The sequence below is a fragment of the Pithys albifrons genome, chromosome 5 (genome assembly GCF_047495875.1).
Source record: "Pithys albifrons albifrons isolate INPA30051 chromosome 5, PitAlb_v1, whole genome shotgun sequence".
In the NCBI taxonomy this organism is placed as follows: Eukaryota; Metazoa; Chordata; class Aves; order Passeriformes; family Thamnophilidae; genus Pithys; species Pithys albifrons.
This window is the reverse complement of record NC_092462.1, coordinates 63,981,627-65,135,059: the sequence shown is the minus strand read 5'-3', so window position 1 is coordinate 65,135,059 and position 1,153,433 is coordinate 63,981,627. Positions and strand designations below refer to the sequence as shown.

Genomic DNA, 1,153,433 nt, shown 5'->3' with positions numbered 1-1,153,433 from the left:
TTTTGGAGACAGCATATTAAAAATAGTAACTGTTGGTAGAGTGCAACATTTTTTGTTGAGTAAGGAAACAGCCTTTCTCCCCCCACACAGTGACCTGATTAAAAGTCCAAGGCACTTGGCCAGCACTAACAACAGTGTATTCAATTTTTAATACTGCTATGTCACTTCCAGTCTCTATCAAGTATTACTGTAATAAGAGTTGTTATGAAATTTATTTCAAAATCAGCACTGTGTTTTCTGGAAGCCAAAAAGCTTATCTTACAAGAAAAGAAGCTATTCACTCTGTAGGTCTTCCTACTAAACAATTTCCTGGCCAAAATCTGAAAAATTAGCAATAAACTCAGAAATACTTTAATTTCTTTAGTATCATTCAATGGTCACAAACAAACACCCCTCACAATCCGTAAAATGTTGGTACTAGCATGGTACACATGGATGGATAGGCTTGGCTTTAGCCATGACAGCCTCCTTCTGTGTGCCTCAGTTATCCTAAATTCGTAACATGCGCATGCTTATTTGCAAGACTGATGCTGAGGTTGTATCTTGACAGAAAGGAGTTGGAATACTCAACACGTACACCTAAGAATCATTTGTTGCAGGGGCCAAAAGAGCTCTTGACTGACAGCAGGGGGGTGATGCCATTGTTACAGGCACAGACTAAATGTGTGTGTGATGGAAAGAAACAGTACTCATTTTTAGGAGGAAGATACTCCATCCACCTTTGAACTGTATAGTTGCAATCACAGTAAACCAACAAGGAGTGAACAGATCGCTCTTTTCTGCATATACAAGGCTTGTCACACACAAGTCAATTGGTATAACTAGAAAGTCTAGACATGATGCCAACCTAAAGGGAAGGTTCTTGATGAAAAAAGGAGTTAAGCTTTGGGGCAGTAGAGTGTAACAGACACAAGAACTAAGCCTAGAAGGCTGTAGGAAATTCTCAAGATAGAAATAATCCCCTGCCTCTCTGGGAACTATAGCAATATTCACTAGGGAAGAAGATAATTGTTTGGTTTAGGGTACTTTGGAGATTTAGATTTAGCTCTTAGCAATTTCTTTCCTATGTTTACTACACAAAAGTCTCACGTGCTCTAGTTGTAAAACTGGCTTAATAGTGCTTCCTTTCTGCTTCTTGTCACGTACAGCCAGAACTGAGGACAACAGCATCCCAACTAGATACTCTTTAAGTGACATCAAAGCACGAGTCATAAATATGGAAAAAACAGTGTAAATAAATGACTCGTGTGCAAACCATTTCTAAACATAGTCTAAATAGGGCAGAATAATTATATCACAGGGATGCAAAATGTTTTCATAACATCAGGGCCAAATTTTCTGTAAGAAAATTTTCTCTTGGGAGAATCTGTTCCAGTCAGACAGAAGAGGCAAGGAAGACTTACTTGTTTAAAAGAGTTTTACACCAATACATTTTTTGTGTAAACTTTAATCTCCTTACAGTAGAAACATACACAGTCCAAGCAAAAAGTAGTGTAACAACTTTACAGCAAAGCTTAACAGGAAAATGCAAAAGTAGTTTGTATCAAATCCTTAAAAAACTATGCACTTTCTCAAACTTAACTTTGTTCAGCACATCGTTTTGATTTATATATAATAAGGCATTAATTCTATAAGAATCATTTACTATATTCCAAAATTGCATGACCTAGGTGTAACACTCTATAGCCTGATACCATTTTTGCTCCTTTCAATATTTACAGATTTAATCTACCTGCACTGACATGGAGCACTGAAGCACTACAAACAAGTACAAGCTTTGCCAATAATAGGTTCACATTGAAAAAGTTACATAGAAAAAAATAGCTTGATTATGCATTGCAATAACTTGGGTCTGCTGCAGCCACAATTGTAGTTTAAGAATAATTTCCCCCTTTGTGTGCTTCCTCACTTCCAGTAGTATTTTGGTCTTTCAAAATGCAGAACTGACTCTGCTCTGGACCTGAAGGAACTGGAAGTGGGCCCCATTTCTACCAGCTCCCCAAAATTTGGGTTTCTTCTCCTTCCCAGAACACAGATCTTAAGTTACTTTGAAATTTAAATTATAAATGGCATCATTTAAGTCATTCTAGCTACTATGTACAGAAATGGCTCAGGCAATTAAGTAAGTCCACCTTGTCATTAGTCAACAGGAAGTATAATTACTGTAGCTGTAAAGGAGGTATCTAGTGTTCCAGAATAAGTGAGTTTAATTATGGTGAGAGCTTCCTCATTTCTATTTACATGACAATTTCAGGCTCAATGTTAAATAGCAAGTCATCATTTCCTCTTCGAACTTCAAGTAGTAGAGGTGATTCGTTCATCACAGCCTCTTGCAGGTCACTGGAAGTCATCAAAGGACGCCCATTGACTTTCACAATAATGTCTCCATCTTGGATCCCTCCTCTGCAAAGACAAGAAGAAAAAGGCAGTCAGTATGCATTCTGTGTAGAGAAAAACTACAAAGATTATTCATCACCTTTTCTGCTGATGTGATAAACTGATACTTGTTTCCAATTTCTTTGAAGGGAAGTTCCACCCTTTTGGCTGTGAAAGAATAATGGGTAGTACTTGCTAAATGCAAAATCAGCCTCATTGAGGATTTTTGCTCTAGAACAGCAAAAAAATGAGTCTAGCTCTTTGATTTCCACAAAACTACAGCAAAGAAGGAACAAAAAATACTTTTATCTATGACTGACTCACTTCACTCCATGTGTTTACAAGATCATGCTTTTATGACTCAAGTATGTATTTCAACCATTGGAAATTAAACTCCTATCAAAATTTCAAGGCAAGTAAAGTGCACCAGCTGAAGTGCTGGCAAATTACTTCTCTCTTGCAGTTCAAATGTAATCCAGAATAGTTGCTTTTATTATTTTTGCATTTTTTTAATAATTCCTAAAATAATTTTACATATATATTTATTTTGCAACTTTCTGTCAAAGAGTCTCTTCTCCTAAGATAAAACACTGTCTCAGATAATGTGAATCCTATCCTGTCTCCTGTTTAAACTTAATCCAAGTTTCTATTTATTACTATTCAGCATACATCACAAAAATAAAATTTGTTCATTGTATTTGGGGTGCCTCAAGTTGCACTAGGGGATGTTTAGATTGGTATTAGGAAAGATTTCTTCATAGAAAGGGTTCTCAGGCACTGGAAGAGACCAGGGAAGCGTTTGAGTCACCATCCCTGGAGGTAATATTTAAAAGGTGTGTAGATGTGGCACTTAGGGACAGAATTTAGTGGTAGCCTTGACAGTGCTGGGTTAACAGTTGGACTTGATGATTCTAAGGGTCATTTCCAACCTAAACAAATACATGATTTAAATAGTTCTGATATTGAAATATTTCAGTTTTGTAGATGTGAGTAAAATCTTAGCAGAAGTATTTTAAACCTAAAGGCACAATTTTTAATTTTTAAGTACAGATCAAGACTGGTATTAAAAATTGGTTAAATAGAAATATTACTTGCCATTATATATTTGCAGATATGATGAAGATACTAATATGCCCTACGTACCTATGAGAAGGTGAGTTTGGAACAACTTCGTGTACATAAATTCCACTTCTGACATCAGGAAAATCAGCATTGTTGTGCTTCAGTTCTTCCACCAAGCTAAAAGAAAAACAAAGTTATACAGCATTTGATTGCACCACAAAGGCAGAAGCATTCAAAAATTTTTACTTATTCTTAAAACTTTTGTGACAAAAGAGGAAAGACAATTTCTTGACCCTTATTCTGTGATGAAAATGTAGAGTATTGGAATTTGGATTTAAACAAGTTACATAGATTTTAAGAGTCAAAACTAATTAATGGTCTCATACCTCTCCTATAAGAACTTAACTTTTGCTCTCTGTAGCAGTAGCACAGAGGGGCCTGTACACGAGCACAAGGACAGGAGCACTCTCTGTCCTAGGAGCTGTACAGGGCCAAAGACATTTCTGCCCAAAGAATTAATGCTGGCATTGGGGCAGAAATTTGCTAACTATTTTGCTTCTATTTTTTTTCTGCAAATCTTTTCAGATTTGTCTTTATCTTAGGACAATAGAGCTTTTGATGACTTCAGCCAGCAGATAGATCAGAACTGTGACAGTCTACCAAGGAAACATTAGTTTCCTCAAGTTTTCTTCAGGAATTGTTTGTGCATCCTTTTCTAAAGAAAGAAGACAGGAACCAGCTGCAAAATAAAGGCTCTACAAACATCCCCTCATTTCAGAGGTGATGACATCATTTCAGGTCTGTGTACAGTGTGGGTTAAAACCCTTTTCTAGAAAAAAGGGGGTTTAGATCAAGGATGGATTACTCTGCTGTCTTCCATGAAAAACTGGGGTCTTGCAGATGGAAAACAAACTAGAATGGCTGCACATGGCTTCTCCTCATTTGACTGTACTGAGGAAGATAGCAGTTAAATGACCAAAGCAAACACACCAAGGGAAGTAGTTTTTTTTCTGAAAAAAGCCCATAGACATCTATGGCTTCACTGGATGCCACAAAATCTGTAAAATCTCACATCACATTCACTTCATAGTTACACAGAGGAACATTCTGAGTTTCTCTCAATCAGTGATGTTAATGCCATTTCACTGATTCATTCCAGCTGAGGATCTGACCCTTCACGAAGGACTGCAAAGAGTGTAACTCAATAAACAAAAACGGCTTTACTACAAACCCAGATGGAAATTGTCTTGTTTAATTTTGTAGTCTGCTGCTACATTGGAAATGTGCCTGCTGCTGGGGAAGAACGTCAGTGTAAGAGCCCTCATTTGTTATCCCAGAAAATATCTGGGTAACGGCAAGACACAAAGCAGTGTAAGAGAGAAGAGAAAGTTAAGAACTGGAGGAGAGTGTCCATATTCTGGCTTTGTTAGCATGAAGCTTTAGTTTGGCATTTTAACTGGAAGGAAAGTAGTTGCTAATAGACACCAAATCTTACATCATATGGCCACCACTAGCACTGATAAAATCAACATCAAACCCTCCTTTAACTAATCTGTCATTGGCACTCACAGTCATCTAAAAACTGCAGCTTGTTTCAATGTCACCAAAAACCCAATGTAACTCCAGATGTCCTTGTCACAAACCAAAATCCGTGTTCTGGCTCTTCCTAATTTCCCTTGGTATAACAGGGAATCCAATGCTATCAGTATTTACAGAATTTCCAGGTTTCAGAACATAGATTTCAACAATAGCACTAAAACATTTTCAGACTTCCTAGAAGCTAATGTCCACTTTTGGATTCTCTGGAGATTTGGAATGAAAGCTGAATGAAGTTCTGAGCCAGTACTGACCACATCCTGTAAGCATGATCATACCTTTCTAGATACTTACGCAGGAGTTATTGTCAGCATTCTGATGCCAATGAAACGTTTCTTTCCATCTGAAAGTAACACAGAGAATATTTATGAAATTTAGGCAAATATGGACAAAACCAGCTACTCTGATGACTGAAAATATCTGAAAATTAAAACAGGATATATCAGCTTTAACAAAGCTAAAACAAAATTATATACATCTACACTGAGTTTATTTTTTAAACTTTGGTTAGCCTTGGTGTAGAATGACAACCCCTCTCCCTGCCAGTGAGGGTAAGAAAAAAGGTCATTTATACTCCATAAGGGCTTTTCCTTCAAGAAATTCATGTGATCTAGTACCACGTGATTTCAGTAAACACAAAATTTTACAAGCAACTACCATTTAATCTCAAATGGGTCAAGACAATTTAATCACATGGTATTCTCATTAAAATGTAGAAATGGGATTTAAAGAAATTTAAATTTTCACCTTAGAACATACAACAAAAGACTCGCACTGATTGTAGTGCGAATGGCTTGTTATTTTTACCCCAAAGAATGAAAAGCAAGTTTAAAAAAACACAAGTATATCTTAGCCAAAATGGAGTGCGTCTGGTATGAGGAAAGTATGGAAGAGTTAGCACTGTTCAGACTGAAGAACAGAAGGCTCCAGAGACACCTTATTGAGGCCTTTCTGTACTTAGAGAAGACTTACACGACATGGGAACAAACTTTTTAGCAGGGTCTTTTGCTACAGGACAAGGGGTAATAATTTTAAATTAAAAGTTGGGAGATTTAGATAGATATAAGGAAGAATTTTTTTATTTTGTTTTTAAAATGAGAGTGGTAGAACATTGGAACATGTTACTCAAAGAAGTGGTAGATGTCTCAGACTGTAAACGTTCAAGGGCAGGCTGGAGAGGGCTCTGAGCAACCTGGTCTTGTGAAAGGTGTCCCTGATCATTGCAGGGGCTTGGACTAGACGACCTGTAAAGGTCCCTTTCAATACAAACTATTTAATAATTCCATGATTAGCCAGGACTCCACAGAATTTTAAATTAGTGAAAATTCACTTCTTAAGAGAGAACACCACATTTCTGTAGTTGGCTTTTAGCAGTCATGATTTTGCACAGCTGTCTTATGAAAAAAAAAGCAGTTTATGACTTCCTTAAATGAGTGCTCCAGTACTTAGTTACATCCGGTATGAAACAATATTTCCCCTTACTTGTTCCAGCACAAGCACTTCACAAGGTCTTTGAGTTTCTCCAGGTTCTCATGTGAGGAAAAAGTACATGTACACAATCTTCTCCCACTCTTATTCTTTCCAAGAAAAACACTACCAAGTAAAGGAATTAGTCCTGAATCTTATGCATGTCCAATATTCCTATCCAGATCACTGAAAAAGTTGACTAGTAAATATTAGATTTACTACACTCCAAGCAATTTTACATCTGTAACTGTCAACCCTGCTTTGCCCTGAAATGTTCTGGCTCTCTTCTATTTTGAAGTGGAACTAATAAGATCAAGATCAGCTAATGTGAGGGTGTCATGAAGTCCAACAACTTGAAATTGAAGTCTCAAGAGGGTTGGGCATGGCCATGAACTAGCTCATAGCACTTCTCTAGTCTGCTAGTGCTAGTTTTCACTTTTTCAAAATATATAAATATAATAATTCTCCCACCTGAAAATAATCCCTTGGTCCCTGCAATGTGGACAGGTAAATGATGAAATTGCCTTCACAATATACATCAGTGACAGACTCTCTAGTGATAGTTTTTTGTTTGTATTACAAAATTTGTTCTTGGTCACTGCCTGTGTTATACAGCAACAAGGAGAAGCACAAAGAATACTCTAGAGGCTGAGTTAAGAATGTTTACATGAGAGAAAAATGAAAGAAGGGACAAAATAAATTGATTTGGAAGAAACAAAACAGCAAGAATGAAAAGCCACAGAAGAAATGCCGTTGACATCAAAGGGAATTATTTCCCCAGTGACTAACAATACATGTAAACCTAAGGCTTTAGGAAAAAAGTCTGGTAACTACAGACTTATTCAAAACTAAAAGTCTCATTTCACCTTCACCTTTGGGCAGGTTGGGGTATTATTTCACTTCTGTTCATGCATTAAAATTCAAAAAGGCCTTCTGCCTCTCTCCACAGTAAGTTTACCACACTGCAAGTAGCAGTTCATACAATAAGAGCAGCAGGTTATTGTATAAAGTAAAACTAACACATATGAACTATGGGTTACTTCAGCAGGAGAGTCTGCATTCCTCTCCTTCCTAGCCTCAAGCCATTTTGTACGTCAGAACACAGGAAAAAAAAATTCAGGTCTTTTATTTTGCAAAATCCATTCCATTCATTTAACTCAAGTCAAACATTTTGCACAAACCGCAAAGTTTTCAACGAAAATTATTAGAGGAAACATAATTGTCCAGATTATTCCAAGTATCAGCAGAGACTGAACAGGCACAGATAACCAACTGTATTGTTTTCTTATTTCCAAAGGATAGGCATTGTGATACTGGGGCTAAGTCACACTGGCAGAACAGCGTGGGGCACCTGGAACTAACGCTGTCATGGTACATCTGCTCTATGAATAAAAAGTCTCAAAACCTGTCATTCTGGTAATTTGTGCAATCATGAGGCTTAATAAAAATAATTAGGAGAAGTGGAATAAAGTGAGGTTGTACATCTATGTAGCACATCACAAGGGTGCAGTCCCAGCTGTAGTTAAAAGGTTTTTATGTTGGAACAATCAGGTCGAGTAAATGTGAAACCATTGTGGCTTAAAGCAGGAGCACAGCAGAGCAGAGAGAGATATTCAAATCTCATTTAATTTTTTGTAAACACCAGGCCAGATTAAACACCAATTCCAGAGGTCAAGCAAACCAGCCTCAATCACTGGTTTAAACTTAAATCTGTTTTGTGTTAATACAAAGTCACAAGCAGCTGACCCCAAGTATCTAGAAGCAGTTCACTATTTACAGAAATTACTGTTCCACAGTAAGAAAAGATTTGCTTTACTGTTGAACTTTATTTACTGATCTTGTAACAGCAGAGATACAAACCAGACAAACACCAGCTGAAGGCAGAAGTGTTTATAGCTTATAAACCATGGCAAAAAAAGCTGATAAAGCCAAAGTAAAGTAAGGGGTCAGCTACTCAAACATAGGAAAGGAGTAAATGCATTTGATTTCAGTGGGGCCAGGATGTCACCAAGATCTCTGACTGAAGAAATGGATCCTGCACTTATTCAAGCAGCAGGTAAAACTTCTATTTCTCTGCTAATTACTTTTGCACTTAGATCATCTTGCAGATTGCTTGAGCAGTCCTGAAAGCATTTAAGATATATTCCACTGCCAAACAGAAACTGTGAAAATAGCTCGACTATAATGCTGAACTGTGTAGCTGAATTTATTCAGTAGTCTGAATCTATAGTCAGCAAGCGTTCTAAGCAGCCCTTATGATTATTGGTAATAATTATCAGTAATAATCATCTAAATACATAGATAAGCATATAATTTCAACACAACTAATAGAGTGTCCTTGGGATGTAAGTGCGGATTCACAGAAATTGCTTGTTGGGTGTGGCCAAGAAAGAACCCCACTGCTACTTGCCCATATGAAATAGGGTTTATTCTTTTTCTGCAAACATACAAAAGGCCAGGCTGACCTCTTAGGCTGGATTTTCTCTTTAATATTTTCTTAAGTTGCTAACTTATTCTCTACCATTCTAAATGATCCAAGTTTAAATACTTTCTAGTTTTACTGTTCCACTGAAGTCTAGACTAGGAATAGATATTAGAGCCAAGACTGACAGTAAGAAATTTTTATGGGATACTAAAGAGAAAGACACTGGAATAAAAAAAAAAAAGAAAAAAAAAAAGAAAAGAAAAAAAAAAGAAAAAATTACTTCCAGAGGTATTATTACTGATAAATCCAAAATTAGCAAAGGCTTTCAGATGTATTACCCATGCATCAGGTAATACAGAATGTTTAGATAACAATAATCAGTGCAAATACTTCATTCAAATGCTGTCCTCTCCTCTTCCCCTTCTCTGCTCCTGTACTTCAGTAGATCAGATATTTACAGTTACATACAATGGACTAGACTTAAAAATTATATTTTATAAAAAATTGGTAGTTATGTCATAAACTGATATTTAAGAGACTAAGGTTAAGCTTATTAAACAATACTATGAGTATCTACTATATGTCAGAGTAAATCTGGAAAGAGTTGTATCCTAAGGGAATTTTATCATCTTCATGCAATATGATAGTAAAAGGAAAATGGTAATAAACTTCTTTCTATGACCCAACTGTACCATAAGGGAGGATCCTACTGAAACATAATTGGAGCAAAAAAAACATAACAAAAACATCCCAAATATTCTTCTTACATAATTTCATTATTCCAAGAAATAACAACTATGCAGTAAACCTGAAAACTATTACTAGAGGCCTAAAAAATGCAAACTGAGGATCAAATGTATGGTGAAGATATCTCCTAGAGACTTTCTCGATGTATCAAGGGCTTTAAATGACTGTTCTGCCTGTATCAAAAATAGAAGATGTAATTCAGAGAAGGAAAAGCAAAAAAAAAAAAAAAAAATTAAAAAAAAAAATTAAATTGGCTATGCCCAGGGTATTCCAAGCAGTGATAGTCACACAGACACTAAAAGAAAGTGTGAATCCTTTTGATTAGATGATAATGTGAATGATTAAAACAGGAAAGAATTCTGTATGTTACAATCACACTATAAATTTGAATATTTCACAACGTTTCTTCTTAGGGTTTCATAGGCAAAGTCATCTCTGGGGATGCAGCAGTCTCATCATTCTCCAGAGGCAACAGTGCCTGAAGGAGCAAAGTGTGGATTTCAGCAGTGGCACCTCTAACCTTCACTGACTTTCCAGCCTCAGTTACCAGGAAACCCCTGGCTGATGGTGGGTTTTCTGCACACGCCTTGCCTTTGTGCCTCTAGGACCGTTCCTGCAGGGTGAGCCACTGCTGCTCCCAGGTTTGGGATGAGCACTTTGGTTCTGAAGGGTAACATCACTAATGATACAGACCTGTTTGTTTCAGAAGCCAACAATCAGTGAGTAACCGGGGTGAATAAACAGGCTTTTTGACGGGTTGGCCAAAAGAAAATAAAAATTAAGTCAGCTAATTTGAAACGTACTTTTCAGCACATTATTAACAACTATTTTTCATCTAGTTCTCCTCTACTCCCCAACCCCCCAAATCAACAGTGAAAGCAATACCATTTGTGGAATTCAGCAAAACACAAGTGAGGGGACTCATCAGAACTTTGATGGTTTCATATATACAAGCAGATGCATAATTTTAAAACCTCTAACTAAGGGAAATTTCTGAAATAATAGTATCCAAGAAAACACTGAGAGGAGAATAGTGTGGGAAACAACTCTGGCATCAAGAACTGCATGAACTCAGGAGAAGACAAGATTAATAACAAAAAGATTCAAGAAAAGAAGCAGCAGCCAACACTCATGATAAAAGATGAGTAGTAGGGTGTGGACAGATAAATTGGCAAGCAAAAGAGCAAGCAAGGTTTGGCCTGCATGCAGCATTACTAAATCATCTTCGGCTGTGCAGCATTTAGTATGACACCTAGAACAGGGTGACAGATAAAATGCAGGCACATAAAAAAAGTCCAGAATGCTGCAGTTGTCAGTTGCCAGATTTATATGCTTTTTGGTGCAGAGGCCTTTCTTTTTTTCTGCCTTTCTCCCAAATTCCCCTGTGTTTCTTCATTAATTAATACATAGCCCTTCTTGCAACAGGGTCTGAGAGTCTATCACAACATCCAGTTATAGAGCTCTGACATAGATGACCATGATAAAATAAAGATCCGGTTCTACTGACAATGCACACACTACACTCCACCTGTGGACAGATGCTTAAAGAAGTTTTTACCTTATTCTCCACAGTACACCTTACTCTCCTTTTCCTTGGACAATAAACAAAAGAGGAGGATAAGACTCCTTAAACAGGTCATCATTTGTTGTCAAGATCATTTGAGACAGTGATGACTAACCTATGTCCTCACTATCCTCAGCGGCCCCATTTCCCAGATTTATACAGATATTATCTGCTCCTTGGGGGTTTGAGTAATAAAATGTTTCTCCCACTTCTGTGAAGTTGTTTTCTATTTCCAAGTCTGTGATGCTCTATGCTGCAAAATGGTGCTGCTCCTTGCAGTAACAGGATCCCAGACCCCTGTCTTTTGGCACTTCACCAGGATCAAGATGATAATTGGAAGATGTCACTGTTTCTTGGAGATCTTACCTTTACTTTGTTTGTCTTGTGACTCTGTGAGAAACTGAATGATACGATCTGAAGGAATAGCAAAAGAAATTCCAGCTGTGACCTTCAAAGTGTTAATCCCAATCACTTCACCATCCTGTTAAGAGACAACACCCAATTAATTTGCTCTTAAGTGACAGGGTTCAGCTCACTGCCTAGCGTTTCATGTTAAAAGCTTGCATAAGAAATTTCATAATGTTGTAATCACTCAAGAAATAAACATTACTTGTAAGGGAGGATCTGGGCTCTGATTCATAATCCATTTCGCATTTAACAGTGATGGCCAGAGAGATTACGGCACAGTTTGTTCAACTGAGATTCTGTCTGCCGAGCAGACAGCGGAGTCACTACTACCACTATAGCCACAGTTCACTGACCTGCAAAACCAGTGCTGGTTTAAAGCCATCTATTTTAAAACAGTTGTGCAGGTTAACCAGGCCTCATCTTTCTTGTGCATCCCAGATTTCATAGTGGGAACAAGCATAACTGCTTGTACCAGATCCCATATTTCTTACTGCTATGTAAAACTGCCTCTGCTCCATGGGGAAATGTTTTCCTGTAATGTATGACCTGAGACCTAATTTGCATAGTTGCCATTAGCTTCAGTCTTGAATGAATGGAAGCTGGTATGACCTATGAATCTTTCCAAGAGAACATTGTCCCACTTATTGCAAACTAGCTCTTGAAAAAAACCAAACCAACAAACAAAACCAAATCACATGGACTTACCAGATTAACTAGAGGTCCTCCAGAGTTTCCATACTGTAAAAATGACATAAGGGAACAATAAATCAGTGCTTCACTGTAGGAAATGCAATTCTAATTTCAAGCAGTATTTTGTAAGTAAATGAAAGAGGAGGTCACTTCTCAGACGGCACCAGTGGGCATAGTATTGATCACAGAAGATCACAGGTAGGTTTTACCCCACGCATTCTCAGCTCTTACCATTGGAATTTTTTTTTTTTCAGAAACAGTCCTTGAGTTTGGAACAGCAACTTACCACTTCAAATACTTAGACTCTAAGTTTAAGAAGAATCATTAAATAGTTAAAATTAGTATTTTGAGTCTTCTGAAGCTGTCAGAACAATGTTTTGCAATGATTAATTGCTGTTTAAAGTCATACTTTAGTGAGGTGCTCATACAGTTTTAGTTTTATTCATCACTTTGATTTGTAACACTGTCAGTCTCACTCTCCACTGGAGAAGAGAGCAGTTTGCATACTTAATCACAGCATATTGCTATGAGTTAGCTAGTACATGAGGATTGATTTAGTAACCACAGACATGTAACCCTCTCTAGGGAGGGCATATAGCAGCTCTAAGCAGCCCAAAATTGCCTAATATCTAATGGCCTTCAAAGGAAACATGCAACAGGATCACAGGAAATGAGAGTTGGAGAAGTTGCTTGTCCATCTTCGTGTTGGCTCAACAAGTTTGTTTTTGAGTGAGGCCAGAGTTTTCAAGTAAGTTTGCTGAACAGCCAAGAGCAGCAACTTACAAGTCAAAAGAAATAAAAGCAATGTATGACAGCAATGTGAGACACAAACTGTTTACTCTTAGATAGCACTGGGCAAACAGTATAGATTCTCAGGAGAATAAAAGAGACATTCAAGTTTATAAAACAGCTTAAAATTGAAAAAAACCAAAACAGATTAGTTTCTTATATTCTATCTTTCCACAGATCAGAGGCTGCATACTTTATTTTTATGCCTGTCTGACACAAAGGAACCAAGATAATGATTTTTCAGCCTTCTCAGCACATCATCTTTCATTCACTTGTCTTCTGCTTGAAGGATGTGACAATGAAAGAATAGCACATGCAATATAGCTCCATTTAGGAACATATGGCCCTGTTTTCTCCTGCCCCATGTTCCTGCTGTCCCAGCATTTCTCAAAAGGCAGCTGCATGCACATTTCTGCAGGAAAGTCTTGGCTGAGCCACAGAAATGCTCTGAATAGACCAGCTCTCAAACTCCTCCCATTCTCAGGAGAAAACTAGTGCATTAGCTAAGCACAAACCATCCTCATGCCAGTGACCATCTTCATAGTTTATGCTTTCATATGGCAGAGCAATTAATGCATATTGTAATCTTCCTCACCTCCTCTGCTACAGTTCTTCCTTTGGTCTAGCATTATCTGACACACTTTGCTATCCTTGACTAAACCTGCCCATTAGTTTTGGAGGCCAGTGAATGCCTAAGTATGCAAACCAGAAAGGAGTATGAGCTTGAAAAATGTGTACAGGCAAGAAGTCAAGAATCCCATGTTCTAATTCCATCTCTGCCACCAATTCAGTATGTGCTGTAAAGTAACCCATATTGCCAAAGTTTTCCTAGTCTCCTTATACAACTGACGAGAGTAATGCTAATTTAATGTCAAGAGGTTCAGTTCCTGAATCATAGAAAGCTTTTTGAAAAAGCTCATCTTTATGTCATATTAGCCTTTTTTACCCCCATACAATTTTTCACAACAAGTCGGTGACAGTAACCATTTGTGAAGCACTTTGTGTATATAAAACACTAAGTGTTAGTACATGTCAAATTTGCCATTGAGGTGCAACAAATAAAACCTGAAAATATTTTCCTTCCAATGTACAACAGATTTAAACTATAAAATTTCAGGCTATTTTCTACCTCAGATATGCATCCAGAGCTCTTCTTAGAATCAGCACAAGTTAAATGCACATACAGGGACTTCACTTAACTCTCTGGATCCCCTCCAAGTTACTCTGAAGGGCCATTATTTTCATGTATTTCTATGTAATATGCAGTGCTAGGACCCTTAATTTCAAATTGTATCTGAGTCTTTATGTTATTTTACATGTGGATTCTTACCTGGAGAATGTGACACACAAAGAGAAAAGAAGAATATAAAATTTAAAAAAAGAGCTGCTTCATTAAGTTCTTACCTGGGTGTCCTGTCACTAAATTGATGCAAATACTATCAACTTGGCTACTCCATCTGGCTCTAATGTATGGAGATGAAAGAAACTGGCTCTGTTCTACAGGCTGCTCAGCCAGAACAACTCAGCAAGGCAGAGAGAGAGAAATTGATTTACTGTTGGTTAATACAACCATGTGTTACTGCACAAGATCTACATAATGAGGAGAGTCTGTCCAGTGCCATATCTTCATAGACAACCTCAAAGAGGGTAGTTTTGTACATCAGACATTTCACAACGCATCTCACAGACACTAGAAAGTCTTTTGAGAAAAGAAGAGTCTATCACTGATTTTAAACAAAGCTGTTTTTATTTAGTGGATTCGTCTTTCAGAGCGGGCACTTCCATACCTAACAGGTGTGAAAGGACTGTAAACTGAAACTCATCACATGCCTAGTACTTACATTGATAATAGCATCTGTCTGAATGTAATCCATGTCCGAGTCCCGCAGGCCAAGTTCTTTGCCGTCTCGCTGAGCGGTGCTCACAATACCTGTTGTCACAGTGTTCTGTAAGGCAAATGGACTTCCAATTGCCACCACAAATTCTCCTGGTCTCAGGTCAGCAGAGTGTCCCAGTAACAATACTGGTAGTTTTTTCTTAAATGAAAACAGAAAGAAATGAGCATTAACCTACACTTGAAAATAACCTGATTGGAAAGATTAAAAACTAGCAACAAGTTAGGAACATATACTTTCCATTACATTAATGAAAGAGTCACTCACTATCATATATTCAAAACTTATGGCAGGAGCATTGCTGCTTTAAATTGTCCTCAGAAACAAACTGCTAGCAGTAGTTCCTTACAATTCCACCAGGAAAAGAAGCCAGCACGATTCTGAAACAGATTTCCTCATTTTCCAGCAAATTGTTCTCTCCTCCTCCTAAAAACAGCCTACAAAACAGCTGTTGACCGGCCTGCCACTCTCTCTACACTATGCACCACCTTGCAGACCATGCATACTGGCATAAAGGCAGAAGGATTAGCCAAAATAGCCTGGCTCTTCAGGTAAAGATAGCAGAATTTTGCCACCTTAGCTGCACTTTTTCATTTATTTTTTAGCCATTTCTAGCACAGAAGACAAAGTAATTTAATTCTAAGGTATGAAAAGTTGCCAGGCCTGTATTTCAGTATATTGTTTTCCACAGATATGCTTCCAAGGAATCCCTGAACATATATTACAGCCGATTGCTCCACACTAAATAAAACACAAATAGTTTTCAAATGAAGTCATGCATCTGTTTACGCCACTCACTTTAGGGTGAATCTTTATTGTTGCAATGTCAGATTTCTTATCAATGTCTTTGATAGTTGCTTCATAGGTATCTCCATCCTGTAGCTGCACTTTCAGTTGTTGTCTCCCTGATATTGCATTGGTGCTTGACACCACATGGGCATTGGTCACAATTAAACCAGAATCAGACATAATAAACCCAGATCCACTGGAAAGTGGGACATTTCGACCAAAGAGAGGGTGCCTGTAAAAAAAAGCAAGTAATTATATGTCATAAGGGAAACACAAGAAAATATTAGAAATCATTTACCACCTTTCACCCTGAGAAATAACAAAGCATTTGATGGTAAATTCTGCAATCCTTACAAAAATGAAATTTAAAAAAGCTACAAAGAAAGGATCCTTTGCTGAAACTTCTGACTTCTTTTAGTTAGTTGGGGATATAGAAAGTGAGTTTTACAGACAACCAGCAGGGTCCTTTTCCTTTGGTCTCCAATTCTGTCTTTATAGGCTTCCTTGTACAGAGGCTAGGTGACAAAAACAAGGAGGCGAATGAGCCCATCTGATCCCACTGGTTGCAGCTTCTACAGAGGAAGAAAGCAATGACGGGAAATAACAGGTCTGACAAATCAATTGATCCTCTAATGGAAAAATAAGAAGGAAGCTTTCAGCTGGACAGAGGCAGAAAGGAAGAAGGTCTAAGGAATCACAAAGCCCAAGCATAGACTGGCAGGAAAAAGCAAACCAAGAGGAAAATGATTTTGGAAACATAAAGGACTAGAAATGTGAAAGAAAGAAATGAAAAACACAAGCAATGGGTAAAACCTGGTGGGAAACAACACAGGTTGCAATATAGTCAGTTAAAAGACTTTAAAAACTCTAAAGTATTATGACTTTTCTCTATGAAAAACTGAGTAATGGCCTTCTATTTGATAGGGAACAGAGTGTGCCTGGGTAGAAGATAAGAAAAGGCCAACAAATTCTTCTTTCTTGCAAGCTGTGGTCCATATTAGGGTATTGTTTGAAAATTCTGGGCTATTCAGCAGTAAAGGAGTCAGTCCCAGGAGTCAGTGGCCAGGAGATTGCTGGACAAATATTTACTTATAGGGAAAGCACAAATAATCTTAGCTACATAAAGGTATTAAACATCTCCAGCTGTAACAGTGCCTCAAAAGATCAATCACCATGTGCACAAAGCTATGTCTCAAAAAACCTGCTTATCTTGATTTTGCATATTAAAAAATCCTAGAAAAAATCCATAAGAAATTTTTAGGCCTATGCAAAGTTAGAGTACTCCAGGCAGAAAGCCATTTTTTGACATTTTTACACTACCACCAGGGCAGTTAAATGCTTCCCTGACATCCGATCCCGTCAGATCTCAGAAGCTCAGCAGGGTCAGCCCCGGATTAGTACTTGGATGGGAGACCTCCTGGGAAATGCCGGGTGCTGTAGGTTCTAGTCCTGAGGACTTCGCTGGCCCCGTCCAAGCTCGCTCGGCCGTGGCAGATGAACCTCAGGACTTAAACGGTGGGGCCAGTTCTGTGCATGCTGAGCCTCACCTAAAATCCACTGCGCAGGCTGGAAGGGCACACCCACGTGGGGACAGCCCTTCCCAAATCTTCATTCACGAAGTTTGGCCATACATATATACACTACCACCACAAGGACAGATCCATTTATGGTCCAGGAGAAAATTTACTAGATCTGACTAAAACCTATCCTTGTTAACTTATACTCCAGGGGAATCTCCAGAATATGAGAGCGTCCTGCCACCAATACTAGCCATCTCAGGGCAACATCTCTAATTAATCCTTCTTACTCCACTGACCAAGAAGTGCCAGGTTATTTATTGATTGTACCCCTCATGAGAAATCAGCAACCTGGTGTTAGTAAGGTTTATCACGATCAGCTTCAGGACCATTGTTTCCCCCTAAACCCTCACCCATCTTGTTCTTTTGTACCTCTGGTTCTTCGGTCAGGGCCATGGCTTGCTTAATCCTATTTTATTGCCCTTCACAGAAGCTAGTGGTTGGGGATGGAACTGGTACTCCCTAGTTCATAAGCTCAGCTTTTCCTCTTGGTTGTTTTTTTTGTCTAATGGATCTCACTAAACTTCCCAGTGCAGCAGGTGCCCCTATAATGGTGGACAAGCCCATGGTGGGCATGCAGCTTCGTCACCTTTGCAGACAAATTAATGATGCAGTTTCAAGAGTAGTCTGGTCTGATAATGTAGCCCTGATGCACTTTCATAGACATTTGGTTTGATATCTGATCCTTGTCTCTCAGCTAGTGCTAAATTAGGTAAAGATTGTTAGACGTATTTTTACATCATCAATTTCACAAAATTTGCATAAAAATCCACAATTTCCTTCCCATTCTAGGAGAGTCCCATTAATAATTACCATTCTTTTTCAAATTTTTTTTTGTCATTTATTGTTACAAATGATTTTTCATTCAACAAACATTTGTTTCCCCTAAAAAACTGACAAAGAATTTTTGATGTTTATTTTTGTTTCCATTTCTCTCACCCCTATGTTTGCTTCTGTCTTACTCTTCATTTCTTGCGTGCTTTATTCACACCAACACAAACCACCAAACCATCACACTAACTCGAACACACATGTCATCAACCCTTCCAGTAAACAATTTCTCAAGTAATGGAGTACATGTAATATTTGCAATAATTTGGTCTGACAGCAGGTTGTTTTGAGCACTCTTATTTAAACTTGCCTCCCAGGTTGCTTTGAGCACTCAAAGCTAAACTTGCCACTTCAGCTCCAGCTTCAGCACACTGAATATTGGTATGTTCTGGTCAGCAAACCAGAATTAATTTCTGTGTTTAGACAGGTTACATCTGGCCAACATTCTACCTCTTAATGCTCTCCCTGCCAAAATAAAATCACCTCTCAATGAAAGTAGAATAAGCAACAAAGTGCTATTTTGGCAGCTTACCTTCTGGACTTTTTAATATGTATAATTTAGACCGAGATGATAAATATAATTAAACAAGCAACACATTGTAGTGAAGGCTGAAGAGATCTTCAGTGATGAAATAGACTTATTTCAGGGTAGACAATATGTAAAGTACTGTAAAGAGTGTAAACCCAATAAAATGGATCTACTGAACAGGAACAAAACACATAAATGTGTGGCTCTCTGGATAAACAAGTCAGCTGTAATGTTTCAGGGTATTTTGTAAACTTCACAAATTCAAAAGGAAAGTTGCTATAATGGAAAAACTTTGTGGACCTTTTTTAAACAATGTAACTAAAACACAAAGAATGGAAAATGTTACCTGAGGAAAAGTTCAATGTGGACAACTGCAGGTGCAATCTTTTCCACCACATCTGCTATGAAGTTGAATTTGTATCTTGGGCTGTTGGACTGTAGGTGACCTATACTAGCAGAAAGAATTGGATATGTTAATAAGACAACACCTTTTTTTGAGTAAGTAGGCAAGACAAACCTGCCTTGAATAGGTCAGTTTCTCCTGCTAGAATAGTTTCCAAAAGGTATTGCAAAAGAAGTCAAATTCTTTAAGATTGTTCAAAACTTCTCCAGCATTTTTCCTGATCCTGAGAAAATTAAACATCAGCATAACTTAGCTATAAGTTCTTTGACTTTTCTTGAAGTATACAAGCCTTGCCTCAAGCTTTTTTCTCAGTACAACTACAGATGTTTATCCAAAACACATAAGGTCACAGGATGGGTTAGGTTGGAAAGGATGTTGGAAGACTCTAGTTCTACCTCCTGCTCAAAGCTGTGTCAGCTTCAAAGGCAAACCAGGTTGCTCAAGGGCTCTGTCCAGCTAGGGTTTGCAAAACTTCAAGGATAGAGACCAGAAACTCTCTGGGAAATTTGTCCTACTGCATCACTGTCCCCTGTAACATAAACATTTTTCTTACATGTAGTCTGAATCTTTCTTGTCGAGGCTCATGTTTCAACTCATACCCATTGTTTCTCCTTATACCCACTAATTCTCATCCTCCCATTATGCACCATTTTAAGGAGCCTGGCTATATCTTCTTGGTGACCTCGCGACTACAGGGAGGCTGCTTTAGGTCCTCCTGGAGCTTTCTCTTGTCCAGGATGAACAAGCCCAGTACACTCGCTTCTTCTCACAGGAGGTATGTCCAGTCCTCCCAGGCATTCTCATGACCTCCTGCTGATCTCAATCCAGTTTGTCAATGCCTTTCTTATTCTGAGTGATCCAAAACTGGATGCAGTATGCTAGATGTGGTCTAACAAGTGCGGAATAATACAGCTGCAGCATTTGGGAGCCACACTTAAAACCCAAGTTCTGCTTTTGTGAAGTAGACACATTAGAAACCTGCTGTAAATTATAAACTCTGCCCCTAAACATTTTGCAAATTCTCATTTAAGTTGTCACATACAACTGGGCCTAACAATAGATTACTAAAAGTTCTAACAAAAGCCAGTGTGGTACTGCATTAAACAGTGCTACATAAAGCATTTATAAATAGTGAATTTAATTGTGTGGAATGAAGATCTTATAGAGAGGACATATCACCACATATGTTAAACATATGATAGGGGACATATTACCACACTCAAAGTAATCTTTTGTGTTCACAGTCAATGTTTTAAAATTAGCTGTGGGATCTAGGGACAGGAATAAACAAGTTGTAATCAGGTATAGCAATATAATTTTTTGCTTTTTCAAATCTGATACAACAGCACATGTTTATCCCAGGAGATACATTTCTTTTTCTGCATTAAGTCAGGAGAAATAGGCTCCAAATTTACGTTTCTAAATACTACCAACTCTTCAGAAGTGATGCTTTGCACCATCATGATTTGCTCCAAGTTCAAATCATGCTAAAGAATTAACTTACTCCACAGTAGCTCTTGCATACAAAGTCAAAACCTGGTCTTAAAAGCTTGAGATTTACCTATTTCTAGACCCCATAACATAGCAATGAGTCCAGATATGGATTCTGTCTTTAGAAAGTATATGCTTTTCTTCGGCTGCCCCTTTACCAGAGTCTTTAAAAGTAAGTAGGTAGAAGGCAACACATGGAAAGTAAAGATACACAGAAAAGGGAGAAATGTTTGACAGTTCTCATGCATTTTCATAGTCTGTGTAGTTTTACTTCTGTAACCATCCTGAGCAATCCTTATCTACAGGTGCTTTATGATTATTAAACCTTGTAACGGATTTGGGACAAATATAAAGATTACAGCACAATGGAGTCTAATTTATATACAAAAAAGATGTGTTACTGATCTATTCTATTCTTTGAAAGAATTTATAAGATAGGGGGTGACAGACAGCTAACTGTTATGGTTCCTACAGTGTCCCAGAAAGCTTTCCCAAGAAAATATTAGAGGACATGTGAAGTCAGAAAGTGCAAGGCCTTACATTACCACAGTATCCAAAAGACCTAAAGCAAAGGCAGAACCCATGGAATGGAGCCAGCACTTGTACAAAGGAAGAAAGTATTGAAGAAACCAGACCAAGACACTTAGACCTTTATTCACAGAAGTCTGAGGTTTTATTCCTGTTACTGGATATGGGATTTATTTCTGAAGGGAAAGAAAACATGCTTACATTTAGCAAGCTAGATTTATATGATACAGAATAAACAAAAGGAACAACTTGGCAGGACCAGATTCAGATTTTTGTACATTCTCACGCATTCTGAAAAAATCTCTCTGACCAACTGAACATGCTTGTTTTAGTATTTTGTTTAAAAGAGACACTGCAAACAAAAATCACAAAGGACAGTCAAATGTAAGCAAAATATACTGTTATTTATTTTGCTTACTAGGCCACTGAAGATTTATCTTACCTTCAGTTCACAAGCAGCTTGCCTGACTATGCAGTACATCCTTTGAAGTCTACTAAAAAGACTTTGAACACTTGCATATACAGCAAGTGTTCACTGACAGGATATAACATTACCATCACATTTATCTTAGTAGACATGACCAAGCACCAATAGAAGACAGTTGGCTAGACTGTCAGCTGATAAGCTAGCATAGAACTGGGGGAAAAATAATGATGAACGTAGGCTTTCAGTTGGCATAATTCAGCATAGCTCTATGTGAGTTAGGGCAATCCCTTTCATCTGGTGAGTGCTCAACTGTTCTGCCCATTCCAGATTGTTACAGCACTGCAAGTGGCTTAAAGAAGAGGAAGATGCCTGTCAAAGAACTCAGTTTTGCCTCACTCCTGACTAGCCACCAGATAAACATCATGGGTGGCAGTGGCTTTACAGGCAGGATTTGGGAGAGGCAGAGAGAAAACATCTGAAAGATGTGGTGACTGAATGTAAACATGAAAACAGATGGAAAAAAATAAAATGCAGCAACACAGAGAGGAGTCTGTAAAACTGAAACAAAGCTTGTCTTCTTTTCATACCACATTGAAATACTTCTCAGTCTGAGAAGAAGACCAGAACCTCCCTGCTTTAGTCAGAAGACAAGAATAGCCAAACCTGAAAGTAAATTCAAATCTGCACTATATATAGAGAAATATGAAACAAAGGAGGATCAAGAATTAACAGAGACTTAGACTTTGTATGAAAGATGTGTCTGAAGATCTACTGGTCTCAGAGATGAGCTGTTCGTACTGTTTTCTAGTGGGGATGCAATACAGGTAAAACCTGACTTATAAAGTTGAGACATCTTCATGGAAACTGATCTTTCTTGAATAGCTTTGTGCAAGCTGGTAGGGATCAGAACTCTTAGACACATTATATGATGTGGCAGGAACTCCAACTATGGACATGGAAGATGTAACTGCAAACTCACATTTATAGTCCTGTTTAAGGGAACTGAAGTGTTGGTTATTATTAGTAGCATTTTAATGCATAATTATTAAACTGATGGTTTTAATCACAAGTTCTCAATATCCTTCAAAAAGGAGGAATTGTGTCCTGAGAAACTGAAGAAGAAATCATCCAACACTGTATGTCTTGTACTGTATACATTGTATTAGGTCACCCTGAACACAAGTGTTATAACTGTAGTACTAGAATCAGTAGTAGTAGATTCTGTCCTTTGATTTGCATTAGCTGGTAGACATCAGCTGCTGGTACTGTTCTTACTAAAAGATAAAATATTTATCTACCAACACACACACACTTGCTGCCTTGTGGAGCCTCACACAGCCCTTGGGTCTCTGCAGCCTGATCATGTAACAACTCTGAGTTCACAGCAGCTTTGCAGATTTTGAGATTGTCCCCTGAGATTTGTCAAATAGTTTTTCAAAGGTTTCTCAACAATGTGCATTATTTTCCATGTTATTACAGAGTGTTCAAAATCATCTCACACTAACTACAGCTAATTTATCTTGGCAAGAAGACATAATTTTATCCAATTAACCACCTGTTGTATAACCAAGATAACAAAGGTGCTGCAACCAGGTTGTACTTGCAACAAAGCCAAATTTATACTGTATTAGTCTTTAGCAGTCTACAGATTTCCTAGTCAAAAAAACTAGATTTCCCCAATTTACTCCATAGCCACAAATCAATCAGATTTTCAGCAGACTTGAACTTCAATCCTATTATTCCAGATAATCTATTAGATCTTAAGGCCTCCAATTCCCCTCACAGAACACTCAAAATTCAGATTTTGATATAAGTGCATCAATAGGAGCTAGAGATTTTCAGCCTCTTTTGTAAAGAGTGATCGTATATTTCCAGTTCTGTGGGCTCCAGCTACACTGGATTTGCATTGCTGAAGCTAAGTGCCTGTCAGGTAAGAGTATCCTTACCATAATCCTAAGATTTTTCCTGGATAGTGATGTTATCTACAGGCTATGAGTTCATTTAATACTGCTTTATTTACTTGCTTGCAGAGACAATAGACCCACTCCAATCTCATTAACACTGATGTAAACCAGGAACAACTCCAACAAATCTGTAGTTAACAGAGTATGAAGAGAGGTGGAAAAAATATCAGCAGAAATAATTCTCATAATCCCACTGAAGACAATAAAACCAGACCAATTTACGTTTTCAAAAACAGTGTTTCTGGATATCTGCCAACTTAGTCCCCATAGAATTAAATCAAATCACATTTGCTGCTTTCTTTATGACAATACATTGTATTACAATCCACAATTTTATATTCATTAAGAATTTGTGAGCCTGGGAAATTCATTCTTTTAAGGCTATCTCCCCATCCCCCTTTTAAAACCAGCTTCAGAAAAGATCTGTGAGTTCAGCAAAATTATTATGTCTAAGGGAGGACTGCAACCTGGCAGATCTGATCACCAGGGATAAACACTGTCCCTACTGTGCTTTTATGGAAAGAAATGAAAGACAAATAAAAGATTATAATGTCTCTGCTTAGAAAACAGAAACATCTGCTGGAAACATAGGTTCATGGGCAGCTTTTCTGATGAATTCAGCATTAAGATCAAGTTGCATAGCTGTGCACTGACCATAAAGCCTTGGTGAGTTTAATGTCACATTATGGTTCAGGCAACTTGTTTATACAATGGATGTCTACTGTGCACAGATGAAAACAATTTGGTGAACCAACACCAAAGTGGCTTTCTTGTGCAATGCAGCAATCACAAGGGCCAGACAGAGAGTGGCACAAGCCTTTCAGCACAGACATCTCACTGACTTTACATGCTTGTTATACCTTCTTCCCAAGTGACCCTCACAAAGAGATGCAATGAGAACATCCCTTTCCTGTTAGCTACACTATACAAAACAGTGGAGTTCTATTCTCTGAATTATATATCAAACACTGTACAATATTCATACTCACCTGCAGGAACTCAAACCAAACTCAGACTTAATGAAAACAAGCAGTACAGGAATGTGACTACAGTTTGGTTTTCCAGCTAATACCTTGCAGAGCATTTCCCTAAATACAGCTGGAGGCAGCTGCAAGGCTTTGATGACAAAAATACCAGTAGGAGACTTCAATATCTCTTACTGGGTCAACTTCTCAGACATGCAAGTAATCGTATACTCAATTGTTCTTCTGGATCTTCAAGGTTATGTACAGGCACACTCCAAATTGCCCATGTAGAACTGTGTGCAGTGACTCTGCTTATGCATTAACTGTATTTCAAACATTTCTCTTAGAAATGTTCTCTTAGGATCATATCTTCCAAATATTTGACTGACATTGCTGAGGCTTCTCATCAAGACCACTTTCTGAGAATGACTTCAGTTTAAGAGTGCAGAGGACAGAATCCAGCAAATAATCAGTGTCAAATCCAGCCTCCAGGGTTTTCTAATTAATCTTTCAGTCTTCCTTGTCCCACTGACAAAATAGCACTTGTTATTTTTTAAAAAAATTTTTTTTGCTTCCACATCTTAGGTAAGAAAATACAAATTTTTGACACTTAAACTGTCTTCACAGAAACTATTAGCAAAATAACATAAGAGGGAATTCTTAACTGTACTAAGAAAGTTGTACTGAGGGGTCAAAACCAGCCCTTTGTGCAAGAAACAAGCCTCACATAAATTGGCCATAGATTCTAAGTGACTGAGGAGTTTGACACTTGAATAGAACATGTAGCATTGTTAAAACAAATTTGCTGCTGTGAGAAACAGGGCTCTATAAGAACAGGTCTTTGATTAGTGTTTGTCCTCCATAAATATTTATGCCATTACTTACACATCAGCTTGTAACAGCTTGTCTTTATTACAGTAGGTGACAGAAGGCAGGAAAAAACTACCTGTTTCAGAATATGCTCCCACATATTAAGCTATCTAATGCTGAAAGGGGGTGGGGGAATCAGTATTTGTAGCATGGAATTTAACTTTGCTCTGGAGTTCTGCAGACTGTTCTGTTAGTATCCCTGAGAAGTCCCTAGGTCTGTTCATAAGATGAATTGTGTGAGTAAGAGGACACAGGAATAGAGAAGAACAACTATGGACTTCCTATACCTTCATGCAGTACATACCTCCTTTAGTACATTGTGAATAGAACTTGCAATTTAGCATGGTGTTCTTCAAGCTAATCTAGGACTTCAACAAGGAAAAAACCACTTTAAAAGTCAATTTTGGAATTATTACTCAGTCATCCTGGGCACTTCTTTCCTCCCTTCCTTCCTGCACCCTTTACTACTCCTTTTTCACACATCCTTGTGCACCAGACTGCTGTCACTTGGAAATCACAGCTAAGTTTCCCAGCCAGAATCCAACTTAGCATCAACATAAACAACTGGAAAAAGACAGGAGTAGGCACGTCAGAAGCTACTCCTCAGGGTCAGTGCATGTTCTTAAAAGAGGCCAATTCATACTATGTGAGGCTTTCATTATCTGAAATTGTTTTAATATATGAATGGTTAAGCAAAACTGGATTTACTTCATAACTAGCTTATCCTTTCAAATTCAATTCTGAGTCATCTAAGGCCAGATTTCTCTCAGAATAGGGAAAAGAGAGAAATTTGACAGCAATTTTAAACTGTCAACTTTCTTCCAAGCCTTTCATTACAGCCATTGCATGTTATTGTTTTGTTTTTTTAAATACCATAATTGAGTTCTATTCCTGGCTCAACCACCAACTCAGTCTGACCTTGGGCAAGACACTCGGTGTCTTTGAGCTTCAGTTTATGCAGCTGTAGAAGTGAATAAAAAAATTTAAAACTTAACACAGAACCAGATGCTTCATCTAAGCTGAGGTTTTTTGGGACAAAAAATAAAGCCAAAATAAAGTGAACACTAAAACAGTTGCTTGAAAAAAAAACATGTTACCTCTGCCTCACAGCTCCAAATTCCTAAGCCTATTAAGAGTAGATTCAGGAGGATTCCTTAAAGAAAATGTCATATATACCAAATGCCAAGCACTAAGTAAGGCCTCAGATGCAGGCTAGCTCACTCATTTTGGTTAAACATTCTGATTATTTCACATGGATCTGTTCCAGCCAAGTTTTAGGAGTACTAAAGCAAAGGAGGTCGATGTGAAAAGGAACCAACAAAATCCAATTTATATTTATTTTTTTTCACAGGAAAGACTAATCATTGCAGCTTCAGGTTGGCATCTGGATCGATTCTTGGCTCTGGCAAAATATTCCTAAAGGAACTCCAGGAATATCACTTGAACATCCTTCATCTTAACTCATTTACCTTCTTGCAAGAGCAGGATACATGATTAAAGGCTCCCTGTTCACAGAAAGGCTACAACAGTAGCCCTGTTCCCTCAGAATCCTCCCAATAATTTTGGCCAGTTTGCTATGAATAAACAGGATGGTTAGTGGTTCACCTGACATAATCGAAACACCAATGCATGTTTTAGAACTCTGTTATGCACAGGACTTCTCTTTCCAGGAACTCTACTAGAAAGGTAGCAAAACCAAATCCTCAAAATAACGTATCAGTAAGTATCTGGAAAGATACTAGCAGCATTAATGCTTCCACAAAGAGACACGTCTTAATATTAAGAAGAAATTGCTAACTTAAATGATTACTAAGCTTGCCAAAGTTTAATCATCAAGCCTGAAGATGCCATAGTATATCACAGCATCTGAGCAATGGCCTCAATACTTTAGTACAAACAGAAGACCATATGATATCCTGAATATCGATATTTTAAACTGTGAAAAAGGTTCTCAGGCATTTTTTCAAAACTCGACAAGCCTAGAAAACCTTTTTGTGAAGAAAACAAACCAGGCAAAACACTATCTTTCAGGTGGTTTACATACTACTCAATGCTTTTTCTGCCCTGATTGGCTTTTAGAGGCATTTCCTGCTTAGTGTTGTCTGTCAGGTGTATCTGATTAACAACCCCAATATCCCCAGGGGCGGTCTTAGAGCACAGGTGTTCCTGGCTCCCCCGCGCTGCTGTGCAACCTGCACGGGCAATGCCACCCAACACGTCGGCCATCGACATGGGTGGCAATGGCAGGACGAGAACATGCCCGTGCTGCTGCCCTGCCAGCGACGGCTGAGGACGTGGCCGCTGTCCTGCCCTGGCAGCCGATCACCCTCCACCCAGCTCGCTCCCATCGCCTCTCCTCACCGGAGCACTGCAGCAGCAACCTGAACAACACCGAAGCATCCACAGCCCTGCTACCGAGGGGAAACCTTCCGAAACCGAGACCAAGCTCGCAATGAGGTTCGAGGAGAAAGACTTTTGCTGTTCAGAAAGGACCTGAGCACTCATCCCGTACATGGCAACTCGTTGGTGTCATTGGCAGCTGGGTGAGATGCCGTGTCCTTGGAACTTCTTACAGTTCCAAGAGCCACCTAGTCTTCCCAGGGCACTGAAAATTCACGATGTTCCTTACCCTGGAAGCCGGCTCTCCCCCCGCGCCACCCAGCCACGCACCCCACCGCAGGTCCCACCATGCTCCTACCCGATTCACAGGCTCCCTTCTGAACCTGGGCGACGGCGGGCAGCCCGTGCTGCAGCGCCTTGCGGCTTACAGCCTTCAGGTGGCAGATGTTGTCGTAGGTCCGGCCGTCGCTGCCGCACACCTGAGCGCTGAGCTTGCACTGGCACACGCCCTTGGCGAAGCGCTTGCCCATGGGGTAGCGGCAGTCGAGGCTGTCCCCGCACGGCGGGTCCTCCTTGCGGCCGCAGGAATCCCCCTCACCCGCGGCGCAGATAAGGCAGCAGCCGCAGCGGTCGGGGACGTACCCGCTGGGGCAGCTGGGGCTGGGGCACTTGGAGACATCGCAGCGGGCCGGGCACTTGGCGCGCACGGCCGGGAGCTCCGCGGCGTGCGGGCCGGCGCTTAGAGACAGCAGGAGCAGGGGGCTCAGCAGCGACACCCGCATCCTCGTCGCAGAGAGCAGAGGTCCCGGGGAAGGAGGCGAGAAGGTGCGATAGCGGCGCGGCGAGGGAAGGGGCCGTCGGGCTTTATGCACACACAGGCGGGACAGTGTCTTCTGCCCCGGGCAGCGCTTCTGGGGGCAGAGGGCGGGAGGCTGGAGGGCAGAGCCGGTCCGTGCGGGGCGCGGCGGCTGCCCAGGACTAGCTTGCAGGGCTCAGGCTCCGGGCCATGACCAGCTGCCGGTGAGCGCCGTCCCCAGCCGGCTGCGGGGCGCAGTGAGCACGGCGGAGGGCCGAGCCGCGGGGCTTTATGTGCGACGGGCCCGCCGCCGCCTCCAGCGGCACCAGCCGGCGCGGGAGCTCCGCGACGGGGAGGGCGGGCAGGCTCCACCCCGGGCGGGACGGACCGACGGACGGGTCCCTGCGGGGAGGGCCCGGTTCTCTGAGTCGAGCGCTCCGGGGCAGAGCCGCCCACCTGCCGGTAAATGACTGCCCCGAGCGGGGCCAGCTTCGGGGTGATGCGGCTGCGGCCATCCAGGAGTCGGCAGCCGATGTGGTGCCCGACGTGGACTGAACAAATACAAGTATGTACACGTGAGACAATCAATATACGTGAGGAGAGGGGTTGGGACCGCAAGGTCAGAGAGCTGGCAGTCGCTTTGCCTTCCCTCATGCTTGTCTTTAATGTCAGCATTAATAAAGAAGTTTGTTGCCTTTGCCACCAAAAGGTGATCAGGGTTTGGCCTCTGTTGTAACACTGGCACTTGGACATGAATCCCTGTTTGCAGGTAACAAAGCAGAGACACAAGGCGTTGAACATAGTCCTTGTAGCCACTTGTTCCTACATGGCATCAGTGCATGCTGTGCAAGACACTTTCCAACAGCTGGGCACCCCACCGTCATTTACTTCAACAAAAGATTTGGCAGCTTCTCTATAATAGTTGAAATTACCACCAAAGTGTTAATGTTTGAGGGTTGGGGGAGGAAGTTAATCTAGCATTAATCACAAAGCATTCACTAAGACTGGTAGAACAGCATCTGATGGGCTCTCTTTACTAGTCACAGACACAGTCTCCGTAATATGCAGAGTAAACCTTGCCCACGTGTGCCATCTTTATCAACAAAACACTCACTTTTGCTCTAAGGTAGTGATTAGTCATAACTTTCAAGTTAATTAATGCAGGTATGGGTTGAGATGGCTTCCGGAAAAGTTAAGCTGACTTCAGGAAAGAGACCTCTGACACAGCTCAGCCAGACACTATACCAAACTTGCCAGGTCTTACTTGCTGCATATGGCACCAAACCTTGACTTCTGCCTATGGTTCCCCTCTTTCTTCTTTTTCATGCACGGGATAAAACTCATGCAGTCCTGCAAGGTACTACCTCAGGCCTTCTCCTGATAGGATCCTGTGAACTAGGTTTAAGTGGGCAGAATTTACTGTGTAACTCCATAGGGCTGTAGGGTTTTAAGAAGGGAGAAACTAAGAACCTCTTAAATGCAGTAGGTAGCAGACAAAATCCTCTGCTACAGTTAGTGTTTCACTGTTTCTTTTGTTACAGGGGCTGAGCTGGGCCAAGATTGGATTTTCCAAGCCGCTGCAGTCTCACTTATGGCAAAAAAGGGTATATGTGATAGACAAAGATGCAACATGTCTGGTGAGAAGAAAACTAAAATTTTGCTGTAGCAGACATTTGGCCACTTTTTGAAAAGGTAAGATTTACTAAATAACTTTATAGAGCAATATTTAAAACATGAAAATTGTCAGTGTTTCGATACAAAAATGCCCTTTAAGGAAACAGGAGATCAATAAAAATGAGAAGTGTTTGGTCTGAAACATGGATCAGAAAGAAACAATGGCCTTGTGTATATGTAAGGTGATTATTTGCACTATTTGTGATGACAGTTACAAGTAAGAGGTGGAGAAAAATGTTTCACATTACAAAAAGTGTGTGAGTTACTGCTGTTGGACTACAGAATATTTCATTGTTCTGTTGGATTCCTATTAGTTATCTCTTCAGTCATAGCTGGAAACTTCAAACATTATACAGGAAAACGGGATAAATATGGAGAGATAAATACAGCCACCTTGATGGGAGAGAGTTTGCAATCCAGGATGAGTGTAAGAAGTTTCATGAAAGCTTTCTTAATTGGGTTATCAGTCTGCATCTCATTCATTTAGGATTAAAAAAAAATCTAAAGGTGTTTTCTGTTGACTGCTGCCTTTAGACAAAATAAAACAGGTGAAATAATTCCCCTCCAATAAACTTAAGTATAGTATGGAATACCTTAGTGTCTGGTACCACTTTTTTTTTCCAAAATTCATTATTCCAGAAAAAGACAGTGATGCAGACAGTATTGGGTGTGTTTCCCTTGGGAACAGTGAGTAAGGTTTCTTGGCTCAATGGTACTTGTTGAACACCTTTCACTAGAATTTGAAATAATTCAGAATTCAAATGTTGCAGTAAAAGCTCATTTAGTAACAGTTCTCCATTACTTTTAAAAATGACTGTTTCATGGGTTCTGAATCACCTCCGTCTGGTGGAAATGATGCTTACTGCAGAGCTGGAAGGGAGGTGCCTTGAAGGCAAATCCAGAGCAATGCAGAAGATGTTCCTGGTGACTCAGTGGGTCTCTGTCTTCTCTCTTGAGAGCTAAATTGTGTTTTTATGCAAGTCCCAAAGGACAGTGAAGCATACAGCCACCATGTCCTTAAGAGAATATCAAGAATTAACTTCAAAACTTGTCTACTGCATTCTAAACTCTCTTCTTTGCTTTCTCACAATAGGAAAGGAGTTGGCTTTTCATGAAGTTAATTGTGATCTTGTGCTTGCTTGTTTGCATCTCTTGCGTATGTGCAGTGCAGGTTTATGGTTCCTGGCTGTTCCTGCTTGTGCCTGGTTGTATATGTTTCACTGGAGTCATGGATAGTTCACACAGCCGTGACAGAGAAATTGGGTGGCACATGGCACTACTCAGAATTCAAAATTAAATGACGCCTTACTGCCACGCTGGGGATCTAAGTGCTGCTGGTAAAGGAAGTGCCATTTGAATGATATCTAAATCTAAATTTATGATCACATAACCATTAAAATGCATACTTAATTGCTTGAGTAGAAGAATATTTTCCACTCTTGTCCCAGTCCAAACTGGGTAATCATGTATCAGCTGTTTAAATCTGTGTATCTTTCTCAGTTTGTCACAAACCGTTCTAATTCACACGCTGTCTTAAATCATATTATTCTAATTCATCTCAGTGTATTCATGTTTTATAAGTTTTTGAGTTAATTTCTATCTAATTCAAATCTATTGTTGTTTCTTTAGTATAGTTAAAGATCAGAAACATTCGCTTCTGTTATAATCTCACTATACAAATTGTGTAAGTTAAAGACCCTCTGACCTCACCATTGAGGTCTCTAAATTAGGAGCACATGTTTAATATTCATCCTCAGTTCCTCATAGGAGTATTTTGAAAAGAAATCCAAAGTGTACTTTAAACTGGAGTAATAAACACTGTTTATCAGATTTTCTGCATCTCATTTCCTGAACTAAACAGCTAAAGTCTGTTAGCACTCCTGACATTGCAAGTCTCACAAGCTGATCCAAGAGAACATCTGTCAGTTTGTTTTCAAGACTGGACACTGAAGAGGTGGGAGGAGAAATAAGACTTTCACAAACAGATCAGTTCAAACAAAGTGAGAACTTTCTCTGCTGCCTTCATAAGCTAGGCAAGATGTGCCTTAGAAATATAATTTAAAGGACAATTTCTTTCTCTTTCCCCCATCCCCTAATAGTAGTTGAAAAGCAGAAGTTATTTTTCTTTCCTCTGTTCTTCTGAAACTGATGCCAATAAATAATTTTTGTAAAAGTTAAAGAATCTAAAAGTGTATTCAAGAAATGCTCTCAAAGTATCCTGAAAGCAAACTAAAAAAAATCAAGAGCTTGTTCTCCTCTAACATGATACTCGTTACTTTGCACTCATTGCATTTGGTGCAAGAAAAAAAAAGGTAGGCTTTTGGCACAGAGACAGGATGATCTGAAGGAAATGCCACAGCCTGTTCTGTTCTTCACTCCCTTTCCAGCCAAAAAGAACAGTTTGTGTTAGCATGTGTAAGGGAAGGAAATTGAGACTGTTAATAGAGGAACAGGCCTAGAAATCATATGCTATAAATTCTGTCACAACAGGCTTTTTTTTTTAGTTGTAGAAGGGAGAATTGTATCTCAAACTTTGTCATTAAATATAAGTTAGTCTACAGTGAAAAGACAAGTGTATATGAGCAGGTGTTGGGAACAAAGTAGGAATCTATTTTTTTATTAGAAAATACTGTCTCATAAAAATGAAAGGTGTGCAGAGGAAGAAAGCATGACAACTTGTGTTTTGAAGAGTTGTTGATATGTGAGGGTGTTTATAGGGAGACAAAGGTAGGTCAAAATATGTGTTTGAAGTGGGAAGAATGGAGAAGGAAAGAAACAAAAGACCCATGTGGTTTTCCTCTCCATGAAATCCAAGGACCAAAATTTTAGGCGTTTTTCTCGAGTTGATGAAAACTCAAATTCATTTCTCTGGTCTTGCTGGTCAAGGGGACTTGGTCAAATGGGACTTGGCTTTGATTTTTCTATCTACATCAAATATTCTATCTACATCAAAAATTCAATTTTCTTTTATAGTGATAAAGCTTTCATTTTTTTTGCAGAAGCAAAAAGACAGGAAAGATCAAACCCACCTATGTGTGCAGGTGTCCTGCTATTCAGCCTCCCCTCCTTGCTGCACTGTGCAAGCTCAGGTAGCTGCTGAGGAAGCGTGGCAAATCTAAGGCCAAGTCACTGCACAGCAGAATACCTGAGTTTGTAGTTCTCTAAAAGTACTGCTGTACTGTTTCTTACCTCATATTAGTTCTCCAAAGAGAGCTACAGTGACACCAGTGCTAGTATCAGTTCAGTATGTGTGGGGCTCCCTGAAAAAATAAGGTATTTCTTTCTATTCAAACCATGCTTTTGTGGCTTTGTCTGCTCTAGCAGTGCATGAGTGTGAGATTTGTGATTGAAATTTGTAAAACCAACAGTCACATGGAAATGGCTGTGAGTCATAGAAACTCCTTGTTCTTGTCATAAATGGCTGTAGTTAATAGGAGGAAAACACAAACGTAAATGGCATTTTGCATCTTCCTGCTCCAAGCTCTGCTTTACTGTTGAACAACTGCCTAGAATTTAAAGTAATTTAATCCCAGATGAGGCATCCCTATGAAAAATACATGTTCTGCAAGATCCTGCCACATCAAAAAGGAAACAGTGTGTTAAAGAGGAATGACTTTCTATGAAATGAGTTAAAGGGAAAGAGTCAGTTTTACATGTTTTCTACTTGACTGGGCCCAATACATTTCACCTTAGGATGCTCTTAATGAACTACCAGAATAAACCTAGAAGGGCAGTTCACAGCCGAGTGAAAAAAGATCAGCTTATAAGCCTTCATGAGACCATAAACTAATACTAAACAGACATTGCAATTAAGAACGTACCATGCCTCCCAGACCTAATTTTGTCTACAATAGGGTAATAGGTATTGCAGTTTGACTAAAAGCTGAGGGTGTCATATAATTACATACTGATATTACTAATATGTTTTATAACAACATTGATAATATTTTTGTAGGCAACAGTGAAATTAAAATCTGGGTGAAACTTCATGATATACAGTTTCTTGGAATTCTGATAGTCATCAATCCTTCATTGTCCATCAGAAATTATGTTGGATGTTTCCATGGGAACTTATCTTGAGCCCAGCACTGTTCTTATGGTAACTGCAGCTGACTGAAAGACAAAAGAACAGAAAAATTGAATTTTAAAATTTTTTTTAAATGGGGAATTTTTTTCTGGCAAATAAGATGCAATTCTATAAGGCTAAGTGCAAAATGCTACCCTTTTGCACAAGTAATGAGTATTCCAGTAATGAAACAGGGACGTACTAGTCCAGTCCAGTTCCCCGTGCAAGTTTTAAAGCTTGAGAGACCCTACCACCTCACTCCTCATATTTCCTCACTGCTGGTAAGGTTTCCGTTGGAATTCTGTACCTAGATTTGCATTTGCTGTTTAAAAAACAGCACAGGAATCAGTCAGAGAGAATCCACAAGAGTGTAAATCATTAGAAGTTTAGAAATATGTCTTAAAGCCAAGCTTAAAGATCTGAAATTGTTTAGTCTAAAACAAAAGAAGACAGAAAAGGGACCTGATAAGAGTATTCAAATATGTAAAAGGTTGCTGAAAGAGAGTAGCAAGCTGTTCTCCATGTTCACTGGGGTAGCTCAAGAAGGTAAAAACTCAAAATGCTGCTAGAGAACTTTAGGACTGATACTATGAAGATCTGAAGTGTAAAGGGACTGATATTTTCAAATATTATAAAGATAGCAAACAACTGGAATCAAGTTTTGTGGACAGGATGTGGAATCTGTTTTTTAAGGCTTTATAAGGAAAATTCCAGAGTTATTGTTCAGTAATTACTCTAGAAATAACTGATCCTGCTTTGGTAGGTAGGATCTTGAACTCCTTTCTTTATTTCTGATTTTGTCACCATACTGCAGACAGTCTGTCTGATTAAAGAGCATGAAATCAGGTAACTGAGGTCCTTAAATGAGTTCAGGAAACTCACTGAGAATTTCAAGATAAAAGAAAGAGATGGATTGAAATTAGAGATGAAGAAGGATGCAGTTAAGACTTTTGCAGACTAGTAGTTTCAGTAGTGTAATAAACCCACAAGGAATAACCCAAATATAAATACAGTGAGTTTGAAAGTGAAAATGGCCATACAGCTAGAGTTTGAGGTTTAGGGATGATCAGAGGATAAAGTGCTGAGGGTGGGGGGATCAAAGAGAAATATAGAACAGATGGAAGGGTGAGTGAAAGAGAAACATTTTGTCCAGATGGCATATATTATCTCCTGGAAGGATTGGCAAGATTAAAATATCTCACCAAGAAGACGATACACTGTAAATAGAGCTATACTAACTGTATTATATTAAATTGTATTCAGCAAGTAAGAATAGACTTCTTGTAAATTAGTTACTTTTTTAAAAGTTTAGATTCCATGTACTAATCCAACTTGTTCCCTCTCTATTATCAGTATTGGTATCAATAGGTAGTCACTGTAGAACTATACATATTTTCTAAAACATCATAAAACCAATCTCCTGTTTTCCATCTCTTTCCTAATTTTCCTTGTTGATACCATCCCATTTTATATGACTGGGTTGGGTTTTTTTTTTCCTTTTTGGAAGAATAACAAGATTCAGGAGCCTGCAGATTTTATATATCTTTTTATGGTGGCTTGGCCTCGTAGTTGGGTAGTGTGGACGTCACTGGACATCAGCCAATCTTTCTGTGAGAGCGTCTGCACAGTGGGTGCCAAGAGGGATGGTAATTGGAAGGCTAAAACAGAATTGTAAAATTAATTGCAGAAACAAATATTAATTCTAGAAATTAGAGTTAAAAGTTTAAATTCAGGAAGAAACCTTTAGTCTATTTAATCCATGAAAGGACAAATTGTTCAATATAACTTTGAAAGGGTTAGAGGATTTGTCATAAAAATTATGCCTTCCTAGAGGATGTGATGCTTTTCTTATCAAATTTTTCTAATTAAACAAGCAGTCCAAAGGAATATTGCTGAAGAAAGGTGGATTTAGGATTCTTGATAACCTCAAGTTTTCAAACTTCTGAGCCTTTTTCTATTTATAAACTTAAAAATTAATAACCTATATTTGTGGGCGGTGTGTGTTTACAGTCTTCTTTTTATGAGCCTGGGAGTTGTGTTTTTGAGCTTCCGTCTGTGAAATGAGGACTGGAAAATTGTTTTATCATGGAATGAAAACTCTCAAGTTACTGCAGTAGTTAATGTTTGAAGAAAACCACCACATTTCCATGATTTGCCATAAAATTATAAGAGTTGGAAATTTTGGTTTAAGTCAGAGGCCTAAAACTTAAAGGTAAGTAGAACTACTTCTGAGGAATTAAAGAAAAGACAACATAAGCCCAATGAGAAAAAATATAAAACAACCTCAATTTTCCCCATGAGGGCTTCATAATGGCAGAAGAGAAGAGCTAGCAGAACTGACAAACCAAAGTAGGGTGGTTGGTAGGATGAGGGAAACCATAAAGAGAAGAACATGAGGTCAAGTGTGGAGAAGATAAGAAGTTTGTGTGGCCTTCACGGGTCAGTCCAAAGGGCCAAGGCCCTCTCATTTATGATGACTTAAAACAGATCCTTGGAAAAAAGGAAGGGAAGTCAGAAGTGACACTTCTCATGGTAGATGGTGCTGCTGATTTGGAAGCAGCAGTTTTCTCATATTCTGCCACCACTATTACGTTTTAAACTAGAACTCTCTGCCTAACTCTGACTCAGACTAGCTTTGAGAAAAAGGGCTAGACTGCAGAGAAGGGTGTTAGACCTTCTCACCCAAGCTGTGGGTATTGTTATCAGCTCAGCCCTGTGAAATCATTGGCCAAAGCAAGTTAAGAAGACAGGTGTTACTGTTAGAGCAAGCTGTTTGCCATAGGGTTGCATTTGCTTACCCTGGCACGTTCTGCATGATGTCAGCACACAAAGAATGTTTCTGCAGATAAAGCAAATAGCAAATGATTTCATGAGCCTGTTTGTGACAGATGTGTGCAGTGTGAAGAAACATTGTAGCACAAACTTGTGGAGATCATGTTATTCCAGCTCGTTAATCACATTTCTCTGGTTTGTCTCCACACAAGACTATCTGTGAAAACTCACTAGTGGTCACGACAAGGCTTTCTGCTTCCACCCCCTCCACACAGAGACCTGTTGAAATTCTATGTGTCGTTATCGAAGCCACACTGAAGGACAGATGGGTGTTGTACCTCTTTCATGTCTGCTTCACACTCTTCTTCCATTCAGGGCCAAGAGATACCTTGTGTAAGAAATCTCCCACTGCTTTTCATGTTGAAAAAAATTCATTTAATCAGTAATCTCACCAAATTATCTTTATCAATGTGGTTTATACAAATAGGTTAAAACCATCAAGGCATTTTTTTGGTGATGACTGGATAAAAGAAGAATAAATAATAGGTGTGCTAAATTAGAGGAATTTGCATAATGAAATTACTGAATAATATTGTTACCATGAAATCAGAGCATAAAATGTATTTGGAAATATGCAGATTTTAAGGGTATTTTTTTATGTGGGGAAAAAGAGGAGATGCTTGTTTCTCTCCACTCAAAAACCCCAAGGGAATGTATATTTACAGCTATCCCCAGGACTTCTGTGGGCTCTTGGCCCAGTCTTTGGAAAATTTTGCTAGTCAAGGAGTCATGCATGCCTATTTTCTCATCCTTTACTTGTCATGGAGCAGCTGCATTTCAGAGTTGTTAGGAAGGAGCAGTGACTACATATGGAAGAGAACAAGATGAATAAATTACTATTTGCAGTTGAGTTCAAATCTGAAAATAAATAAATAATGTGGTGTTCGTTGTAGGAGAAAACAAGGATTCAAAAATTCCATCTATAGTGGTACACAAACTCATAAATCTTGTCCACCAACAAACTTTAATGTTGGACCTTTCAGGCAGAATGAGATGGAAGTACAGGCTCTCTTATGGTTCTGCCAGTTTCATGGTATTCAGGAACAGCAAGGGTTAAGAAGGAGATGGTAGGTGTCTTTTAGACCAGTCTCACATGGTATTTCCAAGATATTTGCTGTTGGTGCAGAACTCTGCCATTTTTGCCATATGAGTCCCTCATTTAAATATTCCAGGGTAGGCCCACTGCTTGAATTCTCCCTACCACTGGCTCTTCATTAATATTCCCTTTTATTGAATTTCAAATTTCTTATTCCTACTATGGTCTCTGGAAGTAATTTTAATTTCTTTTCATCTCATCTACACCAACTCCTCTTGGCTCCTCATCTAATCTGTCAATAGCAACTTCCCCAACTTCTTGAGAGGTTGTCTCATCAGAACTAGTTTGTTTAATCTCCCCTTTGTCTTTTCATCTGGCTTTTTGAAGAATCTCTTTCCTCCGCTCCTCCATTCAACCCCTGCCTCCTTCATCCTCCACAATTAAAGAGGTGACTCTTATCCCAGATGTCAGATCTGGGTGCAGTGAACTTTATCCATATAAATTATATATTTTTTTAAGTTAAATCAGTCCCTTTCCAACATATAGCTAACTTTACCAAGGATTTTGTATAAGCATCTCATTTTATACTGTTTCATGTCAGGCAGAAAACTTTTTGAATAGCAAAATATTCCATGGAATATTGAAAAAAATGCTCCTAGAAGTGTGTATCATGTAGCCTAGGGTCAAGTTGTGCCTTTCCATCCAAATTCACACTGGTATATCAGACACTTGGTGCAAATATCCCAAAATTTTAGCTTACCAAACTAATCAAAGGAAAGGACCTTAAAGATCATCTAGTGCCACCTTCCTAACATAACCAGGAACAACTTCCGCTAGACCAGGTTACTCAGACCCCCACACATCTTGGCCCTAAACACTCCCAGGGATGGGGCAGTGCACCTTCTCTGGGCCACCTTTTCCAGTGTCTCACCACCTTCCCAGTAAAGAATTTCTTCCTAATATCTAACCTAGACGTGCCCTCTGTCAGTTTAAAGCTCTTCCTCCTTGTCCTATCTCTACACACCCTTGTAAAAAGTCCCTCTCCAGCTCCCTTGTGCCCTCCTTACATACTGAAAGGTGGTGATAGAAGGACTTTGCCGAGCCTTCTCTTCTGCAAGTTGAAAAACTCCAGCTCTCTCAGCCTGTCCTCATATGAAAGGTGCTCCAGCCCTCTGACCATTCTCACGACCCTCCTCTAGACTTGCTCCAACAGGTCGATATCCTTCCTGTGTTGAGGGCCCCAGAGCTGGACGCAGCACTCCAGGTGGGATCTCACAGGAGCAGAAGAGTGGGGGAATCGCCTGCCTCGATCTGCTGGCCACACTACTTTTGATGTAGCTCAGGATACAATTGGCTTTCTGGGCTCTGAGTACAGTCTCGGGTCAGGTCAAGTTTTTCATCCACCAACACCTGCAAATCTTTTCCCCCAGGGCTGCTCTCAATCCGCTCTCTGCTCAGCCTGTATTTGTGACTGGGACTGCAGACAGTCAAGCCTGTCTGTTTTACCCAGTCCACAGGGCATAACTAACCCAGTGATTTGTGATAATATTTGTCCCTGCATATCGCACTCAAGGTATTTTCAAAAGTTTTGCTTGTTCATATATAAATCAACCTGTCCTTGTTATTGTTTCTCCTGTTAATTATTCCTCATCTTACAATATGTTTTAAAAAAACTTTCAGATAAAAGCATTTATTGTGTTGAAATATTTTTATCAACAAACAGCAACTCATCTGGTATCAATATTTAGTAAATAAGTATGATTTAGCAACACTAAAAAGTTTGTTTCCCCATTTTTGTAATGCTCTTTTCTAAGTGCCAACAATCTGTTTTTCTACTGTAGTTGATGTTCTCTTATAAAGACTTTTTAATTGCAGTGGTCTAAAAACATCTGCTTATGGACAGAATCACTTGGGATTTGGGTTGCTTTTTGATTTCCACTTCTGTCTTTGGAGTTTAAATAACTCCCACTCACCTGACAGCATCAAAACCAAAGCAGAACAAAAGCCCATCTGCTGTGGGTGAACTTCGCAATGCACAGCTGACTGCAGATCTAGAAGGGAGCTGAGCCTAAGGCCAAGTGCAGTGCAGCTTTTAGTCAGAGCTCATATGAATTCAGAGGGCACCAGAAGAGATCCTGGCACCAGACTCTGAGTAAGGAATGCAAAACTAGACCCAAACTGTTCTAGGCTTGTTTTGACTAATAGTGTATAATCTGGCCAGGACACTGAGGTTAATGTCTTTTCTCTTGTGAAATGTTCCACAAGATCTTTAATTGACCACAAGCCACGAAGGGTCAGGTTTATCTTTCTCAGCAGAACAGTGCTTCTCTGAAGCACATCAGAAACTGTTTTGATCCTGGCTTGGAGGGAGGACTGTCTTCTAAATCACTACCACCCTTTCACTGCAGCATCTATCTTCAAGATCACAGCTTCCACTAAGGTTTCAGCCACTCTGAACTGGCATTGCTTTACCTAAGAGAGATCATAACCTAAGTTTGTATAGTGTTTGACTTGAAGATAAAATTTAAGAAACCTTTAAATCAGCAGCTGTTAACTAGGTTCTTTACTATACAGGCAGGGTAAAATTTCCAGAATATATACAACTTTCACAATACAAATGCAGCTTTCAAGACACAATGAGAAAGATCAAACTGAGTTTTCTAGTGTGTTGGGACCTTAGATGTCTTATTGGAAAGTCTGTCTCTTCAGTCTGACAGCTTTCTCTTAGATATCTAACTCTATGGTCAAAATGAAACAGTTTTTTTCTATTTGCAAGAGATACAGGTAATTATATGACCTGAAGAGCCATTACAGTTCCCTGGGGAGAGAAAACTCTTATGTATCAGTCTGGAGGCACTGGCAGAGAAATGAAAACTTCAGCGCAGTGTTGGTTATCAACCACAGCACAAAGGCTCTTCAAGACTAGCAAACTGTTTAGTTCATTTCATGAAAATCATCAATGGAATTTAAGGTGCAATTTGTTTCATCAAATGTGGGTGTCTACTTTCAGACTAGAGAAATAATCCTATGTATTTTATGGCTATATTAACTCTATTAAATAGCCTGAATACCTGTTACATATAAACATGAACATTGCAACTACATTTGATTCAATCCATTTGCACACATACGGATCTATTGCTATGTCAGCTACATTCTGTCTGGTCTGCAAAAGGCTACTGACGTTGCTGAAGGGCATAGTCTCTTATATGACCCATTTTTCCTGGCAGCCCTGTGTAGATGTCTTGAACACAATAAAGTGTTAAAAAATCACAATCTGCACTGATACTTAGAAAGTTGAATTCAGACCTTCAAGAAGAATGTGAGAGGAATCACATGCATTTTGTCTTGTTTCATTTGAGAGCTTGAAAAGGATTTAGTTCATCTTTCACAGAAAACACTGTCAGTCTTTTCCTGGGTTCAGATGGGAATCAGATCAGCTGAGTGCAATAAAGGTAACAGCTTGGGACACTGAATAGCCCTCCAAACTGACACGATCCGAACTGCACTATTTAATTTGAAATGAAGGCAAAGCTAGTCAGAATCAAAACTTGTGCTCTTCTAATGACTGTTTATCTCAGTCCTGTAGATAGATGTCTACAGCCCTGATAAAACCAATGAAGTTGATACTACATACACATCTGAGACTCAGGTTTTATAATATAACAAAGGAAGTTTGAGTCAGCTTGTGAGCCCCAAAGTTCTGTGGTGGGATGCTGCTTGGTAGTCCCAGTAGTCCAAGCAGGCCTGGCAATTATGCGAATAGCTGGGGTTTGAGGCAGGGCAGCCACCTCAACAGTTGAGGCATATTATATAGAGGAAAGATGTTGGTATTATGAGTCCTGATGAACATTTTCAGGAATTTCTGTCAGCCATTGAGCATCCACGCTGCTTATCAGATTCAAAGAAATTTGAGGGATGTCTAGAGCATTCTTAAAATATGCTGGACAATCCTGCATATCTACTCTGTCACGGATAGCAATGAAGGCTTTCCAACTGACTCCAGCATCAACACAAGTGGGACTCAAAGCACACGCCTGATTCCAGAACCCTCAGAGCAGAAGCTCTTTACAATAAAAAAGAGCATTTATGAGTTGAAATGCAATACATGTCATTTTCCTGTTAAAACTTCCTTACACATATAAAATTTTGCTTCTTGGCTTGCATACAATTGTTCTGTCCTGACCAAGCTGGATATCTAGCTGCCTGTTTCCTAATAAAGGCCCTTACGACTCACACTGTTGGCATCTTTATGCCAAATTCCATTCACGAATTTGTTTCACTAGGATTGTTCATGTATACCCAGAAAACAATGAACAGGTACCTCACATTAATTCATTAATCCTAAATTCAGGCAAAGACTCAAAAAAAAGAATAAGGAGACCAATGACTCTTTTCCTTGTTATAACTGTTTTTCAAATATGGCTTCCCTTTGACAGCAGAGAGAGTAGAAGAACATGTGGGGCTTATGAATTGTCCCTAGCAAACTCATGTTTCATCTTTTTAGCTAAATTTGCACATTTAAAAATACCATCTGCTCCTTCCCTCTTACTCAATAAGACTTTTTAGAAAGAAATTAGATGCAACCATTTTCTAAAATCCTAATATAATGAAGCAGCTGAAAGAGAAGCTTAAAAGAAGGCAACTGAAAAAGAAATGTATTCCCCACCATGATCATAACTCATAGCTATGTGTTGTGAGAACTCTTAACGAGCTAATCCGTATGGTTTTGGTTTTCAGTCACAGATGAACGAACAGCCCCTCATTTAAGTTACTGCATGGAACCACTATGAGCTTAAAGAAGCATTAGTCATTTTATTTGCATTCAAAGTGTTGTGTTTTTTTAAATGTAAGGAATACCTCTTCCCTTAAGAAAGGAACATATCCTACATAGCAAGGATTAGCAGAGAGGCAGGAAAATCTGTGTTAGCTAAAAATTGATGACATAGACTCATTTGGGTTGGGCAAGGATCCTTCTGTGTCATCAATTCCATTCCACTGCAACAGTACCAAATTGATGCTACCAATTGGATTGTGGGATGGAATAAAGTATAATTTCAGAAAGAAAGAACCTAAAATTATTTCAGTGTATGTGTATGACGCTAAGGACCTTGAACTGTTCTAATCTCTCTCCTGTAGAAAACACTAGCAAGATCTGCATTACTTTTGCCAACTTTCTCCTCAATATCCAAGTTTGATATTTGAATTATACATTTTAATTCCAAATATTTGTTGTTTCTCTTCTCACTGTTTTTTTCAAGAATGGTGCTAAAATTCCTTCAAGAACTAGTTGTGAGTAGACTATTTTAGATTTAGCAGCCATAGTTTTGTCACCAAGCAAAGAAAGGAATACAGGACCTCCACTTGTCTGCTTCGTTAAGGCCTGCAGCCGTTAATGAAAACATTTCTAATTGTGGAAATATGCTTTCATTCAAAGAAAACCATAGCATAAGTAAGCAACTTTATTCACAACAGGCTTCCTCCTCCAAGAGCTATTTCAAGTCTCACTCAAAACTGTTGTAGTTTTTGCATTGCTTCTGTTTGGCTTTGGGTCAGGTCTCTTCAATGATGAGTTTGAAACCCTGATAAATAGGAGAATACTCTATGCAATAATAATTCAAAAAAATTACCATGTTACAGAGAAGCATAGCGGAAAATTCTGCTGTAGTAGGAATTCTGGTCTTTCATTTTGGTTTTGACCTAGAAATTATCTGACATGCTATAGACAGATAAATGGTTACCATTTTTTTGATTGTATACATAGTTTTAAATAAGCTCAAGCAGCTTCTTTTCAGTATGCTTTCTATTTTTTTCATATTAGGCTCATTAGCCCTTGATCCAATGCTATCACTATAGATTTCATAGGAAGGTTATGGAGTGATATAAATAATTTATTGCACATATTATTGATTTGATGCCATAAAATGGTTAATTATATTGTTGTAAACTTCACAGTGTTAATGAAGAAATACTGTAGTCACTAACAAAAGCATTTGTCTTTCAGTCTTCAGGGCATTTGCTTGCCTGAGTTTTCATCCTTTCTAGCAATATGGTCTTCATTTCTCAGAGACTGGTAAGGCAGCACCCAGCTAGACTTAGGACTCTTGTTACCTTTCATTCAATATGTATCTAAGTCATTATGTATCTTTTTTCCTGTAGATAGAAAACCAATCAGACATGATTAAATAGCAATACGTCCCAGTAGGGGAAAATTTTCGTTCTGTTTGTAGGCTTTGAGAATATTTGTTCTTTGTGGTGTCTGCTCTGTTACAGTCTGGGTAATACTGGTAGAGATTCCAGAAGCTGTTTATTTGAGAGGATAGAAACTCATTTACACAAGCTCTTATTCTCCCAGCCAGCTTCACAGTTCTCTTCTACAGAAAATGGGATTTGTTGTGCTTTCCTTTAGGCCTCATGACATAAGTCAAGATTTTCCATGGACAAATCAGCAGTGGTATCATTTTATAGCTCAAAATGGCTCATAAGTCCACAGAAAGTTTCCACTGGTAAGAGATCAAATTTACCTCAGAAATCTGTTTTTACGAAAACCACAGACAAAATATTCTTGAAGCCATCTCCCTTTATATGCATAGTAATAGACATTTTGCCTGAGGGTGCATTTGGAATTGTTGGATTTTCAAGTTAAATTTTAATAAAAAAGGAATTTATTAATCTCACACTTCTTTCCACACTAACTTACCTAACCTATAGAAAGGGAGAAAAACCTCTGTACCTTTCTAAAATCAAAAATTATGCTCAATATTTATTTTCCTAGTATTTTATATACTTTATTTTTTCACTAAAATGAAAGTAATTTTTAATTTAAAAAAGTATTTGCAAATAATTTCCGATCTGTACTGCTTACAGTAATGGGCTGGCTATTCTTTATAACAGAACCAGGACTACATTCTCCCTTATGGCACATAAGGATAAACATGATGGCTTGAGACCACAGCCTTAGTGATGTCTTTTCATTCTACAAGTGTCAAGAACAAATATCGATATCTATTAAAATTAAAGTAACTCAGTAACAGTAATCAGGCGATAGTAATTAGGATCAAAGTCTTCTGATTGGCATATTCTATAAATAACAGTAAACAGAAATAAAAAATGTATGCTATAATTAAAAAAATTGTATTGCTAAATTATGTCTAGCACCTGTGGAAGACAGTAGTCAGCACCCAGCCTATAAATTTAATACCTTTTTTCACATCAGCAAGTCTCAGTTCTTGCAGACTTGCTTCTGAGCTTTGCCATTACCTCACTGAGAATTTGTCCTCATAGGTGTATTTGTGTTTGTGCAGCAGTGGATTTTTTTTTCCAACAAGTATGAAAAGAAAGCTTGCATGTTTTTCAATTTTGAAAATATTTTTCTTGGCAATGAAAGGGATAAACTCAGTGGCTAAATATGGTGTATTTCTAGGGTATATTTCTTGGTTTATACCTGAAATAGGACACTGAACTCAATGACAACAAATCTCTCAGGTGACAAAATTAGCACAGTAGCATGAACTGTGCCAATTAATCAAAAGAAAGCTCTTATTAATCTAGATATTTTGAGCTAGAGTGATACAAATAATTTATTACACATATTATTTATTTGATACAATGAAATGGTTGATTGTATCTTCATAAACTTTGCAGTGTTACTGAAGAAATACTGTAGTCACTAAAAAAGCAGTTGAAAGGTCAATGTAGTCCAATAAACAAAGTCAACTGGATGTGTAATGGAAGTTTCCAGCACTGGGATGAGTGTACTTTACATACAACTGAGACTCAGCAAAGGCAGTTTCATTTGGCAATTGCAACATGACAATTGCCCCACTGTTCTACTGGTGTGACTTCCTCTTCGAAAAGAAAACTTTTATTCCAGTAAGGCCCTGCTTTTGAAACTGCAACGTCCACATATGATTATATGGCACCTTAGGATGAGTACTAAGATATTCAGTCATAGTGCTCATCAGTTTATGGTAAACCACAAAGCCAGAGAGGCTCTGTGTGATTTCACGGTCTTATTGGCCTTTTTGGAACACACTGAGAGAAATTCCTTCATTTTCTATTACCTTTTTTCAAAATTAACAGTGCCTGATGGGTGGGGAGAGCAACCTCTTTCTGTTGATCTTTTTAAAAGACTGATTCATTAAGCAAGTTTGCTTTCTGGATGGAGGTGTCAATCAAAATAAGCAAAGGAATATCTTGTTAGCAGACACTGATGGGACTTGGATTTGAGGTTTGAGCTACTCATCATATAGGAACCATTGTTATAACACAGGAAAAACATCCAGTCAAGAGGATCTAGTAACCAAAACTGTAATCGACTTCAGATTGCTTGAAGCAGTTGATAAACATGAGTTTGGAGGACTGGAACTTTTGTGTCAGGTGCTGACTATCTGACCATTCATCTGTCCATCCCACATGATAGTACTTTGAAGTATTTTCATTGAGGATGATGGATGAGAGTTGTAAGCTAGCAGAAACAAATAAGAAAAATTACTGGAAAAGACTGTGTCATGCTTCACCCACTATTACATCTTCCTGATAAATATTGTAAAATTTTGCAAGTAGCTTCATTTTTCAGTTAAAATTAAGGAGTCATACGTTCTGCTGAAATAAAAATGTGCATGCAAGCCAATTCTGCCTATAAAAATGTTTTAGTAGAGGAAATGACTTGATGAACAGACCAGTAACATGCAATGGATGTTGCATTTCTGTTCTAAATTATGAGTTTGAAGTCCAAGACATTAGTGATGGCTGCTCATTAGCCTACACTCTTCTCTCAATCTCATTTCCTAGTGGACAGGCATCCATATCAGAAATATCAGTCTTGATAAGTAAATGTTTCTGCATCAGCCTGGAGACTAAATTATCCTTCCATAAACTGAGAAAGCCTTTCAGCATCATGTATTTCATGCTGTTCCTGTGCAGATAAAGAAATTTTGTCTGTCTCTTTTGCTATCATATCTACTTTCATTCAGAAGCACTAAGCTTGTCTGAGCACAATGAAAAAGCTAAATCTTCAAAAAAGATTTTTTATTGTTTAGTTTGGGTATACCAAAGCCCATTCAGTCACTGTAGGATATGGAATTTCTTAGTAAGCATCCATCCAGTGTTTTGGTGAAAACCACAATTCAAAATCTCTCCTGAACTCTTCAACCTGATTAAATCCCATGTATGCTCACAGCTTTGTCACTGGTCACATGTACATCAGCACTGACAGTGCCAAAGATATGGCTGTAACCTCAAAAAACTGAAAGAAAACAGGTTTCCCCTATCTCGTGCTCTAGTGATGTAAGCATGGTTTGCCCCTACAGAACAAAACCAAGTGAAATAATGTCTTCTTAGTTAGTGGATGGACAGCTGGACATGAAAGACCGAATCACCATCTCCTTTGGCTTATATCCACTGGGCACTGTGACATTACAGATGGAAGTCTTTTGATCCCTGCCCAGCTTAAGCTGTTCTGATTTGTCAAATTAAACCCTGAAAGCATGCAAATACAAGGGATCAGAAGGATCTAGTGCAACCCTGAGGCAGAAATACCTACAACCAGGACACTAAATATTAACACAAATATTTATATAATTTGTTTTTAAAAAGTTGCAATGAAGGAGACTGACTTCATATGATTTTAATGAAACACTCCTTCTGTTATCAAAATATACAATATAAATCTTATTTTCCTTTCCTTTGCAGATGAGAAGACATCATCTTCCTAAAAGGTTTTTACATTGTGAAGCCTGTTATATCTGCCCTCAGCCTTTTCTAGACTAAACAAACATTGTGCCTTCAACTCCTCCTCAAAGTTCATATTTTCTAAGCTTCTTATCAGTTTCATTGTTCCTCTTTGTACTCTAATTTGTCAACATCTTTCTTGTACTGTGTTGTGCTTAAACTGGATACAGTTCCAAGACCTCAGTAGACAGATAATAAATTGCTCTTTGTTGTCCATGACACTTCTCCTGCTTTGAAGTTTGCCATTTTTGTACTACAGCCAAAATGTTTATTCATGTCTGACTTGTCACCCACTACAGTCCTCCATCTGCTTCTGTTACCCAGTCAGCTATTCCCCGTTCCATATCTATTTTCCAAAAACAGACCTTTAGCACTTTTCCTGTATCAAAGAGATTTGAATTCTGATTCTGCCCTCAGTAGTGCATTTAGCCCCTTTCAATTTGCCATTAAAGGCAAATTACAGACTTCCAGATTTCTTTAAAATGTCTGAACAGGCCCAAAAATATCCCCCTGAGGGTTGATGTTTGAAATCCTTTCCATTTTGATAGTGTGAAGTTCCATCTGCTTGTTTTCAAATTTTTAATAAAACACCTATTTGCATCATGTATTCTAGTACAAGAGGATGTATGATGTGACACTGGTTTTCTAAAGTTGGCTTTTACTACTTCACCTTCATCCACTATCCCATTAGAATACATATCCTGGAAAACTCTGAAACGTGAGCCCAAAGACAGTTTACTATTCCTACTGCTAGTCTTATGCCAGTGGCAGATATTATTTGTTTGATTAAATGGCACTCTGAGATCCTTGGGGTTCCAGAGGAAAGGTGGCTACCTAAATGACTGTTACAGGTTTTGCAAAGTATAAGGAAAATGGTAATCCAAGAATTGCAATGTCGTTGTCAAATCCAAACTGCAGAGACTTTGTGCTTTTCTGCTAGAGTCTTATAATAGTAAAAAAATTCCATCCAAGTATAAGCTGTTGGGATTGAACAAGATTTATATGTTCTTTTGAAAAAGATGTGTGAAATAAATTTCTTACAATATCTTTTAGTTTAATAAGTTCAATTATAAATACATAAACACACTTCTAAGTGATGATTTAAGCCTCTGTAATAATGAAAATTGTATGTTCATGATGATTTATTGCAGAGACTTTTATTAGTCTGTTTGTATTCATGAAAGATGACTTTAAAGAATGACTATGATTTTCGTGTACAGAAGCGTTTAGACCAGATGACAAGTGATACTTTACTCCACCCAGCAATGGAGAGCCACCTCCCCTTAATGGATGGAGCATTTAAAAGGGAAAAAAAAATCACTTCCAGTTGTTTTCAGATGTTTTCTAAAAGTAGGGTGAACTTAATCCATTCTGTTTCCTATCATTTACTCAGAAGTATTGCCTCAGGATATGGATAATTTTACACATTGATATTCCAACCCTTTAATACAGCAACTAAACATGATAGTAAAAATTAACACATTTTTCTTTCCTAGGCCTGTTTTCAGTCATTGGCCAAGTTTATGAACATATCTGAAACATTTATACTTGGCTGACTGAACATAAAGGCCTGAGGAACTCAAGGGTTGTAACTTCAGTGCTTTATTCCATGAGGTGTCATTATTATCTTTGTTTTCATGTATCTTCCTTAGTGTCCAATACTCCTTCAATGGTATGAAAATAAGTATTGCTGTCACTTTAAGCAAAATAAAAATAGGGCTAAAACTTAATATCAGTTGTATGTTTGCAAAAAATACAAATATGAACAACTTATGTGCGGGAGTAAAGGAACAAAAGTACCTAAGGTCTGGAAAACTGACACATCATACCAAATCTTTATTCTGCAATCTTCTATCTTTTTTTTTTTTTACTTTTTCATATACACTTTTTACTTCTGTTGATACCAGTAATTTTTACCAAGAACTTCCTGTGAGGAAGTATCTCATGAATGCTTGAATCTTGTTGGCATGCACATTCTCCAGTTACCAGTTTGAGTCTCTTGGCTTAATTTGGTACTGGTAGCACAGGAATGAGCTTATTAGCAGCTCTTATCTTTAGCTGCGATGGCATAACTAATCAATACAAAAAATAATACTACTTTTGAAGATGCAATGAAGACCTTAAACAGTCGTTGTTGTCCTGTGCTTGTCCAATGCACAGATTTTTTTTTGTGTACTCTGAAAGAATTGTTTGCATAATTTATTCTAGAGATTATGCTTGGGGTTTTTTGCAGCATAGAAATAAAGTGTTGTAACACTGTATTAGATAAAAACCTCAAAGAAAGGAGGATCTACAAGTATCAGGAGACTCTTTTTGCTATGTTGGAATTCTCCAAGCTACTTTGATCACAGTGGAAAAGCACTGTGGAATATCCCACACGCATTGTTACTTTAATAAAACCCCAGATGCGTATTCTCTCAGATGCTCACAAGAGTATTTTTAACTAGCTGACTGATATTGAAAATACATGTGCTTGCTTAATCTGAACCTTTACAATAAGCTGTTTCAGTTTTAAGTTAAAATTTCTGAAATGACAAAAGAATATGTTAAAGTATGGCTTGATACAGCTTTTGAGAAATAAAAATAATTTAGAGTTTCCCTTATATTTTCTCTTAATTCACAAGAACCAAAGGTTCAGTTTTATGATTTCCTGAATCCCTAATATTCAAAATTAAATGAAAAATAAAATTATCCTCTCATTGATAATCTCTCATGCAGTCTAACTGATAGAATAACTGTTGAAGGTTTCTGCATAAGATGACAAAAGAAGTAAGGAAGAATCCAAGCAGCAATTGTCAAAGTCACACTCCAGTAAAATCATCCAAATATTAGCTTCATGAAATTGTATACAAAGCAGGCAGTAACTTGGCTTAGGAACTGTGAAATTGGAGAAGACTAACTACAGAAATATGAACCAGGCAATGAAGGATTATAGATTTTTTTTTCCAGAAGAGAAAAATATGAAAGAATATGAAAAGTATAAATCCTAACATGTAAGATCTTGAGCTATAAGGAAAGTTTGACACTGGTTTTAAAGCATGGACTTGTAATCTTTTTCCAGAATCAGACCTCTATAATGGGTCTTATAAACCAAATCCTGTAAAATGTGTCCTACTCTGCAACCCACTTTCCAGTAGAACCTTTAATATTTTGTAGAACAGTAAAGGGGAGAGGAAGGTCACTGAGAGGACAAACAAGAAGGATGTTTAGGAATATGCCAAAATTCCTACATCCTGTGCAGAAGTGCTCCTCACAGTTTAGTGCAAACACAACACTGAGGAAGTCTCTTGAGTTCATCCCTGCCCACGTAACCCAATTCTCCAGACTCTCGCACGGGAAAACAGCCACACACCAGAGATGCTCAGCAGCTCCCAGATGGAAGATTCATTCTCTAAGCCCACATTCACTCTCCGTTTCCATGAGTCCATTCAACTTGAGTCTTTATGCAGGACCTCAGCACTTAGCTTTTATCTCCTGTGGCAAGGGAACATCATGTTAGATATAGACCTTCAGCCAAAACTCAGATTCTTAATTTGACCCAGGTCTGGGGCTCTTTTTAACAGAGCTTAGCTGATTTATGTGAACTGAGAATGGAGCATATTATCCAAATCAGAATTCCATGTCTCAGCAACTGAGTAAAATAAAACCTTAACTTGTGCACACAGAGGTCCAAAGGCAGCAATATAAATACTTCTAAATGTTCAATCTAAGTTTATAGTAGATTTAACTTATTATAAACTATATCCATCATATTTAACACAGGATTAGTTTATCAAAAATAATTCAAAAATAGAAGAGAGTTCACAAAATACCAACAAATACATTTGGGTAATCCAGGTGTAGATTTTAAAATGAAGTTCAGAAGCAATAAAAAAGCAGCTCGCAAAACTGCAGATATTTGCACATTAGCAAAGACTAAAATGATAGAATGCACTGCTTTAAGTTTTAACTCTTGCCAATTAAAAAGTACATGTTTCAGACTGTTTAACAAAAAGCAACAGGGAATTCTGAAGGTTCTACTTATGATTGTTGTGAGTATGGGAGACTGTAAATGTTGTAACAGCATCTTCAAAGTAGCTCTCATGGCATTCTTCCTTGTTTTGGGCAAAGGATAAGCCTTTTTCATATGTCTCAAGGCTACTTTCTTACTTTCTGTTCAAAGTCTTGTAGGTTTATTTGCTTCACCCTCGACACAGCACGAAGCGTCCACATGGCAGAGCCTGCTCACCCTGCAAGATGCAAGTGGATGAAGCTGACTCATTAGGCATAGAATGTTGGTAGTGTGCTTCAAAACAGCTTTCCTAGAAAAGTTAAAATTTTTTAAAACCTTGTGACAGGAATAATTTTTGATAGGAGAAAGTACATTTTTAAAGCAACCTCACCTTGCTAGTAAATCAGTGTTCCCAGTCACTAAGGCTTAATAGTGAACAGGTAAGCAGATTTCACTTGGTGTAAAATAAACATTGTCCAATTAGTACACTTTTCTCTAGACTCATTCTTAGAAATAGGATTGATTTTTTTCCAGCAGTAACTGGTATGTGGCAGACACCCAAGATCCAGCAAGGGCAATGGAAAGTCTGGCAGACCTAAACCAAAGTAAAAATGATGTCTAAAAAAGGAAAGCAATAGAGCAAACATAATTGAGAAAACATGCAAAACGGACAACTTTTCTCTGATTTACTAAGAAAGTATTGTCATCTTTTTGATGACCCAGAAAGTCACAGATGCACGTTGATCAACTGGTACACAGAAAAAAAAGCACTGTGAAAGACAAAAAATTATGTCAGAAACAAAGACATGAACTAAAATTTGTTAGTAAAGGACAGGTTTTTAGCCTAAGATACTTGCTGATACACACCTCAATTTTCTTGACACTTCTGTAGCTATAAGTCTTTCAAGCTTTTAAGAAACCTGTACTTATCAATGTTTTTAAAAAATGCACTATCTTGGATTATAAAGAAGGAATAATATTATAGTCATCTAATTATCTTTATTTCATGGTGAAGAATTTATTTACTCAGCTGTACATTTGCATTTAAGATTGATGTTCTCTCTGGTATGCAGGAAGAACAGAAAAAACCCTTTTATACAGTGTATAATTGACAGACCTACAGCAGAGCATAAAAGAAAAACACTTTTCAAATTACTTAGCAAGCAATTTACAAGCGTTTTCTTGAGTTCAAGTCATCAGTACAAGAATGCATGATTTTTAAACCAAGTCTTTATACCATGTAACTCTTGATCAACATGAGGCAAAGATTCAACATTTAAAGAAAATTGATAAAGTGATATGCACTGCAAAGAAGTAAATACAGATTTATGCCAAGAATTAAAAATTCAAGGAGTAGTGGTGCCCAGCGACAGGATGAGGAGCAATGGCCATAAACTAAAACACAAGAAGTTTCACCTCAACATGAGGAAGAACTTCTTTATGTTGAGGCTGGCAGAGCACTGAACAGGTTGCCAAGGGAGGTCATGGTCTCCCTCTCTGGAGACATTCCAAATGCACCAGGACCCATTCCTGTGTAACCTGCCCTACGTGGCCCTGCCTTGGCAGGGAAGTTGGATTAGATGATCTCCAGATCCTTTCCAAACCTAACAATTCTGTGATTTTTTGAGTTGAGAATAAAATTGCCTCATTAAACAATAAGTTAATCAATGCTGAAGATACCTTTGTAAAAGAAATGTAGACTAAAAGTAAATTTCAAGAAAATACAGATGGTTTCTTGCATTTTCACTGAAGAACAGTGTATCTTGAAATTTTTGTGTGTTATTAAAAGGATAAGAATTTGCTATAGAGAAATTCTAGAGAAATACAGAAAATAAAATGGGAGTTTTGTACATGACTAGACCAGTCCCCAGTTCTGAAAGCACACACACAGCCACCCCCAAATATTCATGACCAAAGTCCAAAATGTATGAGAATCCCTGAAAAGAAGGCAAAATTAAGGCTCAAGTTCACTTTCAGTCACTTTTTAAGTGCTCACTTGTATCTCCTGATACCCTTATACTCTTGGTTTCTGATACTACAAAAAGCACCCAGTTACACTGGTACTGGGTTAAATGATTTCAAGAGAGAGAAAGAACAGGTGTGCTGCATCTCAAACATGCAGGTATGGCATAGATTAGCAAAGGCAGGCACACTGAAATGTATCTTCACCTTAAACAAAATATGAGCAGGCAGATAACAGTCCATGATTCCTTGTACATCTTTCCCCATCTTGGGAATGGGTTGGTTCCTAAGGAGTTTCTGTCTCCCCTGAAGTATAACCAGACTGATAGAACACAAGTATCTAACACCAGCCCCTAGTGTCAGATATACTTAAGGGAAGATTCAGAAAGAATCAGTGCTATTTTTAGAAAAGCAAAAATGCTCCATTTATCATGCTCATTCCAAGTTCCAAAAAATTAAATATTTTCCGTAAAATGGTGAAATTCCCTTCTGTTGACTTGGCAAAGAAAGGCTACTTTGAACAGATTTTTTACATCTGCTACATCAGGAAAAACACCTGCTGACAATTTTCAAGAGTTTCCCAACACATAACTCTCTAGAGTAATTCAGCATCTAAATGTTACACAAGTTTTATAAAATCATAAATCAGAGTAATTGTGTTTAGCTTGTCTATTCATAAAAAAATACAATCTATTTAGTATCATCTATTATCATCAGTGCAGAGCAAAGGCAATGTAACCTACCACCCACTCATTCAAGTTCAAGATTGAGATAGATATTCTGGGAAATGAAACATTTTTCTTACCTTCATTATCTGAAATGGCCAAATGAAGGCAGCAAAAGATTATGAGCAAAACATTTAGAGGAACATCTCCCGAACACTTCAGCAGGGTAGCACCGGACAGGCAACTTCTGGTGAGAAAACAACTACTAACTCTGGTACATTTTCAGAAAAAGTTCTTTGTTCTTAGGTTAACTCTTTTGAATGTCACTGCCTAGAATACTGTAGGTCTGGGCTTATATAGAGCAATTCATGGGACATTGCTTTTGACAAAACAAGTAGGTGCTAAATAGTTGACCGTTTAAAATAATACCAACAGTTTTCAGCATGTGCCTGCATCCAATCTCCTTCAGTAGGTTTTTTCTCTACCACAGTGTTTTGTACTTGCACAACAGTTTTCCTGTTAGAAAACTACATCTGCATACTGCTTCAGAACAGCCACCTTTCTCCAGGATGTCTGTGGACAAATCAGTTAAAGCATTTCAGAGTAGCTTAGAATTGTTATCTTCAATGTTTTTATTTTCTGCAAGTGTTCTCTTGCTTTCTTGAAGCATATTTCCTTCGTGACAGATGCTGTCTAGTGGAAGATCTATGTTTTTCTTGCCCCAGGTTTGAAGACCTGGCTGTTTTAGCTCATCAGTTTTTAAGGGGTTTTCGTTTTGTTTGGTTGGTTTTTTCTTTTTTGTTTTTAGCGGGTTGTGTTTTTGTTTAAGTTTTTTGTTGTGTTTTTTTGTTTGTTTGTTTGGTTTGGTTTTTTCAAGATATTTTAGCTGGACAGGAAGGGGAATGGAGAAAGTGTGCTCCTTTTTCAGGTTTCTGAATTCCTTTCTTAACCTTGCGGGCTGCAGGGCACTGATGCAAGGCTAGAGAGTGCCACCGCGTGGCTGGAGACACTCTCGCCTGAGTAACGCTATCGCTTGGGCCTGCAAAGAATGAAGTGTTCAGACTGAATGGATTAGGGTCCTGAAAAAGTCAACATGAAGCAAGCTTAATTTATTTAAGGAGGCCAAAATTACAAACATGGGGACACGAAAAAGCAGTAAAGTTCTTGCTCTCATAAAGAGACTAATGGACACCAAGCAACCAGGAATGCTGTGCACCAGTTTCCACTCCAGGAATTATTTTATGCAGAGGTACAGAGTGCAAGGCTTTCAGAGTGTGGGTGATGGAGCCCAGCCCTCCATTATTCCAAAGTGACCTGCTTAGCCATGAAAGGACAGAGCTGCACCCCCTTGCACACATACATAGAGCATGGTGAGTTTGGCTTGTCTTTTTATCAAACCAGGAGAGATGGACTCTTAGACTACTGAGCACAATACTTTGTATTTTCTTCCTTAAAAATGTGAGCTTCTATAGGCAGAAACTCTTTTCCAGTAATTAAGTATTCCATGCTATGATAGCATCACTACAACTTCCTTGTTCTTAATCCCATTTTTAAAATGAAGGAGTGACACTTGGCAACATATGTCGTTCATGGATGAGAAAGCACCACAAGTATCTGGCTGTAATATCTGAAAAAGTTCTAGACATGGAGCTGCTCACAGGCACCAGTTCATGTCTTCCTAGAAGCAGAACCTTGTTATTTCAAATCAAGCAAAAATGCCTACAGTGTGTCAGTGCCTGAAGAGCTCAGCAGGGCTTTTTGGCTCATTAAGGGTATCAAACTTTTCCTACTGATCAGTTAGATAACTCATTCTGGGCAGAACCCCTCTCAATGTTCATGTGTTTTCTATGTCTGTTTTTCAATTATCATTCAAACATCCCAGCCCTCACTGTCTTTTCTAACAAACAGACTCTGAGGGGTATGCTTTTTATACCCCATCTAGGAGGCATCTAGACACCATGCTTTTCAGCCTTTTTGATTCATGAAACTAGAATATTCTACCAGTTATCTAGACTAAATTGATCATTTACATAAAAGCTATGTGAAAACAGAATTTTATAATATCTTAAATAATCAGACTTTCATTTATAAAGGCTTGCACCAGGAAGTTGACCAGGTCAGATTCATTTCACCCACCTATAAAATTCTACATTGGAGAAACCTGAAGATTCTCTGATGCTGAAGAGAGTAGGGTCATATAACAGGTGTCTCTCCTGATTGGATTAACAGGACTGAAAAGTAAAATCCTTTAGCCCAGATTCAGTTCCTCCCAGAACTTGTAAATTCCAGCTTTGCTATCCAAATGCATTGGTTGCTTTTGTTATCACAGAACCATAAAATTATTTGCTTCCTGGACAAAAAGATGTATTTAAAGATGTAACAGGTTTTGAAGCAGTTTTTAAAAATAAAAATCATTGCCATTTATATATATAATAGGGATGCAGTTATATTTATATAAAATAGGGATATATATATATATAATAGGGATGCAGTTCTTTTAAATCCTCTGCCCATGATGCACTTTACCATCAGAACAAGGAAATAATTAAAGTTCTTTTCAAAAGCTGAATATATTTTCATATGCTGTTCAACTGGCTTCCAGGAAACAGCAAGAAATTCCCTGTACTATGCACTGCTCGAGCACAATTTAACATTAAAGGGTGAATTAATAACATAGGACTAAACTGATATGAAAGCAAGAATGTGAAATCAATGCAACAAGATGAAGTAGCCATGCAAGGAAAGTCTTGCTAGCAAAATTGAAATCCAGAAAAGGAAGTACAGTTTCTCTTCCCAGAATACAAAAAGACTGCCTGTGATTACAGCAATCAGAATCAGCAAGAGGTTATAAATTTATCTAGTCTGAAAACCAAACGAAATGTAAAAGACTGTCAAGAACTGAAATGCAAGTTAATAAAGAGAGAACAACATCCACAATTTTCACAGCTCTGCAGAGATCACACAATACTTCTGTTGAGTTTTCAGGTCAAGAAAATGAACACGATATGGGATAATTAATTTCTCATGCTTAGTGGAAAAATATGACACCAGTATGAATCTGAGTCTTCAAGGTACCCAAACAGTAGCAAAATGTTTACTGTGCAAAAAGCCTTGTAGAAATAGCAAAGTACAATACGCTCAAAGGTACTGTGCTAAAGGGTCACTTTACTTTCTAGACCTTGAGCTAAGAGCAGGACTGTAGAGACTTATCTTGTCTACCTAGGTTATTAAATCTCTTCAGGGTAATTAACAGATCATAGTTATCATGGTAGTGGCAATTATCTGTTATATAGACTTTGGGAAGACCAAGGAAAAAGATGCACTTCACTGGAGAGTATCTTGTGTCAGTCTATCTCAATTTTATATATATACACATATATATGATATATACACACATGTACAAATGCAAACAGGTATAATACACAAATATAACTTCACTCCCTGTAGGGAAGAACTAAAAAAACTGACAAAATTCATAAGGTAAAAAGGATGAAAAAACCCAGATACCTGAATGTATATATGGAAAGAATTCAGAGCATGCTCTGAATGACAGATTTTAGGAAATAAAAGATTCTTAGGCAATAAACCAAAGCCATGAGATTACATGGATCAGAAAAAAGGTGTTTTGTACCATTCCCCAGTTTTGACAGTATAAACAAATATAACACATACCCAACAGCTCATATCTGGATTCTGAGACTGTGCAACTTCCAAAACACACTTCCATGCTTCCATTCTTCATAATGTCTCAAGTGTAAAATAAACCAGAAGTTTTCTGTAGGAAGGTCTTCGAAAAAAGCATCATCTCAAAACATATCTGAATATTTATTTGTAACATCATCATATTTTAAGACATTTTCATTCCTTCTCAAAATATGCAGCCTGATCTAGTATGCCATTTCTATCATAACTTTAGCATGAAAATGGCTTGAGGCACAAAGATTTAGAACTATCAAAGTTACTATGTAGAATTTTTTGCAATTGAAGTGAAATCATACATTTTTCTTAATAAAATTTAGCTATATGTAACACAGTAGGAAATGCTTTAATCAGTCATTGCAGTCAATACTGACAGTTCTGAAAAGGGTCAGTTAAAAAAAAAGATTTTCTTTAAACATAGGTAGAGGGGTCCTACACATGACCACTGAAGTCCCCAAAACCACCACTTGTATTACTAGAGCCTTCAGTTCTGGAAACCAGTTAATTACTACAACATGTACATAAGTGTTTTCTGGAACTGGAAGATAAAGGTTAACTAGTACTGCAGTAGATGAATTGGACAGAAAATGAGGGGTGATATCTCAGGAGCCAGACCAAACCAACTTTCAACCTCACCTAACACGCTTGTGCAAATGTATTTACTTGATGTGAAAAAAGTAATAGAGCTGGGTCATGGAAGAAAGCCACAATCCACATTGGTTTTTTGTTGTTTTTTTTTCTCTATAACACTTTATTAAATATTTTTCATTGCATTTACACAGTAGTTTTTCCAGTATCCAGCAAGTCAAACAGAGCAAAGAAAAATGTAGTTTTTTTAAAAAATATTGGTTTAGTTTTATTTCACAGACTGATCCTTAAACAAGTACAAGACTGTATATCTTAGAGACAGTGAACTACATTCCATTGTCATATAAACTGGTAATCTGACTGGGATGCTGAGCTCTGGCTTACACCACATGCATAAAGAAACACTGACTGCAGTCTGCATCCTCATATAAAGCCAGTGCAGTACTTCTCTAGGTACTTCTGTAGCAGTTAGACTGCATTTTCCAAAGATGCTTACGGACTCTTGTAACACAGATCAGGAGACAGATTTATTCTCCTAACATTCAGCTCTGTTGCAAAGGTTCTTGCCTTTTGGTAGAAGAAGAGAGACATTTCCCTATCCACAAGGAAGTTGTGGTAGATTACTGCAAGTCTGGTGTAAATCTTCAATTGAGCTTTTTTATTGCCCAGATCCATGGCAGCAGCGAGTGCCAAATGGTAATAACCTGCTGCATCAAAGGGATCCTGAAATAAGAAACAAAGATAGTATCTCTATAGTACAATAAGTGTAAGACAGCTGCCAAGCTCAGGTTTGTAAGTATCAAAAAATATAGAGAGATTTTGAACTTCAGTAAGATTTCCCACTTTATTATTTACATTCCAAACACACAAAACCAGAACATGGCAAAACCTGATTCTATGAAACATTACTCAACATAATTTTCTGCAGCAGTTATTAGGATTTCTCACCTTAAGGTCATATAATATGATATCTCCTAAGATCAAGTACACCTTGACGTAATACAGTGTTTCCTCCTCAAACTCCAGAGGAGAGGAACAGAGGGACAAGGCCTTTAAATAAAAGTGTTCTGCTAGTTCACAGTGACCCAAATGGTGATGGATGGCAGCCAGACGATGGTAAGCTATTCGTTCATTTAGCTGATTTCCTAATGAGATAAGAATCAGGATAAACCCAAAGAGATAAAGTAGTCAAATTGCCCCAAATCAGAATATATCTATGCTATTTTTAAAAAATTTATATATTGAATAATATTATTTTTTCTTAAGAGTACATGGTCATAACCCGTCCTTTAATACAAATCCCTCAAAACTTCTGAATTTCCTGCTGTAGGATTTGACAGTGTCCAGGATTTTAAAGAAATAGCTATATTAATCTCCCATGTACATATATACTCTGCATAACTACACAGAATACAAATAAATTAAGAAAGTAATGAAAGAGAGAAAGTTAATGTGAAGAAAGACTCCCTTGCCCAGTACATACTTATGACAAAAAGATAGTTTTCAGACTGATCAACATGACCTGTCTGTGCCTGTAGAGAATGGTGAGAGGGTTCTTAATCAGCTGCACAGCTCCCAGACTTGAAGAACACTAATTTTGAATCTAGCCCTATCATTTTTGATTACTTCATCCTCTATTGGTTCACCAGCATGGTAATGAGCAAACAGAATAACAGAAATTGATCTTACCTAAATTTACACTAAGCATGAGAGCTGCTCTTGCATGTTCCAGACTTTCCTCATAAGCCTTCAGATTCATCAGCAACTCTACCAGTTTATTGCATAATCTGAGTTCAGTGGTTTTGTTGCCAGTCTGTACAGCAAGTGGAAGAGCCCTGTCCTGAAACACATGACAGCACCTTATGTATGGATGAACCCCAAGATGTGCATGCACTGACAGGTCTCATTTATGTCAAATTAAGTAAGTTCTCATTTCATTTTGCTGTTTTCTTATATCTTGCAGCCAGAAGGAAAGTTGAAACAGGAGATATCTACTAAGACCATGACAAAGGACTCAGCTGCAACAGATTTGCTGAAACGTGGCTGAGAGGATCAGCTTTTGGTTCTGCATTGGTAGAATACCTCCTATGGCAGAAGGTCAATAACTATTTGATGCAGTAGAAAAACTGCACAAACCCTGTAGAAAGTCACTGCTTTCTCCTTTCCCCAAGTACCATTGAAAAATATGTCTCCAGCAGCTTCAAACAATTCCATTCCTAAATTTGGATCTCCTGTGCAAAGAGCAGCATCCTGAGCAACCTGGAAAAACAACAAAGAATGGGGAAGGAAAAAAGAAAATAAATCTGGGTTACTTCATGGTAAAAAATTAATTGTTAGCAATTAAAACAATCACTTTAGGTCCTCTTGTTATAATGATAGGAAAGGCTATATTTGATGACAACACACTCCTTTTTGGTAACCTGTTTTTGAGCAAGCCAGCAGCAGCTGCTGCTGAAGAAACATAAAACTAGTTCCCCATTTTCTGACAATAATATCCTGCTACCTTTGTCAGTACATGGTGCTTTAAAATCAGTAAGTTTATTTGATAGCTGCCACATACTAAATATGAAATAGATCAAAAATATCATAGAAATAAATTCCATTTTTAAGTGAGATATTTTTAACTGCAGATTTAAAAGCCTGTGAAGTGAATTCTGTACGTAAATGCAGATCCGCTGTCCTGTTGTTCTTGATAAATCCATGCCTTGGTAACAAAATGGATTTAATCAAAGGCAGCAGGCATCTTCCCCAAAGCAAGAATACTAGGATACTCAGTTATTGGTATGATAAATAGTAATGAAAAAGGGGCTTTTTACATGAAGCAAGATTAACAATCTTGCTTTGGCTTTATCTTTAATTTTCAAATTGCATTCAATTAATACATGTCCTTCTATTTACTTAAGCACATAGGCAGTGATTCTTTTCCACCTGTTTTGGCTTCAGGCACCTGAGGAGCCTATTGCATCACATTGTGAGGGCTGTGTTTTACAGGCAAGTTAAGATGTGATGACTTGTACAAATTACTGGCATAAGTCATAGTCACCAAATTTTTAGTGGGCAGATTCCTGCTTTGAGACTTTCCTCATGGACTGGCACTGACACTCTGCTCTAAATACCATGTTTCATACATGCACAGTATGAAATACACATGCATGGTTGTGACACAATCCTCTTCTTGGAGAAAAAGCAGATAGAAAAAATGATCCCACGTGCCAATTTGGCTTTACTACCAGGTGACTGACTTGGGGGCTATCAGCTAAAATCAATTTGTAGAACAAAGAAATAACAGGCTTATAGAACAGTTCCTTCTTTTGTAAACATGTATTCAGTTTTCCTCATAAGTATTCAAAAACGTAACCTAATTGAGAGAAAAACTCACTACAATGGCCCCACATATTGTGTCTCAGTACATTTTAAATATGAACTTGTTCCCTATGTCTTCATGTTTTGTAGATTTTTTTCTAGAAATCTTAATAGGTATCTGGTTATTTTATTTAGAGGTCATTTTTTGTTAGCACTCATACACCAGTGAAGACTCAAATCTTGCTATATCAAGCCCTGTATATATCCTGCACTCTCCTTTCCAGTGGGAGAAAAGTATTTTTATGGCAGAGAAGGAATTAAAGAGAGGTCACTGCCCAGAATTTTTCCAGAGTCAAGCAACAGATTAAAAAGAAGCACCAATGGAACATGCTGAGACTTTCAGCTGTTGAGCATTACATAAATGGTGTCACTGCACATTCAGAACATCAATCAGCAAAATCTCTGCTATCAGTATGTTGAATTACTTACTCTTGCCATGCCACCTGCACCATGCTGACAACATGTGCATGCCTGTGTTAACATACCTGAATATAAAGATCCACAAGCTCGTTCTGCCTCAGAACGTAATATATCTTTCCTGCTCGTAGCCAAGCATATGCCTCTTTCTCTTTTTTCTGGAGATCTATAAATATTCCAAGGCTTCTTTTGGTATATTCCAGAGCTGACCTGTAGGCTCTGAAACAGGGAAAACTTCTAATCATTAGGAAGTTTCTTCAGAATTGAAAATTGTTTTCTTTGAAGTGAGAAAGTTTTTATGTTAATATAAAAAATATGTTTCCCCTATTTAGTGCACAATTATAATTTCTCAGCTATATTATACTAGTAACTAGAGAACTCAGGTTTTTTCCTCTCCCTTTTATTGTTCCATGTTTCCTGTGAGATAGGGGAACGGCACATCTAATCTACACCAAACTAGTGAGAGGTGAAAAAAATTCTTTCCTCACCTTTAACTCATTTATGAATTTTTCCTAAAAAGTTCAGAAAGAAATCGTTCCTCTAATTTTCCTTTTAATGACCTAGGCCAACTTAAGTACAATTCAGACTAATCAGCAACGGTATAAAAAAACCAATGGGAAATGGGGAGGGAGGTGGTAGGGCAGAGGAAAATGGGACACAACATAATCAGTTCTAGAAGCACCTAAATTATCAGTTCATTGGACAATACAATTTTCTTTAAGTGTAAGGAAAGACCTATCAGATTTATTGACTTTGCAATGCTTTATACCAGACATAGAAACTCCAAACCCACTAAATTTTTCTATCTTGTGCTGGACTCCCATCGCCTTGACCTGATGCATTTCCTTCCACTCACAAGACACAAACAAATTAAAATATAACAGAACTTGCATAGTTACAGTGAACCCTTACAGAGTGCACTTTTTGAACAGCCAGGTAAACCTCCAAAGGGAACCAAAAGTAATCTTAAAGTAATACCCTCCCTTGTACTTCACACTATGGAGATTTCAGTTCTATCTCAACAAGATATCTGAGGGGAAAAGATTGGTTTTACTACTTTTTGATTCTTACAGAATTTGAAGGGATCTGTTCCTCTTTTTATAATCATGAGATAAAGTAAAGATTCACTGAACAAGCCTGTCATGTCAGTCTTCTCTCTAACAAGCTGATAACCCGAGGAAAGGTAGTTGAAATAGTCCAACTCAGCACAATTACTGAATGCTACTTCCATTCCATGCTTTATCACAGGCAAATACCCTTGTTATTCAGGGCTGTTAAGTCAAAGAATACTGTGATACTATGCTCTAATATCATATTGAATATGTATTATTATCTGGTAGACTGCTAAGGTCGCACAGTCAACATCTGGAAACCAGGCTCCTAGGATACATGTTTCATGTATTACAAGGACACAAAGTAGCACCCTCTCCAGCTAGTGAAATCCTTCTGCCAATTCCAGGTATCTTGAAATCTTATCCAATCCCTTTATCTTCAGTCACCATCTAAACTGGTCACCAACTATATCATTAAAAAGCAATGAACAAAGCAAAATAAACTGGGTGACCTTCTAGGAAAGTTAGATGCTTGGACTGCTGCCACTTAAAGCTAAAATAGGCATCTATTCTCTTTCCAAAATGAGAGCTTTTTTTTATCCTGACTGAGGCATGCTTGAAAATACCCAAATCTGAAGTGACTCCCTGGAGTACAGTAAGGAGGGGGGGGGGGGGGGAGGGGGGGGGGGGGGAAATCAGAAAAAGCAGCCTTAAAAAACCACTTTAAATTTGTTTAAAAACTTGTAAGTTTCTCCATCACTTGTTAGTTACTATGATTTAACTTGTGCAGTCTGTTTTTTCAATAGTGGAAAGCCAAAAAAATGGTATTCTGAAAATAAGAGCAGTATAGAAATTGCTGGAAACTAAAAGTATGTAATTTTGCTTATAGGCCTTGTATTTATATAAGTTTTGGAAAAGACCTTTTCTCAAAGAGAAACATGTACGTAGAGACAACTTAATGCCTGACCTGTTCAAAATACATCAATTGTGTTTGCTTTTAAGCAAAAAAGGTTTTGCAAAAATTATTGCAAGACACCTTATACAGCAGTCATCAAGAGTTGCATAATGATATGTTTAAAATGTATTTCTATAAATTTTAAAAATAAATTTGTTCTTGAAGTGGTGTAGGTTCCTGCTGAACATCTTGTCTCCCTTGAGAGATTATAGTTACTCAAAAAGAAACAAGAGAAATCTCTACTAGCACTGGACCCTCCAATTCTTATAAAGTATACTAGCAAAGCAGAGAGAAAGAAGTCAGTCATATTCAGCTTTTGCACAAACTGAGATCCTTAGTGTCACAGAAAAGTTAAAATCAGAAGGAAAGTCATTTAGAATGTCTTACCTTTCTGTTCCTAAAGACAAGTAGAGCTGACTAATAGTTTCCAAAATTTGTCCCTCCAGAACTTTGTTGGACATCTTTCTAGCTAAAGATAGTTGATATTCATTGTAGATGACACACTGAGCCTCATTGGGAACAACTGTACTGTAGAACTGACACAGCAGTTTTATCGCTTGTAGCTGACCTAGGAGAATAGATTGGAAATACTAACATGAATCTCTATTTTAAAAATAAAGTTTAATTAGTTTAAAATTATTAATTCTCACTGTTTCACAAATCACAGCACAGCCAACAAAAAACATAAGTAATAACAAGATTCCACTGCCATTTCCTTCACCCCCAAAGTTAAGAAAGGCTAGAATTTACTTCAACCTTCACCTCCAAAATAAAGGAGTAACACAGACACCTTACCTGCATAAGCTGCCTTAACCATGGTAACAAGAATAAAAAAAATGGGTCTTCTAAATACAGTTCTAACATACCTATAGAACAAATGTTCCCAAACAGGGTATATTGTATAGCTTATGAGAGAAAAAAATCTACTTACTCTCCAGATGACTTGTCTCCATTGCAACTAAAAAAGCCCATTCATAGTAAAACCTTCCTTTTTCTCTTTGAGTTCCACCAACATAGTAACATCCCAGCTGAAGGAGGACTTGGATAAAGTCTTGACCACAGTCCATACTTGGAAGCTTGGAGAATAGTTTGACTGCCCTGATAAAATAATGTTCTGCAAGCTTGCTGGCTGCTACATGCAGGCAGAGTGCCCCCAAATTAGCCAGGACTATAGCTTGGTTATGGGTCATCTCAGTCTCCTCTGAAAGATGCAGTGCTTTGTAGTAGTTCTCAACAGCTTCTTTTGTGTTGTTTGTCCTTTTCAAAGCAATAGCAAGCATATTATAAGCAATGCCTAGTTGCTGAGAATTGCTCAAGGAAGAGTCTACGATGGTATTTAAAATGGCTAAAGCTGCATCATATTGCTTATAAAGAATGTATAACCAAGAAAGTGAAACCAAACAGTGAATAGTTTCCTGTGGCTTAGCAGAAACAGAGTCCAGTGCTTTCATCATGTAAGCAATGGCTTTTCCATACTGTTTGTGGTGGCTGTACAGCTTTGCTAAGCTAAGATAGATAGTGCTGCACAGTCCATGCTGCTCATCAGTAAACACAGATGAAAGTGCTTGTATGAGGTAAGGTGCAATCTGGGATGGGAGTATTTGTCTGAGTTTTCTCAGGCCATAGAGTTTGGGAGCATTTTTGATGACTAAATCAATCTTTTTCAGGGAATCCATTAAAGTACTGGAGATCTGGGGAGAGGTAACATTTATGCAACTCAGTACAATGTGTGGCAAACACTTTTCACTGTAGGACTCTGCTAGTTTGAAATAACAGTTGTTGGACAAGTTGTTTTGTAAACCCAGGTCATTGAGCAACAGTTGAAACCTTTCCAAGAACGGCAGTGCCTCTTCGTGTTGTTTGCGTGCACTGTAATGTTTTGCCAGTAGAAAGCATGCCCTTGCCTCTGCATGTTTGTTCTGGCTCAGAATTGTCCTCTTCAGAGCATACTTCAGTATATCTGACTCCAGGTCAGCACTGCAAATGTAGTTGGGAATTCCCATGAGAAGAGATGCAGCCTTGTCAAAAACATGAGCACACTTTTCTTTGTTCTTCTGTGTCAAGTAGATAACTGTTAGATTTGTATAAAGAGCAATCATGAAGTACAAATCATTAAACTCTCCAGCTACTGCTCTTAATGCTTCCTCAAAATACACTCGAGCTTGGGAAAACTTCAGTTTTTTAACACTGAGCCTGCCTAAGAGAAAGCATAACCTTGCTAGTGCCCAGCACATACCTGCTTTCTTTGCTGCTTCCCTTGCTAACCTTAAAAAACTAACCAGTTGTTCTTCTTCTGAAAATCCATAAAATAAGCTATTGGTAAATGAATAAGAGAAATCATACAGGCTTTTGAAATTGCTCTCATACTCTTTCCTATTTAAGAAGAGTAGCAGTGACTCAGAGATGTCAGATGCCTGAACATCATCTTGGCATATGTGGAAGCAAGGTCCTTCAGGCAGAGGAAATATTTCAGTCTTTGAAGAGCTAACAGGTTCCTTTCCTTCTGTTGTTGGCTCCTCTGCATGAGTGGCCTCCAAATTTCTGAAGTTCTTCAGCAATTCTTCTATCTTGCCATTCTTGCTAGTGGATCCCGTACTAGAGTGTGAGCATGGAATTTCTGAAATTTAAAAATAAGTTACAGATCACAAGTTCCTCTATGCATGCACATAAAGACATTTGAAAGACCAATTAAAACATTTTTTCAGCAGAAAATGCTTTTAGGAAACATTATATAAATGTAATGTGATTTACTAACAGTATGTCTAGGAAACAAGCCAAAGGTGTAAAAAGAGATACCAAGAAGGGTCAGGGAGGAACAAGTGTGGGAGACAGGAGGAGTAGGAATAAACAGGACTTGCCACATGTAAGCAGATTAGTAGTCAGTACATTTGTCAAGCCAGACAAGCCGATCCAACACTAATCCAACTGAAGTTCAGCATTAATTTATATTGCTTTGTGTCTGTGCACATTCAAAAAGGACACTCGGTGTATATTCTCTGTGTGTATATGAGCAAGAGAGATCTGCCAATGAATTACAATTCAGACTTGGTTGTAAGCAGGAGAAGACAAGAATCCAGGAAGACCCAGGGTCTGAACTGCAGGCTGGATAAAGGGCCCAAAGTCAGGGCATGGATACTGATGGGACTTTAAGGGAAATGTGAATCTGAGCATGCAAGTTGAGTAAGGTCATGTCTGATAGCATGCTAAGGCAGGTTAGCTGGGGCAGGGAATAAGACTGTGCTATTTGAGTTATTGAAATCTCACATGGGTGCTGTAGGGGTGCCTGCAATTGTTCTCCTGTCCAGGTGTGGCCAACCAGGGCAACATGTAATAGGTTTTCTTCTTTCAATCAAATGCCAGCCCTGACTGTCTGCTGGTACAGATTATCTTTCTCAAATTTGTGGTGACTGATGTGGTCATTGATCTAAATTCTCCTAGTGAAAACGTTGTTGAATATCTTACATATATAACAAAGACAGATATGCCGTCAAGTCTTAGTCTGCCCATTTTCATCCATCCCAGTTAAAAGGGCACAGATTAAGATGTAATTTTCAGTCATAGTCAGAGTTTAAGCTTACAGCTGCAGATCAATGGGAGCTTGTTCAAGTTGCAGAATTAGAGCTCAATTAACTTAGAATCTCATTTCTGAAAGTGTACAGCAGAACCATAAAAATTGGTGTTTAGAGAAATATAAGTGATGATAATGACATCTTAGCAACAAAATGCAAAAGGGAAGTAATTCTGTGTCCCCATCAAAACATCTCCTTTGGAAAATCTATTTATGGGATGAAATTTTCTACTAGATTAAAAATCTGTTGGAATTCATAGTCAGGACTCGCCACATGCCCCAAAACCAGTATTTTGCCCCTGATGAACAATGTGGAGGAGTTGAGAGGTGGTGCATATGTGTGTCACAGCAGTAAAAATAAGTCAGACAGTTTTAAATTGGATAGCAAGTTCCAAGAAAGACATCTGATGTCAGTAAAGCCCCACAATGTCATATACCAAAACTTAGTGAGAAGGGGCTACAGGAAAACCTCAAAGCAAATGAGAAAAGAAAATAAGAACATGAAGAGACATTAGAAGAAGAAAAGGTAGTAAATATCCCAAAGATACCAGAAGTTGCATTAATTTAATGTTAAAATTGTATGCATATGAATTATTACCACATTCATGAGCTTTCTGGCATTCTGGTTCTTCTAATTCATCTGTAAGTAAGAAAAAACCTCATGTTAGTTATGGTATCCTTCTTTTTCTGTTTCAAATCTTCTAAAATATGATTCTCTTAAAGTTGATAATTCTTTATGTCAGGAGAATTTGAAGTGTCCTGAAAATTTGAAAGAGAAGAAATTTTATGTCTGACCCAAAGCTAACAGATACCAGGGACTTCCCCTCCTGCTGACACAATTCACTCCTCCTTCATGGTTATCATCATGCAGCTACCTCTGCTCAGTAAAGTGGGGAGACACCTGCATCTTGCAGTTCAAGCCAACTTGTCCTGCCTGTGGAATGCACGTCTGCTGCCTCAAAATACAAGTGGGCAGCAAAGATATGACCATTCTCCATAATCCACTTGTAAATGAGGTAACAAGGAGCCCTTATTATTATTATTGTCATTCCCAGGGCAATGGAGGCAGTGGAAATTATTTAGGGTTTTTTGTGTAGATTAGTGTCAGTAGTGTGCAGGTGAAAAAAATCACTTCATCTTTTATTTCAAAATATACATCTTTTAATTCTGTAGACATTATTACTATAGATCTGGCTTAACATTTTTAATATAGCACATCTCTAGAACATTTAAGAATTACTATTTTTGTGTAGCAGATATTTCTCAAGGCATTTCAATTGTCATGCTGCATTCTAGGATTATAGTCACTGTCTTTCATACTCTAGATGCAATAGTAGTGGTGCTGAAGGATATATAAAATACCAGAGGCTAACAATATCTTTTTAGCTAATGGAAAGCTACTTTACTAGCCTTTAAGAATGAACTCTCCCTGACTGTTTACTTCTGGACCTCCTTTACTTAAATACTTTCCTGACTTTGGTGGATAAATGCCACAGATGTTTACAGTAGTTGTAACTTAATGCTCTGAATATCTAATCAGGGAAGTACACTTAAATAAACATTTCTCAGTACTTGATATAGATGCAAGAAATCAAATCCCCATTTATTCAGATCATACAACAAAACCTCAAGTGAATATTGGAGGAAATGCCTGTTCTTGATAAGTTATGTCAATCAATTGTGCTGTTGGTGTGTAAAGTGGTAAAGATGGTACTATGAGCTGGGAAAAATGTGAAAAGAAGTAGGTACTAAAATTATGTAGAAGATGAGACATTGTAAAAAATGTGCAACAGGCAAAAATAGCAATATGTCCATTAAGACCATGACATTGTTTTAATACCATAGAGATCTGAGATAGTGTTTCCAGGCTTTTCATGACTGGTGTTATTGTGGAGTCATTTTGCACATTGATGTTAGTTGCATTTTGCAGCTCAGGTCTGACATGCCTTAGTTACTGTTCACATGCACAGACTGATTTGTAGAATTAAACTAACACACCCAAGTCAGACACACACCAGCTCCTTTCAAACTGGAGCCTAGAGGCATGTCTCTTGGGATGGCACTAATGGAGATAAAACTTTGTTAGATATTTGACAAGCATATGCATCACCAACAGCCTGTGGTGAAATAAGAAATTGCTGCCTCTGTTCAGTTCAGCAAGACAGTTTCATTACACTGCCTTACAGTAAGTCTATAAAGGTGAAACCCCAGTTACCCCTAATACTTTATACAAAGTTTGAGCACACAAATAACAGCAGTATCAGAAATTATGTTTATGTGACTAGATTTTGCTATTTCCCTATACCTTTGCAAGTTAAATCAAGCATGAAGAGCCATATATTTGCATCAGTTGTCAATAATTATTATCCCACCTTCCCAAGATGAATGAAAAGCCAGCAGTATTTGGGTGAATATTTTGCCTTTTATAATTCAGCTATTTGAAATTATAATTCATAATGCAGACATGTAAAAGCTTAGAGATATGTTCAGCTCAATAACAGTTTTTAAAAGCTTGCTGTTTAAATTCACTCAAAAAATAAAAAGACAAAAAGAAGATTTGTAAATGCACTGCTGAGAGAAGTCTTGCAATAGCAGAAAAGTAACAAAGATTATAAAAGGTATTTTTACATGCCACATCTAAGAACTAACTGAATACCAAGATATTTCAAAGTAGATGTAAAGGCTGGAATCTTATTGAAATTTAAAAAAAAATCCAAAACAAAACACCCAACCAAAACCAAACCAAAACAAAACCCCAGTCATAACAGTGATATAGGAACTGCACATGTGTCTTGTCCAGTAAAAATGAGTAAAACTCCTACTTACCTATTCTGTATACAGTGCAAATATCTGTGATGGAGGTTTGTTTTAACAAATGTATTACTTCTTCCAATTTTTTTTCTTGTGAAAAAAAAGACAGCTCTTCTGCTTCAAGAAAATCCAGATCTTGTGGTCTAACAAGGAAAGGGATAACTTTAAAGGTGTTGAAAGCAGAGTTGGCTCAACAAGATCACTTAATCAGTCAAACTGGAACTTGTTAGAGAAACTAGTACAATCTTTACATTGTAGGTTGTCTGTGCTCCAAATTAGTTTGTCACAATGACAAATATGCATATAAACTGATTGTAGCCATGCTTGCAACCCACAGTTTCTGTCATATCAGGTAAGTTTTATGTCAGTGCCATGGTATAGCATTTTATGAGAGTATTTATTGGAAGAACAAATATTTAAGGACATTATGGCATTGATTTTCTAATATGAGTTTAGAGTGACGTATCAAATGGATGTGCAAGCAACATTTTAAAACTCTTTGTTCCAGCATACAAACAGCTCAGGCATATCAGTAGGGGCAGCCTACTTACATGGTGCCAATGCATGCTCTATATACACAGGTTTCAGCCTGCATTATTAGCAACTATTTGTAGATGTCCCACTGAAGCAAGCCAAGGCCTGTAACTGAGGGTACTAGCAAAAACAGAACTTAGATGCTTTAACATAGCCCTTCAGAGACCGGCAAAAATGGAACCTTCCACAAGGGTAAAGCTTCTTGGATCTTGTGATCCAAAGAACAGAAATTGAACAATATAAAACCCTTTTCCCAGTAAGAAGCTCAGTTAGAGACTGATAATATTTTGCAGAATTTAAGCAGACTTCATATCCCCATTTCTTTGCCTTTTTTTTTTCTCCACTGGTACATGCTATGACAATTCTAATTAAAACAAAAATATAACACCCCAAACCCCCTCCTGGATTTAACATTCAGCATTTTAAAGCTTAAGAGACTGAGTCCCTTTTTCTTTGTAAGAAATACATATTACTTACTTTTTTCTAGATAAGTCCAGTTTAACATGACTTGTCTTTACAAAACCTATTTGGCCAGTAAGAAGATGTCTTCCAAGAAACCATTCCATGCATTCAATGAAGTAGCCAAGGATCTCAATTTTGTCCCCCTCCTGAAAACTTAGTTCTTCTGACACAATACTTGCATAATTCATCACAGCTAGACAGGATCCCGTTGCTGTAACAGGGAGATAAATAACATTCACAGATAAAGTAACTTAACAATAGAAATGCACTTAATAAAATAGCAACTCAGCAGAAGAATATATTTAGCAAGGTACTTTCCTGGAACTCATTATTTAAAGCATCCAAACCTCATTAGTTTGGTTTGAGGGATTAGAATTGTAAATAGCAATAAAATCCTCATTTCCCATCCATTAGAAATCAAAGTCTAAAGTGTTTTCAAAATTCTAGCAAATTCCATCATGGTTAAAAGACAAACAAATAAACCCAAAAAGAAATGTTTTAAGTCCTTACTGTCCTCTTACAGAGGGCTCTGAACTTGGGCCAGAGTAAAACATTTAAACCAACTAAAACAATCCCTATTGGATAAAAATGCAGTGATATACCTGTCAATACAGTATTTTGGGATACATGGTAAACAACAAGCCATTTTTGCTCTCTAACCTCAGACCATCTGTGTAAGTTTTATTTCCCTGGCAGTATGAGATAAAGCAATACATATATGAAACATCCAGAATAATTACATTGGTGCATTTTCTTATTTTAAAGATTTTCATCAAAGCCACAGAGGCATCCTCAACTCAATTACTGTACTACTTTGTGCATCTACTTAATACAGTATTTAGGAGGGAAAAGGGGAAGGATAAGCCTTTAGAGTTTAACTCAAATTAGGAAGAGATTTATGCTCTCACTAATTTTACTGCAGTGTAATTTTGAAAGCTGTTTTGCCATCCTAATAAAATGAAAAAACTCAAACCCTTTAGATTCTGTCCTAGCAAAAGCATAAAATATGTTTGGGGTTATTTTAATGTTGATGTTTGAAGTTTCTTACCAACACTTCTGATGGATTTAGATTCAGTTTTACATGAAAAATCAATAGGATTGGAATACCCTTTAAGAAACCATCTGAAAGGAGAAAAAGAAATTGAAGTTAATGGGTAGGACACCACTAAATGTTGTCACAATAACAATATTTTAAATCCATTTGAAAACCAATGCACCCCTCCTACAATTAGTCTTCAGTTTCAGCACAGTCCAAACACCTGAGACACAGTTATATTTTGATTAATATCAGTAGTAAAATTAAATTAGTAAAAGTACTGTTAATTCAGGCAAACAAACCCAACTGATGATGCTATTTCTCCCTGCCTCAGGTAGTTCCTGTTTTAAATACTAAGAGCACCAGGAATTAATGATTTTCTGGTGATTTCTGAAGGGAGTCCTTTGATGTAAATTTGGTTATGATCTTGGGCATGAACTTGAGAAAGTGCATAATAAAGGTGAGCAGCTCCTGTCAGTGTTGAGTAAAAACACTGCTAGCCTGTTATCATCCATGTTTCTAAGCATCCTACCTGTTACTATAAATGCTTCCAAGCATCATGAAAATTGAAACTTTTGACTTTACATTACTATAAAAATGTTAATGGATTTTATACCGGAGTCAGGAAGAAAAGCAATCTCCAACTCATAAGATGGTGAAACGTCTTTAAATCAAGCTCTGCGGGCATCTGGATTACTATCATTTGCATGGTACAAAAGCAATTAGAGCTTTTTTTCCTCAGTATTAATGAAGATGGATGTTCCACAGCTAGCTACCCTTTAGAGACACCTCTGTCTAAGCAAATGTGCATATATGAGACAAATGCATAGGAAATAGGTAGGTAGAGCAAGGTACCTACTGATGGAAAGGGTTCAATGGCTCCAGAGAAGCATTAACCAAGACAGATGCATCACTATCCACAGATCCACCTGTTCCATCTTCAGTGAAATCCCCAGTTTCAAAATAAGTTTTTATTTCACTGTCTGTAGCCATTATTTTTCTTATCAGATTGTCAGGGCATAAAACAAAAAATGATCCTTAAAAAAAACATGGAGAAGATGTCATTTTATGTAAAGTTTTAGTGTCATTCAAGACTTAACACTTGCTTCAAGAACATCAGTAATATTAAATTAGAATTCTGAGGTTTTTCATAAATTTTCTTTACAATTGTCCGATATTCATACATTTCTGTCTAGTTTTTTTTCATTAAAAAGAGAAAACAGAGCTGAGGCCTTAGATGATGTGCAGAACCTTCTGTTGCAACATTTTGCATATTCCTGTTGCAGTAATCAGGAATCCATTTACCCCATCATTCTGTCTGACTGAAAGCAGGTGATGCTATTTAGGAGCAGCACATGAGCAACTGTCCATAATTCCTCCCCTGTACATCTCCAGAATCTGCAATAATATTAAGCAAGTTGAAACATGTCCACCCCTAATCCTTTTTGTATCCATTTATGGACCAGTTGCACATGAATTTCTCTAATCCCTTTATGATACTACTGAACGTAATCTGTGCTTGTTTCTTCCCTTTCTCTTTCTGGTGCATTTGGAGTGGATAAACTTTAACTTTGTTATGTTTTTTAATAGGTCTTAATATTTGACTTAGGGATTTTAAAGAAAGGTGCTTCTCTAAACTTAAACTTAGCATGTACAGTCTTACTTACCTTCCTGTAGTAGCAGACTTCTGCACATCAAATCTAATGATTTTTCATTTATACAGACTTCAATGCCTTTTTCTTCCTCCTCTTGAGAGCATAGCCAGAAAGACTGATCTAGGAATAAATTCTCCATGCAATGATTTATAAAACCTAGGGAAAAAAGATCCAACTTCTATTCTTTGCCATTTTATGGTGTTATACAAAACAAGCTCTGAGAAAGTTAAGGCTACTCCATTATTACTTAATGCACATCTTACCACTAATTTTACTACATAATATTTGTAAAATTACATCCATTAAGTCACATATATTACAGCTATTTTTCATGCTCATCTCTCACAAACTACACCCAAAAGATACAAAGTTTTCAGTACCTAATACTGCTGAAAAAGCATACTATGTCCTTCCCTTACAAAGACTTCCCAAAATTTGGAAAGGCTTGAGTCTAAGGAGATAACCATTGGCAAGCTTTGAGCACCAGGTGCTTAGCATCACTTAACAAGAGATGACTGGAAATAATCTCAAAAAATAATCTCTTCATAAACCTCTGTGGCCTAAGTCAGCTATGGCAATGCACAGAGGCACTGTGCCTGAGTATCAGATTCCTGGAATTTCTTTGGGACAGGGATAATGCTGCATACCAGTGTCATGTAAAGCAGAAGATAGTGCTTGATCTTGGAAGATGGGACTCCTTACATTAGCACTTAGGACTTTCAAAGATGTGTGGTAGTTACAGGAAGATCTGGACTGGCTCATCATAATCAAGATGGTACAGGTAGTAGATTATTAGTTTAAGGACCAGCATTAATGCATTAGCACATCCTTGTGCAAAAAGTTATGATGGAGAGGAATGGTGGACAGATCAGTGACTAAAGTGTTACTCTATTTGGAAGATGCCAAATCAATTCCCTGTGAGCAACAGCCTTTCCCAAGAAGCTCCTTTTTCCTATGTTGTATCTGCAAAATTTGATTTAAACTGTCTTTTTCTAGTTCTCCAAGGAACATTCTGAAATACAAAATAGCAAGTAAATAGCTATTAAACAAAATTAAAAATAAAATTCATTATCTAAATTGGTCAGATGGAAACAGGCAAATTCAATCATAATGCACAAAAGCTTTCTATATACAAGAGAAAAAATCAGGTGAACAAAATGATTCTGATTTAAATGCTATTCTTCTAAAAGGACTGCCACTCTCAGAAAAGTTGTAGGATATTAGGAATGGAATGCAAATCTGTGGCATAATATTGTTACAAAAAGCATTTCAGATTTAGAAACAAAACTGAAGCATGCAAAGCTTATGAAACAATCTTTGTTTTACTTGATATTTCCTCAAGCTTTACCCACCCTGTCCAGTTTGCTCATTACTGACCAAAGTGTGAAAAAACTAGAACAGCCAGTGGGAAGCACGATCAGAGGTCTAGAAAATACAATGTGTGAAGAAGAATTATAGGGATAAATGTTGATTTTTCCCATGGAAAACAACACTGAAGAGGAAGTTAGGAGTCTCTAAATACATACTAATATAGAGCTAAGAGGAGTAACCTCAACATATCTACAGTGAGCAGAGAAAGCTGCAAAAGCATGTGAATTGCAGCACAGGTTAGACTTTAGGACAAAACACCTGGATTGGAATAGGCTGCTTAAAAGTACAATATGGTTCAACTCTGGAGTATCTAACTTAGGCAAGATACCTGCCAGGACAAATAGCCATTATATGCTTTGAGATAAAAGCAGATTTTCCTGGAGGCTGGAGGGTTTCCCTAGTAGTCATGTCAGAAACATTGCTTATTGCTATTAAGAGTTAATAAAAATCATCTCAAAATTGTTTTCAACAAATTCCCAGTCACAGAAAGATCCTGAGTTGGAAGGGACCCACAAGGACCATAGAAGTCCAACTCCCAGGCATGTACAGGATGACTCCAAGAATTCCACCATGTGTCTGAGAGCCGTGTCCAATCAGACAGTGTGGGCATTTAAATACAAAAAGAAGATACTGAACTGCTATATGGTTAAACAACATTACCCAGTGAGTGGTAGGTTAGAAACTTCCATATTTCCTCAAAAGTTTTAAATGTCACCACTATTAGATCTTGATCACTATGAATAGACAGGAGTCTGGCAGAGAGCTCCTGAAAATCAAAAACAATAGTTACAATTATACTAGATTCAGGAAAAATTTCTCACTAATGCATAGCTAAAATGCTGTGCATTAAGAAGGATAAAAATCATGCAGGATCTGTTCTTTAAACACACACATAGCACATACAGTTGTCAAGTTTTAATCCGTCTTTTGCTTAGCAGTTGTACCAACAGTTTCAGTGAGGTTAATTTACAGAGGAAATAAAGACTTCACTGACCACATCATTCGAGACTTGAGGTTTGTCTAGTTCAGAAATGTCTATATATAGTGACCAGTACTCTCTAAAGAGAGTGCCAAAGCCAGGCAAGCATCTAATAGTTCTTTCCAAAAATACGCTCATAGCACAGAGCAATTTTCAGCATAGGAACTGCCTTTATCAGACACATGAGCACTAATATTAAATAGTGGAAAGGAGTTGCTTTGAGGGGGTTTTGACTTAAAATTTCTCTAAGTCATTTGAACCACTGCAAACTTTCAAGATCTACAACCTTCTGAGATCTACAACCGTCTTCTCTAGATTAACCTCAAAGCTCTGTACACATATGAAAATGAAACTCCTTTGATATATCTTTGAATCTGATTCCAGGTATCTTCCGTCATTTTCCAGAAGAGACCTTGAATAGTCATTCCTAAGTTCACTCTTTCTATGGTTAAAACAATTAAATATACTGAAGTTTTTTTGGTTTTTTTGAAAGTGCATGAAGGTCCTTTTATCCTCACTCATATTGGTTCACATCACTAGGATAGCATCAGATTGGTAACCTTTGCTAAAAGTGTAACGTTCATTGCAAACAGTAAAGATGAATTTTAAGGAATTTCCAAAGTGCTAAAAGAGGCAACTACATAAACCTTCAAATGGGTGAAAGAAACATATATTTTGATGGATTGTAACCAAAGAGTTGTAATAGTTTGTTTGCACTTCAGTTAGTAGCTTAAAAACAGAGCTCTCCAATGGCGCTGGCTACTGTCTTTCAAGGAAATACATAAAACTGTGGTAGTTTATGAGATAAGTATCTGAACCCCTACCTCAGAGAATAGCCCACATGTATAACAGGTATATATCTTTATGTATAACACAAGCTAACAGGTATAATGCTACTGTGTCATTTCCCAGCTATGCATCCTTGCTCTCACCACATCAAAATTGAAATGCATCTTAAAACAATATAAGGACTGATCAAGAAACCTATTCTAACTCAAGGCAGGGAGGAAGGAAATTGTCCCTCCAACTTTTTCTGTAATAGGAGTAAGATGGAACTGATCCACTGATTTTTGTGACTTACATCACAATTTTAAAATATCTCTGAATTAATTCTGTTTAACTTCCATATTTTCAATTCACATAACCTGAGCAGATTAAAACACAAAATCCAATCTAGGCCTCTTCAGCAGGCATGTCTCATCACTGCTTTGATCTTCTACATGCCCCTTTCACCACAGATTACATATTAATGAGAGCCTGAAATCTATTAATAAGTTACCAACACATGCTAAAGTATGTCAGCCTCAGGGGCTTTATGTGCTGCCAAATATCAAAACGACATTCTAAGGAAACTTATCATTATCAATCTTGTTTCCTTCAAAGTCTTTTCTCAGTCTGTTTCTAATAAGGGTACAAATCTAGTCTATTCGTATGGCTCTTTGCCTCTTGATCCCACCTCCCTTTGCCCATTTCCCTCTAAACAAAATTCAGAGAAGAGCAGCAGGAGTATAGACTGTTTTCACAGGGACAAAATCAGCAGCCTGGTTATGGAGATTTCATAACACATGAAAGGAAATTGGTGTAGAAACACATGTGTCCAAGGCAGTCAGAGCCATAACTAAGATTTCAGTGGTTTGGTTTGTTAGTGGAGAAGGCTGGAGCTCATGGCTCAGACAGAAAAAAGGGACAGCAGAGGTCAAATGGTGTCATTCTGATTTTTTATCAAGAGAAAAGACTAACTTGCATTCAAAGCAGACCTCATTGGTTGTAGAGGACAGTCTTCTTATATACAAATAAAAATTAGAAGTTTGGCTAACTGTTGTGTGCTATTTAAAGCTATGGCCATTTAGCCTTATGAAGTCCAATATTTAGGCTATTCTCCTTCAGACTTCCTCTCTGGCTTAGTAATGAGCTTCCCAGGTCACTTGTATGCCAAATGACTCCAAGGGACTGGAAACTGAAGTGAAAAGTCAATATGAGGGCAAATTAAAAAACAAAATAAAAAATAAAGAAATCATTATTTCCTTTGATTTGCAAATCAAAGGAAAATGTTTTTAAAATAAAACCCTTTGATGTCTTAAGCTGCATTTATTTATTTTACATCCATTTAGTGTTCTAGTCTTTTTCAGTAGTTCAATATTTCTAAAGTCCCTATGTGGTTTTGGGCAATGGGAAACTGGTCACTCAAAATCAAGCACTCAGCATGTAGACAGAAATGCGACCCAAATATCTTGCAGACTGTTTCAGCAGCACACACGATATATTATCAAAAAAAAAAAAAATTAAACCATTTTCAAGCAATTGACTTACACTGAAAACTGCCATCACCTCCCTGCTGTCATTTTCAAAAAGACGAAGCTGCCCTCTGAGCTGTCTTTGGAGTCTGGGATCAGGACATCCACTCTTTCGGCTTACCATTGTTAACTTCAAGGATATATCTGGAGAAGGATATCTATTTTCAGTGCTACAAGTTTTGTAACCCAGCTTTGGTGAACCAGAAAACGCCCAAAATCATAGAATATACATTAAGAAATATTTTTTCAGCTTCAGAGACAGGTACACAACTTGATCTATTGCAAGTTGTTTTTTTTTAAGTTTTCATTATCCAGTAGACAGGAGCCTTGCATGAAACATTTTTTCATAATAAAGCCTACAGTTATACAAAGGAGCATGATAAGCAGGTCTGTAGAAATTTTGGGAGACAACTGACACTTATGGAGGGAGAATACAAAAAAAAGCAAGCAGATTGGTAATTTGTCAAACTAGACAGCTCTATGGACACTGTGAACATGCCCAGATTTACAAATATCCCAGGCATATTAAAAAAATTCAAAAAACCCCACCAACAGCAAAAAAAACCCCAAGGCAAACATGTACTGGCATCACCATAAAAAACCAACCAAACAAAACCCCCGAACAAAACCTACAGATAGTTCAGCATGTTACAACAACTCTTTATTCATGCTAATCTTAAATTCATAGTTATCTGACATGTCACCCCCAGTACTTCATAAAGATTTTATAAATTGCATTTTGAAAAAGCTGTTTCTCAACTAAGCAGGTTGAACAGTACCAACCAAATTAAATAGTCCAACTAAAAGCTCATGTACGTGATTTTCCAGCACATCTGAAAGCAGCGAGACAGCTGTTCTCAGCTCTTGACATCTGTTTATGAGAAGGTTTCACTACAGCTGGGGGTACAGTTCCAGCTAGCTTCTCTCAGATAAAGAGAATCTTTGATAAAGCTGCTTTCATTCTCTATTAATTAATTTTTTGGGCTCAATAACAGTAAATCATCAGTTTTCAGATATCCAGATGGGTACATAAGCCAATAATACCCACTCAGGAAGAATTCCAATTGCCAAGTGTGTAAATAGGTCACACTTCCAGCAATAAATTATAGTGCTATGTATAATAAAATATTCTACCTCCTCTGAGTTTCACCTTTTAGTTAGATAAAAGAGATATCTTTCACATTCTAGTTTAATATAATGCATCCTAATCTGTTTTCAGAAGGCTTCCTATGCGTGTTTCCAGGCATTTTACCATGAGTTGCACCTTCAGTGTTACTGAAGTACAAGACCTCTCTGTTTAAGATGTGGTCATATACTCAATTGTTAGTACAAAGGGCACAAACAAGTGTCTTTGAATGTTATTCAGATCACTCTTAGGGAATAGAATTGTTGACCTTTTCATTTTACCTGAAGTCATGAATAATAATTGCACAAGACTATTACTTAAAAATTCATATTTTTGTTTTACATAGATTGATGCTGAGTTAAATATGTTACTGTAGGAACATAATTTTTTTACATACAGTTAATGTACTGAATAATTGAGTTAAAATAACTGGCTACTTCTGTCAAAAAAAAAAACCCTCTCAAACCATCCTCTTAATAATGCCTGATGGAGTTGAAATATGGTCCAAAAGCCCTATGGTAAACTTCCTGTCTCCTTCTGTGATCTCTGATCCATACCCCAGTTATGAAGAACTCAAATTCTGTGCAGAGTGAGACAAGCAGGTACATAAGCACAAATAATTTAAGTGCAAATAACCATATGCCTGGGAGAGACTGTCTGCTACTGATGTGATTTGTTAGATCAAGCCAGAAATCAGAGCACATCCCAGGGTTGTTTTTCATGGCTATTTCTCATCCTCCACAAGCAAGAAAAGGCAAATGTGCCAAGATGCTCAATTCACAGAGTCTGCCGTGAGCCCTCCAGAGGGCAAGCCTACTGTACTTACTTGCAAAAGAACTGCACTCAATTGCTACTTCACTAAAAATACAACGCTAAAAAAAAAGTCTTGCAAAGGCCACAAATAAGACATTAGAAGGATTGAAGCCCACATGTAAAATAAGCAAAGAACTTTTCATTTGCTTCTCTTTTTCTTAGCAATTACAGTATAGTCCATAGATTATTTCTGGATTTTAGAGCAGTTATTCCCTCTTTTATGAGAGTTTCTCAACAAACTTTATGTAGGATTTAGATGCTTTCACATTTGCCAATAAATGCATTATAAACTTTACAGGAGTGACAACTGCAAATGCTGACATGGTGGAGTTGTCTCAATTGGAAAAAAAATAAAAGTCAGCAATGAGAAAATCATTATAAGATATGATGGGGAGGAAAGTGCCTTACCAGTTGGAAAATTCTCTGCCTGATTGGGAAGGGTCCTTGAGCTGACATTCGTGCATTTTTCACTTTGAGAACACTCTATATGATAAATGAAAGGAAAGGTTATGTGCATTTTCTAAGTCCATATAACCCATATTGAAAAAAAACCAACAAAAAACCAAAAACCCAAAGCACCCCCATTTTCAAAGCATTTTAGATGCCTCTGATAATTACTAGGAGAAAATAACTATTTCCCCCCCTTCCTGTTATACAATTCCCAAAACCCTCAAAAAGTACTTCAGAAAATTTCTCTCCTACTGAGGGAGTGGAAGTTACATCTTGATTTCATTATTTTGATCCTTGTTCCTAAAAAGTGGCCTCCACTGATGCTTCAGTAGTATATATTGGCAATGGTATATGTGTCTTGTATGAATTCATACATAGAGAACTAACCCTTCTCTTTATTTGTTACTAGCTTAATACTTGGCAGGGGGTACCATAAAGTATTTTGAAGTTTTAGAAGAATAACACAAACTAAGTATACTTTATGTTAATAGCAATTTGCCTTTTTTTTTTAACCCATATTTCTTCCAGGTTTTTTGGGAATGATATATTTCCATGCTGAAGAAACAACCACTCCAACAAATTCCGTTTTCTCAAGGTTCCTTTGGCAAAAAAAATCAGTGAAGATAAGGCTTGATATTTTTAGGAATAAGAGTGTGAGAAATAGATCTCATATTTAGATGAAAGCTTCTGAGGCAATTTTCATGTATCCCAACACATTTTCCTCTGCTCTTAAGGAAAAAAAAAACTGTAACATAGTAGGATATGGTAATTTCCACGTCTTTTGCATCTTCCCTCAAGTGCATCTATTGATGTTACATGAACAAAGTTATGCAAATAAATAAGAATGTATAAAAACAGTCTTCCTACTTCACAAAAAAAAAAAAAAGGAAGGAAGCAGTAAAAACAGTCTATAAAGCCTATTACTGGTGTATACTAAAACTAGAAATTGCAGTCCCCAAACACTTTTGTTTTTCTAGGGCTTTGATTTGGTGTTTGACAGGGGCATTGGGGTTTTCTTTGGGTTTTTTTTAATCTGTATACAATAGTTGCTTTTAAATAGAAACTTGATAGTACACTCACTGCAGTGTAGGCTGACTGTATTTAAGAAGCATTCCAAATTTAAGTTCCCCAGAGCATACTTTGTTGTAGTTCTGCTTTTTCTAGTTGTAGTCAGAAGTATGAGCAGAGCAGTTGTCAAAACTTAGACTACATGTTATCAATGGCTTTGTTAATCTTTTAATAATTGATAAAGACAATAAAATAGCATATGCTTTTTATATGTGAACTTTCCATCACTATTATTTTGATATTACCAGCTATAACTCTCCTTGAAAGGTATTTATCAAGACATTAACACCCATAAGGTAATATTTTATTTAAAGCTTTCTTAAAAATCACAGAAATCAGGTTTAAAGCAAAAGATATGAGCAACCATTTTAACTACTCATAATTTAATTTAAAATAATAGTTTGTTGTTAAATTTAAGAAAAAGTGAGAGAGCTACTATAAATACAGTTTGAACAGGCTTAAACTGTTTAAAGTGCTTTAATTAGATTAAAAAGCTTAACATGAACTCCATCCCCATTCCAACCTAATGGAATGACTTGCATGCTTCTTGACAAGCTGAAGAGAAACTTTACACTGCCTTGAGATGCTTACACTTGGGTATTTGATGTCAGAAGAGATGCATTGGTGAACAGACAGACATTGTGTAAGTCACAGACATACAATTTTAAATGAAATAGTTTTCCCAAAATTGTTTGAAGTACTTTCTAATTCAGAAAGCTCTTGAACTTACTGTAAAGTAAGACCCTGGCCACAGCCACCTACCCCTGCTAATCCCCACTTGCACCCAGTAGGTGCTTCTGACTTGCATAGTTTTACTGCATTATGTATGTTTCCATTTGCACCAAAATAAAATTACATCTTTTGAGGAAAAAAAGGAAATTAAAAATTCTATTAAAATAGAAATGTAATCTAACTTGGTCTGAATCTTGCAGATATATCAAAAAGTGCTAGACAAGAAAGTTATATTTCAGTATTCTAGCTCTTGGGTTCTAGTAATTTTCATCCCCTCTTATCTTACTAATAGATAATCCATTTGTCTGTCCAAAGTGAATTTGAATATAAGTTGTTCGTTAGTCCAATCTATGAAGTATTATCACAGAGGAAATACAGCTTCTTGTTGTATTTAAAAAAAAATCTCAGCTGGATTCACAGGTGGAAAAACACATGACAGTTCTCAGCTTGTGCACAGTTTCCAGTAATTTAAATGCAAAGAGAAGTCAAGAGCAGAGTGACCAGGTTATATTTTTTGAGGTCTTACCCATTTGTTCTTGCAATATGCCCATTCCAGCTCCATCCCTGACAGCGCTGATGGCAGCAATGTCTTCCACATGTTTGCAGTCAGACCTGCATCTTCCCTCCTCCATTTCTTTCCTCTCCAATTTCCTATCTTGTTTTCCCTCCAGACCTGAGATGACAGCATTGGTGCTGAGCACAGATGCTCTCTCTGCCACTGCTGAACTCTCCATAATTTGAAGGTCCTCACAGTGATGCAATTAACATTATCAACAACCTGAGGGGGGAAAAAATCATCCCTGTCATTCTTCTATCTAAATGTCAGAATAGATGCACATATTCAAGAGCTGTCCCTCTCCTGCAGGAGCTATTTTTAATTGTAAAATGGATTAAAGAATTTGCTTTAGACTTCTTTCAGAGAATTTTGTAACACCCAAATTCATCCCATCATCAGGTGGCATCACTGCTTTAGCAACAAAGCAAGACTTGGCTAATAGCAAAATCCAAGGCCTCAAGTGAAATGTACTTGTGCCCAGTGCTGATCATTCGTTCTTGGCCAGCTTTAAATCATAGCCTCCAAGGGATAGCATCATTCACATTAACAGAGGCATTGCAGAGGAAAAACAATTTTCTAAAGGCAACAAGAGTGGAACTGGTACTGCATGCTTAATTCAGACAACAAAGAAGGTTTGCATGCAAGAATCTAAATACTACTTTGCTGTAAAGCAGAATAATGAAGCTAGAGGCTGAGACTTGCAGCTAGACTGTTATTGGCATGAACATCAGGAAAAAGGAATAGAAATAAAAGCAGAGCACAAGTAGTTGCAAGCTTCACTATTCTCTCTAGGCACAGACATGAGGCATCCTGCAATCCCATTTCTTAGACACAAGCTACTTCAGCTTCAGAAAGACACGGCCAGACCATCAACCAATGCATCTGCAAAGGACGTGACTCACATAGCCAGCACATGCCCACACATATTTAGACCTTTTTCCTCATTGGGCTTTAATCCCTCTAAGGGATTTCATAAAGCCACAGCATAGATTTTACTTGTCCTGTCACTTGGACTTAATCCAAATTCCTCTGTGTTTACTCCAGCCATACTCACTAATGAGCTATATTTGTTATGAGAATGCAAACTTGTAATCTTCATGAAACTTCCTCTCTCACTTGTTTTGCAGCAGAAATTGGTTCTATCTAAAGCTGCAGATGAAAGACTACTTTTGCTCTGCTGAAACCTCAGACCAGTTTCTGGTCACCTAGTATTCCCTTACAGTCTGCCTGCAGACTGGTCAGGAAATTTCTCCCTTCTTCAGTTACCACCAATGGACTGTCCAAAGCACATTGTTTTGGCTTACTTCTTTACATCCATGCCTTCCAACACCTCTTGTCCTCCAAGCTTCACATCATAGATCCCTAAACCTGAGCAAACCAAGCACCAACGCGAGCAGCACAACAGCTCCCCACTGCCAGCCATGGTAGCCACGGACATGGGACAAGGCAGGATCTGTCTGCAAAACTTTCATATTGCTTTGCCGTCATTGAAACCTTTACCCCGAATGAAACAGTAAACTATATATAGACCAAGGCAAGTTATGCAATTATAAAAATTAATGAGGTATAGTTATAAGTGGGATGGCCAGCTCAGAGAACTAAACCGTAACCATACATACCACAAGACCATAAGTTCATAAAACATGAAGAAATCTAGGCCTGATGTCATTTTAATGTTTTCATTGTTCTATTTTGCCCTTTTTCAAAAGATGCTTTTGATGCTATGTTGCAGTTCTCCATATTAAGCTATGTGTATATATTTATATATCCTATGAAATGTAGGTAGTAACTCAAAACACAAGTGATTTTTGTGTCTTCTCTCAGAAAAGAGCATTTTCACTGACATATTTGGTTAACATTGTCATTCTGACTTCAGATGTGTTTCTCTCACTAACTTCCCTGAAAAACTGCCTATCAGATGTGATGACCTAATTATAAATTATTAAAAATACAGGTTTGCCAGATGCCAAACTCACTTTGTGATGAATATGCTTTTTCATTTATATAGCTGGTCTTTTCCTTAAAGTAATGACAGTATCTAATGCTATTCTTTTCAGCACTGTACCAGGATTATATGTATTGCATTCACACTTAAGAATTACTCTTCTACATATATTTGGTAAATATTTGTATCTCCTGTTTATTAGGATTTAAAAATAGTAGTATTAGTGATAATTTAATTCCAAAGCTGGTTGTTTAAATTATATTGTTCTATGAATCCAAAGCCAGTTGTTATTTTTAGATCTGGCTTACCCTTAATCTCAGAAATTAAATTCAGAGTTCATATTATTAGTTTTTTCCATAAGCTCCTATCCACAAGCAAAAATATCTTCCTCCACAAAATTTAGGGAAACAAATATACTGTAACTTGAATTATTAGAATTCAGTTGAGTTGGAGACACTGATTAACTTTTCATGTCTTCTGCATCAGCTTATGTTGGTAAGGGTAACACACATACAGGGTTGTGAATGAATTTATAAAGCTTGGTGCTGCAAGAGCAAGTAGGACATCTGAACAAATCAAAATGGATATAATCTGTTTAAGAAGATTCAGTCCTAGTAGTCCACAGCCTAAGACAGGGGGAAAAAAAATTAAAAATCAGAATAAGTGAAAGAAAAGCAAAACAGGTTTTTTCTTATGTTTTTTTCTTTGCACTTCCAAGATGCACAGAATTAAAATTCAGATCTCAAACATTTTTAACAGTCATGTTCTCCTCTATAGATTCCTTTCCCACTTTTAATGTTTGCCTTAACTATCAAATGTCAACCCATGTGACTGTGTAAGTACTGAGAACAATACAGCAAATAACTTCCCCCTACCTAAACACCTAGTCTACCTAGGCCCTCTTGAATGTTTATTTTGCATCTAAATGCATCCTAGGTGACACAAATTTGGTCCCAAGTGACAGACTTTACACATCTCTATATTTCTACTATTTACCTTTAACTATCACATAAGTACGCAAAGGAGCAAAACTAACACATAAGCAATCACCCTATTTACTATGCTGATGCTTTCTCATCACTTATTAAACTGTTCCAGAACAAACTAAATCAGATTCAGTGGCACAAAACCAGAAATATTCATCCAATATAAAACAGCTTTAGAGAATATTAAACTGCAGTGACTGAGTCACTGATTATTAGAGATTTTTTCACAAACTTATAATGCTAGTGAGTATAATGATGAGTGAGCAACTAACTGATTGTTGATAGCAACAAATACAAGATTAAGAACATCAAGATTAAAGATCTAGCACTCATATAAAGCTTCTCTCCTACAACTAGTTCTTACAATCTACATTTATGTGCACTGACTAAGCATTTTATTTATAATTTAGACAAAACTATTTTTCTTGTTCTCTTTGAAGCTTGTCCAAGAAATTCCTATTTGGTGCAGGATGTTGGCCATAAAACTTAATGATATTCCTGTTTTTCAAAACCTTGATCTAATCTTTACTTAAAGTAAGAGCCTTGCAGACACAATGTGGCTATCCCCATTACTCTGGGGGACCCTCACTTTCTGAGGGAGGCACTCACAGTGCAGATGAGCAGACAGAGGCAGACATTGGACAGCTCGACACCTTTCCTGCTACTGGCTGCACTGGTGTTCTCCCTCCCTGTGGCCCAAGATATGTCCTGTCCCACACAGAGCCATTGGTAGCATCAGTTCAAGTTTGTGAGGCTCAGAAGGTCACTCCACCTTCTCCTTTCCTTCTTACAGGGCACAACAGGCAGAAAACGTCTGTATTCAACAACTCTTAATATGAGGTGAAAAGACATTTTTTCTGTTGCAAGTTAAGTAGAACAATTCCTCTATCATACTTTTCCCTGGGTTGTTGTTGCTGTATTTTTACTGAGTGCTTTCAAAGCATATCTCATCAGGGAAAAAAAAAACATATAGCTTGACATTTTCCATTTCCTTAACTATGTAGGTTGAGGGTTGTTTTTTCCCCTGCCTTTTATTATTGTTTTAAGAGGCGTTGTGGATGGCAGGAACACTCTGTTCCACCAATTCCTTCCCATTTATGGGGTGTTGAAGGAAGAAACCAATAATGTACACTGAACTATCTCTCTATTTAAAGGTGTATTTCTAAGTATGAGACTAGGACTCTGTATATAAAAATGGACTATATTTGAACTAGTTGCCTTAAACCTTCATGCAATACAGTATTTCTTTCATTCAGCATCTTCGCTCTAGGAGACTCAGGACAACTTACTAGTGACTAGCTTCAAGTAACCAGTGGCAGGGGTTTTACAGAGATTGACACTAAAATAGATTATTTACAGTCATGCAGAAATGCTGGAGAAGTCCAGAGTTGAGTTTAAAGTTAAAATAATTTACTCCAAAAAGATTATTCACAGATATTATAAATACCCTGGATGGTACAAGGTTACTGCCATGGCTCCTCTGTGCCTCAGTTCCTATCTCATCCAGAGAAAGTGAGCAGCAGCCCTGTTTTCCCCCTCATCTCACCTGAGCTCTTGATAGATCTGAATTCTGGTACCCCCACATTTTTCCTTATCTCTTGTGGTGTATTATGTTCACCCAGCGTTCCAAAATAGAAAAGACAGCTAGTGAAGTCTGCATTGCCTGCATTCAATAGATACTTGTCTGTGTGTACATCCTTGATCATCTGCTCTGTTTGATCTCCTGTACATCCTGTAGGTTATACAATACCTCAGTCTTGCAGCTGTACTGCCCTAAGTTAACCTAGGTCAGTTTTCCAAACTGATGCTAGAGAAGTTATTTTATTATTCCTTCTTCTCCATTTCAACTCACATTTGTTTTGCATCTTCTGCATAAGGCTACAAACATCTGAAAGCCAAGATCATTACAAACTTTGTCCTCAGAGAGTAAATCACTGCCTTGATCTCTATGAAATTCAGTCACAGGCATAAATGAAAACAAACATACACTAAACAAATAACAAAACCTCAACATACTAAGTTCTGTGTAGGAAACACTTAAATTTTATGTATTACATGGAAAGGTAAAGCAAATCTATAATCAGGCGAAAGAGACTTCGGAATTTCAGTACTCTCCAGAAAAGGAAGATTGACTCCTTTATCACTGAAGTAGCTTTATGTTAGTTAGCAAATCTCAGCAAACTATGTTGCAAGCAGTACCATTGTTCACAGCTCATCTACAAACAAAGAGCCCTATCAAGCTTCAGAGATGAAATAGATTAATTTTAGGATTCATTTTCTTCATATCTCAGTAGCACTGAAATATACTTTCCACCCTCAATCCAGCTATGAAAGCACTATAAATCTAAAACTTCCAAATTTAGATAGGAAAAATTGGAGAGTAAAAATCTACAATCTTATAACTGCTTAAAACTAACTATACTCTCTAGGGGTGCCTTAAAAACAAACAAACAAAACCAAATCACTGTCATAAAACTACAAAAGGCATCTGTGAACCTCAGTACTTCATTTTGAGTGCTAGATGACAAAATTTGTTCCGTGGCAGCTAATGCAGAAGAATAAAGTAAGAGCTGTTGCTACTGAATAGCAGCTCAGCTCACACAATGCTACCTAGAAGAGGGAAGACAGAGCAGCACAGAAAGCCAGCGGGTTCTCAGATCTGTGACAGATCACATTTACAACTATTTTTCCAGTCATTTCATTATGGACACACCAAAGCACTGAACACCACCCAAATTACCGCTGCTCAACTGGCTGCAATTGGAACTACTGACAATGAACTTACAGCTGAATATCAGACAAGTACCTAAAATAGAGTGAAAGAGTGACACACAGATACAGAACACAGGACTTCTCCTACCTTTTCCAGGTCTGATTCACTATAACATACTGGTAAAGAGCAGGCAGGTCTGTGCCTTCCTCAGCTCTGCTCAAAACTGACTCCAGCACAGCTCTTCCTGTTTGACCTTCTTATCTTTCCTGTTGATTGCACAGCCCAGCTTGGATGTGGCAAGTACGAGAAGTTGTCTATTAACCAATACTGTTAATTCAAAAGCATTCTTTTCTTTAAAAAAAAAAGAGACATTCCTGACTATGGAGCTCAGATACTAAAGTTCATTATGCAAAGCAAAAACGTACCAAGTATGCTGGAAGGTCCATTCACACTCCTGCTTTTCAAAGCAATAATTCATTGTGGCATTTTGCATTGGTGGCTAGAAGGCTCCAAGGGACACATCCAGGCCATTGTACCTAGAGCATTGTTCAGACAAAAGTAATAACCAGTCCTTCAGATGGAGTATAGGGCTTTGTTGCCCCTTTGCTTTTGAACATAAAATTAGATTTCTTGCTGTCATTCCAGCTATAAAAAACATGGATGAAAAATTGCCTGACAGCAATTTTACATTATTACACTCAGGTTTAAATTTCAGAAGTGCATGGTTTAGCAGATCTATTATGTAATATTATGTATTATCTATTATGCAGCACTAAATATCAATCTGGGGAGTTGAGTAAGACAGTTGTGAAGTCTAATGCAGAGCTTATCTTCTGTGTAACAAGACTATCCCTGATCCAGGTGCCATATCCTAAGTGACCTACAAAGGCAAGGCTGAGAGAAACTGTAAATAACCCATCCCATCTCAAATCTGCTTGTTTTTAGTTACAGCACCTCATTTTTATGTTCTGTTTCTCCCTAGCACACTGCAGATTTCACATACAGTTAGGCAGAGTTATGCTACACCTTCAGGTAAGCACTGAGTGCCTCACATGCCACCAGTGTGGGCTGCATGGCAGAAGGAACTACATGGGAACAGGACAGTGTCTGCTCCACACCCAGACTCACATCTGTTACCTCAGGCATCTCTAGTTGGCAACATGACAATGTTGGGAATATCAGGCAATTGACCAGTTGTGTGTGTCTTGGCAAGTTGGGTGCTGTTCCAAAACACAGCAATCAGTGAGAGCCATCATGTGGGACTGGGCAGCACCTGGAGAATGGGGTTGGAGGTGATGGATTGTCCCACACTGCAGTGCTGCCCTCCTACAGCTCTTGCCAATAGGAACAGAAAAACAGACCCTTTAGATGCCTTTGAGCCCTTAGTTATCACTCCTGCCAATTCATCTCAAGGAAAATGCAAAAAAGTTGGGTATAAACATTATAAATTAGGTATTAATTACAAATTATGCTCTCATTTACTTTACTCCATCACATCGCACCACGTTAATATAAATTATAAATGCTACTTCACACTGATCAGCCAATCTGTTCCTGCAGCATGCTTGGGAAATCTCCATCTCTCCAGAAATTAAGAAGTTGGAAGGTATTCAAGTAATTGTATAAATCACAACTAACCAATCATCCCACAGGGAATTAATTTGATATTACATTATAATGCAGTACACAAAGCGTACCACTTCAGGATTCATTGATTTATGTAGTAACTATGCCCACAGCATGAAATACCCCATTTCTGTCACCATTATAATGGCTAATTTTGTATGAGTTTCATAAAAGTCTAAATCTTTTAATCACCTTTATTTATATGTATAATTAAAGATAATACTTGGTTACATTGTATAACCTCACTTTTTCACTGGTATTCCTCTTCATTTATGTGTATTCAAGGTAGTTTGAGAAAAAAAAAACAAGAAACTTATCTAAGCCTATATTTTTCCCAATGAATACCAGTATTTATTTTCTATTTCTAGGTCTTAATCATTGTAGAATCTACCACATCAGTGGTAGTGTGTTCCTAAGATCTCAAAAGATACAACTAATTTTTATTTTAGAGTACTGAAATTAGGAGAGATGCAACTCACTTCAGGAAACACGTAACAAAATAGCACCAAACTGAACTCCAGGCTCCTTAACTTCCTTTTCCATACCTGCTTAGAGTCATACAATAGTTTGGGTTGGAAGGGATGTTTAAAGGTCATCTAATCCAACTGCCCCCTGCAATAAGCATCTTCAACTAGATCAGGAATCTTCACCTTCCTCTGTGATTTTACTCTGCAGTAATACTCCATGGTATTTCATCACACCACACAGTACTTCAACTCTTAGTAGTGTATATTGACATGTAGTTTAAGTGGAAGGAAGGAAAACAAGGCTTCCAGCTTTACAGCAATGATATCACTAGTTGGACCTGAACTTTCTATTGTCTTATTGAAACAGTACCATCCCATGCTACAGAAATATAAGTGAATAACCTTATTGAACAGCTGATCTCATGAAATAACTCCAGAGACCAATATACTGCAGAAAACAGGAAAAAAACAGAGGTAGGGCAGATTGGTTTCCATATTAGTAATCACATGCCTTATACTACATTTTAATAACTACACACTGTGCTACCTATTTCAGATTTCTTGTTGCTAAAAGATAGGCTTTTAAATTGTTTCTTCTGAACAATTTTTAACTGATAAAGTTACATGAAGACTTGATAGCCTGTTTATGTTGGGTTGTCCCTGATCTTTTGAGGATTATTAAAAGAAGCTGACAGGAGGCTGGGGAGGACATTACGTGTTGATATAAGACACTTCCTCCAATTGTCTCTTTCAGGCTTTGCTTTTCATCATCCTGTTTGCCTGTGCTTCTGCAGCTGCTTGTTTTCCTGACTGCTGTTCACTGCAGCAGCTTCTTTTAGGAAAAACAACACATTTTAACATTAAGGCCAGCTTGTACCTTCCACTATAACTATTATTCCATCACAGCTGGGGATGTACCTATGAACAAACAGTCCCTTGCCAAAGAGACTAACTTTAATGTGTAAGCACACTGAAGAGCAACTTGTTTGGCTATTCACTGATAACTGATAGAAATATCAGATTTAAACAAGGAGGGATATTCAACCCACTTGACTAAATTCCTGTTTGATCTCTTTCATCTTAAGTCCAGCAAGCATTACAAAGCTTATTTCCCCTTGCTAGAACCTATCATAAAAAGATCCTCTTTGTTCCATATTTTGCTGAAATAGAATTCTTCACTATTTACAGCTAACATGCCAAATTTGAAATCACACAAGATACTGCTTTCTTGGCTAAATTAGTCTATTGGCTCCGCTTTCATCCAGTGATTGAGGTACACCCACTTAAAAAGAAATGTGATGTAATACAATCTGTGATGCAAAGTTTACAAAGAATTATCAACTGAGCCCCTAGATGTGAAATCCATTCAGTTTGACATGCTAACTCACAGTGGCAGCCTCTTACTTAGCAAACTTACCCCAAGTAATTATATTAACTTTAGTCAGATTATAAGCATGCGTGGATATTAGCTTTGTTACCATGTTCACGCTATAGTTACACACAACTTCCACAGAAATAGGTTTAGCCATATGTTTCCTTATGATTAGAGTGTTATCTCTTCACAATAACTGTGTATAGAATTAGCTAAAGAGTTAAAGTGTTTTCTTGTGGTGTCCTGTCATTTTTGCATCTGCCTGCTTGGAACCCAGATAGCTTTACTTCCCCCCGGTCTTGAAAAACACCATCCCAGCTCCATAGCCTGGTTCAGAAGGGAAAAACAGAAAACATGAAAAGAAAAATATGCTGCCATCCATCTGCACGGAAATGCTGTCGTCTTGTAGTCTACAGGAAAATGCTGAGTCAAACCATCCAGCTGTTCCACTACTTACACAGCTCCTCAGCTGTTTACACAGCCCACTACAGAATAGCTAAGTTAAATTACAATTGACCAAATGCTAATAATAGATGTTAGTGAGCTTCTTATTCCCCAGCACATGCAATAACATGGTACACACCTGACAGAGCTTCCTCCTAAGTTTAGCAGCTCTCAAGAAGCAGTAATGTTCACTTGAGAACATTTTTAGGTGTGGACCTAAAAGGCAATGTGGTCATACCGAGGAAGCAATTTGAGCAAATGTCAGCAGACAAGAAAGGACCCAGTCATGGTTGGATTCATAGTTCCAGGTCAGGCATGACATGGATCACAGGGCTGCACGTACTAGAGAAAGATAAACCTTCTAAAGTAGTTTAAGCTCAGAATAAAAATTGCAATTAACACTTACCACTTAGAAGATTAATCATTTAATTTCTGTATTTTCTAGCTCAGTAGGATTAATTTTCTGCCCCACAGGGGTAACAGGTTCCCCAAATTAGGCAAAAACTTCTGAGTTGCATGCAGCACGGAAAGCTTTTACTTTTCAGTCACCTGAAACCAAATACATTTAGAGAGTTTGTATTCACAAGCTTCAGTATAGGAAATGAGCTTTCCCTATTTCTCTTTCACTTTGGAAATAGAATTAAATTCCTTATATCTTCTCTTTTCTACCGGGATCAACAAACCACTTGGTAAATAAGGCCACTAAAGTATTCAAGCCTCAATAATCTAGGAAACATATGTTTACATAGAAGCAATAATTCTGTTCTTTTACAAGCCTCTAAATAGTAAAAGGGAAAAAAAAATCTACCTCACCTTCAAGTTATATTTAAACTCTCATAGAACACCTTTAACAGGCTAAATCCTCACCTTTTATAGCATTGCAGGTAATTTAAAGGAAAAATAGGTACTTCCTTTTATAATCAGGTGAACTGATTTTTAATTAAAGATTTAATGATTTTCAGATGCTTGACATTTACAGGTAGAAATAAGAGTTTCTTCTTAAGGAAACCTTCTTATAGATAACCAGGAAATAATTACATAATGATACATTAAGTATATCCATTCAAATGGATCTGATACCTCTTTTTCTTCAGAGAAATCTTTTCACCAATCACATGATCATCAAGGTTGGAAGAGAACTTCAAGATCATCTGGTCCCATGTTAAGCATTTAGAAAAGGGCATTAATCAAGGTTTTTTTCCCCAAATGAGATTTCTCACTTAGTTTTTTACAGCTTTTCTGCTATCTTTTAAAGTAGAGAAAAAACTATGTCAGTATTTCTAAAACTGTTTATTGTGAGGAGTAGAAAGCCAAGGCTCCTTGATCTTAAAAAAGAAGAGGGAGGAGCAGTGGCAATGAATATTTAGCTCAATTCCTTCTCTCTTCTGAGGATTTGCATAAATGTATACTATTTGAAATGTATTTTTATATTTCTATATACATATTCCCACTCTTACTAGCATGCTAGAGTACTTCTGGGATGGATAAAAAGATTTTTCAAGAGAGAAGCATTTACAGTCCTTAGCTGAACACTGAAACACTTAATTTGCAGAACTGAAATTTTACCCATCTGCTTGGTGATTCTGCTTAGTGCTAGAAAATGCAGGGTGAGGGAAATTTGTTTATGGCAGCTCAAATGTACATGGACTACAGATTTCTTCTGAGCTAGTTTTGGCATTGAGAAAGTAAATTTTTACTTCCTTTGACATCCAAAGTGGAGGCAAGATATTTCCATATGGATTCAGTAGAAATGAAGGCCCACTTTTGCCTCTGCTGATGCTCTGTGGAAGAACATGCCTGATGGAATAGCTGGAAGACACAAAAACTAGATAGCTACCAGGCTAGAAACAAGCATAGAATTTTGGTTCATCATCCTCTAACATGTGCCATTCACTAGCTGCAAAATAGCCCAAAATACTATTTTTCTAAAGCTTGGGATTAACATCTCTAGCCACCAAAATGTCTGCAGTATAGGAAATCCTATAGTGATAATTTTGACTTCAACAAATAACTATAAAAGTCTGCCTCCATGTAAAACTAGCAAAATAATTGGATTTTTTCCAAATTACTGCTGCCCTCTAGTTGAGACCTGAAGAAGGGCTCACATGTGCAAAAAGAAGTCTATTTTTTGTAGCTTTATCTGTGGATCTAAGTTATAACTTCTAGTAACTTCTATCCTCTTACATTAATTGTTTCAGACCATTTGGTCACAGGCAGCACAACTAAGTATATTCAAAGGTGGTTATAAACATAACAAGCACAGCACTTCCTGCTTAAGTATCCAACCTTGCATGCTTGAGGCAGCATTTCTTAGAAAAATAAAATCTTTAAATGGTATAATGCTACTAACAGTCTTGAGAAATATGAGGAAAGATTTTCTATTTATTGGAGAAGATCTGAGGCACAGCAGAGCTTTTGTCAATATGGATCTAGAGATCATCAAAGCTCTGGATGCTTCCAGTCTGAATTTTCACCTGGAAAGCATCTTAAATTTTCATTTATGGACTTTTGATCAAATCAAATATACTTGCACTTACCATCACAGACAATAGTGATGTTAAGGTGTGAATGTGTGTGGGCATGCTATAAAAAGATTCTTATTAAGTTTAAGGATATGTAGCTAAACCGAAAAATTATAATAAGCATTAACATATTCTGGATTCACTCCATTAAATGCACAGTATGTGTCATGTTAATTCATTAATTCATTATATTCAGTATTATTTTTTTCACTATTTCTCATGTTTGAACAAACATATTTCCATTCCTTTTTGTTTTCTAGTTGATATCTGTGCATATGCTATCCACAAACCTTGCTTACACTTCAACTTCTGAATTCCCGAGAGACATATGACACAAGAAAAATAAAAGTAGAAATGGTTTTGACACACATATTTTTAGGGAACTATCCACAAACCTCAATTGAAGTTCTCTTTAAGGTAGGCTTGGTCCAGGCCTTTTCATACAGACTGGGACCTTCAAATATTAACGCAAAGCCTGGAAAAAATATTGACAGTACAGGACTGTTTTGATGCAGCTGAGGACACAGACCCATGTGTTGGACACAGCTGCTTTGTCCTAGGCTTTGATCTCTGCAAGCCCAGGTATGTTCACTGACATGCTGAGAGTTCCTGTAAACTGTCACACATCTTACTAGGCAAAGCCTCACTTACACATAGCGCTATGTGAGATTTTTTTCACCTAGGAAGAGTCTGTATTCTGCTACCATGATGCTGTATTTTATTTTTCCAGAAGAACAGTGTCAGATGTGCAGTGTTGGATAAGGAACAGGAAATCAGCATGTATTAGCCTAGGCTGCACAACAGAGTTAAATTGACTGAGGGGCAATGGATTGTGATATCATCTACTAGTGAGAAGTTGAAGCTTCACATGAGTAGTTTTCCAATAAGTCACATTTGCAAGGGATCACAATATGCTTAATAAGTGTTAACCACTCTGCATCAAGTACAAAATGGACCATATTATGCTTCTCATTGTTTAGTACAGTAAGCACAACATTATTTACGTGTTTACAGTCAGAAGCACTGATAGCAATGCTTGCACAGACTGTGTAACATTGCACTGAAATCCTTGCAAGCTTCATCTGCCATTCTCAAATTAAAATTAAATTATTTGCCAATTTTTTTTGCAAGTGTAGTGATTTTTACATTATTCATGCTTTGTTTGGCTCTTCCCCAAACCCTCCCCTGCATTTGTATTTCTGCACATTTCATTGCTGTAACCTGGCTGTTTGTCATTCTCTGTATGAATTCTATATTGATACTCATCATTACCTCCTAGACTTCCTGTCATGTGCAGCAGCCTGCCATACTACAAGTTATTTGTTCCGACCAGCTTTCCCAAAGCTGACTGCTGACATGAGAGAACAGTCCTTGATTGTCTCACTGTAACAAAGATTTCTTTCATCCTCAGCCATTGTTCCCTTTGATGTTATTTCATGCTTTCTGTTTTCAAAGTTTGCCTGGGAGTTTTATTTGACCCACTGATTATTTGATCATAATGCATTTATATTTTTAATGGGTAATTACGTCTAAGTTATAAATGCTGATGTAGTATTTATATTCTGCCCACGGTGTGAGAGGAGCTGTGTATAAAAGTCATTATTGACATCTTGATAGTGCAATGCAGACATCTTAATATAGTGCTATGTTATTATTTCATTACAGCTGCTTCACACTAATTCATTATTTATAAACACGTGTGCTTCTGGCTCAGTGAGTAGTTGGCAATTTATTTCCATACCCAGAATCTCATTTTAAGATCTCGATCTGTTACTCTTCTAAAACTTTAGACTTGCCTTATATTTATTTTTTTTACTATCAATGTCATTTCAATACAATAAATACAGTAAGGTGGTGGAGAGGTAACTACTGTCGCCAGTACAAGCAAGTTACAAACACAAGTGTGGCTTATTTTGGCAACTGCCCCAGCACCTGTAATTCCCTGATACAGTAGTTTTAATGTCAAAAAATTCATAACTTTGATTTGGGATTAGTCTTAAAATTAGAGTAGTTCAAGTCTAGTTAGAGAATTGTAACTCAGCCAAAGTAGTCCAGCACTGAATTCCTGAGAGACATATGACACAGAAAAAATAAAAGTAGAAATATTTTGAAAACACAGATGTTTAGGGAACTCTTCACACAAAAGAGAATCAGTAAAAAGCAAAAGAGGGGTCATGTAGTGTGTCATGTCAGGTTCTTAATCTTCTGTCACACAAAAAAATTGCCATTTTTAGTTTAATAGGAAAATGACACATTTCTGGAACATTATAGAACACATTTGGAAGATAATTTGTCATTTAACACATAAGTATTTCAAAATACATTACTATAAATTGTAAGATTCTTTTTTGTCTTCCAGAAGATATAATAGCTGTCAAAAGACAGCATCTTGAAGTGAAAAACAGACTAAAAAGTAGATTGCAAATTAAGAAGTAAAAAATGCCAAGTTTCTTAGGAGCTTAAGCTCAGTTTTCAGAACTATCTAATAGAATTATTAGACATGAAATACAGAAACACACAGTAAGACTTGCAAAAGGAGGTCTAATTTGTGTGGGGTTTTTTCCTGATTGTTTTTTATCATGAGATAAGCATTTAGGACATTTTTCAGAAGGGTTTGAACAACTAATAGTATAGCTGGGACAGACTAATTGTTCTTTTAAGTTTCATTCCCAGTTGGGATTTGACCTGAAAATCTTGTGATAGTATGTCAGCTTTGAACATGAAGCCAAAGGTAAACTTCATCAGGTTAAACAGCTACTTGGATTTGTAGTCTTCCATAGTCTGGATTAGCATCTAAATCACTTCTGGCAACCAGCTGGATGATGGGTTTTTCCACAAGATATTGTTTTGGTTTAGTTGTTTTTGGTTTTGTTTGAGGTTTTGTTTGTTTGGGGTTTTGTTTTGTTTGGCTTGTGGGATTTTTTTTTCCGAAGAGACAAAGTGCTAGTTCCTCTCCCTTCTGCTGGACTCTCAATCACTGAGATACTTTTAAAATATGACCCATTTCATATGGCAGTGACCTAAAAAAATTCACAGACAACCAAATAAAAGTAATAATTCTATTATCCTGGAAGCCCATGACCATCCCATTGTTGGAAAGTTCATATATATTAGAAACAATGCTTTTCCTTGCTTCAGCTGGACCCTTTTTTACGAAAAGCACTAAATAAAAATATTATATGACAACTTTTCTGTGAAACTGAATTTTAAAATACCAGTATTATTAATCAAATATTACCCTAATTGGATTTCCTGAATTTTGAAGGAAAAAAAATATAAGAAAATGAAATACTTTATGATGTGATTAAACTTACTTAAATACATAGTGGGGGAAAAACACTAAAGCAGATGATAATGTGGAGGATCAAAGGACATCACACAATGAACCAGTATGGTTTTAGGTAGAATGCCCTTTATTGATACACTGCAAGTGGTTTCTACATCAACATTTCTTACTGGTTATATTCCATATCTCACAAGTCCAATATTTTGATAAAACATCCTAAGGGTTCCCAGGTGCATCTCAAGAGTTCTGTGAGAAACTTTCAAGAGTTCTTGTGTGAATGTCTGGGGAGTTGCTGTGTGAACTCCTGGGGAGTGATTTCTTCTTTACCACTCAGCACCAGCTGTGCCTTTGTTTGTTCTTTCCTGGTAGCTGCTTCAATCTCACAGAGTCCATGCAGTCTGCATCACTCACATGGCCATATCCTATAAGAAATTCCTCTAAAAACCACAACAATTTTGTGGCTGCTTGTGCTATACCAGCTTCTGCAAGAATGTATACTTTTTTCAGTCCAAAAATCTGTAGTATACTTAACATATAGAAGCACATAGTCAAATATAATGCTAATTGTCCTAGTTCAGCAGGAGGGACCAGCTAACCCTGTGTGGGGGTGATCAAAGCTGTGTATTCTACCCCCTCTATTCATTCCCCAAGGTCAAGGGGCCATTAGCAGCAGCTGCCCAGGGAGCCATTATCACCTTCACACCCAGCCTGAGGGGGCGGAGCTGCTAATGGGCCATCAACAGTTCAACACCCCCTGGCTCCCAGAGTTAATCACCCATTGTGTAAGTCCCCACCCAGGGGGAGGGACTGAGAGCTCCCTGAGGGTACATAAGGGGTGGGTAAGAAGACCTCGGGAACTTCTCGTCGGATCCAGAGCAGTAGCAGGACCTTGACAGGAGGAGATCCCCGCTCTTGCCCAGACCACAGCCCTCGCCTGCACCAACAGGTTTTTCTTTTCCTTTTGCTTTGGACTTGGGGGAACCACACGGGTCTCAGCACAAGGGCAAACAAACCCCCTTGGGTTTGTGCCCCAGGACACTGGGTTATACTGTTGGGGTTTTGTGAGTTGAAAGCAATTTCCCTTGTGTGTCAGTGTTGTTATTGTAATATTTTTATTAAATTTTAGGTCTGACTTATAATCTCTCTCATGGTGAGTTCATTTCCCCTGCTGGTTCACCTTTAAACCAGCACACTAATATCTGTTAATGAAGATACACTATATTGATTGTTCTGTTTCGGTTTACACTTAGAGTGCTCACTCTTTTTTCCTTCACATGAAGACTTGTTGAGGGAAGGTATATAGATACATACTCTTACTTGATGAGGATGCATTTCTGATAGCTGGGATGATTAGAAATTCAACAGATAGTGAAGATTTTGTTTTCTGACACAGCTAATATTATATAGCAAGATTTGTTAATGTACTTAAGAAACATAAACAGTTTAAATGCACTGGGATAGTGAAATGCAATACAAGTTCTTCCATAACACTGTCCAAATAACATAAGCGGAGAAATATTAGGAAACATTCCTATATTAAAAAGTAAACTTTTGCCTCATATAGTGTTTTTTAAGCTCTTCCAGAAAAATAAATAAAAAACCCCTCTCTTAAAAGAATTCAGGATGACATTGAGGATGTGGATCATCAGGTTTGCCAAGTGCCAATTCAATTCGCAGTAATTACAAAAGTGATGCAATGTGCTGACAGGTTAGAGGCTGACTTTTCAGCCTTCTTTGCAGTTGCTGGACAAGCTGATTGCTTTTAGAAATGAAAATCAAGAGATGACTGCCCACTATACTGAGTCTGGTAACAAGAGATGGAATCTTACAGTGCCCCAAAGGATGTATTGGCCCATTCTCAGGATGGACCATTGTCCTGAAAGATCTCAGTTTCACCCTTGAGACTGGAATTCTCACTCTAAATTTAGTATAAGCCTTCTTGCCAATTCATTCTGGATAAGTTCACTTTGACCATGAAGACAACAATTCCACCATGCTTTCCTATCAACCCTTTCATAGCCAACTTCTTTAGTGAAAGAAACAATGGTTTTCTGTAGAGCAAGGATAACAGCAAATCCAACAGAACTGTTTTTGCAATAGACCACTCATACACTGAATTGTGACCTCTTCCCAAGTAACGCTTGTGTCATCTCTGTTATCCATGATACTGAACTATCTCTAAAAGGCATTGAGATAGGGCTTTTCCTTATTTCTAGTCTCCTGGATAAGCTTGGAGATCTTTTCAGATGATAGACCTTGAAAGGGGCAATTACCCTCTGGTTCATTGGTTGGAGTAATGGGTTCTTATCAGTAGAAGACCACGACTTTTCCACTGGGTTATGGGAACTCCTAATCAAGCTTTTGGCAGGTGGCAATGCCCTAAACAAGGAGAAATTTAAAGTCCGTGACCTGTTTCTCACAGTGTTCCCTAAATTATGGAAACATGTAGACACTTTGAGCATTTGTGTAGCCACCTAGACCTTTTCATTTTCTCTGTGACTGGCAGAGAAAACTTGCAAAATCTTCTTGTGGTCCTGGGGTTCTCAATGCAGTGAATTAGCAAGGGTTTTAAAATGCATTATCTTTTCACATTGCTACCCAGCAGAAGGGTCAAACTGTCTTTTAGCAGCCTTAAAGCCCAAGGCAGCTTCCCCTTCATTACATCCGATAGGCATTGTACACCCAACCACCTTCAATACAAGTTAAATCTAATTTAGCTTTTAAAGCAACACTTATGCGTAGCCACAGGGGTACTAACATGACTCAAAAATTGCCTTGAACTCACAGTGGTTATTGTAGGCAAAGACAGGTCATGATTAAAACCAGAAATTAGTCTTAAGCAATGAAACTCCAAAACAAATGACAGAAAGTGACAGATAGTACCATGGCACTGAAATTACGAGTCACCCCTTTTAAGGAATGACTGACTAGAGTAGGAGTGGAGGGTGGAATCTGATAGAGCAGTATAAATTCATGGCACAGAGAAAATGAACAGGGAATTAGATGTTTGCTATCTCTTCTACTACAAGAATGAGCAGGTAACAAGTAAAGATAGCAAACAGCATGTTTGAAACAAGAGAAGATAATTCACTGCAGCAGACCTAGTTCAAAAATCCCCTGCACAGGAGGCTGTTTGAAGCACGTATGGGTTCACACCAGAAACGGAAAAGATAACAGAAGAAAATCCATAGAAGGTTCTTCAAAACAAAGAACACACATCTGGCTCAAGACATCTCCTTGGCAAATACCCACTGCTGATGACTGTCAGAAATGGGACACTCGTTTGGATTCTCCATTCCTGTATGGCTGCTCTGAGTGGATGTCCACACTCTTCCCGATTATCTTCAGCAATTATCTTCAGGGGTTCCCCATTCGCATCAGACAAATGGTATGAGAGCCACAGGTACTGCTACACTTACACAGGGCAAGGATCATGATTCCCTATCAAATCGTGACATGTAAGAACTGCTACAGAGTGTGTGTGTGTGGCTCAGCTTCACGAACGAAGATTTGGGAAGGGCTGTCCCCACGTGGGTGTGCCCTTCCAGCCGGCATAGCCCCCGCGGGCCTCGCACTGCCAGCGACGGCCGGGTACGGGCCCGACGCTCCAGCGTCATCCATTTTCAGGGCTAGTTGATTCGGCAGGTGAGTTGTTACACACTCCTTAGCGGATTCCGACTTCCACGGCCACCGTCCTGCTGTCTAGATCAACCAACACCTTTTCTGGGCTCTGATGAGCGTCGGCATCGGGCGCAGAATAGAATTTCTCACTTCAGTTACTGGTGTAGGACGGGACACCTCTGTAGGTTTTTATGGTTACAACTGTTAGCTAAATCTTAAGTTTTAGGCAACAGTCAGTAGAATAGCGTGTAATCAGCACACTAATCAAAACACAAAATGACTCTTCACCCCTGTTTCCTCATGCTATTACAGTTACTCTAAGCTGCCAGTCTGAAATCAGCCTCAGAGGAGCTGTGCAGTACAACACGCTTATGCAACTACACTGGCTGTTTTTGTGCTTGTTAAGACAGATGTTTGGCTTTTTTAAAAACATTAATTCTTGCAGAATTATAATAGATTTTCAGATTGATGAAATACTGAATTAATTAGTATTTAATAAATAGATGGCTTTACTAATAATTGTGTGCCCTTGCACTTCCAAATCCGAACGGTCAGCTACAGTTCACCTCCTCCAGAAAGCACTGCCTGCCCTTCCTGAACGCCTAGACTTGCTGCCAATATCTTCGGTGCGGTGCAGCACTGCCTGGGAGCCTGGGCTGCGCCGAGGAAGAGCGCAAACACCCACATCGCCCCTCCCGGGTGCTTCGCGGACACGCTGAAGCACCTGTGCACCTCATTGCTTCGCTCGGGCATCACAGGAACCGAGCACCAGTGGGACAGAAAAATGCAGAGGAAGGTCTCATCCGCAGGGAGGGCGAGGGTGGACGGAGCCGTGGCGAGCGCCAGGTAGGAGCGAGGGGAAATTTCTGCGTGGTGTGGGGTACTGCAGCAGCTCTGCCCGCAGAAGAGGCGGGGTGGGAGCCCCCCCCGGCCGCAGCAAGGCACGGAGGGGGATGTAGTCCGCGGGCGTCGGCACGGGGCTGCCTACACTTCCCAAGGTGCCCGCCGATCCGATCCGATCTGTGCGGTGCCGCGGCGGGACTGCGGGTGCCGGCACCTGCCGGCAGGGGCGGAGCGCGGCCCGGCCCCGCTGCGCGGCGGCGGGCGGGGATGGTGCCGCCCGCGGGGGCGCGGTGACGGGCGGCGGGGACGGGCGGTGGTGGCGGCGGCGGTGGCAGCGGCAGTGACAGCGGCGCGGAGCGGCCCCTCCTGCACGCCATGAGCACCGGCACAGGTAGGCGGGCGCGGGGCGGGAGGGCAGCCGAGACCCCCTGAATTTCGGAAGGCACCGTGGCCACTGCCCCGCTGGGGTCCGTCACGTTGCCGTGCGGCTGCGCGCCGGGGTGCGGTCAGGGACAGCCGACCAAGAACTGCTCCCCTAAAAAAATAATCCCGAAAATATGTGTGTGTCTGCGTGTCGCGGGGAGAGCTGCCACTGCCGCAGCCTCGGGCGCTGCCGGAGCCTCGGACGCTGCCGGGCGGGAGGGGCTGCGGCTGCCGCGGCGGTCGGGGCGGCGGGACCCTGCGCGGGGGCTCCGGCGGAGCCGCCTCTGCCCGGGGCATCTCCCGCCCCTGCCTCGACATCTCCCGCACTCCTGGCGGGAGCACCGCAGGACGAGCTGGGCCGGCTGCACCGGGAGCGCCCCGTGTCCATCCTCCGTGTCCATCCCCGTATCCCCCCGCCGGGTCCCCGTGGCATGGCTGGGGAGTCTTGCCGCGGCCCCGCAGCCGAGGTGTGGGCAGGGCGGCATCAGCCAGCTGCTTCTGCCCATCCGGCATCCCGGGGTTGGAGCACAGAGCTTTTCGGACGGGGATAATGTGGGTTAAAAGCCCGACCTTTTTTTTGCTGGCCGAGATAATCGTGGAGGTAGAGAAGGTGGAAATCATGGAGCCCTAGCAAGGATTGCCGCCCGGAGGTATCCAGTTACCCAGGGCAATACAAAAGTAATTTATCCTGTGAAACATGCAGAGTTTGAGAACTGTCTTGGAATTGTATTTTTCAGCGGTTCGGCATTCATCTGCATTGTGTGTCGGGGCGGGGTGGTTACTTCAGAGCACAGCTGATCGCAAAATATTACAGTCCTTAAGGCAAATGCAGGGTTGTACATAGGGGAAAGGGGCGGCTTTGAGAGTTGATTGTGTATTTGGTTTCTGAGGGTAACTGTAGCTGCTAAATATACCCTTTACCACAACAACAGGGAGAGGCTGAATAGCTACAATTACGTGGTGACTCTGTGTGTCAACATGCTTAATCATATCACATCCTCGCAGGGAGCCAAGTGGGAGCCCAGTGCAGAGAGGAACATGAGCTCTCTGTTAGGACAGTGAGTGACCGAGGGTCAGGCACCTGCTCCAGACTTCAGCTAAAAAACTAGTTTGGCATTTCCTCGGGTTAGTTGATAGAGTACATATTTCCATATATGCCAGTTGTTCGCATACTTGCAGGTCTGTTAAGGAAACAAGTAGTGCCAGCATGCTGGTCCTCTCTGTGGAAGTGCCCAGGCCAAGGGAAGCGTATAGGGGTGCAGGTGAGAGCAGTGTAAGTGTATGTTGCAGAGTGATTTGAACCATACGCTAGAAACCCCAGATCTGTTCTCTGTCTTTAACACAGATGGTAACATCTGCTTTGGAGATGATTATACTTTAGCATAGAATCCTTTCCTTGGTTACCTGGCTGTAATTGTGAGCTGAGGAATATTAAATACTGTGAAACATTTAAATTCTGTAGTGGTAGAACTGAGCCTAGTAGAAGCAATATTAAAGTCCAAAATTTTATGTCTATAATATTTTATATGTCAATTAAATAGATTACAAGGTTATAAACCTGGTAGAAAAGTTAGTGCATAACACTCTAGTGCAGAGGAGCTTTGACGCTATTCCATCTCAGTAATTGCAGCAAACACAGTGTAAATGAAATAGCAAAAATGAACAGTGCCAAGATAAAAATAGCATCCTGGGGAAAAAAAAAGAGTGTAAAAAACCCAGAGAGTTCTTAGCTTTCATTTGAAAGAATAACTGGCAGGTTTAAGGGTGTTGGTTTTAAGTATAGGGTTAGCTTTGATGTTTCCAAATTCTGATTTTGTGTGTCTGTGTGGGCTGTGTAAACAATTTGCAATCAATTTTCATGATGAATTAAATGTGAGGAGCCCACATCTACTCCGAAAAATCAATGGAAGTTTTCCATTAACATCAATGGGGCAAGTATGTACAGCGAATTCAGTGCCACAGTTGGTCTAAAATCACCATTTCCAAAATATTTCCACCAAAATTGCTATGGAAAGGCTGTAATTTCAAGTTTGGTGTTTACTGAAACAGATATTTCTGGTTCTGCAAAGAAAATAAGAGTACAGTGTGATATTAAAATCAGCACCATACGAGCACTGTTTGGCAATCCAGGAGAAATCCTTGATACTTTTACTCTTGAGATGGAGTTAACAGTTGAGAATCTGTGCTTGTTACTCCAGAAACCTTCACTCAGTCTGTGTGTCCTCCTGTACCACGGCAACACATTGTTAGGTGTCTGTATCAAGAGGGTTTCAGGTAGTGCTGTGACACTGCCTTGCCATTTTAACTGTAAGATTTTGAATTAGATATTGAAGTGCTTATACTGTGTAAACGTGACTTAGTTTGTAACATATAGATATAAGTAATATAATTTAAAGTGGTTTAATAGTATGTACATTGAACCATCATTTTGTATTCATGGACTGCAGACTTATGCTATCATTTTAAATCTAGAAAGCATATAATCATCTGATATAGTAAGATGCAGCTCAGATGTGTTATTACATGTTAGAATTACATTTTTCCACGTGTGATTTTCTGCAGGTACCTTCCACATGCTTACAATTGCTCTTGGCTGAAACTATTTCAAAGAAAGAGCTCATTTACTGCTTTTTGTACCTGGGAGATTTACATGGCATGGTTGTGCTTGTAGGATTCTAAATGTCCTTTCCAATGTTTATAATATGGTTATCTGACTAATAATTCAGATCTTTACCATTTTGAAATCATAGCAAGAAGAACAGAGTAGGTTAAAAATTTGAGAATGAGAAAATGAGGTTTCCCTCAATTTCCAGAAATAGGGTAACATGATGTCTACTATTTAAGTGCAAAAAAAGGAATCACAGAGCTAATTACATACTAGGTGAATTAGATTAGATTAGATTAAATTAAATGTCATGACACAAATTCACACAGCTATTTAGTCTTTTAGCTATTTTATTAAAGGGAGAATTTGATTGCATGGATCAAAGAACAGCTAATGGAGTATCACAGCCCAAATGGAGCAGGACCAAAGTGGCTCTGGTTACAAAAGAGGTTATGCAGGTTGATCACAGGGAGTCCAGCTCTGCTTAGGAGATGATTAATTCGTTTTCAAAGTTCCCATGCAAATATACTGATAGGAATCCTCCCTGGAGACAATAGTTATGATTGTTTCAGACTATCCTTTGTAGTTAAATACGGCATTTTACTTTCAGCCCTTCATTTTGAGCACTGGTAGAAGAGTGCATTGAATTACTAGATAGAAGCACCAAGAAGTCGCCTTGCCTTGGTGTTAGCCAGCTAATTTGTATTGTGAATGTGTTCATCTTATAACATGCAATCCTACACATTTTATAATTAAACAAAAGTAGAACAACTTATTTTCATTGCCATTTTAGCCATGTTTCTATGAAAAAATAAGCAGCAACACCTATTTCCTGATGGTATTTTCTTCCTCTGATGTTTGATTGCATAGATTGTGTGTAATATCTTAGATTGTAAAAAAAAATAGGAAGCCGTATCTTGGGATTCTCTAAGGTTTGGGAAATTCTTCTAAACAGCTCTTAAGAAAATGGTTTCAGCTTAGTGTATGGCATCATGTTCTTGGATACAGTACAGTTGTGAGAGGATGAAGTAGGTCAGAAGAGATTATCAGCTGGTAACTCCTCACTGCAGGACCTCCTGTCTCCCACAGGCTTTTATATACTCCCCCAGCACTGCAGCACATCTCTGTAAGGGAGGCTAGTTCTTCTCAACAAAACCCAGATATCTGGCTTTCTGAGTGAGGTCTACTTCTTGCCCTCTTGCCTGTTTGCAGTGCAGCATCTGTGCAGTAATGAACACCCTTCTTGGCTGGTATCTGTCCACATCTGACTGCCATTTTAATATGATGTTCAAGTAGTATACTTTCAGTTTTGCTTCTCAGGGCATTAATGGCTTATATAGTTAATGCCCAATAATTATCGATGTCATAAAAACATGGAGGGCTAAGAAATGTAAAGAATTGAAAAATTTAACCATGTTGACTGAGGTAAACTTTTCCCTCTTTTACCTTCTTCTATGTAATGGGCTAGCCCATGTTCAAGGAGAAGTGAGGAAACTCTGATTTTAGATTTGCTCAGTTTGACAAACCATTCCTCCTCCATGCTATGAAAATTCAGGCTTTAGCAAAGGAAACACATTTCTCCTGACTGCTGTAAACTTTTAAGCTCACTGCTGCATTTTCCAGTCCTGCCAGGGGTTTGCGGATGCCATTAGCCCACCTTTGGACCTTGGGTTCTCCAAAGAAGCATCCAGCACTCACAATAATGAATTAAACATATTTATGTGGGAAGAGCCTGTGCTGCATGGGGTTTTCAGACGGAGAGCTCTGTAAGCGTTAGAATGAGGGGGGCCCAGCCAGCAGAGCTGGGTCTCTGCAAAAGCCCAGCATAGATGGAGGGCAGCACATGGACCTTGGAGATTATTGAACAATTTGCTGCCTCGCTGTCTGCATATTTAAATGTAACCTTGAGGCAAAATATTTCTGAATTTAGATTATTCCCTGTGTCAAGATCCATTAGCAGCATGTCAAGGTCCATAACTGTTATTGTCTGAAATGCTGGAATGTTTTTTTCTCACAGCTTACTAGTGGATGGTTGTGCTCTGAAATCTAGATGGATTATTGTTTTGCATGAAGCATGGTTATTTATTTTTCCATTTCAGGAAAGTAATGTGAGATGAATAAAAACTTTGTTCAGTTACTGTTTTGTTTAGGAGTAATTTTTCTCCCTTTCTCTATAAAATCAAATACTTCTTTACTGACATTAATCAAATTTTTTGATAACTGTATTTTGAAGAGTCTCTTGATCCTGGAGGACAAGTTGCTTGGTCTTGTGATGATGAAGGAAAATCAAAGTTGAAATGCAGTTAGCCATGAAAGATATACATTCCTGAACTGCAAGAGATCTCTAATGATATTTTAAAAGTGCTTCAAATGTTCTCAATGCAGGGTGTTGGGTCTGGGGGTTTGTGGTTTTTGTTTTTTTTTTGTTTTTTTTTTTTTTTTTGTTGTTGTTGTTTGGTTGGTTTTTATGGTATTTTTGTTTGGTTGGATGGGGATTTTTTATTTGTTTGGGGGGGGTTGTTTGTTTGGGGGTTTTTGGTTTTGGTGTGTGGTTTTTTTTGTTTTGTTTTTTGCTACTTAGAAATTGTTATTTTTAGATTTAAGTAATGCTGTCTTTGTAAAACAATAACAGATTGCAGTTATTCCTCATGGTGGATATGAAGAATGAGTTGTCTTTGTTGGTACTGTGTGGTCACTGTTGACAAGTACAACATCAGGTTCCATGGAACTTTTCAATTACCTCTTCTATTGGTTCACTTCTAGCATGAGGTACTATGATACTTCAGAGACGATGAAATGTGATTGTCCCACATTCTTTCTCATTCCTCTTGACAAGTTCACTGGGGCTTCGGGGGGAAAAATCCCTCACCCATACTGGTTTATGGAATGAAACAATTGAATACAGTATAAAATGGAGCACTAAGTGTACAGTAGTTGTGTTGCTTCAAGTCTTCTTCAAGTGATAGCAAAGTAAAATAGAATAGTTTTGTTATTGCTTGTATGGTAAAATTCATGGTGAAATAGAAGGAGTTAAAGTTTGATGCATGTCATATGAAAAACAAGCCACAGAACCTGTTCTGCTTAACTGTCATGTAAGAGCTTTTGTCGCTTTAAAAATAGGTCATATACTTCCTTCTCTTCTTAAGTATTTAACTTAGAGATTCATGGATAGCAGGAAATGTCAGAAGTAATGCATAATGCAGTTTACTAGTTGATGTCTAAATATGTACTGGGATCTGCTGAGTAGCTCTCAGTGGGACTGAATGAACGGGCAGCCTTGTATGCAGGGATTTGTTTGGAGAGTTCTTGATCACAGACCGCTTCGTTTCTTTCTTGACTTATTATTACCTCTGTCAAGAAAGTTTACTGAGGTACATTTATAAATCCTATATTGCTGCAAATATTGCAGTTTAAAACTATGTGAATTCTCTAAAAGTAATGAAAAATATTTTTAGTTTTATTATTTTTGTTTTTATGTCAGTTACTTTCATTTACTTTGTTTGCAAATTATTTACCCCTCTTATTGTGTTGATGTTCTCAGTATTTCAGACTCAGCTGGGACCTGCAAGTCAAACAGGATTTTCTGTGCTTTACCTTTTAACAGCCTGTTGAGGCTTTTTGATAGAGTTCAGCTGACAAGTTTTGCTTCCTAGAGTCTTGTAGGGTTGGCCTTGCTCTGGTGTTTCATTCAGCTTAGCCATTCCAGCAGCATGAAAGCAATCACTCGGTTACAGTTTTAGATGCAACATAGATATAGAGGATATAATCTCTAAGATTGCATATATAATTGTGTAGGGCACTGAGGCCAAAGGAAACCATAGAAACAGGCTGTGCTGCCACTATTATCCTTGATGACAGGAAGAGGGGAATGGAAAAGGGTTTGCAGCCAAATCCCTTAGCTGTGATACACGGCAATTGGGAACAGCTGGGGCTGTGTATGTGTGTACCACGAGTTGTAGCGAGTGTCTGGCAGTGACTCCAGCACCTCACCCCTGCGACTTGCACATATGCTCTCCATTCTGCTGTCTCTTAACCTGGCTTTAAGTCAGGCTTGGGGAGTGCCAATTGCAGGATTTGGGCCTGTGCTCTGAGCCTCAGTGTGCTGGGCAGCTCCTGTCCTGCCCATACTTAAATACAGCCCTGTGCTCTGCTGTAGGCTTCAGGCAGCAGCAGAACTGTGCCTGGGCACAGGCCGTGCGTATGTGCTGGTGGATTAGGGAGCAGAGCTGGTTTGCCTTGAACCTCTCCATGACTAACAGTGTATACTTAGCTATGATGTTCCCACCCACTTGGTCAACAGAGTGGACCTACCAGGGTTCATGCAGCAAGCCTGATGAGGAAAGGTGCTCTGTGCAGGCACAGAGAGGTGGTAGAGAGTTCTGCTCTTGTTCCATCTGGAGTAGAGAAGACCATGGGGAATGGAGTTGTGCTCTTCAACCCCTTAATGGGTGAGCAAAGGGGAGGTAAAGCCAAACTCCTCTTACAGGGGCATGGAAAAAAGGGCAAGATGCAGCAGTCATGAGGGGTAGCAAGGGAAACTCACACTGGTTGTAAGGAAAAGTGAAAGCCTAGTAAGAGTGCCTGAACACTGCAGGAGTGTGGCAGAAAGGCTCGGAAATCTCCAACCTCTGAGATTTTCAGAATTTAATGGGTCAGGTTGCTCCAGCATTTGGCAGTCTTTGAAGATTGACCTACTGTCAGCTGGACCTCTGCACAGCTTGTCCAGAATTTTCTCTTGGTATTTGAAACCATCCTTAAGCGTGACTGCAGAGCTTCTGTTGTGCTGCTACAGAGATCTATGGGCAGATTGGTTTTCGTGGCCATTTACCAACCAGTGTTTCTGCACATGTTTTGATGGCTAGTTCCTTCTTTGGAAAATTGGAGAAAAACCAGTGTCATAGTGCACGTATGAACATTTGTAAGCTTTCCTGCACCAGACCTTGTGGAGAAACAGGGTTTATGTACCTCTAATCTGTTGAACAGTTGCCTAAAGATGCAGACCTCTCCTGTGGGTTATGTTTGTGCAGCTGCAGAAGTCCTCCTTGAATGTGACAGTTTGATGTGAAAATCTGGCTTCTCTTATCACTGCTGGGACTTTGAGAAGTACTGAGCCATGGGTGAAATCAGTGTGACCTGCAGAGTGTTTTATCTTTCTGAAACCAGGGCATATATTTATGTGCCTTTGTACAGAATTAGATGTAAACATTTTGGCATCTTTATTCTAATAGCCATGGGTTTTCATGGCACAAAACGAAGATATCAAGTATTTCATAGACTGTCTTAATATGTTGTTGGCAAGAGAATAACCAAAGCTTTTCTAGCATCTTCTTTAAGGCTTCTGTCCTTATGCATCATGAAACCTTTAGTAATAAGCATTTGTGTTTCAATTTACTGACACTTACTGTCATTATGTAAGATCACCATACTGTCTGTACTAGCTCAGACTGAGTGTCTGTCTATGTGGCCCAGTAGTGTGTTTCCAGCTGTGCCCCTTGTCCTGCCCTGGGATCTAACAATGACAGTGGCTGTGTCTGTCTTGGTCTTGACTGTTTTTCAAGATGGTACTAAGGGATGCATCACCTGAGATGATGAATTTTAGCTCATTTTTGGAAGTGTGGCCTAAATTTAATTGAATGCAGAAATACTTCTTAACAGATTTCTATTTATATCTTAGTAGAGATACCCATTGACACTGCTATAGATTTGATTTTGTCTGTACTATTAACAGGATTTGACCTAAGACTAAAACCTAGGTTGTGCTTGAGAACCCTTAACTCTTGTTATTTCAAAACTTTGGGGTTAAATAACCTTTCTGGACTAAAATTGTATGCTACATTTTCATAAAAACTGCTAAAGCGGTAGGCACATGTTTTTCATTTCTTTCCACAGATCTATAATTTTAACTTGTAGTATGCCCAAACTTTTTTCCAAGGTCAAAGCTGATTTTCCCTGGGAACAACACAGGCTGTGTGCTGTGAAGTATATGAAACTGACGTTCGGGTAGTGCTGCCAGTGCTGAAGAAATGCTTGGCTGGGCTTTCTGCATCTTGCCTCTGAAGCACATAAGGTCTACATAGATCTAGAAACGTGCCATAGTCATGCCTATTTTAGAAAGCAGCAACAGCATGAGCTGCAAATTTAAGTTGGCAGAAGAAGCTTGGCTGTTAAGCTAAAGCTGTCAGAAACTGCCATAATGCTGGTTGGTTGGATACTCGATTTACCTGTTCTGTTAAGAATTAGAAGGCGACAGCTTCTCAGACTCTTTCTAAATAGAAAGATACTTAATATTTTTTGAAATGTGTAGAAATACCGTGTATTGGAGGCAGTCCCAGATTCCATCTTGGTAATTTTGTTATCATACATGTGTTTCTTAAGGGCAGTAATTATATATTTATTAGAGTGATGGATACTTTTGGTAAAGCTGTTTGCACTGTGGGCATCAAAACTCACAAAGTCTTCAGTTCTGAATTTCATCTTTAATTCTAGTTACTTGTTGAAGCTATTTTTGAGATATTGGCTAGGTTATGGGTCAAATTCAGTTGCTAAATCATCTACTCGTCTACTCCTTCTCTATATAAGTGGTTGTTTTCACTCGCTTATCCCAAGACTGAATTTGCAAAATCAGAGCTGCCTTCCCTCAAGACAGTAAAAGGTAATGAACCTATTGCTTCTTGTGATAGTCCATTTCTGTAGTAATTTCATTTCCTGCTTAGAAAATGCTATGCTGATTTATTTTTTGGTAATAAAAAAATAATTTTTTCCCTAATTGAACCTATTTTCTGTAAATGAACCTGTGAATCTTTTTTAAGGAGTTGTGCATTCAGTGTTGCTTACAGAGGCCTTAGCAGTAGGTAAATAGCAAACCTTGACATGGTAATGCAAGATTCCTGCTCTTACCTTGTCATATGGCTCTGTGCCATGGATCTGGAAGGCAGACCATGTCTTCTGTGCTGGAAGACAAAGCACTGGAGTTTAGGTATCCCCTGTGAATTTTCTAGGGAAATTGTGGTAACTGTGCTGTGGGAAAAAAATTATATGGAAATTATTTTCACTGCATTGATATTATGGTACCATGAAGAATTAACAGTTACCAAAGAACCTATACTGGTCCCAGAATACTTGGCATTTTACCTTGACGGCTATGTATAGCACTGGAGCAGTGGAGAGGGAGGGCTTTGGATGGGTTGTACGAGCTTCCCATCCAGAAGGGCTGTTTTACTGACCCATAACCCCTCCGTGTTCCACTCCTTCCTGTCTCTAGGCTGTGAACTCTTCTGCTGTTTCCAGGATGACCCTGGAATCTCGCCATCAGTTTTAAATCTCTTTTTATCAATTTATTTCAACTTTTTATTTCATACTTCTGTGTAAGCATCCTGAAGTGTTATGCCTTAAAGAAAGCATTAATGCCATAAAAATTGGAAAACCTTAAAATACAAATAGTGTAGTTATTAGGGCAATTGCTGTTATTTTAATATTCTGTGGATTTTTTTTTAACTACAGTTTATATTTGTAAACTATTGGGAGGAGATGCTGTCTCTGGCTTTGCGTCATATATAAAAATGACACAAAGAAAAATTCTGCCATATTTTGGAGGAAGCCCTTCTTTTTTTTTTTTGTTGGATGTATCAGTTTGCATGTATGTTCTCTGTTGCTGAGGTTTCTTTTGGTAGAATTTCATTATGGTACTGTTGGGTCTGCATATTTTTATAAATTAGTTTTTTAATAGTGTTTTTGATCCATTGACTGCAAAGCTCTCACAAGAGAAGGGGATTTGCTTGTACACACAGGAGAACTGAGAAGAGAATTGTGACTTGTGTTTGATAGGATTAGTCAAGAGGAGAAGAATCTGAAATACCGAAGTCTGAATTAAATTTTCCTTCCTTCTGTTAGGTCACTCTGACTTTACATGTATAAGACTTAATACATTTTGGGTTATTTTTGGCATTGGCATGAGTGGCTGACATTTGCCTGTAGATGTAAGAAAGGAAAATGAAAGGTTAATTCATTTGCCATCTTTCACTAAATTTTAAAAAAGAATATTTGATCCTCAGCTTGTCCAGTGGCTCAAGGAGGGAAGGAGGGAGGGAAGAGTTTGGCTTGCGAAAGCCAGTTGCAACAAAGCCAGTTGCCTGGTGCTAACTCCATGTCGCTGGCAGCCTAAATATTCCTGCCCTTGATTTTTGTTTCTCTCTGGATCATATCCACAAGGAGATTTCATTTCAAAAAGAAATCAGAATTGCAGCTGATGTCACCCATCAGATAAGACTGCACATGTAAAATAGTTATAAATTTAAAAAAAAAAATCACCAGAAGCAAATGCTGGAAAATGTGGGGCTTTTTATTTTTACATGGTAGGAAAAGGCAGCATGTACTGGCACTGAAGCTGAGAGTGTGAAGCCCCACCAAGGAATCTGTGCAGCTCACAATGACGCCTGCCCCAGTAGACCCTTGCCAGCAGCTGTCACTGTCACTTGCCAGTTTTTTAAAGGTGGCATTATGTGGCAAAGAGATAACATGCAGCTTTTTCCTCTAGAGGCAAGCTTAAGTTAATATTTCCCCAAAGGCCAGTGTTACGGATAAGTGCAGCAAAGTGGAAAAGCCCTGGATTTCTCTTTACTCACCCATCTCCCTTTCTCAGCTGGGCAGGGAAGCTGGGGATTGAGGGAATTTTCCAATTTTTCACTTTCCGCAGCTTTCGTCAGTTACAATCACATGGATACAATAGGTAATTGGGAAAATATTTATTGTCCATTCCAGGTCACACTGATAACACGTGTCAGCTTTTGTATCCCTCAGTGATCTGAAAGCTTAGGTTTGGGATGAAGATTATTTCAGTCCTGGGGGCTGGTACTGAGTCAAGCTTGTTTACTTGAGTATGTTTTTCTAGATAAAGAGGACCTACTCCAATCCATAAATGGCACTTTTGTGTAAAAGACATTGAAACAACAGAGTTCATCTTAGAAAAATCTGACCAAAGTGCACCACACTGATTGTGCCCTAATTCTATCTGTTTGGAAGCATCAGGTTCCTGTGTTCCTTTGTTTGTCAGAAGGTTTTGATCATTTCATCGTTCCAGAATAGTGTCATTACTGGTATAGTTTAAGAGTGGGGGGAAAGAATCTGCATAACAAGAACTGTTCCAAGGAGAGGTGGAGCAGACAGGTCACATTGGGGATTGCTGGCTGTGGATCAGCACAGGGTGTTTATGAAGAACTGCATTGCTGAACACTCCTGTTGCAGCTTTTTTTGTTGTTAGAAGCTTTTTGTCAACATTGGGCTTCTGTTCCAGAGGTGGCTTAGAGTGGGTTGTGCCTGCACCTGTTGTAGTCTCAGTGTGGAGTGGTTGTTTGCCCACCATCAAGTTGAATGAGCCTGGTGTAAAAAAAAAATGCAGACAGGTATTCTTTGCAGGAAATCCCTGCTATCGCACCATATCAGGCTTTAACTGGGCTTCCAACTACAGAAGCATGTTTCAGAAGCTGTATTTTTAGAAGTGTGCTCCAAAATTTAGATTTTATATTATAATTTAAGAAGTTCATGAGGGTTATTTAAAGAGCTGGTAAAGCAGCAGCCAGCCCTGAAGCTTGTAGTGCCTGTAGGGAAGGCCTGTCCCAGTGCACTGTCTTATCCCAGAGCATCAGGATAAGGCATGGGCAAACTAGCTGTGTTTTATGTGTGCCCACAGAGTCTCAAGAAATCAGAAGTGCTAATGTGAGGGATGCTGACTTAGCAAATGAGTGCAGCTACATGCAAGAGGATTAATTTTACTAACACATACTTAGAGTTTGTCAAGGTAATAAGGCTCTGTGACATCTCATGTGAATCCACAAAAGAGTTAAATTCAATAGACTTCATATTGCTCCTTCAGTTTGAACTGTACATTGTTCATCTTTACAGCTTGGAATTTCCTGTTTGTGGTGCTCATTGTAATGTTTTAAAAATTATTCCAAGTTTTTTAGATAAATAATTTTAAATTCAAGACTAGATACACTGTTATGTATAATCCCATTAAAGCATGAGGAGCTAAGTACTTATGTAAGAAATAAAATTTCATTCTGTATTTATTAAAAGCTGCCTCTTACCTTAGAATTGAAATTTTGAAGTTTGAATCAAAGTTTGAAAAAGTTTGATGCAAATACAAGTATTTTAGATTTCAGATCGTTTTTTAATATTATTAATCAGAGACCAGTTCCAAATATAGCTTTAGTCAGCTTTCTTGTGCAGACATAGATACTAAGCTGTTATTCCTTAAAGTTAAATCACCAGAGCCCCTTCATCTATGAACTATTGCGCTACAAATTATTAACAGAATACATTATTCTGGAAGTTTTATCTGTATCTGTCATGTAATTTAATACAAATAAAATATGGTGAGGCATTAAGTGTTCATTTGTGAGAATAATTTTGTTTATTCAGCTTGAGCAAACTGAAGGTGAAATTGAGTACACTTTAAAAATGTAGGTAGGAAGCAAGGAAACAGGTTTTAATTATGATTTAAAAAAAATAAGCAAATAACTCTAGGATAAAATGATAAAAGATTGCTGTAGGTTGCTGCAGTGGTACATTAACATACTAAACTATTTAGAGTGTGACACATTTTCCACATCAGAATTAAACAAATAGCAGCTTAATACGTTAAGTCATTCCAGTGACATCTGCTCTGTCAGTTGCCTGCAGGCTGGAAAATTAAGTCTTATGGCAAGAGATACACAGATGGATCCAGCAGCTCAGGATTTTTACTCCAAGTGGTGGAGGGCTGGGGGCCAGTTTTGGGTCCCTTGGTACCAGCCATGTTGGTGAGGTGCTTTTGACCCCTGTCTTGGTTTGGTATGAGATGCTCCGCCAAGGGGATTGTCACCACTGTCCTATTTCCCCCACGACAGCAACAAAATCAGTGAGTGGAACAAAGAGGCCATTTCTGCTGCTTCCAAAAGGATTTTCACTTACTGTGGGAGTATTTTTTCTTTTCCTTTTTGTTCTGAAGATTTTTTTCCTTTCCTTGAGACTGCATGGCAGAGTGGAACTTGCCCTTCTTTTTCTGCTCTTCTCAATACCCTGGAAAGGTGGCTTCACACCAAAAGTCATCTGACTGGCATTGTTTCTCCAAAGCAAGGTATTGTAGTGTATCTCTAGGATACACTAAATCTTTAAATGATCTTATACTTTTAAAAAAAGAACAAAACAACCCTGTAGTATAATCAATTTACTAGGTAGTATACAAGCAGAAGCAAAAACCTTTATGAAAATCCCTGAGATCTATCTATTAGGCCATGTATGCACACAAGAAAAGGGGGAAACCATAAGCAGTAGCATCTGTAATCATAAACCAGAATACAACTTGGAGGCTCCTTTCTATAATTTAGGTTTAGTTTATGTTATTCATACTGGAAGGGGGTGAGAAGACTTTATAAAATGTTAAAAATCTTTAACCTTTTTCTGCAACTATGACAACTAGAACCAAATTAAAATAATAAAAAAACCCTAAAGAACAGATTGCTGGACAATCACATAACCTACTTAATTTAAAACATCAAGTAGTTCAAGGCTGTGATGGAACTTTGAGACTTAACAATACTTCTTATATTGCAGTCAAAATTCCTAGAGCTCTTACATGGAAGAGAGAGCCAAAATTCACAATGCAGATAGATTAGCAGTGTTAAGCATATTACTTGTTCTTTAAGTTGCAAGGAACCTGTGTAGGGTGTAGAGGCTGGAAACTGGATACCTGTTCAGTAATGCCTGTGTGTGACCCACTGGATATGTGGTTTGGTATTTACTGTCTCAACAAAATCCCTACTTCTAAGGCAAATTGCAATGTCAAATGTGTAACTTTGCAAGCTACCTTGGGTTTTTAGCGTATTTGGTGCATGCACAAACTTAAAAACACAGCTTGGCTTCTCTAGTTCATTGTAACTTTCTGGTGCTGGGATTACCAAGGTCACTGTATATCTCATACTTGGTTTGCAGGGTCAGTTCTTGGGCCAGGCTGCTGCAAATCTGCATATTTGTTGTGACTGATAGCACTGTGGGATGAGAAATTTATGACGATGTTCATATGTATATATAAAAGGTAATTCATGTAGCCATTTACTCATAAGTGTGTCTGAAATTAGCTTCTATTCTTTTAGAATACAATGGTCTAAAATTAAATCAGAAATGTTGACCCTTACCCCCTTCCAAGGTGTTCCAATTTTCTTTATGGCAGATCCAGATAGAAGAGTTTTATTTTATTATTTAGAGTAAGCAATATAATACTATGATGGAAGGTGGTCCTGTGAAAAAAGGTGGATGGGTAAAGATGCTGTGAGTTAAAGGGGTTCAGCAGGACTGAACACCAGGTCACTTTTCAAAGATGCATAATATGGGTTTGGAAGGCCTAATCATCCTACTTTAAAGTGTGTGTCCTTATTCACTTGTGATGGTGTTCACGTTAGAGAGGGATTTTAGGGAGATGTTTTTTACTGTCACACCATGGCCACTGTGATGAAGTGGAGCAGGTCCCTGGAGGACAGGCAGAGGCTGAGAGGAGAACATCCCCCTGCAGGACCCAGGCTCCTTTGGAAGGCTGGGGGAGAACATCAATGTCTCCATGTCCTACTGATGGACTGTAGAGAACGTGGACCCAGACTCTGCTCGGAGGTGCATGGCAAAAGGGCAAGTCAACCCTGACATAGTTTTCAGCATGGCAAATTCTGTTTAGATACAGGAAGAAACAAAATTCCCTAGAAGATTGTGGCCTTACATCCTTGGAGGTTTGAGATCTGGACAGGGCAAGGCCCTGGGCAACCTGATCTGGTGCGAGATGCACTGAGGAGGCTGGACTAGATGACCTCCAGAGGTGCCTTCCAACCTAAATTATTCTGGTTCTAAATATAGCACATGGGAGTGCTAAACTTAACTTTGGTATGATTAAAAGTACATTTAAAGCTAAAGCAGGACAGCAAGACAATGCTTCTGGGACTCTTGTGCAGCACTTCCTAAAAGTACAGGCACATGTACGTTTTCAGTGGAAGCTGAGTTATTCTGAAGCATAGTGATGTACCAGCTGAGAGTTGTGTGGTGATGGTAAAACCATAGCTGTGTCTCGGAGTGGGCATAATGCTTAGATGTACTTTGTAAGGGGTCAGATTTATTACTGCAGGTCATAAACTGAGCAGCTGAATGGATTTGAGGCTTTTAACTCCCCTTCTGTGACAGATAATTAAAGGATCTAATCTCCTGTACTGCTGACCTGAGAATAAAGACAATATATTTCCAATAGTCTGTAGATTTGCTGTATAGCAGAGTACACAGCTTCTCATTTATAATTTAACACGTTCTTAGTACAACTAGGCCAATTTTAGACAGTGTCTTGATTTAAAGTTAAATCTTGGCACTGTCATTTTCTTTTGGACTGAATGCAAAATATATAGGGAATTCCTAGGCAGGAGAGGTAGAATGTCAGTAGTAAAAGCTGTCTGTAAAGTGATATAAAAACATCCCGAGGAAAAAGAACATTTTTTAAAGACTACAGCAATTTTGAGTTTAAAAAAGCAAACTTTATTTTATTATATTTTGTAATTATGTCCATACCAAATCATACAACTAACAAATGGAATGATATGTAGCAGAGTTGAGGATTACCATGTAAGTATTAAAGCCTTTGAGTGGGTCTAAGTGTGTTTAAAAGGCTTTGGATCAGTGCTTTAATTAAAAGTACTTAAATCTTACTGTGTGAGTATAATACATTTTAAAGTGATAGTTTTAATTCTACCTTTGTACAAATGTAATCTCACTGAAAAGGGAACATAGAATGGATAAAAAACTCCAACTCAGAAGCTTTCAGAGTGATAATAATGAGTTTATTTTATGTCCTTCCCAGTTTCTGGTAGTTATTAACAGGCCAAGTGTGCAAGTAGAAATCTGTCAGTCTGCAGGAGCATCCTTGGTGACTGCTCTTCCAGTGCTGTAGAGTTGGGCCCATAGGCTGCCTTTCTGGAGGAGAAAGAGATGACTTACAGCAATTTTTCTTTACCGTTACCTGCTGCTAAGTGGAACTCACAACTGGAATTGGCCTAATCAATTTGTAAATAAATGTTGATTCCATGTCTATGGGTATAACCATGCTAGCAGACGGTAAGTAGTGGGTCTGATGGGACGAACTAAGTGGTAGATTTGGCTTGCAATTGGAAAAAAGTTAAATGAAGGCTTAAAAGAAACAAATTGTGAAGTGGAGCAGAAAATTTTCTTGAGCTAGAAGTGAAAGAATTCTGCTGCTTTCTCAAGTGTCATACTGAATGGCCCTGTATTAGTGGTGCATTTTTAAATAAAGGTAATATTACTATGTGTGTTTAAAACCTCCATTACACTATTTTGACCAAAGAATATTTTATCAAACAAATTCCTTTATTTTTAGATAAGAGAGAGAAATTATAGACAGACACGATATTGCTAATTTTTTGAAAACTGTTAGCTAGAATTTTGGGCACTTTTTATTATTTTGATTAAGAGGAAGATTTGACAGCAAGTGCAGCTATTCCTTGCAAAAGGCCTTTTTTTGTGCAAATAGCAAGGCCAAAGAACAGGTGGCGATCTCCTGCTGTTTCTCCACTCCAGATCTTGTACTTCTCTTATTATTGAAATCAGTTGTTGTTGGGTTTTGCCTTTTCTCTGGTCCTTCTCTTCCCTCAGTACCATATCTGTGTTTGCCAGCTGTTCCCAGGTGTTTATATGCAGAGGTTTTCTATTGTTTTACAAATCTTCCCCTAAAAGAGGTGGCTTTTTATTTATTTCTTTGGTTTTCACTTAAGCTGTGAAGTTTTAGTCTACACTAAAGATACAATTTGCATGTTTATTCAGTATTTGGTTATATTCTGAACTTGTGTAATCAGAATCTGGAAGTAAGAGTTTGTAACATTGTGAAAATACTTAGACTTTCTTCTTCCATTGCCTAATTTTAAAGTTTAGAGATTAAAGGTGTTTAATTTTCATAGTACAATGCCACACATTGTTAACTTTTGCCCAAGAGAAATGCTCAGACCATTACGTATAATATCTGTGCTTTGAACAACATATATTTGCACATTATTTCATGTACAGTGTGATTTTGTTTGGGTGTTACTATCTCTTTGATTAAATTTGCATTGCTATTGGCAGTAGCATTTCAGGGAAAAAAAGTTAGGATGGTATAGACATAAAAAGTAATTATGATCCTTCTTCCAAGAAGTTTGCAGTGTTGCCTGCAAAAGTCATCAGGACAAATATCTGTGAAGGTCTTTGACTCTATACCTATGAGTATTTCAGTTGACGTCAATACAGGTGAAATACTGTGCTGGTATTTTTCATTCTTTTTTGATGTTCATGGTAACATAGACTCTACTAGTGTTAGCATCCAAAATATGAAAGACTGTAAATGGATTCATGTCTGCAGAGGAAAATCCAGGAAAGAGGTTTGAAAACTTGGGTAATTCACACGTAAAAGTTTTAATTATGTAGAGATACTTGAAAGGGACAAGTAGCACAGAAAGGAATAAATTTGCAATGTGTTGCTGAAGTAATGTATTGATACTTGGTAGTGAAGTGTTAACCAGCCTCCCCAGATAGTTAGAAATTCAAACATCCAAGGATCATTATATTTATTAAAATTATTATACACAATTTTCAAATAATTTGGAGGGACAGTGGTAGAAATTTGTATTTGCATTTTTCTTTTCCTAATGAAGGATAAGATGTTTACATGTTTACAGGGCTCCATGCTGGAATCACAAAAAGGATTGATGAGGAGGATCAGCAGAACTGGCAGTTGAGTGACAGTGAGCTCTGTGAGATTCAGACATGGTTTGCATAGGATATAAAGAAACTCACAATCACACCTAGAATTTTAAACAAGGAAACAGAAACAAGAAAAGAGAATGAGCAGTTATGCACTCAGGCTTGGATTCTTGTGGTCTGACTTCAGCTGTGTTATGTGTCTATCCTGAGCTGCTACAACACTGAGTGGAAGGGAGGCAATTTCGCAGGATGTTCTGTGCCAGCCTGTGGTGGTGGACTTTATGGTAGGAAGTTTCTGTTATGATAGTGGGAACCCACTTTAGCTACTTTAATCATTCCTGGATGCCTGGATTTAGGCAAGCTGATTGCCACCCAATGTTTTACTTGTCTGTATTTGTGTAAAGCTCATGTTTACATGAAGAACAGAAAACTTGTTCCTTTGAAGATTATAATTGCCATTGGAAAAGATGCCATGTTAGTGTTACTTGTGCTCTGAAAATATGAAGCTGTCGAAAAGCATCATCATTATGAACTCAGTGGTACAATGCACGGTGTTATAACGTGTCTGCCGTGGGTTGTCAGCATGCTGTCAGACAGGGAACCTGTGACATGATGGGGGTCATCAAGCTGTATGGCTTGGAGCATAAGTGTGTGTCTCTTCTATGTGCCAGACTGAAAATCAGTCCAGAGTCTTCAACTGGGTTTCAGTTCAGTGTTAGAAAAGAGATTAAAATTGAGATAGCAGAATTTCTAAGGCTTAGTGAAAGAGAAAGTATTACTAGTAGAGTCACTTAAAGAGTTGAGAGTGATTCGTGATTGACAGTATGAAAAGTGTCACTAGAATGGCTGATTCTGGAGGCTAAGTCACATTAAGGATTTCTGCAAGTCATGGTGGCTAACTGAGAGTTTTGTATTTTGGGCACCTGAGGTCTCTCTGGCTTGTGTAAGCCAGTTAGTTAATCAGAAGAGAGAAGCACTTCCACAAGATGTCTCAATTTGCACAGCCCCAATGACATGTGTAGCTAAAATTATTGCAGAGGTAAGGATTGGGTTGCTTTAAGGAATTGCTCCTAGTTCTCTGATTATTTACTGTGTTAGTCCTTTTCCTAGCTATTATGTAAGGAACTGTATTGCTGAGATAATTCAATTGTATCATATAGTTTTTCATACCCTGAGGATCCTATCAGTCTTTTCACAGAGTTGCATATCATGCTTTGAATATGAAATTAATACTCATTGCTTCCAGCTTGATCAGTTTAACTTTAGCCAGGTGGGGATTGGTCTCTTCTCTCAGGCAACCAGCAGCAGAACAAGAGCTTAAGCTCTGCCAGGGGAGGTTTAGGTTGGATATCAGAAAGAAATTTTTTACAGAGAGAGTGGTCAGGCATTGGAATGGTCTGCCCAGAGAGGTGGTGGACTCACTATCTGTGGAGCTTTTTAAGATAAGACTGAATGTGGCACTTAGTGCCATGATTTAGTAATCAAAGTTGGGTTGGATCAAGGGTTGGACTTGATGATCTTGGAGGCCTTTTCTCTATGATTCTATGATTCTATGATTGGTTAGACTGTGTTTTATTTAGGTACCTTGCTCAGTGCTACAGTTGCATCTGTGTTTCAAGAGAGCATCTAGAAAAACAAAAAAGCTTCTTGAAATTCAGGCCTGTTCCTACAGAAACACTGTTAAAAACAAAAGGTTTTGAAGTACAGATAGTGATAGTGCCTAGCAGTGCAGAAAAACAAGTCATACAGTAGAGAATCTTGATTTCATTCATTACAAAGCAGTCCCTTTTAATTCAGTGAGAGCAGGGCTGTCACTCTAAATGATAGAGAGAAGTGGGATGCGATAGAAAGGGTATTTACTGTCTGAGTCATCATTTACTTTATGAGTATTTGGACTGGGTGGAGATTTATCTTTGCTTATATTCTGTTTTAGAAATAAACACTGAAAATGTGCTGTGGTGGCATGGATCACTTGGTCCTTCTGTGTGTTGCATTAAACTAAATTTGGGCTTCTCTCTCATTAAAATCATTATTCTTCTGTGATACTGTGGGAGTAGAGCAGAACCAGACTGTGCTCTGATGCTCCTTTGGTATATGGTCAGCATGGGGAAGAGTAAAAAATGCTCTTATGTGTTGCCGCCCTGGAAAACAGTATGGGAGACTCACTTCCTCCAGTAACATAATGCCAACTGGCCAAACAGCAGTGGCCAGTGCACAGACCCATTTGTAAATGATCATCCCTTGTGGGGTAGTGGAAGGGAGCTTGAAGTGGTTTAGGAGGAACAACTGTGAATGCAAACAGCCTCAGAGCCATGTATACAGCAAGAAGGGGGTGTTGTAGAACGTGTAGTGGCACAAGATCAGTCCATCAACAGCTGTGTTTGTGATGGCCCAACAGACCAAGTCTTGCCTCAGTGTCATGTAGGTCAAGGAATAGCATCCAACGTCATTGTCATATTAGTAGGTTTCTAAAGACTCAGATTGGTAGGATTATTGGCAATTGGAGCAGCTTGCATCCAGATGAAACTCCTGGCTTCTTTCCCCTTGGGGGGGGGGGGGGGGGGTGGGAGGAGAAGGAGGAGATGGGGGGGGAGGAGAAGGAGGAGATGGAGGAGGAGGAGATGGAGGAGGAGGATGAAGAAATGGAGATGGTGGAGGAGAAGGAGGAGGAGGAGATGGAGGAGGAGGTGGATGGAGGAGATGGAATGACCTGCATCTGCGCAGGGTGCTGCCAACCTCTACATTGCAGTGACTCAGTAGGCTTTTCTGTGTTAGAGACACAGATAAAGGCTTCTTTAGAGGAAAATAAGTTTTCACCAGGCCTTGGGTACAATTTTAGATTAATTGCATGTTTTTCATAGAATGTAAGGACTTACCAGGTCCAGTTCCAGTGAAACTAAAAGCCAATTTAGATTAAGAAAGTCTGTCAAAATGTTTTCTTTTGCTTTCTCTTGCTTTGACTTGTAAAGCATTCTTTGGTGCTGGTTACCAACCGTATTTTACAGTTTCCCCTGTTGGTGAACAAAAATTTCTCAATCATGCTTTTCATGGTGCAGGACTGCATTTGTTCACAGAACCATAGAACAATTAAGGTTGAAAGGTACCTTGAAAAATCATCTGATTCAACCTTTAGTGAGAAAAGGAGCCTAGATGAAATTATCTGGTACCCTTTCCAACTGCATCTTGAAAACCATCAGCAAAGGGGAATCCACCATATCCCTGGGGAGGTTGTTCCAGGGCATAGTTCTTCTCACTGGGAGAAATTTCTTTCTTACATCTAGATGAAACCTCTCCAGGTGAAACTTGTCCTTGTTTTCCATGTGGCTCCTTGTAAAGAGAGAAGAGCCTCCATCCTTTTCATAGCTGCTCTTTAAATACAGCAATACTGTGATGAGGTCTGTCCTGAGCCTGCTCTTCTTCCTTCTTTTCCAGTGAGTTGGACTTGGAAAATACAGGCAATGTGAAGACTGTGGCAGCCTTTTTTGTGCTCACCACAGCCTTACCCTGATATAACACTAGGACCAGACCTTGGCCACCAGTTTCCCTTACCTCTCCTAAACTAAGGTCTCCATGCAGAATCAACCTGGATGCAGAGGCTGGATGGGGACTAGTGGGTTTCATCACCTACTGTCTGCAGACCACATTACTGTTTCCTCAGCACAATGAATATACTTTGTGGTTCAATCCGGTTCTGCTATGAATGTAGTGTTGAAAGATAATTGATTGCAGAAATTGTGTAGCCTGAATGTGAAAAGAGAGGCAGTGTGCTGATGTGTCCGAGGGGATGAAGCAAAATTAGTAGGTTTGTATGGGTGTAACTGAATTTAAGAAGAAATTCTCATACTGTGACAAATTCACCAAAATTAACTAATTTGCACCTGCGTAAGGTAGTGTGACTTTAGCACCAGCACTTCGGTAACACCAATACCTTTATATATTTGAAGTAACTGTATGATTGCAATTAAATAACAGCTAATACCTTCTTAATGCCAAATTAAGCAGAGCAAATAAAATCAGTTCAGATATATATATATATTAATTATTTTAGGCACTTTTATATGCTGTAGAATACAACATAAAAAAGAAAGAACTTTGGAAATGTCCTTAAATTACTGCTTGCAATCCTTTTAGAAACATATTTCATATTGTATTAGTGGCAAGTAAGTAAATTATATTTTAATTAATGATTGAGGGTGACGTATTGCAACATGAACTGTATTCTATATTATCTTGCTTTTGCTTTTCAGTGATTCTGTAACAATCAGGCATCATTGTTGTTATTATTACTTTGTTTGTACCAGGGAATAGAAAGATAAATGAGCCATGGAAATTCCTTCTAAACTCTTTTTCCCCAGTTCCAAACACTTGCTCCTTTCCAAGCCAGGGAAATGCGCTTGTTCCCCTCCTCCATTTGAGGACACAGATGGAGCAAATACCAGCCTGAAGAGTGATGCCAAGCAGGGTTGCAGCCTGGTCGGTGCTGCAGACCTGGGGGGAGAAAATTGCACCAAAATTACAGTTTCTGATACTGGGTCATGGCTCTCTAATATCCTAAAGATGGGACAACTGTGTTATGCCCCCGTCTGCTCAGTGGGCTTAGGGAAAGGTTGTTTATTCACTCTGGGCAGTGTGTGGGAGAAAAACCAAAATTCTCAGGAAAATCCATAACAAACTTTTACTTGCAAATTTTAGAACATGAAGGTAGAATTAGGTACTTGGCAAATTTTAAAACAACATCGAAAGTAAGGCACTTCACAAACTTTGACTTAGCAAACTTTAAGTGATACAGCTTTAACTTATCCAGACACAGTAAGGCACTTTCTGAGGCAACTAAGGCATTGACTGGAATTTTTTATTCTCATTTGCAGTATATTTTGAGAAGGAGTTAGAAAGAAAGAGAGAAAAAAAAAAAAAAAAAAGGAGAGGAAGGTTACTGCTTTTGGATCCAGTGATGAGACTTGATTGTTGCAATTTCAATGTCTATTCATTGGTGACAGTCTTGATCCATCAGGAGTAAGGGAAGACCCATGAAACACAAAGTTCAACGGGTTAATATCCACTCAGGTTCAGGTGGGAATGCCCTGGTACCTCCAGGAGTTGGGGAAGATGCAAGAAGTTTCACACCATATGATGTAACACTGTGGATCACATGGAAGGCCCCTAGTGGAATGCTCCAGAAATTAATCTGGGGACATTTCGGGGGTCTTTGATGGTTTATGACACCATCTAAGACATGACAGTTGCCTCTCATGTCAGCATAGTTGAGCCAATTATGCCCCATTAGAAAGGAAGGATACCTTTCAGGCCTGCAGGGGGATGTCCCATATCTCCTCTGGGGGGAGTAAGGGAAGGGGTGTTTTACAACTGAGCCAGTTCTGTAAGGGAGGATATTGGCATGATAAAAAGCACTATCCTGCCTCCTCAGTATCTGCTTCTTATTGACCTCTTACCTTATATGTCTCAAGCTCCAGCTTCTTGCTAAACACAGGTTGATTTGTGGTGGTCATCCTGTGGTGCTCTCACCCTCTGCAACTGGGCTGTCACATTACACATCCTCAGCAAAGCACCAGCTGTTTTTGCAAATGGCCAATTGTTTGAGCCATTAACCATGAATATTTCAGTCTCTCAGATTGGTAGGCATATGGCTTCAGTAACCAGTGGAGGTGCTAGAAGTGATTACCATCCATCGAGGGAGCTCCAGAAGAATAGCAGACATAGAGACCATGGATTTTTTTTTATTGATTCTTAAAATTTTGGAGATACTTATGATGGAACTGAGCAAGAGAGAATATCAATTAACTTAGACATACTCCAACAAAAAAACCCATCTGCTTTGTTTCATGGTATTGCAGTCAGCTTAGAGACATAACAGTGTTTCAGATGCTTCTGATGGGAAGTTGTAACCTCAGGCAAGCAGGGAAAAGGTTGAACTTTCTGCTTGTTATGAGGCAATTGCTAAGATCAAAACTTGGCTGAATTCAGAAATGAATGCTGTTGAAAGTCTTTGACCTGGGTGAATAATAGTTTTGCTGGTGGGCTTTACTGGGGACAGTGTTGAATCTAACAGCATCACATTGCCAATTATGACTTTTTTGCCTTCAAAACAATGCTCCATATTGTTGACAAATTCCTCAGTGATCATGAACCAAAATTAATGTATTTAAGTAGGCTTTTGATCTGACCTGCTGCTTTGCAGCTACATCCTTTTACAGAGAATGGAATTTGGAAAGCAAAAAGCAGAAAAATGTTTGCTGGCATGGCCATTGAGGGCTAAATGCAAGGATTAAAGCACTGGGAGTTGGGTGTGTATGTGCAGGATTCAGAGTCCTGCAGATGAGGATGTATCTGAAATCCCCTCTGCCCTCTAGGGCAGGTTTCTTGTGCAAGACTTTTCACTTTGAATTCACAGTCTGGATCCTGAACTTGATTTCAGTGTCACTCTCCTTGCATTTGCAAACCTAAACCTGTGCAAACACCAGGGTTGGACTTGCAGCTGCTTGAGCCCCTGAATAAGAGGAATTTGCAGCTGTGATTCCCTGTTGGAACTATTGGTGTTAAACTCACCTTGTGACTTCTTCAGATTGCCCTAATTTGAAGATAATAGTCACCTTGTTTTGCAGAGACTGGTCTCTGCATATATGCTTGGCCATCTGTTATTATGCAGGTAATAGCATGCACCATAGCTGGGCTGAGCTACACGGTTTGCAGAAAGGTAGCCCAGGCTTGTGGGAGGAGTGTGTCCAACAAATGTGGCATGGATTCAGAAAGGTCTCTATAGTTGTGTTTTCCTGGAAAACAAAGAAGGTTGCTCTTCAAATGGAAGCTTCTCAGATCCACTTGGTGACACCGAGTAAAGCACTCGGTGCCCCACACTCACAAAGGAAACAAGCACACACAGCCTTTGTACCATCCACTACCTTTGGAAAACTGGGGGAAGCCAAAGGCACTTTCCTGTAGTCCTCCATGGACAGCTGGGAAATGTGAAGTGAAAAATCTGCTCATTCTGCCTTTGTATGTGCTGAGGAAGAGGGGTGAGAAAGGAGGTTTCAGCCATGCAGCTTTGGACTTATGTGTGTGGCATTTCAGGCACATGAGTCTTACCTCAGACCTAGACCCATGCCTCTTAACTCTCAAAAGTGTTCTTTTTTTTTTCTTTTTTTTGGGGGTGAGGGAGTGAGGGGTTGGGGTGATGTATCAGGGGCAGGGTGCAGTTGTGTGCATTCATTTTACTTTTTTTTGTAAGACACCTTCCAAATTAAATGTATTGATTCTAGTTAAAACAATGAGAAGTTCAATCTTTTTTTTTTCTAAACAGCACCCAACCCACATTATCATTTGATCATTTTGTATGATAGGTAGCTGGTCATTGTAGAATTATGGTAATGTCTGTGTAACTTTTCAGAACAGAGCAATGCAGTGAAGATCCTTTAAGTATATCTAATTATTTAGGTAATAATTCTATTTATTTTTAAGCACATTTCCATTGGTTAAAAATCCAGACTATTTAAATGGTAATTTTATATGTAAAACAGTGATAAATTAACATTTAGTGATCTCTTTTTGTGTGCATGTAGCATCAGCCCACACTTTAAAATCCTCCCTTAAAAACCTGCTCCATGCATTCATTTACTCCCAGAAGAAATACCCGAAAATTATCTTGAAATCCTTGCAGTGCCTGTCATTTTTCTTGCACCACTCACAATCCCATAAATGTCAAATTCACATTGTAGTTTAATTCCTCTTGTATTAAAAGATATAATTTTTTCTAACTCTCATGCCTACCAAGTGCAATTTTTGGCCACACCAACTGCCATTTATTGCCTTGTTCTGTTTCTTTGGTTTTCCTCCCATAAAATGCGGGACTCATAGTTTAGTTTCTGTCTTGGTGGTTCTTGTTACAGTACTGTTTCTGTTGCAGCCAGGGTGCCTTGCCTTAATACAATATATCCCACTATCCTGTTGCCTTTCCAGCTTACCTCTAGGTATAAAGTTTCCCTCTTTTGCTCTGCAGTTCATTCTCTGGTTAGTCCCTTGTAGTTCCTGACCTTTTAGAAACTAATACCTTTTGTTAATTGCTTGGCTTATCCTTATTACATGGCATTTTTTTCTGAGCTAAATTGTAGCCTGTGACCTCTACGTAAGCAGATCTTTCCTTATCTGACGTGCCCTCCCTTTGTTACTGGCTATCCCTATCAGTTTCCTAAGGTCAGCAATTTCCCTGTGTGGCAGTTTCATTCCTGAAAGTGTGACCTGCAGAACCATTGTTGTCGCTCTCATCTTTTCAGTGGCCAGCAGACCACGTCCCTTTATCCTCTGACCTGACTTTGCAGACTGTGTTCTGGACATGCTGGTACTCTGCCTGCTTGTTATGAGACAGGGTTTGGTTTTTCAAGTTCTCTAAGCATTTTCTTGCACCCCATTTATAGATTTGATATACCAATTTTTGCTGTTATAAAAGCTCTGCTAAAGGCTTTGTAGGCTTTATGTTTTATTTCGGTTTGCTATTTTGGGTGTACAGTTTTCTGAAGAATACTTGATGGTGCTTTCATTCTAGCTGGGGGAGTAAAGGCAGTTGATCCCTTTGGTCTGCGTCTAGGTCTGCTGTGGAGTTGCCCCCCTTAGGAGAAAGGAGCTGGGAGTGGATGAATTCTGGTTTCAGTCATCTGACTTGGTGGCCAGTAGACAAGGGCTGTCATCACGAATTTCAGGGCTGAAGGAAGCTCTTTATTCCCAAGAGATAGCAAAGAGCAGAAAAGAATTTATGACCCAGTTACCTCTGGAGCAAGCAGAGCTGCCTCCTCTCTGTCACACGGAGCTCAGAGTGGATTCTCAAGCCTGATTTTTCCTGCTTCATAAATATTCACGGAATCACAGAGTGGCTGAGGTTGGAAGGGATGTCTGGAGTTCATCTAGTCCAGCCTCTCTGCTACTCACTTACACTTCAGTGCCTTGTACTCCAAGAGCCCACTTTCTCTAACTTGTGTGTGTTTCCATTAAAGATGACCATGTACATAGCTCCTTGCTGTGCAGTTGATGAGAAATATTTTCTCATGTATAGACTTGAGGATAGAGGTGTTGGAGAGCCAGACATTTAAACTCAGGGTGTTTCTCAGCAGAACAGGTTTTGGTGGCATGCAATAGGTCACTAAGGGCAGGGTTGGGTGACTTTGCAAGTCCATTCCTCAGTAGAAACTCCAAATGAACACTAACCTCGATCAAACCTACTGAAGGCAAAAAGAACATGAATCAGCACTGTAACTAGTTTTTGTAGCTTGGAGGGAAAGATATGTTAAAGTGTACTGATAAAATCTGTGAAATATGATTTCTTGTATTTTCCAACATTTTCAAAGTAAAATTCATTAATTATAAATTATTTATGAAAAGTAAATTTCTTAAACTGTATTAAGACTGGACTCTGTAGTCTCCATTTGCTATGAAAGAATCATATATGCAGTTGGGTAGAAACTTGGTGAGTGAGTTAAATTCCAGGGATATAGTTTTATAAAGTCATAAAAGATTCCAAGTGGGAAGGGACCCATGAGGATCATTGAGTCCAACTCCTGACTCCACACAGGTTGACCTGAACTTTAAACCAATATGCCAATCCTAAACAGCATAAGAATTGCTGTAAGCAGGCAGGTATATACATGTACTATACAGCAAAGTCCCTGAATCTTAGGTGGTGTTATATCTTTTTTTTTTTTAAATCTTAGTTAGGAAATACTTCGTGTTTTATAGTGAAGAAAAAACTCTTAATATTGTTCCAGATTATTTTTTTCCATTCTAAAACATATTTTCAGAGGCAGACTATGGAAAAACCCCAAAATAAGTCCAGGGAAGTGCTGTGAGCATGAAAGAACAGAAACACGGTTAGACTATATACTGTCATCTTCATAAAATCATAGAATATGTGAAGTTGGAGGGGATCTAAAAGGATCATCAAGTCCAACTCCCTGCTCCTCACAGAAACTACCTATATGGCCAGTCCAGTTACTATTGATGTTCACTTTAGGTTTCACTGGGAAGAGGGCAGTGAGTACAGGAAAAAAGCACAAGATAATTAGGAAAGGATTTGAAATACTTTTTGAATGCCATTTATAACCCAAGGTACCATAGGCTATAAAGATTTTGCAGCCAACTAATCCATTTCAGAGTGGCCTAAATTTGATGCTAAGCTGTCTGCTGTTTGCAAAGACATTGGTGAAGGAGTTGACCTGGGTAATGTAACCTTGGAGAAAGGAAACCTGAAACAGCGGGTGAGTGAATGCACTGCTGTGGCTACCAGAGCTGGAGGTTGTAAGAGGAGCAAAGTGTCTTGTCCTTTCCTATAGCAGGGGCAGTGTGCTGTTAAAACTGTTAAAACAGGGAAGTTTGGCTTGTGTTGATTTGTGAAATCAGGTTAAAGCTGTACTGCTTTCTGGATCATTTGCAGCAGGTCTCTGAGCTCTTGCCTGTGCTGCTGTCACCGCTGTCTCCTGTCACACTCCCCCAGGTCAGCCCATCACACTAATGAAGTGCAATGGCCTCGTGCTTTGTGCTTGTGTGCCCATGAGTTGCACTGGAGTTTCGCAGAAGCACCATCAAAAACCCTGTGAGCTCCTCGAGTGGGATTCTGCTTTGCTGTAACCAAGTGGTGAGACTGCAGGGGAGGCTCATGGATCACACCAAGAGTTGTAAATACAAATTAATGCACTGTGTGACTGCATTGTGACGGTACAACCTCAAAATTACACAGCATTCAGCCTCAGAAGCCTGGTGAGCAGAGGGAAAGGCTGTGGAAGAGTGAAAGCCCTTTCACTTCTCCTGCCTATTAATTTACATGCCTTCAGAGCGTTGCTATTTAGCAAAGTGCCTTCTGTGTTTCTGCCAAGCTGAAGTAGCCGCTGGGAAAAACTAAGTAGGCCAAATCCTGCAAATAACTGGAGATCTCCGCCAGTGTGGCTGATGGTGATCCAAAACAGTGTGGGGATGGATTTGGCTTCACACAAGCAGCACAACAGTTTGAACAAAATCAAATACTGCCATAAGGTGTTAATGCCAAAAGTCAGTTGTGGCGAGATAATGCATATATAAGAATTTTTTTTAATGGAGTAATTCTTAGTTCTTACTCATTATGCAGATCTGTGCTCTGGGTCTCAGGCCATGTCAGCTGGGGGCTATTTAAAGTTACAGACCATGTCTGGCATGGCCCAGGGCAGTAGTGTACTCACCATATAGATTTCTGAAGTCAAAGTCATAGAATTGCTCATTCTGTTCCCATGTAGTGCTTTAAATAGCTCAACACATCTCTGTTATTCCTGTGATGCACATTCCAACTCTGTATGAGCAGTCAGAGGAGAGATTTGTGGATGCCAGGTATCTCACAGGGAGAGCATCTCACTAATTACATCATCTCCTTCTGACATCAAGGCTGTGCCCTCCTGTACCAGAGGGGAGAGACCTTTGTTTGGGGAATGTTAGAGAGGTTTTCCTACTACTTCAGCCTGTGTTTTTAATTTATGACAAGGAATTTGCAGGTTTTTCTTGTTTTAGCCTTTTTCCCCAGGAGCCCAGCATAACCCTGCAGCGGCTATGGAAGGGTGGCATCACCTGATGCAAACACATCCCTTGCTGGCACATCCTGTATCTGGTCCCTCTAGGACCCTGCCAGTGGTGGCGTACCCCATGGACATGACAATATTTAAGCTTCTGTAAGGAGGCTATTTTTAAAGGGTGGTGACAGTGAGGTGTTGGCTGGGCTCCTGGCAGTGCGTGGGTGTTGCCGGAGTCATCTGACCCCGGGTGTGTTGGTGACGGCACAGCCTCAGATCCCGCTCCCCACCGCCCGGCTGAGCTCCTGCCACCAGCCACACAGCAGTGGTGCTCCTGGCGGCATTTCCCCTCTGGAAGGAAATTCATGCAGGAATGCGGGAAGATACAGGTACAGTGTGATGATCCCACATTTGGGAGTGCCTAGACCTGAAATCACTTGTTTTTCATCTGGAGCTGTGGTAACTAAATCACTGATACTGTCATGAGAATAATTATTCTATGTTTCTGTGGAAACACAGCAGAATGGAGAAAGATGGTTAAACATTTGTTTTAAATTATGCTTTGTATTCTTTTAATTATATGAATGATAATTTGGAAATTATAATGATTCTGGCACTTAGCTGACAGCTCAATTTGAAAACTTTCCTCATTTTATTTAGTTTAAATTGACTTTAGAGTTTATATTAGATCATAATGGGAAAAATAAACACCTATTGCTTTGTACAACTATGTTTGAGTGCAGTTTCTGATTGTAATCTAGCTAAACCCATGCAGGAACAGCCTTTACAATGTTTCAGTAGCAGCTACTAAAATTCATCAGAGATTTTTACTAACTGTTTGTGGATTCAGTAAATATTTTATTACAATAATGAGGGCAGCAGGTTAGCTTTTGTTGAGTTTGTTTATGTGATGGTGTGAGTTTTGCACTGAGCATATGGTGAGATTTGAAGCTCTTGTGTACTGAATACTTGTGCTGTGTTGGGTCTCTTGTGCATGTTTTTATTTACATTCTGCCGGATAGCACCTCTCCTTTGCCTTTGGTCCCATAAACGCTGTAATTGGTGGTAAAAGCAGAGGTTGCCTCAGTTATGCTGCCTGCCTGCTGTCCTGTATCAGCTATGGGTTTCTGTTTCGGTAAGAAATGCTGGAAAAGGCATTCCTTGGAAAGGCACTGTAGTAGGTGTTGTTTATGTGTAGAAGAAGCGGGTATACATTTCAAAAAAGAATATGATTCTTGAATTGTATTATTTTGTGATTTTGGACAATGTGAAAGAATTCAATTAAATAGAGACCTATTGACATAGAGGTGTATTGAATTTGGTGAATATTAAAGACAAAATATAAGAACTAAAGAAAGAATAGTGCTTTGCTGTAGGAGCCACCGCTGAGGGCTTGGAAAGAGCAATGAGCACTTCTAAGGGTGCAGGAAAACACTGTTGGAAAGGGAAGTGAACTTGTGTGTTGGTGTGGGGACAGTTCAGCATGGCCAGCTGGAGGGCTTGAGGGACTACGTAATATGGACGGTCAGAGCAAAACTTCTGTAGCTTTCCCTTTATCCTCATGATCTTCTGCTTTGTTGTGAGACACACAGAGGAACAGGGCAGCTGCTTTTTCCATTTGGGCACACTGTATTCCCTCCTACCCCAGTGCCTTGACTCTCCAGGTGCATGTCCTGGCAGGGCTGAGGCCAGGGAATCACTCTTCACCACTGTCAAGTGTGGTTGGAAGGATGAATGGGGAATACTTGTGTAGTTTCCATTGCACTTTTTCTTGTCCTTTCTGTGGAAGGGACCAATGAGTGAGAACTCCCCCAAAAGGCTCTATAATCAATCACCAATTCTCAGGGAAAAAAAACCCCAACCCCCTTATCTAAACTAAATTTACAGCTCACACCCTTGTAGTTCTTTGAACTCCTGTATTACTGTATTACATATTTCTATGTTATCCTTATGCCCACGCCAGCACAACTCCTGCTCACTGAATTTTACACACAGACACAAGACGGGGAGAGAGCAGGGACTAGCAGGAACAATGCACTTAAATGCTTGTTTCCTTTGCTTTCATCTGTGTGTTTTTAAATTCAGCCCTGAGTGTTTTGACTCAGTTCAAGAAGGATTTGGTAAAACAACAACTTAAACTCCAATCTCTAATTCCAGCTGGGTGCTGCCCCACTTGCCTGTATTTCCTTTAATCCTACTCTGGAAAGATTGCAAATTAATTCCCCTCCAGGCTGCTGTGAACCACACCCTCCCCAAATCACTTGATACAGCATGTCGGCAATCAATACTTCTGTCCTGTTTCTCAAATACTTAATGAGTAAATGGCATTTGGGTCTCATTTCATTTATTTTCATTTTTAATAACCACCTCTAGGTATAGAGATGAAAGGTTTCAGTGTCAACACAGAAGTAATTTGTTGATTATTCCTTCATGCAGAATAATATCCTTTATCAGCGCTGTGCCTTTTTGATTGGAATGTGGCCTTTGCCTTGGATGAAAAGCTGAACATTATTATGAACTAAACAGCAGATAATGATAATTTTAAATATTAATGTCTTTCTAATATTTTTTTCTCCTCAAAAAAAAAATGTTTTCTTCACCTGAAGCAAATGTAGTAGGTTGTGAACTTATAGAGGAGCCTATAGTGCTGATAGCTGCTAAAGAAAATTGGTGTAGCTTTTCTGCTGATGGAAGGTTGCTGTGAAAGGCAAATGATACTGGATTTGTATAAGCCTGAAATGAAAGGCTTGCACTCTTTTAACACAACCTCCAGAACACAATAAAAAAACACCAGAACAACCCACAAAAAGAACAGAGGAGGTGACCCCTGCCTAGCCCTTTGGTTTTCCTTTTATTTTTGTCTTTAGGCTCTGGTTCTGCACTATCCTTCCAGTAACCTTGATGAGGGATTATCACTTTTACTGCACTGAGAGGTAATTTGTGGGATTGCAACCATTAGGAATAAATTTTTTATTTATGAGAATGTTGTCTCTCCATTGAAATTACGCCTGAGTTTAGATCTCAGTACTCTTTAAAATTACCATATCACAGAAGAACAGGTTAGATGGGGTTTTGAGCCACGTAGTCTGGTGGAAGGTGTCCCTGCCAATGGCGGGGCTGGAATTAGACCATCTTTAAAGTCTCTTCCAACCCAACCCATCTGAGGATTCTGAGATTCTAACATTAATTTATGTCATTTGGCCCTTTGTCATTTCAGGCTTCTACAATAACTAAGAGCCATAAATCCAATAAACTGGTTTCTCAGAACAGGGTTAAATCTTGCTGAGTAAGTGGGATGTGTGGTCTTAACTGTGTCCACGTAGTGAACACAAATGTAGAAGTCTTTATTGTTAAACTTCATATTTGAGATCTCAGGTTGAAGGTATATTCTTAAGCATGATGCTTCTTAATTTTCTGTACTTGATTTCCAAGCTCAGTAACAGCGTCTATAGGTTCTTATGCAGAGTTAAAACAAAAAGCACAAAACTGGAAAAAGTGTTCAGCTGTGTCAAATTCTGCAGTTTCTGGCCATGTACCATGAAAATTTCCCTCATTTGGCTGTTGGACAGCCTGATAGCAAAAGGGGTTTTTTGTCCTGTGCATAGACTGATCCTAGACTGGATCTTTTTCCAAGGGTTTGACTTCCCTTGGCAGTTTGCTAACAGCAGAGAGAAGGTGATGTTTTCTATCCCAGGTTCCCAAACAGAGCATGAGCAGGAACTCACAAATCTTCTCCCTTCTGTCACCACCATCAGCTTGCCTTGTACTGCTTCCAGAACATTCCTGTCGCAGCCAAATCTTGTCCTCATCTCTGGCACCTTATCCTGGTCACCACTGCTGTTAAATCCTATTCAGTTTAGCAATGCCAGAGGAGCTGGGCTTAGTCAAAGGGTTAGGTTTTTTAGCACATACTGTGGATTTTCATGGATCCGGTGTACCTGTCACAATGTTCACTGTGTGCAGCCCTTTCTTTTGAACCTTGAAAAACAATACATTGTATACTATCCTCTTTTCACTTTTCCAAAAATCTCAAACCATTTGTTTGAAATTTTCCCTGAAGAAATGAGTTTGAGAACACTAAATATGGGTACTGTCTAAGTAAATGGTTAAAGTTTGGCAAAGCTCTGAGGCCCTTGGTGTGATTCATGGAGATGTCCTGTGAAGGGCCAAGAATTGTATTTGATGATCCTCGTGCATTCCTTCCAACTCAGAAAATTCTATGAACCTGTGAAAGTTATAAGCACACTGAAAACATAACTTGACAGTGGCCATAATGGGTGTCTAATGCAGTTTTAATAGCAAATGATGCCACTGTCCTGGCAAGTGCATGTCTCCAGTAAGTGGTATAGAAGTCTGAGGAACGTATCTTGTCTGACAATCTTTTAACAAACCATTGCCTGTTAATGAGCCCTACTTGGTCCAGAACTGTAAAACTGTGTACTGTGTATCCTGTTGGAGAGAGTCTGACTCTTGACATCAGAGATGTGTGAACACTGGACAGTTGGCAAGATCATTGGCAGTGGTGTTCCCAGCAGGCAAATCTTGCACAAAAAAGTACTGTGGAAACTGTTTGCTCGTTCATTTCTTGCACAAAAAAGTATTGTGGAAACTGTTTGCTCGTTCATTTCTTGCCAGTTTTTGTCCTTGTTAAAAAGTGAGTGCAGTCAGATCTTTTTAGACTGGTGAGGATATCTTTGCTAGAGCAAAGTGTAGTGAGAGAAAGAGAAATTTAGAGAATCAGGCATTCAGCTGTGTTTCGGTTTAGAAAAAGTAACATAAAGTTAAGAAGGAAACTTCTACTTAAGTTTTACAAATTAGGATATAATGTAAACATTTAATTTTTAATGAATTCTTTAGTTAGGATCAGATGACTAGGCTCAGATCATTACATTCTGTCAGAAATTCATTGTTTCACTCATTAAATATATTGATTGTATCTTCCACTGCTTCAAAGATGGATTTTAATACATGAAGGCATAAAGGTAGAATGCTGAAAATTGCCATGTAAACATATTTCCTTAAATGTGGTTTGAAAAATAAGTTAAAATGTGAAGTTAGTTTCTGAAAATTGTCAGCAGTTGCAATTTCAACATGAAGCATATTAATTTTCAATATTTTAAAATATAAACTAATATGCTATTAATTATAAAATTTTGTTGCGTTAGATAAAAGAACAAGTATTTTAAACAGTCTTCAGAAGAACCACTTTGTAATGATCTCAAAGGCACTGTATTCCCACTGGGTTTTGTGTGAAATATTGAGTAACATCATTCTGAACTGAAAGAAAAGCAAAATAATTATTCCTTTGTCTCCCATGCATATTTTAAATGTGGTTTATGTTGCTTCAAGATTAATGGAAGAATTCCAAAAGAAATACTGCATATTTTCCTTTTTAATTTGTTTTATAGCTAAGTTGTTGGCTTTTTTTGAATTCTAAACCTTGATGCAGAGACCCAAAGAGAAGGAAATGTATGAAGCTGTCTTGCCCTACAGCTCTGGATGCTGAGTGCCAAATACATTGTGGAAATCAAAACTTTATGTTCTCTGCCACATTTTCAGTATGCAACATTTCTTAGAAAACCAAACAAAAAAATCCCAAGCAACTTCGCAACAATTTTCAGTTTTCTGCTGCTTTGCAACAAGTGCAGCATTGAGCTCCCAGGTGCAAGAGTGACATTTTCTCTGGAAATGTGACACTATTGTCACTTTGGGGAAGGGAAGTGTGTTTGTGGGCTGTCCTTGGGGGTCTCCAGCAGTGCACTGGGTTCCTCAGCACATGCTCTGTGTAATGGCTGAGACTCCTCAGCCAGGTTACTCCAACCTGTGGGAAACACCACGCCATAAAGTGGTGGCTGTCTACACTGGCACACCATGGATGTCTCTGGAGAGATGATGTTCTGAAAGGCTGAGACTTGGGAAGAGTTGAGTGTAAAGAAAAGTCAATGTTTAATTGTTCCAACCAGAATTTTATATTTCAAATGCAATTGTTTAGACCAAAATGTTATGGGTATTGCCAGGTATTCTTAAATCTTCCATGAATTATCTACAAATATGATGGTTGTTAGTAATTCTGGAGGGAGAAAACCTTCTTTATTTATAATTGCAAACTTCTGGCAGCTACTCTATTAATGAACTCAGGAAAATACTTTGTTTTGATTTCTTACGGGGTTGATTCTTTTTCAGGGTGGGTAGTTTGTTTTGGGCAGATTACAGTAAAGTGAAATTCTTGTGTCAAAAATGAAGTATCACAAAGTTCAGAGTTTCCTCTGCTTCTTTTAGAGAAATAAGTTGGACCTTCATAGCCTGAACTGTGTGCAAAGTTTTTCCTGTGTAAATCTGAGCATATGCCTTTTTATAAACTTCAATTGTCTGTCATGCGGTGTTGTTTTTATTAGAGGTGAGATCTGTTATAACCAGGGCTTCAGTACCTGCTCCAAAGTTCACATTGCCTTGAGCAGGACTTTTTTTGAGAAGCTCAGAACATGGAATTTCAGCAAACAAGCGGAATATTGATGGATGGTGAATAATTATATAGGCAGCTCAATCCTAAGTATCTTCTTGGGGAAAGAAACCCCAACACTTTACATACAGGAGGACAAAGTGCCAGTTAGGGAAAAACTTGCAGCACCTTCCCTGGAAGATTGGGTGGAAGAGGAGGCTCATCATCCCACTGAAATACTGAGTCCTGAAATTCAGCAGATGTGGAAAGGCCTTTGAGGAATTGCAGAAGGTACTGGAAGTGGACATGAGGTTAGAATACAGGAGGAGGAGCAACAAGGTTGGATATTAGAGAACAAGAGCTCACTTATTTATTTTAGTATTGTCTGCTATGATATATGTTCCAAGTGACAGTACCATCACTGCCTCTCCCTATCACTGTTATCTGTGAAGAAGGTATAGATACTATGCCTTGTTGGTCATAGATTTTTAATTAAATCAATTTTGAGGTTTTTTTTCCTTCTTTTTTTCCTTTCAAAACTTTTTTTTTTCTGAAATAGCAACTCTGATATTACAATAGAAATGGAAACTAAAGATCTTGGCCAGTTTAAATATAATCCAACCTATTATAAATTTATTGTTTTGCAGCATTCTCATACAAAGAAGTTAATTCCCAATTTTTATTTTGTTTGAATGTTGATAAAATGGTAGCAAAGCAATGGCATTATTCCTTGACTGAACCCTGGAGGGAAACTTGACTGTTCCCATTCATTCTTATGGTACTGGTCTGTGAGTGGTTGCTTCATCTTGACTGAGTGGTTGATAAGTTTATTTTGAAGCTAAAAGTTGAATAAATTTCAATCACTTTGAAATAATTTGTTTTGTGGTCTGATTATTAAAATTATTAGAAATGCCTCTGCCTGAATTAAGGTGCAAATGAGACCAGATGTCAAAGTCAATGGTATGGCTTTGATTTATTTAATGGTAAATATGAGGCAGAGAAAGAAAGATAGAAAAAAGTAGGAAAAAGTGTGGAGGGGGAGAAAGAAAGAGACAGAGAGAGATTAAAATAGAAAATATATCACCACTGTTGAACCCGGTGGTGTCCTGTCAGTCCAGTTCTTCTGGTCTTCTCAGTGGTGAGGGTCCAACAAAGCATAGAATCCAATGGATTATTATCCATTCAGGAGATACCAGGCACCTCCCCTGGGCAGGGCAGGGAAAGCTTTGCAGTCTTTTGTGGCAGGCTCTGGATTTGTTGCTTCACTTGTTGACCACAAGCAGTCCTCTGATGGTAGAAGGTCTCAGGAATGAGTTGGGGGGTGCTTTGAGGGTCTTTGATAGTTTATAACCTATTTTCAGCTGCCTCTCATGAGTCCTGTGTATAGGTGGTCTTCTCAGAGCAGAGAGTGTTTACTTCTTCAGTTTGATGTGGAGAAATTTCGCCATCACACATCCAAAATCCCTCTCCTCCTCTTGGGCCTTGTTTACTTCTCCTCAGACCTGAGATGATTAGACAATAGTCTTATCTCAAGTTCCCAGTCACTGTCCAAATTCCAGTCAGGAAGCATACTGGGGATGAGGGTACTTCAGTGGTCACAGACAGGTACTTGCTTCCTTGCAGTTTGACAAAAAGTCTATGATTCTGACAATGTTTAAGACATTACCAACATTTCAGTCCACCACACTTTGGAATAAGCATGCCACACTATAGAATAAAAATGTCATTATATATGTTATTTGCTTTATCTGTTTTCCTGTTATTAGTTCTTCACACAGGAAAAAAGCCAAGTCTGTTGAGTTACAGCACGGCCTCTTTATAATTAACTACCTTGAGGCTTTTTCTCCTGACCCTTAAGTACACTGTGTAAAAGAAATTAATGCAAATACTGCAGTAGAATTGCAAAAATAAGGCCATATCTTGTCTTTTCCACGTAACATGTTGGGATGCCAACTTACATTGTGGTATCAACAGCCCAATAAATGCAATTTCTAATTTACATCACAAGATGGCAGCAAATTTTTAATTCACTTAGTATTTTGCTAACCCAGAAAGACCTAATCTCTTGAAATCATGGATTTCTTAAAAAATGAAGCAGCCTTTGTTTATTCATCAGATGTATGTGGTAGTTACTGAGATGTCAGTGTTTTAGAAGGAGGAATTCAAAAATATACAGAAGTATATTTCTATCCTTACATCAGTTAAAAAGGTAATTACCTTTAACTTTAAAGATCAGTAGCTTACATTGTAAGATATCCTAAATCTCATTAAAGTTACTTGTGATAAAAACAACAGCTTTTATCTATAGTCTTTGACTATCTGAAGAGAAAATATAATAAGGCATTTTTTTCTGAAATTCAGATGGAGGCTCTCAAGACTTGTTTGTGTGGTTTCTTTCCTCTGTCATCAATTCTGACTTACTCAAATGTTTGCAAGTGGAACCTTTGAAAGTTATTAAATAAAAGGATTGGCTCAGCTCCTTTAGCAGATTTTTTGTTTCCTGCCCAACCCCAGAAGTTAAACTGTTTTATTTGCTTGACCAGTTTTGTCCCAGGTGTTGTTATTTTTTGTAGGTCTTGCAGAAGATGCATCTGATAGCCTTTAAAATCGTTTACCTTTTGTTTTCCCTTGCAGTTTCACAACCACAGGCTGTACATAGCCAACTGGAGAAGCCATCAAGTACCCCAATTCTCTGCAACACCTGTGGAAACCCGTGCAAGGGAGAAGTTTTGAGAGTTCAGAACAAATATTTCCATATTAAGTGCTTTGTTTGCAAAGGTAAGTGTTTGTGACTGCTGCTGCTATGAATAGGGCATTAGGAGTAGTGTGTGACTTAATGGTCCTGGAAACTTCACAAATGTATTTTACAACCCAATCCATGTCTGAAAGAATTTACTGTAAACTCTCTGCTTACTCTAAGGTTATAAACATTCTAAATCCTAAAATTGGAGTATGTTTGAAATGGATATAGATCCATGGACTTTACTATAGACTTGCACCTGAAGAAGAAGAAAAGGTTGGGAGAACTGATAGTGAAACGTGGAGCAGGGTTAGGAAAGAACACGTACAAAGAAATCTTGAGGTTATCCCTGTGCCAGCTCTCTGATGCGTGCCATGGAGTGGGCATCATGTTCAAACTCTCTTGTGTTTGACTGTGAGGGTTAAGTCCTAATGTGACCCTCTGTGCTTTTCCGTTTATATGGAGGCACTACTTGGTTCGCTCCAGGTCGGTGCCTAGTGATCTAATATTGTCACATTGTGAATGGGAGAAGGGTGGTCACAGAAAGGAAATTAACTGATAAAACACCCCTTCTGTAGATACTTGGTTGTTTGAAAGATTACCTGAAAGTTGCAAAGATCTAATTTGTTTTGAATCTACAAATGACTAAATGGTGACTGATGTTTACTGAACAACCTGCTTACTCCATTATTAAGCAGTATTTCAAATGACAGTTTCTAATCCTGTAGCTCAGCCTAGAAACAAACATGAGCATGGCTCTGGTCCCAGCTGTGTCACTGCGACCATTTCCATTCCTGTTTAGAGGAACCTATCAGAAAGAAAACTGCCATTATGTGTCATCTACGCTGATATTTTTAAAGATCCCATGGGATTAAGTATGTAGCGTTCAATACCTGAGTCAATCTTTAATGATTTAGATAGACAGGATTAAATGGTCAGTTCAATAATTGTGTTCTTTGTAAAATTGCACAGCAAGCAAAATAAGAATAGTGCGCTGCCCTAAACAGCAAAAATTTTTGGTCACTATTCAGAACCAGATTGGTATTCAAACCGGAGCACAGCCTGTACATACGTCTTTGAAGCTCTTTTAAAGCCACCTGTTCTTAGGGCAAATTTTGTTATTGGATTAGTTTTTCAGACCTAACTCAGGAAAAGAGCAGCTAATTTGTTATTCAGGAGCCTTTTCTCCTGCATGAAGGCTCAGTAACATGCTGGTATGTGCTCCGTGTTATTATCCTAATGAAATGCTAGCCCCCCTATTTATACAAATCTGCTATGAGAAAAAATGAGTCCTATGGAAGGAACAAGATAGAATTATACATTGAATATTTCATAGGCCATTTCCATTTAGATGATGCCAGATCACCAGCAAATGTAGCATGCGAATTCTGAAACTATTCACTGATCCCAAATTTAGGCAGTGCAGAGGTTCTTTTTCCCACCCCCATGCAGAAGGAAATGATGAAAGTACCGTAGAATCTGCATTGCTCTGTCTGGTCTGCAAGAGATAAGGAGGAGTTTGTTCACTACAGGCAGATCTTGGGTAAAATGAGAAAAAAATCACCATGTTAACAAGGAAGAAGCAGGGTAGCCCCTGTCAGTCACCTGTCCATCTCTCAGCTGCCACAGGAGACAGTGTCAGAGATGTGTGGTTAAACTGCTTCTTGGCGTCAGGGCTCTTGGAGTACTTAGACTCCTCCTTACTAATATTTTGCCAAGTGCTAAGTTTGCACATATCATTTGGTTTGGGTATCTCTCAGTATTTAAATGCCATCTTTTATCACTTTTCAAGGGTTTTCATCAATTTTCTGGCATTCTTATGGTATCTTTTTTGTTTTGTTCCTGGGTTTTGTTACTTAAAAAGCATAGGTTACTTTCTAGTATGGATTTACTGTATTGTTGCATGAGAAGACCTTAGGAACAGAACAGAGCACTGAACATACATTTCACTTGCTAACATAAAAGGGAAAAATCAGGTTAGGCAAATATGATTTGGGTTTTTCATGATGAAAAAATATAGATCACGTGTTAGGATTTAGCAACAAAATGGTATTCAGTTCTGATCAGTTAACCACTTACTTGCTCTCAGCCTTGGAGGAGAGATTTGTGCCATGACCCCTGCTGTGCACAGACAGGGTGATGATTCTGGGAATATATTTATTTTACAGTTGATTCTTTCCTGTGGTGCCTTTATTCTGATGCTATTCAGCAATGCAATTTGCCTTGTCTCACCTCATCCCCCAGAGATAGCACCTGGAGACAGGCTGTATGTGCAGCATCCAATGCAGCTTCAGGACAGCCCCCAGGACAGATAATCCCCTGTGTGGGCTGCTACATTGCCCTGCTAACATGGCTACCTGCTTGACTGCCTCTGTATTAAATAATTTTGTCGCTTGCATCAGAAAACATTAGACATTTGTAAAACTGCAGAAAATTATGTTCCCTCTCACAGAATTTACAGTTGTACAATGATGGAGAAGACAAAAAACTGACAATGAGTAAGAATGACAAATGACCATGTCTTGAGAGGTAGTTGAGGTCTGTTTGAATGACCTCATCAGTGACATGATATTACACTGGTAGAAGCCACACCTTTTTGAATATGTGTTAAATGTGAAACTGTTTCTTTGATAGTGTTGAATAATTTATGAGATTTCAGGGGGTCAAATACATTTGTTTCACTTTTTTTAGGGTAAAAAGGTAGTTTTGAATATTGCCATGCTACTCTCTGATTATCTGGAGAATCATAGGATGGTTTTGGTTGGAAAGGGCCTTAAAGTTCATCTAGTTCCAATGCCACTGCCATGGGCAGGGACACCTTCCACTAAACCAGGTTCCTCAAAACCCCAACCAGCTTGACCTTGAACACTGACAGGAATGGGGCATCCACAACGTCTCTGGACAGCCTTTCTTACAGGAACTGTGAGTTTCAGAATGGTAATGGCAAGTATGTAGATATTGTATTGACATTTAATTGTAAAACCAAAGAAGTTTAGTATAAAGCCACTAATTCCCATGCAGTTATTCTTTCATTCACATCCAGTTGTTCTTACGTTGCCCAGATGACTCTAAATGATTCTAAGAAGAGTTTTAAGAGGTGAAGAACTCTTATTGTTATTCAAGATTAAGGCACACATCCGGATTAAAAAATCTGATAGCAGCACTGGGAGCATATGCTAATTTTGCTCAGTAGCAAAGTTTAATAAGATTTAGGCAGGTAAATAGGCATCATAGGTAAGGTTTAGATACTCGTATCTATTTTTATATATTTTGTTTAGGTACACATATAGACTGTAGGGAATATGCCATTTAGCCTCACTTCAAATTTTTACTTAGCTTTTACTTTAAAATATCGGGTTATTTAATCAGGTTTTATAGAAATGTTCTTAGAAGCAGATGCCTTTGATATAATGAGGCAAAGATTCATTAGATTTAAAGGGCTTTGGTTCCCATGTTTGCTTATTATTTTATTTGATAACACTACAATGGAAGGCAAATTACTAAGGGTGATTAAATATTAATGACTCAGGCTATCGAATTTTAAAAAAATTGTGTTGTCTAGTTCATTCTGAGGGTGTCTGTCAGGTCAGGAATGCATCTTATACAGGGTATGGTATTAGACAAATATTGGCTTGATGTTTTTTACAACAGAGTGATTTAGCAGACCCAGCAGAGAGACAAGTTAACACAGAATTTTAGATAGGAGAGGTGTAGATGCTGCAGTGATATTATCCTGGGTAGCATCTTAGATCTTTCATAACAATAGAAATTATTTTGGGAGTGTTTGTCAAGTGTTTTATTTTCTGTGATGTGATAGTTTCCTGGAATTTCCAAAGTAGCAGTAACCTGTGTCAAATTCAGTATTTAAGAAATAATTGGAGGTGTGAATCAAAGCCCAGTGTTTCTAGAAGATGTGAATAATTCAACTATAATAGCTTTCTATAAACTGGGAAAAGATACTTTGCAGTATTTTATATAGTCACTCCATCAGACCAAATAATGTACAATCCAGAGTGCATTTGCAAATCTATTTGCATGCAACAATCCTGCAGCCTCCACCTGAGTTAAAGGGGAAAATCCATATTAGCCTGCCAAAAGCTACTTTGTACAGGATTGCTCATATGTAAGAACCATAACACATATTTTTGTCCTTTACTGGTTTGTCTTGATGACCGGAAGTAAGCTTCCAGTCTGAGCCAAAGATGTAAAAACATGACCTTTGTGGTATATCAGCTTCATTGTGTGTGTGTCTGGTTTTACCCCTGATCAAAATTCCCTGGATTGGTGTTTGGCCATGGATGCAGCCCATGCAGTCTTCTACGTTGGCACATACAGCAGTTTCAAGTATACTTTTCCCCCCATTAATTTCTTCTATTTGTTTAATTGACCTATTAAAACATGTCGCATCTTCAGCTTAGAGTGGGGTATGTTGTTCTGTGGGTCAGTGTTTCTGATACTTATGGCACTGCAGTGCCCTGGGAATTGTAAAAAAGCCCAAGTCTGGATATATCACTTGCATACTGTTGCCTCAGTAGAACATAAAACAGAAGCCAGAGTTGTGTCATTTTTTGGGAAGCCATATTAACAGGAAGGGCCGAGACAGAATATCTGGTGAAAATACTAAGAACATCAAGTAACTTGGTAATAGGAGTGATTTGCTTGTAAGATCAAATGCATGTGCTAGGATATAAATATGTTCAAAGCTACACTGAGTACTCTGAGGGACTCTCATTTGAACATAGCTACAGGGTTTCACATTTCGGAACAGGAGCCATTTGAGGGAAGCTCACCAGTAAGATTTCCGAGTCCTGGATTTTGTCCAGGCTGCAACAGTTGATGGCATTTCTGGTATCTTGGGCACTGGGGATTAGTGTAGGGGCTCTTATTCATCAGGCACGCTCAAAAAGGTGTCCATTGCTTCCTGACTCCTTCAGGAGTGTGGGATCCCAGATCACATTAACTCAGTATAACAGGAAAAACTGTGCTTCAATGCAATGCTCAGCAAGTCAAGGTTGGAGACTGTGGTAGGTTTAGAGCTGTCTTACCAAAGTCACATTAGCTTACTATTTTTATTTCACTGCAGTTGTGATGGTGATGATCATAGTAATGATCACTTTTGCCAGTTCAAAAATAATTCATTGTGGCAGCAAAAAGTTCTATGTTGTAGTTTTGAGATTTTGAAACCTAAACTTTAAAAACAATTGATCACTAGCTTTCTAAAAGCAACTCAATAATTAAAGCATGAAAATTTTTTTAAGAGTATCTTTAATTTAATGAATACAAAATATTAGTAAAGTGTTGTGAAAGGAACAGGGGAGGAATCACGGTTGCAAGTATTGGTAAAGCAATGTCTTTATAACGTTCCAATAAAGGGTGTCTATCCACCTCCAGAAGCCAAAATTCTGTTATTTCTGTTTTCCAACTTGATGTATTTCATTTAAAGACACCAAGTTTTGGGGGTTTAGATGTAAGCTATATGTGTTTACTCTTGTTTTTGTACTCAGGATGTCACATAATATCCCTGTTTTATTTTCTTACTATTTTTATTTTTCATTAGTCCCTTCATTGCCTTGGTTTTCTCCTTATTTTCATCCTTCCAGTCCATAGACTGAGAAGTTATCCTGGAAAGCTAAGTGCTCATTAAAACATGGATAGGATTTTCAAAGACGGAATTGCTGAAATTTCTGGGGGATGATCCAAACAGCAGATACCACAATATGCAGAAGGTGTTTCCATTGCAGGGGTCTTGTTCCTAACTGGGAAGAGAGGGGTACCCGGGAGGGATGCTTAACTATGCTGGGAATGCTGAAGTGGATTTAAACAAAGGCACCAAATAAATGGAGAGTAGTGAAGCTCATCAAAATCAAATCAAAGTAGAACCAGCACAAAACTGAATGCATTTAAAAATTAGGCCTGACATAAACTTTTGCATGGTAACATAGGGTAACTATGGAAAAAAGAGCTGGCTACTTATGAAGAATTTACAGATAGAGCTAGGTCATGCAGGAAAAAAATTAGGGAAAGAAAAGTGGAATTTGAAGTAAATTTGGCTATTTCAGTTAGGGATAACAAAAAGTCCTTTTATAAATACATTAATAACAAAAGGAGGGGCAAGGAAAACCTCCATTCTCTGTTGGACTTGGAGGGAAATATAGTTAAGGAAGATGAGGAGAAGGCTGAGGTACTTAACACCTACTTTGCCTCAGTTTTCACCAGTAAGACAGGTGGCCCTCAAGACAACTGGCCTCTGGAGCTGGTGGACAGGGAGAGGGAGCTGAATAGCCCTCCTGTATTCCAGGAGGAAATAGTTACTGACTTACTGAGCCAGCTGGATCCTAACAAGTCTATGGGACCAGATGGGATCCATCCCAGGGTGATGAGGGAGCTGGCAGAAGAGCTTGCCAAACCACTCTCCATCATCTTCCAACAGTCCTGGCTCTCTGGGGAGGTCCCAGATGATTGGAGGTTGGCCAATGTCACCCCAATCCACAAAAAGGGCTGCAAGCAGGACCCTGGCAACTACAGGCCTGTCAGCCTGACCTCCGTGCTTGGCAGGGTTATGGAGCAGTTCATCCTGAGTGCAATCACACAGCACCTTCAGGGTGGACAAGGGATTAGACCCAGCCAGCATGGGTTTAGGAGGGGCAGGTCCTGTCTGACCAACCTGATCTCTTTTTACGATCAGGTGACCCACCTGGTGGATGAGGGGAAGGCTGTGGATGTGGTCTATCTGGATTTCAGCAAGGCCTTTGACACTGTCTCCCATAATATACTCCTGGAAAAGCTGGTAGCCCATGGCCTGGACAAGTGTACCCTCTCCTGGATTAAGAGCTGGCTGGAGGGTCAGGCCCAGAGAGTGCTGGTGAATGGAGCTGCATCCAGCTGGCGGCCGGTCACCAGTGGTGTTCCCCAGGGGTCTGATTTGATTTAGATGAGGGGATTGAGTCCATCATCAGCAAATTTGCTGATGACACCAAGCTGGGAGGGAGTGTCGACCTTCTGGAAGGCAGGAGGGCTCTGCAGAGGGATCTGGATAGACTTGAGAGATGGGCTGATTCCAATGGGATGAAGTTCAACAAGGCCAAGTGCCGGGTCCTGCACTTTGGCCACAACAACCCCCTGCAGCGCTACAGGCTGGGCACAGAGTGGCTGGAGAGCAGCCAGGCAGAAAGGGACCTTGGAGTACTAATTGACAGGAAGCTCAACATGAGCCAACAGTGTGCCCAGGTGGCCAAGAAGGCCAATGGGATCCTGTCCTGTATCAAAAATAGCGTGGCCAGCAGGACCAGGGAAGTGATCCTTCCCCTGTACTCTGCATTGGTGAGGCCACACCTTGAGTACTGTGTTCAGTTCTGGACCCCTCAGTTCAGAAAGGATATTGAGGTGCTGGAGCGAGTCCAGAGAAGAGCAACAAGGCTGGTGAAGGGACTGGAGCACAAGCCCTGTGGGGAGAGGCTGAGGGAGCTGGGGTTGTTTAGCCTGGAGAAGAGGAGGCTCAGAGGTGACCTCATCACTGTCTAGAACTACCTGAAGGGAAGTTATAGCCAGGTGGGGGCTGGTCTCTTCTCCCAGGCACTCAGCAATAGGACAAAAGGGCACGGGCTTAAGCTCTGCCCAGGGGAAATTTAAGTTGGAGATCAGAAAAAAATTCTTTCCAGAGAGAGTAATCAGGCATTGGAATGGGCTGCCCAGAGAGGTGGTGGATTCACCATCCCTAGAGATTTTTAAACACAGATTGGACGTGGTGCTGAGTGCCATGATCTAGTAAATGGACTAGAGTTGGACCAAGGGTTGGACTCGATGATCTCCGAGGTCTTTTCCAACCCAATCGATTCTATGATTCTATGATTCTATGATATGCTTTGCGGGCAGTAAAGATACTATTCATATAAAGAAGTTTTAAGCATATGTCATTTCAGCCTGCATTAGACAATATCACAGAATTATTATTATAAGAAAAGCCTGTAATTTTTTTTAATTATTCAGGTTCTTGGGGTAAGACTTTTTCCCCCCCGCAAAGACATACCAGTGCAAGGATGACTTTATGCAGGGCACTTGCTGTCTAGGTCATGCTTTTTCACATGAGGACACAGGAGGGACACAGCCACTGCACTGGAGTCCTGAGTCTTTCTGAGCACTGAGGCAATGTGATGCCTGCATGGAGACCCGGAGAGAGTTGTTGCAGAAAATTCATCACTGCCACAGTGGTGTTATTCCACCTCCCACTTTTCGTAACTCATTAACACGAGGCCATCTGCCATATCTGTGTATAGTCAGAGCAGGCACTTAATTTGCAAACCTGTAACTGGCACCCAAAGCACCGTTAACAAAAAATTAGAAAATATTTTGTGTTGTTGCTCTACATGCTGGTTTTTTTTTTGGTTGTGTTTTTTTTTGGTGGTGTGTTTTTGTTGTGTGTTTTTTGTTTAAAAAACCCCCTAGTTTAATTGACAGCAGTGTTTTTTTATCATAAACACTTAAGATGCTATGAGCTTGAAAATGAATTAAAACACATTTCTCTGTTTCTTAAGTCTCTTTAACATGCTTATGAATTTTAAATAACCAGAATAAGTCCTTAAAACAATCAGTATAAAAGAGAGAATTTTTCCAGTTTTCCTGGGGCTTATTTTGGTAGCTTGAAACAGCTGCATATATAATACTGTGAGAATATCACTCACCTCTAAGGCTATAGAAGAAATATTATAGGGCTGTAACACTGCCTTTTAGCTACTGGAAAACTCTTATTTTCCAGAAGGAATATGGAAATACACTGTCTAGTGCAAAAATTTCTTGATGTGTAGTTCCCATTTATTTTAAGATTAAAGTTGCATAGTGCACAGGAAACCCTCCAAACTCTCCTTCATTTTAATTAGTACACCTGAGTCTCTAATGTTTTGTCAGTCTCATAAGAGCATTCTGAATCTCTAAGGGTTTTCCTGCACTGAAGTGTGTACTCCACAATTTAATTTATGGGCATCATGGCCAGTGTAACTGGGAGCTTGTATAGATGCATTGTACACTGTATTCTTTATAGCTTTATCACTGCTTCTTATGCATGGTGTAGTGTTGAAGGATGGATATGATATATCCTCACAGTTCTCTGTATGTTTTCTGCTCCAGCAAATTGCTGGTTCTCTAGTGTCAGACCTGTCTTCCTTCCTGCATTTCCTAGTTCGGAGCTGGGGAAGGGGCCAGCTGGTCTATCAAAGACTTCGAGGAGCTGCATATTGCTTTTGTTTGCAGTGGATAGTAACAAAATGAGGTGGCATTCAAGTCCTTGAGATTATAGCTGGTCTTTCAGATACTATTGCTAATACACTGCCAGTGACTGCCAGGCTTGAGTGTTCTTCACTTCACAGACATCTGTTTGGAAAGACTTTAGATATGGTCACTCCTGCCTAGCAAAAGTGATTAGATTATACAGTTTATATACCATTGCAAGGTTTCTTCTATCTTATTGCTCCTTACCTATAGACAGAGGTTTCAGGTGTGAATTGACTGAGAGTGATTGAGATGATATTCCCAAGCAGATTTTGCATGGCCAGCAAACTTCGAGCTGGAAAAGACTTCTCCATAAACTTAACCTCATTGCTTATCTGGCCTTGCCACACCAGACCATGCAACAGAAGTGTCACAGTCACAGTCATCTTCTGGAAATGAGCTTAGACTGCTTCAGGTTAATTACATTTCAGTTTGAACCTGCCAAAGCTGTTGCGGTGGAAGTTTGCCAGGTGGTTGCTATTCCTTCTCATAGGCATAGCAGCCAGGAAAAATGTTCCACATATAATAATGGACTTTTGGAGAATGAGCTCCCAAACTTCACCAATGGTGTATGAAGATTTAGCTGCCAAAAGAGAATAATATCAGCAGCATACTACGTGTCATTCTTGGGTTCTTAGTCAGCCAGTGGCATCATGAAAGGAGGAAAATACCAGAAATGGACATAAAGCCACAATGCTGAGGAAGAAAACTTTTATTTAGCTCTAAGCAAGTAGAGGTCTTTTTCTTGTTTTCTTTGTAACAACCATTATGAATGGTTTTTATTTTTAGAGTCTTTGCCTCTCTCTCATCTCTTGGTTAGATTCACACCTCGTTGCTTACATCAGGCAGCAAATAGAAGGGAACAGTACAGACTTCATCTGTGCAGATGCAAGTAAGCACCACACTTGATTGCCTGGCAGGCAGAAAGCAAAACAGCACTGTTTGGATGACAGGACCACCAGTGCAGGCAGCTGCTGCAGCCTGTTGTAGTGGACAGCAGCACAGTGAACGTGGCATGCTCTGAGCATCTCGGGACACTGCTGATTTTTAGGCTCAGCATGCAGCCAAAATATTCATGTCCTTTCAGCAGGCTTGTTTGCTAGCACGTAGATGGATTTTATATTTGTACAGTGCAATTTGTACAGTACATGCTGCTACTGATGGCATACAGTAGCAGAATAGCAACATGCTTAAAGTGCATTGATTAATTGATTTGCTGCTATTTATTTTCAAAGAATCATAGAATAGGTTTGAAGGGCATTTAAAGATCATCTAGTCCAACTCCCCTGCAATAAGCAGAAACATCTTCAACTAGATCAGGTTGCTTAGGGCCCCATTAGACCTGACCTTAAAAGTTTCCAGAGATGGGGCTTCTACCACCTCTCTGGACAACCTGTTCCAGTGTTTCACCACCCATTAGACCTGACCTTAAAAGTTTCCAGAGATGGGGCTTCTACCACCTCTCTGGTCAACCTGTTCCAGTGTTTCATCACCCTCATTGTAAATATTTTCTTCCATATATCCTGTCTAAATTGCCTCTCTTTTAGTTTCAAACTGTTACCCCTTGTCCAGTTGTAACCGGCCCTGCTAAAAAGTTTGTCCCCATCTTTCCTGTAGGCCCCCTTTTGTGCCCTGGATGGCTGCTCCAGGGTCTCCCCAGATCCTTCTATTCTCCAGGCTGAACAAATCCCACCTCCGCCTGTTTTAATAGGAGAGGTGCTCCAGCCCTCTGAGCACCTCCATGACCCTCCTCAGAACCTGCTCCAATAGGTCCATGTCCTTCCTATTTGGGGGCTCAAGAGGTGGGTACAGCACTCCAAGTGGGGCCTCACTGGAGTGGAGTAGAGGGACAAAATCATCTCCCTCAACCTGATGGCCACAATGCTTTTGATACACCCCAGGATAGAGCCAGCTCTCTGGGCTGCAGACGTACATTGCTGGCTCATGTCCAGCTTTTCACCCAACAGTAGTAGACTTTGAATTATGGAGTTAGATTGACTGTGAAATCACACAGCATAAATGACGATGCTTCAGGTGCTGAGACAGACAGTAGCATGTCTATAACGTGTCTATTCCTGTGCTGGGGATAAAAGTAGTCTGTTTCCAGACCAGTAGAGGAACCCCTCAGATTATGTATGAAGTATTTTGGTGTCAGGTAACTGCAAATCATCTTGAAGAGTGGAATTACCCAATTTTCAGAGAAGCCATGCTGAGATACCTTCCTCAGACTTGGTGTGGATATGGTCCATCTCAAGATCCATAGCACATCCAGGTATTGGCTTGATAGTAAATACCATAAAAAGGAGAGACAAATACATATTTATTCACTACTTAAAAATTACTCCTAAAGCATCTAACTTTTCAGGATAAGGCATTGCCTTGGTATGCAGGACAACAGCAAGATAAGCAACTGAGTTACTCTTAGTCTCTACATTAACATAAGTGATATGTTTGCAGTGCTTTTCTTGTTTTCCTAAGACCAACACCAGAAATTGTTGAAAACTGTTCCTGGATTATAAATAATCCTACCCCCAGATACTCATTTTGGATGCCATGTGCTAGGTAGGAGTGGATCTGTGTCATAACACCGATTTCCTGTCTTAGGGGAGTAAGATGTGGTAGTTGCCTTCAATTATTGTCCCTAGACTTCCTCCACCTTTCCTTTTTGTGTATTCTTGTCTCTGCAGGTGTGCAGGATCATCTCAGATGGGCAGTGTCTGTCCACCTTAAGTAGCAGGCAAGGGGCATAGCATCTCAACTGAGGGGTGGCTAATGAGTCTCTGCAGAGCTACTCTTCTCAGCCTTGAGCTGTGACTATTTCAGTATCCAAGCCAGTATTTAACTGGAATCCCTGTGTTCTTCTCTGGTCAGCTGGGTATCAAGTTAAATTGTATCAGGTGGTTCAAAGAGTGCAGAAGCGCACAAGGTTTTGAGACTCCAGCTATGGCTGGTGGTGGAAAGATGTGTGAAAAGCAGGGGAGGAGTGTTTGGTTTGTGAAAAAGCTGTGACTTTTCCCCATCCTGCAGTCAGTCAGTAAGAAGGAGAGTATAACCGTGTAGGCTTTGCTCCATTTTCACTTAGAAGCCAGATTTTCCTTCGTTCATGAGTAAATATGAAGAATTTGAAGAGAGTTACATCTTTGTGAACTGTCACAAATGTGGTCTTTGTTATGGGCATGTGCTAAAATGAGATGGGAAAAAATTCCCAAAAGCCCACCCTGCTCAGTTTTCTGAGCCAAAACCTGCATTAATAGACTCTCTTTTTTAGAAGTTTTACTTACAGTTAATCAGCTTGGAAGAAAGTCTAGAAGAACTAATGGCCATTTACAAGAACTGAGATTAGGGGATCAAAGGTGTCATCAAGGTTAGATACCAATTATTTTTGAAACCTTTTGGAATGTTGAAACACTGAAAACCTGTATCAAAATTTATTTCACTGATACAGATAAAAACTTATGTGATTGTTATGCCTGTTTGATATGTTTGCATCCCAGCTTTTGTTCTCTGAAGAAATATTTTACAATGTATCTAATGTTTTTGCACAAAAAGGCTATTTTAAAAGAAAATTATTTTTGTTTAATATGGCATGATTAAGGTTTCTTCAGCTAAAATATTTACAAGTTTTGGGTTTAGTCACACAGAAGAGGGTGGCCTGTAAAAGAAACATTCAAGAAAACTGCCATAGAAATGTTCTTGCACTGTACTGAACCAGTAGTCAGACTGATGTGAATCAGGTGGTTGAAGAGCCTTGCTGTGTGAAAGACAGTCTCAAATCTCTGAAGAATAAACTTGTCTGCTACTAGTTTCAGTTTGGTTTGGTATGAATCTAACTGATACCAAAGACATTTTTACTATAACCTATTTATATGTCAGTTTAATTCTGCTGCTGTATTACACAGAAAGCAGTTCTGTGAGAGAAAAAAAGCTTCTTTCCTTATTACTCATGTATTTTGTGCTGTAGCCTGAGAATTTAAGGTAAGGACTTGAAATTTCGTGCAGTATCAGGAAACAGTTGAATAAAACAGTTTAGGTATTTTTTATACTGTATGTTTGCTAAGTACTGATGTTATGGAGGATGACAAATGCATCTGCTTAATTAAGCAGAAGAATTAAACAGAAGAACTGTGGTTTTGAATGCTGGTGTTTATAAGAAAGAAATTCTCTACAGAGGAAGTAATCAGGCATTGGAATGGCCTGCCCAGAGAGGAGGTGGACTCACCATCCCTGGAGGGTTTTAAGATGAGACTGGATGTGGCACTTAGTTCCATGATCTAGTAATGACAGTGGGGTTGGATCAAGGGTTGGACTTGATCTCAGAGATCTCTTCCAACCCAGCTTGTTCCATGATTCTATGATTCTATGATTTCATGGATGGTATTGGGTTTATGGTACCTACACCCTAAGGAATTTTAAAAGGAATTTTTTATTTTCTGATTTCATCCCAGCTTCTATCAAATTTGATGCTTTGTATGGTTCTATGATCTCTAACTCATTAGCCTTTGAAAGACAGTCTCTTTAAGTAAATATTTTAACCATACCTCATAATCCCTTTTTAATATTGCTCAGACTTTATTCCAAAGCTATAGAAATCTGACGTCTTTTTCCCCATATCTTTTTCAGTCTTACTGGAGTGCTGTTCCACAACCTCTTCCCTGTGAGGGTTAGAAACATTTCTATTAATTTACAGCCTCCATTTATTCATCACTGGGTTTTGCTTACTTGTTTTGGGGGAAATATTATCTTTTGGGGAAATATTCTCTTTCTCTTCTCTTTACCTTGCTCTGTTTAAACCTCCTATATATGTTGAATTACTAGTTGCTTCCTGGGGTGTTTCTTTTTTGTTTGGTTTGTGGTTTTTTGTTAGGCTAAAGAAGCTACGTTCTGCTTGTCACTTTAAATAGGTCATCCTGTTAGCCCTGCTCAGCTGTGAATCAGTCTTTTGTTGAAGTAACTGTGCAAGTCATCCCATGTGCTAGCTGAGGGGTCACAAGGTTTACCTTCTCACTGTCCACTTCATTTCTTTCATTTCTTGCATGTGTGAATGTCATTATAGTGTGGTGTGTAGGAAAAGTCACTGAGAAAAGTCATTACTTTGTTATGCAGTTCCCATGCAATGTACCTGTTATGGCTTCCACGCTGTTAATATTGATTGGCAAACACAGTAACAGGTATTGGAAAAAATAGGTAGAAAACGATTCTTAATCTCCACTGAAGCCACACTGAGAGGGTTGGGGCTGTTCAGCCTGGAGTAGAAAGTTCCAGGGAGACCTTATAGCACCTTCCAGTACTTAAAGGGGGCTATACAAGAAGTGGAGAGAGACTTTTTACAAGGTCATGTAGTAATAGGACAAGAGGTCATGGCTTTAATATGAAAGATAAATATTGGGAGGAAATTCTTTACTGTGAGAGTGGTGAGACATTGGAACAGGTTGCCAGGAGAAGCTGTGGATGCCCCATCCCTGGCTGTGTTCAAAGCGAGCTTAGATGAGGTTTTGAGCAGCCTGGTTTACTGACGGTGTCCCTCCCCATGGGAGGGGATTTAGAACTAGACCATTTTTAAGGTCTTTTCCATCCAAAATCTTCCTAGGAGTCTAGGATTCTGCTGTTCAAATGAATATGGAGGAATTTCTGTTCTTCCTTAGTGAATTCAGCCTCTCTTTTGAATATAGGGAGACTGAAGGGATGGTGATGCCGAAAAGGGCCTGATGAGAGGATGCCAAATTCAGCTTTTGTTTTGAAGTCCAAATAACTTGTTTTTCTGTCTCTGTTTGGGTAAGCATTTTCACTGCAGGATTACCTCAGAATCTGGGATTAAGTGCAGTAGTGCAACTTCTTTGGAGTAATACACAACTTTGGAGTAGTAGTAACCTTAGTGACAGCACAGAGAAAGGCAAATACCTTCAGGGTGAGACAAAGTGTCACCAAATGACAGTGGCAGAACCCTTACTGACCCCACCTGCCCCAAACACCACACTGGGGCCCTGTTAGCAGCAGTGAGACAGAGCCTGCTTGGCTTCCATTTAGGACCCACATCATTTTAGCTGGTGAACACTGGCAAGAGTGCACAACACAGGAATGGCAAATAATGTTTTCTCTTTTTTTCTCTTATGATCCGCTCTAGAAGTTTAAACTCTGCCTGATACAATTTAAAACTGCTCTAGGGCGTCATTAGTATCAGCTTAGCATGCTGTTCAGCATCATCTTAAATGCATAGTTGATCTGTGCTTCTGTCACACCAGTATGTACGTAGGTGAAATGTATAGGCTGAAAGAAACTCATAATATACAGCAAATCCTGCCAGATTTTTGAAAAATCTGTTTAAAAGGCACATCCTTAGCAAAAATCAGGGCAAGAGTAAGAAAGAAAAGTGTTACAGCAAATACATAAAGCCTGTGAGATAAAGGATGTGAGCAATGTATTGCCAGATAAATCATCTAATCTGTAGTTGTTGTTCATGGCACGTGCAATATAATTGAAATTGTTTAGACTTAGAAGAAAAATTAATTAACCCATAGTTCTTCAGTTTTTGACCATTCACTAGTACATTTTCAGCATGATTGTTTTCTTCGCTTCTTCTCTCTCTCTCGGGAGAATGGTGAGAACTGTAGTGGCCACTCAGGGTTTAAAGAGGGCCTTGAGCCCAGGCCTCCTGTGCCATGGTTAAGAAAGATGATAAAAAGAGTGTGGTTATTTGGATGTGGTTTTGGATAAATGTTCAGGAAACTGTGCTTTCTTGGAGTTTCTGTGCTCTGTATGTTATTTTGTGCCTTGTGCATTCCTGCTGGACTCATTTCTCGTAATTTAAGTGCAAGAGGACTGATTCTGACGTTGCAAACAGGCTTTAGTATGAGTTGGCAGACTTTGCATTTAAAAACCAAAGTGCCTGTGAACTTTCAGGTACCTAAACAGATATCTCAATCTTGAACTTTACAAGTGTGGATGCTTCTGCTATTTTGGGACCAAGAAACTGAGCAACACTGCAGTGCTTTGTATGTGCAACCCAAATTTGATAAGCAAAATTCCCGCTCTTCCTCTGTGTGCCGTATGTGAGTAGTGACAGTGCCATGGTTCTGTTTAGCATCATTTGACTGGAAGCATCGTTTATTGATGGAAACACATGCCTACATGTACATCCCCAGAAGCAGAAGTGTATAGTAACAAGTAGGATGCTGTGACTTGGAGTAAAGTATTTTCAGCACAGCAGAAGTAACACCATTTTAAAGTCCAGTTCTCCTTATAAATCAAATCAAGTCTGTTTTTAAGGATCCTAGTTAATATGGATGAGGGTAATCTACATCTCTGTTGTCTACTTCTATATGACTTCACCAGACCATTGTATCTCTCCTTTCCCGTCATATATGTTCTCAAGATACCAGCCTAGCTCCATCCCTGGTGAACAGAGAAAGCCCCTGAATAGTCTCCCAAGCTTTTGGTTAATCAATATTAACCCTCTCCTACAGATGTATCTTAAAAATTAGAAATTGGCAGGTAGAATTAAAACTCCACTTTTTCCAGGAGCAGATGGTTCTGGAGTTGCCTCCAGTTCATGCTTGGTGAGTGATATTTATCAGGTAAACATAAGATCTGATTTAAAGAAGGGATCTTGTAAACTTGTGGAAGGTTACAGCAGTTGCCATGCGCATCTGAACCCCCTGTTCCAAGAGAGCAATATTTTTTTACCACTTTTGTGTCCAGGAGAATGTCAGACACTTACAATCTGTCAGAGAAGTCTCTTTGGAACACTGATTTTGAAGGTTTATACCTTTATGCATTTCCTTTAACGTTGTTGGGTGTTGTATGTACTAACCCTGAACTCAACTCCTACAGACACTGACTTTGTGCTCACAGCTGCTGCGCTGAAGTCAATATTTTTACATGAAATAAATCCAGACTACTAGTCTACAAAATATATGATTTATGTACTCTACTATAAAAGTAGTGTCTTTCAGATGCACAGCTGTTTTGTGGTCATAAGCCCATGTATTGAAGTACTTAAGTACTCCACTAGGAACCATACAGATCATAGGTGAAAAATCAGCATTGTCTTAGACCATAAGCTTTGCTTTTCCAGCCTTCTGAGTCTGAATTTTCTCTTTCTGCAGCTTGTGGATGTGACCTGGCTCAAGGAGGATTTTTTGTGAGACAGGGAGACTACATCTGTACTTTGGACTACCAGAGGCTCTATGGCACACGGTGCTTCAGTTGTGATCAATTCATTGAGGGAGAAGTGGTCTCAGCACTGGGCAAAACCTATCACCCAGACTGTTTTGTGTGTGCTGTCTGCAGGTACGTTTTCTACAAGTTGTGTTCCATTTAAAAACAAGATTTTGAAAGACTAATGCCAGGCATTCAAACCTATAGCCTATAGATGGGAAAAACAACAATAAAAACAAACAAACAAAACAAACAAAGCAAAAAACCCCCAAGAAGTTCTGTTTTCTGTTATCCACTCCTTAAAAAAGTTGCAGAATTAAAAAAAAAAATCTGAACACTTTGAGTGCCTCCCTTTTTTCCATTTTTTTCCTGATGTATAGTATTTTTTGTCTGAGGTTTTCGAAGTACTTTAGAAACTACCACTGCCTCTACTGTCAGACCTTTTGCCCCAAATGTTGTTTTATTTCTCTGGTGTCTGCTGTTTCATCATTTGTTGACTGAAGTTACAAAGGAGTTCAATGCCAGTGGCTGTCTTCAGTGAGCCATATTAATAGATTTGAACTGAAGTTTTACCCTGTTTCCCATAAACTTCAAGAGCCATTAAAAATAGGACAGAAAAGTCCTGGACTCAGGAACATACTTTGGATTTCACAAAGGTGTGAGTGTGACAAGTGACAAAGCACACAAGCTTTTCACCCACTAAACCCTAGCGTAGTTCAGTGGGATCATTTCCACATGGGTCCTGGACTCAGCACTACAAGCAGTCAATGTCCATTTGACCTGTATCTTAATCCTCTTGTGTGGAAATAGCACAAAAAAAACCGATTGAAGACTTAAGGAAGAAGCTTGAAGTCCTCTAAACCTTCAGGAAATGCACTGCTATAGCACTTCAGAGCAAATGGAAATGCTGCAATAATTTCTCTGGCTAGACCTAACCCTTTAGCAGTACAAGAAAAGTAACCCCACTTTCAAAGGGAAAGCACAGTGAGGCACTGATGCTCCATGCCGTAGGTGCTCCATGAGCTGGTGCCTCATGCAGGTGACTGTGCAGTCCCAAACCAGCATGTCTGTGTCACTGTGGCCATCTGCCACCCGAACCTGCCCAGCCTGGGGAACTGCTGAGCTCAGATGTCCTCCTGTGCTGAGGCAGGAGCAGGACTTCAAATTCCAGAACAGCTGTGGCTCATGGCAGGATCTCGATTTAATAAAGCACTTGCAGGAATAATTAAATAGCCATGCTATAGGGAAGACTCTTGAGATTGACAAGCCTTTATTATATTAAATTCTGTCCAAGTTTTGCTGTGTTTAATAGGACATTTTTTTCCTTTTGGATATTTCAAACAAAGATGAAGAGTAAAAGTAAACAAAAATACTAAAATCTTTTTCTTTTTTTTTAATGGGAGAAAAGTTATTTCAAATGGCTCTCATGATGATATCTTGCTGCAAATGCTCTTGGCCTGCAGCCCTTTTGCAGATAAGCACAGCTAATTCTTTGTACCTTTATTCTTAGCAATTGTACCTTCTGTAAAGCAAGGTACTTCTTCGTTTAAGAGAAATAAAACTGGTTAATTCCATTTGTTCTGCTAAATGTGCTTTTATCTTCAGCCACACCCTTAGGGCATAAATTATTAACCTGTGTGTTACTGTACTTGGTTTCAGTCAAGCCATTGGATACTCCTACTGTATTTAGTCAGTTCTTCACCTGGTTTGGAGCTTGGTGGTACAATTTGTCTCATCTCCCTGGAAATTTGGAATAATTTTCTTGATGACTAAACTGTTTAAGTATCTAAGAATTCAGGTGATCTGAATTGCAGTATTGTAAAATTCATGCTACAAATATCATGTGTGGTGAAGCTTTTAAAAATGAAGTTCCTGATACACTAATATTTCATATAAAAAGAAAATCAGAGATACTGCCTAATGTTCTGTATAACTAAACAGTTGGATTAAATACTATTTCACTGTTTCTAATTGTTGCTATTGAAAACTTAAGTAGAGAGACCCAGATTTCCTTCTGTTGCTTTCCTTAGAAAGACACACAAATTCATAATGTCTTCATCCGAGCCAGCTAATACCCTGCTGACTAGCAGGATTCAATTAGTGTCTCTCAGGGGGGGTTGTAACACTAATTTATGTTGCAGAACAACAGAAGAATCCTGTCATCTGTTTATATGCTTTAAATCAGCACTGCTTCAATTACCTGGGTCAGTGCAAGCCAGACATAACTTATGTTTTTTATGGGAGTGTCCCATCTAAATAACATCAGCAATTATTTATTGAGTGATGTCCTCAGTAAAACTGAGGTGGGTAGACTATAAATACATGTGGTTTAAGCCAAAAAAGAACTTGTTTTTAAAAAAAACCCAGTGATATTAAAAGGAAAAAAAATTAGAGCCATTTGATTTTGAGTACAGGATTGTAAAGCCCTCTATGGTGGCATTTTCTGGAGTGGGAAGAGTCAGGAGAACCATTTGTGTCCTCATTTGTTACAGATAGGCAGAATTCTTAAGTACTGGGCCAAAGCACACTGTCTGAAGCAGTTGGCTGGTGATGCATCTGGCATTGCCTTTTGCAACTGGACTTTAATGTGACTGCTCTGTTAGAAATCTGACTTCCAGAATGGTGTGAATGTGAGAGGTGGTGACTGCCTTCCAGTGGGGCTGATCCTGCTCTCATGGAAACCAAGCCAGGCTCTTGCCATCTTCAGCACAAAAATGCTGGCAGCAGAAGGCACTTTACACTCATGACACGTGTCTCTAGAATGGTGCCAGGATCGTTAAATGCTTTAAGTGAGCATTTCTACAACCCATATTTCTGGAGCTGCTGAAGTAACACTTTTAAACTGTTTTTGCATTGAATAGTAAACCAGTGACAGTAGCAACTCCTTTTTTTTTCTTATTTTCAGTGAAGATAAGATTTGAATAGAAACAAGTGGGAAGTGTATATTACTTCAGATGGTAGCATCAGTGAGAAAATATAGCTAGCTGAAGCAGTGGGAAAAAGCCCATAACCCAAACCCAGTTGTCTCCTGGAGCTCCTGGTATTACTATTGTTGAATGCCACATGGGCTAGTGTCACAGAGAAGAGCTGTGTTCCCTGGTACCCTCTTCACTGCATTCAGAAACTGCTGCCCTTCTCTGTGAAAAAGCCGGTGTGTCAGAAACCCAGCTCATCCTTGGAGTCAGATGCTATTGCTCAGGGCTTCCACAAGTCAAAGTCTGAAAAAAAATTAATTAGTATTCAGAGAAAAACTATTAAAAGTACAGTGTAATGTGCTGTTTATCGTGTATTAACCAGATGGCTCTTAAAAAAATTCAGCTTTTAATTGCATATTTGCTCTGGTGGCATAAAGTTTGAAGGCTTAATCCCTTCTTCTTCTACTGCTGTTCATAGTCTACTGAAACAGTTGTGTTTTTTCATGATAATGCCTAAAACTAGGAATGAGTGGAATAATAACAACATAGATTGAGCAACTCTTGCAGATTACATACTTAACTCTAATTTCCCAGAAGTGAGTGAGCAATCTTATTCTTACAGCTTTATTAATTGGAAGGGACTGTGTCCTCCTGGAGCTTGCCAAAGACGTTGTCTCTGAAAGCTTCTTGTGTTTGTAGAAATGAAATAGAAAGTGAGAGAAAATTGAGGCTGGATATAGCAATAGAAGCTGAGTTGTATTAAAACATACGGCTGACAGAGACAGGGTAGTGTGGCTCTTACGCCGGATGCAAAAGGGCAGGACATCCAGTCTTTTAAAAAGAAATTGGTTGTCATATCTCTAATAATACTTCTGAAAATGGAGTTTTCGGGAGACAGTGTGTTAGTAAGTTGTATTGATTTATTAAGCATATGGTCTGTATAATGTAATGTACTTAGATTTCAGTGTTACTGGTGAGCTGTGTGTACATCGGATATCAAAGAACTGGGGTTTGGTTTTATGGGTTAATATAATTAGTGAAGTTGGAGGGGGGAGGTGTTTGTGCACCCAGGTGGAGGACTGAATATAATAGTTACCATTTAGTTTCAGTATTCCTATAGTTAAAAGTTGGAAAAAATTGTGACACGTAAATGATGAGAGAAGGACAACTTGTCTCTTTGCTGAGGAATAGATTAGCACATATATCCAGGTTAATAAGGAAACAGGCTCATGTTTGCTTTACAGAATTTGGGTATCTATGTTGGGGGTTTTTTCTGAGTTCAGGAAGTTTTCTTTTGGAACAGCAGATTGACAGAAGCTGAATATGTGCCTTGTAGAGGGGAATGCTGTGTGGAGTGGCAAGAGGCAGCTACATATGCTCTTCAAGGGGTTGAGTGCCAAACCCAAACCCAGGTATAAAACAGCTCTCAATCCATTTGTATTTTTATTATCTTCAAGAAGGTAATTCACTGTCACCAGGCAGTTGAAAATAAAAATTCAGAAAGCTGAATACTTTTTATTTTTTCAACAAAGGATTTGTAGTCCTACATCTGTCACTGCCATTTCTAGAAAGAATCTGAGATATTTTTTGTATTAATGCCTTAAGAAACTAGGATAATACTGAATATTAGAAGTTCAAATTCAGTTCATTCTTAAACATACCAATTATGTCAGACTTTTTAAATATGCTAAACCTTTTTAATTGCTCACTTCTTTTTAGTGATGCTGAATTTGAAAAGAGTTTGGTTCCCACTTAAGCAGTACGGGGTGCTTTTTAAGGCATCTTATGAAGTGGTATTCTTCATCTGGCTGTTGAGAGCAAGATTTTGAAATCAAACTGTTGTTCTTGGAATTTTGATTCTAATCCAAATATATTTATTAATATATGGCTCTTCCTGAACAAAGGAGTGGTGTTGTACAGCTCTTCTGGTTTAGAATCTGCTGCTCTTCAGCTGAACAATCTAGAGCATAAGTCCTATGAGCAGTGGCTGAGAGTACTGGAGTTAGTTAGTCCGGAGAAAAGAAGGCTCAGGAGAGACCTTACCATTCTACAGCTTTCTGAAAGGAGGTTGTAGTGAGGTGGGTGTTGCCTCTTCTCCCAGGCAACTAAAGATAGGACAAGAGGAAATGTTTTTGAAGTTGCACCAAGGGGGGTTCAGATTGGATATTAGGAGTTTCTTTAGTGAAAGAGTGGTTAAGAATTGAAACAGGCTGCCCAGGGAAGTGGTGGAGTCAGATCACTGGAAGCATTCAAAGCTGAAATAGACATGGCATTACATGATATGGTTTAGTGGGCATGGTGGTATTTGGTCAAAGATTGGCCTTGATGATGTTGGAGGGCTTTTCCAACCTTAATGGTTGTAGGACTCTGTGATGCTATATGGACCATACCTATAGCCCTAGAGTAATGTAAGATGGAAGGGATCTGTGAGGGTCCTGTGTTCCAGCCCCTGTCTCAAACCAAGTCCAATTTGAGCAGGCTGCTGATGGTATTCATTTAATGTATTTCTAAGGATGGAGATCCATCACTCTCTGAACAGTGTGTTCCAGCATTGGACAAGCTCATGTTCCAGCTTATGTCTACTGGTTCTTGTTGTTTCACTTTGCAACTTTTGAGAAGAGAATGGCTCCAATTTCATGTACATGTGATCAGGTAGTTTTAGACAGCAATGAGATCTCACCTGAGTATTTTAAGGCTGAAAAAGTACATTTCCTGCAGCCCTTGCCCACGTGTCCCGTGTTGCAGCTCTGGGCTAGCCACCTTCCCTCCTCTCCCTCTGGTAAATCTTGCCCTGAGGAGCCCAAGATGGTACCTGCTGCAGTCTCATAAATTATGAACAAAAGGGAAGATCACAGCGTTGGACCTGCTGGCTACACAAATGCACCCCAGGATGTGGTTGGTCTTCTTTGCTGCAGGGACACTTCACTGACTCATGTCCAACCAGGACACCTACATCTTTTTATGCCTTTAAGCTGATTAACCCCTGTGGTGTACTTGTGCATGGGGTTGTTCTTCCCTGGCTGCAGAACTTAGCATTGGCCCTTGTTGAAATTCGTGTAGACAATTGATAGCCCATAATACTCACTTTGTATCATCAGTTTTCATCCCCAGAGTCAAATTCATCCCTATGGAGCAACCTTAAAGGATGTGATTGTGCCAGGTACAAGTTAGAGCAGAATTTGATCCTGTTGGTCCTTAGGCTGCAGCCTGACATTATACCTGACCTAGCGTAACTGCAGTCAGCTACTGAAATTAATACCTTTGCTCTCCCCACAACCCCAACTGTATGCCTCTGTTTATTTTCATATCTCAAATTTAGTTGACTGTTCAGCCACAAAGTCAGATTGGCCTTTTAAAGAATAGACAGCCATCCATTTGCTGTGGAAAAAAAAAAAAGAATATTTTCTTTTGTCCCAGAAAGCCTGAATGACTTGCCCACAGCTACATAGACTGAGGCATGGTGCAGAAAAGGACAAGACCATGACGTGACTTTTTGGTGTCAGTACACAGTTAACCCTGGATTAGGCTGATGGTCATTTGATGTTTTACAATATAATTTTGTTGGTGACCTCCATTTTTTTTTCTGGATTTGCAAATATTGTAGGCAGGTGGGTAAAACAAAATTCACTGGGAAATGAATCATAAATGTATTAAAATTCTACAAGCCATTTCAGAGAGCTGCTTTAAAGATGCTCTTAATTCTCATTTTAAAAATAGATTATCCAACTGTGAAAATCTCACTGAATATTTATTAACGGATAAGTAGCTATTTAAAACCCTGTCCTGATTTCAGCAATACCTAGCAATGTTCAGTGGGTGACTGGTGGTGAGATATCATTGTATTTGAAGGCAGATATGCTGCTCTTAACCTAAAATTCTATATATAGTCCTGCTCACAAGTTAAAGAGCTCAGAAACTGACACCTTGTTAATTGACTGTTACCACCTACTGTTGTGCCTTCACTCGAAATGGCAATGATTCTCAAGCAGAGCTGCTTGTGAAAGGGAGAGGTCAGATGTTACGGAAATACTGGCATGTGTTTGGTATGAATTCTGGATTCCAAGTGAACAAGACAGTGAAGCAAGCTCTGAGCCTTATTTATAGCTTTAGAAGACTTGTGAGGGAAGGAAACATCTGTCTGTACCTTTGGGTGGGCAACTTCCAAGGAAGATTCTCAGGGTTTTTCGTAGAGCAAAGTATCTTGGGGATTTGGAAAAGAATAAATAATTGAAATTGTTGCCCTCTTCCATTGAAATGGAAGGTCACTGTGATTAGTGACTAAAATCTTAGAAAATAAACCAAGTATGATATGTTAAAGGGCTAAGAAAGCCCCCACATGCCCTCTCCTCTAAGGAGACTGTGACATGCTGTAGTGCCTGTGAGCTTTGACATGTTTGTGAGTGTCATCTGCCTGGCTCTCTCTTTGCCCCATAGGAGATCAGTTATCAAATTCTTTCCTTCTAGTTTTAATTTCTTTTTTTTAGATTGTCCAATTGCTTAATGTAGATGAGCCAGTTCAAAGTGGTCAGTCCCCGCTTCTCATTACTGCTTGGTGTGTCTGTTTGAGATGGGCTTCTGTGTTCAGCTGCAAGTTCAGCTGGATCTTTATTAGGTGTATCATTGAGTCAATAACATGTATTAACCTTGTCCCTGACTACTGATCCTAATGTATTAGATACAAGGCTGCTCAGTATCAGGGTCATTATTTAGAGCAGTGAATTGCTGTGTATCACTATCGCCAGGATTATTAATGATGCAAAGCCTTCTGTTTTACTGAGACATCTCATGAGAGCCCAGCTGGGTCATTAGCTGAGTCCCAGTCTTGGTCTCCATAGAGACAGTGGTAAAACATAGTTGTAGGTAACATCCTGCCTAGGGCATGCAGCTGTGCATAAGAATGGAAGATGGAAGGGTAGTTTTATGGCAGTGAGTGTAGTTGTCTGGTTGTATGAGTGGAGCAGGTTACTGGTTTTGTGGAGGTTTAATATGAAGCAGATTGGCAGTGGTTATAGTAAGTCTAGGTATCTGTAACGCAAGATGAGATGTCCTCCTAAAAATGTGTAGGAGATTGATTACAAGTTCTTGTCTCAGTTCTGGAACAGTTGACATGCCTTGTCATGTGTCTTTCCACATCAGTTAGTAGTGCTAAGTTCTAGAATTGATTTGGTAATATTTTGTTAAAGTGAAAACATGATGAAATGGTTTCTTTCACAGTGGCGGTAAAAAACTAGGGCAGTATTTGAAATATGTCACTCTATTTTTGAGACAGTTTTTTGTAATTAGTCATTAATTTATATTACCTATATAGAAGTGTATCACATTTACCAATTTTTATTCAAATATATGTATGTTCATTTGAATAAACTTCGGGTTGGACCAGATGAGCTTCAGAGGTCCTTTCCAACCTCAAGTGTGCAGTTATATTCATGAAACCCTTTTATTGTTCTGCATATTAGAAGTCTCTCTGACTTGAAGAAGTAAAAACTTCTGTTGCAAACAACAGTTATGACCTAAAAAGATGTTTGGTTTTGGTTGTTTGGGGTTTTTTTTACATAACCCAGAAACTTGTTGCTGCTGGATTGCTGCAAGACAGGACAGACTTGTTCACTGGAGTGTGGCTTCATCACATCCTGTCTATCACACTAGAGACAGTGTTGTCTTCTGATTAAGTTATTGAGTAAAATTCATGGTAGAAAATCCTCTCCTAAATAGGTGGAAGTTTGGGACATCTAACATGGTATTGGGCCTGTTTGTACCAGAGTCACACACAGAGCGTTCAGTTGTGTCAAAGAGCAAGACAATTTTAAAATTTATTTCCATAAAATATCTTTCCTTGTTGTAACATTGGATAAGTGAGGAGGTAGCAAGTATTTGGAGTTAAAGTCGTTAGCAAAGGGAAAAATAAAAGGTGAAAAGTGGAATTCATTACCATATACCCAAAAACATAGTAATATTTAAACTCCATGTATCCTCATGATTTTTAAATTATCTCCAGTGTCCAAAATGAATGGTAGCATTAGACACTCTTTTAGCTGGTTTCAAATAGATTTCAGTAACATCATATAGAAAAGACAGGATTGCTTTTGTTCTATGACTAAGTAATAAAAAGTTTCTTTTAAATGGAATTCAAATGTAAAGTAAGCTACTCCTAGATGGTTTAGGGAGCAAAATAGTGTTTAAGTTCAGGAAGAAGTATTTGTGCAGCTTTTGTAGTGAAGACAACCTCTCAATTGGTATGAATTTGATAACATTTGTGGGCGAATGCCCCACAGAGATTTAATTAAATGTTAATGAAATAATCTGATCAGATGGACGTCACCATGAGGCAGAAGGTCTGTGTTGTGTTTGTGCCCCAATTAAGCCTTATTTTGATAGTTTACATGGAATTTAGTTGGACATGAGCTTTGGGTGGAGTGAAATGTGTTTCTAAATCCTCACCATCCTTTGCTGCATATGAAGTGATTTGTCCATCTGGTCCCCTTAGAGAAAAAAACCTAAGCAGTTTCTGTGCCCAGACAAGAAAGCACATGGCAGAAAGCTTTTTGTTTTAAGGACATTGATAAAAAGGAAGGATTTAATTAAGTGTAAGGAGAGCTGTTGTTGAGTAGGGCAAACAAGTCATGTAGACACTGGGTTTTATAAATGGGATACACTTTCTCCTTTGGGAGTTCACCAACATTTGCTTTCTGAGCATATAGATTAAGAGAAGGACTTTGATGTGGTAAAAGTTGAGAGGAAAAATGCTGGGTTTTTAATGTATAAAAAACATCACTCTCATACAGCATTATAACAACACAAGAGCAGCTGCATTTGCCTGTTTTTACTCCCTGTAATGCCAATTTTATTTTCATTCTGTAACTGATCTTGTTAGTGATCATCAACCCTGGCTGATACTATGTTTCTTAGATACACAAGGATTTGGACTTCAGTGCTTTTGTGTCTTTAGATTTATTTTTTTTTCTGAGAAGCTGTAGAATCTGCATTTGTAATTGTCTGTTTGATATGTCCCTTTGATACTTTAACCTCCATATGGCTGGAAAACCATGAATGAGAACAGAGCAGGCAGAGCAAAAGAAGCCAGAGTAGTAATCAGTTCCTTAGTGGGAAGATATTTAAGTTTGATAAAGACATGAAACTGTAACCAGTTTGCTTTTGTTTCCACTGTTGTAGGTTGCCTTTCCCTGCAGGCGACCGGGTAACTTTTAATGGGAAGGAGTGCATCTGCCAGAAATGTTCCCTGCCCCCTTCCAGCAGTGCTGGCTCTTTCCCTGTACAGAACCTGCGGAGTAAGTAGAGATTTCTGCTCTTTTCAGTCAGTACTTCTTAGCCTGCACAAGTTTAAAGAACAGAATTTTACACCAATATGTGTTACTGGAACTTCTACCACTGTGATGCATAAGAGGTGTCATGAAATACAGTGTAGTCAAAATACATGAAAAAGTGTATGGTGGTTTTCCAAGAAAATCCGATATTAAAAAGAAACACAGATGGTGCTATTATAGGATTAACAATTCACAGAACCTCTCAAAAAATTGATTAAAACTGAACTAAATCAAATTATTTGGAGAAAACCATAATATAGATGTTAATATTTTTAAGGATTTAGTCTAAGTCCAACTAAAATAAAATCTGGTGTGAGATTTACTAATTTGTATGTGTTCCAGAAAATATCAGGGACAGGACTGCATGGTAAGTGCTACACAGGAATGTATGAAATGTGACTGGGGGACATTTGCCTTGACCTCAGTACTATTGTGTACTAGCAGAAAATAGAAACACTACAAAGAAATGTGGTCTTTTCACACCAGCTTTTTTTGCAGTAGATCATAGAGTGATGGTGTTGCTGTGGACTCTGTACTGCTATTTTGCTCATGAAGTGCTGCCACGCTTTAGGAGTCCACCAATACCTTCATGTAATTATCAACAGTAGCAATTCAATTAAACAGCAAAGATGGAAATATTTTTATTGATTATCCCATGAAGCTGGATTCAGTGTGGCTTGTGGATTGCTCATCTTCCTGTAAGGAATCTAGTGGGAGAGATCTTTCCTTTTTTATTCTGTTTTCTTTCCCCCCCCCGGCATTTCTCTACAGAAATTTTCACCATCTCCTTTCTACAGCTTGTCAGCAAAAGCTGCTGTGTGAATGCAGTGAGAGATGCTCTGCTGCTTTTCTCTTGCATATGCCATTCTCTTTGGAGGAAGGGATGGCTTCCTCTTGTAGCTGCTTTCTCCTGTCACTTATTCAAGTGAAGGATCACCCTTAGTCGTCTTTACTGACTGCACTTGCAAATCCATACTTTAATGGCCTATCATCTCTTTGTCTCCTTGTCATATGGGAAAAGTGCCTTTGACTTTAATGAACATTATTTGCCTGGTTGAGTACTGACAGAAAAAGTTCATTTGATTATCTGTGATACAGAATCCTTTAATGTATTTACATTCACTGTCTCTGTACTCACACACACCCGCCATGGAGAGTTTTTCTTGCATTGCACTTGCCCAGCTCTCGGGTCTTGGGACTCAACTACACTGAGTCTCCCCAGGACACAGATTCCTGCAAACCTGAGCAAACCACTTGCCTCTGAAGGAAACAGCACTGGAAGCCTATCTTTGTGGCAAAACCTGACCTTGGAAAATGAAAGTTTAGCTTTTCCCCAAATTAAATCTCAAACGTATTTATTTATTTATTTAAACCTCAAATACATGTCTGCATTAAATCTCACTAGAAATGGATAAAGTCTTTCCACAGGTTTCAGTGGAAGTGGTTAAGAGTCTTGCTCCAAACTTGGATCATACCTTCCACCCTGTGGACTGGACTTTAAAAGGAACTCATCTGAGACTAATCAGTTCTGCTTTTCAAACCATGTACTGAGGGAAGTGAGCTGATAGGTGAAATGACTTCTCAAACGGCAAACTAAAGTCTTTACATCTCCTGCAAGTGAATTGCAACCTGGTGGTGTCACGATCCCAGACAAATGTCAGCCTTTATCTGTGTAGACTATGTTCTTTCTTATCTCTTCCATACTGCCATTTCCCCAGTGTCTTGCAATGCAGTAACAGGCCAGCATCTCCTGATTTAATGGTGACATGCAGCTCCCAGCTGACCATGATGCTGGGAAGCTCATGGGACTCAGCAGTGGCATAATCCAGTCTTGATATGAGGACTAGATCTTTGATGGGTCAATAGGAAGGACTGCAGCACAAGTTCATGCAACAGGGTATGTAAGAACCTGACCAGTGACAATATACAGAAAGTTAGCAAAATGTCTAAAAAGATACCAAAGAATTTGGGAAACATTCAGATTAATATGTAATATGTGAAAGAGCAATATGTAATTCCAGCTATTTTCCAACACCTAGTCCTTAGGCTAGATCCAGTGTTTCAGGAATAAACAAGCACTGTCAGAGACATCCTGGTTGAACTGTGGAACTCAAAGTCCAGAATGGCTGGCTGTAGCTATCTTACATATTACATAAAATAGTGAATGACATATCTCCTTGTTTTAATGATAGCTTTCTTGGAAAAGACCTTAGTGTTTTAAACAAACAACTTTTTTTAATGGTGCATAAAAAACATATGACTTCGAGCAAGCTTATTCAAGGAGCAATTGCTACATATTTATCTCAGTAATGCTTTCAGGACATCTCTTGGGGCTCACTGTGAGATCCCAGCATCACTTTCCTCTCCAACTATCCTTCTGTTTTCATTCTTCTATTTCAGTTCTGACCTCTTTTATGCTTTCCATTTGGAAGAAATGAAGAATGTCAAATACTTGCTTTTTGCCTGAGTCCTTGAATTTTTTATTATTATATAATAGATGATAAACCTCTCTGGTTTGCTGCATTTTATCAAACCCTAGCTCTAAACTTGTGACAATGTTGACGTTGAAAGAGTATTGGGGTAGAATATCAACATGTAGCAGCAAATTGATGTGTTCTGCAGAGTTACTGGTTGAAATTAGTTGAGTCACCAAAGGGTGCTGCATCCAAGATGGGAAAAAAAAGGACATCACATCAGTAGGCACTGTTGGCATAGCAACCACAATATTTGTTTGTAATTACCTGGAATTTAACAGCAGTTTGGAATAAAAAAGTAGCTCACAAAAGGCTGTATTTCTGCCCACCCAAGCTTAAACTAGATGAAAGGTGAATGACATCTGAGCACATGGTGTGTTATTCAATATATGAAATAAACCCTCAACAAGTGAGATTAAATTAGATTACCAGATGAATCCTCAGTGCAGAAGAGATCACAAGCAAATGTCTGATTGCAGTTAAACAATAGATACTGCAGAATATGGCAGGGAATTAATCCAGGCACACCCCCAAATGTTCTTTCTTATTAGCAAAACTCACATGTTCTGATCTGTGGTGCACACGCTTTTATGCTAGGCTAGTTTTCACGTATTTGTGCTCTACAGGGTAACATTAGGCACATTATTGCTCCCTTAATCCATTCCAAATCCACTAAAGTAAAATATGAACTATCCTTTATTGTTGTGCACTCAGAAGTGAAAAATTTACAATTGCACTTACAGTGTCTCATTAGGGTCATGTAACCAACTAAATAGAATCTTAAATCAGAAAGTTTTTAAGAGGACTGTTCAAATGTTTTAATGAGATCCTAGGTTTGGAGTTCTTTCTTAATAACTAGATAAATCTTTTTAATGCTTTTGTGTATCTTTCTCTTCAATGGAAGACATTGCAGATTTTTTGCTTTGTTTTGTTTGGGGTTTTTTTTCTCTTCTGGCATCTCTAAATGATTGCCTTTCAGGGTTTGCCTTTTCTCTAGAAAATTCTTGGTATACCTGAAGAATTCCTAAAAGTATTTGAGGATTTTTTTCACATGAGATGGAAGATGCCTTCTGGTGGATTGGAAGGATTACTTAGATACTGATACTAATATCAGTTTATTGCTGGTACTTGTCCCTGTTTTTCCACATATTCTGACTATTTTAACATTTAGTTAAAGAAATTATACATATACAGGAAATTTGCAAAATGGAGAGTGAATGAGAGATAGACCTTGTTGGATATTAGAGGGTTCATTTAGGATATAGAGAACCAGATCCAAATCCCATGTCCATGTAGCACCTCTAAACAGGGCACTCACTGGTGGACTGTTTATGTGGAAACTCAGTGTAGATTTGGATTTTACTAACTTAGTCAAAAGCATCCATCATTAGGAAAAAGGCAACCAAGCCCCTCAAAACTCTTGTTTTCAATTACTTTTTCCGAGGAGCCTTATATAAGTGAATTTCTATAAATAATAAATATGTGGCCAGCCAACACTTTAACATATTGCAATGTCACTACTCCTCAGGAATTTGGAATGGCTCTTTACAATTGGTGTGTTTTTCCTGGTTACAGGAAATTTCATATCAGAATTTCACCTTGGATTTTCTCATGGTTGCTGAAATAATTTTGAAATAATAAGTAAATCTTGTAGATTGAGACCAAAGTCTAATATGAAGAATCAATTATTTGCTTTAATCTGGGTGTTTTTTATTTATTTTATTGGGCTGATTTGCAGTACTTGATAAATTAATCATCAAAACTTCAGATCTTTTAAACACAACATAAATCAAAATAAAGCCTAGGTCTGTAGCAAAATTGAGTCATCAACTCTTTTCTTTGAATAATTCACATCTGCTAGCCATGTCAGGGCATTATTAGGGCAGCAACATTTGTAATCCATCAGGAGCAGCCAGGAGTGAGTGTCAGAACCCACACGAGCTGTTACTGGGACACTGATGCATCCTTGTACTGCAGTAACCAGTACTGTTGCATGACCACCTAAAGTGTATGATTCACTCATATTGGATTTTTCTCTTGCAGATTGTGGGGGTTGTGGTTCAGAAATAAAAAATGGTCAGTCCTTGGTTGCCTTGGACAAACACTGGCATTTGGGCTGTTTTAAGTGCAATACATGTGGCAAGCTACTGAATGCAGAGTACATCAGCAAGTAAGTTGAGGAGCATTTTCACCTGTTTTCAGCATTCTTTTAATGCCAAATAATTAGTTTATCATTACGTATCCTTTAGTTTTTGTTTATGTATGTTTGGAGATATTTAAGAGATTAGAGACTATTGTCTTAATTATTACCTAAATTGTATTAAAAGCAGAAAAAAATGAAGTAAAGTAAAGTAGAAGTTAAATTTGTCCATTTACCTGGAATGGTACTTTACAAAGCAAGTGTGCTATATGAAGTCAATGGGTGGAGTATGTTTCAAAACCCCCATTGGTGCTCCCTTAGTTATGTATGACTTTGCTCTGTGTAATGCTGTAATGTGAACAAGCAGATACTGTCCTTTCCATGTGTTTTACATAAGCAGAAATGTTCATCAGAAGTTCATTAAGGAAGTATGTATCATGCTTTTCTGCTGCTCCAGACCCTTGTGCTGTCAAATTTGGACTGAATGTGATGATAGCACTGAGAAACAGCACAAAGCACACACACAGACCATGTCCCATGTCAACACTCTCATCAGGCCGGTGAGATACAGGGCTTTCACTGGCCAAGGCACCTGGGATTAATTTCTGCTTCAGAGAAGTGTGTTGAAATGTTGAAATTTTCTTAACCAGCATAGTAACTTAATCACCAGTGCCCAGAGATGATGGAGTTTCAGAGCCCATGTCCCATTGATTTTCAACAACTCTTTGAATTTAGATTAGTAAAAGCATAACATTTAATTTCACAGCTTGCACTGGAGAAACAAGATTTATAAAAAAGGTGTTCTTAAATAAGGTTTTATATTATCTGAAATGTTGTGCTACTCTGCTGCATTTTAGTACACTTGTTTTTTTACTTGTTATTTAATAATAAACGCCCATAGTTGGTAAAAATAAAGTTATTGCGAAATACTCTTTTTTAAAAAGTTAAATGCCAAACAAAATAACTCAAGAGAAGAAACATCCTGTCTTTAATTAGTTCAGTTAATTATTGTGATAACTTATAAGTTAGTCTCTTAAGTAATCCAACTTGCATGCTATGAAGTTAATTTCTATGTTTCTCCAGAGAAATGTCTGCTAAAATTATGCTTCTGCTAATAAATCTGTCTGATCATGGGCTGTTTTAGCATAACAAACTAAGTATGTTTAACTATGTTTATCTTGCACTTTGAAAGAGGAAAAGAGTCTCCATTTTCTTTGTAGAGCGGTTTGTTTTCATTAATCAGTTTAATGGTCTACATGTAACACTCTAAAAGGAAAAATGAATAGGTTCTTTTCAGAGCTCTAGTCCAAGTGTTCTGGTTCTGATGTTTTAGAATAAAGGCTAAGACTCTGGGGTTTATTATTCATATCTTTAAATTTTACATTGTCTTAACTCACTCATGGTGGTGAAATAACAGGTCACATCATGTGTGAATGCCAGATCTCTTCTACTGCTCCAGCCGAATTCTTGTAGTCACTGCTGGCTTCTGTGGAGCACATTCCTGAGATGATTAATCCATGAATGTCTTAAAGCAAGTCCGGTCAAGAATGTCAATAGACTTAAATATTAATCAAAATTTGGTTTACAGACAAGATAGTTGAGAAATTACTCTATGCAGTCTTACCTAAAGGATTAGATAATAAATATGTATATATCAGATGCTACCTATATTGGATGAATTAGATGGTAAGTAAAGAGGGAAAGAATAATACGTAGTAATAACTGGTTATTTCCAAAGAGAGGGAAATATGGAAGACGTTAATGGGTAACAATATTAAACAGATGGTGTGAGTGTCTCAGACACTGAGTGTTGTGACAAAGAGAGAAAATGGCTGAATTCAGCAACAAAAAAGGAGAGTGGGATCATGGTAAACTCAAAAGGAACAAAGCAGTTCATTAATTATTTAGTTTACAATTAATAAATACAAGTATTTGGGAGACAGGAAAGTCCATAAATACCCTATGAAGTATTGAAGCATTAACAAATTTTAGATGTATAATCTGGTGAACTGTAAACCTACATAAAGCAACCTCTGTGTGGCCTATTGTTCTTCCCTAGGGATGGTGTTCCATACTGTGAAACGGACTATCATGCAAAGTTTGGTATCAGATGTGACAATTGTGAAAAGTATATCACAGGGAGAGTGCTCGAGGTAAGGAGAACCTTATATTCAAGCACATTTCAAAGTGCATAAAAAGACTCTTCTGGGTATAGTCCTATGCTCACAAACGAGTGTTAATGCAGCAGCCCAGTGTTACTTTTATGAAGTACCAGGAACTTTTTCTGTAATTGTTTTTTTGTTTGCTTCTTCTGTTAATAATTTGATAATACACAGACTTGCTAAATGGATATTTATGGTACTGAAGAAAGCTCAGGCATCAGAAGTAATAAATTAATTTGTTTTTGGGTATATTTTAGTACTTGGACTAAATTAATTTGTAATTTCTGCTTTTTGGTTCTATTGTATGTTCTCCAAAGATAGGATGAAGCTGTTGAAAAATAAGATTAATAATTTGAATTGTATTTTTCCACCCAGAAATTAGCTGTGTTGCAGGGATTTTCTTTAGTTTGTTTTTCTAAGAAGCAGGAGGTGTTTAGTGCAGGTGCACATTTATGCATTATGCAAAAATTTCCATATAACTCACCTAAGGTCAGAAATTAATATATTCCTTTGATCTGAATAGAATTTATCCTTGGAACTAAGTATATTGTTATCCTGTCAATGGTTTTGATTAGCCACTTTTTCTTTCCGCTTTTCCCAGTACCTGGTAAAGTCAGCAGTACTGGAGTTAGGAAGAGGTTTCTCAGGTTGTTCAGTTCCCTCCTTTCTCTTCATCAGTTAAGAAAGCCTGGAGAAGTCTCAAAGGACTTCCACCAAAGAAAGATCTGCTAGGAGTCATGCAAAGACTTAACTATCCAAATGGTGGACAATTACAGCTGGGTAGGAACTGAGGAGCAAGCGCCCTTACTGGCTGAGAATCCACATTAGGTGGGAGGATACAGTGTTGGGGTTAGGCATGGGAGGCTTTTCCATTTTCAGATGTTTTTACAGACCTGGGACCAGATGTGGCTATAGTTGTTTCTTCTGACTGCTTGGTGAGATTGTACAGAATGGGAGGAGAGTTCCTTGTTTTTATTGTAGATGTATCATAACAAACTTTAGAAAAGTTAATTCTTTAAAGCTGTGATAGGAATTTTACTGTGACTGATTATATATGTCATTGTGGTTCTGGGTGGTGTTTTTGGTTAGAGTGTGTGTGTGTGTCCCTTTACTCTCCCCGCCCCAGTGTTGCTCTGGTGGCAGCACTGTAGCACTGATTATTGCCTTACATTGGATTTGGTTCAGGCTGGGAACTCCTTTGATTGGTCTGTGGCATTTAATTGTGGAAAAACTACTGATGCAAGAGTCCAAAACAGTTTTTTTTTATAAAAAATGATGAGAAAGGACTTGGGCAATCTGTAAAGGTGCAGAAGTGTCAGATAGTGTCACTGAAACAGGAAAGATAGGATGAAATTAGTATGAAGCAGGCAATGAATTGGAAGAGACAAAATGATATTTAATGTCTGGAGACTTGTTAGGACAGCCTGGAAATTTCATGGTTTGTAGACTTTCTTTTTTTATTTCATAGGATTGTACAAAACTATTTGGTGTTTTGCATGCAAAAAACCTAATGAAGCTTGAATACAGGTGCACATGATATGTCTTAGTGTTCTGCAGTCACAACAGGTCCTGTTCCTCATGACATCTTGCAAACTACTTGTTCCCATCCTGTCTGTTTTCCCATGATGTACGGGGGCAGTCCCGTGGTGTAATGGAGAGCACTCTGGACTCTGAATCCCAAGGTTGTGAGTTTGAGTCTCAGTGGGGACCGTCCCCTGGCAGTTCAATGCCTCCCTGCCATCCGATCCCGTCAGATCTCGGATGCTCAGCGGGGTCAGCCCCAGTTAGTACTGGGTGCTGTAGACTGTTCCGAGGACTTCACTGTCACTGTCCAAGCTCGCTTGGCCGTGGCAGATGAACCTTAGGACTTAAAAAAAAATGGTGGGGCCAGTTCTGCGCATGCTGTACCTCACCTAAAAAATCCACTGCGCAGGCTGGAAGGGCCACACCCACGTGGGGAGAGCCCTTCTCAAATCTTCATTTGCGAAGTTTGGCCATGCATACATACATACATGCATCTCAAGATATGTATTTCTTTACATTCCCACTGCCTATATACAAGAGTTGACATGCACTGTGAGCCTTCTTCCACGGCGATCAGCTTGTGATTTCCCCGAGTCTTTGGAACTCTGTAAGGGGTCAGTTAACATGGCTGTTGACTTTCCGTGTGGACTGTGGAAGCAGCGGGATGGGAGGTGATGCACACAACTCATTCCATTAGGAAGGTAGACAAAAAGTCATTGGCTTGAGCAAACAGATTTGTTACAACACAGAGACCATATCCATAGCTAACGCGGTTAAGTCATTTGTTGTTTGTCTGCAACAGATCGACTTGAAAGGCTTGGAATTGGGGCTGATCTGTCTGTCTGGTACTGGTATCAAACTAGATGTGTGTGTGTCACCAGCAGGCTGGTTGATATGCTTGTGTATCTCCTGGTCAGTAGGACAGAAAAAAATGCAAAGTAGCTATGGCTGGTTTTTGTTGTAGGACATGTTTTTTGTGGAATTGTCTGGAATCTCAAAACATTTTTCAAAACGTTAGTATTGGTTTTTATGACCTTGAGTATTATTTGGAGATACACAGAAATAATAGGGCAAATTGCTATTAAAGTAGGGGAAAATCTTGACAGCAATACTTATTATAGTCACCCGAGGGAGTTGCTGGAAACTGTCACTTAAAAAGTCTTATAATAAGATTGGACAAGGCACTGGAAAATCTACGTTAGGGAACAGTCTTGCAATGACAAAGGGAGGCACTGTTTAACCTAATAGGATTTTTTCCATCTCTGATTTCTGTGATAATGTCAGGAGGACAGCTGCTTCCACAATCATTCTGTGCCCAGATATTATAATATTGTCTCCCTTTCCAATACTTGGTCAGTTTAAGTGTTTATTCAGCAGAGAGGAAGGGAGAGTCAACTAGTGTAAGTTACTGATAAGTTATAAAAATACAACTGTTTTTGTAAGTTGTCAGCCAAATACAATGATGATTTAGTTACTTAAGTTCTTTTAGTCCATTTTCTAAGAGCTAGATTCATTCCATCTAGTAAATGGGCTTAAACACAGGATAACTTTGTTTATAATTCTTTTCTTGTTTCTTTCTTCCCCTCCAGTCCAGTTTGGCTTGCTCTCAGTCTCCCAGGGAACTTGTGCTAGAAAAGCTATGAAAGGGGCTGAACAGTTCATTTATGGAGATGATAAATTCTTCTATTGCTTTTAGAAGCAACAGTTTTGCTGTTGGTTTTACAAAAAAACCCTGCCCACCAGTGCATTTATGGGCAAGGTTTGCTTTGCTTCTGAAGCATACAGAGTACTCTTAAATGCAATGTCAATCCACTTCTCTGTTTTATCCCAGACCATATGTATTGATAAACCTGCCTGTTTAAGTCACGACCAAGAGGTTGCTGGAGTTTAAATAGTTTGACTCAAAATGCAATGTGACTAAAAACCTTTAGGGAGAAAAGGGGCTTATTTCAGTGTTTATATCTCTTGCCAATCCTGCAATAGTTAAGATCATGCAATAACACAGAAAGTAAACACATTGTAAAATAACAAGCCATTGATTTTTATAACCAGCCATTTCCCTTTTGTCATGTTGCAGTCTATTTCTCTGCATTTAACACTAAAAATAATTGCCTTCTTTTTTTCTCGTTACAAGCAGTTACTTATTACTTAAAATCTCCACTTACGCTAATAAGCATATCATTAAATTAGACAAAATAGGTGTTATTGCATTTTTTTAAAATATACTATATTTCTCAACATTATCCAGAGCCTGGTAGAAACCTCTTTCAATCAAGAGAATACTTTCCATTTATCTCCTCATTTTTAATCAGTCTTCTCTCTGTGTTTTGCTTGGAGGAGGCTGAGATGTGTTGCCTACCTCCTGATTCTTCACACACAGAGGCTGTGCAGAGTTTTGGAAGGCTGTTATTTTCTCCCCTTTAATTGATAAACTCTAAGGAGAATTTATAGAGAGTAATCCTAGTTCCTGTCAACTTTTATTTTGCAAAACTGAGTGAGCCAAACTCTCCTCTGCTCATAAATGCAATGCCAGGCTTTTGTGCTGATGCCACTGGACCTTCTCACCATCGATTCCTGGCTGGAACCACCTTCTCTCAGCATGGATGATCACTGTACTCCAGATGATGCCTCACCACTCCCTTGTGCAGTGATAGTAACCCCTTCCACTATTTCTGAAGAAAGAACCTTTTCTGGTATATCTTACACTGGTGTGATTTTTTGCCTGTGACTTTTTTAACATTGACAAGCCCATAGCGAGATACTACTTGGGAGGTTTTCTCTTTATCTGCTGTGTCAGCTGGTGGTTTCCTACATTGTTAGAGGAAGCTTCCATATCCAAAAATAGCCTCCTGGGAATGTTTTGATGGCAAATACAAAATAGGCTGTGAGTGGGTTATGATTGCTTGGCTAGGCAACTGCATCATACCAATGACCAAATTGAGCTACCTTGTAGCATCCAGCCACTGCCAACTGCTCCAGTAGCTGAGGAATAAGCAGAATCTCCATCACTGCTAGCTGGTGTTTTTTAATTTCATGTGAGTGGAAGTTGACAATGTAACACACTGGAAGTTACACTTTTGGAAATGTCTCCTTGGGCTTATTTACATGCAACCCAACTGCTTCTGGGAGTTCTGAGAGGTATATTCAGCACTTTTGTCTCCAATAAGTCCCATGATTTCCAGCTGCGTGACTATGGTATAAATGTATCTTACAAGTGCTGGTGGAAGGGACTCAGAGCAGTTGGACCCATCTTTATGTTCAGCATCTGACATCCTAACCTGGCAGCATGGTCCTCCATTTATATGGGGAAAGATAGGGTTTAAATTTTACTGGTTTACAAGTATGTGTAAATGTCTAGAAAAACATAATCGATATATGTTTTTAAAATCTTGTAATCACAATCATATGTTATTTTGAAATAAGGGAACAAATGCAGTAGGCACGAGGCAGGAATGAGACTAGAAATGTCAGTAATTTATGTCAATTAAATGCCACTTATACCTCAGTGACTTATTAATCAAAACATGAATCTTATTTTTTGTAGTTTGTTTTTTGTTTTGCCCTGGTGTTGAGCTACTTTTGTTTGCCATCACATCTGCTTTGTAAATCAATTGCCTTTTCCTTTGCAAAAGTCTCAGTACAGCAGAGAGACGAGACTAATTCTTTACAGCAGGGAGTACAAATTTCTGCCTGCAGTGTGGAAGAATGGTTCATTCTGAAAGGTCTGTTACCCTGCTGTTTCATTATCAACAAAACCTACTGATGTGTGAAAGGTACTTGAGCAGCTTACTATATAGGCATTAATAGAGAACCGTGCAATAAAAGCGGCTCTGTCTGTTTGAACGAAGGGTTTTGGGTAGCATGGGCAGCCTCGTGCAGGCTGTCAGAGCAGCCAAAGGATCCAAGTGTCAGTACCATCTTCGGGTAGAAACTGCTTTCTACGCCAGTTTTCTCCCTTCAACAGAGAAGAAAGAAAACTGTTGGAAAAGATACATCTAAATAAATCACCATTAGCTTTTGCAGAAGGAGACGACCTAAGGTAGGAAACGTTAATTAGCCCTTTCAATATATAGAGAGATGCACTATACAAAGTGAGATGCACTATTCAATGCATGCTGAGATGCAAGGTATTTTACAGCTTGGGAATATTGTCTGTTTTGGTGCCACTTGCATTCACGTGGGTCTGTAGGTTTGCAAAGGCAGGTTAATCATCAGTGCATAGCATCTGAACTTGGCTAGGTAAGTGGTAATTGACAGTTGACTTAGACTTCCTGCTTTAAATCAGGCATCATTAAAACTACCATCAACAAGTAAATAAATAGCAATGCAGATGTTTTTACCTTAGCTTTTAGCCTTTCTTTAGCCCAATTTTATTGTTTAGATGCATTCACCTCATCTTTCTCCAATTTTCATCCTTTCCCTTTTCAGCCACGTCTTCTTTCCAGAAAGAGATATAAATTACACCTATTACCTGTGTCTATTATCTGAACTGTTAAAAACTCACAGGAAAAACTATATATTGCAATAAACTGTTTGTATAGGTTTTACCCTGTAAATAATATAATTTGTTAGATTTATGGAAGAAGAGCACTGAGTAGCATTTGATGATACCTTAAGACTGTTACAGTTCTACCAAAGTAAGGGATTCCACAAACTATTTGTGAATAACATAGAGAAATTCAGAATTTGAGGGAAAGTGATTGATAGAGAAAAAAGATTGTTGCGAGTTTTGTGTCAGGGTTTTGGTTTGCTTTTTTTTTTCGTTGTTGCTTGCTTGCTTGCTTGCTTTTCTGTTGAGGATTCCTCTTGAATGTATTGGAAAAGTCCCCAGGAGTGCTGCTATGCGTTTGAGCCTGTGTGGGTTTGTGTGTGTTAAAGTTTTAGTGCATACTTTGATTCTTGAGTCTGGCAGACACTTGTGGTGTCCACTGCCTTTTTCCATTAGGCGAAAATGTAGTATCACTTAACTATCTTAAATTATCTTAATTGCTTAATTAAAGGATCAGAGGAGTGATTCCAGTAGTCACTGTTACAGCTTCTGAGTTTCAGATACACACAGCATGCAGTATGCCAGTTACAATGCCTCTTTAAGTGATGTGTTGCTGTGGTGATGCATTAATATCTAGTACTATTTGCCAGCATTTCAGTATTTTGACAATGTGAAACGTTGCACTTTATGGATATCTTCAGTTCCTCATTCGATTATTTTGCATAATCTTTCATTTTTGGTAGTCTTGTGACTCATATCAGGGGTGTGCTGTGGTCGCAGGACCACTGCCCTGCAGAGCCCTGTACCTGCTGTGTTCCTGCCAGCAGCACAAGCGCCTGCCTGCAGCTCGCTCCTGTAACCATGACAGTGGTGCAGCAGTAAGTGCACTCAGAGACAATTGGTTTTGTTGATGAAGTATCTCCAGGATACTGTGACCCACGTGAGAGCAGTTCAGCTTGTCTGCTAACAGCAGGAAAGCAGCCTGTGACTCATTTCTTGTGCCTTTTAGGTTTTTCATCCTGCTAACCTTCACCATTGTTTGTGCTTTTTTGAATATCCCCAAAGTAAGAACTTCTGAATGCTACCTTAAACTAGAAATATGTGAATGAGTCTGGAAGTAGAAACTTCCTACTTCTAGGAAGGATTGTTAATGTCAGTTCTTCATATGACAGCAGCATTTCCAGTCCCAGCTAAACTTGGCAATCCAAAATAGTAGTCCTTATTCAGGCACAGAATGAGATCTCAAGTGTTTACAGCCTAGATCACCATGTCCAGTGTGAACAGAGCTGTGCTGGCTTCATCTGATAAATCATGGTGCCTCTCCAGGGCTGTTTGGTGTTGGTTGCAGATTCATTTTTCCCATCTGAAATGGGTGGGCTAAATGCACAGCTGCAAAGTTGAATATAAAGGGGAGTACGTCTGCAAGTCATCTAGCTCCTTCTTTACTCCTTCTCCCCTATCAAGGAATGGCATATGTGAGAGCCAGCTGCAGCTTGTCTTGGCCCTGAAGTAGGTTTTAAGGAGTGGGAGAACAAAGTGGAAAAGAAATGAAGGAGATTATTGAGAAAATGTTAAATAGAAGCCTCTTCCAGTCTCAGTGGGTGGCAAGAAAAATTGGAAAGCTGAGCAGAAAAAGACAAAAGGGCAGATCACTCATTCCATAACAAAAGCAACTGAGTGCATAATCAGTGATTTTAGGCATCGCAGACTGTTTTGGTTTACAAGAACATGTACCAAATTCTCTAAAAGAAAAAAAAAAAGGTGCTGTTTGTCTTTTCCACATTTTACCTAACTATGGCAGGGCTGAATTTGCTCTTGAGTCAGAACTTGTTTGCAGATGTCACAGAATGAGATTACAGTTACAAGAGTGCTATTTTTCTATTATTTCTTTTTCCTTAATTATTCCCTTTATGTTTTTTTTTAATTTTTATTTTATTTTCTCCCACAAGCTTTAGAAACTTTTTCTTCTGAGAGTCTAGTATATAGTAAGTTATCATTCTGAGGTAAATGTTCCTGTTGGTACATTTGATCTCCACGTTATACATGGAAGAATAAAGAATGTGTGGGAAGCAGTAAAAAGTGACTCAAATGTGGGTGGAAATTCTCAAGGCTCTGCAAAGTACAGCAGGATGAGCCAGAACCAAGACAACATGAAATAACTATACAAGTGAGATTGCTAAAGCTGTAAGTAATGCTGCAGGTGCATATATTGGACATTTCACATGACTGTTTCTTGGCACCTAGTAGGATGATAAATGAATCCAGTAAGGAGAAGATGAGGCGAATGATTGATACAAAACATTACAGTGCATTTACAGTGCTATAAATCCTGTTGAAAATGGTTCATTTGCCCTGGCATGCTGTTGTAGTGACTCACTGGTGAGTCAAGTCCACTGTGACTAAGAGAATTAGTAAGAGTTTTCCTCCACAGAATTCTGGCTTTGTCTTCTGGCTCTCAGACTTTTTTCTCCTTGACACGGTTGTATGACATAAACAATAGATATTTTGCCAAATACCTCTGCCTTGATAACACTTCATGTCCCTTCAAACTCAGTAGATAATATGACAGCTGTTTACTAACTTTATCATTATTGTATACAACTATTACTGAGTAATTCCTTGAGTTCTTCTGTTGTGTATGCAAAACTCTGGCTTTGATAGAAATGTGAACAGAGGATTTATGTGATTACACATAAAGCTGGTAACTGAGCACAGTATTCTACTCAAAGCATAGGTTATCTGACTTTCTGAATATCATCACTCTAATTTGACAATACCCTGGAGAATTCACTTTATGGAGGCCAGTATAGTCTGCATGATGTGGCACTATGTGGATGCTATAGCAGAATTAGGAATGTGTGTCCATGGAACAACACTTGATGGTGTGGTGCTGTGCCCCTTCTTAGTGGTACTCTTGAGGTAAAGACAGAAGAAGAAACACCTGAGCCATGGATTTTACACAGTCTTTAGGATTAAACTCACATTGCACAATCCCATGTTGAAGTGCTGACCAAAAGCAGGAAGTTTGTATTACCAGGTGGGAATAAGCAAGAACAACCCCAGATGGGGTTTGTCTAACTGGTAGAATAACTTTATAGGAAAATTTTCTGGGCCAGAAAATCAATGCAGTGACTGATTGGGCTATTTAATGTCAAAATGCTGTTTCACATTCAAAAACTTTATTAAATTTCATTTGGCGCTTCTTTTTATACCTGTGTTTCATTATCAGTTTCCTGTACATTTTTGGCACCTAATAAAAAGCACAGTTCATTCACATAATGGTTTAATATCTGAGTAAAAACCGTCATTTGGGTGAAAGAATTACAAAGTATAAACAGAATGAATTAAATATCTACTAAAGGAATTTAGTGGTTTTCCACCTTTTTGATTTATATACTCTGAAAAAAAAATAATTCCCAGTGAAAGAACATGCCCCTCAGTCTTGAATTTAAAATGATAGATAATGAAGTGGATATGAAGTGATGAATAGTGGGAACAGAACAGATCCTTAAGGAAGTAGTCCATAGAGCACAAGAGCTAGCAATCCCCAGGAGCAAGGAATTGGACAAGAAAGGCAAGAGACCATCATGGCTGAGTAGAGACAGGCTGGTCAAAGTAAAGGGAAAGAAGCAAATACACAGACAGTTGAGAAGAGTATGGAGAGGAAGTTTGTCTGTATAGCAATGGCTGAGGAAGACCAAGGTGAAGCTGGAACTGAACCTAACAAGGGATGCAGAGAATATAGCAGGAAGGACTTCTACAGGTATGTTAACTGGAACGGAAAGGTCAAAGTAGGTGTACCCCCTCTGATAAACAGTGCTGGAGAACTGGTAACAGCAGATGAGGAAGAAGGCTGAGGTAACTCAACTTTCTTGCCTCAGTATTCAATGGTAACCTCTCCACCCTTCTTGAGTGGATGGACAGCAGGATAGGGATGAGAGAAGCAAAATCATTCCCGCTGTAAGTAAAGATCAGGTTCATGACCACTTGAGGAACCTGAATTTACATAAATCTGTGGTACCCTATGAGATGCATGCCAGAGTCCTGAGGGAATTGACTTATGTAATTACCAGGCACTCTCCATGATGTTTTAAAAGTCATGGCAGTCAGGTGAAGTTACAAGTGACTGGAAAAAGAGAAACATTGTACCCATCTTTAAAGAAGACAGAAATGAAGACCCTGCTAACTACTGACCTGTCAAGCCTCACCTCTGTGCCTTGGGAATATCATGGAACGGATACTCCTAGAAGCTATGCTGAGGCTCATGGAAGTTAAGGATGTGATTTCACACAGCGAGCATGGCTTCACCAAGGAAAAGGCTTGCCTGACCAACCTGATGGCCTTTTAAGGTGGAGTGAATACATCTGTGGACAAGGGGAGGGCTACAGATCTCTTTTATTCTGGATTTCTGTAAAGCCTTTGTTACAGTCCCCCACAACATTCTCTGATGGGTGGAAAAGAAATTTATTGGAGGTCACATCCAGCAGGTAGTGGTCAACAGCTGAGTCCCAATGGACATCAGTGACAAGTGATGTCCCTCAGGGGTCCGTATTGGGAACAATGTTATTTAGTATATTCATTAATGACATACACAAAGGGCTTGAGTGCACCCCCAGCAAATTTGCAGATGACACCAAGCTGAGTGGTGCTGTTGACAGACCTGAAGGATGGAATGCCATCCAGAGGGACCTGGCCAAGTCCAAGAAATGGCTCATGGGAATCTCATGAGGTTTCACAAGACCAAGTGCAAAGTGCTGCACCTGGGTCGGGGCAACCCCTGCTATCAGTACAGGCTCGGGGATGAACAGATCAAGAGCAGCCCTGCTAAGAAGGACTTGGGAGTGCTGGTGGGTGAGAGGCTGGATATGACCTGGCCATCTCTGTTTGCAGTTCAGTAAGCTAGATATGTTCTGAGCTGCATCAAAAGCAGTGTGGGCAGCAGGCTGGGAGGTCATTCAGTCCCTCTGCTCCATTCTGCTGAGACCCCACCTGCAGTTCTGTATCCAGGTCTGGGGTCCTAGCACAGGAAGGACATTGACCTTTTGGAGTAAATCCAGAGGAGAGGCACCAAGATGATTAGATGGATGGAAGAAAATGCTGAGAGAGTTGGGGTTATTTAGCCCAGAAAAGCGGAGGCTTAGGGGTGATCTAATTGTGACCTTCAAGTACCTGACAAGGGACTTTTTACAAGACATGTTGTGACAGGACAAGGGGTAATGGTTTTAAACTGAAAGAGAGTAGGTTTAGATTAGATGTTTGGAAGAAATTTGTTACTTTGAGGATGGTGAGGCACTGGAATTGCCCAAGGAGTTGTGAATGCCCAATTTCTGGAAGCGTTCAAGACAGGTTGGATGGGGCTCTGAGCAACCTGGTCTAGTGGAAAGTGTCCCTGCCACTGGCAGGGTGTTTGGAACTTGATAATCTTTTCGGTTCCTTGAACCCAAACCATCTCTGATCCTATGCACTTCCATTACCCAGGGTTAACATGATTTTATCCCCAGATCTACTCACAGGATTCCATGGACATTAGCTGAAAGGGGTAGCAAGTTCATTTTTCAGGGAGTTATGTCTTGATTTTTTGTTCTCTTTCAGTATGATGTGTATACATCAAACACACCTTCATTGATTTTAATTATTTAAATTATCAGAGCTTGAAAAATTCATATGGGGTATGTTGGACAGTTGGCTAAACCTGAAAGCAGTGAGCCCAGGCAGCAATGAAGGCCACCAGTCTAAGAGGGCAAAATCAACAGAAGCGCAACCAGCAGATTGAAGATATCCTTTTATTTGACTTTTGTTAGAATACAGGTAGGATACTGCAGCCAGCTTGGTACCCTCCTAAAGTAAACAATTTTCGGCGGAGAGAAAGGACTTCACCAACAAGCTTATGATGTTTATAGTGAAGACCTTTTATTACACAAAGCACACAGTTTATAAGGGGTTAGGACTACAGCTCATTGGCTAAAGGAGTTAACACACCACCACGCCAGATACTTCAATTGGTTAAAACCTATCTCTCACAAGTCCCATGTTTATGTTATTTCACCCAGGCTGTTTTCGTGCACCTGCAGAGTCCTGTGAACTCCCACTATGTGAATTCTTGGGGAGTAAACCACCTCCCTACCAACCAGCAGCTGAGCTCCTTGCTGCTTCTGGCTGATAGCTAGGTCTCACAGGGTTTTTCTATAGATCTGAATTGCTCACTTTTGATTTTACTGTAACAACACCCTCCCTACCAAAAGATGCTGATTAATTGAAGGGAGATTGGTGGAGAACCACCATGATAGTTTAGGGGCTGGAGCACATATCCTGTGAGTAAATGCTCAGGGAGCTGAACTTGTTCAGCCTAGGGAAGTGATGGCTTTAGTGGGACCTGGTAGCATATCTATGAGGAGGCACATGGCAGGAGAGCAGGAGACAATTGTCATAAATTTAAAGAAGGGAAGTTCTGACTGGATAAAAAAAAATCACTGTAAGAATACCTAGTAAGCATTGGAGCAATATTCTCAGAGGCTATGCATCTCCATCCATGGAGGTTTTCAGTATTCAAATGAAAAAATTCCTGAACGGACTGATCTGAATTGAACGTCAACCCTGCTTTAAGCAGGTGGTTAGATTAGATGACCTTTTGAGGTCCTTCCCAACTTGAATTGTTCTATCATTCTATGGTGCGCTTGCACACTTCTTGACTTTAAACTGAATTGTATTTATTGCCTGTATTACAAAGTTCACTTGAAGGAATCTCAGTGCCATTTGTTGAATGAATGGGAATGTCCATGTAAATTACTCAGGAAAATGAAATAAAATATAGAAAAGAGAATAATTTATTACCTAATCAAAGTTTTAAACTTGTACCTATCCCTACAGTGCTTAAGTATTTTTCCCCTTCCCATCCCAAACAAATAGTAACTCCCCTCAGCTTAAACAGCAGCAGTCAAGTTGTACGTCTTTTGTAAGATCTTTAATCCTTCATTTCACATTGAGAAGCTGCCTGTTAGAGAGGCTTACTGATTGTTAGTGAAGTTGTGCTTTATTCTGTTTCCCTTTGCTTGAAGCAGTGGTTGTCTGGTGATGGTGCAGCTCTCCAACAGATTTGTTCCACATGAAAAGCTTTTAACTAAGAATGCTTTATACCAGTCTTCTGAGGGCTTTGTTTCTGGGTCACGCAGCTGCACTGTGCCTTGGCATACCCACTGGTACAGTGTTTTGTAGGCTGTTTTCCATTAGGTCTGTTCAGGATAGGATATAGTTAGGATTTCATTTGGAGATTTTGGAGCATGAACTTTGCAAGATTTGGACCTATCTCAGTAGATAACACTTAGTGGTAATAATGCACTATTACAGCAACTGTGTTCTATTGTACACCTAAAATTGTAAATACGCTTTGATATGATTGAGTCACTGCAGCAGTCTAATCTTTCCTCACTTCTACAAACTCTTTACACCCAGCAATAGATATCAGTTACCACTATACATTTCAATAAAAATGTAGTTATTTTTTGTTATTTTTATTTTTACAGGAAAAAGTTTAATGATAGCCTTTCATTCTCAGGAAAAAGACAGTTATGAGTTCATTTAACGTATTAAGTGAGTTTATGTCCTTTCTATCTTCCCTTTATTAACTACTTTACTGAGTAATGCAATGAGATAGGATGTACTTAGAGATCATTAATGAGACAGTCATCAGAAATCTTGAGTCTTCTTTCTAGGACTTTGCTCATGCTTGTGTCAATCCATAAGAAGCTCTCATTTGCTGCAGTAAAAAATTGCATCCATCGCACTCCTAGAAATGCCTAGAGAGAGGCCAGACAACCAGTATTGTTGTTGTGATAGAGTTACAATTATTATGCATATCATCTTTTATGTATTCTACCTCTTCCTCAGTTATTGCAGCCATAGCCAGAGAATGAGCGGAGGCTTTCACTGAGCTGTCTGCAGTCATGTAGTATATTATTCCTGAGTGATGACAGCTAATTTAAAACTCAGCTAGTTAAGATTATTCGTCTTGGAATGAATTCCTCTGGTTTTGCTAGCATTGCATATTTTCCAGGCTGAGTGATCATACTACTCTGAAGACTTTCAGATAACACACTCTACTGTCTTGAAATTGTGCTTTGAATGATGTGATTCACATTTGTCACATCAGGTTTATTCTCCTTCTATCTAGTTCAAGCCCTCAGTTTATGAGAAATGAGAAAAGGTGGTTGGATATACTTCATTGCAGAGCTTTGGGTCCTGTTTTAAGTGGAGCATGGGTTTGTCTGTTGATATGCTGTGGGACAGGTGGTAACACTGTGGTGATCCCCATGCCCAGGGCATGTACTGTGGGAGATCTTGGCTCCCCTGGGAGAACTTTCCTCACGTTGATCTGCCTGGTCTACAGAGGAGACTTCACATTCAAAGGCATCCTTCTTACCTAAAGGGAAAGAAGTAGTTCGTAATCCTTTGTCTCAGAGCACTGAGGACTGTTTTTTCTCCACCTTTAATGTAAACAGTAAGACTTGGTGATTGTGGAAAGCTGGTGCAGTCGGTTGAAGAGAAATCAAATTGTTGGTAGTGTACTGTGTTGCTAAGGATGTGCTTTGCTATTCAGGTTTGAGGAAATCTCAGTTGAGAATTAATCTTTAAACTGATCTTCATAATAATACTATCTTCATATCTGGATGCCTGAGCACAAAGACCCAGTGCAGTCTTGAAGGCAATGTAGGACATTGAGAAGGTTTCTTACAATCTACCACTTGAGCTGTAAGAGATCTCTCAGAGATGAATGTCACTTCTTCTGTGCTCTGTGTGTGATGATATTTTATTGAATACTGAAACAACAATCTGTCAAACTAAGCAAGCAAACTGTGAGAAGATTAAGTAACCATATGGTTAGGAACTTGTTTGCTGCATTGAATTGCCTCACATAAATATAGCCAAGAAAAGAAAAAATAGTGAGGCCATTACTACAACTGAACTGTAAACATAGAACAGTTGCTGCCCTAAACTTATAAATTTTCTGGGTTCTACTGGAACTGATTGTCCATCTATGAGGTGAAGCCTTTAAACTGGTGGGGAGAGGAAAGGGGCATTGATGAAAGCCTCCTTAGTATGTACCCAAGGGAGTGCTTGATTCACACCCAAGTCCTAGGTTTGAATATAATTTATGATATCTAATCAGACTAACTGTATAAACATATCAAGAAACAGCATTAGTTAATTCCAGCAACTCCCTCACCTCGGACTCTCTTAGCACATCTCATTTAGAAAGATCTACTTTAAAATGAAATAGAAAGGTCTATTTTAAATACTTTCAAGTGATAAAGAGACTGCCATGTCTTGTCTTCCGTTCTTTAAGTAGAAGGACAAAATAATAGATTTTAAAAAGGGGGCAACAAAAGCCACTGTCAGCACTTAGACTTATATGAAAATTTTTGAGTTTGCCCCATTTTAATTCAAGGGTAATCATGCAAAATCCATTGAAGTTATCCTGGTGTGATTATCAGCAAAAGCTTCACTACTCCTTTCTCGCCTAATTTTTTTGTTATGATTGTGTCTAAGTTAAAAAAGAGGTCTCTCTGTCGTTCTACAGCTAGTTGATATTACTGAGTCTGCAGAGTGAATTAAAATTATGTATTTGGTTGTACTGTTAAATTTGGGGGAGTAGATTTTGTTCTATGATGCATCCAGGTTATGTGAGAATGTGTTCTGGCAGTGTATTTTAGCAAAGAAGTAATTGAATTCTCCTCAAGAGTGTCAGCATGGGAATTGTATCAGCCATGATAAATCAGTTGAATGCTTGTGCAGTACAAACCTTCCAAGGGAAATTATATTTCTTTTCAGCTTGATATTCCAAACACAAGTTTATCTTGTGATAGTTAAATAGCCCTCTGTACCTAAACACATGCACTCAGGCAAGCAACTGTAAACCTGGAATTTAAGCCCAATACCAATTGCTCATGGTCTGATACTTTAAAGGTGTCATCACAGTTAGTAGTGATCATCTTCCATGTCTAAAGTTGCAAAAATCACTTTGAAGTCTGCACAAATGACACCATAAAAGAATGAACTGGAGCAAAGCTGTTTTCAAAATGTCAATTCTGATGTGATGTGTTGCCCTTCTTTATTGCTGATTTAATATGCTGCAGCAGGTTTTCAGGAGAGAATGAAGTTATCACTGATGAAGCAAAACCAGATATTCTTTAACCTAAATTTACTATACTCCTATGATTGACATTGTGAACAGCAAAATAGCTCCCAGACACAGATTATGTTCTTTAATATAATTACCTCTGAAGGTGTTCACATTCAGTCAGTGAGAAACAGTAAGGCAAATCATTCTTGTAGTAACAGGGTTAAGTTTCCAGATTAATAGAAGAGGGATTTACAGTACAGTGCTGTGGAGCATATTTACATGCTGAAGACGGTGGGGCAATACTTCATAGTACTTCCTTAAAGGCTCACACAATCCTAGTAGTGCTTTCAACCTTTTTCAGATAGGCAGATTATGAGACATTCAACATGAACCAAAATTTGCTTCTTTTTAACTCCAGGAAAACTTGTACTGAAGTCAGACTTAGCTTAACTTAAACTTGGTTTACCGTAGCTTTAAGCTTTAGAGTTACTTGGTCTCCTGAATTTTGTTCATAATGGAAGTGGCATTGACCTTAAGCCATTTAAACCATGAGCAATTCTCTCTAGCACAGAAAAATGTGGCATCAAAGAGGAGGAAAGAGATGCCAACATTTGGCTTTTAGTTCTGTGGAGGTTTGGAAGACTGAGGAGTGCTGAGAGCATGTGCAAGAGCCATCTTTGGGCTGTTGAACTCTGTTTTGTGAGTGTCATCTGAAAGGGACTGGACTCCCTGAATGCTGTTTTTGTTACTGGCTCAAGCCAACATTGCCTTGTGATGCTGCTGTCCATGCCTGTGAGAACCAGAGCTAACGATTTTGCCCACAGCCACCCATAGAGTTAAATCTTGATCCAAGAATCCTGGAAATTTTTTTTTCCCCCTGATACTTATTTGAGGTTAACTTCACGCTTGTCTGTGTTACACGTTGATCTTCTGACATGGCCAGGCCCTTGTTCCTTTGGAGCAGGGAGATGTATCATCTTGAAAAAACACAATGAGGTCAGTGGTTAAACACTTTAAATTAATGAGATTATAACATAATTGGGAATTTAAATATATGAAAATTGTTAAGTTACTCAGCTATTCTGAGCAAATTGAGGACTCAGTCCTGTTCTCATTCCAGTAAATGAAAACTGTGGTATTAAATTATGTGATTTAATCTCAGAGCTGTTGGCAAAGCTCTTGGCTTGTTTGCATGTGGAAGTCAGTGCACAGAACCCCAAGGTGTCAGCTCTGAACTGACAGTCCTATAGAAATGCCACACACATTCCTGATGGAAACCATTTAGTACCTGTTACCTGCAAGACATTTTCAAAGCAGCTACATTTTTTTGCATGAGATGGTTCTTGATGAGCATTAATATTATATATTCAGTTGAATCATGGTGGTCATATTGTTGAGTTGCAAATCTATGCTCAAGGTTATGACCTACTAACTTCCTTGGACAGGTAAGTTCCAAGCTGCCCTGCACAGTATGGTTCTTGACAGGGAAAATGTGTTCACTACATAAATTTGTTCCTATTCTGTCAATTCAGAGACTTAGCTATTGCACATGAACTTTTTTTTTTGTTTAGGCAAGATCATAATTATGTTTTGAATCACAAATTGTCTGGAATCAAAATTTGGCATTGTGGTTGAAGGAGATTGTTGAACTAATTATCATTAACTAATTTACACTAGATAATCATAATCAAGAGGATGAAAGAAAAGCTTTTCATAGTGAAACTGCTAAATTGATCAATATGCTTAATCACCTGTACCCTTTTTTCCAAATAGGCAGGAGAAAAACATTATCACCCAACGTGCGCACGATGTGTCAGGTGCAATCAAATGTTTGCAGAAGGAGAAGAAATGTATCTTCAAGGTAAAAACAAGCAAAAATTAAAGTGGTCATACTGTGCCTCTTGCCCACACCTCTTAGCATGGCTGAGCTGTTTTGCACTTACTCTTACTTCATAACTACCAAAGAAAGCAGAGTGCAATATGTAGGCTAGGGAAAAACAAGAGCAAACTCTTGTTGATTCTTACTTATTACTTTTTTCTCAGTTCAAATCCAGTAGCAAGTGTGAATCACAGAAAGGATAAGTGGTAGTAGTTATTTCCTGCAGATGGGAGTATTGACAGTGAAGATTATAAAATTTTCCATTTACCAAAATAATGTGATTTTTCTGCAGTGATAAATGATCCAAGTGAAAGTTAACACACGTGAAGAACAAAAGGTTTCCTAAAGCTGCTGTTTCCCTCCTAGGACTAGTTCTGTATTCATTGCCTACTGGGGTATGAAAAGAAAATCTGAAGGTCCTTACCTGAGTTCCCCTCAGTCAGGACCTCAGAGTGTGAAAAAGAGGTGGAAAATTGCCCTCAGAGGGTGGAGAGGAGGATGCCAGGTGCTGGAGCCCTCACCATACAATGTGCCATAAGGTTGCACAGGACAAATGCAATGTTTCTTGTCGGCACGTTTCAGTGGTAATAGGGATGGACTTGCACAATAAAGTATGCAAGGGAAAAAATGTTATTTAGAAAAGATAGGAGCTGAAATCTTTCATATGTAGCAACTGTACTAAATTGATCAAGGAAAACTGACTACACAGTTAAATACAGGGTCAAACATCATGGAAGATGAGGGCTTTTGCATATATCTTTGAGTGGCATTATTTTTTCAAAGGAAAATGGAAAGAAGAAACACAGTAGGATGTGGGAACTGCAAGGCTGGGGTATTATCATAAAATCATATGCTTGACCAGATGTGTATTTACAACTTTGCAATTGTCCACAGTTTTCTAGAAATATACTTGGAAATCTTTTTTTAAGCAGGAAAAGTTAGACTTTATTTAAAACACAGCAGTGGTCTCAGTAAGATCTAATTATCATTCAGTATGTTATTTAAAATGACAATTCTATTGTCACTTTGGTCTGAAACAAGAACTAGCTCATTAAGGGACATAATGATCCTTGTCTGTTCTCTTGGATTCTCCCTCGGGAACAAAAGTGCTGTGGTTCTTCCCAGTTGCAAAGCAGCTTAGCAGTGCTAAGTTCCCATGGAAAATCAATGCTTTAAAAGAAATATATCAAACTACAAATTTGTTTCTAGATTTCAAACCCTTTGAAACTCATTTGCAAGTCACTCTTCTTTATAAGTTTAGTTTGTTATAAGGGTGGGTATTTGTTAAGTTTTGTATTGATTATTAGTTCAAATAATAGCAAAGTATACTCAGGTCCTATTAATTTGGACCCATCTTACTGTATTTTCTAATGCATTTCTATCATACACTTTTTGTCTTCACATGAAGAGCAGTTTCCATTAGAAACTGGTGTTAATGCCATGAAAGATATATGATCAGTTATTTGAACTGTCTGACCTGATATGTTAGATAATAAAAAAATGTCAGATGCCGGGGTTTTCTAACCTGTTCCTCATCCTCTTAATAAGCTACTGTGACCTTTGGGTTTTGCAAGTTCTTTGGCAGAAATTGTCAGTGGTTATCCAACTGATGACTTTTGGGTGAAAGGCCTCTTCTTTGTGGCAAAATTTGTTTCCCAGCCAGTGTTGCTTGCCTACAGAGAGCAGTAAGGTGTTCTAAATACTTCTTGAATCCATTAGGAAGATTTCCGTCACTTTCTATGGGGCAAGCTCAGATCCACTGCACCTGGAAGATAATCTTAACATTAAATTTAAAGGTTTTATAAAGATATTTCATAGTGTTTCAGTACCAAAAAAAAAAAATCAGTAACTTAGTAAATGCAATTTATCTGGTTTGTGCTTATACTTTTTTACTGCAAGAGTCTGGGTTCATCAGGGTTTTTTTTGTGAAATAAATTCTAATGATCTCCATCTGTCTTCTGGGAAATAGACTTTCTGTTTCTATCTTGTTTCCAAAATCAACTAGTTAGAAAACTATCAAACTGCTGTGAAAACAAAGCATTTCCAATAACTCTGGTGCTCTCCACCCAGTATAAACATTAAATATTTATTACACAAAGGTTCTCAACTTCCCATTTAGTCAGGCAGAAGCTGCAGTGTGTCCACATTATTTGACTGTACAGAGCTTTTTAGTTTGTGGCTTCTCTGAGCTTAGACTGGCATAAAGTTCCTTCTTCCTATTAAAATTTACAAATAATTATTGTATTTTATATCCTTGTACCTATTCCACTTCCACTGAACACTAAGTTTTGAACACTGTGTTCAACTTTTTAAAATGCCTTTTACCCTTTGTGACTAGTGCAAAACTATTTCATATCTCACACTCGAAGTTTACTTTTATCTCTTTGTAATCCTCTTCCATGCAATACTTACATGCAATAGAGAATTGGATTATTCTGCATTTCCTACTTCCTCCAGGGTGGGTATTCCCCTGAATTTGTGCAGTTCCTTAGTATTTGATTAACGAGAGATAAACATAGAGGAAATAAAAGATCAGAAAGACAGACCAGATTTTCCACTAGGGTTACATGCCACAGTGCTATTTCATCCCACCACAGTGTGCTACTTTGTATGACCCCAGCCAGACTATTTCAAGAATATGGATAATAAGAGTGCAGGAAATTTTAGCTATATATAAAGAAAAAATTAAATGGAACTTTAAATTTACTTTCCAGGAACATCCATTTGGCATCCAGTTTGTAGACAGGCTGCAAAGGCTGAAGAAAAAAACAAGGTAAAAAGATTGTACTTTTACCCAGTGTTCTTTGATTGCCATATTATTCTCTATGCTTTTTTTGCAGCAGGCATGGAGGGAAAAGTTTGGCATTTTTTCCCAACTGTAATTTTAAATTTGAAATGACAGGAATCTAATAGGTTAATATAATGTAATAATGTAAGATAAATATTCTGCTTTCACATAGTGATTAAAGCTACAGCTTCAAGAGAATGCTGACCTGAGAGTTATATGTATAAATTGAAAAAAGAAAAATATGTAAATATGAATAAGAAAAAAAGCACTAATTTTTAACTTCTGTCTGATCATGATATGATCAGTGCATGACCTCTTTTTATGTGGCTCTGAATTGAAAAGATCAGAGGACTTTCATTTTTTTTGTTTTTACAAAAAAAAAATCTCTCCTCAGAGTTTCTCTTTTATTATTTGTTTGCAAAATTTTGGCAAACCAGCCCAAACTTAATTTAATCTCTGGCTTTAAGTATTCCTTAAGTTGGCTGATTGTGCACCTGTCCATGTGCAAGGGGAAAAGGGGGGAGTTTTGGCAACTTGAATTACAAGGCTAGCAGATGAATAAGCTGCCCAGAGGAAATGAAGAATTAATGATCCCTCTGAAGTGGTGGGACTGAGTTATGACTATCTCATTTAATGTGGAGTCTGAGTAGGGGATTTTTAACTTCTGATGTTCTCTGATGCTCAGGTGGTACCCTGTGGGGGTGACAGTGTGTGTGTGTGGATCTCTTTAGGTCTGAGGTGATTGATGAATGCATCCTTAAGGACCAGAGAACCACCTGTAGAATGTGGATGCCTTGTAACCAGTAGAATCTTTCCATGCATGTTAGGTGAACTACTGACCAATAGTGTACTGGCATGTTATATGCAGGAGTAGATAAAAGTGAAGCTGTTACTAAAAATAAAGTCCTTTGTCTTCAGTGAGCCTTCTGATCACACTGCAGCCTGAGTTGTCTCTGCCTCCTCTGACCACCACTAAGTTAATCTGCATTACCCCAATAAAGGGTGACCCCAATAGTACCCCTTGGTATCTTTGTTCAAAAAAGCTCTGCTTTGGTTCAAGGCTCAGAGAAAGGCACATGGGACAAGTCAGAACAGCAGGCAGCAGCTATAAAAAGATTGTTTACAAGTCTGGTGTGTCACCAAGTGAAACTTTGACTAAATTACAGGTTGAAAAAAGAAATTGTTTGGGCTTTACCCTGAAAGATCTTGGCTGTGTCTTTTGTGCCCATGTGTTTGGAAGTGATTGTTCTGGTGTTCTTCATGAGAAGCTCTGAATATGAAATAATCTTTGAGTTTATCCGCTTTTTATGGTCTTTATGCTTCTTATTGGAAAAAACAAAGCCAGAAGGAAGAATGATGTTTCAAAATGAGTAATAATGAACTTGTCAATATAACTTGTGAAGTTTGGAAAGGGATCTACTGCTTGAGAAATTTGCTGGTCAACCTTGCAGTTTGTTGTTTTTAAGTTATCTTCCTATGTATAGATACATGCACAGTATGTAATTAAAGTAGGTGATAAAGTCAAAAGGAAAAAGTGGCAGCATGCTCCAAAACTTCAGAGATGGAGTGGAGGGGAAAAAGAACTTCTGAAAGAGAGTGACAGCGTAAAGAGAAATGGTAGGAGAGTGAAATTGTAAGCATAAGGGATGAAGCTGAAAAAGACAGAAGAAATTAAAGCAGCAAGAAGAAGTAAGGATTGTAAAAAGGTGTAACTGAAAAAGAGGTAGGTGGAAGAAGAAGAAAAACATGTAGTACAGAAAAAAGAATAAATGGAGGCAATAGAGTCAACAGAGGAGTGATTTTTTATTTTAAAAATATACAAAATTATGTGCAGCAAGCATGGACTGCAGATGCTAAAAAAGAATATGCAGAGAATAAAGAATGTGTGAGAGATGTGGAATGGCTGATATCCAACTCTTTAGCCACCGGTATCCTTCACCTCCTCCCTTCTCCACTCAGTTTGTGGTGGTGATAGTGGGGATTACCCTGACCCAGGTGCAGGACCTTGCACTTGACCTTGTTAAACTTCATGAAGTTTGCATGGCCCCACTCCCCAGGCTCATGCTGGGTTTTCTGTGGGAGGACTCAAAGGAGGGAGGCTGAGAAGGGTCTCACTGAATGCCAGGGAAGCGGCATGTTAGAGCCAATGACAGAAGGACTCACCCCTTGTCAGCCCTTGGAAAGACAGAGAGCTCGAAAGGGACCTCTGAAGTCATCTTGTCTGACCCTCCTTCTCAAGCATGGTCATCTACAGCTGCCCAAGACGATGCCCAGGACACAGGAAGAAGCTCTGAAGCTTTATCTAGGAAAACCTGAACTTAATCCGAAACTGTCATTTGACTTTAACAGGGTTTAAAACACTGGAATAGTGCAGTTTTCTTCAGTTATTTTTCTCTTCTGCATTGGATTTCCTGTAAAGACATCATGAAAGAGAACTATGGTTTGTACATGACATCAGTGTATTTCATGTCATTTGATTTGCACAAGTTCTGAAAAACTGAGAAGTGCTTTAACTATGCAGAAGAGGAGTTTGACTACACCAGCCATGTTAAATGGCCATGTCAAGGGCAGCCACAAGTATTTCGCAGATATTTCCTCGCTTGTTCCCTTGGACCTTGAATGTGTACAGAGCCTCAGTGTGAGACAACTGAAAATTAGAGGGACAAAGTTCCAAAATTCTAGTCAGACATGCCAAAACAATTAAACTGAATTTTTTTATGTGGCTGAGTATGTCCACATATTGTCTCAAGAGAAGTCACAGGACTACTTGGGCTAAAGAAGGTCAGTGGACGGATACTTATGACAATTTAGTTTGTTTGCTCTGTTATCACAGAACATACTGATATATTTACATAAAGCTAGTAAATACTTAAAAACTGCAGTAGTAGGAAGGATGTTACATTGACCTGACAGCTTAATAATGCTAAAATTCTTTTAAGAGTTTGAACAGTTGTAACCTCCAGGTAAGAAGTGTCAGCTTTCAGTGAGACATTAAATTATGATCATTCCGAGTGCATGGAAAAATACATATTTTTTGCAATCAAGGACAGGTTTTTCCATAGATGAGTAAGAAAATTTTCCCAGAATTTGCATATCTGGGTAAAAGAGGGTAAAACCCCATTGATTTCATTGTAAGATTTGTTAAACTTCCATTATGTCATGACTGTTCACTCATGGTTAATGTAATTGGCTCTCACAACCCTTTGATATTGATGCCGAAAGGGGTTTTTTTAATTTTTCAATTTTTATATTTTGTAGATTTTAGGAACACAGTAGATGTAATGCTGTAGATTTTAGTGAATTAATATTTAGCATCTTGTAGCATAAAGTCCTTCTATCTCTATCCCTGCTCCAGAACAGGCAGCTAAGATCTGCCAGCTATTTAGTCTCTCTCTCAAGGTACCAGATTAAAGCATATCAAAAGAGAACATAAACATGGAGCAGTGTGACCCGAAGCCCTGGAGAGCGTCCAAGAGACCTTTGTGTGCTGAAGAAGAGGAGGTGGATGAAGACAGAGGGTCCCAACGACCCCAGCCCCAATTCAACAGGGGTGGGAACTGGAAGGGGACAGAGGTGGAACTGGACATGTGGACAGTAGTGATTGGATAGGTTATATTATAAAAGCTATAGAACTTAGAGCTTGCAGGCGCGTGCGTCGATGTACTCCTGGATGAGCGGGGTTGCTCATTAAAGTGCCTGCCCATTATCTTATCTCCTACAAAACTTGGCTCGGAGTCTTTTTTACAGACTTTTACGGCAACATTATTTAAAAGTAATTGTATTTTTCATCATAAAGGAATGGACCTAAAAGAAAGCAATAAGAGTCTGAATGCCAAAATGATTGAAAACAGAGCAAAACCAGTTGAGTATTAAAATTAATCTGGTAGTCTTACAATCAGCCAAGAGGGGTAGGTATCCTATGGGCTGTCTGATGCAGGATGCTCTGCGGGATCTCATTGTGTTTGCTATGAGTGAATGGCATGGTGGCATCACATATTCCAGACACAATGTAGTATGTTTTGATGGCATAACTTCGGAGGAAAAATGCTGCTGCTGTATCATCTTGTAACTTTACCTGTCCCTGGTGCTCAAAGGCTGTCCTGGCCCCCCAGAAGTGCTCCAGCCCATTTCGTTCTGAAGAGAGGGGAAAAGAAAATCATGTGCAAAACAATACTTGCATTTTCAAAAGGTTAATTTGATTGATTGAAAGTGTTCTTTTATATTTCACTTCGTGCCTGCGGGTTTTGAGTTCTCTATAATATGTCATTTTTGAGTGGTAAAGGTTAAATTAAATCAAATGTTTCTATGTTCTTTCTGAAATAAGTTACATTATCTTTCCTTCTCCTCTATTTCCTATCTATTTCACTTCTCTTCTCCTGCCAAAGGAAACAAGGACTTCCTCTGAGAGTATTATTTCTGTACCTGCTTCAAGTACATCAGGTTCCCCAAGCCGTGTGATCTATGTGAGTATTTCACAGTGAAATTAATTTTCTGGGCTGGGGAAAACCCCATACTTCCTCCTACAGCTTTGCATGTTGTTTGGAAAGTTAGTGTCTCCAAACCACTGCAGTTGGTTATTCCTCTAAAATGGGAATTTACTTTCTCAACTTTAAAATGTTTTAGTACTGCATTTGCTGTAACACAATACTGGCAGTTTCCTCTTATTTTTGATGGCATATTTATAGCTGGCTTGTACCAAAACATGCAGAATACCATAGTGCTTTCCAAAAAGAAAAGCTTAAGTAAACAGTACAACCCACAGGTAGATTACAAGCTTAGATTCGAACACAACTTGTCTAAACTGAGCTCTTGAGCCTCTATCTGATCGCAGAGGAAAACACTCATGCATGGGATTGCCAGACTCTGGTCTTGCCAAACGCCAGTCCCTAACCTCAGAGAGCCTTTGATGTGTTATTGTTTAAGAAGTGCTAGCTCTGGAAAGCCCAGAGAGAGAATTTAAAATAACAAGTCTTATAAAATCTTATGATGAATATTTTTAAAATACAAGATCAAAATTGCAGTAGGTAGTGTTTGTGACCAAATTCTCAAAGCTACCAACAATAGGTGAAAAATATCTGCAAGTGTGGCATAATCCCTGCCAATGTCTCTAGAAGGGCTTCATTATTTCAGGGCTTTTCTATCTCCTGGCCAAGTATGCTGCAGGTAGGTAGATTGTTCTCACCAGTTAGGACCATGTACTGAGAAAACTGGTGGAGATGTGATTGACTTCCCAGAGAGGTTATTATACAAATATTGAGGACTGTTGTCTACTTCACTGAGACAAGCAGAAGAGTGACTTGGATCCAAACTTGTCTTTCCTCTTCAAGTAAAAATTACTTTGAATGCAATATACCCGTTATCTGAGTAAGACTGAACTCAGAGTAGAAGAACTGCCCCTTATCTAAATGCTAAGGGCTGGTGAATACCAGTGGTATATTCCCAGTATAAGGGCAGTTAAATGCCTCCCTGACATCCGAGCCCGTCAGATCTCGGAAGCTAAGCAGGGTCAGCCCCAGATTAGTACTTGGATGGGAGACCTCCTGGGAAATGCCGGGTGCTGTAGGTTCTAGTCCTGAGGACTTCACTGGCACTGTCCAAGCTCACTCGGCCGTGGCAGATGAACCTCAGGACTTAAACGGTGGGGCCAGTTCTGCACATGCTGAGCCTCACCTAAAATCCACTGTGCAGGCTGGAAGGGCACACCCATGTGGGGACAGCCCTTCCCCAATCTTCGTTCGCGAAGCTGAGCCACACACACACACACACAAACACATTCCCAGTATAAAAAAATCATTGTGAAAGCAATTAATTTTGCTGGGAGCCTATTGTCATGTAAACACTTCTTTTGGCCAGGTGATCTCTCTTTCTCCAGCCATGCACCTTCTCATTCTTTTTATAAGCATGGTTTTTGTGACATTTATCTAACTGTGAGATGGTACTATTTTTCTTGATGTTTGTGTTTGCAGTTTTAAATACACTCCACAGGCTGTTAAAAGTAAAGGACAAAGCTCCATTCTCCTTTTCTGTTGTTTGTTGGTTTGTTTGTTTTTAAAGGCTATCATTAAAACAGCACTCAACTCTAATGTTTGTTACTGTAATATACAGCTGCAACAGTGACAGAATAAAGTTGTCTAGAAAATATGCATCAATTGGAAAAAAGATTCCCCAGAGGAGTGCAAGTTCTTTCTCTGTCTCATTTCTGACTGCTTAATTGTCAAAGCTGTGAGATTGATTAAATCCCATTTTGGCTTTCACAAACAGGAAAGTAAGAAGAATTAAAAACATGTTGCTGACTTCTATATTACCAAAATGTTTCCTTGGCTTTTTTTACATCTGCTTTTTGTTACAGGAGTGTTATGACATAGAGACATGCTCAAGATTTGTCTTGTGTGTTTTTGTGATTGGTTTTGCAAATGTAAATTCATGCTGCCACACACATGTAGCCTGTCCCTCTCTGGCCATGTCATCCCATCTCCTCTTTGGTGCTAGTACTAATGGGCACACAGAGGTGTGATCATTCAAACATGAGACCAGACTGTGCTAAAAAAATAACCCAGGAAAAACATCCAGACAACAAAAGAGGCAGAAAAAGACCTAGCTGTCTTCATGTCTTCTAGTGCTAATGCAGAAGGCAGAGCAGAGTGGGATGGTGTGGACAGAACAGCAGCTTTCCGCAGTAGCATAGATTCAGTTCATTAAAACCCATAGTAAAACTGTGGGCTTGCCAGCTGCTGAGCTCTGTGAAGTATTGTGTTGGACAAAAGAGGATTTAGAGAACACAGTTAAAGCTTAGGAACCATGAATTCTTGGTGCTCATACTTTCAAAGACATCAAGTCAGAGCAATGCAGTCATTCTGAAGAACGTTCCATCTCAGGGCAGACTTGTTTCTGGGTCACAGTTGAGTGGTCAGCTAAGGAAAGATGAAAAAAGTGTGTTTCAGCTAAACCTGAATGTGCTTCATACAGATGGTTTGATAAAACCATACCATCTTTTCTTCATCTACTGATAACAGACTTTGGTGTCTTCTTGTACTGAGAGACGGCACAGGCCAGTTACTTTCAAAGGTAATAATGGGCATCTTTTCTTGATCTTTAGTGATAGCTTCATTATATCCAAGCTGAAATTTACCCTAGTGCTGATGTACCCCCCGAGTCCCCAAATACCACTTAAAAATTAGTTGATTTCTAAATTATGCCATTAAATAAAGTTTAAACAAAAGTCCTGCTTTATACTGTGCTAAATTTTACTAAGAGAGAATTAGGTCCTGCAGCTTAGTATAACCAACTGGAAGGTTTAGGTTAGCTTACAAACCTGTGTTGTATGTTCTCTTATAAAAGGAATAAAAATCACACTATTTCTATAAAGATCATATTCACAACTATACAATTGTAGCATTACATATTCTAAATGAAATAGATACTCTAAGTTTAGAGCATGGTTTTAATAGAATCCAAAACACCAGACTATTGAAGAACTGGTTTAAAGCCTCTAAGATGTAATTTGAGTCTTCCCTAGCAGATTTGAATTCCACTAACATAATTGAAAGTGGGTGAAATAAATAAAATAAAGAAACACTGTAGACTGAATGTCTGGAGAACTGAGTGATTAGAAAGCAACTGTATCCATGAAGTGTTCTGTCATCCAAATTTGACTACATCTTTATATCTAAACTGAAAGGAATTACGCAGCTACATAAATTTTACTCCTGACAGTACTGAAGTCTAGAGGGAAGTTGAACACCTACATGGAGAGATCAGGGCCAAAATTGCTGTAATTCACATTTAAATATTCTCATTTCTGAACTTCTTTGGATTCACTAGAATAATGCCCATAAGCCTGGATATCTTAAAAGTGAAATTACAGCCTCCTTGGCTTTTCTTGTAGGTACAATGCTGCCCAAAGTATTCCTGGAACAGATGTGATGGACAGACTGCTTCCCTTGGCATTACCTGTCTCTGCATCAGAGCTTCCCACTGGCTTCCTAGTAGGAAGGGACTTATTTTCACTAAAGAGCTATTTTCTTCCTTTTTAGCTTCTCAAAGTAGCTGCAAAGAAGTGAGATTTATAAATTGATGAAGAGTCAATTTATAAATATTTGGTCAAAACACATTTTTCATTAGTTTTGAGGATAGGAATATGTGATAATTATGGCAGCTTTGTTCTACTTCCTTAGTTAAGAGGAATCTTCCTTCTTTCCATGTAGTTTATGTTTGCACAAATTCACAGATTGTGTTAGAAAAAAGGATAACTTAAAATTGTCAGACTAAATTTTTCCTGTATGATTTGCCTGATAGAAAACTTCCCTGGAAAGTCTATTGAAATTTTATTAGCTCACACTAAGAAAAAATAGAATTACTGCACACATAAATCCTGGATACTTTAGTAATTTTGCATGTGGGAGGTGTTATTACAGTTTTATAGCTGATCACACAGATTTTCAGAGAACAGCAATATTCACTCATCATTTTGCTGCAAAACTTGAACTGAGAATGAGGCAATTATATTTCCCATTTCTCCCCTCACAATGTGGCCAACTTTTCATCATATCTACAAGATAGTACATGCTGGATACAGTTCTGGTGCAATTATGATAAGGATAATCTGTGCAAATGAGGCAGTTTGATAATTACGAATTTGGAATAAGCATAGTCAGAGGAGAATGGGAACCAACACAGCCATTTCCCTCTGTTGGCTCTGTGATTCTTATGACAGGATTTGAATGTTACTTGACTGGCATCTGTGATCTTCCATCTCACCCACCATGGTGCAAATCCATCATCTGCTGGTTTGTGACCCGTAATTAAGGGCTATTTAGACATGGTCAGGAAAGGAGGTGAAGCTGTGGGACGTGACTGAATGGGAAAGATTGAAGACATGACTAGTGTTTTTCAGCATCTAGAGAGCATATATTAGAAATACTTATTTGGTTAATCGCTACTGCTTCCAGTAAGGGAATTCTGCACACCAAAACCACTTCAAAATTAAGGGTGGTCTGCCTGAAAAATGCTACAATATCTGCTGTGTCTATCTGTTTGTGCAGACAGGAGTAAGCGGGATATAAGCAGGGAATTGGAATGATGCCATGCCACTCCTGTTAGCTAAATGTCAGTGATAAAGTCAATAGTATATAAAAGAAAACAGCTGTAATATTTGTCATTCTGTAGTAAATACAAGAGATTTGTACTTGCACAAACACAAAAATTGGTTTCTTATGCTGACGATTTTTCTACCTACACTTATCTGTCCTTGTCTGATTGCATCCTGATCATATTCTTTCTTATTCTCACTGCTTTCTTTCCTCCTTTTCTTAGGCAAAGCTTGGAGATGAAATTCTTGACTACAGGGATTTGGCTGCTCTTCCTAAAAATAAAGCCATCTATAACATTGACCGCCCAGATATGATCTCCTATTCTCCATATATCAGTTACTCTTCAGATGACAGGCATAGTTACGGGGAGGTACTGAAACATGGGTATTTTTTTCTATGAGTTTCAGGTTTTATGTGCTTCATTGAACATGTTGCTGAACACTATTAGACATATGCATAACTTTTTTTTTAATGTAAGTTTTATAACTTCAGTTAATTGAGTCGTGTCATCCATTCACTCACAAGGTCTTCCTAAAAAAAACAACAGGGAAGACCAAGATGTTAATTTCAGTTTTTAATTTGTGGAAATGAAAGAATTGCATTCTGTGATCATTTTTTAAAGAGATGACATGTAATTAAAATATGTTTTTCCATGAGAGTAGTTCTGCATGTTGTAGAAAACAGGAGCCATTGCTAATTATAATGCAAAAATCAGAAGCGGAGCCAAATGTCTTTCATGATTTTTTTTTAAGTGTGCCATGTTATTTTAGTAACACAACAATGGTATCACTTCCCTATGTACAAATTTCTTTCAACTGTCCCTTACTAAAGTTCATCCTCATTTCATGCATGCACTTCAGCCTTTTCATATGCAGAGCTAATATGATACAGTTTGTGCTAATGAAACCTAATTTAGCATTATACTAATATAAATAATAGTAATTCTGTGTTTTGCAAAACATACTTGTTTATAGCTCCTGTCATGAGAGTTAGCTTTTCTTCTCTGAACATATCTACCTTTCATTTGACTTTCTGATTTCTTTTACAATTTTAGCAAAGTTTTTGCAAATTAAACCTCTTCAATATGCTCGGTATTAGCAAGATATATACAGTCTGGAGTGGAAGTGTGCTTTGTTCTCTGTAGGTGTAAGTGAATGGAGAGAAATAAATGCTATAATTAATAGCCATAATATTTTTATTATCCTAATCCTGCTATCACTTATACCTTTTGCACTTAATCAGTACCACTCAAGTCTCAGTACTACTGTCAGGTGAGGTGCAGCACATATGTTAGGTTTTACAGCCTTTCTTCCAAACCCTCTCTTCACAATGCTAAACCACAGTTGCTCCATTATCTGAAAAGAATTAAAATTTTATTTCGTTAAGGGTTTAAATGCCATTTAGGTCTCTGATTTCACAAAACCAGAAACTGCTGCCTAATCCTGAACCGATGGAGCATAAGAACTTCCTTTCTATGTCAAAATTCATCAGTGCTGATAATGTTTGTGGCCCTCAGCTGCCTGGTGACATCTAGGCTTGGCAGAAGTGCAGAGACCAAACAACCTTCTGCCCAGCTCCTGTGAGGACCCAGTCATTGCACCTACTCCAAGGTGTTTTTGGGCTGTGCTTGCAATCCAGCATACACGTTTGCCTGTATCTCCAAATATTTATATCCTTTGTAGTGCCAGGGGAAAAAAAAACCAACAACAACACAAAAACAAAACCAAAACCAAACAAATCCTATCTTAGAAATTTCAGCATCCTGGTTACTGCCTGCAGCTGAAAAGTTTCAGTGGATTTGATTAACTAGCCAAACATAGCATTAAATGTTGAAAGGAAAAAGAACAGGAAATTGTCAAATTACATGATGTTTAGTTGAAATTTAAATAGTGCAGATATTTTGTTTTTCCTTAAAACAGACAGTTCTAGTCCTGATTTTGGAGGTCCTTCAGTGCAGATTTTGTTAAGTCTTGTGTGCAGTTTTCAGGCAGTTGCTTTCAATGGGAGTTCCCTGGCAGCAGCACTCTCTGTGGCCCAGGACTGGCCTCACCAGACACCAGGACTTTGTAGTAGAAAAATCCCTAAAAGACTAATATGAAATTATTTATATATTATTCCTTATTAACGTAATTGACAGGTGTTTTTTCCCAACTGTATCATGTGTTATACATGGATAGTGATATTTTAAGAGTAATTCTCACAAGTAACATCATGCATGAATTTGTATCACTAATTTGTTGTGTGTTGCTGTTTGCAGTCACCTCAGTTGCTCTCTCCAACACCTACTGAGGTAATCCCCAAATGCCTTTGTTCTCCTATTCTGACCCATTCTGTGATAACCTGCATAAACCTGGTCATATTAATAACCAGCAGCATCTGAAGTGTGGGGTTTGCCTCCTGCCTCTACAGTGCATGGGGTTTATAATTTATGCTTTTCACAGTATTGTGTTCAGTAAGTGCTCTGCTTCTGGATTGCCATCTGTGTGCATCTGTCTCCACTGCCGTCCATGTTTCTGCTTTCCAAAATAAAAGTAATATGGTGGTCACTTCTTCAAGCTCTACTAAATAAATTATATTGGAAAATATGATTTATGTTTACATTTAAAGCTGCCAGCATAAGTTGGCTTGAACTAATGCTTATCATAGCATTCTCTTTTTTTTTCTCAGTTTTTTTATTCCACAAATAGTTAAACTACTTATACTATTTGTGCTCACATACTATTAAATTATTTGCACATACCTGAATTTCTAAGTCTGCGTATTTTGATTGCATTAATGATCAAAACTAGCCATTGCTTCAAAAAAATATCATTTTGGAAGCAGTGAAAGCATTTCACATGGTTTCCCAGATTACATACTCAATTACATATCAGGGGTCCAGCTAATTTCACCATTATCCCAGCTTTATGTACTGCAAAATTTTGGTAATCATGCATAATTGTTAATTTTCATTAAGGATTGTAAATCATAAACTGTTACTTTAAAGACTGGTTAAACAGAGAAGTTAACCTCTAGAGATTTAATTTAATTGATAGTTTAAAAATAAAATTGTACTTTATTTAATACTGGATTTCATGAACTAGATTGACTGTTTCTTACAGAGATACAAGGTACACAGAAGGTAAGGTCTGAAACAATATGAAAACTTGGTGTTTTGGAAGATTATAATAATTTCCTTTAAATTACATACCATTTACCAAACTGCCAACTGTGGAGGTTGGGACTGCCATGATTTGTGTTACTTGAATACTCTCACATTATCCAGCTTCTCTGCGCTTGCTGTCTTTCTCTGAAGAGTCTATGATAAGGTGCTTGGGCATCATCATCTGCAAACTTGTCACCAGTTTTGTTGCAGGGATTTTTATTTTAAGAAAAATTGCACTGTATCATACAATTGGACGCATCACAGACCATTCGCTAACACTCCTATGGTACTGAAATATTGTCACAATACTTTGCAGAGACATTGTAATACTATTTGTAACTCTCTTCACAAAGGTTAGAGTGGGTATTAAATATTGAGAGGGAAACATCTCAAGCTGGACATAGAGGAGTTGGTGGCACAGTGCCTACAGAACGTTGTGCTCGGGAAGGCATCAGTTGTTCTTTGCTTTTTGTGTAATTTCTTCTGAACTTGATATTAGAGCAGTAAGGCTGCTGACCACTATAGAAAACTGATATTACACTTTTGAAAAGGCAGTCAATGACCCTAGGGTGAGGTTGAAGAGACTGAGCATACCTGGACCACAGGAGGAAATCCGATGATGTGAGAATACTGTACATCTCTGTAGAGTCAGGGATAATCCCATCTAAAGATGAATGGATGGAAAAGTTGTCCTAGTAGAAAACTGCAGGATGATGATGGGGCTAAGTAAGGTCTACTGTGTGTTTAAATGATGAACAATCCAGGGGAGATGCCAAACAGATGCTGAAAGGTGTTCCCGTATTCATGATAAGTGACTAACACATGTTATGGCATAGCATATCTTCATTCATTTCTGCTGGGATAGGAGAGAGGAAGCATTTCTTTGTGTGTGACTTTCCATAGAGTAGCATCTGCAGGTTACGTTGGTCGGTCCTATTTGAAGTTAGCTCAAGCCAATTGTCACTTGTCTTAAAAGAATCAAGAAATTTGAATTTGCTTACATAGCTAGTTTACAGAAAGTCATTTCCACATCTATTTCACTCAGTAAGACTTTTACTCTTAAGAAGACACTACATGTATATTGCAGTTGCAATTTAATTAGCTGTAGAAAACGAAAGGCTTGGAATGTGTGTATGTGGTTTTAACTGGTTGAAGCCAAGTGTTTAGTGGGAGTTGAATTGTATTACTTACTTTGCACAGTTACAGTATTTAATGATAATGTTTCCTAGCATAGTGACTGTGTTACGGTATGGTACACTGGGCAATTTATACAGTCAGTTTTGTGATTTAATGAAACCAAAAAATGTTGATTTTTGTGCTGTCTGTTACCATCATGCATCTGCTCATATGGGTACGAAGTGGCTATGATGCTGTCGTGTTAACCTGATCTCATCTTCCATGCACCTATATATGTTATTTTCAAATTATGTTGTAATTTTAAATTCATCTATGTGCTGCCTTTCCTGGGAACATGACTGTTCTCTGATACTTGGCAGAGTTCTTTCAGTCACACTGCAGTGGAAGTGCTGAAAGCCACCTTGTTTCATTGGGACTGCATGGAATCTTAGGTCAACGACTTCCATCTACACAGCACAGAAACTAGCAAAGTGGCATATTCTGCCTGTGTCATAAGTTACTTGTCTTACTCAATGAGATGTATTTTGTCTCTTCCTCTAAGGGTGACCAAGATGACAGATCCTTCAAGCAGTACAGAACGTCAAGCCCTAGCTCTGCTGGCTCGCTGGGCTATGGTCGCTACACCCCAACCTCCCACTCCCCTCAGCATTACAGCAGACCAGGTAATCAAAAAGCAGCCTTACTTATTCTCTACATTTTTCCATGACTTTGTTGTAAGTAGAATGGATTCCAGTAGGCAGGAGTTTAAAGTGGAATAGCAGCTCATTGCGGGGATTTATTTACTGTGAACAGAGTCCCATGGGGAGAAAGGAAACAAGTGCTTCAGGAACATGCATTGAAGAAAACAAAAATAGGCATTTAAAAAAATTATTTTATGTAGACACAAGGTAGAATAGTTTAAAGGACTTAATCCTGGTTCTTTACTGCCTGATGGTACATAGTCAATGCACGGCTCTTTCAAGGTATGGCACAGTAGCCATGAATGCTCACAGGAGGGTAATGGAGTGAATTCATGCCCCTTCTTGTACCACAGGGTCATGGTTCATGTCTCCTCTCCACAGTGTGAGAGCTGGAGGAGTGAGTAGTGGTTCTAATGGCTGGAGTTTGAAAGCTTACAGAAGTGTTTATTGCAGCTTTGGGCTGTAGTAGCAGCTGTGTTAGTGCTCTCATCACACAGAGAGGAGAGATCATCTCCTTTTGACCTTTGCGTGGAAATGCCTTAAAAAAAGCCCATTCATATCTGGGCTCTGTACTGAGTTTTATCCTATAAACCTTTTATCCTATAAATCCTATAATCAGTAAAATTGCTCAAAATTTATTCTGGGTTTGTTTTTTTCAGCTCCATCATTTGGGTGGAGAACATGGAGCATTTATATTATTTTCTTGGTGTCTTCTAATTTCATTGGGGATGCATTGTAATTATGAACTAGTTTGTATAATTGGGAGTTCTTTATCTTTCCAAGGATGTGAAGATTTTATAGGTAACAGAAACAGGTTTTGCAGGAATTGAATATTTGTACTATGTAAACTCTTCGACAAAGTGGAAATGAGATTGAGTATAAAAAGATCTATTAGACAGAGGAAAAATTAGTCTCTCCTAAAGGTCTGGCAGCTGTGTCATGCCTGGGCTTAGCAGCACACTGTTAAAGCAACAAGGAAAAACAAAAGGAATTCCAAATGAATTCTGTTGTTTTACAGCCACATTGAAAATTTGGAAGATAATCATCATAATCACCATTTTTAATAATTGCCATTAGTCTTCCAAAATACTTTATCAGGATATGATTACAGCAAAGCAAACAAAGATGGCTTTGAGAATGTTTTTCAAGGTACTTTTTCACATGTGTAACTTTCAGAGCTCAAATAACTTCAGAATGTTTCTTTAAATACTTAAATTAGCTGGGCACTGGAATGCCCTGGTGCATTGTGAACTAAATCCTACCAGTGTGCACTGCTGGTGGTGAGAACTGGACCCACTCATGGCACAGTTCTCAGCAGAGACAAAACTCTCCCCGCTTCATTTCATTAAATCCATTATGAACATTTGTCATTGCCTCTTGCAGCTTTTGAATATCCAGGATTTCCCCTGAGTGCAGCCATGCTTTTTGTGATGCCTTTTCTGGAATATTTTCTGATGCGTTACAGTTACAGCATATTACGTGATACTCTCAGTCTGTGGAAAGCCCCTGTCCCTTGGCCAACCCCGTAGTATGGCCACTGTCATGTCTTAATAACCAGTGAAAGATGAAGTCTTAAATTTAAACTATGTTTATTAAGCATCAGGAGGAAAATGTTCCTGAGAAAAAAGGATGGCGTTGTAATTTGCGGCTTTCAGTAAGTGAACTAAATAGTTTATTTTCACTTACTCTCTGTTGCCCCCAGCTGGTACTCAGAGTCTTGGTACCAGTAGCTGCATCTCCCTGCCCCAACACCCAAGCCTTACATCTACATTCAGACATCATTACATCCCTTTCTTCAAAGGTAAGGTCCAGGAATGCAAACCCGTGCTGTGATACTGTAGATTTATTCAGCTGTGTTTCACTTTTATGTCTGTGCAAGCATGGCTTCCACTTGGATAAAATTTGTCTTAATTTTGTGCAAGTGCTTTCTTGATGTACTGTGTAAGTTTTACGAACTGAGTGGGTATGGGTTGTTTTATTTTTGCTTTTTTCAGTGAGTGTTAAATGTCTTTCAAAGGGATGGAGGGAAGGAATTATCTTTTATAATGAAACTGAGTGAGAGAACTATTTACAAGTCTGTTTGTTCTAAAATATCCTTACCCTATTGTGGTCATGCTAAATATAATGAGCCTGTATAAGCTAATACATTGGATACAACATAGGATGATCAGTTATCTAACCTTCCAACCTACATTTAGATATTCTTCCTATTATTTGTAACATTGCCAAACATTATGACAGCTGGTTAAATCAATACAGCTGCACTGATTATCAATTAATCTGTGCCATGCAGTATAAAACAAAGTAACTGAATCTATTCTTGCCATTAATTTTTTGGTAGTGGATATTAACTTTTAAAAACTTTCATGTTGAGCATGTGGGACAGTACTGAGGAATGTCAAGAACCTTTGAGGCAAAGGCTATTTTTTCAGCTAGTTAAATAAGTGTCAGGAAGAGAAGACATTCTGCTACCATGAAGGTCTTCCCTTACTTCTATCTTCTATAGTAACAATATGAACAGTGAGGAGATATGACAGGCAAACATTTTCAATGGCTGTTGCTTGACTCTCTTGATTTAATAAACTGTTGTCCTTGCTGTTGTAACCATGATAGAAAAGGAAATTACCTTCTACAGGAGCTAGACTTGCACACTCAAATGAGTAGCAGACACTCCTTGCCTTTGGAATAATGACTAATGCATCTTCACTGGGCCCTAATGAGTCCAGAAACAGTTCTTTCAGAAGTCTGCTGAATTTCACTGGTATAAACAGGAATAGAATCCGGCTCAAGTCTTCCAAAAATGATGCCTGAAAGAAAATTTTGGAGGAAAAAGCTGATGAGATCATATTGTTTGTTAGCATTTGAATCCACCTGCAAATCTCCTTCCCACACCAGAAACAGTTACCTTCTCACGTATTTTTTGGAAGTCTGGCACACACCCCGGTATTCTCTGAGGCACTGCTTGAACAGTGTTTTTATCTTTTATCGAAAATTTGGATGGTATTATCCAACCTGATGTACTGAGTAAGAACATCTTTGGTGTATTGCAGTGCACAATTTCAGTCTATGGAAAGCTCCTTCTCAAAGTCCTGCCAGCAGCTGCTTGGAATCCCCCCTCTTAAACTGTGTTTCTGTTCAGTTCTACCTGCTGTTGCTCAGAGAAGCAGCAATTATTAAGTACTGCTGTTTGGATGAAGAAATTCTCAAGTGGTACTCCTTGTGCCCAAATAACTATGATCAGTGTGATCACAATTATAATATTTTGAAATTCTGCAGCAGTTTTTTATCAAGGAGATAAAATATTTTCTTAGTACAACCTTACAGTGCTTCACAGTGTTCTTGTGAGGTTAAAAGGTGAGCCTGTTAATAATTTTCCAAATAGGTAATCCTGAGCCCTGCAAAGCTTGTATAGATCATCCACTGGTTTACACTGAGTTAATGTGTCAGTCCAGAAGGAGTCAGAAGATTTGCTCCACCCTTTTCAAGGTCTCTGAATTCTGAGTTCCAAACTGTGTTTTTTCCCTTATCTGCAAGAGCCTTTTGATGGAGTGGATGTGCCCTTTTTTTCTCTTCAAAGTGCTAGTGGGGGAAGAATATGATTGTAGCAATGGTTACTTTGTATCCAGACCAACCTTGATGTTGCCACTTCAGTTTCAAGAAAGTGAACGCATGCTTTTTTTTAAAAAAAATATTAAATCTAAAAATAATACACTGCTTTATAATACTAGAAATAAACATTTTAGAACCAGCACTCCACATTTGCCATAAAAGATATTTCTTTAAGCTTCCACGAGACAGATATGCTACTAACCTAGGGAAATTAAGACAAGCAAAATCTTCCTTTTGATTTCACTGAGTTTGCATCATATCCTGAGACTGACGTGTTTCATAATTTTTTTCCAGCGAAAAATGTGTTTACTGAGTTTCTGTTCTTCCAACTGTGTGCTGAAGCCTAGCTCCCATGCAGTGTAATAGGATGATCTGTTCTATATCATTAAGAAAAATTATTTGATTGTGCTCTTTTAAGGATTTTTGTCTTCAAAATAAGTCCTTTGACAGCCTCACTTCAAGAAAGCTTCACAGTTAATGCCCTTGCGAGTCTTAGGGTGTGATATTCCAAGCACCTCTGGTTGGTGTGCCTCTTCCTCTTGAGGTGATGGAGTCAGTGAGCATGCTGAGCCCTGCTGAAAAAATCCTTACTTAAAACATGGTGGAAATTACCTTGCCTTTTTAGTGCCAGAGCACAGCTCCCAAAGCCCATTTATTTGGCTTTGGAAGCTTGAAAAGAATTAGTTATCAAGCTTCAAAAAACTTGGTCTAGCTTAGTGCAGCATGGACAGAGATATCAAAAGTTTAATGAGTAGACTTGGACATCTCCCTCATTATGCCAGTGGCATTTGTTTATCGTTCAGTCCTGAACTTAGAGAGCTCTTACGGTAACTCGTTAGCAGATTTCCCATCCTCACAGATAAGATGAAAGCTGACTAGGAAGGAGTTCTAAGGAGTTATACTTTTCCTGGCAGTCTTCTGAAACAAGAGCGTGGTCAGAGCTCTGGTCAGTTGGCTCCGCACACACAGAGTCAAAAGTGCAGCCTGCCGTGTCAGCAGCCAGAGGACACAGGGAAGGTTTTGTGGTCGACACTCAAGTTCAAAGTAAACCTTTCCAGATTCTTTCCAAGTTAAACAAAATCCAGGGAAGGGTTCAGGATTTTTTGCTCTTCACTGACCAGCATAGCAGATCATAGCCTGTGGCTGCTTGTGGAAGAAGGCAAAACCAAAAGTTTGAAAAATTGCTCTCTCTGGTCTTTTTTCTGAGACATCATTTGAAGTTCATCATCAGTGTATACCAGGCAAACCTCAAAAGAGATAATTTATTGGCAAAATCTCATTTTAGAGATTTAAATTATAGCTGTCTGTAGTTGCCTACATATTAACTTTCTATATGGGTTTTCAGTTTGCTTGATTATTATACACTTATTTTTGTATGCAAAATGTGAAATACAATTACTCAGGTTTGTCCAAATCACTGGCAGAATTAAAGTTTAAATGTGCATCAGCTTGAATGAGAGGGGTACAAAAAGAATCTTTTCCATCATTTCATCCTTAATTCTTCCATTGAGCAAGTTAGAGGTGATGGCTTTGCAAACTGCTCCACACAGATGATCCTTGCATTGAACAACTTGTAGATTTGCTGTCCCCTGGTACTTGCTCTTGCATCCTGCTTTCCTGCAAGTTTATTCCTCTTAATCCTTCCTCCGGATTCCTTGCTGACACTCCACGCTATCCCTGAAGAATGACTTTCGCAGTGTGTACAATATCAGCACCTTGGATCACTGATCAAATAAGTGATTATTCATGCAGGTTGTACATGAATATGCATTTTAATATGCTAATTTTAAGGAAATGAAGAATTAATACACTGTAAAAATTGCTTAAGAACTTTCATTTTCTGTTTAAATTACAAAATTCTGATAACAGTATCTCATTTGGATGAATGACATTACAAGTTTTTTAAGAATTTTGGAGTTTTAAGGCACCTTACTTTAATAAGTATCTACCAGTGACATTGAAACTTATTTCGTTTAGTAGGGATGGCCAGGAATCTGGGCACCAAGCAGTAAAGAAAGAGGGAATTCATAAATGTGCAGTGAAAGCCTGTCACCACTTTTTTCTTCCAAGAGCAAAATGGCAATCGAGAAACTGAATAACTGTCAGGTTCCTTGTCTGAGGATTGCTTGACTGCAAGTAGGTGGTGATGCATCAGATTATTAGTAATTTCATAATTCTTCCTTTATATTTTGGAAGGACAGTGGTCACAGCTGAATGATTTTTCAGTTTTAATAAAATAACAGACGTAGAATTTAGGGTGGATTGGTCAGGGTATTGTCATGAGATACAGCACGCTCTTCTGACCTTGTCTGTCCTGTTTCTGCTCCCTCTGTACTCGGTGGCTCTCACCTTTGACCTCAGTGGTGCATGTCAAGGCTGGCAATGCCATGACTGTGCATCCACTGCTTGTCAGCAGGACAGAGACCACCTCCATGGGCATGGCCTGGACAGTTCTGGTAATCCAGTAGCTCTGTGGTTACAAACCATCCTCTCCATAAAAGAAGAACTCATTTACAGGTCTAATACGCTGAGCTGCTGCACTTTCTTTACCCCCAGAAAACATGCTGTAATTACATCATTACTAGCCATTAAACTTGTGCTTCATTCACACTAAAACTATAACAATGAATTAACAATCATTTTATGTAAGAATAAATGTCATGTTTGCTTACCAGTGCTGTAAACTAAAAGGATTTTACAAGTCCCAAAAAAGTAGAGCTTTACTTTTTTGTTTGCCAAGCAGCCCTATAATGCCATAGAGTGTGCTTCAGGGAAATCAGATAAGAGGGAACGAATGGCACCCAATGAGCGTTTGTCAACACAAATGGAAAAATTAATATGGAACAATCCTATGTATATCTTGAAACTCGGTGAAGTGGCTATGGCATTATAGATCCATGACTTGATAATCCAACCTTGTTTGCATAAAAATGCTGTGGCATGTTACCTGTGGGAAAAGTTTGCAATTAAGAGCCGAATTTTCAACATTACTTTTTGTCACTGATATATGCAGGATTATTTGGCTTAGCCATAATGTTTGTATTTTGGTCTAGTCCTGCTTTAGGGTAATTTAAACACTACTGAATGATTCCATTACTGGTTTCAGGGGCAGGCTATGAGCCATAGCATTAAACTTTTAAGACATTTGATCATTACATTATTCAGTTAAGGCTGTGCAAAACACATTACAGGATTGTGGATGTTCTTATCCTTTGATTTTCTTCATGAAAGTGTCATTAAAAAGAAACTTTAATTTCAAAGTAGTGCAGTTTAATCTGATATTATCTATGAGATACTAATTTTTCATGAGGTGTTTGGAGTCTGGGTCTTACAAAAAAACATATATTTAAAAGTGTTGGATTAACAAGTCATTCTGAACAAGCTTTTATGCTTGAAATACTCTACTTTGCTTTCCATTTTTTCTTTTATCTGCATTCTTTGCTCTTCCCCTTGGAGGCAGTGAAAGTGGTCGGAGCACTCCAAGCTTGTCCATGTACTCTGACAGCAAATCTTCACCTTCTGTCTATCAGCAGGCTCCTAGGCATTTCCATATTCCAGGTAGGCATTAACTGCTTAGCTTTTGATCTTCAATTGCTGGCACCTGTTTATTCTCCTCTGAATGTAATTTTTTTTTTGGCATTGATTTGTGAATGTCAAAGGGTAAGACAAGAAAATGTCTGACAACTAAATATCTTTTACCTGTTAAACATCATCTCAAAAATAGAGGAGTTAGAGAGCTTTGTGCTCACATACATATATTTTTTTTAAAATTTGCTTTACAGGATGCATACTGTGAAAAGCGTTACTAAGACTAGAAAGTTAGGGCAGTGCTGGGTTAATGATTGAACTTGATCTCAAAGATCTTCTCCAGCCTTAACGATGCTATGCTTCTCTGATTTATAGTGCCATAATTGCCTCGGTCAGTTGAAGTTTTGTGCAGGAGGAATGACTGAAGGGGTTTTTGGTTTTACTGTTTTTCCCCCTTATCTGTCCATTCTCTGAATTAAAAATCATATTAACATAGACTTTAAAAATAGCTGGCAGACTTCAGAACTGCAGGAAGCTCACTGTGGCTGGCTTTGCATATGTACTATACTGTTTCCAGGTTTACATTCAGTCAACAAGCAAATTAAATTTATATTCACACTGTTTAGCTTTTTTACTGCTAAGCACATCTACCTGTTTTGGATATTACCAGAATAATCATTTATGTTTGAACACATACGCTTTATTTGTAATTAATGGAGAAAGTCTCTTTTCAACTGTGACTGTTATTGTAGCTCCATATTAATTATCAGTACACATTGGTAGTGCAGATGAAGCCACCTACACATCACCAAATGGATGCTATCAAGGTGTCTTAAAGCATTTTGAGGGTCTTAGAGGGGATTATGTTGTATAGGTAGGTATACTCATACTCAAAGTTTTCACTACATAAAGATGATGGATAAAGTTCCGTTCTCTTATAGTAACCAGTAAATGACAAACCACCAAATGAATGCATAGTCTTTGCTGAAGTTTTTTGCATTGTTAGTGTTGTTGAGAGGAACAACAGTAACTTGGTCTGAACTGCTTGCTTACTTTTTCATTCTTTCCTTTCTCTTTCCTCTTCCTCAGACACTGGCGTTAAAGATAACATCTATAGGAAACCTCCTATCTACAAACAGCATGGTACAGTCTGCTTTTCTCTGTTGCAGTTTTATCTACATGTCTTTTTCAAAAAACACATATTGACTCCCAAATTTGTGTTCTGTAGTCTTTGCATTTCGTTATGTCCCTATAATCTCAAAGAGCAAAGGAGAAAAAGGAACATGAAAATTCAATAGCGCTTTCTACATAACAGGCTGTCCAAGGGCACAGTAAGTTCTCCAAAACTGGGATGATGGTATTTTGATTTCTCTCTATAATTCAGAGCTGATACTAACTTCAAAGCAGTTTTCTTATTTATGGAATGATGTGAAATATGTGAATGTTGATGGTTGTTGTTCTGTTTCAAAGCATGCCTTGGTATATCTTGTTTTTGCAAGTCTGACTTTTAAGTTGCTGGTAAAAAAAAAGTGTTCATTGATAAGTGGCATATATGAAATACCTACTTGTGATCTGCAAGTTCTTCAAGCTGTAAAATGTCAATAACAATAAATGATATCAAATAACAATAGATTCTAATAAGACAATGAAATAGATAATAGTAAAATATACCACTGAAAAGAACAAATATAATCACACCACGGCAGTTAGGAATAATTTCAGTAGATGGTAACATTGGCAAGATGTGATTGGAAAACCTTTAGTAGTCTCAGCAACAAGATTCCATACAACAGGCAGAAATATTTGATCTTTTTATGCCACTAAGGATCTGACTTAAGACCCTAGTAAATATTAAAAATATAGTCTGCTTTCTTGTGTTATTATTTTTGCAGTGTATTTTACTAATTAACATCAGTCCAATTTCCATGTTAGTGTGAGTGCCTACTGTCTTCTCAGTGAGTTTTGACAATGATCTTGGTTCATGATACAGGATTAGTTATAGCGAATTCATTTTTCTAAACTAAATTCCACTATTAATCTTTGGAAATAAATATGTGAAGGTTCTGCTGCAATAAGGGTGCCTGAAAAGTGCAGTACATTTCTGATTAAAAGAGTCATGACTTGGGTACTTCTGTACTCAGATGAAGAGGACAAAAATAAAAGTACAATATATGATAGAAGTCTGCCCCACACAAACTCCTTTATTTTAGTCATGATTGCTCCCTGGCCTTGGCAATGAATGAGACGATAAACCAAATATGAGACATTTTCATCACAATGTGAATGAAGGCACTTTGGGGATGAAAGCATGTGTCTTCAGGGACACAGGTGAGAGAACTAGCACTCTTCATGGCAAGGGAGGTTCCAGGGGTGCTTGTGAGCGGTGTCTCTGTTGGAGCAGCTCCTCCCATCCTATTGCCTTTTGCAGCACAAAGGTGACTTCCCGTGCTGTACTTGAGTGAGAAGGCTCCGTGTGTCTGTTCACCCACACTTTGGCTTCAGCTGATGAATTTCACTGAGTGAGAGGTTAGGGAACTGCAGATACATCACTGCCTTTATGGCCAGAACAAAGAAAATACACATTACATGTTTTTCTTCTGTGGTAACAGGTGGCTTTAACTGTTTTTAAATTATCCAATTGACATAGTTTTTAAAATCACACTTTTATATAGTTATGATTTTTATACTGTCATGGGAAATGGCAGTTATTTTGTGTTTGGATTAAGTTCTAGTTTGGATCTGATACAGTAACAGGAGGAAGAACATTGTCAGCTGGTGCCTCCCAGCTGAGCGAGTCAGCCTGTGCAGGTTCACTGTAACTGGTGCTTCATGATAAAGTAGCTGCACGTTCGGATCATCCAGATTTAGATAATCTCTGTGGTTTTTCCCTGTATGGTTTTGAGCAAAGCCAGACTTGCTGACATTTCAGTGCACTTTAGGTGTTGGTCTTTGATAGACATTTTCTGCTGCAAATATCCTAATCTTGGGCAAACGAATGTTACCTTTCAGGCAAGAAGACATTTTGATTTAGTGCCTGCTTTAATCCAATCTGCCAACTTTATAGTCTGCCCAAACTATCTAATTCCTTCTTGGTTTTAGATATACAAATCATTTGAGGCAAGTACTTTGGTTGAGCAAAAAAAAAAGACAACAGAAAAAGCTGAATATTGTAGTGGTGTTTGGGGAGATCATGAGTAAGTGCAAAATAACAAACATCTCTTGTAAATCAGCATAGCTTCACTTATTTACAGAAGCTGATGATAGTATTCTAATGTTCTGTATCCCAGCAGTCATTTAATTTATAGATAGTTTTGGTTTGCAAAGAGGATTCTAAGCAATAGCTTTTTTTTTTTTTTAGGCCAGGAATTTTTGTATCAATTTTCTGTCTGTCAAAGTCTGGATTATGTCAATTTTGCACTGCTGTGAGAAGTTGCCCCTCATAATCACTGGAGCAAGCAAAGAATTAAAGAGTCAGCAACCTCAATAGGTTAACAACAGTAAATGTTTTAAACTTTCTTTTCTAGATTATAGATGTTTTGAAAGGTTGTCTGAAAATACATGCTCTTTTTTTTCTACTAGAGAGCAAAACATAATTTATTCTGTCGAAAAAACAAAATGAAACAAAACCCAGGAAACAACAACAATTAAAAAAAGGTAGTAAACTTTCCATTCAATATAAAGAGTATAAAGTAAAGTAAAATTTAAAAATATTTATCTTTTGTTCTGGAAGGACTCACAGCTAAACTTTAAACACATGATGGTTCAGCTCCTCAAGCTAACGGGACACTGAATTAATATATGCTGAAAAGGAGCCAGAGAACATTCCTTTGTTGAAGAGACCAAGTTTGAACAAACAAGCACAAAAGTGTTCTTTAAAACAAAAAATGCAAAAAGCTATTCCAAAACATTTGGCTTTAAAAGGTTTCAGTTACATCAGCACTCAACAGATCTGCTGTAGCTACAGCTTCTGTGTTTCTATTAGAAACACCCAGCTTCAGAATTAAAAAAAGGTGTAAAAATGTGACATGAGAGAGATCAGGCTCAGAGCTGGGGTTGAAAATGGAAGAGTGTAGGAGCCTGCATGGTTATTGGGGAGTGTGTGTCTGTTCATGTTTTAGAAATATTTGAACATCATTCAAAGTTACAAAAAAAGAGTTTTGCAGCCCACAGTTCACATTGGGTTCACAGCAGAGCTGAGTATCCCTTGAAGTGGTGAAGCTAATTCTTAGTACTGAGGAAATTCAGGGAACTTGGATTTTTCTGCCAGCAATGTGTTGCATGAAGCTCTCTCAGGAACTTGGAAGGGACTGGCTTTCTTGACCTCCACTGATTTTGGTTGTAATCCTCTCCACCTCTTTGAAGTCAAATGCTCTCAAGATCCTGTGGAACATCTGAAATTTCTGAATAGCACCTCGAATTAAACTTGTCTTTTTTGTTTGCTTGTTTGAAAGCATCAACATCTTGGGGAAAAAAATTCAAAAATGTGTCAGATTCTCTATGTGGATTTCTGTTTTACTGGGAGCAAGATCCATGCACATAAAAAGGAAAAACTTCTTGACTGGTGATTTAGGGTGTGCTCCCAAAATATCAGTAAACAAGGTTTATGTTCTTGCAACATAGGGACTTAATTCCTCATCTGTCATATTTGAATGTTTCTTCCTATTTATTTCGCAGAGAAGCAGCTTGCCATCTTGGGAAAGTATCCTTGTCAGGATGCTGCTAGCTAACTGTGCAAACTTGAGCTTTTTCAAGTCCTCAACAGTTACAGATTTTCACCTTTAACCCATAGATATTTTCCTTAGGGCAATTTCTTATTTTTGAAATAGCACCTTCTCAGCAAAACCAGTTAAGGTCTGGATGTGAGCCATGTGATGGCACCCGAAACAAACAGAATAACACTGAAATGCTTTTGGTGGTGGCCTTTTGCCTGTGTTGTTTAGATGCAGGGCAGATCCTCTGCAAACATTCTGGCTGGGGAAATGGAGAGGTCAGAGTTGTTCCCAACTTGGTGGGAGTGTTGCAGCACTTCTAATGGTGCAACTTAATCTCCTCTCCATCTCTGTCTCCAAGAATCTCAGCTGAGCCTTATCTTTTGCATTATTATACTGTTTCTATTATTAGTAAGTACATTTTCTGTCTACATTTCATTGCATGGGGCCATGTTTGTCAGGTGTCACAGACAACCCCCTTGTTGCACTAATTTCTCATGAGCTTAATATTATGCTAGGTCCTTACATTACTGCAGTTTTGCACGATTAAAACTCTCCCCAAAACTACACAGAGTGATAAAGGGACAAGTAGGACTCAAATTTTGAGAACTTATGTGAAATTTGGCACCAAATCCTTCTGTAAGATTCTCAGGTATAGCTCAGTGTCTGGAACGGTACTCTGGGACATAAAAGACACATTTGATGGTTGGGAACTAGCTAATTAATGGCTTTCAGGTTTTCTATTTGCTTCTTAGAAAGGTGGAAAGTTACAAGAAAATAAACCGGTGGTAAAATATCAGCAATGTTTTTTTATTAAAACACTTAAGAGGGCAATACAATCAGAAGAGGTCAATATAGACAGAAAAGTGGTTGGTCAAGAATTTTGAATTTTAGACACAATCTGTCTTGCAGGTTTCATGAAGAAGTAATGCCAAAATTTTTTCGAATCTTTTTTACCATATTGTCTATCCTCTTTGGGAATTGAGGAGATCCAGGTGTGGCAACCACAAAATACCTGTGTGACCATATGTAGTTCATCTTCATGGTAACAGAAGAATGGTAAATGGCTGGTCTGTGTGCAGCAATCATATAAATTGACCCTAAATTATGATGTAGAGTTATTATTCCCACCAATCATTCCCCAAAGTTTTTTCATAAAAGATAGGTTCAAAATACAGCAGAATAGATTCTCTAAATTCATTGTATACCTGAAGGATGAGTATTACTGTTATAATTTCAAAATTATTTTAAGTAATTCTGTGAAACTGTAGCTGTGCACATTGAATTTTCTGCCCAGCTCTATTTTATTTTAAATTTATTTTCTCTCTCTCTTAAAAATACTTGGAACATAACTACAGTAAAAACAGAAGACAAAAAAAATGATTTGCAATCTGTTCTAATTTTTAAAATTATCTTAATTTTCCAGCAGCAAGAAGATCAGAAGGTGAGGATGGAAGCTTGGATCAGGACAGTAAGAAGGTAATAATCAGACAACAATAGAGGGTAGTTTGTTGATCTTTCTTGAAGCAACTCATTTTTAAAACATCTCATAGAGAAAGATGTTCTTTCATATAACTGAGATAATCATTACTACTTTTAGGCTTTTCCAAGAAGACATAGAAAAGCTTAATTTCTCACCCAAAGGGTTTAGAATGTACATTCTACAGTAAAGAGAAGTAGGAACATTGAGATTATGAGCAATAGGCTCATGGATTTTCACTCAGCCTTAATACATACATTGGTAACTCAGCTAATCCTGCGCACTTTTACTTAGGGTGCATATTAACATGGAAGAAAAATGTTAATAGCAGATTAAGTATAAGAAAATGACATAGTGTGTCTTCTACAGTGGGGCAGAGTGGGCAGCTTCAAGAACAGAGAAACTATCCTCAGCCCAGCTGGAAGTTAGAAGTTTTTAGTAGCTGTGGTGTCTAAGTGATTCTATAGTCTTTTATAATTTGATAAAGGATGGTACAAGTTGCAATGAGCATAAACATACAAGCAGCTCACAAGACTTCCAAGACAGGTGAAGTAGGAGAACTGCATTCAGGTGTTAATCCCGTATCTCATAACTGGCTTTTTACTCTCTCCAGCTAAAGACCAGTTGGCTTATTCTGAAAGGGGATATGGACACCAGAACTAATTCCCCGGATTCAGACACACGGTCCCTGTCTCTTACTGCCGGAACTGACAGAGAAAACTTCCCGAGGGCGCAGGAGGGCACAACCGCCGGCTATTCCCGTGAGTGCTGCACCCCTGGCCTGTGGCAGAGCTGGGTGGGACTGCAGCAAAGGAAGGGGGCTCTGCTGCAGCCCCATCCACACAGCTCTCTGCCTGGCTTTGTGCTTCACCTCTCTGTCATAATTACACCTATTTGTCAATTTGTTCTGCTGAGGCTTGTAGACGTTCAGTGCCTTCAGACTTCGATAGCAAAACTATAGTTTCATGTTAGTGAAAGAAGCAGCACTGCTTGTATAAATGAACTGATGTGTCTTTGGAGAGCAGAAGTTCATAACCACAAAAATTTGCTCATCATAAAGGTGCCTGTTTATTATACGCTCCTCATTTTCAATAGACAAGATGGTAGTATCAGGCAGATTTTTCATTTGTGCTAATTACTTCATACTTCTTCAATGGTGGAGCCCTATCTTCTGTATTATGATAAGCATAAAGAATATTTTTCTTCAAATATTAAATTAGAATATGCTCACATTTACAACCATGTAAGATTGTCGAAATCTTCCAGGTGAAAAATGGAGTAATTTTGTAACTAAATTCTGGTCTGGAGACCATATGCCTATGGTAGCTGTCAGTACCACAACCATGTCCTACACATTTCTTAGTCCACATTCCAGCAAGTCAGGAGCATCAGAATTGGGCCTGAATTTTACTTTTAGATTACATGAATGACAAAAAGTAGGTTAAATGAATTTTAACAGATAACTGGACCATTCATCTCCCTGCCTCCTCCACTTTACACCACGCAGCAGTAACAGGTCATCTGGGGTAAACAAGTTGGGGAAGCAGTTTTCCAAAAGAATGCATCCAATGCAAGGCATGTCTGGCAGCAGGGCTAGGATGTCAGTCTTGTGGGCATTTTGGTAATGTGAGAGCTGGCTCCATCAACTTATATTAAGAAAATTATGGCTTAGCTATGCAAGAAAGAGGGAAAATAGATGCTACAAAGTCTGTCACAAGGCTGTAGCAAGATAAAAAAGAAAAGTTAGTTTAGATCATCAGTTCCCTGGTCTAACTTCAAGGGATTTGACAACCTGATCCTCACCAGAGATCATGTACTTATGCACAAGGTGTATTGCAGCTTTCCTTGTGCAAAGGAAACCAAGTCTGACCACCTTACAGACTTAACATCTATAAGTCATTACCCATGAATGAACACCTAAACCTTTCATTGTAATACACATGTTGTGTATGTTTGGAAGCTTTCTGGAGTTATCTATTTTCTATACATGTATTAAGAGAATAGTCCTTGAGTGCAAATTTTAAGCAGGGAGAAGTACAGAGCACACCAAGAACTCTGTTATACAGCATCAACATATGGTTTGATTTTTTTCCTGAGAATATTGCTATACCTGTCATTCTTCTATACATGCATTTCTTTTGTGGTTGTTAATTATCTTGGGAATGCGGAGCTATTAAAATTAGAAATGCAAAAGATAGTTCACACCTCTGTGTCAAGGTCAATATCACCTTTGTGACAATGCAATATAGGTTCTGTAGTTCATTTTCCATTACTTTTTATCATCATTTCTCTGTCCCTCATGAAAGTTGGCCCCATTACCCAAGTAGCAGCTGCACAGAAATGACACTGAGGAAGTTTTGTTTTCCTGACATTCACACTTTTTTCCCACCTTTCTATAAGATTTTATTCACTAACTTGGACATCCTAAGTAATTCTTTATTTAGTGTTTCCCTGTTTAGTTCTAAATATTTTAGTCTGTCACATGCCCCATTGGCCATGGAAGAGTAGCTCTTCTATCTCTTGCACTTACGGATAAGAACTCTGACTTTCAGCCCCATCTCTGTGACCCAGTCTGTGACTATGAGAGAAACTAAACTTTTTGGGTATAAGTTTGGTGTCAAATGGTTATATGCGGAGTGGAGGGAATTAGCAGGCATAAAACTGGGAATTGATGATGATGTGTCCAAATATATTCAGCAAACAGCCCTGCATTCTTCTGTCCAGCCTCTGAGCAAACCAGGGAAGGGTTGTTCTGCTCTAGAAGATATTTCACCACATTACATAATTTATATGCCCAGAAGAACACATCTAACAAGAAAGCACATCAGTGTGAAGCTTTTGCAATTGGCAGGCAAGAGTGGAGCTTGCATCTCCTTACTTCCACCTGTGTAAATGGGACTTGTTTCTGTACATGCAGAGGTTTACTGGTTAATCATTTACCATAATTCACCATTTCACGTTTGGCATATTTAGGAAAGCAGACGTCTAGCAAAGTGTGTAACCCTTGCAGTTCATGTTTCCCTGATGTGCTGAGAGGCGATCTCAGAATAGTCAGACTGGAGTGAATGTCATAGTGGAAAAAGCAGGAGTCAGATTCCTGCAGAAGATAGTTGATGTTCAGATAATGCCTAATTACAGAGAAAGATTGCTTTGTCTTGGCCAGATGCTCCAGCAAACTTGCTCACCCAGTACATCTGCGGTGAGCTGGGACAGAACAAACAAAAAAAAGTAACTAACTTAGTAAGTAAGTTAGTGAGAAACAGGAGCTGAGTGAAATACAGTTCCCACTGGGGTTAGTGAGTCTTACTGGTGCGTTTTGGGCCACTTTGGCTCAGTTCTCCCGTTGGGTTTTCCCAGGTGGCCACACGGTGTCGCCTGTGCCCGCCGATGCGGCTCAGCCTCACCTGGTCTTTACCTGAGTGCATTTTTACTTGGCAAGTAATATCAATTGGCGATAGAACGAAACTGCCTCACCCATATTCTCTGTAGCCAAGAAGCCAAGAGACTGAACTCCCTTCTGATGTTCTACACCAGCAGCTTTTTGCAGGCAGGAGCAGAGATGATAGTTTTGTTGCAGATACAGTCATTCTGTCAGACAGGTATTATGCTCTTTGCCTGCTGGTGTCACTACTATTCAGATAACAGGCATAAATTTTTGGTTTAATTATATTTTTCCACTCTCTTGAATATAAAAACTGTAGTTGCTGCTCTCCAGTGGTAAGAGGTATTGGACTCGGAATTCAATATGAACTTATTGGCCCCTATTTAAGTACATTAAGTGCTTTGAATTTTCTTTTCACAATGACTGTGATTCACTGGCATACCCTTATTCCAGTGATTTTCCATCCTTGCGCAGTAGTCCATCTTTTGTTCCGTGGATGAAATACTGCTTCAGTGCTGTAGCCCTATCTAGGTTACCTTTCACCTCTGCTGAGAACTGACATAGCACAACTCCCAGTGATCCCATTTCTTCTTTCCTTGTTTCCTTTTTATTTGGATAGCTGGAGAGACTTTTGCTATTTGTTTTAATATCATTTTCAGTGTTTAACTCAGCTTGACTTCTGGCAGTTTTTGCTTTATCTCAGCACATTGTGAGCTCTTTGCTGATCCATCTTTTGTTTTTTTCTTTCTGTATGCTTATTCCTAATAATATCCTTAGGGTATTTGTTAATCCAGTGGGGTCCTGATTCCCTTCCTGCATTCCTCTTTGCACACAGACTGCTAAGAATTTTGACAGAAAGAAGTGTTGTACCTTCAGTTCTTTGAGCTCAAAGACTTCTGTAACATTTTGCATCGGTTTAACATAATTTCCTGTACTGAAGTCAAGTATGTTTGTTATACACGTTTGTTCATCTACCGTTTAACTTTTAAACTTTCTTATTAGAGTCTTAATATTAAAAATAAAGCTTTTCAGTGGTCTCATAATGACCACACACAGTTTCATCATCATATTACATTTTTTATTCATGATAACACCACTTTGCCAATTTTCTCCATCTTAAAACTTTCTTTCATTTGGATGTTTATACTCTTGCTGATTTACTTTACCCATTGCTATATCTTCACTTTTGATTTTTTTCCCAAGAAATTTTACAGAAAGCGAAAAAAAAAATAAAGTATGTGTCTTTTTTTCGAAGTGGTAGGGTACAAACCATTCTTTTTTAAGAAACAGAACCAAAAACCAGACCACATACAGCATGATCAGAAGTGAAATAAATCTAAAACGATACCTTTAATCCCAGCTTCAAGTAATGATTTAACACCAAGTTGGAGGGCAGAGATTTCACAAGCTCTGAAATCACAGGCTTCACTTCACAAAGCTTCCATAACATGAGCCTCACAATTCTCTTCATGTCATGCCCTGTAAGGTGAGTGCATTCCAGCATACTGTTATTTCTCAACATTGTTACACATGTTCATGTACATGAAATATGGAGAAAAGATGAGCATAGCTCAACTACATTTCATCTCATTAATAGAATATATGTATTGATCTTGTAATTGCTGTTTCTGAATGTTTTCTTGGCTTCTGTGTTATAATAGGCTGTAAAGAATTTGCAAAAAAAATATTAAAATAAAGCTATATATTACGTGTTTTACAGGATTTCCATATTCTAAATCTGCTTCTCTACCTGGCTATGGAAAGAATGGCTTACATCAAGTAAGTATACATTTAAATATGTTCTCCATGAAGTAATGTCTCATAGACAACTTGGTAACTAGTTGAAAATCTACACAGTAATAACACTTCAAAGGTGTTTTGGCTGCTAGCGCTGTCTAAGAGATTCATACCCTGTATGGGTTAGAGTTTATGTCTCTGTAAGAGTAAGACTGACTGAGGCTTCTCCTTTTAATTGTGTGCATCATGAGGGTTAGGAGTCAATTCTCCTCCCAAAACAAACAAAGGTCGGAAATGTATAGGCCACACATATTAATAGATCATAGTATAGCTTGGATTAATGATAGAAATGGTTAGGCCTATAATTTAGGCAAGTAATGATCTTAGGGCAAAGGTGGAGCATCCTGCATCCATTGCATTTCTTGAACCATCTGTTCTGGATTTTTCCAGTATGCATGTGTGTGTTTATAGAGTGTACACACACAGTCATTGTACCTTTAGGGCAAGGAGGGAACAGTACAGACAGAATGCCAAGCAGCAATCTAGAAAGAAAAAATGCCTAACAAATTTATGATCAGATGAAACTAGGCATTCTTTTTCCAGTCCTTTTTTTGAAACTTTTATTAGTCTTTATAAAAAAGGTATCTTTGACACTGTGGCCTCTCTTTCTCTCTGGCACCTAGCATTATGGGTTGTCAGTTCATGGCTTTCATTATTAGCTGAAAAACCATTATGTTTTATAGTGATTAGCTGTCAATGCATAGATGCAGGTGCACTTACATTTTGAAGATTGATTTGTGTCCAAATTACATGGACAGAACCTTATTCAAATTTCCTTTGTTCTCCAAAGGAAGATGTGAAACCTGCAAAAGCACATGAGCAGGATTAAAATTCCCCAGTGATAAGAGTCAAACTGAGAGTACTGGAAGGTGCTACAAGAGAGCAACTATCAAGGAATAGCTAAATGAATTTTTCCATAGCTACTGAAACGTCTATCCCCTTGAATTACAGGACTAATTATGCCTGTGTTGCTTTGATACCTGGTTGCTTGGATTCTGCTCTGAAGAAATGAGTGGCACTGAAATTTTATTAAGACTTAGGAATTTGAAAGAGTCCACATAAACCTATTCCCACCTATGAGTCAAGAGTTTTTTTGTAACTTTTCAGAATCAGTGTTGCCAGTAACCTGAAGCAGTCAAGGGACTGACATGCCCAGCTGCCGTGCTGGTGAGGCACCAAAGCCATCCCAAAGCCTCCGATAGATGAGGCCAAAGCAAATTCAGAAAGCCATGCAATGTGATGGGAAACCAGCAGATGGCAGCATCTGCCCCACCTAAAGGGTCCCAGACTTGTAGAAAAGCTGAAAAGGTTGCTCATGGTCAAATCCTTGAGGCCAAAATTCCTCTTAGAATGGTCGTCCTCTGTTTGGATTGTAGGTTCATACCAGCTTTTGTGGTTTGTTATTTTTAATCAGCCATCCCAGTGCTGCATAACAAAGCAAACCAAAAGCAAACAATAGGGAGCCTTGCAGGTTATTGTGAGCATAACTGTGCACACTGTTGATACCCTCACAGGCAAAAATGAGACTTAGGAGAAAAGAAAAATCATATAATAGTGCTTTTCTGATTTCCTGTACTGTTTTTCATCATAACATTTGCCAGAAAAGGAACAAGACAGTGGTTCAAACAAAGCTATGGCACAAATACACAGTTGTCCCTGACCTTAGTGGCATCAGCTGTGTGAAGCAGAAAGCAGAAGGAGAAAAGTTTCAGTGCAGCATAAGTGAATTGTGACAATGTCAGTAACATATCTGCATCACAGGGAGAGGCATGTGACAGTTTCAGTCTTACCTTGCTTACTTGAAGAATTAGGTCAAGTTTGAGTGAGACACATTTCTCTTTGTCTCACTTAAGGATCTGTACTTCAATCATGTGGTACTAGCTGGTTTTCTTTTTTTCTCTTAACAATGTGCAGAGTGGTTTTGTGGTGTATTTTGCTGCTATATTGCTTCTTTCTTTCTCTGTCAGCCTGAAAATATGGGCCAATATGAAACGGACCAGGAGTCAAGCTGGGGAATGAAAGGTACGTTGCAATATCATTTCCACTCTGCTTTGTGTTTTCTTTCTTTGAGGATGTTTGTTAACATATTGCCATAAAAGTTACTATTCTGAGATCATCCTGCGCTTCTTACAATAATGGCTAGACAGAGACAGCTCAGTGTCATGTTTATCAGAGAGAATCATCTTTTTACTGAGCCATACATAAAGACCTAAGTGAAGTCCTTCAAGTCATAAGGTAGTGCAACCAGGCTGAGTAAATAGCAGGATCTTCAATATCTGTCAACAGATTCTCTGGTGTTGGTCTCATATCAAAGACAGAAGGAAATTTAAGATAATCACTCCTTCAAGACTAATTTGAAAAAATGTCCATTGTGTTTCTTGTTTGTGCTACAGTGTGGTTAAAATGTACAGAATTCAAAAATCAAAATTTATTTGCATTATTTTTTTATTGCAGTTTAAGTGGACTGTGAACTCAATATGGATCTTGGTTTGGAATTTTGAAAAGAGATGAGAAATTTTAGGAACACACATCAATTTATGGGGAAGAGCAGGATTTGATTTCCAGGACACTTGAAATAATTTTAAAAACCTCATTCTAATGCTTCACTTTATTCCTCTGTGTTGATACAAATCTTTGTCTCTATGTTTGAACAGTTTGAAGTACAGATTTTGAAAAGTAGAGTTATCCCTGATTTTATTTCAGACCATGAAAATGTCTGTGAAAACATATTGGCTATCCTGGTTGCATTTAATCATCGGAGAATAGATGACTTTGTGGTAGTCATATCATATATAGTCATACACTGACCTAACTAGAATTCTCTTGTGCTAGTGTAGATCCAGGAGTCATTATCCACACACCCCCAAACAATCTTTTCTTCACTACTCTTATTCCCACTACAGTCAGCCCAGGTGGAGGATGTTGGCATATTGTATTATCTCAATGGTTTTCATATATGTTCCCAAACTGACATGCCTGTAATAATCCGTATATTTTAACTATTTTCAGTAAAGAACAATAAGGGCAGGACTTTTGGATGACAGAATGACTTAACTCTGCACAAAAGCCTCCTGTAAAGAAATTCCCAATTTTGCCAGACATACTCACCGTGTAACCCAATGGCATCAGGCGATGGATTTTCTGTAATAAATTTGATTTCAAGGACTATTGCTCTGGTAATAGACAGTGTTGTAGGCTTCAGAGCATGGGGGTTAAACTCTTACTGTGCATGCAGTTATCCAAAAACTATTGAGAAGAGAGATATGTAGTAGCATAACAAATTTCTGTTGTTCCTAAATGTTCATTGCAGTGACACAAAATGAAACTTATAAATTCTAAACTGTGAACTTGTTCTCATTCTCTTGCAGAATACAAGGTAAGAAGGGCTTTTCCAGCACTGGAAGAACAATCAGAATCAGCACTTCCTAGCAAGGTTACATGTGTTCTTTTTTTATTTTATTTTGTTAATTTTTGTCCCAGTGAAATATTTGTCAAGTATGTACCATTTAATTTAGTAAGTTCCCCACATGGCCATTTCCATGCATCAGAATCAGATTCAGCTGTGGAGTTCATATGCTCTTGTCTTTTTAACAGATTTATCCTTATGAAACCCTTATTGTAACAAATCGAGTTCGTGTGAAATTGCCCAAGGATGTGGACAGGACCAGGCTGGAGGTAGGAATGATATTTGTTCGGCAGCTTTGTGAGCATTTGTGTTGGTTTTTTCCTATCCTAGATATTGCTGTGCCTAAGTAATAACAGTAAAGAAGAGAAGATAGGAATAACATTCTGTATTATATTTTATTTAAAAAAAAATTTGTATGTAGGCAATTTAACTGAAAAAGAATAGCCAAAAGCCTGGCAAATGTCTGACCAAACGTGTTTTACAAAGATACTGATGAAACACACTAATTTTGGATGATTATACAGGATTTTGAAAGTTTAAGTGGGGGGGTGTGGAAACTTGGAGTTTGTTTTATTTTTAATTCCTACAAAAAATATCTTCCTAAAATAACCTAAATATTACAGAAAGGCTCAATGTATCCCACAAATACATGTGCCTGTGTTTCTAGTCCATTGTCTTATTCAGCCTCTCCTTTGGCTGGGTGATTCATGGTCACTATGCTACAGTTTTGTTGTAGCTTCCACTTCCCTAAAAAAGTAGTCATATCAGATGGAGAAATGCAAATATAATGTATTATAACAGAATGGTTAGTTACCAAAAGTCAGATCCTGAAGTTGATATTCAGGCAAAATTCCTGAGGTTGATTTTTTTGACTGAGCAATGACAGGACTAAATAAAGACTGATCTAAACTAATATATCTTTCTGTGAATTACAATTAAGTAGAAGAGATATTTTAATAAAAATTATGTGATAGCAATATTAGACTTTTGGCACTATTTATATTTAAATTTATTTTATTTTAAACTTGATCATGTGACAAGAAAAGAGGAAAGAAAAATTAAGTTTAAAACAAGAAAATAAGAAAAACTTTGAAGGAACGGAAACTTCCTCATTAAAGATCAATTTTTAAAAACAAATGAATTTACCAAATTTGCATACATGTAGTATGTTTTGAAATTGGTATTATGTTCTTAAATACTCCAGTGTGCTTGTCACTTGACTACCCAGCAACTAGTGTTGATTATATTAAAAGGAAAAACGAGCCTCAAAGGTGTGCAAGCCATGATAGCAATAATAAAAGCATGATGAGTCCAGGAAAAGGAGCAAGGAGATGGATGGATGCTCAACTGGACATATCCTATAAAGGATTCTTTTATATATATACATACATGTGTGTATGTATGTATTAAAGAATAGAGTCTTTGTTTAAACACATCAGACTGATCTGAATAGCAAATGCATCTCTAAATTGCTTTTCTAAGACAACATACAGTTTGCTTTGGATGGATCATGCCTGTCCTGGCTGTCATTATCTGTAACTCATACAGCATCCTCAGCTGGGATGGCTGTTTGTTTAACATTGGCGTTGCTCAGGCTGCCTCACACCAGGTGCAGCACAGGGCCTGTTGGCTCAAGGAGCCCAACCACTTCAAAGATCTCACAGAGGTTTGCAAAAAAGAGCAATAAACAAGATCTGCTTCAAACCTGCACCAGGAAAGCAGTGAGGGGACCAGGCAGACTGTGCTGATTGCTGCACTATGCTAAACATGTGTGTCTGCAGGAAGGGAGGGCTCCTTTGTAGTCCATTTTACATTTAACAGGGATTGGTAGTTTATTAAACAGTTAAATTAGCAGAGGTTTTTTAGGATTGAAACTACTGAAAAAGCAGAGGCAGCTGCTCATGTATACATTCAAACTGTCTGCAAAATTGAGTGACAGACACAAACCATTGCCTTCCTTGCCTACCTCTTCCCTTTTCCCTGACTGTTTCTTCTGTATTACAGAATTGCTGGAAATAAGTAGCTTTACATAGAAAATCATGTTATCGTTATTTCTTCTTTTGGCAGAAGAAGATTGTAACTTACTGGCTTGTGCATTCAGCAGATTTCAGGCTTGGGCAAGACCCAGGATTTGGGGAGCCCAAGACTATGTGGGCTTATAGACCAGGCTTAGACACCTGGACACAGACACACACCATTAGCAGAGGACCTGCATAACATATCCTGGCATCTTTGAACTTTTGAGGGTAACACTGGGAATACTGGCTGCAGATACTAAGGTTGGATTTCACCCTTTCCTAAGGTCTATTTCACATTTCCTAAGGGTAGGATTTGATGCTTGGGATCTCTAGGAAGCAAATGCTCTTTCCAATCAGAATTGGTTGCCAGTTGATGTTCTGTTTTCATCCTTCATAGCCAGTGTAACTTGTAAAAGGGCCGTTTTTCTCCTACAGAAATGGTGACAGACATAGCAGGGCTAAGTCCATCTATTTTCCAAACTGTGGAGGGATATACCTAGGAAAACATTCTAAGAAAAAGTCCATGTTCTAATACACCAGTTTTACTTTGATCAGTTTTTTTGGTTGAAACCACACCTTGCTCTTGCTGCTGCAAATTAGAACAAGCTACTGGGTGTGATGGCTGTGGGCAGGGTAGGTGGTGCCAGTGATAAGAGACTTAGAACCATTGTATTTCATGACAGCTATCAAACTTGAAAGCAGTCTTACCGTGTTCTGTATGTTCATGATGTTTCTGATTTCCTGGGCTCTGTAGGAGCAATAAGGTGACTTAAATTTGCATGAGCTAGATTCATTTAACAGCTACCTTGCAATTTGACTTGAAGCAAGCTCCAGTTTGTGGAAAACTTTGTTGTGAACTTTGAATGATCCAGCAAAGATGTCATGGAAAAGCCATTGTTGTTTGTATCTGATTCCCTCATCCAAGCGAAGTCTCATATATTGAGTGTTCCTATCATGAAAAGTGAACTCAAGTAAATGGTATTAGCTCCTGGGGTCAAATTAAGGGAGGCTGCAATGAAGCCTTGGCTGATGTTCAAGGACTGCAGGAGGGTGGGGGTTTAATAGATAGTAGTGTTTTCCTAACTCTGCTCCCATTGTGAGTATTTTTTAGATTACGCTATTGTGCAAAAAATTTATTTAAAGGATTATAAGAAATATTTTCTTGTAAAAATGCATGTTTTCTAAGGCCAAGAGGTATCTAGAGATTAGGAAGTCTCAACTGGTAATAAATGCATTCAAATAGTAGTAATTCTTTCTTCAAAAGTACATGTATCTAAGCATAGAAACACTCAGCATGTTTTTGTTTACTTGCTTTAACTCAACAGAAAGATAGAAGTACCTCGTTCCTTGTGCTTCTTCAGGAGATGTTTATGCCAACAGTGAACTAATACACACAGTATTGAGGACTGGTTGTTATAAGTGGCCTGCAGATTTTTCAAACCTTACTGGCCCTTTGACTTTTGAATAAATAGCATGGATCTTGCTTTAGTATAAGCTGATTAGAAATGCAAGGAATTTACAGTAGATAAGGATTTGGCTGAGGAAGTTTTTTTAGAAGTTTCTCTCTCCCACAGTGCTGTTTATTGTAACGTTAGATGAGTGGAGCAGCATTCCCCTGAGCTATTCTAACAGGAAATAGTGAAGAACAAGTTCATTCAGATAATGTTGCAGAACAACCAAGCAGTAGCAAAGGGGTGGATTATGCAACTTGGGTGGAGAGGAATTGTACCTTCATAGCATCTGCAGATGACATGAACTTGGGGGAACAGCAGTTAATGCTTAGCTGAGCAGAGCCTCCATTCAGAAGGACCTGGCCAGGCTGGAGGAATAGTTGACACACTCTATGAAGTTCAGTGAAGATAAATTCAGATTCCTGCATTTCTGACTGAGTAATGCCATTCGTCAGAACTAGGTGGGGGGAACATTATGTAGTTGCAGAGTACCTGATGATCATGATGGTAAACATGCCCTTCTCAGAAGTAGGCACTGGAAAGCCAAGAGGCAAGTCACAAGGAGCAGGAAGGGAAATTACAGTTGAATACAAGGGAAAAGTTCCTCACTGTAAGAGTGGTGCAGTTAACAGGTTATCCAAGAGACGGTGGAGTCGCTATCCCTGAAGGCATGCAAAACAGCTAGGCAAGGCCTTGAGCAACGTGGTCTAATTTTAAAGTTGGCCCTTTATTAAAGACCTCCATAAGTCCCTAATTTCCTCAGACTGGTATATTCTGTGAAGACATAACATCATTACAGAATATGATTATTTGGTGAACTTGATGCAATGGCATTTGAAAAAATATATAATTTGGCCTATCTTGGAACTTTTTATCATTTCTTTTTCTTTTAATTGCAAGGGCTTATATATAAGTGTCCTGGAGCAAACTTCCCCATTTTGGACAACTTCGGTCCTGAGTTTTCAGGGACTATGACATCACCTTTGCACAGTACAGATTGTCACATTCCTTGCTTACTGTTTTTCAGTGGTGTTTCACATGGCCTTTTTTATTTTTTCCCAAAGGAAGTTGGGCTTATGGACACTTTTGAAAATCTTGGTAACTCTTTAAAGTACATAAATACCTTTTTATCGTTTAAGCTCTGGGCTGCTAAAAGCATGTACTTGATACTTTTATCTTAGATTGGATATTGTTTGCCTGTTCTTCAGTCACAGCAATGAGATTCAGTGCTTGCAAATTCAGATTGATGGTTCATACCCAACTGAATAGCCTTTTTTTTTTCCTCGTGAATTTGCTTTTATCACAGAGTATAAGATTTCTTTTGTGGTCACAGGCTGGTAATTTTGAAAGCCAATGCAGTTAGAGTCTTTTCTTTGGAAGCCATCTTTTAGTGTTTTCATTTGATTTTCTTATCTTAATGTGTCTTAGTTTTTTTAGCCCTCTTTTTTTTTAATGTCAGAAGTTAAAAGCATTATCCCTTCATGCTTATCAAATGCCGTAGAAATTAAGTTGGTCCACTTTCTGTTTGAGCCTATTCTTTGTTTAACAAGGATACACTGAAACAACTGCTAAGTAAAAAAATACTCTGGAATGTCAAGTAGCAAATTTTCATTTGCCACCTTGTTCTCTTGTAAGCAGAAATGAGAGATTTAAATATGGGTGCAGTCTTGTTTGAACAGAGCACTCATTAATTCAAGCATGCTTTTCCTCCTGGAACTGCTTGTCTGGATTTGCTTCAGGGATAACATTTTTTCCACTAGTTTTTCTTCAGCAGTCACCCTGGGCTCTAGCCATTTGGGCTGCAAACATTTTAGGACTTGTTTCCAGTATTTAAGCCTGCATTTATAAAAGCCCAATCTCCTAGATGTCATTCAGACTAGTAATGTTGTATGTCTCACCTTCTCTGGAGCTCAGATGGGGAAAATCAGAGCAAAACTGGAATGCTGTGTGTTTTAACATAGTGAAGTGCAGTTTGTAGTTTGGGGCTGGGTTTGAGGTTACAGGCTCACTTCACAATGAAGCTCATAACCTAGGGTGAAAAAGTCCACTGACTTCATTTCACTCTGTTTAACCTGAAAAATGTATGTATGGCATTTTTTATTCTAGGCCTGTGCTTGTGTTGTGATCAGTGATGCATTTCTGTATCAGTTTTCTAAACCTTTACAAAAGAAGCCATTATAAAATGAAAATATGCGTTAGAAATTGTGTGATATGATGTGAAAACTAATTTCTATGTGAATGGAAACACTGTGGGAGGGAACAGACATAAGATATGGACCATTCATATCATAGATGCACTAAAGCCCAGACTAAGGAAAACTGGAAAATCTGCTTTAAGAATAAGGTATTATTTACCTAAATCAAATTAAATCTTTGAAACTCAAAATCTTCTTTATATTTTCATTACTCATTATGGATGCCTAGATTAGGCTTTATTTATTAATTATTTTCTTAACTGTATAGTATTTTTATCAGCAGTCTGCTGAAGGCGATGATTTATTTTGGTGTCAGAGTGAAAAATCTCATTTGGTTGAATTACAGGATGATGCCATGGGTTATCCTCAGAGATGTTCTATGTGTACACTGTTTACATGATATATAGATATACCTGAGAGAAATATTTCTATTTTTTCAGCTTTTTGTATCTTTATGGATGACTCAGCTGGGAAAGATATGGACTATACAATGCTACTAGAGGATATTTGCTGTGTGCCTTGTGATACTTCACAAGAGGTTAGGCTGGAAGTACCCCACAGTAGCAGTGCTGAGTGGAGTGCAGCTTCTCATGGTACCCTGAAAGATAAGATATATCCACAGGTCCAGGAGCCCTGTTCAGATGTTTGGGGTAACATCAGCATGGGAAGGGTTTCAGACTCCTTTTCTCACTACTTTCCGTGGGAACCTTTTTGGGGACTCACACTGCTATGTGAAGGGGGATGTATATCTTTTGCCAAGGCTTGGCTGCACAAGGGCTCCAACTATTTTGGTCTTGTGACTAATATCCTTCATCTCACATAACCACAATTGTAGTGCCTGCTGCCTCTTCCTGTGATCAGCAGAGCTGCCCTGGTTATCTTTTGATACCTTTTAAAGTTCATTAGGTGACAACTCATGCTGTTTCTTAACTTTCTCTCCCCTATCACATAATTACTTAATAGTTTGAAATATTTATTGAGCATGAAGCTTAATTACACTGTAGATGAGCAGAACATTCAATACTCTCTGGGGAACCTGGCACATGGCTAATTACAGCTTTGTAATTAGCCATGCAACAGGCTTAGAAGAAACCTCTGAAAAGCCTGCTGAGCCCCAGCAGTGCAACAGAAAGAGGGGTGAAGAGTGCAGACTTTGTGAAAGCAAAATGAGGATTCAAAATTCAGTAGAAAAAAGAGTAAATCTTCCAGCAAATTATGATTGGGTATCTGAAAATATTATTTGGGCTAACTTTGAGAGACATGAGAGAAGGGAATGGAGGGACAGGGAAGAAGAGAAAAACTGGAGAAGGTAGGAAGCTATTATTTTCCAAATGCAAAGATACTTCTACTATGCTAAATGTTAATATAGGAAAAGGTTGTGCCTCACTAGCAGAGCTTCTGCACCAACTTGAAGAGCCAAGACTTAGTTTTTTACATGAACACTTACTTACCTGCGAATAAAACTATCCCAATAAATTCAAGTTTAGTTTGAGTATTTTGCATCTTGAAGTCTTGGTGAAAGATCCTGTAGCTTTTATTTCTAGATTTTGTGAATCAGAGGTTGGAAGTGTTACAAGAACTTTGAAAAAAAAATGAATTGAAGTAGACAACTACTTAAAATTACACTCTATAAAACAGAGTGAACAGTAGTGCTTCAGAGAGAGACTAGCTGAAAGATTCACTGCAGATTCAAACAAGGACAGTGTAATGCTCAGCTGTCCTTTCCTATGAACATAACAAAACAAAAAGAAAACGAGAAAGAAACCTGAAGTTTTAAATTTCTGTACAAATTAGGACTTTGATTTTTCTAGTCTTCAACTCATCACCTCCTGCCACCCACTGTGCTCTTTCATTGGTTCAATATTGACTCATGAGGAAGTATGATATCCTCTGAATATCCTGCATCGTCAGGTTTTCACATGAGGACTCCCATCCAATTACTGACACAGAACAGAGGTGCTTGTGCAGCATGACCTGGTCATCGCTTACTGCAGGAGGCCTGTAGGTTAATTGAAATTTTCTCTTCTGTGACTTGCTCACACTAATGCCATATATCTAAGTGCTGGTTTTGGCTGGGGTAATTTTCCTCACAGTGGTTGGTATGGTGCTATGTTTTGGATTTGTGCTGAACACAGGATGGATGATATAGCAACGTTTCTGTTATTGCTGAGCAGGCCTTACAGACAGCCAACAATGCCTTTTCTGCTTTTCATATTGACCTGCTGACAAGGAAGTTGGGGGTGCATGGGAGGCTGGGAGGAGACACACCTGGGACAGGTGACCCAAACTGACCAAAGGGATATTCCATACTGTATGACATTGTGCTCAGTATATGAAGTGGGGGCAAGAAGGAGGAAGGGGGGACATTTGGCGTGATGGTGTTTGTCTTCCCAAGTTACTGTTCTGTGTGATGGGGTCCTGCTCTCCTGGAGATGGCTGAACACCTGCCTTCCCATGGGAAGCAGTGAATTAATTCTTGATTTTTCTTTGCTTGTGTGCACAGCTTTAGCTTTCTGCATTAAACTGTCTTTATCTCAACCCATGAGTCTTCCAGCTTTTACTCTTCTGATTCTCTCCCCAGTCCTGTTGGTAAGGGAGTAAGCAAGTGGCTGTGTGGACTTTAACTGGCTGGGGCTAAACCACAACTCTAAGTATTAATTTCAAGCATCTCTGAATTTCATTAAAAGCTCAATTATTCTTGGGCAAAAGAAGATTCATTGAATTAAATAAACATAACTCTACTTAGAATTATTACTGGCTTTTTAGCAGACCACAGAAATCTAAAGAGAAGCCTCATTAATTTAAAGCAAAAAGCACCACTTCTTTCTGAGATAACACTGTGGAGCAAGTATACGAATATGCAATTAATTACTTTTCTTCTATGAGAGTCAAAATTGAGCGTGTGTCTGTACCGCTCTTTTTCATGTTTGTGTTTCATGAGCATTTTCTATTCTAGTGGTTGCATTGCAGTGGAGAGGTATAGCACAGCCCTTGCTTGATTCTGTATACTTTCATAACAAACATCTGCATTTTAATTCTTTCTGTGTGCATTTGTATGTTTTAGGAGAGTTAGCTACATAATTACAGCAAGGTGTGGTGACCCTTATTACACAGTGCTGTGCCCTATAGATAACATCCAGGTGAAGAATAACAGCAGCAGCTTTTGGTTCTCAAACTCAAGGCCACCTTCAGGCTTCCCAAACTGAGATCCTAAGGCTGTGATCCCGTATCTCTAATCCAAAATGCTGTCAGTGCAGGTGAGAGATTGTGTTTCTGAAAACATAACTCCTCTTCAATGGATGCATCTGGTGGGCCCTCAGTACTTTACTGAACTTGAGTCTCACTGCCTTTTTCTGCTTTAGCATGCTAGCTGACACAAAATGCTATCCAGAAGAAAAGATTGTGAGCTATGGACTTTACAAGCCTCATATTAATGCAATTTTATCCAAACAACATGATGCCACAGTCCTTTCTATTGTACACTGAAATATATCCCAAATGCTGATGCTCTGATTCTGAGCTTCAGTATAGCACTGTTTTTAGTGAAGAACCATCTTGTAACTTTTACCTTATCCTTTAGCAAGGTTTTCTGGTAGCATCATGTTACCATCATTATGTAGCTTCCAAAATGACCTCACTTAAATACAGTCAGTTTGGACTGTGGGCAGAATGGGACCATAACATTGTCCTCTCTATTCTCCATAGTGTCTGCAATGTACCCAGCTTTGCCATTGATGCAGAGCAGAGAAGGAGACTGAGTTAAGCTGCCTGATTATGGCCAAATTGTCACAAAGGGAATTAGGAATCTCCTACTAGCACACTGTAAAACACCCAGACTTCCTGTGTAAACAAGGCCAACACTAGTAAAAAAAAGGAATGAATGTTACTTTTATTAATAAAAGTTTGGCCATTTCTTTAATGGCCCAATGAAGCGTTATTAACATAGCTGGATATTTTAAGCAGATCCATTCCTAAATAAAAAAGAAAAATAAATTGTGTTCTTGGCCCTGTAAAGGACAACTTCACGCACACGTATTCTCTCATACCTCAAAATGAATGTAATCTCTATTCCCTACTCATAATTTTCAATTTTCGTTCTTTTGTTTGACTAATGAGAGAAAGTAACGCTTCAGTTAAGACAAATTAATATTCTAATAGCTGAGAAGAAACATAAATCTGTCAAAGATTTCTTAGTGGTGCCTTTTCCCTGCCTTTATGTTTGGGAAGAGCTCTAGGTTTTAAACTATGAGGTTTAGGAAAGTCCCAACAATAGTGCAGACAAAATTTAGTCTCACATATGCAAAGAAAAGTATGAACATTAACTTCCCACACTGGCCTATTCCCATGGTGTTTAGACCCTTCAAATACTTGTAGACATTTACCATATTTTCCCTCAGTCACTGTTTGGCTGAGCTTATACATACTTAGGCCTTTTAGTCCTTCCTCATAAATCAAACTGCAAACCATGATTACTTCCGTTACTTTTATCTGAAGCTTTGCCAGTTTGATGACATCTTTCTGGGATCAAGGTTTGTTCCAAAATTTGAAGACAAAACTGTAGTCATTGCTGCTTCTAGGGTCAGTCCCAAAGCTAGAGCCTATGATGCTTAAGAAATGGATGGTGAAAGTTTCTGAGATGCAAACAGTGGGAACTATGTTACACTGGGCACAGAGAGGGTTCAGACCAAAGGGAAAGTGTTCCCTCTTGCTAGAATTATTTTTGCATGTGGATAATGCATTGATGGAGTAAGAAACTTTTCTATTATTGCAGTTTGATTGTTACTCCTTGAGATGAGGACGTATGTGGAAGAAAATTAAAAGCAAAGAAACTTTCTAGTGGAATGGATGTGGAAATAAGTGAACTCTGAGCTTTCCCCATCTCAGTCACTGCATCCCTGGGTTGGAATCTCTCAGCTGCTTTTGGACCAGACAGAACCAACTGAGAACTTCTGTGAGGAGTCAAAAAAAATAGTGCTATTGTAAAACAAAACTTTGGTACAAATAGAAAACAAGTGCATGCAAAGAATGTCATCTAGACACAAGCACAAGACCACAGTGCACAACTAATTCTTACTGGCTTGGATAGCTGTGTGTGGACTGAAGGATCACCAAGGCCTGAGGGCAAAGCAAAATGATAAATGGCAAAGTATAGCACTGGAAAGGAAGGGGGGGATTGCATAGCTTGTACTGAGATGGGTGGCAAGCTGCATTGGAAGGTGAAGGTGTAGCAAGCATTTGGCACCCTGGAGAGATGGGGTGATGTAGGGCTTGCTGAGTTTCCCTCCACTGACCTCAGTGCTGAAACAGATCTGATGAGACCACAGCAGTTCCTAGGAATACATGGTGTAAATTACTTCAGGAAAATGGTGAAAACATAATGCTTTTAAAGTTTTACTTTTTTATGTTTTTGGATTGTTGACAAAGTGGATTTACCTGCAGGGTATAGGCTTTCTCATTTTCTCTTTGAGAAGGAATTACAGTTTATTACTGCTTTCTCCTGGTTGACAGGACATCTCAAGTCTTATTCACAATCTAGAAAATAAAGTAAAATGAAGACTTCTATTTCAATCCCACAACCTACAGACATGTTCCTTGCTGTGAGAAATTGCTGGAGTTAAGCTTACTTACTCTCATTTGTCCACTGAATTACCAGGAAAATATTTTTTAAAAAATCATTGCAGAGAGGAGTTACTTTGTCCTTCCAAGCCCAGCAGAATTAAATTCTGTCAGTCAGAGATTGTTTCTAGAATACATTGTCATATGTTGCTCATTTCCATGCAAAAAGGGGTCTTCTTGGCCAAATATGCATTGCATGTTTGTTCCATGCTATAAGCCACGCTTATGGTGGGTTGCTGTCATTGGTCAAATGAAAAATGAAGGCTCAGTTCCAAACTCTTAGTCACTGTTGTTCTGAATATGTGGAATCTCAAGGGGGAAAAAAACAAGGCTGTCCTTTTTTAAGAAACCACAAGTCCCAGTGATGACCATTCAAGGTAATTATATGTAGTGATTTCTTACAAACAATTTCATTAGTTTTCCTTGACTAATTTACATAACAAAAATAAAATCACTGTTAATAAGTGGAAAGTAAAATTTACTCTCAAATTTGAAAAAAAAAACAGCTTTGTAAAGTAGGGCCAATGGGGCTATGTTCATCCTGGTCGGGTAAACCATTGCAGGAGTGCCAGGGTATGTTAACATGTTCCCTGCCACAATTTGGGCTAAAACATGCTACTGCTCTTCCTTCCAGGTGATGCTGGGATCTGATTGAAATGCTGGACAGTCTTGGCCTATTTCAATTACTGATGCATAATCTAAAGGACCCAGTGGTCCCCTTTCCATGGGGAGTGCTGTGTTCCTTCCTGCCTTCAGCATCTTGCCCTCAGTGTTTGCTGGTAGCATTCATTATTCACATTTGTGAGGACTGTATCTCCTTTAATGTGACCCTCCAGGCTCACTTGCTGCAATGTGTCTGGAAAGTAACTAATGTGGACTAGATTGTGTTTTTGAACCTTCTCCAAGTGATGAGGACATTGAACCCAGGCTTCTCACCTTCTGGGAAGTCCTGTAATCAGGAGGCAGTGAGCTGAAAGGAAAGGACTGATATCCTTTCCCTGAAATAATGCAGTTTTCTAATGTGTGAAGCGTTTGAATCTGCTGGTGAGGCAAGTCCAAGCTCTTCTTGTGCTTGGCAGCTTTGTAGGACCTAATTTTTGGGTGCAGGTGGTACTTCAGCAGATGCTGAAATGCTGAGGATGGGGCTGCCCGGGTATGCCTGGAAGGAGAACTGTGTCTGGGGAGCTTCAAGTCAAGAGCTTGGTTGTGGAGGAGAGGGTTAGATTGCAGGGCCCATCCCAAATGTCAAAGAAATACTTTTGGAAGAGAGGAGTCCATGTTTAAAAATTGCAATTTGTAATTATCCTTGCGCTGAATCTGTCCCTTTTAGACGGTGTGTGCTTAACTCATCAGAAATAGAGAACCATGACTGATACTGCTGAAGTGCTTGAGCAAGGGTTAGTCTACAAGTATTAGAAGAATTTTACATTATATTAATTTCTATTTCACACTTTTTCTGCCTTTTCTATGTGTATACTAATAATTGTTAGGGAATTGTTATCCCACCTCCCTCCAATTCTTTGTGGTGGATTTCTTCCCTTTCTCTTGACATCATCAATCATATCATGAAAACATCAAATAGAAGCATATTTCTTGACATTTAAAAAAAAGCTCAACTTTATCCAGCTTGGACTTCTGACTAGATTCTATGCCCATGGATAAGCACGTTTTGGATTTAAGAATTTAGCTATGTGCTCTCTCATTTGTTACAAGGCTGCTATTAGTGGACCAGTGTGGTGTCCACTGCTCTCATTAAAGATCAAGGCAAAACAAATCCAACTCTGCAATTACATTGTTATCAATCTCTTTAAAGTCCCGGAATAACTTAAGTTTGTCTCAGTGTGCTCTGTCATCAAGCACTCTGGATAAACATGTACTTTTTTCCCAAAAAAACCCATAACTTCTGCTCAGTTGGAATTACATTGAAAAGATTGGGGTTTTTTTCAAAAGTCGCTACTGCCATCAATAATTTCATTTCCCAGCTACTCTGAGCTCATTTGGTTTTGATGCAGTCTTTTCCAGAACCAATTTTGGAATTTCAATGCAAACCCTAATGCATTATTTTGCGGTGTGTTTTAAAACTTAGGAAGGGCAGAAATATTCCTGTGCACAGACAAGTTTAATGATACCTTTTGTATTTTCATTTTCAAGAGGCATTTGTCCCCTGAAGAGTTCCAGGAAGTCTTCAAAATGAGCATTGAGGAATTTGATCGTCTGGCACTTTGGAAGCGGAATGACCTGAAGAAAAAGGCCCTGCTTTTCTGAACTCTCCTGGATAAAATATATGCTTAATCCAAACAAAAATAGTCTTGCCAGAACTATCACATGCACTTGCTGTTGAATCATTGTCCAGCTTCATTGTGTTAGTATGTGTCAAGGGAAACAAGACAGATTAGTTGGTAATGTGTTGGGATACGGAGAATTTGCTAATCTTGCATTTCCAGCCAGTTTTGTCAGTAACTCCTGGTCCTACCCAGTTTACAATGTGCAAAAAATCTAGCTTTAAATTTATTGTTGCTTACAGTTATTGCTTGATGTGAATGGAAATTCTGAAAGGAAGAGGAAAAAAAAGTGTAGCTGTGACACAGGAAATGCATCCAACATTTTGTTCCATTAAGTTTTATAATGCAATTTTTACAAAATCAAGTAAGTCATATAAAATTTTCCAACGGGGGATCACATGCTGTTAAAAATATGGTAAAAGCCAAAGAAAAGCATATCCACAAGCAATTACTGCAGTTGTTTATGTGTGGTACTTTTTAAGAATGAAAGCAAAAATATGGAAGCACCTTAATTCTACTTCTTATATTTAAACACAACGTACTCTTTGAAAGGTCATATTTGTCTAGAAGGTAACTAGCTATCTTTAATTACAACACCAGAGTTTTTATTTTATTAAGAATATATTGTGACATAAAATGGTTATAATGACTAAAATGTATACAGAACTACTTAAAAAGATTTAGTCCCATTCATCGGGAAAGCTGAAGCCTTATACAAAACTGGTTTAAGAGTGTATTGTGCCAGTTGACTGTGTTCTCCTACTAGTTTGGGGTGTTTGGAGAACGTTTTTTTACATTTCATGCTGATAAAAATACCATGTAATCTTAATTATTATGTAGATAGAGATATCTATCTATAAAAGAATTATTTTCATTTATACATGTCCTAAGCGATGACATTCTACTTTCTCAACTTTCTGGCTTTACACAATAAGCCATGAGGACTGCGATGGCAATTGGTAGATGTGGAAATCGAACAGTGCAGCATAAAATGTAACAAAAAAAGCTTGGTGTGCTCTATCAGTAATACAGACAATTATAATCAAAGATATAAAACCCTCATGCATTACTATTTGCATGTTTCTGTACAAATCAATTTGAAAAGAAACCTACGTGATACTGGTGCAGTACCTTGAAACTATCTTTAATAACAAGCAAAGCTAACAAAATCTAAGCATTTGATATGAGTTTAAGACCTCAATATCTCTTCCAGCTGAAAGACTCTATTAAATTTACTAGTTTCATCTGGTCAGAAGTATGGTTGCTGACAAAGAATGTTTTAAAGTGAGTTGCTAGTTGTGTGTTATACTAAAAGAGCATTACAAAAGTACATTTTTCAGCCATGTGTCAGTATTCTGCATTTTTACTGCCTTGAATGTTTGTACTCACCTCCTACTTCACTATGTCTTTTTGCATTTCCTTAAAGTAACTGGTTAATATATGCACTACAACACACTATTTCAACTTGGAAAAATCATAGCATTGAACATGCCTTCTTCCAACTAACTTTCAAAGTCCATGTTGTTGGAAATAAATATTTTCTCATGATCTAAATGTTTTGTCTGATGATACAAATGTTTAAAAAAACTTCATTAAAACAAAGACATAGCTGAATGACTTTGCTAATGTGTGTATAACTTTTAGATTGTACTGTTGCTCTGGATAGGGGCTTCCCATGATATTAATATAAATAATATATAATTTGCATTTGATTTGCACACTGAGGAGAGTGTTGAATGTACTTCAGAATGTCAAGTTACTGTATAGTTGGTCATGATTTTAAAAATCCATAAAGCAACTGTCACATCTCACCAAGGAAAAGCTGCTTCACTGGTGATGTACAGTGTAGAGAACCATTATCCAGTTTTAAAGGAGAGTACCTGTAGACCACATCCATAAAGCTCTTCAACCTCAGAATAGCTTGTTATGTTCTGCCTACACATGAATACTGGAATGGGTCAGTCCTAAATATGATCAGCAAGGCCCACTGCTACTATGAAAAGCTAAATCCAACAGAACAACTCGTGAGAGAATGTTTGTGAGGAAGTTTGATGTTGTTGAAGATCACTCCTCATCTACACCTTCCTGGGGATCAGATTGATTACAGGTGTTTTCTCACTGAATAAAAATATTGCAGGTTGGTCAAAGAAATCAATATATCAGTACAGATCAGGTTCAATATGGAATCTGATAAATAATTTGAAAATTTCTTTCCCACAGCAGCTGCTGTACTGGTGTAAGATTCAACCTATGCCATAAGGAGAAAGTGCATTACTAAGCACGTGTGATCAACAGCTCTGTGCTGATGTACTGTATTGTGTATCAGCACATGTATGGCTGATGACAAGTGAGGATGGTGAGATCATGTGAGCTGTTTGACCCATTTACAGTTTTGAGACAGTTAATCTGTTACAATGGCAACAACCTTAAAAGTGTCTCTTGCAGATCCTTGTCCTACCTGAGCTAAATCAAACACAGCTCTTGTTTTACATACCCGTGTGTAGACATTTTAGCTTGCGAGCATCAGTCCTTGTCACAATGCACAACTGTATTAAGATTAGTACCCCTCATCTTTCTGTATTTCCTTACAAGTCTCTTTGTCATTCCTTGCTCCCTTTTATGGTTGGTGAAGAGAAAAAAAGCTCTTCAGTCACATTCTAATGTTCAGATTCAGTGAGATGAATTATCTCTATCCTATTTCTGTCCACTGAATATAAAGAAAGCCAGACTCACTGCAGAAGTATAATTGCAGGCTATCTAATCTTAGATCAAATTAATTCTATGCCTACAGACTATCAGTGAAAATAAGCCAGATCTTACCAAGCTGGTGGAATACCAGTGTTACACCCACTGGCAGTTCCTAGACCATATATCCAAATCACTTTCACGTGACCAGGAAAGTACTTTGAATTGCACAGATCTTACGAAACACCCTAACACAGTAATTCTTTGTGTTCAATATACTATTCACTAAACAGGCATGTATTCCATGCCAAACACACAAAAATGTTTTAGAAGACAGTCAGTTTATCAACTCACGTTCCTACAACCAGCCAAAACCAAAAAGGAATTTTGGCTTTCATACACAAAACCTTTGCTAACTTTAGATGAAGAAGTCCTCTTGTGTGTCCTTTTGTTTTTCATTTTCCTGAAAGTTTGAAATTGTCTGTAGAGGTCTGTTCTCTGGAAAGGGGGCACTATGGGGGAAGCTGCTTGTTTTGTCAGATGATATGTGCCAGTTATTATCACTCTATAATTAAAGTGTCTAATGTCATGTTGTGTAGTGACCTATTCACTTGTGCTTTCTAGCCTAACTAAATTCCCGTTTACAGTGTGCTATTGTGTGCTGAATTTGGCACCAACCAAATATACCAATGTAAAAGGGCCATAAAGTGAGTAGCACTATCATTGATTTCACTGCTAAGTTTTCTGTACATCACCTGAATTCCATAGACCAGGCCATGGTATACCAGAGAATGCAAGATTTCTGTTTCTAAAATTTATCGTATTTTCCTGTTTTAAAAATTGCACATTGGAATTTTAGTCATGAAGTTTTCTTTCAGGAACTTTGAGTGTCTAATTAAATGTGAATGGACTAACGTGCATAGTCAGTATTCTGGTTTATTTTAATGGAGTTCCATATGCTAATCCTAAATAGCATTATGAAATGGAAAATGCATTTCAGAGTAATGAGATAAGACTTTGCCAGAATATTCCATCTGATAGTGTGGTCTGGTGCTGGCAGTAAAAAACAGTCTCAACAAATGATAGGCTGTTTTTCAGATAATGTTCTCTAGAGTTATTAAGTTACTGTTCTATAGTCTTCTTTTCAAGGACATGCTATCTTTCAGCATTTTGTTAAGTATGGATATGGCTATGCAGCTCAAGAGGATCAATATAGCTCTTGGAGAAACTTTTTTTGATATGTATACAAGAGGCAAGGGAATTCTGACTGAGATTTCATTTTCATTCTTGGATCTGAGTTATGTCTCAGCTGATCATGACAACCCTGGTGTATGACCTAATTCTCACCTCATGTATTTTAAAGAAGACATGTCTCAAACACAGCAATTGAAGAGCCAGTTTATTTCATCATCTTAGTCTTTGAGACAAAGGAACACATGGATTTGTGTGGTTTCTGAGGAATATCTGACCAACAATTCCAGATAGGAAACCAGGCATGCCAGATTACCATTCTAGCTGTCTGAGAAGGCTGGACATTTTTGTCTGACCTTCTGCTATTTCTTTTCCTTATGGTTCAGGGGAGAACTCTGAAACCTGTAATTGTAAAAACAAGAAAATACATAATTGAGACACTACCTGGAATGTAGTAACCCTCTGAGACGAAGCTAGTTTTACATGAAAGAAAAAGATACAATTCAGACCAAGACAGCTGCCTTGTCTTACATTCTTATTTTGATTTTGAGGAACCATCTATTTAATATTGGCCAAATGTGAACAAGCCAGACCATTAATTTTATCAACCTTTTCACAGAGCTGCAAGAAAATGCTGTTCTGCTATTTTCAAATGAGCTAGGTGAGATCCCAGGCACTTCTGTCTGTCTGGTACATGAGCTTCAAAGTGTCCTTATATGCATATGCTCCTGTCCCTTTGATTTATGTGTGAAGAACAGGACAGGGTTGTGTTCTTCTAAGCTTCCTAAGGTCTAGACTGACCCTTGACCAATGTGATTACTTGATAGGTCACTGTCATGGCTACCATTTTTCAGTTATCTTGAGTCAAAAAAGGTGACAGTTTTTAATACCACAATGACAGATGCAACCCACTTGTACATGTAAAATTACACTGGAGGCTGGCATCACTTCTCCATATCCAGGCCACCTCTGCGCTATGGCCAAATCTTTAAAGGCTCATGGAAGCTGCTGATTCAGGCTTTTGGAGTCTTTGTATCCCTTCTCACTTTTTCTAGTCTGTGAAAAGCCATGGCAGAAAAGGTGATACACAGTAAAAATGCTTGGCTTTGAAATACAAAATCTCAGTAGTTTATTTCTCAAGTAATGGAGCAGCAGCTGCAGAGTGATCTGTGGGAAACCAAAACCAGACAAAAGCAATTTGGCCCACCTAGGTAAATGAATCATGATTCAGGCTTTAAGGAAGCAGTTTACTGTCTTAGCTATGATGCATTTGCCTTTCATTAGATGTCTGTATACTCTTGCTTTCTGTTTCTGAATTCGTGTCCTGGATGATTTGCCATTCACCTGTTTTCTCCGTTTGCTGTGATACATTCTTTTATTACATCTCATCTCTCCACTAAAAGTTGCAATGTTTTCCATGTCTTGATATTAAAACCTTTGCCCTTGATAATTCTTCTGCAAACTCCTCCCAGCCTGTTGTACCTCATATTCAGGAATGGTCTGACAAAATAAAGGCATTACAGTATTTGCTTCATATTTGCCAGGTTACATCAAGGACTAAAACATCCTTTTTTTATGGGAGAAGAAGAAAACTAAGAATGACAGACTTTTGTAGTACAAATCTACATTATGCTGAAGCCTTGCTCTACCTAACCTCCCTATTGCAAGTTGCTGGCTTTTTTTCCTCCCAAGTGGACATGATTCTGAACTCTGACATTAGAGTCATTATTATTTCTTGCACTACAACTATAAATTTTTTACTATTAACTCATGATTAAGAAGATATTGTGATTGATAGCAAATGAAACAATTAAGGTTCTTAATGGTCTATCTTAATTTGCTTTCAGTTCTCTGACCTGGAATAATTCACTTGAGGAACAAGGTTAAAAGTCTTCGTGTGACTTGACAATTTTCCTAGTCAGACTTTAAAAAAAAATTACCTCAAGGATGTGAAGTAAAGACACTTTGAGCTCCCCATTTTTTCCCAATTTTGTACCAGACAATTTTCATCTCCCAATTAGTTTTTGATAGTTTGAAGTGCCTGAAGGAGTTTATGAGTCACTGTATAAGCATCAAATTCTTCAAATTGCTTTTTCTTAATCCTTTTTTTTTTTCAGTCTAATATCTGGTTATCTTTGCAGTGCAATAAAAATAACATAATAATCAAAGACTACTGAAATAATTTACTCAAATGGCACGGAAGAGAATATATAAACAGAATAGAAGCTGGAATGTATCCTTTCCTTTTCTTTGAATAGTGGCTAAAATTGTGGGCTTCTACTAAAGAATGCTCTCCTGGTGTCATCTGTGGGAGGACTCTACTGCTCTAGGTTATTATGAGATGCCAAATTTCAAGGCAGTCACCTTCCTCCCAGGTCTATAAATGTTTTGGGAATATTCTATAAAAATATAAATATCAGATTATGTGCTTTCTTGTTTCCTTTAACTTTGTATCTTTGAAATAAGTTTACTTTTAAATTAGTATAATTTGGGCCTTCACCACAAATTTGGGCCTTGAACACTCACTGGATGACTAAAATTAGGATTTCTGTACTCATATGAGTTTGGCAACACTGCTATTGTTCCAAAATTATAGGTATTTATGAAAATTTTCTTGAGCCCTAACTTGCTTACTAAAAAATGAAACATCTACTGTAAAAAAATTCAGTAAGAAATAAGGAGGCTGATACTTGCAAACCAAAACTTACTCCATGTCATCAGACCTCGGTTTCCAACACTGCCTGCGAGGTAAGCATTAAAGTAGCAGGTGCTCAACCACAATCAAGGTCTTTTTCTTTCAAATCCTTCTAATTTGTGGGCTTAAATGGAAAAATATGAAAAAGGTTTTTAAGTACGGTTTTGTAATTTTCTGAAGTATTAAAAACAAAAGCGGCCAAATTTTCTTGAAGGTGTAAATAAATTGCTTATCTAAAAAAAAGAGAAATGTATCACAGTGAGTCAACTTTGGAGTAAATAAGGTGTAAATAAAGAGTGACTTAGATCAGATTTTCCAGTGCTTACAAAAGTGTTCTTCTAGGAAGAAAAGTGCAAAGCAATGGTGTTGTAAAACAACAGAGTGGATTTCTCTGAATAGCTGAGATTTCAGTAGAATTACCCACACATTGTTTTGGCAGATTAAAAGTCTAAGAACTGGTTGTTCCCTGATCTTGAAGAACATGGTGAAGGAAGGTATAGAGTTTCATACCTTGTTGAATAATGCAGGGGGGAAAAGAGTCAGGGAAAGGATGAGGTTCCATTTTTGGCCAAATCTTGCTTGAATTCAAAGAAAGCAGGGGCAAGGAGGAAAGATTTACAGGACATCGTCACTCAGAGTATACAACTTTAATACAAAAAATTATTAGAACAGGATTTTTTTTTTCAAATTTGTACTGCTCAAAGGCAGAGCTACCTTTGAACAATTCTGAGGGTTTAATATGCATTTAATAAAAGGATATTAGCATAGTATTTTGAAAATGTCAGTCACTAAATGCTAATCCCACTGAAATCACTGGCAATTGTACCTGCATTAGAGCACAAAGGTCAGATTGTACACAATTTCTTCCAAAACTGAAATCAGGAGGAAGGGTTGTTTGCTTGTGTTTAGTTCAAACAGAAGAATATAAATGGGAAGTACCAGCTTCAGCTTTAGCTGCACATCAGGATTCTGTAAAATGTATATTTTCATTTTGTATGTATTCCCTCCTTTACCCTGATTCAAAATCAATCAGCAGTGGAATGAAGGCCCTAATTTAAGGTATTTTACATCTTTGTGAAAATAGTTGCAAATAGTTTTGTTACACAGATGAAGATCTACCTGTATGGAGAGGGAGGAGAGGCCCATGCATTATATAAAAGCTGCATAATCACTTCTTGAAGTTTCTATAATGCACACTTTTTCAAAGTTGCTTTCTGCAAAAGGTGAATGGCATTTCTGTAAAAGTAAATTTTGCCTGTATAAGAAGTCCTTTTGGGACACATATGTACTCAACACTATAAGATTCCTGAAATAAATTTTTCAAGTCTATCTAAAATATAATTACTTTTCCCCTATGTGAACCTGGAAGTTAAGTGGGACCTAAGAAAAACATAACTCATTGAAAAGATACTTCAACAAGACACTCTTTAAAAAAAATCATAAAGATGCTGAGTTATTAGGGTCTTAGTAACAATAGATTCTGCCATAACAGGATCAAAGTATATGATAAGAAAAAATAAAAGAGCCATCTTTAACAAGAACTTTCTTCTGTTTTTACAATACAATTATTCCTAGTTTGTAAATGCCTTGAATGTCTGAGACAACTCTAGAAATACTTATGTTTTCATTACTGAAAAATTAGTCTCAAAGTAACAGAAGAATATTTTTGTTCTAAAAACTATCACTTGCCTTCTGTTTTTGAAATCCTGCCATCAGTGTTTTACTGAAGAGAGTGACAATTGATGTAATGTCACTCCATCTCTTGACAGCCCACATTGCATGGTATTTTTGCTTGCTTTTCACCATTCCCTGAGACCAGCCTTTCCCCTATGCCAACATGACGTGAAAGCAGGAGGTGGGACAGGTCAGGAGGCACCTGCAGCAAGGCTTCCTCATCTCCCCTGCCTGATACACCATTGTCTTCTGCACCGGGCAGCATCTGGTCTCACATGAAGTCAAGGTTTTGCCAATTGTAGGCTATTTGCATCTGCTCAGCACCCCCCTCCAAAAAAAAAAAAAAAAAAAAAAGAAAAAAAAAAGGAAACCATCCCAAAGAGGCACATTGTTGTGACAGCATTTCTGGTACCAAATGAAAAGAACATACAGGCTCTTTCTTACAGCTATGATTTCACTTTAAGGTACTGAAAAAACCACGTATTTTTGTACAGGCATCTTGAAAGGTCTTACTGGAAAGTTCAGAGGATACCAGTCATCACTTGCAGCATGCAATACCTTTTCTTACACTTGTTTTCTCAACAGGATGTTGCTGAGGTCTGGGGGCCTCTTAAACTACTAAGTTGTGTAGTTATGGACTCAGCCCAAAGCACAGTTCAAGTGGAATTGAATATATCTTTAAAAACTGACCCATACTTCTAAATGCCTAAAGTACTGTTTTCCTGCCTTTTAACATTACTCAAGTGAGCCAAATCCAAATTGCTTGGAGTACCTTACAAGACATAAATCATGACAAATGGTTAGAGACTTTTTTCTCATGCCTGTGTTTCTCAGATTTCATCCAATGTTGATTTTCCAAGGGAAAAAATATTTTAGAATATGCATAAATAACTCTTTTAAGCAACCCTAAAGATAATAATTATATTGTGTCATTGTCATGATTTTTCTGCTTTAACACAGAAGGGATTATCTGATGGCTAAAGTCCCTGACTTGTAAACAACTATATTTGGATACCTTACTGCTGGCACTACTTGATTATTTTCTTTTTCTTTGCTCTGATTATTTTTTTTTTTGTGATAACCAGTGCTAAGAAGATTACAGAAAGATAAGGGATCCCTATGACTAAGCTTCACCAAGTCCTGCCTAAAGCTTGTGAAGACTCTTTCTATGGTAACAGAGTTACCCTTGATAGAGTGAATTGTATGGTGAATTATTGAGAAGACAGTGTTTAGAACAATGCATGAATGTTTGGTCTTAAAAAGTGCTTTTTCAAGATGGAGAACATATATTTCAAGTAGGAACATTAACACAGATTTGTGTTCTGCTACTTTGTGTTAGAAGATGATTAGTTTAAGAAGTTTATTGAGTGCAAATTATGACGTACATTTACTGTGGACCACAGATTTCCTGTTAATGATGTGACTTCACTTTCCCTGCAAGAAACTCCTTAGGAATCACTTTATTTATTTTGATGATATTATGTTCTAAGTGAGTTATAGTCTGTTCTTTTTAATTCTATAGAATAGAATTTGTATTTAAGTAGTGTCATTAAAGACTCATGGGAAAGAAATTCACTGAATCACTAAGTATTCACTTAATACACTAAGGTGTATTTTGCAGCTGAAGTAGCTTATGGAATGCATATGGCCAAACTCAGAAGTTGGGGTTAGGGCACGGGTTGAGGGAGGAAAGCCCATTTAAAGTGTAGCATACTGGAAACTAAGAATTCAAATAAGAAAGAAGTTCTTTTGAGTCCTTCAGCTTTAGAGAGAGTTTATCTTCAAGAGGAACTGCTTGTGCTGCCTGATGATTGTCTCCATGATAGATCGCCTGTTATTTAGTCTTTATGGAGTTACCACCACAGGAAAGAAGTCCTTACCAATCTCTCCAACAGCCTAAGGACAAACCCCTAGTTATCTCACTTTCACATCTGGCATATGGCATAAAGTGCTTATTTTCTTGTCAGTCTAGTGATAACTATCTCTTGTCTTTGTTTCTTTGCTGATCAGCTTACTAACATCTTCAGGATATGTCTGTGAAAGAAATACTCTGCAGAATTGTTAGAACCAAGTGCCCTGCTTACAGTCTGCAGTGGTGCATGTGTGCATAAAAATTAAAAAAAAAAAAAAAAAGAGGCAGTAAAGCCTGCTAGCACATCCTGGAAGTGCTCACTGCAAGCATACTAATCAGTGGTACTGTGCATGGATTACACTGCATGCACCACAGCAGCCAAGGGCTGTGCTTTTACAGCAAAGTTTTGGATTGTTCTCCTTAGTGATCATATTTTACAGGTCATGATACAAATTAAGTAGCTCAAATATAACAATAGCTGCAAGCAATTGAACTATGGAGAAAAGGAGCTATGGTTTAATTTTTTCAAGGCTAAGCCCTTGAATATTGTCTGAAAAATCACTGCATCTAAGTACTCCAAAACCCTCTCCTGCCAGCCAGCTCCCATCAAGCGGAATGAAAAAGGCAGGTAGGAGCAGGCTGCTGCTGTATGAAGAGCTCATCCAGTAGGCAAGTCCTTCCCTGCCCATACCCAAAGGCATACAAGAAAGAGAACAGCTGAAAGTGAGATTTTAGGCTAAATAATTTCTGCTGAAAAGGTTGGGCTGCGAATTCAGCTCTACTGTTTTAGGCTATAGGGATCTCATGCATATCCTATGTGGCCACACAGTGTAAATGCTGACTAACAGAATTTTCCCTGGTTGAACCTGTTACTTTGGTATCACCCTGTTGGAATGAGTGAGGATGATGAAACAGGACAGAAGAGCATATTAAACCTCATCAGAACCAAATTTATTCACCAGAATTAAAGATACTGAGCGAGTTGCATGCTCTAAGATATACAACAACATAAGCTACAACTTTCTATGAATGAGGAACTTCTCAGGATGAGGAACTTGCATGTGGAATGTTCCCCAAATATTTCTCACAAGAAAACATTTGTGCATCCAACTGTTTAAAGAGAAAGCAAAGAAAAGATGCTCTGACACCCAGCTGGACTAAAGACAAAGAAATATTGTTGCCTTAACTAATGTTCTTCTCTTAGTTACATTCTTCTGTTACCTCAGTTTTCCAATTTCTCTATGGACAGAAAGGAAAATACATGACGTTGTCAAAATTTGAACATGTTTACCCAGGTTGCTCATATGCTTTCCCTGGTTCAACTGGCAATTTTGTTACAAACTGAAGCTTGCTTTAAGCTCTTAGAGGGCACTTTTAATCGATATAGACTTTAGTCTCACTTTTCATTGACTTGTATTAAGCTATACAAAGATGACAGAACCTGATGTTAAATTCATGTTGGGTCTAGACATGATTTTACACCATTTTAACCAAAGGGCTTAAAATTTAGATAAATGCCAATGTACTTGGTATACTCCATATCCACACTTTGGGTTTTTCTCCCACCGCTCAGTGGCAGAACATCTCCTGGGCATGACGGGGAAGGGCATCGGCTGCACTGAGGCTCCAGCTATGGTATCGAAGTATTCCAGCATTTACTCGGGAAGCAAGTCTCTGTCCTCCAAGAAGGCCTCCAGGAGGCTCAGGTTTGATTTGCCTCGCAGGGAGCACTTCGGCTCACCTGCCCCTGCCGGAGGGGCGGAGAACCTGCGTCCCCAGACTCCCCCATACTGCCTGGGAGCTGCTGCGCACACCTGCCCCATCCTGCCCCGCACCCTGGGGCTGCCGCACCTCGACCCCTCCCGGGGGATGCTGCGGGGCCCCCCCGGCCTTTGTTCCGCTCGCTCCGCCCCGCGGGGCGGGGACCCGGCGGGCCGGAGGCGGTGGGACCGGGCGGGCCGGCGGCTCCTCCCGCCCCGCCCGAGCGCGGCCCCTCCCGGCGCGGCTCGGCGCTGGCTGCGCTCCGCGGGCTGGAGCTGCCGGAGCCGCTTTGTGCCGCCACCCGCGGCAGGACGGCCCGAAAGGTAGGAGGGCTCCGGCTCCGCTCGTTCCCCTCCTGCTCCGGGCAGCATCCCTGCCGAGCTTCGCGGGCGGGGAGGGAACAGAGGGGGAGAAAGAAGAGGGAGGGGAAGGGCTGCGTGCAGAAATGGGGCTTTTCCAGCCTCGGCTCCGCTGCTGCTCGAGGCAGCTCCGTGCTAGGAAAGCTGTGGTCTTAGTGGGGAAAAAAAAGACTTAAAAAAAAAAAAGAGTCTCGCTCGTTTGTTGGCCAGGAACAGCACATGGAAAAAGCTGGGAGGGACCCCGGGCATCGGGCGGCGGCGGCTCCCTCCGGCAGCGCGCGCGGGGCGGCCCCTGCCAGGCTCTGAAAGGACGAAAATCCGGCCGAGATCCTCCGGAACGAAGCCCTCTGTCCGCCATCCCGAAACTTGCATCTCTTCCCGGGAAAGGCACCGGCCAGGCAGCCGCGCTGCTGCTTTGTACCGCTGCGAGCTTTTTATTTTCTGCCTTTTGGGGTGGGCAGAGGTGGTCTGACTACAGGCTTGGCCATTTGATCTCGTTTCATCATAGCCAAGAGATTGCATCATGTTATAGTCCTGGAGTCAGTCAGGGCAAAGGCGAACAGAACCATCCTTCCAGATCCATCCCATGGGCTTCCCGGGCCGAGCCCGTTCTTGATTTCCTGTTGAACGGAGGTTCGAGCTGAGGAGCTGCCTGCCATTGGCAGCTGCGGGGGACAGGTCACAGCGACGTGGTTCGGTTTCTTCCACTGAGAGGTTTTTGGAAACCTAACTTTGTCGGTTCTACGCGCGTTGTGTCTTGTGTGTGTGGGTTAGAGGAAACTTGCCAAAGATTTAGGCGGCAGGAAAATAACAGGCGGCAAAAGAGGCAGATAAACGGCCAGAAGCAGGCGTAGCTTTATAACCTGAAAGCTCTCGAGTGGCAGGAGGTGAGTGGATTCAGTCGGACATCCCGCGGAAACCGAGGCATTCACCTGTCCTAAAGGGCAGTGCAGCTGAGAGAATACACACTCTGAAAGGCAAGACAAGGCAGATGTCAGGAGCAGGGAAGTATTGAGCTAATCTCCCCTCTGGATCCTGTATGATCAGTTTGATGCAAACACTTGGTGCCTGATCTGTTTATCATATGACTGAACTTTGCAGCTGAGATCCAACTGTATGTAAATTGATAAATCTCAAAGCCAGAAAGATCCAGTTAAACAATGTACTGCAGTCCAGGACTTCCTAAGATGAGCAATTCTGCTGTTCTTTGTACAGTTCTTTGTTTTGTTCCATGGGGAAAATAAATGTCACGGCCCGTCTTGGTTCAGTTCTTAGAGGTATCCATAACAAGTAATGGTTATTCCATAGCTAGTATCCCACCCTTGCAGGTGCTTGCTGCCGTTTGCTCTGAGTGTTGCAGGACCACTTTCTTATTTCCTGAAAATATCAGTATTTTGTAGCTTTTTTTGTCTGCCTCACTGAGAAGGGTCGGTGCAGGGGGCACAAGGGAACAGCTTGGCAGCCAGATGGATCCATCCATCAGTGCTATCCGATATGGGCACTTGGTGCCCTTCAGTCATCCCTTATGCCTCCTGGTGGTTTCCATGGGAAGAATTGAACAATTATATTCTCCTTTTATACTAACAATTTTTTCTTTTGGAATTGGGGTGGAAGAAGAGCAAATCCTGTGTTAGAGCCAGAGGGAGAGCATCCTGTCTTATGTGGCTATAAGGCACCAGCTGGTTATAAGAATTTGAAATGGATTTGGAAAAGAAGGATCTGTGGTTTTCTTTGTGTGTCAGGATAGCCAGTGATTGTAGTGACAAGCCTGCAAACAGAACAATGAGCAGATGCTCACTTTTTTTGGTGCTGTTTGCCATTTCCCATGAACTTTGTCTGCAAAAGTCAATGTTGTTCCTGAGTCTCAGCTAGATTTTGAAATAAAGGGATTTGGAAGATCTGTGGGGTTGACACTGCAGTATTGAAGCAGTAGTAACAAGGAGGGGGTAAAGTATAACACTTCAATAGATCAGCACTCACACTCTTTTAAGATCTTACAATCTTAATGGAGGTTTTCAGTTTCATCTCCTGAAGCTCTCAGGAGCTGAAGGAATACTGTCAGAGACACAAAAACCAAAATCAAATATTGAAGTCTCAGTGAGGACAGGCTGTATTTGGTATACATATGACTAATTGTGCTGTTCCCTTCAGTGATGCAAAGACAACCTGCTGTAAGCTCAGATCAGGAATTGTCTTGCCTTGCTGGTGACTTCCTTGAGGCATTGCCTGAGGACAAAGAAACAGCAATTCAGGGCTGGTTAATGCAGTCTGGAGTCAACCAATTTAATTTCTGTCCATTTTCAAAAGTTTTATGTCTGATAGGTCATTCAATGGGAGTGTGGTATCCAGGAGCCTGCCTGCTTTGTTCAAAGCAGTGCTCTTTGTTTTGTGAGGAGGGGCTGAGGAGGAGGAAGAGATGTACTTTTTATTCATTTGCAAGGGATCTCTTGCTGAAGCTGGAGGGTGGGATGCAAGGACTTGTGGTTCCAATCTCCTGTACAATTTAGTTCACTTTATTATGGATTTAGTTACAGTAAATCCTACTGTGGCAGTTTTTCAAAAAAATTATGCATCCCTTGCAGTTGTGCAGTTCGGCTGGTTTTAGATGTGAATGACACCTAACTACTGGTATGATTCTGACTTTCCTGACTCATATAGTGTTTCATCTGGCACAGGAACTGTCTGGGCTGGGCAGGTGAGTGTGTTACACACTCAGTAGATACTATTCCAAGTTAATATACTCCTAATGTAAAATGTTCTTAGGCTCACAGTTGAACTCTAATAGTCAAACTCAACAAAAATTATAGAAAGATGTAAGTCAGCCAAAAGACTGCAGTTACTGTGAGCTCCTCACTTTCAGTGAAGGACTGAAAAAGCCAAGTCTTGAATATAATCCTACATCTATAAAGGTTATCTAAAAGGAGTTATTTTCCTACTATGAAGTATCCTCAGCTGATCTTAGGTATATTTAAGTTATCAGTACTATACCAGATGTCTTTTTGGGGAGCGGCTGTTTAAAGCAATACCAAGAACAGTCTGCCAACACCGTGTGAGCAGGTAGGAAAACACGTAGCTTCAATTGCGTGGGGGTGACCCTGAGTGTGGTAAGCAGGGGTTACACCAGCACAGGTGTCTCACTGCACCTCCCCATCTACATATATGTGAAGGTCTTGCAATTATATTGCATTTGCATCAGCGCTGCAAAATAGTGTGTGAGTGCGTGTGTGTAGATATATATACATACATATATATATGCTGTATATATATGTATATATATTTACGCTGAAAAATACTTATAGATTAAATTGCTCTTACTGTACTAGATGATCTTTAAGGTCCCTTTCAACCCAAACCATTTTGTGATTCTATGATACTCTCTGATTAAAAGTTAACTCTTGATTCTCCAGGACTTGAAAGACATGCTGATGTGAGTAATGGTAATGGATAGCATTGTAGGAACATAATTTGGGTTTGTGCAAAGGCGGATATCTCCTGGCAGATAAGAACTAAGTCTTTTGGGACATAATCCCTATTTTCCAGAGATATGGCAAGAATTAAATCCTGAATGGCAGAAAAACAATTACCTCTCTCCCACTTTAACAGAAAGTCAGTCCTGACATGGTGCATAGTAAAGTTTGGCTGCTAAAGGTGCTGAGCCCCCTTAACACAGCAATGTCCGAATGAGCTGATGGTGATTACTTTTCTTAGAGTATCCATTGGAGAATATACTAGGCTGTGAAAAGGATGAATCAATATCTGTTGTATATTTTACCAATGTTCATCAAGAAATCTAGGAAAGAAACTCTTAAGAGGATTTTATCTGCTTAGTTTGATTTTGTATAGTTACTGCTCTTTACATGTGGTAGTATTTTAAAAATTGATGGTGCATATTTGACAGTGAAATAACCAAACTATATAGGACTGTCTTCACTCAATCTCTTTCATAAACTGAAAAAGAAAAAAAATCATAAAATCCGTGTATTGTTCCTTTCATGGTGACATAGTTGTGGGATTTTTTGACTGTCGTGGGGACTTCTGCTGCCAGTATCTCTCTGCCATCATGTATTTTTGAGATGAGTGATAAAGGCTGTCTTTCTCTAAGACAGAAGTTGTTAATGGCCTTACTGTGCCAAAATCTTTATCAGTACAAAATGCTGAATAAAAATATTTCCATCCATTAATGGTGAGTGCCAGAAAACAGTACACAAGCGGTTTCAAATTTAGTCTGTAATGTAGCTGATGCCTCCAAGATAACAACATTTTACCCCCAAGAAACACAACACGTTGTGTATGTGAGGTAATTGCTATGAGTTGCACTGAATATATATTATTCATTAGGGGACTGTCATTATATCATGTTTGTGAATTCCCCAAAGTCTCTTACCACTGTCCTCATCACATCTCAACATCTATGGATAAAAGGATTTTGGTGTCCTACTTGGCTGACTGGTGCTCTGGCTTGCTGGTAGCCACTTTGAATAAGCATGCTTGCCTGGTTAATTTAAAATGGATGGACTTTGGGAAAGATGCTTAAATGTATTTGCAGTATCAGAGATAGCACTCCTTCATAGGGAATATGTAGTGGTATGTTATCTCTGTTTTGCAGAAAAGCAGATAGTAAAAGCTCTTTCATATGCTGCTTTCATGCTAAACTACTCTGCACTGTCTTCAAACTATAAAGGCTCAATATTTGGCCAGTTGCTGTGGATGAATTTTTTTTTTTTGTCCATTACAGTAGGTTTAAGTATCTCTTTGAAACTTATCTGGTCTCTCATCAGTTACACATGCTTATGGCATTCCTGTTCGAAATTGGAATAGAGGATGAGGCAAGGGTAAGGAGGGAATTTCCCTGTTATTAGCAATTAGTCGATCCAGATTTTCCAGATTTTATTTTCCTGTACAATTTTTTTACCAAGAGCAGCTGCAAAGAAAGAATTACACTGTGACCTTCACAGCACTTTTTAATGCTGTCATCAATCAGAACTGGCAGGAGCTTTATCACATCTATCAGTGTGGCTCATAAGCCACATGCTGTCCAGTCTGGGGAGGGAAAACAAACAAACAATGGGAGCTACTGTAGAGTTTGTTTAAAATAAAACAACCAGGAGCGAGCTTTCCCCATATGTGCCAACTTTGTAGGCAGATTTCTATTTTTACCGTGTGCTGTTGGGCTGATTAATAAAATATGATGATTATAAAGCAGTGGAAGAGACTTCCACTGCAACTCAATGGCATTGACAAACCATTCATACACCATTGCGGCTTCAGCCTTTCTCAGGCGATGCTCTTCAGTCTCGTTCTAATCCTCAGCATTATTTTTACTAAGGAATTGATGCAGTGAGATTAATTTAGGTGTTTTCTGCACATGTAAATGTTAGGGAATAAGTAAGTGTTTTCAGATGTCTCTGATGCTTATGTGAAATAACACAGCTTGCTCAGATTAAGTGGTTTGCTCTTTTTTTTGTGGGAACATGTGTGCCTTTGCAGGACACTCTAGGTCTCTTCCAGAGGCAAGTTCATAACGTAGTGGCCAAGGTCAGCTGCTCAGCTGCAGCATCTCCTTTTTCAACACACAGAACTTTATTAACACTTTGTATGTGGTTAGTTTGTTTTCTGGTTGCTTGGTTGGTTTTCCCTACTGACCTTGATCTGGTTTTGGAGTTTAACTAAAATTTAAAACATTTTGTGTTCTTGGTTTTTTTTCATTGCTACACCAAGTTCACTTCCATTTTCCAATTCCCTTGCTCTCCTTTCCTTGCCAGCTGCAATAGGTAAAACTTCCTTTCTTTCCAGGGCTCAGTACAGTGGCAGGTTGACAGGTTGTCACTTTGTGCCTGACTTCCTTACAGGCTAAGTCCTTGCTGAGAGGTAGATAGGAGAGCAAGAAGCAATAGGGACAGGCAGAATTGCTAGTGTGTAATTTGATCTGCCTTCATGGGCATATATTTATATATATATGATATATACCAATATAAGTGTAGATGTATATAGATAGAGTGTGTATACGTGTAGGTGATAAATGTTAGAGCTGCCTTTGTTGCACAGGTTTCCTGAGAAAAATGGCTAATTGCTAATTAATAAATATATTTACTGTTTTACTTTCAAGTGAAAGATTAAGGCCCAGAGCTTCACACTGGTAATGTTGATGGCCAACAGCAGGGTATGATCTGTAATTTTTGTGGGTTTTTTTGACCAGCCAGCTCTTGGTGGAAGCTGTCTTTGTACCACATTTGGGCAGGGAAGTTTGGAATGCCATGTGAAATGAGCAATAGCAGGTGCAAGGAAAATTCTCATAAAATGTAAAATACATTTAACAAAAGGTTATCTACTCTGTCAGGGGAAAAAGAAACATGTGAACTGGCTAGGTGCTTGTGGAAATAATGACTTTTGTGGTTTTCCTCTGGGTGTGCTGTGTCAGTTTGACAGATTTTATAGCCCCAGCTGCTGAACTGGCACTAGGCAGGGCACTGGCTGTGGTGCTCAGTCCCTGCCCCAGAGACCGGCACCCCCGAGGGAGAAGGAGCCTGCCCAAAACTATGCTGCCTGTTGTCTGTCTTCAAAGGCTAGGGCTGTCCCTGAGGATTTTGGCAGCCAAGGGAAATGGTTTGACAGATAGACAGACAGACCTTGTGTGGTTTTAGATGGTGCTTTCAGGTGCTGTGTGGCAGTGGTGCTCATCCTCACTCGTGAGCTGGCACCAGAACTCTGGGTCCCTGCTCAGCACCAATGCCTGAGCAGGGGATGGATGGTGCCAGAAGGGGCTGAAACTCTGGACCATGAGTTCCAGCAGCTGGTCACCACGGTTGCACAAACACTTGGTAGAGGGTTTTAAGAGGCCAAAGCCATAAGTGATCCTGTTCCAGCAGCAGGATGAAGAGAGTGAATCCTGCCAGCAGGAATTGGTTTGAGGAGCCAAGTTCTATGTCACCGTTTGGGGGCTCCTGCTTCAGAAGCTGGCTGACTCCTGCTGGGCAGACCCTGCAAGCAAGGTGGGCCACAGGGAGGAAATAATAGAATGGCAGGAGCTGAAAATGGGAGAGATAATGTAAAAGGCAAAGTGATGACTTCAGGAGCAGGGCTGCTGAAGTGTCACCAGGGCAGCAGTGGTTGGAGCTGAGCTGCAGAGGGGCCACTCTCTGATGCTGTTCTGCTGCTAGATCTTAGCATAGATCAAACAGAAAGAAATTGCCCTTGTGCAGAGTGGGATTTATTCTTGTAAGCCAGTCTGTGGTGGGGAATAGAGTGAAATACTGGATGTTGTCACTGGCTGTAAGAGATAAAGGTTGAAGAAAATAAATACCTGAAAATGTTAGAAGCTCAGCGATTTTCAGCTCTGTTAACACACAGCATTATCAAAAGAAATACCCTTTGGAAAAGGAAAATCTGTTCTTCTTGGAGGGGGGAAAAGTGTGCAAGCTGAGCAGCTTCTGTGAATATACAGAACTCTTCTCCTCAACTGATCCCTCTGTCTGCACCATGTGTTCTATTAAGACCATGAAAAGCTGTGAGTCTCCTTAGATTGGGGGTGATGGGTGCGTTGTGGGTCCTTCAGGAAGAACCAGTAGAGCTGAAAAGAGACAAGAGGCTAGGTCAGGCCATGGCATTTTGTTTTAAGCTTAACAGGAATGAAATCCACCCTGAAGAGTCTTGGGGAAAATTCTGGATGTGGGCCAGTATGAATAATGCTGAGTGCAGGTGGGTGGGACCCCACCTGGTTACAAAAACAATCCTATTTACAAGACTAGTTATTTCTTCTGAGAAAAGAGATATTTAACAAGTAAGGTTTCATTTAAAAGGAAAAAAAAACAGTTGGAAACCTTAAAAAAAACAAACCCAACTCAAAAAACCTAAAAGTCTCTCACTTCAGAAATTAATGAAAACAAACCCCCAAACAAGCAGACAGCTGAAAGCACACACCAAAAAACTCAGATAAACAAAACAAGTGTCCTCTGGGGAAAGGAAGAGTTGTTCCCTCCCTGGGAAAGTTTGTCTGTTCCTGTGTCTTGTAAACTTTTCATCTTCTCTGGGACTTGCTGTCCTTGGTTTGTCTTTTTCAGCTTTTTTGTCTTCTTTTCTAGAGCTCAGAAAAGTCTTTATGTGAGCAGTAGGCTTTAAGTAAATGAGTGACGAGTGCTGTACCTCAGGGGCTGGTAGTGGGACCGGTCTTTGTCAGTGATATGGACAGTGGGATTGAGTGCACCCTCAGCAAGTCTGATGGTGACATCAAGCTGTGGTAGTGTGGTTGATGTGCTGGAGGGAAGAGATGCCACCCAGAGGGACCCAGACAGATTGGAGATGTGGGCCTATGTGAATCTCATGTAGTTAAGCATGGTTATTAGCAGCCTTCCAGTACACAGTGGGGCCTACAAGACAGCTGCAGAGGGACTTTTTGCAAGGATATGAAGTGATAGGAGAAGGGTCAATGGCTTTAATCTTAAAGAAAGTACGTTTAGATTAGATATTAGGAAGAAATTTTGTACTGTAAGGGTGGTGAGCCCTGGCAGAAGTTGCCCAGAGGGGTTTGGATGCCTCATCTCTGGAGGTGTTCAAGACCAGCCTGTATGGGACCCTGAGCAACCTGGTCTAGTGGAAAGTGTCCCTGTCCTTGCCAGGGCTGTTGGAACAAGATGGTCTTTAAGGTCCCTTCCACCCCAAACCATTCTATGAATGATCTTATTTGACATCAGTGAGATTAATCCTTGGGGTTGGACACACTTTTATGCTTGTCTGCTGACTGTGAGTTCCCATGGACAGAACATGTGCAAGTGTACTGACCCTGTATCAACCCTTCTGCCCCCAGAAGCATCCCACCCACTGACCTCCACATGGCTGCAGCTTGGAGCCATCAAGACACCTTCCCCTTGTGACAGCCACATCCTGAGTGTTATTCCAGAGCTGATCTGAATCAAACTGTATCCAACAAACCCAAAAAATGCAGCAGTTAATTTTAATGTAACTCAAGTTCCAATTACTTTCCTGGTCACTGCTGTTCCCATCTGTCTGTCTGTCTGCAATGACTGAGCCTCACAGTCTCTCAATACTGCAATTTCCTTCACATCCCTTTGGATCTTCTCTTTTATTGTTGTTTACAAAACATTGAGCCTAGATTTTGTATATGTGGAAAATCTTGCTGAGAGCTGTCCCTTCTTTGACCTCATCTTCTCCAGATCTCTCATTTTTTTGTCCTCTTGCTTATAGTCCAATTATGTAACTTTAAAAAGTGATTTGAGTGTAAAAAAATAAGCTGTAGTGAAATCTGCCTGTAAACAGTAGCTCTCTCTACAATCCAAGGGCAATTAGAGGTACATGTAGAAGGCCTATATGACTGTCTGCCCCAAAGAAACAGCTAAAATACTGATTAAATTATTACAAGGAAAGCAAAACTTGTCTTGAAGAAGTAGGATGTTTAGGGATTTTTAGACTTCTTCAACCCTTTTCAAATACTTCAACTTTTTTCTTCATACCACAGTAACATCTTTTTAATCATTATGGAACTAGCTCTGCTGTACTTACACTTGGGGATTGCTTTCTAGTTTATGGTCAGCACATCTGCAGGCTCCAAGATACAGGGTACAAACTCAGATTGCCCTGAAGTTTATTGTACTTTATGAGAGCAAAGGGTGAAATATGTCTTTGAGACTTGGGGTCATCTGGGCTAAGTTTCCTGACATACCAGCATTTACAAAAAAAGCCCCAGCTGTTCTGGGGTTTTCTGCCAGCTTTATAGAAAAACAACCAAACAAAGAAAAAGTACTCTGCCAAATAGGGATCAAACCTTAGCTTGGTTTGAGTGTGCTTTAAGTAGTCTCAGTCTTTGCATTGACACTGGTTAAGTTCTTTCTCTTCAGGGAGCTAACTTGGAAGCAGTATTTATGAACGAGCCAGCCCTTTCCCTGCACATTGCTGTAGGGAAGGGCTGCTTCCTACTCAGGTCTAAGTGCTTCCCTTGGTGAGATAGGATCTGAACAACCCAGAGCAAGACCTAAATGTAAATAGCATGGAAGATATGCAGCTTTCCAAGGTGTGATTGTGGAGTTGTTCTTGGCCAGGAGGCATCACCTGGATTATACAGTCAACCAGCTGAGCCAGGACCAGAGCTGCCCAGAGATAACAAAGCTGCAACATGCCCATGCTCAAGCTAAAGTTTGAGTTATATAGAGAGAGCTAAAGATGCTTGTGCTCTTCTAGCAGGTTGTCATCAGTGACCTACAGAGCACTTGGTACCTCAGAGCAGCTCTTTACTTGTTAATAACTCATAAAAAATTAATGACTTCATGATATGGAATGGGGAGTAAGGACTGGAACTGGCAGACATTTGGGGTGCAAAGGGAAGGAGAGAACTGACAGGCTGCCTGAACACTTGAAATAAATGCAAAATAAAGTTGTAAGGATTTTGGTACACTAGTCATCTCTCTCATCAGCCCTGCTAGTGCCTTAGCACTCCCAAGCTTTCAGTACAAAGTCATAATCTTCACTTTAGTGAAATACGTAGGAGGGAGAGAAGCATGTAAGAATCCTGTAGCATCTTTTTCGTTTATTGCTATTGTCACTGCTGCTTTATAAGCTTTCATCTTAACTCCTGCAACCTTAGTGAGTTTGGGAACACTCCTAAGTTCTGGGATAAACAAGCTTTTATCTACTTTACCTGGAAAAAAAATTTTGACATAATGTTGGGTGTTACATCCATAAGCCACTTGTCACACCACATCTGAACTGCAGTTTGCAGGAAATAGCTCACCTACCCCTTCTGTCAAGCAGGCTGTGGGGTAAACCTCTCAGCCCTGCACTCCTTACATGAGTGGTGTCACTCAATGCTGTACTATTAGCTGTTAAAATTACAGAATGTGCCCTTCTCCCAGTGAGCCAGTGCAGAAGAGCTGTGCATGTTTTCTCTCTCCCTGCCGTGGGACATGCTGAGACTCTTCACACATATGTCATTTTTCTTTGATTGCATTCACTAGGGTCAGCTATAAGAGGGTCATGACCATCCTGGATCAGTTCACTTAATTACAGTAGTCTGCCAAAATAATTCTTCCCCTATTCAGTTCAACTGCACCCAGTGCAATGAAGCAACAAAAAGTATGTGTGTAATTCCAGAAGACTCTTATCAGCTCTAGGAGGGGTGGAACAAAGTATGACTCTGTGTGTACCACAGCACTTCACATGTTGTTTTGTTACGGTTAATACTAAAGAGCATTTTTGCATAGTTCAGAAAAGTACAACGTAATATTGAGCAACTGTTCCTTGTGGTGAGTCTGCCAGGCTGTAACTACATGGAAACAGAGAAAGGGCATGACAAGAAGGGTTTTCCTTGGACTGGAGAAATCATTGTAAGTGGTATCATTCTTCAAAACTGTAGTTGTTGGACAACATCTGATGTAAGCTTACCTAGGAAAATACTGCATTCATCTTGCCACTGTTTCTTTATTAAAGTGAGAATTTCTTCCTGGTGATATTTTTGTAAGGAGGAAACTCCACATTTACCAGTGGAAATTGTCCAAAGCAGAAGGAGAAAATGTAATTTCAAACTGTTAAGAACAGAATTATAAAAACCACCTGGAAAAATAAATGTACAGTCATTGCTGATTTTACATGTAAAGTGCACTGTAGTAAACCAAATAGAGCATTAAATAATTGTATTCATTTTTTAATATGGCATTATAACCAGATGATGCCTCTTTCTTCCTGTGCTTAAGAAATAGCATCCATGCCTACAATAACTCTTTCTTTGCCTGTAGGCAAGTGAATTTTTGTCATTGACTAATAACAGAAAGATCAAGGTCTTGGGACCCTAATAATAGGACTACTGGGAGATCACTGAACGCCAGCAGAGAGCCCTTTGAGTAAGAATTTTCATTGTCTGCTGCCATTATCTTGTTTTACATTTGGCTTGTCTGCTGGCTTCTGACTAGTAGTGAAGATTACTAGAATCTGGGCTTTTGAGAATCCCATTATTTTCCTTTCTTTATCTGATCGCACCATGGAATTATGTCACTGAATTCAAATTCTGACAGTGGTACACTGTGTGTCCTGGATGATTAAAAGCTCTGTCAGCAGCAAGTTGTATGTTTTTTAATTTGAGGATTAGAGAACTACATCCCATCTGCTCCAAGTGTGAGGGCTAAGAAATGGCATTACCATGTCAGTGAAACAGTCGTGAAGTGTGTATTAACACTATCGAATGGATTGATTTGGGTAGTTTTCTATTGCCTGAGCTTCTTCATACATGCACCCATGTTCAGATTCTTTCAACGCAAGAACTGTGAATTCTGGGTAAATAATGTCTCACCAGTCTTTTTGGTCTGTAGTTATTGTAGGATTTTTACTAAGACACTTGTCAGGTCAGATTGCTGTCAGTTTCCATATTAAAAATAGTAACTTCTGAAGGGAAAATTTAGAGGAGTGTATTGATTGAGACTGATAGCTGCTTTTCCAAATGATCATCTATCAGCACCTAGTCATAGCAACATAGGATGGCCTCACTCTTAGCTGCCTAGTCCAAAGGTGAGGATATAAATGCTGGAGTTTTTCTGTACACATGACACATAAATATCCTAGCCCAGAACAATCATATGAATTATTATTTATGCTTATGCTTGTTCTTAAGCAAAAGCCTGCCCCACACTGGAGATCTTTTGGATTTGGCATACATTCATGTCTGAATGGTACCATATCCTCTATGTATGATTGTTTGCTATCTTTTTTTTTTTTTGGTCTTGCCTTGCGTTGCCTTACTCTGTATTTGATTGAATACCTGCATCTGTTGTTAATTTTCATGTGTGATGAACTTATGATAGGCTCAGCATCCCAAAAAATTGCTTTAGAAGACAAATGGTGAGCAGGTTTCCCCATTGTAAGAAATGAGACAGAGATGCTCCATCATGGAGATTTTCAGTCCCTTAGTACAGTCTTGCCAATGGGAGTTTTTTGGGGTCTGCTTTTTTATTAAAAGACCGTGGCTAGAAATTATGTAGAGCATTTCATTTCAGATCACTGTCAATCCCTTTCCCTCAAAGACAGAATGCAACTTGACATGTGCAACCAAAGGCAAAGTGAAGCAGAGGGCAACCAACTTGGACATTGATTAAAGAGGAGAATGATTGCAAATACCAATAAGATTTGTAAAATAAATGTGTTGATGCTTATCTATATTGGGTGTAGAAGAGCAGTAGTGGGATACAGAGAGGTAGTAAAGGGATATATAACTGCGTTATTTAATGTACTGTGGGGGTGGAACTAAACTGCCATGACTGATGTTGGTAGGTTAGGAACAGTGAAGGTACTGAGTGCAGTGCAAACCCTGCTTATCTATGGGACTTGAGGGAATAGGCTTGCTGTTTGTTAAAACCATTTTCATTATGTTTGTGGTGGCCTGTTGTGTTTGCTGTTCTTGATAGATGGACAGCAGCTACAAGCCAAAAATGCCTTCTTTCCTTCCTCCCTTTTCTTAGGACAGTAGGATGAAATGTTTCATTTATGCATCAAATCTGTTATGTTTTTCACACTACAGTTTGAGGCTGGGAGAAAAAAACCATTATGAGTCTGTGACAGGAAGAAGCCAAAGTTAAATGAGAATGTATTTTTATGAAGTAATGTTACGTTTACTAGTCTTGGAGATTAGCATTTGGAAATGTGCTTCCTAACTGAGAATAAAGTGTTTTACTCTATTCACATCTAAATTAAGACTCATCTATTGGTACTTGGAAGGCACTAAGAAAAACACTCACTTGGACCATCTGTTGAAAAAATGGGAATAGGAAGCTAAATGTCATCATATGTTCATGAGTCCTGCCTGTCCCTGGCTCTTGCATCAGCAGCTTCAAATGAATGCTGAGCAAGTCTCAAACTGAGGAGGCTCTATGTGAGCTCTGCTGTGGCTCCCAGTGGGGACACTTAATGGGTTCTTCAGAAAATGTAAGTCTAGATGTTTCTCTTGCTTCTGCTCTCAGCAAAACTGGTTAAGCACAGGTAAAAGATGACACAAAAAAGATAAATAGTATTTGCACTATTAAATATACTTATGAATATAACATCACTAAACAACCTTCCAACTGTATTTAAATGACTTAGTGTAACGAGGAAGCTCTTTTTCACTTTCTTTTTAGTAAATTGGGATCAGATTTCCAAATGAAATGTGAAAGTTGATAGGCACTTAGAGTGGGATACATCCTGCCTTACTCAAGCCACATATGGGAGAGCAGGTCTACAGCTGACCTCCTTCCCTGCAGACCTAATTTTCAATGAGGGAATAGAAATTGGCTTCTCTAGGATGTAATTAATCTGATGTGTTCTAGATGTCTATTTTAGGAAGCCTACATTTCTCCATAAACTGTGTATTGAGCCTAGGGCAACTAGCTGAGATACAGATGACTGCATTGTAAGCCTTGGCATTTAGTCAGAGGAATGTCACCGCTAGAACTCAAATGGCCTGCCTCAGCTTTCAACCCTATAAAATGACTAATTCTTCCAAACTAAAGGAATTTATTCAGGAGGCTTAAAACAAGATGATCATTCTTTGCATTTGCATATATAAGCATACTCCTAATTTGGGTTTACTCGGTGCTTACAAAAAGGTCTGTCACAACATCTTTGCATGGCCTCTTCAGGGCTTTGACGGCTCATGGGACTCAGTGGAAACATCTTTGAAAAGAGACTGGAAATACAAGAATGATGACAGATTCTTAGTAAATGAGGTTTATGATATAAAATTCTTAGCAGTGTATTTCTGGGCATTGCTATATAATTTTAGTTTTCTGCTTTGTGAGTAATTTGACATATTGGTCTCATATAAGATGATTTGCATTCCAAATGTGAGTTCATTCAGCTGTGAGAGTTTTACTTAGACTGCTGTTGTTAGTGCCTAACTAGTTAAGATGTCTTGCATTTGGGTGACTGAGGTCCTTAATCTTCAATAAACCAGAAATAATTAGTTTTGTTGACACTGTTTAAAATTTAAAAACAAAAAAAAATGCAATCAAATCACAGAAAAACATGTTCTCAAGACACAAAGAGTGAAAAAGAACTGATTCTGTAGTGACTCGGGAGCTAGGACATGGGACAGTACACTTAGAATTGGGGAAAATTTTGTTGCTTGTGTCCTTGAAAAAGAGCACGTTAGAGATTGTAATTTCTGGGAAGCTGAAGTATCTGGTTTAATCAGTAGGTTTACTGATCCGTTTAAAGATGAATCCTACATCTGAGCAATGTCAGGGATTTGGAACTTTGACAGACAGTCCAGGGAGGATCCATGCCTTGGATTTATTACCAAAACCCAGTTCTTTATAAGTATGCTGCAGATTTGGACAGGAAGATAGCTAAGATAATTGAGAAATATGCCTTTCTTTAGCAGAAAACCATATATGAAATATTGCATTGTAAAGTGGCCTCCTTAAAGATTGTTTTTTAATCAAACTCACATTTGTTTTGGTTCTTATTATATACTATATTATATTACATATTAAATACATTATATATTATATATATCATTCTTAGGTAGTTTAATGGAGCAATACTTTCCATAGAATATAGAGGAAATTTAAATAGAGATAGCTGGAAACTGTAAACCTGCAACAGCACTCAAATGACTCCAGTGGGAAATGAACACCTATAAAAACAGGGGTTTGCCCATGAGATGCAATCAAGCAAAGTTCTTTGCACATGTGTGTGTTTGCATTGAAATCAATGGGAAAGTTCAGAGGCATAAATATGTTTATTAACAGGGCAAAAGTTCCAGTGAAACTGCAGACCTCTGAAGATGCCGAGCGCCCTGTGAAGCTCCTTCATTCACCCCTAAGGCAGACAGTGTACATAACCCATGTTCTCTATTTCTTTGGTGGTTGACATTTGTTTGCTGGTATCAGCCTTTGTCTGACTTCTTGTTGCTGTTTAAATCTTAAAAATAGTTCAAAGACTTAAAAATAGCTTAAGCTGTTTTTATAAGGAGTGTAGTTCTTCATCACTGCTTCAGGCTGAATAATTGCTGTCTGGCTGCATCGTGCTTGTATTACCTATTGTCGGTGACCTCCCAGAAAGATTCAATAGTGTTTGAAACGTGATGATTATTCCTGTATTGTTATATCTAAATAATTTTTGTTGAAAGAAAGAGATAAGTTAAATATTATTAAAGCTGGAGAGGGTAGAGTGTTTTTCAGAAAGTGGTATTCATAAACACATCACATTCACTTGAGTGCAGACCACTATGTGGTTGCTGTTTAATTTAGGTAAGCATGCATGTACGTGTTCTTTACAAGGGCTTTTGATATGCTGAGCAGCTGGAGTTTATGTTAACAGTCTACATTAACCAGAAAGGCAAGATAGAGCTAAATTGGGGCATCAAGCCTTGGTAAATATTTTCGTGCTTTTCTCAAAACTCTATTTCTGTATAAAGACCTTAGATGCAACAAAATGCAGAGGATTGGGTGGGGATTGATAATTTTAAGTGCAAGGGGCAACCTTCTGGAGACACCTCCCTTTCGCTATTGACCTTGATTTGGAAGAAACTGGTTTATACTTGCAACCATGTAGAACATAGGTGCTTATACTTCACTTCATAAGGATATTAGTAAATATTACATTAAATAGGACTGCTTGATTTAAAACTAATTAGCAACTAGTCTTCTCCCCTGGGAAGTAATGAGATCTGACCTATTAATCCAGTAAAATGTATTACAAGTTAGTCCTGCAATAAAACCACATACTGTTTGACCAGCCTGCATTGAGAGAGGCTCTCATTTTCCAAAGGGTGGAAACATTTACATTTTTTTCTTCAAGCAACCTTATTTGCTGACCACAAATACATCTGGGCAGAACCAGCCCCAGCTTCTTAATAGATGACTAACTGGTGCTCATCCCTCATACTCTCTCTTGCTATTCTGATGAGCTAAACAATATGTATGTATGTATCTAATCTATTTATCTATCTGTATAAAAATAAAAGTATACTCCAGATGTTCTTCTTGGGTCAGTGGAGGATGTCTGAGAGAAGCCATGCTGTGAAATGACACTCAAATCTCTGTCACTGCACTGCCTCATCCCTGGCACTGAAAATCCTGGCTAACATTCACCTCTAAGTCTTTGCAGTGGACCTTATTCTTTTTCACTTAATTTAGAAAAGCTTGCCCACTTTTCCTGAGGCCGTGATGGAGCTGTTGGATTTTGATGCAGAAACAGAAGCACCAATTAAAGCTAGATAGTGCTTCTAGTTGAATGAATTGGTTTAGCTGTGGGTTAGTTGTGGGGTCAGAAAGATACAGTTACTTAAACCATATTATGAACAGCAGGTCATATATATTGTATGTGTAGTCTCTTATGTTAACACCTCTGCATGCATTTATATTGTGTTACAGACATCCATAGATAGGCAACTAAAAATACAATATATGTAACCCATTGCAGAGGAATTCTGAAAGCCTTCATGAGAAATTTCTTCCTATAACTTCAGATTCCTTCTATTTTCTGGAAACACCAAAACATTCAACCTTTCCACACTCCATCCTTAAAGGGTATAGGTTCTTTCTGTTTGTTTACGTGTTGGAGTTTATTGGCATTTTTGTTTTGGTGTTGGTGGTGTGGGGTGTTTTTGTTTGTTTCTTTTGTTTGTTTGTTTGTTTTTAATTTACTGCTTTCATTTTCCATGCTTCTCCTGGATTTCAAAACCTTGCCAGAAGTTATTTTTAAAATTGGTCACTCCACTTGGTTGTTACATGTCAGCACAATTCAAAATACTTGTCAACTATTTTTCCAGTAAATATCTTCATAAATTCGTCTTACAGTGTGAGAGTATGTATGTGTTTTCTAGTATTACTGCTGCTTCTATAAGGGTTGAGTAACATTGTTGAATCATACTTCTAGGAAAGAAGAATGTAGTGTTAACACTGTTGTATCCAATTTCACCTGCAGAACAATTTCCTGAGGGTTAAAACACATCAGAAAATTAAATAAGTCCCCTTGAAATGTAAGATATGAATAACCATGCATTCCTTCATCACGACATTTGTTTATCCAGTTGCAGTCTCATCTGTTTAATTATCAAGTAGAAACACAAAGTTAAAAAGATAAAAAGTAAAGGGTAGTTATGATTGCCCACTGGTTCATTATTATAGTATGTAATCGCTGCTGAATTGTATTTATTGACCTTAAGCCAAATTTCAGAAGGGAAAATACACAATGTCCCTAATGTAAAACATTAAATACTACAGGACTATTTAATTCTCATAGAAATATTCAGAATGAACTTTCCTAGTCTTTGCATGGTTACTTTGTATTCTTTAAAAGCACAGTGTTACATTGTTGTAAGAGCAGATAATACTTTCCGCAGAGATGCAGGATAACACCCCTGATAGGAATTCACTGCCCCAGGGAGGAGAAAGATAAATATGTGAGCCTACTTGAAGCTATTGCTTTCCTTTGAAAATAATTATAACATTTAGGCTCTTGGTGACATTGCCTCTGGTAATTTCAACAGTTTGGAGTGTCTGAGTGTGTTTCACATATAATACACAAGAGTATTTTGCATATGTGTTTAATGAATACCATTTATTCCTTCAGGTGTTTTGTTACAGTATGTTCTACGCAGCCCCAAGTTTTTCTGTCCAAATCATGCATGCTCCAAGAAGCTTGAGTACACTGCATAATAAAAACAGCCTTCCTTTTGCTCCCACATAGCTACTGAGTCCTTCAGATAAACAAGGGAAACCCCATAGGAGTTGGGGCTCTTCTCTGAGGAGCTGAGAGTCAGCTGCAGCCTTCCTGCCATGCCCTGAGTGCCTGACCCAGGAGACAGAGATGTTTTCTCCCACCACTTTCCTTCCCATAGCTGTCATGCTTCCACCCACAGCAACATGAGGATAGTCACGTATGTACATGTATATTTGTGGAAAGAAAAATATATATATGTGCACATGTATGGGACTAGCCCGTGTGCAGAGAGTCCCTTCCAGTGTTAACCATTATGTGACATCTACACCAGAGACTGTTGTTTCAGAATACCTTTAAATCTAAATGCTGGCTGCTACTACAAGAGGTGATGCAACTCACCCTCCCTTTCTTGTTCTTGCCCTGCATGGACACCAACAGAAGCTCCTGCAGGCACATGGTGAACTGTCTTCATGCCCTCCTCCGGCTCACTCATGGCCCAGAATTGCTAATCTTGGCCCAAGGGAAGGCATAAAAATGAGGGGTCAGAGATGACATCAGTCCGTCTCAGTAGCCCAGGTTAACTTTTAAGTTTTTAAAAAACCACAACTTGCAGGAAAGGCAGGGATGAAAAAAAGCAGAAATAACCATCTAATTCAAAATTCAAACATATTTGCACACTTGTACATGCTTCTTTTACTTGTACAGACCGAACTGAAAGTCATCATCTCAGAAAGTGATCTCATTATCTCAGAAAGTGACTCTCCAGTTGATGTGTTCTGAGAGTTTGGGTATCTCATTTCAAGGAGAACATCCAGCCTGGCTGAAGGATTGCAAGTTCTGTAATTAGGAAATAGTTAAACTGAAAGCACCTTGTGTTCATCTTCGAAGGGAAGGAGGGAGGTGGAGAGAGCATCAACAGTTTTTTATGTTCAATTGTACATCTTATACTATCTCAGTGTATAGGATTTATCTCATGCCAGTCTAAAGAGAAGTAGATGAATACCTTTGGAATTTAAACTCTTGACAATGTCAGAATTACCTTTTGTCCTGACTTTTCCTGGTTTATTATTTGGATGATATGTTACAGCTACTCTCTAAGTAACTGCTACTCCTTGACAGGCATCAGTAAGATTCCTTAAGAACTCGATTTCTTCCCACTTAAACAGTACCTGACACGACGAGATCCAAATCATTACTGAGAAACACTTATTTCCTGTGAAAATGATATCCTGTGATAAACTAAGCAGAAAGAAGAGGAGGGTCTTAGGGCAAGATTATTTACTTGTAGCTCTGCATAAGATTTTTTACTGCTAAGCCTTTCAAACTCTGCTTGGTTAAGAGCTCTGGCATACCCTTAGCGGCCAGCTGAAATTAATGCTACCCATGCATGGCTGAACTAGTGATTCAGCTGCTGAACTGCTGTGACATTTAAATACTAACCAGAAACAGGGATCTTTTGCATTAATGTGACTCTTTCAGCCACAATGGCTCACTGGATGAAATAAGACCAGTACAGCTTCCATGTGTGTGGAAGAGGGAGACTGATATCCTTGGCAACTGTGCCAAAGTATGTCCAAGCCCTCAGAGATCTGTCATTCTTTTGAGATGAGCTGATTTTGAAGGGCCTATGTAGTGTCTCCTTACTTCTGCATTTTTCCTCCTGCCTGAACTTATGTAGCAATTCAGGACTGAGAGAAAAGAGCCAATAACCCATTATCTCCACTCCATAATTAGGCTTTGTCACGTGTCCACTTCTTTACAACTCACCAATTTGTCGTATTAGCAAAGAACTGTTTCCTCATCATAACCTTTCATATCATGAAAGGATATGGTCAGCTGGACTGTATCTATATTGTCACTGTTAATACTTCAGACAGATACAGGCTGTTTCTCTGATTAAAATGATGGGCAGTAATATCAGGAGGTGGTGGATTATGTCGTGTTCTTTCTCCTGGTGCTGACACTGTTATTCAAGCTGCTTGAGCAGAAGTGTAGAAAGTCCAGACTGAAGGTTGTTCCTGGACTCCTAAGCACCTCATTTGTATCATCCACTTGTAATCCTTCTTCTTTCCATCTTTCTGCTTCTCATGAAAGTAAGTTTTATAACATGGAGGAGGAATTAACAAGTCTTCTTTGAAAATCTTGGCATGCGGGAAGGGGTCTGATCCTGGAGCAGAGCAGTTTCCTTAGACAGCTACCAGCTGGGATGTTTGCAGTTCTTTTGTCATCTTGTCTCATGCCCAGATGACAGAAAGCTTTCTTATTCTAGGGTGAATTAGGGTGAATTTTCCCCACTTGTTTTTCATCTTTGGTATGATAAATTTGGTAATGAAACCCTGACAGGTTTTTTTTGTTCTGCTAATGCAGAACCTGAAGGCCAATATCATAAAATGTCATCCCTGCCCTCCCTTCCTTGTGTTTAAGTAATGGAAACAATTTAAGGTAAAAGTAAGTGTTGTCTTTCATTTGTTGAATTACATATAGCAAGAATCAAACAACTGTATCCACTCTCAAGATGTGAGATGTGGCAACCACCTCTAGGCCAATGCTGAAGGACTGATGTAAAGCCTTTGACAGGAGAACAAGCAAACACTTTACTGGGAGTGTTGTCTGGAAGAGATGTCAAATAATCCCCTGGACCAAATAACCTTGGGAAGGCCTCATCTAGAGCAATGTCTCACATGGGGCAGTGTACTTGAGGGATAATATGGACCATTGGAGAGATTTCAGAAGAAAGTGACAGGAATATTCAAAGGTTCTGAAGATGCAACCTGTGAGAGGAAAGGCATGATAATAGTTTTCAGATGTGTTAAGGCTGCTGCAAAGAGAAAGGCAGTTCCCCATGCCTTCTGTGGGCAGAACTGGAGAAAATGGGCTTAAAACTCAGCAAAGAAGATTGATCATGCATGTTAATATACTCTCTTAGATTAGCAATGTGTAAAGGTTGGGTCTGATTGCCGGTGGAGGTGAAAGGTTGGACTGATTTGTGTGTGGAATGCGATGGGTGTAGCTGGTCTCACCTTGGATGAAAACAAAGAACAGCATCACTTCCTCAATGATACTTTCAGACATATTCTCTGTTTGAATATGAACTATGTATGTTCTCTGCATTCTCATATTTTTCTAACCTATTGCCACACAAAAGACTGATCTTTCCTCATGTTAATGCTTAAAGATATCTAAACAAAGTGAACTTAAAACTAGTAAAGAACATTTTTCATAAGGCTTACTTGGATTTCCTGGCTGCTCTCTCTTCAGTGACCTGACAGCTTCTGTTTCTCTGTATCAAAGTATGATCGTCATGCAGTAACAACATAGTAATAAATGGTTTTGACATCTCCTAAATACCATTGCTTCATTTTCATATTTTTAGTTCAGTCTTCTCAGATAACAGTTTCATATTCACTCAAAACTTTTAACATGTAACTTTCTATTTGGAATTACTCTGTTCTTTTTGTTCTTCTTGTGTTGAAATTGAATTCTGCAATTCTTAGCACAACTGGCATGTACTTCACCTATTCACCTTGAAAGCAGCTGCAGGATTGGTTGCATTGTCAGCCCTTCCTGACAGCAGTACCTTCCCTCTCTCTCCTTCCTCTTTGCCTCTGAAATGGGCAGAATTTGAAACCATCTGCTGTCTGGCTGGGACGTGCTTACTGTTTTCTTATAGTTTTTAGTTGCTGGCACTTTTTGCTCACTGATGAGAGCACATAATTGTCCTGAATCAGCTTACCACTCAGCCTCATAAGATTCAGCCTCTGAGGGACATGACTTGCAAAAGTAAGTCTGTTCAGAGTAACGTGGAAGTCTGATTATTAAAGCCTAACTCTTTAGGAGGAAAACATCCAAATGAGTGTTTAAAGGAATGAATGTTGAAGAGGCTCTGACTGAGCAGACATCTCCTTCTGGCATTGCGGTCAGTCCTTCCTCCCCTCTGCCTCTGCTGTCTCATCCTACTTCCTCTGATGGCTGCAGCTTTAGAAGTGGCTTTGGTACTTCACTTTGAAGTGTTACGGAAATACCATTTCTACTAAAACATGACCAGCAAATGCCCAGCTTTCTTTTTCAGCTATCTGGTTAGAATACAACCCCCAGTATCTGTGTTTCTCCTCTTCTGGTGGAATATGAAAACTTTCAGTGACTTTTATAGTTCAATTGCTTTTGGCAAACCAGTTCTTCATGTTAAACCCACGCACTTGTATAAACATAACTGACTTCAAGCTGTGTCAAATATAATCACTTAGCTACAAAAACAAAAACACCCAGATATAATTACTAAGATTCCACTTTTTATAAACAGTTTTAGATTGAAAATGAGGATTTGGAGTGACAATCTTGTCCTTCTTGCTAGTGTTTTTCCCTTTTTGGTTCTTTCATTCGACTTTCCCTATCGTCATCTTCTATTTGCTAAAGCACATTTTCCTGCTCTGAACCCCACATAAACAGATTCTGCCTAAATTGTGTCTTGAAAAACACACATTACAATGAGAAATATAAAGCAAAAGCTGAAATATGACACCAACATTCCTTAGGGAGAGGAGTACTGAATATTAAGTGAAATCCTGAAGTTCCTTGTGCTGCTGCCTAAAAACAACTTGATAAGGGTTGTGAGCATTAAAAACCAAAATATGTTGTGAAAGGAACACAGTCAGAAAAACAATTCAAAGAATGCGTTGGCTTTACGTTCTGTTTCAGAGTAAATATTTGTTCTACATTACAGTGAAATAGGAAAAGAAAAGAGACTAAAAAAGCAGGGTGATTGCAAAAACAAACAAACCCATAAAGTGAAGGGGCAGAAGGGACTGCAAGGTTTACTTTGAAGAGTATCATGGGTTGTTTGTTAACACCTCCCTCCCACACAGTCCTCCAAAGCAATGGATCACTTTTGGCTTTGTTTGAAAGTTAAAAATACTAACTAAAAGAAAAAAAAAAAACAACACCCTCTCCTTTTTTAAAAAAAACTGATACTAAAAGCATGGAAATGTTTTTCCATACAAATGAGGTCAAAACAGCCTCATCACTCCAGCACTGCCCCAACTTGAATGCTCTGAAAGATTCTTCCTGAAATTCAGAAAACCCAGTGGAACATCACAAACTGTAATAAGAATTCAGCTTGTTTTATACTTGCCTGTAATTCCAGCCTTTTGTTTAGACAAAAAAATACCTATGTCAAACAGAAATATTAAGCCTTGTGTTGCCTCCCATTAAGCTGAAGTTCCAGGACTGCTGAGGCTCCAGGAAGGGCTGATGGACATGAATTAGCTGCTGATTCTTCTGTGAGTTTCACTCCTACCCTTGCCCAGGTGTAAAATTATCTAGTTCACTTCCCAGACACAGCTCCCCAGCTGAGGAGCTGCTTTCAGTACAGGATAAGCGAATAGCTGAGTGGGTCCTTGCTGTGGGCGGCTGATCTTGCCGTTTCCCACTGAGCATGGGGCCAAGACACAGAGGAGTTGTTACTATTGCTCTGCATTCCCAGGATTTCTTACATGTGCATGAAAGGACATAGTGAACACATGGAGATATGCTCCCAGAAGGTCTTGCAAAACCCATCTGGAAATACAGGAGTTGCCTTATGGGTACATGAGAAATATCCCACCCCTGATCTGAGGTTAGTCTGTTGAGCACTGCAGCAGAAGTTCTTGCAGCAAAAGACATGTTAAGTATCATGGTGATTGGCTGGTTCATTTTATGGAAGGTACTAACTACTGAACAGCCTGTAAAGATTTGTTAAACTGTAAAACTCACAGAAAACTTCACGGAAACATTCTGAGTAAGATTAAAAAAATACTTAAGAAGCGTTTCAAGCTATTTCTACAATTCACTTGTAAGTCACATTGTTGTCTTCTCAAAGGATAGAAATACCCCAAATTTCATAGTAATGGAGCTGAATTATTGAGAATTACAGAGATTCATTTTCTCTGTGGTCCGGTTTGCTCTGTGGACAAAGAGGAAAGCGTGTGGTTAATATTACTAGAGAAAGTACACACTTCTATTGATGGCACTGCTTTCGTTTCCTTGGTTTTGGAAGACATGGATTTACTTAGGGAAAATCCAGATGCAGATGATTAGATGAAAGGGAAAACTACCAAAAACAATAGGATGAGACTAAATCTGTGGAGCCACCATAATATATCTGCATATCTGGATTGCTATTTTCTCCTAATGAGTAACAGGACCCGGAAACCCCTTTACATATGTTACATTCACAATGAATCAACCCATGGTTTTACTCATATCCCTTTTATACTTTTATAAAACAAAATTTGGATCTGGTTCCAGCAATTTAGAAATGTTTTATGGCAACGGAGTCAAAGAATTTGGCAGGTTTCACAGTTTGGAAGGCCACTGGAATGTTTTGCAAAAGCCATACTAATGTCTCAGTAATAAGGAGATAAGAGTAATAATTTTTTCTTTGTTGCAAAAAGTAGAATTTTTTTCTAATTTTTATTTGAATAGTTAGAGGATATTCACTCTCTAGGAGATTCCTGTAGTTTTTCTCTTTTGAATGACAGGGAGGAGGGAGTCCATAGGGAGCCTTCTTACTTTTTCCTATATTTACATGGAGATGGGTGGTTTGATTTGATTTGGAACAGATGGATTGCACTGTTTTGTAAATAGCTTTGTTAAGGTAAACTTGTTTAGAAATAATTGCAAAAATTTGTGGTCTCTGTACTTAAAAAATGACAAAAAACGCTAAGTACATACTGGTTTTCTAATCTCCAGCTTAGTTTTCCAGGGGAATAACTGAGAGACAGTGTAGATAGTTTTTATGTTTAATGTAAGGATAGAGAAGGTATGTAGTGCTCCTTGGAAACTGTGAGAAGGTAATAACATCAAAAAAATTTCACAACACTTCCTTAAATATTGAAATGTCAATGTGAACTACCATGTTGGAAAGTTTAATATGGCCTACGTGATTTTGGCATAAATAACATGATGTTTTTTCTGTTAAGTTTGCTGCCTAGCAAAATGTGTGTGATTTTTGTTAGTAAGCTTTAACAATTCCCAACAAACAGAATCTTGTAATTCATGCTGCTCTTCTCCAGAAGCACAGAGATGAGGAATGAAAGAACACACAAATACAAAGGCTCACAGAACTGCTTTGTTGTTGCCACAATATTGTGCTAAGGATTTTAGGAATATAGTTGAATCTTCTTGTAGATGGGAGTAAAATAAAGAGTAAATGCATCAAAATTAACAGAACTTTTGTGTTTAAAATCAGTGTGTTGAAAGTGTTGGTGTATTTACTCCATATCAGCTAACGTGGAACATGGGGGCCTGTTTGTACAGGAGCTGTTGGACAGTTTTGTGTATGCAGAAGTTATATTGTCAATGAGTTGGCTCTGGTGTCCTTTCCGAGACCTTTCAGACCATGTTCAAAGGGGCATGTTGGCAATCTGACCACTTCTGTCACTTTAATCAGAGGGCTTCAGCATGTTGCAACACATGAGAAATGAACGTGGCAATGTGTTAGAGTTGTCAGAGACCTTAAATAATGTCAGCATAGGCTGTACTGGAAGAACATGAAGAACCTAAGACTAAAATGTTGCAACCTAAATTTCCAGCTTACCCTATCTGATGATTGAAACCACTGGCTCCTGATTTATAGAGTAATGAAGTTTGAAAACCACCAGGAACTCAGCAGGGTTATCCCATCTCTGGATCAGCTTACAGAGTTACACTGAGTTACACTGAGTTCATGTCATGTACCTCTTCTGAGATTAACTCCTTGGCAACCAGTAGAGAAACAATTCTTTTTTGGCTCTTAGATCTTGGGGCTCAACAAAACCCTCGAGATTCTGATTTCCTTGTTACCTGGTCTCCATCTGATATGTGTGCCACTGGGACACATATAGGATGTCTTTGGGATTTAATGCACCTCCCCATATGCTACTGTGATTAAAATACACTTGTGACACTCCACTGTGCAGAGCAGGTGTCCTGTCTTCCAGGGACAGCAGAGGCAACAGGAACTTGTGTTTCATAAGCAATGAATCTGCATGAACACAACTATCTAATAAAGAGGAGTGGTTTCTCATTTGTGTTTTTTAGAATTAGCTGAACTTTAAGGAAAAACAATGTTTGCTCAGCGTATTCACATTTTGCCATAAATTGTTAATGCCTGTAGTGCAGTAGGGATGATAAATGGTTAATTAATCACCCCTTTTGTGCTCGTCTGTACTTTCACATAGGATAGGAAGCATGTTCTCACGGGAGCATTAAGAAGGGAGTAGGTCTGGTAATATCAAGACATTCATAAATTTGAAACATTAAGTTAGAGAAAACAGAAGAGCAAAGAGTCTTAGATTAATCTTTTCTGTTTAAAGGAAGCTGTATTTACTTCAAAACCTCTTATTTAAAGTATGTAGTAGTAGATCATAATCCCTTTTTGATGTATTTTTAGGTTTTAGGTATTTCTCCCTATTTGGTGTGATAAAATCTGCCGTTATTTTAATTAGCAGTCAATCATAAACAACCTCTACAGATTTTTCATTCTGCAGTTCATATTTACCAAATACTGATTTTTCTCTTAAAGCTGTTTACTCACAAATTATTTACTTGTATCAAAACAGAATGTGAGATAATCTGTGTACTTTTTCAGTAGATGCTAAAGGAAAGAAAGGAAAGTTGGATCACAGAGTCACACTGGGAACTGTTAGGATTATTATCTTGTATTACAACTTCCTTTTATTGAATATCTTTTTGATTGGCCACCAAGCCTTTTCTGGACTTTTGAGTCCAGAACTTTTTGGTAAAATTGAGTCAAGCATGTAATTTCAAAGACTATAGTAAAACTTTGAAATTGGTTTACAGCTTTATCTGTGTTTAAATTCATGGCAATTCTAATTTTTAGACTATTCATTTATAAATCTACTATTCAGTTCTGACAGATGCCAAATCAATGGTTTCTGCCAGCCTGGCTAATTTTTTTTCCCCTTTTCCTCTCTGAATACAAAGATAAGTATTCACTTAGTGTGCATTTGAAGGGACTCTGTAATTGGATATGTAGGTCTATTCATCTTTAGGTTATTAGTTGAAATCCAGCCAACCTCAAAGTCATTAACATGGCTGAGGCTGTTTTTAGCTAGTGTGAAATGAACTGGAAGTCTCATCCAATTATTGATGGGCATCTATAGTAAGATGCTTTTGCTGCAACTGGTGCAGAAAATAAATTTCAAGTAGGCATAATTAAATATATCAATAACAAATAATGCAACTTCCTAGGATGTAAAAAAAATTTTACTTAGAAAAATGTTTCTCTGTATCATGCTTGAGGTCTGTTACTGGAGTATCCTCTAGAGTTTTCCATTAAATTATCATGCTATACCTGCTGGGCTTTTAGAAAGAAGACTTCAGTTTTTATGGCTGAGATGTATTTTAGACATGGTAGAATAACCTTTGCTACAATTACAGTGTCTGTGTCTGAATGAAGCCTAGAGATGAACGTAGCCTTGATCCAGAAGGGAAAGGATGTGGGAACTGAGTCTTTCCTAACACTAAGATAAATACCAGAGGCAGATGAGATTATATGTGGAAAAAACAACCTGACCATCTAGTCCTGCAAGTAGTGCTGTTTTCAGATCTATAACTAAACCTCAGTTAATTTCACACTGTTTTGCAATCTTCATGGTATTAATATAATGAAAATAGTAAACGTATTGTCAGTATACTATAGCTGTCACGCAAAGGCTTGTTCTGAGGACATGAGTGCCTTCTGCAAAAATATCTGGTTTTAATTCACAGCCCATTCAGTTAAATGAGCTTAAACAGATTAAACTGAAAACAACCCCCACACATTTGCCACTGTAGTTGAAAAAAAAAAAGTAGAATTCAATGTATATTTAAATTTAGACCAATTAATAGGGTGGGATCTTTTACAGCCATAGATGATAGAGGGAAAATTTATTTACTCATTGGACGTGTCTTCGTTCAACTTACAGAGAATTTTTTTACCTACAGATGTAGTCTAGCAGCAGTGATGTGGAGTGTATTAAGCCAGAGGACAGTCTGTGGCATGGGATGGGAGGCCAGCAGGTGGAGAGAGGTGATCCTCCCCCTCTAGTCTGCCCTAGTGAGTAACTGCATCTGGAGTACTGTGTCCAGTCCTGGACTCCCCAGTTCAAGAAAGACAAGATTGTCAGGGGCCTGGAGCATCTCTCACATGAGCAATAGCTGAGGAAGCTGGGCGTGTTCAGCCTCAAGAAAAGGCAACTGAGAGGGTATATTAAAGATGTTTCTTAAGGGCAGGTGTAATGAGGAAAGGGCCAGGCTCTCTTCTGTGGTACCCAGAGACAGGATGGTGTCAATGGACACAAACTGAAATGCAGGAAGTTCCATCTGAATATGAAGAAAAAATTCTTTATTTTGAGGGTGACATGGGACTGGAACACATTGACCAGAGAGGTTGTGGTCTCCTTGTCTGAAGATAGACAAAACCTGTCTGGACACAATCCTGTGCAACCTGCTCTAGGTGAAGCTGCTTGAGCATGGAGATTGGACTAAATGATCTCCAGAGGTCCCTTCCAACCCCAGCCATTCTGTGATTCTGTGACTGAAGCACATAGAAGTGTCTTGCATCAGTTTTCAGCTCTCAAGACTGGAGGGGATGGGAAAAACCTTTATGCAGAATATCAAACTCTGTTTTCTTGACTGAGCAGGAACAGTGCTGAGACAATGGAGCAAGGATTCAGCTCCCCAAATTCACCCTTTGCACTGGAGCATGAGTGAGGAGGAGGCCATGTGGTTGAATGGGCATGATGGTATTAGGCCAAAGGCTGGACCTGAGAATCTTGAAGACCTTTTCCAAACTTATGATTGTGATACCGTGTAACCCAGTGAAGTTTAATCCTGGGCTGTGGAGGGAAGGATGGAGAGTTTTGCATGGCATCAGCATCTGATGGCTCATCTGTTGTGTGTATTAGCTGTCCGGGGGTGAACAGGGTGATTATGGGAAAGAATGAAAATGGGTCTGTCAGGATGTGTCCTGCTGCACTTGCATGAAAGGCCTTCCTGCCAGAGCATGTACCAACCTTCTGAGGACCCAAGAGAAGGGCCTAATCTCTGAGTAGCTGAGTCCAGAAGGAGCGTGGTCTGAAACAAGTGACTAGTCACATGAATGCAGATAATTATGCCTGTGACTGGTGTATTTTGCTTAGCATCTTGTAGCAGCAAACCTTAACAGAGACTAAAGATGAAGGTTCCCTAGCTGCCATCCATTTTCCAGCAGATCTTCCCCAAAACATTTCAGGTCTAATTGTATTTCTAATTTAAAACTATGGTTTTCACTTTTAGAAACTTTTTTTTTTCCCCTTAACAACTTCACTAAAAACAAGCAAGCACCACAGCATGAAGGGTGGTTCCATGGCTGTGTCTGTGGACAAATGTGCATGGAGTGCTCAGAGGGGTCTGCAGGAGAGAGGCTGAGCTTCTGGCAGAGTTGTTTTGTGCCTCAGGAAATGCAACCTATACCAGCGCCAGGTCTTTAGTTTCCAACAGACAGTGGCCCAATATAATACTGCTAGAAGGAAATATTTAGTAAAAAGTAGAAATCACTTCCTTGAAGACAGCTCCTAATTTTCTGTATCTTAATGTTAACAAAGAATTCTCTTAAAATAAGAGTGGCCTGTTGAACTGTTTCTGGCACAATTTTTAACTGTCCTCTGTCATAAATTATCCAACAAAATTTAGAACAGTACAACTGAACAAATATTGTAGGAATTCACTTTTAAATATAAATGGATTTTGTGATTAAACCCAAATATCAAAAGATTGCATTCTCGACCTCAAAGGAAGACATTAGCAAGAAGATCAAAAAGCAGTTGGAAATTGAGTAGCTGCAGAGTCATTGTAAAATTAAAGTCAACACCCCTGAAGATTACAGCACCTGACTGCATTGCTTTACCAGGGACTTGTTGGATTCATGATGAATGCACCAGATCTAACGGTTTTGCAGCTATAGGGTGAGATGACTTTTACTCAAGGAAAAGGAATCCTTCCTTTTGCACTGAATCAAGGCACTTTGCAACTTCTTAGTCAAGTCCTTGATGCAGGGAAAAGACAGAAACCCGCAGCAGAAATTGGAGGACAGAGCAGTTCCATCCTTTCCCAGCAACCCACAATCACACTGGAATAGGAGCAAGGAATTGCATTTCTAGCCAGGTGTTCCATAAAAAAAGGGATTTGGGTTAACTTCTGGTCTTGCTACATGTTCTGCAGATCTGTTCGGAGGGACATTTTCTACATGCCTGAAAGAAAGTGAAGGCATTTTAGGACTGTATCTTTTATTTTAATTGTCTCTTTGATGTAACAGGATTTTTTTTTTCACATTAAATCTTGTAAAAATAGCACTTTATGGTATTGGCACTAATTCTATGTCCAAATTAATGTTTTTATTTTATTTAGAAAGCATTCCAAGCCAAAGGCAAAATGCCCCAAAAAATTGTCCTCTGGATAAAGCCCAGCTATGGAAACAGGGAGAATTAGATTATCTTCCTAACTGGCAGCAGCTCCTGCACAGCATTTGGCAGTTTGCTTGGGTCAGATTTTAGCTGTAGGGTTCATGATTAAGTGGAGAGGCTCTGGTTTCCAAGCAGGTTAATATATAATGATATTTTAACTGATAATAGGGGCCAGTTCTCAAAAGTGCTGAAAAAGTTGAATTTTTGGAAAATTTCAAAATGAATCAAAGAGATTCACATTTAGAAAGGTACGTAAAATAGTGATGTAAAGAAACAGACTTCAGTATCTTTCTGTTTCTTAAATTACTTCAAGGTATTGTAATGCCAAAAATTAAGAGGCATTTGAAAAGAATGAAATGCATAGCTGTTAAAAAGGCACAAAACAGCCAAAAATAATACCAGAATGTCCATTTTTTACCCTCCAAAAATAAATAACTCCTGTTCATTTATAAACACTACAATTAGGGAGATAGCACAAGTTACAAAGTCTTTTATTTACTCTGTTTTGAAGTACAATAGGTATTGATTTCTGCTTCACAAGAAAAGTTTAGAGGATAAAAAAAGAGGTTTCCTATGACAGATGATTTTAATTTACTTGTAATAAATCTGACTTGTAGTACACTCATTCTTCTGGGATCTTATTGGAAACTACCCGAGCAGAAAGTTCATTTTTCCTGAAAAGTCACACTTCCTCCTGGATGTGAGCAATAACCTGTGCGTGTTTATTTAGTTATTTTTTAAAAACTAAATAAAAGCACTTTCCAAATACACGAGGCTGCCAAGAAGCGGATATTTGCTGGTAATTTACATGGGAAGTTTCCAGAGCGTCTTTTTCTAACATATAATACTGTGTTATTCTGAGGTGTAACAAAGTGTTCTTGTGCCTTGAAAGCGTTAAGAAGTGGCTCTGAAGCACTGGCTATAAATGAAAGGACCTTTTGACTATCTCAGTGCTTAATCTTGATGGGGCACTTGTAGTTTGTCGGGATGGAAGACTTCTGAACAGGTCCTTGGTTCTCAGAGGGGGCCTCTCGCTATGGGTGATCCTGCCTTTCATGCTTGGCATGTTGCAAATCCCTCCTCTCGGTGTTTCAACTTTTCATGAGCTTGAGGAGAAGAGAGGAACATGGTTGATGGGGTGCAGAAGACCACTGGCTGCTCATTGCAACATGTGATTCTTGCTTAGAAATTAGTCATTTAACCCTTCTCAACCTCCAGTTTCTAGTACACCAAGATGTACCTCCATCAGAGTGGGATGTGAGTCTGAATTCAAATCAGTGTGAACTTCCTGAAGACCCTTGCCAGTGATCTGATCTGTGTGTTCTTGTAAACTGCCTTTCTCTGGAATGTCTCACAATTGCTCAGTTAACAGGAATGTGATGTTATGAACAGGGAAACTTCATATTTCTGGGATGGAAGCTCCTTTGCTTCCATCCCTCTTGCTGCTACTGTGAGGCTGGTGACTGTCACACACAGTTCAAATATATTTTTTTTTTTTTAAAGTACAGCTGAACAGCTGCACTCCCACCAGACTACTACATAAATGTTCATCAAAATTATACTTTACCTGCTTTAATATACCTAAATCCTACTATATCAGTGACTTCAGCTTTCAGAAACACAGAAAAGTCTTTTACAATGCCAAAATAAATAGGGGGTAGGAGACTGGGATGAAACAGAGCTAATGGGGATTTTCTGCTGAGTGAATGTTTAGATTGTAAACTCTACAGGGGTTTGGACTGTATCCACATTTTTGTTCTGAGAAGGCTGATCTCACTACTAGTGTCCAACAATAAATAAGGTTTTGCAAAGAGAATAAATAAAATTTTGCAAAGAGACATAAGGCTGCAGCCTGTCCTAAGCCAAAAAGCAGCAGAGAGGCTCATTATGAGGTTCTGAACTTAAAGAAAAACATGAAGAGGCAATGCCCTTGGAGAAAAAAATGTGTAAATTGGAAAAGAATTTAGTAGAATTAAGTGAAATCCAAAATAATAAGCAAATAAACTGCCACCCAGACTATTCCTTGCACTCAGCTTCCCCCATGTCTTCTCTGCTGATTCACTTGGTGCCAGGACATGCTCCAAGTGTAGGAGCTAAAACAGGCACAATTTGTGATGATGGAATTAAGTATTGCTAAGATGCTTCCAAAGCAAATGCAACACTTCCCTCCTGTTGGGCCAGATCTGAGTGCACCATTGCCAGAGATCCACCTTTTCTAAGAAATGCCCAAAAGGAGGATGCCTCGCCCCATCTTTTGTGTCATCTTGGGATAACCAGCCTTCTGGAAAGTTTCTTCCTAACTTCTGAGAAATAGTTTGATCTTTGTCCTGCTCAGTGGTCCAGAACTACATGCAAAAAATACATTCTTTGCCTCCTTGCTGTTGTTTTGTACTTTTCACAAGACAGTTTTGTTAAATTTCCTTTTATCTGTTTGTTGTCTTTCAGTTTTGCTGTCTTCTTGCTCCTTAATTATTAGAGAAGTAAATAGAATCCCAGTGTCCCATTTTACATTATTATCTTTACACTTCTTCCTTTCGTAGGACAAATAGATTATGGGTTTGTTTTTTCCCTGAAGCAAGTCTGCTTGACCTTTTAAGCACTTCAGTCATCTGTATGTGGGTTCTGTGAGTTGCATGCATGTAGCATTATGAGTATACTTTCTGTCCAACTGTTTACACATTTTGTATTCTGTTGCTGGTTGTGGTACATGTAGTTGTCCTCCCTCAAGTTTTCTTTTTCTCATGTGGAACAGTGTGGCATCAAGGTGTCATGGCCAGAAAGAGATTGGGGAGGTGCTTGTAGGGTACATCAGGAGTCTCTCAGGATTTACTAAGAAGTTGCGTGGTACTCTTACTCCACTGTGGGGGCCATGCTGGGGAAGAGTGTGAGGAAAGGACAGGGGAACCCTCAGTCCAGCAGTGCTGGTGGGAATGGTCATTTCTTGGTTTCTGTCACCTCATGAGTGGATGATGGATGGCAGTGGCCTTTCCCAGCAGCATCAGGCAAGTCCACAGTTGAGGCACCCTGTATGAAAATGCAGTGTAGAGAGCAGCTCTTCGGAGCTCCTTTCTAAACTTTCTTCCCAATTTTCCCCTTTTCAGACTTCATATTTTTCAGGGTTCTACCATCTCTATTGCCTCAGTCTTTTTCTTTGAATTGTCTTCTTATGTTACTTAGCTTCATATTGTTTAAGTAAGAAAGACTTAAGGGGAAATTATTTGTTCATTTGGTAAAACTTTGCCATTACTTACACCACCTAGAAGATTAAACCCTGCCAGGGTGCTGGTGACCCTTCTTCTTTCCTTTACTCAAAGGAATATCCTGTAAATTAGGATAAATAATAATTCCTTATCTTCTTATGAAGGGAAAATTAAAAATGACTGAACTAATAAGACAGATAGGTTTGATGCCTGCTGGCAGACCTTTGGCACCTTTCCCTCACTGCTTTGCTACATTTGCAGCACTTTTTCTTCTTGTCATGCTTTCAGATTTATACAGTTGCAAAACCATTAAAGGATTAGATGCCATATGCAAGAATTCTTATGTTGCTTTCATATATGTGCTTTAAAAAACACAGGAATAAAAATTACTGGATTTATCTCCAGTGATGAGAAGATAAAAATCCCCAGAGGAGATATCATTTGCTTTGATGTATCTCATGGATCCGTGAAGAACCAAAAGCATATCTGCTGAGTCCTGTGGTACCTTTCTTTTAGTCCTCCAGTTTTGGAGGAGGAAAAGTGTACAGCATATCATGTGACTGCTTTCCTAGACTCCCCACATAGACTTTGTAGCCAGGATTGTTTCTTCTCTGAGTAGTTTTTCGAGATGATACTGGAGCTTCTTGAGGTAAAAGTATTGCCCTGGTTGGTGTTTGGCTGAAGGATCTCTGGCTTACACTTAAATAGGTGCCCATCTCTAATTTACACATGTGGAGGTGTTTACCATGGTAATCCTCAACTGCAGATCTGAACATTCAGCACTTGTAAGACTTTCCCTGACAAAATGTTGTTTTCCAAAGTTGAAATATACTGTGAAAAATGCCATCTGACTCTGATGATTGCCAAAGAGCAGTGTTTTTGAGGCACTGTTGCTGAAGCTAAAATTTATGTCAAGAGCCCAGTGAACCCTTTTCTTTTAGCTTTTAATTTCAAGCTCTGCTGACAGCACTGCTCCATTGATCTGCTACATGGATCACTGAGTTGTGGCCTCACAGAGCAAGCCTTGGGAAACTGCTACCAGGGCTCCAAAGACTGATATTATTAGCTCATGACTTGCTACACTTAAGCAGTGCTCCCAAAGGAGCAGCGTTCTGGACTGAGTTTTCAGAGCTCTGAATTCATCTCTGGGTTTGCCATTTATTTTTGTAGTGGTCTTAGGCAATGGTTTTCTCCACAGTCACTTAGTTGTTGCTCTTTTTACCTTAGAGAAAGATAATTCGTAAAAGACTTGATGAGACTAGAAAGAAACTGCAATCCTCAAGTTCCACTTAGATGTCTGAAGCTGGGCTTTTATGCCTAGATTTTTTTAATCCATAAAGAGAAGATGCCAACAGTCAAATCTGAATCCTCCTGAGCTGTGAGGCTTAATGAATATTCATGCAGTGCTCTGAAGAGTAAATACCTAAGAATTTTCCAAATAATTACACCTGTTGTCTTTTATTCAAAGCTCCTTCCACCCTTTCTCTTTCATTATCTCAACATACAGTCTCTCAGTGCTGCAGAACTGAAGCCATTGCTTGGAATTTTATAATGAGCGTTTCAGAGCTGTGCATGCTATTTGCTTGCATATTATCCTAATTTTCACCTCTTGTTCTATTTCTCTGCGTTCTTCTTGTTTCAGACTTGTAGGATGGGCTGATACAGTAAGATACAGTTTCACTGAAGCCTGAGATACAGTTTTTGTGAGTGTCATCATGTCAGAGAGTGACACTGGCCACATATGGTCAGGCTGCGCCCTGGCACGTGCAGCCACCAGTTGGTGGGCATTGGTGGGGGTGATTTGTTGGAGTAGTTGAGTATTTTTATTCTGAAGCATTTATTCTCTCAGTACAGGAGGTTAAAAAATGAAATCTGAGTAGTTTTAATTAATCCATGGTGCAAATAATCTCTGACTTGGCTTGCAATCCAGTCCTCTCCCTCACTACTGGACCTAGGTAATCTATTTGCCTGTAGGTAGTGTAAGACAGGAGTGTAGAAGGTGACCTGTGATTGTCCACCCAGGCCAGACTCCTTGGGTTTGGTGTGTATGGTGCAATTGGGTGTCCCTCTGAGCCCACACCATCCCGTTTGGCAGCAGCACAGCATCCCTCTGCTCCATGTCAGGCTAATTAGGTGAGGGGCCCCAGGAGCCAAGAGAGCTGCCAGGATGGCTGTCAGCTCCTGACTTCTTGCCAGCCATCTGAGGAAGTTTGGCATTGTAGATGGAGGAGAGGCTGGAAACTAGAAAATCATGAATGCTTACATGGTTCTGCCATCATCATCATCATCATTCTTATTTTTATTTATTAGCATCTGCACATCTGGTCAAAGCATGCTGTGGCAGCTCCTGCCAGTGGGATCTGCTTCCATTCACAGGGCTGTGACAGTCCTGCAATGTCAGGGAAACCTGCACAATTGTGTAGAAATTAGCTATAAAATTTAATATTATGAAAGCCATTAATAGAATCATAATAAATTCTGTATACTTTGAACACTTTAAAAATAATTCTCTAAGGCAAATATCTAATTTACTATATAGAGTTTTGGGCTTTTTTTAAGGCTTAAGTATAAAACATTTCTTTTCTTCAAGAAGTCATTAAGGACTTTCCACTGCATCCAGGTCACATGATTTAGATCCACATTTTCATTACAGAAGCCAAAGACAAAAATAGACAACACTGTCAAAAAAGGATAAAATTAGTCACATTATCTTGAGCGGGCCACAGCTTGATTTGGATTTTCCATTGTGGCAAGAGTTTGAATATCTCAGCAGCCGCTGACATTGGGAAAACTTTGCCATTAATGGCAATAGTTAGACAAATGCCATTTAGATCCGAGATTTCATCTCAAACATTCAGTATTACACAGTCCATATGTATATATTTGGTCTGTGTGGCTAATTTGGTTTTACAGCAAATGACACCAAATATGTGGATTTAGAGATCTGCAGAACATGAAATTTCCCCCATCTTTCACTGGTGTCCCTAGGAGGGAAATGCCAAGTATTCCTGTTTCAGGATGTGCTCCAGCATGCACTATGGCTGGGACACTATGCCCTGAGGTGTCCTGTCTCATTGTGATATGTCAGGAAATAGGATACAGAGGAGCACCTGATCCTTTCATATTGAGGTCCCCCAGTGTTGCCTGATCTTACAATAAAAAGGATTTCTAAACAGCCTGAGTTTGTGACTGCAGCCCCAAAACCTTCACGGAGCATTAATTTAGGTACAGGTAGATCTATGGTCATATTGCACCGTAAAGTTACTTTAGCATGACTAGGTATTGCTCTTAAAATCTGTATCAGTTGCCTGCTTCAGTCAATCCTGTGGCTCCACAAGCACATGCCAGCTCCGAGAAGAGACAGGAATGAGCCTGGATTTGGGAAAAACCCATGTGGCTGCTTCTTTTGGTGGTAGTGTGAAGTTATGCTCCGTGACAGTCTGTGGTTCTAAGCCTGCCTGAGTTTCCCATCTGTAAACCAGAGAGTGTTGCTTTGTAATGCAAAAGGATGGCAGGAAAATTAAGTAGGCTCCAGTGCCTTCAGAATGTAAATTGCTTTCTAAAAGTTAGGACTTCGTTGCTCTCCTGCTTCTCTCACTTGAAAAATTGCAGACTTTTTTTAGAATCCATGCCTTCATTGTAATTCATTTCTTGATTTGGCAATTAGTCAGTTTTCGTCACTTTGCCATCTGGAATAAAAAGAAAGTGCAAGCTGATTTTGCCTTTCTTTGAATGTCTCTTAAAAAAGAAACTGGGGGCAAAAATGTGTGATCATGAGAAAACAGATAAAAGAAGCAAAGAAGAGAAAAAATTCTTTACCCTAAGTGCAGCATTTGCATCTTTCCCATAAACAAGCTGTTTAACTGAGATAAACTTTTTTGTTTTTTCTTCAAAGAATGCTGTTAAGGTTCATGGACTATGACTGACCCATCTCTCTCTTGTTTTTCTTCTCATGATGTTTCCTATTCATCAGGATAGCCTTGCCTTTTTGAAGCACCTTTCTACCATTCTCAAATGCCCAAAACAACAGCTTACTTGAATAGTTTCCATTTTTCTGTTGGCCTTTTATGTTTTTTTTTCCAATTTGTTGTTTTCTTGCTGCTAGGAGGTGAAAAGGGTTGTTTCGCACTGTATTATTGCTATTGTGTATATATGTCCTGGGCCCCTCCAAATAAGGGGGCAGATCTAGAAAGGACTAGGACATGATGAAGCTTTTTTTATCCTTTCTAATGTTGTTGGGGGTGGTTGTTATTTATTTTTTTATTTTAGCATTTTATTGGCTATAACCATGGTGCTCAAACTATAGCTTTTGGAAAAAAAGGGTTGCAAACTTTCATCTTAGAAGTTTCTAATTTTCAAAGTGCTTTGAACAGGAGGGAAGGGTTTGGGGGTTTTTTTAGGAAATGTACATTCCACTAGAATTCCCCTTAAAGCTGCCAAAGTGGATTTCACTGCTCATTTTTGTATTGCAAATAATTTCTAATGAATTCTGATTGATGAAAAATACATGTAGGGTAAAATAAATTTTACTAGGAGGCTATTAAAAATGCTTAATTTGATGATGTTCCTATAAGGAGTTTCCAGTGTCTTTTGCATGGGAAAGAAGAGAACAGATTTCTGTCTCAGAGTTTTTCCCCTGAAGCCTGTGAAATTAGTCCTTCTCTAAAACCAGTATGTTACCATTTATGTAAGGGAGTACCTCCAAGACTTTCTCTGGATTAAAGGCCACAGAATTAAGATTTGTACGAGGATGCTAACCTTAAGATATATACTTGATTCTTCTCACATTTCCACTTCTCTTCATGCAGTGTAAATCAGATGCAAATCGAAAACTATTAGGAATAAATGATCAAGATGATAAAGTAGGATTTCAATTATTTTCTTAATGGCCACGATTGGCAAAAAAGCCCCTAGAAATTGGACTAGGAGATGTAATTTATATAAGCAAGACCAGTCCTGAGTTTTCTGTATGTTTGCTTGTGAAAGATCTTTCTGTGTTCTTTGAAAGAGACTTACACTTTATTAATTTACTGTTTAAATCTGATGAAAGTGTGCAGGGGAAGAAGAAGGGAAATTAAGGTAGTACAGACTTGGAGGAAGATTTGGTGCAATTTGTTTCAGGCTCTACAATTGCAAATGAAGCATTTTTGGTCTCTCTTGCTGAAGGACAGATCCTGTCAGATTAGAGGCCCCATCTGAGTTGCAAAAAGGATTGCATGTGTAGTCTAATAATGATCTGTGCTGCTAAGGAGGGCAGATGTAGCATGAGCTTCTGGTTCAAGCTACTACTGTATTAATTTTCAAGTGAGCAGCAGCAGTAGCAGATGGTGAGATGAGGCAAGGATGCAAATGTTTGCTGTCAATAGCTTTTATCTTTGTGCAATAGCTGTGGCTGGTGCTGGGCTGAGCTGGCGAGCCCAGCCGCTGCCCAGCCACCCCAGCTGGTCCTTCCCAGCCCCGCTGCAGATGGGTGAGCAGGACTCAGCTGTGTGGCTGCAGGCCTGACACGGGTTGTTTGGGCAATGATGCAATGGGATAACTTTTATAGAGAGTCAGCACATTTTTGATAATAACTGAGACCAACAGATACAGCAGTCTGTGGTTTCCTGGTTAGGTTATGAGTCTGTGAAAAACAAAGCACATAAATCCAGAGGAAAATGCAAACTTGCTATAAACTGTAATCCTTTTCTTGGTTTTCTTTATTTTTTTCTTGAGGGATGTGGTGGGTTTTTGCCTTTGAGATTTCAGTTGGAGGACATTTGGCTGTGCGTCTTCGTAGTGTGTCTTCTTTGTTACTGAGGGATACAGGAAGAACTGGGAAACACCTTTAGGCAAATACTGTTAAACAAGCCATGCAGTACCTTATCCTGCCATACAAGGCATAAGATCAATGGCACACCTAACCTTTGATGAAGCTCATGTTGATCAGGAGATTCCCTCAACTGTGGTAGAAGACTGGCAAGGACAAATGGAGATGCAGTGATCCTCCTGGTCATAAAATTTGGCTTCCTTGCCCAAAGGATGTTGCTGAAGTTTGCTGATGGGTGGCTGTGTAATTTGAATATAGGCTTTTGTTCTGGATCCAGTGGTCCGTTTTTATCTTCATGATATCCATCAGCTGACAGCATGGCAGAACATACTGAGGACGTATGTCAAGTGCATCTTTTTTTTATGCCGTTGCCACATAGGAAGTTTTTAGATGCTGTTAACAGTGAGAAGCTGGTGCTGCTTGTGCTGTTCAGTTCAGTGGCAGAACATTTCACAAACAGTAAGTTAGCTCCTCAACCTGAAGAAATGCAGCCACACTCTGAGTGAGTGAAAGCCTCTAGTAATGGTAGAATTTTGGACATACATCCTCAGAGCTTTGAAATATTCTTGTATGGAATAATAATTTTACTTTTTAGAATATCACCTTCCTTTTGGAAAGGGCCTGGTGTGAGGGGGAGGATGGAGGCAGTGCAGCCAGCTGGGCACCTTGCTGGTGGCAGGGTGTGTTCTGGCAGCTGCCCTCCTCTCCCATCCTCAGAGCTACATCCTTCCGCTGCTGGCAGAAGGAACAGACATCTGAGTGTTTGTCTACTTTGCTCCTTTTGCGTAGGAATGAAGTTACTGCCTTTTAGATGTTAATAACCAAAACATGGATTTTTTTTTCTTTTTCCTGAACTCATCCTGGTGTTGTGGTTAGTGAAACCAATCAGGATTGTTTGTGACTTTTTTTAGCATGGGAAAACGTTTGCAAAGTCTGACCTCAAGGTAGATAAAAACCCCAGCTGCATGACGAGACGTGACGCAACTGTTAGGCAAAGGGAATGTGAGGGTTATTGTTGGAGGGAATGCTGAAAGAAAGAGGGATTTCATGGGAGAGAGAGAGGTTGCTTGGCAGGGAGAAGGGAGGCTGTTCCAAACATATGGGGCAGCATAACCAGATGTAAAAAAGCTTAGATAATGTCCAGAAAACAGAAAATGATGCAAGGGGAGTGCAAAACATATAGGTAAATTTTCCCTGAGATCTTGTGGGTGTCTTCCTAACACAGTCTGTATTCCAAAAAGGTGCAAGGGTGATTGGGTAGAGAAGGAAGGGTGACTGGAGTAGCCTGAGAGAAAGTTGTTGACACCAGTTTATTACTGTTTGTTAAACATACGTCTTCCAGTTTAATGAGAAATTCAGACCACATCTATAATTAAAATTAAATCTTCTTAACATGGAAGTATAAGCTGCATATCCAAGGTTGTACTGAGGTAGTTGAGCATCACTGAAACTATGAGAAGTGTACTAAATTAAGATCCAACATTTTTAATAAGTTTTTTTCTTTCCTATTTTGTTCTAAGGGGAAATATTTATTTATTTTGTATCCTTTGAATATAAATTTAGATTAATATTTACATTTATCAGAACCTGCATTTTTTCAGGCAAAGGATCCTGCTAGAATTTTTTACTCTAAAGAAACATCCTGGAAAACTAAGCTAAGAGCCCTGCAGTCCACGTCAATGTCCAGCCTACACTTCACCTTTCTGCAGACCCAGCTCATCATGAGTCTTCAGACTGAAAAAGATGGAGTTTTCTTTGGAAGCTTGTGCAGTATCCAGTATTAAATGTTTCAGGGATCTGACTGTGCATTTTTAAGACTACCACAAAGAAATAACTTCACTAACTTCAGTGATTCTATCCCTCTTATAACACACTATACCATCAGTAATTAAAATGATGTATCACTTACTGTTTTTTTAAGAGTTCATGGTTTCTCTTTCATGCCATGAAATTCTCAAGCCTTTTGTAATATAATGGTTTGATGATGGTCACTTTGTTTTCTGCCTGATCAGTGCTGCAGATGAAAATCACCATGTATCAACACTCTGTTTGTGAAAATAATTCAGCTTTACAGTTGGTGTGTTTCATGTGGTTCACTGGGTGTCTGTTGGTGACTTGGTGACAAATTCTTACATCAGCTTTCTGGGGTCTAAATCCTCTCATGAGAACTTTTCTCAGAACATTTGTGATCCTTCTTCTCTTCAGCATGCTCAGTTGCAGGTCCCATCACAACACTGTTGCCCATGTCCTGCCAGGGCAGTGAGTCTTGCATGCCCACTGCTGACGTTCTTTAAAACTCTCACAGTCACTGCCAGCATTCCATGCTGGAATATTTAAATAAGGAGTTTTATGCATATTTGTAAAGGCAGGCACATGAGATTTTGTGATGAAATAGCATTTTGAATTCTATTACAGTCCTCAGCTCAACTGGCTAGATTTCAGTTGACTTTATTGGACCAACTTACTACAGTACATTCTTGAGCACCTCTTCTTTTCCAACAAATATGTGCAAGTGCACTTCCTTGACTTCTAATTCTCCTGTTGTAAGGAAATATAGCTTAGTTTCCAGAACCTGAGTTTTCATAGGTTTCTGAAATGTACTTTCTAACTTTATCTGCTTTTAGAGAGAAAGTGTAATATTTAATTTCTTAGAAACATATTTATGGAGACAAAAAAGGGTCCTTGGAGGTTGCTCTGTGGAGCAACATTAGCAAGTGTGGATTCCACTCTTGGCTGATTCCTTCCCTCTGGTTAAGGTGTTTGCTGTGGTCCTGCTTTGTAGCAGCCTCTGTCCAAGCCCAGAGGCACCTGGACCAAATCAAGGCTCCCAGCATTCACTGTGCACAGCATGGTGGGGTTAAATAGATGACCTTGGTCCATCTTGTTTGGTGTGCTGCAGAGGTGTGCTGAGGGAAGAGAATGAAAGGAATAATTTGACTCTGGTTGGCCAAGCCTGACTTTTTTTTTTTTGTGTGTATGTGATAGGGGTGGCAGTAAAGGAGACAGAAGTTTCTTGGGGCACTGGTCTAAAGTGGGTAATGATGTATTTTCCACATAAAGAGAGATTTCAGCTCTCACTGTTCTACTCTCTATCAGTGTAAAGTATGTTTCTTTGGGTTTATTTTCTTAACATAAATCTGTGTCAATGTGTACATTATTTAAGGATATTTTCAAAAGCTGGAGAGAAAAAGTAGAATACGCTTCTCTTCTTGGGGAAAGCATCAGACATTAATCAGTGTATGGCAGAAATTAGTCATTGCATAATGAACTTAGCAGTGAGAATTGTAGTATAAAACAGTTTGGTAGGATACAAAACCAATTTGTGCTTTTCTGTCTTTACATACAAATGTGAGGATTTCTGGATCTATTCTTATAAAATGCAATATTATCTCATTTCTGGCTTAAAATTTGCTGCATACTGGAAACCTGGAGATCCAGATTCACAAATGGAAATGATTGTTTGATTGTACTGCTCATATGGCTGACATGATCAGACTCAGGACTTCTTGAACAATTTTTAAGTTTGGTATTTGGCATGTAAAATAAAATTATATTGCTGAATACCAAAATACTAAATTATAATGTGATGGTCCTACCATTGCCATATTTCTAATTCTTTGTCACCATTTTGCTCTTCTGTTTCTGCATTTCATTAAATTTCTTAATTTGCTCTCACAGTACTGCTGGATATGTAATTATTCATAACTTTGAAAGAACTCCTGCCCTAAAAAGGGATCTGTGTTCAGCTGAGGACCTAAGTGAAGACCTCAAAAGGGGCACTGTCGCTCTTTCCTTTCTTTTCACTGCCACAGGTTAACTGCTTTCTGTGTCTCAGCCTTAACTAAGCCCCATTTCCCCCTGAGCTCTGGAGACAGGCACAGGCTTTCACCTCCTACCACAGATTTTCTGTCTTCTTTTTGCATCAAGAGGGAACTGCTTTTCTTTTGTGGAATCAGAGCCCGTTTATTAATTCTGTAGTGGCTGCTTATCTTTTGTGGTTTGGAGTAATGGAGGAGGTGAGCTAATGCAAGAGTCAGCAGGCAAGACCTGGAAAGCCTTGTCATGGTGGGATGATGTTAACTGATACATTTGGAGATGGTTGAATGCAAGAAATTTCAATTATCTGCTGTAGAATCTAAAATGAAGGCTCAGCCTGAGTGCCCAGAGTGAGCAGAGGCAGGAGGGTGAGACTTAACCAGCCTGCTGGACATGCAATGAAAGTGAAATCCATATTCATTTGCTTTACAGGATATGATGCATTTATTTTAGGAACAAAAGAAATCTCATGTGGAGAGTATACCTTTAGATAAAGCCTTCAGCAACTTTATGAAGTGCATTGTAAAGTTCTGTAGTTATCAGCATTTTTTCCTTTTTTTGGCTAACATATAATGAGTTCAATATAGATATTTAGTACTTGAATAAAAATACATGCCCGTAACACTAATTTTTTTTTCTTCTTTCTTGGTTCTTTTTATGTATATTCTTTCCTTTTACTTGTTTTTGTTTCTACTTTTTTCATTCTTTTGCTTTCTGTCTTTTATTTTTTTGTTCTTTTTTTCCTCTGAGTCTGTGGACTTCCTTAAAAGCAGACATTCCTCTCCAAAGTCTGTGGCATTGCTTAAACACTAGTCTGTACTTTTAAAAATAAACACTTTATCCATCTACCTGATGCGAATGGATTACACTCCTGCATTGCTGTCACTCATTGCATGGCTGTAGCTGATTGAGCAGGATTTTTGGCAGCTTGTTTCTTGTCCAAACATTCCTTAATGCTTTCCCATCTCTTGTTTTATCACCCAAGTATTGCAACAGCAGCATCTGGAGCTCTGATAGCTTTTATGGAAAACTGGTTTTGTAAAAGCCTATTCCTTGAAAATTGAAGCAGAGGAATACATGTGGGCTGGGGCTGAGTGATCCCTTGACACATATTGAGGTTGATCATAAATATGCATGAGACAGGAGGAGTTTTTAGTAGATGTGTTTTGCCTCCCTTGCCCCAAACTGTCTAGAAGGAGAGTTTGTGACAGGTTGGGGAGCTCCAAATCTTAAACAAAAGGTGATTGTTGCCAGTTTTTAGAGAGGTTTAACTATTTTTTATGTTAAAACACTCTAATGGCAATCCTTGTATCTGTTTTCTGTGCTACATACTAGTTCTTCATCTTTGAGCTTCATCTACTTTTTAGGATTCATCACTTTTTAATACATTATCACCCTTTCCTCCAATGCCATGTACCCCTAAAATGACATCTTTACTTTCTGGAGCAGGATTTAACATACTTACCAGGTAGAATTCATCACACCTTGTGCACTATGGTTATCAGAGCAGCAAAGAAGGGCCAGTGCAACCAAGAGAAAACTCTCCAAGTGAGAAATCTTGTTCTCCTCATTGGGTGTGCTTCAAGCAGCAGCATGACTTTTCATTTCTTGGTGGAATAGGAATTCAATACAATTTTCAAATACATCAACTAGCTTCTGGTAGCATATTGAAAAAGGTACAAATTTTTCCTAGTGCTAAATAGGTTATTACTTTCTCCTTCTAGATTTTGTGTATTTCTGTGTGAAATTATTTTCTTGGATAATGATAAAATAGCCATGAAAGGAACTTTTTTGTTAATTACTAGAAACAACATTTGTAACTGCATTATAGGAATAAGTGAAAGTGATTCAAAGTGATTTTGTGTTTTTCTTCACAAAGATTTTTGTGTCCTTGTCCTTTGTCTACATGAATCATAGTGTCCCTAATGCTTATATCTTTATAAAATACAGACATGTTTTCCCCAGCAGTAGTCTGTATGAGCTTTTGAATAAAATATTCAAATTACAACATCTGAAACTAAGGATGGTGACACTATTTCAATAGAAATATGCAGTTCACATTCTGTTTTTTATTTAAAACAAAGTCATATGTCTGGTTTCTACATTTTGCTTGTGTACCCAAATACCAATGAGTTTTTTAGGGAGGTTGGGAAAGTCTCTATGTTTCAAGAAGTTTTTATATATATAGGGTGAAGGTTGGCATCGATATTATCCATAAATCCAATCAAATTTGCTTTGGGAAGTTAAATGGGAACCTTCGCCCATGAAAACTAGGGCTCAAAATGCTGACATAGTTTTTTGGCTTTCCTGGAGGATGTGCTTTAGGTAAATACACATCTCTCCAGAAACAGAGGAGTAATGATATTAAAGTCTCTGGTCTGTATTAGAAAGTCAGAGTAGATGATTTCTTGCAATGGATCTCATTGACATGGTCTGTTCTGGCCTTCAAGATCTGTAAATGAGAAACTAAACAGAGAACAGAAAACCTAAACACAGAGAATTTTGATTCAGCAATGTTCAGGGAACTGATCAATTGAAGCTCAATTTTTATTCTTATTTTTGTGGTAGATTTATATACTAACGTATTTTTATGCATGCATTTATAATAGACATGCAAGCATGGAAGTGCATTTACTTTGTGTGTTATTTGTACTGTACAGACAACACAATAATTGATAAACATACTTCCTGTTATCCTTCCTGGATTTGCATTTCTTTTTATTTAAAAGTTCATCAGTGGTCGTTAGTCAACTGGAAGACACTTTTAGGTCATTTGTGCTGTGACAGGGTTAAGAAATACTTTAATTGCTGTGAGTGACCAAAAAACAATCTGACTGTTTTTCTTATGAGCTCATCCTTGTCTTTTCTTCTGATTTAAGCAAACTTAAAATCCTGTGTATGATATGTTACTACTCCTATGATTTTTTTTTCTTATCAACCAGGAGTGAAAACTTTATATTCTTTGAAAAATGTTATAGGTTAACACTCATAAATGTAGATTTGGAATAATTGCATCATCATGCATTTTTAGTCCCAGTTGGTTTTAGTTCTGGTTTGGAACAAAATCTACAGTGTGATGTAATTGCCTTCCTCTGATTATTTTTACCTTGGTGTTGCTGGCTTGCGTATATAATTTTATGTGCTGCCATTTGAAAAACTTTAATGCTCTTCAGAGCTGGTCTTGGAAAGCCTTCTGGATGTATCATTGTTTTTTTATTTGTTCATGGCAATTGCAGCAGCCCATTAGGGGCCTATAATTCCTATTGAGCATAGAATGAGCTTCTCATCGTTTAATATGGAATGTGATTTTGCTCCTCAGTCAAACTAAAATCTGCTTACTGTTGTGATTGCCATCCTTGGGCTCCACCCTGCCTTTCACCACCTGCCACTTACAACTAATTCCTTTGGCAATGAAAATACAGCCAAAACTGTCAAATAAATTGGCTCCTTTTTGAAAGCCTTGTTCTGATTATTATTCCTATTTTGTGGTGATGTCAGATTTCCAAGGGTAATCTCTCACTGGAAGAGTATGTTTTTCTTTGGGACTTGCATCACTCTCTTCTTTTGAGTCTCCATTTAAGAAGTAATTGATTGATTACTGAAAATATGTATTATGTAGATTTTCTGTTATTCAGTTCCATTACTTTTTTGTGAGCACATCATTACATTTCTAGGAAGGATAGAAGAAGATTCTTTAATCCAACAAATCAGCCAAGGATTGACAACAGGCAAAATTTGTTTTTTCCTGAGAATAAGCAGGTTTATTTGTTGCCATCTTGGAAATAGGAGTTTTCAGTTCCTTAATTTCAATACTTTAAATGCTCTCCATGGCAGTATTTTTGTTCTTTACTTAAAAGAAAAAAGTATGATTTTAAGATATTTGGACAGAGTGTTTCTTGCTGGCTGGGAACAGTGTTGCCCTTCTTTCTTTTTGGATGTTTGACATCATTGTGTATATAATGTGAGATTCTGAACTACTTCTTTCTCACTTTGGTATTTATGATGCTACTAACTCCAACAAAAGAAAATACACGCCCAATTTAATCTGGGTGAAAGCATAAGAGAAACAGTGTTGTGCTCATGCCTAGCATTTTTCAACAGCTGCTAATAATTTTATTCTGTTGTCACATGAAAATTGTACATTAGCTTTTATGACTGCTTGTTTGAGGTCAATGTCATGGACCTGTGAGCTTACAAAGGCAGAAGAGCAATTCTTCTTGCTCTGTGTTCCTTCCTGATGCATTGCTAGACATTTGAACCGCAGTGCTGGACACCAGGCCAAGTGTACATGCAGTTATGGTGAATGTGTTGCCAAGACAGTGGGTTTGAGATTTTTTAAGCATTGTCTCACTGGTATCGAGTTCATCTTACCATCTTCTTATCATCCCTAAACAAAGCTCTTCTCCAAAATCCTCTGCTGGGGCAGTTGAATTGTTTCCAGTACCTTAGGTGGCATGGTCATTTTAGGTCAATGGGCAGGGGTCACCAGGGACGGCAATGCAGCTTTCCTCCAAAGACACAGAGGAAGAGCACACGTTCAAGGTAGGAGGCCTCAGGAGAGACTAAGGCTGATGCCTGCTCCCAGGAGTCTCTCCAGCAGCAGTTCCTTATCTCCTCTCCTCTAGCTGCCCTGTCTCCTTGCCTCGCAACTTCTTGCTTTGTTTTCATTTCTCATTTTGCAATGCCTCTGTTTATATTAGATTATAAGCTCCTGAGAACAAGGATCTGATAATTTTTAATAACTGAACACAGTTATGCTCACTTTGCATATCAATGGTATCTGATGCTTTCATGCTTTTTCCCTTCCCAGAAGTGAAGGTTCTCAGCAAAGAAACAACATGACTGTAGCATAGGATATTGTTTGCTGAGAAGGACAACGGGCAGCTCTCTTTCAGCCTATTTGCAGTCCCTGGCCTTAAAGAGACCAGAAAACATGGCATTGCAAAGAACTTTTAGTGCAGTAATATATGCAATTACTGACAGTAATTTATATGTGTTTGGAACTACTTGAAAAATATTACATTTCTTTTACTATATACTGATTTTCACAATGATTGCCTAGATTTTGTGGTAATGATAGCTTTTGAAAGGCGTGTATTAGAACAAATATGTAACTATTAAAATATTCATATATTCCATATTTAAAATGAAGTTATAACAACAATATTAATACATCTTATATCAAAAGCATACTTAAAAACAAGAGACTGCTATACACATAATGGAAGATACATATTATTTCTAAATTTTAAGAAAAAGGTAAAAGCTTATTATTTGGGTATTATTATCTTACTTTAGGTCATAGGGCCTCTTTCTGTATTCCTCTTGGAGTCTTGTTGATCACTTACCACGTTGCAATCTGAACCTTTATCTTTGTGCTTCAGAAAGCTGTATGCTGTAGGTGTATGTATTGTTGTTCTATAATGCAACCAGCTCTGGAAGTGATAGGGTTGTTGTGAAATACTTCGGATTTCTGACAGACTTCTAGGCAGCTTAGACAGCTACAAGTGTGATGGCAAAAAAACCACTACCTGTAGCCATGGGATGTTTTTCATGAGCTACATCATGGCGTGATATAGACAGTTTTCCTTTCATTTTGAATACCCTCTTTGTGCCTATATATTATGAAAATCTTTGAGGAACATATTTCCTGAAATTGTGGACAGCTTATATAACAGCAGTGCTACTGCTTAGTTGAATAGAAGAACATAGTCACCAAGAAAAACTTGGGCAGGATGAAGTTACATATGCAAATTAATGGTGTTCTTGAGAAAATTACGGATGAAGGGTCTGGAGCACAAATGTTATGAGGAACATCTAAGCTAAGAAGCATGAGGAGCAGGCTGAGCATCTTAGCTGGAGAAAACAACACTCAGGGTGGACCTTGTTTCTGTCTACTACTACCTGCAAGGAGGTTGTAGTGAGGTGAGTGTCAGCCTTTTCACCCAGGTAACAAGCGACAGAATGAGGTGAAATGGCCTCAAGTTATGTCAGAGGTGATTTAGATTGGATATCAGGAAAAAAATTCTTCCCCTAAAGGGTGGTCAAACATTGAAACAGCTGCCCAGGGATGTGATGGAGTTACTGTCCCTGGAAAAAAACATGGACGTGGTGCTTAGGGACAGGGTTTACTGGTGGACTTGACAGTGCTGGTTTCAATGGAATCAGTGATCTTAAGGGTCATTTACAGCCTAAGTGACTCTATGAAAATATTTGCCCAAGTATATTTCTTCAGAGATTTCTTTGTTAAGATGTTTTCATGCCCTGGTATTGCTGACTGGCACATCTTCTGTGCCTGCTCAATGTTGGGTTTCACAGAGCAGTCAGTGCACTTGGAGATGCAGTCTGCAAACACATGAGAAAATCTATATTCATTGGAGACAAAAAGAGGCCAACGTCCCCTTGCAGGTTTGTAGCTGACATCTGCAGGCTTCCCTGCAGCGTGCTGTTGTCAAGTGGAGGATAAAGCAAGTGCATGCTGTACAAGGGTTGTTTAAACATCCAGATGATTTTCAGAAATAGAAAAAGATTTCAGGTTCTCTTGGGTGTAAACAACTGTATCAGAAAGGTTTTAGGAGGAGGGAAGAGCTAGTATGGGACTACGCAGCAAAGAATATACCTTTTAGAGGTCTGAGGAAGCTTAGCAGCAGTTGCCCTGTTAGACCCTGAAAAGACTGTAAAAACAGATGTGGTTAAGTAGAGAAAAATTTAAGTGGATGCATTTCAGAATGTGGAAAGGAGTGGGATTAATCCTAGGGATGGTCCTTAAGTGAAGTAGATGCTCCTCATCTTTTAATGAGAATAATGTCATAGGATACAGAAAGTATGGAAATGTGAACTATTCTATCAAGATGAAACCAAAACTATAAAGAGTGCATCCACTTAAGGGAACAGACTAGAGGATCTCAGAATTGTGAGAGAACAGAGGCATGAAAATGTGGTTCAATACCATGGGTTCCTCAAACCTGCTAAAGACATCTTATATGATTAGGCTGTAACAAAGGTGTTTGTGTAGTCCGAGCTACTGCAGTTATTAGGACACTGGAATATTAGAACTTTAGGGATAATCTGAAAGTTAAAAAGTAGAAATATGCTTATAAAGTTAGTTGATAAAAAAATTAAGAAGCATTGGGAATAGAGAGAAGGAATGTTATTTTTTCTAGAGCAAATTTGAAAGTCTTGAGATCTGAAATAATAGAAATAGGATGAAATATGAAGTGTATTGCTGGGAATGTGAGGAGTGATAAGAAAATATGCAAAAGATTGTGACCTTGTCTTTGGAGATTATAAAAAATTGTAAATAAAGGAATACCTGCTCTTTTTTACCACGGCAAACAGAATAAATAAGGGAAAGAGAAAAATTCATGAAATTATCAATGGTGTCTAGATGCTTTACCAAACCTTAAATTTGTGCTGCAGTTAGAAATTTTGCAGTTTGTCAATGGGAGGGGAGCAAGGGTGGCACTGGTAGAAAAGCTGATGGCCACCATTCCTGCATTTAACTTGTCTAGTGTTGGCTTCATCCTGTGGTATCTGAAAAGATGTGCCCGTCAGTTTTAGATAACTGCTATAAATGTCCGTAGTGCTCCCTGATGGATTATTCTGTTGATTCTACTAATGCTTAACAATGTTAAAGTCTGTTTCCAGAAGGGAGGACCACACATTTTTAAGAAATGCTAGAAAATAACTATGAATTTGCATAAATGAGAATTAACTCTTATCTTTTTTTCTAATGGGACTTTTTTGAAAAAGTAATTCTATTTTTTTGTGTTTCAGCCATGGAAGAGTTAATAGTGGAGCTGCGCCTGTTTCTTGAACTTCTGGACCATGAATATCTAACTTCCACTGTCAGGGAGAAGAAGGCAGTAATAACTAACATTCTCCTGAGGATACAGTCATCAAAAGGTCAGTGCTGGGGTGTGTTTTCTCACTTACAGAGTGCACAGAATAAGTCTGTGCTCAGTGAAATAACTTGAATAGCTAAAGACAAGCCCTAAGTTGAAGCAAGACAGAAAGACGGTGAAGCCAAAGTATAACTTTCCTGAATGCTTTCCCTCATGTTCATCAGTAAAATATAGCAAAAGGCACACTAAAAGTATCTTGGGTGCACATGGGTAAATCCAGCCACAAAATTACATACTGGATAGAATGTTTTCACTTCTGTTGGTAGAGTGGTTACTTCATTTTATTTGTGACAGTAATGCTATTTGTGAGTTTTGATGGAAAAGTTACCCTGTGACAGGAAGTGCTGGCCACAGCACCTTTTCATCTGTGTCGAATGACCCAAATCCATCAAAAGGCTTGATACTGAGGTGGAGTCTGGTGCATGGCTGATACAGGAGTGCCAAGCCAGACATAGGAAATGGCATGTTTGGTTTGCATTTTCAATTAAACTCACTTTCTTCATTTCTTCCTATCTAACCCCACTTTGATTGCACAATCGCTTTTGTCTCCATCAAGATTATGGAGCTGAGTGCAATATAAGGGATTCACTGTGTATAGGAACCTTTCCACAGAGCTTGTATGAAGAACAGTCCTCACTATTTTTTCTAACAGTATTCTTATATTTTTTACAGCACCTTTCTATGTGAAGTGACATCTGGGCTATAAGACCTCTGTTTCTACTACATTTGACAGAAATACTGTCAGTGTAAACCCTCCATTTAGATTTTTGAAAAATGCCAGAGTTTCTTGAAGCAAAACACCACATTGTGAGCAGCTGTATTTCTCATGATTTGTTTCTTCTCTGGTGCTAGAAAAATGCAGTCTTGTTTGATGCAGTGTTTCTCCCTTTCAGTAAAGAAATACTTTCTACCACAGGATTCAAGTCTAGGGAGATCAACTTGAAAGTAATGATTGCCCTCCTTTCTGTTTTGACATTCTTAAAGACCCATGGGTATTTTTACTTTACAACTGAGAGGAGGAGGCAGATACCAATTTGACTGGATGTGCAGTTCAGAATGATTTCCTGACATCATGCCCAGGAACTAATGCAGGAGACAAGTCAGCTCAGGCCAAACCCATGCCAAAGATCTGCTCCATACAAACAGTTCAAACTCAAAATCATCACCTTCCACCTTGAGGGTGAGAGGTTTACACTGCAGGAACACCAATTTCTCTGAACCAGGGCACCTCCCTAGGTATGTTCAGTTTATGTCTCTAGATGTGACGATGCATAAAAAGATCCAAGGACCATAGCTTTCCACTGTTCAGCACCTACCATTTAGGTTTTAAAGCCTATTGCAGGATCTTTAGCAAGGTCCATTACATCCCATTACACGATCCATCTATTAACAAAATCCATATGACATCCATGTACTAAGATGTAGGGCTTCTCTCAGTGCAGTTGTTACTGGAACATTTTACCCACTTCTACTGCCTACATTCAAGGAGATAAAATTTATAGACATTTCAAAGAAAAGCTGTAAAAGTGATTAAAGGATCCAGAAATATGCCTTCAAATTATCCAAAATGATGTGTCGTAATCAATCTTTATGTAGAAAAGGAATGACTGAAAACAAGCTCTTAGACTTACACAATGATAAGTGCAATGGCTGAATGTTTGTTTCAAAGTGGAAATAAAGCACATGTTTTGAGCATTGAAGCTATGAACTAATGGAAAAAACTTAGCAAGTTCTGCATGCCATTGCTGGCATCTTATCAAGATGGAATATTTTGCTAAAAGAGATACTCTAGTTCAAACTAGAGTTAAGGAAATCCCTTAAGTTCAGTTAAGCAAGATATCATAGGACTATGCTTTATAATGCTATAAACTCTAGTTTATGGAATTTCAGTTTAACTAGAATTTAGGACAGTATGGCCTCTAAAAAAGCATCCGACTTCTCTCCCCAGGCTACTCTTGTATTGCTTCTTCCTTTCTGTTCTAACTTTCTGCTAGCACAAACATTATTTTCCTTTTTTTTTTTTTTTTTTTTTATTTTCTGCTTTAGTCCTAACCAGTGTCACTTCTCTGGTCTGGTTCAACCTAAGGCCACACACATGCTTATGCTGGCTCAAAGGAGAGGTTGGTGCAGGGACAGGAATGAGGCAGGGAAGGAGGAATTGCCTCCCTGGGAGCTCAGCCATCACATCCTGGCTTCAAGAGTGTGTGAAACTACCCAGGAAGTCATGTACTTTACTGGAGCTGACCCGGCTGCTTTTTTTATCAGTTATAACATTCAGTACTCCCATCCCTTTGAAACTATTCATCTCTTCATTAAAATTAAAAGCCATAAAAGATGCATAAACCCACAGTACTCTGTAACTAAGATGAACTATCATTTGGAGTCTGTTTTTCAAAATATTGTTTTACTCCACCCACACAACTCCACGAGAGCTCTTGGGTTGCTGGCACAGTTTAAGACGCCTGAGGACTCTTCAGTTGCTTTTGTACAATTCAACTGGGCGAATCCAACAGGATTTTTCAATTGCTGCAGAAAACCATGTAAGATCAATGGAGAATGGTAATGAAGGATCTGGGGAACAGTGAACTGGGAACTGTCTGGCTTCTTTAGAACATTTGGAAATGAACAATTATGTTTTTCTTTGTAAAGGTGTGGAAATTATTGTAATGGGCTGATTGGGTATAAGTAAAACACCTCAGACTGAGTAAGTTCTTACTTGGGGAATTCTTTAGAAATCTTTTGCCTTGTTTTGTTCCATCTCCCCCAAATGCACACTGTTTTCTTCATGTAATATCTATCAAGTAGAGAGAACTGGGTCAGGCAGATCTGTTCTTCAGGTCATAGCTGCCTGGCCTCAGCCTGCCCTGTATCCAAACCAGTGGTTACTCTGAATAGCTGGCAAAACAATAAAATTCATTTTTCTTTCTGATTCTTGGCATGGCCAATGGATTGCAGGTCTGAAGGAAACACTTGGCATTTCCTTCTAAAACTCAAACTTTCTTCTAAAAACAAGAGACACAAAGAGTTTATTTTGGAGTAAGAACCGTTGCTGGATATAGTCATTTAATATGACTGTCAACACTGCCTGTTTTCGTTAAAGAGACTTGATGCTCTAAACCTATAGTGCTCCTTTTGCTGTGTAAGTTGGTAGAAGAAATTCAATGTTATACCAAGTTCTTGCTTAAACATATATATATTAAAACTGGGGGAGCATTATTTTACAGAGTCAATAGTATTCACTTGGAGTAGTTTGGATTTTCTTTAAGTAAAAATCCCTTCATATGTGACTGCTGGTTGTTTGGAAGACATGGGAGACTTGGGTGTGGATGACAGTTGTAATACAGACTCATCCTGCGTACGGAGAAACAAGTGAAAGTTATACTGGAAAAAAAAAAAGGAATGTTTCCCAAGACTAATCCCTGTCTTGATTTGTAGGAAAACAGCAGAATCTGTAGTCTTTAGAGCCAGTTTAATTTATCAGTGTTGTTTTTCAATCCATGACTTCACAGCCAGTGGGACTGGGGTATTATGACAAGAAACATTTCATCATTGGTTACATTTTTGAGAATTACATGATCTCGACTGAAAGACATCCATTTGACTTATGTAAATATATTTTTTAAAACTGCAGCTAAACAGTAGGAACTAAGTTCAATCTAGGGTTAAGCAGGGTACAATCCATGGACTGAATTTTTGCCAGAACATTGAGCAGATGCACCCTAATCTCCTTTTGATATTTAGAAAAGTAAACAATATCATGTTCCTATGAATTAATTCAACTGTGATTTAAATTGTTGTATCAAAACCCCAGAAGGAGTGGGTCACTGCTTTTTTCCCCCTGTGAGGGAGATGCCGCAGGGATACAAAGGATCCTCAAAGCAGCTTTTACATTCAGCTCCTTTTCTCTGTGCAAAGTCACCTGGAAAACTATGAGATTATTTAAAAACAAAATAAGTAAGAAGGATAACATGGGAAAACATGCTCAGTGTGCAGTGCTGTTAATGGTGAATTGGTTGGGCAGTGTCCCCCTGGACCTGCTCCAGTCTGGGATGTCACAGCATCCTCCATCTCCTAGGACTTGGACAAACTCCCACCATGGTCCCAAGATCAGAGATGGTGGTGGCAGCAGGGAGCCCAGGGAACATGAGCACTGTGGGATTGGCCAAATAGCTGTCACCATCACTTCCAGGCAGGCAGGCTGGCAGGCAGGGGGCTTTCCATCCTCTTCCCCACTCTTTTGACATGAATGTTGGTTTGGGGCTTGTTCCTACCTGATGAGCTTGCCCATCCAAAATGTTCCATGGGAATGACTGTTGTTTGTCTCTGCTGATGAAAGGCAGCCAATCCCATACTGCCCACAGGCTGACTATGTTTTATTCACTGTATGATGCCATTGGGATGCTTTTGAGTGTGATATATCCCCCAGTAAATGGTTTTATCTGTGTAGTAGATGCCTGGCAATGAATTTGAATATTTTTCAAGTCTTTCAGTTTAAGATGGATGTGCAGTTCAGAATGATTTCCTGTAATTTTTTTTCTGTGTCTGGTATTTGTTGATCCAAACAGCATATATGTCATTATCATATAGAGTAAGTATGTGTTTGTTCTGCTTGATTAAATTCCTGAATTCCCAGCATTCTTGCAGTCCTGCCTCAGTAACCATACTTGGGAGGTAGCCTGTGATCAGCACTGCATGCCAGATTTCAGTGTGTGACAGTCAGACATGGAGTCCACGTGTGGAAAAAAATGTCCCATTTCCATCCACCAAGGTGTTAAGTGACATTTGTTGCTCTTCCACAGGTTTAGAAATAAAAGAACATGTACAGAAACAAGAAGTTGCCAATAGTTTGCCAGCACCTCCTCAAATGCCTCTGCCAGAAATACCTCAGCAGTGGCTGGTGAGTATTATATTTAATTATATAAATATATACCAGAGAGAATGGATTTGTGGTAAGTATTAAATGGTTGCAAGGGGAAGGAGCTTGCAGATCCAGGGCAATAATTGTTCCTCTCATCTCTGCTTCGATTGAGGGAATTCAGTTCATCTTGCAGAAGAGAAGGCAAAACAATACCATGTGGTGAAATAAGCCTTGGAATAGGTCACCTGCAAAGACTGTGGAATCACAATCATTGGAGATTTTTAAAATTCAAGTGACAAAAGCCTGAGCAACATAAGCTTAACTTCAAAGGTTGACCCATCTTATTTTGAAGGTCAGCCTGGCCAAGCCTGCAGGCCTGAGACAGTTTCTTACAGTTTTAGTGATAACATTTCCTGGAGCAAGCCTCATAAGAAGACTCCTTCACAGCTAAAAAGTGAAGGTGCAGAATTTTAAAACAAAGGAAGAATACTTGCTTTTTTTTTTTAATGAAGTCTTAAGTGCCTGCCCCCTTTCTGGACAGGAAATTCCCCACAGAACAAGTAAATGCACATGCTCATACAGATGTTTATAGCAAAGATACTGATTGAGATCTGTAATTCAATCTTCCAGTTCGGAGCAGCTGTCTTATTATAGAATAAACTGTAAACAAGTTTTAGTGCTTCTGTCTTACTGACTTTGCAGTAGGTGTGATGAAGAAAACATTTTCAGCATTTTTATTTTAGAGAAGCAAAAGCAAATCATGGTTTAACCTGTTAAATGGTGAACATGGTCTTAGCCCTAATATTGATAAAGTATCCTCTGTTCTTGTGTGGCAAATTCTGCACATAGTCATGAGGACAATCGATGGAGATCAGGGTTCATTGGCTAAAGCAGGAAGCAGAGGCACAGCTTACAGGGCCAGAACTGGATGGCTGATGTTCTGGCTCATTTTAACGTGTTATTTTATTATCATTGCATTTGTGCCCGCTTCTAAGAGATATGTAGGTCGGTAGGATCTTACAAACACAAGAGCTAATTTATCAGGTAGAACTCCTGACCAGTCTTTTGTAAAATGCTGTGTTACTGCAAAACAAAGTGAAAAAGCACAACAAACATGTATTGTGTGAAATGCCTTAATCTTAGTTTCTCCCTAAGCACTGCCAGCTTTTAGTTTGTGACCTGAACAAGTTTGGGTTTGTTTCTTTCCTCAATTTTAATTCTACATAATGTAACTAGATATGCTGAAATCAATATAGAAAGGGAATGTTTATGCTAGAAGCGTTGATATCCAGAGTTGATATATATACTGTAGCAAAGTTCAGCTAAAAGGGATGCTGTAAAATAATTATGCATGTATTTAATGGATGCAAAAGTGGTCTTATGAATATGCAGTGAAACGTGTAGAATCCATTTCATGGTTAACAGTGTCAGAAACTGATTATTTTTTTTTAATTCAAGATACGTATTGCATAAATTACAACAGAAAAGGTTTAGGCAGGAAAATCATGCAAAATGCACGTGCCTTTGAAATGTAGGCTTCAGGTACTACCTTCACAAACTGAAGCCAGTTGAGAGCCTTGTTCTCTCATATTTATGTAGATTTGATTTGGCTCTGAAGATTCAAGTTGTTTTTCTAAAGATGACTGATCTACTGTTCCTTTCTCATATACTAATGTGTAAATTCCCTTAAAGTTGGTACAGCTGCAACAAGTGAAATGGTGTGAAGTATGAATTAGGTCCAGGAGGTCAACACTGGTTTTTGCAGTAGTTCAGTTTGGATTTTTGAGTAACAAGAATATTTCTCTGTGATACTGTGGGAATTACTGTGGAAGTTGACACAGTTAGAGCTGGCTGGACTGCACTGTGGTCTCCCCATGTTGAGCCTGGCAAACTAGAGTTTGACATGTCCTTTCCTTCTGAACTGCCCATAACACTGTGGATGCTTTCACCTCAGTGAATTCATGAAGCTCAACTGTTCTTTCTATAGTGTTAGAAGCTGATTTTTTGCCAGTTTTTCTGCATTTCTGTTACTGTCAGGCAGTGGTGGGTTTCACCTCCCTTTGCAGAGTCAGATGTCCCAAGCCTCTCATTGTCTTGAAATATCCAAATACAGGTTATGAGTGATGCAGTTTTAAGGTGGTAGCACATTGTAATTTGTGAAAAAGATGACAGGCTGCTGCTGCTGTCCGGCAAAAGACCAGGTGGAGTCAGAAGGGAAAGACAAAACCATCAGCTTTTTGTCCTTTGAACACTATGGCAAGCTCAAACCCCAGTCTGACTCAGAATTCTTCTCCTGAAGTCACATAGATATAATGACATTGATCATTAACTGTTTTTTTTGAAACCCTTCTCTAGTAGACACTTCTTTGCTAACTCCCATTATTATTATGGGCTATGATCAGAGGCTGGCATATTTTCTTTCTTTTTATATACAGGGCATAAGTAACAATTGCCAAGATCTATTTTTCCTTTCCACTACTGCTCCTGCATGGTGATTTTCAACCCACCCTGAATCAATGGAGTCCATGTAGCTGATGCCAGTCTCCATAAAACCTGCACGTAACTGTGTTGCTCAGTGACACAAATACTGAGCCGCCTTTCCTAGCCACTTTTCTTAGACCTTGATTTCATGGTTGAGTGTAAGAAATTCCCTGGGCCCCCCAGAGGCTGGGATATCCTGCTCCAGGTGCCCTTCTTCACATGGCAGGTTGAAAGTCATGCTGTATGACAAATCTTTTTGCCAGCCATTCAGGATAGAAGGTTTTTGTTGCTTGCAAAATAGCATCTAGTGATGGTCTCAGCCTCCAATGAAAACACAATATACTGCTGGAGCATAGGAATTTACTGAAAGTGGGAATCAGTAGCTTCAAATAAACTATACACTGTTTAAAATCTACGTTTTTAGCCCATGAGTTATTGAGCGTCATGAAAATTAAAGTTTCATTTACACCACTGTTTCCCTTTATGCCACTCAGGGGTTTCTGCATTCAAAAATGTTTAGTCTGAATTGGTGTTTAAGCTTCTACTTGTGTAAAGATGTGTGGGTGGGAAGGAATTCAATACTCCTTAAAGTAGTGCCAAGAGTCAGAATTATATGTGGGCAGGTGCTGTGTAAGTTTTCCTTTGTAAATCTGTAAATAGACTTGCATATTTTCTCAGGCTAAATCTTGTATCGGTTTTGTTATTCATTAGTCCATGAACAAGGAGTATAAAATTAATTTTATTTAGAGACATGCTGTTAGTGGTTTAAATGAAGTTTCCAGTTACTAAAACATATTAAAGCCTGGAGAGTTTTCCTGGACTCAGTGGCCTTTGGACCAGGTCTTAAAATTAAGGGACAAAGTTGGACCTTAGACATACTTGAATGAAGGAAATCACTAAGTTCTCAGTCTCTCATTAATTCTCTTTTGTATACATTTCCTTGGCTACATCTGGTCTAGCAGACTTTCTGTTAGGAAGAGAAAGCACAAATCCTCTCTTGCTTTAGTCTGCACATGCAGCTCTTTTAGGTGGCCAGCAAAGTAAACACTGTAGATAAAAGCTGTGAAGCGAAAGGGCAATGCCAAGTTCTGCTGCAGAGCAGACACCACTTGCCTGGGTGTGTTCCTGTGTGCTTGCTAGCACAGGTACAGTGCCAGAACTCAGGAGCTTTCTTTGAGTCAACAGCAGAGGAGAGGTCACTGTGTGTGAAACAAAGTCCTGTCGCTTCTCCCCTCTGAATCTGCTTAGTGGGAGAGCTTGTGTCTTTAGCCTGCTTCATCCATCTTGATGCCAACAGCTTCTTTTGTGGCGTTCCCATGCTCTTGTCAGGCAAGAAGCAGTGCTAGATGATGGGTTTGGAGGAATAACTGAGCCAAGGCTCAGTGCATAGTTCAAAGTGCTGCTGGGGGTTTAGCACCTGGGATCCCATCATTGCATGATCACCAGGTTGCCTTGAAGTTCATTTTCCACTGAGGCATTAGGATAATATCTGGTGTGTCCTGCTGCTCAGATGTGCCTGAGGATTACTCACATAAATTATCCACAGCGTGACAGTGACAGAACACTTCTAGCCTCCAAGCATTTGGCTGTCATATTACATCTGACAGTTGGTGATTTCATTGCAGTGTGCAGTCCAACAAAATCAAACACAAACAGCACACTTAGCTATTTTGCATGATTTTCACAGTAAAATCGAGTATATATTTTGTTTTTCTTGGAATATTGACAATAATTATTTAACTACAACAAGTGTTCAGCAAAATGCCAGAACCCTGCAGATATGAATCAAAAGGATGGGTCATCTTCCTCCAACCCATTCTTGCACAGTACACAGTCACTCTGCAGGAGTGCTTCATATAAATGGATTTCCTGTTGTGGAGAAGTGATTTGACAGCCTCCCTTTATCTGGCTGCCTATCAGGTACACTCTTAGGTATTTATTAGAAAATGCTGAAAGGAGACAGTGTCCTTGGAGAAGAAAAAAATCGTCTGGAAATCAAAAGGATTTTTAAGGTGAGAGATCACCAATTACATTAATCATTCTTTGCACAAACAAAAAAGTGCCAGTCTTAAAGTTTTTTCAAAGTGTGCAGAGAGACAAGTGCCATAACAAAAGCAAGGGGTCCATGTGCCAGGTGGGTACTAAGGAGCCTTTGTTTTCTTCTAATACTGAAAAACAGCTGTTATTCTCTGTTCTTCTTTAAAGATGATCTTAAGACAGTATCAATCTTCAAGTTCTTTCCTTAAAGAAAAACCACAAACATAAATTTAACAAAGATGCATTTGTTTCATTCAGAGCTGGCTATAACTTCAATTTAAACATGTCTCAACAAGTTCTTCCATAATGAAGGAAGAGGTAAAGAAGTCTTTTTGATTATTGAGTGGAGTCATTCCTACTGCAGGCAATGATAAAATATTAACCCTTTCAGAAACTTACCAAAATCTATTTACTAGCATTTAGGTTTCTTTAACCCACTATTTCAACTTGAAACGTTGTTCCACCATCCCAGTGTGTTCACTGCCAGTCTTGGTCCTTGCGTTTAAGTAGTTTTTTTTCCCTCAGTATGGTACCTGTGCTTCAGATATCCTTTGTAATCCCAACTGTATTCCTTTCAGGTTTCGTTTCACCTCACTGTGTATAAGAAAGGCTCCAGCAATTTCATTTTGAGCTGTGTTTTAAATTCTAGTGAGTGATAGCAGTGCACCTGCTGTAAGGATCATGGACTTCAGTTACAAGTAACCAGAACGTAGGTTCTGGACATAGAGTCAGTTAGGTTCAAAAAGACCTGTAAGGTCATTAAGTCCCAGCTGTTTACCTAAAGCTACCACTAAACCATGTCTCTTTAAATACCTCCAGGGATTGTGACTTCACCACTTTCCTGCACATCCTGTTTCAGTGATTGACAACCCTTCCGGTGAAGAAAATTTCTCCTAATATCTAATCTAAAACTTCCCTGACATAACTTGAGACTATTTTTGATCCAAGCCAGGATGCCACTAGCTTTCTTGGCCACTTGGGCACACTGTGATTGTGGTATAATTGCAGCCATCATATATGATTACGTAAGGGAAAAGAAATATATACAACCTTTTTTGTGTTAGCCATGTCTTGCAATAAACTCTAATTGCCATTCCCATTTTCCATGGGTGAGGTTGGTACATTATTGTTGATGATTTATTTCAATTTGCAAATGGTATTACAGACAAATTTTAGTTAAAGCAATTTCCTTCCCAGTTAAATTACAGTATACCTGTATAGTAATACACATCACTGTGGTTCAAAACTTTCCTCATGTCTAAGATGCAGGAATGAGTTGTTCTCAGCTGCCTTTAATTGGAATTTACATTTAAACTGGATGAGTTAGAGTAGGATTGAACTGCTTTACCAAGTTCTTTGTATGATGATTGTGAAGCTATATACCCTTTTTTTCTTTTTTTAACTAGATACTGGTGATCTTTAACCTTCATATAAGAAAACTATCAAATTACTAATTCCACAGATTTTATAGGATATTGTCTCACCATTTTTCTTATGCTCACACTTCTGGCCTCAGGTTTTTCATTTCTCGTTTCTATGCTATACCTGTCAACAGAACACCCTCCCTGTGTTGATAGTTGGAGACCAGACTATTTGCTTTCCTAACCACGCTCATTAATGTTCTGTGCACAAGCACATGGGATAGGAGTTACATCAGTAAGTACCAAGACTCCTCTTATTTTTATTTGATGCAGTCCTCAGACCCTTAGACAATACTGTTCCTGTGGAAAAGGAGTTGCCTGCACTTTTCTCACTGTACTGCCCTGTCTTGCCCTCACTGTCATATCATGGATGAGCTTGTTTACTCCTGGAAGAAGAAGGTGATTTTGTTTTTACAGGGGAACACAGACACTTCTTTGAGCACAGTTACAATAAACATCTCTGACTGAGAGCCTCATGCTACTTAAAATTCAGATTCATCTTTCTCATGTAATATGTATGAAAATGTTTCCTAGTATTAATTAAAGCTCATTTCTTTTCTTGATACACACAGACCCTTTGCTTGACATGAGTCAACTCTATAGTTTGGTCTAAGTGATGCTTCCAACTGGCTGTGTAATAATCTTTTATTATAATTCTGAATGATATAGAAATACCTTGCTTTTGTTTCTGGCTCATTCACTTTTAATTATTTTGTTAGATCTTCTGTTCCTGCTGTGGAGTCTGGAGTTTATTTCCACTCCAGTCTTCCACAGAGTTTGGGTGTAACTCCTTCAAGCTACCTGTCCTTTCAGTGGTGCTCCAGTCTTTTTGGTTTTATTTATTATCTCAAATGTAATTACATACAATAGCAAGAACTGAGACAATTTATGTCTGGGTACCGACTGGCAGTGCCATTAGAAAGATGCCATAACCAGCTGGCTTCTCTGCTCCCTTGATATACTATGTTGTTTTCTTACTATTTCCCTTTGGTTCTCTTCATTGCCATCTTTACCTTCCTTTTTCTTTGGTAAATGGGGTTATTTGGACACATGAGTAGACATGTTGTATTTTGTGAAATGGTAGCTCAGTTCCTGGTGAGGTTCCTGTGTAAATGCTCTTCAGACAATCTTTAGATCAAACTGTGGAGCCACAGGACTCCCTGAATCTTTATTTAATGGGAGCAAGTTTGTTCAGATCCCTTTCCCATAATCACACTGTGCTTTCCTAGGCTATGATCTGTTTGTAGTCACTACACTCTACATACTAAGCACTTTTCCAGTAATACCTTTAATTAGGCATTCATCCCCAAGTCAGCAGACATGCTCTTAGGCTGTATCAAATGTACCTCCACTCCCTGGAGAAGAGTGTGCCAAGTGTGTACCTTCTGTTCTTAGCTTTAAACCTGCTAAAGTCACTATTCAAGATCACACCCTAAGGAAAAGCCCCACTTACACTTATCCTCTACCTGCTAATCACTTGCAGTAGTGGTTCCCCCTTGCCCTCATTTATTCAGCAATGCAGTGGGAGCTAGTGAGTGACCAGTTCAGCTCTTCCCAGAATTGCTAGGGATTGCTGGACCTCCCATCATGTCTGACTTTGGTTATTGATTTCTCAGGGAGCTCCTGGTTTGTTTTTTTTCCTGATAGCATTGGTGTTGTAGAGAAGTGTGCTGCAGTTGCATGTACACTCCGAGGTGGTCAGGTGGGACTACACCAAGAGCCCATCATACAGCCCTGTTACCCACCTTGTGGTGGGACTGACGGGGTTACTCTGTTCCAAAAAGCTGAGTATGTGGTGGGGGTGTACAGAGGTCAGGTCTAAGCTTCCTCCAGAGCCAATGGCATGTGCATGTGTCACAGCTTCTTCTTGACAGCCCACATTGCCTGCTGGCTCCTGAACAGCTTTATTATACATGACCACTTTTCCAGTCTCATGTTGCTGCCTTCAGCACTGAGGGGTTATGTTGCAGCTGGCTCCGCAGTCCGGCTGGATCCAAACTGGTGGTTGATCTAATAACACACATGTGAGCATGGCACTTTAGTTGCTGGCAGTCTTTGCCTGGAGCACGGGTGTACTGGCAGGCTCAGCTAAACTCAGTACTTTGCTCTGGAAATCTCCACATCCTAAATCACGTCATAAAGGGAGGTGTTTCTGTTTTCTAGAGTGCAGATCTTCATTGCGGTATAAAGTGATTTTGTATCCTTAGACCTGTAGACAGTGACATTTATTTTTTCTGTTTTTTAGCCTGGTTTCCATATTGTCAGCAATATCAGTTAGACTATCCCTAAAATAAAAGTTACTGTCTCTCTTGCTCAGTACCCTTGGACAGAAGAGGGAAATACAGTAGTTTGTCTCTTAGAATAAAGAACAAAAGAGTTTATTTGTGGTCTTTGGAATACAGATGGGCAGGTGGAGGTGAAGACCATAATATGCCATTCAATTAATCTGTCCACATAAGACTGTTTCAGAGTCCAGTAAGATAATGAATTTTACTACCCAGTTAAATATTGCTTATTATTTGGAGATTTTTTTTTCTCAGTAATCCATCCCGTAAACTGGAGCTAGGCATCCCATGCACAATGAAGTCTGTAATGTCGTGAGAGATCTCAACTCTGTAATGTCATAATCACCCCATATGCTTAAAAGCATCTCTCATTTGGTTTCAAACCCAGCACCGGACAAACATTTTCATCAGCGTTTTTTCAGTATTACTGTTATTATTCTGGGCAACAATACATCACTAATCTTTGTCCTTTTTACTCCAAGGAGATAAAAGTAATTGTGGTTTTATTTTCTAACTCAGTTCGTATTCTTGTGATTTGACTTGAGAGGTAGCTTTCTCTAGTTTTCTTTCCTGTTGCCCATCATAAAAAGAAAAAAAAAAAGTAAAAATTTATGCTAATGCTTTCTTTGCAGGTTGCCAGGTCTTTCCTCCTGATACCACTCAAGCTACACATGTTATGGTGTTTTCTGAGATTTAAATAGAATATGTAAATAGTTTTGTAGGTTTTATGGCCTTTTTATTTTTTCAAGTAAACTATTGAAAGTTATTGAGTAAAGACTTATTTCAGTTCATAATTCATAACTTCATCAAAATTCTTCCACTAAAAATAGCCAAGTTGAAAGAACAAAATGATACAGCTAGCAATAGTAAAAAAAATTAAAGCACTATATATTAGTAACTAATACCAGAATGCACACATATATTTTTTTAATAACTTGGCGCTCAAACTCATATATTCCATAACTCCCAAAAGATGTAGTTGTTTATGGTATAGATTTGAATATTTTTAATTTGTATTCAATCAATATAATTTTTTTCAATATTAAAGCAGCCTTACTTTTATCAGAAAGTATTTAATGTTAAATGTTTCTGTTTCTCCCTTTAAAAAAAAAAAAAGATCTTTTTTATAATTGTTTTCAACTTTGTTATGGCATGCACTGCAAAATGCATTTCAGAGAGGAGGGCCTGGTTAATTCAGCAATGGGTTCCATCTGTGTTGACGTTGGCTGCACAGCCCAGCCCGCCCCAGCTGTATGAAGTAACTGTGCTCCAGCAGGGTCGAAATCAGACAAGCACCATTTGTGTTTCATTTCCTTTTTTCTTTCTTTCTGAATAACATTTTGTCTAAAAACAAGGATTCTCCTGCCCCCCCCCCCCCCCTCCGATCTTTATTGGAACCTCTTATTTGTTCCTGGGTAAAATACAGATTTGAAACCGCAGTGCTGTGTCAAGTCAAAATTGGAATGAGTCAGGATAGGTATTTCCTGGGTGAATGAGATTTAATAACAAGAGCAATTTCATATGTTGTACATACACCTGATGGGAAAAACGGTTTAAGGCTAGAGCAAGATTTTAACTTATCTGTCTAATGAAAGGGGTGTATGAATCTACTCTGCCCCAGGAACAAACTGTGACCCCAGCTCATTAGAAAAAGAAACTCATTCTACCCACCTGCAAGGAGGCAGAAAATCTGAACTCCTTGGGGGCAGTTCTCCCACTTGTGTCTAGCAGTTCAGGCCACATAGAGGTGATGTGTGTAGAGTAGTTCATAGTTGCTGTCACTCACTCCTTGCCTTCCTGCACATTGGGAATGCACAAGCACAAGGTGGAATAACCTCCATACAAATTTAGCTGCAGAGCACATGAAGGGAAGGACTCACCTTGCTGATGTTGTTAAGAAAGGTGTCTGGCATAGGTGTGTCATCAGTAATGAGATTTGCAGATGTCTAGCTTTGAAATAAGCAAAGATAAATCCAGCCTTAAAAGTGCCCATAGCAGTAATTTCACTAGAGCTAATGCCACATGTTATTAAAGCTCAGGTTCTTCCCAGGTAACTTAAGGTCTGTAGCAAAAGAGGAGTTTACTGTGGCTTCACCTGTATGAGATGGAAGAAGGCTCTATGACTCTGTTAGACCAGTCAGCCAACCTGACTTGTAGTCCAGATGTGTGTGTATCTGCCCATAAGCAAAGCCCACCCTCAGTATCTCTATTTGTTCCCTTAGTTTACACTGGATCCGTCCAATGCAAACACCATTGCATCTCTGTCATTATATGAAAAAATAGAGAAAGATGTATTGAAGAAGTGTTACTGCAGAAATGAGACTCTGCTTGCAAGCTAAATTTTTGTAGTCATGCAGTAAACCACTGGTGCTGGAAAAAGGCTTTAGTATTTTCTCTAATGTGTAAATATAAAACTAAAAACCTGTGGCAAATATGAATGAGTTCTGTAAAATACAGTTGTTTTGGTACTTGTTAAGGAAATAGAACAGTAAAGTCATATGGAAGAAGTCAGAGAGTACTAAATTTACTTTGTTACTATATCAACAAACCAGCAGTCGGTCAGTTTTAAATTTAAAACAGGTTTATATTTAGAAAATAAGCATTTTAGAATTTGACCTGGTATTTGACATATTCATTTTACTGTGTTATAGTTTCTTGATGTTTCAAACTTTTCAGTGTTTGTAGCTCAGTTTTCACTGTGTAGAAATAGCATTATAAAAATTAATGTGTATATTAAGAATTGATTTGCCATTTTAAAAAAAACTGATCATTTGAATGTGGTTCAAATTTTCTCTTCTTGGTCACTGCCAGCCCAGGCTATTTAACGTTTCTCAACTGTCCAACCAGACTGCTGTTTGCTGCTGTAATATGAATTATTTTAGGTGTAAAATACTAATAAATAAGCCTTGACACTGTAAAATGGTCTATGCACAGAAATCTCATTCCTACACAGACCCTTTAGATCTCCAGTTCCTAAATGGTAAACTATAACTTTTCAGCATCTTTACCGCTTAGTGCTGTTGTAGAGAAAAATCTTTTAATGTAGCTGTTGTCTTGATTTTGCCATCCTTAGCAATGACAAACAGGATCCTACAGTGCTTATATCTCCAAAGGGTATATAAAACCTCTCCTCAGATGTAGGACACGCAAGAAAGTTCTGCTTCCTTATCAGGAGTAGACATAAAGTTCTTCACAATGATGATACATTTAGAAATATATCTATGTGATGAAACATAATCAAGTCACTCTTTTTCTTCAAATCTCAACCTTGACTTATTGTTTAATTATAACAGCATAGGAGGAAGCTTGTGATTTAGCTTGTTTCTCTTCTAAAAGATGCTACCCTACAGAACACACATTATTATTCAGAGGACATCTGATTCCTGCCCCCAGAGCCTTGCCGTCAGAGATGGTTAACATAAAAAGTAGTCACAAGAGCACGGTTGTTAAGGCTGGTTGCATTGGCACCAATCATGAGCAGATGTTTAATTTAACACCTTGTTGGTCTGTAATCACTTTTTTTTTGTTGTTCATTTAGCCACCAGATAATGGGCCTCCACCACTACCAACATCTTCCCTTCCTGAAGGCTATTATGAAGAGGCAGTGCCACTTAGTCCTGGGAAGGCTCCAGAGTACATCACTTCCAGTGAGTAAGATATTTCCACTTCAGTTTCTGAGCAATCAGTAAGTCCAGTGTCCTTTGATTTTTTTAGTATTTGGCAACTACATCTCTGTTAGTGCTGTGGTGACATGTCATAAGTGATACTTTGACAATCTGGGGCCCATGCTGGTTGTCCTCACTGGCCTTGCATTGGTTTGCTTTGCAGAACTGTTTTGCTGTGCACAAACCAGGCTCCTTTTAGAGGAAACTAAACTGGGAGCTCAGGTTAGATGCACATATAACAGGTTTCAGCAGCTGTTGGAGACAGAGGGTCCAAAGTAGCAACTAGTCTTTTGGACTGCTTTGAACCACGAAGATGGTGGGGGCATTGGAGCAGGAGTCCAGAGTTCAGTATGTCCAGAGTAAACCCCTCTAATCTGCTTATACTGTGAATGTAGTGGTCTCAAAAACGTGTTGATCTGCACATCTGTTGCTGTGCCTCTTTTGTACTGAATTGCTTGCTAAAATAGACAAATGAAAAGGGAATTACTGAAAAGATGTGATTTGCAGCATTTCTGATTACACATTGTGGAAAGAGATAAATTGGTCATACTGGTTTCCACAAGCCAAGTGTGATGCACGTGACAGTACTTTTGTGACTACTTAGTTCACTTGGCAGAGGGCTGCCTCCAGCTGACCTTCTGCCACAGCCAAATGCTCTTTTCCACCCAAAGACCTATGCACTTAGTGGAGCTGTGCTGAGACCACAGTGATGAAATGCTGAAATCACTGCTGTGAGTGATACACAGGGTTAGTCAACAGCACATTAAGTACCCCCAAAAAATTGCAAATATTTCTATTTTTGCTGCTTTTTATTGACTGGGGCAATTTATTAGTTGTGTAAGGTTGATTTATCACTAATTGTTATTTTCTATGGCCCAAAGATTAAAGGCATATCTTCCCCTATTTTATAGGTATTTTAATTATTTGAACCAGAACAAATGAATGAAATTATCTCTGTGTTCTTAAAACATACATAGGAGTCACTTTAAAATATTATTCATGTGTACATCACACAAACTGAGGTTATCTAGCAGCTCCTAATTAACCTAAGAAATTCAAGATAAGAAAAAGTTCCATGCATTAGAAAGCAAATGAAAGAACATACAGACTTAGAATAGCAGCAGAATTGCTCATCTCTTCATTTCTTCCCTTGAATTGCTGTGGGGTGGTCCTACTGCACCCTATAATCCAGTGAGCTTCCAGTTTGTGTGTTGGGATTAAAAAAGTCATGGTCAGGCAGGAAAATATTAATAGTGCAAATAATATTAACATGGCTAAAGGATCACCTAGGGAAAAATACGGCAAAATATGAAACTAATTTATCATTATACTTAACCATCCAAATGCATAAAAATATTTGGAATATCAGCCTTAATAGATCATCAGTAATTCCACGATTCAAGTATATATATATATAGATATTTAAAGCTCTGTTACTGTGGCTCAGTATCTCACTTGCTGAGAGTTTGCTATATTTTCTTATGTTCAGAACTTCTTTATCATCTCTTTTAATTTGTGTTAAAAGTATTCCCCTCTTCATTGGTAATGAAGTTACTTTTAAATGCAGAGTAGCACATCTCTACTCATGAAAAACTTCCACTAAATCCACTTGTATAGTAATTAAAATAAGAGAAGAAAGCAGTGTATTAAAAGATTTAACCTTAGCTGTTCAGGCAATTTGAGATGGAGAAGGCAAAAAACAGTGCTATATGTATCAGCAGTGCAAGAATAAATGGTTAAACAGCTGTTGGGATAGATATCATTATCTTAAGTAAATATTCCTGTTCAATATTTTTGTAATGTCATTAATAGCAAGGAGACCTACATACCTTGTGTCTTACCTGTAAAGGCAAAAAAGAACTGAAGAAAACTGGGGAATATAAGTCATGAAAATGAAATACCCATAACTTCCCAGAGTCTCTGTAACCGGTTTGTAAACAAATGCATGTAGGTGAAAACAAAAGTGTTTATGACTTGTCTGATAACTTTCTGTGTTGAAAGCTACCAATGTGTACAATGCGCCTAAATGATTACAGGCAAATCTTAGAAATACATTATTACAAATAATGTGCAAGTCTGCTATGATTTTCACCCCTTAACAGCTGAAAATTTTCATGAACATCAAGACAAAAAATCGACGTCAAGAAGTCAGAGCAATCAGAAAGGGCTAAAGATGTAAAATACGGTAGATTAGCATTGGAAACTGTTGTGTCAATGCATTCTTACTCTCTGAGGCTTTAGTAGACTAAATAAACCCACATTTTTCACTTTTTCTGCACATGCTAGTTTGTGTCTCAGAGCCTGGAAGAATTCTTTTGGATACAATAGAGCAGTTTGGAGAAACAAGTAGTAGAAGCAGGATGTGGTAAAAAGCAGCCAAGTTTGAGCAGGGATGATATGAGTACTCCAAGGTGGGCATCCTTCCTGGTGTGAGTCAAGCAACAAGCTCTTTGTTGGGCCAAGAGTCCCACAAACCAAGGAGAAGAGAAACATGAGGAGTAGTTAATGGTCAGGATATGGTAACAGGTCCCCAGAGATCCCGTTAGACTATGTTAGGATGGGCGTCTCAGAAGTTCCTGTTGGCTTTAATCCTCCTATAAACAGGGATTTGGATGAACCTGCAACTGCTGTGCCAGCAGAGTCCCTCTGCTGAGCATACAGCTTATGGCTAACAGGAAATCTGCACTTGGAATGCTTGCAAGCCACATAGGAAATACCTGTAGGGTATTTAACATGCAGAATTTCAGTCTACTGTCAAGTTCAAATCAGCACTTCGTACAATGACTTTTTTTTTAAACTGGTAAAACTTACTGTAAGAAAATAAATCATAGGATTCAGTGTTGTGAGTAGAAAGCAATTATATAACCCAGTAAATTTGCTGGAAAGAACACAAGATTATTGCATGGGGTTTATGGCCAGAAGAAAACCGTTTTGATAAATGGCAAAGGGAAGAACTGTAATTTTATCCAAGGTGAAATATGCTTTCTGCAATATGAAAAGTTAAATCATGTTCTAAAGAGAGAGGAAAACTGTTGTATTAAAACAGATTCAATTTTTTCATCATTTTGATTGATGCACTTAAAAATGCAGTCCTCTGATAGAAAAGTCTTTGTCATGCAAACATCTTTCTTCAGTGTGTATTCAGAGTGTAGAGAAATAACTCAGCTCTGCTGTCTTGGGAGAACTATACTTGAAGATTGCCCCCCCTGTACAGTCATGTTTCAGATTCATCCGATGGAAGTTAATACCTAGATACTCTTACATTCAAAAGGTAGTTTCATCATTTTGGAAGAAAAATCTTGTTAGTAATGATACAGAAAAATGCCACCAGAATAGCATTTCCATTTCTCAACATGTGAGTAGTGACTTCTGCTTCTTATCTAAAAAGCATTGATTCAGAATAGTATTTTTGCTAAAACTAGAACAAATGAGGTAATAAAGTATTGTAGAGAGAGACCAAACATCAAGACCAAACATTGTGACAGTGACATGGCTCCAACAAAGATCACGACTGAATATGAGGAAAGAATGAGAAGGTTATGGCACCTAAGTATTATGTTTTTCAAAAGGGAAAGGCAGGAAATGACAAAGTTCCCAGAGAGATGGCAACTTTAGGTTATGGCAGCTTGTCCCACAGCCCATGACTTTGGGAGAAGACCTTCTTGAAGTGCTGATTTAATGACTAGAACTTACATATTTGTATTTGGTCACTCCATGAACCATTCTGTCTCTGCTTCCAACAAGCTGGCATGCTGCTGTGTGTTTGCAAGCGGTCAGTGATCTCTCAAGGATTTCCTGATGTTTCAATGTGAAAATTTGTGGAAAACTGCTCAGCAAGAAGTTGGAGCAGGGGGAATGTTTTGTTTTGGTTCTGATTTTGGTGGGTTTTTGTTTGGGCTTTTTTCCTGCTTCATGGGGAGGAAAAAGAAAGAGATGGATGAAGCCGCAAGTTCTACCAGTTGTTACATATTCCTTTAAACAAATCTGCAAAAATAAATAATCTGGAATAAATATTCCCAAATCTCTCAGTTTAAACATCTGCCCTAAATTTTCCCATCCTTCCCTTCATTTTTATAAAGCAAGTGAAAAATTGTAGTGTTTTCCCATTAATAATCATCTGAGGCTTTTGCCACTTGCCCATATGGAGCTGCCCCAAACCAAACACTCCATAGCAGTGACCAGAAGACAGCAATTCAACTAAAAAAAACCCCAAAACCCCAAAACTGGAAGCTTCAAGAGCTTCAAGGTTTATATTCATTTCACTTTGGAATGAACCTAGACTGTTTCATACATTTTTATGAAAACACAAATTGGATCAGAATATCTAGTCTTGATTCAGAGATATGAAGTCTGGGTATGTCCCATTCTGACTGTGCAAATGGGGAGGAACTGATGCATAATGAGCTTTCCAGTAACCCACTCTCTTGTCCTCTTCCCAGTCTTTCCTTCCTACATACCAACTGGGTCCTAATTACCTAGCTAAAGCAAGTGAGAGATTTTCTTCCACCTTCTGGATTACAAATATGTCAAAGTCTTCTTGAAATGTTTAGATGAAATTTGAGCTCTTAAAAATGTTCTGGTCAATAATGACAAAATAGCTTAGTCGTTGAGGGTACTGTTGGATCTGTCTGCATTGTTCAAAATGAAAGCCCTGAAGGGAAATTGTTGAATTAAAACGGAATTTTGCCATTCCATCACCAGACTTGGAGCAGAATTAAGCTGCTTAGGCTAGGCACAGAGCAAAGCATTTTTTGCACAATGCCTTTAACTCCAGCAGAATCTGTAGTTCAAGGGACAACATTGTCTATTGAACATTAATTATATCAATGCAGGTGCTGTATTTGAGAATTGTATGCAGTGTTATGATAGGTAGATATTGCCCCATAATGTACTCTGTTGACTTTTGTGATGTGGAGTGTTTGTTTCTTGATGTGCTGTACTAAGGCAAGTTGAAGATGTTTCTCTGTGAAAGAATTACAAAAAATGATCTGTTAAATAATATCTTGAAGATAATAAAACACTGTCTGAAATTCTTGCTATGTATTCCCAGCTTATTCTTTCAATTAAAATTTACAAGGTGTCCATATGGGTCTTCTATAGCATTTTATAAAGGAACAGCATCTCTTATTCAATTAACTTAAGGTATGGATAGTGCTAAGCACTGAAACAGTAATTTGTTCATGGCTGCCTTTCAACAGCCATAACTTAAAATGAACCTTCTTGAGGTTTTCAGTTATTTTAGTTACTTCATGGCTAATTGTTTTAAGCTAACACTTCTACACTTTTCTTAAAGATTATGACTCAGATGCTATGAGCAGCTCTTACGAATCCTATGATGAAGAGGAGGAGGATGGAAAGGGGAAGAAAATGAGACATCAGTGGCCTTCTGAGGAAGCCTCTATGGATCTGGTGAAGGATGCCAAAATCTGTGCCTTCCTTCTTAGAAAGAAACGATTTGGGCAATGGACCAAGCTACTGTGTGTTATCAAAGAAAACAAACTACTGGTAATTTTTATTTTTAGCTAGCTATATTTTCTTTGAACCTTTTAGAGGATGTATTTATTTTTACAGGAATCTGATCTCTGGACTGGGTTCTGCGAACGGTGGCCAAGTCTACAGTAACTTTACCAAAGAGTTCGGTCATGATTTACCCAAGACGCAGAGAAGCACTGAAATTATAAGTCTATCACTTAGCCATTTAGCGCTTCAATTTTTATTTCATTTAAGCTTAAACCCAGGCAGTTCCCTGATATTGGAAAAATAGTCTGGCATGTTATCTTCTAAAATATTTAATTGGAAAAAAAATTGCTAAAACTGTAAATCCAATCTTTCATTCCCTGCGGACAAAAAATCTCATAGGGAGCTTTGTGTGTGAACTGTTGGATCAGACTGCTGGAGAGAAAAGTCCCTTGTTAGACTGAGAATTCACTTGGCAGCCTATGCTGTGGTAATGTATACACTTTAAACTAAACCTTTGCCATCTGTTCTGCAGTAATTACAGATGCAGTATTCACATGATGCACAGCTGCAATATGGAAAAGAAAGAAACAAGTGGATGTATTTATTCCTTAAGCAAATCTGTTATATTTCTTTCTGATTGGAGACACCAGTAAAATTATATGCTCATAGATGTCTTCTTCTTTTCTGAAAAGAGAGCCTAATTGAGGGAGACACTTACTGTGTCATTATGAGCGAACTAGTGCTTATATTAGTCAGTAAGCTGAGATCTTAGGCATGTCCTGGCTTCCGATCTGGTGCTTCCAACTGTTATAACTAAGTACGTAACCAACAATTACTGCAATATCCCAATAACAGGTGATAGAACATCCTCCGAGGAACCTCTTTTTTCTGTGCTGGTACAGTGTAGCTTAGCTGTGTTCAATTTCCAAGTACATTTGTACTTATGGCAGTTTAGAAAATCATAGAATTATAGAATCGATTGGGTTGGAAATGACCTTTGAGATCATCGAGTCCAACCCTTGGTCCAACTCTAGTTCATTTACTAGATCATGGCACTCAGCTCCACATCCAATCTGCATTTAAAAATCTCCAGGGATGGTGAATCCACCACCTCTCCGGGCAGTCCATTCCAATGCCTGATTACTCTCTCTGTAAAGAATTTTTTTCTGATATCCAACTTAAATTTCCCCTGGCAGAGCTTAAGCCCGTGCCCCCTTGTCCTATTGCTGAGTGCCTGGGAGAAGAGACCAACCCCCACCTGGCTAGTACTTCCCTTCAGGTAGTTCTAGACAGTGATGAGGTCACCTCTGAACCGCCTCTTCTCCAGGCTAAACAACTCCAGCTCCCTCAGCCTCTCCCCATAGGGCTTGTGCTCCAGTCCCTTCACCAGCCTTGTTGCTCTTCTCTGGAGCTGCTCCAGCACCTCTATATCCTTTCTGAACTGAGGGGTCCAGAACTGAACACAGTACTCAAGGTGTGGCCTCACCAACGCAGAGTACAGGGGAAGGATCACTTCCCTGGTCCTGCTGGCCACGCTATTTTTGATACAGGCCAGGATCCCATTGGCCTTCTTGGCCACCTGGGCACACTGTTGGCTCATGTTGAGCTTCCTGTCAATTAGTACTCCAAGGTCCCTTTCTGCCTGGCTGCTCTCCAGCCACTCTGTGCCCAGCCTGTAATGCTGCATGGGGTTGTTGCGGCAAAAGTGCAGGATATGAAATAGAGGTAAGAGATTTCTGAAAATATAGTTGAAATGAATTTTCCATGGTTACTGAGGATTTAATTTTTGTATGCCCCTCTATTTAGATATTGAAAAAAATGTTCATTCTGATTCAATTTTTATTATATTCTTGTAACGCCAGTATCCTTAGTCTGTATTTTTATCACCATATCTCAGTATCATATTGATTTCAGGACTATCTGATAGCAGCATGAATAAAAGAAAGAAAGAGGCAAACCCCCAGATTTTTCCCTGAAGTCACATAATATTTTCTCTACAGTTACATTTGTTGTTCTTTATAAAAATGTTATTTTTTTTATATTTTCATTTCCTTTAGCCACATGTGTGGTCTGAAAAGCTGGTTTTTCCTTATACGGATCGTCTTTCAGTGGTCCTATAATGAGGATTAAGAAAATAAAAATCACAATAGGAGTCTAACAACCAAGTTACACAGTATTGGTTTATTGTTTGAAGGAGGACTTGGACATTTAACTTATGAGATATGCAAGTAAAACAAATACATGTTCTTAGGGATTAGTAAATGCTTGTGTCATAAATGCAGCCATCATCATAAAACAAAAATATTTTAATTAGCATTAGGCATTAGAAATAACTTTTAGTAAGGAATTGTTTTTCACTTAAAGTTCTTTAATATATCAAGTTCAGTTTTAACAATGTATAATTATAAATAAAACATTTAGATTAATATTAAAGGAGTGATATGCTGTTTATTGATTCTTAAAGTCATTAATGTTGTATGGCTTCAATATTTCATACTTGAAAACTTAGTGTGTTTTAAATGTTACAAACTTAAAATCTATGATCTAGAGAAACTTTGATATAATGGGCTTTGGAGACGGGATTATCAGTGGCCTGCAGAGGCTGGTTTAGAGTGACTGTATTTGCTCAGCTCAAGTTGTAGTGTTATAACATACTTTTAACAGCTACTGTCTTCCTGACAGTTGCATCATGACATGAATACGCTGCAGATGTGCAAAAATTCATGTGCTTTTCCCTGTTCGCATTTATACTCAGCTATTCTATATATGCAGAAACTAATTAGTCTTCTTGATGATCAGATACCTCTTTATTAACAGATTTTTTTTAGCCTTAGTGCTTATTTGTATGAGTGAAAGCCCAGTTTACATAAGTATATAATATAACTGGATTCATATCCACAGTTAAACATTGTTCTGCCTTCTGGCACTACAACAACTTTGGGAACCTGTACTGTACTGATGTGCTGGAAGGTGGGAAGAAAGATTGGGCCTGTAGGCCAAGTGATGTAAAGAGGAGCCCTTCACCTTTTGATCACCAATTCAAACATAGAGCAGATGATCAGTGATCCATCATGAAGTGGCTGTTCATTGCCAGCATTTATTAATGAGAGAAAAAATGTCACATAATTTATGCAGTTTTAGCAAGGAGCTTACAAAGCAAGCTAATGTGGAATTTTATGCAGTTTTGTGCAGGGACTGTTAAACTGCATTAACTGAAAAAGTGTGACTTTGTCTACTTTCCACACTATGACAACTTTTTTTTTTTTATCTCAAGAAAATGAACAGCTGAGTAGGGCCACTGACTGCAGCATGTAGGCACTGATGTAGGTTTGCCTTCATATGCTGGTCTGTTGCTGAAGGGCACGGTAAACATCTGGGCTTTAAAGTCGTTAACTGTACAAATTTATTCTGCTGCTACATGTGAACAGATATCCTAAATCACCCTCTTTCTACCTGATCCAAGGGCAAGGTTGAGTCATAAGGATAACGCAGAGACGCTTAATACCCTCCATATGTTGTACCTGTCCTGCAATAAAAGATGACTATTATTGTCAGTCTGGAAGTAATTTTGCTTTACAGATTGGATGAGAAGAAGAAATGTGAAGCTGACTTTGGGTGAACTCTGTGGTATGTGGTAATGGGGTGTGTAAAAAATATTAAAAATTAAAAAATAGCATTTCTATATAATAAAAGTTTTCCCCTAAGGTTCTGGAAGGTAATATCTAACTTTTGAACTTTCCTTGTATTTATTTAGTGTTACAAAAGTTCCAAGGACCAGCAACCCCAGATGGAGCTGCTCCTGAATGACTGCAGTATCACCTATATTCCCAAAGACAGCAAAAAGAAGAAGCATGAGCTGAAAATCTCACACCAAGGAGCGGATGCCCTGGTTCTGGCAGTGCAGAGCAAAGAGCAGGCAGAACAGTGGCTGAAGGTAAGTGGGAACTTCTGACCAGGAGCTTTTCGACCCACAAAGTGCTCAAGTTTCCTGCTCAGTTGCTGTTAAAAACTGAAACACAGACAACTTTCAGAAAAATCCAAACGACTTAAATCCCATCTAATTTGGGACTACAGAAATACAGAATTAATGTTCAGGCCTTGAAGCAATTCCTTGGGCATCCAGCAGCTCGGGGTTACACCAGTGCTGCTGCTGGGGTGGTTTTCACCTCTAATAGCATAATAATCTGGCATCAAAAGGAGATGTGGCAAATTCCCTTCCATGTTCAGCTCCAGCTCATTTTCCAGAAAGATTTGGTGGCTAGGGCACACTGGTAGTGAGCAGAAGGTTCAAATTCCCTCAGGTGGAAGGAGCTGGCACCCACATTATTTTTGCCAAGGTGTCACCTTTTCAAAAAGAAGGATCTCCGAGGAGATACCAGTTTGAATTTCCCTGGATGGAGAAAAATCCTTCAGCTTCCTGAAGGCCCTTCAAGTTTGTTACTCCTGGTTTAGCAGTGTATCATCTCTTTGTCCTGGGAATGTGGACTTCTGAGAAGTGGTGTTTTGTCATCTTCCATTCCTTTCTGTTCAGTGTCTGCAAATCTGGAAATTCCAAGGCAAAGGCTGCAGTTGCACATCCTGTCCAGATAATAAGTATTTATGTTCAACTTTGCCAGTCTCAAATGTGGATGTCAGTGAAGTAGTGTGGGAAACTATCACTGTAGTGGCAGTAGCTTGTTTTAAGACCTTGAAATTCAGCCTTTTAAATACATGTAAAGGACTGAATGCATAAGACTCATCAGGCATTCTCCATGCTGTGCTCTGATCTAACCTTATATGGTACTTATTTTGCTAAGAATAAATTGTATTTTTCCAAATGCAATTGAATTAAACACATAGGAATTTCCTGATGCCAGATGGTTTTTCTGCAGTAAAGGGAGACATAAAATAGAGCTTAAGAGGTATAAGTTCTGCTGTGGGCTAATGTACTAAATGGAAAATTAATCTGTAATTTCCTATTTTGCAATATTTGAATATACCTTTTGGGGGTTTGCGGTTTTTGTGTGTTTGGTTTTGACCGTGACTTTGTATCTTAGCTTGGAAAATGCACTCTCTGTTGCCATTTGAGTGGAATTGTATTTGTTAGACTTCTAACATCGGTATCTTGTTCTAAGTTTTAAAGTCAAGCATCATCCAAGTGTCTCACTAGTCCAGCTAGAGTTTCAAAAACACTGATTGGAATGAAAGGAAATTCATAAGTCATATTCTCTTCCAAGGGAATTCCGCTGTAATTAGATCATAGTAACTGCATCCTTATTTCCTGTGTTGTTCTAAACTTGGATTTAGTAATTCTGAATTCATTGGCATTTATCAGATGTTCTTTCATACATTCTTTTTTTTTTATTTGTATATAAAGCATCCACACACAGGCAGACAGAACAGGGCTACATTTTTCCATAGCCCAGATGCATTCCTGCTACTTAAAAAAAAAAAAAAAAAGAGAAACTAAAAAAAAAAGATTTTGTGCAGTTGCATGTTCACACACTTATGTATGCTGAGAGCGAGTGGCTGGACAGTATGGTATCTGCGAAGCATTTGGAGACAGTCTGACAGCACTTTATTTGGCTCCTTCATGCTGCACAGCTCTCTCTTAATAAAAACTCAAGTACATAGAAGGCTACTGAACACTCAGCTTCCAAGTCCTCAGCATTTCTTCAGCCCTCAGCTAGTGCTGTACAAATTGCCTGTCCAACAGCTAACCAGGAACGATCTGTGCAGCTCTTGCAACAGCTCCAATGTTTTCCAGAAGTAGTATGGCCTTTGGAAAATAAAATTACTTTCTGTATTTTTAAAAAAGTAGCAAAATTTAAGGTGTGTTTTTTATTATTATGTAAATAATTATGTTTTGGTCATTCAAGCTTATTTAAAATGAGCTTCTGAAAATTATGTATGGCTTTGTGTAGTACATTCCTATACTGAGAAAGAGGTCCCTGCTTTATCTTTGGAGATGTGGTTTTAACTTTCCCTGCTTTGCCTCACTCAGAGGGCCCAGGGTCCTTCCCAGTGCTCTGTCCCTTATGTGTGATTTCTGTAGTTAGCAAATTGGGTAGATCCAGAGACTGACAGAGAGGACTCTGCAACCATATTTTTAAATCATAAGCTGCCTTCTTGGTAAAGGTACTGTAGCAATATGTGCCAGTTGAGGCAGGTTACCACCCAGGAGCAATGGGTTCTCATGAATTCATATTTAAGTGTCAAATTAAAGCCTTACTTTTGATCCTGAAAAACTCAAAATGGCCTTAGAGGACAGATTGTCCTTTGAAAGCTAAACCAAATGATTTTTTTTCAATTCAAATGTAATCAGTGTAAAATATGTTTATTAAGTACCTATTGGAAGACAAATTCTAAATAGATGCAGAATATTTTAAACCTTTTTTTTTTGTAAAGATGACACCAAAAAAACCACAGCTGATAAACCTAGTGCAAAGTGAAGTCTAGACTGGAAACCACAAAGGGAGTTTTGTTTTTACCGGCTAATAGATGCTTGATGAAAAAAGATAGCTGATGTCACCAAAGAGCCTGTCAAGACTTCGGAGCAAGGAGCAAAGCTAGTATAAATTCAGGCTAGAGCTGAGATCATCTCGGTAATATGGTGGGCAACATAAAGTGGTGGAATTTTCCAGACTTGAGTCCTAAAATGCTCCCACAAAAATGTACATGAAAAAATGTGTGCAGTTACACACTCTGACCCAAAAATGAGGTTTTTCCATGCACGCTTGACTATATGTGCATCTGTGTGCACTTTTGTGGTCTAGTAAGGTCTGAAATTTTCCTGTTTGTCTCAGTACATCCAACAGACTGGTGAAACTACACTTATTTGTCAGCATCTCTGGCAAATGCTGCATTAAAAATAAAAGGACTACTAAGAACTTGACATTATAAGAAGATGCTTGTTTAGTGGCTTCCTTCATACAGATGAATGTGTTCTGTGTGCAGAACCTTCAGACTAGGCCACAGAAAACTGCTCTCAAAAATACATGGATGCCAAAGAAACTAAGTTTTGAAGTAGCTTGTTGTAGAAGACTGGTGGAATGAAATGGTCATGATGTCTGGTGCCAACGCCTTCTCTTTCTCTGAGCATTCCTTGCGCAAAAAATTTATTTCTGATTTATCATGTATAAGAGGTAATCTATCATTCTGGAGTATTGGCCTCGGTTTTCATTTTCTCCCAACATTAGACACCCTTTGTTAACTTCTCTTCATTTTGCGGTGTGCAGCCACTGTGCAGCAATCTCTTCAGTTGAGGGTCTGTAATTGAGTAGTGAATCTTCCACGCATGAGACATTTCTTCATATATCATTTTGACAATGTTCAGTCAGTTCTGAACTTCTTGTAATAAGGGGGATGTTTTGCTCTGAAGAGAGAATAAAATTGTGGTTGTGACTGTATCCAGTCATCCAAACACCCTGCAACACTCCTCATAGGTCTGTTTGTCTGGTTGTCCTACCCAGGTTTTGTCTCTGATTAACTGCATGTTGATTTTCATAAAAATCCTTGAAAACCTCTGGGTTTTGACACTGCCCTGAGCTTAGTGAGGAGAGTCAAGTAACTTCTGGCCTCCAGTCTTAATGTGGGCTGAGTTTTACCGAAGAGTAAACTACTGGCAGAGCTATTCTTTAGCCAGTTTAAATCGGTGCAAAACTGAGCTTGTAACTGTAAACACTGTGTGGCTGATTTTACTTTCTATGGGAATTTCCAGTTAGAGATCTTAACACTTGAGACATTGCTTTCTTGGCTTATGTAATGTTCTCCAAAGAGATTATTATCTCCATTTTGTAGCTGGGTAGAATAAAGTGCTGAATGATCAAGCCTTAAAACTGACTAGAATATGTGTTTGGGGATGCATCCTCGGTACCAGTGACTTCCATACAGTGTTTGTTAGTTTATAAGTAACTTAAAGAAAGTACTGTGTCCCAAGACAACCAGGCTGTGTTCTTTCTCCACTGCACATCGTTACCAACTGTGATGGCTGTGCAAACTAAATTAAACCTCCCAGGACTTACACCCCTCTTGTCTCAAACAGATGGTTTGAAATACCTCAGATCAAGTCACAGCAAGGTCAGTAAGTTTGCATAAGAGCTATTTAGGACCTCACCTGTAGAAGTGACAGACTGAGCTGCATGTGGGAGCTCTGACCCATCTACAGTACTCTGCCAGTGGCCTTTTGACAGAGCCAGAGGACTCCAGTTTGGCTGTGAATCTCTGTGTGTGTGTGTGACTAGTACCACAGAAAATAATACATTTCTTAAAAAAACCCAGATGTATATCTAAACTAAAAAAAAAGTAACAAACCAACCAAACCATCCATGAATACTGAATCACAAGCATTCTATTTACTTCTTTTCTCAGTGATAAGTTTTCTTTGGGTTTCCTGGCTAAAACAATAAATACAAGTTGTAGTACATGTCACAGCAAAACCCAGGAGGGCTGGGACTTGGTCCTTGCTTTCACCACTAGACAGTATCCCCCCTCTCTTCTACTCACATCTTTGGATGGAAAAATATTTAAATCATACCTAACTCAGATTTACAGCCTGAAGTGAGATCTGTGTTTCTGCACCACTCAGGCTGGGGATACAGCTCCCCTTGCACAGGTTGCCTCTGCCCTTGCAGCAGCCGTACCCCCAGCCACCCTCCCCAGCCACACAACAGTTCTTTCCCTGGGCTCTGCCTGATCCAGTGGCCATATATGGCAATAGACTTCATGGTAATAACGCAGGAGAAATGATACAGGGGTTGTCTTGGTTGAGTAAGTCAGAAAAGTATTTTTAAGGGGATACACAGGCACTAAAGACAGACTTGCTGGCTGCTAGTCTGCCAGAATCTCATCCTCACTTTGCTCAGACAATTGGCAGTAAGGCAGAAAGATTAATCTTTTCAGACTAATGGATGCCTAAGGATAATGTTTTCTAGTACAGAAGGTGAAGGGAGTTTCTTTTTGAATCTTAAAGTGTAGGTTATGATGGAAATAATTTCTGCCTTTCCTACCTAGGTTTTCCTTTAGGTAAAACTTCTTGGGGCATTTCGCCTCTGCAAAACACTAAGAGAATTTTGCTGCTCTCTTAAGGAGGAGGAGATTGGCACTAACATATATAGTGTGTAAGGGTCCACTAGAGACAGAAAATGAGAATTTAGTCATGCCAAAATCACAGAGTCACAGAAAGTCAGTACTCTTCCAGCAGTGAAAAAAGAGTGCTTCAAGAATGAGAAATACTGACTTACATCTGGAGCCAAACTCTTTTCCCTCTGCAGTTGTGCAGATTTCCGCTTTATCATATTCCTGTTTTCAGAGTCAAGTGGAAGAGCCAGGGGATACAGCCCATCCTGTTGCTAGTAATTCCAATATTTGCAAAATGTGTGGGTAGAGGGGGATGAGTGGGTGGGTGACTGGATGCGTTTCTGGCCTGGTTACATAAGTAAATATGCAGTTAGGCTGTCAGCTTTCTCCCTTGAACTTGATCATATTGAAAGTGTGAGCTTCTCCTGTAAGCTTCATGAAAATACAAGATGAAATGAGATGCTGTAATCACATCCCTATGGTAAGGACAGTCTGTAGCCTGAACTCATCCAGTGGTATCCACCAGGAGTGAGGTCTGCAACTTCTTGAGTGCAGGACAACTTTTCTGTATCGGGTCCCAAAGAGATCAACCACAAGGAACTACCTACAAATGTACTTTTACTCAGAATTTATTTGTTTTCTGTGTGGCAGAGGTGGCTGGGAAGCAGCTGACTTTCTGATTTTACTGTAGAGCCAGTGCTTTTTATCTGGAGCTTGAATCTTTAATGTATACAGAAGAATCTAATTTGCTTCTTCTTACTTTGCATGTAGAAAGAATAAATGTAGGGCAAGTATTTTGCCTCCAGTCCTGGTGTGTCATTTAAAATAAGATACAAGAATTACAGAAATTTGAAGGTGAATGCAGGCATGAGGTTTTTACAGTAAATGTTAGTGCTTGTGTAGTAAGACAGTTTTAAAGAGAGAAATATTCCAGACACACCATGTGGCAGAAATTCCACTGACTTCACCATTGTCAGTGGCTCAGGACAGGAAATCTTTCCAGCTTTCTACCTAACAAATATTTCTCCCCTCTGACTCTTGTCACTGCACTCAATGCCATCCTCAATATATATATCCTAGTCCAGCTGAGAATTCTGTGCAGAGCACAAGTCTTATGAGGAGTGACTAAGGGAGCTGAGGGTGCTCAGCCTGGAGAAAAGGAGGCTCAGGGGGCACCTTATTGCTCTCTACAGCTACCTGAAAGGAGCTTGTTAGCAAGGTGGAAGTTGGTTTCCCAGGTAACAAGCGACAGGACAAGAGAAAACAGCCTCAGGTTTCACCAGGGGAGGTTTAGATTGCATATCAGGAAAATTTCTTCACTGAAAGGTTTGTCAAGCCCTGGAATAGGCTGTCCAGAAGAGTAAAGCAGTCACAATCTCTGGAGATATTTAAAAGACTGGTAGATGTGGCACTTTGGGACGTGGCTTAGTGGTGGACTTGGCAGTGCTGGGTTAATGGTTGGACTCCATTATCTTAGGGGTCTCTTCCAACATAAACAATTCCATAATTCTATAAATAAGGAATAATAACTGTTCAGACTGCACAAGGTTTTTGCAGATCTGTATTTGAAAGAGGCAGTTCTGAAGTCTGCTAATTGTAATAGTGTAATGGTAATTGTGGTACTTCAGATTCTTGCAGAAGATTATTTTAAATTTATTTAGTTTTGAGGCTATCCAAAGAAGTGAAAGGTCTTCAGTTTTCTGATTACATTTCCTCATAAATTTTAAATATTTTAATAAATAGTCTATTTATAATCTCAATCTGATATTCCTGGCAGATCAGCCTCTATGTGTGTGTATATGTAATGTATAAAAGCACTTACGGTGAGAAAAATAGAAGTATTACCCTTTTCCAGTTAGTGAGAAAACTTTAACTATTAATGGAGTATTTGTACGGTATTCTCAGTACAGCCTTCCAAATGATGCTGTAAAAGAAAAATAACACATTGGAACGCCCCTTGTTTTTTTGCTTTCTAGTTTCAGAGCCATTGAGATACATTTATTCATACTTTCACATATTTCGTTGCCATGCATAAACGTTTTCTGACCTCTGTTCCCCACTCTCACTCACAACTACTTTTTAATGAAAATAGTGGTCTTTTGTTTTCATATGACTCCAGGAGGTGGAACATAGAAAAAACTGATGAGAACTTTTGAGTCTTGTGATTGAAATTATGCAAGTTGGCAATACTGGTGGATTGTTTTATCCTTAAAACCTTGAGCTAAAGCTATATGCATGTGAAAACCAGATTTATCATGGCAGCTGTCTGCAAACATAATTACAGAAAGTGCATCCAGCCAACCATTATATATTACAGACATTTCATCCTGGTGAGCTGTAGAAGAATGAGTTTTATGTTGTGCATTGAATACAATTATATTGCACGTAAAAGGTGATAAGCAAATCTTTGCCAGTGAACGTCTTGAACCCAAATGAAGTGTTGGACCCTTTAATTTGCATTTACCTCAAATCCTACTGCCAACTCCCTCTTGATAATGTGCCATTTTTTTAACCAAAATTTAATTACTACCCAATTAAACGCTTTAATTTCTCCTTAAATATGCAGGGTATGATAAGAACTGGATTTACTTGAGTGCATGACTTTGCACATACTCTATTTAGTTTGTGCTGCCAAATCATTTCCTTCTGTTCTGTCTGTAACTCCCATTACTATCTGCCTTTGCCAAAATTAACTAACTGCGTGGTGTGAGCAGATGCTGAAAACATAAGCCTTTGAATCAGGGTCATTCAAGAGACAGAAATGAATGTTTCCAGAAACTGTACAGTCACATTTCTCTAGGAAGAAAACAGCAGTGTGTTTACACCATACTGAGGACCAGCAGTTGAAAATAAAACAATGCACATAAAAAAATTCTTATGATTTTGGGGAATTCAGAGCTATGTTTAACTCTGAAATTTTCTGTTATAAAAGGCGCCAAGTGCTATGAAATACTTGACTTGCTTCGTGAACAAAATATTGGGAAGTTCAGACAGTCAAGAAAGGATGCTGAAGTGTTTTAAGAAACTACCTCAGAAATAAAAGTGTAGGTTCATTTCCCAGCTTTAATTAGATTTTTTTCAGTGAATCTTTCTTTTGTTCCTGTGTTCTCCCCATGTAAAATGGGGCTGGTGCTCTTCCTTTCTTTATGGCATATAATGCCTGTAATTTATGATGTACTCCTGAGTAGTAATAGGGGTCTTTGTAAGCCCATAAACATTTTATTTGTTTCAGCTTCACTCTTAAAGGGAACTTCAGTGTTGTGAAGACTGTTTGGTGCCATTTTTAACATTTTAATAGTTTGCGCATCAAAATTGTTCAGTTTGAAACTAAAAAGGCATTTTTTGTTGATTTGCTTCTCTTCTTGAAAGAAGTTTGGATTTTGACAGTTAGCCACTTGCTACTTTTCCTGGAACTAGGTTCTCAGGCCGGATCCTCCTCTCTGCCAGCCAGGCTTGCTGTAAACAGTATAAAGGGAGGAGCTGGATATGTAAACACACTCGAGTACATGTAAAAGGGAAAGTCTGCATCTCTAGCTAGTCCGACAGAGTAGAATGCCTTTTGTACCTCTCTTGGCTATGCTGTCCTTGGGTGACTGATCAGCAGTGTAGAGCTCAGCACCACCTCAGCATGAGTCTGGATCAAGAGCCTGTTCTCATCAGCACAAGCAATTTCAGGCTGATAATGGGCTGGTGGTAACCTCACAAGAGATAAAAACCTTAGCTATGTCCATGGGGAATCATCAAACATGTTTACTCATCATGTATTTTTGCATTTGTATAGTTTCAGGGTTTTAAGTCATCCAGATTCTCTCAAAATATGAGTAAATTCCAGGTTCTAGATTTTTTGTTAACTTTTTAAAAGCAGAAGACTTCATTTCCATTTTCTGCAAGCATCTTTACAATTACTTTGATCTATACCTCTAAGTTAATGTGCAAGTGTAATACAAAAATGCCACAAAATACTGCTGTGCAGTAGTAACTAAATTGATCAGCACTTCATTAGTTCTCTGATAACAAAAAAAGAGCATCTGGGTGGTGTGTTAGGCAAAACTCTTGTCCATTGTCTTGAGGAATCTTGGATTTTATCCCACTTTTTCGTCATTGTAATGAAACTAGTTTGCTGGTGTCAGCTGACAGCACATGGAAATCAGCAGCACTATTGGTTTCTTTACTTGAGAGAGCCTTTGGAGCTTAGTTTGTCTAGAAACCGAAACCTTGCACCTCTAGACATTATGTCTCCTCCAGGTCATACATGAAATGACTTAGGGAGGGAGTGTGGAGAAGTTGTTGCAGTGGCAGCCTGCCTGACACCTGCCAGCCTAGTAAATGTCTGTGGGGTTCTCCTTCCCATCTCCCTTCACATACATGTATAATTTTTCTGATTTGTATTTAATGAATAATTAATAAGTTCTACCTTGTCTTCTAAGGTTATAAAAGATGTGTGCAGCAACTGTATGGGAGCTGTAGACTCCGATGGGCCCTTATCAAGTTCTCCAGTACACAAGATGGAGCTGGAAAAGGTAAAGTTATCAAAACAATGAATGAATGAAAAAATCCCTTGCAATTACTTACAGAGACACTGGTAGGCACTGGATGTAAATACTTACTGACTTGTGTTGCTGTTTCAGGCACACAGTCTCTGTGTTGTTTGTGTTTGTTTGGATATGTGCACACATCCTACAGAGTTGAGATTTCTGCCATCTGAGTTGATGTGGCCACGAACAACCAGCAGACTGGCTTGTGTCCAGCTTCTCTTTAGCCATAGACAGGTGCAGACTAAGAGTGTCTGGTGCGTGTGTTGGGATGCAGAGATGCTCTCCATCAAATGCAAAGAGCAAGCAGAGGTGTCACTCTCAGGGAAGAATAACTGAAGATTATACAAAAGTTTCAAGGGGAAGTCTCTTATTTTGGAGAATTTAGTCTTTCGAGAGCTCCGTGGTCATGCTGAGGTCACTGTTTTGGCAGACCCTTTCAAGCATTCATGTCTCAGTACAGAAACTTGGCTATTCACATGTGGTTGTCTCTGTTGCTTTGAGTCAGCAGGATGTGAGAGCAAGAATTAGGAAAATGAGCAGCTTTCCAGTGAATGATCAGTGCATTACCAGCACCAGCTTAAGCCCCTGCTCTGTTAAGGCATCTGTATGAGCAAATCCCTCTGCAGACCCTGCTTAAAAATCCCCCTGACAAAGGCTTCATCAGCAAACTCCTAATGGCCAGTTTCACCCCTCTGGTGGAAACGCACCATGGTCAGTGTCATTATGTTTCTTTGCACCTGGGAAACCAAGAGCAAAGCATCTTCCAGGACAGCTCAGACTTCCTGGTTTTACAGGTAAAAGCTGTTACCTGTACATACTTGCAAACACCTGCACAGTATTGACAAAGTAACTGAAACTATCATAGCTTTTTTTCTAAAATGCATGCCATAAGAAAGTGTAACTCCTCTTGTGTTACTTTTTGTGATAATCTGCACATCTTCATGGTTTGACCACTCATGAGTTATGTCACCAAAACTGTGCTAGCATAAGCTCTATCTGCCTCGTCCTGTATCTCATGCACAGCCATTACAGAATGATCAGCACTAAAGATTTGTTTCAAAAGCCTCTTTTTTGAACATATTGAAAGTACTGAAGCACCTTCTAGGAATGCCCTATTTCCTGATAAGTTACACATTTATAAAGCATTATGTAAAGATACAGTTTTTACCATATCCTTATCTGATCCATGTACTTCTTTATTGTAACATTTCAAATCTAGAAATTAATTTATAATATATTGTGAATTTTAACTACATTTTCAAGTATAGACTATTTTGTTGTTTCTGTGATTCTCTAAAGCCTCTAAAACTGAAGATTTTACTATTTCTCTTCCATGTGGATAAGAATTTGAAATATCTTTTGTTTCATAGTAAACATACTTTTAAATTGACTTGATTTGATGAAGGTGCAAGAATTATGTGTCCGCTAATCTCTTTGCCCCTGCAGAAGTTGTCATTTGAGAGGCCAAGCTCAGATGGGGAGGGTGCTGTGGAAAATGGCGTCACTACTGTGTGCAATGGGAAAGAACAAGGTATGTCTCAGATCGAGAGATGTTTGGTGTAAGTAGTGTGTGCACATAGGGAGTGATAGGTAGTGAAATACCTGCCTTTTGTCTTTTCAAAACAGGTGGTAAAGTTTTTGAATATTTTTATTGGGATTCAATTTAACTTGAAATTTCAATAATGTCAGGAATGACTCCTTAAATTTTTGCAGTAACAGAAGGCATTCAATGTTATTATGCAGGTAAAGTAACCAGTATAAGGAAACAATACAAAAATTTTGACTTGGCCTTTTCTGTGTTCAAAAGTACAGTTTTTCAGGCCTTGAACGACCACTATAGGCAACTCACAGGTTTTTTATTAACTATATATTGACAACATAAAGAGTGAGTGTACAGCTTCCAAGCAAAAAAGCAATCACTGAATACTAGAAGTAAAGAATCATGTATATTTTATAAGTATGACTAGTGACAGGACCTGAGGAAATGGCCTGAAGTTGTGTTAGGGGAGATCAGGCACTGGAACAGGCTCTCCAGGGAAGTGGTCACAGCACCAAACCTGCCAGAGTTCAAGGAGCATTCGGATGATACTCTCAGGTACATGGTGTGACTTTTGGAGATGGTCTTTGTGGGTCCCATCCAACTCAGCATATTCTGTGATTCTGTGATGTATTGAGATATATATATATATATATGCAAGTATACATTCATATATGTATGCACGTATATACACCATTTATATATGTCTGTGTGTACACAGATACCTTTTTATATAAACTATTATGTATGATTATTTATATTAACATAATAAAATGTATATGGTCATGCAATATCAGTGGGTTTGTAATTGCATATGTATATAATTTTGCATATGCTACTTAGAAGCCATGCATGTTCTGTAGTCCTTGTAATCTCACAAATACAAATCTCAAACCCAGAGGGAGTTGTGCCTGAGTTGTATCTAATACATTCAACCCCTATGCTCTCTCCCCCATCCCCTTTCCTCCTCCCCAAAGCGGAATAAATACTGTGACTTTGTTAACTTGCCATATACCAATGCCATGGTTTAGTTAAGACAGTTTTTCTGTAGCTGTTAAATAAAGGGTAACGTGAGCTGCAGTGAGCGCAATGTCAATACTGGCCTTGGTGCCAGCGCTGTCTCGCCTATTGACTCATTTCCTTTATCTGCTCCCGGTGTCATTTTCCAGCATTTCCTGGCTATACAGTTCTCTGGCATACCCAACAGTTTGCAACAACATCAGGTTTTGTGGTTTCTGAAAGTTGTGGTATATTTTTAGATTTCACCCTGTAAAATCTTCTACTAAGCTTTCATAAAACTCAGTACCATTTTAATCTCTGAAACCTGCTGAGAAACATCTGTGACCCAAAACCTGTGTTGACCATGATGTCCAGAAGTGCCTGGTGGCTCAGGTATTCCATGGGAAGTATGATGGAGCATGTGCTGCTGGAAAAGTAGCCCAGCTTAGAAGTCTCAAGGAGGGTCATTTAAAACACTAGCTCCTTTTGAAAATTGACCTTCAATATGTAGTAGTAAAGATAATAGCCATTAGTGACTGCAAGAAGACTGAAGTGTGGCTGGCATCATTTTCAGGGTCCTGGATCATGTTATGCTATTTTTGAATAATAAATAGGAAATACTTAAGGGAGTACTTGGAAGGGGAAAATTCCGAAAATGGTCATCTTCAGCCAGAAACCACTGCCAGCCTCTGCTCTACCCTTCACCAGCTGCTCACTTTGCCGTGGGGAAGGAAATGAGAAGAAAAGGCTTTTGTGGAAAAAAGAAATCACTGGCAAACAGGCAATCAGTAATTCTTTAGACTCAAAAAGATTAAGTCATGAAGGCCTCATTTCTGCTGTCTCTCAGTTCTGCAGGAATAAAGCCCAGCAATGTGAAGGGAAGACAGGACAGAAAAACAAAGACTGAAATGGGCTTATTCCACTGTCTGTTCATAGTCATGGGAATGATTCCTTTGGGCTTCTGTCTCAGAGAAATGAGGTTTTCTTAGTCTCTGGCTTTTTTCTGTGCTTTTCATCTCCTACCCCTCAACAGCCGCAGTCAGCTGTCAGCTGCTACTGTGTGGAATGGAAACCCATCCGAGGGCAGGTGTTGTGCTCGGGTTTCCCCCCAGGCAGGCGTTCGTGAGCACATGGGAAGGGTGCCCTTCCTGCCTCCCTTCATCAGTGGAGCTCATTGCCATGTTTAGAGAGCACAGTATAAGTTGTGAACACCCTGCCCTTGAAAAGAGAGAATTAGACCTTTGCTTGTGTACACGCCTCAGTGTGGTGCAGTTGGCTGTGGAGCGGCTGCGGGCACCTGCAGAGCTGCCTTTCTCACACAGCTTTGTGCAGGCTTGGCTACAGATACCATTTCTAAATAATGTTTCATGGTTGCTAACAATTAAACTAAATATGATAATTTATCCCATGGTGAATCACAAACTGCTTCTATTTTCCCTGGATTCTTCTTCCCAAGTTCATCAATTCATGCAGTCATTTCTCATATGAATATTTTGCCTGGTTTTGCCTCCATTTTTTCCCTCAGTTTACATGAGTCCATAACCACTAAAATGATATCAGGGAATAAAGATAGAGCAACTTCATCAGTAGTTATTTTAAATGCATTGTGCATCAAAATTATGTCTCAGGGCAAGCTGACGGAAACTTTTGGTGCTTTGTCAGTTATCAGAGAGACTTTTGCTCTGTTGATGGAATCCAGTTTAGGCCACTGAATGTGTTTTCTGAACTTTATTTTGTTTTGTTCTGTTCTGCAAATAAAAGGTCTGTTTTTTTCTGATCTGTTTATAAAACTTTTATATAAAAACTTGTTAGGATTTTAGTCAGGTAGGCACTTTTAACAATTATATCCATAGTCCTTGGCATATTACATTCAGCAGCTCAGTATGCCTCAGTGCACAGAGTTGTCATGCTACTGTTTCATATGAAGTTAATGGAAGCACAGACTGGATACCTCTTCTCAGCAGAGCTTTTTCTTTCCAAGCCTTCATGATCACAGAAATTGTCAAATTTAGCTATCCAAGCTATCCAATGTTTATACTGATCCCACTAATTTAATTGTTAGTAGTTAATTTATGAGTCTTGTCTTTCTAAAACATCAATTGTGGTGTCTTAACCTAATTGTACATCGCAGGAGTATTTTTGCTAGGCAAGCATATTCTGTCTGGTTTTGTGTACTTTATTTTTGTGTGTATGAGCTAAATTTCTTTGCAGTTACCTCCATCATACTGATAAATTAGATGATGTCTGCTGACAAGGAGACTTGCAGCTTGATTAGATTAAATAAAATTAGATACTTGACTTTTGTTTTTATTATCTTTCAGAATGCCATGATTTTTATAATGCAGAGCATTAGAGAGGGCATATAGTGCTTGTCTCTTTGCAGTCTGTAACTTTTGTACAAATATTCATGTCACACAGAATATTTTTGTCTGAACTTCTGTTTTTATTCACATTCTCTCTCTTCATTGGTTAGTGTAAACACACTTTAATACAAACTTATGCTTTCTTAATAGTGAAGAGGAAAAAAAGCTCGAAAACAGAAGCCAAGGGCACTGTGACTAAAGTAACAGGGAAAAAAATAACGAAGATAATTGGTTTAGGAAAGAAAAAGCCATCAACAGATGAACAGACCTCATCAGCTGAAGAAGATGTTCCAACATGTGGTAATTGATTTTTCTCCTTGAGTCTTAAATGCACATTGCCAGTAAAACTTTATAGAATTCTAGCCTAGAAATTTCTCTAAAATTGCTTTTACTGCTATAATTTTCCCCCAACATCAGAAGGATGCAACAAGACTTCAGGAGGAGTAATCAAGAGTTTTGATTCAAAGAGACTTAACATAATTTTACTTTTTAAATAAAATGGTAGTACATGCTCAGAAGGAATGTCACTCCTCTTAGCAGAAGATCACTCCTCTTTGCAGAAGAGAAGTGTGGACAAAAAGCGTAAAGAAACAAGAGCTATTCTCAAGCAAATGGTTATAAAATGAATATAGGGTGAACTGTGAAATAGATTTAGTCTAGGAATCAGAAGAAGGTTCTTGGAAAGTGGTCAAGTCTCTTATAATCGATTGTGGTTAAGGTTTTATGGAATAGCAGGCAGTGGTCAGCCAGCCTCAGCCAAAGTGATTTCAATTTAATTATGGCTTCCTAAAGTGGTACATATTGGACAAAATGAAGTAACAAATTACTAAGCTATTTTAACTCTTAATTTTGATCACTCCATATGACAGCTGTAGTGCTTGGCAGCACAAAGGAAGTGTATAAAAAAAGTATGCAGAATATACTTTCATTCTGTATCTTAGCTGTTAAGGTTTGCTCACAATTTAAGACTTTGTGCAATGCACTTAGCTGAGGTCCTCACAGCTCTGCTATTTTAAAACAATGCAATGTATTTGCATTGTCATGTTTGCCTTTTAGTGCTCAAGTGTTAAGTAACACATCCATACATGAATAAAAGCCACCCTTCACCCAATTCCTTCCAAAACCAATTTTTCTTAGAAAGCGTTGAGGCAATTGCACTGGATTCTGAATTTGAATTTGCCTTTTACCCTTTAATTGACCCAGAAAAACTTTGGGAAACCCAGTGATTAAGCAGTAGTTGGAAGAACATGAAGTGTGATAGATGCTTGTCCAAGGTGGTAGAAGCAGATCCATGGACCACCAGAGAGAACGCTATAGGTCACGAGTGGCTTTCAAGCCACACTTTGGAAACCATTCACATAAGCAAACTTTGATTAAATAAGTGTGTGTATATATATCTATACATCAGCTAAGTACAAGTGTGATTTATTGACCAGAAGAACAGCTGGGAAAAGCTGTGTCCAGCCAGATGCATTGTCTGAAGCATCTGGCTTCAATAAAAGCTCAAACTTCCGGGCTCTCATACTCTGTTGATTGTTCTGTATTATGTGAGATGTTAACCACAGCTGTACAATCTAATTCCTAGTATTTCTATCATTACTTCGGGTATGGACATAAATACAGCCATTACTATTTGCCTGCATTTGGCTCTACTCAACGCCACTTGTAGATTTTATAGGAAAATGTATAAGTGTTCTAGGCTTTGGTCATTGCAGGAAGTCTTTGCAGAAGGATTTCTCACCACCAGAAAATTGGCTCAGTTCAGTGCCCTCTGGGAGGCTGCTCCATAGTTCAAGGTTTTTACCCTTTGGAAGGCTCTACCTCCCATGAACACAGGGAAAATCCCAGCAGGGCTTCAGGGGACACCCAGCTAGAGTGGAAACTAAAACCCACCAGCACTTGGAGTCATGGCAAAGCTCTTACCTACAACTTCACTGGTCCTAGACTGCCAGGGCTAAGTGGAAGTACTAATGCCCCAGCTGGGAACACACTCAAGGCATTCTGGTCATGTCAGCAGTTGAAGGTTTAAGCAGAGATACGTGGGGGGAAGAGTGTGGGATCTTGCATAGTTCAGCTGAAGTAGTAAGTTTTGGACAGCTTTTCTGAGAGGTGCATTGGAAATAGAGGGGAAAAACTGTCTGAAAAAAAGGACTCTCACTCCTAAACAAGCCATCTGGCTTGCACATGAAGAGTTTTTCATTTCTAGGGATTGTAATGTAATGCACAGTGATGCAGGGTTTTGTTACAGGAGGAGAGAGAAGAGCTGAAGAGGGTGATCATCACAAGGAGCCAAAACCCCAGAGGATTGTGCACATCCTCATTTTTTTATAGCACCTTCCAAGATGTGCGCAATTCCAATCTGATATATCCTGTTGGATCACATTTGTATGTTGGAACCATAATGTTGAAAGGAAAACCCAGAAAAATTAATAAGTCATAATTTTAATGAAAACCAAAGAGAGAGCTCTCCAACAGGATTAAATGAAAATCAGATTTGAGATAGAGGAAAATTTTTTAACCTCACTTCTGGCCTTTCCAAGATACCATTTATTTTCTTCTTCATAGCCTGTTTGGAAGCATCAACATGCTGAATTCATGTACTGTTTGTAATGTGGAGGCAAAAATATTTTTTTTTTCATTCACAAACTATAATAAGGCAAGAAAAATGGTCATTGCTTTGATTGTAAGGTTTAAGTCTGGAATGATTGTTGTTATGGGACAGAGAAGGAAGACCACAAAACACTGCCCAGTTAATGGTGTTCTATGCCTGGACACTGTATCGATATAAAGCCTGATAAGAGAAGTGGGTGTACTTAAAAGGCAATTTGTTAATGACATTTTAGTATGTTGTAGGGGTACTGTATCATCCATGGGGAAAAGAAAATCTATTTTAAATCTTTCAGTTTTAAGTTTAGCTAAATATCATACATATTTGCTTTTTGAATTTTAAGCCAGTATGAATTTTACTTTTATTTGCATGGGTAATGATCTTTTAAATTCTGGTTTACAAATCAGATATGCATTGTTTTTTCTTAATGAAATCAGAACATACAGCATCAACATCTAATAAGTCTTCAAAACACTGCTTTTAGATGTTACAGAAGGTATCTCATAACCTAATTATATAATATGAGCCATTATTTTCCCAGATAATTTTGGTCAGCCACAGTTACCAAAGCCGTTAGCCATGGAGAGTCTGTGTGAGCACATTGACTGTGGACTGTGTATGTAAAGTTTTATCACAGTCCCTCTCCTATTCTTGCCAAAGTCTTGGGTATCGGTGTGCTCCTTCTCATCCAGCTGCTGCAGTGACTGACACAGCCATTTGTACATGAGCAGGATCACATATTTATATGCTCTTTTCTAGGTTATTGTCACAGTGATAGTTTTCCTTAAAAGAAGCGAGGCAGGGTCGCTCACTTATCTTCCTAAAGCCCATCTAGACTTTCTGTTACAAGAGGAACATGTTATTTAATGGCTAGCATTACACTGAGAAATGTTTTTTTTTTTATTTCTTTTCAAAAAAAGTTAGAAGTAAAATATCTCACATTTCGTTTTATTGCAGGATATCTCAATGTGCTCTCTAATAACCGTTGGCGTGAGCGCTGGTGCAGAGTGAAAGAGAATAAACTGATTTTCCACAAGGACAGGACAGATCTGAAGACACACATTGTTTCTATCCCTCTCCGTGGCTGCGAAGTCATCCTGGGACTGGATTCGAAGCATCCCCTGACCTTCCGCCTGCTCCGAAATGGGCAGGAGGTTGCTGTGCTTGAGGTGCAGTGGTTGCTAATGACTGTGACTTGTACAAACACCCACAAGCTAAATTAGAGAAGCATTTTCATTGCAATCTGTCCATTCAAAAAAAAATATTTGGAATAATATTATTGCAGAACTGAGTAAGAAATACTGGAAGAAATATTAAGTGTCGTAGACAAGGAAATAACTGACATTTAATGTAGTACAGAAATCTTCTCATTAAGATGCTTTTTTCTGCACTGACCTTCCCTTGACCTGGTACGAAAATATTCCTGCTCCTTCTGTAGGCATACTTCGTACATCAGGGACATAATTACATTTAGTAAATAACTTAGCAATAATTAAATAATGGATCACTGTTGATGGGAGCTCTAGAGCTCTTAGCTCTCATTTGTCTGCTACTTATGGAAACTCCTTTTGCTCAGTCTATGCCTATATTAAGGTAATTGTGCAGTAAGAAAATACAATGTGCCAGCATCCTGGTGTGTCTCTTGACACACTGGCATGCTCCTTCTGCTATAAAGGTCACAGCTTTGCCTGTGTTAGGTGGGTCAGGATTTCTATAGGGGCTTTATTCATCATATTTTAAAATCTAAAATGAGAAACCAAGTATAATAAAGATTTAGGAGGAGGCAGCCTTTTGTTTTCAGTGGCAGGATGGGCTCTTTAACCACTTTGGGTTTCCAGCTACAGGTCGTGTTAGTCTCCTGTCCTTGCAATTAGGTGAGTTATGTGAGAGCAGTTCAAAGAAGTTGAAAAACTAGAAAACGGATCAAGTAAATGTGAAAGGCAATGAAATATTTAAAAATAAGAACATATTTAGAAATAGCACAGTTTTCTTCCCCCCTACTTTTATCCATTATTATTTTGCTAATGTTTAACTTTCAAATTGATGATTGGAAGCAAAATATGAAAAACTTAAAATTCTTTTAGTCATATTCATGTTTTTGCTTACACTATCAGAAAAATGAATGCTGTCATCTAGACAAATTCGTGAAATTTTTCAGAAAGTGACATTAAAATCTCACTATTTTATTCCTTTCCTCCCTCTTGTTTCTACTTAGCAGTAACACTTTCTTCTCAGGAATCATGCTATCTAAAATTCCCCAGCCTAGCACAGGAAAATAATTCTGTTAAAGCTTTCAACATTCTGAAGTCTAAAATAAGCAGTACTTGAATCTAAATCCACTAGCCTTAAACAATTATTTTTTTCTTCTTTTTTGTGGATTGTCCACTTTGTATTACATCATAACTGATGAGCACACAGCTTACTTAAAGTGCACTCCTTCTAGCAAAGCAGATTTAATAAGAAATCCTGGGGTTTTTAGGACTTCAGCAGAGTGAAACCAGAGCCTCTCCTACAATGTGGTAGCAATTTGTCAACCAAGAAGAATGTGCCGTTTTGCAATAATGCTCAGCTCAGTGGCAGAGCCAAGACCTGACCTATGTTCTTGCCCTCTCCTCACAGGCATCCTCCTCTGAAGACATGGGCAGATGGATAGGAATCTTGCTGGCGGAAACAGGGTCTTCAACAGACCCTGGAGCTCTGCACTATGACTACATCGATGTGGAAATGACAGCAAGCGTCATCCAGGCTGCAAAACAGACTTTCTGGTGAGAGGCGTTCAGCTTCCCGGGTGTTTCCAGTACTCTGAGAACTTATATCCATATATTAACTACACTGCCAACACAGCTTATCAAAATCCACCTCCCTCTTTGCCAAATACTGAACTCCTGAAGTGTTTCAGCATCATGACATGTTAGATGTGTTTGTGATTATTGTGTTGGCATCCTGCTAAGTTCTGTAAAAGATGCAAGGCACTATGCAACTTCACTCAAATCTTTACTAATTTTTTCAGTAAGTCCCCTTATGAAATGCTGTATTTTAATCTTTTATTTTGCCTGAAGACTTAGAACTATCACTGAAAGAGAACAAATATTCCGATATATGCAGCTGCGTAATTCACATTTCCTGGCTGTATTTGCTCTACATATAGCCAAATAGACAGCAAATTATTGGCCAATATATGGTACACACTAAAAAAATATATAGCAAATTTAAGCCTTGGATAGTCACATTCTCAATGTTTCCTTCTCAGGTTCTTTCTGATTAATTAAAAGCTTCATCAAGCTCACCCCAGTCCAGTTAATTTCTGGAGTTTAATTTAGGAGGTGGAAATTGGGAAAGTGTCTAGGGCACAGCATGAAAACTGTTTAAATTGCAAATCAGTCTGGCAAATTCCCCATTACTGATCCTGTGCTAAGAAGGGTAATCATGCTTAGCATATATAGTGATTTACACATTTGAATCATTTTAGGCATTACAGCAGTCTTTGGTGGGAAAAGGCTTCCATATTTCCTTGGCTAGATGAGGCCATTTAAAAAGGGGAGTGAAGAAGCAGTTGGGGCAGGCGGGATGCCCTGCTGCAGACATTCCCGCGGTCCGAAAACGGGTTGCCAGAGGAGGCAGCTGGCAAAGGCATCATCCCTCAGCCCACTGCAAAATGAGACTCCCCTTACAAACTCAGAATTTGTGTGACTTAATACATTAGGGAATCACACCCCATCTGCCCATTTTGACTTTAAACAGACATAAAATGAAAAAAAAAAATGTCATCCAAAAGAAGATCCTCCTGCCATTAGTGAGATGCCAAGACAAGTTTAACGAGAAAATGCACAGCTTCAATCCGTGTCTTCTGGTAGAAATCAAAGTGACTCAGTGTTACCACAAGCTCAGTTTTGTGAAAACCAGATAATTTTGATAGAATTAAAATGCACCTAGCATACAGATTTATGTTAATACCTTTTTAGTAGTTAATAGGGCTCAAAAAATTGTTCGTGTTGACATGTATTTTTGCTTCAGTCAGCATCAAGCAATAACCACATTTAAGAGAAATAGAATGGTAACCTCTTCCCTCAGATACTGCGTGGCTTTCCTTTTCTGCACAAATGTGATACTAATTGGAGCCAAGTGAAAAAACATATGCAACTAGACCACATGTTAGAAAGGAATGTCAAACAACTTGCAAAATAGCAGAGTTCCCCTATTAAGAATTAGTTAAAATTCATTGGGTGTCTTGAAGAGCCTGCAAGTGTTTGCTGATAAGCAAGTAGAGTAGCTTTCTGCTGATTTTGAGCTACTCTTAGAAAATGAGGAGAAATTACAATGATAATTAAATGTTAATAAAATACTTATTAGCCCATTATAGAATGGATATCAGTATTCCAAATTAAATGCAGTTATCATTAAAACTTTGATTATTGCAGAGTCACTTCAGATTATTGCTTATTCATTTTCTGAGACTGATGCTTTGCAAAACTATTGGCTCTTCCTTAATTGGCCCATCAATTTCCTTTGTTTAAATCATTAAGTATCTAGGAAAAGCTGAAGGAAAAATTATTCCAAGTGGGTTTTCTTCATTTTCTATCTAGCAGTTTCAGAATATAATTAACTTACGTGGATGTGTCTGAAAACAGGATTAGTGAGGATTAGTGAAATAATGCTTATGAAGTGTTTGCAGATCCTTAGATAAATCTTAGCTTCCTTTGGTGGTGGAAATAGTTACTACAGGTGCATCAGATGTCATTAATGACTATCCCAGTTCTCAGACACGGTTATTATGTATCACTCTCACTGAAGCCACTTAACTGGAAAGAAATTCTGTGACAACCCAAATACAGTTCTTCAGACCAACCAGAAACACTGGAGTAATCCTCTTCCTTAAGGACAGTAAACAAATGCAGCCCTTTAATAAAGTCTAATAATGTATGAGATATGATAAAGTTAAAAACTTTTTTATCATGTACTTTTCCTTGGCCTATTTGTTGTTAGATTGTTTGAAGTTAGAAAAGCTTCTAATGGTTATTCCACTCCCACACTCCCCTGGAAAATTCACACAGAGCTGGGCAGGTTTGTCCCTCCTGTGAGCCCAGGTCTCCTGCAGCTCAGGTGAGCCCCAGTTCTCCCTCTGAATGAGAAATTCAATGGTCTCCATGTTATTCCAAAGCCAAAAGAAAGCAACTGTTCAAACCACAGCATTCCTGAGCTCCTGCCAGTGCTATAGAAGACCCTCTCTGCTTTAGTAGTGCTTTATCATATTTTATGGATGTCAGCAAAGAGTCTGAATAGTTCCATTGTTTGGGATGGAAAACTTTGTTTTCCCATTCGCACACACCTGAAGCTATAAGAATTATTTGGGATCTTACTTTATATCTCTCTCAATTCCACCAGTCGATACAAAGGAAAACTCACCCTGGAGGTCATTAATGCTACTGGGCACATTTTCTGCATTGTTAGATCCTTGCAAACCCAATGTAGTTCTTGATGTCTTGCATGTGTTCTGCAGAACTCCAGTAAAATAAGTAACAATGTTGATTGGGACAGGATAAGAGGGAATAAATTAAAATATATTATACACATATATATATATATATATATATATATATATATATATATATATCCCTTTTGAAGTTTCCGGAGGACTCGGATCCACCATGTGGAACAGAGCAAGAATAAGCATATAGAGTATTTGCATGCACAATTACACAGAGAGAGTTGGGAAGCACAGTGTCATACCCAGCCAAAAGTTCTGATATAAAAAAGAAAAATTCCCACATTTTGAGGAAGTAATCATTCAGGATATTTCATTGAAATTCCATGCATTTTTTTTTCAGTTTTTGCTGGATTTGCTCCTTGTTTCCCTTAGTTCTTAAGTTTGCATCCCCCTGAGCATGCATGCACCCCACAACACTTGCTTCTCCCCAGTGTGGACAACAAGGGGACCTTTCTGGGACACTGGGAATCTGTGTATAACATAAATCAGCAGGTTCCCATGTAAACATGCCACTGAGCAGTTACAGCTGTTGCCCTCCTGGCCTTCACACAGTTGTATTCCCACTGTAAGAATGGAGAACAGGAACATATGTTATAATATTGGCTGCTACCAGCAACGTGTGAGTAGCAAAGCAATTAAAACTGTCCTGTAGAAAGTGAGAAACTGTGTGCTTCCAGGCTGCATAATCAGACATGGGGAACATACCACTGAATCATAATTTAGACTTAGGTTTAAGCCCTGGTTTTTATTATTTTTATTTTGCTTTATTCAGTTTCATGAACAGGCGAGTTATATCTACAAATCCATACCGGGGAAGCACTGCCAATGGCTATGCCTGTCCAAGTGGAATGGCACTTCATTATGATGATGTTCCCTGCATAAATGGATCGGTAAGAATTGAATTTGCACAGAACAAATGGTTTGCATGTGTTGAATGCATGGACATCTGAAAATTATATTATCTAGAAATGTTCACTGGGCAGTTTCCAAATGAAGTCATGTTTTTTTGATTGGGGGTTGCAGACTCCTCTCACACCTACAGAATGGAAGGGGCATGGGACATATTGTTTACATTAACCTGCACGTGAGCCAACGTGCCTTTAGAAAGACATTGCCTGTTGATGATTTGTTGCCAAGTCCTTGAATATAATACTCACTTGAGGGGGTATTTTTTAGATCACACTGGACCTGGTAAAATTCAGTTACAGTTTAAGTCAGTTACATCAGGCATTTTTTGATTTCTGTTGAAAAAACACCAAAACCCAAACACACAGTCCCTGGGGCTGCATTCCAGATGACAGCAGGTACTGCTCATCCCAAAGGAGAGCCACAGTGGTCACTTCCATCTTCATAAATTGCAGAGCTGACTGTAGGCAGATGTGTAGTAGGGTTTAACATATAGTGGATGCTAAACTGTAATAATCTGTGGTCCTCAGAAATATTTACAGGGGAGCTACAGCCCGTGTCAACTTTTAATTTGGTCTGCTACATTAAGGCCCCCACTAAGGACAAACTCAGAAGAAATGAAGAGTTTTGAAGTGTGAAATATATATGTCCTCCAGCATGTCTCAGTAATGTCAGAAAGATGGTAGAAAGCCCCTCACTGGAACAATGAGCAGTCTCAGTGTAGTTCTTGGATATGTTCATGCCATTTTATGAGTAATGTGTTGCCACAGCCAGGATGGGTTGAGGAAGGCTATTTAGCAACCGGCTTGGTTTCTTCTAAGGTTAATTGAATGAATCACTGGAGTACTGCTGTTGAGCTTCCCATTCTTCTGAAAATTAAAAAGAACTATTTTAGTTCTTGTAGCTCAGAATAATAATTCTCCATCAAAAAATAGTAGTGCTAGTATATCAGCAGCTGGTGTTCATGATAAACTTATACAGCCTGAAGAAAGGAAAAAAAAGAAAAAAAACAAAACAGAAAAATACCCCTTATATTGCTTTTAACAACTCGTATACGAGATGCAATACCACATATTCATCTGTGTAGCCTGTGAGTATCCCCCTGTTAACACAGGCTGCTTGTGCCTCCTTAGTGCTTGAGCTACCAACTGAAGATGCAACCCATGAAACAGTGAAGGTGTTAGGTTTGTTCATACTATGGAACATGCTCAGGGCTGAGGCTGTGAGCCATGGAATGCCATGCTTGCTTTCCATACTGTGTCCTCCCCCCTCTTTCTAAATAGTTTGACTTCAGCGTGGGCAATAAGTATATGCTGGCTAAGCACTGAGGGCTCACTGCATTACTAATGTTTTAATTTCACTTAGGGGGTTCTGCATGGTGTATTGTTCACTAACTGCCCAGGTGTATGTGTTGCAGTGGGAACCAGAAGATGGCTTTCCTTCTTCTCGTAGCAGGAACATTGGAGAAGAAATGCTTTATGATAACGCAGGCCTGTACGATAACTTGCCGTCTCCAAAAATCTTTGCGCGCTATCCGCCAGCTGACAGGAAACCCAATAGGTTATCTACTGACAAACTCTCCTCTAACCATTACAAATACCCTGTCTCATCCAATCTGTCTTCTGCTCAGTCTGTCACTAATACCTCTGCTGTGGGGAGGGGATCTGGCTCGCAGGTACTGTACTGTTTAATACTTGACAAAGCTTTTTATTTGCTGGCTGTTCTGTTTATCTGATTGTTATCTGTTGGCTATTTACATCCTTTAGTGTTAGCACTGAAGTGCTTGGAGTTTAGTCATGAGCCCACTGCAAATGAAACAGGTTTGCAAAGTTGTAAATTCTAATGTGGAAGTATTGGTACCTGGAAAAGGCTTTCCCCATGTGTTTTTGATGATTTACAAATTGTGAGTAATAATTAAAAAAAATTAGGTGTGACCTTCCACACTTAACCCAAATGCATGTCTAGCTGCCTTCTAGCTCCTTAGGCCATGATGACTTAGAAACAAACAAAAAAAGATAAGTTAAATATGACCTGACTGTGACAGCAAATTTGACTCTTTAGAATTGTACTTATCTATATATTGTATATACTATTGTTATATATTTTGTGAATGTATTTTGTGAATATACATATATATAATAACTCGATATATATATTTACTAAATTATGTTGAATATAGTCATATATACTGTATTTAAATTACTGGCTGCTATTTTCTTCCTCTGAAAAAAAAAAAGCCTATGTCTCTGCTGCTTTCTGAGGGTGGCTTTAGGCTTCTGTACCTTAGCTGGAATGTGAAGCTACACAGCAGATGAAGTCCTTTGTGCTCAGCCTTGTGGCAGATGGGCTGACCCCAGCAGGGGGACAGAGCAAGTCTTGCTTAGAGCCATGCCAGGACCTTTCAGAGCCCAGAGCCTGTCTCCAAAAGCTGGTCATTGACATAAACCTGTGACTGTATCACAGTGATGGGTCATTTTCAGTCTAATCTGACATGGAACAGTTAGATAAGTGTTTCCTTTGTATGAGGTACTGGTCATACTGCATGTTAACTCACTTAACCTTTAAAAACTTCATATTAGAATATTAGAACTCAGTTGCAGAGTTGGAGGTAGACATGAGCAGTGAATTACTGCAGCAACGAGCTTCTCAGTGTGCTCCCAGTTCAATCCTCACAAACTTGGAAGGAGGAGAACAGAGGATGGCACACATATGCCTTGGCATCCTCCATGGAAACACTATGATTAGTGAAGACTGTGTTGATCTTCCCAGGGCTCAGTTAACTGCAGTGAGCCCTCTAAATGAAAACCTCTTGAACATGAAATGTGCTGTTCCTGGTAATCTTGTGAGCCTGTCTGGCCGTTAGGAGAGGGCTTTTTAAGTAAGAAAAGCTTTTAATTAGTAGCTAGAGGTTGTTTAAGGGGAAATTTATATGTTAACTCCTGACATTTAGAAATATGTAATAACTATACTGTTTAAAAAAAGCTAAATCCATGCACCACAAGGATGGCAAGGTCATGTAGTAAATAAGAAATAGTGTTGAATTTTTGTGTGGCAAATCCTCATGGGTTTTTCTGTATAAAATTAACTGAAAAACTTGTGTTTCAAGAGTCTTTACTGTAAAAATTTTTTCAAAGGTACATTTTTTGTATGTTTTTTTTAATTCCATTAATGCCAGAGTTTTAAATACCTTGGAGACTGTGATGCCGCCAGAGATGGGGAGTTCATCCCTTCTTATATCCTGTGATTGCTGGTATGGCCAGGCAGCTCTCAGAGACAACATCTCTGGAGGAAGTGCTGTCTCCAGCTCAATCAATGCGCTCTATTAAGGCTCTCTGAGCAAGTGGCTTTCTGTCAAGCTTTGCCCTTGATGAAAGGGTGACTGTAATGCCAGTGGCACAAGAATAGCTGGAGCCCATTTGTACTTTTGTTTTCAAACAGTTTAAGGGCAAGAAGCCTCCTGTGACTACTAATGGCATCGCTGGAAAAGCTAGAACTTTAAATAGCCAACCGAAGAAATCTGAAACGGTGTCATGTGTGAAGCGCACTGCGTCCAGTAAGTATCTCTCCTTGCTGCTGCCTCACTTGTGATTGGGGTCATGAGGATACCCAAAATAGGTGTTGTCTTAGCAAACAAGATAAAGAACCACTGTGTGTCTTCTGTGTCTGAGAGGCCGAGGAGGAGATATGCACCAAGACTTTGAATAGGAGAGACTGTGTGCATGGTGACTCAGTACTCCAGACACACCACAAGATAAAAGAGTGTCATGTGGAGAATTGTAAATATGCAATGTAGACCCATGGCTGCAAAGTCATGAGGACAGCAGGAAAAGAAAAGGATACTGATTCTTCATTTGGGGCAGAGAGGAATTCTGTATTTCTGTGGGAAAAGGAGGACGGGGAGCTGGGATAGACATGAGAACATTATGTTGCTCAAAAGTGGACTTAGTCTTACCACTAATGAAAAAGAAAAATGTATAACAAAATAAGGAACACAACCACACACATCAAAAACTACCTCAGAGAGAGGAGATTTCAATTAGTGAGTGACACATTCAGAAAAAAACTTTTTCTGGACAGGTGGATTGTCTAGGAAATCTCTAACAGGGATTGCAGGAGAAAAGGAACTATAGTAATATTTTTGAAATACGGAGTCAAAAACATGGTATTTTCTAGAGAACAAACAAATGGTTTTTTTCAATCTCGTGATAAAAGTTGAAATATCTTAAAACTTAATAAAGTCATAAATTTAATGACAACACAAAATCTGTGTTAGACTTTGGAACAAAAGTAATTAGCTTTCTAACCATGGAGGACACCTGATATTGGAATAGGTAGTTGTGGGAGTAAAGGCGTCTCAGTTACTAAAAACTGACTAAAACTAGTTTAACAACTACTTATCAGAAATGATATAATGCTGTAGAGGTTGTCTTCAGATAAGGAGACAGACAAAGTGATCCCTTAGCTGACCTATTTTCTTTGAGTCTGCAAGTGGAGCAGAGGTATAGAGGGGGCTGTGATATAAATTAGACCACAGATATATGTGATCCATGAAATAAAAGCATTTGTATGGGAAGTTCAAAAAGAAAAAGAAAACTGACAAGAATCAAACAAATATGAACATCTTTGTATTCTCTTTTGTCAGGTGAGAAAGGACATGTGCTTTCAGCACTTGAAGTAGGAATGAAAACCAGGCAAAAGGCCAAACAGTTTTTATTCTCACCCCTTCCAATTAAAAATGAAGGGGTCATAGCTAAAAAGGAGCCTCCTTTCCATCCTTTGAACTACATAGAAAGGCAAGGCTGTTTTTCAAAACTAATGCACTACAAGGTAACTGATGTTTCTCATCTTCCTCAGTTCAATGTAGAGAACAGACTCTCTATCCCTTATCTTTGCTGTGGCTGTGCTGAAGAAGTTGGCAGGAATCACAGACCTTAAGAAAGAGCCAGTGGAAGAGGAATGGCAAACTAGTTTCTCAAACCATGACATACTTCATGTGATGTTCAGTCTCAGGGAATAGTTCAGATCTTTACTGTTAGTTTAAACCCTAATTAACTACAATCTAATATGCACAGATGCCGAGCAGTACAAATACGGCAAGAATCGTGTGGAGGCAGATGCAAAGAGGTTACAAAGCAAAGAGGAGGAGCTGCTAAAGAAGAAGGAAGCACTCCGGAACAGGCTGGCCCAACTCCGAAAAGAAAGGAAAGACCTACGTGCTGCCATTGAAGTCAATGCTGGTATGTGCTGAATTCTCAGCTGAGTAGGCTTAAATTATCCAAATATCTTTGTGTTCTGTGCTGAAGACATGCCACCCTACACAAAGTTTAGTTTTGATGTTAAGCAATACTCTGTAATGTTTATATTTGCTTTCTGTATAGGGAGAAAATGTAAAAAATAAAAATCTATAAGTGTATATTTATTTTGTATATACATTAGTATATGTACACAAATGTATGAAATGATACTGATGGGACGTTCAGACAGGCAGAACATGGGAATAATTTTGTCATGACTGACTAATTATATTTTTCTGATACAGAAAAGTAACAAAACAAATACTGATTTGAAATTAGACTAGAAATTGAGCAAAGGCACCTGAAAGAAAGCATTTAATTTATGCTGCTAAACTTTTTACATGTAAAAAGTGTTTCATGTAAAGCACATAGCTTTTTGGTGATGTCAGAGATGTGTAGAGACCTTGTTCCTTACTTTTTAGAAAGAAAATAATTTCTGTAACTGTCAATTTAACCTTCTTATTGAAATAATAAAATTGCTGTGGATTACAGGCAGGAAGACCCAAGTGGTTCTTGAAGACAAGTTAAAGAAGTTGGAAGAGGAGTGTAAACAGAAGGAAGCTGAGCGTGTAAACCTGGAGCTAGAACTGACCGAGGTGAAGGAGAGCCTTAAGAAAGCCTTGGCTGGTGGCATCACACTGGGCTTGGCTATTGAGCCCAAATCAGGAACATCAAGCCCGCAGGTACTCAAAGACATTAAATATGCAAATCCCAGTACCATGGATTGGGAGCGCCTTGCTGTCTCTATTCCAGCAGAAATGAATGGGAATGGAGAGTTTTTTAATAGTTTATTAAGTCAAAAAAAAAAAAAAAAGAGCAGAATTAAATGCCTTTCTGTGTTAGTTACATTTTCTGTGGCAACAGGGAGCAGGTAGGCATGGGAACCACAGGCAGTATGTGTTTGGATAATGTGCAAAAACTGATGCCTTGTTGTCCTCAGTGATTGTAAACATGGAGGAACTGAGACATTTCTCCATCCCAGAGAGATGTCATTATACAGTGATGGAGACCTACTTGTGCTGGTCCCCTATCAGTCACTGTCACCCTTTGCAAGGGCTCCACGTCACATGTTCATGATGGACCATGGTAATCCCAGCCTGTTCTATAGATCTGTGTCGAAAGCAGCCATCAGAAGGGTCAGAGAGGGATGCATCAGTTCCTCCAGATGGCCCATAGTTGTTTAATCGCAGAAAAGAAACCTGAATTTTTATCACAGAACACACACACACACACATATTGTTTTGTTTCTTTTGTTCTAATCTCTTTTTCATTTATTCATCATTATTATGACTGTTTTCTTCAAAAAAAAAAAAAGATCTGCAGTTCTTAATCTAGATAGAAAATACTGCCCATGTGAGTATTCGGAGGAAACTCAATATAGGCTTTTCACTCTTCACTAGTCTCCAATTTTCAAGCACCGAACTTTGGAAAATTCTCCCATCTCCAGCTGTGATACCAGTGATACAGAATGCTCAATACCTGTGAACAGTGCAGCAGCTCTGAAGCGACCTCCCTCAGCAAATAATTCTCCATGTCGAGGCCATGTCCTTCGGAAAGCAAAGGTGAGGAGTCTGATGCCTAATTTTCTTTTTCTGTGCTTTTTATGCTTTCTTTAGAAGTCTTATTTAGCCTTAAGAGAATATCTAACTTATTCGTATTGCTACATAAATCCTGCTAATTTTGGGGAACCTTTTACTGGTAAGTAGTTGGGGAGACAGATTTGGCTCTACTCTCATTCCATGTTTTTCTCTGTTACTTTATAGATTTAATATGCAAGGTAAGTGGTCTGTGGTGTAGACAGTTTATCTGTCCACTTATATGTGTAGCAGAGAAGTGGTTAAAAGAGAACTGTTACAGTAAATGATTGGAAATAACACAAGATTTGGTCTGATCTTTGCCAGCCAGTTCAAAAACAGAACAGTTAGTTGTACATTATAATAATCGGCAATGTGTTGTGCAGGTATTTACTCTTAATATACATTTAAAGTAGAAGTTTAATTAATTTGTCTCACAAGTACCAGGCTGAAATTTGCAGCTCTTGTGTATGTTACAGTTTTCTAATTTTTGTGGTTAAGTTTAAATTGGATTTGTATGACCATTCTTCTGTATTAAATTTGCTAGCAACATAAGCATGTGGGCAGCACATAACAAAAGGTGACAGTAATAGCATTTGCCTAAGCTTTTGTTGATTTGGTAGTTCACTGCTAGTTGTAATTATAAACAATAATAAACACTTGTCTTTCATGCAGGCATTTTTTTTTTCAAAACATTGATGTCTTCTGTATTGGGATTTCTTCAAGTAACTTTTGTTACATGTATTCATTGACTATATATATTTACAGTGTGAGCATGAGACTGGCACCTAAATGTAGTGGATACTGAAAACTCAGCATCTCAACAAATTATTTTATTACTAAATTATTATAATAGAATTATTTTTCCTGGTATACCTTATGTGAGCATGGACATCAACTGCTTTGTTCTGCCAGTTAGCCTGATTAATTTAAATTCAACAAAGAATAATTATACTTGGCATAATAGTTTTCAGTTCAGTTTCTAGCTTTGAAGTTTGCTGCTTGTGTTTCAAAATGAGGAAGAATTTATGTGCTCTAAAGCTTATCTGTGTATTCTAATTATATTTTTCTCATAAAGATATCATCTCTAACTGTACACTTGATCTTAGATGTGGATGTTAGCACAGCATTACTCAGGGAATGTGTTCTAGCAGAGCATAGTCCTTACAAACAGGAGTGTGGGTTTGTGCTGGACAGGCACATTAAATCCAGCCATCTAATCGTTACAACTGGAGGAATCAGAGCAGTATAAAACCCTAAATATTTCTGGTGTAAAAAATACCTTCCAGCTGTAATACATTTTTTATGCTCAGCATATACCATACAGGAAAAACACTGCTGCTTTGTTTGGTATTAATGTGCTTTGGATAGCATGGTAAGTTGGTCAAGCTGTTTGGTAGAGGAATCTTGGATATAGGATTAGGCTAATCAAAAAGGATATGGAGCAACTCAGCATATTTCCCATGCTGGGAAAAACAACCCAAAGTATCCAATTCAGCTTTAACAGCTTTTTTCTAAAAACTCCTGCATTAAATATTGAGTGAAATTTTGCTGAATTAGATAGTGCAAACCAAGCTGTACTCCGCCTGTTGGCAGGAGCTGCAGCCAGAGCCTGCTATCAGGTATGGATCTGCAGCACTCCCCCCCTCTCAGGTTGGGTAGCTGTACATGTGCGGGGGTGGAATTTGGCTCTTAATTCTTTTGGCATTTTGCAGTTACGAGTGAGCCCAGGCTTTATAGATGTGGCTAAAGAAAGGGCATCACACGTGAGTATCCCAGAGCAGGACTTGGCTCTCCACGCATGGGTGTCAGTGCAGCATGTGGGAGTGAATCAGATGTCACATCTGTGCTTGCACTTGCACCTTCAGCAGCTGGCACATCTCCCGATGTTATGAGTTCTATAAGCATTAAAAATGTCAGATTACCGGTTTTTTCCCCTGGGATGTATTTGAATGCACTGAATGCCTGCCTTCTTCCCCTTTCCTTGCACGGAGGACGCTGAGCCTGTCACCAGCCACCCTTGTGTCACCGCTGTGCTCACCAGCCAGCAGCACCATGTGTCTCCCTGCTGGGGCAGCTGCTGTGATGCCCTCTGTGCCCACAGCCAGGCTTGGGAGGAGAGGGCAGGCACCTGGGACAGCAGGTTTGGAAGCTGTACTACCAAGAGTTTTCTTCTTGCAGATGCACTGGCATGAGAAGCAGTAAGACAGATCTAGTGTTAAATCTAAGAACTAGCAGCAATTTGGGCATTGACTGGTTAGGACATAAAGTATACACATACACATATATGCATACGTATATTTGGATTTTTTAACATTTTTTGTTGTAAGCATCCTTAAATTATTTTTCAAAGTATTTATGCATATTTTTAAAAAGCCAGAAAGCATTTTAATTTTTTAATTGTGATTTTGTTAATCTGTACATGGCTGGAAATGGAGACTGTGTTAAAATGTGGAAAACAATATTCTGCATTAGCATTCCTAGAGAAGTAAAAAGATCCAAATATCCTTGTGTACAAGAAAAAGTTATTTAAGCATTTCACATATCAATTTAATTTCTAAAATTAAATTTTTATGTGCAACAAGGAAACAGAATTTATTATTTCTGATTTGTTTTCAAAGCTAGTGTACTGGTGAATGTCAGCAGCTTACATTTTGCTTGTGTTCAGGGACTGGAGAAGAAAAAGAACTCTCCCAGTTTCCCAGCTCGCAGTCAGGGTGTCAGTGTTGACCTAAACATTCTTTCATTTTTATGAACCTGCTGGACCAATGGCAAGAAAGAAGAAGTTCCTTTTGCACCTGCAAAAGAAGCTTCTGCTTTCAAGGCTTACTTAACACTTCAAAAAATTCTCCTCCCACTTGCTTAGCCAAGGACTTCCTTTAGAGCTTTGGTACCATATACATAAGGAATATACATTTAACAGACTTTTCAAAGTAATCTTGTTTTTATCAATACTGTGTTTTAAGTATAGATTTACCATAATTTGAAAAGTAGAACTGAATATTTAAAATATGCTGTGTTTTAATTAAAGCACCACTTAAATTAAGGGAAAAACCCCACAAGTTTAGAAATAAAAGAAGTTATTGTCTACTTGCTTGAAACTCAAGATTTTTTCCCTTATATTGCTAAAGCAGCCACCAACTGTGACCTTTATTGTTACTTTACAACAGTTGAAGAGGTCATGGTCATGCAGCTATTTAGCCAAACTAATGCTCTTACTGCTTTCAGCAGCAGAAACAGCTATTTACATGCATAAAATTATGCTTTTCAGCCAGAGCTCTTAAATGTTGTGGAATGAGTGTTAAATTCAGGAATTTAGGTTGGGAGCCAAGTCAGCAGGCTGCCTGCAGAGTCTTTGCAGAGTATATGGGTTGGGGAGGAATCTGCAGCCCCCAATGCATGGCAAGGAGCAGCTGGGCTGCTGTTCCATGGGCATAGCTTGAGCCAGAGGCCACCTCCTGTGGATCTTCATGAGTTCCTGATGGATGTAGGAGTGTGATTCAGTGGGGATGTCCTAAGCTGAGCCCATCCTTCTTCACTGTCTATAACTACCTGAAGGGAAGTTCTAGCCAGGTGGGGGCTGGTCTCTTCTCCCAGGCACTCAGCAATAGGACAAGAGGGCACGGGCTCAAGCTCTGCCAGGGGAAATTTAAGTTGGAGATCAGAAAATATTCTTTCCAGAGAGAGTAATCAGGCATTGGAATGGCCTGCCCAGAGAGATGGTGGATTCACCATCCCTGGAGATTTTTAAACGCAGATTGGACGCGGCGCTGAGTGCCATGATCTAGTAAATGGTCTAGAGTTGGACGAAGGGTTGGACTCGATGATCTCAGAGGTCTTTTTCAACCCAATCGATTCTATGATTCTATGATTCTTCAGCTCTTCTGCTTCTGTGTACTGTTAGGAAGTATTGAGGTGTCACTCAATGGCCCCAAGTTTTATTTAACTGGGTGCTCAGCTATAGCAATCTAATGTTTTTCACTTATGTGGCAGAAGAAATGGCAATTCCTTACTCTGAGATGTATGTGGAAAAGCATTCTATTTACATGTTTTCCTATGGTTGGTAAGTGTCCTTGTCCTCAGCTAACAGGTGGGGAAACTGAGGCACAGAAAGGCAAAACACTTTCTTTAACTTGCCAAGCAATGGTTCAACTTGGATTATGTGTAAGGAAAACAAATGCAATGCAGACTGACTTGTTTTTCTTTACCCTTCCTGTTAGCATCTGTCTCAGTAAGTTGCTCTTTTTAGCCATAGAAATATGTGTCTGCCATTATTTTGTAATACAAAAATTGAAGAGCAGTAAAGCAATCACTTGGTGTCAGCTCTGAGAGATACTGAGGGCTTCCTGCTGTCTCATGCAAGTCAGAGAGCCCTGTGTGCTTAAATCAGCCTCTCCCTTAGCTGGGTTCTTGCCATCAACTGTGGGGTGCAAATGCTCTAGAAGTGCCCTTTGCAGAAAACAAGCATGGCTTACTTGTACTGCACTAGGAAAAACGATGCTGCATATAGTTGAGGAGGGGTGGAAGCTGTGTACAGACACTATCAGGATACTTGTTTACATTCCCTAATTTTGTGGGTCAGATCCAGCAAAGTTAATATAAAAACTGTTATTTACCTCACCTGTGGCTTAGCAGATCCAATGACATCAGAGAAATATCCTGATTTCTTTAACATATTTTGTATTTTTCCCCCCTTTCCAGGAATGGGAGATGAAAAATGGAACATAAACACAGCAAAACTACTCACTTTCCCTAAAGGCCTTACCTATTACAGACCAAGACATAGGCTGCAAAAGAGTCATCTGAAAGGTCATTTCGAGCGATACAACATAGGAAGTTTTATAATTCTGTTAAGTTAATGGTAGCTTGGCACTAATTTGCCTGTATTCCCTCTACTGTATTGCTGTGTAACTACGTGTGCCCCTTTTTATTAGCTGTAACTCCTTATTTCCAACCTCACTGGTAAAGAAAATGAAAAGCAAAAGAAACCAAACCAACCATAGTAATTGAAAAGGAGCATAAAGTCACAGTTGGAAGTTTACTTGGCCAAAACAGCACACACCAGCAGTGTTAATTCCATTGCATCTGCCAGCTTGAGCACTGCTGAAGATGGTGCCTAAAGACCCGTGTGGAACCATAACTCTTACAGGTTAAAACTACCTTTTGAGGTCTGACACTGAGCAAGGTCTTCCTCACGAGCAGTCACTTTGCTGTTCACGTGGCAAAAGCAAACTGAAGAAGTGTGTTCACAGAAGCAGCAAGGCTTGCTCGGCTCAGCAGGCAGGAGCTCTGCAGTGCCACCATCCTCTGCACCTGGTGCAAGACCATGGGATAACGTGACCTCAGCTGTGAAGCATTTTTTGGATTCTTCTTAGAAAGATGATTTTTGTCATTGGGAGATAAAAAGCTGCCAAACTTCGAAAGAAATGTTGTTTTGTATGTTCTCTTTATTAATGTTCTGAAGCACCACTCATTTTCAAGTGTCATGTTCTTGAACTATGACTTGTTCCTGATTATTTTAAAAGGCAAACAGGTATTTTTAGATACTGCTTCTTTTCTATACTTTTTGAAAAAGAAAACATAATTGAAGTTAATCCTCAACTGATAATGGCAACTCAGAATAACTTATGCAGTCAGTCTTGTTTTGTTTTTTATAATATAGTATTGTTAAACTTGAGTTATAGAACACTGCTGTACTTAGTTTCCTTTGTCTTTTCAGACCTCAACTATTATTTTTTAGGAAGATGGACTGAAAAGGTGATAATTTTCAGACTCTTTTATAAACAATTTTACAAAGAATTGGGGATTTTCTCAGACATGAGTCCATTTCTGTTTACTAGGTAACAGCATCTTGAATTTTAGTCTGTAAAATTATAAAAATCTGGAGTTTTTTGTCTCCATCCATGTCACTCCTGAGAAATAACATGCAGTATATTTCCAACTGAAGTCCTTCAAAATCTCAAGATTGGTTTTAAAAAATCAGGAGAGGGGAAATGTGTAATAAGATGACTTATTTTAAGTTTTTCTCTGTGGTTTTTTTTAAGCCTCTGGAGAGTCTTCAATCATACTTTCAAGATTTTTTTCCTCCTTAACTGTGAGGAATAGAAAATTAATTGAAAAAATTAAAACACTACTCATATTTTGAGATAATCACAGATGTTAGCACTGAAGTCTTGCTAATTAGTTGACTGCAATTAAAACTATAGAAGTTGGCAAGACAACAGTTTATCAAGGATCACATCCCTTTATGAGCACACCTACAGGTTGTCTCTTAACCTTTAGAAATAGGTGTGTGTGCAACTCTTGAAGGGTACACTGAGATTCTCAGCCAAGCTGGATGCCAGAGAACTTCTGCTGGAGCTGGTGGGATTTGAAGGCACAGAGCTTTCAAAAACACCTGATAGCTGACAGGAGACAGGGCTGTGTCCCGTTCCCAAATGCAGTGAGGGCCAGGGATCCCACTGACTTTAGCAGGAGAGAAATGAGACCCAGGATGAGAAAAAGCTCTTTGCCTCTTTGGACTGTGCTTTGTACAAAATGCTGCAGGAATGCAGATACAGTAGGAAAGCAAGTGTCAGTGTGGTTTCCACGGAAAACACAATTTTAAAATATTTTTTTAGGTCATCTACTTACTAACTGTAAGTAGAGGGCACATTCTGTGCCGTATGACTATGGACTAAACAGCGTCAAATTCCCACAAATAATAGCAGAAACAAATTAGAAGCAAAAGTAAGTTCATTTAGGCTTTTTATTTCAAATTAAGTTATTTATTTGTATATTTCAATAAATATTTAATTTATATCTGTACATATTTATAATGCAAATTAGGCTTCTAGTCAACATTTGCAATAATGTAACAGTTGCCATGAAGAAGTGGTCCCACATCAAGTAATGCAGAGTAGTCAAAAGCCAAATCACTTGCATTTTTACCCAGTATTGGCATTGTATCTTCTACCCCCTATATCCTATAGAAAAAAAATTCCTTGGTAAGAACAAGATAAATGTGCCTGAGATAAATGTGTGCAAATTTCTGCCCAAGCAAACAGAATGGTGTGGTGCTGGGGCCATGCACACATCCCCAGCCCCAGGGGTGCAGCCTTCAGCTCTGCCATAGGTGCAGGTCACCCTCAGCACCTGTAGCACCCTTGGCACCTATAGAGCCTGATGGCAAAATTAAGCATCTTTCACTCTTCCTCCAGCAAAGCCTCCATAAAGCCACCACTGCCCCCAGCCTGGCACGTGCTGTAATTGTATGTCTCTGTTGTATAAGTGCATTGGTACCACTGCAATTTGCTTTAGTCTATTCTGTATAATGGCCAAGGTTTTGCAAGGAGGAAAACCAAGAGCCTTGGGAAATAACCTCCCTAAAGACCACATTTGGTGCTGTGAAATGTACTCTGTTGTCTTGAATAGTTAGTACTATTGCTGCACAATTTTTTATAAAGAGCAACAGAGCCTTTACCATTTTTAGATTTCAGGATCACCAGGCAAACTCAGCCATAGAGCAGCATGACTTCTGTTTTAAAGGAAAACTGATATTTTGAACCATTTCTCTGTTTTTTAAGAAAATGTTACACTTGTGCTTCCTCACCAAACACCTGTGTACTGTACCAGGTGGTTTTTTTAAAGCTTTTTTTTTTCATGGGTGATGCTTTTTTTTATTAAAAAAACCAACAGATCATAACTTTGGGGGATCAAATGTTGGGGTTTTTTTAATGAGATGATTGTGGCAATTTGGTTTTTCAAATATTAATTTAGTATCAAGTTTTGTTTGACACTTCCAAATTAATTGGCCCAGGGTGTATGTTGTAAGATAATGTTCTCATATTAAGAATGTAATTATTTCCTTATTGTATTTTTTAAAAAACAAAATCATATTTAAAAAAAAATCTCTGTGAAAAAAGCATGAAAGAAACATGAAAAAAGTTTTTGTTTTATTTTTGTTATTGGATATGTTGGCAGTGCCCATTATAATTGACTGTAAATATAGTCTTTCTACTGTATTTCTCAATGTATTTAAGTTTTTTGACACACATTCATGGAAACTTCTGTTAAAAAACAAAACAAAACACAACAAAAAGTTGCAAAATAGACCCACCTTCAAATGTGTGTCTTAGTAGCTTCAACTAACTTTATGCCTTTCTAGTTTATTCTCCAGAAAGTCTTACGAAGTGTGAAAAAAGACTGGCACCTGGTAGGTGCGACAGATCCAAGACTTATTAATAAAGTTACCTGTTAAAAAAAGGATTTGCATTGCTGTTTCTTGGTATTTGTCAGTCTGAAAAGTTGGTGGCACCTGAGCAGGTCTCCCACAATGGTCAGCCTCAGCTGAGTACCATTCTCCCATGCCAGTCGGTTGGAAAATGGTTGGATGGGCTTTAATGAGTATTTTTTGGTATCACTTTTGTCCCCATTTGACTGAGCAATGACCTGGACCTTGAATGCCACCCATCCAAGGACTCACCCAGCAATGGAAAGTGGAAGTTCAATGTATTTAGAGCTTGTAGCAGCAGTTTCTGCTTGCCTTGTGTGATCACATCAGTTTGCTTAGATGTCAACTCCATTAATAAATTATGGAAAATGTAAAACATGAAAAATTACCCCTAAGAAGGGAAAGTGGATTAAAATCAAACTGGTCTGATTATCAGGCTACTTAAAGAGAATATAGCACTTCCTTACAGGTGACTGATAGATGAGATTGAAAAGTGTTAAGCCATAATTACTTGTTGCTTTTCCTAGATTTTGCTCTGGCTCCTACTATGCTTCAATTATTACCAAATGTAGAAAGCAGAAAGCATTTCATTTTCCCAAATTTAGGGAAGCAATAGCATAAAGTAAATTGGTTTCCTTTTTATACTTACAGCCTTCAAGGTGAGTGTGGAGTTACAATAGTTAGGTCCATGTACTGCATAGCAACAAGAATTAGGAACAAAAAATTAAAACACCAAAATGAGCAAAAAAAAATGAACACAAAAGCACAACAGGAAAAAAAAACAAAACACAACAACAAAAAAAAAAAAAAAAACCAAAACCCTGGCATAATCCTGAGGTCTAAAATGCTGCAGATAGTTCTAGGCCCTGTCTGACTCATACAACTTGCACAAGCAAATGCTAAAGAAAGAAAACTACCCACATCGTTCATACCTCAGTCATCTACTTTCAGACCTATAGAACATCATGGAAAGTCTGGGCACTGAGGTGATAAACAAACTCTGTAGGTGATGGTACAAGGGGCATAGCAACCCATTCAGGCAGGAAAAAATACTGTTGATACTGCAATGAAATTCAAGGGGACAACAAAGGTCATTCCAGTGTGGGGAAAAAAAAATCTTGAGTAGGGCAGGGACTATATTAAAAGGTTATAAAAATAGGGAATGAAACAATTCCCATCACTAACAGTACAAATTCTAGGAGTACCGAGCAGGTTCAAAACAACTGCACAGAGGTGCCTACACTCACTGCCCAATTCAGCCACAGAACCTGCACAGTATTTTACAGATGCTAGAAGCTTATATGCGTCCATAAACAATAAAACTCATGGCAGCTACCCGATTCGAAGCAGAAAGGTCCAGCTCCAGGGTGGATGGAGGCTGGAAACATGTTCTGGTTAAGTGTCCACGTGGGCTTCTCCCTGTTCCACTGCCAATATTACAACTGACAAATGAAACTTTTCTTTCATAGAAAAATGCTTCGTTTCTTCCACCAACAGTTACAAAAACATTCCCTTCTATAAAACAATGTATCATATCCTTTTCAATTGACACTTCAAGCAAGCATCTGTTTTACCATCAAGGCAATGCAATAGTGTTCCTTCACAATGTATTAAATAACTGGAAAAATTATATTTTATGAAGGGTATTCCTCTTCAGTGATCTGATGACAAGGAAATAATTTTCCCATCAAATATTGTAGAATTATAGCTCAGTAGAACTACACCTATCTGGTCCTGAGTTGAACATAAGTGAAAAATCTTCACTGCTGGTTTCATTATTATTGTTTAAATAGACTGTTAATTGCTGCCACTGGATTATTCCTTAGAATTTTTACCTTTTTAACATGCTTTTCAGCACAATACTGCTGATTTTGAATTTTTTTTGGCATAATATGGTAATGGCAAGAATGGCCCTTTTTATCACTCAAAATACAATGAAAAACATTTGCAGCATTTTGCTTCAGTTTTTGAAAACTATGAGGGTCAGAGTACAGTAACTTTCATAAGAAAGCAAAGCATCTTTCAAAACATAAATCACAAAATTAAAAAAAATGGAAAAGAAATCAGTGTCTTAATGAAAAACAGGGAAAAAAATACTGGCTGGTGTTTATGACTCAGAACTTTTATTATAGAGACATAATTTATGATGATGTTGAAACCAGTTAAGCTTCAAAATAGTATACCAATTAATATGACTTTGAGGAGGACAGCAAAGAAAAATGAATTGAAGCAATTTTTTTTTCCATGGAAATTGGTGAAGTAAATTAGGAAGTAAAGTAGCCCTTCAGGTTAAGTATTAGCAAGTTTCATTTGGTGTCACATTTATGGCAACAGCTTGGCTGTGCTTGTTCTGCTGCCCTTCCAACTCAGGAGCTTCTCTTGGAATGAACTACTGGAACATAATTAAAAATAAGTGACTTTAGGGTTTCTTTTAGTTTTACTTTTAACTGTATGAGAGCACTAAATTTAGAAGATGAACTGTTGTCACTTGAGATTCAACAGGCTGCATTCGTAAAGAGAAATTGCAGTTTAAAGTCTCAGCTAGCCACATTATAGGATTAGAGAACCTAAAATGGCAACCATCAAAATGTTTCCTACCTGAGCTACACAAGCAGGGAAAGCCTCAAGCTTCATTCCTGAACCCAGCCTCACATTTAGCATGGTGTGCCACAGGGTAGGGTCATACAGCCCATGCCACAGGGTTCCTCCAGCTGCCAAATCTTTCAGAAGGGACTTATGAGATTGTGCCGAACTAGGGCAGACTGAGAAAATTAATTTTAAACTTCTCATTTAAAATTTTTTCTTTAACTGCCCATATTCTGCTCCTCAAAATACATCCTCTGAATGAATAATCCATTTGTTGTCCTATTAAAAATTCATAGTACTCTATAAAATTTCTATAGCTGAGTTAAAAAAAAAAAAGTAGATAATTCATATTGTTGCTTTGTGTCAGTTTGCGGTTTATAAGACTTCACAACACTTACCAACATCTCTGCTCTTCCTTATTGTGGGCAATAGGGAGTGAAACAAGAACAAAACCTTAAAGAGTTAACTGGGATAATGCTGGTACCTTACTCTGCAAAGTACTGTGTACTTTTTGGCATCAGCAGTGAAAAGAACCATCAGGTTTTTATTCTACCAGTGTCAGACTTCCCATGGGAAGGCCAAGGTGCTGTATCAAGCTGCAAACCAGCAACAACCTCTTGGCAGATGAAAACTCTATTCCAGCCCTAAACATGAGCTACCACAGTAGCAGTTCATTTCAAAACTTTGAAGCACAAAGGAATGTCCCAATTGCAGGGATGCAAGGAATATTCTGACTTCAGCAATTTAGTGACCTTTGCAGAGACAGGGAGCACGTGCCAGGACCAGTAAGAGAGAATCTGTAGGACATTAGGGCCAAGCCTTTTTAGAAATACACTTTTTAGCCCTTGCATTTAATTTCCAAGGGCTGTAGGCAGAGTGAAATGGATATCCTACAGCTTAGCTGGGTGCATCCAATGGGCATAATTCTGAAGATTTTGTCTTGACTGGCTTTGTATGCAACTGAATATAATTTGTAGCGCAGTTTTGGGGTGTTTTTGAGTTGGGGTTTGATCCTTGCATACAGCTACTGCTGGCTTAAGGACAAATTTTGACTTGACCCTTTAATTTTGCAATGAGGATGCAGTTCTATACAGCACAGGGAACTCCTTAGGAAGGGAGTGGGATAAAGGAAGGACAATGCAGTTAATAAAAAGAATAAACGAGGAGCAACTAGCGTGTAAAGCCAATCAAAATGGAAGCATAGGAACAAAGGGACGGGAAGGGCAGAAGAGCATGAACGGTTTTGTTCTGTTGATGGTGCTCCATTACAGGGAGAGGGTGAAACCTGCTGAATTCTTCAGTTCATTAGTGAGACAGAAATACTCAACCTCTGTCTGATTCAATGGCATCCTAGAACAGCAGTTGCATGGCTTCAGTCTCACCACAGCGTGTCACCCTCCACCAGTCATACTGCAAAAACTCCACTCCTAGGGAAAAGCAGAAAAAGGTCTTTTCCCTACTTTTCTAGGAATGGAGTTGAGGAGCAGTGTAGGAAGACATGGAGTGGCCAAAGTGGAGAATGAAGGTTTGCTGCAGCCTTTGAGCTCAGTGCTGCTAAGTTGAGTAGTTCCTTGCCGACAAATCAAAACACACAAACTGGGGACTGGTTAAACCATTTCCCTTCCAAAACCCCATGAAATGCTTCACAAGAAAAACAAAGCAACCAATAGTTTAGAACCAAATTTTATTAAAGAAAAACCTGGAGTGCAGGTTCTCAGGACAAATGCATACCTTTGGATGCAGTGGAGTACACAGGTACGTATACAGTAGTTTGCCTGCTACATGTTTGGAAGCTGAGAGAGACTGTGATAATCTGTATTGCACAGTTCATCACCACTGTCAAAAGTTGCCAAAAACTTGGTTGTGTACCACTAACAGATACTTGGTTATGTGTGTGCACTACATATTGCACAAGACTTTTTCATTAAGCTATAACTTGTGCAATTGAATCACAGTTAAGTGTTACAAGCATATTCAAACATAGATTTGTTTCTTTTCCTCAAAAACAGCACGTCACTACAAAACTGCCATTAAATGTTACATATTTACAAAAATATACAAATAACACTTTTCCCCATTTATGACAATGCACCAGTTATAGATTAATTTCATTCTTCCCTTGAGCCCTGATACTGTATACAAAGAAACCTGCTTAAAGTCAAGGTCACCTGAAACAAAAGTAGGAGAAGGCATGTTCTGTTTTCACAAATACTAGAATGTGCAAAGGCAGAAGGAGAGGACGGTAGTCATGGATGTTAGAGGTTTGGACTGAAGCATACTGAAGGCTGCTAAGAGCCTTTACATGGATTCGACGGGCCCCTTTGTCAGAAATCCAGTTAGATACAGTGTTAAGTATTTGCCAATCAAGCAGTCACAGATGTAAAAAAACTAAGTTCAACCTTGGCTGCAATTAGCCTACATCTGTCGTGCTAACCAGGGGAATAAGAACTACAGAGAAAATCAGTTATTCACCTGGGTGAGTATAGGTGCAGTGAGAAGATGATTGATTTTAACCTGCAGCTGCACTTCAAATTCACCGTGGGTGAAATTCTTCTGTAACACAAAGCTGAACTGAGAAAGTCCATGAAACTGCATGGTCATAAATTAGGGTAGAATTTGACCCTGTAATGCTAAATAAATGATGATTCACATTAACAACAGGGTAGCGAGAAATGCTTTGTGAATATTCACAGGATATATGTCAAGTCTCATTTTTATCTTATTTGCTTTCAAATATTTACAAAGAGCTGTGGCTCTAATTAGTAAAAAATATGATTTGGGGTTGGTTAATTACCATTTTTTTCTCCTTTTGTTCATATGGGTAATGCCATCAAAATCCATATTTATCTGTCTGAGTATGGATTGATTTTGGCCACACCTCTACTGAAACAGCCACAGATGCACTGTAAATAAGCCAGTTTTCATTCTTTACTCTGAAAATGGAATATTCTCCCGTTCCAACTCTCATTATCTCTCCAAATATTCCTCCAGCCTGTGGTGAACTGATATATGTAGTGCAACTTCATAAATACAAAGCAATACTAAGATAATTTCATTTAGGTGAGAAAGGGCAATACCTGAATGTCTACTAAAACCACACTTGCAATGCACTAGGGTGATTTTCTTTAAAACCACCTTCTGCAAAGAAACCTATGTAAGTTTAATGGAAAGGTAAATCAGAGGAGCTGTACATATTTGTAAAAATAAGTGGTAAGTGAAGCACAAAAGTGGAAGCTTTCCAAAGCACTTTGCTACATGATCCAGTTCCCCACCTCTTCCAATCTGCTATTCCTCTGCAAACTTCTTGTATTTATTTTTCCTCAGCTGCACAGAAGAGGATGTAAATTAGTTAATCCCCTTTTAACATCAACCCAGTTTATTGGCAGAATGACAGTCAGAGAAAGGCAACTCAGAATAAACTGGGATCAAGACAGGAGAATTCAAGAATACTTCTCCATTTGATTACATTTTCCCTCCAGAGCCTTCTGCACTGCAGCAAGCACAATCCAAGCCTTTACACCCATGAGGAAATAAATCACAGCTTGTCAGTGACAGATGAAAAAAAGAAGCTGTACTCAAAGGCCTGGTGTATATATGACATGGAGGAACTCTCTGTTTCTAAAATTAAAATTTCTAGTCACATTTTCAGTAAACTCCAGTTGCTGGTGCTTACCCTCAGGAATACTATACCAACTTCATTCATCTTCTCTAAATACTATAAAATTACAGCTCATGGAGGTATTCTGGCAAATTATATTTAAGCACTATAAATGCAAGACACAGACCCTATAAAATAATTCTTCACCCTTGCCTCCTAGCACAATGCTGTGCTAAGGAGAAAAACCACTAGCAAATGGCCCCCAATCACCTCAGGAGTAAACTTACATTGGAGCTACCTCTGGAGCATATACAGGTGTCCTGGCTCCGGGGAAGCAACCTCTTTTCCATGCACCCCATGTGGCATGTTGCTGAGAGTCAGATGTGTCTTAAATCGTAGGTAGAAATGGTGATAATTTCACATGTTCCTAGCTCTGCATCAATTTAGACTCATGGTTTAAATTCTCTGTGCAAGCAACAAAACTGAAAACAGTTGCCATAACAAATTAAACTTCAGGGCTTGTGCAAAACAAAATGAACAACTTGTGGTAAAATCATACACACTGACTTTCTCACTGCTCTTCCTTGTCCTGTTTAGGCCTGTGCTCGCCTCCCTCCCACATCTCTCTCACATACACTCCCTGTCTAACACAGGCTCTACCTGTCAGAGATACTACTGAGCTTTTCAATTATCTTATTCCCATTAACTTCTCCAAGCTCCTCCAACAAGATGACTCTGTCAAATCTACCTGGCGACTTCACTTAAATGTATTTTATGGAACTTGAAAGCCAGCCATTTGCCCCTGCCTCTAGGAAAGGTTGCATACAGACCCATTCCACAACCTGGCAAGTCAATTTGCTCCGGACTCTCTATTAGCAAAGAACCCTCTTTACCTCACCTATTCTTTAGTTTGAGGTTGTAACAATTTTTCTGACAAGCTGTGCATGATCTTGGGTCTGAACATTTCCCATACTGAAATACAAATGCAGCCCAGTGGTCTGGCAAGGCCACTCAGCCCAACCTTCCTGCAGTTCTGTACCTGCTGTGCTCCAGGAAACCGGCGTGAACACCATGTCTCATGCAGAAGGTGGCATTTTGAAGACAACAGATATAGCTGTCAGCCAATTAAATATAGAATATCAGTACAGACCAATGGCTAAGTCAATATATACACTGATGAGAGAGGAAATGCTAGTTATTCACTCTACAGTACACTTGTCCCCATCTCCAACTAGAAGTGTGTGCTCTCTGGGACAAACATCTGAGAGAAGTTCTGGAAAGGCAAAAGATAAAAGAGTTCCAGAAAGATTTAGAAAAAAATGAGAGCCAAAATTAAAACTGAAAGGATTAACTGTGCCAAAGTGGCAAAGAAACAGGAAGGATGGACTGTAGTGAGATAGAGCACAGGGAACCTCATCAACCCAGATAATACAGCAGAGCTCAGAGAAGAGGCAGGGATGGGGAAGAGATCAGGACGCAATAGGATGCACATCCAAATAAAACCACAGACAAAATGCAAAGCAAAACAAAAAGCAAGGAAGAAAAGGTGGACTGTAGAGAACTGTCGTCAGGAGGAGAAGGCAGACAAGGCAGAGGAAAAAACAGCTGCAATAATGAAAAACAAAAGGACTACAAAAGAAGGGGAAAGAAAGGTGGAGAAACAGAAGACAGTGGAACTTTTTTTTTCCTATTTAGTGTCACCAACTACTTAGCAAAGAGTTGGAAGCATTAAACAATGCAAGTGACTTCTCTGAAGAGTTCAGCATCTCAAAAGATTAACCTCAAAGGAGGAGTGTATTTACAAGTAAATTGAGCCAGTAAATTGGGCAATTTCCTGGGCATCTTGTTTGTGAAGATATTCTGTAATCTTATCCATTTAAATGCCCTGCTGTGAAACTGGGACTTACATGTTGTGTGGTAAAATATTCTCCTTTAGACTAGTTTAACCATTTGAGAATTGCCCATGTGCATGTTACTGATGTTTGGGGTTACACTCCTCCTTCTGCACAGTTCTGCCTATCCATAATCCATGACAAGAATATCTCAAAAGCCACATGGATATGACAGCTCTTGTCCTCGTTAAAAACCTCTCTTTCACTGTTTCAGAAAGATTTCTTTTTTAAATGGCTTTAATCAATAAGCAGTGTGAATTAATACTTTTTTTAAAAAAGAAAGCAAATAAGCCAATTCATGTGCTTTGGTCTGCAACAGCAAACACTGTCAGTAAAAACTAAATAAAGTATCAAAAGCTGACTAAAATTAGCACCAAATAACATAGAAACATGAGACATGGTAAGAAAGTTATTTAGAATGCCTGGCCTTCCTGGTGGTTAATATACTCATTATGCCATTAAAAACATGTGCGAAAAAGGCATATTATTTAAGTAGTGCCATGTACTGCTGCATGTATTATTGCTGCTCAACAGGGCTTTATGTTCACTGTATTGCAAGTAATCAGTGCAAGGATGCAAATTCCACAGAAACTCAGAAATTAAGTCTGATCAATAAGTCTGAAGTTTGTGTAATGCGTTCAAGTGTTGCAAGGAAATAATATTTAGCAAAATTACTTGTGTAAGGGAAAGAATCTACTTCTTGTCAGAGCAAGTAAATATTACTTCTAAAAGAAAATCAATCTGGAAGGACAAAGAGTTCACAATTAAGAACATGTATTTTTATAGATACTATTAAAAAGTATTTATTACAAACTATAACAGCTCTTTGATAAGGCTTGTGTTCAAACAGCTATGTTGTTGCATTTCAGAGTACATATTTCTAAGCCTTCCAATATTTCTTGTGTTAGATACTGTTTTACAGAAGATCATCTCAGCTACCAGCACATAAACTAGCTGAAAACAGTAATGCTGACAAGGTTCATATAAGGAAAAAAAGGGATGAAAAGAATGAAAGTCATACATGTCTCCACAATTCATATTTTAAGCAATTTGCTACTCTATTTAACAGGAAGAAAAAAGGCTGGGACTGAAGACTTAGGGAAATGAGATCTCACATATTAAAAATTATGGAACTAACTTACTCTATGTGTGAATTTCAGTGGAATAATATTCTAAGAGGAATGCATTCTTTAGCCTTCAGAGCAGAACCATTACGGGTTCTTCTTTCCCTGATGGTATGTATCCTCTCTGCTTATGCAGAAGAAGGGAAAATAAAAACTTTGTCCACGTGACATTCCCATTCAGATTTGGGAAATGAGCTTTTCTGTGATTCTAGACCACCTGGACATTGAGAAACCATTCTGCACCCCCTGCAGCTTGAGAGTGCACAGAGAATTGCAGGCATTGCTGCCAAGGTGATCAAGCAGGTAGAAGGGCTTATTTGGGACAGAAGATTAAAAAATTAAGAGTGCACAGCTTAGCATTTCCCAAAGACTGCAGGGTTAGACCAAAAACTGTAAAAGCTGAGGGTCTGAGTTATGTCACTTTGATGATTTTAGTCTAAAACCAGTGAAGAACATCACAGGAACATGCATTTAAATGGCACTGAAAGGGCCAATACTGAAATACTGAAAGGAAATACGAAACATGAAAATACAAACTTGATATTAAGAAAACAATCTGAGCAGGAGCTACTTACAATTCTAATTAAAATTTTAGAAAGACTGTCTCAAACTACTAGAATTAGGCTACATGCCAGTCTCTTGAAGAAAGGTGTAGAAGCAACGTGCAACTGGGACTAGAACAGAGAAAATGAGCCAGGTAGCAGCTTTTTGGAGAGACTTAAAAGACACAACAAAATTTTGCATCTAAAAAATCAATATTTATAAAGGTAAATGCTTATAAATTTCTTCCTGGTGAAAAGCCAATATTTTGAGAGAAATGTGCACTTACTTTCACTTAAAAAGCTGAAATAAAAATGAAGATGGAAATAATACAGTGGTATCAATCAATATACAATAAAATGACTATAATAACTCCAACTGACAGGGACTGTGCAATGAAATAAATTTTTTTGTTTCTCTCCCCCATCCCTCCACCCTCAAAGAGTCATTAATGAAAAATTACAACACTTTTTTATAGGAAACAGGAAAAATCTGTGACTGAAATTGTTATTGATTCTATCAACTTAGCAATATTTGTATTGGACTTGAAATAACAGAAATTCAAAGCTTATCAGAACCACTGGTTCATCATCAAAAAGGTACTACAAACAAATGCAAAAAATGCATGTATTTAATTTCTCATAAATATTTTCTTTTTCCCACAAATTGCTTTGAGCATGTTTGTGTAAAGAAGATGGGAACCACTGCAGATCCATTCTATTGACCTCTGTTAAAGACACAGTAGTAGAGTATTCCCACTAAAGGGATGTCTCATTGACCTAAACCACAGGTAATCATGATAAAAATGTCAGATGAAACTGCTTTGCACTACAAACTATGAACAGCAAAGCACCATTTTGTATTTGCCTAGAGGAAGTAACTTAACAAATCATCTACTTTACATAGATAAACAGTTTACTCCTCTTTACACCAGTCATTGAAAGAAGAACACTCATCAAGAGGCTTGTAATTCAATGAGAATATAATAAAACAATTCCAGAAAATGGACTTGAATTGGACATAACATCTTGCCTCAGGCTGGTACTTTCTATTTCTTCACAGCCATTTCCATGACCCAATTCTACAGGGTATAAAAACATACACTGGTTTATATTGCTTTTACTTTTGAGAAATTAATAAACACTGGCTGGATTTTCCTCCAATGTCCTCTGAGCATTTCTGAGTACTTTATATGGACAGACCATTCCAAAGCCATATAGAACATTCCATGTCAAAAGGGAAAGCAAAGATAACAGCTGTCAATCTTGACAGCTCATTAGAAAGCTTCAGATCCTACTGCTTAGAGCATTGAAAAGTACAGGGTGTTTTTGAAATTGCAAATACATCAGAGTTTAAGAAGGCCAAATATGCCAATGAGGCCAGTACACTACCAGTTTTTGTTGGTTTCAGTATAGTTCAATATCTGTACTGGTAAATATCACTGTACCCTTTTTTATAAGGCTTTTGATCAAATAACACTACAGAAAGGTAAATTGAAGATGCCACTGTGTAACAGCAAAATCAAAGCCAATGTTGCAGTGCTACCACATAACAATATGTTGCAATAACAGTGTTTAAATAAAAGTACCTTTTTCTTTTTTAACAGTAATGCACCTTTTTTGGATCATGCTTTTTTTGTTTTCATTTATACATAGTTGTAGCTGGTTTCAGTAGACTACTTTTAAGAACCGCAATAATTACAAATAAAACAAAGAAAGTGAAGCCATTAATAATTTGCGGTCACAAAATTCTTTCACTTTGATGATCCTGAACAAACAGTAATTAATTTAGCCTCATAATATCCCTGCATTGTAGGTAGGTAATTACTATCAGTCCCATTTTATAGGTGGGGAGACTGGGGCATGTAAAGGTTAAGTAACTTGCCCAAAGTCTTCACTAACAAATTTATTTTAAGTATGTACAAATACTGCATGCATGCATGTGTGACTAGCAACTGTGCATAGAAGCAAGTGCATTTCTGAATACACACGTATCAGGATTTCAGATCCATATAAAGGATAAAATGATAAGATATCATGGATGTAGTTCAAGAGATTTGAAATTGAGCACTAGTGAGTCTTTTCATTTAAAGATAAACTGAGACACCACGAATGACAAAATAGTAATAGTACTTTCTCAGTTTTAAAATAATTTGCTTTTCAGTTATTCTGGCCAGGAAATCAAGGGCTTCCTTTATTATCTGCTGGGTATTATTAATACACTTATAACAATACCAATGTCTCTTTAGGAAACAGTGTTTTTAAGACATGACAAACCAACCTCACAGGAGTGCTGCATGAATCAAATTAATAAGCATTGAAAAACATTATTACAGGCACTACATTGTGCTAAGTGTTAATTAGAGTACCAAGCAATACTCTACTGTGTTCCCAAAGACTCCTGTGAACAGAGACAGAAATCATCCTGAATTAAATGTATAAAAGTAGGTGTTAAAGCATAAATTAGATGTGTGACCTGATTCCAACAGAGTTCTTTGCCAATCAAACTAATGTAGAATAACCCCAAGCTAGATCTTCCATCCCATCCCCTTGTCCATGAGGCTGGTTTGCCACTCACCTGCCCTAGACAAATAACACACTTCAGATGTATTTCACAGGAACAAGTAAGATGTTTGCAATACTATTTTATTCTCTGCTTCAGCTCATTTCCACTAGAAAACACAAGAGCTGGTGAGGAGGGCAAGTCCCTGGTGCAATAATCCCGAGAGTTTCCAATGCACAGCACATTCTGTATTTGCACTTCTCTTCAACCAACCCAGACTCAGATATATTTAAGACCTTGGATTTCCACACAGTCTGGCATACAACAGTCAAATAGAGCATTGCTTCTCTGTTAATAAGTTTACATGGCACTACACAACAAAATAGGCAGAAATTTTAGAACAATTTTTGAAATTATTTTCCTGAGCAGTTTGCAAGTGCTTTTCAGAATCTTCACTCTAACTTTTTCATCTAGTTCCTTACAATAAGTTTATAGTCTAGATTTTTTGTGCTTTACACATACATCCTGTGGGGTTTGTGAGAGCCTACAGTACTACACTGAATTATTACACCCCAATCTGTTGCATTTGATGACAAGAAGCTCTAGGATATTCACAGCTACATGGAAGAATTACTCCAATGTATACAACAAATTTAAAGCAGTTCTTTTCTATTTTACTAGCATTCATTATTTTCTGTTACTTCTTCTGGATGAAGTAGTTAGCTATCTGCATCCTTCTTAAACAAGGTGGTGTGTGAGCTTGTCACTAGCATCAGTATGACATTCAGTGAGTAAAGAGTTATTTATTCTCTATCGAAGGCAAAAAGTAAAGAGATTATATGGATTTCTGAGAGAAGCATCCTAATCCCAGGCAGCTGTAACACACAGGATGCCAGATATTTAAGCTCATCACACCACACTCAGTTTCCCACAAGGCTACATAAATCACAGTTAAAAAAAAGGAGGGTGTGGATTCACTGTGCTGCCGTTTCTAAGGGATGCAAAAGTCAAGACTAGGAAACTCTGACACAACTCACAAAACTGGGATTAGGAACCACTGACCTACTCAGAAGCCTTTCTGCAGGCAGCTCCTCCAGAAGCCCAACTCATTCTCTCTTGCCCTCCCCGCAGAAATAGAGGCCAGCGGTGGTAGGGACTGAGTGACACCCTGTGGTGATGGGAAGGAAACACAAACCCCTAAATCCCATCCCATCCTCCTCATGACCCTTCAGATTGTCAAGCCAACCCGAGTGGAAAAGGTCAGAATTTGCCCACCCTCACCTGCAAGGACAAAGAGACAGAGGAAATCCCAAGCAGGGATGCTGAGGGAAGGAGATGGTGCTGCTACCCAGCCCTTCCCAGAGGAGAGCTCTGACCTATCCAGCACATCTGACCTAATAGGAAATTTTTAAAAAATACCCATAACAAAGGAAGTGACTTAAAAGAGGTATTTACACTCACTGGAAATTTAAAAAGAGACAGGCCACTAGCACAGGGTTTTAGAAGAAAACTCATCTGGCAGCTGCCATCGTCCAAGAGGTGCTCGCTCAGGAGAAAAGAAGAGAGCAACTGAAATGACTGTCTTCAAGTGAAGGCACCTGGTCTGGAAAAGAGCATCAAGCTGGTGTTTTTCTTTCACATGGGGTGGGACTGGGGGAGATACTGCTGCTGATAGTTTGCCAGGACTTGCTACGCTTACAAGAGCATTATTGTATATTTTGAGATATCCTAATTAACATTTTACTTCCTTTAATCCACAGAAGGGCCTAAGCCTAAATTCATTAGATTGTCTCACACATGTTTAAGTTAAGAGCTTGTCTCAACAAGGAGTGCATTTTTCTCTCACTCAGTCCTTTCCCAGTACAGAAACAACTTGGCCTCTGGAAAAAATTGTCACTGTGATCAACCAACCACCTGTTCTGGTCTAGTCACTTGTGTAAAAATCACTTTTTCAGGCTGGAGAGTCCCAGCTTTCTGCTGAACACCTCTATTTAAAGTATAATTAAAAAGTTACAGTTCTAAAAATAAACAAAGAAATAGAGCATATACAAAGAAATAAGGTGGCATTGAAGGTGCCTAGGGCTACAAATTTGCTACCATAGTTTGAGTTTCAATCGTAATGAATTCCCAGGCCATAGAGTGAACACGACATGTTATCCTTCGCCCTTGCTAACTGATGATGGACGCTTTTTTCTGCAGGACTGATATGAAACCTCCTCTCCATCAGCATTTACAACCATATTTGCAATTTCGTGACATCACCAGGGAAAAATAAAATGGTAGAGAAGAGTCTTTCGGGCTTTGTGTCCAGCTGCAAATATCAGCTAACCAGGTAACTGTGCATCTCTCTGGAGGTGATGCTCAAAACCACGCCTGAGTGATTGCCTATGAAAATATAGAAACAAAAGGCCAACATTAGTGTATTTCAGGTATTCCACAATAAATCCCCCTTTTATTGCAGGGACAAGTCAATTGCATGAGAGAGTGGCTTTATCAAACAACAGGTCAGGTGAAGGTTGGTGCAACAGCTCCATGTACCTACAGCACACTTTTGCACAAAGCTTTTGCTCATGGTGGTGGATTTGTGGTGAATTCCTAGGGTTTCTATCCCAGTGACAGCATAAGTTGGTTCTCTGTGTGGCTTATAAAGGTGTAGTTGTCTCGAGGGGTGCAGGTGAGGGAGGAGAATGGAACCTGAGGCGTCCATTCGACATGCCACTGACCTGGGACTGGACACTGACCGGCATCAGCAATAAGGGAACTCTGTAGCTGTTCAAGTTGCCACTTCTCCCAGAAGGAGTCACTGCAAGGTAATGGTGTTGAGGAGTCCCAAGGTGGGGGTTGCGATAAAGTAGGCAACATAAAATATATAGAAAACAAAAAAAGTGGATGGGTGAGTCTGGAAATACTGTACTGTGGAAAGTCAAAAGTTATGAGAAGAGAGAGAACAAACAGAAACCCAGGCCTTAAACTCCCTGCTGTGCATGGAGTGGAAGTGGCTACTGACATCTCCCAACAGGGGGGGGTGAAAGCTCACCAGAACTAGAAGGGATCTCCATAGCATAGGAACCTTCTGCAAATAATGTCGTAAACCACAATTTAATATAAAGCAGGGATTATAACAGGTTTCTTATTCTAGCCAGATAAAATAGAGTATCATTAACAGGATTATTTTCTTGGCAGTACTGAGCAATACTAGAGCTAGTGGAAAGTATTGCAAATAAACAAACAGTACAGCAAGCAGGACTATAGTTTTATGTCTTAAATAACATCTTCTGTCTAAAAGCTGTACAGTAGGTGACAAACATGGATGATTATGTTCCACGGAAATGAGCTCTTTACACTCTCCTGGAAAGGCTGGTGGTGCTGACATCCTGGCAGAAGCACAAATCACCTTGAGATATGCATTTGCTAACTGTCTTAAGTCATCAAAACAGCATGATCTTGTACTCTTTAACCCTAAAATAATGCTCTGCCCAGATAGAAGATTTTTGTTTTCTCTGAGTAACAAGTGCAGGGCAAGCAGAGATTAATTCTGAATGTGTTACAAATCAAGGTAGCATTTCTTTATTCCTGCATTCCAAGCTGCCTGATTTTACATAGGCCATAAGGGGTTTTCTACCATTAAAAGAAGTTGTGCTTCTGTACATTACTAGAGGTGTTTGAATGCTCCGCTTTAATAGGAATGTCTGCAAGGACTTTGTTAGCGTTCAGCTTCTCCTCTAAAGACTGGAGATGAGCTGATGAAATAATTATAACATAGATTTTATTTTTTCAGGGTTGTTTATCGAACTAATCCCGATAAAGTCAGGAGGGCAACCAAGGTCTTCTTGCAAATTCAGAACGAAAACACAGTGATGCTCACACGTAAAGGTTGTCAAAGAGAAGATAGAAACACACAAAGCAAAGTAAGAAGCTGGATTCTTCCCTTGTGTTCAAACCTAACACCTTCAAGAACCTAGAAGTGGCTCACAGTTCAGCCAGGGAAAATAAAAACATCAACAACACACAATAAAGGTGAAACACAAGATAAATAAATCTCTCCTCTCACTAGGTTCTGTCTTCCCCAGACTACCTCTGGTGCAGCTAAAACACATCTTCTTCCAGAGTCCATGAAGATATTAGAGTTGTCTTTCATGCCTTGAATCTACTGCTACAAATCCCAAACGTTTTGGGTTATCAGATTTATTTTCACAAAATGTGCAGAAATGGAACTTTGTGTCTTTTACATTGTCCTACACTTTTCAGAGTGTGCCCTGTAAGCAGTCTGAACACAATGTAAATTTTATAACAAATGAATTTATAGATCAACCCTCCATGTTACATTAAAACTAACCACAGGGTGCCAGATATACACTTCCACCTGACACGGAAATCATTTGCACCGAGTGATACTCACAGAAAATTTCCCCTGTGAATTCCTTACAACCACCTCATGAATACTAGGAAAGTCAACAGTTAAACTAAGGAAGACTTATGACACCTTTTATACATGAACAAATTTAATATTTCTAATCACAAAAACTTTAAATGCCACTGGAATATGAAGGCAAATATAGCAATGGGTCTTCATGCAATTCATCTGAAATCATAGAAGCATTGACTCCAAAAATCCTTCTGGCCTAAACTCAATTTTCCACTAATTCTGGGAATTTTTGAGTCAATTCAACTGTTGCAGATTATACCCTATTCTACAAAATATAATTGATCTCTAAAATGGTCCAGATCAGTCTCCTGACATTAAAGTACTACCTCTGTACTCATGCTCTGTATATCTCATCATCCATATATTAGCCTGTATCTCAAGAAAGCCAAAAGAAGGTGACTGAGGTAATCCTTTGTCAGTGGTGTTACCATTTTCGACTTCCTGAGACTGAACAGAAAATGAAAAAGAGCTAAAAGGAAAACAATCAATTACTTATGAAAATTAATAAACTAAAAACGAAGTTACCTCTTGCGTTACCTAGTGTTTGAGAGTCCAGATCATCATCAATAAACTCCTCACCCTGGATGATGTTCTGGGTGTCCTCACTATGATTAACAGGACTTGTCATCTCCTGCTCTTTTTCATTGTGCATCTGGGCGTAGACACTTCTGCCTGGCAGTTTCCTAAATCAGACAAGAAGAAAAAACTTTGTGATGGATTTCTTTTGTGTCACACAGGCACTGGCATCAGAGCAGAAGTCCAGCAGGGCAAAGTCATTCCAGAATCACAAACCATCACCAATTTCGCCCTTCCTTAATTTTGTGATCATGACCTGAACTTATCAACTCCGTATTCTTGGTCATAGCTCTATGTAACAGCCACATCATGATGCTCATACCAACACAATAATTAAACATGAATTTATAAGACTGACAGAAAATGAATAATGCTGAAAAAAATACTAAAGCCACAAAACAACTATTTTCAGAATTCAAGCAATAAAAAGGCCCAACAAGCATTCGTTCCTGGTCCTAGGTGTCTTCACAAACATTAAGCTGGATCGGAATCATCATCATATCTCTCTGGTGAGGTGGGCTGACACTGAAGTGTGATAGCATCAAGTGGCATTAGTAGCCAGCCCATCAGGGTTGAGGAGAAAGAAGCAGGAGAAGTCCAGGAGACGGAGTAGAAAGAGAGCAGAGAGTGAAGAACCAGGAGGCCAGGACCAAGGGGTAAGGAATAAGAAGGTAAACAGGCATCGATAAGGCCACAAGACAGGGGAGGTGGGTGAAGTTAAGCTGGCAGCAGTGAAGAAGACAGAATGTAAAGCTTGGACTCAGAACTAATGAAGTAGACAAAATCCTCTATAGGAGGCAATATTAAATTCACTCATTCTGATTGGAATCTAGAGAAACAAAAAGCATGTTATTAAACAACTAGCACCATGGCTGATTAACTTAAATTAGACTTTGTAAGATCAGAGGGGAAAATCAGGGGCTTCTAACTTTGCAACAGTATTTATGGTTTAAATGTTTTGCAAGAGTCAGATCCTTTGTGCTGCAGCTGCACTCACCTGCAGTCTGCCTGGGCACATAAGCACATCTGTTCCTGGACACCAAGCAGACACTTCAGGTTAGGGACCTGCAGGTTATAAACTGTTTCCTAGAGTGCAAGAAGCAGCTTGACAGCTTGATCAGCATGACAACAGATCATGGCTGTCAAAGTCTGTGCTGAAATGCAGATTATTGCAATGGGCAGACAACGAGGAAGAAAAGAGAAAATAGGGTTGAACTTCTGAGGTTAAGCTGTGGTTTCTGTTGAGCCACTTTAGACAGTGAGAAAACAGAAACAGAGACACTAATTTTTAGGTATCTCTCTAAAAGCAACCATCTCCTGCTCTGTATTCTAGCAGTTGAAAAGTTTGAAAGCTGCATACATACACAGATTGCTGTCTCCTCTAGGCTTTTGAAGATGACCTGTCTTTAGATGTCATTTCAAAAGAAGGTGTCTTTAGCACGTGGCACCATCTTAGTATGAGATAAAAGTTACTGCAGCAAACTAGTCTGAACAGCACCTTCCTTTGCATCAAAGTAATTAGAATAAATGGAAATTGTCAAACAATGCAAGATGACTGAAGATGATCTCCTCCCTTTAATTTGAACAATCCAAAAGACAAATTGCATCCTACACACACATCTCTATAGGCATGTGCATACACACATACAAATTTATGGACAGATACATAAATTAGGCATTTTATCCCATTATTTATAAGCAATACAAAGAAAAAATTCTGACTGCTCTTACCCTATTCTGTATCTCAGTGAACATTGGGTAAACAAAGCACAGGATTAGCCAAATGCAAAGGACAAGGATGGAAAGAAGGTCTGATGGCACAGTGCTCTGCTATTATGATCACTTCAATGGATCTGAGGGCTTGTCCAACACAAATATACACATAAAGCCAAACCTCACATCACCATCCTTCCATTAAATGGATAAAAACAGCCATGTTGAAAGAGGGAAGGACAAAAACAAATACGTTAAGTAATTAATTTTGATTTTTTTTTCTCTAGGGCCAGTAACTCCAGACTGTTTTTAAAGTGTCTGGTAATGAAACTAGTCATGTGGAAAACAGTATTCTCTGAATCAGACCTGTATCAAACCTGTCAAATTGCTCACTTTCGGTCCACCATCAAATGCCTGAGGGAGACAAAACCCAGAAGAATGTTTTGTAACACATCTGCAGAATGAGCCCATATGTTTCTGCAATAATTAGGGGGCCTTCTCAAAACTATTCCTGACAGATTTTAGAAGCATCAGTGGCATTATCAAAACAACTCTGACATAATAAAAATGTTAAATGTCTAAAACCCATATGGCACATCAGACCTTTGCAGTGAAGTAAAGGGAGAAGAACTGCTATTCTGACTACTGTCTGCACAGGCTGATGTACCTGTATGAAACCAGGACAACCAAGTCCTTTGGTGTAAATCCTGAGGCTTCACTTCATGTCCCCTGTAAGACCTACTAGTTAGAGACAACCATGATCACAATACCTATTATTAAAAAACATGAAGGTTTCTTCCTTATTCCTCAAGTTCACAAATAACCATTTAAACATATTGTTGTTAAGAGAATTTCTGTATGGGTAAAGAATAAAAGGAGAAAAGGTGTGAGCTGTTATTTTGCACTCACCTAAACCTACCTAATCCTGCCAAGTGCAGTTTCATGGTGGAAGGCATAAAGCTGAGGTACTCAGTACTTCCATACTTTGCTTCTCACACTTACAGAGGAAAGCACCTTGGACTGTAGCACCGCGTGTGGATTGGAGGAAGGAGAATACTACAGGACTTGACACATACTGTAAGCATTAGACCTTTTATACACTACCAAGATCTCTATGTGTTTCATAGTGGTTTATTTCTACAAGGAAGAGACTCAACCACACTGAAGATGATGATGCTCTAAGCCTTTTCAAGAGGCACTTTCAACACATATGCCGGATGTTCTGTTTATAAGGGGCAACTACATTGAGGGATGAAAAAGGATGTGGATACTGAATCCTTGCTAAAGATGGGCCTGATTGTGGCAATTTTCCAGTTGCTCCTCACTGCTCTAACATATAGGAAGGAAGCTGCTACCCCTAATTATACAGAGATAAACCCTAGTGTACCCTGAAGTGCTTTGCTCTTCAAGAAGCGTTTGAGTCCAATGTAACTATTTGAAGTAGGCAGAACTGAAATGCTTGGGTCTACATAAAAGACTAGTGTGAAAACATGACAAGGCATGAAATTTGACCCAAGAGATTTATATCAGCAATATGAAAATTGAAAGCACATTTAGAAGACCTGACAAAAAGGTTATGCAATAGTTTCTTTCGGGGTTTTACTCTTCATCTGCAAAATGCATGTGCTTCACATCCATCAATGGAGACAATTAACTCTGCTGGACAGCACTCCATGGTTTACATTTTTAGTTCCTTTTGTTTTCCCTGTAGCATTTTATTTTAATCATGAAGAAGAAGAAATATTCATGCCTGCTTTGAGGACCATATAAATATGAGCTAAAGACGTAATTCTGTGAAGTGCTAATAAAGAACATCACAGTACATGATTTTCACCAAGCTCTTCAGGTCCTACACTTTTAGAAGATATTCCAGGAAGGATTCTTTTTCCTGCCTATGTTTGGAAATTCTAATCGGTTCATATCCAAAGCTGTTTGCACTTAAAAATGTTCAGCAGGAAGGAACAGCAGGAGGGGATGAGATATTGATTCCCACTCATTTTAAGCTCTACTTTACTTGGCTTTCAATTCCTTCCTTGTGGAGCAAATATTCATTGGCAGTTATGCAACTTCATTCATTTTCCAGAGGCTTGATTAAAATTCTCTTTACTATAAAAAGTAAGAACATACTCACATGGCAAAGGATATGGAATAATGTAGCATTCTCTAGGAACTTAAATAAAAATAACAACAATGATAATCCATTAACTAGAATACTTTATTGTAGTGTTGACTTTATTATGTTTGGATTAATGTTCACATGACTGACTTCTTTGTGCTTTAAGACACTCCTGGTACACTTGCCTCTTTCATTTCAGAAATCTTTTCGGTATTCTATTACTTTGATTTTTGAGGAAGTTTTTACGAAATATTATGCATCATTAAATTAATGCCTGTTTTTTATCACTAAAAGGCACACACATGGACTAAGCTTGCTCTCTAGGAACATAAAAGTAGTATAAGCAAGGTGGGGAAAAAAGATAGCTTTTCTTCAGAGACTGAAAATTAGGTAGTAAGTCAATGAGGCAGAAAGATAACACAGTTCTGCTCCAGATTGTGGAAATGACCCAGGAGGGGGTTCATTTACCAAAAGTGGCACTTGATGGTAGCAGGGGAAAAAGGAACCTACACAAAATGGCATAAATCTGGGAGAAGAGGATTCACGATGATTTATGAAAACAATGTATGCAGCTTTAAACACACTGGAAGTAGTTTGCATACAAATTAAAAGACAGAAATTTTCATACTCATTCAGAGAATAGAATTACAATTAATAAGATAAAATGCATAAGCAGAAAAGCCAACTATTTGCTCTGGTTTGGCTACTCTAATATCCTGCTGTTATACAGAAATGAAAAATAAGAAAAAGATGATTTCAGATGTTCTGCTAGTAACATGATGATTACATGGCAGCTTTGATGTGGCTAAAATATAATTTTCCTTTCCTCCACTTTGTCTGGTGCAGACAGTGCCATTTCCCTTCTCTAATCTGTTGCCCAGGACCCCACATCATAAAGCGTCTTCTGAGAGGATGAAGAAATCTTTTCTGGATGGCAATTTGAAACCCACAAAAAAATACAAACATTGTTTCAAAGGGAATGGAAGAAGTGTGTTCTTACTGAACCAAATCTAGTATGGTATATAAAATATATATGCAGATCCCCAACTGCATTAAAAATAGTCCTGATTCCTCAAAAATATTTTCCAGCTGCTTCATATTGTTATGGTCAAAAGAAGCAGCTGCAGTCCATTCTACCTGGATGTTTAAACAACTGAAGCATACTAGCGAGTATTGCAACATCTTGTTTGCTTGAGGCATCTGATCGATGCTTTCGTGCTCAGAAAGGAAGAGCAAAGCAAAGGCGCATTGCTCGTGGCTTCCCACCACCCACTCTTGCTGGCTGTGCTGCCTCTCACATCACAACCCTGCTCACGCTTTCCAGCTAGGTATGGTCTCTTGTTCCTTGCTGCCACGCTCAAAATTCTCCCACCCCCACCTCAAACCATCTAAACCAATGTCTCAAATAAACCAAATAGCTCATTGTGGGATACAACTAGAATTTGTTTCTAAAACCACTGTATTTATCACTTTCTTTTCCTAGCCCTAACCTGAAGCCCTTATCTACTCTGATCACAAAGGATCAATCCCCTGCATTTCTCAAGACTTTTTGGCTTTTTGTTTCTTTCTTTCTAAATCAACTAACCATGCTTGGGACTGCCAGAAGTCACTTCATAAGCTCTGAAGACTCCAGCACCAGTTCTTCTTCAAGCATATGTGGCAAGAAGTGGCTGGATGCACAAAAAAGTCATCAGATAAAGTGGGGAGGTTGGGGGAGGTTTGGGAATGGGTTGATGAAATGATAAATGTTTGCAATTTTACAGCATATAAGAACAGAGGGCAGCAGTCTTCCTAGTTAATGCTTAAGTATTTGCAATTAGGACATATCAGAACAGATGTGACCTACAGTCACCTAATCATTAGCTAGACAGCCATGACAGCTCCGGTTATCCAGCAGATCCTAAAATTTTAGATTTGATTAGTAGGAAATAATGCAATTTACATATTTCCTATTTAATGGGCATTCCTCGAGGAGCAATGCGATGGCATTGGGTTTTATTATGCATCAGCCTAAATCCCACTGCCTCTATATGAATCTACCTCTGTTTTTCCTCTAACCCCCTACCTAATTAGATGAAAATACTCCCTTTATTTTCTCCATGTGAGGCATCTGACAATGCAGGATTGTTATTTTTAGATTGCTGCTCTCCCCCAAACTAATTTACTTCTTGACAGAGACACCAAGTTTTAGTACGGAATACTGCAGTTTTCAAAAAATGAGAAATTAAACAGGAGCAGCGAGTTTCATCATTGCTTATAAAAGATTAATTAAAAAAGAGGTATTGGATTAGTCTCTGATGTCTTGTCAACACCACCTTTCATCTCCCAGTTCAGTCTAAGAGAAATTAGTGTAAATTAAGACCCAAATTCTTATGACATGAACTTCAGAAATAATCTGGGCAGGTGACCATACGTGCAGATAAGGAGACTCGGCACTCAGGAACCTTGGGGAAGTTTGGGCAGGTTTCACCATTTTCTCTCAAAGCTGTAGTTCTACACAGAAGCCCGATATTTTCTCTCTACTTTTCATCACAGGTCCTGAACTCTCTCATTGCAAACAGCCATGTTCTCACATATGAAGCTGTAACCTCCCTGCCAATCCAGTCATCATCTTATTTGCAAGCCAGTCTTTCCTTCTTACAGCTCTCCAGGTAGTAAACTTAACCTTATGTAAAGAAGAGTCTCCAGGGACAGCAGAGTGAGCAGTTCAAGGCATGTCCATGCAATCTCTTGCATACCACCTGCTCTGCCCATTCTCTAATGACAACTGGAAGTCGTGTAGACCCAATCAGTGTAGTGATAAAGATAAAATTAACAAAAATTTCTCTGATGTGAGGCAAAAAGGAGCTTTAACCCTTTTGTGAAGGAAGTATCTGACTATTAACCTACATGAATGAAAGGAAAGCACGACCAAATGTCTCCCATCTCCTTCTTAATTTTGTGAATCATACATCAAAATTATGGACAGTATTAACATTTAAACATTTTATACTTGTCTGTAATTTCTACGTGGAAATAAATCATATTTTTATTTGCCAAAGTTGTCTGAGTGTTACCATGGGGTCCAATAAGTGTTACTCTTCTGAAATTACAACCTAAAATGTAATTTTTTTGTTGCTTATGGCATTCTTTTAACAAATCAATTTTTGAAACACAGGCATATAATATTGACAAGCTGCCTTTGTGCATTACAGCTTTCAACTTTTATATCTATAAATGGCAATTTCATAGCCTCAGTCCCTGTGGACCAGTTTGTGAACTTATATACTAACTGTACTGATTTTAAAGGGACTGTATTCCCAACTAAGTACTCCACAGGGATCCAGCAATTCACTATCCATCTTCATAAACACAGGAAAGACTTTTTAAAAATGATTAAAGATTTGGGTGGGAGACGATTTCACAGGTAACATATGGGAAAAAGTGATTGTTCAAATGTAGCACTGTTTGGGTGCTTAATATTTTTGAAGATGATAGCAAATGAAGGATGTAAAAAAAAATTGTCATATTTGAAAAGCTTATCTAGAATATTAAAAAAATAATTCTGCAAAATATCATGGAAATAGATAAGATACAGACTAGAACTGAATACTAGTACATGGTCATTCATCAATGCCAACAGCAGTTTTCAGGCTCCTGGCAAACATTTGAATATACCTCACAGTCCTCCTCACTTGCAGTTAAATTACACCCCCCCAAAATGTAAATGCAAATTATTTTTGTAAATTATACAGAGAAGTGCGTGAGACATTAAAGCTCACAGTTTGCAAATTGTACTACAGTTTCCTCCTTAATAAAAGCTCTATTTATAAAGCAATGGTTCATTGAGTATTTTAGAAATAATTTAAGGAAGATTATTCTTTTATTCCTTTCTTGAATATTTTATATTTCCACCATGCCGTAATTGTGCCTCTTTTAATTGCTCTCATTTAAGAGCTAATAAAAGATAAAAATCACACAGCTTTTGAAAGCTATCACAAGAAAGTTTTATGAGCCCAAACTACAAACAGCAAATTCTCTATGTGTTGAAAAAATATAATTACATCACATCAACCATTTTTATGCTTCTGGCTACAGGCACCAAAATAGCAAAAAGGATTTTTATTCCATTGTAGACAGTCAGATACAGTATTCTGTGCTTCGTCCCTTAGAGCAATCAGTCACTATGAACTTGTCCTAGTTAGAACATCTGGGACCACCTTATTACTGTATGGGTGTCACCAAAACTGTGTATTCTACACTCTCTATATCATGTCTACAAACTGGTAACAATGGATCATTTGCAGCAGCTGCCCAGGGCACACCTGACCCCTCAGGCTACAAGCTGTCTGTTAGAGAACCCTGTGAGACGTAGTCTTCACACCCATGACTCACCTGTGTAAACTCCTCTCCGGGGAGGCATTAGCATCCTCACACCCAGCCTGAGGGGTCATTTCTGCTAATGGGCCATCAAGGACTCAAAAAATACCCCATGACTTACAGAGTAAATCACCCATTGTCAAACTCCTCACCCTGGGGGAGGTACTGGGCATTCCCACCTGAACCTGAGCATATATAATCTTAGGGTTTGGGGACTTCTGGTATCACTTGTCAGATCCAGAGGAGAATCAGAACCTCAACAGGACTGTGACCATCATCCTTACCTCCTTTCCTTTACTTTGGACTCAGGGCGACCACGTGGGCCTCAGCACAGGGGCTGATGAACACCATTGTGTTTGTGCCCCAGGGTACTGGGTTATACTTCTGGTTTTTGTAGATTAAAATCAATTTCTCTTTGTATCATTGCATTTATTGTAATGTTTTCATTAAATTTTAACTCTGAGTTATGATCTCTTTTGAGTCTGGTTCATTTCTCCTGCTAGTTTACCTCTAAAGCAGCACAGAACTCTAAGAAACTTAGATGCTGCAGTGAGAAAATTAAGAGATTCTTGAAGAAAAGGGGTTTTTCCCTTTTGACATGAAAATTCTTTAGCTAAACAAGCTCTTACCTAAATGCTAGCTACACTTACTGCTATCACAAACAATGCTGCATGTAGTTCTGTAAAATGAAATTATTTCAAATAAAAATCAATCTTTAAAAAATGAGGCAAATTAGTATCAATTCTCACTAAGGACAACAGGATTCGACGATGATGAAGGCTTGTTTCCAGAATGCTCACATCCAAGAACTTCTGATGCCACAGAGATACAGAAATACCAAGAGCATAGCCAATGATAACACAGTCCCATGAACAAGAACAAATTATTTAAATTGCACAGCACCCTAGCAGCTCTCATTAAAATCAATTCCAGACTGAAGATATATTGGACCGTCTAAGGCTGGCATAGCTCAATTTTGAGAATATGCCTCATGTAAAGGCCACTTCCAGAAATATTTCCTCCCTCCACACACTCTAGAGTCAAATTAACACTAATCTCTTTCTGTCAGTCATTCTCCATGGCTTTGCCTCAGCAATTAAAATTTATGTGTGTAAAAAGAAACCCCAGAGCATTATGCGCTTTGATAAAACTACTTTTTTAAGCAAATCAGCATTGCAGATGCACTCCTTGTCCTGACAGCTTTAGTTTATTCATAACTGTTAGGCGTAATGAGGTGGGAATTAATCAGGTATAATATTTTAGTTCAACTCTGATTCTTGATGATATTATTTAGACAAACTGAACAAACTCTCCGTAGCTCCCATATTGTTGATATTTATCTTGCAACACAGCAAGTAAAATGAGCATCATTGCAGTACCTTAATGTCTGAAAAGTTCAGAAAAACATGATTTTCAAGTGACATATGTCTTGCAATTCTTCAAGAAATCTCCTTTTCAAATAACAAACTCTTTTTTTGCTAACCTGTGAGTAAATCTAATTCTTAAAATGTGTATGTTGATAAAGATTTACTTGCCTTTTGAACTTGTAGAGGATGAAAGCCCCAACTGCAACTAGACAGATAACAAAGAGAACCACAATAGCCCAGTAGCCACTGCCTCCTCCAATCCTCTGAGAGTCTGAAATACAAAATAAAAGAACAGTGTAGCAAGTCCTCTTTCACATCAGTCACATTCTTGAGCCTTCTTTTTTTTAATTGTCAAGTCGAAAATATTTGTTATTTGTGCAACCTTTTCTTTTCCCTCCATCTGTGCCTTCTTCAAAAAGACAAAAAATGTAGAATTAATTTGTGACTTGTGACTGAAAGACAGAGGACCAATTTAAAAACAAAACTAAACCCCAACAACAAACCCAAGGCCCTGGAGATTTAATTATTCATATACTTGGTGGTTGTTTATTTTCAGGGAACCTAAAGTTTTCATAGTAAATGATCACACACCCTAAGTACATGTCTTGCAAAAATAGGGCTGTATTAATTTCACAGATGGAGAAACTAAGGCTGTGAACAACAAATGAACTCATCAAGGTCATACATCAGAAAGGCTGGAGTGAACATGGGATTCTTTCAATCCCAGCCCTTTGTGGTGGCTAACGAATGTCAGCCCTTTAAGCCAGATGAGGTACCACAGCGAGACTGTAGCACAATTCTACAGATAAAAGAGCTTTGTCTTCTACAGAGAGCTAACAGAAAAAATATCACACCAGCATTTACATAAATTGATTGTGACCTGCTAGAGCTGCTCTCCCACAACACACTGAAATAAGAAAGAAGGATATATTATGGCAGATATCACACAAAAAATTATAGGACATTCTAATAAAAGACTCAAGTAAAAGCTGAGCTTTCTGTTTAAAACATCATTTTAACATCTCTATGTTAAAAATACACACAAATATGCACACATACTCTCTTCAACCGGCTTCTGTCAACACAGTGAATCCAGAGAGGTGAGAAATGGATGTATAAAAGTCCCGTTTCTGTTTGTTTTAAACAGAGAAAAAACATAATTCATCTCAGGGCAGGATTAGCCATCAGGAGACCTTCACACTCATTGATTTGAAGATCAGAGATATATGGCAGAGAAGCAAGCCTGTCTCAGACCCATGCAGTTGCAGCAGCAGAGGTAATGGCTGATCTCTGCTTTCTTGGCAGTCAGTGCAACCAAAGTGTCTTCAGAACACCAGATGGGGCTTTTGGAAGCCTGCTTGCCTCTTCCTTCAGGGCACTATTTTGTGCAATAGAGGTATTTACTTAAGGTTGTGGTTATATAGATAAAGCAAGACACTTGTGATACAAAGCACATGGTATGACAAAATGGAAATACATAAGAAATACTTATTTAGTTGTGGTTGTTAATAACTACCAAATGAAAATCTATACATATATATATGCACACACATATATGTATATATATTATCATACATATATAAAATATGTATTTATGTGTTTATTTATATGTAACAAATACCAAGTAAGTATATACAAATGTGTTACATGTACACATATATTGATATAAACATTTTCTCCTTAACTTATCAGAATTCAAACCGACATCCAAAAATGCTTTGTTTATATATTTACCTGAATCGGAGTCAGCTAAAGTCACCAAGACCCAGTATCCTCCTCTCAGAAAGAAACTGATGTTGTGTGCATTCAGGGCCTGCTTTATAGCTGCTATTCTCTGAAAATACAACAGAGGAATGTCAGACATCTTGTGCTCTGTTCTACTTTGAGACAATCAATGCTCTAAAAGGGAAAACCTCTGGTTCATTGAATGGTGAGAAACTCAGAAAGCATTTGTCAATGATTGATTTGAAATCTTAAAAAATTCCATATTTAAAAATCATGCAGAACACCACAAGATGTAAAAGCTGAAAATGTTGTAATTTTATAGCCAAATATTGCTTTACATTTACCCACTATGTGACAGACAGCAAGTCATTTGCATGCACTATTGGATAATAACTTACACAATGCATAATCCATATTAAAAACTCTCCCCTCTTCTAATCTATCAGAAGAAAACCTGTGATGTCACTTTGGATTTCTTGCTATGAAAAGTAACTGCTATTTAACAATGAACTACATACCTTACTTATAATGGGATGGATTCAGTTTGTATCTAATTTTTAACAACACTCTACGGAAACATATACATTCACCCACATGGAAAAAAAATTGGTATTCCTCCCATTTTCCTCTAGTGGATAGACCATAGTAAAATATGATCTCTCATGTTTTTTATGGAGCAGGACCATTAAATATACCATCACATCCTAGTCCTAGATGACAAACCATCTGAATTATCCCTTCTACTTGCTTGTGTCTTCAACATAGGCAATTTTCTAAAATATCAAAGCAAGTTTTATACTCTATGCCTTATAATTTGGGGTATGACTACCCAGAGGATGCCAAATTAGAAATATACTTTATATCCATGAAACTTTCACGAGAACTCCTTTTATGATACTATCAATTATGATGCTCATCTTTGACAAGCCTTTGCAGTTTAATAGACAGAAATCCCTGTAGTGTCTCTCATATTGCAGACAGAAACTACACAAAAGTTCTTATACAAGCATTCGAATTTTCCATTTTCTTTTTCTACATCCTTCTAATAATATTATTAGAACATGTGAACACAATGGCTCCTGCATTTTAAGAATGCAAAAATAATGACACTATTCAAACTCTTACCCACTTATACATCTGGGGTTCTGACCTTTTCTTTTTGCCAAAGCAATTCACTGGGAATTTTCATGTAGTAGTTTGTCTGCATAGACTCTCAAATCTTCCTGAGACCCACTACCTTCCAGATTATAGTTTAATTTCACTTTAATTGCCTTTTCCAACTGCACTCATTCCAACTAAGATTAGACATGTAATATATGTGCATAAATTGAGCAACTAAGTCATCATTTAGAGTCAATGATTAGAATACTTTTGAAATTTCTGTCTTCCTGAAAGCAGGTTAAATAAGCCAGATTTCATTTCTACATGAATAAATTTGAGACAAAAAGGGCTTTTGCCAGAATGGAAACAAATTTCCAAATTTGTCCAAAGTGCTCCTACTACTACACTAGCAGCTTACTTCTGGTATTTGTTATTGACGGCTACTTTTATCAATAATGACTCCTAGTCTAGATATCATCACATCCCAATTCTCCATGTAAAACATAAGTAAAAACTCCAGCAAGTAGGTGTTTTCTATCTGACTAAAAATTATTGCCTCTAAAAATGTTTCTGAAACAATGAAATATTCCCAAATCTAAAAGGTCTTCAGCTGAGAACAAAAAAGTTCTCTTTAAGGAAAGACAACTCATAACAAGTTAAGGATTTCTGGGACACCTCCTTAAAATGTGCAGAAAACATTCTGCATTGGTGAGTCCTCCAAACAGTGTCACAACACTGTTTCTGAGAACTGGCCCACGAAGCATGACAAAGCACATCCTTCCAGTGACACATAACAAAGACCTTCATGATTCTCTTTTAGTAACAGAAGGCAATGCAAGGAATATTTAAACAAGTGACATGAGTATTTTCCTGTTGACTTAACCAGTTATTGCTTATAGCTTTTTTTACATTGGGTATATTTCAGGATATTTCTTCAATCACAATAGATTCTCATACAACACATTTTTTCAAAATTTGCACCATTCATGTCTAGGTCAAGAAATTTATATGCATGTATCAATAGCTAAAGCAGTGCCCATTAGCAATAACATGAAAATAGAAAGATAGGCAGCTGGCTGTAGAAGAATGGCTCTACAGCATTGTACTCTCTGAAAAAATCTGTGCTGGAATGTGATAGTAGTGCACCTCACTTTTTATCACTGGATAGCATAGGCCACTGTAATTGCTCCTGTCTCCCTTGTTCCTGCTCTGGCCTCAGCCCCCATGGGTCTGACCTGGTTCATCCTAACAATGTCAGGAATGTAGATCTATTCTCCAGATCATACAATTACTTTCCCCTTTTAGTGCTCCTCTAGTATCTGAAAACCTTTGCAAGGTCTTACTGAAGGACTCCTCATTACAAAACCATGCCCTGTAAAACTACTGTAATATCCCTATAGCTCCACTGAAAAGAAGTTTTTCCAAATCATTTGCAACATATGATTGTTCTTCTTTATGCTTGGGGACAACTCATCTGATGTCTCATACACAAACATGAGAAAAATCTTGATTAAAATTGATGATATTCTTTAAGCTGTCTTGAAGCACAGTGCTAACATAGAAGTTGAGGTTTAAAGGGAACTAATTAGGTTTAACACTTTGCAGTGAACTAAAATGTTTGTACAACCAAAGAATCTATCACCATTAATTTCCTTAAATTATTAAAGACATCCATTCCACATGTGTCCAAAATAAAGATTTTCATTTAGAAGCTGTACTTTGCTTCTTCAAGGATGGAAAGTTGCAAATAATTTTGAAGTGGTAATATTTCCCTTTCTGAAAGCCTTAGTTCATGTGTGGCTCTCAACAAAAACTTGTAAAAATTAACTATATTCTGCAACATGCTCAGAAATGCTCACTGTGATTACAGGGGAGAATGGTAAGAGTTTGGCACTGCCAAAAAAGCAAAAAAACTTTGTGTACTCTCACTGTAGTCTGTGCATTTTAAAGCCAGACACCTGTTCAAGTATGTGGACAACTTCAACATACTCCTTTGGACCTTTCAAATTGTATCCCATCAACTCTTGTCTTACCTACTTCTCCAGCTCTTTGGATGTTGTGACCTTCTCTTAAAAAGCTGTAAAATGCCCTTCAAAATTAATGATACCTTATACTCATTATTTGTAACTGGCAGGACTTGCAAGACACAGGCACAGACCTGGGATCTATTCCTTCTCTATCACAGCAAATGACAAATATAATAAATTATAAGTGCCAAACTGCCTTCTGGTTTTCAATTGGCATAAGGTCTTTTATTAAGAAACGAGCATGGTCTGGAAATAAGTAGTGAGAAAACAATGTCTGATTTTCATTCCTGTGTTCACTATACTTGTTTCCTGCCAGTTGAAAAGGACATTTGCTCACAAAGGCAGAAAATACATGCTCGATGCTCTTTACATTATGGGTCAATTACCAAGGTTCTAGTTTTGTTTTGACCTGAAATCTATTTTGCTTCTGAAGACCGTGCAGAGATGGTTCATCCCTCTTTAAAAGTAGCAGTGTTCTAAACACACTTCTTACTTTAGTGGACTTTCACAGAATGACATGCATCACTGCTGTTTGTGTTTAAAAACCAGATCAATATTAAATATTCTTGAGCAATACACTAATACCAGTAAGCACTAGGCTATGGTGGTCTGTACAGTGACAAACACAGCAGACACAGCTGCTGTGAGCTTTTACATGTATTGCATCAGGTGGGAGTGAGATCTTTACACAGGGAGGGAACGTTGCTTCTCAACTTCGTATAAGGATAATGGGAGTACAGACATTAGTTGCAAAAGAGGATTAAGACTGTCCTAAGCAGACTCTCATTTCTCTGTTTACCTTATCGCTGGTTATACTTCTCTTCTTTTTGGGTTGGTTTGCTGGGAGTAGCACATGCAGGTCAGCAGCTGTGGGCAGACCAGGCTTCACAACTGTCAGCAGTGTTTCTTCAGGAATATTGGTTTCCTGCGAAGACAGCAAAGGCACACGGCAAATTACAGGACAGCACGCTTTGTGTTTAATATAAAATACAGAAATAACTCCATATGTGGCTTTTACATCCTTAATATTTAGAGGGGATTCCACTAGAAGCTAAAGCATGACAAAGGGAAGCATAAATGTGAGCATAAATGACATATGAGCGGCTCTTTGAAGACTGGAAGAGCTAAGTGTTGCTATCACATTAATGTAATTCAATGGCAACAAGAAAAGAAGCAAAATGAAGAGGTATGCAGGTTTTATCAAAAGTCTGCAATTGTGGGAGAATGCAAGTTTTATCAAAACTCTGCAATGGCTGAACATTTCTAGGGTAAGATAAAAATACTCATAAGTGATTTCAGATCCTTTGTGGGCCACTCAGAGTGTAGACTTAGGGCATATTCAGTATAGCTAACTTTAGCTTAGAAAGGTTACTTTTCCATCTGTGTTTAATGGGGAGAGACAAGTCTTCCAATGTGAGACGAGAAGCAACTATGTTCAGTTCCCAAAATGGTAATGAGTATCCTCATTTCCCCACTTAAAGACAAGTACATCACTTTTCAAAATATTTTGTGCAAATTTGGCTTTCAGTCTCAAATTCCTCCTATGTTGTATAATGCAGCCATGCAATTCAAATGATGATACCCTGAACATTTGCTGTACCCTTCCTCAAACAGATTCTGAAATTCCATTAAATTGTTCATGTACTTTGGCAAATGTTTTAGTAATTCTTAAAATGCAAGGTTGACTTTACAAGGGAGCAGAATATTTATTTGACTGACACTGGTTATGGAATGAGTTTAAGTTGATAAAAGTGGGAAATTACTTAAATTTGACATTGTATATGAGCCTACTAAAAAAGGCAGGAAACTATGTAAAGTCAAAAATTCAGAGCCTGATTTGCACTACTCCAAATCCAGGAAAAGTGGAGTGATTTAAAGGGGAAATATTTTATAAACAATACCAACCCGTTACTTAAGGCTATTGACTTCACAAAAGGCAGTTGTGCACCCACAGCTGGTGACGGAGTGTGTACCTGAAGAGCACAGCTCTCAAGCTCAGAATTTTCATGAGATGCTCTTTACTTATCTCACAGCACTATTGTGTAGCTTTGTATTTGATTTAACCTACAGGACTCAGCTGTTCCCATTCTGCATTTCTTCTGTGAATACAATCTAACAAAACAGCTGTACAAACTGTGTGCCCATACATTATATGTAATTTTCATAGTTACACAACTAGCATAATAGATTCTTCCTTTCTGCTTTGCTTTTACACAAAAACAATGTCTTTTATGTTACACAGCATCCTTTGCTTAGCTTCTAAATCCAGCACATTTAAGCTACCCTTCCTGTTTTGGAGTCAGCAGTATTTGCCAATACATCCATCCCTAATACCAGAGAGCAATATTTAGCATTAATTGCCAATTAGGCTGTGTTAGACCTAAACTGCCTATGTTATAATATCATTGCCTACAGCCTGCATGTAAAAGTGACACTAGGTTCAAACTTGCTTGAAATGTGGCTCATGAGGTTCACTTTATTATTTCTCCCAGCCTCTTTTTTTCTAAACGAGAAGGTATTAACTTAACCTTCAAGCTTTATGACTGGCGAGGGAACATTTTATGAGCAATCAGGAAGAGCACCTTTGCAAGAAGTCGTGTTACTACCCGTCCTATGTCTTCCCTCCACTCTGGTATGTCGGGGTTGTACGTGTCCAGGTGGTTAGTAAACTTCAAAGGAAGAACGTGAAAATTATCTAGAAAAACAAAAAGAAACATTTTGTGCAAGTAACAAACCAGGCTGCAAAAAGACCTAAAAGCTGAGAATCTGTATTTAGCTTTTTGTGCTGTGCATTCCTGCCATACCTAGAACTCCCACTGCTCTCTGCTGTCAGGCACTCAATTTCTTTCTGTATTTCCATCAACATCATCAAATTTGTGCCCCAAGATTAAAAAGCAGGAAGAAAAGGAAATAATCAAAGCAAATTTACATACATGCTCTGGGGTCATAATGTTCCCAATAACTTTCTCTTAGGTCAATAGGTCACACAGAAGTCATTAGTTTCTTTTATTTGGAATGAGAATGTTCCACTGGAGTTTATTTTTACTGAGTCATAAACATGCAGGAGTTTGCCCACATGTTCCTATTTTCCATAGAAGATGAATACCTCACAAACTGCATAAACTAGATATGAAAGTAAGAACAGAAATGATAAGTCAAAGACTAACTACTGCTCTCTTTGAAAAAATAAAACCAAGGTACACCTACAACTTATGTCTGGATATTGTAAAAAGTATCTGAAATGGGTTCATCCTTAGAAAATAGACTCAAAATCTGCCCTTTCTCCCTCAGGCTCCTTGGATGAACACCTGGGGAATTAACACAAAGAAGAAATAGAGACCACCTGGAATGAACAAGACAAACCCAACTCCCCCAATACTTTCAGCAGAATTATATTCTAATGTGGCTTTCTTTTCCAAAAGTTTCTTTATTTCCCTCATGGCCAATACTTTCGTCCTCCTGATATGAGGATTGCCAACAGTAAGAGCAAAAGGAATGCTGGAAAGCCAAAGTCATTGAAGTAGTCACACTAAGAGGGTTATATTTCTAAAGATTACTAAAAAAGCTGATGCACTTATAAGTGGTTGCATAAATATTAAATCCATTTATCTTAGAAAAGGAGAAGGTTCATAAAAGTTCCATTTAGCATAAGTGTGGGTTTTAACATTATTTTAAATTAATAAGTATACTAAAAGCAAAAAATAACAGAATCTGCCTCAGACAATAGAGATGTATCATGTTTTGTATTGCATGATATCTGAAGGCTTTTAGCTCTGCATTGAAAATAACCTTTTATACTTATCACAATTCCCACAAGTGACAGCACAAATACAAATGTAAATAATTTGCCAGCACTACATTTTCCACAGTATATAATGCCTTGTCACCACATTATAAGACACAAAAAACCACCAGGGCACAGTGTGGAACAAGAACTGAAGGGTTATTCAATAATTACAGCAGAGCTATACCTGATCCATACGTTCAGATAAACATCAAAAGTCCAGCAACATACTGTGATAAAAGGCAACCCATTGACTTTGTTTTCAATGCTGAGAGCATATATACAACTAAATTTTCTTCTTTTTTTTCAGAGGTATGTAAACAACAACAACTTTATTTAGAAATTCTGGGAAACTGCCTAGTCGTAGGCCAGAAGACTGTTGCCACATACAGCATTTGGGAACTGCAGTAACATTTAAAATAAGCATAGGGAACAAAATGCTCCACATTAAACCCTTCCACACAATCCCACTGTTCAGTTTCATGGAGTTGCTCAGTGACAGTTCATCCCTATAATTTGAAGACTTAAATGTGGCATTAGATGTAATTTCACAACAGGATCAATTATACCAGGGCTGGCTTAAGAGGTACAATAACAAGTACATATGAAACAAAAAAGTGAAAAAGACTAATGTCTCACCAAAAACATGGACAACTTTTGAGTCTTGAAGCATGGAGCTCCCACAGGAAACTTGCACTGTAACTCTGACATCACCTGTCACAGCAAACTTTGTCACCAGAAAACTTTCCAGTGTAAGCAGTGGCTTTAAAAAACAAAGAGTTGAAAATAGAATTTGAGTAAGAACCACAAGAACAGTGTCTGAAGAGACTGCCATTAAAAATATCAGTAAAAAGTTTACACATCAATTTTCAATTAATATTTTATCAAATTTTTCTATATCAGTTTTTAATACAGGATGTTTCTTTCACTAAATGGATCCTTTATAAACAGAATAGCAGCCAGATGGGGCAAATACATATTTTAGAATAATTGGTAGAGTATTAGGACTTCAGCCAGATCTCACTAAAATAAATGGATTTTGAGGCAGACTCAACAATCTCTACAAATTATATGAAGCAAGTCATTTGCATCAAAAAAATGTAGGGTATATCAGGGTCAAAAGGATTAATGCTGCCAACTTGGAGCACCAGTCCACAGTAACCACCAAGGTGAAGCGGAGTTACCTTGTTCCCTGACCACATCCATATGAATTAAAACCCTTCACCAGACTACATGGACCTGCAGTGCCCGTTCCAGCAATGGCAAAGTCCATAATGATGAACAGATACTGGCTGGTTTCATGGTAGACAGCACATTTACATGAAAAAAGTTCACTGCACTTATTAGAAGCTTTCCTCTGCCCCATAAAGAGAGTATTTAACTTATCTGTTATTGAAAGAACTACCTTAAAAGCAATTAACCTAGCTAGGCAATAAATATTCCCAATAGAAATACTTGGATATTTATTATTCTAGGACATGTTTATATAAACTTTGATCCCCAAATGAATATCACTAGATTGTTTGAGTCCTCTCAGTGTTTTGATATCTTTTAAGATATCTCATTTATTTTTAAAATGACAGTTTATCTTAGGCCCCTAGAAAATATTTATCTATATAATGAATATATACATATATATTTCTGTAGAGCACTTAATTTACAGTACTCACATTATCAACTTGGAAGCGCATAAGTTTCATTATTTACCAGTATGATGATCCCAAAATCCATCCCCCCCACCCCCGTAATGAAACTGACTAATTTTGTTTTCCCCCCCAAAAAAGAAAATAGTTTAGAAATTAAAGGAAAGGGACAACCCTTATTGAAAGGAAATTGAAAATCTCAGTCAAACCATTTGTGTACCTGAAGATTGTTTCCTATCCACCAGTAGAAAACTGTCAAATTAGGGTTCTTAGGCAGTATGATGGCTGTCAGGTTCACCTCCTGGTTTCTCCCAATGACTGGAACCACTTCTAAATTTAAAGCCTGGAGTGGAGCTGAACAAAGTTCCCAAAATATTATTGAACAAGAATCCATCAGTTTACTAATGTCTCTTTCCCCAAAAGCACACCATGACTTATTTATTTTTTCCTCCCTTCTGCTTTTACATCTATGTTAAAAGCTATGGGCATAATTGGAAAGACCTAATTTCAACCAAAAACCATCACTCAAATCACCCTGAAATCCCAGAAACAAAATCTTAAAACAATGAGATGGATCAACAAAATGCATTTTCTCAGATGTCCATTTTTTTTGATGCGTTTCCAATTCTGCAACACATAAGCAAATACTTCAGTAAAAAGTGGAAAAGCCAATCTCAACTATTTGGTTTTTGGATTTTTCTTTTTAGTAACAACAGATCAAATGAATAGTAATCTAACAAATCTCAAATTGCAAAGGGAAAAGCAGAAAACTGAAAAAGAATGCTGCTGACTACTTCTCATTTTCGTTATAAAATATCATCTGTTAGGCTCACACCACACACAATCACTCATTAATGCACGCTTTAAAATAGATGTGTACATTAGGGAAGTGTCTATTTGCAAATCAAAATAGATATCTTCTGTACTCCAAAATGCATCTTAGAGTACGTTTATTCCTTTCTGAACTATGAAGGCCATAAACATTACTATTTGTATAAAAGAAATGCATCCTTACAATGCTTTTATCTGCTTCTAAGTGTTGTGTTTATTAGTGTTGAGCTGCTTCTCAGTACAAGTGCATTGAAAGAAAGCCTTTCCCTCGGAGGTTTCTGAGTATATCTTTTTCAGAATGTATAAAGGTAAATCTTTATAACAGTATACTAGAATATCTTAACTTCACCTGCTCTATCTGCCCAGGATACCAAACCACTATATGGCCTGACATGCATTCATTACACAGAATGAATTCTAACCCATCCATTTTTGTACTGTTCTAAATATCTTTTAACTCATCCAAAGGTTTTTCATCTTACTGCAAATTTACTGGTAATTAACATCAGTCTAATGTATTTCCCTTACTCTGTGTCAGGAACTGAATCTTTGCCTGTTCACTTCTAATTCACTTTGATTGAACTTCGAGAGTAAGTTGTCTGTCCTCCTTTTCCACCTCACTTCACCTGGTCTGTGTGCTGCTTCATCCCACTGTAAGGCTGTACTGTCACTCTGCATTTTCTACAATGACTCTCCAACCACCTATATGAATTCAAGATAGACTGTGTGCTTAAACAAATGATTTCTTCAATAGCTTCCAGAGGAGTTAATATGTTTCTCCCTGTTGCTGATGTCCTGAAGAAAATTCAGAAGTTTTAGGAATTTCATTAAATTTGTTCCTTGTAGAAATAGATTTTCCTTCCAATGAGGCAAAATAAAGCAGTCTGGAGGGATCGATGAAACTGCATTGCTTTTGCCATAAATTTGCATTTTGACAGAGGAAATTGATAAATTTAAGATATGTTTTTTCTCCTGAAGAAGGTTACTTTGTTTTTTGAAAGTTTTACAGGGCAAGTTGTTTGGTACTTGAACGATGAGTGCTATTTCAAGCTTGCTGTTACTGTCTATTAAAGAGCTGAGAGTAATTATTTCAAGTCCTTCTGTTTGTCTCTGTCATACAAGTCCATAATGCATTTGGAAAAGCTTTACAGCACCTTTAAGGGTGCAATATGAGAACTGAAGCTGACTTACATGATTTCTACTTCACAAAGTTATAATTTCCATACAATCATCCCAGTTCCCTGATTATTCACTCATTATAAAGACCATGGTTTCATGAAAAATAAAATGTGTGCAGTGTATGTAGCAATGTATGTAGTTCTTCTTCAAGTATTTTTATTCTGAGTTTTCTACTCACATTTAGACTACCAGACTTGCTTTAATGTCATTAGAAAGTTGTAGGTTGTGTAAGCTGGATCAGAAAGCACGGTTTGCATGAAAGGCCAAAATTCATGTAATTGTCCTGCATTACAGAGCATCCCATAGCAAAGGAACTCTGCAATGAAAAATATTCCCTTTACCATTTGCCTCTAAAAACATCCCCTGAGGATAATGCATCAGCCAGAGACAGAGGGAAAGCAGGACTCTGTGGACATTTCTGTTTTCATGATATTCCACAGAGAAAAATCTCCCTTAATGGCTGTTAGTGTTTCACTAGAAAGTAGAAATTACGGTTTAATTAGTGCCAACTAATTTCCTCAAATCTTGTACTTTACCTAAAAAATTAAACAGAGCAAATCACATGGAAAGCACTTATTCAAAGAGGGTGAGTAACACACTTCCATAAGCCTTCTAGTCCGTGTGCAGGAACAAGCTCCATGGACAAGCTCAGGAAGGTATCACATCTGCCTCAGTGCACTGCTGCCTCTGCACTTTAGCACCAAAATTCCTTTAACACACCAGTCATTTGCATATGTAAAATAACTCTGACTTCTGCACTTTGCAAATCCACTGCGTAAAACAAAATTGACATCTTTTAGTTTTACAATTTATCCTAATACAGGTCACACTAAAAGCGCATTTGGAGACAGTGTTTGTTCTATTTTCCATTAGGGCTTGCTACTGCTCATCATTTTCTAAACGGTTAGAAGTTATTCTCAGAGAGAAGGATGTCATACCAAGGTTTTGTTCTATTCACTACTTGTACAGACTGTTTCTGTGCCCAATCTACTTCTCAGCTCCTAGAAGCTTCTCAAAAGTAACAATGAAGCCTAAATAATTTGCCTCAGCTCTCAAATTTATGATTTGAAAAACAAACATGACAAAGAAACAGAAAATGAAACAGAAGTGGAGAATTCCATTGTGATCCTCTCTCTTTGGCCATTAGCATGAGTATGTTGGGCTCCATCTGCGAATCAAAGCAGAGCTGAAAACTCTGGACTCAAGGACACTGACCAGCAAAATACATTAAGTATCAGCAGTCACTAGACAAGCTGACATAAACTGCATGGATCTGTGCACACTCCTGTATATGGCTCCAGTGATTTCCATTGCTTTGGGATTAGGATGGAAGACACACCACTCACAAGAGAGAGAAACAGACTCCTGTAGAATGCAAGATGAGTATCTTTTCCTTTGATGTTATTCGTTTCTGAGTTTTTGATGCATTTGAACACAGGCTGTCTTGAATCTCAAAGGAAGAGGAAAATTCAGTTCCAGTCATGAGTTTCCCTCTTCATTTCAGTTATAAGATGACTGGGGTACACTAAGCTTGCAATGGTGCATGAAATTCCATGTACTGTGCTATTCTGTATTTTACATCTGTTTGATTGGGGGGGTTTTAGGTCTTAATTAAGGAGAGAGAAAATGAAATCTAAGTAATACTGCCTGTCAACATGAAGTTATATCCATGCAGTATTTAAAACTCTGTGAGAATTAACCAACTAAAATCTAGATTTAGAAACACTGAGATTTTTACTATTTTTTAAAATCACACAAAAGCTCATATGTTTCTCAACATGTCTGTTCACTTGCTTTACATTAAATCTAGAAGCTTTAAAAAAGATATAGCTTGAAGTGTTAAATTTTAGCTGCTAAGTCTGTCCACAGAGTTTTGAATCAGGGAGATGGATCAAACCTGAGATTTGAACTGAGGCATGATTGGTATTTAAAAGATTAATATACCATTCTTTTGCCAAATCCAAACAAAACTCTGACCTCCTACTACATTAGATTTACAAGCCAGTGCATTAAAAACATACAACACTGCAAGGCTGCACAAGAGTCTTGAAAAAAATATGGGTTTTCGTAATTGTTACTAGTAATATGCTTTACTACTTCATGGCTTTCACAAGGTTTTTACACAGTGGTAAAGTAAGAACACCAAAGGGTTGATTTACAGTTGACTTGGATGAACACCACAGCCTCATCATGCCCAGCCACATTCTCAGCCTTCACCGAGACACGGTAAATCCCAGGATTCTCATAGCGGTGACGGATGGGCTCTCCAGTCATCGTAAGGTTCACATATATCGCCTTAAAGCCATCTCCAAGATCTACCTGGTATTTGGTACTCAATATATCACCCTAAAAGGAAAATATATCAAAAACATGTTAAATGGCCAGAATCAAAATAGACAGGACACATGTTTATAACCCTTTAATGAATCACAACAGCATTTTCAGTGCCTGCCAGACACTTTGACTCAATTGCAATAGCTGTGACAAAACCACTACACCCATGGCAGTGATAGTGCAACAGATGCTGTGTGCATTAATAGAGACAATACCAAATTCCCACAGTAAGGTGCTACATTAAAGGTAGACATCCCAGAGCACTAACCAAGTTGTAGGGCACAGGAACCATCATTCCTGTCTTAATGCAGCTGGACATCAATTAACAAAATCGTGCAGGGCAGCCCCAATTCTGAAGTGACGCTTGTATGATTGCAAGGAACTGAAGATTGTTATTTCAGCAGGTTACTACTCATCCAGTGAACTTCTAGCCTTTCCAATTACAAAGCAAAAGAAATTGGCTAAGACATTTCTCACAGCAACTTGAAAGAGAAAAGAGACCAAAAAACCCTAGTTTTGTGAAATTTCTAATTCTGCTCTGCAAAATGTTGTTCGCACAGCACAGCCACTGAACAGCATGGAGTCCTGAATCGCTTTGTTCTAGTACATACCGTCTAGAAATTATAGAAACTAGTGTACCAGAGGTTAGAAGTCATACATTAAACTAAGCTAGACATTTCAGTCGGATGAAATGGTAAAGATCCAAGACTTTTGGGAGTTAGAGGCAAGGTTTTCCAAGTTTGACAGGTCATGCCACTGAACAAAGAAAAGGTAGAAGTCCAACAGTGATGAAGATGCTTGAAGACCACCCAGAGGGATGAAGTCAGAAGACCACTACCCAAATTTGAAGCCAAAAGCAAAGTTCCACCCAAGATTCTGCCCAGTCATTAATATGGAAATTAGAAGGTCTTAACTATGAACTTAAGGCTGTAAATGGCTTATTTTACACAAACAAGTTAGGCAAGTTTTTGCCCAGTACGAACTCCAACGTTGTCAATAAATACCTTGCTGCTATTAGAATTCAGAAGTTTCTTTTAGCAGCTATTTTTGTGGTGTTTTCACTTGTCAGCCTTCTAACCACATCCTCTGAGTGTCAACCATGTGGGCCTTTAAGACCCAAGCTGGGATCTTCACACAGAGTTGTACAGCATCATACTGAGCTACCAGCATGTCTAGAACTAGCATGCTGTAATGCAAAATTAGGTGCATGCTTAATGAAGCAGATTACCAAGTTCAGTTTGAAGAAGGGTTCATAAGTCCAGTCAAATAATTCTATCATATCAAATATCTCATGAAATTTATAATTCATCACACATCTGCTAAAGTGTTCCTTTAACTGACCCCGTCTCCCTAAACTGAGGCCTAAAGAACTGCAAGACTGATAATACTTTTAGATACAAACATGCTCATCTCATCTCTCATGTTGTCATGGTGTGGCTGGTCAGGAGAGAACTCAGGCCTGTGCTACATGGACAGGCAATTTGGATGCAGTCAAAGGAAAATCCATTTTAGCCGTAAGCAGTAATCCTTTCTCAATACTACTGGCAGCACTACCTTGATGAGCTGCCCTGCTTCCTTGATCTCCAGCAGTATTTATGTTCCTGCTTGCTTGCCATAAAACACAGCCATCACAGCCATGCAATTAAGATTGCCGGGACAGGCTTCATAGAAAAGCCTCTGAGCAGTGAAAACAGAGTATTGATTTAAAAAATTTCATTGCCTCTAGGAAAGGAACATATAGACCCATATGCTGGTCAAATAACATGAAAGGCCATCAGAGCAGAGAAGGACTGACACCAACTGAAGTATTCAAAAATCACTTCTTCAAAAGCCACTCCCTGAAATATGTTTATTACAAAATTTTACCTGAAAAGGGATCACTAATGTTTGGGTTTTTTTTTTTACAATGACAAAAATCAGCCAGTGGCATAATCTCACCAGGAAACTGGTGAATTCCCCAGACCTGGACACTTAAGATTCAGCAGGACAGGTGCTGGCCACCTTGTCTAGACTGTGCTTTTGCCAAAACAGGCTCGACCAGATGATCCTTGAGGTCCCTTCCAATCTGGTAGTCTATGACTCTATGATTCTTTGAAAATCAGAGGTACCATGCCGAGAATTCATGTACCCTGGCATTACAGAAGGAAGGGGAACATACTATTATTTCCTCCTTTTATTATTTTGCAGTGTGGTTGATTTTCTTCCATGTTTTATCAGATGAAAGAATATTGCTTACAATGTAAAGGAATATCCATAATAAGGAGCCTATAGGATTATCAAATACCTGAGCTCCATATTTCAATACACACAAAGGCCCTTTAAAAGCTTCTTCACTGTGAATAGTTTTTACTTTCTTTTGATAACAGAAGAGTAAAATTTAGCAGAGGAGATAATATGCTATTAAAGTTTAAAGCAGAAGAGATATCTTCTTGCCAGCAATGTGTTAGTAAGTGAAATCTCTTTAGATGACATTAGCTTGCAAGAAGTTCTTGTTCCCTCTTTCTTATGCTAACAAGTATGCATGAATATTTTTTCCAGGTGAGACAGAAACCAGTGTTGAAAGCCAGTAGATGCAAACTTCTCTTCATGTATTATTCTAATAGTTTCCTCAGTGTAATGGTGAGAGTGCTGTCTTCAAAACACCAAGGCATTCCTAATTCCCTGACCAGTAAACACAGAGAGCAGTGGACAAAAAACAAAAGTCACACTGGGAAAAGGCAGCTAAATCCATAAGCAACTGGGCCTTCCACTTCCATAAAAATAGGAGACGCTTATGACATTATTTCTTCATACATTCAGCCAACAAAATATGGAAAAAATTATCATCATCATTATTATTCTTATTATTTCTAAAGTCAATTGCCAACTACCCACACATATCCGAAGCATGCATTCTTTACTCCCTGATGCCTGGCATTCCTGCATCTAGTAGCATGCATTCCCAGAAACTAGTAAGTAAGTTTTGTTCATTAGAGAAAGTGGTATGTTTCTGTTTATTGTAGTAGAGCTCTTTCTTAAACTCAGTAATTGTTATGAATTCTCATTAGACTTTGTCATACAGATTAAATCCTAAGCAATGCTCAGGACATTTGAGTTTAAATATTATTCTTAGCCATAGAGGGCACCAAACTGCTACATTTCTTCTAAATCTGCCTTCCTCTTTAGTGTACAGAGCAAAGACTTCACCAGAGAACACAGCACGGGATTCTCTTCAAGATCTCTCACGTCTGAGGATTTGTGAATAATTTCAAATGTTTTTCATATTGCCACAGAGATTCATGAAAGCTTCAGTAGGAAAAAAGTCAAACTGCCAATCAAAATTATTAGAGTCCAAATTGCAACCAAATGTCTGGGTTTACAATAAACATTTCCAAACAAATTCTAAAAAGAGAAGGCAACAGAACTTGCCACACAAACTGTTGGGGCACTGCGTGTGTTGGGACACAGAGCCTGAGAAGCATTAAAAGCAGTCCAGTGTTCTGCACGTAACCTTCTTGATTCCATTACAGAAATAACTCCCAAGTGCTCAATTTATAACACACAGGTTTGCCAAAATGTGTGAACTTGAACCTTCAAGTTCTTGCGAATCAGTGGGGTTAGCCAGGATGTACAGTACTCCAGTAACCTGAGCACAGCAGTTACAGCCTCATGCTAAAAAACAAGCTTGAGGAAACATACCCAGAGCAAGTGATTCATCCAAAAGTTACTCATTGCTGTTGGTCAGGGCTTTAGGGCATTGTCTCTCTCAATAAACAGAAAAATCCCCCATATCTCTGGCAACACAACTAATATATAGTAAATATTCTTATGCTGTGCTATTTTCTGACTGTTGTAAAGCTTTGACTCATTCCTTTCTGAAAAGCGGATTCTCAAAACCACTTAAACCCAAATATTAAATGATCTCTACATTTCTGTTCTTCTCTGATGCAGCAGTTGAGATTTTCAGTCCAGAGAGACATTGGCAATCCAGATGCTTTGATTTTCCAAGAAGCTATTGCCTTTGCTGCTGAAGAGACAAATCCTGGTCTGTGGTCAGAACTTGGAGATTCACTGAATTTACTGGCTTGTCTGATTCACTTGAAAACAGAACTTTCAATATTTAGAAAACCATTAATCTTTGTCTCAAGCACAAATAAATCTTCTTTCAGCAGCAGAGCAGGTAGGAGTGAAACCAACCCTAAAAGCAGTGATTAAACTTTCATGAAGCCAATGTTTATTATTACCTGCTCTTGCCTGACGATGAAGGTGATGTCTTCCCCAGGCCTAACAGCCAGGCTTTCTTCTCTGATGCTGATCTGAAGTCCCTTGGGAGCAATCAGTGGACACATATGTTGTGCTAAGTTCTGCTGCAGGTCTACACCACCTTCACACACATTAGAAATAACTTTCCTGTACCTGTGAAAACAGTAAGCAGTGAACATTATGAATTGGAGGGAAGCAAAAGAATGCCATCAGAGACACCAATTGCAAGTGGGATTGTAGCTAGTGCATTTGCCTTGGGTTCACAAACAGAGAAGATTGCAGATGATCAAAACCAACTCATGATGCAAATGCTTTGACTGGGGACATTGCCTTTACTAAGGAAAACCTGTTAAGCATGATGAGGATTTCACTTGCATGCATTAGAAGAGTCTGTCTTTTCAAACTTACAAACATGCCTGACTAGCCCTTCAGGATCTAAATAGTCTGCTGTCCTCTCTGCCATCCTCTTTCCTAGGATTCAACAGCCTTTAATGCTCTAGAGGTCTTGGTTCAAACCCCAAAGATCAGGAAGAAATTAAGACCAGTTTCTGCATTAACCCAGAACTAATTGCTTCACTGCTGCTCTCAAATCAATTTCTTAAAACACTTAACATATTTATTTGATGTAACAATATAAAAGAATGAGAGGACTAATACTTTTAAAGAGCTAATAATGAAATAGTTGGATGTGCACAGTAATTATTTACAGATCAGTTTCACACAGGTATGCAACTTTTAAATGTCCTTTAAAATCAGAGTCATATTTCACTCCTTTGAATTGTCCTTCTGTGTATCACAGCTGTCAACCACAACCCAAAAGGCATAATTTCCCTCAGTAAGGCAAATATACACAGAGACTGATTCTATTGCCAGATTGGACACTTCATCATTTGGTTCTCATCTCCACAACTGACTGTGATGGTGTTATGATAAACCAGAATAGATGACAGCTGCAAGTTATTCTCAGCACAGACATCAGACTACATTGTAGTGTATATTCTATGTGGTATTGTTTACAGTTACTAAAGCTTTCCTTTGATTCTGAGTGTCCCATATGGTCAGGAAAAGAATTTATTCTCCACAGAACTCTTTACTCTTACAGAAGTCAGAGACTGTGAAATTCAGTGAGATGTTACCAGCTCCTCAGATTAATTCATTGGATCTAAACTGAAAATTGCTCTGAACACAAGTAATGAGCTAAAAGAAAAGGCTCTGAATGGACATTCTTATCAGAAGTATAAAAATGGCTACAAAATGTTACCAAAAAAAAAAAAGAAAAATTGAAATGCAGCAAACAAGACAGCTCTCCTTCTTCTCCAGTAGATACATTTTTGAACCACTGCAAAGTAACATTTCTCTTTCATCAGACTGTAGGGAGCTTCTGCATATGCTCTAAGTCAGTCACAACGTTTGCATTTCCCAGTTTTTACAGTTTGCCTTATTTAAATTTCATAGACTGGTTTGGGTTGAAAGCAATCTTCAAGATCATCTAGTTCCAATCCCCCAGCCAGGGCAAGGAACATGTTCCACTAGACCAAGTCGCTCAAAGCCATATTGACCCTGCCCTTGAACACTTTCAGGGAAAAACTGAACAACTTCTCTGGGCAATCTGCTCCAGTGTCTCACCACCCTCAGAGTAAAGAGTTTCTTCCTAATATATCAGCCTATTCTCCTTCATCTTTACACCATTCCCCCTTGTCCAATCACTACATACCCTTGTAAAAAGTCCCTCTCCAGCTCTCTTGTAGGCTCCCTTTAGTCACTGAAATGTGAATTTCTTTCAAAGCACTTTTGAGGCCACTGGTTGGAATATTCTCCCCATCTTTGGAAGCCTCTTCAAGCCACCTGTTGAATGCCATACCAGCTTACCCAGTGCTGCTGGTGTATGCCTGGCCCAGCACACAGTCTTCAGGAGGTGCTTCTGGGTTAAACCAGAAGTCAGCAAAGCATTTGTTAGACTCCGACTTCAGAGGTGCAGAGCGTTCAAAACCATAGTCACTGAAAAACATCAACACTGAGTGTGTTACTACCTCCACTTCACTCAGCAATCTAATTTGGGGTAGATGAGACTGCGATTTTGAGAAAAAATAAATTTTTTAGTGTTATTTTACTAGATGAACTAACAAGTTGATGAAGGCAATTCTGATGAAGTCTAATTTCAGTGGGAGTTGTGTGCACTTGGGGAAAAACTAGTTGTAATTACTTTATCAATACTGCAAAATTAACTCCCTTGGTATCTTAGGTTTTTTTAAAGGTTTCTTTTACCACTCAGACCAAACATTACTCCAAACATTACTTTGCTTTCTTTGGTTTGCTTGCAAATAAAAAGGGCTTTCTTGCCTTTTTAAATGAATCCAATGGTCATTTTTCAAGTCTTGATCAACAGAGAAAAACATGAGGATTTGTTCAGTCAGGTGAAACAGATACTTGAACATGGCAATGTTTTTAAACAAATGCAAATGCAGAAGAAACCTGTTATTCAAACAACACATTGCCTACTTGGCTATGTGGGGAGAGGGAGAAAATATAATAAACCCACCTCAAACTCTAAGTAACTATTTACTAGCAATAAATCAAAAAGTCCACAGGCAGACTCACCATAAGAAATCAGAGTTCACACATTCGCAAACTTTGGATGTGAGAGCTGATGTGAAACTTCTCCCTTTAATGCACCACGATGAAATCTTCCTCTTCCGAAAGCTTCTCTGCTGGCCCATGATGCAACGATCCCCCTGAATATCAAAGCACTGGACTTACTGCACCGTAGCCTACACCACACAGACATGACCTTACGTTGTCCTAACAAAGGATGGTCTTGCTGCCAGGACTATAAACTTGTATCAACTCTCTCATATTCAAATATATAAGTATAGAGAGCTCTCATACTCACTACTGTCTGCTAACAGGTCCTTACACAGCTGTAACACAGACTATACTTTGAGGGCACAAATCCGAAGATGTGCATGAAAATTCAAGTACAGTATAACCCATATTTCACATATGCACAATCTAGGCACAAAATGTGGCTGCAGATGGCTGTAGCTCTCTCTACCTCACCACATCTCATGTTGGCAGTCAACCTGAAGCACCAACCACGTGAAAATAGGTAGAATGAAGGCTATCTGTACACACTCCACTAGTAATTGGGCAGCTGCAAGTACTCTGTCAAAGTCATTTTAGTAGTTTCTAACTTCTGAGAGACATTTCAATGCCAATATCCCAAAATACTGTTACTCTTTAGGCTCAGATCTGCATAACATTCTTTGTTATCACACACAGCAGTCCCAAACAAGAAGTGTAAAATTAGGCATGAGAACTGGCAAATGAGAACTGGAGTAACACAGAGTAGTATGCAAAAAATAAATCAACCCTGCAGAGAGCAAGAGAACAAAAGTACTGGAAGAATCAAAACATAATAATCAGAATGATTAAGAATAAACATGACAAATTTCAATAAAAAACCGTCTCAGATTTGTCTCTTTAATCAATACATTGTACAGAGAATTTAGCTTCCCAAAGTTGGATTTGGCCAGAACACCAGGATTAGTACAGCCTTAACGCATTACTACAGAAATGGCATTGCCCAAAACAACTGGACTCCATCACATGATTGGTCCACTGAGATCCTAAATTATTTCTGGAATGGACTTTACTTATGGCAATTTATATATGAGTACAGTATGTGGTCAGGAAGTTGGCAGAACACATGACTGCATGTTGAAATTGTTTCAATCAATATTACACACTTCAGTTTATGGCATATGCTCCTCAATTCAGCAGGACCACCTATTATTATGGCAACCCACCAGATATACTTCCGTCTTTCCCAGGACATGGATCACACAACCAAAAGGAACTAAAATCCACTCCCATTTTAAACTATTGCAAAATCAGCAAATACCAACAGAAGGAGACTAAGCTGGGGATATGGCATCCAAATTCAATTTGGAAACATTTTCCTAGCACACAGTTCTATATGAATCTGAAAGCTATGGAAAAGTTTTGTCAGTTAACATAAGACAATGAATACCTGCAGATTTGTGAGCTCCCAAGACTCATAGTCATCATCAGTGCACTCCCTGGTGAAGGATGGTCTGAAGTCCACCTTCACCAGTTCCCAGTCTGAACGGTAGCTAATATGTCCAAAGACTCTGAACCAAAAGATCAAAAGGAAACTCTTACTGCAAAGAAATACCATACATTTGAGATTCAAAATTTCAGTCCTATCTTTTTCCTTTCCATGGTCATAGTTCTCTGCTAAAAGGTCCCAGATTAATTTTTCTTCAACTTTTATTCCTCTTTATGTATACCAAGTCTAGTCAGGAAACATTTATCAATTGCATAGGAAACTTCACAATTAAAAGCTATAGCTCATATATTAGAGATTTTTTCCCCCTAGCAAACTATCCAGAAATTTGATTGGAAATAACCCTTTCTAATTTTGAACCCAACATTTTTGTCTATTACATTGCTATATGAAACAGCTTTCAGATTTCAGCAGGGAGCTCAGATCAGGAAGCAGAACCAGGATCACCAGATTCAATTTCCATCTCTGTCACTCATTCCTTATGATTATAGTTCAACTTCTTCAGTTGTGTTTGCTGTGGGGTTTTTGATAATTTCTCAATTTTCAGATAGCATTTTGCTATTGTTGAAACTCATAGCAGTATCATGAAATTGTATTAATTTCTAAGGAATACACTGCATCTACATATTGTGCCAAAGAACTCAGAGTCTTCATTTCAGATAGTCCACCACATAACAAAAACCAGCCACAAACTGGATAATTTTTGAGTGTGGGAGGGGAAATAAAATCTTATTTCTTTAAAAACCAAGCTGCACTTTCAAAGCAGCCAACATTTTCTAAGTCAGAATCCTTATTTCCAAAACCAAATGGGTAAGTGTGACATCCAGCAACAAATTAGAAAGGATAAAGACTCTATTTGGGCAAAAGTAAAATGTACTTGTGGTTAGTATCAGGCTTATGTAACTCACTTGCCAAAGAATTTAAGGTTGATTCTTAAGCCAACAATTTCTGTGCAGTTCATACTGCACAGAGTTCATATTCCAAGCTTTAGTAGCATTCTCCAAACTAATTCTTTCCTTTTGTTTTGCCCTTAGTTTTGTCCAAATCCAGACACAGCAGGAATGGTACAGTTTTTGTTAAAAGCCTTCTGCTGCACAGACATTTCTCTTGTCCTGAATACCAGGTTCAAAGTGGAACTGGGGTAGACAAGAAGTGTGTTGATTCTCTGCAGCACAGAGGCAACATCACCACACTGAGCATTTCCCCTGGTAAATGACATAGAGCTCTGAAGTCTACTAGAGGCTGAAAAACAGTTCAGAGACTACAGATGTACAGTGATTTCCTTCCTCTTTTTTCTAGTGTCTGCTTCTCATCCATAGCAGAGGGAGGTAGACAGTGATACATTTCTGCCCATGCTTCTCACCAGCCATGCTCACAGGAAACCACACCATCAGCAGTGAACTTAATTGAACAGGAACATATGCATTTAGTTTGTGTGCCTTACCCTTTTTTTTTGTAAGGCTTTGAGATTAAGGGACTTGGATCATCTAATTTCTTTCCTTATAAATGTACCCATGGCTCAGAACTAGAGGCAACAGACAAAAACTAAGAAATGTGGCTCAGTCCACCGGCTGTATGTGCACATAGGTGTGTGGTCCGACTTCTCTCATTGAGACCTACGGATTTGGTTCCTTTCTCTGGGTCAGCTGGATCCTGAGAGCTGCTGTCACCATAAAATCTTATTCACTGGTAGTTACAGACTCAATAAAGTGACTACTTAGGTGGTCTCATGCTTTTTCCACCATGCTTGTTTCAATATGGCTGGGTTTGCTGACAGACATGAAGTGTCCTTTTCCTGCTAAATACCTGTACTACTTTATAAAATCTTTTTCTCCATACAAGGTACTAACATAAGGCAGACTTCACCATGTGCTTATACAACTACCTACCTCAGTGAATGCTTCACTAGACACCACAAAACTTTAAAAAGTTGTTACGTTTTTTTACTGACACATTTATCAAAAAATATTCCAAGTGGAAGGAGCCAAGTCCGATTAAAGCTTCACTCCTGCCTCAAGAAAAGTATTTTCTACAGAACAAACAAAATTTTCTTCATTCATGTTAGCTATCTCAGGGAGATTAGTCAGAAAAGGAGAAGAAAGGAGACGGTGGCTTGAGTTTAAGGCTGAACAGAATAATGAAATTCCCCTGAGAGGATAAAACATAATTGCTCAACTACTATTAATGATATCTGAAATATGTTGCCTATATGTATAAGCACATGCACACACACATATGTGTGTGTATATAACCATAGATATAACACAGCAAAGTGGAGCTCAGAGAGTTACAGAATTAATTTTGATACCTACAAAGATCCCCCACAAATTATTGAGCTATCTACTTCTAAGCACCTTGGAGATAATTAAAATGATAACAAACAGCTACCACGGATTTGTCAAAACCAAATCATGCCAAACTAATGTAATTTCCTCCTTTTACAGGGTAACTGGCTTAGCAGATAAAGGAAAAGAGGAAAATCTAGCACATTTTGACCTTTGTTAAAACTATTATACATTTCTAGCTGACACTGTCTCAATGTAAAAAAGAAAACATCAATGTTGATAAAATCACTGTGAGAAAGAATGGGAGTATATATCCAATTAGAAGAATCCATTTTCAAAAGGTAGTTATCAAACAGGGATTATTTTGAGATATGTATCACAAAGATATGACAGGTCCACAGTCAATATCTTCATTAATGCTCGTGATCAAATAACAAACACAAAAATATTTTGCAGATAACACAAGAGGAAGAGAGTGGACATTGACTGATGGAAGCAATGTTCAGAAATCACTATGATGAAAAACTCCAAAACCAAGTGCAAAAAGTACTTCTAGGGGGAAAAAAAAAAAGGCGCCAAACTCACAACAAAAGTGCAAAACCCCAAAATGGAAAAAGCTTTCAAATATTGAATAAAGGACTTGGGGAATTCTGGGAAGTTAAATGAGTGGTGCCACAAAATTAGAAACAATAATTCTAAGTCGTGTTCAGAACTGGAAAACACAAGACATGGAGGTAATTGTTTTTATAAACTTGGCACTCTTGAAGCCTCTGGAAGAATATTGTGTCTACTTTTGGACATTATATGCATATTTACAAACCCAATAAAAATGAAGAGGCACAAAATTACTCATAAACTAATTAAAAATGTAATCAATAAAGAAAGATTGAAAGAATTGGGATTTTCTCTGGAAAAGATAAAGCTGAGAAGTACAACAAAATGTTTTCAGAATCTTGTTACAGAGCAAAGAGTTGACTTCAAAGAGACCTGAAGGAAGGGGAAGAAAGAGGAAGGACAAGGATAAGTAAAAGATACAGCCATGCAGTTCTCTAATTCCTTGTCCTCAGTACTGGTGAGGCTACACTGGGTCCAATTCTGTGCTCCCCAGTTCAAGAGCTAGAAAGACTGGAGAGAGTCCAACAAAAGGCTGTGAAGGCGATGAGTGGGCTGAAGCATTTCTCCTATGAGGAGAGGTTGAGAGAAGTGGGACTGTTCAGCCTAAAGAGAAGGCTCAGGGGGATGTATCAATGTCTATAAATACCTGAAGGGATGGTGCAAGAAGATGGAGCCTGGTTCTGTTTGGTGGTGCCAAGTGGCAGGACCACAGGTAATAGACTCAAACTGAAACACAGGAGGTTTTCATTGAACAACAGGAAAAAAATATTTTTACTATGAGGCTGCTCAAGCACTGGCACAGGTGCCCAGAAAGGTTGTGAATTCTCCACTCTTGGAGATATTCAAAAGCCATCTCGAAATGGGTCTGTGTGATTGGCTCTGGGTGGATCTGCATGAGCAAAGGGGTTGGGCCTGACTACTTCCTGAAGTCCCTTCCAACCCCAACAATTTAATGATTCTGGAATTCTGTAGAGGTAATGGTATCAGATACTGGGGTTGTTTATCCTCCCTCACCAGAGTGAGAAATTAGAAAACATCAAGATTAAAGATAGAGATTAGATAAATTAGATAAATATTGCCCAGTTCCACATCTTCTAATGATAGAAAATTTATAGAAATTATTCTAGAATTATGTAAAATCCAGAGAAATATGGAAGCTACATAGAACTAATATGTGCAAAGGCACTGCTTCAGTGGGTGAACTGTAACCTTCCTCTGCGGATTTTCAGCCGAAAATAGAAATAACTTTTCTGGCTGTTGGTCCAGCTTCTTGCAAAAAAAGCCAAAACCAAACTCAAACAAAACAAAACAACAAAAAACCTGTCATTTCCATTACGGCTGTTCTGATTCCACAGTCTGAAACCAGGTTTCAACAGAGCACAGTAACTGCACCACTGATTCCACCATTCTCTGCCTTAAGTAAAATCCCTGAGATTCAAGAAAGTATCCCAGTACAGTCCCAAACCCCATTAAAAATATAGTCATACAGCTTTCTAATTCATAGGGTAAATTTCCTAAGGGATTCAGCACTCTACATGCAGGCAGTTTAGCAAACTGTTTGGAAAAAAAAGAGAAGCCTAATGATTATTAATGCTGTGCTGCAGTAGCACGTGTTGCTCTATAGATGACAGAGTTTTGCAGACACATTGGATGAGTGCATTTAAATGTGTTGCTAAATATCACTAGAATAAAAAGAGAAGTATTTTCTCAAAGTAGCAATGGCACATATTAAGTAGGATTCAATGGATTAGACAAAATATGAACTACAATAAAGCAATGCATAACAGCAATCACAATCTAATTGCTCAGGTGCAAAATATATATGTCGAATAAAATCATATGAATGGAAAAAACTGGGATGGTGCAGCAAGTGTAACTGATGACTAGAAGTTATATATCAAGATAGTAATTCATAGGCTACTAAAACCTTCCTCTTGATTAATTATATTACATTAGAAAGCCATCAAATCAATTCTGTTGAAACTATAAAGAATGATTCTGTGATAAATAATTTTGGGAAGAAATTCTAATTACCTTGGAAATTAATTTACTTTTATTTGCAAGAATTTGGTATCCATAATTTTAACTTCAGTGTTTCAGTTGCCATAACAACTTTGTACATTTGTTCCTAGTTCATTTATGAGCACATAATTTTTTAATTTGATTGCATCATTTGATAGATAAGACAGTTTAATGCAGTTTTAAGCTAACTCATTTAAACTATTTGCTGGAGGATTGCTGGTTATTTCTGTTTCTGATAAAGCTCATAATCAGGGGGAGCTAATTTAACAGAAATTATAGGCAGTGATAATCTTTTCCAGTAAATGCACATTTCTATTCAATGGATGAGCATCTATTCAATAGATACTCCTGGCTCAGATGAGCAGTAATAGCTGTCTGTGTCACCTGCAGGTACCTGCAGCTATGAGGGTGCAGTGCTGGAGACTCCCAAACATTATCAGGCAAACACTCAGCTTCTATGATTTCATGCAGGAGAAATGAGCCTAATTTTGACAACAAGCTGCTCAGTCTTAGATGTCAGAGACACAGCTTTTTATAACCACTACACTTGCCTTCCTCTGCAACTTTTCTGCTGTGTTGTTCAGGATTTTGTGCATGGATTTTCATAGCATCAAAACATTCTTTGCCAGAGCAGATGGATTTTAGCTACAGAATCACAAATGAATCTGAACATAAGACACATCTTGGGCAACTCCTGTAGTATTATGGTGGTTTACCTTTGAGCTGTTAGCCATGTCTCCAGACAAAGGAAATAGCTTTGAGCAGCCTTTTGTGTGGATCCTCAGAGCAGCACAGCTGAGTCTACAAGATTTGCTTTACTAGTGAATACCCGAGAACACTCTGAGACCTCAGTGGTGGGAGTGATCCTGCAGTACTTTCTCACCAAAGTCACAAAGGCTAACTTGACATGCCAGTTAGGGGTGGATCAGGACTTCCACTTTTTTTTTTTGAAGAGCCTTCAAGTGTATAGAGCTACTGACAATAAAAGCTAGGATTTGAATCAGGGCCAAGTGAGGACCCACGCACAGGTGATATGGGCAATCTCAATGGCTCTATCTTGGATAAAATGCATAAATTCTTCTGGGCAGCAACAAAGCAAAGATGATCAAACATGTACCTGAAATTGTTTATGGATCTAAACCTCCATATCTAACAGTGAGTATGTGACCAAGCTGGGAAAACAAACTACATTCTCGAGAGATGCTAGTTAATTATTTTAACAATTCTTTCTGTCTTCTTTTAAATGGAAGCAGTCACAGAGTTTTGCTAAAAATGCTGTTTATATCTTGTTCCCCATATGAGGCTGTCTTCCCTGTAGTAAATAATATTAGCAGGGAATACAATTATCAGTGAACTTACTGTATTCTTAAAATATTTTTAAACTGTCAGACCTCCCTGATAATTTTTATAACACAACAGAAACTTCAGATTAAATACTCAATCTACCTTACAATTCACTAGATATCAGAGGCCATTTACATTAAAACAGCAACAACTTTCTCAGTTGTCTTCTACATAAAAGTATCAGTGTGTTAGAAGTCTCTTGTCAATTTGTGGTGAACTCAAAGAGCTGAGTCCTTTGCTTCACTCAGACCTTGACTACAAATAATGACAATGTTACTGAAAAAGCAAATAAATGTGACAATCTTCTTTTTTTTTTGCCTGTTGTAGTTCATATTATTACAATGCCTTTGAACATACAGCAAGACATATGCCAAAATCTGTGCAGAAATTACCCAGCTGAGGGAGTAAAATGATGAGATCGGGGCAGAGAATGACATATTTTAGTGTACCCAGTGCCAATAGGTAGTTCTCCTTAACTCACAGAAGTAATGCAATTAATAAAAGATTTTCCAAGGGGATATGGGTTGGCAGAGCAGGTTGGTCATGACTAAGTACTACAATGATATTTAAAGCGTACTTTTTTCAAGAAAGAAAACAACAGGTGAATCTTTATAGCCACACTTTCCTTTCAAGACTTGTCTTTGCTTCCTTTACATCATTGTAAAAGCAACAAAAACCTAAATAAGTCAAAGGGTTCATACTAGTAAAATGGATGAAAGCAACGTACGATTCAAGCTGCAGTCTGATACACATTGAGATTATAATTCAGCATATTTTTCTAATTCCCCAAAAGAACATAACAAAGGGCACATTTCAGTGGCCTTTCTAAATTGCAGCTACAGAAATGATGAATGGTTCCATGTGCAAAAGTGGACACCTGCCTACATAAGGCAACTGCACATAAAAAGTACTTGTGTACAAAACAGAGCATGTGTAAATATACTGAAGCATGTATGCTATATGCCTTAAACTACAAACACATGCAGATACTTAATGCAATAAAGAGAATAGGAAGGGTTTTTTGTTGGTCTGTGTTTTTTTGGTTTTGTGGGGTTTTTTATTTGGTTTTTTTTGGTGTTTTCTTTTCTTTTTTTTTTTTTTTGGCTGACAGAGTGAAAAATGAAGGGAGGAAACAACTTAGTTGAAACTAAACCAAAATACTGGGTTTTACTTTATTTCCTGCTCCCAAAAACTAATAATTGCCATTCATTTTTTAATGCCAAAACATTTTGTTTCAGATCATTTGGGAAAGAATGGAAATGAATGCTTAGGTTCTGAGAAGTCCTAGGGAGGAGCAGGATGAGGGTGTTCCCAAAGTTCAGTGGCTCCAAAATCTTTGTGAATTACCTCCAAATTTTGTTTTGCCTCTATTTGGTAAGTTCCTGTCCAAGAACAATGTTTTAACATGTAAATTGTTTGGAAGAAATTGTAGACTTAATGCCTAGTATGATGCCTTTTGCAGAAGTAAATACCAAGTAGATAGTGAACAAAATTGATTAAAGAGAAACATACAACACTGCAGAGGATAGCTTTGCATCCTTCAGCTTTCTGTTGTCAACTTACTGAAAGATCAAATTAATCTGAGATACTTATAAAATTTTATAATTAATTTTTTAGCTAATACTTTTTTCCTACTCACATATTTAAGAATCATGACTCTTTTGTCACAACTGGAAATTCTTCATTAATACATCACTTAACAGAGCTAGACTAATTAGCCCACAGTCACCCAAATCCTGGCTCCTTCAGTTTGAGAGGAGTTTGAGAGTTCAAGGCCCCACCCAAAATTAAGTGAAGTGTTTAAAAAATTAATGGTTGTCTAAGTTTCTAATGACTATTTATTTGAAAAAACAAGTAAAATGGAAATGGAGTTAGAGCACCAAAGCTTGAGGCACTCAGTGACAGGGGCTCAAAATGACACGAAGACTATTCTGATTGAAAAAGTCACCCCTCCTTTTTCTGTCCTTCTCTCCTCCTTTAAATAAGGACAAGGTGATAACAGATCCTTACAAAACATACATTCTTAACCTTTCAGCTCCTCTTACTCAAATTTATTACCATGTCTGCTGTAAAAATGGGCTTTAGAGCAACACTGAAAGCATCATGTTCCCATGCTTCTGAAAACACTATGAAACTTGAAGGAAAGAAATTAAAAAAAAAAAATTCACCCACTGAACTTCCTTGAGTATAGAGAGAGACAGATCATGGCTCCAAGGCCCCGGGTTGGCAGTGACACTACACTGGACTGACTTGCTCTGCTCACGTCTGTGTCCACAGAGATGACAGCAAAAGCATTACACTTGCTACCAGATAGGCACCTGCACATCTGGATGAGCTGGTCTCTAGATTAGATTGGAGTAGAGAAACAAGTTTGCTTTTTCAATGCTTTTTTCACCACATTTATTCAATCTATTGACAGAACATATATTCCTTCTCATGCAGAGAGCAGAATAACTGATCAATGATTCTTATACAAGAGCAACAAAGAAAACCTAGGATTTGCCTTGAGAAATCAGCTACTCTCTTACATAATAAGACTTTATCTACCATTTATATACCTTTTATAAGTGCTGCAGTATGAGAAAGTTAGTAGTGAAGAATTCACAAGACAGAGAAGTACCTCCACCTAGTGAGATACTCAAAGACAACAGGAAAGGTAGTGTGTAGCCATGTGTGGCACGATAACCCACAAACTTCATGTAATGTTGACTGTCATTCATGTTAGAGGTGAGGTTGATGCTCCTAGCAAAATCAACAGCTGCAAAAATCCAGATGGCTCTTCTCAATATCTAATACCTGTTAATATCCACCTGGCTTTGAGTAATTTTAAACTAGTCTATCTTCTTGTTTCCATTATCACCTAGGAACGCAAAAGGGAAGCAACAATGAACTTTCAAGACAGAAAAATGTGTATGCAGGAGTTCTCCCATTCAGAGATGTCATAAAGTTCCCAGCAGCATCTCAAGTTGCTACTCTACAAGACATTAGAGAAAAATATCCCTCTGGAAACAATGCAATTACCCATGGGGAAGATTTTGATTCTATCTGACCTGATATAAAGAAAAGCAGTCATTTTATGTAACCTCTTATTAGCCTTTTAAAAGGGGCCATGGACTGCAGTACCATGGTTATTGTGCCTTCTGGGTTTACACTGCAATCTAAATAACCTGGTTTGGGAAACACTACCAGAAGATGAAATGTGATTTAGAAGCAATTTTAAGAGGTTTGAAACTTTCATTACATTAACTACTTCCACTGAAGAGGAACATCATTTTTTCATACACACAAAAATTCTTCCCATTGCACTGTTAGGCCATTACTCAATCCAGTGCTATTAAGCAATTTCTCCCAAATATAACATATTATTAGGTATAACAATAGGCTGGAGTAACTTTTATGTTTACAGAATTTAGAACAAAATAAAACCGACTAGACCATGCAATATTTTGGTGAAAATACATCAATTAGTTGAGAAAACTTCTTAGCAAACTCTACTTATTCATTTAGTGGATTTGAGCCCTTCATTTAGAAGTTGATTTTCACACAGATCAAATTTCCTAAACTTTATGAATACTTTATTACTTTTCTTTCCTAAAACTTCTAACTAGGTCTCTTTAGAGTTTGAATTTTTTAACAGAATGAGTTTCCTAAAGTTTTTGAATACCTAAAACTCCTAAAAATCTTAACTAGGTCTTTTGCAAAGCACAATGGAATAAAATATATTTTTCTTGGCATTTGTGTGTAAGTATTTTGAACACTGCAGGGGACTTGGAGGAATGATTTAGATTAATGTTGACTGGGAGATGACAATTCAGTTTTATGAAAACTTTTGACATGTCAACATTTGGTTTTCTCCTCTGTTTTGGAGAAAACACAGAACATTTTAAAATGAAGACTTGAGGTGGCCAGGTTCACATTCTCCTTTTCTTCAGTAAAGCTTCCCAAACCACTTTATTTTGGAATGGAAAACAGTGATGAGTGGCTTTCCTCAGGGGTCACTATTGGGACCAGTGCTGTTCACTGTCTTTGCTGGCAACATGAACAGTGGGATTGAGTGCACCCCCATCAGGTTTGCTGATGACACCAAACTCTGTGGTGAGGTCATACTGGAGAGAAGGGATGCCATCCAGAGGGACTAGACAGGGCTTGAAAGAGGGGTCTGTGTAGAGTTCATGAAGTTTAACAAGGCCAAGTGCAAGGCCCTCCACCTGGGTCAGGGCAATCTCAAGCAGAAACACAGGCTGAGCAGAGAATGGATTGAGAGCAGCCCTGAGGAGAAAAACTTGGGGATGTTGCTTGACAAGAAACTCAATATGACCAGGAAATGTGTGCTTGCAGCCCCAAAAGACAACCACAAGCTGAGCTACATCCAAAGCAGTATAGCCATAAAGATGAAGGGAGGTGATCCTTCCCCTTTGCTCTACTCTTGTGAGGTGCTATCTGGAGTACTCATCCAGTTCTTGGGTCTCCAGCATAAGAATGACATGGAACTGTTGGAGCAAGTCCAGAGGAGATGATCAGAGGGCTAAAGGACCGCTCCTATGAAGACAGGCTGAGGGAGTCAGGGCTGTTTAGTGTGGAGAAGAGAAGGCTCCAGGGAGACATTACAGCACCTTTCAGCACCTGGAAGGAACCTAGGAGAGAGCTTGAGAGGGACTTTTCACAAGGGCATGTAGTGATAGGACAACAGGGAACAGCCTTAGGCTGAAAGAGCGTAGGTTGAGGTTAGATGCTAGGAAGAAGTTCTTTTCTGGGAGAGTGGAGAGACACTGAAACAGGTTGCCCAGAGAAATTGTGGATATCCCATCCCTGGAAGGGTTGAAGGCCTGGTTGGATGGGACTTTGAGCAACTTGCTCTAGTGGTGTCCCTGTCCATGACAGGGGCATTGCAACTGGATGATCTTGAAGCTCCCTTCCAACTGAAACCATTACGTGATTCTATGATTTTAGAAAAATTAGGACAGAACTGGAATTCAATTGCAATTCCAAGTCAGGTCAAGATCCCAGATGCTGGAGAATGGGAAATCTCTCTTACACAGTGTTGCCAGATCCCTTAACATCTTTCCCAGATCATCTTTTTATGAATTTGTTTTTCTTTTAATACAAATTAAAAACCTTGAAGGAAATCCTTAAATTGACTTCAGTGGAACTGGGATTTTACCCTATGGTAACTAATTTTCTGTGTAAGCGAAATATTCTTTGACTCCTTTGTGAGTTTCATCTAGAAGTTTTAAATAAAATACTGTCTGTTCCTCAATTTTGCTGCAGACTTTTTCAGTTATTACCTTCCCACTTCAGAAATATGCTCTCTTTCCTAATTTATGCAGATTTTGACATTGGACTCTTTATTCAAAGTCTTTATTCAAAAAACCTTCATACTAAAGGGAGAAAATCAAATTCCCATACTACTGAAAAATGTCACACCAGGTCTTTAGTAATGGGTTTGGGGATTCCCCAAGGTGGAAGACACTACTAATTTATTTCCATTACCATACACAAGTTCATCTTACCATGTTCTACTTGGAAGAAATTTTAATCTAATAAAACGGAAAATATGGCATAACTGATTTTTGTTTTCTTCCAGGGAATGTGTATCAAGGGATGACATTACTCAAAACCTGCAAATCACTGCAGATTAAGTCAAGCACAACAATTTAGCCCAAGAATAAGTTTTCATACAAAATGAACTAAGCCAGACAGAATGACAAAAGGTCTTGATGTACAGTCAGACTGAGCATCACTGGGCCGACAACGTCACCCTGAAGGTACGACACAATCGAAAGTAGCAGGAGAGACAAGGAAGCTGATACAACAGCATCAACTAAACACATACTGCAGGTTTATTCTTCTCATTATCTTTCGAGTCTGGCAGGAAGGTTGCCAGTGCTTTCAGGGCTAGTCTGTAATATTAAGTGTTTTATGTCCTCCACGTTCTGCAGACCCAGGTAAGAAATAAGATCCTACAAGCCTGGCACTGAGATGCTGGAGTCAGACTCTTTTTCTGCCTTTAGAAATATGTCAGTCACATATTGCTTTTTTTGTCACTCTGGGCTCAGGGACCAAATCTAGCTATAGTTTTATATGTTCCAGACTAATGATATTAAAAAGGCATTGTGTTGTGGAAGAGCTCTTTAGTCCATTCAGCCAGATATTTAAACACATCTTCAGAGAATCACTGTTTTTAATGATACCTAATACCAAAAAAACCCAACCCAGAACATATAGTCAGTAAGTACAATTTTATGATAAGCTTTTGATCCCTCTGCTTTTACTGAAATCAAAAGAAATCCCTCATTCAGAGGCATAAGTGTCTCCATGTGGCATATATTATATCATAAATAAACCTGTGTTTGAGAGAAGGGGAAAATGGTGGGACAGTACTGTTCTGATCCTGAGACAAACAGGGCAGTGGAGAAAGAAAGAAATAACTACGAGACCAAATTCACCTCTGTGCAGTAAAATGCTATAAACTTGGCACAATGCTCTTAAGTACATTGGGTAGGATTTCTGTTTTGCTGAGGATTCTTTAGACAGCTCCATATTGGCCTATTAATTTATTTTTCCCTGGGGAAAATGCTACTGGTCAAAGGCAGCTCTATTTGCAACTCCTAAGAGAAAAGGCTTGTGGTGAACACACTGAGCTCAAGCATAAAGGATCACACCAAGTGCTGTGATAGGAGCACATACAACAACCTGCACATCTCTGAGGGCATTCCCCTTTCTGCCTGCAGCCAGCATGTGCCTTTCTTCCTACCTGGACAGGTGTTTCTTACTCAGATACCTCTAAAATATTAGCGTTTATCTTAGAGAATGGAGCAAAATCTGCAGCTCAGATCCAGATGTCCCCGGGGCTTTGGAAAAAGACAGATAAACAGGGGTCTGAATTGCAGAAATTGGCTATTTTTAACTCTGTTCACAGCATCTGCCTCAGTCACTGCACAGAATGAAAACAAACATTTGTTAGCACAGCGCTTGGTTACACAAAGTACTGCAATGCTAGTTACTAGGACAACAATATAGTTGCTTACACTGTGAAGACAACAGATATTTAACATTTTTGATGTCTGACTAAAAATATGTAGGAAAAAAAATCAGGAAATAGTTTGGGGGTTTTTTTACATAATTTTTTCAGATTTGTATTGCAGTCTTAATGTTCCACTCTCCCTGGTAATATTTTTGCAAAATTTCATATGAACATGTTACTTCTTCACAATCTGAAACACTGCACTCAGATAATTTCAAAGTCAGGCTACATACCAGAGCAGTTTGGACATCAGTGTAAGAGTCTGTGCCACTGCAAGCAGCAAAAGCCACTGACTCAAGGACTACCTCAAACATGCACAACTGAAAATATCCTCAAGTGCAAAAGCAGAAAGAGCCCTGAGAACAGAGATGGAACCAAAACCTTACGTCATGACCAGTGTTTCATCTCCAGGTTCACTAAGTAATCCATCTACAAAGACTGACGTGCTGGTAAAATTATGTGTGCTCCAAGTCTGGCCTTCATCTATGCTGAACCTGTAAAAAAGCAGAAATGGTTTTCATTTCCAACTATTACTGTACAAAGCAGAATTCACTTAATAAAAAAAAATTCCCCCCACTACTAAGGCCTAGGATGTTTGACCACAAAAATACAATATGCCTAGAGAGTGTATCATATTAATGTGACTTTTTGCAGCAACATATCCAGGGGTTCACATCTTTATGAGAACAAGCATATTAAATTTGGCATAACAATAAAAATTCTCAGGCAGATGAAAACTGAGCTCTGTCAACAAACTATTTTCCTACCTTGCAGGTTCAAAAGCAAGTTAATTTATACTTCATTCCTTTTAGTAGTCTCTGAGCTAGAGACCTGTTAAGCAGGGGCCAGTGAAACAGAGAGGCAACAGAGCCCAACTGCTAAAACATGTGGGAGATGCAGTAACTGAAGGCACCAAGATGATGATGGCCCTCCACAACAAAACATATTTCAAATATTCTGTGAACTCAAAATTTATGAATCAAAATCTCGTTTCTTCTGTACATTTCCTACATGTCTTTTGAATAGCAGATTAATGATGACTCATTCTAGCTAACCAAGTTCCTATTAGTGTATGCAATACAACGCTGGAAAAATGAACCTCGTCACAAGGCATAAAGATCTCTTACAGTTTTTATGCAGAAAATCATAGTTATGCATGCTATTCTATAAGGTTACCATATTTGGCCACACTATCATGCAGTCTAAAACTTGGTATTTTACAACACAATGCTTTACAGCAAACCATTCTTACTCAGCCAAACAAACTGAGAAGGCCATTTGGTGCATTATCACTATAGGACAGGATCAATGCACACTACAGTTAATTTGTGCATGCATGTCCCAGATGAACTGTGCTTCTGCCAGGCTGTGTTACATGCCACATAAGCCACATCAGTCCTTCGCCTATTGGGTCCCAAAGTCTACATTATATTGCTCTTGCCAGAGCAGCTCAGAGCTATTCTCCAATTTCACTGTGGCCCTTAGAAAGAGGTTTGTTACTCTCCTGACTGCATACCTAAGCCACGTGTGCATCATAGGTTGAGCATCTTTGACATGTACTGCTGTTGTCAGCCAGTAGCAAATGAAAATCATGCCAACCATGGTTGGTACTATGAAGTTCCAGAATAGCCTTTTAGGCAAAACCCCCTACACTGATGCATGAAAATTTTATTATGATTAATGCATTATGCCATGGTACTTTCAGAACCATGAAATAATTGGTAAGAAAACATCCAACTTAATGAATGTTAAATTAAGCTGACTCCACTTGTGTTTCATACAAGATCACATTTAAATGCTTATCTTTAACTCTGAACTTTGCCTGAGGTCTTGAATACACAATAGCTCTACTCTAATTGACTGTAGGATTACTTGAGTATTTTCAGAGGGATAGAAGTGTCTTTGATAGCCACAATTACTCCGCCATGGTCCAAGTACAAGATATGGTGCTCTTCTTCAAAGACCTACAAGTCAGACAAAAAAAGGCCAGCTAAGCAAATGTACAGAACAGCTGAAATAAAATGTACAAGCAAACAAGGATTAATAGATTTTATGTTTTATAATGTCCACTGAAAAGGACATAAAAGTCAGGTTTACTCTTGTATTTGTTCCAGCTGTAAGAGAAAGGGAATTTAAGCAGGTGAATCACAAAACGTTCAAGTTCAAATCACAGTCAGATTAAACTGCCTAAAGTGATTTTAGCCCAAGCTTATATTTCTCACAGTATGCATTCTGCATTCCTTCCCATTATATATCACCAAGTGACCTATCACCTTACTTCAGTATTTACCATATTCTGTGTATCTTGCAGAATAAAATGCTTTGTAGTTTAATTCTAAGACAAATAGGAAAAGTACTGCTGTCCATGACTTTCTCACATGTTACCCAGAATCCACAGAACTTGAAATAATCGGTGCAAGCATGCTTTCTGCATTTCCAGTGTGAGTGCTTTATTTAACTTCAAACATTATGTGATCTTCCATGGAGGCCACTCTGAGGTTTGAACCAAAAAACATGTAATACTGATTTAATGGTATACATGATTAAAAAATTCCTAAATTATTTTAATTACTTTTCCAGAGGTCATCAGCAGTATTAAAATAAATGCCCAGGTAGATATCTTCCCTTTCTTACATCTGAAATCTGTTTTAAGACAGAGTTGCTTGATTTGTGTGACTAACATGTGAAAATTCATTTAACATAAGAGCAAGTGATATATTGAGAGTTATCACACACACTAGATGAACATGCAGTCTCCTACACACTTCAACAAAGGTAAAAACCATAAAGATTACCTTTACTTTGCTTGTAAATGAAAAAAAAATATTGACAATACTAAATGTTTCCTTGGGTTTTTTGTTTTTGTTTTTGTTTTTTTTTTTAAATTTTGCAAAAATAAACGCTACATTTAGAGGATTTATCAGCAAGATTGAACCATAGCTGTGTGAAAGCACCCTAAAGCACATCCACAATTACTTAAAAATATAGTAAGCATTTAATTTGGATTGGAAACTCAGTCTTCCTCTCGTCTAGTAAGAACATAGTTTATGGGAATCCTAGGGCTTCAAGTGTCTGATCAGTTTTTCAACGTTGCCAATTTACAGGCAAAACCCTGATGAGAGGCATTTATAGTCCTATCCACTTATTCCACACAGCTGCGTATTTTAGAAGAGAATTCAGTAAAGGACAGACAATAATTTTAGATGCACTTCAAAAGGATGAGATCAGCTGGAGGCAGATAAGCAAGCAGAGTTTTGATCCTCTAAACTTTGTTTGAACTTTCACTCAAATCAAAACACAACAGTATAGTCTGGGACATGAAGTCTCCCAAAGCTCCACCATCATCTTGAAGATAAAGGAAGCTGGTACCTGTACCTCTTTACCCAAACTAGGTTTTCCCAGAAAACCACCATGGCAATTTCTCATGTACCATTTTAGCACCCTGCTTTAGCACTCTCTAAAGCACAGCAGACACATTAGAGGCATATTAATGCCATCGTTATAGCATTCTCTTCTTGCACACACTTCAAACACTTTATAACCAAAATGTATGAAATTCCTTATGAAAGCGACTCCTCATGTTCGGTACATTGAAAAGAATTAAGAATTTCGTGCCTGTTCAGCACAAAAGTAAATATTTATCTCTACTTTCGGGAAATGCAAATAAGATAGTTTGCAAAGGGTTAAGGCAAAGGTGCCCCCAGTGTCAGAGCTGAAGATCCAAAGCAGGGACATGCCTGTTCACAGCAAGTCACAAACTCTGATATATGTCTCTCCCCTAACTGAAGGCAATAAATCTGTTGTGATCCTCACTAGAACTGAATGCTTATGGAACAAGATTTTTATAACCTGTTTATGTTATTTTTCAAACACTTTATGTGCTTTTATAATCATACTATCAATTTCTATTCTCTTTTCCTCTTTCCTCTGCTCTAAATGTTTATTTTTCTGTATCTGTCCCAACAACTTCAGCAGCTACTTTAGGTCAGAATATCTGTGGAGAGAAATTAAGAAAACTCCATGAAATCAGTGAAAATATACTGAAATGATCCTAGAGAAATATATGCCACATGATTGATTTTACTTGGCAATACAGAAGTTTCAAATATAACCAAAAGTTCCCAAAGTCCCTTCCTTCTGTCATCAAATGTCATCCATTTCTAGATTCCAATCTGAAAACAGAAGCTTTGCTACACAGAATGAGCCAGCTGTACCTTGTCAGAGTTGAAAGACTGGAATTTTAGCCTTTTTTTACTGTACTTAAAGGTGTCACCATCCATTTCCTGAGATGTCTGCAGGACAACAAGTAGTCTAGCTTATACAAAGGTTGGTGAGTTGCTCTGATACTGGTATTTAACATAGAGAAGTAATATGCCAACAAAAAAATGCACCAGACTAAAGCTCCGGAGATCTAGATTCGGTTCCTAGCCATACAACAGGCTTTCTGTTTAATAGCTTAACTGAATGTTTTGATGCTGCAAGAGCTACTTTAGTAGCAGATTAAATATGAAAGGTTTATTGTTGCTGATATTTCCTTTTTTTTAATGCAATTTCTTGAAAGCCAGACCTTTCTCTTACTCACATTGTCCTATTTCAAGTACAGTGTTGTAACAGATGCTGCTGAAATAGCAACAGCAACCATAACTGTGAACAGGAATCAGTATTAAAAAAATTAAAACCACTTATATGTATACACAAGGTCATCCTTGGCATTTAACAGAGTATGTTAATATTTCCTGTCCATTAACACATTTTATAATATTGTTTTCTGGTATAATAGGCAGAGTAACCTTTCAAATAAACCTATCTGTCCCCTGAGTTCATCTTAGACTCTTTCTTCATGGTCCACTTGGCACTAAGGTTAATAGTTGGATTCAATGCTCTAAAGAATCTTTTCCAACCTAAAAAATTCTATGATTCTATTACTCTAAGCCCCATAGTTCATGGTAGTAGCAAGGTGAGATTCTCTTCTAAAGTCCAGTTCACCGTTGCTCCATGGATGTTTAACCTACTTGTCAATCAGCTTCTAAACTACTGCTATTTACAGTGCAATGTTGTAGAGGACACAGCCATGAATTGCAGCTTTTCTTGAAAAAAGGGTGGTGGTTTCAAGATATTCCAACAAGCAGCTCGAGCACCAGACAACAGAAAGGCAACTAGAGCCAACTCAAGTGATATTGTGGTTACTTATAATCATAATCCTTGTTTTTAATTTTTGCATGAGCAGGCACAGTCAGGACACAGGAACAACCACAAAACAAAAAGAATAAATTTATTGTCATTATCTGGCCAGCCAGGGCCTGAAGCAGCACCTGGGCAGATACACACATGCAGGGATGCAAGCCCTGCAGAGCTCAGTCCATGCTACAGAATCACCCAGCCTGTTCTTTTCACCTCTGTTTCAGGTGTTTGCTCAATCATAATTTACCACTCTTTTTGATCTTTCAGGGGATCTCAAGCATGATTAATAATGCGCCCCTAATTCTATCACAGGTCTATATTGTATAAACAAAGGTGTTCTATTTGTCCAACATACAAGGCCAAAAATCTACCAGTATGTGGGTTTTGCCTCCCATACTGCACATCACATGACTCCTCACCAAACTTCCATTATTTTCCCAAACATTTCCATTTATCACCAGTATTTGCTTCATTTCTCAAAACTCTCATTTAGGCATTTATTTCTATCTGTAAATGCTGGCTGTGTTTATAGGTAAATCTTCCTCAACTCTCCTATGACCACACCACATGCAAGCTATGGAAATATGGGTTTAGTGGAAATCATAGAATCATTAAGGTTGGAAAAGACCACTGAGATCATCAAGTCCAACCATGAACCCTGAACACTGCCAAGTCCACCACTAAACCATTTTCCCAAGTGCCATATCCACACTTTATTTGAACGCTTCCAGGGATGGTGACTCAACCACTTCCCTGGGCAGCTTGTTTCAATGCCCGACTGTCCTTTTTCCCAGTATCCAATTTAAACCTCCCCTGGTGCAATGTGAGGCTGTTTCCTCTTGTCCTATCACTTATTACCTGGGAGATAAGACCAACTCCCACCTGTCTACAACATCTTTTCAGGTAACTGTAGAAAGCAATAAGGACCCCCATGAGCCTTAAAATCATTTAAGTATATACAGGTGGTTAAGAAATTACGGAAGGAAAACAATCAGCAGATTGTTACTAAAGTGCTAATGTATTATAAACTCAAGGTCTGGCTCCAGTTAAGAATAACAAACTGAATTTACATCAACAATGTGATGTTAGTGCAAGGAAGAGACATCTTCTGAAATGGGGTCCTGGTAATGTCAAGACATCAAGGGCAATCATTTCATTCTGTTTATTACTGACAAAATTTGTAATTTTGCGCTCAGTTTTACCATGCTTCAGGAGAGGTATCACATATTAGGCAGTCCAATCAATGAGGAACAAAAAGGAAAAAAAACCAAACACTTTAGAAATTTGATTCATTTGGAAAATCAGTGAATTTGAGTCTGCTCTTTCCAAGGAGAAAATCCCTATAGTCAGGGTAGACCTGATAATCACACTTCAACTTCTAAAAAGTTACTCAAATGTGACAGGAAACCACTCCTCTCTAAACATAAGAAGAAATCAACTTGTAGAACTTGTGAAACTGCAAGTACAAGAGCAAAAGGAACAGCCAGCTATGTCAAATATTCAGAAAAATCTATGAAGAATGGTGAAACACTATGCAGCCTGAATCTCCTACAGTGAAGGATTAACAGTTCTTGTAGAGATGTTCATATTTGATGTTGTCTCAGAGCACATGGTTGAATTACATGATTTTTGACCTTCCCCACAGTCCTATATTCCTATGAACCAATACTGTTATTATTTGAGAAAGCTTTTAATTAATTCCTTGAACTGCCTTTTCTCCTATGCCTCTTATGTTTACTTTTCTGCATTTCTCTGTCTTTATACACAAGCACTGACTCTTCCTGTCTGTGAACGACCCTGCAGTATCATGTCAGCACATGAGAAAGATGTCAGGCACACACTACTGACAACCAAAGCCTTCAAGTCAGAGACTTAGATAAATAGTAATGGGATTTATTCTGCATTCATAAGCTCACAAGACCTGCAATTTACTGAATTATTTAAATTTCCATATCACCTGACTGAAGCCTTCTCTCTTGTTGTATAAACTCCAACAGAGAAAAGAAATGTACTGCTGTCATCTGGTAGAACTGTTTGGTCAGGAGCAGTGAGGCCATTAAACAAATGCAATAATCTACAATTTCACTTTGCTCACAAATATTAGGATTGAGCAAGCTCTTTCAAAGGCTTTGTAGCAGTTTCAATTAAAATAAAGTGAACACTGGTGTTTTCCATTTTGACTGTCACAATGAGGGATCAGGTTGTGGTGGGTTTTACAGCATGAATAGGCACCTTAGGGTCAAGTGGCAACACATATCATTTACCTGAGTGTATTACAAATGAAAAACACTAATATATGTATTTGAACCCTTTCACTCTTTTCTTCTTATTTTTAACCCCAGAAAAACTATAAAACTTTGGCAAATGCTGACAATAAATTATGAGAGGCCCTTATGAAGTATCAAACAACACAGTATTCACTGTAAACCTTGGAAAGTTTTTGCATTTAAACACCTATTTATCATATTCTATGTTTCAAGAAGGAATTTGGCATAGAATTTTATCTTTTAAACATCAAAGGACATTATAACAACAAAAATAACCTATTTCTTTTTGAAAGTCTTTTTAAAAGTGGAGTATTAATGGCAAATTACAATAGTAATATAAGAAACTGTCTGTATTTTCCTCTTTTAACCTCAAATTCCCCAAGCTCAGTAACACTACCGAGAACACTTTCACACTTAATTGTTCTCAGAAAATAACTAAATTTGATTTCAGCTGAACACTAAAACACTATTTTAACTGAAATGAAATTACTTTTTGACACGCTTTGGTCCTTTGGGATGGTCTGGGGTTTTTCCTCTCTTGGATATACATTATAAGTAGAATCCATGTCATATTGTGTATGAAAGTATCCCTGTGATAGGCATTGCTGAGTGTATTGAGTTTGCATGGCAAGGGTCAGTTAGTGGGTTACTACAGGGGTGGCTCCTCTGAGAAGCTGCCTGAAGCTTCCCTATGTGAGACAGAGCAATCCCAGCCACCAGCTCCAGGACAGACCTGTCACTGACCAAGGTCAAGTCAATCAGTGATGGCAATAGCACCTCTGGGATCATGTACTTAAGAATGTGGTGGGAAACCTGCACAACACCAACTGCAACAGGAGAGAAGAGTTGAGAATATGTAAGTAAAACAGCCCTCCAGACACCAAAGGTGAGTGCAGAAGGAGGGGAAGGAGGTGCTCCAGGTGTGGGGCAGAGGTTCCCCTAAAGCATGTGGTGCAGACCATGGTGAGGCAGCTGTGCCCCTGCAGCCCATTAAGGTCCACTGTGGAGCAGAGATCCACCTGCAGCCTATGGAGGACCCCATACTGGAGCACATGGATGCCTGAAGGAGGCTGTGACCTTAGGAAGCCCATGCTGGAGCAGGTTAGCTGGTAAGACTTGTGACCCCATGAGGGACCAACGCTGGAGCAGCCTGTTCCTGATGCACTGCACCCCATGGGAGCAGTTCATGAAGAACTGCAATCCATGGGAAGGACTCCTGTTGGAGACGTTCATGGAGAACTGCTTCCTGTAGGAGGGACTCCACACTGGAGCAGGTGAAGAGTGTGAGGAAGAACAGAGGCAGAGAAAAGGTGTGGTGAACTGATGGTGACCCCATTCCATGTCCTCCTGTGCAGCTGCGGGGAGGAGGTAGAGAATTTGTGAATAAAGCTAAGCTAGGAAGAAGGGAGGGGTGGGAGAAAGGTATTCTAAAATTTGGAGTTATTTCTCACTATTCTACTCTGTTATTCATTGGTAATTAAATTAATCTTCCCCAAGTCAGGTCTGTTTTGTCTGTGACGGTAAATGGTGACTTATCTCGACCCATGAACATTTTGTTATATTCTCTCTCCTCTGTCCAGCTGAGGAGGTCAATGGTAAAACAATTCTGATGAGCACCTGGCATCAAGCCAGGGTGAACCGACCACACTGAGACAAAGCAGTTTAGGATACATAATAAAAATGGAATGCTTTAACTGATACTAGGCAGAGGAAGCAAAAGACATCCAGAATTCAAATAGCATTACTACCTCTCTGTTCTCTTCTTAATACCTTCATATTTGTAGCCCCTGGATTTATTAAATCATGCTAAAAGACATTCAAAGGTTTATTATTTTTAGAAAATCTGTTTTCACTCAGTTTCAGTGAAGAACAAAGTTTATGCTTAAATAACAGTTTCAGACTATGAAGCAGAAGAATTTCTGTCTTTGCACCTAATCCATGTATTTTAGCTTGGAATGTTTGCACTGGAGGATCTAGCCCAAGTCCACTTCATCATTAGCATAGGAAGATTATTTAAATTATTAAAAACCTAAACAGACACTATGTTTTTTGCATAAGATACTTCTAAGTTCTTTAAAGATATGAAAATATTCAGATTTCAGCAGAACCTGACAGCCTGATCAATTTGAGTCTTTGCAAAGCACCTTCTTAGTCTCTTAGTTTCCAAGCAAAATGAAGATGATAATAATAACCACCTCCTTCAAAAGACTGGATATCTAAAGATTAGCTAAGCATTATAAAATTTATCACATTACAATTATTTCCATGTTCCTTTGGTGATTTGTTTCCTACCTGACGCCACGTCTTCCCACAGTCAGATGTTATGTACATCTCCTCTTTATACTCAACCAGCTGCGACCCCAGGTTACCTGTCACAAAACAGGAGAAAACAAGGGTTGCACCCACATCAGCAAGAGAGATTGGATCTAGTCCTGATGCCAGTCAGAGTAAGAAGTTTCCAGGTCAGAGCAAGAAATAAACTCAGGTGATCAGGCTTATTTCATGTCTGGTGGGGCCAGAAAAATCCTTTTAAAAACAAAAAAATGTACACAAAATCTTCCTTTCGATTCCTATTTTGTCCATTGATGTGAGCAATGAGGCTTGATTCTAACACTGAGGTGCAGAAGACAAACATTTTAGTTTTGTTGCTTCATGCTGAGAAATTATTAGGATATTACATGTATTTAAGATGTAAGTATGAAACATTCACAAACACAGAAGCTATACCTTAATAATATTCTGTAAAAGTATTCTTGTTCAATTGGAATTGTTAAAATAAAATGTTTTCTCTGATGAAGTGGTAGCAAAATCTAGAATCTGGTGAAATATGTAACACTGAAAAGAGGGGACAGGGCTTTTTGTAAAAGAATGTAAATGCAAAAGAATTGAAAGCAGAATTGCTTAATTTATATAAATATTGAGCAGGAAGCTACCGAACATCTTGACAAAAAGTACTGAGGAGAACTCAGATTGCTTCAAATCTAACAGAAATTTTAAACTTGTGGAAGATGATAGCAGATGCAGTCCCAAGTACTGAGATCTCCATCTTTTAACATGTGGTATTTCAAATAGCAAAGTGTTAAATCACCAGGCAGTTTACAGTGTTCTAGGGGAGAAGCAATCAAGGCACAATATTTCTTCTAAATTATATCCTCCAGGGGATTTTGACTAAAATATATGGTTTGCATGTTTTTACAGTAGAAATAAGATGAAAGCTATCAGATCCTCTTAAGCAGAAGAGGCGGTGAAAGAAAACACTTGAGATTAGTACAGCAGTATGAAATTCCACTTGTGTGTTATATAAATAGCTGTTTTTAAGAAGTAAAACAGATCTGTTTATGAAGAGTGTTCTCCCTAGAGCTGAGAGGTTCTCAAGAGGAACGACAGTGCCCACTGCCCAAAATACATGCAGTATATAGACCATCAAGGTTGCATGTGCTCTACTATTTAATAGTATAACTCTACACTATTTAACCCTAAATAGATCCTGGACAGGATTAGGATACCTATTTTGAATCAGGGAATTTATAGGAGTAACTTAATTCCTTTCAATTGTATCTAATATTTCAGAAGATGCCTCTGGCTCTCCTTGGGTTTTCATCCTTCCAAACCACTTCACGCTGCCTCATTTATCAAAGAATTTAGCACAGATTTAATTGGTTGTGTCATTTTGGAAGAAAAAAAACAAAAACAAAACCTTATCCATGGAGGTAATGAGTTTTGACAAGGTCGGAACAGTATGGATGAAGGTGGACTGATCACCCACTTAAGAATGGACTGATCACCCACTTAAGAATCAAACTCATGGATGAAGTAGATGTAAGACTGGTAAGATCAAAAATGTGCCAAAACCAGCTTAGACTCAATGTGCAGGGATGACCCATGTGACTGCTATTGGACGTGACAGCAATTACACCAAGGGGGAAGGAAAAAGACACAGGGAACTCTGGAGTAACAGCCCCTATCCTTTCCCTGTAAGCATCATCAAAAAACAGCCCAGTCCTGTCAGGCACATGGGCTCACCTTCCCAACACTCTGCTTTCTGAGTTGATTCACGCAGCCAGGATGGCAAGGGCCATCACAAGGCTTCACAGAAGGGTTATCACTGTTACGTAAGGCTCTCTAGCTTTTAGAAACAAAGGCTCTAGTGATACCAGCCATCAAAATGAAACCTCTGTGACAGAAATGACAGAAAGCTATAACCACAACCACTGGTAAGAAAAGATTATAGAGTTAACAAAAGGCTATTTTTTTTAAAGAACAGAATCAAAGTTTGGTTTTATTATGTCCAGTAGTCTTTGGATTATTACATTTTTTGTTTCCAGTTATGCTGCATTCATTTAGGCTGAAAAAAATTCCAACAATGAAACATGATTAAGACATAAAATTATAAATATGCTGAGTTGGAAGGAACCGATCAGAATCGAGTCCAGTTCAAGCCAGCACAGGACTGCCTCCAGGAGTCACACCATTAGGGTTAGCCTGAGTGTTGTACAAATGCTTCTTGAACTCTGTTAGGCCTGGTGCTGTGACCACTGCCCTGGGGAGCCTGTTCTGGTGCCCAACCAACCTCTGGGTGAAAAACCTTTTCCTGACATCCAACCTAAATCTCCCATGAACATTACCTAATGAGACAGCTCCAAAACAAAAGCTTCACACATTAATTCAGCTATATTTTCTCCCCAAATACAGCTTTAATATTAATCTTCTCACTAGAAGGAGATAGGAATGAAAAATCACCTTCTCAGGGTTAAAGGAAGGGAAGGGAGATTTGATTCACTGCTTATGCAAAACACATTTCTTTTGCTATTCTTTTCTCTGTACAGTTTTTCACTGGTATATGCATCTGCAAATGGGCATATTCTTGCACTTCTGCAGCTACTCACAGAATGTTTTCTATGGGACAGCTGAGGACAGGAATATTTATTTCCTTGCTAGAATCTAAAGTATTGCTGTCAGTCTACACTGTTCTTTGCATAGATGTCATTAATGAATGCAGTGTTAGTTTTGCTCCTGGAGAAATGCTGTTTATTCTACCTCTTTTTACCACTTACTAAAATCTTGCATGAGTAGGTCTTTATTTTGAGAATTACTATGGATCTACTCTTTAAAGAGTTCAGTGGCAAATTGCCTTGCTAATGGGAAATTAGTTTGTAAACTAAACCACATCAACTTCATTAAAAAGCCTTTTCTATCCAGCTGATATGGTAATGACTGAAAGATATAATCAACAGTGTTGTAATTGCAGCTCTGTTAAAAGACAGACATGACTTCTAGTTCTGGTTTTACCTTTACTGCCTTTTCTTGATAAATGAGCAAAACAAGTTGGTGAGCTCACTTATAATTCCATAAACATGCCATTCTGGCAAAACTCAAAACTTATGAACAGCAGCACAGGGTCGGGATACTCCTTTGGGAAAAAAGATTTCAGTGCTGTTTGACCTCTGAAAGCAGTCCATCCCCAGACCAAGGGTGATAGCCCAGAAGTGGTGCATGCAGGAGCTTCTGACTGCTGACACAATATTTAATTGTGTCATTAATGAAGGCTGTAATTTGCACTACTTCCAGATTTTATGGGAGACACAGTGATATGACATAATTTTGTTAACTTTATAAAGTCAAGTCTTCAGACTAAAAAGCCCCCAACTTTCTGTAAGAAATGATAAAGCTTTTCAATGCAGTTGGAGTTTGCTCTGTGGGTATTGCAGACAATGTCTTGCTGAAAAAGTGTCAATGGATTTAGAAAGAAAAAGCAGCTGAGGCTGCAAGCTGGAAACCTGCAGCACTCGGGGCAAAGGGAGGTTCCTGCAAAGTGCAGGGGGCCATCTGCAATGGGAAGCAGCCATGCAGCCAAATCTGAGAGGTGACAGGCAGAAGGAGATGTGTGATGAGTTTCTTTCTCTGCAAGCTGTTAGCCTGAAAAAGTAGAACTAGAGCAAAACAAAGTTCTTCAAAGTGCTAAGTGGACTCCCCCCAGTTTTATTAGCAAACCTTCCTATTGAACATGTGACACACAAGAGTTATGAGTTTTCTCTATTGTAAGTTACACTGTTTTAACTTTATTTTTTAATATTCTTATAAAAATAACTTCAAATATTTGAAACATTCTGTTCTTTTTGAGATTTCAAATAAAGTGCATAGTTTTAGGCTTTAGCTACCTCCCAGTGTGTCATGTTACTGGATAAGCCAGCTAACTAAACAAAGCACATGTAACAGCACCTCATAAACCCCTTTACAACAGCTACAATTCACATCAAATTCAATGCAAAAAATCCTGGCATTAATAACACTGCAAACAAACAAATGGAAAGCCACTGGAGTACTCTAGAACTGAGACATTCTGAATGTTTCCATGCCATATCCGAGAATTATGACACATATCTGTGGTGTGGCAGCCAATAACACATGTGCACAACTGCCATTGTGATCAAGTGACACAGGAAGTGAGGAACTGACATCTTGTGCTCAGCCCAAGACTGGCAGCCAACGCCTACAATATTTAAGTACCATTCCCACAATATCCTGAAGTGTTTGGACTGTACCACACACCCAAAAACATCAATGTCCTGTTTGCCTGGTGAGACACATCAAAATCTGTATTTCTTATTACAGCTGTAAATATCTGCAGTAACTCCTCAGGTGTGCACTACAACACAGAAACCTTTCTATCATTTTAGTGTGTTTGTGTAAGATCTCAAGATCCATCTGGGGTAACAAGTAAATGTAACCTAATCCACTGAAGGCAACTCAGGTTCATAGTGAAAAAGTTACTGTGTCTGGAATGGGTAATCAACTGCAGGCATGTGCTAGTTTGGGCAGGAGTATAGTTAATTTTCTTCATTGCAGCCAGTACAGGGCTGTGGTTTGAATTTGTGCTGGAGCTGATGGCATGGGAATGTTTTTGTTACTGCTGAGCAGGGCTTGCACAAAGTCAGGGCCTCTGCTGGTACTCACCCCGCTCCCAGCAAGGAGTCTGGGGGTGCACAAGACATTGGAAGTGCACACAGCCGAGACAGCTGACCCCAACTGACCCAAGGGATATTCCAGGCCATACGTCATTCTGTTCAGCAATAAAATGGGGGAGAGGTTGGCATGGGGGACACTGCTCAGGGAAAGGCTGGGCATTGAGTGGTTGGAAGTGAGCAACTGTTTTGATTTGCATCACTTGTCTTTCTTGGGGTTTTATTTCCACATCTTTGTTATTTTCATTACAATTTATTATTATTATTTTATTTAAATTATTAAATTAGTCTTATCTCAATCCATGAGTTTCTTCCTTTTTACCATTCCAATTCTCTTCCTCCCACACCTCTGGAGGGGCAGTGAGGAGCAGCTGTGTGGTGCCTAGTTGCCAGCTGGGCTTAAACCATGACTAGGCTATATTAGCCAGAGCTACAAAGGGTATCATTTTAACATTACTTTTGGTCTAAATGGCCTGAACACTCCTCTGACACAGAGACTTTGCCATCCAGTTGCATGAAGTTTTGTTTCTAATACAGAAGCTTCTCAAGTTTGTCTCATACTATTTTATATTCTTTTTGTAACTAAATGCAAGGGGCAGAAGACTCATTTGTGTGTCTTCTCCAAACCTGGGGACCATATACACTTGAATTGTCCTTAAGCGCTCCCCCAAAGGCTTTTGTCACCAACAGAGCCACGGTGCTGTGCTAGATGGACTCAGGCTTAGTCAGTCTGAGTCTGACTGCTGTTGCTATGTTCTGATACCTTGCTGCTTCTATTCAGCAAGCCAAAGGAAACACTTTGGCCTACATTTTTAAGGTTTTTTATTAAGGATGGTAATTTATCATTTCTGTTACTTGCTTTCTTATAAACCTTTTCAAAGCATGTTTTGGGATGCAGGAAGTCCTGTTTCTCTTTTTTAGTCATCCTGAATAAAGGCTGATTTTAAGCAACTGGGTAAAATCAGATGTTCTATCCTTGCAAGGGTGACAATCCCAAAAACCAGAATACAGAGGCACTAACTACTATTTCACATAGTTCTCCAAGCTGTCTGTGACTGCACATCACAGTTTAGCAGCTGTTCGGTCAGGGATGTGAAAGAAAGCAATGTATTTTATTGATGACTGATGGCCAGCCAAGCTCTCTAGAAAGGTGGTATAGCTGTGAAAAACATACACAGATCTCAAGAGAGCAACTAAAAATCTTTCTTTGCTCAGGCATTTTGGAAGATTCCTACTGGATCCAGTGGCAAGACCTGAGGGAATGGCCTGAAGTTGTGTCAGGGGAGGTTTAGGTTGGATATTAGAAAGAGGTTCTTCACCCAGAGAGTGGTTGGTTACTGGGACAGTGGTTGGTCACAGCACCAAGGTTGACAGAGTTCAAGAAGCATTTGGATGATACTCTCAGGCACATGGTGTGACTCTTGGGGAGGGTCCCGTGCAGGACTAAGGGTTGGACTCAATGATCCTTGTGGGTCCCTTTCAACTCAGCATATTCTGTGATTCTGTGAAACACAGATTACTTTCATTTACAATTTACCATTAATTTACATGTTTTAAGTGATACTTATCACTGTGTTTACCCATATTTTTATATGTGACTTTAGACATGCTTGCTGTGAGAAGAAATAATCCCCATATGCAACACTTAGATAATCCTTCTATAATATGGAAAATCTTTTCCAGTCACTTAAATTTAGCATACATGCAGACACCTACTCCAAAAAGAGACATGTGCCTTGCCTGGATTATTGGTAATTAACACAGTCATAAAATCCCTTCAGGCAATGCACAATAAGCTAAAATTTCATGGTTTGCAAGCTTGTAGTCACAGTGTAGAACAAACATATAAGCAATTTGTATTTAAATGTCCCAGACAGACAGTTTTTGCCTGGTAAGCTGAAGATGTGTTGAGCTGAGGAAGGAGGGAATCAGAACTGAGGAAAGGTTGACAAGACAGAAATTCAAAGGAATTTCAGGATTTTCACTCAAAAATGCACTGGGAAATGCTCAATCATCTTCCTGTTCCCTCATCCTTTTTTATAGAGACATGCCAGTATACTACTTTTGTGAAAAATGATAGAAATTCATTGCAATGTATGCAATTTATGTGGGCCTGATATAAGAAAAAGTAAACAGTTCCAGCACTTGCTCAATTTGTGTGAATGTGCAGAATCTACTCGTTGCTTGATTTGCCATCTGGATTGGAAGCTAAACAGGTAATCATGGTAAACCAGCACCTGAAAAAGCTACACTTCTCTAAACGTTTTTCATAGAAAAGTCCTTTGCAAGTTTATAGTAAAAATTTACACATCAATTGACACACATTTCATAGATTATGCTGTGAGAAATAGAAGTTGTTGCCAAGATTAAAATGCACAAAAATCCAATGAAAAAGCAAAATCCTATTACATTTCTCAGAGCAAAGTAGTTATTTAAAAGAACACTTTTGCATACAGCTATAAAATCTAATACTCTGTCTGCAAAAGTTATATATACATATACATAGACTAAAAATATGCATTTCTGAGAACTATTTATGCAACTTTAATGGAGTGGAATTTTTATTTGTAAATATGAGCTTAATAAGATGCAATTTTAACATCCTATTACAGTATTTTCCCAAATGGTCTAGGTGTTAATGCTGTTCACAATTAATTTTTTTAATTAAAATAATATTCAGTAGTCTCTGAGCGCTGATTTTCAAGCACAGTATCAAAACTGTCCTTAAGTCACAGGTTAGCTTTTCCATTAGCACAAGCAGCTGTATTGCATAAGCTTCCTAGAAAGAAGCCAAATTCCATGTTAACAGAATTCTTTTCTTCTGATTGATAGCTACACTGCTATAATTGAGAGCATGAACTGCAGGATTCTTATGGTTAGAATCCGTATTTCTAGTTCTCATCCACTTGTTTGCATCAGTTGTTTCTAACTCCATGGTTACACTTTCAGGAAAAAACCCTATTCTTTATTGTCCTTTATTTTTCTCAGCTAATGGGGTTCTTGTAAATATTCTCCATTTCCATCAACTGCCAACTAGGCTTTCTTAGCACCTGCTCACTGGTCCTGAAAATTGATTATCAGAATTATACACATTCTTAGTAATCAGGTCACTGTACAGTATTTTGACAAAGTATTAATATTTTCCTCTCTCCTTTGGCAATTATTTACCTACTTCACCCTCAGAATGCATTTCCCTTTTTACAGCACAAGGCACTGATGGTTCCTGAGCATGCTGTGATCAACTGACATTCGCAGATCTTTATCACCTTCAGTCATTTCCAGAAGATGATCTCTCTCTAAATCTCGCAGTAAAATTCCGATAGTGTGTGATGTGGCCCAAATAATCTGATTTCTGTATGTGCTAAGAACATAGTACTTCTGTTTATTTGCATAGGATTATCAGTTTCAAGGATCAGGCCAAAGGAAATTCAAGCTCACTGTATGCAAAGTATTTCTGATAAGAAATGTAAGTTTACAATGATATCAGGTTTGCCAGATAAGACTGCACATATGCACTGAATCCAGATGAACTGAGCATTCAAATAATGTAAATGCAAGTCAAAATCAGAGTTGGTTCAGGTCATCTGTTCGGGGATGCAAGGGTATGCAGTTGCTTTACAAGATTTTTAAGGCTCCAAAATAAGTCCCTTCTCTTTTGGATCTACATGACCTTCTTTGAGAAAAAGAATGCATTGCACTACCCTTGGACAAATTTTTCCCACTTTCACACCATCCCTCCCAGGCTTTTAGCCAGCTGTTTTGAGTAAGGGTGCCACATTGCCATTCTCATTACATTATAGGTTGCTCCATAACCAAGTCAGATTGAACACAGTAGTTCAGTTCTTAATGAACTTAACTCCCTCACAACCATGTTGAGGAAAGCTGTTGGCAAGTTTGCCTACCTGGCATAGTAAGAATGTCACAGTGATAAAAATTCACCGCATTCTACAAAGGAATTAAGGGTAAAATACTCTTCTCAACCTGCCCTACCTAATATCACCTCAGAGAACAGTGCACTTGAAAACCCTTTCTAAACCCCAGGCAAAAGAGAACAACCCAAGATCTCAACAAGTATCAGTTCAACATATCAGATGAAAGTGCAAGAAAGAAAAACCAAATAGGAAAAATCAACTAGTTAATTAAATGTTATTGCTCAAGTTGCTACTGGAAGACATTTAGGCACAATATGATGAGGCTAAAATTAAGAATCTACATTTAGAGTATGTTTATGTAAAAAGAAGACACCTGAAATGAAAGGTATTTTTGAAGCATTTGAATTCATAAAATGTGAACTGAACACATATTAGAAATCTGTTCACAAGGGCACTCTATAAATTCATAATCTCATTTGTATCAATAAATATATAGCAGCATTTCACCAGGCAGGTCTGTCTCCAGCAAAATACTTTAAACTCCCTTTATACTAAGGAGAAACTTGAAACCTTCAGTTATAGGGAAGTACTGGCAGCTATAATTCTCTGGAAACACCAAATATGCTCACCTTGACATTCTCAGGAGATTTTCAATTTAATAAACTGTTCATAAGATATAGTGTGAAATAAAGCAGAAGCCATTATTAATTAAAAACAGATAGAGTTTTATGAAAAGAGAAGCACTACATGTCTGTATTTCCATAACATGAGAATAAAATAATGCAAGTTAAAAAAATCACAACAGTTAACAATTCAATAATTTTGAAACAAAGAAACAGAAGAAGAAATAAAATTAATAGATGGATCATTAGGATACAAAGTAAAACCGAGTTATGTGGATATTTTTCATGGTGAGTACTCGACACTGCAATGAAATTCCTTCCACTAAATGCCACTTCACAGTGACATGACTCCATATGTATATTGCAATGGAGAAGCCACAACCAGCATTGTTCCCAACACAGACACATTTGCCTCTTTCAATTCATCTCTCTTTAGGCAAAGAGGAATAAATAAAAATTACAAGGCAAATCATCTGTATCTAGGCTTAAAGAACAAAGGCTTGGCCACCATTTACATCAGTTTTTCTGGGCTATTTGTGATGCTGGAGACTCTACGCGTCACTTCCAGAGAAAAAGAATGCAGAACATGTCCTTTAGCACCATCACACCTCCACACTGCACTAATGGGGAAGGAAGTACTAGACAGCACAGCAAATCATAATGCGTCCAGGAATCTGTCATAGATCTGCCTGAGAAGACACAGCCCTGGGACATCAATTAACATTTTTTAAATTGTTTGATCAAGAGATTCCATAAAGGATTATTCTGCAGGAGAGCCTTATTTTGGCAATGCTTGTAGCATGGTATTCCTATAAACCAAAAGACTTTATCTACAAAGAACCACTGACACATTTCAGCTTTTAAAAAATAACATCATGTGCTTACCTGCCCCCATTATGAGCCCTGGTGCAGTGTCCTTTGTGTGGACTGTTCCTGACACGTAGGGATTGTCTGCCCAGCGGAGGTGAAGGTGAAGGTAGCAATCAGGCTTAGGGGGGAAGAAGAAGACAACAGGTTTTAAAAACGAGGGCTAACAGTTATGCTCCTATAATAACAAAAGGCCAGACAGAGAGGAGCTTCAGCAATGTATGTCTTCACAGACAAAAAGAATGGCTGTTTTCCATGGAGCCAAATTCCAGCCTGAAATACCAACCTTCACTTTCTAAGAAGAATCTCTGGTGATGTCTGTGTAGTGTGCCACTGTCTCAACAAAAAGATTCCCAAATTCGAAGTGTGAAATTATTTTATACCCCCTGCTTCTGACAGAATAATTGCTTAAAAATGCTAACAGCAACAAATATCGCATTTTCGTTGGTCCCAAGTATCCAGTAAAATGATGTTTGAACTGAAATGTATATTTTAGTAAAAAAAAGGTTATGAAAAACAGCTTAATGACTTTTGGACACATCATCTCTCCTAGATAAGCAACTTAGTGCTTCTTGCCCTTTTTGCAGTGGCACTCAAAGGTCATATTGTTCATAGGAATTCTGAGTATGAGCTTTACCAGGAGTGGCTCCAACACTGCCTGGGAGCTGCTGCCAGTGTGATCTTGCCACTTGCCTCAGACTCATCTGAATCAAGCCCTGCAGGCTTAAATCTTGTAGCACAATCATGAACTCTTCAAGTGGAAAGCAGCAGCTCCAGCACTCCACTTCTGCTACGTGGAGAGGGAACAAAGCTCTGGCAGTGGCAGGACTACAAGCAGTTATTTTGCCCACTCAAATGCAGAGCTTTGAGCTCCCAGGAGCAGAGAGTCAGTGAGAAAAATATGAGGTTTGCAGTACAACCTTGCAAATAACAAAACACTATGGGTAGCTGGGACATCTAAACAAACAGAAAGAACATCATACAAAAAGAAAGGACTTTTCCGTGCAGCTTACTCTGGTATTTATTTTCAAGCAACAGCAAGGACTTCCCTTCAACAGGGAGCCAAGGGTTACCTTGGTTTAATATGAAACAAAAATATGAATTATGGAATTAGAAACAGTATTGGTAATCTCTATTTGACTCATGTGATCCTTATATCCAGACACAAATGACTATTGTCATGATCATTCTGAACTGGGTTGTGTGGTTGATACACAGGAAAAAATGTCCTCTTTGTGTCAAAGTAATTTAGAATAAGAAATGCAGTGCAACAAAGAGCCCTGACTACTCACTCTACAAGATGACTGGACTGAGAGCCTATGAAACCATAGCTCATGCAATGCCAGCAGATTTGCCTACTGGTTTGGCTGGTAAACTCAACATGAAACTCTCAAGCTGTTGGAACTACTGCACATCCTACCACACAGATAACTCTTGTATACTTTATAGAGAAGATAGACCAAAAAGAGCCACTTACAGGTTTGCAGTTTGTCGGTTTGCCATTCATATCAGTGTCTGGAGGGTTTAGAAAATCCCAGTCACGGCCTTTGTTGTAGGTTATCAGAGTTGTAACTTTCCCATCAATTTTCTGGTTGGCCAAAAAGACTCCTTTTACACCTCTGACCTGAAGCATACAGGAGAGAAGTTAACATCCAGCACATACACAACTTTTTTCCAAAAGGATTATCCCTGATTAGCTACTCTTTTCTGGCTCTGAACTGTGTATCTCAGGTAGTTTCTCCTGGAAACTGAATAGAAAGTGACTGATACCTTAAAAAATATAAGGAAGGCAAAAAGATAAGAGGAAAGGGAGAAAGGGGGGAGGGGAGGACAATTACAAACCGATTTCTATTTTGAAATGTATTTAAAAAGGGTATGCAGTTCTCTCAATGTCAGAAGGCTAATCAAATTACATGTAGTCTGTACAGCAAAATACAAAAATTATACTATGGCCTTACTGTTAAAATTACAGCTCTGCATTTTTGTAAAATATGGATTTCTCTAAAATTCTATTCTACAAATGATGTAAGCAATTTTTAACAGCCACCTGACTTTTACACTGAAGTCCTCTCACCCACATCATATAAACAGCACACAAATAGGTTACAGCAACAAAATACAGTATCATGTCCTTGAAAATAACACTGAATTAGGAAGCACATTTTCTTTTGTAGGAAATACAGGCAGATCATCTGAGGAAGAAACATTGAGGGCTGAATCAACCTCTGAAGCATATGAAATGCTTCCATACTCAGTCTGCCTTCATAAATTTACCTTTACCTGTTAAACTCCTGGGGAAAAAAAAACAACAAACAAAAACAACAAATAAAAAAATTTACAGACTTCCTCTTCTCTTGAGCTATTATTTTATTTCAAAGCAAATTGTATTAGAAAATTATTACAACTCAACATGTCAAAGTTAATGGGGATAATTTTTAGAAGCAACCTGACAGTAGTTGCACCTTAATATGTTTAGTTATAGCCCTACATTTACATTATTAACGTATTAACACATATTCCACCCAAGGGTGCGAGAGAAGATCTTGTATTAAAAATGAAGGTTTCTTTAAGAGTGCTCTTGCTTCCCTTGTGATTGCTTATGAGACTTCTTGAATTTTTTAAAAATTCTGGAATATATATCTATATATCTATATATCTCTCTATATATCTGTCTCAACTCATATACCATTTCCAGCACAGTACAGCTTCCTAATCTCATTGGGTACTGACACTTAACAAAACTGAAGCATTCATTACAAATAAATGCACGAGACAGCCAGCAAGTTTAATGATCAGGAATATTTGCTTCTTGATGACATGATGCATTCCTGAACTTTCATTTTTTATTCTAAATATTTACTTTTTTCTTTTTTTTCCAACTACCAGTTATGAACTCCATTTAACAGAAGTCTGCATTCAGGGTGAAGAGAAGGCAGTCCAACCATCAGGCAACAGATTTGATACTCACTGTTTATAAATATTGGAACTGATCCAAACCTACCGAGAATACAAATGTTCTGCTGGTTATTGTAACAGCTCAGAACTTGGAAATATATTTAAGTTTATGTAACAAAATTCTGTATAGACATTTTAATATCCTGCTGTCTTATGAGCTCTTCCTTAAACCCCATGCATATGTGGTTGGCTTATCTATTTTACTTATCCAAGATGCTGGGACTTCAGAACCACCTCCAAGTCAAAGATACCATAAAAGTCAACTACTTAGCAGTGCAGGTGAGAAAAGGTAAAGAAAGGAAGAAATGAGGAACCTGCTTCCTTGACTTTCACAGCATTTTCATCTTGCTGGGACTATTTTACATATTTTAACTTTGAGAGACAGCACAGCCATAAAAAGCCTGGCAGTTCAAACATTTACGTGAAAAGGCAGACTTGGGGTAAAATTTTCCTCCAGTGAACATAATATTAAATATTTAAACAATAATTAGATCAGGGTTTGCAACTGATGTTTCCCTCTTCATTTGTGAGTGGCGAAACAGTGCTGCACCATGAATAATTTTTTTCCTCTCTCTCTTTTTCCCCCTTATCCTTGTTTAATGAATATTTAACCATTCCATGAATTCATCAAATGGGAGTCAGGCTAAAATCTTTCTTCATTCTCACTTCCATCTCTGAGCTAACCAAGCTCGAGGGTAACTTCTACTCTCTAGAATATGGGACATGTTTGAATCTATCAAACATTAAAAGGTTATGAAAACATTTCTTCCAAGGACTCAGTTAACTTCTCTCACTGCTGCTTCAAAAGATAAAAGCTGACCAGCACTTCACAGCAGTTGTATTTTGAATAAAAGGCATAAAATCTCCTTGAATAAATAAATAGTTCTCAGGCATCTATATTTGGAACAAGTTCAGAAGTATGATGTTCAGAGTGGTCCAATAGTCTAAAAAAACCCACAAAACTAATATAAAATTATGGTGTGTAAAAAATTGCCATTAAACACCCCTTCCCTGTTGTAGGGTTTTTTATTTCATTTGTCCTGTGGCCTATGTAAATACATGCCTGACTCTTTCTGTAAATACTGCAAATGCTTTATGTCAAATTTACCTTCTGCATTAGACTGTGATGCAAATGCACCCACATTCTTCTGTACTTTCTACTCCCTGACTCAGGTCCCCAGTCTAAAATTGGAAGCTCGTGTCTTGCTATCAAGAAGGGAAAAGATTCTCATTAATAACAAGATGTTATGGAAAAGAAGACATTTCAATACTGTGCAGTGCTCAGTTACTCTGATGAACAGTCCAGTAGCTGTTCAAGACAGAGGAAATGAAGGAAATTCAAAAGCACTTTTCCACTGATTTTCTTTGGACTTTTAGCTTAGCTCTCAGAGCATCTGTTTTCTGCAACTGTTCAGGGGTTATTCCCCAGTCATCTTAGAAAAGCAACTTTTACCTTATAAACGTATTTTCTGAGCAGGTTTTCTGCTGTGACACATTAATTGCTGATTGTTACATTTCTGATTTTAAAGCCAAACAATATTCTGTACTAGTTGGTAGCAAGAAGCACGGTTCAGATGGCCCCACAGTGTTTATGAGCAGCTGTTACTGAAATATGGAAACTGAGTGTGTGGCTTGGCTTCGCGAACGCAGATTTGGGAAGGGCTGTCCCCACATGGGTGTGCCCTTCCAGCCTGCGCAGTGGATTTTAGGTGAGGCTCAGCGTGCACAGAACTGGCCCCACCGTTTAAGTCCTGAGGTTCATCTGCCACGGCCGAGTGAGCTTGGACAGTGCCAGTGAAGTCCTCAGGACTAGAACCTACAGCACCCGGCATTTCCCAGGAGGTCTCCCATCCAAGTACTAATCCGGGGCTGACCCTGCTGAGCTTCCGAGATCTGATGGGATCAGATGTCAGGGAGGCATTTAACTGCCTTTAATATGGAAACTACTGCTATATAATATATGTGATTAAAACTTTAATACATACTATTTATTGTTTGGGGAAGAAAAAGCATGAGGAATGTGTACTGCAACTTGTGTAGCTCTTACCTATATGAGGAGTCACATCAAGAACCCAATCTAGAAGTATACACCAGTATGCCCATTCTGCAAATATTCTTATGTCAATTTTGTGACTAGTTCACACTGGTAGCACTGGATACAATTTCCAGGACATGTACCTTGTATACAGTCACATATTTCAAGGGTGTGCTCCTTTTGGACAGTCAATGAATACTTAAACTTTCTTTTTCTTCCCTTTTTCAAACAAGAATTTGGGAATTATTGCCTTTTCACACATGCAATATAAAAAAAAATATGGTGAAAAAAAAAAGAGTACAGATAGACAGACACCTATTAAAGACTTTATAGCAGATGTACAAGTAAAGGATGAAGTGGGGCCAGGGGAGATAATGAAGACGAACAGTGCAAATTTTAAGGTGACTTATACACTGGTGGAGGATTGTCTCTGTGCTGCACTGAAGATTCCTCTTCCCTAGATGGGATACTTACATTAAAATGCCCAGAAGGAAAACTGAATAGACCAGAAAAAACCCCATCCTGAAGGGCTGCAACATGTGTTCTATTTACTAGCCATTTTATATAGGGTAAATAACCCATTGTGGTAGTTTTAGTTAGGCCTAGATGTAAATTTTAATTTTTGTAGGCTGCAATAATCTGATGTAGATTAGAGGGGACAAGCATCACCTGACTTAAGCAACCAAAGAAATATTTCATTCCAGATGACACAAACTGAGATATAAATACAGTAGAATAGGAGGAGTTTCTCAGTTCCCTCCTGGCTTCTCATCTGAGAAAGATGTACTGTGCTGTCCCAGGAGGCCCAGGCCCACCACCAGTTTACCACCATCTTATCCTAGGGAAGTAAAATGTTTGTTCTTAGTCTTTCTCTCTGCTTGAGTCTGTCCCTCGGGGGATTGAGTTCTCTGGAGTGATTTGTAGCTAGAATGGTGGGATTTGCGTTGGATAGGAAGTAAGGAGTTATTTTTTGTTATTTTAACTTGCGTGTGTGTGTTACATTGTAGTTTTCTTTTAATTTACCTTAAGTTTAAACCTGTTTTGAGTTTCCAGTTTTGGTCCTCCCTTTTCTTGGTGGGGGAAGGAAGCTCTGACACTCTATATTGGGCAGTTGGCATTTTGCCAGCTCAACCCAAGATGCCCATACATTATGAGTACTTGATTATATTCTAGTAAACAAAATGAACACTAATTATTTATCATACAAGCTATCTGGAAGCCGTGGACTTTCTTACTGTAAGCAAATAAAAGTGTTCTCCCACAATGCAACTCTATTTCAAAAACAGTTCAAAAAATTTAATTGTATGGCTCCATTGTGGCTCCTTCAATTACTCTTTATCATGTATACATTATCTTTTTAATGTAACCCTACAAACTGATCCAGCACACACAATAATCTGTGATCACATTATCTAATATGCCTTCAGTAACAATTGAAAATTATGAAATAATCAGTGTAACTGAATTAAGTTAATAACTCTTGTAGACAAAGGGACAGCCAGGGGTAGCATTTCCATATAACTTGTCTGAAATTGTATGTTACAGGTGATGCAAGGAGTAGAGATTGCACCTGGCTGTCTTTTAGCTTTGCACCCCACAGGAGTGCGCAGGAGGAAAAGGCTACAAACTAATGCTGTCAATAAATCACCCTGTGGGAATGTGGCTACATACCATGTGTAGCTTCACTCATTAGGAAGCCTCATTTCTAAAAAGGTAGAGTCTAGAAAATAATCATTGGTAATGAGAAACCTTTTTGTTTTACTACAGACATTTAGAAAGAAAAAGCTAAAGAAAGATAGAGGAGATAAGGAGGGAAAAAGCACTATCACCTGACCCAGCCAAGAAGAGTCTAATTACAGCTATTTAACAGCTCTGTCAGTGCCTGCCTTGTATGCAGAACCACTACAAATCTTTGGCAAAGAACATGAGTTGGGTTTTTTGTTTGTTGGTTTTTGGTTTTTTTAGATAAACACCAGGCAGATTAGAGCATAACAAGAGACAAACTGTGTCAGCCCAAAGTTCCATTAGTTTAATACTCTAATGTCCAGTCCGATGTGCTACAAGATAGAACAGAACCAGAGCAAATGTAAACCTTATTACATTGAAATACATGACACTGGACTTCCATTCCATCAGCAGGAATGGAATTGATAACACTCTGTGGTACACTTCCAAAACATTATATTCTTTAGTCTCATTTAGTCAATTTCACTGATGTTAAAATACAAGATAAATTTATTTACAGAACAGTTCGTCTCACAGAAAATGCTGCTGGCATAATACAGCTACTGAAAGAAAGTGGATTTGTTGCCCAATATCTAATTTTGCTGGTTCTTCACATTTCAGAGCTGAAACAACCTAGCACAAAGTTCATGGTATTACTATTTAGAACACTACTTGCTAAAGGATGTCCTGCTCTAAATCAGGAAATGCATCACTGAGTCACTTAGAAGAAAAAAGGTGTACATAGGCAGCTGTATAACTTCTGACTTCACTAATTAATTGTGCTGCTGACTTCATTTCTCAATATCTCAAAAAAACCTATTTTGGATTTGCACATCCATGGAACCCCATCTCAAGAATCTAGTTCTTAGACTACACAATACAGTAGTAGGTCAAGAGGGAAACATAAGCAGTAAAAATGTGCTATCAATAAGAAAGAAATCCTATATGTTTTACATTAAATATAATGGTGAAAATATGTTAATTTAAAATTAATAATGTTCATAATAGAAATACTAATGAAAAAACCCTCCACACAGACTACATACAATGGGAGAGATAAAGATCTACCTCCAGAATATCTATGAGGACATTCTCTTCTGGCTGCTTTGTGCTCCGGACATTCTCCAGCAGGATAGAGTAGTAAACACCTTGTGGGTCAGACTGGTACAGGTTGTATGTGTCTGTCTGGTACCACTCCTGAACAGCCACAAACACCTGGTTTTCATCTGTGCTGATTATCTGTAAATCCTGTAGGAAAATAAGATGCAAAATTACTTAATGTTTCCATCGTCTATTTTACAAACAATAGTTGGCCAGGAGAGATTAATATCGGGGGAGACAGGAAACATCTAAATGTTTAATAACAATAATCTCCTAACACAATACTAATTGACATTCTGTATCCCACTGCTCCAAGGTGGTTCCTCACTGACTTTTGACTGCAGGGCAAACATGCTTAGTGAACACCAAAATAGTAAATGTGCTAAAGGTGGGATCTGCTTTGACTTTAGTGGGTAATGACTTCTTGAAAAGAAGGGAAAAAGGAAAGGAAAAAAGAAGTGAATGACTGAAACAACAGTCAAAAAGTTAATCTATCAAATAATCCTCAGGTACCTAGAGAAATAAGAACTAGGTGAAAAATAGCATAATACAAAGAGGATCAGATATAATTTACAGCAGTTACACATAGGAAGTAGCACATAGCATGCACACAGCTCAGGTGTATTACAGTACATAACAGTAATTTATCTGTGTATGTATACAGAACCAGTTAAATATTCAACAATAGTAACATGAGAGTCAATATTCTGCATTCCTTTTCCAAGGATTTCAGGCATGGATAGTGCAACAGCTTGTTTTCAGTTTTCCCAGCTTCTTCACTCCAACCATCTCAGACAAAAAAAAATGCACAGCTGGGAAAAATAATTTAACACTAATATTAAGCAGAAGAAATAAATAAGGAAGTAGCAACATTGAACTAAGCTTAGCAAACAGAATAAAGGGACATGAGTTTGCAACATGATGTTGCAGCACAAGGGCAGATGTTGGTACTACACAAGAAATTACACTTAGTCACAGAGACTGAAACCTTGTAAACTCTTTATGACCTTAGTACTTAGGTGGGATACAGTACCCAGTTCTGGTCACCTTATTACTGTAAAAATACTAAGGCAATGGAGTGAATATTAAGAGAGTACGAGTTTGGGGTGAATTGTCTGAAAAAAGCACAACAAATAAAGCAAGAAAACAACTTTGTATAAGTGAGAAACAAACTAAATTCTTGAGAATCCAGTCAGACTGAAGAAAATGTGAGTAACAGAGCAACACTGAACACTCAGCAAAGCATGGCAGTGATGCTTTAGGAAACATGCATGATGTGATTAAGGCACTTAGATAAAAAAAGGCATGAATAGAAGTAAAATAATACAATGGGAAGATTTTTAATATGGACAGAAGATAGTTACTACATACTAATAATTTAGTTAAATTTTAGGGGCTTTTGCATATGTGACACATCTCAACACAAAAGAATGTAAGTGAAGTTTTCTATCAATGACATTTCAATGCTGTTTTCAATGACTTTCATGTTGAACTGTGTTCTAAAGTAGATTTTTGTCTAACATCCCATGAGTAGTTCTCTTTTAACTTGTACTCAAAAATTACTCAGAGAGTCTGGCAGAACTGCCAGCAAAACACAGCAACTGTTCCCAAAAGGTTCTTTAAAAAGCCTCTTAAATGTACAGAACATTTCATCTCCTGTCTTAGACCAGGGCAACATGAAGCTTAGTAGCCCATATTACACACATTTAATACTAAATTCATCTCTCCTTTTGGAGCATAAGGACAGTTCCCATGGCTATCCAATAATAAGGATGGAAGTGAAGCTGAGTCAGAAAGAATAAAGAAACAAGGGGTTTTTTGCTTTGTTTTTATGTGAAAACCTCTAGAAAACCCCTGATCTGTGAAGTCAGGATCTTTCAGGAAAATTATCATCTACATAGTCATGATGAAACATTTATACAGTGCCACCACAGACAAAGGCAAAACTCCAGGGAACATAGGCAAGGTGCTTTCCATGTCCCAGTGCTTTCCCACCCCATGTTTTCCATAGTGGGGTGGCACTGGCTGCACAAGTGGCAGAGGTGAGAGCTGGGGACAGGCACAGCTGTGCCTCTCCTACACAGGGTGAGGTAGGAGCAGCTGAGCCATCAGAAGCAACGTGCAAAGAGCCAAAACGTGCAGTGCACAAGGACAGGAAGATTAATTTTGGGCACACAGTGGAGTCAGGTGAAGAACAGAGGGGTTGGATTGCGGCAGTTTGCTGCAGCAAATGAGGGTTCACTTTTCTCTTGGCAGTCACTGTTACCAGTAAAGAGGTTTGTCCGTTCATGCTGCTGGATCCCAACTTTGCTGAGGCAAGAGCTTAATAGATCCTGGGTTTAGCAAGTGAAATTGCCCTTTCACTGCCTTGAACTTTGCTCCTTCCATTCAGAATTTACACTTTCAGATTTCCAGTTCAGCCTTACAGTTACTTTCCTTTCACAGTGATTTCTCCTCCCTCAAGAAGCAAGGCAGTCCTTCAGTTATACTACCTTGCAACAATCCTGCTCAGCACTTTCTGACATAATCCTCTGGGAAAAGTAATTTTCAGTGTAAGAAAAACTGCAAATTTCATGCCCAATTCTTAAATTTATGTTTCAAAATCCTGGATAACACAGACTGCTGAAAATGAAGCTAAAACAAAGCTAAATTGCCACGTCAGTCTTGTACTATTCCTATACTGAAAAGTGAATTTAAAAAGAAGAAGAAATTTATTGACAAATACAGGGGATGAGTTGTCACTGTCCAAGTCCAACCCTTCATCCCAGTTACCCACTGAATAGAACAGATGAGAAGCACATGAAGATGGGAGTCAGAAAATATTGCTAGACAGAACTTGGTCACTGAAGAGTTAACTAGAAAGGACATCTGAGGAAAAAAAAAGAAATATCTTGATGGAGGGAATGCAAGTTTTTATTACTTTATCTAATTCATGGACACAGATACAACCTCAGGCTGTAACCTCAGCAGATTCTATAAGGAAAGCATTTATTCTTTTATGATTTCACGCTTGGACTACTGCAATTGCCTTCTTGCTGGACCTCCTGCTTTCTCTCTCCACATTCTGCCAGCTACTCAAAGTCCCACTGATCATCTAATTTTTCTATAATTATGCTATTCACACACAATTTATTCAAATTCATTTATAAAGACCTTCTTTACTGATGTTAGGCACCTTCAGGATTTGTAACATTCCTTAGTGTCTCTATTCAGATTTTTGTTTATCTCCAGGCTGTATAGCTATTACATTCAGTATTTGAGCTCTTGTGCTTTCCTTTAATTTCCATGTTCAAATGAGAGTCCATGCCCTTCCAGATGTCCCAAGGTAGAATATTTTCCCTGATTTACCATAGAGCCATGCTGTTTTCTCTATGGCATGTTCTTTCCTTTATGGACATCCCTTCTCTCATCTCTACTACTTTACTTTTGCCCTATCGAGCCTGCCATGCCTGCTCTGTTCCATGTCTTGCTGACCCAACTACCCATGCTCTTGCCATTTTCACTTTTCTCTCTTTTTATTTTTGCAAAGCTCACCATTTGGTATCAGCAATTGTGATTCCCAAATACCAGTATTCTCCATTTACTTTGTCTCCTCTTCTTAGGTTGTAAGCTTTTGCACAGTTCTGAGATGCTAATAGCTGTATTGTCCAAAACTTCTTTTTTTTTTAATCTTTAAGCCCCCATGAGATATCTCTGTTCTGTTTGCTATGGTACCTCTTGTTCACTGTAGTTTGCAAATTCCTTTGTCACAGTGTTTCCTTCATCCTTCTCACTTCACTGGGTGATACTGTACCACATTGAGCACAGAAATCTGTATGTTTATCACTAAAAGTCTGTGCAACTACTCATAAGTCCAAGGCAGTGGACAACTAAGGGCCAGAGATAAGTCTGTCTATAGATGCTAGCAAAGAATGCTGCAAGGTGCTCTAAAATCCACTATCCAATCAAGCCCACAGTCATTTCCGTATGGCTGGATGAGATAGATGGAAAATGGACTTTGAATATGGTAAACAGTCACCCCAAGGAAAACGGGATTAAACGTCTTCTAACCCTACTTGGGGTTAAATACCAGCTAAGGAGATGTAGGTTGGACACCTGAATACTCTTCTACAGCAGGGCCTGGTCATACACAATGAGGATAAATTACATAATTTTCCTCCTCGGATATTGTTAAAAACAGATCAGGAAAATATTTTTCAGGATTGGTATAGGCAGATGACCTTGTTTTGAAAAAGGACCTTTCAAGATCTGCATGTCTATGATCTGGGGAAAAGGGAGAGAAATAAAACCATACCTTATTGAGATTACTTGAAATGTTACACACACAATTAGAAATATCATTAAAAGACAGGATTTTGGGTTTTGTTTTTGAGGATTTATTTGTTTGTTTGAGGTGAGGTTTTTAGGTTTGTTGCTGGTTGTGTTTTTAGTTTTTAATTTGAGAACTATAATTTCCTAACTATGTTAAAGAAAGTAAACATTTTCCAGACAAATAACTATTTCAACCTTATAATGGAATTAGACTTAAGAACAGCTGGAGATTCATTGAAACAGAATTCCTATTCTACAAAAAATGTTAAATGAATCCTGAAAGTGATCAAAGACTGCATATTAAACACTGGCATGATTAAACAAGGCATCTGATGACAGGTCATATCACTCCTGCTCTCTCAGGAACTTGTAAACTGCTATGTTTGTACCTGACATCAGTAGCAGAAAACATAATTAACAAACAAAGACAGTTTCAAATTAATAGTGAAAATAATTAGACATACACATAAGGCCAACTTGTGACAAAAGATGAGCACCACTTTAAAGAAAGAAACTTTCTATCACAGGGATAGACCTGGTCTGTAAATGAGTCTGAGGGTGTACACACAGCACTGAAAGAACTGTGCCTGTTCATCCATGACCTGCAGAACAAGCATCCAAGAACTCTTCCAGCAAGTAGAGACACGATCAAATACTTCTTGAAAACACCTAAACTGCTTGAAAGTAATTTCTTTACTTTCAGCATAGAGATAGCAACATGATCAGTCTTTCCAAAATTATCTGTTTTTTATGAAGTCAAGCCTGTTTTCACTAAGGGCTGAAAAAAAACCCAATCAAAAGTCAGTCAAGAAGCCCCAAACTATTAAGCAGTTAGTGGAGTTGGGTTTTGGGGCAGTTGTGCATAGGAGAGAGGAAGGAAAGAATTTTAAAAGAGGAAGGGAAGAGAAATTATTTGTTTTCATTGTATACAGTCCCATATCATCTCCATTTAGTAACAGACCAACCTATGAGTTTGCAAATACTTTACTGAATTTTATATTCAAGAAATGCTCAGTATGTTTTACCATATTACTGTGATAAGAAACCCTATGACACAAATAACTTCAATTACAGACTAAGGACAGAAGAATATAAAAGATAAAAAGGATTGTGTAGCAAGACAGTGCTCCTTTGTCTAAAATGTGCTGATGACAAAGAAAATATCATTAAGTGAAAACACAGGCCAGGTTCAGCACAGGCAGTATAATGCTACACAGGCAGGACTGTGGTGCTTCAGTCAATAAGGCAAATAAAAAAGAACCTCAACATTTTTGTTTTCAAAATCTTCCGATTTTCATTCCAATGTCAGAATTTTGCCCCTCTGCAATCTTTTACTGCTGTGGTTGAGCAAAACATTAACATGAAGCAAGTGATGAATTAAACAGAGAATTGTAAGGAGTAAATGCATCAGAAGTGCAGCAGATGTAAGCACTCAAGGCTGGGTAGTCTCAGCCCTGACCTCCAGATGTACCACATTTATACCCCTGTAATCTCTCAAGCACAATCAAGGTAACTGTATGGCACATATCCCAAAGATAATCCTCCTAATCTTCTTTGCCTGGCCAAGTAAAAGAGAGCAAGGAGAGAAATCAATAAAAAGTTGCACTGTGAAGAAAATAACAGTTCCTTGAATCCACTTAGGATGGATTTGTACAACCAGGGAGCCACACAACTGCTACAGCTCAGGATCACTGGCTACTGCCATGATATTCCCTGGGAAAGGAATACTTCTCCTGCACCAAATGCCACTGACACCTGCATTTCTGGGGTGTTCCCCCTTAATTCTTTGTTCAACAGCCATTCCAATGGACTTCCACAAGAATGGAAAAGTAGCCCTGCTGCAGCTGCAAGCTGCTCCTCTGCTTGGCACACAGGAACAAGCTCAACCAGAGCCGCCCAAGGTGGTGAGTGGCAGAGAGAGAGGAGGGGCTTCCCAAGTGGAAGAAGAATTATTGGGAGAGTAAAGAGCTTTACTAAATGCACTGTCATAGCCTCAATAGTTTACAATCCAACCACCATGCACCAAATCCTCAAGAGAACCTGGCTGACAAAAGGCCAATAGGAATCTCTTCCACCATTTCTGCTGCTAAGGAATGGACCCATTTAAGAGTAATCTTATTTCTTATTAAATGATACACTGAAGTTTGGAAGTAAGCCTGTGGTTAAAACAGTGATGTGTATCTCAGACTGAGTCAAGGAAGATGTGAGCCTGTTTTAAGGTGACTAGGTGATAATCAAATAAAAAGAATAGGTGGATCTGATAAAAGGCACGTATAGGAGATTCGTATTACCATGAATAAATTAGAGACTTTAACCTATTTCTAACAAAATAGGATTTTTTTTACTTCTTTTAGTTTTGGTCATTTTTCTCCTTATACTCCCTTTTATCTTGGTTACCTGAAAAAATTTACATTATTGCCTATTTGACAAGATTGAAAATACATACAGAAATCAAAACAGATGAGAGAAGCTTTTCCCACACCCTATCTTTTCAAAACTAAATTTTCCGAACTGCAATAGGATACAACCGACAGTAGAGCTCTTGCATCACTAAGATATTGTAGCTGACATGAACAAATGCAGAATCAATGAATGCCTTGTATCTCCTTCATAAAAGATGACTATCAAAGGAGTTTATTTAACAGAGGTAGAAAGGGAACTCGGAATAATTCAGCTCTTCCAAACTGAAACAGTAAAACTACCACAATTTGTAGCAGATTCCTTGGTTTAGTCAGGAATTTTGTTAACAATTATTTTTTGCTTAAACTCCCAGTTTTATTGTTACCCACATTACAGTATGACTCAAAATCCTGAATAAGGACCAGAACCAATGTACTCTGCCCTCTCCACACTACACTGCTCAAAGGAAGGGCAATCTGAGCTGCAGGAGCATTTGTGCAGTACAACTGTGGTGACACTCTGGATGTGGCTTCAGCCTGTGCCCCTGGACAGACTTGCTCTCCCAACAGTGGCAGCTGAACCCCTGCTCCAGGATGCAAACAGCCCAAGAGGGATTACTTGCTCTCCCCAGAACACTCCTGCATGCCTACCCAGCTAACTTGACACAGAAATGCAATTGTGCTGCTCTTGGCTTGATTTTGGTACTGCCTTCCTATAAGTTACTTAATTCTGATCTAGTTTTAACAGCACAGAACAAGCAATGTTAGAATACAGTAAAAAAATAAAAAAAACCCCATAACAATTAATTTTTTAAAACAACAATTTAAAAATTCCTTTTCTGATCTGGGGAGCATAGAAGCAACCTTTAATTTGGCCTCACCAGCCTTTGGTACCACACTGCCTGGCAGCAGCTGGTTCCTGACTCCTGCCAAATGCAGGAGACAGCTGTGTGATTCCATGCAATGTCAGTATCAAACACACTATGATAAAAATAATAATCATAATAAAAAAATGAATCTTTCAACAGCACAGAAAAAAAGCTTAAAAAAATACCTGAATTCTGTTCATCAGATGTCCCCCAACACCTCTGCTCTCTGTACACATACAGAGCTATGACATGTTACAAAAAGGAGATCTCAGTGGCACTGTGGAGCTGGAGCCTACAAACTTAGCAGAGGTAAAGCTTGGCTGGAAGCTGATTTTAGCAGCCTTTTGTTCTCAAGTAAGAAGGAGTGTAAATGTGTCCAAAGACAAACTATACTTTTCTAGGTTTCTTTTTGTGGTACATTTGCACAAATACAAACATAAATGCAAACTGAAACAATAGAAAATAATTGACTAATTTTTTTGCAGATTTTCAACTTCTTCATATTGAAAGGAAAATGAGACATCAATAGCATTTTCTAATTACTCAGTTGGAAACTGCTCATTCAATCTCCATAAGTAAAATCACCATGAAACCCATCTGTGCATCAAAAGAATAATATTGGGAGAGCCCAGCCCTGTTCCCTCAGGCTAGAAGTTGGCATTCCAGCACAGCTCTCCTAATGTTGTTAGACACATCCTTGACCAGTCTGCAGTATCTTCTGGCTTGGCTACAGCTTTCCTTCCCTGTATGCAATGACTGACCAAAAATCCTGCCCAGTGGCAGGAAGAACTTTACAGAGACCATTTCGAAAGAGATTTTTTTGACACCTCATTCCATTCTTTTTACAAAAATGAAATATAGCCTATTACAGTCATGCTTCATCTCCTGGTTAGGGTGAGTTTAATACTCAAAACCTTCTGAAAGTCAGATCTTTCCAAAGCTACTGTTTGTAATCAATCTTAAAAACAAACAAACAAAAAAAAAACCCCACACATACACAAAAACCCAGTCCTTTCAAAATTAATCCATTCTTTTTATCTTCTACCCCTATAAGAGAAGTAACTCCACGGTCACATGATCTAGACATACTTTTAATGTGCCAGTGTCTTTGCTGATATCCTGCTTCATTGCAAAATTTCATCAGGAATTTGCTCATGAGACTTTTTCCCTTCTATTCAAATAGGACTGGAAGATCCATTTCTACTGCAACTGAACGATTCTCACTGACATATGACATGATGAAACATTTCAGAGCTCTGATCTTATTTACTTCAGTATCTAAAATTTCTGCTGTAATGTGAGGGTACCAAATCACTTTAAAAACACATATCTTTTTCAGAAAAGGTAAAAAATTTTCATATTTGAACAGAACATTTAAAACTGGTTAATCTCCTGCTCTTTTCCTAATTACAATTTCCCCCAAGAAAGCATAAAGCCTATTTTGAAGGCCTTAAAAACACTGAAATAACTTGCGGAAGGGTTGATCTATATACCAGTCCTTGGCTCGACGTTTCTTGACAACACAGATAGAGATAAGCAGATAAAAGATAGCTATTTCTATTCTGCTGCTAGAAGTATATTCAAGTTTCAGATTCTTGTTCACCCAGTATCTGAGGATTTGATTTGAGATTCCACTAATATGCCATACACTTAAAACCAAAAGTCTTCAAACCACCATACAGAATAACATAAAAAAAATAAAAATAATCTAACATGAAAAACCTGATATTAAACATGTTCTTTTGTTTAAAACAATAATAGCAGAAGGAAAAACATTGTGCTCTACAATTAAATGAGCAATGAATTAAGCCTGCGCAATTCAAGGCATGCAAAGAAAATGTGTCTTAATTCTCGGCTAAGTAAGAGACAGAATCCCACAGAATTACATGACAAAGCACGAGCCTCAGGAGACCTCCAGGTCAACCTCCTGCGGGGAGCAGGGTGAGCTGTGAGGCCAGAGCAGGTTACTGAGGGTTTTATCCAGCTCAGTCTTTAAAATTTCCAAGTCACTTTTCTTCAGGACTGCAGAAGCCTTCTAATGGTGAAGTCAGGAAATACACTGTGTGCAGCACAAAAAATTGAACTGCATCAGTTAGACAACACTTAAATACCTGTCTGTGCTTAACTGTTGATCTACTACACAAAAATAGAAACCCTGTCACTAGGAAGATATGCTAGACCGAAGGAACCTCTCAACAAGTCTGGCAATTTTGTGAAGCAATTAAAGTCCATATTGGGATTCTTTAATGAAATAGAGCAACATGAAGTGGCAAAATCCTCTTATATTACTATTCATACCAGAAAACACCATGTGTAATTAAACTGTAATTGACTCTTGAAAGAACTCTTGCTCTACATTATTATATTGCCATTGTGTGTAGCACTGCGTCACAGAAGCAAAGCTTAAAAACTGTTGCAGTAACTGATGACAAATAAGCTATTGTAGATTTTTTTCCCTTTATGGTTTACAAATAGAATAAAAATATTCTACATTAGTAGAATAAAAATTAAAATAGTAGGGTAAGAATGTACCACAAATGGGATTCAGAAATCCCTACAAGGAGAAATTGTGATCTCAGAATAATAAGTATTGAAAAAAAAAAACCCACAATCAAAACTAATTTAGGTAGAAAGAGAAGATGACAAATGTAAAAAGAGAATGAAAACCACATATACTTACTTTAGGCAATGCATATTTTGGCAACTTCATCTGCACAAAGCCATTTCGGCGGTAAGACACGTAATACTTGGTCCGATTTGCTGATGTTGTCTATACAAAGGAAAAACAGAATCCTGTGATAGATTATGTGAAATCTTAAGAATCTGAGATGAAAGTCTCTTTTTCTTTTAACCTCCAACTGAAATTCACAGCTATTCCTTTTATTGCATACAATTACTTTGTACAGTGTGCTTCTAAAAGAGCAAATCAAAAGTTGTGGCAAAACAGGCTTCAAATAGACTCAAACTCATTTTCTTCTCTTTAGGCTGGAAAAAGTAATTTATTTCCCTTTTTTGCCACTTCAGCAGTTTTAGGTGATACCTGAGACTTCAGCATCTCCCTCTCCCCTGTCCTTAATGATATCTTTGTACTCACTGGCCTCCCAAATCTTTGCCCTTTTGTAGAAGTAGGGGCAGCTGCATCCTTCGTGTGAGAGGCAGGGAGGAGGTCCACTGGCCACGAGCACCAGGTACCCCAGGGGCAAAGAGTACTGCAACAGCCCAATTTAAAGCAGAGCACCAAAGACTGATTGAATCATGCTACCATTATGTAAAGCATTCACTATATTTGACTAACATTTTCTATCCAGGTTAAAACATTTCCCAGTGCAAGATGCTGACACACTTTGTGGAAGACAAGGATGCAATTTTGAACCCAATGGTTCGTCAGTTACTCAGTGGTATGTCCTGAAGACACAATTATATGCTTTAAATAGAGAGGTAAAACATGCGTTTAAAAAACTTATATGTGTGAAACTGAAGAGAGATTAGGTTTCACATAAACTATTTGAGGCTCTTGAAGATCTTCACTAAAGAAAAGCAACAGAAACACGCATTGAAATGAACACTGCTGTATGATTATCACCCATTACCCACTCTTAGCTTATTCACAAAAAACCACAAAGAAATGTCACAACACCCACAAAAACTCCTTCACAATACAAATGTTGTTCCAAAGCACCAAAAAGAATATTCTGGGTAAATCTAGCTGAAAATACTCAATTAACAACCTCTAATCAGAAATGTAACACCAAAATCTGTGCTGGTACACAAACCAGCATAATTCCAATTAAGACACATGACCACCAACAGATGACATTAGTAAAAGTTTTAGCCTTCAGTAATTAATATTTAACTTTCTTCACATTTCCTCTGCCCAGAAGACAAGCTAGGTAATGGTTATTTAGTAGTTTTCACTAAGTTTATAAAGGGTGGCTGCTTTAAAGAAATGCATTGAAAAAAAAAACAAAAAAGGAAAAAAAAAAAGAAAAAAGGAAAAATTAAATGAAATTTCAAAAATTTTCTCTGGTTGCCCATGACAAATCAGATTGTGAAACAGAAGCACAAACAGATTAATCTTCTTTCTTTGACTTTCGAAATCGATTTAAAATCTTACCCCAGTCTCCTGTTTTTCTCCTCAACTTTTGTGTTTATAAAGGGAACCTGATTGCAAAATAGATTAATCCTGAAGCATACAAACTTGATGTGGCTTGGTAAAAATAAAATTGATGTATGAAAGCAAATACATCTGCCTTAATATTTTAAAAATAACTAAGTATTTAATCCTATAAGCATTTTCAGTCTTTCTTTGAACACTTTTTTCTTTTTTTCTTTTTCTTTTTTTTCCTCTTGGGGGGTGTGTTTCTGCTTGTTTTTATGCTGTAAAGAATGTGATGCCCTTTAGGAATGTGATATACTGAATGATGATGGATCAGACCAAAAGCCTCATCATTTGTTTAATTAGTGTTAAGTGGCAGTCTTACCCATCTTTTCAAAGTCTTCTTTTAAATGAATGGGTTTTAATTACACTTATTTAAATGACTGGAAATGATGCAGGGCAGAGAACTTATGTGGAAGTATCCAGTCATGTCAAGCCTCACTGACATTAAAGGCTGGTCTGTGCTTAAAAACTGTGTTGAAACTTTGATCTCCTACTCACATCACCTCTGAAACTGTCTGATTTTCAGTGCAAACTGGAAAAAAAAAAAAAGAGTACTAGAAAGTTCCTGTTCCCTGTGCATATAGGCATACTAAAAAAAAAATGGGGTTTAGATCTTCCTCTAAAATGGTGAAAATCTCAGATTTGGGCCAGGATTAGCAGAACAGACCTGCAATGCTCTGATTCACACCTGCACAGCTCAGGGCATGTGAGCTATGCCAGAGGCAGGAAGACAGTCTCAAACCTCTCTCTTTTTGTACAGGTGACCCTGTCCCACCCTCTCCCTGACAGGCATTGCTGGGGATATCACAAAAACTCCCTGGACTGATTATAACTCATGTAGTGATATTTTAGGGTAGTGATAAAAGAATTTCCACATGGTTTCAAAAGTATACTGTTCCTCAGTTGCTGTGTGGTTACACTGGAACAGGCAAATACTGTCCTGCACCCCACCCCCGTGGTGGCTGCACTTCTGATGTGACTGCAGGATCCCAGAGTTATCCCCTAAGCTCCAGGAACACAGATATGGCTAACTGCAAACCGGTTTAGCAGTGAGATTTACATTAGATGCTGTGATTTACTGCAGTTAAGTATGAAAGGAAAAGACTGGAGATGTTTCCCCTTTATGTGGAACACATGAACATCTCATCCACTGGCACTGAAGTGTCAAATCTACAGAGAACACATTACCTATGGTGTCATTTTATAGTAGCAACTGTCTGTTGCCTATGTGTACATTTCCACATTGCACTTCCATTTCGTGTCTGCTCCTGATGGAATAACAGCTCGAGATGCAGTTGTACAAGACATTCAGCAAAACAAAATGCTTGATGAGGAAGAAGCCAGTGTTTTCCTGAGCACAGCAGTCTGCAAGTTCATATGGTGAGAACAGTTCTCACCCTCTACACATAATGAAATGTATTTTAGAGTGTGCCTGGGGAGAGCCACAAATAATAATAACTTTGAGATAAATGAGTGCCATGAGTGCTAGCTCTGATATGAAAAGTGGCTACTTTAATCCAAAAATTCTTCCCCAAAGCCATTTTTTCTGTTTCTTTGTAGTGCTAATTGTTCTAAGCTATGTAAGCCCTTCAAACCACTGTGCCAAACAAGAGGAGGACAGATCCTTTGTGTCTTTCTTAATTTACAGATCCTTGTGGAAGAAAGAGCCCCAAGGGGGGAAAGCTGAGAAGAAGCCAACCTGATACACACTGAGGCTGTGACCAGGAGATCTATCCATTGGTATTGCCATGATATTGCTTCCTGCAAAAGTCAATAAATAGACAAGCCTTGCAGCAAAGAAATTATATCAAAGTAAGGGAAAAATCATAGCCAACCACTCAGGAAAGCAAAGGCAACTTCCCAGTAAAATCTAATACAACAAGGAGGATATAACTGTTCTTTGCAGCTCTGAGACACTAAAATCACAACCAGTGTCAAGCACACACACCCACAAAAAAAAAAAAAAAACCCAAACCAAAACAAACAAACAAAAAAAAACCAAAACAGTGTGTCTGAGCTGTACTGGTGTCATAATGCTGACAAAGATCCAGCCCACATTTCTGCATGCAGGTTCTGTACTTTGGGAATGAAATAACACCAAGGTAATTTGGACCACCATGAACTGTAGATGTGGCATTTAGGGCCATGGTTTGTGGTGGACTTAGCAGTGTTAGATTTATGGTTGGACTCCATCTTAAGGGTCTTTTCCAACCTAAATCATTCTGTGATTCTATACTAGTTTGCTCCAGCTATGACCATTTCACTCTTTGGTTTCCTAAGCACAACCACATAAGTTCTTTCCTGGCAAAATTTCTTCAGAGAACAATCCATATGAAGAAGCTGAGCAACTACTGTCAGTGGTTGTCCTCAGATGCTCTTCTCATGGAAACTTTTTGTGCTATCGAGGTGCTGGAAAGGACCCAGAAGAGTTTGTAAGCATAAGAACAAAAGGGTTGTATTTCTCTTCACACACAAGTGTATTTATAGAAAGTAACTCTGAGCCACACAATCTGCTTGGAAAGTTTCATATAGTTAAAGGACAACCGGTTGCACAAACTAAAGATGCCTCTTTTTCTTTTTTTGATTGAATGCTTTGTTCCATGTAAAAATTCATAAATCATCATTCATCATTCCAGAACAGGTTTCTCCCTGCTCCTTACAGTAATGCTGCACTGTTTAAAATTTTATTTTTGAATTTGAGAATGAGCTGTCTGTCCCGAAAGTGGCAGTACCTGTAGAAATATGTAGTCATCCTGCACAGTCAGGGAATCCCGATCAGTACTACCAGCAAATGGGACTGTCATTGTCTTATCAGAACAATTTTGAATCTGGCAACTGATGTAGCGATAACCTGAGGGAAGAGAGACAGAAACATATGACAGGGCTATCAAGGGAAAAAGAAGCAAGCAATAGTAAATGTTAGCCGTGTAGGAAAAATGCTGCCTTTGCCAGGTGAGTTACTTATAGAATTATTATATTAAACCCTCATACAGGAGTTTTTCAATCTCCAATGTACTGAGAATATATTAACTGCTTACAGTTCAGATAATTCCCTGGAGGCAGCCTGTTATTATCCAAATTTTGCTGGTCCAGAGAGATTAGGGGTTAGATGAATGAGCCATTCATGGGTGGGGATAATAGAAGGAGCCTCTTTTCTCACTTAACCTATGCACAGAGCCAAATTATTCACTTGGAGAAATGGCAGCCTGACACAACGTAACTGAAATCAATAGATCAACCCCAGTATAAAATTGTGATGAATGAGAAAAGAATCAGACTTCGTTTAATGGACAGCGTGCAGAATTTTAAAGCCTATTTTCAAAGCTCTGTAAGAATGTTCAGAGACACTATTAACATGCTATTGGAACTGCTTTGTTGGGGCAGGATTTCTATATTCAGAATTAATATCCTGCTGAAAAAACCTGGACTGATTTATAGTCAGTGGAGGCTGCAGCCTTTCTCTTCCTCCCCAGATAACAAGGTCTATCCTCTCTACCTGGGTTCTTAGAACAGCACCACTGCATCTTTGATACAATCTGCTCTTATCAGAGAGAGCAGAGCCAAGAATCATATCTTACATCAGCTGTGGCTTAAAGACCTTCTCCCAGATTCAAGCTCTTGTACAGCTCACCCTTGGTCACAAGCTTCTGAGCACAAAGTACTTGAGTGGCTTTCCCAAGCACAGTGAGGAAAATGTTTCATACACAATCTTGTGCCCAGATCACTAATTCTACCCACGCTCCAGGTACAGCTCGAGGGAGAGCAAACAATGCACCCCCATGTCCTTCATGACTTTTGCAGTGTGATAGGAAACGCATTCCACACTTTATGACTTTTAATTAGACAAGGCCAAACCTGTATACTGGATGCAATTATTTGTTTTAAAATCTGGTTCTGTTTAAGAGGCAGAGTCAACCCAAGTTCTCCTGATTAGGTCCACATCATCACTACAAGGCCATTTGAGCAAGTGCGGAAATGGACCACCAAAAAGTCTTGCAGGTATTTGTAATTCATGTCAAAAGAACTCCAGCTCTTCATCAGACAGGTAGTGCAAAGATGCTGCTTCCACTAAAATCAATGGCAATGTTTGCACTGACCCTAAGTGCACAAAGACAGTTTATTGAGAACCCAGCCAGCAAATATTCCATGAAAGTTTTTCTTTTTCTGCTGTTTCCATTAAATAAAACAAAACAAAACAAAACAAGCAAACCTTTCCATCCAGGTCCTAAAGCATCTTTTTACACTGTGTCTAAAGAAAGCAGCTGAGGGACCTGTCATCCTGTCTCAGAAACCTCACTGCTAAAAGATTTAGAAACCTTGTCATCCAGGTTTTAACATTATAACTTTGATTTTTGATAGGGCTGAAATGAAGAAAAACTGTGGGATCAGGGCCAATCAAACTCTACATTCTTTAGTACTCTTTTTTTTAAGACCGCACAGGAACTTAGATGACCAGATTCAAGGAATTAAATTACCTTTCAAGAGTACCACTGCTAACAAGAAACTGCACAACTCTTGGAATCACGGTGACTCCAGTACAACACACCCTGACTATCAATCTGCTTTTTCATTTATTTTCCTTTTGAACACTCAGAGTATACTGGATGCTGTAACATGAGGGAATTCTGGGAGCTGGTGGTTAGTGCAGTAGGCCTGACATATGCAATGATTCACATTAACAGACACTTATCCAGCACTAACACTGCATTGCCAGTTTTATTTGCATAGCGTGAAAAACTGTTCAATGTTTAACTGCCAGAATAAATCGCACATTAATGGACATTTTCAATGGAGCAGAGCATCTTGACGTCAATTCATCTTAGAGGGGAAAACAAGTAGACTTAAATTACACTATATTTTTATATAACAGGACTGTTTTGCTGACTACATATAAACAAAGAAATAATCTGACTTGCACAATTTCTCTTCTGACTAGTTTTAAAAACAAGCCAAAAAGTACCTCTAAAACAAAGAAAAATGACTATACACTAGGGTATCAATTGATAACATTTTTATTTGCATACCTCCACTGGGGTCCTGGATTTCCATATGAACTAAATCAGGGTCTCCGTCAACTCCAGCAACGGCCCTGAGAACATAATATAATCAAATTATGTAGAGCCAGCCACAGAATAGTAATTATGTGGATGGAAGAAAAGAGAACATTTCATACTAACCAGCTTTAACATTCTAGATGGGAAATTGAAATAAACCGCATTTATAATGTACTATTACTAATATCTAGAAGGAAATTACATTTCTTTAGAATCTCTTTTACGAAACTATGTAAAAAATAGGATAAATTGAAAAAATACCCAAACCAGAAATAGGTATGAAGTTGGAGAAAGCCCTTCATAATCATAAACTGATATATGTACGCAGACAGGCACACACTCACATGCGCTGACAAGCACTATAGCATCTTTTTACAATTACATTCGATATTTGAGACTACAAAGCAGATTTAGTGCTAAAAGATACTTAGATTCCTTTCTTACTAGAAATTTCTTAAACTTGACACACAGTTTCCATAGCAAATTGATATATCTTTGGTTAGCATATTCAAGGGAAGAGTAGATTCTGCTTTGACAAAGAAAGTGCAGAATAATTTTGAGAAAAATATCTTGAGAAGGCAATTCAGACAGAAATTATCAAGGTGCAGTTTAACTTTGAAAAGCTGTAATGGGAATACAGGCTGATTTTCTCCTAATATCTCTCATGTCAAATATGCTCAGCCAAAAGATGAGTTTTCCACCCTCAGGGCTTCCATCCCAGCCTGGGAATGGCAGCCCCAGCTGCGCTTTTTTTCTGGCACTTGTATTGTCATTAGTCAGGCAGATTCTGCAGACAAAGCTCTGAGCTGACAGTTGTGCTGTCAGTGAGCGAGGCAGAATCCAGCCCCACTCCCACGGTGACATCACTCCTCTCAAGGCTCTTCACTGGCATGGCAAGAGCCCATCCAGTCAGCAGATGGGAGTCCAAGGCACGCAAAGGAGATACAGTGAGAGATAAAGTGCAGCTGGATGCAGGTATTTAAAAAAAACCATGAAGATACTTAAAAGAAAATTATCATTTTGATACAATTATTAACAATTAAATGCAATAAAGCTATGGTTTGGATTGAAATTACATCATTGTTTAATGATTTTAATAGCATTAATTTATGAGGAGCAGTTAAAACTCAGACTCAGTAATTGCTGGCTCCTTGGGAACACAGGCCAGAGGGAAGAGACTGGATGATTTCCACTGCTGCATAACAACCAGAAATAATCACATATGCTGTTTTTCCCTAATATGATAAATGATCAGTCCAAATAAGGATGGGGAGGGTGAGGGATGAGCCCTTCCAAGCCATAAGATGCCACGGAAACTTTAGTGGAAATTTTCTTTTTTTTTTTTTTCAGTAAATGTATGGAAAAATCTTGTATTTATTAAGAATTTGGTCCCTCAAACACAAACTCCTTTAGTTTTTTTGAGGCAATACATTAGGTCAGAGAATATTTTAGATTCAGTGAGGTATAAGAATATCTGTGAGCAGAGGGAAGGGATGTGTGAACATTTTTTGCTGTATGTGCTGTTATCTATCTTTCTAGATATCCACAACACCAAATCAAACCTGCTATCAACTCTGCAGTCAGCAGTTTGAAGGGAAAAAATGTGCTTATTACTTTACTTTTTGTGTTGGACCTCATGCAGCTGAACCACAGAAATTTCTGGGTTGAATTTTCTGAGGCTGAGCCAGACATGCTAATAAGCATCAATAACGCAAAGAAAGTTTTTGGGTACTTCTGAAATTACCTCTTGTATCTATAATTTATCATACATGATTTCATAAGCACAGTTTGAGGTATTTGTCAATATCTTTACCTACTCATCTTTCTTTTTACAGCCCAGAATTATAATGATCTCACCTCTACCTCCTCTTAACAAATAGAGTCTAATCTTGTTGCCAGTGTAATCTTTTAATGCAAGAAGATGCAGCTGATCTTTTCTAATGAATGTTGCAGAATGAAAATTTCTAAACCTGACTACTTTCCTCCTTTAGACTTTTATTTTAGTAGATCTGAATAAATCACAAAAAAAGGGTTTTCTCCTTAACCCAGCCAGGAAAATGTAATACCTCTATCCCCCTGAAGTTCAGACATTTACCCTACCCTTTCTTAAAATTACCCTTTAGTAACCAGGTGAAGTTACTTCTAAAAGGCAACTCCTCTATTCCCAAAACAGCTTGATCACCACCCATGGTGTCCATAGACTATAAAGGTGGTTTATGATGCCAGGTCCATACAGCAGTTTGACAAGCATTTCTTCTCATTGCTCTACCAAATCATATCACTCCATTCTGTGTCCCAGTCTTGCCTCCACTTCATTGCCTCAGATGTCCCATTGAACTTGCCAGATCCTAGCATTAGGAATTGTCTAATTTAAAGGTGACCCTACAAAGATGGAAGCCACAAGGCTGCCAAAAGGAGTGATCATTAAGCTATACCAGTAGATGTCTAAGCTGACACAACTCTGAGTGAGTGCTGGTGGCGCACCTCAGGAGTTGAGATGCATGTTTTAAGTGCAGTTTATCCATTCCAAAAGGCACAAATTAGGCAGAACATTTAAAAACTTGACCTGTGTTTTTCATAAGTCCAATTGTACTGATGAACTCTAAAGCAGAGACTCTGTTCACTCAATGAAGACACTACACCCTCGAAGTCTACTTTTAAATGTCAGCTACAGCCCAGTTTCTGAACTCCAAAGTCCCTTTACTCAGCTTCACAAACATTTAGGAATAGTCCCTTCTTCTTTTATTAAAAAAAGACCAAGTCTAATACAGTTGCTAAGAAAATCTTCAGAAGAGAGTATAACTAATACAGAGAATTTGAAGCTATATCCCTGAAGAATAAACTAATCTCATTTCAGATGACTCCTCTGCCAACAGTACTTAAAAGATAATACTGTTATTTCACTTGTGCTTAAATCATGAACCAAAGGGAAAGCTGCATGGTGCTCTGCAGGCTAAACACAATCCAGGTTCCTCTGCTCACGTGATACACCTTCCTTAAAATGAAGGGCAAACAAGGTTTATACAGAATCACAAATGCTATATGATCCACTTGAAAGGAAAGCTCAATTATATGCTTTTTCATATTGAGGGAGAAATGCAAGACTTTTTTTTTTTAATTGTCATTTACAAACCTGCTACTATCACAACATAAGTGCATTGTACCAGTGTGAGGATTGTGTTCACATATCCATTCATAAGCACAGTTTACTGGTACCTCTCTGGCTTTGGGACAGGACTCCTTCTGTGTTATAATGCACCAATGCACTGGACCCTGATAGTCTGAGAGCTTCTTCCTTTTTGGCTGACATTTCAGCATATGATTTTTGTTTTTTTCACCCAAATAGAACAAGCATTTTCTTAGGAACTATTTATTTTTCCTCCGTTTCAGTAAGCTTTTTCTTTGGTTAAAATTCCCCCACTCTTCTTCTCACAGTACATCTGCAATGAAAATGTTCACATCCCAGCAGTCTGGGACCAGTTCTTTATTTAGCTGTTTTACTTAGGTAAATTCAGAGTTTTCTGATCCATGTTGTTTTAGTGTTTTGTATTCAACTGAGTTTTTTTACATTCAACTGAGTTTTCCAATGAAATTCAGACTAACTTTTAGATCAGACAAGTCTTCCTCTAGGCAAAGAAATATTTATTGACCAAGCATACCATGCTGGATAAAGCAAGTACAACACACACCAGCACTTCAGATCATGCAACAATGTAGTTACAACACTTCAGAACTAAAATAGCCTGATTTGACTGCAGGGTGCTGCAAATACAGGCAGCCTCAATATGCTTCTTCCCTTTATTGTGAACACAAGGTCCTATTATCTCCCTTGTGTTTGTCTGACACCATGTTGAGCCTCTTAGGAAAACTAGTCCTGCAGAATGTAATTTTAGAACTTTTTTTAGGGATTAGTTTTCCCTTTCTTAAATTACTGGATCATGCCAACAGTTGAGCAGTAATCCTGTGGAAGAAAAGCAGCAAAGTAGCTGCTGGTGGTGGTGCAGAGGTGGAACTGCCACCACCCTGGTGCAGCCTTTGTGTATATCTAACCTCAGTTAGGCTGTAAAGTTGCATTTAATAAATCATAGTGAGAAGGAGAGGGAAATTGGGGCACCTCTGTTTCGATTTGGGCCTGAATTTGGTCTCCTGAGGGACACTATGGAGCCCTTTCTTCTGCATGTGGTTTTTTAGACACCACATCTCTGCTGCTACTTCCTCCTGTAAAGGAGAGACTCCTCACACGCTTCTCCTGCTCCAGCATGAAACCCTCCCATGGGATACAGTTCTTCAGGAACAGACTGCTACCCTATGGGGTCACAAGTCCTGCCCAAACTTGCTCCAGTGTGGGCTCCTCTCTCCATGGGGCCAGAGGTCCTGCCAGAAGCCTCTTCCAGTCTGGGCTTCCCATGAGGTCACAGCCTACTCCTCAGGCATGCATCTGCTCCACCATGGACCTCCATGGGCTGCAGGGTGACAGCCTAACTTATCATGACCTTCACCAAGGGCTCAGGGGAATCTCTGCTCTGGCCCCTGGGGCACCCCCTCCCCTCCTCCTTCGCAAAGCTGCGTGCCTGCAGGGCTGTTGATCTCATGTCTTCTCACTGCTTTCTCTCGTATCTGTTGTGCATTTTTTACCCTTTCCTAAATATGAGGCCATTCCAGCATCACTCACAGAGTCAGCTTGGCCCAGCAGTCGATCCCTCTTGGAGCCAGCTGCAACTGGCTCTGTCCAACACCGAGGCAGCTCCTGCTGCCAAACCTTGCCACATAAACCAAATAAGTCCCACACACCATCACACAGATAGAAATAGAAACAAAACCCATTCCAAGTGATTAAGTCAAACAGAAGAATGACTGCCCACACAGATTCTTGGCTTCCCACACAAGAGCCTTTCACATAAAATTCAGTGTTAAAGGCTCAGTGAAATCCTCTTTGCATTTCTCTCCTTGAGGGCATAACATTGCTGAAATCCCCTCTTTCACCTGACACTTGAATAGCCAGGAACCCACTACGCTTGACGTAAACGGGTACGGCTGTGAGGGATTATCCATATGGGATTTCAACAGAGCAGAACTTTGGTACCCTGAGAACAACTGCTCTACCCAAATAAACTCATCATATTTTATGTCCTTACCTCTCATGAAAATGGAGAGCCTGTAGCTAAAAATAAGAGTAACAGATACATATAGCATAGGATCCATATATCCCAGTGAGTAGGGGATAAAGCATTCCTAAAGCTCTAGACAGAGTAATAAAAGAAATGCGTAGGGCCTAATTCTCTGGTAATTACAAATTCATTACTTACTGTCCTGGGGTATATTAGTGGTGATGTAGACAGCTGATTCACAGTCTATTCTTTGCTTATGTATTACTAGGTTCTATTTTAAGAAATCAAAGGAAATTCTCAATGGTGCATAAGCCTCAGGGACTGTGAAGAACAGCAGCAGAGCCAGAGGAATCCCAAACTGCACTACTCTTTCTTCTTCCACATAATAACCACTCCTTTTTTTTTTAAATAGGCTTCATATACAAACCCAGTTATATACCATGTGATAGGTGGGTGTTTAATGTTTAGCTAGAATAGGTCATATCTCTTTTCATTCTCTTCAACAAACACATCAATAACTAGAAAAAAATATTTATAAATGATGAAATTGTCACTTTGGGGGCCAGTACAATTTGTATGAAGAAATAAAATTGGTCACAGCAATCAAAGTTTCTTAATTTTACAAAAAGAATTTGCTCAAAATTAAAAAAATAACATTAAAACAATCAAAATGAAAAAGGGGGGGATTTTAATCTTTCTAGTTAATATTTAAACAGAAACAAAAGATTTACTTTCTAAACATTGATACAAAATAATTTTTAAGTGCAGTGTGACTTAGTATTTTATTTTATCGCAAATTGCAAATCTGCCTTTCATGCTTTCATTTTATAGCTCTATTGTTTTTAGACTAGAATAAAAGTTGGAAGACACCTACAACAGCCATCTAATCATTGCCTGACCTCTTCAGTGCTGCCCAAAAGTTAAAGCAGGTTAAGGGTGATGTCCACCCTTAACAACTCTTAAATGGGCTTGGGGCATGAACCATCTCTCTGGAAAGTCTGATTTGCCTTCTAAGATGCTAAGAGAAGACAAACTCCTATTAAAGATTAGTCAAATTTCTTTTGCAAAAGAGTAAATGAAGCAAATAGAGAAAACAACTAGGATGGTGTAAGAAAAGAGCATGCTGTATCACAGACAGGGAGAAAACATTCTGTGCTCCTAAATTAGAGATAGTAGTATGCGCTTTCCATCGATACCAATAATATTTTCATTAGTTCCACTATCATGAAAAATCAAATTCCACACACTAAATCTGCAAAGATAGTTAAGGAATGATTGAGAACACTTGAAAAGCAAATAAAGCCCAGAAGATGATATTAATATATTGCTTGAAAACCTACAGTGTAAGGCACAGGAAAATATTGTAACTGATAATATTTGTAGTTAGAGACTGAAATAAAAATCTTAGGCTATCTTATTAACCTCAGTGGTAAAGCTCAGTGGAAAACAAAGAAGAAACATCTGCTAAAGATCTGCCCAGCAAATTGTTCCTGGCACAACCAGACAGCATCAGCAAGAGATGTGCCCTTATTTATCATGAGATGTACAATTAGTTTGACACACATTTTTTAGCACATCAGATATTATATACTGACAAGAAAACAATACTGGACTTAGTGTCCTTACAGTCAAGGTATGACAAAGCTCATGTTCTGACATCTGTTGAGAACTACACAAATATTTAGCACTCAGATAATTTGGGTGACAAAGGCCAAAAATACCACAAAGTCTCATATGACAGACAAATTCCTCCCAAAAGAGGCCATCCTGTCCAACCTTCCATTCACAGCAGACTCTTTATATATTGCAAATTTTCATATGATTTTAGAAGTAAAATATGTATCTTTATTTCCATGTAAGTTTATGAGAAGCATCATTTAGTAGTGAGGCACTAAACATGTGCTTCCAAATCCTTGCTGTTGCTGGCTGATACAGGTTTGAGAGAAATCAGTATGGTCTATATACAGCAAAGAGGAAAACAAACCCCTTGAAAATAAATCTAATGACAATAAATGTAGAGAGTCTTAGAATTTATTATTCTTATCTCTGATGAATGTGGCATGTATGGACAGCCAGGACTTTGAAGTACTACACTGGAATTATTCCTACCAAAGATCCAGGACACTCCTCTGATTGTATATGAATGACATTAGGAAACTTAAGGATTCTGAAACACAGGAAAATATAGACTTCTAATTAAAAATGAACTTACAGGCTTTAATCCTTACATAGGAAAAACATTGACAGATTCTGAATTGGAGGAAAACTGACACATATTCCAATGGTTTTCTATATTTTTCATAATTTCAGTGTGCTAAGTGTCAGATAAGAAACACACCAATAAACAAATCTGTGTGAGAGAGGTTTCCACTGTTATTTCTTACCTGTTAGTGACTTTAATGATTTTCAGACTCAATGCATTTGAAAAAAATAAATTATCAAAGACAGATAAGCACATGCCCTCACGATTTATATCCTATATAATCTTCATAGGAAAAAAATGGTTTTAAGGTGGACTTGATGTTTCTGACCCATGGTGCTACTTCTAAACAATTAAATCCTTTCACATGGTACTTAAGAGATCTGCAAAGTACCTGGTCTATGAAACTTCACCTGCCGTGTAGAAATAAGTTGGTCAATAAGGCTATACTTTGCAGGAGCAAGAAAGCAGAAACTGTCTGCCCAACTCAACTATTTAACCAGAAAAAGTTGAGACAAACTGGAATAAATCAGAAGAGTGTTACTACAAGCCAACCATGGGCTGTTTTTCTAAAAGTATGGGCAGCAGGTAGGTTGGAGGTTGAAAATGAGGCACTTGTAAGTGTGAACGAGCTTCCTTGTGCACAGGGATAATTACAGCAGCTGGGCAGGTTAGGTCTTATGCTCCCCAGATCTCTCAAACAAGCTGTCCTTGTGTCTTTGCCCTGAAATAACAACCTCCCCCATACCCAGCTTCAGTAGCAGCAGCAGCACACATGCCAGCATGCCCTTGGATTCACCAAATTACACTTTGGGCAGTGGTCAGTGTGTCTGTAGATACCATAATAGCTCTGTGTGCCTTGGAACCAGCAGTTTAAGCAGGCTGGGGGTTGGCTTGTTTTGTTTCCCCACAGATCTTGGCCAGGTATGGCCAAGATGAATGTCAATTTCAACAGAAAACAACTACCTGATGAACAAGGAAGATCACAGCATGAAAGCCAAACGCATCTCAAAACTTGCCACCAAGATCAGGTTCAATAGTGGCAACACAGCCAAAAACCCATAAAATATCACTGAAAGCTGGATATGGCTCCATAGACATATGGAAAATTCTACTTTATGCAACTGACAAGGATCAGAGTACATCTAGAACTAAAAAGTCATTTAGGAAACGTGTCTATCAGATTATGACTTAATCCTGTAATAAAAAATACATCCTTATACAATGCAGTAAAATGTGAAAGGGGGAACTGAGTGTGAAATTGACCAATTTTAAAATTAAGTTAATGAAAACATTATCAAAAGTTTAATTTTTGTGTAAGAGAAGCTACACACTTTTCTAATTGATTTCATTTGCTAAGAAAAGGGCATTGAGTTACTTTTCAAACATTTTATCAACCTTTTTAAATCACTTCTTAAACATTTCATGAGATTGCACAATATTTGAGCTGAAAATGAAATCATATGATATATGTGTCCTCAATAAACTCATATTTTTCACCAGTTTACTCATTGGTGCAAGTGTACACATGACTCCAGTTAATAGATATGATTAAAAAAAATAGATTTTTCTCTGCAAAAAGACTGTTCTCCTTTCTAAAGATCAATTTCACCAGTAAAATGCAGAACAATTTCATTCAGTAGTGCAGTTTTCTTTGTATCTTGGGCTTCATAGTTCCAGCCCTATAACCCTTCCATGCACTGCTACCTGACATGATCACTGCCATGAATTTACAGTAGAGGACACAGAAACACCAACATAATCTGCAAAAGATGTCAGGGCTCATGCTGTGTCTGCACCGGGATCTCTGGAAACATCTTTCTTGATTAGACTGAAATACTTTTGCTGTTCAATTATTATCTGGAAAATAACAGACTTCTTACCAAAAAATATGATCTTTAGAAACTCGTTCCTGCAGAAGGATCCATTTTTTTCCCAGGTCAGTAGATACATAAACCTAAAAAAAGGGGGGAAAAAAGAGAAAAATTAGATGATAGGAAACTGCCAATGTACATCTTCAAAGACAGGTCATATGTCACTATTAAATGACAGACTCTAAACCAATTATGAAGAACCAAACAAACCTACATTATCAGGAACTCTACAATGTTTTTCATAGTAGCAACCTTTCATAGAGAAAATCTTTTAAAATATAATTTATAATTTGAAAAATTCTGTGACAATGTCTTCTTGTTTACCATGAAAACCTTTCCCAGTTCATTTGGGGTCAGATTCTTTTTTACCTCAGTAAGGTTACTCATCATCATCATCATGGAAGAAGATTTGGGAAGGGCTCTCCCCACATGGGTGTGCCCTTCCAGCCTGCGCAGTGGATTTTTTAGGAGAGGCTCAGTGTGCACAGAACTGGCCCCACCCTTTAACTCCTGAGGTTCATCTGTCAGGGCCAAGTGAGCTTGGACGGTGACAGTGAAGTCCTCAGGACTAGAACCTACAGCCCCCAGTATTCCCAGGAGGTCTCCCATCCAAGCACTAACCGGGGCTGACCCTGCTTAGCTTCTGAGATCTGACAGGATCGGATGTCAGCAATGCATTTAACTGCCTATGTGGTTCCTCAAGAGGGATGGTAAAAGGGCAGTTCTCTTCTTCCCATTCATGGACCAAACATGCACAAATGTTCCCTTTATGCCATCAAAAATACTAACCCAGAAAGTCAATGGATTTAAAACTCTGCTGAAATAGGACCAAAGGATACTACAGAAATGCTTGAGAGAATTGATGAGGAGAGATATACTTAAGGGCTTGTGTCATGGATACCAATTTCTGACCCATGAGAAATGTTCCCTCACCAGAGAGGCAGAAGATGGCCTGGAGGAGGAAGACTCCAGCTCCACCTTCTGTATGAATAGTTCACCCACTGCTAAAAAACAAATATTAATGATATGGATGGATAAAGAGTGCAGATGGAAGTTGTTTTCCCCCAGATTAAAGTAGGATATAAAATAGCTATTTAAAAATATTTCTCCTTTAGCATTTGCCTTCATAATGTGTTTCATCTAATGAAAATAGGAAGTTTCTATCAGACTTCTAAAAAGACAGATTTAAAGCCCCCCACTGTCTGCATGCATTTCATATTTGATCCAATTTACATAATATGAGTTTTCTCTTGATATCTCTAATAAGGGAAAAAAGGCAAGTGAAACTGTTTTTCTCTGATGTGGGAATGTCACCAGTTCAGTTACTTTTTGTTCTGGGGGAAAGTGTCTTATGAGAACTAGTAAGGAATGTTTTTGTTTTAAGATAGGTTTGATGATGAGAGGTGAAAAACCCTCACTGTTAAATATTATGTTCTACTATAGAAAACAAGAAATATCAATATGTAAAGAAGAAGGATGAAGTAATGTAGCACAAAATCTATGGGTAAATTTACTAAAGTTCAAATTAGACATAGAGTATCTCCCAGTTACTCTGCACTTCACAATGACTGGACTGTCTTCCATTATGCACTCAGGTAAAGGTGACAGACCATGGTTAGGGCAGGAAACTATGAGGACTGAGACTCCTTACTTTAGCATTGATCCAGTCAGTGCACAGACATAAATGATGAGGGATCGAGAACTCTTTGTTCTCAGAGCTAAATTATGGAGCTGCAGAGCCAGGCTCCTGATATGCCTGCTAAGTCCCTGGTATTATCTTTATTATGTGGGTTAGGATTGGCTCCAACCTGGACATTTTAGAGCATATTGCTCTGAGCAACCTCCTGGGAGGGACAAGTGTGGCTTTGAACAGGCTGGACTATGCAGGACGAAGAACCTAAACTGCTTCATGTTCTTCAAACATTTGTCAACATGGGCATTACAGAAAAGATAACCAGTGGTTTTACCATCTTTCTAAAAGGTCTTCGCTTGCTGAGTGACCTGTCTCAGCAGGACTGCTGAAACCTGAGAGAGATGATCATTTAACACTCTACCCTTCCCCTGGTCTCTAAGCTTCAAAGCAAGCCAAGGATTCAGAGGCTCCTGTCAAGAAGGCAAAGTGCTGTTTAGGATAAGGGACAACACTGGCACATGGACAAAAGGATAGAGTTTTGTCATTGAGGAATTTCAGAAGAAAATGGGAGAAGGTTCTTGCCTTTGGAACAGCAACACCTGTACAGTAGGGGCCAAAAAAGAGCAAACGAAACCCACAACCCCTCCCCAACCCCCAAACCCAAACTACCTCCTTTCACACACATTTAAGATCAAAGTCTGGGAGCTTATGAATGAAGATTTTTGCTTACTGCAGGGACAAGCCCTTGCAATCTTCATGTAAGGGAGAGAGAAGTAGGAGTAATAGGCATGATAAAAGTGAAACAAATTTTAACTGACACCGTATTTGAAATTTAAAAAAATTAACATGTAACTAACTTATGCACACATTGAGCCTTCTATAGCAAAAAAAAAATTGTTATCCGTATATGTTCTGTTTTTCCACAGGGACACCTGATAAAACTACTAAATGAGATTAGATGTGGGGTGAAGACAGTTATATTAGTGAATAGCTAAAATCTGTGGCTTCACCAAACACATCTAATAAATCTTATAAATCTGTTTACTACGACCCATGTAATAAATGTAAGGCATCGGAGTCTTAAAAAAAGTTTGAAAATACTTTTCTGTTTTGCCATTTTTTCATCCTTTTAGCTTCCAAAGAAGCAACTAAAATCTAATACATCCCTGAGGAGGTTTAAAAAAAATCTAGAAACATTTATGTAGATTCAGCGACTAGCTGATGGTTATTCATTATAACTGAGGGGTAGCCAGAAAAAGAGCATATAGATTTGAGGCAGTAAATGGATTAATCCAACAACGTTGACTGGATTTGCATTAATTTATAGTGTCAGCTAGAGGCTAGAGCTTCATTTAAAAGAGTCTAGGGTTCTAAATGAACGAACGATGCATATTTTGCAATATGAAATAAGCCCTAAATTGAATCAAAAGTTGTGGAAAAGGCTGTGATGCTGCAGTAGACAGAGAAGCTTTGCTAATTGTTGTTTATGAAGGCCTTGGTCCTGTATTTCACATAGTCTCCAAAGGGCCTTTGTAAGAAATCATTTGAGTAACAGGAGGCAATGGTGTTCTCCTGAGTTTTAGATTCTGTTACATTCTGATAGTACTTTCTTTTAGGAAAGGTAAAGTTACTTGACTCAAAAATCTAATCTAGAGTACACTGTCTCCTCAGGGCAACTTCAGATCAACACTATCTTTCAAGATCATTGATTCTAGTACAGTGATCTTTTTTTGCGTCAAGTGGCAATTTTGACTTTCAACTCCTTCTATGCCAACATCACTTTATCTTCCTCTCCCTTCTAGGCCAAATATATCAGATTTTATACAAAATATAAGCAGGTTACCAACCCAGTTATAGTCAAAGGCATCCTTCATTCACAGACATCTTAGATAAGGATGTAGGACCTGACAAGTAAGTCTTTAGGGTTGACCCCTCCTAGTGTCATACTGAAAATCTGAGAAAAGTCCATCAGGTTACCCAACCCTTCCAGCTACTCCTGCAGAACCATCTTTATTAAATATTTTTAGGGGTCTTTTGCCCAGTCACATTTTAAGCATGGTAAATGAAAGCATCACTCCTTTTGGAAGACTATCCTAGTCCAAAGTGCCTGACATTCTCCCTAACATGTTCAATTCACCAAAACACAAACTAAATGCTTCACATTGTACTTCTGCCTCCTGTCTTCTGAAAAACACTTCTACCCACTTGTTGTGGACTGGTCACCTTGTTCCATACACGCCGGACTCTCACACATCAAAGTTCTGCCACTCTGTAACTATGCAGAGTTCAGTAATTATACTGACCCTCAGGAACAAAAGTAAAACTGAAAAAAGAAGCTTTTCATTTCTTCAGGCTCTCCTGAAGTATTTTATTTACATAATATACATTCGAATTGTTTGTAATTGTGTTATTATTTTAAATTGAAGCTAAGTACAATATTTACTGTAATCTGTGACTTAGTTTCGTTTGCTATGTTTTAATTCTAGTTCTATCATTATCTGCAAATTCCTGTAAACATGAATGGGTTTAGGATCAGCTGTTACCTTTTGTATCCCAGAAAATATCTCAAAAGATGATTTAACATCACTGAAATCAGTGCAGTATTTGGATGCAGCATTTGCAACTTCCGCTAATTAATCTCATCACCTTCTGTGAAGTCTGATGAGGATTAAAAGGGACTAGAGTTTACTACTTTCATTTTAAAACAGGAGTCATGATGGAGGTGAGACAAGTCCACTACCAGGAGCAGAATTACAGTGCTGCAGTTTTGGCACTATGAAACAGAGATGAGATGGTGTGTAAAACCCATCCCAAAAAATTACTTTACAATTTAACCAGAAGAAATCAAAATTTACAAACATGAACAACTCCTGAATCTGATAGCAGTATAAATACATCATAAGAGAGAGAATTACTCTACATTTCTACTGATTCCCCAAATTCTATTCTGCTGTATGAGTGTGCAGTTTATTTTGTATGGCTTTTTTTTACATCCCGTGAATGGTCTTTGGAGGCACTATTTCAGCTTCATTAACTTCCTACTATACTATAAATTGTTTATGCTCACTTTCTAGGGAGGAGCACATTTCAGAAGTATTGGTTAACTATATTATGCAGAAGGATAAATATTCCCAATATCCATATCAACTGAAAATGTCAGGATTGAAATTACCATAGAAACAAAGATTTGGAACAAAGATTTGGACATGAAGGCAATCAATATTTAAATAAAACTCAGAACCACTATATGATTCCCTTCTGGGCAACTGGTATTATTTCATAAAACTCTACACTAATAAGCATATAAAAAGTTTTTTTATATCTTCTTAACAAAGTAACTCCTTAATTTCAAACAATTGCCATATCTTTACCTTGCCTTCCTTGGTGTAAGCAAGTACTTTATCTTCTTCTTTTGGGTGAAAAAGGAGAGTTTCCACAAAGAAAGTAATGGGTTGTTTCTGGAAAGTGGCTCCTTCATCCGTGCTTATGAAAAGGCTTTGGTCACGGTCATTATGGGAAGAACTTACAAGAATTATCTAAAAGACAAAACCAAGAACATACATTCAGGAGATTGTTTTCTCTATAACAGAAAGCACAGCCTTTTTTCTTTTTTTTGTGTAAATGTCAGATTTTGTACATAGCCTATCTACCAAAATACCGTGGACTCAAAAGCATCTAAGAGATAAGGATTGCAAGATCATCGTATCTTCCCTGAACAAATCTGTGAATGTTAAATTCTGTAACTTCTCTTGCAAATCACACTAAATTGACCATGATTCTCATCTCTACTCAGAATGACTGCCTTGGATTTTGGTGCTTGTGAAAGATCCAAAGGCCACTGAAGAAAATCTCCAGACCAAAAAAACAAACAAACAAACTAGTAATGAATCATTTTAACATGCCCATATAAATACATCTCTTTATCTAGTGAGGCTACTAAATGCAAAAATAATCATTGCCATAGTTGTATCAGAAGAATGAACCAGGATAAAGAACTAGTTTACAACATCTCTACATTTCTTCAATATTCTCTGCTTACTGACACATTTTGGATAAAAAAGCAATTCACTTTGATGCAGAGAAATATGACAGTAAATTATTTGCATTTACTTCTCAGATCCAAATAATGCCTTGACTCAAACAAAGTAATATCTTGAGCTGTGTCCTCATGTGACCTTCATGTCAAGCTTTCAGCAACAAAGAAATTGTTCCCACATAATTTAGTCAGAATTTCCCACATTTTGCAGTTGGTCAGCATGTTATAGCATTGTTCTAAAACTGCCAGTGTGAGGATCCATTTTGATTATCTTTCCAGATCAAATGGGTCCAAATTGGCATTCAACAAGGTGCTTTTATCAACTGATAGCTTGCAAACAAAATGGATTTTCAAAGTCCAGCTGGGCTCTCTCTAGTTCATTCTTCAAAAACAATTTAAAAAAAATCCTGAAATCGAAACATATTTAGAATATTCAGCAAATGCTGCAGAAAACACCACAGAATACTGATCACTGTGATACAGTGACTGTAAATTACTTACAGAGATAAATAGCAATGAGTTATGCAAACAGAATTACAATAATGTGAATATGGAGAAGGAAAGAGATTAGAAAAAAAGTATAATTTTTATGTAGTCACTTTTTTGGAGTAAAGCGGAAAAGTTTGAAATTTCTAATGAATTATACAGATATGACAGCTGGACTGAGTTTTTACTGCAATTGGTCTTGGGGGAAAAAAAACCCTATAAATACAACATTTGTAGATGCTCCAATCTGACAGGTCACTTAAGCATGTGCACTTGCACTTGAAGCACTTACACAGTTCCACTATCTTCCTAAGGGCTTTAGCACACCTCAAATGGGGCACATATTGAAGTACATTGTCAAACGAGAGAGAACTCCACATACTTCAGGGTTGATGGTCCACCACTGAAATCCCACATTAAAGCAGATATTAAGCTAAATCAACTTTAATCAGCTATGTGACTAGGTCAGTAAGAAGAGTAAAATAATAACCCATTACGTTGCTATAATCTTGTAAATTTTAGTGATGTAATTTAGCCGAGAGTAAGAAACTGAAAATTTTATTAGAAAGTCTCTGTAAATGACACCTTCACAAATGCCATCTCTTATTCCTACTGCATCCACTGGTTTCCTGTCTCTTGGGAGGTACTTCAAACAGGATCTGTTTAATTTATTACTATCTACACTCCACTCCCAGCTGCTGGTGGCCTCAATACAACATTCAGAGATTCTTGTAACACACTCAGTAAGTTTTCTGTAGAGGGCAAGGCATCAACATAAAACTGAATGTGGCTGCAATGTGCTTGCTGCTTTGTCCCTTTGCTTGCATGTAGGTACAGGAAAATCAAGGGTGAGCAATTCAAATCTATATAAGACCCTGAGAGACTGAAAGCAGCTAAGAATAAACAAAGTCGCAGTTGCTGCAGTCCGTTGGAGGAGAGATCTCTGCCCAGGAGTTCTTAGCAACTCCCTAGAGGTTTCTCATGGGAACTCCTCAGGTCTCCCACAAGACTCCAGAGATGTTCTGAAAACAGCCAGGATAAGTTCACCAAAACATTGGACTTGTGAGATATGCATTATAGCCAATGAGGATTTGTAGTTAGGTGGTGTGAGGTTCAATTTAGCCAACTGAATGTAGCGTTAACCCTACATAAACTGTGTGAAGTGTGTAATAAAGCTGACATTCACTTGATCATATTGATCTGTGTGTGGTGTCCATTTTCTTCCATCGTTATTTATTGTTTACTTTGCTTGCATTGCAAGGTAGAGTGAAGAAGCATTTATGCCCAGCACAGGGATTTGTACTTTCCTTGCCAGACTCCCATCTGCAGCTCAGGCTCAGAATATCTGTTTTCTCCCATAAATAAATAAATCCAAACTATCTGCCTGCTGTGAGAGCTCTATAGTGCTCATTCCCCTTGTCTTGTGAACAGAACATGGAGAAGAGATCCTGGTTGTGTCCACAAGCAAGGTTGCAGTGTGAGCTCCACAGCTTCTGATGAACCTTAGCCCAGGTGTGTGCTCACACCCGAATGCTGCCCCAAAGCTGGGCCTGAGCCCGGTGTCTCACTCACAGCATGTACAAAACCTTCATGTTGTTTCAGTAGAAACACTGTGGTAGTAATTCCATGCAGGAAACCTCATACCTTTGGATACAGCCCTCTAGTGCAAATAACATTTGCTGTAAACATTATACTATTTATTCTCTTCTGGTAATGTTTTTAAAAAAGTATACAACTCAAGCAACTCCAGAAAAGGCACAAACTGCACTTGTACAGAACAGTAATCTCTAGACTACAGTGCTATTGTCTAGTGTTTGGGGTTTTTTTCCTGATCCTATAAATCTTAAACTTGCAAAAATACCCAAATATTGGCTTCAAAATAATAAAGGAATGAGATTCATAAAATTAGGAGTGGTTTTCACTGTTAATAAGGTCTAAATGTTGGCATGTCTAAATTTCATAATGTGGATCCCACAACACCTTGCAGAGAACATAATTTGAGAAACTGAAGTTAAAAGAAATTGCTAGATATAATGAAATGCAAACACACTGTGATATTTGCTAATGCCATCCTTCAAAAACACTATGTGTCTTTTGAAATTAAATCTATCAGAAAAAAAATAGCCTGAAGATTGCAGGCTTCTAAGAATATATGGCAGGGTCCCTAACTATTCTTTTATTCGCACACACAATCATAATTCATTTAATGAAGTATCTTTGAATTTCACCCAGTGTTCTGATTTATATTTCAGTAGTTCAAACTGATCATTTTGTGCCAGGCATACAGATTTCCTTCCCACAGCTCACACACCGGGTGCTCAGACTTGCCTGCTGGCTAACACTACATATTTAGGAAAATGCTCCAGAGTAAATATTGTACCCACATTAAATGCTTTCCATAACAAGTTTTATTTACTTTGTAAGTGAAACAAGTAGCAAAACCTTCCTGCAAGCAATTGATGAAGGGATGCAACTGGGACATACTATCTGGAGAGTTGACGAGCAGTGATTGCTAAGGGTTTTAACTCAAAATAAACAACAACTTTCTCGAATAACTCTGTATTCAAAAACCAGAATAGATTTTAAGCACAGCTAAATTTCACTTAAACTTCTTTCAAACAACTTTTTACCTATCATTTCTCCAGTGAGACTCTTCTGATATTTTTAGTAAATTGTAAATTTACACTATGCTGTTTATCTCTGACCTCACTAGTTAATCTCCCATCAGCTAAATAAACCACAATAGCATATCTGTATATGTTCAAATTAGATGTAAGTCTACAACTCCCAATAGTTAAGGACAGGTGAAAAAATATATCAAGGAAATAAACAATGCCATGGATTGTAACAAGAAGGAGTAAAAATAGTATCTGTTGCAGATGAACAAAAAGGAAACAAAAAAAATTCTAATAAAAAGGAAAAATACTCCATCATGCCAACATACAAATTAAACCGTTCCAAAACTAAAGAAAAGCCACACTTTTCTTTATTTCGGGAAAAGTTATTGTGGCAGGAGTTAACAGAAAAAAAAAGTCTGAAAATAACATAATTAAATACATTTATTTAATCTCTTTCAGAACTGATTGGACAATGTGTATGTCTAACCATTCTTTCTATGAATGGAATCACAATCTGAGCCCCAAAGGATGAAAAGATTCTGCTGGCTTAGGCTGCAGTACTTTGTGTTATCACAGTTCTTCCACTGTTACCATGAAGATTTGGAATAATCATAGTGATTACTTGGGAGTCTTAACTGTAGATTTGGCAGCAATTCAAAGCTATGCTGCAATTTCAAGTGGCAATAAACAGATGATATTAACATGCTTCATTTGCACTGTGTCTGAAATATAACCCCCCCTCCCCTCAGTTTAGGTCCAATCAAAATTTAAACTCAAGACAAATTTGATTTTAATCAGCACTTTCTCTAAAACAAGGCAATCTTCTATATTACAATTGTGATGTCTCTTTCAGCTTCAGCAATTGATCCTAATTTTAATTATAGCTTTTATTTTCCTTTCTGTTTCCCTAGTATTAAAAAAGGAAAAAATAAAAAGGCAAAATGTCCACGATGAATAAATTTTTAGACTCACAACATCTGACTTGCCACAGATTTCTGTTGTAAGTGGTGAGAGAGATGAGACACTACTTTTTAATTTTAGAGTCCTGCATAAGGTCAGAAACCAAGGCACCTCATATTCCTCAGCATTCTATACTGACCTGAAGGAAGAAACCTCCTTTGGGTAGAGCAAGAAATCAAACTATAGAAACTGTTTATTTAAGCACACAGTAGAGGTGCTAAGAGGCCAATCACACCCAGGAGGAACCTAAACCTCCTCAGCCACCTCCAGTAGCCTGAACTCCCCCTGGTCACAGAAGATTCACCTATGGGGATACAATCCTAAAGAATGCTGGACTGACATCCACAAAAAAACTGGAACAATATGAACTTATGAGAACAAGCAGTGCTAATGCCCAGATGAAGGTTTGTAGCTGAACTGGAGACAAGGCTGCTGGACACAAGGTATCACCAAAGCCTGCTGACAGATCACACAGACCTGCATGCCTATATGTGTTTTGAAGAAAAATATTCTTTGTGCCAGTCTCAGGGCAGTATTCATAGAGGTTCACAGCACTGCAGTCTCACCCAGAACATTCTTCACATTAAATAATTCATCTATATTTGTTTTACAATTTATATTATCCATATATTAGACATCCTTGGCTGATACAGAAATTACTAAAGCTCCTGGTCCCAGTTGTAAATGAGATGTTGCTTCTCAGGCAGCATGCATAAAACACACAAGCTGGACTGTCAAGGGTTATGATTTTTATCTTGGATGGTATGAAAGATCTGATAACTCAGGAGTGGCAAAGCTGCAGAGCGAAATATAGTCCCTTTACTCTCAGTGCAGTAAAAGACAATATCTAAAGAATCAATCCAAGGTGATTCCAAGCAGAGAGTGAAATAAAATGCCTTCCAGAGAGCAGTTTAATATTTAAGATTTTCCCTATAAGTTGGATTACAAAAAACCAACAAATATTAGCGAATCTAAAAAGTCAACCTTCGTATGCAACTGAATCAAGTGGAATACATATAGAAATGCATGTACAGAACATGTAAACACATGCCAGAACAGTATTTTACATTTCATGGTAAATATTCAGGATCCCCGAGAATTCTTTCTCTTGAAGAGCCTCTTTTAAGCTGTCGCACAGAAGCATTTAAAAGCAGCAACTAGTCTCTATGAGAATCACCATAAGGAAAGGGAAAGTGAGAATGTTAAGGATGACTCCTGGGAAATATTCTCTACACCAATCACATGATCTCAGGACAGAGTCAAGGGCCATCTGAAGCAATCCTGGTGGAGCTAATGGAAAGCATGTATTACAGTTTCATCTCCCCTGTGTTGTGGTCAGCTCATTAATCATTTGCAATATCACAACTGAAGCGGTAATACTTTTATCTAGTACCAGCAACTTATTAGGCACTTTAGGATGTGGAGCGAATATTTAGAGGTCAGGATCTTAAAATGAACTGGATAGCAACTGGAGCAGATGGTAACACACGAGACATACTGAAGAGGGAATGAACATTAGAGTTGGAACCTTAGCAGGAAAATGTGTTTAGAGCAACTGGATAGAGCACAGTTGGCTCCCACTGCAACTAGGCAAGCCTGAAATAATATAATCTGATCGTAAAAGAAAATAGTTTTGAATTAGTTAGCTTTCTTTTAGGGCATTCACTATACTGAAAGCAAGTTTAAGGGTGGTTACATATTATAATAATAAAGGCCCACAAAGAAACAGCTACAGAAGTTCTGACTGATGTTGATGAATAGACTGAAACTCCTGCCCTGTTGTACTCATTGGCAATCTGTACATATCTAGATTTGACAGGTCTCTTAAACCGAACACCTCAAAGGTGCTCAGGATGCCCACTCTCTAGGGGATACACATACAGAGCAATTCTTCAGTCTCCATATTTAGAATAGGGTGGGATGCACAAGTGGAACATCACTTATTCCTCCATGGGAACAAATCTCATCCATCTATAACCTGCTAGAACCACAAAATTGATGTCACTTAACTAGCATGGCAGATCAAATATTCATGAGGAATTCTCTCCTCAAAAACATTTCAGAGCAGCAATTTGTGCTACCAGCCTGAGAATTCTAAACAAGTGGCAGCATTAAACAAATTTGGTATCTCTGCAATATACTGAGCAAGGTGTGAATGTGCCAAAGATTGCAGCAGAGGCAGAGGAGAAAGAATTAAACATCTTCATAGACAGTCCTTTCTTTAATAGCTATTTTTTCTAGTGGTATTTGCACTTATCTTGCAGAGTTAAGATACACATATATTGTTTATCTTCTGCAAAATATATTAGGACTTATAAGAAAGTAATTAATTAATATCTTTAATATACCCAGTGAATCTCAGCATGGGCTGAACTCACACTGAGAGGAAGAGAAGCTTTATTAGGTACCTAAAGTAGACATAAAGAAACCTAATACTATTTTCTGCAGGTATTACCTTTTTTTTGGTCTCTGTTTAAAGTAAAACCAGAAGAGTCCTTTGGTTTTCCTGCCAAGCCCAGTGTTAGCCTGGTTATTGCTAATTCTTCAGCAAAATTGATCATTTAACATACCCCTTGACAGGCCTACATCTAAGGTGATCAAAACTTAATGTTGAGCTGTTTTGAGGGAGGATCACCAGATTGTTAGCTTGACATAATCAAATGGTTTAGTTTAAAACTATGAAGTCCAGTATATCAAGAACTAAATCAGACAGTCTTTTCCAGTGTGCTCTAAATCAGCAGTTTGAGTGAGAAACAGCACTAGAGAAGAAATAGCACCAATTCTTGTCACAGCAGGGGAATGTTCCCTAACCTGATTTTATATTGCCCATAAAATAAGAACAATTTCTGTGTTTCAGAGGAAAAAAGAGGGAGTTGAATTACACTGCAGAAATGGGCAAGTTTCACTGTTTCTCACCAATATCTCCACAAATATCAGTATTTGCTGGACAAGACAGGCACACACTGACCTTTTTAGCTTGGGCATTGACAGACTAATGTAATTCAAGAAGTTATTTTGGAGACATCCAACAAACCTGCAAATATTTTCTGCCTGAATACATCACAAAGCAAAAATACAAAACAATGCTTCCCAAACAGGATAATGGCTGCACAACAACTGATTGCATATGCAATTTGATCTAAATTAATGAAGAAACAGATCAAACAGTTCTTAGCCACCAGCCATTAATTTGTCAACAACAAAAACTGCATTAAGCTCCAAGAGAAATTACATAGATGGTAGTTAGTGGAGAGGTAGAAATCATGAAGGAAAGACAGACAGTTGTGGTGGCTAAAATTATCAGTCATAGGGAATTGATCAGGACCTCATCATCTTGTGTAATTGGTGAACACTTGTCCGTCTTAAGAATATTACAGGTGAGCCTTTTGGTCTTTCATTATGAATCTCAGCTCTATTATAAGGCTGTAAAAGAATTTTTTGGGAAAACTGGGAAAGAGAGCTCTGATGTATCATACGTTGCACAAATTTTCCTCTCAAATCCCAAATATTCATGAGGTGTTATCACAGCCAAAAGCCTTCCCATACTGTCCCCCCAGGCATCCCTAACACCAGTTGAGGCATTGACTTCAAGCACATCTATTCCTCTCTCAGCTTTTTCGAGCACTTCTTATGGAGATCAATGTACTTGACTCTGCTACAAGTCATAAAAATATGTAGCATTTTCCAAATCCAGAGAGGGGAAAGTTGCTGGAGCAGCTGACTGTAGTCACTGAGAGCTTTAAAATGCTCCAGTGCTGAGAAATTCCTGAAGACTGGAAAACAATAAACATCATGTCCACCTTAGCATCCTCTACAAAGTGTATCACACTGTAATTTGCTCATTTCCATATCTAAAGGGGTAGATGGCACTAGGAAGTGAGTCAGTAGAGTCTTTACCCTTCAGGAAGCACCTGATTCCTTTTGAGAAGTGCGGGTGCTCTCCTTAAACACAGTCTGGGTACAGTTTAAGACTGAACAGCTCTTCTCTTCTCTGCTAGACCACAGGGGAAAACAGAAATGTGGGGGAAGAGCTGCACAGAGTGAGGCTTTCATACATAGCTCACAACAGATTATGTGGTTTTGAAGGAGAAAATGGAAAAGAGAAAAAAAGAGAGACACAGCAGCAGAGGCAAGTGCTGGAAAAACAGTAATTATTTTTCACTTGAATTTGGTCATATCTCCATTATGTAGACTACAAAGCTTAATTATAAAAGCTCTTGCTACTGAAATATTTCCCCTTATCTTTGATATCCAGTCCAAATGGACTGGAAAAAAACCCTTGAAAAGCAGAAAGGAAATGTCTTTTAAAGTAGTTTTTGGTCCCATTAGGGTGAATCTCATTAATAGAAAAAGGACTTCACTGAAGAATAGAGCTTTTATATTCAGAAGCGCACAGTACTGCTGTGCCTGATTCTAGCAGCACTGTAGATAATAAACCTTTCCATCAAGGCTTAGATTTTTGCAGTTGTAAAGTACCCATTTTATATCGAGGTAGGGTTTTAGTAAATGCACATACCTGGTACTCATTGTCCTAGTTTTCTCTGGGTGTACTTGGGATTGGTGTTGATTGGAGCTTTTGGAAGGCAAAGTCTAAGACACTTTTCCTGTTGAAAAGCATCATTTTGCCATAACTGAAGCACATTGCTGAAAACTTACATGAGATTTACCAGCATGATTCCTAAGGCCCAGAAAGGAATTAGGACAAGATGTTATTCCCTTGGAGCTGCTCCACTTTATGCACATAGATAAAAAATACTTGTTGGGACAAACACACTGACTTTGTTGATCAGGTGTTAGAACACTCACATGAGTTGTTGCATTAACAAGTCTTGGTCTCTCCTCAGTCAAATGCTGTGATTATTAAATCTTAGGCAATTCTGCACATATTCTCATATATATGACAGATAAAAGGCTGCACATCACTCAAACCAAGTCAGAAAAAGAAATAACATTCTCTTACTCATTTGCTAAATTGGTAAAATTTAGGGGCAAGTGTCAATGTTTCTGTGTTTGTTCCCAAGTATGTTATTTTTACTCTTTTCCAGTACATTTTAATGAACAGTTGAAAAGTGAACACAAAAGTAAAAGAAATTAATGCACAAACATTTCTACCAATCCCCTTTCTCTCTTTTATTAACATTTATTCCTCTTTAAAAGTTTGTAATTAAACCAGGGGTTAGTTTGTTTTAAACATAATATTTTACTGAAAATGAGAAGTTGAAGAGCTTAGATCCTGGCAGTGTGTTTAGAGATCAGAAGGCAGCTAGGGAGATTTCAGGAGCTTTCTCTCTTGGCAAGAGCACTAGGAGAAATTCAGCTACAAATTATGTCTGATACAGAAAAAGAAAACCCAGGCAATATTCCTCTTTTACCTTCTAAGACATGCAGCAACACAGAGATCTAAAAACATGAGACTGAAGTTAGTCTTGGAGTTCCCATTCTGTTTGCAGTCAGCAGGAACTCTGCAAACTGACCAATTTGCAGACCCAGGGACTGATGCCATCTCAAGCAGAATCCAAACAAAACATTGGTCTTACCACAGTTTTGGCACTTACAAGGCTTTGCAGTGGTTCTTGAGGCTGTAACACGAATGTCTTACGAGACTTTACACATATCACAGTTTCTGTACATTTCCCATGAATGCCAACAAGGTGGGAATAAAAATACACACATGCTTTGGGTGGTGTTAAAAGGGAAAGAGAGGCACTTAAAAACCAGACAAATTCAGCAATGGTTACAAAATAGCAAAGAAGATATATAGCAGTAACAACTGCATTTCAACAAAGACTAGAGTGAAAAAAATCTTTTCCTCAAAATATCCATATTGTTGATATCTCAATTTCATTAACAGAATGTACCAGACACCACACAAATCACTGGATTGTCTTGAATATATTGGAAGTAAATATGGAGCTACTGGAAGCAGCCCCATATTAACAAAATGAAATCTAGGAATAAATAAAAAGGCACCTATCCCTCTTACACATCCCCCTCCTCCAATTCTGTCAATGAAATTAGTCACGGAAAAATGTATATAATAATAGCAGGAGTTGCTCTCACATACAAAAACCCCCAACAAAACTATTGCAATGCAACTTCAAACTTTTTCTTTAAAGTACCATCCATTTCCAATGACTGAATAATAAATGTCTTCCCTTTACGGCATGTTAAGGCCACACTACACTGATGTTTCCAGTGGTCCCAGTATCTTACAGTTATTTGTTTCAAAATTTGCCTTTTGGTTTTGGTGGGGGGTTATGTTTGGTTTTGTTTGTTTATTTAGAGTTGTTGTAGTTGTTTCTCTTGTTGGCGTCATTAGCTGTACACATGACCCAGTGTACATTCTTATGCTTACAAAATCCTTTCCAATATAACTGCAGAGGACATCTTATCCTTCACCTCCTATGCTTTATTCTATTGTGGCCCTAGACCATAGCTAGCCACAGATAAAAAGTGTGGGAAAAATTATAGTATTTTATATCAACTGTATTTGAAGTAATGCTCCTAAAACTCGTAAGCACCATCAAATCACCATGATGCAACACAACCAACTGGGTGGCAGCCGAGTGGTGTGAGCCAGCCATAAAGGATGAGACATAAAAAATTAAACACTGAAGATATCAAGAGTCTCCTTCACATAATTAAAAGTTAATTAAAAATTCTTAGTATAATCTATATCCAGAAAAAATGGCCTTTTGTCATTTCTACAAGTGAGTCTCCTGAAAGAAGCACTCATCTGAGACTGCAGCCCATTCCAGAAAAGTAAATAGAAATCACACAATAATCAACAGCCTGTCCCAGGTGGCATACTAATTTACTAACAGTTCTTGATAATTTATTGCAAGTTAAACAGTTCAGTGACAGGTAGTGAAAAAAAGCAGCAGGGAAAAAAATGAGGGCGATTTACTCTCTTGCCTGACAGTGTCTCACAGTCAAAACTACCTCACTTCACCAGCTTGCTCTGAGGCATTTCTATGAGAGAATTAATAAGCAGACAAGAAAAAGTTTGTAGAGGAATAGCCTATAACTCATTTACTCCTACTGAAAACAAAAGGGCCTTTGGAACTCAAAAGACTTCAAAGATGGTAAATGTACCAAGAACAAAAATCAAATCAAAACAAAAAACCTCATAAAAAAACCAAACCAAACCAAACAAACAAAAACAACAACAAAAAACCTCCACCAAAAAAAAAAAAAAGAGAAAAAACAAGCCTCATTCAAGAAGAAAGATTACCCAGGTGGATGGCTAGTCTTCCCAAATTGCTTCCAAACAGGCCTGTCTGTGAAATCATTTGTCTTTGACAACTAAACAATATTCTATGTTTACACAAAGGATCCTAAATCAAAATGCTTCAGAAATTAATAACCAAATTTTCTCTGAGTTTTAACTGTATAAATCCAGAGTTTTAAATACATAAATCCAGGTGATGATTGGGGATGCAGGAAGAACACTGATGTTAGGATTCATAAACAAAGGAGTAAGAAGACCCAACCATCTAAAATGTGCTCAGCATGCCTATAGTCCCAGCTACGTTTCCAAAGAGCTTCAGCACATCCATTTCTCTGTCAGCCTGATTACAAGTTGCCCAGAGCGAGACTGTCTCCCTGCTTCACATCTGGACAGTACCGAGCTCAATTATACCTTTGCCTGTAGGTGCAATCATGATAAAGTAAATAAATACAGCTGCAAAAGCCAGACTGGTCACACCCAGGGCCCAGAGCTGCAGAATGTTTCTTTAACCCAGTTCCAGTTTTTTTTTAACCCCTAGAGGAGAACTTGGTGATTCAAAAAAACAAAAAATCTATTATTTATGGCAAATTAATTCAAATGAGCTATATACTGCCCTCATTTCCAATGTCACCAGCTCCACTAATTTCATTCATTGTACTACTGCTGATTCACTAGTGGTGTGATTTGCAAACTGCTCAGCATCAGAAATTCCTAAGTGCAGCATCTTCTTTTATGCTTTCCACAATTTTCAGAGAATTTAAGTCTATGCCTACAGAAAAGCCTGGGTCTGCTTGGTCTAATCTGAGCATCTTTTCGAAGGTTTATCCCTATCAAGAGTTTTCAGTATCCCGGAGCTACAAATGTGACTTTACAAACAACCCTGGCCTTGGGTATTAATGAAAGCTTAGTTGAGATTCAGGCTGTTAGAACAGCTGCAGATAAGGAGGAAGAGAGCAAAAGAGAACACCACAGGTTCATGCCCCAACAGCCTTCGTGGCACCCTGCTCACAGACAGTAATCACTACAAGCCATCGAGAAGCTGAACTGTTCACCCAGAAAACATGCTTTGACTGAGAAATGTCAGATTTCAACAGCCAGTTAAAACAGGATGAAACAAGTAGATGTTATGTTTTTGTAGTAGCCCATATAATCTGTGGGGAATGCTAATGTCCTAGTTTAACAGGTGGGACCAGTTAACACTGTGTGTGGGTGATCAAAGCTGTGTATTCTACCCCCTCTATTCATTCCCCAAGGACAATGGACCATTAGCAGCAGCTGCCCGGGAGTCATTAGCACCTTAACACCCAGCCTGAGGAGGCGTGGCTGCTAATGGGCCATCAACAGTTCAACAACACCCCCTGGCTCCAGAGTTAATCACCCATTGTGTGAGTCCCTGCCCTGAGGGAGGGACTGGGTGCTCCCTGAGGCTACATAAGTGATAGGTAAGAAGACCTCGGCAACCTCTCGTTGGATCCAGAGTAGCAGCAGGACCTCGACAGGAGATCACCGCTCCCGACCAGACTACAGCCATTGCCTGGACCAACAGGATTTTCACTTCCTTTTGCTTTGGACTTGGGGGAACCACGCAGGTCTCAGCACAAGTGCAAACAAACCCCTTTGGGTTTGTGCCCCAGGACACTGGGTTATACTGCTGGGTTTTGTGAGTTGAAAGCAATTTCCCTTTGTGTCAGTGTATTTATTGTAATATTATTATTAAATTTTAGCCTCTGACTTATAATCTCTCTCGTGGTGAGTTCATTTCCCTTGCTGGTTCACCTTTAAATCAGCACAGCTAAAGACTCGCAAGCTTTCAATGACACACCATCCTACCAAACCTTGGGTAAGAACTGCTCTTCAGGTTCCCAGCTCTATCTCTCAGTAACACTGTGGGACTTTCAGGTCCCTCTGCTGAACATGGTATAGGGATTTTACAGAAATCCAACCAGGTAGGGCAGCTGCAGAAGGATGCCAAAAGAATTGCTGACATCTTTCTTATCGACATTCAAATTTACAATGAGTGAATATATTTAGTCTTCGGTTGTTGAAAGAATTTGTGAATTCAGATTTAGGCCACAGCTTCTTATGGAGTACAGAACCTGCACCGACTATAAATACTTTGCGGGGAACTGGGACCATAAGTGCAACGTAGTGCAGATTTGGTTTCCAAGTAAAACTAGTTCTAGAATAAAACAATCCCACCAAAAAAAAAAATTATGTTATAGTGAGACATTTTTCAGAAACACATAAAGCAGCTGAATGTTGCAGCCTGCCCACATGTTCACATTGTAACATTAACCAGAGGTTGGTTATACCTGGTTTTTACCAGTAAAATGAAGTCTTTACACATCTGTAAGACTTTGGGAAGATTAATGGGATACAGATCATGTTACAATATGCATTTCAAGTTTTTTTATTGTCATTAGTGCCCAAGATTTACCATGCTCAGGCTAGGAATTTATGTTCTTTGTTCCTCCAACCCCCAGCACATCTTTTGACTTCTCTCTGTTATTTATGTAGAAATGAAGGTGCAAATTGGCAAAGTATCACTGAAAGAGAATGAGCAGAGTAGGCTATAGGTAATTTAAATATGAATCCCCAGGAAAAGTTGCAGTTAAAGTGATTTCTGTGCTGACTTCTATCTTTAGCAGATCTGGGCCTCTCAGGAAAGCATTTGATGGTCTGTAGTTCACATTCTGTAGCACAGTAGCAATGGTTGATCCTGTGATACGCAAACTTCCGATAGAAAGAAAAATGGTTTGGTTTTATGTCAACATTTTGTCTACACTTGACTTCAGAATTTAGGAATGACTTGGAATTTTCTTTATCTCTTCCCAAATCCAGCTGCTGTATTTTCAGCAAAAACAATCAGCTATGACCTTTATTAATCCATACTCCCTATGTTAAATATAAGGGGGAGAAAAACCTTCCAAAGATTGATACAGGGTACTTTTTGCAAAAGTAGTGATGGTAACAGAACAATTTGCTGTGGATGCTGTAACATAATGCAAGCTGACAAGGTACAGTAACTGTTTCCCAAAGCATATTGCACTCTGCAAACATAGATCACAGCTGCAAAAAACACAAGGCTTTTTCTCAACAGATTTGTAATAAAATACATGCTCCCAAAGCTTTCCCCCTCAACACAAGACTCTAAAGCTATGCCAACTGTTCTGCATGTTGAGATGAGTCTCTACACTGTGTTGAAGGTCACCCTCTAGAAAAGGAGCAGCAAAGAGCCGTGCTTGGGTCATAGACCAGTGTATTATGGAAACTGCTATGTGGGCAGGTTAAACAAGATTCACCAGAAGATGACTCTTGGAGCCCAAAAGTGATGTGGCTGTAATGGACAGGCAGCCAAACAAAGTTGTAGAGATTCAGGATTCCAAGCTCTATTTGAGATTCTCTCAGCATTTCACTCTAAGTCCTGGGAACTGCTTATCTCACCTCCACTATGTTGATGTGTATTATAAAGCACACAGAGGTAAATACTTCTGTGCATTGTAGGACTAATGTGATGGAATCAAAATATAACAATATTAAACTGTCCTTTGCTGTAAGTGCTCCAGCACATCCCTACTTATACTTTTCAAAAAAGTACTCAATTCAGTGTGAAAAGTTAACCCTTGTTTTAGCACTCCATTTCCCCTCTCCTTCCCTGCCATTTTTGATCTGAAACTTAGCTAATATACGTATTTTTATACCTAGTAATTACCACCTGCAGTCTCACCACTCTGAAGAAAGTGCAGAATTACAGCATTCACCATTATAATAAAATATCTGAATGGACTGTGCTTGAAATATTCAACAAAAAAGAATCAAAACTTATGTCAAATCATGCTAAGTTGGTATAAACCATTCTTTGACTCAGGAAAAAAAGTCACTCCATCAGCACTGAGAGGTACCAGTGTTTCTGGATGATGAGTTCTGTGCCAGTTTATTTGAATTAATGGAATGCAGACTAGACACAATTTGAGGACAGAGAGACTCTTAAAAATATTTTTCAAGGAAACATTTGTGCACAGTCTTGATCCGACGTTTTATTAAAATATACACATTCTGTACTCTGGCTAATACAAAACCAGGAGTGCCCCTTGCAGATGAAAGAGAAGACACAGAGGTAGTTGGCAGTTCTTAGCATTCCCTCAGGCCAAATCCCAAGAAAGATTTTTATTCTGCAAGGACAACATTCCCTGTTCAGTTACAGTGTAAAATGATAAAGCAGGAATTCAATACACGTGGAGCCCCACTGCAAATAAATAAATAACCACATAATTTGAAATTATTGCAGAATTACAAGAATATTTGTCTCCAAAATATCTTTTCAATTCTGAATAGCAATTTGGAAAACATTAAGTGTGTAACACAGCTTTCCACCTCGAAACTTCCATTTTGTAAAAAGACAAATGGTTAAAATGAAGGAAAATCAAGCATGATTCCTACTTCAAAGCAGGACTAGTGTTTTCCAATGCAAGAGGGATATCTACAATAGCAGCAAAATATGGCAGAGAAACACAGCTCAGATAATTCTAAGACTTAAGTGGTTTGGGGTTTTTTCTGTCTATACAGAAAAATCTATTTTCTAGAGTAATTTAAAGAACATTTGAAGAACAGTATTTGGCAGCTTATAAAATATTAGAACGTGGAGTGGCTTTTGTAAAATACATGTAGACAAAAATTGTAGGGAATCCTACAAGCCCTGCTGCCTTCTGAGTAACCACAGGGGATACCACCATTACTCACTACACATGGGTAGCTACTCCCAAGTCGTAAACAACTGTAATTAAGGAATGATCGAAAAACATCAAAATTTATCTTTGTACTAGACTACCAAAATTATTTTCCTAATCACATCAAGAGATGTATTAAAAAAGAGAGTGTCAATACCAGACAATAGTTTTCTTTCCAGATCATACTCTACATAACTCAGTTTTCACCAAACTGGACCTCTATTTGCCTTTCTTTCTGTAATAATTAGAAATATAAAATAAATCTCATTCAATACAGGTACTTCTTACCTTGTTTACCATCTCTTGACTCTCATCCTTGCTTATTTAATTACATTTATAACAGAACTTTATATGTTTTACAGGGACAAACCATTTTACATTGCAATAGTGGCTCTTAGTAGTTGAAACCAGCTCCCTGCTATCGAGACACATTTAATTCCTTATTCTCATTGCAATGCTACAACTTTCTACTCCTGTTCTTCCTTTCTCTCGCTGTTCTTGTACCTATCTTGATTTCCCTTGGAGAGATACTTTTCCTTTTTTAATCTCCTCTGGCTTGGTCCTTCCCCTGTTAGTAGCAAATCTAACGCTCCTGCTCTTCTAACTTTGCCTGGCACACATATTGGTTGTCTTCTCAGAACTATACACAGTTAAAGCAGCGTGAGCCTGTGTATAAGCATTTGAAGGGAGGATGCCAAGGGGATGGAGCCAGGACTCTGCTCAGTGCTGCCAAAAAACAGGACAAGGGGCAACAGGCAGACACAGATGAACAGGAAGCTCCACCTGAAGAGGAGGAAGAACTTGTTTACTGTGTGGGTGACTCTGCACTGGAACAGATTGCTCAGAGACATTGTGGAGTCTCCCTCAGTGGAGATATTTGAGAGCTGTTTGGATGCAACCCTGTGCCATGTGCTCTGGGGTGATCCTGCTTGAGCAGGGAGGTTGGACCAGATGCCCCACTGTGGTCCCTTCCAGCCTCACCCATATTGTGATTCTCTAATCTTGTGCCAAAAAGCTAAAATACAACAGATGCATCTAAAGGACTTCTGAATACTTCTATGACTCTGTAACAACCACAGCAGATCAGAACTGTAAACACAGAGAAGGGAAGACAGATTCTGACTATCATTTCTAATGTAAAAAATAAAATAGACTGAAGTACTGGGGAAAAATATTACCATTGTTCTCCATGTTGTGAATTGATGGAGAAAAACAAAAATCAACTTTAAAAAAACCCAACAAACAAACAAACTCCTTACCTTCTACTACAGCATGTAAACAAAGACACGGTTTTCAAAAATGCTGAGAATACAGCAATTCCTTTTGTGACAGCATGGATTTTCCAATTATGTCAAAACTTGGTACTCTAAGCCCTTGAAAATTTGCTCTTAATCATAAGCAATATGCAATTTTGATTCTTTCTCCCCTCTGCCACCATCTCCCAAATCTGTTCCCAAAAAGATTCTGTAAATGTGAAATCTGTTACAGAGTTGGGCTTAAATGCAATGTATTTTCTGTTTCACCGAAGAACTTAATACCACACATCTCTTACCTTCATATATGTATATACTTTATGTCAAATACCTGTTCTTAACACATGCCATTAATACTATGCACCCACAGCCTGGAGACATCACTTCAGAACACCACACTGTTCTTAGAAGTAATAACTTCTCCTTTCTTTCAGATGGAAAAGAAATAATAGTTTTTGATGTCAGATTACAGCTGAGATGTCGCTGATGGAAGAATATTCTGTTTAATAGAATGACCTGTGTTACCTTTTGTTAGGGAAGTGTCAACTGTGAAAGGCTTCATTAAAAAGAGAGAACAAATGAGCAAGACAGAAAAGCCCCTTAAGAAAGTTGGGCTGTCAGGTTTTCTCCAAGGAAAGGAACATTTCTTTTCACACTGCTGTGTGAACTGAATTATATTTGACATTTACTCCAACTCAAACTAACCTAAAAGTTACACAGTCAATCAACATTCATTAGAGTCAAGAAGATTTATTAGTTTTCTCTATTTCACTCCCCACTTTACAGATCTTCCATCAGTAACTTTCCAACTCAGCATCATGCAACACAGTCAACTTTTTACTGAGCTGTGCACATGGAATATTCTTGTTCAGTATGATTTACGAAGGTGGTATGTACCTATGAAAGCCCAGAGATAAGTGTAATTGAGAGGCAGGTCTCACTACTGATACACAGCTGCCACAGACGTGCACCACTGCCCTTTGCTGGGCTGTTCAAGCCTCTGCGATAGTGACCTGCTGCTATCAGCTATTTGTCACGGGGGGTTTTCAAGTGAGAGTTCAAAAGGTGTAGCATTTGAGATTCCTATCCTGCCTCCCCAGCTCCTACCTCTTAATCAAGTTTTGATAAGCCATCACTTGTACAGCAGGTTGTGAACCTACAGATTAGACAACAGAACCCACTCAGCTGTGCTCAAAGCATGACAGTGTTGGTCTTAGTGCAGTGAGCTGGGATTGCAATGTGATAGCATTGAGCAGTGCTCCTGTACAAATGCAGGGCATGCTTCAGAAAGCCAAGTACCTGAAAAACCTCAGTGCTTTTATCTCTCTTTCTCTGACATAAAATAGACAATGAGGCCCTACAAAAAAATCATGAAATGTTTTGCTGTGTGCCTTAATATTAACTCTGAGCACCTGATAGTGCTCAAATATATCTGTTATGAGGCTTTCATTTGTTGGAGGAATTGATCTAAAAGACAGCCTGCAACCCATGTGTAAACATCTGAGCCAGTTATGCATTAAACTATTGACACCAAACCAATTTAAAAAGTACTCGTTTAACATAAAAATGCAGAACAATTGCTGTATTTTCCCTAAGTATAAAAGCCTCACAGATTCATACCTTTTAAGGGTAGAAGAAGCCACTATAACAGTCTCTCGTGAGAGAAGTGCTGCTGAAACTGCATGTGACAATACTGCACATTTCTAACATTGCTTTCACACTGGCATAATTTTTCTGTGTTGCTGGATTTTCCCCAGATCTAATTATCTCTTTAATATTATGCTTGGTATATGAGAACACTGTGATGTAAACCTTCAAAATGGTGCAAGTTTATTTCCTAGGTTAGGCTTCACTGCATGAGTACCCTTTTGCTGTAATATGTAGTTCATCTCAAAAAGCAGAGCAACCCAAAGATCAGGAGGGGCTGGTGACAGTCATACTAAAACCATCCTGCTCAACACCATAGTAAACAAGTCTGCTATGGGGAGGGTGGAGGAATACTTCAGGTCTTATCAGGAGATATTGCGAAACTATTAGTATCCAAGTAAACTCAATGCATCTCTACATTATTGCAATCATATTTCAACTGAAGAAAGGTCATCAGCTGTCAAGGAAGAGCATTAACCACATTAGGAATTGCAGAGGAGGCTGTGGCAAATAAATGATGCTCCTGAAGTACGTTGGGTTTTTTTTTCCCTGGGCCTATTTTCAAGCAATTTTTCAGTGCCATCAGTTACATCAATGAAGTGAAATACTTTGTTTATACCAGATCTGAAATTCCCAGTCTCTAAAACCAACAAACCAAAATTCTGCTTTAAATAGCTCCTTTCGTTAATCTATATGTCAGAAAATGAACTCTACACAAACATCCCAAAACATTTTCTCTGGCTTTAGGAGAACACCTGGGGGAAAAAAAATACACTAAGATCACAGATACAGATCAGTTTGTTTAGTGAACAGTTCAGATGGCAACTTATCTTGGTTGAAATCCAAAGACTTTTGATTTATTTTAATGGAATGACTTTGGAATTAAACTAGCATGCAGCACAATTTGCCCCTTAATGACAGTTATTTGCAAAAGGGAAGCTGTTTCATGTAATCAGTCTGAACACCTGCTTTTGTAATCAGCCTAAGTAATCAGACAGATTACATGATTACTACCAAATATTGTGCAGATACATTCTGAGAGACAAATCCATTGCTATTTCACAATTTTAATCAAGGTGGCAGGAAAAAAACGCACTGAAGAAATAAAAATAAGGTTCCATCTCAGCAAGTTTTAAAAGGATGGAAGAGAAGCATGAAGTTTGCCTGATGTGTGCTTTCGGAATATATTTAAAACTTTTAAACCAAATTTTTTCACCAAAATTCCAAGAAGAACTCATCATTTGATACACAGAAAGAGCACACAGGGCTTAAAATCAACCAGCAATCTGCTGAGCACATCCTGAACACCATTTCGGAGTAGCAAGGGAAAGAGAAGTTGGCAGTGGGCAGGATATTCCCTCAGACTCAGGGTAGGATATGAAGGACTTGATGAGGAAAATTAAGACACCAAGCTCTCCTCAGTGAGCTCTGCTATGAGGTCCCACCATTGAAGTGAAACTCTTACTAGAAAACCTCATGCAAGGTATAACATTGGCACACTCTCCACTACATCACTGAGCATTTGTGTAATTTCTGTTGCCCTTTTTAATTTCTAATTATGTTGTAAAAATAGTTTTCTGCAAAGACCACACTCAGTAATATCTGGGTAAAATAACTGACAGCAAACAAGCTGAAAAATAGGATAAATTCAAAAATCTTGCAGATAATGGATTTAACATTGGATTTGTATAATTATTACTTCAGAAGAAAGGAATTGGGCTGCAGAACACGTAAAATGCTTCAGCATATTCATAAACAAGACTGAAAAAACTACTGAAAAAATAAATTTTCAGTCTAGTATAATGAAACACAGCAGCAATATGGAAAAGCAACTAAGATACCTGACTGTAAGGAACTCAACAAGACTGTTAGGAATACTTTAAATATAAGGAACTCCAACACTGAACTTAGTACACCATGTACAACAGACAACAAGAAGAGTATTGGCACACGGAAGCTGTAGAATGATTCAAATCCTGAAAATTATATTATGAGCTTCTCTTAGCATTTTGAAAACATCTCCCTGTGATGTTTAAGCCAAATTACTTTGCTTAGAAAGTGAAGCAAAATACAAATTCATGGAGCTTGCTGATTTATTGCAAACAAAACTTTTGCAGTAAGAAAAACTGTTCAAAAACATTGGTTATTTTTAAGCCTCTAATAAAATTCCTTTAATAATAAATTAAAAACAAGAGCATTCTAGCCTTTCTTGAAGCTTGATTATAGACTATGGCACAGAAATGGTACTTTTCTGCACCATTTTCATGCAAAAATGCTCTGAAAACCAAAACAAAACAAAAAAATGACATTTCTCCAAAGAACTGGAGATATGTATCTCCACAGATACACTTCCAGCAGTTGAGTTCAGCACATAAAGACTCAGGTGCTCATGCTTCTCAAATGCTGTCTCTGCTATCTACAATTCATAAACTCTTCCCCACTATCTGGGGACTGAAGTGTTTCTGTAATCATAAACTTGCTCACTTATTACACAAATGAACATACTGTCAGGCAGGCTCTTGAAACATTAGGATGAATGACCATTTTGTCAGTGACAGAGTAACCATAAAGAATAACTTAATTTTTAGGAAGCTGCATGCATCATTACACATGCAAGTAGATGCAGATATGTAACTGCATATCATGTACATGCTTATTGGAGGAACTACCGAATTTTCATCATCACTGTGAACAGAGGCCAGAGTTTTGTACTCACAGAGATTATCCACTTCTATATAGACATGTTCCAAACATATTAATAAAGTCACTGGTGACTGTTACTGAAAATAAAACATAGACTCCTGGTTTCCTATCTGCTTGGAAAAAAAAAAAAGCCAAGAAAATCACATTACAAAGAATAGAAAAGGCTAAAATTAAGATTAAATTACAATGCAGATTCAATTGGATAGTGATTTGATGTTTATAAAATGTAACATATTTCACCTGAGAGAAAACCAGATGCACAAATGTCAAGCAGAAATACAGCTACAGTATATTTTAGTTGGTATATACAACAGAGCCACTTGATTTCCTCCACCTAGAGCATTTCTAGGTTGATTACTGGCCCATGCAATGTGGCACAATGAAACCACACATCACACCTTGATGGAAAGAAACACATCACATGTTCCCATCGCATCAGGTTGACTGAGCACAATTATATTTGTTTGGTCAGCCATGCACATAACTGCTTGCATGGTTTGTGCATCGTTGTATTTGCAGCGTGCTGTTAGCATTCAAATGCACCTTTTATAGGTTATCAAATCTTCATTATGCTATCTAAGTGTTTATTCCTTCTATATTCCTAGGAATTCCTTCCAACAGAACTGGCTAGAAGTCAAAATTAGAAATAAACCATGAAAAAATATTTTTTTCTTCTTGCCAAATCTTCCGTCTGGTCTAGTGCTAGAGAACCACTTCCCTACATTTACTTGTGGTGGGTAAGAGACCTCTTGCTCTATGAGGAGAGAGGATAAATCCACTAGGTCTGTTTCTGGAGCTAGACACTAAAGCATATGATGAGTAAAGTCATTGAAATTGGGCTCCAACATGTTATTTGTTGACACCTGTTTCCACTTCTACTTGGCAGATGTGTTTATTCAGCTCTTAATATTCCAGCACTCCTGCCCCACAAATACAGACCAGAAATGCTGGCACTGTAATTGCCAAAATTTGCACTGAAGTTGTGCAACCTTGGCTCAACTTCTCAGGTATCCATTACACATTAGTCTTTGAGCATGTGTTCCCTTGCCTCTTTCACATAGTTTCACATACCTCCTTCATTCCCTGGCAAAATATCTATACCTAATCTGCAGAGACCATTTGCTGCCTAATATTAAATCATTGAAGTAGCAGAAATGGAACATAAAAATTCAGTCTAAATTTTACCAAACTAAAGCCAGGCAGAATTCAAAGCAACTGAAGAGTAAGTCCCATATTAGGAAATAGGAGGCAACTTTCCTGGATCATCCCTTTGACAACACACATGGCATGATCCCATAGTTGTGCTATCTGTGCATTTTATTTTCTAATGTCATGGTATCTTCTGGCAATAATGCATTGCCATTAATGTGTTATGAAAGATGTCTGGTGTGATTTGCTTCAAATCCCTCCTGTTTTGTCTGTACCTCATATTAGCAGGAGGTTTATTTAGGACCTATTGCTCAATGCTTTGTATGAGATAATTCTTACCTCCATCAGCTTAGAGGAAACAGGGAAAGGATTCTTTGTACCATCAAAATCCTTTACCAACTTCTTCACTTCCACTTAAGGGAAAAGTAAATTTTTGCCTGCTCTTTCCAGTTTTACAGATCTATTTCTCCTTTTGCATAGACAGGCTTTATTTCAGCCTTATTTTATGTCTTCCTTATTGGCCCTTTTAAAAACATGTTGGGGTCAGAGTTCATCTTGAATAGCAAGATTTTGAGTTTAATTTATTATCATGTTGAAAAAGTTCTCTCTCTAGCATTGCTATCAATATGATATCACCTCTGGTTTTTGTTTGATTGCTTAGTATATGACCTGGTGCACACTCTGTACATAAGAAGCTTCACATTTGATGAAGCTCAAGTTTGAGAAGATTTATGCCTTCTTTTGTTCCTGTTTGAGTGCTCCTGTCATAGGGCATGTCCATAAGGAGAAGGAGATTTCTGCCCTCTGGTTATATTTGTTCTTTATCGTGCTCTTGATGCAGAGCTGGAGGTTTAGGCAGTAACACTGTGTTACTTGGTGGGCCTTTTTTATTTTAATGGATTTCAGCTATTGTTCTGTTTTAAGTCACCAGAAGCCTTTAGGTTACAAGCCTCAAGTAATCCAGTTAAACATTGAAAAAGTGCTACATAAGCATTAAATGCAAATTGTTAATATCTTTTGGGGGCTGCAAGCAGCTCAGATCACTCTTAACTGGCCCCTCTGGCTGCCACAAAGGGCTGCATTATTCATCTCTGGAGGGGTACATGCCCAGTTGCCTTTATCCACAGCCAAATATGTTTATTTATTACAGCACTGTTCCCTAAGCCCTTCTGTTCAATCGCTGGTGGAAGAGGCAGGATTAAAAGAATGCTTCTCAGCATCTTTGGCTATCTTTAAATTTTTCTTCAAAGACATGTACAGAGACAGAAGCTACCCCATGGCTTTTAGTAGCAGAGATAAGTGATCCTGTTCCTCTGTAAAGCATACCTTGCAGCTGTCCCTGATTTTTACCTCTAAAATTCACTATCCTCCTTGATCTCAATTGCACCTTGCTGAAAAAGTGAGACAAAGAAATGTCAGGGAATAAAACAAGGTAACATCCTTTTGGCAACAATATTCTGTTTTAGAAAAAACTACAACAAAAAGGAAGGACTTCATGGCTCAGTTCAAGATTTAACAGTATCTCCTCTTCCAAGCAAACCCAAATTATTATATTGTTTAAACAATGAATTTTTCTGTTGTGACAGGTTCTTAAGGTAATCTCTATGTGCAAGTGTCAGAGAAAGCAAGAAGGCAAGCATTTTTAAAGGTACTCACTAAGTGAAAATTAATGTGTCACTTTTTTCCCTCTTTTAACATGCCCATAGGGACTCTTCTGTCAGTTCAGAATACTGCTAAATGGTCTCACTATTGTAAATACAAAATCACCATGTGAAAGCACAGGTTTCCTCTGAATATTCTCCATGGCCAGCCCTCTTCCATCTTCATCATCCACCCTTTTTGGCTCCACCCACCAAAGGAAAGCCTTCAGATTCAAAGATGGCATATTATGATTGAGAACTCAAATGCAATGGGGTTGCACTTATTTGACTTAGGGAATAAACTGTCTTTCACAAACACTAAGCTGAAAGTATCTCATTCCGGGATGTCACCTCACTCTTCCAGCTGGTCTTGTTAATGCCTGCAATTAGACAAATCCTTTGCAAGTCTAGAATAGCTTGGGTAAGACAAACCCCACATGGTAGCATCACTAGTTAGCCTAGATGCAGGTAACAAAACACAAAGTGGAAGCATTCACCTTGAATCCTTAATATCTAACATAAGCCAATAGTATCTTGCCTATACATTGTCTCTAAGTGAGCAACTTCTTCCCCAAAGAAACAGTTCATTCTTATTAAAGAACAGTAAGACCATGCTCATGAGGTACAAGAGCATGAAATAATTTTCTTCTTAAAGGCTGCTCTCATTACATTTTTTTGTAGGGCTTATTTCAGACTAGATAAATTTATTGGATAAGGTAGATTAAAGAGGCTATAGCTTCTCAATTATCATTAGGCACAGCAGTCTATATTCCTGATTCATATGACATGGTCATGGTTGTGTAGATATGTAGTCTGCCTCAACCTTTCACCCTCCCTTCTGTCCATCTGTACTTGGAATACAACTGCTTCTAAATTCAACATATTCACTAGGTAAGGATTACCTCACATTTTCTATGCACTGCACAAACATTAACTTATTAACCTTCATAATAGCCATGGGAGATTCATCTGAAACCTATTCAAATCCCAGTGGAGAATACCAGAAGATTCAGCTTTGAATCAGGCCCTCCTACAAGTAAAGCAAAACATAAGATTCTGTTTAACATAAGACCACATAGCAACTTCAGCCAAGGTCAGTTTAATTCTCTCAATTATTTACGGATGTTCCAACTCCTCTGGCTGTTTTAAACATTCCTGTTACTTCTGGTTCTGCTTACAACAGACAGAGTGTATGTTACAGCAAATCTCAAAGAGAGGACAAAATGTTCAAAACTCCTTGTGGTTTCATCAAACCATTTAAAATATTTTTAAAGCAATGCTTATGGCTGAAAATGAAGATTTGATCTAAATCATTACTGAATGGATCAGAGTGCTTGATGTGATGGTAGCATGTTTTACCTTATGCATTTCTAAAGTTCATTATTGCCACAAATTGCAGTAAACACGGGATATAATATTTTTCTAAAGTATTTAAGCACACCATTTTCACTGCTACCTGTTCTTCTAAGTCATTTAGTAACCTTAAAAAATTCTCCTTGTCATAGTTAATTAAGATGAGCAATAGAAAAATCAAACATGGTGATTAATTGCTATATCTACTGTGATTACTTAATGAAGTTTTTAAAACTCAAAATGAACCTAATATTTATATTAATTAAGCCCTAATATAAAGACATTTTCTCATTTTTTTTCTAAAGCTATGATAAGTTAATTACTTACAAAAGCAAGAACATATCCAGAAGTGTTCAGTGGGGCTTTGAGCAACCTGTTCTAGTGGAAGATAGTCTTGTCCATGGCAGGGACAATGGAATTAGATGATCTTGAAGGTCTCTTCTAACCCAAACCATTCTATAATTCAACTTATAGCCAATTTCTTATATTACTGAGATATTTGAGGTTTAAGTTTGGGGTGTTTTTTGCAAAGAACCAATGGCAGAATTCCTTAAACTAAAAAGCATGTCCTTAAACTAAAAACCCATTTGAACCACAACATTTTCCCAAAGGACACAAAGAGAGACATCGATTCTGCTTAGTAAGGCATATCATTTTGTGGCAAACTTTGTTGAATTCTTCAGGTTCAATTCAGGATTTATTTTCCAAATGACCAAAGAGCTGCCACAAACTTCAAAAACAATATAATACTGAGGACCCAGCTGTAAGAGACTTGAAGATCATAACTGCCTTAAGCACTATCAAGGCTATGGAAGGAGCTTGCTACAAGATAAGCCACCACAGTGGGAACTTGAGATTAAGCACAGAACAGAGGAATTTGCAACAGGAAGGCACTAATTCCAGGCTGAGCAGAGATGAAGCTTGGTTAGCACCTCCCAGTTAATGTGTCTGGACAAAAATCCCCACTGTGGCAGACTGGGAAAGAAGCAACTGCTTATACAACACAATTCCAATGGAAACAGCATCTACTCCCCATGGGTACCTGGAACTGCATAAAGATGATACCCCAAAAGAACAGCTTTGGGACTCCCACCACCAAGAAGACCAGAAGAAGAATGAAAGGGACGCTGCTGGATCCACTGGGTGGGGATATCTTTCTACTTTCTCTCTCTCCTCTCTCTCTCCCGGCAACAGCACTATTCCTTTCTATCTCTCTCTACCTCACATTTATTGTTAAATAAAATCCCTACTATTGACTTTGGCATATGGTCTCATTGGCACATAATTTGGGCAGACCATAACACCCAGCCCATCATGAAATGGACCACTGTGACTCCTTCCTTTAACTGTTAGTATGTAGAGAAAGGAAAACGTCACTGAGTATGTATCATTAAACTAAGCAGCATTCTCCTCATGTATTTCCCCAAAGGTTTGTTCAGAATTCATGAACCAAACCAACCAGACAGAGAACCTGAGTTCAGGTTCAAAAAAATATTAAAAAAAAAATTCTCTTGAAAACTCTTCCAGCCATCTGGTAGTTGAAACATTTTAAAATGTTCTAACAGGACTTACTATCAAACAGATGCCTGCAGTAAACATCAGACATGTTATCTAGGATTTCCCTGCCAAAAGATAAATTATGTAAAACAAACTTTCAACTAGAGGCCAGGTTTGAAAAAGAAACAAATATTTTGAGAAAAAAAAAACCCTCCTCAAGAAGAGCAAAAGAGAAGCTCATTGGTTTCTCCACATTCTTTCCACTACTCTCTTTTATTTAAACAATTTTCCAATCTCTTCTCTTTCTGTGATGATTATTTTTGGAACTTTTGAAATTTGTCGAGTGAACAGTTGTAAAATAGGTAAGTGGCTCAGGCAGGAAAACGTTGGTGTAAAACTCCTTCTCTTGAAAGACCTGCATTTCTGACTCACTGGAAAGAATGTGCCTATTAGAACAGGCACACAAAGCTGACTATAAAGTATAACAAGAGTTATTGAAAAACTTCTGTGTGTCATCTGGAAGTTGAACACATACATTGATATTGGCAAATTTCTACCCAGAGTGACTAATAAAAACAAATACGATCAGTACTTGAATAAATATATTGGTGCCCCCTCACAAATCCTCATTTATGATTTTTTTCTCACAAACTGTCATAAAACAATTTATTAATTCAATTATAACAGAAATTTGGCAGATTGGATCACCTTGACTTGTGCTATCCTGGCACAAACACACAATCACAGGAAGTTCTACTTTATCTCATCTGCTTTATTTCATCTATTTTATTTTGACTTTTCACAAGCATCCAAGCTTGTCAAGGACTAAACTAGTTGGATGCTGCGTTATCTGACAACTACAGCTACTTGGTAATATGGGAATATGGGAATTGGGTGGAATTTCAGCTGGGTAATATTTTTGGTGATAAAATGTCGTTATACAAAGACCTTAGGAATTTTTATCTACTGGAATCCAAAACACCATGGACAGCTTTATAATCCCCTTCAGCTCTTCTCTATTAATATGGTACAAACTTCAGAGGCTTATCTTTTACAGAAAAATACATTATGCAGCTTCAAGAAATTTGCTAATACCTTTATGTCGCATTGGTCAAATTATGATGAGACACAAATGTGTCACACGAGTAATGTGGGATCTCAACGTAACAGGCTAAACAGGAATCACTTATGCTAAGCTATCATTATGCATAATACAGTTTTTCTTTATGAGTAGTGTAGTTGATACTAAACAAAGATATCACATTAATGGGGAAAACCAGGGATTTCCTAATCGAAGAAAAATTTAAGATTACTAGTTTTTGAAATTATTATTTATGATGTTTTTATCACAATGATTGAAAATGCAAAAATATCCTTTAGGGCTGGTCATCTTTATCCTTAGCCTGGGCTTGGTTTGTGCTTAGACTAAAAAGACGACTTCAGTCCTGGATTCCATCTTTGCTTTCATGTTCAATAACACACACATCATTGAGGTTTTTCCTCATCTGGTTTTAGCTGGAAAAAGAAAATCTCAGAGAAACACAAATTATACCAGATGACCCCAAGGCAGAGTACATGTGCTTCACATTTCAAATGTTAAAGAACTTAGATAATAAAACTAATGAGGAAAATCCTTTGCAAACTGGTTAGGTGTGCTTAAGTCAACTTAAGTTGAAAACAGGCAGGACAGCAAATTAACATGAGCTAATAAGGCTAAAGTCCTCAGAAGAGTAAAGGAGAAGATGGAATGGCATTACTTTCAGAAAGGAGTAATTATTAGTGAGACAATAAAAATTACTCATTTCTGTACCTGAAATGAGGTAAAATAAATCCTTCAGAACAAACTTCAAAGGAGATCTGCAGATGTTAAAAGAAAATGCATCCGATAGCTCATGTCTTGAGTAAAGAGATTTGAGATTCTACAGTTCAGCATTCACAACTGCACAATTCCTAGAGTCATATTTTTGTTTTCACCTGTCCTTCTCTTTTCTTCCCTTACACGCATGAACGGGGGAAAAACAAATAAATGAAAAAACCCCAAACAAACAAACAAACAAAAAGGCAGTGAAGTGCACCATATCCAAAATGCAGAATAAAAGAAGATATAAAACAAATATTTACTTTATAAGTCAACTTCTAGTGCTTGATTACGATATATCATTAGCCTTCAGTTCTTTATTTCTTCAAATAGCAGTGTCGAAAATATTCTCTGTAACACAACAGACTGAAGGCTAGTGTCATGTGGAAGAAGTGCTCAAGCAGGACTTCACTGGGGTAAAAAAATACATGGAAATGTGCAAACAGCTTTCTAACTTAAAAAGTGGATCTAACTAAAAATTAAACGAAACTGCTTCCAAAAAATCCAGCTGGAAACTGGTCACCTACTGAGTGAATTCAAAGCAGAAAAATAGGACTAGTGCAAGGAGGAATTACAGAAATTTGATGGCTATGCTTGATGCATACCCTTCTTGAGACTAGATTAGGAGAGGGAAGTTGTCTTGCAATTAAAAAGGCCATTCTGTTTGCAAAGATTTAGCCCCCGACAGATTGCATAGCCCCTTGGCCACATAGGAATAAACAGAAATCTGGCTGAATGTTTATGCTTTCCCTTCCCTGGCAAGAAAAGACAACAGCTATATGCATCTCCCCATAAATACTGCCTCATTTCCTAGAGCAGCTGCCTCTGGCCATCTCACAGCTCCAATGAAATCCTTGCTCACCCCTCCTCCCGCAAGACAGCTCAGCTCAGTGGCCAGAACTGCACCCCAGGGAGCACCAGCCCCACTCCAGGCACTGGCCTTAGATGGGGCTCACTCTCTGCCAGCCAATCATGATGAAGGCTCTTCACTTTCCTGTCTGTTAGTCATTCATAAAGATGATGATGGTGATAATACCATTCTCAACCCTAAAATTAATAAAGAGGAATGACAGGGACTGCTAATGGTTTGTTTGCACAACACTGATAATGTGGAGAATTGTTTAAGCATAAAGTGTATTTAAGTTCTGTCAACTATGAAAATAAAATCACAAAAGCATACTGGGGCATGCAGTAACATTTTATAGTACTTATTGGTGGAGAGAGAATGAAGAAACTGGCCTTCCAATATCCATCACTAATGAGACTCAATTTAGGCCTTTTACATAATCTACTTATGAGAGCAAAGAAAATCCCCACCCTATCTGCTAGATGTAGGCTGGGATGAATCTCCTCCCACAGAGATTTGCCTCAATCACAAAAGCAATCAGAATGCTTAGACTTTGATGTGAACATGGGGACTAAAGAGGAAAATCTCTCTACAAATTAAAAGCTGTGCATTCTAAAATAACTAGAAATGTATCTAAAATCAACACAGTATGAATGATGGATAAGTGTCTTAGAACACAACTTAGACAATGCTTTTCCTAAGCACAATTGTTTAGGTTTTGAAAGTGCTTTGCATAAACTTAATGCTCTGAATAAACTTAATTTAAAGTTAACATGCTAATTTGCCCTTTATTTCCCCCAAAATTTACACACCTAAGGTTGTACACGGACACCTGTGGTTAACTGAATCACTGCTTCATATGTATATATTGGAAGAAATTTAAGAGTGTGCTCCAAATTATGTTCTTGTTGTAATAATATCTTGGCTAGTTAGGTTTTACGTAGACATTTTTTGCAGAATTGAACCCACTAGCCCTATCAAATTCATAATCAAGCTATTGCTCTTAACCTGGCTATTTAAAAGAATAAGTTGCTTTTTAAACTCAGAACAAAAATACCACAATACAGAAGTTCACAAAGTAGCTACAATATAATGATAAAAACCACTGAAAAAACAGGTGGAGACAACACCCTATACACTTGCAGGATGCTTATTCAAAGAAAGACGAGTACATGCTGGACAAAAACTACTCACTGTTTAGCAAATATATATCCAGCGAAGACAGTTGATGACACATTTGTTGAAAAATTGAGCAAAGGGCAGACTGGACACAGCCAATGAAAGGTTTTCTCCAAAGGATTTTTTCAACTAGACAGCAAAACAAGTATATACAATAATAATAACTAGTACAAAACCCTTGTTCTCCATTGGCACCACTGCACACACTAATCTTTTTGCCAAGGTATATTCCCTTCAGATAAATACCTAATGGCAATGTTCTCTGACGTGGGACTCAGTGGTCAGGGAGAAAAGGAGCAGGATTTCTTGGCCAAATATCTGATAATTCTCAGAGTCTAACATGTTTCTTCCCTCATATGAACCCTATATATTTTTGAGGTTCAAAGATATATAAGTACATATATGGATATAGACATAACACATACACACAACACACAAAAGTATTTACAGAAATTTATGCTACCAACATCAGTGCTAGGTAGGCAACCTAATAAAATAGCAACATTGTAAGTTCCTCTTGCGCATAAAGTTGACATATTGCATACATCTATGTGGTTTAAAGATGCTTACATGCACTAACACTTGCATCAACTATTACTTGTATGGATTACATCTACCCGCAGATATTACTTATTCAAAAATATGCAAATGGTTGTGTTAGGATCTAACATGGCAACCAAACTTGAAATCATATAAAATTTACCTGATTTACAAACATGAAATTTACCTACTATTTTCAGCAAATCAACATCATTCAATTATCTATACAGTTTTTAAAATCCAGATACCAGCATACTATGATTTAGAAATCTTTGTTCATGAAGTAACCTGAAAGAAGTCAAATGCAGTGATTTTTCTTTAAAATCACTTGAAATATTTATTTCATAGAAACTCAGGTAAGTTGAGCAGTTATGAGTTTTACTATATGGATCTATGGGGTTTTTCCTACAACAAGGGAAAAGTATTGTTACACTTCGAATCCAAAACCTGAGAGAAAAATCTTTAAACAGATATAGAAGAACTAAAATCAGTGAGCTTTGTTCAGTTATAGTTGCTAAGCAATTGATGTGTTATGCTACTTGCAAAGTGCTATCTCTATACATACACATATTTTGACATGCCATCTCTGCGTGCCCCTGCTTATCAGCCGGTACTCTTCACTACTGACCAACAGGAAAGGAAAAAGACCAAGGTAAATTTGAGTTAATTTCTATTAAAGTTTTAGCTGGTTAAGATAAGGGATGGCACGATTTCACCTCTCATTAGGAAATGTGAGCAAGTGTTGCTTTACAGACAAATTATCAATAACATTTTAATTAAGGTTTGATTGAGCCAAAGCAATTATCACATGGCAGCAGGTAGTGAGCAGCAAAGTGCTTGGGGTATCATTCCTTCCCTGCAAGGGCTGGAAGAAGATGGAGTAATTACTATTGACGAGGCTAATCTTCCAGTCTTCTAACCTCAGGCATGCTCATATGAGACAAATCCCACTTAGCATTCCTTGTCGACAAATTGGCCATTTACATAAACATGCTTTCTCACCAACATACGCTATTGGACCAGATTTCCCAAAGATGGCAGCAGGCCAGACACTTACTTAGCAGCCAGTGCTCATGCCTTTTGCATAAACATATGTGCTTTTCTAGCCTTTACATACAAGTCTGCAGACTTAGCCTTACTAAGGGCAAGTGGAGCTTTGGGTCAAAACCTATTGACGAGGGTTCCTGCCTTTTAAGTCACTCTCTATTATCATAACAGCATACAGCTACAGTGCTTTTTTTCCCCACTGGACATATCCAATCACCCCAAGGAAACTTTCAAGGTTTTTGGGACTAAAATTACTGTTAGACAGACCATACACAATTTTTACATACTGGTTTAGCTGTCCAAAAGCATTATTTCAACACTGCATCTACATTATCCACAGAGCAGTAACCCATAGCATGCCTTGGCCATGTTGTTTCAACACTACTTTCACATTTGCTCTACAGATACCAAAGTAAAAATGGGGAATGGCATTTCATTCACAGGGTTTATTCACATGTATATAACTATATTTATTACTGTTCACCTCCTTGTTCCAACAAAGATCAGACTGACTCCATTCTCAAGGGATAAGAGCACCCTGCCAGGATGCTTATCTGCAATGAGACTAGTGTAGATTATTGCAGTAAAATTACTGATAATAGCAACTGCCTGTCCAGCTCCTGCATATTTCTCTGGTCCTCTACTTGAATATTTTCTGTCTGAACTTGCTCTGTTCTGTGCAAAGAGACATGGTATTGGGAAAATAAAAATCCCTGCTTCTACCTCATTAATTATCTGCCCTTTTTTCCTCTGTCTTTAGTTCTGAGACTAAGCAAACTCACATGCTGCAGTATAAAATAGGTGGCTACACAAAAATGTTGGCAGAATTTAGACAGATTTTTTAAAAAGTGACCTCTGTCATGTCCTTCAAACATATTGCTAGCTATCCCTGCTGATGAGCAGCTATCACATCTCACAAGGCTTCATCACACTAGGAACAGAATACCTTACTATTCTGCATCCATCATTGGAATGATCTAAGCTTGGCCTAAGTAATAACCACCTAGACATCTCATTTCATAGTAAATATATTTAAAAGATGATTCCTATAAAACAGATTTCCTTGTACAAAAAAGTCCAACTCAAAATCCAGAAACCAAAAAAGAAAATCAAACATTTCTGTACATCCAGTTTAAACATTATGCATTTTCTCGATTATTTCTACAAAGAAATTTGCAAATCCAAACTGTGATTACAGTCTTCTAAAGCCTAAAATTCCAATCATCTTATATGAGGCCTTTTTGGTTTACTGAGTAAATTTCTCTGACCAAGTGTCCCTGACTTCTCACTGCAGGTTAGGGGAAAATTTGTTAGTATTTATCACTTGCACAGTGACAGAAAGAAACAGTAATGTACTTCCTATAGACAGATAGATGTTATTCTGAAGGGCATAAAATCAAAGTAGGTAAAGAAAGACAAAGAGAACGGATAAAAGCATGCCTAAGCTCGGTACACATTTCATTGTTTCAACTATATTTGCTTTTCCATCTACACCTGCTCACATTTCTTTGTAAATAAAGTCACTGCCTGATAAAACGTAGGCAGCAATGTGTACAAACCCTGCAATATACACTCCTCTCTGGTATCATCCATGCTGAGACTAAATGGTAGAATGGTATCCCAGGGCCTCACCTGAATACATTCCCAGGGCACCTGTTGCCTCAAACCCCCAGTGTTTTGCTCAAGTTACATTACTAAGGAAGTGACCTACATTTTACACTATGAAAGGGAAAAAAAAATCACTGAATTGGTTGTTGCTTTTGAAAGGGAATTGTAGAAAATGTAACTAAGGTACTTTGGATACAGGTTGGAACAGGGAAACAGGCAGTCCTGCAAGGAGCAGAGTTGGACTCAGCAATCCTTAAGGGTCTCTTTCAACTGGAGACATTCCTTGATTCTATGATAACAGAAGAAAATGGAAAAAGTAACTAACTGAAATTTAAGATGCATTTATTAAATTTCATTTGACAATTCAATCCCTTTTGTCCTTGAAAAGTTTAGTTATGACTTAAAGATGACAGCTGCAGATTTCCCTCCCTGGGGTTTCAGAGGAGTTTTCTCTCAATATATTCATCACACATTGGTACCTTTGCAGGGCCGATACAAAGATTATGTTTTCTCATATCTCTTGTCAGATACCAATAAAATGGATTCCAGTCAGTCTGTAAGAATTCAGTCTGAAACTTTTCACTCTGTCTTTTCACTTTCAGTCTCTTGGTGATGGGGTCAAGCAAGGAGGATGGGATAACACACTGGCTGTTCATAAACCCCAGGCTGTTACCTCCCTGATCATCTGTTTTCTAGAACAGTTATGAATTTTGACATTACATTGCTGCACTAATGAAACCAGAGAAAACCTTCAGAGTAAATATCGAGTCAGAAGTGAAAAACTTTTCCTGTCAGGTTCCCAAGCTGGCCAAGGGAGATATCCTGAAAGGTGCTTTAGGGCCACTACTGCCCCCAGTCACGTAGGACAAGACATCAGTGGAGCAGCTCCCTGCACTGTGGCCTTAGTCCTAATCTGACTGAACTAACACTGATAAAATTTATTCTGCCCTGATTGTTGTAAGTGTTGCTTTATAATTCAAAAACATAGGGGATTATATGCTCTCCTAAACCAGTCTCATTGGCAGGCACAAGGCAATGGGATTAGTCACCACGCAGCTCCTGGAGCTTTACATTTACCAACATGACTGTAATTAACCTTCCTGTGAAGGCGCTGCTGTTGCCATGGGAATTCACCCCAGATATGAAGACAGTTCCGTTCTGCATGTGCTGAGGAAAAGTTACACTTGTGACAACCACACTGTCATGAAAGGGTGTCAAAGCAGTTGTGAGCATCATCATCCAGGGGAGAGATGAGGTGACAGCTCAAAAGGAAAGTCATGACCAATCTAAAGAAATTAAGGCCAGAAGAGGTGCCTGGGAACCCAGAAAGCCATGTCACACCAGTTCAAATCACCTTTCCTTCCACTTCTCCAGAGTAAGCAATCACTGCAGTAAATAAAAATTTCAGAGCAGGAGGAAAGAACGAAGGAAAGCACTCTTCTGCATTTCCACTTGTAAATGGAATCATATTTAAAAACAAACAAACGACAAATTAGCACTTTAACCTAAAGTACAGTAGGCACAAAAACTCAATAACACTATTTATTTTTAAAAATAATGCAGTAGATTTATCTGAGAAAATAAGAATCATAAAATCTAAACAGAATAGCACCTTACTAGCTAATATTTAATTTGCACTCCATAATTTGCATCATAATTGCCGTCTACTTTCCTCTCAGAGAGGATTTCTAAAGACCAACATAATGAGATTTGCAATTTACTCTATTTGTAATTGTACATTACCGTAAGAATATGAAGTATTATTGAAATTCATCAAATAATATTTATCAGTATTCTAGGAAGTCTTTAATTCAATATTAATCTACATTTGTCAAATAAATACTAAAATACATTTTGAGTTGCTTTACTTTTTCTTTCATAAAAAAATTGAATTTGTATATTCACTAATTTTCAAAATTCGGTGCCTATTACATCTTTAGATTAATTCCTCTTGGATACTAATACACTCCTAATGAAATAAAAGGTAAAAAAAAAATCCACCTGCAGACCTGAGAAGTAATTTCTAACATAAAACTTTCTAACAAAAATGTAAAAGTACTATTGGTACGTACCTCAATTTCCCTGAGACATACTTCATCTGCCTACATTTAGGGAGGCAAAAAAGCACTCACACATCCAAAATTCGAATCAGGCAAAATTTGAGCAGAATCCAAACATAAGACCTACAAAAAAACTTTCACTGTAATACCTTCCACACCTAACAGTCCCTGAAAACTTCTGGTTTTCCCTGGAAAAAACCACTGAGATGCTTTGAGTTTGCTGTTGTACGTTTGCTGGCTTTCCTTGGATGTGCCTATAAATGCATGCCACCTCCAGCTCAGACTCACACACTGAGGCACCTATGCATCAAAAAATTGTGTCTACTAATTTGGGAGATGTAATTAGCCCATGCCCATGAGCATGGACAGCACCAAGCTCAAAAAAGAGGAAAATTAAGAGCAGATGACAGCAGCGGTGCTCATGTTTTCCTAATGGTGTGGAGTGGCTGTGGCCTCCATCTGGGAAGTGTAAGATCTGGGTTCTACATCTTCACCTGAAAACCACTTATTTATATTTCTTGAAGAATAGAAATACAAAAAACATAAAGCAAGTCAGACAGAAGATGCAGAACAATTTCTGAGCTGCACTCTCTTCTGACAGGTGAATGACTCCCCCAGGGAGATGCCAATCAGGCCACAGACACATTTTTGCATCCTGTCTTTGTTCACATTTTCTTGTCAAACAACTCACAGGTGATTCCTGGCTTCAAAAGCATTAGCACAATTCAATTTTGTAATGGAAATGCCAAGGGTTAAGGACTACAGGAGAGGCAGAAGCAGATCACCAGCATTCCAAGGGGGAGAGGGGCTACTGGGGCTCTTGTGTGAAAGGCTAACAGCAGGATGGAGGCATAGTAATGGGATCGGCCTGACTTGCAGGAACTGAGTTTGAAGGACCAGGGAACACAGCTATTCAAGCTGCAAAGGGATGTAGATCACTTTCTTTCTCTTCCCCCAAACCATGTTCCTCTGGGACCTCACTCTCTTCCCTCATTTCTTCATGACACTGCTGACAGCCTGCAGCTGCTGCTACACCTTTGCATCACATCCTGCAGCCCCAGGCAACTGGCTCCTGCTTTGAGCTGGCCCAGACAGTCCTGCACAGTTCACACCTTGGACACCTGACAGTCCCCCTGTGCTTTATAAAGAGGAGGTGCTGGAAGGTGGGACTGTGGGCTCTGTTCCTGGAACTGAATATTCAAAACACAACTGTGGTGATGGTCAGCAGTGTTACAAGCCCTCTCCCTGGCCACCAGCAGACCTGCTGGGTGATACCATGCAATCATGTACTTAAAGCAGAGGATAAAAAGCGTAGGGAAAATTAGATAGTGAACCACGAACTTTACTGGGTGACCTCAGACAACTTTTCTTCATGATTGATCCAATTCATCTGGGAAAAACAAAACCAACAACCAATTCTGTTTCCCACTGCTCCCCTTCTCTCTTTTAAAAAAAACAACCCAAAACAACAAAATCCCACAACTGTATACAAATACATAAAAAAAATAAAATCTTAGATCTTGCAGAAAATTGGACATGACATGTCATCTGAGCTCACCTTGCAACACCATCCTACTATAGGGCTGAGCACATTCCTGAGATTTCAATTTTATAAATTATGTGTGCTGTAAACTGCTAGAAGATGTAAGTGCAAACCCAAGAAGTCAACAGTGCCAGCTTGCTAAATTACTATATTTCTTTAAACTTACATTCTGAACTTAAAAATCACTGTGAAAAATTTAAATTAGTGCAAACAAGTAAATACCCTGTTTTGCAGTTGTGATTGTAATGAATTCGTGAGCTTACCAGTGAAACACGACTAATGTTGTAGCAATGGATGTTTGCTTATCAAGGAGAAATCAATCTAATAAAGAATTTATCCACCAAGCACTGCAGTGCCTTTTGGAAGCCATGTGTGAAATATCTCTTTAAAAGGTGCAGCAGGGATTTAGGACATTATAACATGACCCACTATTTCCCAACCCGGGACTTGAAAATATGTCCTATTTCTGGAAATATTTTTGCTGCTATTTCTTTCCCTGTGTGTCCCCACTTCTTCATCACTTGGGTTTTAAAAATTTATTGCTTGTTTTCCATTCCTCCAAAATGCCATTTTCCATCACTCCCTGCTGTCTTTCCTGTGCACTTGTCTGAAGCTCAGCATTGAAATGGATTATCTGAACTCAGCACTATCTCCAGAGGAGTCACCATGATGATAAAAAACAAGGAAATAAAAACATCTCAATCCCTGATTAGCAGGAAAAAAAGGCCAGACAGGACAGGTGGGGAGGAAAGGAAGATGAGCCTATGATTATTTAAACCTCCCAAGTGAATCACGATGAATAAAACCCTGAGCCCAGCTGAAACTAGGAACTTAGGAATCATGGATGACATACTTTAGCAAACTGATTGACAGTGTTTCCCACAGAAATATTTCCCCTTGAAGCACAACAGAGTTGCAAAGAGAGTATTTCTGAATTGTAGAATATTTTGGTGGCAAGTACACAGCAATATACCTTCACACTTCATCTGTTTGCTTTAATTTACCAGGAGAATCCACAACATGAAGGAATTCTGGGTTCTGCTACCGTGTAAAAACGACGGAGATGATTTCTAAAACCAACTGCAATTAGGTAGCAGCAGTAGACTACATAGTGTTGTCAAGAGTAACAAGCAGTAGGAAAGAAAGCTTATGGATCAAGTCAGAGACTGCACCCCTTTGCTCTAAACAGGAGTCAATGCTGTACGCTGCAAGGGCGAGGGGAAAAAAGTTGTTAGGCACTGAGAGGGAGCAGCACTGCCTCAGTATGAATTTAAAAAGCAAACAAACAAGATACAAAAGAAAATGTCTCGTTACAGATGTATAACTTGGTTCTGGATCTTATCTCAAAATCGACAATTTCCAGATAGAACTGCCTAGCAGTACTAGTAAATTGCTTTTATAAGTATTTTCTTCTTCAGTTATTACTGCATTTTTCTTTTTATTGGAATTATAGATATGTTGCGTTAGTCTCTATTATAAAATTATATTTAAGCATTAGACTAAATTATTTTGAAACCTAAACAAAATGCCTGCAATGAGCAGGAAATGTTCCTTACTGAAGAACAGCTATTATTATTATTATTGTTTCTTGCTATAGCAGACATACTATAATCCTTATCTATATTATCCAAAGTACTTCTGCATTTTAGATATTATATGCCTCCTAAAGCAGAGTATTTGAGTAAAACTCTTCTGACTTAACAATCTAATATTTTAATAATACTCAAAGAATCTTGCAAACCTCCTGCTTTGCCTACAAGACTCCAGATAAGCTCTCTTCAGCTCATCGCGCTGGTGACATTCTGGGATCTGTATTACACAGAAAAGTTCAACGGACATCAGGCCTAAGACTTATGAATTTACGCATTTTCCTTAAAAAGCAACACAACAGCAGTTACAGCTTCCTCACAGACTGTTTCAAGTTTGGGGGATCTGGACAGGCTGGACCGATGGGCCGAGGCCGATTGCCTGAGGTTCAACAAGGCCAAGTGCCAGGTCCTGCCCTTGGGTCACAGCAATCCCAGGCAGTACCAGAAACAGAGTGGCTGGAAAGATGCATAGTAGAAGAAGAACCTGGGGGTGCACATGAGCCAGCGTGGGCCCAGGTGGCCAAGAAAGCCAGTGTATCCTGGCCTGTGTCAGAAATAACGTGGCCAGCAGGACTAGCAAAGTGATCATTGGTTCCTTCCCCCACGTAACAAGTCACAGGACAAGAGGAAACGGCCTCACGTTGCACCAGGGGAGGTTTAGATTGGCAAGAGGAAAAGTTTCATCACTGAAAGGGTTAGCAAGCATCGGAACAGGTTGCCCAGGATAGTGGGGGAATCATTGTTTCTGGAAGTGTTCAAGTAAGGCATAGATGTGCCATTCAGAGACATGGTTTAGCAGTGAACCCAGAGTGTTAGGTTTATGATTGGACTCAGTGGTCCTTGAGGTCTTTTCCTACCTTGATGATTCTATAATTCTATGATTCTTGTTCTCATAATCTTCATCAATCTTAAGTAACTCCCTCTACCTCAAAAAGGCTTGAGTTTGACTTGATAACTCGGTGAATTGTCATGGTCAAAAGCTACCTTCCTCCAAAAAAGAAGAGACAACTGTCACACTTCGTAAGTGTATTTGGTTTTTTTAATACAAAGCATGAGAAACTCTGCTCTCCTTCTCTTGATGTCTTTATTGAGTGGATGTCATTTAATTTCATTCTTTGGATAGCTTTTTCTCAGACATGAGCATTTTCTTATGAGATTTCCTTTATGTTTGTTATCTCTTGGGATATTCCGCTCTTACCATTAATTTAATATCACTTTCCCTAACAGTAAAAAAAACCAAACCAAAACAAACCTTCCAATGGTGAAAAGCAGAAGACAGGGATGACAGCAAAGGATGCTGTTCAATACCATTCAAAAATTAGCAGACAACTTATAAATTACAGCAGTATTACAATAGTCTGCAGAACTATCCCTGTTTTAGATGATCAATAGAAAGAAACAGCAATGAATGGCAGAAAATGAACAAAACTTGACAGATTGACAGGCCTGTTCTAGCAGCTGCTACTCAAATAATATTATTCCTGTAAAGGTGATAATGTCTGCATAAAGAAAAGGAAAAAAAATCTAAGCCCTGAGGGAGAGTTGAGGTCCAACATTTAGTGATGTGAGGGACAGCCATGCTATTAGACTGAGTCTAAACATTATCATTACCTCAGAAACAGTTCCGAAGAAGATAATTTCTAAAAGAGGTAATTTGGACAAATTTGCAGCCATCTACTTAAGTCAGAGTAGGTCAATTCTGACAGAAAAGAAAAAAGAAGAGTAAGAGATAGCTCACCATTAGAATGGGAAAACTGAAAACAAAATGTTTAGTCATTTCTAAAGAACTGGACACAAAGTTTGGGAAAGAGTCCACAAAAGGTGGCACGGATGGCTACAGACAACTGTACCACAGACCATGTTTCAACTGCTTATTCTGTTCTGAATGCAAAACATGGGACAAACCAGATGCAACTGTCAAGATCTCATGAAAAGTTTACTATTTTCAGGTCCCCTATTTTTTCAGGTGTACCAAACAAGTTTTTCATTCTTCAAATGAAGTCTACTGCCAATTTATGGTCTAACTTTGCCAATTTATTTTTAATAAAAATTTGAGGCATCAATGTTAGCTTAGCTTTCCCAGAGCTTTTTTTTAAATTATTTGGGAGTCATTGATTCACAGGTTTCTAATGGAAAGGATCATCACAACTCCTAGAGTAAAATCAGCACAGTAAAGGCTGCAATACTACTTATTATTCTCAAGTTTAACTAGTGTTTACCTACAGTACATTTTATACTACAGAATAAATCAATAGTGCAAAGCCAGAAGCCTCAAGAGGTGAAAGTCACAACCCATTAAAATTTGCATGCAGTATGAAGTTTAATGTTTCTGGAAAACTACCTCCTTTTACCATACTCATAAATCATAGTCACACCATATCTTAACATTTATTTTGACAAACTAATGAGACTGCATTACTTAAAAATATTTTAAATATATATATACAAAATCCCCCCAAATATGCAGTTTGTCTGCATAAAGGAGTGACTTAACTTGTCACAATTCCTTAGGATGCTGCAAAATATTCCAGCCCTGCATGAACTCATAAGCTACAAGGTGAACCACAATTAACTGAAAACTGTCATCTAACTCACAAATCCATTGAATAGCATCAGAGGTTACTAGTGATTCTTACTTATTTGAGAGGATTACCTCTAGAGTTAAAAAAAAAAATTGCAGGCATTCAGTCTAGGTGTCCCTCTTATCTTACTTGCTCAGCCAAATGAAACAAAAATATGAAAATCTTTCCTGGATGCCAAAGAAAAGAAGGAATTTATTTGAGTGGGAGGGAATATTGGGTACAGCCTTTAATTTCTGGCATTAAATGCTGATAAGGTTTTAGAGCATTGGTACTACTTAATCACCTGAGAAGCCGTTGCCAGGATGGATAGCTGCAACCATGAATGAAAGTGGATGCTTACAAACCCCTATAACAACACACAAAATCCACTTGAAAAATACACTGGAAAAATGTATTGTTACCCTGACAGGCCTGAAGCACTTCATGCTCCACTGCCTTCTTAGCTGTGGTTGAACATTCAAAGCATACACATGGTATGTCTCGAGCACCTTTCCTCCTCTCTGCGCTCCTGCAGCAGCTGCCACACACCCACTGCCCAGTTGCCTAAACTGTTCTTATTTTCCTGATAAATGATTTGGCTGTGCTCAGGTTCTGAATCCCCCTGCTGTTCCCATCTGTCTTGTCCCTTACCCCTCTCTGTGATCTACCCTTACCAAATGCCCAATGGAAAATCCATCAACAGACAAGTGTAAAAATATCCCTCCAGCACAGTGACAAATGTTTCCATTTTTCTAACCCATCTGTAAAGATGGTCAATGTTCAGTATGATACGCCTTGAATTCAGCTGAAGATCTAAGGGTTAATCTCAGGATATTAACCTGATATATTAACCTATCATCATGGATCCAGACCCCAAGAAATCAAATCACATAGCAACCAAATTCCTGCATATCTTTTGCAGATGTGATGTCATACCAGCTGTGATACTCTCATGCCCATATGGAATTATAACTCACTTGACTTCTTTATAACACAACCCTTTTAATTGAAGCAATACCTTAGGCCAGTAGCAAAGAGCTGTTAAGAGAGAAGAGAAAATAAAATACCTGCCAACGTACCTGACAGAAAAAACCATTAAGATAAGCCATAAGCACAAGACTGCACTCTGGCATTTTTGTTGAGTGCATGCCACAACAGGAGTGTTTAAGCTACACTGATCTCACTGCCTTTTTTACTTACTTATTCATCTTTTAAAAGGATGCAGAGGCCTCAGTAAAAAATTCTTGCATTGAAGAGATTGTATCTTCCCACCAGTAATAATGCTCATGTAAGGCAAAGTCATTTATCAGGCATTACCAGTTTTTATCAAGTCTGCAGAAAAAAAATTCCTTAATGATTTTATGAGGAATCTGACCAAGCTACATTTAGTTAATTTGTATGTTTAACTGCCACATAAAAAGCACTCAAAAATGAATTCTGCATCTCTATTAAAAAGTATTAAAGATGAGAGGAAACACTGCATTGAGGGTAACTTTACAAAATTCTGAAAAGACTATGCATACATATTTCTCAATACTACTGCAAATTAAAAATATTTTTTATTTAGTAATGAGCCACCAAGCTCACCTTTACCTAAAATTTAATTTATACAAGAACTTTTAGAAGATCTTCCATTATTTTTCCTGAGAACACTAACAGAAAGAATAGATAGAGATGTCACATATATTCTAAAATACCCACATGTAAACACACACAATGCCAGATAAGAAAGCAGAACATACCTTTATCAGAAATTTATCACGTGCATACAGAGTACAATGGGGACTCCAGTGTCAAATCTCACAGTGGTGGACTTCATCAAAGAAAGAATTACAGCTTTGTGTCTTCTTTGAATAGTGGACCAGGATTTTCTACAAAGCTTTCTGTGAAATCCATTTCTAACAACCCCACAAGTCACCTTTAATCTTTAAAGTCACAAGCAAAAAGGTGCAATTTTAGAGACGTTATAGCTACAAAAGTGAATTCTTTAACCATCTGACCATTTTATTAACACAATTGAATTTTAGCACAACTTCCCCTAAGCCTAAGCAACAGCAAGATCTAAAGAATCCAGGTTTCTCTAAGAGGAGAATATCTCAAGGCTTTGCCTTGAAACAATACCCTGAATGAGATCTGCTACTGAAAGTGCATTTGTTATCCAGTAGAAAATAAAATGTGATGTCTCTGTAATGTGACTGATAATACCTTGTTACCACAGAAGAAAACCTGTGATAAGATAAAGGGATTTCCCTGTAGCATAGGATAAATCTGCCTGAACAAAGAAAGATCATTCCTGCTTATCCTGAAATACACAAAACTATTGAAATTTGCATTATAAATGACTGCAAAACTTCAAAGCAGAAGACATTCTCTTTAGGAAATTTTTACAACAATTTTACTGGTCCTTCACTCCAAACTCAATCTGGGATCTCAAAGTCAAGCTCAATTGCTCAGAGGTTTGTCATCACCAGACATACAGCTTCTTGCATTAAATCATTATTATAGTTATTCAAACACATAAGTCCTCAACTCTGACTTTACTAACATGACAAAACAACAGTTTACAATGGATTTTTCTAAGTACAACTGCTTTCAGGTCAGTAAATAATCCAACTGACATATAAACAGAAACAGTAACGAGTTTTCATGACTACAGTAAAATTTAATTTGATAGTGTAAGAGTGATGTTATAAAACCAAAACCAAATCCCCCAGGCCAATTTCAGTGAATGAACCAATGTTAGTTACAGAAAAAAATATTTCCCATACTGCTCTCACCTTGCCTGAGCAAAGAAAGTTTATATTTGCCAAAAGTCTTGATGTATTTATCCTAGAGTAATTCCAGTCCTTTGAAATGTCACCACTGGAAGATACTGCAGTAAAAGCTCAACCGCATCAGTTCAAAATCAGAAAGTCAGTGAAGCAGCGCCCATTTGGCTCTTTCTTGCCTTTGAGTCACTTCTGAACAAACACAGGTCGTAGAAGCAATTCCTTCCCAGCTTACGATGCACACAGCACTAGCTAAGCTAGTGACAAATTGAATTTTGAGGTAAGTATGTATTTAGAAGATAAGAAATGTGAGAAATTCTTTCTGGGTTTTAAATTTAAGTCTGTTTTGGATTAGAAGAAAAAAACCCATATTTTGGTTCATACTAATATTTAAGTAGGCTAATAGCGAATATTCTGGCTAATACTGAAATTAGTGAGGTTTTCCTACTGTGATGCCTTCTTATTTTTTTATTCTCTGCATTAAGCTGTCTTACAAATATGCTGAAACTACGGTTTTTAATGGCTTTAACAACATAGGACCTATTGATTTTTTGCACCCAGTTCCATGAGCTGATGAATGTCCTTTTTCCACTTCAGGAGAAGAGAGATGACAGCTCTTCCATCTGTTGGGACTGAGAACCTTTGTCACTGAAAAGCAGTTAGATCTTTTTTCCTCCTGAGAGAGGAAAAACAGAAAAAATTGGCTATGTAGATGTTCTTTAATAGACAGTGCTTAAATTGAGAGTCTATAGCAACATGAATTGCTTTCTGTAGCTGGTTTGTTTGTGTCCCAGGCACTGGAGCCAAGGGAGACAGCAGCATTATTTGCTGGATGTTGCTGTTACTGCAAGATAAATGCAGCAATTCTTCTTTTTATCTGTGAAGTGCCTTTCAGATAAACAGTCTGACCTGAAGTGAAGCCCTTTGCTGTTCAAAACCAAAACCAGAAAAGATCTCTTTTCCCAGCAACAGCAGGACCAAGCAGAGAGGTGGCTTTGGACCTGATGTTTAAGACCAGCATTTGATATGATCCCAGCCAGAGTTACACAAGCGAGAAGTGGGAAAAGAAAATTAAAAAAAAAAAAAAAACAAAAACAGAAATAGAAGCTCAAGAAAAGTGCCACTAAAGAAGTTATGAGACATAGAAACAAGGCTATAACAAGGCTGGAATTTGCCAGAGCTTTGCTGTCAGGTTCTGCAAAATCCAAGTCAGTAACAAGCCCTGGTCGAGAAGCATTGAGCCCAGCAGAGCCACTGGGGTGGGGTTAGGACAGAACTACAGCTCTCCAGTGAAAGTGTTGTGCTCTGAGCTGCCAAGGGCTGAAACAGCACTTTAGGAAGAAAATAATCTACCCTACCTTTGAAGGACTAAAAGGTAAAAATGCCTTTGCACAGAAAAATGAGAGAGCAAGGGACTAAGTTATGCTTCTCTTCCAAGTTCGACACATATTTAGCTTCATTACATCGTAGTACTTTCACATATCAGTTACATGCAATTTCAAAAATGTCGTTTCCAAGAATCCAACATAAAGCTAACAGATGTTCCTCAATGCATCATATATACCTATTACCCAAGGATGAAGAGCTCTCCTTGCTTCTGCTGTATTCTCAATATCCCCAATAACGAGTACAGATACTTGTTCTTGAAACCTCAAACAATGGAAACCTCATATTATCTCTAGACTACCTGTTTCAAGGGTTCACCATCCTTATTTTTTAGAAGTTTTTTTTCTGATTTATAACCTAAATCTTCCTTGCTGCAATTCAAGTGTCACTGATCTCCCTGTGAAAGACCATGAATGTATTCTCTACCTCTTTGTAACAGCCTTTTATGTATTTGAAAGCTGCTATTTGATACCATAGTCTAACTTTCTAAGTATTTTAAAAAAATCCAGTTCCTTCAACCATTTATTCTTAGTCTTCTTTTTTTTTTTTTTTAACAGACTTCTGAGGACTCTTGTTATTTTCTGCTGAACTCCCCTATATTGTTCCATATCCTTTTTGACCTTAGGAGGTACAAGAAAGAATTCCTTCTGGTTTTTAATATAGTATTCTGTCACACACTCTAGATGGTGTTTAACATCACTGACAAGACATTGTTTACTGAAGTTCAAGTTTAAATTGACAATTAACTCACATTTTTTCTTGTATTGCTGATGCCTAAGGATTGTATTTCTTGAATTGCTGATTCCCATCCTCTGCTTGTACAGTTAATTACTCCAATCTAAATATACAAGTTTAAATCTGTCTTTCCTACATAGCAACACAGTTAAACTTACTTTAATTTTCCCACAGTGTTTCTGGAACAGAAGGACTAGAAGAATTTTATATTCACAGAATTCAGACCTTGGTCTTCCAAACATCCTTGTGTGTTTCCCAACGTTGCTGTCATTACCTGAAGGCTGAATAAGCAGTCTGTCCTTCATTAAAAGTATTTAATGAAAATATAGAATAGTAATTGAGCTAAGTCAGGCTCCTGAAAAGTCCCATTTGATGTATCTGTCCATTCTGACAGATCTTCTAACATATAAGTATACACACATCTACAGCTTCCCTCCTATCTACTAGCAGAACTGTTAAGCTGTCAGAATAATTACATTTATGACACATTTTTTCTTGATTAACCTTGATTTCTTAATTACAGTTATTACGCATCATTATAATTTTCTTGTTGCTTACAAAAATTTATTTATTTGTTCCAATGCTTTTCTAAAAATATTAACGTGACAATCTTGTAATTACAAGATTCTTCCTCCTTCCCCTGTTTTACAGATGGCATTATGTTTGCCCTTTTCATTTGGGTTTTGCTAAAAATTATGGCACGGAAGACCATCCAGTTTCAAAAAAAAAAAAAAAAAAGAGTATTCCTTGCCAAAATACCCAAAATACCTCTGCAGCCTAGTGTGGTAGGTGTTCTCAAAGTAACATTTACCATCAGCATAAAGACCTGCACAAAATGCAGCAATGACAGAAGATTGAAGCCCAACACTTTCCTCTACCTGAAATTATTCCAATCCATGTCTATCAAAGTGGCTCTGAGATTGCTTCTGGGGAGAATGCAGCAGGGAGGAACAGGGATTATGAAGCCCTGCAGCCCAGTTTAATCATTGCTTCATACAGCAGCTGAGTCACTAGGATTCATACCACTCCCGAGTTTTCTTTCTTCCTCCCTCACTTTCTAACTTTTTGTGCCTTACACTGCACACGAAGATGGTTTCAGCAGGACAGAAGAGTCAGAATTGAACTGGTCTCTTATCATTGAACTGATCTCTTTTATCTCCTAAAAAAGTATTCCACTAACATAGTATGTTAATATTTCAGAAAATTCCTCCAAACTACAGTTAGAAGGCTATAGTGATTTAAGACTAATTTTTCTCACTTTTCTCCTATTAATGCTTGTGCAAAGGAACTGACAAGTGAGCATTCACTTCATCAGCTCCTCCTGCCCAATTTACTTGCTATTTTATTTCAGACATTTAGCTTTTTATTTCCTTAGTCTTCTTACGGAGCACCCAACAGTAGAGTTTCTATGCCAGAGACAAGGAGACTGAACACTGGGTATTAGGGCTCAGCATTCATCCCCAGCCTTTCAGCACCTGGCCCCTTTGGCACTGCTCAGGCTGCAGCAGCAACTCCTGCAGTGTCTTTCCAGGACAGGCAAGAAATCCAGGCATGTGTACTGGCCAAGGGCAGTGGTTGCAAATACTGCAATGCATGCTAGGCTGGGTAAGTACTTCCTTAGTGATCCTTATATTGGTTCTTGCCATGATTCCTGAAAGTTTATAATAACTGAGATCATGTACATAAAGATCCTGAAAGTTGAAGAGTTCTTCCTATAATGTGGGTATCTAATAAGGTTTGACATGTTATGTGGTCTGAATTAATATAATTGACAATATTTTTAAATATCAATCATTATACATACATGCACTTTGAAAGTCAATGTTAATACATAACAAATCCCTTCAGAACAGTATTTTCTATTTCACTGCAGGGTATTGAATTCTTTTACATCAGCAAAACTGAAATCACCTTGATAGAAAAACACCAATAGAGGCCATGCACTTAGAAGTACTGACAGAGTCTGTTCCCCTAAAACCATCACTACAAGAATTCTTACTCACTCCTTAGATAAACTATAGGAAAAAATACTATATTCATTATTTAGTACTCTGCTCAATGTATCCATACACACAAAGCAGTAATGACATTCAATAAGCATAGCCTGAGAAGTAATTAAATGACAAAAAAAGCTCACAATCCCTACCCCCCAAAAATACTCTTTAATGGTATCTGTCAATGGTACTTTTAACTTGCCTCATAGAAGTGACAAAAAGGTCCACTACATTTAACATAACACAACAAATTTCTGATTACCATAATCATCTTCTGTGCTGGATTGCTTTAAGAGTTAAAAGAAACCCAAACCAAAACTAGAAGATCGAACCTATCAAAACAAAAGTATATGGAAGCAATTCAGGATTCCTTATTTGAAGATGGACAGAAATCCTACAGGCAGAGCATGGAAAACAGGCAACATAAACACTGAAGTGTATCGTAATTAAGTCAGAAAATAACAGAAACAACTATATATTATAAGGCAAAAAGTACAAGCAATTGCTTAGAAAAGATACTTGCAGAAAACCCAATCCTTATAATTACAGGACTATATTACATGGAAATACCTGTGGATCTTCCCTTGTACATCTGCAATTTAGTGGCAAAGAAAATGAGTACAAATAAAGCAGTAAGAATCCACTCCAGACTTGGGTTTAGCCCCACGTGGCTCCTTTGTCATTTGACCTGATCAATTGGCTTTTAATGTTGGTGAAAGGTTATCCTGGATTGCATGTTCACAGGCTTATTTAAATTGTACCACAGTAGAAACTGTCAGCACAATTGAAGTAAAAACTGACAAGTTTTCTCGGAAGTAACCACAAGATACAAATAGCTACATAGTTTAGAGATCCAAGCCAATTATATGGTCTTCAGGCTGTTCTATACCTTCCTCTTGGAAGTCTTTTCTTAAAAGCTTTAGCTTCAATTTAACAAAACTAAAGTTTCCTCTGAAATTAAGAGCTCAAGCTGAAAACATCCTCAACATACAACTAAAATGAGTAATGGCACAGGAAAATGTCTTGTTTTGAAACTTATGCAGAGAGCAATACAGAAAAAGGTCTAGACTTAAGAAAAACATTGACTCCATAATTCAGTAGAAGAAGAAACAACCACATCTGTTGAGTAGAAACAGAAATGCAGTTCATTCAAAATGCGGAAATTGCTTAAAGTGCTGAAGTTATGACAGGTTCACCACCATTTCATTAATAACACACAGTTATTTGTGGGTAAGAAACCTTCAGAATAACAAAGCATGTAAACCCCTATTTATGGATGGATGCATCCTGTGGAGCACACTCAGTGCTCCAGGTAGAAGGCAGACCACAGCCCCATGTGACTCATGGAAACTGGGAGCACAGCTGGAGTTGAGCGGATGTCAAGCTGAAACAAGGCCTTGTTCCTCCCCCACTCCCCAAATGCCACTCAAATTAATTAGGTTAAAGCAGAATTAATGGCAGCTCTTCCCTCAGGGCAGATCCCAACCAAGTTTTGCACCCACTTGTCTCTTTCCAGTTTAAAATACATCAAAGTCTAAAATTCAAGGCAAACTGATTTTCTGTAAGTTTTAAGCAAACAACTACAAGACTTGCATCAACTTCATGTTGAAACAGAACTCCAGCTGCATAAACTTATCCAAGAGAAGCCTTCCACTCAAGGGCTTCATGTTCTGCACTCAGAAATACTGCCCATGAAACAAAAGGCTATATGGAAGAGGTTACAGAGCTACAATCCACACTGACTGGGGAAAGTCACCGCCTTCAGTGAAGGGCAGTAACCCACTGCAGGCCAACAAAACATCTTTGGTAAAACTGCTGAGTACCGGTACAACTCACTGTCAGATTTCCTAGATTCAGACTGAGCAATTAGCTGAGACATGCCTTTCTTTTGAAAAGTTAGTTTACATTTCTACAGTTTTGACCTCTTTCTCCTTGGAGAGAACATCTCAGTCTTCTCCGCTCTGTCCCCACAAGCATCAAACTGCCCTTTCCCAAATGGGATAACTGGTATTAATATAACTAAACACTGACAATCTCTTCCCTTTCAAGTTTACTGCTTCTCTTTGGTACTGAACAGCCTAAATGTTTGCCCACTTTTCACCAGCTTTATGATCAGTGCAATAAAAAGCAACAAAAAGTGCTTTTGTCACTAATTATCCCTCCCTCCATGAGAGCTGGAACCTACAGCTTTTTCAAGGAGTTTGTATGTAAATTCAAGGCACATTTAACTTACCTTTTAAAAGTGACCACTGATCATATTGAATCAACTGCCAGTCTAGTCATACTACCTGCTTTGTTTGTCTTGGACAGAGCAGACAGAAGACTAAAGCTGCAGTTTACCAAGGTAGGATTTCAGGTTTAGTTGGAATTCCCATTTTCATGCTTGAGCCATGTCAGTTTTACAAATCAGATCTTTGAAGTACCAATGCATAAACGGCCAGAGTAGCTCATCACCCAGCTGAAGAGTGAATCTGCGCTTAAGTACAACACAAACATTTTGACAGCTAGATAAACAAATGAAATTCCCAATTTTGCTAATTTCTGCTAGGAAATTAGAACACATGGTATATAATATCCCAGCTTTTCTAGAAACTGAGATTTTACATTGTCCCATAAGTGGAAAAATATGGATCATCTACAGTCTTACCAGCCCTATGTTTTCCTTTCTTCTTATTATGAATAATGTTGAAAACACTACAATAAATTTTAATGCCAGGATCTATCACAAAATTCTTGCTGGAAGACGCTTGACTTTTAAGGGAAAGAAATCCATAGAGATCTGACTTATCAATAGTTTGTTAAAAATTAATTCATGCCAAGAGCACATTACATGTTCATCTTATTAAAGAAAATATAATTTCAGTGAAGACAAAACAATCTTACTAAGAAGAAGATGGTAAAACATATAAAAAAATCTATGGTTTAGAAACACCACAATGAAATGCTAACATGGTAACTAAACTACTAAAAAACATTCTCCACAGTTATTTTTTAAGTTTAGCAAATTTTGGAAGCATTTATTTTGCTGAGACTTTATCACATAAGACCAATAATTTTGATACCATGAAAGGAAACTCTTTGGCCATCCTTTCCTTAACCCCACAATGCTCCTACACTTAATACAATTTCTTTAATGAGGTTAACATAATGTTATTAAGGGAATTGGGATTTGAGTTCCAGTTGTTCCATATTTCTTTTGTGAATGTAAGTAAATAATTTTCTTAAACTAACAGTAGCTTCTTCACAGAGGGTTTGAGAAAGAGTTTTTGTAAAATATAAGGCTCCCCGGTATGTATAATTAACATGTATATAGAGATATATGTAGAGATAGCATATTTTGGATGCATATACGAAGCATTACAGGGTGTAGAAACAAAATAATGACAAGCAGTGACATCTTTTTTAACAACAATATTCAAATATGATGCTACTTTTACCAAGAATATTTCTTTTCTTGTCCTTACACAGAAATAAAAATTGCCTTATTACAGGATGTCTCTTGTGTTATTTTCAAACGATCTAATAAATTACAGTTTCCCCACTTAGATGATAAAACATCAGCTAATACAAGAAAAAGCTTATGGCTGGGTAGAACAGTTGAAATGCTAAAATTTAAGTTATATGCATCTGTGATATAAAATAGCTTTAAGGTTTTACAAAAAGAATTTGCACTTTTCTCAAAAAGGTACTATATCCCTTTTTATTTGCATGGACTCTTTCATTCAAGTCATTAGACTGAAGTATCACAATTTAGAGGTTAAAATGGACACTGAAAACAAAAACTTTTTCAATTTCAATCATCTAGAAAAATAGCAAATGCAATGATCTGCCATGCTTCTTATTCACCCACAATTTATTTTAAACAATAGCAAATCTGAGGCATTCCCTACTTAGTGCAACATCATTAGATTTCCAGGTAACTCTCACTATGTAATCACATTATATATAACCTTTTTTCCTGATCTGCTTCTCTATTTTCCACATGCTTACACTACTTCTCAGGTTGGTGTCATCTACAGATTTAATAAGCACATTCTTGACACATACTTTTTTTTTGACAGTGAAATATTAATAACATTCCCCTATTACAGCTTTTTCAACAGCTTTTTATCCAACTACAATAATTTCTTCTGCTGAAGTCAAAAGATATGACATCTACTACCTGTCCTTTACTCACAAAACCTGTTATTCTAGGTGAGATGAAAATTAAATTGGTTTGACACATTTTGTTCTTGGCAAATCTGTGTTTACCATCCTTCATCCTCTTTATTTTTCTAGGTGCTTACAGGGACTTTTAGTGATTTCTTCCTGCATTTTTCCAGGAATTCAAGTCAAGTATGTAATAAATCTCACTGAATTGCTGAAGTCCTGTGTAGAATGGATATATGAGATACTAATCGAAAATAAATAACACTTTTAAATGCTTAGTTGATTCAATTTGTATGCAACCTAAAATATCTAGGCTTCTCAATACCAAACTATTTTCTCCTTAGAAATACAGTTGGGATGTTTCAAGAGTTGGTAGAAAATGCCCTTATTAAAAACATAACACTCAAAACCCTACACAATGCTCAGCGACCCAGGCTTCAGCATTTGATGAACTCTGTAATGGATTGATTTTACTGAGCTTTGTATTACTCTGATTTTTACTAAACCCAGGACACTTTAAGTACTGGCACTAAAGACAAGTGAGATCATATGTGTATTTTCTGCCCTATAGCAGAACAAAAAGCCTTTATCACACCATGGTTTTGAGCAGAAGTAAGGAGTGGCTCAGGTGATATATTTGGCATCAGTTGCAACTCCTTAAGAGAGAGACAATGTTCACCTTGCTTTATTTACAAGGTCTGCAAGTGAGTTGTACTAAACAGATGTCAGTGGAATTGTGTCACTACAAAATACAGTAAGGCAAATCACTTATTCCACATTATTTAAAAACAAAACACAAAAAACCCACATTCCTTACATTTTTAAGACACTACACTAGGGGCATAATGACAAGAACAGACAGTTTTCAATTTTCCATCTAAGGACCTCCTCACCCAGCAAGTCTCAACTGTGTGCTTGACAGAGAACATTCAACATGCACTTTACTTCAAATTACAGCAAAGCACTCCATACTACATTGACCAAAATGCTGCTGCAACTTCTTCTGATGTTACAATATCATCACTTCTTCAGGTGAAGAAAAAATAATTCTGGAAAGCCTGTTCTATTAGATTGACCCTGCAAGTTTTAGCAATATTGAATGACAAAACTGCTTACAACAACTGGAACTTCACTTACTCTTCAGTGCTTACAGTGTAGGGTAAAAAGGTCATCTTTGTGTTCACTTGAATAACATGTTTATATATGCAAACATCTGGTTTATTTTCAGTTGACCATGACTTATTGATAGGTGACATGTTTAAGTCACACAGTTTACTACAGACTTACAACTGCAAATAAAAGCAGCTAGGTGACTGTCTTCAATATAAAGTGGAGAAAGGAGATTATATTTTCAGCAGAAATATCCCTATTCACAACTAAATTGTGTTTTCCAGGCTAAGAGCTTTAAGAAGATGCATTTCCTTTTCACAGCACAAGGATTTGATGCTGTGATGGGTATATTAATACCAAGCTGCCAGAAGTGATTAGTAATCTCCCGTGGGTGCTATCAGCCCTGCTCACACTCCCTTCATCCAGAACAGGAATGAGGAGTGAAAAGAGTATTACCCTTTATCCTGCAGAGCAGGAGAGAGAACAGCTTTAACAGAGCTGAAGACCTGAAGGGGTCTGGGATGCATCAGAGACATCACTAGTCTAGTCAGGTCTGTGACTGGGAGCATTGCTGCTACATAAGCCAGCTCACAGAGAGAGGTAATAACATACACTTGTTTTTCTCTTAACCAAGAACTCTGTAACCCTACTAAAAAAGAAAAACAAAAATCACCTAGAAAGCTGCAAAATTAACAAGGAGAAACCTACAGCTGGACAACTGTATTGTCTACAAATTTCTGCCATGCTCTGAAGCAAAGGCATCTAAGTAAGTGCTTAGTGGTTCCCTCCACTTGAGATCCAGGTGCCACACCTCCAAGGTAGGACTCGGATCCAAAAGCCATGTCCAATGGTGGGTAACAAGGATGACTTACACAGTGCCCTGCAGGTTAACAGAGGTAGCTAGGAACAGAAGGGATGGGATTGGAATCTTTCCTTGGGTAAAAGAAAAACAAACACTTGTAATGCATCTCAGAGAGGTGAGTCTTCTTCCATCTAATTCCGGATGCTCTCCTGAACTTGAAGAGAATTTTTTGCGTATCTCTCCAGGTTGAGAGTCGGATATGTGTGTGTACATCCCATGGGCAAAATACCTGTAAATACGGTTGATGCTTCTCTCTTTGCATTCATTATTGAGGTAAGATCCTGAACACCTTTGAGCATTTCAGTTAAGTGTCTACAATTTAGTGGGAGGAACACAAGTCAGAGGGTACCTGTCCACCAGGCTGCAGGGTAGTCTGGTGAAGATGCATTTCATGGCTGCACATTAGAGGGGTGAAAGTATCTGCAGGCAGAATGAGCTGTTTCTATGGCCTTGTACTCAAGGTACTCAGTGGGAAGTGGGAGAAACTGGGTTATGCTCCCTGCTTGGTTTATGCACTGCACATTCCACAGCCACCACATGAAAAGCAGAGATAATCACAGGAGTGGGGTGTGGAGTCAGGTCTGAGGTCCCTGCCACTCCCTATGGAGCAGCTCACGAAGGTGACACAAGTCACACCACATTCCCATTAGGCATTTGTGACTGAGCTGTGTGAAGTAGAACAGAGTGAAAGAATCACACTGCAGCGCTCCTTTATTAAAGGATAACAAAAAACCTCCCCCTCCACATAAAAAAATGGCTAACACTTTGTATTGCAATCTGACAAGTGTTTCATTTGTGGAATGCTATTTGTCCAAGTTAAGAACAGAAACGCTTTAAATAAATGTACCCATCTCACACATGCAAATGATAAATGTGTTTTTTCCTGGGAATTGTTACACTGAGTGCCACAGATCATCCTCATCTGTTTCCAGCTGTGATATAATGCTTTAGAGAAATGAATAAAACCTCATGCACCTGGAGATTAGGAGATCTAACTCCAGCTGATCAGCTTGCAAACCCAAAGCTTCACAGTTTACATAATTTCTACTTTATATTAAAAGTCTGTGTGATGATTTCACATTCAGTGAATTTTACTGTACTTATTTTCACATTAAAATAATTTTTCATGCTATTTGCAGATTACTAGTTATGAATTACACCTTTCTAAGGAGCAGAGAGGGTGAATCTTGCAAAATAAGCCTGGTTTTCCTGCTATCCTGCAGGGTTCTCCCCATCACTTGAGTCTATTTAATAGGTTAAATCTCTCTACCAAGACTAGAGTACCATAACAATATTAATGACTTTTAAGAGAAAGAACAAAAAACAAAACAAAAATAAAAGAATTAGGGAAGGGGAAACATGCTATTTTTACTGATGTACTCACACACTTTATCCTTATTTTTAATGCATACTTGGTGAAATACTGCCTTATGGAAGCTGATGGCAAAACTCTTGCTCCTTCGATGAGAAATATGTTGGAGGGGAGGTAATAAAAGGGGGGGAGGGGAAAGGCTGCATTTCTTTAAGCCTGGTGTCTGTTACTGGAATGTTGTGGTGGAATGAGGTTATGCAGAAATAAACTGGGATGTGTTAAGTTAAATGTAGTGCTCAAAAAACACAAAGGAAACTGGAATGTTAATGAACCAGAGAGCACAGTTAGAATGCAGAATTAATTTGTAGTCAAGTGAAGCCTGAAATTTGCTATTGGATTCTGCTACTTGTTGACTGTAGTTTGTATTAGGTTCTGAGGTTTCCTTGCTTGTTTCTTTCCTCATTCTACTGGAATTTAGCATTAAAGAATAAACAAAACTTAAGTGTATGAGTCACAGAAATGACCAAGGAGTAGAAGGCTTTAAAATTGCTGCTTCATGGCCAACTGAGGTCGATTATACTCTTAATCCTTTTGTAATTAATAAACAAACAGAAAAGGAAGACAGAAAGTCCTTTAAGTTGAAAAAAAACCAGCATGGACATGATGAATGACAAGAAACTCCACATAGTTCCAGGCACAACAACACACTTGCACTTGCCTGGAGTTCCTCACAAATTGTAATTTTGGTCACGTTTTCCAAGTATAGCAGAGGTAGCAATACCAGACACAGCAGTGCATATGTTGTGATTCTGCATATGACTTCGCTTTGCCAAACAGAGTATTCAAAAGTACTTGTCTCATTTCTGCAGTGGCATAACTGCATCACTTGTTCATGCTAATTTCTTCACCTTTTCTTAGAAGCACTGGCATCCTATCTATTAACAGCACCAATTCCCTAGTTAACCACCCTAGGCTCACTCTCAGTTACTTTCACAAACAAAAGGTACTGAGATTCTGCATTAAAAAATATACACTGGCTGCTGCAGGGCCATGTGGCTCTTGGAAGCATCAATAAGTATTTTATACCACTGCCCCCTTGTTTTGCAACTTGATAGATGTAGGGTCCTCTAGCACCCTGAGTGCATGGGTGTAGGTCCCCGGCTCATGGAAGTAGTTTCCACTTCCTGAACATGATGAAGGGTTGCCCTCAAACCCCATTATCACACAGCTGCTGGGGTTTATTCTCTGCTCTCCATGGTGAGCTGCACAGCATGTTTCTGCAGCTCCTTCACAGGAACGATCTGGAAACCAAACACTGCTTGTTGCCTGATCTTTACTTGCTTTTGGTGCAGATCTACAACTTCTGCCAGGTTCTGCTGGGTGTGCAGATCAGTTTTTTCTATTTTGTGACTATGTCTCCAAGAAGCCAGTCTATCTCCTGTCTCACCCCTTGTGTGTGTACCCAGTGTGCTGGCCACGCTGTGAAATCGCTGCTCAACTTGTGTAGTAAAACTGTCTGAAGTTTCATAACCTGCTAAGTACCTGCTCTCAGTTATTTCAAATCACAGTGCAAATGGTTGTTGCCAAATGTGATTCACATTTAAACCAATGGAATCTCCCAAAGAAAAACACAGCCATCATTTTTATAGGTTGCTCACGTCAGGAGGTACTTGACAATGCAGCCCATTCACACCACTCGCTCACACTGACTGGCAAAGACAGGAGGACAAGTCACCTGAAAAACTGGGGAAGTGGCCTCAGTGTGGAGAATGGAGTGGCATTCAGAGAGCTGAAAATGATCTGGCAATGAAAGAAAACCCTTCACAGATTGCTCAGGACTGCAGGTACTCTTGATTTCACTAATACAGCCTGGTTTATATTCTTAGCAGAGAACTAGGCAACAGTTACAAGGTGAAGAAGAGAAGCTAAGAATGGGAGCAAGATAACTGCGACAAATTTTCATAAATGAGTTCTTCCATATTTTCATTTATTTTTCCAAGTATAATTATCAAAAAAATGTTGGCAAAACCCTCTTTCAACTAAATATTTGAATGCATATTGTTTTTGGAACAAAAGAGAAGTAATGGGAAACTTAAGTCTTGCATTGGGCCTCTTTTATCTGTAAACTTTTATTGAATCTCTATGTTTGCAAAAAATAAATAATAATAATAAAAGTCAGCATTTTTATAGCTGTTTTCATCCATAAACTCTGAGATACTCTTTAGTACGCTTGTCTAACTATAGCCAATAATTTTCCCCTGTTGACTGGTGTGGAATGCTCAATGCAAGTGCAGTCCATTAAAAGGGAAATGAGGAGAGAGGTTGTCTTGTGGTTAGTGCCTGTGACTGGGAGTAATAATTCTTCAGTTTTATTTCCAGCTCAGCCATTGCCTCAGAGTGACCCTGGACAAGTCACTAAGGCCAAGAGAGAAAAAGAGAACAGAGTTAAGTTCCTACCTTTGATTTAACCAGCAATATGAAATTTGATTTTCCTAACGGCTAACTATCTGGAAATTCTCTTTGTGGAAAAACCTTGCCCTAATCTCTTGGTGCAGTAGTTGATCCATTCAAAATTCAATCCTCATGACAAATTGAACTGGTCTAACTTAAATTCATCTCATTAATTTGTTATCAATCTCAACTTTATACATGCTTAACCCAATGAAACTCCTTCTTAAGTAAAATGCTTATTTAGGAAATTTTCTGTTTTATTAAACAAAATTCAAAGTTCAGCAATTTTAGAGTTTCTGGATTAGGAGATGGCACTGGTTTATCCTGGTTCAGACCCTTCTTTCCTCTCAGGCACCTTTTTATCACACATCTACATTTTGCAGGCACTGTGTGTCAAACCTAAGATACGACTCTCCTCTCATATTATTCAGTCTGTTTCCATATATTACACTGCCAAACTATGTCTGTCTATTTATTTTTCCTGGCTTTTCAAATGGAACTCTCTCTCAGTGATACTAATCTAAACAATTTTCTTATCTTCCTCTTCACTCCCCTCTGGGACTCCTTCATTTCTGCCCCTATGAATTATAGCATTTCTGGCTTCGCCTTCAAGATGTTTAACTTCCTTCAGCTCAACTTCAACCACTCTATGACTGCTGAGTTATCTGCTCCCAATTAGAACTGGCCTATCTTCCTATGCAAATGTCTTTGGGGAAAAAAAACCCAACAAATCATCACACCCAGAAAATATTTGAACTGATAACACTGATATGACAAGATTTCTCTTCATTAATTTCCTGTCCCAAGAAAGAAGACCTGTCAACAATTTATGGGTTTTAGATCAAAATGTGAACTGTTGGTTTTCTCAACATATGGAGAAACATAACAAAACCATATGCTAATATAAATGGCATCGCTGCCAACCTTTTCTATGGATTCCTAGTAAAACCCAACAGAATATCAATGGCACCTTATTGAAGTTATCTCTATACACTCTGAGATATAATAGAGTGCCAACAAGTGTTGGACATACTTAAAAGGAAATTCTCATTAGTGAGTACTTACATTTTAGAACCAAATAGATTCTAAATATCAATAACAAATAGATTCTACATCTCCACAAATATGACCTTCCTGATCTTCATAGTTTCCCAAAAATTAACTCACATTTATTAACATCTCAACACAATGAATTCCTGTCTGCATCAATGTACTGTAGTGGCAGAAAAAGTTCATGTACTGATTACAGTGGGTATTACTACAGACCCTGATTTGAGAAAGAATTACCAGCTTGAGTTTTTCTAGATGCCTTTCAGATCATCTCACTGTCCTAAAATTATACATATAAGAAAGTAATTTGTTTGTTAATTGACATGGCACTATCCCCAGTAAAATCAATAGTCTTTACTTCATTAATTCTGAGGTCAGCAGAGCCTTCCAAGACATTTAATTCCTTCATTGAAAATTCTTGAGAGTTAATTTCACACTGCAGAACAGAATAAACACAGAAATATATAAATCATTTACCTTTTTGTCTCTAATGACAGTATTTGATACTGGACATTTTTGCTAACAGGATGAAGAAATTTTGCTTAAAGCTACAAGCAGCAAAGAAACACCAGATCTAGAGAGAGAATGCAGGGCTCAATGTCCAGCTGTGCAGCAGATGGGTCAAGAGTATGAATGAGTATCTGCAAATACATTAATTGCAGAATAAGAATTTTAGTTCTCCCTCTGTTGCTGTGGGTGAAAATTTGCCATTTTTCTGTAAATTCATGACTCAAAATAGAATGTTAAAACTATGAATAAGCTGTGGAAGGTTAGGATGTTTTTACAGAAACAGAAATTCTGTAAACAGAAAAGAAGCCAAACAGTGGAGGACAGAAGATGATGGTCAGAAAGGTCTGGGCACCACACAGAAGAAATGGCAGTAAAAAGGAAAGATGAGAGAAAGAGAGGCTTGAGACATAAGAGTGGAAATACTGAACAGAATTCTGTTCCACAAACTCAACAACTTTCATAATCTGTTCATTGAGCAGTTTTATGATGGGATGCAAAGTAGCATATAAATAATTGAACACCTCTGTGAATAAAAAAAATGAAAATAAACCAATCTGTTAGATTTTCCATTGGAAAAAAACCCACAGGCTTCTAACATTGCAAAAGCCTGTTGACATTGGAAATTCACTAGGAAGAAAAACCTTTCTTTATGATACTTTTCACGAGATCACAGAATAATTCAGTCTTTCTGATATACACATACAGCACCTTCAAAAATAGTAACACCTTCAAAAATAGTAACTCTCAAGAGATTTTCTATCCAATGAGTGAATGTTTTACACCAAATCTGAACCCTCTCCATTGTGTTGGTTTATCTTGAACACAACACTTACCTGCTTTGTAAGATACAGGAGGAAAGAGGGAAGGAAACAAACACCAGGAGTAACACTGGGCAATAATACAAAATAACAAAAATTTTGTTCAGTGCTTCTCTTCCAGCTGGGTTTAGCAACAAAACAGGCACAGAGGCTACAGACAGATTTTTAATGGCACACAAATGCCAAAAGGGTATCTTGGGTCTATACAAAGTTACTATTACTACTGTCATCACACAAAACCTATGGTAATTATACTTAATTTGCATTTTTTGATACATTGCATGTTCCTCAGGTAGGGACTGGGTGTTTTCCCGAGGCTTGGGTCGCATTAAGTTGGAAGACTAAATATATCATGAGAATTTAAAACTAGTACAAGTGAACATGTGGAGAGAACTGAGCCTTGGCTCCTGACCTAGCACTCATTCTTTTCTGAGCATTTTTAGGAGTCTGCATGTAGCCATAGACTGCAAATGAAATAATTCAATTTAAAAAACAAAACAAATCAAACATTTATTGGAGGTTTTAGACTTACGAAGATATTGGAAGCACTCAGAAATATGTGTTTAGAATGAGCTCCAGCAGTGCCCACAATGGTTTCACTAAACTTTGGTTTTAATCATTGAATTGCTCAAGAATTTATGCAAATTCTCCAAGTCTGTCTGCTTTCTCTGGTCCCTTAGTATCTTTATAAACCTTAACAAGGGTCTCCAGTTACATTCACATGTCCATAAAGCTTCATGAAATCCTAAACAGATAACAGATCTATGCAGAAAGGAGCCAGATTTAATTCCAGAATCCCTACTGAACTATTTATTTGATTCTCCAAAAAGAGTAAAGAAATGTCTTGTGGTTTATGCCTACAAAATTATCCCAATTTTCACAAGAATGACAAGACACCTTATTATACCAAACACCATGTGTACAAACTGCATATGGACACAGAGATGACATTTATAAAGTCTGCATGAAATTTTCAGTGGAAAGCCCGTGGGACAAGCCTATGCTGTTTGCCATGGCTTGGAACAAATTTAGTTCATTTTTAAGCAAGTATTGGGTCATGTTGCATGGTAAATTACCTTTTCCCTTCTAATCTAGGTAGCATCTGGTTAATAGACAGTCCAAATACACTGGGGATATGGTAAATCACTGAGGAAGAAGCATGGAGATAGGAGTGCTCTAATTTATTTAGAAAAAGTTCTGTTAAGGTAAGAAAATGGTAATTACCCTCACAGCACAGAATCATCAGCATCTGCACTTGAGGAGCTGTAAAGAAACAGCCTAAAAAGTGATTCAGCTTAAAAAGCCAAGACAATTCCTACTGCACAACTCACTGGGGTTCAGCCCCCAGTGGGACAAGTGAAAAAAAAACCCAAACAAGTATAAGAGTATAGTGTTCCAGTTATAACAGTTTGTCTTATTTAGCTATTCCCAAATTCCCTACAGAGCATTAATTCCAAAGACAGGCTGATATGAGAGATTTCCAGCACACCACTTGACTTACACCTGCTATGAGATATCCACTGCCACTTCACATTGCTTTTATTACTTATTTTATTTTTTTTAAATAAACTGCAATCTCATAGTTACATGGAAACTAATCTGATTCCCCCTAACACTCTAAAAAGACAAAAAACTAATTTCTCTCTAATGTTGTAGCAGAGAGATAGATACCTTGAAAGGACAACTTCTACTAGGCTTCTTAGACATCTATTTTAGGACAAAATGCATAACATTTATAATGCCAATGCTAAGCCAGCTGTCTTGCAGCTTTTAACATCTGATATTGAGAATTCTGATGTTAGTTCCAGAAACAGATGCTAAACCCCTAATTGATATTAAGTCTATCTTTTTTTTCATTTTTAACATAGAGAGATAAAGCTCTTCCACCATTTTATAGACATCTTGATGGCCAAAGATATTCTCAAAGGCCATCCAATTAATTACTGTATATGGCTCATGATGGGAAGCAGACAGTTTCTTCATGTACATACAGCTAATTCTAGATGCTTGAAACACTGTACATTTCATGAATCTCTCCTCTAATGTTGCCATTTGGTGGAGTCTCCCTCTGGAAAGCAACAAAAAAAGAATCCTCTCCCTCACAGATAAACACAAAGGTGACAAAGGAAGGCTTTGGTCATCCATTCCAAAAAGACTAAAAAATAATTTTGAAATTTTCATTCATGACACGAGGAACATATCTATAAGTATTTCTGCTGATTCTCGAGACTTAGCCATTAAAGACTACAAAGTTTTTTATGATATTTTAATTCTCAAAATTAATCCTTTTTAAAAAAAATTATTCTCGTTATTATTTTTTAAAATGAAAAACACAAGTTTAGGGCTAAAATCCCTGGCACTCTGCTGGTGACAACAGTGACACAGGAATAGGTTTCATTTTACTTTAAGCTCACTTTAATATAGATCTGCATTTAGTTTGCACCACTGGACCATAGTAGGCACTAAGAATATACAGCAATGTTCTGCTTTCTCATCAAATTCATATTATTATTTATATTTTAAAATAATGAAAAAAAAAAAGGTAACTCTGGAAATCTGGAACTCTGCAAATCCTATCATTGTTGTTGTGGCATCAAAAGAACCCTGAAACATACCCATGAGGCAGGTATATAGATAGAACCAAAAAGCTTCAAGAATAAGTGGTCCAAAAAGAACTTGTGAAAAACTCTATCCCAGGGTTCAATTCAACAGCAAGTAGCAGCAAGCATTTGAAAAGGACACAGACGCTTTGCTGGCTCGAGAGGCCAAGCAGCCAAGCCCTGGGACCTGCCAGGCACTGTCACACAGAGGAGCACTAACAATTTAAGATAACCATGCTACTCATCATCATCTCCTAATTCTTAGCATTTGCCATGGCACACTTCTTTCTCAGCACACCTATGGCAAAGCGCAGGTTATTGCACAGGGCTGTTCTTTTATTTCACTCCAGCTCAACTCTCTTTTTTAAATGCATGTCTCCTAAGTCTTCACTCAAACATTTCTTCTGCTACAGATGTAAATTGTAAAATTTCTTTTACCTACACACACAGAAACACATTCACACACTGATTTTAGGCAACTTCTGATTGCCTGTCAGGCAGACTAGATCTAACATGATTAATTAACGTCTGCACTTTAGTATAGGAAAAACTTGGCCAAATATCCCCATTAGTTTCAGAGTTTGTTTTCACACAGAGTTATAATGCTACAAACTCTTTCTCTTCTCATTCATCTAAGCACACTTTCTGCTCAAAAACGAAAACACAAAGAGCTGCAGTGAATTTGGTTGTTTGTACTCAGTGCTTGAAGAATTCAAAACAAGTTCAGTTTAAATATCTATCCCTACTTTCGTCAGCTACCAAGTCAATGTAACACCTTACACAGCAATTACATTTAAATATCCATCACTTACCATCTGAATGCAGAAATATGTACACTTTTTTGCATTTTCTTTACTTATATTATTATTCTTCACTTAATAATAACAGATGTAGTAGTTAATAATGGAACATAATAGACAAAAGTACATTAAATATATATTGCTGTGAGAATGGAATATATCTGAGGGAATAATTATTATTACTTTAGAAATTATACATCTGGCAGCAAGAAGGTTAAGAAACTTCAAGTAGAAGCTCCCACTAAGTTTAACACGTTTGCATTAAGGCCTGGTATCTTAAAGACTGATTTTCAGGGAAGATAACCAGCTGTGCATCCCATGGAAGTCCTAAGAAACAAGACCTCTTCAGGACTCTTGCAAATCCAGGCCCTATTTGCTGTGCATCCACCTCCACGAAAGAGATTTAAGAGATTTAACATGAGGTCCAAAAAGACAGATTTGCAATACACAAAGATAAAGAACTATTGTGCTGGATCATTTGGAGCTGGCAGGCATCATTATACCTTTAACAACATAAAGTCATACAAGAAAGAAATACAACCAGAATGGCTGGAGAGACCCCATAAAAGCAGCTGGGAGGGGCTGTGACAAGGAGGAAACCAGAATCACTCAGGCAAAAAATTCTGTACTACTACAACCTTTGTTCTTCTGTTTTAAATTTAAGGTGAAGAGAGTGTGCCAAGAAATACATATGGACTCTGCTCTGCAGTGCTGTGGAGACGGTCACTAACTTTTGTCCAGACATGAAAACCCTTTTTGGGTTGGTTTAAGAAAGCATAATTATATTGCTTACTCCAATGCCACAGTAAAAAATAGAATGCTAAAAATAACCCACACTTCATCAGTGAATACCTGACAATTTGCAAGCTGTTTGAAATCTGTTTTATGAAAAAAATAAGTAAGTAGAAAGATCATTACTGAAACTGGGGTGGGTGGGAGGGAAACCCCCAAAATTAATTTCAGCAAATGGCTTAAGATGATTTGGTCACAGTTACCCATGGTACATATCTACAGTATCCAACAGATTTTACAGGTGCTCTCCAGATTCTACTGCAAGTCTGTGAAAAATAATAGTCCTCTCAAGGACATCCATTTTCCCAGGGCTTAACAAAATAAATCTAAAAGATTAATGGCCTTCCTTTTTCAAATCATTCTCAAAATTACAGGGACTCACCAGTATGGCAGTCTCTTTGAAAGTAAGAGAAAGCAGCCATAAACAGTTTAATCCCCTGATTTGATGATGTTTTGCTAACCCTCACATCAAAACAGAGCAGCTGGTACGCACTAATGAATACAGCCCATGCCTCCCAGTTTTAAACTCCTTCTTGCTCATTCTAAGTCACATCCTAACCTGATTTAACACTCAACAGCAGCAGCAGCTTCATGGAAATTTTCAGTTGGTAGCAACATTAAGAGCTGGACCACAGTAAACCATACTGAGAAACGCAAATGCACAGTCAGAATATCATTCCTCATTAGGAAGCAAAAAACCTCATGGTTTAGTTCCAGGCAGGTCTTTTTTTGTTGCTTCCTACCACCTCTAACCCAAGTGCTACCTCACACATATTTGTCACATCCTTCTGGAATTGGTCTTACAATTCTTTTTCACTGAGAACCACAAAATGAACTGCAGGAAGCTGCTGTGTTGCCTTCTCACAACAATCTACAGCCCAAACCCCATCCCAATCTGAGGGGAGAGTCAGGGAATTGCACAGCAGAACACAATGCCAGCAAAAGGAGGGGTCAATGAGACAAGGACAGGAATTCTAGATCTCCTCGGTCACAAAAGACAGAGGCACTTAAGAGAGGGTTCAAGGAGCACACCTTGATTACATATTCTAGTTAAAATGAGCTTTGGGCTTTCAGAATATGTAGTTCTTAACTCAGAGAAACAGGACTTCATAAAACCTTGGAATTGTTAAGGTTGGAAGAAACCTTTAAGATCACCAAGTCCGATCATCAACCCAGCACCACCACCATGTTCACCATTAAACCATGTCCTCAAGTGCCATATCCAAATGCTTTTTTAATAATTCCATAGATGATGACTCCCTGGGGAGTCTGTTCCAATGCATTACAATTGTGCTGGTTTCAAGGTAATCCAGCAGGAGAAGTGAACCCAACACAAAAGATATTATAAGTCAGAGTTACAATTTAATGATAATATTACAATAAAAGGAATGATACAGAGAGAAATTGGTTTTGCCCCATAAAACCCAGAAGTATGACCCAGCTCCCTGGGGCACAAACACAATGGTGTTCATCAGCCCCTGTGCTGAGCCCCACGTGGTTCCCATGAGTCCAAAGGAAAAGGAAAGGAAAAACCTGTTGGTGCAGATGACGGTCACAGTCTGGTTGAGAGTGGTGGTCCCATTCCTGTCGAGGTTCTGGTCCTCCTCTAGATCTGACAAATGGCCCCAAAGTCCCCAAAGTTCCAAATTACATACCCTCTGGTTCAGCTGGGAAGACCCAGTACCTCCCCCAGGGTGGAGAATTACACAATGGGTGATCTGACTCTGTGAGTCATGGGGTATTTTGGGATCATTGATGACCCATTAGCAGACATGCTCCCTCAGGCTGGGTGTGAAGGTGCTAACGACTCCCCGGAGGGGAGTTATCACAGCTCTTATCTCACAGTCTGCTTTCACACCCAGCCCACATCCTGGGTGTGCCCTGGGAAGCTGCTGCAATTAGTCCATTGTTAACAGTTCATGAGAAATGACATAGAGGGTTTAGCATACACAGCTTTGGTCACATTCACACAGTGATAAACTGGTCTGGACTTGCTGAACTAGAACAACAACCCCTTCCATAACCTTTTTATCCCCTAATATCCAATCTAAACCCTGTGGAATAGACCAAAGCAGACATAGAAGCAGACTGCATTGCTATGTTTCATCTTACAAATGGAGCAATAACAGGAGATCACATATTTTCTAGTTATTTAAGCAAAAAAACCAACCAAACAAACAGACAAAAAAATCCCCCACAAAAAAACCACCTCGCTGGTATTTGCAACAGATATTTAATTACCTATAAACAGAACAAAACTGAAAACATTACACTGACCGCTAGATGCAAGATTGAGGTGAATAAATAGGTTTGATAGATCTGGAATTTAGGAAGAAAAAGTGTATCTCCCTTTAATTCACTTCCTCTTCCTTTGGTTATTCATACAGGAATAATGAATTCTCATTCTCTTCCTTAGAGGCTCTATCAATAACATTGCAGACAAACCCAATTAGCATTTAAAGGCTGCAACCTGCTTGAATTGCTTTGAGATTCCTTTGAGCTCATCTCCCAGCCAGACAATATCCTGAAACTGATTTAGCCCACTCTTTTTGAAGTATTGCTGCTATTTTGCTCTTAATATATCACAAACAAAAATACGTCTTCATTCTGACAGAGGGCCACAATGGATTTTACATAAAGTGGAATAAATGAGAGGAGATGATAACCAAGCAATATCCAATCCAATGGTTTCAAACAGTACATCTATTTTGCATAAACAAATTAACTTTTGAAAAAAATTCCTGGAAACCATTTATTTTCTACTTGGTTACGAAGTGGTGAAATCTGAAATTGCCCCAAAGTCACACTCTTCTGGGAGTTCTGAAATTACTTGGAAAACACTTAGAGCTAGTCTCTTATTTTTGAGGGGGGATGCTGCACTTTAGTATTGCTATTATAGATGCTTCACTTGCTTCCCTATATATATTTCCAGTCCCTTTTTCCAAGGCTAGTAAAACACAAGCCTCAGTGCCATCTTCAGGAAATGACTGCATGGGTTAATTACACAATGTATGAATAAAGTCTTTTCTTCCATCAGTTTTCTATGTCTCTCTCCCGGTTTCAATCAGTGTTTCCTTGTTCTTCTATTCAAGCTTTAAAAATAAAATACAAACTCACATCCTGCTTTTCTTTACTGTAATCAATATTTTTGCTAATTTTACTGTTTCCTCTTATTCATCTCTCCCTAAGTAGTGCAAGGCTTTTCAGTCTCTTCATATGACATTTTCTCCATACCCATCTTGTTCTCATCTTTCTTCTCTCTCATCTTTCCTCTCTCTCTCTCTTTCCAGTGTGTCTTTCTGATGCAGCAGTTGGAACCAAACACAATACCTCAGGTGAGGGCAAAGTACTGACTTTTCTTGGGTCTTAATAAAATCATAGCCATTGAGTTCTCAGTATTTTTCCTTCCCTATTTGCATAAGTTTTGAATACTTGTTTTTAATTTGGCAGCTGTTGCACAATACATTGAAGCCTGAATTCAGCTGCCTACACTGATGCCAAGGTCTATTTTTGACTGGATGTTGCCAAGTTAGAGCATAAAATTTATTTCTAAATTTAAACATCTGCATGAATATCTAGACCTGAAATAGTTACCCAAGCTTCTCTAAGTAATGAAGAGAAATAGGCACTTTAAGGCACAAATTCAGACATGCAGTCTATAAATTGAACTGAATCCTAAAAGTGCAGTTCCTTCCACCAATTATAACTGATATATTGACATCTACATCTTAGGCCTGAGGAATTCTACACAAAAACATAACCATCTCTAATTTTTACAATTCCATTCATTTATAAAAACATTAAAAACTGAAGTAACAAAAAGCATGAGAAAGATGAAAATAACAAAAATACTTTTAGGGAACCATTTCTGGGAGACATTACCAAACCAAAGAAAAAGAGAAATGGGTCCACAATGTTTATTTTGATGACATATTAAAACCATTGTTATTCCAATCACAAATTCTAACAGCTTTGTGACATTTTTCTGATGAGTGGTTCAAACCATTTTTTTCTTTCCTCAGGAAAAAAGCTTCCATTTCATCTGACAACTTCCATCTTGAATTACAGAGTTGAATCCTCTGCTACTCTGTTGCATCAGTAACACATTCTAATTGCAGGAGGGCACAAAAGTAAGATACTCAAAGCGCAAACCAAAGAGATCAAGAGTTTCTCTTAGACAGTATCATTTAAGAATACTTCTGCAATTCTTTGAAATTTCATTGCTGTTTATGTTGTTGTAAAGAAGTGGAGCTGGGGATGGAAGCGGAGGAAGAAAAGAGGAATAGGAACGAGAACATATAGCTGAATAAAAATAAGAGAAAAAAGTAAAATCCCAGTAGAAACTACTCTATTGGTACAGCAGAAACAAGAATATGGGATTTATAGTCCACAAAAACTGTAAGTTATGCTTTCTGTAAAAAGAAACAAAACCCCAACAACTTAGGAAGGCTCTAAAAAGAAGTCAAATTTAATGTAAAACCCCAACTGCATCAGCGCCCTTTTGTGCAAATATTGACAGTTCGGTGAAGATTTCATTTCCCAATGGCAACGCCAGCAGCTGCGCTCAGGAGCTTTCCCAGGTTTTCATTTTGCTTGCTTGTTTTCCAATAAAGTACTATAGATTCCCAGCCAGGTGGTACAAAAGGGCTGTATAAAATAGTCTCTGGGAAAAATACCACAATGTCTTTATTCACCTCCCGCCCTCTCCTTAAACAAAGGAAACCTAATGATTCTCCTGTTTGATTAAAGACTAGGAACCTGCACTTAAAACAGCAACTGCTGTTTGTTTACCAAGTCTTTTATCTTACATGTAGGCCCTTTAAGAATATGTTAAGCTGATTTTAAAAACTACAAAAAATTTTAGAAGCTCTTTCTGCATAATCAGACATCAAAGTTTGATATGGAATATGGTTTTGCAATAAAACTTCATCCCTTCTCATTTGCATTTCAAATAAACCATTAATATCTTTCAAAAGAACTGAGAGCTGAAACAACACACAGTTTACACTTTCATATGTTATCTCTTGTTCACTCCTGTGGCTTCAACTTTTTTTGCTACTATAGTTACTACAATTCCACAGCATTTTTTTTAATTTAACCTTATGCCATCACCACTGTCTGAAGCTGAAAAAGCTGCCCTGATACGGGTTTCTGAACACCAAAACAACCTACAATAGAGATGGATTATGACTTCAAAAGCTTTCAAAAATGGACTAGCAGCTTATTTTTCTCTTTATCCTCACTTAATGTCCTCAGATTCCCTTCCAGCCCCACTTTGTAGCAGGCATCATCTGCTGCTGAACTCCACATCTGTCTCCTGCTGCAACCTTCTGTAATCTGAAAACAAATTTAACAGAAGGATTACAAAAACCCATAAATGTCCTAAATTATTAGCCTGAGTTTCTCCAGCCATTGTTGCCACATCTGCAGCTGCATGTGATGTAGGAACACTACCAGGAAGGAGGGGAGACGAGAGGTGGGGTTATCACTGTGCTTCCCACCGTCACCATACGCTGTATGAAACATAAGTGAGTTCGTATCCACAAGGTCCCAGAGCAGCAGCTGTAAGTTCACATCACTAACTCACACCTGATTACGCCCAGCACATCACAGAGGGGAGGGCAGGAACAACAGCACATAACGAGCCAGAAATCATCTGCTTACCGCCTACCTGACTTGTTTCAAAAAAGCATTTTTAGGGTATAAAGATTGTCATTATTACAGAGATAGTCTGCCTTTGATTCAGTGAAAGGTCATCTCTGTTTTGTGTGCAACACGATAGAGTCCTGTGAGATGCACACCTCAGAAATGCTGATGGAAAGATGTTTGGAATACATCAGGAAAAGAAACGAACAGACAAAAAGGACAAGTGCAGTCACACCTCCCACACCTTTGCCAAGGGAACAATCTCCACTCAACAACCACAACGTGACTTACCACTGCAAATACAGATCACTACCTCCAACAACATTTCTGTCAGCACATTTCTATCAAAAGCCTGTATTATCAGAAAGGAATCAGCAATAATGACTATGTGGATTGGGGAGAGCCTCAGCATGCCAGGTGAAACCAAAATTTTTCAAACCAAACACCACCAGAGCTGTTCATAGAGCATCATCTGGGGATGGATATTAAAGGTCAAGTTGGAATAATTTATTTTTTTTACTTGCAACTAGGTCTTAGCCATCACATATACCTCCTCAAAAAGTATATATTTGGTATGATCTTTCTCCTGCCTGGCTTTTGTTCCAAAAGAAATACTTTTTAAAGGTCAAGACAAGATCACTTTGCCCCTTTTGACTATTTAATCACAAGGGTGAAAGCAGTTTTGTGTCTCTTTAAAAAAATTGATTCTGTGTATTTATGGACACTGATCAATCTAAGCCTCACATTTTATGTGTAGCTTGCTTGTTTAGAGTGCTGACAATATGCTCTGCACTTCATGAGAAATGCTCCCTGCTCCATAGAATGAGGGTGATCTGCAGTCTTAAAATCACAGGTAGTCCCCACTGAATTAAAAAAAAAAATTCATGTAAGTTCTATTTATATTAAAGGCAACACATAATTAGAGCTTAAAGGCTGACAACTGCCCCCACCTCATCTGAAACAACCAATCAAAAAAAGCCACTGGAAATGGCAGAGTAAAAGAGGGAAAATCAGAAAGCATTTCCTACCCCTAAAGAAACTCCCTGAGGACACCAGCCTGCATCATTGTCCTGTTATTCTGTAGCATAATTAGCCCCACACCTTGGTGTTAATAGGGTTCTTCACATGGGTACAGTTTCCTCAGTTGAGCTCAGGTATTTTCAGCAAAATATAAAGAAAAATATATGGTTAGGAATCAGTTTTTATTCAAAATAGGAATAAAATTGTTCTTTAATGGAATACTTTCATATTGTCTACGTTGCACACAATCTAAGTCCTGATGCTTATACCTGTGGAAAGACTGAACTGGAAATTATCATGCTTGCCTACACAAATAGTCCCACTTGAGACGCACCTTACGAGTCAACAGAGTAGGCCGTAATATGTTGTGTTTGGAAACCACCTATTTCTCTGTATTATGAAGGGGTTACATCACCTTCTTACATGAAACTTCCAGCAGTGTTACCAGGATTAAGATGCATTAAACTTCATCCCACGGGATAATGCAGAACAGGTATGTGGTTTTGTGCACACCAAAAGAAAAAAAATTGAGATTATTATTATTTGTTCATAGATAATAAAGAAATTATTCTGAGATCGCAAAGACCATCTTTGGACCAATGTTACTCTTGTATTATTTAAGCATTTTGGATAAAAGGTTTGGTTTTGAGAATTGCCTCTTGACAAACTCAAATACATACTATAGCCACATGAAAATTCAGAGTGCCTCTCTCTCATCATATTTCCAGATAAAATATGATGTGTCTGCTCTCCAGTTCCAATGCACTTTGTATTTATGTGATGCTATTCCAATAATCATGAATTTCTGAATCTCTACATTAGATTCAGAACTTGCTGAAAAAAAGTTCTAAAACACGTTTCCTTTATTCTCAAATATTTAAAGTAAAAAAAGTATTAGAAACTATGCTTAATATAATCACCTACCCTAATGCATTTCCCCATTTCTCATTAAAAATGAAAATCAATTTAAAGTAAAAAAAAAAATCCAGTACCTCACAATATCATAACTATTTCTTTCAACCTCTTATATAAATAATGATATCAATTCAACACAAGTTTAAAAGTAGTTTTATTAAGGAAAGTTCTGAATTTTTCACAGGATACAACTATTATAGGGAACATAATGCCTCTCAACTCTACTAACAGTCATAAAAGACCTTCCAGAGGGACTGACATGATTTAAGTATCATACAGGGAGACTGTTTGAATTATAGTTCAGTCTGAACCTGCATAAAGGGGTTTTATAGCCAGTGCTGTCAACATGAAGAGATGCTGCTAAATTCAACTTAGGGGGAAAAAAATGAAAATCAATATCATTCTAAATTATGTTTCCTTGAAACTCGCAGTAATTGAGAGACATATCTAGAGAGCCACATACCCATTTGTTTGCAGCACAGGCCCTCGTGCCACAAGGTTGATACTAATAAAACATATACATGTGTCAATACTTGAATGAGCAGTCACTAAAAAGGTTACAAGTGCAACAATTCTAATCCAATTATAAAGGAAAAAAAAAAGTCCATAAAATCTATATCAAAAGCTGAGGTATTAGTCTAAAACTTTTTTTCATTCCACAGTGACAGATGAATGTGATATCATCCTTAGAGGTATCTACCAAGTGATGCGTTTTTTGCTATCATTTAATAGTCTAGTTATTTAAAATCAATGCTCCCACACATGTTGTCATTCTTTTCCTTCTGTCCCATTCAGAACTGTGGAAGTAAAGAATCCACACATGTAATTATAAGTCCATTTAAAACAAAATATTGAACCATGTTTTCAAATCTTCCAGTATACTATATGGCATTTTCAATGTCATTACTTTAAAACTTCCACAGCTGAAGTTACTTTCTTTATGGAAAAGTCTAGGGAATACTTCAGAAATGCAGCAGATGAAAACCTGTGTTGAATTTCAGCATAATTATCAACATGCTCCTTTGGTCACATCCACAAGGGGAGTCAATACACCTACATGCCAAAGCAAAATAAACAACCCTGCTTCTTCTTTGAAGCATAAAAGTTTGTCTAACCAACCACCCTGACAGGGCTTCCTGAGCCAACCCTGTATGCAGAGGGATGATGCAAAGACAGCATACATATTATTTCCCTGGGGGATTAGGCAGTGAAATGTGGCTCTGTGATCCCGACACTGCACCACACAGCAGACAAGACGTTCAGCTCCGCAGAGACTGAGGCACGTCTGCGCTTGCACGGCAGTAAAAGACTGGGCACCTTAAACCTACCAGTGAAAAACTAACTCTGTGACATTCTCAGATTTATTCCGCACTTCAATCCCATCAAAACTGTATTTAGATGCTAAATTTTGAGTTAGGCTTATGTGAAATGATAACTGTGCTGTAAGAGGCCACAAAGAAATGATTAACTGGGGAGAGGTGTGTGTCACATTCACAAAGAACACCATGTCCATACCTATCTGCTGAAAGAAATGAGAAGATTTAGAAAGTGATGAGAAAGTTTAACACCCAATGTCATGTCCATCCATTGAATCCATCACTTAACAAAGACAATATATAGAAAACATCACATGGAAAAGGTATAAGGGAATTCCATTCAGAATGCTGAGAAAGAGCATGTTTAATCATTTCAGGAGCATTCACATGTATTCTGGTACATCTTCTGAACAGGATCATTTACTTGTGATACATCTATCATAATACTGGAACAGTTTTTAATTAAGCAATTTCAGTTACAGAAGAGTAAAAATTCAATAATAATTTTTCAGAGAACAATATTTAACTTTAAAATATATTGACTGCATTTATCATTTCACATTTAAAAAGAAATAATATAGTCCCAGGAAGCACTGGCCAGAGGAAGATGGAAATGCTATATAGGGGCTTTTGAAGTTTTATGGTCTTCAAATACTCACAAGATTAGCTACACTGATGCTGACAGAGGGTTTATATAAATGTCTTTTCTCCAGGACTGGAGAGGAACAGATTTCTGAGAAAAACTACTACAGAAAAGTAAACCTTTGCTCCATACTTTTTGCCCTATAGTTTTTCTACATTGTCATCTTCCACCAACTCACAGTTAAGTAGTTTTCAAGAAAAGAGTGGCAATTATGTGTTTAACAGTATAGATACGTTTTTCTTCTATGAATTTCTTAATTCCTCTTTAAAACATGGTGAACATTTGGCATCCACCACCTCCTGTGCCAACACTGAAACACACAAAGCAGCTGCAGGAAAAGGAAAGTAGGACCATCAGAAAATCCAGATACGCTATCAAACAAATCATTCTTATTCAAATATTAGTTGGTTCCTCATAAAAACCTATAACATATATCAGATATTCAGTTACATATAGAATCCCTTGAATAAGAATTTAATTTATTATTTTTATTGTTTTAAAGTGTTTCTAATGATTAGTTGTGGATATTGGGCTTACTGGGTAGTTTCACAGATCATACCTAATGCCTTTCCTCTCCCTCCAATTTTGAGCTATATTGCACACCTTCTAGTGATCAGGTGGCACATCAGATTTCAGCAACAGGTACAAGGCAGAGCTATTTCATCCCTCCTCGTTAACTACCATCAGCTTCTGGCAATTTATTTTAATATCTCCTCTACTGGCACTTCAGTTTTGTCTTCTCAGATGCTCCCCATTAACAAGAGTCATGGTGGGAGGACCTTCTGACAGAAGTTTCTTCCATTCTCTTTATTGTTTTAAAGTGTACACCTTACACAATTAAAACAATTGATCATCTTCACTGTACAACTGAAGCAGCAAACAACACAATGCTTACCTTCCTTTGATGGTTATAAAGTCAGAGTAATTGTAATTTAAGTGTTCTCACTTGAAGATGTGATTTTACTGCAAAAAGGACATTATGCAGTACAGTGCAGCAGAAAACAAGCAATTATCCTGAACAGCAATTATGTTTTCTCACAAGCTCAAGTTAAAAATCTATTTCATTCATGGTAGGTTAAAAGCATTAAGGAAATTGATCCAATCTGAGTGGGAATGGAGAGATCAGTTTTCTTATTTCTTGCTGTCAGGGGATAGAGAGGACATCACAACTCCCACAGGCCTATTGCAGCAGCTTTCTGTCCTGAACTGCTACTTGCTCTGTATATTTGGATTAAACAATTACACTGACTGAGCTCTCACTCTGGTTCCTTATCTTCAAGATGATTGAAGAAAATAATTAAATCAGTTACTCAGATTTAAAACTGGAGGCAGTCCTGAAACAAGTAGCTTGGTTTGGACACATTGGTAACTTTGAGTGCTGAAATACCAAGCTTCATATCAATGAAGGAGTATAATTAAAATAGATCAAACAATTGAATTTGACCTTTGTAAAGGTGTTTCCATAGAGACTCATGCTTAATTTAAGGAAAAAAAAAGAAAAACAAAAATCAGAAAGTATTTGGATTTAATCACAAAATTTAACCTTTCTTCTTTTAGAATATTTCTGGACTTTCACAAGTTTGCCCCAGAAATCCAACGGCGTGTGTTATCCCTTAGTTTCTTCAGCATATTTAACTATCTAAATTTCTCTCACAATATTACTACAAAGCCATGTTATTCAATGGAAGGACATTTGTTTCGCTTTATGTTTTTGGAAAACCAAACCCTTTCACTGGCAAGACTGCAGCTTCCCATGTAAAATGTTTATACCCTTTAAAAAACACTTTATCACATTAGTAAACTTAAATTGAAGCTGTCAGAATTCTTCCAAGTATCCTGAGGAATCTGTCAGCAGAGCAGCCAAATGCATAAATGCTGGCATTTCTTTTCACAGTATATCAAAAACTAGATGGGTGAACAATCTGAAACTGTTATGCGTGTGCTGCTGTCTGAAAAAGCTGAGCTGTTTGGTTGAATGGCAGACAAATGTTCTTCCAGCTGCACTTATACGACATGATCGTGATGTACAGTCAATGGTCAGATTTACGGCCTGCGATGTAACACCTTTAGATATGTGCGAGCACCAGGCACCACGCTGCCCATTTGAGTGTCTAGCTCTAAAAAGCAGCCCTCAGTCAAATACTTCACACTACAGACAACTCTTTTCTAACTCAAAGGTCTGCATCAGCCATCAGCAAGGAGATGCTTACAAGACTCGGTTTGGGGGTTGGCCCTTGATGCCAAGTGGTGATTTCAGGGAACCTTTAACTTCTAGAGTAGAACAAATAGCAAAGTGTTCTCAGTAAAATGCACTCAAATACAGCAAAAATCCACTGCAACCACAACTAGTTTGTTGACCAAGTTCAGCAGCAGGAGTGCTTTCAACAGTATGTCGACAATCTGAAGTACATGGTAATGCAACAAAGAAGGAATTGTAAAAAGGATGGAAAGAGGAAACACAGTTGACAAATGTTATCTATAAGATGTAAGTGTATTTGCTTTTCTTATAGAGAATTTTGACAAAGAAATCAGTACTTCACATACAGAGGAGATATGTGAGTAGAGTAACACACAACAGCAACTAGTTGCAAAGTTATCAAGTATTGTCCACTTAAAAACTCAGGTTTAGGCTTTTGCTACTCAAACTGTACTAACTGTTGATATAATCTCTCTTCATCTGGCCTCGGCTAAAAGAAACTGCTTCAGTCACTTTAAAATTTATGGTCATGGAAGAAAGTACTCCAAGCTGAACTAATTGCTTTTGCCTTTCCTTTTTTTTCCTCTCCTCCCCCCACCCCACCTTAAATTTCTGGTTTCTCCCTGTATAAGAATTCCAAAAAATGATTAGCAAAGTTTCACTTTCTGTAGTTGGTGATTAACAGTGGAGAAGACTTAGAAAAGAAGAAAAAAGAAAGCGGGGGGGAGAAAATATATCACTGTTTTACATTAGCTATCTTAACTACTATCATACTGAACTATGTCAAATATGTTCTTCTTTATTATAAAATAAAAACTATTCTAAAGGCTCCTATTACCAATGCTACTTAATTTCTTGATCATTTCTATAGAGCTTTAGTATCTTCCAAAACATTAAGTAAATGAGAAATTGTGAGAACTGTTGAATATCTCAGACAATCTTGGGAAACATTTGACATTGCAACAATTCCTCCAACACTAACAGCAGATGCCACCCATGAAAAACTAGTTATATCCTTGGGATCTTTATAGCAATTATTGTTGGTACCTTTAGATGGCAGGAATGGAACACAACCTTTAATCACCTACATCATCCCCAACATGTGAACCAATATGGAAGCAGACTGCCATGGTGTCTTTCCCAAATAATGGATAACTGCTTAATCACTGTGCATTAATCAACTGCACAAGTGTGTATATTGAATAAAATAGTTATTTCACACATCAATTCCCAATATCAATAAGCAAGGAAGTGCAATGTTTAGTAAATTAATATTTGCTCAATTTAATTAGGGAATAAGCAAATTAGCATTTATTCAGCCTTTATATATAAAATGAAGGACACACATTTTGTATTTTTCACATCAAACTTATTTTGATTGTGTTTTTATTTTCACTGACAGAAGAAAAAGCCTTGTGGTAATCCTTCAAGAATTACTTTCTTGCTGCAAGATAATACTAATAAATATAACCATGATGAAAGTCTATAAAAATGTGTATTACAAGTTGAATTATATTTACAGAACACAATTTTGAACATCGTCTAATTTGCTCCCACTTAACCTGAATTTCCCTGACCTAATAAAAAATTCAAGCAACCTCTACTGTTATTCTACAGCAACAAAAGCAATCCCTTACACATTACTGTGGAAATGTATACTCAAAGACACAGGAAAGATTCTCTCTTTGCTCTCTTTTCTATGCAACGACTACTCAGACAAGGGATGTGCAGTCTCTGCTGTCCCTGGTCATGGTCTGGCAGCAAAGGCAGTTACAAAAGGTATTTTCCTTGTAGCATCTTCTGACTCCTTGAAAAACAACAATTAAGCAGTGTACAGGCAGATGTACCAACAACTTTTGACTTGTCCTTGGGCTGGTCATAAGTTACTTCTTTCAGACCTGTGCTTTTGTTAACAGTTACCAGGTTTTGACTAAGACTTCATCACACAGAATTTGACAATCAGAAGGATTTTTTTTTAAAATGAGAAAAACCAATCCAATCAAACTTGCTTTTTCACTTTTCATATAAACTATATTTTATCGAGTACTCAAGAGAGCTCAGATCTATTTCCCAAAGTGAAAACCAAATTTTGAGATGTACTTGCATCAAATCATTTTCCAGGATGTAATAATTGTTAGGTCACAACTCTTCAAGGAATTGGCATGTTTAATTTTTTACCCCACAAGTAATTCAAAATACTTTATTTGTATTGCTAAACAAGTCATCCAGCACTCTGCAAGAAATACATGAAGTTCTAAAACCTAATTTAAAATTACTCTAATGCCTTGGTCCTTTCAGAGTATCATTGTGCCTGTGCAACAGCAAACTAAACACATCTTGTGGTTTGAAGAACATCCTAGCATGTATTCTAGTGCTCCTCAATGCTCTTTCTCATTTGCAATAATAAATTGATAGCTAGTGCTCAAGTAAATAAAAAAAATATCCAAAAGACCACTATTAGCATAAGAGACTTCTAACTGAAATGTTAAAGTTTTGAGATGTGAAGAAGTCTCAGGTTTTTACAGAGGAGCCACATTTGTGTTCTAATTCTAGAGAGAGCAAGAGAGATATGACAGAGATGGAGAGAGAGATGCCTCATCCACACTCAAGGTCACACAGCTCTCACTGCTCATTACATAGAAGACTCGGGTTCCAACTCCAGTCCTTCAATTCACAGCATCACAGAGTAAGGCTGAAAAAGACCTCCAAGGTCATTGAGTACAACATTGGACTGATCATCACCTTGTCAACTAGACCATAGCACCAGGTGCCACATCCAGTAATTTCTTGAATGTTTCAGGGACAGTGATCCCAGTGTTGAGGAATACATTCAGCACAGGCAGCTCGATGTGCAGCTGCATCACAAGTTGCAGGTTGAGCTCTGGGTGGCAGAAACCTGAGAAAAGAGGCCATGAGCTGCCAACCCTCGGTGTAACAAAGGGCAGGAGGAACTGCTGCCAGGCCAGGGGACCCCATGCTCAGACACATGGCACGACCCCCAGACTTGGTAGCTTAAACTGTGATGGGATAAAAGTCCAGGATTCCCTTTGCTCAGGGTCCCTCCTTACAGCTTGGAACTCAAGCTGTTGCCTTATTACTGGTCCATGATTAAATAATTTTAAGGATCACCACATCTGAGACTGCACTGGGAAACCTGGGGTTGGACCAGTCAGGAAACCTGGTGCAACTGTGAGTGTGTGGGGGGTGTAGCTGTGCAGGGGCTTCAGCCCCAGTGCAGGTGGTCTGAGTGTGACTGCCAGAGTGGCTCCTGCATAGTTGGACAGGGAGGTGACTGTAACACCAGCATCTCCCTATCTTACAGGTGCTCAATAACCAAAAAAAGCAGTATCAGGTAAACATTACTAGGGGTATTCAGACCATCTCAGAGTATGCCAGGGCATCAGGCAACACAAGATTTTCAGTAATTAAAATGTTTAAGTATTAAAAAATGTCTAGACAACATGGATGAGCATGACTTCACCAGTATTAATTAAGAAAAAGAATAAGACAGATAAAAAGGGATGCTATAATTGGAAGAAGCAACTGAGACAGCAAAAAGAAGTAGTTGTTCTTATTTATGCACATAAATATGTAAACTATCTTTGTTTTTCCAGTGACTGCACAGCATGATTTATGCTTCCCTTTATGTTACCCATTTTTAAAGCACTGCTGAAGAATTGGGCAGTCCAGCACTTCCATTCAAAGCCACACACACACAAATTGCAGATTTTATAAGGAATACGTTGTTCTTTCTCTATCATCCAAAATATAACAAGACAGATTTTCTCATACTCCAGCTATCTCCAGTAAACAGGTGGTAGTGTCAGGTCAATGGACAGTTTTCTGACTCCATCCTTTGATTTCATTGTCATGTTATATTTATCAGAGTTTTGTTTGGAACATACTTTTAAGATTAGCCATATTTTTAGGAATTCTTTGGAAATACAGCTTCTTCCTTTGAAGTTGGATTTGAAAACATTGATAGTGTTTATCCCAGAAGGGAAATAAACAAGAAGATTCATAATTAATGTATCAAAATAATGAGTTGTATTCAGAGGGAGCTTTAGTTCTCTGTCTCACGATAGAAGAGTAAGAGTCATTCACCAAAAGTGGGAACAAAAAACAAAAAAAAGGAAACATTAACTCTCTCCCCCTCAGTCCTCTTTATGAGATATTGACCTTTTTCCTAAACAAATTTCTCCTGGAGACAGGATAGTAAACTAAGCAGATCACTTCTAGCTACCTTAGATCACATCTACTAATGTAATTCTTGTTTCTTAGCACAAAAATAATAAGGAAGTTCAATAACAACAATACTCTTCATGCACAGCATTCAGCCTGGGATTAGATTCCATATGCAATTGTTATAGTTTATTCAGCTAACAAATACTACCTGGCCCATGGCAACCATCAATGTAAACAGTCCTAGACAACAATAAATACAAGTGAATGAACTACAACTTAATACACAGTGAGAGATTGTTAAAGATAACTTCAGGACTTTGTCAGAGGCAGCAAGTTATCACAACAATGCGATGGGGTGCTTGAGCTGTTAACACCAGATTCATCTCACCCAACTGTAGACATCCAAGGGGATTGCCCAGTCTATGTGTATGACTTAGCATGTGGTCCTTTAGAGCGAGTGAAAATACTCCCACTCACAGGACCGCTGACATCCTCGAGGGAAGGAAATGCACCCTCCAAAGGCCAGGCCCTCTCACCAGGGCTAGACTAAGCTGGGTGTTAAGAAGGCAAATCAAAGATACCTACGTGGATTTGGAATTAAGCTGGATCCCAATGTACTAATCTCATACTCCCCTACTTTTTTCTCTAAGATTGAAACAAACCAAGAAAAAGTGAAGGTTGGCATTTCCAATGGCTACATGTTTTTACAGGGTATAAACCTTTTCTTTGTATAACCTTTTTGCTAACTCTTCAGCTGAAGTCCACTCCTGGTACTGTTGGCTGAGGAGTTGATTGTATAAGGATCCCTCCTCTTCTCCAGCACAGGCTGAGATGGCTTGACTTTGATAGCTAATGAGACTTCATTAAACAAAGATAGTTGATTTTGAACAAAAGCTACTGAACAGCACTTGCATGATTTGTTCTGCTACCTCAACTGTCTTCCAGCCCAACCTCCAATGCAAGGAATGAACAATTCAGGGATGACACCATTTCGGCCCACTACAGCTGTTTCCTGAAGGTCATCTGACCCCAAATGAAATCCCACTGAATTCACAGAACAAAGGATTATTCCTTCCAGGAGGACATGACTTGGCCTTGGATTACAGGCACACTGTGAACTGGCTGCATTGCTGTTAAAAACCGTTAATAATTCATTGGCATCCCCTGGAGAAGAATAAATTAAAAATGCTGCTTGAAATATCAACCTTAGTGGCAATACTGGGGAAAAAAAGCACCTACTTTTCCCTATTCACTGCATGCAAACACACAAAGAAAATGGCCTTCTTTAAAAGAAAACAGTTGCTGACATTTTACATTTCTGATTTTTCCTTAGTTACAGAGGATTCTGATTCTGTCTACTGGGAAATGACATTTTCCTTCAGCTAAGAAAATGAAAATATATAGAAAAAGGTGAGCTGGCATTTACAGAAAATACAGCCAGAAAATTACAGGAACAAATAACCACCTATGTTTTCTATAATTACACAGAAATATGAATTAGAGTTTGTGTTATTGTGGTATATTTATTATTCTATTTATGCCCTCTAGAAAACAATAATAGAATTCTTTTTTCAATCTACCTTTCTGAGCAGCAATCAACTTTGACTACCACAAAGAATACTTCTTGAAATTACAATCTCAGAATGTAATTATAAACTTCTACAATATGGTGGCAAAAATATCATACTGTATAACAATGAATATATATAAGCGTAGACTGACCAAAATTATAAATGAATTCTTATCTCTTATCCAAGAATTACCATAGATATTTCTTTTAAGATAAGGTTTAAATGATCACATGAATTTATTTATAGCCTTGAAAAATATAGACAGAAAGATGAAATACTAAACTCACATCAGAATGATTCTATGAAATCTATTATATTCCATCCAGAAACAGGATATCATGCTCACAGCATATTGGGGTTTGGCAGCACAATTTGACTAAAAATGCGTATTTTTATTCACTTCTTCTACAAACTGTCAGCAGTTGTAGGAAGACAGACTTTATGTTTCCAATGATAGCTGACAGCACAAGTCAAGTAACCAGCTTTCCCTTCTCTACATGCTTGAAGAATTGTAGTATCATTTATCCACTGCAAAGGTTTACAAAGGCCTGGCAGAGTGAGATTAATGCTTCTTTATGAAGCAAACAGCATTGTTTATATTCTTCCTTCTCCCCAAGTAGTGTCTGACTGCAAACCCTTCACATAATCAGGCTTGATGGGTGTTACTGGAGGCTCAAAGTAAAATAAATGAAGAAACCACACTTAAAATATGGGAGAGTATTAACTCTTTGTGGAAGCTCTCAGACAGGATCAGCCAAGTTTCTGGGTTTGATTTACTTTCCCAGCAGAACAGCAGCAGAGCATTGCAGACATCCCCATGCTTTGCACTGCAGGACCAATAACACCCACCCCAAGAAGCCAAAAGACTGTATTCCCAAATACTTTAAGTCAAATACATAAAAAAACCTTTTCTGCACAGTCTCTGAAAACTGAGAGCAACCAACATATGACACACTCAGTTTCCTAGGAGGAAAAAACCAGATGCCTCTCATACGCTGGGGTGCCAGCTATGATACTGCAGCAAGAGGGAGATGCAGTAATGGGAGTCATAAGTCAGCAATAACTTGAGTGCTGGACCCTAGTAATCTACCCAGGGTAAAGCAAGCCATAGGACAGCATAGGTTATAATCTACCCTCCCATAAGCATACCAGGAAATTAGCATGGATTTGGCAAGTTTAGTGGAGCTGATTGGGATGGACTCTGGTGAGCACAACATGGTCCTATGTGTTCTGCTCTATTTACAAAGCAACACCTCAGAATTCTTCTGCCTTTTCTGCATTTCCGCTGAAAGCAATTCATATGCTGTATCAACAGTCTCACTGTTTTATAAACTGTGGCTGAAAGATTTCCAACAATTTTGCTAACAATAGTCTTAAAGAATTGCAGTCCTTTGGGTACTACCTATTAAAAAAAGTACTAAGCATGAAGAAAAAGAGATTAATCTACATTCTTCAATAAACATTTCTAATTCATTACAAAGAGGGCAAAAATTGACAAAGTTTCTGAGTTTCTATATATATATTCAAAGCACACAGGCACCTGTTTAGATGCACATATTCTCTTTCCAAAGCACTCAACACTTATTTCTCAGTCCTGGAGGTCCAGAAATGACAGGCCTACAACTGTGCCTTTGTTGATGCATAAAAGAGCTCCTCTAAATAATTTTTAGGTTGAATTTCCACCGCTCTCAAATCATGTTCAGACTCCTACAGAATCAAAGTCCCAGTGCGTGGCTCAGCTTTAAAAAAAAAAATAAAGCAAGCAAGCAGTGACAACCGTTTGCTAGAAAATTATTTGGGGTTGTAATTTTAGGTTGGGATTTTCTAAAGCTCTCATTGTCTGCTTAACTTTTCTCCCATGGCCTAGGAAGTGAAGTTTACTATGGCCCCCGGCAGGAGGCCAGCAAGGAAATCTTTGAAATGCCAACTTCACAATCACAATTACACATTTTGCAAGGAACTCAAGAAATAGCCAGCTGTCCCAGTTGGAGCTTATCTAAGTGAAGCAGCAGCCAGTGTTCTTTATCTCCCAGAAATCAGTCACTCTCAGTGGTCACACAGGTTTTTATATAGAGTCTTTACTGGTACCACTTGTAGGTGACAAATATACAGAATATTAGGTAGGCAGGGTACAGTCAGAAAATAAATTTGCTCAAATGTAAAATGTTGTAATGTCACAGAACTTTAAGGGGGGGAAAAAGCCACAGAAATGCTCTAAGAGCTGAAAAGCCATCTTTACCATGTCAGGCCTCCAAGTTCAATCTGTTCAGCAAGAGCAAACTGTTGGTACTCAGACAAGGAAGAGAAGTAATGGGAGAGAAATACTCATTTTCCATGCCATGTGAATGATAGGATAGGACAACTGAAAATAAAAATAAAAAGACCTAATGTTATGGTAGTGAAAATAAGCCAGCTTTTTAAGTTCATGGTTTTGACTCCTCCATCTTCACACGAAATTTGGGAAAGAATCTTACCCCAAATCATGCTGGCCAAGAACTGTTCAGTCAAAGTGTGTGGCACAGACCCAGAGCAAGGAGCATCTTGTGCCACGGCCAAGTCTTCAGGCGCTCTCCTTGTCTGAGCTCTCTAGTTTGCTTGGAGCATGGAGTGATTTGGGGCAGAACTGGTTTGAGCAAACCTCTTGGGCTCAGTACAACACTACTCAATACAATTTAATAGGCAGTCTGAATTTTACATGATTTCATCCTTCCCTTTCTGGTCTCAGATGCTGTGAAACAAGGATGAGTCTGCAGTCAGTCCCCTTGCAATATGCAGGGCTGGGCTTCCTGTGCTAACAGCACAAGTGCTCTGGTTCTGCTCCTTACACATCTAGCCTTGCTCTTTTCCAGCTCCTTTCAACTGCAATTTTACTAATTTTTAAATATAGAGATGAATTCTTTGCCTGTGGCTTCCTGCCAAAACCTCTTTCTTTCATGTTGTTGAGCCCTGTCTTTATCAGTCTGGCCTATCAGCATGCCCAGAAGATTCACCAATGCACCTGACAGGCTCTTCCTAAATTTCCTAAAGTACCATAAGCAATGAATTGTCTTTCTTCTTAGTCTCAAAGAACTTCTAATCTTCTCCTCACTCCTTTAACCTGTCAGTGTGAAGCATTCACTCCTTGGCATTAGTTATTCTGCTGACTAATCCAGTGCAATAAGAATTACAAATGTTTGGAAACTTGAATTACTTAAAAGAACTTTAAAATATGAAAATTCACCTACAGTGATTCTTTAATTACTTTTTTCCTAAAGATGTTAACACCATCTGCAGCTGCTGCATTTATTAAGATTATAATTAACATATTTGTATTTTGGTGCAGATCTGTATAGTGGTCCAGATGCAAACAGGGCTCCTCTCTGCCAGGCATTCAGTCAAAATTGGATATTGGGCACTCCCAAACCCAACAGTCACACATTAATGTGAAAAGTCCATGTTTTCCAACAATCTGCCTTCCCATCTTGTGCTACTGAGACTTTGATGAGGATTTTTCAAAGTGCGTTGCTGGTTACTTATTTGAGAAGAGACAGGTTCTGGCCACTTAGAGGTGATCCAGAAAAGGGATACAAGCAGATTACCTGCCACAAGGCATGGACAGCATGGGTGCTGTGTTGCCCACTTTGCTGTATTCTCCATTTGCTCTTGTGCCCTCAGTTAAAGGATTGTTTACACATGGAAACTTCCATAGGTTTGCTAGAATTTCTTCTAAAACTTTTAATCTAAGAGGAAATGCCCACCAATACACCACCATTTAACCTTCTCCAGGACTCTTGGAGTGACACAACCCTTTTATTGACATCTCTGACACCAATAAATCCTAAGGCTGTTATTCATAGAATCATAGAATAATAGAAAACCCTGAGCTGGAAGTGACCCACAAGGATCATCAAAGCCCAACTCCTGGCCCTGCATAGGACAACCTCAAGGATCACACCATGTGCCTGTGAGCATTTCCAAGTGCTTCTTGAACTCTGTCAGGCTTAGTGCTGGGACCACTTCCCTGGGGAGCCTGTTCCAGTGCCCAGCCACCCTCTGGGTGAGGCCTATTTACATTAGGCTTTTTCCTTGCTTCCTAATTCTTCATTTCTGCATGTTGGCTCTTATCCAACAAAACAAGGATTTCTATAACCCTCCAGATAAACACTCTCAATTCTCTTTGAAAGGTACTGTCCCTCTATGTTGAATATGAGTTTCTTTAGCAATCTGAGGTCAGTTTAACTCAGCCCTTTCTTTTTTTTCTTCTTCTTTTAGCAGATACTTGAATACATCTGAAAAAAGAAGCTTAGGATAAAGACATCAGAATATCAGTATATACTTGTCTTCTCTTGCTATAAGATGAGATGATTTGCATCTGTGCATACAGCAAAGACCCTGCCCTGGTCCCTATCTCTAGTTTGTACAAAGTATTCAGATTAGGTCCCTTCTGATTTCTATTGTAACCAGTGATATCATCCTTCTTCTTAGAGCCTTTACTCCTTCCCCTGTCCAGGAGCTCAGGTGGTTCAAAAATTTTTGTTACAGGACAGACACACAGCAGCTCCATAGGGTGCTGCTCCCACAGATCCAGAGGGACATCGGTGATAGGCTCAGTCACCTCAAGGAAAACTGAAACAAAGGGATTAAATTTGAGGCTCTCAGGAGGAATAATAAAACTAAGTTTTTATAATCAGCACAGCCAGTAGTCAGGCTCTATCACAAAATGTGCTGATCCAGTTACTGAACTGAATTAACTTGAACCTCAGTCATACTCACATTTCCCAAAGAGAGAAAAATTAAGATCTTTCAAGATACAAAGTTTCCCTGATGTGGTAGAAATTCATGTATTTTCGCCTGATTTATTACCAAGTAACCTCTTGAACATCCAAGGATATCAGTCACTCACCTCCCAGTATAAGCCTTGAAGCTTTCTGAAATCCCTATTGATCCAGTGCTAACTCCCCTGAATTCTAAGTCAACAGCAGCAGCAGAAACTATAGCTTGCAGGCCCTACTGCAGAAGCCCATCTGTCAAAAGCCTGGTAGCACACATAAATGTTTTCTCAAAGAATGGTTAATTTGCTTCCCTGCCATCTGTGACACTTTGAAGAGTCAAAAGCCAATGCTGCTCATCTCAATACCCAAAGCTCTACTGCTGCTGTTTCTCACAAAGGTTCACCATGTAGATCTGCACATTCTGCAGATCTGAATTTCCCTGGATAATGTGGTTTTTGGTATTTGCATTTTTATTAGCAATATTTTAACACAGCAGTTCTGCTCACCCCAGAAGGCTTCTAAGTCACATACAGTGCCATTGAAGCTTCTGCAACAGAGTGACAGCTGACAGCTAAAGAACGTGCCTAACAATTACAGATTCCATCAGGTTACATTCTCAATGAAAGCAAAAAAATCTACCTACTAAAAAGAGCCATGTAATCTAAATATCCTCATCAAGCAGGTAGCACTCTGATATTTCACCTGCAGCAGAAAATACCTATGTGTTAAATTAAACAGCTGACAATTAACTTGCTTCAGAAGGGAGATGACAGTCACACCTGCGGCCAAAGCTGACTGGTGCCATACTGAAGCAGTCCATGGATTATGTATTTCAGAAAGCAAATGAAAAAGACATTCAAGTCCTACAACGACATCACTGTAATTTTCAGTACATTAATACGATTAACATATAACCTTTATGAAGATTTCCATTCTTCATTAATCACACTGAGACTTTAATTTAAGTTTGATTCTAAAGGAATTTAGTTACTTCAATCATATCCTATTGACCGTAGTTTCTTGTTAGAATTACCACTTTTCTCAGGGTGTGTACCTTTAAACCCTGTTAAAACAATGCCCACTGCAAATTGTTACTTTGCTCAAAATAACCTGCAAGTGGCTTGGATCTACAGATACAGAGCTACATTTATCAGAATACACCCTGCCTGTTCATTTCTTAGCATCCTTATTTGAGTAACATTAGACATAAAACTTATTATCCTCTATTTGCCACAACTGCAGGAAAACCTACTTTATATTAATACAACTGTGGTCTCAAAAGAAACAGATTGTACTTCAGTAGAGCCCTTTTTAAGGCAACGCACAGCAAACACTTTTGTGCCCTTGGAATTAATAGGAAATGGCCATGGACACCTAAGACTGTTTAAAATGGTGTCTCATCATCCATCTGTGTGTTTTCCATTACACATTCCAAAAGAACCCCAACCAAACTGCTGTTTGCAGGAGTGAAAAATCACTTCAGCAGAGATGGAGCTCAAATCTAATCTGTTGTGTGTGTACATAATTCTGATTTCTTCAGGTAATTTCTTCCTGAAGGTTAACAGTGCATACACAATTGAAGAAGAATATAAATTTTCCCAAAGACAAAAGACCTGGATTGTAGGGAGATCAGCTGTTAAACTCAAGAGTTAGAAGAGACATCCCCAGTTCACTTTGTTCATCTCCAGGCATGCTGTGATCTTGGTGGAAGGAACCTTCCAGTTCACCTATTTTCTCTGTAGTGCTGCACTCTCATTACAATTATTCACAGTCTGCAACACAGCTCCTCACATTCAAAAGTCATATTCTACTGCTTTGGGAGGTCTTCAATATTCCTCTTGGTGCAAAGAAAGTATCAACAGGAACAGACCCAACTTCTGAGAGTAATTACAACAGTAATTTATACCAGAACACATGAACAACTGAGCAACCAATAACATGCATCTACTGTTTCAAGACAGTTTGTGATGCATGGTAGAAATGCAGACGAAAATTAGGAATTCCTCATTAATAGTTCTCATTTGTCTTGTCAGACAGAATAAACTCTGCAAGCAAAATTCTCCTTTGGTAGTATTGCTTTAGAAATACAAACTAACAGAGGATTAGGCACTTAAAGTTTTAACAGCAAACACACACAAACAGTAAGTCAATAATGACAATGAAAGGCCAAATTCTAAATTTTCTTCACTGGCTATTTCTGTAAACCTGTGTACTGTCGACCTCCTCAGTCTCTAGACAAAGATGGTCATCTCCACACTTTCCATATCCAGTGATATATTTCAACTATCTCTAATTCTATGACTTCTCATGTTGAGATGTCATTGGCTTATCATTAATTTTGACAATTCCAATGTACTAAATGCCTAGCTTTTTGAATTACTACAGTTGAAGGAAGCAAGACCCTCGTCTCTACTAGATTATTAGTATGTAATTAATAGCAACATTTGTATTAGTTCTGGGTCTGACCTACAGTGTACAAGACTACAGAACTAGAGCAGCAGTACTTTTACTTTTTGTCTTTTATGGGTCACTAGATCAAAGAATTATGAGGGTGGAAATGCCATTCTTTAAAAAAGAAATCATACACAGTTGAAAAAATTCTCATTTTCCTAAATCACAAGGAACTAGAGGGTACAGTTTAACAAACAACATTTTCCTCAAACATCTTTTCTCTAATATTTTGCAAGCTACTTCTTTGTCCAATACACTTGATCAGTCAGGACCACCGAGTCTTTGCAGTGATCATGAATAAAGGACAGAGTATGAACAACTGCAATGTTTTAAAACTGCAATGTTAAATGAGCCATAAGCACTGGATTGTTGTGTATCAACCCCTGAGTTCAGCTGGAGGATAACACAGCACACAGCTTTTAATACAATAAATGATCCAATAGGAAACAAGATGAACAATACTCATTATTGTGACTATGAAATCAAACACAGGAGAAAGCTGGAAACACTGTACATGCACCACTAGTATAGAATGTACATGCCAAGGGACAAGACCACAAAACAGCACCAGGAGACCCAAATTATAATTTCTGTTTCCACATCCCACCTCTGCCTGATTTCAGGGAAGTCACTTCAGTCTCAGGTTCAAAACTAAACACCATAAGAGCTCTTTTTTTTCTTTCTCTTTTTCTTTTTTTTTTTTTTGGGGGGGGGGGGAATAGGAATCTCTAAAATGGTTTGATTACTGTTTAATAGAAAGGTTTGTGACTCTGTTTGAAATAAAGGGACAGTTGAATCTATGAGTCAATGTCTGAAGTCAGTGAGTGCATGAGAGGGGGACAAAATGAACCCCTTGGAGTAGCACTTGCCTTGCTCTTGACGCAGGGAAGATGAGAACCACCAAGATCAGGTCTGCTTTCTCCATACCACCATGAAGGCGGAAGCTGTCAAATTTCCACTGGTTGCACATATGTATTTAAGTGACTTTACTGTGACAATGGCTGAAATATCAGTCCTGGTTCCTGCACATTTAAGTAGCTGTTTGCTAACTAAAGGCTCAAAAATCCCATGACCTTTTGTAGTTGCAGCATGTGTGTTATCCTGCCAATATCTACTCTCTCGTGAACGCCACGCTCATTAGTTGACATTAAGCATGATTGCATAAAGGTAAAGTAGCTGAAATTTAAATGGTACCTGTATTGTCCTGTGAATATTTATTCCATGGCTACTCTGTAATTAGAGGCTTTATCAAGCCCTTTGGGAAATTCACTCACAAAACAGTTAAAGAAATGTGAGATTTTCTAAATTACTGTATTTTCACCCAGCAATTCAGCAGATAGCCAGAAAATGCAGCCAAAAATGTCAAACGATCTATAGACTGGGAAAAAAGATTAGCAACAATCAGATCACACAACTACTGTGTTATTTTCAGAGAGCATTCAAGGTACTGACCTAAACGGCAATTACCCTTCAGCCTCACATATATAGGAGTAAGTGTCTGGAATGCCACAATTTGGCAAACACAGCTGGTGGTGGTTGAACAATATGTTATGATCAAAAAAATCCTCCAGAACACACTTCCTTGCAGCAAAACAGAAATGAAGTCTCCATTTCCCACTCAACCACAATGTTGCCACTTCAATAGCTAAGAGACAGAGCTAAGCTCAGTTAATAACTCTTTTTGATATGTTATCTGGGTAAGAGTTAAGCTTTCTTCCTACCCTTTCATTGCTAATTCTTGCCATTCTGAGTGCAGCTGAAATAAATCCATAGCAAATCAATCCAATATAAACATGAGATAGCCCATAAAGACAGATCACCTGAAGACTACAAAGCTCCTCAACAAATCAACTTATTGTTTCAGCCCTTGATTTTAAGCACAGTGCTATACAGGTTAGTATAACACAAAGAGCTGAAGGATGCAGACACACAGTACATTACATCTCCATTTTAACCTTTCTGAAAGGTAGTCTGAGGAAGGGCAGCAAACTCAGTTGTTTCAGTGAAGAATGCTGCTCAGATTGAAAAGATTTATTTCTTTCTACATCCATCGACATTCATTTTTAGTGTAATTAAACTGCTTTCATGGATCAATGGGCACAGATAACAACTGAAAGTAGCATGAGAGCATCCACTAGCAATCTTTTTCATTAAGTACATAACAAAATATTACTTGTTAGGCTGAAACACAAAGTGCATCTAAAGGATCTCATTTTGTTTGAAAACTGAGGGATAGTTGGAACTTGTGACCTTCTAAAGATGAGGACATGAAATCAAAGCATTCAGGAGAAACAAGTCAATCCTTATTACCAGTATGAGGTTTAAATCTAATTTCTACAGGTGAGGCTCCAATGAAAATATAAACACAATTAAAATGATAGGTGTTAGGATTAGGTCTCTAGCAATAATATAATCACAAAGCAAAATAGATACAAAAGTTTTAACAACAATTGAAAATGCAAATATTCTGGAGGTGAACAGGCAAATCAAATTTTCACATTCTGTCAAGTTGATAGTTCTTTAAAAATATCATATAAGCAGGAAATTCAGTAGGAAGTATCATTTAGGAAGGAGACAGAGTAATAAAAGTGTACAGAGAAAGTAATGTTTAGGTTTTTTAATCCAGCCCCTTAACCTGATTTTCTTTTTTTCCTGTGTTGCTAAAAATACCAGCACTAGTTGCAACACAAAAATCTGCTTCTCTATTAGAACTGACAAAACCCACCCATCATAACGACAACAAAAAATTACTTCTAAATACTTAGATACAATTTTATTTTTCTCAGGGAGAGATGGAGATCTTTAAATTAGTTCACCTGCCAAATTTTGCACTCTTTAGGAACCTGAGTTTGGACTTGGGCATTCTCTTCTGACTCTGGTCCAGTATTGAATCAATTCTTGCACAGAGCTATCTTATAAAGCTCTGTGTATTAAAAACCTTCACACTGCATACAGACCCCTCATGAACAGCCTTTATACCTGGAACAGTGACAGCAGAAGATAAAACGCAAAGCATCACAGCTACACAGTAGATAGACCAGTGAATGACCATGCCCATTTAGTAAAGTTTGTGACTGTTCTATTTCTTCATAGGAACAAACACCACTTCAATAAATTCTAGAGCAGCAATATTTTGGTTTTCAGAAAATCCAGGCCAAAAAAAGATACGCGTTTTATGTCAACTTGAATATTTTTTTAAAGTGAAATTCCAGCAGAAATTAAAAACATTAGCACCACTGGGATTAACAGACGTTGCATGCTTAAATCCTACAAAGCAGAAGTACTTTGCTTAGCTTCCACTTTTCAATGCTTTAACTGCTAAAAATGTCCCTGTTTCTTTGTCTCTGCAAGCCTAGTTGTACCAGGCAAAAGGCAATTTGAGTTTCAGAAATCTCAAGAAGCAGCATCCTGTTCAATTATATCATCTGAAGATATTCACACTTTACCTGTGAATGACACAGAGGCCAAGACAAGGTTAGGACAATGATCTGCCACTGACTCATTAACAACCCTGCTGCACTCAACACACAGGGGCAGAAATGGTTATTCAATTTTTCAGGATGACTGGAAGCTTCATATTCCAGGGGTAAAAACAGTCTCAATATATCTTACATTTCTAATTATCATAAAAATATGATTCTGCTTTTCTGAAAAGCAGAACTATTGCTGACAGAATAATCCCAAGGAGCAATACGATTACTTGTGTTGGTCCTCTCTTCCTAAACAGTTGCTCATTAAGAGCCTTGATGCTACTGAAAATGGTGTCAACATTTTCCCTTAATGCAAAGCAATAGCTTTTCAGCCTCTGATTATTTTGACATTTCTAGCTGAAACAAAAAATGTTTCAAAGTCTGTATGTTCTGTAAGGGATACAGAGAGTGGACAATCTATTTATTCTTGCACATTTGCTTTCAAGGTTTATCACTTGGTCCATGTACAAAGAGGCAGGAAGAAAGCAAAACATGCCAGGAAATCACAATGGGAATACTAGAGAGAAGTTACCTGCTTCCATGCTGTGAGCAAACTGTACACTTAGAGAAAAGGGAGATACAGAGAATACAGGGCATTGGCCCCACCATCCTCCTCACATCAAAAGCAGGAGTCAATCTGAACAGAAAATTGCCACTGCTAAGTAGGCTGGACATCCGGCTCTGCTCCCTCTGTATATTATATATAGATTACAGACAATATCTCCCACAGGGTAACATGCACAGCTCTCACATATAGATAACTTACAGAACATTCTGTGACCCTACAGCGACCAAATTCCTGCAAAGAAACACATGCAACCCAAAGGTAAAAATGCTGTGGTTCCCACGTCAAAGCTGCCACACTGAGCTATACAGGGGAAGACAGAAGAAAGCCTCGCACAGGCTGGGCTCTGCACCTGCCTTGTACACCTGGATGAGCTTTTCACTGTCTGGCTGACAGGGTGGTCTATACAATACTTGAAAATTGTACTAAAATTCTCAGCTGGGAAGTGACAAAGACAAGCTGACAGTGACAATCAGCAACAAGTACACGCGCAGTGTGTTTCCTGCCACAGGACTTCCCATGCCACTTACCCCTTAAAGGTGGGGATTTATGGAGAAAGCAACAAAAGCTATCCCAAGCTTATTGTCATTACAGTAATTTATTTTCACATTTCATCATCTTTTTCAGCATTTCTATCTCTTATTCTTACCTTGGCCTGTTCCTTTGTGCTGCCCTTGATGCTTTAGCAGACATAGGCAAGGAAACAGTACTCAAATATATAAAGCTGTCTTCTGCCACTATTACTAATACCAAACACCTTATAATTCTTCCTCTACAGATTTATTTAAGATCAACAAAGGAAATAAAATCCAATCCAGAAAACTTAGTATTTTCTTTCAAAATAGATTTCAAGCTTATCTATACAATTTTATAGAAGGAACAGAATTTATTTAATGCAGTTCAATTACTCCATAGAGAGACATCAAAGGGTAAGGAAAAGCAATAAAGTAAACAACATAATTCTGGCAGGATATGTTTAAATCTAAACCTGCAACTCCTCCCACACAGAAGGAAAAACACAGCCACAGAAGTCAACCTATATTTACAATATTTATTATTGGCTTATTGATATAAACATTAATTTTAAGAAACCATAAGTTTTTCTAAACTTCACTTTAATAAAAAAAATCAATAATTTCTAGAGGGTTACAGTCTTGCAGTGACTATTGTGTTTATTATTAGATATCCTAATCTTACTTTCCTAACCATGCTGCCTTGCTCAGATTCGTCGGCAGTGGATGTCAGCTAATCCACACCTCTTAGCTCACAGAAGTCTCAATAAGGCAATTGACCACTTGAGACAAAAATCTGTAAGGCAGGAAATCATCACAACTCCACTGACTCCATCAATACCAGCAAAAAGGGGTCTGGTCTTATTAAAGAAGAAATCGCCCCAACTATGCCAAGGCAGGTATTGTGCCTATTCACTCATTGATGTGCTGCAAAGACTTACACAAAAATATTTTATCTGCTTTAGTAAAACAATCAGCTGCTCCACCTATTCATTCAATCTCCAGTTTAGCATCGTTGCCTCTCTAACACTTAACTGGTCTCTTTAGTCCTTGCAAATGCATTAACAAAACTTCCCATCAAAGTAACACCCCAAGTACTATTATTAGCTTAGCTTTAATATAGCACAGAAAATAAGAATGGCTGCAGCCAGAAAAAGCCTATGTAGATGTTACTTGTCTGACAGCTTCAGGCTTATTTTCAACATACTAAATAACTCAAAAATGACTCAGCCAGCTATTCACTGACATCAGCCCCTGCACAGCTGAGTAAGTAATGTTAAGGCCCTGTAAATGGAAGGAAATCCTATTATGAATGCCAGGAGGGGCATCAGTCTTTTCTTCCAAGCCACTGCTCCCTAAGAACCAAACACAAAGCCTGATTTCCAGCATTTACAGTAAAGCCACACATTCTTGCAAGGTGGGAACACGTGGGGAAAAGCTCCAAAACATTCTGGGACTACTGAAATACTGGCGCTTACAGAGCCAAACCTTAAACATGAAAATTTCAGCAGTACTAAAATCTTCATGGAGGCTATACTGGGAAAACAACACCTGTCTGTTCTGCTTCTTGCAATTTTTGGCTTTTCAAATTTGCTTTTGCCATTTTCTTTCTTCAGGTCCTAACAACACCAAGAGCATCAGCCAGCCTGCAGCCAGGGAGCCAAGGAGAGCTTGGGCACTACAACCCTTAGACTGAGGTGGGGTGGGGGGGAAAGGGCTTAATGGATACACAAAGAGAAACTATTAGTCACCACAAAATGTCCTGCCAGGGAACACTTGGGAAATACTGTTATTGAGGTGCATGTAAGCGTAAGTAGATCCTTTCTGTCACTTCAGTGACTGAGAAGAGGGCAGAAAAAGGGGTGAGGATGAAGGAGGTCTTACAGAAGGGAATATCTGTGCAGAAATGGCAGCTAGTCTGGGCTATGCAGAAAACAGGAGCTCAACCTCAAAGCCAAAGTCTCTCCCCATTCAAAGCAAGGAAATCAAATTCCATTCTCGTTTTATCTTGGCACAGATCCTTTGCTTCAGCCCCTGAATTACACCAGTTTCTGTTATTAGGACTCAGGGCCATTATTTCTGGCCTTTAAAAAAAAAGGCTAAAATAATCTGAGAGTAACTATATCTAGTATAAATACAAGTTGAGCAATGGGTATGTTTTAATTGAGATAGATTCATCAAAGAAAATAAAGCAATGTAAAAGCATCTGGCAATACACAAATTAGTATGATCAAATGTCTTACTTCTCACATTAATTGCTTCTTGGGTTAATGAAGGAGACTTTTATTCTCTCAGCTGTCCTGAAAGGTTTGTATTTTTCTCCCTTCTTTGAGTCCCTCTAAGGTATTGGTATAATGAATATTTGTCCTGGAGACTTCTGAACAGATTCCGCATGTTTTGGTTACCATTTCCATGAGACAACTACTGACTTTCACAGGAGAACTCACATGAGCGCCACTGCAACACTTGCTGGACTGGACCACAGTTCAATCATGTGTAAAAAACTGGGAATGCTGCAGCTCATCCACTCTGTGGCTTCTGCCACCCCAGCAGGGCACAGAGCAGCCTTGTAACAAAACACCCATAGGTCACCAAAGTGGCCTTTGTAATATTTTCCTCATTAACTGCCCACATAGACCATGGAAAGCTATATCTCTTTATGGATTCACTTGGAAAAGAAAAAAAAAATAAGTACCTTCAGAGGATTACATGTTTCATAATGACATCTATTTTTCACAAGCAGCCTGACAGATGTTTTTGCTCTTTACAGAAATTATAAAATACTGACTGCATGTTCCCTTGAAATTACTCTACTTTTGGCTCTAACTACATGAATTTTATTTTTCTAGTGCTCACTCACAGCTTGAGCTTTATTTACACCAGTAAAAATGAAGAGTATTTCATTTCAGGATTATCTGAATCATACTAAATAATTCACATAACTGAAACTAAATCACAGACATGGTCTCAGTTATACATCAATTTTTGGTGTAACTTACATGGCCTAAACTCAGGAGACATCGTCTCCAAGCAAGAGATACTGTCTCTCATATTACTTCCCATTTACCACTAGGGGCCAGCAGTTCACCTGCTGCCGCTACACCAAGGAGCACCTTGGCCACCTGGGGGTAATCCTGCTCCCTCTTCCACCTGCTAAGCCATATTAAAATAGACTAGAAGGACATACCCACCTATCTCACACCTAGGGAATAGCTCCCTTAGGTCATAAGAAATACTATACATATGTAGAAAGAAGTATTTTAGGCCATTATGGATTTAAAGGAGGTACAAGCCAAAAAAAAAAAAAAAATAAAAGTATAGCAATGGAGAGGGGGATTACTGTTCGTTTGTTGGGGGTTTTTTTGAGGAGGTGGGTTTGTTTCCCCACTGAAAACAATCAGTCCAAGAAAGGGTATTAATGTTTTTCATTATTTTAATACTGTCTCTGAAATTAGTATCTATGGCCTGAGACATCTAATTCAACATTTGGCTGCCCTTCCCTCTAGCTGTTAACAGGCTGTCTAGGGAACACAGACACAGTGGATTTGCTATCTCATTCCAGCACAACCACAATCCCTACTTCAGAAAATGGCAAGCAGTAATCTTCTGAAAAAAGTCTCAGTTTTAGACATCCAAAAAAGTAAAGATGGTCAAAATGTCTGTACCCTATATTTATTTACCTTTACTTGTTTTGAAGACTTTTAGTTCTACACATAGGAGTAAGCAAGGGCTACTAAAGAGCACCTCTGTCTTAGAGCTATTACTGTGTCAAAATAGCAAGGGAAAAACCTCATCTAATCACAGACATTGCATTATTGTAGACAGATACTGAAAGCTGCAGCTTTGAACAAAGACAGCTTAGCATTTTTTCAGGTTCCTCTGGACTGAGATAGCAACCATCTCATAGGGATTCTATAAATTAGAGCACTACAAAAGAACTACTTTAAGAGATTAAGAGATTAAGCTATTAATTAAAAGTTTTATCTTATATTAAAATACAACCAACTTCCAGAGAAGATGAATCTGTCTAAAGGAGAAAGTGTTAGTTATAGTTTTCCTAAGGAGCAGGCAACATGGAAAAGATAAGCCCACCAATTTCTTCCTCTTCTTTCCATCTATCTGCAAGTCTGTGGCCACAATGCAGACACTGCTCACATGTAAATATCTTCAACACCACCTTACGATACAGTTTGTTCTTGAAAACAGACCTCCCTTTTAAGCACTTCTGTGCCACGCAGTGATATAATGTCTCACACGTATTTATGCCTACCTGGGGGAAGCTCCACAGCTGTGACAGGCTGATGCACTCCCAGCCATGAAAATGTTGGCACACTGTACTCTTCAAGAGCTGGAAAGCATTACAGGCGGACAAAGGTTTCTTCAAAGGCCAAGCAAGGAACCTCTAAGGTTAAACCTCGCTATTTTCCCCATCTCACTGCAGGCAAAACAGCTCAGCACTTGGGGAAAGTATCACACACACAATTCAGCCTCAGAACAGCCCCAAACACCAGACCCTCAGGTTGACATGAAGAGCAGGGCTCTCCTGGAGACAAGATAACTGTATCAGTTACATCAACTGTGAGTCTAGCTCAGGGTTTTATAACTATTAACAGCCGATATAATTCTGTTAAAGCTGTGTCTCAACACAGTTCAGCTGCAGATCAGTCTTGTTTCAAAGAAAGCAAGGATGATAATTTTGGTAAAAACAGTTGCCTGCAATACAATAAAATACTCATTAGGAAACTCAGGCTGTTCCTACACTCAAGAACATTTATAAACCTTTGTATTAAGTTCCTCAAATACTTTCTGCTTCCTGTGTAAAACCAGCCCTGTTTCTCTGCTGCCTCCATTTTGCATTGCGAGAGTAGTTATGTGATTTAAGCTTCTCCTCACAGTTTTAGAAGTCAGTAAGCAGGTTTCAGTGCAGCAGACTCAAGCCTCAGAGGAACAAAATTACAGAGAAAAAAAAAAAAGACATAACTCCAAAGAGAAGGTAATTCCATCTATTTAGCCTCGTTGAATCCTTCCCTTTTTTACCATGGATTTTCCATTGATATCAGGCTTGCGCCTCCAGCAAGAGGGATCCTCAGGGCATTACATTTACCAAAACAAATTATGCAAGCTGACCAGAAGAGTGTCTTGCAGCAGTACCACCTAAAGCGCAGGAGATGGCACAGGAAAAATGGGGCTCAAAATGAGTGTTGTTATCAATGAAACTTTGTCTGTTCATGTCAACAGAGAATCTGTGTACCAGAAGAAAGGAAACGTGGAGGGAATGGTTGCAATTCCTTAGCAGGCAGCCAAATTAAAGAATGACATACCTCTAACAGAGTTACTTATAAAGTCTTTCAGGAATTATGCCTTAGCCCAGTGATTGCATCATTCTAACAGCACTAAATAGATTACTAAAAAGCAAGTGCAATTCTGCACAAAATGTAATTATGGGAACGGTAAGTCTCATCTAACTATTTTGTGTTATTTAGCACATATTTTGCAAGTAGTACGAGACCTGCATTTTCAAAGAGGTAAACAACTGATTTACCAAACCCAGGGAGAAAAAGGCATTTTGAGAGACTTACCCATTAACATGGAGCACGGTGGTTTGCAGATATCCAGACAGGTTTGATTAACTACTGGGGATTTTTTTGACTGGCACATAGTTCGCTCAAGAGGCCCAACACACACACTGAGCCCAGAGTTTTAACATGCACTGGAGACTTCAGACTCCCAAAACTTAAGACTGACTTGTCTGTCATTGTACGAGAAAAGAGCAGTTCCAAGAATTGTATTCAGGGATAAAACTCAAATCAGTGATAGTAGATCAGTTGGACATATTTTATATCTTTATTTCTAATTTGTTTGTAGTATCAGTATCAGCTATATTGAGACAATCTGTTTCTCTTTTAAAGTAACACACTCAACTCTAACAATCTACCCTCTGAAAATCTCAAAATATTTATTTCACATTACAGTCACTACTCTGAAGACTTCAGTGACAGGCTCAGATCCTAAATAGCATGTTTCTCCTTTTCTGATTAAGAAAGTCTGCCAGCTCACAGTAGTGTGGGAGAAGAAAGAGATCTGAAGTGGTCTGAATCATCTCCTGTGACACATGCAAACCGACAGGTGTGGCTGGACATAGCTGCTAGAAAATAAAGTACACCGAGCAATTACGAACTTGCTGTTTGTCTCCGGAAAAGAGAATTGTGTAATCAGTAAATCTGAGTTGTATTGATTGAGCCAGCAATGTTGCCTCTTCAGAAACCTGATGAAAATGCCAACATAGAGTACATCAATAGCTGCCCCCCTGTTTATGGGGAGAGCTGAAAGGGGTCACTAAATGTTCTGTACAGAATGTAATTTGTCTATAGGTACACTGCAGATTTTCACAGTTTTTCTGCTTTAAAAAGTCTTACCAAAAACCCACTCTCCTGTACAATTCTACCATCAATACCCTCTATGCACAGCCAAACACCCAGCAGCCCATGCACTAACAGTGAGGATACATGTCTAAGAAACACAGGTTTGAGAACACAGACTATTAGTTGCCATGCAAGCAGCACTCTGCAAGCAATCCCTGATACTGTCACACAGGAAGTGTGACCCACCTCTAGGGTTTCTACCTTTCTCTGTCACCTCTTCCACGAAAAATTACCATGGTTGCCATGCGTTAGACAAATGTGTAGCACGATTTGATGTCTTTCAATGCACAAAATGAAATTAAAGTTACAAACAAGTTTACCCATATAGCCATATTATAAACAAAATCAAATGGAAGAGGTGAATAAAATTCATCAATAAACAGCAAATTATGCAATGTATAGAAAAAGTAGAAAAAGAAAAAATCTAGAGGAAAGCAGATGCCTCTGGAGGGAGGGTGAATACTCCATGTGCACACTATGTCTTTCTCTTTTACCCGTGAACTCAGTACAAAAGGAGCTTGCAAACCTTTTGCTTAAGGGGAAACCATAACTAATGGCATCTGCCACAGGAACTGATCAGCATTCACTGAATTGCAAACCACAGCTTCAGACACCCTGAACTCCCACACAATAGATCACCAGTGCCTCTCAGGTCCGACTGGTCTCCAGTGCATCACTAGACTTCAAAATTGGAGGGTTGTTAAGTGACAAGTCAGCCAAGTGACAAAAGAACCAATGTCAATATACATCATGCAACCAAACCAAGTGAACTTGGGTCATCCTGCTTACGACAGCACAGCTTTCCATCCCAGGATGATCTCAGCCTAACAAGGCACTGATTCTTGTCTCACTCGGACTCCAGGGACGTGACAGGAACAATCTTGTCCCACCAGAGAACGTGCGGGAAGGAAATGCTACAATCTTGGAAGGTCTAGTTCATTTACTTTAAAAAGTGAAAGGACATCAAGGAAATTATAAATAAATGTTTAAAATGGGGACTGTGGCCAACTGGAGGACTGAACCAACACATTTTTGTACAGTGAGCAGTGAGAAACTGGTGACTTCAAGACTCAGAGGATCTATTTCAAGGATTTATTCTTCATGCTTCACAGCATTTTCCTTTCTCATGATGTCTTTAACTCCACAATACAAAGCCAGATTGTATACATAAATGGGCTGACTCAAACAGCTCGTCTTATAAGAAAAAGAGTCAAGCAGTTTTGAATTTAAGTTAAACAACCGGACACAGAAAATAAAAACACATGAAGGAAATCATAACCTCTGACTGGAAGAACCATGAAACTGAATTCTGAATGTGTGTGGCACTCGGTCACCACAGAAGCCCAGCAGACCTCAGGAGGTCTCCACTCCAGTCTCTGCTCCAGCAGACAGACTGGGGGCTGACTGATGAGATTAACAGAACAGCTAAAATGGGTATAAAATGCTTGTGAAAAACTTTGGGGTGGGAAGGAGGAGGAGGCTCCCAGATACCCTGTGAGGAGCCACAGTCTTGTCTGACCCCCTTGACTGCAGCCTTATCCCCATGGTGTGCCTGGCAACCTCTGTCCCTGCCCCACTGGCCACTAGATCCCCTTGGCTCTCAGCTGTCCATCCCACGGGGAGCAGACACCCCATGTTGCACCCTGACATTGAGCATTGAAGCTGGAATAAATTACATAGACTTCCTTAAGCAAAGGCTGTCACTCCGTGTGGCGAAAGTAAAAACTAAACAGCACTCTGCAGAATTTAAGTATTAATAAGAGGGTTAAAAAGACAACAGTATAATATGATAAGTAACCAAGTGGGTTCTCCAAACCAGTGTGCAAAGATGACAATGAGGTCTATGGCCTAAGATCTAAGACAAATTTCAAAGTGAGAAAATTGCTTTTTAAAACTATTTTTAAATATATTGTAAAATAAGTTACTAATTCTTACAAAGTATCTTAAATAATGCAAAAAACTTAGAACAACCTGAGTTTGGTTCATCAACATCAGACTATACATGCTGTGGTGCAGAACCACATCTCTTCTTACTGATCCACATTAGTAATTTACCCGGAGGCCATAAAATAAACCTTTATTTTGCAGGTTCGCTACATTACCAGATCAGTAAAAAGCAGGTAAGTGTGTTCAAGGTTTTCTGAGGCAAGGTATCCAGTATACTTATAAGTGGCATTTATGAATTACATAACCAAAACAAAAAAAAATCTGACAGTATTTTTCTTTTTAAGAAATGTATTTCAATTATTGAATAAATATCATGTTCACAGAAAAACTGTTGCCCTTCTATAACAGGCAGCTTTAATGAGTCAATTTCCATAAAAATGCTTGATTTTCAGCTTCAAACCACTTCAGTGCCCTCCCTCAACTCCCTTGTTAGGCATGTTATTAAAAACAAGTATTATGAAAAATATTCACATTTTTATTAATTTCGGTCTTATTCGAGGACTATTCTCTGCTAGCAGCCATACCTGTTTCCCATGAAATACTCTAGGGCATTCATTGCTGGTAAACATGCATACACCCCACACCCCATTTCAAAGAACATGGATTGATTTATGGATTGTGAAATGGTCTAATATCACTTACAAAATCTGTTACCTTCTATTGCAATGAAAGTAAACAGAGAGTCACCTTCACAACAAAGACTATTATTTGCCACTTCCACAAGAGAATGAAGTTTTCATTTATCTACTCCCTGACTTTCAAATCAGCTCTTCACTGCTACACAAAGCTAAACATGCACCACCCTGAACTCTCACCAAAAACTGTTGGATCCCTACTGAGCTCCTAGAGTGTGAGCAGAACCTCACCCAAGCCAAACAGAAGAAAGGCCAGGACTCGCTCCATTTAACAGCACTTGGGTCTTCACCCTTCAGTCATTTAGGGGATATAATTTTCTTTTTGTGAGAGGAACTCCTTCAAGTACAACCTGCTGCTCTCCCTTTTTAGTGGGGAGGGAGAGGGAGAACACCCTTCTCTGGAACTCTGTGCTGGCTTAAACCCATATTTGAACTCACTGGGAAAAAAAAGCCCTGGAACAGATCCCCAGCACATGTGTGTCCCTCCACTACAGAGCAGCTGAGTTGCATCTGCATGGTCTAAACCAGGACATCTTCCCTGTTTTGGTCATGTTTCCCACAACAGTAGCTCAAAGCCAGTTATTATTGGCAGAATTTCAAACTCCTTCACAGTAAATTTGCCTGAGTTTAAACAGCACTGAGCCATGTAGCGGAGATACAGCCCAAATTTCAAGCCCTACCAGAGGAGTCTACAATTAACCGCTGACCAGGAATGTAACATTATGATACTCCTTAAATTCCTCAAGAAAAAAGTAAAACAATGATAATGTTTTTTCTCAATCATTACTATGCTCATTACATATACTACTATATTTGAAGATTTAAAACTGTTCTGATTCCCAAACAATGCAGCAGGGACAGAGATAAACAATAGCTCTGCCAGGTCTGCTCTGGTCTGGTTTGTGTTCTTTTTGGGACTGTGCAGTTCAGAGTGATGAACTGCCCACTGCTGCTGAAGATGTTGCTTCAGGAAAAACCACAGTGGTTTTAGTCCTTTTATCTTAGCAGAGGTCACCCTGAAAGCTGCATTGAAGAAACAAAACAAAAGCACACCTGATGTAATATGCCTGACTGTTGAGAAGGAAAAGCCCCACCAGCCTGAAACAAAGCCTCTAGCAAAAGATTTCTGTGTGTCCTGTGGCACACACAGCCATCAGCAATTTATTACTTTTAAAAAAGACCTAAGGGAAGGCTTTGGATAAATTATATTTTGCTACAAAACAGTGACTTCATTTGCTTGGGAAAAAGAAAGCCACTCTTCTCATTTATAAATGAAGATATGGAGAGGTTACTGCCACTCCTCTGGTAAAGACTAAATTTTGTGTATTCCATCTTATTCCCCAGTTCCCAAATGCAATTGTGCAAATACTTAACCTTATGCACTAAAGTCAATAGCATCATCCACACGCTTAATGCCAAACATGAACAGTTTAAACTTCTGCTGCAGCAGAACACAGAAACCTATCTGAAATTCAGGTTTTTATTCTTCAGATTTGATGAAACTCTGACCAGTGATGGACTCTGCAGGGCAAGGGGACTGTTAGGCCTGATAACCCATCTTGGAGATGCAAAATGACACAGCAGCAGAGCAGAGAAAGGAGCCCAGGATTTGTACCTTCTCTTCATTTCAGTCCAAGTCTTTAATTTCTTAGACCTATGTGCCAATGGAGTAGTTTGTTAAGCTGTTTCAGTCCTGATCCAGATATTTGAACATGAATCTTATTCTAGTTCTTTGCTGAAGTTGCTTGTATGAAGCTCAATAAGTGGCATGAGAAACAAGGAGTAACAAAAATATATCACAGGTCCCTTAAGCCCTATTCTTCCTGATTTTACATGACACTTGGAAAGCTGAAACTGTAATTAAGAAAAGACATGGATGCTATATAAGCAGTATATGTTTAGTAACTGAACTCTCTTATAAAGTTGTATTAGCCCAATTTTAAAATTTGAATGTATGAAAATACATACTGCAGTCTGTGTGCACATGTTGCATAAGTTTTCTGACACCAAAATAGGGCTTTCTGAGGCAATGGAGACCAATCACTTCCAGAGAAGGTGATGGGAAGAAATGGTGTCCAGCATCTTTGAAAGATGAGGCTCACAATCCAAGGGATCATCTCGCTGGACCTCCAAGAGCTTCTTCCTTCTTTCACCATGGTTTTCTAACTGGAGCCCAGAGTAAGGGTGTGTGTTTCCTACCAGTAAGGCCTGGTCTGAGGAGACAATGACAACGGTGCTAAGCAGGACTCTTTCATTCCCAGTGGTTTTAAGACAGAACACTATCACACAATGCAACAATGTATTACAGCAACAGTGTACAAGCAGTCTTGAAATATAGAAATTTACACTACAGATGAGTTTAACATTCCTAAGCAAGCAAAGATTACAAAATTAAATTTATAGACTTTTCAAAAATGTTTTCCAGTAGGCAGGCTAAAGCTTGCAACCTTAGCATTTCATTTTAGTACAAATACTAGTTAAAAACTAACCAAATACCAGCAGCTCTTACCCCTTTCTTTTACTGAAAAATCAATTGTTTGCTGTGGAAAAATATGCGCAAGGAACACATTTGAATTGCTATGAAGAAAAGTTCAGAGCATTTCACTTCCATACAAAAAAGTGGACAAATGGGCTATTCCTTTCAAAGATTTATAAATCAGCTAGAGATTGTTGTCACACCAGACCTAAAACAATTTTGCAACACTTAGGAGGCTCAAAAATGTTTTTGTTTGAGCACAAAACTTTTCTAAACATAATGCAGCTCGGCTAACAGCCACCAGCCTTCAAGTGGAAGCCCTTGGAGAGGCATTACCCTGAAAGCCATTTATCTTTTACTTCAATTTGCAAGCAAACACCAACACAGAGAGCCATTAGAGAACAAGTGCTCTCTGGATGCTGAAAATCAATGGAGGAAAATTAAAAATCAACAAAGCTCTCACATACAGACTCTTAAATGAAATGGCCTGTGATCCAGTCAATCCTAGTTAAGAGGCGAGTAAAATAAATTCTTAATCAAGGATGAGCTGTAGTGACACTTCTTATCACATTTATATTGAATATCATACATATCCAGCTCTAATCTGTGTCATAAGGATATAATCTGGTAATAAAGACACTCATAGTGCATAGAACAATTAAGAAACTATTTTCAACACCCGAGTTCTAATGGCAGACAAAAGGTTTATGCTCCAAGAAGGGTGATGATGTGGGAATGAAGTGACACAAGCAAACATGGCAGAAGTTTAGTACAATATTTTGATAAATGCCCTTCCTCTTACCTCCTCAAGAGTAAATCCACCTCATTTACATCTTTCTTATTTCCCCCTCCTCCTCTACCCCCTGGATTCAGCTTTTTATTGAACTCTTTAGGTCAGCTCATACAGCAGCGCTGACAGCAACACACTGCCTGTGATGCTCTTCCATGTTGCCCACAGCCATGGAGAAATAAAAAAATAAAAAAGTAAAATTACTTAAAAGATATGTCTATTCTCTCTTACCTTCTAATCACTGCCACCCATGAACTAGTCAAACCAATGCTTCTAAGAACATGATAGAGTATTGATATAAAGATGTCAACAGAATGCAATGCCATGTGAATGAACCACTGATGAACATGGAACAGCTTAAGGTACCCTAACAAAATAGGAGATCATTCAGCAAAGCAATTATTAGCCATCATAATTTAACAATTTCCCTGTTATAGGTATAGCACAACTAAGTAATTTTGCCCTACATGTACCGAAATAATCTTTACTGATTGAATTCACTTTCTGTATTATTTCTGAATGAGGAAAAGGTCAGTGTTTCTACTTTTGGTGATAACTCTCCAACATGGCAAGAAGAGAGAAGATAAAAGGATTTCCTTAAATCCTTCCTAATTTCCATTATAAATGCATCTTCTGTGAGGAAAGAGGAATTCTGAGATGAAAAATAATAGAAGTGAGAGACCTCACATCCAAGGCTTACAGCCTGTTCAACAAACAGCACTGGTGCTTCTAAAATAACACAAAGGACAGGGTAAGAAACTCAGCACATCAATTGTGACCAAGAAGAAGCAAATTGTAAAGAAGATCAGGTCTCCAAGTTATCTATCCTTTTGCCGCCGTTGCTTCTAAGTGGATGTGCAAGAATGCTGCATAGCACCGTGGTAAGAATTGATTGGTTTGCAATAGTACTAGCTGGACATGCCCAAGTGATGAAGCTGTTAATTACTCCAGAAGACCAGAACAGTCTGAGGCTTTAACATGGTCATGGAGTTCCCTGTTAATTTATGTGTCATTGTCCCAGCTGAGGCTCCTTCAGTGAATCATCCATAGTTACGTGTTGTTGAACCAACCTCTGCTTCCAACCTCAGCCAGCCCAATCTAGGCAGAATATGGTTTCTCTTTCCCTGTGCTTTCAGACAAGTAACAGTGCTCCAGGCCCTACTGTAAAACTTCTTTGCCACACACCTTTTGCTCTGCATAATGGAATTACAGATCCAGCCAAAGCACATAAACCCTGCATACATTTGACTCCTTTTGTTGGGGTTGTTTTCAGCAGCAGCAGCAAATCCCTCATCTTTGCCAAGCTTTGTTGATGAAAGTGCTTGACCTTCGAGAAACATACAGACTTTGAAAACCTTTTCACACACCTTTCATCTTTATCTTGTACAAGGACTGACTATTTTCCAAAGTGTTTTCAAGCTCCTGGGCATAAAAAGACTTTAATGATTCCCATCTTTTCTTACTTTACTAGTGCAAGGGTGTTAAAAATATGGACATCATTGACGTCTTCTACCAGAAAATACAAACTTCAAACTGCCCAAAGGGTTACACCTAATAGGCTTCTTATAACCATAAAGACAGATGAAATGGCATATCTGAACACAAATGTATCAAATTTAGGACTCAAAAATTATAAAAGTAAAATTGGCAATTTATTCTTCCAGAACAAAAGACAGGTTCCACAGGCAACTAACTCAGGAAACCTCAGGTGACAGAGTCAGTAATTTTTTCTTGTTAGAGAATAGAAGGTAAAATACAAACTGTACTTTAACTTTTGGTTTTCACTTCTGAGGTTAAAATTTCAAGATGACTGGGTGAGAGAGAAAGAATAGCTCAGGGCATCTTTCTTTATTGTAAAGCTCAAGAAAACTTGTGAGAAATTACAATAGATTTTCTCTGACTAAAAAAGGCAGAGGTAAAATGGCAGTTGCCAAAATCTTGACTATGTTGTTTGCTCTTCCCTAGTAAGGCTCATTTGATTGCAACTTGACTCATCAGATGTTGTTTTAACATCTCTTGAGATGCACAAAGTTGATGTCTATGCTCCCCTGAAGACAAAAACCTATTTTTCAAGGCTCCAGGCTGCCAGCCACACTACAGTGAAACATATGCTGTCCTGTTACTTCAGATAATAAATGGCTTCTCTTTTGTTCAGCAATTCAGTCACAGAAACAAATTATTTTGTCTCCTGAGACTTTTGAAATGAGTGAGGTCTCTGCAAACAGGCATCAACTGTATTGTGTTTACTGGGTAATACACTTCTAACATGGGCTAGATTATTCCAACCAAGGTATGGGAATTCAGCTAGCTTTTGTAAGCAGCAGCTGAGGTAATCACTTGTGTCTCCACTATTCCCAACAGCAGTCCTTATGGAAAGACTATAAATATTGCATACCCACCATTGCACAGCATGGACAAACACTGACAATATACTGTATTCTGAAATGGTTGGTATGTAACCTCATTCCCATGAGAGAACCCCATTTACACAGTTTTTTAGATGGAGTAAATATATCTAAGATTACAAAGACATCTGGTGACATTCCTTTTAGAAACCTGGAGTACTGACATCGGTCACCAGCTCAACCCCATGTGGCACTGCTACTCCTTGTACTGTCATTCCCTTGGCATGGAGAGCATTTCATCTGAATTATGGGTTCTTCACATAGAGCCAGTCTCACAGCAGCCTTCATCACACTCACTGTATTTGGAAGCCAGCCATCACCACGATGCACTCAATCCCCTCATCCAGATCATTAAAGTATTTATCAATGATCTGGATAAGGAGACCACAGAATCATAGAATGCCAGGTTGGAAGGCACCTCAAGAATCATCTGGTCCAACCAGTCTTAGCAAAAGAGCTCACTCTCAGTAAGTTCAAAGATGACACCAAGTTGGACAGGAGTGTTGGTCTGCTGGAAGGTAGAAAGCCTCTAGAGATGGGTCTGAACAGCCTGGATCGATGGGCGGAGGTCAACTGTATGAGTTTCAACAGGTTAAAGTGCCAGGTCCTGCCCTTGTGACCCCCACATAGGGGACATACGTCCCTGGCACTTAAAAACATGGTCTAGTGGTGGCATTGGCAGTGTTAGGCTTATGGTTGGATTTGATAATCTTAAAGGCTTTTTCCAATATAAATGATTCTGTGATTTTATCATACTCCTGTGTGAACTGGAGATTCTTACCCTGGAGCCTTAAAAAAGGGAATAAGTGAGTTTACAAAGAGATTTGAACAAAATAATGCCTGTACATTTCTTTGTCCAAAGAAAAGAAATAATACATTATGAAAGCAGAGCACCACTTTGAGGTGATTTTTGACCAAAATTCCATCTGATATGCAATTCTGCATCCAATCTACAACTCCCTCAGCTTCCAGTGCTGCAGTCACCACCTGTGCAAGGTAGGCTGCCCAGCAGCACAGGCTGAGCTGAATGCTGTTGCTGCTCCTGGGGTCAGAGTGCTGGCAAAGCCCTCTTGAGGCTGATCTGCAACTGGAACAGTGGGAGGAGAAAAAGAAATGGAATGGAAATAAGCTGGAAAGGAAAGCTGGAGGGAGAGACACTAGGGAAACACACTTTTGTAGCTTTCACACAAGGAAAGTGGGGAGAGACACCCCATTTCCAGCAACCCACCACTCTCAGAAACTGGCTACAGTCACAAGGAATAAAGGAAAACCAGGTCACAGTGATGCCAGACCTGCACAGGTTACTATTGCAGTTCTCTCTCTGGAAAGTCAATACTCAAAACACATGAAAGGCCAGATTGCAGCAGTGTACACTGCTAAACAACAGCCCTAGATGAAAGGTCACCAAGCTGGAGTACCTCTGATTACCATATAATATACTACAACACAGCTGTGCGAGCCTAAACTGGAGGCTTCCTCCTGGTTTTTATGGTTCCTTCAGAAATGAAAATAAACTGGAAACTCAGACCCTTCAGGGGAAAAGTACAATAGCATCTTACTGTGCAACCATCAACATATATTTAACTGGATTAAAAAGCAAACTAAAAATTTATTGTTCATTCTTGTTATTCTTTATTGTTCTAAGATCTACTAAAATGACTACAGCTTTAAGAATAGACGGTTTTGGAGAATTCTGGCAAAAGCCACAGTAGATGTCACTACCACCTTACAACCTCAGTGTTCTCTCTTTTGTTAGCTGAAGTTTATGAACTGACCTGCAGAAAGGGGGACTCTTGCATTCTGCCACTGCATCACTTGCCAATTTTAAATATTTATTTGCTGTCATGAGCATTTTGAGATTTAGTCTTTCTCTGTTTTTTCCTGCGTGATATTTAGTTTACATTTCTGAGCATGGCTTAAATGCCGTGGCAGATGACTGAGTAGTGTTAAGGAACAGCAAAGTGTCCAACCTCAGGCACTGAGAAGCTGCAGGTGTTTCCTCAGTCAAAGAGAGCAGACAAGAGAGAGGGTAAAAAAACAGCACAAATAAAACACAGTGTGCTATCAAAACATTCAAAAGAGATAAATAACTGACAATTACCTAAATCATGGACCACTGAACACAAAAAAATAGAAACCATAGCAGTGTCACCTGTAGACTGTGAGCATCAGACTAATGAATTTACCTCTTAACATCTTAGTTTAGAAACAAAAAAATGGTGCAGGGGGAAGAGGATAACTCCTTAACAAATCAAAGAATTTGAGAAAGTAAATGTAAGTAAAGCAGAACACCTCATAGCTTTGAGGTAAACTCATAAATATTATGTACGTAAAAAATTTACTAGCTGTCAAAGTAAAAAATGTATAAGATTCTGGCACTTTACAGGCTATTAAAACATCAGGGCACTTTCAGAAAAAATAAATTTTGGTCAGGAAATGCTAAAGTGGCAAATGCAATGTTTTCAATGCACACTTTAATTTTGACAAGTTTCCAAAGCCAAATACTAATTTTAATTAGGAGTATTTATTACTTTCATAAGTAAAACTTGACATGCTTTTAAAATACTACATTTAAGAGGATCACAATTTAAACAAAAAAATTCCCTTAATCTCACTGGCTTTTCTTATCTTGGTGCTATCAAATCTTTTCCAAGCTTTTCTATTTTTATTTGGAAGTCTGGATATAATTTTTTTTCAGAAATTTACAGAGTATTGATAAAAATTTCTCATCTTGTCCTAACACAGCCATGCTTTACATGGTAACTGGTTTATAGTAGATAAGTGTCAACAGAAAAAGGGAATTCTATGAATTGTGCAGGAACACAAGGCCAATATTTTCAAACTGATTATATAAAATTAAGGTTCCAGGTGCAAATTCAATGCCCTTCTTTGTTTCTGAGAATAACTTTTTAAAATATGTAGTTCAAATTGCCTCTAACTCTTTAGAAAAGCTTTATAACTTTCATTATCTTCACAGATAAGCTTTCTCCAAAGTTAAGGAATTTGGCTCAGAATCACATCTTTAGTCTTAGAAGAGATATTGATGAATTTTTTAATTGAATTCTGTGTATTTACCTATTTAATCTTCAAAAACAACAACACAAAAAGTGTAAAAGTCTTCTTGGTCCTTGCTATAGCTAATTATGATCTTACCAGTGAAAATATTCCCTAAATTTCAGTTCCTCATTCTAGAAATATTAACCATTCTGATTTTTTTTTTCCAAAATATACTTTCATATATTTCACTACTGATATTTACAGTATTGATAGACCTTCCACTAGCCCATACTGGTAATAATGTATTTTATTTAATTAATCTTTTCTTTTGTTGAGAGGCAAAAAACTACTTTTATGCTTCAAGCTGAGAAACTAGTCTAGATATGTAGCATATGATAGCATTTCTCTAATTTCTTTCCCATGCAAGTAATTTATATCTTCCTGTTTCCACATCTGTAAAAGGGAAATCTTATAACCTCCCAAGAATTCCCAAAGCTATTGACAAGAGACACCAAACCATCTACAGGCACATAAAATTATGAGATCTTATGACAGAGTACAACTCACAAGCAGTTTTAATATGATCTTACAATATCTCAACAATATTGGAATAGAACATTAGTACCTCCTGAACAGCAGCTTAGTCCAGAAAGGACAGTTCTGTAGACTTTGTCATCTTAAGTCAAGAGAAACATTACAGTTGGACTTTGCAATAATATCCAGCATGTGAGAGTTTCTGAGGAGCCTTTGGGCTCTGCAATCCCAAAGCCCAAGTGAAACCCTGTATCCCTGAGCTCTCCAGGGGAAATATGGAAGAAACAAAGGCCCAGATCTCCTGCTCCTGTGCTACAGCACCTTGAAGAGAAGAGAAGCATTTCTCAAATCTTCAGTGGCAGTAGGTATGAGAGGAATTATCTGTGCTGGAGCCCACAGAAAGAACAAAGTGTGTGACACTATTATTCTCATGGACAGACTGGAACCCGCAGCCAAACCCCACTCATTTCTAACTGCCTGCACTGCATCCCAAACAAACTGTAAAAGCACTTAAAGTGATGCAACATGTAAAAAAATTAGTTCATAGGTATGGCTGAATGAAACAAATAGGGCCTATATTAGCACTAAAAAATTATTCCAGTGCATTTAATATCTTAAACTGACATGAGATGTTTGCTTATTCCTACGGATCCCAGGCTGATTCCTGCAGTCACGGTTACACTGAAAGCACACCTTTTTATACAACTAGCAGCTGTCCGGTTTGGGCACTAAGCTTTACAAGATAAACACTCCACAATCCCTCAGTACCACCTTCCATTTATACCAGATCTCCTTGCACAGACTTAGTGTCTTCTATAAAAGAATAAAAGCATTTTAAAGTCAAATCTGAAAGCCCTTTCAATGGCCAGACTGGTAATATTGTTTAGAGGATTGAGAATTAAGTCTGTAAATCTGTACATTTCAGATCCAGCAATTGCAGCAAAAAATAATCCTGTTTCACTGAGGACAAGTAGCTTACTTTCCTCATTCAAGTGAGTAGAAGTACTACCATCATACTCAAATTATTACCTATGTACTGAGCCAGCCATGACTGATAAATGCTAAACAGTCTTGAAAAACATATGCACATATTTATAACAATTATTTTCATCACACTGCAAACCTTAAAATGCTGTTCAGTACTGCTGGGATGTGACACAAAAAATATCTTATACATTTGCATTCCTCTTGAAATGGGTTCATAAACACTTAGCACTTATTTAGGGATCACAGGTTCTGTACAGATTTCAGTAGTCATCTTAAGTTTCTAAACAAGGAAATTAAAATAGACTAATTCTGTACTTTTTGCAAAACCTTGTAAGATGGGCTGTCAGATCATGTCTTGCCACAGCGATTTTGCACAAGGCAAATGACATTACAAGGTGTGAGGTAATGGGAAGTGAGGCTTCAGGGAGGCTCAGGATTGCACAAGGTCATAGGAACTGAAATCAGGTGTCCTGGCTAACAGCTCCCTGATTGAATCATCCTACCACCGCTGCTGCAGACATTAATTTTATGAATTTTAGTTAGGGATGTGTCAGCAGATTTATTACTATCCTAACAATATTCTGATTTTTAATAGAAACATGGACCATAAGCTACATTCTTCCAAATAATATTTATCTCTACTAATTATAACTATGAAAGAGAAAGCTTTAATGTGGTCCAGCATCTACTTGTGAGGTGTAGGAAGAAGTAATGCTCAGAAATGGAAGAAAGAAAAGCAGAAAGAGAGTGTTGAAAAGAGTAGGAGATAAAAGGACAGAAAGAGGTAATGAAAAGTTGCAAAAAATCAGGAAAAAAAAGGTTGAAGAGAGAAATACTGGTAGACACAAACCGAAACAAGCTTTCAGAAGATTCCTTCTCAAAACCAAACCAGCAATATTAGGGAGAATCTACCATTCATTTGATAGCAATCTTCTGCTGTGAAGGGATGACAACAACCTACTGCACTACTCCCACAGATGGAAGACATCTGTCTCTAGAACAAGCCCCAGAGAGGCCACTATCAAGTAGCTTCAGAGGTGGCTTAGGAGAACATAAGACATTCCAGTTTCCAGGAGGAAGAATTTTTCTCTGACTGACAGAAAAAAGTGTGAAAAAAAAAATCCTGTTTAGTCTTTGCATGAATTTTTGCTGTGTTCAGCAGGTGCATTAGGATGCATCAGAAGGGTGTGATTAAAACATACTGGCCACAAAGGTCCTGCCTTTTCAGTAGAAGATTGCTACTACTGCAGGAGGCTGTGGCCACTGGGAGTCAGGGCTCTTTACAGAATCAGAAATGGGTAAGCAAATTTACATTTGTCCCTTCTAGTAAATGCTGCAAAGAGAGTGGAATAAACAAAATCACTGGAATACTCAACTTCCACATTAGTTTAGAAGTCCTTTATAAATGCTTGTGCCATGACAGCCAGATTGCAGCAGCTGACTGGTTTAAGCATCAGTTTTGCTCCTGGCAGGGCAGGGGGGCAGCAGCACTGGGGATTCTCAGTGGGCCGAGCACACTGCCAGCCCTGCAAAATGGCCAGGGCAGCAATTTAAACCCTGATCATTCCTACTGTGATTCCATGTCAGCTCTGGGGAAAAAAATCCTGCTGCATCTCTGCTGCTGAGAGAGCCAGAGGAGCTTGTGTGGTCAGCACGAGTGAAGGGAAGTCGAACGTCTACCCTGAAGAGAAGCAGAATTTGACACATCAGTAGACTGGAAAATGGTAGCAAAGCATGAAGCATGGAAGCTGTGACTCATGCTGCCATTCCATCATTGGGGAAATGAGAAGGAAACACATGGGAGATTCAGAAGATCCATCAGCAAGCATGATGAATAGCTTTCAAACACAGTACACCATTATTTTGAGGCTGTCTGTGGAACATGCCTACTGTATATTGTCCTTGCAGACCTCTTGAATGGTATTACTGATCTTTCTTCAAATACTGTTTAGAAGTTTTCATATAGCCTCCTTAACATGAACCTATTGGTTAGTTGTTCCTGCAGTTAAACTCTGAGTTAAAATGAATGAAAGAGTTCCCAATTTCTATCCTACTGCAACACAGGAACCTTGATACAGCCTCTAGGCATATTGTGATGTCCAGTAAATTACGTGACCAATGTGTCCGTTCTTGAATAGGCAGGGGTCAGCAGTATCGAGGCCATGCTGATGAGAACGCAGCTACGCTGGGCAGGGCACGTCTCCAGGATGGAGGATCACCGCCTTCCGAAGATTGTGCTCTATGGTGAACTCGCCACCAGCTGCCGCAAGAGAGGAGCCCCAAAGAAGAGATACAAGGACTGTCTGAAACAACACCTCAGCCTTGGCCATATTGACTGCCACCAATGGTCCACTCTGGTCTCCAATCGGGATTCATGGAGACACACCATTCATGACGCTGCTGCTTCCTTTGAGAATGCATGGAGAGTCAGTCTTGAGGAGAAAAGACAACGCAGAAAGAACCTTTTCTTGCCAATATCACCTAGGGAGACGTTCCGCTGTGCCTTTTGTGACCGGACCTGCCTATCCCGTATCGGCCTTTTTAGCCACCAGCACGCTTGCAGCAAGCCTGGGTAGTGCCTTTCTCAAATCTTCGTTCGCGAAGCCTAGCCATGATGACACAAAAGTAATCTCAACATACAGAATAATTGCAATTGATACAAATAATCTAAATTAATCACAGAAAACTCTCATTTTGCATGTGTCAGTTTAGCAGAAACTTGACTGTCCTATGGACTTACTGCACCCATTTCATCCAAGCATATTGGGCAACCAATGAAATACTTAGTGAGTACCATAGAATCATAGAATCATAGAATCGATTGGGTTGGAAAAGACCTCCAAGATCATCGAGTCCAACCCTTGGTCGAACCCTAGTCCATTTACTAGATCATGGCACCCAGCGCCACATCCAATCTGCGTTTAAAAATCTCTAGGGATGGTGAATCCACCACCTCTCCGGGCAGCCCATTCCAATGCCTGATTACTCTCTCTGGAAAGAACTTTTTTCTGATATCCAACTTAAATTTGCCCTGGCAGAGCTTAAGCCCGTGACCCCTTGTCCTATTGCTGAGTGCCTGGGAGCAGAGACCAGCCCCCACCCGGCTAGAACTTCCCTTCAGGTAGTTCTAGACAGTGATAAGGTCACCTCTGAGCCTCCTCTTCTCCAGGCTAAACAACTCCAGCTCACTCAGCCTCTCCCCATAGGGCTTGTGCTCCAGTCCCTTCACCAGCCTTATTGCTCTTCTCTGGACCCGCTCCAGCACCTCAATATCCTTTCTGAACTGAGGGGTCCAGAACTGAACACAGTACTCAAAGTGTGGCCTCACCAATGCAGAGTACAGGGGAAGGATCACTTCCCTGGTCCTGCTGGCCCCGCTATTTTTGATACAGGACAGGATCCCATTGGCCTTCTTGGCCACCTGGGCACACTGTTGGCTCATGTTGAGCTCCCTGTCAATTAGTACTCCAAGGTCCCTTTCTGCCTGGCTGCTCTCCAGCCACTCTGTGCCCAGCCTGTAGCGCTGCAGGGGGTTGTTGCAGCCAAAGTGCAGGACCCATAAGATGTTCGACATTAATCCTTTACCATTTCCTCTTTACAGCCAACTTTTCTCCTCTTCTCTTTCCTTTTGCAAAGATTCAGCCTTGCTAATGCAACAACCTCTTCCTTTCTGTTTTTATCTGTAACAGAATTCATGCAGATTCAGTAACACTGATATGGACACCTTCTCCTTTGGACACTATCCCACATACTATAATTTGCCTCTCTGTTGTATTTAGTTCTGCAAGTTCAATATGGCATCAGAAGATCTTCCAGGATAATATTCTCATGAGAATGTATAGTCTTAAAATAAAGAAGCTCATGATCCTCATAAATATGGATTAAAAGGCTGTTGCAGCTCTTGCTAGGGCACAAGAAGTTCTCTGCCATGCTGGAGAACAGACTCACTCAGGTCTCGCTCAGGTCTGCAGGCCTATCACAGACAATTCCGGCTGATTAGTTGAGTTTGGTTTCCGCTTAGTTGATATCTCAGGCAGAGAAGGATTCCAGAAGTACTTTCAGATCAATGAGCACATGGGCAGGCTGGACAAGGGAAACACACAACTTGCCTATTGTCCTGCACACCAAATCCACACACACATCTGCCCCTTCTATATTTTTCTCTGGCATATGTCTCAGATTCAGAATTGAGCATAAATTTTAAAATATGTGAGCTTTGAATGACAGCCTGGTTTAATTTTTGCAAAATTACCCCTATTTTCAGACAGAACAAATCAAAATCCCAGACCTTTAAGCCCCTCTGATGTAGAACCTTATGTGTTCCCATTTAAGATGCCTCTGACCAGCCACTCCCTCAGCACCAACCGAGGGCGGTTCCAGACATGCTTTCTGCTATGTGCTCTTGATTGACTATTCCTATTTCTCCAAGCAATGACCCCTGCTCATCATAATAGGAAATAAAACCTTGCTGAAAATACAATGCTTGGATTCCTTCTCTTCCCTGAATTACTGGGAGGGAAATGGATGTCTCTCAAGTGCAGAATCACATGCACAATGGTCTCTTAACACTTGCTCTGAGGTCTTTTCCATTTTCACATAAATCTTTTTTATATTGTACTCCCACCAACTAGTCATTTTATTTTTGGCTTCACTACAGTAAACTTAATTTAACATTATGGCTTTTTTGTAGTTGTTGGTCTGCTTTTATGACTAATGAGTTTTAGACAGGAAATTCATAAAAACAGAACAAAACCATCTATAATAAGCAAGCAGTAAAGACAGGTCTATTTTTCCTTAGAATAATTGTGTGCCTGAGCACAAAAGAATGTGAAAGTCGCATGTTAGGCTACAAAATCACAGTGGAAGGTCAATCTAAAAAACTTCATTGAGATCCTCAAGCATCAAATGACTGATAAGACAGAATAATAACACAGAATGTCTGTTCAAGTGTGCAGCTGTTTAGCCTACACACCCTCTACATTGATGAGCAATTATTCTACACAGTATGGGAAAGCCACATGCTTGCCACAGCAGTCACTTGTTTTGTAAGTCAGGTTTGTTGGCTTGGTGGGTTTTTGTGGGTAGTTTTATATCTGGTTTTTAAATGAAGTGCAGTTTTTAATCATAGTATACTTCAGCTGCTGGACTATAGAATATTTATAGGTTCAAAGAGAGAAGAATTGACACAACAAGTTTTAGAAGCAGCTTCAGACTGCAAGGTTCAATGTTTTAGTATTCAAAGACAAACATGTATCTGATCAGCAAAAGCTGGGGATTCCTTTCTAGCTTTGCACATAAAAGAACAGGATGGAAAAATGTGCAGAAAGTTTTTGCAAAATTTTCATGGAATCCATCACACTATGTAGAAAAATGTATTAATAATCAACTGGTTAAGAGAAATGGTATACTCAAAACATTAACACTGCCACTACCTTTGACTTATTTGAAGGGTTACAAGGAGTTAGAATATAAAAATTACACAGGAGGTACAGAATTTTTATGCCGTTCCATTTACACACATAATGTGAAAAAGCCCCAGTCTCTCAGCCATAGCAGAAATCAGTCCAACTGGAAAGCCGTAGCTCCTCGCCTGTTTAACCAGCAAATAGCTCCAATACTTCTCTAATAGCCACATTCTTAGTGACTGTTCCATTCGTGGTTTTAATTTTCAACTGTTCCAACTCTCTGTTTCTCAAAGCTTTACGCTACTTTTTTCTCATATACATACTCACACCCCATCAAAGAGCATCCATCAAATCCTCCCCCAGCATGTCATGGCTTTGGTGGTGCTGGATGAACCTCCGCTCACGACAGTGACTTCAGCTAAGAGCTCACTGAAAGCTTTAACTGTTTTAACCTATTACATTCCACTTGCATTTCTTGCAAGCTTCCTGGTTGTCAACTAGGCAACTGCTCACTAGCTGTGTGTGAATAAAATCTGGGATTTCTGCCCAAGATTGCCTCTCACATCAATCTACCTCCTAGCAAAGTATTAGCAGGGGTGGGGGAAAATATCAATTACTGGGCATACTTCTGTAGTATTTGGAAATTCTGAGGATAAAATGTATAGGTCTGTACAGAAATCTTAAGCAAAATGACGCAGTCAGATCTTATTAGTGCTATGGTAGTGTACCATGAGAACAAAACTGAATGGTGACACTGCTTGTAAGGAAAGAACACATCATGGTAGAGATCACAACACACAGACTCATACTCTGTAATTTCACACTGAAACCTTCCTCAAGTAACTGCTCACCTTTTTGAAAGGAATTCACAACTAATAAAAGTACAAGATAATTCTGCTCTCTATGTTTGCAGATGGTTTGGAATGGTCTCTAAGGAAACTGGTACTTGAGCAGAATTATTCTTTACAAGTAAATGTAGTCATACTGCATTTTGACAACTCCCACTACCAATTGTTCTGCTCTAAAAGACAAACGTCAAAATGATGTAGAACTGCATTTACCTGTAAATGCTGACAAACGTTGCTCAAGCCAGTGGCATCTCGGGAAGTGCTTTTATAGCTGTGGCAAATTCCCTTTTGTGATGTGTAATTCATACTATTTTAAATTATCAGGAGTTAGATTGCTGTATAAGATAGCCTATATCCTTATTTCTATCTCAAGTGTTCTGCATTGTTTATCAAGCACCTAAGCACATTTGTCATCTTGCTTTTTAGTGAGGAAAAACATGCAGCCATTGGTTATTGTGACAGCTGGGAAACGTAAGTGTTCAACCCATTCAACTAATCAGTTGGTGGAAACAAAATCAACATTTATTTTCTCTTAATATGAAAAGCCTGAATATAAACTGCTTACCTGCCTGTTTTCCAAAAGAATATAAATGGAAAGATGGATACACCAGTTCCATTAACATGAATTAAAATTTAAATATGCACTGAATGTGGGAAGGCAAAAATCAGTACATTCATTCAATTACCCCCCAGCAACATTACATAAACACAATTAAAGCAAATATTCTAGATCCAGCAACATACATGACCCCCCAAAAATTGTTAAATAGGTTGTTGTTCTTTTAGTTCAGTGAAACTGTATTCTGCTTTTTTTTTCTTTTGTGGAAAGAATTCACTTTTTTCATCTGACTCCAGACTGACATACAGAAACCACAGTCCCATACTCCACAAACCACGTGCATCACTTCCAAACCACAATTATAATATTGCTTTGGAAAACACAGAATACAAATCAAATTATTTCCCCCACATGGTACACTTTGGGATTCCTGCACCATTGTATGCTACTGGCATACAGTAATTACTGAAAAGGAGATAATTACATAAAATCTGTTGTTTAAAGTGCAGAAACATCTCTTATCACTGCACAACATTTCAAGGTCTGCATAGGGTAAGACTATTTAATGTCACAGAAAAATGTGCTTCAAAAGGAAAAGTTACTATCAGACAGCTTACATAGAAGAACTCACCATTACTCTACAACTTTCCAAAACCATACCAGAACAGCTTCAGTGTCTTTAGTTGCAATTTTATCTTACACTAAAACTAGACAGAATGTGAAGCAAACATCAATGCATCCTAAGGAAGTGTGAGCTCTTAATTACAGTGTTACCTTGCCTATGACTGCATTGTCTCATAGCATTTAGGGTGATCCTACATGGTCATTTGCAGGTAGGCAAAAATGTTTTCTACTTGTGCAGCTGACTGACTGCAATTCAGTTCTGAATCTCAAATAGTACAACCACAGTTCACACCTCTATCCCATGATTTCATCAGAAAGGCCCACTCAGAGCAATACACAAAGCCCTCTAAAGCTCTGCCCTCAGAGATTTGTCATCATTTCTTGTCAAAACTGGGGTTTATAGCTTGAGTCCTGTGGTAACCGCAGCTGCACAATTTCTGCATCAGAGTTCTGCTGCTTTCAGCCAGGAAAAGGTACAGAGTGAATGAATTTACCTCAACTGTCAAAAGATTGTGTAGCCATGACCTTGATACAACTCCATCCTGATTCTTTGTTTAGACCTCATCACAACTTGTTCATAGAAGGGTCACACAGAAAAGGAATGTGCCACTTTTTGCATGGGTTTAGTGGTTTTTATAGATTATTTCCATACTTCTTTCAGCTACTTCATAGTCCCCACCATTCCTAAATTTTAACTTATAATTTTTGTGGGGTTTAATTTTTATACAATGCCTTTTCCATATAGCACTATGTGAAAAGGATGTTGTTGTACTTTTTGCATGTGCTGATGCAGTTTTTATCAACAGCATTACAATTCTGTTGAATTTCAACTTCTTAAACAATTGGGTGGGGAAGATAAGGAGCATTAACTTTTTTCTTTTCAGAACAACTAAGAAAGAGCAAACTAGAGTAATTTAAAGACTGAAAATCTCCAGTACATTTTCTAATTTGCTGTATAAAACCCACTTATAAGTCCATTGCTCTGTATGGTGTAACTGCAGCTCACATAGTGGAGGCAAGGAAATTGAACATCTAGGTAACTTCAGGAGCTGGAGTACCAGCAGATATGAACTGAAGAAAAAATGTCAACCCAAGAACTGGACTGGAGTCTTCTAGCAAATATTTAATTGAATTGCTCTCCAAAACACAAGCAAACAAAAAATTTCCCATCTTATGCTGGTTTTGGCTAGGATGGAGTTAATCTCTTCACCATCAAGTGTTCCAGCCACACCACCCAAGTCAAACAAGGCAAAGGTGGTGACTGGGAGAATGAAAGACTTCCCATGGTAGGAAAAGATCGGCTTTGAGACCATCAAAGGAACCTGAAGGTACACAAGTCCATAGAACCTGATGAGATGCATCTGGAGGTCCTGAGGGACCTGGAGGATGAAGTGAGGGAATGGCAGTGTGGTATTTAGTTGCCATGACCCCTCTCTTTTTATGTCTTTGTAGGAAGATGAAGTTAGACTCTGTTCAGACCCTTAATAGTCACAAAGGCACTTGCAGGAACCTCAGAAGATAATCCAGCCTTATTCTTGTAAGTGCAAAGAACTATGATTTTTACAGTATGAACTGCCTAGAGGTACCCACATTTCTCCTTTGATTGTAGAGGGAGAGATTTTGACTAGATATCTAAATTACACAGAACTAAAATCGGGTGTGATTAATGCTCTGATGACATTGAGGTGAAAATGGTGAGCATCAAATGGGCAGTATCAGTTCTTCCACAGATAAGGACTACAATGGGTAAATGGAATGAAAGCATAGCACAATGTTTAATATGCAAAGTATTAAAAAACCCATAAATGCCTTTTATCTTTGCTTTCATGCATATTCTCAGTCCCTAAATGCTAAGTGGGATTACTTATGCTTTAAATTTGAAGTGCTAGCTCAGTTCCAGAATGCGTGGTCAGCACCCCAGTTTCCCTTTTCAGCACATTTCAAAAGATGTGAACTGGTTGAAGAAAACCTACACCATAATGATCTGAAGTCTGGTAACATCAGGAATGAGTGAAAACCCAAGACTTCTGCACAGCTTAGAAAAGGGAGTCGGAACTCTCAGTGTTCCATTCCACCTCAGTGCTACTGTGCTGAAATGGATAGACAGGGAGACATGTTCTTCCATCACTCTAAATAACTTGGATGAGATCAGTTGGTAGTCTTAGTGTTCTAATTAAGTGTCCAGCATCTAAAATTTCCCATTACAATTAACAAAGCTCTTACAGCATGAAGAGTTCCATCTTACCTTCCATGTGTGACTGCGACACCTCCAAGACCAGATGGTGTAGCATGTGAATGGTGAGGCAAGTACCTCCAGTGCTGCCACCATTTCTGTACCCCATATGCATGTATGTACATACATTGGCTTGTAGAACTATATCTCCCTCTGGCATCATTGAGCAGCCCCAGAAATATGTTGTGCTCTACTGTTTTAGTTGTTTGTATACTATTGAACAACATCTTCATAGATGCAAATCTCATAATAAAAATAGTATATCTAATGATTCAAACTTTGTGTATCAGATGGATTTCAACATGATATTAGTTTACTAAGCAGGGTTTGTATCTCTAGGAACTTCAGCTTGTGAAATTGAGTAGAATATAGATTTTTCTAAAATAGAGTTAACATGAGTTTCATTGTGAACACTGGAGTGTTCCTTGGGTTTGAAATTTAGCAATGATCTTACTGCTGTTTATCTTGTCAGACAACTGACACAATCACATTGTCACGTGCTTGGACAGGTTTTGATATTGTAGCTGGTTGAACTAGGGAAAATTCCTCTACAGGGCTCTCATCCCTCTCATCCTTTTAGTCTTTACTCCAGAAACTGAGATGGCTAAAGATTTTGGTTTTATACCTTTGAACTTGAAACCACCAGTAGACTGTGTGTCTGAGAATTGCTGAAGAAACTTTGTGCTTGATGGTAGTTCCACTTCACGATACAAAAAAATAATTTCTTGCTTTGCAGTAGGTTAAAAATGTATTACTGAGCTCAGACACAGCATAGTTTGGGCACAAAAACTCCAGTGACAATTTCAAGAGAACTAAATTTTGTACTTAACCACTCAGGAAGCCTCACTGAGTTCCACTGATTTTTGATTAAGCAAAACAGACAAACACAACTATCATTGTCCTTCCTCCAATCAGTGGTCTCTTTCTGAAATCAGTGCTTCTGTATTACACTGGAGTTAAAAGGTCCTTATATCAAGAGAAAATTCTTATTTCATCAAAGATCTACCGTGCTTGTGTTATTCACATTGTATCTCATAAATGTTGCTGTTCAAATCATGGATATTTTGCTGACATAGAAGGGTTTTTATTTTGGGGGTTTTTTTCCTCATAATTGCTCTTCCTATTGATTCTAATATAACTTCCATTGTAAATACACTCAATGGGTTAATTTTGCTCTCACTTAATCTTCCTGGGTTCCACAATAAATTTTTTGGTTTGGTAATAATGCAGGAACATTTTTAAGAAAGATCTTCAAGGAGAGGTTTTTTGTTATTTTTTTAATTAAGGTTTTATGCAGGATAAACATCATTCTCAATGACAGTCTGCCCAATCCCTATACTTTATATTAAGAAACATGCAAAAGACCTTGTGCATAAAGGATGAAGAGTCTGAGTGTTTAGTCCCAGAATCTGTTGGGATGTGCGAAAACTGACAGAATTTCCTTTTTCCATTTCCATGGAAAAATCCACAAAAGCTTGATTGCCAGGAGTTGATGCCCTCAAAAGTTTTCAGTGATCATCAAGGCACTTTCTGTCTTTCTATATTATTCAGGAACAATAAATATCTCCAAATGTCACAAATGCACCTGAGGTGATCTGCAACATTGTGAAAACCACTCCTCTAAATTCTGAAAACCTGTAAAACACACTTTACATAGTTGCAGAATCTCACCTGCACTATAAAAAGTCATTTTTTTTGCCACATACCTTTTTTTTGTTGGTGGGACAAATGTAGAAATTGTCAATAACAGTGACAATCCCAGGCTGGAGATTCAACTTTGTGTATAAGGTCCCAAAATCTGAAGACCTGAAAGAAATCAAACATCTGTGAGTGCTCTCTTCTAAAGGGTTCATCATTGAAACTCTGCAAAAAAAGCCCCACTTCATGGCACTAATTGTCCATTTTCAATGCTTTTATACCATTCTTTTGTTCTTTTCAGTGTTCCATAGCCACCAAAAGAAACATGCCACTACTAAGTATATTATTCTAGGTTTGGAAAAACATGGATAGTTCTGTCTGTGTTTTACAGTTCTGTGCAGTGACAGAAGCCTGACATGTACACCTTTCTATCACCACCCACAAGGGGGGAAAAAGAGTTGTGCAGAGCACAGGCTCTTTGGCAAGTACTAACAGCACCTCCTCAGCTATGCAGGAAAAGCAGAGCTGACTTCAGAGCTTGCTGTTGCATAAGAGAAGAATTTGGCCTGAGATCTGGAAGGCTCACATTGGACTTCTACCAGAATCAGTACTTGATAAAGGTATCCATCCTCTCCTCCAGCTCTTTTTCAGAGGATTGCTAAATTTTGAGTGAATAAAATCGAAGTCAGTACTTGGCCATCTGTATGTCACGCACCTGCATCTGTGAGTATTTCAAATGTGGGCACTCTGATGAATTTGTTTCATACTCCTGAAAAATATGCCCTGAAAAATGGCATCTGTGCTACTCATTTGTATTGCCAATGTCAGTTATAGAAAGAATAGACAAGTAAAACATAAGTATTAGAAACTGTTGCTGAAATTCAAAGGAAGCGACATTCATATTTAAATCACTTTGGATGAAACCTTGTTTGTTCTATTTAGGATCAATTTGTACCATACACTCTCTCCATATTTATAGTTATACATTTTGCATTTGGAAAGGGACTCACACACATGTAAGGCACTTGTCCCTTCTTGAAGAAGCACTCCCTATGACAGAGTTGGTGTGAGAACGTCCACTCCATACTCCCTTTTCTTTTCACTGGAATAACAATCTCCTTTACAAACCGAGCTGAAGGTATCTTGCCCAGTACCTCTGCATCATTGGGAACATGCAACAGCTCCCATGTCCAAGAGAACGAAGACGAGATCTCTGCCCCTCCCAGTGTGACACAGGATTGCCTATGCAGTGATTTCTGTCCTATAGCCCCATTCTAACACATTCATTACTCTGAGAAGGGCTCTCCTGGCCCAGAGGATTCACTGCTGAAGTTTGTAGGTACATGACTGAATACAATGAGAGAGAAAAGTGAGAAACCAAACTCCTGGCTGAGTGTGTACACCTTGACAGGTAGCCCACTGCCTGAGACCTCCTGCAAGGCATGTGAGGCATATAAGTCCCCAGGGGGCTGGTTCCTGCAGGAGGCTGCCATGACTGCTCACTTGTGTCCCAGTCCCACCAAGTATTTCACTTGAGTCAGAGAGCATGTCTGAAGAAGCAGAGGTGGCTGATGTGCTTTTATACATCCAGCCTTCCTTGTGATATATGAACTTTCAGCTGCAGTCATGGAGCAGCTTTCTATGTCTTTGGTATCACCAAGCATAGTGGATAGCCGAGGATGATATGCCTGGATCAGGTCCTAAGGGATACCAAGTAAAGGAGGGCTCATGTTTACCTTGTTCTTTTTCCTTCTCTAAAAGTCAAAAAAAACCCCTAACTGGTCATAAGCCTGTAACACACAGAACACACAGCCTCAAGCTGAGAGTTTAACCCTTTTATAGTGATATCTGAATGGATTTGATCTGATTTTCCCCCTCCTCCCTCACACACACAATGTTGCTTCACTTTCAGATATACAGCAATGAATTACAGAGGTTAATGGAATCATAGCCACGCAGTTTTGAAAAATAATTATGTAGAAATCAAATACATACAACTGCAGTGTACTGGACACTCAGTACAGAATGAATTAAATTCTAAGGAGAATAGGATGGACAGTGCTAAACCTAATTTGCCAGGGCTGTATGACAGAAAAGAAATCAAAGCAAAGACTAAAATACTGACTTCAGCCAGATGTACTGAAATCATGCAGAACAAGCATGCATGATGGAAACATAACCTAGTCTATTCTCTTTGAGGAGAGAATATCAGGTCAGTGGTTTGCCCAGTAATAGCATCCTGAAATAATTCTCTGAACCTTAAAGATGACTCAATTTACTTTGAAGAGGCAGTTCCAGGATTAATACAATGGGACCACTGGAGAGTGACACTGCGGGAGGGACAGTGGCAGCAACTGTACCAAGGTATGAAAAGAGTATGGGCAGGAAGCCCAAAGAGGATAAGCCATTTCTAAGATAAAAGTTCCAGTCTAAAACTTCCTCTTCTAATTCTCATGACTTTTAAAAAGTACTGCAAGAAAGGAATGAGGTTTTAAAAAAGCATAGTGCACTATGGTAACTACGATATTTTCAGACAAAGGTAGACAAACTAGATAGTCAAAAATCTTTTATTTTCATATACAAATTAGCAAGCTCATGGGGGAAAAGAATCCTGTTCCAACCTGAGCCAATAGGCTAATGCATCTCCATAAAAGTGCACTATGCCTAAGCAGGAAAACCCAGATTGGAGAAATCTATTCAGACTTCCAAACCTTTTTTATTATAGTCCAGACTTGAGGGAGACCAGGAACGTCAGCTACTCTTTGAGACATTTACACACAAGATGATACAGTTCAAGGACATCATTCAAAGGAAGCAGTGTGCAAAATAATTGGTTTTCCACGTCTGCTACAGAGAAAACAGGTCACCCCAACCTTTTTACTTGAGATATAAATCCTAAATTCCTGGCTCTGCATATATAAAGAACTAACATTTTGTACCATACAGCTAGAACCGAGTTCCATGTATTTGCACTACTGGGCTCCAGATAGTGTTGGGGAGGATGAATTCCGGGATCTCAGTGCATGCCTATTTCAATATATTACAAAATGTGCTTTGTATAAAATTAAGGAGAGGAGGAGTATGATTTTCCAGTCATAAAGATATTTTTTTTTGTCTGTTAGAAACTAAACTAGTGCTGTGTCAAAAGTGTTAAGGAAATGGGAAAAAACCCAAATGAATCATCTGTTTATCAGTATAAACACATTCTCTTTCCTTCCTAAGACAGATATTTCAAGTTATAATGGAAAGAAGATATACATGTACCTGATGAGAAGAGGAAATTTTCCTCCTCTAGCGTGGCTTATTTGCAGTGGTAGCACAGCAGCAGAACTCCATAAACCAGAGCAAGTAGTGCAAAGACTACTTTTGTAAAGATGAGCCGGACGTGCAGCTCCAAATGATCTGGACAGAGGCAGACAGGATTTTGGCTTTCAGTGAGTAACTGCAGAGGATACAGCAAGTGACACACAGGATGTCTCCTGCTGCTGGGCATCCTCCTGTGCACCACAGGCTACAGGTTACAGGGAGGGCAAAGCTCAGTGGAGGACTCATAGAAAACACATCTCCCAGTATCCAGGTGATGGGTGACAGAACCTCAGATGGCTGAATGATTCCCCATGTACTGATGAAGACATTACACAACCTGAGTCTGACAGAGCTTGCGGCTGCATGATAATTTCTTCGAAAGTATGTACATCTGCTGAAACATGTGCCGTTCTTTTTTTTGTTGTTTTTTTTTCCTTTAAGGAAAAATCAGTCATCACTGCAAGAACAGCATGTCCAAATACCAATCTGAAAAATTATACAATGATAATCCAGCACAGACATAATTAAATCTTTTTAGCTTGTTTTAATACTGTGAGCTCAAAAAGTAGGAAAACTTCCAAGTGGTACAGACATGTGCCCTGATGAAATAAAACTCCCAAAGCCCCTAAACTCTGAGTAAATTTGGGTCTCATCCTTGAAAATGCAACTTTTTTCTGTTGAAGCTAAAATAAATCTATGCCTAACATAATTTGGAACTGTATCTAAACACTGGATCTGGACATCTTCCAACAGAAATATTGAGAAAGAAGAAGAAATTTAACAGATACCAAAAGAGATGTGAACCAAATGTTTGCCTGTCTTAACTTCACTATCATTATATAGCTCTCCACTGCTGACTCACACCTATGATTCAATATTGCTTATTGTTAGTTGCCTTTTCAGATTATATTTACAAGTCGATATTAAAAAATACATAAGGAACATTAAAATGAATATATAGTAGAATGTTAATGAAGATTCCTGGAGACAAAAATTGTACTCACAAGTCAAATGTAATACTCAAAGAAAACATCAACTGCAAGTCTTCCCTTTTTTTTGTTTTTTGTTTTTTGTTTGTTTAGGTTTTTTTAATGGATTGAAGAGACACACTAGAAAGAGAATGGTTGGAACAGTTCACATACATGTTCATCACATTTCCTCAACCTTTTCTCCTTGAAGATTAACTCAAGCACCGTTCTAGTCAAATGAGCCATAATGTACAAGCCCCATTAATTTAAAATCCTGGAAGACAACAATGAAGAGATTTCAAATGACTCATGGATTACTTCACGTGAAACAAAAAGAAAGCCTGGGGAAAAAAATACAGAAGATCTGATGGTTTAGATCATTGGTAAGTTGTTGAAAAAAATATTCAATTGAGATACAGGTTGCAGGATCCAGGAAGGGTGGATCTGTGCATAAAACTCACTGGACTGCTTCCCACTTAATGTTCTCCAGACTGTATTGCAAATGTTGTCTTCTTCCCTTCCCTTCCTTTCTGTCAACAGAACAGTCCAGGATGTACAGCATGAACTTTAAAATGCAGGAGAAATTAGTTTAGGTTCTTGCTCTATCACTGACATATCTAACAACAGAATTTCCTTTGTGCTTTGGTACCTCAACTGAAAATAGAAACAACACTGTCTACTGTACCTCAAATGCCTGTACAGAAAACGGATATCTATAAGACAGCAAAATGAATGAAGGAATGAAGAACTGGCTGATGGATTATCTAAAACAGATGCAGCAGAAGCTCCAACACAAATGCCAGGACAAACCTACTGAAAGGGAAGTAACCAGAGGAATATCATTAAAGAAGCTAAATACTAACATATCTTCTTAAACAGCACAGAAGACTTCAAGGCTTCTTACATGTCCAATGTGGAAATGCAGAGACTTTGGTTAGCCTCATAAAATCCTTTCAAACAGCAACAAAAAACTTCAAAACTCCAAAGCCCTTCTTCAGAGTACAAACACATTGTAACATTGGATTCCAGTACTTGACTCATATATTGAGGAATTCATGCAGATGAAAGCTCCTTCAAAGGCTGTAGAAGAGCAGGACTCCCAGCAATCCAATTAACACACAGGAATCCAATTAACAGATTACTCATCAGCTATCAGCTTTGCTGGAGTACTTTCTGGAAATACCTCTCTCTACTTTCCAGAAAAGTTGAGCCTTTCAGAAGTGACACATTTTTCCTCTCAAAAGCAGAAATAATAGAAATGCATCTTCCTTAATCCAGTTTTACATTAAAGAATCAAAGGCATAGACAAGAGGTAACATAAATAGTTTATCAACGTCACTTTTAGGCAAGACAGAGTTTACCTTCTTTCCCCCAAAACAGCACAAAGATGAACAGGTCATGTTTCACTTATCAATCAGCTATCCATAACATAGATTGATCACAAATCTGATGACATAGATATTTTTAAGAGCTGTGAATAATTAAAACAGCCTTTTTAGCTGAAGTGACCTGCCCTGTAATGCTCTGATGTGTACAGGACATGGTGCAACTTTGCATTTATGCAGCTATACAGACTTTCTAATTTTTACAGGTACTGATGTCCATATATTTGTGTATTTGTATGGCCAAACTTTGCGAACAAAGATTTGGGAAGGGCTCTCCCCACGTGGGTGTGCCCTTCCAGCCTGCGCAGTGGATTTTTCAGGTGAGGCACAGCATGCGCAGAACTGGCCCCACCGTTTATGTCCCAAGGTCCATCTGCCATGGCTGAGCAAGCTTGGACAGTGACAGTGAAGCCCTCAGGACTGTCACAGCACCCAGTACTAACCAGGGCTGACTCTGCTGAGCATCCGAGATCTGACGGGATCGGATGTCAGGGAGGCATTGAACTGCCCGGTACGGTCTCCACTGAGACTCGAACTCATGACCTTGTGATCCAGAGTCCAGAGTGCTCACCATTACACCACGGGACCGCCCCTGTCCATATATATTTCATTGTAAAATGCTGACCTATAAAAATCCACATAAAAACGCCCACAAATTAAACCAAAAAACTGCATTCACATTGAGTGACAACTCAAGGAGTATCATAAACATCACAAATACTAGAACTGGACTTTTATTCAATGCATTAAACATATCCAATTCAATTGGCCAAACTGAGAGGGGAAAACCAGTTCTCTGTAGCGAATAATAAAAGCAAGGAGTGCCATGCCAGGTGACTTTGGGGAGTCAGATACTTCCTCAGGAACTAGGTTGCCAACTTCACAGTGACAAATAAGACATGACCTTATTTTGCAATGAAGTTAAAAATCAAAGTAGACAAATGTTGTACGACACTACACGTTGGGTTCTGTCCTGCCAATTTGAGAGTCTTTCATTGGCAACAGCCTGACTGGGCCCTACTGGGAGGCCAGGCTACAATTTTCTACCCTGATGCTGAAGTCGCCTTTGAAGAAAGTGTTTTGAAGTCCACATTTTCCAGCAATTATCCTGTCTCAGAGCTGTCTGGATCCAATACTTTGTACAGTACAGGAACTATTCACTTTTTCTCATGATGGAACATGGAAGGGGATAAACAGAGCTCTTTTTACGGGAGGTAGTGTTATTTGATGAAGATACCTGAATTATATAATATTTATTTGTGTACTGTATCATTGTTTCCCCTACTAGTATCTTCTTGCATGCATTTATTGGGTACTGGTTTTGGTTAATTACCTAATCTGTACAATACACACACCCTCAGACTCCAACAGTTAGCAGCATTGTGTCTATATACTTTTCAGTGCTGTATTTAAACATTCCTAGTCTGCACAGTCTCACTATGTGCCATCAGAGTTATCTTTTTCAGTCCTTCATTAGTCCTTCAACATACCACAAACATCCTGCTCATTAGCCTATAATCACTGCTTATCAGTTACATTTCCAAGCTCCTCATTACTTTGCTGCACAGCTCCAATAATTAGCCTTCCTGTTCTACAGGCCCCCAAAACATCACATTAGCTTCTATTAGCTGGAGCCATCACCTTTTCTCCCAGAAACTGTTAGTTTAGGTTAGACACCTATTCTGAAACTCCTGCCTCGGTGCATTAAATCCACCACCAACACACAGCCACTGCTGACAGTGCCTCTCGGAAGGCACAGCCTGTAGCCACACTTGCAGTACACAGAGACCTGTGATGAACTCACCCAGCCATGAAACAAGCAGTGTCACACTGACAAAGCAAACAAGACACTGCCAGGAATACAGGGCTATGTCTTACTTTTGCAGAAAGTAAAATCTCTGGGTTACTTCTTCCTTCTCAGCTTTGCAGCCACGGCAGGGCTCGGGCAGACTCTCAAGGGGAGCACGGTGCCCTTAAGGGGCATGGGGGCACCTGGAGGTGCATGTGGGCAACTGAAAAATTCCCCACAATTGTTCTACCCCAGCTGTTTGCTCCTGTTAAAGACATCATGACTGAAATTATTCACATGCAAATTAACAGTTTTGAAGTCTCACTTTCAACCTGGATCATTTCAGTAATCCTGTTTACAACCCGTTCCCACAAACACTTGGAGTGAGCTAAACGAGGGAGTAGAAAACAGGAGTGAAATTGTGGTAAATAGGGAAAGATCAGTTTCTTACCACAATTTCTTTATTGAATTCAACGTGTTGTGTAACCAACAGTGAGTATGCAAGCATTTATCGCAAGAATGTGTAGATTTAGTTTCAGCAACTGCAAGTCCAGCACTGCATTAGTAGGTCTCAAATGAAGCATTTGAGTGTTTTTTTACTGAGACTGCTCTGGCGTATTAGAAACATAAATAAACTACCAGAACTGATAACTCAGTGCTGCAAAATGACTAATATTAATTTGGGGCAGGGAGGGGAGAGGGTTGTGCTATGAAACTGCTAGCTGGCTTAGAATAGGGGAATTGTACTATTAGGTATGTATTCTTTAATAAAAAGGCTGTCCTTCACAAGTGCTATTTATTACTTCTGACAGTACTGCACCAGACAAAAACAGAGGCTTCACTTAACTATTTAATTAGTACCTACAAATAAATAATACTTCACTTCCTATACAATGAAAAGGCTGGGGGTTTATGTTGAGGTTTGTTTGTTGTGGGTTTTTTTTATTTATTTAGGGGAAAGTAAAAAGCAAAAAACTTCTTTGTTGCTAAAATGCAATTCTCCAAAATATGCTTACTAACAATACTGCCAAGGGGAAACATCCATCTATCACTTCCAGCATGATTCCTCTTTTATGAGTGCTGTGAGTGGAAATAAGTAATTGCAAAGGAAAAATTCTCATCTTACATACTTGTGTTCTTTGGGGAGAGGAGATGGTTTAAGAACATTTTCTTGAGGTTTGTAAGGAACATTAAATTTCTCTACTGTGGAAAAATGCTAGGTATTTCCCATAGCCCAGGCTTTTTACTTAAACCACTAAACACAGCTGAAATATTTCTGAGACAACTTTATTCTCAGCCAGGCAGTTCCTTGGAAGGCAAGAAGCATGTTGGGATGTATGAGAGAATTTGGCCTTGTGCTTTCTGACCAGAACAGCAAATTTCTTGTAATCACTGGATAAAACTGGCTGGAATAAGAACATTTACAAAATTCAAAAAGAACGTAAGCATGTACGTACGGCCAAACATCGCGAACGAAGATTTGGGAAGGGCTCTCCCCACGTGGGTGTGCCCTTCCAGCCTGAGCAGTGGATTTTTTTTTTTTTTTAGGTGAGGCACAGCGTGCGCAGAACTGGCCCCACCGTTTATGTCCCAAGGTCCATCTGCCACGGCCAAGCGAGCTTGGACAGTGACAGTGAAGTCCTCAGGACTGTCACCGCATCCGGTACTAACCAGGGCTGACCCTGCTGAGCATCCGAGATCTGACGGGATCGGATGTCAGGGAGGCATTGAACTGCCCGGTACGGTCTCCACTGAGACTCGAACTCACGACCTTGTGATCCAGAGTCCGGAGTGCGCACCATTACACCACGGGACCGCCCTCTAAAAAAAAGAACTGATAATAATTTAATAAATAGTATGCGCACATTCACATTATCTGTTCCTCTAGCACTGGGCTCTGCCAACTGTAACAGTGTGCTATTCGCTCTTCAGAAAGCAGAACTCTTCTTTAACTCCATCTGTAGAATTTTGCTTCTGCTTCTAATTGCTGTGGGGGAGGTGCGAGGGGGAATGAACGACATAGCCAGGGTGTAGCACTTTATAAAAAGGTAAATGAAGTCCATGTTTTGTCATTTATTTGACTGTGGTATTTTGTACCTGAAGATAAATGCTTGGCAGAACTAAGGAAGTAACTGGACATTTTTATAAAGAATAAAAATCCTAAACAATAAATAAATAAAGATAAATACACCCTGGAAGGTATCAAGCCTTATGCTGAGTGTATTAAGAGACCCACATTTTTCTGTTGTGAGATTTCTGGCATGCTTTTCCAAAACTGAAAGTACACATCAGGGATGGAGGCTGGGCATGCTCAAAGGCACCTCAAGTTCATCCAGGAGATCAGTTCCCATATCCCCCATGCCAAAGGAGTGATCATTCATGTTATTACTGTTGTCAGGAAGAAAATCATTACAAGGAATTTAAAAGCATTGTTTTTAATTGCCCTCCTGCAACAAAAGTTCACAATCCATGTCAAAAACCTCTGCCTCACCCGCGAATAAGGTTGCCACGATGTGTTTGAATCATGAAAACATTCAGACAGCTAAACAAGATCAGATTTTCCTACCAGCCTTTAAATCAATGTGTCTGTGCTGCCTGTGTGGCAGTGTGAGGACAGTGGGAAGCCTGCAGGTAGGGATGGGACAAGGCACATGTGTGGGTGTTACAGCAACCAGGGACACCGGGGAATTCAGATGCTCACAACCACTTCCACAGGATTTGTTTCTGTTTCTTGCTAACAACCCCAGCTATAATCTCCTAACAGCCTTCTACAGTTGCTGAAGGGTTTTTTTTTTTTTTGGGGGGGGGGGGATTTGTTTTGTTTAGAGCTTTCAGCAGCCCAGTTTCCCTTGCAGTGGTTCTGCTGTAACTGCAGTGACACCTGTGGAGGGCTGAGCCCATCAGCTGCAGTTTGGCTTGCTGTTGAACTTGGCAAGCCAACAGCACATAAAGCCCCAGCAGATGTTTCTGCTTTAATAGCAGCTCTTTCAAACCCTTGGCCAGACATAAATCCAAAATAGATCCAGAAAAGAGACAAACAGTGCCACCATCATGGCTCTTAAAATTAGGAGGCAGAACTAGCCTTTTCCACAGGGTCCTGAGAGACCATTAGCAGCAGAAGGTGCCGCGAAGTGTTCACATAAATTATGCTGACAGATCAGGAGGGCCAGACACAGCAAATGCAGCACATTTTGCACTGTGTTGCAGTTTGCTAGGAAACAGAATCCTAAGACAAATACACGCATTTATATAGGAGTTTCCAAACTGTGAAGATTGTGCTTCATAGCAACAAGTACAGGAAGCAGCCAATTTTGTGGCCGTTAACACCTTCACATGGATCTGTGGTGCTTCCACACCACATTAATGAACATTCCAAAAATAAAACAGGAAGGCAATGATCCTTGGTAGAAGGGATCTTCTGAATAGATGCCTTGCTGGATCTATTTTGTATAAAGAAAGCTGCACTAAGATTGTGTTCACAGCTGCCACTGTGCTTTATAGGAGAGAGGGTTGATATATGCCAGGGTGACAAGCTACTACATCCATTCACTTGACGATGACTAACCACCCTTAACAGAAGCTTAGTCCACTATAAATTATTGGCATGTAATTTCAAATGCATGTGAAAACAACCCCCACAGAATAAGAATAGTTCTCTACATTTGAAATAAACCACTCAAGAAGATGATGAAAATTTCAATCACATTCTTGTCTGACATTAAAGGAGACTAGGAAGAGAAAAAAGTGACCCAGCATCTAAAAAGGAGTTACCTTTGTAGGAATGAAGGTTGTTACATGTTCTCCAGCTTCCCCTATCATCTACTATTGAAGCTCAGATGGAGCTGCCAGCAGCAGATGCAGCTCTGCAGGTCTGGGGCTGTTGGAGCGTCCAGCCTCTCTCACTGAGGCTGGGACAGCAGTGGATGAGCTCTTTCTTTGAGGGAGCCTCATGGTGGTGGAAGGTCACCAAGTGAAAAGCTGCAGATGGAGGTCAGCAGACTTCACAGCTTCCAAGATGATGAGTCCATGGGATGATGGAAACAAGTTTGCAGATGACACAAAACTGCAAGGAGTAGCTGCTACACTAATAATACATTTCAGGAGATACTGACAAATAGGAATCTCATGAAGCTCAACAAAGGGAAGTGGAAAGTCATTCATATGGGGAGGAATAACCCCACATACAGGAACATACTGGAGGCCAACAGGCTGGAAATCAACTTGACAGAAAAGGCCCTGGGGAGACTTTACCAATGTGTATAAATAACTGATGTAATGGAGTAAAGATGGAGCCAGCAGTGCTCAGAGACAATACAAGAGGCAACGGACACAAACTGAAATACATTAAATGCCATTTGAACATTAAAAAGTTGTGGGGGGGTTACCGTGACAGTAGCTGAACAATGGGACATGTTACCCAGGGAACTTATGGTATCTCCATCCTTGGAGATACTCAAAAGTCAACTGGAAAAGATCTAGACCGCTGTTCTTTGAGCAAGGGGGGCTGGATTCAACAACATCAAAAAGTTCCCTTCCAGCCTTAATCAATTTGTGATTCTGCAGTTATTGAAAATTGTTACATGATTTGTCTTTGTTGAAGACACTGTGTAACAAAAATAATTTTCTGTACAAACACAGTTAAAGCATCACCAAGGCATAAAAGGAACTTTGCTGCATATTTGCCTGGAAATCCACGTCTTCACATATAGTCTTGACCATCCTAGAACCAAAAGATTTGTCATTTTGTTTTGCCTTAAGGTTCAGTGGAATTGAACTCTGCCTGGAGTGTGCTTGTGCCAAAGAAGTTCCTAACTGGGAGCAGTGCTTGTTAAGCCAACAAAAGAAACCTTCATATTTACTGATAAGCAACGTACTTGAAACATAGAGCCCGCACAACCTCTGGATATGATGCCTGAAACTCTAGTTATGTCCCAAACTCTACATTTGCACTCTGAAAAGTGGAACAAAAGCATCTTTTCTACATTTCTTTTTTGCAGTCATATAACTAAGTTTTATCCAACTGCCCAAAGCAGTCAAGCTTAAATGAAAAGAAAAAAAACCACAGTGGTTTTGGCCAATGAAAGCTTTTATTCCCCCCTTTCTACTGCTGTTGATTCCACTCTAAACCACCACTCTGGGGAATTTAACTTATGAAAGCTTTGGCAAACCTTTTGGTATATGCGGTCAAGCCTCAGGTTCATGTGGAAAGTTCAGCACACCACCACTACTCTACAAATAAATGCACAGATCCCAAATTCCAGCCACTAGTCCCACCAGGCATATTTTATTAAGTACCTTTTACAAGTGACACAGGAGCCAGCTTGATCTTACACCAATAAATTGAAAACCAACATGACAGTGGGGGAAGAGACCAAGATACACCTGCTGTTCTTACTTTCCAATCATGTCCACTCCAGGGCAGTATTTTTCAAAGGAATTCAAGCTCCAGCTATCACTGGAGAAAGCCACAGGAAGGTGGGCAGGAGGAGTCCCTCGATGCAATGCCTACTGCCCTACATTTGTTGGGAAACCCACAGAAAATCTGCCCTCCTTTCCTCATAAAATCATAGAATCATTCAGGCTGGAAAAAACTTCTGAGATCAAGTCCAGCCATTAACCCAGTACTGCCAAATGCACCACATGAGATACATTTGCATATAAATAACAGCAAACTCATATGTAAGTGTATGTTGTGTGCAGACTGGATCAGACTGGATCTTTAGGTATGAACTGACTTACTCTGTTTTTACTGAGACAAACTCTCATTGTCATCATGAGGCAATGACCAAATGACAAAGCCTCACCATGTACCTGTACCTGACACATATAATACCTTGACTGTTGAATGCATCTAAAGTCCTTTATCAAGTAGGTATTTCATATTTTTTCTAATTTTAATATCCTGTGCTAAATAAAAATGAGATATCTGAGTAACAGTTTTATTGTTTCTATACATTTACTTGGTAAAGGGAATTCCTTCTTCCAGAGCCACAAGTCTAACTTCAGACTGTGTCCTGCTCTTAAAGTAAGAGACTGGCTGTCTTTAACATTCCCATTGATTAACCTGTCTGTCACATCTAACTCTGTAGAATAAGTGCCACAGAAGATGTAATGAAATGAAACACATTGGCACCACTAGGCAGGTGAAAAAATGACAAAAACCTTCAGCATAAAGACAGAGGAAAATGACCTGATATGTATTTGCCAAATGCATCATGAGTGAAGCTTGCAGACTACTACAAAAAGAACTCAATAATTGAAAAAAAAATTTAATGCTGTAAATAACCATTCTTGAGTTATCGATACTGAAACATGATAATTCTTAAATTAAATTGAACCACCTTGTTTATTTTAGTTGCTTTAATATGTATTGTTCAGAAGACTTTAGATTTTTTTCTAATAGATTTTTTCTATTTCTAATTTTCCAAAGTTTTAAACTGCAGAAGAGGTTCTCCTACAGGAGACAACCGTATTTGCAGACAGCCTTTTATAATGGTTCTTCTTAAACTACTAATCGAAGGATACCAAAATGGACATCATGCACATATATTTTCCAAGATACCTTTTAGTCATGTTCTGATCCCTTTTCTTTATTAAGAATTTGCTAGTAAAACTGATTGATAGGTAGCCTTACTGTACCAGGAGGACGTGTCATTCAACTCTTTGACCTTGTCTTCACACTAACAGTCAAGTGTCTTTGAAATCTGTTTACTTCAGAATTTACAAGAGCATTTAAAGACAGGATGTCAGCACGTCTCAGGTTTGAAAAGATCTAATAATAGTAAATGAGTTTGGACAGTAGGGTCATCTGTAATGTACTTTTAGAAAGAGAGACAAATTTCATTCTTCCACCTCATCACTAAAGACAAGTAAAACCATTTTTAAACCATGTTTTATTCTTAGAACTTTTTTTTTTAACTGGACAATATTCTTTATTTTTTGAGGCCAAGACAGACCACATTACGTGAGATCAAGAAAAGAGCTTTACTGCAAATAAAGAACTTGACTTGAGAGATGCAAAAGTCTTTCCAGAAGCAGTTGCAGATCTTAAAAAGCTTACTCTTACCTTTTACTGAGCAAGCTCTGGGCAAGTTTGAGAAGCACATTCCATGACTCCAAGCTGGTTTACTCTTTCAATATTATGCACAGTGTATAGAACTGGGTTCTTTGTCCCTCTGTACTAACATGAAGTTTGCATTCCTGTACTTCAGATTCACAAAATGATACCACTAGATTCAAGGAGGGTGATGCAAAAAGGAAGTATTTTCTGGTGGTAATACTTTCCTTTCTTCCTTCCTTAGCATTATTATATTAAAAAATTACATAAGGCAATAATTTTCTTTTGTGTTTGCTAAAGACTCTTTGCATTGCTGCTTAACTGTCTCAGAAGGAAAAGTGATCTTTTGTTCCAACTCTTTCCAATATAATTGCACTCTCCTTATTTATTTGCTCACAAATCCATCTATTCTACAGCATGAGATTAGTAAGAATAATATGAAATATGATAAACAGATGACCCATCAAATCCCACAGAAATTGTCCTCCAATATCAGTATTGTGTCATCAGGAACTGACTAATCCAGCATAACAAGGGACAGTCACGTCACATCTCTATTTGCCTTGGCCACATATGGACGATTCAGCAGCTATGTGTGGGCAGCATTTTGATTAGCACTTAAAGTTTATAATTATTTTTTTGTTACAGATTTTGTGTGTGTCTCAGATTCTCCTAACATTTTGCATATTGCACATAGATAAATAAATGTGTATTCAACACAATTGAGCTTCAGAAGCTTCAGATTTCCTCAAATATTACAAAAGGTCACAGAAATGTCTGAGCTTGTCTCAATAAAGCACTAAATTAGAAGGAAGTTGATACCTGTTCTCTCTAAGGCATTGAAGGATGTAAAAGGGAAGGATATTACCATATGATCAAAGGAAGCTGTAAATAATTTTAAGAAGAAGTAAAATAAGAAACAACTTAGGTCATTTATTCCATTAAGAATGCAAATTATAAGTAAGGGGTATTAGCTGTTGGATTGATAAGAAATTTCAATTGATTCCAAATAATTAAGTTATTCACACTGACATCATTCAAAATACAATTACTTTCAAAGCACGCAGTAGAGTTGGATTAATGGAACAAATACTTTAAGAGCAACCCGTGAGTCATGTATACTTATTATTATGAGGTTTTGATTACTTCTTATTTCAGTTCTGTGACTTTACTAAATAATAATAAGTAACACCACACTCAGACTCTCACATTTTCACACACATATCGTCAAGTATAAAATAAAAGAAAAGAAGAACATTTACGTTCTATTTTGAATGGAATATCTTAAAGCAAATACAGCTTGGTTACTTTAGGTAGATTTTTCAGGTTTTAGTTTTATGCGCTGCAGTTGTCTCTTCAAATCTTTAGGTAGAGATTTGGGAAAAAATACATTGTATTTTTTAGTAAATGTGTCAAATGGCACAGAAGAATGTGGGAGGGAATTAGTTCTGTGTCTGTATCCCTCAAGCATCAGATACACAAAAGCAAGGTACAATAAAACAGGAAGACAGCAGCATCTTCCATACCTTGAAGCTTGGAACAAGAAATACCATGAGGTATATGATGACTAGAGATATATGTGATTTCATCATTCTAAGACCTAAGATCCTGAGCAGGGACACCTGATCTCCTCTCCTCTGCTGCCCACCCCATCCCTACTTGTTACTTCTCTCAAGCCTCTCCACCACCACTTAAAAGGCTGCAAGCAGGAAAGCAAAATTTGCCTTTGGAAATGGCTGACCTTTAATAACTGCATTTCAAGTTATTATCATAGCACTAATTGCACATACAATCTTTCATTTATACCTATCTCTTTTATGCTTTCTCCATCAGAACAGCACTGGGTTTTGCTACTTTTTCTTCCCATTTCATTCTTATCTTTTGGCAGCGATTACACAAGACTCAGCGTGTAGCAGCAGCAAGGGGAGAGAAATGCATTAGTCCTTATTTTGAAAACTGGGCATGCTAGGCACAGATTTCATTTAAATTGCAGGTGCAGCACCACTAACAGTACTCAGAGCAATGTCAGGCATCCTTGACACAGTCGAGAAGGCCTGTTTGCATTTGCTTCAGAATTTTCCTATTATGTTCTCTTTTAGCATATCAGTGCTTGGTGTCCATTTACTGTCCCATCTCAGCAAAGACAAAACAAGTGCCTCAAATATCAGGTACACTGTCTGCAGGCAACTGGTTGCAAACATTTTGGATAAGTGGATCTCTGTCAGAGTATTTCAAATATCCCTATACTTTACACTTACAGCTGAAAACAACACAATTACAATGTAGTTCCACAGCTCAGCTGTGAAGCACTGGCCCATGGACTTGCAGACCTCACTGACCACCCTCACCACCCCAATTTCCATCATAACAGAGAACAGGTGAAACTCTGAGAATGGTGAGGCAAATTGCATTTCCTGAAATAGATATATTCTGCAAAGATGCATCCAGGAAGGGCAAAGATGCTAAGAGGCAAAGAACAGTCTGTCCTTTAAGACCCCACTAAAGAGACACCTCCCTAAGTAAATCACTTGGAATCAAGCTTTGCGCTTTCTATGTATATAACACTAAATTCACCTCAAAACAGCAGTATAGCACAGAACTTTGTATTACAGTATTCAAACAAATTAATCTAATGTTTGAAAATTATCAGCAATAGTTGTTTCAGAATACTTCTGCAGTAATTCTTATGTCTTGTTAGGGGTAAAATAACACATTTCCTTATGCTGTGTCAGAGCTCAGGTAAGTTTAGTTTTGCCTGATCAACTTGCAACTTGTAGAATCAGACAAGAGTCGTTAGCTTTTGTGATTATAAATTCCAACTGCTATCCTCAAGAATTCTGTAATGCATAGTTAAAATGTATTGATTTGGCAAATCCTGCCATTTGCTGAAGCCTATTTCTAGAAAATGAACACAAGACGTGTCTAGACAGGATTGAAATAAATTAATTCTCAAATATGAGCTAATATTCACAGAAAACAATATTCTGATGCTCAACTCAAGCAGAACAAGACATTTAATTATGCATGTGGGCTCTTTGATATCCTGTGTCCCAGCATATGTCTTGGCTCCCCAGCCTGCTGCCTTATGCTTCCTGTCTGAAACCAAAGTCAACTGCAATCTCAAACACACTCAAATACAGCAAAGATTTCTGGGGTAAAATTAACAGCCACAGTCACTCCTCTGGGTTGCACCCTCACTGATTCCACAATGGTATTGTTTGGCTTGTCAATTATTGCTCACTGTGGGAGGAAGGAATGCTACCATAGTGTCCCTCAAATCACACCATCCCCAGACCAAAACCATGCCAGCCAAACACCTGCAGACAAAAGCAGAGTGCCAGTGCTGGGGCCAGTCTGCTCCCAGAGAATGCTCGGTTTAGAAAAACAGTGACATGAAAAACAGAATGGAGTCTACACACCATAAGGTAGAACTATACAACTATAACAGGGCTGACTCTGTTTAAATGCCCACTCTGAACCCCAAGCACATCCAGGAGCTTGGCAGAACTTGCAGGAGATGAGATCTACCGATGGCAGCCGAGAAGTGATGGAGGTTTATCACAGAAGCCAGAGCTACTGGCCACTTTGTGCTCCAGAGGAAAGCCACTTGCTAGTCCAGAAACAAGGAAATATTCCAATGTTATCATTCCATTTCTTTGTCAGCTACCACTACCCCCACTGATGCAGAATACTTTGTAACTTTAAAATTCATTATCTAAAAAGTGCTTCAAAATGTAAAGGTCATTTTCCTATTGTCATCCACTGCAGAGAAGCATCTGTAAATACACAATTTCATCCTGAAATCTGCATATGCAAGTGATTAAGAATCATTTCAATTGAGAACATGTTCCCACCCAAAGCAAAAGTTATTTCCATAATCAAAAATCACTGCTTCTCCTCCCCAACAACTTGAGTCCTTCTCAACAGAATTGTGCAGGGGGAGCAGTTCAAGAGGTTTTTTTAGTCCACCTGATGAACTACCTGCAACAGAGGTTTCCCTCCTTTAACGAGGTCTCTCAATTAGTCTTTCTGTACTGCATATGCATTCAATAATACATACTCTTTTGCATAAGTACTCCCCAAACACACTGCTCCTCTCCCTGGAACTAATAGTGACTGAACAGAACTGTAAAACACAAGTGATGTTTGCTGCACTTACCAGAGATGCAGAACTGTCACTGCACCTGCCCCAACAAACCTAATCACAGAACAAGTCCTTCAGCTGGTCTGCACTTGTGCTTTTTTGGCTGTGTTTTGCCACTTGAAAATACCCCATAATCAGTATTTGGTCTAATGTATTTTGAAATACTCCAGCTTTCATAAAAATTTGATTTCACTATGAAAAATTACAAATGCCATCAACCAGTATAACAAGTTTTTCTTAGCTCCACTTCTTCACGTACATTTAGACAGTGCCCATGTTTGTCTGAAGATGTTTTCAGGTGGGGATGGCTGTACCATATACCAGTCAGACATAAACCAGCCTCTAGCTGTGGTCCTGCAGGTGTTGCCATGCATGATGCTCACACCCTCCAGTAACTGCAGTGGGCTACTGTTAATACCAAAGCCATCCACAGCTTTTCTTTCTTAAAATGGGTCTTAAGCTCAGCTATAAAGGGATCTGATTTCAGTGTTTTACCTTTATAACAGAGATGATATCTTTGTACAATACCAAAATCATTGACAACTTGGCCCATGGCAGGGGGATTGGAAACAGACGATCTTTAAGGTCTCTTTCAGCCCACACCATTCCATGATTCCATGAACATCGCTTGGGGACCCAGGAGAGCTGGCAGAGCTGTTTTCTACATTTGACAGCATAAACCCATGAGGTAATGCTGCAACTGAGAACTAATGAGCCTGGTAGAAATTGTTTGTTCTTCCAGATCAAAAAGATGTAGGATATTTCAGGTAACAAAGAGAACTGAAAGTGCATTAGGGCAGAAATGTGAACATCATGCAAAGCATGAAAAATCTAAAAGAACCTTCTTGATTTGAGCATAAATCACAATTAGCAATCAGGATGTCAATTTCCTGTCACAGTGCCTTAAAATATTTAATTTTTGTATACAATTGCTGTAAAAATAAGTTGGCAAAAGTGTTTCAGTCCTCAATTCTTCCATTACTGAACTGTGGATCTAAACACTTTTCCAGCACACATGTAATGTGCAATGACAGAAGCACCTCACAGCATGAAAAATGTGTTTTCTCTATGAAAAATGAAACGTCCTGGGGGCAGGCAGAGCAGCTGCCAATTGTTGGGTTACTGGTGAACTGCTCACCTCCAGAGAGGATTCACTCAGGCATCCCACTCACCTCAGACACCCCAGGGCATCCTGCCTGCCCTGCCCTGCCCATCCCTGCCCCAGCAAAGTCACAGGGATACAAGAAACTGAAACCTTTGCCTCTCTCGAATTCCCATCAGGTCTGCTGTAGGTTATTCCTCTCTGTGATCAAGATGTCACACTCCTTTTCAGTGGGAGTTTATCCTGCTTTACACAGCCGCATCCTGCCACACAATACAGCATGGCTGTAGCAATCAGACAAATTTGTCTTTATTGTACAAACTGCTAGAGAAGTTAGTAACAAACTCTAACACCATGTAGGCCAATGTGCTGGCAGAGTCTATTAAGTTTCTTAATGTGCTTTCCAAATTACCACTTTCAGGAGGTCACAATAGTAATCAGGATAACTCTGACACTTTAAAAAAAGCCAAAATGCTAACAATGTATTTTACTTACCATCAAAGTGTCAGAGGAGATAGAAGTGTTTATTTTAGGCATGGTCATAAAAGAAGCTTTTCAGAAGGAAGACACAATTTACCATGAAAGCATAAGAACATCTGATTTTAACCTATCACAGACATATGAAATAATTATGAATCAACATACCAGTATTGACCTTTCTCATCATGTAAATTTAAGCAACATTACCTGTAGGTGAGAATTTTTTCAGGCTGTAAGTACACAAAGCAATAAGAAATCCTAAAGCCCAGATTTTGTTTTCTGATAATATCAATTGCCCATTAGAATCATAACAAAAAACCTCAAACAAAATGAAAGAGAAATCCAGAAATCTGTAAGTTTCCTCAAAAGAAGCCTATTTCATCTCCATGTCTGCCACAGCAGGTGAACTATACCTCTGTTATCCCTAGCAGATGATTGTTTATATATCTATTAATGTCCAGTAATGAAGACTTTATAGCTTTCTCGGGCAAATAATTCAAAAGGCCTATCACTATAAAGTTTCCCCCAATTTCTAACTAGTGTTTTCTTTGCTGTCATGCAAGCTTGCTATTCATCATCTAGCACTAAGCATTTGGAGACTGTATCCTCTTTGCTGATATTTTTCAATATATTCGGTGACTGTTAACACATTGCCCATTGACTGCTGTTCTCTAAAATAAATTCCCCACATTCTTCTGGTCTTTGTCACAGGTCACGTGTCAGATCCTCCTTCATCCCTGATGCTCTTTGGGCTTGTTCCCACCTGATGCCCTACAAAGCCCAATTGACCAGAAGGACTAATCTGTACCTTTTGCACATAAATTCAGATATACATATATTCCAGTGTGAGTTTTGGCTTTTCTACATTGCAAAGATGAGACCAAAGGTCCATTTGTGGTTCATTTTAATTTCTGTAAAATTTCCACTTAATTGGCAGCTATCAATTCCTACTGGAGGGTGATAGTTTGCACTTAGACCTACTAATTAATCTCCTCTGTTTTTCCAAACATTTCCTCAGTTTGCCAAGATCATTTGGAATTCCAGTTTTGTCTTCCAACAATGCTTAGACACCTTTCAGACTGCAAGACATATACAGATTTAATATATGCACTGTCTAGTCCATCAGGCAGATCACCAATAAAAATTGATTGACCCTGAACACAGAGTTCACTAGAGAATCTCATTCATTACACTTTCCTGTTTTCCCAGTGAAGCTGTACTGGCTCTGTGAGAAAGTCTTTACACCAACCAGCTCTTCACCTCCTCTGTAGCAGCTTCATTTGAATATCAACCCCTAGATGCTAGTTTGCTTTTGCAGGAAGCCATCAAAATCTTTGGACAAAAATAAAACTGGATATTCCAAAATTACTTCATGGAAAATGATTGACTAAAGCAATAAAATGTACATGCCTTTTGCTGAACTCCCATCATGATAATCCCATCATCCTACATGCCAGATTTCCATCAACTTCAGTGCTCAGCACTGGAATATTCTGGCATTGTTCTTACATGAGAAATGTGATATACAACAGAAAAGGAGATTATTTACTATAGTCCTTTTCATGCTACCCACAGAAAACAGAATTAAAAACTACAGCACCTGCAGAGAAAATATGTTTTCTAGACCCTAACTCAGGTAGGCCTCCTGACTAGAACTATTTTTGGTGGAAAAATCTTGCAGAGGTTTTAGAGCTGTCACTTGTAACAAGTGTAATCCTCTGTAGTGCAAGCTCGGGAGATCTCAGATTTGGGGCTGCAGAGGAATCCACTTCGTGTGCATGACAGCTTTGTGCCCCTGGCCAAAAGAATTGCAGTGCTGGACATGCAGAAGCTAATTTTGAATATGATCAGGATGCATCAGAGAATCTACATGTGCTAAACTTCCACTGCCCACATTCCAAATGCATCACTGTTCTTGTGCTGACTTCATTCCAAAGAATTATTCACAATAATTTGTCTATATCAATGCCTGTAGGATGAGTAAAAGAAGAAAAGCAAGACATTCAGAAAAAAAATAAGCAGAGAGCAGATGTAGTTTATACTAAAACTAAAGAGAACAACCTAATATGAAGAAAGATCTGAAGAGCTGAATCCATAGAGCTTGGGAAACAATGAGTTGCGGAGGATTTTGGCAGAGCAAATATAACAATGACAGCCAGTATATCATGCCAACTGTTTAACAAAAACAAACAGATTCCAATATTGACATATTTAGGTTTCAATAAATCCAAAATACCAAAGCTTCTCTATATTTAAAGCAGAGATGGTTTATTCAGCATTGAAAATGCTGCTTCTCTCCCTTTATCTTTACTGGAAGAGAATTTCCCAGGTTTTCTCAGCACCACCAGCATGTGCTCAAACTAGAAAGTTTAATCAATTCTAAATAGTTCTTCACCTTACATCTTCTGTACATCTGGGTGAGGGGTGGGGTATTTGTCTCACAACTAAAGGGAAAGAACTTTCTCATATTACATGATGGAAATTTAAAAGTGATTTCTAGGAGAGTGCTTTGAGATGCAAGGCAAAGGAAAAGGCAATATTCTTATTTTTCCTTTCTGACCAATTCTTTAAGGGGGTTTCTGTGATGATGCAAACCTAAAATGTGTCTGAACCGCACTAGTGCATTATACTTGATACATCATATTCAAAGATCCAAAGTAACAGAAAGTATTAATAGGAAGTAAATTTAATATGTGAGAGAAATAAATACTTCTGTAGTGCATCTCATGCTAATCTTTTCATACAACAGAACAAGGCACAGTGCAACACCTTTTGGCACAGTTTTAAGTTCTTGATGACCCCTATAATTAAGCTTCCCCACTACGCCCACACACCAGATGCATTTTGCTTGATCTCAAAAGGGCAAGACCAGTCTTAGATCCACACCTTTAACCTGGCTCCCTAAGGAAACAAGACTTGGACCATCATTTTTTTCCCTTCCAGTTCCTTTCCCCATACAAAATAGCTTCTGGACCCAGATTTCAGAGGAAGAGAGACCTCAAAAATCATGAACTTCTACAGGTTTTATGAATAGCAACACTGAATAAAGAATACAGACCCAATGAGCATCTCCACAAGGGGAAAGGCAAATGGCCAAGGCCATTGGGAGTCTGGCAGGCAGCTCATCATCAGCCACAACCAGTACTTGCCCTTCCAAGAAAAATATGGACATGACATGGGGTATTGCAGGAGTCAAAGAGAAATGTCAGGGGAATGTAGCAAGGAAGTTCATTATTATGGTGGATAGAAGAAAAACCCACAAATAAAGTGTTCTGTGATTCTAATACTAGAGTTAACTTCCATATGAATATGGTGTAAATGACTATACAGTGCAGAGGTTTACTAGAATAAAAAGTAGGATTCCTTAAGATATGGGGCAAAACCTCCATGGACTGCCTGTGCAGTGAGTGGCATTATGTGATGTCTCACTGGTACACAGCACTCTGTAATCACAAATAGAAGCTGAGAGTTCTCTACCTATTTGTTTATGATTTTCTTCCTAATAAGTATTGGAAAAAATAGCTTCAGCAAAATCCAGAAATAATCAGTTCACCTGTGGTAAGTCATTGCTTTCAAAAACTAGTTATCTCACCTTATACTAAAACCACCCTCTTAATACGAAACAGTAATGTACTTTTGTTACTGATTAAGTACCACTTGCAATCCATGGGGAAAAGAGAAAACAAGAAGAAACAAAAACTTAAGAACAAGTTCCAAAAGATGATTTTTTTTTTAATCCAGTCCAGGGTACCACAATATGATGGGTCTTCTGTACATGCTACTAAATGTACTACATTGAATTTACTAAGCTCCCTTTGCCTAATTAAATGTTACATCACGTATCCATCTAAGTGGCTCTTCTTGATCAAATCTCAGAGCAAGGTGCCTACATTTTTATTATTAATTCAGAAATTGGGTAAACCTACCCATGTATGCTTAAATTACTGAGATTGTATAATTTTCTTTAACTAACATTTCATAATCTCTCCCACTTTACAATGATGCTCTCCACAGCTAGGCAGGAAACTATTCTCTTTTAGAAAATGCTATTTTTAAACTCCATAAATTGCCATGGTTTGAATTAGGATTAAAATAAGGATGAAATAAGACTTGTAAAGGTTTTACTCAAGAAAAACCAACCCCAAAACTAACAAAAAAGCCCACAACACCCAAACCCCAAACAAACAAACAAAAACCCAGCAAAACAAACAATCAACACAAAAACAACCTGAAAACAACAAAAGCAAGAAAAGAGCAATATCCCAGGATGAAAAAAAAAAGGAAAAAGCCCTTATGTGAAGGTATCCAATAGTCCTGTGTAAACCTCTAGTTCACCTTATTGATCCTACACTGCCTACAGGACCACTTTGCTTTTTCTGAGATGGGCTTTTACTTGTCTATACATGGCTCCTTCTCCTTTCAGTGCAGAATTTCCAGTCATAAACTAAGAAATGCTTGCAGAAGGATTCTTGGTGAAACCAGTACAGTGCTGTAAAAAGCTTCATTTCCGCAAATGTAAATGCACATTCTAATAAAAAAACATCAGCCACTTTCAGACTCACCCTCATTTTATGTTCTCCCTGGAAGGTGGTGAAAGCACAGAACCAAGAAGAGAGTACACACACTTTATCCCAGAGTGATTGCTGGCACAGTGCAAGTAACATCAGATGGGCCAAACATCTCTGTGTAAGTGTGTAACTCAATATTTTGTTTTAAACCTATTCACAGCAACTGACTGATAATAAGGAAACAAATATTGGTTTAGTTCAATTACTAAAATATTTAAGTATTAATATAGTGCTTTTTAACTAATTTATTTATTGTTAGCTCCCAAACCTGTAAAATCTTTAGTTATGAGCTTTTTTTATTTTAATCACCCTAGCCATCTGCAGCACATCTGTTACTTGCTAGTATACAGTAATTAACTTAAATGTGGACTGGGTATTATTCTCAATCAACAGATATCAAAGCACCTGCTTTGATAAGAAACCAACACCTTTTATCAGCAATAATAGTTTCTTGGGTTAGATTTAGATTTACTATCCATCCCCTAAATATATGTGATACATCTCTATGCAGTAATTTAAAACAAAGCCTTGAATTTTTGAATGTCCTCCATTTCAGTTACAAAATTGTCTCTCTTTAAGAAGAGATCTCAGCTTAAAAGACAGATACTCTGGAATTAGCATTTATTTTGTTTCAAACACAAAAAAAGTGGATACATCTTTGTGGCCTCTGTTGGAAGGAGAACATTTAAGGAATCCACTACAGAAGTTCTCAGAATCTTAATCAATTCATCAAGTCTTGAAACACCCTCAAGATCATGCTGAATCCACATAACTACCCCTTGGAAATTTGCAGGCATCCCTCAACTGGCCACACAACTGCACTCATTAGACTTCCTGGTCAACTTGATCTGTCTTTAATTGCATCCTTAATACAAGTCACTTTTGACAATCCTGTTACATTTTAAACAAGACATAACTGAATCCACCATGAATCCCTGGATAATTGCATTTTTTTACCTTAGAGGTCTGTGGCTCCTATAATTAATTGCATTCCTTTTAAAGTCAGCCCAGAAGAGAATGGCTTTTTGCCAAGAAAGTTTTTATAATGTTAAAGACTCATTCTGAGGAACAGCAGGTGCTCTTTGTTTTTACTTCTCAGCGTGCTCATGCCAGAGAAGCAGGGCATTCAATTGCCATGTGTCCACAACCTAATGCTCTCTCCATCTCCATAAAAGAGAGAGATTACTGTACCATTCAGAGCAATACCCCACTAAACACAGCAAGGATTGGACTATTAGGTAGACTGTTTCGGGAAGTTGCTCCCTTGGGGAAACACAGTTCATAGGTGTCCGTGAAAAAAGTCTGCTACAGTATTTGTGCATCAAACCTTTCATCACATGTGTTACATCCTTAGTCAGGGTGCTCAGCCTGTTAGTTCTCAGAACACAAAGCATTTCAATCGCCTTCCCTGGGCAGCAGGGAGCTCATTAGTGCCACCAGCTCACCATCTGTCTCTGAAGGAGGAAGAGACAGAATTATTATAGGATGGAGGTGGGGGGAAAAAGGCAAACAAAAAACTGGTTGGGAAGCAGCAGGATGTCATCCAGAAAGGCATAGAATACTTCCTTTGAAATAATTTCTCCTTGTCTGCACAAAACATGGAGAACGGTCCAGGCTTGGAGATGAAGCATTCACAAAAACATTTGTAAAGACCAAATTTATGGTAATTTTAAATACAGTGTCTTCCACAAATCTTCAGAAGATCTTCATTGAACACAGATGAGTCCTGGGAAACCTTCCTTATCTGCACAGTGAGCCCCAGGAACAGACAGCAGCTGAAATGATGCCTTTCTGGCTTCGAGGCATCACGAGAGAAAAGGTGATTGATGAATGAGAGCAGCTCTTAGTCCTGACCAAGCAACCATCCTGCAGCACAGTCCTGTGAGGGAGTGACAGGGGGAACAGCCACCTACAGCTGGGAAGGGTCTGCACACCCAAAATGAAAGCTGTCATCACCAAACTGCAGAACTGTCTCCACCACAAGTCAAGTCTTTACAAGTCATTGGGAAAGCAAGAGGCCCACCCAAACTCAGGGTGGGGCAAAGCCATACATAATCACGGCTGAACCAGAATTGAAATCCCAAATTATAATGTCCAGGGCAGCCTGGAATTTAATCACCAAGTGAATCCTCTACCATCTGGTCCTTCACGTATTTCAATAGAAACATTCAGAAAGAGAGTGCATCTTACTGAAAAATCAGGAGTGGCTGCACAAAGCATTTAGGGTTGTTTTTAAACAGTGACTTAAGTGTCAGCCTTTCAACTGATCCCACAGACCTTTGGACGAAAGCAGCAGCTTCACAGATGGACAGCTCAGATATTAAATATTTAAAATCTGAGACTTCCTTCTTTCTGTTTTCTTTGGCTGTTAACTTCTTTGTCAGAAAAAAAAGACCCTACAAGCCATAAAGAAATTGCAGGAAAAAAACCCCAACAAAATAACACAGAATCCTTGAGTCAGACAGTGGCATTTACACTCACATATCTAAGCAAATGCCTCCATTTTCAGAATGACTGAGCAGTTGCTGACAGGTACTGTCAGGCAGCACTGTTTTTTGGAAAACCAAATCATTGACCTACAAGATACTACAATTGGTTTTAAGGTTTTTAAATTTATTTATTCCAAAGCTGTGTTCTGCTAAAAGGGGAAAAAGATGTGTCTAGCTACGAATGCCAAAAAATGTTAATCGTGTGACCTCAGTTTTCTGCTGCTCATGAACTATGTGGAACTTGTCCAAAAATCATAATAGAGTGGGAAAATTAGTAACTGAGTTCTTGAAAAAACAAAGTGAATATGTCATCAGCACAGAGTAAATGCACTTTTGTGCTGCTTTCTGGGTCACAGACATTCTCACAGCCCACAATATCCTTCTGACTATCTCATACCCTTCTGTGGGTCTGACCTACCTTGGCAGCACGTCTTAGTCGTATTTGCAACTTCAAAGAGACAAATGTAGTGACAAAAGCAGTGCACTACAGCAGCACATTGGTGAAACCAAATCTTATATCTGAAGAAACACGTTAATGAGTCAAATTCAGCTCTGTTTTACAAAGCTGTATAGCTGGACTAGCTCCCTGAATGTCACTGGAACTACTCCAGAAATGCAACCACAAACCCTTTTTATCACTGGTGTAACAAAGAGGTGAGTCCAGTTCACAGCGCAAGTCTCTCACATTTCCTTGAGAAAAGGTCATCCAGGTTAGTTATGGAAAAACATATTTTCACTTCTGAAGTTCTACTGTCAGGGGTGAGCAGATTACTTGGTTGCATTACAGTATTTTCTGGTTCTCATGGAAGAATGTATAGCAATAGAATATGGGTATGGCGACTACTGGATGCAAATTCCCTGCTATAGAAGAAAATACAGAAATAGTAACCCCAAGACAGTAAGACAAGACACAACTGCTCATACTGGTTTTCTATCAAGGAATGGGCTGGCTACAGCACTGGAAGGAATATGTTACCAAGGTGATGTATATGACTTTGGAAATCAGGAAAATCATAAATACTTGCAAATAGTGAGTCATGGGGCAGCTCAGGACAGGAAATATGACTTTGCCTGTTACAAACAGGCATTTGCTTCTTTTGAAGACATTAACATGAGCTTTATTCACATCACCACTGTACACTCAAATTTCATGCTTGATGTCCATTCATAAAAAACATACATGAATGAATACTGGCCTTCATGATATATTTAACAAGCCTCTCAAAATCTGAAATCAATAATCTTAGTGTTACCCAACTAAATCCCCACACTGCCTGCCTCGAACACAGAACAGTTGAAATTTTCTCAACACAGTAGTTGGCCATGACAGATGATAATCATCTAAATCTCCTGTATCTGTTGGCACACTAAGAACAGCTCTGTAGTATTTTATGACAACTGATGCCCCCAGGATTAGTATTTGGATTCTGCTCAAGAATTAGTCTGTTAGGTAACAAATGAAACATGGAAAATAATGTCTGAAAATTAACCTTCCCTTCTGGTTAATTCTGAGGGATGGCAATTTTGAAGAAGGTGGTTGCATTTTTTGAATAGGGAATTGGACTAGATAGAGGACCTCGAGAGATTCCTTTAAGGACCTGGAAAGCATCCATCTTCTTTAAAAAGAAAAAGAGCGTATGCCAACCCACGACAAACCTCACAGAGTAATCACTGTTGGAGAATTTTATCTGCTGAGTAGCACAGAACAGAAATATAATCAAAGCCAGAATAAAATAAGACTCAAGAGGGACAGAACAACTGCCAGTCCTGAAGGTAAATGTGCACAGGGAGATTCATATACCATAACATATTTTTAACATGTTTTGTTTTGATGAACCTCTAGCAACCAAAAAAAATTATATATATATATATATATATATATATATACACTTGCAGACCATTAACAAATTGCTAACTTATCTGACATGATTTTCCAAAAGAAGTTACTCTCCACTTTAGGGGCATTTTGTCAAAGTAAAATCCCTTCTTTTTCTTTGCTGAGCTCTTGCCTTGAACAGTTTTTCAAAGCTCTTTATTTATTTATAATCATGCTAGGCCTCCTAAAGGTTTGGAATCTTGTTTGTTCTAACAAATTGCAATCATAATTAATAAAAGTGCTAAACCTGCTGTCAACCTAACTGATGAGGAGAATTTGACTGGATCCTAGCAGGGAAGGATTTTTTTCCTGCTGTGCCCTTTTTAAAAGAGAAAAATCTACTTCGGTTCAGGACTGAGGTATTTAAATGAGAATAATAATGTCAAAACATTTCAATGCCCCAAAGAAGTTGAAAAATTAATTTTAAACTCAAATGTAACACAAAACTTAAGTTATTATTAGAACTGAATTAAGCCCTTGGAGCTCCTTAAAATGGCAATTTGGAAACAGGAGGTGATTGTCCTATTTTGAGCTATTGTTCCTCCAAGAAACAAACTTCTGCTTAATCTGGTGTGCTGACAGCCCACCATAATATTCCTGTTAGCATGTCCTTCTCATGGACAACTGCAACTGCTTTTTCCAGAATTCCCTAACACCCACCTGTGAGTTTCCCGGAGGAGAGAGAGGATTATCTCCATTTGGTTACCCAGTGGCCAGAAGTTGGTTGATGGGGCAAATGCAGAGACCTGACTGATGTTGTAGCACTAACTAACAGAACGGAACTGAATCACAAAGCAATGGTGCGTTTTTAACCCTGTGCTTGACTTCTCTGTTTGACAATATACACCTCCCTATACATGATCTCATTTTATACTGGACCATTACAGCACAAATGAAGCTGATTTAAAGCAAATTCTTTAATCACAGTGAAGGTTCTCAGATTCCATCAAAATTAACCCACCAAGATCTACAGCTGTTAATGCAATTGGGCTCTGTAAAACCAATGGTATATTAGGAATATCCACAAGTGCTTGCAGTCCAACACAGCTGAGCAGAAGTACCTTGCAAAGGAGAACTTCACAGGGATAAATTAAAGTAAATCAGTTTTACCTTGTTGAGAGAGTGAAGTATAAATTCCTCTAAAAACAAGTGAGAGCTTGATATGAGTGGTTTCAACACTGGTGTTTTCAGTAGAACCATCTCAGCCCAAGCATTTATCAGTTCAAAGCACAATGAACAGCTTGAGAGGGAAGTAACACCAAGCATTTGGGGGTAAGACGCTTAATAACAACTACACTAATTTTTAGGGTGAAGAACAAGGGAAATAAAAGGGAAAAGGAAATATTACACGAAAACCTGTTCCTGCACTAAAAGCCCAACACCAATATTCTTGGCTGTTAAACTTGCTAGAATTTTCACCAAATACAGTGCAATAACTACTCATCAACAGATAGTAATGCTGAACTCCTAGGACTGTAAAATATGAGGACAGCATAGATGTGTTAAATATTTAATTGGCATATAACCTATTACATTAATTAGGGGAACTTTAGGCTGCTGTTCCAGTGGTAATTGTATTTGTCAGGACAGAGAGAGACATACTCCACAATGTCAGTATAATACTCTTCAGAAGAATACATATTGATTAAATCTAACTGTAGTTATCTAATTGTGGCTAGAGGAATTATAGTGCCATTTTCAGTGTAGACGATAAGTAAATGAAGAATATGCCTGTGATAAAAAAACCAAACCCAATAAAGCTATTAAGTTACATGTGATGCTCTAGAAGCTGCCTGGAGCATTCCCTCAAGTGAAGCTGGGGATACTATTAAAACCAGTGAATCATAACAGCTGCCATAAGGGAATTATCCAGCACACTTTCCTGCTTTGGTAACCTTGCACCCCATGGACAACAAGGTACATGAAAACACCCTCTGGGGAAAACATTATTTCCCTCTATGTGTTACTACATAAAAGTCTGAGATGTCAATTTACTATTTTCTGTTCTACCTAATTTCCCCTCTTCTTAACCACTGAGCCTCCCTGGTTTCATTTGCCATCAATGATGCTTAGCTCAGGGCCATAGAAATTAAATCCTTGAAGGACAAATTTCACCTGTATTTTCCATAATTACAGGTATGCCTTTTCTGGGAAAATCAGGGCAAGTTTCTGACTCCCCAGTCACACTCCTATACGCAAACTATTTATGTATCCCCAAGCTCCATAGCCATACCTTGAGTCAAACTAAACCATTGGGTCTGACTGGTGTTCAGCTATCAATATAAAAATATTGTCCAATTTCACATGAAAGGTATATGGTCCCCAACTCCAACGTATCTGAGTTTCTAAAGAGAAAGGTGGCCAAGCAGTGTGGTATCTTCATACACCCCAGAACACAAGTACTAAACCAGCGTTAAGCAGAAAGGTTCCACTGTATTTCTACCAATGTTACTGAGTATAGTCTATCCCTGCTAAGAATAACTCTCTGCTCCAGTAACCCAGAAAGTGGAGCAACACTCTGTGCTTTAGCCCTGCGGCTGGTTATCCCATACGGCATCTACGAGGCTTGTGTTTAATCCTTTGCTTGTATAGTATATTCACAAATTAAATAGGGTAGTGAAAACAGGACAGATGTGACAGCAGATAGCAATAATCAGGAAAAAAAATAGCATAGCCCCCATAAGAGCAACCAGCATATATTGAAACTAAATGTAAGAAAGGAACTAAATTTTTAAGAAAAAATTATTCCACTGTACAGAACTTTTAAAGGTTGATGCAAGCTGGTGAGAATCCACTCTGAAAATTCTTCTTTTATTAACTTTCTCAGCAGCTTAAAACATCTTTCCAGTATAATTTTATGGCTAATAAATTACCATTATTTTGAATTGTCTGAAAATCATGAATCAATTTAGTCACAAAGCAGATCTGTTCAATTTAATGTTCTTGTTCCTTACTGCCTCAGTCTTGCAATTTTCCCCCTTTGCTTCCTTTATTTCTCTGCCTCTCCTCAAATCACCCTGTTGTAATGCCTTTAATATAAAAGATGGCCTTCATTCTCATGTACTATTTAAATTCATCATGTCTGACCTCTTCAAATGCAATGAATGCATAATTAATTTTCATTATAAATTTAGAACACTTCCTCTCTTCTTGCCAGTTCAAGCTTCCTTTAGCTTTCAACAGCTATCTTGTTTTATTTTATATTCCCTATGACATTCTTTCTTCCTGTCTTTCTTTCAAATTTCACTTCACATACAATATGACTCTGGTATACACAGCAGGAACCCACCCAGAACCTGATGCAAGAATCACCAATAAAAGAAGGGGTGTTTGGTCCATCAGTAAAACACAGACACTACTCATATGGCTGGAAAAACAGCTGGCACAGCAACTGCTGCGTGCATCATCCTCCCCATAAAAGAGGTTTCAGTCCTTACTGTTAATACCAAGTATTTAAGAAACAGATACAGCGCAGAGCTAAGTACACACTTATTTCTCTCTTTAAATGGTGTGGTTGCTTCAGCATTTTTTCCTTTTCCATGGTCATCAGGAACGCTCCTCATACACATATTGATTTCCAAAGTCCTGGTTCACAGGCTTTATTTGGATATTGCTTCTCCTCTTAAAAGAAGCTAACAGTTCTATTTCTCTGAAATGCTGCCAATTGCACCTGCAGCAAGACAAGGGGTAACACAAATTCATGGAGACAGGGTTATCAGCCAGAGACCACAGGAAAGGGAAGCCGCTTCCTCAGTTTGGGTGTCAGCACCTTCCATGCCAAGGTGACTACAACTTAAGGGAACTTCCTTGCAACTTTATGACACTAAAAATTAAGAACTTTGCTAAGCAACATCAGGCTTATCTACCTGACCAGAACAGTTTTGAAATGTACTTCAAGCTGAACAAATAGACTTGTGAAACTGCAGCATGTTTTCCCATGTTTTCCACAGAGGTGGAAGACTTGGTTAGTACACATTTATTTCTGCTCAGTATTCCCAGTTTGTAGGAAAAGCATAACAGTATAGTCCACAACATTTTCTGATTTCGCTAAACTGATTTTTTAATGACAATTGCATTAAGGTTTTTTCTGTAAAATAGTCTTCATAAACAGTCTTTTAGAAGATCTAAAACTATTGTCATCACTAAAACATCAGATTTCCAAAACTGCTGGTCAATTTACTTGCCTTCCACTCTGCAAAATATATCACTTTAAGACTGAAGCTTTAGTTGATGCATCAGATCTACTATAACTGCCCAGAAAGTTTTCCATATGCAAGTCAAATTACAGGTTAATTACTTTGCAGTTTAGTTGTTCTTTTTCAGGTCGCCTGTCCATCTTTACTAGCTCACTGATTGGAAAGGAGCCCTGTTTCAGATGAGTAAAGTCTGATTTGTCCTTGAAGTCTTTCCAGGCTTGTTTTGTTAAACCACTGTTTGTGGAAAATAAGTAATTTTGCTGGCATTTTTATCTTTTCAAACAGATCCAATTTTAACCTACAGGCAAATTCTTGCCAAACCAGGTCCCAGTGACATGACATCAAGGCAGAAAGGTCACACACAACAAATGTAATAGTGGCAATTGTTGTTTTGGTGGATTGTCTTTGGAGGCAGGAAGTGTTGAATTTTCCTGTTTATCTATTAATATTTATTTGTTTGTTTGTTTATTAAAATCCAACAAAGGATATTGCACAAATTCTGTCAACATTATCTTCTGAGTATAATTCAGATAAACAAATGAAAAGCCATCTGCTATAATGACCTGGTTTGGGCTGGGATAGAGTTAATTTTCTCCTGTGTAGCTCCCACCGTGCTGTGTTTGGATTCAGCATGGGAGCAACATTGATGGCACAGGGATGTTTTGGCTGTTGCTCAGTAGTGCTTATCCTAAGGCAAGGACTTCCCAGTGGCTCTTGCTCTGCCAGTGAGGAGCTGTCCAAGAGGCCAGGGAGGAGCATGGCTGGGACACCCAACCTGAACAGGCCAGAGGGATATTCCACCCCACACAGCATCCTGCACGTTGTACAGACTGAGAGAGTTGGCTGTGAGGGCAACAGACAGCAGATGTGAGCAATTGTAGTGGGCAGCACCCGTTCTTCTTGGGCTTTATTTCTCTCTCCCTTTTTGTGGTCTTCCTTTTCACTACAATTCTCCTTATTGTTATATTTTATTTTAATTATTAAGCTGTTCTTATCATAAGCAGTGGGGTTTGCCTTCCCCCCCCCCCCGCCCGAGTGGGAGAAGAAGGTGGGAGGTGTGAGAAAGCAGCTGTGCAAGTACTTAGCTGCTGCCTGGGCTTAAATCTTGTTACATGCACACAATATACCACTGTTCCCATCTACTTTACTTGTATTTAAATACACTGCAATAGGGAACTGAACAATATTATAAAGAAGCAACACAAAGTCCAGGGATTTAACGTATGCAATAGAGATTAAGAGAAAAAGAGAAAGATGGTTATTTCATACATAGTATCCCATATAATTAATGGATATAATCCCCTCAAAAACCAGCCTAAACAAGAAAGCCCTTAAAAATCGATACCAGTTTCTTAAACATGGTCTTGGAAAAGCACTAAGACAGTACATAAACTGCAAGCCTGAAGGCTATGACTACATGCCAGGAGTACACTTGTATCATTTTCCTGGTTCTACAGAGAGATGGTGAAGTGCTTCATAAAGAAAAGAGCATTTCTGTATGGTTAGATATTGACACAACTACCCTGGAAATTATCCTGGGGAGAAGGAGGAGAAAGGAAAATCCTTGAGTGGCAAGAAGATTTATTGGATAATTTAATAGGATTTTCTCATCACTAAATTCTATTTTTCTTCTGTCCCTAATCACCTTTCTTCTACCTCATTAAATCCAATTTCACTTCATCTTATCTTTCTTTCCTTTCTAATTTCATAGGCCATCATGTAATTTCTCTCTCACCAAACAGCACACTCACTTTTTGCATCAGTCCTTTCACATCTACTTTTCCCCACCTGATCATTTAGCTGCCTCATTTCTTCCTGCTCATTACCTCTCGCCCTAACCTAGTTACTCCTATAATGCTGTCCATTCTGTTTTCCTGCAGCATTGTGTATCTCTACGTTGCTCAATTTCTCTCTTTCTTTTGGCCAATTTGTTGACTGAGCCATTTTAAAATCCTTCATTTTCTTACTTCTAGAAACATATCTATATATAAATAGGAAGGATAAAAATCAAGCTATGCAATCACTGAATCATATTATAGGGAATTGCATCCATTCTCCTGCACACATTGTTAACTATATTGTGGGCTCACTGTACAAGAATAAAGATAAATTTAATACTTCTACATAGTTTGGTTGATCTGCATTTTACTCATGACCCTGATTTTTACTTTATGTTTCAGCAGTGAACGTTTCAGTAATTCTGCACATTTTCTGATTTTACACATAATGTTCAACTAGTCTTACTCTTTATGTCATCTTGTGAAGACTCAACACCACTCTGGAAGCAGCACTCAATCTTGTCTGCATTGGAAAGACTGATCCTACCACAGAGCGTTCCAACACCATGTTTTGTAATTCGTCCCCCAGTGGAAGTACAAATATATATACACACACAAAACTCCTTCTTAGGCCATGTTCCACAGCTCTCAAGGTTGTAAAGGAAGATACAAAAAAAGAATACCAGCACTAAGTGTTTTTATCACCTCTGAAAGAATCAGTAGTCTATCAATAGGGTAGATATTTTCAATGAGTCAATTACCACCTAAGGCAAGGGATGGGACGGGGCTGGCACATTCCCAGGAAGGGTAAAGCCCAAGTAATGAGACACTGTGGGAGGTTTGGCTCTTTTCTGTAATAAATACTCCTATCTGTAGCAGCCAGCTTGGTTCAGGTGCTTGCATTCCATTACCAGAGGCACAGTATCATGAAAGTGAGCAAATGCAAACCTCCTGGGAATGGGAGCATGGAAAGGTATTCAGAGACACCCACGAAGGACCTGGATAAGTATCAGCTTCATGACATTTGGCTCACACACCAAAAAGAGAGAGCTTATAAAATTCAAGGAGCCCCACCAAAGGCCTGAGGCAGACACCAGGGATTCATCTGATCACTGTGGTCAGGACTGAGGTGGAGTTTGCAACCTATCTTCGACCAAGCTGGTGACAGACTGCACAGTGTCAGTTTGAGGTCAGGTGTCACGTCCATCTGCCATGTCCTGTTATGATCCCTCCATCAAAAAACCCAAAAAGTATAGATGTATTTGTACAATGTGCTCCTGAAGTCCTAAACTCTGATTGCTCTGAGCTGTCCCTGCACAAAGCCAGCTCCCAGGAGATAACATCAATCACCAACCAGCCTGCATCTCTTCAGAAAAATGTGTATTCAAACCATTGTCCCCAGTGGTATGGGCAACCTGGGAAAGAGTATGTACCAACCTCCTGGGAAGATTCAACACCATTCAACATCATTCTTAATGAAAGAGGGAAAAGATGTTCAGGGGACAATATTCCAGCAATTATAAATTAGGGATAACAAAGAAAAAATACATTGAGCATCTTCTGATTTAAAACCAAAATGAACGTAGGGATGTCCAATCATTGGATGATCGAAAGAATACCTTCACAGCAGAACTAGCAGTGTTGTCTGAAACTGGACCTATTCTCAGTTTGTCTTTGACAAAAGAGTAAAATGCAAAATATGAACAGCCAACTATTGCCAATGTGCTCATATAATCATATAGATCAATTCAAAACATAGCTTTCTGTATTTCCTAACAGAAACTGACACAAAACAGTCAGTTGGATGTGCCAGTCTCAAACTAAACACTGCACAACTTTTGCAAGGAGCCCCCAAGAATCATCTGCAGATGAAACACAAAATCATTTCAAGAACATAGTAATAGGTGAAGATAATATAAATTTTAGTCAAATTCATTGCTTAAAAAATGCAGTATGTGAATAAATGGGCTTCTGGGACAGACAAGTCATTCCCACTGGTCTTTTTCCTGCTAAAATTGCTCCATCTGCTTATACTATTATTTCTTGACTGTCCAATGAAACTTTAGTATTACCTTCCTTGTTAACAAATCATCTCAAAATCAACACTCAAATTCCCTGGTTCTTGGGGACCATATGTAAAATGTAGATACAGAAAAAATGCAAACCAAATCAATGCCAGTTTGCTCTGCATGGTATTTTCCAGTCATGAGTCTTAATGTTATGTTTTATCATGTTTAACAATGTATGACTCCACTGGAATCAACTTAACTAATGAGACGTCAAAAATACACTTTGTTGCATTTATCTATGTTAGCAAGAAATTCAAAATTCCTTTAATGACAAGCTAATATATTTTCATTTTGCTGTCAAAGAGGCTTTGATGTTCTACTATAAGTGAATGCATCTGTTGTATTAAAATTCTTGCATAAAGCTACATTCATCATTTGCTTTAGAAAATAACCTCTCAACCATAAACTACTTCATCTGGACATTAAAATGTAGAATAACAAGAACAGAAATAGGAAGAAGAAATCATTTAGATATAAAGATACAATAGTAAAACCTGCTTCACTACTACATTAAAACACACTGGTGCTCAATTTTCTTTTTGCTTTTTAATCACTAGCTACTGGCACAACAAACTCAAAAATAAAGATTCATTACACTTGAATACTATACACCAAGAAAAGCAATATACTTCCACATATCTCTGCTCCTGATTTTATCTATATAATAAAGAAAACTTTTCATATTTCAGGGCACAAGTGAATAGAGCATGTGGAAATCAACATACAGATGGCATCAGTCACTTCAGAGCCAGTACACTGACAGCTCCTCTGAAGAATGGGTTTTGTCTGGAGACAGGCACGAGGCTCAGCCGTTTCAGAGAAATCTTACACAGGACCAAGAAGGTAGAAACGCACCCCATGGGACACTGAATTACATTTACAGAGGAAAAAAAATCAGTGAAACAAATGCAACATCTATGCTTCAACCTTGGAAAATATTTTTTATTTAAAGGTCTGATTTAACTAGTCCATACTCGAACATCACAAAAAAGCCCACTAAGTTTACCAGGCCTGGGAACTGACAGTCAATATTGTGGCAACAGATGAATGAAATGAGTGAAAATACAGAATCAAGTAGGTTCTCGTTTGTCACAAGCATAAGATGATGACAGAATTTAAACAACAGCATTTTAATATTTCACCACACAATTTAGATTTCCTCAAGAGCTCAGAAAGTTTGACATCTACTATAGAGAAAATGTTTAATTAGTGTAAAGCAATAACTTGTCACTGCTGATTTTAAAAGCATGTGAGCAAAATACCAGTGGGGAGAAAGGGAGGGATGCAATTTTCATTCTGCAAGATGTATGTTAAATCTACTCTCCTTTCAGGTCATCTTTTAAAGCTTCATTCATAGCTGTCTCTATTCTGCTTTCCTGTCAAAGCCTTTTTTTAGACACAACTTTGCATGTCTCTGGTGCATCAACATTTTAATAACAACACAGGGCTGACATTTGCTATTTTCATTCGTTCTGTGCAATATCTTATTATTCAAACATGGTCATGAAACCCTTCAGGCCTGCTAACAGTCTTAACTCAGAGTAGGGATGTAAGTATTTAAATCTCTGAAACTGTCAATTTATTTGGAGAAAACTGATGATAAAGCCTGCAATTTATGCCATTTGAGGCTCCTTGTTTTCTGTAAAGAATTTACATGAGTACTGAAACAAAAAGCCAATCTTCCCTAAACCAAGGGCAATTAAAAACACAAAATCCATAAGGAATACCAACCTTTTATTAAAGACATGTTTACATTAATCAAGTCATTGAAGAGATGGGAGACAAGATGACAGCACCGAGTACAATGCTGTTTCCTAAAAATTGAAGTATTTTGTGATATGAATCTTAATATCCCTGTAGTGTGCTTCATGGACAAGACTAGTCTTTACAACTGTAGAGTTGGAGGAATGGCAGCTGTTACACTTACGGAGGGGAGTTCTGGACTCAGAAGATCCTAGTTCTGTCACTAGAACTTAGTTCTGTGGCCTCAAATTGCTTAATTTCTCTGTTCCTCAGCTTTGCAGATGTAAATGGCGGCAAAATTTCAGGGTTTTTCCCAACCACAACTCCTCTTGCCCAGTGAGAATACAAAATCAGTTGCACAGACACACATATAACACTTGCACACACCTACTCACTCTGGCATAGAGGATTCCCTCCTCCATGGAGAAGCACTTCGTGTCAATGTATACTAAGAAATATCAACAAACAGGCATTGATTTGGCACATGGGAATCAACATTGTTTTCACATCTTACAAAACTACTTTGCTCAGATTATAGCTCCGCTCTACTACAAACACAAAATATTAAATCAATTGATTGCACCTGGCCATATGTCTTCCTCTTGAGGCAAGTGCCTGTTTCGGTGACCTGCTTTACCTTCCCACCAATACTGCTTCACTCCACCTGTGAAAATATGCTACTCTGGAGGACGACAGTGTAACAATGGCCAGACCAATCCACCTTGGTGCTGCTATTGCTGCCTCTGGAAAGAGGGATTTATAAACCTGACAGACACTGAACGCTCTACTTTCTACAGAACTGAAAGTTCAGTTCTACCATTCCTTCTGTCACAAATCCTAATTTCTTCTACCCTTACACACTAGTATCCTTCTAAATCTTCCTTGGTTTTCCCTGTTTCACATCCTCAGTTGAAAGAATATCACCTCCTGCAGTAGAGGGTGTGTTAAACTACACTTCATATGGAGCACTCGTCTACCTCTGTAATTGCATTCTCTCACTTTACTATACAGAAAATGGTGTGTTTGCCTATAAATGGACAATATTTTGTGTTACCACACTATTCAAATATAATAAAAATATTACATATTGTAACATGTCACAAAAAGAAAATGAAATGTTAAAAATGCCACCGTGCTTTTTTGCATATTCACATTGTAGATGTAATTTTTTCAGAACTATTCCACTCAGGGGATTTCAAAGAGTGGCATTTCTGCTTATTCATGTGTCAATTTATGCCCTTTTCCTTTCTTCACAACCAATTAGTTCATGTAACAAAGTTCTTCATCCCTGCAGAGATTAAGATTTCGCTTCAGTCTTAAGGAATGGAGAATTTCACAAATATTCAGATGATTAGTTTTGTTTAAAGTTGTAACATTAAGAAACAGGCTACCATTTTCAAGAGACCAGACTTCATAACTCTTCAGCAATAACTAGAATACACTTTCAGCTGCCTAGGAAAATGTTATCTTTATCAACATTTAACTTTTTTTAATGTCGCAAGTTGTATTACCCCATTAATCAAATCAATAGTGGTGACTTGAATTGCACATTTAGAATCAAAAGTAGTAACTACACAGCTGTGAAGAAATTTTAGATTACATGTCAGTCATTCTGTGAAGCCAACAAAGCACATCAGTCCCTGCATTTCATTTAGAAATCATTCAAAATGTCTACTCTAAAATCTTCTAAATCAAGATTCAGGACCTGTGCCATCAGTACATTTTGACTGAAATGCTTCTGCTGACAAAATGCCTTGTTTGCTTCCATTGGGCTGAGAATAAAAGTAGCAGTAAGACAGGTTTTAAACACTTAAAAAAGGGAATCAGCTTTACACCAGGTTCAAATTAAGAAACGCCCCATCTATTAGTCAATAATAAAATGACTCGTTAAGTGATAGGAACATGGTCAGAGCTGCATGCAGAGGAAAGAACCCTGCCCCAAGGCAGCTGCAATCACATACAAGACTGACACATAAGACACTGAAGAGCTGAAGACAAATTTATCTCAAACTGTAAATCATTTTAAGAATACCTAAGATCATTTGCATGGCTTATCAGTGTCAATCATACACAGGAGATGAGTTCTCAGTAAGGGTATGAATGAAGAGAGCTTATTTCCCCATTGAATGGGGGAAATCTTCCAACTGTAAATAAGAGATCAAAGTTCAGACTGGGAAAATAAAAAAAAGATAAATGATTGAATATGAAGAGCAAGCTGGGGAAATAGAAAGTGAGAAAATCAGAAATGTAAACAGCATCAGAGAGCAGCATATAAATGGATGACATTAGTTTTGCTAGCAAAGAGATCCTGGGAAAAAGAAAGGAAGCAGTGGAGAGGGCAAGAGGAGGGATGAAAAACAGAGAGAGGCCAAGGGCACATCTACAAAAATGAAAATAAGGAAAAGAAGTTCTAGTTTTTTTGGCCAGAAACACAATTCCATACAAAGATTTACAGTTGAAAATAAATAATTAAATAGCCCTGAGACTGAAGGAAGATACTTAAAAAGAAACTCTTCTTGTAAATAGGACCTTTCCCTTAGTATTTATTGCCACAACAGGAGACGCATCTGTGGATATTGATCCATAGATATGTTGGGTAATTGAAACTTTAATTTACAATTATTGTTCCTTTTATTAGAAAGGTCACTTAATCTATGTCAGCTTCTGCTTTCTCTGACATTATTTACACTTGTTTTCAACAGCTGGAGAATATTTTCTGTATGTAGCAAACAGAGTAGATTAAGATTTATTGCACGTGGGCCTAATAAGTTAGAAACTATGAGCAGAGGAGTGTGTAGGTGCTATATTTGCATTTTTATCAAAAGTTTCTATTTCATACCGCAATTTGTATGAGCCTAGAGAGAAAATTAATAAGTACCTATTATTCCTGAACATAAAACAGAGCTATTGACTGTGTAAGGCTGCTAAAACCATGAGAAAGTCTATTTCATATATGAGTGCTATTTGCTTTGGGAGAATTATATTGTTTGGATCAATGGCTAGAATAAATTCAACAAATTAATGTATTCTAAAGATCCTTTTCAATGCCACATCTTTTCTATTTCTTCATAAGGTACTGATCTTTCCTGAAGAAAGGAAACTGGGCTGGCAGGCCCCCTGCCCTGATCACAGCAGCAGTTCTTCTGTTCTTTCCTGAGCAAAACCAGGACATCCTGAGCAAAAAAAAATTGACATATTCTGAAGAGAAAGGCTTCTTAGAGGCTGTTAAACTTCAGATTTATTAAAAGAAGGAAGAACCGGCCAATGCCCTTGGTAGAGATCTTGGTAGAGATTTTACTGAAATGGGTCAGAACATTTGTAAACCTGCAAAAAATAGAGTTATTAAAAAAAAGGTAAACTCGAGGCCAAGAGAAAGAGATACCAACTCCTATCCTATCCCAGTTTACTGCTAACGAGTGCACACAAATCTTCCAGCTATAAAGAAAATGAAATGTTAAAAAGGCCAAAGTGGTTTTTTGCATATTTCTATTGTAGATGTAATTTTAGATCTCTAATAAGCTATAAAAGGGAGCTTAAGAAACAGAATCATCTGAGCTAGAAATTGAAATAAACTCCACAAATTAAAATGTCATTCATATTTCCAATATGGTTTTCTGAAACATATTTTCTGATATTTCAGTGCTCTATTAAATTCAGACTATTAACAAGCAGGTCTATCCCTTCCTTTTTGGGATCACTGGTGTTAAGTCTAGAGAATCTCCTGGAGTGACTCACTTTTGAAGAGCTGAGCAGGGGTGCTTTAAACTTTTTTTCTCTTCCCAAAGGAAAGGGATTACAAAAGCTACAGATTGGTTTTGACAGTCACCCGGGGGCTGCATGTAAATCCCAGCCCCAAACCCTACTTTCCTAATTACATCAACAAGATATCCTGTGTCTTTCAAAATGAATGGCATCCTAAAGCTGAAAATGAAAATAGTGCCTTCTGGTTAAAATCCTAAGGGTAGAAAAAGATATTGAGCAGTCAACCTAGATGAGAAAACATCAACCTTCCCAAAACAAAAACCTGGTTGAAGTTCATTAACAAAGGTGAAAAGAATTTCATGTATCTGACAGGGTAATGGTTTCACTTGAATTTTAAAAGAGGGGATGAAAATTTACTGTTGGCTGACTCCAGATGCCCCAGGTTAGGACTTTCTCAGTTTTAAGGAAAATATGGAGTCTAGCATAGAACATAGCAACTGATATTACATGAATAACTGGCTGCAGTAAAGCAAGGAAAACCTATCAGCAATTTATTTTACAAAGGCCAGTCAGAAGCTCCTCTGTATCCGGGTTTTACCCACAACATTGTTCTTCACTTTAGAAATTCCAGCTACAGTTGAATTTCACGCAGACAAATCTCAGTTCTGTTATGAATGGGCATGACCAGCATGTCCAAAAGGAGACTCTAACTGTTCAAGTCTTCCTTTTACTTGGAGTTTCTACAACTTTCCTTGATTTGCTGAAGGTAAAGGTCTTTGTGGATATGGGTTTCAGGAGCTCTTGCTTGCCTTGCACTGTGGTCAGGGGCTCTCATATTCCAGATGCTTTGGTGAATTTCTGCCTAGAGACAGTTCCCCACTGGAACCAGCCTTAATAACTGAACTCAAAGAGTCTCTTCTTAAAACATGTCATGAGATGCAGCTCATTTCAAAGCAAGCTTAATGTATCAGTGCAACAAATTACGTCTCAATTATATCCTGTGGCCTTCCCAGCTGAGACCTGAGGTTGTGTATTAAAATCAGCAATCAAGTGAGGTTTAGGGTTTCTGCCTTTGCCGTGCCAGTGGTGAGATTCATCTTGCCAAACATTATACCTCTACAAACTGACAACATCTGAGAGTCCCTCGGGCTCACCTTATCACCAGTGAGGGCAAACAGGCACACGAGGGCTCTGAAATCTGCTTCAGGATTGTGTTAATGGTGCACAATCTTTATAGAAAAATGAATAAAACAGAAATCCAGAGGTGAATGTGGACATCTACATCACTGACAGGTAGATTAGCTCACAAATTATCTGATGGCAACACTCTCCCACCAAAAATCAGGGTTTGGCCCTACTAGTTGGAGTAAAAAACCCAAAACATGACCTTGAGTAACTTTGACCATTTCATGTTTAGAAAATTCCTGTGCCTGCAATGCCTTTCTACACCACTACAACTCAAGGGGTATTTCACAGTTCTGAAAACCAGGTGGGAGCTGTTGCCTGAGTGTCACAGTGAGCCCCAGAAACACATTACACGTTCTCGAGATCTCCAGGGCCCATCCAAAGGCTCTTCCTCTCACAGGAGCACTCACAGTGAAGATCCATTTTGAAAGACTGGATAATTTTACAATTACAATTCCCAGCCACTTGTGAGCTGCCTGCTTCAGTTACACTGAGAGTATTTTGCTTATTAAAGCAACTGTATAAAGTGCAGTGTGAGAAGCTCAACTCTCATTTCATTTCCCACAGCGTATTGCATGAGCTCCGTGGACCTTGCAGTGAATCATGCCCAGGTTCTCAAGGGAATGTAGTTAAAAATTCAGAACTTTAAATGGTTCAGTAAAAAGGAAGATGACTTAAAATTCTGTTAATGAACCCAGAACATGAAATAAACTTAAATAAATGTTTCGCAACTAAAATTAAAAATATAAGAGAAATATTCCAATATTTGTAAGGATGTATCAATAAAAATACCATGTGTATTTGGCTGCCAGATAACCAAGGTACTGAATACTTGCTTGATCTCTAAAATGGATAAAATAGTAAATCTATGTTTTAAAAGACCCTACAAGGAGGGCATTGACAGTGAAATAATGGTAGCCTTGAAAACTAGTACTATGCTGAGATGTTTAATTAGAACTTTAAATTCTAGGAAGACTTGCATCAACAGATGGTTTAATCCTTTATCATTTTATGGTATCTATTACAGACATCTGGAAGAATCAATGGAGGTAGAAAATAGAGTTCACTGATGAAGTAAAGCCTTTCTCCATCATCGTGAGACAGAACAGAAGGAATTTGTTAAATTATTACTGGTCTACATACACATATTTAACTGAATTATAACTGAAGGCATGTCCATAAGAAAGTAATTTTCCTCTGAGTGACAATCCCATGACTGTAAAATTATTTTCTAAGACCTTTTCCCATCTGGGATTATAAACATTTATCCCTTAAAATCATGACCCCTGTGTAAATTAGAGTTCTTGTCTGTTGCACAGACTTTTGACCACCCACATTTCACGGACTTTTCCCTTCCCTCCAAGGCAGAACAAATGAAATTTATACTTTCTGTATTTAAAAGACAGAAACTATTCTAGTTCAATTTCTGTATTCATTTGAAATTTGAGTGTTGTGACTCTAAACCCATGTGCAGATTAGATATGGGCAAGCAGACTCCTGTAGAGCACAATTGTTTTTCCATTCAGAAATTATAAAGGCAGAAATCAGTAAAGTGTTTATAGATTTTATATAGGACCCAAAACTCAAAATGTCCATCCCTGTCCTCCCCTAACACTCCACAGCTGTCTTCTCAGTTCTTTCCTTTCTAGTTTATAATTTTAGGAATCCCATGGTCATCTTTCCTTTCTTTAAAAGAAATAAAAATTAAATAAAGTGAACAATATTAACTGCAACTGATGAATGTGACAAAGCTGAAGTGTCATCATAAGTGACAAATGAGTTTCTTCAGACGGAAGGAAATTCTTACTAAGAGATGAAAAAGAGAATTCTTGTCTTCCAACCACAAAATACCTAGAGCTTCTCTCTCCAAATAGTCTGGGGGTTTTAATGTGAGTGAAGTATGAAAACAAAAAGATACAGCTCACAATATGTGCTACTTAAAAGAAAGTAGAAATAAGCATTAAAGTCAACTAATTTTTGCATCAACCTGATTCCTATTGAAACCAATGAGAACTATCTCTCCACTGGCTTCTAAAGATGATACACACATTATTGACTTCAAGATTTTAAGAGCAAACTGCATCTCACCACAGCTCTGGCAGTCAAACAAATGAAAACATCCATAAATGAGAATAAGTATAATTGGAAACAAATGAACCAGTTATCAGTGCCTTAGTCATAAATGAACTGATGGAAACACTTTTGAAATAACAGTCAAATCAAAGGCAAAGATCAGAGTTTCTTACTAATTTATAATAGCCGTGTCCCTGTAACTTCCACTCATAGTGGACACTTGGAGGATTATGAATGACAGCCTTGCACCCCCATCCATGCTCATGAATTACAAATATTAAAACTGGTTTGCAGGGAAGAAAGCCTCCAAGGTTTTATTTGCTTCAAAATTTCCATTTCTCCCACCTTCTCTTAAAGATGAAACTGAAAATTCTATTTAACAGCCATTTACAACAGAAGAAACCAAAATATTTTGAGACAACTGTTTCTGTTGCTTCAATAAACTTCCTCAAACGTGAAATTCTGGCCTCCTTGAAAGCAACAGGGCTTTTGAATTTGCCATTGCCTTCTCCAGCAAACTCCATGTAGAACAGGAAAGGAGATATATACCTTAATTACATTTTTTAGATATCTGTCTAACTAACAAAACCAAGGAACATGAATTGAAATGTTTTGCAACACATGACATGAAAATAAGTAAAGTTACCTTTAAAAAAATACAAATGAAAGTGGTCTTTTCCCATAAGCACTGTGTTTGAAAAGCAGAGGGCAGAGCCATCAGGGTTGGGCATTGTCATTTCTTCTTCAATTTGATACCTAATACTGTATTTCACAACACAAAAGAAACCTTCACAAACACTAATAGGTCTGGATATATGGACTTCATAGCAGCAGAGATGGAGAGACAAAGATGCTTCAGCAGAACATTAGGGTACACTGCTTAGATTTACTTCACCAGTATCAGCATTCCTGAGAATGACTGTGTTTTTAGCAATAAACTACACATTAGTAGAAAAATGAGGCATAAGCAAATGAGTGTGAAGAGAAAATCATAAAAAATTCTGTCCAACCAAACTGGTAGGACTGGAAAGTTTCTTGCCTAACAGAACAATGGAGACACAACAAATTTATATTTTAATCCTCTGCAATTCCAATTTCAAGACCATTTTTAAAAAAACTCTAAATGTCTCACATTTTTGAATCTTGATAAGATAACTATGGGTCCAAAAGCACATTTCTAGTACATGTTACTCACTCTTTGATAGTGTTCCCTCTTATTATCCTAACACAATTACCCTTTCTTTGAGCATTTCCTCATATTTTTCAAGTTATTCCTAATTCCACAGTTCCAAAGTCTGCACTGGGGGAATTTCATCTACATGATAAGAGATCTGAGAATTCAAAACCCTGAATTATGTCTGCAAATTTACATTCATCTGAACTTCTTTTTCTACATCTGATTCAAGGCGAATATCTTATTAATCATAAGACTATAGAGGAAAAAAACCCCAAGCCCACAGTTACAGGACAGGATTGGTTCTGTGGACATTCATATATGACAGAGTGAGGAAAAAGTGGTGTAATTACTTGACTTGAGACGGGTGCCTTCCTAAAATAAGAGGCTTTGAGATGCTTTACAGGGAGCCTCTGTTGAAAAGTTTCATCAGGATGCAATACACATGTTTCTGCAAAGGGCATCTCTTATTCTTGTTATAAATACTTCTGCTAAAACCCCTAAAACTGCCCAATGACAATGAGACCTGAGATCCTATTGTAAGTTTGCCAATATTAAACAGGGAACCTCCTGGAGCTGTGAAAAAAGCATTATGTTTCACTTTATCCCACAAGACCAGAGTCTGAAATTAAAGGTCAGACCCATTACTTCCCATCAGTGCTAAAGGCAGGAGAATTTATTCACTACAGAATTAAAGATTAACCAGATGCTTCACCAGGTATATGACTGTCATAACTTAGCAGTCAGTATGAGAAAGCAGAAATCTGAGAGCACTCGGTAAAAGTTGGTGCTGCCTCCAGTCTTTTGCTGGACTACAGAAAGAGGCTGGGGGAGCTGAAACACCAAACAGGTTTTTGTCTTTGTATTTTCAATGCCAATCTTTTCAGCATCACCCAACTCTGACTGCAGCTGGTGCACATCAACCATCAGGACAAGCAGGACTCATCTGCAGATGTTGATAAAATAGCAGAAAGAGCAGAAAAACCTAAAATTACTTGAGTTACCCTTTATATGTGGAGAATAGTTAAATAAAATGAATTCACCACGTTATCCCTCCTTCTCTTACCTAGAAAATGAGCAAATAGAGCAGTAAAACATTCCACAGTGTCTAAAAATACTATATTTCAGGTTTTGCTTCCCTCTCTTTTGCTTTTCTTTGTCCACTAGATTCACATGGCCTAAATAGTTTTGAACCCAACTAGTCTACCACCTAACTGTTGCCCAAACTTTTCATAATATTTTTATCTCTAGCCTCCTGTAACCTGAACACTGAAACACTGAGATCGGTGTGATCTGGTTTAGATAAAAAAACCAGTAATACCATTCTCTACACAATCATCTCCCTATTGTATATTAGCTGGGTTGCCTAAAAGGTTCACTCCTGTGCTAGCCTTTGCTTGGTTTAAAGGCCTAAATTTTAGAAAACCTAATCTAGTGCAATTTCATAAACTTAGAAGGACAACCTCCTTCCTGTTAACATTCTTGTTCTCATGCTCTGGCAAGAGCATCATTTCACTCCACTGTTCTCTTCTGCATTTGAATGTGTAAAATCCACAGAGGCCAAACATTGCTTCAGTTGCCTTAATACAAATGGCAAGTAACTCTAACAATCTAAACAGAAGGAGGCTAAACTTGCATCAGGGTAACTTTGGGAAATGAACTCAACACTGAGGCCTTAGCATGGGAGAGCTTTACACAGTATGTAATTTGTAATTCCTTCCATTTTCGTTGCAGCTGTTTTCACTTGCCCATGAAAAGTGATGTATTTGCCTTCTGCTCCAATGGATGAGCAGAGCTGTTTCATCCACAGCTGTGTCATTACCTTTCCACCTCTTAGACACCTCTTGGATACGTCAAGCATGACATACTGTTGCAGAGCATGACCCATTTCCATAATCTGTCCTTTCTACTGTTGTCTCTATAAATGGGATAAGTTCTCCTTTTCTCTGAGAATCTACAGTAGATTTCCCAGGCATATCCAAAATGTTCCTTCTTGCTTACAAGCTCCATCACTGTCTCACTCATAATGATATACCAGCACTATAATTCTCCCAAATAAAAAGGACTTTTGTGATAGTCAAAGGTGTCCCTAGTGATCTAAGGCTGACTCAGCCTTAGGCACAAATGTATGGACTGTAAGATGATGGCAAATTGATTCTGCACCAATGAATGTACATCATGCATCTTATTAATCTGTTTTCAAAAGCAATCACTGAAGTAGTCTGTCCATTTTTAGAGGTAAACCACTAAATCAAGTAAGAAAGCATTCCCCCCTCCCCCCACCCCGCCTTGCAAAAATGACAGAAAGCATTACAGTTTCTCATCTGTGCAAGAGAAGTAAGGTACAGGCATCCAAATGTGATTTACAGGGCACACCACTGGCAGCTCTTCTCATTTTAGGGCCCAGTTCAGCCTTTCTCCCATGTAACATTCTCAGCGTCATTGCCCAGGCACTGTAGCAGGTTTTGAAGCCCCTGTGAGCAGGCAACAGTACATTTCTTCAGGGCAACATACCCTAACTTGCCTCATCAACACAAGGGATAACAGAGCACATTTTGGTCTGGAAACCAGGAGCATGGGGGTTTAACATGGCAGTTTTACTCACAGCTTCCTCACTTATAAGGAACTGGACATCAGTCTTTGTGACACCAAAAGCAGGGTCTATCTGCTGTTTAATTTTTCCTCTCAATTTGTCTTCCAGCTCATTAATCCGTTTCCCAGCAACCTGTCCCCACTTTCTATTCTTACAAGCAATTCTTCTCTGAGCTCCTGCTGGGAGACATCCATCTTTCAAAGCAGCCAAGCTTTAATTTTTCCTTGTCTAGCTCGAGCTGGATCAATCCTTCTTTTTTTCTGTTCTGAAAATTCAAGACTTGTTCTCAGATTAAGAAAATTATGTTGGAAACAGGACAATCAGCCTGAGTAATAGACACCCTTCCTTAGAGAATAGGCTTTCAAGTACCTAGAACAGGAACACTCCATATTCTAGTAGAAAAGCGATAACACCTCAATAAACAGAGCCTCATTTAGCATGGCAGTTCTTCAGAGAACAGAACAAGTGTCTTTAGTGGCAAAGTACCTTCTAGAATGCAATATTGTAAACCAATTCTAAATTACTCCATCTAAAAAACTAATATATATAATGTCAAATTCCTACATTTGATGCTTCTCATTTATCCAGAAAACAACTAAACAATTGAGACATTACTAGTTTCAATTCCCATCACAATGATAGCAGTGTATGTAAATAAATGAAACCCTCTTTTTAGAGTTATTTGCATGTACTGCCAGTGCACATTTGTGTCTTGACTTCCATGCTGTTGTTTGCTCTGCTTATGCAAACAGCCAAAAATGTTTCTAACACAAAGTGCTCCAGGTCACTCCTTGTACCTGATGCAGAGCAATAAGAAAAAGTGTTTTTATAAAGACTTCTTCACTTTCAGTCCCAGCTCAATTAAGAGATGTGTTTTCTTTGCAGAATTCTCCCCTCTGTCCTGTATCTTGTCTTGCACACTGAAGGAGAGCTGCCAGACTAACCAAGCCTTGCTGCTACTGTAATGACTGGAGGGAAGGCAGGTAGTGAGACCCCTGCTTGCTTCAGTAGAAGATGCAGCTGCTGCCACATTTGGTTTTCTCACTCTTGTGCTACTGTCTATATTGCATTGCTTAGGCAGACACATGCCATATATTAGGAGGCAATTCTGTCAGCACCAAAAGGATTTTGTGTGTTGTTTTGTTATGTTTTTCAATTTAGGGGATTTTTCCTGCTTTCCTTATTTTTCTTGCTAGAAGTAACTCCAATGTAGAGCTATGCCTACAAAGAAAAGATGGTTTGGAGAAAAGTTAACAGATATGACGATTAAGGTAAAATTTTTTTTCCCCTAGTATTCCCTTTTTATTAGTACTTTAGGGTTTGAGGCATGAAGTAATTCCCTTACCTGGACCAAGATATTTGACTAGAAGTAGCTCCAATCATAGAGGCAGCAAGGAAAGCTACACAAAAGAAGACAGAGCAAAACTATTGGAGACAATACACCTGGGGAGGCTCTACAGCAGCAGAGAAAAGGTGGAAGTGGAAATCCACAGGAGACAGTATATTGAAAATGAAAAAAATTAGTGAAGAGGAATAAGAAGCAATAGCTTAGCTTGAACCTTTTTGTATTTCCTCTACACTCCAAGGCCTGGAGCATTTTCTTCTGTATTATTGTTTCTGTTTCATCTGAGACTCTAACCCCCTAGAGGTGCTCTGTCCATTCCTGTACTTAAGCTTGCATCATCCTTCCATGTTTTCTTTGTGGACATGATGAACTTGTGCTACCACTGAAGTCCACCTATGTATTTGGCAAATAAACTTGGTGGTCATTTGAGAAGTACTGCAGGAGTGTCTATTACTCAAGTGCCAGAGCCACAGGAGGCTGCCAGGCTGCACACAAATGAACACACGCTTGAGCGTGCACTGGAACAGGAGTTCCTGGAAACACTGCTGGGTTACCCCAGAGCAACCCTGAGGGCACTGGAGAAACTGAAGGGTACAGATGATGCAGTTGGCCTCAAGTCTGGCCTCAAGGCTGCTCCTGCACAGCAAAAGGATTCAGCCTGCATGTACAAATGCTTCCTGCTGTAGGAGTGGTATCACATACTTCTAAAGCAACATTTTCTGCAACCCCAGGCAGTATAAAGGGACAGTGTCTACTGTACAGCCCTAGTCAGCCTCCAGTGGTGGGTGATAAGTGTTAACCATGACTAATATGAAGACGGAAATATGAGGGTAGACTTTTTACCCCACATATCTGAGCTAAATGGTAACTCACAAAGGATATTTGGCATTCAACGCCACTTTTACAGATATAAACTATTAAGATGCTAACAACATCTACATGAGAGAATATTTTTTTCACACCTACATAGCATTACATTATTCACTGACCTTGTGTTATGAACAGTTCATTGCCAGTTTCATTTGGAACACTGTTACTATGAACAAGCAGTATCTGGGGAATTTTTGACTGAGAAATCCCTCCAATACTTCTTAAAAGTTGCAAGGTCATAATTATAACTAAGATGGATGTCCTTGGTTTTATTCATTTATCACAATGGTCCTCTGGAGAAGACTTTTTTGCTGTGAATGGCAACAAAAAAAATGAACAGATGAGCCAAAGACCTCAGGAGTTTAACAGAGTACAGGACTCAGCAGCTTGAAATAGTATAGGCAGAGCAGGCAAGCTGGAGGAGAACAAGTCTGTTTTAGTGCTTGATGGAGTGACTCTCACCAGGTCTGTATCAATTTTTCCTTTTTTTGCTTGTCTTCCTTTTACTGTTTGTTATAAACCTTTTTGTTCTTGATATTCAGTATCTCTCTTTTCTCCTCCAATGTTATTTTTTTCTGTACAGTGTGGAATCAACTTACTCTCATACAATCTGCAAAGAAAATCAACACAACCTCTGATTCAAGCTGTGAGTCTTTGAAAAAACAGAGAGTCAAACATCTACAGCACAACTGTGTGCCCACATCTATATATTTCATCCTATAACACCATCATAAGTTTATTACAGAGCTACTTTCACTCCACGGTAGCAGTTGAGATGCTTTCAGCTGTAAGCCCTCTAAAATATTTCTCATAGAAATAAGATTTAAAGAACTCATCTACCTCTCTACTATACCATAACAAGTTCTTTGCTTCTCACACATATTATGTCCCCTCAAAATGACAAAATATACATGACGACTTCAGCATAGCTAATTACTAGGTCATAAATAAATACACTTGTAGTTGAATATACTGAAGGCATGAAACATTTCTGGCAATAACTTATTTTAGCCTGGAAAGACACTACGTGACAACTAAACCACAAATCTACTTGCTTACATGCCACCAATGTATTTTTTAGCACCACCAGTTGGACTACTCTCATTTCATTAATCAAAATCCATTTCCGGCCCATATAAAATTTTGTGGTGCATAAATGTAAAGCACATCTTGGGACTATGTCCCTTCCAAACCTTTTAATGTTTATTTAGGATCAGTTCCAGACTTTATTAAGTCCTAGAAATATTCTTATCTAGTTTTACAGTGCTTGTTTAACCCAGTAGGCAGTACGTGCTGGCTCAGTCCATGGTTGCTACAGCTGAAGACCCTGGCTCAAGCTCAAGACAAAAGTGTGAAGATTTCCATTACCATCTCCTGCATGAGCCAGCAGGGAGCCATCACACTTTGATAAGACTCATAAGAAACTCTCCAAGCTATGTTCTGAAGTGTAACTGTATATTTAAAAGAGGATGACAGGTAAGACTTGACAGTTGATGTATTTGATTGGCATAAAGGGTAATGTAAGAGCACATAATAATGAAGACCTGCTGGATCCCTTAAAACCCAGACATCTCTAGAATAAGTTTATTTCATCTGATTTTTATCATTAAAAGAAATAAATTGTGGAGAGGTGAACTAAAGCATTATTCAGCTTGAAATACAAATACAATGAATTAGCAGAAGTGAAGAGCTAATTGTTAGTGGCTGATTGTGAGCCTTGGGCAGAGAGCAAGAGAGGGAGAAAGTTTCTCTGTATTAACAAACATAAGCTTTGAACTCATATAAGAGTATAACAACTTTGACTCAGAGATCTGAGATATTGCTTCTTAACTTTCTCAGATTGTACAGCAAACCACAGAACAAACAATACTATAAGCAATCCCACCTTGAGTTTCAGAACAAAACATAGAAAGTTATTCTCAAACTCTTATGGGCTCTCAGACTGTGGTCTCAAGCCTGCTGATGGGTCAGTCACAGACACAGGCAAGCTGCTAAAGTGGCTTCAGAAAAACACAGTAAATAATCATTTCTAATGAAAAAAAACTGTTCGTAAGGCAGCAAAAGTCAGATGAAAAAGAAGACACCTTTGAAATATAATTCCAAGCATTACATGCAGCAAGACTTGAACTCGTGTGTTACTCTCTTAAACAGCCCCAGTGAAAGCAACATGATGACTTTTAATATAAGGTTCAAGAAATATGGTCTTCAGTTTAATAAAAGACACATATTCTTCTAGGTATTCTCTTATAATGACGAAGTTCAAAATGAGACTAAATGAGTCTGAAAGGCTTTTTTCCCCTTGCCCAAAATTCATATTCCTCTTTTCAATTTCACTTTCAGTTACACACTTCATACATTCAGTTTATGAATACAAACGTAATCTTACACTATGGATTGTGGCCCCTCTGGAGCAGGGGAGTAAGAACTACGAGAACATTGAGGACTGTTAAGCAGCAGCAATTTGCAAGAACTGTTCTTTCAAGGTGGAGAAATAAGAGCAGAGTGATAAGTGACTGCACGTGGCTTCACTATCAGGTTAAGTGCTCATCTAATGCAATTGTTTACAACAGCTCAGATCCTCCAAAATGTTTGAGTGAGCCACTAATTACAGCTGCATCTCAGTCTTCCCATTGTAGAGGAAATAAGTCATTTTTTATTCAGGGGATCACATAAAGACACGGCTCAGGCTCTCACAAAAAGAGATCAGGAATTTCAGTTTGAAAATGCCACGTAGTCAGATCAGACACTCTGGAAGTCTACAATAGGAATTATTGCTGGGCCATACACAATGATTCAGATTTCTATAAGCACAAGTGACAGGGGCTGAAAGTCAATGGTATCTACGCTGCAATTACACACTCCCCAGCAGTACTGACTGCTGCAGCTCAGCTAATCACCCTCCTCAGTCCCAGCCACTTATTCCTGCCCTTGCATGGCATACAGGACTGTGCTTGAGGAGGTGTTTGTGTGCCCATCTCATGACTAGAACGGGGACACTGGTCAAAGTGTAACACAATTCCATTAGAAAAATAACAGTGATTGTTATTACTAGGCCTGTGGCAGCACACAGAGAATCAAGGAGACAGATGAGAGAAGACACTGATCAAGTTATGCTGCTACCACCAGGCTGTTCAGCAGCTAACCCATCCAGGAAGAGTTGCTGCATCTCCCTGAAAAGCTCTACATCTTGTGCCAGTGTCCTGGATGCCCAATTTCCCACTCTTTTTTTAAACAGCAATATAAGAATGAAGAGTAAATACAAGTAGCATGCTGAAGATGCCTGCAGCTCAGTATATTGGTCTCTACATATTCAGCTATCAAAACCTCCGTGGACTAGATTAAGAATTTATCAGCACTTACCTGGAGAGACAGCATGCTGTATCTTCTACTATAAATCAGTCCAAATTGCCATGATCAATGTACAGTCTGTCTTTGCAGAAGTGTTTAATCATTTGCTTTTCCTATACAAGGGAAACCTCTTTGCATTTTTGGGGGCAGTTTGTGTGCGTGTGTCTGTTTGCACATCTTGTTGTGTGTGTGCATTTGGCTGTTTAGATACATTTATTTCAAAAACATAAAAGCAAATATTCCAATGGGTTTACAGAGTCAGAAAACATAACTGAAAAATCACAGAATGGGTCAGGTTGGAAGGGATGATAGTGGGTCATCTGGTCCAGCCTCCTGATCAGCAGAGTCATCCCAGAGCACATGACATAGGATTCCATCCGGACAGTTCTTAAATGTCTCTAGTGAGGAAGACTCCACAGTCTGCAATCTGTTCTGGTAAAGAAGTTATTCCTCCTGTTTATAGACCTTGCTGTGCATCAGTTTCTGCTTGTTGTCCCATTCGGTGATACTGAGAAGAGCCTGGCTCCATCCTCTTGACATCCTCCTTTCAGACACTTAGAGAAATTGATGAGGTCCCTTCTCAGTCACCTCTTCTTGAGGCTGAACAGGCCCAGCTCCCTCAGCCTTTCCTTGTAAGAGAGATTCTCCAGAGCCTTCACCACTGAACATGCCCGAGGAGCCCCATGTCTCTCCTGTACTGTGGAGCCCAGAACTGCACACAGTACTCCAAATGTGACATCATCAGAGCTGAGCAGAGGGGCAGGATCACATCCCTCGACCTGCTGGCAATGCTCTTCCGATTGTGTTGTGGGGGACGAAATGGACATCACACATCAACCAATATGATCAAATTAATGCTGTTTATTCAGATCACACATGCACCTATTATAACTGAAAGCATTGTCCGTGCACCCCGTTCCTTATGCAGATTGGCTAAATGAGTATGTTCATGCAACATAAAAATACTTCTTAATGGTTACACACAAAGTCCACGAGTACACTGCTTACATACAACTCCCTAAAGGTTCTTGCTTCAGCTTATCACTCCACCAGCTTCAGAAAATGCAAACAGGAGGGATAGCTCACATTTCCATTCTCTGTAAGAAATTCTTCCCACACTATTGTACCCCAGGATTCTGTTGGCTTGCTTGGCCACAAGGACACACAGTTGTCTCACAGGCAGTTTGTTGTTCATGAGCTGCAGGTCCTTCTCTGAAGAGCTGCTTAACAGCAGGTCAGCTCCCAGCCTTTACTGGTGCATGGGGTTATTCCTCCCCAGGCGTAGGACTCTGCATTTGTCCCTGTTGAATTTCAGGTTCTTCTCTGCCCATCTCTTCCACTATCAAGGTCCCTCTGAAGGGCCACACAATCTTCTGGGCTATTGGTCACACCTCACAGTTTTGTATCATCAGTGAACTTGCCGTAGAAGCATCTACCCCCTCATCCAAGTCATTGATGAACAAGTTAAGCAACACCGAGCCCAGTATAGAACCCTGGGGGACACCACCAGTGACAGGTCTCCAACTAGACTCTGAACCACTGATCACAACTCTCTGGGATCTTCCACTCAGCCAGTTTTCAATCCATCCCACTGTCCACTCGTCCAAACCACACTTCTGTGTGGATGTCATGAGAGAGTCTCAAAAGTGTTGCTGAAATCAAACTAGACAATATCCACTGCTCTCCCTTGATCAATCTATTAGCTGTTAGAGGCAAAATACCCTGTAAAGAAAAAAGTTCCACCATCCCTGGCAGTGTGTATACATAACAGATGCAATTTACTGCAGTTTCATTACTGGAAAATAAATCTTCGACTATGATCTTCTGAAACTCTTCAATGCAGTGTATTCTCTCTCCCTTATTTTTCCTTATTCTCACATTTGTGTTCCAGAAGCCAACAGGACACACATCATTTTTTTCCAGCAGGAAGTGAATTATAAGGAAAAGTGGCTTTTCAAACCTCCAATTTTTGACAGGACATTCCCTCTAAATTGTTTTGCAAAAGCAGGCAACTGACTATATAATTTGTGTATTTTGCCTCCTTTCCTCCCTCACCAGGATTTGTAATGGAATGATTGTCCAACAACTACTGAAACACTGGACTGCAGTGTTTGAATTCAAGCAGAGGTAATTCTTCCTATTGTAAAACAGATGGAATTATCCTCAGTTTGTCAAGGTACAACAAGAGGTGACTGATCCCTGAAGGACAAGGGCAGCAGGGTGAGAACCTCCCTGAGCAGGGCTCCACCCTAGCACATCAGGTGAGGGAGCTGGGCAAGCTGCAGGTGCTGTCCAGCTCCAGCCAGAGAACAGGCAATGCCAGGGGAATGAGGCTGCAGCCAAGAGGTCTGGCTGCGTGTCAGAGTCCAGACCTCCGAGGCCTGTGGCCAGCCATGGACACAGAGCTGGAGACTGGCACACCCATGGTGTGGGTCAGGCCACCACAATCCCCAAGGAGGTCGGGCAAGGCCACCAAGGTCCACTGGTACCTTCAGGGCACACTATTTTAGGAGGATTGAATGGGTTTTGTTGTTATTTTAGTTCTGGCTTTAGAACCACTGAAAGCTGAGGAGATCATGCCTAAGCTCTTCTGAGTGCTTTCCTGAGCTGAGTTTTTAACATCCATCAAATCTGGAGGATTCAATTTGTTTAGCTTTTAGAATGCATTGTTTTTTAGAAATAAAAAAGGATGTATGTGCTTTCCTACAGAACATGCTAGTATTTGTTATTGTGAATTCATTATTACATAACCTAATCAGTAGAAAATTTCAAAGACTTTGTTCTGAAAATACCACTCATACCCACAGGCCTTTAAAAGATAATCCTGGGGTATTAGGTAAATACCCTCTTTAATCAGGAGAAAAATCTTTCATTTATGTCATTCCATATTTGAAAGTGCACACTTAATTGCCCTTAGAAGAGACTCCAAATGACACCAAATCAGTAACTTTTTTTTTACTTCTGCCATCTCTGAGTCCTTTAAAGCTTCACCCCTTTTTTCACCCTGAAATATTCTTTGCTTTTCTCTAGTTGTCAAATCATAATAAAGCCAAGCAACACCTCTGTACTAAAATTCAATGTTGATCTGCTTATTCTTTGTCACACTGACTTACAGTTTCCCATGAACTATTTATAACATCCCTCAGTTATTTACTTCCTCTTGGTCCAAGTGTGAATACCTCTTTATACTCCATCCCACATCTTCTTGTCAATATGGTTTCTCACCTTTATGCCTCAGAGAAGACTTTTGTGTACTTGTCAACACTTTTTCAAGTTTTTAACCTGTCCACACCCCTTTCAGGCACAATGATTGAGACACAAGGTACTTCTTGGGACATTTAACCTTTGCTGACTATCGATTCCACAAAACTTACTTGTACTCATTTTATTGATGTCATAAAAAAATACATGCTATGAACAAATAGTTATTTTGAAGCAATGTATTCTAAATGAACTCTAAAGAAGTAATGTTGTACACTAGCCAATCAAACACCTTGACATAACTCCAGATACTCTATTAATTTGGAATTATAACTCTCCTTACTAAATCTTCCTTCAGATCTCATGTCCTTAATGTACAATAGAAGAGCACTTACAGGAACTGGAAATGGAGAATTCATAGTTATGGCTACAATTCATTTTTTTATTAGAAGTCAAAATCAGCCCTTCAGTCAAAGAAAGAGGATCTCCTACAACTGTTCATGAGGGATGGGATTGAATTTTTCTATTCCTTTTGAAATCCATTATGAAATGGCCTCCTTAACTGAGAAATCCTAAAATCAGATGTAGTAACCAAAACTAGAATGATGCTTCAAAGTGTAGAATAAGAAATTACAACTGGTTTGCCTGTTGAAATCTAACACTGAGGACCAAAGTCTGTTGCCTTTTGCCTTCAGAATATAGCATTAAGATACTTTATCTCTAAATTCAGATATATTACATGCTGTGAGATGGTTCTTAAATTTATAGTTTGTATTTAAATCTATAAAGAAAGGCTGAATTAAAAAGTGCAAACTACGATAGAGTTAAACTAATACAGAATGTCAGTAAGACTGTGCATCTGTATCACTTAATTATCTGTATCACCCAACCTGAGGCAGACAGCAGAGCACAGAAGAGGAAGATGGTCTTGACACAATGCGTTTTACAGTGTAGGCAATTATGCTATTCAATATGAAGTCAAAATAACAAATTGCTTGTTAAATAACTTTAAGTGATACTTTCCTTAGAATAGTCTTGTAACAGCTTGTTACAAGATTCAATGTCCCTGTCAAAATTCCATGTCTCCAGTCCCACAGACGGTGGCAAGCAGATTAATAACTGAAACTGTAATACACTGTTATCCTTCATTGACTCGCTGACAAATGATGAGCTCCCAAATACATCTCTTTTTTTTAAAAAATCTTGTATTATAAAAATGAAAAAATCATGAAAGAAGCTGCGCCAACTTTTAGTCTTGACAATTTATGAAAGACTGTGTTTATATTTTTACACATTTCTTCTGCTTTAATTCTTTGAACAGGCTTCCAGTTATGAGTATTGGATCACATGAGGGATCCTGGTACTAAATCCCATATTTGCCTATTTTAGCAAGCCTAACTTGGTTTCTTTCCACTGAATGGAACTCTATAATCATATTTTCTTGCACTGAAAAATTCCGCTCTTGGAATCCAGGCACATGGACAGGACTGGATTGCAGAATTACACTGCACTTCTGCAAGGTGTTGGTATCTGCCCACATTTCAGCCATGTATTTATTTCAATTTAGCTGAAGTTGCGTAGGAACACACAGAGGGTAAATTAAGTCTAGACACACAACCAAGAATACAATGTTGCTGAAAGCCTGTGAGCAGTAAAAGCTGTAGTCAGGGCCTTGAAATAAACTTATCTAAAAAGAGGCAAAAATCTCATCTCACACGTGTGAGATAAGAAAGAAGATAATAAGAAGAAAATAAGCTGATGAGCTGAATCTGTAACACTACTAACATTCAGAGCATGTTAAAGTGCTCTTAAAGACATAATTGCCTCAGTTTAACTAAGGAAGACTGTGGCAACACAAGACCTTATGTTAATAGTCTTAAACCACCAAAACCAAAGAGCTGAACTATTCCAGATCACATCACCTGACATTTGTTTGTACAAACAATTTGGAGCATACTGATGAACAATGGATGCTTCTGTGGAGGCAGGATCAGTTCATTGACAGAGTATGGACTGAATTATTCATAGAAAATACATTATTTAGCACCTATGGTTTAAAGTACTGCATGACATTTTGGGCACTTATTACAAAAAGGACATTAATAAATTAGAGAGAATCTAAAGCAGGCAAGCAAAATAATGAAAGGGCTGTAAAGATAAAGCCCAGAGGAGAGGGAATGAGAATGCTTCGTTTATACCTGGCAGGAAAGGTGAGAGTATTATTTCAAGAATAATCCCTTCTGGCAAGGGATTATTTACAATGTGGAAGAGAGACCTAAAGGGAGTAATAGCTTGAATCTAAAAATGGGCACTATTAAAGCTGATCAAAGCCTCAGAAGGAGGTTAAAGAGGTCTAAACAATTACTGATAATATAAGCCAGCAGTTAAGAGAAACAAAAGCAATAATAAAATTGTTAATGACTTAGAAATACAGAGACATGGCTGAGACAGGTATTTCAGATATTCTGCTACACTCCACAGAGAAGTCTAGGTTACAATTAAAAAAAAAAAAAAGAAAAGAAGGAAGAATAACCTTAGTAATCATCTGCCACAAGACACTGGGGAGAAGAATCTTACTGACAAAAGTCTGAAAGGAACAGATCAGACAGTCTGAATCAGTGTCATACTCAATAAAAGGAGACATGTTGTGAAAGGAGGGGAAGAGCTGGCCACAAAAGGCATTAGAGGGATTCATTCTACACAAAGACTTGTCTGTATAGCATTTAGAACATGCTTCTCAGGTACTGATAGTAACTCATAGGGGGGCGGGTAGGGTGTAAAAAGTACTGTTAAAAAATATACCTGGGCATAAAAATAGCAATACAGCTCAGAGTATCAGGGAGGCAAACCAGGAGGCTACTGCCTCACTTCTTTCATAAGAAATCTTTTATTCTGCACACTTTCCCAGCTGGTCTAGTGAGAAATGACAAAGCCTTCCCCTTTCTTGACTATAATAATTACTGTCATCAAAAGCTTTGGGATGCAAATGAAATTGTATTTAGAAAACAAATTTGAATTCTTGAGATTAGCTTATTTTAAGTTCAAGAAATGAAAGCTTCAAAAATTCAAGGCTCTAGCATTAACAGTAAAATATCACTTTCAACAGTGTTACCTTACCCCATCCTTACCATCTGACAGTAAATTTTTGTTTCAGTTGTCTGGAGTGCTTTCCCTTTCCTCTTTCAAATACAAATTGTGTTATGCTGGGTTTGTATCATTCTAATATTAATGCAGTCAGATCAAAAAGCAACAATAACATTCTGTTGCCTCTCCAAGGAGTGGGACTTGAATCTTTTTCTCCCCTGACCATGATTTACATCAGCAGAAACTCTGCCCCCCCCCGCCACAGAGGAGTTTGTAGTCTGAGTACCGTAAAGAGTGAATGAATCATTTAATCATTTAATGCACTCGAAATTTGATAGAGCAGATCAAGAAATGTAATCTTATACAGCAAGTCTGTTCAGTTTAGCATTTTGTTACAAAGTATGTAGGGCTGAAAAATCATTAGAAACTCTCAGCTAATCCTCAAATTGGTTCCAATTTTTCAGTTGGAAAAGGGTCTTTCCCCATTAAAATGGCCCCAGATATGTCAGATATGAAATGAAACTCCCTGAGGCTCTCAGAGCTTCCCAGAAGCCTTGAATGCTGGTACTTAGGAATGGTCCTCATACATCAGCCTGGTGACAACTGTTCAAAGCCTTTGCTTGACATGATGAATTGGTGTTACCAGGGAGAATTATGAAAGAAATTTCCAAAATATTCCAAACCATTCTGTATCAGCTGGCTAGGCAACAGGGGGAACCTTCTAAGGAAGACATGAAGAAAGGCTGCAAGTTAGCTGGAAATCCCTTTTTTCCAGAGGCTGCTGCAAATTGTATCATGCTCTAAATTTCTAATAGCTGAGCTTGCATTCAGTGAAATTGATAGCAACTGTCTCACTGACACCCAAAAATGTTACAATTCTGTGGTTGCATTCTGTGGTTGGACTGTTCAACACCGTCAGGTCACTGAGCCAGATGTTTGCTGCGGTTTGTATCAGTAGCAAGTCAGCCTGTTCTCAGGAAACATGAGATTACAGCCTCTAGAGAAGCACTCTGACATGGACAGGGTTAAAAAACAACCTTCTAGTTGTTCCAGATATGGACAAGTCATTCCAGAGGCTGCAGCCAAGCTATGGACTATAATTTTGCAAAGACCTCATCACAATATGGTCAACTCATAAAGCCACAAATATGCTCAATCTAAATTAGTTCAAAGTTTTTTCAATACTAGAACTACTGAAAGATTTTCTTTGGTGCAAGGCAGGAATCTCATCAACCATTAATTCTGCAGACTGCACTTTTGTCCCAGGAAAACTACATAGAGCCATATCAAAGGGAAGTGCAAAGTGACAGTGGCCATAAGAAGCCCTGCACCAACATTTTTACACTACTTATACTTCTAGCTATGACTCACTTAGTATTCTAACACATTTTTCTGTTGTAAAAACATTTCAGAAAATTTATTCTCCCTATTACTACTCTCCCAATTCAGCTTCCCACTGTACAGATATTTCACAAACATTTCTTTTCATTGCATATAAAAAGTAGTTAAATGCTGCAGCCTTTAACTACATTTTAGGGTTTTTAAAGGCTTATTATCTTGATACTGCAAACCGATAAAAGAAAAAAAATACCTTGAATGTTGTTCATTAATAGAACAAAAGAAACTCTGCAGATCTTTAAACAGAGTTCTACAAACCCACAAAGTCGTGCTGTTATTAAAAGTCTCACAGTAACCCTGCTCTACTGACAAATAGTGCTCAACAAGGAACAAGTTCAGCTCACTTAAAGATTAGTATTGCCTAGAGCTTCCCATCAAGTAATCCTGCCAATTGTTACACACAGACCATAGCCTAATTTACCTAAAGTAAAAAATCAGAAAAACACATTTCAATTTCATATATTTTCAAAGTAAGTAACTGATAAAACCAGAATGATACATCTTCCCACTGGTAATGCTTTCAGTCAATGAGAGCGCAGAGCCAAGAAGTGCTGATTGCATAACACCTCTTACACACATTAGAATTCCCTGCAGCAGTGCCACTTGCTCCCAGTGTAGCAGTAGTGTAACCAATTTCATGCCAGTGCTGGAGGAATCAGTATGCATGAAGTGTTGGTTCCCCACTGAAAAATTAATTAGTGCTATTTGTATGCATCACTCAACTTTTTGTAACAGTGAACAAGAACTGCATAGCTATTTCCCAAATTTCACTCCAACGTTTTTGCGCCGTTTTAAAATTCAATAAGCACAAATCACTGCTGTTTTATACAGCTAAACAACAAATTGCTTTGCTGTGACTCCTACATCTATTTACTTAATGGAGATACTTATAATGGAAATTCCTTTGAATACCAATGCTTGTTTCCATAGATGCTCTGTCCTAATTATAAAGGTTGCGAAAGAAGTATTACAAAAGAAAAAAATAAATTACACTGTACCCTAAATTCCTCTACAGTTTCTATATATCATGCCTGTAACTCCAGAATTTGCACTTCAAGCACAGATAATGGCTCAACATCTCACACAAAACACCAGACCCCACATCAGGATATTGAGACGATTGAAATCCGTGACTCTAAGTGGGATTTGGGTGTGATATCATCTGGCACAAAGAGAAGAATGCTACCAACATCAACTGACAAAACTCTGTGCTAATCAGCCATATTTTAATTTTACAGGTATTAAAAAGTAATTCCTGCCTCACTTACCATTATTAACATTCACAGCATTATAAGTACTGCACTAAGATTCTGAATAGCCAATATAAGAAGCGTTACCATGTTTTTCAGCAAACATACGAAAATCACAGCAGTGAGAGGCATTTCAATAAGGAAATTTAAATAGAATGCCTAGAAGTACTATGTATGACTGATTGTTATGTTAACACAACTATAAAACATGAGTTATTTACTTAAGCCTCCAGTAACCCTGTATCATATCATTGACAGCCTTATCCCATTCAACATCAATCTGAAATGCTTAAACCTTTCAGATGGACTAATGTTGCCTCTCAGTCTTCACTGCATTGAGAATGAAGGGCAAACTAAATGATTAATGGAGCATTTCATTAGTTTTTTCACTGCAAACTGTGAATAGGAGTTTCCATTTGACTGCCCAATTTCAGCCCATTTGGAAGGAGATGATATTGGCTGCATCGTTTGGGACACATGGTGAGAAGCAATTCACAGGCAACGTGTTTGTGGAGACACAGCCATCAACCAGAAGAATATCAACCACCATTCCTCTACCACCCACGACACGAAGGCCAAAGTGTCAGCAAAATTAATGTATGGATAGTTAAGGATTTCCAATATCCATCTGTTTTGGAATATGACATTCTAAGAAAATGCTGCAAACATATTCACAGACAAAGCAGGTTTAGGGTCTAGACACAGAGCACTGAGGTCTTCTAAAGCGATCTCTAGTCTGACATATATCCACACAAAACCTACAAAAATTGAAACTCCTTAAATTTGTGGAATTCTGAATATACTAGGTGAAAATTTTGTCCATGAAGGCAGTTCGCAAAGTAAGTGCAACTGAAGTAAACATTTACTTAATGCTACATTGATAATATGTAAATGGCTGAGCTGATAACTATATTTCGTAACATCCCAATTAATTAGCTGATCTTATCATGTCTCTTTTCTGAATCTCACATTCAGCAAAGCTTCTAGAAGCTAAAAAGTTTAGAATTAAGCCAAACCTCTGAAAACATTGAAAAGTTAAATTCTACTCTTGTTAGAGCAAAATACTACAAATAACCTGCCAGTGTTCCAGATACAGTCAGTATTTAGGCAATAAAACCAAATCAAACTCTAAAATTAAAAAGATATTAGGATTAATCTGTAGTCCCATATAATTGTGGTAGTATTTGTAATTCCCAAGAAATTAACACTGAATTAGATAGTGGGCTATTTCTAGAGGGTTTAAGGTTTGGGTTTCCTTCCACCTCTTATCCGACAAACTTTGATAATAACTTCAGGAAAAAAAGGAAAGTATGTGCTACATTCTACATGTAAAGCTCCAAATGTTCTTTATCAGCAAAAATTAACAAACGGTCCTTCTGGGAAGAGGTCTCACATCTCAGCTCAGGCTTAAAGGGCACTTACACTTTGTTTTCATTGGCTTCTGATCGGTCCTGTCCAACTGCTGAATTGGAGATCTGCTTTTTTGAGGACCTACTCCCCAAACTCCTTTCCATCCCCTACCAGTCATTCCAAATTACAGTAGTAAAACACAGGGGAACATCTGGGACAGTCTTGCAGACAGAAATATCTAATGAGCATCTCTAGCACCGTAACAACCTTGGTCAGATTCATTTTCAAAGTGACTTTTATCAGCAAAGACTAGAAACTGCTAATTAAGAAATATTAATTCAGGCTTATTATTTTTCCACAAAAGAGGGCTAAGCAAATTCAACTCTATTCAGCTGAGCCAGAAAGCATGTTTAAATTCTATACAGAGGACAAAAACCAAGGAATAATTTCATAGTGACTAAAGCAAGGTGATACTTACTCCTCCTGGAATAGGAACCAGCAGAGCATCATTATAATTTTGAAAAAAGCTCAGATGAAACACTGCCACTTGATCAAGAAGGTACCTGCTGAGGGGTACAGAAATACTTCTAAAGAGATCAAAAGAAGGCACAGAGCAAATAGCTATAAAAGAGAGACCAAAATCAGAGGGGACCCTCTACGCCACTTTCCAGTCAGATACACCAGAGAATATGTAGAAACAAGAATATCAAATTCGCCAAAGCAGTATTTCACTTCTTTTTTTATGCAAACCAATATATTAAAATACCACTCCAGCAAATCACACATCAATCTTAATGAGCACCTAAATTCATTACCACTAATAGCATCCCAAACATGCTGCGTTCTCCAGCCTTTCAGCTGACTCTGACAAACTGCTCCCACTTCTCTAAAATACAGCTTTGCTGATGGCTTCATTGGATGGACAGGCTGTCCACAGCCCTGCTCTCCTGCCACAGGCTGTGGCTCCAACATTTATACCAAAACCCTCGACAAGAGCAGTGAGCTGGAGCAGGAAACTGCTGCACAAACACTTGGCTGCCAACTGCTGCCCTCCCCAAGGCTGCCATAGTAGTAGTGGGGTTTTACCCTTTTCGAAGGACATGCAGCAATGTGAAGGCTGTGCTGCTGTGGGGCACAAGTCCAGGCAGATGCTCCACCGTCTTCTGGAAGGGAAGCTGTGCAATATACTAAGATCAGAGACAACTTACTGCTCATTCATCTAACCCGCAGGACCACTCTTTTGTCTGCAGCTCCACAAAATATATATGTGCATGCAACTAAGCAAAAAGTCCACATTCATTGCACAAGCAACATTATATTCAGATTTCTTTTTAAGAAAGAATAACTTTAATGAACTTAAAAATAAAACCAATGAAATCCAGATAAATTGAAGAGATTAAAGTGTAAGAGCAAGCCAGACTGGAGAAATTGTGCTGTGAAAAATTAATCACAAATAAAAGTCTCCTGAAGCCAATTATTTTCCTAGGATTCTTTCAGTTGTGACTATCCACTACTGAATGACCTATGCCTTTCCCATTTATGCCTCTCTGAAGCACATTACAGGTACCACTAGTTGTATCAAAGACACCTCTAATTCAGGATAAAATTCCTTGTGGCAGCAGAGACTGGGGAGTGGTGGTGTTGTTAGTGATTGATAAATCTTGCAATTAACTCTTAGAAGACATTTTCAGCCATGAAAAATATTCTTTTTCAAATATCTACCAAGTATAATCTGTATCTTGGGATATCCCATCAGTTCTCAATGAGAGGATGGTCAGAGGCTGAATGAAATAACATTATCCAAGTGGAATGATCATAGAGTCAGTCACAGAATGGTCTGGGTGGGCAGGGACCCTAAAGAACATCTAGTTCCAACCCCTCTGCCATGGGCAGGGACACCTTCCACTATGCCAGGTTACTCAAAACCCCATCCAACCTGGCCTTGAAAACTTCCAGGGATGGGTGATGCCAGAAGGCTCCTAATGCCAGCAGCACAGAGGGTGTTACACACTGCATGCAAGTGCATGGATTTCTACTGCAAACACTGGCAGCTGTAGTCAGGTTCTCAATAACAAACTGGCAACAATGACTTTTTTTGCATCACACAGGTTTTTTTACAACACACATTTGCTTAAGCAATTACTATCTGCTGTCTTTTTTGTACTGAGCATTTGGACTAGCCTGCTTTTTTACCTCTCCAGCACATCTTCAAAAACAAGGTCTCAGCAGAATCTTCTCTCTTTTAATTGCCCAGTTTGATGCTTTAGCCTTTTCAAAGGGCTTCCCATGTTCTTTAAATATTTAAGGCAGATACAAACCCCTTCATCTTTTGAAAAGGCAAGACTGTCATCCAAAATTCTTCATTCCAGTTTGAAGCCTCATTGAACTTGAAGCACAAAGTCCAGGAAACTCTCCTGATCTCTCATGAAGTTGCTCCCCTGCCTCTCCTCCACCAACAGTGTGATTCCCCCCTGCTTCCCATGCCCCTTACACATGAGAAGCCCTGTTGAGCACATGATTCATCTACAGATTTCTTGTTGCTCACATCCATCCTGAAGGCCCCCTACTGCCATTTATTCTGTATTAAAAAAAAAAATCTTACTCTCTTAGAAGATTTTTTTTGTCCAACATACCGTGCTTGCATGGAATAGCAACCCCTTTAATCAACTGCTTTCTCCAGTGGTGCTTTTCAGCCTGTAACTTCTCTAAGGAAGTGTCTCTACTGCATGAACAAAGCACACAGCCCCAACAAAAAGCATGGGCTAAATGCTGAAATGCAAAAAGATGCATTAAGTTGGAGTCATTTTTTTCTGCTGTTTTGTTTCCTTTCTGACATTAGGGAATCTCAGAGGAGCTTTTCTCCTGAAACACTTAGAGATTCATGGTAAGGATGCAGGGGAGGCTATTTGATGTTGAATGATATCAAAGGAATTCAAAGTAGAAAGGACAGGGGTGTGAAAGAGAAAAAGATACAAGGACATACAGAAAAGGTGTATTTGGAAAGGAAATATGAAGGCAGAGCAGTCAGGTAGACGAGAACAGAAAATGCAAATGGTAATCTTAGCAAACCACTGAAAATTATAAGAAAACATTCATAGTGTAAGAGCCTGTCTAAACAGTTTGAAAGGTCAGTACAAATTGGCTCATCACGTTTCAGCTGTAGGGCAAAGTTCACATCGTATCTGTATGGGTTATCCAGTCACTTTTTCCTGAGTTGGAAACACGCAGATGAAATCAAGTGGTGGTGTACAACATGTGAACAAACACAGTGCATCACTGGACCTATATGGGAAAAAATCTGCTTCAAGATGCATTATGAGAAAGGATGTGTATAGAATACATTTGCTTAATGTTTAAAATATTGATATAGGATCTACAGCTGTTTTCTTTATTTTTCTTTAATCAAATTACCTCTCTCTTGAGTGATCAGTAACTCAGATCCAGTCTTGGTTTGTGAAGAAGCTTACAGCAGCAGCGAGTGAGCTTTAGATAAATACATAAAGTGGAGTTTGTTTTGCCTTACAGATATAGGGCAAGCATGGGGGAATCTGATGATTTCACAGCGTGCCAACAGTTTTCTCTCAGTAATTCACAAAGCTACTATTATTGAATCACAAAAACTGCAGACTTCACAGGTTTCTTTGTTTGCTTTCCTGCAATTAAAGCACACGTTGCGCCATGTATTTTCCACACTGTGAAACATTTTCGCTTTTACTTCGAGTATCACTTCTGAAGGTTTATTTCTTTGCCAAAGCTGGTTTTTTTTAAGTGTTTACTGAGGGAAAAGAAAACAATTCTCACCTTTCAGCCTCTTACAAGGTTCCTCTCTGAAAACCTTTCACACAAGGCGAGACCAGCTTGCACCGACTCCCCTTAACAGCAGACCTCAGGAGGCAGCTGGGGAGGAAAGGCAGAGGGCAGACACAGGAAACAAGGCAGAAGGAAAAGGGGAAATTGGGAGGAAAGAAGCAGGTTCAGAAAGCTGAAGACCTGGCTCAGTGCACAGCCTCTTGAGGCCACCAGCCTAGTGGGAAGGTGGTTCAAGAAGACACCAAAAGATGTCCCTGCTGTCCCCCCAGTGCATCACCTGCCCATTCCTACCCAACGCAGCCTCAACAAGCAGCTCTTTGGTACATTTAAATAGAATGAGTTGCAGGAGCAAAATTAAAGAAAGACAGTAGAATAAAAGGGAATGTGCTGGATTTACTAAACTGTATTTTTTTAAAGAATATATTATGTGGCCAACCTGTCAGTCCCTGGCCAAATGAATTACATGCACACAGAAAAAGCATTGCAGGGACAAAATTCATCATCAGCTGTACAAGCTTTCCCAGGTGCTGGAAAGTACCTTTTTTTCTGCAGTGACTGAAACCAGCTTTACCTCTTGTCAGCCCCTTTTCCACCCCTCTCCCTTAGCAACTCCTATGAAACTTTCAAGCCTGGTTAGCATCGCTCATCCCTGTGTACTGAGTGACATGAGCTGTGCAGGAACTGAGTCACCCTGTGTATCTGCTAGTTCAGGGCTGACTGTGAATAGGAGAACATATTGCCAAGAGTTTCTCCTACAATTGCACCATTTAGCATTGACAGCGGCTGAGAAGCTGTTAACACTTTGAGAAGCTTTCAGCCCCTGTTCACAAGCCTCATGGTGACAGGTCTGAGAGACAGAGGCTGTCGTCTCAGGACCAACTGCTACAAGCACCTCCTCTGGCGGTGTTCAAGACAAAAACAATTACAATTAATAACAGAGCCAGGCAAGGAAAACCTGAGGAAGAAATCTCTTAGAGTTAAAATTTTGCTTGAGATAAACGCAGATGTAACAAATCAGTGAGGGATATACTTGTAGTTAGTTATTGTTATGATTAACATTGAAGTTAATTGTGATTATCATATTATCTCTTGCCTCCTTAGTGTGCTCAGAAATCATGAATTGGAACAGAAAGACATACAATGTCCTGCCTATCCCAGATACATCATATTTTAAAATACATGACAATGACATATGGCAGTATTGACAAAACAAAGGCAATATTTAAAAAAAAAATAATTTAAAAAAGCTCTTTTATTTAAGTGTTTGGATCAAAACAGACCTCCCTTGTGGGAATAAAGCTTCTAAGACATGAAGCCATTTTTAAAAATTGGATTAAAATGAGAAATATGGAAAGTCATCAAATATAATAAGGGCATCCATTAATCCAGTCGGAGAGATGCCATCCTTTAGAGGCACTGCCAAAACAGAAATGCCCTGCCTAAGGATGCACAAGAAGCCAGAAGCAGAGCAGTGACTCAGAAGGCTGACCAAAGCCTACAATGGGTCTTGGCAACAACAACTTGAAGATCTCCAAACTCATTTGTCAGCATTTCTTTTTGTCACTCATTAATGGTGACTCAACTGGAGGAAAAAGAATTTCAAAAGATCAGTGCAGATGGGCAATGCTCAGTAGTTGAATAATGGATCATTTCCACAAAATTGTAAAAAGAACGTAAAATTGCATGGTGATCTATTAATCTGATTTAGTGATGGATAACTAAAATGATGAATATGGATTATATATTTTTAATGAGTGTTACATTTAACGAGCATGAACATTGGTGAGTGTGAACATTAGTGAATGAATAGCAAGGCTTATAAAGTTTCAGATCTGACAAATGTAACTAGAGCTCTTTCTGGCATGCATATTATTAGCATTTTGAGATTAAACAGGACCTATCAGAGCATGTAATTGTTGACAGATAAAAGAGATCTTAAGTTGTGTAAGCAGCATGTTTCCTCTTGCTCGGTGAATATATTTTAGAGTCCATGTTGAACTGCATGGAAATATTTTTCCCACAGCTGGACCATACTGATCTCTTTCCCACAATTTACCAGGCTGGCAATGAAAAGAGAATGAAAAATACAGGAGTTGCTCAAATTTTAGTATAAGCCAATTAATAGGTATGAAAGGAAAGCTCAGGAGTATCAATAAAGTTGAGACTCGGAGTTTCATTAGAAGACAACCAGATGTCAGGCTGTCCATGCTCCAAGTAAACAAGTACCGAAACAAAAACACAACACGCACCAATCCAGCCACCTTCCAACTGCCAAGCTTGCCCACAGCTGCTGATTATGGCGTCTCATCTCCTCCAGTCTCCCCAGCTGCTCATATCCAAATTCTAGTGTGCAATTTTTCATCTATTCATCCACAACGCAATGAAGATTCTTCCTAGAAGATCTTCACTAGTTCTCTACCCACTTTTGCAGCCAACACAAAACTCACTTGTTTTCTCATTTATTAACTTTTGTGGAATAAGTCTGTCTAGAAGAGCCCAGGCTTCAGCCTATTCAACCACATCTATTTCCTTTTCTTTTTTCCCCCACTTTTGCAGTATTATGTAGCTGCTGCACTGGTGTCAGCAGGTGAAACACAACATCATTCTCCTTCTCAAAGCACCAGGGATTCCTTTTGAAGCTGTACCAAATACATAACATCTGCAATAGTATCTAGACAGCTTGATGGCAGTAAATTAAAGATCTTCTTACACTTACAATTACTATTTCACTTCAAATATTTACCCTTCACCAGTCCTTCACTCTCTGTTATTCTCACAACTTTTTCGGCATTGTGATGGTTGCACACTTGCAAGATGGAGACATGAAAGCAATGACACAAAGTTGTACAACGGAAAATGCTTCTTTGAAAAAGAGAGGAAGGGATCTTTAGGCAAAAGGTGGAAAACTATTCCCTCTTTGTAAGACGGAGCACATCAGAAATAAGGTCCTGAGAGAGGCCTCTTGTGGAGCCAAAGATCGAAATCCAGATTTCTTGGCTTTCAGTAACAGGGTCTCATCACTTGACCTCCTCAGGCAGTACCTTTACATTGCAGCTGACACGCTCAGGGCTACTTCTCTGGTTTGCTACAACAGAGCTTTTTAGCCCATCCTTCTTCTCAACGTTTTCCACGCATTTTGATCTGAAGTACCTTTTTTCCTTATCACCTCCCTCCGTCTGCCTGAAAGACATTAGTTACAAAAAACCAAGGACTTGGCTAAATCCCATGACATCTCCAACTTCCCTTAGTTCCCCAACTCTGTTAATTCAGCCACAGAGCGCAATAAGCAATGATAACTGAGACACAGCTCTTTTTTTCACAGACCAGTGAATATTCTTCTCAAGAATGAAATTTTCATTTGCTTTAGCACAACTGAGGTTTGTTTCTTTTTCATTTTCCCATCCTAGGTAGAACAGTCTGCCCTGAACCTCACTGGTAAGCAATTAAAATCTGGAAGCTTGCCAGCCTCTGTGGTACTGTGTATTCATTTCCCAAGTACACATGTAATTCTTGGAGCTGAAGCCAAGACAATAAAATGTGTAAAACTTGACTATATTATGACTCCTCACTAAACGACAAAGCCCTTTTCATACAACAAAATTGGAGCAAATCAGTCGATAATGAGAAAGTACATGCACTATTTGCAAAAATCTGGAAATTATGTATCATTTAATTTTTGAAAGTTAAATGTCCTACTGAGATAATCACTTTTTCTGCCTGACATCATAAGGAATTCAGTGGTCTTTTAATATTTGTCCATAATATACCTATTCTCACTATTAAAACTGAGCAATATTCCAAATAACTGGACTTCAAAAGCTCATATTCTGTTTGCAACTATCAGTTTGATACTCTCCAGATACTGCAGAAATGTGAAAAAAACTCCAGTGGTTGAAGGGAAAGGACATTGCAAAAGCAATGTTTTAAAGGTAGCATAGCCCAGTAAATGCAATTAGTGAATCTTTGCCACGTATATCAAATGAAATGCAGAAAAAGGGCAATAGACTTGCTGGAGGGTTCGCAGGAAGGTCACAGCCACAGATGTCAGTGCCCCAGACCAGCCACATTTCACTGGAAGGCCAAGCGACTTCCATCAACTTATCCCTGTGGATTGGCTGTGGATTTGGGAAAGCTTCAGGTTTCGGGCTGGAAACCAAAGCAAAAAGGAAGGGAGAGGGGGAGAGATCGGGACTCATCAGCCAAACCGTATTACATTTCCCACTGTGCTCCCACAGCTCAGGCCTTGAAAGAAGGTAATCCTAACAAATCCATGTTATAAAACTTTTTTCACCTAATTCGTACAATCATTTTATTGTTTGTATATGTGTACCTATCCCTCACAAAGATTTAAACTGTGGTGTGCCTTACATATATTGGAAGATTAACAAAGCTGCTACAGCATGTGGCTTGTTGGAATCAAAGGGAACAGATTTGTTCCAATGTCCTATAACTGTTTTAAAATAAATTCAGTGATTTCACTTGAAATCCTATATGGTGTTCTATGCTATATAGTCAAGATTATGACATTAGAGTTAAGGGTCAGTCAAGGTTTATTTTCTAGCCTTTGTTAAGTGGAGGATTTATTTTGTTGAACTCTTTATATGCCAAAATTCAGCACTGTACCACTTGGGTCCTACAGCAAACACAAGTGTGTTTCTAAAATGTGATATGGACCCACTACGGAGCAAAAGAAAACTTACGATCTGAAAAAATCCTCACACACTTATATAGCCATGCACAAGAGTAAAAATATTAGAAACAGTCCTTCATGAAATGCTCAGTAATTTTATTAACCTAATCCAAAAATAGCTAATAAGAAATTAATATTCATTCACCACTGTCTGCATCCAAATTAAGAAACATTTCTGAATTAACCAATGTATTCTTTTAGGCCAAGGTTTATCAAAACATAAAAGTACAAGTTTAAATCCATTTCTAGCTGAAGAATTGGTCTGCTTTATGCTTAATCCAAATGGCTAAATCCATTTATTAAAGAGCTGAAGGGGGTTTGGGGAGGGGAGTATAGAGTGCTAGCAGTATTCCCTCAAAAAGAGTGACTTACCAGAGTGAAAGATTACTTTACAAAGATTAAATCTGAGGAAACATGATGAGCATGCCGTACAACAAAAGCACAGGCTGGGGAGGGCTGATGTAATGCTTTTTCTTAGTGCAGCACCATGACAAAATATTCTGAATGAAACAGAAGGTATCAAATCAAACCTGATCAAGCAAAATAATCTTTCCCAAGCAACCAGTGCATGGGTTTCCCTGTCACATGGTACAGAAATCAAGCAGAGAAAGACTAAGTATGATATTTAGGCCATGGAATGATATTTAGAGAAATAGGAATTTCTAGAGTTGCTGGAAAATTCTCCAGCACATTTTGGAAACCTTACTGAACTCAATTATTCAGCGTCTCAGTTCAGATATCAAAGAAACCTCTTAACACATTCTGTACTTTTCTTTATGCATTTCGGTACTCAGATGTTTGTTATACACTGGACTGGCTGCATCACTTGTTCCCCAGTAATCATGAGCTGCTTGAAGACCAACACACAGATTTTCTTATATCAGCAGTAGAAACTAATCAGGTTACTTGAAAGTGTAACTGCACTGTTGACAAATTCTCACTTTCTCATTCTCTTCCTATGCTTACCTATAATCTTGTATCTGTTGCTCTTAAATATTTGACTTTTCTTCTAAGGTATATCTCCAAAAGTGAATTTTTACTCTTTTGACCATGAAGGAACGTGGGCCACAAACAATCAGCAGCCTCCAAACAAGATGCTTACAAACATCAGTGGTCAGGAGATCAGGTATGTTCAACTTAAAGTTTGGATTTTGTCATGACAACAGCATGTCTTGCAACTGGCATTAATTACTTCTCCTGAAGTAGATCTGACAGCTTTTCTCAGAATACATTCAGTCTATAACATTTCATGCAGCAGGCAGACTGAATACTGATTTTGAAAATCCTAATACCAACAGCTCCTTTCACATCAGCTAAAGTCAGCACAGAACCACTTACAGTATGTTTAACAGTTTCTTTTCACTAAGGTGCCCAACCCCACATAAAAAGACCAAAGTCATCACTGAGTATATTTGTATTGTTATATTTATTTTTAAAATTCACTATTTTTCCTTTTACAAAGCATCACAGTAGTGCAAAGCAATAGCATTTTTCCAAAATCACTAACAGCAGAAAAAAGAATCATGTTAGCCCAGGTCTGCAACCCGAGGACAGGAAGGAGCAGAGCACCCTCCAAGGCTATTTGCTCCACAGGGGCTATAAAATACTCTTTGTTTCCTGCTGGATCACTACAGTAATGCAATGCAATGAACTTGTGTGTGATTTATGTTAGAAACCAATACAGCACCAGACTCCTTTCCTTCCATAGCGAAGGCAGAAGATCCTAAGATCAGTGGGGCTGAACCTTTCTTATCTTCCAAAATGCAAAAGTCATCAATATTATTTTAATATAGTGCAGACCATGGGAAGGATTGTAATCATCTTTCTTAGCTGAGAAAAAATTGAGAATAAAATGGCCTATGTTAGATGAAGAAAGGAAACTTCAGACACACTATCTATTATATTTATTTCCATTTTAATATAGTATTGCTTTTTTCTGTGATATGAAGGTTAAAGTTTTTACTTCTGATAAACTGTAAAAAAGACATCAAACCAAGCTATACACTTGATTTACAGCAGAATGTTAACTACTAAAATCATAACACTAATTTGAACTTTCACATTCTTATAGCTCTAAATACAGAAAATTTCTCACAGAACAAATGCTACAGTAGCATAATTTTGGTTATGTAAATAAAGCAGTTGTGTATTCAAGGACTAAGCTTGACTCAATTAAAAGCATCTATTCCCATATGGCTGATATCTGTTTGAATATGTTTTATTCTACACAGTCTAAGGATTTTAATCTCCTCAGAGATGAAAAAATTGCATTGTTCTATATTTCCTTATCATTTGTGTCAGCCCTGGTTGGTTGTGCTTGATATCACTGCAACAGAACAGTTAAAAACTAATTGACAATTGAAATATTCACAAAAGCAGTGCACATACTTTTATTTTTTAATACCATAGTGAAAATACAGTATCAAATACAACCATTGTTATATAGATCTATTGCAAATATTCCTTCTACTCTTTCAAAAAGAAATGCAAAATAAAACTTATGAGAAAGGTTGAAAAAAATTAATAACTAATTCTATAAGCACTCAGTCACAAACCCTACCCATATATCCTATTCCCCTTGCTCATATAAAGGAATTCCCAAGCAATGAAAAGCATTTGCCTGTATTAAAATTGTTTCACTTCTCAGAGATCAGGACCCACAGGTTGTACTTTCCTGCTGCCACTGGCTTGTTCTGTAATCTAGTGTGAATGACTCAATGTCTCTGTCTTCTTTTATATGAAAACCAGTGCTATGAATGCTTCCTTTAGGAGGGAAATTACAGGGATTATTAATGCTTTGTGAAATGCTCTGAGTTCTTTGAATTAAAAACATGGAATAAATACTACCCAGAGCACAGTGTTATAGTGCAACAATTGCATGCTAGTACTATAAATGGAAAATATTATTATTTTGAGAACTAACAAGGACAATACCATGAAGATTTAAATTACATCTTTAAAACAGTTTTGTGAATAGCTTTATTTAATAAACTAGGCAACTATCATTTATGATCCCTTGGCTTCCTAAGTTGCCTTAAGTCTAAATTGTTTCAAACAATTAGCCAATAATTGACTGTTCTCAAACTGAGCTCAAATTGCAGAATCAAAGCAAACAATATCCCAGATCCCCATCAGTGCCAACTAAAACCAAAGCCCTGTATTAGGAAAACACATACAGGGCTAATGCAAAGCATGTTTTTGTTTTGATCTTCTTTCAGACATTCTTTTGGTATCAATTTTGTCCATTAGGCAAATTACTAAGGAAATCAGCAGGGTGTTGCCCTTAGTGAACTAACTGTAAAACCCACTACATTTTGGAAATTTTGAAAAGCTCCACAAATGCTAGGAAGGCTGTCACACCAGAGTCAGTCGTCAGAGTCTAAAGAGGTTATTCAAATCTCCCTGGCCAGTCCCTTCTTTAGAGTTTACAGGAATGGAGATGTTCAGAGCCCACCTTCCACCCTGATCTTCAAGGACCACCCTTACACTGATGAACCTCTGCTGCACCAGAACCACTCAGGAGAACATTCTAAGGAGAAGCACACCTGAGTGCCACCCTGAGTGGAAGATGGGGTCGGAAAACTGAACACACAGTGGGGAGATCGTCCTGTACTCAAACAGCCAAGCAAAGGTTTCCTTCCCCTGGTCTGAGAAAAATACCCTCTATATGCATAACAAATAATATTACCAGGAGAAAGAACATCCAAAGTCTGTGACTCACAGAGGATGATACCCGGGAATGTGTACTTTAGCCAGACTTCACAAACATTGACACATGAGGTTAAAACCAGCTGTATGAATCAACACAAAAATGAAAACGTTCTCACTGCTGACCGTAACCAAAACATCTCACTACCCTTCCAAATGAAGGATTTTTCAACCCCAAATTCTAGCTTTCACTCATTTTTATTTAGCTGTTTCAATTTTTCTCTAACTGCACAATGACAGCAGGGACAACTGTATTGTTTAGTTTTCTCATGTCTCTGTATAATGACTAAAACCTTTGGGCTTGAGCTTAATAGCAAAAGCACCTCACCTCACACCAGAAAAACCCTCACTTTTGGACAGACAGCAATCACAGACAACTACAGCCTTTTTTGAGTAAGTCTTGAAAAGAAGGAATCAGAATATATATACTTTGCAATCACTAGCAGAATTTCCTTCTCTGCTGTCTTCTTAACTACTTTACATCTTCCATAAAGGAATTTAACAGGTAGTTCAGCTGCATTAAAATATTATCTTTTGCAGTAATACAGGGAAAATGAAGACTATCTCCTAGTGTTTTAATCAATACACTGCATAACTCAAAAACTAGTAAAATAACTGCAACATAACTGATCCAGAGGCTGTATCAGACCATCTCTGTGTCTGGAGCGAAAGATATAGTGAAACCCAACAAGTGATACAGTCTCCTGATAAATCAGTTCATACTCCTGCCACACACAGCAGTAGAAATATAATCCACATAGTGCTGATGAAACTTCACCAGAGCCCTTGCAGGTGACGGAGCATATTTCCTCTGGATAGCTTTATTATCCATCTCCACAGTCACACAATGGGGGTTCCAGAGCCTGACCTCAGCCATGTGCACCAGAAGTAACGAATGGTCACACCTGAACAAGACATACGGGTTACATTCTCTTTGCTGCAGAGCTTCAGAGAAACTTAATGTGTCATGCTGGAATAAACAAGCAGCAATTTGATAACTGATAGTCAAATTCATTCTTTAGTGTCTGGGTTATATTCTGCTTTAGTCTCTCAAGGCACGGATGTTAAGTTTTCAAAACTGCACATCAAATTTTGCCTAAAAGCCACACATACAAAAAGCCATGTTCTCTGTGAAACTATGAGTTAATCACTAACCTTTTCATTTATTTTACAAGTCTGCTCTAACCTCCTATATCGACAGAAGCTTTTTACTTTTCTTATAGAGGGCAGGGAATGAAGAGAATAATTTGGTTATTTTTCATAATATTGATAAGGAGGACGCTCCACTGCCTTGGCTTCAAATCCAGACAAAGAAGCATTCGTCCACACCGGGGGGAAATAAACATCCTTAAAACTTGGTTGGATCAGCAGTTGGAAAGAGTCAAGAACTAATAGAAATTATGAAAATAAATTATAGAAGTTCTCTACTGTGGGTAAGTCATCTAGTGCAGCTTCCCTGTCAGTGTGTGTATTTTCAAGGTTTTAGTTCTTAGCAGACACAAGCATTCGTACATTCTGTTAGCAGGAGTTTAGGCCCCTCACTCTTAAATGTATTAGGCATTCTCATCCTTAAACACTTTAGCTACAATATAAAACCTTGTGAGATCCATGTAATACCATATACATTATGAGAAAGATTACATGCATCAAACATAAGTATTCACTGACCAATAGCTTCTTTTTCCCTCTCCAACTCAAATAACTTCAGCACTTCCCCATCTAAGTTTGAGCCATCTACTCTGTATCTCCATAAGCTGAATTTTGAATAATGGATTACCCATCTACATCACCAGAGATTATAGCAGCCAGCTAAAAAACCATTACCTAATTCAACAATCACCATTAAAGTCTGCAGCAAGCCATGCCTTTTCTAGATAATGAGATCGAACGCTACTTCGATGTTCCTTACAGACTAATTTACTAAAGATTTGTAGAACATTTATGAAGTTTTCCCTGCAGAGCTCTCAACCTGCCAAGACTAAAATCAGGAGCAAAGATGCAAATATAAGAGATGAAGTTTAGCACACGTACAAGTCAGTCTGCACCAGCTCTTCATTTCTTAGAAAAGCAGTATTTGCACTACTTTGAAGACACAATAAACTTCTATAATGAGTCATCCAGTAAATATTTTCTCTTTCTATTGAACTTGATCCAGAGAAGAACTCAAAATATGTTGCTATGAAAACTGTTTTGTCCGGGTGCACACAAAATTCTTTGACTGACTAATGAGGAATTAAAACTTGGTGTTAAACAGACACTAATAAGGAGGACAGATGATTGTCGATGCAGCAATGGGGTACAGAAGATGAGACAGTACTGCAGAAGAGAAGGAAAAGGAGAAGAGGTGCCATCAAAGAATCCTAACTACTATAATAAGTTGCTGTTAAAGCACATCAACTTGTTATTACCCACATTTCTGGCTCTATGAATCAATAAACACAGTACAGTAGGAGACATTATAAGTTAATGGACCAGCTTTTTCACTCTGAAGGTCAACAAGTAGAACATTTCTCAGTTTTGTTCATGGAGAACTTCAAAACAGAGGCTGTTCAGTTTAGAGTAGTTCAGCGCTGAGCTGGCACAGAGAAACTCATCCAGCAGCAGCTTCGCACTATGCCTGGTGATAGTTTGCTGCATTTAAGCTCACTGTTATGATTTAAGGAATGTAGTATCATAAAAAAGAAAATCAGGATAGAATAGAACAGGATAGCATTGGATAGAATGAATCATTTAGAATAATGCATGGAGAACAACATAATTTTTTACTAATTTACCACAGCAGTCCATTTATTTACAGCACAGCTGTTTTTCAATTAATTTATAACACAGCAGGGGATAAAGATCCCTTTTAAAATATACAGAGAAGCAAGTGACCTTTCTTTCTGATTTTATATTTTCTCAATCTTCTAAATAACGTTACCATCAGAAAAAGAATCACTCTGTGAGGCAGAAGCCGCAGTGGTTTTAAAGAGGTAACACTCCACCTTTCAGATTAGGGAGAATGGATTCCTATAGGAACATGACAGCACAACAGAGGTTTTCCTTGTTACATTTCAGCAGTTAATTTTAGAAGCATTTGCTCAGCATCACCCACATGCAAGTAGCCACTCACACCAGTTGATGGGAATAATTTTCTTTCTGCGTCGCAAGCACACACCCATTTTAGTGTGTGCTTTAGACCAGAAGAAAACATGATGAAAATCAGCCTCTGGTACCGTGCTTCAACTTGGAAATAAATGCAATAAATCACTATTTCCCTGACATGTTCCTAAACAAAAAAATATAGTTTGGTTCTTTCAACAGTTTCTAGAAGAGCTGGAATCAGCAAACTGACTCTGGCATGCCAGGTTGAGTAAGCAGCCAAATAAGGACAGTGCAAGCTGGTGGAACCAAAGGGCTTTTTACATTTTAAGAATGCAAGCAAAGACAGAATTAAAAAAAAAAAAAAAAACCTCACAGGAAAATTTAGAGCACATTTAACTACAATTCCACAGAGGCCAAGTTCTTTGCAGGTACTGGTATGACCCGATGTGAAGAACTTCTGTTTACTTCTACTAAAATAAAAATTACAATGAAGTGTTGCTTAAGGAAAAAGCTCAGTGTAATTCAGACGTAAATTTCTGAAATGCCAGACAGAGACATTCAACTGTGCACTAAATTTTCACCAAGAGTTAAATTTAAGCTGGCTCCCAAGAAGCATCTCATGATCTCAGTGTACTATAAGCTGTATTCATTGTCCAGTTCATGAATAAAATACTATGATATAGTGTGGACCTAGTAGTGCAGTATCTTTAAATATTAAAAAAGTTTAAACTCCTCTCTAGCGAAAAGTAATATTATCTCTGCTTCCAAAAATAGATAAAGAATCTTGCCTAAAATCAAAGCAACTAATTGGCAGAGCTGGGAATGAAGTTCTAGGGACACAACTGTCCAAGCCAAACCTTTGTCTTCAAGGAAAAGATAAAGCTTCTTGAAAAACATGATTTGGAATATCAGGTTTCATCAAGGTAGTATAGTAAAATTTGCATGCATATAAGAGGGATAACAAAGTAGGTTATAAAAACAAGGTGTACAACTTCCCAAAAGATGTGCTCATAGCAGGGGCAACACATTCCTATGCCTGAGTAATCCTGGATGCACAGGGAACAGACTTCAGCCTTACTCATTCTCACTATTTCATGAACAAAAACAGAATTCATGAATGGTTGCAGTGGCTGCAGTAATCCTTATGCAACCTGTAGTACCATGAGTCTAAAGCTTTGATTGTTGGTAGAAGCAGATTTCTCTGAATCTACAATCCATGTTTGTTTTTATATTCTGTCCTAAGCATCCACTCTTGGTCATCGTTAGTGAGAGGATGCTGGGCTTCAAAAACCCACATGCTGAACATTTCCCAATTTCCACAAGGATTTAAGTTTCTTCAATCACTTCCAATTGTGCTGTCATAGTTTGGTAAAAATGAACTTCCTGTGAAAACGGGCACGATTCAAAATGCTGCAATTCTCTTGCACATTGCTGGTACGAAAGTGCACTCACCTCAATCTCTGCTATATAATCCCACTTAGGTATTATGACCATTTAGGGACAGTATCATGAGGACAAAAATTTTGCTATAGAGAACAGGAGTATGATCTAGGAAAAATGGTGAGAAGAACTTAAGAGACCTTTTCAGATCAAAACTGAAAGGGCTGTAATCATATCTGCAGTTATTCTACATTGCCTTCTGCAAGACTAACACTAACTATATACAGCTAAAGGACTATGAGAAAGACACATCTCCTGATTTCACAATTTCTTTTTCCTGGGAAAAGGCTATCATGAGATACCACAGCAAGTGCTGAAGCACCAAAAGTGTTTGTTCCACTGTTATCATTATCTGCATCAGGACTGTGACATATAAGTCTTAACAGTTGGGAAATGAAGATGTTATGATGCAAAGTGCTATGTGTTTGCATAGAGACACTAAATAGCAGGTCAAGACATCCATTGAAAACGACTGCTCAAGATCATCATCTGACTCTGTTCAACTTCATACCTGGCTGAATTTTCTAACTGATGGCAGTGACACGCTGCCTTCCCAAAGAACAGGAAGCCCAACAGAGCTGACAGCCATACATGGGTACCCCTGAAACAAAGCCATTTGTGCAAATCTTTGAGACATGACAGCGTCTGTTCACAACCCAGAGGACTGTGTTCTGACATGTCCAGCTCCACTCTTAGGCAATATTTCCCTGGAACATGTTGCCACCACCTTCCCATTTTCCTCACACTCTGCTTGTGTCAACAGCTGCTACCAAAGGCAGCTACTTCTGAGCTATGCAAAACACACACATTTTTTGTTTAATTACTATTTTTTTGTGAAAGGCTACATGAGTGGCAGCCTGCCTCACTGTGTGTACTGCACCACAGCACCAGGAGGCATTCAGCCACTGACACCAACTACTTGAGCGTTTGTGCTCTGGCTTCATAGAAGGCCATTTCACAGACCATGAGTTATCTTCCTGCTGTCTCCTCAATCAGTCCATGAAGGATGTGAACAGTCTGCTTTGCTAGAGTAGCCACTGTGTTCATAACTGTAAGTGGTGGAAAGGAAAACAGCTCTGCAAGCTGCAACACATTTGCTTTGCAAGGTCACCATGTTCCCACTATCCATGGGCCTCCTTCAGACCTCTCTGCTCCAATGGAAACAGAGACAACATACCCAGAGTTAAATGAGCAGAATGTTTGGAGAATGGATAGTGTTAAACTCTGTGAAGTATAGAACATAATTTCTGCCTTGTCTGTACAATAAAATGCAAAGTTTTCCATTAAATGCTTGGCTTGCTTATAGAAGCTTGGTTAGACTCAATCTGGTAAAAGGAGATTATTCACCAGCACTCACATGCAGGTTTTAGACTACACTGGAGTGTATTTTTTGCCCTGTATAGTCCGCCATGATGACATACACCAAAGGAATAATGCTGATCCCTTCATCAACTACATTAAACACCAACTAATTTTTTCACCTAAAGTATTCTAAAACTCTGTAATCAAACCCCAAAGAAATCAAAATAAATGGCAACCACCACTTAGGGCTCATTTTTGCACACGAGTGTGTGCACTTCAGAATTCTGCCTAGAACTCAGATACACAAATTTCACTTAATCTGTGTCCAATTCCTATTTTGTTACAGATAATATGTGTGCACTCACTAGGTCATTTATATCTTTCCAACCCATAAACTTAAGACAAGAAAAATTAATGGATGACCCTCAGCTAGCACCTAGACTTGCATCTAAGTTGTTGGAATGGCATTAATGGAGAAATAGAGCACCTGGGTAAGTTCACTCAAAGTGAACTCATTTTCGCATAGCTACCTTTGTTTCAAAACTAGCTGTGTATGGCACGTTGACCTTTTTTTCCATTACCAGCAGGTTTTATATGAAGGGGAGGAGGCAAAGAAAAGAGCAGAGAAAAACAGAAGGAGACCACAGGTCATTGTTAGAACAGGTTTTATTCTCAGATTTGAGCAAAAGTGCATATCAGCATCAATTTTAAAAGATTAGTTGTATCAGAGGGAGGCCTCAGAAGGCAGTCATTTTCCAGATACCTACTTCCCATTTGTAAGACATCAAAGGACAAAGCCTAACTTTTGTCTCTCTATTTTCACCTTTACTTTTATTTTCTTTTTAACCAAAAGCTCTCAGTGACAATTCTGGAACATCAGAAAGATTTAGTCATAATAAAAATCTGTATTTATATACAGTTACAGATAATAATGCGCAAGGGTACACTGACTTCATCCCTTAGGGTCTGAATCCGAACATTAATTTCTTTTTATTAATAGAATAAGGAGGAAGGAGGGAAAACAACATCAGAAAGCTAAAAGGAAAGAAAATTTGTCAGCTATAGCCAGTAAACTTATTTACACAAATATATGTACATAATGCTACGCAAAACGCCCCATTAAGGCAAAAATGCTGAGCTGGATAAGACACAGTTTTGACAAGAATTTCCCCCAGGGAAAAGTATACATGTTCAAGACCATTTCCCTCAGTCACCATTACTGCTGCCTTACATAGGGCTTTCAAAAAAGGAAAGTGTTTAAATTCCTCCCCTCTTCTCCTTTTCCCATTAGTACAAAGCCAGGTAAAGTCCCCACAGAGATGACATATTTTGGGTGCTGTATTTCCACTATGGTTTCTGCACCAGGAGGTAAAATGTTCTCTGAGCTGCAAACACTCTGAACTCAGGGCAGAGACTCCTGTCTCACACCCCCAGAGTACTGGCTTTCACCTGGCTCCCTGACTCTCCACGCAAGTCACCAACTCTCCAAGGTTAACCTGAACATTGCCTGGAATTTTCTCATTAAAATAATCAGTAATTACTAATGCATTCCAAACATCAAATATAATTCCCTACATTAAATATTCATATCAGTTAGGTTTTTATTTCTAAGAAATGAATGCTATTTTAAAGGCCCTCAGTCTGCAGTATGTAACTTCAAAGATAAAAATGTTTCACAGACTGAGTAGTTTTTATATTACCCCCTAAGCCTGTGACGAATACATGACACATCTGACAATCCTAACTTTTTACAGCACTATCAATTTTATTATATGCTAAGCAGTCAGTGCAACAAAGTGACACATTATGGTACAGCAGACATAACTTGGGTCAAATTAGAGTTGGATATTCAATTAGTTTCAGCTCCGTGATGTTTGCATGTGGTTTTTCCCACCCCTACTGAACTGAAGTCCTGAGTGTGCAACTTGCTTATTTAACAGTATAGTGACTGTGCAGAAGTGAGACAAACTTAGAGAAAGTAAATTAAAAACCTCCACACCAGCACATTATCAAGTAAACAGAAAAGGAGAAAAGCAGTCTCAAGCTGCTCTTCATGCAGAACAAACAAACTACCCTGGCCTTCACACAGGCAGGAGATATAAATATCTTGAGCTAGGACTTTCAGACTTGAGGAGCTTATTAGACCCTTGAACCAGAACTATTCAGTTTGCAGCAATTTCAGCCAAGGCATCCTGAACTGAACTTGTAACATCCGTAGCACAATATACTCACTTGACAATATACAGCTCATGGTACACAGAGGCATAATGAGGCAAACACTTTGAAGAGGTCACAGTCTCTCTGCACTAAATCTAATCCTATTTTGTAGTTGTAATATAGCTATAAAATACAGTAATGCTTCTTGTAGAAAATTCAAAGCAGTTTGGTAAAAATATATTCCTTCTTTCATTTCAGAGAGATTTCCTTCTATTTTTAAATACAGATTATCCAAAGCAGTACATCGTCCCTCCTAGTTTTCCAATAGCCAAGCATTTCCAAAGCAGCCAGGGGGGCCGTGAAGGTGTTTTCAGATGGGCAGCAGCTGTGCTGAATGAGCTCCTTTGCTACTCAGTGCAGCACTGGCAGTAACAGCAGTAACCCTGTGCTATTCAAAAAGAAGAGGGGGAATCACAGCTTTTTAGGGAAAAAAATGTCCTACAACCCCGTCAAACCTGTATCTTTTATATCTGATCTATAAAATACATCTACTAAAGATTCCAAAGTGAGGTAAAAATAACCTTGTTTAGGCTAGAAGTGAATCTCAGCGCAAGTTCACGAGTGTCCATTGCTTCCCAGCCCAACGCTACATACGGGGAAAAACCCTCCTGTGCACAAGCACCGCGTCCTGCAGGGAAAAGGCCTCATAAGACTCTGGCATTTACTTCAGTATATGGGAAAATCTTATAGAACATCAAAAAATAAAATTTCACAGTGAACTAAAATAATCAGGTCTGTGTTTACTTCTATATTTTATTTTATAATATATTTGATTACTTTTCGTGGCTTTAAATGGCAACATGGAGAAAGTTTTGCACTGAAAATGTAGAAGGACATTATAAATCCAGCCAGGAAAGGCTATAGGGAAAGCAAAGAAAAAAATGACAGATGGAGAGGAAACACTGCAAGGTTTATATACATGAGAAAGCCATCTGAGTTTGAAAATCAAGCCTATTATTTAGTCAATTATTCCGCTGCCTAATCTAGCCAATGAAATAATTAATTAAACTTCAAAGAGCTGCTATTCACACCAGTATCATTTGACTTTTTTTTCAAAATTTGTCATCCAAGTGAAATTAATTTTTATACACCTTAAAGACTATTCTTGAAGTCTGGCTTAAAAATCAGACAAGCAAGAGTTGCTGGTTTGCAATTCTAACAACTGAAAGAAAGTACTGAAGATGCAGCTTGATTTGTTTTGGGGGTTTGCATTGCTGTTGTTTATATTTGGGGTTTTTTTGTTCCTTGCTGATGGTGTTGGAGTTTTGGGGAGTTTCTTTTAAAAAATCTTGGCCACAGGACCAGGTTTAACTCAAGGAACAAACTGCAATACCTTAAGTGTTGCAAAAAGAATTGTAGAAAGTGAGTCAATAATCTAAACCTGCACATACACTCCCAACACCAAAGCACTTACAGGTTAAAATCACCCTTTTGTCTTTCCCACAGAGGACCTGAGAGTCAAGGGCAAAAGCTTCTCCTGAATATCAACATGCAAAGATGGAGATAAAATCAATGGTATTTAGGATCACGCAGCTGATGTCTTGCAGCTCCTTTCCATTCCACTCTCACCTCTCAGGCTGAATTTTACCTCTGACTTTGAGTTCCAGGCTTAGTTCAACTATATACATTGAGGCAAGAAATGGAACAGCACAGGAGATACTCTGTGCTTGGGGCTGCAAGAACAAAGACCACTGGTGAGTACACACACATTAATTCAAGCTTTCAGGACTCTGGTTTTAATTTTCTTCTTCTACTTAAGTTGTATAGCAAAAATGCCAAAAAGTGAGCCTCTAGTGTAAATCAGAAACACCCTCTTAATAAAATGAGAAACAGTATATAAAGCTGTTTTGCCTGTATCTGTAGGTTTCAATGCCATTGAGTCAGGCATTGTTTCATAAAAATCTTTTTGTTTACTGCGTTAATTAGGATAAATGGGGTTTCCTTCTTTTTCCGCCTCATCATTTGATGCCAACAAGCACTTTAGGAAATTCCTAGCTGGATCTTATCAATTAGTTGATCCACCAATTTTCTATTACAGACACAAACATTGAAGATGTGATTGAATAAAAGGTTATTTAGCCTTCACACATTCAGTGGCAGCTAGAGAACAAAGCAGCCAGCAAAGTAATTAAAGTGATTAAAAAGGGTCAAATAAACCATAAAGAACATTTGTAATTGTATTCATAATAAAGTCATCTTTGCCACAACAATCAGAGCAGCTGAGGACACTCTAAGGCCCGCAGGAGTACTAATGAGCAAGGGAATAAAGCACAGGAGTCTGACTCAAAATCTGAAGAGGTACATGAGATGTATAGAAAATACTGTAGTAAATGTGTCAGATTTTGAAGAAGGCAATCACGCTTAGGACATCAAATCTACAGTGTCTTAAGTGTCCACATTTCAAATTCTAGACTTTATCCTCAGCCCCCCTGTTGGGGCTAAAAGCAACATACAGCTATGTGAGCCACTTGTAATTGAAATAGATATTAGAGATATGCACCCACAACTCAGACACTGGAAGCAATCTTGTCGGAGTTACAGGAATATTTGTGAGATGTATTGTCATGTCTACATGAGTTTGTCATGCAGATGTGCCCTCTACCTTCAACTATCAGTCTCTGCTCTGCTCCTCTCTGCTTCTTAAAAATCTCAAGAGACCTCCTTTCTCTGACAGGCAGATTTCCTTATCAGCCCCACAAAACACCGCTGCCCACAGTCCTTTGTCACAGGGGAAGCACCCTGAGCCTACCCAGGCTTACTGAACAGAGGAGGAGAGGCAAAGAAGAGTGATTAGAGCCCCATCAAGAACAGACTCTGCCACAGGATAGCCACACCATCTGTCTTGGGGTCACAGCAGGCAACAACCACTTCAGGGTATTTGCTTTCCTTCTACAGAATTACCTAAATGTAAATCCAAATCTGTGTCGCTACAGAGCTCTGTAGCTGCCAAAACACTTAGTGCTGAGGGCAGGAGTGGTGCCAGGGCAGCGCATGGAAGGTGTAGGCATAAAGAGCTCATTTCCAGAAGATGATGCTCCCAAGAAGGATAATGAGTTTTCACTAAGGAGGCTTTCCTAGCTGAAATGAGGCATCTTTCCTAGCTGGAATGAGGCACCTTTCCTAGACAGGGTTTTGGGATGTTTCTCTGCATGCATTCCACAGAAGGTTACTCCCTGGGCACAAGAGAGGCAATGCTCACAGATTTGCTGCAAGGCCTTGGCAGCCAATGGGGGAGCCAAGGGATGACAAAGCCTGAGGAATGAATGAAAGCCTTGCCTTTGCCTTTTGCTCTGAGGCTGGTGCTGCCCACATAGCACTGTCAGGATCTATAAGTTTTCAGCCTCCTCTTCTCTGAAATAAACCTTTTGAATCCTTTCCACGGTTTTGCTGTTCTTTGAGGGAATACCTGCTTACATTTTGCTTTACAGAAGGTGCCACAGGGAGCCAATACAGCTTAGGGCGGCCCCAAAACACACCTCCTCAAAAGCTGGGACAGTAGGAAGTCATACTAATCCCACTGCAGTTGTAACACAGAAGGGACAGCAAGCAGGAAATGTGGCACATTGCATTAACAGCTCACACGCCAGAGGGCCTGAATGAGCGATTTTCACTATAATGCTGTGTAAATACCATGGAGTATTTATAAAAGAGTGTTGTATTTGCCAATACCAGCGGATGAACCTTGCTGGTGGCATTGAGTCTCCACACTGGCACAGCTTTCCACAGACTGTGCATCAGTTGATTTGTTCGGCTCTACTGGAAAAAATGAAGGAAATTCTAGCAAAGAGAAATATTTCACTTTGTCCATTGGCAAAATCAACACATCAGAACCTCAAAACCTCCAGGGTCATCACCCATGATCTATTTCAGATATCTGAATGAGAAACACTTTAAAAAAACATGCTCAACATCACACCACAAGATTCATGGTGATGACTTCACTGTGCTTACTGTAAAACACCTCCATAAGGAAAAACAAAATCTAATTAATAACACAAGCACATATTTTACAGGAAGTTTGAAAACCCTGAAGTATCATTTTACTAAAATTTAAAGCAACAGTTGATATTACAACTGAAAACAAACAAACAAATGACGTTGTAAGTTTTACCAAAATATGAGGATGTCTTGACAAGTAAAAGCTACTAAAAATTCCCAAGAAGTCATCATTACTCAGATGGACACAAAAAGGCAATTAAAGTATCATGCTTAAAATAAGACACGGAATTAGCAGTTAAAACAGAAAAGAAACTAGAACATAAAACACACATAGGAAAATAAAAGTGAGCACATGGATGCAAATGGCTGAAGAAAGACAAGTGAATGACAATGCATAAAAGTTAACAGTGGGAAGAAAGGTATTAGTAGATCATCAAGAGGTGAGTGGCAAAACTGTGCAAAGGATGATGCAATACAGAGGAATGCTCAATTTATTTTCTGTTCTGTATTCAGAATGAAGCTAGAGGATGAATTCACTTCGTGCAAGGTTGTGGATGGAATAAAAGTTTGCCGTATGTGAAAAAGAAGGATGTTAGGCAATATCTGCTGAAATCAAACAATGTTCAAATCAGAAGCCTTGGTAACACTTACCCCTGAATGTTTTTAGGACATGCTGAGGAGCTTCCCTGAATTGCTAATATTATTTTTAAACAAATCTTTGAAAACTGGGGAAATTCCAAAGAAATAAAGGACTGCCAAAGGAGATCTAATATTTATACAAGGATAAAAGAGATGGGCCACAGACCTCCAGAACAGTTATTTAGCATTCAGTAAAAGGAGCGATTAATTTGAAATTTCATCAACAAAGAATTAGAGGCTAAAAATCTAATTAATGTCAATCAGTTAGTTTAATGGAAGGTTGGTCTTGTAAAACAAACCTATTGTCTTTTCGTAAAGAGATAACAGGTCTGCTTGACAAAGGCAATTGTCTGCTATAGTGCACTTGATTTCTCCATGGCATTTGACTTAGTACAACACGACATCTCAATTAAAAAATTATGATGTGGAATTAACAGAGTGTACTTCAGCTAGATTCAATTGTGGTATACTCACTGGTCTCAAAATGTTCTTGATACCGGCAATTCCCCATTTAGTGGAACCATAAGGAACTTACTCTTCATCTGAAGTTATTTTTATAAAAATTATAGAATCTCCTGTGGTCACAGCAGCAGGTGAGACAGCCTCTCAAGGTCAGGGAAGAAAACAAGGTGCCCAAGAAACAAACTGAGTTGCAGCCTACAAGGAGAACCTAACAAAATTCATTTTAATAGAACCAAATGCAAGGCAACACCAGGGGAATTCAGAATGGAGTTTTCATGTGCCCAGTGGGGAAGTTCAGGACTGTACTTGACTTGTGTACTTAAGGAATTTAGTTTATTTGGTAAAGATTTTAAAATAAGAACCTACATTTCCTACAGAATTACAGAAAAAGAAAGAGAGACTTCCAGAGCTGGATGCCTGAAGGTTATCAGTTAGTTACTTCCAGGCAACCGCCCACTTTGGGAACTTGGAGAACAGACTCAGTGGAAGTGAGATTAATTTAAAAAAATAAAATAAAGAAGCTGAAGGAAAAAGAAGGATGAGAATTTCAGGAAAGAGGCTCTTGAACGACTAAATTAGCGAAAAGCAATTCTTACATTCATGAGAGGAAAAAATAATTATATAACACTTAGACAAACAGAAATCATCTCACTTCATTTTACTTTTGTGAGACGTCTGACAGAATACCATCATAGTGTCCAGATTTTAAGAAACACGTGGAAGTACTGGAAAACATTAAAAGGAGGGCCACAAAAATTACTCCAGCCTAGAAAACATGATTTATGATCTGAGACTTAGGAAGTGCAACATATTCAGCTCATCAAAGAGAAGGTTATAAGCTGAGTTCATCACCATGCCCAGGTATTTTCACACATAAAAGCTATCTGATAACAGGATGGAAATAGTTAATCATGCAGACAATGGCATAACTAACTTCCAGTCACTGGATCTCATTAGCAAGTTAAACCTTGAAAGAAGCTTCTGATTACTTTCACAGCTGGGAAAATCAAATTGAAATATTTTACCAGGGGACTCCACATTGCTTGAAGTCTTTACAGGAAAATTATGCTATCCTTCTAGAATGTATTTGTCTTCTTTTTCATTTCTTTTTTTTTCTCTTTATGCAGAAAATCTCTGCAGTTAACATGCTTTGTTGGACTGCACAGGAAATATCACTAGCTCGGTTGCTCAGAGCATGGTGCTAATAACACCAAGGACATGGGTTTGGGGACTCCATGGGCCAAACTTACTGCAGAGGCAGAAGGGAAAGAACTATATTAGGCTTATTCCACAACATTAGAGATTAAACAAAACAAAAAGACAAAACAAAAAAAATGGTGCTATGATCTTTCTTTTCTGATGGACTCATGTGATCATACCTAATAAATTCCCTGTCATTCCAACAGTATCCTGTATTGGAGTTTTTCTGATCCCTTCTGCTCTCTGGCACATTTAGCCTCCAGAAGACACAAACACTTTAATCTGAAAAAAGGGATATTTCAGTATAATGGAATACATATTTTTCTATTATTTTTTTAAGGAAAATTAGAACTAAACCCTCTACTTGTTCCTTTGGGCCTGAACCCCTGTGTTGTACAGCTTGTATCTTCCATAGTGTTCATATTGAGTTTCAGCATGGCAAGATATAACAAGAAAAACTGGTAATGAGTGGCCCTGGTGGAGATCATAATTGCACTGAGATTATAACAATTATAAACAGAGAAGAGGATCCAGATAGACAGGATTGCAGTGAGCACTTTGCATGAGATTTGAGAAACGCAGTATCTGTGGCTGTCAGTGATGCAAAGCCGAGCACCCAGCACAGGGAATCACATTCCCAGAGCCACAATTGACCTTGAAGCCTCATGTTTCCTAAATGCACAAAACTTGTCACTGAGATCCTCTGTAGATGCCTAGAAAAAGCTCCCAGCAGAATCTCTGAGTGCACCGTGAATTAACCCTTTAGCTGAGCCAAACCAGGTTCCATAAAGTTGGATATCAGAAAAAAATTCTTTACAGAGATCAGGCATTGGAATGAGCTGCCCAGAGAGATGGTGGATTGACCATCCCTGGAGATTTTTAAACGCAGATTGGACGTAGCACTGAGTGCCATGATCTGGTAAATGGACTGGAGTTGGACCAAGGGTTGGACTTTGTGATCTCGGAGGTCTTTTCCAACCCAATCGATTCTATGATTCTATGTCTGAATTAGAATGTCCATCTATTCTGTGTCCCAAAACACAAGGCAAAAAGACAGTACTTTGTTCTCATCCAAGTAGTCTTCTCTATTCAGGGCTAAGCACAATCCTGTGATACATCTCTTAACTTAGTGGAGTGCTTTTGAAAGCTATTTAGCAACATTAAGTGCATTTAAAAGCAGTAAAAAAACAGTCAAAAAAACCCCACAAAAACAGTAAAAAATTCAAACCATCAAAACAAAGCAAAAACAAAAGCACCAAAACAAACAGCAAAAAAACCCAAAAAACACCAAACAAAACTTTAATGCATATTCCAGGGAAAGAAAATCTTAGAAATCTTAGTAATTACATGCAAAGAGATCTTTCAGAAGAAACAACAAAGAAAATGTGTGCTTTGTTTCTAAGACAAATAAACCATCATTACAAGCAAGACTCACATATACAATAGGTAGCTAATACCTTCATTTGGTGGCTTTCAGAATCATCTGCTTACTTATCAGGATGCTAATGCTCTAAGTTACAGGGAGATACTCTTTGTTGCATTCGCACTAAAAAATTATACAGCATCTGTTACTGAAGGTCTCCGTTATGAGTGGATCTCCATAAGTCTTAGTCATAGTCTGTGTCATCTGCCCACAGTCTCACATCACTCATCGGGCATCTTTTAATATTTTCGCAATGCAACCAAGATGTGCATAACACAGTCTGAGCTGTGAAGTAACCCAGCATTTCAAAAAAGGAGGTAGCCTGTTGTGAAGTACTCTGAAGGAGAGGTTTAGCCTCTGCCCCTGCATTGCTTGACCACCGTGAGGAGCTGACAGGCTGGCAAGGTCAAAGTGACCTTGGGGCAGCCACAAGGTAGTAAACAACTCCAGAGCAGGCAAGCGGGCCAGACCCATTGGCATCAGGGGCAAGGTCAAAGTGACCTTGGGGCAGCCAACAAGGTAGTAAACAACTCCAGAGCAGGCAAGCGGGCCAGACCCATTGGCGTCAGGGTCTGATGCTCGCCACGTGAACACCGTATGCAAGCTGCCTCCCAGCCAATGGGAGAACCCCTCCACTGCGTGAACAAAGATCCTCAGCCTATCCAAAGCCGCCCCAGTTCGTGTGTACCCTTCAAACCCCTATATAAGATGTTTTACCCCCTCTATAAAATTGTCTGACCATTCTTGCTTTTAACCTTAGCACATGGCGGTATCTCTATGAGAAAGACGCACATTGCGACTAGAAGCGCAAACCCGAGGTCACGTCGGGGCTGGCCGCGGGGACACGGAAAACCCTCTTGCTACGCATCACCTTTTCCCCAACAGTACTCAATCCTGAAATGCAGATCACCTAAGCCTGAACATGCTTTAAAAAAAAAGGTATCACTAGGTATAAGGATCCCCAAGAACCTGCTACAGCCTCTCTGGGCTCCCAGGCCCTACTCCAAGTGTCCAAGGGGAATGCTGTGTAGCTAGGAAAACATTCCCACCTCTTCAACTTGCTGGAGTCATTGCACTAGAATTTAAGTGTCACACGCATATGGGTTCCCTCACATACACCAGAAAAATGTCTTTTTTTTCCTCCAACTAAATAATATTCTTCAGTTCAAAAAACCACCAGAATGTTTTTGTCTTTATCACAGTTATAAAACACAGCACAGCTGCCACAACCATTCTTCTCTCTCCAAGTGTTTGAATACACCTCATACACTTTCTCACAGTCAGTAAATGTTTGCATGCCAGGAAGACACACTTGAATTCCTTATTTCTTTTGTCACCAAAAAACATAAGGTTTCTTGCAAAACCCACTGGGCCTTGATCTAGTCTTGTTTTAAGAAAAAAGTCAGGTGGACAGAGGCAGAGGAGTATGAACTTGGGCAGCAAAACCTTCCAAAAGCAAATAAAGTCATCTGTGTTATTACCAGGAAGTGTCCTAGAGCTGCAACCAAATGTTGGGGCAAGAAAAGATTATTTTTAATATCAGAACTGTTTCTAAGAGAATGTATATTCCCATGATCAAGTCTAATGCAACACCATCAGGGTTTGGCTCTAGCCAACATTCAGGACATCTCACAGTACTTATCGGCACCACAGTTAAGTGCTGCTGACAGGCTTGTGGAAAGTGAGCTGGGCAGGCAAGTTATGCTGGAAACTTTGGGTTCCCAGGGCCTGCCTTAGGCAGCAGCCATATCCATCTCCAGATCATTGTGACATCATCTGCAACAGCTCTAATGCCACAAGCCAACAGCCTTCACTTGCTGAGGTGGAGGGGAAAGCAAAGCAAGCAGCACTTGGTGCACATACCATATATCCTTACACTTAGCACAAACACATGGTGAGAATTTGCAGCTCCCATACACTACAGATTCTTTCAGTCCTACTTCACTTTGGGGGGGAGAGAGGAACCAAAGCAACAAACCAACAAAAAAACTCAGAACAAAAAATCTTCAGAACATCCAGATGTTTCTGAGAAGTCCGGGATTGTTTCCCATTTCACTGCATACATCATTTCACCATCCAGAGGTTTTACAACACATTTTGTATTACCTTTTCAGATCAGCAGCATTTTTAAGCTTAGTGGGCTCAGACCCTTTAACACCTCTGCAAGTTTTCGAGTTTGGCTTTCTCTCATGATGGGCCACCATCCAAAAAACCCAGCTTCTACCTCAGGGCTTCTCTCCCACTCCTGGTTTCCATCCCTCATTTCTGGTTCTGTCCCAAGTCAGGCCAAGTGAGAGGAAGGAAAAAACCTCAAGATTTCAGTTAAATATTCAAAAGGGATTCTGTGATTTCTTTAAAGTTGAATTTAATTTTGCAATTTTCCTAAAGGAAGTATATTCTTTTCAGACTGTTCTGGCAGGACTGATAATTCACTCTAACACCTATGAGAGAACAAAAGGACTAAGTCTCAGGAATTAATTCAGAGAGCACCAGAGTCACTACATTAAAGGTGATCTCTTACTTTTGCAGGACAAATGTACCACCAGTTTCAGCACAATGCTCTGGACTATTAATTTGCATAGGGCATGAGTGAAAGAATCCCCTGTCCTCCACTGGCATTAGGATCAGCTCTCACACCTGCAGAGCAGCTCACATGATGAGGAGGAGATTCCCAATGAAAACATTCTGCTATTTCAGACAGCACTGACCCTTCCATCTTCAACTCCTATGGAAGGAGACATGAAGCATTACCCGCATTCTCCATAACCAGCTCTGTATGTTTTGCCAGTGACGTTACATAAGAAAATACAACCCATCTGGTTTTACCATGTGCCCAACTCCAGCCCATGCCTTACACGGTCATTCTGTCAGAGTAGAGAGAAACAAACGTATTAGCAATCACTAATGATTAGTGCAATGCACTTGTCCATTTTCTACTATTATGAGATCAAACAGAAGCCTCAGCCCGGATACATTACTGTCTCATTAAGCCTTAAGTTAGAATGGAACAAATCACTGCTCACAAATTCATTTACTTTTGAAATTCAAAGCAGTCAGTCAGTATAGGATGGGAAGGACAAACAAATAACAGCCTTTTGTAGGGAGTAAATTACAGACAAATGGGTTTATAGGGCTAGACTCACCTAAAACAACTCACTAAACACAGAAAAATGGTTTCACATTTTTTCCTTTTAAACATGCATGTGCTGATGTGCACAAGCAAACTAAAATGTGTTATTATAACAGTAGAATAAATAAGGCTACAGTCTCCTCAAGCCCTCCCCTGCCTATAAACCAATCAAACAGAAAGATGGCATTTAGGAAAGAATGCAAACTGAGCAAGTAATTGCAGATACTAATTTATTATAAATTACATAGATCAGTGTGAAACTGCACAGGAGAAAAGGATTTAGAAAGACATCTCCAAGAGCCTACTCCCAATTGGGTTTTATTAAGCAGACTGTATAAAATCTAATATTAAATTCATTATTATAAGAATGCACTGATAGTTTTGTGAGCTTAGACCAGTCTTGGAAGGAGAGCTGCTCATCACTCACAACAAACTTAAAAATATAGCTGATATTTCAACAAATATTTCTCCTTTAAATGAAAAAAGCCAAAAGATGCAAACAATTAGTAAGTGCTGCCAGCGAGTTAATGCCATTCCATTCTATCTCTTCTGACACAGAGTTAGGAATTAAGAATATTCAAGCACCACTGCATAAGATCAGTAACAAACAATGAGAAGTAAGTTAAAATCTCTTCCGATGAATCATTTTTAATTAATAACATACAACATATGAATACATCATGTTATAAAATCCATTTAACTTCAAAGATGGTAGTTCATCTTTAAAAGTATAATTAATTTTAAACTTCATTTCTGTTCTGTGAACAAAAAAAAAGAACATACAAATGTATAATAAATACATATAAGGTCTGTTTTTAAATAGTATTAGCTGGTAAAAACTGTGTATTAAAACTGACATATGCTATTCTGATTTGCATTTTTTAAACATTTGGAATAATCTATAAACACAGACTTTAACTTATGCTGTAAATGGGAATGCAGCTAAAATTCCTGTTCTTTACATTCCTGCTGAGTTCTGGTTTTGGGGCTGCAGGTGTTATTTACATGCAACTCCCCAGCTGTCACAGGGAACCGCAGTGTCCAGAACCTAGAACATCACACCTACCTGCTGAAAGAAGGAAAACAAGATTCTGCCCCAGATCCACCTGAGAAAACCCCTGCCCATGTGATATTGAACAAACACTAATGGGAATCCAACAGCATAGTTCCAACTGCTTCTTCCTCATCGACGGATTTTTTGCATGATTTAAAACATTTGCATTTGTGAATTAACACTTGTATTCTAAAAATGCACTCAATAATTTCAGATACTATACAGCTTCAGTTGCATTCTTACAGGTTACCATAGATGTTCCTTTTCCATCTTTAAAATGCTTTGAGGAAAAAACAATTTAAACTCGCCATGGGATTTGCTTTGCTCCTAAGTGCCCTGTATTGATTGCTCAGAACCCCCTCAGGTTTTGTTTTGTTGCTTGGTTTACTTCCTTCTCATGCAACACAGGGATCTTGAAATATTTTTCAATCAGCCATTTGCTTCCTACAGTGTGAACCAAACAATAACTCACAGAGAACTCCACGTGCCCACACAGCATATGAAAAGCTTTGACATCTTGCATGGTGGAAAAGCCATCACATCAATACCACATTTCTGCAGAACCCCTCAGTGACATGACACATATGAGTCCTCACAGTTTAAAACTTGCGAGTCCTGTCTCCATCTGTGGGACAGCCCCGTACCAGGACATGGCACAAGGCCAGACCTATTTGGGGTCAGGAGGGAGAGTGGCAGCAGGTGAAGCACCTTGGAGCATGACTTGTAGCTGGACTCCAGATGTCTTCCTACAGCCCTGCTGAATAAGAACCAATGGCAATTGAAAATGCCTGTGCCAGAACTCAGTATGTCTTGGCCACACCCGATGTGGGGCACTACAGAGAGAAGGGAGCCCTGTCTAGAAACAGGCAGGATACAGGTCTAGAAATGAGAATGATCCTCTGCTTCATACTCTGAAATCTTTTGACAAATCTGAGAATCATCCTGAGACTTCAGATATTTTTTTTCCTTTAAATGACCTTTCTTTCCAGAAAAATATAATCAACAAAAAATCATAGCTTTTTTCTTTTTTTTTTAAAGCAATGCAAAATAAAATTTCTGCTCATTGTTAAAATAGGAAAAAACTCTTCATAATACCAGTCCTAAAGGCAAAAAATGATAGAAGACAAGCAAAAAGGATTTAAAATTGATAACTCAAGCCCTGTTTCTGAATTCTGAATGCACTGGATTGACAACATTGCCCAAAGTCCTGTATGACCCTAAATATTTAGGTTGTGTTCTTTCTTGTATAAAAATATAATTCATTAAAACAATATATACTACACAAGCAAATAAGAAGAGATTCCACGTGTCACTTATTTCTAATTGCACTTGAATGACTATTCTCCACTCCTGAATTATTATTCTCAATCTAATTCACAGGTGGACTAACAACTGGTCTTTTTAAATAATCCAGACTTCAACAAACGAAAGTGATAAGAATCCTCTATTGCATATGATAAAGCAGTTTTAGATATTTATGATGTTTAAGTTACATAACTAGAAGTGGAATCTGAGATTTCATTGATAACTAATGCAATATGCAGTGCTCTGCTTTGAAGAAAATTTGCATTATGACCTGATGTTGCTTGGTGTCTATCTGCTGTTCTGGTAACTCATAAGGGAATGGGAAGAATTCACCAAAATTTGCTTTTTAATGAGCATGAAACACTGGTTCTTATCAATGATTAACATCCAAATTTTTATCACATTCAAGGGCATGATTAAATTCACTGATTTGTTCTGACCCTCTAGAGAGAGGAGATCCAAAGCAAAGTCTGAATCCAGATTTACTCAATTTCCTTCCTTAAATCCCATCTCTGGGAAATATTACCAAGGAAAGTACAAATAGACCACAAGCAAGCAGAAAAGCCTCTCTTATGGAAGAACTGCCTCTATCAAGAGAAATGCTCCAACTGTAAGTTTACCAAATCAACACATATATTCAGCTAACCAGGATGCCCACGCACTATTACAATAAAAGACAATAATCAAATGAAAACAAACTACTGTGAGGCACTAAAATTGGTTAATGGCTTAAATGTTAAAATCACTGAAGACTTTTGTCCACTGTAGCAAATTGTGCAAAGAAAAAACTGCTCACTGAAGTCTGCACCTCCTGGAATATGCCTACTAATTTGGAACCTGACAGGAACTTGAGATAAGATAAAGGTGATTCTATTGCCCAATTAACCCAGAGAAGAATGTGTACATGAGTGTGAAAGACTGGAATGATGCTGGCTCAGACAATCAAGGTGCAAGCTGACAATGTGTAAGGTAACCAGCCAGTAACTGAGGGCTCACACACCCACCACCTCAGGCTACAAGATAAGGGAAGGGTAGTGTTTCTTTATCCTTACACAGTGACTCATCTGTGATAACTCCCCTTCAGGGAACTACCAAAACAACTCACACTACCCCTAAAATATTCATCTCTGCTGATGCTGAACAGCAATGGGCCATAATGAACTCAACTGCGCTGATATAAAAGGCAGCTGTAACATCTTAGAAGGTCTCAAAGGCTCATGAAATGTCCCATGATCCAGTATTACATCATCCACTGTAAAACTCCCTGCCCCAGGGAGGTACTTGGGGTGTTCCTACCTAGCCAAAGCATCCTAAAACCACATGGGGCTTCTTCCCTCACTGCTGAGCTTTGATAACCACATGGGACTTTGCTCACCACCGTGGGCTTCCCTCCATGGATCTGGACTGCAATCATCACTTTGAAAGGGCTGGGACTCTCACCACAAGAAGAGGATCAACAGGACACTGCTGGAATCCACAGAGTGGTGATATTTTTTCTACCTCATCTATCTCTCTGTCCCTCTTTTTCTCTCCCCTCCCTTCCCTCTCTTTTTCCTATTTCTCTCTCTCTTTAACTCACATTTACTGTTAAATAAAAATCTGTAGTATTGACTTTGACATATGATCTCGTTTGCACCTGAATTCAAGCAGAGGCAACTCTCTAATAATTTTAAAGAACCTGATCATTGCAACTAGACAGTGCAATTCTAGATACCCTGTGCCTAAGCAGGCATTAGAAATTCCTTAGTGGAATAAGAGGAAAGAAATAGAGAATATTGCAAATGCAGACTTAAAAAATCTTCAAAGAATCATGCATGGACACACACAAAAAAATGTGTAGGCCCTGCACATGCCTTCTTTTGTTTTAAAGGCAGTTTAGCTAATAGCAAGAGATTTTATATTTTCCAGGGAGGCTTTAAAAGTAATTATTGTCCGTATGCTCTTTGTCCATAAGTCTTTAGTGGCAGCCAGCAGAATTTCATTTTCTTCCCTTATTTCAGCAATAAATTTCTTTAAAGAAAATCTCTTGAGCCCTGACAGCAAAAGCAGTATTTAAGCCTAAGGAACAGAAGAAATGTTGAGACCAAGGCAAAACCCCAGAATTTTCACAGGATCTCAAATCTGACAACAGAGGACAGATTCAAGCGCACATTCTGAATGTGCCCTTGGTCCTCAAACACTTCTTTAAGGATGTGGTATCAGGTCCCTGACTTCTAGGACTAAGAACAGATGCTTAAAAATTGCACTCGGATCCAGGGTTAATTTTTCATATTGAATAGATTGCTACTTAGAAAGAAGCATCACAGGAGCTTCTATTAAAAACATATTCAAGCAAGAAACTTCACATGCTTTCTAGTTCCATTATAAAATTGTACATATGTAAAAGACCAATGGTTATTTATATTTCTATGATATCTTTTCTCAATGATCAACTAAGCAGGCTTTTCACTTCTTACTGTAACAACTTTCTATGGAACAAGAATTTTTCACTTCATTCTACAAAGGACATAAAGCCAGAATCTATCAAGTTCTGAATGCACAGCAAGTTAATCTATGGAGCATAAAAGTTCCACACTCTCTAAAGCAAAGCATTTTTCTTTCCATGCAGCACTGTATAGCCAAATAAAGGGTAGGAACTCTTTCACTCTGCTTATAACTTGCACAGTGAGCTCCTGAGTCACTCTGACTGGAAGTGCTGGGTACCTAGGTTACTGCATGGCTTGGGACAATAGGTACTGTTGGAAAAAATAGTATGGAAAGAAAGAGACAGAAATAATCTCTGCTGTAACAGGAAAGAGGAAACGGATGATCTCCTGGGGTTTCTTTCAGTGTGAGAACATCCTGCAGCTTTAAAACATTTACTTGAAAAATTACTATTACTTTGCAGATTGGACTCAAATGAAAGTTAGTAAATGGCAACATGCCAGAGCACTCAGCTGAGTGCTCCTGTCAATGTGGGGATCTCTCCAATAACCAGGAAAAATCTTGAACTATACTGAGAAGCAGAAAATTAACAGCTTGCACCCTTCCCCCTGCCCTGAGATCTCACTTTTTTATTCCGTAAGTTCTTGGCCCTAGACCCTAACTCCAGTAAGTACAGAAAGTCAGACCCCTCTTATACCACTCCCAGATGAACCCTTAGACAACAGAAATTAAAGTAAAACTCATCAGAACTGATGGAGATAAACTCATGTCTTCAAAGACAGAGCCCATCACTTATCTCGAGTTGCTTATAATATTGGCTTATTTGAGTTCACGGGCAAAGCTGGAAGAGCAGATGGGCTTATTAATATCTGCACATGTCATCTATATGCAAAAGCCTGCAACCAGAAATGAGAAAACCAAATTATTATTCCTAGATGCTGTCAGTGTTTATTTCCACCCAGGTACTCCTAAGCCACATGCATCAGTTTTCAACAAATATCTAATTTGGCACCAGTGCAACATAAGCATAAACAACTTTTCAAAGACTGTGGGTAACAATAAATAACCCATCAAGACCTAGGGAAGTAACATCAAGGGCTTGAAAAAGTTAGTTAGACTCACAAACATTGACACGATGAGTGCCAATGGACAGCCCTGTTGGCAACCACATACTCCATGGTAGTGGTTCAACAGGCACTGCCCCTGTACAGGGGGACCTTCCCCACAGCATCGAGCTAAAAAACAGCTCCTATCAAGACTTTCACTGAACCAGTTATGAAGATAAAAGGTGGCCTTTGCTTCCTTTGGATGCCATATTTCAGAAACAGGGCAAGAGTGACTTCCCAGCTTGTATTTATCTTCAAAATAACATTAAAGGATATATGTGCATGATACATAATAATTCCTGGAGTGCTCCATGTGGATGCAAGCCTGATTTGCACTTCCATGTTGTTTCCCTTATCACTTCATATGTGTAGTTCTGTTTCCTGTATGGACAAACTAAAATCAATCTGTCTTCAGTTAGAATGTGTTGATGAAATATTGCCATTGTCAAAAAAAAAAAAAAAAACAAACCCCAAACATCTCTCAAAATCCAGTTCAACTCAAAACCAAATGTCTGGAGCCAAGTTCTGGAATTCTTTTTAGGGCAGTATTGCAAGCAACTACAGAGAAAGGATACAAACATCCAAGGGCTCTTACTTCTCTGAATATACCTCAGTGGTTTGGTCCCTCTCAAAGCCCTTATAGGGTACCTTTATTACAAGAAGAAACAGTAAAACAGTACTAAAATTAGAAAATGTGAAAACATTTGCATATGTATAAGCCAAATACCGACTGTTGCAGCTCTGTTTCAGGTGGGTCGGAAGGACCACCTTACAGGTTTCGTTTTCACCTTAAAAGGACATGTTTCCAGCCTCAACCAATTGGAGTCAGACCACGGCACCTAGGGCGGGGTCACTTGAGATCATATATACCTGTGTTTTTGAATAAACTTGGGATTTGCTTTACATCACATTGGTGTGTGCAGTCTCCCTAGAGCAGGTTTGCAACAACCCACCCCCACAGATCCATCAGCAATAACCCCTCACCTCAGTCTGCACAGCTGCTGATGGTGAAATTGCCCAGTGCAAAGATCTCCAGAGGCTGCATCCCACAATCTCCAAGTCACTTCCAGACAACACACCTGTGATTCTGTGATCTTGTTTCTACAGCTCGCTCACTCCTTCCTGTGAGCTTTAAGCTGTGGTTAATGAAGTCTCAGAGACTAGACCACACACAAACAAATCTGTTTCTACTCCCTACAAAGGGAATTCATGTTCATTTGATGTCAAGAGACTTCTTGTGCTACCTCTGTGCTATGGCATTTTCCCCTAAACTCCCATCACTGGGCCAGGGGCAGTTGGGAGATGCCTTTAGCTCAGCTTCACCCTGACATTGCTGCCTCCATTGTACTCCTTGGCAAGTGGACAGAGAAGTGTCTCTCTCTCTCATCTGGTAGGAGGTCCAGGTCCCCAAGATGCCCAGGCTAAAAAAGTAATAACAGTTTCATGTTTCCTCCAAGGACACATGTCCTTCCAAGAAAAGGCACTGAATAGAGAGAGAAATGCAGCAGCATAAAAAGGACTCTTGGGAATGCTCCTTTCCTTCCACCTCTTCACATCAGCTCCACAAATCAGCCAGCTATCTCAGTTATGCTCTGGTGTCTTCTCATTCTTGGAACTCAGGCTTCATTCTAATCACCATTTCCAAAGGTGGGAATCCTACCTGTGGCACTCTCAGCCAAGATGACACCAGATCCCACACAAGTGGGCAATGCTGCTGCAATCCTGATCTGGGGTAGATCTTCCCCTTCAGAGAGGTTTACAAAAAGCACCTGGTATATGGTACATGAAGTACAGTTAGCCTCTTTTAGACACCACCAGAAGCCTGCATCTTCACTTGAAACAAATCCAAGACAAAGGAAAAAAAATCCTCAGGGTTATCACCCCTGTAGGAAGGACCTAGAGAGATATGGGTCATTTGTTCAAATAATCTACGGTTTGAAGGATGGTTTAAGAGTTCAAAAGCCTGAGGGGTATTGCAAGAATGAATTTTTCTTTCCAGGGAACACGTCAAAACCAGACATTTCTGTGGCAGACATAGCAGCATATCCTTTCAGATCCCTTTGAGTATATTTTCTGCTCTTCGGATTTGAAATCTTGGAGCAATAAAACAAGCTCTCATTTTTTAATTAAGTTTCCTGTAGGCAAGGTTGAAGAAGGAATATCAGTGAGTGTCTCTGAAGCAGGAGCTAGCATAAAGCCCCACTAATAGGCCATTGACCTCACATTTACAGACTTTGCCATTCCTAATATATTTTCCATCAATCCAAGCAGCAACAAATAACAGGTTTTGACATTCTTAGTCTCGGTATGTTATCAGGGAATATACAATCAACTTTTCTATGAAAAGGTTGACTTCACTACTCTTCAAAGTGCATTTATGTATTCTACTCTTCTGCCTGCAGTGCCAGGGTGTGTACTACATATTCTAATAGGAAGAAATGGAAATGTTGCACAGCTGCTGATGGTTATTCAAACTCTATTTGGGCTGAATTTTTTAAGACAGAAATGTTCTCTTAATTGAAGTGTGCTTGCTGAGAGAAAATAATTGTCATGAAGGCAAAACTATTTCCTCTCACATGAAAGAAACTCAAAAGGAGTAAAAGCATGTGTATCAGACAACCGTCTGAAGGAGACTTCCAGACAAGTGCAGTTCCTTCTGATACCAGAGATATATTCTTGCCAGTCACTCTTTAAAAACTAGCAAAGATTGGACAAAAGAACTTTAACGATAAACATCTCTTCAGAAATTAACAGCTAATCAGGTTTACACCACTTCCTTCCTGCTGTTTTTGGAAGAACTGCTCCTAGTTAATAAACTAAGCATCGGTGATTTCAAATCCAAATGCTTTACAAAAACTTGATACAAAAAGGAAATGTTTTCTAGTTATACCGAAGAATTAATGTTGCATGTTGCAATTATATAATCCTAACTATATTGTCTGCCACTCTGGAAGAGGAGGAACATTAAGCCAAGTATGAGGTTTCTTTTGAATTTATACCTACCAGAATAACTTTTTAATTTGCTGATTACTTACAGTTAACAACAGTTTGGAGTCTACTTCAAATGTTTTCCAAAATCCTAAAACACTCACACTGTTTTGTTTTGACTTTTTTTTTAATTTAGGCCTCTAGCAAAAAAAAAAAAATTGATTACATTCTCTCCTCAACTGTGTGGTTAATATATGTTGCCTACACTTGACTCTCACTATATTCAAATCAATGGATTCAGAAAAGATTAAGACACACTGTTTTTCCCATCTAAAAGTCACTATGATATCCAGATTCAAAACCATGACCCTAGAGACATGAGAAGTTGTTGACAGTAATTGCTCTTCTATCACTTTGGATTTCTCTCCATTGAAATGTACAGCTCAGAAATTCATGCCTTTCTTGTCTCTCTATGTAGCTACATATACACATCCATCCAAAAACCCATTTAAATAAAGGCATAGATCAATATCAAGGTATGTCAAGGTAATCCTATTCCCAGGAAATAAGCAAAGATAGAAGTTTATAGAAGCTTTCCCTCTTTTTGCTTTATTTTTGGGGTTATTGGGTTTTTTGTTGTTGTTTTGTTTTGGGGTTTTGGTTTGTTTGTTTTCTTATTGCTTTGAATATAGATGGAAACAACAGCAGGGAAACTACAAGCTTATGATGTTATGTTGAAGGTCTAAATACTGAAATTCAAGAACATACTTGCAATACACACACACACAAATTAAAAACATGTAAATATGCATCTTTTAGTAATCAAACTCTAAAGTTACAGATCATGCCTTCATTAAGGCATTGTTTTAGTCACCCTGCCAAGAAAACTCACCAGCTGGTAGAGCTCACCTCTACCCTTCTTAAGCTTTCCGGTATGCTCCAGGAAAGCCTTGGACGTGCATCTCCATTATTATGGCACAGAAGAAATCCCTTTGCCCTCAAGGTTATCAGCATGTCACTCAGAGTATTTTATGTACTAAGGTCTGAAAAGGAAAATACATTTCCTAAGTTCCACCTCTAAGCACATTCCAAATTATGAAGTGTAGCAACAGGAAGAGAATACTTCAATGAACAGAACATATTTACTAGAACTACTTAGGTAATACATTTTTTCAGGTGGGCTGAACATTTTAATTAGCAATTAAGTAATTCTAAACCCTAAGGATAACAGTAAAATTATCAAACATGTTGTCAGAAACTAAACACAGAGTTTGTAAAATATACAGTTTATATAACTGCTTTACCCAAGGTTGAATTTAAAACAAATCATGATGCCCTCTCCAAGTAAAGATGTTTATTTAACCATATTTTCAGTAGAATAGATATACTGATATGCTTGTATCAGTCAAGCTATATTCCACAGTAATATCTTCTGCAATTAATCAAAAAATATGTAATTATATCCCTGTCATGAAAATATAAAAGATTCTTTAAATCATCCATTTTAATCTTGCTGTTTAAATTCCATTTTTCACTATGGAATTACACTTTCTACCTTCCTACTTATATTTTCTTCTGAAATCAGTACAGATACTGCTGTTGCCACCAGCAGCTGAAGAAAGCACACTAAGCTGTTCCTTTACAAAAGAAAAGGAAGTCTCCCTGCCCATCTCCCTACACAGACAGTCAGGAATTTGTTGAGGAGGACTGCAGTGTCCATTTCTTTCAGATACTTCTTGGATGGAAAATCCAGCAAGTCATGGACCAAGCAGGAAGCAATGGCAGCCACAACCTTCTGTATCTAAAAGGTCACATCTGTGGTTGCTACCACCTCCCTGGCAAGACCTCAGAGTATAGAACATACAATCGGCAAACCTCTCCCTTCTCCCAATGAGGCACGAAGCTGAACTTCACCCATCCCACTTCCCCAGAATCGCTCATGTTGTGTTTTTGTTTCCTCTTCTCTCAAGTGTATCTTTGATGCAAAACAAGAGAATTGGAGAAAGCTGGTACCTACTGACTCCTTTCTCAATGAGGCTCTTATGATCCAGGACCATTCCACTTAACATTCACCTTACAGAAATTCCTGGACAGAGAAAGGCAACTGCCATAGTCAGGTCACCACTCCCATCTTCCCAATCATCCTTTGGAGGCCTCTACTCATCTCCATTAGCTACAGAAATGCCCTCAGGGAACTACCAACTTAATTTGGGCATTTAAGTTAATCAGAATGTTTGGAGCTCACAGTCACTTGATGAATATAGAGGAGCTCTTCCTTTAAAAAATAAAACCTACAAGGAGAAGAGGGAAATGGAATTAGTTACAATTCTGCTCATTAAAACTTCAGTATCTGTATTTTCCTTGTTTTCCTCTTTGTTTTTAGTAGCACTGCTAAATATTTTAGATAGTTTCTGCTTGGCAGAACAAATGGATTCAAGCCCTTACTTATAAGTTCCTCAACTCCAAATTACTCATGACTGTAAAAAAAGTAGCAAAAAGGGCAATTTAAAATTTATAACATCCTTAATATTGTGTACAGTCTTCAGAAAAATACACAGAGAAACCCGAAAAGCATTTAAGTTACTGTGGTCCATTTGCCAAACACAGTAAAGGCATTTCCAGGGAATGATTATTTCTGTTTAGCTCCAGCTGTCTGTAGTTTGTGGGGCTTTTCTGACACAGGCAAAGAGGAATTCAGCCAGAAATCTGAAACCTGTTACATGAAGGAACACATTTATGTGCAGTAACTAGGTGACTGATGACTTCATAGGAAGCCTCCAAACATATTTAAAATTTGGGAAAACAGCTGGACGGATATTTGTACTTCCCGTGTAATTTGCACGTCACAGAAAAAAAAGGGGGAAAATGGAAAAAGAGAGACACAGACACCTGCTCCCCAAGAGATCCTATACAATTCACAATCTCCGAGAGTAGCACGTATATAAAATCTTGCATACTACTGTACTAAGAGCTATAGGACATCTTTTTACAGTTTTAACAAAATGCACTCAGGCAATTTTCTGAACTAGGAAGATGGATGGCAACAGCAGCTTTGGGCGGCTGAGACCCTACAACTGCTGAAAGTTGGTCATGTCCATGTTACACTAAGGCAGGATCCCTTCTCCCCCTCCACAGGATGCCAACATCCCCTGGCTGCCAACATAACACCAGACAGAGCAGTGAGTGTTACAAGGAGGAACAGAAAAACCGTTAAAAATGCCTATTCAAACCTCACTTCCCTTCATACCCCCAAGACATACAAACAGTCACAGTTTCTAGAATACAAGGACAATTGTTACCACTTCTTCAGAGGATGGCATAGTTCAGTTCTTCCAGCATTCCCTAAATCCACTTTTCTGGCAGCTCCTCCTTCCTTCTGACATTAAGGCTGATGGAGCAGCCCATGTAGGAAAGGGGTGAGCTGCCTTCTCCAATGCAAGACCACTGTAATTTTCACATAGACAATGTCCAAGAGTTCTAGTACAAGCTTCTAGATGACACAGAAACTATAAATTAATAATAAACAGAAGAATACAGTGAACACAAAGGAACATCACTGAATAAATTATTCCTATGTCTACATGTGAAAAGGGTTAAATGTGCCAAGAACAGGAAGGAAAATAAATTCTACCTTAAATTGTTGGAAAGCATCTTAGTGTCTCATAGTCCAACCAATGACAAAAGTTCATTTAGAAGTTAGGATTGAACTGCATTTCTTTAGCTTTTCCACATTCAATTTTTTGCCAATACATGTGAAGAACATGCCCATGAGAAGGGAAAAAAAACCAAAATCGTAATACAGAGCCAGAAATTATAAATTTAAACTAGGAATTTAACACAAGCCTTCCTTCAGCACTTGCCCTCCTACATTTTATCAGTGTTGTTTTCCAGTTTAAAATACATTTGTCTCACAACAACATTGTAAGTATTTAGATTCACTTGGTTTTAATCTAGAAAAAAAGCATTAGAGCCTCTAGCCAGGCCTGCTGCATAAAACTGGCCAGAACATTTCACTCAAGTGCAGCTACATGAGAGGACAGCAACTTGTCTGACCAATGCATGCCTTTCTAAAGGCCTGCCAGTCTTGACTAGATGAACCCATCACTAACTCTGATTGGTTTGTCTCACTACACAATTATGTCTCTAATTAAAAATGTGTGCCTGATTTGTAGTTTGAATTTGTCTTGTTTCAGTTCCCACAATGCTTCTATTCATGCCTTTTTCTTGTGAGAGTGTAGAGCTCTCCAGTGCTTCCTGTCTCCTCTGCCTGAGTCCAATGGATGTCTCCTAAATGGTATACATGCTGGCATACAGCAACTCACACAGGCCCATTGCCTGTGATCAACACCTTTAGGAAGTCTAAAAATACACATGTAGCAGTTGAAGTGTGTCCAGGATAACAGGGTTATGTCCTCTCTTTCTATAAGGACTAGTTTGCCAATAATAAAAGATACTGATTTTATTTAGAACTCTATCAAAGAGATATCATTGACAACAATTTCTGTCATTCGGGCAGTATGAGTTACTTGGTGCTCACCTTCCTCTCCCTGCCACTCTCAGCACAAAGCTCCGGGTTTGAGCTTGCCATGACTGAGGCTTCACTGCTGAACAACGGAACAGATTCCAACTCATGGCAGACAAGATCACTTTACACATACACCTGGCACATCATGGAGTCCCATCCTAAACCACTGACACTGCATTTCTTGGTGCTTCTTAGACCTTTCTCTGGTCCTGATGATGAGGAACAGTGCAAAGCCCCAAAGGAAGGACAACCAGTCCTTGCTTACAAAGCACTTCAAATCCCCAAGTTACCCCTTCATGCAATGATATACCCCGCAATACACACAGTCGAGTTGATGTACAAAAGCTGATGATCTGATGATAAAAACATTAATACAAGTTTTAGCTGACATGCAGCATTTATTTGTATATTAGTATTTTCTGCAGAAAGAGAAAGTATGAAATAGTCTCTAGGAATTTCTTCCACCTTTTATTCTTTTTTGATGAGTTTTCACCTCCTACTATCCTTTCCTCTTCCTCGGACACAGAATAGACCTGATGAAAGATGTGCAGAGACAAGAGGACAAGGTTTCTTCCTTTTATTTTCCTGACAGCTCTGATACAAAGACTTGTTCTTGTAATGGGCTCCTTAGCAAGAAAAGGACCTTCTGCTGCACAGAGAGGTCATAGTCAGAGTTTTACTGCAAGAACAAACAAAACCCCTTATCTTAAATATAAATGAAATCATGTTCAGTAGTGCATGGAAACCTTATGAAATTTCTAGGAAATGTGAACCACAATTACCCTCTGAATAAATACAATTCTCGATCATTGCTCTTAAAAATGCTGATCTCCTGTTATTAACATTTCTGCTTATATTTAAAACACCCTGAAAAAAAAGGAGTGGTAGAAGATGGAGAGAGATCTCTTCTCAGGTAAAGAATGTAAGAGATGTCTCCCCATAAAGGGGAAGGCAGAAGCAAGAGGCACAGACAGCAAAGAAGGGACTCCCAAAACTCACTGCTCTAATCACAGACAGGCACAAGCAGCAGTGAGAGGAACTACAATCCAGATGACTAAGCTGTTTCTAGCTGTAAAAACTAACGCACAGTAATGTTTCAGAGGTAATGTCTATGAAGCATTAAACAGCAGTTTTATTTTAAATGATGCAAATCCATCCCAAAGCAGAGAGCTTTAATTGAAAAGCCACCAGAAAGCGTTGGCTGTCTGATGGAAGGAGTGTGGGAAGCTGCTGCAGACACACAAATCTGTTTTATTCATGTGTGTTATCTTTGTTTGGATTCACCAGGAAAGTCATTCTGGATAGTTTCAACTTGGTTTTATACAAAATATGTATAACTTTAATTTCAAAAAAAAAACCACAAGAGAAAAAAGGAAAAGGCCAGATGACAAAAGTACACAAAACACATGGCCAAGGATTTTACAAAGGCTTCCTCACTCTTTAATGAGAATTTTCCCAGAGAAGTCACTGGAGTGAGGGAGAAAGGCAGGAATTCTTTTGTGTTAAGCACTCTCTTCCCTAAAAACAAATGTAATGCTGCCTGATTTTTGGTATCTCCAACATGCAACCTCACAGTTATAGGAAAAGAAGAAAATAAAAGAACTCTGAAAAAATATATTGATAGTAAAAACCTTATATATATGTCATATTATTTAGCATCAATTGCTTTTTTTCTTAATTATTAAGAAATATAAAGAAATATTAATGCAGATTTTTTTTCCCTCTCATCTTTCTACTTTCTTTTTGTCATTTGAAGTAAATAATGTTGATAGCCACATGACAAGAAAAAAATAAGAAAAGACAAATACAAAAAAATGCTGAAAGGCACAAAAGGACACACAGTTTGGGATCATTCACCTTTTTGAGAAGGGGGTCAAACACTGTATTGTTAAGCAAAGAGCAGGAGAGAAATCAGTAAATCTGAAACTGCAGATGATTATAAGCAATCACATAAAGGAAAGTCCCATGAAAACAAGCATGAAAAAAGTAGAAAAGCATACCAAAGGATAAAGAAAGTCAATGGCCTTCTATGTATAAATGTTAGATAATAAATAATTTAATATTGTTTAAATACTGGAGGAGGGGAGCAGGGGGAATACAAAAAACCCAGAATAGCTAACAAGAGTGCTATCCATCAGAAAAAGCCTAAAGCTAAATCCAATAAATAAGGGAACTGTAGGAAGCAGCATGCAATCCCCGTGGAATGGAAGTTCACCCCCCAGAGGGCTGGGAGCACAGCATGCAGTATTTAGCACATCACCACCAGGCTGGCCTGGATGAGAGCAGGGAGATTTGCTCCATGAACTCAACCACTGCAGGATCAGCAAACACAGAAGTAATGGGAGATTTCAACGACCCCATGTAGATTGTTTAAATGTTATATCAGGGCATGGTGCCAAGAGGAAATTTTCAGAGCCTGCTTCATGAGCAGCTATCCAGGAAACTCCAAGGGGAAGCAACTCTTCCCTGAGTCTCAGCAGGGCTGTCAGTGAGTCTCTGCAGCCGTGAGGAGCACGGACGTAGATTCAACATCTGTGCATAAGTAAAGAAATCAAAATATCCTCAATGGGAATGGGTTCAACAGGATTCTTGCACAAAAAGGAGGAAGCTTGGAAAAAAAAAAAAGCTAAAATATAGAAATGTCTTTTTAAAGGCATGAGATTGAATTTCAGTGCAGGTGCAAACTACCTAAAACAGATCAAAGGAAAAAAAAGGCAGGACTGAAAAGTGACTCAAGGAAAGACACAGCTTTAACAAGCTGAATTTTGACCTGCTGAAGATAATGGGGGAAAATACCCTCAGAAGGATAGCACTATCATGCAATAGGCCAAAATAAAAACCTCTGAAACACAACTTGAAAATGTTTACACTGTAATGATAAATCTTCTGTCAGCCTTCCAAAAGATGTGAAGTCTGCAACAGCAATCTGTGGAACCAAGACATGAGCAAGGTGAGAAAGAGCAGCCAGAGACAACACCAGAGCACAGAAGGCAATGCTTTGCATCTCTGTTCACCCTGGAGCTTTGAAAGGTTCCCATGTTAGACTCCTTCATTGTCATTGTATTAAGAAATGTCTCATATTAAAGTGTCAGGGAAGGAAATTTTACACAAATCAACACTACTCATTTGCCCAGACCAGATGGTAATCATCCAAATGTTCTAAAGGAACTCATGGATGAAATCACTAAGCCATTAATTGCAGAGAGTGTCATCTCATTTAAAATAATGTTTGTATTAGGGAAATGAACATTGCAAATATGGATTCCAGTTTTTTAAAGGTCTCCAAGAGCAATTTAGAGAGGCACTTCTGGGCGGTAAAGTTTGATGTCAGCACTAGACAAAATAGTAAAAACTATTCCAATTCAGTAATTTGACACTGAAAAATAAGAGGTACCGAGTGAAAGTCCACATGACTTTTGAAAGGGAATGCATGACTCATTAAAGTCCTCATTTTTGACAGAATCAATTAATATACAAAAAGGAAATTTCACCCAAATTGTCTACTCTAAAAACCTTTCAGAAAGATCCCCCTCAAAATGTACTCAAGAAATTAAATTGCTAGAAGATAGGGGGGCAGGTCTTCATTTGGAGGAATAATTATTCTAAAATCAGGAAACACTAAGTTTGATTTATTTTTGGTATAGAGAAAAGTCCTCAAAGGAGTCCCACGAGGTACTTTCGTCCGTCCTATTTAACAGATCATAATTATAGAAACAGGGCAGATGGTGACAAAGGTGTGCTGATAACACGAAGTCATTCAAAGGAGTAAACCAAAAGCAAATAAATATCAAGTAAGATAGATATGAACCTCATGATGCTGAATGACTGATCATTAAAATGCCAAAAGACATTCACAGCACATAAATTAAAAGGTATATTCTACCATGATACACAAAATTAAGGCTTTTGCACAACTACTATCATTCAGTACAGGCACTGGAGTGGGATGATACAGGTACCGTGAAAACATCAACCTACCATTCAGCAGCAAGTCAAAAACCACAAATTCAAGAACTTTTATGAAGGCAGCAGAGAACAAACCAGAAAAGGTCACTTTAGCACTGTACTCTTCCCTTCACTGTGCCCTTACCTTTAATACAGTGTTCAATACTGCTGTACTTACCCCAAACAAGGACACAAGGGAAGCATAAGAAATACTCTCAAGCCAGACAAGGGCAAGCAAAGGAATGAAATGACTCCTCTTCAAGGACCAAGAAATGTCATTTCCATAAAATCAAAAGCTTACAATATAAAGTGACAGAGGTGTTTGCCCATAACCCACAGCTGTGGGGGCAAAACATGAAAAATGCACCTAAACATTCCATGTAAAGGTCAGAGAAAAGCCCTTCAGTGTGAAGAGGGTCAAAAATTAGCACAGTTTGCCCAGAGAGTTTCAGGGTCTCCATCCCTGGAGTTATTCAAAACCCAGCTGAGCATGGTCCTGGGCAACTTGCTATAGCTGACAGTGCTTAGAACAGGGGCCTTGGACTAGATGATCTTGAGAGTTTCCTTCCACCCCAAATCTTTATGTGATTCTGTGAAACTCCACTGCAGACTTCTGTCCTTTTCTGTCAGTTCGATTTACTATGAGCAACACGCAGAGACAAAGGACTGTCCAGCTCAGTACTCTGTTGCAGTCATCCTCGTCTTCTAGATGATAATTTCAGTAAACAACTTTTATTTAAATGATGTAAAATGTTTTATATTAAGCTGGAATCAATTAATGTCCATGAAGAGCACTCAATGTGATTAATATTTTCCAAAATTTTCTAACTTAAAAAAAAAAAAGAAAAAGAAAAGAACAACACATACAACTCACCTTTATTCTTCTATGGAAGAATCAACAGTAGAGCAAACCACAAATTAAAGCATAAACCTAATGTTTGCTTTCTTTCACCTCATCTGATTAGAGCCATTAAATTTGCATCATCCTTAGCTGTGCAATTATTATCACAGAAAGCTTAGCCTGGTAAATTCAATTCTCACATTGCAAAAGCTTTCCAGGGAGACATTCTCCTTTTAATATAACTTCCACAGGATATAAATGGAGGTTATGTTATTTGAAGAATCTATTTTTCCTCCTAATCTTACTCCTAAAGCAGAAGGTGCTCAGAAAAGACTCATAAGGATCCAATGGTTCCTTATCCCAATTCAAAGAACACAAGGCAGAAAATGATGAATGTGTAGCTGAGAACAAGTCTAATATTGCTTTGCGCTACATCACTCTGACTCTCACAATACTCCATGAGTTCATTCTCACTTTCCCTCACTCCTCATCTGATAGGAAAAAAAGGGGAAAAATGAAAGGCAAGGCAGGGAATATGCAAAGGAAGAATTTACTAAAACAATAATCTCTTCAATAACTTCTTCTGTATGTACAAGGTATTTATAGTAGGGGTTTTCAAAACAATATCCTACAACAGAGAATTCATCTTGATTTATTTTTCCCCTACTTGCCCATTTATTTTAAATTATAATAATGTTCAGTCCATCTAAATGTAACAGAGCAATTCAGAACAAAACTTGAATAACTTTTCAAATTAGACAAGACCGCTTACCCAGCAAGGATGCTACTCAAATTGGCCATTAAAATCTACCAAAACCAGACAATCTTCACTGAGAGGAATGTCCCACATCCAAACTGTCTAAAATCATTGCACAACAGCTCTATTTAAACCTAAACATAACCCTCATTTACATGATTCAGTAACACTATAAATTAGTAAGTCATCCGTTCTTCCTCTGAGTACCAGCCCCTTTTGCTAATGAGTACATGGGTAATTTGGGCATTTCAAATTGTTAAATGCTACAAATCTAAGGCACTGAGTGTTTTGTCTCTTTCCTGAGGTTGTTTCTGTGAGCAGCACTGACACAGAAGACACACTCATTTAACGTTTTCATTCATGCAACATTTGCTCCTAACCTTTCAATCTTAAACTATCTTGTTTCATTTTAATTAATGCTCTCGGGGGGAAAACACTTCTATTCAAAGTGACAAAATACGTGGATGAGAAGCAAATAAAACAGGAATGATATCTTTGCTGCTGCTCTCAGAAGGAAATGGCAAAGCCCGAGAGTGCACAGGCACCTGCAGGCACACAGCCATGCTCTGTACACACTGCACTTTGCTGAAACACCTTGGTTAACCAGGCTCTCAGTGAACACCCATGCACGAGTCTGGATGCCTTTCCTGACATTCTATTGCACAAGGGTAAGGATGCCTTTTTACTTCACATAGTCATAGACTAACACGGTTTCAGAGTTTCAACACCTAATACTGATGAAGCTAAACATTTAAGAAGATAAAACTAATAATTGCACTAATGGCACCAAAGATCCAGTCTGAATTGTCCACTTCACAGGAGAAGAGCATATTTCACAGCTGCATTTGTATCAGTTCCCTAGTCATCAGCTGCAACTGCCTACAGGAACATAATCAACTCTCTTGGGGCTTCTGACCGTTTTGACAACTTGGCTGAGAGCAATCGGACCTAGATTACCCACTCTTCCAATGCACAGTTGGTCCTAAGTACTGTTAATTTGTAACTGGGATGAAATTTATAAACTAAATTAATGTTGATTAAAAAGCATTTTTGAATGTTATAAAGCTTTTTGTAAGGAACAGTGATGCCTTCTTCCATGTAGATAATTCCTTACTTGCCTTACTACTCTTTCACCATCCTTCCCCCCATCCAACCCCTGCAGAAACAACCACAGAATGAACACGTGCACCCAACAGAACAGTTACTACTTCCCCTTCTTTTTTAAAGAAACTCACTAGAAAATAGTTTCCAGAGAAATCTGGCTAAGGAGCAAGGAGTCAGAAAGGTATTTTTGGTCAAACCAGATAAGATGGGGGATATCAGGAAGAGAAAACAAATGAATAGACACGTCTGTCACTTCCCTGCAGCCTACTGGCTACAGCAAGGGTCACCCAGGGCTGAGTAGAGCAAACACTGAGCTCTCTTGCAAACTGAACCATTAAAGAGCCCTTTACTTCCCTCTGATAAGCTGAAAGGCTGAATGGTGTTCATCTCTCCCAGCAGACCATTTCCTCCAGCTCTCAAATGCTCCCAGGACTCTCCCCCCTTTTCTACGTGCATCTCAATGTATGGTCAAGAGGCCCGGATGAACTTCAGCATCACCCTCACAGCAGCACACACAGAAAGCTCTTCTGCCTAATCATGAGTGTAGTTTACACGGATCTCATAACTGCCCAAGACACAGCCATGAAGGTCACTTCTCTGACCCTTTCAAGCTTCTTAACATCAAAGTCTTCCATCATATGCCAACATACTTTGTACATCATATCCCACAATTCTTCTTCCCAGATAAACAGCATCCCATTAGGCTGAATTTGGTTTTAATGGGTCAGCTTACAGCTCTTCTGTCAGTCCAGTTCTCATAACTCTGTCAATTCTGTTTTTTGTCACCCACAACTGTAATCAGCAATAATTTGTATTTATTGCCAAATAAGTGGTTAAAACATTGACTAGGAGAAAGGCTGATGTTGACCACTGCTAAATTCCAGGCAGTTACAATTCCTGAAGTGCTAGTCCTACACTTTGCCCACAACAACCCCCTGCAGTGCTACAGGCTGGGGACAGAGTGGCTTGAAAGTGGCCCAGTGGAGAAGGACCTGGGGGTGCTGACCAGCAGTGGCTGAACATGAGCCAGAGTGTGCCCAGGGAGCCAAGAAGGCCAATGGCATCCTGGCCTGTGTCAGCAATTGTGTGGCCAGCAGGACCACTGTGGCGCTGATTATCCCTCTGTACTCATCGCTGGTGAGGCCACAACTCAAGTACAGTGCCCAGTTCTGGTCCCTTCCACTTAGGAAGGTCATTGAGTGCTGGAGTAAGTCCAGAGAAGGGCAACGAGGCAGATTAAGGGACTGGAGGACAAGTCCTGTGAGGAGTAGCTGAGGGAGCTGAGGTTGTTCAGCCTGGAGAAGACGAGGCTCAGGGGAGACCTTATCACTCTCTGCAAATCCATGAAAGGAGTTTGTGGCAAGGTGGAGGTCAGTCTCTTCTCCCAGGTAACGAATCACAGGACAAGAGGGCACAGTCTTAACCTGCAGCAGACAAGGTTTAGGTTGGACATCAGGAGGAATTTCTTCACAGACTGGGTGATTAAACATTGGAATGGACTGCCCAGGGAGGTGGTGGAGTCACCATACCTGGAGGTGTTTAAGGAAAAATTGGATGTGGCACTCAGTACTCTGGTGTAGTTGACAAGGTGGTGTTTTGTCATAGGTGGGATTCGATGATCTCAGAGGTGTTTCACAACCTTATTGATTCTGAGATTCTGTAATGTTAATTAAATTTAAAATTTCTAGGAATTAATGAGTTTTAATATATTTTACCTTTTCCATATTGTTACCGGATTGTGCTTTCAAATAAAGAAAAAGTATCTGGAAACTTTAGTGTAAAAAGATAACTCTCAGAATATGACACAGAAAAGAATCAGTGAAGCAAAATGTAACAGTGCGAAAACTCTCACTCTTATTTCTAAAGAGAACAGCTTCAGCAGAATTTCAGTAAAGCTGCAGAAAAACAACATGGAAATCAAGAAAAGCCATTTAACTTCTAAATTTCTGTTGGTGAAACTGCTTGTTCTATTTCATAAACAAAACACTTCACATTCTTATCAGATCCCAAGAGACTTGAGTGTTCAGTAACTAAAACACAAACCTTGATCAACAGTACATTTTCCTTGCTTGTTCATCAAGTATTTTTTTCATGGGCATCTCATCATTTAATTTCAAAGAGGATAAACATTTTGGGCAGCTCTCAGAGTAATCATAAGGAACAATTAGGTAACTAAAAACACCCATTCTCTGAAAATTAGGTGTGTTACAAGGAATTACTTATCATTTATAGAAATATTTAGCTAATTTATTTAGCATGTGAACAAAGACAGTGACTGACTTAAAGCACACGTTATCAGCCTTGGTGAGTTTTACAATACTCTGAGTGAGTCACATACTGATTTGAAAATAAAATATGAGAGCCCTGGAAGTCACACCCCATGTGCACCCTTCCACTGACCAAATTCTGAGCAGTGGTCCCAGACAGCTGGAGGCAAACAGATCTCTTACTCTTACATTTTGATAGTCCCATCTTTAAACAGAGGTGGGACTGATCCATTTGCTTGTTTTCAGTGTGGAGCTAAGCCAGGTGTTGTGAGCAAACTGTGACAGCACCCACTGCCTTTCTGCAGCCAGCTGTCTCGCTGCCATTCAGCTGCCTAGGCAGAACTGAGTTAAGCCTGGTTAACTTAACAGAGGAGATGGACTCAGTTCAACACTAGGCCTCTTGCCATTTGCTGTCAAACATGGAAGGAAATCAGGAGACAAGAGTCTACTCAAGCCACTTTGCACCCAGTGTGCCTTCTTGAAATCTTCTGCCCATTACACTAAGTGACAAAATGAGTAATAAGGGATGAGGCTCAACTAAGATCCTTGCTAGCAACAGAGCAAGGAATAGGTCAGGCAGATGAGAACAAGGGGATGAGCAGACTTAGTTCTAACACAGCACTAACTCTCCATTTTATTGTCCAAACCAACACAGTCATCAGATGCACAGAGAAAGCCCAAGACCTCTCAAGCCTACAGTTTTTACTCAGAATAATCTAACCCACAGGCAGTCAAATATTGCCTTCCTCCCACCCCAAGGAAGATCACTCAATTTCTGCCTAGGTGAAAATGCTTTGTGATGGGGGAAAAAGAAAAAAAAAAAAGTTGTGCAAACTGTCAAGAGGAGAAAATTCTGGCTGTTGAGCTCAAGTTTAACCCCTTTTCTGCTGCAGGGCTTTGTCTGTGGAATAGATACTCCAGCGATCCAACAAATGCCTACTCAGAGGTCACCAAGCAGAGGTAAAAAGGAATGGGAACAGATGATTTCTACTTCTGTAAGAAATGACAGTACACCACACAGATGTGCGGTCTGAAAAATCCACAGTTGGTACGAAACTGCAGTTGAAGCCCATCCTTAATTTCAGGACCTGACTTGTAGCCCATACAAATCACTGGAGCCCCACTGCTTCCCAAAGCACTGTCATGCTCTGCATCTGTTCAGCCACCTTACTGTCACATCCCCCAGCGGGGCACACACATTTGTGCCCTAAAATACAGTTTGTTTTCAAACAGAGAAGTTGGAGGGCCACAGAGGTTAGCTTGTCCCCAAGGGTGGCACCACACAGTTCACTTCTTCTGGAGTGTCTGTTTGCTGGTAATCACCCTGTGAGTTGCTGACAGGGAAATCCTGCTCACTGTGTGCAATGCAGCAACAGCAGCTGCTCCTTCTCACGGGAATTTTACAGTCAGGGTGCAAAGGAAAATTAAACAGTGAAAATGCTGCACTGTGGAGTTCCAAAATGCAAACTGAACAACCCTGTGTGGTCTAGGCTCTGCCTCAGTGTCATCCCAACATTTAATTGTAATGTGTAACTCAGTAATTCACTTTGCTTCGCTACCTGCAGGAGGGCAGACTAAAGCCTCTTCATAAACACCATTCCCCACCAGCCAGCCAAGCTGAACAGAGATTCAAAACAAGACAGTATCATAACAGATAAAAGCTTTGACTCTTTCTTCTTTAATTTCTCTCCTAACACAATGGCAAAACATATTCAAGGGAACAAGCTTCAATGGAATATACGCAACCTTATTCCCTTTTGTTCCCCATCCCCTGTCCTTATTCCCTTTTGTTCCCCATCCCCTGTCCCAAATGTTCTCATGGCAAAGACTGAACTGAGGCAAATCCACCAGCTTCTCATAGATTCTGGGGTGGCTACTGTATATTTTGTTTTTCAAGGCTAATGCTGAATTTTAATTGTTTCCAGTTAATTTGTATCCATTACGTACTTCACAAAAGAATCCAGCTTTGGTGGAAGGGTGCCAAGAGACAGGACATCCACCAAATTAAGCCTCTTATAATTTCTTCTCAATTCATAATAATTTTTTAAAGCAAATCCTCAGTTTTCACTCCAGTGATTTTAGGTGTCTACATCTAACCCTTGAAGCTCTCCCAATCAACAATATACATGTACAAAAGTATAGGCCAAGATTAAGATGATTCAAAACTGTTTAAAACCCTAATCCAATAGCAAGTCCAAACAGCTTTACCCACATCCCAGGATATGTGAATTCTTGCTGTCAAAAAACTCTGTTTTGCACATTTCAATATTCTTACTTAAAAGAACTCTCTTCTAAGTGAGGGATAATTAAAACAAAAATTCTCCTTCCTTTCTTGGCAAAATTAATCTTCCTAGTGTTTCCCATCACATTAATGTTTACCTGTGGTAGAAAAACATTCAAAAGAAAAAAAACACTGTATTCTGCCTTTCAGTCTGACTAATGCTTTATTTAGAAGCACCCATGCTACAACCAATTACAGCACATCTTGCCTAATTACCTGGGAGTTGCTCTACAACAAAATACAATTCTATGACTAGAAATAATAGGCTTGGCTTTGGTTTGTGGATTACAGCAGCTGCAGCCAAGAGATGTCATAAATAATGTACCAGCAACTAAATCAAAACCTATCAAGAATTCATACTGCATAACAAAAGTGAGGACAAAAAGTTAATGCTGGCATCCCACTGCTCTTACACTGAGCAACTCAGTGCAAACAAGGCCAATGTTATCTTTTTCTACAGGTAATGAAGTGACTTGGGTCTCTAAACAATTTTTAAAGAACTGAATTTTCCCTATTAATGATTTCAGCATTTAGGAATTTTCACATTTATTTTTACAGTCAGATAAATATGGTGACTATTCCAAAGCATTAACAATAGAACAGTCTATTTCATACTGGGAGAAGAGGAGAGGGGGACCTCCAGAAAACAGATAATCCCAATCCTACAAATGGAATTTTAAAAAATTGTGTCACTTCACGGAAGAGAGAGTTCAGCAATCTGGAGTGAGTCCAGTGAACGGTCACTAAGTCGCCTCAGAGGGAACTGGAGCACACAATGTACAAGGAATGGCTGAGGGAGCTGGATTAGGTCAGTCTAGGAAACGAGGCTAATGGGGAATCTGATTTCAGTCTTCCAGAATCCAAAGGGAAGTTATAAACAAGACAGGATGAGGATACACACACAGTGGAAAGCAATAGATGGCAAGCACCAGCTCCAAGATGGGAAATGCCAGCTGACATAACCCCTTGCAACCAGAGCAGCAAAGCATGGGCAGGGGTTGCCAACTAGACAGGATGAGGCATTGATTACCTTCTGCAGCAACTCCTGCTTTGAGCAGGAGTTGTACTTGACAACCACCAGGGCTCTCCCTGCAACCAAACTCTTTCTCGGCATGTATGCAGTATGGGAGAAGCTTCCCAGTAAAGTAGCTGTGGAAGTGACCAGTGGTGTATTAGCAAACATATGTCCTATTCCCAGCCCTACCAAATATGCTAAAGAAAAACTAAATAATAATTTTTATTATAATAATACCAATGTGTATCAAGTCCTAACAAAAAATCTAAAAAAAAAAAAGTAAAAATTTATAAGAACTCAAGCACTTGGAAGTACCAAGACTTCCAGTTAACATGGAAACCAAATATGATTTGATACTTAAATATTCACTAATACCTACTTATTGAGCTACTTCACAAATTTAACATGTCTTTTAAGAAGTTAAGTCCTATTATCACTGTGAAGTTCTCTGAGATCCAACCCTGCATTTCACATACCAGGACATGTTATCAGATGTTGTTCCTGAAGTATATTTAAGGGAAGAGACAAGGTCTCTAACTGTGACCTGTCAAGGTAATGCTACAATAGGTCTTGGTGGTTTATTAAGCACATTTGTAACATACTTTTCTGATCTTTAATAATTAACTTTCCTTCCTTCTTTAATTGTATTTAAATGTGCTTCTTGGACACTTTCCATTCCCGAACACTGACAGATTTGCATATTCACCTGAGGCCACGTGGAAAGCCAAGGCATGAGTGTTTTCACTCTAGGCTTCTGCACTTTGCCAGAAAGTGCTGCACTCAGTGCAGAGGAATCATCTTTTATTGTGCATCCTTCCCATTAGCACTGAGCAACCTGAAAACTGTACCAAAATAGCATCAAGAGTTTAAGTATCATGCACCTGAAATCATCATACATACAAAATTCCACCAAGTTTGGATCTGGTATGTTAGGCCAAAATACAAAAACTTTTGGTAGGTGCTTAACACCTCATCTCAAAAGCAGCTTTCCCAGTCTGGACTGGGGCAGTCAGGCCTGGAAGAGACAGAAACCTAGTCCTGTGAAAACTAGAGTCATAAGCGGGAAAAGCCCAGTAAGAGAGAAAATTAGTGAGAAAGTAAAATATCTTTTTTTGAAGATTGGCTCAAGAATGGAGATTTGTTGAAACAAAGTTGCTGTCCCTGTTCCACATGCAATAGGAGGCAAAGGGGGAGCAGAAGTAGGATAGGACATCCCCAAATTGCATATAAAACTAAACTCAAACAAAACCAGTCAAATAAACAAACAAACAAAAACCACAGGAAAAATTTTCTGGAACAGAGATGCAATTGACTAATTGAAAAAACTACCAGTCATCTGTTCAATGAGAGCCTTCAGGGAGAATGAGGAAAAGCTCTGAACTACCTGTCTGTATTTCAAAATGAGAAAAAATAATTAAGAAAGTTAAATCTTACTGCAAAATGGATTGCATTTTTGTCAACTACCTACACCCCCAAATGCTTCAGCACATAAGACTGTATTTACATTTTTAAAACTGACCTATATGGAGTTTTTAATTTTCCTACTCCTCACCAAATTAAAGCAGAGAAAGCTGCCTAACAATATGAAGATCTTAATAAATAAGTTATGTGGGAAATATTGCCTTTGTTATCTTCATGCTGAAAAAAATATTCCATACTTCAGGGATAATGAGGGTATAAAACATTAACACTACATCTTTCTATACCATTCTGCATAATTAACTATGCAGCTGCTCATTCATTCAGCCCCAACAACCAAATTAATCTGCAATCAGTTTGCAGCGGATGCTCTAGAGCAGAGCACACGCACCACAGAAGCAAGGGAAGCTGCTCACGTGCCACATCCCACATCGGTGCACAAGGGGCTCAACTCTAAGAGATGCAACAGGGAGTTGCAAAGCAGCATTTTCAAAGCATCAGCTGAGAACAGCCACTGCACCATCAGCTGCCTTGTAGTGAAGCTATGGGTAGAAGTGTTTCCAGGCAAGTCTCATGCTATGCCAGTGCTCTCTGAGGGACTCCTGTCCTTCTCAGGGTCAAGCCAAAAACTTTGAGGACACAAACATTAAACATTACAGCTCCTTTGTGTTATTTGTATTAATGAAATATTAAAGCCTGACCGGGGTCCCACAATCACGGGGGTCACAATTCTCCAAATTCCCTATATTCCAAAGAAAAAATAGGGTGAAAAACAAGCAGAGGGAAGCACAGTAACAGAAGGTTCTTCAAAAAAGGTTACACAGTAGGCTGAAGGTGGAACCAGCAGCATCAGCGGAATGTCATATGTACCTTATCTCAAGCTCCCCAAAGCCACAACTACACCCTTTTCGGATTTTAAAAAGATATCCTATTCAGGTTTTTATACCTCATTCATCATCATAAAAATGTGACGAGCGATGAAACTAGCTGCTTTGATTGTAGTTTCTTATTTATTTCGTTTTGCAGAGTGGCAGAGGAAACGTTGCTTAACATATATATGGTGTCATTCCATGTGCCCCCAGGCTCTGGGCCCCGCAGCTCCCGCTGGGCCAGGCTGCTGACAGGGGGAGTTCATGGATGGCAATGCAGCAGAGAACCTCTGATTAGCCAAAAACTGATGGCTCAACTGTTTTCATATGATTTTACTACAGAGGAATCATGCCAAAATAAAAGCTCCAAGACTGCAATTCTCAGTTTGCTCACATAGAAGTGGGTTGTGGGAAAAACTTCCCTCTTTTATGCAGTGAGGGAGGGCAAAAGCAACACAGATGCGAAATTACAAATCCCACAGATGACTAATGCATAGAAGGACATGGTTTCCCATTCCTCACCTTAAACCTGCCTGCTGAGGCTAGCAAGAAAAATGATCATTTCTTATAAGGAGACTTATGCAATAAGACACCATGACCAATCTGAGGAAACATCAGTGAAACAAACTTTCCTGAACTTCCTAATGCTACCAACCTGGATGGTGTTTGGGTTGGAAAAATTGATTTTATTACTGTCAGCCCCAGGCAAAAGAAGTCTACTGAAAACAAGAGCCTGTGGTACAATTCCCACACAGGCTGCAGTACCAGGTAAGGCAATCAGAAATTCTATCACTTGAGTTCAAATTACCCAAGCAATAGGACAGGATTCTTAAGCCATTTAAAACAGTTATTCTTTCTTAATAAATTGACTCACCTATTATGAGTTATATCTTGCAATGATTTAATTCATTTTCCAGAAGAAAGATTAAGAAGAAAAAAAGTATTCCACCTGTAAAGTAGCAGAATTCTCATACTCCAAGATATATTTAACATGTTCAGCAGCCATGCTGAAATCACCTTCAATAAACACAAGTATACTACAAGAAAGAGCCTTTTTGTAGCGTCATATTTCAAAATCACACCTTTAAAAATGGATCCTAATCCACGCCATATATTCTTTGTGTATTCTAAAAAAAAGCATAGAAACATGTAAACATTTAAAATCATCATCACTACTCCAAGTTATGGAAGAGCAGTTATGACACAGCACTCTCATCTGTAAGCAGCAGATATTCAATAAAGAAATTTGGATAGGCTTCTTTGGTAGCTTTTACTTGCTTGTAGGATTTGCTTTTTCAGTTCAGATCTTCATCCACACCAAGACATAGAAATATTTTTTAATTGCTATTATGGCAACACAGACATGAAAGTACCTGCTTAAGCTGTTCCATGCTTTTAGAAGACATCCTTCAGAGGAGTCTACAGGTCACAACTCACAGAACAGTCCCAAGTATCCACAACCGCACTTCATTCCCCTGTTAAATGGTCAAAAGCTACAGCCATAATATGTGACAGAATGAGTACAACAGCAGGGTGACAGCAAGCTTAGTGCCAGCCCACTGTGATGGATCTTGGTCTAAAGTCAATGGTAGGTCATACAGAAGCAACATCAGCACCCTTTGGGTTCCTGGATCAATACCACTGCCCATTAAAAACATCAATAATCACCTCTTCAATACCTTGCACATTCCAAGGTTTGTCAAGACATGTTCATTTAATTTCCTTTGTCTTTTATGTATTTTACCTGCCTGGCACCCATAATAAAACATTGCTGACACGCTGAAACCCACTACATTCAATTTCCATCCATGATTTCACAGCTCATTTTTGATGTCCAAAATAAAATTAAAGGAGTCTTTCCTGCACAATTCAACTCATAATGATGGACTGTAGAGTATTAGCAAGACAGAAATTAAGCAAAGACAATCAAAGTCTTAGTAATCATATTAGGTGAATATAGAAACATGATCAAAGAGAGTATAAAAATGTGTTGCTCAGTAAGAGAAATAAAATTCTAATTGTAGGACTGCCTTTTCAACACTACTGTCCAAAACCTTTCCACAGCAGAACAGGTATAAATAAGGATATAATAGGAGCACAAGAGAGCTACATAAGTATAATTGAGGACACTCGATTTTGATTGCAGAACCTGCATTACTCGGGATGATGCACTCGCCAAAGAAAGCACAGCTAGACATTAGATCCCAAGCTGAGTTTGCTAGGCTAATAATTAGAAAGCCATTTCTTTTTCTGTTTTAACTTGGAAAGAGAGCAAATTTGATATGAAAATCACATACTCAATAACTCCATCCCTTGGGGCCATTTCTACAAAGTCACTTTTCAAAGCAGAACCACAATATAAGGCCATCTGGAAGTGCAAGTTGCTGCAGAATGCAGTTGCTCAGTTATTAAGCATCACTTCACACCAAAAATTTCACTGAGGCATTAGACTGTATATTGGGGGGTTTTGGTTTTCTCTTTAAATTAATTTCAGGAAACAGGTGAATTGAGTTTCACCTACAAGTCCAAGGAGTTTGGAAACAAATGGCCATATTAATTTTCACACATTCTGTTAGCCATGCAGGGTCTGGAAATTCTACTTGCCTGAGTAGAATGTTGTTCGCTGCATCACCTTAAAACAATCCCCTGCTCTTTGTAGTCTGGATTTTAAGTTTAGTGTAGGCACTCACCTTGTGGGAATGCCCAAAGCATCATGCAGCCACTGTGCATGGACCACACCTGACAGCTGCACAAGGGAGTGTTGCCCGTGAACACGTGACTTTTTGTGGGTGCAGAAACAGCTGGGATGAAGACAGGATTACTCCTGACTCCTGGAGGTTTGGCAAGCATCACACTGTCCATGAGGTTCTCACCTCCACCTGCCCAGCCACTGACCTGGACTCTACAAACACCTTGCACAGCACTGTGACTTCGCTCCCTCCTCAGGCTGAAGGAATCCCAGGAAGTTTCACTGGGATATCCAACCACATTTAAGGAGGTGGGGAAGCTTCTTCATTTAGCATTTGTTTCCAGATAACATGGGGCACACTGAAAGCAGGCCCTCCTAACACTGAGCACACAGTGCTCAGAAGACCTGACAGTGCCATTAACATCAAGTAATGCCGTTTGTTTTGCTTTGGTAAAGCAATAACAACATGGTGATGCCATTGGGGACAATGGCAATTACACAGCAAGCCACTTTAGCACTGCCATATCATTACAGCCTGATAATATGCAATCAAAACTTTATTAACAATCAGCAGCAGCATCTATTATTCATTGTTTAGATCAAGTTAAGAAAGGGCGGGGGTGCATGCACACCAGAAACAGGATTCTGAGCCTCTGGCTGGAAGCCAGTTCCAGGGCTGTACAGGGCTGTGTCACTGCATAACCTTCAGCAACATTACCATCTCAGTTGTCCCATGCATAAAGTGGAATGATAATAATCTATGTTTCCAAGAGACTTTATTAGGAATAATTAACTCGGGTGTACAGACAAATATTATCAATAATTTCTTAGTGGCTATTAATTCAAATTTAAAGTATTTGATTTCAAGATTCAAGTACTTACATCTAAAGTTGCAGGCATACAACACATGTGAGCAGGTACCTGAGGTTGTAAAATGTGTGCACCTATATGTTTATGCATAACCTCGTCCTAAAAGCATATGAAAACACATACTCAAGCTAATGGTTAGTTTGGTTCAGCTCCTTTATTCTGTAAATGTGCCAGATAAATACATATGTGGACTCTGACAGGAACAGCACTACTATGCAAAGTGTCTTCTATGCATGCACAACTTGGGATGATAATTTTAGTACTGGAATTTTAAGTTTTATAGTCACAGTATCAGTTCTGTCATTGTGCTAATGAGGCCTAACACAACAACCAACCTGTATTGCCCATACATACCACAAAATCAGACCCAAAACTGGTCCCCTGTTCCTTCTCAAAAAGTTAATTTATATTCAAGGGGCAACAAATGTCATCTCTATTACCCTACCTTATTTTGAGTCAAATAATGGCACAATTTACTCCAACCTTAACAATTACTTCATAAGCAAGTTAGGAAAGTATCAGAAATAGCTGACAAGAGAAGCACACCCTGGTGTTTTCTAACTACATATTTCTACCCAGATATTGTCTTCACTTCTTTGGTGTAACCAGACAGAACTGCTACTAGTGAAAAACTTGTTAAGCCTTTCATTATCCAGCATTTTTCCCCTGTTGATTCAGCAATGAAAAATTTCAAGGTAATACAAATTTAGGCCTCCCAAGCCTCTAACCTGACTGGTGTGGGCAGGTACAAATTACCCACACAATTTGAGCACTCTGCAGAGGCACAGAAACTTGTCACCTACATTCATTCACCTGCAAATCTGCTTCGCGTAAGACACCTTACCCAGGCATGTACCCCTCTCTGGTGTTTTCTACCACCACGTGCATTATTCTTAAAAGTCTGGCTGCCACTCCAAGGTCACTAAGAACAAACAAGCATCACTGCACCATCCTTTCTCGTTCTTTGTTCCACTAAGCAAGGATAAAAAAATTCTTTGGAGTGATGCAAGAAAAAGAAAGAGATGAAAAGGAAATATGTTGTAGAGGAAGAAAGATGCCATTTCAAGAAACAACTGATAAACACCCAGCTAGGATATTTATAGACTGGCAAGATAAACTGGGAGATTTACATTAAAAATCACCGTGTTGGGGATTGATCAGGTTATAAAACTAGTTTATTTTCATTTACTGACTAAGTCACTTAGATAATATTTTGTCTGCTATGATCTCGCCAGGCAAGATAGGAGGAAAAACATTGGACCAATTCAGGAAATAACTGGACATGGTTTATTCCCAGTAGGGCACAAAAACAGATTAATGGCATTTCTCCACTGACAAAAAAACTATACCATTTTTCACACCTGTTTTACTGCATATTTGTTCTGATGCAAGTGAGAGGAATGCAAAACAGAACCAAACAAAGAAGTTGAAAAATATATACACTATGCATTCTGGGCAGGCTGCCACTGTGAGCGCAACACCCCAGTTCCATCTGCAAACATGGGGGAAAAGTGATGAAGCTCCAACCATTTTATGCAGGGAATAACAAAGCAGTTCCCTGACTGCACACATAGCTCTGTTCAGTAATTTAGGACAAATAATGAGCTACATCCCACCAGCGAGGCAGTACTTGATATTCTTGTAGAAGTTGGTCTGATTTGTGCTTTTCCAGATCCAGACATGTTGTATGTCCCCCAGTCTGGCAACAACATGTGCTGCTTTTGCACCACGGCGGGCAAAGATTGACAAAGGAGTTGAGTCCAGAGCAGAACACATGCAAGCACCAATCTGCTACTACCCCTGGCCCAAGGTCTAATTTTTAGCACTTCCTTCCTTTCATCTTTTCCATCCTGGTTTTATAAATCATTGAATGATAGAAAGGTTTGGGTTGGAATTTCCCAATGATGCACACCAGTATAATTTTATTTGAATGCAGTTCACACCAGTTCTTTACACCAGCTGTCAGCAAGGTCTGAATGACATTGTTTAAAGTGTTTATGTTCTCAAAAGAAAGCAACATTATCTGAAGCCTATTTTATGTTTATTTTAAAAGAGCAGAGAGTTTATTTTGACGAGTCCAACTGAATAAGTTTAAAAGACTTCTATGATAGATTACACTGAAGCATGGATAGCAAAACTCAAAACATACTGCACATGTTGTATGGGCCACTGGCATGCAACAGCAAAGCAATGTGTGCTTACGCAATTGGGAGTATCCAAATTGCCATTTGGTTGTCTTCTTTGCACAAGACGTTGGACAAAAAATAAAAGAAACAAATGTGCAATTAATTTTGTGTCTTGTGAGTTTCAAGGATAGTTACAAGTGAACCATCACAGCCCTAAAAAGGCCGATTCTGAGTCAACACTAAGCAATCTCCATTTGACGTTACTCTCTTTCCTGAAGATCCCTTTTTCATGACTAGAAGATTCTTTTTTACTTGAAAATACCCTTGTTCCGCATGGACCACTGGCCCTGGCCAGACTGTGCTCCTCTGCCCCTGGTATGACAATAATGTATGGCAGAGGCACTGTCACCGAGAAATCTCACAAGGTTAAAACAACACTGCCTCCTTCAAAACAAGTAACAAGGCTGGTGTGCAGCATGTCCTGTTCACAGACTTTTCCCACTCTCTTTTCCCTTAACCAGTCCTCTTGGATTGTCTCTGTAAAACTCCTGACACACACAGATGAAGGTCGAGTCTGTACACAAGCTCTTGGGACACCATGAAGTTTACGAGTACCTAAGCCACAAGGTTTTAGATAAACTATTTGTTTCTAGACCTGAAGCTTATAAAACTACATAAGAATTTCACACAAGACTTCAACTACGCCTTCTGTCACTGGTTTCTCCTGCCACATAGAACTAGCAAAACTAGCACAGCAAATGCTGGATCAGTATATTTACTGATAACAGTGAAATACTGTCACTTTTCAAGTGTCCATGATAGGTCTAGCAAAAATGTCTTGTGGAAGATTTATACAGATACACAAAAAAAATTAGAGCACAAAAAGCCTTAGCAAAACAAAAATGACATGAGAAGATAACCAGTAAATTACTAGTACATATATATATATGACTAGTATGACATAGACTTACCTTAGCTCTAGTTTTGTGCTGATGCACACCTGAACGTGCAATCTGTGCACATAAGCAAGAAGCATATTGATACCTTAATTCACAAATATAGTAGGAATAAGAATTGATCTAGAAATTTATTTGGACTGCTATTTATTCCCAGCTGTCACTAAACACAATATAACCTGCACTGGTAGCATATTTCATCCAGACAATCATGATTGCTTCCAAAGCAGGATTATTTACGAACCTCAGTACAGTACTTGAGCAGCAAGAACTCCCAACAGACACATCCCAACACAGTAACTATTTCAGACTTTTCCAGTAAATTTGATGCACAGTTTCTCAGAAAAGGAAAAGCATGGATTTTGCAAAGTGGCATCAAGAAGGTACTTGATATTCTCTACCGCTGTTCATCTCTCCTGTTAAAACTCATTTCAAAGTCCTACAGAGGCACAAGAACTGCATTTAAGGAAGAGGAGTAAGAGCCGATGACAATCTGGATAATACTATGTTAGCATCAGTCAGCTACCAACTCAACTCTGCAGCAGTCTGGAGAGGGAAGAGAGGGATCTATTCCAAGAACAGTGGGTTAGAAGGTTATGGGAAAAGCAGAGAACTTACCTCCACAGAGAGCTCTCCAGCACTTTCCCCATGTCAGTATGATAATACTTGGTAAGGATCAGGATCACCTAAAAGAAGATGAGAATATATATTTAAATATGTAAAATTATATGAGAAACAGAAGCAGATCATGGGCAATATTATTTCGGGGAACACAAAAGTGAGGCTTGTGAAAATCTGACTGGTATTCCACCTCATTTTTACCTCTTGAGACTTTTGCTTTTAGACTGGCTTTTTCCTTTCTCTTTTTGGGAAGAGTGATTTCAGGACTTGAAGGTTCCTGGTGACTTTGTGAAAGATTGCCCATTTTACATGAGCAGTGGAGTTGGAATAGTCATATAAATACCACCACACACAAAACATCCCCCAAGTAATCCTTATGACTTTCTCAGCAGAAAGAACCAATCTGGTTGCTGGTTTAACTTTAGGAGGCAATCCTACAGAAACAATTATTCTTTTTTATCCAAAGTGTTAAACAGTGTTGATTAACTTTGATTATCCAGATAACAAATTCAGGGAAAAAAAATTGCTCTGGTCTTCCTTACGAGATCAGAAATGCAACTTTCATGGCTATCATTTTTCAGTTCTTGAAGTATCACATTTTTCCCTTTATGAACCAGCTCTGTGCTCTGTATATTACTCATCTACATCACCAACAGCCAACAAAATGCATAAACAAATTTCATCGACAAAACATCTGCACCTTATGAAAAGGGTCAGCAAGAAACGCTTTCCATCCACTCACCATCTGACAAATTCACTGGTCTAACAACATAAAGCACAGCCTTTAAAGACTTCCCTCTCTTGCTGCCAGTCCATATTAGCGGTTCCTAGATCCATGTTCCCATAACAACCCCTCAGAGGTACAATGGGAAGCACCTCTGGCTCCTTGCACAGCTGTAGGCTGTCTTTAATGTGGGGTCAGCACCAGACTCCAGCAGTTTGGAGCAATCTGTTATTTACTGGCACTGCCTCTGCTCCTGACCCCCAGATGAAATCTCCAGCAAACAGCAACTGCAGGCACTCACTTTGATTATTCAGATAATTAATATGCCGATGATACATTTATGCTGCAGTCTCTGAGTGCTGGAGCTTGCGAGAGAACAGAATTCCAGACCATGGATGTTGTTACGTGGTGCTTTGGAAATAACACAGTGTTTTACAGAACTGAGCTATAACACCAGCCTCACTCAGGGTCATCTAAACCTAATAAATTCACAACGCATATTCTTCAATGTATATTGAAATAAGCAAAAGCAGAAACAACCCATAATTCACAACTAGTATAATTCCCTTCTATTCTCAAGAGAGTCACAATCTACCAGACCATTTTGTTGGAATTTGATTATTTATAAAAATAAAGATTTAGTTTAAAATAAAGCAAAAAAAAAAATCTTTGTAATAGGTTACTTCAAGACTTATACAGCAAAGAGAAAGAACCATTTCCCAAAGGAGAGAGTATCTATGGATGAGATTCCTGGCTACAGCCCAAGCACGCTCCATCAGGTCAGCTATTTATTCTATTGTCAGTGTCTTAACTACAGCTTTTTGCTGGTGCTTGCAATTAAGGAGAAAGGGAAAGAAACTTCACCACTGGGAGCACCTATTGGCTTCAATTATTAAAGGAAAAGTTTCAGACTGTGCTTTTCCAAACAATTGAAATTCTTCTTAGGCCACAAAAATTGACCTGGGAGGTTTATTTAAGAGATACAAGAATCCATATTTGGTACATAAAATAAGAAAGAAAATATCTACAGATATAAGAGATGAGATTCTGTTTCCTTCCACTCATGCAGAAATGGACACTGAATCCTGAACTTAGCAAACCAACTTTTCTCATCACTCCACATCCTACAACCATAACTTTTAAACTTCAGATGATTTACAGCCATCCTGCTGCAAGCTAATCCTGATGTTTCATTCTGAATTTAACTGGTTAAAATGACACACACAAAATCCTGTTGGGTTTTGCTCGTATAACCTGTATGGCTGCATCAACAAAGCACCGTCCAGATAAGCCCTTTCTGGAGCTCAGCACCTGTCAGAAGTGTTAAAGACTTTCAGGGACACTGTAGTGCTGGTGAGCAGGAGTTCATCCAGGCCATGCACACACCAAATCAGAAAGCCACTGTTGTTGCACACACTTCAAGGGAATGGCTTTCAGGTAACTGCAAACTGCACTGAGGAGCAGCCACGAGCAGTAAAATGGCTTATTGATGCTGCAGGACTGGCGCCTTAATCTGAACCACAGCTCTGAAAACCAGATCTCAGGACTCTCCAAAATACATTATTCTGCATTTTTGAAGTAGAGAGAATGACTTAGTGGGAAAAACAAAGCCACAGTGAGCCATCTTTGAATTTTTGAACACCATTAGCAGATTCCTGTCACAGCCTGAGGAGGCTGCTGGGGGCTGACACCATTTCAACTATGCCAGTGGATTTCATCCCAGAATCCAAAAAATGGAGGTCAGCTATTCAACAGATTTTACAGCATTGTCTTCTGGACTGTGGGCATCATTCCAGGTGATCCTGCTAACCATAATAATACTTTTTCTAAATTAATAAACAGATCCAAAGAACAGAAGGAATAATCTCACAATAAAAGCACAAATCTCTTCAGGATCTCTGGATTTTATGCATCATTTTTAAGAGCAGAAGTCTGTTTCATTGATTTCATTTTAATGAGACTCCATAATTACAAGTATTTTACAGGCTGGATTGAAGCCAGTGGTTCCTACACATGGCTCTCCTAGTGAAAGCTCTTGGGTGGCCTTTAGATGGGGAGAGGCCTGAGGCACAACAGCAACTGAGCAAGGATCAAGGATATGATTCTTAACCAGCTCATACTACCATCAGTCACAGACAGCTACAAGAAAATTAACTTTTTTCTGTTACTTTACAGCTAAAATAAATGTAGGTGATGGAGGAGAATTGAGGTTTATCAGATTCTTTATTTAAAGATGGATTTATATTTAGGACTACCTGAAAATCTCCAATCCATCCAGACTCCCAGAGACTTGTGAAACCATTTGAAACCACTTAATCTTAAGTTCACCCACACTTCTTTGGAGTTAGCTCCCAGAGTATGACAGTGGAGGCAGTAACAATAATTCACTGTCCTGTGCTAGGGATCTATGAACACCTGATGGTGTTTCTGGACAAAAATACCTATAGGGAAAAAATAAAGTGAAAACTTTTATCTTTTTTCACAAAATTAGTGCTCTATTGCCTACTTCTTTACCAAAGCCTTTGCCCTCTCCATAAAGCCAGAGTAGGCCAGTATTTCTGCATACGTGCCAAGGTATGGAAGATAAATAAATCCCTTAGGATTCCAAAAATCAAATGCAATGTGCATTAGAAGTAAGTTTTCAGTGGAAGTAATAACTGTAGTTCTGGTTGAGATGTCTGGGCTGACTGCTCAGAAATTTCTCTACCTCATCCTCCCCCCCCTGTTTTTTGTGGGGTTGGTTTTCTGGAGTTTTTTTTTTTTTTTTGGGGGGGGGGGGGGAAGGGGTGGTGCAAAGATTTTGATTCTCCCACGCCATTTTCCTGCTTCCATAACTTACTTCCTGCCTGTGTGAATTCTCACTGTTACCGGAGTCACAGCTCAAAACTGTTCTCCAAACAAAGGTGTTGAAGCAGTTTCTGACACAAAATGCTTTCTGGATACAGACCTGTTTTCAGGAGTGCACTGGGTTTTCAGTGAATGACAGACCAGGAAAACAAATGCAAAATTCCACAGATATTACCCATGAATAGTCACAGTTAGAATGATCTGTCTTTATCCCCTCTCTGTTTCTGTTGCTCTCCTTTGAAAATGTTTTGTAGCAACTCTGGACCAAAAAGAGCAAAACTTCACTTTACAGGACACAATGTGCTTTTAATCATTTCCTAAAAAAATTTTAGTTTTAAGGAAACCCATTTTAATTCTCTCTTTTCATCACCATGTCAGGTAGGAGGGTTGAAGAAGGAAAAAGGAAAAATTTGAGCTCAATCACTTTCCCTGGTGTTTATATTTTGTCTTGGGGTCTTTTTCCCTTTCTATGAAGGATTTGCTAAATCCTTCTTTTTTTGATAAACATTGAGTTATGGAAAATTTTTTTCACCACATGCCCCCTCCATGAGGGTTTGTTTTTTTTTCCCATGGACCATTCTTGACAGAGATTTCTCTTTTTCTATCTACATGCAGATTCTTATGGATTAAGTTTTATTTGACCCCTGCCATTTGTGATTTGAAGTAATTATTTTTTTTGGCATCTATTCAGAACTTTAATAGAAAAAGTCTCATACTTTCAAAAGCATAATTGCAAGTTTTTGTGTTTTCCCAGGTTTATTAGAAGGTGAGAGCACGCTGTAAATACTTCTGGGCAGCCAAAGCTACCAGAAAAATAAACTGCTCAGACAGACTCAAGTTCCTGCAAACTTTTTAGCATCTGCTTAATTTAATTCATGTGAATGAACCCACAGAAATCCAAGGAAGTGTTTATGAGAGTCACTTGAACAGGCACTTAATACTCTGTGTGCCAGGAACACAAGCTGCTGTTTTGCTCAAGAGCACAACGTCACTCACCGTCTCAGCTATTTCCCTGGAACTATTTCACTGTGCACCACGACTACGGTGGGGAGATCAGGAGTTTCTTGGCACAGCCTTTTAATTCGTCACCACAACCCCCTGTACTTCCCAAACTTTCTTGACAAGTAATAATCAAAAACCTCCCTAACAAATTATAGGCAACCACCTACTGCACCAACCCCTCAAGCCATTTCTGCTTTTCAGCAGCAGGCTCTTCAATCATCCTGCTAAGGCTGGCATTACTTTTCACATTTCTTGTTTAAAACAAAGACTTTTATGAGAAAAATAAAACTCAAGAGGTTATTAATATGAAGGTATATTACCACAAGGATATTATATGGACCAACTGCCATACTATTATTAACAACTACAACATCATTTGATTATGCTGGAAAACTGAAAACAGAAAAAGAGCATTTAAGTTTGCTCTGTTGCAGCATTATGATGAAAGGTGAGAAAGCAGACACTTAGACCATTACTAAAACTACTAATAATTCACTGTATAGGTTTCTAGACCTGCTAATAAAGTTCTTAAAAGCAACCCATGATTTAATATGAAATACTTGAAGAATTAGATTTATAGTTCTTCCAAATAAATTGTATTGGGAGACAAGAGAACGTAGTGTGTATGAAGACACCAGAACAGTGTGCTTGTCTTAAGCATTAGTAATAATTCTGTACTGTGAATTTATTCGTAATTCAAAGTACGACACAATAATGGCTCAACTCCTGTTCTCTAGGAGATATTTCCATCCACAAGAGCTGAATAAGGGCACAGTCTTGAAAGCAGCAGTTGTGATTGCTTCCAGATTCAAAACCATTTTAAATATAGCTCTTTACACATTGACCCTGAAAACATTTATCCACAAGAGTAACCTGAGGATATCAAATACATTTAATCCATTATCTAGCACAGAACAGGATTATAGTCTCTTAATACTGTATAAACACTGGATAGAAAGAGAACCTGCTGCTTTCAGGAACCTACAGTTCCAGTTCGAAACACAAGAAGTCTTCAAATCATCAACAACTGATGTCAGATTTTCAGTGCAGGCTCCTAAGAAAAGTATGTTTATGTGATGACACTCCATATACACGGTATATATCCATATGATTTTGGCTCCTCCTCATCCCTACCTTTTAACTCTAAATCCACTGGCTGATTTCAATCATATTTAACACAGAGACAGACAGCCATTATGTTTGAAGCAGCCATCCTGGTTCATACCACAAGTCCATCTAGAACAGCAATAGGCCACGGAATTACAAGATCCAAAATTCTACATTAAATCTGCAGCTTGGGAAACTGTCTAACACTTTAACTACTTGTTCAATTAAACTTCCTGTTCTTATTCAAACAGATGAAACATCACCTCTGTTACAAAAATCTCCAGTATTCTTTTACTCCCTTTTTCTGCACAATAAGAGCAATTTTTAAGCTTCAATATTTAACATCGCATTCGATAAGCTCTTAAAACCACATTTGCAAACATGCCAAGAGAATAAATTTCTAAAGCATGAAGCAAGAAATTTTTTCCCTAGTCTTAGTCTACTAATTGCACATTTTTTAGAAATACAGACTACCTTTACTTATCTCCTCTAGTAATGTAATGTAAATTGACCTAACAATCCTTCCTGAAGAACCAAACCTATTGTGTGAATATTTCTTTTCATTGCCATGAAAATTCACAAGGAAGCAGAGCTAACATCCAAAGATGACACATGGAAAACATGTTTAGTTTCTTCCATATATTTCAGGTATCCAATATTATGGACAGGCAGTTCATCTTGGTCACCAATATTGTAAAGCTACTCACTACCAGAAAAGAAGAATCTGACTTTAAGTGCTGTTTGTGAAACATTCCCAGTCTCTCATGCAGTGTTACTGCCCAATAGTAAAAGATAAAAATTGAAAGTGAGCTTCTCATGTGCATCATTAAATCTTTTCTCAAGGCCAGAGGGTTTTTTTATTTTAACATTACCATAAAAATAATTACACCCTTTAAAAAAGGAATTATGATGCAGGACATATGGAAACATCTGCAGAGGATGCCACAAGCTGAGAAGACCACTCCTTTGACGTAGGGCTGTTGGCAGAAAGGTTCAGGCTGGTTACTCTCCCTCACAGCTGCCCTGTCTTCACCAGAACCACAGCATTAAATATCACTGTCCCACACAACATACTTTTCAGAGGTTGCATCAATCTCAAAATAAAATTTAATTATTTCTGAAATGGCTTGTGGTGTTCAAATAAGACCTAACTGTCTATCACAAAGAGGACTTATAAAGACTGCATGTGGGAGCAAAGACTTTGATACTGCATCAAGATCAGCCCAAGAGCTGTGATGTTTAATATCCTCCTTCATCATGAATAAGGACTGAAGTTTATATTTCCTGAATATTGTAGGTACCTAAATTTGTTCTTTATAATTAGAAAGATAAACATGGGAACACGATCTACAGAGGGCGACATGAGCACACTCTGCCTGAAAGGGGTTCCACAGGACAAACATGTGAAAGATCAAGGCAGTTCTATTATGTAGGCTGAGTGGTGCTGATTAATATTTCAGTCAGAAAACCAGAGACACAGCAGATGTAGACGCAAAACTTGTTTCACACCTTTTGTGATTTGGAGTGTGCTTGTTGCACATGCACAGGGATACTTTAACTCTGCTTATTTTAAAGTAAAACTCAGGCCTGGGGATTGACACAAAAAGACAATGAAGGGGATTTAAAAAAAAATAAAATTTAGGGTTACCTACGAAAACAGGAATAACATCAAACAAATCTGAGGCTGATATTCCACGTCTCCCAGCTCAATCACCCTTCCAGTGAGGGGTGTCCAGGTGCCTTTACAAATAAAACCACCCGCTCTGCAGTTTCACACAGGACAGACAACCCCAACACCACCTGCTTGTACTGAGTGGAAGTTGGTCTCTCTATGACTGCCTTTCATTTTAACTGTTTCAGCTCTACTTATCTCACTAAAATAATTCATTTCAGAAGTACCAACACACTGCCCCTAGTGTGGTGTGAGAGGAAACCGTTCCCACTGAAATGCCAAGCCTGTCTGCTCCCTGTGGCCACATTTGGAACAAATTTGGAACAGCTCAAATGACATTAACTGAATTCAGCTACTGTAAAACACTGGGAAGGACCCCCTTTGAGAGGAAGAAGGATGAAAGAACATTTATCTTCAGCATTATCCCCAAAGCAGAAGAACTTCATATCCGTGCCAATGGAAAGGGCGTAAAGGAGCCACAGGAACATCCAAGTGGGTTAGGAGACTATTAGAAAGGGCTTGGGAGCAGTTGGGAAAATTGGTCAGGGGCCAAATATGTCAAAGAAAACACCGGAAGGGACCAAGGGAGTGCTGGAGAGTTCTCCACATCCATTTTGAAGCCAAACCAGAAGGTTTCCAATCTGTGAGCACTGAATTTTCGCCAGCTTTTTATATTTCCTTGCCCAGCCTCTGCCCTAGGTGTCCATTACTGTAAGAGCCATGAGGACATTAAAGCTAAGTGGAATTATACAGCATTATCTGTGAAAAAACCCCAGCAATTTCACCAGGTAATGCCACATCATTTTAGGTCCCTACCTGCCACATGAACACTGTGCTTCGGACTAAGCAGTATGAAGAATATTAACACAATTGGTTATCCTAGAGTCAAGTTTCAAATCAGCCTCACATTCAAGCTTAAGCCGCTGACACATTTTAATTGACCTTCAGATCAAGCAGATGTAAGCAGGAAAAGATTGTAGGCCCTGATAAATGAGATCTATATTTCTTTCTTTTAACTCCATTAAGACTTAGGCATTTGACAGATTCTGTGAAGACCATTTTTGCATGTCAGCATTTAACCAGCTGCAGTTAGGGCTGAAAAGCAGCTTCAGGAACAAACACTTAATGTGAAATTCTCCCCATAAAGATGGATGTTTTCCATGTTTGGTCTCTTCCCTGTGATTCCAGATTGTTTTAGAAATATGTTAACTACTTCTTTCTTCACGTTATGAGCACTACTATTTCCTATCTTCATAGATCTAAGGATAGGTATAACAGTTAAGCAGCACATGAACTGGAAGGAAAATATTTTTAATTCATGCCTAGAACACTTCTGAACAGTTATCTCTAGCACTTACACCTTCTCATGGCTCTTCTCGGTAGAAATGCAGTAATTTCAGGCTTCTCACGTGTCCTTTACCAACATTAGTTGGTAGTACTGTCTGTTTTACAGTTGGGAAGTGTAGGCAGAGTTGTATCACTCTGATTTCTCCCACCCAAATTAAGCATGAACCAGCCCCTAGAAACACAGACAGATACCTCTGGAGATCAGGCTTGACTACCTAGATCTGAATAGTCCTTTGGAAGTACTTTGTCTCCTGCTGATTTATCATGCTGAGGACCCACTCTTCCAGCTTCGGCCTCTCAGAAACACTGGAGGAATCCATGCTTACATGAGCTGCATAAGAAGTCGAGGCAGAGCAGATAACAACATATAAAGAGAGGACAAACCAAGAAGCAGGAACAACAGACATGGCATAAAGTCTGTGTGCCTGACCTCAAGGATTTTCTTTTCCAATACCTGATGTTTCCAGACCCAGTTGTCACATCCACTCAAGAGCTCTTCCCACAACACTGAGACTAAGGACATAGAGCAACACATGGACACTGCAGAGCCAGGAGGTCTCAGCAGTTATTGCTTCTCAAACACCAGGGCCCTGTCTGACAGGTCATATAAACTGTGCCAAAGAGGCAACTTTTTCAATATGGGAAAAACTCATTTTTGCCCTTTTACCTGCCTTTCCATCAAGGAATAAATGAAAATCTAAGGAGAGAGTGGAAGAAACTTATGTAACTATATCATGTCAGACGGTGCAGCAGACTCATATATACTAAAAAGAACACATTCCATTTCTTCAAAACAGTAGGTATGACCATTATGTGTTTCATACCAAGGTACTTTAGAACAGAATTTTATCCTATTAGACAGTTAAAAATTCTGTACAGTGTACATGACATTTACTGTTGTCCTTCATTATCCTGAGCATCTCTCTGGAACAGCTATTTATTTTTCAATCCTTTTTCCTAATGAGTTTGTTCTATATTTGAACTGTAAATGCCTGTTTCTATTTATATTCTGTTTCTGAAACTTAGAGCATTGCCTTCTCTGTTTGCCAGTTAAATCTTTTTCTTATGGAAATTACCTTATCCCAAAACAAATTAAAAAATCTGAGTCTTTTAATTCTTTTAAATTGTTTCTCTCAAGTTTGGGGTTTAACCAATGCCATGGCAGAAAGACATTAATAAGCAGAGAACAGAGGCTACAGCCCAAATCCAACGGCAGCCTTTCAGCTCAATATTGTCTAACAATCAGATGTTTTTGTTGGTCCTTCCTCATCCTTCCATTACAATGCATTCATTTGGAGTCTGATCCAAAGTCTAAACCAATGGGAATCTTGATTAAACACATTCTAAACACAGTAAATCAGACCTTGAAATTTGTTACCTGAATTTCCCACTTAGGAAGAAAAATACCTTTTCATCAGCACAGAAGGAACATTCCAACCCTCCCAAGCCCATCATCTTCTTAGACAGGGCACTAGGTCTGTATTTTTCAATAGCACATAAAAGGAGAAAGATGATTTCAATGCACCTGAAGAAATAGTTATAGAAGTTTCTTTTGTAGACACAATAAAATGAATAAAACATCCATTCATGATTACTTAGCTACCTCCTGAAGACAGAAGCATGTAAAAACTGATCAAGGTTTACAGAAATAAAAACAAAACAAAACAATTTTATCTTCCCTGCCAATCCTTCAGTGAACTGCCTTTCTTCCAGTGCCTTTCTTTCCAATGGATAAGGAAACATACATTTATTTGACTTTCAATAGTGAGTCGCGTGAATGGAAACCCAATTGAAACACTGTACACAATATCGAAGAATACAGATCAAAATGGCTCTGGGTTTCTTTCAGAAACTTAAGCAAGGATATAACATTACCATAATAGTTAATTGATACAGCATTCTTATTGCTGCTATATGAAGAAATTATCAGTGTTAAAGTTCAGTGCTGGGAGGCATTAACACACCCCAGAGATTTCCTACCTATTCTCACAAAGCACCAGCTCTGAGAACTCCCCACAGAACCCTAAGCAATTTCAAGAGCATTGATTCCCTATCCACAGGGAAAAGAACCAAAGTCCATTCCATATTGCCTAGCCCAGAGAAGGTGAAAGCATCCTTTCATCTCTGTGACAACAGAGAGCAATTCACCTTTTGGTAGCTTCTCTATCCCTTCCCTAAGTCACGACACAAGCAGCCTGAAGTGCGTTTCTCTGGGAGGAGACATAACGTATTTCACTCTTAATCAGTTGCACTAATTAACTATGGAGTGGTAGGTGATGATCAAAAAATTTTTGGAAAAAAAAAAGGTCAGAGTATGGATATAAAGCACAGGGGACTACAGTGAAGAAATAGAAATTATCAGATACCTGGAAATAATGCAAGTTCTCCATTAATAAAATAAAAAGGCAGTAAATGTGCTACCAGAGAAATGCATCAACCAGGAAGGGGAAAACCGATGCTCGAACATGTCAGTTCAGGTCTTTGGTTACTATCCAACTCGAGCAGTGTCCATTTTCTCAGCAGGCAAAGCTATTTGGAGAAACGTCAGTCCCTAAGAAATATTTACTCCTTAGTGCCATAAGAGAAATAGCTTAGGGAAATAAGCAGGTCTCTGACCACAGCTCAGGCACATCTTTGTTTTGGTTTTAGTATCCTGCTACCTAGGGCAAGAGCACTGGGACAAGCCACTGCCTGTGGCTGTGCATGACTGGCTCACAGTGACAGAGGCCTGCAGAACGAGGTCCTCACCCACCAGACCCAGGAGCAGCATTGTCACTAATAAGAAGCTTAGCATGAAGTTTGTAAAATGTACTTGTGTCCAAACCCAAGACTACTACAATTCTTTCTTTTCTTCAAAAAAAATAAAAAAGTAACTTATTTACTCTTCCCTCCACAAAACAATGCATTATAGATCTATATTATTCTGGATCTGTCTTTAATTATTAATCACCATTCAGCTCTGCAGTGACTGTTACTAGAGACAAGGGTCCATCCATTTCAGCTAGAAGAGAGGTAGGGGGACAGACAACAGGAAAAAGGGGAGGGTGGGGGTAGAGTCAGCAACTCTCTAAGACAATTTGTTTATTTTATAGTTTCAGAAGATTATGCTGTTTAAAATTTTGTTTTCAACACCAAAGGAAAAAGACAGAAATAAAAAATTAAATAACTGCCTGGAGCTAAACGTTTCCTATTCAGAATGCTTAGAACTGAGCTGCAAATCCATGGAAATAAATATTTCTTTAAAGGAATTGCAACTACAACCTTAATTCTGGTAATGTTCATTCCAGTGAAATGTAACAGTTCTTGTAGCAGGTAATGGCAGATAATGATCACAAAAGCCAAACGTTTTCTGGCTAAATTCATAACGAATCCAAGTGGATAAAAACTACAAAACAGTGTTTACTAGGATGGCAGACAAGGTAATTCTTTCCTGAATTAAAAAGAAATTGAAGAAAACCAAAAAAAAAACCTTTTGCTTCCTGGCAGGGGTTCCTTTTCAATGTAAAGTAAATGATTTCTGCATGTAGGCATCTCACACAGCTCATAAGTTAGTTTGTAGTCTGGCTTTTCGATTCCCTAAACTGTAGGTTTTACCCTAAGATGTACCTGTAGTCTCACTTACCCTAACACTCTTTACATTTTGTGTAAGATCCTACAATTGTTCCTGAAGATTTGTGTGTCAGAAACAGGAATGATATACTGATTTATTACAAACAATTCATTTGATATATTGGGAAGTGAGGACAGGGACAAAATTCCTATAGTCAAGACTGCCTGTGACACAAGGGTAGGGGGAACATTGTCTCTCAATAGAGCCATGAAGCAGCAACAACTCTGAACAGTGAGAATGGCCCTCATAAAGCACAAAACAGTCACATTTCCTAAAAAGGCTCCCTTTACAAACAGGTACTAAGCCAGAGATGGAGATCATTGCATGCATTACCTCAGGCAGTGCCCCATCCCAGGCTGTGGCTCTCCTCAGTTCCCTGAAGGAACATTTGCTTGCACGTGGGCACGTGGGGCTGCAATCAGAGTCAAGGGCATGTGCAGGAGAAGGGAGCTCTCCTCTAGCCAAGAGTCCCGGTATTTATGCAGCCAGCCAGATAATGATGACTTATTTCTTGAGTAAATTTATCTACTCTCAATCTTTAGCTATGGGAATCTTGTCATGTCCTTGTATAGAAGATTAAAAGACCTCTACTGACAAATACATTCTCCATAAATAAATACTTACACACAGTAATCACATTACCTCTTGACCTTTTCTTTTTGATAAGATTAATGACTGGCCTCTCTACAACCTACCCCATAAACCTGATTTTCCAGCACATGGATCATTTTTTGTGGGTCCTTTCTGCACCCCTAATCTTCGGGGTGTTTCCTTCAAAACTGAGGACACTTCTAAGGGGACGACACCAGATCTAAACAGCAGCAGGTGCCAGAGGCAAGGGCAAGTTAATTTTCCAACTTGTACTTGATATATCCTTTATGGACAGCCCACAAACCGCTTACAGGACCCTCATCAGAGGTTTCCATCAATAGTGATTCTGGGATAAGCCAGTATAGTGCTGCCATTAGAGAGCTAAGTGAAAATATTTCATTCTTCTACAAGGGAAAGCCCACTTGGCAAGCATGCCTAATAAAATCAGGGTGTGCAGAGGAGAGGCTAAATGAATGCAGATACATGAAGAAATAATCAGCATTTTTCAACCACTTCATGTTCTCCCTAAGAATCCAAGAACTTTCCAAGCCCAGACATTATTCATCTCTCAGACTCCAAAGAGCTGTTTTTAATCTGTTACTCTTGTTTAGCCTTAGGCTTCGTAGACCTACAACTAAACCTCCAGCAATAATTATTCTAACTAGTCTCTGCTTCCCTGGGCTAATTGCCAGTAGAGTTCAATGGATTTTCTTCAGAAGGAAGAGCAAGTTTGTCAAGAAAAAGTCTGAAGCTGAAGATGAGGAAAAAAAATATTAAAACAAGAACAGTCTTCCAAGTTCGGTTCACAAATACAGAATATCAGCATCAAGAACAAACCTCGTGAGCCCCTCTGCCATACCAATCCAGGTGAAGCACATGTTGAGGAAGCTGCTCACCAATAACCTCACATTGACTTCAGGGGTTGCTGCTTCCCAAAGCAATCTTCCATCCTGAAAGTCTTATGTCTTTGTACGTACAGCTGCTGCATAAAGTGAATTTTGCTGGAACTCTGTCATCTAATCAACACATTCAGATTATGCTTGCAACAGCTTTCATTATTATAGCAATTTTTGCTATCCACAAACTTATTGACAAAATGATTGCAGTATCCATATTGCTGGTTGAAAATATGGAAACACTGACTAGCACTGGATACAGAACTAAAGCCTAGAAACCAAGTTAATGAGTTTTCACAAAATTGTGAACTAAGTCCCCACTGCTTCCCCGAGGGAGACTTTTCTTTTTTTCCTGGCACTTAACCCAAACAGACTATTCTAGCTGGTGGAAAACATGCTCTGACTCCTGTAGCTGACAGACCTACCTTGGATCGTAAACACCCAATATCCTTTTTTCAACACTAAGCCATCATTTGAATTCACTGCTTTTAAGGAAACACCATGTGTTTCAACTGTCATATTTATCCAACATTAAAAAGCCCACCAGGAAAAATAAATTTTATTCTCATAACGCAATGGGTTATATTCCTAATTGCAGAACTGGAAACAGTTAAAAAAGGAAACTGTTCATTGCATTACATCATGCTTAGTGCTAATGTGGCTCCAGTGTCTCAATGAGCTTGAGGGTTTGCAATGTGTCAGAAGACATACCCTATCTCATCTTGATGTGTAAATTGTCCTACGGCATCAATCTCTCCATAACTTGCTTCTTCATCACCTCGCCAGGAAAACAAAGCTTTAGAATTTGCACTTAATATCACCACTATAAAGGAGCACTCTCACCTCTCCTTTCAAACTGTTTTTCTTCCTTATCTTTTTTTTTTTCTCAGAACTGGAATACAGTGTGCAAATATTTGTATATCTTATGCATCCTGTTTGCATTCAGCTTCTTATGGCAATTTTGGCATATAAACTAAGACCAATCACACCCAGGTGGGTGAGGGGATCCCACCATTGATGTTTATTATTCAGCAACTCCCTGTTAACAGCAACATACAAAATCTAATATACTGTGTCTGCCTCTGGGATCCTGCTGCAACAAAGATTGGCAGCGCAGAGGGAGTCCAGCACGGGATCATGGTTAGAGAGCTGAAGCATGTGTAGATAAGGAAAAGTATCCATTTATCTGGTGAAGAGAAAGGCAGCATCTTCCACTACGTAAAGATAAGACACAGACTCTTCCCAGTGTCAGAGAGAGAAGAAAAACCGCAAGCTGGAGAACAAATTCCAGTGGGACATACAAAGACAAATAATTTCATCATGAGAGTAGTTAAGTACTAGAACAGGTCACCCAGTGAGGCTGAGGAATCTCTAACCTTGGTGATCTGAAAAATACGCCTGGACCAGGCCCTTAACAACTTCATCGCACTTTTGGTAGGAGCTCTGCCCACTTTGAGCAATGAGCTGGGCCAGATGACCTCCAGATGTCCCTTTCAACCTCAATTATTTTGAAATTCTACATCACACAAACTGCTTTTAAATTAATCCCAGGTGCCTTAATATCTTATGTGAATATCATATTTTGAGGCAAAAGATAGCTTGATTAAATTTCTAAGTACAAAATTTTATCAGAAATCAAGTACATTTTAATGCCATAACCATTTCCACCACTTAAGGGAAAAAATTTATATCCTTTTAATAATGGCTGGATAAAAACATATTTGAATAATTTATAATGCATCAACTCTCTTCCTGCAATTGCACTTAGCTGTTCTCACTATGACAAACACAGTAAAAAGTGTTGGCTTTCTTAGATAAAGTAAATTCAGAGATAGCATTTCCACTTAGAGTTTACAGCCTCTAACTCAGTTTCATGGCTTAATTTATGGGCAGAGTACCAAGTACATTGCTCAGTTTCAGCTCTTCTTTACCTTTGCTGTTTTCATGTCCTTTCTTATTACCATAGCATGGCAACGAAAACACTATGGGTACAACAACCTAAACTCATTGAGTAACATTTAGTATGAATACACTCACTTACTAATTAGGATGACTAACAACAGTGTCTTCCAGACAAAAATTACTTTCTTTAGTATGCCAGTAGTTGCCCTCAGTTGCACTCCATTGACATTGGACCAGACAACCCCATCATGTTCCCTTCCAACCTCACCCCTTCCGACATGCTGTGATGTGGCCCCAGTCATTAGGCAGGTTTAGTGGCAGAGCTGGGACCAGAGCCAAGGACACCTCGTTTACCACCAGGTCATGAAGCCTTCACACATCCCAACATTTTTTCCAGTGAGATGTTATAATTAATTCATATATATGGCTAAATAAATCAATAAATACTAACAATAAGGTTTAATACTTTGTGATATCAAACATTACGAATTAAGCAGTATTTCTTACAGAAAAGTAAGTATATTTTAAACTGATACTCAGAGTTGAGCCAATAATTTTCCCCAGAGAAGGAGCAAGAAATACTTTCACTTCTTTTCCAAAGCACTGTTATACACACTCTTTGCAAAGGGAGGGCACTATATGCCAGTGGTAAACAAATGATCTTCCAATACGCAGTCTATAAAATGTTTTGAAATATTCTTGATGAAACATTACACTTAAATATAACAGCACATCATATGCTGTCATTTTGGAGGTAAAACTATATGGTGTTGCAGTATTCCTTTCACTCAAATTCATAACACTTAAAAGCAAGGGGAAAAAAAGGGTAGTGGCAGGATGGCTCATTTTGACAAAGTACCCTGTAGCGACCACATCAATTATATTTGCATAGATCTCCAAGTATGAGGCAGTTAATGAAACACTGATCATTTTCCCCAACTTAACTTAGACATGTTAATTAAAAATTAGAAGAAATCATCATCATATAAAATGAGTTCACTGAGAGAGAGTATAAAAATACCTACCAGGCAGTGCTCTGTACACGAGATTTCTTTTCAACACTAATTAAAATGGATATTTCTGCACATGCAAGTCTACTCAATGAAACGCAAATAATAGTGTGAGTTTAACATTTAATGATTTCTCTGTAAAGGAGAAGACTTTCATTCGGGAATGCTATAATTTACTCTAAGATCCACTTAATCATCATGTTTACTGCCTTCTTCTGCTCACATTCCCTTTTTCTAGCCAGTCATGCAATTGGCAATTTAAGATTTAAATTGTGACCACTTAAGCCTTTATCTATTGCACTTTCCAGCCCCCGTCTTTATTTTCCTCCTTGTCCCACAAATGATCCAGCTGATAAAATGAACTGGTTATAGGAGCAAATGGAACACTGCTGAATACAGCTTCACTCCACAGCAGAGAAATTACCCCCCGCAGCAGGACAAGATCAGTTCAGCTGCACAACTGAACAGAAGGAGGGTTGCAGAAAGCTTTGCAGAGGGAGGGAGAAGAAGCCAAGCCAAAGGGAATAAGGAGAAGAATTAAAGTAGTCTGGAGCCTCAAATCCTGAACACAGACAATTCAGACCAAGTTCCTCTGATGGTGAATTTCCAGCCTCTTAAGGAAGTCTCCGTCTCTTTAACTCCCCATGAGCGCAGAGTAGATACAATAATTCTTTGTCTTCCTCACATAGTCCTCAATTTGCTAAAGGAAATTTGCCTTACAGTCTCTGAGACAAATGCTTTCTGTCTTACATGAGTAAAGCGTTTAGTGGGATGAAACTCTGACCTTGACTGAGATCTTAAGGAAATACACAGTGGTTGGCAAAATAAAGGATGAAACACCAAGCACCCTGTAGATGGCCAATGCTAGGATTAAAACTACTACCCTTTCTGAGCTCTTTCTCCTGCCTGTGTCTTCCCACATAGCCCTGGTTCCCAGTCCATGGGAATCACTTATTACCCAAATCAGCTCCTCTTGGCTGTGTATTTACAAGCAGAGCTGCTAACTTGGAGGAGCCTATTTTTAGCCAGGGTGCCTGGTTTCCCAGAGCGACCAGGGCTGTGGCTGCAAAGCACGTCTTTCACATCTCCTACCGCAGTGAGGTGGAGCAGCCGAATGGGTAGCGGAGCTGCTGCGAGTGAGCAGGATCTGCCCTGAGCACTCACTTGGCTCCAAGATAAGGCTAACTCTTTTGAACATATTCATTTAAATGAAAAGTGTAACAGACTGCAAAGACAGGACTGAATCTCTGCCCGACATTCATAACAATATGATTGAAAAAACTTCTTTTCAATAAGATGTACACGAGCGGATGAGTGAGGGGAGATGAGTCACTTTTTTTTTTTTTTTTGAGCCCAGAGATTCCTGTTAAATACATCCTGCTTCTGCAACAGAAGTGGAAAGATTCTGGGCTAGTAGCCCACTATGAAGAACAAAGAAAATAATGGTGTATTGTGAAAACCACAATGGAAACTTATGGCCAAATGTCTTAATCAATGCTGCTAATAATTAAAATTACAAAAGTATTTTTATTGTTAAACTACACACAAACACACAGAAAAGAACTCAGAACCTTTCAGAGAAAACAGATTCATAGCTTAAGGAAAAAAATTCAGAGCAAGTGGCCACAGCTCAGTGCAACAAGCATGGGCTTGTTCAGCCGCATGAGCAACATTTTCCAAGCCTGAATGGTGACTTTCTCAAGTACTCATCAGAAACTTGAAATGACCCTTCTCTACCACCCTGTGCAGGGTGCCCAAAAGGGACAGAAATCATGACCTTAGGAAGCATGAAAACACAGACTTCTATTTAACAAAAGGAGCTTAATATATTAATTGTGCCACAGAAGGGACAGGCAAGTTTGCAGAGCCCACTCCTGCACAAGACATTCCCTCAACAAAAAAAGCTCCATCTAAAAGTGCAGCATACCCAGAATCTGAATCCCTGCCAGCCAACACTCAGAGAGCCCAAAGGGGAGTCAGTTAGGAGGAGCCAAGTCTGTACTTCCAGCACAGAAACCATGATTCAGCAATGCACCCAGGCACATACCAAGTACTCATCGAATTAAGGCTCAACTCCTAAAGCTCATTTTCTAAAGGACAACTGTGTTGCTGACCTAGAAAGGAGCAATTTGTTCCCAACCAGCTTTTATTCCATTCATACAATGGACTAGAGAATGCCATTGATGAGCTGCAGTTTAGAATTAAAGAAAATACATTGCAGCAAGTGGGGGTTTATTATTTTTAAATTCTGATATTCCTCCTACAGGAGTCAGTTATTTGAATTTGACTGAATTTCAGTGTATTAAAGGAGAATGCCATTTAATTGATGCTCAATTAAGATTTGTTTTATACAACACACACAGATTTTTATAATGATCTCCTACATACCCATTGCATCTTGGAAGTCCCCAATATTTCAAATCTATTTATAGCATTAAGGTGTAATTGGATAAGCTGTGATGTTATTTCTGTAAATATGTGAGGCATCATGGGCTTTATTTAAAAACAAACCAAAAAAACCAACCCACAAAAAACAAACCCTAAAAACACCCAAACAAAACCAAATCAACCAAACAAAAAAATCCTGACCCACAAAAAAATCCACAAAACCAGACACTTAATTTTGGGATTTATTTCTCACCCCCACCAGGATGACTGTATGCTCATGACACCGAGGAATTTCTGCTTTTAAGGATGTCTCAGTGTGAAAGATAAGACTTGAAGCCAGAATAAAATTCTTTCCAAAAATTTAAATTATCTGGTCTGATTCTTATTTCATTCTCTACAAACTCAGTCAGCTTTGCATGAATATCTCCTGTTACTTGAATGGGATCACTTATACAGACCATTGTGATGCATCAGAATAAGTCCCATTAGATCCCATATGAATATATACAGAACCCTTTACCTTCTTAAAGCTGCACCTCCTTTTCTGAACCAGATAATTTCATTTTAAACAGAAAGTGTTGGTGGCTTGAAAAAACTTTGAAAATTAATCTGTCCGCAAATCATACAGGATACTTATAGATTGTATTTTAAAAGACTCTCAAATAATGTGATTTGTTCTACTGTTGTAACATTTGCTAACTGCAAAGTGCTGTAAGTCACACTGGAAAAAAGCTGACAATAGCCTGTTCCCAATAGGATAATGCCAGATATGTTAAAACAAGAAATCTCCTCTTAATAGCTATAACTTTGCAATAGTACACAGCACCACAAAAAGGAAACCTTCCTCTGCTCATCCTTTAAGACCAAATTATGTCCGTAAGATAATGTTCTGATAGTTGTGTAGTTTCACCTTGAAAAATCAACTAATTTTGTAAAGAATAAGTCTTCAAATTTACACAATTATCTTCACCAGTGAGATCCTGTTATGGACATCTATCTTGCAGAGATAACTTTCTAGCAACTTCGTCTGCAGACTGCAAAATTATCATGTGTTGAAATGATGCTTCATTGAAGCTGATCAGGATTTGGAAGTGAGTATTAACCAGCTGTAAACTACTGAACAGCTCTTACAATTGTGCAAATAAGTTGCATGAATTTACAACCCGATTTTCCTCACAAAAGACACTATAATATGCACTTCTGCTATCTTTTCATTTGGTAAAAAGACTTATTTCCAAGCATTCTTCTCTTTTCAGATACATATAGAAACCTACAGAATACATCTAACACACTGCTAGAGTACAAACATAGCCCTTAAAATGGCCAATCATGTTGCTGGTAATGTGAAGGAAAAACTCATTTTACTGTAATATCCTTCTCCTGCTGTGAGAAAGAAAGAACAAAATAAGAAGAAACTCAAAGTAATAGTAACATTTCCTAAAAAAACAAACCTTAGAGCTAAGAAAGAAAATTAAAGTCTTCAGCACTATGCCTAGTTGTGCTTCATCTGCAGTTGCTTTCATTTAGTGGCACTAATAATGACAGCAAGTGGGTAGCCAGGCTCAGACTGCTCACTTTAAATCTGAAATTAAGATGAGTCGAGTCTGATTGCTGGTTAGGAAGAGATACAGCACTCATTGCATGCAAGCCTCTCTCACGGTAAGGTTTCCAAAGCCGTCGAGGACATAAAACCACTCATTTTCTTTCAGCATTTCACCACAAGCTTTACATGAACAGCTGCTGAGTAGGAGTTAGGCTGTAGTTAGACACTGCTGCAGAGCTGCCCCTCGGGCTCCTGAAAAAACACCCAAGCACTGCTTCAGTCTTAACTTAGTCTGACAGTCCAAATCTGACAAGCAAATGCTGAAAAGTTAATTTGCTATTGTCAAGCTTTATGTTGGCTCAGGTATTACCCGCCCGCACTGTTCCAATCACCCCCATGGATCAGGTAACATCTGTCTCCCAGCGTCAGGCACGGAGCCAGCACAGATTTCACGCTGTGCTGCCTGGCTAATTTGACAGCCCTGCTCCAGCTCACACTTGGTCTGCAGGGTGATGAAGGAGTGCCTGGTCTGGGATTAACGACCACGGAGCTGGACTTGTATTTCTGATTCACACCAGGCTGGGAGAAGCAACAGGCCCCCGGAGAAGGCAGAAAAACAGCACACTGGCCAGCATGTTCCCGCCCTGAGGGATCGCACAGCCCAGGGACCAAAGGACTGGAGCTCACACAGCCCACAGGAAAACCTTCCCCCACATCTGTGCATGCACCGAGGCAACCTCGGGCACAAGGATCCGAAGACTGTCAGAGCTCATTCACTGCTCTGCAGCTCCAGCAGTCAGATTTCTCTTACCTAAATCAGGCATCGAGCAACATCCTCACAGTAACTGGCTCCTGCTGCAGAGCCCAAGCTGTGGGGGCTCAGGAATTTGCTCCTGAGCCACCCTGGACTGAGCAGAGGTGTACAGGTGCAATTCTGACCACACCAGCCTGAATCCCATGGCATTACAAAATGCATGCATGTGCTTCAGAAGCCTTCCAGCTTATTTGCCATTCAGTGGAAAATAATGAGACACTGTCAGTCTGGGACATCATTACTGGATCCAATTTAATGGTGTTATAAGCTGGTAACAAAGATCCCAAACATTTAAACTTGTCTTTTCTTAAAACCTCTAAGGCAGGAATGGCAACACTGGATCAATACCAAACTCAGGTGAATCATGAATTCATGTACTGGGGGAGAACAGAACCTCCATGGGGGATATAGGAAGCAAAAGTTTGGTGTAATGATGTTTGTTGTCACTCCTGCTTTCCCTGAGGACAACTTTAATTGCAAAATTTATTTAGGTTACCCCTAAGCAGGTTTATAACAACTCAAATGTAAGTCATTCCTTTTTATAGAGTATTTTCTGTAAAATCAATTCCATAAAAATCCCCCTATGCCTCACTGCTAAGGTGACTGACCATGACTTGTCATCCAACAAGTTTCTGTATCCAGCTGGTTTCCATGGCACAGCAAGAGTGAAGGTGACCAAGTCACACCGTAATGCAGTGATGAGCTAAGTGGCTTGTTAATATAAAGCAGTCTTACTCCTACTATGTTTTCATGTCACGACCACACAGTTTTTTGCTTGTAAGTAAATAAGCTTCACCAAAACAATCCCTAATTATTTTAAATATATGTGTCACCGTTAGAAAAAAATCCTGAAGTTCTTTCTTCAGCAAGTGACTGCCAGACTCAAATCCTCCCTGTTTCAAAGTCATATGGGAACTAAAGGGGCTTCTCCATTTTTTTATACAATATACTCTATTGCAAAGTACTCTGTGTGTATTGGAGTTGGATGTTGTTTTCTTTTAATTCACAGAGGAAGGAAAAATATTTTTACCAGGGTTGCTTTGTTGGTTGGCTTTTTTGATGGTCCACACATTTGCTTTGTTCCAGCAAATCTAAACAAGAAGCACAACTTTAAATGCTATTCAGTAGATAAGATAATTATGTAGATGAGATATTAATATTAAGAAGTAATAAACAAGAGATGCAAAAAGATACACAAAAACTCCAAGAGAGGCTCAAGAAAATTTAGACTCAAACCAGAAAATGACAAAATTAATGAAATTTGAAAGCTTTTCTTATACTAAGACAGACACACATATTGGATGTCTTTGACCTACTGTTAGATAAAGAGATGATCTCACTGCCAGAGCACTATTCAACTTGCTGCAAAACTAGCGAATTGAGGTGATTTTCTTCATGTTCCTCTAATGAATAATGGTGCTTTTAAAGCAACATAAAAATTAAGAGCAGATGTATTAAGTGTTCAGGGAGTTAACACCAAGTGAAATCAGCACCCTGACACCTGTGCATGTGACAACCCCATAACTGAGTCTGCACTCAGGAGCGCTCCCTCGGAACCCACCTGCCCCAGCGGCATTGGGGGCAGAACCTCAGAGAAGTAGGAAACAACTCCCCCACACGGCACCACGATTGCCTAAAGAGACACCACCATGAAACCCACACCAACAGTCAGGGTTTTATTCAGTGTGGTGCCTGACAAATGTACCCAGCACAAAGGCCTTTGGCAGACACCAGGACTTGACACACTGAAGCAAAAAACAACCCTGCATACAGGAGCTGCTGCAGTGGGGTCAGAACAATCCACAGAGAGGGTGACAACCTGGTCACCAAAAGTCTGAAACATGACAAAGGTGCAAAATGCTGTCAACTCAGTCATTTATGCCCAGACATGACCAGATTATTTAAGCTGCCAATTAACTGTCCCAGGTTAGGGATGCAGCTCTGCAAAGCACACCAAGATTGATTAGCTCAGGTACAGCAACAACTCATTTGTGTTGCTTCTTGCCCAGGTTTTGTCTAGAAGCAGCACAGAGGTATTTCATGTTCACAACTTGAGCTAATTAGCCTTTCAAAATCCTGGGGGCTCAGAATAGTGGTTCAAAGGTCTTTAAATTGTACTCCAAGCACATTCTGGATGATGTGTATTATCCAAAGCCTATGCCAACCCTGGATAATGGAGAAATGACTACAGCCATGATCTCTTGATTTACAATGCAGGCATCTAATCACTATACCAAGTGATGAGAAAGGCCACCTGAGGCCTTTATATGGCTACAGATTCTCAGAAGAGAAAATTAGATCAAAGGCACAAATACAACATACACAGCAATCCTGAGTTTTCCGTGAAGAATTCATTTCCACTATCCATTTAGATATAGGTGACAATACTGATCAGATGCAACATTTCCAGAAAAGAAACCAAAAATGTGTTTCTTCACAATGCCAAGGTTTTGCTTCCTTTCCCAAGGTGTTTCATGTAACTGCAATCTGTGTTTAACCCTCTGACATCTCTTTCTTGCTGGTTTTAAATTGTGTCATCTGAAGGTGTCACCTGAGTTTGTTAAATTATCTACTGGCTGCTTAAGGACATTTTATTTGTTTTTCATTCTGTTTATTCAACAGAGGTCTCTTACACCACACTCCTGAGAAAAACAGTATCTGAGCACGTTACAGAAATACACTACACAGGGATTAAAACCTGCTCTGTATGAACCTTCCCCCTAGGCTTTCTCTGGCCGGAATTCTGCAAGCCACCATAATTTCTGAGAGCTTTAACAAACTAACACAAATCTAAGCTCTGTGTTTGCTTTTTAAAAAGGCAAGCAGAAGTATCCTTGGTACAGGTAAAAGAATTGAGCTTTGCAACAGTCCAATATTACACAGAAAGATACAAATTTCCACAGCCTGCCACATGCTATCCCATACTAATAAGTAGAAGTAGCTGTACAAGTTCAACATTCTCCTTCAGCCAAAGGATTCTCCCTGATGCTACAGTGGGGGATACTTCTGTGTTGACTGTCCTTGGTGAGCCACTCTGGGGTGTTGCCTTTACAGGAAGTCAGAAGCAACAGATGTTACTATCCTTACTGCTTAGATTTGTGACTGTATCACCCTCTCTAGAATGGATTCAGTTTCTTGCACCTGAGCTAGGTCACCCAATCCACTGAAACCCAATAGATAAATAATATTTACCTTTCTGCTTTATAACTACTCTGTTCACTAGGAAGCCTGGTAACCCCAGCAATGAAAGCCATCACACTACTAGTGTTAAAAAGACTACCCCAAACCCATACATTTCAGTGCATGATTCAGCAATTAAGAATCCAGTTTAAGTCATAAAACCATTTTTCTGCTTTTCTCTTGTTTTTCTTTTTACTTCCCACCCTTCCCTTCAAATACAACAAATGAAGTCCCTGGCTTCAGAGTTTTTCCCTGGGGGGTATGTCCTTAAAGTCCTTTCACAATTCAGTTGAATTTCAACTGAGAAATAGCATCACTCATCTATGACAATATGACAACTCAGGATGTTTCCATCAAGTTGACAAAGATGCATAACTTAAATAAAAATTCATGTTCAAATTATCAATAAATGAAAGTTAATGATGGATCAAATTTGGCAGAACTATTCTAACATGTAACACAATTTGGTAGCCAGCTATAAGATGTGAAATTTAAGTGATAAATGGTTGCTGGAGACCTCTTCAAGATAATTGACATGCCATGGTGCATTAATACTTCTTTCATTAGTATCAGTCTGGAGCGCTCATCTGTTGGCAGAAGGCCAAGTGCATTGTGTAAAAAATACCCCTAACACAAGAGCTTTCTACTTAAAAGACAAGTTACTTGGGAAACCAAATATTTTTACTATTAGACAGTATTAGGAGTCTGATTTTTGGCCTTGGTTCTTCATGGATATAACCTTTTGCATCCATATCTGTTACGGAAATAATACTACCAGCAGTTTAAATTATTTATTATTTTAAATACTTGATTATTGTCTGAAATCAGGCATTTTGATATGAACATGACCCGAGAATGCAGTTCCTTTCACAGATCAAAATTGCAAAAATATTTTGGAAAGCCAGGCTTTTGTAGCAAGTGCCATCTAAGTCCACTGACTATTTTCAAAGTAAATCATTTATAATTATCATCTTTTTCATCAGTTCTAAGAAATATACTTGTGTTCTTTCCTCTTCCTGTACTGTACATGAAGGCTTGTTATGAAACAACATGGACTGGAATCACAGTCTCTGTGGGCTTTGTCCAGCCTGCTGTTGCAATGACATCATCTCCTCCCCATTCTTCCTCATCACTGTTCCATCTGAAGAGCAGCATTCACTCATCACAAGCTTCTCACACTCATTCTCAGCCAGCATCATCCACCTGTCAGCTCCACTGAGCACTTTCCCTTTATCATTGTGACTTCAGCCATAACATTCTCCCAGTAAAGGCTTGCAGAAAGTTAAATTTGTCAGGGTCCTGAGAGCACCACTAGGCCTTATTTGCCCTGGTCACCTCACCTTGGTCCCCAGTCCGTGCACTCCCTTTTCCAAAGCCTGCCCTCTTCATTTCAGCTCTGGCCTGAGCTATGTCATAGATGTGCCTGTTCCCTTCCCATATCCAGATGTTCCTGAACTATTACTCAGATCTGCTGGATTGACCTTGGACCTGAATTGCTATCTTGCCCACAACTAGGAAAATACTCATTTTACACAATTCTAATCAAGGTTTGCTGTGCCCACATCAGACTTGGAAAGCAAGAAAAATTAAGTTTTCAAATTTTCAGACACTGGCTGACACTGAGTGTTCTACAATATTTTCCAGTTTCTGAGAGGTGTTTGCAGAATACACGGGCAGCAGAGGTGGAGAGATAGCACCATAATTCAATTAATGTTAAAAAGTTAATGGATACACTTTTAAACCAATCACAGGCATGTAGTCAAACAAGTACAAAAGAAAGACAGAAAAGATAAATCCTGTGGATTCCCCTGAGCCAGAGAAGCCTTGAGTTCCCAGCATGAATGAAAGGAACAGAAAAAGAAAAAGGAAATGCAGTTGTCCCTTGTGTCATCATATAGAAGTTAAAAAGCACAAGACCCTTTTCACCCTGCACGATCACAGTTCACTTCTCTTTGAAAAGATCTAAAGATCTTTTGAGAGATGAAAAAAACATCTATTTTCTGCTATTACAACCACAGTACAGAGATCCTTGTATGGGTTTTATGCCCACACACAGGCAGCTGAAAACAGATAATGATGCAAGCCGCTGCTAACAAAGAACAGGGGTACGAATAAAAAAAGAAACATCATAGGCCAAGCTTCTGGCTGCCAAAGCAAATAGCTGTTCATGGTGTGGTGCAGGTACTGCTTTGGGACCCACCTGCTGTAACCAGTCCAGCCACAGAAACGTCCATCTTAAGGAAAAGGAGCATGAGAAGCTGAGGCTTTTCTATTACCAATCTACAGCATCACATAGGGAATGATAACAGAGAAAATCTGGAGTATCTTGGAGAAGATGATTTTAGCATAGGAGACTTAATTACTTTTACCACAGAAAGAAAAAGAATTTTCCCCAGAAGAAAATAGAACTGAACTAATGGCCTGGGAGAAAAAGTTAAACAAGCAGGCAGTGAGTGGAAATGCAAACGAAGATTATGCTAAACACACGTGGGACAGAATTCAGAAAAGAAGGAATGTTACTGAACAAACAGCATAAATCCACCACACTAGACAGCCACTCAAGGGACAAAAAACAGAAGAGAGCCTAAATTAGAAAGAAAATTGGGTAGAATAGCATATATATTAATGAGAAAGACATTCATAAAGAGCATATTATATATTCTCTCTCAATTACACAATCATGATGGCCACTCTGTTTAATTCATGTGTAATTCTGTGGGATCTGAATTCATCCAAGGATCCACACACATCCATGTCCTTCATTTCCTATTTCTTCAGTTTTAGCATGTATTACCTGCTAAAATACAAACACATCACTTGCTTCTCAGACACACAAATCCCTTCCTTTTCCTGACTTTCCTGAATGTTTTCTATGCACATCTTTCACACACAGTTTTTGCCCTTTTGGATAAACAGTAATCCCACCTGGAATCTATTTAGTAATGATTCTTTCCCCCTCTGCTGCTTAGAAACTCAAACGGTCTACCTGATTCCACAGATTTTTCAGGATGTGATCTGTATCAAGAACAGCATCATTCATCTGTCCAAATGTTCCTGAGCAGAAAGGCATTTAGCAACACAGACCTTTGAACTGAGGCTACTCAGGGCTACACATCTCACAAAACACATCAAATTCTACATATGCTGATGGTCGATGGCACAGTGGCAGTGGTGTAGTGTGGGAAGGAGAGCAAAACTCAGAGGGAACTCGACCACACAGTAAAAAAAAATGTGTCAAAAGACTAAAGGGCCCAATGCACACTCATGCCTGACCAGAGCAGCCCTCACAGCAATGTACAGGGAGAAAGGGAAGCAATACAAGGATTCCCAGCACAGTGACGACTCCACAGATACAGCTGAATCCTTACAGAAAATTCAACCATCACATGAACTTTGTCCTATGCAGAGAAACAAGGGGAACACTGATCAGCTAATACTGCTTTATGGTTTCTTTCTATTGTATGTACCACAGGAGCAGCAAACTGTCTCAGCTGGGTTTCAGTCCCCATTAGGTCACATTATGGAGGTTTGGTTCAGCTGAACTTCTCACACTGGTTTTCAGTAGCATCAGTGGCTGACAAGCTGCTTTTCTTAACTGTCTGAGTTCCATTTGGTTGGATACACCTGCCCTTGATTTGGTCAACTCAAACAGACTGTGCTTTTCTAACTTAGTGATCCATCACAAAACTAAATACAAGTTTTGTAAGGCTTTGATATAAAGAAATGTTCAGCAAGGGCACCAATAAAGCAGCAGGAATCTTCATTAGTCCTATGGGAGAAAGGTATATATTTATTCTGGTTTCCATCAGATAGTGAAAAAAAATAGATTAATGATATAGGAATTACAGTCCTTGAGTAAGAGCATCTGTAAAATCAAAGACTGAAATGTGGGGAATGGTGAAAGAAGATTAAAAGGCCTTGTGCATCTCTGAAGCACAAAAACTTGAGACAGGAAATTGGTATCACTATAGCAACCAACAGTGTCATGAATGACTGAAAGGAATTTTTTTAACCTACAGGGGCAGGAAACTAGGATGCTCAGGACACGAGAGGAACATTTTATTTACAGTTAAGCACTAAAGAAAAAACATCAGTCATATGTTACATCATATTTCTAACAAATTTTTCCTCAAACTTGGCATTATGCAGCTTTGTTACATCTAATTAGTAAGAAGTCTAATTACAGATCACAGATGGTGAATTCTTCTACTGGAATACAAAAAGACTACTTTTAATCAGTCAGCATCTTACTTTGGTAAGTCTGCAGGCACGATATCCAGATGTAAATAAAGTTTAAGGTGCCAAAATATCTCCCGTGAGGGAATGACTTGCAGGAGCTATCAAGAATGAAAGCTTGCAGCAATAACACCAAATTTATATGGAACTCCAGATGAGGTACACACAGGCATGAGCCTTGCACAATGGGTTGGAAATTTCTCTTCCAAACCACCAGCAAGAGATGCAAGAAAACAATTAAAATTTCTCCTGTCAGTCAAATTCCCAGTTAGCAATGAAAGTCCAATCAAAAGTAACGAAAATTGCCCTGAACCCAAGAAAACTAAAAAAGATAAGCCTCGAACAACATGTTGGGAGTTCAGAGGTATTATAAGTAAAAAAGAGAAATAAGTGATTTTCAAATTGGTGAGAAAGGATGAAATTGGAATGCCAGGAAACAATTTGGATGGTTAGTCCGGTGAATAGTATGGAGCCCTGTGTCTCCTCTGTAGTTGTTCTGTATATTCTGCCTTCCACTTACCTGAAGCTATTTAAATGCAAAGATTTCCTGAGAAGACAGAGAACCTGAAGCTGTCCCCTGAGCTTTAACAGACCATTGGCTTCATGACTATACTGCACAATGGGGCTCTAATTAAACCCACAGGGCTGGGTCCTGCACAAGCACCAAGCCCAAAACATCTCCACTACGAAGAACTTACAGTTCCAGATAATCCCATATACAATGTATGCACAGCACAATTAACAATAATACAGGAATCCAGAGCCAACCCATGAACTAAGGCAGCATAAAGAGGAAATTCATTTTACATACACTGAAATAACTTTCGATCACTCAGTCTTTGCTTAGTCAAATTAAAAATGCACTTTTTCAGCCACAGCAACTTCTCCTGCTGAAAAGCCAAGCCATCCTTCCCATCCTGGCTATGGAATAGGCACCAAAGGCACAGCAGCTCTTGTTCACTGCATTCATGGGATCACAGAAGCCACCGGGAAAATAAGGGACCTCTATGGCTCCAACTGGCAAATTATTCCAGAATGCCCAGACTGAGTACAGGTTTCTTGCTCATTCCATATGCAATTATTCCAGCATACTAATGCCCTGAACAAAACAAAACACTCCTCTAGAAGGGTGATCTCAAAATCAAATATTGTGCCCAATTGTGGCATGAAAAAGCATCATTCAATAGGCCTTCTCAGAAGCCTGCCCAGCCAAGGAGGGCAGAATTGAAGTAAAAATACCACCAATAAAATCCTAATATTCTAAACATCAGACTAAATAGTTGGAGGGAAAATATTACCAAAATCAATGAGTAATGGAGATTGTTTATAGAAAAGCACAAAAGTAGCTCAAAAATCCCAGTTTAGCTGGAATTTTGCAAACTGCACTTCTCCACGCTTACCCAACGCAGACAGCTAACACGATCAGGCAACTGTGCCATTTGCTGCTACAGAAAATATGTTTTAGTAAGAGAAGAGACGGGTCACAACTGACAGACAGAAGCTGATTAATTTCTTTGTATGCAACTCCTACGGTATAAACAGAAAGGAGGCTTTAATTACGATAGTAAGGGTTTAAAATTAAAATAAAACAAAAAAACCAAACCCCCAAAACCAGGACAGACATTTCAGCTACAGCCAAGAAAATTCTGCATGATGCATTCAGATGAGAGTTTTGTGAGCTAAGTCTTGTAGCATTTAAGACAGTCTGAAACAAAGAATCAAAAAAGGAGATGGAGAGACTCTAAGATCAAAAGCTGGAAAAGAATCTGAGATGAAGCTTTTTGGAAATACAGCAGTCATGAGATGGGTCATATTGTTAGGCTTGCAAAGCCCAAAACAGCACTGAAATAATTTTCTACCCTCCTGTTTATAATATTTTCTTAGAGCACCAACTATCTCTCATTATCATTATAGCTTACATGTCTGCAGCTTGATAGTAATCAATATGAGAACCCAGGACTCCTGGCAGGAGGATACAGAATGCTGCAGAAACTACTCAGAATTCATTTTTAAATGTGCATTTCTTGGCTAAGATATGGCAAGAAGGATTAGTACTTTCACTATCTGATTTAGCAGAAAAATCATAATAGCAATAAGAAATTAAGTACTTAGATTTTATAGTGCTATTTTGATTAGAAGAGTAGGAGAGGGACCTGAAAACTCAGTATTTTGATGGCTACATATTTACCACACCTGATGCTGTGAACATTCCATCTGACAACATGATCACGTGTTTTATGGTTCCCATAAATATTCCTAATCCCTAATGACTTTAGGTTCGGCAAAATGATATTTAAATTGCAGGACACATGACCCCAAATAATAAATAATAATCCAAGTTGCTCCAGGAGGAGTCTGCTACAAGACTAGACCTTCCAGCTGTTCACAGAATCACAGACTGGTTGGGGCTGGAAGGGACTTTAAAGACCATCTCGTTCTCACTCCCCTGCCCTGGGCAGGGAACCTTCTACTGGACCAGGCTGATCAAAGCCCCATTCAGCCTTCAACACATCCAGAGATGATTTCCACTTACTTTAATGGAGCTCTGCACTTCCACTACAGGTAAGTGTAAACCTTAGTGTCAAATCAAACCAGAAGGAGTTTTTTAAGAAAAAGAATTGAATTATTTATCAAATTTCATCAGTATGCATCCATTTTCACTTCAAAAGTCTGAGTCACATTACATTATTGAAATGAAAATTTTCTGGAAGTTAACCATTTTGCTTCTGTTTCATTACTGTTATAACTAATTGTAATGATTGATATCTATTGTAAATATTAATGTAAGACACTTATTTCAGGGTTACATTCAGGCCACACTGTGATTCAAATCTACATTTTATTACATTTAATTTTGTTTCTCTGATACATGGTTCAGCTATCAGATCTACACGGGACATGTTTTGTCTTGAATTACTTAGAACTGTTCAGGAATTTAACTATTCAAGATTCTCCTTTCCCATGGAAACACAGATTTATCTATTAAGGTAAAAATCAGTCCTGATTGCTTACTCTGTATCACAAGTGTAGTGGAAGATACAGAATCTGAACAACTCATTAGAGATAACAGAAGACCCTTTCATCCTTCCCCCCCCCGCCCCAGGAGAGAATTAAAATGAGAGGAAATTAACTTAGGAATTTGTGTCCCCACAATATTTTTCATTCAGAATTTCATGTCAAAGTTCACCACCCATGCAACAAGTCTGGCAGAAAGATTGTAAGTTTACAAGTTAAGACTCCACTACAACTGCATTTAGAAGGGGAACTGGGGGGGAAAAGGCCAGCCCTAGCAGGATATTTATCAACAGCATGGACTCCGAGAAGTTCACACCACCCTTCCAATCTGCAGATCCTGAATAACCCAAATCACAAATGGTGTTTTCCTCTGCTATAAAGCATGAGATGCTGGAATGGGATTGAGGGTGAAGGGAGGAGCATTATCCAAGAAAAACTGGTACTGCAAGAGCACTGTGGATATGTTGTTTCAATAGCATCACCCAGGGAAATTAGCTTCAATAGGAACAGTGCTACTTTCGACATTTCTCTCCCAATGAGAGCATGGTCTGTAAAACAAAACAAAAAAAAAACTCCAAACATCCCGAAATGACTGAACTGCATGGCAATTTCCCCAGATACACACCAAAAATGAAAGCTCTCTGGCTTTAAATAAAAATGTGAAGAAACCAGAAACAGTAATAGCCCTGGTAGTGACATATAGTAGTAGATTTCTTTTTTAAAAACACAGCCTATTCTTTCTTTAGAGAAGTAGGTACATTTAAATACAAACAAACAAACAACCTCCACAAGAAAACCAACACAGCATGTGAACAACATTTTCATAAAAAAAGATGTTTAATGCACTTGAAGTGCATCTCTGTTCAACCTTTATGCCCATTTCGAGCATTTCTTTCACTATCACTGGAATACAAAGCTGCTGCTGCTGTGCAAATTGCTCTTTCACTTCATGCAACATGAGGCCTAATAAAATCCACCAGTTAAAGTCTTTTCTCCCAATTAAAATAGTGATTACTTCTCTCAAAGGAAATCCAAGGAACATTTTCTTTGAGTTCTAGATCATGGGATTAATTTTCTATCTCAAAGGCAGTGGATGCCAATAACTTCGATTCCAGTTGATAAGGACTTGCATTGAAGGCACTCTCATCAGAGCATCTCACTTCACAGCTGAAACGAGCAGCAGTGGAGGCCAGCAGGGAAAGTTGTCTCTCCTGGCAAGAGGATTTGATCGTGGCCGTTTGGGATGATAGCAGTGATCAATGTGCTCCAGCTGTTCGTATGATTTCAATACTTCTCATTCAAAGGGGTCGAGATCTCCATCCCCTGTGCAGACACTGAGTGCACTCAGTGTCTAAAATAAAATGAACAGTAGGAGGAGGTCTCATTGCATCTGCAGGAGACACTGTTCAGCCAAGGAGTGAGAAAGAAGAGTAAGCTTTCTTTAGACTTAGAAAACAAAACAAAAACAAACACCAAGAAAACCACCAAATTCAAAGCTCTCATCTCTGCCTCCCATTTCACCTAAGTTCTTGAAAATATTATAATGGCACATGAATAAATTTTAAGTAATGCTTCCAAATGGAAAGGAATTCAGTCTCAGCCATTTATAATCACAACTTTTTAACTTTTAGGATTTTATTGCAATTAACCCTTATTTCAGATTTTTTTTTTAAATTCTAACCACTTGTGCCTAATATTTAAGCTCAAAGAAAATCTCAAAATACTTCAGCAAGTAAACTTGAGATGTTCAGAGGTCAGAAAGTGAACACTGATGTAAATATCATATACATTGATTGTATATTTACATGGATTTTATAATATTGATTACCGTTATTTATATTGTTCATTATAAATATTTGCTTATATTTACACTGATTGTATATACTGTACTGATCCTAAAGAGTGAATATATACACATATATATGCACTGAGATGCTTACTGATTTCTCATTTTACCAAATAAACTTACTCAAGTTTAATTTCCTGATTTTTCGTCACTTGCAGCCTCCAGAACAGTGCAACCTCTCTACTTTCACAGCACTCCTCTAACCTACACCGTAATCCTGTTTGTGCTCCTCATGACAATTTGCTGATCTTGAGAGACTACATTAATGCTTGATCTCAGCATGCCAGGCTGGAGATACTGTCTGAAGAACTGCCTTCTTTAAGACATCCTTCTCTGCATAGAAACACTAACACTGTGTTATTAAAAGAGAAGCTGGTTTATAACTGATTTACAAGACGACTTCATTAATATTAAGTGCTTGACAGATTCTGAGCTGAAGGGCTGACAACTTCAGCCTCGATTCCCATTACTGTGAAAACAAAGATATAAAAGTCAGGCCTGATTATCAACATGGATTTTCAGACTATACTGAGTTTCCTTGAGTTTTTGAGCTTAACCCAGACTCTTTATTATTATGCAAATGTTGGTTTATATTCCTTACTAGAATTTTCTGTTTTATTGTTGTCTGCTTTCTTTTCTTCTCCTTCAGCACTCTGTGTGTATATCTATCTATATATAAAAAGTCTCACAAGTACAATAAACTTTCAATTCTACACATGCTCTAACAGTGTCTTAACTACCTAATTACTCTGAAAAAGTATTTAACAGCTTCATGCAATGCAATGCTAAGAAATGTGTTTAAATCCATTGTTTCATGGAATAAAAACATAATTAGGACCTATAGTATGTGCTGAGTTAAAAAAAAAACTACACACATACATTCCCCCCCCCCCAAAAAAAAAAACACCACCCACACAAGAAACTAAACCAAACCAAACCCTGAACAGCTCCTTTATGTGTGTAGGCAAACAGGCCCTTTGTACCACTGTCCTGTACTCCCATACCTTGTGACATCTGCAAGTCACTGGCCTCTGCTTGCACTAAAAATCTGTTTAAAGAGAGCATTTCAAGAGACTGAATAACTGGGTATGAACAACAACTGTTTTTTCTCAACTTATGACCCAAGTATGATTGGGAAGATGCTGACAAACTGTGTTAGCAGAGACTTTCTATGGCACTGCTGGTTGGTTTGTGCCTCTGCTAATTCCCACTGCCCATCCTTCTCCCAGTGCTAAATCCCACAGAGTGGAACGAGTTTCCAAGCTTAGGTGAAGAGAAATTGCACCACGATGTGCACTGTTGACACAATGCTCACATTTGGTTTTTTATTGTCTCTGTATACATGCAGTGTATTTGCCTCACACACAGGAGAGCTCAGCCAAGCCCAAGGCCATGTGCACTGGAACTGCATCCTGGCCCAGTGAAACCCTCTGCTCTCCAAAGCTGAGTGACTGTGGGCAGGATGAACAGTTTTTCAAACCTAAATTGCTTCGGAAGAGCTGGGCCATATTTCAGCTTCTGGGAAGTGCAGACTGAACCGCACTGGGCCATGTCAGCAGAGGAAGCCCAGCCATTCTCTCAGCCAGAATCTGCCCTCACCCTGCCTTCCCAGCCATTCCACCTGCAGGGGATGGCAGACAGTGCCAGCTCCAGCCCTGTGCTCCTCTCCAGCGTGCTGGAAAACCTTCACCCAACAGCCTCTGCCCACTGCAGTGCTGCTGGCAGGCTGTGCAGATGAGCTGAGTCCTTAAGCAGCAGGAGCCACAGTTATGTGCAGGGATATGGGGCCAGGCAGCTCGTTCAGGCTTGGCCCTGAGCCACATCAGGATGGCACCTGGCAGAACTTGGCAGTGACTTTGTTACCTCCATGAACCTGCTCTCCAAACACCTACTTTGCCTTTGCAGAGGTGCAGAAACCTGTCTGGCTTTCAGGTTTTCTGCAGTGGGGATCAGTACAACCCACGAGCAGATGGTGCAGTTTTCTCCTACTACACTGCATCCTCAGCTAGTTTGGTTTAGGAGTGTCAAAGGTGATGTGTTACAAAACTGCTTTATACATCTCATCTGCCTGACACAAAGACTCTGTCCTAATGGCTGGGCAATTGGAATTAATGCTAATGATGCAGCTACCACCAACACATGGATTTTCATTCTATCCTAACTTAATTATTTCACTCATTGCTGAGCCTGGTTTTCTAAAGTGCAGCATTTCCAACTCTACATGGTCATGCATTTCTAGTATAATAAGGATGCAACTTGGTTTTGATCTCTTTATGTTACAGGGAAATACTATTACTCCACTAAGGAATTATACTAACATGAGCCACAAGCTGACTTGGCCCTTTGCCCTTCCACATTTGCAATGCAGAGAGATCACATTTTTCAGTAAACAGCAATCTTCTAGAAAAGTTGTCTTCTTCCCTCTTATTCCTTTTACATTCTAAAATTCTTCACTTTTTCCCTATTGCATTGGCTGTTATGATCAGTGGCATCTGCTGCATCACTCCTGGGTGAACTAGATCAGCAAGCCAGCTGCATTTGCCAAGTAAAACCATACCTACGCAGCCAAGAAAACCTTGTGGACCTGTATTTTAGTGTTAAAGGTGGATAACAAGACAGTAGTTACCTATTACAGTAGTTATCAAATAGTTGCATCCTACATACGTTTGCTGGAGTTGTAAACTTTTGTGTTCAAAAATAATAGCGAGTGCTGCCAGCAGATTCAGGTGGCAATAGCATTTTCACATGAGAGTAAACTTACTGATCAGAACAAGCATCTCTGTACTTGAATTTTGGAGTTGCTGCTTTCAGTCTATGAAAATGCTTAAGGAAAAGCTGCATTGTACCTATCAGAATTTTCAACAGTAATATCAAAATCTCTTGATGTGGTTTCTCAGTGGATCTTAGACATAGCTGTGCAAGCTTAGAGCACTTCCAGGCAGGGGAGAGGCATGAAAGACCAGCCTTCTGAAACATTGAGAGGGATGGCAAGCCAGAAGGCAGACAGAAGTACTTCTGTAGGTTTATTTGTATGCACTGCAAATACTTTCTTGCAGTTTTCCCCGTGCCAGTTGTCTTAAGAGGCAGCTCAAGCGAAACCAAGCCAGCTGTGCCAGACCTGGCAAGGACATCCCAGCCAGAGTTTTGTGCCCAGATGTAAAACATAAGAGATCATCTGTGAAAAGTCCGTTTGCAAACAATTACTAAGGGAGCTTTCTAATGCACTGAGGAGTGATGCAGACACACTGCACACACCTACAGACCAAGCTGTGTGCAGACTTACAAAGTAGGTGCTCAGCCTGAGGTTTTCCTAAAGATACCTGCTGTAATACTTAGCCTTAGGGCAACTACTTCACACCAGATGTAACAATTCAAGAAACAACTACTAGGGAAGTGGATTAAAACACTGGAAAACGTCTATGTGCAAGTTAGTCACTGGTGTCATGAGGATCAGATGAGAAAGATCATTTACAAGGCAAGTCCCTAACCAGATGACATACAGTAATAATATGAAATCAAAGAACACCAAAGATTGAACTGCAGAGTCAAGTCCTACCAGAAAACTGATGCAGAAGGGCAGGTAACCAGCAACAACCAGTACAGCAGTCCCCTGAAGATGCTGCCCAGATTCCTGCTGGTAGCTGGTATACAGACTCAGGGAGGTGTTTAGTCCTGTAGAACCACACTGTGGTCTGATATAAGGCCCTGAAGCAAGTCTGGGCATGAGGTAAAACTCCTGAACTGTGAATGGAGATTTTTTCCTTTGCTCTTCCAAAAGTTAAAAATTCATCATAATTCATCACCAGCCTTTGCAATAAAGAAGAAAAAATTGCTTGCAGTGGAATGAGAAGTCTCTTCTCACTGTATATACATGAACATTTAAAAACCAGTATTTCTAATACTGCTGTATTAAAAAGAAAGTTCACCCTTTGATGACATTGTAAGACCTCCTAGTATACTAACAGAACAAACATCCTTTTGGGTGATGTTGAAGGTGATCCCATCACATGCCCCTACAAAGCAGTCCTCTTTCATTCTCTGACTTTTTAGCATGCTTACTAAGGAATCAGTTGCTTATTTTGGTGGTTTACATAAGCTCCACACAGCCTAATCTAGTCATGTCCCTCAGGATATTGTTGCAATAAACCTGGAAGAGTGTTTCTAAGCTAAAAACTCCAGCTGAGACTGCTGTTTCTACCAATTCTTGATGCCAGGTGGACAAAGATAAAGGCTGAGTACGGGAAAGTAGTGCAAGTGATCAGTAGGCACAGCTGGGGGGATTGAAACACAAGGAGAGCAGCTGAAACTAGCTGAATACATGTCTTTCAGTGAAGTGCTAGCTTGGAAAGAAAAATGCAGTTTTGTATTCTATCAGCCACCAGAAAGGAGTGAAAAAACATTAGATTAGTCTCCTGACAAGATGAAGCATAAACAGCTTGAAGAATTAGTGTTGGCTCATCAATATATCTACTAAAGGAAACTGATGCTGCTGAGTCTGGTGTAGTTCAATAGCAGTTCAGTCTATTGATCTAGTTAACAGTTTGCTTCGGTTTGGGGGTTTCTCACACTGTGTTCTCACTGAGATCACCCTCAACAGCACAGGGAAGTTTCCACCATACCAAAGAGGTTTTCTATTGTGGAGAGCAACGTGGAGACACAGTCAGTGCAGCTCTCACTATCTGCAGTTATTCAGATAATAGCTACCAGGTAGGTTTTGCTTTTGGACACTAGTTAGATTATTCTTAATGATTAAAAACATGGAGGAGTTCATACATCACAAACCAACTCTGGATTCTCTGAAAGGAAGGAACCATCGCAAAGGTATGCAGGGAGAAAAGCAGTATGGTAACTCCCAGCACACTTCACTACACAGCAGTGGGGTATCAGTTCTGAAGAACTGGCAGAATAAACCAAGAGCCACATGGAAGTCTTCACAAAGCTTTTTGCAACCCACCCATCGATCTCCTTGCTCTTCCTCATACATGTGGGCAGGTATACACATCTTCTGCATATGATAAAGTAGTTGGATTTCTGTAAGTAATAAAAATAACAGAACTGCTAGTTTTGCTTTCAAATTCTTGCTTAAAAGTGAAGATGTATGACCTGGTAAAAACAGTCTCTGCACTGTTAGATGCTACTCCTCCTTTATCTTCAAGGTCTTTGATGTTGTATTGTTATGGATGAGGAGTTAAAGAATGTTAATTGCTGCTGATACATAGCAGCAACTGCTGCTTCTTGAATTCCAATAAATCCTTTGATATCAATGTATGAATATTATAGGAGACATTGTCCCATTGAAGTGACTGAAAAGACTGGCAAAAGAAAAGCATGTGGAGATCAGCAGGCAAGTTGGATGAATAGGCTGCAGAGGAAGCTACCATAACTCTTGTCAACTCTGTTCCTTTTGATCTAGGTTGCTTAGGAAGTGCAGAGGCACATCCTCACATCCCCAGCAAGAGGGAAGAGTGGGAATTCTTTGGAGGAAAAGCAACTGGGGACAACATCTGGCACACAGGGATAGCTATGTTATGGCGGGCTGCTCAGAAGGAAATAGGACTTCAGATGGAGGGGAAAAAAACTGGGAAATATTTATAAAACAGATTTCAGCAGTGTCTGGGAAAGCAGAAAAATTCTTATTTATATTGACCCATGAGGAGGGCAAGGCAGAAGACCCTGAGACACATCATCTCTATTCTCAGAGAAAAGGAAAATAAAAAGACCATCCCATATGTTGAAAAATACAAGGCTGAGGTCCCTATTACAAAGATAAAGCAATCAGTTTCCACTTTGATAATCATTTTAACCACTACATCCACAGTGTCTGCAGCTTTTACTTTCCTGTAAGCTCTACTGAGGTACTTTTTCATTTTAACCATGTATTGAAGTGTTTATGAGTACTGAAGCAGAACCCCTGCCTGTGTCCTGCTCACCTGGGGAAACCTGGTGGCTGCTCACTTGTCAGAAGAGAGGTCCTCACCACACCTCAGAGCAAGTTCAGCTCAAATCCTGCTGAGCACAGCAAGTGCACAGCCACAGCTTCAAGCCACAATCAACTCTGGAGAAAGGGCAGTGGAGACCTCCCAGCCAGCTGCCTAGTGCTTCCCAGCAGAGACCACGGGGCAGGGAAGCACAACCATCAGGTCAAGGGTCTACTGTGCTGACTTAGCAGTCTCATGTTCTTTCAAATCCAGCTGAACCATACCCCCTTCAGGCACCCAGTATCCTTTTCATTTTCTAAGCACTTACTTGCTTTTCTGTCAAAAGTAGCCCAAATTCCCATTATTTATGTGTTCTTCCAATAGCAGCCCCTGAGTTTTCATCAACACACAAATACCCACACAACCTGTATGATGTCAATACACAAAACCAGACTCAAACCCATTTTTAAGTGCCACCCACACACTGGTGACTAAGTAGTCCATCCACATACAGCTTTCCTGTCAGATCCCCCCCTTGTTTGCAGGAGAGGTCAGTAAGGAGATGTGTTACTGTATACTTCCACAGGGGCTGTCTCCCATCCCTCCCCTATATTTAAAATATTTTAAGCAAGATTCACCGATGAAAATCTGAATTTTTATTGTCAATTCACTTACAAATAGATTTTACCTCATAAACCCTGAGAGAACAACCTGCATGAGATTTGACAGGAATTTTTTGGCTTTACCCAGCTGAAAAGAAAATCATCTTCTTCACTGTGGGTGGATGTGTGTTGAGGTGATATTTTCCCAAGGAAATCTTAACAAGTATAGCATTACAGCTATTTATAAAATTAAATACTATGGCTGACAGTTTTTCTGCAAGCTTAATGCTTCTTATGATTAAGATTGCTTTGCTGGAAGTCAGAAGTTCTATACTAACAAAGTCACAGACAGAAACTGAAGTATAGCACCAAAAAGTATTGGTAATCAACACTATTAGCTGAGATTAAAACATCTAACATGTTTTCCCAAAGGTGGACAGGTTATCAACAGCAGGAGTAAATAAAAAACAAACCTGCATGTACTTCAAGATACAATAACAGAAGTCCTCAATTCCAGGTACAAAAATAATAACATGCCCAGATTGAAGTTTGCTACATAAACCTCCACCATAGCATTTCATACAATCTATGCTCTGCAAAAAACTCTGCTGGAATTATGATTATGGAAATTCAGGTATAACCATAATTAAGGCACATTTGCATAAGAAACTGAGGCCGTGCTCATAGCAAACTTCCAACCTTCCACTTCTTTATTGGTCAGCCAGACATGGGTATGCTCTTCTTATTAAAAATTCATGGAATTAGTAGAACTAGGCTAAAGGCAGTTCATGTGTGTTCAAAGGTTCAATTTACTTGTTTGCCTTATTTATTTACAACAGGATAAGGGGGGCAGGGGAATGCTTTCTCCTATTATTTGTCTGTATCCAGTTTTTGTCAAGATACAAATCTGTTTTGTAAAGCTCTGTGTCCATCAGCAATGCAGACCTGCCCTTTGTGCTGCACAGTCCTACATCAATTTTGCTGAGTCTGGGTTTCTAATGGCTGTCATTCATTAATTAATAAGGGCATAAGGACAAAGCTGATCATAATGACACCAAAGGAAGTAGAAAGATTCTGAGACTTTCAATGAAAGGGAAAAAAATTACATGTAAGTGAATATCCATAAAAACAGTTATGTCCATAGATAAAAGGATGAAAAAAATCCATTCATCTATAAATACCTTCAGTATCTAAAATGTTTATAGCACTTGCTGTAGTACAAAGGAACAATACAGTTTCTTAAGACAGTTTTAGTGTCTTGATGTAAAACTGGCAAGATAGGGAATAACAAATCTTTATGGTTAGTCATTTCTGATCAGAAGTTGTTCCTACTAATTCATAGGTGACTGTTTTCTTTAGCACATGACCAATGTCCCTTCTAGGTACATGAGACTGAGACTTTATTGACACCTCTCTCTGTAGCCAAATCATACTCAGCATATTCCAAACCGGGAGACTAGAACCAGCCTGTCATTTAACCAGCAATCAGCCTGACTTCATAGCGCAGTAAATAACCTCTTCTCCCACAGAACTCAATAGAATTGTAAGTTATCAGCATTCTAGGGATCTAAGTTGTTTCTGTTTAGCAACCCAAAATAATTTGAAAATGTTTACCTGCTGGGCCCAAACCAGCAAATGACTTGTGACTTGAACAACATCTCCCAGAAAATAATTAAAAACATCCACTGGTAACAGAGCACTTAACAAGACACCAGGGGGCATATATGTAGCCCCCAAATAGGGGAATTTCAATTATTAAGTCGTAACTTCACACAACCTACAAGCAATAGCTGCTGGACAGGAAGCTCAGCCAAAAAAAAAAAAAAAAAAAAGGAAAGGCAGCAGGGAGAAGAGCTGCTGCAAAGGAATGTATTTGGAGAGACTTTGTTATTTATAAATGGATCATTATTTTAAGGTCAGGACATCTCTATTCCATCCTCTGAGCTCTTCTCTGTTAGGCTTCACTATAAGCAAGCCTTTGTACCACATTCTTTTCTACACAAAGAAAGCAGCACCCAAAGCAATAGCAGCACCAACAAAGCACACTTAGGGCAGAATGTGAACTGCTGGACTTTGTGGTTTGCAAAGGAAAAGTGTCAAAGGAAGAAATGTACCTGGCAACGAAAACTGCTGCTACTGATTAACACACCAATAACCATGGCCTTCCCTCCAGAGATCTGCAGAGACTTACACAGTTTTCAGAAAGTTGAGAAAAACACACCTCAAGACATACAGCAAAATCTAGACCTGTGTCTGTCTCAAATACTCCAGGCTCTGCCGAGATCCTCTCCACTGCCACTGATACAACACATCAGTAATTCTCAATACTGTCATAAATACTGCATATGGAAATTCTCCTAGAACTAGAAGAGGGAATAAACCTTGTTTTAGAGTTCCAACAGAAAGCAGAAAAACCTTAAAAGTCTGAAGTAGGAGGATAAAATGCATTTCTAAGGGTATATAGTCAAATCTGTAATATTATTAAACTTATGTCTGTTTTACAGACAGAGATTGTTATTGCTTATTCTCACATGCAGTATGAAAATAAATCAATAATTATTCTATATAGTAAACTACAAATGCCAGTCATGCAAAACATAATTAGGCAACCAGAAAGGGCAACTGCATATTCAGGACAAATCCTACCAGGACCCAGCACCTACTACAAACATGCTGAACAATTCTTCAGGGGTTCTTTGTGAAGCATGGAAGCAATCCTTCAATCCTTTTTTTTTATTTTCAATCTAAAAGTATTGCCCATACAGAAACACAATACAGGACAAGTATGTACTGCCAAAGATCTTTATTTTTGTTTTCCATCATGCACCTCTTTTTGCTAGTTAAATAGTGCTCCAAGAGTTCATTAACTAATACTTGTAAAACGTTTTGAAGATAAACACTAGTAGATAGGGAAAACTGTTACTATGCATGGACAGAGCTGGGCCCATAAGTGTCTAGGAGATGTGTGCTGCATGATAAAAGCTCTAATAATTCTTCTCTCTCTCTTTAAAAATTCTCTCATATCATGAAAAAAAATGTCACAGGAAGGACATACTTCTTGTCAAGCTCTTCCAACGCTGTTTACTGACACCAAAACATAATACCAAATACAGTTGTGGGGAAGAAGATCTTTTCTAAATAAAAATTTATTCTTCCATTTAAGTCTAGCTCCAGACTTCTACTGAAAATACACATTTTGAAAATATTGCTGGATAGAAGCACGTCTATCTTATATTGGGCTGAGGCTGTGTCTGCCTGGTTTTACCAGGCTGGTAATTCTATTCACGGATGACACACACACATATCTCTCTGCCTGTATAACAAAACTGAAACAGATTTTCAGTAGTCACTTTATTACAACATAAAAATCAACAATAAAGCAACACATCTGTTGAGAAAACAGGTAGGAGAACATTAATGTTGCTGCAAAGACCTAAACCATCCAAGTGCAGGAGGATTTCTCACTGCACAAGACCACATGGACCAACATGTTAAGAACATCCCAATTTGACCTGATCAGTAGGGCAGGCAGCTCCTCTCCAACAGCCAGGCCTCAGGATTTACCACAATTCCCTCAGTCTGTTCTTTAAACAGAGACAAAAACGGTACAGGAACCTGAAAATGCATCTCCTAGCAATGGCAGCTAATTGCCATTCAGGCTCCAGCTCCTATCCCAGCTGCTCAAGGATAATTACCCTTAATGAAAGTGGTGGTGCAGCTTCTTGGCTTTGCTAAGTTGCCTTATAATAACACAGCCAAACACATTTGGCATTCAGTAGACCTTACCACAGAGGAGCACTATTGATCCATGTGCCATGGCATCACATTCAGACTGAGAAATTCATTTGTGAGAAACATATGATACACTCAAAAGCAGAGGAAAACATCACTCCCCGGGACCAGACAGCTCCTCTGTGCCCAGAGTGCCTGAAATGCAGCCTGCCCACAGGACAGCACAGCTCCTTAACACAGAGCAGCCTGAAGTGAAAGACAAGTAATGCTCTTGTTCAGAGAGCAGCTGGGACAGGTGAGGGTGCTCACAGACACAGCAAGCTCAGGCAGGGTTGTGGCAGACCTTGTCTCCCTGGACACTTTCCCTGCAGGGAAAGCTTTGCCATTACAATTGTACTGTACAAAAAATGTTCATGGTAAAATCATGGTTCAAGAGACCTGAAGTTTTTGTCAACAGGGTTTATTCCAGCTCAGATTTCCCTTCAGCTCTGTGCTGGCTCTTGCAGTAAAACCACTTCTGCTCTTTACCCAGGTTATTATGGCTCAGCTGCCTTAGCCTTAACTCTGACTTTACCAACCTTACCCTCCTTTGTCACAAAACCCTTGCCCATGGACATGCTCTCAATGGCCAAGAACAGCTGTCCAAAGGGACATAAATCTACCAGGCACCTGATGGTATTCACAGCCCACACACAGCATTATTTGTGCTGTGGAAACAGGAAATCACAAGAAACACTTAAATTCATTCTGCTCACATTCAAATCTGAAAGCACCTCCAGACTTAAATCAAACTAAAGCAAAACAGGATTGACAGCACAGATTTGGTGCAGGAGGTATCAGCAGCAAGGTGTAACACACAAGTCTATGGGACCAGATGGGATTCATCCAAGGGTACTGAGGGAGCTGGCAGAAGAGCTTGCCAAGCTGCTCTCCGTTTATCATGAGTCCTGGCACACTAGAGAGCTTCCAGACAACTGGAAGTTGGCCACTGAGATGCCCATCCACAGAAAGGTCCAGAAGGAGGGTTCAGGAAACTACAGGTCTGTCAGCCTCACCCTGGTGCACAGCAAGGTTTTGGAACAAATCATCTTGATGACACCACACAGCACCTACAGGACAACCAAGGCATCAGACCCAGCCAGCACAGATTTAGGAAAGGCAGCTCCTGCCTGAGCAACATGATCTCCTTTTATGACCAGGTGACCTGCCAGTGGATGAGGGAAAGGCTGTGCATGTGTGTACCTTGACTTCAGCAATGCCTTTGTTGCTGTGTCGCATAGGACACTCCTGGAAAAGCTGGCAGCCCATGGCGCTGTGCTGGGTTAAGAGCTGGCTGGATGGCCAGGCCCAGAGAGTGCTGGTGAATGGGGCTGCCTCCAGCTAGTAGCCAGTCACCAGGGGTGTCCCCCAGGGATCAGTGATGGGCTCAGTTCTGCTCAGTCTCTTTACTGATGATCTGGATGAGGGGATCGAGTGTACCCTCAGTAAATGGATGAGACCAAGTTGGGGGGGAGTGCTGATCTGCTGGAGAGTAGGAAGGCTCTGCAGAGGGATCTGAACAGCTTGGATTGATGAGCCAAGCCCAAGTGCATGAGGTTCATCAAGGCCATGTGTCAGGTGCTGCCCTTTGGCCACAACAACCCCATGCAGCGCTACAGGCTGGGCACAGAGTGGCTGGAGAGCAGACAGGCAGAAAGGGACCTGGGGGTTTGGATTGACAGCATGAGCCAGCATGTGGCCAATGGCACCCTGGCCTGCATCACCAGTAGCATGTTCAGCAGGACCAGGGCAGTGACTGTTCCCAGGTACTCAGCACTGGTGAGGCCACACCTTGAATGCTGGGCCCAGTTCTGGGCCCCTCAGTTTAGGTACGTCATTGAGGTGCTGGAGTGAGTCCAGATGGCAATGGAGCTGGTGAAGGGCCTGGAGCACAAGTCCTATGAGAAGCAGCTGAGGGAGCTGGGGCTGATCAGCCTGGAGAGGAAGAGGCTCAGGGAGGAACTTATCGCTCTCTGCAACTCCCTGAAAGGAGGTTGTGGCCTGGTGGGGGTCAGTCTCTTCCTCCAGGTAACAAGTGACAGGGCAAGAGGACAAGCTGCGCCAGGGGAGGTTCAGACTGAACATCTGAAGGAATCTTCATGGAAAGCGTGTTAAACATTGGAATGGACTACCTGGGGAGGTGATGAGTCACCATCCCTGCAGGTGTTCAGGCAACAGGACATGGCACTTTGTGCCATGGTCTAGTTGCCGAAGTGGGGATCAGTCAAAGGTTAGACATGATCACAGAGATCTTTTCCAACCTAAATGATTCTGTGATTCTGTCTTACCGTTTCAGGTCTAGAAAAATTGTATCAATATTTCCTGATCAAGATGTTTTCCTGTGATGGCTTTTCCTTACCCATGCTACACAGCAAATAGCTGCATAGTATGTGCCTATGGTTTTCAGAAGGAATGATTCTTATTCTGTCTGGCAGAAATAGCAGAAAAACAAGGTTGCTTGCCCTTCTTTTCTACACAGCCATAATCAACAGAGATAAACCAACCTTTAGATGAAACTTTTCATGACAGAGCTAGGAGTTGATAGGGAACATTTTCAGAACATTTTTGCAGGGAGGGAAGCAACCTGAGAAATTAACAGAATAAAGAAAATATTATAAAAAATTCATCATGCTTTGAGTTTTTCAAACAAAAGGTACCCTTCTTTTTGTTGGTGGTGGTGGGGTTTTTTTAACCATGAAAATATACAATTAATGACTGCAGTACCAAGACAGAGCAGAATCACATAGATATGAACATATAGAGACAAGGGAGAAAGATGCATTCTTAGACAAAATGTGAAGCACGAAGGACAGTCAACAAGGTGAATTGATGAACTGGAGAGATGTGAAGAAATTGTTCCAAATAATAGAAGACAGAAATAAGGAGTTTCTTTGACAGCAGGAATACTTTCTGATTTGCCAAGAAAGTGGTCATCAAGATGAAGGCACAGAAAGCTGGGGAAAGTGATAGAGAAAAATAGGAATTGAGAATGTGGAGGATCTGTGGAACCTCTCCAGCTTTTTTATGTTTCATGAATGTGAAAATCATCAAGTCTTATGGTTACTGAGATGAAATGACATTTTGGCTTTAAGTATGAAAAAGAAAAGGAATGAGGAAAGGAAGAAGTACTATGATGAACAGCTACGAACATAAAGTCAATAAAAACAGTGGTTGAGAGGATATCCAATCAATACACAAACTAATGTTATAAATAATGTTATGGAAATAATACTATTTCCTTTATTCAGTTTGCATATGATAGACCTCAGTAATGTTGAAATTTATATTTATTTGACATTAACCTATTACTGAGCATTTTCTATCCCTGTCTTTGGAAAAATTAAGTATTATCTGGTAACAGACTATAGAAGTCACACAGTTCTTTTGATGCCACATTGAAAGTTATGCATTGTCCCTTTGTTTGGTTGAAAGTCACACTCAGAGTGGTTGGTTCAGCTGGTAAGAGCACAGTGCTAATAGTGCCAAGGTTCTGGGTTCAATCCCTATATGGGCCATTCAATTAAGAGTTGGACTCTGGGATCTTTGTGGGTCCCTTCCAAATGTGAATATCTGTGAATTCAGAGTTTTACCTTGAGAGACGCCTAATTTGATGGTACCTAATTCCACAGAATTTGAATACCACTTTGCTAACTTTTTCTTATATTTCACAAACACTGAGAAATGTAATGTGAGGCCCCAGAGACTGTAGGTTCCTAAACAATTGAATTTTAACACCCTAAGTTATGAGTACACATTGTCACCTATAGGACTAAAGAACTTATAAGGGCTTTGTAATTCAAGTTAAATACAAGTCTTTTGAAGCTAAGGCCCATGACAAAAATGGAAACAAATTCAGAATAATTCTTGATGCTCCTTCCAGTATTTGAATAATAAGCAGTCTCAAAGCACTGGATGACCTCATTAAGAAGTGGGATGGTTAAATTCAGAGCATGTCCATTTTTAAGACATTATACATAGAGCACATGCAGACAACATTGTACAACAGAGACTAACCAAAGTCTTAATTCCACAGGTCCCTGACATGGTGGGTTTCTCTTTATTGAAATTTAGGAAATTACGTGAATGCAATTCCAAATCCCAGACCTCTGCTTCAGACAAACACCTTGTGTTTAGAGCATTTAAGGATGCACACACACATACCCAGCTATATTTAGAAACAACTTTCTCTGCTCTGATAGTACTCACACTTAAGTCTTTTTCTTTCTCTGAACAAAGCTGTCAACTGACTGATAAAACTTTCTTTGCTGTCCCTTGGAGATTAACAGTTTATCTCAGATTCTCCTCAATTACAGGCACTCTCCAAGTCCTCATACATTCTCTCTATCCATCTAGCATGACGTCCCCCGCGCTGCTTAGGAAGGAAATAGGATCTTCACACTTGCCAGGTTCTGCACACAGCATGATATGTGACATTGCCACCTAGTCCTCAATGAAGATCACCCACTCCACTGCACTCAATTTGCTTCCCATCAGCTGTAACAAACGTCACTTTGCTTTTCTTGTTATTTCTCTTCTCTAGGGGAGAAAAAAAAACAACCTTAACCAAATTGGGGCAGCTGGTAGGAAGCCATGAAGTTCAACAATGAGACCAAATGATTTTTCTTTTAACCTTGTTCTCTCCTCCAGCCCTGCTGCAAAGCCCAGTGACCTGAGAACGAGATGTAACCTGCAGATCTCTGCCCTGTGCAGAGGCGGTGAACTCACCCTCAAAGCCCTTACGTAGGTACGTATTGCTTCCTTCACAGCCCCATCTGATCTGAATGGCAAGGGATGAAAATTAAAGGATCAACAGCATTCAAAATTACAGTCTTCTGTGTCAGCTAAGTGTAAGGCAAGGCAATAGCTCCAGTCCACTTCAATTAGTTTAATTCCCATTTGGAGTGCATCCACCCTCCATCTCAGTGAGCAGCTCTCCCGCCTTGTCTCTCTGCCAGACTGTGTGGCCTTCTTACAGGATGATAAATGTGGGGAAGGGTAATTTCTAGGATATGAACCACAAGGAACACAGTTTATTTTACTACAAAACATCAAGCTTTCTCAACTCCCACACACAAGTAGGTTTGTCCTGTTTCATGACAATACCTCAGCCTAATTTAATATATAATTTTAATTATTGCTAAAAATCAAATAAGCAGCACACTATTTCTCTCTCCTGGGAGAAACTGCAATTTACATCTCCAAAAATAATGTAATTCACAGCAAAATTGAAGTCCCAATGCGTATAATAATTTTGTAAAACATACCCACCACTGTCAATCAACCAAAGCCTATCTAAGCCATTCTCTAATGCACCAGATAATTTAAACACTAAAATAGCCTTTAAAATCCCATAGAATAAATATAATACCTCATCCAAGACAAAGTGATTATCATTTTCATTTCACTCCTTAGACAGTTCCTAATAGGGCCTATTCTCCTAATATATGTGTGCAACATCCATTAACGATAATGAGAACAATGCACATGAATCAAATGGGAGACTACAATCCACATTTTCCAGTAGGGACCAGACCATGACCTCCTTTGCCCCACAAGTCTGAATAACTCAGCTGAGCACAGTTACTCCAGACCTTGGCAAATGAAAGTAGACCAGAATCTTGTCCTAGATTGCTGGCATTTACATAAGACTAATTAAATCAAACATTTAGGGAAATAGCTTGAAAGGAATCTCAAATCTGTGAAATAAAGGAATATACTGTGAATAGCTGAAGACAAGAGAATACAAACTTATTGCATCCTATCAAACAGGCATATTTCCAGATAGCCTACAAAGTAAGTGTAATTTAGTTGTGTTAATTTTATATTAACAGATACAACAATTTACATATAAATATTCTGGGTTTTTTTCATATCATTTTCAGTGGACAGGGAAGGGCCAACAATGGCCTTGATCAAGGAACTGAATGACTATTAGGCACTTCAGAAAAGAAGTATTACACCATTAACTGGAAGTGTCTTTTCACAGTTGCAGTGGAAAGTTACTCTAGGCATCTGAAAAGGCCTTCAGAATCACATTACATGTGCTGAATTAATGCAAAGATCTCATTCACTAGGATTCAATGGTAAGCTTTTATTTTGTTATTTTTAACAATAGCATAAAGGTCAGTTATTATATAGCTCCACAGCTACTGGTGGTGTCATTCTCCTTAGTGTCCCGAGTTCCAATATCAATTTAAGCCAGCCTTTTGCAATAGATGCTGGTGCCCAAGTGAAATCATACAGCCCCCTGTAACACAGGCTCTGTAATAACACTGCCCATAAGCAGGAGACTCTCCAATACAATTCCATTACCAGTGCCAAGTCCTGTGTCATTGTTATAACCCATCCACAGACACCAAGCAGGAATACCCCAGCCTATCTGACTGTGGAGATGGCTCATGCTCAGTGCAGGGAAACGTGAAAGGGAGCAAGAAATCTTCATGTGGTGGCAGGGAAATTACTCTTTTTTGCAGACTGAGCTCAGCACCAAATCTACTCATGTCACCCTTTATTTATCTAACAAAGAAATTGATGCCAGAACTAACAGACTGTGATGCAACGTTTCATTTGTGGAGCTATGGTGTTAGCAATGGTTCATCGAGAATATTTCTCATAAGCCATCACTAAAGTAGCCTCTGCAATTATGTTCAGCAGTTAAGCATAAATTAAGTTACCAAAAATGACATTGGGCAAAAATGTCTGCATGGATTAACTCTGCTGACCCTGTGACTTTACACAGGGAAGAATCTGAAGCTGACAAAAAATATGACTTGATGGGCAACTTGGAGCTGGGCGGAAAAAAAATTGCTATTGTAATCCTATTTAATTTAAAATATATTTAGTAAAGGCATTCACCCTAATGCAGAAGCTTTTAAATTATTTATTGAATACCAAAATATCCTGAATGATAAAAGCCATTTTAAAACAATCCCCTTCCCAAAGGTGTTACTACACATTGGCAAAGTGCTGCTAGAAATGCTGCTGTCCTGTTGCAAATGGCCCTTTCTGCTGAACTGCAAGGAAGAGAATTTGGTCTTTTTAAAAGAAACTATAAAGGTTATAAGAAGGCTGATTTTATTTCCAAATGTTGAGGGTTTACACACAGATGCCTCCACTGTAGATTAATATATGCTCCAAAACAGCTGTAGAAAACTGAACACCAGAAGAATCTTTCATGTCTTTCAGTGTAAAAACTAAAGGAAAATTTGGAATGATTTCCCTGTCTTCCTTGTCTACATTTCCCATATTCAAAGGGATGAGTATCATAATTTTGAAATGCAGACATAATACTTAAGAAATAAAGAACAAATGTGATTTTTTAAATTTGTGAAAATGAAGTATTTCTTACACTTTTTTGAAAGTCCATGAAAAACACAACATTTAAAATATATTTTTGTTTCCCTTCAAGAGAAGAGTGGGTAAAACTAAAAGTTTACTTATTCTGAGCAAAAACCAGCAAAAGATAAATATTACACATTTAAAAAATGAAAAGCAGTACTATGCCTAGTAAGTTAAATATCATAATCACTAGAGAAAAAGCCAAAGTGGTTTCCCCGCCAAAATAGAGAAACATTTTCTGGTCCTCTTACATCAAAATCATTGAAAAATCACAGTCAGACTGTACTAAACCTATGGTCTTTATAGTCTCCAACACAATAAAAATACCATCAGCCATCAACATTTCATTTAAATATACAAATGATTTGGTGTTTTGGTACAGCATATAATATAATCAGCAATCATCCTTTTAAAAATTTGCCCTGTATCAGCCAGGAAACCTTTCCCCGTCTCCTGTGAGAGCAGCTTCACATACCCTGATCAAGATCACATGTAAGTGCTCAACAGATCTTACTGTTCCAGGAAGCAATCCACAAAATCCTCACTTTCATGAGTAGGTTTCATTAAATAGTTTCATGTCTTTAGGCTTGCTATTACTCACATTTTGATTACAGTTGCTGATATGTTACTGTATTAAATGTACATGGCTCTGAACATCAGCAGAAGAAAACCATAGTATGAACTTTGCTTTGTTCAAGAAGTGTTTGTTGTGAGCCACTGATATTTTCACTCAGGGCTTTATCTTGTTTTGAAGATTCTGTGGGTAATAGCTTAATGACAGTATGCAATGCCAGTTTGGTGACTGATGAGAAAAAATAGCAGGTCCAGAATCAAATACCACCCCCAGAGACTTCCCATGTTGTGCACAGTCACTGGGGACAGGCATCACGATTTCTTGAGCTATTTTCCATTCATCCTAAAAAGAGCAGGATTGACAGACGTGAACATTTAACACACTTCAGCTTTTTTCTATGACCTCTGATATGGCCACCCCTGTCCTTTATTGTTCTAGTATGTACAGAAACCTGTGTTGACTGAAAATCATTTGTGGTGACTTAATTCACGGAAAGATTCTATTCTATCCTGCTCTGATCTGTTCTATACCCATGAATAGCTGAAGACATTCAACACCTTTTACCTCTCACTGATTTACCTCCAAGGAGAAGCCACTCAGAACTGCCAATATAAGGCTCTAACTTCTCTCTGATTTATTCACTTGCTGTAGACCCGTATCAAGTTTCTAAACACTCAAACACAAGAGCTCCAGCAACACAGAGAAAATAAATTCCATCTTTGACCTTTTTAAATTGTTCTTATAGCATCATTCTGTAAGACTGAATTTATTATTCTACTCAATATATTTCATTCAATGACTGCAAGACATTAGCTGGGATTAAAATCAGGTCAACAGCATTAAGAATAAATGGCACTTTAACCTAAGTAATACAAAGGCACCAAAATACCCCAAAGTGGCCATAACTGATCTGTTTGCTCTAAAAATCAATACTCTCAGTGGCAAGTTGATGTTCCTCTTGCAATCTTTATGAGGAGAAACAATGGACACCATTTAAAAAATCAAAATTTCACAGAAAACATGATGAGGTCATCACAGGTTTTAAAGGTGGAAATCATATTACTGATACTCACAATGTGATAATGCCCAAGGGCTCTGATCACAACCTGGGCACTACTGTGCTAATTATTCTACAAAGAATGGGAGCTAAATGAATCCATCACATACAAATATGTATATTAAATAGAGAGAATGGGCCAGGGCCTCAGGGTCACAGTGTCTCACCTGAGAATTTGGGTCCGTACAGTTGATCAATTCATTTACTGACCTGCCTACACCACCAAACACCTCTTTTAATTAGTTCCTCCCTTGCAGGTGAATGTACGTATATCACACTGTCCAGGCAAGTAGGGACATCACAGAAAACAGCTGAATCTAAAACCTTGATCAAAGAGGACAGAAATACAATATTTCCAGTTAGGTCCATCTCCAATCAAGGTGGCTAAACTATACAAGATGGGTAACACTTTTTCCCCTTCCCCAAGTAATCTCTAAATATAAATATCCAAATTACAGATGCACGAATATCCCAACACGTTATCAGCAAATGTTATTTGCTATTTCAGCAGAAAATCCTCTATCACAAGAACTATCATTCTGGTTGCCAACAGAGTTAGATGGAGACCTCCTGACCGAGAGCACGAGGTCTACAATACATGCTGAAGAACCAAATCTACCGGCTGGTAGCTCAAGGAGACCTAAGCCACTGGTGGAGGGTGAACTGCGGTAAGAAACGCAACATATTGGTGTCAGGGAATCCCAGGATGGGTGCGGGACTATTTGGGCTCTCAGGGAAAGCGATGCTCTGAACTCTACGGAATCTGCCGGCTCCCTCTGCTGGCGGCCAGCACGAAAATAACCAGCCACTGATGGGAGGTTGGGTCAGGGCCCCGCTCAGGTCCATCCACACGCTGGCTCGTCCGGTAGAAAGGACTGTTCTTCTGGTATTGAAGAACTTGGATCTTGTTCTTCATGGAGCCCATCCGAGGTAATCGAGTGACAGGCAAATTAGCTTGTGCTGGACGGCAGATAATCACACATTTTTGAGGTGAGCTATAGTTGCACTGCGTTTCTAAATTTAACAATTCTGCCAACCCTATTTTCAGCAAATGCATGGCCGCTTCTCTGTGGCATTTTCCTTGGATAATATATAATATATATAATGTCAGTGATGAAAACCAAAACTAGGGAGGCAATCTGGTCTAGTGGCCAAGAAAATATGCCCTGGAGCCTGGGTTCTGTTTCCTGTTCCCTGTCCCCCACCAGGTGACCTGCTGATATGCACTATTTACATTGCAGTAGCACCTGGACCCTCCGGAGCAGGGCAGGGTGGGAGCACTCCTGCAGTGTGAACCACTAACAAAAACCAGGCTTGGCTTTCCTAGGTAACAAGACACAAAAGAATGAAATAAATACATTGTAGCAGAGAGCCAGAAGTACTGGATCATTAATCTGAGCTCCAGTTTCTCCATCTGAAAAGCACTTTGGAATGTTCACATGAAAGGTGAGCATGGATTTTTAAACACTGATATTACATTACATGGGAGGGTTGGTTTGGTTGGTTTTTTTAACACATTTTCCCAGAATAGGTTTTCCCACTGGAACAGATAACACTGAAGCTTTCTGTAGACTGTGTTTACATGATGACAAGATACAGACGTGTGCAATACATTAATTGTTTGCTTTACAACTCAGTAAAAAACACCACATCTGATAGCTTCATCCCTGGTAGTTTGCTCATCCATATAGTTGCAAATGATCACTTTTAAGGGAGATTCAGAGCCAGGACTTCCACACAAGGGGTTTGCTACTCAAAGAGATGCTCATTGAGCTGACAGGAGTATGAAAACCTCAGAAGCAGAAAAAATTAAAATAAAAAAAATCACAGCGGCTTTTCTTTCTTTTGATTTCACCCCTTGTAGCAGCTGCTTTCGAGGTGAGTGTGTCCACAGCTGCCTTTCCTTGCCTGCACACACACAAAAGTAGCTGTTATGCAAAAATTCAATCCTCAGTATCGGGCTGTCATCGCACTAAGATGAAACTGCTCGTTTTTAACCAAAGGAAGCTTTTTTACGACTCGCTCCCCCAATAAAGCCATCATCCCGCGCTAACGAGGTGCCGTGAGATCGCTCCCATGGTCGCGCCGAGCGCTGCTCTCGGCTCGGCAGGAGCGGGAGGAGGCTCCGAGCGGCGCGACCTGCTGCTCCCCCATACGCGGGGAGAGTCACCTCGTCCTGACCCCAGCCCTTGGGCAAAATTAGGAGTCTTTCCACTGGAATGCAGTGCTACAGGCAAACATGCCCTAAAGAAATAAGAAGAGCTATCAAATCAGTAAAGCCTTGCGGGATGAGGCCCTGTCTCTCTCTTTCCCTGATACTCTTTTCCACTTCTGAGAATCTGTGTCAGTGCCAAACCTCAAAACTGCAGCTTCCACATCACTTATGTTCAAATAAAGGAGTTTCTGTTTTGTTTATTTAAAGGGAATAGACTGTAAGCTAAATTTTAATTCACCACTTATTTGCAGTTATGTTAACATGTTCCTAAACATAGGATGAAGAAAGCTCTGCTGCAGTTTCCTTTTATCTATTTATTTTAAATTCTCTCAACTAGATTCCCTAAAGGGCAGCTAGACCTGAAAAGGATAAAATCCTACATTTATCAAAACTACAAGGAATAGAATTAAGGTGAGTTACTCACTTAGGAAGAGTAGCAGCTTGATTTTATTATTTTTTTAGCTGGTAGAGCCCCCTGGAGAAGATTTTGCATCTTCTGCAAAGCCTGTGTACACATGCACACATAATGTGATGGATTTTTAAGAGAACAGTATCTTATCAAACAAGGTCAATTTTTATAACTCTTACAAAGATAATATTATGGAAAAAATAGAATTTTTGGATGTAATATGGTGAAAAACCTAAATACAGCAATGGTCTTTAATAGACCTTATAACAGTATCCTGTGTGTTACTTTGGCATAGCCTGCATCTTTTTTGTCTCTGTGAGCCTGGGAATAGCCACTAAAATCCCCACCAGGGGACAATGTCATAGTAGTATATGTGCTAGCCATGCTCAGCACAGCCCAGAAAGAAGACTCAGAAGATTTTACTAAGGGTTATAAAGATATGGTAGGTACAGAGCACACTTTCCAAGGTAAGAGCCACACCAACAAGCAAGTCAATCCATCCAGCTTGAAAGACCATGTCTGCTGCCCTGTCCACTGCTCAGCTGCAGAACTACCACTGCTGAGCCCGAATTCTGTCATTCCAACAATCGCATTGGAAACACAAGAGGCATGAAATGGCCCAAGTCTGGACTGAAGGTCTGCTGCTGTAAAGCCATGGCTCCTCAAAACCCCCTACCCATCCCCTGAACTCTTCCAGGATGAAGTCTGTAATTTAGTACAAGTCTAAAATATCGCTTTGATCAACCAACATGCCTTGGAGACATCTCTTCTCAAACAGACACATTGAACTGCTTAAACCTGACCTGCATGTGACTGCAAAAATGCACCTGAGAAGTATTGATTTATGCAGCTAACTGAAGAACTACTTCCCTTCTAACACAACAGGTAACCACAACTCTGGAGATACTTACTTGAGAATGGTTTCCTCAGAGCATGTATCTCACATACCGCCCCCCCTCAAATCCAGCAGTTTGTAGTCCCCACTAGCCTTTGTTTTATTGAGGACCCAAAAGTGCAACATTTAAACATGCTTCTAATTTTATACCCTTGGGATGTCCCAGTCTATTTAATGGGAAACACCAAATTCAGCTGGATGACTGGCAAGTGTCCTATTATTTATGTGTTTAAAAATGGCAAGATTCGGAGCTGGCAATCCACATTACAGCCTAAGATAACAAATCACCTTCTGTCACATAGTGAAGGTCAACCAACTAGTGTGCTGTGGGACTGAGGGTGGCAGCAAGTTTTTAGATAGATATTTGTGTGATGTCTAATACAGAGCTTATGCTTTGTGCCTGTTAATAAATGTGTCCTTGTAAAATCCCTGTGAAGTAGAAAAGTAGTGTTATCCTGATTTTTCACAGATGGAAAATGGAGACACACAGAAATTAAAGGGGAGAGGCTGTCTCTAGGGTAAGCATGACGCAAACCAGCCAAATCTTTATAGGTCAAAACTGCCACGTTGAATTGCACCTAGCAACAGATGGGGAGCCAGATTCATCCCATTATGTGTCCTTTTCAGTAAGGAGACAGAAAATAACCAGTGTAAAAAAAATATGCCTTATTTTTGCTATTATTGTTTGTGAGGCACTGCTAGAACAGAATGTGCTGTGGAGATGGAGGGGAAATGGCAATTATTGCAAGAGTAACATTTACCTACAAATCTTGTAATCAAGGAGTTGCTTTTCACACCAGTTTATTCCCAGCAGCTCTGAAATCTCCCTCATGAGTAAAGACATTTGGTCTCTAGCCCAGTGCTCACTCAAAGGAAGTATAAACAGAAAGCCAGCAGAAAGGGAAAAGCCAGGCTTATCAGGCTGTTGCTGCTCTATCTCTCTTGCTGCCTTCCACAGTTTGCAGGGCACATGAAAAGTAGAATAAATACCCAGTTACATTTTGCTTATCATCTGACACATTTCATAAAAAAAGAAGAAAGGTATCCACTGAGGGTTTTCTCTTTTTAATTCTGTCTGCTGCTGCTGACAGAAGGGGTGCTTAGAATTAGACAGAGAAGATAAAATGGTTTTAAATATGTATATATTTAAGAGGCTATCTCAAAGGAAAAAATATTTTTCTGCTGTGGTTGGCTGCTATCTCAGCCTTGCTTTAAACATTTATCTGATGAAATCACTGCATTCCTCAAAAGAGACGGTTTGTGAGTCCTCAGATTCTTACAGCTAACAAATAATTAAAGAGCCCAAACTCTGCACTTTTAACAGTAAAGTGTCTAACTCGTGATGCCTGGTTGAAAGCCCAGCAGGTTCAGTATGGGCCCCTGCCTGCCTGGGTAATGCACTCTCACACAGCAGGACAGCTTTGGCCAGGCACCTCACCTCAGGAATCCCACATCACCTTCAGCAGCCCCTGCAACCAGCACACAAAGGGATTTTCTGTGCAGCCACACTGACAGCCAGGACAAGAGGCATTATCATTGCAGAAATTACAGTGAGATGAATTAAGGACACCAGCTTTTCTTTGGGATTAGCTGGTTTTATAGAACTTGGGGAAAACATCAGCTTTTTAAAACTACTTCTCATTTGAGACCACATAGTTTGAAAGCCTACTTTTAAAGCTATGGTAGTGACCTCAGCTCAGACAGCAGTGCAAGTGTTCTAAGAATTGGAAGACCATTTGATAATATTTATAGTTCTTTGGTATCCAGGTGTCTCACAGCATTTTAGAGACCCTTGTGAGAGGAATTTCTAGAAACTGTAAATCACATGGGAGATGGCAAACAAGAGACAAACAGGTACAGAGGAGTTAAATGACTTCCATGTGGTTGGCTGAACATCTGAAAGTGTAAGTCAAGTTCTTTACACTCCACTTCCATGTGGTTTTATTTCACAGCAGATTAACAGTCCTGTCCCGCTGTCATTTTTATTTTAGCATTTTGTATAGCATAGCCTGTTAGGTTGCAGGGGAGGCAGGAATGCATCAACTATGTTCTAAGAAGAATCACAAGTAATTAGATCATTTCTACATGTACCCAAAAGTAGGAGAGAAACTACTTTTAAAATAATAAAATCAGATCAATCTGGAACAAGTAACCTAAGGGAGTAATGATATGGCTTGCTACCACTTGACAAACATTCTGAATTGTAAGTTAAGGGCAGCTGTAAGACTGATGGAAAACCAGAAGGATTAACACAAGATGACCACAATGACATTTTCTGTCCAAATAAACCTCTGTTGTCAACTTATTTACACTCACTCTAATGTATTTACAAATCTTCACATTTATACATGCAAAGGTCTGCACATGTTAGAACACCAACTGCTGCTCTGAGATGCTGGTACTCTTCCATTGTGCCTCGTTACCCTGACAGTGTGAAAAGACGTGGCTGGTGCAATGGGTGCAAATTCTATTATCCATGAGGACATAATTCTATATGCACTCTGTCTTCAGAGTGAAAAATATAAGCCGTTTCTTGGACCCCAACCAACCCTGGATTGAGAAGAGAAGGCTAAAAAATCTGCAAGCTCAGCTGAGTGAAATACAAGTTCAGGTATCCTTCAGAAATAGGGGAGGGGATGGAGGAGAGGGAGAAGGGGGAAGGAAGAAAGGAGGAGGGTAAGATCCTGGACTAGAACAATTTAATTAATGATAACTCACTAGTATGCAGTTGATGGAGGTGAACTCTAATGAGCCCCGTGAGAACTGCAAAGTGTTGAAGTCAAGGATCATAGTTTATGTGACACGGCAGAACACTCGCCTGCCTGCTCTAGAAGGGGCTTGGCCAAATCTCTACATCCAATTCAGTTTCCTAACATGTATTACAGAGAACCATACAAATTCATTACAAGGTAATAAACACTTTAGCTTCATGAAGGAGATGATGCCTTAGGTCATATCAAGATCTCTTAATCCATAATCATCAGTTCACTGTAGCTAGGAAGGGATCTGCAGGAAAACATGGAGGAGAAATTAGGGAAAACTTCTTACATCATCTGGACTTTTCAAGTGACAGGCACAACTCTGCTACATCTCACCATGCGGCAGTGATGTAGCACCTCTCCACATGCTTTGCCTAGTTTCCCAACATGTGGCAGCAGCAGCAACCTGAGGGCTGGGGCTGAGGGAGGGAAATCCATGTTGACAGAAGGTCCATAAAGGGCAACTCAAGCCTTGAGCACAACTAGTTTAGGGGTTTCCATGGGGTAAGAGGTACCAAACAGGATGTAAAGGAAGGATTCTATGTTCTGTACTTCAGACATGCCAGCAGCTCACTGCCAACCTGAAGACCAATGATTAAGAATAAAAGCTACAACTGTTGATATTATTCGTATCCAAGCTCCACTTGTTCCAAGATAATAAAAACTCCCTTGCTGCACAATGTTCATTATCAGAGACGGATGATGTGACAATAGAACCAGAGTGGAGTTTGTACTCCTGCTCCTCTCTGAGCCCACTCTGGGCTCCACACAGCTCCAGTCTGCTTGGGAGGAGCTAAGGATGAGCCACACAGGTAAGGAACATACAAAGCAGGTCTGTCAGCCTTTCTTTCCCAAAAGCATCCTCTCTGGGACAAAACATTCAAAGCAGCTGCACAACATGGATGTAGTTCTGGATATTCACAAGTCTGAAAATCAGTCACATTTTGAGTGTATCTCCATAACAGTAACTCTCAATACACAATGGCCATCACAGTGTATGTCTTCTGACTCACACTAAATACAGCTCACTTAAGAGTTAACTTGAGAACTGTGCCTTTAGGTTAATTTGACCAGTTCTGGTCCACCTGCAGTGCTTTAAAGTTGTTCAAAATTATGTACTGTAAATATTGAAGCTCTTAAGTTGTCCAATCTAATGCAAAAGTCCACTTACAGTCCTCTTTCACAAACTGTAACATCCCAAACAATTTTTTCACCACTCTTCCCTTGAATAAACTTTCCTTACTTGTAGCTAATTAATATATATATATATTAATTGCTCAAACATTTTTGGAAATTACTTTTCCAAATGTTGCACTTGAGTGCAAACATGGACAGAACAGAAATAAAGTCAAGTCAAAGCAGACAAGGCAGGTCACTAAGAAATAACTTCTCCTTACGTTACTGTGAAAACATATAATAGAGGGAATCCAACACCTGGAGATCACAGTGAAAAGCCTAACAGAGGTGGAGCATAGTCAATGGTTCTCAGAATCTGCACCAAAGAAAGAATGCAACAGTTGTTTCCATCCCAAGTGAACAGGTTCTGGAGTTGTCCCCACTTCAGTCCATTAAAAAATTTGCAACAAAAGTACATTATAGACTTTAAAGCCTTAAAGAATCTGTGCAAGAGTGGATTTTTTTCTCTGTTTGCTCTTATTTAATCAAGTGAAAAATTTCATTTCACTGAGGTTTACTCTGTATGATTTCATCAATGCACAGCAGTAGCAAGTAACTTAACCATGTGTGTTTTCAGATCTTAATCTTTACGACGTAGTTTTTAAATCTGCCACTTTCCCATTTGGAGGGTACTAACAACAGAGTGCATTCATTCCGTCCTTTCCCAACCAAGCAAAACACTCACTGGGATTTCCTTTTCAAGCCTGCTAATTGAAAACATTCTGCAGTTTATTACTCACTATACAGATTATCTGCTGACATGCAAACTCTCACTCATTCCAGACTTGTTAATTAACATGTAATTACTGATCCCACAGAGACTGGACTGCAGGTGTGATGCTCTGGGTCCTGCTCTAATAACCGCTCCTCTCGGATGCCGGCACAGATGGAATACACAGCAATTGCATTTTCCCAGAACACCATCCCACCCTCCCCAAAACTGCTCAGACTCTGTTTTGGTTTTAGTTGGCTTTTTTTTTCTCTGAGTTCATTATGTCCAACATCCACCCACAACCTATCACAGAAAAGAAACAAAAATCTGTGCTGTCCCATCAGGCTGGCTCAGCAGGAGCTGGCCCAGGGCAGCTGTTCTGCAGGCTGAATTTGAATAGGAAGACCTAGAGGACAAGAATGGCAGAGAATGAAGGAGATGCTAAAAAGGAGACAGACAGATATGTCCAGTCAATTCTGTAACTACTGTTCTAGGTAGGAGCCACATTCAGTGAGAAAGCTCCAGTTTCACCACTGGATTTAAACAACAATGAAATCTTTGCAACAAGAACACTGTGCCACTATTGGAACCTTCTGGACCTGCACTGACTCACCTTTCTATGCATCCACTGTCAATTCACTGTCAACTACACTGTTATTTTATGAGACTTTTTTGAAGGAAATGGATAAAAATTATCATATCGGTACAATTTGGTTAAGAGAGTTGCTAATTAAATCTGGAAAGTGATTTTGGAATTAATAAATCTTTTTCATGAGATAGAGATACTATTTGGAAAGGGGCTGTATGTTTGCATCAGAGGAGAGAGTAACTCTGTCTGGAACAAGAGCACAGAACCTGTCAAGAGGAGGACATGGGAAACTCCTGTGTCATAGATGGTTCTGAGTTTGTCAGATCTGGGTCAAGATATTAAACCAGTGCAGAAGTGGTTACTTTCATTAAACATAGCACATTAATGACATGACCAACAATGCCTCAACAGCCATGGAAGTCATAAAGAAAACTGTAGCAACATCAGCCTATTGGTATTTAGAGCAGCAATGTGTGTCAACCTGGTCTTGCATATGGGCATTATAGGACACATCTTTTCAAGTCACTGGCTTCAAAGGACTTGGCATGCAAAAATTACGCAGTAAGATAGGTCACTACTCAGTTATCAATCAGCAATCCTCCAAAAGCTTGACAATTCTTATCAAAATAGAGGTTCACCCAAGCATTTGGTGCACCACGGACACTACCTGACCCTGACCTTGCCAACTGCTCACTCTCCTGGGGATTTCAGGAGGGCCTGTTGACAAACTTCCATCAGTAAAGGATTTAGGACAGACTCCAAGCCATGCACTTCACACAACTGAATTTGCCAGTATAAATGGACACATGATGCAATGTAGGAAAGTTTATGCACTAGAATTTTATGATAATTCCTACCTTGGCTACAAGAAGGACTTTTTACGCAACTCAATAACTAAAACTCTGAAGAAGAAAAATGCAAGACAGTCATTCACAAAGTGATGGCAGATAGGAAATAACAGATTTATGTAAGCAGTGATTAAGATGATCTATTCAGCTTGAGAGAAGATGCTTTAGTTGTAAACTGTTTCACAAAAGTCAGCTGAAGACACTGCCTACAGAGAATAAGGTGGAGCAAATTCCAGCTCTTTAAGAGTTAATGTTAGGAGAATAAAGGAAACTGTGATTTGATCCTGTCTGTGATACATCAGTCTTCATTGTCTTGAAGTGGCCTGACCTCTTTCTCCAAGCAGAACGATGAAAGACACTGAGTAAAGCTACCCACTTTCAGATCTCAGCTTCTAGAAAAGAGGCAGTTGTCACTCTTTCTGAGTAAGTAAACATGGAAAAGAATTACCAGAAAAATTCACACAACCACATCTATGAAATAGCCTTTAAACCCTTTTATACCTGGAAAAGGGTCATCAGGAGAACCACAGCACTATACAGTGCCACTGAGTGGCTTCAAGCCTCTAGGTTTGCTGAAAAACTGGAACCAGAAATGTTGAAAGGAAGCAAGTCAGGTTCAGTCCTATTTCTTTTTCCTTTGCTGACACCATTATTCACAGGTGGTGTCCTGAATGGGCTCCTATAACTCTTCCAACTCAAACACTCACATGGGCTTTTCTCCTACCTTAATATAGTTTCAAATAGTATCAAAAAGCCCATCAGCCTTTTGGAAGGATGACAAAGACTCTCTAACAACAAACAGAACCACATACTGACATTTATAGCACATACTCTTAAACCTGTGCTTTCAGGTTGTGTCTTGGACCCTTTCTCCTGCAGACAGTAATGGTAATATAAAAAATATCCCTTTAAAGGGAAGGAAAACAGATTACACCAAAAAGAAAATGCAGATCCATTTTTGTCTTCTAAAGTAAGGCCAGAGAAAATGTGAGCTGAAAATTAAACACGTGTGGAGGGCTCCAGAAGTCAAAATTATAAATGAAAAGAGGAAAAACCTGATTAAAGAATTGATTGGAAACTAGCTATTCTTTAATCTTACATCAACTCTTTCTTATTTGTTAACCTCAGAATAAGAAATGTGTTATATTGTTTATGTGGATTTTTTTTACCCTAGGATTGTATTCATCTCTGAAAAAATGATGATGAAGTTTGTTCAGTTTGATATTTCTGCTCAATAATTAATGGAATCAAGTGAAAACTGGAAAGAAAAAAGAAGAAAACCAAAACCTCTCCTTTACCCAGGCTGGGGTTGTTATCTAAGCTGCTGTTCATAAGACAGCAAGGTTTGCAGTAATGAGCTGCCATCTGAGGCCCAGTATTTACAGATCACTACAGTATCACAGAAATCTTTCAATATTAAGCACACCATTTGACTTACTCTGAGACACCTCCCGACTGTGTGTGCTCATCAGTGCGTTCTGTGGCAGAGCTACCCTTTTGAACTAACAGATGTTATTACAGCATTCACGAATATAGTGACAGTAACAATAAATGAAATTAGCATCAAATATAATCTCATTAATTGTCTGATCATATCCAAGTTTGATAATTTAAATGAGTTAATAATTATTGTACTGGATGACAGTAAAGATTCTATCTTAGGTAATTTCCTAAAAAATATCATTTCAGCTTATGACTTCAGCTTGATTTTATATATCTTAATTTTAAACACATAGTACTTAGATTTGGGAAAAAGTTTAATCAAAGAAACAGAAAACCTTGCCCTAAATTGTTGAAGTCTGATGAATGCTTCAGATTTCTACACACTTGTGTCCTCAAACACTTGGAGGGACAGGCACCAGAGACCCAGATGGACAGAGCTGAAAAAGTGACAGCCTGCCATTCTAGAGCTGTCAACACAGCAGATCCGGAACACCCAAGCACAAGCCTCTGAGTCACCTGAAGGGTCTTCACCAGCGCAGAGCTTGGTTTGACTCCCGCAGCTGGTGTGGCACCATTATCATGGCTTTGCAAGGCAAGATAAATGTCTGTGCAGGGGAATTATACTAAGATCTTAATGGTACTTCATACCACCCATCCAGCTGGGAAAATAACAGTACTCTACACCATTACATTTACAAACTACTGTATTAACTAAAATGCCTGGATTCAAGTCAATGGGACAATGCCCAATGCAGTCCTGACATCCCGATTTCCTTTTCCAAATCAAGCACTATGTGCAGGAACATACTTTAGAGTCCTTTTGGACACTGCTGGGAAACACAAGGTGAGTTTGGAGCAATGCTTCACCTCACAGAGGAGCCCAAGTCAGAATACTGGTTTTCAACGTCTTTTAGAACAATTCAGAGGAGACGTCACACCTGTGACTAACAGAAACACTACCCATTACACAGACTCTGCCTTTTCACCTACTGACATGTATTGTTCAGGCTTCAGTCCCTGAACAATTCTTTCTGACCTGAGTCACCGGTTCCTTTTGTACAGCTACACAGAGGTGATGGCTGTGTGAGAATACCTCTCCAGAAGCCCCTCCATTGCATTAGAAGGTATTCTTAAGAAAAAAAGTCATTTTTAAATAAGCAGTAATAGCCCCAAATTGATTATCTTTAATATCTTTGAGATAAATTGAAGGCTTCTTATTAATATAATAGACTTTGGATTATATCCTTAGGGTGCTCAAACCAGGGTCACATACTTTATTAAGAGCCTAAACATATGGCACTTTCTTTAATAGTGATCAACCTGTAGCAACTTGCAATGTTTTGGAAGTTCAGCATATTTCAAAAACATCAGGGTATCTAATTTAAACATCTAAAGACAAGCCCACAGGAATTTGCAAAAAAAATTCTAATAAACACCTATGCAATTAATTTATGGGCCTTGGGAAGTACCAATGGAAGAATTATACTACAGATGCTTCATTTGCATGCTGGTGGCAGCTCTAACCCACTGAGGGTTTTTAATGCACCAGGCAAAACACAAACACTTCTCCCAACACGCTGTTCACCACCACTCAAACTCACGTTCCCACAAGGCTGTTATCCTGCTCCCAGCCCACAGCCAGGTAATCCCACGGAGCTCAAACCTCTTACACTGAGATTTAAGGTAGATTATGTTGCTGGGCTTTCACTGCTGTGCCTCAGCTGATTCATGGTAATTTATTAAGCTGTAATAAACTGATTACAAGTCTGAGCCCTAAGTTTCTCCTGAAGACATTGGCATTTTACTGAGAGTCACGGAGTTACAATCACTTAAGAAGTTACCACTTACCGACTGTACTGTGTGGGTACTTATATTAAACATCCCTAGAGGCATTTTAATTCAATTTGCTTTACCTTTCCATTAGTCATTCACACTCAGTTGTGTCTATACCATAAAAAAATGAAATTTCAGGCTGCATCATTGAACCCCATGCGGCAATTGCCATTTAAAAAAAATCAAAACAAAACACCAAACAAACAAAAAAAACCCTGACTCAGGTAGGCTTAATTTCCATAAGTAAACATTCAGATACAAATTAAATTAATGTAACTGGTTTTTAAAAAATATACAGTTGTACATGGAAGAATATGCATCCATTTAAATACATCTGTATCTTCCTACCTATTCTTAAATAAATTTCAAACTAAATTTAGAAGTACTGTTAGATAAACACAGCAGAGCTCTAAAATACCCAATGAATTTCATATAGCTTCTTGAATCTTTAAGGATTAATGATAATAATAATTATCAAAGAGTCAAACAGCAACTATCCACATTATTCTTTACATGATATTAATTTATATACAACTGTATAGGGGAACCTTTATTATACTAATATAGATGAAAGCTAATCCAGCCAAGATGTGGAATTAAGTTTAAAAGCCCCTCAGGACTCCCTATTAGTGATTTGCTATAAGGTTTGTATATAACACACCATTCCATGATTTCACAGAATCATTTAGGTTGGAAAAGACCTTTAAGATTACAAAGTCCAACCATTAACCCAGCACTGCCAAAACATCATTAAACCACGTTCCAAAGCACCATATCTGCACATTTTTTGAATCTCCCCAGGGATGGTGACTCCACCACTTCTCTGGGCAGCTTGTTCCAATGCTGGACAAATCTTTCATCAAGTTTTCCTGGTATCTAACCTAGACCTCTCCTTGTGCAGCTTCAGGCCATTTCCTCTCATCCTCTCACTTGTTACCTGGGAGAAGATGACCCTCACCTTGCTACAATCTCCTTTCAGGAAGTTGTAGAGAGCGATAAGGTCTCCCTCGAGCCCCCTTTTCTCCAGGCTGAACACCCCCAGCTCCCTCAGCTGCTCCATGTAAGAATGACTCTCTAGACCCTTCACCAGCTCCATTGTCCTTCTCTGGACTTGCTCCAGCACCTCAGTGTCCTTCCTGAACTGAGGGGCCCAGAACTGGACACAGCACTCGAGATGTGGCCTCACCAGTGCTCAGCACAGGGGGCAGTCACTGCCCTGGTCCTGCTGGCCACACTATTCCTGAGACAGGCCAGGATCCCATTGGCCTTCTTGGCCACCTGGGCACACACACTGGCACATGTTCAGCCTCCTGTCAGTTAGAACCCCCAGGTCCCTTTTCATCCAGCAGCTCTGCAGGCACTCTGTCCCCAGCCTGTAGCACTGCATGGGGTTGTTGTGGTCCAAGGGCAGGACCCGGCACTTGGCCTTGTTGAACCTCATAAAACTGGTGTTGGTCCATCAATCCAACCTGTCCAGATAAGCCCTGCAGAGGCTTCCTACTCTCCAGCAGATCAACACTCCCATCCAACTTGTCATCTGTGACCTGACTGACAGTGCACTCAATCCCCTCATCCAGATTGTGGACAGAGATATTAATTCCAATAGTACAAAATCTACAGTTTTAAACTGGTACATCTGCAAATAAACCAGGAAAACAACATGTTTTTACAAGTCTGTCGATTTCTGCTCTATGAGGACTGATGATACAGTAAAAACTGATTAGTGCCAGAGCTACTTGTTAGTAAATTTACATCTTATTGTTCCAGAAGGAAAAGACTAAATGTAGAGCAAGTGTAGGCAAATCCATGAATTTCACAAGAAATGGGAACATCTGCTTGTTTCTTGAATGGCTTTTACTAGCTGCAAAACTGGAAACATGAATAAAACTTGGAATCAAGAACTAACACTTCTGTGTGAACTACCCAAGCACAGGACCAGTGGTTCCCAGCAGCATTTCTCAACTGGATGCTGCAGTGAGCACTGGTAAGAAAAGATCCACAAGAAAGCTGAAACCTGCAATTAATTTAGCACTTGTGCAAACATCAGTGATGCTTTATTAATGCAAATGTCCAGAGTCAAAGCTGAAGTTACATAGTAGTATCCAAATGCTGCAAATGGGTATATATCAGATTGTCTTTGCTATATTACAAATTATTATGAAATAAAAATCATTGTCATTTAAAAACTGTACTCAGGTGGAAAGGCCTAATGATAGAAGTCTGCACACAATATAACTAATATATGCCTAATTCCTTCCAGAATCAAGGCACAAAGCTACAGATTTAGAAACTCTTTAGATTTTACAATATTTAAACAAGGTTTTGAGCTCTTAACCTGTTGTACCTACTCTTTTCTCTGTAAGACATGGGCCATAATAATGAACTAGAGCTGAGTTTATCATTTGGACATTGTTTTTCATGTTATTTACAATAGAGCAGCACAGATTTCATTATGCTGCTCTAGATCCCAGCTCACAGGATACCAAGCTAAAACTGCCTGCTTGATCAGGAAAAGGAGTAGAACTCCTGGATTTTGGCAAAAGATCAGTCCAGAGTTCTTGAGTATAAAAGTGTTTGCAAAGCATCTGCAAGAATCCTACAGACAGCAAATTAAAAAGCCTGACTTTCTCAACTCTTCAGAATGCAATAAAAATCCTGCATGCTAGTAAGAGAGGAACCAAAATGTGTCCTTTACCTAAACCACTTCTATCTCACCTCCAGCTCTGAGGACACTTCAGTCTACAGTTTGGGTCAATATTTCATTATTCATTGAAATTAGAACCCAAAAGTTTAACCCAAAGTTAGAAGAATTCTAGAATCCATGTGGAATCACATGTGATTCCAAAGACATATTGATGAGGATATTATACAGACCACATAGAAAAGGAACAGGGTTTTTTTGTACCTGCCCAACCTGTACCTGTCACTCCAGTGTACAGAGACCTACAAAAAATGTTATTTTTATGAATTATTCAGGAGCCTTGTTTTGGCACTGTTAGAGCGTGTAAAGTAGTTGTCCCAAATTTCTGAACTCTTAAGTGCAGTTACACGGTGTTAAAAACCAGAACCTGTGTGTGAGGGGAGTGTACAGACTGCAGTGGCATCAGCAGCCGGGAGCTGTCACTGCACCCGCTGCTGCAGAGCACGTCAGAGAGTCGAGGCATGGGAAAAGCAGTACTGATGAATCCATGTAACACTTCCTTGAAGCGATGGCAAGTTAACATGCAGGTCCCATCAAAGCTTTCAGCATGTGAAAACAAAATCAAAGCAGGACCCTTGAGGTACTAAATATAGCTCCAATGCTAAACTTCCTGAGAAACATGAAGTAAAAATGAGATGTAAAAGAAAATTGATTTACCCTAATACAGAGTCTAGAGCTACATCTGATCTTTGGACATCTGCCTATCAAGACACATTTTAGCCAACTGCCTCTGGTGGTTTAGTTCACGTCTTTCATTTCTCCTTAAAATGGTTATTACAATAACCACTATCAATTTGAATCTGGCAGTACAACCCACAGTCTGGTACTATTAAAAAATACATTAAACAGGATTATGTACTAGATGATTCTGCACACCCAGAGAGCATTTGCTGAGAAACTACGACATTACAGCTTTCCAAACACTGCAGCACATGCATCATCACAGGTGTATACATTCCTGAGCTCACAGGCAAGCACACACTCCAATGGCTCATCTATACACAAATACTTGAGTATTGGCACTCTAAGGGAAAAGGGCAAGGTGTTTGATCAGTGAGTGAAACAGCAACAGATCACATCGAGGAAAAGTGACTGAAGAAATCAAATACATCAAACCTGCAGAGCGGGCACACCTCTTTACACATGGAAAGCACTACCTGAGGCTGCAACTTCATTCTGGAACAAACGAGGAGCAGGTAGGACAGCTCTGCAGAACCCCTGCTACTGTCCCTGCTCTGGCGGCAGGGCAGGGGTTGTTCCTGTCCACTTTACTCCACAACTGCACCCCTGGAACCATGTGCCAGCAGGCTTGGTGCTGGATTGGATTTGGCACTTCTCCTGCCAGGCCTGCTCTATTGCAGTAGGCACCCAAGTGTTGCTACAGCTGCAGCTGAAGCCTCTAGACACTGTGCACGTATGGTCAGATTGATTACAACTGTAGGAGGATGGAGTACAACATGAGAATAGAAATCAATGACTTACTGTACCACGAAAGAACCAATTATTAAGCAAATCTGCTTTTGCTACTTCTGTCACACAACCTCATCCATTAAAGTTCCATCATTATTTGAATTAACTGTTGCTGTCAGAGCAATAATATTCACAATCAGACATACACATTCTGCAGCTACCAAGCTTCTATTAGAACCAATTTAGTGATGCCGCTTGCAACTAATGAACTGGTTTGTAGTTTAATTACAGTGCTTACCAGATAATTTATTACACAGCAATAAAGTTTAGATTTACTTCTCATGCAATGCTGCTGCATTATTAGATCTATACATGAAGCTGCATTTTGCTCACAATTACACACATATAAATCTTGAGCAACCCTACTGAAGCCAATAGTCATTTTAAATTGACATGCAGCTACTTTGCATTTGAAAATCTGTAATAAAGAGCAGAGTTTTATTCCATGTATGTGGATTACTTATAGCACTCCAGGTAGTTACTTTGATAATGATACAGAACATTTTTGTACTGTTGAAATAAATGCCAATCCTGTTAGAGAAAGTGGTTTTATAATAAGAAAGGAAATGAACTAAGCATTTAGTGCAAGAAGCAGCATTCACAGAATTCCTGCTATATAGCCAAAGATGATTAACTAAAAAGGAAAACTACTTTTAAAAAGGTATATTTAATTTGCCTTAAAACCAACTCAGTGAAATATTAGCAAGCATAAGCTGTTGTATAAACACCTGAGATCAATTAAAGTATGAACAAAGCTCATAGTGAAAAAAATAATTGCTTTTTGCAAGCAGATAGGAAAAAAATACCAAAAACTTTCAATAGAAATATAAAATATAATATTATTTATCAGATTACAATACTGTGTAGTTTAGCTCTAAAGCTACAGGGACCCAAACTCCAAATTTTTTAAAGCCTGAACCTGAACAAACTCAATACTAACAGATAAAACTTAATTTTTGTTTTAATTTAGCACAGTGGTGCAATTTTACAGTTGCATTGATCACATATAAGCATCGAGTAGCTTGCACTCTTTCACATGCCTGTCTTCTAACTAAGCAGTGGCATTTAGTAATGAAGACTGTGATTCTGCTCATATCTCAGTAGTAGAAGCTGAGCAGAGGAACTACTGTGAAAGCAAAGGAACGCCTACATTAGCCTTATAATCCCTCTTTGGGATGCCTGGCTCGGGAATGCCACAGAAAGCCTGATCCACCCCTCTCTCTGTTCTCCTGCAAGTGAAATGGGGCTTAGAATACCAACAGTTAACTTAGATTGCAGGTATTTGGGCAGAGGGTCTTCTGCATGATTTCTAAATAATTCTGACTTGTTCTATGGGGGACCCAGTCATAAAAAACAACTTCATATTTTCAGAGATTTTGCAAGATGTGGGCTCTGTTCCTGGAGATCCAGGCCTTGAGCAGATGCAGGATATCTAAGTCCAAATAACGGAATTTCCTCATGCATATAACCCATCTGCAAAAAGGAAATACTAATGTTTCTCTCTTCTACTGCTACCACCTGTATATTTAGACCAAGTCTATTCCATTACAATGGTTTCTTGGTTCTGTTCTGTAACAGACAAGGCAGTAACTGATGGTGAAACAGGTAGATGCCACCAGCACAAAAACAGCTACTTGCAGAGGTAGTAAAATGAGTTTTTCTCAATGCTTCATGACCCTATTCAATATTAGGAAACCAGAATTAAATACTTTAATTCTAAAGATTTAGTCTTATAAAAACATTACACATTCTTTCATATGTTTTGCTTTTAACTCTTCACTTTCTTATGAACAAGACCATTTTGGCTACCACATCCCATGGGATCTCAAAGCCCACAGCAGGTTCCATCGTATCAGAAACTTCAGCCCAAGCTGTGAAACTTTTGCCAGCAGAATGCTTTCGAAGTTGCTGGAGTTCTGCAAGAAACATGTTTGACCTAAAATCAGAAATTTTAGAAAGGATAAGATGAAGAAAAATCCAAATGGCATCCAACGTGTGTCCCTTGAAAGTGTGAGTTTTATTTCTCAAACACTTTCTTTCCTCTGAAGCTGGCTTTCCCTTCAAACGGCCCGTGTGCTGCCCACACAGCAGGCAAAGGGCTGACTACTGGTTCAAGGCGCTTACCTCTACATAGATTTTTACTCCACAGCACCCTGTATATATTGGAAGTGGCAGAAAGGCTTTGGACACAATAGAAGCAAAGAAAAACTGCAGAAAAGAGAATTCTAAAAGACTTGGTTGATAGGGCAGGAATTATGTAGGTATGCACATACAGATATACACAAAATCAATACTAATGTATTTACATTTCAAAGCTGTGGCTGAGAAGAGACCAGGAAGACTTTTGTCCTGAGGCTTTAAGTCAGCATGATCCAGAGTTAGGGGCTCTTTGCCAAGTCAGATCCAAGTTTAGATTTCTGGTATACACAAAAGCTCAGGAGCCAAGCTCACCAGCAGCAGAAGAAACATTTGCCACACAATCTTCTGTCTGCATATTCCCCATGTCAAACTCCCTACTTTTAACCAAACTCCCAAAAGCCTTCAATGTCAATGCCATTACTTGATGTCACATAACTGTGAAAGAAGAATTATTCAAAGAAAAGCAGATAAGAAAGAAAGAGCAGAAAGTGTGTAGGGAGGAGAATGGAACAGTTCATTTTCACCTCTCAGAATCACTCACTCGCACATGCACACTGAAAAAATGGCAAGGATGACACTCACAGACCACTAAACACAAAAGAAATCTAATGGAGGAGCTGAAAAAGAACTGACAGTGGTGAATTCAGACTATCCTATCCCCTGTCAGGGATGACGAGCTAGAAATGTATCAGCCCTGGTGAAACTGTGGTTGGTACTGGCTAGTACAGACAAACTTCCTGCACATTCACCAAAGGAAAACCATTAAAGTGGATTTTATTGTTGTAGCTTAAGCTGCCACACAGGAGACCACAATTTATGTTCATCCATCAACTCCTAAGAGCTATCTATATGTTGTCCTTGGCAAGAAGCAGCCAAGTATTCAAGAAAACCTTGCCACTCTTGTCTGTCTTGTATTTATATATTGATCATCCCTGTGAAGTGACCATGTGGACTTAGCAGGCTTCAGTCACCAATGACCTGTGTCAAACCAGTTACAAAAATACAATGGTCAAGGTGTTATTGGTCTTTGTTTCCGCACTCAAGTAACATTCCTGTATTTTCCTTACCAAACTCCCCCACCTCCTGCTACCTCTTCCTTTCAGCTGCCAACTCCTGGCTTTTGTCACAGACAAAAGGCACACATTTAGAAATAAGGTACCTGGAAAAAGCCAAATAAAGTTGAAAATAGTTGGGCCATCACATCAAATGCAAAATAAATGTAAACTGATAGTGATACCAACAAATGACATAGGACAAATTAGAAGTGAAACAGCTTCCTCTCATTGCCCCATTGGCAGGTCCTTCACCAAGTTCACCTCTATGTTGGTCTCTGAGCATTTTTAAACCTCTCCTTTCATTCACTTCTGACCTATCTGCAGTTTAGGCTTAACCCTATTTCTTAGTCTATGGGGAGAGACAGCAGCTGCACTGACACACCAGCTCTAATACAGTTTTTTGCTTCTCTGCTTTGCACTTTAAGGAGGCACCTTCTTTCACACAGCTCACCTGTTTGATATCCTGCAAAGATGCCACCCATGTGACTGAAAAAAAAAAAAACAAACCACAGCATAAGACAGGCCTACACTGCAAAATCACTGATTTTCACTGAAGTTACTGAAGACCTATTCAGAGGTTTGGTTGCCTTAATTCAGTCACTAGTTTTTACTCCCTCATAACACAGACCAAGTCAAGCACAAAGCTACCACACAGCACCTTGTACTCACATGTACATTCAGTGAGTTGGCTGAAAGGACTGTGGTAAGAAAACCTAACAATACCTCAGCAAATCTCAAAGGCCACAACCAAAGGCTGCACTCCTTTTTCTTCTCCAGTTTTGTACATGAGTGCAATGTCATGGATCCTCTAGATGTGCTCACAAGTCGTGCAAGGCAATGGCTGGGCCACTGTAAGCAAGAGGAGGATTTGGTTTGTGGTTCCAGCCTATACACATTTTTTATTTCATATTTTGACAAGTATCCTGTCTTACCTCTCCTCTGAAATTTAAAACAAACAAGTATGCTTTTGCAACTATTCTCTGTACGGTAATGTAAAAAAATAAACAAAAAACCATTGCACAAACAAAAAAAACCCATAAACCAGCACATTACTTACTGTCAAACTAACACTGAAGAAACACAGAAACAATGACAGTAGATGTATAATAATTGCTATTTTCTACTCAGACCCTTTCTATTAGACATCTGGCAAAAGCTAAGTTAACTTTCAAAACTTAAAATTATTGAAAAGCCAGAACAACTTTGGAGAGTTTTCCTACTCCTCTGAGTATTGGATTATGCTATGTGCATGTGGCTGACTCCAACAACTGAAAAAAATAAGTATTATTTATGCTTGAGAGAGATCAAAAGCATATACAGTAAATATTTCTGACAAGATCAGGACTATTCCTGAATAAACATCCCATGGAATTGGAGTGGAAAGGGAAGAGTTCATCTTCAGCTCTTGCACATAGGCTTGCAACCATCTCTAATCCTTCCCAGAGCAGAGGAAAGTATGAGCACTGGAAAGATCTGGAGTCAAATGATGGCCCCAAGGACTTCAGATGAATCAACATTTCATCCCACACTGAATATGGGAGATTTATTTTGTAAGCAAACATCAGGAAGGACAGAGAAGTAGAGAATTGAAGCTTCAGAACGTGACTGCTGACAATCAGCCTCCCCAGCCTGCAGGAGCCCCCAGAGAGACAAAGCAGAGGCAGTGGCTGCAGCAGAACAGCACGATGATACATGCTGGCTCCTGCTCCAACACAGATGTCTGGGGTTTGTTCCCTATTACTGCTACTGCCTTTGGAAATCCCTCTGCTAAAACCAAGTAGACTTCCCTTTAGGTCTCTGCCTTCTGCATTGAATAGAAGCACACAAAGTTTCACTTATACTTTTAATTTCTACTGATCCTGCATTGCCTCTGGGATATCAGACACAGTAAAAGACACTGTGCGATCTTCATCCATGTGCTCAGTCTCTCTCCATCGCAGCACACCACAAATCTCTCCTGGACATACTTGGTGCAGGAAGCAATTTATTTCAAAACATTTTCAATTGTTTGTCTTCATATCCTTTACCTCCGTGCTACTCATGCCTGGTGGTTTAGTCTCAACCGAGTTCTGGTTCTTTGGGCACACATGGAACACACAACACAGGGTTGCTAAGTTGTGACTTCAAAAGCTGATTTAATGCCCTTAAGGTACACACTGTGCATATTTAGATTTCATAAACTAATGAGATGGAACAAATAAGGTCAATCATAGCAAAAGTTGGAAATTATTACAAGTGAAGATACCTTGAATTAGGTGCCAGCCAAAGTTCAGACATCACGTTGTCACAGGCCCTGGGTCACAACTTCTGCCTCACTATGTGCCAGTGCAGCAAAGAGCTTAAATCAATTGCATCTAAGAGGGCACACAGCTGTGTAAACCTGCACCCTCTGGGCAGGGAGTGCTTACAGCAGTAAATGCCTGGAGTAAAACAGAGGTGCCCAAAGTACATGTGGGTAATGAGCTATACCCTTGTTTGACCTGAGATACCACTCAGAGCAACTGAAGATCAGAGAGTTCAGGTTTTACTGAGCCAGAAATACTTGCAGAGCATTATTCAGCGTGTCATGGTACTCATTAAGTGCAAATCTACAGTAATTCTATGATAGAAACTGGGATAGCAATAGTATTAAAAAGGTGAAATTTAAAAAAGAATTAGGCAATCACCTTGCTTTGTGTTGCATGGACTAATCAACAACAACTGCAAACTGCACTAATGAGGCAGGCTTTATCTAAGTGTGAGCAGCAAAAAACAACTTCCAAAGCAATTCCCTGTCTAAACATTAGGTCTTCCTCAAACTTAAAAATGCATTCCATAACAATTTATTTTAATTACCCATAAGCAACAGGGGGGGAAACCACTCACATCTTAGTCATTTAAGTCCAAATTTCACTAGTACACAGATGAGTTACACAGGCCTCCAAAACACGGCTCAGAATGGAAATGCTGACAAGCTGTTGAATCTAACGATGCAACAGGGAGATTAAATTTACCTCACAAACCATTTGAATCCAGACGGAGACAAATGGAGAAAGTGTATCAAATGCTGGTATTTCAGGGGGAAAATTTTAAATAGTGAAAACATGATTATGGTATCAATTTGGAAAACATAAAATCTACTAAGGTCTGAATCCTCTAGTCCACAGAAGTCTCAAATGCAACTGCTGAAGGATCAATGCTACAATTTAGTTGTGCAGATATTCTCAATACATATATTACAAATGTTTCTACCCAGCTGCTCTGCACCCCATGAGAAGAGAGCTGAGTCTCATTGTCCATCCATCCGCAGGACCTGGCTTCAAATGCTGGCTCTGATTCCACTCCTTTCTGAGACTGGGAATACAGTTTAACTCCTAATGGCCCAGTACTAATGCTGACTAATCCTGCACAAACTGTTGGATCTACTAAGGTTCAACTAATGAATTCTTTAGGAACATGCAATTTGACATGATGCTACTTTCTACTCCTCCATCGGGATTGCAAAAATTGACTAAACAGTCTCCTGTCCCCTCCCAAGAGTCTTGAGGAGGCACAAAGTCACGGTCTCAGCTCTGCACAGCAGCCCTTCCTTCCCCTGTCCTTGGGAAGACTTAGGCCCTGGCAGACAGCGGGTGACCCTGGCCGCTCCCTCACCCAGGCACAGTCTGGGCAAATCAGGACCCCGAGCTGCAGCATGACACAGGCTCCTGTCTTGGTCAAATACTGCCTCAATCTCCCCACTTTGCATTGTGAACCTAAAATTACTTCTCTTCATCCTCTGGACAACCCTGAAGCCACATTAGTTAGTGAATGGGAACTACACATTCTAGTCTAGAATCTGTAATACTATCCTGGTTCTTGTCACTGCATTCGAAGAGATAGAGAACCAAAAGAAAATGAGAAAAATTGTTCTCTTATCTCCCCACTTCTTCAGCTACTATGAAGATTAGCCCTTAAGTAACTTCTTCAACTCTTCAGTCATCTTCACATGACTAAAGTAAAACCCTCCTGTTCACACGCAACAGCCCCTTTTCCTCAGGGGATGTTCACCCTCTGCTCAATACCTTGACTTTCATGCTGTTAACAACTCAGTAACTAATGATGGCAGCTAAGACTGAATGTTCCACCTGTTCTTTGTCTGAAATTACAGGAGGTGACCTGCACAGTACATTTCTGTAGGAACACAAGTCCCAGTGGCACCACATCTAACTCCAGGACTACAACCAGATGCAAAGTGTACCTCCTCCACCACCTCAGCTCAGAAGATGAGCAGCTCTTCCGCTCCCTGGCTTTGCAATCACCACCCTTGGTAAAAGCTACAGAAGACAGCAGATAGTTTGGCTCAAAAATTCATTTTCCCAAATTAAAGTTTCTTCAAGAAGCAGGTTGCAGCAACATGAGCAGTAAAGCCTTCACACCACAGAGGGGCCACCAGAACACTGCTGTGTGTTTACCAGCTGGCTGGGGATGAGCTGGGAATTAGAATAAAGCAGAGAGAAGCACATGCAGAGAAATTATGAAGGTGGCCCAGCTGGATGCATTTACTAGCCAACACATACAGCTGTCAACTGTCAGCCTCGCCGGTGCCACATGCTGGACTGGATTACACAGGTGCTCTGAACCAGCCCTGCAAAATGGTCAGATCAGCCTTTCCCTGCAACACTTCTGGCTCCTCTGGCTCAGCATGTAGGATAAACCTCACAGCCATAGAGAAGAGCCTCACAAAGCTGCCCAAAAATATGTGTTATAGATTCTGACCTTAAGACCACAAGGACTGCTGTGATATCTCATGTGGCTCTGTCCCTGATAAAACCAAGTGGATAAATTCCAAAAAACTCTGTTCCTTCCAGTATATCTTTTAGAAAGCCTTTCTACCAGTGTGAAACTTCAAATGATGGTGATAGAGCAGCACCCCCAATGAGAAGTTCCTCTGGTAACACACACAAGTTAAAAAACTGTGGTTTTACCTCCTAGTTGAATTTTTCTAGCTTCACTTTCCAGCCACTTGATCTTGCCATGTGTTTGTCACCAGGACTAAAGATCCTTCTACTCTCAAAAATTATTCCCTGTGTGGGTAATTATCATTGTCACACCATTCAGAAACAGGCTTGATGCTCTCACTTCAACTATAATAATTTAATGAACAGAACTAATGATTTGTTTTCCAAGTATGTGTTTGTAGACAAAAAATTGAATTCTTCCTAATTAAAAATAGGGTGGAAAACCCCCAACATTCTTGAAGAGAGATGTAAAGATTTTGTTCAATTACTTTGAAAAAACTTCTAGGTCTCCTTTTTCTCCATAGATGGAAGGCTTTTTGTTCTGTTCCCACACCCTCTCATTTCTCATAGTTAAATCAAAGAGCAGGAGGCAGCTAAATGGAAATGGCATTTAAGATTCAAACACTTAATTATAAACCCACAAAATGTAAAACTTTCTGTTGAAATTCTCAAACTTATGATAGTATAAAAACTGAAAGCACAAAAGGTTTGCTCTTCTGTTTGTAACCTGCCCAGATACAGAGCTGTTTTAACAATCTTATTATATTCTTGAAATTAAAATACATTTTTGAAGGCACATTCTCCTCTGCTACCCATCCTCTGAAACACATTTTGCCTCCTTTCTTATCTCAACTCTCCTTTTATTTTGATTGTTTCTGAGTTCTTCTGTTGTTTTAAGGCACAAAGAAAAACATTCAAATGCCACTGAAGGATAAATGTTTACAGAAAAACAATCATGAGCACTATAAATTTATTACTTCTAGCTGTATAAGAAGATGACCTTATTTGCAATAGATCATATTCATTGGCTGTTACATAGTGTCTTTTGAAATCTGTTAATTCTGCAGTAATGCCTCATGTATTACAAAGCATATATATCTCATGTATTGAAATAACTTCTCATTACAGCATTTCCTAACTCCTACATCCCCATTTGACAAACATTTAAACAATTTTTACCTCATATTTTAAAGTATGGCTGACAAATGCAGAAGATGAATTCTTAGAGGAAAACAGAGGAATACTAATGAGCATACTTTTTTCTATGACATTGCATTTTTCTGTTTTTGCTGTTCACAAGGCTCATACAGCCTGGGGAAGACAGTGCTGCTTCAAAATGCAGTTACTGATACATGCAATTCACTAATATGGCACATTCTTTTACCAAGTATTTCCTCCCTTAAATCTGAGTATTTTTATAACTGAATTATATTTTAAATATGAGCAGCATCAGAAAGCCAATCAAGAGAAGAATGCTAGGCTTTACTTTCCCTGTTTCCTCACCTAGAAAAATTGTCATTTGGTTTCTCTCAGAATAAAATAAAAAACAATATCACTTTTCTGCTATCAGTAACAGAAAGAAGAGAGCTTGGTTTTCCAATCCAAAATTAAACCTGAAGATCAGAAAGTAGAGGGCAGGGAATAAATATGAAAGTCTATAAGTAGTCATTGAGGTCACCTTCTGAACCACACACCAATTTTTCTGACAACAAACCTACTCTAATCTAGAATAGAGGTTGACAATGATCTTCCTGTAGTCACAACACTCCATTGTATCAGGCAAATTAGTGTTTCTTTTATTCATAATGTCCTTTTGTTTTGCTGTCCAAAGTCACTCAGGTGAATTTACTGAATATATTTTCACAACAGTAGATCAATTGGAAAAGCTTAGGAGCGCATAATTATTCCATATCATTGCATTTTACTGCTGTGATAGGATAAAGTTATCCAAAGGGGGAAAAAAAATCCATTTCAGAGCACAGAAGGTTTATTTCTTTCTCTTTTTTTTTTGTTCCTAAATGTCCCTAGCTCTTATACTTTCATAAACAAAATGATTCAGTGCAGGAAATGAAGCGTTAGTGCAGCTTCACAACATTTTGAAGCTACAGCTGTTTCAATAACAAGAGTTTTAGCCCTGAATGTACCAGTAGCACTTGGAGCTGAAAGTATCTATTGAGTGAAGAAGGGCTTGACCCTTTGCTCAGTGACTTCGAAGTTGTGAATCACATGGCCTGAAAAGAGTCCCTGAAGTCCTTAGAAATAAAAGTGTAACATGTCCATTGTGCTACAAACAGCTTTTGTATAAAAAGCACATCTATCATTATGCACCAAACCACACAAATGAGTCTGAAAATTTTAACCACACTTTTCAAAGGCTAAATGCAAAGAAATAGAAAGCTGCAGACCTGGACAGCTCTGTCCCCCTGATCTGAGAGGATCTGGTTCAACTCCCACAGCCATCTGCAGCACAGTTGGCTCTGGGCTGTGTTCTCTTCACTAGAACATCATGTGATAACCTCTACATAAATTGCTTTGTCAAAGGAGAACGCTTAGGAATCACAACTCCCAAGAAATGTACTGTCTTGAACCTTCTTGAGCAAAGATTGCTTCATTTACCAATTACAGATTACTCTTTCCTTCCCTCTTAATGACCCTCTCCTAATAGCTCAGTGAGAGCTCCGTCTCTCAAGAGCCTCAGCCATGGTCAACAGGCAATGGATAAGTATCTAAAAATGAAGGAAACACTTGCAGGTGTTGCTGATGAACTGTATCACAGAAATAGAATATGCTGAGTTGGAAGGAACCCACAAGGATCATCAAATCCAGCCCTAAGCCCTGCACTGACCATCCCCAAGAGTCACACCCTGTGCCTGAGGATATCATCCAAACACCTCTTGAACTCTGTCAGGCTTGGTGCTGTGACCACTGCCCTGGGGAGCCTCTCCCAGTGCCCAACCACCCTCTGGGTGAAGAACCCCTTTCTGATATCCAACCTAAACCTCCCCTGATATAACTTCAGGCCATTCCTTCAGATTCTGTCACTGCTCACCACAGAGAGGAGATCAGTGCCTGCCTCTCCCCCTCACAAGGAAGCTGTAACTGCAGTGAGGGCTCCCCTCAGTCTCCTCTTCTCCAGCTGAACAGGCCAAGGGCCCTCAGCTGCTCCTCATATGGCTTCCCCTCAAGGCCCTTCACCATCTTCACTGCCCTCCTTTGGACACTCTCTAACAGCTTCATGTCATTCTTACATTGTGGTGCTCAAAGCTGCACCACAATATTCCAGGTGATGCCACCCCAGTGCAGAGTGGAAAGACAGTACAAGAGGTAGCAGCTGCTACAAGCACCTCTCAACAAACAAAAATGGAGAACATTTTTAAAAAATAAAATAGAAAATGAAGAAAAATGTTGAGAAAATCAACTAGCTAGAAAAAAAAAGAGTAGTGTTGGTTCCAGTGAAGGAAACATGAAATAACTGGGAAGGAGATAAACCAAAGGAGAAAAATACTGCAAGCAGCAATATCAAAGACAGGAAACCTGATAGGAAACAAAGTAAAGGAAAACCAGAGGAACAAAGAAAAGGAATGAATGTTTACTCAACCCAAGAGTAGCGAACACAGGTATTGGTCTAAACAGACAGTACCAATGTTTGGGAAAGCATTTCTATAATAAATATACAAAGAATTTATGTAAGAAATTAATCCAAAAACATGCTTTCATGCTTTTAGTAGCTTCTGGTTCATGTAATATCTTTATTAGAAATGTAACTAGTTAAAACAGATGTCTGTAGGTGGCACAGCATCACTGAGGTTGGATACTGAAACAACCTGGGAAAAAAGTAATAAATCCAAGCAATACAACAAATTCCAGCAATGCAACAAAGAAAAGCACTGTAATTAAATGCACTTTGGAAAGATTCAATGAATTCACAATCAGCCTTGACGCCCCAGGAAAGGAGATTGTCTCTTCATGGTATACAGGCAGCTTGATTAAAATCTTTTGCTCACTATTATGGGAAAGATGCACTTTGATCTGTGAACCAAGTTCCTTTCCAGTGAAGAGACACTGGTTAACTGTATCCTGAAGAGCTTTAGTTTCAACAGAACTTGAGTAATTCATGATTCTTCTAAGACACAGAAGAAGAATGAATACTAAATAATACAACAAAAACTTTCTCTTCTTTAGATTAGTGTTCTAATTCAAAAAATCCACACACACAAAAAAAGTGATAAAGCTGAATCTGATGTGAAAAAGACCTATTTTGCCTATGAATAATCAAATGTTCCCCAAAAGGACTGGCTTGCCAGACACACAAGGGCCAGATAAACCTGCCTGATGACAACCCCTCCTTAATTTTCCTGCCTAAGCAGCCTCTAAAGGGTTAACTACATGAGGGTTTTTTCCTATTCAAAACTCTGTCAACCTATTTCCTTACCCAGAACATCTCATGCATTGTGTTAGTGCACAATGAAACTACTCAGAACTTCTTATGATTCATTCTTTTTCAGTCATTGGTTTTGCTGCTGCTGGCAGGGAAAGTGTTACTGTAGAATAATGTGGGTGCTCTGCTTAAGGTTACTTTGGGTTTTTAATTTACCTCTTCTGGGCTTAGGGTGACAAGCTGAAGCAGAATCTGGCCCCTTCTATTTCTCACATGCTTAAAATGAATCCATGCAATGTGACTTCATTACCCTCTTCCTCACATTTAGGAACAACACTCAGATCATTAATGTCAGAGACTTGCTAAAGCCAAAAGCAATACAATGATTTTGTCCAGCTGAGGGAGCAGGTTTATTGTTCCGTAAGGATCCAATAGGTGATAAAATTCCTTTCTGTAAGGATGCTGGTATCAAATGTGCATCAGCCTCTTCTGATTTTAACACCCATTTGCATCTGAAAAGATACTCTTCCCAAATTATATGTGTGCTCCACATGCAGTGCTTCACAGCAATCAAACAACAGGGCTAAGAATGACATGGATGTTAGAATGCTACACATGAGTGTTCATGGCTGCTGATACTGCAAAGTCAACCTGTCTGTAATTAAAGATGACAAACAAAACCACTGCAAGCCAGAAATGCTGAGAGAACAAACTACTACAATGGCATGGGCAGAGCAGTGTCTCATGGAGAGGCAAACTGTGGCTCCATCTCAGCTTGCCAGGCCGCCAACCACAACCTCCTCAATCTCACTCCTGGGTCAGGTATCCACACTAAAGAATAATTTGGACTGCAAGGGGCTGGTTTGTTTTATTTAGAATATGCCAGGAAAAAGAAGAAATTCTCTATGAAAACAAAACTACAGAGGGTAGAGTTAATTCTTTCCAGGTTTGGATCCAGACTGATCCGACAAGCCTAGCTTTGTCCTACATCTGTTGGGAAGATGGAAAATTTGCTTACACTTGCCCTCAGGAAGGGCAAGTTGTGTAGCAAAATGTCAGTGGCTGAGGAAAATAAGGAGCTTGTGTCCAACTTGCTTCTCAGACTGCAGAAACCAAAGCTCTAAAAGATTATGGTATCTCCTTGCTGGAAGACAAAAACAAAGTTCTTTAATAAAAGATGTTGTACCACAGAGGATTTTCCGCTACATACACACATCAGTCCAATTTTGATAAAAGTCTCATAAATAAAATTAACAGAACTGTCTCTCTCCCTGGCAGGTCATTTTTTATCGTACCCAAATTTCTTAACAAGTAGCAATTACCAAGCCACGTTGCCTGTAAGTGCACCCAACAGTCACAGACTACAGGATGACATATTATACCCATGAATACCTCACAATTGAAATACATTTTCCCTATGGGACTACATCAGTGCTTGATTTAATTTTTCCTGACATTTGGCCTGGAGCTTCTTTGAAGAAATGAACTTAGGATGGCTTTGCTGACAGCAAAGGACAAACCATGGCTTTATACTCAAAGCCTACTTAAATCATGCACACTACTCTTTTAAAACACTAATCCTGCATAAATTGCAGGATGGTCACTGAGATCTATTAGTCAGAGTTCATCTTCTGCTGTTGGAGGATGAGCTATAGGTCCACACATGCAGTACAAAAGGTCCAGCACACAAGTGTGAAGGAATAAACAATTTCACCAGTGACAAATCTATGGATGTGGAAGGAGATATGCCAACTCAGCAGAATCCCTACTAGGGCTTTTACAGCCCCAATAGTTCTTACTATGAATCACCCATATTCTGGTTTGGATTGGTTTCTTTTTGCTTCTCCTCCAATAAGTTCTTTAAGAACTGGTACATAAAAAGATTCCATTTCGAGAGAATTCCTAACAGGGAGAGGCAAATGAAGAAACTTACTGTAAACCGAGGGAGAGGAGAGAGGTTTAGAATTAGAGTTACTACAGTGCTTCTAATAAATCTCCTGCCTGAAAAGCAGCCAAAAAAGTCTACATTCATTCCCCAATTAGGTTATATATTTCTCTTTAACATTATGAAGCTGTTATTAACATTATGAAGTTGTGTGTCTCTGCAAATATTAATGTCTATTTTAAGTGACACATTGACAAGCTCAGACAAGGAAGTGCTCTGGCTTTGATACAGGCACAAGAACACCACCTATGGAGTGTTTCCAATGGCTTCATGAGAGCATCTCTCAGACCTGTGCCTGAGGACCACCCTGTAGCTGTGGGATCTCTGGTTCTTTTGGAATCCTTGGTTTGAGTATTGAGGGGAGCTGAACACATCATATAATGTAAGATATCATAAGGAGGAGACAGTTTTAACTGTCTAAAGCTCTAAGAAATTACTTGTATTTTCATTAACTTATTTTCATAAAAGTAGATAGAAATGGTTCCCAGTGGAAAACAACAGGAAAAAAAACCATAAAATTAAGACTGAATTAGGCCTGGTCCCACTCTCATTTGTCTGAGGACAGTTCTGAGCTCCACATCTTCATTTCAGAGTGATCTAACAATAATGCTCCCCAACAAAAACCCATCCAAGGTTGGCATTGCATCAAGACAAGTGAATGCCTACATCCCAAAGGGAGCAGAAAGTACTTTGTTCATAAGTAGACGGGACAACCAGTAACTAGCAAAACACTGCAACAAATCAAAGCAAGATGAACAGCAACTGTGTGTGGCACCATCACACAGATGCACCCTAGACTTTGGGATCCTCCTTGGACATTTTGAAGTACTTCATCCAAAGACAAGCATTTCAGGCATTGTATAATCTGTTCCATACAAGTATCTCTAAGCTTAATTATTTCTCATGCTCTTTTATCACCCTCCCAATCTGATGTTCCTTCTTGCCCTGTGCAGCAGCTTGATAAGAACACAGATGTGGAATAACCAATTTTGAGGTTAAAAATGGTCAGTTCAGGATGAAAATTGACCATGTTGACCAGTCTTTGAGTATATTAATCTTTGAATAAGTGGCAAAATGCTTGAAACCAGCTAAGATCTGCCCCATAAACACCAAAACAGAATTCAAAAAGTCAAATGCCCACTATTCACATTTCTCATTCTTTCAAATATGCAGCTAGTTTTTTGGGGGGACACCATGGGGCAATACACTCCAGGCTTAGGCCTTAAGAATGACTTCTTCCCTTTTTCATGCATCTACAGGATTACTTATGTACTTGTTACCAGAGTACCTTTTGTGCCATGAGTCAGCCTTAGGAGGTGGAGAAACAATCACAAGCAATTGAATCATGGCTTATCCCACAAAACTTGGATGAAAGGCTCTCAATGAAAACATGAAATGAAGTGCACTTAAACTACCACAAAGTAAAGAAATTGGAAGTTTTTCTAGATGGAAAGACTGCCTACATGAACCATGTTTCATATTGTCCATGAACTTTGTATGTTTTGAAAAAAAATTCTCCCCACCTTCAAAACTAAGTGAAAAAGTTTCAGTTCAGTCTTTGAAAATACTTCATTTTGGAATGGCCAACAATGCCTTTTAAGCCTTTAGGTTTGCACAAAGAACCTAGTCTGAGTCATACATCTCAAGAACAATCAACAGCTCCTTCCCGTTCAAATGTACTGAATTCTTTTTCCAAAACCCAGTTCTTTGTGCTGAGATCTTACTCAGTATCCTGTCCCTCTGGCACACCTCACCCATGTCTCACTTTGTCCATGTTACTCTCAATAACAATGATTTTTCACTCTCCAGTACTGTAACTCAAGCTCCTCATCTTGCCCTAGGTTTCTTTTGCTTGAGGCAGTCAGCAGCAAAAGATAGATGATATTAAGAGCTGCATTTTTTCCCTAGGTATGTAGCAGATCCTTGATGGGACCAAAGAAAGTCTTTCAACTCTGTGCTTCCATCTTGTACATTTAGAAGAGAATATCAAGCAGGGACAGTCCCTCCCTCACATGCTCAGTAGAACCATGACCAATGACCCAAATGGTAATGTTTCTGTGTCAGATTTTAAATTCAAACATGGTTTGGTTTGCAAAATGGTAAGCAAATTTGTTTGTTAACAACATTGTAAACCTTTTAAATCATGTATAAGCAGCAGAATAAAACCTCTGCATTGCTAGGCCACAATAAGATATTTTAGTGCTAACTCTGGTCCATTAGATTTTAATTGGCTCCAGCTGGCAGTCCCATAAACTATAACATTTTTTACCTGCAGCTGAGCAGCTGTCCACACAAAATGAAGAAAAAAAATCTCCTACTCAGTAAAAAGAAGAAAATGTGTTATCTGTAACTTCTTTCTTACAGCCTAATACAGAACTAAGTATAGCCAGTGCACCAGATTAAACAGCTCCTTCGGAGTTCCTTTTAATCCAAATTCCAAACAGTCTCAAAACCTTAAATGCTGCAATGCATTTACACAAAGAATCAGTCATTCAAATACTTTCTTCAAGGAACCTGTATAAAACTGTACTAGTAAGAGAGTTAAATGTAACTCAGAAACTTAATATAAACTCAGAAACAGAAATGATCAGAGGGTTTCCAACTCTCAGCTCCTGCTTTACCTGCCTGGCTGGATGCACTGTGGGACAGGGCACCTCACTGCTCCTCCCTGGCAAACTCAATGGGCTTTACAGCTCAGGTTGGAGAATTCCTTTAAGTTTTCCCACTTAGGTAAAAAGGAGTTAGTCACAGAAACAGCAAACTGAATTATTTTTGCCACTACAACAACAAAGTAAAATTACACTCAAGTACAGACAACTGTACACATACTGACTAAGAATGTGCAGATAGAGAGACAGATACCAGTTAAAAACAGTTCACAAAAAATTTAGTAGCTTTATCAAATCCTTATCTCATCATAGTAAATCCAGAATAACTAGCAAACCAAAGAGAGAGTCCAGATCATCACGAAGATCACCACTTGGTCTGTCAGGACTGGATAACTGTACTACTACCATTTCCTTTCATTTATTTCCCTTTGAGAATGAACAAGGAGGGAAAAAAAACACCAACAGAATTTCAGTCTGCTTTGGAGATCAGTTCTTTCAACTAAAGAGCCTCACCTGTATTGCTGCTAGCAGGGTTACTGCTGGATGTGGTACCGCCTCAGGTAATCCACCCCTCGGGAAGAGGGTGATTCAGAGGAGATGGACAAGCCTTTCCCAAACACCACAGCAATCTCCCAGGGTGACTGCTGAACTCCCTCTCCACCACCAGCAGCACAAGGATAAACCCACTGAGGTCTGCAGGCACTGCCAAACGACCATAGAATGTGCTGGACTGGAAGGGACCCACAAGGATCATTGAGTCCAACTGCTGGCCTCACACAGGACCATCCCCAAAAGTCACACCGTGTACCCGAGAGCATCATCCAACCGCTTCTTGACCTCTGTCAGGCTTGGTGCTCTGACCAGTAGCACAGAGAGCTACAAAAATCTCCCTTTTATAACTGATATGTGCAACACCTGTAAGAAGAGGAATGACACTGACTCCCCTTTAAAATCTTGAAGCTGAAACAGGTGTGTTGTGTCCCAGCTGAGCACACAAGCCCATCCCTGCCCTTTTCCTGCTGTCACAAAGGTCTGCTGAGGAACTAGAAAAACCACCCTGAAGCATGAACACCTGTGGTGGTGTGCAGGCCTCCAGAGCCTGGAGCCTCAAGATTTTCTCCACTCTGGAAGCACTTGGGAGGACACCATGCTTGGCTTCTCCCCACTCTGAAATGAGCAGCCTCACACTCGGGTCCTTCCTCCCAACACACGCACACCGGCAATAAAACAAACAGACACGGCTATTTAAAAAGTGACCCTAATGATGTAAATTAGACAAACATTAATAAAGCCAGCAGGCTATTTCCCTTCTGGAAAAACCACCATAGATCAGAACAGCTCTCACATTGGTGATTCATATTGTTATACAAGGCCTGTGTCCGAAAATAAAAGTTCCATGTGAGACTTGCACTGAAAACACCTCACACGCCAGGATTGCCTTTATTATTTCTGAAGTACAAAGAGGGCAATAAAAGAGCTGTATTAAAACAGGCCTCCTGTTACCAGAATGCTGTGATTAAATGTTTGACTTACAGTTTGCTTTATTAAGCAAAGCAAACACCGGCAGCTTTCCAGATTTCTGAACTTTGAGTTACTTTTTAGCATTAGGGTTGATCCAAACCTGCTCACATCCTACAAGCCTGGAAAATGCACGTAATGCAAACCTACAGGTTATATTTTCTCCTACTGTAAATTGTTGGCTGCCTGATTATATAAGGGTTAATTGACTGTTGGGGAATCTCTTAAAGTTACACAACAGAGAGATTGAAGAATCACAGGTTTTGCTCTTGGAGAAGCAATAACTTCTCATTTAAAAAAATACAATCTTATATGAAAAGTTAGTCAAAGAATTCTCAAACTCCTAATATTTTTGGTTAATTATGTAATTTTTATATGTGAAACAATACATGATACTGAGAAGAAAAAAACTAAGTACAGATTAACAGCCAGAAGACACCAAAGTTAGAGTGAGTACTCTTTTCCTGCCTCCATACTGGAGAAAAACGTAAGCATGAAAAGAAGCTCTTTAAAGACCTGTAACAGAATCCAGTGCCATGGGACTATCAGTATGTCGGTGGCGGATGTGGCTCCCAAGCTCCTACCAGCCACGGCCCACCCTTCCAAAGCTTTCTCCAAATACACTGGTAGAGCTAATCCTGACTTTGCATATACATGACCATTTTAGCACTTGATATCTCTCTCTCCCAACACTGCCTTCTGCAATATCCTAGTATGAATGATTAATATCATACAACTATTTAGTTCTATGCTAGCAACAAAAAAACCATGAAAGACCTAACTACCCCTCCAAGCACTGTTTTTAAATCTGATGTCAAGAACCAGTACACAAGGCTGAACAGACCTAGACTGTGTTGCTTTAGAAGCAGAATAGCTTTAGTCTCTTACAAAATCTTTACTGACTTAGTAACAGGATCTTTGTCTCCTGCGTCATTCACATGTAGACAACTTTATTCAGGTATTTAAATTCAAACCCAGAATCTTACCCTAAAGTCTAAAGGGATGATGCAGGTTCAGGTTGTACTGAATGCGTTGTCATCCAGACTGTTGCACCACAAAGGGAAGAGTGCCTTAGTGAGGAGCGCAAGAAAGCTTGCACCAGAGACAGATTTTACAATATACATTGTTAAGTTCCAAATGAAATAGTGTGCTGTTCCTTCTACCTGCAACTTGTAAGTGCAAACTAAATTTTGAGATAACTTAGCCACCATTCCTCACAGTTTAGCTGTTCTGTTCCACTGTATCACTCAGTACCATCAAACCTGTGAGGCCACAAAGGATTTAAGCTTGTCATTTTATCATTCTCCAAAAGACAAGCTGAACAATGTCACATCTTTATCATTGCATATGGCATCACTTACCCTGATAGTTGTAAAAGCAAGAATCACTGTTAAGCATTTAATCCTGTCAGACAGGGATATTAACCTGCTGTTTCAGAAGCCATTGCCATCTGATCTGTGCAGTGCTGACAATTATGGCTTCCCAAGGAACAATTCCTTCTGCCAAACCAAAGAACAGTACAAACAGCTATGATGGAGATGGAACTCTACACATGGTGGAGAAAAGTTTTGATGGGAGTTATTTCAGTAAAATAGTGTTGGGGGGGAAAAACGGGTTCTTTAAAACATTAACTTCCTTTAATACATAACACATTGATCCATTTCCCTCATTTTAAGGATACACACATATATTTTTCATTTATCTGTGACTACAAAGATAAAATTAAAGAATGACCTCATGCCACAGTTAATGTCCTAGCAAGGATCTCAACCCTAAAGTACTTCAAGAGGGAGAAAGTGAAGGAACAGAGGAATCTGAGTGATAGATTAGACACTTGCTTGACTAGTACTGAGCTGAGACTAAACACAACTGCATGAAGCAACTGGACTGAGCTGAGACTAAGCACAACTGAAGGAAGCAATTGGACTCTGGATTCTGGGCAGAATACAGCCAAACCAGCTGGACTCAGTTGACAATGACTCTTTCAGACATGAGATGTTCCATTCATATTTCACACAATGGCTACATGAGTCATGAACAGATGGTTTTGCTATTTGCACCACTTAGTGGAGCATGAAATGATGCACTGACAGGTAGGAGAGAGAAGAATTCAAAGCAGGTGGTGTAGTAATACTATGACAGCATACAGGATGTCAAAATCCAGGGTGCAAAATATTTAAACCAAAACGTATTCAGAGGCCTCCAAAATTAGAGGTATTACTAACTAATTTTTTTAATTATTTTTTAAGCTCAAAGAGAAAAACTTATGACACACCAGGACATTTTAGAGTGAATTCTATAACTAATCCATTCAAGCCTGTATGCTCTCCTGTATTAATGGAACAGAGACAAGGATCATCCATATATAAATATGCCTTCCAAGCTTGATTATTGCAGCACACAATGCATGAGACTGAAGGCTTTAGGGGTCTGAACAAACTCCAGCTGGTGTAACAGGCAGCTGCCCAATTAGTTACGGGTTTACTGTCTCACAGACACATTGATGCTCCAGACACTGTACTCCCTGATGAGAGTAAAATAAAATAATAATAAAAAACACCAAAGATTTTATCTTCAAATCTATCCTAATATTGGACACTCAAGTGGAAACTCTAGGACTGAGTTTCTGCCACCTTATGATGGTGTCTGGGTCTGGAAGTTGACTTGCCTCCTCAAGCTATCATGCAGAATCACAGCAGTTAAGTCAAACCATGCAGAACCTCTCACAGAGGCCAAAAAAACTCAACATCAAAATACTTTTTGGATTGTTTTTAAGTGTCATGAATGGTTTTTTAAATATAATTCATTAACATAGGACTGAAAGTTTCCAATATTTTAACATGAAATGTATACCAAACTCCATTTCTTTCTACAATACTTTAATAAAATTTTAACATTTATTTAAGTATTAGTAACAAAATCCTAAGTAAACTAGTTTTGTGTGATAATAGAAACATTGCAGGTCTTTGCTGCAACTATCACAATGTGAATGAAATAGAAGAGCTTCTCTTCCATGAGGATGTTAGTCTCTGTATGAGAAACTGTGCTCAGGAGCAGCCATCTCCTCATATGTCATTTGTCCTTAGAGGTTTACCCACATTACTTATCTCTTATTTGGACAAACACCCTGCTAAAGACAAGCAGTTGTGATTGACGTCCCTTCCACTCCCACCACTTAAATGAACAGCCGTGCAAACCTACTGCTAATGAGACAGGGCTTGGATCTCACGTTGCTGCTGCTCCCAAACTTTATGGTATAATAAAACCAGCAACTATTAACTTGTAAAGATGAGCGGTAACTAATGAGCGCTGTAGCCCGCTGGGGTGGAACACGCCTGCTCCACGGGATCTGTGCAGCAATCCCGACCGATCCCAGCTCCCCAGGGGCTTGGTATCTCCTCGCAAGGAGGGCACGGCCGCACCGCCCGCAGCTTCGCTCACTCGCAGGAAAGAGACTGCCACCTACTGAGGTGACACACCTACTGGCAAACAGGGAGTTAAAGCATGAAGAGGGATTCCTGGTTAAGGCAAGGAGTTCAGCGAATTTCCACAGGCATCGGCTGCTCACACTAACAAAGATTTTACAGGGAATAATTGTTTTAAGTAAACCTTTTTCTTCTCTTCCCTTCCTCCCCAGCTACTTTCCCTCAGTCAATAAACTGGTTTTCTAATGGGGATTATTCATTCAATGCACACTTTTACAATGCCTAACCCCTGTAATCCTTTTGCTCTGAAGGACAGGGATTGCTGTTCCTGCTGGTTTGCTGCACTGAAGAAGCAAAGCAAAAAGGTGGAGTATGATAAAAAGAAAACAGAGAAAAGGAGAGTGGAGAGTTGCAAGGGAGGCTTTTGAGCACTCATAGAGTTCACCAAAACATTTATATAAAGCAGCCAGTGGAAAGGATCAGAGAAAAAACAGTAAAACATATAGTGAATAAAAGAACATTGTCACAAACAGCTCATCCCCACTGACAGAGCAGTGGGTTCCAACAACTAGGATAGAGCTTAATAAGCCTGAGCACTTGAAAAGCATCTCAAAACAAAGATCTCAAAGTAATTGCAAATATTAATATTTGTTCTTGCACAAGGTGCTCTGCACAGTCAGCTATTAATATCCATCAGAACCAGCGATCCCCAGGATCTCTACCCAACTCTAATTGATTAAAAGCCTCAAAACAATGCAATGACATATGAATTATTGCCTTTAATTCAACCAGGAAGGAACTAAAAAATAAAAGAATTATTTTCAGAAGATGCTGCATGCCTCTAGGTTCCACTAATTTTCCTGGCAACTCAGAGATTTCCAACAGCAAAAGTAAAGCTGAAACATTCAGTCCTGAATGAACATACAGCTAATTACCCAAATAGCAAGTGCTGGGAACATTGGGTGTTCAGAATGAAAAGCACGTTGTGGGTTCATATTCAGAAACTAGGTGGCTTATATAAGTACCTGGTTGTAGAACAAGTAAACTCAAAATTTGGTCTGTGTGATTTTTCAAATGTCATCCAGCAAGCTGATATCAAGGCTGGGATGAGAATATATGACTTTTTATTCCTAGCCAAAAATGCCATCCCAATTTTCTCACAATGGAAAGCGAGCCAAAACCAGAGGGTAATTATTTTATCCCAGGGCAACTCAATTCCATTTAGCTAACCCTGCCCTGAAGGAAATAAAACTTTTCCGCTTTACTTCTTCCCAGTGCTGTTACAACAAGCATTACTACATAATTTCAACTGACTGCACCTGTTCTTGACAATGTCACTTTCCAACTGTGCAGAGATTTGGAAATGGTTATTAAACACTCATCAAAGAATAAAAACAAAATTGAATCTAAATGGACTGTGCTGCACTCCATGGAAGAGAGACAGCTGGCAGAGCTACACTGCACTGAGGCATCCTGTCAGGCTCCACAAGGAATGCCATCCAGCTCCACTGGTGGCATCATAGCTGTAATGGCAGGCTCCCACATTCCAGGCTATCTGCTCAAATCGATTCTCCATACATGGCAAGAGATGTCTTCCTTGGTTTGCATCTAACAGGCTGCTGAATGAATACGGCCATACTGAGAAGTACCTGAACAGAATTCACTCCATTGGTTTGCTAAAAAAGTATCAATAGCACTGTTTATTTTCTGTCATGTTCTTTCAAGTAGAGTAACACATTCTCATTCGTCATTCAAGGCAGAAATGCCTGAAATAAAAGTAATTTCCTACACTATGCACTCCACAGGGAAAAAAGAACTGGGCTCATGGGAAAGTCCATATTTGCTTATTAAAGCCAACACTTTTATTGGATCAAATTGTCTCTTGCCCAAACATAGAGATGTCACACTCTCCTATCTCCCAGGGAGGTCCTGTCATTGGCTCGGTGCTCTAAAGAGCAGCCTGGGAAGTGGCTACAAACACCAGGCACCCTATTCCCAGGAGCAAACTGCCTTGCAGGTGTTAGAGAGGGCTCCAACACCCAGCTGGACTTGATTACAAAGCTGTTACCTACAGTTTTTCTGCTTGCTTCAGTCATGCATATTTATAGCCATTTCAAGAAATGTCTTGCATGATTTGGAGCTAAAGAGAGATGTTGGGACATTTTCCTGCTCAGCTGCTGTAGAACATTAGTAAATGACTGATTTCTTCACTACCAAACAGTTGAGCTACAACTGCAGAGGGTGAAAGAGGAAACCTCGGGGAAATGGGTCTGATCTCATTTCTTATCAACAGTTCACTGCTGCCAAATGCAGCCATCAGAGAAAATCCAGCAAACTTCAACAGTAAAAAATTGGAAAGACTGAACATCCCCCAGAGAATCACTAATGGGATACAGAGATTTTCGCCTCCGGGTCACAAGCTTAAATCTGGCTCCTCTCAGGAGCAATGAGACTCCTGGGCTGCTCTTCCGTGGGTAGAAGGATGCTCTTATGCCAGCACAGGGCTTGCTGCTAGTCAGCAGGTTTTGAGCAATAATCCCTTGGACACCAGTCCTGCTCTGAGAAGAGGCTATAACTTCTCCATGCACAATGTCTTGCTATTGCAGTCGAGGCATATTAGCATTGAGGATGAGTTAGAAATACACTGCCCAGGATGCTTATTTAAATTTCAACACTTTCATCTTCTGTCATGGTTGACAGTTCCCAATCCAGCATTATGTACTAAGCTCTTTTATTTAAGATGTTTTTCTTACTGTTTCTGCTTCACATAAATGGCCTGACAAACTTGTATCAAGACACAGAGGGAAGGCAAGGGGAAGGAATGCAAATAATAAAGTAGCTAAACTTTTAGGCTAGAAAACAGTGTTGTTCTCATACAGTTATACTGTGGAACTGCCTCCCACACACTATTATAGATGTCACATATATAAATGGATTAGAGAAATTAGAGAAATGAGTAAGAGTCATAAGAGGTCTGATTTAATGGGCACTGGAACAGGACTACAGGGACTTGGAACATGCACTAATTCCAGCTGAAGTCAAAATTAACATCCCCACCTGCTGTAATGGCACATGGACAGATCTTTTAGTTAGAATTTAGTGAACTTGGTGGAATAACAAGTGGTAAATTCAACTCCAAATATGCAGATGCATATTTAGAATCACGAATTATAAGGGACAGGGTCTCTGAAGGTTATCAGATCTGATGCCCTGCTGGAAGTAAGGCCACCTTCCAAGTCAGAGCAGAATGTTGAGGTTTGTACCAAATTAAATGGTGAGGATCCCACAACATGTCTGCACACCTGTCCTGATGCTTAACCACCAATGGTTTTCATGGCGAAAAAGTTTTTACTAATATCTAACGAAATTTTTATGTTCTTTATATCAGCAGTGGATTAAGAATGTCCCTGAATCACTGCTAGTCCCACCTCAATAGCACAGTATTCCTGATCAGATCTGATGACATACTGTATCCTCTCCTTTTCTTTTCCTCCTCTTTGACAGGAAAAAATGCAGCTAAAAAAGGGGTAAAATCTGCTTGCTTGGCATCTCAGAATCCATGACATTAACTGCTGTGACTCTTTTCAACACCAGAAAGCAAAGCAGTCAACAGTCCCAGCAATCACATTTACAGATGGTGAGGCTGTCTCTAGGTATCCTTTTCTCAGAGGCACAATATGTGTATCAAATCCCACAATATCTAATCTCTGTTTTTTGGCAATTTTCATTTTGGAGTTCCATTCCTGTTATTCAAAAAACCACCAAAACTATGCCTGAGGAGTTTATTTCCACAAGAGCAACATGTTTTTGGTGACTACACAGTTTGCCGCAGGTGATGTTATCAAACAGAAAATCTCTGCTATATTAACTTCATCACAGTAGTCCCTTGGGATACATTACTGAAGTGTATTCTTATGATAAAAATGAATTTTAAAAATAAAAATGACCAGAGCTATATTCATTCCTGTGTTCTGAGCAGCTTAAGATGCTGTTAGGACTACGCCCCCAATGTCTTCAGGAATTTGCTACTTAGCAGTAATTGCCAGCAGAGCATGTACATGACAAAACACAGTTCTCACAAAGCATTTGATGGAATAAAAAGTGGCATCCTTTTCTTCAAACTAGAATCTGTTACAGTATTAATGATTTAGATACGCAACAGCTTTCAACTAACACTCAGACAACACTGGAACATAATGTCAATATTTATAAATACATGAATACATTAAGGTAATAGCAATGACTCCTTTAGGATGAAGACTCCATGGACTGCAGTTCTCCCTGATTCTTGTCCAACAGAAAGATACACATATTCTCAGGCAAATTCAGTATTACTAGGGGGAAAATAGGAGGGGTTTGGGGTTTCTGCTGAAAGATTAACTTTTCCACATGATTTCATATGCTTAATTTTACAAGAAATACTGAAAGGACTTGAGTTTCAATAAGTGTTGAGGATGTGTTCTTTCAGAACTGGACATTTTTATGAGGCAACAGGATAGACATATAAAATCATTGATGACTTTTCAAAGGGTAAATCCTAGAAGCACATGCCTTTGAGACTGAGCAACTAATAGAATCACAGGATCACAGAAGCATTTGAGTTGGAAGGGACTTTCAAGGTAATTGTGTTCCAATGTCCCTGCCATGGGCAGCAACACCTCCCACTGGAGCAGGTTGCTCCAAGGCGCATCTGACCTAGCCTTGAACACTTCCAGGGAGGGGCATCCACAGTGTCTCTGGGCAACCAGGGGCAGTGTCAGAGTAAAGAATTTCTTCCTAACATCTAATGTAAACCCACCCGCTTTCAATTTAAAGCTATTTCCCCTTGTTCCATCACTGCACACCCTTGTAAAAAGTCACTCTTCAGCTCACTTGTAGGTCCCCTTTAGGTACTGGAAGGTGCCTTCTCTTCTCCAGGCTGAACAACCCCTACACCCTCAGCCTGCCTGCACAGGAAAGGTGCTCCAGCATTCTCGTGGCCCTCCTCTGGACCAACTCCAGCAACTTGATGTCCTTCCAATGTGGGGACCCCGGCCCTGGACACAGTACTCCAGTGGGGCCTCCTGAGAGCACAGGGGGAGGGTGACCTCGCTCAGCCAGCCCTCCACGCTGCTTTTGGGGCAGCCCAGAACACGGCTGGCTCTCTGGGCTGTGAACACACACTGCTGGCTTGTGCTGAGGCTCTCAGCAACCAACAGCAAACACTGCTGGCTTGTGCTGAGGCTCTCAGCAACCAACACTCAACAACATTACACACTCAGGTAGGAGAAGACTGGAACACAACACCTTACCCAGGGGAAGCTGACGACAGAAGTCCGCGAGACAGCACATAATTAGCCAAGCTGGAATTTTGCCCAGATAACCGAGTTAACAACCTAAAACACACATACCATGGATCTTTAACTACCACCAATGTTCATGACCTACGTTTTATGCCTTCATCATCTGAAGTCTGCCCTGGGAAATAAGCAAAGTCCCTAGTATACATGACTGAGTGAAAAAAGGTAAAGATTTTGGTGACTGTTAGGGAGAAAGGGAAAGCACTGGTTAGAACTGCAAAGGTCTCCCTAGGAAGGTAATAGGAATGCAAAATCTGATTTTTGTCACAAATGGCTTTCAGCTAGAAAGATCTCCTGGAGAAAAAAAAAAATAAAACACACACCCTTTTCTTTCATCAGTCAAAGCAAGTTTGATGATGTTTCCTCTTGATTTAATATTGCTCTACCCAGGTATGAAAGGGAATTTCAAAGCTACTCCACTATTTAAAGAAACTCTTACTGTCTTAAAGCTTTTAGAGAATATATTGATTGCATTTCCAAGAAACTAGAAGCACTGGATTTTAAAAACTTCTGTTGTTACCATCTTCACCTGACACTGATTTTCTTTTATTTTCCATTTTCCTCTCTATTGTGATACTTAGGGACACTGAAGTGTTAGATGCACTTCTCATTGTTTGTCCATGTCTCTTAAAAAACATGTTGAGGCACTCTTTAGCATGAGTTAAATGGTTTTATGTAAAACATTGTTTAGAAAAGAGCTCTTCCAATGAGATTATGAAAGGCAGAACAAACCCAGGTTTTTCTTTAGCATCCACTGTAATTCATCAGTGAGCTTGCTACTTTTTTAATCAGATAGGACTGTCTGTTAATACCATCACATTGCAACAGTACCCACACATCACTGAATTTACTCTCACATGAGAGTGGGGAACAATTGGCAGGGAAAAAATCAATGGCTTTAAACTGGTTTAGAACATTTTATTTGGTGTCCAATTGTTTAAATTCATTATAACTAGGAAATTAGAGGAATGATTTATTCCTAAGACCTAGAGAGGTTTTTGGCCACAGGACCATCCATTTTATGCACACTGGAGTTAAGGAGGTGGCAAACCAGGCAGCAGTAGAACCACAGGCGCCTGTGCTGCAGTCTGACCCCCTTTTCTGACACTGTGCTGAATTACACAGGCTGCAAGGTAAAGTAATGTGTTCATTTCCTTACCTTTTCCTTGTTAATGTGTCATTCTCCAGTTTTTTTTTTTCAGTATATTTTGGCTACAGCACAGATGACCCGTTGTAATTTGCCTGCAAAGTCTCACTTGGAAGATCTCAGGTGTTTGGTTTTACTCAAAAATGTGACTGCATAAAGACTTCACATTTTTATTGCTATTTTTCTTTTACTCTACTGCCCATATAGAGTCTCAGTGAAATCTGCTCAGTGGAATAACACAAGCAGGGCCCTCTGCTTTCTGCTTGTGCTCGTCCTGCAAATCCAACTCTGCAAACAGGGGAGGAACTGGATTGTATTCTGGCTCACACTTCATCAGCAGAACTGTTAATGAAGGCCCAGCATTCTCACCTGCACCACCACATTAACAGGAACTTGTTTATCACTGCAGCAACAAAGAGCAAAGTACAGTAGGGACACACAGTGCTGCTTTATCTGCCAGTTCTCTTTGAAGAAAGGATTAGATGCACAGCTGAAATAAACATCTCTCAAAAAAAACCCAACAAACAAACAAACAAACAAACAAAAACCACAGAAAAACCCAACACACAGAATCCCTCTTAACTGTCTGTGTTAAATCCAGCTTTTCAATAGCATTACTCTGCTGTAAAGTCAAATAGGAACTTCAATTTTCCATAATTCCTCAAAAAAGGAGATTTGTTATTTGTTAGCTGTTTATAATTTGTGTTACTATCCAGAAATACACTCTGCTACATAAGAAGTTGACGGTTTTGACACTGCTAAGTTGTTTTTTTTCAGAATCTGGGTTTGCAAACAACAAATCACAAGGCGGCAAATACTCTGACCATCTTCAGGCAACAGACATTTCAGTAGGGTCTTGGGGCTTGGGAAGCTTTTCCAAAGTTTTTGGTTTGGGTTGTTTGATGGACTTTTTTTAGGATTTCTTGTAGTAAACCATAGTATTGGCAACAAAGCTAATTTGTTATTTCAGGATAAAAGACAGGTCAAACTTTTATCTTAAGATGCAAGAACACTACTAATGTTCAAGAAGATATCTGGGATATAAAAGACAAATGCAGACCTAAAAATGAGCAGATTGACCAAGTTCTGTTATGCACCGGCAAAACGATAGGAAAAAAATCTGGGAACTGTAAAGTGAAGTCACCTGTCAGCAAAAGAATTGAAGTGCTTGTACAGTCAATTAGAGATCTAGCAAGCAACCAGTGGCAACTGAATTAGTACCATAATTCTGATACCTCTTTGGCTTTTAGGCACTTATTAGAAGCTTAAAGTTTTTGTAAGCATTTTTCCTACAATAAGCCTTAACATCTACAAGCTGTGTTCAAAATCCTATTCATTACCAATGCCAAGAATATGAAAGGACATTACCCAGCACACACAAGCAGGAGCCAATTCATCTAAACTCAGCATGAAAATGTGCTGTCACTATTCAAACCAGAGGGCACAACAGGCAATGAGGCGCTTGCTGGCCTTTGTTGCTGCAGAGTTGATCAAATTATCAAGTAATACACATTCTGATTTAGGAAAAAAACCCAGCAAACAGAATTTTAAGATGAATAAAAAATAAGCTTTTTCAAGGACCAGCAACTGTTTTAAAACTTCAATCATTTTTCTGGCTTTGGAGTACAGATACACCATTGAAAAACAAGGAGGGCTGATAGCAAGATACCACAGTCAGTCACTGACTGGAGACCTCTGTGAGCAATCAGAGTGCACTTAGGGGTGAGACTCACACAAGTCACCAAGGCTCAGCTGATTTACTGTCACTGGATAAGCAACAATATCTATGGACAGTTTGACTTCTACGAAGAACTATGGTGCAAAGAAAAATGAGACTCAATTCCCAGAAAGCCCAAATCCAGAAAGTCATTGGTTAGATATCAGCAAAGGAACACGGAACAGCTAAAGCAGGTACCTGTCCTTCCCTTGCCTTGAAGCACAACTCCTACACAGACATTCACAGACAAACTATGGCCTGGACACACAAACCAACTTTCAACACATCCACAGGCAGCAGTCTCTGGAAGAGAAACAAAGCCTTCAGAAGATAATTCAGAATCACAGCCTGTTCCATTTTGGAGGAGGTGCACAAGAATGAATCCTGGCCCCTTGGGATGAAGTTAGCTCACAAATGCACCTGGAATGCCATTTGCTGACTGCTGTCTGACCACGAGGCCACAGACACGCAGAGAGATCTCCCCGCAAGAGAAAGTCCCCAGACAGAGGCCAGAACAACTGGAACAGAAAAGAGTGAAAAAATCCTGAACAATCAGGAGATTATTTTCAACCTGAACTGACCAGAACGTTGTATGCAATCCATAATTTTATCGTAGTGATGACATTTCATGTAGGAAATGTCCAATTCCAGCTCCACTGTCAGCACAGCCGGACACCGCAGTCCCTCACCCTGCGGTCACTGAAAGATAATCCCAGTTCCACAACTGGCTCAGTAGCTCCAGCACATCCCTTAGCTTTCCTAAAATTCAGATAAATAAACTTCAACTAAAGTATCTAAAGCACCCTTACCTCATTAGATGTAGGATGATAATCATATAATTTACATTTACATCACACTTACATACATCATATATACTCCTCTCATTGTGCTTTCATGTGCAATCCAGGTACAAACCTGCAGTGCAGCTGGGCAGTGATTCTAACCTCTCTTTTTAGCATTTCCTTCCATCCTGTTGTAGTCTTTTACCCAGCAGTCTGATGGAGATTTTTTACCTTGGCAGCCCAAGGGAAGCAGGGTTTGGATTAACTTTCAGAGACTCCATGGAGGAAGTACAAAATATTAAAACTCATCCAGTTCAACACCTATTTCATTTAATGTTCACTGGAATATTTATAGGTCTTGGCACTTTGTTAAATGTGAGACTGTATGCAAAGGCACTCTATCTTAAAAATAAATCTGATCAGGATGAGGACATGAGTTTGGATATACACTGTACTTATGGGGTGGCTGTCATAACACAAACATATTTGTCTCCTCCAAGCAATTACTTCAGTGGCCAAAAAATAAAGAAAAGTAGAGAGAGCACTTAGAAAAGTGAATCTCATTTTGTTTTGCAAATCATTAGTAAAAAGTCACTCTCAAAAAACAAAAGAACGAATAGGAAAGAGGTCAGGTGTAGTGTAACATAGCTGCTCAGGAGGAAAATTCCCATGTTGAGTGCAGTGTTATTCAATGAAGCTTAGCTAATTTTACAGAGGAACATTAACAGTTACTTCTTCATAAGGTAATTGAAACATGGTTTTGCAGCACCCTTTTCCATTGAGTTTACTTTCTCTTTCTTTCTCTCAGAGAGGGCTGTGGAAGGTGATTTGGTATAAACAGGGGATTACTTCCCTCTCTCATTGCTCACTCCCCGTTTGCTCTGTTTTGACAGCACAGCCCATTCTTAAGGCAGTAACACAAATACTCTGCTTGTCCCACAGTACACAGTGGCCACAGGTACTTTGACTTACAGAAACGGAAGTAGAGAGAGATGATCAGCAAGCCAGGTCCTTCCCAGATTCTGTTCGTATTCTCCAAAGCCAGGAGAGGGGATGAGGATGACAAACCTTGTTCTGTGCTGCTCTCCTCCCTGCACAGTGGGGGTGGGCAGGTCAGCATCGCCCGCTGCGCCAAAGCGCCCGGGGCGGGAAGGGATGGGAAGGATCACGGCACTGCTCTCCTCTCTGCGGACCCACGCACAGGGAATGCAACAACCACGTGCCCATTCTTGGAAGCAGCCTGCCTGTTAATGCTGCCTTTGAAAATGTCTAACTTTACGTTCCAGCTCCAGCTGAGCTGTCATTCTACTGCTAAGTCCTAGGAATCCAGAAAATTAATACATTTTCATAAATCATGTCAAGTTCTCAAATTCTCCCTCCTGCACTCAGTCCAGTCTTGAAATCAACAATCACTTCCATCCTAGGCTGGGTACAGTTTGTGACAGCTACATAAATCTGTAAGATGTCGACATCACTTTAGATTTACACCACTAGAAACAAGAGCAGAATCTAGTCCTACAGTTTCACCCTTTGAAGTGTTTTCTGATGTATTTTATTTTGCTGATCTGCTTTTGGTTTTGGACTCCAGTGCCACCAAGACACAGACAAACAAAAAAAAAGTATTTAGCAAAATTTAATCATAGTAAACTTTCTAATTGTGTTGGGTTTCATATCACATTCTTTTCCTTTCACCCCTGCTCGATAAACAATGTCTACATTTAGGACATGGACTGTATGGTCTAAAAATGCAACTGAAGAATCCTACTGATATCAGAAACTGCTTTCCTACAAGCAAGGTGAACAGCATTTGGCTCAGAATCCCTACTGGAGGAAGAGACTGAAGGCAAAGAAAACCAAAATGAACTCCCCAAGGCTCAGTGTTGCCATGTCAGCACCAATGTGGGCACTGCTCCGCTTTATTTTACAGAGAGATGTGAACTTTAACTACATTAAAAATCAGCTCTATCTACAGCTGTTCTTTGACGTCTGAGGCCAGATGGTTCCCAAAAAAGACTTATTCAAGACATTGTAATCCATACCAAAATGGAGCTGGTAATGCTAATGGTAGGATAATGTGGGAGAATGTGCAGTGAGAAATGGTGAAGAAAAGCAAAGCTGATCAGAATCCATTTTCTGCTCCCTCTATTTGATGTACGGCTGCTGCTTAGGCATCACAAGTTCTGTTCTAACACATTCCTTTAGTGTAATTCCCATTTTTTTAATCATTTAGGCTGTGAAGGCCCAACTTAATTGCTTCTCTACAGTAAGTACTGTTTTGTCTGATTATCACTGATGTTCTGACAAAAAGAAAGAAAAAGACCCTAACTCTTGACAACAGCATCCCGCATGCAGAGTTGGCCTCAATATTTGTTTTCTGCTTCCCTCTTGTCCTTTCCATTTCAATTTTTGTTGCTTGCATATTCAGCAACATGCTTCCCAAAGTGTCATGTCCCCCCACTGCTTCCTAACCAAGCTCTGACAGTGTTCATTGCTAATCCAACAGTTTGCACAAGTCCATAGCACAAGGTCAAGTCTAATTATCTTCTCCACTTCTCTCCCACTCCCTCAAGGCAATAACAGCTTCAGGGAATTAAATACAGGATCAAAAATGAGAACTCTGCTCCTATTAATTGACCTGCATTTTCAGCAGCACTAGGAGGGCAATGTCAGTGTCTCAGGTGCAGGAGAATAAAGATATTAGTGCCCCTGTCACATGTGAGGGTTCCTTGCTCCATTCGTACTATTTGGAGCTCAAACAAATTGCCCACACAGCATTTTTTTAGTTTTGTAGCAGAGGCTGGGAGATGTTTAGGCTACATACCAGATGCAGAGTTATGCCTAAGTAAGCTTTCTTTTTATAAGAATTTTTCAGTTCAATATTGTTCTAAATACTCTGCTCCATCTTCTGCAATTCCTCATTTTCCTTGCCCTTTCTCCTTACACAGACAATTACAAGGCATCTAAAGTACACTGACAACCTTAAAGAAGGTAAAAAGGAAAAGCTAATATTCTTAATTTCTCATGTCTTAAATGAAGAGGAGACTATGGGAGAAACACATACTGAGAGCAAGTAAGAAGAAATTAAGCAAAGGTCAGATTTTCAAGATTGCGAATCCCCTTGTTTGCTCTGGAGGCAAGTCATGTTCTGCCAGAAGCATGCTATAATCTATTTCACAGTGTTAGGATCAAAATTCATGTTTAAAGAGTAATAGCATGTATTAAAGTCAGCGAGTCGTTCTTTTTATTAAAAATTAAAAGACACAAAAACCCCTAAAAAGAGACCTTAAGCTAAAATTCAGAAAAGCATCTTTTCTCTTATCTACAACTGTGGAATGAGGTCTCTAGGATATCTCCTCATAGGTATCAGCAAACTAGTTAAACTTATCAAATTTTCTCTGGATCTGCTGCTGCCACATTCAGCCACAGATTTTCTCCTCCGCGTGGTGGAGGCAGCCCATGCACCACCATGTACACTCACCATTTCCAGAACACCTCACTCACCTGCATCAAGACCATCATAAAGCTCTGGCACCCCATCCTTGTCTCTGAACTCCCTCCACAGGCTTTCCTTCAGGAACACATTCCTGGTCCACTGCAGGAAGCATTTGCACAGCCAAGGGTTCCACTGCTTGTCTCACTCCAGTATGATCCAACACACGGCAACCTCCAACAGCCATTTGCACTGTCGCTTCCAATTCTCTCTCTGGCACACTCAGCCCCAGCAATGCTGAGTCAGGACCAGCTGAAAAGGTTCTTCTGTAAAAACTCTTTCTCTCAGATGTTAGCAGTTAACTGTGGCCAGACACCATGTCCTTCTGTTCACCCTTGCAGGGGCTGATTTTTACCTGTCCAGCCATTGGCCACACCATGGTTTCTGTCACCACTTCCCAACTCTTCATACATTTTCAAATGTCTTATTTTGATCAAGACCACAATCTACCTGAAACATAATTTCTCATTTGCTGACTTTGCACAGTTCTCAGGGATCAGATCTGTTTGAGAGTGCCCAGTACAACTAGAATATAAATACAGCAACATCAAAAGGCACATCACTGTCCTTTCTGATCTCTCAATAGACTCTCCACACAGAAGTCAGGCAAAGAGACAATACCAAAATCTCTGGTGAGAAGAGCAGACACGAACTGCTGCTACAGAGGGAATGTCATGCAGAGGGCTGGGATACAGGAGGTTAGTGCTCTTCTCCCACCAACACTGACAAAACCATAGCAGAACAGAAGAGAATTTTCCTCTGTGGACTTATCAGGCTCAACAAATATGCATTTGCTGGACAGAGAAACTGCTGGACCAAGCCTGCCGAAACCTGCACAGCTGGGAGCCCAGAGACGCATCTGCGGGGGAAGCCTCAGCATCAGTGTTGCCATCAGCATCTGCTCTGCACAGCTTTTACTCTCAACATGCTTTGCCTGGGCTGGGCTGTTGGCCCTTTCCCTCTGCAGTCCCCTGGGACACCCAGGGCACTGGTGTGGAAGGAGTTAAGATAAGGAAAGTCATCAAAGCTACAGGGGACTCTTTCAAATTGCTTCTTGTGGGGAAAACACAAATGTTAAAATACACATTAATTTTCTTCCCCGTAGCAGGAGCTTTGCAGATATTGACAACTCTCTCAGGATGAAGCTCACGGCAGCTGCATTAATTTATACTATTGAGCTATAATGCTTTTAATTTATTTTCTAATTTGCTTCACATCCCCAAATTCCCCAAACTGCTTCTGTCTGTTTAATATGAAGGTTAGCCAAGGCTCCACCAGATAAATCCACCTTAAGGCTATCAGAAACCTTTTGTGAAGCAAAAGCATTCTCCTTCCAAAGAGGCCTTTCTTCTGTTCATGAAAAGACTATTAATAACACAATTATTCCTGTTGAAAGAAAAGGCCATAATTAATAGACTCAAGAGCAAAACATCCATCCTACAGGAAAACAGACTTTCTGCTCCTGGAGGCAATATTTTAAATCCAGAGTATTCGTTTGGTTTTAGAATCTGCTAAATCTAGAGAATAATGGAAAATAATACACTGAAAAAAATAAAGAGTTGCAGATTCCATGAATAGCTCAGCACTGAAAGCAGAAAACGAGAGACTACACTTCCTATTTCCCAGCAGTCAACTAGAATTACCTTTCACACCATGGCTTGAGCTAAATGATTTGCAAATACACTTTACATGTGTTTTACCAAGGCTCAGCATTTTAAGTATATAGGCATATATTTTTAAGGATACAACTACTTCAGGAGAAATATTTCCCATATTTGCAACCTCAGTCTGTTAGCTGGTAGCTGAACAAAATATTAACGTGCTTTTTGTACATTGCTAGAGGAAAAAGAGCATGAAAAAGAAGGGTAAGATAAATGAAGAAGAGAAAGCAGAGAGATGCCAGAATTTTTTGAAAGCTAGTGGTCTCCAAACTTTTGTAGCTATTAGCTGATCAGCATCGCTCATGTACCAGTGATAACCTACCCAATCTCAGCTGTGCTTGAGGAGAACAGCTCAGCCTGTTCCACACCTCACAAAACAGGTTTGCAGGAACAGACCCCCTTTTTTATTTAAAGTGAACCTAATTAAATGGGATGCATGCAGGGAGATAGGGAGACTCATTGGCAAGGTAAAGAGAGGGAGCCTGGAGCAGCAGAGATAAAAGTGAAGTACAAGGGGTGGCACCCCAACCAGCTGTGAGTTCATTTCAATTCTGTAATATTTCATTGGCGTGACAGCTGCTCGTCTGTCGTGCTTCTAATCAGCTGCAAATGTCTGGGGGGCTGTCGCGTGTCCATTTGTCACCACAGTCTTCTCCTCATTCACATCCAGGCATCCAGCATCTCTGCCCTCTTTCCATGTTAACAACAGAGCAGAGCAGGATTTTGTTGGAGTTTTTCTCTTCTTTCCTCCCCCCCAGGTTCCCATATAGCTTTGGCACTGGAGAAGATACCTCTGTTTCATTTTCTCTCCTGTCATGAGTTACTTTTACTCTATCACCCAGTGCAGTGTTTTGGCTATCCCACTTTCCACCATTACCATATGCTTATGCCAATAAATACTAAGGAGAAAAAATGAACAGTTGAGAAGTTCCTGTCCTTTAATCTCAACTGCATTCCTGCAGGAGATTTCTTCAGAGCAGACAGTGACTCAGCATCTCTCTTTATGAAAATCACGCCAGGGTGTGTGGTGCCTCTCTGCAGCTGGGTGTAGTGTGTGTGTCACCCAGACTGAAATGGTGCAAAGTCACTTCACAAGCACAACTCACTCAGAGTGAAATACATAAACCAGGACAAAACACTTCACTTGTGTTGCAAAAATAAAGCTGCTGTTCTTGACAACTGTTCTGTGACCTTTAAGTGTTCAATGTACAGAGCAGAAAAAGGGTATTTTGTCACCACCTTCATGGTAAAACATTTCTATTACATTCTACAGAGTGTCCTAAACCAGAGCTTTTGGTGGTGAAACTGCTGTGTCAGTATTGTTAACTGTACAGAGACACATGCTCACACATAGATTTATACACAAATATACTGGAGGATGCTGTAGCATATAATACTTTAAAATAAATTAGTTACCTATTTCATTACTATACTACAGTTTTTCTCAGGTATTATACCATCAAAAACCAATCAACACAGATGAATAACTCTGGGATGACAGAAACTAAGAAGCAATCTGAGAGGTGAGGAGAGGCCTTGGGACAAGTTTGGCTTTGAGTATATATTTTATATAAAACTTAGGAGAACTAGTTGTTTAATATTTATAAAGTGTTTTGCATATTAAAACAAATAACTGTAGATATTTTTACTATTTTTCTACAGCAAAAAGTCAAAAAGCAGTGACTCCTGCTGGGTTTGGTCTTAGTTTGGGTGCACCAAGGACACATGCTTCACTTGCAAAATCTCATATGACAACAGCTATCATTAAAATCTGCTTATTCTTTGTGTTGTTTCAGGCTTAATGCACATCCTCTGAAGTGACAGGCTACTCAGGCACCCTTCAGGGAAAAATCTGCAGAGTATTATTACATTTGGATAGCCAGGCTTAAGGAGAAAATACTCATCAGTATAAGCTTGTTAGCTTATAAATCTGCTATCGTTTGCACCAAGGCTGAAACAGCTCCTTTGAGGAGTTCAAAAGATGTACACTCCACTCAGGGAACAGCATCTATCACAGGAAAGGTAGGTGAAACACAGTTTGCATTAGTTCAGCACACAGTCCCCAGAGAATTCCTTGGCAGGAGCTATTCTGCCACTGCCTCGGGGGGCAAAATGGCAAAACAAACCTCCCAGGTGTGTCCCATGCCCTCATTTCTCACGCACAGACACACATGTGCCACTCACCTCCCCATGCACCTCCACAGCCAGTCACTGCAACACAAATCAGTGCAGCAAAGCAGCAAACTCGACTTAAGGAGATGCGTGGAGGTTGTCCATGCCTTACAACTGGCAATTCCATCCTTTGCACTTCCACATGCAAACCTTTAAGCCCTCTCCCAAAAGCTCCTGGCTATGCCTATTTGGAAGGATATGACATCCCCATTTTCTACTTGCTCGTATATGCAAGCCAAGCTTTTACAGCTCATGAGCTTTCTTTCACAAATCTTTTCAGAATTGTGACTATCTTTTATTAGACATCTGTTACATTTACCACCAGGAGGAAAAGGATGGGGAAAAAACCCCACCTATCTGTCCCTGATTAATTCTAATAGATTTCTCCTTTCGTGAACTTAAGTGAATTTATATACATATAAATCAAGACAGGGCTGTTGTTAACCCTCTATAAAAGAATGAGCCTCTTTTATCTTTCACCCAAGGATTGGCAAGACATTCTGATGTCACTAGTTTTCCCACTTCCAATGTGAGTGCAACTGACTGCATTGAGGTCAGAGCTTAGCTCACCTCAGCTACATTTAAGACAAGAGAGCTCCTTCAACTGGCAAAACAAGATAGAAAGCAGCACCGAGGAGAATGAAAAAAATCTTTCATTTTGTATTCTAATTTTTGGTCATTGGAAGCTGCTTCTCTATGGTGATGTTAATTTGTTTTTTAAAAATGAGACTCCCCCCTGGGATGAAAATCTCCTCAGAGGGCTCTGGCCTTTTGTTTCAAATTCCTTGTGAAGTCCTTGGGGTTGAAAATGTGGCTGCTGCTTAATACATTCAATTTGCCATGCGTTAGGGTCAGTAATCCAGTCCCGTGCAGAGCAGGATCTATCAGTTGGCTCTGAGCTTCCATGACGACAGTGAGCAGGGAGATAAACATGATGGAGACACACAGAGCCCCCCATCAGCAGTACCTCACAGAAACACTACCCAGCCTGTCTTTTCTTCTCTTCTTTATTCTTTAAATGAACCATCAGCGATTATCTGCCTTGTGATTATGCTCCTATGAGAAGCCATCTGACAAACCATAATTAAAAACCATATGAAAAATCATTCACCGCATTTTTAAACATCTGCTTATAAATCCCTTTTACACTTTTCTACCTATTTTGGGTGCACAGTGTATGTAAAACCCGGCGTGCAAAGGGAGAAGCGTTCATCTCACGCCACTTTATCTTTGAAGTGCTGATAAGAGGACCTAAAAATGCTAATACATTTGGAAATTCCCTACAGAGCCATAATGAACAGATTTATATAAACCTCAGTATTCTGCCAGTGTCTTGGGTGTGAGTATTCTTCAGCAAAAGCAGTTTTCTTCCCCATCCAAACCTCAGACAACAAGCAACTAGAAGAGCAACTCTTAACAAAATTTTATTTCAGTCTGCATGCATGCATTAAGAGGCTATATGTTTAAATTCATGCAGCCCACCTTGAATGGTCCAGTTGCCACACTACTGGGAGGGGGAGGAAAAAGCAAGAGCTAAATTAGCTTTAGCTTGGTACAGAGCAGTAGCCCAAACAAATACAAACGAGAGAGAAAGTGGCTCAGCCTAACCTGGGGGTAGCATGTGACTCCCTAGCAACCACTTGCAGCAGATGGCTTTGTCATTCCTCTCTCTTGTACAAAGGATAGCAAAGTTCTCTAAGGCTGCTGGGAGACAGGAACCTGGACCAAAGAGCAAGATGTGTATTATCCAAGAAGGATCTTGCTCCTTACAGATCCTCCATTGCTACATCTGCAAAATAGAGAAAATATTATCCCCCATCTTTCTGAAATACAAGGAGGTTCCTGGATGTGAGGTACATACACATACGTTTTTTGGAGGAAAAAAGAGCAGGTTGGAGAGGGCTTAATGTTCTCAAGGAAGCAGTATATAATGACCACACTTGGATGATACCAAAACAGTGAAAACTTGGAAATGAAACAGCATTTTTCATCAAGAGATGACAAAGCATTGTGCAATGGATCTCTGCCTCCTCATTTTCATGTGAGGACAAGACAAAGAAAAGATTTGCCATAGCCATCCAATAAGTGAAAACTAAGATGAAAGAACTCTGTTATTAGTTACCAGCCACCCTAGGACAAAAGTTCAAGTGACCATACCTGACCTCAACTTAAACATATTTAATTGCCTTCCTAAAATTCTGGTGTGTATAAGGCAGTATTTTAGAGTGCAGTGGAAGCTGAATTGAATATAATAAAACAATTTTAATTGCACATACCTTTTTGTCCCAAAGCATTTACTAGTTATTGATATGCCTTACCTGCAAGATCAAGGAAATGAGGAGGCAGAGGGATGTAGCACCAACGTTACTTCTCCGAAAAGGTTTGAAAATGATGGAAAAAATGTGTCCAGAAAGTCTAAGACAAACTTACATCACTATGTATATGGCCACAATGCATAAGCTGCCAGATACAAAAATTTTGTTCATTCTATGTGAGGTCTTTTAACAGCAAGGCATTTCAGTTCAACAGACACTAATTCATAAGGTAAGGTTTATTAGTTGTATTTAAAGGCATCTTTCTGTGCTTATGTTGTACTACCTGTTTGCTTTACTGTGTTTTGTACCTAAGTATTTCCACCCAACCAACTTTTGCTCATAGTTATAGTTTTATTTAATTATTTTTCTAAGTAAAATAATTGGAGAAATAAATATTAAACAGAAAATTCAGCACATTTATGGGAAATTATTTTCCACAAACACTGAAGCACTGAGAGACTGAGGAAAGGATTCTCAGTTCCAGCCTGAGTTGGGCATCACCTCTATCTCACATGGAGTTCAACAGCCTTTCCTACACAATTGTTTGGATCAGCATTATCTAAGCTCTGCTTTATTTGGGGGTGCAGAATAGGATGTAAGGAGAAGAAAACAACATTTAAATACTAAAATTTAATTGCTGACTGTGGCAACATTGCCTAACTCCTACTCATGGATGTTCCAAAGCACAACACACAGACTGTTCCTATTACAGCAGATACAGCACTGTAGATACAAGATCAAGGCGTGCTTGGCACCCGAAAATCTTCAGCCCTGAATTCCTGCCCCTCTGGTGCTGGCCACTGACATGAACAGATACAGCAAGGATCTACCTAGAAGTCATTTCAGTGCCTAAGAGAAAAGAATAATTCCTAAAAGGCAGAATAAACAAATCCATTTGTTTCAACTTCTCTTAATTTATTTTAGGTTTATTTTGAGATGATATAGTTGTAAATGTCTGGGCAAGGAGAGAGGCACACGGGCTGTGTGCTGATTCAGGCTTCTGCACAGCCAAGCTGCGTTACCTCTGCTGCATTAAGGCCTTACACAACTGCATAAGTGGCCTTGGGATTAGGTCCTGTGGGAAGTGAAAACAAAAGTAACATACTTGAGTGCAAACTAAATCAATAATGGTGAAGCTTTTTATTCCTCTCAGTCAAGAGTCAAATGAAAGACAATCAATACAATTATTGTAACTTCTTCCTGAAAAAGCAACAGATAATCTATTCTACAGAGCTGGAGGAACCCAAAGCACAGTGCAAAAGATCAGTCCTCTCCATCATGAGATAGCAAAGGATGCTCAGTGCTTTTCTAGCCTGTTCCGCCAAACTCACAGGAAACAGAAACAAATTCCAGGTTAGTGCCACTCTCATCAATAGCTGCTTTCTAAAAGAGACTGCATTCTCCACGTCATTTAAATCTGCACACCAAATGAAAACGCTCCTGTGCACAAAGCTCAAAACTGATTTTCTGCAGAGTAAAACTTGCATCAATAATTATTTTATCCTGAAGGACAAGAAATGTTCAACAATCCAATTTTTCCATTCACATTCATGACATCTTCGATTCCTTCAGCACTTCCCCATTTTTTTCAATTTGCACCTACAGCCCCCCATGCAGAATTCCCTCAGCACCGATGGCAGCTGCTCTAATGAGAACTGAGCATCTCACATTATCAGACTTTCTTCTGCTGCAGGTCCTTTATAGAGACTAAATAGCCTACAAGCCACACACAGCAATGAAGTGTAAACAACCTTGGCAGAGAGGAGGAAATAACAAAGCACCAAAAAAGGAACTGTAGAAAAAATCCAGAAGTTTTGAGCATTATAAAAGCTGGGGACAAGCACAGAGACTTTGTAGTAGGGATGATTCTTTTTTTAAGGCATTTTCCTTAGTAGCTGTTTCCCAAGTGCAAGAACCACATATATTTCTCCTACAAAAATCTGTCATGATTGTCCCAGCCTGGCCAGCCACCCTGACAGTTCTACAGCATTCAGAACTGAAAGCATAAATTTAGAAATATCAGCTCTGATATCTCTGCCAGATTTGCGCCTTTTTGTCTTCCTTGTAGGGGACTCAGTTTTAGCCTTTCATCTCTCTGTCTGGTACATACAATCATCATGGCAGCAAGAGAATGATTCTTCTGACAGGTTGTCCCAGCATCTTGCTCTTCAGTCCTCCTGCATTACCTTCCAGAAATGTCTTTGCTTCCAATATTATCACTATTGTTACGGCCAATCTATGGTTTCTTTTCAGGTGTATCCATAGGCAGATTTCCCACAAGCATTTTCCCCAAGGGCTCTGAGGAGGACACTTCATCCCAATGGCAGAGGCTTCCATTCAGACCAGTTTCTCTTCCTCTTTTCACCAGAAGTTGCACAGAACAGATTTTATTTGGGAAATTTAAATAACTAAAAGCAACAAGGAAAATGCAAAGCTTCCTGGCAAAGGAGTTAATTCTGAATTCAGTTATTCACTTACTTACATTCATTATTCTCAAGTTTTTCCTGTTGTTCACAACTCTCAATTATTCACAATTCTGTGGATTAATGCAAAGGAGAAAACACTCATCCAGTAGATTCTTGTCCTACAGTGAAATCTGTCTCTTGCTTTGATAGAGGGTCCTCTACCCCTCAGGCCATTAAAAAGAGTGGAACAGAGATACATTCCAACACTTCTACTGCCCGTATAAGGGACTATTAGGTATTTGGCAAACCAGAAAGAAAACAAAAATACAGGGGAGAGGGAAAATAAACAGCACTAGAATTAAATACTAGGAGCCAATTCCTTTTATGAGCCTGAAAGACTTGCCCACAGTTGCACAGGAAATTCGTGGAAGATAAAGAAATTAAGTCTTAGTCTCTCAGGTTTCATAGGCACAAGGCAGTCTTCCCTCTCTATGAGCAGCACAGCTTCTGTATTTTCAGCAACAAACAACTATTGTGATTGGTAATTTGTGTAATGTCTTAAACAATCACCTCTAAAATCAGCCTGAAGGACTACACTGGTTTGCAGAGCAGTGTAATTAGAAACTAATGTATTATGTTGGACAGGACTTAAAACACACTGGTAAAGATCCAACTCCACCAGAGCAAAGAGAAAGTGTGTGAGAATATTCATAAAGACTTCACTGCCTTCTTGGTACACAAACATTTTCCATTTGCTCACTCTTCTCACATCAGGATCAGAATCTCTAATGCTTCAGGATATCATTTTAAGAGATAGCCCAGGCTTTTTGTCTTCATCCTTGTACTATTTTTAAAACAATATTATTAGTGAGGAACAACGTGTAATTTTGTGCTTGGAAACAGATGAAATCAGAAGTGTGTGTCCCTGTGCTTTAACATGCGATTGGACAGACCTGAGAATTAGTCACACACAGTGCAGCATCAGCTGTTACTTTTATTTTAAGTCTTTCTCCCAGGATTTTACCTATGGATATGTAACTAAAAGGGTCTATCGTGGCCCAAAATGTTGACTTTGTAAACCACACCTCAAGGTCTCTTCTCCAATCCCAGAAGGTTTATTTCTGATGTGCTAACAAGGGTTTTTTCTTTGTTTTTTTGGTTTGGGTTTTTTTTTTCAAAAAAGAAGTTAAAACAAGGAGAGTTACTAATCTTTAGTAATAATGAAAGAAAAATAGGCTGAAAGCTCATAAATATAGGGATAGAGTTGTGTGTAGAATTTTATCTTGAATTCAGAAACAAATTCCACAGTTTTTCCTTGAAGATCAATTTTATGGACTATACCAATACATCTGAACTTCCCTGAAATACAAGTGAGGCAATACAAGAGGGCAGATGTCAAACTCACACAAGCTGCACACATCAGACTCAAATGTTTTCCTTTTTTTAAAACCAGAGATGAATTATGCCTTATGTTGTCTTGCTTAATCACTGAAAACACATTTTGAGACAAAGACTCACAATGTCGGTTTGTATTCAAAAATTAATACAATTAAGTAATTAATTAATGCAATTATAAGTAATTAATTAATGCAATTATAATTCTCTTCAGAAAACAGCTCAGTGCTGTGTCTCATAAAACTTCACTATTTCTGAAGGTGTCAGTGTGGATCAGTTCTTCTCTACCATAAAGTTATCCCATGCTTTTTATAAAATGATCTAAGAATTCATCCAAAATGGCAAAAGTACCCCCTAAAGTCATGGATGAAATAGGAGAAGAATGTAAAAAAATCTGTGTAATACAGGAATGTATTTGCCAATCTATTACTGATCAAATTTGCCTTTATTAACATATTAACACAACTGAAAACACTTAAATCACTTATTAACAGCATTATAGCTGCATTAACTATATTAATAGAATTCTACTTGCCCAACTAGCACTTCTATGAGTAATATTATTTTTAAAATATTAATAAACTGGAGAGCTCCTAGAGAGTAAGAAAACATGTTCAGTGCTGGAAGGACTTGCTTACAGTGGAATACCAAAGGCAGCTAAACCAGTGAGGGCTGAGCTGAAGAGAGGAGGAAACATCAATGCAGTTGATGATTAACTACATGAAAAGTGGAAAGGAAAGGATTTAGGTACACCTAAAATTGAGTGCAAAAGGAGAAACCGTTTGAATAGCTAGAAGGTGTATAATGATCTCCTTACAAAAATGACAGCAGACGTGACTCTTCAGATACTTGGGAGTATTGTTCTCTTCTGAAGAGCTTCAAAATAAAATGACACCTCCTTTCCACAGCTCTGCTCCTTGCAGAGACATCCCTGAACAGAACAAAATATCACTGCTTCCATTCCTCATAACTTTGTTCTCACTGCAATCACATTGCTTATATTGGGTGAGGCCACTGAAGGCAGAATCTACAAAAAAGATTTTTCTTTTTTGATGACAGTCAAAATGAACCTTATCTCTTGCTGGAGACAGATTTGAGCACACACACAGAAAAAGGAGGAATATAACTTAATTCTCACATTTCAAAATTGAGTTTATGGGTCTGGCAGGAAAGAAAAAAGCAGAATTTTTCAGGGAAATTCGAAACATAAAATAATAAGTACAGAACCCCCAGGATGTACCAACAAAGGCATTATTAGAGAGAGGAATTTATGACTAAGCAAAACTCAGAACAGAATACAACACTGGGGCAAACAACCCCCAGAAATGACTGTGCTCAGACAGTATCCTCAGTGGTATGAAAGCAGTTACAGCAAGCATATGAGGAACCAAAAGGTCTGCATTCGTGACAACAGATCCTTTCAGTGTAGGAACTGCAGTTTGCAGGGATGTTACACCTACACATAAGTAAGAGGACAGTATTGTTACAGAATTTAAAAAAACAAAAATTTGCCTAGGTAGCCTTAAGGTATTTGCTTGTGTCTGAAACCAAAACCACCAATCTATAAATAATTTTTAGAATAATGTTTTAAGCAGAGTGTGATTTTTTTAAAACAGACTTATGGCCCCAGGCAGATAATCACAGAACAATTTCTTCTGAAGTTAAGAGTTTGCAGCAGAGTTTATGATGATGTAAGTTTAGAAGGTGGAGAATATGAGTAAACTCTCAATTTCTTTTAATTGGGACTCCTATGGAAGGAGGTTTAATAATAAAAATTCAATAATCTGGCTTTATATCACGTATTCCACAATGATTTGTTCAGATAGGCCAGTTAAAAGTCATACTTTCTGAACAGGAGTCTCCATTTTTAGTACCAGAAATGCTTTTATAAATAAAAAACTAGGAAAAAAACCACAAAACAAAACAAAAAACCTACCATAGAAATGCTGGGATCCTAACCCCTCACATTATTGATTCTGTTGCCACATTATAAAAGGAAAGAAGGGGGGGAGATGTTGTTAGTGATGCTGACACTTGCAAATCTCAAATCTAGTCTCAGTGCCACTCACAGCTAAACCATCAACATAAACCCAAGTGTGCATTTATATTAAGTTAACATACAGTGAAATAAGGGCTTCCCCAATGATTCTGCTGATATTACAGTGGCATATGGGAATTAATACATGAAATATAAAGGTGCCACTGTTTGGTTTTGCAGCCAAAACTGATGTGGGATCATTTCTATGTATTTTCTTTTTTTTTTTCCTTTGTTTCCTTTTTTTTTTCATTCTTACTGCTTTTGATTATTGCTGCTGATTATCTGATCCCAAAAGAGGAAGCATGCAGTGAGGAGAATGAAGAGAAATGAATGAGTAGCCAATTATACTCCATCAGTTGTACTTGAAATCAATCACGACGCAGTGCACTCAGGCTGTTTCCCTGAGTTTGCTGTCTCTATGAACTGTTCAAGGGGAAACCTCAGTAATGATCCAGCTTTCTACACATTGATTTTTAACAGTGTTGTCATTTCAGCCAATAGAACTCAAGTAAAGACTAAAACATTTTCTTTTATTGAGGAACTAACAAATGCTTGCAGGAATTTCCCCAGAAAATAAAAAAGGGAAAGAAAACAAAAGGGATGTCTACATGAAGAGGGAAGATGACCAGCAGAACAGAAAAGGCACTTTTTCTGGTTCTTTTAATGAGGTTTTTTAATGTTGTGATTTTTATTTGCAGTGTTTGTACACATGAAACATTCTCCATGCAGGTGGTAATTACAAATGTCATCAGTCAGGATATTTCCATGTCTGCTCACCAGCTGCATAAAGCTCATCCACTGGGTTCCAGTGAGGGACAGTAGTATGGTTTGGCATATGACTCATCTGTACATTAAAATTTGGTGATGTTAGGGAAGCTTTACTAAATTGAAAATGAGGAGAAAATAATTTAGCATTTATTTTTTCATTAAATACTTTTTGTAAATATTCCTAACATGCATTTGATACTCACTAGCTGTTGGAACAACAGAATCATACAGGGGCAAATGACATTGTGGTAACCGAGCCAACCTTTTTTATATAAAATAAATTCTAATATAAAGTATGAACAGTAGTAGGAAAACTTAAATTAAAACATTTTCCAGTTTAAATTACAGTAAGCAACTGTACATGTAAGTTAAAGACTTAAAAAGAAAATTCTATTTTTAAACCACATAGTAGTTTATCACCAAAAGCAATTCCTTTGGGAGAGGAAGGTACCCACTTCAGCAGCTGAGTTAGTTGTACCATTTGAATAACCAGTAAATTCAGACTGCCTTAATGTGTCAATCCAGCAAATAAAACTGTTCAGGAAGCTGCCCACTCCAGTGAGATTTTTGCCAGTGCAATAGGTGATAGTCTCACAGTTTTCTGAGTCTGAAGTTTCAGAATGACAGAGCACACTCTGTATCCAGAAGGTTTGCAGGATCAGATCTTGACTTTCAAGTGTGAACATTCAGAAACTCTGCACATTGTACTTGCAAAGATTATTGAACTCAACAGTAATATGATTACTAGAGAACACTTGTTATATTGGTAGAGCATGAGACTGACTTTATATTTGAAGGGTCAAATATCAGGATGATTGATGTCAGCTACGTAATCTAAATCTAAACAATACACTTAACTTCATTTGAGTGCACAAATAAAATTAATTTTGATTTTACACAGGACAACCAGCACCTAGGGACTTCAAGTTCTAATCCAGTGACTCTTCTTCCATCTCAGCTTCCCCATCCCTTAAACAGGGATCAAACTTACCTTCCCCACTCAGCAGATGTGTGGATTAGCCAGAGAGGCTGAGAGCCCTTTGAAAATGGGAAGTGCTCATCATTATTATCCAATGGCAGCATTCCAATTACAGGCTCTCGTCCTTCTTCCTTTAGAAGCTGTCAAACATAATATACCACTCCATGCGTCACAAAGATTAAATATGTCTAATATGACAGCTTTAAGATGGACAGGATATTATTTTAACCAAGTTACATGCAAATATAATTACTTGTTTGCTAATTCATTTCATTTAACCTACAAATGCTGTCAGTCTGCAAAGAAGGACCCCAGAGTTCTGCCATTAAGGGCATTGTTATTTTTTAAGAGGTTATGTGGAACAACCTCTTCTTCCTTACTACCTCCACCATGTCAGACCTACGTATTTCATTTTGGTCTCATAAAGACCTTATGAGAATTTCACATTGCTTGGATTTCTGGGATTCTTGAAAGTTACTTTTTGTCCTCTCTCAGCACTCTGTCCAACTTCTGCACACCTTTCATTAGTGAATTAGTCCTGGTTATGTTTCCATTTTACTGAAGGAATATCTAGAGTAGAGAAGCCATAGGGCAGATTTTTAAAGGCATTTAGGCACCTCTGGTATCTGCAGGCTAAGAACAGGTGGGTTTTTAAAATTTCATAAGGCCTCTTCCTGAATATTTAAGTACCTACACACTCTTTAAAAAACCTTTTTTTCTTGAAGTCAGAGAAAAAAACACCTAAACAAGAATTCACGTGTTTTGATATCAGCAGGATGCATCTTCTGAAGAGCTCAGTAAGCTGATTCTTTAAATTGCCTTCCAAAGGAACAAATACCACTTCACAACAGCAAAAGAAGGTACTGTCACCAGCCAAGTACATATAGTCCCAAAAAGTCCTTGAGCATAAAGGTTTTCCTTTCAGAGGGATGGGTTTTCTGCCCTAACAAGCTGCATGTGGTACCCTGTTTCTGCACACCCCAGGGAAATCCTTGGTGCCCAGGGCTACTCTCCATGGAGTTCACAGCACTTGTGGTGTGCTTGCAGTTCCTGCCCTGCTGGATGCTCCCAGTGCCCCTGCCAGCCCAGCAGCTGCGCCAGCACGGGGCTCACTCCACACCACACTGCCAAATGCCCTGCACTGCTCCCTGACAGACAGGTAAGCTCCATTCTGCAACATAATGAAGGAAGGGAGGTAAATGAGAAAAGCTCAAAAGACATGTGAATAGGATAAAGAGAACACTGAATTTTTTCTTTGCTTTTTCTCAAAATTTTCATGTCAGCCTAAGCTGAGATGAAAGCACCAGCTGACAATCCTCAGCTAACCTGCTGGAAGTCGAGTTTTACAGGTTAAATTCAATGAGTGCTTTAGAAACCCACTGGATTCCTTATAGCAATCCAACTTTATTAAAGCGTTTCCAAACATACCATAGCTTTGAAAAAACAGGTGACAGCACCTCTAGCTCATGACCTAGATACTTATCTTTACAGAACTGGGATTTACAAAAAGCCCTGCAAAAGATGCTGGTCTTCTATCAGTTTAAGCAATAAAGCATGGGATTTTAAAGGCTCGCTTTCCCATGAAACTATGACCATGCCCTTTTATGTGGCTCTGTAGGTCAATCCTACAGCACATGCACAGGCAGTCAAGATCCCCCTTTGCTGCAGCGAGGCACACAAACGCACAGGAGCCCACTGCCCTTTCAAAAATGGTGAGCAAAACTGCAATTTGACCTAATTTAGGCATCCCTACTACTCTGTCCACAGGATCAATTCCATATTAAACTTATTGTTAGTACAGCTTGTTAAAGAAACCTGGGCAACAGAGAGGTTTGGGGTCTTAGGGAGGTGGCCGTATTTTTTGCAGGGAAGTCTACTTAGGAGCCATCCTTCTCTATTCACAATCTTTAATTTTTAAAACTAAGTTAAATTCTTCTTCATGACTTTATAAAGACTGGAAGCGTTATGGGTGAAGGGTGAAGACAGCGCTCACTAGAATTACAGTTGCCAAGCCATTTGAAACATATTTTTGCAGAGAAGCACACAGATGCACTTAAAAGTTTGATGTCCAGACCTACAATTAATTTTCTATCCTCTCATGACAGCAAAGAAAGAGGCTGAGAAATGATTGATAGATTATGCTTCAGAGAAAGAGAGGGATATCTGTTTGATCAACTTAATGTTGCCTTGTCGGTTACTTTACAAGAGATTGACCTTTTTAATTCCCATATGAACCTGAAGACAACTTAGTGCAGAAAAGGCCTGCTACACACACTGCACTGACAGCTAGAAATACTTCTTTTTTCTTCAGACTAGAACACACATTCCTTTATCTTAAATGTTTCAAGGGTGAGGCATTCAGGCTTCAGCCAAAAGAGAGTGTTGGGATGGCAGCAGCAACAGCCCTGGGGCTACAGCTGGAGCTTTATGGCCAAGCCAGAGATAGTTCCTCTGCCTGCATCCTTCTCACTCTGGTGTGGCTCAGCAAGGCAGGAGATCCAATTTTGCAGCCATCCATCTTGATCTGATCAATGAAGGTACAGTCCCCTATGACTGCAAACCTCAACAGGCAATACTGCATTCTGATTTCAGTAACTTCCAGGTCTGACCATCTGAGTCAGTGGCCACATCTCTGTATTAAAGAAAGCAAAACACTGCAACTCCAAGAGATGTAAATGGCAGAAGACCAAATACAATAATGACATATCTACATGGGCTTATTTCTATCACTATGTTTTCATTTTCTTAAAGCCTTCAAATATCTTCTCTATCTCAGATAAATGTGCAAGCAAAACTGCTTGTCTGCATAAACTACAGGTTTCTTTATAGCTGTGCACACATCCAAAGTAATCTTTGCAAATGTCTACAATAAAAAAAATCAAAAAAAGCAGCACAAAGTAAGCTGAAGTCTCTGCTGTTCCTCTGAAATACAGAGTGGGTAATTTTCTTTAACCATCTTCCCTGTCTGCCCTAAACTAATGGTGATGCCCCAGCTCATCTGAAGGCAAACGTCTGTGGTGTCCAAAGCTCTGCTACACAAAGCAATAGGTGCTACACCAAGCAAATAGATTTTCATTACCATGCTCACTGCTACCATTAACACACATTTGCTTGGACTGCTCACATAGAGCAGCTCTCTTGATTTAAGATCTCTGCTCCAGTCCAGCCCTGATCGGAGCAGCCTCAGAAACCTGGCAGTATATTTAGTTATTCACCATAATGAAGCCATACCACACACTTTAGGAGTCTATTGTCAAAGCATAATTACCACTGCTGCTACACCTTGGGACCCTCAGACTGGATTACTGTATTGATTTTCACATGGAGCAGCTGTGGATCACTTAAGAGTTACAAGCAATGGAGAAAGCAGCTATCCACAAGGAACACAACGTAATTCTTCAGACCATATGTCTGCCCTGTTAACCCTATTACAGGTCAAGATGTGGGTGCTGAGCTACAAAAGTCTTTATAGGGTTAGATCCAAGTTATTTTAAAGATCACCTTTCTTCCTCAGAGTGCCCTAAGTGTTAAAGGAAGCCTCCTAGTTTTAATTAATAATGTCAACAGCAGGACATTTTTATCCAAGGAATTCAACAGTGGACTATTGTTCCCGTACAGATCTGATACAGATCTGTCTACATTTAGTACAAGGTAGATGACTCTGATGACACACATGGCAAACAGGAGCCTTCACAAACACATCCCCCCAGTACATGAATGCTTCTTTTTAATTTCAAAAATATTATAAAGCCTTGTCTTAAAATTGGAAAGCCTCTAACCAAGTTGCCTCCACAATCCACTCATTTTCCATGGTCTTGCACGATAGCTCTGCTCTTGAGGAACAGTGCAGCTTTGAGCCAAGCAGCAAGGACCACGTATTTTCAATGGCTGGATGCCAAATATTAAAGTCCTTGTCAAAAGAAATTTGCCAAAGCCTTCTATTGAACTCCAAATGCAAACTACCTTTTGGGGAAACCTGTTTCTTGGTAAACCATCAATAAAAATCATCACCACAAGGAGAAAAAGGCATCTTTCATTATTATCCTTGTGAATGCAAAGAAATAATGATCTTGATAGAAATGCATACTGGCAGTCTTATTTAAAAAAAAATAAAGCTTAACATCTTGAGCTTCATACCTCAGTGGAAACTAGACTGGATTTCTAAATCTTTATCTACAAATCTTTGAAAGTACTTAGTGTCTGATGTCAGGTGATCTGGGGTTCAGTGCTTTGAAAATGAAACAGTGTATTTCAAAGGCCAGAGAGGATTTAAGAAGTTTAAAAAACACCGACCCACTCCAAAGACAAACAAACTTGAAAACCTACCCTTCAAATCATATATGACCAAAGAAAGGAAGGGTTGCCTGATATCTGTATGCCTTAATCCTGGCATGTGTATCTTTATTTTTCCTGCCTTTGATCAATAAGCAGTAGAAATCCATGCACCTGGGAAGTTAAAACAGAAATCACAGCCTGACTCAACAGGTTCTCCCACACACAGTGCTCTACTTCCAGAGAGGGTCCTGCTGAGGAAGGACTGTTCGACATAGCAGAAGGCTACAGGGTCAGGATCAATGTGTCACTCCTGAGAGATGAAGGTAAACAGTAGCATCTTCATACTATCCTAGGGGAGGCACAGGGTTTATGTGTGTTTCCATTGATGGCTTGGATTAACCATGTATAGGACAGTAGAAAAACATGAACCATGAAATTTGTAATGGACTGGCATAATTTCTGGCCACTTAGTGCCTTTATGAGCTCAGTCTTTTCCCCACACACTGGAAAACACACAAGTTGAGGTGTGAGCTCCTTGTAAATGGGAACCAGCGAAGCTTCCCTAACAGCTCCTTTGTCTGCCTGCTCTCTCTGAGATAATATTGCACGCTGAAGCCCTAACTAATCCAACTGCTGTAATAAAAAGGCTGATGCCATCATTTTTCTAATCACTTCAACAAGCTACGTGTACACAAAGTGATTATTACATACTGTGCTCTCTTTGCTTGCAGAAAACTGATCATCCTATTGATTACAGCTTTATATTTAGATTCCAACACTACGAGTATCTTAAGCTTAGAAGGCAAAGCCTGGCTGTCTTGTTGGGTAGTTCTTTATCAGATAATTAGTAGACAGAGCTAGGGAAAAAAAAAAACCAACAAAAAACAACAAACAAATAAACCACCAGTATCTACAATAATAACTATGACTCACTAGAAAATTCCCCCTTTAAAGATTTCAGTTCTGGACAGCTATGCACTATTTCCCCTAGGAAGTACAATTTCTTTTTTCTTTGCTCAAGACAGAAGCAGCTGTATTTCCAACCACAGCCCTTAGAGATACACCAGCCCTGTCAGCAAACCCAGCAGGGGCATTATGACAAATGCATAATTCTGTCTCTTCCAGAAAAGGGTTATTTTAAATGAACAGACACCACTGAGAGCCCTCAATATTACTGAAAAAAAAGAAAAAAGAGAACTCATGCCCATGATCTGAAACTAGTATTATAAATATTGCTTCATCCTTAGCCATATGCCTTTGCATTTGGATGGGGCCAGACCCTGAATGCCACAAACCACAGCCCTGAGATGCTGTGTGGAACAGCTGCAGCCTTGGTCAGCCCTCCCAATGTGGAACCAAGCAGTGTGAGATGTCCTAAAGAGCTGTTTGTGTAGAAATTGATCATTTATTCTTCCAAAATGTTATGTTTATTTGAGGGTGTTGGAAGAATACGTGAGACAGGAATGTATCAGAGAACAAAAATGCTGTAAAACTCCTGGTGTATGTGCAACTCTTTTTTATTCTACTACTTTCTGCCATGTTCCTCTGAAATAGTAGCTATTACATGAAGTTAACACTGCAGGTGTGCAGCATCAGCCTCTGTGTTATCAAGGCATTATGGAATTACATAAATTGAATAATTTAATTGAAATTATCAAAAATTACTAGAATGTAAGCAAAATTGAGCAGAACTTGGCTTTCCCCCAGTATGTGCTAGCAACAATGTCCCAACTTTGTTAACATATTGTAAGCTTTTGTACAGAGATCACAAGATAAATCATTTCTTCCCTTTCTGTAGTATAGAAATCATGTACTCCTTCAATACATACCAAATCCTTCACAGGCATCTAGAAGTTCTCTTTCTAAGAATACACCAGGCGGCCTAATAAATCAAAATGTCTTTCATGAGTGGACTAAATTCCCAGTGAGATTTAAGAGTTCAGGTACATCACAAAGCAGATCCTTTCAATGAGTTAAGCAAAGCTGGAGAAAACCATCAACACTCACTGAAAGAAATTCAACTCTTTGTTTTGCAAAGTTCACACAAAATTTGTTTAATGTATTTGAAAGATTCCTTTTTTGGGTAATGAGCATAAAAGAGTTAGTTCTCTAAATTCTTTGTTCAAACCATTAGCATTTTACATCAATTTATTTTTTCAGCTTACCTTGTCATCTTGCATATCAATGTATAAAAAGATAAGGAAGATTTAGCATTAGCACATACAAAACCCAAACAAAATCTGCCACTTCAATGAATGATGCCAGACCTGTACTATACTATTACTTGTACAACACAAATTCCTCGTTAGCAAATGTATATATAAAAAAACAGTTCTCTCTGCCTTAAAAGACTGAATGAGTGAGGTTGTCCATGGAAACGTGTCCTTGCAAACAGAAATCCCCACATTATCCAAAGCAGTGTTAGTCACACAAGCTGTGCACATGGTCAGGAGGAAATGTCCATGTCCTAGTTCAGCAGGTGGGACCAGTTTATCACTGTATGGGTGTGACCAAAGCTGTGTATTCTAAACCCTCTAAGTCTTTTCTTATGAACTGTTAACAATTGACCATGTGCAGAACCTATCCAGGGCACACCTGACCCCTCAGGGTGTAAGCTGGGTGCTAAAGGAGCTTGTGAGATAAGAGCTGTGATAACTCCCCTCCGGGGAGTCGTTAGCACCTTCACACCCAGCCTGAGGGGGCGTGTCTGCTAATGGGCCATCAGTGATCCCAAAATACCCCATGGCTCACAGAGTAAGATCACACACTGTGTAATTCCCAGCCCTGGGAGAGGTTACTGGGCGGCCCCACCTGAACCTGAGGGTATATAATCTTTGGGGTTTGGAACTTGGGCAACCATTAGCCAGATCCAGAGGAGGAGCAGAACCTTGACAGGACTGCTACCACCATCTGCATCAATAGGCTTTTTTTTTCACTTCCTTTTACTTTGGATTTGGGGAAACCACGTGGGTCTCGGCACAGGGGCTAACAAGCACCACTGTGTTTGTGCCCCAGGGGGTTGGGTTATACTTCTGGGTTTTGTAGGTTAAAACAAATTTCTCTTTGTGCCATTGCATTAATTGTAATATTTTTATTAAATTGTAACTCTGACATATAGTCTCCTTTGTCTTTGGTTTGTTTCTCCTGCCAGTTTACCTTTAAACCAGCACAGTCCAGCAAAGGCATCACTGCCCTGTGAAGTTGCAGAATGCACTTCACTGCGTCACAACGGCCTCAGCCCCTAAGCACAGGCAGAGGCACAACAGCGTGGAGCTGCCAGAACCCTGCAAGGCTGTGAGAGACACCTCGAACTGCACCTACCACAGGGGCTCAGACCGTCCCTGCTCCTCAAGGCAGTTCTGGGGAACAGAGTGGATAATAATGTAGTGGAAAGGAATCATGGTTATGTGTTCACTTGGCAGTATCCAGGATGGCTGAGCCAGAGGAGTGCAGGAACAGCAGCTGTAACTGCTTAGGGGATTGTACAGGAGAGGCACAGCAGAAGGAGGGAGGGAAGGTAAAAGTGGCCAAAGAGATGATACATCTAAAAGACTATTCCAGAAAACTGCACTAAAGCCTATCTTAAAGTCATTGAAATAAAGGCTAAAATACTGAAAATGTCACTATAAAGCTAGAAAACATGTTTTGAAGTAACTTGTTTAGAAATGATGACACCATGGAACTTATGAAAGTTATTAGAGGCTATGGGTGCTTAGCAGAGATATAGATCATGTCACTTGGTCATTTAAGACGAAGTGATAGAATCTCATACGTAAGAGGGGCTACACATCCCAGATTTGGGACTGGGTGTCTTCTCAGACTGATGCAGGAGTGACACATCTGAGTGCCTTTCCATGTACAGGAGGAACTAAACCCCATCTCTGATTCTCGCAGGGAAACAGGAAGCAATAGAAGTAGTCCAATGACTAACAATTAGTTTATGCTGGTTTAGGAATATACTTTTAGATGTGTCTGGGATTTGAAAATTTTGTTTGCTTTTACCTCCTGCATAAGTAAAAACACTCCTCCTTCTAACCCCTCAGGACAGAATAAAAATACCTAGTAAATCAATATCCAGCATTAAATATGAAACTATCTCTGAATCTTTATGGTAAATAAAGAAACTGTGTCTTATCTAGCCCTCAATATAAAAGGATATCAAATTCTCGAGGTGATATTTTACACTCCCTGCTAGCTCATGGTACAATTTATTAGCTTGTGGACAGCAAATAATACTTTATGATATATTAGTGTAGGCAGAGAATAACCCACGTCTGCCAGTTAGACCCAGAAGGCACTCAGAAGTTTATTTTCCTCCAGTGTCTTCCATTCTGAAGACCTGGGAAAATGTGAATCCAGCTGATTCTACTGACTCATCTTCTCCACATAAATAGCAATTTAAAAGACAGAAATGTTAAAAGGCGCCTGTCTGTTTAGCTCAATATATTACATCTGGAGAGAAGGCCATTATGACCTGATAAATTGAAACTGATAAATCTTAGGTTGTATCTGTATCATGAGAAAAAAATTAATCATGTGGACTGAAAAGAAAACCCTCATGTCATAACACAGTTGCCTCCTCTCCAAGAATATGCCTACAAATGTACTTATCAGGATTTAAACATAAGCTCATCAGTAACTCTTATACTGTGATTGGAAAGGACTACTCTGCCTCCAAAAATGACTACAATGTGCACATCAAAAGAGGAATGAAAGCTCTAAGACTTTATGCAGTGTTTAAATACTGGTGAACTACACATGTTGTGATTAATTCAAGACAAAAGAGTAATCTGTTTCTTCAAGACCAAGCAGTCACAAGAGTCTTGACTGGTTCAAAAGACCAAAATCTACACTGGAAGTCTGTCTATTGAGTGTACAGTTAACTCATCATCTGCTTTGCAGAGCAACAATCTACAGGCTACATTACCTGTGAAAAATGACCTCTTACATGTTCTGAAAAGCTCCTGTGTACTTCTGTATTAACAAATCTGCACCATACAGCCTTTTCCACCCTTTATTTCACAACCAATAGCACAGAATAGATCTCAAGAATGAGTGTTCTTTCTTTTTAACTGGATTTAAAAAATAGGTATGATAGCAAATTTTATAAATATTTAGTCACAGTGAACCAACACATGTTATAAAACATCCAGCACTTAAAAAATAAAAATATCAGTCAGTAAGCAAACTCTTAAGAATTCCCAGAACTAAAATGCACAGCTGACATGTGCTTAACACTGACACCATGCAAGTAGTGCCAGGACAAAGTCAGATGACACCTTAAGGTCGGTGAATTCCACAGACTGTATCATATTAAAAACAGTGTATGTTTGGAAAAGCAGGGCAGTGCCCTTGGAAAGGCTGCCAGCCCTACCTAGCACTCTTCTGACACAGAATCTTAGTTTAACAGATACTGATGTAAACATAAATCATTAAAGTGAACTATATTCATCTGGGAAGGAAGCTTTTTATTCTCGATGGGGACACCCATGAAAAAGCTCTTATTTCCTGCAAGATGGACAGAAGGTTTCAACTTCTGGACAGTATTTCCCCTATTCACCTCAAACTGTCTCAAGTAATTTAATTCAGAGACAGAGCACAGAAGCAGGACTGGAATTACTCTACCACATTAAATTCCGATTAGAGATATGGATATAAATTTTGGGAAATGAGCATAGTCAGATCCACAGGACAACCACCAGGACAAGGACTGTCACTAAGCAAAGACAGATATGAGTTGGCCTGACATTTGTCTTCCCTCTTCTCCATTCAACAACAAATTCTTCCAGGTTTGGTTTGGTTTGGTTTGGTTTTTTTTTTAATTTAGAAGTGTCTCTACTACCCTCAAATAAATTTTTGAGGTGGAGAACAGCGTAAGGCACACAGCTGCAAGGGCCAGCACCTGGTTCAGTCACAGTGGTACTTAAATGGGGCCTACAGAAGAGCTACAGAAGGACTTGTGACAAGGGCATGGAGTGATAGGACAAGGGGCAATGACTTAGAAGTGAGAGAGCAATTCCCTACAGTGAGGGTGGTGAGATGCTGGCACAGGCTGCCCAGAGAAGCTGTGGCTGCCCCATTCCTGGAAGTGTTCAAGGCCAGGTCGGATGGGTCTTTGAGAAACCTGGTCTAGTGGAAGATGTCCCTGCCCATGGCAGGGGGGCTGGAACAAGAGATGGTCTCTAAGATTCCTTTCAATCCAAACCATTCTCTGGTTCTGTGATTCTGTCTCCTCAGTGAAGATTTTAATATTGCCTTCCTGCTGTTTTTCAGGAGTAGAAAAAACCCTCTAATTATCACAACAATGAAATATTGACCAGCTCTTCATACAGGTGCCCAACATTGCTACACCTCAAATGCCTTCCTGCTCACAATCAGCCATGAATCTCTTCTCTGCCATCATTAAGAGTTTTATTATCAAAATAAATTCTATGGGGGCAAAAAAGGACTCCCATGAGTTACCTCATAGTAACTGCTCTTCTGACTCTTGCTCTCAGTTCAGCTTCAAGTGCCCTCATCCATACCAAGAAAAACATAGTTAAGCCAAAATCTCCATAAAATATTTGACTCATCATGGTTATTAAATCATTTTAATGCACCGAGTCAGGAAAAAAAGAATCCTGTGGCTTTTTGGAAAATTCAACAAAACAGAGAATGATACATGACTGACAGGTGGTTTACGAACTATATCCCATAAGGAATCTCAGACTGACTGCATATCACTATGCAAAGATTCAAAAAGTATCTTTTCTTTTTGAGTCCTCACAGAAATATTTGTACTTTTGCTCGTGAGGAGAACAGGGCAACACCAAATTCATTCTGCAATGTTCCTCACTCTGCTGGAGACTGGAAGAGATACCAACATCACTCTCTGGTACAATCAGATCTTAAAATGGGTAAAACATGATTCATTCTGAACATTTGTATTCTCTCAAAATAATCAATTTATGTTTCTATTTAAAAAAAAGAAAAAGGCATTTCAGATGTCTGGTTCAATGAGCAAATTTTCTGAATTGGAAAACACACACAGGAGGATGGGTCCTCCCCCTGGCAGGTTTACGTCGTTGTAATTAATTCAGGCTGGATCTCACTAGTTGAGATACTGGTATATCAAATAATTCAGCTTCATGGATGGCTCTGCACGGTGCAGTGAGAAGTAGCTGCCTCTGATACACAAATGTTGTGACTTGGTAACAAAGTCCAATCTTTTCTGGACTGCAGGCAGGTGCAAGGCAGGGAGCCACAGGATGCCTGGTGCCCCTCTCCTTGCACATCCAGCAGCACCAGGATGATCCCAGCTTTCCACAGGGGCATTGGAGTGCTGGGGCAGCATCCAGAAGGAAATGCAGCACTTGAAATTCCAACTGAGATCTCCTGTGCAAAGCAGAGCAGGGTTGCTGGTTGAACCTTGGCACACGCAAACCTCCTGCTCAGTTTGTTCCAATAAAAACCTCACCACCACCTGCCAACATTGAGTAACAAGAGATTGTGTCTCACAAGAGAGAAAGGTTCAGAGTATTAAGAACTTTGTTGCTGTGGTGATGTCGATGATTCACCCTTAGTCTGTGGCCTTATCCCTCCCTACCATGGCACAAATGTCACACACGCACCACACTGTCAGACTCCTGCAGTTATGTGGGGAATGGGTTCCAAGTCACCAAAGAATGTACACCCACACTCACCTCTCATGGTAACGCAGTGGGACTTAGTCATATGCTGAAGTGACTTGTTGACTAAAAATGGATTAAACCCATGTCTGCAGTCAAATGTATGCTGAAATATTTGGCTGAAGAGGGACACAAATCTGCCTTGAGTTTAACTGCCTTTGATCTTTCATCTATGTAGATTTGTGGTGGTAGTAGTTTTTACAGGTCCACAGAAAGAGGCATGAAGACTCTTCTACTTTTATGATATCTCCCAGGACTATCTGGGAGATACTGGGCTAGGAGAGAGTATACCAGTAACACAAACCATAGGTCACAGGCAGAGTTTTGCAAAATATTAAAATTAGCTTGCATGATTTTATTTTCAAAATAAAACTGCTCAAAGATAGGAAAGACTCCCATATCACCAAGCAATATTTACTTTGGTTTCCTCAAAAATTTTCAAATGGTTGAATAGTACTAGATGGATTTTAGTAAAGAAAGAAATAAAAAAAGGGCTCCAAACACCAATGACTGACTCTGATCTTGGTTATTCAGCTGTAAATGGTAAGGAATTCCACTGAAACCACTAGAATAAGAGCACTGTCATCACCTTAATCTCAGTACACTGCAAACGACATTCAATATTTGTCAAAAACCAAAGGTCTGAGACTTACATAGAACAGTGCAGAACTTCGCCTGAAGAATCCCAATTGCAGATTATGAAACAAATATGCAAACAAAAGTGCAGTAATTACTGCCCAGCACAATCATTATTTTGTAGACAGATACAATGCCAAACAATGGCCTGGTGCTTGCATACTTAGAATCCAAATGGAGCAACAATAAGAAAGGTGATGTTAAGGTGGCAATATCATTACATTCTATTGTCCACGTCTCAAAATAGTTTTATGTTGTCATTCTTATGCAGAACATAGTAAGACATGATCCATTTCATGACCTGCCACAGGGTTAAGGTTAGGAATACTTTTGACGGGAATACTTTTGACGGGAATACTCTTGACATATATCCCCCAAAAAAGAGGTAGGCAAAGTGTTCAGCAATCCCTCTGCAGATAAATTCCCAGTGAAAAGACTTGTTTTGCTTTGTGTGACCTCTAATACGAGAAGTGTTTGACAGCACCCTCCATAACCTATGTGGAAGACCCTGCTCTCAAACAAAGATTTAAGGATATTTAAGAAGAAGGAAACAGGCAGACACATACAAACCCTGGCAGTTTTGATTCTGGACTGTTGCCAGTGCTCAGCACAGTTTTAATGTTAAGATACACCATTTTTCCCTGCATGTAGGTTTTAAAACATGTTTCTTACTTGTGGGATCTGTATTTCTTATTCAGACATACATAACACAAACAAACACATATATAACTTCTTCCAGGAGTGAAATGCAAATTGCATTTCTCACACAACAAATTTCCTGATTATACACAGATTTATTGCACAGGACATTTGTGTTTCAGTCCCATCATCTGAAAATATTTAGAGGAGAGAGGGGTTTGCATGTGTGTGTTTTCGTTTGTTCCCAAGCAGCTCGTTCATTGCTCAGAAATGCTGATAACATAGATTTTTATTGATGATCCATCTAAACACACGAGGATGTTTGGTGCCTGATTCACACTAATTGAATAATCAATTTCTGGCTTCTTTAAAAATTAATTTATTAAATGCAAAATATGTACACTGATATTTTAAGGAGCTAATTAGCAAACTAAGGCAGTGGTGGGATTCTTTCAAATGATGACCTCTGTGTCTCAAAAGTCTGGGGATATATAGTGGAAAAAAGCAGCCAACAAAGTATTAAAACGTTTTAAATACAGGTATTTGAATTCAGATAACATAATTCTATTATCTACCTTGGAAAAATTAGGCTTAAAGAAATATATTCACTAATAAGGAATGTATTTTTCTTTCAGGCTATTTTTTTTTAATTTTGATATATATGTTAGCCAAGCCTCCCCTGCATTCTCAGAACTGTCAGTGGGTTTAACTGTAAGTCACAGAACAAAAGAATCATGCAACACTCACTACATAACAGAGGCAAACCCATTAACCATTACCATCATCACCTCTGGGTTAGTGTTCATTCTTCTGAAAATGGAAGAGAAAATGCCAGCATCCAAGTTCTTTTGAATCCAAGTGGAGAAGCAAGATTAGTACAATTGTCTTTTTTTCTCTTGCCAAGAGATTCCACCTACAGCTCTCCACGATGGATCTCAAAAGCACTATCAGGTCTAACACTTTCTGGAATGATGCCACAAGGTCTCTGTCTTCCAAAAAAACCCCATCTTTTCATTGGTGGAGAACCCACACAGAAATGGTCTGACTGGGGGTAGGGGAGAGTTTTAGAGCCCTCCCTTCCCTTCCTCTCCTTTCTGAAGTTGCCTCCTGAGCTGCAGAGCAGGCAGTCCCAGGTCAGAGGACGCTTCAGGGGCCACAGGCCATGCAGGACTGCCCAGCCTCGCTGCAGCTGAGGGGGTCTGCCCAAGGCAGCACAGCCTCCCTGCTCCCTGCTCCCAGCACACGCACACACACACACACCAGCCTGTACCTTTCAAAAGGTTACTTACAAAGCCGTATCTGAAAGAAAAAGTTCTTATGGCACCACTTGCCACAGGCACTAAAATGTCATTGCAAATTCAGCTATTAGAAAAATGATAAATATCTCCAGGGCAAGCAGTGGTTATATTCACTGCAATAACTTGCTGGTAATCTTCTGTTTAAAAGGTCTCTGCCCCTTCTCATCTATGTTAAACAATGACCACTTAGCCACTATCTGAACTCCAGTATCACCCATTTTCAGGAAGAAACTTGTCATATCGGCTAGTCTAGAAGAGAGTCACATTTTTATGCCAATGGTGCTTACATCATAACGAAACAGGAGGGAGAGACTTTGCATCAGCAGGAAGAGTTCAAGCCCCACCAGAGTAACACTGAGAAGACGCTGCCTTGCTTTTGGCAACTATCAAGTAGCTTTACCTTGTCTTCTCTGTTAGCCCCAAGCCTCAACATAACGGAGGTCACTGCAGTCTGCGCTCCTTCCCAACAACCACGCAATATTCAGGAGGGATGAGATTAAACCTTGAGCAATGCCTTTGAATACCTTTGCTGTTCACAAGATCTCATATCAGAAGTGATAGTTACGAAAAAATTGCTGCTGTCTGCTCTTGTTCTCAAGCAGGTGGCAGTGAGGAAGACAAACAGGAGATGTGCTGCCATATAAGTGGTGCTTAAGCCACAGTCTCTGCTGTGTCAGACCAATAATCATGACAGGAAACCTGAAGCACCTCAGTACTGTAAAGCTGCTGCAAACCTCCAAACAGTCTGTTCAAAACAGAGCATCAGTACTTGAACGAACAGTGGACATCTTTAACGATCCCATGGGCTTGACTCAGCACTCCCAGTCGAGCTTGGTGGCTGGCAATGGACACTCCTAGTCCTTTGCAAGACAAAACTTAAAAAAAAGACATTTAAAGCACCTTTCACAGTAAGTTTTTAAAATATGACCACTTGTTTGCTTGCAAATAATTCTTCCTGTGGGGATGCTTACTCTGGAATCAGAGGGGAGTATTTCAATTTAGTCACAAATTTGATTTGTCAGTCTAGGAAAAAAGGGAATAAAAAAAAGATCACTGTAGACTACGGATATCCCCACAGGGACACATACCAGTAAATCTGCAATTGTTTAAAATCACACTTTAATTTTTCCAGTAAAGCTTTTTACAAGCTAGTCATGTAACAAGACACTGACTGCACAGACTGTGAGAAACAAATTATAAGACCTTGAAACATGATCATAATAAATTAATACAGCCAATGCTCAATCCACCATGATTCACATTTTCTTATGGAATGAGAGTAATTTCAAAAAACACGGGTAAACACCAACATTTACAAGAGCTGTGAGCTCTTCCAAGACATTAACCAGCCAGGAAAAACAAAGGTTTGGAAGAAAATTCTTTTAATATTCCTGGCATATATTTATGCAACAAAATCAGAGTTCATGAAGATCCTCCTTATGTACATGTCCCATTAAAGTGTCATCCTAATATCACACAAGAGAGTAATTTTGATTAAACTCAAATTAAAAAAGAAGTCAAATTTTTTTTAAATGGGGAAAACATGAATTACCCACGCAAGGCAGACAAAGTAAATCAAACAGTTGGTGTGGCACACAAATAAATACACTGAACAAAAGTTTGCAGGAGGTTTTCTACAGGGGAACAAATTATTTCCAAACCCACCTTTTCTTCTTCTTGTCCATTTATATTTAGAACAATGCTCTTACATTTTATTTTTGGTAGAAAACAAAAATGTCAAATTATTTTTAAAAATGCTGAAACAGGACTTTGCAAATATATTTAGGAATAAATCTCAGAAGACTTGCACTGTCTCAGCATTTTCTTGTCAATATTACTGTATTTGTACTGATATCATTAAGCATTCTATCTGCCAGAATTTAAATGCAAGCAATTCATAACAGAATATTTTGAAATAAAGTAATGCAACACATTAACCAGAACTTTCAGTTACACCGTACAATTTGTCAAATTGCCAACAGAACAACTCATCTGCAAAGACAGATTGTTGCTTATTCTTTAGCTGTCAGTTTTGTTACTTCACTCCAGCTCCTTCTGCCTGACACTTGGCGCGGAGTGAGTCAATCACGCTGACGGCTACCTGATGAGCCCTGATAAACCCACAAACAAAACAAAGATCCTGGTGACTCAGCCGTCAGTCTGGAGAGCAGCTCCATACCCCAGACAGTTGCTCCAGGAAAGGAAAGAAACCCCTGCCAGCCACACATGCTGGTAGGTATTACTGATGCAATCAGGTCATGGCATCCTTCCCAAGACGGGGATATTACTGGGTAAATTACTTGGATTTGCTGGATTAAAAAATGTCATGAGATTCTGAATTTGTAGACTTTCTAAGCATTTTTGCAAACTCTGTTTTCTAAGGGCTTCTTTTAAGTGAAGGCATTTAAAATAGCTACCTAATATGGAAAAAAAAAAAAAGAAAAAAAATGGGGGAAAAAACCCCAAAACACCAACCAAGCAAAAAAAATACCAAACCAAACAACTTTGTAAAGTGTGTAAAGATTCTCTGTGCTTCACCCAAACATCTCTGAAGACCCAACCAGATACATTCTACCAGGGACTTCACCAATTTTTGTACCAGCCCCCCAACAGTTATGATGCCATATGAACATCCTGTCACTCTCCCTTTGCAGAGGCTCAATTTTCCATACTTGTGTTTAAGTCGCCCATGTGTTTTTGTATCCTGTCTAGCATTCCACAGGTGGAGCACAAATAAGACCTTATAAAATGATGCAGTCGCAGAAATAAAGAGTACATCCACTGTCTGCCACTTCCCCTCTCCCTTTCATGTGCACATACATAGCAATAACCTTCATGCATCTTAAAGCTGCAACTGCTCACTCATGTGTGAAAATGAACCTCAGACTTCTACCAGTGATGAGGACAGAAGCCTAATGGTTTTGTCCAAATTAGCTCTTGAATTGGGTCATATATATTTTAATGAAATAGAAGCTCATGCAGGGGCTGGATGGTAGATGAGCGCCTGTTATTGCTTTTGTCCTTGGTTCGATTAGTTGGGCAATCACAATTATTTACATAAATGGTGAATACTTTACAAAAGGGGAGATCACATCCCAAGAGGGCAGGAGAAAGGAATGTACAGCCCATTCATAAAAAGATTTTATTGCACAAATAGATACCAGGTAATTTAATTCTCAGCCCGTGTGTTCCTCACTCACAAAGCATCTGAGGTGGCTCGGGCAGCACCACAGAGCCCAGGACTGCATCCCATCCCTGATTACTGTGAGAAATGTGATGAGCATCAGGGGAAAAGAGATAGAGAGTTTTCCATCTCATCCCAGTAAGTGGGTATGTACATTCTACCAACAACTATAATCTCCCTCAAACACACCACTGAACAAACATTTAAGATTTGCTGTAGTTTGCCAGCACAGCCTTCTCTCGGTGGCTGCACCTTCCTGAGCAGCACTGCCATTCACTGCCTTAGTCACAAAGCACAGGTGGGCACAGAAAATGATGGCATCCAGAGTGACCCCATTTATAATCTATCATGAATCCCAATGGATTTAGACAAGCAGCAGGATGTAAAAAACTTAATTTGCCCACAAAATTGATGCAGGCTGAATGTTTTTCCACTGGCTGGTGTGCATTCAGGTATAAATTCAACCCATCCACCTCAGAGGAGACCACATAATGCACATCCTGATGCTCCTTCCTGGTCCTTTTGGCTTAGCACACCAACTGAGAATTTAATTACCCTTCACTGGTTTATGGAAAATGTCCTTTCACATCTTTCTTTCACATACTGGACTGAGACAACCAAAACATTTCATCTTCACTGAGCAGTAGTTAGCAGGTGTTACCAACACTGTGATACTTCTAATTTTTCAGGGAAGCTTGTTCCCCAATATTTTCACTATTGCATAGGTGATTCAACATTCGTGTAAGATATATTAACAAAATGGCAATAAGTCACAGATTAGTGGACTGGGCATTCAACCCAACTCAATGGAATTATTCATCTAAGAACACTGAATAAGCTCTATCATATCTTCTAGGAAATTATCATCTTTGTGAAACCCTCAGGGATTAAAAATGCTGATTTAGGAATGTATGCATGTGTGTATGTATGGCGAGGCTTTGCGAACGAAGATCTGGGAAGGGCTTTCCCCACGTGGGTGCGTCCTTCAAGCCTGTGCAGTGGATCTTTAGGTGAGGCTCAGCGTGCGCAGAACTGGCCCCACCCTTTAACTCCTCAGGTTCATCTGCCACAACTGAGTGAGCTTGGACGGTGACAGTGAAGTTCTCAGGACTAGAACCTACAGCCCCCGGTATTGCCAGGAGGTCTCCCATCCAAGCATTAACCAGGGCTTACCCAGTTTAGCTTCCGAGATCTGACAGTATTGGATGTCAGGTAGGCATTTAACTGCCTTGATTTAGGAATATCCTGATGATACTAGTCCACACTTGCTTCATGGAAGGCATCATGGCTGCACCTCCTTCTGTAAATTAAAGAGCACCAAGTAACACTGCTGAGACTGGGACTCACCTGCCCTGGCTGGGAGCTGTTGAGGGGACCCACACTTACCTGGCTCATGCCAATACAGTCAGCAATCCCTAGACACAGCCAGAGAGCCGTGGTGAGCCAGAGACCAGTCCCAACAGGAGGAGCAGTTGGAGAAGCCCTTGTTTGGAGAGCACACCCTTTGAGCAGAGGTGTGACAGTTTTGGGCTGCCCAATTGTCACCCTCCTGGCCAATGTGGTCTCAGGCCTATTTATGTTGGTTCTATAGATCTGTCCTGCCTGTGGACTTTGTGATTAGCCCAAGTAGGAAAACAGTGGGACATTTGCTAAAAGATGTCATGAACACCATGATTTTACATCTCCTTTGACTAGAATTGGACATGTACGTAAGAGATCCATTGACTGTTATTATGTAAATGAACCATATCAGATTCAAGAAATTCTCTGAGCTAAACATTGAGGCTGAGAGAACATCCATGGGAGCACCAGACATGCTTGTCCCCTTCTTGCCCCACGGGTCTGCTTTCTGTGGCCACTGTTGGAGACAGGATATTGGGTTAGATGAAACCTCTGTCTGAACCAGTACAGCTGTTATGTTATTATGCAGAAGCAGTAACATCCATAAGAGTTTGCTATGACAGAGCAGATGTGAGGAAATGTTCAAGAAAACAGAGGAGCTGAGAAGTAATTTGGCAAGTAATGTTTTGGCAGCAGTACTGGCTTAAATAGCCTCCCTTCTCCCTGAACTCACCCACTTATTCCCACCACTCCCTTCTTTGTGCTTGTACAGCTGTTTGTGTAGCCACATGGTGAACCAGGAGAGAAAACCATTTGGATGAGACACCTCTCTTCTTCCTCCCCTCGCCTCTTCTGTAAGTCAGTTTTCAGCCAGATCAGTATGCAGATTTAGCTGTGCTGCGGATTTAGCTGCTGCACAGCTGAACAAATAGTTTGCCACGACTACACAAGAAGCAGCACAAATCAGGAACACATGTCCAGGGCCAGGACCTGTTTATGCTCAGCATAAGCAAAGCTTAAGCAGGAGCATCACCATCACCACCACCAGCCCACAGCCTGAAACTCCTCAGGGTAATAGAAGTGGCTGTCCTGGAGCAGGAGCAGGGGTTGCTACTTCCAGCACTAACTGGAAGAACACTTTGCCTACCTGGTCTAGAAAAGATAGAGGTACAATACCAATCAGACAGTGAGAGAACTTGTTTGTACAGACATTCTGTGCATCATAACTCAGATAAGCTTTAAGAGCTCTCCTAGGAGAAATCAAGACCACGTTCAGTTTAAAAATGGGACATGGCCCAGGTACCTGTAAATTACCTGAGGATGTTCCTGCTTGGCAGAATTACTGTGTCTCTTAAACAGTAGTTATTGAGTGCATTTGGCTTTATTAGTTCTCTGGGCAATTTCCCGATTAGGAACACCCTGATTAAGTGGAAAATGATACAGTGTCTTTGCATTCTCTATAAACAACATATGGTACTTTACTACCTAGGCACACACAGAGGCTGAGCAGAACACAAAACAGCAGAGTGACGGGTACTACTAATGGTTGCTTTCCCAACACGGGCAGTAAATGACAACTTAGCTGCCGTCTCCTTGCACAATCCACTCTGACACCTTTGCCTCAGAGGAAACAGGAATAATACATTAGGGAACTGCAAGATGCCATGAAAAGCACACACATTTTCTTTCTCACATGCAGCATTTAAAGGCAGGCAACACTGGGCATGGTGCTTTCCTTTCAGCTGCCAGAACAGGAACCAGCTCCTGCCTGAGGTTGCATTACTTTCATAAGTAATAAAATGTTGACGAACAAAGCAAAATGCAGAATTCAGGAGAACACCTTCACTGCCCTAAACTAACAGCAGCAGCCTGTGAAGTGACATGAGTGCAGCAGCCAGATTGCAGCCTGGATGACTGGAGTGCTCTGACTGCATACCCTGAACTCCTCTCAAACTCCATACCAAAACACCTTCCTGGATAGTATTTCTCAGGTCGAATAGAGGAAACCAGAAGAGGCTGCATATGTAAAAAATAACAAATTAACTGGAACACTACAGGCTGCTTAAACCCTGCACTTCATTATGTTCAAAACACAAACACAAGTCAAAGACATACCAAACAAGCAAAGAATTGATGTTGTCACTCCAGATTGTCTCCTTCTGATAAACCCTTTGAAGGTGAGTTAATTCCACCAGAAAGGTCATATAATATGACAGTACAAAACCACAAGAGAAGAAACAGAATTCAGACATGAGATGATTTCTAAGAAGCCCCAAAACTAAATTGACTTCACCTGTGTCAACCCTTCAGATGCAACTATCTCCGGTAGATTCTCCCAATACATACATACCAGCTAAAATTAGGCTCATGATTGTGACTCATCCAAGTGGCTGCCAATCTCTTAGTTAAAAAAAGAAACAATTCCAGCAGTTGTATACTGCACGCAGCCCTGTTCAGCACAAGACACTTGAATCCAAATTGGAGCAAAGCAACTTCATGGCTTCAGAGTAAAAAAACAGCATTAGCAGTGCATTTCTTAAAAGTCAAGGTCCTTTCTGATACATTATTTAAAACCACAGAAAACACAATTGTCTGTGCTGATTCTGCTCAACAGCTGAATTTTGAAAGATTGATCAAGTATGTGATAAACCCATTCACTTGAAGAATGTTTTTCTGGCAATCAAAATGATACTGTGTCTGTACTGGTTCTCTACCTGTTAAAAGAAAAACTGCACTGTGTTAATCAAAATAGACAATGCTTTCAGCGTTCACTCAGCTACATGAAGAGCACTGTCGCACCTCTGCATCAAAGCACACCAAACCAAGCCTCACTTAAGACAGACTTATCAGGAGCCAAGGGAGAATTTGTTTCTGAGCAATTACGTCTGTTTGTTTAAACTGAAATCTTCTGCAGCAAACACCACCTTCCTAAAAGTGATAAGCAGTCAGCTCATATTTAAGTCACTGGAAGCAAGAGGCAGTCAGTACTTTTGGACATAAACTCCCTAAAGAATAAATTAGAAGAAATCCAGTGGGGCTGCCACTCCATTTAAAGATGAAAATCCCATTGAATTCAGCAAGACAAAAGTAGGCTTTGATATATATTCCACATAAACTTGCATCAGACTTTGGTCTGTCCCCAGAAGTCGTAGAGTTGTGACAGCCCTCATGAAACAGGAGAGGGATACTAGAACTGAAGACACTTCTGCCTGCAAACAATACTTTATTCCCTGGGAACTTCTTTTTTAACATGCATGCTATGAAGCTTAACTCTGCCACAGGCTGAAAGCTGCAACTGTACTTGCTACTGTCAAATTTAGTCCTTTAAAGTATGGCACAGAACTCACTCCCATTATATTATGAAGCAGAATTAACATGTTCTTGCCACTGTAAACCCCAACCAGAAGAATTTAAAAGAGAGCTCTACACTTTGTTCCCCTTGTGATGAAAAGGAAGTTAGCCCCCAAAGTAGCTGTAAGATCCTCTGTTCTCCATGCCAGAGATACATCATGAAAATGAGATTGCAATGTGGCCCCAAAACTTTACCAAAACAGTGAAAAATATTTTTATTTTAATAAAATGCTCCAACACTCTACTCCAGTCCATGGAGCCAGCATATTTATGAATCCAGAGTATACAAAGGAGCACTTATCTCATCAGTATGATATTGCACAGGTCTCTAAGAAGCTATCTAAGTGCTCATTAAGAAACTGCAGTTCATCTGTTTTGGTAGATGGTAGATCAAACCAGGCTGTGTATTAGATTGCTAAATTTGCACATAACAACTGGGCTGTGTTTGGGCAATGGGTCTGAAGAAATCTCCCTTCTTATATCGCAATAGTAAATGTATATATTCATAAACCAGAAGAAATCAAGTTACTGGTTGATGAAAACACACTGTCCATTAGTCCTTCTGGCATCCTCTTCAACCAGGTAAACCTTATTACATTAGCTTAAGAGAGGGTCAAAAAATTAAGCTGGTGTAGGTTAAGGCTGACACCCTCAAACTTGGCTGACTTAATGTTATGCTCCTAAATCTTCATTTCATTTTTCAGTAATGCTGCAAACCCCCACACAATATAACACATGAAGACACCGTGGGAGTCAGTGTCTATAAAAATCAGAGTAGTCCTACTTACATGCTTAACTACAAATTTGAATGTTTAACTTCAGACATCAACATTCCAAAAATGCTGGCCTAGGTGATTTCTTTAAGGCTGCAAAGACAGTCAAGCTTAAGGACTGGGCATGAAACCATATGAGCTCACTTAGGCTGCCTCTGCCAAACCAAAGCCTTCTCAATGTGCAAGTGCAGTTACCTGTGAGCTGCTAGCACAGAACTGAGAGTTAGAAAAGACAAACAGCTATAGAGAGGTGTTCCCAATCTGCATGAAAAGAATCATGCATGGAAAACCCTCTTTCCTTTCCTATAGAAGCTTAATAAGCAGGGTCCTGAAATGAATGCACCCACTTCTCCAAGGCAAATACATACAGTTTCTCCAGCAATGAACTTCCAGCAGTCACTTTACTCTTTATATGTCCCTGCGCTGTGCAACTTACATTGAGATGCACCCAACTCCGCACCCAAAAGCAGAGAAACCGCAGTTACTGCTCAGCATGTTTTTCACTCTGTATTTCATCAACATCCAGAAGGACAATTAACAACAAGTAATAAACCTGCAGTCTGGGTGCTCTGCATACAAGGTGGCCATGAACAGCTGCTGGTTCATGAGCTTGCAAAGTGTAGCTGCCTGCCAGCCCTTCCCTGCTCTCTGGGAGGCAGGAGCCACCTGGAGCACCAGGGCAGCCCTCGGTGCCTTCCCTCTCAGAAGGCATAATTTGCACATGTGGATCAGCCCCCACATCGAGCTGTGCTCCATCTATTGCAAAACCATGGAAAATTCAAATTTAAGGCTTTAGCTGTGCTCGCCCCCACCCCACGGTGCTCAGCCGAGGCAGTGCATGTTGTGTGTCATGTTGGATCACCGTGCTCTCAAGGACATGGGCAAGAGCCAGGCCTGGGAAAGTGGGTTAAAAGCCGTGCATTTCAGATACACCACAGAACATCTTTGCTTCTCAGGCTTCAGATTGGATCCACATTGTTTCCCCAGCATGGTCTAATATTTCCCAGCTCCAGAAGGCAGGGTGGGGCCCAGGACCCAGGCAAAGTATGTGAATTCATCACCCTCTGAAGAACCTGCAGCTTAATGCTATCATTCAACAGAGATTCAGGCAAACCAAGGAGATCTTTGGATAAAAACTACAGCACAATGCTTAGTTTGGCTGAACAGTCTCTAATACCGCCTATTTCTCATAAGTATGTGCATGTCAATTAAAAATATTTCATAATCTGGTAATGTTTTGCTTGAATGGGCTTCTGGCAAGCTCTGTGAAATGCTTGAGTTTTCAGGGGATAAGGCAATGAAAAATATTACAGGTATCAGATTCAACACTGAAAGGGGCCGACATTAAAATGGCCAAACAACAGTTTAAAAAGAGAAGATGGGGAATGTAGTAAGAAGAATCAAGTACTTTTCGTATTATTTTAAGGTGGTTACATGAGTTTTATTTCTTCAAGAGATGGGATTGTTTCTCAAGGAACTGAGCCAAATCCAACAAAAAGCTAACAAGACACAGACAATAAAGTACTGCCAGTGAGTTTAACAGATGTTTTTCAGCTCACTTAGTTTAACCTGTCCTTGCCTTTGGCAGAAGACTTTTGATTTTAGCAAGACAACCAGGATTTCATAGCAATGCTCAACAAACACTTCATAGAGAACACAGAGAAAAATGTTTCTGCACATTCTGTGCACTGTTTATTCAAGATGGACACTGGGTGTTTCCCTCACCTTCCTCCTCTTGAAGTGAAGGACAGAATTCACAGAGCAGAGTTAAGTCACTGCAAAGTGCTTCTGAACATATTGCCCTTAGTATGTTCCAGAGTTTCCCTTGACACTCCCCTGAGGTGGTAATTTATTTTATTAAGCAAATAGTTTACACTGGAACTAAAACAACTTATTGCAGATATTTCTTAATCAGTTTCATCAAGCTTGAGTAAAAAAAAATTAGCTTGTTTAAAGAGCTCCAGTATTTGCATTTACTGGATTATTACACAGGAAATAAATCATGTTTGTGACATATGTGGGATTTGATTAATAAGAAATAAAAATGTCTACACTACATCTTAAAAAAATTCAGATTTGCTGCCTTAATAAAACACCATTATGCAATTTAAGCATGCAGAATATTTTGCTGATTTCAAAATTCCACACCCAGCCCTTGTGCTGGGTATACATTAAATCACAAGATATATATTACTTCTCTCCTGAAAGTTAGATGAAAGGGGCAGCTGGACTAATGTAAGAGCTGCCTGGTCAGAACAGCAGAAATGCCCAATATTCTCCTGGAAATTAGGATTTCCTCCACTGCTAAATGGTTTTGCTGGTGCCAGTAAAGGGAGGATGTGTCACAAGGGGAATAGCTGCCACTTCAACTGTAATTAAACTTGTTGCTGAGTATGATCCACGTAAGAGTAATTCTTGATGCACTTCATCTGGTGATTATTTCCCCACGGAAAAAATGAAGGACTTTTAGTAGGCAGTGATGAAGGCATGGGGTTGAATACAAGCACAAAAGAGCCACTTGGACAGGAACAGGCATGCTGGAGCTTTTAATCTTTGCAAGTGTTTTAAAGCAGGCTACAAGAACCTGCCTCCTTGTAAGGACTCTCAAAAGTCAATAGCACCTCACCAGGGGTTGAAATTTCATTTTTCCTGCGGCTTTTCTCTGATAACTGGTATTTACCACATTACTTATTACTGCAAAATCCTTCCTTTATGTACAACTTTTTTCATTTAATCTCTAAGTGTGCTTAATGAAAGGCTACTCTCTTGGTATCTTTCCCAGGCACAGGTGTGCAGCCAGCTGTGAGCTAACTGTCCATAGATGGAGCCAGTGGAGTTCCAGGCATTAAAACTGGAATTAAAATGAGTATTTAGTGCAATTTCAGATGCCTTACTGTACCACACCAGACTGATCTAAAAGGCATGTATTTTTCCCTGGTCCAGTACTATGACAATTCCATGTACATTCATTGGCTATTTTGCTTCCAGACAGCCAAAGTGGCACCAATATGTCAAACACCTGAGCGTTTAAAGGCCAAATTTATTTGCCTGCACCTTCATGCTGAACTCCCCCTCCCCCTGCCATGGCCCTGACAACAAGGAGGAGACTGAGGCAAGATGGCTGGGCTGGGAGTGATGAGGGGCTGTGACGTGGCCACGGCCCCAGGCAGGGCTGTGTTGACCAAAGTCAATACAGACTCGCTGCAATAAAATGGTGCAGGCAAATCCTTAGGCTGTTTCTTTCTTTAGAAAAGCATCAGTTAATTCAGGCTATAAAAATCAGCTCTGGTTTGAAACATGCCATTACCTACAGGCTACTCTCAACATTACCCGAGGGTCAGGTGTCATCAGCCTAACATTTAAAGCTAATTTAATCTTGCAGATATTTTTTTAGAGAGCATGAGTTCACTCTGGCTCATGAGAGACACATTAGCCAAAGGTGTGGAGCACATCACTAAACACATTAACATACTTTGGTGGTCCTATATTCCCACTGCCCAGGGGGCATCTTCCCTCATCCTTTGTCCAGAAAACTAATAAGGACACTTCTTCTCTCGCTGTGCTATTCAAGCACTTGGTATAACTTCAAGCCTAACTTAAACAATCTCCTGACTAGTGTGTCATTATCACATTTTTATTAATCCTCTTCGAGTTTAAACAAAGACTAGATAGTTATGGAGGAAATGACTGGTAATGGCATTAGTGCAGGACTTCGGATCGAGCCTTTTCTCTGGAGACTGCTTGTGGAAATGCCCACATCTTCCTGTTTGGCAGGTCTGCTGGTACTTCTGAGGGCACACTGAACAATAAAGTGTGCTAAAATGTAGAGATTATGGTCACCAGGCCCTTGCAGGTACCATGGCACACAAATATAAGATGTTAGAGATGATGCACAGGGCATTATGAGAAGTAGCTGACTTGTATCATACATTGTTTTTTCTGGCACAACAGATCAGATAGGCATTAGGGAAATGAAAAAGGGGTGAATATATCTGGAATTGTTTTGACTGTTATTGCTTGTACTAATTGCTTTAAAAATAATTTTGTTTGAATGTCTAAATAGCGTTTTAGGAGAGTAAAATTAACCAGTAGGACAAGGCTTTGAACACTCAAACATTTCCAGAGAGATTTAGAGACAAAATCTTTGGTGGTTGAGAGCAATCCAAGTCCTGAATGAAAACGTTAGCCTACTTAGGGCTTTTCATCTCCTTGAGAAACCATGGTCTCTTCAAAGACTTTGGCAGACCTGGCTGGATACTTTGGTACTTAATATGCAACAGCAAGAGCGAACAAGCTTGTGAACAGCCATTAAATCACAATCAAGGATAGAGTCTAATCAAGTCTAAAAAGAGCAACATTACATTTGAGCATGCAGTTTGTTATCAGCTGAACACATTAAACCATTAAAAGCATTCACACAGGAATCTGATGAATAATTTCATAGATAGATGATACCAAAATTTGAATATGAATACCAGCCACAAACTCACTCTTGGTTGAAATGCCCACATCTCTCAGCTACAGCAGCAGCAGATATAATGCAGGACACAAATGTGGTGTTAATAGGAATATTTTACCATGTAGGCATTAAAACAAGAGAGGGAAATAGCTTAAAATTTCAGCTTAAGGGGCCAGCAGTGTGACAGAAGGAACACTTAAGCTTCAAAACCTGTGAAGGGGGAGCTTATCAGAATTTCCTGCCTCCATTGACTGACTGGTTTCCACTCTCCACGGGAAAAATATACTAATACCAAATAATACCATTGTGCTCATTTGAGAGCGATACAGATACAGAAATGCAAATTATGTCTCCACCACAGCTGCAATAATAAATAAATTAATACTTTAGAGGGGTAATTTGTGAAACATTCGGTGTCTTTCAAAAGTATTAACTCTGACAGAAACATGATGAGGTGTATCTCTTTTAGACCCCTATACAGAGGGATTAAAGGAAGCCAGGTTAAAAAAAGGTATTGATGTTTCCAAATTAGGCTTCTCAACATTAGACAGATGCAGATTTTCAAAAATGAGTGGTGACATGACTCGCAGTCATCTTTATTTTAGGCAACAGTAACTAGACCTGAATTTTAGAAAGTACCATGTTCACAGTCTTTTCAAATGATCAAATTAAAATAACCCTTACAGTGGGTATCCAAAAATCCTAAAGATTTGAAATCATAAGCAGCTGTAAATATATTACTAATCACCTCTAAAACACTCTGTTTTGCTACCTTGTTTCTGTAAGAGCTAAGTTCTTGGCCTTTGTAAGGGTGTAAAAGTAGCATATCCCTTCTGGAAATAAACCCAACAGCCCAGTACCTCTAAGTACTTACAACATACATTTTAGAGAATTCATTTTCTTCATGCATGTTTGTAAAGTGTTCTCCAAACCCCACTTTGTGCTGTGTGTACAGAGCACACAGAACAAAGATGTTTGCTTAGACACTCTGGTAAGGAACACCAGCAACAAATCAGGGGCTCAGCCACCACCAGCCCCCAAAGTCTGCACTCCCAGCGTCTCCCAAAGCTGCCAAGCCAAGCAGGGCCAGCTCCTGCTACACGATAGAGCTTTATCTTTATATTTTCACCAAATGTGAAAGTTAAGTTAGGTGTGGTGCTTTCCTAAATCTGCCTCTGCTTTGGAGTGTGTCAGCAGGGAGAGCAGCAGCGTTGTGCAAGGCAGCCCAGCAGGGAGGGGTGCAGGCTGATCACCAAATAACGGGTAACAGAGCAGCACCACTGCATTTCAGAGTCCTGAATAAAAAAAAAAAATTAAAACCCAAAAATGCACAAGTGACTGCTCAAAGGAAATGCATTAGGGATGAGACAAAGGGTGAGTTTCATACACTCTGACATATAAGCTGCTAGACACTGAATCAATACACCGTTAAAAATTAATTTGGCTGCAAAAAGTCTTCTTGGCTCACAAGATTTTAACAGATTGGAAGTTTCTACTCCTACATAGAAGGGTTCTCACTAGGGAATATGAAGTAGACAGGTAGTGGAAAACTTTGTTAACAATCTGTGGACCTGAGAATATTCAGAGCCCAAAGCCAAACAAAGACAACAGTTAATAAAGAAGAGAAAGAAAAAGAAAAAGAAAAAGCAGTATAATGAAAAAATAAATACTGTGAAATGCATTGTGTTTCTGCTTGGACCCACAGCCCTAAGGGGCACATTGAACACTCCAAGCCATGGAAAGGGCACTGAGAGCTGGCAGGAGTGTCCAGCACACTGCAGGACTGAGCTCTCTAACACAAACCAGAGCTATTGCTATTACATGATTTCATAACTGAATCAAGGCACATATCCAATGCATGTCCAATGCCTATTGGGAGACAATGCAAAACATTATTTTGCTTTTGTTTTAACTTGGACCATGGTTGGAAAGAACAAAGTCTCAGGTTCCAAAGGAAGAGTCACGTGAACTGAGTAGTCTTCAAGAAGAACAAGAACTTCAGATTCCACTTCTGCCCTCATGTCAGTGTAGTACAATGTACCAAACTTTAGAAAACCTCAAAAATATCACTATGTATTCCATGGAATCCAACAGGATATAGTGTATATGTAACTATACTCAATACAAACATTACTACCACTAGCAACTTGAAGTTAATAAATTAATTCTCAGGATAACTATATGTTAGGAACCATTGTTATTCCCATTTTACAGATTCAAAGCAGAAGCTTAAGATCTCAGGGACTTGCCACTTTGATGTGGCTTCTGTTGATCTAAAACTATGACATCCATCATGAAACATAAAGGATTGCTATTACTGTGACTTAAAGGGTTCCATTTAAGTCAAGCTTCTAACCAAAATTCTCGAAAACTTACATATGAATTCTTTCAGGAAAAATGGATACACTTTGTGGCACAGTCTAAACTCACACTATTCTGCAGGATTTTCCACAGGTGGTAAAGTTCATTCCTTACATCTGGTTTGATTCTCCTTGAAGAAGACGCAGTCCTGATACATCCACACTGTGGATCAATGATTGTGGTCGGTCCCTGTGATCCCAGGATTCAGCTTAAATTCATATTTACTTCTTAATTTGTTATTTGGGACTTTTGGCAGCAGGTGTCTATAAACCTCACAAGGTGGGAGCCCGCTGCTAAATGTCAAAAAGGTAGCTAATACTCAGGTTAGCAACAAAGACAACATGGATCTATCCAAAACCATCCCTTCTAGAAAGTCCTGCAATCCTTAGTCATGGAGAGAGTGGATCAATTCCTTTGGCCCAACTGTCAAAGCCACAATTAAATCTACTGCTTTAATCACCATTTACGCACTTCAGCCAATGATTCTTTAAGGACAAACAAACAAATAGTGCCCGCAAGCAGGTGAAGCACCTCTACCCTTTCAGCATCCTGCAGCATCCTGCCTCATCTTGCTTATTCTGCATGTGGGGCCCTTAAAGCTCTTTACCCAGCAGCGAAAGCTCAACCAAAATATGCTGAGCAGCCTCCTTCCAGCCTCATCTCTTACTTGATTAGGAAGTAGCTGGCACTGAATGGAGCTGGATACTTGTCAAAGGGCAAGTGTGCTGAATGCACACAGTACAGTAAATTACAGGCATATTTACTTTAATTTAATCCTTATGCATCTCCTTAAATCAGGAGGTGGGAAGCATAACCTTTTCTGTATTCAAAGTATTTCTATCGGTTCCTGACCATCATTCTAATAAAATAATGGTGAGCTTGTGGAAGGCACTTCTTGCAGTTTCTGTGCACTCAGCCACTCTTTTGGTCACCATTCCATCTTTTTTCATTTAAGATAAGACCCCACAAAATCAGAAATGTTTATTGTATTTTCAGAGGTAGCACAGACAAATATTTCATGATACTTCTGCAAATAAACTCTTTTTTATTCATGATATGCAGTATAGGAGACAAGACAATCAGCTGGCTACTGAACCTAAAGTAGTATTGGTCTTTCTCTGTGAAACGATGCAAGGACAGAAAAATGGAGTTAGATGGCAAAAACAAGAGCCAGACCATCTCCTCTAATTAACGTCTCACTAGATTTCTGGTTTCCTGGCAACTTTGGAGTTTCAGCCTTGTGAGATGGAAAGTATTTGCTTGATAAAATTTTCAAAAATTCTAATTTGCCAGTAAAACAGATTTTTACAGGAAGAGGAAGAGAAATTAAATAGGATCCTGTTTTCTACTTTAAACAAACTGATTAAAAAAGAAGAAGAAGAAAAATAAAGAAAGGGCTAATAAAATACTATGCCAATTCTATCATTTATCTAAAACCTACTCCTTGTTTCACATGGAAGACCTAGTGGTTCAGCCTGGGTGTATATAACCCCCTTGGACATACTGTAATATGACCTTAATCTGCATGAGTGAATCTGACTCCTCAGTTTTGCCAAAAATCTGTACACTCATTTGTGAACATAACATCAAGTATTTAATGTCTCAGCCATTGGTACAATAATGAGGAATGTCCTTTCCACTTGGCTGTTAGAACGCTTGTAAACTTCTGAGCAACAACACTCATATAACCCCACACAGATGGTCCAAGCTCACAACGTGGCCAGAGGCTTTGCTGTCATAGAGAAGAAATTAATTTAGTCCAGTTCAGATTGTTGTCCTGCACTTCTCAGCACAGCAGCTGAGCATTCTGCACCATAAAACAGCAGTAACTCCACTGTAGTCACAGAAAGAGAGTTGGAGCCCCGGAGAAAACCCTTCACAGTCTCCCTGTTCTGCTCCTGTGCCATATGGCCCAACTCACACTGCAATTTAGTAAATGTGAGACTGTGTGATCCCTTTGGTCTCTGATTCAGACTCTGCATCCAAAAGTTTCTCTTGCAATAGGATGAAAACAAATCTGCTTGAAGAAACTTTTGGAAAGAGCATGACAGATCCCAATTTCTTTTTCTCCCATTCAGCTTTTTCGGGCTAATTCCAGTGAAAGCACAGTGTGCCTGGGCCAAATCCAATGAAAAGGTGCTCCTGGAATCATGTCAAAACCCAATCTGTGGTAAGCCAGGCACAAATCATGCTGTTAAAAATACAGTGCTCCAAAGATGACTTTGCTAAATAGCTCTTCTACCATTAACTAAGTACTGCTTAGAGACCTTGAATGTTGGTTTGATGGTGTTATATGGAGCCTTGGTTGTAATCAAAGCTTTTTATTTTTCAGAACTGAATTATTAAATGGCCAGAATATGCTGCAGGAGCTTTTGAAGCATTACATCTATTAGCCCAGCCTACACTATCAATGGTAAAAATATTACCTATCCTTCCACCAGACACAGAATGATGGGTTATTCTCATTTCAGCTGTCCCAAGGGCCAAATCTTTACTTTGTTTTGTTCTGTTTCCGAGCTACGACGAGCAAAACGTCCTTTTAGTCTGGCTGAGTTTCATCGGCGATGGAGGGGAGAAAGCAGAAAACCCATCAAATCCACAGGACATGCCACAAAAGCCAAACTGTTGGCTCCTCAGTGCTGTGCTCAGGGTTGAGGAGCCCTCAGTGCCATGGCACACCACCAGCTCTCGCACTACACTGTGTACGCACCTGAACAGGGCCAGGAGCTCAGGGAGGGCAGGCACACACAGAGAATCCCTCGCTCCTGGCAAGGCAGCAGCTCCTGCTCTTACAGGCAGCTCGGTGCAGAAAGTCACTATCTCCCCAAAGGAGAGATAAGATTGAGCAAGAGAGCAGAAGGCAGCTCACTCTGAGGAGGCCCAAGGAGGAGGGAACTGCTGCCCCAGCAGAACACAAGCAAGGAGGGATTTCTTTCTTGGATTTCTGTCTTTCAGTTCCCATGGAATTCAGGTGCCAAAGCTCTCCATTTTTATTTTTGTAGCTTTGAGCACTACCCAACTATGAGCAATCTTTCTGGGGGAAATAAAAGTGTGGAAACTGTATTTAACATGTAGAATATACAAAGTGGAATCATACAGAAATCACTTTCCAGCTGGCCTCCCATTCATACAATAGTTTTCATATTCTTCTGGAGTATTCAAAATGCTGGAATATGGATGCTGGCCACTTTAACAGAGCAAGCCAGCTCAGCATCCATGGCTGACCTGCAGAAAAGACACTCTGTGGTAGACACAAAGTTACTTTGAAAAATCCATCAAATGTAGAGAGATTCAAAACATCATTTCTTTTCCAATTTTTAATTTTCCACTAGTTTGCTGAATTTTCACTTCTTTATTTGAGAAAACTGTGTCCTGCATAGTTAGGGAAATTGGCATCTTTTCCTTTTAATTTGTCATACACAGCACAGACATTCAAACTGGTGGTTCAGCAGAAAGGGGGTCAATGTACTAATGGAATCAATAAACTTAAGTGTGATGAAGTGACTTCCACTTCAATTACTGTATAAACCGTAAATCACTTGCCAGAAATGTCCTTCTGTCAATAAACAATCTGTTTAAGCAATTGTTTAAAAATCAAAGTGTGATCTTGTAAACATTTTGGGCTCAGTTACACTGTACATCTTACTCAAACTTCTGCCTATTCCTCTTTGCTTATTTCTTATTGGCTTAGATTCAGAACAAAGCAAAGTCTAACTGAAGGAGTATTCACATTTAGAAACTGTGGTAATCATCTCCTGTTCTCCACTTCTTTCCTCTACTCTTTAGTCACAACTGGATGTGTGACAGTAAACATTTCTCCCAAGAAAACTGGGAGCATGGAGCCAAACCTGTGCCCACTCCAAGCCACTCTGGTGCTGACACAGAGAACACCACCTTTGAACAACCTCCCTCTCCAGCTGCCATCCCTGCCAGAAGCTCTGCAGGCTGATGTGCTCTGTGCTGATGCAGACCAATGGCTGAGTGCTCCTATTAAGCTCTACATACTGCATAGCCCTGTGTGACATGTCTCTAACTCAGGAAGCAAAGTCACGGGAATTTTTTCTCACCCTGGAAGTTTAAAATATGTTCCCTAGGTGCCAGGAAGTCTTGTCTGCCCAAGTTAAAGAAATACTGTAGCATGATACAGCACAACCTCTCTTAACAGCCCTCATTCCCCGTGAAGTGTATCACCAACTCATTCTCTCACTCAAACCCTGGAAGGTCCTCACTGGCACAGAAAAACAAGAGCAAGAAAATCCAGAGAGATTATTACAGTTTAAGTGCTATATATAGAGTGGCATGAGGATGCACAGCAACCTGTAGATGCAACAAAAGCTTATCATCCTCCAGTCCAGGACAGATAGGAGTTATTACACAGAGAGCGATAACCACTGGCAACACTAATTATGTAGCCTGAAGCAAAACATATGTGGGATCCCAAACTACTGAAGCATACATTATTAGACAAGTGGAGCCAACGTGCTCTCTGGAACTTTTTCTAAAGATCTGCTGCAGCTCTGAAGGCAAAATAATGAACATCCACTCTGCTTTTCGTGAACTCCCTTTCCACACTGTAGAACTTCAAAACTCTGTTCAAATTTCTGGTTCTTCTGCACTTTGTGTCACATGAACGTATGATGAGAATCTGCCTTTTCCATGAAGTTTTACCTGAATAGATTAAAAGGATCAAAATAAAAATAAAAGGCATATTATCAAGGTCAAGTAAGAGACTAATTTCAGGACTTGTTCAAAAACCTGGCTGTAGTAAAGCCAAAGTGAAATATTGAGCCTGATGGCCACAGTACCACTTTTCCCCATCACAAAACTCTCTCATCTCTAAATATACCCCCACAGTCAACATGACCCCAACACTACCACAGTGCTCATGACTCTCAAGAGAGGTGGTAGACTTAAAATCACAATAGCAACTCCCACGGGCACAATCTCCCCTGTTCTTTGTTTCCAAAGTTTCCCAAGTTATTTTCAGAGTCTTTGTTACATGCTTATAAATTTCACCTTTCTTTCTTCCTACAAGAACACCATAACCTTCAAAAACTTTCTGACTGTACTAAAAAACAGTACAAGCAGTAAAAATGTCAAAACCAGAGCATTCTTTAAAATTCAGGGAAACTACCTAAATGCCAAGAATTTTATGATGTCTTTGGAAGATCCAAGACCTCTCCCTTCTGGCATGCTAAGCCTTCCTACAGCACTCCCTTCAAAAACATTGCCTTTGCACAGCCCCCAGCGAGTGAAGTCTTGGACCCTACCAGTGGTAATTCTCACATTGCAGCTCGAAGTTCTTCTTCATGACACAGGTTCCCCAGGACAGTGTACGCAACTGCTGATAAAGCTTCACTGACCTCTGTAGAAATACATGGGAAATACACAGTTCCATGCATTCAGCTTTTCAGTTTCCTCATGCTTCACGGCAAGCCCTGAACATTCTCCTACCCAAACAGATGCCAACAGCAGTCTATGAAACCTACTCACTTTGCAAAGTAGAGCCTGCAAGACAGAGCATGGAAGAGACATTTTGCTACACATGAACTATACCAGAAACAGTCATCCAATGGGTGTGAACTTACCACAGCATTCCTGTGTGCAGAGCAGATGCTTTTTGCTCACTGGTGTCCCTTGTACCACCATCTCTCGCTGTATCCTTCTGGACAAACTGTCCCACACACAGCTGAATAAACACGTCATATGGTGTGTGAGCCATTGGCTCATGGTTCGAGCACAGAAGGTGACAGTGATTGGGATGACATCGGACTGGAGACCTGTCACTAGTGGAGCTCACAGGGCTCCATCTTAGGCCCTGTGCTCTTTAATATCTTCATAAGTGACTTGGTTGCAGGACTGGAAGGAACACAAAGAAGATTTGCAGATGATACTAAAGTGGAAAAATCTGTTGACTCCTTCAAAGACAGGGAGGCCCTGCAGAGAGACCTTGACAAATCAGAGGGCAAATCACCAACCATATGAAGTTCAACAAGGGAAAGTGCCAGATTCTACACCTGGGATGGGGCAACACTGGATGTTCACACAGACTGGGGAATGAGATGCTGGAAAGCAGTGACATGGAAAGGGACTGAGGGTCCTGGTCAATGGCAAGTTGAATCAGAGTCAGCAGTGCCCTGGATGCCAGGAGGGCCAACCCTGTCCTGGGGGGCATCAGGCACAGCATCGTCAGCCAGGCGAGGGAGGAGATTGTCCTGCTCTGCTCTGCCCTTGGGGGGCCTCACCTGGAATATTGTGTGCAGGCTTGGGTGCCACAATATAAGAAAGATATGAAGCCCTTAGAGAGCAGTGAAGATGGTGAAGGGTCTTGAGGAGAAGCGTGTGAGGAGCAGCTAAGGGCACTTGGCCTGTTCAGCTGGAGAAGAGGAGACTGAGGGGAGACCTCACTGCAGTTACAACTTGCTCATGAGGGGAAGAGGAGGGGCAGGCATTGATCTCTTCTCTCTGGTGACCAGTGACAGGACCCGAGGGAATGGCCTGAAGTTGTGTCAGGGGAGGTTTAGGTTGGATGTTAGAAAAAGGTTCTTCTCCCAGAGGGTGTTTGGGCACTGAACAGGCTCCCCAGGGCAGTGGTCACAGCACCACGCCTGACAGAGTTCAAGAAGTGTTTGGATGACACTCTCAGGCACATGGTGTGACTCTTGGGAATGCTCCTGTGCAAGGCTAAGGGCTGGACTTGATGATCCTTGTGGGTCCCTTCCAACTCAACATATTTTGTGATCCTGTGAGCCAGATAGTTCAGACTTCTGTGATTCTGTGGTTATTCTTCAATAGCCTTTCCCCAACAGTTTCATCACTGTCAGTACCAATGGCTTGGTTATGAGCACCAGCTAAGTTTCTCCTTTGTCCTGTTCAGCAAGCTTTGCACTTCTATGTGTCTGAAAAATCAGTTTCATTCTTGTAGACATAAAGCTCATTAACATCCTGTTATTTTTTTCTTCTGTTCTCTGAATGTCTCTGTAAGAAATTCTGCAGTTTTGAGGGTTTAACCAAAGCTCAGTTTTACTTTAACTCAGTGTCTGGTCTTGGTAACACTTCATTTCATGTTGCTCTCAGAAGATGTTTTGCATTCACCAGCAGAAAAGGAATCGTGTAATTGTCAATGTTATCAAATCACATTTGTCACTTTTTCCTGTAAACACCCAGAAGGAATTTACTTCACTCAATAAATTCCAGATACCTGCCTAGGAAGGCACAGGGACACTTAAAAGCTGTGCAGTAATAATAGTAAAAGTAAGAAGCCTGCCTCTGAACTCCTATGTTTAATGCATTAACATCTGCTGAATATTATTACCTGCTTTACCGTAGCATCTACATGCCCTAGTCTGAGACCAAAATCAAAATTCTGCTAAGGGACATATACAGTGCTGTTTCAGAAGCAGAGATTTCTTAGTGGCCACATGGGAAAAGTGACAGGGAAAAGTAAACATTCAACCAAGGCAACAGAGGTCATTATTTGTAAATATTTCAATGATTTTCTGGGGAGAAAATAAAGGAGAGGTTAACCTACAAAGTATTTCAAGTGAGACATAAATAAGTAAATAAAAATGCACACAGAGCTTCTGCTTTTAATAGAACTTGTTTCTACCAGTTGTATATTTTGCTTATATAAAATCTACCTTTAAATGTCTATAATCCAGAATTGTATTATGAAGCTCATGCAGGTTGAAGAATTAAGGATGCAGAGGGAGATAGAAAGACAATGCCAGCAATGCCAGGAGCATAAATAGAAGAAATAAAGCAAAAAAAGGTTATGGAAGAGCAGGAGACTGCCCAGCAGTGAAAGTGTAGTGAGGCAGAGGCGGGAGGAGGTGTGGGAGGATGTGCTGTGTGCCCATATGCCAGTGTGGAACAACTTCCAGGCAGTGGCCTGCAAAACCCAATGACACTGTGCAAGTCTTTAAATAGATGCACTAAATCAGAGCAGAGTTTGCCTTGTGAAGTAAAAGCCACAGAAATACGAAGATTCATGTTTTTCTAAAAGATTCATGTCCTTATGCATTATCTTAGTCAGCAAGAAAAAATAATTCAATTCATGGAGCTTACCAATAAAATTAACAAAGCTACCTAGAAGACATATGTAGGAAAGGGAATGCAGCAGGATGCAGCCTCTCCCAAAACTTCCTGTTAGTTGCTTCTGCATACAAATGTCACATTTCCTCCCCAGAGCTGGGGTGACAGGTAAGGGAGTGGGCTGGGGGGAGACACCTGCAAAGCATGAAAAGGAAGGACATTGTGGAGAATGACTGCAAAGCTACTCTTACCTAAATCAGTTCATGAATCTGCTTTGCCACAAAGAGCTGTGGTGGCAAAACCAAGTGAAATGCATTGAAAAGCAAGAGGTGTCTGGAGCTGGAGAAAGGTGACTGAAGAATTCAAGAGGTATTTTAACAAAGAACAAGGCAACAGAAGCACAGTAGTAGGTGAGGTGACAATCAACATCATCCTCAGATTCTCTCTGAGATTGTGTAACTCATTTCTGAAAGATCTAGTGGAATTTGGGGTGGCTGGAAAAGGATGGGCATTGAACTTATTTTTATGAAAAGAGGACAAGTCTGGAAAGCACCAATTAGTCAGTGTACCTTCAATTCTCAGAAAAATTGTAGAAGGTATCACTAAATAAACTGTGTGAAAGAAATGAATGAAGTCCAATTTTAAATTGTTAAAAGCAAATACAATCAAAATTATCTAATTGCCTTATACAGCAGAGTAACAGGCCTTAGAGATAAAAGAAAGGCAACAGATACCTCTCTATCAAGTGGGTTTGCAAGAGATCATATCCTTAGTCTGATACTGTTTAACATCCAGGTGAAGTGGCTGTGCTTATGAACTCTGAGGAGGACACCAAGCTGGAACATACAGGCTGAGGGACAGGATGGGAACTCAAAGTGATCTTCACAAATTGCAAAATTACCAATAATGACTGATGGCACTCAGTGAGCATAAATACTGAAGTGCACATAATCAGAACAGGCAAGAGCAAAGTACTCTCAGCAAAAGAAGAGTGTTAATGTATCACAAGACATTAATGTTTCTTGCCTTTTTCGTAGCCACATGGTGCCATAAGGTCGTGGATAAAGATGCTGCAAGACACATGCAACCTGTGAGTCTCAGAAAGGAAACTTCTACCCCAGCCTAAAGACCACAGTTGGAAGAGTGTGTTCATGCCAGAGCATCACAGGACTAATGCTGATTAATTGGAAAGAGCCTGGAAGAATGCAATAAAAATGATAAGCAGTCTAGAAGAGCAGCATCAAGTGAGCAACAAAGAAAGGATGACAAAGCTGAGGTTATTAAATCTAAAGAACGCAAGACATAGGGGAAGCATAATAAAGGCTTTCAGAGATATTAAAGCTTGATGAAAACAGACAGGGAATAAACTTTTCTGCATATCCCTAGTGGATAGGGAAAGAAGTAAACTGAAGCAAAGCAGCTTTAAATCAGACTTTCAATAAAATAGTCTAACTCAGCTGTTCAGGTTCTTCTTATTGCAGTAAATTCTCTACAGTTAATTTCTCCAAAAACTACAGTGAAAGCAGCTGAGAGGGTTTGTACAGGTCTGGAAATACTCTGTGGCTGCTTTAGATAGCACTGCTACCCAGAGAAACAGGTAGCAAACTGCACATTAGGGAATCTGTTTCACAACACACTGATCCAGCAGAGAAGCTACTTCCCAAAGTTCACATTTCCACACTGCTCTGGCCACTTGTTCTCAGACCCCTGTCTGTGTGCCACCCATCTCAGCTGTGCCAGTGCAATGTCTGCAGAGCTGCACCAAGCACCAGTACACGGAAATGAGGCAATTCAAAAACACCCATGGGTTTGGAGGGTTTGTTTCAAGAGGGCTGGAATCTGTGAGAAAGCAAACTCAGCACACTGCAAAGCACCTAAACCCTACAACAGACAGGTGAACCTCAGTCACTCACACAGATGGGGCATGTATACACCATGCTTTACACTCAGCAGTTGCTTACATCCCAAATCTACACAACAAGCTCTCACCACACAAAGATGAACTGGGATTATACACCTACCACAAAGTGCCATGTTCTCCTATGGCTTTGCACCACCGTGCTTCAAGCCTGCTTCATACTCTGGAGAATTTAAATGAGAAAAATAACTGGCACTTCAGTAATGAAAGTGGAACACTATGATGACATATTCTAAAATTAAAATATTAACATAACACTCCCAAGTGAATGGGGGCACTTCCAATTTTGCAGCAAATTTCAAAGCAAGCATCCTTTGAAACTAAACGCATTATGACCATTAGCAATGCTAATGTAATACTCAATAAATAAATACACCTACTTCAAAACATAAATAAAAATCCCTTTCAAAAATAGGAAGACATCAAGACAAATACTGAGGTTTATTAGGGCTGTAGTGAAAAGCAGAAGGTTAGCTAACACTATCTAAATATTTAACCTTTCAGAGCTCATTGCTGGAGGACAATGGCCAATGTTGTACAACATGCGTGTTGTTCCCTCAGGCCTTCCAGATCACTGGTTACAGTGATTACAAGGCAGGTACGTTAAATTCGTTCTCTACATGGCTTAGTAATTGACCCTGAAAGTAACTAAATATGAAGGCACAGTTAATATTAAAGACACACAGATTATGTTGCTAATACAGCTCTAACACGAGGAACAAAGAGCACTGCCCCAAATTACAATGACAGCCACAAGGAAGATTCAGGAATCAAAACAAGGTCCTACTATATTGAGCCATAAGCTGCTCACTTTGCCAGACCACAGATATCCCTCATTATAACTTGAAGATCTTGTGTGGCAATTATTTTAGCCAAAATAAAATTTCTGCAGTGCTTCACTGATTTTCAATTCTTCTTGTCTGGAGAAGAAGTCATATTCCTTCACAAACAGTTTAGATACTAATTATTTCTTTGCTGAGCCCTTCAGTGAAACTCATCTCTGGAAGGGGCCATGTAAAAACACTGCCAATATTTCTGCTGCTCAAAGAGCAACACTCTTCATCTGCTTCACTGATTTTCTACCCAACAGGTACAACACTGAAGTAACGAGCATTATAAAACTTAATACAGTGCCATATATATTTTATGGCTCTGCAGATCCAGATCAGAGAACATCCAGATTGTTTTTACAGAACTAATGCCAGACACATTTCAAATTATGTATGCAATGATTCTAAGAAATTTATAACTCTTACCAAACTAAAATTTAAAAAAACATATAGCTGAGAAAAAGAATCTTAAAAATACCAAACATTTTTTATGGATGGTAAAATTTCTCAGTGATTTCTAAAATAGATGTTATTATGAGAGAAAATAATATATATCAAAATTAAAAGTGGCTGGGTAAGAAGTATTTTTCACTAATGAAAGTATAAGGCATTAAAAATACATGAAAATTAAAAACCATTCATAATTCTATACTGTTTGTACAGTACGGCATTTAAAAAGCGATACCATGTAGGATGGAAAGCCACATGAAAGCCTGGGATAAGGGACTGCAAAATGAGCTTCCCTTATATCAGATTGACATCAGAAAAAAAAACTTCCTGTGTAGATTGCCACTCTTTTCCTTCTGTTTACCTACAGTAACATGATCACACAAATTTTGGAGTATCCAAACACTTCATGATCTTTGATGTTGCCCTTATAACCAAGGAGGCGGAACAAGATTTCCGTGTGTGACATTCAGGTATAGAAAGACTCAAGTTTCCTGCTCGAGGTTGAACAGAAAGCCTCTGGCAGTCCCACAAACCAAAAGTGGTTCTCCTGATGTCCAAGAGATCCAAAAACAACTGGACCCACCTTGTTTGACATTTCTGCAGGAATGCTTCATGTTGCAACCACTGACAGTCCTCTGTAGAGAAATCACAACTCACCTGAAGTCTGCCCTTGACCTGGGACAGAAACCATGGAAACAGAGGCTTATGCTGTTGGCAAAAATGTCTTACTTTAGGAATTTACTCAGGACTAAAACTGGCTGTGGATCAGCTCTGGACCAAATAAATAGTTTGAAAAAAGTATTCAATGTCCAAATATCTTGATTAGAAAGTTGTTCAAAGTTTTTTCAACATGTTCATTTCCATCAAACACTATGATTTTTCTTTGTTCAGTTCTGTTCCTCAGCTGAGAGTTATAGCCTGATGTAACTGCAGAGCATTAGCTCAGTATTGGCCAAGTACAGCAAGAAAACTTTGTAGGAGCACAGTTCTCTGCCGGTAGCAACACAGCTAAAGCTGGCATGAGTGCACAGGCTTCCCTGGCTCCGAGGGAGGAGCTGTCCAGGGACTGCCCATCCTGGACTCACTTAGAAAATTTTACAAGAGAACATACTATATTTTATTTATATCTAACTGTGTTTTCAAAGAGCAGCAGCACAAACTTTAAATCTACAAACTCTACATGCAGAGTAAGTGCCTGAAGCCACCTGCAGATACAGTTCCACATAAAGCACATACACAAACTGGATTCCTATGTGAAAACCAAGCTGAGAACATACAGACCTGGAAAGCACAAACTTCAACAGAACTTTTTCCATATCTAGTGGAAAATTGTTTCATACAAGATCACTCATCTGAAGTCCAGCTCAGAATAGGCACAGAGCTCTTCAGGCCAAGGGGCCAGGACACAGCTGCCAGTGCTGGAACGTGGTGCCTTTCTGGGCCATGTCTCCCAGGATCAGCCTGTGCTGACACCACCCTCGGAATGACTAGGCCTGTCTAGGACCAAATTTCATCACTAAATCCAGAAACATCTTACCTGAAGAGCAAATCTATGATTCAATTATTCTGTGTTTGGACAAATGAATTTTCCATTTCTACACAATAGAAAATCTATTTCCACAGAAAAACCTGCAGCCTTTAGTTCTTGCCAGAATATTCTCTTCATATTTAAGAAAACCAATCCACATTCTCAAAGGCTCTGATTTTAGTGCAAGTTACATGTCTTAATTCTGTTTAAAATATCTTCTGGAAACTGCAGAATATCCTCCAAATGAGTCTCTTACAGCAAGTCTCAGGCACACGTGGGAACTGCCCAGGGACCCACTGCAACACCAAATGCACGCCTGGTTCAGTGGAGTTGTGTTCTCACAGCACAGCCACCCCAACTGAATGTGCCTTGTACATCACGTACAAGCAGCACTGCTGATTATGCTTCACAGTTGCCTCTAACAAGGTTTGAATGAAGGACGGAGCAAATACAAACAAAATTATTTTACTTCCGCTTGCACTTAAATTTTGACAGGCTGGAAACTATTCAAATTCCCCTACTCTTTTGTGGCTAAAATAGGAAAATCCCGTCTGCTACAAATGGAAAATGGTCCAATTAAACACATTTTCTACTGAAAAACTGTCATCTCTGGAGCTGCCTTGTAGCATGATTTGTCAACGAATTTGCCTGCTAAGGAAGCATCATGCATATAATGACTAAAGTTTGTGACATTAGCAAAGACCCTTCAAGAATGAAAAGTGATACAAATTGCTGTAAGCTTTACTTTCTAAACTTTTGATTGTTTCTAAATATGACACAAATAAAATCAATCTAAAATTACTCATTTTTCCAACATCTGTTAAGAACTCTTAAAAGTGTATCCTTAGGGACAATTTGTCACATCACCAAATGATGACATTTTCAACACGACATGCTGACATTATACCGTCGTATCAACAAGTAAATGTCACTATTTGTGACATAAACATTGCTTTGTGACAAGCTTTTTTAGCCTCACTGATACCATAGACAAATATTTGACCATGTAATGCAAATAGAATCAATGACACCTTTGGGACCAAAGCAGAGCAAGTCTGTTCCCTTGTGTAAGCCAAAGTCAGCTTATTTGCTCCTAATTCTATGGTATCAGAAAAGCCACAAGTGCCACATGCTCTGATCCAGTGACACAAACCACCTTCCTCATGTCCGAACTGGAACAGTCTGACACACAAGGAGTTGGGTCATTGCAACAGTCAAGGTAAATGAAGCAGTAGCAGAACTCTACAGTCAACATCTTTAAGCAGTAATAGGGAAGGATGAATCCAAATTAGCCTTCTAATTATTTTCTCTTTAACTCAACTATTTAAGCCATTACCTAAGTTACACAGTATATTGCCCCAAAAACTTTTATTATAGAAGTGACTTGGATTGTTGCACAACTGTTCCTTCACCAAAAAAGGGAGGCAAGAGAACCATGTTTCTTTCCCTGTGTATACATGACAAAGATGGCTACTAAAAACTGTGTGTCATTCCTCAGAATTATTAGCATGCCTGTGACTCAGAAACCACAAAAAATTACAAATAAACTTGGTCCTCTTCTCATTGTTCAGATGAGCCTCTTGCTGTCAGCAATGAGAGATTAATGATCCCTCCTAACACTTTGGGGGCTGAATCTCTTACCTCACACAGCCCAGTGTGGCTGCAGCCCCAGCCCAAGGAGCTGACCCAGTGCCACTGAAGCCTGCTGGCCCCTTTGCAAGGCTCTGGGCCCAGGGAAACCACGTGGAGACTCCCTGCCCTCACAGTGCGGTGACAGCGGGTGCAGCCTGAACTCGGGGACGTGGGACTCCTTTACAGGGAGCCTTCCACTACAGCAAAGTGATGGGGGCTCAGGGCTCCTTTCTCTCTGTGGAACTGATTGCCTGTGCAAGGAGAATGATGCAGAAATCAATTCACTCGTGCCAGCTGATTTCTCTCTATCTGCACTGGTGGAAAGTTGATTGGGTATTCGTTTCCTTCAGCTGATGTGCCTCCCATATGTAAGATGCTGATCCCAGTGAAGCTGAACAAACTAATACAGCAGCTAGAAAGATTAAATTAACCAATCCATAGGAAGGAAGGTAGAGTAAGAGTAAGAGAGTAAGAAGATGAAGCCAAAAAACAACTCTCTGCTCAAGCTAACAGGCTTGGTTTTTCTAGATAAACTCAGTAACACAGAATTGTTTAAGGAAAAAAATGAGGATGAACAGTGAGAAACAACAGTGTGGAATTCAACATTTAAATTATAATTCTGTTTCTTTTACTTTTCCCCATTTTGTAGGCTCCTGCACCTCTTCTTTTCCATTACTGTTAACATGCCACTCTACTATGAGGCAAATCAAAGCCAAGGACCCTTCCATAATGGGTGAAATATGAGTCAATGGAGTGGTGCTGCTTTACTCTAGCTGAGAAATACAGTCATGGCTCAGGTTCCCATGGACTCTGCAGATAGACCACTATAATTGAATGTTTTTATTGTTGTCCTTCAATACAATATTAAAAATGAAAACAGCACTTAGAAATCTTTACTTTAAAATCATGAGCCATTTGTAAATTAGAATGAGTGAGATTTTTCAGTACTTCTTAAAATCTAAGAAACTGGATCATGTCTGTTTAATAAGCCTTTAAATAACCTAAGAAAGAAGGATTGATTTTCATTTCAAAAGAATCACCAATTTTTACCAAACAAAAACCTACCTTAACTATGCCATGCAAACTTGGAACAAACAAGCAGAATTTCTTGTATGTATCAAAACAACTTCATTATACAGCACACCAGAAGATCAGCTGTTTTAAAGTCAAACGTCGAGACATCAAAGGCGTATTTTCATACATGGAAAGGGTGAGACACTTGAATAGTCTCAGGTAAACTTTCATAAATTAAAAATGAGACTCACTTGTTGATAAGAACATATACCATACTGCTTATGCACCAAAAGAATAATGGCTTGGATTTAAAATTAATCCTGGCTCAGATGAGGTTATCCATTTAATGAACATTTATTCAACTTTAAATAACCAAGGAAAACATTCAAGACATTTTGTGTTTTTCCATATGACAGTACCATCATCAACACTTCTAAAAAGATTCTTTAATAAATTCCACATTCACAAAAATACATCTAAAAGCACTTCTGTCATGCATCTTTCTTTACAGAAACAACATTCACTCAAGAGAAATAGTGCCCATTAAACTTCCCAATTTGATGAGAAACTTACAGTAGGAAAAAACACCTAATTAAATTATGTGTTGATAGATATACTTGTTACTTTATATAATTTGTCTGAATTTAAATATTATTTAAATCAATAAGTAAGAAATGGCTTTGAAATTCTAAAATGTAGAAACAGATCCACAAAATTTTAGTCACTCAGAGAACATACCCCAGAATTTGAATTCACTGAGGTTTAAGGAAAGGATGATGTAATCAATAGAAATTCAGCACTAGCAAGTACTTTAATGTTTATAAACAAGGTATGTTCCTTGCACCTTTTACAGTTTTTACAGCTTTTACAGTTACCCCTGAGCCACAAATTGCTGTTGGCCAGAATTCTGTCTGGTGAAGGATCACAAAATATTCATCCCAGTCTGATGCTCTTCCCTCAATATCCACAGGTCTAGCCCAGCACAGACATCCTTATGTTCTTCTCTGAAGTCATTCCCATAAGACACTATCAATTTCATGTTAGATAAAAGCACTCTAAATCTGTTCATCTTCTTTCAGTCCATGAACTGTAGTGACTACACAGGCAGTGCACTTACATCAGAGAAATAAGCTGTGCCAGAAACCCAGACCTTACACTTTTCTGCTTTTAACGCCCATGTTTTCAGGGCTCAGCTAAAGCTGCAGAGTTCAGATATATGAACTGCAAAGTTTCCTTTCTATGGCAGCCTCAGACTCATTTGCTGCCTCTGCTTTCCTCACCTTGCTTTGGTTTCAAAAGGAGCTTAATTCATTTAAGTTCCTGCAGTAAGTAACAGCTTGTAAATATTTCATTTCATTTAAAGGAAAAAGAATTCATTGTCTATCAGCTGTAAAAAGTAATAATGAGACACACTTGGCACAGTGGCATCTCAGAATGACATCACCCCCATATCAGAATGACATGCACTAGTATCTGAACCTAATCCAGACAATAAAATCCACAGTAACAGACATTTCAGAAGTTGTGTTTTGCTCACAATACCTCATTTACACATTAAATCTAACTGAATAGATTATGATTATTTTTCAATTAAACCTGGATGAGCAACAGAGTCATTCCAGTGATAGGTAGTATACAGATTCTTATTAGATGGCATGTGCAGATCACAGAACTGGAAATGGAATTTTGAGTCTTTCATTTGTAATGATGATTATTTTAACTCCCCTGGAAGCTTGACACAGAAGCACTGTATTTCACTTTCTGTCCCTGATCGAAAACTAACCCTGGGTAAGTGTAAGAGATCGCTTTACAGCTTTTGATTTGAGGCATGAGGTGAAATACATTGCTCTGGGCCAGCTTCAATTGAAATGATGATATTCTGGGGACACTTGTCTGTTAAAACATCTGCTATTGCTATCCTCTAGAGCTACAGATACTGCCATGAACACAAGATTTCCTTAATAACGCCACACAGTCTATCCAAGCCTGTAGACAACATGTGACCAAGTGTGAACATCTATTTTCATTGCAATAGCAACTCCCAAACCGGTAACATGTCAGTGTCATTACTAATCGTGTCTTTGAAGATCTTTTTTTCAGATGGAATGGGGAAATGATGATGTTTAAGCCCTCAGGGGTGAGAAAGGTGATTTAATACAGAGAAGGAAATGAAGGGAGAATAACAAAGGAGACACAGAGAAAAGAAAGGAGGGAGGAGGAGCGAGACATACAAAAAAGCAGACAGAAAAGTAACAGAAACAAAGGACAGCTGCAGAAGTTGCCTAAAGGGAAGCAGAGTTTCTCACTGAGTGATAGTGACTGTGACAATCAGGTTCACTTAATAAATACAAGTCTATTTAGTAGCTACAAAAAATAAAAAGCTTGCATATTTAGTGCACACCGCGCACATACAAGAAGCTGTGGATCAAAGACTGTGAACTCTTTATATAATTTCCTGGCAGGCAGTCTGTGCCTAAATGTGAATTTCAGTCCTCTCATCTCAATGGGCTTGACTTCTGAGCTACCGACCCCTGTGAAACATCACGCTGGACTGAGTCCTGCTCCCTCAGGGAGCCTCAACACACTTCACAAAGTACACCAGTGCAATAACCAGACTTGCTGGCAGTTTCTGCAAACAAGATAAAGATTATATCCTTCTGCAGGCTTACATTCCCATCTTCAGCAAGAGTCTCTTCACAGTCAGGAACATTAGAGTCAAGATGTAATCCCTCACAATAATGTGGACGTTGATTCAAACAGGAAGAGGAGGCTCTTCTTTTCATGCAGCTCCAGTGCTCATAAAGCATCTCGTGCCTCAGGAGCACACACAAAGCAGCCTGAACATTCCTGTGTGCTTACAGACTGATCAAGCCAAACCAAGTCCACCTGCTGATGAAGAAATTTGCCTTTCATTCAGTTCTTAAGGTATAGCAGTTCATGCCAGTTTAGGAAGTGGCTTCCCTACAGTTAGCTAAACTACAAAATTTTTGTACTGATAATGTACCACCCACCAACCAGTTCTCAAATGGATTATATATGGTAGCATGATGTCAGTTGCCTCCCTCCTCTCCCTCAAGGTTTTTTAATTCAAGAAATGGAACACAGGGCACAAGGTTCTCACACAAAAAATTTTTTAAAATTTCTCAGGGTTCTTCAGGAGCAATGAGATTATTAAAAGGAATACTGAGGTTCAAAGCCTTCTAAATGTAGTCCACTGTATAAAAACATCTTGTTTAAAGCGGAAGGAAGGAAGGAAGGAAGGAAGGAAGGAAGGAAGGAAGGAAGGAAGGAAGGAAGGAAGGAAGGAAGGAAGGAAGGAAGGAAGGAAGGAAGGAAGGAAGGAAGGAAGGAAGGAAGGAAGGAAGGAAGGAAGGGAGGGAGGGAGGGAGGGAGGGAGGGAGGGAGGGAGGGAGGGAGGGAGGGAGGGAGGGAGGGAGGAAAGGAAAAGAAGATCTTGTTAGTGGCCTTCAGTGCTCTGCAAGTAGCCCTTAAGAGATGCTGCATGAAGATGAACATATGTATTTCATTATGAACTGAAAATGTGTTCAATGAGCTACATCCTACAGTTTTTAAGCAGAGGTGCCTGATTCAGCCTATATGCAAGGAATGTGTTCCTTCTGCATCTTCCTCGGTGGATGGCACATAAAAGAGAGTGAGAAGGAAACTCTGGACTCTTTCATATTTGTTTCTCCTGTCAGGCTGGGAACTTCAAAAAGAACATCATCAGATCTCAGCTGACTCCACCACTATTGGCCTTCCTCATCCAGGGGCAAAGCAAAGCTCAGAGCCAACAGAACCAGCTTCTGAATTCTCTACCCCAAGAACCAGCATAGCCAAGGGCGACCAGGGAGGTCACTCTGTCCTCTGCAGTCTGTCACTGGTGCTCCAGACACAGCTCCCACTCTGAAGCCACCCTACTCCCAACACAGATGTTTTGCATAGTTTCTGTTCAGCTTGTACTTCTCACTCAGAGCAAAGAACATGTTTTAAGACTGCTCTCAAGGCAGCTGAGACCTTTTGACATGCTTGCCATTATGTGGTTGGATAACAGGCAGGGAAACACAGGAAACCACTGATTAAAAGCCAAATAAATTAGCAAAATAAGAAATGACTCTCTAAATCAAAAGCTGCAACTCTGATGACGTCCTAGTGCCTGTGTGGGGGCATCTGAGCCTGGGAGAAAAAACTTTTTCTGCGCTCTAACCACATGAAACACTACAATACTGCAGACTCCAAAGTCCTACGTACAGCAATTAAACTTGTGTGGGTTACAAGCCTAAAATGAAAGAGGCCAGGAGGAATGATGTCCTGTCAGTGCATTTGCAGAGCAGTGTGAGCAGCCAAATCTGGTGTGAACCCTTAGCAGTCTCAACAAGGCCCCACAAAGGGCTCAGAATGACCACAGAGTGATCACTCTCAAAACCAGTTGGGAACTTCGAGATTGAAATTTATGAATACCAACCATGGAGTAGGATACTGGGGTTTCCTTAGTTAAGAATCATCAAGATTAGAGCCTGTAAGTACAAACACACAAATCCATAGCAGATCCTAATAATCTGATTTTGACTTCCTTTCCCACCTCAATGCAGGATGGGTTGAGGTGAGCAAAAGACAATTAGTATTTTTGTGCCATCCAATTGCATGTGCTTAAAGGTATCCAGCATCACCAGCCAGGTCCATGGGCATCTCCAGGCACTGGCTGCCACACATCTCCCTGGAATTCACCTCCTGAGCTCTGTAACAGGCAGATTGTTGGAGCTCTGTATATGTGCACTACATCTCTTGGGTCCCCATTGACATGTGGTGGTAATTGAGAGGCAAAGATCTCTATGCACGCAGAGAGTAATCCCCCTGCTCCTGGCACATGCTGCTTTTGTTTTATTTCTGGTTTTATGCTTCATCTATGGAGTCCCTCAAAAACCATGCCCAAAAGAGAGCTGCGCATACTAAAGGGTTTCACCAGTTCCCTCAGGGTTATACTCTTCTCTTTATGTTAACTGGTGCCTACTTAGGCTGAACACCCAAAACAATACTTAGGAGTGCAGAGGAACTGAGAGAAGTGTATTCTGCTCTCCATAAATGGAAAGATTTATTGAATACTGCTGCAGGTTTAGATGCCTTAAACTCACTGTATCTTTCTGCTAGCTAACACAGGAGAAACATCTGATTGTACTTAAACCCTTGAGGATTTTATGGTAACCTACTATCCCCTGATACAACCATGTTTTTAAGGAAGAAACAACTATTTCCTCAAAGTTAGTCACATTTACCAATGTGAAACACTGTGAAACAGCCCCTAAAGCTCCAAGAGTGATTCCAGCATATTCCTCTCAGTCTCCAGCTCCATCCCCTTGGACATCTGTCTTGAAGTGCCAATTACTGGTTGAGGGAAGCATGGGAATGCATATCCATAAATACCTGAAAAAAGCAACGTTTCTCTTTCGCAGCTCAGTTAGGGAGGCCAGGCTATGCACTGCTAAAGTTTGCAGGTGGAACAGCTCAGTTCTCAGTCCTCATCATTTATATTGGTATTACAGAGCACATAAGTGCCACCAACTCAGAGCAGAACCCAGTACACATGCGGGGGGAAGACTGCTCTTTCCCTGTGTCACGTTCAGTCTGAGGACCAGGGGAGATGCCGTAACAGTGATAAAGATTATGTTTTCACAGAGTGTAGCTTGCTATCTGCCAGAACTGAACACACTGGCCAGTGAATACATGTCCACTGCTCTGCAGGAGTGAGGACACTTCACAGGCGCTGTTGCTTGCACGTACACTTGTGACACTTTGTGCAGCTTTACTGTGCCCTTGGTGAGCTTACAAACACCCCAAAACAGTGCATAAAGCCAATGGGGAAAAAAGCATTAAATACATCTATTTAATCTACTGGAACAAACTTTTAATCAAATTACTGCACAGAAACCACAAAAATCAGGGGTTTTGGTAATGACCAAATTATTATGGTGTTTTCGTGACTTACCATTAAAAAAAGAACTATTTACTGTTTGTGGTTTTCTTTTTAGAAAACACAGATAATCATGAAGACATTAGAGAGATTAGAGGGATGCCAGAAATGAACAATCATCTCTGTGTGTAAGTACATTTCTAAAAATGTGCCAGTCAGATACAGAAGAGGCAGGTACTATTATATGTAGGTACTGTCCTAACCAACTGGAGCAATTAAAGAGCTAGCAAAAGTGAGCTATAAAAGAAAATTTATAAGGTCAAAATAAATGTTATTCAGAGAAATAATTATTAGTCTACAAGATCTACAAGAGTAGGAATGGAACAAACACTAAGAAGCACAGTTATTTCATACTGCTAAACAAAGGCAGGAAATAATACATTAAATACAGGTTAAGTTTCACTGATACCAGTTTTAGTCACATAATCTTAAGTCTGTTCAATGATCTTGAAGTGCCAGAGTCTAGGCATTTAAATTAAACTGGACCACATTTTAAAAGGAGCCCTGATCAAAACAAACATCAGAACAAGCAGAGAAGTTTGCATGATGTGTGAGAGCCTGCTCTTCTCTGATTCCCAGGCTGTACTGTGAAACAGTCAAAGGAACAAAGGAACCATAGATGTGATTTTCTGTGGTCCTGCCTCTTTTAGGTGTGATAACCATTACTTTAATATCAAAGTTCACAGCTTATTTATAGCAATAGCCACCCTAATGGATAAAAAAGTACGGTTATTTCCCCCTTGCATGTCGGAAACTGCAAAATCACCTGTGTAAGGCAAGTGGTATTTCAGAGGACACTGGTGAAGCAACTGGCAAGGTTCTTCAGCTCTCCTACTCAGCTTCACTTTAATCCAGCAGCTGTTCATTTGGAACCCTACACTCCGTCTCTGGCCAAGCCTCACATTTCCCCAAGGCATCACCACTGTGAGCACAACTCTGCCTCAGAGCTCGCAGACATGGTGACGAGGCTGCACGGAGCAGCATCACCAGCTCTGTCAAGGACGGCACCCATGCTCAGTCCTGCGAGAGAGCAGCACTTCACATCTCTCCTCTTCCACCACTGCCTCACCCAGGGCTGACGGAATCCAGTGGGATCCATAAGCATGGCGTTTCTCCACTCATCTTACCAAAGGCAGCAAGTCCAGCAGAGGTGCCAGCACACACCTACAGCACTGAGCATTTCACAGCACACAGCGGCAACTCCCTTGGAAGCACCTTTGAAGCTCCTCACAGGAGGTGACACTGCCCTCCTCACCCATCCACAACAGCTCTGGGGCTACAGTGCTCTCCCAGCACAAGGGTCTAATTCCCACTTCTGAATCAAGAGTTCAAATACAAATCTTCTGCCAGAGCAGAAACTCAGAACCCTCAGTGCTGAAACCACTTCACTTTTTCTTGGTGTAATTGCAGATCTACTGATTTTGGAGAAAAGGGAAAGAGACATAAAAACACAAACATACCTGTATATATTTTCACACAGAGTAGGCAAGTTTCTAAGCATCTGATTAACTCTCACCTCAGAGGGGAACTTTCAGGCTCTGGCAGCTCTACTCGTTATGTATGAATATTCTAATCATTAGGAAAGTATGCTTAAAACACCAGCTGGAGCAGCCCATGGACTGCAGTGTAAAACTGTATGAAACCTCTATCAAGGTACATCCTTTAAGCAAACAATTCTGTTTCTCGGGGATGTATGTAGGTAACACAGTCATAAAAGCTTTAGAGCTGTAACTGCATTTTTGCACTGGGGTTGTGCAATACCCACACAATGGAGTCTTAGTCTGTAAGTGAAATTCCAACAGCAATGTCACAGTAAGGAGGCACCAACAACCTCCACATATTTGGACCTATGTCCAAAAAATCCTGTTTCATCACAGTTAGTAAAGTAGGCCCCTCTCCAATAAGCTGAGAAAGACGACACCTGTTTCAGAAATCAGCTCATCCAAGCTTTCCCAAGAAAGGATGCTAAGATTGTCAGGGATCAAACCAGGGACCATCCACATCTCCCCACTTCTGCAACAGTCCAAGCTGAGGCTTAATGGCTGAATCACAGAATCACAGAATGGTCTGGGTTGGAAGGGACCTTAAAGATCAGTTAGTTCCAATCCCCCACCATGGGCAGGGACCACGTTGCCCAAAGCTCCATCCAGCCTGGCCTTGAACACTTCCACAGATGGAGCATCCACAGTTTCTCTGGGCATCTTGTGCCAGTGTCTCACCACTGGTAATTCTCTTGCAGTGGTGAATTCCTCGTATCTTATAATGAAGTAAGGCACAGCAAAGGATCCCATCCATTCTTTCTTTCAAAGTGCTTTTGTCATTGGTGATTTGTTAGAGTTTTAAATCATTATTACTGGGGCAGGGAGTTGGGGATGGGAATGTTTGACAAAGAATGTGAGTCTCTGAGAATAAAAATGCTGAAGGAGTGTTGCAAACCATCAAGTTTCATCCTGAGCTACAGTGACCAGACATATACTGCAAACTACTTTCACCCTATACTTTCTCCTTTTGCTTACATGAAATTGTGTTTTTAGGAACTAGAAGAACTCCATTTGCATTGTAGTGCAGATTCTTTCTTCTTTATGTGAGCAACCTTTGGTCTTAACTGACAGGACCATAAAATATTATATTTGGACAGGCAAAGGGCTTGGCATGAAAGCTTCTGTAATCTGGGCAGTTCTGTGTTTTAAATTCATAAAGTGGTACATACCTTACAGAGCTCCCCATTTCAGCAGAACAATTACTGTTTTTCCGAAAAGCTCATGATTTTCTCCTTCTGTTCTTTCTAAAAGAATCTACTAGTGTATTGAATTTTAATAAAATCAAAAGGGAATTCCTCATGTCTTTCTGCAAAGATCTGTATCAGTAGATTCCAAGGCCATGAAGCTTGGGAAGAATGCATTATGTTCCCACTGTGATACATGAGCTGCCATCCACAGCCTAAACACACACCATAATGATTGTTATTAAGTCACTATTGGGTTATCATGCACGTGTAATAAATACATCAGCAGTATCAGAGGGAGAATTTCAATCTAGTGACTCTCTTTAGTGTTCATTGCTAAATTTCCCTCCTACATTTAAGCTGAGCTTCTCCCAAAGCTGGCACAGTAGTATTGCTGGTAGTTCACTCCTAAGCAAACCAAGTAACACCAGTTAAACCAGCAAACCAGGTAAAACCAGGTATGGCTGCAGGTGTGGAGGGCTGTGCGTGGAGAAGGACTCTGAAGCATGTGTGAAACACACATTTACTAATTAACGTATGTATCAATTTTAAGTGTCCACTTAGGGGATGAGAAAAGGTGCTCTCTCCTTTAACAGCTGGAATTTGTTGAAATGAGGAAAAAGCTCAGCAGGCAGTGACATGACTAGCAAGCTGTAGGGCTGGTAGAGAGGGAAAACAGAGGCTGGTAGAAGAAAATAAATGAAGTCATAAACTTTGCACCATGAAAAAAAAAAAGAGAAAAAGAAACATTAAACTCCTGGGTTACTTCAGTCAGATTAATATCATTCTGCATTCCATGTGGGACTCTGCTGTTCCATTCAAATATGATTATTGGGTTTGGTTTCTGTTTGTTTTTGTAATCACACTATCATCTCAAAGAATTTTTAGAAAAACACTCCCTATGGGAAATCTGCCTTTCACTTTGCAATATATGTGCCATTTATCAAAGGTCTGAGCCGTCAGAATTTTTGACCTCATGCTCCCTTTATTTTCATAAAATGTAGTCTGGCTACTCTGCAGAAACAGCACCAAAACCTTACCACAAATGGACTTTTGCCCAGTTTGGATAGATAATTACATTTACTGTTACAGGTACTGCTACAGTAATATTGAAGTAAATGCTTTCTATAGATTCTTTCAGCACAATTTATTGCAAACTGAACAAAAACACAATACCAATTAAAAAAAATATCTACTAGAAGAATACATTTAGTGATCGCTGGGCTCTACAAATAATGAAACTATCACACAGAGTAATAGTTTTTAAATTTAAGAAAGTATGTGTATATCAAATACAGAAAAGTCTGGATCAGTTAAAGATTTTGTGTGTGGCAATTTCTATAGATATGCAATAAACCTTCCTTTCCAGTAGGGTGCTGCTAAATATTTAAGTTTGGAAAAAACTGTGTGTATATTTATGTTTATTTTACATAACAAAGACCTACATGTTTATCAGGGATCATGACATCAACCTACTGAGCAAATAAGCACCTGCCTGGACTTAATATTTTGAAAACAAACAAAAAGGGAAAAACTGGGACCATGAAAGTGCAGACTTGGAAGTACTTGCCAAAGCCCTGGTCCCAACACCTTAGCAGTCTGCACACAGCATGAAGAGCTGCCCATGAATCAAAATCAATTGTGAATGAGTCTAATTCTCCCCATATTTCCGCTTTGGCTTTGCGGGGTTTGGTTTGGTTTGGTTTTTTGGTTTAGTTTGGTTTGGGGGGGTTGGATTTTTTTGTTATTGGGGGTTTTTTGGATCAGCAGGCATGAATGCAGAATGGGAATTCTCCAGAAAGCTCAAAAAGAACATAGTTTTGCATAGAAAGTTGTTTGTTGCACAAAAAAGCTCCTAGGATGACTATAAGGTCTCTTTTACAGAAAAGCAAGGTTATTAAAAGCTGCCATGAACTGATTATTTTTCCCCAAATCAGAAAGGGTTGCATGTTTTTAGTAAATCTGAGAACATACATCTTGTGCTTAACACAGAAAGAGCCATTCTTTTAGCACTTTACCTGTATATATTCCAATGCACACCCCCATGTTATTTATCAGTTGCACAGATGTCAATCATTAGCCCTTCCCACAGTAAATGGTGAGCTGCACCACCCACCTATCATGTCTTCAGTTTATGATATTTTTAAGACTGGAAAGGAAATGAGTTCCACTTGCATGAGCTTTTGTGTGAAAGTAAGAGTGCACAACAGATTTCTGTGGGCAGAGGGCACAGAGAGCAGAAATACTAATTGCTAGAATTCACTAACCAGATACACCCTTGCAGTTACAAGTACTGGCTTTGTAAGTCTTGCCTCACTAGTGATGGTTTTGACTATACTGCCAAGAGAGGTCGGGGACAGACTTCTCATTCACAGAATCTATAAATAATTATTAGAGTACAAAATAAAGTAATGAGGACGCAAAACGGGAAGCAATTTGCATACCTCCCTGTTCAGCTCTCTCTTGACAAGGCAAGGAAGTGTACCATGATCTTCCCAGTGACTGAAGCTCACTTCCCAATCACTGCAACGACATCCTCTGCTGCGTTATCAAAGCCACCATTTCTCTAACTCACAAAACTAACAGCATTACTTGAGGATAATAAAGTACACATCAGACTTCTACAGTACAGAAAAGAAGGGGGAGGAGACAGGACCAATTTAATTTACAGCCTCCCTACTTTCTTTCAAGACATCTCACGCAAACAAAAATTTCATGCTTCTATTATTGCAGCATAGGAGGATTTACACCATGTAAATTATTTTTTTAAAGCTCCATATGCACATCAGCCTGACCAAAGCCCCTTTCAAATTTACTTATTTGCCCTTGATCCACACATGAGTCCTCCATGGTAGCACTTTCAATGAACTATTCATGCAGGTGAACATCCCTCAGAGAAGCAGCTGTCCTCTCTGCTTTTATGGTTATTTGTCTCTTCATCACAGAGCTCAAATGAATAATCCTACCGCATATTTCTTCTTCATTTATTTTACTAGGTGAGGTGTTTAAGAGGATATATGGTCATCTGGAGCTCATCACTGTCAAATTTTCAGCCATGCAGCTGTAAAGAGTAAAGGAACTAGTTTAGCTCCTTGGTTTACAAAGTGCTGAGTACCTCCAATGAGGTGCCAAACGTGTGCGGTGACACTCTCAGATTGCTGAGAGCCTCCTGAGGTTCGCAGGGCCTGATCCAAAGCCCCGCTGTTAGGAATGACAGCCCTGCCCTTGACTGCAATGCGCCTGGGACAGAACAGCACTTCATGGCTGTGCTTCCACGGCAAGGAAAGACTTGCCATAGATTTAGGAACACAGGATAAGGTGCCAGGTTTGAGAAGCACTGGAACTTGGGCATTCCTACCTCCAAACACTTAACCCAGAGTAATACAAACACAAATATACATATCTACTTAAACAAATAGACATTCAAGACTACCTCAAATAGGTTTGGGATCAGGTGCTTATTTTCAGTGGGTTTAATCTCACAAACAAACATGCCAAAAAATTCTCTCCAAACCCTTTAAGTCCATCATGCTTCCTTTGGGCTTCATGCATTTTTTTCGCTTCTTAAAAAAAAAGGAACAAGAAAAGGTGAAAAAAATGCTGACAGTCCTTCCATAAAAGACTGGCTGCTTTCATCTGGGTGGCTGCTTTCATCTGGGTTAAGGCAGCAAAGTCTTTCCTTACCAGGTCACTTGTTCAAATGCAGTCCCACTTGACAGTAATCACTTGATGGCAGGCAGAGGAAGCAACATACTTTCTAAGTAACTCTGCAAAACTATTTTTTTTGTTGAATATATAAATGCTGTAGAGAATGCCTGCAGGCATTCATGGTGAGCACGTCATCCTGCAATACTGATTAGCAAAGAGCAACTAAGTAAACAAAAAAAGAACTAAGTTGCAGCAAAGACTGTAACCACTTTCATTTATTCTGACAGTTGCCATTTATCTTTGCTTTTGAAGAGACTACGTGGTAGTATTCTAGTAAGTGAGCTGTAGCATACTGTGAAAAAATAATAACATTTTAGCAATACGAGCTCTCGCTGCAGCATCTGTTATTAAATCTTTGCAGAGGCGAGGAGAGACTGCTAGTCATAACTGTGGATTAGCAAGGTTCTACTATATTCGTTTTAGAGTGCAGAGCGCTTTGCATGAAAGCTGTTACTTGCCTTTTATGTCAAAAAATGAACTTATGCCAACTTTTTAATACTGAATTCTTCAAGGAAGTAGTTCTAACAGCCTGCAAGCACCATCCACAAAAAACGGCAGCAGTCTAACAGCAGAGAAATGGAGGAAGGGCAGAATCAGAATAGCTGATGCTGCTGATTTGCAACACTTTCTTTCCACAGAAAATGACCATCATCTTGCACTTCCTTCCTGAGAATCAAAAACTGCCTTTGAAAGTGTCAAGCTTTGTGATGCTGACTTCAACTCTGACACCTGATTATACAAGAGCGTTAACATAAGCGCTCAGCATGCTCCAGGGAATCACTGCATCCTCATCAGTGGAGCCTTAGCAGCTCTACATCCTGGCTGACAGGCAAAAAACAGGACTTGAAGTCCTAGAGAAAGGATGATAATTCACATACTTATGTGAAGTACAACACACACACTCTGAATGGAGACAAGTTTAAGTAAACTTTCTGTTAAATTCACAAAGTTCAAGCAGAGTCGGAGCTTAGCTGAACTGTAGCAAAAAACACTCAGGAGCTTTACAGAACACCAAAAGCCTTCAGGACAAAGTTGGTTTTGAGCCTTCATAACGATATTTTCCTGACTATGAAGTTAGAGAGACAGTACAAGGTGCTGTGTAAAACTTACCCACGATGCCCACTGTTATGATATAATGTTTTGATGAAGGATAAATTAGAAGCAGCAAATCCCTGAAACCACCCGTGCGAATACACAACCATTAATGGATCAATATATGGAGAAATGAAGACGGGTTGAAATTGAAAATGAGTTTAAAAAATACTAGGGGCGCTCACCATGACTGTTGCGGTCTAAAGTAGTTAAGTAATAAAGGAAAAACATGCGGGTTTAACTGTGAAAAGTTGTTAACACTGACGCTCTAATGCAATATCACTGCTCTCATCGCAGGATTTTTATCCATCGATGTGGCTGTAAAAGTCCCCTCGGAGAGCTGCTGCTATTCCAGAGCTTTGCGGGATGCCCCTACGCCCCCGCAGCGCCCGGCGGGGCCGTCCCGCTCCCCCGCTCCTGCCGCTCACATCCACCTCAAGCCCGGAGCTGCGTTTTATTTCATTTTCGGTTTGCTTCGGGTTTTTCTTTTCCCGGCGCTTGCGGAGACAGAGCGCGGCGCGGGGGAGATTACATGGGGATGACTGAAAGACGGTGAATCGATTAAGCCTGGACAATTTAATGTGGGATTACACGCGGGGCTGGAGAAGATAATCCCCACGCCGCAGTTCGTCCCCGCCTCTCCTTTACCCAGAGACCCTGGCACAGACCCGGGGACACTGAGACCGCACACGGACACCGCTTCGCCGCTCCGGGGCCAAGCCACCCTCCTCCTCCTTCTCCTCCTCCTTCTCTTCGCAGCGCGGCGCACACCGCGCACCCGGCCCCTCTGCAAGATGCGCGCTCGCAAACTTTCCAAACTTCTGGGGAAGTGGCGGGGGGTGCGCGGGGCCGGCCCGACCACGGCGGCACCTCACGGGCGCAGCCCTCGAGCGCTGCTCCTGCCCCGGGCCGGGCGGTGGGCGGCAGGAGCAGGGCGCTGCGGGCGCACCGCGCCCGGGGCCGCGCCCCGCAAGTTGGGGGAGCAAAGCAACGGCAAGGGCGGGGACCCCACAACCCGCCCGCACTGCCCCTCGCACTCACGCTGCTGTTCTCGCCCGTCCAGTGCACCATCGCCTGGTTGTGAGACGCGTCCCCTTTCAGCACGAAGGAGGTGCTGATGAGGGAGACCTGCTCCCGGCCGGCCGCCGAGGATGCTCTCCGGGAGCGGCCGCTCTCCGCCGCCGCCCCGGGGCCGCGCCGCGGCTCGGGCGGGCTGCGCGCCCCGCGGGTCAGGGCTGCGGGGCGCGGGTGGCCGCAGGGCTCCGCGCAGCGCGGCGCGGCGAAGGCGCCCAGCAGCGGCGGCAGCAGCAGCGGCAGCAGCAGCAGCGGCGGCAGCCGCGCAGCCCCGCGCGGAGCGGCAGCGGCGGACACGCGTGGCCCGCCGTGCGCCATGGTGGCTCTCCGGCGTGGTAGTGACAGGCGGGGAGGTGGCGGGGAGGGAGGGAGACACCGCGGCGGAGGGCGGGGGCGGGGGAGGGCTGTAATCGGAGCGGGGCTCAGCGGCAGCGCCGTGCGCGGGGCTGCGCGCCCAGCCGGGGCGGCGCCGCCATCTGCTGGTCCGCGCCGAAACGCCGGGAGGGCTCCGGCACACACGGACACCGACACGGTCACCGACATCGGCACCGACACCGGCATCGCACCCCGCGGGAGCCACGGCGGGGACGGGGCTCTCGGCGGCGGCGGAACCCGCCGCTTGCGAAGTTCCGCGTAGAGCTCCAGGTTTCCGAGAGCGCCCGAAAGAAACTCACGCAGCCCCTCGGGGCGGGTGCGCTGCAGGGCGAGAGGCGCTGGAGGCGAGTACGCCCCGCTGCCCCTTTGGACGCGGGGGATGACCCTGGCTTGGCCGTCAGTCCCAGGAGGCTGCACTGAAAAAGGTTGGAAGGGGTCTGTGTCAGCAGCGGGGATCCGAGAAACAAGTGAAGCAGGTGCAAAAATATGATTCTTGCGATTTAGACAAGAAGCGCTTCCATGGGAAAAGGGACCCCTTGTCCCTTGTCCGTTCTTCTGCCCCTCAGCCCCTGGGAGGTACCAGGCTCCTCACCTGTATTGTCCGAAGCCAGTTGCTAATCCAGTGTTTCCCACTTTGGGGACGTGTGGCTTGTAACTTGGGACTGATCCATGGCAGCATCAGGAAATGCTCACGGCAGTGTTGTCACGGCCAGGAGCGGCAATGACTGGGCTGTGCAGTGCAGCGTAACTCAAAACTGACAGGTGAAGCAGTGGAAGAAGATTTAGGCATCACAGATTGGGTGCTGTTCCTGCTTCACCGCAGCATGCTGTGTAACTGTCCCTAAACTGGGACCTGTGAAACAGTTTGCCTCACGTGCTGTGAAGAAGGCATAAATTAGCATCCCAGGATAACTGAGGTGGGTGGGGGCCTCTGCAGGACTCCTGGTCTGCCCTGCTGCATAGGCCAAGGCCAGCTCTGAAGGTGAATCTAACTTCACGGTAAGATAAGGTTGCTCAGTCATAAGTATCAGAAAACAAGTTTGAAAGAGCATTGAGGAAGGCACTGACTTCAGGTACAGGCACTGAACAGAAGAGATCCAGGCTGAGTAAACCCAAGGTGAGTAAAGTTAATAAACCAGCTTTAGTTGTAATCTGCCTTTACCCTAATGGCCTAGAAAATTAGGATTACAAAGGCTTTTCTAGGAAGATTAATAGAAAAAATAGTATCTACTGGTTTAACTGTACCCCTTACAGGCCTGGGATGACTACCACAATGACCTAAAGTGACCTGGTCATCCCAAATTCATGTAAAAATTACTTTCAGCAAGTTATATGATTATGAATTAGCCATACTACTTCAGTGCTATGAAATCTATGGTAACCTCTACCATTACTATTGTATTGGCTCACACTAGAAGACAGTTTCAAATTCTCCACTTCAAAAGAAATACAGAATAAAAGTTTAAATATTTTTTTTTTAAAATCCCATGTGCTCCCAATGAAGTCCTCTTTCAGAGTTCCAAGCACAGCCCCACGGTCTCAAAATAGCCTCTGTGCAGCCTTCACCCTTGTTTCTCCAGAGCAGAGTCTGAACTAAAAGAAGAAACTGCCCCTTCTCTGGGCATCTCCAGCTGACAGTTTTTGAGATTCTGCCCCAAATACTCTGCCAGCAGGAGCTCTGGTGTGCAGCACCATCTGGCCCCGATCACCAGAAGCTGTCCCTGGGACTCTTGAAGGGGCCATGTATTAAATTCATTCCTGAAGGTAAACCTTGTGTAAGTTGATTTTTTTTCTCAGATCTTGATTTCTGAAGACAATACCAAAAGCTCAGGAGGCCTAGGAAAGCAACAGGGAGCTATCTAAAGGAAGTGAAACACTAGCGTGAGCCAAGACTGATCTTGGGTCTTATCCCCCTGAAACATTACCCTTGTAAGGGGAAAAACACCTGCATTAAGAGGACAGAAGGTTAGTTTTCCAGACAAAACCCTTATGATTCTTGTAAACTGGTCTCAGTGACAGCTGGTGGTTCAAGCGCTTGTTTCAATCACTGCTGTTTGGGCATGTTCTTTAGGGATGCTGAAGCAGGGCAGTGATTCAACAGTACACAGGAGACACCCAAGCAGAAAGTCATTCCTGTTGGAGTAACAGTTGCATATTGAGTGAGTCACCTTCCATCTTTTGCACCTCTGCGCTAAAAGGAACAGGAGAAAAAATGCAATGCTGAATTGTTTAGAAAATATTGACCTCCTACAGTCCTATCAACCAACATGAAGGGGTGATTTGTCCATTATTAGAAATTTAGTCATTTTGATTCTGACATTATGGCCTGTCTCCTGTGAAATTGTGAAGATTACCCAACATTTGTAGAATAACCTAAAAGTACTCAGAACAGTTGAAAGGACCCAAGTCCCTACATGTTAAAACTGGCACACAAAACCTAATCCTTCCTCTGAATGAATATAGCTGGACTTTGTCATGCTCATCCATTTTGCATTCACCACTGTGCTCGACAGGTGGGGCTCCCAGTGAGCAACATCCAAGAGAAGAGATAGTAACATCCACATTCCTGAGTGTCAAGCTCTCTGAGTCTGTCAGTTACTAGCATTTCCCATAATGAAACCTAAAAAGGAAAAGAAAACCAAGCAGTTGTCCCAGAATTCCCAGGATGAAGTCTGATTTCCTCCAGCCTTGCCCTTTATGGTCAACTGCAAGGTCTGCTTGAGTCCTTTCCCACTGTCAGAATATCTTCTCCATGGTCTTCACAGGAACCTAGAAAATCCACTAATAAAGTCTTTCTTGTCTGCCCAATCACAAAACTTGCCATTTATTTTGGTAACCTCCCCTAATTTGCCACTTTAGTTGAGATTTTCTTACAGGTTCAGAAGACGTTAACCAAGGTGGAGGGACAGATGCACAGCCCAATGAATTGCCCAGTGACAAGGACTAAGTGCATAGGCCTTTAACTCTTAGGCAAGTCAATTAAACATCTCACCTAAAGAATGCTAAAGCTGACAGAAATGGATGTAATTCTTATTTTTCTGTAAGAATTGTGAGATTTGAGTACACGGGGATGAATCACCCAACCTACCACTGTCACTAACTGAATCCCTTAGTATTGGGTTTTTAAGAGGTCAAGGATTAAATGGAACCAAAAGTAATTTTTCTGTTTTCTTGTTTTTGGAGATTATTGTAACGAAGAGAGATGTGTAGGCAAGGCTATAAAAGTATTTGCCCCATCTCTTGTCTCTGACACTAAATAAATGTACAGCTTTTGCTTGGCCACTTCTTCAATGGCTGTTGAAGCTGATTTTACATCAACCATATATATGCACACTTACTAAATCTTGCAATCTAATAAATAATGCATATTTAATATATCAGTAACTCACAATAATAAAACATATCCCTAGACTAGGGGTATGGTATCATCATCATCATCATGGCTAGGCTTCGCAAACGAAGATTTGAGAAGGGCACTACCCACGCTTGCTGCAAGCGTGCTGGTGGCTAAAAAGGCCGATACGGGATAGGCAGGTCCGGTCACAAAAGGCACAGCGGAACGTCTCCCTAGGTGACATTGGCAAGGAGCGGTTCTTTCTGCGTTGTCTTTTCTCCTCAAGACTGACTCTCTGTGCATTCTCAAAGGAAGCAGGAGCGTCGTGAATGGTGTGTCTCCATGAATCCCGATTGGAGGCCAGAGTGGACCATTGATGGCAGTCAATATGGCCAAGGCTGAGGTGTTGTTTCAGGGAGTCCTTGTATCTCTTCTTCAGGGCTCCTCTCTTGCGGCAGCCGGTGGCGAGTTCACCATAGAGCACAATCTTCGGAAGGTGGTGATCCTCCATCCTGGAGACGTGCCCTGCCCAGCGTAGCTGCGTTCTCATCAGCATGGCCTCGATACTGCTGACCCCTGCCTGTTCAAGAATGGACACACTGGTCACGTAATCAGACCAGTGGATGTTTAGGATTGAACGGAGGCAGCGCTGATGGAAGCGTTTGAGAAGTCGCAGGTGGTGGCGGTAGATGACCCAGGATTCAGACCCATACAAAAGAGTAGACAGTACAATGGCTCTGTAGACACTAATCTTTGTACTTTTCTTCAGGTGTTTATTGGACCAGACTCTTTTATGGAGTTTTCCGAAGGCTCTGTATGCCTTTGCTAGTCTGTTGTCTATCTCTTTGTCAATCTTACCGTCTGAGGAAATGATACTTCCCAGATAGGTGAACTGCTGGACTGACTTAAGCTCTGAATTGCCTATGGTGATGTGAGGGTGATGGAAGACTTCTTGAGGTGCAGGTTGGTAGAGAACTTCCGTCTTCTTCAGGCTGACTTCCAGCCCAAAAAGCTCAGCAGCCTCTGCAAAGCAGGATGTTAAGCGCTGCAGAGCTGCTTCTGTGTGAGCAATGAGGGCAGCATCATCAGCAAAAAGCAGCTCATGGACAAGGTGATTCAGGATCTTGGTGTGGGCCTTCAGTCGCCTTAGGTTGAATAGGCTTCCATCGGTACGATATCGGATGTAGATGCCGTTTTCTTCATCGAGGTCTGCTGTGGCTCTTTGGAGCATCATGCTGAAGAAGATTGTGAATAGAGTTGGTGCAAGAACGCAACCTTGTTTCACACCATTGGTTATTGGAAAGGGCTCAGAGAGTGCATCACCATATCTGACTTGTCCACGCTGATCCTCATGTAGCAGGATGGTCATTTTGAGGAACTTGGGGGGACATCCTAAACGTTCCAAGATCTGCCACAGGCCTTTTCTGCTCACACTGTCAAAAGCTTTGGTGAGGTCAACGAAGGTTACATAGAGACCTTTGTTCTGTTCCCTACACTTCTCTTGCAGTTGTCTGAGAACAAACACCATGTCTGTGGTGCTCCTATTAGCTCTGAAACCACACTGGCTTTCAGGTAGAAGATCTTCTGCAATAGTGGGTACTAATCTGTTCAGAAGTATTCTTGCAAGGATTTTACCAGCAATGGAGAGTAAAGTAATATCTCAGTAATTTGAGCAGTCCGATTTTTCTCCTTTCTTCTTGTACAGGGTGATGATGACTGCATCACGGAGATCTGGTGGTAGTTCCCCTTGTTCCCAGCAGCGCACAACAAGCTCGTGGAATTTGGCATGGAGTGCTTGACCTCCATGCTTCCAGATTTCAGGTGAAATTCCATCAACCCCAGCTGCCTTGCCAGTTTTCACCTGTTGAATGGCCTTGAGTATCTCTCCCATAGTAGGGGCTGCATCCAATTCATGTTTCACCGGTTGTTGTGTAATGTTCTGAATTGCTGAGCCTTGGACTACACGGTTGGCACTGAAGAGAGTCTGAAAGTGCTCAGACCATTGGTTCAGGATGGAGGTTTTATCTGTTAGAAGCAGTTGACCATCTGCACTGAGTAGGGGGCTTTGAACCTGGTGTGTGGGTCCGTACACTGCTTTCAGGGTCTCATAGAATCCTTTTTGGTCACCCAAATCTGCGCATAGTTGTGTCTTTTCTGCTAGGTCGAGCCACCATTTGTTCTGGATGTCTCGAAGTTTCTCTTGGAGCTTGCTGCATGCAAGACGAAAGGCAGCTTTTTTAATATGGCAAGGTGGCTGAGCAAGGTGTGCTTGGTGAGCAGTTCTCTTCTTCTTCAGCAATTCCTGGATCTCTTGATTGTTCTCATCAAACCAGTCTTTGTTTTTCTTGGAGGAGAACCCTAGGGACTCTTCAGAGGACTGCAGGATGCAACTTTTAATATGTTGCCAAAGCGCTTCAGGAGAGGGATCTATGGGATTATCTTTAAGTCTAGTTTGAAGGTTTCCCTGGAAGCTGTCTCTCACAGTGGCTGTTTGAAGATTGCTGACTTGGAGCCTCCTCCTTGGAATGCCACCTCTCTTAGGTTTGGGCTTGAAGTGGAGGTTAAGTTTGCAGCGCACAAGGTGGTGGTCTGTTTGACATTCTGCACTCGGCATCACTCGAGTATGACGGACATCACTGACATTTCTCTGTTGTACTAAGATATAGTCAATGAGGTGCCAGTGCTTGGATCGAGGATGCATCCAGGTTGTCTTCAGGCTGTCTTTCTGTTGAAAGATACTGTTGGTGATGGTGAGCTGCCGTTCTGCGCAAAACTCTAGCAGGAGGAGTCCGTTGTCGTTGCAGTTTCCAATGCCATGCTTGCCCAGGACTCCTTTCCAGGCTTCAGAATTCTTACCTACTCTGGTGTTGAAGTCACCAAGGATTATGATCTTATCATCTGCAGGAACACTTTGGGTGAGGCAGCGCAGGTCTGTGTAGAATTTGTCTTTTTCCGCTGGGTCAGCTTGGAGAGTTGGGGCATATACGCTAAAAAGAACAACATGTTGCTTGTTGTGTAGAGGGAGGCGTAAGGACATAATGTGATCAGAATTACCTGTCAGCAGATTTTCAAGTTTGGAGGCAATGGAGTTTTTAATCATGAAGCATACTCCTGAAAGGTGTCCTTTAGTTTTGGGTTTGCCTGACCAGTAGAGGGTGTAGCCAGCACCATGTTCTTTAAGGCTGCCTGTAGCTCAATCACCTAAGATGCAACATGATGCCTTTGTTTTGTCTGAAGTCAGGGCACTGCATCACAGCTCAGGGCCCATTGTGTTAGGCAGGTACTGTACAAAAAGAGGAAACAAAGGGAGATCCAGCACCACAGAAATATTTGGCTGTGCAGAAGACAAAATAACATCCTTCAAGTCCAAACCATGAGCAGAATATTTAATTACTTCTTATTCTGTTGTGACTATTCCAGATGAAATGCAAACAGAAGAGAACATAATTGCTACTGATTTTATAAGTTTGTTAGCATCAAGTTTGTTAATAAGAGAAGGAAGCTAACTCACAGACTAGAAAATATAATTATAGTTTAGAAAGCCCAAGCAAGCTAAGCAATGTAAGATACCAACTCTGGTAAGAGAAGGGCTCTCCCAAGTTTCAAATCTTCTTTAACTGGAACTTCTTAAGGGTTGCCAAAAGCACAGTTTAGGTTTAGTTTAAGGATTTCTAAAGTAAACAGGCTTCCCTAAATGTCTGTCACCTTTTATGTCTCCTATAAACTCTATTTCAGCAAAGACACAGAGGCAAACAAAAAGACAAGTAAGTATCACACACCTCTAAGCTCCTCTAGTCCCAGAATAGAAATAGAAAAGGCTTGAAAAAAATTACAGTATTGTAAATCTAAGGCAAGGTTCTTCTTATTAATGGCAGAATTATTAGTGCTATATAAATAACATCTACTCACATTTTTACTGACAGCCAGATTAGATTAAGATTTAAAAGGCTTGAGTTAACCCTCTTTATTTTTACTAAATTCATTTCTGTTCAAATACTGAAAGTATTATAGAAACTTTCAAGTTCTGCTTGGGCATAAACCAAGATGCCATGCTGATACTTCTTTTGCTTGCAAATACAAATATTGGTAACAGTTTGGTATATGTTTCCTCTTCATAGCCTTCTTAGGTTGACAACACAAGATGACTGCAGGTGCACAATATGATAGAAAATCACAGAAGAATTACCCCTTTAAACATGCTCCTAGTACAGCGCTGACCTCTTTTAAAGGTTGATTTAAATTAATGTATCAAGGTGCAGTTAAGATATCTTATTCTACTCATTAGACACAAAACAATTTCCAGTTACAGTGTGTTTATGGTAACATCATTAAGAGCATGGTGACCTGCAGAGTTTTTGACAAAATGCTCATGCATGAAAGCAACTTAATCTCACATGTGTCTTACCAAAATGCCTGACTCCAAACCAGCCTTATTACTCACTCTGAACACATCCTATGCTAACAAATTAATACATGGCTAAGCTTTTTTGCCTTGTTACTCAATTAACAAAACCCAAATGCTTTCTTTGTGTTAAAGCAAATTATTATAAATAATGCCATACCCCTTTGCCAAAACAGCAGAGCTTTTACTTAGCTAGGCCTCTCAGAATAATTCTATTTGTATTACTATAACTACCGAAAAAATCTTTCTATAGTCAACCAATCTAGGTGACCTCACACTTTTCTCAATAGTTGTTCCATTTGAGAGAACAAAAAAATCAAGCTGGTGTCAGATTGTTTTGTTCACATTAATTCACTGATATGTTGCTGTCAGTAGCCAGCCCAGATGCCAATTGAAGGAAGCCTAATTAATAGGAAGCATTGCTTGTCACCAGAAAAAAACAAAAATCTACTTCTGTGGGCAGTTCCGAAGTCAAAAAAAGTGAGCAGCTGCCTTTGTTCTATGAAGAACTGACTGAGCTACCAAGTACATGTTCAATTATCCTGTTCAAATTTGAACAATATAAGAGTGGATTTCAGTATAATGCATTATCTCCGATCACTACAGAGAGCTCTCTTCAGGTGTGGATATACTGATATACACTTAGCAGAAAAAATTTGGAAGAGCTGTAAATGATTTGAGAAAAGCTAAACAGCTTCTAATTTTATCAGTATCAAGTCACAAACAGCACGTTTGCAGAAAAAACTGGCACAGCCACCCACTAGACCAGTAGCCCTTAGACAGGGAGTCACTGAGGTTGTCTGGAACCCTCATCCTTTGAGCATCACCAGCTCTCCTCTCATTCAGTGACAGTAACTGAGCAGCTCAGTGCCTTGCAGGACTTCTACACTAGAATTTTCTGTAGTTCTAGCTCACAAAATTAAAGAGAAAAATAGTTGTAAAATTACTGACACTTAGGAAACAGGCTGACAAGGAAAACAAGCTGCACTGAGCCCCTGAAGTTTCATCTTCCATAAACCAGAAGAAAAACTACAACTAACCTGTATATATTTGTTATGCCGCAAAGTCTGAAACAGTGCCTTAGTCTGAAATACAAAATATAATGGGAAGTGTAATGGTTTGGTGGCTATTGTAAGATAATCTGTCTTCAACCTTCATGATTTCTCACCAACAATTAATGAGCAGAGTTCTGAAAAAATGAGAGAATTGGATTCATTGTCAGCACCTGAAGAGCTCACAACAGAACAAAGGCATTTTCTTTGTATGACCAGATAGACTGTGGGAACTGGTTTTTCACATAATACCTTTGCACGCATGTTTTTCCTGCCCTAAAACTTCATTAAGTTTATTTGAGAAAATATGGAAAGCTGAGAAAGATTTTGGTATTTAGGTAACTAAAAGTGGTGTGAAAGGTGTAATTCTCAGGTTTACATTCAGCTTCATATAGGAACAAGTATGCAGGTCCTTTCATTTCAAAAATATTGTTAATGTCTTACCAGACACTTAAATTCTGATCTAATCTTAACAGTACTTTTATCAGTGGCATTTTATTACTCAGTTTACTAACACAGTTGCCTTTCTGAGAAAATTCTGTGAGAAAAATACTAATAAAAATAAATGATGATAATATAATAATATATAATAATAAAATACTAATAAAATAAATATTAAGCTCAACTGAAACCAACTATTCTAAATCAGTTTTTTAGTCTCTTGCAAAGGATCCCTGATGGCACCATTTTTCCAATAGATGTTCCCATCTGGTAGATGTTTAGTGGGAAGTCAGTCTGACATGTTTACAGCTACCTCAATCCCCTTCAACTCTTCATGGAAAGAGCTCAGGAAGGAATGCAGATGTGAGTAAGCTCCAATTTATGTTTAATAGGGTTTGACCATAGAGCAAATCCTTTCCATTGCAAGCAGAGGAGCCTAAGTGGGTGTGGGACTGGCTCCCAACTGTGTGGTCTCACTTGCCTATTTCAAAGGATGGAGAAGAGTTTTGCTCTAAGGTTTACAGGGAGTTTGCTACATTTTGTCTCATGGCCAAGGTCTGTAGATACAGCACTGACTGGTTAAAAGCCAAACCAAGAAAAATGAGAGGGTTTTCTGCAAAGACATATTCCACTAAAACATCATAGAAGACCACATTATTTTTAATCTGTGAAATAGTTTTTTATAAAGTAACAACCTTCAGGAGTGTCTGCTTTAAATAATTAACAGAATACTACATGAATTTTGTTTAGGTAGTTTTTTTTTTCTGAGCTGGCTTTTCTTTTTCATGTCCTTTTTTTTGGCCTTGTCTGCGATACAGATTTGCATGGTCTCAATGAAGAGATAAAGATAAGTCTTTCCCCAAAAAAGGGAGTTACTAAAAGTAACACAGCACTGTGAGAACTGTGTGGTATCAGATGCCAGGGAACCTGACTACCACACATTTTGGAGATCATTTTCCAAAAAAGAAGCTATATGGGTAATAGAGAAAATTAAAGTAATAGAAACATAAAAGACAACTGCTGCCAGTTCCTCTTCTACAAGCCATTGCTTCTGAAAAGCAAAACAGCTGAAGGCAGATGTTTTGTGTAAGTAAAAGGCCGGAGGGCTTTGGAATCACAAGCTGGAGAAATACAAAGCACTTCACACTTTCCAAGGCTCCCCTGATCAATTCCATTTCTCCATTTAAACATTAGTTTCTTTAAGTCATTCTTGCTCTGCATTTGAACTAGTAAAACAACAACAAAAAATCCACAATATTTTTAACATCTTAAAAGTCTTGGGTTTTACTCCAAGCCAGGTTATTTATATCAAGACATTATACTACGTTTCCCAAAGAAAAGGTACCTTTTATTATTGTCCTATGAATACAGGATGACTTAACTAACATGAAAAAGACAAACAGGTGCATAAATATCATATTGTTTTGAACAGCCTTCTATAAATTCCATTACTGGTGCCTCATATAAACACACAGGACTAAAAAAATAACCAGAAAAAGGTATTTCTCTATCTTATTTTTGTTTTATGTCTAACATTTTCTCTCCTATCCTAAACATTTGCAGCCTACTCTGAAGTTCTCTTTGATCCAGAATCTTTGAAAGAGCCTAAATCTCTAAAGATGCAGGTAGGCACTTTCAATGCTCTTGGCTCCTAACCTCTGCAAAGATCAATGGGAGCTAGGAGGCCTTATGCTTTAGAAAATGAATTTGCATTTAGAAAACCGGCATGAATGCTTGTTTCAGTTTTCTTTGGGATTATCCAAACCCAGGGAACTCTGGGAAACTTCTGTATTTTTTTCCCATATGTCTGGTATATTGTTCACTTGGAACCTGGGCATAAGCACTGTGTGAGAGGTAAAGATGAACAAATGTGTATCCATGGGAAACAATTTTCTTGCCCAGAGAGGTTGTGGAATTCCCATCCCTGGAGGTGTCCAAAACCTGGCTGGATGAGGCTCTGAGTAACCTGGTAAAAGGTTCCCTGCCCATGGCAGAGAGATTGGAACTGGATGGTCTTTAAGGTCCCTTCCAACCCCAACCATTCTATGATTCTATAAAGCTTACACAAGATCTTATAGATTCACAGTATATTTGTTAGAGTTCCAGCTGTAAGAATCAGGAGACTGCAGTCTCAGTGCTGCTTTAGCAAGGGTCAAGGTCCTCATGTTTTCAAAGACTGAAAACACAGAATAAATTAATCTTCTACAGTCAGGATACTGGAAGACAAAAAAAGTGAACTCAAGACTTTGATTTTAATGTCACATTCTTGAAGACATTTTCATGATTTTTCAATGTTTTAGTTTTTCTTTCACAGTGCTGGACAAGATTTTCTCACCGTATTCTGCTGCCTGACTGAACTTATAAAAGCATGTGGTGGTTATTACATTACGGGACCTGAGGTGATTGCTTCTGCTTTTGAAATGACACTTAGAATTACAGAATCCTGGGATGGTTTGGCTGGAAGAAACCTTAAAGGTCATCTTGTTCCAATGCTCCTGCCAAGGGCAGGACCACCTTCTACGAGACCAGTTTGCTCAAAGTCCCATCCAGTGGGAAATAATTTTTAAGAAAAAGGGATCTTAACTAGCTATTTTTTTCCATCTTTGATTGATAATTCTGCATCCCTGGACTACAGAAGACAGAAGCAGAATCTGGGAAAGATGACATTAAAAACATCTGGCAAAACAAATCTGCTTAGGGCTCACAAAAGAACATTTGAAATCTGAATTTGCATCACCCAAACTGTAAAAATTGACAAAGAAACAGAGAATGACTTTTATATACATTTTAGTGACAAACCTACTGCTAAATTCCCACGCTTCTCTCTAATTTCATACGTGATTCAGAGTGTAGCCAGAGAAGTGATACATTTATCCACCAAAACACTTAAAAGAAATGCGATTGTTAAAAAAAATCAATCAAACAGAAGGATTGTATAGTTTCTTCCAAGAGAACTTGGTCAAGACACATGCAGTAAGGCTGCAGATTAGTTTCTGGTGTTGTAAAGATTCTGCAGTTTTAGTCTGCTGTAATCATATAAAGTCATCCTTCAATAAACATAACTACTGTAAGTCTTATTCAAGAAAAGCCATTTGAAATAGCTGAATGGTAGAGCAAAGATAGAAGTCTGAAAAGCAAACAAACCATCTATAGCTATTTTTAGAAGTCCTAAACTACCTATACCATACTGTCAAAAATTACCTTTCCCCATGAATTCTAAAACTGCTTCATGTAGCAAAAATAACCCCCCTTTGTGCCTATAGTGCTGTGTTTATGTGTTTCCCCTTGTTCAGCTTTCACTCCAGGAATAAATCATTGTTTTTGCAATCTTCCAGCAGTACTCTGGTAGTTTGAGCCTGCATAGAACTGCATCACAGGACACAAATCTCCTGGTTTGGGAAGAAAAAAAGAAAAAAAAAGACTTCTCATGGGGTCTGTGTTGTCAGCAGAAAACAGTATCAGTGAAGAGATTCAGTCGTAAGCTGGCTTGATACAGAAGTTTTCTCATCCTCAGTTTATTTCTACCACTTTATTTTCCAAGCACTTTAATTTTTGAGCTTTTCCACCTCAGCTGGATTCGTAGTTATTCCTAGGGATATGACTATTACGGTGAATCAGGTTCATACTTTGGTTTTTTTGTATTGCCTGAGTCTCCTCCCATTTCCAAAGCCAGTCTAATTCTTTGTCAGGTTGTGGAATATTTCACATGTCCCCTGGACTTTATTAGCTTGACCAGACAGCACAGCAGCATTTGATACAGTGCTTGTCATTTTTCATTTATAAATTATGAAAAATATGTTGAACACATTACTGATTTTACAATGAAAAACAAGCCAAATAAAGGCAGGTCCTATGCCAAGGCTCACAAATCAGCAGAGACCTTGAACACACATTTAACTTAAGTCATGCAAGTGACTCACTGATTTTACTGGGAATCTTCCTTTGAATCCTTGAAAAAAAAACATTTTAATGCATTTAGAAAAGGGTTAAAGTGGTGAAAATACTGACTTCATGTCCGTTGCATTCACTATTGACTTCATGGGACGATTTCCACTACTAATGATGCCCCCATGTAAGCTGTCATATTTGCCATCTGGACTTTGTATTTCTAGCTTACTCTGAAGTCTTATTCATGCTGTGACCCCTAAGATAGGTTGGAACCCATTTGCAGCACAGTTAAAAGGAGTGGCCACTTATTAATCTGAGGTTTGTAGGTCTTATAGGCATGAATCCTTGGAGATACCTGGATGCAAGGAATGCCATTGGGTCAACAGACCAGCTAAATTAAAGGACATTTCAGTGTATGGGTTATACCAGTTTACTGACTCAGGGCCAGAGTCTACAGGTATTCAAGTATCTCCTGGAAGCTGCTGTTCTGATGAGCTTGAGTAGATCACATCACATTCTGTGTAATACACGTGCTTTAGATTTCTCAGCACAGCATCTGTTTCTTTGACATATGTGTGCATGTGTCACAAGTGTTTGGGTAGGGAATCCTTGCACAATAATATTTTAGAAGAGCTTTCCTTGACTCTATTTATTTTCTAAACAAGTGCAGTTGTGCGAGGTAGAAGGGTTTGGCTTCTAATGTCACCACATTCCTCATCTGCACACCTGCACTTCTGGCTAACAATCAGAATGCTGAGAGCCTGTAAGCAGCACTGCTGTGTGATTAATAGTAATGTAATATGTACTAGCCCTGTGCATTGGATAAATATGTGTGGCACTGTCCAACAGGCTACAAATAGAGCAAATTACATAAAATTCTTATCCTTTTGAAGTCAATGGTTGACTGTACCAAACACCATGTGTTGGGCTTAGGCATGGTTGGAGAGCCAGCACAGCCACAGCACTGACCATCACAGAAAAGACATTCATCTGTCTCGTTGGCTGAACATCCTTTCCTAATCCTGAAGGAACCACATTGGATGAGATACTTAAAGACAGTCTTGTCTTCAAATAAAATTTCAACATAGCATCTGCTGGTTTGCTGTAGTCAACAGCAGCCAGGCCATCAAGGCACATCAAATCTTTCAAACTCCCACAGGATTCTCCCATGGTGGGCATGTGATACGCTGAGTCACTCAGGATACTTTGTCATGTGCCTGGACTGGGGTGCTGAGCTTTCTTTTCAGAGCACTTTTTATTGCTAAAGAAGCCTCTGAATATTTGTCTAGTTCTAGAAAAGCACTGAGAACAACTTTCTCAGTGATTGTTTCATATGAAAACTGAATTTGCCTCTCTGCTATTTTTATTATGCATTTCTCCAATAACTATCAGTAAGCCCTTCATTGTCAGAACATTTTAGATAAAACACATTCAAACTAGAATTCACCAACTATGAATATTTTCCCCCTCCAGCTGTATTCCCATGGATTCCTCTAAGAAGTGGTCTCCTTTTCAAGCCAGGATTTTCTTTCAGGCTTAATATGGAGGATTCATACATCTGTAATTGGCTGCTAGATATCCAGGGTGTCAGCCAAAATAGTAGCTATCAGTAGCTATCAGGTCAATGTGCAAATATTTCTGTGTAAAATTAGATGGAAATACAGCATCTGTAGTATTTTGTTGAAGACCCAAGTTCTCTGTCTCCAGAGGTGAGCAGGTCCCTCCCGACTAAAGCCCAAGGATATACACACATCAGGGATGATTTGGGGAGGAGAGGAGTGAAGCTTGAGATTCAGACTAATACAGCAGCAATATCTCATTTTTGTCAGCTGAGAGTGTAGCCAGAAGCAAAGAGTCTGAAGTGCAGAAAGAAATAATAATGTTAGGTATCAGGAAAAGTGCCATAAGGTGAACTGTCAACACTTGGAAGAGAATGGTCACAATGGTAACTGCAGATCCTCAGGCATTTTTCTAAGGAGCAGTAGAAGACTTTGTTGAGAATGGCTGACCTACAGCTGATCCTGATTAAGAGCCAAGAGGTTCACCAGATGGTCATTACCAGCCATGGTTTGCATGTGTATAGGCCTTATTTTAAACCAGACCACCACAAATGGGAGTTTACCCCTCAGCTGCAGGGATGTCATTTGTCCAGAGCAAAAGCACTCAGCAACACCTTTGGCTCAGCAATTCCTCAACCCCTTTTCAACTAGATATTCCTTTTGCTCCTTTCAACCTACAGTCTGTCTTGTGTACCTTGGTCTCCTGGCCCATTTGCATACAATTTTTCAAAGCTCTTCTACGCTTTAGGCTTATATTATCATTTAGTTTTCCAGTCACTCTGCTTGCCAGCTTCTTTACCCTCCATTACCTTGTCTGATAGAATTTAGATTGCTGTTCCAGTATCTACTTCACTAAGCCATTTAAAAGCCATTCTTAAGCACTCCTGTATTATTTCTATAGCAACTTTCATTTATTATTCTCAAAACCCCTTACATGTTGTACATACTGGTCTAAGATTATGAGCAGGAAAATATATCTTAGGCAGAGGTTTGATAGAGTATTTTGTAGCTTTTTTTTAAACAGACATTTCATCCATCAATAATAACTTTTTATCATGTCATAAGTACAAAAGCTAAACAGGGTCAGCCCTGGTTAGGACTTGGATGGGAGACCTCCCAGGAATACCGGGTGCTGTAGGTTCTAGTCCTGAGGACTTCACTGTCACCATCCAAGCTCACTCGGCCATGGCAGATGAACCTCAGGAGTTAAAGGGTGGGGCCAGTTCTGCGCACGCTGAGCCTCACGTAAAAAATCCACTGTGCAGGCTGGAAGGTCACACCCATGTGGGGAGAGCCCTTCCCAAATCTTTGCTAGCAAAGCTGAGCCATGATGACGATGATGAAGTACAAAAGACTTTTTGTGCACAAACCCATGAATGCAACACTATGATAGGGAGTGCTTGTTATTAACAGCACATTTATTGGGTTTGGTTTTTTATTGCTGTAGCTGCAATAAAATTGCTGTAGACACAAGAAAATATTGTCTCAATTGTCATTCCATGCATGTGAAGGCAGTAGGAGGAGCCAGATAAACAAAGCAATGAGAGAAGAAGCAGTATATACAGTATATACGTACATGCATGCAGTGTATGTATATATATATATATTGTATTTGCCAGAACGTGCCAGATATTGGCACGGACAAGCTGGGAAGCACCTTTGCATACATAACCTGGGGAGCAGCAGTAATACCAAGCAAGCAGCTAGAAGTGGCTGTGAGGCTCAGAAGTGAAAGGGCTAAAGGAAGTTCAAGTCAAAAAAGTATCTGCTCCAGAGCCAATCATATCCAGTGAAGAGAATCCGGCCATTTGGAAGCTCTGAATATCTTTAAAACCAGGAAAGGGTGCATTACAGGAGACTGAAGGGTTAAGGTCTCATCTTCCTGGATGAACTGCACAGCTGATTGTAATATAAAGGCCCTGTAAAGACCTTGTAAATGCAGGACAAGGCATTCAGACATTATTTTCCCCTAGGATCATCATATTTTTAGAAAAGAAATTGAGAATAGATGCAAAGCCAGTTATGACTGTTGTGTCTACACTTTAGCTAGAGAAGTTGTGGATGTTCCATCCTTGGAAGTGTTCAAGGCCAGGTTGGATGGGCATCTGAGCAACTGGTCTAGTGAAACTGTCCCTTCCTATAGCAGTGGGGTGGGATAAGGTCTGTTCCAACCCAAACCATTCTGGGATTCTATCAAATACCATGTGGAGTGCTGATCTTCCCATCTCACAAAGGATGTAACCGAACCTGAAGAAGGAAATGTGCAACAATGATGACTGGAACATGAACAACACCTGTTATGAGGAGAGGTTAGTCAGGACTCTTGAGCTCAGATAAAGGATGACTGAAGAGGAGTATAGTACAGCTCTATGAAATAATTGATAGTAGAAAGCAGCTCAGAAATTCAGTATGCAAAAGGTCTAAACCACATAAAATGAAACATTCTTAGCATAATTAAATTCCACATGAGGTGTTGTGGAAGCCAGAAGTATAAAGAGACAAAAGAGAGAGGTAATGGCACATCAAAGCTTTTGCACATCATGGTACAGATGAAACATTCAGGTCTGAAAGTCTCTAAGTTGCCATTTACAGAAAGGTTGGATGGCACCAGGGAAAGATTATTCAGCATTTGCCCTGTTTCCTCTATTTTTCTCCAAACCTCTGTTACTGGATATTGAGAGAAGGTGTTCTATTTATATCTCTCTGCTCTGTTTGTATCACCGTTTTAACTTTTTTAATTCAAAGTAGCTTAACTATAAAAGGGGAGGGAAGCAGCGAACACACCTATCTCTATGAAGCTACACTCAGATACGAAGCAATAACAATAAAATAACCACAGAGGCATGTAGAATTCAGTGACTGATGTGATTTTCCACTGCTTTGAGGGCATTTTCAAACTAGCCACACAACTACCAGAATTATGTCCTATTTCTATTAACTTCATGAAATTGAATTGACTTTTGGAGGACATTAAGCAGGTCAGCCATGTGAACATCTGGGTTCAAAAGCACCAAGCTTTAAAGCCTCCCTCCTACTGACCTCAGTGAGGGAAATGGTGCAAGATTACTGAGTTGCAAGAATTCATCATCTAGTCACAGAGGGATTTAGGAATATGAAATGATTCAGTGTTTCAGAAATTGTGAGGGTAAACTGGAATATGTGTTCTGGACAAATAGGATTAAAGATATAATGGCAAAAACAGAACTGCAGAAAGAAGTCTGCATCTGCTGGATAGATTATTATTATTATTAAAATTAAAATAATAATAATATCTATTATTATTATTATTATTATTATTATTATTATTATTATTATTATTATTATTTACTGGACATTTTCAGCAACAATTTCTGTCAAAATGTATTGAACTCTTCCTAGTGCATAGTGATGGTAGAACTCTAGTAATGCTCACCAGGAAAAAGGATCTGCAACCTATTAAGTTTCCAAACACTCAGTTCTAGCCTCATGCAGGATGACAACTTCAGTTTTAAGATTTTTCTGCACACCAGTCTTCTCTATATTGCCTACTGTTCTTAAACATCACATGGCACCTACTTGCTCCCTTGCTTTATAATGAGGTGCAATATCTGTTCCAGATTGATTTCAGCAAAGTCTTGTCACTAACTGATAATATCAGAAATTATGGTCTCTACCATATAATTAATATACAACTGAATAGAAGTAAGGTGTAGTTGTTATTTGTTAAAATCTCAGCTCTAAACCATGAAAAACATGTATAATATTTTCACAGAAAGCACATTAAGCTAATTTTATGAAAATCAAGTGCCTTCTTATCAGAGTCACAGTGAATGTTCTGTTACTTATGGTCTGCATATGACTTCATTTGATTGGTCCTCTTTACTAAAGCTTTTATTATCCTAACTTACAATGTCAACACAGAAAAAGTGTTGTAAGTTTTGATTTTACTGTACTTAATGGCTAGACCTGAAAAATATCTGCTTTGTTGTTTAACTCACAGCTTTTGTGCATGTTAGAACCTTAGGTGAGTTATGGGGCACAGTCTATTTCAATAATGAACCAAACCACACTGGTTCAAAGAGGCTGTGAAACCAAGTTACACAAATTACAGTCCCAGGGATTTGGGGTTCATTCAGGTTGTTCAACATAAATGGAAAGGGAAGTCCAAACCTCACAAAGGAGTGAAACAAATCATAAAGTTGTAAAGATTAAGCCCACAGGACCAATATGTTCCATCTCCTGGAGCAAGTATTAAATATTTACATTCCAAAAGCATCATGATGTACCTGATTTCTTCGAGTTTGAAAAATGGATCAAACATAAAGATCTGAGTGTTGTATCTGCTCCTAAATTATGTGGGAGGTGATAGGCACAGGATTCTTAGGGAGGCTGAAATACCAGCCTCGAGCTTCTGCAATAGGGAGTCTTCTTTACAAATAAATAAACTAGAAATATTTTTTCAGTAGCTTTTAAGGATATTGAGAATCTTTACAATTTCACCAATTACTTCTAGTACCATGTTTAAAAGCTGTATTTAAAAGGTTTTCTAGTTTAAAAAGAAGGAATTGTGGAAAAAGTGACAGAGAATCCAGTTTTTCCCAGACAAAGCCTTCCAATGATAAAATACAGTCAAAATAAACCATGATTTAGTGAGTTCCCCTGATTTAAAATATGTACTTCAACAATTACCAGTATTAAGCAAACCTAATACTCAGGGTGGATTGACACTGATGCCTGAGCACCTTTGAATCAAAGGTATTCCAAAACTAACAGGTTACACCTCCTTCACCAGCCAACCTATTCTCACAAAGTGTGCCAGAATGTTATACCTCTAATAGCTCTACTCTCTTTCAAATTCCACTTATTTAAGCATAACTATTGGTGAAACCAGGCATGGCTGTGTACTTTCTCTAGGAAAGAAGCTGTTATTATTTATTGTCACCCAATTACTCCAACAAATTTCTTGATGCTGCTCCAAGAACAAAGGAAGATTAAACCACGTCATTGTCTAGAAAAACAGAATAGATAAGGCTGGAGGAAATGAAAAAAAAAAAAAAGGCATGAGGGAGAGGGATATTCTTAATATGCCAGAATCTGACCCTAAAGGAAGAAGCTTCTTGTACTGTGAGGGTCATTGTGGAGGAAATTCAGGACATGGTACTTCACTCCTTTCTCTCTCCCTACACTTTAGATCCAGAACTGTGGGTGTGAGGAAAGTTATGCACCAGGAGGAGCATGTGGTGTCAGCTGGATGACATGGAAGCAGCTATCCAGTACCATCCCTTATATCTCAACAGGACTGCCACTGGCACTCTTCTCAGGTCTATTCATAGCATTCTCTTGACTTTCAAGTATCTGAATAAAAGCTAATTATTTTCAACAGTTTTAAAATCAGAGGGACAATTCTCACGGTGATGGTACCTCCTGAAATCAAAAGCAAGTTCATTGGAGGTACACTAGCTCCATGTAGGAAATAAGAGAAATACAGCTCCATAACACCTTAAGATCATCACACTCCATGATAAGGAAAAGAGGAAAGTAATAAATAACTCATATCCCACCAAAACCAAACAAACAAAAAAAGCAAAACCAAAACCCAAACCAAACAAAAACCCAAACAAACAAACAAACAAACAAAAACCAACAAACAATAACAAGAAAAAATCAAACCTGGAAATGCATTTAAAAAGAAAAATAATTTAATTTTTTTTCCTATAAACTGCACATGAGTATTATTTTAAAATCACCATTTCTTGATATAAGGAATAGCAGATTCTGTAATTTATAATCACAACAGAAGATGTAACAAACAAAATTGAAAATAAATTTCTCCTGAGATTTTACTTCCTTCTTTTACAAACACTGATAAATTCTGAGTTCCATACAGAATGTACATCAGCAGAAACAAGTAGTCTGAAAAGATGCAAGCTGCTCAAGTGCTGCAACATGTTGGCCTTAGCAGAAGATTGCTGAGTGATGTGAATGCTGTGTCAATTTGACAGTTTGCAGACATATTGAGCAGTAACAAGACTGAATTAGAATTTTAAAATATCTCACTGGAAACTGTAGCTATGGCTTTTGCTGTGCAGTGAGCCAATCTAAAGATGAACTGGTGAAAATCAAGACAAACAAAACCATACAGGCTGACTGATAACACCAGCTACAGAAACAGCGTAAGGAGAAGGAGGAATGGGGAAAGAGAGCTGGATTTTGCCTATTTAGTATGGTAAACTGATCTTTCAGCATCACGAAAAGTTACCAATTTGGGCACCTGTGCTTTGCATAACTAATATGCAAATAATTAATTATGAACAGAGTACAGAAGGTGAACAGAGTACATGAAGTTAAGAGCACTGAAAGAACCAATCTCTGTTTGTATTGTATGAGGATTATCGATATAACCAGGTCTCTCCATGAATTCAAGCCAGACTAGACTGGGACAAGGGAATGACACCTCAAAACCTCTGCAGGTCTCTTTCAGTATCAGTATTTTCCAACTTTAGAACTTGTTTATCTGACACAAAGATTTAAATTCCCACCAGGTTATATCAGCAGCACCTGGATCATTCCCTTTTTATCCTTACCCACCTCTGCCACGAAGTCTACAAGAAATGAGGTAACATAACTAAGATAAATGGTTGGTTTCTGTACTTAAACTAGCAAAAATGTGTGATACTGCATGTGTGTGCTCTACACGTGTAATGGTCATTTGTTTTAGATATTTTTATGTTTCTCCACTTCTCTTTTGGCAACTTCAGCCTTAGAGTGAGGATGCCAGACACTTTGCTACCAGCCCCATGCAGCATTAAGCAGAGAAAATACCTGGTGCTCCCCAGGTTCTCCAACACAGACAGACACTGATAGTGGTGGTCATGGCAGAGGCCTGAACAACTCCAGTACCCAGAGTCATGTTGTTCTAATGTCCAGGACGAGTCTTGTGTGGACTGACTGCCACAAGGAAGGAACTCTGGGGATAAATGCTGAATTTATAAGTAATAATTGATGATCTCTGGTAAGACTTATCATGACAGGTTGACTCATGCATTAGGTGAAGATTCTTTTATAATCACAAGAAGCATGCAATAATCCCTCAGATATTTTATTGATGTGCACTTGAAACTTCTGGAAGCCATAAATTCTTTTTTCCATCACATATAGAGCTGTCTAGATAAAATGTGTGCAATAGTAAGATGTCAGATGTATACTACTGGGCAAAAATATTCTTTTATTTTCCTCTCATATCTAATATATATACATGTGCTAGATACATCAATCTACTACATATTTACTATCTATATCAATCTAAATGATAGCTAACTACTCATGGTTAATTTGTGTACCCAGCATGTTGCTCAGTTTCACTGTTTGCATACCCTGTGTACATTCTTGTCATGAAATGAGATTTTCATATCTATATGCACATCAAGACTAAACCAGATCATAGGCTGTACACTGTATTACTCCTGTGCAGACAGACATTTATTGTCCTTTTCAAGTATTTTGAGGAAAAGGGATGTAATTTTCTTCAGATTTTCATCATCCTGCACTCTTAAACATATTTCAACTTGTTGCTTATTCATGCTAATTGCAGCTAATGAAGCTGCAATTCTCAGGCATAGGTGTTTCCTAATCAGGATGTGTTATCACTGTGGATCCTTTGGCCATGGCCTCAGTCACCAGCACATATTTAAGCTGAGTTTGCTTAGGTTGTTAAGGGAATGACATAACCCTGTTTTCTGACTCACTGACCCAAGGAGCACTGACCTGTTGGAGCAAGCCCAGAGGAGGGCAGGAAGATGCTCAGAGGCTGAAGCACCCCTCCTATGCAGGGGTTGTTCAGCCTGAGTAAGAGAAGGTTCCGAGGAGAGCCTACAGCACCTTCCAGTACTTAAAGGGCCTACAAGAGAGCAGGAGAGGGCCTTTAGACAAGGGCATATAGTGATAGGACAAGGGGGAATGGCCTTAAGCTGAAAGAGAGGAGGTTTAGATTGGATATTAGGAAAAAAATCTTTACTGTGTGAGTGGTGAGACACTGGAACAGGCTGCCCAGGGGAACTGTGGGTGCCCCGTCCCTGGAAGTGTTCAAGGCTAGGCTGGATGGGGCTTTGAGCAACTTGGTCTAGTGGCAGGGGGTTTGGAATCACCATCCCTTCCAATCAAACCATTCAAGGTTCTATGATTCCTATGAAAAGAGACCAAGGACATCAGTTTGGGGAGGACAGAAATACGATTTAAGTTCCTGTCTTACAAAAAAACATTTCCCTGCCCTTCTCTAGGGCCTTTTTAAAATCAATAATGCAGAGTGAGCATCAGTGTCAGCTTTCTCACTCTGGCCCACCACTCAGAGACACCTGCATAGGCTTTACGTCATGAGAGCCTTGCCCTCCTAGTGAAGATTTACTAAAAACATACCAATTATGAAAAAAGTGCCAAGGTGTTATTGCCATAAACTACCTCAGAACTGGAAGGCACTGCATGCTTTCACCAGTCCACTGAGCAATCCAAAACATGAGGATTTTAATCCAGACACAGTTTGCTATACATTAATCCTGTCTGCTTTACTTAGACATGGATAAATTCTAAATTAATTAGAACCTTTCAGGAAAGAGACAGGAGCACTATTGTAAACAAATGGAATACAAAAGCTTCTGCTCAACACACGACTGCAAATAAAGAGGCAAACAATGTGTTAGGATTAGGGGAGAAGGAGCAGAAGACATTTCTTGGAATTCTCAGACTTATTTTCTGTAATGGATTGATACTTAAAAAGAATTTTTTTTAGCATGCCATCTTATTCAAGTCATTAGTATGTCTTCCACTGAAACAGTGCATTTAGTTATGGGCATCTTAGTTCTCTCCATTATCTTGGAGAATAAGTGTTTCAGCTAGAGGTCAACAAGAAGACATAGGATGGACACATAAAATAATCAGCACATAACCACAGGCCATCAAGGTATGGTGTACCTTCACTCAGTGAAACAGTTAAGGTAAAGAGCAGAAATATTTAAAATATAAAAATTGTCAGTTAACTTCTGAAATTCATCACTATCATTAAAAGCAAAACTTAAATGTTTATATAAACAGGACGACCACATGATTTATATAGCAGGAGTAAAAAAAAGTTAAACCTTGTGTTTGGGTGGATTTCTCACTGACAGCCATTGCAGAAATGCCTCTCCCAGGGGAAGATCACTGTGCAATGATTCAGAAAAGAGTTTCTCAAATCTCACTCTGGAACAGGCCATTGTCAGACCTGGGATAGTGGACTAGACACGATATTTCAACATACACGGCAATTCCTGTGTTCATATGCTCCACTGTTCACTAAACTGATAGTTCATTTAGGTGAGGGCATTAGTTATCCTCGGCAGCCTGGCAGAAGGAAAAAGAAGTATCAGTGACCTTATGCTTTTACCCACAGCCAAGCAGTCAGAGGCTCAGAGCTGCCTCGGTCTGTTTAAGGGGATTGTATGATCAAACTGCCTGAACACCAGAGAAAGGGATTCACTGATGAGGTAAGACCCTTCTAGTCCTAAATTACTAAATGCATAATGTACTGTAAAAGCAAAGTGTTTCAGGATTTTTACATGAGGACCACCATCACCATTCAAGATAGTCAACATAGTAATGCCTGAATCTGTTCGATTCTGCATGCAGGGCACACACATGGAAAGAACTCTATATCTTTATGTCTGGGGCCACAAAAAGTGGTGCAGTGATGCTTGACAGAGCTGGAGCCACTGGCAAGACATCTGTGCTTATTAAAAGCAAGAAAATATGAAATTCACATTATTTTTTTTTGTTTGATCAGAATTTGAATTTCATATTAGTTATGTTTGTTCAGATTTAGAAGCATCTGTCATCTAAACCCACCTATCAATATTTTATTCATCACAAACCATTTAAATCCATTGAGAAACAAGCTGAAGTAACAGCACAGAATTTAAAAGTGTTACAATTAAAAATATACCTCAGTATTTTCAGTCCAAATTTATAATTTTCTGAGGGCTTTTGTTGTTGTTTCTGCACTAAGCTCATACCCAAAGGTAAACTGCTTTTTTTGCTTCAATTTCCTTATGGTGGCCAGTTTATTTTTATCTACTTAACACCACAGAGAAGGTGTTACCAGGAGTAAGAAGGAAGAAATTAAAAAAGCAAGGGACCATGCCTAGTCTCATCCTGGCCAGACACCATGTAGCTGAGCACAATGCTGCAGTGGAAGGGATTTCCTGCAGAATAAGTTGGCATTTCAATATATGGAAGAACATTTCAATTCAGCTTTAACTGCTGAGTAAGCCTTTTACCGCTTGGAAATTACTGAAAACATAATTGTCAGGCTCCTTCCACTGAATCTTTTTTGTATTTCCCACCTTGTCACAGAAAATTCTGTCTTTGAATAGTGACTGTCTGAAGAGTAAAGAAAGTCATACTGCTGCCTTGGAATTACAGACAATTGTAGCTATGCTGAGTGCCACAGAATTGAATGATAATTGGAATTACCATGTAGAAAGCCTTAAACAATCATTGCTTTTCTTTTGCAATTTTATTCTTTACTTAGTTAATTTTCATCAGTGGCATGCATTGTTTTTTACTGATAATTAAACTAAGACCTTATTTGAGAAATACAATATTATTTGGACTCTTCAGGGTATTAGAGTCAGACTCCTATAAATAGCACCTGTGTTGTTTAATAAATGTCTGCTTTTGTGTAACTTCTGTCAAACTGAATTAGAATTAGAAATTCTGACTCATCTCAAATGCATAACACAGCATTTGAAGTTATTTTATGATAAGTAAAAATCTTCATCTTTCTTCAGTATACCTGAAGAAAAATGTCAACTCACATTTTCTTTTCCAAATGTTCTAATTGATAAAGAAGGCTTTGCTAATCTAAAATTAGGACACTAATCTGATTGTCTCTTATTCCTGTTGTCTCCAAGTGTTTAATTAGCAGATCTGATCATCCTATCAACAGTTTGAGAGAAAACCAATTTTTTATGCTCTTTCAGCAGAGGTTGTTTCTCAGTTTGAAGTTAAATAATTACTCAACTGAACTATTTGAAAAGGCCAAAATAAGGCAGCAATTCTTTTGTGTCTGCAGAAAAAATCAAAACCTCTGTTCTACTCTCAGTAACCTATGATTTCAAACACTCAGTAACTGCAGTGGTTTGACTAGTGCAAATATTGACAACAATATAATAAACTTTTAAGAAATAAAAATAACTGAAAGTTATTTTTACTCATTTCAGGGCTGACTATATGCTCAGGTTTTAGAAGTGTTTTGTAAAGTTGTATTTTCCAAAGAAAATACTTTTAATTTCAATTGTTAAAAATATTAAGTTACTTGGTTTTTATTCTACTTTATCATTACAAGCAAACTTGATAAATAATTCATTAGAATTGGTTTTTCATTATCACATAGGCCAAGAAAGAGGAAGAAAACAAGCCAAGTCTTAATTACAGTTAGTTACCTAAAATACATAGTTCATGCACCAACATTAAGGTTGGTACTGTTCTTATGGCTTCCCTTCATTAGAATTAAGTTGAAAATAAAGGTAAAATATAAACAGTTTTAGAAAACTTTGAAGTTTTCTAAAATAACAGGAGAAGACAAACCCCTGGCTTGATTTCTGAAACAAACCCAGCCTGAGTTTGTCCTTGTTTCCAAGGGGAGGAGGGACCTTTAGAGTTGCTGCGCTGACCTGCCCCGACCCACAATGAAAACACTGCATGTGACACAGGGGATCGGCCACAGCACACAGCAGGTAAAAGAAATATCCCTCACTGTTGACACAGGAGGCATTGATGGGATTTGGCTTTCCCTGGAGTGTTGTTAGAGGCTGAGTTCTCCTCCAGGACCCCTGCATGACAATCCCAAGAATGCAAGTCACAAGCATCCAAGTGGATGTCAGCCTCAGAGGTGTAGTCCCACCTGAGAAGCTGTTCAGATCTCTTTGCCAGGGGCACATCCACTGTGCCTCCCTAAAGTGTAGTTATTGTTATCAAGAGAACCTTCATCTTGAATGTACCTTGTTGGACCTTCTGGGAGTCTGAAGCAGCAAGACATTTCCACCTGGGAAGACAGTGGAGAGTGGGCCAAAACAATAACAAGATGGAGGAAAAAAGAGATACTGTATAAAAGATCAATGTACTGTTCAGAACTAGGTTTGGCAAAGACAGATTGCAACACAAGGTAGTGCTTATAAAGAAAAAGAAAGAATATTGAGGTAGGAGTTGTCACAGAAAAGAAAAAGAGGAGAAAATTTCAAGGTGGTCAACAGCAGCAAGCATCAAAGCATACTTGCCTTTATGTAGCATGGGAAGTACCTTCCAGGTGCTGCACAAACTCCCAAATGTACAAGAGCCTTTTGGTGTGTATTCTGTTTCTGCTGGAGACCTTCATGGTGCTGAGGGAAATTAATGGGTTTCAGTTTAAGCCCTCATTATTACGGATTGGGGCATATTTGGTACATACCCACAGTGGGTCTTTTGGTTTAGTTTCTTCTGAAAGCAATTAGCTCATCCAAACTGCAAGCACTCTATGACATGAAGAAATGCACAATAAATTTTGACTACTGGGAGATCTGCTTCAAAAATCCTGTCCTTCTTCAAAGTGGGCTGACAGTGAATCTATCAAATGACATATTGCTCAGCCTGGATCTTCCTTCCACCCAGACCATGCTGGTCTTGCCACATGGTAGGATGTCATGGCACAGGAGGAAGAGGTGTTTCATGTACTGTTTCATGTACAACACCACACCAAGGCTTAACTCCTAATTTCATCCACTGTGAGATGGGAGCCCTTCGGATCAAGGCTGGATGTGTTTCTTTTGGAACAGGTAAATTCATTCTCTTATTTCCTGAACTGATCTTTTACAAGCCATTCATAACATTTGCACAATGCCACAGTAGCACAGGGATGCTAATCTAAAGAAAATCCTCTTTTCTTACATATGGTGGATGGGGAATACACAGAAGCAATAAGCCAATATTGATCTGCACAACAAGCAGCATTGCTGCAGGATGGAAACCAAAGACACAAAATACAGGCTACACTTATAATAAGGTTCCATTTACAAGTATTTTATAAAGCTTAAATGACCATAACATGTTATAAAGATGGTATAGATTTCTATATATAAAGTTTTACATATTACAGCTGACAATACCATTAGAAGATTTACTAGCTAGTTAAAGGCAATGATCATAAACATCCTACCAGATTGTACCTGCTGATTTGCCTTTCACTCAGCTACTCATGAAGTCTTTTATTAACCCTCTGTAGGATCCTTCGGGGGGTTTTTGCATCCTATCCACTTGACAATTTCCCTAGGCTAAAAAACCTATTTCAGACAGTGCTTGTAAATAGGTGTTATCGATACACTATGTTATGCTACTGAGAGCAAACTGCAGTTTATTGCTGTTCTTCTCAATGATTTTAAACTCTCTGCCACTTAGGAGGACAACACTGCTTACAGAAAGCATGTTTCAAAGTGGTTTAAAATTAGTTCCTTCTTTCTGCTATTATCGTTTACTGGCACTCTTTCCTTTCTTTTTTTCTTTCTCTATGTTCCCCTTGGGATAGATGGAGTGAGTAACAGTGAATAAAATGATACAATTAAATTAAATGCAGCAAGCTTTGCATGCACAGTTCCTGATCCTGTGAGATGCCAAGTACTCTCAAGGTAAGTTACTTAAAGGTCTACTCTGAACGAAACAAGCATAAAAGACTAAGCACGAAGCTCGTTAATATGTAACAGGCACCAAAAAAGGGTGTCTCTCGCCTTACCTACAGGACTACTACTGAAGCACTTAAATGCTCAATTACCCAGGTCATCACTGCAATATCAATTTCCATTTTTGAGTCCTATGAAAATCAGTGACTGTACCATTGGTGCATATTGGCTTTCATGCACTCTGACGCTCCCGTTGCCCAAAACTGCTGAAGCCAGTAATTGATATTATAGTATGTTCTTTATAGGATGCCTAATAACAAAATATGTTTCTAATAAGCCCAGTCATACCCCATTGTTTTATTAATTTTTTCATAAAGCCAAGTGATGATAAGGAAGTGACTGAGGGTAAGTCCATGGGCCACATTCAAGGCAATGCCTGTTCTTCCCATTAGTTAATCAATCAATGGAAGGTAGAGGAATTGCAAGCAAACACGTGGAGTGGGACACTGCAGCTGGCTAGCAGAACACAACCATGGTATTCTATGTCAAAGCTTAGAACAGTGCTCATGTCTAACTGCATAGGGAAATTAAATGGATTGGACTGTTTTAGAATAAATTTTAAAGCCCTAAACCCATCAAAAATCTTGAGCTTCGGAACAAGCTTCACTGAAATTAATTAGACCACTGGTAAAAGACAGGAGTAAGGAGTTATCCTTGCAGAATGGGTGTATGTAAGGGCATTAAGGCTAGTGTCTATTCTCAAATCCAATTTTTATCAGTACAAATTTAAAACAACTAGAAGGACAGGCATGTCGTCCTGCTTTTAGCTAGGGCAGAGTTAGTTTCCTCTCAGTAGTTGTTACAGTGCTGTGTTTTGGATTTGGAATGAGAATGGTGTTGATAACACACTAATGTTTTAGTTTTTCTCTAAGTCATGTTTATCCCGAGTCATGGACCTTCTCCTTGTCTCTTGCTGTGCCATGAGGAGGTACATAAAAGAAACTGGGAGGAAGCATAGCTGGGACAGGTGACCCAGACTGACCAAAGGGATATTCCACACCACAGGACATCATGCCTGGTATATAAACTGGGGGCAATCACCTGGGAGCGCAGCCAGTCTTGGTTTGGGAAGGTGGGTCTGGCATCAGTCAGCAGGTGGTGAGCAATTGCTTTGTGCCTCACTTGTTTTTCCCTTTTTATTAAAGTAATTATTATTATCATTTGCCATTATTACTGTATTTTACTTTATTTTCAATTATTAAACTGTTTTTATCCGAACCTACAAGTTTTACTTTGCTTCTCCTCCCTGTTCCACCGGGGTCAGCGGAGAGAGGCAGGGTTGAGCAAGTGGCTGTGAGATCCTCCATTTCCATCTGGGCTTAAACCATGACACATGTAAAGGTACCAGAATCATAAGATTAAGGGAAAAATTTTACTCAGCCTCTTCTATGCTACACATCAATCCATTAGCCCTGCATAATTATAAGAAAACTACAAAATCCTTAAAAATAGAGAAATTTTAAAGGCTTATTTAAAAGTCATTAGACTAAAGAAAATGCATTCAGGAATCAGAATTCTTCATACTGCAGTGAAATGGACTCATGACTTCAGCAGTTTGAGATCAGTATAGTTCAACTGATCTTTCTGCCTCTCTTATCACTTTATCTCCCTCTCTTTATCACATAAAAATTACTACTAAGAAAAATCCAACTGAAATTTACAGTAGTATGTGCATAGATACTTCTTTTCCAGCCAACATAAGAGTAAACAACATTATCACCAAAGTGTTTCAAAAAAGGAAAGATGGTAGATTATACTTTAGTCTCTCTTAGCTATTTGTCAGGTGTCACCATGGACAGCAGTTATCATAGTCTACAACAGAATGAATCAACCAAAAAAAAGCCTTAATCAATAGGACTGTTGTGCTTGATAAAGACATCAGGTTACTGCTGGCCATCTATTAATCCATTTTGTGTGCAGGATTATGCTGTAGATCAATTTTCCTAGGATTACTACAGGTCATTTTCTGTCATACAATTTGCTAGTGGAAGAGACCTTTCGTCAATTATGCACTTAGTCAAGATATTCAAATTATAACCTATTCATTTCAGAAGGAGTTAAGTTCCTCTTCTGAAGCTACTTGTAACAGTGACAATCATGCAAACAGTGTTACTACAGAGAGCAATGCAGCTGCACATAAAGGCAGAAGCTGCTTTGTGCCATGTGTCTTCACGCACTTCAGGCACTGTTGTTGGCTTTCCTACCTGCTCACACTTGAATCCAGTTTCCAGACAACAGTGCTGAGAACAGCATTATTTGCACCAGAAACATGTTACCTGGCTGAGCTCTAAATTGTGTGTTGAGAATTACAAAATTGTATCATTAATTTTCACACAAGAGTCCATTAAAATTCATCACATCTGTATAAATACAGAGTCTCTGTTGTGCTTACCATGGCTGCTGAGCCCACTAAAGCTGACACACATAGTGAGGCACCAAAATCCAGTGACTTGCTGGAGACCACAAAGATAATGAAGATGAAAAAACCTCCCTCCTCTGTCATCAAGTCTCGTGATTTATCTAGAAATCTGCAAGATCTGCGTTATCTTTCTAGTTGCATATAATTACAAATTACTTATAGATCACATCTTGGAACTTCACAAGGTACAATGAGGCAAGGAGGGGCAGTAACAAAGCAAAATTCCAACCTTTCTGTATTACCTGTTGTATGTTCACAGTAGCTCAAAGAACAAGTTAATTTAAACCTGAAAGTAATATTTATCTTAGAAATACCACTTCCAGAGTAATTTAAATCATAGCTTTATACTCTCAGTAGGTAAGAATCCTGAGCCCATCCTAAGCTGTCCCAGAGGTAGGCTTTCAGTTTGGGAAGGGTAAGGAAATCAGCAAACATGGTTCACACTTCCCCTATCCAGCGGTCAGAAATTAACTTGGCAGATGTTGCTGTGTGGCAGCAAAGCCAGGCTATTCAGGAATTTCACATGGCTGAAGCACCACAGCACATCCTGGTGGCACCCACAGCTGCACAGAACAGGAGAAAGTAATAGCACAGTGCTCTTCCATGAGGGAGCTGATCTGCCCCTGGTTATATGCATGGCTGATCTGCTATAGCCTCAGTGGCAACACAACTAGAACTATTCATTGGTTTCTGAACTCATTTTCACAGTTGTTGCAGCTGCCTTTGTAAGAAGATGCAGGGACCAGCCTGATCAGACACTTCCATTTTGGAAATGAGAAGAAAGGAAGCTGCAGTACTGCCAGAAACAACTCTAGTGGCTGCAAAGTTGGCTACAAGAGACTCTCAACAGATTATGGCAGCAGTCCACATCAGTTATTTTTCTTAATTATGGCTCATAAATCCTGTGAGCACTTTACATCAACATTAACTGGAAGTCAAGTACCTTCCAGGAATTAACACTACAGAATCCACAGAAAGTCTTCCACCAAGTCACATAAGGATTCCAGACCCTGTGGTTTTATTTTTATTTTGGGAGAAGGGAAGCAAAGGGAGCCAAGGTACAAGCAGTCATATGAGCAAATCCAGACTCTTTTTCCCTGTCTTGTCCCATTAGCTGCAACAAAACTCTTCAGCCTTTCTTCTCCAGATTACTCTAATTCAATCCCAGTTTCCACTCACCATTGCTAACACTTCCATTTACAACAGGAGTTATTTAAGTGTCTCTCTGGGAGCAGTATAGCATTGAGGGTGTCATTTTCTCTCAGTGTTACACAACAAATGTAATCTGACAGAAATTTCAGCTATAACATTTTGCATTTTTGCAGTACTGTTCACTTTCAGACAAAAACAGCGTTTGGAGGCTTACCCAGTATGAGGTCCCGGTGTGCTGTATGCTAAACAGCCAGTTAAAATTCACTTCCTGAGCCAAAAGATTGGCAGTCTACATAGAGAAAGAATGGGAGAGGAAAACAAACCAGTGACTTGAACATTATTAAGGTAGCAGCACAGTCAAGTCCAGAAGCCAGCTCAGTCTTGCACGCTGGACCATGCTGCTATTCACACATTACCTGAGCTCTGTGACACTTCTAAGGATTGATAACCCATGGAAATTAGGAGGAAAGATGTCTCAAGGACTAACCTAAGAACTAAAACATCTTCTAGGAAAGTGCACAGAATAACTTCCAAATCTCACACTTCTTTCCCAACTCCACCCTACATCTCTCCTACTTTTCAGATGGATGTCATCTCCAGAGGCGAAGACTTATTGTGAAATGGGATAATTACAGAATAATTAGGTTGAAAAAACCTCTGAAGAACAACAAGCCCAATCTCCTCCTCAAAACATGGTTTGTTTCAAAATGAAACTGGGTTGCTCAAGGACTTAACAAATTACAATATCTGCAAGAACAGAGACTGCACAGCATCTCTGGGCAACCTAGTCCAGTACCTAAGCACCCTTCCCTGTGAAATAAAACTACTTCATATCTAAGAAATTTTCCTAATGCCTTTGAATTTCTATGCAGCAACTTGTATCCATTGCATCTGGCCTTCTAGCATTTCTGGTTCCATCCTCTCTCTCTCTCTCCTAGAGGTAATGGAGGACTGCAGTTAGATCCTCCCTTAGCCTTAATTTGTCCAGCATAAATAAAAACAGCACTCTCAACTCTTCCTTGCACTGCCTTAACTTTTCTTAATTTTCCTATGCTACAGTTCCCTAACCATCTTACTCCATGCTGGACTTGCTCCAGTTTATTCCTCTCTCACTTGCACCCAAGGTCAAAATTGAACAGAGTTCTTCTCTATGTGAGGTCTTGTAAGTAATGAGCAGAGGGAATCACCACTTGATCTGCTGGCTACAGCCTTGTCATGGCTGCGCAGGGTGCACTTGGCTTTCCTTGCTCTGAGTATGTTCCTGCTGGCTCACAATCACCTCGCTGCCCACCAGGACCCCCCAGGTCTTTCTGCAGAGCTGCTTTCTATCCAGCTGGCCCCCAGACCGTACTACTCTGTGTTGGCAGAACACTGTATTTGTATTGTGAACATTATGAGGGTTCTACCAGCCCATTCCTCCAATTTGTGGAGGTCCCTCTGTATGGAATCTCTGCTCTGATCTATCATATCAACTGCTCTTCTCCCACACAGACAATTCTGTATTACTCATGAACTTGCTGAACGTGCATTGCCCCTTCATGCTGATGTACTGGAACTGGCTGCCCAGGGAAGTACTTAATTCACCATCCCTGGAGGTATTTAAAAGACATATAGAAGTGATACTTAGGGACACGGTTCAGTGGTGGACTTGGCAGTGCTGGGTTATCTGTGGGACACGATGATCTTACAGGTCTTCTCTAACCCGAATTATTCTATAATTCTCTGGTTCTGTGAAGATGTTGAACTGTATCAGCTCTAACACTTATCACCGAGGAAGCTCACTTGTAGTTACCCACAGATTCTATTCCAAACCACAGAGGAGTCTCTTTGAGCAGAGGGTCCAATATTTCAACTACTGCCCAATTCATGTCTCACCAGTTTAGCTACAAAGGTGGTATGGGAGATCATGTCAGAAGCCTTGTCAAGGTAAACAACATTCCTTCCAGCACAGAGCATTCATTTCATTCTAGAAGGTAATGATTAGTCATTTGTCCTGGTAAACCAGAGCTGTTCTCAATTACCTTCTCACTCTTCAAACGTCTGGGAAGTAGCTTCCAACATGACTTTCTCCATAATCTCTACAGGGAGTGAGATGGTGCTACTGAGCCTGCAGTTCACATAATTCTGCTTCTTGCATTTTTGTAGAACTTCATACATTTAACAAACTTGTGGAAGGACAGACAGGAGGCAAAATAGGAGCAATTAGAATGAAAAACAGCACAGTAGAACATGAAACTACAAAATCCTTACAATGTTTCCTGTGACTGATTCAGCAGCAGAGGAAGAATTCTGAGTATCCTGAGCAGACACCTGCTGTGTCAATTGTCCGTGTGGAATGCTATTTGAAGCCAAAGTACACAATTATTGAAACAGTTATTAACTGCCAGATCTTTTTGACAGTGTCATACAGGAGAAAGAACACTGGAATCAAGGGTGTATCTGGGTAGAACAGAAACAAGACAAAATATTGCTTCTTCAACTCCTCTTGTAGACTTAAAGATACTTCTCTAAAATCTGTCTCATGTTCGTAAAAAATGCCAGGAAATATATTTAAAACTTTAGAAAGGAAACTAGATTTCAAATTCTTATCTCAGAGGATGCCTTTTTCCTTTGAGAACTCCAACTCCTATTAAATAGTAGAATACCCCCTACTGCTTTCTGTATGTTTTGGACTGAGCCATTGGTTGCACTGAGCACAAGACCAGTATGAAGGAAAAGTAGAGACCAGCACATTTCAATCTGATGTTGTTTGTTCTGACAGAACTAGAAAAAAACCAACTTTCTTCTAGAAAACAACCTGGAATTCAAAGTTAACAACTATTTGACAATCAAAAATGTCTGTATTACTTTGAGGACACTTAAGTACAGTTTAGAGACAGGAAAAACTGGAAAACGCTATACGATCCATCTTACTAAATTAAAATGTTTATTTTAGCATAAACACATCTTCAGTGAAATATTTCCTGCAAAATCTGCCTCTCTATGTAACATTCCTGTCTCAGAATTCATACAGCATTTGACACTTTTTATTGTTTTTCCATAGATCTTTACTATGCCTTTGAGTTACCCTTAGTTTCTAAGCCATTTTTTCTCTTAGACCCCTTGCAGGGGCATCAATATTTAAAGAATCAAAATATCAGAAATGGATGACCAGGGAGTGAGTGGACCTTTCACAGGCATCAGTCTAATCTAGACCATTTCCCAAAAAGACTCAGTAATGTACAAAATGAGTCACGATTTAGTACAGAGCATGACATTTAAAATAACATGGGTTACCCAGGAGCCAAGTATTATTGACTTTCCATGACATTTATTCTTTCCAGTGCCCAAGTTGATTTAGACAGTGGGGCTTAGTAATTTCTGTAATGTCATACCCTTTCTTCACCACAAATCACTGTGTCTTGGATGGGCTTAATGAATTATATTTTTAGGATTACGCTTGATTATTATTATTACATTCTTACACTACATCTGATCTGGTTAACACCTGTGCAATTTACATCTGCTTCTTTGAGCTTTTGAGAGTTTATATCTATATTTTTATGGAACTAAGCTAACAAATATAAACTGGATTTTCAGCAGCCCTCTGGAGGAGTTTCTGCCCTAACACTGCCTTAGGCAGAGTCACTGCCTTAGAGCTCCATGTTGCCATTGCTTGGCTGGAAGTTGCTCCCATTGCACCAGAGCTGGGAAGACAGAGTATGTGAGTCCTCCTCATTTCTTCAGAGCAAGGTCAAAACTTACCTTAAACCATGTCAGCCTTGGCTGGGGCTACAGTGGCTGATTTTACACCACACTGCACATGTGATGCTCTGTGGGAGGTGTGCCACCCTCTGGCTGAGGTTGTGTCCCTGCACTCACCTTCTGCAGGTCTGCCCACACTTCATCCACACCTACACAGACTCCAGCACAGATCCAAATAGTAGTTCAATAGTGCCCTTTTAAGTCAAACCAAAACTGACAAAGAAAGTAGAGCAGTTCTCATGCAGAAGGCAGTATTTCAAGGAGCACAATGACAATTACTTGTAAAATGCTGCCTTAAAAACAAAGTGATGCCTGCTGTAGAAAACCAGGCTGTGTACATACTATATAGCCATTAAGATTTTTACATGTTAGTTATCACTCAGTTAACACAAGTCTCTTTCCCTATTGTGGAAAGATCCTAAAGCCGCATAGTCCTCAGCAAGGCAGGAGTGTTCAGTGTCACTAACTCACAACAGAAGTGTTTTGCATTCACATGACACTGGCACAGGCCACATCCATCACAACCCCTACTGAAAAGCTGCAGAAAAAATCAGCGTATTTGTAATGCTAGAAGTTGCTCTCCTATTTCAAAATAAATCTGAAGTATCACTAAACAAGTGAAGTGGAAGTTCCAGTAAATGGTTCACATCCATGTTTGCAAGAAGTATGTACCAGGTATCCATAACTTACAGTGGTTTGTTCCTATCCCTTGCCACAGGGTGGTGCCCCCAGCCCTTTGATAGCAGAAGAAACAGGCAAACTTTCCTTTCCTTCCATGCCAAGCTGTCTGAGCTGACTTTGCCAGGAGACGGTTTGAGAGCACTGCAGAGCACAGAACTCAGTGCTGCCATTCCCAGGGGCTGTGGGGATGACTTTAATGGATGTGGCTTGAACCAAATGACCACGCCCATCCAGCCACAGCACCACATTCTTTCTGTATAAGCTAGAGCTGATCTGAGAATAAACACAGCATTTTGCCTACAAGTTTGCCAACTTTTATAAATGCAGATTTTGGTAAGGAAAGATTTCTAAATTAAATTTAAAAATTTCAGTGAAGACTGCAAAATATTTTATATGGCAACAAAGTTTGAAAGCAATTTCACATTAGAACTCAAGTTAAGTGAAAGAAATAATAAGCTGACTAAGCTTTACCCTTCTCTGTAATGGCTGAATTGCTTTCAAGTGAACACTTCATGACAGCATTTGACATAATTAGGAAGTTCTGCATTTTAATTCAACATTCAGGACTTGGAAAAATATCAAACTGTATTTTATATAGTTGCTAAAATTTAAATGAAAGTGGTAGAATACCAATTTAGGTTTTAGCTTCGTTGCTGTAAAAATGCTGAGAGACTCTGCTGCCATTTAACATCAAGAAGTAATTCCACATGGAGATACTGACAGTGAGCACAGTGATGTTTTGGCTTTGTTGTTGTTACATAATGTGCTAATAGAGACCTCAATTTTTATTAAGCAGGTAGAGAATTCTGCTCATTGAAATTCTTCCATTCCATTTTCAAAATGGAACCCATACTGTCTAACTGCTATAGAACAATAAGCATTGTCACTACACAATTCATAAATGTTATGCTGCTTTATAATTTCTTTATTTAGCAATAGGACAGGGAGAGGAATTTGGAAAAGAGCAACCTTGACCTTTGCCTGTATCTATAATTAATGTTATTTGGGTGTAGTTTTTAAAGTGTCTTTTGGGGGGCTTTTAAGTGTTTATATGTGACTACTGCATCATATATAATATTCTTCTGTCATAAGACATCACTGGAACCATTAACGAAGTCAATTAACACAAAGCCAAATCAGAACCTTGTGAAAAACTGAGTGTGGGTCTGTCAGAAGTCAAATCACTCAGGACGTAATTTCTGTGTACTGATAAAAGAAAAATGTGTAATATTGTTGCTTCTTATCAAATATATTCCACAGAAATAAAAGTAGAGGGTTTGTGAAACAGTTTGAGACAACCAGTACTACACAGACAAAATGAACTTTAGTTCTAAACACAAAGTAAGTCAGAGCACTTAAAAGGTGAGTCTGCAAAACTGACCATTGCAATTGGGAAAGCAGAGAACCAACAAAAGACCTGGAATTTTAGGAGCCACCTCAAAGGCACAGAACATTTATAGTGAAGTTTACACTTCAATAGGTTACAATATGGCAAAATCTAAGTGACTTTTCAGGAGACCAGCAGCAGGGAAGCCTTCTTACCCTTGAAACCACCACTGGAATGTTCCAAGGAGGGAAGGATACATTACAGCGAGCAGAGTATGGAGGAGAAAGATGCACCAGGATCAGCCTTCCTAAGCCCTGTTCTTGTGAATGGGTTATCAGATTTCAGTCTACAAAGAATCTGAGAGGCCTTTTTAACATTTCAGCTGAAAAAGATGTTGAACTATTTATCAGTATTGGAAAAAAAATTTCCCAACATGATTTAAACCAAAGAATGAATAATCTGAAAGGGAAATCTAATGCTGCAATCACCAAGGTGTGCTCTATGGACACGTTTGTGACACCCTGGGAGTCTTCAGAGCCCAAGGTAAAATGGAGTTGAGAAGCCTTTTATAATCATGAAAGAATGTAGTGACTAAATTGTTTCCTTTTAATATAATGTACTTCAGTCCTTTAAGCAGAAGGGATCAGAAAGTTTTCCCTAAAAATATGAAGTTTGTCTTGTCATTCATTTAGCAGCACTGTTCTAGCAAAGGGTGAATAGAGGTGTTAAATCAGTGTATATATACATGTGACCTTCAGTATGGAGTGTTTTTTCCAGCAACCATGAAGTGTCTACAATGGTGACAAGTTATTTTCTGAGCAATCTTGTGTGTATATATATCACAAGATGATATAAGATTTCCCGTAGTAATCTTACTCCGTTCAGTGGAGTTAGGGTGACATATGCTGCTTTGTGATACAGAACAGAGTAAATTGAGTTTCATAACATAAGCCCTGACAAAAATAGTAAGTGAAATACCAGTAGTGCCAATGAAGATGGGGCAAACAGAGCCACTATTATGGGCTTTGTAATAGCTCAGACACAGTCCTTGATTTTTAGAATTAATTTCACTGGGAAATGGAATGTCTGACAAGACACAGAGGTGATTTTTAAGAGGGCTATTGACAGAAGCGACCTCAATTTAACATATCAGCTGAAAGATAGTACCTCTCATCATGTAGCTTCTTCTAAAATCACTCTTCAGTGACAGCATCAAATATGAGTCAAAGTCCCAGGGCAATACAACAACCACCTCATAACTTCCTGCTCAAAACGTGAATCCCCTGTGAAAAAACAAACACTGTGTCATAACACCATGGATGAATAGAAATCATCGGGAATCATAGGTTATTAAAAAATAAAATAAAAATCAATTGGATAAAACTACGTCCTACCCAAAAAACACTTGTTTCCTTACTTCCCAAGAAAGAAAGCAGCATCGGACCCATTTCACAGTGGCTGAAGGATGTGAGCTTTAAGGGATACAGAAAAATGAACTTTCAAGAATATCCTAGCAGGTAGCTCCCACTGAGCTCAGTGAAATTTGTGTAACTAGGAGTGTTCCAAAATATGCCTAAAATTACTTGTTTAGTGCTTCAAGGTGGACAGAAAGCCATTCAGAGAACCAGCCCGGTGCCCCTCCCAGCCTTGAAGCTGACCATGTCTCTTCACACTCTCTTTTTTATATCAGATTTAGCTCAGCCAGTTGGTCACTCTCTGATGCAAAGAACTGACTGCAAATGGTCAGGAATGTAAAGGAGTTTAAAATTTGAACCTTGGTTCCACGTCCTCTCTAGCAATAACTTTCAGCAGGTTATGTCTGACCTCCTATTGTCTTTGGTTCACATGCAAATATCCCACATTTCTGTGCCCTCAGGCTGCTGTACTATCACCACAGGACCACCTTCCCAAGACATGTTGCTTTTCACATTTTTAACTCCATACATAATTTCTGTCACATCAGGAGCAGGAAAACCTCCAAAGCAGTGTTAACATCTCAGTTCCCAGATACTCATGTTTTAAATTAATATTTACAATGTTAATAAAAAATTCATGTTTACCATGGCAACCTGTATCATACATAATGCTACTGGTGAGAGTGAGAGAATCCATTAAAAATAAATAAAAATAAGCAGGCACAGAAATGAACAATATATATTTCTGGAAATATGATACTTCCAAGGAAGGAGAAAAAAATAATGAGCTCTATTAATAATCAAGATTTTTATATTAATACAAGGGAGACTGAAATATTAAATATTGGGAGTGAATTATGAATCTTCAGTTTACAGGGAACTTGCTCAGTTTGGGTCTGTACAGACTAATAAGGAAAAATAAATAATCTCAAAATAGAAATTGGATGCAAAAATTTTAGTTTGGTCCTACTTCTGTCTGAACTTTGTACTCTTCCATTCCTTTCTGACACATTTATTTTATTAAAACAGAGGCTTTGGAAGAATTCCTATCAGCCCATTGCTTTTTGTCCCACCTGTTGGTTTGGTTTTGTTGTTGTTGTTGGGGTTTTTTAATAACCACAAAATTCTCTGGTTCAACACTAAAAGATTATTTTAAAAAGTAAAACCTTCCCCACACCTTCATTTCTGTAAATTCTGTAGAAAATATCAGGTCTGGACACCTCATGAGTACTAAACCCAACCTGTTTCTAAAGAAGGTTTCTGCCTATCAGGTCTGTGGTAAAGCTTTTCAGAAGAAATATGTGGAAAGGAACAGCATCATTCCCCTGGAACAACCAAAGCTCACCCAACCCACCCGAAAGGCACAGATTCCAGTCCCTGTGCCCTTCTGGCCCTGCTGGCTACAACGATACAAGCAGTTGCAGAGGTACACACAGTTTATCTGTGCATGTGTATTCCACTGAAAGGAGGAACCTTTGCTGGAGTGTAGCCCCTCCCAGAACAGCAACAATCAGAGCAGGTCCCTCTCGTGCCTGGCAGAAATAACTGCTGATTTCAGAAAAATTACGCCAAGGATAAATTTAGCTCTGCACAATAAAAACGAGAACTTTACTGCAGCTAAACAATTGTCTGTACTCTGTCTTTCCTGACTAGACATAAAACATCAGAGCACGAATACTCAGTATGGTTTATTATTTTTTGTTGTTCTTGATGCCAGACACTGTCAAAAACAGAAATATTTTCAGAGCAGTACAAATAAACAAACACTCCTATACTTCCTACTCTTCTTTAACTATGGGAAAAATATATTAAAACATCAGGAATTACTATTTTTAATACAGGATTTTTATGTGCAATGTCATTTTTTCAAATATTAATAAATCAGGAGGAAAGGCTTGGTCTCTTTGCACAACACAGAATACATTAGGTACAATTTGTTTTTACTGAGTTTCAAGAGCATTTACAGAACACAAAGTACAGTATAAGAAGAATATATTATTTAAATATTTTCACAGGCATGTTCTTTTCACTCCATAACTTTAGGATAATAACAGATCTTTCCAATCTGGTTTATCCTGGCTGCCACTTCTGTGTGGCACATGGGACAACATTTCTTGCAAAATAAAATAGGAGGTTTTTAAGGAGCATCCCAAGCCACCTCAGGCCAAAGGTTTGGTTTAAAAGCTTGTGTCCTGATGTTTTCTTAAGGTTCAAAGCAAGAAGAACATGCTGGTAAATATTTAGGAATTCAACATAACACATGGAGATGCACTCAGGTGACTCAAATCCAGGGTAAGATGACCCTCACATTCCTGGCCAGCTCACAACACAGAGCATAAAGTGGAAGAGTCAAAAGACAGAATATCTCCTGAAACAACTGAGTCAACCACTGACAAGAGTCAGAGACACAAGAAATACTGTGAAGCAGGATAAGAGCAGAGCCAGGGAAAACAGACTGAAGACCAGAAGACTGAGCCAAACAAAGGCCTCAGGATGATTCTGTAAGGCAGACTGGAAAGGGCATAAATAATTTTGCCAAAAGCCAAGCTGATACATGAATAAGGGGATGCACAGGCAGACAAACCCAAATGAAGCAAAGCTGTATACTGACTGCAAGACAGAAAGCAGCTTTCTGGGTCTCAAGTATCTTTGAGATAGATGCTCTTCTTTTGACATGCACACAGGAGCTTGCACACCAGCTGCAGTGATATGGCTGATATACTACCTGCAAACCTGTGAATTACAGGACTTGTGTAGACTTATTTGCTAGAACTTATGTTTGAAAAGTGATTCAGGTGCCTAAAAATAGGTATCTAAAAGCATCAGTATGTTGCTGGTGGAAATCAAACAAGACTTACTAGGCTTGTGCACTTCTGGAACAGCTGTTGGAGGCCAGGTGGGATATGTGAGGTGTCTACAACAGGACTGCACAGACTGAGCACCTGGATCACTCACTTTGTAACTTAAATCGTGGAAATGACAGAAAACTGGTTGCCAGCCCAAACAACAGATACAGAAGTTCCACAATGGTCTCACTGGCCAAAAGAAATGAAGCCTAATGCTCAACTTATTCTTTGACCCTTTGTAGGTCAAAACACTGGTTGGTTTTATTAATGTATTACTGTATTACCACCTCCATCTCATGTCACATGTCATCTCAGCTCCTCTGCTCCAAGTGATCTTCCATTCCAGAAATTAATGTAAGAAATTTCACATAAAAACATGAGTTCAAGTAAAGTAGGAGTGCTTACAGGGCAAACAGAGGAATGCTAGAAAGTCCCTAAACAGAGTGATTTCACCACAGGCTTTTCTAGAAAAAAACAGAGACGGGAACAAGTTTCTGTAAGCCAGAGGTTTAAATTTACCTAAATTTACAGATTTATCCAAACTAGAATTTTACCTAAAGATACAATGAAAATCTGTCATGAAAAGCAAACAAAAATTGATGAATACACAACCCCTTTAAAATTAAGCCTATTACAAATTTTCTGGAAGTTTAAGTGAAAAAATGTCTGAAGATCAAAATATTTATGTGCACAAGTAGAGATCAGATGCACAATTTCAGTCATTTCATTTAAAAATTTTGCTTACAGTTTTCATAAAATTTATCAGCAGTTTAAGATACCAGTATTTATCTCAACTGGATACATGTCATTAACATGAACTAAAGAAAAGCAGAAGAAAAGATACAAATACAGTCAGGTCATATTTAGAGTTAGCAGAGTGCTGATCTCACTGTAGGGTTGGGCCTATCCATTATATTGTGCACCGGCTCTGCCTAGGATGGAGTTAATTTTCTTCACAGCAACTTGTAAGATGCCATGTCTTAGATTTATGATTAAAACAGTGTTGATAATACACTGATTTTCAGCTAATGCTGAGCAGTCCCTACAGTGTGCCAAGGCCCCTTCTGGTTCCGCCTCTGCCCCCACCAGCAAAGAGGCTGGGGGCAAACAGGAGGGTGGGGGCAAACAGGAGGCTGGGGGCAAACAGGAGGCTGGGGGCAAACAGGAGGCTGGGACAGTCGACCCAAATTGTCCAAAGGGTTATACCATGCCATATGCCATGCTCAGTAATAAAACTAAGGAGGAAGTCTTTCCAAGGCAGTCACTGCTCAGATGCTGGCTGGGCATCAGTCTGTGGGTGAGCAGTGGTGATTGCCCATTTTCATTTTTCCTTCAGCTATTAACTGTCTTTAACTTGACCGACAAGTTTTTCTTGCTTTTGCCCATCAATCCTCTCTACTGGTCCTGAGCAAGGGGCTGGTAGGTGCTTTGTTGCTGGCCTACAGTCAGCCCATCACATTGTGTCACCACAAGATAAATGTATCCTGTCTCTCCCATTCACTGGCTCTGCCTGAGAACTGAGACTGCCTTAAGTCATCACCTGACTGTATCAGCATTTTGCATGCACTTAGTGATCTGCAGAGCCCTTACAAAGCCAGGGAATAGCTGAAAAATAAAAATCTGGGTAAATTTACTTCTGCCTCAAATTGTCCCCAATTGGGAAATGATTCCTTACAAACCACAAGATGCAACAAGGAAATTGTCATTAACGCAGAAATGTTTTCTGTGCTATGCTCTTGCCTGACCTCGCTTGTAGCTGTGCTGGCCAACTGCTAACATGATCTACATAGTTTAGCCAGAGTTTATGGAAAACTTGGCTGGCTCTGAAACACAGTTATTTGTGATGCAGAGAATCATTAGAACAGATCCTCTGAGTCTGTCATGTGTCTTTCTGGCAGAAAAGTACAGCATCTACTTTACAGCTCTCAGAGTTATCTCTGAATCCTTCACTTCTTGTTTATACATCTTTTATTCACTTGGGTTCATACCAAGGTATTAAAATTGTTGTTGAAAAACAACAACCAGCAGTCCAAAACAGCTCCTTCTTTCCAGATAACAGAAAAACTGTCAAATCAATGTTTGGACAGTCACTGATTTACCTGCAAAGCAGTAAAGAGCTGCATGAGATAGAAGCTGCCTCAGATACCTGTAGCTTTCAGAAAACACAACCAGTTAACTACCATGACAATGTACTGGGACACTTACGCAGGTTTTCCAGCACTTATGGAATTCTTTGGTACTTCCTGACTACTGTCAGCTTTCAGCTTCTAAAAAGTTAGCCTGGATGAAGCTGTCCCACAGAGCAAACAGCACTGCAATAATAGCACAGAGACACCATTCAGTATAGGTGCATAATACAAAACTAGGACGGCCAACGTTCCAACAGTTCATAACTGCAAAACAGTATTACAAATATTTTTCCTATGCATTCTTATTTTACTTAAAATCACTTCAAGGTACCTATATTCTACGATTTTCATTTCCCTCAGCTTCTACAAACTTGCATGTCCCATTCCACGGAGGGAGTGGATTTTTATAGCTATAACATGACAGTAATTTTATTCATTAAGACTTTGCCAGCCAAAGCACTTGAGGAGACAGAGAAAAGTATTCAACCCATTTCAAAAGACAATAGAAATATAATTTTAAAAACAGCATTAAAATACAAATTAAGCAAGCAAGGGAAGGTGGTCTAATAAAGTACAGACAGCACTAGTCATAAAGAAAGCCAGAAACTCTTTGAAATGGAAGAGTCTGCTTTGTTTGATAATAATGATGAGTAAAAGAGAAGCCACAGTGGGGCAGGGATTCTCCACACTGATGCTTTCCCACAGCATAGGCATAATTTTGAACAAACACTGGCATCATGGACCAGAGCAGGAGGTGCCAGTCACACACCTCCAGAAACGAGCACAGTGCTGTAGAAGCAGCGCTCAGCATCAAAAAGGTGAAGGTGTCCTTAGGCAAAGATGGCTTGTGCAAAGCCTGAGAAGGAGTAAGCAGGAATGGAAACAGTGCTTAAAGAGGCTCTCCCACTCCAAACACAGCAGACACAGTGATGGGTTGTAAAGGTGATGAGAAATAGCTTGTCTGGTAAAATGGGAGAACAGTGCAGAGACCAGGAGCTGGTAATGGAGTCAGAGGGAATGACTCCCTGGTTTCAGCTATAGCAGCAGCATTCCTATTTAATACCTATCATGAAAGTACAGATTCCCTTCCTGGTGTTTTATTTTATAAGCATCTAGCACAAGAGAATTCACAGTGCTGAACCAATAATTCCCAGCCAGTTTCTGATTGATTAATAACACATTAACCTGAGGTGAATCATAAATCTGAGGCAACCTTTAGAAAAGCAGTGAAACTACTTTGGGTGACAACTATTAGAAAATTTAAAGCAGCCAGGTCCTTACTTTCTGAACAAGGTGCAAGCAAGCACTGTGAATGTAGTGCTTTCCTTCAGTTCTATCTGTACCTGGCTGGCACTGGCTTTATATTCAAATTTTATATCCAAAACCCAGAGATACACCACAGTAATAGAACCCAACTGATTTTGAAGACACACTTCCTTAAATTTCATCAGTCTAGCTTTTCTGATGATATTGGCCCCTAGAACAGGGTTGAAGTTGTGCCTTCAGAGATACTTGTAGAAAGTGAACAAAGTGTGAAGTAATTATATTAGGGACAGGTGTAAATCCAGGTTCAGAGACTGTGACCTTCACACAAAGCACCAAAAACGTGTTAGGTAGATTTTTTTTTACATGGCAATCAGATTTTTGGAACCTTTTTATTTTCTCCCACTCCAGCTATTTTAGGTGAACTCTTTGTTCCCATTCTGGTCAAACTCATCTAGCCAGCTTAGGATTAAATGGAACACAGCAGTGGTACCACAGGAGTGCTGCCCACTCACTAAATATAGGAACACAATTAAAAGATCTTGCTGCTTTCTAGAGTTGAATAAAAGCAGAAGATAACCTTTTTAAGCTTTGCTTTATGCTTCTTTCAGTCACAGCTTTTCAAACCCATTGCACAACATCAGCAGAATGAGCATTCCTTCTCTGTCATCCAGCTGGGAGCACAGAGAACAGCCTTCCAAAGGGACTGAGCTGGGAATCTGAGCCTAAAACACAGTGCTGTAACAGAGCTCTGTGCACTGGCCCAACCACACCTGCCATTCAACATCCTCTCAGCCACCACAAAAGTGTGTCAAAAGCAAGGGAAAAACACTGGCACAAGTCATACCAGAGCAATAAACCTCCACTTCAGGTTCTTACGGTGCTCCTGGCAGCCTCTTTGCCAGCACCTGGTCTGGCAGTCCTTCAGTGTACACAGTTCCCTTTGACTAATAGAAATCACCTGTACACAGTGGCAGCAGAAACAGGCCCACAACAACTAATTTATCAAATCTTAATGAAAAATTAATAAAGAAAAATGTAGATTTGAATGTCAAAGTACTATTTCAGTAACAGCACTGTGTTGTTACCCTGTGTGAAGAAACAGACACCAACACCTGCTGCCCTCTTGGCATACCTGAATGTGACCAGATACCTGACCACCCCTTCTGTCCAATTCTTCTGGCAAGTCAAGAGGCAACAATTTATTTTTATGAAAAATACTAAGAAAATTCATGATACCACAATAAAAAAATCATAATGGATTTGTCAATGCTCAGTAAATTTGTCTCAAGGTGGAGAGCCACATCAGCATGACAGTAGATTGTTTCTGTGCATTTGAACAGCTTGGTTCTGACTGGTACCTAAAGAAAGATAGACAGTGCTTGATTGACAGAGTTTTTCCATTTTTATATCTCCAGGAATGTTACAAGGCATGCACAAGTGACCCTGATAACATGAGGGCTAAGAGAACAAACTGTAGATATCCAGACTCGTATATCCTTGGGATACCAGATGACTTATGCAGGAAAATTACAATAAATTGCCTCTGAAATTGTGGCATGCTGCTTTGGGGAAGGATCTCTTCAGTGTCCTCCCAGGAACAGAACTTTTGTTATTCTAAATTGCTCTAATTAGCTCTCTTCAGAGCCCTGTGGCTATAGCTATTAGATTTCCAACACAGCAACAACACTCTCCAGGCAACAAGATGGTTACAAAATGTACCTTTCAAACTAGATAGCAAAAGGCTATGGGAAGCCAACAATACTCTTTATAATCAGAGCAATAGGTATAATTCTGTATTTTCAGCCTAAAGAGAAACTAGGCAGAAAGTAAGCATTACACATTGACTCTTGGGACACTTCTCTTAAAATGTTTGAATTAAAAATCATAGATTCTCAATGTACAGATCAACCATTCTAGTACTGCTCTAACTAAATGAGGTTATCTCCCTACACACGCCCCAACCTGCATTTCAGGATTTAATGTGTCTAGTTTCAAGTAATATTTAATCTTTATTGTCCTCTGTCTGAAATGGACCCAGGGTGTAGCCAATCCTCAGCCTCAATAACTCTTATTGAAGAAAAACTTAGTATTTTATACACAAGGATCAGTCCCTTAATTTTCCTCCAGACATCCTCCCACAAAGGACTGTGGAATACCATGTCTGTGGTCTGATTTGTGATGTTTTCCAAAGACCACAAGAATGATTGCTTGTCTTCACTGCTACACAGTGAAGTAACAGTATTACACCTAAATTAACATTTTTAAATTTGATTCAAGTATTTCCTGGTAACCAGCCTGAAAAGTCACTGCTAGAACATTTATAGAGATATTTTGGGTGGGTTTTTTTCCCCACACAGTTGCTCCCACCACAGCTCAATGTTTGGTTCTGATTAGGAGGACACATATCTAATTGGAGATGATATGATAACCTTATCCTTTACCCTCAAAAGCATTAATAATGAAGTTCATATTTGAAGCACAAATGTAACAGCATTCTGTCTGCTGGCTGAGTATCAAAAGATGCATCTTAGCATTAGGAGACAGAACTAGGTTTGGGATTTTTTTAGAGAAACAGAAATACCTTAATTTTTTATTTAAGTTTTCAAGCACAAATCTTACATTTGTGGCATTTTTCAACTTGAAGGATTACAAGTCTTTTTACTAAAAATGCAATATTAATAATAAAAAAGAGATTTATTCAGCTGACGTTTTGAATTTTCAAAAAACCACAGCAATTCCCTCGTGCTCACCAAAAAACTTTCTTGTAAGGTACTGAGAGATTACTGACCTTAATTGTAGTTGCAGAAATGTGGAAATGAAGTAACTGCATGAGACTGCAAAATTAATCACTGGCAGAACTGGGAATGATATGCAGACTACTTGATTCTATCACTAGCCCACAGAAATTAGAGAGAGGTCAGAGTCACTTGTAACTACAAGTTGAAAAGTAGCAGCTGGTTCATAGTTTAGAATTCAGGATAAGCATTACTTACCATCAAATCATATTCAGACCTGGTTTTCATGTGAAGAGCCAAAGTCTGCTTGGTATGGAGAGGATTGCTGGAAAACAAAACTGTTCTTGATACTGAACACCTGTGAGTGTCAGACAGGTCTAGCAACAGCTGCTCAGTGCTCACTGAGTTTAAAAACACCCGGCCCACGGGGTGGCACTGCAATGAAACCAGGACAGCCTGCAATAGTCTGAGCCAGAACAAGGTAAGAAAAGGTCTTGGGGTTTTCTTAGTTGAAGCAGGACAGTATTTAGAGTCAACACCAGCCACGATACAAATAAGCTCCAATAAACTCACATGCTCTTCTGTGCAGCACATGTTGCTTGGTCTTGACCCATCAGCATCTGTGCCAGCTGCAGGTTTTTCTTGAGACAAATCACAAGAAAATGTATTTTCACTGCAGGGTACCTTAAAGTTTGTTTGTAGAAGGACTGTGAACTGTCACTTGGAGTAAATGGGTTCTAATACAAGAAGGAATTTATTCCAGACATAGTGAGTCCAATATATTTCCTCAGTTATTAATGAGAGATGCTGGCAGTGGGCTCTTCCCAACCTTTGGTTATCCATTCTGTGATTTTGTGATCAGTCATTAATCAGACACAACTTCCAAAGACCGTAGGCAGCACAGAATGAAGAAAAGCTGAGGTAGGTTGGTACATACTAAGACTGTCAGGGAAAAACAACAGATAATAAAGATGAGACAGACAGACTGATTGTCTGGGTAAGGAACCAATAATATTTTCAGCTTCCTTTGTAAAGAACCAATAATATTTTCAGGAAACATTTTAAAAATGTCAGACCTAAAGGTTCACTTGCTTTCTCTGTCTCTTTGTGGCTTTCTGTGGGTATCGTCCTTTAAAGCTATTCTTGGTTTTCTCCTTATACTCTCCTTGACTCTTCCTCAGAATTATCAGCATCTGAGTAGATTTCCTCAACTATTTCTTTCAGTATTTGAGGATGAAGCTTGGACTTTGTGGCTCACTGACTTTCTGGAAAGCGAATCCTGACAGTGGGACAATCACTCCCAGTACAGACAGCACATGGCACACACCCTTCTGCTGTACAGGCAAGCCTGGGACTGCACCAGTGTCCCCTCCAGCATGGAACAGCCATCAGCAAAGCACAATTCCTTGGGATCAAACAGTTGTCATGGAATGAGGCCAGTGGCCTCATAAACCATTTCTCCTGCTTTCTGCAGAGGCAGTGACACAGCTCACCCCAGACACACGATCCTACCCTAGCAAAGGCTGTACTGAACACTCGGTGCACTCTGCCCAAGTTCCACCCAACTGAGCAACGTCCTGTAGGGAGCACGACAGAAACCTGTTCCACGGCTTCTTTCCTCACAGACACTTTGGTCATTCCCTTGAGCAGAGCATAACTGGATTTGCAGTATGGAATCTGCATCTTTATCCTCCATATTTCATTCAGAGAGGGCACAAACGCATGCAGGAATCAGGCCAACAGCTGGTGATCAGACACCTGTGCACAATCCAGTGCTCAGTCAGGGCTGTGTGATAAACACCCAACCTCGATTGGTTTTGTCCCATTCTCTTAACAGGATGATGACAAACCATTTGCCGACACTGCCAAAGTTCAGCCCCCCCAGCACCCCCAAGCAGGGACCCTGCAGGGCCCAGCACATGGGACACTGGTGCCAACAGCCTGTGTGAGCAGGTGGCCGAGTCTGGAAGCAGTGGATTAGCCACACTCATCCCGTTTGATGAAACCTCAGGATTCCACTAAATGAAATTACTGTCCAGCGTGAGCACACGCAGCAGTTACAGCGAGTGTTGTGTGGACACAGGATGGAAACCCCCGTGTGGAGGCTGGAAATGCTGACGGGTGTGACTGGTGATGGGGGTACCCAGCACTTGGGACCAGCTGGGAGGGTCAGACTGGCACAGGAACGCTCTGACCCTGTGACACACACTGCGGTGACAGTGACAGTGACACCGTGAAACAGACTGCAGTGACAGTGACACTGCAACATACCAGTGACAGCGACAGTGACACTGCAACACACCCTGCGCTGACTGCCAGTGACAGTGACACTGTGACACATGCTGCGGTAACGGTGACAGTGACACTGTGACAGACACTGCAGTGACGGTGACAGTGACACTGTGACACACACTGTGGTGACGGTGACAGTGACACTGGAACACACCTTGCAGTGACAGTGACACTGTGACAGACACTGCAGTGACGGTGACAGTGACACTGTGACACACAATGCAGTGGCGGTGACAGTGACATTGTGACACACACTGCGGTGACGGTGACAGTGACACTGGTACACACACTGCAGTGACGGTGACAGTGACACTGTGACACACACTGCGGTGACGGTGACACCACGTGCCCCTCCCTCGCGCCCCCTCACCAACCAAAATGGCGCCGCCGCGCGCCCCGCCCAGTGCGTCGGAAGGGGAGGAGCCGCGCGCGCCCCGGAACGGCCCCGGGCCCCGCCCCCCGCCCCTCCCATTCGGCGCGAGACCCCGAGGACGCCCTGTCGATTGGCTGCTTGCCACGTCACTCCAGGCCCACCGCCTCTTGATTGGTTCATGGCGCGTCACTCCCGGCCGCTGATTGGCGGGGCCACGGGGGGCGGGCTCAGCGGCGGCGGGCAGGAAGGCGCCATGGCGGCCGTGGCCCAGTGCGTGCGGGGCGCGCTGCGCCCGCGGCTCCCGCTGCACCCGCTGCTGAGCGCCGCGCTGAGGTGAGTGCGGGGCCGCAACGCCCGCCCGGCACCGGGCACTCGGGACGGGGCCGCGCTCAACGCCGGGCCGCGAGGAGAGCGAGGCCCGGCCCCGCCGCGCTGCAGTCCCTCACGCCCCGGGGAGCCCCGTCCGGCAGCCGGGACGGGCCGAGGCCGCCCCGCATTCCCCGCCGCTCTCGCTGCCCTCCCGTGCTGTCCTCGGAAGAGCGGCCCGGCCCTGCGGGGAGCCTGAAGGGGTCCGGGCCTGGGGTCTCGGTGCGGCGGGCGGGATCCGAGCCCTGCTGTCAGCGCGGGCCGAGCCACGGCCTCGCCCGGGCCGGTTCGCTCGGGCGGCTCAGCTCCCTCGGCCAGGGAATCCCCCGGGGGCGATAAATACGCGCTATTTATGTGGGCAGGCCCTTTGTGCTGGCCGTGACGCAGGGACAGGCGCTGCTCTCAGCCATCCGCGGCCGAGCCCTGCGGCTCTCGGTGTTTGCTGGGACGCTGTTGCGGACGATTGCATCACGGAACCCCTTCCTGATTGAGCACCGTGCTGAAAACGCGCTCGTAATTCCCCTTAGAAGCGTTGTGACGGTAAACTGGATGTAATGGACACTTACAAGCCAGTATCTTGCAGCAGTTACTTTTTCCTACGGTTTAAATGTTGCTCCTTGTGGAGAGCTCTGCACAGTTTTCACAGGCCTAGAATTTTGTTAATTTGTGCTCTGATGTGAGAATTCTGTAGACACTGATATGTCAAATGAAGTGTCCATTATGTCTAGAAAATGCTAATATTTTACAAAATAAGCAACTGTTTAATACTGTCCATGTTTCTGCACTAGAACTTCTCCACGACTGCTTTGTGCAGCAACACAACAGAAAAATACTGGCCAGAACTTGGAGGAGGACCAGAGTCATAAGGCTGAATCCAGCTCTGCTGAAAAACTATTAGCTGAAGAAAAGACTAAACTGGAAGAACAACTAAAGGAAGTGACTGTAAGTGTCTTGGGGTTACCAGGTTGCACACCTTAAAACTTTTGTGCCCAAATGCCTTCACTGTGGGTTCTCAGAGCACATTCTGGATACAGTTGTGTGACTCCTGTTTAGTTGTTGAACAAATCCCGAAATTTGATCATTTCTTTAAACCTAAGACTAGACATACTGCAAGAACTGAGATGCATCTCTGGTCCAAAATTAAAATTTTGGATGTTTTCTTTCCAATATCTGGATGGAATTGGATCCTCTCCAGCCTAAAAATTTATTACTGAGTTTTCACATGGGTTTTGCTCAGTTGAGAGATAGTTTTTAGAAGTCATGAAAGGATTTGAGTGTATCTCTGGTGTGTGCATTTGTGTGTGTTACGAGGTGGCTTTCTGGGAACAGCTGCCAACTTTCCAAAGGTCAGAGTTAATGAATCTTAGGATTTATACAGTACTGTACTTATGGCCTACTTAGGAAGCTTCAAACTTGTCTGAGGGAGAGCAAACATGAGGCTGAAGCATCTCACCCCCTCTGTGTGGATTTGTGTACCTTTCGTTCTGTCCTTTGCACGACTCCAGCCCCCCATGCAGAGTTCTGGGTTGGGTGGGGAAGGGCTCAACCTGAATTTTTATTGAATTTCAGTTTTAGTACATCTGCTGTTAGGTGGCCATATTGCTGGGGACAGACCAAAACTGGACCTGAGCAGCAGAGGAGTTAGACTTGTTAGTTTGTAAAGGTTGGAAAAACTGGAGGGCACTCTGTATAGAGAGGGAAGAGATGACTGGGAAGTCATGGCTGGGCTGAATCTCATTTGCTATAGTGTCAAAGTATCTCATGGCTCATGAAGGCTTTCTGCAAGCACACAGCAGAAAAAGCAGAAATCCTGGATTTATAAAACTTGATAGATCCATAGGGAGTAAAATTTCTTCCAGCTAATTTGTTGCCAAATACTAAAAGTCTGGAAAACCATCCTATTCCCTTTCCCTTGCTTTTCTTGAAAGTGAAGCAAACAGCTGCCTTGGTAGGAAGGGTGCTGTGATAATTGGCACACTGTCTTCAGATTACTCTGGATGGTGGATTTAGGCCATGGAACTGTTTAAAATGCTGTATTCAAATATGCTGGTTAGAATTATTGTCAGCTACTGAATTAGCAGGAATAAAATCTCTCCCTGTTTTTCCTTCTGTAGGACAAGTACAAGCGTGCCTTGGCAGATGCAGAAAACGTGAGACAAAGAAGCCAGAAGCTGGTGGAGGAGGCCAAGTTATATGGTCAGTGGAGGCTCCTCTTGTGTTTACTCAGAGGGTCCCAGGAAATGCAAAGCCTGGAAAAGTGAATCTGTCTGGCCTGCAGCACTGACAAGTTGTGCTTCCCAGGGATTCTGATGCTTGGTTAAAACTTGCATTTGAGGCAGAGAGGTTTGAACAGTTCCTCACTTTACATCAGAGTTGTGACCAACTCCCCAGCCAAGGGCAAGACTTAAACTGCTGAAATCAACAGCTTTTGGGGACATTTTCTGTAAATTTGGTGTCTGGTTTCATACAGTGGGTACTGCACTAGTAGATAGTTTTAGTAAGGTTTGCAGCCCAAAGTTTGCCTTTTTCACTCACTTTGGTTTCAGATCTGAAAAGAGCATGGGATACTGCCTTGCCTTCTGGTTTGGGGGTTTTTGTTCTTGGTGTCTGTTTTGGATTTGGTTCTTTTTGTTGGGTTTTTTTGGTGGGTTTACTTTCTTACAGCCTCTTATGTTTGAATAATTGTTCTGTTGAAGGCCATACCTTTCAAGTAGAAGAAATACATTTAGATGGATGGATTCTTGTCCATGGTAGGGATGCACAGTCAGACTGTGAGGAGTGCTAGAAGCACATCTTCTCTGAGAGCCAGGCTACTCACATCTGATTTAGCTTTTGGACATTTCAGACACAACTCTGTAAAACAAGCTGTGTGCAAATGCTGCAGCAGAGCAGGGCTGTTTCATCCTGGTGTTTGACTGACACTCTGGCTTGAAAATCAGTTGGTCTTTTTTGCCACACAGTATACACAGCTGTGCAGTTTAATTCTGAATACACAAGTTCTAATTTCTGAAAAACAGGGTCTTCAGTGGGTGTGTACTGTAAGAAAAAGTATGTAGGATTCTTGTACCCTATTCCTGGAGGTTTGAATGCTTCCTCTGGAAGTTGCTTTGCCATAAGCATTGTTTCACTAATGTACTGCTTAGTGCAGAAGGACTGAGTCATGGCTGAGCTCCAAGATGCTACAATATAAACCAATATTCAAATAAAATTTATCTTGAAAACTAAATTACATATAATCTGTAATTTTTTTTGTTTGTACATGACTGCTGCTTCTGTTAAAGAAACTAATTTCTGATACTTGCATAAATTCAGAGTTGCAGTCACAGATATTTGCAAATAGTCAATAAAAAAACCCCACAACCACCTTTTGAAGAGTTTGGTTATTTGGTTTGGCCCAAACCACCAGGCAGCTGGTTTATCCATGTTTGGGACACTTCAGCCCTAACCACAGCTTTAGTTTGTAGTTTAAAACTGCAGTTGTTTTGTTCCTAGTTTTGGAATTACTTGGATGCTCTTAGTTACTTTTCTTTGAAGAGCTCAAGTCTCTACAGAGCTGTGCAGTTGTTAAAGTGCCCCTTTGCTGAGAACCAGCAGACGCCTGTAGAACTTGCAAGGAGCTTCCATAATTGTGGAAGATTTTTGTTTAAATCAAAGACTTGTCCTGTGGTAATGCTCATATCACTTCTTGGTAAGATAAAAAATGCATCCAAAAAGTGAGCTAGAAACAAAAAGACTGTCTGGCTTGGAAAAGACAACTAAAAACCAAACCAGAACCCAGCACTGTTTGTCCTTTGTTTAATTCTATGTAGAAATGTGTTATTGATTTGTTTTGATTTTTCTTGATTGCCAGATACACTTTGCTTTAAGTGAAATTAGTCCAGGTTCTCTTAGTGTGAGCCAGAGAACAGTTTCAGAACAGGGACTGTCATTATCTTGGGAATTGCTCAGTCTTTGCAAGGCACAGGTGCTGACTGTGAAACAGGTTTGTAGTGGGAGGGAGAGGTGCAAGTTCTTTTCATTCAGGGAAGAATCTCTGCTGATCTCTTGGACTCCTCATCAGTCTGACTACCTGCTTGTCTTCTGCAAGTATTTTTGTCACATCAGGAACAGGGCAACATAATGCTTTGAACTTCAGGTGAATCCCAAGATCAGAGAGACATGAGGAAATTACATGAAGTCACCTTTTGGTAATTGTGGTTAGAATTTTAACTGTTAATGTTAGGTCATTAGCACAGCTTTAGCTCTCTTGGGTTGAAGTAACTTTTTTGTCCCTTAGAAGTAGAGGCAATGATGTGGATGGATTTCAAGGTATCTGTAGTAGTTACATATAGATACCCAAAAGTGGAAAGAACATGTGATACTGTAACCTTTTGGGGCAAATATCTTCTTAAAAATGTAAAGGAGTGCAGGTTATTACTGTAGCTTTTGAGGTTTCTTAACACTTCTTTCCCTCGGTAGACTAATCCCATTCCCTTCTCTTTTATATATCTTCAGGGATCCAGAGCTTCTGTAAGGACTTACTAGAAGTTGCAGACATTTTGGAGAAAGCAACAGAAAGTGTTCCAAAAGAAGAAATTAAGGATGACAATCCTCACTTGAAGAGCTTATATGAAGGTCTTGTTATGACGGAAGTACAGATTCAGAAAGTATTTAAAAAACACGGCCTGCTCAGACTGAATCCTGTGGGAGCCAAGTTCGATCCCTACGAACACGAGGCGTTGTTCCACACTCCCATGGAAGGGCAGGAGCCGGGCACTATTGCATTGGTATCCAAGATTGGCTATAAGCTGCACGGGCGTACTCTGCGGCCTGCCTTGGTGGGTGTTGTGAAAGACCCTTAGCTGCTCCATCTGAGACTTTAAAATGCCATACAACTATTAAACAGCTGGATGGTTTTTCTCTTACACCATCCTTTCCTTGTTTCTCTGCTCCCTGAGAGGTTTAAATGAGTTGGTTGAGGTGTCCCAGTGAAAATGAAGCAACTGATGAAATTCTCCTGCTTAGTGGCCTTCAATATCACTGTTCCATAAGTTCTTCTTTGGGGTGAATTAAAGGAGCCATTAAGCCCTTTAATGCTTTAGATTAGCTTTTTACAACTTTTGCTCCTTAAGGTGCAATAAATTGAAAAGAACGTTTAACAAAAGGCTCACAACAATTTTGTAATCTCACATTTATCACTGTGTCTACATTGCAAATCCAGATGTGGTCCAAACACTTCCTTTGGTTTTGTAGAAACTATTGCAGAAGTAGGTGAAGTCATAATAATTAACCTGCTTTCTGCAAGTGCCCATCAGCTTTTACACACTGATGTGATAATAATCTCTCCCAGCAACTGAAACTGAAACCTTTGTGAATTCGGACCTGTAAATAAATGGCAGTGGAAATTAGGTATCTTTTGTAATTGCTGAACCCTTTTGTCCTGTACTAACATTGAGTCAAGAAAACCATGTAATACTTGTATGGCATTGAAGAACCAATAGAATTTATCCTATCTCTGGATTTTTAATTTAATATTGTATAAATTGGTTTAAACAATTTTGATAGTCTTGTAAAATGTGGCTTTGCAATCAGTTTGTTACGCAAACTGTAGTTACAACCCTGCTGAGAGCCAGAACACCCAAAGAAGCTGAGAGTTTGATACATGATTTCACTTACATAAATTGCATGTGAGTGTCTCAAACAAAAATGTGAACTTAGTTTAATTTTCATTATTTCTCACATTTACTCATCTTGGATCTTTGGCTGCACCAGAACTCCCATGTGCAGCTCTCGCCATGTCTGTCTCCACCCGCTGCTCCCAATCCTGCACAGTCAGGCTAAAATACAGTATGTGATTCACTGAATGTTTTGTTCTACGTTTGTCTGGTCACCTGGATAGGAGTGGGTGGAACAAATTACACAACTGACAAAACGTCAGTCCTCTTGTATCCTCAAAGCCCACACATTTAACACACAGCACAGAAACTTCAACCCTAGGGAAGAAGTTCTTAGGACCTGGTAAAAAGTAAGTACTTCTGAATTTTTTACCATGTTTCTGGTTATCTTGGATTAAGGAACTTGAAGGTCAAGTACGGGTTACATTTTTTGCTTCAAATGCAGTTGCCAGCAGCTTATGGAACACTAAACCTACTCATGTATGGCCAAACTTCGCGAAGGAAGATTTGGGAAGGGCTGTCCCCACGTGGGTGTGCCCTTCCAGCCTGTGCAGTGGATTTTAGATGAGGCTCAGCGTGCGCAGAACTGGCCCCACCGTTTTAAGTCCTGAGGTTCATCTGCCACGGCCGAGCGAGCTTGGACGGTGCCAGTGAAGTCCTCAGGACTAGAACCTACAGCACCCGGCATTTCCCAGGAGGTCTCCCATCCAAGTACTAATCCGGGGCTGACCCTGCTCAGCTTCCGAGATCTGACGGGATCGGATGTCGGGGAGGCATTTAACTGCCCCATAAAACCTACTCATAGTGAGAAGTGATTGCTCATTCCTTAAGGCTTCTTTTCCCCAGTGCTGGTTTCCCTCATGGGAATCAGTTAACCAGGAACAACCTAAGTGCATACAACAAAATGCAATGTTTAAGGATTCATTCGTTATTTCTCAACTCTTAAGAAAGAAAATCAATGCTTTGACTTGGGCAGAGGAGGGAGAGTTAATTTTTCGAAGTGTGTGGGAGGACAAGCTACCATGTTAACATTTTAAAACTAATCAAGTATGGGGATAAAAAGGCAAAGACTGAAAAATACAGGGGGAAAAAGGGATTCTATAAACTGAAGTTGAATTTGGAAGTAACTTCCCTCTATCTGGATTTTAAGAACATGCTGTACCTGTGTGAAGTAAGATTGTGTGCTTTGATCAAGACCCATTCTAAACTGATGCCATAAAGGGACCAGGATCAATTCTATATACCTTTTAAGAACTGTCATGTGTTGTTTTGTCCCCTCCCAACCCCTCTGAATCTAAATTAAATGTAATAATAACTTCCTTGGTATGGAAGTTCTCCCCATAAGGTAATTAAACAGACACCTCCTTCCCTAGCAGATGAAGATTTTTTAAGGAGCTTCTGAGTGCCTCACACACAGTCATTTTGGGACTACATTACTTCATTTGGGATGTTCTTAAACAGGATTTCTTGTTAAATGTTCAGCACAAGGTTCATCTTGTAATTTGATAACTTAGTATCTCACTGAAGTGGTTGCTCTCCCCTGGCCTGCGCCCTCAGAGTGGCTTCAGCACAGAGTGTGTCAGTCTGTACAAGGAGCTTCAGCCACCTGTGCACTCTGCCATGGCACAGGAAGGAGCACTGAAGGAATCAGAGGGCAGCGGTTCTGGAATTTAAGCAGCCAACAAAGCTACCTCAAGTGCTGTCTATTTCGTAAAGCCACTTTTCCACCCACCACCATTTAGCTACAATGGTTTCCATTTGTTACTGCATGACTTCAGCTGTTTTCCTCACTGCACAAGTTACAATACTGCTAAATCAGTCATGGAAAGAAACTTTAATACAAGTTTATTTACCAATATACAATGCAGAAATCCAGTAAAATGCTGTGTGCACAACATCAGCTTGGTTTTACGTGATTTCAGCACAGGCATTTGTGTCTGGCACAGCTACACCAGTACACTATTCAAGTGAGTGCAACATTCCCTCTAAGCAAGAAAGAAGCTGATGAGCTGAACATGCTCACCAGGTGCCTTCCTTCACAGTATTTAGGTGTGTCATCACTCAGGAGCTGCTGGGGCACATGCAAAGACATTCTGTGAGAAGAGACAGGCAACCAAAAGGCTCAGGAAATCTGAGTTACAAAGAAATCTGATGCAGTGACCACGCAGGAGGATAATGGCAGAGTACTTAGTTTGTGTGATTTACAGGGCAGTTTATGGTCAAAGACTCTGCAAACCTGTTGACATTGTTAATGCTTGCTGGGGCAGGCTCAGCACACGGGGCAGGAGGGGCTGCTGGGGCAGGCACAGCACACGGGGCAGGAGGGGCTGCAGCCACCACACCGCGGCAGGCCGGGGCCACAGAAAACCGCAGCAGGAGGGGCTGTGCTGGGCAGCTGTCACAGCAGGGAGTCTGTGCTCATCTAACACATCCCTGGCACTGCACAGACTGAGCGTGGCCTCTGACCAGAGCAGGGCAGCATTCTGAACAGCTTAGAGAGTGTTGTTTCTCACAACCTGACATCAGTGCTGTTAAGGCAGATACTAGTCATTAGTAATAACTTTAATTAGAAAAGTCAAGAGCATTAAGCATATAAAACACCTTGTCATTAGCAACATGAAGGCCGGGTTATTTGTACAGTACAGGAAGCACTTCCAGATCAACACAAGAGACAAGCTGAAGAGCTCTTTGACATGTTTTTTCTCAGCCCCTTCACCACAGAAGAGAAGCAGCAAGGCTCTAGGAAGTTGCTGGATTAACATTAACTGCATCTCAACTTAAAAACAACAACAGAAAACCAGCAGCTCATAACAAAGGAATGCTTAGACTAAATCAGTTCCATGTGAAATATGGAACAGCAGCATCCTCTAGTGCAAGTCACCTTTAAAATTAAAAGCATAGCTGACAATGAGACACTGCTTCTAGGGAAGCCCTTTCCAAGGGACGAGCATTTGCTAAAGCAAACATTTACCACCTTGAATTTGCTTGCAAGTACAAAATAAATATTGATATCCATATTTCATACATTAAAAATACTTTTATTTTACATTCATTTTGATGTTCAATAAGTTACGTCTAGCACCAAAGAAACATTTTGGAGGGGTTGAGGAATTAAGAAGCTACAAAGTGTAAATGCTGAATTCATTTCAACATTTAAATGACTCATTGGTGCCTAGATTTTTTCCTAAGTTATTGTTCAGATGGGCTTTATGCTATTGCTTCAGTTAGAGTTAGATGTGCCAAAACAGTGTAGACATATGAAAATCACAGATTTGAAGGAAAAAAAAAACATTAGAACGAACAATAAATTCTTTTTAACTGCCAGCTACATGCAGAGTTGAGGCTTCATAACACCCTGTTATGGCAGTTAGGAACAAGTTGCAGGAAGAACCAAATTGCATAACTACTGGAAAGAAAGTGAGCTTCCTTCCAGTGGAGGACAGAGAAAGTAGCCAGGGGTTTCACCTTATGAACTGGTGTGATGCTTTACATGCATGTAGGGCAAAGTGGTTCTTAAAGCTACTCAGCACGTTGCAGTTGGCTCCGCTGCTGCCAAGGGGAGACAGTTTTGTCTCAAGGATGCCACAACAAACCACTCACAGCTAAGCCAAACAGTATTACATCCAGAGGACATAGCCCTTAACTTTTCTGAAGGGACATAACATTTGTAAGCTCAAAAGAAAAAGGCACTACAGTTTTGGTTTTTATTTCCTTAGAAATGCTGGCTTTGTAATTGTACCCCTTTTTTTCTAAACTCACTGGTAACACTATTTTGGTAATGCTGGATGTGTTAACTGAAACCCAGTTCTGAGCAGAATACCTCTGCCAAATTGCAGAATTAATACTGCTTTAAGATTCTGTGATATCCTTAACTGACTTCAGCCCAAAGCATCAAAGCAAGATGACTTTTCCAGTGCTTGCACTGGTTTTGAAGCCTGTCAGGTTCCAAGTTTTGGCACACCCACACTCCAGAAGACCTGCCCAGCTGGTCTCCAGTCACAGCTTCCTGCTCCAGACATGACCTGCAGAGAGGCTCAGGCACAAACACCACTGTGGCATCTTCCACGTGGCAACCACCATTTTTGATTCATTTGATTAAATACCAGCACAGGAATTTAAGGATGAAATGAGCATAAAAATCCTTTCCTAGTCCTCTTTCAATATCTTTATCTTAATCAGTGAATCTTACTAGAACAGTACTGTGGATCTGGCATTTCTGTCACTGCTGTTACATCCCAGCTGGTGCTCCAGCAGCACTCCAGGCTGCAGCTGGCAGGGGTGGGATGAGTTCCCTTTCAAGGTGCACTGTCCTGTCAGCTTCAGCTTGGACGTGCCTAGGCCTGTACATTTCAGGTACGTGCAGGCAGCACCTGCAGTGGCTGGGCCGACTGCTCCCTGCTTCAGGAACACTGAGCTGTGCATTCTGACACGACCTGCATCACTTCTTTCTGTTGGTAAAGACCAATCTCAACAATTGTGCCCCATCTGAGAATCTTGCTCCCTTTCCCTGCCCTTCCCAGCCAAATTCAGGAGGCAGCTACACCTACCAGCCCATAAAAGCTCTGCAGTTACAGATCCCAAAGGAGGAGGAGCAGGCTGCCCCAACAAGAAAAAACAGTTATTTTGCTGCCTGAGGCTCCAAACCGCTGCAGGACAACTGGCTGCCTGTTCTCCCAAACCCCATTTCTGCCGTAGCACTGACCCCTCTGGAACAGAGCACCACAGTTCCTGGGTATTCCTGCAAGTGCAATATCAATTCAGTCACATCACAGCTTTCAGAGGGCTCTATTTCAGGAAAAATTCAAGACAAAGCAATGCCCAGATCAGCTGGGTGTGAAGGGAGCTCTTCAACCACCCTCTCCATAAGGCCCTGAAGCATCTCACCTACCACATCTCCTTCCACTCCCTGCCACGGCTCATCCCTGCTGTGTTCTCGACAGGAACTCTCACCCTGCTGTCCCTGTGCTGTAGTTATTAAGGAGAATGTTCCAAAAGCTTAGCAATGGTTACAAAAGTCCTTTCTCACCCTGCTCCTGAGCTCAGGCCTTTTGCGAGCTTCACTTTACTGCCAGCGTTATGCCAAAAAAAGGGTGAACAAAGTTCCCAGCCAATGAAACTATCTCCTACCTTCAAAGAAAAGCAGGGATTACACTGGTACTCATTTATCCAATAGTATGGACTAAAGCAACTACTCTGGGACTACTGGACTTGAGACATGAAAAAATCTGTTCTAAGAATGTACCAAAAGCAGTGACATCCTATGTATAAGTTTCACAATTGAGTATTTTCCATGATCCAAAGCAAAAGTCTATTTGAACCACCATGGATCATGATGATGGGGGGGGGGTTATGTATTTCCTTTTTTCTGGTTTTAAGTGACAAGTTTCTGCATCTTTGGGGAGGGAAAGAAAAAATAACGGAGTCCTTGAGGCTGTAAGGGGCCTCTGCTGTGTTATTTCACATTCAGCTGAGTTTCATGAAGCATCCCTGGATATCCAACCACTTTCTGTCAGAAAGTTTAAAATCCTTTTCTTCAGTACCTTATCCAAGTAACTGGGAAGGCGACTCTTTGAAGGAATTCCTTGTCTTTTTTGGAGATGGTCTTTAATGATAATAGTTTTCACAGTCAGGTAACGTGCAGGACTCAAGTTTAGAGAGCTGCAGAGCACCTTTTCCCTGTCTGATAAGAGTTCAAAGCCAGGCAGGTTTTCAATGGCAGCAAATTCCCCTTCTTTACCCTCCTCTTTCCCTCTCTTGGAACTAGCTATGTTTTTGTTCTCCTTCCTCTTTTCCCGTTTGTGCCTGGCTGCCTCATACTCCGCTGACTCTTCCATTTTGGTGATTCCATTGCGCCGATACCGCTGCAGCTCCCGAATCTTTGCTCGGAGTATCCTCTCCTTGTGCATGTTCTCAAAGAAGTCTTCAAACTCCTTACAAGACATGAACTGGTAGAGCGGCCTCAGCTTCAGCCTCAGCTCCTTCTCTTCCTTTGTGATCTTCCGTTTGGGAGTTTTCTCCTTGTCTTTTTTATCCTTCCCCAGAAAGGCCGGTACCAAGTTATAGTCCCGTGCGATGTTCTTCCGCCGCTGCCTCTCCTTCAGTTTCCTGACGTACATGTCCACGTGAGCCCTTTTTAGCTCTATTTCCACATCATCGTCGTCGTAGTTCACTGAGAGGCCACTGATGAGGGTCTCGGCGTCCTGGTCGTACTCGATCTCGTAGTCGTCGCGGAGGGGCATGTACCCCAGCTGCTGCTGCTCCGCCACCGAGATGTCCAGCGGCGGCAGCGGCGTGGTCAGGCTGGGGGACAGGGGGCCACCGCTGGGGCACGTGTGGTCTGTCACTCTGTTGGGAATGGTGTCAGGGATGCAGGCCTTGCCCAGGTTGCCGTGGATGTACATGCTCACATAGTGTTCCATCACCTCCTGCGGTGTCCGGGATGCTCCCACGTGAGCAGCCATGTCCTCCTGAACAGAAAGAAAGGAGGGGTGATAAAATGATTCCCGTTACACCTCCAGCATAATCAGCGCTCAGGCAGAAACACAACCTTCTCCCTGCTCCTCACAGTGTCTAAACTTCTCTAGCAACACCGACACCGGCCGTGTCTCCATCAGATCTGTGTTTTCAGGACCGGGTGAGCATTTGCAAGTGCAGGGAAGCCATGAAAACAGCACCAGGAACATCAAGACACTGGATCCACACCGTGATTCCTGAGCATCCATGACACTCTCAGAAAGCAGCTTACCATCACCAGGAAGCTTTCCAAGTCCCAGGCCAGCACTGACAGCACTACAGAGCTTGGGTTCTGTTCCCTTCTGTCATAGTGCTGAAGTGATTTAGAGCAATGTGGAAATAAAGACAAACAATGTTTACAGCAAGAATGACAGTATTTACTCTTTTCTAATAATTTAAGAACTAGACAAGCTGCAATGATCGTACACTCTAAAAGCAAAACATAATCAAATGACAATTAATGAATCAAATACATGAAAAATGAATCAAATAGTCAGTGAAGGGCAAAGAGGGTGACTGGGGGCTGGAGCATCTCTCTTAGGAGGAAAGGCTGAGGGAGTTGGGCCTGTTCAGCCTCAGGAAGGTACAGCTGAGAGAGGAACTCATCAAAGTCTATAGATATCTGAAGGGAGGGTGTAAAGACGTGCTCAGGTGCCCCCAGGTGGTGCCGACCAACAGGACAAGAGGTAACAGGCAGAAACTGATACACAGGAAGCTCCCCCTAAACATGAAGCATTTCTTTACTGTGCAGTGACTGTGCAGTGGAACAGATTGCCCAGAGAGGTTGTGGAATCTCCTTCACTGGAGATATTCCAGAGCTGTCTGGATGGAGTCCTGTGCAATGCGCTCTGGGATGAGGTCGGACCAGATGCCCCACTGTGGTCCCTTCCAGCCTCACCCATCCTGCGATTCCGTGAAATGGAGCTGTTTTCTCACCGCTGCTGTTTAAAGCACGGGCTGCCCGTGGGGCGCGCGGCCGACGAGCCCCTCCCGCAGCCGGAACACGCTGCCCGAGCCCGAGCCCGAGCCCAGGGCAGGGGCGGCTCCGAGCGCTGTGCCGGGGGAGCGAACGCCGGAGCCCCGGCGGGTCCGAGCCGGGTGTGCCCGGAGCCCCCGCCGGGGCTGCCCGGCCCCAGCGCCGCCCGCCTGCGCCCCGCGCCCCTTACCCAGTTTCCGAAGCCGAACTGCTCGATCGCGTCCAGCAGCAGCTGCTCCTCGCGGCTGCTCCAGCCGCCCTCGGCCTCGGCGCCCCACAGCGTGAAGCGGCCGCCGTCCACCAGCTGGTAGCCGTGCCATCGGCGGTGCGGGCCGATCTCGGCGCCCGCCGAGAAGCATTCGGGGCAGAGCTCGATGTCGGCGCACTCGGTGCAGCGGAAGCGCAGGGGGCTCACCTCGGCCAGGCAGTACACGCAGTACTTCTTCCCCAGTTCCGCCATCTTACCCCGCCCGCGCGCGCGCGCGGCCGCGCCCCCGCCGCTGCCCGGCCAATGGCAGCGCGCCTGAGGGGCGGGGCCCCGCCTAGTCCCGGCCAATGGGAGCAGCGCCGCCCGGCGCGGGGCGTGTCACAGCGGGACACGGCTCGCGATTGGTAGAGCGGGGTCCGCGTGCCTTCCCGGCGACCAATGGGAGGGGCGACCCTGAGCGACCCCATCGTGGATTGGCCGCAAGGGACGAGAGGCGGGGCGGGCGGCGTTGCCCGGCAACGGGGAAGCGGCGGGGCCGGGCCGGGCCCTCAGACACACCCGCGGCCTTCGGGCCGTCCCGGCAAGGGGAGCGCGGGGCAAAGGCCCCGATTTACGGGTTCAGCGGCTGTGACACGGACGGGACAGGAGCTGCAGCCCCGGGGCAAAGAGCAGGAGCAGGGTCCTTCAGTCTTCCAACGCCGGTTGGAATTACACCCGCTGTGGGACTGGGATCGCCGAGCGGCGTTGGAGCTGCTGGTTTGGGTTGCAAAAGAAGTTGTGGTGTGTGCACTTAAAACACAGCGCACAAATCTGGCTGCTCATGTGGCGATAAAGAGCAGACAGACACTCTACTCGTGAAGGGACATTGCACAACTAATATTCTAAAACCTTTCACAAAGTACCAGTAGAGCTGTCTCTGGTTGTGGTTGCTGCACAGTGAAAGCAGATAAGCGTAACTCAAACCACCTCTGTGAAAAAAAAGACATGAAAAACTGTACCTTTGATAGTAAGCACTGTTGACTAAGTAGCTCCTCTGCTGACTGTAGCTGTCAACGAGTGAGAGGCGTTCCATGGTGTTCCACAGAACTATTTCCATAAATAAGGATGATCAGTGGTCATCTCTCCTTTTTACAAATTCCTGCCAGAAAAATTCCTACACTTCTTGCTGCTTTTAGTTTAAGACATACAAACCTTCCTTTAACTTGTTAAATACTACAAAGCAGTGAATGTAAGTAGATAAAAGGAAGGGAAGCAGGGAAAATACATCTCGGATACTTTTATTTGCTGCACGTTGGACATTGGGAGAAGGCCAGAAGGGTGCAGGTGAGGGAGGGTGTAATTCTCTGAACTGTTTCTACTGAAACAGATGCTCCCGAGACACTGTTCACACTTCACAGCTCCAGGACTTTTCCTCTTGGCACCGAGTTCCAATCATCCACTGTGACCCTGCCCTTCCAAAGCACCCCGAGGATGAAGATCAAAGATTCCCCCATTTTCCTCCTGTAAATACAGGAAGACATTGCACTGGAAAGCAGTAGAGACAAACATCTTTTCAGTTCCTAATCTCACGTGCTGGTATGGAGGAAAATACAGACTAAAAATACCACTGGGAAAACAGGGAAGGAAAAGTAAATCTACCTTTGAACAAATTTGTGCAACTCCTGGTACAGGTATCAGCTTATGGAGAGCAATTCTGATTCAGTGTCCTAATCGAGCACATCAAACAGGGACATTGCTCAGTGCAGAAACCAAACCGTGGCAGCCCAGGCTGTGGCAGCACTCCCCACGCAGCCCTGGGGCACAGGCACTGCCCTCTCCACTCTTTCATCCATCTTCTTTTGGTGCTTCGGCATCTTCTCAGCTAAACAAGCAACAGGAAACCTCTCCACTTTCGGCTCTGAATTTATGTAAGAAGTAAAACAATACTGCCTTTGTGATTATGAAACTTGCAATAAACCAAGATTTCTTCTTTTCTAACCAAGCCAGCAGAAGGTATTCAAGCATTTCTGAGATCTGCAAATGTCACAGAAATCTCTTTACAGCTACTTTTCATAATAAATTTATCAGATCTCAGACCTAGTCCAGAGACAGGTGTATGAAATGGGATAAACTGTGGGCACCATAAAGTACAAAATCTTCTAAATGCCTCATGTAATTTAACAGGTATTTTAACACAAGAACTTGGAAAGAATTAGTAAAAAGTTTTCCACCTGCAGTACATAAAGGGCCCAGAGTCCACTTATTGGACAGACCAAAACTGCCAGGGAAGGTACTGGAATTTTTGATTTCTAAATTACACTGACAACAGGTGATTAAGATAACTTTACATGACTTTATTTAACAAAACCGTATATTTACAGTTGAAAAAAGTTCCAGTTTGATACAGATATCTAAACAAAACAAACATGGTAACTACACAAGCCCAATTTAAACATGATGTACAGGGAATGTATAAACAGTTTTCTGTATGTCATTCTACTTTTTAAAACGTTCAAAAATAAGCTGTTATAAAGTACTATTTTTTTCCAGATGAAATTGTTTACTAAATGAAATAACATATGATTGACTGCAGAGTGAAGTTGCAAAACTGCTTTATTATAAAGTGCAGATTGTACAGAAGCCCAAAGCTGGCTGCAGTTTTCTGGTTTCTCTGATCTGCTGCACAGACAGTGGTACTTCTGGTACTTCTGGTGTACAGCAGCTGTTTTATGTTTCCTCAAACCCATGAAGAAAATAAAGTTTGCTTGATGGGGACACTTGCTCAATGAAAGAAAAAATCTCATGAATCTCGTTACAGATACTCTAAAGCACCTGAACAATAAAATTGTCAAATTCTTTAACGCAGTTCCCTGAATTTCATTAAGGAAGATTTCTGTAATAGCTAATTAAGAGATTTGGTATGCTGCAAGAAACCTTAAAAGCTCACTGGCAAGTAATTCTATGCCCTTACTACTCATTTCTGTTTTTATCAAAATTCAAGCATTACCTTCAAATCAAGTTACTGAGAAGTTGAAACAATTGCATGTTCAGGCAGGTGATTTTTTCCACATGTATTTTTGTTTGAAAACGAACTGTGCAAAGCTCCTTATTGCATTGCTGTTTCTTCATTAAAGAACATACCTTATATACACAAAGAAATCATTTAGAAAATATATACAACTTTTCAGAACAGAAAGATCAAATCACAAAAGAAAATAGTTACATTTGCAAGTAACAAACAGTGCACAAGTGTTGCAGCAGGCCTTTTTCCCCACAACTGTGCCCACTGTCACTGTTACATTCAACATTTATTGAGAAGAGAGAAAGGGGAACAGGCTGTCAGTGGCTGCCAAGATACCTACCAGCTAAAAATGCATTTTTAACCAGACAAATGAGCCACACTCATAGACTTGTTTTAAAAGGAAATACAAATGTAGTTGCAGTGAAGACTTAAATCACAAAGCCAGGTACAGTACCACCAAAATGTATACTGAGAAAGGAGTTGTCTCTGTGTTCAATAGACTGTGTGGAAGCACAGTGCAAATGTTTGGGATGGCAGGCCTCATGTATCCTTCATGGAAAGGCATATTTGTTGTACTCATAGAAAAAGTAATATTACAAAACACTTACTGACCTTCCTGCTTTCTATTGCACTTCAAAGCAATGTAGCATACGAGTACCACTCACTGGAGGACCGAAGCTGCACAAATTCTGGGAGAATTAACACATTTCCTATCAACATCTTAATGCCTATTTTCAGTAAGTGATGACCTAGAAGTCTTGTGGAGGAATTAAGATGACCAACAAAAGGACACATCCACTACAGGTACACAAAGTGGACAGGAAAAGAGGTCAGTGAGGTATCAGACTTGCAGCTGCATTTGCATTACGCATCTTTTCGAAGTGATTACAAGTCCTCACTTACCAGGGAATCTTGTTCTCACTCCCCTTAATATCACAATGAAATTATCCCTCAGAAATGATGTTTGTACTAAAGGACAGTACTGTGATCATGTCCCACGGGCCTTTACATTATAAGCTGAGTTGAGCAGTGTACAATTGTTCTTCTCATTGTTTTGCTCAGACTATGCCAAAATGATCAGCATAAACCAGACTGAGGAGCAGTGGGAAACCACTGAGCACGGGGCAGGAGGGTCAGTAACCCTTGTTTACAGTTAACACAAATATTGCTTCAGTTTTGTTTCCCTTTTCAGTGATCACCGCGATTATAAAGTAGTTTTTACACTATACACTACACAACAAACATTCCTGTAGATCAGAGGCACTCGTGATTTGCCCTTCAACATTCATCTGAAGGCAGAGGGGAGCTGAGCTGTGTAGGGATTTATGTAACCACAGTTTGCTGCCGCTGTGATTTGCTCTCATGTATCAGAGGTCAGAAAAGAGAGTTTGTACTTACCCTGATGGTGTTGGCCTGGCACATTTCCCAATAAACTTCTTTCACTTGTCACTGTATGATCAGCTCCACACAACACTTTCCCACTGTAGCAGCAGCAGCAAGTCCAGGAGATCCCACAGAACTCCTGGTTTTCAGCAGCAGCACTGTCAGACCAAACTGCTCCCCTACACCCTCCTGTTCAGTTTTGCCAATGAGCAAAGCTGGGTTTAAAGTAACTATCAAAGTTGCTTTTAACCATTTCTCAGTTTATCTGCTCAGCCCACAGTGCCTGGAGACGTGGCACAGGAGTAAGCAGCTGATAGGCAAGGACTCCCCGAAAAACAGAACAGCCCCAGGAGGGAGACATGGAAAAACAGGCATTTAGTAGCATGTGACCCTGGCTTTAACCAGAGGAAAGAGAGTCAATTGGGAAATGATGCCAGCTTGATACCAGAACCCTCTTGATGAATTTGGAATCTAGTCAGATCAACAGAATTTCCTCCATATGCATCAAGATTGGAAACAAATTTCCAAGGTATCTTGAAGATGCTCTGCTAGTGTGACTTCTTTTCCAAGGTTACTTTCTACTTACATTTTTCTTATTAAATAAAGGAATGTAGTTCTATGTCTAGATGATTTCTTTGGTAAATGGGACCCACAGCCTATAAAACAAAAGCATTTCTAAAGAAATGGTCCTCACATTGTTTAACTATAAATTCCAGCACCAGTTATTTAAAATCCAGATCCAGCGACTTCTACAGGTATTGGAAATATATCCTGCCTAAGAGTGAAACAGAGGAATAGCTTCTAAACAACCAGCATTGCTGAATGTCCAGTCTTTTAAAACACCAAAGGAAAGAAATTCATAAACACTCAAACCTTGATATAACTTCATTTCACTGCCCTCATCAGAAGTACAGAATGTGTAATGCTCTCCACAGCACATGCTCGTAGCACTAAAAGTTTAAGGCTAAGCCTGGGTTTAATTTATAGGGGGTTTATCCCCTAATTTTCTTCCTTTTTTTACCCCCTCTTCCTCCTCCTCCTCTCATCCTCGTTTTTCTTCTCTCCCCTTTAAGGCTATCCTACTACTAAACAAAACTCTGAAGTAACACTTTGATTTGCAGGCTCATACATGTCAAACAGTACCCAACAGTTTTGCCACTTTAGCTCTTTTCCTTTGAGTCACTGGAGGCAAACCCAAGGTTAACGTTTGAGTGAAGGACTTCCTTTTTCCATTTCCCGGTTATCTTTCTGCAGAGCAGCCAGTATCTGGACATTCCAAGGAATGAGAGAGAAGAAAAATATTAGATTTAAAAAATGACTCAATAATTCATTGTCTGAAGAGTTTCCAATTTAATTAGGTCTGAGCAATACTACTTAAACTGTTAAATGTAATCAGATTTACAGAACCTCTCCACTGACAGAGACCTCTCCCATAAGTCCTTGTGGCATGGTGGATAGAAATGGATAACAAAGGTTTAAACTCCATCTCCCCCACAACACACACTTTTTAAGCCTGTTATTTGGGGTCCTTGGCAGAACAGGACCCCTTCTCTCTCCTACCCTGCATGGGAAGCAGCACCAGGCTGAGACTATTGGAATGCAACCCTCTGCCACACACATGTTCAAGGAAGGTGAACAAGATCAGCTAAACAAGAAATGAGACGGGGAGGACACTTGTAGAGATTGGCTGAAAAATGTTCTTGAGGAAAGCAAAAAGTTGGGTCTGTACTTAGGACCAAGGCCAGAGGCCAAATGGCAGCTGCTGTGTGGGGAAGGTGCCAGGAGGACACGCTGCCCTGCTGTGCTGCTCAGGGGGCAGGGCAGCTGCGCTCCCACACACAGGACAAGGCTCAGAGGGACACGGCTCCTCCTGCTGGGAAGGTCACAAATCCTCCCCTCGAAGAGCAGGCTGGCAATCCCCAGCACCTGCAGACAGACTGCTGCCCCAGGAAAGAAGAGGAACACCCACCTGCAGCTGAATTGCCCCAACCACCCTGTTTAACATCACCTTTCAGTTCCACTGCAAAAAATACATGGGTAAAAGGGGCAGAGCTCTGTTACAGAACGACTCATGGAGTGAGCTGTATTATGGCTTTGAACAAAGAAGGAAATGTAAAAATAACAAGGGAGTTCCACTCTCCAGCAGCAATGGCTGTTACAGCCTCTTAACCATTTCCACATTCAGATGATACATCTTTTTCCTTTAAACTGGAATTTAGCTGAAATTACACTTGTGAGATTTCTGAAATGATATGCTAAATCCCAGTAAAGAATTCAGATACAATCACTTTTGTATAGCTCAAAATGAGGAAGAAGAGATCCTCAAGAAGATTAAAATGGCAACTGTATGATAACGTGTCCTGACAAATTGTCATCATCTCCCAAAGAGTGAATTTCTGCTTTTAAATATCAACTTGTAATGTTGTCAGCAGCCTTTGCAATTATTACATTTTAAAAGTTGTGTGACACATCATCGATTTCACTCAGCCTTTCAGTTCTGAATGTTGACTGAGCTCTCCCTGTCCAGAAGAGAGTGAGCTCCAGGACTCCACTCACCTCAATGTATGCTAAAAGCACAGAGTGAGCTGCACAGTCCCACCTACCTGTAAAATCACACACTAGCTCTGCTAGAACATCCTTCCAGATGTTGCCAAACCCCATCTGCACGAGCACAGTACAATCATCACTTATCAAATATTGACATCCTCTTTACCTGAGCCCATTTTTTGTTTCTACTTTGCATCTGAATGGCAGCAATAGATGTGAAGAATTCTTCTGAAGGCAAGTCCTCTGGTAGCTTTGTTAAAAACTGGGCTATATGAATGAAGTCCATTTTGGTCAAAATATCTTCAAAAAGTTTTAATATTCCCAGTGCTGTACGGAATAAAAACTCTTCTCCATCTCGGCAGAAAACATCCCAGACACGACACGCCAAGTCTAGAGGCAAAGATTTGCTGTACAATGTGAATATCCTGAAAAACAGAACAAAATTTTCAGAGTTAGTCGACAGGAAAAATGTCTTGGATACTCACAATAATACAAAGACTGTTCATCAGTAGGTTTGAGGCCTCTCAAATATTTGAAATTGAATATTCCTTTTGATATTTCAAAAGTACTTCTGTTGGTTGCAGCATAACCAATCCACGAAACAACATTAAATTGTACAACCAGTAAGGTATCTTGCTATCAGCCCGAGTCTCCAAGTTTGATTTTCCTGGATCACACCAAAAGGCACAGCACACATGGTTTTATGATGGGCATGCACTGACCACAGGTATAATCAAAGGTCTATTTAATCATCACTTCAGAGTTCAAGACTGATGCCATTTTAGCTGCAAAAACACAAAAAGCTGAACCTTAAGACAAACGGCAAAGGATGTGGATGAGATAAAGGAGATGTGTAAAATTAACTCTTGTGTTCTAGTCTTGATTGAGTGGCAAAGTAATAATGGCATGAGCTTTGGAGGAAAGATCAGCTTGAACTCTCTTGAGCTGAGAGAAACAGGCAGAGAGAAGGTGCAGGAGCTGTGATAAGGTGGTGGCTCAGTGTGCCTGAACAGATGGGGCAATAACAGAAAGGGTAACAGTAGAAGCAAGAATGTCCTCCCAGCTGCTAAAACTGCATTTTCATTAAATACCAGCAGCACATTTCTTCCTTCACCAAAATGCTGACAGCCCTGCAGGCAGGAGCACAACACCCTCCCTCCTCTCTTCCCTGTCCAACACCGGCAGAGCAGGAGCATTGCCACCAACAAGGACCCAACAGCAATTGATGGGAACTAAATTTCCCTGAATCACTTTACAGCACATAAGGAAAAAGAGTCACAGAGGCTTTTTCCTTCAGAATTCAGAGAGAACTCTTCTCCCCAGCTGTACTGCACAGCAGTCTGTGAAACTGCAAAGAACTGTCTCCCCGGCAGAGGTCAGCAAAGGCTCGAATGTAAATCAAACCTTTTCACGGCTTTTAACAGAAAAGTCCCTTTCAAGTGTGCTGAATCGAACGGCAGTTCTCCTGTGTTTAAGACTAAGCTCCAATTCTTTATTTAGGAAACTCGGATTTACATTAAAAAATCAAATGGAACAGATACATACATATATACAGGTACAGAATATGAATTAACGTATTTTCACAGCAAATTCTAATAATCAAAGGTTTTCTGCAGTATCTGCTTTTTACTATAGAAGATTATTTGAATGATCTGTCATCAAATATCTGGTTTCTGTGTGCACCTGCACACGTTAGAGAAAAAGGAAAATATATTCATTTTAGAAACATCAAGATAAAACTAACATTTGCACAAATTCAGGGGACAAGAGAATTGCAAGTTTATGATCCTTAGGATTTTACTCTTTCCTATCTTTCCATCTCATTGCAATCTTTTTATAACAAGTGGAAATAATTCAAATTCTGTTCTCAAAAAAGCTAAATTAGAATTATAAAAATAAACAAACACGAGTCTTGGTTGAAAGAAACACACACTTGGCCATGTGTGTATTTTACATATGTACACAAATGTGTAAGAACAGCATGATACAACCTCCTTCTCTGGGGGTCACTGGTTGATGGTGCACAGCAGAGTTTGTTTACTCTTCTAGTATTTTTGTACAGCCACACCCCACATAAAACTGTCTTTCTACAGAATACCTACACAGAATTAAGACTCGTCTGTACATACACGCACAGGAAGCAGCAACAGCTTTTCAATTTAAAAGGAGCAGTGTAATAGGAAGCAATTCAACTGAGTCCTTTCCTGGTCACCAAGCAGCAGGCAAACACCCAGCCAGAAATGAGTCCTGGTTAAAGATAAGTAACAATGCCAATTTTTTTGAACTGTTTTTATTCTGAAAAGCCATTATTCTGTCATGATTCAGACCTAACCTCAATAACCCATATGTATTAAATCTCCAACTACACGGAAAATTAACTGTCAGAAAAAAGAACTACTTATTAGAACACTACTTTTGTATGAAAAGATTTCCTCACATCAAAAAAGCTGTCACATCAAATAAGGTGTTTGCAATTGAGCTCTTCATAATTTGGAAGGAAGCACCATTAGCAGGAACTTCAGAAAGCACTTAAGTTCCATTAATACTCGGATGGAATTGAGGCATCAAGACCTAAGAACAGAGACTGTACTCCCAAGAATAAGCAATGAAACATCCGCAGGAATCACGGCTAAGAATGGATACAGCATTTGCTCCCTTCAAACCTTTCCTAGTGGAAGACATTTTTTATTAGGACCCCAGCTGAAATTTCACACAATAAAGCAGCTGCTGGACTGAACCAGCTGCAGCAGAGACTCAGCAGCACTGGCACACTCTGCTTGCACACGACCTGCTCTGCCTGTGCTGTGCATGACTGTCTGCAGCTCCCTTCCAACCCACCCCAGTCCAGGTGCTGACAGCACAGCCGACTCCCACAGCGGTGCCCAGGGTCAGAGGAACGCAGGGACACGCTCCTGGCCCCTCTCTTTGGAAGAGGGAAAAAAGAAGCAACAGATGCTCCTGCTCTGAGGCAGATGCACAGAGTCCCGGCTGGCTTGCTCCTGTCTTCAATAGAATTATAGAACAGAATCACAGAATCGACTGGGTTGGAAAAGACCTCCGACATCATCAAGTCCAACCCTTGGTCCCACTCCAATCCATTTACCAGATCATGGCACTCAGTGCCACATCCAATCTCAGTTTAAAAACCTCCAGAGATGGTGAATCCACCACCTCTCTGGGCAGCCCATTCCAATGCCTGATTATTCTCTCTGGAAAGAATTTTTTTCTTATGTCCAACTTCAATTTCCCCTGGCAGAGCTTGAGCCTGTGCCTCCTTGTCCTATTGCTGAGTGCCTGGGAGAAGAGACCAACCCCCACCTGGCTAGAACTTCCCTTCAGGTAGTTCTAGACAGTGATGAGGTCACCTCTGAGCCTCCTCTTCTCCAGGCTAAACACTCCCAGCTCCCTCAGCCTCTCCCCATAGGGCTTGTGCTCCAGTCCCTTCTCCAGCCTTGTTGCTCTTCTCTGGACCTGCTCCAGCACCTCAAAAGGTGCTCACAGGGAAAGCAACGACACAGTATTATATTACCCAGAAAGTAAGGCACTGCTACAATGATACTCAGAGCTCTGTGCTTTCATTCCATTGCTCCTTCTTGCCCCCTACCCTTTCTTCTCTTACTGTTTTAATTAAAAACTCTTCATAAGGTATCATTACCAAGAGCAATGCAGACAGGTATGTCAGATTTCAGACTGGCATCTCACAATGTATGGCCAAACTTCACGAACGGAGGTTTGGGAAGGGCTGTCCCCACGTGGGTGTGCCCTTCCAGCCTGTGCAGTGGAATTTGGGTGAGGCTCAGCGTGTGCAGAACTGGCCCCACCATTTAAGTCCTGAGGTTCATCTGCCACGGCCGAGCGAGCTTGGACAGTGCCAGTGAAGTCCTCAGAACTAGAACCTACAGCACCCGGCATTTCCCAGGAGGTCTCCCATCCAAGTACTAATCCAGGGCTGACCCTGCCGAGCTTCCGAGATCTGACGGGATCGGATGTCAGGGAGGCATTTAACTGCCCGGCATCTCACAACACTGATGCAAATAAGATCTGAGGTATTTCTTGCATTACACATTCTTTTCTTGTATCTGTAAATTTCTAAATCATTACAGTCTTAAAAAAAAAGTGGAAGTATTTATTTTGTTCCTTACTAAAAAAGTAGCAAATATGCAATATAAAATACTGGCTGCAACAGAGCAACTTTTTAGCACTCAGCAAATCTGCATTGTAAAATGTATCAATCTAACACAAACACTGTGTGAGTTCCTAAGCAACTTCCAACCAGTCAGAAGCATCCAAAAAGCCCTGATTGCTCACCTGGAAGTACTATACAGCAGTGCAATCCTTCACATGATTCCATCCCAACCTGCAGCAACATAAGGATAAGCGTGCTGTAAATTGGGCTAGGATTGGGATCTTCTGGGGGCCGGTAAGAATTCCAATCCAAAAAATCAGGATGTGCCCCAAAAACTTTAGACAGAATTACAGTCCATTTTTAATCTGATGAGGAGGGATGCATTCAACATTTCATCTTAAGTGGCATTTTTGGGTGGGAGTGGAGAGTTATTGGCATGACATGGACTATCCTTTTAATTAAGAGAGACCAAGCTTATGAATATTTCACATTAAAAATGACCACACAAAGTGGCTTGGACCTTTATCACAACAAGTACATGGTGTCAATAGAAAGTGTGCTCTGTAAACACGAAATCACAGTCCATGGAATACTAAAGAACCACTGATCAATCCATCAGTACAAACACAGCCTTTGGCTACAATTATTGCCAAAATCATTTTTCTGAGTAGGGATAAAGAGGTGTTTGTATAGCAGCAGCAGGCCATAAATAGACAGCATGTGTCCTTGGCAAATCCACATTATGCTCTGCTCACAAGAGCCTGCAGAACATCAGCTGACAGTGAGAGGCCAAAACTGGGCTATTCAGACACACTATTTCCCCTCTGTTCTCTGAGAACCTGACAGCATGATGCTCTTTACAACTCTTTCACACTTGATCCCCTTTATAATATCATGAAAAAAAAAGTAAAAACTTGTATAGCCTTTGAATTCTTTCTGTAAGATTTATCAGTTGGACTTTGGGCTTGAAGCACACAGGTCCTTTTCAAAAAAGATGCCTTACTTTTGGCAGGTATCCTCTGATAATCATGTCACTGTACCTTGGGGTTTTCCCCATCACGGAAGGCAGTGGTGGAACTAAACTGGTCAGGTGGTTCCCTCCCTAAATCCTCTATCCAAGAAAACCCAGCGCAGCAGCGCATCCCCTGCACAGCTGGGACCATCGACATGCACAGCATTTCTTTTTCTTGGAACACATATCCCTTCAGAAATGATTTAAGGACACCACATTCAGTGCCATTCCCTGCAGCACTGCTTACAGGAGGAAGCACAAAGGAGACTGGTGATTCCACTGTAATTGTGGCAGGAGCCGGAGGGTTTCCCAGCAACTGGTCTGTGCAGTCCTGGCTACTGGAGCCCTCCCAGAGCTGGCACCAGCTGGGATTTACTGCACACATGCTGCACAGTAACTACACCAGGCACCAGAATAGCAGCAGGCATCCCTCTGGGGCTCAGAACAAATGTGCATTTAAATAAAAATAATGTTGTTAGAGCAAGGCTGTTTCACAGAGATTTCTACCTACAAGCATAATGTCTGCCTACTCAAAGTGACACTACTTTATTCTTCCCTGACTTAAAACACACTGCTGTCACCCTTAGTGATTTAAAAAAAATCTAAGTCTGCTTCCTACAGGATCAAAGTATTTTTAAGTAGAAAGTATGTGTGTGTATGCACACACACATATACATCCACTTACACACATGTACATGTATATATTTAAATGAGATAGGTAAGTTTTACACAATTAAATACAACCTGCACTAACAAAATTAAGGACAGAGTGCTCCAAACTGTCCAGCTCAAGACAAGCGTAAAAAAAGTTTAAAACCAGACTGGGCAGGTATCTGGAACAGCCTGCATTCCTGTGCAAGGTCATAGTGTTGTGACTCTCTAGGGACAGAAGGAACACAGTAAATTGTCCTTGGATTTAAAATAAACATCTTGAATATGGATGCAGGTAGTCAGCAAGAAATGCTAGGGATTGCCAGACCACAGATAAAAAGACCTCGAGAAGCACCATACACAGTCACTCCTCACTGAAGCTTCTTTCAAATGCTCTTAACACCCACAGGGGGAACAAAAGGGGGACTTGATGTGCTTCAACATTTCAACAACACTTCAACACATACTTCATCACTTCAGTTCTTTTCTCACAACTCAGTAATTTTTTCTTCTTCTGGTGTTTTTTTTGCTTTTGTGTTTCGTTATTTTTCCCCTATAAATGTGCTAAGAGAGAACAACTAATCACATAAATGTTTACTCAAGGAAATACAACAGAGTAGTCTATCAATGTAAAATTGCTGAAGGGAACATAAACCTTCAACCTTTTGTGAAAAGTCTGTTTTTTCTACATTTCTTATTTAGAATCATAGAATCGATTGGGTTGGAAAAGACCTCCGACATCATCAAGTCCAACCCTTGGTCCAACTCCAGTCCATTTACCAGATCATGGCACTCAGTGCCACATCCAATCTCAGTCTAAAAATCTCCAGACATGGTGAATCCACCACCTCTCTGGGCAGCCCATTCCAATGCCTGATTACTCTCTCTGGAAAGAATTTTTTCTGATATTCAACTTAAATTTCCCCTGGCAGAGCTTGAGCCTGTGCCCCCTTGTCCTATTGCTGAGTGCCTGGGAGAAGAGACCAACCCCCACCTGGCTAGAACTTCCCTTCAGGTAGTTCTAGACAGTGATGAGGTCACCTCTGAGCCTCCTCTTCTCCAGGCTAAACAACCCCAGCTCCCTCAGCCTCTCCCCATAGGGCTTGTGCTCCAGTCCCTTCACCAGCTTTGTTGTTCTTCTCTGGACTCGCTCCAGCACCTCAATATCCTTTCTGAACTGAGGGGCCCAGAACTGAACACAGTACTCAAGGTGTGGCCTCACCAACACAGAGTACAGGGGAAGGATCACTTCCCTGGTCCTGCTGGCCACACTATTCTTGATACAGGAGAGGATCCCATTGGCCTTCTTGGCCACCTGGGCACACTGTTGGCTCCTGTTGAGCTTCCTGTCAATTAGTACTCCAAGGTCCCTTTCTGCCTGGCTGCTCTCCAGCCACTCTGTGCCCAGCCTGTAGCGCTGCAGGGGGTTGTTGTGGCCAAAGTGCAGGACCCGGCACTTGGCCTTGTTGAACTTCATCCCATTGGAATCAGCCCATCTCTCAAGTCTATCCAGATCCCTCTGCAGAGCCCTCCTGCCTTCCAGCAGGTCGACACTCCCTCCCAACTTGGTGTCATCAGCAAATTTGCTGATGATGGACTCAATCCCCTCATCTAAATCATCAATAAAGATGTTAAACAGGACTGGACCCAACACGGACCCCTGGGGAACACCACTGGTGACCAGCCGCCAGCTGGATGCAGCTCCGTTCACCAGCACTCTCTGGGTCCGACCCTCCAGCCAGCTCTTAATCCAGGAGAGGGTACACTTGTCCAAGCCATGGGCTACCAGCTTTTCCAGGAGTATATTTTGGGAGACAGTGTCAAAGGCCTTGCTGAAGTCCAGATAGACCACATCCACAGCCTTCCCCTCATCCACCAGGTGGGTCACCTGATCATAAAAAGAGATCAGGTTGGTCAGACAGGACCTGCCCCTCCTAAACCCATGCTGGCTGGGTCTAATCCCTTGTCCACCCTGAAGGTGCTGTGTGATTGCACTCAGGATGAACTGCTCCATAACCCTGCCAGGCACAGAGGTCAGGCTGACAGGCCTGTGGTTGCCAGGGTCCTGCTTGCAGCCCTTTTTGTGGATTGGGGTGACATTCGCCAACCTCCAATCATCTGGGACCTCCCCAGAGAGCCAGGACTGTTGGAAGATGATGGAGAGCGGTTTGGCAAGCTCTTCTGCCAGCTCCTTCATCACCCTGGGATGGATCCCATCTGGTCCCATAGACTTGTTAGGATCCAGCTGGCTCAGTAAGTCGGTCACTATATCCTCCTGGAATACAGGAGGGCTATTCAGCTCCCTCTCCCTGTCCACCAGCTCCAGAGCCCAGTTGTCTTGAGGGCCACCTGTCTTACTGGTGAAAACTGAGGCAAAGTAGGTGTTAAGTACCTCAGCCTTCTCCTCATATTCCTTAACTATATTTCCCTCCAAGTCCAACAGAGAATGGAGGTTTTCCTTGCCCCTCCTTTTGTTATTAATGTATTTATAAAAGGACTTTTTGTTATCCTGAACTATTTCTGGTGTTGTTCCTCAAGATTTCATCTTTACAATGTAAAACTCAAAGTTAAACAGCATGACATTAACATGCCTGCACCATGAAAATGCTTGGGTTTAGTTTCTCCTACTTAAGAAACACTGTATCTATGACAGCATCAAATTAAACAATAGTTTAATAGTATCCATGGTATCATAGAATAACCTGAGTGGAGGGAACCCACAGGGATTACTGGTCCTGCACAGGACCATCCCCATCACACCATGCGCGTGAGAGTATCATCCAAATGCCTCTTGAATTTTGTCAGGCTTGGTGCTCTGACCACTTCTCTGGGGAGCCTGTCCCAGTGCCCAACGACCCTGTAAGGAAAAGAGTCTTTTTCTAATGTGCAACCTAAACCTACCCTGACACAACTTCAGGCCATTCCCTCGGGTCCTGTCACTGGTCACCACAGAGATGCGATCAGTGCCTGCCCCTCCTCTTTCCCTCCTGAGGAAGTTTTAACTGCAATGAGGTCTCCCCTCAGTCTCCTCCAGCTGAGCAGACCAAGTGCCCTCAGCTGCTCCTCACACACTTCCCTTCAAGACACTTCGCCATCTTCACTGTCCTCCTTTGGACACTCTCTAATGGTTCAGTATCTTATAATGTGGTGTCCAAAACTGCCCACAATGTTGCAGGTGAGGCCCCCCCCAAAGCAGAGCAGAGCAGGACAATCCCCTCCCTTGCCTGGCTGGTGATGCTGTGCCTGATGCCCCCCAGGACAGGATTGGCCCTCCTGGCTGACAGGGCACTGCTGACTCATATTCAATTTGCCATTGACCAGGATCCCCAGGTCCCTTTCCATGGCACTGCTTGTGAACATCCAGGGTTGCCCCATCCCAGGTGTAGAATCTGGCACTTTCCCTTGTTGAACTTCGTAAGGTTGGCGATTTCCCCTCTGATTTGTTGAGGTCTCTCTGCAGGGCCTTCCTGCCGTTGAGGGAGTCAACAGATTTTTCCACTTCAGTGTCATCTGCAAACTTGCTTCGCATCCCTGTCAGTCACGCATCCAAGTCACTTATAATGTTGAAGAGCACAGGGACTAAGATGGAACCCTGTGAGCTCCACTAGTGACAGGTCACCAGTCTGATGTCACCCCATTCATTGTCACCTTCTGTGCTCGACCCATGAGCCAACGGCTCACTCACCAAATGACACATTTATCCAGCTGTGCTGGATGTTCTGTCCAGAAGGATACAGTGAGAGACAGTATTGAAAACTTTACTGAAATCTAAACACATTACATCAACTAGGAGGGTAACTAGGCCACAGTTTTCCATTTTGCCTGTCTTGAAAATTGGGACAATGTTTGCCAGCTTCCAGTCAACTGGGAACTCTCCAGATTCCCAAGACCATTCAAAAATCATTGAGAGAGGCCTCATGATAACATCAGCCAGCTCTTTGAGCATTCTTGGATGAATCCCATCAGGCCCCATAGACCATCTGGCTGGAGCAGCAAATCCCACACAAGCTCAGGGTCGACTGGGATTTTATGATTCTCACAGCCATGCTCTTCTAGCTCAGGGCTCTGGGACAACCCAAACCCCATTGCTGGTGTTGAAGCCCAAAACAAAGAAAATCATTAAACATCTCTGCCTGGTCTGTCCCTGTTTGTGAGGTGACCACCCCCATGATGTAACAGGCCAATGTTCTTTCTGGACTGCCTTCTGCTCTTGACATTATTATCCATTAAAAATACAATAACCTGGTAATTTCAATGTTGTTTATCCAGTTACTTTCCCACATGTTTACAGTCATCTTATTCTGATATCCCTTTTATTCAATTGCCTTCCTCCACACACAGGCTTTTCACAACATTGTCTGAGGCAATACAATTTCAACACCTTTTCTCTTATCACTGAACACACCAGTCTCTGCTCACTTTCTTCCCTTTATCCTTTCCTAGTACTTTTTCCATACTCTGCACATAGATATAGTTCAGTTTAATATTCTCAGCCCTCAGTCATAAAATCCTTCTGATGCTATTTCTCTCCTTAAAAGTTCAGAGAAATGAACCCTCTCATTCCCCTACTCCTGGTGCATTAAAATTTAATCCCAATGTAAAAGCCAAGTCACACAAAGCCCATGTTCCATCAGCCTTCATGCAAGAAGTGTATGAAAATCAAGGAACTCAAGTGAAGGCAGCAGGAAGCCTATACAGACAAACAAGGACTTCCTGACAAAAGTCAGATATAAAGAGGAAGCACAAAGAGGCTGAAGGAGGAGCAGGTAACCCTAGAGAAATGCAAAGACGTCGTCTGAGTATACACAGAAGGGGCTGGGAGTCCAAAGTCTATCTGGAGTTGAATCTAGCAATAGATGTTAATGACAGCAAGAAGGGCTTTTCTGCACCAGCCAAGTCCAGCTCACCAGGAATGTGATTAAAGGCTTGGGGCACCTGATGCACAGGAGAGTCTGAGCAGGCTGGCACTGTCTAGCTGGAGAAGAGATGGCTCAGATCTAAATGTCAAAAACACTTGGTAGGAGGATGTTAAAAAGACAGGCCTAGACTCTTCCCAGTTGTACCCAGTGAAAGGACAAAAGCCAACAAGCACAAAATGACATACAGGAAACTCCACTTAAACCTAAGGACATACAAAGCTTGTTGGCTGCAAAGGTGGTTGAACACTGGAAGGGCTGCCTAAAGAGACTGTGCAATCTCCTTCCTCGGATATATTCAAAACCCAACTAGCCAAGGTCCCAGGCAGCCTGCTCTAGCTGACCCTGCTTTGAGCAGTGGGTTTAGACTAGATGATCTCCAATGCCTGTTCCAATGCCCCAGCAGTTCCGTGATCCTATGAAAACTCATGTATTCAAACCTCAAGCTGTTGCACTGGACTGATACCCTTTGAATGTATTTCTGTCTAATGGACGAGCAGCATGTTCAGTGCTACCAACCAGGTCTGACAGATCAGGATACTGCCGGTGTGGTTCATCTAGAATTGCATTAACGGCACAAATGGCTTCCACAACAATAACTTATCAAGCTCAGGGGAAAAAATAAGCTGCCCCAAACCAAACTCTGATGGGGAAAAATGCAAACATTCAATTTGAAGTGCCTAATACCACACCGAAATTCGCCAGAAATCCAAGTAAGATCCTTGTCTTTCTTCCTCGCTAAGGGAAAAGGTTCCGAGTGTACCAACACTAAAAAGGAAAGCATTTCACCTAATAAAAAGACTAACTGCCTGTCTGCTAAGTGGAATAGCTTTTCTGTAGCTTCTACTCTTGTGATGTATGGACAAAAGTTTTAACTACACTTTTCCTGTTCTGTACAGGACAAACTATATTTTTCAAATGCAAGACTAGCAATGCTTTCTGAATATACAACCCTGGTACACACCTGCACATGCAGTACAAAAACAAACAGATTTTCTCAGAAGATAATCCACATAGGCACTGAATATGGATACACACTTCTATACAGCAGTATTTCCAAACAAGCTCCCAATCCAACAAAAGTACAATAATAAAGGTTAGGCAGATGTTAAATATCACAGAAGTATGTGGGAATGATTCAGATTGACAACCCAAGTACTGAACAAAAAAAATCATGCCTTTATCTTGAAAGAATATTAAACCAGTTCATTCCAGTTTCTGTCATGAATACTGACATGGAGCTACATGTTAGTATGCACATTAGTAATTACACTTTCAATGTCTTACCAATCAATTAGATAGATGTCTGGAGTTAGGTTATTTTTTTTGAAGTGAGCAAATAACTTTGGCAGATTTTCTTCAAAGAATACCTCAAATGCGGCAAAATAAGTCAACATCTAGGAAAATATAACAGGGAGAAAACAAGCAGTTAGCTGTGTTACTAACAGGCTTAAATGTATTATCTGTTGTTGGATTAATGCTCTTTGAAATAGGATGAGATGAATTACATGATACTATAAAGAGCTAAGCATTTGCATAAAAAACAGCATCTGCAAACATGAAGAGTTTAAGATCCACCCTACATACCACTCTCATACTAAACAATATAATGATTGGTTTAGGTCTTGGCCAGCTGCCTTTGGAAAGAAAAATACCAGCAGGAGAGAAGTTTTTTGCCAATTTCTCAAAATAAATATAACAGAATGGTTTTTCGTGCTTGTGGCAGTAATGTAATATTATACTGAACAAAATCCAAGACTCAATGGAACATAATGAAACACAAAACTAAAATAATGTTGATACTCCACAGCAACAATGAATGGTCCAGTAGATTTCAGTTATAAATCATATTCTAATACCAAGGCTATTCTAATATTCTCATCATATTCTAATACCAAAGTAATACCATACATTTTAAAATTAGGTAACTCATTTCTTGCAGAGAGGAAAAGATGAAGTTCAAACAAAAAACTCCAAGACTGGGACAAAAACACCTGTGCAAGAGAAATAGATTGTAACTCTGTCTGACATCATAACCCCTGAACTGCACTGCTTTTAACACAAAAGACTTTTATGCAATTTTAAAATTTAAGTATTTAGTCAAAATTTGTAACAGAGGGGATGGAAAAAACAAATCTTCCAATTCAACTAAGAGTTAAAAACAAAAGGTTATTTAGCCACCCTCAATACTACTGGGAGAAGAGTTCAGCAAAGTCCTTGAATGATTCAGTAATTCTAACTAATATCTCAATAAAAGCAATAAGGAAAGGCCGTGATTTCTTCAAAGCACACTTGTCCCCAAAACACCACAACAATAAAGGTAAGAGAGGATCCTTTTGGAGACTTTTGTCTGAAATCCTTTTAAAGGATGACAGGTTTGTTTCCCATTTTTTCCCCAATTTTTTTAATTGCCCTTACAGAAATTTTCCCTATTTCCTCTAAATGACATGACAGATGGTGGACTGGTTCATTAACAATGGCAAATATGAAGCTGAGCCTGGTAGTCAGTATAAGGCTTTGAGCCAACCAGAGAGGGGTGTTTGCTACAGAAACAACCGAAGTGACACGAAGTCTCTGAATCATCAGCTACTGAGGAACAGCTTCATGTCAAACACAACACCAGAATTCCAGGAACCCACTTCAGAGAACTGAGCACCTGAAACAGCTTCCCAGTGTGGATTTTTAAATGCAGGAGATGCAAACACCCATGAGCTCTGTGAGCATAATGTAGGAAGCAGGTAATGCATCAGACAGTTCTGCTCTCACAGTGACCTGCCAACATGCTGGCACCACTGCAGGACAGCTCTACTGATGCTCTTACTGTCAAAAGCACTTCAGGGACAGGACCTTAGACAAAACTGCTACAATCACATCTGTTGGCAGTAACATGGGCAGCAGTACAGGTATTTATCTTGTTCTAATCAACAGTCAACATGATACTTATTTAGTGTTAATTAAAAAATAACATCATAAACCCAACAAAAGCTATCATGATAAATCAGTGAAAATTACTATTAGTTGCACAACTAACTTATGGTGGTTTAATTTTTTTCATTTATCATACAACAAATCAGCATTTGCTTATTAAGCTGTAAAACTGAGACAAAAAGACAAAAACCACAGGCAGCCAAAACTGCCTCACTTTAGTGTCACTATTCTCATTGAAATATTAGGTACAACATTTTCCTTGGGATGTTAAATCATGGCTTTTGCTTTCATAGTATATTAATACCATTTCATGTATCACCATCTCTGCCCTTCTGTAAGCACACATTTATCACGTAGCCTCTATTTGGACAGGCTAATAGAACAAAACACCACTATCCAGAGCATACCAAACTCCAATTCTCTCAGCTAAAATAATATTTATCTCATTCTAGCCAATTTAAGTCCCAAACCATCTTCACAGGAACCACAATTACACTGAATGCATAAGCATGTCCTCTTTCTACAAGTGCTATAATGGAGGTGGCTGATACTGCTCCCAGCAGTGCTGTCTGCACTGTGGTACATCTCCTCACAGCATTTACAACTCGGGAGATTCAGGGACTGCAACAGGGAATTACACACTGCTTTTCCAGCAGGAAAAACTGATAGTAGGATCTCTAGTGTCTCAGTGGTTAAGCAATGAGTGACTGTTGCTGATTCCTTTGCTTTAATTCCTCCCACTTGAACTCTTGACAAACAGGTCCTATTTTCATAGCATTAAAGGGTGAGAAATAAATAAAGAATTCCATGCATTTTACTCAAAAATACTTTTAAAGTAAATTAAAACCACATTTCAGGAGATGTGCCTTATTTTACTATAACAGACCAGCAGCCCAGGGTACCTGCTAACACTGAACTGTAGATGTTCCAAAGAGAAACAGGCAATCAGCTCCCACTGAGGGGTGCGTTCCTCTGAAGAGGAGCCTGATGGACCCCAGCACAGCTGCCACAGTAACCTATGGGAAACCCGGTTCTCCCTGCAACAGTCTGTGTTCAGCAACCCATTAGACTGACAAAAAGCACCTTGAAGACACTTCCAGTATTGAGGCGTTTTCAGCTTCCAACTGCAGCGCTGTTAAAAACCACCTACAATAATTTTCTTACAACTATTCTCTGAGCATCATAAAACAGCTGCTCAAAAATTTATTCACCTGCCTGTTCAAAAATGTTAATGGGATGATCTTTGGTGTGGTTTGGCATTTTTGAGGGGATCTACCTGTGTGTGTTAGGGTTTTGCTGCTTATCAAGTGTGCTGCTTTAAAATAAATTCTGATTTACTTTCCAAGCTTCTGAGCTAATCAATTTTTATTTTTCTAAAACTTTCCCTACACATTCCCCACAACACATCAATTACAGTTTTCTTGCATACTCACAAGGCCATGGTCCACACGGAAAAACGCCATCTGACAGGGCTTATTTAAAAGGTTAGAAAAAGCAATGAAGGCATCTGCAGTGTCCAAGTTCAAGATCAGCACTGCTGCTATGAACGACATGCCCTGTACCTGGAGAAAGAAGAGTTACCACTCAGCAGTGACTGTATTCTCCCAAAAACACTGCCTTATTTTGTCCTTGTGCTCACTAGTGTTTAATGCACTCACTGAGCTGCTGAATTTTGAGAAACGTTCATAAAAGCAGGATTTTTTTAACCCACATGACCTTTGGCACTGCATGTTCAGAGCATGGAAGCCAACAATCCCTGTGTTGCCTTCTTTCAAAGGCTCCCTGTAAAACTCCTCAGACAGGCTAGGATGACAGCAAATATACAGAACAAAGATTTTTTTTGAAGAATAAGTTGTTTCTAAGTAATCCCTTTCTCCTAGAGATGGGTCATGTACACCCTTATTTGTGGAAAGCTGGAGCTGGACCCCAGAGACAAAGCCTGTACTTTCCTCTTTCCATCAATTACCAGCAGTTACAGACAACTGCACTGACTCACTTGACAAGCAACACTGTTTTAAGATCAAACTCTTATTTCATCTGCCATAAGCTCATGGCACTGTTCCCTTTTCCTACAAAGTCTTATGGAATCCAGGCAAGGCTCTCTCACTCTGAGGGCGCAGTGGGGCCATTGCAGTCACAAGGACCAAGGTGTGACAGTCATTCCTGCAAACCTGAGGAACCAGCTCCTTCCCGACACAACAGGTTTTAGTTGTGCCAAAGGAAGCACATCAGCTGACCTGCCCTTTGTCTCATTTCCTGGCAGTCACGTTCAGCAGCTCCTGCAAGCACCACGTGCTACCCACAGAACAGAAATGTCACCTTTGTACATCTGCCTTGTCTAAAACAACTGCTTCCAAATAAAGAACAAGCCTCTATATATGACACTGCTCTGGGAAAAGAAACTCAACGATGTATCTGAAATCCACTCTCATAAATCACTATTTCAAATACTATGAGGGAGTTCACGCAGCTCCAATGGGCATTGCTTTACAGACTGGTCCAGGAGCCCTCAGAGCCAAGGCACAGAAATGCCTGTCATTTCAGCTCAAAAGCAGAGTCTCAGTAAGACTGATATTAACAGTAAGCACTTCAAAGGAACAATTTAACTACACCTTCTCTTCTACTTCAATTTTCAAGGTATGCATTTTTGAGTACAAATATGTACTTTTGAGTTTTCCACTTAACCTGTTAAAAAGCTTAAGTCTAGCAAAAGAACTGTTAAACACACTTTTCAAGCATGAATTGGGATAGAATAAAGCACTCACAACCCCCCCAGGTTTTCACAAAATCACTTAATATATGGCCTACAAAGGACTGAATAACACAATCCTCCCTCCTCACCCCTGAAAAAATAAATAAATTCTTCACTTACATAGCCTACATCAGGTCTGTAGCAAGTATAGGCTCCTAAAATACTGTGCAACGTGTCATGGTAAGGACCCCCCTATAATTAAACAAAAACAAGACAATACATCTAAGTACACATGTTAAAAAGTCTTCAGTGCTACAGATGGTCTCCATTACTGCTGCTGAAGGACACATTCTTTCCCAATGCAGCTCAGAACACCCAAACTATTTCAAATAATTTTGGCTTTTAAAGCATGAAACAGCCCTCCAAACCCCACTTATGAGAAATATGTACAGTTCATCCAATACATCGATTACCTATTGAACACTTACACAAGAAGAATGCAAGCCGAAGAGATTTCTCAGAGCTCAGCAGCACTTTGACAACAGTGCCAAGAAAGCAGAACAACAATGCAAACCATTTAATTGACTCTGAGGCTGGAGGCAGAAACAGTCAAAGCAACAACATGCCATAACACACACAGAACATACAAGAACATGAACAGCTAAACAGAATTTCAGATTGTTGACTGTTAACAGCTGCCATATCTTGCACTGAATATTGCAAGTGAGAATTTCCAAAGGGACATTTTTACCCAAAATGCCAATTTATCACAATCTAAACTTTCTACAGGGCTGTTGAAATTTGTGCACAGAAGGACAAAATCTGATTGAAGTGAGTCATTAAAGCACACCAAAACCATATGAGTTAGATCAGTCTTGCACTGAACCAAAAAAGGCCAACAAATCTTGTTTGCAGAGCTGTGCTCTCTCACTGTGTATTTGCAACCAGTGATGCTGATTCACTGACTTGGAAACACTCACCTGTATCACTTGCTCAGACAGAAACCAGCATGAACTAAGTTAAATGAATCAGGATGATTAACCAACAGATTGGGTTTTTTGTGTCTTCCAAATGTATAGTACAGAACTTCAAGGTTACTCTTTCCTAGATTATTTCCCAAAATCTTTAAGAGCTTCATCCTCTCAAGATGTTTACTCCTTCAGATCTGAACTCAATGGGCTGCTTCAACCAAGGGACAGGCAAGATTACATAAACTTAGTTTTCCTGAGAAGTCAAGACAAAAGTTAACATTGCTTACCTGCTGGAATATACAGAGACTAGGAAATGTTCTTGAGATATCCAGTTTTATTAACTCCAAGCTTGCTTCCCTGTCAGCTGCAGAAAATCCAGCATCTACAAAAGCCAAAGTTACTGCATTTATTACATAGATCAGTGTACACACACTCTTTGTTTTTTCATTTTCCAGTCAAGGTTAGTTATTTGGGTGTGAATGCCAGGGAATAAGGCTACAGGCAGAACAATTCCATGAATTCAGCACACAGGCCAAGCAGCAAGTGTGGCCTGCCCTAGAGCAACCCTACAGTGACCCTCACTATGTTTTGGAGTGATGTGGGGAAGACGCAGGACAAGGCAGGTCAGGCACTTGACTGGTGTCTGCTGTCAAATTATTAGACAGACACCAGCCTGTCAGCCTGTGGTCCCCTCACCTCCAACAAGGCTTCCCAGCGGTTCTTGAAGTAGCTGCCTCAGTGGAAAGGCTGTGGTGGGAGACAGAAGTCCTGAAGGAGCAGCATTTGATGGAGGACAGCTCTCTCTACTACTGTCAGCATTCCTTTCATGTTTATTTAGCCTTTGTATGTGTTGTTAAAGATAATGGGCACTGTAATACACTCTCCGTAACTGGAACGGGTCTCATACAGAGTATAGTTCTATCGCAATACTTTTCTTTCTGATATAGGGGTTTTACTGGTATTCTGTCTGTTCGTGTAAGTATAGATGGGAATCACCTACTGCTGCTCACTGAGCAATCAAAACCAAGAACTGTCACTAGCCAGTGTTTGCACCAATCACATAAGCCTCTATATTCCAGAAAATAAAGAGGAAGTTGGAAACAAGATTTCATCTTAAGATGTAGACAATCGTCAAAGAACGAAGTAGGGGATTTCCAATCCAAAAGATGTTTCTACTTATAAATGCCAGTACATATGTTCTCCTTTTTCTGCTCTGCTCAGCATAATTACTTACCAAAGGCAATTTCAATCATTTTCATGTAGTTTTATACTCTTTCAAAAGCAGACAGCTCTTCCAATTAATTAGTAAATCTCAAACCATTCTGCCTGCAAAAATAAATTGCTTCTCTCTGAAACACACCCAAGAGATGAGCTCAAAGCTGCAATAAGGGACTACACTACAACTTTCTGCTATAATTTGAGTTTCAATTCTAGAACTGCAGATACAGCAAAGTATTTTAGAGTTGCAATTCCAATTATAATCCCCAAGCTTCCCTAGTCTTTCTACAAATTACAAAGTAAGAGCTGCACCTAGAGATTGTTTATAAATAAAAATAAACAAGCGTGTTTCGTAAGAGACCAGTTTCAGTGAGAATAATACAGTTATTTCTCGCATTCAGAAAGAGACATTTCCTTTCTGTCAGAACAAGGTTATAGCTGACTTTTTTGTTTCAAATGTGGTTTCATTTCAAGGAATGAGTCTACAAAATCTCTTATTCTTTAACACACCATAAATCCTTTACAAAAAGCGTACCTTCACATTCTACTTCAGCCCCTCCTGTGCTAAGTGATCGCCACTTCTCTTTGGCACGAGCCAGGCAAATATCATACAGTTCTGGACAAAGGAAAACAGAAAACCAAGGCCGTTATCTGTACATGCTCATGTCCACTACCTGCCACATGGGCAGTGTTGCCCTAGTCCCAACAAGTAACATTAATAAAATACTTGAGCTTCTAACTAGGTTATGGTTTTGAAAGACTTGTTCCACTGACCTGTAAGTTCAGATTAAGTGAAAGGGAAAGGCAACTCAGGCACAAGTTGCATTTTATGTTCAAGTATTTACTTTTACTTACAGAGCACTGACATTCAAAATTGTAGTCTGAATGGATAATTAGGAAACTCTAGCAAATTCCATTTAAGAGCTACACCCAAGGTAACTAAGGCAAGCACAGAAAAGGAGCACCACACAGCAGGAGTACAGCCAGTCTACTCCATTTCCATGTTGGAATTAATTACATGTATCAGTCTTTCAGAGCTGTATTTTTCTACACTTGGAAGTAGCACACTATTTGTATTTTCACAAACACATACATAAAAGTACAAATCTTCCCAGGAGTCTTTTAATCTCTTACAAACCTCTTGTCTTGCTTCAAAACAAAGGAAACACACTGTATGCATATTTACAGGCATTACAAAATTAGTAACAATTTTAATTTTCAAACAGAAAATACAAAGCTGGAGTCATTAATTCTGACCATCTCCATTTAACATCAAAGCAAGACACAGTAACAGCAATAATCAGAAATAATTCACAGCAGCAGCCCTAGAACAGCTGCAACATTAAAAGACACTGTATTTTTGAATAAAACACATTAAAGCACCATAAAAAGGCATGAGCAGGTAACACTTCCTCACACCCACACCTCAGGTTCTGATACACCACAACAGACACACCACTGTCCCCTTACTATTTTGCTTTGCAAGACAATGTCAGCAGAACAAGAGCCTCACCATGGGTGATGTTTAACTCGTTGCCAATTGCCAAGCTCCAGACTTTGCCTCTCACACTCGGTGGGATGCCCTGCCACCACAGCTCTCGAACTTTACGGGAACAACACCTGTTTGAAGAAAACCAGATTATTCTAAGGAATATTTCACTGCCTGGTGAACTCCAAGTGTGTCCTCCTACCACTGCTGAAGGGATCCGCATCAAAATAAACACCAACAGACTAAGAAGTTGAATGCAATTTGCAGCTACCAATTCTTTCATACTATTTTGCCTGCAGCTGTAAAGGAAATCTTACTTCCATCCAAGGCAATGGCTTGTTCTGACAGCAGCACTGCAATCACAATACCCATAACCTGCAATCACACTTGACCAGCAAGAACTACAGGGAACAAGTAAACAAGTGAAATGAAGTCCATACTTATGCCACTGGCTATGCTAAAGACTGGACGGTGCCATGCAAGACTTCATACAGGAACAAGTCATGGAATCTGCCCTCTGTCATCACCCTAAAGTGCACACAGACGTGCAGTTTCCCACCCGTCTTTGCAGCCCTAACCCTACGGAAAAATGCACGAGGATGTGACAAGGAGTAACGTTTAGGTGGGAGCAGGAAAGCCATTTTAACAGAACACAAGCTTTGAAATGGCTGCAGCTGATGGTCACCAATCTGAGAGCCCAGGAGAAGGAAGAGAACAGCACCGAAGCACCAATGGAAGTGGTAAAACCACAGCAATCCGCTTATTTAAGAGCAGATTCTGAACGAAAACATAAAATAGTGAATGCACTGGCGAACTTCTGGATTTATAAACTAATACAGGGAAAGGTGACCTTATTTTTACAGCAGCCGTAACAGATGCACCCTCAAATACTAAAGGTGAATACGTAAAGACAAATATACAATTTGCTTAGATTTGATCTCCTATACTTTGGTTCTCCAGAAACACATTTTCCAACAAATTCTGCCCATATTTTTAACATATATTCTCAGGAAACTGAATTCCATGGTTAAACAAACTGCAATTGTGAGTGCTGCTGGTTTATGCTGTTATGGTGGTTGTATTTAGGGGGTAAAGGCATGGTTCTTTTAAGATGACTGGCAAAGACCACAAAGGGAGCTTATCAACTGCCTGTGCTGTGTCTTTGAACAAAATCTTTAAGCACTTAATATAAATAACTTTTTCCCTATTCCTCTTTTCCACCACTTGAGTATCCCAGCAGTTGCAACACGGTAATTAAAGAGGCTTCATAAACCATACATCAATATTACAACATGAACAGTTTAGTAATAAAAGAAAGCTCATTTCTGATCAATGCATGGTGTTCCAAGTATCATGCCTTATGCCTTTACATTCTCTAACACAGATCACTTCTCAGTGCTTCACAGTTTCTGATTATCTTGAGTCTTTATTAAAGACAAGTAATAAGATTTAAAAGTGCATCACTTCCAGCCACCTTGTAGAAATACACATGTTGTTTATTTAATTCGCAGCTGTCCAGGAGTGACTTTCAAACAAAATCTTTTGAGACCATTTAAAATCATGCTTCCTAAGTTTGTAACTTCTCTTCAGGATACACATTCTGCAATTTTAATTAAAACTCAGTATAACATACTGTCTTACATAGTTTCCCAGTTGGGCAAGATTTCATTGTTCCATGTTAAAACAGCATTGCCAATGCTGTCTTCCAGCTTACAGCGTTCTTCCAGTTGTTTCTTTCTCTTCTGGGCTTCTTTAAGCTCTGCAGAAAAGGAATTTTCTTTTTAAGTTAATAAAACTAGAAACTAAATATTCAGAGTTAGTCATGGCCACACACCCATGTAAAAGCAGACCATATTCACCCAGAAGTACAGTGGACTGATGGAATTCTAAAGATTTCCCAGGCACACAGCAAGCTGAGCAGTGATGCCACATGTGAACAAAGCTGAACTATGCACAAGGCTCATTTTCAATTGATGGGACGAAGTGAGTTGGATAATATCTGGTTTCTTTGACCCTTCAAATCTAACCACACTGGTAACTTTGAATTAGCACCTCTGACAGCCTCACCCAGCAGGACAGGTCAGAGTATTTCCTAATAAAGCCCCACCCTCCTATTTAAGTCAGAGTCAAAAATACAGGCCAAACAGACACAAATTTTGTATTTGGCTTTCATACTTATAATATAATTTAGATATACTGTCAAAAAATCACAAGAGCCTCACTTTTTTTGTATTACTTCACATGCAGATAACCTAAATGTCATACCTTTAGTTCATTAAAAAGAAACCACTTTTCATGTCTGGTTTAGATATATTTTGCATTTCTTCATTATCACTTAATGCATCTTCCTGCATCATCAACTACTACTTTTTCCACTGGCACACTTGTTAGACATGCATTTACCAAACGCGGGCAGACACTCCTGACAGCAGCTCAGTGGGAACACAGCACACACGTGTGCACACACACTGCCCACAGCATGAGCAGGGACTGGCCTGGCAGGCAAAACCAACTGAAGAACAGCAGCACCATGGACAGTCTTTGCAATGAACCCACTCTGCCTGACAGGCCCACTTGAAAGCCCAAGAGAAGCTGTGCCTGAGCAGAAGCATCCCACTGCCTCACAATGTTTTCAGCTTTGACAGGAGCTCTTTTTAAGTCTGCCTAAATGCAGGCTATCATCTTTCTCTAACCAAAAAGAGGGTGCTTACACTCTTTGACCTCCTGCCTGCTAAACAATGTATCACCCTTCAAATCTGTTCATCTGCAGTGGCTCTAGGGAAAATGGGTTTGCCATTTTATTTATCTGGACAGAATGTCAGACTCCAGTCCAGTGAAGGCAGTACAAGGATCTGGTCCATTCCCTAACCATCTTCCCAGTCCTCCCAGGCCACCCACTCTACAAGCAAAGAAAGAAGAGGGAAACTGTTCTGAGTACTTGCTACACACTCAGTGGATAACTTCGTGTGATTCCTGTTTTAGGTTAAAACTACACTGGTAGGTGTATGATGTTCAAAATCACCTTCTATTAGTATGTCAACTGCAGAAAGCAAGTCCTGTGTTCTTATCATCTTTCCACTGTCTCATATTGTTCAAAGGTCTGGCCAGTTGGAAAAAATATGTCCAGTAACTCCCACTGGATGTAAAACCTCTGTGAGTCCCAATTTCCTATTACTGCAATGCATGTTTTTAATTAGAAAACCCAGATGGTGTAAATATCAGCAGAAGGAAACCACTGTCGTCACCTCTGCCTCATGTGCATGGTACAGGGTTACTAAGACAGTTCAGTGAATGTCAGACAAGAAATTATGAGCAAAACCCTGAGAAAGCTGTAAATTTTAAGTGACAGATTATCAAATGAACATAATTGCAAACATTTTCCTATGTGGAACATTATATGCTTATGTACCACAGGCTGAACAGGTGGTTCCCAACATGACACTGGCAAATACCCTCCAGGCTGAAGTCTAGTCTTTGCTAATTTGACTGATAATCTACTTCAATATATCAGTTTTTGAGCCCACAAATAGATGCCACTAATTTATTTAGGAGGTAAAGATTAAAAAATTCTTCCTGGTGAATTCTAGGATTGTTTTCTTTTTCAGCTTGAGGTGGGCCTTTGCCATGGAACTATCTTTGTTCTTCTCTCTTTGGACTGGTTCTTCTTTGGACACACATATCCCTCACATTACAGAGCAACAGACTCACACAAGGGTATTTCAGGTTTAGAAATACCCTTAACTTTACTTTTCTCCTCTGAACACAAGACATTCCATCACCTCTTTTTTTTGCTTGAACCACCATTTCTTCGTACTGTTGTCTGTGTTTCTGAGCTTCTTCTGCTGGTTTGGCAGGGAGGTTCCTTAAAAAAGAAAAAAAAAATCAAAAACCAAATCAGTATTTACACTTGGCATGCCTGCCCGAAGAAAATTCCAGGCACTTCTAAAGAAAAGCACACACTGCTTCTTGTCAAAATATCCAATCAATGAGCAGAACAACAGATCCTTGGAAAGAATCTTTTTTTACCAGAGTCAGCAGAAAGGAAGAACACTGACCAGCTATGACTACTTTTATTCACAAAATATGCTGAGTAATTTCCTTATGTTTGGTAATTTCAGCATTTTTATTATCAACCAACTGAACCCACAGGCTGAGCTGCATAAAGGGAATATACCGGTATATTCCAAGCTGGTAGTTTTGATTTTAACTGGTAAGATACAGGACCATACTCCTACTGTGCACCTCATTTAAGGGTTGCATCCACAGTTTTCTTGACCCACACCTAATGACTCTCTAGCCCAGCTTTCTTTTCCCTCTACTCTGAGACCTCATTTCTGTTTTAAAGTCTTAACTCCTCCTCTCCCTCGTTCATACAGGAACAAGTGGCACTGGAGTCATCCTTGATAATCTCCACTTGTCAATACCAACACAACATTTTGATTTGTGATTCAGGCTCTGCCATAGAAATACACATGTTCATACGTCAGAACACACGACCTTTAAGCTCATCACACTTGCAATTAACACAACAATATGTATCTCTTACAAATATAGGATCACCTAAACAGGAAATGAGTAACTATTTTGTTACTCTGTATTCTAGAACACTATTTTATTCCTAGGACAGTTTGCATGTTTGGTTAATAGAGAAGCTATGCAAAAATTCACTTTCCTGTTCCTGCAGGGTGTTGCCCATCAGGCAGCTGCTTCCCATCCACATGGTCAGCATTAGCAGTGAGTGGCACCATGTGCACAGACAGCCACAGTGCCTGCAGCACACACAGCCATGGGGCACAGGCCTGCAAGTGTTTCTTCAAAGCAAGACTGTTACTACAACAGCAACAGTAAATTTTCACACTCCTGTCTTTGTTAAGTACAGGAAACAATCTACTCTTTTTCCAGTTTCCCTTTTATAAATTGACCACCATCTTTTCGTAAATCCAAGTCTTTAGAAATGGTTCGAGTTAGAGAGTTTGGAAAGGAAAACCAGATGAAATAATGCAGGTTCTGCTAAGTTAAATTCCATCACTCAAATTATCTGCCCTATCTCTCAACATCACCACCATACATGTGAGATGATATTTAGTATTTATGATTCAACTAACACTTTTTGCAGTTGAAGCTAGAGGGATTATGGAATATTTGATTTTTTTTACTAGAAAGTTTTACCTAAAACCTACAAATCAGTGTGAAATCAAGAGCAGTCATTGTGAGGAAAAAGAATCTTACTGCATTTTTCTTCCAGAAATCCTAATGCTTTTTGTCATAGGAAATCAAAAAGAAATTACTTAAAGCTTGATAGAAAAAAAAACAGTATGCAAACTGTGAGCAAACAATTAACTAGAAGATTATTTAGAAAGAGCCAGAGGACAGCACTGCTGTCCAGAGCAGTTTTCCCTAGCAGACCAAAGAAATGATGATTCACTTGTCTAGAACCTTAAAAATACCTATTCTGCTAGAAGTTCCTCAGTCTATCAACAGTAGGAAAGAAAGCACAGTCTGAACATTGTCCTGCAGTGCATCACTAATTCCATCTGTTGAACACTGTACTTCTCAGACTATCCCACAAGATGAAAGATTTTTAGCAGACAGGGTTTAAATACAACAGATAACTAGTATGCTTTGTTTCCAGCTGTGCACAATAAAGCCTGCTATAACAAATATGTTCACATTGTTCTACACATCCCAAGGTTTTGCCACATAGTCCATCAGAAAAAACAAAAAGTTACTTAAATAACCCTACAACTAAACTGCTTCAATGTGGGCACTTTTCTTCATACAGCTTTGTTGATGAAAACACAGTTCTGTGCTGTGCCAGCTCTTCACACCAATGCACAGCGGTACTGAAAATGCAGATATCGTGCCTGTAAAGCCAGATATCATTCATAATCACAGACTAAACAAGGCTGAATTTGTGTAATTCAGGAGCAAAACAGGGTCAAGCAACTGCCAGTGAATCGTTCTGGAGTTAGTTTGCATATGCAAGAATCCCTTGCAGTAAAAGAGGTATGAAACAACTTACCAAGTACTTGACAACCTTTAAAATGTGATGCTGAACTCACTGCAGAGCAATCACTAAGGTGTTTCATTATTTATGGAGGTGTGTTCTCTCTCTGTGTAAACAGGACACTGTATTCTTGCTTCTCAATTTCTTTAGCATATACCAGCTTCATTTTTATGCTTCCATTCTCTCACAGAAAATAAAAATCCCTTATTCATGTTTAAAGGGTAGAATTACTCAAAACTAGAGCTCTGCTCTCCTAATTACCTCGTTTCATAAAAAGCCACTGCTCTTATTATAAAATAAGGTTCCTTCTGTTTGAATAATTTTTCTCATGATCAACCCACTTTCATATTCACTAGTCTGAAAAAAACTCTCCTTTGAGTTTTCAATAATCTTTTTTGAGTAAGCAAATACACTGAGTTAGAAAAATCTTTGTTGAGTTAAAGAGACCCCCCACTGTGGCACTTCCCCAAACTTACGCTGGTCTGTCCTCTAAAATAAGTGCTGTAGTGGAGAGTGGTTCAAAATCAAGATTCTTCCTCACATTCTGTTTAGGAGAGAGTGGTCTGTGAGCTCGTCCAGTTTTTTCTTCATATTCCTAGAGAAGAAAAAGACAGGGCAATTTACAAAGTGGAGAACACCAAGGTGATGCACATGACAATTTAAAAAGAGTCTACATAAGTCTTCAAGATAATGTTTTCACACATCTCTGCCCTACTGCAGTTCCTTTAGAGCTTTTCAACTAGAGCAACCTCAAAAGTGAAAACAATGGCAAAAATTTATGTTCAGGAGTGAGTTTTGACGTTTTTTTCCATTCCTTCTATTTGGAAAAACATCTTAAGTTCCTGTGGCTGACAGCCTGCTTTTACAAAGCACTGCTAAGAGCAAGTTTACAAACAGCAGATATTGTCTAAGGCATAAAAGTAAGACCCATTTAAAATATTTTTCTTTCCATTTACACAGTTTTGAAATTGAAGCCAGAAATTACCACAAATTCCTTGTCTTAAAATCTCATGGTAAGATTTCTGCTACGCAGGCGGAAAAGAAGAGGAAAAAAAAAGTTAAATCCCAGAAAGCCCATACTTGGCATGACACCTTGCACAGCCCCACATTACAGAGCACAACATGCTAATTCCTGTGTGTGATCAGACACGGACACACCAGACCAAGACCAGCACAGCAGCACTGAGGTGATGGGGTCTGGAGCACGTGCCATATGAAGAGAGGCCAAGAGAACTGGACCTGCTCAGTCTCCAGAGGACAAACTTAGTAGGGATCTTTGGCAGACAGCAGCAACAGGATGGAGAAGGCCAAATACAAGTCTATAAGGCACTTGTATAAAGAACACAAAGACAACAGGCACAAACTTCTACAGGAGGAAATTCTAGTCAAGCACTGGGACAAGTTTCCTGAGATGCTGCACAACCTCCAACCTGGAAGGCATTCAAAGCTCAGGTGAATGAGCCCCACGAACCAGGTCTAAGCAGACTGTACTGAGAGGTCCTTCCACTCTTGATGACTGCATCACCATGATCTGCAGGAGAGGACTTGGCTTCAAACACACCATTCCATTTTTATTTTTCCTACAAACACTTGTTTGGAAAAAAAGCACATTAAACCCATGACCTAATGGGATAAAACAACCTTTACACAACTTCCATCTATTTCAATGCCTGAAGTCCTTCAGCAAACATTAAGTATGCAAAGTATGAGTGATATACAAACAACAAACACAGTCAAACACTCCTATGGAAAAACACAACTGGATTATTGTTACTTCTGCATTCAACTTAATAATGAGTTTTGCCACTTCCAAAACTCATGGGCTTTCATGCACAGCTTTTTTATAAAATTTTGAATAAAATGAAAAAGGCAAATAAGAACTATGGATGTGTTATGAACAGTGTTCCAACCATGGACCTTCCCCTGATAGCACAAACAGCTCCTCAGACGGTACTGCTTTGTTTCTCTCAATCTAACCTGTCAATTACATCAAAGCCTCCTTGGGTAACAGATCCAACCTTTCCAACACAATTAGAACAGTCTGGATCATTCAACAACTACAATGGGAACTCCGACACTTCTGGAAAGGCCTTCTCCTCCAATCACATCTTAAAAAAAAGGGATGGATGAAAACTATACATGAATGCAGAACAACACAACCTCAGTCTTCAATTCCATATTGTACAACTCTAGTTCCAGCTAGTTCTGTGGGACTCATAGGTGCAGGTCTGTGCAGCTCTTGGAACACAAAAAAATCCCTTTTTCCTTGTGTGTTAACCAGGCACTGCCACCGTGATCAATCCTATGATGCCTGCATTGCTGTGATGGAAAACATGTTCATGAATTTGGAATGCTTGGCTCATTAGTACCAGTTAATACTGCTATGCATGATATCAGTTTGCAAACAAGGAAAAGAACCAAGAAAAACTTATTTAAACTACCAAATAGCATTTAGCTTTGTCAAGTAAAGGGACAGTGCCCACACTGACAAAGCCATTCACCAAAAACACCTCCTGAGAGAAAATAGCAAAGAAATATTGTAAAACAGGTACTGTGATCAAGAGCATATTCAGAAAGCACAGGCACAAGTCTTACATTAGTTATTCTCATCAGCAAGCAGCTGGATAGTGCCCAGTATGAGAGCACCATCACAACGTGCTGGAGCTGCACCAGCTGCAGAGTAAAGCCGCTGTGCCGATAGCAACGAAGCAAATGGCTATTCTTTCTCTCAGTTTCTATAAGGGGACTCATTTGTTTGTTAGTCCTTTCTCACAAATTAACATAGTCACATATTAATCTCTGTTCCTGCTTACACAGACAAGGTGAACCTTGTGCCTAAATCTAACATTTTACTCCTCTGAGATGCTGCTAGCGAAATTAAAACCATCGGCACGCTCAACGAACTGTTAATATGCAGAAACCACAATATACTGATCTCCTTAAAGCATCTCAGAACTTGACGTTAAAACATATGCACCCAATGCTTATTCCAGCAGAAGTTCCAGAAAAGCAGCTTAATTTTGGCTTATGAAAATTGTTTTCAGGGTCTTCTTTCACTGAAAGCCAACTGGAGAAAAAAAATTACTTTTGGAAGGTGAGAAAAAATGTCCACACTGGGGATTAATTTGGAAATCTCAGCTAATCACGAAGTTTTCCAGACCAGCACTACACATATAATTCAAGAATTTCTTGGTTAAGATGATGTTTTATTTTTGAGTATGGGTGGCTAGTTACAGTATCAGTAGTTACTCAAACCACTCAAAAGAGCCAAAGCCCACCCTGTTCAGCAAGGACTCACTGACGTGTTCTACTCAGCACTACCCTACAGTAAAGAAGCCAGACCAGCACAAAAATGGGAGTGGCACATTTTATGAGATTAAAGTATGACTCCTTTCATCCTTTTCACTGGTAGCCAAAAAATAATAAAAACGTCTGTTGGTGACATTATCTACAAGACTGTTTTTTAATTAGGTCAAATAACATTAAAAAAAACCCCAACCTACCCCACTTCCCCTCAAAAAAACAAATACACAAAAAGCCCTAAAATTCAAAAAAGACAAAAGCTCATGAAAATTATCTTTTACTCCAGTGAAAAAAGAAAGCAATTTCAAACAGAGTACAGAATATAAATACAGCCATGAAGCACCCTGAAACCTCCACAAACTCTTATTAAGAGCATCTGCTGACTGAGCAAGTAGAAGTATTTGCACATACAGACATACTGCAATAGGCTGAACCACACAATAGCTCATTTTAAGCCATTTAGGGTTTTTTTTAAGCCAGACTTAAATCTCTCTCAGGTACAAATAACTCAACATTTATTTAAATCCTATACCGCAATTAGGGGTTACTAATCTTACATGGTCGCAAGTTAATTTTAGGACCAACTTGGGATGAGCTGACCATCTACGATTTAGAATACATCCTTATCACTGGGATCACTTAGGCTTTCTTCCAGGTTTCGTCTTTACCTGTTTACAAGAGCTTAACTACGGTTTGAACACTTTCTGTAAGAGCGTGCTGTCGATTAAAGCACTGATTTTAATAACCCAAACCAAACAAAGAAAACCCACAGAAACACCCCTCCCGAAACCAAGTTTAATTCCGGGTGGAACCTGGCAGCTTTGCAGTTCAGACGAAAGAAGCTCCAGTTCTGGTGATCCCCCATGAGTCTCCAACAAAAAGAAGCCAACCTGCAAAGGGATCATCAGCCCTCCCTAGGGAGACGCAAATAACCCACCAGGTCACAGGGCAAGTGCCGAGAGACAACTGCGGTACCGGAGAACGCGGCGGGACTCTCGCACTGCCCGAGCCTCCCCGGCAGAGCTGAACCTACAATAACACTCCCTGCTCCATCAAGGTCATCTTGTTTTGGCCCTGCGTGTTCAAAAGGCAGCCACTCTCCGCCGGAGCCGAGCACGAAGCACTCCCGCCGGGTGCCGGAGCGGCGGACAGCAGGCTGCGGGACCGCGGCCGCAGGGGCAGGGATGGATGGTACCCCGGGGCACCCCGGCGGCGGCTCCAGCCGCAGCTCCCACGTTCCGACCCCGCAAGCGCCCAGCGGGCTGTTCCGCCTCCTCCCAGCGCTCGCACAAAGGGAATCCCTTTCCCGGGCAGCCGGTTCTCCCCCGACCCCGGCGGGGCGATCCCAAAGCGCGCAAGGCCGGGCTGCCCGCCCCGCGACCCCCGCGCCGCTCACCATGAACGCTGCGGTGGCTCAGAGGCGGCGGCGCCGGAGCCCCATGGCCCGCTCCGCCCCGCGGCCTGGCTGCTGCCGCCGCCGGGCCCGCACGGCGCGGAGGGGCCGCCCCGCACCGCGCTGTTTCCTAAGCACCCGCGGGGCCGCCGCGCAGCATCGCCGCCCTGCGCCGCGCCCAGCGCCGCTGAGCACGCTCGGCTCCGCCCCCGCACCGCCCCCGCCCGCGATCACGGCGAGCACACACCGCGCACAGGCTCCAGCTTTGTCTGCACAGAGCTACACGTGCTGCTTTAGGAGGCAGCGGCATTCCCGATACACTGGCATCTCTCTCCATTTGTTTCCCACACAGGCGTTTCCCATCCCCGCGTCCCTGGCTCCAGCCAGGTGTTTGCTGGTACCGGGTCCCGATGCTGTGCCTTGCTGAGACAGCCTCGTAACCGTCCTAAGTGCAAGAGCAGCTAAAAGGCACCAGCCAAAGGAAAAGCAGCAGCTTTGTGCTGAAATACTTTGTACAGCATAAGCATCCTTTCAGTACCACTCATACTCTCTCCACTTTTGACAGCTTTAAACACGCACTACATAAACCTCTTCCACAGTTCTGACAGCTTCCACATCACATCTTGATAAACATTTTGCCTCAATTCAGATTAATTAAACTTGTTACTCTTCTTTTGTCCAAAAGCTCTGTTATTTAACTCAAGAGAGATACCCAAGTTACTGTCACACTGTCAGTGGTAGACTTGCATTTTATCGTATTATCTCTTCACCTGCAACTGTTAGTTGTCTTTTTCTCAGCCGTATACTAAGGATTTCATATTCTGTAATTTCAGACTATGGTTTGCAGCTGCCAGGCTGAATTGCTCATGGCCTTTATCAAGGCCTGATCATGAATCTCAAAATGAGCAGCAAGGACTGAGGTGAAAACAACCGGTCACTCAAGTATTCTTCTTTCAAAGCATGGCCTTGCAGAAGTTGATACGTCTTATTCTCTCAGAATTGCTAGGTGTTATATCAGCTATTGTTTCCAACCTTCACATCTATTTCATGGATGCAGCCATACCTCACCAAACGCAGAGCAGCTCACTGAAAGTCTCTGGGCCTCATTCCCACCAGCCCCCATTAGCTACAGACATCTGCCACCCACGCACCCACCCAGTGTCAGAGCACTGCTCATTACCACAGTGGCAAGTAAATGGTAGCTCATGCAAAGCACTACAGCCTCCAGTGCTAATGCTTTATTCTCATGAACTGTATGAAGCAGTAAATTCTCTCACATCAAAAAACATTCATGTAAAGTTACAGCTCCTAACATGGATAAAAAGCAGACGGTGACAAAGAGCAGCCTTGGGTGGTGCATTGTGCTTTCACAGGCTGACAACAGTGATACTGCAGAAGAGCTGCGAAGCACTGACTCTGAGAGGGGGATGCCTGGTGACAGGAGAAGGTACTTGGGTGAGGTGAAAAGTAAGCCCTGTAACTCAGACCACAGCTGGCCACACATGACACTCAGTTGGGCAGCAGTTGCTATTTTTAGGCTGCCACAATTATAACAGTACCTGAGGCTACTCAAACAAGTTATTTGCAAGCTTTGATTACATTTTATTTTTTCAACTGGAGTTCTCACCTCATCCAGCATATGAGATGGCAACTGGACTAGGATTGCACAAAATTTTTTTTTCCTGGTTTAAATCTCACTGCTACCTAAATAGTGCTTCAATGTTCCCTTCCACTGCCCATCTGAAATCTCTTACTTTTTATGAATAAAGTAGTTTACCAGATGAATTTCAGCTGGTGCACACCCAGCACTTCACTGCCCACCACCCCTCACACCACTGTTTTGTGCCACCATTAAGCAGCTGTGACTGTCCAACAGTTCACTGGATTGGGGAAATGATACTGCCAAAACAAACGTCCTGTTCTGTTGCATTAGTCTGGTTACTCTGTAATGCTGTGGGGCGGTGTAAATGTGGAAGGAAAAGGAAGGAAAGGGAACATGCAGCAGGACTATTTCTTTCAGAAGTTCCACTGAAACCAGATCATAATGCTTGTAGATGATCTCTGGGGTTGGGAAACTCAGATCTGAATCTTGACGTTGCACTGGGCCTTAAGTAATATTAAACTTTCAAACAACTCCTTGGGAAGGCTTTTATATAACTTCAAACCAGTACAGAACTACTCTGAAATGCAATTAATTTATTAGTTACTGATCTAACAACCTGAGAAATCTGAATTGCCCACTCAACCTGTACACTTTGCCAGAGTGATATGGCAAGCTCTATGATTAATTAATGGTTCAAGAACCACCAGCACTACTTGTTTTACCTTGCTCTTTCTCTCTATATATATACATACATATTTAATCCTCTTACGTTATAGAAGGATACCTGAGCAGAAGATAGCAATGAGGTGACAGAATTTAATGGAAATAACATGGGTGAATTTTATCTTCCACCAGGATATCCTTCTCATCTTTAGTACCACAGTATTCTCCTGTTCCATACTTAACAAATCAGGAATGCTTAAGCAATGTAAGGATAACATACTACGTCCAGTTCAGGAGGAAAACCTCACACTATTTTCAGGCATCATTTCAAGTGCTCTGAAATTTCCTTCTTTTCCCCTGAGAAGAGTCTACATCTCTCTTCTGATTACAGGTGATACAGAACTAGGGCTGGCAACTGTGATCCCACACAATCACATTGAAGTTAAATGAATAAAATAATTCACACATTCCAGAAAGCTGAGAGAGAAAGAGAACCCACTCACTGTTTCTCAGTCCTGTGCTCCAGCCACTGGACTAACATAACAATTTTTCCATACACATATGATACTTTGAGCAATGGAAGCATCAAATTACAGAACATTTATACCTAAGCATAGACAAGGCCAAGTTAGGTCTTCCAAGAAAGAATAATAGTTGGTTGGTTTGAAGTCTGTTGCCTCTAATCATTCAATGTGCTCGTATCAGATGTTCCTCACCCTCAGGGTTCACATTTCCTTTGTGCTGTATGTAAATAATTTAAGTGGGTTTTGGTTCATGTAGAGTGACATCCTTCATTAAAAATAAGGAACAGAAAATAGTTCCCTATATTTGAAGTACTCTGAGAGAAAGCACATCTATGAACCATGACAGACCTACCTATGAACCATGTCACTTAAGAACAGCTCTTTATAGTCAAACATGGGATCTTCAATCAGATTGAGCAGTGCCCAGTTCCAAGTGACTCCAACATGAGTCACAGTAACAACAAAACACCCCAACACTCCACTGCTTAGAACACTGCAAAGGACACTATTTAACCTGCATATACAAACATGCACAGTTCCCCTGTACACTCCCACTATCTCATACACTGCAGAATCAATCAACTGGAAACATCTGCAAGAAAAGGCCTCTGCAGGGGAAGCACCTGCCAAACACTTGACCAAGAGAACACACACTAGATGGTTATTTTACTTTTATTTTTTGTGACCATCTGCCAGAATAAAATGCTATTGATACCTGCTTTCAGCATATCCCTTAAATGTCATTTCCAGGGACTGGGATTCCAATGGATATGGACTTCACATAAAAACATAATTTTACATAATCTGTATGCCCTCTCATCTCTCCACCTTAACTATCTGCAGAGCCTCAGCAACATACCCTTCCAGTCTCTCAGCCACATTTTCTTCTAACATTTCACATTAGTGCTGATGTTGCAGGGGAAAACTTACCTTTCCTACCCAGTTTCAAATAACACGCTTTTCAGTCTGGCTGAAGATCCTGTCAGAACAGTCCCCCTAATTCTGAATGAAACAAACGAAAGGTCTCTCCATGCCATATCAGCTTGATGCTAATCCCATTCTGAAATGGCCAAAGAACCAGCTTAACTCTAAGACACAGGAAAAGAGTCACAGGAACATGGCATTTCAGACTGCAAGTTCTCAAATCAACCTTACATTCTTGTAACCTTCAACACAGCCTGAAATTCACCCAGAAATGCCACCTACTTTGTAATTCACAACTTGTATTATTATGCTGTTCAGATACCCACAACAGCACACAGTCTCTATTTCTGTTTGCAAACAGCTGTCTGTGTAGGTAAGTATGGGCACACTTGTATTTGCTCCATGACATCAGCACATGTAACAAACCAGTGCAGGAAAAGGTAATTGATACTTCTAAGCATATTGTACTTCTTCCCTGTTTTCAAATCCCTCTGCTAGTTTCTATTCTGCTTTCCCATCAAGATTTAGGCACCTCTACGGATATCGGACCACTTCAAGTTTGATACTTGTCTGGTCTTAGAAATTACAAAGGCAAGGCAATGAGTCTCCTGCACTAAAGCCTCTGAGTGGGTTTTGCATCTGCTTGCTTTTCTGATCCCTGAAGACACCCTTGAAGCCGTTACTGGTGCCAGTTTCTTACACACATAATCAAAGCTTCTTTTATACTCAGATTGATGGTGTGCTCTATTCTCTCATCACCAGTCTCGTAGACCCTTGTGCATTCTTTGTTTAATTTTATAAAAAACTACATCAAAATGTAAATATTCCAGAATATATTCTTCTTTACAACTTAATGGTCAGTCTTGAGAAGAAGAAATTGTAGTTTTTTGAAGCTACACACAAACATAACATATGAAGGAAGACAACACACCTTCATAGTGTGCCTTAAAGTGATTACTGTTTTCAGGCTTTAATATTCATGAAAGTGTTTCCACTGAACTTTGTCATGCTCAAGTGACAATTTCTTAGTAGAGCATATGAAAATTACATGGAAATTACTAACAGGCACAAAAAAAAATTGCAACAAAATCACATAAAAAATCAGATCAAGAGTCTTCTGAGAAAAAGAAGAACATGAAATTTGCTAGTCTTTCTTCAGAAAGACACTTAAGGAAAAAGCACCAGCATGGCTTTATAAAATTCTTACACATCTGTATCTTCAGGGTTTCCAGTTACACACATACAGTAACTCCAGTCATTTTGCAGAGCCAAAGAACTTCAGCTTTGTTTGTTGTCGCTAGTGAGCATGCTAAGAGTTACCCTTCAAAACCTCCACCTACCCCCATTCTTTAATTTTAGATGAAGTTTGAGATGTATAAACTGGAAGACAGACAAAAAAACCCTTTGGGTCAGGTTTCTTGGGAGGTTGCTTCTGCTTAACACAAAAATAGCACACTGAAGTCTAGCAAAGCTTTCTCAGTTTTACATGTCAGCAATGGAAGGGTCTAGTCTCCGGTTAGAACAGGCAGCTCCACCACAGTATTTAGGGGCCAACACACCTGCATTTAAGGACTTATCACCAGCTTTGCTTCACAGGAAGGCTTTGCCAAGTGTTTGTGAAACGCAACAGTCAAAGGCACGTGCTTTTATTTCCAGGCTTGCTCTCTACAGACATCTATTTTCATTCAAAACCCATGGAGGGGAAGCCTGAAAGCCTCCTGTGTGTTGCCAGGGGAAGGTTCCTACGTGGAAAAAACTTACTGACTACACAAAGATATCTATCTCTTAGCACTGGCAGACACAAAAATACCAGCTGCATGTTGGATTCCCATTTAACACAAACAAGAGAAAATTTCCATCGATTTATCAACTTTTCTGCAAAGTCGTATTGCTTGGCCTTCAGATTCTGGGGTTAGAAAGAGCTGTGTTCTTCATACTCAAAAGTCAATCATTTTTCCCCATGAATCTGTGGCTTCCTGCATTTAAAAATAATCTTGTGTTGTGAAATTCATAGTCCATCTGATTCTAAGTATCAACTTGGGCTACAAAGTAACTATCTCAATTGAGACAGACCAGGTGGACAACTTCAAACTTCCTGCATCTGCCCCCAAATCTGGCACTGAAACAGACCCTTCAGCAGAGACCAGCAGCTGACACTGTAACCACAGTAACAACTACCGAAGCTTATACTTCTTTCTCTGTAATATCTTTGTATCTGAAAGCAGATATCTACCCTGATACACCACCTGCTACACCTCTTTAGGATCTCTCCAGCTTCCAGGGCTTTTGACTCACAAATTTATGAGAAGTTCCAAAGAGCAATAAAGCTAAAATAAAAATTTCAAAACTGGAAAAGAATGAAAAAACTCTTCCTTTCAAAAATACTTTGTAGCTTATCACAGCTATTTAAACTGATACTCAAAGCTTATTATTTTCTGTTAGTCTGATGCTTGAAGCGTTTTCTGTGCTTTTACACTTTAACATAAGGAGGAAAGTACCAGTAACACCAAAAGCAGCACTTTGGCAGGTAGACTCGGCTAGGTTATACCTGGCTGGGTCATATTACAGTCTTTTATTATCAAAACAGTCCTGAACAACCCTCCTGCCATAGCAATAAATTCCCCTTACTGTGGATGGAAGCTATTACTCTTGCTTTATCTGTTTAAATATGATAGATTTGTTTGAGGCAGATAATTTTCAAAGCAGGGCAAGGACAATACACTATATTTGTAGAGTATTACAGTGCACTGGAATTGCTGAATAATCTATTAAGTACAGCTCTAGTTGTTGGGGAACAAGAAAAGACTTTTTAGGACTTCATCAGTGACAAAACAGGTTTCCTTTCTTTCCTTATTTACTTTCACAATAATTAGATGTCCTTTACATATACTCACAATAAAATAAAAACATTTGTGACTAGATCAGAAGGAAAGACATGAAAGAGCAGCTGCATTAAGGCAACTTTCAAGTTTGGGGTTATAATTATTAAGTGGGGAAATCAGCTACATCTTTATTTCCAGAGACTGTAACAATAGGCACAGGTTAGTTTTAGACTAGCCTCAGTAACGAGGCCTTCTAACGCTGCACTTGCTGCTTCTTTAAAAAAAAAAAGGAACTCTGGCACACCATGACAGATCTAAATCCTGCCGTTTTTGAAGGCTGACAAGTAGAAATGAACCCAGCAGAGGAGAACACAGGAAGTGACTCATTTACACCCTTGGACACTTTGTGCAGAAAAGTAAAAATGTTCTATACAGTTTACAGCCAAAATGCTTCCAAGTGGCAGTGCAAATGCTCACCCCACTAACAGCTACAGCCATCAGTCACCGTGATTTATCCAGGGATCTATCCAAAGACAAACTCAGTGTAAGCAGAGGACAAGCTCTACATCTAGAGCTCCTGCCAGCACCAGCAGCAGCTTGAACCAACCACTTCCCCTTCGAAGGGCCGAATGGACCATGGAAACAGAGCGTTAAGCACAGAGCAAGGCCCAGGCTGACACTCAGAAAAGCTCAGTATTTTTAGCAACTGCCTCCCATCAGCAGAGGCTGCAGATGTGTGGATGTGGAACACGAGGGAGCAGCTGGACATGCTGCACAGCACACGGAGCTGCACCAGAACCTCCACACATCAGCAGTCTGTGGACTTCTCTCTAGTTTGGGGTTTTTTTTTTCCACTTGGAAAAACCACACTGTTCTCAATACGAGCTTGTATCACTGTCTGCCTAAAGCATGGGCTGCAGTAAATTCTTTCTGTATTTCTTGCTGAGTGCTGTTGATCCGAAACTCTTTTCCATCTAACAGATTCAGGTGAGAAAACAGACTAATTAAAGTGATTTTATCGATCAACTAGGTTTCCAGCTTAAAAGAAAAATCAAGTGAAGATTGGCTTGAATGACAACTAACCCAACTTACAAAGGTTTTTCCTAGAGTACTGTTACAAGCTTAACTGTTCAGCACACAACAAAGCATCTTCTGAGGCAAGGAAGGTATTTTGCTGTTTCAAGAGCTCATTTTCACTTTATCACATGCCTTTTCAGTACAACTGATTTTAATTGACCGGAATGTTGACCCCATGTATAGCCATGATCTAATTATTACAGAAAAATGTATATGTTCAATAATGTTGATTTATTTCTTGTTAGTGCCCCACTCTGAGAAGAAAAACCATTTTGCCTCCAGCTGAACAGTCCAGTTGGGAAATTTTACCGTTGATACCAAGAAAGAATTAGACTTTTCCACCTCCTCCTCTCCTCAAAAGAAACAAATCCAGGAATGATTTTTTGTAAAAAATCAAAACAGTTTTGCAGGAAGGGATGGGAACACACTGCTGGCAGCGTGTGTGACAGAAGCACTACTGTATAAATGGGGTTACCAAGTCTGAACAATCTGGCTCACAGAATCACAAAATATGTGAGTTGGAAGGGACCCACAAGGATCAGAGTTCAGCTCTTCGGCCTGCACAGGACCATCCACGACAGTCACACCATGTGCCCAAGAGTGTCATCCAAAGGCTCCTCAAACTCTGTCAGGCTTGGTGCTGTGACCACTGCCCTGGGGAGCCTGTTCAGTGCCCAACCACCCTCTGGGTGAAGAACCCCAACCTCAACCTCCCCTGACACCACCTCAGGCCATTCCCTCGGGTGCTGTCACTGGTCCCCACAGAGCAGCAGTGGTGGAAGGGCAGCACAAGGCAGGGGTACAGAAAGGGTTGGCTCTGAGCTCCTCTGCCACCTTGGCACTGCAGGCCTGGCAGACACACCTGGTACCCACAGCGGCACAGGAACCCCGGCAGCTTTGACCACCTCTCAGGTGGGCAGGCTGCTCCCTTCCGTCAGTGGTGACTTCAGGGCAGCAACCCAACCCCCCATCAACTTACTTATTTGAGTACTTTTTCTTGGACAGGGAGAGAGTCATCCACTCCTACTTCCCCCAAGAGCATACGATGACTTTCAGAACAAAAATCCTCATCAATTTGAAAAGATGACAATCCCCAAGTTAAAAATCATATTTTATAATATTTATAATATTTTTATTATTAAGGAACTGCCATTAGAAATTTTAAATATTACAATATGGAATGTCAGCAAATGACATCATAAAATATTTAGACCTGAATTTATGAGTAAAGATTGTTATTGAGAGGCTTCAAGAGATATATGTGCTGAATTTTACTGATACTGAAACAAAAAGAAAGTGAAGATATTCCACTGAGCTCTTATTGGAATTCATGTAGCAAAAGTTAAATTGAACAGCCCTCACAGGGTCACAGCACATTTGGAGGGGGGGAAAACTACGCATCTGTTAAAAATGGATTTTTTTCTATTATAGAAAAAAAATAAGTACACTATAGGAAAAATTACTTTCATTTCTTTGGGGAAGAAAGCTATAACATGTCTCCAGGATATAACCAAAATCTGACTCTCCTCTACACACCTTGGTCTCTTAATACACAAACCCTTGACTACTCAGTTGCAAACAAGTTCTGTGAAGGCAGATCCCATGAGAAGAGACAACCAAATGATATGCTGGTTGCTTCTTCTTCAGTTTTTAGAGGAATTTCCTTTTAAGAGCACTCACGAACAAAACTGGGAGGGGGGAGAAGTTGCAACCATGCAATAATTACAACTTCTGTGCTTGCCAGTCTTGAAGAATTTCTAAAAGAAACTGTGGGTGGAAAGCCCAGCTCGGTTCTACAGTCTGCTGGAAGGGGAGAGAATTCCAGGTCAGCAGAGATTCTCAGCAAGTCATCTGACTTCTATGCATTTTCACACACCAATTGCGAAAGTAACTGGTGTAACCAGCTCTGCTCAAGCATAATTCCTGAAGTGATATAAAAAATTAATCATGCAAACCTCCATCGCAAATGCACCTCCAGCTTCCCCAAGATTACTTGTTCTAACAGCTTTTAAGCTTCAAAACATTTAACTGGATAAAAACTATGTGAAGGCTCTTGGTGACCAGTAAAGCAACTCAACCTGAGCATACACCAGTACAGATTTCTCATCACAAGAGTAATATTCATGTATATGATCAGCATTAAAAGGAGGACAAGCAAGAGCTAAGCTGGAGTGATTTTAATTCCTACATTGTTAAAATATTAATGCTATGCTGAACAACAGTTTTTACAGGATTTGAGAAAAGTATTACAAGCTCAAAAACCTGTCTGACTATTCTTTGGTCAAAGGGGAAAAAATGCTTTCTCCTGACATATTGTGCCTGGCTCAGTTTTACATGTACAGCCACCTTCAGTCACGGTGTAACAACATTCAACTTGAGAATGGCAACTCATGTTTGAGGGTCTGCAGTTTTCATAATTCATTTATTTATTTAACAAGAAAAAAGCAACAAGAACTGGTCTAAGATCAATTTTTAACCACTTCACAATTCAATTATTTTTTCCCCCTCTTTCGTACTTCACATAAGCAGATATCTTAAAATTACATTCTTCCTTGGAAATTGCTTTCTATCCCAGATGAGATTATTATGGGGAAGTGTAAGAACAATGCACAATAATAATGTATTTTAAAGATTATTCTCCTTACCTAAGTTTTAAAAATATGCACAGAAGCCCATCAATCCTTATCATTCAGAAGCTATTTAAGTTTGCAGTCAACTTTGCTCATCTCATTCTGGAAAAAAAGGTGTCTTTCATCCATACAAAAGAGGTATGAGAAGATGGAACCACAAACACACAATGAAGTTCCTACAGGAGTCTATAGCCAAATTACTGAGACAGTCACAGGGTCTAATTAGTGAACTGTTACAAAGGGCTTCTTTGATGTCTGTAGAGAAGCAAAAGCAGAAGACTTGAGAAAGGATTGCTTGATGGCCCAGCCACCTCAGTTATTGTGCACAAAGAGCTCCATGCCAAGGAAGCAAAACCAAATGGATTTCACCATATACGGATGGACTGATATAAACGGAATTGATAACCACAGCTCTACAGATACAGTCAGGATACATTGTGGCATCTTGATGACACAAAAAGCTTCTGATGGTTTAAACAAGTTCCAGGCAACTTGACTTTTACTTTTTTTCCTTTTTTCAAGATGGAAAACCACAACCAAGTAAAATCACAATGCAGAATGTTATCACCTTTCCCCTAAGCTGCCTTTCAGAACTAACTTAGGCCAAGGGTTTGCTAACAGAAACACTGCTCAGGAGCCTCCAAGTGAGGCAGATTGAGCCTCCTACAATCTATGGGCTACTGAGTATTTTGCCACACGGGCAGACGATTTTCAGGATGACCCAGACTTCATGGTATTATCAAGTTTGGGGTTTTTTTTCATTGAAAAGAATCAGTAAGTAAAGCTTGAGTAGCCAGAGAATTGCAGGGCTCTTGCTCAGCACGTAACTCCTCTTTTATGCACCAACACCAACAGAGGCAGGAACTGGAAAAGTCAAGTACAGAAGGATGGCACAGCTTGCAACTCTACCCGTTCCAAAACCTGAGATACCTCAAGTAAACAGACTCTCAGAAGCCTCTCAGTTTTCTGCCACCAGCAAATAGGCATGAAACCCTTTGACAGGGCACTGAGCATCTCTTCAGTACAAATCCAGATGAATACCCAAGAGGCAGAACGCGACAAGTTACTTACAAGGGCACAACAACACACAATGCTTTGTACATCGTGTCAGCAGCACAAAACATTAGAAATAGGTTTGTCAGGGCACTGAGTCCTATTAAACAAGTCAGATAATCCTGCACATAGAGAAGACAGGAGGAATAAAGTGTACAAAGGGAAGGAAGCAATACCCATGGTAACTGTGGCCAGCAGAACACGGGCAATGTCTATTTCTCATCAAGTCTGCACAAGTCTAGTTGTGTAATATAATCAGAAATTCATGGTGTGGAGTGACAGGTGGCTGCTGACTGCTGCTACAAATCACTATGCTGGAATAAGAGATCAGCTGAGTTCAAAAGATCAAGAGAGTTCAGAACCCTGCTGATTTTCCACAATGTCCAAAAAACTGACACTCTCTTCAGTCTTCCTGAGGTGTACAAAAATGACACTCAACGGTATGGCAAAAAGACTTAGACTTTGAATTAGTCCCTTCTGTCTGGGGGGCATTTTCCACTCAGACTGGATGCTCCACACCCTTCACTCAGTGCACTGAGCTGACAGTGTTCAATCAACAATTACGATGTTGCCACCATTGTTCAGGCTCTCACAGGTCTCTGCACAGCTCCCAAGTTGCAGGCAAGACTTGGAACAAGTTCACTCAAGTGTTCCACAATGTTTTCTACCTCTTTGTGTAAGACAGTGTGAAAGTCGAGTCATGAAATACTGGTATCAAGACACTGAGTTTCAGGCTCCAAAACAGTCACCAACTTTGGCCCCTGAACAATCAGCTTATCAGTGTGGACTTCACACAACACCAAAATAACTCCCACTGTGCTGAGCTTTAAGGAAGGCCCCAATAAAACAAATTTAAGAAAAAATTTCAAGTAAAGCATACATGCAGTGCAGAGAAACAACAGGCACCTCTAAACCAAACAATTCATGGACCTTGCTTCACATGCCCAACAGGAAAAAGTGCAGACACTGAAGGAATGTACTAGGACACCAACCATTTACCATGATGACAGTCATATTTATCAGCTCCCACAGTTTATCACATACAACCAAATCCTTCAAGTACCTATTCTCCTGGCCTTGGCAACAGAACACAGACCTCAAGGTAGAAATGGAGCTGCACCATTTATTCCTCTGGCCTCGTAGCCTTGTTTCCAGAAAGGTGAAGGAACTGCTGTTGGCCAACAGGCACCATCCCAACAGCCCTGTGCTGTCACCTCCTACACTCACATACCCACAAGTCCTTTAGGCACAAACCAAAGGGCTAAAGTTGTGCCTCTAAGTGGGCAAAAACTCCGTAACACAAGTGCTATTTCATCATTGTTAAAGCAACTCTGAGGAGTAGCTTGGGCCGTGCTTTTAGACAGTGAGGCTCAAATTAGTGACTTACAGCACTACACTTGTCTCAGAAAGTCTACATGTCAAAAATAACTCCAGCAAAGTGACAAATCAATTAGGAAGGATTAGTTATTGCTGTCCAAGAGGCACTGGAGACAACTGTTTTAGACTTGCAATCTTGCCAGAAATCCACTAATAGTTGGATGCCATACCATATAATTCTTTAATAGCTACTTTTTTCTAACACATTTAATACAACCATTCAAAGCTGTAATGGTCTAGGAACACTGAATACTCGCTATGTAAGACAGTTTGGATGTAAAGGAAAAATATTTGCTGTACCAGGAACATCCACAAAACATTAATAGATTATTTACCCACTTACTAAAGAACAGGTGCTACAATAAAATACACTCTGAAGTGTCAGAGTACTGCAATTATTAAGCCTCTTAATTCTGTCATGAAAAATGTTTGGTGAACACTTCAGAACTGTTGATTGCGTCAGGACAAGCTTTAGATAAAGTCTGAATGGTTGAGCACAGTGACAAGTTCAAAAAGCTGCCTGAATTTCACTTAAATGGACAGCCTTACCACAGCTCAGAAAAGTCACATGACACATGGAATTCCAGAGCACTTGACCCTAAATTAAGCAGCACAGTCCTTCAGATCAGCACTTGCACTTCACACACTGCAGCAGCTGGTTTTGAAGTCCTTCCTACGTGGTCCCTCTCCATGCAAACCTTCCCATTCCCACAGCAGTCTGGACAAGGAAGCAGCAACCAAAGCACAACAGGAGACCCAAACACGTAACATTCCTAGATGAAATCCACAAGTCCCATGGAGAGTCAAGCAGATTGGAAGAGGCTGTTTTCCTGCCACTGGGAAGAGCAGCTTATGAGCTACTGACCATATGGCTGGATTTCACAAGATTTTTCCCTCTAGAAAGGCAGGTTATTTGATTCACTAGCCCAAGTTCATCTGCAGTAGAACCAGTTTTCTGAAATGATGTTTTCAACAGCCTTATAAAGCTATAGCTTGAGAAATTATATGCAAAGAGGGAGAAAAGTGGTTGCCATTTTGGGTTTTTATTCTCTAGTGACAAACCAGAGAAGGCTCCTCACTCCCTTCCTCTCACCCCAAAACCACCTGCTAAAATTCGACAAATCATGGATGCAACAACGGACAAATGTAAGCACCAGACACACACATAAAAATCAATGTCAAAGCTATTTCAGCAGCAATGAGAACAGGGAGAAAGCTACACACTTCAGTGTTTCTGATGTTAACCATTTCAATAAGCAATTTCAATATAAACTCCATTTTGAATGTATATTGGAATCCAGCTACCTGGACAAGGAAAAAATATTCATTCCACTCACTTATCCTGGACTGTACTGTACTGTATTGTTCCAACATTTCTTCAAGTCAATAACCAAACTTTCATCAAGGCCCACACATGGAAAATTTGAACTCCAAACAGCAAGTACATCACAAAACAAAGGACAGATGAAACAAGCCTCCTAACACAAGTTTCCAGCACTCCATCATATTCACTTTATCTTGAATTTATGTATTTTTAATTACTATTTATGCACCAATAACCCAAGCCCAGCAGAACACAATTTCCATTTGAACAGCCTGGATCGATGACACAAAGGCCACCAAACCAGTGAAAGACAGAACACAGTGATGAAATTAAGAACTATTTTCAAATTACCTAAGCTTGATCATAAAAAAAAATCATATTCATATACTTTGAATCTTCACAAGAAATGCTTTATGCCCAAGTGCTCTGTGCTCTCATGGAGTACTCAGTACAATGACCACATCCCTTTGAATGGCACTGTTATAATGGAAGTAAAATTACAACGAAGAACCTTCTTTGCTACTGTCCAAGAAATTGTGTGCAACTCATCACACAAACAGGAACATATACAGATCATACACTTAACTGGCTTCTGCATTCACCATTAATCCCAACACAGAATTAAATAAATACCTTATGTATTTTCTTGGGATCTTTCTGTGAGTTTTCTCTGAGAGGTACTTTTCCAAACAATTTCCATCCCACATCATTTGGTTTTTCGAATCTTGCACTTGGCTTTCTGGTAAACAAATTCCTAAAAAGAAAAAAAAAAAAGGAGACGTTTTATTAAGAAAAAGGGTTTATTAATTATAATAAACAGAAGGAGAGACTATTTGCTAACCTTACACACCCCAATCAAATATTCCAACTCTTCTTGTGGTTGAGCAGACAGACACTGTTTCCCATTCTCAAAAATACACCATGCAGTATCACCATACCAGGCAGTGGACTTTGTTAAATAATAACTTTTAATATACAAAAATAGTTCATTTCCCAACTTTCTAAAGGTAGCCTTTTTGAGCCTCCCTCTAGATCATTCAGCCTCAAGCTTTTAAAAAAATCATCAAGACATTAAATCTCTTGCTGCAAGTAAACATTCTCTACTCAACTGTTACAACACACTACTACCAAAAATCACAAAGAAGTTGGAGACATAGTAGCTCTTCATTGTATTTGATCTGCTTTCATAAAAGATTATTTTTCCTGAAGAAGCTTAAAAGCAGCTACTAAAACACATTAATTCTGAAGTCTCTCTGAAATATCTGAACCAGCTTAAACACTGCAGGAACAGTCAAAGCCAGGCACAAAGCCACTGAAAATTAAATTAGTTTAATTGATGTTGCTAGTTTTCAGTCGTGAAGTGATACACCAGACTCGCATCTTCACATCACAACTATACTCTTCCAAAACTGGACATGAAGTACAGACCAGACTTCGTACTTTTGATGGCACTCCAATCCTTCAAGAGCACAACAAATATTCAACACCCACAGCATGTCTGCATCATTAAAGTAACAAATTTTCTTTTGTCCTATTGTCTAGTCTAGTGAGTATCCAAATACATCCAGGTTGGCTGAGTTATTTACTCATCTCACAGTAGGTTTTTCTGGAAACTTGACTGCAGGTTTTTGCTCCCTCATTTAAAAGAAAAAAATCCAGAGACAAAAATATTTTTGCTACTGCAATCAGCAGCAGCTCTTGCATCTTCAAACCACGGATGCTTCCAGTCTGACACTGATATTTTCCCTGCAGTTACTACCTTAATGCCCAGGCTGTTGGCCCACCAAGTACAGATTGTTTCACACACATCCACTGTGGCAGTTTGGTAAACAAAAGTATGTTGAGCTTCACATTCCAAGAGGGCTGAATCCACCTCTGCAACAGCACCTACCAGGACACTCAAAAGTTGTTTTTCCTGGTCACTGTATCAGCTGACATGAACAATATCACAACTATACCAATGGAGATAACATTGCTGGAATACAAGAAAAATATTTAATATAAGGAAAACAACTGATGTACAAATGTCAGTGTGCTGAAATGTATTACACAGTTAATAAGATGCACTGCCATCCTTAAATATGCACATATTTATATGACTTATCACATGATTCTGTATCACAAGGGTACAGTTACCTTGAAATTCAAACCAGGAACAGATTATCATATTAAAAGATAAGAACAAAGTGTTTAGGATACAGAAATCACACAAGTCAATTACAACTGATGGCAAAGCTAAACAGTAACTGTAGTTCTACAAATCCCATTCAACTTTTCCATATCTTACTCCACAAAAATTAAGAAATAGTATAAAGATACTATATATAACTTTTTAAACTGAGATTGGACATGGCACTGAGTGCCATGATCTGGTAAACAGACTGAAGTGGGCAAAGGTTGGACTTGATGATCTCGGAGGTCTTTTCCAACCCAATCGATTCCATGATACATAGTAAACTCTTGTAGAGAAAACACTAATGAGTAACAACATGGAAAACACAGAAACATACTGCTATTTCTTCCCTCCTTCAGCTTTTTCCAAAGCATGAAATTATAATTCTACAGATAAACTACTGGTTCAAACACAAAGTTTTGCCTTTTTTCTCTCTAACTAGGGTATTCCCACTTTAGTAATGAAAGTTACGAGACCTTCCTGTGGCTCATCATTACACTTTAGGCTACTTAGAGATGTATAAGCCAACTGAAACAGTCATCAAGTTGGACTACATTGTTACCAGTACCACTGCCAGCGCTGAGAAACAGCACTATCATAAAAACAACTTCCAAGAAAGGTATCTCTGTTAAATTTGCTGTCTTTGCACCAGCAATTCCTTCCCCTTGTAAATATAAAGATTCCATTCTGTTTGAGTGATTAGTACCCTGAAGGGCTTCTCCATGTAACTTTCTTACCCTTGTCCATGTCCGTAACATCTAAGACAGCCCAAGAAAATGGATTTATATCATTTGAGCCACCAGAGAAACATTACATAGAGACAAACAAGAGATCAATTTTCACATATATGTTTACCTAACTTAAAATGGAGAAATATCAAGCAAGTTCAAAAATATATCTAAGAGTGAAAAGGAAAAGCATGACAGAAATAACATCATAAAAACCACTGCATGTAGATGCAAGACAGGCTGGGTGTTCTTGCAAGAAATTTTCTTTCAGTTGTTTCTACTTCAAAAACGAATTGCAGCCTGTCTTCAGAGAAAACAAGAACTTGTGGCACCAGGGACACTGCCAGACCCCACCAGCAGGTAGGGAGGCACACCTGTGTGACAGCTCCTTGCACATTCAAATCCTTTTTTGCAAGTAAAAGGCTTTCACCACACTTCATTAGTACTGCAATAACATGAAAATTAAAGGCAATTTTCTCTCCCTGTCTATCCACATTAGAGATTGCTAGCACAAGAGTCTATACAAGCAACAATCCTCCCAATCTTCTCTGAGGGATTTTAAGAGCAGCAGTAGGTTTTTATTCTCAGAGCAAAATAAAGATGAATTGGAATGATAAAGTGTAATAGCTCTCTGCTGTGAGAGTCTGCATAAGATGAACTCAACTGGAAAGGTCAATCTCACAGACTTGCTTTTAATTCAATTCCACAATCCTACCTATCTGCTTTCCCTTTAGAGGGAGCATCATAATAAATAATCTGTTCTACAGCTTATCTAGCAGATGGCACAGCACTTGCTCACCTCAGTCTTCTCTGTTCTTACACTGTAGAGCACCAAGCATCTCTTCCCCTCCTCGTACTATGTCAGGGATTTCCAGTTCACTTTGAATTTAAAATATATATATTGAACTGAAAGCACCAGGCATGGTCAACACACAACTCCCAATGTGTACCCTCCTTTTTCCCTGCTCTCTCTCTAGACCTGAATCCTTGCATTTTGCTGATGAACTTCAAAAAGTCTCAAAATTCCCAAAAGGCATAAATTATCAGAAGGCACAACCAGCACAATCAGATGTAGAACAGCAAACCATAACCTGTTCTTGCTTTGACTGAGGACACACAGCATTAAACCCTGACCTGCCCTGGACTGGAACATTCCAAAGGTAAGCCACAAGACAGTTAGCATGGCATGGAAAGAGCAGAAGAGATGTCACCTAATCTGCAGCTGATCGTAGAAAACTTAATGGGAAAAAACCAAACAAACAGATAAAACTTGGTTGTAATAATGGGTCATGGGTTCAATCCTCTATGTGGGCCACTGACTTAAGAGTTGGACTCGATGATCCTTGTGGGTCCCTTCCAACTCAGAATAGTCTGCGATTCTGTGATTCTATTATATAAATTATGGAATGTTCTCCAGTTCAATTTCTGCAGAGCTTTGTAAAAATCCGGACACCACCAATGGGTCCTGACAAAGCCACTACTTGAGATTTCTGGACTGAAAGCAGACCCTTAAAATATGATCAGATTTCCATAATTATCACTGAAATAGAGGTCCCATAAATAAAAATCAAGAATTTAATTTATAATTCAGCTGTAGCTCCAGGCTGCAATTAAATCTAAATAATCCTAACAGGAAAGGTTGTGCATGGACCCAGTTTCCAGCCCACCACTAAGTGCCCTTTTTGGACTGTGTCTTTCAGACAAAATCCTGCAGAAGCAGGAAACATTTATGAAACAAAGTTCTCCCAGGTTCATTTAGCCTACTTAATACCTACTGCAATTGCCTTAGAAGGAAAGTATTTCTGCCATATAAATATCTATCAGAGCAAATAATTCATAGCAAAACCTTTCATTTTTCTGCTGCCACAGCACAAAAAGGAATTACTTTCCTTGCATGCTAACACAGCTCCCTTGCATTTTCAACAGAAGTACTAAGCAGTCTTTTTTCCTGAAAAAAAAATCACCAAGAAAAATTCCTCTCTAAAAGTAACTTAAGGAGATTTTACCTAATGGAAAATATAGGTTATCAAGAAGGAAAACTTCTCTAACTGGGGAAAAAACAAAAAAAAACAAAATCAAAACACTTAAACAGATGGTTACTCTAAAGACAAGCTCTGAAATTCTAGGCTAAAAGACGTAAAAGTTTCATTAAAAGTTCTTTAAGATAACAAAATTAACTTGAGATCTTGAACATAAAGGGTTGACATGCCTGGAAAGAAAAGACTGCATGCTGATCATTATCTTGGTCCTCTTCACAACCATTAGAGCACATCATGCTGATTTACAATAGGGATATTAACAGGAATATCTGACATGACACATCGTGTCTGCAGGATCATTAGTGTGGAACCATTAAAGTGTCACGGGTTACATCTGCATTCCCACTGTATGTGCCAACTATTTTACACTAAGTGTCTGCAGCAGCTTATTTTAGAAAAGCCAAGCACAGGAGTTAAATTGAGGTCACATTTCAAATAGAAACTTGCTTTTCCAGAGTCCCCTAAAAACAGCACTTGACACCAAACAGCTGTTTAACCTTGTTATTTTAATTGAGCTATGGAAAGGAATTACCTGCCTGAAGAGAATTTAGTTCTAACTCCAGAGTTAATTTTTACATACAGACAAATACCATCCTGTGACACAGGATAGAGATGGAACAATCTTTGGCTTGAACATACCAATAGTGCATCACCACCATATGCTGATCTGCCCAGCTGCCTTTTCTGTGGGGAAGAGAGGAAGTCAATACCAAGAGGCAAGTTCAGCAGCGTCAGGAAATCCTTATTTTTTAATAAAACTTCAGAACCATTTAATTTTGGTCCTATAAGCACTGCCAAGATAAACTTACTGAATAGTTGCTGTATATACGTATTGCACATTTATGTATTGCCAGTATTTGTGTAGCCTTGTGTGCTGGCATGGTCAGGCTGAAGCCTCAATCAAACTTTAAAAAATAATAAAATATTAGAACCACATCAGTAAGAAGTAATCAAGTCCAACCTACCCATATGGCATCTGTCACAGCTTTTTCAAGCCTATGCTTTTAAACAAGGTCCCGCATCACCAGTGAAGCTGAAAGTTCATCCAGTCCTTTCCAAGCAGACAGGAAGTCTGTAACACAACTGCCAGCAATTACTGCCTTGTGACGAGCTGATAGCACAGCTATCCCTGAGCATGTGATGAGTTCCGAGCAGCAGCTCCGCAAAAACTCAGCTAATCACTTTTCCACATTTCAGCTGTGCTTTGTCCCAAGCAAGCTCAGCCACCTACGTGAAGTCATCCCTCAAGAGCTCACCCCTTCCCACCACACCCCCCAGTTCAGTATATAAACCTATCCACTAAGGAGCAGAGACAGAGCTGCCACAGCTTCTGTTGCCAGTTTAGTCCAGGTCTTGAAGTCAGCTGTAAAGCTCCTCCCTGAGAAATCTCCAAGTCTCCTCTAGCCAGGCAGGTTCAATATTGTGCCCCTTCAAATATCCCTGAAGTTTGGCACCACCAGAGTCAAGGAACTGTTTTCCTCTGGCACATGTCACTCAAACCACAGGAAAAAATGATGGGCTTCAACACAGTAGCTGTCAGAGGGTGGAGCAGAGCCAGGGGGACACATATCACACCCCCTACAGGAACACATATATCACACCCCCTACCGCGGACTTGCAGGCAACACACTATTTTTTTTCACAGAATTCTGAAGATACACCAGTTTCCTGAAACAAAAGGGTAGAGGAATTTAGGATTTAGGAGTTTTCACAACTAGAACATTCGGGTTCTTCTGAAAATCTGAACTATGCTGCTGTGACTATTCTGCCATGGCTCCTTAGACAAAGTCCTGCAGTACCTGAACTCCCAGCACGAAGCACACAAGGACAGCTACGAGCAGGAGAAAAGTGAGGTGGCATATGGTGCTCTATGGCAGACTAGCACTGACCTAGCATAGACTAAATTTGGAAGTAAATGGATTCCTTACTCTTAAAAAGACAGTTGGCGTACAGAAACATGTATGAAAATTATCCAGAAACTGACCCAGCTCATGCAGACTCTGTTGCAATTTCTTATCTGCATTTACCCACCACTAATTTGCAATTGCAAGTAAATTTTTGTTACAAGTTTTAAAAACACACACATTTCCTGCTCTCAAGATGCATGCTCACATTCAAATTTTAATTAGTCTTTCAAATAAGAAGGTTATTTTCAGAAGACAAAACAAGTGGAACAGTCATGCGAATTAACTACTGAAGGACTTACCAGCCTCATGAGCAGAGCAGATGAAAAATAAGGACAGTGGAGAAAATTCAAAAGGTTCATATTTTGCAGAACAAATTTATCTTGAAAGACACTTTTTCAAATGAGCATCAGACTTGCATGTATTCTTAAGAAGCAAGAAAGAAACAGAGGCAAATCAAAGTTCATTTCAGCAGCTTCTGGGAAGAACCTGAAACTCCCTCTTAATTCTAAACTGCAGAAGGAGAAACCACCAAGGTCTTGAGCCTCTTGGCCTATCCAAGGCAGTCAAACCCCACGTGTAATGGACTTTAGATAAAGTAGGCAGGTAGTAATCACCAGAAGTCGGTAAATCCACACTGAGCACCCAAGAAGTGTAAGATGTCTCCACAGATATTCCCCAAGGCACCCAGAAAACTATGCTGAAAACAGCACCTATTCAGCAAAACATTTGTTAGGAAATTTTATTAAATATTTGCTGCATTGTGAACAAAAGTGTTCAGCCACCTTATCTGACATGGTGTTAATTCAATTAGCACTATCTAGGAAACAGTCTGTTATGGAATTTAGGCAATGGGTATAACAACACTGTTTTCTTCTCATCCTCCCATGACCTTTGGTATTCTGCATCAATCATAACTTTCACAACTTACTCTCAAATAAACAGCATAAAGAGTCTCACCTCCAGATATTCCAAATTAAACAATTTGCAGAAACTTAGAAAATAAACCCTGAAAAACCAACAACATATTCCACCAAAGAGATTTTTATTACCAGATTAGTGGAGGAACAAGACTGACACATAAATCCTGATGACTGGAGAACTGATGGACTTGAGAAGTCATTCTTGTCAGGAGACCCACCAAAGTCTCCTGAAACATCCTAAATCTGCATCCTCCACAGGATTATCCTAATGTTATCAGAATAATTCAGAATTCCATTGCAAGGGTCTGACAGCTGCTTTCTTCATTGATTTGAAGTACTATTACCACACAAATAAAAAATACAATGAATACACAAAATGTCATCCTAAGCAAAAAGCTGAACCCAAGCAAACTGCAAGACCCTGCAGCAATGAAGATGAAACATGGACTGATTTGTATTAAGATCGAGAGAAAAAAGTGAATCAAAGCTCTAACTGGTACCCACGAGGTTATATCTGTATCCAGTCTGGGGTCCCTGGACTACAACAGAGAGAAATAAAACCCTGGAGGAAGCCCAGTAGAGGAGCACTGTGATGGGTGGGTGGTGAGGCCCATGACAGACAGGCAGGGATGCTGGGAATGGTCATCCAGGCAAAACCAAACCACCTTTCTCAGAGATGCAGCAAGTCAGGACAACAAGGGGCAAAGCACAAAGCTGATGTAAGGGAGATTCCAACTGGATAGAAGGGGAGGGGGAAAAAGAAGTCACAGTAGTGGCAGATAAATGCTGGATGGTGCCTCTGGAGAGGCTGTGGTAACTGCAGGCTTGGATGGACTCACAGCAACTGGACGGGGTCCTGAGGAACACACTCCAGTGCCGCAGCCCTGCCCTGAGCAGGGGATCACACCACAGGGCCCCTGAAGCCCCTCCTAACCTGAACTGCTCTGTGATTCCCCACCTGTGGAAGTTGCTGCTCACAAAGAGGAGTCCAAGCACTAATACCTTGTCTTACCTCACCACTGTTGCCAAATTCTTGTTTGTTTTGTCAGTTGTCAAAGTAAGGTGTGAATGACCTATTATTTACTGTAGGGTTTTTTTCTGTTATTCTTATGGTATGGCTTGAGAACTTTTGAGGCACCTAATGACTACAGAGATTTAACATCAACAAGGAATTGTTAGCTCATTAAAACAGCAATGCCACTAATGTTCAAATTGAAAGTAACAGTTCATAAAGACGAATTTGTAGATGTTTTTTTCTGACAGCAAACTCAGCATTTAACAGCTAAATATCAAGAGCAAGGCACAGAGCACCCATCTATGCTACTGATCTCTTCCACCGCCCAGTGTGAGACTTCTGTAATGCTTCCCACCAACCATTAGAAAAGAAACACACACATTTTACTTGCTTTTTAAATAATAACTATACCACATTTGTACCATTACTAAAAAAGAAAACCCAAAAGTCAGAGTACGACTGAGTAGATTGTCACTAAACTTCCATAACAAATAAATAAATTCAAAAAACCTCTTTAAATGTATTGTTTCTGAAAAACTGTTTCCAGTTACTCAACAGGAAAACTAAGATTTTAATCTACAAAAGTAACTTCTCATAAGAACACAGAGCCAGATCTCAAATAAGATTTAGTGCAAAGTTTAAGGTAGAACTAACAGAACAGTAATTCTAAAAAATTACATTATTCCATGCACAAAAGAAGATAAGGATTACAATTAATGTGCACAGTTTCAGTTCAACACCTAGTGGAGAACAGGCCACATGACAAAATTCAAAACTTCATACTCTGAATTAGAGGATAGGAATTTTGGAAACTGTAACATACAATTTTCAACCTTTATCAAAAGCAAAGGCTGTTATCTTAGTAGAACTCCAACTTTGCACCCATGGAAGATTTGCTTTGAAAGATTTTTGATTTCAGAAAAATTCTGCAGCTTTTCTTTTGTTTTACCCAGAGGTGTGGTAGTAAGTACAGCTGAGGGGAGCATCACCAGTCTGCCAGTTGAAGACAACAGACAGAGTGGCTTTTAAATAAGTACTATCCAAAACCACACTGTGAAGACTGAAGCACCCTTCAGATGAGTACACCTGAGTATCTCATGGGCTGCTGAAATACTGTTGCCAGCATCATCTGTTAGAACAGATCCTCAGGGCCTGTGCTGCTTCCTACTCCACTGAACCATGAGCCTGTTTGCCTTCTTCAATGAGGCCTGTCAGTCTGACTCCAGTGCCTGGTATGTCCGTATGTATGGCCAGACTTCACAAAGGATGATTTGGGCAGGGCTCTCTCCACGTGCCCTTCCAGCCTGTGCAGTGGATTTTTTAGGTGAGGCACAGCATGCACAGAACTGGCCCCACTGTTTAAGTCCCAAGGTCCATCTGCCACGGCCGAGCGAGCTTGGAGAGTGACAGGGAAATCTTCAGGACTGTCACAGCACCCGGTATTAACCGGGGCTGACCCTGCTCAGCATCCGAGATGTGACAGGGATCGGATTGCAGGGAGGCATTGAACTGCCAGGGGGCAGTCCCCACTGAGACTCGAACTCAGATCCTTGGGATTCAGAGTCCAGAGTGCTCTCCTTTAGACCACGGGACAGCCCTAGTGCCTGGTGAAGTTATGGAGAACATGTTTCTGAGAGGTATTGAAAAACACCTGGAGGACAACACAGTCTCTGGTCACAGGCCAGCACAACTTCATGAAGGTAAAGTCCTGCTTAGCAAACCTGATTTGCTTTTGAGTGGGCAGTGAATTCCAGAGGGTGAGACCACTGCAGCACTGGGGAGTCCAGCCCAGCCCCAGGGCAAGGCAACCTGTGCTGGGTGTGTGTGCGGGTTCCTCCATCAGAGGCTGGGTTTGTGGAGCCCTTTCCTCCCTGCCTCTGGACAACTCCACCTGCAGCTCAGCTGGTTTTTGTTCGTTTGTGGTTAAAAACAATGTACTCACATCCTCCCCCACAGCACATCCACCTCTTTCTGTCCCTCCTCCTACCCACTCATTCCTGTTCTCAGCCTGTCTCCTCCTGAACAGCCAACACTCTAAGAGGCCTCATTTAACAGAAACATGCATGGAAGAGGAGACATCATAATATGGGATATCTCATATCACCCAATCACAATTATTTTCACCCTTTTTTTCCCTTTTGTGATCAGTGAATTCCCATTTTTGGAGACCTGAAAGTGAAGTATCAACACTAAAATGCTCCTTGTCATTCTACCTTCCTTTTGATACCAAAACTAGAGAAGTACACAATGATCTGCCCTCTCATTAAAAGCAACAAACAGCATTATAAAAGGGTCCTATTCATTAACACAGATGACTTATCTATGCCGCTGATGGACCTAATTCCTAAATTCACAACTCCAAATTATGCACGATCAGTGATCTCAAAACATATGTGTGTCCTTATGGGACATAAACACATCAAATTCACATGATTCAAGACTTAATGCTGAAACCAGTAGCTACTATTTTGAAACTTAAGCCCTTTTTCTTATCAGATTGCAAATAAGGACACAGCCTGGACTAGGTGTGTGCTCCTGAGTATGGTATAGGATGCCCATCCTGCTCCAGATGCTTTCTTTCAGAAATACAGAGATTCTTTGCAAACAGTAAAAGGTAATGTTCTTCTTACAGCCCTTTATTTAATGTGTAGTCCCTGTTCTCTGTAGAGGTTTCCTAAGATCCTAATACTTAGAACACTTGGATCAAAAACTTATAGGAGTAGCCTGAAAAAAAAAGAGGATCCAGATTCCTGGAAAAATAAACAATATCTATGGCAGTGGACTAAGTAAAGACTTGGGATTCCTATAATCCAGAGAAACAAAGGGAAATGCAAGGATTATTATTTAATTGAACATAGTCCTAGTCCTTTTTATGATTGCTGCATGTAACCATAAAAATCCTTATCCTCAGCCTCCAAAACAATAAATCAAAATGATAAATGGGAAGTACAACTTCTGCAGTAAGGTCAGAGTGGTCCTAATTGAGCAGAGCTGTTTAAAACCTGCACATTTATAAAGTCTCAGCAGTACCACAGAGAAGCAAAGTCCAAAGGTAAAACTCATTAACCCACACTGCTCTGGGTCAACAGGGCAAAGGGGCAGGTAAGTAAGCGACTCTTTACTCTCACAGCCAATTATTTGCTCACACTATTTTTAAAACGAAATTCCTGCATAAATTCAAATTAAGGAAATTATTTCCATCTCATGCTTTATGTGAAAGACCTCCGGGCTTTCAAAACTGATACAAGTGATATTTGAAAATAACCAACGTCAAGTTTCTTTGTTAACAGTGTTACAACTGCTTTTCAGAAGCAATAATCCATTTTCACGGGCTAACCTGGAGCCTAAGGAGAGCACTGTACCGGTGATGCCTTAAGCTCTTCCAAGATAGCTGTGCCCACACAAGAAATAAAGCAAGATATCGGCACCTTTTTCTCACTTTTGATGTTCCTGCCACACCCAAACATGCATCAAAGAGCCTGAGGAAACAACCAGACTTTTCAGAGCCTCAAAATGCTGAAGAGACAGCAACTGAGTCAGAGAAGCAGTCCAGGAAACTTTCTTCACCATAGGAGACAAGACAGGAGCATTCCATTCCCAAGTCATCTTGAAGGTGCTGGAACTGACAGACAACAAGCCAACGGGGTTCCCCTTTCTTTGATCTTCTACAACTGACTTTGCAAATGCAGTCTCAAACCAACACCAACACTTCACAACACACCACAGACATTGCCAAAATTAACATGGAACACACAACTTATGCACAGTGCACATGCACACATGCATCTGATCTCACAAATCAAAATAAATGTAGGGAGCGCTAAGAAATAATTTTACATTCCAGAGCAAATACTTCTCTAAGCATTTTCTTGATACTGTAGATGATTTACCCTTAATTGATACATAAGTAGTTTAGGCATACATAACCAAGCACTGGAGGCATCTAATTACTGTCAGCTTACTCTCATCTTTATCTCTACAGGCAGCCACAAATCTTAACTTACATGTCAAGACTGAGTTTGCTCTGGATAAGTTCAGAGAAACTAACACATTCTCAGGTGCCAGATGGTGTTCAATAGAAGCACAGGTGCCATTTCAAGAAGGTTTGTCCCTTATATCAAATACCAGCAACTCGAGCAAAAATTTAGGATGACTCATCTTGCTCTCAGTGGCTCAAACCTGTATCCCATTAGTCAGAGAAGCCCTTGAAGACCTAAATCTGCAGATTAAGGCTGAGCACAAACCACTCAGGTGCTTGTTCTTCCACACTGTACACAAGTGTGACAGCCACTCACCAAAGCCAAAGCAGTTTGCCTTTCTCCTGCCGTAGTTCAGCCTTGACTCTCTGAAGTGAAGGTTTATGCACTTTACCTGCAAACCGAGAATCTCAACTGCAACTCCTTTCAGCACAGACCACAGTGCTAAGAATATGCTCCTCTCTGGGACTTTGTTTTTACCTACCAGAGCAGCACTTTTAACAAACTGCTTTAAGAAGCTCCCTCTCAGCGAGCTGGTCTTCAATACTACTCAAAGTGCCTCCTCCCCACATCGCACTGCACACAAATCTGGTGCACAGCACAGGCTGAGCTGGGTAGGGAGGCCTCTAGAAGGCAGCTGCTTTCAAACAAAACACTGCCAGGCCCAGGTTCATTTACTTCACTACTCATATAAATCCTGGGAATCCAAGGGGCCTACAGGAACTTCAAGAGTATTTGAGATCACTAGAGGAAGGTATTTCAACCTCAACAAAAACTAGCTACAGTATGTTTTGAACCTTAACAATGCTGACAGCAAAAATACAAATAGTACTCCCTGTGGCACTGATGGGCCTCAGAAGCTCCCTGCTTGTTCAACACCTGTGAACCTCACCACCAGGTTGCATGACAGAGAACAGATGCATAAAATACGGGGGTGTGGTGTGCAAGTACAGACAAAAAGTGAGCAACTCTTGTTTTCAAAACAGAGCAGAAAGTGGATGTTAAAGGGAAGGAAGCTCAAGGTCATGTTACAGGTGGAGCACTTGGAACTTCAAAGCCGATCACCTCGTTTCAACTTAATCCTTATATTGTCATGATGACATCACCTGGTGACCAAGATTATCTGTTCTCCATTTAAAAAGCAGTCAGGACAGCCTTTGTTTCCTAGCATTCAAGGTACCTGAAAAGATTTAAGTTAAAAAGCTCAGTCTAGTGAGTACTACAGTTCCTGTAACACTGGTAAAACCACTACACTAGAAAAGAATTTGGACAGATGGCTTTATTTTGTTGGAGAGGAAAAGTTGAAAAGCAGTTAAACATCCTACTCTGAGCAGGGTCTAAATGAGCCTCTTCCACTGTGCTCCCTCCAGGCTGAAGGACAGCATTTGTTTGAGTTAGCAGTTGTGCTACCAGAATGGGTAACAAAAGTTCATGCTTTGAAGTGCTGAGAAGCCTCTTGGTTCAGAATTAAGTCTGGTTTCATGGCAACAAACAGACAAGGGTCCACAAAAGCTTCAGCACCTCAGACTTGACTGATGACTGGAGTTCTGCTGCACAGTACTTTAACCCAAGAACAAAAATCAACAAAGGCTTCAGCCAGTTTAGTAGGTCTAAAGAAACTGCTTCTCTTAAGCTTTGCAAATAAGACAGCCTCTCAAAGAATGATGTTTGCCAATTCTCCATGTATTTTATCAGCCTATTTGCCTCATGCAAAACTAAAAAAAAAAGGAAAAAGATTAGCTGAGACAATCCCACGTGCAGAACAGGTTAGATACAGCCAACTCTGCTTGATGCCTAAAGTTTATTTCTAGAACGGTTTCTCTAAAATATATCCTACTTCAGACACCATATCCTAAAAATAACAGACATTACGAAGGCCGTACATAAATAAAACCCTGCACTGCTCCCAAAAGCAGAGAGTCCTCTTCCTCATTTATCACTTTCCCTGGGTATCTGCATTTAGAGCACCTTATCATTCATACAAGGGCCACATTTAGAAGAGTTCATGTAAATGCTTTGAGTGGCCAGTGCTGTCATTTCAACAAGTGAATGACAATGTCAGATGTGTTCATTCCATACAAAAATGAAGGAAAAAGGTATTAAAAAAACCTGCAACTGAGATTCAGAAAGATGATAGTGGTCACACGAGTATTTGTATTTTAAGTTTCAGACACTTAGAATGATAATACAGTATTCCACCACTACTAAACCACTTTCATACAGGTATGAATCCCACCCATATTCATCTATTTATGCACCATAAGATTAAGAACCTTGGCAAAATCACAGAAGATATCACTGGAGAAGCCACTGCTCAGAGGAAAGAAGACCTTTTTCAGAACTCCTCTTACTGTAATGCAGAAGGAACCTTCCAAGATTTAAGATACTTCCATATACCACGAAGATGGCAGGATGCAGAGCCTTAGTCCTTAGCAATACCTGATACTTACTCATAACACAAAAAAGATGTTAATACCAATCTAAATTAAGATAGCAAGCTATTAAATCTTTCAAAGTAAAATATCACACAAGACCTTTCTCCCATGATCTTACATAATCTCACTCTTAAAACACAACTATATTTCATGGAAACACTACCTGGCAAAGAAGTTTGTAAAAGGTCCCAATATTTTCCGTTTCCCGTCCCCATCTGCCTCCTGACAGCACTCCTGGTGGCTCTGGTCACTGTTGTCCTTGGTGGAGTTCAGGGTGACATCCGAGAAATGTGCCTCGTCAGTCTCCAGAGTCACAATCGCACTTGAACTGCTTGTGACCACAAAGTCCAAAATGTCCTCATTGCTCACGGATAAAGTTGTTGACAGTTCTGTGCTCAGACTGGACACACTACAGACAGAGATATCATCACTCCGGTTCAGAGTTTTTGAGGTCGGACTGTACAGTTTGACAGTGTCGTACCCAGTCCTGGGGAAGGTGGAGGATTTCCGCACGGCGTGGTCGTGCTCGGCAGCCAGAGAGGGAGGAGGCACATACGGCGGCAGAGCACACGCGCTCTGAAAAGCCCTGTCAGGCACAGCTTCAGGTTCTGACTGCTTTCTCTTCACACTTAACACGCTGCAGTGAACAGGCTCTGGGTTTCCTATTTCTAGAGTTGGAATCCCAGAATCCACTGATTTAAGGCTACGACAATCCTCCAAAGCACTGGACAGCTGGCCAGGCCCATACCCAGGCAGTGAGAGATCTCTTGATGTCCCGGAGTTCAAGCTTTGAAGGCCCTGGATACCAGTGCCCACTCTTGCATCCAGAATTCCCATGAAGGTCAAACCATTTATGGAGTTGGATAAATTTGCATCAGTTGTCTTGACCCAACTGGTACCTGGTTAAAAAGAAAGAAAATACAAGATTATGAGTTTGCAGGAAGGTTGTGGTTTGTTCTTGACTGTTTGGGTTTGTTCGTGGGGTTTATTAGGTTGTTTCTTTTGTTTGTTTCTTGTTTTGTTTTTTTAATACAGTCCCTCGTGTCCTAATTCAGGCTTTTAATTAAAAATTGTTTTTCTCTTGCACACAATTACTATCCCTTCCCTCTGTTTGAACAACCAGGACAATGGCAACTTAAATTAGGCTTCTAGAAAATGTCAAGTATGAAAAGCCTTTCATAAGCAGTTGTGTGCCAGTGTTGGCTTCTTACACATCTCCTGAAAGTGAAATGACATACTACAAAACCTGCAGTATTTTAATATTCTATCTTAATACTGAGACAAATATTTGAAATTTTTATACAGTCATAAATGCGTATTTACTGATGTCAAGGGGTCACAAAACTTGTTTACATACACTTAGAACAAATTCTGAAGTGTTCATTTAAACAAAATTTCTTAGCATTCTTCTGGAAACGATGTAACTGATAATAAACTTGTTACCAAAATAGAATGCATAACATATCAGTTTTGCATTAAGCAAGAGATGCAAAATCTGAACAGCTACAAAGCTATCCACACAGTCAGTGTTCTGACAATACACATGGATGGATGGTCTTCATCAGTGCATGTACAGCAACACCGACACTTGCAAATACGGTTTATTTACTGCACTCTGGAACTGAGATCCTTCATCCTGCAATATCCATTCCCACTTGTCTACCTGGGGGTGGCCAGCAGGTCAGTTAATCCAGATCCACTTTAAATCTGTGTAACCTTCAAGCAAGAGCTGCCAAATAGGAGCTGCAGGTGAGATGCACCATCCTCATGAGCAACTGCGGCTTTCCATAAACCTGGAACACCATCAGGACTGCTGCCCTGGCTTCCAGAACTACTACAGACCCTTTAAACACTACATAATTGTTAGAGTGGCATTATATACATCTATATGAATAGCTGAATTACCTACAGCTCTGCTCAAGTTTGCAATGCAATTACTCTGCAGCAGTTGGCAGAACAAATATGCACATTTTGCTTCAGTTTCTTCACTCTGAAACACCCTGGGCTGAGCGTGAAGGAGTGAAGAACACTCCTTCCATCTTGCCACCAGATTGCTTTTTAGACAGATTTTTCTCCAGTTCCTGAAGCCAGGGGTCCTGCTTCTGGTCTCCTACTCTCTCTCAAGTGCAGCACTTAATTAAAGGTGTCAGTTGTTCTCTAGGAGGTGCTCCCCACATCCAACTTTTAAGAAACAAATACACACATATCACAAAACAAAACCCAAACACCTCGCTTTTGAAAACTGGTATCTCACAGCAGTTCTAAACCATTGGTTAACATCAACTAAGCCCTGCCAAACCACAGGGTTTGACACACAGTCCATCCTTAGATCTGAGCCCATCAACACACTTTGGCATTGTGATGCTCACAGGCAGTAAGTGAGAGAAAACACATTTCAAACAAATTTCACTAGTTTTTCCTTAAGTTTTCAGTCACGTAGAAAGTTCATGAATCCCACTGTGCTTCATATGCTATACTAAATCTTGAACTTACTACCCAAATGCTATTTTCTAGCTGATAAGACACTCCAGCTCAATCCCCTCCTAAGCACAAAGTCAAGGAGAAACAACCCTGGATATTTCACATTTTAGACTTTTCCAGAACTTTGTAGCAGCTGAAGCAAATCAATCAATGCATCAATTACCTAATCTCTGCATAAGCAAGGTTTCGAATTTATTGTTTTGACTAAAAAGCTTGTGAAGATGCACACTTTACTTAAAGAGTTGCTATAGCAACTTTTTTTTTCCCACATTACCATCGTTTGAAAAGTTTACATCCCCTGCAATTTAAAGTGACGTCTTGAGATAGCTCACACACCAACTGGGTACATTATGAATGCTCTGTTCACTAAATTAAAATTGCAAAGGCCAGCAAAAAAACAAACAACCCTAAATAGCAATCCTTGAATACAGGCAACAAACCATATTCAAGAAGTCACCTGTGATAGCTGGAGGGTACAAATAAGACATAAAATGGAGCACTAAATATAATTACTCTTGCATATACTCAGATCTCCTGCTCTCAGACATTCTTGCTTGGATTCACTTCTTTTTCTAATTCAAGTCTGACTGTTTTCTCTTCCCTGTGCTCACGTTACCCCTTCATACACATTATATTGCTCTTCAAATCCACAGCCCACCCAGCCTCAACATTATGATAAAGTATCTACACACACACCAACTATGGAACAGTCAAACCAGGAGTGTAGGTGTTTGATTTATGAGAATCTACACTTATAAATGCATCTAGAAAACGCAGTCCAGGAAACAAAGGACAGAAATGTAATCAATCAGGAACAGGTTCGATGACGTTTGGGTAAACAGCACGAGCATGTTCCCATAATGAATTCCTCCCCTGACTGCCTTCACTTCTGCTCAGTGATTTTCCCAAGTAGCAGCCAGTCCTTAGTTTAATTGCATGGCTCTTCTAGACCAAGCTTACAAATGGTAAGCATTCAAGCGGCCTTGGCAGAGGCGGTAAGTACAGCAGCTCAAGAGGCCAAACAATCCTGTAAACAAGAGAGTTCAAAAAGAAGTGAAAACAAATTTCCATGCCAGGTACTGAAGCTATTTTAACTTGGCTTGCTATTTTTTCAAGCAATAAATTTACAGGAAGAGATCTTTCAAACAGGCACCCAGCAAATGCAGAAGTGTGTAACAGTCACAGCTTGGTGGAGCAGATTATGCAAGAGCAAGCTACAAAGGTTTTACACAGTTCAGTGAAACTGTGGGAAGCTTTGAAGTGTACCCATCAAGGGCTTTAAACGAAAACTTGAGATGTAATCAGCTGTCAAGAACATACAGGAGAACTCCTTGATTCATTTTGCATTATGCTGTTGTAGGATTGTTTTAAGGATGTATTGAAGTGATAGTTATACTGTTTGTTTTAGCTGCCTCACCAGTAAATGCAAAATCTGAAAATTGATGTCAAATACTCTGCCATGTGCTCCGATGATCACTTCTTTCCATAAATAATTAGCATAACCATATTGTAGCATTATCATCTGAATAAACGCAGCATTATTAAAACATTAGTATAATAAACTATTGAGAAATAATGAGCAATTTTGTCTGCACAACATTCATAATCCTCATGGTTTATTTAAATATATTATAGCCTAAAAAAATCGGTATTTGTGAAGTCTTAACATCCTCTGTCTTATAGAAACCATGATCTTGTAAAACATCCCAGGAGGGAGAAAACAAGGAAAAGGGAGTTAGGAAAATACAGCCAAGGTCACAAGTGGCAATGAGAGGGGAGGTAGATATTATTTATTCATTAACACTTCCAACAATAAGTGCTAAGGGGCACCTGATAAAAACAGTTTTGTAGCCAGGTTCAAAATTAACATCGGGACATAAAAACCAGCTGAACTACAGAAATCCTTGCCACAGAACACTCTGGATGCCAGAAGTTTACATGTAAGCTCCGGAAGAAAAAAGTCCTTAATTATTTAATAAAAAGAAACTCATGAATTCTCTGAACTGCAAGTGTCAGAACTTCATGGAAACATCTCCATATCTTAGTCCTGCTTGCAGGCCCTTTCCCAGCTAAATTCCTCTCTGACAGGTGGAGTTTTGATCCATCTCAGCATGGCAGTCCATACAGCCCCACATTCCCCAAATTCTGATCACAGCATGCAAGAAGGCATGTCCTGACAATAACCAGAGGCTTTAAAACAGAACTTGGCTTTACATATTGCTCAACCACACAGAGGGAACAAATCATATTTGATTAGAACGTCTAAGATCTACAGCAAAATGTCTTTTTGACTCATTTTGATATAAAATTTAAAGAAAGATAATAGCAATGCCAAATGATTAGAGCAAAACAAAACCAAAAAGGTGCCAACTCAAGCCCCATTCTTCCAAGTTTGCTGTGAAGTGCAATGCAACTTAAGCAACCAACAAGATTAAGCCAATTATCTGCAAAACAGGCTTTGTATCTTCTTGCCTCACAGGAATGGGAAGAGAAATAATTTATAGATACTACCCAGTTCTCAAAGAGTTAGCATTACAATTTTTATCACACACCTTGTCTCTTCAACACTTACCTGTGCCAGAAAATTTTGGAGTTTTTAAGAAAAAAGAACTTCTTAATTACAAGTTGCAAAATTTTGTTTTCCTTCTAAAAGGAAAAATAATTTTTAAAAATCAAGGGTTTATACCCTCCCTGCATTTAACAATATTTTTGTTGCATGTACCAGGAAACACATTGTAGCCATCAAATGCAGCTGCAGGTGACCTCGGCGCACAAGGCCATCAAATCCAGTTTTGTTTACTAAACATTTCTTGGTTCAGACTGTTTATGTTCACGTTCCAGCAGCCACAGCAGTGGCAACAGCGAGGAACTCCTGGAGCTACAGAGGTCTGACTTCCAACAACGCGTGAGACGCAGCCACTACATATGAAAGCACTGCCGGGACTTTGACGGCAAACAAAGACACAAGCTGAGAACTCTTTTTTTCTTAAGAAAACCTTTACCTAATTCTCAGCTGGTGCCCTTCACGAAGCCGAGCTTTACAGATCCGGCTTCTGAGCGGAGTGCTCGGAGAGCGATCCCAAGCAAACCCTTCCCTGCTTTCCCACTGTTTGGCACGTCAGGCTGCAACACAAACCAGGCTCAAACCAGGCACGGTGCTCTCCTGAGCCCTCTGCTCTTCATGCGGCTTACAGGGTTTTTTTCCTCCCCACACCATTATTACTGAAAACCCTGAGAGCACATTAAATTATCAACAGCGCCAGAAGAACTTCTGCTCCTATGAGCTGTAGTTTTGTTTGGTCTTTGGGAATTGCCTGGGAGAATTCGACTAGAAGGGATGCAGGGAGATGAAAGTTTCTTCCTCCTCGCGGCTCGAGCCTGATCGCACCGCGGAGGTTTCCGACCCTTCGCTTACAAAACAACGCGAAGAAACCGAAACAAAAAAAAAAAGTCACGACCAAAGCCTTGAGGAAGCAGCGCTCGCCTCTCCTTGGCCTTTTCAGCCCTCGCTGAAAGCTGCGAAGGCTCAGCCCACCTGCTCCTGAACTTTTCCAGGTGGCCGCGGGGCCGCCCCGCACCACAGGTGTCCCTCCCACGCCACAGGCGCTGCCTCCGCACCACAGGTGTCCCTCCCGTACCCCAGGTCCCTCTCGCACCACAGGTATCCCTCCTGTACCACAGGTCCTGCCCCGCACCACAGGCGCCCCTCCCGCTCACCGGGGTGTCTCTGCCCTCCGTCGCCGCGCTCTCGCTGGGCCATGCCCGGCCGCCCCACAGCCGTGCCGCGGCACTAGGAGGCGGCGGGCGGCGGGCGCTCCATGTCGCTGCGCTCCGGTGCCCGCGGAGCAGCGCCGTGCTCAGCGCGGCTGGGGCGGAGCAGCCGCCGTTCCCGGGGCGCCCCCTCGGCGCGGCGCGGGGCCTCCCATGGCGGTGGTGGTAGCGGCGCACACCTGGCTGCGAGGCAGGTGCGGGCTCTGCGGGGATGCACCGCCCCCGCGGCTCGGGCTCCTCCCTCCCTCCCTGCCTCCCTCCCTGCCTCCCTCCCTGCCGCCAAGCCCAGTGCAGCAGAGCCCGGCCCGGCCCGACGCGGCGGGGGAAGCACCGCCCGCCCGCGGGGAACCGAACGCCTGCGCGCAGGGGGCAGGGGCGGCCGCCGGGCGCCATCTTGGGCTGCATCAGCGCCTGTAGCGGCGGTGGGAGCGGAGCGGGGTGTGCTGGGCGCGGTCCTACCGAGAGCCCGGCGGCGGTTCCCAGAGCCCCGCGCCCGTCCCGAGAGCCCGCCCGGGATTCCCAGAGCCCCGTGATCATTCCGAGAGCCCGGCCGGGATTCCCAGAGCCCCGCGATCATTCCGAGTCCGGCGGGGGTTCCCAGAGCCCCGCGCCCGTCCCGAGAGTCCGCCCGGGATTCTCAGAGCCCCGCGATCATTCCGAGTCCGGCGGGGGTTCCCAGAGCCCGGCGGCAGTTCCCAGAGCCCCGCGCCCGTCCCGAGAGCCCGCCCGGGATTCCCAGAGCCCCGCGATCGTCCCGAGAGCCCGGCGGGGGTTCCCAGAGCCGCGCGCCCGTCCCGAGAGCCCGGCAATGGTTCCCAGGAACCCCGCGCCCAGGCGGACCCGCTCTCGCCACCGGGCTCCCTATCCCGTCCCGGGCACTGCCAAGCGGCCCTGGCGATCCCCGCCGGGAGCGGGACCGGGCCGGGCCCCGCTGTGTCCCCGCCCGCGTCTGGCACGGGAGTTTGCAAGTTTGCGCTGTGGAAGGACTGGGCGCATCAAGTGCAGGTGTGTCCTTAGCTGTGTGGAGCTTCGGCGTTACGCTGTGTAATGCCAGAGGTGGATGAGTTGGGGTGGTAATTGCGGTTTTAGCGTGTTTACCTTCCCATCCTCCTTGCCCCCAGTGCCCCCTTGCCGCTCGCCCCGCAGTCCCGACGGGAGCAGCCAGCGCCGCGCTGAGCTGTCCCTGTGCTTTCCATCCCTGGATTATTCTGGGCACTGGGTTACTCTGCACAGGTCACGGCTCTCCCCCAGACTCGGTGATGTGTCTCTGCACACAAAGCTGCCCCCGTCGGAGCCGAGGGTGTAAGTGCTCTCTCCTCACACCTCAAGTCTAAGCTGAAGCTGGAAGTGCAAGAACAGCAAATGCAGAAATATCTGAACTTGTGTTAGTGTAATTGTTTTGACATCAAGCAGTGCAAACGTATGATTGATTATTTGTCCTTTGATGTCGGCAAGTTACACCGGAGTGAATTGCGAGAGGCAGAGTCAAACCTTTACAGAGGTACTTGCCACCATGGCCCCATTGACACCAGCTCCGTGCTATCATGATAACTGGGTCATTCAGGTGGCCAAGAAGGCCAATGGGATCCTGTCCTCTATCAAAAATAGCGTGGCCAGCAGGACCACGGCAGTGACCCTTCCCCTGTACTCTGCGTTGGGGAGGCCACACCCTTGAGTGTTGTGTTCAGTCCTGGGCCCCTCAGTTCAGAAAGGATATTGAGGTGCTGGAGCAGGTCCAGAGAAGAGCAACAAGGCTGGAGAAGGGACTGGAGCACAAGCCCTATGGGGAGGGGCTGAGAGAGCTGGGGTTGTTTAGCCTGGAGAAGAGGAGGCTCAGAGGTGACCTCATCACTGTCTAGAACTACCTGAAGGGAAGTTCTGGCCAGGTGGGGGTTGGTCTCTTCTCCCAGGCACTCAGCAATAGGACAAGGGGGCACGGGCTCAAGCTCTGCCAGGGGAAATTTAAGATGGACATAAGAAAAAAATTCTTTCCAGAGAGAGTAATCAGGCATTGGAATGGCCTGCCCAGAGAGGTGGTGGATTCACCATCCCTGGAGGTTTTTAAACTGAGATTGGCCGTGGCACTGAGTGCCATGATCTGGTAAATGGATTGGAGTTGGATCAAGGGTTGGACTTGATGATGTTGGAGGTCTTTTCCAACCCAATCGATTCTATGATTCTATGATTATTAAACTGCACTGAACACATCATTCAAGAATTATACCTTTGCAGATAGTTTCTGTGACTGAATCAGAGATTGATAAGTATCAGTCCTTATTCTGTTGTATTTCTAAGATAGGTATCAACATAAAACAAAATTTAGGATTGGCATTAATTTCTCTGTATTTTTTTTTAAATCACTTCTTCTGGAAGATAGCTTGCATATTAAAGTTCAAAGTAGGTAAATAAAACCAAAACAGTTTTAAGGCACTAAAAACTTGTTAATATGCAAAAGATTTTTGGAGCATATACTGTCACTAATTCATTTTTCAGTATGACTATTTTTCTTCTGTTTTTGAGAGTGGGAATCGGTGCTTCTGTTGGAGCAACTAGAAGAGTGTTGTCATTCATGGTGTCATTGAACTTGGGTCAGAGTTGATTCGGTCCCAGGTGAAATAAGAGAATGGAAATACACAGTCATGAATTCTGTAAGTCTGCAGTGTCTGCATAGGAAATAATGATACTCCCAACTTCAGAATATAATTTAGGCTGAAGAAACTATTAGAAAGACCTGCTGAAGAAAAAACCTTTCAGCAATGGCAGAGCATAAGGAAAGTCACAGCCTAGTCAATGTAGAAAAACACTTTTTGCACTGGGTAACTCTTGGGAAAGGGTAAACAGTGTTTCTGGTTGTGAGCTATTACCAAAAGCTGAGGTGTTTTGCATTAGCAGTTAACTTCAGTTCTGTTCATGCCACCTCCACCTGAGATAAGGTAGTTTCTGTCTGCAAATACTGTGTATTCCTCTGTGCGGGTAAAAAGGGCTGACACTGACTAAATACAGTGTTGCACCACTAGTTCTGGTGGAAGTGTCGATGTGCTAATTATTGAAAGGAAACAGAACAGGTACTGCCAGGTACAGGAAGTATAAATGCATAACTCAGTACAAAGGGCAAAGGGGACCTTTAGCACCTTTCTTTTGCAGCTCTGCAAAATTTAAAGTCCATCCAGAAGGGCACACTGAGAAATCAAGTCTTCCTGTTTAAACACATAGGCTGTAGGTAAATTCTCAGAAGTGTGATAAGAAGTTAGTTGTGGTGCTTAATCAGCATTATCATCAGTCCTTTGCCACTGATTCAGGGTCAGGTTTACCTGACCTTCACACTTAATTTTGTAAAAATTCTTGTTTTGTTCAAAAGTGTCTTGCTTGTGGCTGTTGTGTAGAAATGAAGCACTACCTGGAGCAACCTCAGACTGGATACTGATGTTCACCTGGTGGGCAAAGAACGTCTACATGGTCTGATAATAGCTTGGTGCTGGAGAATTTTTTTAAAACTCAGTTCAAAAGCTCTGTCATACAGATTCATTCATGCCAATTGAGTTTGATATGCCAGTTTAATGGCTACTTTGCAAGAAAGCGTGAAGAGTTTCTGCTCTGTTCTGTCCAGTGATTTCTCTGGAATATACCACGTATGATAAAAGTACACACCATGACAGTCCTTCCTCTGGTTAGAGCTGAGGAACAGGAACACAAGCTTCCATCAGATCTTATGCCTGCAGATGTGAGAAACCATCCTCTGCTTAGGCTTTCAGTTCTGTTTTGAAATTTCAAAATTTCAGCAATTTTGAAATGGATACAACTTCGAAGTTATTTTTTTAAGAACTAGATGAGAACATCTAGATTGAATTTTCATTCATCACAAGCCAAGTATGATGCAAGCAGCTTTCAGAACCAGCCAGACTGAGCTTCATTTGAATCTGCTGTGCAGTTCCCGATCCATCTTGAGGACAGTAATTCTCTGTCATGAGCTAGAAGACATTTTTTTATGTAGTTAACCAGAGATTTGCGTATTGTGAAGGTACAACAGTTCACATCACTGAACACGAGCTGACCTACAGCTCCTGCTTGCATTTCCCACCACTGTCACTTAAGGCAGTTTTAGCTCACCCAAGCTAGAGTGCAAGAGGAGCAGTGCTGGATGCTCTCATTATCCTACTCACTTTACAGAGTTGTATGCACAGTGAAGTAACTACTGCATGTTCCATGGCACAATAAAAGGGAACCGTGAATAAATTTGGCTTTCTACTGACTTGTAGCAGTGAAAAGGATAACGATTCTGTGAGAAATATCAGTATCTCAGAAGCAAATGGTGATGCTTCTGACAAATACTATGTTCTTCTATGTCAGATTCATCAGAAATTAACTCTGTTCACACAAGATTAATTTTGCCTGTGTTTGACAGCAGTCCGTTTCCCCCATGGCCACCATCTGGACAGGCATTCCTACCAGCATTGGAATGCCTGAGTGCCAAGCCATTTTAATTGGTTTGGGATGAATCAGGAACAGCTGGAGAACGTGCCATTTCATTATCCCAAAGCGCTGCCTCCTCCTATAGGAACTTAGGTGTGATAAAGGATGAGAAAGCATAGTCTGCAGCTACCATACTGTTACTGCTTCTGTTACCACGGGGTAAGAACAGACTGAAATGGTTTAAAGTTCCCCTCCATAAAACAGCGAAAAAATGAAGGGCAGGAAAGGCAGGGGAAGAGCATGTGAGACTTTCCAGCATGTTTGAATTGATGTTACTGAAACTTGATGCGTGACAAGATTGTTCCTAGCACTGTCTACAAGCTGTTTAGGAAGGAAAATGAGTGATAAGCTGTGAAGAAGTAAAACTATGCAAACTAAAAATATTACTACCTGTATAATATCTCAGAAATGCAGAATCCTAAGTGCCCATAAATAATTGCTAACAAAGCCTCTGTGGTACCTCTGTTACAGATCTTCATCATCACTAAATCATACCAGAGAAGGAAACATGTTATTATGCACAGCTGCACAATGAAAAGTTGGAGTGCTATAGCAGATTTATTCTCTGAAGCAAGCACAATTTAAATTACATTTTCAAAAGCAAAAAGATCTGTAACAGAAAAGGCACTGAACCCAACATGTGGCAGTTTTCTGTTGGAACTGACTAGGAGAAAAAAAGTACTGGACCAAAAATTAGTTGTTGTCTAGAACTAGTAGTGGTGAATGAAACTAACATTCAGTTTGGGCAGGTAATATCCATTGATATGTCTCCATGGATCTGCAGTGCTTCAAAGAATTTAATATTTTTGTACTGAATGACAGGAAAAATGGCAGAGAAATATTCAAAAACCATGAATGAAAACTGAGACTTCTTGAAGACTTTGTTGTCAAATATATAAGGGTTCCACAGTCAAAGAGCTGAGGGCTAGAATCCCATTGCAAACTGAGGACAGTTAGAAGCCAAACATAAATACAAAAAATAGAAGTTATTAAATGTAAGGGGGGGGGGGAAAGGGCAAAATCCTACTTGAAAGGGTATTGGGAACATAAAGGATGCTAACAGTCCTTAACATTCATTGTTGCATGAATAAAGTAACTGTGCAAAATTTAAAAACTCAGTACCGATTTCTGTTCTGTATCTGGCAGGGATCAGGTTGGCCCATCATAGTAGGTAGGGATGAATGAGGCAAATCACTCTGGACAAAGGGCTTAACACACAAGTTGTGTTTTTTCAAACACAAGTTGAAGATCAATAAAGGAAAAAAAACTGCAAAAGCTTCTGTGGGTCATTGCATAATTTCCAACACGTTTGTCTAATCTATTCCTAAAAATCTCCGGCAGTGGAAGCAGCATCCGTTTTTAGTCAGTGCTTATGTATGTTTTCAGTACTGCTACTGTACTGTACTGCTCTTTGCTTAAGCATTGCCGTGGCTACGAACAAAAAAAAGGCACTGAAATGAATCTGAAAATACTCTCATCTATGCTTTTGAACAGACTTGATTGCCTAGAATGGTTTTAGAATTAATTCAAGAACCTGAGAGTGCTCAATTCTGTGAGACAAAGGAGAGTTGCTACTTTTCGCTATGTCTGTTTCCTTGTACTGCGTAAAAGGTCTATGCAGAAATGATGGGCAGTTAACACTTCATTCATTGACAGCTCCTGAAATGCTGATGTGACAGACGATGCAGCAACATTAAATTAAAGGGCTGTTCCCGCCGTCAAGAGACGGGACGAGCCTTTTAGTGAGAGGGACGTAGACACTTCCTGCTGCTTTTGCACCCGCCCATGTTCTTGGATTACTGTGTGCTGGGGCTGCAAATACAGGACAGGAGCAGACACGGTCCTTCCAGCCGCACCTGCCCCACGGGAACGCTGCCAGGCTGGAGGAGGCAGCGCCACGGCAGCTCCTCAGCGCAGCCTCTGCCCCCGGTGTGTTTACAGCTGTTTCGGATGGAGTGGGGCAGGGAGGCCGAGGTTTTGTCCCCCAGTGGTTTCTTCTTCCCAGCGTGCTGCCCTGCTGCCTGCTCTGTCAGCTGTTTTTCCTTTTCATCCATTACCATCCCATGGGAGCACGGAGGTACCTCATAAAATTTATAAGCCCTTGTGCACATAATAATACATTTTAGGAGGACCTTGAACAATGGAACAAAAGTCTTACTGTAGGAAGCTAAAATATATCAGTAAGGTCTCATTTGTCCCAAATCTCTGGAGTCGTGTTGCTACAAGTTTCACAGGTCGTAAAAGAAAATTATATGAGATGCTCTATGTGAAAGGTAATGACTAATTCCTTGGGGATAATACTTAACTGTGCTGGTCCTGGCAGGGTAAGAATGAATTACTGTCAGGGAATCCTGGCTTTCCAGAAGGTGCGCTGCCTTCCCATGTATTCTCACATAGGACAGCAACCCTGTGAGGTCCCAGTGTGACCTGCATTTACAGCTGCCCTACCACTGACACACGCACTTGCTGCCCAGGACTACACAGCGGGTTTTGCGTGACAGAAGCATTGTTTACATTGGAAAATAATTCTTTAGGGTATGTGGAGTTAATTCAGATACAGTAATTGAAAAGCCTGGCTGATGAAATGTAATTCTTTTATCAAGCATCTTTATTTATTAACACAATGAAAATATACTCCTGCTGTATTTAAGAAATAATTGAAAACAATTTCTGCTTTTAAAAGTCTCAACTACCAAGTTTGAAGCATGCAAGATACTAATGAACAAAAATGTTCACCCAAGGACCTTATAGAGCAACTCTTTCCCATTATTTCCAAGTGCATAACTGTGTTGTTTTCACTGCACTTCCAATTCAGCAGAGTTGGAATCATCCTGCACAGAATCCCGGGTCACTTTGGCTGCAGACCTACAGCACCAGAGTGCACACCAAGCAGAATGTGAGCTCCTGGGACTTTTTTCCGCCATAGAATTAGGAGACTGCACTTTCATGGAATTGAGATACTGACCATTTCATGGCTGAACACAAGCTGAAGCAGAAATTAAAGTCTGCTGGGCTAGATCCCCTACAATGTACAAGTTCTTAAGCTGTTATATGAGAGGGTCTGGGTTAGTGTGGGTTTAATTTCTTTCTTAAAGATGTTTTGTACTTTCTAACTGTGAATTTGTCTTTATAAAGTAATGTTTGGAATGAGATTATGATGATGTCATACAGAAATAAAGTGGGGACCAAGTTGTTTTTTTTTTTTAAGAACAGATGCAGTGTTTTTAATTTTCCTACCTTGTACTGAAAAAGAATAAAAAATAGTTTAAAAAATTACAGCAATGGAAAGGACTCCTGACTAGGTACCTGATGCTGTTTCTCCAGAATGTTTAATGCTTAACTGCCATGTTGTATTTAAGATACAGACATTAGCCAAAGAAAACAAACACATGCACACACCATCCAATTGTCCTTTTATATTTTTATTCGGTGTTAAGTAACTCCACAAGAAAACAAAATCAGTTACTCTGGTGTACGTGAAATCAGAACAATACAACCACTTGAAGCAAAAAGTAGAAACAAATTTCAGCCCAGGAATGGAAAACTGATAGTTCAGTGCGATGGATATGCAATGCGCTTCATCCCACAGTGCGGTTCAGCGTATGCCAACCTTTAATGCTCTTGTTGTTGTTGTTGTGTGTGTGTGTTTCTATCCATATAGAAAAACTAAAAACCACACTTCAACTCTCACTGAAAGCCTTAGAGCTTTAGCCATTAAACTATGAAAACAAGTAAAGACAATTTGTTATTGCCCAAGCTCAATATACGATTTTATTTTCCCCAAAGGTGCTGGAATCATTACACACCACAATGTAACTATGAGCAACACCTTTGTTATTTTTGAGCCCTTTCTTACCAAAGAAGCAGCTCTAGCCAGAATTAACTGAGCTGAAGTTTGTGTTTGAAATATGTCCATTTGGTCACTTCCTGTTCTCAAATGAAGTTCTATTCCATTCTTCACTGTAGTGATTTGAAGAATTTGTGTGTAAAGTTCTTTTTTACTTTCATGTTACAGTTAACTAGTTCTCAGTGCAGGTGCTAAACAACCTCTCAAGGAAGCTCCAGAAGAAAGTAAAATATATAAAAATCTATTCAAAGTCTGCAAATAAATTAAGAAAAGAAACTGTAAAGTGTCAAAAGATTTGTTGTATGAATACAAACCCTAAAACATAGTCTAAGAAGAGGACCAAAAGAAAGTCCCTGGGTAAGGGCAACCAAGCCAGTTTCAGTGAGGATCTCACCAAAGGTGTCACACAGACTGGCGCGGTTTCCCAACCACGTATTTAAATTCTTACACTGTCAATTGAATAAAGGCAACAAAACCCAGTTACTCAGAAAGCATTTCTAGCGCAGAACATATTTCAAAGGCAGTTCAGCTCACATTTCAAACAGCTACGTTTCTTGTGAGGTTTATTGCCTGTCAAAATTAATGGTGAAGCTTTTCAAGTCAGCATTGGACTTTCTGCACTTCCTGGTGTTATAGACATGCTGCGATCGTGTAGACTAGTTAGTTGTTGTCATTTTTTAAACTAGGAGTTGGTAAAAACTTAGAATGTTTAGTTTTGCAAATATTGCTCCTCCTGGCTTATACATTTTGCATAATGTGTTAAAAGCACAAGGAGTTGATAGTCTTGTACAGATGCAACTTGACAATGTATTGACTTTCTAAGTTAACAAAATAAAATTGAAAAGCAATTCACATAAAGCAACAATCACTACTGCAATCACACATGTATGTTGTAAGTCATCACCTTCCCTACCCCCACCCACCACACACGTAACTTGCCCCACACATTCTCTCAGAAACACAAAATGAACTACGAGATTTACTAAGTTACAGCCACAACAGCAGCTAACTGCAGCAGCCACAGGATTTCTTTCAAGTGAAGCACTGACCCTTTGCATTTAGAACATTGAACACTCTGAGCATTTTAGAGTTTCAGTCATTCAGGCTCAAGTTCAGTTACAGGACGCTTTTGCAGGTTACATGAATGCCTTCATCTGCAACAAGACAACATTCTCATTACTTGTTAACAAAATTCACAACAATCCACACATCACCCCAGTGGTTTATTATTTTTGGTGTTACTTTTTAAACTTCTGCCCCACATCGGCAAGTTGCTAAAAAGGACAAAAAAAAGAAAAAAAGGAAAAAAACCCACATTGCCTCCATACCTACAAAAAATCCTTGACTTCTCCAGTTAGCAAAAATACAAACCATGGTATCCTCAGTGTTGGTTTGCGGGAGGGGGGAAATCATAGGATAGAAAACACAGTTTCTGTAAGTCTCTAAAGCACAACCCTGTTGTTCCTACTTCAAAGTTATGAGATATACTGAATGAAGACTGGACAAGTCATTCATGCTTTTCTCCTGCATTCAGAAAGGCACTGATAGATTACAGTGTTAAGTATTTATCTCCCAGTTCTTAGAGAACAAAGCCTAATGTGCAGAAAGCTGAAGTCTCTGAATAGCAGAAGTAGTTGTAGACACTGCGATGCTAAGAAGATAGCAATAGTGGTAGGGCTACAGTTACGAATGAAAATAACTGCAATTAAGATGCAAAAAAGCAGTGGTACTACTAAGACAAGCACATGCACATCCATTCTTGATTTGACAACACAATCTAGTCTAGTTCAAATAGCCAAGAATTTAACAGTATTTTTGGGGGGGAAAAATAATCTTCAACAGGACAGCTGTGTCCTCATCTATAAAATAAGCAAGAAGAGAAAGATAAATACACATCTGAATCCATTAACTGAAGAGGAAACTCAAGTTGTTGTTTTAGAGCTACAGACCCTCAAGAAGGATAGTTTTCCATCTCATGTTACTTTTCAATCATCTTTTCTACTCTGCAGTTTTTACAGTTGAGTTCGAGAGAAAAGCTCCTCCTCACACGGATCAGCCCATTCACTTCCACCTTCTGAGGCTGTGTCTTCAGAGCTGGAGCTATCACTGGAGTAGATCTTCTTCCTGAAGCCATTGGGTTTTGCCTCAGCATCTATATCATCTGCACATCTTGCTTCATAAACAGAAGAAACCTAAGGATGTAAACTGACAGTGTTGATGTGGAACAATAAAGAACATGCTTGCTTTTCCCTGGACTGGGAGCTTAAATGGTTTTGCAGTTGTCCAAGAGAGATGCCACGATTACAGGGCAAGTCCTTCTCTTTCCTCACTTAGTCCACTATGCAGAAAGGACTGCAGAACAGCAGGAAAATGGGGGGGCTTTTTCCTATTCCTTAATTTTAGGATTTGCACACAACAGCAAGAGAATCAAAAGTGAACTCAGATAGGATGTCTCTTTATCACAGTTTATGTTAGAAATATTACTTAAAAATAATCTCCCAACTTGGTAGTAGATATTAAATAGCAAGAAAACAGCACAGATCTGACTAAACTTCAAGCAAATATATTTTCAATCTATTTTCCACTGAATCAGTAAAGTTATAGCAAGCATGTCACAGTGTAAATATAAGTGCTATTATCACTATGAAGTTTAAAGGTGTATCAGGTAAATACACGTGTACTTCCCTACAGAAAAAAAACCCAGGGTTTTTTGCTTGTAATGAGAACAAGAGTTCAGCATACATTATCTTCATGCCTTCAGATACTGGTCCTGTCTGCCCTCATAGCACACATGAGCCCACTCTATGCTTACTGAGTTGAGGAAAAGAAGACTCATGTTTAACACTCATGACAAGCAAATGCCAAGCATTCCCAAAGGAAACTGGCTTTGCTTATCTACTAGAAGTACAACTGTTCATACAAAGGGTTGTACTCCCTGAAGTACAACACCTTGAGAAATTTTCAGAAGAATGCCCAAGATGCAGAGGAGATTAAAAAACAAAGTAAGGGAAGAGAAGCTTTTGAAGGTTTTTGCAGGAATTTCATCTGAGGTCAGACTGAGAACTGTGATGAAAGGAAAGATGCAGTAGCCCACCCCTATAAAATAAGCAAAATAACTTCCTCCCCCAAACCAATGACAAACTTACCATATTAAAATCTAAAAGATGTTCATCATCATTGGATATTTCCTTTACATCAGCAAGTTCTCCTACACCATTCTCTCTCTTGGTATTTGTATAGCACTCTTATATAGTGTTTGGGGGGGTGTTTCAGAGGAAAAGGAAGAAAAAACAGAATTGAGGAACATTGTTATTTACATCTAGTCAGAATGAAAGCATCTAGAGAAGTATTCTTGAAATTCACTCTAGCCCATGTAAACTCTATGCCTGTGGGGGATTTTATGGTCTGACACCCTTACAGAGATCAGCACAATACCTTACGGAAGCTTCATCAAATCCTACCTGGGTAACCAAATAATAAAAGACGAAGCTACTTAGTCAATGAAAACACCTAAAATACTAAAGTACAATGAGCAAGAATTACTTTTTTATCATAAATGCTTCAGTATGTTTTTCAATTCTGATAGTGTACAGTATTCCAGAGCATTTCTGTTTCTACACCCATACAGCACAGACTGCAACCACAGCCTGATCCTCACTGACGCACAGAAAAAGCCAACTGATGTGAATGGCTGTGGTTTCTACTTACCAGAGCAAATAATACCAACACCTGTCATACAGATGGATACACATGGATCACATGCATCAGTACCCGGGGGTAAGTGGGTCTCGAGGGGCACATCCCGGGCGGGCTGTGCCTGCCCTTGTCTCCCGGGCCGCAGTTCCCGCGGCCACCGCCAGGTGCCAGCACGAGCCGCTCCCGCTCCTATTCACTGCGGGCTAATCCATATTTAGGAACCAGGGCTCTGATCAAAACTTTCCTGCCCTGAGACTCTACCTACGGAAAGCCTCAGAGAGCCTATCACTTCAGCATACAAAATGTTCTCCCAGAAAAGATGAAATGGTGTACAGGCAACAAAAAGCTGCCTGGATTCCTGCCTGTCCACTGCAAACCCGGGCTGAGTCAGCTGTCAGATGCCACAGATTCCTGGGAGTGCTGGAAGCGCTGGAAGCACACCTGCTTCTGCTCTCGAGCAGCTTTGCCTATGCCTACTCATAGTGGACTTGCTCTCTGTGCAGGACAGAAAAATTCCCAGACTGCCAGTGTGAAAGGAGTGGCCGAGTGGCAAAACCCCCTCCTTCCCAGTCTGAGAGAGATTCCACACATTCACTGAATAACTGGCATGTAATTTATGCAAATCCATAAAAGGTAATCATCATGTTTTCACATTCTTATAAAATTACCTACCTAGCAAGTATTTTTCAGGATGAAACATTAAAAAATGTAATAAATTATTTTCTCAGTCAGAGGTTCATTTTCTGTTTACTTAATTGCAGGCTCTGGAATTAAGTAAATTTGCATAAATACTAAGACTATTTTGACATCACTTTCTTTGAAAACCAATTTAGAATCATGCTAGAGATCTATTACAAGTGTAGCTGAAGCATCCTAGTTCTCTCAGATCAGAGAAGTGATTGTGGAAGCTCACTGGTGTGGGTTTCTTAAATACAGATAGTAGTTCCAACTCATCTGAGCAATTCCCATCCATAACAGGGAGCATTTTGTTCTAACACAGGTGCAACAGCAAGGTAGTTCTAAGAGGCAGAGGTGCTTACCTTCACACTGTGATGCAGGAAAAAGGGGAGAATAGAGCGCCTTTTCCCACCAGCATTGCTTTTCCTGGCTGCCACTCATTCTCTGCAGATTAGTATTCAATATAGGAAAGTGTTTAGACAATAATCACACTTCATTATGCCATAAATAATATACTTACATGTAAAGGAGGAAACTCTGGTATCACAACTAATTTGCTAGGTCTTACAGGTCACACTGCTGGATTTCTAATACTAATAGAAAATTACTGTCAAACTCCAGTGAAACATCCACTCTGAACTCTTACAGCCAATATGAACTCCATGCTGGGGCTCAGATTTGTCATACAGAGTTGTACAAATCCAGAACAAAAAAATTAATTCCAGCCCTATGGTTTATAATCTATAGAGAGCTACCCAAGAGATGGAAGGTAGCAAAATGTTAGTCAACATGATGGACAGCTCAGTGTAAAACGAAACAGAAAAGAAAGAGAGCAAAAAGCAGCAAAATTTCATGTTTAAAGTCTGAAAGAGTGGACTAGCAGTACCATACCCAACAAGGTAACACAAAATAAGTGGTTATGAGGATGATCAATAATTTGCCTTTATGCTAAAAATAATCTATGCACTAAGAATAACTAAATACTCCTTCCCTCCCCCATATTTTAATGCTAGTTTAAGTTTACCAGACCCCTTTCCTTTTGACATTAATGGACATGGCTAAACTACCAAGGACTTGTCACAACAGACAAGTGCCCAGTTTTCTGGCTGCACTGAGGTTACACCATTAACCTTCAAAAGATGATGTCAGCTTGTAACATCCTCCATAGATATTAGAAAGAATGATTTAAAAAGCTACATTGCAATTACCTACAACAAACATTAACAAATGAGCTTCAACACTGACTTTCTATCCAGCTTCCTCCTCTGTAAACCTGAGAACACTTAAGCATTGAAAATTAATCTCCTTTTGTTCTTCCATATACTACTGTAAATTATAGACTTACAGACCCACAGAACTTAAACTTACATTTATTCATTAATAAAGAGAAGTTTCTCTCAAACCAAAGCAGCAACTCAAGAGTACTCTCTTCATAAACATGTGCCAGATTCAACTTACTTTTTCTCATGAAACTGTGCTATAATGAGTACTGAATTTATCCATGCTGGTTTCCTCTCACAAGACTGAGAAACAGTCCTTTTGGAACTACACTCCAAAAATTCAAACCCCCAATTCCAGAAAAGGGAGTTCTTAGAAAGTTGCAACATAGGTTGTTGTCTTTTTTAATATAAAAAAAAAAGAAAAAAGAAAGCTCAAGGGTATTTGAAGCAGGATTTAATAAAGAACTACATGCATTTACAAGTATCAGGGAAGCCTCACTGTGTGCTGACTATGGAGAGGCATCTGAACTCCACAGGCACAATGCTCTCCCCTCACTGCTGTCCCACTGCGCGCAGAGTAAGCTGAGGAGCACAGCGGGTCACAGGCAGAGCCAGCTGGAGCCTGGCAGGGTGTCACACGCTGCAGTGGAGTCCCTTCCCGGCTAAGGCACTGCAGGGTGTCACACGCTGCAGTGGAGTCCCTTCCCGGCTAAGGCACTGCAGGGTGTCACACGCTGCAGTGGAGTCCCTTCCCGGCTAAGGCACTGCAGGGTGTCACACGCTGCAGTGGAGTCCCTTCCCGGCTAAGGCACTGCAGGGTGTCACACGCTGCAGTGGAGTCCCTTCCCGGCTAAGGCACTGCAGGGTGTCACACGCTGCAGTGGAGTCCCTTCCCGGCTAAGGCACTGCAGGGTGTCACACGCTGCAGTGGAGTCCCTTCCCGGCTAAGGCACTGCAGGGTGTCACACGCTGCAGTGGAGTCCCTTCCCGGCTAAGGCACTGCAGGGTGTCACACGCTGCAGTGGAGTCCCTTCCCGGCTAAGGCACTGCAGGGTGTCACACGCTGCAGTGGAGTCCCTTCCCGGCTAAGGCACTGCAGGGTGTCACACGCTGCAGTGGAGTCCCTTCCCGGCTAAGGCACTGCAGGGTGGCTTGGGGAGTGAGGTGGCACTGCTGTGTTTCTGTCACAGCCCCAGCGCTGGAGTGGTCAGGGACAGGCCCCAGTGCAGAAACAGCCTGGTAGGACTTCAGTCTGAGCCCAGCCCTGGCCCTCCTGCCCTCACACTGTCCCTGTGATGGGTGTTATTTCTCAACCAGCATTCAGGTCAGGGGAGTGAAGCAAAAGGATGGATGTGTGAAGACCCACTATCCACACTAAAGCCATCTGGAGGCTTTGTCTGGGAGGGCATCAGTTGGTGTCCAGTTTATATGTTTACTGAAGGAAACAATTTTTTCCTACAGTTGTTTAAATGTTTACTAGAACTGCAGTCTGTTACCATGGTAATTTGTAAACTGGAGAAATACTTCCCATCAGTAAAAACAAAATAACAACTCCAGAAAAGCACCATGAGTCTACCTTTCTTTGGTGGCAATCCTTCCCTTTTGAAACAGTGCTTTCAATTTATGTCTCCTCCTTCTCTCACACATACACACATACACCTCCAATGTTTTATGAAAAGTTTTATTAAATTGCCCAGCTACCCATCTAAATACCTGTTACTCACAATGGTTCTGGTATTAGAAGTTGCAAGTTGAAGTCTCTCCTCTCTGAAACTATTTGTATTTATTTTATTTTATTCTTAATTAGAACTCAGACACAGTAAGGCAAAACAACTGCAATGCTGTTCCACTCCCAGTCTTGCTGCAAGTTAGAGAGAAGGCTGATGGGTTTCCTTTCTAGTTTTGCAGCAAAGCATAGGGTAGCTGGGGCTTCTCCTGGAGCCTCTGGCTGAGGCAAGGGAAAATCACTCCAGGAATTCAGCATTCACAAGCCCAAACACTACTGTGGTGTTACAGCAACGCAAGATTCTCCTGCCCCGCGTCCTGGCTGATTTAACACCCTGTCTGGGAGGTTTTGGTAGATTTGAGTCAGAATTGTGCAGATAGAGGCAGAAACTAAAACTCTGATTCTGGGCCCCTGTTACCTTTCCCACCCTGAGAGCTAAGCCAACAGCAGAAAGAAACAAAATTTTATGTTTGCTATTGTTTTAGACTTTGAAAGACAAAAACAGTTTCAAAACTTTAATTAGCACTTGTATGTCTTTCATTGGCATCTACTGCACGTTTGTTCCCTGCAACATCATTCTGTATCTGTTTTCTCAAATGAACCTTCCCAAGAACTTCATACAACAGCAGGGCTGTCCACTTAGGTCTTTAATCCAAAGCTTCACCTGAAACCTCTGGTATACAAAAGAATGATTATTCTTTGCAAACACCAGTACAAATATTTTATAAAGGAACGAAAGCAAATACTACATTTTTTTCAACTAAAACCAGAAATTTTAATGCTCTAAGATGAGGGAGAGATTTTGTGTGCTTAACTGGGTAAAAACCACTTAAAATAGTGTATTTGATCTCCAACATAATGACGGAAAAGCAAATCACTATTTTAAAGATACACCTGAATAAAATGGAAAACAGAGAAGTGAAAAATGTTTCCTGCACCATTTCCTACATTCCTACAGCTGATGGCATTTTCCCTGAACTTCCACATTCACACACATATTTGAAATAAAGCAGCCAAGGAAGATTCCTGTTCTACACACTCCTACTGTATTGCTGCTTCCTTGGAGAGACTGCTGTGGACAGCAACGTGTGGTTGATTTGCTGATGAAGTGGCACTGCAAGACTGTAGCAGGATAGCACATTATATTGATCTGGGGACACGGCCAAGCCTGGGGAGTGGGGCTGACCGGAAGCAACACTCAGTTTTGTTTTATTCTCAAGTAAGAAGCTTGACTGCTCATACAATTAATTTATTAGAAATTTACTTTATTCTTTTTTCTTGGCAGAAAATAAGTTTTATTTTGCAACCTCATAAATTTCTTAAGACAGCATTTATGACGGGGGGTTTTTCTCCACCAAGGAGTGGTATAGGTTGTGCTTTAATAACTTAAATCTTATTTAATCAAAAATCTGCATAGGGAGAAATATTACGGGTTTTTTACTATTCCTTAACTAACAATTTTATATGAGGCAGCAATAATTTTTGTTGGTTTCCTTGATTCCATCAAAAGTTTTCTCTACAGTTATAGACAAAAGTCCACAGCAAGTTCATACAGCAGCTAGTTAGAAAAGCTACACTGCTCATTTTTCAAGCAAAATTTACGTGAAGCATCTTCTCAAAGCTGGGACCTAAAGGACCATCTGCCTGGAGGTCTTGAAAAAAGGGCACTTCAGTATTTTACAAAAAAGTTTAATTAAATTTTACCTCTACCCATGTAAATAGTTATTATTTTTGATCCAAATTGATATGCCTTTCAGGATAGGTTATTTGGGCTTTAGATACTAATTAGGAATCACCACCCCTGAGTACTGGTACTCCTTCAGGCTGTGTGCTGACAAGGGTCATGGCCGTGACAAGGTTTGCAGTATGTGGACACAACAAGCACCAAAGCCTCAGTACAGTCTGAGTGAGTGTTATCAGAGGTGTTACAACTCACAGTTTCATAACCAAGCACAGGAAAAGTCGTACTGATCTGTGAATACAGATTCCTTTGAATCTGTTCTGCCACCCTTTACTATCAGGAAGAATACAAGAAACACTTGAATAATTTAGAAGTCGAAGCAGCAATGAACCGACTGAGTCCCATTCCAAAACGTCAGATGCTGATTTTAGTTCATAAGCCACCAGTGAAGATACACCTGGCTCAAGAAACTAGTCACAAGAGGAGCTGAGTCTGGGCTTTATATTCTTAAAACCTATTTGGCAGTAATCTAATTGTTGAATATCACTGAAAACATATGTACAAGGGACCCTATGACATAATCCAGACTCTGCTCCTGCAGAAAGCTGGAGTCAACTACAACACACTGTTTCTCTACTCAGTCTCTTCAAGGCAGAATTTCCACTGCTTCCCTAAAAATAAATGAGCGTTACAGTAATGCTCATAGTCCAGTTACAATTCTTATTCTTCAATTTCCCTTACTGTGATGTAAGGTCATCACATCCCCTTCCTTTGCGTTTACCAGAGCCTGCAGAACAACAGCTTTTCCCTCCCCTCCTCTAACTATTAACGAGGCTTTTGCAAAGCTGCTGTCTCATACTTGGGATAAAATACTCCCAGTTCCTTCACCCTGTTTTCATAACTAGTGATCTTTGTCTTGCTCTCCTCGACACATCTTTCTTGACACACAGAACCAGAGGTGCACCCAGTACTCCAGCAGAGCAATTCCTTCCCCTCTTACAAAGGAATTCCTTTTATGTATCCCAATGGTGCCATCTTTTGTAGTGTGTCATTTCAGATTTACACTTAGTGATGATCTAACTGAAGATACTTTTCTGTTCCACATCATTTCCTCGCCTGCCACTCCTCGCACTGGGTTTGTGAACAGGATTATTATTTTCTTTAGAAATTTTAGTTGTCCCTGCAGGATTGCATTTTATGTTTCAGACCACTGCTCCAATGCAACAACCGTTTGATTCTAATCCTGCCTTCCAGTGTAACTGCAGACTTTCCCAGTTTGTTACCAGGGATTTTCATAAACGTGCCCCATACCAGAAAAAAATAATCTTCTTTCTTGTCCTCCAGTAAACCACTGACTGTTAGTTTGAGAGTGCAATCTTCTTGCTAAACCAATACTTGGAAACTTTCTCAGTTACTCGTGCATTTGGGCCCTTTAAACCTTAAAATATTACTTTAGAGAGCTTAAGAGACTCATTGGTAATACCCCAAGTTCCATTTTCCTCTTTAAAAAACAAGATTTGCTTTTTATATATCTTGTATTATCTGTGTGTTCTCAGACCAGTATTCTACTAGGCTTTTCTCATATTAGTTGCTGCTCCCTGTGATATCCAGCTGAATATTGCTATGACTAGCTGAAACAGTGCAGTTTATCTGTGCTACTCCTTTACTTTGACAATAAATGCACTAATCAATACTTTGGACAGTACCTTTTCACAGCTTTCCAAGCTTGTTAGTTCTGTCTCTCAAATATCTTTCAGTCATTTTTCTGATTTCAATTCGCTTCTGGGACTTTCAAGTGTACCATATCTTTATTTTATTGACTTACTTTAAACCTTGGGGTTTTTTCCCTCGTGATTTTTTTATTGTTATTGTGAACTCTATCTTTTTAAAGATAAACTACTACCACTCTTCAATACCTCAGCAAATTAATGTTTTCTTAATTAGAATGTTAGAGTCTTTCTAGGTGTTTTCATCATCTCCCATGATAAGCATGTATCAAGAACTATCTGGATCAATTCTGTCTTAGCCCCAAATTACTCTCTCTTTTACAATGAACTTCTTTGCTTTGTAAGTGCTCTTTTTCCACTTGGTTCCCCTGATTTTAAGGCACGCAGCAGACCTTTCTGAATTTTGCCTCCCTCTTACCACTCCCTGGGTTTATGGCAGCTCATCTCCCACACTGCTGACCTCAGAACCAATGTTTGCAAGACACTGCTCTTCCTTCCTCTCTTGACAGCCCTTCCTAAAGGGTGTTACACACTTACACTGCAGTACTTCAGTCAGCAAAGTCCCTCACCAGTTCTCATGGCCAGTTTAAGCATGAGATCCACAAACATACAGATTTTGCAAGGAAAATTCCCTCATCCCCCAAACCATAGCCTTAGGCATGTTGAGATCTCGGAAGTTTGGTACCAATCCCAACCAAAGGCACAGGTCCTTTTATCCAGCTCCAGGACTCATTAGTGTGGGCATTCTTGGAGCACACCTACTACATCGGGGCCTCTGTAAAATCTGTTGACAAGTCTGTGGGTATATTCATGATATATATTCAGAGACCATTAACTGGTACAGATTGTGTACCTACCCATGATTCCACAGCAAATGCCATGAGATTTACTGGGAAGAAAAGGGACTGTACTTTGCGCAGGGCAAGAGGCATGTGTTTGTGGGGTTTTACTTAGTTGTTTGGCTGGTGTGAGTTGGGGGGGGTTGTGAGGGTTGTTCGTTTTGGGGTTTTTTTTATGTTGGTTTGGGTTTTTTAATCTTAAGGCAAGGTATAGAATTATTATTTATGTTTGAAGAACTTCTGCAGGAGCTACTAGCAAATTCCTGCTGCAAAATACACTATAGCTCTAAAAGAATTGCTCTCATATATCAGGTAAGAGGGGGGAAACTGAACCAGATTCTCCTACAGTCTTATAAATAGGAGGTATTCAGAGATGTGTGTTTGCACACCAAGTTTAAAGTGATGCAAACCAGAATGTGTTACTATTACACTGTGGTCTGTATCAGTATCTTCACATCTATTCCTTATGCAAAAATATTGCAGGTATCTCAGATCATAACTCAAACTTCATGTTAGATGACAGTGAGTTAAACAATAACTTAAACTTCTGTCATGAGTCAAGCACAGAAACACAGAAGTTTCATTTTTTAAAAATCTTTGCAAATATTGATCTATACTAATCAGTCACCAACACAGCTTCTAGTCAAGATTTTTTTTCCCACGCATGTATGTGTGGCATGTCCACAAAAGACATTTCTCCTAGGCTGTCCTAATTATAGGCATTTTGTAGTGATTTTGTTTAATGCTCATGAAAATAAATAATACCACTCTTAAAAAGAAAAAAGCTCACATATATTTTTAAAGACACTTGAGCACAACAAATTTAGATAAATGTTCTTGATCCAAAAAGCCAATTATCTTCAGACTCAAAGTCCTGGCAGTTAGAAAAGCCCAGTGTGCACACACCTCTTGAGACATGGCAGATACAGGCAAGCAAGTTAGCCCAGGCTGTCTCAGCTTAGGGTGTAATCAGGCTCCTCAAGGCCCCCAGGAAGAGTTTAATTGCAAACAAAACTGGTGTATAGACTGCTGAGGGTTGTTGGCCCTTTGTACTTCTCAGTGGTTTATCAATTTGTAGCCATGAAATACCCACAAACTCATGAGACCTGTGCAAGGAAAGCAGTATTCCTCTTGCACTAAGGACCTTCAAGAAAAATAAAATACCAGAGCTTGCTGAGCACTGTTCACTACCAAAGATTCAGAGCTACCATAAACTACCGAACCCCTGCTAACTTATTCCAGCCACTTAGTACTTTCCTGAATGGCTGAGTGGTTGGAGATGAGAATAAACATCCTCACGGAGCACTGCACATCCAGAAAGGACACCTGGAATGGACTGGAAGGAACGTCAGGCTCCTGCTGTCACAGGTAAGTGTATTACACCACTGGCTCACACACTCTGCCCCGCTGCATGAGGAAGGCAGCTTTCACTTACTGCTGGTAAAAGGCAATTCCAGAATCTGTTTTGACTTACAGTCTAACTTTTTTGGTACTCTTTCTGCAAGGCCTGGCACAAACACAGAAACTCCTCAGACTTAGTAAAGATTTCTGAAGACATTTCATCTCTATTAACAGAGCAGCAGGAATCAAGATGCCTAGGAAAGGTCTGGAAAAGTCACAGATTTGATTCTCCTGTGCAAGCAGCTGACATCAACTTATTGACACTAGGAAAAGAAGCAATTAACTTAAAGGAGGATGAGAGCAGAAACAAATAAGGAAGAAGGAAAATAAGGAAGCCTGATTTTGTTCAACAAAAAGATGAACTTTAGTTTTAGCAAGAGGAAGGTTAGTTTTCCCATATGAGCTGGTGTTTCAAACTTATAATTGAAGAGTACACAATTGTACAATATAAGCTGGGTGCAACTCTTCAATTGAGAATGAGAAAAAAATCCCTCCTATTGTACATACAACAACTGCTGAATGTGTAAAGAGGAGGCTGAAGAGGAAAAGAAAATGTAAGATGTAAGAAAAAGAAAATGTAAGATGCAACTTACACTTGTCCAAACAATATCTCTGGGCTGGCCACACAACTAAATTTTTGATAGTTAAGTATTTCTTCTCAAGAGCAGAGGAAGCTCACAGCAAGAAAGACTTGGGATATTTTTGGCTGGAAAGGATTTTTGCTCTTGATTATTACTTAACTTATGGCTATGATTACCTGAAAGAAAACTCTGAGCTTAACTCATACTGAGGCTTCCTTACAGTACTGTCGTAGTGATGGATATTTATGTTTTATTTCTTTTTGTCTATGCTGACAAGAGGATGTTTTAATTTCCAGACAATTAAGCCTTTCTACAAGTCTTTTTTTTGCTCAAGTTTACAATCAGCAATTCAACTCCAAATCCTTCTACTTGAAAATGATTATATTGAAAATACTGGCTTCAGATCTTTCTCTTCAGAATGTTAAAATATGTTTGAATCAAAATCAGTAATATTTCATTACTCAAACTTTATGCACATTTTAACATTTTCTATGTAAATCAGATAACCTAAAATCCTAAGGTAAACAGATTTTAAAGTCACATGAGTGTACACATGCATATATTTCTAAAGGTATGCAAGATGACACCAAAATGCCTGAAGATGGCTGATTTTTCACAAAAATCACTGAATGACTGAGGTTTAAAGGGAACTCTGGAGGTCCTCATGTCCAACTCCCCCTGCTCAGCCTGGGCCATGTAGAGCAGGCTGCCCAGGACCTTGTCCAGATGTCTCTGAAATCTCCCAAGGATGGAGACTCCACAACCCTCCTGGGCAGCCTGTGTCAGCACTCAGTCACCCTCACAATAAGAAAGTTTATTCTTATGTTCAGATGGAACCTCCAGTGTTTCTACAATACTGTATTTTCTAGAGGTCTATACAATCACAAACATTTAAATTGAACTGTCACATGAGAAACTGCTGGTTATCAGCTGCCAGCTGCAAATTCTGTAATTTTATATATCCACATACCTCCTCATGCTCTCCTGAAGAAACAGGATTATCCTCATACGTGGGGAAATGACACCCTGCTTTACAACTGCAAAACCTGCCAGTCTCCTCCCGTGGCTCCACTATTCTGCAGTTTACTTTGGAGCTCTCCACTGCTCTCCCATCTAGAGATTCCTTCATACTGCATTCTAAACAGGGATCTTGGTTTCCTACTGGCAACATCCCGGCCGACTCTTCTTGGGAATCCAATGATGTTTGCGCGCTCTTCTCCATTCCAGACTTTTTTAATCTGGGAAGGAATTTTCCAGATTCAAGCTCTGATTTTCCATAATAATGCCCTTCTTTTTCTGCATCTTCTTCCAGAGGTTTGAGATCTGCTTGCGGATCCTCAAATACATCTACTTGAGGAGGGACAGCAATACCTCCCTCATCTTTTTCTGACTCAAATTCTGACTCGCTTCCACCACCTGGAGAAAGTTCAGATGCAGAAATTGGGCGAAAGTGAGTCCTTGGAGAAATCCGTATAGCCCTGTACTGCGTTCGATCCACACCACATATCCTGGGGTGCAAAACCTCACTGTCTGAATCAGAGCACAGAATTGACTTAGGTTTAAAACTAGGGCTGAAAGATGCAATTCCTTCTGGCTCAAACGAACACTCTACATGAAGAACTTGTGAAAATGGATTGTTCAGGTCAAAGGAAGAGAAGGAGTACTCAAGCCCTGGTTCTTCGACTTGAAAGTTACCGCAAGCTCCCAGTAAGTCTTCATGGAAGATAAAAGAAAAACCCTTATTTAATCCATTATCTCCACTCTTAGATTGCTCGTTCTGTTCAAAGGATACAAACGGCCTCCATAATTGCCTATGGCCAGGGGCAAAGCTATTGCCTGGAGTCATGAACACATCTGTGCCAGCGATTGTCACCACGTCGGAAGCTGCACACTGTAGCAGGCTCCCCTTGGAGTGACTGGGTGGCACCACTGCCCATTCTCCATCACTGTTAAAACTTTTGAGCTCCCCATACACACCACCAAGAATAAATGAGTTTTCTTTATCCTGGTTAACATCCCACGGTTTTGATGGCGTGGTATAGTCCCCACCATCTACTTTTGATAAATCATTTGAGACAAAGGCTCTCTTCTCTACATTCTCCTTTTGACCTTCCCAAAGGTGATACTCTGATCTCTGCACTGCTTTATTGGGTTCCTGGAGGGTTTCAACTTTTGCTTCTGTATCCAAACAGCAGCAATAATTATTTACATCAGCTGAAAACAATTCATCTTCTATTCCTTCTATTTCTACCATTGCTGCAGAATTTCTGTCTGTCATATTTGTCCAAATATCTTTAATAACCCCTGAGCTGTAGCCATCTCCATGTGGACTGCTTTCACTACACCCTTGTGTAGTTTCATAGTCTTTACTTTCTGCTTTTTGTTCTAGCTGAATACCACAGACAGATTCTAGCTTAGATTTCTTTTTGAAAATCAAAGTGGGCATTTCTCCTAAAGTTCTAGCTTGTTGCTGGCAGGTTTCTTCTGGCAAAAAATCTAGAATTTCTTCATCTACATAATTCGAAGATACTCTAGGAACTACATAATTCATATCTTCAGCATTAAATTGCGTGGATTCTTCATATGGAATATTTAAAGTCTCATTGTCTGACCGTGTTTCTTCTGAGTGTGACCATGGACTACAGGTTCTTGTAGAAAGATTGGAACAGTGTTCATTTTCATCAAAGGCACTATTTTTGGTCCATATTAGCAATCTAGACTGTGTTTTCCCAAGAATATTAGCAGTGCTACTAGAATCTGCATTTTCATTTCCCAAGTTGAGTGTTTCAAAAGAAAATGGTAAAACAGAGTTACTGCATTGCACTTCAAACACTGAAAAACAAGAGTTTATACCAGACCCTTCATTAATATCTGAAAAGAGCTCTTGATTGCCAGCAAGCATGTGTGAATTAAGCATTGTGCTGTCTAGGATGGGGGAGAATCTGATCGGAGAATCTCCTCCAAAACTTTCCCCATCTGCATCACCAGAACTAGAAGATGAACAGCACTCCCAAAATTGAGCTAAATTACTAAGGTCTTGCAAGAACCACCCTTCAGCACCAACAGAGCTGGTCGAATCAGTCCATATTGCACTTTCCCCTTGCAACTCCATTCCATCTAACACTATGCAACATTCTGCCTCAAAATCAGTTTTTTCTTTACTCTTCTGTCGAATCATATTTAAAATCCGACTCTCCCCTTGCATCGTATCTGAGGCACCAGGATCCAACATGGATTGATCAATATCTACTTCATAGAAGTGTGTTAGTTCTGACAGATGAACATCATCTAAGTATTTGTCGTCCTCTGGTTGAGAACATATTGAGGTCCCAGCGAGGTCAATATCCTCATTTAGAACTGCAGGCATTTCTACAAAGTGACCATCGATGAAAGTACCTGCTGCGAGGTATGTTTTATGAATATTATTGTTGCTAATACAAAGACCATGCACTGATTCAGACAACTCTTCCACAGCCTCTGATGTTACACCACATATATCTTCCCTGTTGCGGTACGTAGTCTCCAGCTTGCTTTTTCTGCTAAGAGGAACCAAGTACTCTGTGATGGGCTCAGTATACCACAAGGGCTCTTCTTTATATTCCTTTTCATTTCTGCTGTCTAAATACAACTCTTTTCCATCACTACCGCCAGCTTCTTTTCTTCCAATTTCTTTTAATGGCCTTTTACCTCTTTTGCACAGTTGTTTGATGGACCCGCTGCTGCTGCTGCTGCTGCTGCTTCCGCTGTGGACTTTCCTCTCAGCCTTTTCCCCAGCCTTCACTGACAGCCTGCTTTGCCCATTGCGCCCTTTCTTGTTCCGAACCTCTCTTGTTTTGTGCCTCACTTTAATACATTTCACTGATGCCTTGTGTTCACCTTGATTACCACTAGAACTTGAGCCAGCCTCACTGGACCCAGATGACCAGGAGCGGGGACGCATCTTTCCCTCGGACTTATGGCGGACTTGCTTCTTGTACAGAACAGGCTTCTCTTCAACAGTGTTGCTACTAAATTTGTTTTCTTTCTCGTTTTTACTTTTCTTCTGCTGGGCTCTTTCCTGTACAGTGGCAGATGCTTTACTACTTCTGTCTTTAGTTACTTCACTTTCACTATTGCAGTCCTTTGGAGAAGATGTATCCGTGCTAGTTGGTGGAACAGTGGATGAAGATGAGGAGCTAGAGTAAGAGCATACTTTGGATTTATTCCATACAGTCATAATTTCCTGCAGGCAAACTGGCTTTTCAGAAAGAGGAGGAAACGCTTCATAGTACCTGAAAGCAAAACAAAAGGGACATTTGGATTGTAGACCTTCAGATAGGCAATTAAGATTAGAAAGTAATAGTAAATGCAAACCAAAACACCAACAATCTAATTGCCAAAAAATCTTGTTTGCTTTACACATGCACATACCACTCATTGCACTATCTGAGTGATATCAAAGGGGAAATTAAGATAAGCTTTAAAAGTGCTTATTTTAATACATACTTAGAAATGTACTGCCTATAAGTAAAATAATTCCCTTTTCAGAGACTGCTAAATGCCAATGTAGAGAGAATTGTGGATGCTTACAACAGTGAAGGCCTGTCTCCAGGCTTATTAGATAATGTGGCAATTCACTAGTCTTCTTAAACATGTTTGATTTAGATTATAGATGAGGAAGTCCTGAATTTCAGTTAGTTCAGTCCTGAATTTCAGTTTTTAAAATTTTCCTTTGTGAAATGAGACACTGTCTGTTAAGTTCTATCTGTTAAGTTCTACATAGTTTGATCATCCAGTTATTAAGAAAAAGCTATTTTAAAAATGATTAGTTCTTGAGTAGCTTAATATGCTTAACAGCTTTATGCAACAGAGACAAGATTAAAATATGGGTTTCTGCAAAGTTTAAAGTGGTATGTGTTTGACAGCAGAGAGATTTATACTGAGTCACATACATATTTCAATGAAAAACTCTTAAAAAAACTTTCCGAAGTCAGTTAAATGCACATTAGCACAATCAGTTCCCTGAAGAAGTATCATGCCTTTAGTAACAATTCTACTAGACTGTTGCTACCAAAGGTTACTGTTAAGAGATACAGAAGCAGTTGTATTCCCCAGAGAGGTCAGTGATAAACCTCCTGGGTACTTCAGTAACACTGGACTCGGGTACTTGGTAACCAAGAGATCAGTTTGGTTATCAAGAGTCTAAAGGCTACAAAAGGGTTTGTTTGCCATTGCTGCAACTGCAAGTTCTGAATCCAGGAAACTGATTCTCTCCCTACAAGACTAACATGTCAATTTATGCTGTTTTAAAGGCTTTTAAATTATCTGCTTGACTTAGTCTTAAGGAAACTAAAATAAAGCATGGTTTGTGTTTTGTGTACAGTCAAATGAAAGCAGAAATTAAACTAGCCCATGGTACCAAGTGCTTATATTTAAATATTTAAGATTAACAAAAAAGATGGAAGGAAAACAATTTATTTCTTAATATCCATAAACTCCCAGATACCCCACTAAGTTAACTTTACTGTGTTAAAATATGAATAAAAGAAGAAAAGAGGAAAGCGTCTTAGATAATAATGATAAAAAAAAGCATACATTTCTACTTGATCCTTTGCTGTGGGAGATAAATCAGTCTCAGGAGTCAAAGAGCCTTCTAACTTTTTGTGAATCTTCTCCTCTGTTTTGGAAGAAAATCCCAAATGCTTAACAGAAAAATTCAAAAAGCCAGTGTATTTTACAACAGTATTTAACAAAAAGCACCAGGATGTACACCTGTAACAGTAGCAAAATTTCCATAAAATACTCTAAATAACATAAAGTAATTGCAGGTTACCACCCAGGATTCCTCAGTAGTCCTGCTGAGACCTGCAAATTTGACCCAACACGACTTGGCCAGTAGCTGCATGTAACCTCATGGCTAGCAATGCTTCCCTTAGGCAAATCCTTACCTTTTCTTCCATTGCTAGAGATATAAAAAATATTTTAAAAATTCATCTATTTGATTAAATATATTTTTATGATTGGTCACATCTAACTTCTCACGTATTTCACTAAAAGGAAATATCCCTGCAGTAGTTGCTGTGCTTTGAGTGGATGTAAAGGCATATTTCCTGTGTGAGAAGTGACTCTAAAGATTCTTATTCTTTATATTAAAACCTTTAAAATACAAAAAAATACCAAATGCTGTGAGACATACTAATTTATTTATTTATTTATTTTCAAAATAAATGCTCAACATCACCTTGGCTCAGGAAGAAAATGTCACATCACAGCACAGTGAAATACTATGAGCTGACTGATGATTGCTGTTCAAAAACAGACAAAGGGAATGGACACAGCTAAACCCAGGCTTTAGGCAGGTAACTGTTTATCCCTTATTTACAGCTATTTATCCTGCACAATAAGCACATTAATTTTACTCCCAGTGTCCAAGGCTGCTGCTGTGTCTGAACAAACACTTACATGCAATGAACTCTCACTGGAGACACCACAACTTTACATTTTGCTCTATGCCCTGAGCTTAACAACATCAAGTCCCCATTACCATTTTCCCAAAGTCTGGAAATTTGAAGTGCACTTCTCTGTGATGGCTATTTGGATGCTTTTCACAGGAATGTTTAGTAATAACTATTTTGAGGTAAATCTACCCTTTGCAAATATCAATACACAAAAGGAACAGAATCAAGCCTACTTTATTTTCATTAGTTTTGGTGGGGAGAGGGATGCTGAATTTGGAATGTTTACTAAAAAAAGCAGGTATAGTGAATATAAACAGTTATGGCTTTTCATGGGGAAAACTCCATTTGTGACCACCTATTTCTTAGGTAATTAAAGCATTATCAGTACAGAATTGCTTAAACTACTTGAATGAAATTATTCAAATGTATTAAAAGCTACTGAAATAACAGCCTAGTCCCCCACTCCCAAGTCTCAGAATGTTGCACAGTTGATAAATACAACACATGGCCTCAGAAGTTCCAACATTTTTTCCTCACCTTGCTTACTCTGAAGGTCTTTCAGTTTGGAGCAAAGCTCCTCCACTAATGTTTCAATCCCAGAGCTCTGCACAACAAAACCACAGAGAAGAAAATAAAAGAAAAAAGAAAATGCAGCTTACTAGAAAGAATATTCATTTCATAGCAATATATCCACACAGTAAACATCTCTTAGCAGAAACAATTTTCTGTTTGCATGGTAACTACATAGTAAAGATCAACAAAAATTATTACAAGGTATAAATCCATTCCTATAAATACATTAATTAGAGGTCAAAATGTTTCCATGAAACACGAAGATACAGAGGTTTCACACTACAAGTCCCATTGTTGCACTACTGGATATCCAAGGTTTTGCAAGCCCTGTGCTGTCACATTTCCTGCACTGTGTCACTGAGGACTCAGCCACGAGACTCAGGATAGAAGTTCACTCACACATTGATCACTAAAACGCATTTCAAAAAGCTGAGCATGATACTTTTGGTTGCACAATTTATACCTGTGGGAAAGGGACTGTTAAATGGATACAGGGAATGAGGTATGAAGGTGGAAAGGAGAACAGCAGAAGACACACAAGCCAGGGTGACAGAGAGGGAGAGGAAACACTTCCACAATATCTTTATGCAAAACTCAGCCCACAGTTTGGCCAGTTTACAATGCTCACAACACTTTTTTTCTTTTTAAACATTGTGCTGTTAGCTCAGGAGGGCAGAGGGAAAAAGGCACCTTCTTCATCTTCTCTGTAAGCCTCTATTCTCCTCCTTTATTCCTCTACATAAATACTGAAACACTGAAAATAAGCACACACACAAAACAGTCCAATATATTTATTACCCATCAGGGAAAACCCCATGTTATGCCAATGGAATAAAAGCTGAATTCCAGTCAGTGAAATACTAAACACCAACCTACAGCCTGAAATGGCCAATCCTGTTGGAAGGAAAATTAGGTGAGCTGGGTACTGTGGAGATACTCATGTTCTCATTAATTTCACGCTCGGGAATCATGCTTGGAGATTGCACTTCACATTTTCCATACCTGCAAACAGAGCTGGAATCACAGCTAAATGCAACAATCCACAACTGTGGGGGGATACAAGAGCCCCCCTGCACATCCCCACACAGCTGGGAGAGGTAATGGGGGAGAACCAGGCAGCTTCTTGTACCCTGAGCACAGTTTCCTCAGTGTCAACTCCATCATTGCTGGAACTTCAGTTCCAATCTTGAAGAAACTTAGACAAACGCCCTACACAATTATTTCCCCTTCTGAATTTCACAGGCTCTTGTGTGCATATAGTTATGGAACACCTATTCCCTTCAAAAGTAACACCGATCAAGTATCGAGTCACAGAAATGCATAAGAGAAGCATTTGATTTGCTGTGTCACCATGGGGGTATAAAGATTTCACTTTCCCAAGATCTAAGAGTTTCTCCTCTCTCCTAATTAGTGCCCAGAAATTGCTGAGAACTGTGAACATACGTCGCTAAAGCATAAGAAAACATTATGTAAAGGTGAATACTAATTTATACGGTGAAACTAGCTTGTTAAATGCACTGTCAGAAACACACACTTGAAAAATCATACACTGAAGCAATGACTTATATGCTAACTTCTAAACTTTAATTATTTGCAGCCAAGTGAGAAAGAAAGCAATTTTCTATTCCAAACTGCATTGCTGCACTGAAGTGCTAAATATAAACCTTTATGCCACATACTTAACTGGGGATGACTTAGCAATATCAAACTTTAGGAGGCATCTGCTGCATCAGGCAATTAACCAACATAAATTAAATTGTTTAGAAAGAACCAAGCAGGACAGCAATATGGATGAAGATATGTAGTTATAACAATTTGTCACTTTATGCCTATATCACTCCTGACTTCCCCCTCCTCCCCCCAAAAGGTCAACAGAGGAGGAGCTGGCCTTGGTTTTCCTCAGCTCCCCGAACAGTCTAATCAAACAGACACCTGTAGCAAACACTCTAAAAAACACAGATTTGCTTCCTTAAATTAATTATAACATCAAGCCAAAAAAATGCCCCAAACCAGCACCAAAATGCTCACCATTATACCGAAGAAGTGCAAACTTTTGGAAACAAACGCCTCATTTCCTCCTGTACATGAAACTAATACTGGAGTCAGCTGACCTGGCGCTCACTGCCCTGCACGGCGCTGAAGGAGACGGTGTCTGCTTTGAAAGGGGGGGTGGGAACCCACTGCACAGAGCACGGAGTGTCTGAAGACCCCTTGCTCAGGTTCCTGCTGCAGTACATAAAAAACAGCTGCAGACAGTGCATCAAATGCCACGGCAATTATCATATATGACTGTGGTGCTCTTGGAAAACAAGATTTACTTGCTGTATTTTTTGATTGTTTAAGTTAATGCATTGTGGCTGTAACAACCCCACTGCCAGAAAGTCAGATGTTCCAAGCACTGGCTTGGTTCAATAGGACACAATTAGTTAACAAAACTAGGTGCTCTGCTTGAAATCCTTTGCTTACATTCAGATTTAAAGACAGTCCCCAAATGGTACAAATACTGGAGTACCTTAAAAACATTTTTTCAGTATGGAAGTCTTAGTGCCCAATTATGATTGTGTTTGTAATTCCATCACAAAAGGCTTAAATCTCACAATTGTCTGTCCCAGATTTCTACTAACCTGTTTCTCTCATTCAAACTCCAAAGAGCAGCATGTCCTTTTTCTAATTCATATTTTTCATTTTGCATAACAATATTTCCTGTACACCAATCACATTTTATTCTGTTCTACTGTTTTCAACATATTTCTCTTTCCTTTCCCTGCTTTATCGTACACCAAGTTCCACCAAAAGTTGTTCTTTTTGGCTTTTCATCAGCTGGCTGAAGCAAGGGAAGGATTACATAAAGGATAGGTGTTATGTTACTGGCACAGGAGCGACTGTGCTAACAGATAAATTAAGCTTCTGAACTCATCCACCATGAAGCAAGAACAGTCAATCTGACTGCTGGAGTTACAGGACTCTTAATGGCCAGTGTCCTCCTCACTGACCAACATGACTCCTTTCAGAGCCAAATTAAGGCAGTTCTGCATATTGAAGAATGAGACCAATTGAAAAAAAAAAAACCTACATGACAAAACAGCAGAGCTCACACCAAGGTTTGTTGGGTTTGTGGTTTTTTTGGGTTAGGATTGGGATAGGATTTTCTTTTTAACACACAAGCACACACACACACACATATAATGTCAAATATTAAAGTCAACGACCTTTAGAATATGCTCTGCTTTGGAAGTGGAGCAGTCAGAGATGACAAGTGGTAACTCATTAGCCCAAAGCAATCCAACTGCTTTCGTACGTACATTCACACCTCTGTATGTGACAGAGCTGCAGAAAATGTTCCCAGAAGATATTAGATCTGTAAGCACAGTTACTTCTAAAATATTTTTATAAATTTAAACATTCAGTTAAATTGCAAACCTTGAAAAATCCAGTACTATGCACACCAAATTAAAACGCACTAAAAGCTGTTGCCTGTATTAACAGTGGGCATGGGCTTTTGTGTGCTGAGAGTACTGAGTAAGGAGCTCTGAAGCGCTAGATCCTCACAGGTTCTTGACACATCGCTTTAATTCTTGCTGATACTCATCTCTGCTAGCAGGTTAGTTCTGAATGTTGCAAACAAGCAGAGCCCAGTCACTGTCCAGGAAATTTAACAGGTTTTTCCTCAATTTGATCACAAATAGCACCACTATTATTTCACGTAGTTATACTATACTATGGAACTGAGGAGAGCAAAATTTGTCATTTTCACTGAGCTTTCACCTCTTCCCATCACCCAGTAATGATGTCTTGTTAAGGGTCTCATACTTTCATCCAAAGAACGTCATCAAAAATTGTATCCTGCAGATTTGTATATACGTAATAGCCAAAAATTCTGAATAATAAAAGGGGAAACAAAATTCTGATAGCGTGTGCTTTAGAAGGAGATTCCCACATCTGATGTACCCTAAAAAAATACACAGAAACTGAAAAATTCCATCAGATTGTACCACTCAAAGAGCAGTGTTGTTTTGGGGGGTTTGGTTTGGGTTTGGGTTTGGGGTTTTGAGGAGTTTGGTTTCTCACTTCTAGCCTAACATAAGTTAACAGCTTCCTCCAGAAGCTTTGAGCCATGCAATGTAAATATTTACTACATAAGTCCTGTCACTTCAAGCCCCTAAGGTATGGGAAAAGGTCCTTGCTCCTCTTTAAGCTTTTTGAAAAACAAAAGCATTACACTGTATTTTACTTGAACAATTAAAATTATCACTCATTTAGGGTTTTGAGAGCTTTCTAGCCTATACTTTCAAACCAAATCCTCATTTCCCTTTCCCAAACATACAGAATGGTTTAGTTGTAAAGGACCTCTGGAGATCCAAACCCCTGCGGAAACAGGATAAACCAGAGCAGAATACTGATGGCTCCTTTCACAGAATACAAGTTCAAACAGCCTAGAAATTAAAAGAAAATCAATATATCAATAGTTTCAAACCACTCATTTCACAGGCCATAGGACTCCCCCAAGGAGATGGTTCTCTGTCTGTATCAGGACTGTTTTCTTGGCATGTGGCCTGTCACCAAGTGCAGGATTAGGGAGCTGTTCTATATGAATCAGCTGTTAAGCCACGTGAACTGAACAAGGCACAAAATGTGATTCACTGCAACCACACATCTATTTCTATATTTTGTAGGATGATGAGAACTAGATAAAAGTCTAGGTTTTCATTTCTTAACGTTCTGACACAGTATAATTCATCTGATTACAAATACTCTCACAAGAGGTGCTCAAGAAAGACTAAAAAAGGACAAAAAAAATCTCAGCCCAAGACACCACTATGTGAATAAATGAATAAATAAATAAATACAGCAAAGGAGGAGCCTCCCTGGGGTGTTCAATCCAGGTAGAGTTCAAATGAATAAAATCAGGTTCCAGTCTGCATGATGGGATTTTGCTCCATCATAGTAAGTGGGATGACACTAAGAAACATTTAAGAGTATATACTTGTATAACCCTTTTGACCCTTTAGCAGTGAAAACACAATTATATATTTATCTTTTCACTTGAACACATGATGGCTTACAACAAATATATTAAACCAGTCAGAAAAACAAGTTATATCTATTAACTTCTCTTCTGGGGCTCATGAATACTTGATGCAAGTAATCTGTAATAAATGTGTGACTTTAGAATATCTCCAAGCAAACTCACTCAGTATCACAAAAATCAAAGCAATCTCACGCAATACAAGAGCAATAGCTCTCCAACAAGGAAATAAAATTGCTTGCTTCCAACTTTCTTAGTCCTGTCTTCTGTATCAAAACAGGACTAGGAAAGGTAAATTACATATCTAGCACATAACTAGAATCAGGCTCAGATTTTTAGAGCTGTAATTCAGCACTTCACACAACACCTTCTAAGAGAGAGAGAGATAATAAATAGCACGTTCTTTACTAGTTCTAGATAAAAGAGATCAACTGCCAGCTCAAATTAACTTCAAATAAACATGCTATCCCTAAATGTAGGTTACTAGAGCAGCTAATCTGACTTCTGTTATTTAAAATTTAATACTGGTGGCTCCCTCCCTCCCATAGCAGGCTACACTGAAATAAAAGTTATCCCCCCAAGAAATGCTAATTCTTCACTAGAAACTGTTCTTCTTGATTATTATGCCCTGCCTATAAACAAACATGCTGACTTCAAAGCCACAAAAGACTTACTATTCTTGTAAGCAGTGCTGCTGTGAGACTTCACTTCATCACTGCACTTCAGCCTGCAGATGCTGAAATGTTCTGATCTGTATTATCAATGGAACAGGAGCAACTCTTAAAGTGTGTTCCCACCAGTCATGCAAGAGCTCTTTTCTATACCCAGTGAAATGCAGAAAGGACACTTGAATTTTCCTCAGGAGGTACTCTGCCAGATTTGTTCAAGTTTGCTTCTGTGTATAACAAGAATTCACAATAGAACCCCAATTCAAATTGTTGGTGAAATAATGACACTGCTCTGTGGTGGAACACAGGGCATCATTCAGGATTGCTCTGTACAGGCTCCTCCTCACGCCTGTAACATGAAGGACAAGGTGCATAAGGGAACTTTCCCTCTGCTCCACACTTCCCAGGGAAGCTGCTGCAAGGGGATCACTGCCTTGCCCCACTTTGCTCCCCTTATCACTGGGAGTACATACCAGGTGAAATAATAGTCATACTGAACATGTAGTTTTACCCTCCAAAACAGTCATCTGTACTGTGGGAAATACTTAAATAATATTATGAAGCAACTTTTGTGTAGACTAAGCTCCTATAAAAAACTTCTCCAGTTCAATAGATACCTTTCCTGTATCAAGAAATCACATACATAAATTGGAATAATTAGAACTTCTATCAACTTCTGTTAAAGTTACTGTTATAGTTGCTGTAGCAGCTTCAGTAACGTGACAAATCAGGTATGTGGTACTATGAATATCTGCTTAAATGCCAAAGTTCTAAGGAAAAAGGAATTGATTTATTGTAATTAATTTGTTCTGTGATGGTTACCCTGCCAAGAAAAATACACTTCAATCTCCTGTATGGTATCTAAAGTTATTTTTAAAATCCTTTCCTAAATAATGCTGTATGTTCTAGAAACAGCTTGTATATCCCTTTCCAGAAGCCCAACTGGATACAACCCAAAAGAGAGATGACATTCACTGGTTTGGTGAAGTGTTGTGGCACTTCCTGGAAAATGACTGAACAATCATCCTCAGACACACACAAAGACTTACTACTGAGATAGTCAGGATATGCTTCAAGAAGCTTTACAGCTGTTTTGGAACCTTCACTTCATTTTTTTGCTTTACTGAATTCAAAGTTCTCAACATGCTCTTCACCTTCCTGATTTGAGATGGCTTTGGCACAACTTGCTTCATTCTTGTGCAGTCCTGTATCTTTATACTAACACTCTTGTTCACGTCACTCCGAGTTCTATGAAGATGTGCAAGTTAAATCACTTAATAAACCATTTAATGTTTACTACCTGATTCCCTGGTACACCACTGTAGTGGTCATGTGCATCACCTACTTAACACTGGCTTACATCAGAGAAACAGGGAACAGCAGAAATAAATCAGTGATCAAAATGAATTCTAAATCATCTACTTAATGTGGCATCTTACATAAAAAGAGAAGAAACACAGCCCCTGTGCTGCAGGCTCCACAAGTCCTTTCTCCTCAGTTCTTGCACATCACAATTGCAAAGTGCAAGACAGATTATGCAACAGTGCCTTGGTCTACCTGGCACACAGACACCATAACCTTTGGAGACCACAATAGCTGGCCAGAGTAACCCAACAAAAAATAGGCTCAGATATGGAATCATAATCAATTGATTCATTAGCCTGATTAGGACATTATTTCTTCAAATAAGGTTTATGTACAGAACTGCAGTAACTGCATGGATGACTCATCTTGGAAGTGTTCAAGGCCAGGCTGGATGGGACTCTGAGCAACCTGGCCTAGGAGAAGGTGTCCTTGCCCACGGCAGGTGGTTGTAATGAGAGGATCTTTAAGGTCCCTTCCAACCCAAACCATTCCAAGATTCTGCACTTTGAGTAAGAAAGATGACTAACACTAAGAAAATTTTTTAGAAATCTTGTTTTAGACACATCTCAAGTTTGTGCTGAAAGCAAGACATGTTTGAGAATAAGATTACCATGCAAAGTTTATAGGAAAACTCTTCACTAGGACAACACTTGTTCCTCGGTGTGCTCCCATATAACACAACTATCAGAAGTTGTACTTTCCCTTTCAAAGTAAGCAAAGCCAATGCTCTGCTGCTGTAAGCAGGCACACACCTGACTACATTTAAAAGAAATTACTGTTATGGAGCTTCCCCCATTATGTTCCATGTTGCCCTCAAATAGCAATTTCTTAGAACAGTGGGATGGAAGGCACTGTGTGTTCTTATCAAATCTGTTAGGGCAGTTCTCTTTCAAAATTCATTATGGACTCTGTCAACCAAGACTAACTCTGTTGTGCACATGGTTTCGTGCAACAGCAGATTTTGAGAGCTTGGTTAGTTCAGAAACGGACCACATTGCCTGAAGCCCATTCCAACATGCCCTGGAAGATCAGCAGCATTAGACAGTGGGAAAGTCTCAGGATGTGCTGTGGAACAGCTTAGGTCAAGTGGACATCTACACTCAAAGAAGGAAAGAGTTTCATCAGTGCAAAAAGATCCACAGGAAGTTGTTTCCTTTACTCCTTCTTAGACTATCCTCACACATTCCAGCAGAAGGACACAGTGACTGCTTTACCCGAACCTCTGGCACCGTCCTGGGGTGCAGCCTCACTGCAGCCCTGCAATGTCCTCTAAGAACCGCAACAGCTCAAGGCCACTCTCTGCTGAGCAAGGCCAATCTTAGCAGGAAACTAGTCAGGTAAAAGCTGAGTGAGCTTGGAGTTATGCCCAATGGACAGGCACATGAGCAATTTCTGTATTATTACTAGGAAACACACCTACCAAGAAGTCTTACACGTATTAGTTTCAACAGGTAACCTTTAACTCCACTCTTGCTCACAGTACCCGCCTTGCAAAAAAATAACAGGTGAATTTCTAAACTCTCATGTGTTACTAAATTTATCAGACACTGCTTTCTGTCTTGTTACTGACAAGTTTCATTATTTGAATCCAAAATAATTAAAACTTTGAGAATTAGGAGGCTTAAAGAAAAAAAATCTCAAACATGAACAAACTGAACTCAGTTTTAAGTGTACCAGACAGGAATTTAAAAAAAACACCACTAACAACAAAACTAACCAAAAAAATTATTTAATGCTGACAGATCAACTAGTTTTATTTAAAATTTGAGGCAGTAATCTCAGGGTAGAATTTCTTACTTTCCTCAAAGGACTTGCATGTAAGTCTTTCCCGCTCCTAAACATTCATTTTTTTTTTTACCCAACAGTTCATTACAATGAATATCACTCCCTCCTTTAGCAGTTAATTGCAAACCAACATTTTAAAAATTCTTCTACACTTCAGCAGGATAAAAATTCAGATAAAATTCTCTACTCAAGGTCAGTATTAATAAGCTTTTCAAAATCTGAGCAATTCTTCAGCATGGATTTAAACTGCTATTTATACGCCATTCAAGTGTTTCAGAAAAAATAAGCTGCAGAACTGCGGTAAGAATAGCAATTGATTGCTACATTAAAGTACTTGTCTTAGAAGTTGTTCTCACCATCATTCTGTCTTCATTCTCTGGCAAGTTGCAGTGTACTTACATTTCTGCTGCTGCTGACTGCACCCAGAGCATCTGCAGCCGAGGATTCGTTCACACGAACACAGACGATTTGGGACACCAAAATGCTTGTCACAAAAATACTGCCTTCGGAACATACACACATCAACAATTTGCATTCTTACATGTGCCAAACAGTACCTGCCAGTCTGGTCTCCTCTCACAAAAGCACTCAGTCCAAAAATCCTTTGCCACTGCAAAGCACAGTGATGAGGCACAGCAGCTTCTCTGACTTGTCGCTCTGCACGACTTAGGAAACGTTTTAGAAATAAACACCAACCTGTGGCTTCCTGAAGTCAAATGTTTGTTTTCTGCAGCGTAAAATTGTAACAAGAACCTTGGATTTCTGTCTCAGACTAGTGTTTTTACAGCATTAGCTCTTTTTAATAAGAGGAAAACCTGAATTCAAGCAAAGCAAAGCTACCAAACACAGTACAGCCTAAGAGCAGATACTGTGTAAATGAAAATCCGCAAGGCAAGCTTTCAGAATATTTGTTTCAACCATTAAATGAAAGTCTGACAAAACAGTGCTTACTGCTATCAAACCAATTTTCATCTAATCTATTTTACGACTTCCTCTTCCCATCAAGCATCTTTCTGAAGTGATCACCCAATTTTAAGGCCTTTGAGTACTGACAGGGAGAGGCAGGCAGACTGTCTGCAATTTCTCAACACATTATGGGTTTAAATAATTAAATAGAAACCCTAAAATTACATTATCCAGATCCCTGAAATTTTCTATGAGTTAGAAAAGTTATTATTGACCCTCATTACCTTTTCATCCTCTGCTTACTTTTCACTCTAAAACATCAGGCTGCAAAATCCTAAATTCTTCATTGAATTGTCTCCCTATTTTGGCTTTGTTTGTTTGTACATATCCTCTGTCTACAGACACACAGGGTAAACAATAATTTCACTGAAATAAAATTCTATTTAAATATATTTAAGTTGAAATACATTGAGACCTTTTCCAATTACTCCAAATAATGGGGCTACCTCAGTCTTCCTTGCTTTGCTCCAATGCTGATGTTGAAAGGAGGGGTCAGGCTGGAAGAGCAGGTGCTCCCATACCCCTGTGAGCACACTGGAATTGCCACATCCACCTGCTTTGAAAAAAGGATCGCAGAAGGACAGCAAAACTATAAGCAGCTCCAGAACTGCCCATGAGGACTATGAGCAGAGCACATGCCAAAAGCGAACACCCTAACGAACACATCTACCTAATTTGACAACAAAAACCCCTCTACAGGTAAATGCTTTCAGATGATTCAGAAAACTACTGTAAAAAATTTAAGTGGCACTGGGAAAAACAGTATTTTTCCAACAATTTTTATAAACACTCCTCACATACCACTAATTAACAATTTCAATGACAGTTCACACAGTATTTTTATCGTTCTGTAGAGATGAAATCATGAACATTGCATAGAGCAGCTTGAATGCCTCAGCAGAAATAGTATGTTAACATTATGTTTCACAGTCCAAAATGTACTGATTATTCTCAGTAGATCAGCACACAAACTTAAATACAAAAAATGACAACATGAGAAATGTGTTTGAAAAGCAAAAATAGAAGATACCTTACAAGTTACTTCAAGTATCTCTAGTATCAAAGCAAAATCACACTTTCCCCCAACTCTAGGGGAAAAAAATAAAATAAATCTGTATTTCTCACATGAAATGCATGTGTTAAATTACCTGCAGAACAGCTTTAAGTAACAACTTTTTTTTAATAGGGTTAAAGGTTCAATTCTGTGTTTGAAAATACATTAAAAAAATTATGATCTACAAGTTCATAAATGACAACAAATATGCAACCTTAATTGCCTGAACATGCAATTAAGTCAAAATGGCTCTGAAATAACACAAATCTACAGGCTGCAGATTACAGGTTAACGTTGAACACTAAAATCTGACAAGGTGACAAAAGTCCAAGGTGGAAGTTCGTTGTTCAGCCTTTCAGATCACACATCTTTTTATTCTTTCAAAAGTCAAGTTGAATGGTTTCTTCCCTTTTTCTCCTGTTTTAGATTACAATAAATTCAGCTCCTTCCTTTTTCTCTGCAAATAGATTTCTACATATAATATAAATTTAGCTCTAAGTGATGCTCCTTGATTTTCAGCTATGGGGAGATGCACAGTAATTTCTAAAGCTAAAAATCAACCACCAGTATCCCTGTGGTCTCTGTATGAGACCTACTTTTTGTTGTTCATGAAATGAGTACACAAATATAGTCATATCCTCAAGAAAGACATTACTTCTTGCAATTATTTCTTCATATTTAAATTAACTTTTAGAGCAGTCAGACTGCTTACCTCAGTGTTCTCTAACTATGAGAGGAGAGCAAATTACCAACAAATTATACCTTGCATCACTTTGTTAGGATAACAAGTAATGGGAAAATGGGAGTTCAAAAAGGTCCCAATTAGTCAATTAGGAATTTAGCAACTGAACAAATACTCAAGTAGCTTCACAACCAGTAAGACAGTACATGATACCAGTACTGTTGAAGGAGGTGGGAATAACCAAATTATCCTCATTTCCTTCATTATTCCTGGCCACATACCTTCCACAGCCTTGCTGGCACAAGTCTCTGTGTCACAACTCTGACCTGGAAACCTCTCTGGGTTAACACTTCCTTCACCCCAACCAGGTTAATCTCAGGAAACTGATTCACTTTGCCAATCCAGTTCTCCACATAACCACCCAAATGCTTGTGCAAGCACAAACTGTGACTAGGAAGGCGTATGGAGCAATAATGCAACCAGGCTGCATAGGTGGAGTAGGGACAGATCAGAATACTTGCAGTTCTCCAAACTAAAACACAGACATTCTCATTTTTCCCATCTGAAAAATCTCCCTGGAGAGCTTTTTTGAGCTGTGCTACAGATTATTCTTTCTTTTTTAAACATTTCCTTCAACACTCCTTTGTCCACTTTTCCTTGGACTACATGGTATCTGCTGCCTCTGCTACTTTCCTTCACCTCTCCTCAGCTTCTCCAGTCAGTGCCCTTCAGCTCCACTTCCACTCCCTCCTGTAACTCAGGAAGTCAACATTTGCTGCTATACAAGATGTTTCACGCAGCAATTCCAGATTTGACCCCGAGATTGGCTCAGTTGGTTAAAACTTGGCTGTAATAATGCCAAGGTCATGGGTTCAATTCCCCATATGGGCCATTGACTTAAGAGTTGGACTCGATGATCCTTGTGGGTCCCTTCCAGCTCAGAATAGTCTGTGATTACACTCCCAGCACACACAAAGCAGGAGGGATTTCTGCCCACATGTTCCAGTCCTTTCCATTCACACACAACACGAGTCAATTTAGAATTGCAGGAATTACCTTTATGCAAAGCTTTGTGGTAATTTCAACACAAACTGGTGTATGGCAACTGTCCCTGACAGGAATAGGCAAGGGCTTACAGAAAGGAAAGCATGACACTACATAGTGCAGAATCTTTTGTGAAACCAGGCTGCCATATCCAGATTGCACAATCTCCTAAACAAAAATAAAGAATTCTTGGAGAGCTCTTGGTGAACTTGCACTTCAAGAAGACACAAAAGATAAGCATAACAAGCTACAAATATATAACACAAAGAAAGACATAAAGCCTTAAGAATCTATTAAAGGGTCCAAACTTACTTCATCAGAAGCAGAGCGAAGACACTGGACAGCAGCCTGTTTTTTCATTTCCTCTAGTGTTAGATCAGAGCACTTCTTCTTACTCTTTCCCCATTTCTTGTAAGCTCCCTTTTCCCAGCCCAGGAAGATGTCATTCTCCTAAAATCAAAATAAAGAAATTACATTATTTAAAATACATTAATATCTCAGAACTATAGCAGACCAGGACTACAAATAACATACTGTTCAAAACAAAGCCAACCCCTTTCTATCTGCTAAAAACTACTTTTTTCCCAATTAAAAACTAATTTGATTACATAAAACTTGCACTTATTATTCAGAAAAGCACATGTACTTTTCACAGGACATGGAGGCTACTCACACTTCACTGCAATATTTTCCAGTTCCAAAGCACATTCATAAAGGTAATTTTATGGCCAACTTATGGCTGAATAGATTACTGTAATTTACACAAAGTATGTTAGAGAGTTTCACTGATCTCTGAAATAATAACGATGAAAAGCAAGTAGTTCAGAGTTAGGATCAAACTTAACAGAAAGTTAACCAAGCCAAAAGAAGAAAATACAATGTTAGATCCTGAACCTTCAACTTGGTCTCACAATGAACATTGTTATGGCCAGAGAAACCAGTGCCTGTCAAAAAATAACCCTGAACTATTTCAGAAAAGAATCAAGCACTGGGGGGTGTGGGTGAGGAGTTATGGCTGGCTTCTCAGACATGTAAGAACAATGAAGAACAATAAAATCAAAGCAGAATGCTATTGTATTATATGCAATCATCTGAAGATATGTAGCATCAATTTTACATGGGTTCTTAGGATTCACAGAATTTATTATCAGACTTGCTTATTCTTCACCTTCTGTTCACTTATATTTACATGATTTCCTGTATTCATCTCATGAAAGAAGTATTTTGGCTACCAGGAAAATCATCATTTAACATCTTATAATGGATGCTCATCTAAATCATCTTCTTCAGAGAGATCTGCAAACACCTGATGCCTTTCAGCCTACCTGTTCCAACCCTTCCAACACACCTGCTACTGCCTCTAAAGGAATCCAGGCTAAGGCTCACTCTCAGTGAAAAGAACTTCCAGTTCCCCGTGGTTTCAAAACAAAGTAAAAACAAGTTGTCAGTGAAACTAATTGAAAAAACAAGTTGAAACTAATTGTCTCTGTGCAATCAAGGAAAAAGATGGGGGAAAAGGGAGCAGAGAGAAACCAATCCTTTCCCGAAGCAGCCACTGCAGGACTGCCATTTGTGACTTTGTGTGACAGAGTCCTCAGTGAAGGAGCAGAGCAACTTGATGAATTTACTTCTTAGAGTCTTATTTGAGCACCAAAACTAGTGACTTGCATTTAGTGCTGAAAAAACAAAAAGCAACCAGTCACTCTAGTTTTCCTTATACTTGTGCAAGGTGCCAGTGATTCATTTAAAATGAGCAATTTGAACAGGCCACTGTTCTGTTATTAGAAGGATGAACAGAAAGAAATAATAGAAAAAATGAGAAAAACAAAATTATCAAAAAATAGGACATCTACACTTCATTTTTAAAAAATACATTTCTAAGTCTTTTCCAAAATTGTAGTTTATCTACATAAACAACAAGGGTGAAGAGGACTCTTAACTCTTCCAAATATTCATGTGCAAGCAAAGAAACTGATGAGAACCACCCAACCCTCACCACGCTCCCAAAGTCTGTCCTGTTCATCCAAATGAGCACAACTGCAAATGAAAAAATAAGGATATTTTTGGAATACCCTACTCAAAATGAAAATCCAGGCAAACCAGCAAATGTGTGCAAGTAACTTCATTTATTCTTGTTTTAACCTGAAAGTTCATTAAGACAACATCCACAGCAGGAAAGCATTTCCAAAATGCTGTATATTAAACTACTTGGTTTTCTCTGTGCCAACAAAGCTTTGGTGTGTTTTAACTCCTCTCTGCAGAGCAGCTTTACCAGCTGTCTGCCAGCAGAGAAGCAAGAACCTTCACGCTTACAGAAATTTATGTCATACACCCCAAAGAGTGAGTTTATGTACCTGTGAGAGACAGAGAGGAACTCTGCTTTTAGGATGACTAAACGGACAGTGGAGGGGGAAAAGAGAGAAAGACAATTCAGTAGTTTCAAATAGCTGAAATTAGCCTCTCAACTTTTTTCCCCTCTCTTTGTCTCCAGTGGTCAGGAGCCCATCAACAGCTTAACTCCTAAGACTGGAAAGTATTAAGTCCATGACAAACAGGAAAGAAACAGTCCAACCAAGCATTCTGTATGCATGAAAGCAAGTAAACTAGTTCCTCTACATGGAACGAATCACTAAGGAATTCTGCTCTCTTCACCTCCTACATGCCTTCATTTGCCTTGTTTCCTAACAGAACTAGGGATCATGAGATAATGCTCATTTTAATGCAAGAGCTCTACCACAACTTTGAATTTTCACAATTCTGTTCAAGGGTCACTGAAGGTTTCACAAAAGCAAAGCTGCGCCAAAGTTACAGATTTAAAGAGTGTGCATACACACAGAAGAAAGACTAAAAGTTGGCTTACAAAATTCTAACACTTAAACCAGACTATCATTACCTTCATTTTTAAGGGATGGCCACCCAATATTAAGTAAATATCAACTGAAAGCCAGTGTCCTCTGGATACTGAAAAAAACCCAAGGATCTGGTGTTTAATTCAATCTTGATTTAAGATACAGGCACAAATTTTAGAAAGACATTTGGAATTTGTTGACCCTATTGAACTATGCAAAAGCAGCAATTCCACCACTTCTCTCCACACTATCCAGAAACTGGAGAAGCAAAAGAAAAGCAAGTTGGTAGTGATTCTGCTTTCCTTTGCTGTAAAGAGAAATACCTACTGTCTGTAAGAAAATAATGTGCTATCTTGCGATAAGACTGAAGTAAAATCATTATGAAGCTCCCAGTTCACATAAATGGTAACATTAGAGAGGGAAACATAACCTCTTGCTTCTGAAAAAGGGAAAAAGGAAGACACTGTGTACTACAGGCCAGCCAGTCTCACCCTTGTGCCTGGCAAGATCCTGGAGCAGACCTTTCTGGAAACTGCACTAAGGCACATGGGAAATAAGGAGGCAATTGGTGACAGCCAAGGGCAGATCATGCCTGACAAATTTGGTGGCCTTCTATGACAGAGTTACAGCACTGATGGATAAGGGAGGAGCAAATGACATCATCTACCTGGCCTTGTGCATAGCTTGTGACACTGTCCCACACAACTGCCTTGTCTCTAAACTGGAAAGAAGACACGGATTTGACAGATGGACCACGCAGTGGATAAGGCACTGTCTGGACAGTCACACTCACAAAGCTGCAGTCAATGGCTTGCTGTCCAAGTGGAGAACAGTGGCAGACGGCATTGCTCGGGGTCTGGGCAATCCCAAGCACAAGTATAGGCTGGGCAGAGAACAGATTTGGAGCAGCCTGAAGAAAGAGGAGTGATGGGGGTTTGGTTGATGGGAAGCTCAACAGGAGCCAGCAACGTGCTCTCACAGTACAGAAAGCCAAGTGGGTCTCAGGCTGCACCAAAAGCAGCTCAAGGGAGATGATTCTGCCCCTCTGCTCCACTCTCACAAGGTCCCACCTGGAGTGCTGTGTCCAGTTCTGTGGCCCTCAACACAAAAAGGACATGGACCCACAGAAGTGAGTCCAGAGGAGAGGCCACAAGAGGGCTGGAGCACCTCTCCTATGAGACAGGCTGAGAGAGTTGGGGTTGTTCAGCCTGGAGAAGAGAACACTCCAGGGAGACCTTACAGCACCTTCTAGTACTTTTAGGGACTACAGCGAGAGCTGGAGATGGACTTTTGATAAGGGCATGTGGTGATAGAATGAGAGGGAATGGCATTAAAGGGAAGGAGGATAGGTTTAGATATTAGAAAAGAATTCTTTACTCAGATGTTTGTGAGGCATTGGAAAGGTTGTGCCATAAAGTTCCCCATCCCTGAAAGGGATGAAGATCAGACTGGATGGGGCTTCGAGCAACCTGGTCTAGTGGAAGGTGTCCCTGTCCAGGGTGGGGGGTTGGAACTAGATGAGCTTTATGATCCCGTCCAAACCAAACCATTCAATTGATGCCGAAGGGGTTTTTTTGATTTTTCAATTTTCATATTTTGTAGATTTTAGGAACACAGTAAATGTAATGCTGTAAAATTAATATTCAGCAGCTTGTAGCATAAAATCCTTCTATCTCTACCCCTGTTCCAGAACAGGCAGCTAAGATCTGCCAGCTATTTAGTCTCTCTCTCAAGGTACCAGATTAAAGAATATCAGAAGAGAACATAAACATGGAGCAGTGTGACCCGAAGCCCTGGAGAGCGTCCAAAGAACCTTCGTGTGCTGAAGAAGAGGAGGTGGATGAAGACAGAGGGTCCCAATGACCCCAGTCCCAATTCAACAGGGGTGGGAACTGGGAGGGGACAGAAGTGGAACTGGACATGTGGACAGCAGTGATTGGATAAGTTATATTATAAAAGCTATAGAACTTAGAGCTTGCAGAGGCACACCCGTCGATGTATTCCTGGATGAGCGGGGTTGCTCATTAAAGTGCCTGCCCATTATCTTATCTCCTACAAAACTTGGCTCGGAGTCTTTTTTACAGACTTTTACGGCAACACAATGATTCCATGACAAATTGTATCAAAAATGGACTAAGTCTTCACCAGTCCCAGGAGGATGTCACAACTGAGAATGTGGGGAAACCTCCAACAGACCACAAGCGTATTTCACCTTTAAGATTATTCAACAAGTAGAACATAAAAATATGTTCAGTGATCTCCCCTGAAAAAATGCTTCTGCTAAAATGAGATTCAGGAAAAACTCTCACAGATTGCTTAAAGCCACAGGGATGGACACCTTTTCATAATTAAACTCATTATAATTGCTGAGAAAGGTCTATGAGAGGCCAGAATCAGCTTAAACATTCCTTCCAGGCCGCCTCAAACTGTGACAAAGAGATAATACATAGCCAAGACCCTTTGGAAGAAAACACAAGAACTCAGCTTATATTCCCTAAAGGAAATGCAACAAGAAGTTCAGCAGACAACGAGCAGATTCTTCAGTGAGCAGCACAAGCTCTCTCCATGACAAAAATCATGTTATCACAGAACAGAGAGGACTGTGGAAAACATTCTTTAATGTTATATAATTACTCCAAATCCAGGTATTACCAGGAAAAGAATCCATCTTAGACATTCAGTGAAAAGCCAGGGAACCATTTAGCCACTCAGCCACCTCTTTCCCAGCTGCTGCAACCAGAACTTTACAATCCTGTGCAGCTGGACTGTAACAGAACAGACCACATCACCCAGTGCTGTGACCTCAAGGTCATCAGGGTATCTGGGACTGATGGCAAGCAGGGAAGAACTCTACCCATCCAAATTAATCAACCTAAGTATAAAACCCTGTAATTTGAGTTTCCGTCATTTATAAACTCTTGCTTATAATCCTACCAACTTGAAAGGGCAGTCTATATGATATTCACTAACTGGAAGTAACTCTAGGCTAAAACTAAGCAGAACAAATTTGTCACACCCACTCCCAAGAATGAGAGAACATGCAAATGCTGCATCTGTTGAAATCTTATGTTTGTTGAGCAGGCTGCCTTTAGAAGAAAATTTAGCAAGGCTATAGCTACAGCTATAAAGACGTGATTTTACTTACAACTCTGACCTACATGGCAGAAAAGAAAGTCAAGAACTCCACAGAAACTGCCACCACAGAGTCAAGGTGTCTGAAAGCGACATGTTACAACTGGAGAAGTTATTTCATAGCATTTATGGGTGCTCTCTTGGATTTAGAAACAAAGTTCTGTGTCAAGCATCACCGTAATCACCTGATTTCAAAGAATATCTGTAGTGTACATCTATGCTTCGAGAAATGTGGCAAGTGAATGGGCCACACACTGGTCTGTACACCACAAACACTAAGGGGGTTCTCAGCAAGCCCCAGAATCCCAATCAGTACAATTGTACCAGCACAGAGACGGCTGCAAATAAACCCTGACTGCTGGGAGGCCTCGCCAGCCTGGCCCTTGAGCTTGTATCTCTGCTTTGCATTATGTAAGCCCTTGTGAGAAGGCATTGGTAGTCACTGCTTAACAGCAAAAAAGGAAGCAGCAGTTCAACACGAACACTCACACCAATATGAGCGCAGAAGAGAGTTGGAAACAAAGTTTCTCAGATAACCACAGTCCTTGAGAAGAAATGCGTTTCTTCTGCACTAACACATAAGTTGAAACTGAAGTTCACTACTCTGAAACCTGCACAGTTTGAGCAAATACAATGCCCTGGGAGCCTCCTGCTGAGCTCTAGCCCCTGCCACTGCAATTCCCACCCCTGAAACGGGATAAAGAACACAAATGCACAGTCCATGACACTCCAGACCTGTTCTTGACCTATCACCAGAGAAATACAGAACAGATCAGTTACTGCATCATTAGCAAATCAAATGCCAACTAAAAATTAAATAAGTTTCCTGAGGCACGTGCTTTTACAGAAAAGCCCCTGCACTGCCTCACTGAAGAGGAATACACATCTGCCCAGTTCTTCTTACAAAATTAATACTGCACACAAAAAAATTTCTTCCCAAAGTTTTAGTTATATAGTCCCCAGCTATATTGCCCCATCCTGGAAAGGGATGAGTGCGGGACTACAGCTAAGTTTTCCTCCATAATTTTTGAACTTAGTTACCTGAGCTTTTAGAAAACAGTTTAACTTTTGTATTAATAAGTAAACCTTAAGGGTAAAATAATTTCAGGATATGGTACCATCCCCTAAATATGGCAAATCGGTCCTTTCTTCAGTTTACATGTTTATGTAAGAGAAAAAGAGGGGGTTTATTCCCAGTACTGAAAACATACACATTTGAGTAATCCAAACATTTTAAATTAATCATATAAAAACGTGCAGGCAGAAGTCTTGGTCTCACAGTTCCCCTTCCCACCTAGCTATTCTTTCCTTCACATACAAATTTCCACAACTTGAATTTTACATGGTTAGTTTGGGTAATGATCAAAAAACAGTAACAAACTAAACTGAGAACGTTTTGCATTCAAGAAATTTATTTCTCTGTGTTGCTGGTGAACTTTGGCATTTACTGACACATGTGTGCAGCAGCCACACTGCACTTCCCTGCTGCAACTGAACCCACTCTGCATATTGTAATGCATTAAGAACAATTGTGTTTGAATGACTCAAAGCTATTTATTCAGGATGATATAAGAACAGGTGAAACTATACTAGAGATGCAGCACTGTCACTTTTTCTTAAACAGGCATACCAGCCAGATTAACATTTAATAGAGGCAGCACAGAGCAACAAATCCTCATTTCTCCTCCTATCTTTAGGTTATGGATGAGATTTTCACTTCAAAACACATCCATAAAACCACATCCTCTTCTTGCAAAAATACACACGTGAAAAATTAATATCTTTTACTAGCACTTAAATCCAGACATCAGGTCCCTCTACTGGGTTAATATGGGATGGCAGGAGAAAAAACCTCCCACATTTGACGGGATCTGGGAAGCTCCACGTGCCCCACAGGAGTGGTCACCAAAGTGTCTCGTGTCACCAGCACATGCCAGACAAATGCAGAGCAAAGTAATGACATCCCCATCCCTGTTCAGAGGGTCAGGCCAAAAGCATTTACGGAGATAAAACCACAGGGTAAAGTCCTACAACACAACATGCATGGGCAGAGGTGTCTCTTCCTCTGCTCTGTTACTCTCCTAATATAAGAAAGAAAACCACATTTTGGACTATAAATATGTAATTGCTAATGATGAGAAAGCAACAATAAAAGCTCTGAGCAGAGAGTCAGCAGAAGTGAGTTGTCATTCGGAAGACTTTTTATGCCTCTATGTAAAAGGTTACCTGAATGGAACTACTTTCCATCAGTCTACAAATAATTAGTCTTCCAGAATAAAAGCCTCCCTCTTAAAAACTTAAAAATCAAAAGCACAAATCTCATCCTGATCACAGAGAAACCTGGTTTACAGCACAACAGCTACTTAATTCTGAGTTTAAAAAATACTGGTTTTTTAAAAAAAAAATTTAAGATTTTTACTCTTGAGGGTCAGAAAAAAATACGTGAACTTTGAAAAATTAGTTGCAAGTAGATGAAAAGCAACAGAAGTCACTTGATAAGGAAAGTATGCATAGTAAACACTTTTAGACCTTCCTGCTGCAGGACCAAAGGCTTACAAACAAAGTCTTGATTTCATGGAGTCTCCAGCTGTTGCATTTGTGGGGGTTTTTTAAATGAAGGCTCTGTCCCTTCAAAAGGGAGAGCAGTCTACAGGGACAAGCTGACAGGTCTAAAACACAAATCTGTTATATTCAAAACCAGTTAGGCCTACAAATAGTATATGAAAGATACAACATGGATTTTAATACTGTACAAATAACATTCATTGTTTCACACAAAATATATTTTAAGGCAACGCCTTCTGCTTCCCACAGATTATACTATCTTCATGTAATATTTACTGTATCACAGACCAGTTTGGGAAACTAAGAATCATAGAATCACAGAATCGATTGGGTTGGAAAAGACCTCCAACATCATCAAGTCCAACCCTTGGTCCAACTCCAGTCCCTTTACCAGATCATGGCACTCAGTGCCACGGCCAATCTCAGTTGAAAAACCTCCAGGGATGGTGAATCCACCACCTCTCTGGGCAGCCCATTCCAATGCCTGATTACTCTCTCTGGAAAGAATTTTTTTTCTGATCTTCATCTTAAATTTCCCCTGGCAGAGCTTGAGCCCGTGCTCCCTTGTCCTATTGCTGAGTGCCTGGGAGAAGAGACCAACCCCCACCTGGCTAGAACTTCCCTTCAGGTAGTTGTAGACAGTGATGAGGTCACCTCTGAGCCTCCTCTTCTCCAGGCTAAACAACCCCAGCTCCCTCAGCCTCTCCCCATAGGACTTGTGCTCCAGTCCCTTCTCCAGCCTTGTTGCTCTTCTCTGAACCCGCTCCAGCATCTCAATATCCTTTCTGAACTGAGGGGCCCAGAACTGAACACAACACTCAAGGTATTCTGATTAAAAATTAATCCAGTCTGAAGTCAAAAGGCTGTCTCACAATGTTCAGATCTTCACCAACAGTAATTCTGTTGGTCCCCAAAAGCTAAAAATCTGTCAGTAATTTAATGATTTTCTCCTTAATTTATCCTTTATTCTAAAGAAAGAAAATTCAGTAATAAAATGCAAACAATAAAAGCATATATACTTAACAGACACAGTGGTTTCCAAGCATTTTGAACAGAAACCATTGATAGGCCTCAAATCTTAAAAAAAAACCCAAACCAAACAAACAAAAAAACACCAAAAAAAAAAGGAAACAACAAAAACACCAAAACAAAATGACCCCACAAACACACCTAAATAATACATATGTTATATAACATGGTCCAACAGATCAACAGATTCCCTTTAGCAATTTCAGCCCTGTAGACATCAAAAATATGTGTAAAAAGCTTGTAAGCAAGCACCACCTTTATTTATAGGAAGAAAAGGGCAAAACTTCAACTGAAGTCCTTACTTGTCTTCTGATATGACAAACCCCAAAGTATTTCTATGAACTGTATCATATCACAGGAGTCAAGGAAAATGTGCAAACGTAATTCACAGTCTTTGTATTCTCTACTCCATCTGCCAACGCTGCGGAAAAAAATCCCAAAGAGCCTCCTCCTTCCACCCTCTTAAACCCTCCCACCAGCAATATCATTGCTGCCAATAAAAAGGAGGGGAGAGGGAAATAAAAAAGAACAGAAAAAACAGTGCATACTAAGAAGGAAGGACTGCTTAAAAACTTTTACATGTTAAGCTTTTAGATTCACTTCCAAAAGGAGTAAGTCTGGCTGGAATAAGAATCGTGCTCTAGATGCCAATGATAACTAAGGTACCTTGAGTACTTGAGTATTTAGAAACAAAGCAAAACAATGAGCAAATTCAAAACTAGCTGGTTTTGACGATAACAAACATTAAAAGTTTGTATATTTATAGGATGTTACAGTAATTCTTAATAGGTATGTATAATATATGTACAACTACAGCAGTCCTGAAAATCTTGGTACCATAGTGCAGTTTACCGTAAACAAGTTTCCTCTGCTGGAAGCTCTCTAGTCCTTTGAGACACAGCTGGGCAAAACACACTTGCTTCTAAATTTTCCCAATATTTTAATAAATATTTCAGTTAAAGTCAATGAGTCAGAATACAAACTGCAAGCATTCCAGTAAAATTTGGTTCCAGTGTATTAGGGTTTTACTTTCAACTGTGTTTTCTATACTTGCAAAAACTCTCTGGAAATTCACGACTTACTGATCTAACATTTTGTGATAGTGATACTGCAATGATTCCCAACACAGATCATTCTAACTGGGAAAGGCATAGAATTAATATTACTAATAAAACCAAACAAAACACAAACAACAAAAAAAAAGACTCCAAAAACCTCCCAGACTCGCACACATACAAAAAGAAAAAAAAAAAGGAAAGAAAAACCAATACAATCCTTCCCCTCCCTCCTTAACCTTATCTTCTGTCCACACATCAAACGATCTCACTGTACAGAGACAGAAAATATTAGAGGGAGCCACAGATGTCTGCAACAGAATCAAGACCAAAACCCACATATTAAATATTACTAACAAACCAGAAGGAAACACCCTTCTTATTCTCAGAAATGACCATATTCTTTTGAAATTCGTATTTTAAATGTAAACAGAGGTGACTGATAATGCAACAACTGATACCTTAAATAGCAGGTTATGCCTACTAAGGTTGGGAATGGCTTTTTCACTTATTTTTTACATTAAATCTTTTTGTACTTACCTGACAGAACCTCAGTCCAGGAGTTCAGAGTTCCATTTCCCTGCTGCAGTTGATGACACCAGAACACTATAAAGAAAGCACTGAAGGAGGTTCCCTGAAGCAACTAAAACAGTGCTAATGATGTCATCAACATTCTGAGCTGGAAAGATCATAATGACCATCTCAACCTCAGTTTTTAACATTTCTAATGAAGATGACAGGACCCTGAGATTAGCTCAGTTGGTTAAAACTTGGTTGTAATAATGCCAAGGTCATGGGTTCAATCCCATGTATGGGACATTGACTTAATAGTTGGATTTGATGATCCTTGTGGGTCCTTTCCAGCTCAGAGTAGTCTGTGATTCTGTATCCATAAGACTTCCTAAATCTGCCCTCTTCATGACTTGTACCCCCAAAGAAAGCAAATTGCAATGGATTGTTTGTATCTGCAATCCCCTTGTGAGAGCACATATTCCTTCTAACCTGCTCAAGAGAAGTCACTGCTGTATTTTGAGGAAAAAAGGAAAAAAATAGAGCTCTAAAAGCAAAGATTCATTGAATCATAAGACAGCCCAGGCTGGAAGGGACCTCAGAAGATCAACTGGTCTACCCTTTCAAGGGAAACACCAGACAAGCCTATCCAGCACCCTGTCCTGCTGCACCTCCAAACCCTCCAGCAATGGGGACTCTATCACACTCCTGAGGAGGCTGTTCCAGTGAACAATTGCTCTCACTATAAAAAAACACAAGAGAAACAAAAAAAATATGAAACTGCACCCAGTGCAACCTGTACCCAGTGCCCCTTGTCTTCTCCAAGTGACTCCATGAGAAGAGGGTGACTCTTTGTAGCTGTTCTCTAAGCTGGAGAGAAATCATTGCAATGAGCTCACTACTGAAAACAGTTCTTTCCCAGAAATTTGTCATCTTTCTCAAGAATTAAAGAAATTGTATGCAAGGAAAAAAAAACCAAGAGGCCAAGAACCAACTCTTCGATGGGAATTAATTTGAGTTAAAGGAGCTCAGCAACTCTAAATACTTTACTCCTAAATTATTTCTCTTTTGGATATTTAATTGCTGCTCTCCTCCCTGATTTCTATTTGTACACAACACAAGCATTTGTTTTTCCCCTTTGTCCTAAAATTGTAGTCATCATCAAAATTGCATTGAAATTGCTTATACTTAAACATGTATTAGAATACAGATTTTCTTGTTTCAGAATGACTTAACTAAACCAGAAGTCATTTTAAAATGGTAGGTGAGACAAAGAACCAGCAGGCAATAAGTAAAATAATTTAAAAATAAATATAAAATAAGCATCAGAACAAGTATGTGGGTTTTAGGATTTCCAGGATTTTCCACATAAGAAATTTGTATTTGCAGGCTTTAAAGACTATTACATTTGAGAAAGTAATTAGGGAGCAGCATGTTTCACAACAGATGCATCCAGTCACTGCAGAGTATCATCCCAACACTAAACTGGTGTTAGGTCTCAAAACTTAGAAAATGGTTATTTGAAGTCGAACAAACAAATGCAGTACAAGTATGTTATAAACAGGATCAGACTGGAGGAGAGGGAGAAGAAACTCTCAGGTTCAAAGCTCGATGTCGTTCAGAGGACATCCTGTGCATGGCACCACAGCACCCACTCAGCAACACAGGTCTTGGCTACCCTGTCAGCACGTGCTATTCTTCTCCCTTTGGCTCATTAGGTTCAGAAAATCAGCTTGGAAAAAGAACAGACACATTCCTTAAAGCTCTGTTATCAAACCCACAAAGGATCCAGTTAAGGTATCAAAGAGAAATAAACTGAATGAGGTTTTCATAATACAGTTATGCTGCTTCTCACAAAGCCTGATAAAAAGGAAACTAATTTTGGCACTTCAGTAATTTGAAATTATAACAGTAGTGACTTCCCAGTTGTGACTGTGGTCTAAATGGACTGAAAAGAAACACATCTTCATTTTCCCCAAGGCCACAGGGCTATCTGTAAAGCTCCTGAAGTTCTCATGTGGTTTTAATTGGTTTCTTTTTCTTCTGTCCTCATCCCCCACACTCCTTCCAAGCAGGTTTTGTAACCTTTTTCTGTGACCTTCTAAAATACAGCCATTCTTGTCTGACCAAGATCTCCATGTTAAGGTACTTTCTAAAGTGCTTATGCTGTTTTTAAAAAAATATTACTACTATTAATCATGGGGTTGTTTCTGGTGACATCCACTGCTGCCAGATAAACTTTTGAACAAAAGAAACTTCTACACGAAGTTTTCTGGTTTGCAGAATGGAAGCATGAAAGCTTTTATGCACACTAATGGTTGCTAAGAGTTCAAAAACTGGCAGCAACTGCCATGAACTTTTTGCTGCTTCATTTATATTTATATCCATTTCAGAATACTCTGCCATGCTTTTGCTGGGTTTTTGTAAAGATAAACTAGAAGGCAATGGAAGTTCTGAAGCAGTCAGGTAGCAATGTGTGAGGTATAACCCAAACAACAGCAACAAAAAAGAACTAAGAATTAAGCCACCAAATAACAGGTATTTGCACTCCTTCCTTCCTGCTGTCATCACAGTCCCCTTCTAAGACAAAGTCTATGAGAACAGCACCATCACCCCTTCTTAAAAACACCGTAATTTCATTGAGTCCTGCACCCAGAGAACTCCACTATTAAAATTACTTTGATACAGGTTCATGACACAGAGAAATTAAAATACATTTAAAAAAATAAAAATAAAAAAGAGGTGAAATCAGGACTGAAGAGTATGTTTTAGGGTCCTATAAAATCCACAGCAATAAATGCAGAGGGAAGCATTATGAGCTGGGCCAATCTGATGCACAGCTTCACTTTTCCTCCCTGCCCTGTCTGAATTACAGCCACGTGCAGCAACTCACTGTTCCACAACTCTCCTGCACGCCTTTTATCAGCATTAACATCATTTAGAAGAGATGAATAATGTATGCACAAAAATGTATTTTAAATACTTGAATACTAAAAAAAATTTGGTTTCTTTTTAATTCTTTGCAGAAAATAGCAGAAGAGGAAATCCATGAGAAGTGCTGGGGGGTCTACAAACTATGGTGGAGCAGAGCAGTTTGACACACACTACAAGACTGTAATGTTACAATATTAAATTAAGCTTATAATCACAAATAGTGATGGTCTTCCTTCATGATACAGAACACTCCAGTGTTAATAATTCTCATATCAATTCCAGCAATGCGAAAACTTTGTTTAATGTAATTGCTCACACAACAACCTAACTACATTAATCTCCACTCACCCATCAAACGTGAGTCCCGTGTGGTTTTACATCCCCCTTCCACCCACACACTCAAAGACAACCACCCTTCCCTATGAGGCATACCCAGGTATAATACACAGAACATAACTGATACAAAAACTCACTTTCACTGGACAACATCTAAAATATGTAAATACCTGTTCCTGCAGGTCGTAGTCATAGCTATCATGCAGCAGAAGACTGAGGACATACCGAGTATAAATCATGGCATCAATGCCACACTTCTCTAGCTCTTGTCCCAGCCAGGTCTGCACTGGACCCAAAGCATGTAGCAGAGACATTTCAGAAACAGATACAGGGCCTGGATAAGAGCTTGAGGAGCTTTCAGATGGCAAACCATCCACAACAACTGTACAGATAGGGCGCATGAATCTAGGTGGTTGGCATCCTTATAACGTGAAGCATTTTCTGCAGTTGATTTTCCGTCGGGATCTGGAGGTGATTTTCACTCCAGTAAATAGGAGAGAGGCTTGACTTCTAGGACAATCATTTATATTTCCTGGCAGTTAGCCGTCTAGAGACGAACATCACTCTTCAGGCATGACCAGTGAATAAACTAAATCCTAATAGCAAACACATATGTAGATGTGTTTTTCTACCTTAATTTCACATTGAGGCCAGATGCAAGTCCCCAGCAGGACCTATAAAGAGGAAAAAATGATAAGTTGTGATAATACATATCCATACATGAATAATATTAAACAGTGAAAAAAACACCCCAAGTAGAAAGCAGTCATTCACATACTGCTTACTCCAAATATATAATGCATCTATTCAGTGTCAATTTGAAGAGTGACAGAATTATTTGAAGTTGAAAAGTGACTTTTAGAAAAGGTACTTTCTAATGCAGGAAATGATACTCTTTTATCAAAGACTTCTCAACTAATCTGTTGATTGAAATGTATGTTTGATCTACCTTTATAGGACAGTTGAGGTTTTATGACTTTAACTATCAGCTGAAAACCCCACTTTGATTAAAAAAACCCCAACCTATGTTAGTTTGAGTAAACGCTGACTGCATATTTGTCACCACTAGAAGACAATATAAGACAATATAAGAAGACAATATAATCCTACTGGTTTGCAGTGATTCCCACTTCTGGAATAGAAAAAAGTGTCTTGCTTATAAAAAATTGAGTGTATGAAATTCATCTGGCCAGGAGTTTCATAAATCCTACCACTAAGTACCTTCAGGTTCCGGTTTTTTGGTGGTTTGTTTTTTGGGTTTTTTTTAGGTTTGATTATTTGCCTTGCTTTAGGGCAGCAAAACATTTTACCATCCAAAATCTGTCCTTATAAAAATATAAATCCCTGAAATAACTTTAAAACATTTGAACAGAACACAATTCATCCATGCCAGAATTAATATTTAACCCTCATTACACAAAGCATACACCTGTCTTACCTGAGAGCTTACACTCTAAACCATATCCTAAAATAGACAAACTATCCTGAGACTTACACCACCCACAGTCCCAAATCAATCTGGACAAGTAAGGGGCAGAAGGTGCAAGCACCACACACGTCAGCACATTCTGCTCTCTGACACAGAAGACAACAACCCAAAAAAGGCATTTCTGGATTGGTCTGCACATCAACCACACGGCAATCTGGCATTTGTGTAGCCCTTCTCTCTCCTCTCCAGCTTCTCGTAGCAGGAGAAAACAAAGCTCAAATCCTAGCAGGAAATAGCCCTTCTCCAAAAAGAAGAAGAAAGACTAGACTATCTAAGCAAAATCTACTGTTTTGTTTCAAAACTACTGCACAGCCACAGTAGACATCACCTAATATAACTATATAAAGTATACACTGGACAGCATTTCACGTGGACTGCAAACATTGCAAATTGATACATGTCAACCCAACAAAAGATGTCAGTATTTAGGAGCTGTCTTTGTACCACCACTCAGGTACAACTGTATATTCCAGATCTTTCCTGAGTTAATTGCAGTATCACCAAAAAGAAATGCACTATGATCAGTTGCTACAGAGTTCACAAAACGCTACCCTCTGCTGAAGTGACCTTACTTCTCTGGTGGCAGTGTGCATTCTGAGAAAGCAGATAATGCAAGAGTATTCAATCTTTGTCAGCAACATGTCTGCATTAGTCACAATCTCGTAAGTAAGCACAAATAACAGCAACAGAAACATCCTGCAAGGTCCTGGAGGTTCCTGCTTCATCCCATAATTAAAGCACAGAAAGCATGAGAAAAGCCTAATACTGTGACCCAAGTGCTCCAAACCCAAGACCCACAAGCCCAAACTCTTAAGAAGTCCATATTATCTTAATTGTTGAGGAACAGCATTCCAAAGATCTATTTCGTCCTGCTGGCTCTCCACACCACGCAATGAACACTCTCCCTAAGTCAATGGCACAGTCCCAGTTGGCCTCCCAAGTCCTGTGTTTCACAGATACACGAAAACTGACACACTTGATCTGTCTTTTTTGAGATATCAAGCAGAACTACCTTAATGTTCAAGAAATCAACAACTTCCTGCCAGAAACTTCGACTGGTAAAGGGAATTATGAAAGGGTGGGCAGGGAAGAAAATCCAACTAAAAAAACAAGTGAGAAAGTGACTGAATGAGAAACTAGCTTGTTCTAATTCAGCAAATTCACCTGGGGACTGATTGGGTCTCCCTGGTCCACTGGGGGCCGATGGGATTCATCCATCAGAGAAAGGGAAGAGCACCCTCAGTCACAGGCTCGCCAAGCTGGTGAACAGGACTTTCCACTGAAGCTGCTGGGGAAGGGGAGCCTCCACACAATCCCACTGCTCCCAGTTTGATGCCAGAGCCACGAGAGATGCTCAGAGCCTGCAGAGGGATCGTAGGTCAGCAGGAAAGCACCTGAAGAGCAGCACAAAGGGATTCCTGCCACTCCGGCCAGTAAGTCAGCGACACTGGGGGCCCGGCTTCGAGGCCTCCATGGAAACATGAGTAGCACAGGCAATAAAAAAGAGATGTTAGAGATGTGCACGTGCCTGCACAGCTGTCACCCTACCGGCATCACCAAGATGTGGTGGGACAACCCCTGTGACTGGAGTGTTGGAACGGAAGGACACAGGGTCTTTAGGAAGGACAGGCAGGGGAGACAAGGAGGGGATGTTACCTTTTGTTGGTGATGGAGCGCACGGAGCTCTGTCTGGGAATGAAGCAGGAGCCAGCTGAGGTTATGGGTCAGGATTAAAAGGAAGGCAGGGACAGGTAGCATCATACTGGGGGTCTGCTACAGGCTGTCCAACCAGAAGACCAAGCTGATGAGGCTCTCTATAGACAGCTATGAACAGGCTCATGCTCACAAGCCCTGCTGGTCCTCATGGGGCACTTAAACCACCCCAGTATCTGCTGAGGGACAGCACAGCAGGGCAAAAGCAATCCAGGATCAGGAGGTCCCTGGAATGTATTGATAACTTCCTTTTCCAAGCTATAGAGGAGCCAACAAGGAGAGGTGCTATGCGGGGTCTTGCTCTCACCAAAATGCAGAGGCTGGTGGGGAACATGAAGCTTAAGGGCAACCTGAGCTGCAGTGACCATGAAACAGTGGAGTTCAAGATCCTGAGGGCAGCAAGGAGGGAGGACAGCAAGCTCATGACTCTGGACTTAAGGAGAGCAGAATTTGGTCTCTTCAGGGATCCCCTTGGTAGAATCCCTAGAGGGAAGAGGGGCCCAAGAAAACTCATTAATATTCAAGGATCAGCTCCTGCAAGTTCAGGAGCAATGCATGCCTACCAAAGGAAGTCAGGCAGAAACACCAGGCACCTGTGCAGATGAACAGGATGTTCCTGGACAAACACAACCAGAAAAAAGAAGCCTGCAGAGGGTGGAAGCAAGGCCAGGTAGCCTGGGAGGGACACAGAGAAACTGCCCAAGAGGCCAGGAATCAGGTTAGGAAAGCTAAAGCCCTGACAGAACCAAATCTGGCCAGGGACATCAAGCGCAACAAGAAAAGTTTCTGCAGGTACATCAGTGATAAAAGGGGCCTTCTCTGGAAGGAAATGGGAGACCTGGTTACCCAGGACGTTGAGAAGGCTGAGGTACTCAATGACATTTTTGTCTTGCTCTTCACTGGCAAGTGCTCCAGACATACCACCCCAGTCAAACAACACAAAGGTGGGCATGGGGAGGATGAAAAGGTCAGGTCTCAGACCACCTAAGGAACCTAAAGGTGCACAAGTCCATGGGGCCTGATGAGATGCATCCACAGGTCCTGAGGGAACTTGTAAGAAAAATCAGGGCAGACTTTTCAAAAGAGCCTGCAGTGACAGCATTTTAAACTGAAAACTGGTAGATTTAGATTGGACATAAGGAAGACACTTCTTACAATGAGGGTGGTGAGACACCTGAACAACTTGTCCAGAGAAGTTGTGGATGATCCATTTCAAGTATTCAAGGTCAGGCTGGGCAGGACTTTGAGCAACCTTACCTAGTGAAAGCTGTCCCTGCCCACAGAAGTGAGGGCTGATGATCTTTAGGGATTTCATTCTGATTCTACAATATTGCAAAGCTTCTGTATACTGGATCACTTCAGTCAAACCTGACACACTGTTTAGCTCCTTGGCACCTTGTCAGGATGGAGTTTATGCTTCTGCTTTTCCCTGAATGAATGATAATGTGGCCTCTCTTTTCCATCTTAACATTTATTCATCTGAGGAATTCAGTTGTTGAAATCTAAGCTAACAAAATCTGACTGACTTGAGTTAAAGCGCCTCTTGCTTTTATTAGAACGGGAGGAGAGGGAAGAGATAGCAAGGGAACTAAGAAATCAGACAACAAAATTTTTATAACATTCAAATACTACAGTCCAATGTTTTTGAATATCATTTCTGCACATCATTCAATTACCTATTTCGACATTAAGTTACAAGATATATACATTATATGAAAACTGGAAATATAAACAAATTTCTTAAATAATATTTGAAAAATCTCACCCTACAACTTGCAAGTATTTTGTTTACAGAAAGTCATAAACATTTTCATGATGTTTTAGAGGTACCAAAATTTCATACAAACTGAGTATTTTTCCATCCCAGTACTAGAGAGAGACTTTTCATATCAAATTAACACAAGTCACTCAAAGAGCAAGCATTCCTGCTGATAGATGTGAAGCTTGATTTTAGAGATAACATTTTCTGACAAATAAGTTATTATCCCTTTTAAATCTTTTTCACTGTCTTACTAAAAATAACTTTCTCCATCCCTCACAATGGCCAGGGCTAATCTGAGGAGCACATTACAGCCTAAATAATTAGTGCTAAGTCTAGTTATTTTAACTACTAAACAAGAAAGAATTCTTCATTTCCAGCTATAAAATACAATAGGCAGACATGCCTTACCATGAGAATTACCAAATAAAAATTTACACATCTCTATCAAAAGTTTGTGAAAACTACTTTTTATTTACAAACAGAAAGTAAAAAGCGTATTATTATTTCAAAATAATTTCTACTTACTCCACTTCCTAGTACATTTTTTCATTTTAAGTAACCTTCAGTTTCTGCAATACTAATCATTGACCTTAACAAGGTCACAGTAGATAAACTGTCAACAGCTCAACCACTAGAGGCACAAGAGGCAATTTATGAAGTGTCTTGTAAAGGAACGGGAATACAAGACTGTGTAAACACTCGGATTTTCCAACTCAGATTATCTTATAATAGCTGTATTTCTCAAAATTCTATTCAGTGTGATAGTCACTAAATATTCTTTTGATCTACAGCAGACAGCAGAAGACAGCAGCAAAGCTTTAGTCTCCTGGGATTCAGCTTCAGTAAAGCAGCAATTTTGAATAACCCACAGCAAGCAACAGGAATGATGATCAGTGGTACAGAGACTGAAGCTGGAACACGCCAGGTTTGTTCTCTACAACAGAGTTGTTCCTGCATGGTAAACAACCTTTTATGAAGACTAAATAATCCTAATTTTCTTCCTAAATGAAATGAAATATAAGTCTTGTCATAAAAAATACATAGATTTTTTTTTAAATGTCTTGGTACTACAATAATGAGAGCAACACAAGCAGCTTCTTGTGACAGTTGTGTCTGCAGAACGGAGCATGGCAGCAAAAAATTACAATGAGTACCAAAGAGTGCAGCAAAAAAAGGAGCCAAGTAAATCACTCTTCAATGAAGCTTGATACAAACACACCAAGAAAGTGCTATGGTATGTAACAGTCCTTATCAGACTATCACCAGAAATACTCCCTAAAAGATTACGCCAAGGAAGACATTTCCAGACCTTGAACAGCTTTTTTCCTCTATATTCCCTTTCATATATATGAAAAAAAAAATACTTTAAGGAATTTAAGTTCTTTTTAGTTTTTTTTTTCCAACTATTTTCAATCTTGGAAAACAGTAACCAAAACCAAACCACAAAACCCACAGAATTAATCTAAGGTAGCCTCATCTGTACTTTATCAGCACCAAGAGGCCTCTGAAAATTGTATATCCACACAGCAAAGTCCTAAACAAACACTTTTGGAAATGAAAAAAAAAAAAAAAAAGAAAGGAAAAAAATATTTAATGTTTTAACAAGCCTTCAAGTTTTCTTAAAATATATACCTAGTATCAATTTTTAAAGTAATAGAAAATATTGAAATAAGAGAGTAAAAACTTTATCTCTTACAATTGTCCTTTCAGGTAAACTAAAGGTCCACAGATGTCTTGGAGATCATAAAAGGTAACTTTAAAAGGAAGCAAATTGTCTGAAGGCTTAAATTCACTCCACTGGGATCTACAGTCTCAGTAGGAAAAAAAAAATCTTACTGGATTACATATTGAAGAAAGTTGAAAACTAATATGCTGTTTATTTGCATAACCTGCACGGAATTCCCCATAGACACAAACCCACTCTTACATATTTTGATACATTACTACAGAAAACCTGATCTCATGGACAAGGCTACAGATGCTTTTTCCTTCCTCCTCTTCCCAAAAAGGGGTATCATCTGTGTTTCCAGTGCTTCCTTCTGCCTACTGTTACATGTTACCAATTAGACCAAACACATTCTCATACAATAGTTAAGTCGAAACTGCTGTTTTATACAAAGTTTCCTTTATTATAATTGAAATATACTAGTACATTACATAGTTTACAATTAACAGCTCTCATTTCAAAAGCTTTTGTCTTCCACTCTGGTCTTTGACAATGTAAGAAAATTATTCAATAAACAGAGAAGAAAAAAAAAGATTATATAGTGGGGGGTTTTTAATGTGCATATAAGTGTCCACATACTTTAACCAGGACAGTTTTTTCAAAGTACTATTTTTTCCCATAATAGCTGCATTAAAATCAAACAATCCTTACCCTTCCTGACAACTACAGGTAGGAAAAAATAAGCAAATCCTAAATAGTATAAGTCAAAGTGAAAATGTTACCACGTTTGGTCAAGAACATACTAAAATCACATACACGCCAGTAAATTTCAGTCCCCCTTAGAAGACTGATAATCAAAAGCATGACTATTCCATATGATGACAACGTAAGTCCAAATCATGCTTATGTATTGTGAAAGAATCTGAAATTTTACCATAATTTCTTTTGTTTCTTTCCATGAAAAAGCTCAGCAAACCCTTAACATAAAACCAAGTGGCCACACACTGGGGAAGGCACTGTCAAAGCCCAGAAACAAAGCCTTTTTAAAGTCTAGCAAACAATGGAATCTGTGTCCTTAATAAATTTCACATAGCATTTAAAGGACATGTGAATCCAGAAGTAAGAGAAGTTGTTATTTTTTAACCACATTCCTCAATAATCTAAGAAATTTGGCTGTATAGTCTTCAGAGCAAGGACAACTTTTTTATGCACTGGCAAAGTTTGATGTTATTGCACAATAAACAGCAGAGCATGGGCTTGATTCATTACCAGGGCACTGACACACTACTCTAAACCAAAAGAACATGATCATGCTCATGGCTCTCTCTCTGTCTTCGTTCATTCAAGTCCTGCCACAAATTCAGAGGCACCGCCCTGCTGTGAGAAACAGAGATTAAACACCTGCAGGAATCAAAGCAATAAAAGTGCTCAAAAGCGATACAGTCTTATTTGTAATAGATGTATGTCTTGTACTGGACTGATGTCTAACAAGGCTGGGCCTACAGTTCAGGTGTAACTGAAGTCAGAGAACCCACAGGGGAGACAGAAACCAGTGTGTGGTTGTTATTGCAGGATTTTCTTTTTCTTACAAATCTGCAAGCTTATTTCCATAACACTTATCCAAATGGAAATCTGAAGCTGTTAATCCTGTATAAAAGCTTAATGGAATTACTCAAAGGATTCAAGAGCTACCATATAAGCCCCAGTTACTTAGGTTAGCAAAGGAAAAGAACACAGATACAATCAAGACGACACCAGGGGAGTCACTAGAGCAGTTCTGAAGGATTCTGCACTGGGGACCTGCATTACCTGATAAATTCCTGCAAGATGAGATGGGTGACACAGTTAGCAAGGTGGCAAAGGTGACAGAGGACAGCAAGTGATCAGGGACAGTGCACACAAAATAACTGAAAAAATGCAGAAGGACCTTATGAAACTGGATTGGGCAATAAAAAGGCAAACAAAATTCAGCATAGGTAAACTTGAAATGAGACACAGGGTGAATAACCACCTGATGGTATTAATGCATAAATCAATGAGCTGTGAGCTGACTATTAATCCCTTGATCTATTTCCTAAGTAGTATGTCAGATATTTCATGACTCTGTATGCTCAAGCACAGCAGTAGTCAAAAAAGCAAATCACAGAACAAACTAAATTAATTTTTGTGTCAGTGAATGAACATTTTGCGTGCATATTGTACAGAACATGCAAACCTGATCCTGTATTATCAAAGACAACATGTCTCTCCATGGACAGAGACTGACTGCTAAACGTCTGGTCTTTATTAATAGAAAGCACCAACGTGTGTTACTGAGAGCTGTGTACAAAATTTCACACAACAGCTACTAGAATTCCTTGCCAAAAGATACAGAAGACTCAGGAAAAAAATATATATGGGTTTCAATGGAAATTGACTCAGAGAGATTCCTCAAGAATGTCCAACTAGACAAACCACATCAGGGTCAGGAAACCCCTAGACTGAAAACAGGCTGAGGCTGAGGGTGAGAAGAGCAACAAGGCTGGTGAAGGGACTGGAGCATAAGCCCTATGGGGAGAGGCTAAGGGAGCTGGGGTTTTTTAGCCTGGAGAAGAGGAGGCTCAGAGGTGACCTCATCACTGTCTAGAACTACCTGAAGGGAAGTTATAGCCAGATGGGGGTTGGTCTCTTCTCCCAGGCACTCAGCCATAGGACAAGGGGACACGGGCTCAAGCTCTGCCAGGGTAAATTTAAGTTGGACTTGAGAAAAAAATTCTTTCCAGAGAGAGTAATCAGGCATTGGAATGGGCTGCCCAGAGAGGGGGTGGATTCACCATCCCTGGAGGTTTTTCAACTGAGATTGGCCGTGGCACTGAGTGCCATGATCTGGTAAAGGGACTGGAGTTGGACCAAGGGTTGGACTTGATGATCTCAGAGGTCTTTTTCAACACAATCCATTCTGTGATTCTTTAAGTATTTAGAAGAGGTATCACACACACCCTCCCTGTTCTTTTTTGTCCCTAACTGCTCTCTTACAGATGCTGTTGCAGACAAGTACTGGATTTGTCAAAGCCTCTGTCTGAACCAGTACAGCTGTTCTTATAAAACATTCATGTTCACGATTATACAAGAACAACACTTCAAAAACCAGTAGCTGGTGGAGTTCAATTGGCTGATCCACTCACAGGGCTGCACCTCATTAACATCTATGAACTTTGTTACAAGATGTCAAAACATCAGTTCTGTTAGAGAGCAAAAACTGAGCCATGGGAAACAATTGTTACTGGGACTGCAGAATGAGCAGGTGAGACACCTGCAGTGGGGGTTCAGTTGCATATCAAAGACCCAAAAATCTCGGTAATCTGTTTATTTTTCACTTCTGCAAAATAAATACATTATATAAGCTGGAAAATGTAAAACTTGTAAGTTAAGAAAAACCAGCAGGACGAAAAGGGCAAAAAGCACGACCTGACAGCAAAACCATCACACACGGTGAGGAACAGCCACAGCATTCTGTGTCCACCACGTCCCAAAACTTCATAGAACTGAATGGTTTGAAAGTGGCTCCATAAACAGACTCTTTTGAAAGGGTTCTTGTTTACATAGAGCAGACTTGCAAAAAAGCATCTCTGCATGGTGGGGACTTATGAAGTGGTCCTTCAATACATGTGATATAACTTTAAAAAATTAATTAATAAGCCTAATAGTTGGCAAGTTTTGCAGATCATGGTTCAGTAGGTGTCCTGATAATTTAGGAAGCAAATTTTATCTTCAAGACAGAAGTATTGTTATGTTACATCATCATTCAAGAAACTGTTTCAGGAGGTCAAGACTCAGTATTAAAGATGCATTAAAAAAAAATCAAAAGCACACATTTTGTCATGCATCAGGTAGCCACCAGTTCTATTTCAATAAACATAATGGAGCTCAGAGCATTTCTGACAAAATAAAACAGGACAAATAAACCACAGTGGTACCACAGATTGATGAGCAATTGTACCAGACTAAGTACAGCATATCTGTAACCTGCAAACTCCCCCAACACAAAGAATTGTTTCGCAAAATGTTTTGCTATTCACTTTAAGAAGGACTTAAAACTGTTAAAAACACCTTTACTGATCAGATTTAAGAAATGGAAAGATATTTGTCAATGTTTGAATCTAGAAGAATGAAATACTGCTTCACAATTTTCAAATGCCCAGTTGCCATTAACAATGGCAACGATCACATTATTTTAGTAAAAATTGGTCCAAAAGGTTATCCAGCTTTCAATACAGTCCGAATATTTCCATCCTAGTCTTAAAAAAGAACAAGCATAAATTGACATGAGAAACTTCTTCTCCAGTTTAGTTTGTTACTGTCCAGACTGGCATTTGAACTAGATTTTATTTAAACACAACTATTTTTTGAAAAAATTCTATCTGAAAAAAAATTAAAATGTTACAACATTAAAAGTTATAACATAATTTACATGTATGGTAAGTTTGTATCAGTTTAAAAATGCAAATCAGCCTCTACTGACAAGGAATTTAAGTAAATATTTCTCACATTAAAAATTAACTTAAAACAACGGTGCACATGACTGATAAAATTTGAAGAGGTACTACTCTTGCCAGCACAAATACCGGTTTGCAAAAACCAGAAGTGATCATTTTTGTACCAGCAACTCTCAAGAGAACAGCAGCAGCATCTTTACAGAGACATCTCTGTGGCTGACTCAAAGGCAAGTCAGTACAACACGAACTGTGCTGCCACTGCCACCAGGAGAGGACAAGACATTCCACTATTTCTCTCATCCTTCCTTCCATGTTCTCGTCCTTTTGTCCTTGTACTTAACACACCCACTGTGTTGCTGCAGGGATGAACTGCATCCGTTTGTTCCAAATAGGAAAAAATGTATTTTCGGTGGCCCAGTCGTGAGAAAGGACTAAGATCCCATTGCAGCAGAGCCTGAAGATGACAAAGAAATTGCTGGTTGCTTCAGTCTTGCTGAGGGAGGGAGGCAAGTGTTGCAGGGCCAGAATGGGATGGATGGATCACCCAAGTGTGGAGAACCCAAGAGAAGGTGTGAGTGCTACTGCAGAAGGCAGTGAGTACACCTCAAAAACACAGGCACTGCCTCACCTCATACTCTGCAGACCTCCCCAACCAGCCATGTCATTTCAGTACCACTGACAGCAGGTTTCACACTGTCCTGTTACATTTCTTTTTACCAGTGAAAACAGTGATAAAACTTTAAGTTTTTCAATTTAAAATTGGAAATCTTTTCAGCACACCAGAGCAATGCCAGTGACAAGCATCTGTTTGCCTCAGATCTCTTACACGTAGGGATCACCTGGCTGGACAGACTGTGACTGGGCCTGAGAGATCCTGGAGAGAACACTTGTCTAGATGCAGCTCTGAGGAGGAGACAGTTACAGCATTTTCTGTTCAGTCTCATGAGAATCTTAGGAGGGACACTATTCTCAAAAGCTATGTCTTCCCTTCCTGCCATCCTGATGTCTTTTACTTACTCAACTTTTAGAGCAGTTTAAACTACCTGTTATCAACAGCTATTCATTCACCTGTTTGAACTCCCTTCCCAAGTCAGATGCTCACAGCTTGGAAGCCCAAGCATCAATGCTTAATGTGTGCCCAGGTGGCCAAGAAGGCCAATGGGATCCTGGCCTGTATCAAAAATAGCATGGCCAGCAGGACCAGGGAAGTGATCCTTCCCCTGTACTCTGCGTTGGTGAGGCCACACCTTGAGTGTTGTGTTCAGTTCTGGGCCCCTCAGTTCAGAAAGGATATTGAGGTGCTGGAGTGAGTCCAGAGAAGAGCAACAAGGCTGGTGAAGGGACTGGAACACAAGTCCTGTGGGGAGAGGCTGAGGGAGCTGGGGTTGTTTAGTCTGGAGAAGAGGAGGCTCAGAGGTGACCTCATCACTGTCTACAACTACCTGAAGGGAAGTTATAGCCAGGTGGGGGTTGGTCTCTTCTCCCAGGCACTCAGCAATAGGACAAGGGGACACGGGCTCAAGCTCTGCCAGGGGAAATTTAAGATGGAGATAAGAAAAAAAATTCTTTCCAGAGAGAGTAACCAGGCATTGGAACAGGCTGCCCAGAGAGGGGGTGGATTCACCATCCCTGGAGGTTTTTCAACTGAGACTGGCCGTGGCACTGAGTGCCATGATCTGGTAAAGGGACTGGAGTTGGACCAAGGGTTGGACTTGATGATCTCGGGGGTCTTTTCCAACCCAATCGATTCTATGATTCTGTATGTGGTGCATTCAGCCCTGCCTCCAGTTTCCAACACCTCATACACAGACACAGGCACTCTGTGCCCCAGCAGGTGTTGGGGACTCTTCCAAGGCACAGGCAGCCTCCAGATGGAATCACCCTCCAGGCCACCGGTGGGGCCACCCTGACAAAACATTCAGTCCTCTTCCCATCAGCTGGAACGTTACTGCAGCACCAAGCAGCCCAGTGCCCACTCTGGTAGTGCAGCCATACAGGATTCATTTCAATTAATAGACAAGTTACTCTTTACATACATTGCATCTTTTAGTAAGGAAAGGAAAAGCAGAATGAATTGTGAATGCCAAAGATCCAACCACCAGTGACCATTTAAAGGTACAGTATTTGTCCTGCTATTTATACTTCCAAAGTTAATAACCCAGCTGTATATAAACATCTAACTAGTTAACAACCACACTATACATTTTACTTTGCTTTATTAATTTCTTTAATTTGTATGAAGGTCTGTTCTGAATAGTCACTATTGAAGTTTTCTATGCTTGGTCTGCAATTCAGGGAGTTAATTACTATCTTTTTGAAATGCTTAAAATAGCCTCATGAAGGGTTTAAAAACAAATATAACTTTGCCTAACTATGTAATCTTTTCAACAGTTCTTTTAATAAAAAACCAATTACCACAAATTCATTTGTAAGTCACATATAGACAATGTTTTCATTAATAACTGTGTAAAAACATACAAGATGTGTCAGCCACAAGAGGCTCAAGCAAACGCAGAGTTCTGACAAGTCACATTTGCAAGCTCTAGCACTTGCCCAGCAGAGCAGATACTGACTTTACAGCACAGAAAATGTGGCAGGCCTACAAAGGAAATGGTTTATAATGTTCTTCTCCTGCACTTCTATCACCTCTAATCTTTATTCCAAAATATTAGTAAACAGAATTCTGTATATGTATGAAATTCAGATCTGAAGTAGGATATTCTGCAATTTTGAACAGAATGGCAAGTTACATGAAATAATTTCTATTTTAGCATTTAAATGCATTTGCATAGGCATTGCTAGTTCAGCTTATGTTATAAGGCTAGCAGGTTGTCTTTTCCCATAAAAACAGGGGATGTTTGCGGTCATATTATATCCCTATTTCTGTGATTATGTTGCCTGAAAATTCTACATACTAAAAAAGACAAGTTTACTAACAGAATAGGTAAGACAGTTTAATACTGCTCTTAAAATAATACATTTGCTGTTTGCTACTTCAAATGATGGCTGGAAAGCTGTTATTTGACTGAAATGCAAACTATTAAGCTATGATAACCAGAAAGCCTCTGATAAAAACAGCAGGTCAGCATTACTTACTTCTCTTCAAGAAGTTACTGTATTGTTAACTGTGGCACTTGTTTCACAATTCGAGAACAAAGTTACTAAAAACTGGAACCATGAGGTTTCTCAGAAGCCGATAAGTTATTCTGTTCAGAGAGGCTGGTGAAAAAATGCTCCATATGTGACAATTAAACTCAAATCCAAACTTACGGAGACATTTTAAAACTTCTGCCACCTCACAAAACTCGACACAACCTTCGTCAAAACAGCTTTTAAAATGTCAATAAAACGAAAGTTACCAAAGGTAATTCAGTTTCGTTGTCAAGTGCAGCAGAGTGAACTTCCACCCCAGAAGACAGAACCAGGAGAACAGCAATTCAGTTAACAGCAATCTTTAGCTAATTAGTAACAGCCATTAGCTCAAAATCTTCAGACAGTAGAATTAAAATAGCATGAAGCAGTAAAAGTATTTCCTGAGGTTTCCAAAGCAAAGCTATCAACCAGACTAATCAGTGGAAGCTGGCCCTATTTCTTTCAGGATACCCCAGTGTCCTACATACAATGCAATGTTTCCAAGCTGCACATCCACTCAGCCAGTCTTCAAATTTGTTTCAAGTTAATAGTAACACATTACAGTGTCACAAGGATCTAAAGAACTAACTATACGCCCAATGGCAGCAATACACAGTACTGACTTCTTTATTAGTGATGCTTCAAGCAGATTGTTTTCTTCAGGTTAGTAAAACACTTTCTTTTCTTAAAAAGCACATATGACATATGCTAAATGATCAAAATAATTTCTTGAATCAATCTGTGTATGTTTTAACATGTTTTCCCACTTTACTATCTCGCTTTGAGCCCTGACTAAGGTAACGCCACCTGGAATAACCCTGCACAGTTTCTGTACCTTGCAACTCCGCTCTGCTGCTCTGATGTTACACTGTACCATCTTGTGACAGGTTGCTTTATTTTTTCTGACCTTCCTCTTAAACACAGCCATGTTAAAACAAAACTATTCACTTGAATTCACTCAGTGATAGAGAACAGTACGTCTCTTTCCTTGATCCTAGCCCACCATTCTGTCCAGCAGACCTTGTACCTTCGATCAATTTAATACTAACTATAGGAAGAATTTTAAAAGCTATGAAAAGAACACAAAACTATTCAGATTTCATCCTTGTTACAGTTTATTTTTATTTATTAGAAAGCTTTTTTGCAGAGTGTAAATTTTCACATGCAATCCCTTCTAGAAAGTGACATTAGCAGGGACTGCATGTTTGAAACTTCTTCCTCAATACAGTAAAAGTCAGAAATTTATACATTCCACAAATTATATTAAAGATGAAAGGCATTATAGCAAGCCTGAGCACAGACTATGCACATACTTAGCAGGATATAATTAAACCATTACACGTAATACCACAAGAGTGAAAAGTGTATTTAAATACTTCACTACTGCCTTAGAAATAAATCTCTTGGAAAGACAGACACCAAAGTGGACACATGGAAGCCAAGTTATGAACATGGTGTAGGTGATGCAGAAACAAACAATGTATAGTTTTATGCAGGTAGATCCAAACATCTTGTACATGAAATTATAAAGGAAGTAGATGAAGAAAACTTTAAAATATTTCTATAGCTTAATTGGAAGCTACTGAATAACTCCTAATAAGAAATTTGTGAAAGAATAATCTACAAAGACTATTCTTGTACTGAATGTTGAAGCTACTCAACCTCTACTCCCACCCTCCAACCACCTCTGTGGGCCAATAAAATACAAATCCAATCTCTCAACATCCATACTTTCCCTCCCAATCAGACAAATTGTCTTTTGTCTGGGTATTGAAATGCAACTGAATATTCAAATATTCATTTGAACAATTTTATTTTGTATCATGAAATTGACTTTTTTTTGAAAAAATTCTTGGGGCAGGGTTGAGGGGATGGACACAACACAAAAACTTATTTCTACAATCACATTTACAAATTATCTAACCAGCCTGTCACTGTTCTTGGACTAAAATGAAGGATTCCAATCTCTGTTCCACAAGACAAAAGAAACTATCCCAATAAACAGATTAAATAGCTTCCAGAAGATCATTTGTATTCTAAGCTCCACTAGCAGTGCAGATAACTGGAATAGTTCCTGCTACCTCTTAGCCTACAGGAATTCTAAATCTTGCTGCCTTCTACACATTCTGCTTTAGCAGACATTGTTGCCTATCTTAGTATAGTACTGTTACATTTAGTTATCCGCTACTGCCTCAAGAAGCAGCAAACTCAGACATGATTTTGCCAAGGTTCTACCTAAGTAGGTAAAAAGTCTGTACTGACTCTATAACACTCTGCCTAAAACCCAATAAAATCACACAGGAAAAATCACCCATGCTGAGTATAAGACCAACCTCTTGGTTCCATCATTCCCCCTATCCACCTAGAAACAAGAGGCTCAAGAAGGAGAAATAATGAAGTCTTGAACATTATCTGGATCTTCCTCTGTCCCTATTCCTGCTAGAATACACAGCAAATGAGCAAATGAAAATGCTGACATCATTTAAGCCCTATGGAATTTCTCTTACTTGGAAGAATAACAAACACCAACAACAACAAAAGCAGTGGGGAATGCAGTCTCTGAAATTAGCATATTAACATAACAGAAGAAGTTCAAGGCCTCCATTTTTATCTCTTGGGTAATTTAGAGATCTGTTTGACCCTTACTTTCCTTCCAATTCCATCGCTAGCAAGCAGAAAAGCTGGAGGGTCATATACCAAATCCGAATTTGCAGAATCTGTGGTTGCAAAGAATCTTTACCCCCCACACTGCACCAAATGTAACGCCAAAGTTTTGGGACTGCACAGGTGGGAATACCTGTCAATACCTGTACCTGGTGGGGACATAAACTGCTGATGCCTTCAATGGACTGTACAAATCAGGATTTCCCCTATAATTCTCGAGTCTTTGAAATTGAGTGACATTATAAATATACAGTGTGATACTCATTTTATTCAAGTTACCTACATGCCCTCTTACACCTCAATGACCCAAAGAGAAGATTTGATACCTATAAAATATGTTTCATTGATTAGAAGGGAGGGATTGTACACTACCATTTTAGCATATCCATACTGACAAGAAAGAGCAGATGGAGGATTAGTACAAAATAAAATCTGCAGTTACATGTCAAGTAACAATCAAGTTCCATGTCATTTGCTTTTATAAGGCATATTTTTGTCTTAAATAATAAAGAAAAATGTCAGTTACAGACTCCCATGGATTATGAGGAGCCTGCAATACTTGGGGTTTAAGCATTGCAGTCAAGTAGTTCATTTTACACAATTATCTACTGAATCATCACGAACTCACTTTTGACAGCTAAGAAACCAAAGTCGATCTGCAATTCCCACTTCATCCCAGGAACTCAGAAGTGATATATATATATGGAATACAAGGGTAAAAACGTAATATTTAAAAGGGTTTGAATGACGAAAACCTACTATCCATACCAGCATGTTCTGATACCACGCTTATAAACTGCAACACAAAATGCTTATACACGGAAAACATCAGAGCACAGGAATGCCTTTTATTTGAAAGGAAGACAAGCAAATCACACTATTTCCACCCTTCAGATCAGTATCAGGTACTGCAATGAGTAATTAAAACAAAGACAAGAATGGAAAAAAAAAGCCCCCCCACTTTGCTTTTCTCAAAGTTTCGTAACACCACTCAATACGTGTATCCTTTTAATCGAGGCGACACGAGGAGAAGATGGAAACGAGGTAGCCGGAGCGAAGTGTCAGTTTGTGTCACTTCTGCATTGAGCTGTAACCTTCGCCAAACCTTGTCCCCACCCCGCCCATCGCCGCGAGAGGCGCCGGGCCCGCCCCGGCGGCGCTGCTGCCCCGCCATAGGCTGCGGCTGCCGCCAGTCCGCATCAGCCCAGTCCCGCCCCGCACAGCAGCCGAGCCTCCCCTCCGCCTCTGCCTTCAATAGGCCCTAAAGGACAATGCTGCTGGAGGAAGGGGGGGGGGAAGAGAAGGGAGGGAGTCCCGCCACATCGGCCCCTGGGGCACCGCCGTGACACCCCAGCTCTGCCGGGGCGCCTTCCACCCGCCCCGCCCGGCCCCGGCTGCCCTCGCCGGCCGCTGCCAGCCCTGTACGATGGCACAGGATGAAAGGTCACGGCGCGAGCACCGGCCGGGCCCGGCACGGCCCCGTCACCTCAGCCCGGGGTCAGGCGCGGCAGGGGAGGCGCTGCCCGCATGGGGCTCTCGCTTCCCCGGCCCGAACCGCCGCATCCTCCGCTCTCCCGATCGCGGGTACCGGGTGGCCACGGCGCGGGCCGGCACCCACGGCGGGAGGGTGCTGGTGCCGCCTTCGTCCCCTCCTCCTCCGCTCCCGGGCGTGACCCGGCCCGAGCCCACCGAGCCGCGGCTCCCGCTCCAGGCCGGCGCCTTCCTCCCGGCCCCGGCCCAGCCGCTCCGCTGGCGCCGGGAGCCGCCGTGCCGGAGGGGCGCGGGGTCGGGGGCAGGCGGGAGAGCCCCGCACCGCTCCCGGGCAGCGCTCGAACCGGGGCACCCCGGCCGGGCCCCCGGCCCCGCCCCCGAGCCCTGCCCGCCGCCGGCACAGCCGCCCCCCGCCCGGCCCCCGGCGCTGCTGTCACCCCCTCCCCGGCCCCTTCCTCCCGCCGCCCGGCACGCTCCCGCCGCGCCAGGCGCAGCCCAGCACCGGGACGCGCCGTCTCGTGAAACCGTCCCCGCAGAGGGGCCAGGCCCGGCCCGGCGACTCCTCCTCTTCCCGGGCTGTTAGCGGAGCGGACAGGGATGCGCGGGCCTTCCCGGCCGGGCCCGGCGCTCCGGGGTACACGGCCCGCCCGTCCCAGCGCCACGGCGGGAAGGAAGCGGGGGAGGGGAAGGGCGCCCGTCGCCGCCTCCCGCTCCGTCCGCCCGTTCCACTGGGAGGGCGGCTGCCGCTCTGACCCACTCCTTCCCTCTCTCCCTCCCTCCATCCCTGCCCCTCCCTCTGCTCCCCGGGCCCGCGGCGGGCATTTACCTGCCGTGGCGGCGCAGAGCGGGGCCCTGGGGCCTCTGGCAGCCGGAGGAGGCGGCGGACTCCGTCCCGCTGCTGCCGTGCCCGAGTGAGGCGGGCGGGACGGAGCCGGGACCTGCCCCGGGAGGCGTTACGTAAACCGGCGGCAGCGGCGGCTCCAGCGCCACGGGGAGGGCGGGGGAGAGGGCGGGAGGGGGCCGGGCCGGCCGCTCCGTCACCCGGCAACGGCGCTCAGCGCCCTCCGGGCCGCGCCGCCGGCCCCGCCCCGGATCCCTCCGCCCGGGGGCCGGCCCGGAGCTCCGAGCCCCGACCCGGAGCGCCGGAGCCGTGCCGCGCCGGGCCGGGCTGGGCGGCGAGGGCCGGGCGAGGCGTGGGGCAGCTCCGCCGCCGCGCCCGGGCCCATCGCACCCCACCCCACTCCCGGCCTCAGGGCCCAGGTGCCGGCGAGCCGCCAACCCGGCGGGACCGCCACGCAGGAAGGGAGGGGGAGGGAGGAGGGGAAGTGTCCCTTTGCCCTGGTTGTGCGGCCTCAGCCCGCAGGGACAGCGCCGCCAGGGCCGCCGGGTGCCGGCGGGGACGGGAGAGGGGGCGGGCGAGGCGCTGGGACGGCCCCGGCCCCGGCCCCGCGGCAGCCGCGAGGAGCGAGGGAGGGAGAGACCCCCTGGGTAGGGAGAGAACCCTCGGGAGGCAGAGACACCTCGGCTGGGAGAGCCCCCCTGGGCAGGGAGAGACACCGTGGGCGGAGAGACCCCTGGGCAGGGAGAGACCCCCCTCGGCAGGGAGGAGAGACCCTTCGGCAGGGCTGGGCTGCTTCGCCGGGCACGGGAACACCCAGGCCCGGCAGGAATGCGAGGGAGGAAATGGAACAGTGATGCAGCGTAGCGGTGGTGTTTGTCATGTGAGGTCCTTCTGAAATCCTGAGCGACTCCGAGGGCAAGGTTAACAAATGAAAAAGTTTGTTTTGCCGCGAAATGAAAGCCCGTCCGGGAGGGACTCGTCTCCCGAAGATCGGTGCCACTGAAAGCCGTGTTGAGGAGGTGAACTGCTCCTCGGGAGCCGCGGAGATCTTACTTCGATTGATTAAATGCCAGCTTAATCAGAACTGTTTACACAACCGTGGAGTAATGAAAGGGCAACATTTTTAGCATAGTAGATGGGTGGAAATGGGCCACTGCAAGCCTGAAAATAAGACACACCAAAGTACTAATTAAGCTTCTTAATTGGGAAAATAATGATGCTCTTTTCAGGTGTACACTACCAACCCACATTTGTCAAATACATGAACACATATGGGCCTAAGGAAAGTCAATATTATGTAAGATGTTAAAGTGAGTCTTCTGTGTGTGTCATCCTGAGGGTTTCTTCCTTTTGTTCACTGCTCAATGTGTGGCTCCTGGAGTTCCAAAATGCAGTATGTCATCCACGTTGGCTCACACTGTTTCTTTTGTGAACAGCATCTTCAGTCACTGGAACTAAGCTCGTCTTTGACAAGGTGATCCCCACGCCCCGGATATAGTCCTGTTTAGGCCTTTCAACAAGTTGAGTCTGTATATAAAAATACACCTCATAAGAAACGTGAATGCAAGCCAAAGTAGTAACCACTGCCTCCCAGCCTATATATTCATTTCCTGATAGAGGAACAGCACCACTCTTATTTTTGTTTTAGCTAGGGCGTGCCTATTTTGAACATCCTTAGCACTTAATTTAGTCATAAATCTGATTCAGTCCAGCCAAAAGTTAAGTATACAGGATTGTGTAGCTACATGAGCTACCAACGTTCTCTGAGGCAGTAATTCATGTTGTCTGAATGTGCAGTTAATCAGTTACTTTCTCCAACCCTTGCAGAAGTATTTTGGGAGAGATCTATAAAAGCAGTGTTTTAAACCCCATGGTAGAAGGACAGTGTTGTTCTCTGAACTATTTAATTACAGTTCAAGTTATTTTCTTGTTATGAAAAGCTGAAACTGAAAAGCTTTGGGGGAAAAATCCTGCTGACTGTTTTCTGCTGAGTCATTCCCCTGGTTTATCAGCAGCATTTCACCACCACTGTAACACTACTCAGCGCCAATCGCAATCAAACCTCCGTTTGTTCAGGAGCTCAGAATCTGAATTCCCCTTTTCAAGGTAGAAATAAAATATAGTAAAATGTGGAGCACCTGGGATTTGTCTGTAGTAACAATTGGCACCATTTTAAATCAGTCTCCATTCAGCCTTCTGCACATATTCTCAATGTATCAGTAATGTATATCATCAATACCAATCCACTTACCTCATTTCACCCTTTTCTATACATTTTATTTTTCTGAAAGCTCTGTAGTATTGAGAGATGCTCAGAACATTGGTGTTCTCTCAATGGAGCAAGTCAGAGCACGTAGGCCAATGACAGATTATTCTGAATATTCACGTAGTTGCTGTGTGACTTTCAAATTGACAGTTCTGGTTTTGTGGTCAGATCTCAAGAATCCTGACAGAGGAATTTTTTGTTTTCTTGTTGTTTTTTGGTGAGTTTTATTTTCCTAACAACCCACCCAATTCTGCTCTCCATTTGGCAAGCATTTCAGAAACAGCTGGTACATGACCATATGCCGCGCTGGCGCTGCTGTGCGCTTATTTCCCACTTGTCCTCCTGGTCAATCAGAGCTGCTCCGCGTGCTGAAGGACAGCTGGTCCCTTGGCATGCAAAGCAGCTAATGAACTTTTCCTCCAAAAAGCCGTAGGGATAGAGCATGCAAGCTGCAATCAGTGGCTTTCCTTTCAGAAGGCCTATCAAAGATGGAAGTTCTCTATGGGAACCCTGTTTGTTGCCTCTCTGTGACAACCTGCACACATTGAGAACAACTATGTGGGTGTGCATTGTAGGTGACAGCACTTGTTTGGAAAATCTAAATGATCTGTGTTGAAAAGAATGCTAAACCACAACTGAGTGACTGATGGACTCGTGCTTTTAGCTGTCAGGCACAGCAAGTAGCACTGTTTCCTTTTTTCATTGTAACCCCTGCTGTAAAGGGTCTCCACAAATTTCTAAAAATGTGTTAATTTCATCGTATTATATTTTTTCCTTTAAGGAACATACTGAAGGAGAAATTGCACAGAAGTGCAGTATTGCATAGCCACAGCTTGTAAGCATTTTACTGTCACCCATTCCTCTTACTTCCTTAAAATCAGTCAGTTCGTAATATTCCCTAAAATTTCCTTGTAGATGCAATAAAAAACCCCTAATTTTCCTGCGCAGGGATTCTGTGTCAGTTAACCTTGAAAGTCATGATAACCAATCATTTGACACTCCTCTTGTCCACACTTCATAAACTGTTCCTAAGAAATGCTTGATGAAAACAATCTGCCCATTCAGCATTTTAGAGATAGAGTAACGTTCATGAGGCAATACATGTAGTTTAAGAACGAAAAAGATAATCTAATTTTCTGTGTTCTAAATCTATACATAAATTCGTACATGTTTTTAAAATTCAGAAAATGGATGGACCTTAATATAAGGTGAAACAACAGAGCCATGATGAGTTTTATTTGGCATCTTGATGTACACCTTCATATGTATGTAATTATCTCTTTGAAACTACTTTGCTTAATTCCATGAAAGCTTGCCTAACTTTTTCACTACTTTTCAGGGTCCATTTCAGGTTTTTAGCAAAGACATTCACACCTCCCAGAAGTAATAACTGGGTTCAAATGACACATTCAAAAGGCATTCCTCAGCACTAGATCAGGTTTCAGATTCCTTTTTACTGATCCCTCTTTCCTAATAATATCCTTGTGCAGTGAAAAAGCAAGCTGTAGACACCCACAGGATCAGAGGGCCACTTTGTTGTCAGCATCAAGAGCCTCATGTACTGCAGTGAATGGAACGTGACATTAAATTTTAGTAGGATCTGCATTAGGCCACAGTTGGACCTTTTTCCTCTCACACTTCTCTGTAAATGGTTTCAATATCTTTAATAGGAGCACACTAGCGTGGTGAGTTTGGAAGATCTGAGTCACTTGAAAAATCAATTACATAATTCAAAGTAAATTTATTTTCTGTTTAATGCAACTCCATCACTATAACCTCAAAATGTATTTTTGCTTTCATTCAACGCACTCTGCATGTAGGAAACTCACAGAAAGTGCAGGTCAGGCAGTGCTGTTCTGTAACAAGGGTGTCTGGGCTTGGTGTTGGTATTTCTTTTGGACTCTATTTTTTTTAGTTATTTTGCTTCAGTGTACTCTTACCCTTTTTTATCCTGCAGCAGTAACAATTGGGAAAGCCTAATAATACCTTGAGAAACCTCTGGGCAGTCCAAAATAATACATGAACAGGACTCTGTCGCCACATGGTGCTGTACGCATAAAACAGACCACCTGAGGTCTACTGTAAAAAATTCTCAGAGAAGATGATAAAGAACCACAATAATTGCCTACAGCAGTTGGGACAAACAGCCAAGCAGTACAAAAGGTAAAGAAAATGAAAGCTTTATACTACATAATGAATGTAAGAGTCCAAGTACCTAGATATAGCATTTGAAACAATATGCCAAGGAACAGCTTTCACTGGTGGTGTAATGAAAAGACTACAGGAAGTACAGTGTTACAAAAATGAAATACTTTCCACAAGTGGTGAAATACAAAGCAAGTGTTACATGTGATTGCATTTTAAGGACAGTTAGTCACCATTAAATATACCATCGTCTCAAAATCTGATCGTTTTTTGCCACGCATATGTAGAAGAATTTGATGTCATAATGAGGTACCAATTTAATAGCATTATATTTGTTGCTACATCAGCTATTGTCAAGCTATTAAGTTAATTACATGTATAACTTTTAAACTAGATGAAACGCATTATGACATCTGTTTTTTCCTATATAGTATAGCCATTCCAGAATTACCATGTTGGAAATGTCTGAGGTTTTGGCAGCTTGCTGTCTTACAAATAGTTCATGAATACAATTAACCATCCTTGAGTAGCCTGCAGCATCAGCATCCAGTCCTTGCCTTGCTTGTCAGAAATATAATTATTGTTCCACACTAATTCCACCATTTTCTTCCCAGATACTGGCCACATTCTCAGTCAATGGAAATGCTGAAAACAGAGCTGATTGCATCCTACTAGCTGATGATCTGGCCACAGATTTTGGAATGAATGTACTACGAGAGTCATACTGTCTTTATTAATGAGCTACATAAAACAAAAAGTGAAAGCAACACATGGAATTGTATTGAGTTCTTAAAGTAATTGCATTGAAGGCATTATTCTCTTCCTCAGCATTTTCTGAACTGGATATTCTGTTGCAGATCCTGGTAATAGAAAAGTTCTTTGTGTATTAATGACTTATTGTCCTGGTACTTTGACATTATGACTGATCAAAAAAGCTTTCTTACCTGATCCTATGGTAAAAAACTGCAAAGCAAAAACATTGCATGTTTTCAGATGCTTAAAAAACAAGAACAAAACCAAACAAATAAACAAACTTAGTTTGAAACCTGTGGCAGATAAGGGAATTTGTATACATGACTTATAGGCTGTAATAAGATTATTGTTGGTTTTGTTATTATCAATAATAATAATTACATTAATATTTTCGTGTGTGTGAACTGGTTTTGTGGAAGCAAAATGAAAAATGGCCACTGCTGCTTTCTGATAGAACTGGCAGGCTGGGAAGTGCTGCCATTAAAAATAACTAATTCCATAGGTATCGAAGAACTGTTAAGAGTGGTTGATTAATAGCAGGAGCTGTTACAAAGAGTTCATATACAATGGGTGAAAAAGTCAAGTTTGACAAAAGCAGCATTTAAAAAACGGTATTGAATCCCAACCAAAAATATGATATTTTGATATTAGAAAAAAAAAATTGCCAATGCATGCAGAGCTCTACTACCTGCATTTCCAAAGCTGTAGCTGCACTAAGGAGAGATTTCTAACTAGTGTGATTGACTACAGAGCTGTCAGCCTGAAATAGAAAGCATTTGAGCAGCACAAGGGAAAGGGTATTTTTCTGTCAAGAAGTAGCTAATATTTCAATATTTTGCAACTGCACAGATACGTTCTCTAAAGTATCTTTTGTGATATTTTGACTTATAATTCTGACTGCATTGGATTTAGATGCTCATTTGAAGAGTTACTCATCTGAACTTGTTAATGGGAAGAAAACTATCTCACTTTCCAAGGCCAGTTTCATCAGGATTTTTTGTTGAAATAGGCATGTCTTTTGACTTTGATGCTATTTCAATATCAGCTGACAAGAAACAAAAAAGCAGTTATAGTTTAACTGGCTGAACAAAAATTGGAATCTTCATGTTAAAAAAAACTCCTCACACATTTTGGCAGTTGAAGAGGTAATGAAATAGAGGAACAGTTAAATG

General features: G+C 39.5%; 9 protein-coding genes and 2 long non-coding RNA genes across 35 annotated transcripts; 5 read left to right on the top strand and 6 right to left on the bottom strand.

Annotated features, from left to right (window-relative positions):
- Nucleotides 1-1,429: 1,429 nt before the first annotated feature.
- On the bottom strand, nt 1,430-28,850 carry HTRA3 (HtrA serine peptidase 3). Of its 2 annotated transcripts, XM_071556876.1 has the most exons (9): nt 28,092-28,850; nt 19,092-19,191; nt 15,818-16,040; nt 14,966-15,160; nt 12,351-12,383; nt 11,604-11,718; nt 5,329-5,377; nt 3,520-3,615; nt 1,430-2,403 (listed from the first exon to the last, which is right to left on the bottom strand). In XM_071556876.1, the coding sequence occupies exons 1-9, from the start codon at nt 28,513-28,515 to the stop codon at nt 2,238-2,240; spliced, it is 1,401 nt and encodes a 466-aa protein (XP_071412977.1). In that variant the 5' UTR covers nt 28,516-28,850; the 3' UTR covers nt 1,430-2,237. The 2 variants fall into 2 exon arrangements, with proteins under 2 accessions (XP_071412977.1, XP_071412978.1); XM_071556877.1 differs by lacking the exon at nt 1,430-2,403 and having other exon boundaries at nt 3,538-3,615; nt 5,313-5,377.
- Nucleotides 28,189-62,204, top strand: LOC139672563 (uncharacterized). Of its 3 annotated transcripts, none has more exons than XR_011697949.1 (3): nt 28,189-28,558; nt 30,071-30,221; nt 60,738-62,204. It is a non-coding gene; the product is annotated as an uncharacterized lncRNA (long non-coding RNA). The 3 variants fall into 3 exon arrangements; XR_011697950.1 differs by lacking the exon at nt 60,738-62,204 and adding an exon at nt 47,831-48,090; XR_011697951.1 differs by lacking the exon at nt 28,189-28,558 and adding an exon at nt 28,952-29,094.
- SH3TC1 (SH3 domain and tetratricopeptide repeats 1) lies at nt 58,779-89,895 on the bottom strand. 3 transcript variants are annotated; one of them, XM_071556873.1, is made up of 18 exons: nt 89,808-89,895; nt 83,987-84,238; nt 81,619-81,693; nt 79,288-79,415; nt 76,659-76,764; nt 74,640-74,783; nt 73,832-74,009; nt 72,985-73,058; nt 71,952-72,147; nt 70,956-71,083; nt 68,728-68,769; nt 65,493-67,178; nt 64,949-65,129; nt 62,623-62,773; nt 60,911-61,033; nt 60,464-60,614; nt 59,723-59,919; nt 58,779-59,497 (listed from the first exon to the last, which is right to left on the bottom strand). In XM_071556873.1, the coding sequence occupies exons 2-18, from the start codon at nt 84,192-84,194 to the stop codon at nt 59,267-59,269; spliced, it is 3,999 nt and encodes a 1,332-aa protein (XP_071412974.1). In that variant the 5' UTR covers nt 84,195-84,238; nt 89,808-89,895; the 3' UTR covers nt 58,779-59,266. The 3 variants fall into 3 exon arrangements, with proteins under 3 accessions (XP_071412974.1, XP_071412975.1, XP_071412976.1); XM_071556875.1 differs by lacking the exons at nt 58,779-59,497; nt 59,723-59,919 and having other exon boundaries at nt 60,478-60,614; nt 60,949-61,033; XM_071556874.1 differs by lacking the exons at nt 76,659-76,764; nt 81,619-81,693; nt 83,987-84,238; nt 89,808-89,895 and having other exon boundaries at nt 58,782-59,497; nt 79,288-79,372.
- A 14,235-nt stretch (nt 89,896-104,130) lies between these two features.
- On the top strand, nt 104,131-251,352 carry ABLIM2 (actin binding LIM protein family member 2). 12 transcript variants are annotated; one of them, XM_071556862.1, is made up of 22 exons: nt 104,131-104,232; nt 143,224-143,367; nt 160,693-160,876; nt 170,830-170,945; nt 175,499-175,625; nt 177,655-177,748; nt 195,661-195,748; nt 198,481-198,539; nt 202,940-203,017; nt 207,867-208,013; nt 209,901-209,933; nt 212,467-212,587; nt 214,308-214,406; nt 219,671-219,772; nt 220,832-220,885; nt 225,881-225,930; nt 226,545-226,692; nt 231,034-231,092; nt 233,078-233,132; nt 234,479-234,543; nt 234,705-234,785; nt 247,948-251,352. In XM_071556862.1, exons 1-22 carry the CDS (start codon nt 104,217-104,219, stop codon nt 248,059-248,061), a joined length of 2,034 nt encoding a protein of 677 aa, XP_071412963.1. In that variant the 5' UTR covers nt 104,131-104,216; the 3' UTR covers nt 248,062-251,352. The 12 variants fall into 12 exon arrangements, with proteins under 12 accessions (XP_071412963.1, XP_071412961.1, XP_071412964.1 ...); XM_071556860.1 differs by having other exon boundaries at nt 225,878-225,930; XM_071556861.1 differs by lacking the exon at nt 104,131-104,232 and adding an exon at nt 134,460-134,539 and having other exon boundaries at nt 225,878-225,930.
- Nucleotides 251,353-260,161: 8,809 nt separating this feature from the next.
- Nucleotides 260,162-376,925, top strand: AFAP1 (actin filament associated protein 1). Of its 4 annotated transcripts, XM_071556855.1 has the most exons (19): nt 260,162-260,259; nt 311,994-312,122; nt 316,921-317,018; nt 328,742-328,850; nt 334,162-334,373; nt 338,083-338,262; nt 347,813-347,905; nt 349,367-349,451; nt 352,970-353,119; nt 356,385-356,596; nt 358,047-358,192; nt 361,685-361,802; nt 363,236-363,493; nt 365,257-365,371; nt 366,891-367,055; nt 367,605-367,795; nt 368,513-368,674; nt 370,402-370,452; nt 373,388-376,925. In XM_071556855.1, exons 2-19 carry the CDS (start codon nt 311,996-311,998, stop codon nt 373,412-373,414), a joined length of 2,499 nt encoding a protein of 832 aa, XP_071412956.1. In that variant the 5' UTR covers nt 260,162-260,259; nt 311,994-311,995; the 3' UTR covers nt 373,415-376,925. The 4 variants fall into 4 exon arrangements, with proteins under 4 accessions (XP_071412956.1, XP_071412958.1, XP_071412957.1 ...); XM_071556857.1 differs by lacking the exon at nt 363,236-363,493; XM_071556856.1 differs by lacking the exon at nt 370,402-370,452.
- Nucleotides 376,926-381,157: 4,232 nt separating this feature from the next.
- On the bottom strand, nt 381,158-934,364 carry SORCS2 (sortilin related VPS10 domain containing receptor 2). 5 transcript variants are annotated; one of them, XM_071556850.1, is made up of 28 exons: nt 934,014-934,364; nt 756,013-756,080; nt 624,415-624,514; nt 498,507-498,671; nt 493,512-493,585; nt 484,291-484,355; nt 481,999-482,117; nt 477,788-477,877; nt 467,496-467,675; nt 461,190-461,336; nt 459,731-459,833; nt 449,681-449,757; nt 441,813-441,904; nt 440,327-440,434; nt 426,594-426,714; nt 425,162-425,295; nt 424,433-424,561; nt 422,545-422,716; nt 418,147-418,333; nt 414,198-414,331; nt 412,974-413,097; nt 411,133-411,245; nt 409,350-409,475; nt 405,432-405,531; nt 403,866-403,968; nt 394,092-394,249; nt 391,864-391,943; nt 381,158-391,525 (listed from the first exon to the last, which is right to left on the bottom strand). In XM_071556850.1, exons 1-28 carry the CDS (start codon nt 934,362-934,364, stop codon nt 391,502-391,504), a joined length of 3,444 nt encoding a protein of 1,147 aa, XP_071412951.1. In that variant the 3' UTR covers nt 381,158-391,501. The 5 variants fall into 5 exon arrangements, with proteins under 5 accessions (XP_071412951.1, XP_071412952.1, XP_071412953.1 ...); XM_071556851.1 differs by having other exon boundaries at nt 394,104-394,249; nt 934,014-934,069; XM_071556852.1 differs by lacking the exon at nt 391,864-391,943 and having other exon boundaries at nt 934,014-934,069.
- Nucleotides 934,365-985,400: 51,036 nt separating this feature from the next.
- GRPEL1 (GrpE like 1, mitochondrial) lies at nt 985,401-991,400 on the top strand. The gene is made up of 4 exons (XM_071556848.1): nt 985,401-985,524; nt 986,346-986,499; nt 987,672-987,753; nt 990,052-991,400. Exons 1-4 carry the CDS (start codon nt 985,445-985,447, stop codon nt 990,396-990,398), a joined length of 663 nt encoding a protein of 220 aa, XP_071412949.1. The 5' UTR covers nt 985,401-985,444; the 3' UTR covers nt 990,399-991,400.
- A 1,627-nt stretch (nt 991,401-993,027) lies between these two features.
- Nucleotides 993,028-999,165, bottom strand: TADA2B (transcriptional adaptor 2B). The gene is made up of 2 exons (XM_071556847.1): nt 998,891-999,165; nt 993,028-997,678 (listed from the first exon to the last, which is right to left on the bottom strand). Exons 1-2 carry the CDS (start codon nt 999,158-999,160, stop codon nt 996,686-996,688), a joined length of 1,263 nt encoding a protein of 420 aa, XP_071412948.1. The 5' UTR covers nt 999,161-999,165; the 3' UTR covers nt 993,028-996,685.
- Nucleotides 999,166-1,001,220: 2,055 nt separating this feature from the next.
- TBC1D14 (TBC1 domain family member 14) lies at nt 1,001,221-1,072,209 on the bottom strand. 2 transcript variants are annotated; one of them, XM_071556845.1, is made up of 14 exons: nt 1,071,935-1,072,209; nt 1,065,900-1,066,635; nt 1,051,176-1,051,296; nt 1,032,326-1,032,444; nt 1,029,622-1,029,704; nt 1,027,484-1,027,601; nt 1,025,867-1,025,973; nt 1,024,889-1,024,969; nt 1,023,423-1,023,517; nt 1,022,345-1,022,416; nt 1,020,906-1,021,034; nt 1,017,832-1,017,941; nt 1,006,006-1,006,264; nt 1,001,221-1,004,558 (listed from the first exon to the last, which is right to left on the bottom strand). In XM_071556845.1, the coding sequence occupies exons 1-14, from the start codon at nt 1,071,975-1,071,977 to the stop codon at nt 1,004,493-1,004,495; spliced, it is 2,139 nt and encodes a 712-aa protein (XP_071412946.1). In that variant the 5' UTR covers nt 1,071,978-1,072,209; the 3' UTR covers nt 1,001,221-1,004,492. The 2 variants fall into 2 exon arrangements, with proteins under 2 accessions (XP_071412946.1, XP_071412947.1); XM_071556846.1 differs by lacking the exons at nt 1,051,176-1,051,296; nt 1,065,900-1,066,635; nt 1,071,935-1,072,209 and adding an exon at nt 1,036,549-1,036,722.
- A 7,650-nt stretch (nt 1,072,210-1,079,859) lies between these two features.
- On the bottom strand, nt 1,079,860-1,147,205 carry KIAA0232 (KIAA0232 ortholog). The gene is made up of 9 exons (XM_071556844.1): nt 1,147,083-1,147,205; nt 1,128,035-1,128,538; nt 1,113,767-1,113,904; nt 1,100,829-1,100,895; nt 1,099,429-1,099,510; nt 1,094,825-1,098,125; nt 1,085,042-1,085,123; nt 1,083,452-1,083,549; nt 1,079,860-1,082,497 (listed from the first exon to the last, which is right to left on the bottom strand). Exons 2-9 carry the CDS (start codon nt 1,128,263-1,128,265, stop codon nt 1,082,318-1,082,320), a joined length of 4,179 nt encoding a protein of 1,392 aa, XP_071412945.1. The 5' UTR covers nt 1,128,266-1,128,538; nt 1,147,083-1,147,205; the 3' UTR covers nt 1,079,860-1,082,317.
- A 1,946-nt stretch (nt 1,147,206-1,149,151) lies between these two features.
- LOC139671934 (uncharacterized) lies at nt 1,149,152-1,152,620 on the top strand. The gene is made up of 3 exons (XR_011697822.1): nt 1,149,152-1,149,203; nt 1,151,321-1,151,526; nt 1,152,123-1,152,620. It is a non-coding gene; the product is annotated as an uncharacterized lncRNA (long non-coding RNA).
- The last annotated feature ends 813 nt before the right edge of the window (nt 1,152,621-1,153,433 follow it).

Bases quoted from the DNA above. Each gene is read 5' to 3' on its own strand.
- AFAP1 (XM_071556855.1), top strand. From the start codon at position 311,996: ATGGAAGAGTTAATAGTGGAGCTGCGCCTGTTTCTTGAACTTCTGGAC. The intron at 312,123-316,920 runs GTCAGTGCTGGG...GCTCTTCCACAG, and splicing joins GAGGATACAGTCATCAAAAG to GTTTAGAAATAAAAGAACAT. The intron at 334,374-338,082 runs GTAATTTTTATT...GTATTTATTTAG, and splicing joins TCAAAGAAAACAAACTACTG to TGTTACAAAAGTTCCAAGGA.
- SORCS2 (XM_071556850.1), bottom strand. From the start codon at position 934,364: ATGGCGCACGGCGGGCCACGCGTGTCCGCCGCTGCCGCTCCGCGCGGG. The intron at 424,562-425,161 runs GTGAGTCTGCCT...GATGTTTTTCAG, and splicing joins GTGAACTCTGATTTCTTATG to TGACTATGGTTTTGAACGCT. The intron at 413,098-414,197 runs GTACACAAATGG...TGTTTTTTAAAG, and splicing joins GGATAGGAAACAATCTTCAG to CCACTGCTTACACTGGAAAG.
- TADA2B (XM_071556847.1), bottom strand. From the start codon at position 999,160: ATGGCGGAACTGGGGAAGAAGTACTGCGTGTACTGCCTGGCCGAGGTG. The intron at 997,679-998,890 runs GTAAGGGGCGCG...CTTTCTGTTCAG, and splicing joins AGTTCGGCTTCGGAAACTGG to GAGGACATGGCTGCTCACGT.
- TBC1D14 (XM_071556845.1), bottom strand. From the start codon at position 1,071,977: ATGGCCCAGCGAGAGCGCGGCGACGGAGGGCAGAGACACCCCG. The intron at 1,032,445-1,051,175 runs GTATTTATTTAA...TTTCTTCTCTAG, and splicing joins ATCCCAAGAAAATACATAAG to GAATATGAAGAAAAAACTGG. The intron at 1,006,265-1,017,831 runs GTAAGACATTGA...TCTGTTTTTCAG, and splicing joins GACATCTATCTAATTGATTG to GATATTCACATTGTACAGCA.
- GRPEL1 (XM_071556848.1), top strand. From the start codon at position 985,445: ATGGCGGCCGTGGCCCAGTGCGTGCGGGGCGCGCTGCGCCCGCGGCTC. The intron at 985,525-986,345 runs GTGAGTGCGGGG...TTTCTGCACTAG, and splicing joins CTGCTGAGCGCCGCGCTGAG to AACTTCTCCACGACTGCTTT. The intron at 987,754-990,051 runs GTCAGTGGAGGC...ATATATCTTCAG, and splicing joins GGAGGAGGCCAAGTTATATG to GGATCCAGAGCTTCTGTAAG.
- HTRA3 (XM_071556876.1), bottom strand. From the start codon at position 28,515: ATGCGGGTGTCGCTGCTGAGCCCCCTGCTCCTGCTGTCTCTAAGCGCC. The intron at 16,041-19,091 runs GTAACATTTTCC...TTTTTTTTACAG, and splicing joins CACATTGAACTTTTCCTCAG to GCACCCTCTCTTTGGTCGAA. The intron at 11,719-12,350 runs GTAAGTCCATGT...GTCTCTTAACAG, and splicing joins GAGGACCTCTAGTTAATCTG to GATGGTGAAGTGATTGGGAT.
- ABLIM2 (XM_071556860.1), top strand. The intron at 143,368-160,692 runs GTAAGTGTTTGT...CTCTTTCTGCAG, and splicing joins TAAGTGCTTTGTTTGCAAAG to CTTGTGGATGTGACCTGGCT. The intron at 234,544-234,704 runs GTTACATGTGTT...TCTTTTTAACAG, and splicing joins AATCAGCACTTCCTAGCAAG to ATTTATCCTTATGAAACCCT.
- SH3TC1 (XM_071556873.1), bottom strand. From the start codon at position 84,194: ATGGAGAGTTCAGCAGTGGCAGAGAGAGCATCTGTGCTCAGCACCAAT. The intron at 79,416-81,618 runs GTAAGGCACTTT...ATCCTTCTCCAG, and splicing joins GGCAGAGAATTTTCCAACTG to ATATATCCTTGAAGTTAACA. The intron at 61,034-62,622 runs GTATGTTAACAC...TTGTTTTTCCAG, and splicing joins TTGTGGATCTTTATATTCAG to GTTGCTCAGGATGCTGCTCT.
- KIAA0232 (XM_071556844.1), bottom strand. From the start codon at position 1,128,265: ATGCGCCCTATCTGTACAGTTGTTGTGGATGGTTTGCCATCTGAAAGC. The intron at 1,100,896-1,113,766 runs GTAAGTTTGGAC...TTTGTTGTGCAG, and splicing joins TTCGCTCTGCTTCTGATGAA to AGCTCTGGGATTGAAACATT. The intron at 1,083,550-1,085,041 runs GTAAGCACCTCT...ACACTATATAAG, and splicing joins TCCTGCATCACAGTGTGAAG to AGTGCTATACAAATACCAAG.